We start from the raw sequence: 1,153,433 nt of genomic DNA on the forward strand, positions 1-1,153,433 counted from the left end.
GGCAACAGAAGGGGAGATCCCACACCTTGTCCTGTCACAGGCATGGGGAGAAATAAGCCAGGTTTAAAAACCGCACTGGGTTTTGCAGAGGGAAAGTTTGTCTGTTCCAACTTTACAACTCAGGGGCAAACTGATACGTGTTCCTAAAGATGAAAATGTAATGAAACGAAAGAAGGCACACAGCTTATTCTTGAGGGCCAACGCCAGGATAAAAGCACAAAGCCCGAGGACTCTGTTTATTGTCCACAATCAACAAATCCCTGAAATTTCCATATGTAGCAGGATTCCAGGGCTCTGTTAGAATACAGGATATGGCTGGTCAGCTCAGTCACCCATGGAATTACAGTGTAGGGTATGGATGCCAGTATTTGAGACCCAAACCGAGCATAAAAAACACAAAGTAAAATTCAGTGTCAGCACAAAGTTGACAGCGAATGATTATAACAGCTTCGAAGCTTGAAAAAGAGTGTAAATAACTAGGATCCCCTGCGGGCTCACTCAGCCTGCATACATAACAACTGTGATGGACAGCCTCTGCGGTAACGTCGGGGAAACGAGGCACCCGGCAAGATGCAAAATTCCACCAGCCAAGAGCCTTAACTGTCACCTTCCTGACTAAATCAGCTACTTTCATATAAGGGGAGAAACAGTGCAATAGGTACGCCTTTGCAAGGCCAATTGCCCTTCGCCTGGGAAGCAGGAATGTTAATTATCGCTCTTCTGGGGTTATCAAGGCGCTGCGACCCCACCAGCTTTTGCACTTGGTGAACAGTCCTCTCTCTGATCTTTAATCCTTGGCACTTTTAGTCCACAAAAGATTGTTATTCTGCACAACTCTGCTCATTTATAAAATGTAAAAATAAAGGCAAAAAGGAACACGTCCCCATGCCCAACAGAACCCTTAACTTGGTGGATGACTTGGACTCAACATTTAATTCTCTTTTCTTTTGGCATGCATAGGCACACAAAAGTGCATACATGTGTATCTGCATCCAAAAAGAAATGATGTTCAAGTCTAAAAAACAAATAGGTGCATCATGGCATGCGACCTCTAGCCTGGGGTGACAGACTGGTTTTGCAAGAACACAGTCTCATCATCACTGGTACTCACAGACTCAAACGAGAGCGCCTAGGAGCACTTCGTACACACCTAGCTAAGGCTCCACAGGTTTGTAATTCGTTTACCAGATAATTAATCAATTAGCAAATGATCCCTTTCCCCTTTGTTATTTATGCTGCAGGAGAATTGCACTTCCAAATGAAATGGCAGACCACTTGTATTGAAACTTCGCCCTTCAAACGCATTGGTCTTATTTATCTGAATTGAGCAGATGCTTTGCAATGCCAGCCCATTGTAACTGGACTGTTTGCTATTAGAACCTGAACAAGATTTAAGCTAAACAGAAGAGCATAAATATGACATCCTATAGACATTCATGATGATCAATTGTGCTGTATCATCACCAGCCATTGCTCCTTATTCATATAGGAAAAGAGGGAGCAAATACACTTGACATTGCTAAAAGGAAAACTAGAGTCACTGGAGGACAGGTAAAGATGGGACTTGCAGTTACTGGGTTTACAGTACAACTTTGGGGTCTTAAGATGAAATTAAATTGCTACAATGTACATATCCCATTTATAGATTCAATAATTTTCATTTTTTCAGAGTTCTGTATTATACTCAGCTCCTCTTTGGAAAGCTAAATATTAGGCAGCTTTTGCTTAGGGACCAGGGTGTTTATCGGGTTTGCTGGAGAAGATCTGACAATAATGCACATCCCATCAGCTCCCCCTCTGCTCTGAGACTGGTCTCACTAGTCTGCAAGGCTGACTATCCTTTACCTCCCTTGACTTGGGGCACTTGCATCACAAAATGGGAATGCTGAACTGCATGATTTTCTTTTTGGTTCCTGGTACAGCTCCCATTCTGTGAACCTCTACAGTCTTCTACGTTAACACTGCTGCCAAGTGGATAACAAAATGTAGCTTCCACTCTAGCCAGGGCAGGGGCTTAAAAATATTTAGAAGTAGAGAGGAGGGTCCCCAGAATCACAGAAACCTTGCAGCAACCAAATGAGCAATGTCTCATTTGTTGCTGTGTTTTTAAGTCAACAAACTACTGTGTACACAGAACAACAAAGGGATTTGGGTTCATTTTTACAGGTGAGAAAATGGGTCAGCAATGTAACACTGAACCCCAGCTGTGCACTCGGCAGAAAAATCTGGTCCTCTCTTTCATCCATGGGGACTTCAGGGATGGACTCTGGGCCGTGTGTGACTCTTGCCAGGGCTTTAATAACAAAACAGCAGCAAGGAAAACTTTCCTTAAACCTTGACCTTGTTGGGAAAGGACTTGAGGATAAAACGGATTTGAATGTTGTGTAACGTAGCAAATGAGAAAAAATAAAGATCATTATAATATGAATGAATATCCCAAAAACAACAAGCTAACCCCAAACCTTACTATTCTTTTTCTCTTTCTTAAAAAAAAATAAACAATCAAAAAAGGTCAAATATGTACAGAGGCAAACTCTACTTGTTAGCTATGCTGAGCCAAGGTGGATTTGTTCAGGCACAGAAATGAAAAGCACAACAGTGAATCTTGGAGGCATTATTTCTTAGCAAAATTAGCATAACCCAGCACATCAGAGTATTAAAATTTAAAAAGGATTTCAAACTGTCCTAGTATCATCAGCAGAGTCATGTCACAGATTTTTTTTTATGGGTTCGGCAGACTAGGTGTAATTGTATCAATATTTTAATGCGTGATGCATATTGCCTGTGATACATTGCTTGCATAAATAAAAAGCACCAATATTCAATTGCCAATGAAATAATCACACACTCTAGATCTTTATTATATCATGCATTATTTAATTACAATAATCAGAGTTCTTTTGAAGGTAAAACAAGATTAAAAAGGTTTTGTTTTATTGGATCTATATATTTGATTTAAACTTTACATGTTAGCTTTACATTAAGAATTTATAAGGCATCAGTTCAAATGGTGCTATTATAAGAGTTTATTTCTTTTATAATTAGTACAGTACTCTTAAAGTACTCTGACTACAAGAGATAATATTTCAGTATTTTAATGAGCTTTTTAAGTGTAATTGATGTAACAATCATTGAATTACACATTTCTACCTGAAGAATAACGAAGGAAACATTTTAATGAGAAATTTAATCATTATTAGCAAAGGATCTACTGAACTGCCATTTGCTGACATTTAAGAGCCTAATAGCAGAAAACTATTTTCCTACATCTGCATCAACATCGATGGCGATTACTTTCCTATTACTCTGATTTCCCAGGTTCACTTTCTACCGTCACTAATTTATTTATAAATTTGAGAAAACTTTCTTTAACCCACAATTGTCAGTTCCTTCCAGAAAGTGTGGGGCTTGACACTTAGAAGGATAATTTAAATAAATTAGCCCCTTTTCCAGCCTTCAGCAGTTTTCAGCATAAAAGGGTTCTTTCTTGTGAGTATTCATGCTTGCATCAGCTTGATTTTGATGAATGCCCTGCGAATTCCCTGATAGTGCCTCAGACGGAAAGATCTTAGACCAATGTCAACAGGGTTTTTAAAGCTCCCTCATTTCCAGAATACATCAGCATTCAGAAGCTGATGGACATGTGTAAGAGGAGACTACTAGGCAGCTTGGGCAACATCTGGGGTTTAGTTTTCCCATAAGATTCAGAGGAATCTCTGTGCCATGGGAAGAGAGGTAAGAATGGAGACATCACAGTGAAGCCCGTAACAATGTGTTTGGAGGGACACAAAAACCTGTTCAAGATAACACAAAATAGATAGGATTTATATATCCTACTGCTGATCAGTGGAGTTACAAGACAAGCTCAGCCTTTTAACTGAAGTGTTGGACAGTACCACATTCAAATCCATATGCGAGCTGGCATGGCCATAACACCTGAGACAAACACCTTCAGCAGGCAGCAATAGGTCTTGTTCTTTTCTCAAAGACCAGCCGTCTCCAAATTTCTTTGGTGGAGAGCCAGTTCTCTTCACTGTATGATTTGCATGATAGAATGGTCAATCGAGAAGACAGAGGGAATGAGACAGAAATACACTATTATGGATGTAACACACAGCGAGCTTTTTTTTTAATTATTATTATTAGTATTGATTTGGAATCATGGTGCGAGTGGGCAGGAGTGAGAAAAGAGAAAATGCCAGCATGTAACTCAGTCTCCTGATGATCCCCTGAAGTCCCTTTTAGTCCAGAAATGCTGGGTTTGGCCCAGTTGCCAACTTTTGCCATGCCAGAGTTTTTTCACAACCCTTCATTCTTTCCTCTCTCTTAAAAGATCTTTCCCTTTTCCATGTCTCAAAAAGATTTTCAGAATTTAAAAAAATTGCTTTTTTTCTTTTATAACTGAAGAGGAGCTTGATTCTATATAGCTTCGTGTCAACTCCAGTCCATGCTGGGCACCATGACTGAGCATCCCATGTGCAGTCTTCCTACTGTATGTAAATTATCAGATAATGATAATATTAATAAATGACCTGAAAACATTAAAGCACTCAGGAAATATTGACAGACAGAGTGCAGGACAGAGCTGAGAAGAAAAGCTCAACTTGTTTGCTTATGGCTTAATAGTGGGGATGTGCATAGGATTATTAGTATGGAAGATTATTGATATGGTATAGAACATATAATTGCCAAAACCCCTGAAAACAAAGCTGGCTTCATATACTTGGCTATCTTTTAAAGTTTGTTCACAAATCACTTTTGATCCTATAATAAAAAGCAAAATTGCAACAGACCTCTGAGAAAGTAGAGCTCTTCTTAATATAAAAGTTGCCTACAAACCTGGCCCACATGTCATGTCCAGAAAGGACATAAGATGCTGTGGATATCTATTTGTTGATTGATAACTTTTTTTAAGATTTGGTAATCATTTGTTTGTAACCATAATACATATTTCTTGAGAATAAAGATCATTTGCGTAACTTTTGAATTGTAACTTGGATTTAAATAAGCATGTTTTTTCTCAGAACCCCCATATCCAGGGGAAATAAAATACAACAAGGAAAACATATGAGGATATCTAGTTAGAAACATGAAGGGTATTTTCAGAGAAGCTGAGGCAGGATTAGCCATCAGAATTTTTACCAAAATAATATTAGGACAGTGTTATTAGGTAATTGTGGTACACTTTATTGAGGTATCCTGAAGCATTGCCATGTGAGCCACCAAACTTTGATCAGTTAGCAATTTTTTTCAGGTTGTTAACAGATGAATTATATTGATATCTGTCCAAGGGAGTAATTTAAATAAGCTTGTCTCAGGATCAGAAGTACAACCTTCTCCAAGGTAAAGAAATAGAATATTTTTTTGCTGCAATGTACAGCACTAAGCCAATGCAAAATAAAAATTGAGTGTTTCCTAGAATGTGAAAGAACTTTACCTCCTGAGAGCATAATGGAGTGAGCCCAGGACAATAAACAACTCTACTCAAATAGCAAAGCAGCGATAAAGGGCAGTCACATGAATTGTATGATCATTGTGGATGCAATTTTATTCCTTCAAGAGTACCCCAAATATTCCGATATTCATAAATGTGCCATTAATGCAGAGATGTCACATAGTCAGAAAGAGAAGAAAACTAGAACAAGAATTAGTTTAAATGAAAGCTTCTATTTGAACAAAAGCATCAGAATTCTCATAAATATTTAACGATTCTTTTTTATCTAATCACCTTGGTTTTAACCAATGTATTGGAATCCTAAAGACTAACTCACCCAGTTAGCAAACCAGACATAAACAAATGCTACTTTTCAAAATGCATTTCTGAAAGAATCCGTCGAGAGGTTAGGGGAGCATGGGATGAAACCACTGAGAAGGTTACCGACGGCTAACCTTCAGGGCAGCGTCATGTTGCTGCCAACAAAGGTGGTCAGAGACCAGCTCCCCCAACAGCTGCTAGGGTCTGAACCCAATTCAGGAGATGCCACCAATTACATCAAAGCTTATGTAGCAGATCAGAAACCACATTCTATGAAGGGAACTTCCCCTTCTTTTGCTGTCATTCAAGGAAATATTTTTCACTCACAAAAAATATGAAAGTCACCCTATGCAATCCCAGGTAAATATGAGTCCAGCCACATCTCTGGAGCTGCTTGGTTGGCTCAACAGTCCAGCTTTGATAAAGTATTTGAAATGTATACACAAATACCTGCACTGTACACACCTGTACTGCATGCGCACACACACACACACACACATAAAACATACGTTAATTTGCTAGAGATACACAGAGCTAATTCTTTTGGGGGTAAATTCCTGTCCTTTCATCACAAGCAAAAGAGCCCTATCTCAGGTTTTCCAAACTCTACTTTTCTTGTTCTCTTATCTGTGTTGTTATGTTTTCCCCCTTGCACCTCTGCCTCTCCATGTCATATTTTTTCCTTCAAAGAAAGACCAAATCTCACCATCTCATTGAAAAACTTTTAGAAAAGAAATTTTCTCTTTGGAAATTCCAGAGTATATGGATTCTGTACACTTTATACATACTGCACACAGTGCTTACTGTTTATAACTTTGTAGTGATTATTATTTTTTTTTGACAGGCAGAGTTAGACAGTGAGAGAGAGAGAGAGACAGAGAGAAAGGTCTTCCTTTTTCTGTTGGTTCACTCCCCAAGTGGCCACTACGGCTGGCATGTTGTGGCTGGTGCGCTGTGCCGATCCAAAGCCAGGAGCCAGGTGCTTCTTCCTGGTCTCCCATGCAGGTACAGGGCCCAAGGACCTGGGCCATCCTCCACTGCCTTCCCGGGCCACAGCAGAGAGCTGGACTGGAAGAGGAGCAACCGGGACAGAATCCGGCGCCCCGACCGGGACTAGAACCCGGTGTGCCGGCACCGCAGGTGGAGGATTAGCCTAGTGAGCCGCGGCGCCAGCCTGTAGTGATTATTTTCAAAATATAAATATTTTATGTACATCTGCATTATAAATTCCTACAGGACAGGGTTCATGTCACATAGTGTAGCTTTTAAGAGCATGGGGCCCACTATCGGCATCACCCTGCCTGAGTTCATAACCCAACTCTAGTGCTATGTCACGATTAAGTGCCCCAACCTCAGTTTTCTCATCTGTAACTGGGAATAATAAAATGTACCTTGGCAAATCATTCTGAGCATTGAATAGGAAAATGCATATGACAAAGTGCCTTGCACATAGAAAATGTTCAATAAAAGTTAACTGTTGCTGTTAATTAGTTAATTAGCTAGTTACTATCTGTTTGCTCTTCAGTGTCAAGCTCTGTATGATGCATACAACACATGCTCATTGCTGATTATTTTGGATTGCCTGATGTGTAGATACTTACGGCTTTTGCTATGCAATATCTATTTCTCATTCTGTTTACTGTTCCCCAGTTTCTCTCCAGGGAAACTTGCAATCTCTCATTATTTAGCTCTTTCTCCATCCTAACATCACCCTGGCTTCATATGGCCTAGTGTAAACCTATCATTCCGCAGGTCAGAGAGAAGGGATCATGACAAAGTGATGTTAAGGTATTGTCTAAAAACAAACAAAACAAAAAAGAATTCCTTTCAATTTTGTTTTTTTCCAAGCATCATTCTAAGATGTCAAGTAAACATGTAAAAAAATCACAATCCTTTTCTAGGTTAGGAAAACTCCAGAGTACTGAGCAAACACCCCCATGCCACCTAGGCCCTGACTTCCGGGAAGGACAGACATCACTAGACACATCCTCATATATGCAGGCTGCACCATTTTACTGACCCCTGAAATTCACTGTAAGTTAATCACTTCCCAGTGATTCCTGGCAAGCATGTTGGTGTGAAGAGGAGCAGGATATCTATTTGAGCCAAAAATGTGTTCACCTGAGAATTCAGACACATTTGAGAATGTGTGAATGCTGGTGCTGCGAACATCTTCCCAGTGTATGTACACAAGGAACTGAGGTCCTTCCAGACACAGCTGACAGGTAAAGCAGAAATGATTGTGCTGGAGAAACAGCCTAGGTCCAAGGAGAGGCCCCTTTTCAAGAACAATTGGACCCCAATACTATGTGTCTACTTTATCTTACGTTGGCTCTCATCACGTGGTCTGTTTTTTTATAGTTGTATGATTCATCCTGCTTTCTCCACATACCAATTCAAACATTACTTCTTTTGAATCTTCAAGTTGACTGACTACAACAGGTGAGTAGGTAAAAACAAACAGATTTCAAAACACTGCACTGAATTATTTAGGGTCCAAGAAGTCAGCAGCAGTGGTAACCACAATGCTGTGTCGTCATCCCAGGGAACACCCTTTTGTCAAAGGGCATGGAGAACCCTGGCACCAGTAATGGTTAGCATCAACTGTCAGGGGGCAGTGCCTTTGAGAGTCTGTATCCTGGTACTTTTAGTTTACTTAATGGTATCCCAGACCCTAGACATTAGACATGGGCCAGATGCCTTCACCAATGGGAAAAGAGCGGTCATCTTTCTAGGCAGTGGCAGAGACATAGTCTTGGGAAACAGATGTGGAGGATGGGAACATGAAAGTACCTTTTTATATATATATATATTCCAAGGTGACGAGTTCAACAAGCATCAAGTGAGTTGCTCCCTAGGAATTTCTGGCACCAGTCATGGAAGGAAGTCTGAAATTATCATAAAGTACTTAGGGAAGCAATCCAGAGACACAGTCTATAGAGACTGCTGCTAAAGTCCTGCACTGCTGCTGGACAGTCTAGATCTGTGAGTCGTAAGGTTCATGAGCCTAGAAAATCAGCATGCTTGGAAAGATGTTGTGACATGGCTCCTATAGGCTTGAAGTGAAAACACTTTGAACTTAAAAAAAAAAAAAAGAAAAGGAATATACACCTTTGTTCCTTTCCCAAACCTGATATCCATTTAAACGTTAACAAGCTAAAGCCTTTCAAAACATGATATGGGTATTTAATACCGTCGTTTGTAATTGCTGAAATTTTATTGAAAATGCTTAGTCCCAGTCACACAAATGTGAGTGACACATTTAAAAGACAAATGATCCTATGAAGTATCAGGCCCAGGCACAACTTGGAGCTATACAATTGGTTAAAAAAATGGACAAAAATAAGTAATGCATAATAAAGACAGTAAAACTTTTCACCAAGTACTCAAGACTTTGTACAGGACTTTTGGAACCCTATATTTCATAGTTTATCTTTCAGATCAAAGCCACAGGGCTGCTAAGGAAAGCCTTTGTCCATTTCTTATGGTGAAAACTAATCCAGGGGCTCGTGCTGTGGCATAGCAGGTAAAGCCACTGCCTAGAGTGTCAGCATCCCATATGGGCACTGGTTCAGGACCTGGCTGCTCCTCTTCTGATCCAGCTCTCTGCTATGGCCTTGGAAAGCAGTGAAGGGTGGGCTAAGTGCTTGGGTCCCTGCACCCATATGGGAGACCTGGAAGAAGCTCCAGGCTCCTGGCTTTGGACTGGCTCAGATCCGGCTGTTGCGGCCACTTGGGGAGTAAAACAGCAGATGGAAGATTCTCTCTCTCTCTCTCTGCCTCTGCCTCTGCCTCTCTATACCTCTGCCTTTCAAATAAAAAAAAAAAAAAAAAAAAAAACTAATCCAGAGTAGATATAAATGTTACTATTAGAAGGCAGGCATTATTTTATTTTCAAAAACTTGAAAGATATGTGTAAGAAGAAAGAAAGAGACCAAAGTCAAACGTGTAGAGATGAAAACCCGGATGGGAATAACACAAAAGTGTTATTATCGAAGGAAACATTAGTGAAATCGGAAGGCATAGCAATAGAAATAATTCAAAATAAAAGAGAGAAAAAAATTAAAGCATCAATTAGCTGAAGGACTAATTAAATTTGCCCAATAGAGAAACAACAGGGATCCTGTAAGTTGAGCAGAATAGGAGTGAGGGCAAGCAGAGAACTGAAGAAATAATGACTGAAAATTTTCAAAAGTAGATGAAACACATAAACTACAAATCCAAGAATCTCAATGAACCTATGCATAAGAAACATGAAGAAAAACTCCCCCAGTTACACTATAAACAATTTTTTCAGAACATGTGATAAAATGAAAATACTAAAAGCCATCAGAAAAATCCAGAATAAATACAAAGGAAGGACATATACAAATTACAGATTTTTTTTCCCAGAAACAATATAAAAAACAAGTCAGTAAAGCAATATCTTTAAAGTGCTAGGGAAATGAAGGAAGGAAGGAAGGAAGGGAGGGAGGGAGGGAGGAAAAAAGAGGTGTTAGAATTCTAGACCCAGGGAAAATAATCTTTCAAAAACAAAGATAAAATGAACCTTTTCAGACATGCAAAAGCTGGAAGATTGAGGACCAGTATATGTGCATGACAAAATTTTTTTTTAAGATTTATTTATTTATTTGAAAGAGTTACACACACACACACACAGAGAGAGAGAGAGAGAGAGAGAGAGAGAGGTCTTCCATCTGCTGGTTCACTCCCCAATTGGCGGCAATGGCTGGAGCTGTGCAGATCTGAAGCCAGGAGCCAGGAGCTTCCTCTGTGTCTCCCATGCAGATGCAATGGCCCAAACACTTGGGCCATCTTCTGCTGTTTTCCCAGGCCATAGCAGAGAGCTGGATTGGAAGTGGAGCAGCCAGGACTTGAACTGGCACCCATATGGGATGCTGGCACTGCAGACGGCAGCTTTACCCACTAAGCCACGGTGCTGACCCTGACAAAGAAATGTTAAAGAAAGTCCTTTAAGAGAAAGGAAAATGATACCAGATTAACACACATGGAAATATGGGTTTCTAAAAAGCAAGTGAGAACCCTGGAATGGCAAAAATAGGTAAATATCTACACTGTTTTTCTTATTATTTCCATTTCTTTAAAAGACAACTAATGATCTCAATAAAAATAACAACAGGGACCTGTGCTGTGGTGCAGGGGGTAAAGCCACCTCCTGCAGCACCAGGGTGCCAGATGGGGTCCTGGCTGCTCCACTCTGATCCAGCTCTCTGCTGTGGCCTGGGAAAGCAGTAGAGGACGGCCCAAGTCCTTGGGCCCCTGCACCCACATGGGAGACCCGGAAGAAGCTCCTGGCTCCTAGTTTCAGATCAGCGTTACTCTGGGCATTGCAGCCAACCAGGGAGTGAACCAGTGGATGGAAGACCTTTCTCTCTCTCCCTCTCCTATAAAATTACCAGGGACCCAAAGACTCAAGCCATCAACTGCTGCCTACCAGGAAGCTAGGAATTGAATGAAAGCACTCGTGACATAAGCATCTTAATTGCTAGGCCAAATGCCCTTTTACAAATAACACTCCATCTAAAACATTAAAATACACATTCTTCTTAAATGCATACCAAACACCAAAATAGACTAAATGTTAGGCCATAAAATATGTCTCCATAAATTCAAAAGATATCAGGTATTGAAAAATGTTTCTTAACCATGAGGAAATTAAATAGGAAAAAATAAAACCACTTCTGAAAATTTCCAAAATGTTAGCACATTTCTAAATAAACCACAGGTTAAAGAAGAAATCAAAAGGGGAATGAGGGGCTGGCATTGTGGTGCAGTGTGTGAAGCTGCAACCTGCGATACTAGCATCTCATGTGAGTCCCAGCTGCTCCAGTTCTAATCCAGCTCCCTGTTGGTGGCCTGGGAAAACAGCAGGAGATGGCTCAAATGTCTGAGCTCCTGTCTCCCATGTGGGTGACTCCGATGAAGATTCTGGCTCCTGGCTTCAGCCTGGTCTGGCTCTGGCTGTTGAGGCCATCTGGGAAGTGAACCAGTGGGAGGATTTCTCTGTCTCTGTCCCTCCCTCTCTCTAACTCCAACTTCCAAATAAATAATAAATATTTAACAACAAAAAACTTCTATATAAAATAGAAGCTAGAAAGTAATTTGAATGAAATGGCAATGAAAACTCAATGTGTCAAAATTTGTGGAATTTTATAAAGCAATACTAGGAATAGGGGAAGGGTATTTATAACAGAAAATGGCTCTATTACAAAAGAAGAGAACTTTAAAATCAATAAACTCATCTTCCTGTAAAAAAAAAACACACACACACAAAAACAACAGCCATGAGAAAAGTAAATTAAACAGAAGAAAGGAAATAATAACTATCAAAGCAGAAATCATTAAAATAGAAAACAGAGAAATAAGAGAAAAATCAATAAAAAGAAGAGCAGATACTTTGAAACAAAATCAATAAAACTTTTAAACTCATAGCAAGAGTAATTAGTAAAAAAGAGAGGAAACACAAATTACCAATTTCAGGAGAAAGAGAGGTAACATCAAGATTTTCAGGACATTTAAATGATATGAGAATACTATGCACATTTTCCATCAAAAAACAGAATGACTCAGATGAAATTCTAGAAGAAACAGAATACAAAAAAAACTCACTCAAAAAGGAGCAAATAGGCCGGCGCCGCTGCTCACTAGGCTAATCCTCCGCCTTGCGGCGCCGGCACACCGGGTTCTAGTCCTGGTCGGGGCTCCGGATTCTGTGCCGGTTGCCCCTCTTCCAGGCCAGCTCTCTGCTGTGGCCCGGGAGTGCAGCGGAGGATGGCCCAAGTGCTTGGGCCCTGCACCCCATGGGAGACCAGGAAAAGCACCTGGCTCCTGGCTCCTGCCATCGGATCAGCGCGGTGCGCCGGCTGCCATTGGAGGGTGAACTAACGGCAGGCAAAGGAAGACCTTTCTCTCTGTCTCTCTCTCTCACTCACTGTCCAAAAAAAAAAAAAAAAAAAAAAGGAGCAAATAATCTGAATAGTCCTATGATAATTGTAATAATTAATTTCGAAGTTTAAACTTTCCCAAGAACTGAAAAACCAGGTGGCTTCACTGGTGAATTTTTCTAAAAATGTAAAAAATAACAATAATAGTACAATTTCACATAAAATTTTCCATGAAACCGAAGAGAAGGGAATACTTCCCACCTAATTAGTTTGAGAAGCCAACATTATCCCAATAGCAAAATCAAAAATAGATATGACAACAAAACTACTGCTCAAATCCTTCAGGTACATAGATACAAATATTTTCAAAAATTTTTAGTAAGTAGAATTTTGAACTAGAAAAATTTTGCCTTATCAGCCAAATACATCAAAGATAACAAAATCACAGAGACCAGGATCTAGGATAAGATCATGTTTTCAGATCCTACAGTCAAAGAGCACTTTATACAACTAAGTTCCTATTTTCACAAAGCCAGAAACACAGGTATTTTCCTTATTTATTGAACTGATCACTGCTTGGATATATAGAGGAGATGGAGAGTAGTGCTTAAAACAGATTCTGGAGTCAGATGGCCTGCGATGAAATTTCAGCTCCATGTCTTAGTTGTGTAACATGGGTACAGTACTCAATTCTCATAGCTTCAATTTCATCAGCCATAGAAGTGGAGATGCTGTTTCTTTCTCATAGAGTTGTTTTAAGTAACCAGTGGGTTAATGCTTGTAAGATGTTTGCAATGATAGCAGATGCTCACTAAGTCTAGTAAGGAGCAGCGGTAAAAGTAGGAGTGTTTATAGCACGTGGAGAGTCATGGAAAACATCCCCAGCTGAGTCCTGAAGGATGTGTACTTTCTCAGACACATGGAGAAGAAGGCAAGAGAATGAGCACACCACAGAAGAGACAGCACTTAGCCATAAAGGTTATTGCCAGTTATCAGAAACTCTGATTAAGCCATTGTGTGTTGAGTGTAGAATATACTTTGTTGGATGTGAGGAAGAAGGACAAGAAGAGGGGCAAACATAATAGGAGTGAAGCTGGAAACTGAGAACAGACAATGTAGAACCTTGTATGCCATGATAAAGCAATGCAATTAGATCTGGTCAACACAGGGAACCATAAAGAATCTAACATAAGAGTATATGGTAGTCAGGTCTATATTTTCAAAGATAGTTTTGGGAAAATAGATCCAAGTGAAGGAAGCTGAAGGCAAAGTAACTAGCTAAGAAGTCATGAGAATTTCCCACTGATGCCCTAACAATCTACTACAAACTTAGTGACGTATGATAACACAAATTTATTCTTTGAGATCTGCAGGTTCGAAGCTGACATCCATCTCACTGGACTAAAATTAAGGTGTTAGCACGATTGCCTTCCTTCTGGAGGCTCTAGGCTGAATCCCCTTCCTTGTCTTTTCTAGGCTGTAGACATTGGCATTCCTTAATTTAGAGCTGCTTTTTCTAACTTCAAGTTAACAACAGGTCAAGTCATTCTCACCTCCAATCATTCTGACCTTCTCCGCTCTCCTACTTGTCCATTTTTAAAGGTGTCCGCAGTTCTGCTAAATCCGCTCCCATAACCCTCAACAATCTCCCTATTTTAAAGTCAGTTGATTAGCAGCCTTAACCCCATGGTCAACATTAATTCTGCTTTGCCATGTAATATAACATTTTGCAGGTTCTGGGGACTGGAACATGAACACCTTTGGGATGTCATTATTGTGCCTAATACAGAAGTGATTACCAAATCTCAAGAAAGGGACTGAACCAAAATGATGGCAGTGGAAATAGACACGAAGGGTATATTGCAGAGTACTTATAAATGCACAATTAAAAGAATGCAGTGATTCAACTGGGTAGTTTTGGAGGGTACAGAAGAGCTGGCTCCTACTTGATTATTTGAAAAACGTGGTGGAAGATGATGCCGCTTTCTTAGGAGTTAAGTTTCCAATCCGTGAATATAAAGTTCTTACAGAATATTGAAGGTGAAATACCTCAAAAGTTGTTGCAAATTTGGTCTGAAGCTCAGGAAAACAGTAATGCTAATAACTAACATCTTAGTATTGTTACTGATAACTAACGTCTTAGTATTGTTAGAAGTCTCCGACAGAGTAGCTCGGTAAGAGCTTCCAAGTATGTGGAAGCAAGCACTCACATGCTCACACCCAGTGTTTAGCTGTTCTCACTGCTGCCAGCTGATATATAACATGAGAAAACAATACATATCTTAAAAATAAATGTAGGGGCCAGCACCTGGCTCACTTGGTTATTCCTCCGCCTGCGGCACCGGCATCCCATATGGGCGCCGGGTTCTAGTCCTGGTTGCTACTCTTCCAGGCCAGCTCTCTGCTTGGCCCCTGCACCCGCATGGGAAACCAGGAGGAAACACCTGGCTCCTGGCTTTGGAACAGCGCAGCGCCGGCTGTGGAGGCCATTTGAAGAGTGAATCAGCGGAGGGAAGACCTTTCTCTCTGTCTCTCTCTCTCACTGTCTGTAACTCTACCTGTCAAGTAAATTAAAAATAAATAAATGTAGAGATGGGTGTTTGTCACAGCAGTTGAGCTGCTGTATCGGATGTCCCCATTCCATACCAGAGTGCCTGAATTCAAGTGCCAGCTTTGCTCTCAATTCCAGCCTCCTGCTAATGCATTCCTTGGGAAATAACAGTGATGGCTCAAGAACTCAGGTCCTTGCAATTCATGTGGGATATCTGGATTAAGTACCTGGTTCCTGGCTTTGGACTGACCCAACGCGAGCTGTTGCTACCATTTGAACATTGAACCAGCAGATTAGAGATTTGTTTCTCTCTCTTTCCCTGTCTTTCAGTCTACCTTTCAAAATAAATAAATAAATACTTTTTTTCAAAAATAAACCATCTTTAAAAACAAAAACAAACAAACAAAAAGAACAAACAAACAAGTGTAAAGGATTGACTCTATCTGCAACTGAGTCTTGACTGGTAGGTCCTAAAAAGAGCAAATACTGACATGCCTAACTGTGTATCCTGACAGATTCTCAAGCCCTCAAAATGTGGAAATGGTGATAACAATATGTTCTGCCCCAAGAAGCTAAGAATTGGGACACTGGATGCCACCCATGACCTTCTGGCCTTGTGTTATCTTATGCTATGGTTTGAACATTGTGTGGCCTTCAAAATTCAACAAAAATGGACTAAGACACTGTGTTTTGTCTCTCTTAGGAACACCTATAGAATATACATTTGTATTAGTTATAATCTACTGTTATGTGTGTATGTATATATACACACACATGCAATACAATGAAATGCCTGAGACAGCCTAACTTTCTGAAGAAAAGAGGTTTATTTTGACTCATGTTTTTGGAGGTTCAGGAGCTAGGGGCTTCATCTGACATGATCTTGCAGGCAGAATCCTGATGGCAATAGACAGGGAGAGCAGGTGCCTATCTCTCTCTCTCTTATAAAGCCACCAGGATTCAATCATGCAGGCTCCGCCCTAACAACCTAATCCAATCTCATCATTTCCCTAATGCTCTATTTCTCAACAACATAATTGCATTAAGTTTCTATCCCCTCTTCCATTAACGTGAGACTTGGGGAGACTAAACTCCTGCATGAATTCAAGAGTCAAATCATACTCAAAATAGAGCATATTTGTATCAGTGGAAATTAGGCTTCTAACTGAAATTTGAGCATCTCCCCATTTTGTGAGAGACTTAACTATATATGCCTGTGTTTGTGTATGTATATAAACATTCATATATATATATATATTTAAAGGTTTTATTGAATTCACTGATAAATATATATGTAATTTTCTCATATATGACAAGACAAAATAGGTGGTATGATGATGTTAATATACTGAAAAATAAGGGTAATTTAAAAAATCTTTTCTTACAGAAAAGACAAGACATAAGGTTATTATAGAGGTTTGTTAATTCACAGCAATGCAAATGATGCATGGTACAAACCATGAGCAATAAAACATCCTGTAACAAAAACCTTAGAATTCCATACACAGGGGTGGGGGTGGTTGAGACTGAGTGGAAACGTCCCTTTAAATATAGGACCTTGATTAATTTTCTTCTATAGTGAAACCATAATAACCAAAAATAAGCTCACAGATGTAGTTGTGGTGACATATGAGTTGGAACGCATGGCATGTACAAAGGTGAGTAATAAAAGCGAAGCAAACGAGCAAAAATATATCAAAAGTGTCTAAAATTATGTGTTTTCATTGTTAAGAGATGTAGTGAAATTCTCATCTGGTGAATTCCAATTCAGCATTTCCTTGATATATCTTTTATAATTTTCACTCTAATTATAATGAAAATCATTTTTCAATGTAATTTTGCAATAAAAATGTTTCTTTATTTCTCATTACATAAGAACATGATCTTGTACAGTTACTGAGCAGGCTTACAATGTGCACACTGGATCTTCTCTCTCTTACCATTTAATCTCTTCATAGTCTACAGATGTCAAGAGGTTCAGATTAAGCTTGTTAAAGATCTGCTTCACTCGAACTCACTGATGATTATTTATTTAGCAGTTTTATGTAACCCTGTCATTGATAAGCACTCTATTAATTTGCCGAGGGACAAATCAACACTAGTTATTTTTCTACCGGCTATTAGACTCGGTGCTGCTGTTTGTTACAAACCACTTGCCAGTTAATTATAAATTATGGGTCCTCTTTGCCTATATTAATTGATATCTCCTCTGCCTTTGTAATACCAGACAAATAAATTGAAGGCAAGATTTATTAAGCAGTGTATGTCTTGTGTCTCTTGATTAGTATTCTTTACTTTTTTAACATTTATACTTGTTTATAGAGATTTGACAGACCAATGCATTAGAGAAATGATCTTTAGGGTGTTTTGTAGTTAAAAAAAATGAGGGAGAAGAGATTTAATAAGCTTCCTACAAATTTATTTCAAATGACCCACAATTCATTGTAAGTAATTCCTAAAATGCCTTTTGACTTCTTGCTATGAACTGGTGATGGCAGCTTCCCAATTATGAAAAAGCTAATATTCAAATACTTTTAACGCCTATGCATGCAGTTCCTATAAGATAAACAAACATGATGTATATGTTAAAATCTGTATGATTTTATACATGCAATATCCAAATGTTTCTTTCCTTTATGTTATTGTATATTTGTGCACTATTATATATGATTTTGCATACATAAAGAACTCTTTAAAATTTTCATTTTAAACAACCTGTAGGTATAATGCATAGCAACAAAACAATAAACTAGAGCCATTTTTAATTTTCAGAAGCATACATTATACATGTAACTTGCCATAGGACATGCACCTTCCCATTTGCAGTCCACAGAGGAGCAAGATTCAGAATTTAGGACAGGTAGGGAAAAAAAATATTTTACAAAAGAAAGTCTTAATTCGTTTGCTCCCTGGATGGTATCAAACATTTAAGAATTGCAAATTTAATGGGAAGGTTTACCCCAGAGTGTCATTGTACTATATTCCGATTTCAAAGGGCTTCAGGACTTAGCTATCTGCCAAAAGATCTGGGTCTCTGAAATCCTAATTTTGTTCCTAATTTCTCCATTTAATTGACGGTTTTGACCCAAGTTGCTTTTGCAGTATGTTGGACTCCTAATAATTTCCAATCTGACATAAATCCAGCAAATGGACAGGTAGCCCATTGGGGCAGGTGCGTTGTTTTTCCCTTAGATCTCAAGCAAAACAAAAGATATATTGGTCAAACAGATCTATTCCTATTTTCAACTCACATATAATTGAATTTCTTCTCCAACATATTCATGTTTGAAGATTTAAAGACTCCCCAATTAGAATACAGAGGAAACCTTTAGAGTAAAATTAGCTAGCTCATTCAGAAAACATACACTCTGCTAATGTGCTGTGAAACTGACCTTGAGCCACTTTTTAATAATGAGATTTCAGGACTCATCTTTTTCTATGTACTAGGCTACCCTTTGTTGGCTGTTTCTGGGCACACCTCCCAGTAGATGTCATGAGCTGTAGAATTTCCTGATCACTTTGGTTCATTTGATTATGCAGAAAACAAGCTATTAATCACCCCTCCTAAATGTGTTACTCTGTAGATCCTCCATTGATACTCTGCCTTCCATTTACAATCTCATACTAAAAATCTCTATCCTCAATGGTCAAACAAGATCAGAAGGAATTAAGATTGCATGATCAGTTACAATGCAAAACTGCTTTGATTAGCAGTAGATTGGAGTTGACACTAAACTCTCAAATAAGTAATTTTTGATTATCCATACATCTCAGATAGTCATATTAGTTTTGAATGCAATTTCATGGTTAATCCACAGTTTTATAAGTATTCTGTACACTAAAAAAAAACTCATACTATTTTAGCCTAACCCAGTGGCTTTTAACTAGGCATGGTTAATTCCCTGAGAACATTTGGCAATGTCTGGAGAGACTTGTGATCATTATAAATGGGGGAAGGAAAGGTACAGTTACTGATATCTAATGAGTAGAGGACATAGAAAATGCAAAACATCTTACAATGCAGAGGACAATACCCCAACAACAGAGAATTATTGGTCCCAAATGTCAGTAATGATAAGTCTGAGAAGCCTTGCTATAACTCCTGAAAATAACCCTAACTTTTTAACGGAAGGGATATCAGCATGTAGAGCAAGAGTTTTTTGACTGGGGTAACGAAAACCTAACCACGACTATGTTTTCCAGTCATGGGTGACACAGAGGTTATCTTGATGTGCTCATGGATATGGAGCCTGACTTGAGGTCTTGAGACTACACTGGTTTACAATGTGCACACTTGGGAATGTAAATGAATCATTTGTAAAGCTTACCATGTGTCAGCTCATGAAAACACAATCGGGAGTGCATTCAAGGAAAATAATTCAATTCTGTTTAACTCTGGTAGTTGAATTAAGAGCCTTGAGTTGGTCAATGTCAGGGGTGGGAGGGAGAGGAACTATGTATATAGGTCAGTGATGCAAGCTGGCCATTGAAGCAACAGGCAGAAGAAGAGGCACAAGTGGGTAAGAGGAAATAACAGTGATTAACCTGAGATATGAATCTTTGCATTCAACACATTTTTACTGACATTCAGTGGGTATAAAGTACCATGTAATATGGGACAATAGCAATTTCAATCCTCTATCACTTCATCACTGGGGTATTTTAAGCATACAATCATAAATAATGACATATTTCACATATCTAATTCTATATATTCAATATTAAACACAAGTTACCATTTTAAAATATATATCCCAACATTATTTAAAATCATGTAGTGTTTCAGTGTTGTCAAACATGAACTTTCCTCACACTTGATGTCCAGCCCTCACTTTGGAGACTGCTGTACTAAGCAGTTACAAATTTAATTCTTAACTAAATTTACATATCTGCCACTAGTGGTCTTCTTGAGGAAAGAATTGCTGTCCTTTTTCTTTTACTTTGTATTTCTGCTGCTTAGATCCAAACATGAATTTAATACCTGTTTTATTTAATGTTGGCTTATAATGACCTGATGATCCAGAAGGAGGGTTTATAATAGGTGCATGTATAACTATGAAACAATACAAAATTATAATGTCATAGTGCTAAAGAAAAGTACATTTGCTTCTGTCCTAGACTTTCCCATGATCCACACCAAAGATTGGCCAAGGACCTTACACATTTTCCTTTCACTATTATTTTTCATTCTTAAGTATTCCTTGGGTGATGGCCACATTTTCTCTTGCATGAAAGTGATGAATTAGGATTTGAAATAAGGCCCCACTGGAGGAAGCTGATTCCATACGTCTAATGTTGGACCTTCTGTAGTTCTAGATTCCTCCAGGATCAAGATCCAGGAAACTAGGAACCACATCAGCATATCCCTCCAAAACGAGTTTTCTGTTTTAAGATAGGCAGGACTCTCTGTCCTCTTTCTTCCTAAACTAATAGTTTTCAAGTTCTCTGTAAACAGGGTTGGCATATCAGGATATATTTATCCAGCCAAAATTTTAGCCCCCTTCTTAACATTTTAATTTTAAGGTCTTGGAAAAACTCTGTGTGTCCTTTGGCACTATTTTGCTTGTTGCAGTTTGCAAAGAAATAGATCATGCTGGAAGGTGATTATGAGTTCACTATAGACAGGCAGGGACTTTTCTGCACAGTGATAAAACAGTCATCACCACCCCTACTCTGCAAACATAAGTTTAGTGACTTATGGGGCCTGCGCTGTGGCGTAGCAGGTAAAGCCGCCGCCTGCAGTGCCGGCATCCCATATGAGTGCCAGTTTGAAACCCGGCTGCTCCACTTCTGATCCAGCTCTCTGCTATGGCCTGGGAAAGCAGTAGAAGATGGCCCAAATCCTTGGACCCCTGTAATTGCATGGGAGACCTGGAAGAAGCTCCTGGCTCCTGGCTTCGGATTGGCGCAGCTCCGGCCATTGCGGCCATTTGGGGAGTGAACCAGCAGATGTGAGATTCTCTCTCTCTGCCTCTCTTTCTCTCTCTGTGTAACGCTGACTTCAAATAAATAAATAAATCTTTAAAAAAAAAAAAGCTTAGTGACTTAGTGTAATAGTCACTGAGTACCTACTAAATCTGCCACCCCTGAAGAACACTGTCTCTTAAAGGTATCTGAGCCCTCCTTTAGGGGCGTTCAGCCAAGCAGCAAGAAGCTTTCAGATAAATTCTCTCTATATATTTGTTGCTGAATATGATTATCTAGGATAAAATTATCAAATTGTATCACCAAAACTTAGGTGGGCAAGATCTAATTACAAAATAAACTTTAATATGGATTAATTGCCCAGCATATAACATACTCTATATAATAACCCTATGATGGGAAATATTATTATCTCTATTTTAAAGGTAAGGAAACTAAAAAATGAGATGTTAAATATCTTCTCCCAGTTAGTCACAGGTATGTGAAGGAGCTGAATCTGCATTTATTTGGCGGTATACATGTGTACTAAATTCATTATTACAGGAAAAAACAGTCCATTTCAAAAGCTATTGTACATAGGATGCGACTTTAGAATCTGATTGCAGAATTCTCCAAAAGGGGGTTATTTGGGATGTAATTAACATGACAAACAAGGGAATGATACAAGTTTAGCAAAAAGCTCACTTCAAGTGGATAAATTTCTTTTTTTTTTTTCTTAAAAGAGAAAGGCTGGATAAAAAGCACATAAAATAACTGCTGACTGAGTGGAGCTCTTGAGTTAAGGACTTATGCTGTGAAAATTCTACTTTGTCTAGCAAACACTATCAAACAGAAACCTTGAAAGGCGGACATTTATTTTCTTCATTTTCTTAAATCAGCTCTGACTCCATGACATCCCCAACAGTGCTGAAAGTCACAGCTGAAGGAAGAATACAGAAGCTAGAATCAGGGCTTCCACTCCTCAGATGGGCTCCCATGCTTCCCCAGCAACTGCGTGTAACTGTGGACACTGAGTAGATGCATGGATAACAGGAACTGAGGCACCTCTGGGTGGCAGGTTCGGTGAATAACACAAAGGCTCTGTATATAGATCAATCCAAACGTCCTCCCATGGTAAAAGCAGGAATTTCATGTTCGTCTCTCCTGACAGAAAGCCAAATAGAAGACATGATGGCTATATACCAATCCCATCATTTTTCAATCATGATCATATCCAAGAGAAAAGAAACAAACACAATGATTGATATCAATGTGATTTAGAGGTAAATGGTCTTTCCATTTGCCTCGAAGGGGCTATAATTTAGTAGTGGAGATCATGGGCTCTAGAATAGACCAGAACATTCTTCAGATGGAAACACTGCAAACTACTGCCATACTTACATATTATTTTACTTCTCTGAATGACTGCTTTCCTCTTATAAAATAAATGTAATTCTCATCTCTTGAGACTTGAGAGGATTAAATGAGACAACATAGTAGCATATTACTCAGCATATAGAGATGAAAATATGTAGCTTTTATTATTATGTTAAAATGTGACTTTTAAGGTCCTCCAAGAAGGAGATGCCATGATGAGATTCAGTGTGCAGGAAATTTATTAGAGGGAATACCTGTGAAAGAAAATGGGGAGGAAGGCAGAGGCTAGGCAAGCCTTCAGCCCATGATGAAGTCTGATCCCAAGTGAAGGAAAGAGGGAAGGAAGGAGGATGGAGTGAGGGAATCTTATATAACCATGCATTTCTAAGAAAGTTTGGCAAAGCCATCACATAGTCCTGGGGCCAAATTCTACCCATCAGAGGATGCTGCATCTCCAGTAATAAGCCTGCCTCAACAACACCAAGGCAAGCTTACTCACAGACTGGGAGCATTCCATGGAAGCAGACTTGTACTGCAAGGGATTTCTAAGGAAGCAGCTGGGACCATGGATCACTCATGTTCCTTGTACTGGGAGGGGCATGTTCTTATAGTTGGTCACCTCAAGCATTATTCAAAGCAGACCCTTCAGCAAACCATGAGGTTATTTCTTCTGGAAGGGAAAAAGAGAAAGAGGAGGGGAGAACAGTTGCATAAATACAGTAGCAATACAAATTTAGGGCATCTTTTAGTTTATATATTTGTTTTTATTTAATCTTATTTTTAACATACTCTTTTTATAAATTTACTTATTTGTGAGAGAACAAGCACATATTCCTTTCCATTGGTTCACTCCCTAAATGCATTCAATAGTCCCTGGCTGGGGAGGAAGCTGAAACTCAGGAACTCAACTCAGGTCTCTCACATAGGTAGCAGGAGCCCAATTATCTGAACCATCACCACTGTCTCCCAGAGTCTGTGTGATCAGGACTAAGGCCAGGCACTGAACCCAAACATTCTGACATGTGATGTGAGTGTCCTAGCTGGCATCTGAACCACTAGGCCAAATGCCCACCTATCTGCATTTCTTTTAAAAAGGGAAATGAAGTCAAATGGATGCAAAGGAGTACCATCTGAAATTCTGAGATTATTATTATGATTAAAAGAAAGTTATAAAGATAAACAACTTTTAAAAACTGCCTTTAATCAATCTTTTCCAATGTAGAGCTGACTTTCATGAACTACCAGATCCTGGATTTCCTGAACATTTATTATGTATCTTCCCTTTCTTCTTTTTTGACTTCTGTTTACATAATTAAATGTTTTTTTCAGAGCTGGAGCTGTGGCACAGTAGGTTAATCCTCCACCTGTGGTGCCGGCACCCCATATGAGCTCTGGTTCTCATCCTGGCTGCTCCTCTTCCCATCCAGCTCTCTGCTACAGCCTGGGAAAGCAGAAGATGGTCCAAGTCCTTGGGCCCCCTCACCCATGTCGGAGACCTAGAAGAAGCTCCTGGCTTTGGATCAGCACAGCTTCAGCCTTTGCAGCCATTTGGGGAGTGAACCAGCGGATTGAAGACCTCTCTCTCTGTCTCTCTCACTGTCTGTAACTCTACCTCTCAAATAAATAAAAGATTTTTAAAAAATGTTTTTTTCTTTCTGGTCTTGCAACTCTTTGAGAATCTGAGGGAAGTCTGTGATCTTTTCCCTTTCTATAATGCTCGTGGGTCCACACACCATAATGGATACAATTCCAGAGGCTCTCTGCACCCTCGAATGTTCATAAAGTGCTGGCAGATGCAAGATTTACAAGCCCTTCAATGGTACTCAAATTTACAAAGCTATTCACCTACACTCTCTTAAGCTATCTGCAATTTTGGACTACATAGCTCTCTGGATTAAGGCAATCAACCTATTCTTATGAATATCTCTTATTTTTTTTAAGGCAACATTTAACCAAGCTATACTGCATGGGTACACCCTATGTGAATGTACATTTAATAGATGAACAAAGTGCTTATTTTGTATGAGAAATTCCCCTGTACCCCTCCTTTCCCACAGTCAATGTGTAAAAGGATGGGATAGAGCTCTACATGCTTAAGTAGACTTCCTTATGTCTTCAGGTCCTACTTTTAACATTGTTAAAATTACAACTGTAAGTGTAGCACCATAAATTAGCTTTTCTCCCTTAGTTAATGTTTATGTTTTAGGCCTCCCTTTTCTTCTTAATGGATGAATGTGTTTGTATTTGTAGCTTATCAATATATCAATCTTTCTAAGAGAAATTATAAACTTTTCAGAGAAAATGAGGAAAATGGGGGTGAATTCATTGGATCACAGGAAATCGACTATTTGTCCAGCAGTGGATGCCTCCAAATATTCAGTCTCCAAGTGCCTCCCTCGCTTTGCATCCTTAACTCTTTATTTTCTCACTTTTGGAGGTGAGAAACTTTGGGTTCTTTAAACTCGTGCTTCAACCTGGCTTTTTTTTTTTTTTTTCATGAGTTTAAAGAGCATGGTAAATGACAGAGGTCAGGGAAGAAACTATTTCCTCCAAAGCTGGTGACCAATTAGTTGCTTGCCACTGCCTGTCATTTCACTGCCATGAGTGCTGTGTTCTTGTACTTGGTGATAGACACACTGTTTATTTTCCACTTTACAGACTTTGCCAATGCTTGAGCCCTACACAGCTGCCTTTAATGCCGTTCTTCAGGATAGCTTGTGACAGGGGAAAAGATAAAAGGTATGTGAGAGCATAAAATGGCAACTCTGAGCAAACTTATCTGGGGTGCAAAGCAAAGAGAATAGTTATTTTACTACCTTGCCTTTTATTTTAATGCTTCTAAATGAATTTGTGGAAAACCCCAAGACCGTGAGGTTAATGCTCAGACCTAAGTACTGTGCTTAAAGACTCTGAGAGTTATTAAGCTGTGGACAGCGAGAACATCACACACATCTACCACCAGTTCAGTAATTGTCTTTCATCTAGGAGCAAATTCCCCTCTCCCCCACCCAACTATTATGATTCATCATATTTATTTTTTGTTTCCTCAAGCAACATCTTTTATTAGTTGCACACTCACTGCAGAAATTTAATTTCTGCAAGAGAACAACAAAGCAGTTGATTATTATTATTGAGAATCTGGTACAACATCGAGTGAAATAAAATCTATAAGGCATTAAAATGACAGATTAGGCAAGAGCTGTATTCATTTACAAGTGTTAGAACATCATGCTAATGCCTCACAAGCACAACATAAAATGAAAATCAACTCTTTCATGCTGCTTTACGAACGAACACTGCGAAGCTCCCAGGAACACAAGCCAGAGCTTCTGTTAAAGAGGCAATGTCCTTTTGTAGTTTGCTCATAGGTTCATCCTTGACAAACACAAATAAAAACACTCCTCTCATATGCACAGCCAGAAGCACTCCATGCTTATCCTTTGGTCATCCCAAACTAAACACTGCTAATCTCGATACGATCTAAAGCTTTCATAGGTACTTCATTGTTTTTTAATGGGAGTAACACTTCACTTATTAGGCAACCTTCACTCTTTATATTCCAACTGGAAGCTCAAAACAAAGCAGGAAAAAAGTTCTTTGGAATCAGAAATCTGGGGTTATTGTTCCACACAATAACCCCTCCATAATTTCTATGTAGTTTAATCACTCCTATTTTAGACATAATATTTATGCTTTATATCATGTGGTGTAGCTCAAGGCAGCTAAGAAGTAAATTTCAAAAATGCTACAGAATATCAGGCTAAAACTTATAAATACTAGACTGGTTATCCTAGTAAGAGAAAAGACACAAAAATAGAATAGGATGTCTCAAAGAATCCCCTAGGCCACCATGCCTGAGTGTCTTTATTAAAGTAACAGGTCAAACAATTTCTGTTTATAATATCAACACAAGCCATCTAGAAAGGAATAAACCACCACTGTGGGCACTTGGCCCAGATGGCCACAGCCACATCAGGGTGATTGGGTTTGGGTCCCAGTTTTGCTCCAGATTCCACCTCCCTGCTAATGGAAGGCAGCAGATGATGCCCAAGACCAGAACTGTGTTCCCAGTTCCTGGACTCAGCTTGGCCTAGCCCCAGCTGCTTTAGGCATTTGGAGAGTGAGAGTGAACCAGCAGTTGGGAGACTGCTCTCTCTCTCTGCCTTCCAAATAAATGATAAAAACCCAAAGGACCAAATGAGTTTCATATTTCTCCTCCTTCTTGAAGGGCAATAACAGTTAAAATATATAAAAGGCAAGTGTTTAAATAAGTCGAAATTTCTCACAAGTAGGTCAATTTATTTCCTGACAATATTAAGCAAAAAATGTGTTGCTGATATATTTTCTACATATGAACGCATATATTTGAGGATAAATATATAATATGAAAATATAGGTATAAAATACACAGACAAATAATGTACTTATACGTGTAATTATCCCTAGGCCAGATAAATGACACAATTTATTAGTGAACTTTTAGAATTCATTTACTATTCAGTTCTCAGAAGGCAGTATCACATGTCAGAGCTTCCTTCCCTTGAATCAGAGATAGAGGGTATTGAAAAAGTTTGATTTCTTGGGTTTTATCACGAATGGCAGTTAAATAATAAAGATCACTGAGGTGATCCTGTTAAACAGCCCCTCTTAAGACAGCAGACAGGAGTAGGTAATACATCAGGGGACACCCAAACTCTCATCAACAAGAAACCAAAAACCAATTGCAGACGAGCCCCCTTCTTCTGGTTGAACCATGAAATACACTGAGCTTCCTGGGTCGAACATGATATCTGCAGCACACATGATATCTCCATCCATTCTCCTCTACCCAGGAAAGCATACTGGAGTATAAATCAATGAGAATGGAAACCTGACTTGCTAAAAATCTAAAAAGATAAGTGAAGGGATGACTTTATCATTTTTATTATCAATAGTAAATTCCTGATGACATGGCTTGGTGATTGACATAGGAAAGACCTGATGGGGGGAAGGAAAAGGTGACTGAGTCAGGACACCTGTCTCCTAGTCCTAGCCAGGTTAATTTGAACAACCCACAAACATATCTAAAAAATATATAGATATATAATGTGCTTACAGGTATAACAGTCCCTAGGCGAATAAACAAATAGCGCAAGGATTGATGGTTTCGGTGATAAAGTTCTTGCCTTAGCCACTTCAGAGGGTGTAGTGAAGCTAATTGAGACGATAGGATGAAGAGATATGTAAAATGTTAAGGTGGTAAATGCGAGGTGGAATTCATATCAAACAAGGGACCATGATTGTCTATAGCCCTTGTATTGGAATTTCTTCCATTTCTAGACAATGACTTCTAGAACCTCAACAACCTCTACTTACTTCGAGGGAAAGAATGAAACTGGAAATATCTTGCATCCATCCACACAGAAGTGTCCTTGGAATTAATGATAAAATAGATAACAAGGCAGAGAAGGAAATGGCAAAAATCCCTGAATCACGGACTTTAGCAACAGAAAACATGTCTGCTAGACACAAGCTAAAATGACATAGCTAATAATGCACAGGGCTATCAACATGGGCAGTACACACAGATCTCAGGCATACAATAACATCTAAATTTTGAATCAAGAAGCCACTATTGCCTGAAGTGGGTAGATTGAAAAAAAAAAAAAAAACCTTGAAAACACACATGAATGTAAGCTCTGGCCTCCCCACTGACTGACTGCTAATTTCTTGAACTTCACCCAGGCTTGTGTGTCCAACAGACCACATGGTGATTGCTAAATTGCTCGCTGACCACAAGCTACAACCATGGGGAAAATCCTCATGAAAATTAACATCCCATTTAATACTCACCACATTTCCAGCCAACACTTTGTGTACCAGAAAGTCCTCAAACTGGCTCCAAAACTTTTCAGTTCCTGACAAATGCACTGGCCCCTCTCCAAGGAGCTGGGCAGAAATCTGTGCTGGATGCTGGTGTGTGGTGGTAGCAGTACCACTGGTGGGCGAGCAGTAGGCGGAGGGGTTCTTTTCAGGGACAAAGGACCTGAAGACCTGTGGCCTTGGGAACCTGCCCAGGTCCTAAGACCTCCAACTTGGAGGGTAAGGGGCAGGATCTTAACTGCTTTCACTTTTACTAAAATGACAGTGTGTGATAAAAGCTGAATCTTTGTAATACTGGTAGTAACAAATATTTGATTAATTTCATTCACCTTGAAGACCAAAATTCACATTCATTTTAGACTACGACGGCACCTTTGAGAGCAAAGATTCTAAAATACAGACCCTTGAGGGCTCTCTTAAAACAAAAATGGCCACATTAACAAAATTGGTCTTCTTTCCATGAGCTTGCTCAGACCTTTTTATTTGTTGGCCTTTGCTGCATTACTCATACCACATACACTTTCATCACAACTATATGCCATTAACTTCAAAAACTTGCCTTTCTCCCATTACATCTGTATTGGTGTGACTCATACTCATAGGTACAACTATTCTATGCCCACCTCCTCCTCCCACTCACACTTTCTTTCACTAAAGAAACATAGTTATTTGCATTGCTCAGATAGTCTCTAAATTCCTTTACACACACATTCTCAGGGAGAAGCTGATTTTCAGGGAAGGCTAAACACATTCCAGATCTATTTGACTCAAGACCTCATTGTTGGGGCCAGCGCTGTGGCATAGTGAGTAAAGCCACTGCTTGCAGTGCTAGCATGCCATACGGATGCCGGTTTGAGTCCTAGCTGCTCCACTTCAGGTCTAGCTCTATGCTATGGCCTGGGAAAGCAGTAGAAGATGGCCCAAGTCCTTGGGCCCCAGCACCCATATGAGAAGACCTGGAAGAAGCTCCTGGCTCCTAATACTAGGTTTGCACAAATGATTTGTTCCAAGGGCACAACCATAAAGTTAAGTGTGGACTGATACCCTAGAGTTTTTAGATCCTTTCCTGGGCCTACTCAGGGTTTTTGCACATACAGAGTACTCATTCCATAGACTGGATGATCATGACCACAGATCAACCTGTGACGTGGATTTTACCTGTGCGGGCATAACAACATCTATATTTGGAAACAGAAAACTCTAACCAATATCAAAGATGGAATATTCTAGCTACTCACTCCTTTTTCCCCTCAAAAAAGAAAATCCTATGTAACATAGCTGTAGGAGGACTTACGTGGAAGCAAGAGAACTTTGTTTCACAACCACCTCTGGAATTAGCAATGTGACTAAGACTGGCCAAACCTTCTTCTCACTGGCATTTACCTGTAAGGAAGTATTTAGACTAGATAATTTCCAAGGTCCCTTTCATCACTAAATTCCAAGTTCAAGATAATATTTTCATCGTGTGAAAGCATAAAAACATCTCCAGAATGTCCAGGTCATTCCACACTAATTTGGTCTATGGCCAAGAAAATACTTTAGCTTTGTTCCCATGATACCAATGTCGAAAGCCTCTAGATGTGGAATGTCAAAACATCTTGATGACTGACTGAGTTTTCCACTTTAACTCTTTTTTGAATTGTTTGTGAGAATACTTCCAAGAGTTTTTTTTATTCTCTTTCAGGTCCTTGCATCCTGTTTCTTAAAGATATTTAGAAAATGAAGGTTCTCCAAGTGGCCTCACAGTGACTGCAAGCCTGGGCACAAGTGTTCCTGCGACAGCCTGTGAGTTGCTTGTTCCCAGGAAATTGTGATTCTCCAACATAAGAGAACCATGCTGTTCATGTGAGCATACCTACAACATTCTGAGTATGTAAGATAGGCAACCACAAAGAGTGTTCTGAATCACAGAACTCACAGTCCAAGCACCATGCTTTAAAAGCTCCATAAAATTGACTATAAACTCCCACAACTAGTGTTGTAGACATTGTTCCAGTGCTTGATTTAATGTGATGTATAGTCTATAAAGATTGATTCATTTAGTGATCTCCATGCTAGCTGAGAATGGAGAAAACCAAAACAGTGGCCCAGATTGTTAGTCCAAGACTAGCTCTTAGGTCCTAGAAGAGTAATGGCTTTACAGACACCCAAACATGGTTTATGGAGACAGAAAACTATCAACAGCAGGAATAGAGTGAGCAGAGAAAGGAGGAGACATGCTGCTAGCTGACCCCTAGCAGCCCAGATCAGACCAGTGCACAGACATGGACATTTAGCACAGTCCTTAAGAGGACACTTGGAATATCCACACCCAGTCCTGGCTCTGCTCCTGACTCCAGCACTCTGCTCATGTGCATTCCGGAAAGCGATGGGTGATAGCCCAAGTACTGGCTCCTGTCCCCCATGTAGGACACCTGGATTGACTTCCCTGCACCCAACTTCCGCTTGGCCAAGTCTCAGCTGTTGTGGGCATTTGGGCAGTAAACTGGCAGATGGGATTTGTTTGTCTGTCTCTCTCTCTCTCTCTCTCTTTGTGTGTGTGTGTGTGTGCGCGCGCGCCTCCCATGGCTTTACAGACACCCACACATGGTTTATGGAGTCAGAAAACTATCAACAACAGGAATAGAGTGTCCCTCTTTCTCTCTCTCTCTCTCTCTCTCTCTCTCTCTCTCTTTCCTTGTGTGTGTGTGTGTGTGTGTGTGTGTCTGCCTTTAAAATACATTTAAGAAATTTAAAAGATAAATTTATTCAAAGTACGTAAAAAAAAAAGACTGGGGTAAAGAAGAAGTCAGTAAGAACAAAATGTGACAAACGAAACAGGCCAACTGAAGTACTTTGCCATTTCTAGGAAAGCTCTCAAAATCACCTCCATGGCAGATGACTGTTGGTTTAAGATAGACAGTCAGTAGGTCTTTTTAGTTTTACAAAAGTAAAAAGCTGTGTAAAGTATGGAATGGGAAACGTAGTATTAAATCACCCTGCAGATCGGCTTTACAGGAATTTTTAGTTTTCTTCCAGTGGGCTGGGAGGACTAGGACAAGGCCAGAAATCTGAAGCAGCAATAGATGCAGGCAAAGCATGAGAGCAGGAAGAACAAGCCCCAGGCAACTGGCCAGAGACTTGGTCCTAGGAAGGACCATGACCCGGCAGACACATCCTGCAATAAGGATGTTCAAGGAACTATAAGAGCAGTGACATCACATAGCCAATTTAAAGTCATTTTCTGTTCCATGCTGTAATCCCTGTCTACTATTAGGAAATCATCAATAAACGCATGTATGTGCAATAACTCATTTTTGCGGTGCTTGAGGGAACAAAGCCAGTGCTCACAGTGCAGCTGAGCATTGTGAAGAGTTCAGAGAAAGCAAAACTTCAGGCTTAGAGGGGTCTGGGATAATATAGCATTTCCTGTTCCTTCTCCAAGGCTCCAGCAACCTTGGTTAAATTTATATGCCTGGTGTTGGAGCCACTGAAAAAAATGATTCAGGGATACTGGAAGGTGTTTGTGCATCTCCAAAAGTTGCTTATTAGGTCAAGGCCAAGAGGTGATTTTGTAGGAAAGCAGCTCCCATTCACCTACCAGTTTGCTCCAGGAGGGTAGCAAAAAGTTTGGGGATAAATGAAATTAAAAGGTAAGTTTATTTTGATGCAAAACAATTTTGAAGTTCATTCCTAGTTTCTTTATGGTATGTAACTTTTAAAAGATTTATTTACTTGGATGGCAGAGTGACAGACACACACACACACACACACACAGAGACAGGTTGAGAGAGAGAGAGAGAGAGAGAGAGAGTCAGTCTTTTATTTGCTGGTTCATTTCCCTAATGCCTGAAACAGCCAAGTCTAGGCCAGGCTATTTCCGGGTACCTGCAACTCTACAAGGGTCTCCCACATAGATGGCAGGAAACCAAGTACTCGGGCCATCTTCTGGTACCTCCAGGTGCATTATCTGGATTATGTGAGGTCAAGGATAGCTATTTCAGACAGCATCAAGGTCCTGGGAAAGAGAGAAAACAAAAAAAATGAAATTATTCAAAAAAGCCTGGAGCACATATACAAGGGACCTCAATTTTAATAGAGATGAATAGATCAGCACTTTCCTGATGGCAAACACATTGTCTGGCTGAACAACCTGCTGTAGGCACCATGTCTGGAGAACCTTCCCTGTCAAAGGCTGAGCAATAGAATGGAGAGACACCTTTAGAGGTGAAGACTTCAGTTTGACCCCAGTTCCTCAAGCACTGGCTGTGTACACTGGACACACCATGAACCCTCTGGACCTCAGGCTGTCTATGTATAAAGTGGGAAGAAGAGTCCCAGTCACCCAGGATCCAGTGAGATCTGGCCTACTGTGTGTTTAATAAGGAATAGCTGAGGCCTCATCTCTACGAATGCCATTCGAGCCTGCCCTGTCCACACAGCCTATACCAGCTGCTATACAATTGTTCCCAAGCAGGCTTATGATCTTGGCCTTTAGTCAGTTCCAGTAAGCCAGTGACCAAAAGCCACCCACCAGCTCCAGGATCACAGAGGGACAGAAATTTACCATTTCCCCTTTTCCTTGTTTTTTTTTTTTTTTTTTTTTTCCCAAGTCTTTCATTATTCCAGCAAATGCTACTAACAGTACTATTGGCTCTATAATTAAAAAAACTACATAAAACTATATATATATATATTATATTAATTGTATAGAAGAGCTATGAAATTTAATCTGGAAGAATAATGCTAAATGGAAAGGAGAACAAAGCAGTTTAAAGGCATACAACATTGAAAATGAAGCTTTAGAAATGGCAGCGTAGGAGGGCTTTTTAAAAACGTCATTTTATTTAGTAATTCCTTGAGAAAACTAATGATCTGAACTAGTAGGAATGTTAGCACTTTTTTTTTTTGACACTTCCCCATACACACTCAGAGACTGTATGCTGTCAAAGCTGGATATTACAAGAACATGCTGTGAGAAGCAAGGCGCCAAATGTGCCTGCTGGAGGGAAGCGAGTCCTCCTGAGTCCTGGGCCCTGGGAGCCAGAGGGCACAGGTAGGGGTCCAAGATGGTCTTTGAGCTGCGTGAGGGTCACCCTTGCTGCTTGCAAGAATTCCAGGTGATAGAATTCATTCCCCAGGTTGGGGAACAAAGTGATCCACTTCCTTTGGCTCACGGGCCCCCACATCACTTCTTCTCGGAGGGGGCAGTGGCACTCTGCAGCACCACAGTGCAGGGCCCACAGGAATGAGGGAAAAGATTCTCCATCAGCCCCACATCTGACTGGGGCCCAGACACAGGAACGTGGCACAGGACACTTCCCCAGGGCCCCGGGAAGATGCTGAGAAGCCTGAGCATGGAAACAAGGCCTGACTCTGCCATGTAAACACCTGTGAATAACACAGGATGGGACACGATGATGGTTGTTCAAGTCATTAGATGAACCATTATATTCTGCCTGACTAAAGGTGCTGATTTTTTGGGGAAAAATTTTGTTCATGTATAATAAGTTTAAGCAGGGGCCTTTCAAAGGGTAATATGGCTCAGACAACATGACGGCACTCATGTGTTCATTATCTCCACATGGCATACTAGGTTGGACCCTATCAAATAATCCTTTTCTAGATTTCATATGGTCAATATTGGCAATTTCATATGGCTCACTTAATATGAAAGGTCTTCAAAAAGTTCATGGAAATAACCTATTATATATTAAAAAAAAACTGTGCTTGGGATTCAACATTTTTTGAATCAAAATAGTATTTTAATTCCATTTCCTATGAGCCTTTTAAAGTGCTCTCTCATATTTGTTGTGTTGTTTATGTTTATTTCCCATCCCTAGAATGTAAGCATTGTAAGAGCAGGGGCACTGTGTCATTTATTGTTCTGTACCTGGAGATTAGAACAGTGCCTGACACACAGAAGGCATTCCAAAATATTTACCGAATGAATCAATACGTGGATTTCACAGGTATCTAAGAGAAGCTACTATGTGTTGGGACTATGCTCAGAATGAGGAACAGACCCATGCAAAAGACAGTCCTAAACTACTCTGAGTCATCCTAGGAGAGAGACTGGAATCAGCAGCTACAAAGTAGCAGGGAAATGCTGTGCTAGGGGGTAATACAGGACACAACAGGAGCACACCGCTGGCTAGCCAGCCTTGATTTGGTCAGTAGGGGAGGAGGGCAACGGGGCTGAGTTTTTGTTCTCAGTCAATAATGACATCAATGTTGTTATCTGAAGAGTAAATGACAATTTGGCAGGGGAAAAGAATCAGAAATAGTGGTAAAAATATAGCCAGAGTTCTGATGTCAGATCTATTTGTGTATGGCTCCCTCCACCTTCTGCAAACCAGCAGGCATTAGCCATCTACCCATGAGGTTGACTGAATGAATCAAAGCGGGCCTTTTAAAAATTGAGGGTAGATTATTTGGGTCCTCAAACTGTAAGATATTAGAATGAAGCAAAGGTATGAAAAATATATAAGACTTAACCTGGTAAATACACCAAAAAAAAAAAAAATTATGTATGCTAACAAGGGCTGGAATGCCATCCTTGGATGAAGTGTGCTTTTTCTTTTGACTTTTTGCTTATTTTGCATCTACATGTACTAGAAACCAGTGCTTTGCCACTTGTCTACTTATTTACTCTGTTTATATTTACTGACTCTACCTATGTCTCTCATTCCAAACACTTTAGGAACATATAGATTTTCTGAGTTCAGTGGCAACCCAGTCACTACCGCAAGCATTTGTCCTAACAATTGCATTAAATAGACAGAATCCTATCTTAGGAGAGATGTTACGGTCTGCAGTGGCTCACCAGCTGATATCCTCAAGAAGCACAAAGCAGGGTTTCAGCCTCCATCATCATCATCACTATGGGAAAAGCCCAAGATCTTGCAGGTCTTGGGTGACATAAAGCGGCCCTTCTAAAATGTGGCTACATTTGAAACAGAAAAAAGTCATGGAAGAAGGAGACACTTTCCTACATTTCCCCCAAATGCAGACTATTTCTCTCCAGACTTCAATTTTTGCTATTCTTCTTCACATCCTACCCTCTTCCAGACAGTCAGGGGGGAAGGATCACATCATCTCTGGCTTCAAATCCCCAAACAATGTCCTCATCATGGCTATCCCAGCCTGGCAAAGAAAAGAGCTACTGTCCTCACAACCTTGCATTGCTTCCAAGCCGGTCCTTCCCTGGAATGGCATCCAACATTATAAAAAGCAGCTTCTTCACAGAGCAGCATCAGCCCTGACTGAGCCTTTGGGAATGCAATGCTACAAACTGTGGTGTTTCTATTGTATGAGCAATTCAATGGGCATTTCATTTTCAGTCAAAATCCAAACTAGTTAAAGTCAGCCTGTACAAGCTGCCTTGCTGAGAGACAGCAGCCTGCATTAAAATTACAATTATATTGTTTTGCCATGTCAGAAGCAAAGGTTAAAATCATATCTTGGCTGGACATTGTTTCTATAATATTGGCCCTCTGCAAAGCTGCCGTGTGGATGAGTCCAGAAATGATGTGAAATATTTCTAATACAAATTTTATTTTTATGTGAAACTATTCAAATGCTGCTGTACAACATGAACTACCTGAACCAAATCAAATCCTCAGGTCAATTCCTTCTTCCGAGTGCTCCTTAGATAACAAAGTCTTGTTCTGCGAATCTGTTCAATATATTAAAGTTGATTCACTCGGACAGTGTGTAAGATATAATACATTAATCTGGGCCATTTCAATTTCTGAGGCTGGGACTATAAAACTGGTGTGCTGCATATCTAATTTTTTTTGAATACCTGATTTATGCATTCCTCTGATGCCGAGTGTCGATGGTATGGTGGATGCGGCTGCCACGTTAACAACGGGCTGCATCAGCACTCAAATCTTATCTTGTTAAATCAGACAAATGTAGCTCAATGAAAAGGAAGGAATAAATGCCTGGGATGGTTGAAAGGAGTGAATTTTAATCCCGTTTGTTAGGGGACTTCCATGGTTTGCAGTGGATGAATAAAGGTGGGGGGTCCATCGGAGACTTTGGGTACCACGATTCATACTAATACATGATGCATATAACATACACAGAGCACACATATGAAAATATACACCTTATACAAATGGGCACACACTGTCACAGCAGACACAGAGCTGTAACCTGCCGTGTCTATATTTTACAGGTGCTGTAAAAATCTGTTAGACAATTTGTAAAAATAGAGCTCTTTTTTTAATATTTCTATTATAAGTATAAAAACTGCTCCTTTGTGCATAATTCTCTGTGATTTTTCATAAAAAATAAGTTGCCATGAAGACTAAATACCAGAAGGATGGAATCGCTTATCACAATCATAAATACGACGTTTGCAGGAACTTGTGTGGTACACCGAACACTGCCACTGTTCTACAGTCAGGCAGCATTATTTCTTACTGAAGGGAAACGTCCCTGCATTCATACAGAAAACAAGACCTTTAAAAATGATCTTTGTGCTATACAAGAAAAAAAAAGTTTTATCATTGTATACACACAAACGTCCAAGGCTTTTATTATAAGTGAAATATACTTCAACAATAAATTCTTAGAGAGGACCTTATACTATTAAACCCTAATTTAAATCTCCTTCTCTGAAAATATCCATGGAGTTCTGCTTCAGAAAACAGAAGTCCATCAAAATCCTTCATTTACCCTAGAAAATATGTTTGGAAGCACAGGAGCACAACGATACAGTTGTAAAAATGCATTGCCTATTAAAATGTAAGCATCACAAATAGAACAATTATGGAAGAGGCCAAGTTGGAACTGGATTTATTTAATTGGCTCAAAGATGAACTTGCCTGCTCGGTGACACTTTGGGAACATATTATTTAAACATAAATCAGTTGTGCTTTCATTGGCTCCCCCCTCCCCATTCCTTGGTGGTTAATTATAGAAGGTGTATGTGTCAAGGGTGGGAGGTTATGAAATCTCGTAAACAACAGATTTACTCACATCCCTCCCCTCCTTGTGGGTGTTAGTCTTCCAAGGTCTCTATCTGCTAAATCAACATTACTATCAGTCACAGTGGCCAGAGTTGGGACAAGCGAACATCGAGGACTGCAGTTGATTAGTGCATATAACCCAATGGACTGGAGCAATGCTTTCGCACATGTTTTAGAAATATAGAATGTTACTGCTGGGAGGGATCAGAGAAGACTTTTGCCAAATCTAGTCATTTTGCAGATGAAGACATCCAGGCCAAGAATGAAAAAAAATCCTTGGCCAAGTTCAAAGCCAGGACTAGACCCAAGTCATCTGATATTCAGTCCATTACTTCTTGATTGCACCAAACAGCCAAAGCTTCATGCAGCTCCCACACCCCTCAACAATAGCCTCAAGCCAGAGCCCCTCCCTTTCACACAAATCAATATTCCCTAGACTTCTCATTAGCACTAAAATTTGGACTAGATATTTCCCAAAATGTCATGAAATCTCAGCTCATGTGAGCCTTATCTTAATAGTAGTAAATTGTGAATCATGCTTGGGCAAGATTCAGAGAATAAAATCTTGAAATTGTTTTGCTTTTAAGAGAATGAAATATCTTCATTATCCTCGCTAAAGGACTCAAAACTCGGCTTTAATTTGAAAGCACGTAAATGTGTCTTCAAAAGAATCAGCCAAAAGTTCAATGGCAGGTAACGTCAGCAGAGTTAAGATCCAGGAGAGTGAGTGATGGGGATCCTGGTTCAGAGGCTATGCAGTGGATCCTGGGAATCACAGGGCCAGGTAGCATATGCTCCAGCTCAGTGCTGAGTGCCATCGACCTCTTGGGTGCAGTGAACACGTAAGGAAGTATGTAGAACAAATGGCAGGGTGACTTACCGGCTGGAAACCAAAACAGCCTCCAAGCTAGTCCCTCAAGTTGTTTCCCTGAAGGGCTCTGCCGAAATCCCCAGGTTGCTGAAAAGGGAAAGCAGAAACCAGTTTTGCAGACTACAGACCAGCATGTCACCCAGCCAGGAAAGCTTGGACCCTGCAAGAGCTACACTCACTTTATGGACAGTTGGTGGCACAGTGGGGAGGTCCTCTGGCTGCATGTATCGTCTGGAGCAAGGAGGGGACTCAGCCATTTCTGAAACGTTGTCCTTTCTGAGAGAAGTATAGGGTCACAGAAAGACACGCTGCTGGAGGAACGTGTCAAGGGAGGGGAGGCAGAGTGGACAGATCACTGGGTCATTTTGATTGCTAGAGGGAAGGAGAGATCTGAAGCTCGAATTAAGATCTCATTAGGACACATGGGATACACCAGATGTATTAAGAGCAAATAATGTGCGATCCAAGCCTCACTAGATGCTTGAATGTATGTCAAAGTAGCTCCATTTCATATGTGTCCCCCAGGGTCAGGCTACATTAACTGCTTTCCTCATTCCATATATGATGAACTAAAGAGTCAGTGGAGTGTACATCAAAAATGCCTCTATAAAACATGTTTTTAGTGTCCTCAGTACTTAGGTTGAGTTGAGCCGAATGTGTGCATGTTGTATATGTGTGTGTATGTGTGACAAAGAGTGGGGAATAAAACATGAAATGTCTCTAAGGTCACAGAACACTGACCTCATTGGCGGGGCTAATTTGATTGTGCAGGAACAATAGCACTGTACTCCTTTGCCAGCGAAGTGCATGCTAATTATGCGATTTGCCCTTGATAAGACCTTGGTGGGTCATTCAGCAGTTGTGATCTGTCACTGACTTCTAATCATGTATTATCGTCTGGGTGAGTCAGAATGGGACCCTAAGCTTTCTGTCTTTACAGCAACGTGGCACTCTAATTACCTTATGCCAAGTGGATATGCAGCGACTGAATTAAGTGATCAGTGCGATTGCCTTCAAAATCTTCCCTTTCTCCTTTGTGTTGCTTCACGGCAATTTACATTTTAAGATGCCATGAAGCTTTTGGTGTGACTGAAAATGCCACTCTAAAAATAATTATTTTATTTTTAATTTCAGCAGGATAATATTAAATTCAAGCCATATTAGCATCTTACCTTGTTTCTGTGGCGCCAAACTAGAAGCTACAATGAGAATCTTGTAAGCAAACTTGTTGAAAAGGATCACATTGGGAGTCTGGCTTTGGCTTTCAAAAAATAAGAAAAAAAAAAGGGTGTGGAGAGATTTTGGAGAGTGAGATGGCCCTCTAAGACCCCTAAGTCTCTCCCATATTAATAATTTGCAATTGATAATATGACTTTAACATTAAGCATTTTCTGTTCTTAAATAGCACCGGGGACCCATTAAGAGGATACACTCACACTCACACACACACACACACACACATTTTATATATATATATATATGCTACAGGAAAAACAATGAAAACCTAGAAAATAAAATCATACCATAACATCTTCTATAACTAGGGTAACGATAAATTGACCTTATAAGTATTTTTAAGTTCATACCAATTGCTGACATACTGGTTAACTTGTTCCATGACAGCCTGAGGGATCTGCGTGGTCCTAATTATGATAATATGGCTTGCACTAGTTGTTTGATACTTTAAAATTTTGTTAGAGCCATCATATAATTCTCCATTGTTGCATAGCAACTCTTAAAAACTACAAAGCAATCTGTTATGCTGAACCAGTTGTATCAACATCTGTATTTGCCCAAAGAACAATCTAATGCCTTTTGCAAAGCAAATGCATTGCAACATTTATAAAATTTGCTAAGATACACTGATGTGGATGATCCTTGAAAAAATGAACTCTGGAGTGCTCCTTGAAAGTTGTCATAAAACAGACCAAAAAAACCAAAAAGAAAATACTCAACCATCATCACAACAACATCATAGAGCAAAAGTTACTATGCTGCTAACAGGAAATATAAAAGGGTTTTCAAAGAATTTCTGCCTTGTATGTTAACATAGCTGCAGAATTCTTTTATAGTAACTGAAAAATCAAAACCAAAGAGGACAATTGAGAGGAAAAATTGCAAGCTTTATTTTCCTTGAATCACATGATGTGGATGGGAACATTATTTGTTGAATCCTAGGTTTGCTTGGGTGGGAGGGGGGAGAAAAAGAGAGGGCAAGAGAGTGAAAGAAATGGGGTAGGGGAAGGAGGGGGACTGAATGAGCCTTGAGAGAGGGAGGGAGGGAGGGAGGGAAGAAAAGGAAGGGGCGAGAAAGAGAGAGAAACCTAGACCCGGAATATTCTGCATTCCCTGGGTGGCAAAACAAAAGAGCCCAAGGAGGGGGAAAATTTGTGGAAAGTTGAGAGAGTCAAGAATAATGGCTAAATCTATCAAGTTTGATCAGGCCTACTATAATGAAGGGAGGCTTCATATTCCAAGCAGGGACAATGAAGACAGGAGTCAGGCTCTAGAAAGGCACTGCTCACTTTGTGCTTGGAATATGCAGCAGCCAGCAGGGAGCCACCAGATAATTACACAGTATTTGTGCGGTTCCAGGAAGCTTCCTGCGCAGGTTGAATGCCCGTGCTATATTAAAAGGCAGCACAGTGAAATGTTTTTAATGAATATTTTTGTCAGAGAAAGAAAAGGCATTTGAATGATTGTGTGTGTGTCAGTGTGTGTGTGTGTGTATGTGTGCATGAAAGAGAGAGAGAGAGAAAGAGAGAGAGGGAGAGACAGAGTGTGTGTGTTTGTTTACGCCTGCACATGAGGAAACCAGAGGTGGAATATCACTGTCAAAATACAGGTATCTTTATTTATTTTTATTCCACTATTTACCATTTCAAGAGTCTGACATCCTTTCAATAATATGAATCACAACATTCGGCTAATGTTATTTAGGGCTAATTGTACACATATTCCTTAACTAATATTTGCTAATAATATCTTTCAATGAAATAGTACATCACAGGGAAGCTTAAGACTACTTTAAAAAATTCCAGTAGTAAATGAAATGTTTAGACACATTGAATCAGGAAATCTAAAGAAGAAGTAACACAGATGTTGATACTTACTAGTCAGTAGCCTTTGGCAGTGATAGCTCTAAAACAGAAGAATGTGTTATTTCAGCGTTCTTTAATTCTCACCTAACAGATGTGAATAATCCACTGAATTTTAAGCCCACACATTCTATTCATAGTGCCCCTTGAAGTTCATTTTGCAGGGCAAGGGCAGCCACATACACTAAGAAAATTCAGTGTAAAAGCTTGTGTATTTTTAAGTTTAGTCCCACGAATATAATGCTCCATATATTTCAAATATTTGTTTTTTGACTGGAAAATCTGTAACTTCCTTAAACACATTGTCAGGAACTGGTACTCCATTAGGGAAAGGCAGTTTTTCCAAGGCTCAATGCCACTCAGCTTTTAGCAGTAGATATCATATAGTAACTTACTTTCTAAAATTAAATAAATTCAGCAGGTTAAACTCTTACGATAACAAAAGCATTTCACAGATATTTCCCATTTAGATCAAATGATCTTCAGATAATGTAATGACTTCCATACTAAGGTATTAATTTAGGCCCTAAACCTCCACATTTTAAAGGGGATATTGTATTTCATGTGGCTAAGTACCGATTGTGAACCATTATCACTTTTAACAAGTACATTCTGATGAGGTAGCATGGATCTGTATTTGAAAGGAGAGTTCCTACCACACGGTATGACACAAATGGTAGAGGTCAACAATTAAGAACAGTGAGAGTCGCAGGATTTGTTGGTTGAAAGATGGGTCTGATGAGGCAATTTTCTATCTTTTTTTTTTTCCCTCCCAAAGAGTAATTTCAAGTAGAATTCTCAGCCAAGAGGCCTGCCACTCCCTCTAGCAACTGACTAAAATTTAATAGCTCTGACCCTCAAATAAAAAAAAAAAGTCACTGAATTCAACAGAAGTGAAGACTGCCCCCAGATTATTGTAAGGAAGCATATCCATTCCAAATTCTCAAGGATTCGTTTCAAGGTCCCTGTCATTGAAATGTTTCCTTTTGTAAGCTCTATTAATAATTGCCAATACCTAAATGGAAACATTAAATGAAGACTAGTTTCTTTTGTCACAACAAGGGAAAAGAAAAACCCGTCTAGTAAATAGATTCAAAATGAGTATACATAAAATATTGAAAATATCAGTAGGCAAAAACAGCTATGTATATTTAACAAGAAAGGCGATTACCTTGGCATGTTTAAATCTGATTATCAATCTGTCCTCAAAGACTTTCAATACTAAAATATAAACAATAGTCAGATATGTTTTCTTCATTTGAATTACAGCTGCTGACACACAATGCTCCATTGTCATGCTATGGATTAAAAACATAAATAACACAAAATGTTTTTTAATCATCTTTTCTACTTTTCAATTTTTAATAAAGATACTCTGCTACTGTATATTAAACAGTGTGCACTTATCATAAAACGCAGAAACAGTACAAAGTGGTCTGACCATCTATGTAGAAGTTTCTATCAACAGAAACCTTCATTTCAGTGTCATCTGACTAGAAAGATGAAAAGCTGTGAGAGCAGGCTCGTCTGCCCTTGTTGGAAATACTGGGAATACGTATACAAGGACAGTTCTCAACCACAGGCAGCCAGAAAGGACTCAAGAAAGGTTATGGTTCTATTGTGGTCCAATCATAATTAGCAAACATGTTCAAAACCTGGAACAATGTAGAGGAGAATCACACAAAAATTTGTTTTACATCTTTCTCCCACTATTGCTACAGTGACAATGTGAATTTACATATAATAGACTTTTTTATAAAAACATTACTTCTTCTATAGATTCCATTTGTGTCTTCAGTTGTTGATACACAAATCTTTCTGTATAAGGCTTTGGGGGGACTAGACTCCAAGGAAAAGGGGCCAACCAGTCACTTCTGGGGGCTTATTGGGAGGTATGCTAAGGGCTTGGAGGGAGGTAACCTTTGTTCAGGATCACTGCAGTAGTGCTTCTACAGCTCATGGTGACATTTTCACATGTCCTGCTTTGCCATGGCAGCCACCTAGAACTAAATTAGAAGATTTGCCTAGTTTTGCATCATTTATATCAGACCTCCTCATTCTGAAGTCTCAGATTCCACAGTCTCCTTTGTGAAGTAAAGAGTAAGGTTTTCATTAATTCCCTCAGCCTGGGTACCCTTGTAAAACATCAATCAGTGAAAAAGAAAAGCAAAGCAAAGCCAGAAATCTTTTCCATGTAGAATATAAAACTCCTGTTCCTCCATCCAGGAAGCCTACATGTTGTTTCACACAAATGCTGGCATATTTATAAGCAGCATCCTCATATTTAAAGCAAAGTTACCCCCAAATTAAGTGGTGCTTGGAAATCCAACGGCTGTGTTCCAGCCCCTTTGCGTGCAAAGAGCTTTGTGCCATAGAAAAAGGTTCCTCTCCACCTCCTAAGCTTCATTTTATTCAATCGGCTCTTTTTCACATTGTTATAGCCAGTGAATATGGCAAAGTTGGATTCAGAAGAGAACCTTAAGCGTTATCATCATGTTAGAAGAAATGGCTTCACACTGTATAATCTATCAAAGGTGTCAGATTTACAAAATGCAGATTTTCTGTCACATTTGGACACTCTAAGCACTGTATCTTTTCACTAAGGTGCTGACTGCTGTTTTAATGAGGCCCTTTGGTGGCTGTAAAAAACTGAAAGAAGAGGATTAGAGAGGTTACCCTAGATATTGTCTATTTGTCTTACAAATTTCACACTAACTACCAATTACATCGCCATAAACCTTTTGGCTACTTCAAGCTATATGCCATATAATACATAAAAAATACGCTATGTTAACCTCTCCTATATTATACATGTAACTACAGCCACTGATGCAAGGAACATATCTAATGAAGCCAATAATGAGGCTGTTTAAAAGTAGTCTTGTTATAGGAATAATATTAGAGCAGTTCAGTTAGAGGCTAAGATCCATTATGGAATACTTCCTATATACTTTGGTCCTAGGTCTGGAAAGATGCTGACACCCTAATTCAACCTCAAGAAGGGCATTAATCTTGCAACCTTCTGCTTGTCATGCTTAATGGGACATCCTGCCTAGGTGAAATGAACCTGAAGAATTCAGGTAAACATAATTTAATAAGGAAAGATAAAAAGAAATAGACATCTGGCATGACCTTAGGGAGATAAAAATATCTCCCATTTTATTTGAAAACTGACTGTCCAGTAGAATCTACCTTGTTCCTGGTACATGGCTGAACACAGTAGGTTCTCAGACACAGGTGCTTCATTAAAGAAAAACTAGTTAAAGTTTTGAGACATCTTTGTTGCTTTCCTCCCCCTCCTAAATTTCCTGTGATCCATTTTGTTGGCGAGAAATGAGAATGCCAGGCAGGGAAGGCAACTGTGTTCATCTTGAGGAAGAAGACACATATTAATGTGGGGTTAAGCATCTGAGTGTGAAATCAAGATCCGCAACAATACAGCATGAGATTTAAAAAGCAGGCATGAATGTCAGTGAGTAGCCGTGCATCCTCTTTCATTTGCAATCACTCTTAAGTCTAATGAGCTTCCAAAAGTTGTGTCAAGGTTTCAAATAAGCTTATAAAAGGCAGCTGGTAGAGAGGTGGAAGTCCAGCCTGCCAAACCAAGCATTACATCACAACACACACACACACACACACACACACACACACAATACATACAGTTTGTAGAGAGGTGTTGTGTCTCAAGTCCCTTCCTCCTTTGAGAGAGATAAATATAAAACAGCCCCCAAAGATCATTGATTGGCCTTACCATTTAAGGCTGCTAAGTAGATCAACAATCAAGACAGTTAATATTCTGGGTGATGAATCCATGCACCAAGTCACAGAATGGAGTTTGTCATTAGGAAATTTGCCAAGTTCTCTTTGATTCAAAGGTAAAATAAACATGACATTATTCAGTCAAGGTTTAAAAATGAGACAAGTGGAAAATATGATTCAAAAATATCATCTCCAAACACCTGAAAACTCAGCTTCTTGCAATTCTTCTTCCAGCCATTTTCAGGTAAGTTAATATATGATTAAATGAATTATTTGGACAATAATGTGGCTAAAGCCATTGTTGTGAAATTGGATTTATCACATTTCTATATTTAGCTGGCCAGACACTTGTAAATTTACAAAGCTCATTTTATGGAAAAATCGATGCATTTGTCCCCTCTGGATAATATATGTTACTCATGAAAATGAGTCTTTTACTTACAATTTATTTCTAACAGGGACAGAGAAAAATGTATATGAACACTCAACAGATGAATTAAAATAAAAAGGCAAAAGGAGCCCACCCCAACAGAAAATCTAATTGGATAGCTGAAAGATGACAGGTCTTCCCCAGCCTTTTCCCTCAGTTATTGGAATATCTGCAGCATGTCCTAGTTGGACAAGAGATTGCCACATATCACCAGTATTCACTTTCTTGATGAGTGAGTGTCACAATTCTACTAGGCATATTCATCCAAGATGAGTCAGAAAGTTCCCTGTGCTAGATGAACATATTTGTCCTGCATTGGTTATTAGAAAGGATGTCAAAGAATAATATCAATAGAAGACAGCCACCCATCTATGCAGTTGAGTACACAAGGATGTGTACAGAAAATCAGGCATTTGGAGCACCACAGCTAACTTTTTATTCAAATTGTTATTTTTGTCCAAATCTCTTAAGTGTCTCATCTGCAAAGTGTTAAGAGGAGTTACTTATTCATTAAGCACTTTGCATAATCTTTATAAGTAGCACCATGGAAACCAAAAGTACTGTACTACTTTGGTCTTCTCCCTGGTTGAACTCAAAGCAAAAATTTCTATTCCATAGTGAATAAAAGAGAAAGGAATGAACACAAGGCAGCCCTTATAAACGTTTTCTTAGTGATTACACTCTAGGATTGCTATCTATGCATTTACAATCATTAAATCAAAATTTCAGATTCATAAACTGCCAGTCCTAGAAGTAACCAAGAGGCCTTTCCCAAATCTCCAAGTCACACCGAATAACTCTCATTGCTTTGAGACTGCTTCTAGAAATTAAGCCAGAAATAGAGCTTATTCCTGAGGTTTTTGCTTTGCTTATCCATGATCTTGAACCCAAAGCCCTTAGTCTTGCCTTAGATGACTTACGATTCTATCTTAAAAAGGTACAGTGGGGTGCAAAGGGAAGAAAATTGATCAGCAGAAGATGCTAGCACCATTTGGAATCTATGGGCCTAATTCCCAGAAATCTGAATTAAAATGAGATTTGGAACAAGAAAAAAAATGTTGATGTTTCTAATCATTCTAATAAAGTTATCTAGCTTCTGCTGGATCATTTTTTATACCAGGAGCTGTGCTCTATTCTATATGGAATAGACTACACTAAGCTGGATAAAAAATGTCACCTTAGGCACCTGAATTAATAGTTCGGTTATGTACTCGGTTAAGTCTTTACTATAGATCAGCCTAAGTGTGCTAGACAGACAATTCTTTAGAGCTAACATTTTAAAAAGGTGCCAAAGCCCCTTTGAGATCCATGTGAATTATCCAGATTCAGGGGGAAAAAAGTTAAATATACAGTGTGTTTTCTCCCCCTCCTTTTCTTAGTTGCACTGAATAAGTAAAATTGCAGCAAAGTTGGCAAGAATAAATACTTCCTCAGATTTTCTAAAGCTGCAATTAATGATAATGAAGCTATACCTTATATGGCAAGAAATACAGTACAAATTGGATAAGTAAGAAAAATGATCAGCCATTGTGTGCCTCCAATATAGTACATCAAGGTATCGCCACTGTGAGGCTATCTTTATTTTAAACCATTAAACAAAACAATATAAATCTGCAGGCAGGTGTTTCTTGTTGCAGAAGTATTGAAAGTTGTAATGCAAACAATCTAATTTTAGCATCTATGTAGAGTGTGAAGTAAATTTACTGATCACTGATGCATTGAGCATAGGAAGAAACAATCAGCAGGAGCTTTCAGCAAGATTATCCTATTAAAGCAGGAAGACTTCATGTGGTTGTTAAGGAAGTAGTCAAAAGCAGGTGATGGAAGTGGGGGTTTGACGACTCGTCAATGGGCCCAGTGTACATGTTAAGTTGTTGTTTTCTGCTCAGCTAAGCAGCAGAGAATTGATATGTTAGCAATGAAGTGCAATGACAATTAAATTGTAACTGACCTACATGTTACCGTCATTACGCGTTCTCTTTTTTACTGCTTTCCCTCTTATTTAATCACACAGTATGGGGTTTTTATTAGGCTGTAATGTTAAAATCTTCATCCATTTAGCCATAAATGTGTGACTGGATATCTATCAGACTTCCTTGCACTATACAAACAAAGCCATTTTGCTGAATCACTGTTGACTTGTTTGTGGCCTAATTTAATGAGTGTAATAACTTACATTACTATCCAGTTAACATTTAGGAGCCCAGAAAAGACCTGCTAGCATGCAGTAAGCTACTGTATACATTCTCTATTCATATCACTCCCCTTTGCAGTAAATTTTATACAATAATATGCACTGCTTACAACACCAGCTCGGCTTCCACCAGCGGAGGGAAGCACTCCAGGAAGCTCACTACGCTTAGTCTGAAGTGCTTCTTACCCACAAGCACCAGCCAATATGATTCCCTTTTCCTGGATACCATGGCTGCTGCATCTTAACCCCTTAAAAATAATAAACACAGGTCATAACCTGCAGACAAAGACAGCTTAGCGCTTCCTCATATTTTTCTTACTGATATTTTAAACCTCTTCCCACCTTCTGCACCTCCCAGCAAACTCAGGAAGGAAAAATAGTTTCTCAAGGAGATGGAGAGAAAAACCATTGTTAAACAAAACAAAGTTCCAGAATTAAATATTGAAGCAAGAAGTCTACAAATAAATTGGGCTGTCCCTATTTATATTGACAGGATTAAGCGGCTTGTGATCTTGAATTATGTGCCATTTTTACATTTCTCTGTGAGAAAGCCACCCATCCTCCTGTTCAACCCACAAACATCTATATGTTGTCTTATTAAATTTCTCCTCCATACATACTGTAATTTATTTCTGTTTCCAATATATTACTGAAATAAAAAACTTCGTTGGTTCACTTAGTCTTAGCCATTTAGCCAGCATTTCAAGTATCAATTAAGTCACCCAAAAAAGTCCTGTTATTTCTATACTAATATTATGCATAGATGACAAAATTAGAACTCTTGTTCAAAATAAGCATTATTTTAAAAGCAACACATACACACATGCACATACAGAGTTGATAATTTAAAAACAAGTATTTCTGCATTAGAGCTTTGGAACAGACATTAATTTTTTCTTTCTCTTCTCAGACTAATATCACGGCATTGTTTGAGCCAAGATTTAAGTCTTTAATTACTGTCTATTAGGCAATACCTCAGATTGACATTACAGTCTTAGAAATCTCTAATAATCCAGTGGAAGAAATACTTTTAAATTTCATTTCTTTCCACAGAATAGACAAAGGCAACCTTGAGACCTCTTATTCCAGGGGAAAATGCATCTTTCTGGACAACTGGGAAAATATTTTCATCTTCACAAATGATGGGTCAAGTAAAAATTTTGCATATGTTAATTAGGGCCTCTTAGCTTGGAGTTGTAATGACTATCAAAAATAGGCCAAATTTTTTGACAAGTTTATGTAAAGTAAGTAAGCGATCATGTACAAGAAATTTGGGGAATAAACTAAATATATAATTCCATTTCTTAGATACTGAGCTCCTACTAAATTCCAGGTACTATTCTAAGGTCTGGGGTGAAGGTTATTAAGATAAAAATTCTTGCCCTCTCTGGGCATTTTCTGGTAAGTGTGGTAAGTTTGGGGAGGGAAATAAACAAGAATGAAATAACAAGCAATACAAATGCTCCTCAACTTACAATGGGGTTTTCTTAAGTCAAAAATGCACATAACACCTAACTACCAACATCAGGACATAGCACACAGCAGAACATCAGTTGTTTCCCTTCCTCCTCACAAGGCCAACTGGGACTTGTGGCTCCTGCAGCTGCTCAGCATCATAGAAGAGCTGAGTACCACATACTGCTAGTTCTAGGAAAGACCAAAATCCAAAATACACCTGCTACTGAAGGTGCATCACTTTCACATCATTGTAAAGTCAAAAGATCATTAAGTCGAACCACTGCAAGTCAGGGGCCATCTGTAGGTTAAAAAGGGAAAGATGCTCGACAGAGGAGAAAAAGGATGCAGACAGGAGGAGAAAGACTTCCATGGGGAAGGCTAGTTTTCCCATGTTGAGGGGTTGTGGTAGACCACACTGAGAAGGGACATTTAAGCCAAGACTTAAAGGAGACCATTTAGATATTTATATTATTAGATATCTAAATACATTTTATATTTAATACTAATGTATTGTTATATACCTATAACACATTCTATAAATTCTTTTTCTTTTTCTTTTTTCTTTCTTTTTTTTTTTTTGACAGGCAGAGTGGACAGTGAGAGAGACAGAGAGAGAAAGGTCTTCCTTTGCCGTTGGTTCACCCTCCAATGGCCGCCGCGGCTGGTGCGCTGCAACCGGCACATTGAGCTGATCCGAAGCCAGGAGCCAGGTGCTTCTCCTGGTCTCCCATGGGGTGCAGGGCCCAAGCACTTGGGCCATCCTCCACTGCACTCCCGGGCCACAGCAGAGAGCTGGCCTGGAAGAGGGGCAACTGGGACAGAATCTGGCACCCCGACCAGGACTAGAACCCCGTGTGCCGGTGCCGCAAGGCGGAGGATTAGCCTATTGAGCCACGGTGCCGGCCAACATCCTATAAATTAAAAAGTGAGTTTTGAGGTGGAGTTCCATCAAAGAAAGGGTCAAAGAGAGGTAAGGGGGAAAATGGGCTAGAAATGGCATAGAAGCCAGCACTGTGGCTCACTAGGCTAATCCTCCGCCTTGCGGCGCTGGCACACTGGGTTCTAGTCCCGGTCAGGGCGCCGGATTCTGTCCCGGTTGCCCCTCTTCCAGGCCAGCTCTCTGTTGTGGCCAGGGAGTGCAGTGGATCATGGCCCAAGTGCTTGGGCCCTGCACCCACATGGGAGACCAGGAGAAGTACCTGGCTCCTGCCATCGGATCAGCGCAGTGTGCCGGCCACGGCGGCCATTGGAGGGTGAACCAACGGCAAAGGAAGACCTTTCTCTCTGTCTCTCTCTCTCACTGTCCACTCTGCCTGTCAGTCAAAAAAAAAAAAAAAAAAAAGAAAGAAAGAAAGAAAGAAAGAAATGGCATAGAATTAGGCAACCTGGAAGACCAGTCCTTACCCCTCCCTCTCAGTGTCCCCATTTTGAATCCATAATCTATTATTTGTCTCTGGAATGGACCTGTCACTTGAGGGATATGGAGCAGTGGTAGTCCCAGCCGGGCTAGATGAAGATGTACCTGTGTTATCCTGACTCTCCACACCAGAACACACCAATAATCATGACCACTTTTTAGCACTCACTCCAAGTTAGGCACTGCCCATTAAAACACCTTAGTAAAGCAGGTATATCGATTATGCTCAGTTCAAAGCTGAGTAAAGTAGAATTCTGAGAAAGTAATCGATATGCCAAACTTCAGCTATTTTTTTAAAGATTTTATTTATTTATTTGAGAGGCAGAGTTATAGACAGTGAGAGGTAGAGATAGAGAGAGAAAGGTCTTCTGTCCACTGGTTTACTCCCCAAATGGCCACAACAGCTAGAGCTGCCCCGATTTGAAGCTGGGAGCCAGAAGCTTCTTCTGGGTCTCCCATGTGGGTACAGGGGCACAAGGAATTGGGCCATCTTCTACTGCTTTCCCAGGCCACAGTAGAGAGCTGGATGGGAAGAGGAGCAGCCGGGACTAGAATCAGAGTCTGTATGGGATCCCAGTGCCACAGGGGGGAGGATTAACCTACTGGGCTACGGCGCTGGCCCCTTCAGCTAACTATTGAGATGGGTGAATCTTCCAGTCCTACACTACAGTTCTTTTCCACATTTGGTGCAAAATAAATGTGAAATCAAAATCAGACAAAATATTGTGGCATTTCAAGTAAGAACATCAAACTCGAAGGTTAACAGCAATCTGGGGTACAGGTTGAAAATACCATGAAATTTAAAGTTGATGCTATTATTGCAGAGATTGATGAAAACAATGGTTGCAGTGGTACTCATTGATATAAAATGTGGAGATGCTGTCAAACTTTCAATGGGAACTGCAGCTTCCATACCAATGGCTTCTGCTCAACCACATGCTACCTTCATATGGCTTAGAAAAATGGTTCCTTTCCTCAAGGCGCAGACAGTTCGGGGCTGGAATTAGGCAAGCAGACTACAAGGAAGATTTTCATCCTTACTGGCTGTCATTGTCCAAGAATGATCTGCACCAACTATTCTTGGCAATACTACTTTCTAAATTGAAACACTGGCATTCTGGATAATGAAAGAAGTTAGGCAGGCTCTACCTTTATTTGAACTGGTAATTTTCTTAATGCTTTTGTGTGACTGAATTTTTACATCATTATCTTTCTTGAATGACATTTTAAAAAATCATAGCTGGCAATAATAATAGTAGTAATTTTGATGAAAAACTATAAGGATAAGGCAATTTATTTTGGCATTAGGACAATCTTGGATGGATGGATCTGAAGTTACCGAACAAGTTTGGTCCACCTTCTTTCTATTAGTTTCTTTTCCAATCTCTGGAATTGAGATTTTTGAGCTACTTCAAGCAATACATCTTGGGATTGCAAAACAAAAGTTGTTTTTGAGCCAGGGAGAAGTGGATTTGAAGCCTAGCTCTGCCATTTGCAAACTGCATGATCTTGGCTAAACTCCTTCATCTTTCTATCTGAATGTTAATTTCATTATTGGTTTCAAGATTTTTTGAGAAAATTAAATTTCTACCTGGATCCATTCCTCCTCTTACTCTCATCCACAAGATGTTTACAGGACAGGATCCATATTCCACGGTCCAACTGCCTCCAAGGATGTCATTGCATGTCTATCTTTACAACCTCATCTCCAGTCACCACCATCTTCCATCCCTCCACAACCACACCCTCCCTTTCTACACTGCCCTTTATGCTCAGGTATTACCAAACATGGGCCAGGGCCAGCTTTGTGGTATAGTGAGTTAAGCTGCTCCCTGTAATGTGGGCATTCCATATGGGTGCCAGCCTGAGAAAGCAGTGGCCAAAAATAGTGGGGCCCTGTACTCAGGTGGGAAACAGAAGAAGTTCTGGCTCCTGGCTTCAACTTGGTCCATCCCTGGCCACTGTGGCTATTTGAAGAAGAACCAGTGGATGGAAGATCTCTCTCTCTCTCTCTCTCTGTCTCTCTGTCTCTCTGTCTCTCCCTCTCTCGGTGACTCTGCCTTTAAAAAATAAATAAATATTTTCCTAAAAATAATTGCAAACACAACATAATATGTTATGCCTCTGTACATAATATCTTCTTGGCTTGGACTACCCATTCCTCCCTGCATGATTCCTTCATGATTCTCTCTGCATGATTCCTATTCATCTATAAAGCTCAATTTTGTTTTTTATAAAAATTAAATGAAACATGCTAACTGCTAAGTTGAGTGACTGGCATATAGGAAGTACTCAAAAAATGTTAGCTCTTACTACCAGAAACAGAATGCTTCCATAGAATTAAATATTTCTCTTCCCACAGCATAGGCAATCTTTTCCTATATTTTTCTTTATAGGAGAAAGGAAATATGGATTACATAGTGAAGATCGCATTGGATTGAGATCTATTCAGATTCTGTCCCAATCCACGTGGCTCTACTTTACTAACTCTGAACTTTGAGCACATTGCATAAATTCCTTGGCCTTCATACATCAGAGATAATGTGACTTACTGGATGTAAGAACTAGGATTAATGACTTCATTGTGAATAGTCAATAAAAATCAGATACTCTTACATAGTATTCAAATCACTCCTATTATTATCACCATATTATTAGTATACAGTGATACTCTTACATGTCACTATCAATAGTATTCAAAACATTCAATCCTAAAACTGAAGCTTTACTGAGTGATTTTGTACAGTTGATTTTTAAACATAGGTGAATCTGAAGCCAGGAACAACTTACAGTATTGAAAAATATTTTATGTGAATTTAGTATTTGCAAAATGTACTGCTGTGTGTTCTACTATATTATTATTAGTACCAGTAATTATTTTCATCATCATTATTACATAGTTTCTTTCATGTCTTCCTTTTTTTCTAGGTTATAAGGTCCTTAAACACAACAAATACATATTTTTTTCTTCCAAATTTAGAATAGAGATTAAGGTTTGATCTGCTGGGGTTCAAATCCCAGTTACATCATCTAATTCTGTGAGCCCTAGTACATTATTTAAACTCACTAAATCTTGATTTCCTGCATGTAACAGAATTTGGCAACTGGTGAGTATTCCTTAAAGGTTAGCAATCACCATCATCTTATTATCACTGTTATGATTATTGTTGTTATTGATCTCAGCACCTAGCAAAGAGCCTGTTTACATATTAGGCACTTGGTAAATATTAGCTTAAAATTTCATCAGATCGCCTTAAAATTCCAAAGTTGTCATTTAGGTTGGCTTCCCAATTACAGGCTCAGTCCCCTTCCAGGCATCTCCAGATGGCTGGGTGTGAAAGGATCACTCTCTAATTGGCCTGAATTCCCCCAAGTCAGTCATTTTCTCAGCACCATACTGAGGGCCCGAGGCCCCCTCACCCAGCTACCTCTCCTTTCTCCACCTCCTTCCACCAGAACTGGCCAGCCTCGGGGCAGTTGGCTTCTGTCTGTCTCTCCCACCAGCAACTGCCAAGGATGCTAGCCAGTCCTTTATTGGAGCCAGGTGGGGCTGGCAAAGCCAGCTGTTGTCCGCCTTGTGTTGCCTGGACTTGTGGATGCCAATCTTCTACCTCCTTGGCTCAGGATAAATCTTTGGCATCTTTGCTCTTTTCTACAAACCCCAGGCATGGGGTCCCAATGCCTGGAATTTTCCTTATAGGAGATAATCCTATCATTCATTTACCTACATTCATTCGTTTGTTTCACTGAAAGGAGATCAATGGAAATGGGACAGGGCATGCTTTGCCCTCTAAAACTCAAAGAAAATAAATATATAGATTCATTCAAAGAGGTAGGGTATCCAAGATATCTAAGCGGCCCCTTCTGGGTCTAGGTGTCCTACACTGAATCCTCTAACTCTGGGCACCTCTTCTAGAAAGTTTCCATTTGTAATTATGCTGAGCCACAAGCTGGTTGAGCTCTCTTTAGAGGGGGGGAGTGGAAAAACAGAACTTAAGTGTTTTCAGCATTCAGCTCTCCTGACTGCTACAGCCACGGCACGCTTATCTGGCGGGAGCTAGCAGGAAGCCTATAACCGCTTCGTCCTAACTCTCCAAATGCTGGCAACAATTAAATGAATTCTTAAGAAGAGAATCAAAAAAGCAGGAGGCAAAATGAATGGCTTATCCAAGTGCTGAGGAAGGAGAGGCTGTGTATTCAAGATGGAAAGAATATAAATACACACACACATGCATATTATGTTACATATCTATAAAAATGTGAAATGTTATTTATTTTGAGAATACCCAGTCATTTCCATCTGTAGTAAGAATCCATAATAACATTCTCTGTTTATATAACTCTTTTCACCTCAAGAGATCCTGAATGCATTTCAGACAGCTCTATATACAAACAGAGGCCAGGAGCTCCGCCATCGCTGAGACTGGTGGTGGGAGCCAGGCAGAAATCGCCTGCGCAGCTGTCTTCATCCCGGGGGCCGCTGATGGAAGAGGGGAGAGCTGGTCAAGGACAGCAGAACAACCCCCTCATTCTGAAAACAGTGTTGGAGGAGGGGGACGTTCAAAGTCTGGGTGACACCTCAAATTTTGATAGCTAATTAAGAAGAAAAGCCGAGGAGAACTGCATTTATTTACTTTGGAAGGATGAGGAATGGCAAGGGGCAGGGCAAGGTTAGGGAAGCAGTGAGTCCACGGAGCGCACATCAATCTGAGATGCAGATCACAACGTCTTCCTCGTCCACCTACACATTCTTATTACCCTGAACACACTGATGCGGGGCAGACATAAAATAAAGGTACATATGTGGATTCATTTATACCCACATTTTCACCAATAATCTACTTTCTCAGAGAGGACTGACTGGATCATCTATCTTTTGCCTTCACTAATTCAGTCCATAACATAGCTGGTTTGGCTTCCACACTGATTCTCATTTCTTTAAGAAAAGAAAGAAAAAAGGATGGGAGCAATGATTTGTGGGAACGCACCCCTCAGAAACCAAAGTTTGACAGAAGAGTGTATTTCTAGATGGCACTAACGTAATGCACTGGAAGCTTCTAAATATCTAGAAAATGAACCAGGTATTTCCTTACCTGGTATCTTGTATTCATCAACTATCTGTTACTAGAACACAATACCCAAGGCAACTAACTTTATAAGGGGAAATGGTTTATTTAGCCCACGGTACTGGAGGTTTAAACACAAGATCAGCCAGCCCCTTTGGTTTGGCATTTGCTGAGACTACTGGATGGCAATGTTGGAGCATGTGTGATGGAAGGATCATACAGTGAGCCGGGAGGCAGAGAGAGGCAGGCCCCAACTCAGGTTATATTACTCTAAGAAATGTCTGCTGAAGGCATACCCCTAGTGCTGAAAGGATCTTCCACTAGAACCATTTCCTGAACACCATAATTGGATTAAGTGTCCACCTCGTAAGTGTGACTGAGTTAGGACTTCAAGGTGTAAAGTCCTGCATGAGTTCAAGAGCCAAATCGTATTCAAACCATAGCATCCCTACTCAAAGGGGGCAGTACTGATCAAATGCTCAGATTGCATTCAGGATCATGAAATCTGCTTGTCTGATTCACAAGTAATAAAAACTTTTTCATGGGGACAAATTTGGGAGATGGAATACAAGGGCATGCCCCACTGTGGAGAAAGGAAAAAAAGATTCTGGTACATGGGCTGGTACTGTGGTGTGGTGTGTTAAGCCACCATCTACAGTGCCAGCATCCCCTGTGGGTGCAAGTTCAAGTCCAGGTTGCTCTACTTCCAGTCCAGCTCCCTGCTAATGTTCCTGGAAATGCAGCAGAAGATGGACCAAGTGCTTGGGCCTCTGCACCCATGTGGGAGACATGGAGGAAGCTCCTGGTTCCTGGTTTTGGGTTCTTTGCCACCATTTGGGGTGTGAACCAGAGGATGGAAGGTCTCTCTCTCTCTCTGCCTCTGCCTCTCCTTCTCTATAACTCTACCTTTTAAATAAATAAACAGATCTTTAAAAAAGATTCTGGTATAGAAGAGGCTGTCCAATAGCTCTTAAGAGACCTTCCTCCTCCACAGCACTTTCATACCCTTTTGGGAGCCTCCAGTGCCCAGTATCCCTGGCAGCGGCAGTGGAGCGTGGTCCTCCCATTGAGACCTATCATGTCAGAAAAGCCCAGCCTCTGAGCTTAGCCACAACTTCTATCCCTGCTGTCTCGGACACTGGCTTTTCTATGTTGTATGATCTCAATACAGTGACTAGTACATGGAGGAGCTCAGGGGTACTGAACTCCTTGGAGGCTTCAATTTGAAGCCAGGAAAGAGGTAAAGATGACTTGGTTTAGGAGACAAGCTTCCATACAACTACCTGGGTTTAGGCCTGAAAAGAGCTCTGGAGGAACAAATGGCAGGGGCAAAAGACCAACTGGGGCCATCAAAAAGTTTTATGAAAAATTGTCCCTTTCTAACCATATGCATGTCCTTGTCATACAGCCTGAGAGGACAGGAATAAAAACAGTTTAGCACATTCAGAACTTTCCATGTCAAGGGAATACTTCATGTTGGATTTGACTCTCAGGTCAGCTCAGTGAAGTAGGTAGGGTAACAATCTCACAAACTAAGGAAAAGAAGCTTATATAAGACAAATGGCCTAATTACCTCCAGAGGTGGAGCTATCACCTTCCTACTGCAGAATTTCAAGTTCTATCTATTATAGTTTTGCCCAAAGTTAGTACCAGCAGGTAGGAGATCCAAATGGTTTACCTGTGAACTATGTGTGTGAGTTCAAGCTCCACGTTCATCGTTAGAACCTTCAGCCTTCATTCTCCCATTAGGCTGAAAAGGGGCTAGAGAGAGGGAAAAAGACTATGAGGTTTATAAGAAGCAACAGGAATTTTTTTCCTTCTTTTTAGCTTTCACTTGTTTGTTTGTTTATTTATTTATTTATTTATTGACAGGCAGAGTGGACAGTGAGAGAGAGAGAGAGACAGAGAGAAAGGTCTTCCTTCCATTGGTTCACCCCCCACAATGGCATGCTGCGGCCGGCGCACCACACTGATCTGAAGCCAGGAGCCAGGTGCTTCTCCTGGTCTCCCATGCGGGTGCAGGGGGGCCATCCTCCACTGCACTCCCAGGCCACAGCAGAGAGCTAGACTGGAAGAGGAGCAACTGGGACAGAATCCGGCGCCCCAACCGGGACTAGAACCCGGGGTGCCGGAGCCCCAGGCGGAGGATTAGCCTAGTGAGCCACGGCGCCGGCCTCAGTCTGAGTCTTCTACATAGGTGGCAGGGGACCCATCTACTTGAGTCATCATTTGTTGCTTCCCAGGGTGTGCATCAGCAAGAAGCTAGAATTGGGAGCAGGGCTGGTACTCGAACCCAGGCACCTTGTTATAGGATGCAGATGTCCCAAATGGAGTCTTATCTATCTACCCCTGTGGTTCTTTTCTGCTTTTCCCTTGCTACTCTTCGCACCATTCAAACACACATCAGAAAAGAAACAGAAATAGATTTTACTACATAAAAATTGATGGATGAATGAATGAAAAATTACTTTAAAACAGTGTATTTCAATTCTGATGGGTTATTAAGAATGCTATTACCCTTATAGATAACTCCAAATGGAAAACATAGTCTTTTCTTGGTCAAAGAAGGTCCAAGTACTCAAAGGGTGTGTAGTTCAACCCTATAAAATTATCAGATTGCTAGAGCCAGAGGCTATTTCCTGAATTTTGGAAAATATTGTTCAGAATAAAGGGTTACTTATTTGTACACATGTCAATAAACCTTGGAACTCAAGGTACCAAATAAGTCTAGGCCTACAGATAAAGGTCAAACATGCCAGCAAGTTCAAAGACAGTTTGAAAACTGAAGCATGGCAGGAACTGTGAGGTGCTGAGAGGTTTGGAGAAGACCCGTAACTTTCCCCAGCCATGGAAGGGAACTGTGCTTTTCAGGACACGCTTCTTAGTGCCACTATCAGGGACAACTCAGACTAGGTAAAATCACAAACAGGTTCAAGTGATTCGTTCTTAAATAAGGAGTAGGTCACAGTGTTCTTCTGCCTTTGGAGCAGATTTCACTCCCTGTTCTGGAGTGTTCCGCAACTGTTGGCAGAGATGATCATAGGTATATTCATTTTTTTTAGATTTATTTATTTATTTGAAAGTCAGAGTTATACAGAGAGAGAAAGAAAGGCAGAGAGAGATGTCTTCCATCCACTGGTTCACTCCCCAGTTGGCCGCAACTGCCGGAGCTGCGCTGATCCGAAGCCAGGAGCTTCTTCCGAGTCTCCCACGTGGGTGCAGAGGCCCAAAGACTTGGGTCATCTTCTACTGCTTTCCCAGGCCATAGCAGAGAGCTGGATGGGAAGTGGAGCAGCCAGGACTCAAACCTGTGCCCATATGGAATGCTGGAACTACAGGTGGCTGCTTTACTCGCTACGCCATAGCACCAGCCCCGGTATATTCATATTTTTTAAAGATTTATTTTTATTTATTTGAAAGGCAGAGTTACAGTAGGGAGCTGGATTATAAGCAGAGCTGTGGGTCCCAAATGGGCATCCATATGGGATGCCAGTGTCACAGGCAACAGCCAAACCCACTAGACTACAACATCAGCCCCCAAGTATAAAACCTTAAGAGAAATTTTACTTCCATTGAATAGGACAGGAACTTGCCACATATTGAGAAAACACATAATGCAGGTATGAAATGGAAGTTTATCCCAGAGCAACAGAAAATAAAGACAAAGGGATATTTTCAAATACAAAACTTTCAAGTTGAAGAAGGAGTATGTCAATCAACAATAGACTAGGTGTGTAACCATAATAAACCTCCTTGAAATTCCAGGGACTTAAATGAAAAGGTTTTTTGGTTTCTCCCTCACTAGCTCCATACATCCATTTCTGATCCGTGGTGGAAGTAGGAGACCAAATGTTTGTCCAGCAGAGGGACAGTGGCTGAACAGCCTCCATCCAGTGGAGAATCCCTGTTTGTTGTTGTCTGGGAGAAGTGAGGTAGATTGTTCAGTTACACCACGTCTTACAGGTTTGTCTTGAAAATGACTCATCCATCCCTTTGGGACCATCTGATTGGTCCATGCAAGTCATTCTGCCACAGTTAACATAAGTAAAATTCTGCTATATTCAGAAGATGAAGCACAAGAAATAGTAGTAAACAATTTAAGAACTATCACCGGTATAGTTCTTCATTTTGCTCCAGATGGCTAAACCATTGTTATTGCCTGCAAGGTTCAAGGACTAGGTATCAAGTTAAGAATAGGAAGAACTTTCGTATAGTTGAATGGGGTGGCTAGGAAATTCCTTTTCATTTGTTGTATTTTAAAAGAAATATAAAGAACCTCTCTAAGAAGTGTTAAAGAAATCCCAATTTCTACAGGAGCCAGACACATAGCATAACATGTGAGTTGAGGAAAGCTAAATGGTGGCTAACACCTCACCTCACCTCACCTCACCTCACCTCACCTCACCTCACCTCACCTCAAGAGACACAAAGGATGGAGGTGACAGGAAAATGAGGAAGTGAATGGTCTGAGAAAAAAGGGAAGACAATTTTCGCTGTTTGCCATGTAGAGAAGCAAGTCCAATATGGCCAGATTTTCCATTTTTTAAAGGATTTATTTATTTACTTGAAAGGCAGAGTTACAGGGAGGCAGAGGAAGAGAGAAAGAGAGAGAGAGAGAGAGAGGTCTTCCATCTGCTGGTTCACTCCCCAAATAACTGCAACAGCTAAAGCTGAGCCAGTCTGAAGCCAGGAGCCAGGAGCTTCTTCTGGGTTTCCCACATGGATGCAGGGGCCCAAAGACTTGGGTATTGTCTTCTGCTTTCCCAGGCCACAGCAGAAAGCTGGATCAGAAGTGGAACAGCCGGGATTTGAACCAGCACCCATATTGGATGCCAGCACTGCAGCCACAGCGCCGGCCCCTAGATTTTCCATTTTTAAAGAGGGCCAGTGCTACAGTGTAGTGGGTAAAGTGCAGATGGGCGCTGGTTCAAGTCACAGCTGCTCCACTTCCGAGCCAGTTCACTAATGGCCAGGGAAAGCAGTAGAAGATGGCCCAAGTCCTGCACCTACATGGAAGACCTGGGTGCTGCTCTTGGCTCCTGGCTTCAGGTCAGCCCAGCTCCAGTTGTTGTGGCCATTTAGGGAGTTTACCAGCAGATGGAAGATGTCTGTCTCTCCCTCTCTTTCTCTGTAATGCCGCCTTTCAGATAAATAAATAAATATTTAAAATAAAAAGAGAAAGTCAGGATTCTTGGTATGGACATTCAACCTCCTATTTTGATATATTGGTACAATTATTTCCAGAAGATATTCCATAAGCCAAACACAACATGATGTAGGCTGGCTTTGGCCAGTAGCCCACCAGTCTGGGACTTTTCCTGGGAAGAAAAATTATGTTTTAAGTGTAGGCACTGGGGGAACCAGAGAATTTTACGCTTTCTATGATCTTTTTGGGAGCTCAGTAAATTGCACCCTTTTTCCTGAATTCTAAACTAAAGAAACAAGACAAAAGAACAAGGAAATGGGGGTTCAATTATATCTGTCCTTACGGAAAGCAAGGTTGTAAAGACAGGCAGGGTTAGAGGCTCATTCCAAGACTGCTGGACTGGGACAAGCATCTTAGCATGCCTCCCTCCCCACCCCACCCCCACACACATACACATGTCCATGCAAAGGAGGTCTGTGCAGGCAGCTGGCTCCCTAAGGAAAGACAGCAGAAAGGGAAGAGCTACCTAGGCTTGGTTTCTCCTATAAGATGCCCCTATAAGATAACTCATGGATAGGGAGTGGCTGGGTGAAGGAAAGCGTTAGTACAGCCCAGGAATGCTTCTTACATGCGATGATGATGTGGAAGACAGGATCTCACTCAACAGTAGTTTCCTCCCAAGGCCATGTCTAGCAGACAGTGCATCTTTGTGCAAGTTACAAAAGCACTCCACCCTGCAAGATGAATTGCAAGGAGGTCCTTTCTTCTAGGCCAATGTAACCCCAGTCTAGGGCACACAGCTTGGCAGACAGTACCCGGGTTAGGTTCCAGCCTGCACTTGCCTACTCTGCCTGGTGCCTAAGTACAACCACCCGCAACTGCCCATAGCAGCACTGCTCTAGCCTCTGATAGTCCTATCAATTTGAGTCCAGATTCCTTAGTCTCCAAATGAACCACATTGTCAATAGCACCCACTCACTGTCTACCTCAGATTAATATTGGTCCAGGCTGTGATGAGTTTGTGAATGGGGTAGGATGGAGGAAAGGCCGGCTGCCTGGTATAACCTGTGGCTTTTTATTATTATTATTCTCTCAATTTCACAATCAGCAACTTTGTACAAATTTTCAAAGAATGAACAGCCATTCTTACAGCATGTCAGAATTTAGTGAGGCTATAATCATTTCTTCACAATGTTTTTTAGTAAAGAATATATTAAGGGAGACATTGTTTTAAAAGTTTCCATGTACAACTGTGGCTTGTCCCATATTCTTTGTATTCAGATGTCAGACTATAATTGTTGGTTAGCAGCAAGGTTACCAAATGGGTTATAAAATGCCTTTCAAATGAATCTCAAAAGGACTTAAGGAAAATACAATTAACAGCTGATATAGTTGAGGCAGGTTACACAATTTTTTCATAAAAAGAAAAATAATAATACAATCTGCTTAGAAGTGAGCACATTTCTGCACCTAAGGTACAATAACTTCATTCCTAGAGTTCAACTCAAGAAGGGAGAAAGACTAGGACTCTAATTAAACAACACAAAAAGGAATGGAAAATTCTACTCATCAAAGGTGAGAGAGAATGCCCAAGAAAGCAAAGGCAGAATGAAAAACAAAGAATATTTAGTTCAAGCTGATCTCTCTGTAATATTTCATAACCAGGGAAATGTAGTCAGCTCTGTCTCCAGAGGGACCCACACAGGATGTTAGCCTTCTGCATTCTTTCATATTTCTCCTCAAGCCAGGTGCTTTTGAAAAGAAATTAAATGGACTGTGCTTTCAGTTGGAAGTTAGTTCTTTCCTCTACCACATTGCCAACAAACAAGATTCTACATTGTTTGCCAACCTATTTCCAGGTTACTGATACATGTTAAGAAAAGAAAGCAAACATGGCTGTCTGGTTAACTTACAAAAAAGTGGGCTCTCTTCCCTCCTTCTTTTTGTGAGCATTTATATATGTATTTGAAAAGTAGAGTTACAGAGAGACAGGAAGGAACAGGAGAGAGAAAGAGAACTCTTCCATCTGCTGGTTCACTCCCCGAATGGCTACAATGGCCAGTGCTGGGCTAGGTTAAAGCCAGGAGCCTGAAACTCCATTCAGGTATTCCACATGGGTGGCAGAGGCCCAAGCATTTTCCAGATGCATTAGCAGGGAAATAGATCAGAAGTAGAGCAGCTGGGACTGGAACCTGTTCTCATATGGGATGACCACATCACAGACAGGGGCTTAACCCACTACTCAACAATACCAGCTCCAAAGGTGACTCTTTCAAAACCACTCATTCACTCACTCACTCATTCATTTATTAATTCAACTAATGCTTAGCAAACACCTATACTCGGGCATAATACCTGCTTCTGCAGCTGTCCTTACTTTCCACTGTCTGCACAAAGTATACAAGAAAACTTGTTCTTGTGTGTAGTTTTAAAATCTTCATATATTTTCTCAGTGAGATGAGCTAGTGACACATTTACCCTTTAATAACTATCTGAGGAATAAGCAAGCAAACAAGCAAATAAATCCACTCCATTCCACAGGTAATTCTATGTGTGTAAAAAACTCGAAGACATATTATTATTATCAAGTTGTTATTATTGTGCACATTCTCAATCTTCAGAGATATCCTGAGTGGAGGGAGGGGTCCTGTCGAGGGAGCAAGAGCAAAAACACCCCTGTCTGCAACTGTGGTTACACTCATTCCAGGCAGAAGGCTACATCTGAGCCCTTTGGTGTATCACACAGGGTTTTCTTCATTTATCTTTCTCTCTACTTAAAGATCTACAGGGTAAAAAGTAGGCCTTCAAATAAATAGCCCTAACGTAAGATGAGCTTGCTTTCTCTCCTTCCCTCTTCCCTCACAAAGATAACAAACAGCAGAGGAAAGCGTGGCACATGGGGAAGTGCAGTTAAAATGTACTGCACGTTACTAATCCTAACATAACATTGGCAGCTTGCACCATCCCCCTGCCAAACCCAAATTAACACACTGCCTTACTGGAAGGCAAAGGCTGCAGCTATATTTATAGCTCAATTAACAAGTTTCATAACTAAACCTCCAGAAGTCCTAGGCAAACCTGACAAATGCTATGCATCTTAACACCACAGTGACCCTGCCAGAATGCGACCCTCTTCTAACGGGGACAACTCCTGCTATCACCTTGTGAGAACAATGATGATTGGCACTGGCCCATCCGATAAAGGGAGGCTGGCTGGGCAACTGGGCTCTTGTCAGGGGTATGTCTCATAACAACTCCCAACCAACACACAGACGGCGGCTTCAAGCAGGCGGCTAATTCTTCCTTTTGCAGGCGTTGGAAATGCTTGTTCCTTGGGAGCCAATGGCTGCACAGAATCACTGCACTGGGATGACTCAGGAGCCCTGGTCCTTCTGGGAGCAGTGCAAGAGAAACACAGGCTGCGTCAGTTGGAGGGTACCATGGCTTCAAAAGAAGCAGAAATTCTCCCTATAATATCTCCAAAGCAAAGTTGTTTTTGTCCAAGGGAGAATGTTTCTGAGGGATTATTAGTGCACAGACAGTACTGTTAAAGTGCAGTAAAGTAGGAATACTGAACTTGACTTAGAGAAAACGACATTAAGAGTCCAGGTGGGCTTCCCTTTCTGCAGGAATAAAAACATGTGCTCACGTGTCACACTCATGGTGCCTGCACCCCCTCCTCCTGCATAAGACTATGAGCTTCCATGAACACAGGAGGTGCATTCTTCATTACCAGGGGCTTTGAATAAGTCTGTGGAAAGCACATACTATGCTTTTTTTTTTTTTTTTTTTTTTTTTTTTTTTTTTTTTTTTTGACAGGCAGAGGGGACAGTGAGAGAGAGAGAGAAAGGTCTTCTTTTTGCCGTTGGTTCACCCTCCAATGGCCGCCATGGCCGGAGCGCTGCGACCAGCGCACCATGCTGATCCGAAGGCAGGAGCCAGGTACTTATCCTGGTCTCCCATGGGGTGCAGGGCCCAAGCACCTGGGCCATCCTCCACTGCACTCCCGGGCCATAGCAGAGAGCTGGCCTGGAAGAGGGGCAACCAGGACAGAATCCGGCACCCCGACCGGGACTAGAACCCGGTGTGCCGGCGCCGCTAGGCGGAGGATTAGCCTAGTGAGCCGCAGCGCCGACCGTCACATACTATGCTTTTAAAAAATTTTTTGCACTAACAAACTTTTAAATTTATTTTATTTAAAAGGCAAAGGACAGATAAAGTGAGAACTTCCATTGCTGGTTCACTCAACAAATGCCCACAACCAGCTAAGGCTGTTACGTTGAAGCTAAGAATTTGGAACTCATCTGGGGTCCCCCACGTGGGGGACTTGAAGGGACCCAAGTACTTGAGCCATCATCTACTGCTTCTCAGAGTAAGCATTACCAGGAAGCTGGATCAGAAGCAGAGGACCAGGATTCAAACAAGCATTCAAATATGGGCATCCCAAGTGGCAACTTAATCGCTGTGCCCAATGTTCAACCCATCCACAAACATTTTAAGTACCCTCACATATTCTCCCTCCATAGCATTGAGCTCAGATATGCAATAGTAAAGATTCAACATCTGTAAATAAGGAAATATACAAAGGAACAAATTAATGAATCTATAAATTGATGAACAATCCTATCAGCCCACTTGCTATCAGAACTTATTTGGCAAGACTCTGGCTTTAATGTTAAGGCTGGAGTTACACCCATTTCACACATGGTCCTCACTGATTCACGTCAAATAAAATCCATTTTCTTTTTAAAAAATATTTGTTTATTTGAAAGGCAGAGTTACAGAAAGCAGAGGCAGAGAGAGAGTGATCTTCCATCCTCTGGTTCACTCCCCAAATGGCCACAATGGCTGGAGCTGGGCAGATCCAAAGGTAGGAGCCAGGAGCTTCTTCTGGGTCTTCCATGCAGGTGCAGATTTCCAAGCACTTGGGCCATCTTGTACTGCTTTCTCAGGCGATGTCAGAGAGCTGGATGGAGCAGCTGGGTCTGCACTGCAGGTGGTGGCTTTACCCGCTATCCCACAGTGCTGGCCCACAAAATCCGTTTTAAATCACCTGTCATACCACTCTACTTTGTCAAGAGCTTGTTATTTTAGTCACAGAAGTTTAGAAAAACCTAATTGGCTGATCAGTGACCCTCAATGGCCCTCAATCCATTTCTATTGTTTGAAACACTTAGCTACTAACATAGAGGAGAAGTAGATGGTCAACTAATAACATAACTATGAGCACAAGATAAAGAATACAAAACAGAGTGAGATGCTATCATTAAGGAGTAAGACCACCAAGGAAATTATGTTAGGATTCAAGGATCTATTGCTTTTCCATAATACTCAAACAAGTCATGGAACAAAGATACCTTTGAAACCAGGACAAATAAAAGACATCCACTGGCTGAATATGGCCCCACAACATGCTTAGTAGGCTAGATAATGTATATCTACTCTTACAAATGTTCTCATATGAATTTAAATAAATGTCTTTGGGTGGGCCATGGATTGCATAGTTTTTCATTGTCTATCACCATTCTCTGTGTCTTCTATGTCTTGTATCCCAATACAAAATTTCACTCATTCACAGTACTGGTTCTTTGCCAAACTCATTATAACAGTCTTCTCCCACTAGAATAGATGTTAGGATCCATGAGTGTAACCTGTTTGTTAGCTCCTTTATCCAGTACCTGCAAGAGTGCCTGATTCAATGGAAGTATCCTACACATCCCTGTTGAATGAATGAGTGAATGAATGAATGAAAATTCCCCTGCCCACCCTCTGTTCACATCTTAATAGTTTTAATGCAACAAAAACTTATTAAGTACTAGACGTTGTGCAACAAAAACTTATTAAGTAGTAGACATTGACCCAGTGCAGGGGCTACTGATATGGATAATACAGAGTTTCTTGTCTCAAAATTTTATATTTTAGAGAAAGGACAAGGAATATAGACAAACAATTAGGAAAATAACAACAGTTCTGATGAAGAAGCTATGTTAAAAGGGTATTGAAAAGATCAATAGGAAGGCAGGGGACATTTGCAATGTGCTTTAGTAGTAGTAGAAGCTCATTATCTGGACAAGGGAGAGAGAGAGTATTGTAGGCAGAAAGAACAGGCTGGGCAAAGCTACAAGGCTGCAGAAGTGCCCATGGTCAGGGCGAAAAATATTTCATTGTAGGTTGAAAGCAGAGCCTGGAGAAGGAGTGTGGCTAGAAGTGACCCTGGGAAGGGAATGCCTTTCCAGGATTGTAAAGGCAATCACTGGCTGAGCCCAGGAGTTTAGATGCTATTCTGTGGGAGAGAAACCATTATGCCAGGAAGAGAATGATGTTCTAGAAAGTTACTCTGACATCCCAACAGAGAATATGTAGGCATGAGGATAAGCAGGATGCTTATAAAACAGGCTAGAGGAGAGGTGATGGGAGCCTAAGATGAGCCAGTAAAAAATAAGTTTCTCTTGGGAGAAATTTCTGCAATAGAAATTTTGGAGAAAGAATTAAAAAGGAAGGTACCAAGGGAGACAGAAGGAGAGATATGAGCCTGATGTTCCTGGATTGGGTACATCTGGATAGATGGTCTGGTAACTAAGAGAACAGAAATGACTATCAGTAGCACAATCACTGAATTGCCAGCATAATATTCAATGGTGACCACAGAAAACACGAGGGCAGTAGAAACTAGTACAGTAGATCCAAGAATCAAAATGTTATGAAGAATCAAAGGCTTGCAGAAGAAGGTGTCATTCATTTACTTCTTCAAAACACCTGATGGAGAGAGAGAAAGGGATAAGTAGACAGAGCATGGAAGATTTTTAGGACAGTGAAACTATTCTACATAATGGTATAATGATGGATATATGTAAAAACCCACAGGATGTACAACACCAGCAGTAAACCCTAAGGTGAATATGGATTTGGGATGATAATGGTATGTCAGCATAGGCTCATCAGTCACTACCCCAGCTTATATAGGAAGGGTTATGAATACTTTAGGTTTGTGTTCCTTATGAGAACTTAGTACAACCCGTTGAACAGAATGTTTATTTATTATTGATTCATGCCTTCAAACATACTTATGGAAAAATGATAGAACTGGAATCTGCTTCAGGTGGTCATTTTGGCTTCTACCTTTATTCAAGTGCACTTTAAGCCTTTTGATTCTTACCTTTGAAGTACCATATGGTGCATATTAAACAAATGGCCCTATCCCTCTCAGATTACAATGCTAAATGGGTCTGTGTCAGTTATGAGGCTTTCAGCCATGCATAACATAATTGCAAGTCTAGAAGAAGGAGACTGAGGGCTGTTATCCAGGCAGCATCAGAGGTTCCATGATGATGTCAAGGACTGTGATCCTTCCAGTTTTTTTTTTTTATCACTTTCGGTTTTTAAAATGATGATCAGTGTTAGTTTCACCCAAAGGCTGGCCGTCATCAGTGTCACAAGACATCAAGAGTTGTTTCAAGTGTCACATATCACTAGGGCAAGCAGTAGCTTATTTCTGATAGTCTCTCTTATGAGAAAGAACCTTTCCAAAAGACACTCAACAGATTGTCTGCTGTCATGCTGTGTCGCAAGCCCATATTTCATGTCATCTTTAGGTAACATCGTGGAAGACTGACATAGAATCATCAGGAACCGCCCCCTCAGAAGAGAAACGACCTTTTTAGAAGTACATGGTCTGCAGAGGACAGCAGACCTCAAAATAAACATTTGGATATGCAAAGGAAGGGGGTAGACAGAGAAATAGGTGACAAGTAAGCAGTCAACAGTGGTTGTCAGAGTAGAGTCAAAGTAATAGATTCTAAAAAAAAAAAAAGGACATAAAACAACACCCATATAATATGTGCACATAAAATTTGCTTTCAGAATTCATTCTGTGAAAAAATAGATGGTAAAGGGTAAAACCATGAACAGGTAAATAATAACTTCAAGTCTCAACCAGATATGAGAAGGGCATCGGTAAAGTGTTTGCAGAGTCACAACATACATTGCCCTACTGTCTCAATATGGTTTCTATAACGCAGAAACAGACCATTCATTCATTCCATCAGCATTTGAGTGTATTTCTTATGTCAGATCTAATATAGTAACATGGAAGTAAGTACTAATGAATCAGGTTCCCTTCACTAGAAGAGGATATAATCTAGAGGAGACCACTGCCAACTAAACAAATATCTGGATAGGTGTTTGCAGGTCCATGATGATTATACAAGAAACAGTCTTGTACAAAATTAGCCAAGGCCAATTTTTTTGGGAGGAAGGAAGGACTTCATAAGGGAATGCCTTGTTTCAACTAGTCCTTGAAAAATAATTAGTTGCTTTCCAGATGAAAAAGCAACTTAGGGCATTACAAAAAGAGGGAATATTATAGCCAAAAGCTTAGAAATGTGAACAGTCATTCTCCCCTGTGAAACTCCGACCAGATTTACAAGACTAGATGATGGAGTTCAACTAGGAGTATAATTATAAGTGAGCCTGGAAATTTTAGCAGGAACCAGATGATGGAGGGCTTTTTTTCCCAGTGTATATGTAAATTGGAATTTTATACAATAAGGAACACTGAAGTCTTATAAGGTGAACAGTTATTTTAAATATCACTGGAAGCTACATGACAGAAAGATTAGAGTGAGATTCAGGCTAGAGGTGGATGTTCATTTTAGTGGTCACTTCAGTAATTCAGGTGAATGTATGATATTGCTTCAGTGAAGGCATAACAAGGAATGTGTGTGATACTGCTTGAGTGAAGGCAGTAACATGGATCAGAGAAGAAGAAGAAGAAAATACCTCATTGGAAATTTGGATGTGAAAAAAAAGGAAGAGTTCAGAAACACTGGGTAGGTGAAAGCATCATTGATTGGGATAGAAAAGACAACAGAAGTTAAAATGTAGGAGGACCAACTCATGCAGGTTTTCCTAGGACTTTTCCAATTTTGGCATAGAAAGACCTACACCCTGGGAAATTCAATCCTAAACAAAATGAGGCAACTGGTTAGCACATAAGGAAATGTAAATTTTGAGGGCAGCATGGTAAATTCGGTTGGGAAGTATAATGAATTCCAAACCTACTGTACAGTAGAACATTCGATTTCCACTACTTTGTCCCCAAAACAGGTAGCCAGTTCAATAAAAATTCAACTAGCTAGTACTTGCTACGCTCCCTGAGAAAGGTGGTTTAATAATAATTTTCCACATTTCTATCCCATCTTGTAGATATCAACATCCGGCTTTCACACAGTTAATCTGGGAGGCCTTGACACAAATGGTTAAATGGCCTTTCTTCACTGTGGTTTGGAGGCTACAGATACAACATAAAGGATGATTGATGGACACTTTTTGAGCCATTTATGCAAATTGCTGGAAAAAAGAATGCTTAAAAGGAATAAGTACAATTGTAACCCATGGTCATTCCTATCAAAGAGGTTACCATCTGTTTTTACTGCCTACAAAATCATTATTCATCAAAAACAGAGTGCTTCATGCCTTATTAATCTTTGTATCAGAAAGCCATACCTTACTGTAAACACATAAGGACTCAATAATTTGTTGCAAAAAATAAATTATATTAAGCCCATAAATGTATATCTGCTACTTATCACAAATTAAATCAAAACAGCTATATTTAAATTTATTTTTATAAAAATGCAAATTTGAAATCAGTACAAAATGAAATTTTAGGTTTGAATGACACCTCTGAGAGTATTCTAAATGTTGGATTTAGCTAAGTAAAAGCCTACAGACATCATGGCAAGAAGAAAGTTCCATTGAATACATTTATTTGTGCTTGAGACCAATATTGCCCTACCAATAGCATGCTCTATAAAATGACCCAATACTCTGAGAGTCCCCAAATGCCTTATTTAAAAGAATGGGGCACACACTGAAGATGGTGTTCAAGTCTTAACTTAGCAATTCCCACTACTGATTTAAACCAGACCTTTAGTGTTATTTTAACATAGGTTTTGGATTTAATTATCTTAAATGTCTAAAAGAATGCAAACAATTCCCCAACTGTTTATCTCTTTTATGGTAAAAATCTCTTCCCCTATCCCTAGAAATCTGTTTTAATTATTTAATCAGTTTGGCTGAAACTCACAAAGCATTAAATTGTTAGTTGTTACTTAACATTCCTTATAAATTGCATTTATTAATTTCTGGATAGAGACTTGTCCATTGCTACAGTAATTTAAATTAGTACCACATGGTTACAGACCGCTGCTGAATGATGATTAAATCTTTGGGGCAAATTCAGTCTTTTAAGATATTTAAATGGTACTAGAGATAAGCTAACCAAATTTGGACTCAAGAAGTTACAATTTATCAAAAATGTAATAAACCATGGCCAGAATATTCATCGTAAGCAGCACATAATGTGGTCCATGAAATGACATTTTAGCATCTCTCTCACCGTGGTCACAGGGAAGTCTGCTGACAGTGCAGACACAGCAATGCTCCATTGATATTTAACAGTTCCCATCTACAAGGTACTTCGCAATATTGTGGCTTTTTATACACTCAAGTCCCCCCAACACTCTATCAGTCATTTTGTTATTTGACATTGTGACACATTCCTTCCTCAGTGCTCTCAGGTGCAAACAATCAACACAGCACACAACCCTTTGGAATCAGCCAAAGGAGGAGTTAGAGGGTTTTGGTTGCATTTCAGAATGACAGAAACTGCCAGGAGAAACAGGTCTAACTAAACTTTCTAGGTACAGATGATGAGAGGGAAGCTCTGGTACAGTTCAGGGACCTACCCCGGGTCAGCAAGTTAGAACAGAGCTCTGGAATGACCTGCAGTACAGAACTGTTTCTTCAACACCTGTTACCAACAATCATCCCATTCAAACTACGTGATCCTAAGCAGGACCTTAAAACTTGGCTTGTGTCATTCAAGGAACCTGATCATTTCTCCCTAGGAACCAACTGGGGAAATCAAAGGATACAAAAATAAACTTTGCTTTGCTTCCAAATCCTTCAAAGAAACAAAAGCAGAGGGTGATAGAGGATAGGGGATGCTGGAAGTGCCTCCAATTGGAAAGACTGGCTGAAACACTCAGGTAAAATAGCAAAATCAACTCATAAAATAGATTCATCTTCCTGCAGCTAAAGATAAATATTAAATAATCCTTGGTGCTGCTGGCTGAACATTAATTTCTGTAAGGCAAATAGTGTAGTACGTATATGTGTTTCAATTTCTGCTTGGCAAGGTGCCTCCTTTGAGCACGCTGCACAGACCTTTGAAGTACTTGGGCTGCTCTGATAACGCAGATGCTTAAACAAGAATGGCTTCCTCAGGGCTCCTGAGCACTGGAAAAAGTCTGTTTTGGATCATCAGGCTCCCAACTAATTCCAGGTATTCAGCCTAAAAACACAACATTTTTTAATACATTAATGATACATCGCAGCCCTTCTCAATTGAATTGTGCCAAAAGATAGGAGTGACATTAACTTATTAGACGAGTCACCAAATGCTGAACCACTGCAATTTGTGTTCCCCAAATTACAGTCAGGTGCAGTCTCCCGCATGAGGCAGCTTAAAACAGGACACACATTGAGAAAAAAGCGCTTCCGATAGAAACCTCTAATGATTAATTTACAAGAGAAAGAAGGAACAAAGGGTAAAGAGTACATTGTATTCTAAATCATGAAACTATTACACTCATCCTGCCTGCCTACTCTTTGACTGTCTGAGAGCCAAGTCCCTTGATTGCCCCAGGTTTGTTAACCATGCTTCTTTAATCCTGGAGTTGGGAAAGTAGCATAAAATGCCCCTAGGAAGCCAGACACGCTCAGGACCCCTCCCTTAGACAAAAACAACCAGCAAAACAACAACAAAATCCACACGCTAAACTTTTTCAGAACTTTCTTAAAAGTCACAGCCACTTTTTTTTTTTTTTTTTTGAATCATGAACATTTATCCTGGAAGAGCCTTCTGCTAGGAGCATGGGAGTGGCAGAATGTCATCTTCTGCGCCAACAAAGTGACTTCATATTGGTCATGGAGACAAGAGGAAAGTGGTTGGAGAGTCAGTGAATGAATGAAGCAGTCCTCACGTTCAGTCCTACTCAGATCCTTTCTACAGAAGGTGTTAGCAGAACACTAGGTCTATAAATGAAACCATAAAGAAGGATCGCTCGCTTTGATACTCTACCAACACTCCATGCCTCTTTCCAGAAGGAACATGAAACCCAGCATACTGACCAAACTCTAACTGTGCCACTGCATTCTGTCTCATCCAAATACCTCCTGGAACTTCATCTGGTCCTCATTCCATGGTGCAGATCAACACAAGCTGCTGGAAAAGTGCCTTTAAGGTGGCTACTGTACTTCAGTCCTGGGTGACAGGACTCGTGAATATTTTCAAAAGTCAAGGCCATATGCTCCTTTCCAATGTACAGCATGGAGCCAAATAAGTTGCTTAAACCACATACAGTGTGGCATTACTGCAGGCACTTGGAGAAGAGGCTCAGAAGCTGGAAGTGTTCTCACCTTCAGAGATGGGAAAGGTCTCCAAGAAAGCAAAAGAGGTGATGCAGTACTAAAAATCCATTGGAAGAATAAAGCACTGATTTTTGTGCTCATTTTTTTTTCATTGTTGATTCTCTGCTTGACTTATTTTATTTTATTAGAACTTTTTTTTTTTTATGATTTATTTATTTATTTGAAAGGCAGAGCCACAGAGAGAGAGGGAGAAAAATCTTCCAACTATTTGTTTATTCCCCAAATGACCAAAATAGCCAGGGCTGGGCCAGGCAAAACCAGGAGCCAGGAACCTCCGCCGGGTCTCCCACATGGATGCAGGGGCCCAAGGACTTGGGCCATCTTCCACTGCTTTTCCAGGCGCACCAGCAGGGAGCAGGACTGGAAGTGGGGCAGCCAGGACTTGAGCGGCACCCACATGGGATGCCAGCAAGGCAGGTTGCAGCTCAACCCACTGTGCCACAGCACCGGCACCAGAGGGAAGCACTTTTTTTTTTTTTTTTTTTTTTGACAGGCAGAGTGGACAGTGAGAGAGAGAGACAGAGAGAAAGGTCTTCCTTTTGCTGTTGGTTCACCCTCCAATGGGCGCCACAGCTGGCGCGCTGCGGCCGGTGCAGTGCACTGATCCGAAGGCAGGAGCCAGGTGCTTCTCCTGGTCTCCCATGGGGTGCAGGGCCCAAGCACTTGGGCCATCCTCCACTGCCTTCCTGGGCCACAGCAGAGAGATGGACTGGAAGAGGGGCAACCGGGACAGAATCCAGCGCCCCGACAGGGACTAGAACCCGGTGTGCCGGCGCCACTAGGTGGAGGATTAGCATATTGAGCCACGGAGCCGGCCGGAAGCACTCTTTATAAGGTCAATATTCAACTTAACACAAGCCCTCTCCCTACCATGTTTTCTTCCATCACTCTGTCAGGGCTCAGAGGCACCTGGGAGGTGCTGCCCACACTCACCAGTGCCCAGAACCATAGTTACAGGGAAGGAACCTCTCTCTATTTTATGGCTCGACAGGGTCCAATCACAGAGGCATTCACAGACTGATGTAGCTCAGGGCAACTTCTGAAGAACAACTCTGATGGGAGTGGGAATCTGTGCCATGGGAGAAGGAGAGAAGGGAGGAGAATAATAGAAGCACCTTTGCTGCTGGAAACAGAATGGGAGACAGGGGGTCCAACTTGACAAAATGGAAAGGGTCCAGGAAGGGGAAACTTGGGAATGGCTGAGGCTTATTTTATTCTTTTTTGTTTGTTTGTTTGTTTTGTTGTTGTTGTTGTTGTTTTTGATAGACAGAGTGGACAGTGAGAGAGAGAGAAAGAGAGAAAGGTCTTCCTTTGCCATTGGTTCACCCTCCAATGGCCGCTGCGGCCGGCGCGCTGGGGCCAGCGTACTGCGCTGATCCGATGGCAGGATCCAGGTGCTTCTCCTGGTCTCCCATGGGGTGCAGGGCCCAAGCACTTGGGCCATCCTCCACTGCACTCCTGGGCCACAGCAGAGAGCTGGCCTGGAAGAGGGGCAACCGGGACAGAATCCGGCGCCCCGACCGGGACTAGAACCCGGTGTGCCGGCGCCGCGGCGCCTTATTTTATTCTTGACAGGCTCATACTTCTACTTTCTAGGGATAATTTTGTAAGTTTCTCACTTTGCTTTGGTTTTAATGATCATCTATTTAGAATCATCCATCTCTACTTGGCCACCTAATCTCATTTTTCAACCATTTTGGGTACATTCCATGATCTGATATTCATTTATCTAAAAGTTTGACATTATTGGGCACTGTGTTAGGGTCAAAACATTTGGCTATGAAAGGGACCACTCTGGTTCCTGCACTCCCAATCTTATGTCACTATAACCAGATCACCATTGTGAGTTTAATCTCAAAACTAGGAACCTCCTCTCTGCCCTAGTTGATTGCACCAGAAAGAGAAAAAACAGAAACATAGATATACAGGTGGGGATAAGCAAATCTTGTTAGAGAGAAGTAAATGTAATGAGTTACCATCCCAGGGACACACCAGGGAAGGTGCCAGTTGAGGGAGTTCAGTGTCGACCTTGAGTTTCTAAAATGTGCCTTCTGATCCCAAAGCCAGCGCTACCCTTGCCCCTGCCTCTTCCTTTCCAGTGAGTAAATCAGATGTGCTCTTCTTCCTGTGTCATTTGGCTTCATGCTCACTCTGTGCCTTGCTCTATTTGGTGAACAGGGTCCTGGGACCCTCCTTCTCTTGACACATCACCATGCATAGCACTTGAGTGCAAAGTGTCAGGAAATGAAAGAACATCAAAATTGAATGCTGCCAAAGTCTTTATTTGACATTAGTTTAGGGTAAATAAATGTTCAGTTATACATAGTGGACAACCTTGCTAACAAACATGCCTAGAGTAGCTGAGGATTAAGCTGAGTTCACACCTTCAGTGAGAGTTACCATTTATTATCATCCTTGGCCATATTCCCATAATGTGAAACAGCTTGAACTGTAAAAAACCACAATCATCCAAGTGCTTAGATTACCTCATGTCAAATATTCATGTGATTGTGGAGAAATGAATATTTGCCCTTAAGTTTAAAATATCTGGTGGAGCCGGCACTGCAGCTCACTTGTCTAATCCTCCACCTGTGGCGCCGGCACCCCGGGTTCTAGTCCCGTTAGGGCGCCGGATTCTGTCCCAGTTGCTCCTCTTCCAGTCCAGCTCTCTGCTGTGGCCAGGGAGTGCAGTGGAGGATGGCCCATGTGCTTGGGCCCTGCACTTGCATGGGAGACCAGGAGGAAGCACCTGGCTACTGGCTTCAGATAAGCGCAGTGCGCCAGCCGTAGTGGCCATTTGGGGGGTGAATCAATGGAAGAAAGATCTTTCTCTCTGTCTCTCCCTCTCACTGTCTAACTCTGCCTGTCCAAAAAAAAAAAAAATTTGGTGGATATTGCTCACTTTTGTTTAGATTGGTTGCTGTCTCATACATGAGTTTAATTATTCTCCCCATCTGCTTTTATATGCACTTTAACTCCTGTTGTGGCAGAATTTTATTATTATTATTATTTTTAATCCCAGGAAAAAGAAAAAGATTCAATATGGAAAAAGCACAAATGCTGTAAAAAGCGACTGTAATAATGTGTTCAGTAGGAGCCATGGTCATTACAGGGTGAAGCTGCACACCTACTCATTCTTTTGTGATGATCATGTTTTTACTATTTCAAATTTAATACTTTTTCTAATATATTATATGTTACCTCCCATGTATTTAAGCTGTACTTAAAAGCATGCTAAGAACTGGTAATTCTTTAATGGTTGTTCACTTACAAGCGATTGTGGGTCATTACACAATCATTTAAAGGGCATTAATGAGAACCATTTAATGGTTTTAGTAGAATATCATTGTAAGGGACAGGGGAAAAGTTACTGGTTGTAAATTTTTATGATCATTTCTTACAAAACGTATTACTTTAAAGATTTATGTATGTAACAATGAGTACAATAAAAGCCATGCTAAAAATAATTTGAAATCAAAGTAATGCATATAGATAAGTCTTTGCTCTGCTGCAACTGGGTGCACCTTTTTTTAAAAAAAATCTTCCTTTCCCTGTACCTCTATCCCTCCTTTTCTCCCTCCCTATCTTCTCTCCATCCTTCCCTGTCTCTCTCCTCTCTTTATTCTTTCCATGTTTTTTCTTAAAAGACACTCTTAGTACTATTAAAGATTTGGTTGCAATAAAAATTATTCCATATTGAAATCTTAACAAATATGCTTTTTATTTTGGAGCAAAAGACAGGTAGACAGAAAGAAGAGTAAGTGCAGCAGGCCAGCACTGCATAGACATGCCCAAGATGTAGTGAAGCACTGTTTACAGACCGTTCCCCCAATATATCATGACTTTAAACTATTTCATCTTCTATACCAGAGGACTAAAATAGAAAACCCAATACTTTCTAGGGCATCACTCCCTAAGGCAGGAGAGGAAGAGGAACTAGTCCTGGTAGGATACCCGTGGAGAGCTGTGAAATGCATACAAAGAGCAGCTCCTGCCTACCCAGAGGGGCACCTTACATCTTGATCCCTGCAGCTCACCTCTTGAAAAAGAAATGGGTATCTGAGCAGCTCACTCTACTGAGGGAGTAACCTTATTAAAGAACTTTAATAACACAACAGTCATCATATTGTGCCTGGGTTTTGTCCACTTGTGATTCTTGTGGAATACGTAATGAAGAAGACAATGCCCCTTTCCCAGTATTCCTGCATAAGCAGGGGGATATTTCTAATTAAAAAGGCAGAGTTAGCACAGCACATGAAATGAACAGAACCATATCTCTAGAAATGGTGAGATTTTACTGTTTGCATTAAGTAACACTTGTATTTCTCTCTGAATCCAGCCCAATACCCATTACCAATAAGATGAAGATTTAAGATAACTTGGTCAAAACATGGTGAATTACAACTTTTAATTAAAATGTAGGAAATAGTTGCTTTAAAATAAACATGATAATACTTTCATGATCATTAATTTTTTATGGAGAGAACAAAAGCAACCTGAATATTTTAGAGTACAGCATTATGAAGTCAGGCAAAGGGTTTTTTTTAGAAAGTTATGAATGTCCCAGACAGAAGACTGCAGTCACTGCTCTCCTCTTCCAGTCTCCGTGGCAACCCCAGGAGAGTGTCACCCACACACTGAACCCACAGTGACTTCTTTACTTGACCACACTGAGCTCAAACCCTGGACAGCCGGGAGGGCAAGGAGGTCAGGCAGGCTCTGGAGGCTATACAGTGCGTTTGCACCAGAGAGCAATTCAGCAGAGGTTTACCAGTAACACCAAGGAGAAGAGCTGACTTCTCCGTATGAACCATGAATCTGGATACAAAAAGGTATTTAACACATTTGCATGCCCATGCGATGTTTCTATTTACCATAATGAGTTCATATTCATGCAGGCCTAGTTTCATACCTCCTCATGTTATTTGCAACTCCTCTCCTTAAATAAACGTCTTATTACCATGCTGTTGTCTCGGAATGTGTGTGTGGTCTTCTCCCCATCATTTTATTTGTGCTGATACCTCCAGGATTGACTCTGATTTCCCCCCTGGCCACAGACTTTCCATCTTGATCAGCTCAAACCCACCTCTTCCAGGGAGTCTTCCTGGACTACACTAGCCCAACGCCTGGCATTTAAAACTGTTAAGTCTAACACTAAATTCTTAGGGTGAACTATGTTGTAAGCCACAGGGAAGGCAGAGTCATTCGCCTTATGGCAGGCCAGGTGGCTTTTTCACAAGTGTGTCTCCGTTATAAGGCTGTGGTGACAATCACACACAAAACATCTGGGACAGATCAGTTTTATAATAAATGTCAATTCTCCTATCATCTGTCTTTCCCTAGCTTTTGAACTCAGAGAAATTTCTAAGCCAATCAGAAGTAATAATTTGTTATATTTACTCTCTTGTGACTTCCAATGTTAGGTTCTGGGGGCCTTGGTTCTCTGTTCTCTCACTCAAGTGGTCTATGATCCTCCAAAGAAGGGACTTTGATTTCTGACTCATCATAACCCCTACCTCATCCAGCATAGTTCTAGTTGCAGTTAGAATCCATAAATATTTATTAGAAAAATGAATATTATATATATTTCTAGTGTTCAGAAAATATTTTAATTTTCATAAAATAAAAGCTCCAAGTGCTTAACAAAGTATTCAGTCTTTGCATCCTTGGTTATATTCTTTATGACAGAATTTATACACAAAATAGGAGACGCCAGACTGTTTGGGGGGTTATTTTTTATCTTTTTAAACTGAAAAGTTTCATTAGGCAATAGTAACCCTAGTGAAGTCAGGAATGTACACTCAACCTCAGTGAGGGCATGTTTATTTTATAGACAGAACTTCTTTCTATGTATAATGACTATGTCTTTGTACTTCTGGAGAAGTGTCAAAAAATAAAAATAAAAAGTGCTATTGATCTCCAAGATACTTTTGGAAAATTAACAGTGAGAATCAGGCAAACAAGGAAAATATTAAAAATTAAGTCGCATGAACTACAGAAAGAAAGATGGTGTTGCTATCTTGGTCATGAAAGACAGCGCACTGAACACGGGCCACGTCACTTACATGCTTCTTCCTATCAGTGAAGCAGGAAGTGGCACACAAATGCAGCGGAGCAGAGTGGTACAAGTTTGGGGTCTGGTGCCTGGCATTGGTGCTCTGGGACCTGGTCAAGTTATACAGCCATGTTCTGGCTCAGTTTTCTGACCAATAAAACAGAGAGAACAACAGTGTCTGCCCCCTAGCACTGTCCCAGGCATAAAGAGGGAACACCTGTGAAGCTCTCCCCACAGTCCCAGGACTCCACGAACACCATGGAAGCACTAGTTAGCCGCACGGTGAGCCGGGAGCCGGGAATCATCTCACAGTGGTCCAGTAATAGTGTTCACAGCTTATGTTCAGCTCTCTGGCCTTCAAAGTGAGCAGCTCCCAACCAGCACGTTGAGAAATCTTGCAGCGGGACTCACCAGCTTCCTCTCAGTTGCAGGGAATAAGAGAAGGGAAGCAGGAGAAACACCACAGGAAGTTCCCTGAGCCCCTCCCACATACTCTGACACCTCTAAAAGCAAATCACAGGACGCAGCCCCACGCCAGTGCTGCCCTGTGCTTCAGTGGCACTGTCTAGAGACAGAAAGCCCAAACTAAAAGTAAAATGAGAGATGCAAAATAAAGAAAAAGCTTCCCAAGAGGTGAGGAAACTTTGTTTAGATAAAGGAAACTTGGTGGGGATACCACCGAAATATCCCCGTCCTGAAGATCTCAACAAAGCGAGCATAGTTAAATGAATGACAGTCACATCTGACCACCTGTACAGAGCTGAGCTCCTAGAATCAAAATGGAATGTTGATGGGGCCTTCAGGCTTTATCCATGGGACTAGCAGAAGAGAAAGTAATGATTCTGAAAAGTATGCTAGGAGGTCCCTACATCCTTAAAAGGTATGCAGTACTATGTGTTATCTTATTCTGATGCAATTTCTAGAAAGAGAAAGGTAAGTTAAAAATAGAGATTCCATTTTAATGCATGTTTACTCCTGCCTTTGTCTGCAGTCCAAAAACAACAACATGTTCTTCCCACCTACTGTAGCAGCATTGTTTTTACATAAAGTTTGAAACTGTGTGTGCTGCCAAGAGACCCCTCCAAGAAGGTAAGCCCAGTATTCCCATCTATCACAAATGCTTCTGACTTTTTTTCACTAAAGGGCTTGCCATTTCAGTGGGGAGGAAGATTCACCAACTGCCAGCCACGTGGAGTTTTATTCCTTCATGCTGCTTGTGATAAACTTCAAGGGCCGTATTTAACATGCAACAAAAAGAAATTTCTGGAGCCACCCCAGCAGGAGGATAATACTGCAGCTATTACATTACAGCAGCACCAAGCTTTAAGACACTGCCAACCAGTCCAGGTACAGTCCCTGACAATATGCATCATTATTGGGGTTGCGGGAGTGGGTAACTCCGCGAGCTTCCACACCACTCTGTGCCAATCTGTGGCTCATCCCCCTGGCTACTATTACCCTATTGTCGCTGTTGTTATTATTGCTCTTTGTCTTAGGAATCCTCCTCTGTGGAAAGACAGGACTGTTCACCTTCTGGCAAGGTAGTCATTCTTTTGGATCACAGAGTACCATTTAGACAGTTTCACTGAGTTGCTAAATTGCAGAGAAAACCATAGGGGTTTGGGCTTCGTGCCTGGAGGAGGCACAGCTGGGGATCGGCTCAGGGTGTACGCTGCCACCATTCTCCTGCGTCGCTTTGGCCCCATTCCCTACAAGGAGCAAAGTTGCCAGAACCCGGCTTTGTCTTCAAATTCACTTTAACCATCATTTCTGAGGACCTAATAGGACCCAGATCTGTACTTGGTATTGTTGGAAAGAAAGGATTCCAAGTTTGGGGAGAAAACTAAGGTTGAGATATATTAAATTCACACACACATATGCATGTACACACACACATGCACATATGCACACACACACACACACACACACCATCAGGCCTTAAAGAGTATAACATGGGCTAGAAATGTCTAAAAGCTCTCTTGTCCTTAGAAATGTATTCAAACATTCTCAGCACAGCTCCAGGGAGAGAACAGTTGCTGGGACATTAACCAAGATATTTGGGGATCTCACTTTTCTGCTGGAAGTAGGAGAGCAGGAATAACATTAATTGCAAGAAAATGAGCAGAAGAAGAGAGTTTTAACTTTCATACTGTAACAGGGCAAGAGAGGGAGATTACAAGGAAAGCACAAAGGCAAACGCATGTGGCCGGCTCCTGCTTCCCAAGGGAGGGAGATGAGCATCACAGGATTTGCTGCAGAGGCCCACGGCCAGCACAATCTATTAAATAGCTCAAGTTAGTCAATGTGGAAGAAATTTTTAGACACACATGCCCAACCATATGTGCATGGCCAAGGTTTAAAATAGAAAAGTGAGAGACTGTTGGATGACTGAGGATTTTTCCCTTGCCAGGAAGTCCTCCTTAAGGATTTCATAGCTTGCAAAAGAGAATTGCTTGCCAGACAAGCCAAGAAAAAGACACAGAAGATTGGGACCTGCTTCCTTAATGATGAAATGTCACGCTGCTATGTAAATCAACCTGAAGAAAAGAGGCAGGCATGATTAAGATGGCTTTGCAGAAACAAGAGAGGTTTCTTGACATCTCTTCCCTAAACTGCTTTAATTCCTCCAAGCTCAGGGCTGGAGGTGCACACACAATGGAATCTCATGGTGGTTGCATTGGGCAATAAGGGAACACCTTGGTCATATGATTTTTGTGTTGCAATAAAAAATTACACTACGTGGCCACAATTATTAAGGGGGGAACTCTCTGTGTTGTCAACTTTGGAGCAGATCAAAGAGCAGACCCACTGGGTTTCTGGTGTTTTTAAAGTACTCGAAACGACTATGGAAGAATGATGTATCCCATTAGTGACATGAGCATCAGCTTTATCATCTTTTTTCATGTGAAATAGATCTTTTCTCAGGAACATTTTACCACCAAAAAGCCATCCCAGGAAGCTTGCGCTTCAGGTCTTCTTTCTGCTTCCCTCTAATTCCCTTTCCCCTGCCCAGTCTTTGGGGACCCGTTGGAAAGAACTTAGAAGGCACACCATCCCATAGCATGGGGTAAGAAACACTGATATCAGCCTTTGAAGGCCAGTTTTTAGAGGTGTAATTAGACAATAATGACTTCAACCTACACTTGAAGAGATTCTTGCCATTTTTGGGAAAAGGGTAATTTGAGTATAGCATACAAATAAAGCTATCCTCTCCCAGCTTGGAAGCTTTGACACATCAGGGCTCTATATCTTGGGTCATTTGCTGTAATTTATGTGTCAGAAGAATTAAAATAATATCTTCTAGAAGTTCCATAACCCAGGAAACTTCCTCCTAAATTGTGCCATCAATTTTCAATTCACCCAGATTCCTATAATTTTATGACCAGAAGGAGGCTTTAGAATTGATTTAATCAAATTCTGTCATTTTACAGAAGAGAAAGGTAAGGCCCTGAAATGTTAAGTGAGTTGTTATATTGCAGAGATGCTTGGTAGGTAAGTCAAGATGAGGCTTTCTGTCCTTTGACTTCTTGTCTAGTATTCTTTATACTGCAGTGTGCTTCAGTGCCATGCTGTAAAATTACTCTTCCATGTTTCTGGGAATAATATGGATTTCTCCACCAAAAACCAGCCCACAAAAGCAAGAGTGATCTCAGGTGATCCGCTGGCAAAAAAGAATCTCCAACTAGGAAAAAAAAGGAATGTTCATGGCTGCTGGTGAAAAATCAAACCAGGACTGAGTTGTATTAAATGTGATAAGCACACTATTAATTCATGCCAGAACAATCCTGTGTTATGAAGAAAACATTAATGTGAGAAAAGACTGGGCCATGGACAACCTGAAGAGTATCTGTCAACCACAAATGTCTCTACACTGCAAGTAGGAATCACCACTCCAGAGGCAGTGATGTGGCTACCATAATCCTCCACTAGGACTTACCCATACGATCACCTCCACCATCACCAACAGGACACTGTGCTGTGTCTCTGTAGCAAGCATCAACTAAGAGCCATGAACTGACACTTGCCTCTCAGGGAGGAGTTATTTCGTATCAGAAAACGTTGTCCTGGCTCTCTGGGGAAACTCACTCCATAGATGCCATCCAGATCTCTAACGCACAGGCTACATTTTGATTTTACTCTTCCTTATCAGCCCCAATTACTCTTTTGTGCTCCACGGGTAAGGCAAAGAAGCCGGGGCTCTGTCACTCTCGAGCAATCTCATGGCTAAGTCAAACAAATATACAACCTGGCTTTCTACCCTACCCTCACCGCTGTCTTTTTCTTTCTGCCTCTGCCAATGAGTGCAGATCACAAGAAGGAATAATGAACTACAAATTCAGAGACTTGGCTTCCAGTTCTGACCTTCTATCTAACCACACAGCTTTGGGGGAGTCCCATGATCTTTCTGGGCCTTGGATTCCTCTTCCAAGATTTCTTGAATCTTTACTATTCTGGGAACTTCTCATAGCACAGGACGATAGCCAGGCAGAGGGAATCAGAGATTATGAAGCCCTGACAGATATGGTTGAAAATTCTCTTAATTACAGCACCTAACAAATCCTGAGTCCCCAATAAATAATCAACAACTGTCAAGGGAAAGCATCTCAGTACTATTTATTACTCTGCAAGTTGCTATGAAATACTAATGTCAAGTACTAGTGATGGTACTTGAATTACTGTATGTACTCAGGTAATTACTGTGTGTAATTTGCAAATATACACCAGTATGTACATGGTGATGATAAGGATAACAATATAGCTGATAACAACTTAGGCTTGCATAAGATTATTTTTACTTAAGGTTTCAAAGTGTTCCATAAACATCAGCTCATCTATTTTCTGAATACCAATATTGCAAGGTACGGCTGGGGACAGCAAAAGGGAGGCAATGAAAAGTGTACATCCACACTTTAGAGATGGGCAATCCAGGCCCTGACAAAAGGACTGATTTCCCCTGGGTGACGCAAAACCAGGAGCAGGCCTGGCAACATGGACCCAGTTTCTGGGTACGTAGACTGCTGCTCAGAACACAGCCTACCCCAGCTCTCCAATTTACAGTATGAAGTTTATGACATGGCATTACCCAGGCACTTTAGAGTGTCAATTTCCTTTACAATTTTATAAAATATCATTTGGAAGGAGGCAGAAATTTATGCTTGTGCACTAAGAGCTCTCCTGTCTGCCCACCCTCTTGGGATAAGAGTTTGTTTCACCTGAACAGAGTTGCAAACACAAGGCATGCAGTGCTGTGAAAGCCATGGGGTTTGTTTTTAATTTAAAGAACAGCTCTGATTTGGCTACACGTTTTAAGCAGGCACTGTATAATACAAATCCACTGAATTCATTCAGACGGGAACAAGTTATGCCATCCTAATACTGTCTAGAAACCAGATGTATAGTTACTGTTTTCTTTTTCTTTCCTTTTTTTTCCCCTCTTGTTGCACAAAATTAGTTCCTCCGACACCGAGATGCTAGAGGCTCATTGTCTTGCAAAATATTCAGGTGCCTCACAATGATCTACAGTAATAAACCTCCAGTGCTACAGCAAAACACAGATAAAAATGTGGAAAAATATATATGCATGTATACACAAAATGAAATATAGATGTGGTAGGAGAGAGTGAATCTCAAACACAAATAAAGAGGAGCCAGGTAGGGAGGCAGTAAGATAGCTTCTCTTCCAATCATGTGAACTGAGAAATAGAATGGATGCTCATTAAAGTAGTTTACTAGGCCTCCAATTTGTTCTGTGATTAAGAGGTATTGGTTCAAGGAGATTGGTGAGGGAGATCAATATACTTGTCTTCATTCTTAATTCTTCTTTAATGTCTCTGTCTCCATGGGGCAGCTGAATCAGAGATGTAGAGTAAATCTTTATCCACCAGGGGGCTGCACTTCAGGGGAAAAAAAAAATAATAAGATGGTATGGGCTACAGCGGATAAATCAGGTTGTTACCCAGCGTTCTTTGTCCTCAAACTCCCAAGTTCTGTTCAAGCATTGTCATGTGTCTGACCACTTGATGTAGATGTAACAAGTGTGACATGGAGGCCAGTGTTGGTTGGACTCATGGAGAAAGCCATCCCTTAATCTTAAGATGAAATGCTGGCATAAAGCACTTGCCATGTTCTTTCACACAAACACCGCCCACCAGTGTCATTCCTTCGCTTCCTCACCTTTCTCTACAACTCAGGCCAAGGCGAATTCTTCACCTGAAGTTCAGGGGTGCCACCACCTGAGAGTCACAGGAACAGAAGCTACCTGTCTCTGCCTGGTTCTCTCAGGGTCAGCCTTGCAAACAGCAGTTCTTAACCAGGGGGGATTTTTACCCTCCAGAGTACCTATGCAATGTCTGGGGACACTTTATTGGCACAACCAGGGGGAGGACTACTATTGGCATCTGAGGAGAGCTCAGGGATGCTGATAAACACCTTACACAGGGCACCCCCTGGCAAGAAAGAATTATCCAGCCAAAATACAAATAGTACCAAGCCAGAGAAACCCTGAACTGCAGTGATGGGGAAGACTTGGAACTTTCACCCAAATGATAGACTCACCACTCACAGGATGCTGGCTCCTTGGCTTGGAATGACTTTAATAACCTGAAACGTGGTAAGTCTTCATGTTTCACAATGTATGTGTTGCATAGAGCTAAGCATAGGGTCACACTTGCTGTCACAAAAGTTCTCAAAAAGAGTTGGAGGTGCTTGACTTTGGGAATGGGAAGGGTCTAGGATATGGGAAAGAGTTTGTTTTATTTAAGGTTTTGTTATAAGTCTTTTGTGCCTATAAATGTATACTCCATTTATATGCCACAAGTTTCTCAAAACCTGCTTCCTCTACTTTTTGGACACATCAGGCACTTCCCAGACTCCTTTGCAGCTAGATGGCCATGACTGATTTCTCACCAATGGATTATGAGAGGAAGTGCTGAGGACATTTGTAGACATGACTCCCCATCATTTATCACATGATCCTTTACCCTATTCTTTCCCTGACCCCAGACCAGATATCAAGATTTTAGCAAGAGAATCTAATACCAAAAGGGATGGTGAATCCACCAGAAGCAGAGTCCAGGTCCCTGTAGGACCATATCGAAGACCACTCGTTAACCAGCAACAACTGCATCAGAATTCACGTGAATAAGAAATAAAATAAGCCACTCTAAGTTGAGCATTGTTATAGAATCTAACATTACTTAGGCCAGTGCCGTGGCTCACTAGGCTAATCCTCCACCTGTGGCACCGGCACACCGGGTTCTAGTCCCGGTTGGGGCGCCAGATTCTGTCCCGGTTGCTCCTCTTCCAGTCCAGCTCTCTGCTGTGGAGGCAGTGGAGGATGGCTCAGGTGCTTGGGCCCTGCACCCTCATGGGAGACCAGAAGGAAGCACCTGGCTCCTGGCTTCGGATCGGCGCAGCGCACCAGCCATGGCGGCCATTTAGAGGGTGCACCAACGGAAAAAGGAAGACTTTTCTCTCTGTCTCTCTCTCTAACTCTGCCTGTCCAAAACAAATTACTTAATCTAAATTAATATGTATGTATTGCTTTAAGAATTATAATTGAAATATAAATAATTAAAAGTTTAAAAGTTCGTGGGAATGGTAATGCCATTCAGTGGGTTAGGGGCCCGGCCTGAATGGCCAGCATCCCATATGAGCTCCCGTTCTAGTCCCAGCTGCTCCTTTTCCGGTCCAGCTCTCTGCTATGGTCTGGGAGGGCAGTGGGGGACGGCCCAAGTCCTTGGGCCCCTGCACCCTCATGGGAGATCCAGAACAAGATCCTGGCTCCTGACTTCAGATCGGCTCAGCTAGGGCCATTTCGGCCATTTGGAGAGTGAACCAGTGGATGGAAGACCTGTTTCTCTGTCTCTGCCTCTCTCTGTAACTCTTTCAAATAAATGAATTTTTTTAAAAAAGTTAACGAGAAATGATTATTGTCAAAAAAAAAAAAAAACTTCGTGTAGCAAGTGTGGTGCTGTCAGGTTTCAGTTCTAGACTCTGTGGCTTCACTGAAATTTCTTTTGCAAGTGTAAAGTGACCTATATCACAATCTATCTTAAAACACTTTGGTGGCTTTCCATTGCACTTGGTATATTTTTAAACTCTCATCATGATTCGTATGGCCCTTCACAATTGGAAAAGAACATAATGCTTGAGGGAGAAGATCAGGGATGTGCTGTTGAGAAGATAATCCTTACCTCCCCCTCCCGAGGGTAAGGGACCCAGATACTGCTTTCCATCCTGCTAACTGCTGGAGTGCAGCTCAAACAATAGCACATTCCTACTCAAGATTTGGAATCTTAAGGAAAAAAAACAAAAAAAACAAAAAACAAAGACTCAGGTACTGAGAAACTATTCAGGGTGACAGTTTTGGGAACAGGGTAGCAGTGACATCAAATTTCCGGGACATCAGTGGCAATGGCGTGAATTAGCCAGACTGGTCCTGCAGCACTGTCTTAGCTGTGTGATCCTGCTGCCTAGTCCCCTTTAGATCTTGCCTATTTCTGACCTTTAACTTGGTTGTTAAGCTTTCTGTTGATTTTGTGACCACTTAAAATTCTTTTTCTACCTTAGTTAAATGATTTTAAAGTATGTTCCTTACAAAGAAAATCTCTAAGTGGCAGCATATATGCCATGACCTCTGGGACTACAGGGCTCCACAGGGCAGGGACTTCAACAATGTATCTCTGTCCTGCTGCAAGTGTCAAATACACAGTGGGAGTTGGAATAAACATTTTTGAATGAATGAATGAAGATTTAGGTAGGTTATAAGGCAAAATTTAGACATCAGCATCAGTCTCTGAAGGGTGTACCAACCATCTCCTTTCAAAGCCAAAGCTGATAAGGTGGGACTGGGAAGTCAGGAAATTAGGAAATGTAGGGTTGAAGTAGAAGGAAATGGCACCAGATTGATGAGTGGGGAGGTAGTGTTTGTTATGCACATGGAAGAAGGAAAGCAGACTTGCCTCCTGCTGGACACTGAGAGTGGGACAGTCAACTACAGCTCCATGCAACTGCTGGCAAGTACAGCTGACCCTCCATATTTGTGGAACCCACATTCCAGGAATCAACCAGCTGCTGATGAAAAATATTCAGAAAAAAAGTTGTGTCTGTACAAAACACGCACACACTTTTTGTTATTGCTTCCTAAATTATACAGTATAATGATGGTTTACATAGTAATTGCATTGTATTAGGTATAATAGGTAGCCTACAGATGATTTAAAGTATACACAAGGATGTGTGCGTGTTCTGTGCGAATATTGCACCATTTTGTATTGTAGAACAGAGTGTCCATGGATTTTGGTATCCACATGGGGATGCAGAACCAATTCTCTTGGCTTCTGAGACCACTGTATCTCACTTTCCCAAGCTCTCCAGCATACCATTGCTTCCAAGCACGAGGACTTTGGTCTGGGAGTCAGAAATCACAGATTCCTAGCCTGAGAACTGAATCTACCTCTAACCCTCAACAGTCTCACTCCATCTGCTTCAGCTATCTGGCAGTTTGGCTTTGAGAATCCAACAAAATAATGTATTTCATATGCTTGATAATTTGATAAAGCATGATATGAATGTACAGCAAGATCATTTTGTACATATCTCACCTTAGAAATAGCGGCAAAAATCTCAAAAGAACACCTCAATTTCTCAGGGAAGCAGCATGTCTTTCTACAAGAAAGGCTACAAATTCAGTTTATATTGTGATGATGCTTTTTTCCCTACAGGTAGAGATCAGTCATTCTTATTAGTGTTGTTACACAAGAGTAAAAATAAGTCATTTCATGGAGGTTTCACTAAGGGAATGAGGGTTGGTCCAAAATCAATGAGGAAATCTCATCAAATGAGAGATGATGGAAATTTTTGTGAAGAGTCTCAGAGAAATTTTGCACAAAAACAATGCAATCTGATACAATGGAGCCAAATTGAGGTTTTCTGGAGAACTTCGTATCTACTCATGTTGTTCATTCAAAAACATGCCCTAGAATTTTCTCGTGAGGCATAATAATGACCACAGGTAGAAAATACTTTTGTTTTTAATTTAATTTTATTTTTTTGACAGGCAGAGTGGACAGAGAAAGAGAGAGACAGAAAGAGAGAAAGGTCTTCCTTTGCCGTTGGTTCACCCTCTAATGGCCGCTGCGGCCAGCACGTTGTGGCCGGCGCACTGGGCTGATCCGATGGCAGGAGCCAGGTACTTATCCTGGTCTCCCATGCAGGTGCAGGGCCCAAGCACTTGGGTCATCCTCCACTGCACTCCCGGGCCACAGCAGAGAGCTGGCCTGGAAGAGGGGCAACCGGGACAGAACCCGGTGTGCCGGCGCCGCAAGGCGGAGGATTAGCCTAGTGAGCCACGGCGCCGGCCTAGAAAATACTTTTGATTTAAAAGTTTTCATGGCAGAGAACCAGCATGGAAAATCCTCCTGACTCCTGCCACGGAAGGCAGGGGAAGCTCAGGGGTGCCACCACTTGGGAATGGAGGAAGGGGCCAGCCAGTCCCTTGCAATTTCAGTCTGTGTTAGGACTTTGAAGCCACCATACCCATAAAAGCACATGGTGTCTCCATCTGAAGACTTATGCCTGAAGATCATTTGTGGAGGCTGCTAAAATCTATCATTGAACATGAACTTAAATATTGACTCTTCAAAATAAATTCCAATGGGGAACATATGTTTTATGTAACATGATATTAAAGAAAATGCACAGGAAAATTACTTGGAGATATCTGGGTTATAATTCTGGTTCTGACAGCAACTAACTTGGTCAAGAACCACTCCAGTATAGGGATTAAAAGGTATGATACCTTTACACTTCTATAGTAAAAGACAGATTAGAAAGGGACAAGTGTAACAAATTCATTTAACCAGGTTTTATATGACATAGAAACCTTTAGAAATGAAGACCCCAAGACTCAAGGAAAACTGTTTTTATACTAAGTCTGGTTTAAAAAATGAATGGTTGTGGAGAAGCATGACAAGACAAAAAGGGTATTATCACAGTATATAACTCTGAGGCCAGAGTGCTGTTTAGGACATCTGCCATTCTATGGGTCTGCTGTGTATCTCACTTCCCATGTTGAATCATTCTCTCCCTTTTTTATTCTATCAGCTAGTATTTGCAGACACTATTCTTGTTTATGTGATCCCTTTGGTTCTTAGTCCTAGCATTATGATCAATTGTGAACAGAAATTGTCCTAAACAGCACTCTGGCCTCAGAATCAGCTCTTAAGGCATGCGGATCTGGCTGAAAAGCCCATGAGTGTATTTCAGGCATGGAAAGCCAAGACACTCTGGAAAAAAAAAATCTAAATGAAAGATCTCCGTGAGTGAGATCCCAGTGGAAAGAACGGGTCATCAAAGAAGGAGGTACCTTTCTCTGAAGGGAGGAAAGAACTTCCACTTTGACCATGGCCTTGTCTAAAAATTATCAGTCAGTGAACTCAGGGGGCTTCCATAGCCTTGGCAGCTCATGACAAGAGCCTAGGGTGATTACTGATGCCATAAACAAGAGTGTCAATTTGTTAAGTCAACAACAGGAGTCACTGTGCACTTACTCCTCATGTAGGATCTTTGTCCTTAGTGTGCTGTACATTGAGATTTAATGCTATAACTAGTACTCAAACAGTATTTTTCACTTTATGTTTCTATGTGGGTGCAAACTGTTGAAATCTTTACTTAATGTATGCTAAACTGATCTTCTGTATATAAAGAGAAACTAAAATGAATCCTCATGTGAATGGAAGGGGAGAGGGAGTGGGAAAGGGGAGGGTTGCGGGTGGGAGGGACATTATAGGGGGGAAGCCATTGTAATCCATAAGCTGTACTTTGGAAATTTATATTCATTAAATAAAAGTTTAAAAAAAAAGTATATAACTCAGCGAGGCCTGTTGCGATTCTTCGCAGCCCCTCTGTGTAGGATTCCTGTCCTCTGGGTATAGGGTGGAACACCTAGCATATGAGAGTCATGTGACCTAGTTTTAGAGAAGGTAGATCAGAGAGTGACTTTTCAAGATTTTGTGGCTTGCTTTAGGAGAGAATGAGGGGCTGAGGACAAGAGAGCTGGCTAAGGTTAGAGGGACTTTCTTGCTTCTGAGGCCCACCAGTCTCTAGCTCAGAAACACTCAGCATGCCCAGTGCCTGCTTTGAGGGACGGTGTCCTGAGCCCAACACCACCAGGGAAGTCATTGTCCTCATCTCTTCAATGAAGGTGTTGTAAAAGAAGGGCATAGATGTCAAAGACATTCTGGCAGATTTCTTTAATTTTTCATAAATGTTTGGTACATAAAACCACAAGAATGGAAGCACTGTTCTGTTGGGAGCAGAGGGATAGACTGGTTCACCACAGAACAACTGTGCACAGCATTGCACAGCTGCAGTCATCACTGGGCTTCATGAACTCACTTTGCTTGCAGAATGAGAAGGGCCTGAAAGTCAGTGAGAGTGGAGTGAAGACGAGGATGAGAGAGGACACATGTTAAATTTGGAGAAAATATGCCTTCTGTCTTTCAGAACTGGGTCTAATGTTGGTTCTGGCTGCCAAAGAATCCTTTGGAATCCTCGACGTTGATGCTTGACAAATGATGGCCCATTGGCCCGGGGATATCACAGGAGGGTCCAGTTAACCAGCTGTGGCTGGCAAGGGCAGTCTCATAAGAGATAGCAGAGAAGTTATCAGACTTGTCAACGTTTGTTGCTTAATCACTTTCCACTTTAGTCTCACCTTCTGAACTTGGAGCAGGTGCCAATGGTTGCAGATCAGTGGCTTGGCTAGCTGAGAGTTGATCCTTCCTGCCCTCTGGCCAGCAGGCAGAGCAAGGAGTAGGGAGACAAGAAGAATCAATTGGATGCGGCCAGCCGCATAGCTGCCTCTTGACACAGTCCCGCTTCTTGCTCCCTCATGGAAGTCTCTCTCCTAAAATGTAGGCATATTTTCTGCAACAATCAGTAGTGGAGAAAAACTCCAAAACTCCCCTTTCCTGAAATGCATGGCAAGTTTGAGGACCCAGATTTTAAACTTATATCCTGGAGTTCAGCACAAATCTAGCCAAACATGGTGTTTTCATTCAAAAGTTTCAACCTGCAGGGGAAAGAAGCTCTTGCTTCAGAAACCCAAATGCACTGATTAAAAGTGAGTGCCACAAACACACACTCCAATATCATCAAGAGCGAGTCAGAACCCACACCAGAGTTAACAGGAAGCTTGGTGGAGAGAGTCAGAGTGGCCACTGAAACAAAAGCCCAGGCTCTGAATGCCAGCTCAGCAGGCAGCGCTCGCCTTTTCAATGGGACTGGCTCTTTGATGTGTGTTTTTTAACTGCAACTTTCATGTGGTGATGGAAGAAGCTAAGAGCAAGGTGGTAGCATTATGTGAAGACCAATGCTTTCAAATGCCCTTTGCCCTTCAACAGCACCAGGCAGACAAAGAAGAACCACATAGACGGAAGAAGCCTACCTGTATTTTAAAGAATATCTGTGCTAGCAGAATCTAAAAGGGTGACAAGGAGCATGCTCTTCAATGGCAGAAAAAATTTTGGTGGGGCCACTTAGATAGGTTTGGCTTAAAATAAGAGTTCACTAACAGCATCACTTGGATCATAACCCAAATTAAAATTAGTTGCGTCCAATTAGCTTAAAATAAAAATCTCCCTCTGTGTGGCAAGTCTAACAAATTTATTTTCAGCAGAGGCAGAACGAAGCAGCAGCAGAAGTAACAGGACCCGGCCCTCCAGAAACCATACAGGTGTGTATTAGTTTACATAACATACATGTCCCTGGAACTGCTAAGCAAAAGTGAAGCGATATTTTTATATATAAGGTGCCCGCTATTTTTAATACATGTCACTGATAAAATCAACTATCTCTGGTTTTTGACAGTCAAGTGTTTTTCATACTTGTGGGTTTGCCTAATAGGTTGATTTAACTTTCAGGGTCTGACCCTTCTGTTTGGGGCATCTCACAGCAGCAAATTTCTACAGGGGAACTTGAAAAGCTGGACTGGGTCAGGTACCCAAGATGGCCACAGGGAGGCGGAGTAAGAAATACACTTAATATCACTGGGTAGGAGTCCTCAGCTGCTACCAGGAACCATGTATTGTATGATATTTTATAGTACTGGGCTGGGGCAGGCTGTTCTCAGCAGTAGGGAGATAGGAAGGTAAACTGAGGAAGGGTATGTCCATGTGGTGGCAGGGAACCCTATCTGGCTCACACTTCCATGCTGACCATATTCTATGGAAATGAGGGGTTCAGAACATGTGATTCAGGTATGATCAACCCAGCAGGCAAAAGGAAAGCAGACAGAGCGAAGAGCTGTCTGTTCCCTCACAAGCTCCAGGGCTGGAAACCACCTTTTCAGAGTTTGGCTGGGAGGAAGGTGGACGAAGAAATAGAAAGAAGGTAAGTGAGAAAGAAGAAAAGGATGAGCAGGAGCAGTGGTGGGATAAATAAGCAGGACTCAGTGAACTCAAAAGGCTTCCATAGCCTTGGCAACTCATGACAAGAGCCTAGGGTGATTACTGATGCCATAAACAAGAGTGTCAATTTGTTAAGTCAACAACAGGAGTCACTGTGCACTTACTCCTCATGTAGGATCTCTGTCCTTAATGTGCTGTACATTGTGATTTAATGCTATAACTAGTACTCAAACAGTATTTTTCACTTTGTGTTTCTATGTGGGTGCAAACTGTTGAAACCTTTACTTAATATATGCTAAACTGATCTTCTGTATATAAAGAGAATTAAAAAAAAAAAAAAAGAAGCAGGACTCGTCGTAGACTGGTGAAATAGCACATGTTCTGTTGCTGTAGCAAAATACCTGAGCCCAAGTTCTTTACAATGAATGGATGATTCTTGTGGCTCATCACTCCAGAGGCCGGGAAGGCCAAGAACATGCTACCAGCATCTGCTTCCCATCTGATGAGGGCCTTCCTGCTGCACCACAACAAGGTGGAGGCTCAGGGACCGCATGGTGAGACACAATTAGGCAGGCTAGCTCAAGTCTCTCCTCTCCTCTAAAAGCCTAATGCCATCAAGGGAGCTCTACCATCATGACCTTGTGTAATCCCAGTGATTTCCCAAAGCCCATCCCACCTCCAAATACCATTAACATACAAATGTAGGCGTTAGGTCCCTAACACAGAAACTCTGGGCAGACATATTCAAACCACAGTAAATGGTGAAGGTGAAGGTTGCATGTGACGGAATGTACAATTTTATCTTATTTTTTAAAGAAGTAGTTTCATGTCAAATCATTAACAAAATCTAAGATGCTAGGGTCTGCCCCTATACCCTGCATTTTAACTCATCCCTTGAAAGGTAATGGATATATTTTAAGGACAAATAAAAGCAAGCAGCAAACTGACTCACCAAGAGGTGCTAACTGGAAGTTGAAAAATGTATATTTTTTTGACAGGCAGAGTTAGTGAGAGAGAGAGAGAAAGGTCTTCCTTCTGTTGGTTCACCCCCAAATGGCTGCCATGGCCGGAACTACGCTGATCTGAAGCCAGGAGCCAGGTGCTTCTCCTGGCCTCCCATGCGGGTGCAGGGCCCAAGCACTTGGGCCATCCTCCACTGCCTTCCCGGGCCACAGCAGAGAGCTGGACTGGAAGAGGAGCAACCGGGGCAGAACCGGCGCCCCAACTGGGACTAGAACCCAGGGTGCCAGTGCCGCAGGCGGAGGATTAGCCAAGTGAGCTGCAGCGCCGGCCAAAAAATGTATTTTTAATCATTTTCACTTTAAATTTTTTTCATTAGGCCATTGCTGATGCACACATACTAGAATTTTAAGAAACTTTACAAATGTTTGGTGCACACTGCCATTCTTCTGATGACAGTAACAATCTGCTCTATGAGCCTCTATGATGGCATCAGTCCTACCACATCATTGCAGTTATCAGAGTTCTCCCTCTTAGGACATGAAAAGCTGGCCCCTTCCCATCTACTCAAGCCCCCAGCTAGCCCTACTGGTTCTACCGGCCCCATGGGTAGAATGACTAGAGGTTCCCCATGCTGGAGCTGTGCCTTCAACCTCAGGTACCAGCTGCTTTTACATCCCTCCCTTCTTGCCCCTAAGCAAGTTTGTCACTACCTCTGAAACATAGATCAGGTAACTCCTTTCCAGGTGGCCCTACTTATTTCATTAAGCACTTCTCATCATTAACTCCTGACCCAGCGCCAATCAATCAGGTGAAACAGCAACTACCTGCTTAGCTATCCCTCCACTGCCAGCCTGTGAGTACTCTGAGGGCAGGAATTGGGTCTTGTCTTTGTCATCCTATTGTTGTCACAATGCTAAGCACATACTCCTTGTCTTCCTCAAAACATGCTGCCGTGGAGGAACCAGCAGAATTTTCCTCCACCACACCTGTTTGTTGCCCTGCTGTTGGCACTGTCTGATCCAAGCTGGCACGTTTGATGTTCCAAAAGTATCAAGTCCTGTGGTATGGCAGGGTTACCACATTCTATTGGCTGTACTTTGCAGAAGGTGGCACTAACCAGTCTAGAAAACTGCCCATTGCTTTCAGAAGTGAAATGTCAGCATGAGCTTTAAGTACAGTTACACTACATTGAGGAGAAGGTTTCTTGTGGTTTGAGTAAGGACACCTGGGGTGAGCTTCGTTTTATGTTGAGTACATGTGAAATGTTTATCTGGTGTGTGAGTTTGGGTTCTCCAAGAAGCAGATACCAAGATGGGGTTAGATGTGTAAGAGATTTACTAGAGAAAATGGAAGTCCAGAGGGTCCCAATTACTTGTTTAATAATCACAAAACTACCAAGTGGCATGGACATTTCAGAATTAGCCCACGTTCTTGAATTCTGAATTTGATGGTAACTCAATGCAGAAGGGAGAGGCAGCAGAGAGTCTGCAGACCAGACGCAGGCCTGTGCTTGGAAAGGCCAGGGGAGACAAGGAAGACTGCAAAGAGTCTCCACCACAGCACAGCTCCAAGAAGGATTCAAGCAGGCCAGCAGGGAGGCTCTCTCTGTCTCCTTACCCTATTTCTGTCTCTGTCTTTCCTTGAATTTGCGTTAGAAATTTTAGATTGTTAGAACCTCAAAAAGTGGATCTTGTTATTATCAATGTTACCATTAAGTACAGGAGCACCCTGTTTTTAAAACCATCATACAGAGAACAAATATCCCCTTCTACCAGGAGCCTCAATCTTGAGTCTTAATAGGAATTCAGAGTAGGCTGATTGAGACATAAAAACCATTCACATGTACTGAGTAGTTCTAGTTCTGTTCTGTTCTAAGTCTGCTACCTGACTTCACTCATTCAGTCCTCACAAGAGTCCCACAAGGTAGATACAAATTGTCTTCATTTAAAGGTGACACGATGGAAGTCCAGAGAGTCCCAATTACTTGTTTAATAATCACAAAACTACTTGGCTCCTGGCTTCGGATCGGCACAGCACTAACCGTGGCAGCCATTTGGGGAGTGAACCAATGGAAGGAAGACCTTTCTCTCTGTCTCTCTCTCTCACTGTCTATAACTCTACCTGTCAAAAAAAAAAAAAAAAAAAAAAGGCTAAAAAAAAACACAAAACTACCAAGTGGCATTAGCCCATGTTCTTAAATTCTGAATTTAATAGTAACTCAAATAACTTAGCCTAGTATAAGGCAAAGGCAGGTACACATTAAAATTCCGCTTCCATAGCTAAAGTTCTTGCTGGCAAACGGCCTTCCCAGTCCCTCACCACAACCAGTACCTGGCTTTATTACAACTCTTTGCCAATAGATTGTGAGAGGAAATTGTTGTGCCACTTCTGGGCTAAGGCCTTTAAGAAGACAGTGCAGATTCCCCATGCACACTCTCTTCTTCTAAACCCTTGACTGGTGCTTTGGGACCTTGCAAACCACATTTCACCAGTGCCAGAGCTTCTGTCAGCAGAGGACTTTAAGTGTCTTTGTGGAACAGCAACATCCTATGGACCTGAACCTCCTTGTACTCTGCTTTTTTGTATTAACGTGCTATTACTGGGGAATCTGTATGTTATATCAGCTATTCTTTCTCCCTTAGAAGGAAGGGAGATGACTTGCTCCAGAGGTGTGAAATCACTGAAGAGATATCAGTGTGAGGATTAGGAATAAGACACAAGTCTACCTAATGGTGAAGCTCCCGGGTTGGGCATACACTGAGAAGGGAAAGTCACTGAGATAAAGAGAACTCAGGCTTTCAGAAGTTCTGGCAGAGGTCTGCTCTGTCTGACTATGGTCTCTGGGGATCTGGTCTAGACGTCAGGACCAAGAAAACATAGTCTCAAGACTCAGAGTCAAGTGTTGATGAGAAGGATGTGTCCATCCACATTGAACAACCAGGTACCACCACAATTCACAGGGCTTAGGAAACTGGGCAGGCAGGATAAGTTGCTGGGGCCTGGCTACATGGGAGAATCTCTTCCAACATGGAAGTGGAAGAAAAACAGTGGTCAATGAAAAGGCCCATGCAGACAAAACCCTTGGGTTTGGTTATGGAGGAAAATGCCACAGTTCAATGTGTGTGTGATATCCAGGGACTCAAATGTATTTTCTATTATCTGACAGTGGTCAATACCCCTGTGAACAACAGATTTTTCAAATACTGGACACCTCTGAATAGAACTCTCCCTTGGGCTTCCATGCTTTTTGTCCCCATTCTTCCCAGTCTTACAGAAGCTCTCCTTGAGGTACATGGAATCATATTCAAGTACTTTGAAATGAGGAGACCTTTCTGTGCTAAGGGCTCAGGGATCTAGACCTGTCCCTGTTACAGCTGCTATTCAGACACAGCATCTCCATGGAGTCCCAAGGCAGGGTGAGTACAATATAATAAGTTTTTTTTTTTTTTCAGGACAACGGGTGCTAACTACCCAAAAGTGCACTGCCTTCTCAGTGTACATTGTGTATTCTAAAAACATATAAGTGCTCTTATGCCTTCATGGAGAAAGTAAAAGCAAGAAAGTGGATGAAATGGACAAACAACAGCCTACTTCATATTTGGATATTATATTGTCTTCAGTGAAGTGTTTCTAATGTTCTTGACGCTTGCAAATAATGCAAAGGGTATCCCCCCATTGAAATTCAAGTAAATACACTGTAATTGGTTTAGAGTGCCTTTAATACTAGTGTTCTCACATTTTAAAACTCTTTTTTCCAAGTTTCAATAACACGTTCTTGAAAGCTAGACTCTCTAAGTAATTCTTTGTCCTCAGGAAGACACTCAAATCACTTTTCTAAACTGATGGTCTGGCATCCTTCCAAAACTGATTTAGAAGTTATGGCTCACACCCCATCTCTGAGTCTTCTAACCTTGGAACATTCCTAAGTCCCAGGAATAGGGTTGGCAGTTGGGAAGGATGGCTATAAAAAGAGAGAGAGAAAGAGCTGTGTGTAGCTAGCTCTGTTTAGCAAATTTTGCTTTCACGAAAATCCTAGAGAGTCTAGACGACATTGCCAAGATACCTATAAGATCTCAGTAACCTGTTGGACCATCCATATGCCATATCACACTCAAAATAAATTTGTGTCATGCTCTATAGTTGACAAAACATTTTCATGTTAGTTATCTCATTTAATCAATATAAATCTTGGGAAATGGGCAGAGTAAATGTTATCCCCATCTGATAGATAGAGACCAAGGCATAGGGGGAATCATGCCCAGCCCCACCCAGTTAATGACTGAGCTGAGAATAAAACTCAGATTCCCAGCACCAAGTTTGGTGCTGTTTCCACTGTGCACTACTGTCTGCTCAGAGGCCTTTACCTCCAGTCCATCAGTTTCCAATCTGTTTCTGGGGATGACCACACTGCTCATAGGGTTATTCACAGCTGGCTGAAGAGGTTAGAGTCACTTGCCATAAACTTGCAACTTCCAAAAAAATTTCAAGTAGGCACTGGTGAAACCTTCATACAGGAAAAAGCCCTTTTAGCCACAGCAGCTTAAAACTCTAATACAAGCACTCATCATTTTCACTAATGTGCAATTTCTCTCAAAGCTCTTTGGAGTTAGGGGCTTGCTTTGCCTACTGTGAGAAAGGCATCTACCAAGCTAAATTGGGCCCTCAGGCATGCACCCAGCCTTCTCAGAAGCCAAGGCTGTTTAGAGGGAACCCTTCCATGCACATCTCCCAGGACAGTTTTAGACAGCCTAAGAGTATACTTTATTTCCTTTAAAACAAGTAACCTAGAAAATGAAATAACGCATATTAGATTAAGCTTTGTCCCATTTGGCTAATTCAGAAGTTAATGGAAGGTCTCTTTCGGTCATTGGTATTGGCAGAGACACATTTAGTAAACTCTCGTGGGAAACTTGCACAGGTACAGTGGCAGCTCTTACCCATAAATTAAGAATGGCATTTAAATGCAGCTTTTTTCCTTTCTAAGAGGTGCCATTCAGGTTGCTCTTGACAAAAGCCCGGGTTATAAAACTCCCAAAATAATATGAAGAATTGCAGAGGAGTGATTGCTGAGAGAAAGAGGGAGAAAGAGAACCACAGGAAGTAGACAAGGAGTTGGGGGAGGGAGGGTAGGAGTCCTATTAAATGGGTGTGTCACAGGGTAGGAAGAACAGACCAGATCACCCGAAAGTATTGGGGGGGAGGTGCTAACAATGCCTGAAGTTTATGGCAACTAATGTTAATTTCACCTATTGGAACCCCGTGCAGCACCTAGCACATGGCCTGCCTATGTTGAGAATTGTATACAGAATGCTAATTTATAATTGTCTGGGAAGTAGATGCTAACTTTGTAAATAGTGCAAGACAGAAAAAATAAAGCCTATTTCTTGACTTTAACTCCAGTTCCTATATTCAAGCAAAAATATCCAAAAATCAAGTCATTTCTTGAAAACATATTCTGTCTAATCATTTCTGTGATCTGCTTTGTCACAGAGTTGGTGAAGCTGTTCCACCTGCCTGTGGACAGTGCCCAGAGGGCGTCCCCTTCTGATGAGGAATGAAAAAGGCAAAGCCCTCTTCACTTCCATTCCAAATGCACCTGGATCCACCTACCTTGAAGGGAAGATCATTCATGTTAGGAATAATTGAATTATTTTACTTTGTATTTCTGCATCTATGTTTTTATATAAGTAGAAGTCTGTAGATTATTTTAGATTTTTAAAATATACCTTACTAGTATTTTCATTTGAGGAACTACAGTGATACATCATAAAATAAGTTAGGCAGTTTTTGGTATTTTTCTGTATCTAGGGATAATTTAAAATTAATTGTTGCTGAAGGTCCCAGGATTTGTTCTGCTTTACAAATAATCCCTTAATATATTAACTACATTTTAAAATCCTATTTAGTTAGTTGCTTAGTTCCATACTTGACCTCTGCCTTAGTTATTTCTATTCTCAAACAATTATGGCTATTTATATTTTAATAAAATATTTCCATTTCACAATGTTTTCAAACTTCTTGGACTATAACTGTACAATTCTCTACTTGTTATTGTCTCCGTGTCTATTCTAAAACCCATACTCTCATTTTGTTTGTAATCCCCTGCTTATTATTAAGATAAATGTTAAAAGAAATCAATAATTTGTTGTAGAATATAAGTAAATAACATATGGTATATTAATAATTTGTAAGTATGCACATATATTATTAAAATTAAATTTAAAATAAAGAAGACTTTCCTAAAAGCTGGAGATTTATTAATCACTTCACTATTTTTAGTTTTCTTATTCTTTTTTTCCTGTTTTTATCATTGTTAGTTCCTTCCTCAAGCCTTTATATTTATTTAATTTGAAGACATTTATTTTTAATTCATTTGTATGTATCCTTTCTTTATTTCCCATGGAAATGAAATATTCAAGACTATTCCTTCACCTCTGAGTATAGCATTGGCTGACTTATAAAGGTTTTGATAAGTGAACACTGTCATACATAGTAGTTACCATATATTGTTTACCATACATCATTTTACTTTTCATGCTCTTTGAATCACAAATTAGTAAACATGCTCTGAAAATAATCTTTTAAATAACTTGATTTATTCTCAATGACTTTTGCTGCAACTAAGAGGAAGACATTTTTTACCCTTCTGTTACATAGTAGAAAATACATTTTTAGTTAGGTAGATTTCAGTTCTACACATAAAGGCACACATTCCACTTTGATTTCCTGGAGTTTGGGACTAAGTTCTATTCTAGAGTACAGAAACTAAGAAATCAAGTACTTCAAAGAATACCCAATCTTTAATGATTTTACTGAAATTCCCAGTAATAATTCTAAAAAATGGGCTGGTAATTTTCACATATTCTTTCAACAAAGCAGGGTGAAGCTGCTGTAAATATAGGAACTATAGAGAAGAGTAGCAGAAAAGACAGACTGTGAAATGAAGGGCTCTCTTTCCTGTGGCCAATTTTGCCCAAAAGACACATATATAACTTCCAAGCAGATTATTATTAATAGTCATTTCAACTTTTTTAGAGCAGTTTAAATATTTTACACTAACTTCTGGTATTTTACAATAATAGGCCCAAAGTAGAGTGGGAAAAACATAACTTCCTTCCTAATGGGATAGTGACTGTGCTATTAAGACAGGGAATTCACACTGGGAAAAGGACAGATTCCATCCTAAAGTCCTATGGAAAGACAGGTGGCAGAGGTGAGACGTGGCCTCTTCTTTGAAAAGTCTGTGGGATTCGGATACTTGGAACAAAGTGGGGAGAAAGAACATTCCAAAGTCTACTATAGCTAGTCTCAAAACTCTGAAAACAGAGAAGTGTTTCTACACGAGGGGATGACAGATCAATCTTTGCTGGTGGAGCACACCTTTTCTGATGAAGGCACAGATCTGCACTTTGGAAAGTAATTTTTACCTCTCTTCTGCTCGTAGTCTGCATTTGTAAAGTACGGTTCATCAGTCTCCTCGATGGGTTGTCCCACAAGGGGTCTTGCAAGATATAACTGTATGATAGAAATGGCCATGGGATCAGCTTTCTGCTTTCCAGCTCTTTCTACCTTGCTTTCTTAGCAGTTCTATTCTGAAACAGTTCCTTTTGGCCTAGTGGCATCCGACTGCCTGGCACACTGCAATTAATCAGTTTCCTCACTGAACTCAAGCACTCACTCCTGTGGCGCCCATCTGGCAGTGTGACTGACTGTAAGTGCAGGAGGGCAGGCCCTGAAGGCCTCCTTGCAGAGTGTAGATATAGTGTTGCTCCAATGTACACCAGTATCTCCGAATGAATTTAGCTACTGAAGAGGGGCATGTGAGAAGACAAAGAACATCGAAAATGAGAGAAATCAAGAAGAGGCTATTGTGCCCCGGGATACAGTCTGTTAACTACGATAGCCCACCAGATAGGAAAGGCCCAGGAAAATGCTCAGGGACAAATACTCTGAAGCACTATCTTCGCTTAAGAATCTACCTCCAATAACTCATTCTCTCTATAAAATTTCAGAACTTACATTTGTGTCTTCCTCCCACACAAATGCATTGGCTCATATCCACAACAACTTTCCTAAAGAATTATCCCAAATGATCTATGAGTTGGACTTTGATGATTTAGCCTGGAAATTTTATTATAACCTGAAATATCCATTCAGATATTTTTTCTGTTGTATTCTGAATTTTTGAATTTTATGATGCCTTTAATCAATATTTAAAAATTTACATAATGTTTAGAGGCTGCCTCCTTTCCCCGATTTTCTCTTAGAAATTCATGCTAGTCTCTCTTGTACTTTTAAGGCATCCACAATACATACTAGCTATAAAGAATGCCCAGTTTATTTCCATTCTCACTGAATAAAAAAGGAAAGTTTTCCCTTTATTTAAACTGTAATTTCTATATAGGCATAATGTCCTAAATTTACACAACATTTGGAGAACCTGTCCTATGTTTTCCTTCCCAACTTGCTCCAAAAATTATTTTATTGTTACATGAAAAAAGTTGTTTCGAGGAATTTCTGACATCTCTGCTCTGTCTCGTTCTTCCCCTGTGTCTGTGCATAGCTAGTGGGCAGACAGTCTAATTCCCCAGGAAGCATATTATCTTAAACTTAGAATCTGTATATGCCACTATGTTTAATTTTTTTCTAAAGTTCTCCTCATCCTCTTTGTCGATACTTATTTTTAAAAGTCATTATTGCTTTCCAGCTGTCCAAATTTTCTTCTCATTTTTCTCTTAAAACTGACTTCAAGCAGGAGGTCAATATCTCAACCATCATTAATTTCACGCCCTCCTCTTCTCATTTATTCACTGGTCTTTTTTTCTCTTGAGGATCCTTTTTTTTCCTTGATACATTTATAAAAGACCTCCTTACTCCATTTAACCTCTTTTACTAGCAATATCTCATTTCCCAGTTTTGCACTCCTTATCTTTTCCTTGCTAACGTTAAGTTGTTCTGTCTATTTTTATATGGTTCCTGCCTTCTTCACTCCCAGGGCAACTGTCTCGTTATACAAGGATCTTGAACAGCCATTGGAGATGACAGACTGCATTTTTACTCGACTCCTAAAGGCAAAGGGGCCCTCCAGCCCCTGTGTTCAGCCCAGTTCTCCCACTTAGACAGTGCTGCCGAGGTTTCTGCACTTTAATTATATTGTCTTAGATGACTTCACACCTATCTACAATTAAGAATCTTAATACTTACTCCCATTGCATCAACCATATTAGATTTCCTCCCAATGTGTTTTCCAACGAGGAATAGGAACTTGTGGTGTTGTTATCAATGATCACGTTTCTAAATAGGCAGTGGAGAGAATGGAATTGATTTACTCTATTAGGGAAAGGTCATTTGCATATTGCCAAGTGATGTGCATGCTGGCAGATCCTAGAGCTGTGTTTCAGAGACTTCCTCACATTTCTCCTTTAATAAGCTGTAGCTTATTTTCACTCCCTATAAAGCTGTCCTTTATTTTCCTCTGTTGCACTATTCTCCCCTACTGGAGGATAATGTACACTAACACAGGCATGTCATGGCCAGGTATTCTCTACCTTCTGCGTTAATGTTCTCTTCGGCTAATTCATCATCTCTGCTGACTTTTCAGGACTGGTGACAATGGTGACTCCCCTAATATCTGAATGAAGTCCTTCATAAATATTTGGCCAAGTGATTGATATCTCCTCTAGTTATTTTTCTCACACCTCTTCCCCTCAGCATATAACAGATGGGATTCCATCATCAGAAGCAGATGCTGTGGAAAAAGTTATCAGGAGCCCAGAAGCCCTCATGCTAGCCCCAGCTCTTCCATTAACTGCCTCTGCTCTCCCACACAACACTTGGCAGCTCCAGGCCTCCACTCCCATGTCTGAAGAGTCAGATGAAAACATCCTCGTCATCAGAGTGCCAAGGTGATCAAAAAAGAGATGCATGAAAGTGTTTTCTCATATAAGACAATCCATGCATTGTTGATCTCTCTTTACTGAATCATGTTGACTTTTCATAAGCAAATTAACTTTAAGCTATTTCTGTTTCACCATCATCAACTTGTAATACTAATAAGCAAACAAATCCACTTCAGTTACAATTGGAAAGACTCCTCATGGTGCAATTTCAGACATTAAACAAAAGGATAACTTTAGCCACTCCCACCTCAGTCTCAAACCATGTCTCATTAGCAACACATTCTCCACCTTTATTTATAGAAGCTAGAAGAGCCACTGGGGCAGGGGGCTGGGGGTGGGGGGGAGTGTCTCTTGTAATTTTTTTTTTTTTTTTTTTTTTTGCCTGAGCTTCATTCAAGGAAGAAAGGTGTCAGGGCTGCCTGTGGATCTGGAAAGTATTTTGGAAGTAAGAAGCAGACAAATGTAAATCTTTTAAACCCCTATGATAAGCAAACTCTCTTCGGTTCAACATATAAATATAAACACTAAATCAAATCAGATGCTTATACATTTTTTAATCCCATCATAAAACATTTTGTTTTGACAGCTTGGTAATGTAAAGTAGAAACACCAACAGCCAAAAGAATCAGCATCTCTGCCTGCCGACTACCTGAAAATCTAGTCTTTCTTGTGTATAAATAGAGAAAAAATATATGTTTATGTAAAGGGAAACACTGATTTACTAGAACTGATTGCTCCATAGTCTAATTACTTTTCAACTGGCTGTTCCAAATTAAGATGTCATTGATGGCTTTTGGTGATATATTTCATTTTAAGCAAATTTATTCTATAATAGAGTACATCATAATGGAAAGCAGAGTTCCTACTCTTCCCTCCTCTTTGTAGCCTGATATCTTGACAAGTAAATTAAATTTAGCAGTTAAAATGCTTCCATTAGTAATTTTATTAAGTTAATTAAAGAATCTCTCTTTCTGAATTTTAACTACCTTCCTTTCAGAACAATGTTGATTTTTTTTTTAATTTCATGTATTTAGGGACTGTGATATATTATGGGACCAATCAACAACTCTATCAGTACTACATTCCTGTGGCCAAGATGCTACCCAGAAAATCAAGGGAAGAAATAGCTCAGAAGTTTTTGAAAGGGATGATCTGTTTCACATCAGATGTAGTATGGTTTTAGCATCATAAAAAGAGGAAGAAAGAGGACGGAAGGAACAATGAAAAATACACTTTTGAGGCTATCTCTATTCTTAGGAAGTAGCAGAACTACTAACAAGTGTCTCCATCCATCCAGGGTAGATCATAGGTAGCTCGAGTAGTGTTTACAGGTGGAAAGAGAAAAAACCGAATTCTTCTCCTTACCCAGTAATACAAGTGTACAGGTGGTACTGAGCAAGACACTGAAGTTGGTAAAGCATGTGTTAAATGAGATCTAAGGTCCTCTCCAAGACACAGCATTTTAAAATAATAATGCAAATGGTTGCAAGAGGCTTGGGGTGAAAAACAATTGTCTCAAGGTCCAATGCCTCTTTCTTGGGGGAAGTATTCTTGAACTCAGGAATTACAAAAAATTATGTTTGGAACTGGAAGGGAACATAGAGGAAATTGTATGCCATTCTGTCATTTTCAAGAAGAGAACTCCGAAAGCTTGAGATTAACAATGCCATCACCACCATATTAATAACAGCAACTATAACAATGGTGACCAGTAGTTATTGAACTCATCACTGTGAAGCTTCTCAAATACTATTTTATTACAAAACTCCACAATGCAGATTCTACTAATGCCCTAACCTTATAGACACAGGAAATAAGGCCTGACTCCCTAGTCCCTTGTACATCACTTGTACACATTCTTTACCTTAGGTGAATAACTTAGGGTCATGCAAGTAGTTAGCGACTCTTCCAAAGCTAAAGCTCAGGATATCTACTTCTCAGATCTGCCTTTTATAAATTAGGCCATATAAAGAGAACTGGATTACTAGTGGTCAAGCTGGGGGCCTGGGCACTGAGAAGTTGCTATGAAGACCTTCAAAGATAATTTGAGTACCAGAGTACCCAATGGGAAACTTTATCAAAGGCTGCACTCATGTGTTCAGACAAAAAGTGTCATTTCCTTTAAAATTGGGGAGTTCTATCCCTTACTCATTCATTGAAGAAGTAAGACAGCCTAGAATACAGTTCATGGCAATTACTGATAATACTTTCCATCTTCTCTCTTTTTGTAATACCCTGGCCCTCTAACAGCTCATTCTGTGAGCTCACATGCACATTGTTCAACATCTATCACCTCTCTCAAAACCACTATTCCCTGCCTGAAGCCTCATGCCACTAGAGTCTACATTCACAGTTCAGGTACCGACCCCTTCTTTCTACCCTTTGTCTTTGGGGCATTGGATGCCTTTCATTGATGTATCCCAAGCTCACTTCTTTCCTCGTGAGAATAGATTACCATAGCTTCTTTTCCTGTTCTTCAGATTCTATTTCACAAAAGCCCAAAGAATTAATCTGGCAACTCATAGACCATTCCTTGTAGGACAGAAGAGATGAAACCAGAAAAGTATTTCATAGGCCAGAATATATACATGTAAAAGAGCTAAATGGTAGATGCCTACTCCAGATGATGTATCCATATTGAGGAGCCTACCTTGCTTCATTTTTTTTTTTCCTGAAATGTCAAGATTAAAAGGATTTAAAAACATTATTTTCCTTTGCCCCTTATTTGAGCCTTGGTTATTCTGGAGACAGATTTTTAAGATGGGACATCAACATTTTGCACACAAGCACAACAAATCAATTGTCTCCATGGAGACCTTTGTGGAGGATGTTTCCTTTACTAAGCAAAGACTGCCCTCTCCAAAATGATATTTTCAGAAAGAATCTAGCATTCTGCAATATTTTTATACTTAATAGCTAAATAGATAGATAAAGGGACAAAAGATCCTAGATCATCTGGTTTTGTTGGTGGTGGTGTTGGTAGTGGTGGTGAGGGTCACAAAAGAACCTCCATTCCCTGATGTTTGCCTGAGAAAGAACGCTACATTGAGCCGCAAATATTATCAACGTAACGGACCATAAAGCCAAGATGTTATCACGGAACACTTACCTTCTACTTCCTTGATATCCTTTCATCCCCATTGCAGGTACTCATTGGCGAGGTTCTTTTTTAATGATTTGTTTTTTAATATTGAGTTCAAATCCAGTAGTGAAATCTGTTTCATATTTGTAATCAGTTTTCAGCTCTTGGAAGAAGCCCAAATTGGTAAGTCCCTGTGAGTGAAAAAGGAAAAAAAAAAAAAAAAACCAGAATGTTGTTATGCAACCTGAGTTTATAGAAGATGAGAGAAGATAACGCAGAGGGGAAGGATTGGCAAAAATAAACATCATATTTTCTCCTTCCACTCCAGACATTTGGGCCCAGCTTTCAACCTGGATAGTGACCAATTAAATGTATAGAACCACAAAAGAGCCATCTGGATCATGAAATTATGTGGCAAAAATCCCCATTATTTGTCACATAGAAGGAAGAATGTGTGATTTTAAAATAAAATACAAAGAAAGATGTAGTGAGTTTGATGCAGGAGTAGATGTAGCCGGCCACAGTTCTGAAAGATTCGATAAGCTTCTTCTTACTTATCCTTCACCCTGGAGGCTTCTGAAGAGGCCTGAATATCTGGCTTAAAGTGAGTGATGCTACTTGAAATGAAAAGCAAGGAGATTGCAAATCACTCTTCAGCACAGGCTTGGAATAAGCGATGGCATGGCTGATGGACAGATTCAGGTATTTAAGTGAGTGTGATTTCCAAGCAACAATTTCTAAACCCTACACTGTCGTTGACCTCCATCACACGATTGGACATGTTTATGAAGGCACACTCGGCAGAATGAAATGCACTGGGACAAATGCTGAAGTCATTTTTGAACAGCATAGCAGTATGACTACAAAAAGAAGCCACATTACCCCAATCAGCCCAGTGTTGCACCCTTCCTCTGCTTAATGATCTGAATTCATTCGAGCAGAGGACCTTTCTGTTTGAGGAATGCAGCTACTAGTTTGGTTGGAAAAAACCAAATGAGATAGGTAACCCAATGTGTGTGATCAGGTAAGGACTTGAATAAATTGTACAAGACTGCATTTTTGTGTTTTCCATCTCTTCTTTTCTTTCTTTTTCTCTTAAAGGCATAGCTAGCTATCAGGAAAGTGAAACTACCCTCAATTTTTTTTTTTCTGTAGTCAAAATGGTCAGAAAGCAAACGCAGCACAGCCAATGATTAATCTTTTAAATCCAACATGATTAACTGTGCATTGAAATGCATGGTCTGCAAAAGTATGTCCAATTAAATAGTTAAATACATTCTAGAAAATTTAAAAACTTCAATTGCATATGGATACCATTTTGAACCGCTAAAATTTCCTTTTTCTTCACAAAGGCTCAAGATATTTACTTGTACAAAAATTAAAAGCATACATTTTATTGTAAATTACATAAAATATTTTCATTGCATCTCTTCTTGAACCTTACCAGAGAGCAAAACAAAACACTACTAAGAATGCAAAGACTATTTTTTACGATCACTAGAGCAACTGCTGACTCTGATCCAGCCCCATCTTCTCTCTACTGCCTCTTACAATTGTTTACAAGGACTAGCTGGCTGGGCCCTGAGGTCATGTTCTGTGATATGAGTATATTTCATATATTATAGTTCTACTTAAGCCAGTTCAGACTGCTTCCATTTGAACTATTGGTGAGAAAACAATGTTGGTAACAGCCAACAGCCAGAATCACTGTTAAGAAAATAATGTTGATAATACCCATTAGTTAGAGCAAAGGAATATACAATCATAGCCATTCTCCTTGTTGCTAATCTTAGTGGTGAAATTTTTTCAGATGCCAATTAATTGTATAGTGATTAATACAGACTTCTATTAGACTCTAAGATACTCTAAAGCAAAGACCAACTTATCCATCTTTACATCACTGTAGCATTTTCCATAATATTTTATATATAGACTTTATTTATTTTTAAAGATTTATTTATTTACCTGAAAGGCAGAGTTACAGAGAGGCAGAGGCAGAGATAGAAAGAGAGAGAGAGGTCTTCCATCCAATAGTTCATCCCCTACATGGCAGCATGGCTGGATCCGAAGAAAGGAGCCAGGAATTTCTTCTGGGTCTCCCGCATGGGTGCAAGGGCCTAAGGATTTGGGCCATCTTCTGCTGCTTTCCCAGGCCATAGCAGAGAGCCGTATCAGAAGTGGAGCAGCCAGGACTTGAACCAGCACCCATATGGGATGCCGGCACTGCAGGTGGCAGCTTTACTTGCTATGCCACAGCACACAGTGCCAGCCCTGATATATTGACTTTAAATGGTGAAAAATAATAGAGTAAATGAATGAATCAGGGAATTAATATTTAAATATGAACAATGATTATTTGTGCTATAGTCACACTATACTGAGAACTGTCTGGAAGAGTTTTCAGAGAGCGACAAGGAAACTTGGCTGACTATTCTTGGAGAACTCGTTGACTGTTTGTTGGATGGAGACAGTTCACCAAGAAAGCAGATTTTGACCCTTCAAGAACTTGAATGTGATGATGAGTTTATGACAGTTCTAAAAGCCAACATACGGTTGGTGGCCAGATTGTGGTTCTGGACTCAGAGGCTTCCATTTGGAAGGCAGACAAGCATTTGAATTATGGGTCTAATGAAAGTGTCAATAGCAATCCTGTTACTGGAGGAGTTGTAAAACCCTGCTTAATGAACTAGGCAGGGACACAAAAACACAATGGTCTAAAATGTACTGTATGAGAAAATGATAATTAGCCCAGATTTCATGTACAAGATAAAACGCATAGGGATGATATTGCCACTGAGCAATATTATAGGCCTACAGGGGACTGTTTTGTTAACAGGGTTTGGCTCAGCCTTTTCAATCCTCCTTGTATGAGTGGAGATGCACTACACAATTCAGAGCTGTGACTTAGAGAAAGAATGTCAGATTGCGAAATTCCTATCATAGATGCTGACAAATGTTAATGACAACAAAGGGGTTCTGGCCTTATTAAGAGTTCACTCTTCACTGGGAGGCTTTAAGTGAGTATATGCTGCCTTTTACCCCTGTTAACAACATATGGAGTAGTTACTATCACCAGCTTTTTTGCCATAACTAGTAAATGGCATAGCTAGGATTCCACCCAGGTTCATTTAACTTAGAAGTTTTTTCTTCATACACCTTGTAATATGGAGAGGCTAGGAAGAAGGAATAACATATATTTTATTTTTATGTTTTTAAGATTTATTTATTTATTTGAAAGGCAGAATTAGTGAAAGAGAAAGAGAGAGAGAATCTCTCATCCATTGGTTTACTTCTCAGACGGCCACATGGCTGAAGCTGGACTGACCCAAAGCCAGGAGCCAGGGACTTCTTCCAGATTTCCCATGTGGGTGCAGGGGCGCAAGCAGGGCCATCTTCCACTGCTTTCCCAGGCCATTAGCTGGGAGCTAGATCAGAAAAGGAGTAGCCAGGAATTGAACTGGCGCCCATATGGCATGCCAGTAATGCAGGTGGTGGCTTTGCCCACTACACCACAGTGCCAGCTCCAAGATATTTTTAAAGCAAGGGAAAGGGGCCTGCATTGTGACACAGTGGAATAAATCACTACCTGCAATGCTGACATCCCATATGATCATCAGTTCATGTCCCAGCTGTTCTACTTCTAATCCAACTCCCTGATAATGTGCCTGGGAAGCAGTGAATAATGGCCCAAGTGTGTGGGCCTCTATCACCCATGTAGGAGACCCAGTTGGAGCTCCAGGCTCCTGGCTTCAGCCTGGTCCAGCCCAGGCCATTGCAGTCAATTGGGAGAGTGAACCAGCAGATGGAGGATTTGCCCCCCTTCCCCCAACACATACACCCCTTTGTAACTCTTTCAAATAAATAAACAAATCTTTATTAAAAAATCAAGGGGAAAAAGCATTATTTTTAAGTGCTAAACTATGGAGACTATAATTCATAACAGAATTACAAAAGAATTCACTCTGGACTTGGGTTAAAGCTGGTTTTGTAGAGAAGAGCGGGAAGTGGACCCAGTGATCAGTCATTTACAGAGTAGGAAGGAAACTGGATAGTTAGTAGACAGATGAGGAGAGAAGATGAAGGGTCTTGAAGGATGAAAGTGATAGTGTTTGTTTTGGAGAATAAAAGGGTCAGAAAGATGCTATAATGTGAACCAGGCGCAAACAACATGTGGGAAATGTGTTTTTCATTTTCAGCATATATTGGTCACCCAAAATACATACTGCCAATACTGGGGGGAAAAGTGAGCATGTGTTGCTAAGATAACCTAAAGGCAAATCCTGAATACACTAAAACCTCCAGCCAGACAAAAGCCTATTTGTAAATTATGCCACTTAATTTCCCAGGTCATGATTGCCTCTCTCTGCAAAGCGGTTTATGACATTCTCAATTAAGAGTTTGCTATAAAAATGAATGAATGAAGTATTTCAAAACTGCTATCAGATATTAAAGATGAGTCACTTTAAAAAGTGGTTTTGTTTCCTATGTTCTGGATAATGCATTTGAGAATGTAGTTTCCAGGCTCACCCATCACCCCATTGTGAAATCAAATTGAATGACTCTCTGCTCTTAGAATGATCACTCATTCAAATGCATTCAATAAATAAAGCCCAAACACAATGAGGCACTTTTCCTAGAGCATCCCAGAGAGCTAGGGCCTGGTCTCTCTCACCATATGAAGCTGAGATTGAAGTAAATAAAGCATTCACCCACACTGAATGCATAATACATAGTGACTTATTGTTTACTAAGCTCTTACATGTGCATTAGCTCATTTGATCTTTGCAACAACTCCATATTAAAGATGCTGTTGTTTTATTATCTCCATTTAACAGACTTACAGACTAGAACTCAGAGTGGCTGGTGATTTGCACAAAGTCACACAGTAATCCAAGAGATATTTAAAATCTCCAGTTCCTGCTCTCAGAACAAGAAGTGTATCTTAAATGATAAACATACAATTAGCAGAACTATTACTGAGACCAGATAGAAAAATTTAATGCATTCAGACATACCTGTGATGATTTTGTAAATACTGAGAAATTCATTTTCTACCTTTTGCAATTCTGTGAATTCTATCCTGGACAAAAGGTCATCCAAATATGATACTTGTTCAGAGCTACGGAAATGTATGCAGTCTAAAAGAATATGGGCCAAATGCAGAGTGAAAATATCCACGTATCTCCCAATGCCATTTACTCTTGGTTTCTCAAATCCTTTTTGAAATTAGACAACTTACAAATCATAAAAAATAAAATCTAAACTCTTGCCCTAAATTCAATTATCATGTATCAGAGAGGGTCATGAGTGCAGTAGGTTGGAGACTTAGTAAAATAAGACCAATATAGGTATGGTGCATGAGAGAGAGAAAAGAGGTTTGTTTTTTTTTTTTTTAAGAGTTTTCAATTTACATCTACAGAGCATACTGAGCATTATGTGAAAAACAACAGAAAATACAATTTTTCCCAAATCAACATCCTTTCAGCTTCTAGTACTAATCAGTCAGAGTGGCAATGGAGAATAATTAGGAGATAAGAAATCAACTTCTCTTAAGTCAATCTGAGGTCAAACTGTGCAGATCAGCACCTAAGGATGGAGGTGGGGATGGACACGAGCAGCCTAGTCCCCTCAAAGAGAAGGGGGTTAACACTGTCCTGCAAACACCATTTCTAAGCCTATCAGGCCTCAGGCTCTCTGTCATTCAAGCCCTCCTGTGCCTCTTTCTTCATGCTGGCTGTGGGAATACCTTAAAGAAGACCTCTCCGGAGGTGCAGATCCTCCATAGTGGCTGGGGTCCTATGGATATCTGTGGAGAAGAGTTACTGGACCTCAGGGTCTTTCATTTTTTTTTTAATTGGGTGCCAGCATTGTGGGTAGATTAAGCTGCTGCCTGTGATGCCAGTATTGCATATGGGTGCCTGTTTGGGTTCTAGCTGCTCTACTTCTGATTCAGCTCCCTGCCAAAGCCCCTGGGAGAGCAGCAGAACATGGTCCAAATGCTTGGGTCCCTACATCCATGTGGGAGACCTGGATGAAGTACTGGCTCCTGACTTTGGCCTGGGCCAGACCTGGGTGTTATAGCTATTTAGGGAAGTGAATCAGAAGATAGACAATCTCTCTCTCTCTCTCTCTCTCTCTCTCTCTCTCTTCTTCTTCTCTCTTTTTCTCTTTCTCACCCTCTCTCTCCATAACTCTGCCTTTCAAATAAATAAATAAATCTTGAAAAAAACTTTCATCCATAATTGAGATTTTATCAGTGTTGAGCATACACAGACATTTCAATTTGCACACAATTCTTAACATACATACTGAAAATCTAGAAAGCAATGAATTGTCATTATTTTAAAAGTTATTCCACTGACTTCCCAGTTTCACATATGGAGGCAATTCATCCCTAAGAGGGAATCAAGTATCCGTATCTTCAAATGTTGCTGTTACATAAATTCCATCAATTCACAATTTAATTTCATAAACATGACACACTCAAATTTTAATCTTTCATAGCACATTAATAAATGTATTAGGAAAATTGACAGAACCAGAGTGAGAGCAAGAGAGACACATAGAGTGACATCTCCCAACCACAGGATCACTCCCCAAATGCCAACAATGGCTGAGGGGCTTAAGTCAGGGGCCAGGAACTTAATTCCGGCCTTGCACATGGGTGGCAGGAGCCCAATTACTTGTGCTATTGGTTCAGCCTCCCACTGTGTACACTAGCAGAAAGCTGGAATTTGGATCGGAGGTGGAACTGGAACCCAGGCACTCTACTACAGGATGTGTGTGTCCCAAGTGGAGTCTTAAGCACTATGCCAAACACTCGCAACCTAGACTCCTATATTATGAGTCATGGAATTGGGGAAACCATAATTATATCAGTTGTTATTTGAGGCATTGCATTCTTCCATGTGCTTTTAATTACTAATCCATATAATCAAATCATCCAAAGCACCAAAGAATCTTCATTCTTCTCCATTAAAAATCAGAAACAGAAGTCATGATTCCAAGGTTTTTTCCTGCAAAAGGTAAAGAGACTCTAAACCAAGGTTAATTATCTATTTTTGGGGGGTATCAGGAAATATTTTTCTAGCAACATTTCTGTATAATTTCAGATTTTATTTTAGAATCAAAAACAGTATCCTTGCTCATGACCAAAGCTTTACAACTCCTTTGCATTACAAGCCATGTTGAGGTCTTTAAGGCATTTTGAGTGTAATGACCAGTGGCTTCAGGAATGAGGTTCTGTTTAGATAGCATAAGACCTTTGTTGTTGATTGAAACCTGGCTTGATGCCTCTATACATCTAAATAATTAGGAAAAATACATTTAAATGAGAAGCAGATGCTGTTTCCAGATTTCTATTTTCACTGTTCAGAATAAATAGAAGCTTTCATCTCTGCATTTACTCTTTGGATATGGTGCATACCACATGAATCATTATTTAAAGCATAGGGTGTTCTTTTCACAAAGGTAAAGGAAATAGGGGACCTCTGGGGTACTCATTCCTTCAAAACACTTTTTGCTCCAAGAAAACTAAACAGGGTTATTCATTCTCCTTTACTCCTTCATATGCTTTCATGTCTGGTTCTACGCCAGTGAAGCCGAATAGAATGGGAGAAGGCTGGTGCTGAATGCAAGGATGGCAGCTCTGCTGGTGATGGGGAGCTTGTATTTGACAACAGACCATAAACATTCTGAAACACTCAATGTTCATTGTATTAGACACAAAATCAATTAAAAAAAAAAAAAACCTATTACCTATCAGAGGACGAGGAAAGACAAGACATAACAGTTACTTTCAATGGTGGAGGGTGGTTTTCTTGAGCTGTAATTTCTGTCTCTTTGTCACCACTTAAGTAGGCAGAGGGCATTTTTAATTTCTCATTCCAGGTAGGAAGTTACACATTGGGTTTTTGAGCCAGTTTTAACTGCTTGAGTCATTTGAATGGAGTCAGCTAAACAAAGGGCAAAGGTCTGTACAACTTCAAAGTACAGCACATATATGGAATCCACAGATCTCAAAACGTGTTCTTCTGAGATGAGGCAAAGCTACTACCAAGACCAGTAGGAATTAATGAGTTTTGCAGTTATAGAGCAATTTACTGAACTCCTTTGTTTACCTTTACCAGTACTGCACTCATTCCTGGCTCCACATGCCACCACTCATTCTTTAAGGATGACTTTCTTATTCATGATTTATCCCCAGAGTCTAGCACAGTGCCTGGCACATGTCATCCATCAATCAATCAATATTTGTGGATTGAAAGCATGAGTAATAGGATTTCACTGCCCTGAAATAAGAAATAAGTCCCATTGTTTAAAAGTTGTGTGAATACACACACACACACACACACATATACACACAATAAATAAACAAAATTGAAAACAGTAGATGGTACTTAAGAAGCCCTTACCATGCAGCAGGCATTGTGCTAAGAATTCCATCTGCATAGTATTAATTATGACTCCCATCATAATATTAGAAAGTATTATTCTCGGGGCCGGCACAGTGGCACAGTAGATTAATTCTCCACCTGCAGCGCCAGCATCCCATACGGGCGCTGGATCTAGTCCTGGCTGCTCCTCTTCCAATCCAGCTCTCTGCTGTGTCCTGGGAAAGCAGTAGAAGATGGCCCAAGTGCTTGGACCCCTGAACCCACATAGAAGACCAGGAAGAAGCTCCTGGCTCCTGGCTCCTGGCTTCAGATCGGCACAGCTCCAGTCGTTGTGGCCATTGAGTGAACCAAAAGAAGGAAGACCTTTCTCTCTGTCTCTCCCTCTAGCTGTCTGTAACTCTACCTCTCAAATAAATAATATCTTTTTAAAAAGTATTATTCTCTCCATTTTATACGGGAAAAATCAGAGGCTCAATTAGATGGAATGACTTCCATAAGTCACAGCCAGAAAATGGCAAAACTTGCCAATCCATCTTATTCCACCACCCTGTACCTATTCTTTAACCACAGCTTTATGCTGCTCACTTGGTTTCAAAGGTTTTGAAAGCTTATTATAATTCAATGTGCTACAAATTTAGATCGAATCCAGGAAGAAAGGATAAAATTTCTCCCAATTAATTAGCCCATGGACTATCAGGATCATGTTTTCATTGCAAATTCAGTGAATAACCTGTTCTTAGAATTGAACCAATGATCCAAATGAAGAATGTGGTCATTCAACTCTGAGAAAGGTTTGAAGAGTTCAGTCATATGAATTACATTGTTGTGGAATAATCCAGGGTTAAAAATGCTTCCAGAACTTTTGATCTGAATAGACATGGAAGAAATTCTATCCTATAAGAGTATATATAGATCCAAAAGAAAAATAATATAGTGTTAAGAATAGGAATAAAATATTACTATTGTGGCTGCTATTTTACTGCTACTATTATGAATAATAATTATTATTTTTTCAATATTTATTTTCATTTACTTGAAAGGCAGAGAGAGGAAGGGAGAGATGGAGAGAGGGAGAGAGAGAGAGAGAATATCTTTCTTTTGCTGGTTCAATCCCCAAATGCTCACAATAGCCAGTGCTGGGTCAAGCTGAAGTCAGAAGCTTGGAACTCCTTTTGGGTCTCTCATGTGGATGGCAGGGGACCAAGCACCTGAGCCATCATCTACTGCCTCCCAGGATGCATTAGCAGGAGTCCAAATTGGAGGCTGAGGTACCAGGATGCAAACTGACATGCAAATTTGAGCTTAACCCACTACATCACAAAGCCTGCCCCTATTTGTCATTATTAAAGATTTATTTTGAGCTTTCTCTCCATCAAGCTGTGTGATAAGTGCTTTACACACTTTTTTTCATTTAATCTTCAGCAAAATTCATGAGGTAAGCATAATTTTGACCCCCATTTTCCACATGAAGAATTTGAGGCTAAACAATGTAAGTAAAATGTTCATGTTCAAATAGTTAGAAATGAAACTAGGTCTTTCTGGGCTTCTCTGTGCTTTCTGACCTCTGTGCAGCGTTACACTGATTTCTACATAATATTATGCCTGTGACCCTCTAACTTTGGCTTTATAAAATGCTTCACATGTCACATTTTGGTTCTATCAACAGCACGAGTGGGGACATTACATTACTGGTATAAAGGACTTCACTTTGCTGATGGAGAGACAAATGTATTAGAATTCAAAAGTATGCCCTCCCCCCACCAAGCATTTCTTTTTCTCAGATTAGGAATGTGGTGTAACTTGTTTGCTTTTTAGTGCAATACAAGGATGAGGAGCTTGCTATGAAAATATGTTGTGGTGTTTGCTAATCGGCCCTTCCTAGACTAACAAAGTATGTGGTCCACACTTTCCATTCAATAGCAGGTATTAGACCTGTCTAAGGAGAAATTCTACTTTCACTGCTGAAGCTATCTTTCTGAACAGATTATGAATAAAATGGAATATTTTTCTGGCAGCATTTTGAACCCTCAGCTACTGGATCTGGAGGAAACCTGAAAATACAAGGGATTTCCATTTGTGGAATATGAGATGGAGGATAAAGCTAAGTGACCTTTTGAGAACACTTTAAAATTATATTCTGTTTATTGAGTTCATGTCTTGGTCCAAGGTTCAGAATGATATTCATTTTGGATGAATAGGTTTTCTTCTCAAATCATTGTGAAGAAAATTATGAGCATATGAAAATATTGTATAAATAAAAAGATTCATTTGGATGTTTTAGGAACAACACATGCTTTTAGGAACTAGGAGATATAATTCTCCCTGTGGATAGCTGTACAAATTATGGGAAGTCATTTAATTTCTCCAAGTCTCAAGTTCCTTATCATAAAACGTAGGGTTGTATCTCACTTGTCTTAAAATTACTATGGAATTAGAAATCTATGATTCTTTCACCCACCTTAGATTGAGCAGTTACTTGTGCATTTGCACTGCAAATGAACACAACTGGAGAAAAGTATCTCAATAAATTCCTGGGAAATAATTTGACAGTGAGACTAAATTATAAATAGCTTTCATTGTCTAACACATAGAAGAAGCTAACAAGATTTTTCAACTTGGTGCAGCAATGATGATTATCTCGGCCTTTTTAGGCTTTTCTCATTGTCCTGAAACATAGGTATCAAGGAAATAAAAAGGATAAATTCTGTGTATTTACTCCTGGTGATGATAACATCTACATTTGACATTCTAGAATAACAACATCTTCAGCAGCAACTAAGATATGCATGTCTCAGAACTGAGAAACTTTTAAAATCCCTTTTTAAGCAAGCAGCCAAAGAAGAGTCTTAATAATTGATTATAATTGATTTTAACCTTGTCCTAACCTGGGCAAAATGGCAAAGCCAATCATCTTTGTCCAGATGGGGTATGAGAAAAGAGCCCCCAGTCCACATCTTTAAAAGCTCCAGACATGAGCAGAAGATAAAATATTTAGTCTGCCAAAGCCTTGACCTCCCAATTCCAGCCAGTTTTGAACTTGAATTGATTTCCGACAAGGCATCTGGGAGATGATTACAACAAAATGCACTAAAGCTGGGCAGCCTTTATTTTAACATCCCAGCAGCTTAACCTGTTAATAACAGCAATTGTTTTAGATACAATACCAATTTCTGTAACTGACGCAAGAAATGGATAACAGCAGCACAGACTCCTAGGCAGTGCAATAAAAAAAAAAAAAAAAAAAAAAGGAAAGAAAGAAAAAGCACAGCTGGTCACAGAGGAGGTGCTGGTAACGTTTTCCAAAAATACTCTAGTTTTTGGGGACCCAGACATCATCAGAGCCCAATTCTGTCATCTCAAAAAAAATCCTTAGCAGAAGGGTGCATGTTGAGAGAAGCACTGTGAACAAGGGGACCTTGAATCACATTTGTGTTCTGCTGGCGAAAGCCGAGCTCTCCTGTGCAAGTCACTTCACAACTCTATGTCTAATTTGCTTTCTTTCAAATAATACTGCCCAATAAAAATGTAACTGAGCCACAAATGGGAACCCATTCATAAGTTTAAATGATTTAGTAACCACATTTAAAAAGTTCTAAATGGCAAAATTAATTTTTGTTATATTTAATCTAACACATACCAAATATTGTCATTTGAACATGTAATCAATGAAAAGTTATTAATATAATATTTTACACTTATTTTTTCATATTGAGAATTTGAAATAAATGGTGTATTTTCTATTTTGGCACATTTCCATTCTAATTGTCCATTTTCCAAGTGCTCATTAGCCACATGTGGCTAGTGGCTACCATAATATATAGCCTAAAGTTGAAAAATGAGCAAATTAGACTAATCATCTCTAGGGTCTTTCCTAACTATAACAAATCATGATAATTCTAAATATTTCATCTGCTTTCTCTTTTAAATCAGCTACAGGACACAAGCAGAGTTATGGCTTGTTGATGAGTGGGATCTGGATGTTACAGTGGTTGCATCTATGGCCACAAGTTTGAGTTTAGAAGTCAGTAATGTCCAAGTAGGTGCAAGAATATGGCCTTTATTCTCTCTATGGTCAACTGTGTTCCACAAGTTGGTCATACTACTGTAGGACAAGTGGTCAGAAGGAGTGGTTGAATAAAATGTCACGACATAGTTCAGCATGTCCAATTCAACAAAATGACAAAACGTCCTGTTTCTGAGCATTATTGACATACCATTCATGTTGCACATACCAGATTATCTGATGATCATGTAATCATCTCAACCACCCTTTGAGGTGGGCATTTCTAAAAAAGAAATTAATTACCTGCCTAAGATTAGACTCCTAGAAAGATACTCTGTATGGATCTGAATCCAGCATTTTCAAAACTGAACTTGGTCTCTTGGCCACCATAATGTGCCAATTTATAGATAACAGCATTCAGTCTTCCATCACCTTCCCACGAAGGTTTTCCAAATTGAAAATATAATGAAGAGGAGACACAAAAAGACTAAAGATGTTGCTTTCACTTTTTAGCAATTGAGAAAGTAAAAACAGTACAGCAGATGATAGTATTCTAATAAACAAATAACTTGTTTCTCTCCCAGTAGTGAACACATACACAAAAAGAGAGAAGGCAGGAAAAGAGAAGGGAGGAGGAAAGACTGAAGGCACAAATAAAGGGAGAAAGGAAAGAAAGATAGAAGAGAAGGAGGAATTGATTTGCCAAGCACAACTGACTGTCAATAAAGTGCCACAATTCTGGCCAGAAAATCATGGCAACATTTTCCTCCATTAAACGTGGCTAAACATCCATGAGTCAAACTCAGATCACAATCTAATTGCACTTCCAGACAACAAAATACACTATTCCAAGTGAAATATAGAGGGAAATTTCTTTTTGCACTGAGTATGCTCTGTTCAGCACCCCATCCTCAAGTATGGACTCCTGCTATCTCCTTGTCACCAGACTGCCAGTGTTAAGAGAAAAGTTTAGTGAGCCGCGGCGCCGGCACACCGGGTTCTAGTCCCGGTCAGGGCGCCAGATTCTGTCCCGGTTGCCCCTCTTCCAGGCCAGCCCTCTGCTGTGGCCAGGGAGTGCAGTGGAGGATGGCCCAAGTGCTTGGGCTCTGCACCCCATGGGAGACCAGGATAAGTACCTGGCTCCTGCCATCGGATCAGCGTGGTGCGCTGGCCGCAGCACACTGGCCGCAGCGGCCATTGGAGGGTGAACCAATGGCAAAGGAAGACCTTTCTCTGTCTCTCTCTCTCTCTCACTGTCCACTCTGCCTGTCAAAAAAAAAAAAAAAAAAAAAAGAAAAAAAGAGAAAAGTTTAATTGCCTAAATGTTACTTATTTTCAATAATTTTATGTAACATTTTAATTGTCTGGTAGTTCTTTTTGCATTGAGAAGTTGGCCAAGCATGAGAAGTAAGACTGGACAGTGGTATTTCTCCCATTATTTTTTTTTCTGATATCTAAAAGTATCAGAATGCATGGAACTGGTAATTTGAGGCACAAGTCCTTCCTTTTGAAAATGTTACTCTTGGGGCAACTGCCTGTATTCTGGCGTCTCAAATGAGCACTGTTTCAAGTCTCAGCTGCTCCATTTCCAATCCAGCTGTCCTGCTAATGCGCTGGGAAAGAAGTGGAAGATGACCAAGTACTTGGGACCCTGCTACCCCCTTGGGAGACTTGGATAGAGGCTCAGACAGAGTCACTGTGGTCATTTGGGGATTGAATCAGAGGAAGGAAGACATTCACATTCTCTCTCCCTCTCTCTCTGCCTTTCAAATAAAATTTAAAAAAAAAACTTTTTTGAAAAAAAAAGGGAAACATTATTCTAACTGCAGTTTTAATATGATCTGAAGCTCAGCTTCTTAAAGAAGACTTTGGAAAGGGCTCAGCAGCCAGCCTGTTACCATGTTCTGCAGCTGCACCATAATATGTCCATTACCTATGAACTAAAAGCTAGAACCACAAGATCTAATCATCTGTTTATTGTGTCTTAACTTCAGAAACCACTAATATCATGGTTGCACGGAGACTGCTCCTCAAGCTGGCCAGCAATATGTTAATATTTTATGCACACAGGATGAGAACATTTTATATTTATTGCAGAATTTCTCCATACCAAGCTTTGTTTTGAGTGCTTTGCGTAGATTTGTTAGTACTCCTTAGATATTACTATTATCATCCCCATTTTATAGAAGAGGAAACTGAGGCACATAATGCTTAAAAATAATAATATTCAATATGTTTGCGTCCCATTATTTTCTTATATTGATCTTAAAATACATTTCTCAGTCACCACCCAGCCATAACTGCAACCCTATCTGGGTTTTAATGTCTCCATTATTCTTTTTTTTTTTTTGACAGGCAGAGTGGACAGTAAGAGAGAGAGACAGTGAGAAAGGTCTTCCTTTACCGTTGGTTCACCCAGCAATGGCCGCTGCGGCCGGTGCACCATGCTGATCCGAAGCCAGGAGCCAGGTGCTTCTCCTGGTCTCCCATGCGGGTGCAGGGCCCAGGCACTTGGGCCATCCTCCACTGCACTCCCGGGCCACAGCAGAGAGCTGGACAGGAAGAGGGGCAACCAGAACAGAATCCGGCGCCCTGACCGGGACTAGAACGCCGTGGCTCACTAGGCTAATCCTCCGCCTGCGGCACCGTCTCCATTATTCTTGATCCTGATCACAAAGTTCTGTGTTTGTCGCCAGTAGAGAAGGTTTTTATGTATTCTATCAGATATTTATTACTACATGACAAGCCACTCGAGAACTCTGAACTTGGGGAGTTGTAGCGTAGCATGTTAAGCCATTATCTTTAACACTTCAATATCCCATGTTGGAGTGCTGGATCCACTTCCAATCCAGTTTTCTGCTAACATGACTGGGAAAGCAGTAGAGGATGGCTCAAGAACTTGGGCCCCCACCACACAGGTGGGAGGTGTGGATGGCATTCCTGGCTCCTGGCTTTGGCACTGTCTAGATCTTACAGCTGTAGTAGCCATTCAGGAAGTAAACCAGTGGATGAAAGACATCTCTCTAGTCTCACAGGCATAGAAAGCCATGACACGGTGGCAAAAAACAATTTAACTGAAAGATCCTGGTGAACAAGACCCTAGCAGAAGGATCAGGCCATCAAGGAGAGAGGCGCCTTTCTCTGAAGGGAGGAAGGAACCTCCACTGTGATACGGCCTTGACTAAACAAATTCAGAGCCTAGACAGCTCATAGCAAGAGTCTCGGGTGATTGCTGACATCATAAATAAGAGTGCCAATTGTTAAATCAACAAAGGGAGTCACTGGGTTCATGCTCCCCATGCAGGATCTCTGTCCTTGATGTGTTTAACTATGAAACTCAAAAGCAACACTACTAGACGAACAATACCCTATACCTGGTTCGGTTGTGTGAGTGCAGCCTGTTGAAATCCCTGCTTAGTATATACTAAGTTGATCATCAGTATATGAAGGTAATTGAAAATGAAATGTGATGAAGGGCGGGATGGGAGAGGGAGAGGGAGAGAGGAGGGCCACGGGATGGAGGGAGGTTGGGGGGAGAAGCCACAACAATATAAAAGTTGCATTTCTTAAAACTATTGGTTGAACTCTGTAATTAATACACAATTACTCTTAGGTGTTTAATTAATGCTATAACTAGTACTCAAATAGTATTTTACACTTTGTTTCTGTGAGGGAGCAAAATGTGGCAATCTTTACTTAATATATGCTAAATTGATCTTCTGTATATAAAGATAATTGAAAATTAATCTTGATGTGAAGGGAAGGGGAGAGGGAGTGGGAGAGGGGAGCATTGTGGGTGGGAGGGAAGTTATCGGGGGGAGGGGAGGAAGCTATTGTAATCCATAAGCTGTACTTTGGAAATTTATGCTCATTAAATAAAAAAAAAGACATCTCTCTCACTCTCACTCTCTCACTCTCACTCTTGCTCTTTTCCCCTCCTTCCTTCCCTTCTTCATTCCTCTCTCTCTACTGCTCTGTCTTTCAAATAAATAAGTCTTTTTAAGAGCAACTCTCTGAATTAAAATAAAAAATTATGTGTATTTTAGCATAAATTTTTAAAATTTAAAGTAATAACTATATAAGAAATACTTCATTTATTCATCATTCACTGAACAATTTTTCCAATACTCTTACCAGGGGTTACTCATGAAGCTAAATTTACCTGATGACTCAATAAGGAGTGGGTGATCAGGCCTCTTTCTCATGTCTAGAAGTTGGTGCCAAGTCTGTCACCTGGGCCACCTGTCTCTAGCAGGTTATCCTAGCTTCTTAATATAAAAATTTTTCTCCAAATCTCAATATGCAAATGCTTTTGCAAATCTACTTTAACTCATTTATTTGCATCTTCTTGGCCAAAGCAACTCTTATGATCAAGTCTAATACCAAATTTGGAAGGAACAATACAACACTTTGAAACTATAACAATCTAACATGTAATAAACACCTTGCATATCTTTCCTTCTCTTTTAACATTGTCAAAACAACTCAAACCCAAGTAGAAGACTGAATAAGAGGAGCAAATCCAAATTTCCCAATAAGCTGCAAATCATCAAATTCTCAATTTGACCTTCAATTGGAGCCTCAGATGTAAGCAAATATGAGGTCCTGTATTTCCACTGAAAAGAATTTCTCTTCATAGAATGTTTTGGAAAGGTGACCCCCAAGTTTTATATTTAAATGAAAAACAACATTTCATTTGAGGGTACAACAATATTAAATATTTTTACAAGACTCTACAGGATGATGATAATGGCTTGAGCCATATTTTTGCCATGGGAACTTTTGTTTTACTGAAACACTAAAATTACAATCAGATGTGCTCATCCTCTGTTGAAGTAATGAACAATGGTATGTCTGAGAGAGAAATTCAAAGTGCATCATTTATCTTATCCTATTTTCAATTAGGCCGAATAAAGTGTAAAGTTGGTTCCAAACTACATCATAGAAACAGGGTGAGTAAATTTATTATACCACTAGAGTGCTAATCTTAGCAGATGGTAGAAAAATATTTTTAGCATGAAATATGCTAAAGCAATAAATCTGAACAAGGTAGATCTTATCAACTAATATCTCCCCAGTGTGAGGTAAAGCTCCTGCATGACAACTCAGCGTTCTTAGGAAGACTGGGTGGATGTGGTTAGATATGGCCCTCTGTGAGAGAAGAGACAAACAACAAAAATAAGAATTAAACATGAAAAGAAATCACACACTCAGCTCATTGTATTGAATTTTTTTAAAAAGGAAAATCACTCTGTCATGTTTTAAATGCTCTTAAATTTTATTTTTGAAATCATGTATACACCAGAGTCTTCTCAGTCTTCCACTTTGGAATTTTCCAAGTTGCAATTTTCACAAGAAGCTTCTGTCAGGTCAGTTTTAGAGTAGAGATGATCATACAGAGTCACACATGGCTACAGATCACCATTAGCCAAGGCAAGCATTCAACTAGAGAGTCCTGGAAAGAGACTTAAATTTACTCTCTGGCTCAGAACACCAGAATGAGACCTCCCATTCCCAAAGTGTATTTGGTTCATGGTTCATAAGCATCCAGCTGCTAAGTCCAAGCAGATAAGATAGACTGCTCATTCAGAACAGTCAGAATGTGGTATTCAAAAGCAACTTCCAAAAGAAGATCAGGAAATGTAAGAGCAAGAGAACAGACTAAAAGCAATGATGTGTTTAAGAAGTAGTTGAGCTATATAGTTTTCAGGGTGGCCACTAAGTGTATGTTTTAGGTCATGTTGTATCTGATTAATGTTATATCCCAAATAAGTGATGTGTTTGAGTAGATTAGAGTGGCAGTGGGTCTGGAGCCAGTAAATAGCGAATGAATTCATTTCCAAATCTGTTACTAATTGTCCATATAACTGAGCTCATTACATGATTTTTCTGGGTTTAAATTAATTATTTACAAAAGAAGACTTGGACTGTAATGTCACTATATAAAAATGAGTGTGAAGAGAAAAAAAGAGTCAGAGAGTGACAACCAGCAGGGTCCAGTGACTTGAGTGACTAGGCATTCCTCTTAATTAATCCTTCCAATGCATTAAATAATTAATTATGTCTCATTCGTCGGAGTAAATAAAAAAAAGCTAAAACCAGTAAGATGTCAAAATATTAAAGATAGTCTGGAAAAATTGTGTTAAACCATCTTGATATTCTCATAGTTTTGATGGTCTGATAATAGAGGCAGATGTTTGAGATTAAGGGTTGAAAGAGAATTCAAGACAGAAACATCTCTGGTTGGTGGAGGGAGTGATGGTGGTGGTGGTGGTGGTGGTGGTGGGGTAAGTGAGGGTGGCAAACAGAGAAGGAGGGACCACTCCAGACATTATCCTCAGAGTTCTCTCCTTCCAGACTCTTTGATTTGAATCTCTAGTGCCCCAGAACTAGAACATTTATAAATAAAACAAAGTCTTCGTGGGAATGTGAGGTTAGGGCAGGGAATTTATGTACTGCTGTCCATGGTCCTGATCATCCTGTGGCTACTGCATGGCTTTTTCTCCTAATCATGGGAGAGATGACCTTTCTCCAGTTTATCCTTAATGGAACAAGCATCTGTTTATTAATGCAAAAACAACTGGATAACATGGCATGAATAAAGCCTGAGAGACATAGGCAACAAAATATGACAAGGGAGAAACAAAAATGGTGATCTAATTTTCAAATAATTCAAGTTACCATCAATAAAACTACAAATTACCACAACTGAAATGCAGAACTATTGAAGTAGAGTATAATATTTATGTCTAAAATTACATAGTTATATCACGTCATGTTATAAACAACGCATTTAGATCAGAGGTACAGAATATCCAACATTAAAATAAAACTCGCTGGCTGAATTATACTAAACAATTGGTGAGGTTTTTATGTTGTTGTTTAGTGTTTTCCCTCTTGATTACATTTAGAAGTTTTACACTGTCATACAACAAATAGAATAGTGACTTACTTTGCATTTCATGCCACTAATTTTCTGTATGTTTGTCAATTCTACTGTGTTTTCCAAAATATCCCTTTGAAAATAAGGGTGGGAGTACTCCATACCCCCTCAGCTGTGTTTATGTGTCTCAGTCAGGAAAATGGCTTGTGAGAGAATGCTAGTAGTAGCCCCAATATCCGTTATCCTATTTTTCCAAAGTAATGGAATCTTTAACCAGGATGCCACAGAGTTAAGATTAAATTTCATAATTTCCTAGCAGCAAGGGGTGTCCACATCTTTCTATCAAGAGATAAAGAGGGACAGGTGACTTCTTCACTCTCTTCTGCCTTTCTTTTCCTCTGTCTTGCAGTCTGCATCACTACTACCTCAGAAGACTCTAGTCAAAGGCTGGGGAGTAGTAAGCTGGAAGGACCATGGTGGAAAGAACTATCACAATTTATGCCACAGAGAAATGAGCATGTATTTTTCTACATAAGTGATTACCATCTTTCCCTGCTACTAGCAGCTGAACTTAATCCTATTTATCAACATTAGATGAATGCAAAACAGTAACTGACTCATGTACACTCAATCAAAGAAGGGAATATAAAGCAACATAACATTGCACCAAGCAAAAGAGCGCTACGATGTTCTATTATTTTCACCTGAGGCAGAAATCTCCAAATGTCTTCAAACTGTACAAGAGTTGCTTTTCACCAAAATAAAGATTTTTCCAAAATAATTTATCTAAAACATTTTATTTCCAAAGAAATAATTTTCTTCCTCCAAACATTCTCCCTACTCTAACTCATAGCCCAGAAGTGGTGCTGCAAGCTTCACAGTAAACCTTTTAAGTGGATGACAATGAGAAACTTGAAGCCAACATCCACTAAAAATGAGTTAGGCATCCTAGATTTCTAGGTCTCCCAAAAGAGATTGGGGGCTCTTTTTTCCTGGTGATATAGGTGTGCACTCTAAGCTGATTTTTGCACAAAACTTGGTATTTTCATGCAGCATTAGGAGTGGCCAGAATCACATTAACTCTGCCCCTTATGGAAATTGCTGTGACCCTTATTTCCTGCATTTGGACCAACTGTCAATTGTCTTTGAATGTGAAAGATAGTGGTGATCTCTTTGTATGCAGGCAGGCTGCGTTTCAAAACAGACAACCAGTTGTGAACACTTTGCAGAAAGAGCCTGAATTCCTCCCTGAAGGCCCCTCCCTTCTCTCTTCTTATTGCCTAGAAAATACCAAGAAAGTTTAAAATTAATGGTTACCAATTGAAAAAGAAAAGGAAATCAAAGAAACATTTATCCCCTGAGAAGCAGCCCTATTTTTTTCACAGACGGTTTCTGTCAGCTCTGGTTTTAGTGGAGAGGCTGGGGAAGAGAAAAGTCCATGCATAGGACAGAAAATATGCTTTTAGTCAGCAGCCAAAAATTTTTTTTTGCTTTATATCTCATAAGAATATAATATAAAGTGGGGCCACACACTTTTCTCAAGTTCTATGTTACTGACTTTAAAATCTAGGTTCTTTAGGATTAAAATCAAATACAAAAGATATACATATATGGCAGTAATTTATGTAACAGCAACAAAAGATACATAAATCTCCCCTGAGGCTATAAATACTTCAATTCCAATTTACCTGTACACAAAGCTCATATTAGTAGCCATAAGGACTTTAGTCACTGGACTAGGCATCCATGAGAGGATCAACATGCTTGGGAACTCCACAACAGCAGCCTCATGAGATAAAGGTATGTAGGTTGTAGGTTTTGACCTATCCAAGCCCCTTAGCTAATCTCTAGCTACTATTTTCCACCAACTGCTTAATTTCAGCTGAGATTTGATATTGGCTACAGAGGTACTGAGAGGGAATATGTGGATGACACAAGGCAAAGACATCGCCATTGTCAGAAAGATAAGACTTGGCATATTCCCTGTTAATTGAAGTCACTAACACCATCTGTGTTTGCATAGGAGACAGAGACAACTGTTATTAGTCAGATGACTTTACTCTGAGTAGTTTGGCCCAGATAAACTCCAAAAAGAAGACATGAAAACTCTTCTGTAGGTAACATTCTTTGTTCCTACATTTTTTTCTCTTGACCAGTAAGAAACACCAAGAAGTGATGGGAGTAGAACGAAGGGTGAGAAAATGAATCTACTGACATGGTAATTGGGGGGATGTGTGAAAAAGAAGCTATGATAGTTTCCTTGCAAGCTCAAGTATGATATTCTGCTATTTCTAGGCTGCATCACCTCCTCTGTTGTATCTCACTTCCTCTCTCAGAGCATTATAAGATATTAATCCCACTTAGAAATTCTAACAGAGAACAAGATGAGACATAGATATACTAAGAAACTTGAGAAATATCTATTCAACTTCCTTTTCCTCTCCATTTTTCTCTGCTCCCATAGGAAGACTGGAACTTTGCTGAAGAATGAATGGAGATGGCAAGAAGTTGGTCACCTCCACTAACACCATCCCTGAGTATCTGGAAAATCTTATTCCTATCCAACTGTTAATGTTCTCCTAATTACAATTTCACTTGCTTCCCTAGTTTGTGCTATACTATATCATTCATTTGAACTTACTGTGATTGATCTATGTCAACATTAACTATACTCACAAGGAAGTCAATAAATAAAGTTCAATAGTTTTTTATTTCTTTGCTTTTTTATTAGGAAGAATAGGTGGGTTAAATATCACCAGCAATGGCAGAAGCATAGAGCATCCCTCAGTGTTTTGCTAAAAAAAAAAATCAACGTATTCTTTTAACACAAATCAGATTTAAATCCACAAATGGGTTTGCTTTGCCAATTGACCCGTTACATTAAGTAGCCTTTTTATTTATTTCTTTAAGAGGTAGAGAGAAAGAAACAGAGAGGGACAGATAGACAGTGAGCTCCCTAAATTCTCACAATGGTTGAGAGACAAGACAGGAGCCCAGAATTTGATTCAGGTCTCTCACCTGTGTGGTAGGATCCCAACTACTTGAGTCATCACAGCTATCTCCCAGGGTCCACATTTGCAAGAAGCTGGAATAGGGAGCAGTGCCAAGATTCAAACCTAGCTACTGCAATGTGGGACAAAAGCTTCCTAACTGGCATCTTAACTTCCAGTCCAAATATCTGCCACACATCCCCCTTTGATTTTATTTTGCAAATATAAAAAAAAAACTATCTATCTATCTATATCTATCTGAAAGGCAGACACACACACAAAGACAGAAACAGATGAAAATCTTTCATTTGCTGGTTCATTCTTCAGTTGCTTTCAATGGTCAGAGCTGGGCAGGGCTGAAGCCAGGGGTTGGGAACTTAATGTTTTGTGGGATAGTGCTTGGGTACCAGGACTCAGTTACTTGAGCCTCACTGCTGCCTTCCAGGGTGTGCATTAGCAGGAAGCTGAAATCAAGGGCAGAGCCAGGACTCCACTGAAGGCACTCTGATAAGGGATGAAGGCAATCCCAACATGCAGTTTAACAACTAAGCTGAACTTCACCCCTCCTCCTTTGTTATGTTTAAATGCAAACATTGAAACAAAAACAATTTGCAAGTACTTGTACTCTGAGACAAACTTTCTTCACCATATTCCCAGTGAATCTGTTATTCAACAACATCACTGTTTTTTGCGGTTCTGGTTAAATAGCCACATAGTCAAACTTAAATGTTCCTCTCTAGTTAAGGAGGTTCATGTTCAGATGGCCAAGTGAGTCATTCCTTGTTCAAATAACAAAGGAGGAGGAGACTGAAGCATGATTTGTATGGATTCAAAGATGCCAGGGCTGAGGCCAGCATTGTGGATTAAGCAGGTTAAGGCACAACTTCAGCACTGGCATCCCCTATGGGCACTGGTTCCAGTACTGACTGCTCCACTTCTGATCCAACCCCCTGCTAATGCACCTGGGAAAGCAGCAGAGGATGGCCCAAGTGCTTGGGATCCTGCATCCACATGGGAGACTCAGATGAAGTTCCTGGCTCCTAGTTTTGGACTAGCCCAACCCTAGCCACTGCAGCCATTTGGGGAGTGAACCAGCAAATGAAAGACCTCTCGCTCTCTGACTCCCATCTCACTCTGAAACTCTATCAAAAAAATAAAATAAATCTTAAAAAAAAGATACTGGGACTGATCATCTAGGTTTAGTTCAGTTGTGTATAGACCCTACCGGACCCACAGCTACAACAGGGTCATGGAAGATCCTACCTGGTTAGGTTTTAACACTTTGTTACACTATCTTGAAGAAGTTTCAGGTGTGAGAACAGAGATGGAAATGTGAGGGCAGAGTGGTTCTGAGAGAAGGGTGAAGCTGCCAGGGTAATAGCAAGGGAACATAAGTGGAACACTGAGCCCTAATGCTCAAACCTCAAAGGAGAGGACTTCAATATCTAGAAAACTACAATGGCTATATAGGCACAGGACAGTTGCCAAATATCAACCAGCCCTGGAGAAGACCAAAGATAATATTCACCAAAACCAAACAAAAAACAATAATACCAGAACTGGGGCCATCACCAACCTGCCTAACTTATGGAAATAAGACTTTGAAGATCTGTGATCCCCATAATGAATAACTGGAGGTTGAAAGCTTTTGGCCATTTTGCCAGTCAGTTTCACTTTGGACAGTGTTTACGTATCAGAAATCATCATTTCTCTAATTTGTTACCATGTGTTATTCCACTCCAGTCTCAAAATCAAAGCATATGAAATAAATTGAGAAAGTCTATATCTGTATTCCAAGTTCCAACTTTGTAACATCTGCATTGCATGCAGCCACCTCCGGGTGTACACTGCCCCCTGGGTGCTCTCATGGTGCCAAGAATGCATTCTGCCATACCATATTATTTTCATCTCCTAACTGTGTTCTCCATTGTTCCTGATCTTTGGAGAAAAGAAAATTCACACTCCCAGGATCTCAGGTGTGAAATACACTCATTATTTTTAATACTTTCTGTGACTTTTTTCCTTCATTTGCTGAGTATAAATTGTGATATTTCTTTCATTGATTTCTTAAGCCAATTAGTTTAAAAAATTAAATGTAAATATGAAAAATATGAAAAGACAGATCATCTTCAGAGTTGTTACCATTGAATATGGGCAATAAGTAGGTATATAAAAAACTGTATATGACACAATGTATTATACAAAAGCACCACAAAACAGAAGCTGATGAAAGGTGGAGAGCAGCACAGTTAGTTGAGAGTCTCAGGAAAACTGAAGGGGAACACAGAGTTTGAAGAACATGGAGATATTTAGCAAAAGGCGAAAGGCGACAGAATGGAAAAAAAATCCAAACAGATACAAAAGAATAGCCTTGAACAAAGGTGAAGCAGTCAGAAAAGACACATTTGCTTTCATAAACAACTCATCTACTTTGGCTAAAGCGAAGGGTTTCTGTAAGCCAGAACAGTAATAACATCCAAATGCTAAGTTGAATTCATGCTATGGAGAGCTTGAATCTAGGCTGAGGCACCCATGTATAACTGAGAGGGGAAGAGGTTCCTGGAACATTCATGCTGGGTCGGAACATGGTGCTGCTGCCTTAGATGTTGGGTAGGTGCCCTCTTATCCACTGCTGGGGAAATATGGATTACCAAACATTTTGGAAGAAAAACTGCCTAGATTTACCAAAATTAAGCAGACTCTTCTATCTGAGTAATTATTCCTCAGAGATTCTGTCCTTTAGAAATATCAGTCCACAAATGCACGTATTAGACAATAGTTTTTAAACTGGTTAATAAAAAGTGGAAATAATCTGAAAACTCATAAGTGGAGAAAAGACTGAATAAATGTACCTACCATCCCATGATGTGATTGATATACAATTACTACTATTCAGGTCCTACTGATAAGAAAGTCATCAAAAGCACATTAATGCACAAATTAAATAACTCTTACCATTGATCCTTGGGGTCACAAGTGTTTCAGATTTCAGAATTTATTGGATTTTGGAATACTTGTATAGTCTTTACTGATTAAGCATCCTTCATCTGGAAATCTGAAATCCTCCAAAATCCAAAATGTTTTGAGCAAAATAGCAGTATCCAAAAAGTTTCAGACTTCAGGGTATTTTGCATTTGGGATGCTCAACTGTATATACACATAATCATTTGAATATACACATGCATACATGTATATGTATATTCTTGCATATGCACATATGTGTACCCTACGTATGTAAAACAAAAATGAAATACTTGTGTAATTAAATAAAATGTGCATACATATGGGAAAACTGACCCGCAAAACATTTAAATAAAGCAGTTGACAAAAAGAGAAAGATTTTTTTCATATTCTGCTTATTCTAAGAATTTTTTTGGAAAACTATAATGTTTAGTTCAAAAGGAAACATTAATTAATGTCAGAACTAAGTAATTCCCACTGTGTATACTTTTTTCTTTTTTAAAAAAAGATTATTTATTAGAAAGGCACAGTTACAGAGATAGAGAAATCTTCCATCTACTGGTTTATTCCCCAAACAGCCACAGCAGTGGGAATTGTGCCAGGCCAAAGCCAGAGAATCCCAAAACTCCATCCAAGTCTCCTACATGAGTACAGGGACATTAGTACCTGGGCCACCTTCTGCTGCTTTCCCAGGCATATTAGCAAGAAGCTGGGACTCAAACTAGTACTTATATGGTATGCTGGCATCGTAGGCATAGCCTAATTCACTGTACCATAGCACTGGCCCTCAGTTACACAACAATATGTATGCGATCATCTATAGATATGTTTCAATACAAAGAGAGTAAAGTTAGAATGGATATATATGAATGGATATATATGAACATATTAAATATGTATATATGTGTGCATATTTTCTTATTTCTTGCTTAATGTGTTTTCTAGGTTTACTTCTATTCATTAGACATGTTTATTAAAGGACCCTTTGGATGCCAGACACAGATTTAAGCCTCTATGCCCTGTTTTCTTTGGAATTCAAGTATGCTAGAAGGTAAGTTACTTGATTGAGCACAAGTGTCATGCTTTCTCATGTTCACATTGACCAGTGTGTGAAATAAAGTGTTTTAAATCTGATAGCAAATCTACAAATACCTACTGGTTAATTCAATACATGAAAAGATGAACAAAAGGAACTTGTTTAAGACTACCAAACTAGTGTGCAGCAAAGATTTGATTAGATACTTTTATCCCCTCTTGATAGACACAATTTGACTCTCTTGTGGGCATAGAGTAGAATATTAACAGGAGCTTTGCCAACATTTCCACAAGGTACAACCCAAAAAATTCTGAGAGGATTATTGCAAGTCTTGTCCCTGAAAAGTCAGCATAGGTGCTGAGGATATAAAATAACTGTTTTTAACTAAACTATTAGGGTAATCATTTAACAAGGTATTATGAGTTCTGAGTAATGTGAATTTGAATCAATCTCTCTGTCTCTGTGTGTGTGTGTGTGTGTGTGTGCCTCCCTCCTTCTCTCATTGTTGATCCTTCCTCTTACCCTGCGTTTTAGTTCCTATATATAAACTAAATATGTTCCCAAAAGGGCTTGGATCTATTTGCCAATGGGTTTATGATTCATTTTTATATAGGTTGTAAATCCTTTTCAAGAATTACTAAGATACCTTGCTTTACTTTTCCTAAGCTGTTTGTTTTTGCTATTACTTTACATATTGTTCTGTGTGTCCAAGATACTAGAGACCCATGCACTCGGCTCAGCAAATGTCCCCTTCTATATTTTCTATATTAATGTTGAATACCAGGGTTCATAAATTGTAACAAAACCAATATTCCATTTCATGTGAGTTTTCCAGCCAACTCTATGAGTCAAGTATTTAACCCTAAACAAATATCGAAGGCATTACCTGCACACAGTGAAGTATAACTTCTTGAAAGATGGTATTTCTGAGTGTCTAACTTCTGTAAAAAATAAGATTTCTCAAGTAAATCATAGAGGTGAAAGGATTTTGTAAAATTTCAAGCACTATGAAAAGATATAAGAGCACTAATTTGACTAGTGCGATTTGCTTTGGTCCATGTGTCTATAATTGACAGTAGGTAAAGTAACATTGATCATCATTTTTTATATCTTAAATCTATGTTCATTTAAGTGAATTTTAATGGATAAGATTTATACAAGAATATTTCAAAATACAGAAAAATAGAATTAAAGGCTAACTTATTTTAGTGCAAAGAAACTTCGAAATCCATGGATATTTTTTAACATTTTTGGTGAACTTTTTGAAGACCCATTGAATAGACTGATTTGTGCAAGTCTTCTCATCTCCTATAGCCATCTTCCTCTTTAAATTTCTTGTTGAAATCATTCATCCCAAATGGGAAGTAGTCTAATCCCCAACATCTTTAGGAAGGGGAGGGAAATCCTACTTTCCTGGTCATAGCCACTGATTTCTTTCATTTAGAAAGACCTCAAACTTCTCTTTCCAGGACCAATTTGCCAAAGAACATCATCATCTCTGTTCTCTTGCTTTCCCAAAGTACTATCAATGCAAATCTACTGTGTGCAATAACTTTAGCTTGTGGTTTATGTAAAATGAAAGAGAATGTGGGGAAATACACAATAAGAACAACCTAAAACTGAAGGGCAAATATTCGTCTTTAAGTCTCTTGCCCATCCCTATCCTAGGAGATTTCTCACTGGTCATTTTGCTCCCTAGACATCTAAGCAAAGGGCTCCTGACCCTCTCTTTTACTGATCATTAGTATGAAACTCAAATTTTATATTTCTTTAATTATGCAGAATTATGCAGCTTTTTAAAATTAATTTCAATAATACACTCAAAGGACTTTGTCTTTATTGGTAAATAGGATTCCCCAGAGTATTTTCATAAACAAGAGTGTCACCTACATCTAAATCTCACCATCCCTAGCAATACAAAGTTTCATTAATTTAGTGTTTCCAAGTTCAAACTCTTTTTTTTAAAGAGGAGCGAGTCACCAAAGCCATTTGATTTTAAGGATTATAACATGGGTTGATTCCTGCAGTATCTATTTTTTTTTTGACAGGCAGAGTTAGACAGTGAGAGAGAGAGAGACAGAGAGAAAGGTCTTCCTTCTGTTGGTTCACCCCCCCCAATGGCCACTACGGCCAGCGCACTGTGCTGATCTGAACCCAGGAGCCAGGTGCTTCTCCTGGTCTCCCATGTGGGTGCAGGGCCCAAGCACCTGGACCATCCTCCACTGCCTTCCTGGGCCACAGCAGAGAGCTGGACTGGAAGAGGAGCAACCAAGACTAGAACCCGGAGTGCTAGCACCGCAGGTGGAGGATTAGCCTAGTGAGCTGTGACACCGGCCAAGTATTTTTTTTTTTTTAAGATTTATTTATCCATTTGAAAGGCAGAGTTGCAGAGAGGCAGAGGTAGAGGCAGAGAGAAAGAGAGACCTTCCATCCAATGGTTCATTTCCCATACGGCTGCAATGATCAGAGCTGCACAGATCTGAAGCCAGGAGCCAGGAACTTCTCCCAAGTCTCCCACATGGGTGCAGGGGCCCAAGGACTTGGGCCATCTTCTACTGTTTTCCCAGGCCATAGCACAGAGCTAGAATGTAAGTGAAGCAGCTGAGATTTGAGCTGGAGCCCATATGGGATGCTGACACTGCTGGAGGCGGCTTTATCCACCATGCTGCAGTGCCAGCCCCTAAAGTTCAAATTCTTAAGCAGGGGAAGTAACGCTGAAAAGGCAAGTGATACTGATGAGGGGTTCTCATTAAACACACATTTTCATTCCTTATAGAGGATATTGGAAAGTTGTCTGGTCCTTCAGACAAGAAATTTAGCAAGATAAGAGGGAGAAGAGAAATGGGGTTAGGGTGTAGCCACCTAATACTTCCCAGTGTCCCTGAAGGAATCACAAGAATGAAGGCTGAAAAATCAGTCATTTAACACAATGACAGTTTACATCAATTCTATGGGTAATGGTCTTCTAAAATAAGCATAACTATAAATATGGCGTACCCAGTGATGTAATGAAACCCATCAGAATAACTATATTTGGAAATCAGCAAAGAGTGTCATTTTAATTTACATGAATTTATTTATAATAATGATAGTTGCAATGGTTTTTAATTGATAGATAATATTGTGTTTATCATGTGTACAACATGATGTTCTAAAGTATCCATACATCATGGAATAGCTAAATCTAGTTAATTCACATATGTATAATTTCACAGTTATCATTTTTGTTAGAGCTCAAAAATTAAAAATATAACCACCATTTGATATACCGATCCCACTACTCAGCATGTGTGTGTACACAGCTCCAAAGGAAATGAAATCACTATATCAAAGAGATATCTGTATCCCCACATTTATTTATGAAGTAGTATTCAGCCATAAAAAAGAAATGCTGTCATTTGTGACAACATGAATGAACCCAGAGGACATTAAGTGACACAAGATAGTACAGTTTTTGAGGACATATCATTTTGTAGACTTGGAGCAGAGTTTATAGATAGTCTCTCCAATCTTCAAAACAATACCAGGTACCTATGACATACTATCTCTCTTTTGGTTGGATATTTGACTTTTTTCAGGGATATCTAGCTGAAAAGGGGTCAGCTCCAAGGTTCATTTTTCTCCCCAATACTCTGTTTTGTCACCCATGTGTTTCTGAGCTGTGAATACACTATCATCCATGCCTACACTCCCTTTAATTCCAGGTATTATTGCCAAGGGAACAGCTAAAGGGCAGGGCCCACAAAGGCATGACTGTCTTCTCTGACATCCACCCTAAAGGTTGACTGCATCCCACTCCTCTCTGGAACCATTTATGAATCTGTCATTCATAAATTTGTCCAAACCCTTTTAAAATCCATTTATATTTTCTGCCAGTATCACCTTTTAGGATAATGAGGTCCCTCATTTTATTACCCACTGTGTGAATTAGTGTTATCTTTCATTTGTCCTTTATTGACCTCCATCAAGTTTCAGAGGGCACCACCTCCTCATTTGCCCCAGGCTAATGGACCCTTAACTATCTTTCAATCGTCCATCTAAGATGACAGAACATTTAGAATGTGAACATGATTGTAATCACAAATCATAGCACGCCTTGGCAACCAAATGGTAAATGTTGGGTGGTGTTGGGATTGGCAAGATGCCTCTTTCCACCTGAAAGTACACAGTGTCTCCAGAGAATGCTGACTAAACAGTACTGCCCTCAACAGCTACAGACTAGTACATCTCCAATCCAATAAACTTGCAGGACCTTCCATAAGAATCCTCACGAACTCAAACTGTTCACATCAGATTAACCAAGACTTGGTTAAAAGATGGGGATTCAGACAACTATCAAGAGTCAATAAGTTTGCAGAAAAACAAGGCAAAATTTGATTCAGATACAGGAAAATGTGATAGTGCTTCCCTGAAAAAAAAAGGAGCGTGGCAGACACAGGACAAGAAGGAAAATTTGTTACTGGAAGCAGAGCATAGAGTGAAGAAAGTTGACTGCCAGGCAAGTAACTTTTCTTAGACGTATGAGAAAATCAATATGCATTTTACCCTGAAGGAAATATTCTCAGAATGCAGGGAAGGGGGCCAGCACCACGACTCACTTGGTTAATCCACCTGCAGCACCGGCATCCCATATGGGCACCGGGTTCTAGTCCCAGTTGCTCCTCTTCCAGTCCAGCTCTCTGCTGTGGCCTGGGAGAGAAGTGGAGAATGGCTCAAGTGCTTGGGCCCTTGTACACGCATGGGAGACCAGGAGGATGCGCCTGGCTCCTGGCTTCAAATCGGCACAGCGCCAGCTGTAGCGGCCATTTGGGGAGTGAACCAACGGAAGGAAGACCTTTCTCTCTGTCTCTCTCTCTCTCACTGTCTATGACTCTACCTGTCAAATAAAAAAAAAAAAAAAAAGAATGCAGGGAAGGAAAGCAGTAATCTTTTCATTTCATACATACCTACCTGACTGAGGAGTTGTAACACACTGAAGTATGAACATTAAACAATTTAATTTCTTCCCACATCTGACTCTTTTCTCTATCATGTAAAAGTCCTCTTCCCCAGTAGATTGTTCTCTTAGCAGATTGAGCTAATTTCTGAAGTTCTTTTTTTTATTTTTATTTTTTATTTTTTGACAGGCAGAGTGGACAGTGAGAGAGAGAGACAGACAGACAGAAAGGTCTTCCTCTGCCGTTGGTTCACCCTCCAATGGACGCTGCGGCCGGTGCACTGTGGCCGGCGCACCGCGCTGATCCGATGGCAGGAGCCAGGTGCTTCTCCTGGTCTCCCATGGGGTGCAGGGCCCAAGTACTTGGGCCATCCTCCACTGCACTCCCTGGCCACAGCAGAGAGCTAGCCTGGAAGAGGGGCAACCGGGACAGAATCCGGCGCCCCGACCGGGACTAGAACCCGGTGTGCCGGCGCCGCAAGGCGGAGGATTAGCCTATTGAGCCACGGCGCCGGCCCTGAAGTTCTTTTTGATAGCTAGACTTGTCTCATTTAAGACCCACTCCTGTTAATTTTAAAGCTTTAATCTCAAATTTGATTCTTCTCTCCCTAGTCTGGGCCAGAGATATCTATATCCTCAAGCAGCTTAAAGTGAGAGTGAGAACCTGAGGCAGGAACATCTTCTCTATACATAGCTTCTCTTCACCAGAGTCCCTGCATCCTGCCAAGCTGGCTGAGCACCACACAGTACCAGAGGCACCACTCCCATAGACTTGAAGGGCTGCAAAAGCTTGTCCACCAAACAAAGATATCCTAACAAACGCCTTCTCGTTTTAGTGATGTTCCTGAAAGTTAAGCACTGCAGAACACATTCATGATCATTTTGACAGCTCTTCCTGTTTGTGGGAGGAAAGAGAAGCGAATGGGCAAATGCCTTCCAGTTAACTGGGACAGGTGGCTGTAGGTTGCTCTTCTTTGTCTTTTAAGTGAAGGATGACCACATGCCATCCCTTGCTTTCTCTCCTGGGATATTCACATTAGCCCTGGGGACTGGAGTCTGTGTCCTATTAATGAGAGTTAGCTCTGGCCTTACTGTTCTAAATCTCCTACCCTCACCATCATCTTCCTCTAAAACAAAAAGTGTTCTAGTCAAGAGTTAAGTCAACAAAGCAACAGTTCTATTATTTGCATCACTACAGCAGACCCCCTACCACCACCAAAGGGGGAAAAAGTTTGAGTATAGATATTCATATTCTAAGCAGATTAAAAAACATAACTTTCAATTTTCCTTGAAAATAATCAAAGATTCATCTTCTTACTTTTATTTAGTATGAGACACTGTGCAGTTTATCAATTTAAAATTGAAAAAAGTGGTGATTTAGTTGTATGCATTTATGTAGGTTGGTGGAACTGCATATTTTGTGAGCATCTGATCAAGACGCTTGGTTTCCTTTGCTTGCTGTTTATAATGACATACATACAGCTATGCTCAAGGTTATAAATCTTTTTCATGCGGACTTACTAGAAATGACTAAAAACTAACTTAACCTGTATTAGATATAGTTACGGATCTGCAGACACACTTAAGCTCTCTTTAAGGAATAAATTGAAGCCATCACTCTAGTAGAAGTTGAATCTGTTCATTGTCCTTAGTGATTAAAATTTAGAAAAATCTGCCTAAGATAAATCATTCATGGAAATTAACCCTCAAGAGGCACTGCCTTGGAGTCTGGGCACTATTTATATAGAGAACAGTCTGCCGCAGCCTCTGGTGACATCAAGAAGCATTTGGGATGAACAAGTGCTGAGTCACTTTAAAACAAACAAAGTAATACAGGCAGTTATCACCCAAATACATTATTTATCACCAGGGCCTCCTGATGCCTGTGCTTACTGAGGAACCCTCCTGTGATATTGAAGGCCACAGCACCTCCTCTCCCTAACAACAGTGTTGTATCTTTGGCAACTCAGAAAATCAATACTACTTCATGAGCCAGGTCTTGGTCTTCTCCTTTTACGAGGATTCTGTCAATGCAAGGGGCCATTACTGTACTTTAAAGGCATGGTATAAAATTGCTTCAACAAGATATAAGACACACCGTTTGCAAGAACCTGGTGAGAGTATTTTAGTCAAAGTTAAATAGTTTCATCACGTAATTACTTCTATTGGCAAAGCTCCAGCTGAACGCGCTCTCGGAGGTGTGTGCTTTCTATTATGGGTGGGGAATTGTGCAGGAGGCCTGTCGATTGGATTCAGGTTGTTCTAAACAAGGTCAAATGGTTAAGATGGAGGCAGAGCCAAGCATCCGATGCCATTGGCGGTGACACTACAACAACAGGGTTGACAAGTTGCTCTCCCTTTTTTTTTTTCCGTTCCAACTAAGTGGTCTGAAAGTAGCTTCAGTTTTATGGCTATAAAATACCTCATCCTGATTTGCAGTCTGGTAATTCATTTTCTAAGGACTGTTTAGAATTTATTCAGGGGGAAAAGGAAACTCTGTTGGTTTCTATAACTGATTCCCATTATCTGACAAAATTTAACTTTTGTATTTTATGAGGTTTTATGTGTTCCACTAAACCCATTAGCTGGTTGTCTCCTCATGATAAAATTTAATCACTTATATTATACCTTAAAAGCCAATGACAGTTTTGCATGTATTTATGTTTTCTTTCATGTAGAATATGTGGGTGCTATAAAGATAGCTCTTATTGGGAGGGGGAATAAGGGGCTGACACTAAAAACAGGAAATCTATAAATACTGAGCCTTTATGTATCATATAATAAGAATGAAGTATGATAGTAGCCTACAAACTAGGTGAAATCTGAGAAAAAGTGGATGTTAATTCATGACCAACATTCATATTTCAGTGATCACCTGAGTGTATCCAAGCTCCACATTTAGCATTATTCTCATAAAAGGTACTTGACTTGCTTTGAGATTTTGGCAATTTAACAAAAATTTTAATATTAACAATGAGAACTAGAATAAAAGGACATGCATGCACACCTTGCAAAAATGTCTTTTCAAAACTAATCACATTATCCTGCCCTTTGTAATCAGAGATGCTCTCACAAAACTATTTCTAAGTAACATTTCCCAAATTTGGGTGGTTAATAAGAACTAGAAAAATGTGATTTTTTTTTCTTTCCCCCTCATCCTGCTTCCACCTACAGAGTTCCAATTATGGCATCACTTAATCACCACTCATATTTATTTTAGAGTTATTCAAATGCATTATGAATTTATATGTCTATTATTAGATTATTGGTGCTAATGATCTGAATTTAAATAGCACTTTTTTTCTTGAAGCTCCAACAATTTTCGTGAATGACCTAATTTATTCTCTGCATGCCTTAAATGGGATGTAGGAAAGGGGCAAAGGTCATTCAACCTGTTTGATTCAATCTTACTCTACAGATCAGATAGACTTAAGTAAGGTTTCATCTATTCTGATAGTAATGGATCAATGAATTGTCTAGATTTTTAACTGTCAGGAGTTAAGTACAATGTATAAACTATTTATTATGATATCTCCAGCAACTAAATAAGACCCTAGACATATTCATTGGATAACTGCATGAATGTATGAATGAGGAGATGGATCAACTAATCAATTAATTAGTCATTGAGATTCCTAACAGAAATTTGCAAACTCCCAAAGCTGGTAGAAGGAAAAGCTGGGCTGCTTGGTACTCAACTGCAAAGATACACATATACTCCTCTTTCAAAAAAGGCAAAGAATGTCCCTGGGCAAATACGTATGTATAGATGTATGTATAACGCTATAAGTAATGGTTTCAGGGGAACAGGAGTTTTTAGCATCACCCAATAAAACCTACCCTACCTTAATACAGATGCAGAAATTTCTCTATTTGGGGAACAGTTTTTCCATCCATAATGCATAAAAGGCCTGGGATGGCTAAATCAGGGTAGGCTGTTCTAGGGAGAAAGACAGATGATGAAACTAATGAAACTTAGCTCCAAGGTCCTGCATCAACCCAGATCCTAACCAAGTCCATGAGTTTGGGTCCCAGCAATGAGTTTTGATATATTTTTTTTGAATTTACAAAGTAAGTTATTTCTACGTTCTGTTTTGAACAAATCACATCTCCCCCCAAATTGTAACACCTTTTTGCTCCACTCAGCCTGGATATCTCCTGGCTGGAGTGACAAGTTTATTCTAAAATCTTGGTGGCACAGCACAGCAAAGGTTTTTTTCTGGCTTTTACTTCCTACTTCACATGGGTCTTCAGGTAGATTTGCTCTTCTCTTCCATATGGTTACTGAGGGATCCACATGATGGAGATTCTACCATGTTTTGAACTTGGGTCTACTAGTACTACAGCAGAAGGAGTAAAGAAAAATGGAAAACTCATACCCAGTCTAAACCACAGTAATTGGAAATTATACTTAATCATGTCTTTTCATAACCCATTGGTCATACTGAGTTGTGTGTATCAAACTAAAGTTCAAGAGTAGCTGTGAAAGCTTCCTGTTTGCCCAGAAAGAAGAGGATAACTGAATGTGGTGAACGCTGTTAATCTCTATCCAAAAGTATAGCTGCCTGGTTTGTTTCAAACTAAATTGTACCTAAAGTAAATAGGCTTGTTAGCAGTAAGGGGCAAGAGTATTAAGGTATTCAGTCCCAAAAGAGTGGGAACAAAAAAACAAAACAAAACAAAAAACAGAAGTTGGATTTTGGAGGTCCTTGAATGCTGATGAGTAATTTATTGTGATGAAAGAGTTTAAAATTACTCAGTGGTCCCTCTTTTCTACAGAACAACTGTAGCTACACTGAAAAACTCATCATTCCCTGAGCAGACATATTCTATACCATCTGCTCTTCGACTGCACACTACTTTCTACATGAAAAGGTCTGTGTTCTTTTCCTTATCCATCTGATGAACTCATTCTGCAAGTAAAAGTTCAAATACCATCTCACACAGGAAACAAGCCTTCTTTAGAGGTCCTAGCTAACCAAACAGAGCAAAATAAAACAAAAAATCAAGCAGATCCTGCCATTTCATTCCATTTGCCTTTATGTTTATTTCAATGATATCATACATCATTTTGTTTATGGATACATACTCTTCCCTGTTAGACTGTCAGCCACAAGGGAGAACTGAGCTTCATCCTCAGCACTTAGTTCAGCCCTTGGCAGATGGTCAGAATTTGTAAAATTTGTTGTATGAATGAATGAACACATGACTCGGGAGGGAGCATAATGTTTAAAGGAATCTTAAAATCATCAAATGACATTAAGATACAAGCATTCACAAGTTATAAAGAGGGCATGAATGACCTACCCACCTCTTTTTTTTTTTTTCCTAGAGCAAAGATTGTTCATTAAGGGTCATATGCCCACATGTCTTTGCAGGGCCAAACACTATAATTTCCAATGTGCTATTTAGTGCAGGTGTTTCCAAACTTGGGATGAAGTAAGAAAATTCCATGTTCACTGAACTTAAAAGTCACTCTCTCACCTGGGTGATACAATGGTCCAGGCTTTAAAAGATGTCTGAATTACTTCTCCTCAGTGGAACCAAGCAGAAAGGGGTTGTACTTTCTAACACTGCACTGTTCTTGACCTACCATTGTAGCAAATCCACAAATGTCAAAGCAATGAGTGTCTCTAAAGAGAAAACTACTGTTTTGAAACAGATGTTTAAAATACAGGGCCTTGAGAGCTGCCCTCTTTCCAGATACACTTGCTAACAACTCTGAGATGCACAGAATACATGTATGTATACCCCTTTCTTTTCCAAGACTAAATAAAGGATATTGAATGGGCCTTCACCTTTGTTTATCCAACTTAAGACTGAAGAATAAATTCCTAAAGTCAAGATGAATCCCAGGACAAGAGAAGGTTAAATGGCACTGTGACACTCAAAAACACTGTCTGTAAAAATGCCATAGGTTTGTCCAGAGCCTGAAGTTCTGCAAAACCCATCATCATCATTCCCATTGGATCCTTGCCCAATCTTGTGAAGTTTTAGCAACAGGTTGAATTAGAACCATTTGACAGATGGGAAAACCCAACAATAGCAAAGTTGTGATATCCCCAATTTTGAGGAAAATGGAGGTCCTGGTATCCACATCAGGAAATGAAAGTTTCTTCATGGGTCTCTGGGATGACTGATAACTGCTCTGGGTCAGAAAAAAAAAGTTGACTTTTCTCCTTCAATTTAATACAATGTCATAAATGGATTTTATCCATAGGAACTAAGGCCTCAGGCCCAGCCCAGCAGGCAACAGTGGGGAGTGACTGCTACAGAACAAGAAAAGTTTTCCTTCCTTTTCTGAGTGCACTTTGGTGGAGTGTGTGTGTGTTCACAAGAGGTGCTGCCTCACGCTGAGACTGGAGATGAGAGAGGCGGGTGGTTTCCCCTGCTTCCAGTTGTCTGCCCCTGTGGCAAAATGAGCTCCCCTTTGCTAGTGATATGACAAATGTATTGTACAGGGGACTGGGCTTTCTAAATTCTGTAATGAAAGACAACCATTGCTATGCAAATACCCTCTAAGGGAGAAGCTAGTGAGTTAGGGCATGAGTGATTAGCCACAGCTCCATTTCTGGGTGTGGACTTTGCCAGGCAGAAGGGGTCAGGGCAGGAGGACCAGTGGTGGATGAGGAATCCAGGGGCTGTGCTGTGGCTCAGAGTTGACCACATCCACACTTCTGTCTCACTCGATCCCAGAGTTGGAAGGAACACCGAAGAGCAAGATTTCTTCTGTAAAGGCCATGTCATAAACCTTCCAGACTTTACTGACTCACAAGGCTCTGTTGTCACTATAGATTTCCCTGTGTATCTGCAGGGGGCTGATGCCAGGACACCAGTGGAGAACAAGATTTGCCAATGCTCAGTTCCCTTATATAAAATGGCATGAGAGTTACATGTAACCTACACACATCCCCTGATATATTTTAAATCATCTCCAGATTGCTTAGGCATACTAGTAAGCACTCTATGAATAGTTATTATACTGTATTGTGTAGAGAATAAGCAAAAAAGTTTTTATATTCTAGATGAATACAATTTTTTTGAAATATTTTTGATCTGTAGTTGGTTGGATCTGTGGATACAGAGGACTGACTACAGTTTTAAATCAGCCTATAAATGAATAAGATGGTGTTTCAATGAAACCCTTGTTTACAAAAATAACTGGACAGCTGGACCTGATCCAAGGGCCACAGCTTGGTGACCTCTACCTTAAAGCAATAGTTCTCAAAGTGGGTTCCCTACAGTAGTGACATCAGCATCACTGCAGAACTAATTGGAAATGTAAATTCTCACCCCATCCTAGACCTTTGAAATTGGAAACTTGGGGTCTAAGGACCAGGAGTCTGTATTTTATTTGCAGTGAAAGAATCAGTCTCACTCCAACTGATGGCTTCTACAGTGCTTTGCTAAAGACAAGGTTTCAAACTGCACTGTGGGCATTTTTGATCAAAAGGAAATCTCTATTGGGGAAAAAATGTTCTGTTGAAATTCAAGGTAAGGTATAATAGTGTGTGTGTTGTAAAATCCAAAAACTCCTCTGCAAGTTTCCTCATTTGCTTGATAGGCAGTTTTTATGACTCATCAGCTGAAACCAATATGGCAGCAATACATCCTGCCTGCATTTGAATTGATCATAGTAAGAATTCCAGAAAACACTAAGAGCAGTTCTGGCTAAAGAGAAATTTGTGGATGACAGCCTTGGTTTTCTTAATGGAAAACCAACATGGCTTTCTTCAGCAAATGATGAACTGAGGATTAAAAAGGCATTAAGCTGCCTCCTTTGTGATGTCAAGTATGCATTCAAATTCAAGACAGCATTTAAAATATTAAAACATCTAGTGATTTTATTACTAGCTCATTTAAAATGGTGACCATGAAAAATTTAGCGTAAGCTACCCAATGATGGCTCTGGAGACACTTAAAAATACACACACAGATAGATAACTGAATTTTTAAAGTAAGTTCTTTATTAACGTCTTTCCCCTCATCTATTACCATTGCTATTTTCCAGCTGTATAAACAGTCTGGAGAGTATGCCCTGCATGAATTCACCGTTCAGAAAACAACATAATTACAGCCATTCCTGCAAACTGAGTGCCAAAAAAGTTACAAATTAATTGAAGGTTAGCATTGAAAATTAAATCCTAGTTGGCTTGAAGTCATCGTTTAGGCCACTTTCTATAGCATTAAATGGAGAACTCACTCCACATCAGCTTGGTTGACAGAGTTTTAAAGTTCAGGTGGACAAGTGGCCTCCATCACAACTCCACCTTCCTGTGATCTGATATTGCTAATCCCAAGTGACACTGTCAGTCGCACATGAGAGCAGATCTATGTTTCACACACAAGATGCAGGACCACTTCCTGCTCTCCTAGAAATATCTGGGTCTTAGACATCAAATTGCCTTGCTCTACCCTATTTTGATAGGGGCCTCTGAGAAACATTATCGAATGACATCTTTTTCATTATTTTACTTTTTCAGACTTATGCTACATTTGCAAAAAATGGTACAAAGTATCCCTGCAAACCCTTTATCCAGATTCCCCAAATGTTAACATATTTATAATACTAATTAATTCTAATCACCATATTCAATTATTAAAATCAGGAAATTAACATTAAAATTAAAAATCATTATCTAATCCCACAGACTTTATACATTTCACTAATTGTCCCTTGAATGCCCTTTTGCTGGGCCAGTATCCAACCCAGGTTCTCTTGTGGTATTTATTTGTCATGTTTCCTTAATTTCCTTTCGTCTGATCATCAATAACCTTTCAAGTCCAATAAGCATTCACTGAGTTCCTACATCATGCCAAAATTGTAAGCTCCAAGGATTCAAAGGTAGTTCTGGCCTTTGAAATACTCACACTTGATTGTGAAAACAAAGCAAAACCAAAATTTAGACATAGAAGAATATATTATTATATGAAAATAATTTTTAAAAAATCGTTTATATTTGAAAAAAGCCAAAACAAATGGATACAGTATTGAAGATGATTTTGACTCAAAAGATTCTTCATCTTTGCTTCTGAAAAATGATCATTTATGCATGAAAGCAAAATCCAGAGAACTTGTATGCATCTGTGAACTACAAGACTGTCTTTGCTGTCCGTGTTTTTATTCCTCCCACCTAAACAAGGGATGACAAACAACAAGGGGCCAGTGAAAGTCAAACAAATGTGAATTTCGGGTCCTCCCTGAGGCCTATCAGAGGATTTGAAACATACAGGCTTTCTCCTGGTGTCAGCCTAACAGCCCCTATTGACAGTGAAGAAACTCATTCAAACTCCAAATTAAATAAAAGTTCAGAGGCTAATTACCAGCTGAGGGCCTTTTTCCTTTTTTTGCTCTGAAACAGGGTGTGCAGAAACATACTGTAAAACACTTGGCAGAGAACCAGAGATTTCGATGCAAGGTTTTTCTTGCATTCCAACTGGTTCTCCATTTACTTCATTTCTTTCATATCAGATTTCATCTCCAGGGTTCATTCAAGTCTGTATTTTGTTAGATTTCTAGAATCTCAGATTTGAAAGAGACCATCAGAGGTTGCTAGTCAAACAAAGTAGCTAATTCATATGTCATTTACAGATCTCTAAGCAGAGGGGTGGCAAAACTTCGCTTCTCTAGCCATCAGGCCTTTAGGAGTGCCTTCTGGGGCGTGCTGCAAAGCTGCAACACCCTATTCCATGTATTTTACCAAGACAGTTCCAAGTACTGCCTCTACAGTTACACACAGTGATTCTGGGTATATAATCAGTTCATCCAGGCCTTTTGAAAATATGAGTTCTATGATGAACAAACATGGTTCCAGTCAGGCTCAACCAGCACAGGGTAAAATGAGTATCATCTCACCGTCACTAACATTACATGAATGTCCACATAATGTTACATCAGCTTTTCCAATGGCTATGTCACAGTGTTGACTCATGCTTGCTATTCAGAATCAACTGGGCATTGATACGCTACTATTGTATTGATATGCTATTATTGTGCAGCCTCATTTTTCCTATTATATACAAAGGCAGAAGACTTTGGGGATCTTTTTGATCATGAAGCAAATACACACTTCTCTTTTTCCTGTTCTCTGCTAATCACTAAAGTAACCCATTTATATGAAATATGAAAAGAAATAAGACCATTGACTGAAAAACTAGGGTTTACTAGGTAAACTTTGTTAAGTAGCACTGCTGGGATTGTGTTTAAATGACTACCAATTAGCTTTTTTTTTTTTTTTTCTTTTTCACCCTGCACACATTTTACCATTTCTGTTCCCAAAGATCATCACAGATTTTATCAAATGTGTTGCTGAAGTCTATGTTCCCTAGAACTAAAATCTTTTCCTGGTCTATCACAAAATGAAGATGGCCAACCTTAATGTGGCAAGAAAGGCATAAGATGAAACATAGGGTCAGGCATGAATGTTTCATAAGTTCTACTCATACCTGGGTGAGGACTGCATCAGTCACCAAAGACAACTTGTTCCTTATCCAGTTGTGTTACCAATATGTGAAATGCACCGTTAGTGTTCTCCCTCTGATACTGTTATTTCTCTTTCATTTTTGTTTCCCAGAACACTCTGCACTGTCAGTTTCACTGATTTCCTAGACATTCTTTTCATTGTGTCTCTCATTCTCATGCATTTGTCTCTATAAACATAGGTATAAATTTCCTTACCAGACATTTGTATTGAGTTCCACTCCACTAAGTCTCCAGAATTTCTATAAGGTTATACATTCCTCCTTGGAAAAAAATCTCAAATTTATTTTAAATTGCTTTCAAGTTCTCTATGTCATCAATAATCCACTGGCATTTATACATGATATCACATGCATTATTTCTCATTTTGTACCCAATAATTTTTCCTTTTCAAAATATGTAATATGAGTTTTTCTTTCTATTGTGAACCTTTGTCTACTTTGTATCATATTTTTGTTGCATTTTCTGGTGAAATCAAAGTTAAAATTTGCCAGAGTATGCATGGTACAATGCAAGTTCTTTGGAGACAAGGTACAACCATTTAAAATAATCCACTGAAAGGCAGAAGTAAGAAATCCTTCTGCTAACTATTATCATGGGGCTGAATTAAACCAAGGATCTTAGGTTAATTCTACTGTGTTGAAAGCTAATATTGGTAAGATACTTTTAGATTTTTAATTTAAAAGAATTTGCCAGTTCAAATTATGAGAATTACAAATTTCCTGAGCCATCTGGTCCCCTACATAAGATAATAATCTCAAAAAATTCTAGACGGATGGATGGATGGATAGATAAATAGTAAATTTATTCTTCCACTGTTTTAAATAAAAAAATTCTCTCTCCACAGAAAACCATTTTACATAGATTATTCCATCCATAGCTCAAATTGTGGCAAGTAAAAAAAAAAAAAAAGGACCAGAATAAATAAAGTACGAACAGATAGCTTATAAAATCTATAACCTACACTGATAAAATCAGACATAACAAGAGCTGACCTGTCCCTTCCTTACTGGCAGGCTACCTCCTAAAAGAATCCAAGAGCAGGATTAGTCATAACAATGAACTTTGATTTATTTAATACTACTTAGAGGCAAGTTCTTCATGTCCATTAACTTATTTAATTTTCAGAGCAATCAGAGAAAGCAGGTACTAATAAAAGCTCCATTTTAAAGAAGTAGAAACTGAGGGTGGTAAAGGTCTAAAAGTCATGACCATGACCCAAGTTTGTGCCCAGTAAATCTATTCTTTCCACTTGTTCCCCATCCTATGTCATAGCACAGAACTTGGTGGGAAATGTGGCAAAATTTAGACAGTGCCTCAGACACAGTAGGTGTGCATACATAGAAATAGCTTTGCTTGGCATCACCCCACTCAATCCTCCCAGTTTTCCAACATGGACCATGACATTGTTATGTAACCTCACTTTTTAGATAACAGCCAGAAGAGTCAAGTAAAACATGGATACACACATATACATGTTGAGACTGAGGAAAAGGCTTATTGCCCAGGGTATGTGTCATCATCTCATCACATAATATTTTTGCTTGCTAAATAAAATCCTAGTCCTGGTTTGCTGTGAGAGAAGTAATTAAGCATGAGTCACCTGGTATCCAGTCCCTCTCCATTCTGTGCCTCCCCCTTTTTAAAAAAGATTTATTTATTTATTTAAGAGGCAGGGAGAGACAGAGACAGAGAGATATCTTCCATCTGCTGGTTCACTCTCCAAATAGTAGCAACAGCTAGAGCTGGACTGATCTGAAACCTGGAGCCAAGAGCTTCTGCCAGGTCTCCCACATGAGTACATGGGCCCAAGCACTTGGGTCATATTCCATTGCTTTCTCAGGCACAACAGCAGGGAGCTGGATCAGAAGTGGAGCAGCCAGGACTGTAAACAGGGCCCATATGGGATGCCAGCACCACAGGCGGAGGCTTAACCTACTATACCACAGTGCAGGCCCCTCTGCTGCGGTGCTTGGTCCTCCAGCTGTCCTGAGCAGAACATTTAAAAACCACAATAAGAAATTATCCCAACATCTTATCATAGAGAAAAAGTCCATGAGAATTCGAGAAAGGAAGCTCACCCCCAAGAGTATCTATGGGGGGAAACAGAAGAGAAGACAAAATATACTGTCTCCATCTTTAAGCAAATTCTTTGTTCTGGCATGACTAATTCATTTTCTATAAAATGTTGTTTTCTGGCCTCCTTTGCTATCTTTTCAGACCCAACTAACTAAGAAATTCTGAGTTATCATTTCCCCAACCAGCACCCCTACCTACCCTTGTTTAGGGAAAATGCCTTTGCACTGACAGTAATTTAGGTTCCACCAGGTGATTCTGTCCCCTATGAACGGACCCCATTGGTGGGGCAGATCACCACTGTCTCTTACTCCAGATGCTTCCTTTAATTTGGCATTGACTCTCTTCTTGGCTATTCTTAGGGTAAGCCTAGGGCCCCAGAGACTAGAGGAGCTTAAGCAGGTGAAAAACACTCCACAAAGGGCTGGTCCTTTCTGAATTATCACTCATGCTCCCCCTGCATGGTCCTTGCTTTTTTTTTTTTTTTTTTAAACATGAAGGATGTGTAAAGGACACATAAAACTTTAGTCAATAAGTCCATTATTATGATTGGCTGAAAACCATAAAATGCATCCATCAAGCCATTGTTTTGCATCTTGTGTTAAATTATGGTGATAAATAGTCCTTTATCCGTGACGTCACCTACTAATCTATTCCAAAACTATTCACCACTGCCATTATGCATCACTCATGCTCCTGCCAGCTTGCTGAAAAAACCCTCTGCATGATAAAGCCACACAGGACTGTGCTTGACTCTGCAGATGCAAATATTGTCTGTTATTTTCATGTCACACTGCGAAACAATTGCTTCTTCAGTTTCCAAAGTTATCTCAAGTGTGCAGTAATGTCCTCAACACTCAGCTCTGGGCATTGTAACTCATGTACTTTTAATTGTTTATAATTTACATTAGAACTGGACGGAGTCCATTTACACTCATGCTGCTTTGTAAGTACTGGATGACATATTTTTGCCACCTTGCTCTGTGTTGAATTTAATCCTATCGACAAGCCTTTAGCATAGAAACTTAGTGTAGAATGCCTTAATATTCTCAGGAGCTATGTAAAGGATGTGTGGCAGTTGCTATCACTATGCCTGGGATTTGGATCTGATTTTATACAAAATGTTATCATAAAATTAGAATTTTTTTAGCTCTTCAAACTTACCACTTATTAAAATGAAACAAAGATGAAAATGTGAGGATATTTAAAATTCTAGTTTAAAAAAATACATGCAGAAGATACCCTCATGCATTTTCCTCTAGCTTACCTTGATAGTCTTCTGGTTGACAAATAAATAAATATGAACTATCTAATTTTCTCAACCTACTCAGAAGAAGAGAGGATGAAACACACAGTGAACCACAGACTGCTCATGGGAATTTCATTCAAAAAATGTAAACTAATATTTAATTTACTTTTAGCTTTAATTTAAAGAATCTGGGGAATTGTTTCTTGCTGAGTGACACGATGAAGGTACCCTGCTTATTTCTTGAATCCCATCAGATGTGATTGGCTTCCAAAGAAGAACTAAACAAATAGAAACTGCCCAAGTTTAAACAGGTTATATCCTACACCCATCTGCTAAGCTGGTTTATATATTTTATTTATTTTTTAAAATTATTTTTTATGGACACACAGAAAGGCATTTGCTAATATCTTCATTGGAGAGAGAAATAAAATCAGAGTTTACTGTCTTCAATATTCTTACATGTCCAATAGAACTGGCAGCAAAGTATTTACCTGAAAGTTGTTACTTAATACATATTCTGTGCAATCAGTCATGAAAAACAATCAGGTAGATCAAATCACTTCAAAAAGCAGTGGCTTTTCCCTTTACTGACCTCCCCTCAATCATCATTACTTCTGGGATCCAAAGAGTCACAGATTGGAGGAAAGAAAGCAGTTCTAAAAACTGAACAATCTTCAGCCTGTCTTGATGGGAATTTGGCTTCAACTCAACACTCACAGTAAAATGTGTCCAGCATCTCTCACTGTGAGGTTCACTATCAGTGTGGTGTCTGAGGAAGGGGAGTGGCTCTTTGCCTACTAATAGCCCTGGAAGGGGCCCTCATTCAAAGGCTGTTGTTTCCATTTTCTTTATAAATTGCCTCTTTTCTAGTCCTTTCTCCTATTGCTAAAACTCCATGCATTGTTGAGTAGAAGCAGATTTTAAGTACATCTAAACATCACCTCGTCCAGCCTGACTGCTGAAAACACACCACACACACACACACACACACACACACACTGTTCTTTTTCACTCTTGTCTCACACCCATATACTGACAAATCCCCGAATCCTCACCATTGTATAGTAACTGCTGTTCTCACCACCTTTTTGCTTCCTGGTGGGTCTGTAATTGTCATCTCATCCCTGGAGCAACATCAGGATCACTCAATAAATTGATTGTCAGGGGATATTTGAAGAACAGAACAGCTTGAGCTCTAGAAGCCAAGTGCCTCATGGCCTCCAGCCCAGAAAAAGGAAGCAATGAAGATGAACAAACCTCATCCCATTCCACTCCTCTAACCCATTAACGAGAATTAAGCAACTGAATTTCATTCCCTATTTCTACTCAGAGCAAACAATAGCACAAAGAAGATTAAAGAATTAAATAAAAACATCCTTGACATTTCTTTTTATTTAGACAGAAACTAGAGTGGGGATGGGCACAGTATTTGGCTTAGCAGTTTAGCTGAGCCCACACTTGGGATGCCTGGGCTCGAGTTCCAGTTCTGCTCCTGATTCCAGCTTCCTGCTAATGCACACCCTGGGAGACAGTGGGTGATAATTCAATCGACTGGATTACTGCCACCCACAGAGGAGACCTGGATTGAGTTTGCAGCCCCTGGCTTTGATCTGGCCCAGGTTCAGCTATTGCAAGAATTTGGGGAAGTGGGGATGAAATTGTGGATGAGAAAGCTCTCTTTGTCTCTCTAATTCTGTATTTTAATATGTTAAATACAAAAATCCTGTTTTTTAAAAAAAACAATAAAACTGAGAATAAGACATCCGATGCCTAAATTTGAAAAAGTTTACTGTACCTTTCCTCATGTGCATACAATTTGCCACACTGTGACCCACTTATAGTTTGTCTTGCCCATCCAAAAGTTATGCTGTGACACAGATTCTCTATTATTTGGTTAAGCTCTGCACTCTCAAACTTCCAATGTTAAGATTCTAATATGCATTCTCTTTCAGAATTCTTTTCTGAGGGGTCTTCATATTGGTGGCCTCTAATCGAAGAGTGTTGCAGTTTTTGCTAGGGAAAAGTCTAAGGGAAGCCTAGATCAACATTTCAAGATATCCTATGAGCAGCTCTATCTGATTATGCTTCAAGGGAAAGATCAAAAGTGTGCAGGAATTTCTACTTTCAGACACATCACAATTATGTCAGGGGACCATTGCATCAATCAATGTAAGAGGACCAGGGCAAGGATGGGAGAGCAAGAATCATTAGCTCAGGGTCTACCAACGGCAAAGGAAGACCTTTCTCTCTGTCTCTCTCTCTCACTGTCCACTCTGCCTGTCAAAAAAAAAAAAAAACTTATCCAATCACACAAGGCTTACATGTTGACCCCATTTCACAGACAAGAAAATAGTTCATCATAGATACTAAAGTTAAAATGTCATTCAATATGACACCATGGTCTGTGTTTCTTTCCATCATATCTTACTGCTTTTCAGATATCATGAAGTCTTAAATTAAGGCAGTGTTGGTGAGCATGGGGAAGAGGGAATGATAAAATATTTCACTTAAAATGAAAGGAATATGTTAATTTATAGATGATCTAACTGCATTTATTCAGCAAGCACTTATTAAATCAACAACCATTTAATAATCAGCAAGTATTTCTTAAAGTTGCTTTTGTGCCACACACTGGACTTGGGCGGAGTCTCTAAAATGTGTAAGACACTGCTTCACCTTGAACCCAGTGGAATTCAGAGTCTGGAGAAGATACTAAAAGGATCATTTCTAGTTTCCAAGTGCAATGACTGAAGTGAGAAGGGTAGGTTCCCTAAAAATGGCATCATGATTAAGGATGAGTCTTAAGGAATAATTAGACCAGGGGAAACATGGGACACACAAGGCATGTCAGGTGGCAGAAACAGCATGCACAAGTCACCAAGAAGGATTTCTGGCTAAGGAATTATTGTAAGGTGATGCAGCCACACATTGGCCTCTCTTGGGCATTAAAGCACAGCAAAATATAAAAATGTGAATAGATTAAATTCCAAAAGGCATAACTGAGCTCAAATAGACAAATTACACATTTCTGTGGTTGAAAAGTAGACAAATAACATAAATCTAGTCTTGAGGCTGTGGATCTGCTACTCTCAGGCTATGTGGACACCAGTAGAGTAAGCTAGGAATTCCTGCTTGTGAGTGCAAACAGTGAAGAAGAAGGTCCCTTGCAAGATAGAGGAGTATAGCCAGGCCTGAAGCCAAGGGCCCAGCTGTAGAAGAGGCTATGACCAGTTGCTAGATCATGGGAAAGCCCTCTGCTTAGCATCCCTTCACTGTTTCAAGTTTAGAACCAATGAAGAGGGAGAGGGGAAAAGAGCGTAGGAGAGGTAGAGGGAAGTACATAAGATTTGGTAGTTGCATGGCTGACACAGACAGCTTCATAACTAAGCAAACGAAGACCCAAACTGGAGAATTTAGGTGTCTGGAGAGACCAGATCAAAAGTTCCAAGTAAGAAGGAATGAGTGTGAAAGGATAGGAAAACAGTAAAACAAATCCCTCTCAGGACCGGCCAAAAGACTCAGATGCCAAAATACATGTGAGGAAAAAAAAAAGGACAGCAGCCTAATATAAACCATTAAATCAGAAGAATAACACATCTTGGATGAAATGAAAATAACTGGACAATTTGTAAGTAGCTTGAAAATAATTATACTTAATACCCTCAAGTGATAATGATATGAATAACATTTACAGTAAGCAACAAGAAAGTAGGGAATTTATTTTTTTAAGATTTATTTACTTTGAAAGTCAGAATTACACACACACACACACAGAGAGAGAGAGAGAGAGAGAGAGAGAGAGAGAGAGAGAGGTTTTCCATCTGCTGGTTCACTCCCAAATTGGCCACCACGGCCAGAGCTGCACTGATCTGAAGCCAGAGCCAGGAGCTTCCCTCAGGGTCTCCCATGTGGGTGCAGGGATCCAAGGGCTTGGGCCATCTTCTACAGCTTTCCCAGGCCATAGCAGAGAGCTGGATTGGAAGTGGAGCAGCCGGGTCTCAAACAAACACCCATATGGGATGCCGGAACTGCAGGCGGTGGCTTTACCCGCTACGCGCCGCAGTACCAACCCCGAAAGCAGGGAATTTAAAGAGAACAAGATGCAGCAACGAGGAAACAGTGTTGTGGCACAGCGGATAAAGCCACCACCTGCCAGGTAGGCATCCCATGTGGGTGCCGGTTCACGTCTCAGCTGATCCTGCTTCCAATCCAGCTCCCTGCTAATGGCCTGGGAAAGCAGTGGAAGATGCCCCTAGTGTTTGTACCCTAGCACCCACATGGGAGACTTGAATCAGACCCATGTGGGATGAGGGCACTGCAAGTAGTGACTTAACTTGCTCTGCCACAATGCTGGTTCAAAATAAAAAAAAAAATTTTGTAAGACATATTTTTATTTGTTTAAAAGGCAGAGCAACAGAGAGAGATTAGGAGAGACAAAAGAGAGATTCTTCATCCTCTGGTTCACTCTCCACGTGGCCAAAACAGCTGGTGTTGTGTCAGGCTGAAGACAGGAGCCAGGAACTCCATTCAGGTCTCTAACAGGAGTGGCAGGGGCCCAAGTACTTGGGACATCATCACTGCCTTCCCAGGTGCACTGGCAGGGACCTGGAGTGGAAACAGAGCACCCAGGACTTGTACTGGTACTACATTATGGGATGCTGGCATTTCAGGCAGTGACTTAATCTGCTGTGCCACAATGCCAGCCCCCACCTTTCACCTTTCTAAGATGCCCACTATCCCTGGGCAGCTGCCCTCAGGAATCTACAGAGACTACAGAACGCCTTGTGGGAAGGAGAGACATTGTACGTGACTAAATTTTTTTTTTTTTTTGACAGGCAGAGGGGACAGTGAGAGAGAGAGACAGAGAGAAAGGTCTTCTTTTGCCGTTGGTTCATCCCCCAATGGCCGCTGCAGCTGGCGCGCTGCGCCGATCCAAAGCCAGAAGCCAGGTGCCTCTCCTGGTCTCCCATGCGGGTGCAGGGCCCAAGCACCTGGGCCATCCTCCACTGCACTCCTGGGACATAGCAAAGAGCTGGCCTGGAAGAGGAGCAAACCAGGACAGAATCCGGCGCCCCGACCGGGACTAGAACCCGGTGTGCCAGCGCCACAGGAGGAGGGTTAGCCTAGTGAGCTGCGGCGCTGGCCCTAAATTTTTTTTTTTTTCTAGTAGCAGTTAAGCAGAGGACTGGGAAACCAAGGTGCTATCCTGCAACACATGACGTGGGTTGAAATTAAAATAGAAGCTAAGAAACAGAAGGTGTAGAGAAGATGCAGGGGCTCGGTGACAAAAATTAGGAAAGCAGGAAAGAGCAGACTCCTGCACACGGGGGAGGCAATGGGAGAGATCTGATCAGGGTGCATTTTGCTCTGGCAGTACAGCAGTATCTGCTGGTTAAAAAACAAAACTGAAGATAGGTTCCCAGGTTAATTATGACCATGACTTCCACCTTCAATTTAAGCATCAGATACATTATGCAACTTTGCAAGTAAGAACCACACTTCGCAAATGGAAGTGTATTGCCATTGCCTTTGCTCTGCTATGACAATACCTGAATGAAAAACTAAATGAAAGTTAGGGTTTTTGAAAGCGCACCAGGATAATTCTTTACTTTCCTAGAATGAATGGCTAAGTGGCTCTTTTCAAGATTTGGATAATAGTTTCTAAATGAAGGAATGAATATTATTAAGAGCTTAGAGTGTTAACCCAAGCTAAGACTTTGAGGAGACCTTTGGAAATTTTAAAAAAGATAGATTAGTGAAACAGTGAGGCAGAGATGAAGTGAACATGCTCTCAGATCTGTCATGTGGCATTGCATCTACCAGGTTAGTTATTTTGCAGTGCCTATCCCATGGTGAATCAAAATCGCCTTCAGGAGAATCCTTATTGAATAACATCCAGAAAGTCAGAGATATTGGTCACCAAGGTGATTTAATTCTGTGGGAAATAAAAGATAATTTTAATATTTATTCAGAACTATAGTTACACAACTGCTTACCACCTGAAGTGGTTTTTTGTGCAAAACTGCTGTGTATAATTCTATTTATAAATATTTTAATAATGGAGATTCTTTATATATATAAACTCTTTTCCACTTTGTCCTTATTTCAGATCTCAACGCTAAGATAGAGATACTGAGAAGTCTTGAAATGTGTCTTTTACCTAAAATAATCCCTGAGGCAGACAGGAGAAATATACAGTCCTCCTAAACAGTTAGTATTTAAAGAGCCAGGGAACTGCTCACAATGATTTCAGATTTATCATAAATGACTGCAGGTTTTGCACTGCACACCTCCAGAAGACACTATTTACATGGATAGGATGCCTCCTGAACTACTAAATGCACACCTTGTACAAGTGCATCTGATGCTCATCAGTGTCCCTTCTACTGAATCCTGTCTTCAATGGCTGTTTCATCCAAGGAGAGTTTGATATAAATCTAAATTTGGGTGTAAACACAGAGGGGTTAAAAGGAAAATTCCATTTTCATGGCTTACAGACCTTCAGTGGAGAATCAGGCCTGAGATGAAGTCTTGGCTCTGCTACTTTCTAATTCCATGAATTGAGACATACTGTTAATTCTTTGAAGCTGTTGCCCAATCTATAGAATGGAGATAGTAATAATCCCCTCTCATCAGGTTATTAGGAAAGGTAAAATGTAGCTATGTAGCAGTTTCCATGGCTCTTTTCTCAGAGTAACCATGGATAAAATGTTAGATCATCAATAGCATTATCATTTCATCTGTAGAGTCTCTATCTTAGAGATTTGAAGGTCTCTATTGCTATTCTTTTCATTTAATACTTCATATAAGTAAGACATTAGAAGCAAGCCATTTTTAATATGAGACATCAAGGTCACTCAGATTACACTGCACCTAGGTGGGAAATCTTTAAATAGGGGTGATGAGACATCATAACTCTAGCTAAAGTCAAAAGTCAACATTGCAATTAAATGATCACAGGTCTTAGAAGCAAGACAACACATTTTATTGGAATAAGTTCAATATGGGGTATCAATTTTGCTAGACTTTAGAAGGTAGATAAAGTTGTAACACTAAAGATTGGAGAAAAATGTATGCATTCTGAGCACAAGAAAGAGATACAGTATAAAAGAGATTCCTGTTATTTTCTTAGGCTTTAGGATAATGGTCTTTCACATGTACAGATCGTAAATTGTTAACCCAAAGATTTCCAGATGTGTCCTGTTTCATGTACACTATCACTTGCAGTACTCTGTGGATGACACCTCTCATATGACTAGTCTTGTAGGCTAGATTACATAGTAGTTACAGGGTTCAGTAAGGACCACAATGACAAACAGCCCAGATTCCACACAGCTCTGGCTTGTAATAGCAGGGCAATCTTAGCAGAGCCGCCTGTCATTCCTGAACTATAGTTGTCCTCATCTATAAGACAAAGATGATGGTATTAGATAACTATATAAAATGGAACAATGTACAGAGAGCTTTAGCACCTGAAATATTTTTGTGTATATTCTTTATTAATAATTACTTTAGTATATGAGATTCTCAGCACAGGGCTGGCCTTCAATAAACTATGTGCTCAATAAAAGCTAACCATTATTATTGAATTTCTTTGAAACTTTATTTATAGAAACTGTACATAAATGCATAAAATCCCTAAATACCAAATACTTGCAGTCTTATGCTGTGGGCAGTTTCTAATAAGGAAAAAAAATCTCGGCATTTTTTTTTTCTTCTCTGAGTCCTCTAACACAGGAAAAGTACTTTGTTTTCATTGTTATCACATCAGCCTCAATGGAATTAAATATTCACTGCATGATCTTTTTTTTAAAGATTTATTTATTTATTTATTTAAAGTCAGAGTTACACAGAGGAGAGGCAGAGAGAGAGGTCTTCCATCCGATGGTTCACTCTCCAGTGGGCCGCAACAGCCAGAGCTGCACTGATCTGAAGCCCGGAGCCAGGAGCTTCCATCAGGTCTCCCACGTGGATGCAGGGGCCCAAGGACTTGGGCCATCTTCTATTGCTTTCCCAGGCCATAGCAGAGAGCTGGGTCGGATGTGGAGCAGCCAGGACTAGAACCAGCGCTCATACGGGATGCTGGCGCTTCAGGCCAAGGTGGTTAACCCACTGCGCCACAGCACCCGGCCGCATGATCTTTTCAAGAACTGCATTTTGGAGCTAGCATCTTGGTGCAGCGGGTTAAAGTCACAGCCTGCAGTGCCAGTATCCCATATGGGCACCGGTTCCAGTCCAGGCTGCTCAGCTTCCAATCTAGCTCTCTGCTATGGCCTGGGAAAGTAGCAGAAGATGGTCCACATCCTTGGGACCCTGCACCCACGTGGGAGACCTGGAAGAAGCGCTTGGCTCCTGCCTTCGGATCTGGCCTGCTCTGGCCGTTGCAGCCGTTTGAGGAGTGAACCAGCATATGGAAGACCTCTCATTCTCTACCTCTCTATAACTACGTCTTTCAAATAAATAAAATAAATCTTTAAAAAAAAATAGAACTGCATTTACTGTCCTCTTTGTGTGACCTGCTTAATATTGGGTTAGTTTGTGCACAGAGACAATTTTCGCATCACCTTCTCCCTGGCTTGATCCCTTATTCTGTGTATCCTCCTTTATACAGATTCTGGAATGTAAAGGCATGTTAGTAGAAGAGAAGATGAAGTCTGAGCATCAAAACTGATTTTTACTGTAATAAATACAATGCTTACTGATATTCAATTTTAAGTGCCAACAAAGAAAATAGACCTCAAAGGTAAACAGATATTTTATTTTTCATTACCTCTTTTGACTAGGCATGAAATTCTGACTTTGGAATTTAAAAAAATAGCCTCTGATAGAAAGAACATTGCAGCTGAGGTCTGTGTAAGGCAACATGGAAAAAGGCTAACATCATCGACTAGCATTTGAGTGGGTAGAAAGGAAATTAAGCCCCGCCCCCAAAAGAACCTGATGCTTGCAACAGTCCAAATGTTAAAGCAGAGCCTGGAGAGGGGTGAAAAGTTGAACTGGATTGCATACAATGAAGCAGAACATCACAGGGAAGTCAATTTTCCTTCAAATCTGATGTTCCAGGTTTGACACCCCAATGCACTTTCTTTTTTTTTTTTTTTTGTTCTTTGTCATTTTTTTTCTTTTTTTTAACTTTTATTTAATGAATATAAATTTCCAAAGTACAGCTTATGGATTATAATGGCTTCCCCCCCATAACGTCCCTCCCACCCGCAACCCTCCCCTTTCCCACTCCCTCTCCCCTTCCATTCACATCAAGATTCATTTTCGATTACCTTTATATACAGAAGATCAGTTTAGCATGCATTAAGTAAAGATTTCAACAGTTTGCTCCCACACAGAAACATAAAGTGAAAAATACTGTTTGAGTCCTAGTTATAGCATTAAATCTCAATGTACAGCACACTAAGGACAGAGATCCTACATGAGGAGTAAGTGCACAGTGACTCCTGTTGTTGACTTAACAAATTGACACTCTTGTTTATGGCCTCAGTAATCACCCTAGGCTCTTGTCATGAGCTGCCAAGGCTATGGAAACCCCTGAGTTCACCGACTCTGATCATATTTAGACAAGGCCATGGTTAAAGTGGAAGTTCTCTCCTCCCTTCAGTGAAAGGTACCTCCTTCTTTGATGACCCATTCTTTCCACTGGGATCTCACTCACGGAGATCTTTCATTTAGGTTTTTTTTTTTTTTTTTTTTTCTCCAGAGTGTCTTGGCTTTCCATGCCTGAAATAGTCTCATGGGCTTTTCAGCCGGATCCACATGCCTTAAGGGCTGATTCTGAGGCCAGAGTGCTGTTTAGGATATCTGCCATTCTATGGGTCTGCTGTGTATCTCACTTCCCATGTTGGATTGTTCTCTCCCTTTTTTATTCTATCAGCTAGTATTTGCAGACACTATTCTTGTTTATGTGATCCCTTTGGTTCTTAGTCCTATCATTATGATCAATTGTGAACAGATATTGATCACTGGGACTAGTGAGATGGCCTTGGTACATGCCACCTTGATGGGACTGAATCATACCTAATAGCAATATCCACTCTTCATTCAGCAGTACCTAATATTCATATTTTAAATGATTCTATTAAAATGAAATCTTTTTCTACAACTGGAGAATAAATTTCCTAGCTTAGCAATTTGAATTATAGTTTTTAAGAGCAAAATAAAGTTCAATCTATTTTTATTTAGTGTAATGTAAAAGGAAAATATAGAAACCAAAAATAATATAATTTTGTCCTAAATTCTTATGAATCAAATATTATTTTCTTCCCATCACTGTAATAAAAATAGCATTTTGTATTTCTGGCAGTTGTCCATCAAAAGCACTAAACTGGAAGTCGAGAGTCCCAGGGCTGAGTCCTACTTTAGCTGTGTCACTGGGTACACATCATTTAATCTCATTGGGTCAGTCTTCCACTAATATGAGGTAACTAAATGGTGTAATGTTCAATGTCTTAGAAATCTAACATCAAACGATGATCTTCTGTATGAATTTCTTCCTTCTGTCCTTACTCCTTCTTTCTCTCTCATAAAGTTAACAACGTATGACAAATACACAGAAATAAGAAACTGTTTTGACCAGTGGTTTTCAAAGTAGGGACCATAGAAGGTAGGCCTCTAAGAGGGTTTTTAAATATAATTGTTCATCTTAATTCTACCCAATATATACACTTATATGTATTATAATAAGACTGATAAGTTTATAGATAAGTGCTACTTTAATTGTCTAAATGCTAAGGTAACCAGGCATTTACAATTGTGTTTTTTTATATCATTAGGGGTAAGTTATTACCTAAAAGTTCAGTAAATATCTTTCAAATTGGCTGTCTTTTAACTTACAATATCCTAATGCAAAAAAAGAATCACAATTGTTCTATATGCCTTCAAGTGGATTTCTCTAACCAGTTACACAAACTTGTGAAATTCAGCATTTAAAAAGTTGCTATACAAGGATAACACACTATAGTTTTTTTTCTATTAGTGCTTCTAAACTTGAATATCATTTTCTTTTATTTGAGAAATACTTATCTAAAATGTCATATATATTATCTGAACCATAAAACTATAACATAAATTCAATACTGCCTCCTAGTAGGCTTTTTTCTAAAGGAAAATATTTAAATAATTGAGAAATACTTTTTCTCTTTATAAACTGTATAAAAATCAAGGAAAAAATGAGTATCAGAAACAAAAATACACCTTTAACTTGAGCTAAACACTGAAAAGCAAATGGAAACCTAGAAAGAAAGGAATACTCTGCTTCAAACAGGGAGGGAATTGCATATTTTCCATCAATTATAAAGGCCAAGGTACTTTCCTGTACATCAACCATAAGCACATGAATTCTATTTTCTCTGCTTTGAGTAACTCCATATTGATTTTTAGGTCATATTAACAATGTACATCCATGCTCTCTAGAATAGCAATTGTTCCTATCTGTAATACCATATTCATTTCTGGAACACTTATACAACAATTAAATATTTCTTCTTATAACTCCCAGTCTTCTTTGTTTCAGGTGTTCCAAAATCTGAATTGCATTGCACAAGTTATCTAATAGCCCTGATTCTCTTCCAAATATCCCAGCAGGCTGCCCTTTTCCCATAATGCCATCCAGATGGCCTTCAACCCACATGAAGCTATTACACACACAATAATATTCCTAAAGTCCTTGTCCCATCAACTGTTTTCTTATGTTCATTTTATTTCTTATCCCTTTTAATTAAGACAAGTTACAGGAAAATCCTTGTAAACCTCATAGGCCTAAATAGGACCTCTACTATCTTCGTGTTTGTGTGTGTATGTGCTCTTCTCTCCCAACAAAATAATGAAAGTTGGATTCTAGGACACTGGTGACCAACAGGAAAAAGCTAAGTCAATTGGCACAGATTAAATCAAACAAATGGCTTTAAATCTATCAAACACCCACTATCACTGCACATTTAAATGAGTACTGAAGAGGATTGTGTCCCATGCAAAAAAAAAAAAAAAAAAAAAAAACAACATTCTTCAAAATCTTAGTGATTCTTCCTCTTGGAAAACTAGACAAAAACAAATAGGACACACAGCACAGTGAAAATTCTGCAATGAGAGCTGTCAGCTGCTGGAATGAGAAAAAGAAGTGTTTGGGCCAACATCATCTTCGAGCCTCTGGTTAGTCCTGACCAAAATGAGTATGGGTGAACTTTATGACAGCTCAAAATCCCTTCCAGACCTGTATTTTGCTAAGTAAAAGAATGTGTCTGACCAGGCAGATTTATTAAAGGTCAGCCCTTAATGAGCCACACTTACCAGTAGCTAGAAGTCTCTAGGGCTTTTATTTCTTTGCCCCAGGAGTGCTCAAGAAGGCAAAAGTTCACCTTTAGATACCTAGGCATCACCTTTGTCCTTGTCCCCCTTATCCTGCATTCATATCCATTAGCCACAAGTGAAGGTAAATTCTAGGGAGGGAAACGTCTAAATATGAAACAATCACCCAGTGCTTCAAGGAAAGACTGAGAAGTCAGGTGCATAAGCAAGATCAAAAATTTCTTACAGTACTGATAACTACAAATGAAGCTAGGTTCAAAATCATAATCATGCAGATGGGTTGGCTTTTCCACTTATTGTTGTTTTTAAAAATGTTCCTGCTCATAAAAAGCAGCAGTCAACAATTGCCTACTTTGGCCAAAGTACTGTGGATGTTCTTCCAGTCCATTTGTTGACATATAGCTTCTATGTTAATAATAGCTAATTATTTGGCAAAAACAACCAACAAACTATTTTGCCTCTATCTCACATAAAACAAGTGGCTTAGAAAAGATGATTCTCCCACTGAAGTGATTACTTCTTTCTCTAATGGGTTACAGATTCTGAACTAGACTATTAGATCAAAATCTAATGACACATTTTTATATCATTTTAGTCATCAAATATTTTAAGGGAGATATACAGCCTGTTTTCTACTTGCCTTTGAAAAATAAAAACAAATATACATTTATAAATTGATACTTTGGCAGGATACTTTATTTTATCTTTAGAGTATCAAAAATACACCATTTAGGATTTATTTGCAATGTGCCCTGGTAAGCAGCTTCCATCTCATTTTCTGGCAGCACCTTTAGTTTTTTATTGGTGGGAGAGTAGGATAGAGGATGGTTGCAAAAAAAAAGTGTTTGCAAAATATTTGACTGAATGAATTATTCTCATCTAGAACTTTTTCTTATTCTGCAGGAATTTCAAGCCTCCCTCCACTCCAAGTCAGTCATGAACTTGAGCTTTAAGTGCAGGGCAAGGTCTGAAACTAGTAGATGGAGGCTACTTAGAAACAGATGCTGACCTCTGAACCCACGATCCAGAAGGTCTGGCACCAAGGGCTCTTGATTCTGCTCTGCCAAATGCCCCCAGTGTCCTCTCCACTCTTTTCTAATCAGGGTTAATGACCCTCTGCCATTCTAGGATGGCCATGTTTCCCAGAAACCTATGAGTATGGGCAAAGGCTAGTGCACAGATGTGTTTTATGTGAATACTGCCAAATGCCTTCTAGTATTCAGTATTCTCTGCTGGGATTTCCAAACTTTAGTGATTCCTGTTTCACTGTACGGACTTGTAACACATTCACGTTATCATCTATACTATCATTTGCTCTGTGTTAACTCTTAGAATAATTCTACTTTCAAAGGCAACTTTCTATCACTACTAAAACCACAGAGCCAGTATTTCTGTAATACTATAGTCTCTGATTTTTTGGCTTAATATCTCATAAATCAAATATTTTTGAGCATGTATATACACAGTCATGTATTGTTTCATTTGTAACACTATATATGTATTACTGTACAATTACAGTATATACATTATAACAGAAAACTGCAAATTATCAGTTAAGAAAGGAATATAAATTGAAGTTTTGTATTATTTTCTTGTCACAAATCACCTTGCATGCTTTCTAAAGTATGCAGGTTAAACTTGCTGACCATTTTTTTTTCTAATACATATTGAAATAATAACTTACTATTGAAAATCTTAAAAATGCTAACTACCTAAAATCACAGTTGTCATCAGTAGGATGAATATCACGTTTCTATTTGCAGAGGAGTAATTAGCATAACAAAAAGAAAGATCTTCCACCATTCCAAAGAACACCTGTCTTTTTACCATTAAACCATTAACTCATTGGATGACTTTCCAAATTTTGAATCAGTAGCTGAGAAGAGTGGCTCTCATAAAGTAAGAAAGTCCATCCTATACTTCCATCTTCCAAATAGCTCATGGTGGCAGCCACTGATATGGATGCGGTTGTCATTTTTATGGATAAATACACAGGTCTATTTTCAATAATGGGACAAAGGAAATATTCTACTCCTCGGTTATCTGATATTTCAATAGCCAGATACACATCAGAAGAAAAATGGAATATTATTGACTACTCAACCAAATGTCTAAATTTCTTTGGTAATGGAAAAAAACTAAAAGTCAAAATGGCTGTGATGGATCTAAAACCAGATGACCAGATGCTGGAGCCAGAACTCAGCAACCAAGTTTATTTCCACCAAAAGCCCCAGGCTTTTCCCTGTAAGTAATAGTACATCTTTGCTTGTTCCAAACTAATGCTATGAAGCATTTATAAAGCTTTCTTTTTCTCTCCTCTAGTTGACTGGGTTACTAGTGAATTTCACTTGTTGCAAAAACTATTTTATAATTTAAAAATGTAATTTAGTAACGAATATCACAGTATCAAAGTTAACATGGCAACCATTTTCATTTTTTTATGTTCTCTCAGTTCCATATCATAAATATAAAATTAAATATCTATTAATTAAAATTAGTATTCACATTTCTTCATTTAACATTATCACACATGTCCTTCATATATCTATAACATTTTCAAAATGACTATTTTAATGCTTGCAGATCTCATGAATCATAATGATTTTCTATCACTAGGCATTTAGAATTTTGCAATATCACTATAAATATGAAATTATGATTTTGGTACATGCAGTTTTCTTTTTTTTATTATTTCTTTATGCTTAAATCTCAGGAAGAGTCTCCTGATCTTTTCTTTGCCAGGCAGATTTAGACAGTGAGAGAGAGAGAGTTATAGACAGTGAGAGAGAGACAGAGACAAAGGTCTTCCTTCCATTGGTTCACCCCCCAAATGGCCATTACAGCCAGCGCTGCACCTATCTGAAGCCAGGAGCCGGGTATTTCCTCCCGGTCTCCCATGCAGGTGCAGGGACCCAAGGACTTGGGCCATCCTCCGCTGCCCTCCCGGGCCACAGCAGAGAGCTGGACTGGAAGAGGAGCAACCAGGACTAGAACCCAGGCTGTTGGTGCCGCAGGCGGAGTGAACTGTGAACTAGTGATCCTAGTGAACTGTGGCCCTGGCCTGAGGCTCCTAATCTTTCAACAGAGTTGACAGCAGAGACCATGACCTTGTGAGTATGGAGAACTCACCAGCCTTTCTACAACTCTCTTCTCTGTTTCTCTTTCTCCTCTCCCTCCCTCCCTCTCTCCCTCCTCCTCCCCCCCCCCCCCCCCCCCCCCCGTCTCTCATTTAAAGGAGTATTATTTTACTGTATGGGATTTCTCCTAGGTAGACAGGTAGAAAATTAAATAGATGAATGGATATATAGATGAAACTTTCCTTGCTTAGTTCATCTGTAATGTGGTAGTTATACTTCATTACTCAACAGATGTGTTACCTTGGGCAAGTTGCTTTATATCCCTATAATGGAGTCCTAATCTATAAAATAAGAATAGTCATCTTCTAAGATTTTTAAGTTGTATAAACTTCAGCATTACATAAACTAATACATATCAACTTCTTAAAACGTTTTCTGGCATATGGTAAATATTTAATTACTATAGTATATTTTGTCTAAAATATTCGAAAAATTACTTGCTTATAAAGTACATCTCCCTCAGTCTCTGGCTTTCTATTTAATTATTCCTCAATCTATCAACTCATTAACATCAAATATATATACTTGTGTTTAATTCTTGATAGAACCATCATGGTGGATAGGCCACTTCATAAAAGAGTTACTTCTGAAATGCTGAATTGCATGCCCAGTAACAAGCTATAGGGAGTATGCTGGGAGACCTCAGTGCTCTAAAGAGCTATCATCCACCCACAGGAGTCACTGACGGTCCTGAGTTATGGACCAAGGTCAAGACCAGAGATTTCACACAAGGGTTAGCCTAGTGTGTTCTACAAAAGGTATGGAAGGGATGATCATATGAGCAGCAGGGACATTCAAACAAAATATCTCTTAAACATTTCCTATGTACAGGTTTAAAAAAAGGTAAATTCTCGAGACCGGCACTGTGGCATAGCGGGTAAAGCCACCACCTGCGGGCCGGCATCCCTTATGGGCGCCTGTTCGAGTCCCAGCTGCTCCACTTCCAATCCAGCTCTCTACTATAACCTGGGAAAGCAGTAGAAGATGGCCCACGTCCTTGGGCCCCTGCACCCGTGAGGGAGACCCAGAAGAAGCTCCTGGCTCCTGGCTTTGGATTGGCACAGCTCCAGCCAATGCGGTAAATTGTGGAGTGAACCAGCAGATGGAAGACCTTTCTCTCTGTTTCTCTCTCTCTGTTTCCTCTCTCTCTCTCTCTCTCTAACTCTGACTTTCTAATAAATCAATAAATCTTTTTTTTAAAAAGAAGGTAAATTCTCTAATGTCAATTTTGCTTGAATTCATTTAATAAATATTTACTAAATGCTGTGCTTCACATGATACTACTTCCACTGTTACATGGGTGATTCTATGCCCGGCTGGGAGACTGTCTGCTTAGCCCATGGAGGAGGTTAAGAGGGCTTGGCACACTATGCCTTCTGGGAAGGACCCTATGACTTGACTGCTGGCAGGCTACAGGAACCCCAGGTACATTTCTCCCACCCCCAATTCCTGTTGAAGGGAACAGAACTCCTGTCAATCAGGTAAACAGCTCAGGGTGTGGCCCAGACCCATAAGGACCACATGGAAGGCTACCTCAGCTATGTGATCTTCAAGCCGATTGGAGAAGTATAGCGGTGCCAATATCGGCTTTATCCCATAGAATTAGTGCTGCCCTGAACTAGCTATGCCGCCCTCTGCCTGCCCTTTACAAACTTGTACTTGATTGTTAATAAACGGACATGTTCACCTAAAGCTGTCTACAGGGGTTCTTGTTGAAGAATGCTGTCGCCCCACCATCCTGATAGTGTGGGCCTCGCAGGACGAGCCCGCAATGTTAATAGAAAAGACGGAATTAAAGATGTTTGTTTTGGTACGAATAAATTTTTGAAATTCATGCACAGGTTTTATCTTCTTACAAATTGTTATTATATTTATGTATTTGAAAGCAAGAGAAACAGAAAGGGAGACAGAGAGAGAGACGTCAGATCCACTAGTTTCATTCCCCAAATGTCCACCGGAGCTGGGACTGGATCAGGGATCCAATGGCTTGAGCCAGTATCTCCTGCCTCCCAGAGTGTGCATTAGCAGGAAGCAGGAATGGAGAACAGAGCCAGGACTTGCACCCAGGCACACCAATATGGAATGTGGGTATCTCAGCTGGCAGTTTAACCACTGTGCCAAATGTCCACCCCCCATAGTTTTTTCCTAATATATATTTTCCATGAACTTTTGAAGATATTTCATATACATAGAGTTCAACACTTTTTTACATCCAAATAAATATAATTTAATTCCATGTTCCATGAACTCTTTGAAATGCCCTTGTATATTTCCACTCTCACAGAAATAGCATAGTACTTGTGGCAGGTTTCCTGTAAGAGGTAGAAAAAACACTCAATTCAATTTTGTAAATATGAAACTGAGGGCTAGAAAGAGTTAGGCAGTAAGCAGTGGGAAAGATTGACCTGGAAATCAGGAGTGGAATAAGGACAAGAACCACACACAGCAGCAAAGCCTCAGGAGGAACAGTATCAAGCAGGGGATGTGAAGAGACAGAAGAGGACCTAGAAGGAGGAGCTCAGATGCAAAGAAATATTACCAAGAGGTCAAGGAAGGAAAAAGGTAAACAGAGGTAAGAGAAGAACAATGACTACAGTGCAATAGATTTCAAGGGAAGAGAGCATTTTAAGAAAGAAGAAAAGGCTCACAGCATTAAATCATTGTGAGAGGTAAAAACAAAACAAAACAAAACAAAACACTAAAAGTACATGAGTCCTTAAGATTTATAAGAAAATGAAGAGAACTTGGGACTAAGGCAAGAACATTTTCAGGAGAGTAGTGAAAAATTGGAGACTCTGGTCTTGTGATACAATATGTTAAGCACCACGTGCAATGCCAGCATCCCCTATGAGAGAGCCGGTTCAAGTCCCAGCTGTTCCACTTCTGATCCAGCACCTTGTTAATGCATGTGAGAAGGCAGCAGAAGATGGTCCAAGTACTTGGGTCCCTGCCACCCATATATGGGAGACCAGAATGGAGTTCCCAGCTCCTGGCTCCTGGCTCCAGCCTGGCCTGGACCTGGCTGTTGTGGCCACTTGGGGAGTGAACCAGTAGATGTAAGTTCACTTACTCTGTCTCCCTTTTTCTATTACTGTTCTTTTCAAATAAATAAATCTATTTAAAAAAAAACTGGAGTAAGTGGTAGTATAGGAAACAGAACAGGTAGGGATAACTGCTTTAAGAATTTTTGCTCTAAATGATGGTAGATAACATGGAAGGAGGCATGAAATGGAAGACCAGTTTCTGTGTGTGTGTGTGTGTGTGTGTGTGCGTGCATGAACATTCATAAAGTCTTTTTATATATAACAAGCATCTATATTTATAAAAACAGCACCATCTTATGTTTTTGGGAAGCTCAAAGGTTGAAACACCGTCAAAAATGTTAGATTAAAATATATAGCACCCTGATAATTAAACTGGATTTTACCCAACTCATGCATTAAACTTTCTAGGTACCATGACATGAAAGAGAAGAAATTTTTTAACAAATATGTCTATAGTCAAACCCTAAATGACTAACTGTATGATTCTGGACAATTTACGTACACCTAGTAAAGCTCTATAGAAGGGATAATACAATGTGCCTAGTAAGATGTTGGTGCTGAACAAGTAATAAAACTGACTGCTCATATACCACAAGCCAGGGAGCCAGGCATGTGTTGCTCAGTGACATCACTTACTGGAAGCATAGTGCTATATGAAAAGCTCATGGAAACACATACTGTAAAGAAATAGACTTCAAAAATTTTTGCACTAAATAATTTACCTTTTAATCACATTCTCCATGAACATCTTGAAGTCCCCTCATATGTGAATGATACATGGACAGAATTTGCTTACTGATTCCAGCAGTGGCCCTGCAACTCACTTTCCCAAAATAGCTCCAGATGTCATCTTGCATTTTAACCACATACCTCTGTGTCTCCAATTTGGAATGCAGCCAGTGCAGTCAAGTGAGTCCAATCAAAATGTCCCTATGCTAATCCTTCTAAGTCATGTGAAGATATTCACGTTATCTTTTACACTTTGCACAAATTGTTATAATCCTTTTGTTTTTTGCCTTTTGCTAGAGGAAAATCCATAATATATGACTTATGAAATAGAGCTAGATATGACAGCTTTTATACAAGTTATCACTTAGATACAGAACTTTGTAGCATCAAATAGTGACATACTGCACCATCAAAGGTCATAGTGGGAAGGTACAAAAATGTTTATCAGGCCTTCTTCAAATCTATGCATTAGAGATGGAGACACCCCTGCCCATCTTTTGTAACTCTTTGCTGTAGGGTGGATTCGACATGCAGTGGTTATCCTTGGTATCCTCATTCTCGTCTCACTTCTATGATATTATTATTCTCTGTTGATTTTAACAATCCCCTCTACTGCAGATACCATGCTTTTATTCTGCTCTTCCCTATCATCTTTCCTGTCTGCTATCTATTTTTACCTCTGTCACATATACTAATTGTTGTGTGACAATTGATTTTCTTAAGAGTTTTATTTAAAACACACCAAGCGGGAGAGCTACTATCTTCTAGCTTACTCTCAAATGCTTGTTATAGCCAGGGCTGTGTCAGACTGAATCCAAGAGCTGGGAACTCATTCCAGATCTCCCACATGGGTGGCAGGGACACAAGTACTTGAGCCGTCCACTGTCAACCTGCAGGCACATTGGCAGGAAGGTAGAATTGGGAACAAGGCCAGGACTTGAACCCAGGTACTCCAGAACTCTAACTCAGACACTCTAATATGGGATGTGGGCAACCTAACCTTCAGCTTAACCTCTAGGTCAAACACCCACCTCAACATGGTTGGTATTCTAAGTGACCTCTCTATAAATAGAGTATCTCTGGGGTCACTGCAGTTCCAAAAATTATCTGAGAGAGCTAGGATTTTACTATAATGACAAAGATAATAGCTTTCATTTATTGAGCACTTACCATATGCTCGGCAGTGTCCCAGGAGTTTCATATGTGTTAATCTGCACTATAACCCAATGTGTTAATGCCATGATTATCTCACTTTATCGATGAGGTCACTGAAGTACAGACTGGTTAGTTTAATTAGTTAATTTGCCCCAAGTCGTCCAGCTAATAAGTGGATGAAAATTGTTAAGTAGTTCTCATGTGCTTTGATATTTTCTGCATTGATGTATTCATTTACTTGAATTTTGCAATAGTCTCTCTCCTAACTAAGCAATCCTCATTATTATCATCCTATTTCTCCTATTAAGTTGGGTGGATTTTTAAACGCATATCACGAGGCTTGAAAACCAACACGGAACCTGTGCTCAGTGGCATCCAGCTCCATAGTTTCATTCATCTTCCTGAAGTCTACCATCTGTATCAAGCAAAGTATCTTGCATGTAGTGAATGATTCCAAAAGTATTTGTTACTCAATTGATAGCTCTAGTGAGGGTTTTGAAAGAATAAAATTGGTCATATGCAAAGAATTTTGTTACAATGTTTCAGTATTAATTTGACAACTTACATAATGAACCAATAAAAAGCCTTTAAGCCTTTTTAAATCATACAAAATGAAGGGCCTTGAAAGAAAAGCCTTGATAGAAAAGCTTAGAAATATTAGGAAAATAATGTAGTACAATTGAGTAACAAGATGGTCAAGAACACCAGCTCTTTCTTTAAATATTTACAGTTTCTTCCCAGAAAAAGAAAAATGATGAGTTTAGTACATTTGAAGTAAAAAATACAAAGGACTAAAAATCTCCTAAAATTATTTATGTGACTGTACCACAGAGTTCCATTTGAAGTGTAAATTAAACAATATACATAAAATACTTGTAACAATGGCTGATATTTTGTAAATATCAGTAGTTTATTATTTTTGCTTTAAGTTCTGTTGATTAGTGATGTGCAAAATTTCTTTGCTTCAAGGTGCTGTCCCTTGCCTGCTTTTCTAAGAATGGGTTTGCATTTGCTTATTTATTTTAGAATGTCAATATTATTACATGATTCAAACCTCAACTTTTATAAAAATGTATTCAGCGAAGGATCACCTTCCCACTTCTACCCAAAATTAGATAGTCCACATCTCGGGTAGGTTATCACTCTTTCTGGTTTCTTATTTTTATTGCCAGAGGACAACATATGCATATTCAAATCAAGCACACACACACACACACACACACACATGCATGTGTGTATTTTAAACATTCATACTTAAATAAATTTATATATTTTTCTTTTTCTTCTATACAAATCATAGCATGCCATACACATTTTTCTGTATCTGTCAAATTCCTCCTCATTGGGCTTCTTTTTCAGAAATTTCCTGGCTATTCTTGTTGATTTTCATATGAATTATACAATCAACTTGTCTAGTTTTCAGAAAAAAGGGAGTTGGTATTTTTATCAGTAGCATGTTAAATTTATAATTAAACTCAGGGAGGATTAGCATCTCAATGATATCAAGTCTTTCTATCTATGCCTTTCCATTTGTTCATCCAGTACAATCTTTTGTGGCCTTCAAAAATATTTTAGAGTTTTCTTCATTTAAGTCTTATGTTTCTTGTTAAGCTCTTAAGTATAAATTTTATTTTATTGTCACGATGAAACAGGAATTTTATCCCACTATACCTTCTGAGTTATTATTTGTCAATGTGAATGTTAATAACCAGATCCTGGAATGATGTTATTGTTGCAGTAATATTGATTTTCTTGGTTTTTAAAGTATTTAGTTATAGCAATTGAAGGTAACATGGTTACCTCCTCATTTCCAATGGTTGTTATTTTCATTTTCCTCTATCTATTTGCATTGGGTAGTGATAATAAGCAATGATGCTGGCTACCCTTTTTTGTTTCTAAAAAGGAAAGTTGACATGCTTCTGATGCTTCCCCAGACAGCAGGATGAAGTGCTTTATTTGAGATGAATCTATTCTTTCATTGAATTTTGTTTTGTGTTTTCAAAGCTTAGAATGAATGCCAAATTCTGTAACATTCCTTTTAAATGATTACAAAAATGGCCACATAATTTTTCCTTTCTGAGTGTTACATATTAGACATCCTAATGTCTAACCACCATGATCATATGATACTATTATTTTAATATACTGCTGTTTCTCAAATACCAATATTTATTTAGGATTTTTAGGCTGATACTCTAGAGAGAAACTGACCTAGAAGACAGATGATTGAATCTGATAATCATTATACAATTAACAAGGAGTTTTAGAAAAAGCAAAAAACCAAAACAACAACAAATGAATACTGACTCACTGCCACCCCTAATTACATCAGACCCTGTCAAAGGCAGTCTAGGTTTCATGGAATCAAACATAACGTCAAGTCTGGAAGTACTGACCCATCATCTCATTTATGCATAAACCCAAGTGGTAGTGTTCTTATGTGAACATCAGTATCATGCTCACTTCCTAAAACTACTTTGGAACTTTTCCTTTTTCTTTATGATTTGGTATAGCTTAAACAGTATTGGAATTACGTGTTTTTGTAAAGATATGGAAGATATGGTGGTAATCCCCTGTGACACCATCAGAATTTGTTTTATTTGCAAGAGAAGGAGAGAAGTGTAGATAACTGAACATGTCTTCTATTTCTTCCATAGAAAAATAACTGCTTATACTTTTTGCTTCTATTAGAGCCATTTTAGGTAAATTATTTCACCTGCATCTTAAAATTTATTTGCAACACTGAATAAGGTAGTTTTTCCTGAATTATTACTTTCTTTGGTTTTGTGGCTATTCTACTTTTCTTATTTTGTGAATTACATTTAGCCTTTTTTGTGTGAAATAATTTAGTACCCACATTAAGTATATCACATTCCTTATCTGTTTTTGTAACTCATTAATTATTGTGTTCCTTCTTTATTTTTTAAAGATTCTATTTATTTATTTGTGAGGTTACAGTTACAGACAGTGAGGAGAGACAGAGAGAGAGGTCTTCCATCCACTGGTTCACTCCCCAAATGGCCCCAATGGCCAGAGGTGGGCCAATCTGAAGCCAGAGCTTCATCCAGGTCTCCCACGTGGGTGCAGGGGCCCAAGAAGTCGGTCCGTCTTATACTGCTATCCCAGGCCATCAACAGAGAGCTGGATCATAAGAGATGCAGCCAGGACTAGATTGTGCACCTATATGGAATGCTGGGGCCACAGGCAGAGGATTAACCTACTGCACCACAGCCCTAGCTCCATTCCTTATTTCTTATATGTATTTTACTGTCCCTTCTTGCTTCCAATAAAGTTATGGTCTTTATTATTTACATAAGAATTTAAGGCTATGAATGTTCTTTGAACATTGCTTTAGCTATATCGCAAAAACTATAATAGGTAGTCATGTGGCCTTTTATTTATTTATTTATATTACATATTCTAAAATTTGAGTTTATATTTCCTTTTTAAGCCCAGACATCTTCCTCCAGCAATGGAATTTTATTTTCTGATTTTATTCATAACTTTAGTCTTGTTGCTCTGTGATCAGGAATGTTTGCTTTGCTATTTATACATCCGGAGGTAATTGTGGCTTCCTTGGTTGCTTAGGACACAACCAGGTTAAGAGTTCATGATTATTGGAAAATAATGCTTCCTGTCCATTTTCATGTAACAGAATTTATATACAACAAAAAGATATACATTATTATTTCAGTCTTCTGTATATCTACATTTATTCATCTCATCTAATCACAGATTCTAAGAGATAAACTACTATTGTTTCTACTTTTCCTTTGCATGTCTTGTATTTTTTATATGTTGATGCTGTAGTATTGGTGCATAAAAAACTATAACAATTATATCTGAATTGCAAATTTCCTCCTTCAACATTACAAGAGCTTTTCTTTCTCTTATTTATTTATGCTTTGACCTGAATTCCTTCTTGTTTGATATTAATACCATGTTACCATCTATCTTTTCTGTGTACATTTGCAAGGCATGTCTTTGCTTATCCTTTTAATTTTTATAAATCTTAATGATATAAGCATGCTTTATATACAACAGAGGCCCTCAATCAGGAGTGATTTTGCCTTACTCTCATGCCCTAGGGATACTTGGCAGTGTCCAGAGACAGTTTTGGTTGCCATAAGTGAGGGGGCAAGATGCAACTGATATCTAGTAAGAATAACACAAGGTTTTTGCTAAATTTCTTACATGGCATAGGGCAGCCAATCTACACACACACACACACACACACAAACACACACACCTATTCAAAGATTTATCTAGCCCCAAATGGCAATGGTGATGAGATTGTACCGTGATCCATACTGAAACTGGTTTTGTAATCATTGAATTTAAATGATTTATATTATTGTGAGGAGAAATATATGCCATATTATTTGATGTTTCTTTGTAGTTACTGTTTATGTCTTCTGCCTTTCAATATGTTTTCTTTTGTATATTCACAGTTCTAATATTCAAGAACAGGGTTTGTAACTTGATGATTACCTTTATAATATCAATATACTATATTTGGTGCTCTAACTTTTTAAGCATTACCTAATCATTTCCTACTAAGAATAATGAAAAAAATTATGTCTGTTCTTCCTTGGCATAGTATCCTACTCCTTCTCCACTTGAGTTTGGTCAATAATATATTTTAATGCTTATTTTATTACTAAAGTATACTTTTACAAGTTGGTGTATTAGTAGTAAGTAAAATTCAGTAATTAAAAATGAGTGATCACATTTCTTTTAACTAGCATCTGCTATTTAATGCTAATTTACTGCTGTGTTATTTTTACAGTGATATATTTGCTGTACAAACTATGGTCCAGGGAGCATACACATACACTAGAAGGGTACTTGTTAGAAATACAGAATCTCAGGCCTCTCCTTGATATAATTTTTTGTTGCATAAATAAGCTCCCTAGCTCATTTGGATAGACCTTGGAGTTTGAGAATCACTAGCATGCAAAATTTACATTCTGTTTGCTACTCTATTTTCTATGTAGTTTTAGTCTTCATTGTATTATATACATGGAATGCTCATTGTCATTACTTTTGTTGTATCTTCCCTGGATTACTTCCTGTTTTGTTAATGTTCATTTTCTAGTGATTTCCTCAAGAAGAGCTCATGGAAGAAGACATCTAGACTTATACAATCAAAACAGTTGGTTTGTAGATTTTATACCAATATCTATAAACTAGATCTTAACTAGATTTAAGGTCCTTCACTCATATTTTCTTTCTTTATGTGTCTTATAGATTTAATTATATTATCTTTGGGCCTGGATGCTGCTATAGAGAAATTTGGACCAACTTCATTTTTAATCTTTTACTAATGACTCAATCTTTTAACTACATTAGCTAGAATATTCTTTCGCTAGAAAATTCTTGGTGTTGACTGGAATGTATCAATTTTCCTGGTACTAGTGCCATTCAATAGGTAGACTCATTCTTTCCTTTTAGAAAAAGGTTCTCAAATTGTATCTATAAATAATTGCTTCATTTCATCAGCACTATGTTTTCTCCCATCAGGAATCCAAATACATATATGATGTGTTCCCAGTCATTGTTGCTCTAACCCATTGACCTCTTACTTACTTCATTTCATTCACCAGTAGTCTTTCTCTCCTCTGTGCACCAACACCATGGCCTCCGTGGTGTCTTGGCTGTGTGATGCTTGCTATGTCACCTTCAATTCTTTTTTTTTTTTCTTTTCTATTCTAATCTTTTTTTTTCTTTTTTTCTTTCTTTCATTCTTTTTTGTTTAGTAAATATAAATTTTCAAAGTACAGTTAATGGATTACAATGGCTTCCCCCCCATAATTTCCCTCCCACTCACACCCCTCCCATCTCCCGCTCCCTCTCCCATTCCATTCACATCAAGATTCATTTTCAATTATCTTTATATACAGAAGATCAATTCAGTATATATTAAGTAAAGATTTCATCAGTTTGCACCCACACAGAAACACAAAGTGTAAAATACTGTTTCAGTACTAGTTATAGCAATACTTCACATTGGACAACACATTAAGGACAGATCCCACATGAGAAGTAAGTACACAGTGACTCCTGTTGTTGGACTTAACAATTTGACACTCTTGTTTATGGCGTCAGTAATTTCCCTAGGCGCTAATCATGAGTTGCCAAGGCTATGGAAGCCTTTTGAGTTTGTCGACTTCGATCTTATTCCAACAGGGTCATAATCAAAGTGGAAGTTCTCTCCTCCCTTCAGAGAAAAGTACCTCCTTTCCACTGGGATCTCACTCGCTGAGATCTTTCATTTAGGTTTTTTTTGTTGTTGTTGTTGTTTTTTTTTTTTTTTTTTTCCCCCCAGGGTGTCTTGGCTTTCCATGCCTAAAATGCTCTTATGGGCTCTTCAGCCATATCCGAATGCCTTAAGGGCTGATTCTGAGGCCAGAGTGCTGTTTAGGACATCTGCCATTCTATGAGCCTACTGTGTATCCCGCTTCCCATGATGGATCGTTCTCTCCCTTTCTGATTCTATCAGCTAGTATTAGCAGACACTAGTCTTGTTTGTGTGATCCTTTTTTTTTTTTTTTTTTTTTTTTTTTTTTTTTTTTTTTGACAGGCAGAGTGGACAGTGAGAGAGAGAGACAGAGAGAAAGGTCTTCCTTTGCCGTTGGTTCACCCTCCAATGGCCGCCGTGGCCGGCGCACCGCGCTGATCCGATGGCAGGAGCCAGGTACTTCTCCTGGTCTCCCATAGGGTGCAGGGCCCAAGCACTTGGGCCATCCTCCACTGCACTCCCTGGCCACAGCAGAGAGCTGGCCTGGAAGAGGGGCAACCGGGACAGAATCCGGCACCCCAACCGGGACTAGAACCCGGTGTGCCGGCGCCGCTAGGTGGAGGATTAGCCTAGTGAGCCGCGGCGCCGGCAGTGTGTGATCCTTTTGACTCTTAGACCTATCAGTGTGATCAACTGTGAACTGAAATTGATCACTTGGACTAGCGAGATGGCATTGGTACATGCCACCTTGATGGGATTGCATTGGGATCCCCTGGCATGATTCTAACTCCACCATTTGGGGCAAGTCCAATTAAGCATGTCCCAAATTGTACATCTCCTCCCTCTCTTATTACCACTCTTATATTTAACAGAGATCACTTTTCAGTTAAAATTTAAACACCTAAGAATAATTGTGTGTTAATCACAGAGTTCAACCAATAGTACTAGAACAAAACAAAGAGAAAATACTAAAATGGATAAAGTATTACATTGTACATCAACAGTCAGGACAAGAGCTGATCAATTCACTGTTTCTCATAGTGTCCATTTCACTTCAACAGGTTACTTCGCTTTCTTCTGCTATTTTCCTGAGTCCTTCCAACTCACTTTTAATTCTTCCTGCTGCATTATCATTTCTTTCCTGTATTCTCACATTTTACCTTCTGGTTTTTCCTTTTAAAGGGTAGATTTTCATTAATGGCATCACACTTAATCACAATTTTTATCCATCCAAGGGCCACTTTGGTTTTTGTTAAGGAATCACCCTCTTTTCCTACTTTTCAAATATTTTCTTGTGTAAATGTTGGACTGATTTGTACTTTGTATTTGCATGTGTACTTGTATGAGTCTTGGTTTCCTGGAAGAACTGTCTTTAAGAACTTCCTGAAAGGGTGGAGGTACCAGTGTGTCCCTAGTTCTCTAGTTTGTACTGGGGGGTCTTCTCAGACAAAGCGAAGCTCTTACCTGCCAACCTGGCTGGTGTGCATAGTTTCTGCCTCAGCTGTTCTGAGCCTGATCAACTCTCTGTCACCTCTCCACTCATCCCTGAATTTAACCTTCCCCATAAAAAAGGAATCCAGCTCCTGTCCCTGACACCAGGAAGTCCATTGGTATGGAGGCGTCTTAGAGCCATGTGTTCTATAATCTGGTTCTCTGCTTCCTAAGCAAGCACGTTTCATGTCAGCAGCCCTTGAAACCCTTCTAGAGTCTGTGTACGAGTTCAACCACGAACACTATGTAGACGTTTGTTTTCCTGTCCCCATGTTGTTTCTTGATGCTTTCCAAGAAGACAAAGAAAGGATATGGAGTTTATGGAGACTTGTTCCTAGAATTCTATCCTTCTTGAGGTATGAGCATTTCTTCCTACATTTAGATTAACAATTTATCTTTTGTAAATGCTCCCAATATCTACCTGGGTATTTTTGAATTTGCACAAATAAAATTTTAATTTTCATACCATCGAATTTATTTAATTTTTCTCTATATATTCTTTTTTGCTTTTTTGCTAAGATGGTTTTCCCTACACCAACATCTAAAAATGGTAACATATCTTGCTTCTAGCTATTTCTTATGGAATTTTTTATATTTAACATGTTCATTGATCAAAAATTTATGTTTACTTATTGTGAGATGTTGAATTCTTAATCTTTTTTTCCCAAATATATTTCCAATGCATTTTTAAAATATTTTTTCTTTCTTCAATGAATTAAAAGGCTACTTTTAACAATATAAAATATTTATAATAATTTTAATTTCTATGCTTAAATTCTTCTTTTTTTTTTTTTTTTACAGGCAGAGTGGACAGTGAGAGAGAGAGAGACAGAGAGAAAGGTCTTCCTTTGCCGTTGGTTCAACCTCCAATGGCCGCCGCGGCTGGCGCACTGCAGCCAGCACACCGCACTGATCCAAGGCCAGGAGTCAGGTGCTTCTCCTGGTCTCCCATGGGGTGCAGGGCCCAAGCACGTGGGCCATCCTCCACTGCACTCCCGGGCCATAGCAGAGAGCTGGCCTGGAAGAGGGGCAACCGGGACAGAATCCGGCGCCCTGACCGGGACTAGAACCCGGTGTGCCAGCGCCGCTAGGCAGAGGATTAGCCTATTGAGCTGCTGCTTAAATTCTGTTATATTGCTATATAAATTTCATTGTACAACAGTATCTTCCTCATTATTGAAATTGTATATTGTGGTTAGTGCAACTTTACAATATCACTTTTAAGTTTTCTTTCTCAAAATTAATTATTATTTTATGTTTAGATTTCTTTCAGAAAAGTAATTCCCAATTTGGAGATCTCATTCTCTCTTTACATAGACATGGTCATAGAGATATAGATACAAATATAATTAAATAAAAAGGGAAATACAAGGCTGGTGCCATGGCTCACTTGGCTAATCCTCCGCCTGTGGCACCGGCAACGCGGGTTCTAGTCCCGGTTGGGGTGCCAGATTCTGTCCCAGTTGCCCCTCTTCCAGGCCAGCTCTCTGCTGTGGCCCAGGAAGGCAGTGGAGGATGGCCCAAGTGCTTAGGCCCTGCACCTGCATGGGAGACCAGGAGGAGGCATCTGGCTCCTGGCTCTGAATCGGCGCAGTGCGCCGGCCGCAATGCACCAGCCGTAGCGGCCACTTAGGGAGTGAGCCAGTGGAAGGAAGACCTTTCTCTCTGTCTCTCTCTCTCTCTCTCACTGTCTAACTCTGGTTGTCAAAAAAAAAAAAAAAAAAAGGAAATACAGATGTCAGAGAAAAAAGTCAGGTCACAACAAAAATAAAACCCAGATAGGATTACTCATTCAAGTGTATGGAAATTAAAAATAAAGTCAAGATACTCAATGGTCTAGAATTATTTCATTTACCTTCCTCTCTCCATTTTTTTTCATCCAAGTCACATCACTGTGCTCTTCTTTCTAATAAGTCATGACTTGGGGAAAATATAAATATTTTCTAAATTCTAAAGAAATGGCAATTTTCCTGGTTACTTCAGTTTTATTTTTTCAAATAAATCCTAGTAATAATTTAAATCTATGAGGAAATAGGAAAAGTAAAACCTAAAGAAGAAGTGATTAAATAATAAAGAGGGAGAGAATTATCATAAAGTATTAGATAATATTTTATGCCACAAAACAGACTGCTAAGAAATTGCCTAGTGGTTAACCTGGCTGGGGACTAGATAGAGGAAGGACTCAAAACCAATTCTGTTCTACTGCAAAGCCTGGACATTGCTACATCATGCTTGTGGAAATTGGTCAGGGAAGTAGATCTAGCCAAGAACAACCGAATTCAAGGTACAAACAGATCCGTGAGTCCTAACTGGATTCTCCTGCTGCTCCCAGAAGCTTCTGCAGGCCACAGAGTCATCACCAGAAATCTTTCTATCTCCCCAAGTCTTGCCTGGTGGACTCTGTAGAAAGCATAGCCAGTATGCGCACACTGGGCTCACTAGTTGGGGGCACCCCAGGGATGAGATTAGGAAACAAAGGTAGGAGGCTGGTGCATTAGACAAGCCATCAGTCATCTCTTTGGCAGTCAAGAAAGATTTACTAATGCCTACCCTGTGCCAGATACTCCTAGGGAACTTAGGAATAGCTAGCAAAGAAAAATTGAGTGGGAATACGAAAGGGAGGAAGAAGAAGGGTTGGAGTGTGGGCAGGAGGGAGGGTAGGGTCACTATATTCCTAAATCTGTATAATTTAAATACATGAAACTTGTATAACTTAATTTAAAAAAAAAAGAAAATAAAACAAAGATCCCTGTCCTCATAAAGCTTACATTGCAGTGCAGAAGAAAGACACAAAAACCAGTAAACAGCACAGTAGGTAGTGCATGAGAACGCACTGAGTGCTACAGAGAAAGAAGCGTCAGAAAGACGGAAGGTGGGACTGCGGTAGGAGGCGGGTGGCCCTTGCTAGGGGAGGCCCTATCAAAGCAGCTTCTACAGCAGGAAGGCAAAACGCATTTAAACGCTAAGAGTTTCTGAAGGGGCAAAGAAAAAAAAAATTGCTCCATTCTAGTATCTTGATCTGTGACGACTGCTGAAGTTCTTATTGGCATCAATGATATCAACATCACCAACATGTTATTATTATTGCCCATCATTTACTAAGAAATTATGACATCTCAGATGCTATGTTGCAAACCATTTTATAATTATGATTTCACTTCCCTAGGACTAGTTTCATATTATTTCCCTATTTATTTTTAATTGGTGCTTTCTTATAAGCTCGATCCACTCATGGCAGTAGGCGACAGTAGCATACTTCTACTTCCTTTATAATCTTCACAGGGCTTGGCACAATTCTAGCCTCCTAAGCACAGTGTACACATTGCATGGATACTCAAAACCTATTGGCTGATGACTGAAAAATGCATACAGATTCCTAGGAAAACAGAGTGAGCACCAAAAATAGAGATGGAAAAAAATCCAATGGCAGGGGCCTGTGTGCACAACACCGAAGAAGCTGTGGGAGGAAGGGCAAGTGGAACTCATCAGGAAACAAAAGCAGAAACATCAATGAGTTCTTTACACTCCCACTTTCCTCCTGTTGCCGATTTCTCTTCTCTTCTTTCTTTCTTCCAACCCCACCCCCTTAGACATTTCCCGTGCCAAGGGAGCTGCCTGAACTGTTCCCCCACAGTCTGTGCTCTCTCCTAATTGATAAATGGAGGTGTTTTCCAATAACCTTATAAATCACAGCATGCAAATGGTTACAGTCGGGATGAGGAAGAGTGAATGTGCTGGATTACAGAAGCCAGGAGTCCCTGGAAACTGAAGAATAGCCCTTGCAAAATGACAAAGATCATTTCTTTCAGTATAATTGTCTACTTAGGTATTAGCCATGAGATTGCAGAAGGAAAGAAATAAACAAACAAACAAAAAAAAACCACACCAATAATTTAAAAAAAAATCCTACCAGCAACAGATACTGCTATTTTAGGGAACAAAAAGGCATGATGTATTCCAAAACAGTTTGTGATCATTAAATTACATAACCTGTTATGTTTTACCCCTAAATGGCTTATTTTTCACTAGGTTAGATCCTGTTTGCTGCCTCGAGTCTTGTCAGAACTAGGTGGAATATGAATCTTAAGTAATTATTTTATTACATAAGAGAAAAAAAATCACATGCAAAGCTAAGGTGATCAAAATATAAAATCTCTTGGGCATTTATCATTCTGAGAAATAAAGAGTTAATGCTAACTTTATAAAATAAATTACTTCTATAATTGTTGAATCATTATTTTCGATTCAACACTTGATGTTCATAAGAGGGGCTTCTTTAATTTTGTAGGAAGCTGTGCTAAGTATTAAATGTTTCTGAGACTGTTTACAGGCAAGAATTGTGGAATTTTGTGTACAGCAGTCTATTGTTATGATTTAACCTAAAGAAAGCCAAATTAAAACTGATTTACTAAATAGGTTAAGGATAGCACACTCATTCACGATTTCAACCCTATTTCATGCTTAGACAGGCAGATCTTAATTATACACAAAAGAATACAAATGTTATTAGCATGATAATAATTATTTAGAAGATGTCCTCTTTAAAAAAAAAATTAAACCAGTATTGTCATTCGCGCGGCTACATTTTTCACCAGAATGACAGCTTTGCTAGTCATAGATATGTTCAAAGTACATATACAATATTCAAAGCTGTGCAGCAGACATGTTATCTGGATGAGCTCGGATACACAGAGCCAGCGACGCACTGCACACTAATCATTATGTCCTACCCAGGGTACTACATGCAAATACAATCCTTTGTGACATTTTGTCAAATATTTTGAGGATTCTATACTCCTTATCACACCTCCATCCCTGTGTCCTCATCAACAATCAGGCACCCAGAAATCAGTCCCGCGGATGCCACAGACTCCAGCTAGTCATAGGCATAACACTATGCCAAATTAATGAAAAGAAAATTAAAGATTGGCATGCAAGTCGCTAACAGGCAGGGCGCAGGCAAGGCAAACTGAAGTTTGCATTCACTGCCTTGCTGAGCTGCTGTTTGTGGCACAGGCAGCCCTGGGAAATTTCAGCAACTTCACCCTGAATTTGTATAGCAAGAGACGTAAACACTACACATAGTGTCCAGCATGTGACATAATGGATAAATCAATTTCAAGGTCCTACATTTGGAAAACCTACACCATGAGTCAATACCTATTGTCAATGAGCCTACATACGATCAGATGGAGAAAATGTAGAAATGTCTCAGAACTAAAGAGTTGGCTACAGTACAAGCAATGCATTTTTGAACATTGATTTGCCAGAAGTGTATCTGTTGTCTGTTGCTCCAGGCTGGCATTTTTAATTATTTCTGGGACAAATGGATCAGTGATACACAGAAAATCTGTAGGGCTTCTTGTCAAATTAATAAAATAATAATGAAAGTAGTCATCTCAGACTGCAAACTGTCAAAATCCTTGAGAGGTCTATAGTAATCTACATGGTTAAACAAACCAAAATGCTCCTGCAAGCTACTTTAAATCCTAAGTGCGGTGACATAAAATAGATGGTGAAGTGTCCATTGTATACAATGACACCTACTGTGACAAACCCTGACTATGTTTAATGACCTTTTTAAATCTTATACCTAGAGTCCATAAAAGCATTGTAATTCAGTTGTAAAACACACTTTAATAATCAAAATGCAGCTGTTAAAATAGCATTGCTCATAATTCTAACTTGAGGCAATTTTTTTGTTTTTAATGCAGAAGAGCAGACCACAGTTTAAAATTCCTATGAGGTCACTATTGGCCATTACAGTGTTTTTTTGCAACTTAATAATAGATGTTTTAAAGTTTAAGTGCAGCCTCAGGCACTCATAAGCATTTATTACAAATCGCTGGTTGCCTCCCTTATGCAGAGAGGAATAACATTTACATACAGTAGCACGGATTAATAAGATAAAAAATTTGAAAAAGCCGTCAGTCAGGGAGCGAAACTGGTGCTAATAAAGCCCACTATATTCTTCGGAAATATCAAGCCGTCTGTTCCAATATTTTGCCATTCCCCATGAGGTATACAAATCCAAATCAGATAAGTCTCAAGCCATGCCAGAGACATGCTGCTCTGCTCTCCAGTGGCACCCGGCTGAATCTTTTATTTATCTTCAGAGCAATTGTACATTCTAGTATACTAAAGACTGAAATAAACTGAACATCACTCATCAGAAAGTTTCATAAAAATGGGGCCCTCTCCCTCCTTGTTTGCTAAACCATGATTAGTAAGAAAAATGCACTGCAACTATGCATCACGGTAAGGAAATATAATAGTAGGCATGGGACCTCTATAAGCAAGGGCTAGTTAAAGAGAACCACATCTTGCTGGAGTTTAAAATGATGCTCACGTGAAATCAGACCTAGAGGAGAGAAAATTGCTTTAGGAAAAGGAGTCCACGAGCTTTTCCTGTCCTCCGTTTTGGAGTGGCTCAAACCCAAAGGTGCCAGGGAAAGCAAAAGCAAAATAGCACACATAATTTCACACGATGATTAAACTGCAAAGATCCTTGTTGTAACAAATCACTGTGTCATTCTCCCAAACTGCAGCACAACAAAACTGCACATAAAATCATTTCTGCCCCTCGGAACACTGCTAATTAAAAAGTACAGCCGTTCGTGGTCTGATAGGGGATGAGGCTGCCCGTTATTTCCAGCCCAAGTGAACATTGATAAAAGAAATTTATTTATTTATACATAATTATTATTGTTACCCTACTGAACAGTGCTGGGGATTTAGAGAAATGAGACGCCACGGTTCTAATTTTTCTTCAAGAAGTCTGCCATATTAACTCCATTGAATAATTACTGAAAAGTAATACACTCGTGTAATATTACCTTATGCAAAATTGCATTAATCAAAAAGTGAGCCTGCTGCAATCAAGTAATTTGAGGTTGGGGGAAGGCATACATGCATAGCATATTTTTTTCAGGACTTATTTTCCTTACAGCAGGGCATTACCTAATAGTTTTGCAGCAATGATCCCAGGAAAGAAGGGGAGTAAATCAGAAGGGGGAAAAACAGGCAGTCTTGCTCCTACATGGAGAGGGTCACATAAATGGCAAAGGAATGACCAGCTACTATCCTGACAACCTCCTCCACTGCTCTGACTGTGTACACAATAAAATAAATCCTGCTTGACCTCACCAAGGATCCAGGCCATTGTTCCCCACGTAAAGAAGTAAATGTAGCCGCTTTAATTACACCCCAGCAGCTCCCTAGAACATGGGGCTTCTGATACAAAATGAACTGTTTTCTGTTGTAGTAGGCTTTCTTCGAAAATTAAGGAAAAGTGGTGGTGGGGGGGGGGGACAATACCATATATGTGGGGAAGATCATTCCAGGTGTACGTGAAACATGGCAAATTAGTACGGGTTCTTGTGCATACATAATGTCACACAAATACCGGCGTCCTAAGAGCACTAATGCAAGGGCAATGCTTTTTACAGCCTTTTGTTTCTAAAGTTTTGCTGCAAGAGTGGAAAGGTGGCTCTCAGATTAGAATCCAGACCTGTGCGACCACAGGGGATGAAATAGCATTCATGGGAGAGGTGCATTTTATTTCTTGATTTCTACCAGGCTGGGTGGCAGAGCGGTGGGCTGGGGCGCTGGTTATTTTGTTGTTGTTTGGGTTGTTGTTTTTGTTGGATTCATCGGAGTGGCCGTGTCTGTGAAGTGTGGATTCTCCCACCAGCCTCTCCCAGGCTAGCTGTGAACAGTGCCCATTTTGAGATTAGGAGATTAGGTTATTCATCACTTGAGATGCTCCCGCTGTGCTGCTGCTATCCGAGCGCAGCCAAATCAAAACATCTCTGGAAGGCATTTCAGAATAATTGAATGCATCATAATTTCCCTATTAATACATATCTCATATTACAGATTATGCATGAAATGTTCACATTATCTGTTACTTTTTGTTAACGTCTTGCTCCTTGCCAGTAAATTTAATACACAGAGTGAATCAGCATGCTATGATGAAGGGATAGGTTACTGATAGCCATTTTTTTTTCAGGATTCAGTAGAAAATTAAAGTAAATCGATCATTTTATAGCCCCACTGGAATGGCTACAAGGGCATGTTGCTAAGCAAATGGTAATTTAAATGTACTGTGTAATTTTTCTATGCAATTTACTGAAGGCAGATTTTATTTCTCAGTTAATATCAGATGGTCTTTATCTCTTGGTGCACGAAGTATCAGTGATAGACAAATTATTAATCTTTGTTTTAATCAAATACTGTGGCCTGACAACTAGTCAGGTAGGCACGACAGGAGTTAAACCGTGTACCCTGGAAAGAAGGACTAGTATTAATACCTGAAAAAAAAAGATAGCTGGTGATTCAATATTCACTTGTATAAAAAAGCAGGCCCTAAAATTTCTAACAAAAAAAGTAATCAAAGTAAATCCTAATGGAATTTAATAAAACTGTCCATATCTCACAACAAAAGTTATACTTAGTATTTTCAAATTGATTGTAGATTTGCATTTCATGACAGATGTCTGTCCACAAAAAACATCTTTTTAAAATATTTTTAAAATATTTTAAGATTTTGGTAACATTTTGGATGTAATACCAGGAGCATATAATTAATCATAGGTAGCACAATAAACATGTTAAGACAGTTACATGCTATACATGGTGAAAACATGTCCTCTAAGGTATGCATACTGAAATGGTAAATAATTCTTTCTTCATAAAAAGAAGCACTTACAGTATATTATCAGAGTAGTTTAAATTTTATACTAAATCAAAGGTGCCATATTTTAAGCAAATAAGATACATATAAGAACCTCTGCTTGATGACACCCATCATTTATATGGAATCAAAAAAAGAAAAAGAAGGAGGGCCCCATTTACCCTTCAGGTTGCTAAAGTGAAGGCACGAGGCAAGATCCTCCTACTGCTGGTGTACAAAATGTATTATTGTCATTAATGAAAAAGTTAATGGGCCATTTTCTTATATATCAATTTACATTTTACAATTTGAGTATACAAATGATATGTACAGCAGAGAGCTGATTATTTTTGCTCAAGGAAATAGTTTTAATGTGTTTTTATGGACATCAAATGTTGTGAATAATGATGCATCCACAGAATGCAAATAGGATGACAGCTCTTGGGCTGTGATCAACAGTCCTTGGATAAAAGGTCTGCGGGGACAATAATGTGCTGTGGAGGGCCTGAACAGTAAAAAATGGGAAGCAAGAAGGACACTGGGCTATTTGAAAGGTAATCAGCAGATGGGATTTGAGGATGTCACACAGACATGGACATCAGGTAACACTCCCAGTTTTAACAGAAAAATACATTTAAAAGAGAATCTATAACTGTGATGAATAGACATAAAGATATTGCCAATTCTGGCTGATGAGATCAATCTCTGAAATTATACATGGTGAGCCATATAAGAAATGAATTTTACTAGCACATCTATATCACAGTCTCAAAATCATTTTTGCTGTACTAACTTCTGTGGGTGAGGATCACTCTTCCTCAGCGTGGAGAAGCAGTCATTGCTGCAGGCAAATAGGAATGACTGCAGGAATACTATACAACAGAGTTCTTTGAAGGGTATGGGGAGAATAATTTCTCAAAATGACTTACACACAGTCCCTTCACCATGGGGCATGGAATAATGGCAGACATGCCATGAGACCACAAGGCAGTCCCTGAAAAGCAGCCATTCCTCTCCTGGTCGTTGAGATGTGTAGCATGTGCCACTTCCCCGATAGCCCTGCTGGCCTAACATACCCCTACCTGTAAGGATAACTAAGCACTTCCACGATTGGCTGAAGCAACATATGCTCCCCCCTTACGTTCTCAGGTCCCATTAACATCTCAGAAATGAGCCCTTGCCAGTTTCTACCTGGGACTGGAGGGTTATAAAACAGGCTTGAAGACACACAAGTACACACAAGCACACATGCACGTGCACACACACTCACACACACACACACCGAGGCTAGGCGGGCAGAATGCCAAGACATCTGGATGAATGTGAAAAGTTCAGTCAATCATTCATCTCCCTCTTTCATCTGCATATTTGCGAAAGAAGGCTTGGTATTCTCCCATCAATGAGAATTCTCCTAAAAAACAAAATAACAACTTTTAAATAACAAAAAGATAGAAGAGGAGCTGAGTTATCTACTTAAAAAAAAAAAAAAAAAACTCTTGGTGCTAACACTCTAGATACCCAAATACTAGTAAATTTGAAAAGAATGCTTATGAAGACTATATAATAAAAAAATGTTTCACAAACATCTCCCTGTTTTGCTTTTTTAATCTATTGAAAAGAGAAAGGGGTCATGAACAGAAATAATCATGACCTGAAAACAGCACCCATGATAAACTGCATCTGAGAAAATGAAATTCAATTAATAAAGGGAAAAGTCCTATTCCAGTTACAGTTTTATTAAAACACCGGGGTTTCCCCAACCAACAACAATGTGGCAATGCTGAAAAAAGATATTATATTTTTAGTTTATAATAAGAGACAGCTGAATGTAAAGAAATACCTACCCATATGTGAATAGAAATAAGTAACATAATGGAGATGGACAAATTGCTCTTCAGGATAAAATATGGTGAGGAAAGTAGAAATATATTGCTTTGGGATTCCAGGATTATCAAATTTTTATTTTTATTTTTTTAACAATGCAAGAATTGACAAATTGACAAAGCATTTTTTTCCAAGATTGCTTTCTTACATATTTCTTTTATATCTTCCTACGTTGCCACCCCAAAAGCTCACCTTTAAGTGTTGTCTTTTAGCCAATAGTAAGAAAAATTTCTTAGGCTGCTTTCATAAGTGCAGTCTGGAAATGTACACAATGAAAACCACCACAACCACCACAAAAATGAGTCCCACCTTCAAGACTTCCTTCCCCTAAACAAGCACAGTTATAAGTCACAGGAAATGAGAGACCCATATGCCTGTATTGAAATTTAGATAACTGGAATTATTTGAAATTTGAAACACGGAGCACAAAAATAATTAAGTTTGGAAAAGCTCCTAGAAAATTATTTAAGCTCCCCACATTACTCAAAGAGAATGTCCTTCCCACCCACTTCTATCCAAAACAAAGTTACTTCTTTAACTTCCTTCTCTGGTCTAGAAATCAACATGCCTACACCCTCTTATATTTGAATTTATTTTTTTCTGCCAAAACCCAGCCTGGGTACCTTTGGGCGCATATAGGAAAGGAAGTGGGTTGGATCTGCTATCTTTAGCTATCCTCCTATGCATGACTAAAATCTGCAGCATTAACTGACCTCATATGTATATGAAGTAATTGTACAATAAACCTATTTTCTCCTAAAAGGTAAAAGAACTATCTTTCACACACACACACACACACACACACACACTTTTTAATCCTTATCCGTAAGGGTTATTGCTATAAGTCATTCAGTCCATGGAAGCTTGTTATATAGCCTAAACTACATTTCTGAGTACAGTTGGCTATAATTAATTGCTTAGTAGATTATAAAACTTGTCAAGTTTGTTTCCTCCAACTGGTCACTCAAGAAAGTAAAAGTACAAACGCCCCATATGTCTATTTTGTCAAAATTAGGAGGCTATTATAACATAATTTAAATTGTAGCAAAATTAGGGTTTTATATTTCTTGATTAGATCTAAATTTTGCTCTGATAAAAAGAAGAAATGGTCACCTCCAATAGAATTAGGTATCACTTGGGAAAAAATAAACAATTAAGATTTTAACTCCCACAGACAAAGTGTTGAGATCACCAGTCTCAAACATGTAAAGGAATTACCACTTCATAAAAATATCCAGTGTTCTTTTTGCTCATAAACAGTTGTATAAAATTAACAGAATAAAAATTCAAAGGTCATCTATCATCCCAACCCCTAGAAAACAACCTATTTTATTTATTCCAAAAATGGCCTCCATTTTACATACTGTAGATGGCATGTGCATTATGCTTTTCCTCTTAACTCTATAGATCAGGAAATAGTCTTGCTTGCCATGAATGAATGGCTTTTTAAAATACTATCACTTTAATAAATGAAGAATGTTTCAGTTGGACACAGTTCTGTCATTTTGTTTTTAAAGAAGGAGTTTTCATCTTGTGATCCAAAATAAAGAGTCAAGGCCAAAAAAATCATTTTTTGAAAGTTGAATATCCTTGGCATTGATGTCAGTACCTGTGATCAACCATGCTTCTTACTTAACAATGAACTGAAAGTCCTAGGTAGGACACCAGAACTTTTATTTTATCCCCACTCTTGCACTGTATGAGAACTTAACCAATCAAAATCACGAGAAAGTCCAGGAGTTGCAGTTATGCCTGTCTGTGTACAGGGAACACAGCTTCACTTGATAGAAGGTTTCTCTGACAAAAGCATTATTTGCATATTCCAAACTCTCTCGTTGGAGCCATTCTCCAAGACACAGAAGCAGTACAGCAGCGAAGACCATTTGTGGGTAGGTTTTGTAGTCAAATGAAAAATACATAGAAAACATCTCACAAAAATGGACCAAATCAATAAAACAAATAGATGCTTCTCTTCAGCACTCAGCAGGTACAGACTTATTTTCCTACCATTCTAAAGTAAATCAGCAATCTATCTTGAAAAATAAAAAGAATATTTCATCACAAATTGACTGCATTTAATAAATGCAAGCTCTGCTGCCCAGAGAGAGAAAATTTGAAATCAATAGTCAAATTCTCCATCTTCTTTTTAAGTGAAAGAAACTAACATATAACTTTATTGTTGCACCATGAATTATCCCATGGTTCTTGAAGTAGTGGCAAGAACCCTGCCAATTCTTCACTTTTCAGGTAAAGAAGAAAGACAAAGCACAGGAAATAAATCAACAAATGACATTTCCTTTGGCAAACATATGGATTTTTAAAAAAAAAAAAATAGTAATTTCCTTGTTAAGAATATATTCAGGACACTAATATTTGACATCTATTATTAGGAAGCCTACCAACATTTTTTTTAATTGAAGTTTCCTCTTAAATGGATTTTTGTAGCACTTTCTGTAAAAACAACATGATGCAGTGTTGAATCAGTTAAGGGGGGTGGGGGGAAGGTTAGTGTGGAACTTCAACCACTATGGAGGAGTACTTTCAAACTGGCACCAAGATGGGCGCTTGAGCAAACACAAACTGTGGGTGATGTTTTAGGATTCCAACCACCATAGAGATGCCTCTGCCAAGTAAGGTTGGGAAGAAGAATGTTCTTGAAGGGCCAGAGTTTCCTGGCCTTCTCTGTTATTGGAAATTTATACATGTAGAAAGGTCCCAGGGCAAAATTTGTAGCACTTCGGTGCCCCCTTGTGTCCAATTTGGCACCAGCATGAATGACACCAGGTCTATGTGGAAAGCAAGAGCAGGAATTAAATCCTGTAAGAGTGCAGGGTAGGGTGGAGAAGAATTGCAATGTTCTATCTCTGTGTCTTTGTAAAAGCCAGTTGCTGGTGCAATGAGAGATTTCCAAACCGCTGCTTTCTCACAACACTTCAGATGCAGTCCACCTGAACCCCTTAGCTAGATTTCATCCAGAGATTAACCAAAATGAATAGTCTCGCATCCCTGGCTCCCAGACTCCCATAAACAAGGAAAATGGTTGTAGATGGAAAAATATTAGGTTCTTATTAAGGTTCAGAAAAATTGGAGATAGTGTTTAAAGTCTTTTTTGATAGTCTTTTGCTTGACCTCAAATCTCTCCCAAATTTCAAGTCTTAAATTATTTTATACATTTCAATGACAGTGTCTACTTCACCTTCCCTGACACCATCATTATTCTTTTTTCTACATGCACAATGACTTTGTAGAAAATTGGAACACCAATGGATGCCAGAATACAACTACATTTAGCAGCTCCATTCCCATGCACCTACCCACATCTCAAGGCATTAAAAATCAATTCTACATGTAATAAAGCTTGGAAAATTTTCAAATGCAATGTTGGGTTGAGGGCGAAGGACAATTTTCCCCATAAATACAAATTTGTTTCTGATGTTTATCTCTGCAGATGGTTTGACTGCAGATCCAGAATTGGATTGCAGTTCTGTCTGCAAGAATTACCTGGAAGCCATCTACTCCTTCTCAATACATTTATTCACACAGCTCCAGTGACATCCCAATGTGGAGGTTATATGCTTTCTTTGAAGGGAACAACTGCTGGAGGTTTCGGACTTCATATTGTATCAAAGAGTAGGAGGACGGGGGAACCAGGGAAAAACCAGAGAGACAACAGGCAGGGAAAGTAAAGCAATGAGATGGAAAGCATATGAATGAAAAAGAGAAAGAGAAGAGAGTGAATTAGGCAGCAGACTTTGGTGAGGATGCCTTTTCTGTCTCAAGGAAAAGAGGCTGATTGTGACTCACTTTTTGCTCTTTTTCTGGAAATCATTAGAAATATCTGTGAGAATTACAACACTGTACTTGTGCTTATCTTTGCTCTCTTAATAACACAGTCTCTTGGACAATGGATGCTCTTCTGTTTACTTTCAAAGGCATGTATACCCCTGTCTAGACCACCATGACTGATGCTCTGTGAGACTGTCTTGTGAATTTCTTGTGCATTTTCAGTAGGAGGCAAGGGAGAAACCATTGTTGGCTCTTCAGGATAGTCAACTACTATTGAATAATAATTCCATTGAACATTCTCATTTCGCTTCTTTTTCTGTCTCAATTCAGTCTCTACCACATCTTGCGACAGTGTTTAATTTCCATTGTCATCTGCTGACATTTATACATTTACTTGATATGTATTTCCTTTGGTAAAATATAAATATTGCATTCTTCCATGCCCTATGATCTCTGCAAATATGGTGTTTACTTAAAAAAAAAAGTGATCCACTTTGGAAGAATTGTGAGTCTCCAGAAGAATAATAACTGCCATAAATAGGGATTGAATCTGTCACGTTGACTTACCTCTTGGTACTTTTGTAAGTCATAGTTTGTGAGTGATTTAGTTTACTACATATGAGGGAGTTTCAGAGAGTTCATGAGGAAATGGAATTAAAAGATAATGTGAATTTTCCATGATTTTCTGAAGTCCTCTCATACATAAATGAGAGTAGCTTTAAAGGTATCCATGAAATAGCAAGACTTTAAGTTGCATTTCAAGTTTTAGTTTTGGGAGATAGGAGGGAGATGTACCTAGTTACAGTTGGTGTCCTTGTTTGGTCAAGGCCTAGGACTCAATGGTTGACCCTGAACTAAAAGATAACCCAGGGGTCACCATTAGGCAGAATTGCCAAGAAAATTAAGCCATTTCTTCCTATAGATAGTCCCTTCAGCACAGAGTTGCCCTGAGAAAGGGACAGTAATCTTAGTGACCTAATGCCTAGATGGAAAAGAAAAGCAAGATTCCCTGTGGCTTCACACGTCCTTAGTTGTAGAACCTGACAAGGACATCACCTACATTCTATCTGGAAACATCTTCCCCTGAGACAACCTCAAACCTTTTCCTTACTTCACTCTGGTCTGCATTCAAAAGCTTCATTTTTAAGAAGGCCTTTTCTATAACTCTAAAAAGAACAATCCCAACCCAGACATTCTCAATTCCCAGACCTTACTGAATTTTTTCTCCTCAGCACTTATTACTACTGGCATTATATTATACTTGATTGTTGGTGACCTTCCCCAGTGTAAGGCAAACTCCATGATTGGCTTTGTCTACTGGTGCATCTTCAATGCCCAGAAAAATGCCTGCATCTAAGTACTCAGCAAGTATTTGTGGAATAGGACATTGAACGAACTTTGGGTACACCTAAGCATTTCCCACAAACATGCCTATTTAAAAGAAATAGAGCAACTACAGATCCTCTATCCCAACCAAGTCTCTTGTGCTTCTCCAATTTGGGAATGATGCACCTGAGAATAATTTTATCAGGAAATATTCAAAGCGCCAGGATTAAAACAATACCATATTTTGATTTATGGCTCTCAAAACTTATCATGCATCAGAATCACCTAGAGGACTTTTTTTTAGATTTTATTTATTTATTTGAGAGATAGAGTTACAGACAGTGAGAGGGAGAGACAGAGAGAAAGGTCTTCCTTCTGTTGGTTCACTCCCGAGTTGGCCGCAATGGCCGGAGCTGCGCTGATCCGAAACCACGAGCCAGGAGCTTCTTCCAAGTCTCCCACATGGGTGTAGGGGCCCAAGGAATTGAGCCATCCTCTACTGCTTTCCCAGACCACAGCAGAGAGCTGGACTTTAAGAGGAGCAACCGGGACTAGAACCAGCACCCATATGGGACGCCGGTGCCACAGGAAAATGATTAACCTACTGGCCATGGCACCAGCTCCCTAGAGGATTTTTTAAAACTCAGTCAGCCAGCTGGGGCTGGGGCTGGCACTGTGGCATAGTGGGTAAAGCTGCCACCTGCAGTACCTGATCCCATATAGGTGCCAATTCAAGTCCCGATGGTCCACCTCCCATCCAGCTCTCTGCTATGGCCCGGGAGGGCAGTGGAGGATGGCCCAAGTCCTTGGATTCCCCCACTCATGTGGGAGACCTGGAGGAAGCTCCTGGTTTCTGGCCCCAGATCAGCACAGCTCTGGCCATTGCAATCATCTAGGGAGTGAACCAGCGGATGAAAGACCTCTCCCCTATCTCTCTGCCTCTGCCTCAATGTAACTCTGCCTTTAAAATAAATAAATAAATCTTTTTAAAAAAATCATCTAGACTTTACCCCAAGAATTGCTGATTTAGTGAGTATCTGAGAATCTGTATTTCTAGTTAGTTTCCAGATGACATTGATCCTGTTGGTTTTGGGATCACAATAAACATCATTTTTTCTCTAAAATTCTGTAGTCATGGCAGCAGGGAATGGTTAAGTACTTTAAGAAACTAAAACACAGACATATCATGGAGCACTATGTAAATTCCTCATGCAATTTTAAAATAAAGAGAAATGGCTTGCTGGCTGTAGGTTGATTTGACATGGTCTAAGAGTCTAACTCTTCTTCCTTATTAAGGGTACTTGAGCATAACTGGTTGAAGAGGACTGATATAAGCCACATAGGAGTCAGGGCAGAGGCTTACAAATACTACCAGTTCTTCAGTAGGCTCTTAAGAGGTGGTTCAAAAGGAAATATTGCAGCTTGATGAGTAGGGTGGGGAGGCCCTCCATTAAGCTAACGACAACTCTGGAGTGGTCACAGGAAGCACAGTTTGGCCTGGCAGTTAGTGGCAGGCAGCCAGAGGGCTCAGCATCGCCAGAGCTCATGCCACAGAGTGTGGCTGTAATGTCATGCTTTCTGTTATCTGGGTCAGCCATCTGTGGGGCCTGTTGCTTTTAATGGTCCTTTTGAGCCTTTGGTTTTTATCTTTCTCTTTTACCAAGGAGAGAAAAGAATTGAGTGTAATTTAATGCCTTGTAAAAGGCATATCCTATATTGTTCACATCTCCATTGTTCACATGTCATTGCATGGCTCCTGTGTTGGATCTGTACCAAAACAGATATAAGGGAAGCCACCACTAAAATCTCAGACAAGGAGTCTTCTTCCAGTTGCAGACTATTAAGTAAATGGAATCCAGCTTTTCCTTATCATCTTTCTTTCCGAAAAAACTTCCCAAATGCACTGTATGATGAGCACACAGATTGAATAAAAGCAGCAGGTTGCCAGAAGAAAGAAAAATTAAAATTCAAAAATATAATGCTTTTGGTTACCCTGGGCCCATATAGAATGAATTTGGATAATTCACTGTGTACAATAAAATACTGTGTATTAATATAAATCTTTCAAAAGCTGAAGATCTTTTCCTATACCACTAACGTCTTCTTAAGAGTCAATCCAGCAAATAGTGCTCAGGGCCATTTTGATACTTAGAAAGACAAGGCCTTTCCCTGATGAGTCTCCTTGTGTTAATTTTTCACAGAGTCAGGGTACCTATGTCCATCTGTACTTCCCTAATACTCTTTCATTCTGTTCCTCCATATGAAAGCAAAGCCTGTCTCTCAAGGAGAAAGAGACTCACCTGTCTTTTTCTTGTACTCTACAAATGCTACTCAGAAAGATCTACTTGAGGTCTGCCTAGCTTTAAAGCTGCCCTAACATACGTGCTATTTCTGACCCAAAACCCTTCTAGCAGGAACCCTTCCTCCCATTCTGAAACTTCATTTGTTTCTGCTATTCCAGATGTATGTGCCAATCAGTTTAGCTCCTGCCAATTCTTGTTTATTAATAATGCTAAGGAAAGAATTGAAATTCTACCAGATTTCAATCTCTTTTTTTCATGCCTCAATAATGAGTACTAAAGGGATGAATTCTGATAATGTTTCAACAACTCAAAAGACTAGGTACAATCAGAAATTTGACTGGCTTTTGCCTACCTTGAATGAACTCAGAAGGGCTATCCGTACTGCTAACTGCCACTGTATATGTGCAGATAATTTGCATTTTCATTGTTCTTTATTTTATGTTATTAGTTATTCATGAGATGAATATCACATTCAACAACTAATCTATAAAGACTTGGCTTTAAATAACAATGTGCAGATTTTGTTGTAGGAGGTAGAATGGGAAATGGACAACCCATTTAAAGAGCTAGTACAAAGGACTGAAAAATGAATGACATGTAAGCTCTTCTTGCCATATGTAAAATCAGGATCTCAAAGAGAGTAGCAATAGAGTTGGAAAAAGACCAGACTGTACTACATAGGTTTATACATACAAGGACTATATTAACCACCTGGACCTACTGAGAAAGGTCTCTCACCAGTCAGCCAAAGGGAAGAGAAGGTCAAGTTTAACCATACTACATAATGAACCTGTAAATGACTAATTATTTCTCTCACCAAACAGCACAATCTGCATGTGAGGCAAAAACCAACACAGAAAGCATCTGAACTCATTTTTATTTTCACTTGGACATAGTCCAAGTTTCATATGCATTGGTTTCTACTTTTCCCAATAAAGACTCATGTCTACATTAACACAAATTGAAAAGAAAAAAATGCAAAGATTCTACTCTTTCTTGGTTTCAGGGAAGAGTACATTAATTCAGTAAAAAAAAAAATCGTATTTGCATGTGAGGATCCAGCTGTGCGTGTTTGGGGTGGGGGTGGAGGTAAGAGGATTCTGTCAGTTAGTACACATACTGTGGCTGTACATTTGTCTATGTATCCTTACCTACCTCAATGTGAGTACTGGATGTAGACACTCCCCTATAGCTCAGTCTTTAAATACATAGCAGTGATATCATTTATCAAAAGGGAATAAGCATTGGGTTTTTAATGTATTCCATGGGTTTCCCTGGAATCCCACTATATTTTCTACAGAGGAGTTATTTTTCTTGAAGGCAGTGACTTGCTAGGTCTTCACTTGCTTAGGAAGGAAGTAACTGCCTATCCTAAGTAATAAACCATCCATTAGGAGAATGCCATAATTTCTTTCCATAACACAATTTTGAAACTTAGGAATTCTAATAGAAAGATATTACTGATGGCCATAATACAACTTAATAAAATGGCTAAAATAAAGAAAATTAACAATATAAGATCTAATACATTTGAAAAAAAAAAATCTTTGTCTCTTTGCATCTCCTGCAGCACCTGAAATGTGACAAGAATCTAAGAATAGTAACAGCAATCATAGTTAACATTCACGGAACTGCCAATGTGCCAGGCACAGTTCCAACCATTTCACATATTTCAATTGTTATTATCTTCAATAAAATCCTGAAAATGAACAACTCTCATTGTTCTTGTTTTATAGATGAGGAAACTGAAGCAGAGAGAGTTTATGAAACTTGACCAAGACCACACAGCCAATAAATGGAAAAAAAGGATTACATATTTAGGAGCCTTCGTCCAATGTTCTACCTTACAACCTGTGTGCCGAAATGCCTGTTTCACAGCACAACAATGCTGAATGGAATTGATGGATTTTATTGAAGAGCTGAAATCTATTGTATCACACTGGAGATGTGTACTCTCATAAATTTGAAAATTTATACTGAAATTCTAGGAATACCAAAATATATTACACATGCACTCTGGAGTTGATGATGATTATATACATATAATCACCACATAAGTATATGCAATGCTGTGGTGGTTATATTATAAGAACAATTAGTTCAAAATGACTGATGTGCCTGGGAAAATTTAATCTTTAAAACTTTAGAATCTATTTTAACATTTCTAGACTTTATCTCCACCAAAAATACAGAGCCAAAGAAAGCAGTTGTACAAACATGGTGTTTCTTCTGGACACTACTTTGTCCTTTCTTTCAGTGTCCAATTCTGCTTTCTTCCCACACCCAGGTGTCCCATTCTGGTCTGCACTCCAGGGATAGCACCCTTTTAATTTTTTGATTCATAAAAACTTACATATCAAGCTTCCTATTCCCCAGATGCTCTGAATTTCTGTACAGGACGTTTAAGCTCTGAATCTTTGTTCCAATTAGATTTCATTAGATAGTCTAAATTTAAAATATATAAATAAAATTATAGAGGAGCTTCACCCTTGAGCATCTTTTCTGTGTACTCTCCCCTCAGCTACAACCCCAAGGTGTCTACGGCATGACTGAAACCCAAATAAGTACCCAACCTGGTGGTGGAGAGTTAGCCACGGCACCTGCATCTCTCCACAGTCTGCATTTAGGGCTTACCTTGTGGGACTTCAATCTAGAAGGCTCAGTCCTGCATTTTCCCTGTTCTCCTGCACTCGCAGTCCTGCCCTTTGCCTTCATTGCTCACCACCAAGGTTACCAAAGAAGGTTATAAGCAACTCAAGCAAAAAAAGAAGCAGGTATGTCTTTTCTTTCTCCTCATTTTTCTGATCTTCAACTGTTAGCTTGTTTTCTTTTTTTGTTATTGTATGTTTCTTTGTTTTTATTTGAAAGACTGAGTGATAGAGAAGAGAGAAGAGGGATTGAGGGGTTTCATTGCTTGTCTCCAAATGCCCACAACAACCAGGCCAGACTTATGCTGAAGCCAGGAGCCCAGAACTCCATCCAAGTTTCCCACATGGATGTCAGCGACCCAAGCACTTGAGTCATCATTTGCTGCCTCCAAGGGCGCACATTAGCAAATAGCTGTATTGGAAGTGAAAGGAAGATACAAACCCAGGTACTCCGATATGGGATGCAGGCATCCCGTGTGGCAGCTTAACCTGTTGAGCCACAATATCTGATACTTAGTTTCTTTTCTGATACATCTGTTGCTTGTCAAGCTATTTGAGCTCAACCTGGTGCAAAGCTACCAAAAATGTGAGCGACATAACTCTTCTTCAAAGGCCACACTCCTGTTGAAAAAAAAAAAATGGTCTTTGGATCTCATACTAGTTCTACTGCATGAGCAGCAGTGAGCATTCCAGATGTGGCCTTACATCATGACTACTTCTCCCTGACACCCTGTTGAGCTCAAAGACCCACCACAAGGTTTACAGGCAGGGAGGAAACCAGAGGGCCACCGCCCAGGATCAGTACTAGAAAGTTCAACAGAAGCAGAACTCATTCTTTGCTTGAGGACACACCTCTTGACAATTCACTGATGCTATCGAATGCTTTAAAAAATTTAAACTACTCCCCAATTACATAATTTAGCTTAAAATGATACAATTAGGTATGTTTATTATAGGAGAAAAAGAAAAATACAAATAAAGAAAAAGGCAAATAAAACTAAAGTATAATCCTTTCAGTTATTTTGCCATGGACATATGCTACCAAAGTGGGATGACAGTATTTTATAGATTTCAATTTTATTGAAATCATCTTTCAACATCCGTGATATTCAGCTAAAGCATCATTTTTAGAGTTTGTAGATTTTTTTTTTTTTTGGTGAAATTCTCTGCTTGCCAAGCTTTCTGATCCCAGTTGGCTCTGTTTGGAACAACACTATGATGACTGGCCAATGAACATGGCAGAGGAGACAAAGAACTCTGGATTTACACACTGGTTCAAATCCTGCATAGCCACGGAACTTGGACACTTGGACATATTCTATAAAATCCTCTCATGCTTCCTTTTGCCATCTGTTTCAGGGGAAAGTAATTGTAAGAACATACTTCATCAGACTGTTCTGAGACTTATGCAAGAAAATATATGAAGAATGATGAGTATTGTGTCTGGCTCACTTTGGGGACTCACTAAAAGCTGGCTGTGATTAAATAACTCCTCATATGATTACTTCCTTAGAACATACTCCCAGAAAGGAAATCAAAGGGTCACATGGCCCCAACATTCTTTAGGATTTTGATCCATGTTGCTAATTATCTTCTGATTTCCTCTCCCACTAGTGAGTAAGAATAGAAGTGACACATTCTCCCCCACTTTGGGATATGATCCCTTTTTACAAAAAGGCTGCATGGGAGAATGGAAAGGGCACTGAACTTGGAGACAGGAGCTCTGATGGTCTAGTGCCAGCTTTGCTACTTTTTCGGTAACCATGTGGTCTTGAATTCCTGGTTCTCTGACCCTCAATTTCCTTGTCTACTAAGGGAAGAGGGAGTGCAAAATCAGAAACCAGTATTCATCCTCAAATGGGTCATTAGTGGGAGTAAACAAAATAAGCCATGAAAGTACTTTATTAGCTCTATACCGCCACCCACTGGGAGGCACTTGAGTCTACCTGGGTTTTGTTTCTAATAATCCCTGGAATCTTCAGATAGCAGATTTCTAGTTCAATTCAATTCAATTCAACATTTACTGAGCACCTATTATGGGTTAGATATTTATCAAAACAGCAGAGCTAGCAATAGAAGCAATAGTGGAAATAGGTACATATAAACCTATAGCTGAGAGGGAGTCTGCAGGAGGCTACAGAAGGATGCAGGTATTCGATACCATTTAAATAAAATCAGTGCACATTGGAGAACTAAATTTTATACTTTTAAATTCCACTGAAGTTTTTCAACCAAGCTGCCGGACTACCACCCTAAAGTTGTCTGCAGGCAAGAAACTGAAGGATGAGATATTCCTGGACAATCAGAATATCAACCACAAACAGAAAAAAGGAAAAGGGCAAAAGAGAGATGCAAAGGAAAGAGGCCCTGCTTGGTTCGGTGTATCAGAAAGTATGCCTGACCATTTCACACCCACCTACTAGCAGGTGGCAGCTGCCTGCCGGTCAGTATCGGGAGTGCTGTGTGCAGACTGAAGGGCCAGTGTCAAGGGACGGGGTACCATGGGGCCCAGCAACACCTCCCCTTCTCCACCAGGCAGGAGAGGCCAGCCTCACCCCACCAGCTCCTGCCTCATTCTTATTCTCAGTCCTCACAAGCTCCTTTTCTGTCTTAATCAGCTCTGATCTGCTTTTAGCAGACAATAATAGGAATAAAGAACAGCATAGATTTTGGCATGTGTGCGCTTTTTTTTCCCTCCTTAATCTTCTATCCAAAAAAGAAGAAGAAAAAAAGAAGTCTTCTGTCTTTTACAGGCTTCTATTGTTTCAGAAAAGAAAGAAATTAAGGCAGGAAGAACTGTGACCACAACGGACCACATCTCCTTAAAGCAAAACTGCATATTTCTTTATCGGCAGGAGTGATCTTAATTTAAAGTAGACATTGCTGGTCCTGCATTTTATGCTGAAATAATGGAAATGCTTCTTTATGAAACTCATAATGAAAAACATAAATAGTATATCCTTTAATGATTAACACTGACTAATTCCACTGATGCTGAGTAACATGTGCTGAAGAGATGGATTATCTATAAAACATAATTTTACTAAGCACGGCTATGTAATTTGTTAAGCATTTAGTAATAAGTATGTCTAATAAAATATGAAAAAAATATTTGGAAAATGAACCATAATTTTAATATAATTTTAATTAATGGGAGTGCAATTGCAGTGGTTTAAATTACATTCCCAGTGGTAAGAAGCCTTTCAAACCTAATTTGTAAGCCAAGATGGTGGCTCTAATGACTGGCAGCAAAGTTTCTTCAACAGATTTCATGGGGCATGATCCAAAGATAATAGGTTCTCAGCCCAATGACAATCCAATTACAATGCCAATCAAAGCCAACTTCATGCACTCTAATTATCAGATTTAGCTGTCAGCTCAAATACAAACATAACACTTTTATTTAAATAAAAATTTAATTTAGAAAAAAAAAAGACGACTTCATGTGTGATTTATTGAGACTGCCATAGCAATCTAACTTATTTCTCTGGTAATATAATAAAATCAGTCTTGTATTTAAAAAAAAAAAAAAAGAGTGAAAATGTTTTCCCTTCCACCTATCCTCCTGTATCTGCTATGCTATATTATTGAGGAGATAATTTAAGCAAAAAAGCATAACCTAACATGGCAGCAGATATTTGCCGAGTAGAAGTGGGTTAAATAGAGAAGCAAGGTTTCCACGAGACAAAATTCCACGGGAAATAAATAACAAAACCTAATTAGTTTCCACCAGTCATCAGGAGTAACTGTGTTTCAACTAAAATCCAGGAACATAGGCCTGAAGCTGAGAACACTGGCTTCCTCTTTCTCTCTGCACTGAGTCACAGTAGAAACAAGGGCAGGGGGGAAGAAAGGTAAGGCATGCAAGGTTCACATTAAGCGATTTTAAGACATCTGATAGAATTTATCACAAGTACTAATATTTTCCAACATCAGTAGTAAGTAGCAATCATTCCTAGTATAGTCCCAACACTGACTCAGCTTTGTTGATGGTTTCTCCTTAGGATTAGAGTGAAATGTTCCTCCCAATGCTACCAATGCAAGCCACACAAGTAATTTCAACATTTCCAGGAAATACATTATAAAAATAGTAAGAAAGGAAAACAATTCACTTAATGCAGTGCATCCAAAATAGAATCACTTCAACATAATTGATATTTTTAAAAATTGAGAAATTTTACTTTCTCTCTCAAATAAGAACCCTTCAAAGTTGATCTATATATCACACTTGCAGTGTGCCTCCATACAGACTCAATTCAGCCCCATTTTATGTGCACGATGGCCACATGTGGCAAGTGGCCAACTACACGTGATAAAGCAATTTTAGAGGTTGGCCCAAAATGTAGGCAAAGGATTTCTGGGCTTTAATGATTAGTTGTAGTGGCCCCAAAGATCATCTTCCCTCAGAAAAAAAATAAAATTACTGCTTGCCAAAGAATCTAAAACTTCCTATGGCATTTTATTTGCTTTGCTTGGATAGATTCTTTTCCTTCCTTCCTTCCTTCCTTCCTTCCTTCCTTCCTTCCTTCCTTCCTTCCTATCTATCTATCTCTCTATCTATCTATCATCCTATCTATACACACACACACACACACACGAGGAGAGAGTTTTTTAGGAAGATTTTTCTTTTCTAAAATGTGTCTAATGAATACTAAATATTTCCTTATGCAATTCTTTTTCAGCATTGATTGGTATAAAATTAAAGCAACACCCAAGGATCCTTGAAAAAGTGGGCAATATTGGCAAGGACAGGGGACCAAGGACAAGCTGCATCTCTACAGGGGCCACACCCAGATTGCCACTGTCAGCCTCTGGACTTTCCTGGCTAAGCTAGGAAGTCTCCATAAGCCCCATAGGTGGGACCTGGTTTGACACTTTCCTAGACCTCTTGTGCCTTCCCATCCTCAGTCCCTGAGGCCAAGATGGTATCCTTAGTCCCTGAATATCATCTCCACACTTCCTCAGTTCTTCTCCGGTGACAAAGGCATCTACCACACAGTGTTAGAGGAGAATCACAGCAGGCTAAAACAAAGAGTTAATTCATCTTATATACTTGAGATTAGAAGTCACTTGAACTGAACATGCAAATTGATGCAAACATATGCAAATAGGAGTTTCTCAACATAAACTGAATGGAGGAAAAAGCCTTATAGTATTAGTCATATTCAAGGATTTTGTGGTATTTAAGAGGAAATTATTTCCTCCCAAATGTGAATAGCTTTCCTAGTCCTCCTGAATGGAACCAAAAGTTACCAGACTTTAAGAAATAATAACTTTTAAAAAAACTGAGCCAGATATTAGTCAGATTTGAGAACATGGTATATTTAACCTTAGTCCTAAACACAACTCTTCTAGTAAACTAAGAAGTTCCTTAATAAGAAACAATAGAATTCACCAAATAAATCTTTACTTTAGGTCTAAAAATAACATAATTAGGAGTATTTTTAAGAACAGAAAAAGCAATAATACACGACAGGAATGTGACGGTATAGCAAGGTATGCAGAGCTTCTGGTTGTTTTTAATAACTGTAACATGTTATGGTACTTTTGCATTTATCATCCCACTCAGAACATAAATGTCTTCTTCCAGAATCAACCCCTAGCTTTCTGGCGATTGGTTTTATTCCTAGAGCAATGCCATGAAGGAATATCCCCATGCCCTATCTGGATATGGCTTCTTGAGTTCTAGCTCCTGACCCTGTGTCTTTCTTCATATTAAACCAAATCTTGCTGCTTCATGGACAACTGCATCTGGATAGACCAAAGATACCTCATTCTCAGCATGTACGAGGTCAAGCCCAACCTTTCCCTCATAAAACCTGTTTTTGATGTGTGCCTTTTTCAATCCACAGCATCATCATCTATTTAACTAGGCAAGCAGAAACAGCAAGTCATATTCAAACCTGCTCTCTGCACTCTTTTCACCCTCAGACTCAAACTATACCAATGTATTTCAGATGCCTTGTAAAAGATCAGACCATGATCCTTCAGAATAATGGGAGGTAAGGCTGGAACTCACAGCCTCTCACCCATAGCCTAAGGGCTCCTTCAGAGTTACCCAGGTTGTGCTGAGTGGCCCACATTTCATATTTTAGCCCAAGCATGGAAAAGTGTTTTCTTCCATTCCCCAAAGCGTAGCTCAGACAAAATAGAAAACAAAACTCCACCAAGCTCATGTAGTAGAAAGATATAAATATGGAGGTTAAAGAGAAACTAGATATCATCTTTCTAATATATGAAATACAGTTCAGTGATCTTCTGTCCTTTAAGGACTGATGGTCCTGGCCTAGCTTCCAACTTGCTGTCAGTGGTAGGTAGTCTTCCCCTGTCCCTATTACCATAAATTTCTGCATCATTGCCTCCTGGAAAGAGTGGCATCAGAGAGAGACATCTCCTTATAACCTAGCTGAGACCCTTCTTATGAACTTTACTTTGCGACACAAAAAAACTTTAATTCCTCAAATGTCTGTTAGGGAAATCACCTCAGTCTTCTAACAGGGTCAGAGGATCGCATTTCCATATGGTCTCAACAAAATGCAGCAATCAAAATCCAACCCAGTAAATCTAAGGCACATGAAATGTACACATGTGGCAGATGAAAATCCTATTCTTCATACAAGTCCAGTGTTTTCCAAATGTCCATCAACTCTATCTTCCCTCCATCAGCCCCTCAAAGTTGATTGGTCAGTCATTTCTACTTCCTTGTATGATAAGGTTTATGAGACACTGTCATGACAAATATGATTCATGTTTATTTTAGGATGTCTGCAAAAATAATTAGAAATATGAAGAGAAAAATAAAAGGCATCCATAATCTTATAATCACCTCCATACTGAATGCGTGCAGTGGCCCATCAATTGATGGAGATTCCAGCTTACTTCACTGCAAAGCAGCTACAGTATCACCCCCTGCATCATATTTATTTCACATTAGTTAAACATAATTTAATTCAGCAAGAAGCTGACTAGCTCTGTAGGGTCAGACACTGTAGGACACTGCTAATAAAGATTCAGAGCCTGTCTTCGGAGAGATCACAGTCATTGTAATCCCCTGCTTGGAAACCTGTGGCTCACCCACAGCCTCTGGAATACACTGAAAATACCTCAGCACATCTTAATTCCTTTTCAAGTAACATTACTGGATAATTTTCTTACACCACTCTGTCTCCATATATCTTGTTCTCCAGCCACTGTGCACCCACTGTATAGTGCCTCTAGGCACACCTCTGCTTTTGCAAATATCATTTGCTCTATACATCCACACATCCAAAAAACATCAGCATCAGCATCACCACCACCACACCAGTACCCTAGGAAGATAGTGAACATTCAAGAAACTTACATTAAATAAAATGAATAAATTACATTATACTGGGTTCATCTGGTATCAAGAGATTTAAATATGCTCCAAGCACTTAAAACTTAAAATTACCATCTGATGGGCATAGGGTAAGATTAGAGCATTTTTCAAACCTATATTCACAAAGGCTCTTAACATCATATACAGAAAAAGTGAAATGCCTATTGAGGTCACAGGGTAAAAAGGTTGCCATAGTCTCTGGTCTAGATTACAAAGGCTAAAGAAGTTCCATAATTGTCAATGCATCTGCCTGGGAAAAGTACATCTTTAGCATCCTTCTGGCATAAATTGTTTGGGAGGTAGTACCAGGAGGTTATTTCATGCAGAAATGGAAGTCCCTTGAAAAAAACAAGTAGAGGAGTGACTTTAGGTTGAATAAGCAAAGATGTCCATAAAGAAAGAGGAGGAGATACCAAAGCATGAAAGTCCTTGGAGAACGCTCAAAAGGAGCCTGCTACTTTAAGGCTTTCTGCAACTCAGTAGGAACATCTTAGCTGCAGAGCTAGGAAACAAAAGATTTTCATTAATTAAATGAATGCTTGATTGTCTTAAACTAATCCTACCATTCAGCCATGCCTGACTTGCCCACGTCTCTGGATCTGCTCTGGCAGTTCACCGTAGTTCAACCTCTCCTCCTGCACTGGCTCCATTCTCCAGCTGCACAGCCTCCTGGGGCAGCTGAGCCTCCACTTCATCTTCCCACTGGCACCTTATCTCCCCCCACCAAGCTTGACTCATTTTTTTCAGAAGGGAGTAGTGTTTGAGTTTTTGTTTTTTCCTAGAAACCTTTTATTTAAGGTATACAAACTTCATGCATTCCATAAATACAACTTTAGGAACATAGTGATTCTTCCCACTCTACCCTCCCTCCTACCCTTCTTAAAGCTTGATTCTTTAACTCTGCTTACTTGGCCTTCTGATATACATGGCTTGGTGCTGGCACCCTGTATCTTACTCTACTCCGTGGGGTAGGCAAGAGGCTACAAGTTGGTCTTAGAAGGACTAAGGATAGTCCTATTTCCCCCTTCCAGCCTCCCAAAGACAAGGGCTGCCAATGGTAGACTTGGAAGAAATGTGTGGAGACAAAGTACAAGTACGAGAGAACAAGAGAAGTTTTATCCTTTAAGTATTCTCAAAAACAGGTTTTATGAAGGAGATATTTCATGTTTTGATATGGACACCACCACTGATTATGACATATTCTACAGATTTACAAGACTCAGTTGAGCTTTTACTCCCACTTGAGAAAAGGATCCATTAGCTTCTTCCTCACTGCTCCCCATATCTTCTCAGATGTCTAACCTCCTCCAGGACCTCACACCATCTGATCACCTCTCAGTTCTCATCTACAATAGTTTTACTGTTCCTTCTGTCCCATCTGCAAATGAACATAGGGCCACCAGATTCTTTAAAATAAGCAAATAAGCCTTCAATCTAGTCTTATCAAGAACCTATCTCCTATCTTCATTTATATCTGCAAAAACTGCAGTGAGAAGCAATTTATAATAATTCCCTCACCACATTTTTCACATAACTAAAATTTCATCCCAGCCCTCTCTCCAAATCCTAAGATGGAATCCCTATCACTTTTCTAAGGGACAGAACCACATTCTTACCTGCCCACAAGAAAGTTTTAATCGACTGTCCTGTGTAAATCAGCATTAAATAACAATCTTAACCTTGTCACTCCCATTTTAATTGTAAATATGATAGTTACATCTTCAGCTTATACACTATGCCTTTTGTTTCCAAGATGACTAACATATATATATATCACTACATTGACCCCATCTGGACTATAGCATCTGCTCACAATATGCCTACTGTGGACATTTGGAAACTGTGGGTTGCTAGCCCTCCTCTATCTTCTGTCTCTGGACAACTTGTATGAATGGTTCCTAGATCAGTTTTCCAGGAGATGGCTGGGTTCTTTATATTTGAACTAGTTCTTACTAACCTCTTCTACTTGAAAAGAATATATCCTTTGTCTATGAGCACTGACTTCTCCAAGATGATAATGTTTGAGACTTCATGCATCTCCAGGAGCAGGTGTTTAGCATCCTTCTCCTGCTATGAATGAATTAATTTTCATTCCATATTGAACCCATTCATGGGAATCCTGGAGCCCAGTTAATTCTCCTAGTCCACTGTTCAATAAAGCTTTGGCTCCCTGCTTCTTAAGGGTTTCACTTTGAGGTACAAGAATATTTGCAACAGTGATCCCACCTGTATTGTGCCACGTCTAACCTATCTCATCATATTTCCTCTCCAAAGAAAATCTTTCAAATTTCCTGGTTTTTGCTTAAGTGAGCTGGCTCAAAATGAAGTCAACTTCCCACTCTTTCCTCTCCATACAACCAATCTGTTTTCAAGTGTACAAACTCTATCATCACATGCACCCAACTTCTTCCTTCCATTCTCACTTTTCTTAGTAGAATTCAGATTTTCATTACATTCAGTGCTATTGGTAGAGACACTACTCAACCCCAAATATTTTCCTATTATGCCTTATAATCTTCCTACAGTATAGGTTATATCACATCTCTCCCATATTCAATAATTTTCAATGATGGCCTATTCCCACCAACTTAGAGGCATATTAATCTGCCTGGAATTCTATATCCTTATCTAATAGAAATTACCCTTGTGGTTTCATTTCTCACCACTCCAAACATTTTTCATGCTCTAGTCTACCTAGTGCTGGCAACCATTTCCCCAATGTGCTTCACTTTCCCATTTCTGCACCATTGTTTGTCCTGTTATCTCTACTGGAGTACATTTTCTTTAAATCCATGAATAAAAATTCTGCCTACAAGAACTTTTTGTGAAACCTCTGTAGATGTTTTCTAACCAAAAATGGTTCTTCCCTCTTTTGAATCCCTCTGACATCTGGTGTCTCTCTCCCATTGTTGTGTATTTTTCTACCTGCATCCTATGCCTTTATGTCGCTCCCCGTCTTCGTGGAGGAACGACACAGGACCCTGCGCTGTTCTTTCGTCTGCTCGGCCCTCCCCGGGTTTGCTGCTGGTTCTTCCTGGGTTGGCTACCGTCCCTTCCACCTCCGTGGAAGGGCGGTTCCCCCTGCCACATTCCCCACTTCCGCGGGGGAGTGGCACACCGCTGGCCGGCTCTCTCGGGGGCTGCACAGGTGTTCCTTCAGATAGATGTTCCCCTTAGATGTTCCTGGTGCATGTTGTCTCTCTCCTCCTTTATAGTCCTCTTCCACCAATCCCAACTCGGCTGCCCACACGCCGAGTACGCTGCTCTCCTCCAATCAGGAGCAAGTCCTACAGCTTGTTGGTTGAACTGGAGGCAGCTGTGTAGAAGCTGTTTCACTCCTCTCCCAGCGCCATATTGTGGGAGAGCAGATGCATAGAATAAGTCTTAATTCCAGTAACTTAGTCTAGTCCGGGTTGCTCCCCACACCTTTATATATTTGTTTTTTTCTCTCAAATGATTTTAAGCTCCCTTATCACAGGTGTGATAGATAAAATTATAGGATGGACTCATGATTTCTGGTCTGTCACAAATTTACACTTTCTTTAAGCTATTCAATTAAGCATTAATCTAAGTACTCTGTCAAAAATTTTTGCTAGTAGAAGTAAGGTCCCAAATCAGCTGACACTGAGATAGGGATATTAACTGAGTGGGCCTGATCTAATTACACCAGCCCTGGAAAAGCAATGCCCCACCACTGCCCCCCCCCAAACCCCAGCAAAAAGGGAGTCAGAGAAAAACAAAGAGGGGAGAGTTTGTGTAAGAGGCATCCTGGCATCCTCTGTTGCTGATCTGAAATGGAGGAGGCCACAGGGCAAGAAACACAGGCAGCTTCTGGGAGCTGTGAGAAGCCCCTGAAAAGAAAGCAAAAAGGAAGAAGGAATCTCAGTCCTGCAACAGCAAAGAACTGAATTCTGCCAAGGATGACCTTGGAAGTGGCTTCTCTCCCAGAACCTCCAGACAAGAACATAATCCAGCTGATAGCTTGATATTACCCTTGTGAAACCATGTAACCCAGATTTCTGACCCATGGGATTGTGAGCTATAGATGTGTATTGTTTTAAGCTGCTAAATGTGTGATTAAATGTTAAACAGCAACAAAAAGCTAATGCATCAGGAATAACTTCTTACTCATTCTTTTATACCCAGCAACAGCAGGTTGCGTGCCTTGTACATATTAGGGTATCATCAAATGTGTAACTTTCAATTGTATTAAAAACGTCTGGGAGGGGGGCAGTGCTGTTGTGTAGCAGGTAAAGCCACCATCTGTGGTGCTGGCATCCCATATGGGCACGGGTTTGAGTCCTGGTTGCTCCACTTCCGATCCAGCTCTCTGCTATGGCCTGGGAAAGCAGTAGAAGGTGGTCAAGTCCTTGGGCCCCTGCGCTCATGTGGGAGACCAGGAAGGAGCTCCTGGCTTCAGATCAGCTCAGCTCCAGCTGCGGCAGCCATCTGGGGAGTGAAACAGTGGATGGAAGACATCTCTCTCTCTCTCTCTCTCTCTCTCCCCTTTCCTCTCTCCCTCCCTCTCTCCTTTCCTCTCTCTTTCCCTCCCTCTCTCCCTCTGCCTCTCTATAACTCTGTGCCTTTCAAATAAATAAATAAATCTTTAAAAAAAATGTCTGGGATGCAACCTTGTCGGTGAGAACACATAGGCAAAATAAAGGGCAAACAGAATTAAGTCAACTGGGGAGACTTTAGCAATTTTTAATTTATTAATTCTGTGAAGTCAACATTCTAACACATCTTGAGCATCCTGATTGCAAGTGGCCAGAACAAACTCAGTTGTGAAAACTAATTTTTGATGTTGTTTTCAGAGAAGCTTATTTCAAGACAAACAGCATCACGACCATATGCTGGAACACTCTTCTGGAGACATCACTGAACTGGCACTCGCCACATGCACCTGTGGTTGCAAAGAACATCCTTGCCACCCACAGTTCCAAACCCCAAACTGCAGCTCTCAACCAGAGTTACTACTTCCTCCTTTCAGCACCGACACTGTCTTCCAGGTGACTTCTCTAAACAGTTATTCTTTTTCCGGTCTCACAATGTGACCAGACTTGAACACTGCTGACTTTGAAACACGATATTCCTCCCTGTTTCCTAAAAGACAAACACTAAGCCTACTTCTCCTGACTGTATACCTACCACGGAGTCAGTGGAGAAGAAAGCAGGTGGCCAGCAGGCACAGGGAAAGCCACCTTCACAGCAGAGTTCTTCCTGCACATGGCATGAAGGCCCTGGGCGAGTCTTTAACACACTTAGACTCTGTTTTTCAATGGTCAGACTCTGTTTTCCAGTGGCAACACTGGCCTCCTTAGAGCTGCTGTCATATTCTAATGAGGAATGAAGAACAGAAGGCCTTGAAAAGTACAGAGGGCACAGTGTTATAATTATCTGAAGGGAATCCTGACGCTCCCATCAGCCTGCATACTCTGGTAATTGTTTTCAATAAGACTATGGAAAGATTTGTAGGCAGCTAACATGTACATTGGGCCATCCATAACTTCTGCCTCAGTACAGTCAGACTGTTATTTACCCAATAAACCATAACTGCAGCAGCGGCCCAATAATTCAGCATCTGAGAGGGATTTGCTGCTGAAGTTATTACGGTCCATCAGATCAAAAATTCACTTTTAAAGAAGTGTCCAAATACAGATGTACACAGTGGGCTCAGATTATTACAGACTGTTTTGCCAAATAATACACATTTTCAAAATAACTATAGCACCTATCACGTATCTCACTCTGTACTCATCCCAGACATACAAGCATTTTGGGATTTTTTTTTTCTAAATAAGAGAAAAGAAAAAGACATCGCCCCATTTCAAAATATAAATCGTATATTATAAATGCTGAGAAGTCCAAAAATGTAAAAGGTAGAGACAGAGTAATTTCTTTCTAATTCACATTGGGCAGGTTGGTTTTATATTAGTCATTTTTTTATCACAAGTCCCATCAGCTGAAAAGATACTGTCAGCCTTCACTCTAAGTGTTCTGCATGTTGTCTGTACATATAATTTTAAAAGGTCTCAACAAAGAGGTTGCCATATTGCAGGCAATTTTAAAAAACACCAAAGTCACAATAGATGGTGAATATCTGCTTCTTTCTGTTTTGCTCCACAGAAAGAAAGCAAGACATCTCTCTTTCCTGTTTTATTTTTGTAATCACTTGTTCACATGGTGTGTGCATACAGATGACAGAGGCTCAGGTTCATAGAAATAATGACAAAATGAAACGGCTGGAAATTCTCAGTGTTAAAAGACTTGATTAGGATAAATATCTAAATTTCATACGCAGATATAAATAGCCGAGACATATCAAAAGTTTATTGTATTTATTAATGCTTTCAAGTTAGGTGTAGGGGAGTAGGCAGTAAACATAAAATCACTCCACAAAAGCTAAGATATGGAAATATTCATGTGATGGCTTTTGTCTGTGCTGTTTGCTCTCCCACCAAGTTGCTTATGTGTGGTTGTATGTGTTTTTATCTTCTCTCTTACTTCCTCCCTTCTGTCTCTCCCTTCTTTCTCCCTTCCTTCCCATCCCTCTCTCCCTCTTCTCTACCTTTCCCTCTGTCTCTCTGACACCCAAGAAAAGACATCAGTTGAGTCACAAAGCCCCTACCTTTAATTACTTTTGCCTCAAGAAACTAAAGGCCCTTCCATAGCCCGTCTCCTTCTCCTCACCCATTCTGGGTTCTAGAAAGCATGTTTTATATTTTTTGCTGACTATTTAATGGAATTGCTGAAAAATCAGAACCTGTTTTTTCACTCTTTCGCCTTTTATCAAAATCGGATTTTTTTGGAGTATTTTTTTTCCTTTGCCTGGAAATGAACCCTTTAAAAAGTCAGCAAAATATTTTGGCTTTCTTCAGCAACACTTTGGGCTTCTCTGTTACAAATTGTATAAACATTTTCCAGACAGGGGAACTTGAAGGGTTTAAATTATTTTTTAAATGATGTCTGTATTCTCAGAGATTCACATTTGCAGGGGGAAGATGGAGGCAAGGAAAGTTACCACAGAACATAATATGTCTGGAATCAGGGGACTATTGAGCTCTATGCAAATCTGTGGAGGGAAAATATCTTCCTCATACATTATCTAAAGCAAGGATTTTGAGTTTCCCAGACTGATGAAACAAACGCTCTCGATGGATGCCGTCTGTCATTCATATTGGGCTCACATATTTTACTTCCTGAAACCAAACAAATACTGATAAACTACTTCAGTGAGCCTTTAATCAAAATTTCGGCAGTACGCAGTTGGCGACAGGAAGATCAGTCTGTGGAGCCTGAAACCCTTTCATCATCAAATATACAGAAATAATAATTATATTTATCTGTTTGGTTCAGGCTGCACACCAAGATTTACCCTTGCCCTGAGGACACAGAAATCATCAGGCATTGTCATCTCTAAAGAATAAAAAAATTCCTTAATAACTTAGAGGTTAAACGGTTCTCAATACTTGTGAGGGCTGAGCAAAGGAAATAAAAATAATGCATTACTTTTAGCATTTTTCCCTGTAATGCTTTAATAAACTGTGTTATGTGCTAACCAATTAGCACTTCTGATAATAACCCTGAAAGTATCAGAAAGCATCCAGCCTGCCCAATAAAAAAATTTCAAGAGGGAAGAGGTTGTCCCATAGTTCTGACTTCCATCCTGTTATGAGCTGTGTGTCTGTGTAAACATATTTCAATCCAATTAATTCCAGAAACATTTGAAAAGTTAGATAAAATGAAGAGAGGAGTTGAGTTTGAAAAACACTTCATGGTGGAAATAGTTTATCTTCATTTGGATTCCCCTGAAAGCAAAGACTGAAACAAGGAATTAGTGAACTTGGGTTATTTGGATGGGATCCCAGGCAGCCAGCGGGAAGGAGCAGGGAAAATGAGTTAGGAGATGGGGGAAGCAAGGAAGGCTGTTTCGAGCGCGTTGCCATGGTGGATACCTGAGGAGTCTTCCCTCTGGAGGCCCTCAGGAGCCTTGGAGAAATGAGCCTCAACATGGTACCATTGTAGGGAGAAGGCTGGGCCACTCACCTCCAACTTGGCCCACAATAGAGTTGTTGCCTTCCCCAGCCAAGAGCCCCAAGTCCCCATACTTACAGGCTGTGCCTCATTAAGGTAAATAAGGCAAGGCCTACGAAAAAGCCCTGAGGTAGAGCAGCTTGAAATGGGAAACCATCAGCATACCCAGAGGGGCTGCTCACGATGGCTCAGGGGACCACAGACTTAGAGGCAGAGGCAACATTATCCTCTACAACATAGTTCTTACTCTAGAATAACTTAAAATAGCTTGATGTTCCTCTTAAAATACGAAAGCATTGAGCATAGTACTAAAGCTGCACCTTAAGAGGAATGCCCATGGCAAAACACACCCGTCTTCAGAGAAAGGCCTTTAACCTTCCACCCCCCATTGCTTCAAGACAAACACTACTCCTCTCCTCTACTTCTCCCTTGTGGTCCTCTTTGTCACATTCTTCTTCTGACCATCTTTTAGTGTCTTTCTTCCTCTGCAATTGTCTTTACCTCCCTACAACCTTAAAGGATTGTGGAATATACCCCTTAGTCAGTTAAGACTTAAAACATAGCCCTTAAACTGGCATCAAAGAGATTTGGGGCAGTGGGTGTTTAGCCTGGTGACTGAAACATCACTTAAGATGCTCTTCTGCCATAACTGAATATCCAGCTCAAGCTCCCGACTAACTTCTTGCTAATGCAGATGTTGGAAGATATCAGCTGATGGCTCAAGTAGTTGGGTTTCAGTCATCCATGTGGGTGATCTGAATTGAGTTTTTGGCTCCAGCCCTGCTCCAGCCATTGCGGGTATCTGGGGAGTGAACTAGCAAATGGGAGTGCCCTCTCTCACTCATTCTCTCAGCCTCTCAAATATATAAATAAATGAATAAACAAAAATTAAAACATGTGAGGTCACTTGATTATTAGCTATTAAAATGGCAAGAGGGTCTTCCTTTCTTGTTACATTGAATACTGGGGAAACATCTAAATTAAATTCTGCTTTGATCTATTGACGGGGGCAGGGATGGATTGTTGTGATTTTATTTGAAATTTTTTCTGGTTCAGTGAAGGTACATCCTGCAAGTCCACCACTCTGGGATATCCTTGCCCATTTGACACTCTCCCTGGCCAAACACTCACACTGACTTCATTATAATTACTGAAACTACAGGTCAGTAGGGTCTCCGGTTAGAACTTACTACAACGTCTGCAGTTGCCACATCTTTAATTTAAGAGGACACACACCTGCTTTAATTACAGGGCCCTTGAGAGATAACAAGAAATAAGTAACATGACCAGATGAGAATCAATTGCTAAAATTGTTTCCTGATAAAATGTGTTTAGCTCCAGAGGTCAGAGTTCACAGTCTTTCCTGCATGGCATCAAGGTGTCAGCAGGAAAGTGGCTACCAGAAATAATTGAAATGCCTCCCTCCATTGAGACACTGCCCATGCAGTGAAAAAAGCCCAAGTGGCATGGCAGTAGATGCGAGGGTCACTTCTGAGTTGTTGTGTCATCAGAAGGGGACTTCGACATCAGAAAACTGCAGGGGAGTGTCCCAGTGCAGATGTTAGCTAACATCTATGTTTGCCTTCAGGAAACATAACTTTAGGAGCCAAATATCTTTGGGATTTAGTCCTTAGTTTATTTGCTATTATTTTTTGCATACAATCTCGAAAAGACTAATAAAGATGCATTTTATTGGTTTTCAACCTCCAGGCTTCTCTTAATGGCTGACAGGGTGAACAGGATGGCATGCAGGACCAGGAACAGGAAGAGGGGCATTGCAGGCACTTCCCAACTTTAAGGCTCCATCATCCATCAAATCCCTGCAATGATAGATTCCTGCCATCTAGCAGATCTTACTGTCACCTGCCTACATTGACAGTACTCACTTTAAGTGCACAGAGTGCATTTCCTGCTCACACGGTTCCAGTTGTCTCTCCAAAGCAGCTCCCTACATTAAACAGCTCACAGACCAAAGTTGTTTCCATCTTGGCTCTCTGCCCTCTCAACCAGAGTCCTCCAGGGTCGCCACAAGAGGAGAAAGGGGGTCAGGAGGGTCATGCAGAGACTCCTATAGGCATTTCTGGAAGTGAGCCACGTCTGCTCACTGTCCATTGGCTGGATGAGCAACACGGCAATGCTAGTTGGGAAGGGTCTGATCGATGCAGCACTCGACTACTCAGACAGTGGTTTCTTTGCCACACTTCTCAATGATGCTCATACACCAACAAACTATTATTTCTCAAACGTCATTCCTTATCATTTTATCCTCAATTAAAAGCTTAGGAATATTTCCCAGGCATGTTACATAATATTTAGTCATTTTTCCCTATATGTTTAGTTTTTAAGAAGCCACAATTTAACACAATACTTTTGATAAAGGTAATAGTATGGTCAGGATTAAGATTCTGTAGACAAGGACAAGATTTTGGAAAGATTTTAATATCAGGGATTAATCACTGAATCTCCACCATGACCAAATATTGCAATGTAAGCAAATCTTATCAAAATGTAATAAACTCATAACTTTCCCCATGGCTACTTCTACCTCCTGAAGCAAGTCGATATCCCCTTACACTAGAAATTGGCTTTCTTAGGCTTCTTCTGCTTCTCTCTGATCCAGCTCCCAAATACCAGTCACATGTAAAACAGTGATGAACACTATAAATCTAGGATTTACAACTTACAATACTTTCAGAAGTATTGTTTTCTTCAGCCTTCAACACCTCTGTAGGACATGCAAAAGCAGGTATAATTATTCCATTTTTATAGATGAAGAAGCAGAGCATCAGAAATTTCAAACTTACTTCTTCTAGTTCAATCTTTCTCTCACCATTCCCATATCCAGGATAATCCACACTTTCATGCTTTTATTTGTTTGTTTGGAGCCCTGCCTCACTCACCTACCCTCCTTTACCCCGCCTTGCCACATTTTCTCAGTTCTTTGTAGACTTGGCTCACATCCTGCCTCCTCCAGAATATCTTTTTAAACTACTTTACACCAAAACCATTCTTTTCTCCCCTAACTTTGTATTTGGATGAAGCATTCTTTTGCAGGATTATAATCCACTCATGCTCTGAGTCTTCTTTCTAAAAAGAGAGGAAATCCTTTTGGAAATAAATTATATCAATTTTCTAAACCCCTAAGCACCTAGCAATGTGCATAGGGCAGGTCTATTGATCATTTTCATGATCCTTTGAGTCAAGAGGAAAGGAGAACTTGAGTATTATCCGCCTTTATTGAGGAACACAAACACCAAATGGCACCTGGGCTGACTCTGTTTTTAAACACTGATATTTTTCAGCTCTTAAATTTTTAAAGCCAATTTAATTTTAGATCAATCAGAAAAATGTATTGTTTGTGAATTTGAAGATTCTTATGAAGAATTAAACACCTATTTTTTTAAACTAAGTGACATTCCATAAAGACAGAAGAAATGGAACAAGAATCATCAATAGTCTTCTAATAACTAGCCAAAAATAGAATAAAGAAACCATAATATTCAACCACTATCAGTTGAATTTGATGTTCTCTTTCTCATAGTAAAATTGAGGGGAAGGGAAATTTCTTCTGGGCTGAAGTAGAGGTCCTCCAAGGTATCAACTTAAAATTAGTGAACATAATGAAGTTCATTTTGAAGCTACTGTCCTTTTACTTGCTTCTAGAATGCATTCTGTATAATAATCACCTGCAATGTAAAGTAACACTCATGTGAATTTGTACAAAGGCTAACTCTAGTTCAAGTATCCTGCAATTTGTTGAAGAAGTTTACTTCAGCAGTATTTTAGAATCTTAGATAGTGGAACTATAGAAATATTACAGTATTTCTGGATTCAGTAGATTTCTTTCTAACGTAGCTGGGCCAAATATTTTTAAAAATTAAAGTGCCTCATTTATTTTATATTCTCATTCTATTATAATATATTGGGACAATAAGATACACACTTAAACAAGACAATAGGCATCTAAGTTGCCAGTGGGATTTTGTGGGTACTGAGGAAAACACATGGCATTTGAGTTAAGGAGAGAAGTTGTAATTCTCCATGCTTATCATCAACATCTTCAAATCACACACTTCCGTAACCCAGCATTCTCTTGGCCTACACTCATAATTCTTTTTAACTTTGCAGAGTGGGGAAGCTAGTGAATGGGGAAGGAGATAAAGATGTGGGTGAAGTTTCTGAAGGGTTGAGTGAGATATGTATTTAGATATGCAGAAACAGAATTTCACATTAGGATCATGGAAGGGTAATATACTGGCTTATCCCTTCCCCTACCCGAAAGAAAGATCAAAATGCTAAGACAAAGTAGACTACAGTGAAGTTTTAAGTATAGATATTTTCAAATTATTCAGGGCATTTATGCTAATTGTACTGACACAGATTCTACGATTATTTTGGTTCCCTCACTAAGAATATTAAAAGATCTGGGTTGGCATAAAGGGGTAGGTAAAAGCAAAGTTTTATTACAGTTGTCAAATTTGTTAGAGTGATTCACGATAGATTATTTCTGTGAAGTGAGCAGTAAGTTTAATTGTAAATCTTTTCAATTTTTTCCCTTCACTCAAAAATAGAAAAGGAATAAGGTATAGTTTATCTTCAAAAGAAAGGCAAAAATTATTTGTGGGAACAATATGGCAAAAACTAATGTAATCCACAGAAGTTAAAACAAAAAATATTAAAGAAAAGATCAGCAAAAGATGGCTGGAGCTGTTAGTGCCTGATTACACCAAGCACTTTTTTGTTGAGACAGGAGAAAGATTTATGGTCCTCAGTAAAAGAATGTGTGTAATGTGAATGATTCCGAAAGGTAACCGAACAGAGGCTGATGGGGCGATAAGGAAGCAAACGCTCATAGAGTCCTGTGCCGGGTCAGAGAGAGACAAGCAGAGGGAAGAATGTTAAACACTTCTGCATGGGCACTGGAATGATCATAGATGAGTGCTTTTAAGCGTACCCTTCACTTTTCCACTCAACACATCTGTTTGTTTTTGAAAAATTAAAACACACATATCCAACTTTACAAATAAACATTTATTGTGAGATTGACTTTTAAAGAAATATGTTGCATGAAGGAAGTCCATATTATTAGGGGCTATCAGATAAGTCACTGATTTCCAAATGAGACAGAAGGAATGCCCTACTAATGCATGCAAAGATGAGCACAACCATCTCTTTGGTGTTGTTCTCACTTGAGTTTTATGAGGACTAGGAGAAGATAAAATGCAACAGATAGTATGCATTGCAAGGGAAACCATGCCATTCATCCTCTCCAACTTCCAAATCAAATGTATTTTCCCCCATCTCTTGAATGCCACAAGTTTTAAATTCTCAAGTTGCATGACAGTAGTTATTTTTATTCTCATTTTTTTAAAGATTTATTTTATTTATTTGAAAGACAGAGTGAGAGAGAGAGGTAGAGACAGAGAGAGAGGTCTTCCATCTACTGGCTGCAACAGGTGGAGCTGTGCCAATACAAAGCCAGGAGCCAGGAGATTCCTCCGAGTCTCCCACGTGGGTGCAGGGGCCCAAGGACTTGGGCCATCTTCTACTGCTTTCCCAGGCCATAGCAGAGAGCTGGATAAGAAGTGGAGCAGCTGGGACTAGAACCGGCACTCATATGGGATGCCGGCGTTTCAGGACAGGGTTTAAGCCGCTGCACCACAGCGCCGGCCCCTCTCATTTTTTTTTTTTTCTACATAAGAACTTTTTTCTTCTTTGAGAGCTTCTTATGTCTTTTTTTTTTTTTTTAAAGATTGTTATTTATTTATTTGAGAGGGAGAGTTACAGAGAGAGGTAGAAACAGAGAAAAAGGCCTTTCATCTGCTGGTTCACTCTCCAAATGGTTGCAATGGCTGGAGCTGAGCCTATCCAAAACCAGGAGCCAGGAGCTTCTTCCATGTCTGCCACAAGAGTGCAGGGGCCCAAACCCTTGGACCATCTTCTGCTGCCTTCCCAGGCCATTAACAGGGAGCTGGATTGGAAGTGGAGCAGCCAGGACATGAACCAGTGCTCATATGGGATGCCAGCACTGCAGTTGGAGGCTTAGCCCACTAAACCACAGCATTGCCCCTTCCTATGTCTTTATATGCAGCACCTAATAGAAATAATTAAGCAACTGTTCAAGTGAGTTGACCCCCACTTCTCATGTTGGTTTACAGTGAAATATACAAGTTGACAATCAATTAAAAAAGCTATGTAATGGCCGCCTGGTATGTGTCTGGCTCTGTGGGAAATGCAGGAGAAATGGTCAGTGTGCATAGCAGTTGGACAATCAAACCAATACAAAAATGACTAAACAAGATTGGAATATGGATGTCAGCTCAAATGTCAATTATAATGAAGGGTGATTCGGAAAGCACAAGAAAACAAGGGCAGGGGCTGGCATTGAGGCATAGTGGGTAAAGCCACCGCCTGCAGTGCCAGCATCCCATATGGCTGCCGGTTCAAATCCCAGCTGCTCCATTTCAATACAGCTCTCTGCTATGGCCTGGGAAAGCAGCAGAAGATGGCCCAAGTCCTTGGGGCCCTGCACCCGCATGGGAGATGTGGAAGAACCTCATGGCTCCTGGCTTCAGATCAGAGCAGCTCCGACCATTGTGGCAATTGAGGGGTGAACCAGCAGATGAAAGACTTCTCTCTCTCTCTCTCTCTCTCTCTCTGCCTCACTTTCTCTCTGGGTGTAACTCAGACTTTCAAATAAATAAATCTTTAAAAGAGAGAGAGAGAAAGATAAGAGGCTAAGTAGTTAAAAAAAAAATTCCTAAAAGAAAACAAGGGGGAAAGGAGTTTTGGAAAAGGTAACAGAAGTTGGACTGCATTTATCAGAGAAGCTTCGAGGAAGAGATGGAGTTAAATCCAGGTTTTCAAATACACAGATGGATGGAAGCTAAAGTTGAAGGAAGTCACCATTCACTGAGAACCTACAGTAGTCCAGTTTCAGTTACACATGGTCACCCGTGGTACAAAAGTACTGTGTAGTACAGTATGATGTTTTGAAAGCAAGAGATATCTCATTCACATAACCTTTACTGTAATAACATGCTGTAACAAGTTTCCCAGAGGCAAACCTCCATTAAGTGGTAGAGTTGAGATGCAAATCTAACCCTAGTGTTTGAACACACTTTACTTCGTGGAAAACGTTAACTGTAGAGAGAGTGAGAAAGGTGAGTGGTGGTAACATCAAGCTACTAACAGGAAGCATCCTAGAGATTATTTATACCTGTTCCTTTGTTTTGTAGAGTATCAGTGATCCAGAGGAAGTAGAAAATAAGGTTAGGTCAGCAGAACCTGAAAGCAAGGCAAAGGAACACACTCAAGTTCTGGAAATGGGTATGGAATATTTTAAGGTAATTTTGATAGCAAAGGCTCAGTTATGTGTGTGTGTATGTACATGCATGTGTGTCTGCAGGGCTTTTCAAATCTAATCCATGAATAATTTTCCCCTCCCAAAGGAGGTCTGAACATGTGTTGTCTTTGGGTTCAAGGGATCACAGATTTCTGAGTAAGGCAGATCAGGCCAAATGAAGGCTAGTTGTAAAGAGGGGTGTTTCTATTACCTAAGTGAGCTATTGCTGCTCATAACCCCAAACCTTACTAATCCAGAGACCAAAATGGATTTGGATGTCCAGAAATGAACCAATATATTTTTAATACTTGCTACATGCCTAATACTATGTTTATAAATCTACAAATGCACTATTGTGAACATCATTAGGAAAGTTTGGCTTTTGTAATATAAGGAGGGGTTAAATTCATGGACTGTGGCGGCAGGCACATTGGATTTTGCATCCTATCCTCCCTACTTACCATTGTAGGACCTTAAGTAAGTTACCTCTTTGGGCTTCAATTTCATTTTTTAAAAGAAAAGGTTTATTTATTCATCTGAAAGGCAGTGCTACAGAGAGGCAGAGGCAGAAAGTACTCCATCCACTGGTTCACTCCCCAGATGGCTGCAACAGTCAGAGCTGAGCCTATTCTAAGCCAGGAGCCAGGAGTTTATTTCTGATCTCCCACACAGGTGCAGGGGCCCAAGCACTTGGATCATCTTCCACTGGTTTCCCAGGTCACAGCAGAGCTGGATCCAAAGTGGAGCAGCCGGGACTGGAACCAGTGCCCATATGGGATGCCGGCACTGCAGGCAGAGGCTTTACCCGCTACGCCACAGCATCAGCCCCTGGGCTTCAGTTTCCCGATATGTAAGATGAGGAAAATACTGCCACCTACACCTAACAGGGTTACTGTGAGGGTTCATTTAGATTATCCGACGAGAGCCCTTAGATAATACCTGGAAGTCAGAATGACCAGAACGTCAGGAGCTGTGGAGGAGGTGGGAGAGAAGGATGTCAGGGTTGCTGCGATTGGTTTCTTCATATTACAAACTGCTCCATTTTCAATTCCTTCTTTTATTAACTGCAAGATCACAACAGATCAGATGATTATTGGTTATTCATAATAGCTTTGTTGGATCTGTTCGTCAGTGTACCTAACAGTACGGTACAGAAACTCGTGTGACAGGTATGAGCATATTACATTGAAATTCTTCTTCTTTACTCAGTTACGCCACAGTGATGCACTGAGTTATTCAGGGCAGTCCAGTATATGTGTGGTAACAAACAAACCCTGAATTCTCAGTGGTTTAACACTGCCCTTCGTCAACACACACACACACACACACACACACACGTCCTTTGTCATTTGCATAATTCTCTACTGGTTGACTCAAAGACTTGGGTTACTTCCATCCTGAATCTTCCATCTAAGCTGGCAAATGCAAAGGACACATGGAAAGCTGGCAACCAACATTGTCCCACTTTACGTCACAGCACAATCATTAGGTTTGCAGGTAAAGATCTCTGAATTAGACCTTAGACCCAAACATTTGGCCCTACTCAATGGAGAATGGATAGTTCTCGAATGGAATGTACTGAACTGAAACATTTTCCCGAGGAGATGCTGGAATACAGAAAAGATATTTCTTAAAGACCTTTAGTTAAGACTTTATTCACTTCCTAACAGATGTTATAAGAAACAAATATGTATGAAAAATTTTGATACAAAGTTGAAAGCATTTATTCTGCAAATTCAAAATGCTACAGTAAGAGGGCATATATTTAGATAATTTTATAAGTGCTGGATTCCTCACTATCCCATTCAGAAAGATCCTTTCCTATAGTTTTTGCTTTATAGACAATGTCTCTTTAACCAGAATTTTTAATGCTGAGGCAGATACCCAGATTGTAACCTGTTGGTTAGTCTCTTCCACTTGAAAAAGTAAACTGGAGCTCTAGGATGAAGGACTGCATTTAAAATTATTTTTTTAAGTTTTTTATATTCAAAAATAATTTTTCAAAGGTTCTGTCAATTAAACGAGCTGCATATACTAAACCTTGGTTAATTTTAAGGATTTTATAAATTAACACGTTTGAATGTATATATGTATACATGTATCTGGGTAAAAAGCTCTTTTAAAGGCCCATAAAAATGAGATCTAAAGGTAAAAAGAAAGAATTACAGAGTCTATGAAACCACATTCAATTCTTTGGGAAAAAAAATAGGTAAAATTGAGCTATGTGATACCACCACCACTACCACCACCACCACCACCACCACACACAATGCATGTACAGAGATATACAAAGGCATTAGCATGAGTTTTAGAAAAAGATACCACAGTTTGTAAAAAGCCACTTTAAAAATACTGAAGGAGTTTCCTTTCAGAATTCTTCAGAACCATTTGTAATTTTTCACTCCACTTGAAAGAACTTGATTTTATCAATTTTTCCAACAACTTAAATAATTCCCAGTTTCTGACTCAGAGAAGACACTTTACCTATATGTATAAAGACCTTTGTCTTCAGTAGAGTACCTTGTGAGGAAACCTGGAGTACCACATTAAGTTGGTTTCATTAAAACTAAAAGCACAAAAGTTGTCATTTAAGTCAGCTTAAGCAGTCTTACCACAGGCAAACCTGCAATTTCAATTAAACTCTTCAAAATACTGCAAATAATTCATTATTACTCCTAAGGCCTTATAGACTTCTACGGGATGGCACCAGGGATATTCCCAACCTGGGCTCTACTGATTTGGCATAATAAAACACTGGGGGTAAACCATACAGAGTTTTATCAAGCACTTTTGTATAGACATTTTGCACATATACACAGTCTTCGGTTGGGCTGATATAACAAAATACCATAAACTGGGTGTTTAAACAACAAATTTCTTATAGTTCTAGAGGTATATAACCTGAGGTCAGGGAATAATGGCTTCTTGGTGAGGGCCCCCTTCCTGGTTGACAGATACCCATCTCATTGCTGGGTACTCACATGACAGCAAGCCTGCCAGCGCTCTGGCCTTTTCTTGCAAGTACATTAATTTCATTCACGAAGGTTCTACCTACGTACCCTAATTACTTCCTAAGGGCCTCACCTCTATATATCAACACTTTGGGATTAGGGTTTTAGCACAAAGATTTAGTACATTACATGTTATACACACAAACGAACAGACATAAACATATACACAAGATGGTAACACAAAAAGATATGGAAAATAGATTTAAAATGTTTATTTTGGTGCAAATAGTTTGTGAAATCCATGCATAATATGCATTGTTCATGAACTTTTTGAAGACTCCTGGATGTATGGATTTAAAAAAATTTTTGTCACAAAATAGACATCTTTTAATTCCCATTTTGATGGTTTTTGTTTCTTTTTTAAAAGGGGTTTATTTATTTGGGGACCTACTCTGTGGCACAGTAGGTTAAGCTTCTACCTGTGGTGCAGGCATTCCATGTGGGTGCTGGTTTGTGTCCTGGCTGCTCCTCTTCTGATATATCATAGCTCTCTGCTACGGCCTGGGAAAGCAGAGGAAGATGGTCCAAGTGGTTGGGCCCCTGAACCTGTGTGGGAGACTGGGAAGAAGCTCCTGGCTCCTGATTTTGAATGGGCTCAGCTCCAGTTATTGCAGCCATTTGGGGAGTGAACCAACAGATGGAAGACCTCTCTCGCTGTCTCTCCCTCTCTCTGCTATAACTCTGCCTCTCATATAAATTTAAAAAAATAAATAAAGAGGCATCTAGGTCTAAAACCATGTACTCAATTCCTGGGGGAGATACTTGTTGTACTTTCTTTTGGTTTGTTTGTATTCCAAATACGTACTTGGAGGCCTTACCCAGTTACAATCAACTGATTCTCTGAAAGTGAATTCTAGCTTCCTTATTTTGTATAAAGTTCCGGGTAGTTTTACACAGCCAATCTTCAAAACTGGGACCCAGAGCTCCATTGATACCACTGCTGCTGGACGTCTTCCCTGCCACCTTGGGTTTTCTCAAGGCCTATTCACCATGCAGATTAAATTAACTGGGGACCACTTTGTTTATTTATTTATTTATTTATTTTTTAATTTCCACAGTCCCTCAAGCATATACAGAGCAGAATGGAACTCAGACCATGCACTTGACAAAATGAAGAAACATGTACAGTTAAACATACAATACAACATACAATGACTAGTATACTAGTAATAGTAAATATACAATACAGCACAGGAATACAATGGGGCAGAGAAAGAATCTGGTAAAACTTCAGAGAGCCAATAATATTTGTTTTGCGCTTGGAATAAAAGGAAAAAGAAATTTCCTTACATAAAGAAGAGAAGGAAAAATGCTTCTGGTGAAGAAGAATAAGCGGATTTCAAGCAGAAGGAATTCCACAGAAGACAACCAGGGTGCTAGTCTTACAGAACAGCCGCAGGACTCCCTGGGGCTTCAGAACCTGTTCCCACCCAGGCATCACTGATCCCTCTTTTCTATTACCATTCCAGTCCAAAGGAGCCTCTCCCACCTCCACTATGGAGCTCTGAGGAGCCAGTAGATCACCGCCCCAGCAGATTTTGGAGAAATGTGCACTTTCCCGACGGAATATAACCGTGAAGAAAATTATCCAAGGAGCAAAAGATTGCATTCTAGAAATTTACCTATTCCCTCTTTTAAAAACAATAAGGGACTCAAGCCTTATGCCAGAACTGCTGGACAAGGAAACTGACTTTACTTAATATGCAAAAGCTGTAGTTTGCATTAAAAGTGCTACAATCCCAGAAATAACTTCCCCCAAAATTATAATTAATGGATATTTTAATTACACAAAAAATTTACTGAACATCTACTATATTCCTTAACTATTTCTAGCCAGTTATATAGATTAAAAGGTCAGATTAATGTTAAATTGATTATTGAGGGATATACATGGTTCACTATATGAAATTTCCCATCCCAATTTGAGCATTTTTTAAAAGAGAATATCTCAATACACTAATATTCCATAGAACACATTTTGTGAAATGCAGATCCTTCCTGGATTTCTCTCATTCTTCTAATCATCCAGCCTCCACTTGAGAATCCAAAGGATAGTTTACATTAAATCACAGGTAACTTTCTTTGCAACCAGAAAGCATGGTTATTACTGTTGGAAACCTGCTGTTATGTTTAGAATGTTGATTTTAAGAATAATAATAATTATTATTACTCTTATTATTATGACTAAAAATGTACCACCTTGGAAAATCCTCCCCTTAATTCTTGTTCTATTTCCTGAACTTTGAAGAATTAGTAAAAAAGTAAAAAAATGTATGGAAGTAGTACATAAATTAAACACACTGAAACAGAAACCAGATATTTACATTCAAACTGAAGCTGGAAAATCAATACACTGTTTCTCTTCACATTATTATATTCAAAACTGAATTAGTTTTTAAAGGTATCAGAGATAGCCAATTAGCCATGTTCTTTGCCAACACAGCACATCAAGGAGGCAGCCACTACTTCCTGAGAGTACAGAACTTGTTTTGCACAAGCTGAGGGTGAGTGGTCTCTGTTTAGTCATAAAGATAGGTCTCTGAATTTAAGAGAGACCATCAGAGTGTATGTCCTGAGAAGAAATCATGGTTTCATATTTGGTCTAAAAACAGACCGTTCTGACAAATATATTACCATTATCACAACCAAGCAGACACCAAGACTCAGACTTGTGTTTAGACAAGAAGCTAGTACAACCAACCTGAAATATAAATGCCAGCTAGCAAGTCCTAGTCATCACTGGTCAAACAGGATGTCATATATACAGCCCTTGATGGGTATCCCAAGGGAAGGAAAAGGTACCTATCACTGTGCAGCCTTTATCAGCATTTGCTCCTGAATCAACCAAGCTTTTTTCTTTCCTTAATAATCAAACAATTCTCTGGATTTCATGATTCTACCACACACATCTTTTGGGCTATCTAATTAAACACTGTGATTTTTGTTCTACAGATATATGTGATAGCAAATACTTTCCTATCCTCACAAAACATATTAAGCTTAATAAATATATTTATGAGAATTACATTGTATAGTTCTTATGCAATCAGCCATGCTGGGCATGATGGCCCAAGACGATGAAAACCCATTGACTTTTTGTAGCAAATTAGTCTACCTCCTAATCGGTGAACCCTGCTAAGCTTTTGAATTATGACGAGAACCAGCAGCTCAGTTAGAACACTCAAATGAATTATATCAATTCATAAACTTGTTCATGTCCAGATTTCATTAGCCACACATTAACAGCATTTTATGTTTATTACTGCTCTGACATAATCTATAAATAACTGAAATGCTAATCATAGTGTTCTGCCGGGCATCATCATTTAATCATAAAGAGATACATTATTATAAACTATAATAGATAATAACAAGTCTGGGTCAATGGCCGCATATTAAAAGATCACAATTATATCCTATAAGGGTATGTACCTCATACATTTGGTGACACATAGGTCCATATCTAATCACTTGCAAATGTTTCCCCTCTGACATATTTAGAGTACAAGGTGACACAATTAAGAAAATATGCTTGTAAAACAGTATAATCCTTAAACATCAAAGTAAACAGAGAACAGTTAGTAGGGGGGAAAAACATCTTTTTGCCAATGCCAAATCAATTAACTCTTTATTGGTAGGTTTGTTTTCCAGCAAAAAGGAAAATCACGTTCCTAATATCTGTGAGAACAAAAAAAAAAAGATATGCAGCTTATCAAAATACAACTAGAAAAGCTATTAAAAAAATAAAAACTCAGTTACAATTGAGTTAAAATTGTAAAACAAAGCCTAACCACTGATTAGATCTTCTCCAAGTCCTATTAATGGTTTATAGCAAACTGTAACATAGTAATCTTATGTTACATTATAAAATAATTTCATTCACGAACATTCACACTTCCTTGCCAGAGGTAATAACTTTCAAACTCAGCAAAAGCTACCAATTCTGAATGGCCCTACTATTATTGTACATACCACGTTGCTGTCATCACTGTCGTGTTTTTTGACTACTTGATGACAGAGCACTGATCAAGTTCGGATATTGATTTAAGACAATAATGGGGCCATTACCTTTTTAGCTTATATGATTCCTATGCTTTTGCTTCAGGAATATATCCTGGTGAAATACCAGCTGCTATACAAATAATTTCTAAAATAGATTATCAGCTGAGAGAGTTTCAAATGAGAAATGAAGCTGACCCCAAGTCCAAGAATTAATGACAGATTATTAAATGAAAGTATTTTATACAGAGAATTAGCCACTAATTTAAAGGCTTAGTTGGACAGGACATTGAGATGGAGTCCGTGGTTGCCAGCACTTGCACCTCAGAGCTCAGGGTGAATCGAGGGAGATAAAGAAAGGAATGTAAAACACTATGGAAACCAACCTCTGGAGACTTAATATTCTGATCAGCTCACCTCCGAACATCTGGCTCTTAAATGTTCAAGCACAAAAACAAGAGAGCTAATGAAAGCAGCACATATTATCTCTCCCATCAATGTACCTCACAAACACCTGCTAAAATTAAAACAAATTGAATCTTGATTGCTGATTAAGTACCCCTTCTTTAGCTAGATATTCTGTCATTATTTGCCCTGGCGCACAATGCATAAACTGATGAATGGGGAGTGGTGGGTTGTAGCGGCAAAGGTGGATAAAAGGCGATTCAAAGTAGATGAATATAAATGGTAGCAGATTAACTTTGTGTACTTTAACCCTTGCAAAAGTGAGTTTTCACCCCCAAGCCCAATCCAAGAATTAAAGTGATAGAACTGCATTTAAAATAGAAAGGTGAGTCCCTTTAACACTCCCCTCCCATCCCTTTCTGCAAACCTCCGTGTCTGGCAGGTCTTGGGGCATCCAATTCACTCACCATAGCTTAGTGACTAAGCTTAAGAAATGTGTTTGACCTGTGTTTCTGACTGCTCCATTCAGTTTCTCAGCTGATGCAAATGCTTTATCTGGTTTTGTTTTTAATCTTACTTATATATATTTATTTACTTTTGGACTTGCAAACCTTTCCAGTCTCAGGCTAGTAATACCAAAAACAGAGCCTTCCAAAGCCACATTTGGTTTGTCCACATCTGAAACAAATACTTGGACTGTGGTTTAAAAAAAAAAAAAAAAAAACAGTTACACGATTTACTGCCAATAAACCAAGAGACTATTCAGCATGCAAACTTCAGTTAGAATAAAAATACCCATTTGAGTTTTCATCACACATATATAAATACCTTCCTATGTGAACACTGATGACAGATGTGTGGCTAATCTACCATGTTAACTTCATTTGAGAAATTGTGGTTTTGTTCAAACTTTATTAGCTAAACTTGAATTGATCCTGATAAGTTTTAACTCAATATTTTACCTGTCTCAAATATATTTCCAGAATTCATGCAACTCAACAGCTCCTCTGTATTTGCAATACATTCACATAAATTTCCTGTGAAAATAATCAACTTGTATTTATTTCAATGTCTTTTGATTAAAAAAGTAGAGGAGGGTGAGAGAAAAATAACAGTGTGTAAATCCTTCCAAACACCACAACCTACACAACCTGCATTTATTTATTTATTGATTTAATATTTGACACGATAAGGTCATAATAGCACATATGTTGGGCATATGCATTTCATCATTGATTATTATGTTCTGTCCAAAGACTAGCTTCAAAGTAATAGGTTACTCCAATATCTCATATAGGGCATTAAACAAAGAAAAGAAATGTCCATGAATCACATATTGTTCCTTGACTTTTTTTCTTATTGCATTCTAAATTATTTAAATATACTATTAGGCATCATATTGGAAAAAACAGATGTTTTCTAATTATGAACTGATTTTACAGTGTGATGGTGTCACATATTTAAATTACAAATACACATTTTTAGCATTCCAGCTGTGCTTTACAAGAGTTTAATTTGCTTCTTCTGATATGTCACATCGCACCTGCCTTTTTAAAACTCCCATAAATGTAAAACATTACTCAAACACAATTATTAAGACATGTAGAAGAATTCTAAAGATTCTGAACAGCTTATAGAAGATGAATTTTATATAAAGATTCAATAATGAATCTACCAAATGTGTATTTGGAGTAACATTTACAAATATTTTTAGATGAATTTAAATTTGGACTGATGATTTGTATATGTATATATGGACATGCAGTAGTATATAGAATTTGATTTTATTTTTATAGTACCTTTAATATTATCTGTATTTTCAACCACAATCATACAAACTTGAGTTAAAAAATACTTACTGTGTATCAACAACATGGAAATAAAAATTCACCATCTATTGAGAACCCAAAGCAGATTTCTACTGCATGGGATGTAAGAATTCATTTTGCCCAGAGATTAACCTTTAGTTAAATTACTTTTTCCTCTCTCTTCAAGGCCAACTCTAGACAAAGCAGAATGAGCAATCACTTTAGAATAAAAAATTCTAAAGAATTAAAAAATTAATTTGAGCTGTGCTACAAAATCTATGACGAAAGAGCCAATGATGACAGACTCATTTTTTGCTAGATGGTCTTTATTTCATTGTATAGTAGAGTTTCCTAGGAATTGCAGTCCTGTGGGCAATACTTCACCCCATAAAGTTTAATGACATCACAGTTTAAATAGTTATGCTCTGAATGTTAAAACAAATAAATTCACATACATATGCCAATGAAGATATACCCATAGGCAAAAATATCAACAATTAAATGGGTCTTTAAATGAGACGCTGTAAGAAAAACAGAACTGGACTATTTGCTTTATTTCTGGGATTGACAGAAATATTTTAAACTTTGAAATAACTTAGAGAAATCTATATATTAAATGTATGTAGAAGCAGTATTCATCTAGACCTATAATATGAATGCAAGAGGTATTTATTTCTTAGTATATAACCTTGAAATAACCACTATTATTGCAGAAATGGATGTTCAGAGAAAGGCACCTCCTTCTTTGAAGACCTGTTCTTTCCACTGGGATCTCACTCACAGAGATCTTTCATTTAGTTGTTGTTGTTGTTGGTTTTTTTTTTTTTTTTTTTTTTTTTTTTTTTTTTTTTTTTTTTTTTTTTTGCCAGAGTGTCTTGGCTTTCCATGCCTGAAATACTCTCATGGGCTTTTCAGCCAGATCGGAATGCCTTTAGGGCTGATTCTGAGGCCAGAGTGCTGTTTAGGACATCCGCCATTCTATGAGTCTGCTGAGTATCTCGCTTCCCATGTTGCATCACTCTCCCCTTTATTTATTCTATCAGTTAGTATTAGCAGGTACTAGACTTGTTTATGTGCTCCCTTTGACTCTTAGTCCTTTCATTATGATCAATTGTGAACCTTTCTCTGAAGGGAGGAGAGAACCTCCACTTTGACTATGACCTTGTCTAAACAAGATAAGAATCGGAGAACTCAGAGGGCTTCCATAGCCTTGGAAACTCATGACTGGAGCATAGGGAGATTACTGATGCCATAGACAGGAGTGTCAATTGGTAAAGTCAACAACAGGAGTCACTGTGCACTTACTCCTCATGTAGGATCTCTGTCCTTAATGTGCTGTACATTGAGGCTTAATGCTATAACGAGTACTCAAACAGTACATTCCACTTTGTGTTTCTATGGGGGTGCAAACTGTTGAAAGCTTTACTTAATGTATACTAAACTGATCTTCTGTAAAAAGAAAAAAAAAAAAGAAGAAGAAATTAGCAATTCCCAACTTGACTCTCGCTGGGATTAAACATGACAATAGGTCTGATCTGATTTCATCATCATTTAAAAAATCATCTATTATTTTTCACTTTATGTTTCTGTGTGGGAGCAAACTGTTGAAATCTTTACTTAATGTATGCTAAACTGATCTTCTGTATATAAAGAGAATCGAAAATGAAAAAAAAAAAAAAGAAATGGATGTTCATACTAAAAGTGACTATGAGGGAATAGCTCAAGAAAAAATAAACCAGATTATAAGTTTTTCACTCAGTCATGTGATTTCAGAAAAGAAGAAGCTTTTCCTCAATGCTGTTCTGAAGAACTGAAATATTTAAATGTTCATGGGGGGGCGCCAGCACTGTGGCATAGCGCTAAAGCTGCCACCTGCAGTGCCGGCATCCCTTATGGGCATTGGTTTGAGTCCTTCCTGCTCTACTTCAGTCCAGCTCTCTGCTATGGCCTGGGAAAGCAGTAGAAGATGGCCCAAGTCCTTGGGCCCCTGTACCCGCATGGGAAGACCCAGAGGAAATTCCTGGCTCTTGGCCTCGGATCAACACAGCTCCAGTGGTTGTGGACAACTGGGGAATGAACCAGCAGAGAGAAGACCTCTCTCTCTCTCTCTCTCTCTCTCTCTGCCTCTCCTTCTTTCTCTGTGTAACTCTGACTTTCAAATAAATAAATAAATCTTAAAAAAAAAGTTCATGTAGGGTATTTTTCTCCTTCCCCTATTTTCACAGTAATGGCTGGAAATAAAGCATTCATGACCTTTTCAAATTTTAATATGGCTAAATGAATTATTTCTGTAAATACTGACTTCACTATAAGTAGAATAAAACATTCAAGACAAAGTCAACAAGAATGTATACACTGTGAAACTCATCCTTCCCCAACCTCAGTGCAAGTAGCTAACATAATACTGAATTGGCTTTTTTTAAAGAGGAGTCTGAAGATTAAATGAGGATGGTAAAAGTATTATGGTAATAAATTTTACTAGCAAACAAATAAAATCACATTGTAAAACCTTTCCCAAAAAGAAGCTTTAACTGCAATGCATAATCATATATAAAAACCTAAAATGGAAATTTTAATCCATTAAAGTGTGAACAAGCTAATTCAGAATAAATGGGAGGGCATTTGCAACTACAAAGTGTTCAGCTAGCACTCTCACTGCACACAGACTTATTTTAATCATAAGGTTACTGACTGTAAAGTGTTTATGCCAAATACAGAACTTTCAAAATGACTCATTCTTAAGTTCTCATTTTCCATAGGGTTTACCAGTCTTTTGTAGTTGGAAAATGCCTACCTTGCCCATATTCATTGGCTTCTTTATTTTCTTCCTTCTTTCCTCCCTCCTTCCCTCCCTCCCTATCTCCCTAACTCCCCTCTTTCCTTCCTTCCTTCCTGTCTTTCTTTCTCTGTTTTTGAGTCTTCCATCCATCTTGCCTGCCCTCTGACCTCAGCGCTCTGGGCAAATCCTAGGGTGTTCCTCTATTCCTTGTTGTCTTTCCATTTAGTGTCCTTCAACTCTCTGGTCCTCCTTAAGAAACAAGGAGCCACCTGGGTACAGGGCAAAAGTGAAGTAACCCTTGACTCTTTGGTTCTGGTTACCAACACTTATCTACATATCACTCCCCAGACCTTTTTCCTGGTTCTCAGTCTAACTCCATGTTTTCCATCATGTAAGTGTGGCCCATCTCAAGGCCTGAAGACACTATCCTGCCTTAGGAGTTCTACCAAACAGAGAGCCTAAGGAATGAAATGCAAGAGGCTTACACCCATGACCCGCAGTGTGCTTTGAAAAGCAGTCCCAGACTGGCGATGTACAATGGCAGGCGATATTTAATTATTTCAAAAACTAACAAACAGCATTCAAGTCATTCTGCCATAAAATGACAGTGACAGACCTCATTCTAAGTAGGAAATTCTCCTGCAGTTGCAGAAGTAGCTGCTCCATTCTGAACAAGAACAAGAATCCAAAGTGTGCATGCATGAATGAGAGAGATCTTTAAAAATGGTTCCCATGGGATGCTCAAAACTTGAGAGTCTAAAGAGTTTCCTTGAGACATTATTCTCAACACGTGGCTGAGACCTCAGTGAACATACTTAATTTAGGGAGCAAGCAGATTAATAAATGGGGTTGCAAGGATGTTCTAAATATAATCAGCTGACCCAAACTCCTAGATCCTTGACTTAAGACTCCCTGACAATTCCCTTTATACATTGCTTTATCTATTATGTTTGGCAAGTCCTATTGATTATCTAACATGAACATAATAACTGTATCTAATACTCTCACATGAATGATGATGAGGCTCCTACACATGGATCTCAAAGAAGCCCTGGTGTTGATCCTCCATTAACTGCTTTCTACTGAAAGCCATTCGCTGCTGTTTTACCTTCAGCTTCTGGAATAGTGTTTCTTATGCATCATACCACCATTCTGTGTTATTATAAGGGTCACTCAGATGTATCTGATGCACCCCTTTCTTCACACACACAGGGTAAATGGACAAGTGGAAACAGTAGCGGAGTCCAGACATGTTACTAGATAATCTGATATTCCCCTGGGGAAGTTTCACATAATGAATCAATGTATGGGGCCCTGACACCAGACAAGGAGGTTAGGACAAAGGAAGGTTGGAAGTCTTCACTCACTCACTCACTTCTGCTCTGTACTCCTTCCTAGCAATATGGTGGCTCTGCTGAACACAGAACCAGGATGTAACCAAAAGCTGCTTTATGAGGAAGTCAGAGCTAATCCATCAGCACTGTGCCATCCCATTCTCGACTCCTATCGTTCCCTCCCATTGTATATTCTCTCAGGTTATCATCATTTTAGCAAGGAACTATATGTATGGGTGGAACAGACAGGGACACACTGATTTGAGATTTTAGTGTCTGAATTAAGAAGAGCCCTGAAAGAGATGCTGTTTGGACATCACAGATTTCACATATTACGTCTGGGAGGAAAAATTCCAAATGATTCTTAACACTACTCAAAAGGTAGACAATCAAAAACTCCAAATGGTTTTCAACACTACTCAACGGGTAGATGACCAAAACAGGATAGAAAATGTGTCCCCAGTTCAAAAGCATGCAAGAAGGTCGATCACAGCTGGACACTGGACATTTGACCATCATCTCAGGATTAAAGAGGAAGATTTTATTAACTATGGAAATAGTAAAATGTTCCCAGAAGAATCCACCAGCCAGGCATAATATGTACACAAAGCCTGGCTTAGATAGATCATGCCTCATTCCAGCATAAACAACCAACGAAAACCATCAAAAGATTCTTCGACATAAAAGAAGTCAAGGGTGTGCACACACACATACCACAGTAACATAGGAAAAGAACAAAAAAAATGGGGGGGGGGAGAACATACTTTTTAGTGTTCTAAATAAAATTTAAAAAGTCTGGCCTCAGAAACAAAAGATGAATGATAAAATTACCAGGAAACAGACTGGTGTTATAGAGAGTTGCTATGCATGTGTGGTGACAAAAAACATTAAAAGCATTAAGAAAAATTGAAAGGGATCTAGAATTTTATTATTCTAAATGAATCTGCATTAAGGAAGTAACAAAGAGACTGTGCTAAGATAATTCAGCCAATGACGCAGAAGACAGTAAAAGGTACACATGCAGAGGGTAGAGGAAAAAGACAACATAAGCTGAATCACAAGACAAAGGTTGCAGCCCACCAAGAATTGAAAAATAGCCCAAGGGCAACTGTAAAAAAGGATAGCAAGAGGGTAAAAATATAACACAACCCTATTTGTATCTGAAAAGAAATTTAGGATACCTACAAAGAAGTAAAACAGCCTAGCTGGTCTTACATTTGTGTTGGGTTCATTAAATACTAGGTGACCCTGAAATAATGTCTATACAATGTTGGGGGAGGGGTCATGACTCAAGAATTCTATACACAACAGTGGTATGTCTTATAGAACATACTCTTAGAGATACACAGGTTCCAGAAAGATGCAATCTATATCATCCCTTTTGAACTTACTTGAAAGTTATTAAGCTAGCACAGAATATTCAAATTCTTTCAAAATGGAAATAGCAATGCGTTCTTGTAAAATAAGTGATGGAAAAATAATGTAAGAGCTGAAGTTTTGGCTCACTTGGCTAATCCTCCACCTGGGCGCTGGCACTCCGGGTTCTAGTCCTGGTTGGGGCGCCGGATTCTGTCACGGTTGCTCCTCTTCCTGTCCAGCTCTCTGCTGTGGCCCGGGAGGGCAGTGGAGGATGGCCCAAGTGCTTGGGCCCTGCACCCACATGGGAGACCAGGAGGAAGCACTTGGCTCCTGGCTTCAGATCGGTGCAGCGCTGGCTATAGCAGCCATTTGGGGGGTGAACCAATGGAAGGAAGACCTTTCTCTCTGTCTCTCTCTCTCACTGTCTAACTCTGCCTGTCAAAAAAAAAAAAAAAAAAAAGCTGAAGTTTTTCAAATATGGTTATGAAGATAAATTAATATATTTTAAAATACTTCTTGCAAGAGAAACATAATATTATTAAAAATTACTATTTAAATTTTATTTCCTGGCTCTAACACCCCAGATTATACTAACACCAACTAGGAAGTGATTAAATGAAAAGAAAGTAGTAAAAGGAGGCAATTTCCTATCTTACACAGTAGTTAATCAAAAGCAGCTTTGTCTCATGCTAGTAATGCAAGAAATAGGTTTAAGAAGTTTTATTCTAATGTAAAGGTGGTTGTTAGTGATAAAAGTAAATATAAACTTGGCCGGCACCGTGGCTCACTAGGCTAATCCTCCACCTGTGGCGCCAGCACCCTGGGTTCTTGTCCCGGTTTGGGCACCGGATTCTGTCCCAGTTGCTCCTCTTGCAGTCCAGCTCTCTGCTGTGGCCTGGGAGGGCAGTGGAGGATGGCCCAGGTCCTTGGGCCCTGCATCCCATGGGAGACCAGGAAGAAGCACCTGGCTCCTGGCTTCAGATCAGCGCAGCGCGCTGGCCGTAGCGGCCATTTGGGGGGTGAACCAACGGAAAGAAGACCTTTCTCTCTGTCTCTCTCTATCTCACTAACTCAAATAAATGATTTATTTATTTATGATTTATTTAAATATGATTTATTTATCAAAATAAAGAAAGAAATAAAAATTTTAAAAAGTAAATATATACCTTACAAATAACTTTGGGGAGAAGGGGAAGGAAGGGAGAAAGGAAAGAAAGGAGACAGGGAGGCAGCAAGGAAGGAAAGAAGGAAGGAAGGAAGGGAAGAGAAGAATCCCTAGTGCAACAGAAAAAGAAAGGAATCAGGAGGCATAAGCACATTCCAAACAATTGTGACAAATAATGTCAAGTACATCTATTACAGCAAAAATATAAATACAAAGAACCATTTTTAAAAACAACAAAAAGGTTTGAGATTGGGACACATAATTTTGCATATAAGCTACTAATAGAAGTATAGTTAACACAAAAGGACAAAAAATTAAAAAGAAAAGGATATCCTTCAATATCACACAGTCACAATAAAAACTAGTCAGGGTTTTCAATGAAAATATTAGACATGGGAGAATTAGAATTTAAAAATCAAAAGAAATGAGAACCAGTGCTGTGGTATAGCAGGTTAAGCCATTGTCAATGACATGGGTATCCCCCATGAATGCTGATTTGAGTCCCAGATACTCCCCTTTAGATTCAGCTCCATGTTAATGCTCCTGGGAAAGCAGTGGATGAAGCCCCAAGGACTTGGGCCCTTGACACCCACATGGGAGACCCAGATGGAGTTCCAGGCTCTTGGCTTCGGCCTGGCCCAGCTCTGGCTGGTCAGTTTAGCCATTTGGGGAATGAACAAGCAGATGGAAGATTTCTTCTGTGTCTCCTTGTCTGTCACTCTGCCTTTCAAACAAATATCTTTAAAAATAATTAAAAGGAACAAAAAATCAAACTATACAATAGTAGGCAAAATCTGTTACGTAATAATAATCCCAACAATAAAATTCATTCTCAGAAAAAATATACTAAATGTATTTTTTATTATTTATTTGACAGTTAGAGTGAGACAGTGAGAGAGAGACAGAGAGAAAGGTCTTCCTTCCGTTGGTTCACCCCCAAAATGGCCGCCATAGCCAGAGCTATGCTGATCCGAAACCAGGAGCCAGCTGCTTCCTCCTGGTCTCCAATGGGGGTGCAGACACCTAAGGACTTGGGCCATCCTCCACTGCCTTCCCGGGCCACAGCAGAGAGCTGGACTGGAAGAGGAGCAACTGGGACTAGAACCCAGCGTCCATATGGGATGATGGCATCGCAGGTGGAAGATTAACCAAGTGAGCCACGGCGCCGGCCCCGGTATTTTTAAAAACTATTAATTGTAGTGGAAATCAATAGGTTAAAATAAATGACTTCAAGAATTAAAGGAGGGCCGGCGCCGCGGCTCAATAGGCTAATCCTCCGCCTAGCGGCGCCGGCACACCGGGTTCTAGTCCCGGTCGGGGCGCCGGATTCTGTCCCGGTAGCCCCTCTTCCAGGCCAGCCCTCTGCTGTGGCCAGGGAGTGCAGTGGAGGATGGCCCAGGTGCTTGGGCCCTGCACCCCATGGGAGACCAGGAAAAGCACCTGGCTCCTGGCTCCTGCCATCGGATCAGCGCGGTGCGCCGGCCACAGCGCGCCGGCCGCGGCGGCCATTGGAGGGTGAACCAACGGCAAAGGAAGACCTTTCTCTCTGTCTCTCTCTCTCACTGTCCACTCTGCCTGTCAAAAATAAAAAAAAAATAAAATAAAATAAATAAAAAAAAAAATTAAAAAAAAAAAAGAATTAAAGGAAATAGAGTAACAACTTACCATTTATTGAATACTTACTATGTTTCAGGCAGTGTTCTGAATTCCTTAACAAGTAGCAGCATTTAAATATTTCTCTCTCTTTTTTTTTTTTTTTTGGACAGGCAGAGTTAGACAATGAGAGAGAGAAAGAGAGAGAGAAAGGTCTTCCTTACATTGGTTCACCCCCCAAATGGCTGCTACAGCCAGCACGTTGTGCCGATCCGAAGCCAGGAGCCAGGTGCTTCCTCCTGGTCTCCCATGTGGGTGCAGGGCCCAAGCACTTGGGCCATCCTTGGTGGAGGATTAGCCTAGTGATCCACAGCGCCAGCCACACGTAAATATTTTTTAACGATTTATTCATTTATTATGTGAAAGGTTAGAGTCCTGGCCACTCTACTTCATATCCAACTTCTTGCTAATACACATGATGGCTCAAGTTCTTGGAACACTGCCACCCGCTTGGGAGACCCAGATGGAGTTCTAGTCTCCTGGCTTTGGCCTGGCCCAAATCGGGCTGCTGTAGCCAATTGGGGAGTAAATCCGGAGTTGGAAGATCTCCCTGACTCTCTCCCTCTCTTCCTGTCATTCTTCATTTCAAATAAAATGAATCATTCAAAAAAAACAAAGTGTTTTCAAAAAGAAAAAATGTAAGACCTTCCCTAGATTTAAGCTATCTGTCTGGGGAGGACACGGAACACATACATCTTCCAGCCTCCATGGCCCAGAAGGGATATCCATAAATATTTGTTGAATAAAGAATATTTAGGAAATTTTTGAAAAATATTATAATTAATGTTTCTAACTAAATGAAGCTAATGATTCTAACTAATGAGTGTTTTTTGAATGATAAAGGTTAATATCGTTCATATAGAAAAAGATTCAAATTGATAGGAGAATCACAAAAAGTCTTTCATGGTTCCATGGAAACAATTAGAAATAAAAACAACTTGTATGTGAGAATGTTCATTTATTAGTTATTAATAGTAAGAAATTTCTCCTACCTAATGCTAGTAGAGCAATATAATTAATTATATCATGTCATTACAAACAATATACAGCCTTTCATGTACTATTGAATATTTAAGAACTTTTGTACAGTTTACTCAACAATACTCATAATGTAAAGTTAAAATAAAAAGCAAAATGTAAGAGTATAAACTAATGATAGTCTGATTTTTCTCTTTTGATATATAGATTTAGGAAGCACTGAAAAAGATACCAGAAGGAAATATATTAAAATATCAACAACTATTATCTCAATGCACAATTATGCATTATATGTTATTTTTTATTTACACATTCATGGATTTTCTATATTTCTGAAATGAATTTTATCTAACTTTTTTTCTAACTTTTAATATAAGAGCAAAAATAATCCACTGAAGACTAGTTTATTCAAAGTAAGAGAGCCAGATTACTAAAAGTAAAAATAAATCTGGCCTTACTTTCTATTTTGGTGGTGTCTCCAAATTTCAGGGATGTCAATTTCCATATGCTGCAAAATCCCAGGAAAAATCTGATTTTCAATCTGTGGAACCAAAATAAGAGCTTTCCCCAAAAGTAATATTTTCTACAGTATCTCTTACACTCCTCACCTGAGACTCAAAACACCAAATCAAAAATATTTGTGTTAAAAGAGTGAGCAATTTAATATTTTAAAAACACTTTCCCCCCTCAGTGTCTGTGCAGTTGATACAAAAAGGAAAGCTTTCATTGAGAGAAAAAATGTCCATGAAGCATGCAGAGGCATTGTCACATTAAAAATTGTAGCAACGAAAGCACACAACTGAATATGATCATCAAAATGATGAAACTAATTAGCATCACGATGCTTAGAAAACATAGTATATTTATAATGTCTTGGGTGCTCCTTAATATTAAGAAGAAATAAGGATAGCCAAGAATTATAGCAAAGTGTCTGTGAGTGCTTATTAACTGAACCACCATGCCTTGCCATTGAGAATCGAACTAAAGATTACTTCATTGGATTTGATGATATCACCTTTGGAAAATAGTGTTTAAGAAGAGAAACTAACAAAGTAAGCTTCCACTTACGTCCAGAATTTAGAGCAATCGGAATAAGCGATTTGGATTAAAAATTCTAAATACCCAGAAGAAAATAAAAATATATGCAAATAGTCCCAATAAGGAACTGGCAACCTTTCAATACTATCACATTGATCTATGTATAACTACATCCTTGTTTCAACAGTTAAAGACAAGTCTTGATACCAATGAGTTTCCTGCAGGAATATACAACTAAATAAGTTGTCAGGTTTAAAATAGAAAAATGCTTCTTACTCATGAGTCTTTCATTTTTAATGGGCCAAAGATGTAGTGGCTTTTGAAACTTCCAGATAAGGCGATGTGGACCAATGCCGTTAGGGGCTGACTCTTAGTATGCACTCAATACAGAGTCATTACCCTGGCAACAACCCCAGTGGGAGGGTCTATAATGGGAAATCTAATCTTTACTCAGCAAAGCTCTGCAGACAGGCGAGTTTGATGTAGAAACATTTAAACAACTTAAAGCCAGTATTAACAATACTTAACATGCTAAGTTATTAATGTTAATATCATTTAACATATTAAGTTTTAGGATGCACTTACTTAACATATTAAGCTATGTGGTGCACTTACAAGTCTGCTGTTATATGATTTGATGTGATGCTCACAATAGCTGTGAGACAAACAGGAAAAGCATTATTCCCATTCTGTACCTGAGGTCACCAAAGCTCAGAGCTACATGACATGGTAAAACTCAGGCCCTGGGGAGGACTGGAACTTAAGTCTTAGGGACACTTTTCTAGTATTCTTTTCACCAAATCATGTGGGTTTTCAAGGAACCAAGCTTCCAAATAAGGCCCCTCCTACTCTCCCTTGGGTAACTTTAATAAACTCAGTGTAAAACAAACAACAAACTGGCTGTTCCCAAGCAGATGGTGCTGCTCAGCCGCGGTTAAGCAAGGAGGCCTCCAACATGCCAAACTTTCACAACATTACTTACTATTTTATCATGCTGGCGAGGGCGGACAATTCACATTCAGTATCCCTATTATCTTAGCAAGAGCGATGGTCCAGCTAACAGCCCTGATGGAATGGGCTAGATCATGAAGAGGAGAGAGTGGGATGCAGCTAGGGACAGTACACAATTTGCAATTCCTGCCCAAAGGCAAAGAACCAAATCCATATGGATTGGAGAAAAGCAGTGGGGATCCAACACCCACTGGCACGTGGCAATCAGGCTGATCTGGGCCATAAGGGCAAGGACGGCTGTAACATTTTGTGAAATTTTTCATCTGAAACTGTGGAAATTCAATATTTAATATTTTCTCTGGTCTTTTGTCTTATTATAATTAAACAAAAAATAGTAATTCATTTCTTCATCAAGCACCATATAGACATCGCCAGATTCCTTGCAACATAGAGGAATCCAGGCAGATATTATTATATTTATTATATTTTCTATGCTTTGTGATGCAAAAGTTTGGAAAATATTGGTCCATAGGTTGCCCATCAGTGCTAATAATGGTAGAATAAGTCAGAGGAGGAACTAGGGGCATTGGTGATGTTCATTCATTTATAAAAGTGATTAAAAAAAAACACTATGTATTGAGCACCTACTATATGCTAGGCATAGTTCTAGGTGCTGGCATACTGCAGAGAACAAACAAAATACTTAATTTCATGGAGCACATATTCTGAGTAGGGAGGAAAAGCACACTCAAAATGTACGCAAGGCATACAGGATGGCAGAGAATTCTGAAAAGGAAATAAAGCAGGGCAAACAGTGCACACTGGTGAGATGGGTGCTATTGCAGAGGCAGTCAAAAGGGAGAGTCCTTGCTCAGAAGCTGGGGGGGGGGGGGTTCCAGGTACAGAGAGCATAAAGAGTATAGTTCCTGAAGTAGGATTTTCTTTTTTTTTTTTTTTTCTTTTAGGATGTATTTATTTATTTGGAAAGCAGAGTTACAGAGACAGAGGCAGAGAGAGAGGTCTTCCATCTGCTTGTTCATTTCCCAAATGGTTGCAATGGCTGGAACTGGGCCGAACCAAAGCCAGAAGCCAGGAGTAAGTTCTCCCCGGTCTCCCACATCAGTGCAGGGGCCCAAGGACTTGGGTCATTCTCTGATACTTTCCCAGGCACATTAGAAGGAAGCTGGGTCAGAAGTGGAGCAGTCAGGACTTGAAAAAGTATCCATATGGGATGCCAGCACTGCAGGCGGTGGCTTTACCTGCCATGCCGCAGCGCTGGCCCCCTGGGATTTTCTTAAAGGTTCCAGGGACAGTAGGGAGCCCAGAGTGTAGGGAACAAGGAGAAAGTTCAAGAGATAAAATCAGATTATACAAGACCCAAGCAGACAGCAACAGAAACATTTGTAATAAGACCCTAAGAGGCCGGTGCCGCGGCTCACTTGGCTAATCCTCCGCCTGTGGCGCCGGCACCCCGGGTTCTAGTCCCAGTCAGGGCACTGGATTCTGTCCCGGGTGCTCCTCTTCCAGTCCAGCTCTCTGCTGTGGCCCAGGAAGGCAGTGGAGGATGGCCCAAGTGCTTGGGCCCTGCACCCGCATGGGAGACCAGGAGGAAGCACCTGGCTTCTGGCTTCAGAGTGGCACAATTATTAAAAATAATTTTAATATACTTTTAAAACATAAAATGTTGTAATATGAAGTGCTGTGGGAAGATGTTTTTGTTGTTGTTGTTGTTGTTTTGGTCTTTCCTGTTAGGAAAGTTGTCAGGAAAAGGAGCAGAGGAGGGAAGCCATTCCCGTTGGGTCCTGAAGGATGGACTGAAATGCACCTTGTAACTGACTAGCAAGGAGCAAGAACAGAGGTGCAGAGATGTGTGGGATGCATGAAAAGGTGGGGCGTCTGCTGTTTGGTGGGGGAAAGTGTGCAAGATAAGATGGCTGAACTTTGGTGGGGGGCAGCCCCTGGGGCAACAGAGAAGGCAGCGCACCAACAGGTTTGGAAGGACCAACAGTTAATAGGCAGCTGTCAGAGGTTTGGCATCAGGAAGTGACACTATCAGATCAAGGTTTTAGAAAAAAACAACACTGGTAATGACAAGCAGGAAGAGGGACGCCATGGCATCATTTACCCAAACTGTACAGAAATTACACTTCTAAAGCTTTTTGTATTTCATTTTTTGTTGTTGTTGCTTTCTTGATCTCATAGAATTCTCGTGTTTGTTTACACAATAGTCATCGAACTGTTAAATTAAGTGAATGTATGAATGGATGTTGAACTCTCATGCTGACTTCTACTTTTTTTTTTTTTAATCTGAGGAAACCAACCCAGGAATTAAGTTTCCTGAAACTCTGATGTCAGAATTATGTTGAAATAAGTTATCTCACCTCATGGTAGACTCAAGTGTTCTACCTACCTAGTTTGTCAAATAGCTTAAGTGTTAATTTCTTAACACTACAGAATATATTTTTTAATTCCTAAGAAATTTTTTCAAGATGCACTGCTTCTTTGCTTTCTTAAGTAGAAGCCGATACGGAATTTAATTTTTTCTTGGAAACTCAAGTTCATGAACAGCCCTGCAGCTCACTGAGGTGGCTGGTGAAACAGAATGATCCCATGCCTTTGGGAGTCAGACCAGGGAGCGAGCCTGGTAGTGTCACATAGGAGCTGCGGCAGCTGTGAAAATTTACATGTCAGCCTGGATTTGTTCATCTGCTAAATGGGAACACTGATGCAAGAGTCTGACACAGTAGTTAAGAAGCCACTTGGGATGCTGGGGTGGGGAATAAAATCATTTGATCTGGCCCTGCCAAGGCAACCATGGGTGGGACTTGAAATTCAATAAATCTATAGCAGGTTAATTTTTAAGTTGTTAATTTTCTGTGGCACAAGAATGATGCTAAAAATATCCTTTTTTTTTTTTTTTACAGAAAATGGTTTCCTGTTTTAAGGTTGCTGGCTTCAAGCACCAGTTCTGCTCCTGATTTCAACTTTCCTGCTAAAAATGTGCACCCTATGAGGAAGCAGACAATGGGGTCCCTGTCACCTACATGGAAGACCTTGATTGAGTTCTCAGCTTCCAATTTTAACCTGGGCCAACACTGGTTGTTGTAGGCAGTTGGGGAGTGAACTAGGAGATGGAAAATCAATCTCTCTCTCTCTCTCTCTCTCTCTCCTAAGTTAAACAAAAAATTTTATAACAAGACCATTGATATTTAAATCATGGAATTAATTGCATGATGTATAGAAAAGCAACTGACACACAGCAGGTACTCCAGAGATTTATATTTACCAACACTAATAGAGTTACAAATATTTCAGTGTCTTTTATTTTCTTAAAATATCAGGCTCTCAGCTGTCTTTTCTGATGTTATTTGCCTGCAGGTAATATATTCTTCTTTCCTCAATTCTTCTAATAAGCAACATTAAGTCATTAATTTATGAGCAGACAATATTCACTCCTTAGTAAATATGGGGAGAACAACAGGTGTCCTAGTGGAGGGAGATCACGATGTGTGTGGAAGACCTTTGTGAGGGTCAAGTGAAATGCTCTGAAGCCTAGCTTGCTTACTTTCCAATACTGAAGTGTGCCCTAAATTGCTGATGACACCCGAAGCCTGTGGTCCTTGGAGTACCTGAGACATGACTGTGCATAAAGTGGATGGACGCAAAGCCAGATTGTTTAAGCAAAGTACCCATTTAAAAAGGGACAAAGAGTTTGTGGGCAAGCAAACACTTCAATAATAATATGCAATGAAAACTAAAATTTGACATAGGGAAAAATGACAAGGGAAACTAGAGGGAAGAACGAAGCCCCTAGACTAAAATAAAAGACTTTAGTCACTGAGTAGGAAAGAAGAAAATAGAGTTCATTGGAAGTAATTTAGTGACTACTTATAGAATTACAATAAAGGTGACAAAAATCCCAGAATTTGTAAGGCAAATGTAAATATAAATATAAATCAATTACTGGCTTATTATTTCATTAAATTGAAGATGGAAAGGACCAATTCTTGAGTCACAGCGTTTGCCTCCTGGGGTCTTAGATAGCTTTCCTGTCAAATTAAAATAAAAAAGATAAATAAACATGAGAAATTAAGAATGTCGAAGTGTATGAAGGGAAAAGGAAAGAAGGGGAAAATGATGTTTCACAATTATTATCCAGGCTAAGAGAAACAAAATTACTTGATCATAAATTCAAGATAATCTGGTTTTCTTTATGAGTTCCCATTTTATTAATGAAAGGAAGGTAACACCTTATTGTACCCGGGTGAATTAAAATGCCTATTTGAAGAAGCAATCCTCCATAGGGGTCTTTAATAGAATCTGTGAATGGTTCTAGAGCCAGATAATTTAGCTGTAAAAGGCAATATTAATATTAACCTCTCCGTGTGCACAGACCTACCTTGAGGGGCATAGGGACAGGGAAATGTTAACAGAATGAACCAGACACATCATTTCTTTAAAAAAATTTTTTTTAAAAAGCTGAACTATTTCGGAAGCAAAAATTGGATAAACCTCTTCTACAAAATTCCTTACAACATGCACTGTTATCCCTTTTTGCCTCTTGCTCCTAGCAGCACTGACCAGCAATTCAGCACTTTCAGGACTGCTCATATTATTTTCTGACTTCGTATTCAAGGGGTATGACTTGTAAGAAGTCTAATAGCAAAGCATTTAATCGAAATAAACGGAATAGAAAATGAACTTCTAAGTGCAGAACAGTCTCAACAGGAACCATGACAACACATTTCCAAATTAGATGCAGGTGCTCAACAGGGTCCCTGGAGAGTATGACTTAATAAAGTCAAAGAAGATAATTCCAGGGAAGAGGCAAATGTACTCTAATTGAGCAACTGGTCAGTTGGTGTGAAACAGATATAATAACAGACAGCTCAGGCTCATCTCTCGCTCCAAACTTGAAGTCAAGCTGTTTATAGAAATGCCAACACATATCAATCTCCCTCCCTCTCTCTCTCCCTCTCTCTCCCTCTCCAGTCCTTCTCCTCCTCCTCCTCCTCCTCCCCCCTCCCCATGTCTCTTATCACCAGTCCCATCTCTACCCTCATCACTACCTTTCAGATTACTGCAGATTTCAGCATCATTGTCCCCAAAAGCTTTCAGTCCATCCTGGGTATCCCAACTCTGTAGACATCACCCTACTCTGTCCATGTCACTCCTCTGCTCAAACACCTCCAAGTGCTCCCATTAGCTTTGCCTATATGATCTTTCCTGATAAGGACTCAATCCATTAGCCCCTCCCACACAGAGATTCCTCTAATGCAAATGGTTTGCTATTCCCCAAGCTCTTAATACTCCAGTTACATTTTCCTACCATCTAGATTATCTTCTTTATCTCTACCCAGCCCCACATTAAAATCCTACTAGTTCTTCAAGCACTTTAAATGCCACCACTTCCATGATCCTCTCTCCTAATTAGCCTACAAAGAAGAAGGTTCTCCAAGCTCCCATAGCTTTTTAAGTGGTACTTACCAAATGTACCCTAGGGTACAATTATTTATAAATGTATTTTATCTCCCCTTTCTCTCCCACTAAGAAGAGTTCCTGAAAGAAGCAATTTAGCCTTGTGGGGAAAATACACACTGTTCAGTTAAAGCTGATACCACAATGTTATACCAACTACCTGTTCAAACCTAATAAGTACTCAATCAGCTTTCCCAAATTATTTCCTCCATTGTAAAATCAGTGATAGTAACATCAGCCCTAATTCATGCTAGTAGGATAAACAACACTATATGTAAAGTGCTAGAACGCCAGACATCTACTAAATGCTCAATAAATGACAGCTCATGTTACTGAAAGTAGACACTGTTTATTAATCTCTGTGTTTGACAAAGCAAGTAACAATTAGCATGCCTTTTGCATGGTAGGCATTGAACAAATGTTGGGTGGATAAAAGAATGAATGAGTGTGTCAATGGCCTAAAGACTGTTCTAATCCCCTTGCATACTTTTCAAGAGTTGGTGGATGGTTTCAAAGTCTCAGTAGAGGTACAATGTGGTCACAAGCATTCCTTTCCTTTGCAAACACCATTGCCATTATCATCTTTAATCCTGTGGATCTAGAAATCAGCAACTAGAATATCCTGTTTAATATTAAAGATGAGGTCCTGAAATCTAGAAGAACAATCTATCCAGGAGCATTCAAATACTATCTTGAAATGTGATTTTGGTATTTGTATTTAATTTTGAAATAATCTATTATTTTAGAATTCATAGCCATGAAGTTAAATGATTACAGATGACTCTTTGTTTACAACTATTTACTTTTCCTTTCTTACCAAGAGAATTATGACCCCAAAAAGTAGAAGCAATGAACTTACTTAGTAAGAGCTTTGTTTCATTTTGCATTTTTGCCTTGTATATTTACTTAGTTTTGTATATTCTACAAATTCTCAATGTTGTGGAGAAGGTAACTCTGGTAGATTAAATTTTCCAGAAATGAATGCTGCAATATCTGAAGTCCTACATGCTCTTCTAGAATCTTCTCTCTCCCAGAGCAGAGTCTATTTCCCCTTCCCATGAACTTGGGCACGTTTATGCTCAGACCAACTGAGTGGGTGAATGTCATGTTATGTGACAGCTGGATTAAAAAAGGATATAGCTTCTGCCCAGCTCGCTCTCACCAGGTGATAAGCAAGCTCAGACTACATGGAGAGGTCATACGTAGGTGTTCTGGTCAATATCCCCAGTGAAGTCTCAGCCTACAGTCAGCATCCACTGCCAGAAATGTCACTGAACAAACTTCAAATGATTCCAGACCCTAGCTTTCAAGTCTTCCAGCTGAGGCTCCAGACACTGTGAATCAGAGACAAGCTGTCCCCACTGTGCCCTGTTCAAATTCCTGACCCACACAATCAATGGGCCTAATAAATAACTGTTTTATACAAATGAATTTGGCAAGATTTTGTTATGCAGTCATAGTAACTGGAACAGTTATTAGGTATCTTGTTATTTGTTAAGTGTCCAGCTGAGTTGTAAATTTGAGTAGGAAAAATATAAAAGTAAATAACAGACGAGTAAATTATTTTTAGCACTTAATCCAAGGGATTAGACCATCATTATTGTGGCCAGTCCATTCTTGAAGAGTCAAAACTTAGCTGTAATAACGAGAGTATTTCATGAGGGACTACATACTCCTTCTGAGGAAAGCAGAAAGAGATAAATGGACAGTAAGTAGTATGCTCCTAGTAAACTAGGAGCAGAGTTCATCCAGTATTACAATGATTTAGTAACTATTTAAAAAAAGTTCATTTCTGACAGTTTTCAAAGGCTTCTTAAATAAAATAGAAAAGTCATTAGAACTTTTCCCACTTTTTTTCTTGTTTCATTGTCAGAAATGAAGCCATGTTTTAACATAGCACATGGGACTCAGCTAAAACCTGAGAATATTTGTGGTTCATGCCCATCATAAAATCACCTGACTGGAAGGAACCATAAGGCCTTATATTTGTCCAGCTTCTGTGGACCACACAATCCATAAAATATTATTCCCATTATATAAATGAGACAAGTGAAGGCTGGAGGAATTCCCTATCTTATCAGGTCATACAGCTACTAGGATCACAGTTCTGAAGTTCAAGGTCACCTTCTTCCCTACCAAGTGCTTTCTGCTAATGGAACAATCTCTCTACAGGAGACTACATGATGATTCCAGGTAAACAAGAATAGAAACTTGGTTTTCTAATGAGAAATCAAATGGCATTGTCAAGGTGAACTTTTCCTGCTCTCAAGATATCTTTTCCATCCCACAAATGTGCCCCCAGAAAGGCAAAGAGAGGTTACTGTTGCTAGAAGACAAAAAAAAAAAAAAAAAAAAAGGCTGGGCGAGATTAACCTCTCATGTCCAGGACCAATGGATACAGTGTTGTCTCCAGCCGGTTTGTAGAATAGGTTAAAATAAGTGTTTTTTGATTCCTTGCTTTTGGCATCTTTCTGTACCAGTATTACCTCTCTTTGCTTTGTGGCCATGATTAATTAAACAAGAATCTTCTATCTTAAGCTCTGATATGTCCAATATTTTATTGAGTTTCTCACACTAAAAAGAGATTGAAGAGAAGAGAAAAATAGAAAGGAAAGAAGTCATTTGTGGTCTCATTTTCCCAAGACTTCATGCAATTCATTAAGCCCTTACTAACGTTTTCATTTATTTTTAGACAATATTTCTCCATGTCTGGGAAGAGGAATATTTGCTGGCTTACTACAGGTTGAATATACACATAAAACCTGTAAATCACAAAGGATCTAAATACTTGCTACAATTTCTCGACGCCCTAGACTTGAATAAAAAGAAAGCTTTAATGGAAAGAGGGAAAAGAAACTACCATTTCACATAAATTAAAATCAACCTCCAGGCAAAAAGGACTATACCTGCAAAATAACTTTCCTTTCAGTATGAAATTTAGAACAGAGAACAGAAGGAGCCCATTTCTGCAAGCAGCGGTTTCCAATACGTTCATTTACCACTCACTAAAATTCAAAAGCCAGTTCATTGTCGAATCCAGTCATTACACGCATAATATCGGGCTTTAACAAATTGAGATTTCTTTTATGAATTTGTTCCTCTATGCTGGATAAAAATAGCACTGGGTGAAAAAGCCACTCAGAAACTTAAGGGATGACAGAATTGCCCAGGAACATAAGCTTAGATTCTGAGGATGCAAATGTATTTCAGGAAACTTCATTTTCACACAAAACCTATTTAACAATTCCTTAACAATGGAGCAATTACTGAGGCCCAATACTCTTTGGGTGTGCACCAAGTGAGTAAAAGTTGATTAAGCTGAAATTTGTGGCAGATCTAGTATGAAGGGAGCAGGGCTTGATGCCCTTGTTAATTAGACGACCCACTGTGGAAAGGAGTGATCCAGTGCCAAAGATGTGTGTTAAGTTCATGACTTTTTCATTAACCCCCTGCACATGCTACAGGCCAAATATTATACAAGCAGGCTGGGCTAGAGCTGCCTGGTTTGGTATCCCCCCCACACCTTACCATCCAAGTCTAAAAAGCCCTTTGGGGGCAGAGAGGTATTGGATGAGGATGGAGCTAACCAGTTACCATATAGCTGTAAGCTCTACACGACTCACCCTGGCAACAGCCTCCTGTGGATTTTGAAGGGAATGTTTTCAAAATTCCCCAATGTGTGCATCAAGCTGTAAACTGAAGCAGAAGGATCTAAGCTTCCAGTTTCTTTAGACAAGGTCAAAAAGCCTGCAAATGCTCAGAAGGGAGCATGGACTAGGGTGTGAAAACCTTTGCCTACTGTTCAGTACCCTGTCAGTCACTAGAACAACACAGGCATTGTTTGCCTGCTGATTAACTCACTTCCTGGAACGCACTGATGAGATTTTCTTGTCCTCTTAATAAAAGAAATGAGCTAAGTGGTTTAAACATATTTGGCCAATACATTATAAGATTATTTGATGCTTTTGGTTAAAGAATGATGTTCCTGAAGTTTAGCAGCTTTCTTTGTATCTTCAGAGGAAGATGGCATGAGGGAAGAGAAGCCACCAAGGATATACTTCATGAAAAAAAGATTATTTCCAAATGTCTTCTCTGTGAAGTCTTGGGCTAAAAGAATCTTCCTCTGGGAGAAAGGATCAGTGTGGAGATGTTTCCCCCTGCTTAAGGGCTCCCTCCAGGATGACAGGAAGGTCTGCCCAGGAGGCTTCCCTAGACTGCTGAGAGGAGAGGGTGACAGGAAAGTACAGCCTTTTGCTTCCCAAAGGAGAGAAACACGGATAGGGCCTCTTAGGCTGGGGCTGGCAGCCCTTAGTTGGTTATGAAAATGATGTTCTCATGGCTGGCACTGCGGCTCAATAGGCTAATCCTCCGCCTGTGGCGCCGGCACCCCGGGTTCTAGTCCCAGTCAGGGCACTGGATTCTGTCCCGGTTGCTCCTCTTCCAGTCTAGCTCTCTGCTGTGGCCCCGGAAGGAGGAGGATGGCCCTCCTGAAGCGGAGGATGGCCCAGGTCCTTGGGCCCTGCACCTGCATGGGAGACCAGGAGAAGCACCTGGCTGCTGGCTTCGGATCAGCATGGTGCGCTGGCCGCAGTGGCCACTGGAGGGTGAACCAATGGAAAAGGAAGACCTTTCTCTCTGTCTCTCTTTCTCTCACTGTCCACTCTGCCTGTCAAAAAAAAATGATGTTCTCAGAGGCCAGCATTGTGGCACAGCAGGTAAAGCCAATACCGGTGCTGGCATCCCATATGGGCTGCTCCACTTCTGATCCAGCTCCCTGCTAATGTGCCTGGGAAGGCAGCAGAAGATGGTCCAAATACTTGGGCTCTTGTACCCAGAGACCCAGAAGAAGCTCTTGGTTCCTGGGTTTGGCCTGGCCCAGCTCTAGCCGTTGTGGTCATTTGTGGAGTGAACCAGTGGATGGAAAAATCCCCCTCCTCCACCGCCTCTCCATAACTATGTCTTTCAAATAAATTAATTAATCTTAAAAAGAAAGAAAAAGAAAATGACCTTCTCCCTAAAGCTCTTGTAAGTGGATTGATATCAACATGCTGAAAAATGATAGAGAAAGAACCCAACACTCTCTTGCCAAGAACTCTTCCGAGGAGAGCAGTACCATCATTCCCATGACAGAGGAGAGGAACTGAGGGAGTAAGAGATCATGGCCTGCCCTGAGGGATACATTCAAATGGCTAGCAGAGAAACCCTTAGCCCTCAACTCCTGACTTAGTCCTCTGTCAGAGATAATCCAGAATATTTTCTATTTCCTGATTATTCTCTTTCCTTGTTTTTAATAACAATTCCTACAATCACAAAAAAAAAGAAAGACAGAGACTCACTGTAATGTTAGCAGATCATCCAAACTTGTAGGAGAAGGAGCTGAATTAAACAGCAAAGCAGTGGTTAGTGGGTTCTGTCTGAACTTATTAGTATCCTTGATTAGCACATAGAATGGACAATTGTACACAATTGGCTGTATTAGTTCTTCACAGATTTATTTTAGCTAACAAAGGTTCTGAGTCTCAATGAACTGATAGCTCAATAAAATTGGAATATATCATCCATTGTTTCTCATTTCAGTATAGCCATTTTTGATAAGAAGTTAAAGTATCTATATGTTTAAGACTTAATATGATCACTTTAACACTTAAGATGGTCATTTTACTACCCAGCTTAGTGGGATTTGGGGTCCAATGACAAGTGTTAAAGTGATCATATAAACAGGATCAAGTGTCTGGTAATAATAATAGATAGAATTAAAAAGGAGAGAATGTTCCAACATGGGAAGCAGACTCATAGAATGACAATCGCTTTAAATAACACTCTGACCTCAGAATCAGGCATTAAGGCTTCCAGGTCTGGCTGAAAGGCCCATGAGAGCATTTCAGACATGGAAAGCCAAGACACTATGGCCAAAAATATTTTACATGAAAGATCTCTGTGAGTGAGATCCCAGCAGAAAGAAGTGGTCATCAAAGAAGGATGTACTTTTATCTAAAGCGAGGAGAGAATTTCTACTTTGCCTAAGGCCTTAACTAAATACTGATGGAGTTTGTGGATTCAAAAGGCTTCCATAGCATAGGAAGCTCATGTCAAGAACCTCGGGTGGTCACTGATGTCATACGTAAGAGTGTTGATTGTTGAAGTGACAACAGGAGTCACTGTGCACTAACTCCCCATGCAGGACCTCTGTCCTCAATGAGTTGTACTATGAGATTTAACTGTAAACTAGCTCTCAAAAAGTGTTTTTTGTGTGTTCACATGTGTGTGCAAATAGTTGAAATATTTACTTAGTATAAAATTGTCTTCTGTATACCAAGTTTATACCAAGTTAATTGAAAATGAATATTAATGAAGAATGGGACTGGGAAGGGGAGAGGGAGGAGGAAGAGGGATGGAAGTGGGAAGTGTGGGTAGGAGGGTGGGTATGGTGGAAGCATAAGTATATTCCTTTTTTTTTTTTTATAAGTGGAGCTGGGACATGAACCCAAGCACTCTTTTTTTTTTTTTTTATTTGACAGAGAGACAGTGAGAGAGACAGACAGAGAGAAGGTCTTCCTTCCATTGGTTCACCCCGCAAATGGCCACTACGGCCGGAGCTATGCCTATCCAAAGCCAGAAGCCAGGTGCTACCTCCTGGTCTCCCATGCGGGTACAGGGGCCCAAGGACTTGGGCCATCCTCCACTGCCTTCCCAGGCCACAGCAAAGAGCTGGATCAGAAGAGGAGCAACCGGGACTAGAACCCGGTGCCCATATGGGATGCCGGCTCCGCAGGTGGAAGATTAACCAAGTGAGCCACAGCGCCGGCCCCAAATAATTATATTCCTTTTTTTTTTTTTTAAGATTTATTTATTTATTTGAAAGTCAGTTACACAGAGATAGGAGAGGGAGGGAGGGAGGGAAAGAGAGAGATCTTCCTTCTGATGGTTCACTCCCCAATTGGCCACAATGGCCAGGGCTGTGCCAATCCAAAGCCAGGTGCCAAGAGCCAAGAGCCAGGAGCCAAGAGCTTCTTCCAGGTCTCCCACGTGGGTGCGGGGGCCCAAGGACTTAGGCCATCCTCTACTGCTTTCCCAGGCCATAGCAGACAGCTAGATCGGAAGAGGAGCAGCTGGGACTAGAACCAGCACCCATATGTGATACTGGCACTTCAGGCCAGGGCGTTAACCCGCTGCACCACAGCACCAGCCCCTAGTTATATTCCTAAAGTTGTACTTATAAATTTCTATTCCTTAAAAATAAATTAAAATCAATTTAAATTCATTTAATTTAATCAATTAAATTGAAATATCAATTAAATCAATTAAAATTTTATTTTATTTTAAAAAGTTAAAGTATTTTTTTAGAAAAAGCTTCAATCACCCTAGTAGAAAATAAAACTGCACACTATTCATTTAGAAGCTTAGAGAAATACAAAACCAAAGCATGAAGAGTTATCTCCATTGTTTTGAGCATGCATCCTATTTACCCCAAGTAGCAATAAACATGTAAAATCCACCTTGGTGAGAGAGAGCAACTAGTTCAGACTTCATGCAGTACTCTACCTCCACCCAGTCAGGCCTGCATTTCTCAGGGCCTCAGCCAAATGCTACACTCCCCTCAGCATTATTCCTGACACTTCCTAAAAGAGGCCATTTCCTTCACTTTCCCTTCTGAAGCAGGTCTTGCCACTAACATTCAAGGAGTGCTCATTTCACTGCATCTTGTTTGGTATTTGTGTGTGTATGTGTATCTTTTTTATCGCCCAGTGTGTCCTGCAACCAAAAACAAACACAGATCCTACAGTAAAGTATTCCAAATGGCAGGGATAATCTGCCACTGCATGTCCTTAAGCAGTTTGCCTAACCTCCTCATGACTCAGTTTCCTCCTTTGAATAATGAGGGTACCACTCACTTTCTCCATGTGTTATAAAGATTCAACATGGTATAAACACATCAAGTGCTGAACAGAGGCACTGACACATAGGAGACTTGTCAGTGAGCGTCGCTTTCTTTCCTGTTCTCATAACAAGATTATAAACTCCCAGACTGGGATCACATCTAACATGTCAGAACAGCCTTGAAAGAGGCAGTCACTTCAAATATTCATGGAATTCACATTTTGAATAATAGTGAGAGAAGTCTAAAGAGGTAGAAGGCCAAAATAACAAGTACGAGTGAAAGACACTGATATTCGGACATGTGATCATCTTGTTTAGTTCAGGAAATGTAAGAAATTCCTGGTGGCTGCTAAGAAGACTAATACGATGGCTCCATGTTTGAGGAGGAGTATGGTACAAGCATTTGACATGAAAGCTAGATGGAGGGGAACTATGAGAGAGACAGAACGGTGCCTGGACAAAGACTGGATGAGGTGGAGTGAGAGCTAGTGTTTGAATGTGTTTCCTTTGAAGAAGAGATTCTAATTGCTATGAAAAAATATAAAACAGCAAGAGGTACCAAAGAATAGCAGGAAAACATTTTCATGACTTACTATCTTTATGACGACAAGACATCTCATGAACTAAAAACACAAAGACCTTCATACAACTTAACAAATTGTCTAGGGGAAGTCTCAGATCACTGAAAATTAAAATATACTAATCATCCTCTATTTTCCCTAACAGTTTCATGGTATTGAATCAAGAATTTGTATTCAAGTCAACAGATAAACAAATATAAAACTTAAAAGACACATGGCTGTTAAGATTGTTTTCAAGTCTGCAAAGGGAAAAAGAGCTGCACGAGACTTAAGCTCATGAAATATGTGACAAAAAACACATAAAGATGACCACTTCATATCTAGATTCCATCTAAGAAATGCACTTGTGAAACATTTAAGTGTTTTCCTGGACACTGCCCTAATGACCCATTCTCTAGGTCATCTTTTGTCCTCAACCCTTCCTTTAAAACAAAAATCACACTACTAGACACCCATTCAACACACTCTTAAACATCTCGCATGTTAATTTCTCAACATCACAAATTTAATTCGTCTCAACATTATTCTCCCGTGGTGCGTACCCCTCCATCTAAACAAGATGGGGATTCGTTGCCATGGCAACAGAGTGTGACTTTGATCGGCTCCAATGATCATTGGCAGTCACATGCCTTTGATAGATACCAAATTGTGAGTAAGGTTTGATTATCCAATTTTTCAATCTTGCATTCTATAAGAGGCTATTCCTATTTGCCAGGAGAGGTTGAGAAGAAAAAAGAAAAGCAAACAAAACAAAAAACTGAAAGATAGCCACACTTTTGAAACCTAGTAAAGTGCATAGTGAATGGCAACCGGTGAGATGGTGAGAACATTGGGAATGACCCTCTGCAGAATGTTGGCTTCTGCCCTGCCACCAGGAAGGAGAAGCCGCTTCCCTTTTCCTTCCATGGCAGATGTAGGTGATATTTAAGGTTGTGTGTGCAGGTGTTTTGGGGGTTGATTTGTGTGGGAAGAGGAGAGGTGGTAGCCTGTAACTTGACAGAAGAAGAAGAAAAAAAAATCTGAACAATGTGTTGAAAAAGACTACAGTCTGAGCTGCACAGGACCAGCTGTTTTTGCTAATTAGAATAACAAAAATAGCACATGCTAAAATGTTTTTCTTTTTTTTCTCAAAAGCAATGAATGCTCTAGGAACTATAAGGAATGAGCTTTAAAATCCATTTAAATGGAGGAACATTTCAGGAACCATATGGGGAAGGAAGTGAAAGGGAGCAAAGTAGGGAAATAACATTTGATTTTCAGCTGAATTTTTTTTGAAGGATGATAAATTGGGGCTATTTTTCCATTTTCTTAACATTTAATAGGGAATGTTGTCACCATATCTAGATTTCCCAAAAATGCCACTGTTTCTTTATTTTATAGGAATGTGGTTTGTAAGTTCCAAGCTAAGGGAGGCCAGGCACTAAAAAGAGCTGCAACTGTCCCACCATCCATACTGCATGTCTCATCTCTTTTGTCAGGTTTTCTCCGAAGCAGTAAAGAGTAATTCAAAAACTTTGAATACAGGAATAACATTTCTAACAACGACAACATTCTGGACATCTGCACTGTGAGAGTACTTATAATAAAGTCACATGGCCATGGGGAAATTTCACAGAATTACAATCACAGTAATTTGCCAAGGTGTATAACTAGTTTGTTTTCAGCTGTTCTTCTCATGAATAATTATCAGGCAGGAATATCCTAAAGCTAGCACAAGCTGTCACTTAACCAAAATATTCAATATTTAACATTGAATTTAGAATTTCATAAATGAAAATAATTACTGTAAAAGCAAAATAGTATACAGAGTATATATTTGCATGCCTAAATGCACACAGCTACATGTTAAAATTCAGATTCCAAAGCATCCTTATCAAATGAAAGCCTGTCTTGAAAGTTGAGGAGGAATATAAGAGATGTATGCACAAGTAAATCTCAGCCATTTTCAAGTGCAGCTTGGTCTTCAGTTCTTGAAGAACTGCCTCTCAATGCAAAGTGGAAAAGGAATGCCAGCTTGTGCATATTGATTGTGGCTGATTACAATTGTGTTAGAATCTTTATTAGAGTTTTTAAATGTTTGAAAACAAATACCATACAATGGTTAACAAGTTATGTTTTTATGTTTTTAAATTAATACAAGTACATCACTAAACATTGTAACATCAATTTCTACAGTGAAGATCTTAGATCACCCTTGAGTATTTTCTAAAAATCGTTACCTCTGTAGTGAGAACATGAAAAGAGTATCACTTCTTGTAATGCACATCACCAATTTACTGAAGCTGGGTGTACATACACACACACACATATTATTTCCAGCACCTCTCTAAAAATTATTTGACTACAGAAAATGGAGATTTCGTTCTCAGTTTCAGAAACATGTAAATGTATCATGAGTTTACAAGATGGGTACTTTAAGTTGTTAAAGCAATTCTGGTGTGTATTAAGGATATTTTTTTTGTTTTACTGTTTGCTCTCCCATTAGTAGAAAACCTTTCAGTAATACAAGCTTAAGAATATATATTTATATATTTTTTTTTCAGTCAAATAAAAGATAATTGATTTGAGGGAAGAAAGTAAAACAAGAGAAGCAAATCTAAGTGAATTGTGGGCAACAGAAGAAAATTCCTTTGGGAGATAAATAATATTTTCACGTGAATAACACCATTTGGTTCTCTGAATAGAATATTAGCTTCTCCAAAAATTTAGGGAAATAATTTTACTTTGTCTCTCACACTGATGTATCTACCCACTGAAACCAGGACCTGTAACCAGTGTAACAAAGGTATAAAATGATTTCCATTTTAACTTACAAATTATAATAAGCTTTAAGATAGTTACACGATTTTCTTGAGCAAAATTAGATAATTCTGGTGAAAAGTATTTCATTGGAAATCAAAATAGAATTCACAGGGCAGGCATTTGTCCTAGCAATTAAGATGCCTGTGTCCCCTATCAGAGGGCCTGAATTCAATTTCTGGCTACATCTCCTGACTCTAGCTTCCTGGTAATGGAAAAACCACTGGTGGCAACAGTGACAGCTCAAGTAATTGGATTCCTGCCATCTGTGTGGAAGACCTGGATTGAGATCATGGCTCCAGGCTGGCTCAGACCTATACGTTTCCAGTACTTGCAAAGTGAACCAGCACATAGGAGCTTTCTCTTTTTCTCTCACTCTCTTCCTCTCTCTCAAATAAATAACCTTTTAAAAATGGAACATCCATGAAGAACTAAAAGCTATTAAAGCTTTTTTAATAAATACTATTTTTTAAAAAAATATGATTCATTACTCAACCTAGGCTTCTTAGTGATTTCTCAACATTTATGCCAATTCATTAGTTTTCTCATCAATAGAAATGTGACTAGTTGGCATAAGATATTAGTTCAAATACAAAAACAGTGTTTTAAAATGAAGATTTATTTAATCACAACTCAGATACAAGAATGCAAACCTCAAGGAAGCGAAAAGTTCACCTACACATTCTGAAACAGAAATGATTTATCTTTGTATGCCAATTGCCTTGAACATTCTGTCACACATACATCTGAATATGACTGATAGATAGAAACCAAACAATCTTTTTTCTTTTCTTTTTTTTTTCTTTTTGGGGGGGGGGGCAGGCAGAGTGAACAGTGACAGTGAGAGAGAGAGAGAGAGAGAGAAAGGTCTTCCTTTTTTTTCTGTTGGTTCACCCTCCAATGGCTGTTGCGGCTGGCGCACCGTGCTGATCCAAAGCCAGGAGCCAGGTGCTTCTCCTGGTCTCCCACGGGGGTGCAGGGCCCAAGGACCTGGGCCATCCTCCACTCACTCCTGGGCCACAGCAGAGAGCTGGACAGGAAGAGGAGCAACCGGGACAGAATCCGGCACCCCGACCAGGACTAGAACCTGGTATGCTGGCGCTGCAAGCAGAGGATTAGCATATTGAGCCACGGTGCCAGCCAGAAACCAAACAATCTTGAAACTACCGATTTTTCCTCCCTCATCCTATCTCTCCACTTTAGACTCCTAAACCTTTCATTCTTTCCATTCCTACTGCTGCTGTTTGATTCCAATCCACTATCATCACTTGCCTAGATGACTTAACCACTCTGGTATCCAATCATTCTGCCAGTCATCCTTCCCTGTCAAACACAAACGGGAACCTCATCAACCTCCTGAACTTAATCACCTGCCCCCATCACCACTTCCTTATCTCATGCTGTACTCACTTATGTCACTGTGATTTTACTCCTGCCAAGGATGCCCTGACCTCTCAATCCAGCCTGCAAATATCTATCAATATCTAAGATTCACTTAGGTTCCATATTCTTTGTATAGTTTTTCCATTTTCCCAAGGAGAAATGCAGTCTTGACACCAGTGTACCACAGACTCTTCAACCAAACTCTGTTACAGCCTTATTAATCAAAACGTTCTGGAGCAAAATCCATAAATTACTGAGATAATATTTTTTATTTTTTTTAGACAGAGGGAGAGACGGGGGACACACACACACACACACACATACACACACACAGAGAGAGAGAGAGAGAGCGCTTCCATCTACTGGTTCACTTCCCAAATGGCTCCAATGGCCAGAGCTGGTCCAGGTGAAGCCAGGAGATTCTTTCAGGTCTCTCATTTGGGTGCAGGGGCCCAAGTACATGAGCCATCCTCTACTGCCTTCCCAGGCTCATCAGCAGGGAGTTAGATTGGAAGTAGAGCAGCCAGTTATATAACTGGTGCCCAAATAGGATGCCTGTATTGCAGGCAGTGGCTTACCTGCTGCTAGCCCTGAGAAAAAATTATTCAGGATATCTTCTGCATTCTGTGTTGTATTTAATCAATACCTAGGAAACCTGGTCTCAACCATTCAATGTGGATAACAGAGGCTTCTGGTATTTGATGGCATCTGGCAACCATTCCCCAGCACTACCTCTCTCAATCATATGGATGCGTATAAAAATGGAAAACTCCACCCCAGAAAACTAAGGCTGACAGAAAACTCCAAGCCAGAAATTTGGGAAAAATTTAGAATGATTATAGGCTGATGAATCAAGAGTGAGAAGAGTCAGTAGCCTCTTCAAGTGTCAGCTTATAGAACAGAAAAGTCCACCTCCTTGAAAGAGCAGGGCTTTTCCCCTCCATTGTCTATTGGACAACTTAGCTCAGAGATACGGGTCCTTGGCTATATAAGAAACTGAGTAGCTACTCTGAAAACTGTGCTACTCTCAGACAGACGGAATAGTACATCTCTTTCATCCACTTACATTTCTATGCTACTCAGAGTGATTCCCAGAAAAGCATCGTTGAGGAAAAGAGGGGTGGGAACATAATCACAGCACATTGCTCCTTAGAGATACTAAACACACAAATAAAGTATGGAAGAAAGAGCAGCAAGATGACTGCTTTCAGAATATCTGAGGTTGTAGTTTCGATTCATTCCATCTCATTTTGTAGGTGGTGGAGCTGATGAAAGATTCCATGTCAACAGAGGAAGACCACACTGTATGAATGCCACTGGTCCCTGGAAATTAAGAAGTAATATGAACACATTAACCTACCATGTGCTATGTGCAGAAAGTTACAAAAAGGAAAGATAGAAAACAATGATCTGCAACGCTGCTCCAGCCATTGTGGCATCTGGGGAGTGAACCAACAGAAGGAAGACCTGTCTGTCTCTCCCTCTCACTGTCTGTAATTCTACCTCTCAAATAAATAAAATCTTAAAAACAAACAAACAAACAAACAAACAAAAAAAAACAATGATCTGGGAAAGGTTCTAATTTGAGTGAATATAAATAAAGCAACAAGAAAACTTCAGTTAAACACTAAAGAAAGCAAATAGCATATCATTAAGAAAGTTTAAGTATTTCTCATTCTCAGAGAAATGAGGTAAAAATTTTAGGAAACAGTTTAGTATCCTTAATCCCATAAAAAGGGCAAACCTATGTGAAATGAAAAAAGACAGGATTGAATAATTACTAAAATCCAGATGAAAATTAATAACCTCACAAATATATACATTGGAATATGAAATCTACTTAAGCCTAATGCTTAAGTAACAGCTATAAATATATTTTTCAAGTCTGAATGCAAGTGCAAAATATAATTTTTGTAAAGGAATACCAAAAATAATTTAATAATATCTCATTCTGGGTCTGAGCCTAGCTCCCCTTCTTTTTAAAATATTTATTTATTTATTTGAAAACCAGAGTGATAGAGAGAGGGAGGGAGAATATCTTCCACCTGTTAGGTCACTTCCCAAATGGCGATGACACACAGGTCTGGGCCAGGCATCTGCTGCTTCCCAGCCTTGTTAACAGGAAGCCAGATCAGAAGCAGAGTAGGCAAGACTCAAACCACACTCTGACAAGGGATAAAGACAACCCAAGAGGTATCTTAAGACCCTGCACCGCAACATCTGGTGCTGTCTATCCTTTTGATAATTGAGGATGAAGGGAATGCTGGAAAGAGTATGTAAACATGTTCCTGTGGATGAACAAAAGATACTGTTCCTCTCTGCATTTTCATATGAGAAAAACAGAAACCCGATAATTTGGAAAACGAGTGGGGATAGAGGCATATTTCATTAAAACAACAGCCACTAAAACAAAGAGAACAAAACACAAAGGAAACAAATTGAAGGGAATGGAAGAAAACATAAACAGGGATACAGTCAGGAAAAAAAAGGTCAAATTTAAAAGGTCTGAAAAATCAGAAATAGCTGGAAGACTACTCAATTGAATCAAAAGACACTCTGCTACTAAGATATCTTTAATTTGGAGGTAGATGTAAATATTTAAAATTAAAGAATGAGTAGAGAATTCAAAAGAAAATGATAACTAAATTTAAGCAGATATGCAGTGTTAATTTTGGACAATGTAGTATTTAAGATAAAAATAGATAAAAACTGTTTTGTATTGATTAAACTTATGATAATAAAAGATAGCTGCCATGAACCTTTATGAATCAAATAACACAATATTAAACATATTAAGCCAAAATTGGCAGCAAGATAAAAATGGGGAAAAAAAGATAGAAACAGTTATCATGATAGATTTTAATACAACTTTCCTGGCCATGGACAGATCATGAAGAATTTGAAAATACATAAAATTAAATTATATAACTAAAAGTAACAAAAATTTGACTAATATAGTAAATAAGATGAATTAAGCTACAGATTTTAAAACTCTTTAAAATAAATATACCAAATACTGAGAAAAAGTATTAGGAGGTGAGGTTGAGGGAAAACAAGTGTGTCAACTCTTGACAATTGCTGAGGCTTGGAACCTGGGGGTTTACTAAACTATCCTCTCTATGTGGCATATGTGTGAACTTACCCATGATATAAACACTTTAAAAAGCACCACATATAACTTATAAATTGCTTAAAAAACTGACCTGGAAGCAAATTCAAAATAAAACAAACAGAAAAAAAAAACAGAAAGAAGAAAATACTAAAGATAAAAGTAGAAATGAGTAAAAATATTTAAAATTTAAAATATACTAAAATAAATAATTATAAGAACTAAGTTTTGTAAAAATAAATTATGGTTAACATTCAATAAAAACCAGGCAGCTGCCTGTGATGCCAGTATCCAATATAGGCACCTGTTCAAGTCCAGGCTGCTCCACTCCCACTCCAGCTACCTGAATAGCTTGGGAAAGCAGAGGAGGATGACCCCATTGTTTGGGCCCCTGCCATACACATGGGAGACCCAGAAGAAGCTCTTGGCTCCTGGCTTCAGCCTGGCCCAGCCCTGGCTATTGTGGCCATTTGGGGATTGAACCAGTGGATGGAAGACCTCTCTCTTTGTCTCTCCCTCTATCTCTGCCTTTAAAATAAATAAAAATAAATCTTTTAAAAAAATAAAATACCCAAAACCTAAATTAGCAATGATAATAATGGGAAATACATTTAATATTAAAAATAAAACTATAAACCATTATTAAAAATAAAGCAGTAACCACAATAATGTAGAAAAAGATCTATATGAAAAATTATTTCATCACAACAGTAATACAACCTGAGCATTAATGCAGTGTAGGTAATTAAAAATTAAAAAGCTTGATGGATATATTTAATGACAAAATTTACTATACATTAAAATGAACAAAACACAACTAACCAGATGGCAAGCACAAGGGATTGAATTAGGGAAAGAGTAATAAAGTTGGAGAGGAAAGGGATTTCGGAAATACTTTAGATTACTTTATCTTTATTTGAAGGCAGGAAGATAACAGTGCCACAACTAAGACTGAACTCGATGATATAAAGAGAAGATGGGAATTACATGTCCAACTGGCTGACTTCAAGATTCATCTTAACATCCAAGAGGCAGGCCACTGGGTTTATAAAATCTGGAGGTGAGGGAAGCTAGTGAGACAGTTTGGGAAGCCATCAGAACAAGAGTGACAGTTGTTACCTGCTAGTATGAGAGTCAGTAAAAGCAACCAGGAGGCAAGGATAGTACAAGGAGAATAGAGGGTAAAAGTTTGTAGCTAATGGCAGACCTATAAAAGTGAAGTCCATGAAGAAAACCAAGACTAAGAGTCCGAAGAAGAACAAGGAGAAAAGAAAAAAAGAGTATCACAGAATCTAAAGGAGTTGATGAACCAAGGAAGGCCAGAAAATTGACTAGGAAGAGAATGGTACCAGATGATTCCCATTGCTGGGAACTTGGTTAGCCTGTTTCAATATATCCTGGAACTGGGCCCCATATATATTTATTCCAGCCCTGATCTTGAGCCAGAGATGATCAATAACCTTGCCTTGACCATTAGAATTAAAATTGTGAAATCACCAGAAAACTTGTCATTTTGGATGACTAAAAGCTTACTGTGGAGACTCAATGGCTTCATACGCCCTTGGTAAAATTTCACAGAGCGGTAACCATTCTCTGATTTGGTGGAGGGTTGGTTGAAGGGGGCTTGCTGGGCTTTGAGATAATGATACATTAGGACTGCAAGTGGCACAGGTGTCCAGTGAAACCACAATGCCACCTACTGACAGTGGTAGTACAGAGGCATCTTCACTTATACCCAAGGGGCTGTGTTCTGTCCAGTCTGATGTCCATTCTCCTAAATCCAAGAATTTTCCAAAAGGAGTTCTCTGCATAAAGGAAAGGTCAATCAAAATATTAAGACTATAAAAAATTATTTCAACATATTGTCCAGCAATGATCATGGGTGCACATACTAATATGTGGCATGACCAGCAATTAGAAATAAATACTGGCTAATCCTCTGTCTTGTGGCGCCGGCACACCAGGTTCTAGTCCCAGTCGGGGCGCCAGATTCTGTCCCAGTTGCCCCTCTTCCAGGCCAGCTCTCTGCTGTGGCCCAGGAGTGCAGTGGAGGATGGCCCAAGTACTTGGGCCCTGCACCCCATGGGAGACCAGGAGAGGCACCTGGCTCCTGCCATCGGATCAGCTTGGTGTGCCTGCCGCAGCGCGCTGGCCATGGCGGCCATTGGAGGGTGAACCAATGGCAAAGGAAGACCTTTCTCTGTCTCTCTCTCACTGTGCACTCTGCCTGTCAAAAAACAAAAGAATAAAAAAAAAAAAAAAGAAAGAAATACTATGCCAAGGAAACGTAGATTTAATGAGTTTCAAGTTCACTGTTTAAGGAAGGTAGAGAGACATGTGAACAAATTCCAAAATCCAAATTCAGGGATGAAGTGAAGTTAGATAAGTTTAGAGTTTATTGTGAGGCTCAATAAGATGAAGGTAGTAACTCTAACAAATACCTTCCTATGGCTTTAACTACTATTAGGGTGTCATCTTTGTAGAACAACAGATTTAGTGAAAATATAAGCCCATGACTATAGAGGTTTTAGTATGTCTCTGGCACTGGCCTGCCCAATGAGATAAGAAGCCAGAATTCAAGCAGGTGGTCTGATTGCAGAGACAACATCCTTAGCTTTCAGGCTGTGCTGCCTCCCAAGCACTCCTGCAGTGGCCTTATGCCCAGCAGTTTAATCCTGGTCTGTCATATGCAAACTGCAAGGCTCCTCTGGGACATTTCTCTTCAAAACACATAAGGTTGTTTATCATCTGCAAACTGTACGAATGGGGTAAGATTGTGCATGCAAAGCACTTAGACAGTGCCAGATAGGTAGGAGGCCCTCCACAAAGAGCAACTAGGAGATGAGGAGGAGGATGAAAAGGAGGGAGATCATCATGGTTGGCATCGCCATTATGATTATGTCTTTTTGTTGTTGTTGGGTCTATATTAGCTTTCTATTGCTGCTGTGACAAATGACCACAGACTTAGTGGTTTAAAACAACACAAGGTACTATCTTTTAGTTCTGTAAGCCAGAAACCTGATGCAGATCTCACTGGACTAGAACTTAGGTGGCTACAGCCCTTTTTGAAACTTCTTAAAGAGAGCCAGTCTCTTTGCCTTGTCCAGCCTCTAAAAGCTGCCCATGTGCCTTGTCTCATGCCCACAACCCTACTCTCCTCTCCATGTTCAAAGTCAGCAATGGTGGACCGAGTCTTTCTCAAATTTTATCACTTCATCCTCCTCTTGTGTCTCTCACTTCCACTTTCAAGGACTCTTGTGATTATACTGGACTTACCCACATAAACCAGAGCTACCATGTTTGGTTCTACTATAATCTGCCTGTTTTCAGGTCAAAAAAGTTACAACCTTAATTCCATTCACAAACTTAATTCTTTTTTGCCATACAACCTAACATATTCACAGGTTCTGGGGATTGAACCATGAAAATCTTTGATAGGGCCATTACTCTACCTACCTTGGAGACATTTTCAAGAAAGGTATTCTTTAGCTTCTTGAGGCTTTCTCAGTACCATATATAGTTAGCAAACTTCCTAGTAACACCAGGTGTAAAGCTTATAAAAGAGGGATATCTGCCATCACATTAATATACAACCACCACTAGGCTTCTGTTTTCTCATAAGTCTACACATGGAAGACAACTGTTTTCTACGCTGGCGCTGCTGAAAAGTTGAACTGCTGCAAAGGGAGCATGGATTTTCCATTGCCATATTTCTGATCAATATAATAAAAAAGGCAATATACCCAATTAAAGACAATAGAAATATTTGATTCTCTAATATTTGCAAATCAAAGTACACCTGAGAATACACAGAGTTATCTGTTCAATTAAGGCCAGTCAGCACACATACATCTCAGTTTATGTTATTTTTACAAAAACAAAACTTTCCTATATAATCTTCACCCATAATGCCAGCTCATTCATATTACTTTCTTAATCAAAAGTCACCCACTGCTTTCTGTTATATATGGAAAAGAGTGAAACAATTTTAGTTCATCATTTAGTGTTGTCAATCATCTTAGCCTTATATAAAGCCCACCGCCTGCAAATTTCTCACCATGAAGGCCCAGAGGGAAAGAGACTTGAGTCACCTTGTTTCTACCTAGAATGCTCTCCCAGCACCACATAATTATCTACATTCCTCCTATTCCTCAAGATTCCACTCAGATATAATTCTATCTGTGGGATTTTTCCTGATAAATCCACTCACAGTGCTTCCTTACTCTACTCAAATTTCAATAACAAAGAATTGCCAGTACCATCCTATGCCTTTTATCATGGGCAAATGTCTATGGACACTATTTTGGGGGTACATGCCCAAAATATACACACACTTTTCAAATCTTTCAAATGATGGATGATTTATTTTAGTTTGGATTTGGAATATCCTATAGTATTGTTTCCATAAGATTTCTAAACAAATTCTGATATTTGAGGATTTTTCCCAACACATACTCTGAAAGTGTATTTCTAAAAAGTATTATGCAATTTCACAGACCCAAATGAACATTTAAAATGGGATAAATTACAATAAAATAGTGCAGTACTTTCCTGCCACCAGATCGCAGGGATACTATTATACTAATAAATAAAAATGGATATGATAAACTGTTTTCAATTATGCACTATTTGGAACTATATTAAGTATTCTAATAAGAGGAGAAAATGGCAATATAAAAATGCTTATGGAGAAATGCAACAGAATAAACATTTAATGAAAGGTTTGGAGGGGAGAAATGTGTTCTCTTCCATTCTTTTTTCTGAGAAATAAAGCATCTCAATACAAGAGACACATTCAAATGCAGTAAGGGGATGTAAGAGTATGGAATAAAGCAGGCCAAATGCTGCAGGGGCAGGGGTGCCTTGGCAGGTGATTTTACATCTCTATGCTTTAATTCACACACCCAAGAAGCAGAATATGGACAAAAAGATATCCAAGATAGTCTCATTCTCAGGACTTCTAAAATAATCTGATGGAACCCACTCATCATCCAGGAAAATGTCATGGATCATAATTCATGTCAAGTAATCTTTATCTTTTAAAAAACATCATTTTAATATATATAAACATCATTCAGATAAAAGATTATCTTTAAGCTCATTAAAATTAAATAATAAATTTTTACTTTTTTAATCTAAAGGAACAAAATGTAGTGCTGTTCTTAAAAATACAACACATTCTTAATTTTAAAATACATGCTCTGAGTTCATTATATCATATTAAACATCACTGAAATGTTCCTTTTCCATTCCATGTGGCTATTTTGTGCTGCTGAATAGACCCCTGCTTTCACAAACAACACACTTTCACATAATTTTCCCTGTGCAATCTTTCTATTTGTGACATACTTTCTGAATTAAAACAATTGGTTATGAGCAGAGCATTTTAGTTGCTTTTCCTACTGAATCAAATAGGTTTGTCAACCATGTATTATTCAAAAGATTTGTCAACCACATATTATATGCATAATAAAAAATAATCTTTTTTTTGTACCACAAGGTGGCATCTTCTTATTTTGGTATAAACCTCTGAATATTTACATAATTTGAATAATTCCATGCACCTGAACTCTTTTTAAAATTTTTAAGATGAGCATTAAACAGCTGTGTAAATATACGGCAATTCTGTTAGCTATTATAAGTAGGACTTATGGATATTTATGTTCCTAAAATATTGTGAATATTGAATCTTTAACAGAATGATGAGCTGTTCACACTGAAAAGTCAATAAGCACTATCCTCTAAATGTTAAACTCACAGAGATCAGTAATACAAAGAATGCACTGTAAAATACATGCTTTCAAATGCAAGTTGCCTTAGAAGTAGACACAAATGTGGCACAGTCCAAGTGCATAGTAGGTTTCTAATTGCTCTTAATATGGAGATAACATAACTAATGTATATTTATGCAGTGCCTACCCAGGGTCTGACATTATGCTAGGCACTTTTATATATCTTTTCATATTTCATAAGAAAATTTCCCCAAGAACACTGATTCTAAACCTTTATCCAATAGTCTAGTGCTTGTCAAACTCAATGGCTAAATTATCTGGAGAACTTGACAGAAAGTAAAATGCCAAGTCTTATCCTCTGGAAATTTTATGTCTAAAACAGTACAATAGAAAACAAAATCACATTTTAAAATATTTTTATTATTTATTTATTTGAAAGGCAAAGAGAGAGATATTAAGATCTTCCATCTTCTGGTTCAGTTCCCAACTGTTCACAATGGCCAGGGCTGGTCCAGGCTGAAGTCAAAGCCCAGAGTTCCATCTGCATCTTCCACATGGGTGGCATGGACCCCAAAACTTGGGCCATGCTCTGCTGCCTTCCCAGCCACAGTAACAGGGAGCGAGATCAGAAGCAGAGCAGCCAGGATTCAAACCAGTGGCCCAACATGAGATGCTAGCATTGCAGGTGGCAGCTTAGTTCACTGAGCCACAATTCTTGCCCCACAAACAAATATTAACAATGCATTCTGCTATATTAAAAAGAAACTTTACGATATCATTGGAAAAGCAATCTCAAAAAGAAATACTACTAATCTAGAGTAAATTGGTAAATATATAAAACATACTGATAAAATACTAAGCCTGCTTACTTCTGTTTTTTCTTCTATTTTTTTCATTTAGTAAATATAAATTTCCAAAGTATAGTTTATGGAATACAATGCCCCCCCCCCCATAATTTCCCTCCCACCAGCAACCCTCCCATCTCCCGCTCCCTCTCCCATTCCATTCACATCAAGATTCATTTTCAATTATCTTTATATACAGAGGATTGATTTAGTATATATTAAGTAAAGATTTCATCAGTTTGCACCCACAGAGAAACACAAAGTGTAAAATACTGTTTCAGTACTAGTTATAGCATTACTTCACATTGGACAACACATTAAGGACAGATCCCACATGAGGAGTAAGTACACAGTGACTCCTGTTGTTGACTTAACAATTTGACACTCTTGTTTACGGCATCAGTAATCTCCCTAGGCTCTTGTCATGAGTTGCCAAGGCTATGGAAGCCTCTTGAGTTCGCCAACTTTGATCTTATTCTGACAGGGTCATAGTCAAAGTGGAAGTTCTCTCCTCCCTTCAGAGAAAGGTACCTTCTTCTTTGATGGCCCCATTCTTTCCACTGGGATCTCACTCACAGAGATCTTTCATTTAGGTCTTCTTTTTTTTTTTTTTCCCCTAGAGTGTCTTGGCTTTCCATGCCTAAAATACTCTCATGGGCTCTTCAGCCAGATCCGAATGCCTTATGGGCTGATTCTGAGGCCAGAGTGCTATTTAGGACATCTGCCATTCTATGAGTCTGCTGTGTATCCCGCTTCCCATAATGGATCGTTCTCTCCCTTTTTGATTCTATCAGTTAGTATTAGCAGACACTAGTCTTGTTTGTGTGATCCCTTTGACTCTTAGACCTATCAGTGTGATCAACTGTGAACTGAAATTGATCACTTGGACTAGTGAGATGGCATTGGTACATGCCACCTTGATGGGATTGTACTGATATCCCCTGGCACGATTCTAACTCCACCATTTGGGGCAAGTCAGCTTGAGCATGTCCCAAATTGTACATCTCCTCCCTCTCTTATCCCTACTGTTATATTTAACAGGGATCACTTTTCAGTTAAAATTTAAACACCTAAGAATAATTGTGTGTTAATCACAGAGTTCAACCAATAGTACTAGAACAAAACAAAGAGAAAATACTAAAATGGATAAAGTATTACATTGTACATCAACAGTCAGGACAAGAGCTGATCAAGTCACTGTTTCTCATAGTGTCCGTTTCACTTCAACAGGTTTCCCCTTTGGTGCTCAGTTAGTTGTCGCCAATCAGGGAGAACATATATTTGTCTCTTTGGGACTGGCTTAATTCACTCAGCATAATGTTTTCCAGATTCCCCCATCTTGCTGCAAATGACTGGATTTCATTGCCTGCTTACTTCTGACAATTAAAAAATCATAACTCTTAATATGACTCATTTGAAATTTCTTATCACTGCTTCCTGTCTCATATTTAGGGGTGAAAAACTGATGATGACCATCATGAAAGTTCTCAAGATGGGGAAAATATATAGGGTAAGATATATCTCAGTAGATGTACTTTCTCACAGACAACTTACACAATAATTTACCACTTTGTAGAAAAATAAATGGAAGACATTTCCTATGGAAGAACAAAACAATATAGTAACAACTGCAACAGAGCCACGGACAGCACTGTGCAAGGAATGGTGCTATAATATTTTTGACTCAACTTAGACACTGGTAACAAGATTTGATCACTGGAAGAGTATCTCCACGGACAAGAGACTGGTAAATAAACTCATCACCTGCAGTTAAACAGTGAAGTTCAGTTTGTTTGATCAAGTGTGATCACCGAAGAAAAATGCAGGCACTGTCAATGAAGAACAAATCTCAAGTTTATGAAAATACTACAGTTAGTAAGATTGTAGAGTTATGTTGAAAATTGTTTCCAGATTTCTGATCATCAACCCACTGGCATGTTCTCTTTCATGCCCATAAACAACCACATGAACAAACACACGCCTTCACACACAGAAGCCTCAGGCAGTTGCAGTTACATTTACTCTCACTTTTTGACAGGATAACAATGCTGAAGAAACACTATGACTATTATGGATTTACCAGATATGAAATTTATTAGTTGCTTCTTTTTAGACTTTTCAGTCTTCAGCATTCCATCTCTCTCGAGTATGGGAGTGGACAGAACAGTTCGATTTCAAACACAGTGGTAAATTTAAAAATGATCCCTACCTCACACCACACATCAAATTTAATTCCCAAGCTTAAAAAAAATAATGTAGCTAGAAAATGTACAATATTGGAACAAAAAATCTGGAATTCAGGACATTGAAGGCATAATTTCATGGAAAAAAAGACAGATTCTCTTATTGAAAAACAAAGATTAAAACTTCAGAATATCAAAAAATTATCAGGACAGATTTTTGGCACAGTGGTTAAGCCACAACACGAAATGCCCACAACACACATTATGGTGACAGGTTCAAGTCTTGACTTTGTTCTCCATTCCAGCTTCCTGCAAATGCACTCCTTGGAAGGCAGCAGGTGATGGATCAAGTATTGGGTCCCTCTCACCCACATACGAGATGTGAGTTCCACACCTCTGACTTTGGTTTTCCCCAACCCTTGCTAATACAGACATCTGACAAGTAAACCAGTGGATGGAAGACAGATATAGATAGATAAGTAGATATAGATAGATACACAGATAGACAGATAGATCTCTCCTTCCCTCCCACTCTCTTTCCTTCCTTCTCTCTCTCTGCCTTTAAAAACAAATACACGGGGGTGGGCGCTGTGGCGCAGTAGGTTAATCCTCTGCCTGCAGCACCGGCATCCCATATGGGTGCCAGTTCTAGTCCTGGCTGCTCCTCTTCCAATCCAGCTCGCTGCTGTGGCCTGGGAAAGCAGTAGAAGATGGCCCAAGTCCTTGGGTCCCTGCACCCACATGGGAGACCAAGAAGAAGCACCTGGCTCCTGGCTTCAGCTCTGGCCATTGTGGCCATTTGGGGAGTAAACCAGCAGAAGAAAGCCTTCTCTCTCTCTGCCTCTCCTTCTCTCTCAGTGTAACTTGACTTTCAAATAAACAAATAAAAATCTTTTTTTCCTTTTTTTTAACTTTTATTTAATGAATATAAATTTCCAAAGTACAGAATATGGATTACAATGGCTTCCCCCCATAACGTCCCTCCAACCCGCAACCCTCCCCTTATCCACTCCCTCTCCCCTTCCATTCACATCAAGATTCATTTTCGATTCTCTTTATATACAGAAGATCAGTTTAGCATACATTAAGTAAAGATTTCAACAGTTTGCTCCCACACAGAACCATGAAGTGAAAAATACTGTTTGAGTACTAGTTACAGCATTAAATCTCAATGTACAGCACACTAAGGACAGAGATCCTACATGAGGAGTAAGTGCACAGTGACTCCTGTTGTTGACTTAACAAATTGACACTCTTGTTTATGGCATCAGTAATCACCCTAGGCTCTTGTCATGAGTTGCCAAGGCTATGGAAGCCCCCTGAGTTCACTGACTCTGATCATATTTAGACAAGATCATGGTCAAAATGGAAGTTCTCTCCTCCCTTCAGAGAGAGGTACCTCTGTCTTTGATGACCCATTCTTTCCACTGGGATCTCACTCACAGAGATCTTTCATTTAGTTCCCCCCCCCCCCAAGAGTGTCTTGGCTTTCCATGCCTGAAATACTCTCATGGGCATTTCAGCTGGATCCGCATGCCTTAAGGGCTGATTATGAGGCCAGAGTGCTAAACAAATAAAAATCTTAAAAAAATGCACACACACACACACACACACACACGTACCCACAACACACATACCCCTGGGAAAGCAGTGGATTTCAGCCCAAGTACTTGGGTCCTACCTCCTATGCCATGGGAGACTCTGATAGAGTTCTTGGCTCCTGGCTTCAGCCTGGCCCAGCACTGATTGTTGTGGATATCTGGAGATGCAATCAAAGGATGGAAGGTCTTTCTCCTGTTTTCTGTCTTTCAATTAAATTCATCTTTAAAAAATAATTTCAGTGAAAAAAAATTGAGCTGGCTCGTGGTGCAGTGATTAAGTTACCACTTGTGATACTGGCACTCCATGTCGCAGAGCTGATTCTGGCTACTCCACTTCTTATCCAACTTCCTGCTAACAGGAAGGCAATGGAAGAGAGTTCAAGCACTTGAGGCCCTGCCATGTAGGAGACCAGGATGGAGTTCCTGGCTCCTGGCTTCAGTATGGCCAAGACTTTGGTGTTGCAGCCATTTAGGAACTGAACTTACCAATGGAAGATCCATCTCTCTCCCCAACCCTTACTCTTTTGTTGCATGCCTTTCAATTAAAAAAAATGCATCTTTTTAAAAAGTTAAAAAAAACTACAAACTTCCATAAAGCTACACAATTATTATATAATAATTTTTAAAAATAAAGGAAAATTATAAGTAAAATTCAAAGGTCAATAATAAACAGGAGAAATACTTGCAAAATATATGATAAGCAAATTTATTAAATATATATATGTATTAAATATATTATATATTATATATTATGTATGGTTTTTATGAGAAAACAACATCTTACTGGAAATTGGGCAATTCACAAGGAACTACAAATATGAATAAACTTACACTCATTAAGCATCACTAGAAATCAAAGAAATTCAAATTAAAACACCAATGAAAGGTCTTATTTCAATCTTTAAGTTGAAATATTTTTTATTCTATCAATTACCATTGAAAAAGAGGAAGGGAGACAGGCCTCTGCAATATTGTTATAGGGAATGTAAACTGATGCATTTCTAGAAGGTAATTTAACAATATAAAGTGTTTTAAAATGGATATTATTTTCAACTACCAAATGCATGTGTAGTAATATATTCAAAACACAAGTGTAAAAAGACATAATGTCTACAAAAATTAAATACCTAAGGATCTAACAATTTTTTTTAACTTGCTATATTGCAGATATGAAATATGAGTTGCAAAAGAAATGATTTTAATGAAAGGAGAAGGTGTGTTTACTCTTAAATGAATCCATTTATGAAATATAATAATTATTCTCAACTGTAGAAAAAGAAGATAGACATAAACATAAGAGGAAGGCTCTAGGGATGTACCTTGAAACATTAGCAGAGGTCATTTGAATGGGTTTGATTACGACAATTTTTAAAATACCCACTTTTAGAAGATTTTTATTTTCAAAACTTTGAATAATGAATGTTGAGGTTAATAGTACATGCCAACTTAGCTAGCTTACTGTTGTTTGGTTAGACACCAGCCTAGATATTGCTATGAAGGCATTTTTCGGAGGGGACTAATATTTATGATCAGTAGACTTTTTTAAACATTTATTTAATAAATATAAATTTCCAAAGTACAGTTTATGGATTACAATGGCTTTCCCCTCCCCATAACTTCCCTCCCACCCGCACCCCTCCCATCTCCCGCTCCCTCTCCCATTCCATTCACATCAAGATATATTTTCAATTATCTTTATATATGGAAGATCAATTTAGTATAAATTAAGTAAAGATTTCAACAGTTTGCACCCCCACCGAAACACAAAGTGTAAAATACTGTTTGAGTACTAGTTATAGCATTAATTCACATTGTACAACACATTAAGGACAGAGATCCTACATGAGAAATAAGTGCACAGTGACTCCTGTTGTTGACTTAGCAGATTGACACTCTTGTTTATGGCATCAGTAATCACCCTAGGCTCTTGTCATGAGTTGCCAAGGCTATGGAAGCATTTTGAGTTTGCTGACTCTGTACGATCAGTAGACTTGAAATAAAGCAGGTTTCCCTCTATTGTGGCTGGTCCTAATCCAATCAGTCTAAAGTATAACCACAAAAACTGAATTTTCTCATAGAAGAAGGAATTCTGCTTCAAGATTGCACAATAGAGATTATGCTTGAATTTCCAGGCCAGCCTGCCCCATGGATTTTGGTGAATAAACTGTCAAATCCTGTCTGAGTTTTCAGGCTGGTAGCACACCATACAATTTCAAAACGGAGGCCAGAGCTGTGGCATAGTGAGCTAAGCTACTGCTACATAAGAACAGCACCAGTTGACGTCATGGCTCTTCTGCTTCCGATCTAGCTCCCTGCTACAGCACCTAGGAAAACAGCACAAGATGGCACACGTCCTTGGGCCCCTGCCACCCATATGGTTGACTCAGATGGACAACTGGGCTCCTGGCTATGTCCTGGTCCAGCCCTAAGTGTTGCAACCATTTGGGAAGTGAAATAGCAAATGGAAAATCTCTCTCTCTCTTTCTCTCTTCTCCTCCCCTCCATTCTTCCCACCCTTTCTCTATCATTCTGCCTTTCAAATAAACATCTTAATTTGTAAAATTTCAAAATCACTTGGTGGAAATGTAGTAGGCAGAGACACTGCTTCGCCTGCTCATGGATCATATTGCAGTGCCTAATTTGCGCCTCAGCTCTATTCCTGATTCCAGATTCTTCCCACTACCATGAACCTTGGGAGGCAGCAGGTGATGGCTCACTGGTTGTTTCCCTCCCAGCCATGTGGAAGACCTAAATTGAGATTCCCAGCTCTCAGGGTCATTATGGCCCATCCCAGCCTTTGTGGGGATTTGAGAAGTGAACCAGTGTGTGGAAGGTCTCTCCATCAGTCTGTCTGACTCTCTGGCTCTCTCTCATTCCCTCTCTACCTTTCAAAAAATTTAAATTTGCTGGGCTCCATAATGATGACAGCCAGTTCCTTCAAATCTGTCTCTGAACACACACACACACACACACACATACAATCTCTACTGAGCACCTACTAGTTTCAGAACAAGGGAAACAATGAGTAGGAATATCTTTAAAAACTAAACAACATATCGGGAATAAGAAAAATATACCAAATTCCTCTGGTGATAAAGCAACATGAATGAGAAATAAGAGACTGTGTTCCTCTATTTACTATTTAAGGGTCACTGACTATCAAGCATGAGGTAGACAAAAATGCGAAGGAAAATGTTCTATCAGCCCTGCATAATCACATCTCTGCCACCTCTATAATCCGAGATGACGAAATTTGTCACTTGTCTGCTATTTACAGGTGAAATTTTAATAATTTATAACATGTAACCATTTGCTGATAAGATAAAATGCAGTCCTGAAGGTATTTCACTTGAAAAATAAGAAACATTTTCCATTTTGTTGCCTTTTCATATTAATATCTGCTAGTCTATCATGCTAATTAATAAATGTAGCCGGCTGAGTAAGTCTCAGGGTTTTTTTTTCTAATTTTGTTTAATTTATCAAATGGAAAATAATCTAGCACAGAGTCATTAATTTAATTTCTTCTGAGAGGGAATCATTACCAGATATGTTAAATTTTCAACAATGCAGCTTCAAAACAGCTGTAGCCATGGAAAATTTTTATAGTTTTAATTGAACATCTGTGCATTTTAATTGATTAATTTGAAGAAAATACAGGAAAAAAGAAAGAACAGTAGGTAATATGAATTTAACAAACCACTTTTTTGTTTTCTTTTCTTCTTAGTTAATGATTTTTTAGTATAAACAAAACAAAAGATTATCAAACATTAAATGATTCCCAAGGTTATAAATACACTCAAATTGATTTAGCAGAATACACAAGTATTTTATGATAGGATTGTTTTCCATCAAAAACATGTACAGGGACACATATGTGAACACAGGTAGCATTTATTCCAGGATCTGTGACGAAGGCCAGGGCAATCCACCTAGGACATTTCAAATGGAGTTAAAAGCACTCCAATACCTCCTACACATAGCCTTGCATAAAGTTAAAGAAATTTCAGTCACTTTAGCAATGCTTAAAAGACCACCCATCTCAAAATTTCCTTTCTCTTTTAAATACATAAGGCACAGTTTTCGTATCAACTAACATTTTCCTAATACCTCATCAATTTCATTATCAAAACTTAATTGTCACAGGCATGGCAGTGGCCCCAGATTTCTTTTTCTCTCTTTCCCTTCCCCCTCACCCCCCTCCAGTATTTGGAGAGAATGTGGCTCCAGAACAATATATTAGCTATAAAAAAGACCATGAAATCCTTGCCAAGGAGGAACAGTTAAACAGCATACAATTTTCCTAGGCATTGAGCCCCAAGAACAACCGGATAGAGTTTGTTCTTGGTTATCATTATTATTGATTGGCAAACACATTCTAGGTTTTAAGTGAGAGCAAAAGTATCTTTGTCAACCTCATTGTGAAAATGCAGGCAAGGGCAGATGAAGAGAACGGATGCACAGATATGTGGGGTAGAAAAACACTGTCAAGAGAGAAAGCAGAAGTAAACATCTCCTTTACTTAAGGGACAAGTGCTAACAATTTTTCACAATACTGAATGAAAATAATCATCATAGTGGTACGATTTAATGATGTATTTACAGTAATTCAGAAATCAGTCATCTAATAACTTACGCTTTAAGATGATGGTCTTTGTTCTCCCTGTGCTCTGAGAGTTTGTAGAGGGAAGGAAATACACGTCAGAAATGGATCTGTTTCCTAAGCACTTTTAAAACCATATGAGCAGCCATGCTGCCAGCACAGTATTTAACTTGTAGTAGTCACTCATTTAGTGTCTGAAGTGTTGTGAGGGCCTTCTGAGGGCTTTTACTCAGAGGACGAATGCACTCGTTACGGATCAGTCACATGGTCCAAAAAGCCCAGGGAAAATGCAATTAAAACATAAGCTTATTTTGGTGCAATTTTTTTGAAATCTGTGCATAGCTTTTTATAATACCCATATTCTATGAACTTTGTGAAAACCCTTCATACATCCACTAGGAAAGACAACAAAAGACATGTACCTGTCAACACGTTTTCCAGCTCCTGACTCTATTTACGTGAGTAAAGCTAACCTCCCTGCAATGGCTGTCCTCACACGAAGTCTCCCCAATCCTGAATTCATTCTGCATTCCCAGCTTTACTGTAATTTAAATATCCAATCAATTTCACCACAAATTTGTAAGACATTCAAATTAGCAAGTTATTTATTGTTAATTGGTAGGATGTGCAGTACACTCGGGCAAAAATGTACTTTACATGTATTTAAAAGATATTTTTTATCTGTGATGAAAAAGAAACTTAGTTGCCAGAATTTCCTTCAGGAAAACCTTGTAGAAAGTCATTCTGGAAAAAATTGAGACAAAACTAGACACAAAGATGACATTGAGTGGGAATGAAAATTTTCTGAATGACATTTGACTCTACCTCAAGTGAATGGGATGGCAATCACATAAACCTGAAGTTGGTGCATGTGTTGTGTATGAAAACCAATGACATTGGGGCTCGTATTGTGGCTCAGTAGGTTAATCCTCGGCCTGCAGCACCAGCATCCCATGTGGGTGCTGGTTCTAGTCTTGGTGCTCCTCTTCCAATCCAGCTCTCTGCTGTGGCCTGGGAAAGCAGTAGAAGATGGCCCCAGTCCTTGGGCCCCTGCACCCACATGAGAGACCGGAAGAGGCTCCTGGCCTCGGATCAGTGCAGTTCCAGCTGTTGCGGCCATCTGGGGAGTGAACCAGCGGACGGAAGACTTTTCTCTCTCTCTTACTGTCTGTAATTTTACCTCTCAAATAAATATATAAAATCTTAAAAAAAAAAAAAAGAAAAAAAAAACTGCTACACCACTTAAAAAAAAAAAAAAAGAAAAGAAAAGAAAACAAATGATGCACTGGGCGTTGGTTCTAACTCTTGAGTCAGAAGTATGAAGATTCAGAGAGAGCAAGACAAAGGAACCGACCAAAGGTGGGGCAGGGTGTTTAACTATCACAGGAGGTACAATTGGTCTCTACAAATCAGGAGCACTTAAATCACTGGGTGACTACTATGCAACAATACCAAATTCCAGATTTGAAGAAGACCTAGCAGAAATACTATAGAGGGGAATTAACCTGCAAAAAAATAGTTAGCCTCTAAGACTCTTTCCAAAGTGGAATATCCTTGTTTCTAGGATTATGTCTATAGTTGAGAGAAACAATTAGCAAATTAGCAAATCAGCCTTTTAATTATACTTTAGTTCTATGAACTAAATTGCTATGTAAAACCAGATACATATGGTAAGGTTTATTTTACATAAACCCACCCCATTTTTTTGCCTTCTAATTCTAGAACAAAATCTTACTAGATGCAACTACTCTGTTCTTCATGGGCATGACTATCATAATTTCAGATATGACATATGTCACAATAATAGCTCATTTAGCACTAAGATCGAAGCAAAGAGGTCCATATTTCCAAGAGATTTCTGGCAATCAGGAGAGTTCATTCGCATTTTTAGTCCAGAAAGCCATGATACACCATATCCAATTATTCACATAATCAATGTCTATTTTTCTCTCATTTTTCCTAGTGGTTCCATGTTTATTTATATTTATAAAGTATGTATTTCCAACAAAAAATTATGGATAAAACAATGGAGCATAAATAGAAGGTAGTACAAATAAGAAGTTAAAAACACAATAAAGTAATAAAAATATATTATTGGGATAGATTATTAAAGTATCAAGAAAACTGGTAAAATACTGAGAAAGGGATTGTGTTAAAATCTTACCATTATGGAAAGTGGGAGTAGCTGGGAACTCTTAATCAACATTTGGTACAACAAGAATATCTCAGTTTGAAATGTCATCAAACACTAATTATTGATAAACATCACATAAGGACTGTTATCACACAGAGATCATATGATTCTAGTGAAAAGCAAAGAGATATGACATGCTAATTCATATACACTGCATTTTTATAGTCATATAAAATAAATTAAACCAAAAGTTTTGAAAGATTTAACATAGCTCATGAACTTTCATTATAATTTTCATGTAACATAAGCCTCAAGATTTAAATAACAACCTTAGTCTTCACATTTATTTTTAAAGAATTTAAACATTGGGCTCAAATATCAAAAAAAGAAAATAAGTGATTATGCAATTAAAGCAGAGTATAGCAGATAAGATGACCTCAAAGTGCCTTCTGCTAAAAATGTTTAGAAATGCTGGATAAAACACAACAAACCATCTTCTAACACATGATCAACTAAGGAAGAAAGTTAACTAAATTCCCAGGGCAAGAATGGAAGAGAAAACTGACAATCAGGAAAAAAGTTCACGCACTGCCTCACGCAGAGTTCCAGGGAGGCAGGCATGGATTCTGTTTTGGTAATCCCAAGTAGTGGTTTCAGACACGCACCCAGAGATTAGGAGAGTGAGCTCTAAACTTCCAACAAAACAGATCGGGACAGAGTCAATCCCTGTACCTACCATCACCATGAAAATCAGTACTTTCACAGACTACATCCTTGTAAAATGGAAAAAATTCACCAACTATCAAAAGAAGATGAAATACAAGCTTCTCTCTAAACTGGATACAGGGATTAAAAAATCTTCTCTGGAAATGTACAGCAAAGAAGAGAAGAGAAAAGAGGGAATGTGCTTTGCTTTAGTTCTTCGATTTTGGAATTCCTAAGCCATGAAACTAGCATTAAAAACACTGTCTGCAGATTAGAATACTCCCTAGGGACATTTGGTAGAAGAAACACTCTTAATCCAAATCACACAAGATTTCCAAGATTGTGTCATGCTAAAGATAAGATCTCATAATTTGTAATTGCAAAAGACATAAAAATAACAAAAATTCAAACATAACTAAAAGTCAACAGATAACAACTAAAAGCAGTATTACCCTTTCAAGAACTTCAGATGACTGAAGTAGCTGAGAGAAACCAAATACGAATTTTACATACATCGTGAAATAAAGTCATAGGCCATTTCAAATTCCATAAAAACAAATAGTAATTGTACCATTTACGATGGATAGGATGCTTTGCTTGAATTTATTGACTAACATATCAATATTTGATATATCAATTTTAGAAATTTAAATGCCAACATGATTGTTAACACTGTATTTGAAACAATGCTATTAATAGTGGAATTAATCATTTCAGGTTGAAAAGTGTTAAAAGATTTTTTCCCTAAATCAACATTAGAAATAGATAAAAATCAAAGGACATAATAACACAAATCTTGCCATTTATTCATTCAACTAATGTTTATCAAGTATCTTTTATTTACAGCATTATTTTATGTGCTGAAGAAAAGAGTTATTTTTGAGTGCCAGAGCCTGTTATATATTTTAATTTCTAGAGCAAATGTGAACCAACTTTAAAAGAAATAATAAAACAAGCTAAAACCTTAAGACCAGCATTGTGGCATATTGGGTAAGGCCACTGCTTGCGATGCCAGCATCCCATATAGACACTGGTTCCTGTCCCAGCTGCTCCACTTCGGATCTAGCTCCTTGCTAATGGCCTGGGAAGGCAGTGCAGGATGGCCCAAGTGCTTAGATTCCTGCTAACCCTGTGGGAGACCCAGATGAAGCTCCTGGCTCCTGGTTTCAGTCTGGTCCAACCCTGGCCATCTGGGGAGTGAAACAATAGATGGAAGCTCACTCTCTTGCTCTCTCACTTTCTCTCCTCTAGCTCTGTCTTTCAAATAAATCTTTTTAAAAAATAAACTAAAAACTTACTAAGGAAATGAAAGTGAAACTATTTAAAAAATATTTATTTTGAAGGCAGAGTTACAGAAAGAGACAGATCTTCCATCTGCTGGGTCACTCCCCCAGACAGCTGCAATGTCTAGGACTGGGCCAGGCAGCAGTCACAAGCTTCATGCAGGTCTCCCACGTGGGTGCAGGAGTCCAGGCACTTGGGCAATCTTCCGCTGTTTTTCCCAGGCACCTTAGCAGGGGGCTGGATTAGAAGTGTAGCTGCTGGGACTCAAATCAGCGCTCATGTGGGATGCCTGCATTGCAAGCTGCTGTGCCACAGTAACAGCCCCTCAAGCAAACATTTTAAAAAGAAATTGTTAGTATCTTTCAAAAACTCTTTCTAGAAACAGAGGAGGAACCAACATATTTCATGAGCCAACAAAACTCCAGTGCCAAAATCTGCCAAGGATAGTCTCAGGAGAAAAAGAGAGAGAAAGAGAGAGAGAGAGAGAGACACACACTGCAGACTGATACTGCTTACAAATATAAACACAAGAATCCTTAATAAAATATCAGTATACTTAATCCTAACAATATATTTTAAAAGATAATACAATACAATCAAGGGGTAATAATAACTTATCATAACTAACATACCTCAGGCTAGTCATACTGAAAATAAATCAATGAAATGTATCATATTAATAGAACAAAAAAGAAAACTATATGATCTTCCTATTTCATTAAAGGGAAAGAAAATGACAAAATGAAACATTCAGTCATGACCAAAAAAACTCACTCAGAAAATTAGAAACAGAAGGGAACTACCTCAATCTGATCAAAGAAGCCACTAAAACTCACAACACCCTATTTAATAGTAATCATTGAATCATTGAACATTTTGCCTCTGAGATTGATAACAAGGCAGAGGCTGCTGTTCTCACAAGTTCATTTTACTGGAAATTCACTCTGGTACTAGAGGGAAAAAAAATAATGTGCCTAAGATTGAAAAGCAATAAGAGTAAAATGATCTTTATTCAGATAACATAATTGCGTTCATTAAAAATTCCAAAGATTCTATTAAAAATAAACCTCCTAAAGTTAAAAACTTTGTGTATGTGTAATCAAATCAACTGCATTTCTCTAAACACTCAGCGAACACTGAAAAAATCAATTTCAAAAATACAACGCAGGGAATGGCATCTGGCACAGTGGTTGAGACCAGTTGGGATGCCCACATTCCATGTGTGTGTGCCAAGGTTTCAGTCCTGGCTCTGTTTCCAATTCCAGCTTCCTACTAATGTGCAACCCAGGAAGCAGCAGGTGATGGTTCAAGTCCTTGGTTTACTGCCAACCACATGGGGGGACTCAAATTGAATTTTGGGCTCCTGGTTTTGGCCTGGCCCAGACCTAGCTATTGCAGGCATTTGAGGAGTGAATCAGAAGATGCAAGATCTCTGTATGTCTGCTTCTGCCTATCTTTCAAATAAATGGATTAATTTTAAACTATCAATGCAGTTTAAAAAAGTAACTTTTAAAAATTTTTCTAATAGTTATTTATTAATTTTTCATTTATTTATTTTTAAGGGAGAGAGACAGCTCCTGTTTGCAGGTTTATTCCTCAAATGCCCACAAGAGCTAGGGCCAGATAAGAGCAAAGCATAGAACTAGCAACAAGCCAACTAATTGAGCCATTACCTACTACATCCCAGGGTGTGCTTTAGCAGGAAGCTGGAATTGTGAGTGGAGCTGAGGCACTCCTAGATAGGATGTGAGCATCCCAACCAGTGTCATAACCACCAAGGCGAATGTCTGCCCCTACAATCGCAATATTAATGATCTTCTTGGGATTATTTCCCAAATCTACCAACTTCATGAACCTTTGTTGCAGGCTGACACAGAAAGTTATGTGGAAAAAAATATATATTACAATATAGAGAGAAATCTGAAAGTACAAATATGTACAAAAAATCAATAATTATAGATTAATTTTTTTAAATTTTGTTCAACTGCATTTTCAATCTTCCTAAATGACAAACCATACTAAAGCAATAATAGTTACTAACCTCCAAAATTATATTAAGGAAAATGGCCAAGTGATTTCACCATTTATGATGACTGGGTTAATTTGTCAAAAAATTGACTAATACATCAAGATATAATATATCTTTAGAAATTTAAATAACAACATGATTGCTAATAGGTCATTCAACTGAACATTATAAATACTTTAATTACTCTTATAAGGTCAAAATATTTGTTATAAGATATTTGCATAAGTCAATATTAGGTAAGAGTCAAAACTATTAATCAACAAGATATAAAAATATATAGTATATATAAAATATATACTATATAGAAGTATAACTCAAAGTGAAGAAGAAAACAGTTATAGTCTAACAAGTACCAGAACTATCATAAATGTTTTACATGTACTGTATCCTTTATTCCCCCACCAAAAAGGACACATGCAGGCTAACACAGTCTCCGTTTCCACAAGGGAAAGGTGAGCCACCCCAAGCAAAGCAACTGGTGTAAAATGACACAGCAGTGGGCACCAGAGTCTGCATTCAAACCTAGTGAATCTGACCCCAAAGTCTACAGCCTTAGCCAATCTACAGAAGGCATGCTCAGGGGTATACGAGATAAAAACAGTTTTGTTCTCATGGTGCTTACCTGTTAATAGCAGAGTACAAAATAAACAAATAAAGAAGAAAATAATCAGACAATGATAAGTTCTGAATAAAATAAAATATAGTGATAGGAAAAACAATGTGGATACATGTAGGGAGGGCCTAAGGGGCTTTTATGCTGAAACTTGAATGATAAGCAGCAGCTAGAATGTAAAAATGTGGGGAAAGAGTGTTCCAAATCGACAAAATAGCTATGCACAGGCCCCAAGTGACAGCAACGTTAATGGCTCTGAAACACAGGAATGAAGATACATAAATGATAACTTAGGAAAAGCCTCACAGTATCAGAAACACTGGCCTTTGTAGCAAGTATGATGGGAAGACACTGGAAGGATTTAGGAAGATTTAGGTACCATGACTTAGACATATTTTTAAAATATCCTTACTGGGGCCAGCATTGAGGCACAGCAGGTAAAGCCACTGCCGGCAAAACGGGCAACCTATTTGGATACCAGTTCACGTCCTGGCTGCTCCACTTCTGATCCAGCTCCCTGCTGGCGACCTGGGAAAAGCAAGGGAAGACGACCCATGTATCTGGGCCCCCACCACCCATATGAGAGACTGGATGAGGTTCCTAGAGCCTGGTTTGCTCCTTGCTCAGTCCTGGCTGTTGTGGCCATTTGGTGAGACAGTGGCTGAAAGCTTGCTCGCTCGCTCGCTCTCTCTGTTTTTCCTTCTCTCTCTGTAACTCTGATTTTTGATAAATAAGTCTATCTTTATAAAAATAAAATATCCTTATTGGTTGCTGTATGAAGCATGGGTTATAATCAAAGAAGGGAAGCAGAGAGACCAGGAAGCCACTGCAATGGCACCAAGGAGAATAGCAGGTGGTATAGGCATCACAGGGAAAGAAAAGATGGATAGCAGAAAGATTCAGAAATGTTCAAGAGACAACTCAGCAGGACTTTCTGGTGCACTGATGTGGTGGATCAGGAAAATAGGAATTAGGATGATAACTGTTTTTGTCTTGAACAACTTTATGTGACAGTAATACTTTGGAAATATGGATGATTGGAATACATAATGTCCAGATGGGGGAAAGCAAGCTAGGATTTGGATGCTTACTATGCGTCTGAAGTGAGACACTAAATAGGTAGTTGGATATGTGAATCTGAAGTTCCATGAGAGGGATCACACTGGAGATGGAAATCTGGTGGCCATCAGTGAATAGATGGCATTTTAAAACCTTATGACCTGAATGGAATCAGCAGTGGGAGTGCACAAAGGGAACAAGCCAGGATCAGGGACAGAGAACAAGTGGACTGCCCTGGAGTCCAAGGACGCCTAGGTCAGAGCCACAGATCTTGCTGGTTCTAAGCTGAAAAGCTCTTCACTCGGCCCAGCTTCCAAGGTGACCGCCACTGCTGAGGGGGTGGCCAAGTAGGGTGAGTAACATTGCAGGCAGAGCTGTAAATTTCCTGTTAGAGTTACCACCTGCCTTCACCTGGCCAGCTCTCCTCCCAGGCCAGCTAGGTAATGGAAGTCAACAGGGTAACTTCCCCAAGGAATTTCACACCTGACTTATGATGTACCCCATGTTAAGAGATAGGTAGGTCTGGACCTCATAACTGACAAAGCCTTAAAGCCCGCCAGATTATTATCAAGCCCTTCTGTCAGTTTCTATTTGCCTCTCAATCGGATAACTTAGTCGTGGCTTAGACAGCACCTTTCTTGGGTCCTCTAGTAATGACTCTGTCCTTTGTTCTAGACCCTGTCTGGCCCACTTGGGGCCTCATTCCTTTGTAATCATAGCCTCTACTCTTACATTCGTGGCTCTACTCCCAACCTGTGTGTATGGATGGTCCTCTCCCCCACTTAATGTTGTATGATTTCAGAATGTCTCCATAGACAAACCCCTCTACCTGCAAAAGATGAGTGGCTTTCCTCCTGGTCTTGGTTGGGATCAGCTTTGGACCACGTCCATCAAACAGTCCTCACAAGGGTCCAGAGACCCCCCACATTTCCTCTCCTCTATGAAATCCTCTCATTACCTTGTTAGTGCCACTCTTAGGATCATTGGTTGCTATTCTCACCCTGACTTTTATACTACAGCAGCTGTTTAAATGTTTACAGCAGGTGATAATGGAATGAACCAAGGCCTTCACCAACCAGACAGTCAACCAAATGCTGCTACAGGGATATACTTGGCCCCCCACCCAGGAGACAGCGGCTTGAGACATCACCCCCTGACAGCAGAGAGTACCTCGTCGCCCCATGTCAGCAGGAAGTAGCTCTAAAGACAGGTCATTGTCCTTCTACCCATCCTGGACTTTTGGGACTAATGTAATCCCATACAACTCTTGCTTTATAAAGACAAAAGGGGGGAATGTCAGGAAAATGGCGCGATCTTATCTATGACACGATCTACACCCTGACACCATCCTGGGCTCTAGCCCCCTGCCACCATTGCTGGAAGCCAAGTGGCCACATGGCCCAACCACTGGTGTCAAGCTCCACCCCCATCCTAATAGGATTCACTGCTCCTGCTTCCCTGCACGCCCTCAGGCAAAGTTTTAAAAGGATCTGCTCCTGAACACGTGGCTCTCTTCTCTCCTCTCCTACCTCCTCTCCTCTCTCTCTTGGCTCCTCTCCTCTGCTCTCTCTCTTCTCTCCTGGCTATCTCCTCTCCTGTCTCCCTCTCTCTCTCTCCCTCCATCTCCTGATCTCTCTGTGTTTGTCTCTCTCTCTCGATCTCTCTTTCACTCTCCTTCTCCCTCTTTTTCCTTCTTCGCCCCTTCTCTCTGGTCTGCTGGGTTTTCCTCAATGAACCTTTTCTCTTAAAAAAAAAAAAAAAAACAAGTTGAGAAGACAAAGGAGCAGGTGCCAAGGCTGAGGAAACCAGGAGCAGCACAACAAGCAAAACAACAATGTTAGAAACCCAGAAAGAGAGTGCGCTGATCTGGGCTGAACTCTTTAAAGTGCCCAGTACAGCTAATTTACTTTAGGCCAATAATATCCTCTTTGCAAATCTTGTATAAATTTGTGTGTGTTTTTTTTTTTGGACAGGCAGAGTGGACAGTGAGAGAGAGAGAGAGATAAAGGTCTTCCTTTTTTCCATTGGTTCACCCCGCAATGACCACTGCAGCCGGTGTGCTGCAGCTGGCACACCTCGCCGATCCAAAGCCAGGAGCCAGGTGCTTCTCCTGGTCTCCCATGGGGTGCAGGGCCCAAGGACTTGGGCCATCCTCCACTGCACTCCCGGGCCATAGCAGAGAGCTGGACAGGAAGAGGAGTGACCGGGACAGAATCCGGCGCCCCGACCGGGACTAGAACCCCGTGTGCCAGCACCGCAGGTGGAGGATTAGCCTATTGAGCCGCAGCGCCAGCCAGTCTTGTATAAATTTAAGTTTTAATGACTCATTCTTACAGAAGAGTTTGATACCTCAAAGGATGCTTAAATGAACAATTGTATAAATTTAAATGCCTCTTATAAAATTGAAAGTACATCTCAAATAATCAAATGTGTAAACCAAGATCCTCATGGTGTCAGCTTGCTTAAAGCAAGACTTGATTTGTAGTGTACCAATCATGAGGAGATTAAAGGCTGAGTTTGATTGCAGTGGCCATTGGAAGTAAACTTTAACATTTGTGATGAACTAGCTTTACATTCCAGAACACACATAGTATATTTTCAATACCATGGCTGCTAACATTTACTAAATATTTATTTCATATTAATTTAATTCTTACCAAAATTCTATGATTTAAATGATTTAGTTATGCCTTTTTGTTTAGGGAATAAAGCAATGACTCTAAGAATTATTTAAGTGACTTTGCCAGTGCCAGGTAGAATCCCACATTAATCCAAGCTACAGCCATCAATGCTTATTCTGGTAACACTTAAACACCTTGGGCTCTGACCTTAAAGTCTCATGGCAATATTTGTTCCCTCCCCTTCTTTCACAGCTATTGACTTTCCTTATAAACCTATCCTGCCAATGGGAGGGAAAGAGGCAAGAAAAGCAAGTAACAAGAAAAGAATCAAAGAGAAATAGAAGAAGACATTATCACAGCTGACAACTCAAATAAAAAAATGAGTATGATGGAGTTTTGAATTCCTTGGCAGCATAGTCATTTTATTTGGACATAGCGATCACCCCTCTGAATTGGGCACCATCCACTTCAGGGCTTATGAGACCATATTAAATTCTATTTACTATTTCTTGACTTTATTTTTCAGTTGGTTATGTAAAATAAACTTACTCTTTTTCCTCTCCAGATTATTGCCATTAAGCCTTTAAATTCTAAACAAATTGTAATGCATCTATTTAGGAGATTTGGATATAAATCTTACCAACCATAGCTCCAAAAATGAATTATTTCAAACTGTAATTAGAACAGCATCTCTTATATGTGTTTATTGTAGGAAAACCTGACCATATGATGATCAGAGACCTCAAAAGCAATTCCTTCAGTGATAAAGAAATAGTCTTAATCTGGTTATTATTTAGAATTTCCCATTAAAAATTTGGCCAGCTGCTCAGTATTCTCTAGAACAAAACTGCTATTCAGTTCATGGTTATTTCAGCTTTTTAAAGCAACTTTAATAGATGTATAATAACTTACAAATCATGACCTTGAACTTTTACAACTGCTACAAGGGCTCAGTGGAAGTAAGACCTGTTGTGTACTGTTACAAATTGCCTATATCACACTTCTCTCAGGGGCAGCAGCCTTTATATAAAATAAAATCTTGGCAAAAATTTCAATATCTTGCTTGCCCCCCAACTCAATGTATGTCCCTTCACAAGCAAACTGCCATGGATTTTAACTAATGAAAAACTGGTTTGTTTTTAGAAAACATCCACATTATTGGCTAATATAACAGAAATGACCAGGAAATGTGTGCTTTAATATGGATTAAACATGAGTACAATTCAGAACATTTCTTCTTGTTGAATCAGATAATCAAAACTATTAAACACTATTTCAAAACGCTTTTCAAAATCCTGGGACCATTAATGTCATGTCCAAATCACTGTGGATTTTTGTTATTGTTGTTGCTTTTACTATTCACAGGGATACAATGAGTCATTGGCACACTTCCAGTGCAAGATGCATTTGAATAATACATGACATGCCCTTTAGCTAGCATCATGATGCCAGATTTAAAACAAGGTAAGAAGTTTCCTCCATGTACACTTGCAGTGTTCAGCTGTTCATAATCTATAGCGTTAACAATTTATCATCAAACCCAGCGACTTGCTGCCAACTTATCAAAGTGGCCACTGGGTGCATATGATCAAGTCTGAGCATCTGGCTCTCCTCTGTTCCTGACATTAGCACAGACAACAGAATCAGTGGACTATTGAATGCAATTACAGTAAGCGAGACAGACAATAAAGATTGATAGCGCCTTCTCTTTTTATCACACACAAAACTAGTGGGGGTTAAAGCTTTGCCTTGAGCTGCCTTCATTTAACAATGATTGAAAATATGCAATTGTGTTGGTAAAACACTGTAGCCTGTACCACTTCATTTACTGGACACATTATCAAATTAAATGAAAAGTGAACTGCCAAAAGCAACAGTTATTATATATTAATGATGAATATTTACTTAGCATTGTTCACAAATCATACAGAGAACAGAATCCTTCTTGTTATCTTCTTTGCAGGTTACAGTTGAGTAGGTTTAACATTTCTATGTTTACGTTAAGTCTTCTGTCGACAAATCTCTAAACACAGACTTGCACGATTGGTTTTGTGACTATCCATGTGATTACAATATGTAATTAATAAAATGCTCTAGTTGTAGATGAATCCTAATTATTGAAGAGTTCTTTCTCGCTCTATCACAATTCTCATTCTTGTAGCTACTGTCGAAGCAAGTGAGACTTAACCAGGGGTATAAGTTGTGACCCAGAGGTTAGGAAAACCAGCTTCAATGATGTTCCAAAATATGGACTGAAAGAATACTCTCAAGATATAGACAAGACAAAAATGTACATTTTTAAAAACTTTTCTCTGAAGAGTATTGCTTTAGTAGGAGGATTTGACAGTTTATCCATAATTTGACCTCCAAAACAAAAATACGTAAGGGGCAGAATGAGACAGCATCAAACTATGGAGCAGACAAAAGAAATGGATGCTATTCCACAGTTCATACAAGAGAAAACTGCATCTAAGAAAATATCAATAGATCTGGAATACAAAAATAAGTGTCTCATTGTTAAGTGGGTAAACATTTGGTGTGCAAATCGACATGTCAGAAAGACATGATGGCAGGCAGACATGACTGTTCAAAGTTATGTAGATTAAGGCAAGGTTCTTTTTTAAAACACACACACATCTGGCCCTTCCTTTCCAATGATAGACACAGGAAAAGAAAGCACCCACATATGAAATGCAATCATGTCCCTTTTCTAAGAGCTCAACAATATGAAAGCTCTGTGCCATGTCACCAACACAAAGAAAAAGAAGTAAAGGAAAAGCAGAGGCAGATAATCAGTCATGAGTTTCTAAAACTACTTCATTGGTTATCTTCCCAACAGTTAAATGTACACTCAGAGTATCAACACATACAGTTGACATAAATAGCAATATTAGGCTCAGGGTATTTAGCCAGTGTCAAAACCTTACCAAAGTAATAGCATCACCATGGCAAACTATGAATCTGGAAGCCAAAAGGGAGTGCTGAATCAGTATTCATGAAATAAAAATGAAATCATCATATTCTTTAAAATTTACCTTCAGGTAAAATCTATCTGAATCCATTCTTCCTAGACACATCCAAATTCTAAGGTCCACGTGGCCTATAAATACTTTGGGGATATGTCATCTTTGACAGTTATTTTCAAAGCTAGCCAAGTTCCAGACTTATCTCAATAGCTTCTTAAAATCCCTATGTCCTAATTTTTGGTGTTCTCATTGAATAACTTGGAGTGGAGTACTGGATATTCAACATATACATCCAGCAAGTAAAATGTCAACAATCAGAAAATCTATCACCTATAAAGCTACCATGCACATTTTGACATAAAATTTCATTTGAAATCTTTTTATTCATGGGTCTTTTTAAAAAGATTTAAATTTACTTATGTTTATTTATTTGAGACAGAGAAAGAGCATACAAAGAGAGATAGAGCATGTACTCCCATCAATGCCCACAGTGGTCTGACTGGGTCAGTCTAAAGTCAGTAGCTGGACACTCAATCCATGTCTCCCATGTGAACTGCAGGGACCCAACAACTTTTTTTTTTTTTTTTTTTGAGATTTAATTAACGTATTTAAAAGGCAGAGTTAGAGAAAGGGAGAGACACAGAGAAAGAGGGAGATTTGAACGAGATCCTCCATGCACTGTTTCACTCTCAAACAGCCAGGCTGGGGGCAGGCTAAAGCCAAGAGCCTGGAACACAATGCAGGCATTCCATGTTGGTACGGAGACTCAAGTACTTGGACCCTATTCCACCACTTTCCTAGGCGCCATTAGCAGGAGCCAGGACTCGAAGAGGTGCTCATATGAGATGCCAGCATCGCAGGGAGCAGCCTAACCTGCTGTATCACAAAACCAACCACGGGGCCCAACTACTTGAACATTACCTGCTGCTTCCCAGTGTGCACTAGTAGAAATCTAGAATCTTGAGCAAAGCTGGAACTTCAACCCAGACACTCCAGTATGGAATGCAGACATTCTAAGTAGCATCTTAACTGTTAAAACATTTGCATCTTTTTTCTAAACATATGAGTGGGGGGAGAAGTATCCCTAAAAAGCGTTCAAGAGAAATGCCTGCTGAAACTTACCTGAAGAGGGTCCACACTAAGCTATTAATCTTACCTACCAGGTCAACTAGACTTGGGTAATATACCCATAGGGTCCCTTTCATCTTAGCCATCTGGAACAACCTTGAGCAATCTTTTATTCTTTATCTGTACACTCCTCACTTACTTCCAAGAATGTCTTTAAAATTAATCTGCAGCCTTTTTTTCAGGGATAATCCTCTGCCTCTGAAGGTGTTTGTAACTAATCATATCCTAAGAAAGTAATCTACAGCTTGTGAGAAATTAACCCCCGGCCCCTACTTCCCACCTTCCCAAAATCTACCTTTTAGATCAAGCCAACCTACGCTCACATGTAATGATAAGTGTAAATTTACTGTTAAAGAGTACATAAATTCCAACAATCTAACTACTTTGGAACACTTCCCAAGACTCATGAAAAGTCATTAGATTTCTGTCCCTTGGGCCTCAGTCACTCATAGTCTGCTCTGATTAAACTTTATAATAACATTTCTACAAAGCCTGTTTTATTTCTGCCAACATATATCTTAATATAAAATTTCAGAAGTCAATATTTTCAGGGGACAAGCATTCTGACATAGTCGCCCACACACCATACTGGTATGCTGCTTAGAGTTCCAGCACCTCCACTTCCAATCCAGCTTCCTGCTAATCTGCCTGGGAGGCAATGGATGATGCTCAGTCACTTGAGTCCCTGCCATCCATGGAGACTCAGATGGAGTTCTGGCCTTCTGACTTCAGATTGGCCCAGCTCTGGCAGTTGATTGGAAACATGTGTGGCTCACTCTTTCTCCTCCCCATCACTCTTTCAAGTAGGCAAAAGTGAACATAAAACTGCCAATATATTCCTTTAAAAAATAATATTCTCAGTAGCATGTGAAGGGGGATCACTTTAAAAATTTTAAATGAAAATGATATGTGCTTATGGCTTAAACTAAATAGAAGAGATATCAATACAAGTAAAAATACAAAAGAACATTCTTGCCATCCCCATAATAGATGTGCCTTGCAGATTTCATTATGTTTAAATGTAGACAACTCCTTAGAATACCTCTTATGTATTCATTTCTAATTTGTGTGTGTTTTACGTAATCAACATTAGCCTTTACATATTGCTCCATGATTTTTTTCATTTTTTCCATTTCATTTTATACTGCACATAACTAGACCTATAGCTGTTTTTCTTCTATTTCTAATGGCTATATAATAATCCATAGTGCAAATAAGTGATAATTATTTTATCATTTCCCTTGCTTTTATACTGTTCCTATTTTGTAAGTTAGCTTTACACACACACACACACACACAGACACATACACATACACACACACAAAACCAACAGAGTTTTTATACATACCCTATACTTTCTCTTCATTTACATATAGGTGTGTATTATACAATAGATTTCTAGAAATGAAATTTCTGTATCAAACATTTGTGCATTTAAATTTTTTTAATTTATTTTATTTTTATTTGAAAGAGAGAGGTAGAGACAGAGAGAGAGGTCTTCCATCCACTGTTCACTCCCCAGATGGCCTCAATGGCCAGAGCTGCACTGATCCGAAGCCAGGAGCGGAGCTTCTCCCTGGTCTCCCATGTGGGTGCAGGGGCCAAGTACTCGGGCCTTTCTCTACTGCTTTCCCAGGCCATAGCAGAGAGCTGGATCAGAAGAGGAGCAGCCGGGACTAGAACTGGCACTCATATTGGATGCCAGCACTTCAGCCCAGGGCTTTAACCCACTGCACCACAGCGCTGGCCCCAGCATTTACATTTTTAATAGGTACTGAAAAATTGCCCTGCTAAAAGGCTGTATCATTTTCTACTCTCAGCTATAAAAAATTGATTCTAAATATTTCCATGATTAAAATTTTTTTAATCTAATACACTGAAAACAAATGGTATCACAAACTTTTTTTAAGATAAAATTTATTTTATTTACTTGAAAGCCAGAGTTTACAAAAAGAGAGAAGGAAAGATAGGGACTTCCATCCACAGGTTCACTCCCTAAGTGGCTGCAATGGCAGAGCTGGGCCAGTCTGATGCCAGGAGCCAGGTACTTCCTCTGAGTCTGCCACATGGGTGCAGGGGCCCAAGATGCTGGCCCATCTTCTGCTGCTTTCCCAGGAACATTAGCAGGGAGTTGGATCAGAAGTGGAGCATCTGGGACTTGAACCAGCATCAAAAAGGAATGCTGAGGCCTGCGCCGCGGCTCACTAGGCTAATCCTCCGCCTTGTGGCACCAGCACACTGGGTTCTAGTCCCGGTTGCCCCTCTTCCAGGCCAACTCTCTGCTATGGCCAGGGAGTGCAGTGGAGGATGGCCCAAGTGCTTGGGCCCTGCACCCCATGGGAGACCAGGAGAAGCACCTGGCTCCTGCCTTTGGATCAACGTGGTGCGCCGGCCACCTCTCTCTCTCTCTCACCTGTCTCTCTCTCTCACTGTCCACTCTGCCTGTCAAAAAAAAAAAAAAAAAGGAATGCTGGCATCACAGGCATCACAGATGACTACTTAATCCATTGGTCCACAAACTTGTCTTATTACCCATTATTTTGTTTGCTTTGTCTACTCATTCTCTATATTCATTATTTGGTTGTATGATTTATCATTTTCTTATTTTGTTAAAGCTCTATACTTAACTTTTAACTTTGTATATAATATGCATATACAGAAAGCTTTTTGTTACTTGAATGGCTGTTCCCAAATGATAATTATAAAAAGTCACCTTTTATATTTTGATTTTTTATGATTTTTACAGATTAGAATTTGAATCTCTCTGGAATTTTTATCTAGGTACAGTATGAATATATTTTAAAAATAACTCCACGTGATTCTTATTGTCATCCAAATTTTGCACCCACAAATTACATACCTCGAGCTTGTCTCCTGGCAGTCCTTTTACTTCATTGGTGATGACTTAAGATAACATATCTGTCTCACAGGATTATGGAGAGGAGTAAATAAGTGAAGAAATATAGAGTCTGGCACGGTCTCTCCCACGGAGAAAATGCTCAGTAAACATCAACTGCTAATATAATCAGCATTATTATTTTTTAATTTTATTTATTTTCATTTTATTTGAAAGCCAGAGACAGAGATCTTCTATCCACCTGTTTGTTCACTTCTCTAAAACAGTCAGGACTGGGCCAGGCAGAAGCCAGAAGCTTAGAACTCAATCTATGTCACCCTGGTGGATGTCAAGGGACCTAAGTGCTTGAGCCATCACCTGCTGTCTCCCAGGGTGTGAAATAACAGAATGTTGGAATTAGAAGCAGAGTTGAGACTGGGCCCCAGGCCTTCTGATAATGCATTATATAAGATAAGGGCATTCTTATCACTGCACCAAACCTCCACCCCAACATTACGATTTTCACATGATTTAAGCACCTTGTATTCAATTTGAAGTATTTCTACTTCCCCCAGTCCTCTCAAAATTCAAAGAACAAGGTCTTGGTGAAGATTTTCGTGGGACTTTTTGGAACCAATAGCTTCTTAATGAAATATCACTTTTAAAGGACACAGGTCACCAGGCTATTTGTAAAGCAGTTGAGTCCTTGAGGTCTTCTACTTCATACTGTTTTTCAGTGTTGTGGACAACATTCTGCCTAATCAAAGAACATGTCTGGCTCCTAACTATGCATTTTCAAAGATATTGTGGCTATCCTTTGACAAGCCAGCTCCAAATGTTCTGAGGCCCCTGACGGATCTGAACATCCCAGATTCAGGGTCAGGGCTATTGTCTCCAAAGCACAAAGGGAGGGCCTGGTACCGGGTCCCTCTGTAAGACCACAGGACACATGCTGGGCCTGCCCACCCATGCCACACACACTGACGTTCCCCAGAGAAAGTCGCTGCCTTTGGGGACCATGGGCTAGCAGAAGGCTTTAGTCATTCTTCTCCATCACCCTCTAACTCTGCTCTCTGCTTTTCTTCCCAGACACTTTGGTTTTAGGAAAGATAGGAGACGGCATTAAAGCCAGCTTTAGCTTCAGCCACACTGTGAATCCAAGTCTTTATCCAAGTCTGCTTAAGAAAATAAAAAACCTGCTCCTAACTCCACCTCAAAAAGCAGGAAATAAGTCTGAAATCAAGTGAAATTCTGGAAGAGCATTATGTTGCATCCCTGTACCAGTACACTAGGTGTGTCAGCGGCTATGATGGTTACTGGAGAAGTAGTATTTATTAAGCGCTTGCTGTGGGCCAGGCACCACACTAACCTCTTTACATGTATTACGTCAATCAATCCTCCCAACAATCCTTTGAAGAACTTCCCTTTATTATCCACAATATACAAATGAGGAATCAGAGGCACAGTGTGTCTGAGCAAATTGTTCAAGTTCAGAATTAAGAGCATAGTGGAACTGACTAGAAGCTTTGCTCTTTAACACTTTTGATAAAACAGTGCAACAGATTGATGCCAAGGTGGTCTAGTAAAAGGAGAGATGATTTCATTTTCATTAAGAAATTCAGGTAGGACTTGTTAACTTATTTGAAAGGTATAGTTACAGACAGAAAGGCCTTCCATCTGCTGGTTAACTCCCCAAATGGCCTCAATGGCTGGAGTCCAGCCAATATGAAGCCAGGAGCCAGGAGCCTCTTCCAGGTCTCACACTTGGGTACAGAGGCCATCTTCACTGCTTTACCAGGCCATAAGCAGAGAGCTGGGTCAGAAAAGGAGTACCCAGGACTTGAACTTGCACCTATATGGGATGCCAGTGCTGCAGGCATCCATAACACCAGCCTATTATCTCCTTTTGATATGTATTTTTATTTATTTGAAAGGCAGAGTGACCCAGGGAGGAGAGAGAGAGAATCTTCCAACTGCTTGCTCACTCCAGAAATGACTGCAATAGCAACAGTCAGGGCTAGGGAAGGCCAAAGCCAAAAGGCTGTAACTCTATCCAGGTCTCCAGGGTGGAAGGGGCCCAAGCACTTGGGCTGTCTTCTGCTGTTTTCCAAGTCATGTCAGCAGGAGCATCATCAGAAGCAGGGCAGCCAGGACTTGAACCTGCACTCTTATACAGATGTTAACATCATAGATGGCAGCTTAACCCTTACAGCTACAACACCAGCCCGTGTATTTATTTTCTCAAATAAACTTTTGTCATTCTCCCTAAACACTACTTGTTATTTATTTATTTATTTAAAGTCAGAGTTACAGAGAGACAGAGAGAGAGAGAAAGATCTTCAACCTGCTGGTTCACTCCCCAAATAGCCACAATGTCTGGGGTTGGGCTGAGCAACACAAACAGCTACAGTAATTGTAAAAAGTACAGTAATTATATAAAGTACTGAAAAATGCAGAGGAGAATGAAGATTAGGGAAATAAATCTCCAAATAAATGATAAAAATGAATAAAAAAACTATTAAATATTTTGAAAGTCAAATTGTTAGCAGCTATGGCCCCAAAATTCATATATTGAAGTCCTAAGCCCTGGTACCTCAAAATGCCGTGGCTGGTGCTGTGGCACAACAGGTTAAAGCCCTGGCCTGCAGCACTGGCATCCCATATGGGCTTAGGTCCAAGTCCCAGCTGTTCTACTTCCCATCCAGCTCCCTGCTAATAGGCCTGGGAAACAGTAGAAGATGGCCCAAGTCCTTGGACCCCTTGCACCTATGTGGGAAACCCAGAAGAGGCTCCTGGCTCCTGGCTTCAGATTGGCTCAGCTCTGGCCGTTGTGCCCATTTGGGAAGTGAAACAGTGGATGAAGACTACCTCTACCTCTACCTCTACACCTCTCTACCTCTCTTTCTTTCTCTCTCTCTCTCTCTCTCTCTACCTCTAACTCTCTCTGTAACTCTTTCAAATAAATAAAATAAATCTTTTTTAAAAAGTGACCTTATTTGGGAAGAAGGTCTTTAAAGACATGATTATCATCTATACAGTAGGCCCTACTCCATTATTACCGGTATCCTTTCTGCACAAAGAATGATGACCATTTGAGGGTATAGCAAGAAGGTGACAATCTATAAGGCCAGGACAGAGATCTCAGAGGAAACCAATCCTGCCAACACCTTGGTCTCATACTCTCAGCCTTCAGGACAGTAAGAAAATAAATCTCTGTTGCTGAGGCTACCCAGTCTGTGGTCCTTTGTTAAGGCTTCTTTAGCCAAGGAATAGACAAGTATTTTATCACAGAATTGGAAGTCAGAACATGAGATGCTCTGGTAGTTTTAGGCTAGCCCATAGCTCCTGTACTGGTTAATTTGTAAGAATTTTTTGAAGAATTCAAAAAAAGTACAAATATATTCAAAAAAGGTGCAGAATTTTTTTTAAAGTAAGGGATAACAGTGGAGTCTACGGGGTACAAAGACAATCTTAGGCATGGGGGAAAATATTTTCACTTGCACCTTATCCCAATTTTCAACGTGAAGACCTTTTCAAATTCCCTGTATATAGGCAGATGCATTTATATTCTTTCTTTCTTCATCTTACTCTCACCCTCTCTCCTACTCTCTCTCATCATTTCCCCCCTTTAACATTTTACCCACCATCACTCCTGTGAGGGCCATGTTCTCTTCACAGGTGGATAAGTGCGCTGCTTACACTAAGCACACATCATGCAACAGAGAAACGAGTGAACTAGAGACACAGCATGAGATTCTAACCAGAAAACTTCTCCCTAATGTACAATTCAGATAAGATACTGGGTGTGCAGGAAACACAATATTCAATCAACTAATGTCAGCCACTTGTGGTTTACCCACTCATATTACCCCAGCACAGCAATGACTCCTCTTGGGCAATAGTCAATGTACTGGGAGCAAAATCCAACAATGGCCTGAGCCTTGACATTGTCCTGATCAGATCTGTACCTCAGAGGAGCTGTGGGGTGACTGGTTTCATGCGAGAGAAGTCAGCCTACCCACATGCCTGATCACGCATAACCTTTCCTCACTTTGGTTTGGAACTTAATGACCTCAACCTTTCACAATAGGTCTTCCTCTGTTTCTTCTTCAACACAAACACAAAATGGAATATACCCTAAAGAAATAAGTATAATTAAGATATAAAATAAAATCTACCTCCTAGTATGTGCATGCATGCATGTGTGTCTCATTGGCATGCACCAGACTGTACTAAATGGCAGGAATTTCCCAAGGGAAGATAACCTCCAGACACTGCTACAAAAGCTTTATTCCCCACACTCTGCAAATTATTTAATTTAAACACTGCTTGATATGACTCTCTGAGGAGAACAGTGTTTTCTCAGATCCATTTTTAATTTATTGGTGTATACATGCATGTGTGCATACAGAACCCAATGACTCACTGCATTCACTGCTGTAGATTCTAAGCAAAAGCATCACACAGCAGAACCAGGGACTACCAACTGCTGTCTGAAATCAGGATAAAATAGATGTGAATTCCTTCTCTTTCAGGGTGAGGAAAAATAAGCTAAGATTCCAAAGCCCATTTTCCAGGGTCCCCAACCCCAGATACTTTCCATTTCCTTGAGAGCTATAACTAATATTTTAAAATTGTGTGTGCACATACATGTGCAGGTGTACACACCACTGTTCATTGTTCACAGTGGAAAATGCTCACATTCATTGATGCGTTCTACTCATGCAGGAGAAGTAATGCATATATTAAAGAATCAGTTCTCATCTGCATTGGGCAGTGCTACGCCATGGGCCTGGGAGACAATTTACAGTGTTCTTTTCATCCTTCTGCTTCTTCTACTTGTTGAATTTCTACTGCTTTTCAACTACATATTAATCAGGAGAGGGGACCTGGTGAAACAAAGCCATGAGTGTGGTTGAATTTTCCCCAATTTCAACATGAAAAATCTTGTCTTTTGAAAAAACTTAAAGATCTCATTAAAGGAGTCAAACAAATTTCTCCCCTAAGCAGAATTTCTTTACAGAAGACTCCATGAAAGGGCTAACAACAACACAAATGCAAACTTGCACACACAAGGCCAACTCTGACAGTAGTCTTGTTACCTTGACTAAATCAGTTGAAAAGCAAATTGGCATTAGACAATATTTTCAATATTAACTTACTCTTTCTGCTACTCCATCAGAGCAAGCTAAAAGGACAGGAGCCTACTTTCACCTTTCACCTAATCTTCCCCTAGTTCCCTCCCTAGGTGGTATCCTGCACACTGGTAAGGTGACTGCCTTCCTCCTGCCAGCCTACTTCTTTATTGACATAAGCTTGCATTCTCAGGCATTATCAGCTTAATGCATAATTCAAAATCTCTTGCATGTGGCCAGCACTTTTGCCTTATCCCCAGCATTCTGAATGAAAGATAAGAGCAAGTATTTCTAAAGCAAGCACATGAAAGGACTCCTGCACATTAACATCGCTCTTCCCCCACCTCCCCAACTCTGGTCCTCCTCCACCTCACAGAAAATTGCTTGCCTTGTGCTCATGCCCACACCCCTCACAGAGGTTCCATACTGAGAGGAAACCAGTTCGAGAGATGGTCCAAAAGTTCACACCAAGTGAGGACCCATGAACCTTTGGGAAGAAAGGATTTCTAAAAGCAGAAAAATCACAATTATTACCTTAAGCATCACATTCTAGAGCAGCAGTCAGTTGGCTTCAGCAAAGCAACAGGTTCAAATATCTGTAATTCAAAAAGAGAAAAATCAGCTTTAGAACTTATTTCTCCCATGGGATAAGGTAGGGTGTATGTGTGGTAGAAGTGGGGAGGGGAGCGTGATTGGGGAGAAATGAGCCAGGGAAAAAAAATTCTTAAAATGTGGGCAGTAAAAACAGATGGGAAGGCAAGCAAGAAGAGTGAGAAGGGGACAAAGGTTAAAAGAGACAGGGTAAAGGGCTAGAGTGCAGATAAACTGGGGGAGAGGATGCAAAGAAAAACTCAGGCATCTGAGAAGACAGGTCTACAAGATCAACCATAGCAGAAGGTTAATTCAGTCAGAATCAATTCAGGAAAAATGGCCAGAATGATTTTTTCCCCTACTGAATTGACTGCCTTCTGATCGAATTGATTGAATTAACTTTTTTTTTTTTAAATGGTGTGAGAAAAGAGAGAAAATGAGTAGATAATCCCATCCCACCCCCCCACACACAAATAATCAGATCCCGGTAACCTGTGCGTCAGATATGAACACCTTAACAACCTGACCACCATAAAACTCTCACTCTCTACTCTCTCTCTCTCTCTCTCTCTCTCACACACACACACACACACACGCATGTGTGTACCCATGTTGATTTTCCCAATAAGTGCCACCATTCTTCAGAATATTCACAAGCATACCACACACATACATACAAGGTATACTCTGACTTTCCATCTTTTTATGATCAAAAAAATTGCCATTTTAGAAAGGAGTTTTTCCTCAATAAAGTATGCCATAAATTTACACCAGCATCTATTTCCCAGCATCACTTTAAAAGTCAAGTTCACGAGCCCTTAATACACATATATCAATGTCAGGACACTACAGTAAATTGGAAGTCACTGAGATCATTTGAACTATTACAGATGATTCTAGCAGATGTTTTTTACAAGCTTCGTAAGTCCATCAAGCAATAATTCCTTGTTTATAAATGTAAAACATGAATTATTAAAAAATTAAAGACATTTAGAATAATAGTCCTCTGAATGCAAAGTATTTATTCCAACTTTCATCACTCATAGTTTATTGCATTGATTTTTTTTTTCATCAGTTTACTTAGTATTAGACTTCCACTGATCTCATCAATAAGAAATGGATTTTGGTAACTTTCAAATCCACTATATTATTTTTCCTTTTATTTGCAGTGAATATTTCTTCTCTCAATGGTATTACTGCAATAAGTCAGTCATTATTTCTTTATGTTTTCCCTTCCTTCTTTAGTATTTCATTTCCCTTTACAGCACATCTTGTGATCACAAAGAAAACAGAGACACTTATTTCTTTTAACAGTTGAAATTGCTGCAAGTGATTTAGCTGTCATTTAATTTGATTCCTCTCTTCTGTCTGTGGAGAAATATGTTTAATGTACTGGAAATTATGTTAATAAGAAAAAGCATTATCTCATTTAATGAAATAAATATACAAATATTTCAAAATAAAATAAAGAGGCAATCTTCACTGAGAAAAATGTCTCTTATGGTTTGCATAAAATACACAAATGAGAAAAAACTCATGAATACACTGAAACACTGACAAAAATTATGTGGATATTCAAGCAGGGAGTAGGTGGGGGGAGGAAGTTCAGTAACTGAGTTACCCATGATTTAATTTTTAAAAGAGAAACATGGATATATATTAAGGATCAAATTATTAACTTGTATTTCCAATTACACCAAGAAAGATTATTTTATTTTTCCCGAACAGAGAACAGGTTTTGAAAAGTTGTCTTTGTATTTTTTCTCTTCTGTTTCAATTGGTCTTTCAATGATTGCTATCATTCGAATTAATAATTATCAGCAATCTCATTGAAAACATGACGAACAACGTATGTAACTATAAGAAAGGTTAAAATCCTTTTGATTTTGCTAATCAAAACAGTCAATGAACTTGTTCCCAAGCTTTTACATATTAAAATTTATCTAATGCACAAAAAGGTTAAATAAATATTGTTAGTGATTTGAGCTAAACTTGAAGCAATTATGTAATAAAAGCATGACCAGCGTAACAGAAACACATAATTAGCAATTTAATTACTGGCATGAAGACAAGCTAAAGATGTCAATAAAAAAAAATCTTTAGTGACAAGCCGATTTCATTCTTTCTGCAATAGGAGAGAAACACCACCTGATGAGCAAAACCATTTTTATACAAAACACCTATTCTTCCACCAACTGAAATACCCAATTTAAAATATTTCTGACTTCATATTGTTGCATAGTGAATCATTACATTTTCTCCATTTAGATTAGCACTTTCTCTTCTCTGAAAATACAATATTTCCAGTCAGCAAGTAAAGAACATTATGTTGTTTTAAATGAGTTAAAGTAGCAGGTGTTCTTTGTTTCAATTTCATTTTTTCCAGCTTCAATAATGTGTCTGACAGCAATGCTTCGCTGTATATGGCATTCCAAATATTCTATCTTTTCTTATATCCCAAGTTTTAGCTGGGAAACATGCATAAACCACCAGGTTTTAGAAGGAGAGAAACGCTAACGATACTAGAAATAGTGAGGTTCACTAGGATTTCCCTTAAGTCTCGCACATGTTCTTTCCCTCCCGCATCTCTGTATTTAAGGTGGGTAGGAGGTGAAGGAGAAAACTAACAAGTTCAATCTATTGTGAGAGGGTCCATTTGCATCAGAATCCTGGGTTTCAGATTTTGAAACAGTTCTGAACTATTCATCTACAGCGTTTAGTGCATCCTTAGCACCTTATATATCACTGGCATTTAACCAGTAGCAGAAAACAGATACCTCAAGATAGAATCAAATTGAAAGAAGTTTTTCATCTTGGGGAAAAAATGTGAATCATCTTGGCTAGTGTCCAACAGCCACTTGTACAGGCGTAATCATGAAAGCCAGACTAGTTATGAACATAGGTCTATAAATACCTCTGGGGCATGATGGAATACATTTAAAAAGAATACTCTCATATAATAACTCCTAAGAGCAGGTTCATTCCCCAGATGGCCGCAATTGCTGGAGATGAGCAGATCCAAAGCCAGGAGCCAGGAGCTTCTTCTGGGTCTTCCACATGGGTGCAGGGGCCCAAACACTTGAGCCATCTTCTAGTGCTTTCCCAGGCAATAGCAAAGAGCTGGATCAGAGGAGGAGCAGCTGGGACTCGAACAGGTGCCCATATGGGATTCCCATGCCACAGGCAGAGGCTTAGCCCACTGCACCACAGCGCTGGTCCCCGAGCATTGCCTATTATCATGAACCTACGGACTCTGATCATCTTGACATACAGGTCCAACCAGACATGGTATCTTAAAAATTCTAGTCATGAGAGTTTATATAATACAAACTCAAAATTTCTAAGAAAATTGAAAATATTTTAAGAGCATATTTTATTCCACTGTAACTTGGTAAATATGATGACTTCTTTTGTAATCTTTTGGCTAATATATTGAAACTAGAATCATTGATTTCCTACTTATAATTGGATTCACAAGTTCGTGTTTTGATCGCCATATCAGACATCATTGTCAGCTTCTAAATTGCTGTATAAACTCTAAACCTAAACTTACTGGGTTGTTCAACTGTAATCACCTAGGTTTCAAATGCATCTTCTTTCCCTACTTTTATAGTTCACATACAAGGAGTTGTCAAATTGTTAACAGGTATGTTAATTTATAAACTCCAAGAAGACCCCCTATATTAACCATCATGGAAACTGAGTGAGTGAGGATACCTGCACTTGGAAAGTTTGCAGTCTCATTAAGAAGATTGTGCAAGGCCGGCGCCGCGGCTCACTAGGCTAATCCTCCGCCTAGCGGCGCCGGCACACCGGGTTCTAGTCCCGGTTGGGGCACCGGATTCTGTCCCGGTTGCCCCTCTTCCAGGCCAGCCCTCTGCTGTGGCCAGGGAGTGCAGTGGAGGATGGCCCAGGTGCTTGGGCCCTGCACCCCATGGGAGACCAGGAAAAGCACCTGGCTCCTGGCTCCTGCCATTGGATCAGCGCGGTGCGCCGGCCGCAGCGCGCCGGCCGCGGTGGCCATTGGAGGGTGAACCAACGGCAAAGGAAGACCTTTCTCTCTGTCTCTCTCTCTCACTGTCCACTCTGCCTGTCAAAAAAAAAAAAAAAAAAAAAAGAAGAAGATTGTGCATAGTATTCCATAGTGTGTGTGTGTGTGTGTGTGTGTGTGTGTGTGTGGTTATGTAGCCAGAGGTCACACTGCCTCATAATTCAAGTGTACTTATGAAATATCTAACAGCTGATACAATAAATAGAAAAACATTCATAGACTAAAGTGAGCACTGGTCTTTTGTGTGTAGCCTCCTTGATAAATGGGTACTGTGGACAGAATTTTACAAGGCTTTAAAATGCAACTTCACAGTTGAACTTCTAAGCTAAACAGTCACTTCCATAGGTGAAGAAACAGAGTCAAGCAGGTTAAAGGATTTACCTGACCACATATATATTAGAATTAGACTCTACCAATGGTTTTGTTAACTTCAAGGCAAGAAGAAGAAAGCATTTGCAATGAAGGAAGGATCAGGGAAGTCAGTCAGGTACCTGGGGAGGTCAAGGACTCACACAACAGGTGCAGGACTAAGGTGGACTGTTTCCCTAAGGAGAACAGCACAGGCAGTGAGACAGACAAGGTGGGAAATAAGAAGGATGGGAGCCACAGATAGTAGGGAAGGTGTTCTCTAGGTACTGAGGAGTCGTCCAAGCTTCTGTACAGAACGGTGGCAGAATCAATCAGAGGGAAGCATAGAGTGCAAAGGTGAGAAGCAAAGGGCAAAGGGGGATGTCATGGGTGCTCCATGCAGACTTTGACCTGGGGGCAGTCCTCTCTCTCCACCACTGACGGCAATGGAAGCTACTCTTCTCTGTAGGACTGTCTGCAGCCTCCAGGGTCCGCTTCACTGCAGAAACTCAAATACCCTTCTCCAGCAACCCACACAAGGACAAAGGGGGCAACAGAAAGCTACCTGGTTTGATTGGAGGGGCATCAAGTTTCTGAGGTATGCGGTAGCTAGAGACCCTACGCCCTGTCCTGTGTCCTCAACCCTTTTGCCCTCCTCTATGCATCCTCAACAAAGTCCTTTGAGAAGAGACAGTGACCAGCCTTCTTCTCCCTTTGGGGAAAAACAACCTGCTGAGGTTGCTCGACTCACGCTGAAAATAACCAGAGCAAGGAAAAACAACCAGGGCATGCATGGGGCCATCTAGATGTGATTGTGGTTTTCTGGCATTCTTGCCTTTAATTGTTCTAAGAATGAAATTTTTATGGCATCACAGGGGAGTAACTTTTAACACAGCTGCAGTGAAGCCTTCCCCCTGCAGGTGGACATAGAAAATTAAAGGAGTGCTCTTATGGTAGTAACTGCCCAGACACTCTGGTTTTCCCCATCTGAGCCTCATTCCATTAACTTCTATATCCTACCCAATGGGAAACATCACTGCTATGTCTAAACAAAAAAAAAAAAAAACAATTTCTAAATTTATACCTCTATTTCTATATAAACTGTGAAATACTAGAAAATATTTCATAATACTGGAAGAAAAATCCTAAATAAATTTTTTAAGCATAATCATCAGATTTCTCTTATACACCAACATAAATAGCACAGTATCTTGCAATCTTATCCCATACACTGATATGCTCAGTTACACCCCATAGGAACACTGATTGCTGCTTGTATCTAGATCATATTTCTTGACTCTTCTTTCAGAAAACTCCTGGTTCTGTTTAAGGTTAAGATTATTTGCTGGGGCAGGCACTGTGGCATAGCGAGTAAAGCCGCTGCCCGCAGTGCTGGCATCCTACATGCGCACTAGTTCAAGACCCAGCTGCTCCACTTCTGATCTAGCTCTCTACTGTGGCCTGGAAAAGTCCTTGTGCCCCTGCACCAGTGTGGGAGACCTGGAAGCAGCTCCTAGCTCCTGGCTTCGGATTGGCACAGCTTCGGCCATTGCGGCCAGTTGGGGAGTGAACCAGCGGATGGAAGACCTCTCTCTCTGTCTCTCCTTCTCTCTCTGCATAACTCTTTCAAGTAAATAAATAAATCTTTAAAAAAAAGATTATGTACCATCCAAAGAAGAAATATATATTAAATGGACTTTCATGTGAAAATCCTAAGACACCTTATAACAGCCTTATAAAGGCTAGCGCCACAGCTCAATAGGCTAATCCTCTGCCTGCGGTGCCAGCACACCGGGTTCTAGTCCCGGTCAGGGCACCAGATTCTGTCCTGGTTGCCCCTCTTCCAGTCCAGCTCTCTGCTGTGGCCCAGGAGGGCAGTGGAGGATGGCCCAAGTGCTTGGGCCCTGCACCCGCAGGGAGAAGCACCTGGCTCCTGGCTTTGGATCAGCACAGTGTGCTGGTCGTAGCGGCCATTTGAGGGGTGAACCAATGGAAAGGAAGATCCTTCTCTCTGTCTCTCTCTCTCACTGTCCACTCTGCCTGCCAAAAAAAAAAAAAAAATAGCCTTATAAAGAGGGAATGAAGGAAAGAGAGAAAGAAGACAGAGAGAGAGATGACACAGGGGAAAACATGAGGACGTAGTGCCACAACTCAAATCTTCATGAACTTAAGTTTTCTTCCCAAAGAGAATCCTCTAGTTTTTGTGGAAATTTCTTAAAAAACAATTTGCATTTAACATCCAATCTCTCTCTCTCTCTCTCTTTCCCTATATTAATAACTACCTGATAGTTGACCTTATCCTCCTACAGTGCACTTCGGTAACAAGTATGGCTGCAGAATGAATACCCTGTTTGCACAGTGGGATCGCTTATTTGTTAAATTGAGGAGAAATGTCAAAGAGGATGTTTAAGCTCTATTGCAGTGTTCTCAGCCTTGAGCAAGTTTAAACCTGGGAGTCTGGTGAAGAAATTCCTGAGCCACAACTCCAGCATCACAGATTCAGACCTGACGAGAGTCCATAAATCTCTCATTTTAGCAAGCACTATGGGTGACTGATACAGGCGTCCAGAGACCAGACCTTAAAAGCCAATGCTCTAGCAAACTCACACTAGCCTTCGTATGCCCCTTGTGATGGTTCATAATTTCCCTTCTGCTATGCTTCTTAACATAGATGAGTAGAATCCAGTGATGGTGCTAAGACAGAGACAAAACCTCAAAAGGAAAATGAGGTTTGTTTGGCAAGAGAGGGGGAAATGGAGGTAATGAATGGGCATTTACAGTTTTAGGTAATTAAGTTGCAGCTGTTCCAAAATTAGGCCAAGAAATTACCAAACTCCTTTTGTTAAAAGAACAATACTCATCTTAAAATATACTCCCATATGGAGGGAAGACATCACCAGTACCACCCTTAACATTGGATCATACAAGGAGTGGGAGTTTAGCTTGGTAACTAAGAACCCCATATCCAACATCTTAGTACCTGGGTTCAAGTCCTGACTTCAGCTTCTTGCTATCGCAGACTTTGTGAGACAATTGTGATGGCTCAAGTAGTTGGGATTCTGCCACCCTTGTGGGAGACCTGGATTGCACTTGTGACTCCTGGCTTAGGGCCTGGTCCAGCTTTGGCCATTAAATGCATTTGGGGAGTGACTCTCTTCCTACCCCGCACCACCGCCAAATAAGTAAAATGTAAGTAAATTAGATCATACCATTTGGAGCTCAGACTTGGTTGCCAGATCAGTTTGAGATTGGATTTTCATCATGTACAGTGAAATCATCATGTACAGTTATTCAGTTTAAAAACTGAATAACCTTTACCTAAAAGCACAATTAGCTAATATAAGCAAATTTGTTGCTACCTTATTATTTTCCCTCAAAGTGGTGAAAAAGTACTCAGAAAAAGACACTTCCACTTACATTTGGGATAAGATAATCCCTCTTCAGCATCATGAAGGATTCGTAATTGTTTATTACAAGAGGTAAGCTAAATCTCAGCTCCATTTATTTCTGAGAGTTTGTTAAAATAAATTATTATAACTATTAAAATGAACTCCAATACTCATGGAAATGATGACAAGGAAGAGGCAGGCCTAATGCATTTAAATATAAAGACAAATTAATATTCAATATTTCTCCTGAAACACCACTTCTGCGGTGAGGATAATGAAGCTGAACTACAAATGGCTTTGGGCTTGTGGGCTGTGTGGAGAGAGGTGTCATGGAGAAGGGTGCTTTTTTTAATTGAATATAATCCAACAAAGATTTGGCAGACTACATATTTAAAGGGTAGGGAATGCTTGCAGGAATTGATTCATTCACACTGTTGTGAATCATTTAGCACACACTTCAAAGAGAGTTTAGCTTCTTAGTGTCTGCCTCCCACTTCCTGAGAAAGGCTGTTAATCAAAAGGAAGACTTCCAGAGGAAGCTTCGGGAACTGGAATAAGATGAGCACGAAGCAACACCATGTGGAATGCTTTCCCTTCTCTAAGGGGAGCTTGGGTTTTTCACATTTTGAGGACTTTTGTAAGAGGGTAAGGTTTAATGTGGTAGTGTCAACGTGATTAATACACAGATTCTCAGACTTGCGTCGTTACCACCATTACATGAAAACAAAGGCAAATTCCATATTGGAATTGATTCTGAATGAAAAGAAAGTCAAAAAATGGACTAACCCTTCCATTGAATGAAGCTTTCCCTTAAATGAGTATAAAGAAAGGGACCATTAATATAAATTATCCAAATTAAATGATATAAAAGTATCTCTATTTGTAAAAATCCTCTGACTATAAAAGAAAATTAAATGCCTTATTAAGGAAATTTGCCATTTTAATGCTTAAAAAAAATAACAAATCTATCAATTCAGTAGCGGGCTTTAAACCAGGAAATTAAATATAGACCATTCTGAAAGCTGAAATGTACATACACAAACTAAATATGCTCAACAAAATTTGCAAGATTTCCTTTATTTTGATAGAGCCAGTAAATTTATGAATACTTTAAAAATAAAAGATGATAAATTACCAGTTAAGTAAAATATGCAAGTGATAAATTGTTAGCAGTTAGGGTTGATAAATGGTATTTTCAAATAATTAAAATAACAAAAAGTCATAGTTAAAGAAAAAGTACATAGAGTAAATATGTACTTACTCTCTGGCAGGTGGACCAAAACAAACATAGAGATTCATAAAACAAAAGTGAGAGGAGCCAGCGTCATGCATAGGTTGTTAGAAGCACACCCACTATTTCCACAGTGAAGATCCTAGATATGTACCCTAGCATCCGAAGGTCTTCATCCAGTTACTACAGCACACAAATCAAATCTGCTGTATTAACATCATATTCATCCAGAAAAAAATAATAGTAAGGGGAGCTGAAAAGAAGGAATTCTAAGCTCAGCAATAACAGATTTATTATTATACATAATTATTACAATTATTATAAAATTATTAAACAATCTGACAGATAAGCTTAAAGATCACATGGATTTTTTTTTTTTTTTTTTGACAGGCAGAGTGGACAGTGAGAGAGAGAGACAGAGAGAAAGGTCTTCCTTTGCCGTTGGTTCACCCTCCAATGGCCGCCGCGGCCGGCGCGCTGCGGCCGGCGCACCGCGCTGATCCGATGGCAGGAGCCAGGAGCCAGGTGCTTTTCCTGGTCTCCCATGGGGTGCAGGGCCCAAGCACCTGGGCCATCCTCCACTGCACTCCCTGGCCACAGCAGAGAGCTGGCCTGGAAGAGGGGCAACCGGGACAGAATCCAGCGCCCCAACCGGGACTAGAACCTGGTGTGCCGGCGCCGCTAGGCGGAGGATTAGCCTAGTGAGCCGCGGCGCCGGCCAAGATCACATGGATTTTAAGCAGCATAATATACCTAACGATATGCTTTCACTCTATCATGTCTACATAAACAAGTCACGAGACATAAATTGACTGACTTGCTATCTGGCCTAAAGGAAGAACTATGGTTCTTAATTCTTGAACCTAAAACACTTAGGCCTCCAATATGTCAGACACGCTATGATGTTCATTTAATTCTCACAGCCATCTTCTTTCTGTCCCTGCTTTGTAGATGAGGAGGAAAGGACAGGTTGAGTAACTCTCTTGGCTTTGTGCATTTAGTATTTCCCCAGTTCCTGTCCAGACATCAAAGTCAGGGGGAAACCATCAGGGGCAACAGCTTCCACATTCACAACCCTCGGTCACAGCTTCTGTTCTCAAGCCTCAGACAAGTGTCTTATTCTCCCTATGAGTGGGTTACAGGAAGGAATTTCATAACCTGGATGTGCTTTCCTTTCATGGGTATAATTTATTTTCATTTTGCAATCTGTGACTAGAGCTGTGAACACTGAAACAGTGATTTCTTATAGAATAAGGACCAACGTGTACGTTGTTAAATTTAAAACCGTGGTTCTCCACCTTGGCTGCACAATTAGAATCACCTGGGGAGTTTTTAAAACAATTCCTGCCCAGGCCTCATCCCTAGAGATTCTGACTTAATGGGCTGGGGTGGGGCCCAAGCACCAGGATTTTTTTCTAAAGCTCCCCAGGTGGCTCTAATGAGCAGCCAGGGTTGAGACCCACTGATTTTACAGCCTGGGTTCTGCAGTCCTGATATTAATGCACCACAGGGCAGGAGAGCTGATGTCTAATCTCCAGCATCCCCTAGATGTATGTTCTCAGGCAAGTGGATCTTAGTTTTGTAAGCAATAAAATGGGAAAATTAGTGTATTGCATGCTGAAGCTGAAACATTAAATGAGCAACTTTTTCCTTGTCCCTTCTAGTTATGGGTTGGCCTGAAGCTCTCACATTTGTTTTGGGGATCTTGGAAGAGGGGAAGTGGGACATGAGTACAAAACAAAAGATTATTAGCACCAATTCCTAAATAATGTACTCCATTTAGACAGTAGAAATAAGTGTGTTGGATAAATGTTAGCCTGGTTTAAAATAATTTTTGAATTTCATTTCAAATTCACATTTAGTTTTATACAATCTAAGGACCTCAACAGCCATCAAATATTGTCATAGGGCCGGCGCCGTGGCTCAATAGGCTAATCCTCCGCCTTGCGGCACCAGCACACCGGGTTCTAGTCCCGGTCGGGGCGCTGGATTCTGTCCCGGTTGCCCCTCTTCCAGGCCAGCTCTCTGCTGTGGCCAGGGAGTGCAGTGGAGGATGGCCCAAGTGCTTGGGCCCTGCACCCCGTGGGAGACCAGGCGAAGCACCTGGCTCCTGCCTTCGGATCAGCACAATGCACTGGCCGGCACTGCGGCCATTGGAGGGTGAACCAACAGCAAAAGGAAGACCTTTCTCTCTGTCTCTCTCTCACTGTCCACTCTGCCTGTCAAAAATAAAATAAAATAAAATAAAATATTGTCATAGTATGGACGGATTCATCTTCCAATGTGTTAGGGATAACAGCCAAATCCAAGCCCCGATCTTTACCTAAGACATTTCCACTAGGAAAAAAATGACCCTGAAAGGCTTGTATCAAAATTAAATCATTTGATTTCTCAAGTAAAAAGTTATCCAAAAATGAAAGCAGACCACAATTATTCTTTAATTTGTAAAGAAAAACATTGTAAATAATAAGAGCATTCAAAAGTATTTTTAACTTCACTGCTTCTTTTCTCAGGCATAGTAAAGAGTTAATAGCAGCACTGTGAACACCTTAAAGTAAAACCAGTAGGGCAGATGTTTCATTAAAATCTTAGATTCCCTTTTAACTCCAGTGTTACAACTGGGTGACATGATAATTATGTTATAAAGAGATTTATTACATTTTGATATCAGGCAACATCCTCCAGCCTATCTTTGTATCCATGATGTACCTGAGGTTTTCACAGGAAGCAAGACTAGTACAAGAGTGATGAGAAGCTCAAACACAATACTTGACCTAAATACATTATGTAGCACTGGGTATCTGTTAAATAGGTCAGCCTGGCTGCTTAAACGTTATGCAAAACTTATTGCTGCCACACAAAAGATATGCCACTATTGGAGCTGTATAAAAATCAACTTTCTAGGAAGGAACAAAATTTTTCTCATCACGGCAGGAGGCAGAGGAGAGGACTGTTGCCATACATCAAATGTCATGTATCCTACAGCATGTGTATCATATCTTTAGGCCACAGAAATAAAAGCAATGAGGCTAATGAAATGCCCAACAATTCTAGGATTCATTTAAGTGGATAGGAGTTCTTTGGACACTGTTGTAAAAAGTCTTACTCTTCCAGAAAAAGCAAATGGGTTTTTAAAGTTGTCTAGATCTCAGCAACCAAACCAAAGAGATGTATATTGTCAAAGGATGCAGACCTTACCAATTGCTCTCAGGAGGGGTGAAACACAGAACATTGTATTTCATCAGGAATTAAGTTGCTTCCACCTCTAGCTCCACGCCTACTTGGAATAACCTGTGTTGCTCTTAATGTGGCCTCTCTAGCTGCCTGAGCTGTGCAAGTCACCATTTTTTTTTTTCTTCTTATTTATTTATTTGACAGATAGAGTTAGACAGTGAGAGAGAGAGACAGAGAGAAAGGTCCTCCTTCAGTTGGTTCACCCCCCAAATGGTCACTACTGCCGGCACTGCACCGATCTGAAGCCAGGAGCCAGGTGCCTCCTCCCGGTCTCCCATGCGGGTGCAGGGCCCAAGCACTTGGGCCATCCTCCACTGCACTCCCGGGCTACAACAGAGAGCTGGATTGGAAGAGGGGCAACCAGGACTAGAACCTGGCGCTCATATGGGATGCGGCACCGCAGGTGGAGGATTAACCAAGTGAGCCACGGCGCCGGCCCCAAGTCACCATTTTTAAGATACCAGATAGGTTCAAGGCTCCCCAAAACTCTTTGCATACTCTGATCATCAACATGTTGTGGTGCTAAGGCTTCTGCTTCATCATTAGGCACCAAAAACATGCCAATGATGCCTAAGTAGGATACCTGGGATTAACATTAACTGGAAAATGATTAGAAATACAAATTATAACTCTCTGGAGAGCTACTGAATCAGAAACTGTGGAGCTGAGCACACACTGGCCCTCCAGTCTGAAAATCCCTGAACTATCAGTTACTTGAGGGTGGACATAACATTTCCAACTTAATTATCCGGTATCATTAGAGACAGGAGGTATTGGCCTAGCAGTTACGGCGCCAGTTGAGACACCACATATTGTATCAGAGTGCCTCAGTTCAAGTCCCAGCTCCACTCCTAAATCTACCGAAAACTGTGCACCCCGGGTGGCGGCAGTGATGGCTCTGCCCTGGCCAGTGCAGACATTTGAAGAGTGAACCAATGGGTGGGTGCTCTCTCTCTCTCTCAAGTAAATATTTAAAAGTATATTTAAAACATAAATAACTGGAAAGACAAGGTAATACTTTATCCATTTTAGTATTTTTTTTGTTCTAGTACCATTGGTTGAACTCTGTAATTAACACACAATTATTCTTAGGTGTTTAAATTTTAACTGAAAAGTGATCCCTGTTAGGAATTTGGAAAACATTATGCTGAGTGAAATAAGCCAATCCCAAAGGGACAAATACCACATGTTCTCCCTGATAAGTGACAACTAACTGAGCACCAAAAAGGAAACCCGTTGAAGTGAAATGAACACTATGAGAAACGGTGACTTGATCAACCCTCACCCTGACTGTTGATGAACAACTTAATATGTTATCCCTCTTAGTATTTTTTTTGTTTGTTCTACTTAATACTTTTGGTTGAATACTGTAATCAATTCACAATTATTCTTAAGTGCTGAAACTTAACTGAAAAGTGATTGCTGTTAAATATAAGAGTGGGAATAAGAGAGGGAAGAGATGTGCAATTCGGGACATGCTTAAGCTGACTTACCTCAAACGGTAGAGTTAGAAACATACCAGGGGATTCCAATTCAATCCCATCAAGGTGGCATGTACCAATGCCATCTCACTAGTCCCAGTGATCAATTTCTGCTCACAATTGATCATAATGATAGGACTAAGAACCAAAGGGATCACATAAACAAGAATAGTGTCTGCAAATACTAGCTGATAGAATAAAAAAGGGAGAGAACGATCCAACGTGGGAAGTGAGATACACAGCAGACCCATAAAATGGCAGATGTCCTAAACAGCACTCTGGCCTCAGAATCAGCCCTTAAGGCATGCGGATCCGGCTGAAATGCCCATGAGAGTATTTCAGGCATGGAAAGCCAAGACACTCTGGCAAAAAAAAAAGAAAAAAAAAAAGAAAAGAAAGATCTCCACGAGTGAGATCCCAGTGGAAAGAACAGGTCATCAAAGAAGGAGGTACCTTTCTCTGAAGGGAGGAGAGAACTTCCACTTTGACCATGGCCTTGTCTAAATATGATCAGAGTCAGTGAACTCAGGGGGCTTCCATAGCCTTGGCAACTCATGACAAGAGCCTAGGGTGATTACTGATGCCATAAACAAGAGTGTCAATGTGCACTTACTCCTCATGTAGGATCTCCGTCCTTAGTGTGCTGTACATTGAGATTTAATGCTATAACTAGTACTCAAACAGTATTTTTCACTTTATGTTTCTGTGTGGGAGCAAACTGTTGAAATCTTTACTTAATGTATGCTCAACTGATCTTCTGTATTTAAAGAAAATCGAAAATGAATCTTGATGTGAATGGAAGGGGAGAGGGAGTGGGAAAGGGGAGGGTTGCGGGTGGGAGGGACGTTATGGGGGGGAAGCCATTGTAATCCATAAGCTGTACTTTGGAAATTTATATTCATTAAATAAAAGTTTAAAAAAAAAAGAACGGATCATCAAAGAAGGAGGTACCTTTCTCTGAAGGGAGGAGAGAACTTCCACTTTGACTATGACCTTGTCTAAATAAGATCAGAGTTGGTGAACTCAAGAGGCTTCCATAGCCTTGGCAACTCATGACAAGAGCCTTGGGTGATTACTGACGTCATAAATAAAAGTGTCAATTGGTAAATCAACAACGGGAGTCACTGTGCACCTACTCTGTATGTAGGACCTCTGTCCTTAATGTGTTGTACTATGCAAATTAACGGTAAAACTACTACTCAAACAGTACTCTATAATTTTTTGTCTGTGTGGGTGCAAACTGTTGAAATCTTTACTTCGTATATACTAAGTTGATCTTCTGTATATACAGATAATTGAAAATGAATCTTGATGAAGAATGTGATGGAGGAGGGATTGGGAGATGGGATGGTTGTGGGTGGGAGGGAGGTTATGGGGGAAAAGCTGCTATAATTCAAATGCTGTACTTTGGAAATTTATATTCATTAAATAAAAGTTGAAAAGATAAATAAAAGAATTTTTTTAAAAACCTAAAAAAAAAACATAAATAACTGGAAAGACAAGGATCAACATAAATTAGGGAACATCTCCAAAAAAACACAGCTGCCAGCTATGTCCCATGATAACCTTTCGTTCATTATAATATTATTACATTAAAATTATCATGACCAGCACTTCCATTCCCATCATGCACTTGATGTCATGACACCTCAGATTTCCAAACAAGAGCAAGGACATGGATGGAAGGTACTCAAGCACAGCCCCAAACTCCACCCTCTTTGAATAAATACTCAGTTAAGCCTTACCCCCAGACACCACACCCAATGCCCTCAGATCCTATAAAGGACAGGCCCCACCCCCAAACTATTTGGTGTGGCTCTCTCCTGAGCCTACCTGCACTCAATCCTGAATGTGTGTTTTTCCTTTAAGTCAGTCTTGTTTTACTCACCTGGATCTACATTTTATCTTTGAATTCCTTCCTGTGATGGAGATAAGAACCTAGACTGAGCCAGGAGCCACTTCCCCAGAGGATCAAGGTCTCACTCCAAATAAGCTTTTTATAAAAAACGGTCAAGCTGGAGCTAACTTTGTGGCACAGTGAGCTAAGCTGTGGCCTGCAACACTGGCATCTCATGAGCACCAGCTCAGTCCTGGCTGCTCCGTTCTCAGTACAGCTCCCAGTTAACGAGACTGGGAAAGCAAGGAAAAAGGACCCAAGTGGGCTTCTGCCACCCCTGTGGGAGACTGGGATGAAGCTCCAGGCTTCTGGCTTAAGCACAATCATTTGGGGAGTGAAAAAGCTCTCGCTCTCTCTCTCTCTCTCTCTCTCTCTCTTTCAAATCTTTGAGGAGAAAATGTTCAAGTACAGGGTATCTAAGGAGCCCCAAACTCTTAAATTTGATCAGTATTGAAAATTCTCAGGGTGCTTCTCTGGAAATATGAATTACAACAGCAAGCTTTTGGGAGAAATAAGACAAGAAAACAAGCAAATTGCACAGACTACCCAATAATCCTACAGTTTAAACCTTAGGAATTGAAAATATTAGAGTTTAAGGAGGAAGCAAATTCTTAGTGCCATTTGTGGGCTTTTCTTGTAAACACATATCTTGAAGAATGAAACTCCATAGCTAGGCACTAGGGAACATAAAATCCTCAAACCCCCATATTTGCTAGCATACTAATACGTACTAAGTTTGGATATTTGGTCCTGCTCAGTAGCTCCAATGTGTTAAGATAAAATTAGATGCTTCAGACTTCTCCCTGATGTGCTGGGTTTTTACCTCTCACCTCATTACGCTCCACACACTCTGAGTAGGTTTAGTTTAATGTATTTGAGTTCCATTTCTGAAAGCACAAACTTATGATTTTACATGATTGAAAGACATTCATTAAAGAGACAGGAAATGAAGTGTATGCAAATTTGAAGCAAGCTAATAAAAATTTTCTTTAAAGACAAAAAAAAAGTGTTCCTGGTAACAAGCTAAAAACAAAATTCCAAGCAAAACAGATCACAGCTGCTCCAAGAAACTGTAATGATGTCTGGGAAACAGCATCCACCTTATCCTATACACCTGTTTGCCAACAGAGAGGCGGCAAAATCTGCACGAAGACACTCAAAAGCAAAAGTAAACAAGCTTCTTCATTTTGCACTATCACACTAGACTCCCAAACAGGCTTTTACTACTAGCTTCTCACTGATGAACTGAACTTCACGGAGGTTAGCCACATACTGCAGGTAGCTTCTGAGTCAAATTTGGTTCCTGTGGGATAGTGATTATTTTCTTCTCTCTCCAGCCTGGTGAATGCAGCGATGTCCTGCACGCTGTATTTGGGCCCCAAAGGCATTTATGTCTCACCACCTTACCCCAGTACTCACAATGACGCTAGGCAAACTGACAAACATTAAGTCTGCCCTTAGTTTGCATATCGAAAACAAAATACATACAATGCTACTGCTGCTTTTATTGCTTTGTGATTTCATCATTATTCACCACAGTTCTTGCCTTCATTTGCAGAGTTTGGGTTTTAATGTAATGGCCATTCAATAAAAATGTTGCTTTTAAGGGTTTGCATATCATCCCATTTTCTCTTCAACCCTTCAGCAACCATATGGCAAGCAATCAGGTCTGCAATCACTAGGTCCATATTATGTAGAGCATGATTTCGGCATTATGCTATTACCCATCTGTTTCTGTAGAAAAAGACATGAACCCATGTATAAGAGGTCAGTGCTTTCATTGCACACCGTATTCCAGAAATCCATCTCTGTTCACTTGAGATCACTTTTGTGATTTACTCTAGTCTCCAGGCCAGACTTTCTCTCTAGCTCTCTCCTTTATTTTTTTTTTCTTTTTAAAGAAACACAATCAGCACAATTTGTCTGACTGTTGTACAAAATTATTTGTAACTGTCAGAGTAGACACTTAAAACTTTCTTACTTAAGGATATTTATCCCAAGATTCTGCACTTTTAAAAAATTGTGGGTGATAAAAAGAAATCAATCTCACCTGATTTTATATGTTTAACCGTCTACACAATAAAAATGACAGAATTTTCAGACAGAAATTGATACAGAGCAGAGGAGAAAGCTCAGGCTCCTTCCAAACTGAGGGATTTTAACACCAAATCAAACTAAATCTGAATGAAAGGAAAGATTGAGATAAATTTCTCTCTCTACATATATATATACATATATAAGCATATACATGTATGTGCATATTTTCTGTCCCTATTCCTGCCCTGTGGCTTCACATACATGATTTTTAATAGCAGACCCAATTTGCATGGTTAATTCAGAGGAATGCTGATTTGGGTATTTCATAAACAGCACTTAACAATGACCTTCAGATGTAGTCAATTATGCCTAAGACGCAAATTTTGAATTTCACATATTGCAATAAGTGAATGAATTTGCTAAGTATAACTGCAAAATACTTCCATTTCTTCTAACTGTATCGAGCTATTAATGCCTTGAAATTGATTTCAGAGGCAGGACAGGAACACACGAAATGGGCATAAAGCCTGAGGCAGGGGCTCTTTTGCAAAATCTGTTGGGACCATGATAGTGGCTCAGAGCAGATGTCTTTACTGCCCTAACCGGTGGATCTCAAACCTGGTTGTGTGTTGGAATCAGCTGGGGAGACTTAAAAAATTCCTATACCTGGTTCCAAACCCCAGAGATTCTGACTTAATTAATCTGGGTGTGGCATGGACAATTGGATTTTTAAAAGCTCCCCAGGTGTTTCCACTGTGCAGCCCAGACTGAGAACCTCTGGTCCAATAAAACATAATTAAAGATCATCTTACTTCATTTCACCACTTTAAAAGTAGATAGGGCAGGCTGTAAATACTACAAAAATTAATGAAAACAGAAAAAAATGCAAGGTATAACAGGCTGACAACCATCAACTACAAAACAAATGCTGTTCAACAGCAGAAGTAATAATAGTGGTAAGACTTCATAGACGGGGCCTCAAGTTTTATTTACAGCTTTCAAAAGAAAACTGAATGTAATTGAACATGCAAAAACAATGTTAATGTTGGAACTAAGTAAAATACTGCCAAGTTTGATTAAAATTCTGCAATTGCAATCATTTACAATGTAATCACTGGAAAAAAGCCAAGTTACTCAATATTTTCTATATACATACTCATATAAATTTTACACAGGAAAAGCTACCTATCACATAGCATTTATGTGACCATGTCTTAAAGTTTTGATACATTTTTATGCTTTGAAAACCAATGTTCTGGGGCTGCTGCTGTGGCACAGCAGGTTAACGCCCTGGCCTGAAGCGCCATACGGGCGCCAGTTTGAGACCCAGCTGCTCCACTTCCAATCCAGCTCTCTGTTATGGCCTGGGAAAGCAGTGGAGGATGACCCAAGTCCTTGGGCCCCTGCACCTGTGTGGGAGACCCAGAAGAAGCTTCTGGCTCCTGGCTGCTGGCTTCAGATCAGCACAGCTCCGGCCGTTGCAGCCAATTGGGGAGCGAACCAACGGTTGGAAGACACCTCTCTCTCTCTCTCTCTCTCTCTCTCTCTCTCTCTGCCTCTCCTTCTCTCTGTGTAACTCTTTCAAATAAATAAATAAATCTAAAAAAAAAAAGATAGTTTCTGACTGTTGAGTTTCTGTTTTTTGTTCTTTTGTTTTTCTTTTTTCTTCATACTATTTGTTGAACTCTCTACTTAGTGTAGGGTTAATCTTAGGAGTATTAACTTAACTGAAAATAGATCTTTGTAAAAAATAAGAATGCAAATGGGAGAGGGAGGAGAAAGGATGGGAATATGGGCAGGAGGGTAGACAGGGTGGGAAGTATCACTATGTTCCTTAATTTTTATATATGAAATGCATGAAGTTTTTATTCCTAAAATAAAATTGAAAAATAAAAAAGTTTCATTACATTAAGTTTAACACAATTAACTATAAGAAAATCTGATAGTAAGACAGATTCCTGAGCAGAAAGATATACTAATGTATGCCAAATATTGAGGTTGTTGGAATTCCTCTTGGAAACTACCCTATAACCAGCTAACTAATTAATAAAAGATACTAACCATTATAAGATGGAGAGGTAGAAAGTATCTAATGAGAAAATTGTAGTATCTTCCTCCTGTCTTCCAATACCTACACTCACCTTCTTGCTTTTTTTCTCTATCTCCAAGGCTTTCATATTTTCTCAGCCTCTGTTCTCTCTCCATACATCAAAATCTTTCATAAAAATCCCATTCATCCAAAGAGCAAATGCAGAAAAATAGTCTGAGCAAGACTGTATTTTAACTATGTAGATTAAACAAGTCCCACAGGCTTAAATGGAACCTTAATACTGATGGGTTATTGAAGTGGATGGAATTACATCTGAACATGGTGAAAACACACCCCCAGTAGCTCAATTCCATCTTGCCATGGCTTTGGCCACTGTTACCCACAGGAACACATCTTTCTGTTTGAGAAGAAACAGATTTTAGAACTACAATCATGGCGGTTATGCCCCTTTTTAAAAGGAAAATGAAGGACTCAGCTGTCTCACTTCTTTGGGTTGGAAATCAACCCATTATGGAAGTTGACAGATAGAGATAGACTATAGAGTAACAGTGTACATAATGACCTAAGTTTCTCAAAACAGTACTGCTTTGTAGTTGTTCCTCTCTTTATTTTAGGTACAGAATTCAATATAATTATACCTGAGTCATTTACTCTCCATCAGAAATCACCCTCTTCGGGTTATGCCCCAACTGCTCAAAACCGCTGAATGATTTTGATTGAGAAAATAAGCAACACATTTTTAATGAAAGAGAAAACTTACTCATCCTTTCCAACTTGACTCAAAATGGAAACAAAATGTGATAGTTTATTATATGTTGGCTTAATACTCATTTTAAAAATGTTTCCAAAAGTGACCTGAACTGGGTTATAACAGACCAAACACACAATAAGATTTTTTTTAAAGTTCATGTGTTTCAGTTTGTAGCAAATAATGCTCTGTCAAATTGTTTTAAATTCTCATCAAGCAAAATAATAGGAATTATAAACTAATAGTTTTAATGACTTGTGACTTTTCAAAGCTCATAAGTGAGGTTGAGTATCTTTTTGGTTGATTGTTTACAGCCTTCTCCTATTTTCCTGCTGCACTATGGTCTTACTTTCTCTGTGTTGGATTCTATTTAGTGGGGCATTAAGCCTTTGACTCTAATGTAAATTATCTAAAAAAATAATTTGAATAAAGATTAAATACTTTTATGTATTCAAAGAATGGAGAGGGACACAGTCCAGTTGTGCAGGCTAAAGTACTTTCCATGATTGCCATAAAATCTGGCCCTGTGCTTCCTGGCAATCAGGGAAAAACAGAAACACAGTAACTGACATAAGCTTTATTATTTAAAAATAAAAAAAGAGTTCTTCAACTTACAGAAATTTTCCTGGCATTAATTTTGTCTCATAGGGGGTTATACAGGTGGCACTGACTAATGTAATGGGCAATATTATCAACCTTTTTATTGTAAAAGAAACAGATCCATGGTATCTCTCAATGGAGTCTGTGTACCTTTCTCTCCCATGGCTTCTGTTTCTCATCATATTTTTCCCTCACCTTTATTTCCAACAATATCATTTTTGTTGTTATTACGCTCTTTAAAGTGTTATGTTACATATTACATGCCAGCCACCTTAAACCTTTTTGGTAAGGTCATAGGATGTAGAACATAAATATAATTTTTAAAAAGTTAATGAAGTGCTGATCTGTCAGTTCAGGATTCCATGCTTAGTTGAGCATTTTCCTGCTCAGGTGAGCTTCCTGCTAATTCGTGGTCCTCCTGTCCTGCTCTCAGCCAGGTACAAAGCAGTCAATGAGCACTAGACTCCAGGCACTGGTTTCTAACTTTCAAATAGACTCAAAACTGAAAGAATTTTAAGATTTATTTTACTCTTTATTTTGTTCAGAATAAGTAACATGGTTGATTGTTCTCTATATATCTACCAGTCTTACCAATTGGGCTGAGATAATTTTATATTGTATACTGATATTTTTACGATGTGTATTGCATTGATTAAAACATCTATTAGTTGATATCGAGTAAACACTGGTATTTTTATTTTTCCATTTCTTCTAAAACTTGCATACGAGTCAGAATTCTAATTTTTGGCAAAAACAAATTATAGTTCCACACTGTCTGATCACTATCTCCCAGTTCAGTGTTAAATGCACTAGGGGACATTTTAATTTTGATTAGTTATACCAATCAAATTTTATAATCCATTTCATTTGGTTGCCTACTTTGCCATTTTGTGGTCAGCCATGAATTGGCTTCCCCTGAGTAAAGACGACTGCCCAGTTTGATGTTCAAAGCGCCTGGACAGGCACATTTTCAGGTCCTTTGGATTGTCCATTCTTGTGCCCAAGGAGGTACGCGGCAGGTTAGCAGGGCACAGACATAGTTAAACTCTTTGATCCCTGCTGCTGCTTCCCCAAGATGTAGAAATAAAAGATGCCTGTGGCTCCTCTATTATTCCATTTTGTCTTGTTTTAAATGTGATGGCCTAACCTTTCACACAAGCAGCAGGGAACTTTAAACTTTTCAGAATTCATTTAAAAATATTCAGCTCAGAATTTGTTAATGATATAAAATTACATAATCACAGAATTTACCACGGACCTGAGAAACCAAAAATAATTTATAAGAGAATCTTTTTACTCGCAAATCTGAGACTACAGTTTCAAGACAATAAACTCTCAAATAAGGTATTACAGTCAGAACAGGAGAAAGCTTCTGTCAAAATCCAATTCATATGGGAAGAGGTCAAATTCCAAACTAAGGAGAAATCTGACACGTGTGTCTGTGATCAGGTCATAGGAGAATGCTAAAGGTGAAAGACGGAGGAAAGCTACAAAGAGTTACATCTCTGCCAGTAATATTTGCCACATTTATACCTGTGTGTGTGTGTATCCTAACAACCACATTGGAATGAAGTCTTTCCCAATACTTTGAATTCATCATAATTAAACATTCCAGAAGGCGGATTGAGGAGCCAACAAGGTTAGCCACAAGATTACAGAGCTTTCCTATCTCAATATGCTGCATACACACATGGTTTCTAAAAACCAGGATGGAGACAGAAAAGGACAAATTTTTAAAGGTAGTATTTCAACCCCAAAATGAATTGTTTCTTGAAAGGCTCCCATTTAATTAGCATCACTACATTTTTATAACTCATACTAAAACATTGCAAGACGAAAAAACAAAGTGAAGCTAAAGAGATTCTCAATTGTTTTGCTGTAAATATAGTTTTGTAAACCTTTGTTTTATAACTTTGTCAAACCAAAGTTAAGAATGTTATTTTGTTAGAGCTTTGATGATCTGTGATTACTAATCAATATAATTATAATCTAGTTTGTGACATGGATGTTTATTCTCCCACACTCATTTAAAATTGTAACATGATTATGCTCAAAAAGTAAGATGCCACAGACCTTTAAATTATAAGCATGGGTTATATTTTCATGAATTTGCTTTCAAACTTCTGAAAATAGCTAACTCTCCCAGAATTACTTTCTAAACGGACATGGAATAATTAAAAATAACAACCGTACATCAGCAGCAACAAAACACTACCCCTCTTGAGAAAAATTCTTCCTGGACTTTGACTACGTAGCTCTGGAGGGATGGCAAACATATGGCCTGCCTATGGTCTTTCCCTGTCCTGCCACCATAGCATCCACTGGTAATCAATAATGAGACTCTTACTGCTAATCTCAGATTTATCTCAGAAACTGCAATAAAGCGTCAGAATCAGTTGCTACCAATAAATAGAATTTGGCAGGTAATTTGAAACCTTTTTGCCATTGCTCATTTAAAGCATGTATTCTTTGGAAAACTCAATTTAGCATGTATTTAGTTACCTTTTGGTTTTGTTCTCCAAGTGTGTGTGTGTGTGTGTGTGTGTGTGTGCATGAGGAAGACAGACAGTATTAGTGCCTTATTATGCATTCTACCAGGACAGAGATCAGCCCTTCAGCACACATCTGAGCATGTAGTACATTGCTTAGTTCATATTTATAAGTCAAAAAGTATTTCTTTATAATTTTTTAAAATGTGCCCACCAGTCGGTTTCTTGCCATTTTTGTCCCTACTTGCTTATTTGGTTACTGCAATATACTAGGGCCTGACTGAAATAAAACTTTAAAAGTATATGACATCAAAGGTAAGGAAGGGTCAAGTGAGTCTAGAAAGAGGAGTCCGCAAACTCCCCTCTGCAACTATGCAGAGTTCTGAAAGGCTCTGCATAACTCATGTGGCAGCAAAACCAGACCTGAACTAATTTCAAGAAGATTATTTCAAATCTTTATTTATCCCACTCAGTGTGAATATTCATACGTTGCAATGCAGAAACATGAATGTGTTTGATTATAGGGTACTGCCCCAGACCCAGCTGGAGATATTGCATAATCTGCAGTATATGTACCATATTACCTTTCTGAAAGAAAAATTTCCAAATGCAAAAATGCACCTGCCCCAGGGGTCCTGGGTAGGAGATTGCAGATCTGCATGTGCAGACTTTCTACAAACCAGTCTCTGACCTATTGTACAAATTAGCTACACCACTTAGTCTGATTTGATATTTTTAAAAGCAGAACCATTTGGAAGAATAAATAAACTTCTATGCCACATCATAATTTTTCATGTTATAAGTGTTAAGATGATGAATCTGAGCTGATGATCCCTTTTGGGATCACATTTCCCATTTGGGAATATTTCCCATCCTTTTTTCTTAAATAAGATTCAATCTATGTACAACTACTTGGAATTTCACAATTCCCTCACTGGATTTTCAGAAGCAATCCCATGTTAAAGGCTGATTAAATCATATTGAGATTTGTTTGTTTGTTGTTTGTTTGGCCCATAATGCTTCTTTTTTTTTCTTTTTAAAGATTTATTTATTTGAAAGGCAGAGTTACAGAGAAGCAGAGAGAGAGAGAGAGAGAGAGAGAGAGAGAGGTCTTCCATCCACTGGTGCACTTGTCAAATGGCCACAATGTCTGGAGCTGTGCCAATCTAAATCCAGGAACCAGGACTTTCTTATAGGTCTCCCATGTGGATGCAGGATCCCAAGGACTTGAGCCATCCTCTACTGCTTTCCCAGGCCATAGCAGAGAGCTGAAGCAGCCGGTACTCGAACAAGCACCCATATGGGATGCCGGCACTGCAGGTGGCGGCTTTACCTGCTATGCCAGAGCACTGGCCCCCAGCCCATAATATTTCTAAACATATATAACCCAATGCACAATGCCACAATGGGTTTCCCTTGTTAAGTGTTCACTTGATGACCTGACTTCATTGAAAACACACACACACACACACATATATACATAGGAAAGATGCATTTTTTATGAATTATTTTAATGTCATAAATATTAAAGGAAACTTATTTGATCCCTACAAAATGCAAAAGAAATAGAATCAAAACCATGATTTTCAGTTTCAGGGACCAGAAGTTGTATATGAACAACATACAAAGGCTTTTAGCAGGGTCTCTTTAAGCCTGCAGCCTTATTCACTCAGCCTTTGCCAAATGTTTTCCTTTTTGCATGAGTTTGCCACCTCCCAGCAATGCAGTTTATTGTCACACGTTATGGGGAACAGACCTGTTTGTGTTGTCACAATGGCCAATAAAACTGAGCTGGAGACTCTTCATTTTAAACCTAAAATAAATAACAAGGTTTCATTTAAACCTCCCTGTGTGACTCACGGCAATCATCCCAGTCTTCACTTTCGTTGCTTTTAATGCCCAACTACTTAGGAATCACAAGAGTGCTCGAGTGTTTAGTGACTCTGATCCCCCCTTCAGTAAACTGATCCGGAGATAAAATGGAAAAGGCCTTGTACTATTTGCATTTTCACTCAGTTTAGTCACAGATCACAAAATAAATTAGTAAACTGAGCAACAAGGCTTCCCGTTTGCAAAACTCTAACATTGGAAGTAATCATCTATGCTTAAATTCACAAATCCCTAAAAATGTAATAATTTCCCTGTCAACTAATGAAAATGTCAGTGCTACAGCATCCATTTGGAAGCCCTTCCATGCCAAAGGCCGTGAACTGTGCTTGAATTTGCAATTTAAAAACATATAAAACAAATAAATGTTTTGTGTGAGGAAGTCTTCCTACTACACTCCTCTCCTTCAAATACACAGCAGACAAGATAACGGTGTGCGGGGGGAACACTGGAGAGGAGGAATCGTACAACCCAGTAGTGGTCAAGTACACTCAAAGTTAAACGAACACTGAAATGTTGCATTAAGCTCTCTCAGGATGTAAGAGAATCTGGTTTAGTTTCTTTAGCCATGTAAACACCTGCACAGGTTTGTTCTCCATCACGTAAGACAAAAATTCCATTGCTTAGAGATAGCAAGCTCATGCCAAATGCTACAGAAATGAAACTCAAAATGTGGTTGCTCTCCAACAGTCTAGAGTGATGCACACAGACACTAACATGCACACATCAACGACTTTGGAGAAAAGACTCTATCACTGAGAATATGCAAGAGTTTTTCTATACAGTGCTCCAGGCAAAGTCTCATCAGGCAGTGCTCTTGCCTCTTGAAATACTGAGCTGCTTGCTCTCAAGGGGAGACAGAAATGATGAGTCACCACCACTGAGACTTTTAACAGGTACCCTGGGGAACTTCAGCTTGCAAATCCTGAAACCAGAGCACCAGAGCTTGGTTCTTTGTAAAAGATAGGGCCCCTGAGTAGAATCAAACCCAGACTTTTGTGGTAAGAAAGCCCATGCCAAGCCTTTGGACCACCTAAGAGGAAGTAATTATAATATACAGTAGCAAAAAGTACAAAAGCCTGAGTTTGCCCCCAGGGTAGGCACTATCTTTGTCAACATCACTGCTGCAAGAAAAGCACAACTTGGAGTCTGTAATAATGGTATCAGGTAGCCAATTAAGAGCAATGGGAAAAGGAAGCTAAATAAAAGGGGCAGGGGTAAGAGAAAAAAGCCAGTGCCCACACCATTTGACTTTGGAATGTTCAAGTTACTCTGTGTTAACCAAAATCACTGCACACATGAAGCAAGTCAACAATGAACTTCATCAACTGAAATTCAAGCATCAGGCCAAACTATTGTTTTTATTGTGCTTATTTCTACCAATGGTTGTAAAATATCAAACATGCCATAGGGAGCATGACACGCGATCGAATAAAATTCCAGGGCCATAAGTACAAATGAGAACGAAAAGCTCATGGTTTCATCAGTAACCACTTCTTCACATTGTTTGAGAGAGAGACAGACACAAGGACAGAGAGCACACTCTCCCATTCTGCTTCACTCCTCAAATACCCACAACAGCCTGAAGTGGAAGCAGGAGCCAGGAACTCAATCTGGGCATCCCACAAAGGTGGCAGGAATGCAGTCACTTGATCCATCACCACTGCCTCCCAGAGTCTGCATCAGCAGGACACTGGAGTCAGAAAGCAGAGCTGGAATTTGAACTCAGGTCCTCCACTCTGGGACAACTGACATCCTAACTGCTGGCATGAGCATAAGGCCAAACGCCCACCAAACAACTACTTTGTATTAATAACCACAGGTCGAAAGTACAATTTACTGCTAATTTTTAAAAAACTGCTCTGAGAGGTAAGAAATAAATAAATCATAGTATCAATGTACGTCTAGGAATACATACTCGTGTGGTGAGATACTTTAAGTGCCACAAAAATAAAGAGGAAGAACGTTGAGTTGAAACACATTGTGTTGGAAAATGCAGTGTGATTCCACATTGTCTACCAGAATGTGAGAAAAGGAAAAAACAAAGCAAAACCAGAAAAATGTGTATCTGGTTCGCCATCACAGTCTCCTTCCTAATGCTGATGCTTATCTCGTTTCTTCCCTGTGAAACTCCTCAATAACAGTGGTCAGCTAAGTACTGTTAATCCTTTTAGCAAGCACTAATAATTATGCATTAGTACAAATAACATTAAAGCCTTTTTTTTTCAAATAATTATATATATAATGGATGTGTCTTTTAAGAGTTGTTTACAGCTAATTAACCAATGAATAATTGTTTTCTCTTCCTGAACAGGGAAAGCTTATCTTAGAGTCACAGTTAAAAATGCTTTTTCCAGTTTTACAGATGTTGTTAGCAATTAAAACTGTTAAAACACTATTAAAAAGAAATTCTTGTATTAAAGGGCTCACTCATCCCAATTGTTGTGGTTTCTCAACGACTGCATCTTTTAAAAATCATTTCCAGTTGGAAAGGGCACCAGTGGCCCAGAACCCAGCCGACCCCTTTCTAAGTAGCTCAGATCCTTTAGTATCACAATGCAGTCTGCTTGCTGCTATAGGACTAGTTTAATTGTGGGCTGTAATAAAGGTCATAATTAATATCCCAACACAGACACTAACAAACAATTTTAAATTGCCAGCATAATCAAATGATGCAAACATCTATGAGCTACAAAAGTTCATTGCCGCAACTGACAATTTCTTAATTGTATTCAGTCATTCATGGAAATTTTATTAACATCGAACTGATGTATCCTGCCCTTACTCTGTCACAACACCAGGGATCTAATTTCATTATTTTCCACAAGATTTGCTTGACTACTGCCATGATTCTAATATTGCTGTAGTCCAGATGTTTATGCTATTTAAATTAGGAAGAAAAGGCTTTTGGGTAAACACAATTAAAGAAGTTTTTTTTCAAATTTAGTTTAACAAACTTCTTTTAATTAATGCATATCACTGCAATGTGGATGCTTTTTCATTGGTTTTATATTTATTTCCAACTGTGTGCAACATACATACACTGAATGTACAGCCACCACTAAACCTAGCCACCTTTCATTTCTTCATTTACACTGGAATGCTTTTTAAAATGAAAAACAGAAGCAAATCACTGCACTTTTAAATGTAATCAATCGTGTGTGTGTGTGTGTGTGTGTGTGCACACATTGGGTGCACACCTTGGATCTGTGCACACATTCACATCACAAATATATAGAAGACTTCAGATAAATCTGATACTCAATCACCTTCAGAATCCCCCTTTTTTTTTTTTACAGGGTAATCCCATAGTAGTAAATGTATTTAACAGCCCCCAGTTTTCTCTGAAATTGAATGGTGTTTTCAATGCACTGAGCCTTAGGGGAGAAGAACAACAACAACAACAAACTCTGTTAATGGATTACTGGTGCAATTTATTTGCATGGGGGCAGATTCTGAACCTCCTGTGTCCATCTGATAGAAGCCAGGTCCTAATAAATAAGACCTTCGTTCTCTTTGGCAATCGTGTTTTGTTCCTGGCTTCCTCAGTGAAGAGAATGCAGTAATTCAAAACTACCAGCATGTTGTTTCACACTGGAAAGCTAATAAATTTATATCATTTTTGGAAAAAGTGTTATGGCCAAAATGCCAACCTTTGGCAAAGGGAGATTGTTGTATATCAACTCTTAGAATGCTGTTATTTATAAACATTGGGTAAATTATTAAATAGGAGCCCAAAGAATGTCATTCTCTATTTAATAATGTATGCAGATACTATAGAATACATCAGGAAACTCTCAGCCCCTTCAATATTTTTTAAGCTAAAGAATTAGTCCCAAATTCAGGCAATTTGAAGAAAACCAATGTCCCCATGCAAAGCAGAGCCTAATGATATCTTTAAGAATGTCAGTGACAAGAATTCCAGACTTACCTTACGTTAATATCTTATTTCAATTCTGATATCAGCACAATCAATTATACATCTTCAACTGACTAATGGGATTCCCCCAAGTATATCTGAGCAGAAACAATAAAATTTCCTCTAAGATCTAGGCTTGAAATGGCTCAATATTTCACAAGCACAGGGGTATTTACAAACAACTGCAACATCTGCTATCACTCTGAAATCATGCCTGCTTCCATTTTATGTGGAAGAGGTTAGAATTTTCTCAATCCATAAAATCCTTTCCTCATCATGAGTTTGAAAAGGAATAGTATCACTTTATTAATGGATTTCTCTTATTACTATTTCCCTGTGACTGCATTGATTAGGAATGATACTTCTCAGACCTCTCATATTAACTGGAAATCTAAGTAAGCCACATTCATGGAGTCAAACACTTCCTTTCATTTTAATAACTTTATAATAAAATGAGTTGTGGTCTTCTTTGTGCGCCACACAGAATTCACATGACAATACAAGTTTATACTTGAGACCTCGCTTTAGGGGTTTCCTTGGGGTGCTTTACTTGTTTATTATACTATTACTATTAACCAGAGGGGAAGAACAGTGGTACAACATCTGGTTGTTCCGATTCCTTTAAAATGAGTACCAGAAAATTTCTCTCTAATATTAAAAGATAAGAGGGGCAGGTCTTTGGCACAGTGGTTAAGAAGCCACTTGGGATGCCCTCATCCCATATCAAAGTGCTTGCTTCGAGTACCTGGCTCCTCTGCCTCCAACTTTCTATTAATGTGCACCCTGGGAGGCAGCAGATGATGTTCAAGTACTAGTGTCTCTCCCACTCAAGTGGGAGACCCAGAATGAGTTCCAGGCTCCTGGCACTAGGTTGGCCCAGCCCTGGCTGTTGTGGGCATTTGGGGAGTGAGCCAGCATATGAAAGATCTCTGTGTTTGTCTCTTTTTCTCTCTCTGCCTTTAAATAAAATGTAAATGAATAAAAATTAGAAAAGAAAAAAGCAGTATTGGGGTGGGGTGTGTGTGTGTGTGTGTGTGTGTGTGTATCTGTGTATGTTAGAGAGGGAGAAATAGCTCATGACAAGCATAATTCATCTGGATCACTGAAAAATATTTGTTCAGGGTGGGTTCTATACCTTTAAATGTCAGTTTATTTCCCTCATGAGCTCTCTATTTTAGAAAGCTACGTTTGGCAAAGTTTCCAAGTATACCATGTCAATTTTATAAAAACTAAAAATATTGTTGAAAAAATATTATCCCAAGAACATACGTAAAATTATAAATATTCAGCACATCAAGCTTTTGATATACTTTAGTGCACATGAACTGAGTAGCTGTCAAAATTACAACAGGCAACTCAAGTAATTATGCAGATTTATGCAAAACATTAACAAGAAGAATTAAATGCACAAATGAGGTGGCTACACTTGAATTGTTAAGATTATGAATAATTACCATGAATCTTTTTGCTCTTAATATAACTTGTTTTTGATAAACAAAGCCTTAATTATCAGAATACTTTTGAGAATTTTGGTGACCTTCATTAATCTTACAAAACAAGTCTCTTGTGTTCTGCATTGTAAAAGGCACATGCTCAGAATAAGTACACGAGACCTTGGGAAAAGCATATGCTAATGGCTACTACACACTGCTAAAGGATACCTCTGGTTTCAGGTACACAGCATTCTGCACACGTAGCCAAAATAACACTGAGAAGAGTAAAGTACTTTCAGCTGGAAAATACAAACAAAAACCTGCTACAGAAAGGCAGGCAGAACAAGAGAAACTCTGAAAAAGTATTTCAATTTGGTAAAATATTGGGTTAATTTTGAAACAGAAGGAAAATAGCAACCTATTAATTCTTCCTTTCTAAGATGCAATGAGTTCAATAAATCATTTCCAAAATAACAAAGTACTGAAAACATTCAGTCATAACTCTTTGCATGTATCTTTCAGCCACCAATTTTCCTTAGGCGAATGCCTCTCCCGAAGACTATGAAACTGTTCCCGCCACCTTGATTACTACTTATGATTTTCTGAATGTGTTTCTCACTTTCACTCAGCTCCACCGGTAATTTTTACCCTGCCCTCCTTCTCTCAGATAAGCAGTGGGACCTTTTCATGTCCCCTCAGTTAATTTCAGAATTAATTTGCAACGCTGTCATCAACACTGTAACAATTCACTGATCAACAGTTGCAATTCTTCATAACACTGTCAAAACTCCCAGCTGCCATGGTGGCAAGCTGCACTGCCCCAGCTCCAGACACACTGCTTTGGGACTGGTAGAAGAAAAGGACTTTGGAAGCATCTAGGCTTTAAAGCTACCCATAATATCTCTTCCCTGGAGAGCAAGCTGTCAGATCAATGGTGTTTTTTTGTCATTAAAAAATTTAAAAAAAAAAAAAACACACACCATCTCCAAGAGATTTGAATTTGTTTGGGTAAATGTCAAATAGCTTTGATGCATAAAAATTAACTTAAAGGGGTCACACTCTGACAGGGTACAAGTTTGCACTTTAAGAATGGTTGTATCTTTATATATCATTACATGACAAAATAGACCAGGCCAGAAAGGTCTAAATATCCCAGGGACAGTACAGATTGTGCAGTGACTCTGAGGAACAGACAGTAAATACTGCTAAATTATGCCCAGACAAGTTAATAATTCTCAAGCATATTTCTGAAGACCATCCTGGCTAAAACACATTACCAGCACATTGCCAAGTCCCTGCCTGCTGTCCCAGAAAGTTTTAAGATTTAAAGAGAGTAACTTATTTTAAATGATTTCTCTGCCCTCCCCCACTCCAGGACTGTATCCAAGTCAACAGAAAAGTAGCCGCCTGGGACAATCTGCTCCCATGTCTGTCCTTCATCTCACCACGTGTGTCACTGTGCTACTGAAGTCACACCGGTGGCCCGACGCATGGAAGCGCTGAGTGGCTGACCAAAGAAAGAAAGGAAAACCCTTTCCAAATCAAGAATAAAGAGACTTCAGTTTTTTTCAAATGGGAGAACTGTGTCTAAGAACTTGACCTAGATCAATAAAAGTAATAACAAGATCATTTCTTCATTCACAGAACAAAACAGCAAAAGCTGGATTTGCTAGCTCTTTCAGCTCACCTATAACTCATTGGCAGTTTTTCTCACTGTTCTCACTGCTCACGGTAGAACATACACAGGGGCTCCTTTCCCATTTCTGCCTCCCAACCACAATCACATACACAGACACATACAGACTTCTAATCTGGGACTAGGTGTCCACCAGCATTAATGGGTACAATTCAATAGTTTCATGTCCAGGATTTTTATTCATTGCCTATGATGGGTCTGAATCTGACATCCTCAAACGGTTCTCTAGCTAGAACAGAAACAGTGTAGGGAGAAGATTTGCACTCTTTGTTGGGAAACCTACACACATTCTTATATGGCAACTCTTGGTTCTCTGAAGCATCTGTAATATGAAAATATACAACCTTCTATCCAGTAAAATGCTACGGATCACCAGCCCCACGGCTCACTTGGCTAATCCTCCGCCTGCAGCGCCGCACCCCGAGTTCTAGTCCCAGTTGGGGCGCCGGATTCTGTCCCAGTTGCTCATCTTCCATTCCAGCTCTCTGCTGTAGCCCGGGAAGGCAGTGGAGGATGGCCCAAATGCTTGGGCCCTGCACCCACATGGGACACCAGGAGGGAGCGCCTGGCTCCTGGCTTCGGGTCGGCGCAGCGCGCTGGCTGTAGCGGCCATTCGGGGGGGTGAAAGGAAGATCTTTCTCTCTGTCTCTCTCTCTCACTGTCTAACTCTGCCTGTCAAAAAAATGCTATGAATGATACTATTTTTCTTATATAACTTAATATCCAAAGATTCAGAAATCTGAAATTTATGGTATATAAATCATATGGGCTAAAATTGATAGATGTAGTACTACAAAATTTCAATTTTTAAAACAGAAACATACACAAGGATACAGCAAGACCTGCTATTGATGGACTGTTTGTTGAGAAAAGGATTAAGACATCTAATTGGATATCCTATAGTTCCCCAGTGAGTCACAACCTACTCCAAACCTCCTTGTGAGTGATGGGTTTTTTTCCTTCTCTTTTGTTAGTGAGCCTTCCTGGAAGTATTCTGAAGAAAGACAGTACAGAGGAATTTTTCAGCTTCCTATTTTCATATGAAATTACAGTAGGACTTAGTTAAAAATGCATGCAGAGTAGATGACCAAGATAAGTCACTAGAAATAGTTTTGGATCATAGCGCCTGAATTTGAAGGACATTGCCAAGAACAATCCACTCATCCATGCAACATTCAGTCAAAATTACGGATGCAGTGTGTTCTCAGTTTGTTCTTGATGACTGATGTGTCAGTCTAGAAAACCATATTCATATTGCATGTTGGTTGTTGCTGCTTGATGGTTTTCCCAAACTTCCTACACTCTACCATGTAAAGACTTGGCAGAGTTATTTGGCCATGACCTCAGAATCCCATAGGACCTCAAATTAAAACCCACATTATTATACAGTCAGAGAAAAACATGGGCAGAAATAAAGGATGATGATTATCATGCTATTTTAATCAAGTGCCCCACAACACTTGTCTGAGGTAAAGATAGTTTTCATCATACTCATTTTGTCCAGGAACTCAGCATGAACTTCTCAGATTTCTTGCAGTTAGGTAAGACCTTACAACTAGATCTAAAGGATAAATATATATTTTCCAATGGGACATTGGAAAAGTTGGGGACAGTGTTGTGGTGCCAAGGGTTAAGCTACCATTTGCAACACTGACATCCAATGTGTAGGCGCTGGTTTGAGTCCTGGCAGCTACACTTCAGATCCAGCTCCCTGATAAGGATGTGCCCAGGGATGCAGCAGCAGATGACATGAGCACTTAGGCCCCTGCTACCCATGTGGGAGACCAAGCTGGAGTTCCAGGATCCTAGATTTGGCCATTGCTGCCATTTGGGATGTGAACCAGTTGATGGAAGATCTCTCCCTTTCTGTCTATCTCTCCATCTCTTCTGTAACTCTGACTTTAAAATAAATAAATCTTTAAAAACTTTCCCAATTTTAAGAGCCTTATTTTGGGATGCCCTCTTTTGTTTTGGGGGATGGGAAGGTGGGAGAAGGGAAGAAGCATAATTTCTTCTCAACATACATAAAAGTCCTGGTTCTTTTTCCACCCCTGAGAAACTCTGCAAACATGTGAAAAAGATGAAAAAAAAAAGAAAGAAAACAAAAGCAAGCAAACAAACAAAAAAACACACACACAAAAACCGACTAGGTCACTTATCTGGATATCACAGCTCTTGGTACCCACCCTCCACTCTGAATAAAGGTTGCTGGCCCTTTTGGCTTCAGATTCCCTACAGAAATGCTATAGACAATGTTGTCTTTGTTGGATCAGAATCACTGTGGTCAAAGAGTCAAGATTTGGAAAACAATGTTCCAAGCATGTTCCAACTCTTTGGGCCCAGAATTAGAAAATGGCCATGAATTCCATGACATCCAGCAGACATCTCAGCAGATACCCTTCAAACCCAAAAATAAAACAGTGAATTTTTTGGTAGGAAAATCTGTTGGAGAGAATTAGTTGCCCACCCAATATCCACTCCCACCTTCTGTTGTAATGACCTTGCATTACAGAGGCAGTTCACTCTGTTAAAAGATTCTATTACCCAGCCTCCTTTGCAAATAGATGAAATTACAAGAATGTGTTCTGGGCAAAAAGAAGTCAACAGAGAAGGTCCTTTAATCAGTTGAGAGACACCAGAGCTATAGCTTGACTATTGAATATCCCCCAAAACCCATGCACTAAAGGCTTGGTTCACAGGGTGTTCAATGGTATGTTTGGTAGGCCCTTAGATCACTAAGGGTGTGCCCTCAGAAGGTATCTCTCAGCAGAGTGTTACAAAAGTGGCCCCAGCCACTTTTCTTTCTGCTTCCTGGCTCAGTATGCAATCCTTCATCCACATATACTCCATGGTCTTCTTTGAGGCCTTTGAAAGAGCCTGCATCAATGCCGATTAGATTTTTAGCCCCCCAAAATGTGAACTAAACCTCTCATAGGTAGCCATCTCAGGCATTCTTCATAGCAACAAAAAGCTGGCTAATACAACTGGAGATACTCTTTACTCTTTTTTTAAAAGATTTATTTATTTATTTGAAAGTCACAGTTACACAGAGATAAGCGGAGGCAGAGAGAGAGAGAGAGAGAGAGAGAGAGATATCTTCCATCTGCTGGTTAACTCCCCAATTGGCCACAACAGCCAGAGCTACACCTATCTGAAGCCAGGAGCCAGGATTTTCTCCTGGGTCTCCCACGCTGGTGCAGGGGCCCAAGGCTTGCGCCATCTTCTACACTTCCCCAAGCCATATCAGAGAGCTGGATTGGAAGTGGAGCAGCTGGGACTCGAGTGGGGCCTTATGGGATGCTGGCACTGCAGGCAGCAGCTTTACCTGTTACACCCCTGCAGATACTCTTTTGATTGTGTATTTCTGATTTTCTGCCTGGCTATGATGACTGGAGATTTAGTCTCCACCTTTCTAATGACTGGTGTTAAAGACAGTGGACCACAAACTTCAAAGGATCCAAGCTCCTGATAACCCAACAAGTCTACCAGCTTACTCTGAACCACCCTCTTTTAGGCTTCCTTCACCTAACAGGAGAACTTCTAACTTTTTAGGCCAGACTTTCACATCTCTTACTATCAGCAATTCAAAACTCCTAACAGACAAAGCAGTGGTCACAGCAGGCCCACAGGAGAGAACTATAAGAGCCTGGATCAAAGAGGACTACCTGAAGCTGTGGAGTATCCATGAGCATCCCTGAGACAAGCTTCTGACCAATTGTCTGCTTTAAGTATGGGCTGAAGGGACAAGAGACAACACTACATAAGAGCTTAGTCTTTGGAGTGTGATCATTCCTGGGTTGAATCCCAGTTCTGCCACCTACTATCTATGATCTTAGCAAGTAATAGAACAACTCAGAGGCGCAGAGTACAAAATCCCTAATGTGTAAAATGAGAATGACAGTTCCTCCTTCAGCACTGTGCTCTGAAAATCAATTGAAATAAAAAGAGGAGTGGAATGAGCACACTGCGTGGCACATAACAAGCCACAAAGGACTCTCAACTAACTCCACCTTCTATAGGATCCCAATCGTTCAGTTGGCCTTACAGGTTTATTTTCAATTCCTTCCCGAGTGTCATGGGTGTGTGTGTCACATAACGGATGTATGAGCATACAAAGCAGACTGCAAATCCTAGACTCACTTGAATTTTCGTCTGAGCATCCTGTCCACTTAGAACAGAAAGGAGGGCACAGTCCCAGCTGAGGCCTTCACACTGGCATTAATGATAGACTACAGACACTGAGATAGAAACAGATATCTTTTTCTTTGTGAAAACGTCAGAATCCTTGAGAATTCAAGTTCTCAATGCACACAGCATGGATTCCTCTAGGAAGCAAAAATTGCCAATATTAGGAAAATATTTAAAGAAATATATAAATTATGTAGTTTGAATCAATTATAAATAATGTCAAATATAAAATCATCATATAAATATTTTTGATTATATGTGATATTCATTACTATTTCATTTTATTTTAAAATAATAGAATGCAACTTTTCTAAAAGTTTGAAATTACATAAAAAGAAAAATTATAAGGAGGAGAAAAGCAAATAAAAGGCTCAGCCTTCTTTATCTGCTATACATCAATTAAGAACCACCTCCAGTTCTGCTTCTGTGATAAAACTGTTTCATTAAAAGCTGTCCCCACACTTCTGGATTCTTGTAGTCCTAAATATTCCTCTCTTAACCTCACACCTGCTCAATGTGCAACAACTATGTTTTGAAAGAAGCAGCACAGAAACCAATGGTCATATAATTAGTCTTCCTGCTTTCTCTCTATCCCTTATACCACCTCTGGGATGATCGTGCTTCCCCTCTTCTGAAACTCTCTCAGGATTTCCCTTTGGTCCATGAGAGTGGGTTTCATTAAAACAAGGGGGAGGGAGGCGGCACTGTGGCGTACCGGATGAAGCTGCGCCTACAATACCGGCATCCCATATGGATGCCTATTCATGTCCCAGCTAATCCTCTTACAATCCAGCTCTCTGCTGTGGCCTGGGGAAGCACTAGAAGATGGCCCAACTTCTGGGGGCCCCTGCACCCATGTGGGAGACCCAGAAGAAGCTCCTGGCTTCTGGCTTTGGATCGGCCCAGCTCTGGCATTGCAGCCATTTGGGGAGAAAAGCAGCGGATCGAAGACTTCTCTTTCTCTGTCTCTCCTCTGTAACTCTGCCTTTCAAATAAATAAATCTTAAAAAAAGAGAAACCTCCAGAATAATTCAAGAATGGCAGACTCAAAGTCCAATAGATACTAATAAATAAAGGAGAACCCCATCTGGTGGAAATGGAGGTAAGATACCCAGAGCTCTGCAAATCAACTTTGTTGCATTCACAGCCCGAGTCCCCTTGTTACAAGAGATTTCTAAAAGCACAATTGGAAAACCACCTTCTGAAACATAAATTTCAAATTTTTTCTATTACTCACTTTTAGCCCTTGCCTCCAAATATACAAAGCATATACCCAACTACATAGAATCCACAATAGTTTCCTTGACTTGCATCATTGAATCATTGGTTATTTTATTTCCTTCTATGAATTCTGTTGTCTACCTTGCTGCCTGGTAAAAGTCAATTCATGATTGTAACTCCTGCCATCTGTGAACAATTTTGAGGAGCACGAATCCCACTGATTTCCTTTTCCTTTGAATTTTCATAGTCCCTTGTGTGTTTATGTCTCTTAGCTTTCACTGTGCTAATATTATAACTACATACGTTCTCCACCCTAATCACTCTCATTGGACTGGTATTCCTCCACATTATGTCCTTTGTCCTATGCATCTTTGTGTTTCAGATGCCTAGTTAAGAACCTGCATTGTACAGGAGATTCTCAGTAAATGAGTTGACAAATCGAGTTTAAACATTATCGCACTATTTCACAATTTACTTGAAATCACAGGCTGAGTCATATTTTTCTGAGTTCTATCTCACTACCGTGCCACAAACATGGACACACTAATAAAATACTTTCTAATTAACATTGAAATCAACTACATGCAAAAGAGTTGGCATTGTGTCAACAAATATATATTATGGCATTCACAAAATGTCAAGTTATACTACCTCAAACATGCAATGAAAATAAAACATTTGCATTTTACACAGAAATGAAACAAATATACTTTGGTAGCAAGAAACCAATTTTGAAAATAAATCTGGCATTTAAACACCCCCCAAAATTAAGGATTCATGTGCTAGGACATTAGATATTTTTAACTGATAATTATATTTCAGAATTCAAGAAGTGAAAATTAAGAACTTAGCGTGGTCACAACGGGTACCACAGACTTCAGAAAAGATCGTTTCAAAGGGTTACATGGAAAGCTAAGCAGGGACTCAGGCCAACAGCTTATAAAAGCAAAAGCTGCTCAGGATAAGAGGGAGACTTTCAAAACTGAAATTCTGACATGACAGAAGGGAAAGATATCTAAACAGGTCCCGTGGCAGCCCAGGGCGCAAGCTGACAACTGCAGATTGCGGCGGGTACACACAGCAGATTACAGGAGGATAACTCATCGAGTGCAAAAGCGGGACTGGGGAGGAGGCTCAGTACCATCTCAGTAGAAAGTCCAATAGGACTGAAGGCTGTGAGAAACCCTAATGACCACACTGGCCTTCTAAGATCACTTCTACAGCAAGAGGGAGAAAAAAGGCCTACAAAGTGCACTCGGGACAGAAAATAGAAAACAACTGACAAAGCAAAGCCAAGCCATTCAGCTCTCTCTCGCTTTCTTCTTTCTGTCCAAGAGTAACATTCTGATGTAAAACAGTAAATATCGCAAAAGGACATGATGTTTAGGGCAGGTGGAAGGATGTCTAACAGGAGAGTCAGTAGCTCCCAGAAGTAGTCAATAGCTTTATGGTTTGTGGGAGTGATTCTGTTCAGGAAGTTTGGAAAAGTCACAAATGGTACCTCGTTCACCTTACAGGAAAGGGCCGATGAGTCTGGAGGGAAAATGTCTTCACCACGAAAGAGGTTCCACGGTGATGGCCCACAGGGCTCTCCACTCAGCCCTGTTCAGCAGCAGTGATTTGGTTCACAAGCGAATGTCACGTTTATCAAATATGAATCTGCCTCAAAGCAAAGAAGACTAATATTTTAGATGACCAGTGAGGATCTGGAAAATAGTTCAGCATTTTGCAATAATAGGCAGAATCAAGTAAAATTCAATTTAATAGGAAGCAAAATCTATTGGATAAGAAGAGTTACAACAAAAAAGGAAGATAGGGATAAATGTGGTCTAGAAGTGATAGCTTCACTGAAAAGCATTTAGCAGCTTGAGTTAGCCTGCAAGCTCCATGTACATCAAGAAATTATGGCATGGCTGCCAAAAATGTTAGTTCAATCTTAAGCAGTATGAATAGCAGCAAAATTCCAATAATAAAGATAATGATCCCACTCTACTATTAAAAGTATGACCTACAATATTTAGCACTGAGTGCTGTATTTAAGATGACACATCACTCACTGAAATACATTTAAAAAAAAAAGAGCCATCAAATAGTGTGGAAACTCAGACTCATACGCTGAACGTAATGACTGAAGGAGCTGATGGTCCTCTCTCCACAGAAGGGAGACGTAGAGAGGGAAATTATTATACTGGCTTCAAGTGTTTGCAAGACATCAAATTGGTATGGAGCATATTTTATGTAGATCTGGGTACCATGGGTAAAAGGTAGAAGTTGGAGTTGGCAGAGCAGTCCCGAAAAGTTTTGATATCAGGACCCCTTCACAATGAACAGATACTGAGCACTCCTATGAGCTTTCAGTATGTGAAGCATATCCACTCATATTTGTCAATTTGAGACTAAAACTGAGAAACTGAAAATATTTCTGATTCATTTAAAATACAACAAAACCATTACATATAAACATAAACAAATTTTTCATGAAATAAAGCTATTTTCCAAGGCAAAAAAAAAAATTAATAGGAAAAGAGGTACTTTTTTTTTTTGTAAATCACTTTAGGGGCCGGTGCCATAGCTCACTGGGCTAATCCTCTGCCTGGGGCACCTGCACCCCAGGTTCTGGTCCTGGTTGGGGTGCCAGATTCTGTCCTGGTTGCTCCTCTTCCAGTCCGGCTCTCTGCTGTGGCCTGGGAAGACAGTGGAGGATGGCCCAAGTGCGTGGGCTCTGCACTTGCATGGGAGACCAGGAGGAAGCGCCTGGCTCCTGGCTTCGGATCGGCACAGCGAGCCAGCCATAGCAGCCATTTAGGGGGTGAACCATCGGAAGGAGGACCTTTCTCTCTTTCTCTCTCTCTATCTCACTGTCTAACTCTGCCTGTAAAAAAAAAAATCACATGTTAGGGCTAGCACTGTGGCATAGTAGGTAATGCCACCGCCTGTGGCTTTGGCATCCCATATGGGTGCCAGTTCAAATCTCAGCTGCTCCAATTCTGATGCAGCTCCCTTTCCAATCCAGCTCCCTGCCAATAAACCTGGGAAAGACACGAAAGATGGCCCAAGTACTTGGGCTCCTGCATCCAAGTGGGAGACCCATAGGAAGCTCCTGGCTTCGGATTGACCCAACTCTAGCCTTTGCGGCCATTTGGGGAGTGAATCCGCGGTTAAAAGATTCTCTCTCTGCATTTTCCTTTCGTTCTCTGTAATTCTGCCTTTCAAATAAATAAATACACCCTATAAGAAGACTGTAGAAAAGATAAGACACATGAATAATGCTTTAAAAAGAGAGATCACATGTCTTTTGGCTACTGGAAAACTCCACTGTATTCTTATGGGAGGATGAGAATAAAAAATGCACACCATACCATGGATACCTGTTTCTAAAAGAAGTCTCATTTTAAAAACATCCGTGTCTACCAGATAGGTATAGCCGTAGCGATGTTTCAGAATAGAGAGATCAGAGATGTTTCATTCACTGATTCAGTCTCAAATGCCCACAACAGTCAAGACTGGGCCAGGTCAAAGCCAGGAGCCTGGAAAATCAATCCAGGTCTCCCATGTGGGTAGCAGGGACCCAACTACTTGGGCCCTCACCTGCTGCCTCCCAGGGTGTGCATTAGAGGAAACTGGAATTGAAAGCAAAGCCAGGATTTAAGGCCAGGCACTGAGCTATGGGATACAGGCATGCCAAGTGACATCCTAACTACTGTGCCAAATGCATACCCCCATGCAATGTTTCTGAGAGGCCATCTCTCCTCAGAGGCTTGACTACTTTGACGACAAACATCCACCTCAGGATACTCAACTACTTCTGTTCTCTAAATCTTACAAATTACTTCATTTCCCTGAAAATAGGCCTCTTTTCTACCACTGAGATGGTTTTCCTGCTCTCACAATCTAGAATACTTCCTTCCTCTACATGATGGCCTTTCAGATATTTGAAGACAGTGACTTTAAGTTTAGAAGCTTTTTTAATAAACAGGTTGGACTTCTTTTGTGAGATAAATATGATATTGTTAATAGTTCAAGTGATCATCTTGTAACAAGTTAGGCCAAAATCTATTCCAAGAAAAGCATTTTTTGGTGAAAAAGTGACATATACCAGGAAATTAAGGAACACTTCTGTCTATAAAAGTTTGTGGGTTTTTGTTTGCTTGGTTGTTTAGGTTTTTTTTAAAAAGTAATTCCTCTAGAATATTATGCTATGTTTCAAAGCAACTCTATAAATCAACTAGGTCCCCCCCTTACATGAACAATTAATTTACTAGTCTGAAGTTGACTTGTGGAAGGTATTTTTTAATCTATAACAAAATGGAGTTTTCAGCCTGATTTATGGTAGATTAATCAAGATAGAATACAAAGTGACTTTGTGAAGTTGCTTATAAAAATATGATTCAGGTTACTGAACTGATTATTAATGAAAGAAATATGCATTATGTATCATAACCTGAAGTCAAAATCTGTTTATGTTTGAGCTGACCCATCAGTTACAAATGAACTTCCCCACCTACTTCCCACCCTAATAATAATGGCACGTACTGATCAACTGCATCCTAGGTGCTCAGAAAAAACTCATTCTAACAGAGCTATGCTAAGCAGCATTCACTTTCAAGGCCCATCAATTCACACACCATTAAAACCCAGAGCTCTGCATCCACCCTCAAAAATGCATGAGCAATGGGTGACTTCTGAGTCCCCTTGGTTTCCTAGGTTTGGAACCACATCTCCATTACTAGCTGCTCTCCAGCATGCAAACCTCCATCCTTTTGTTTATCCAACAAACCCCTCATGTTTTTCAAGACTCTTAGGAACAGAAACTGAATTTGGGGTCCCACTTGGGAGCCTTTATAGTAATGATACGGAACAAACCCAGTCTGTCAGAATAGGAAATTTCTGTATTTTCCAAAATTGAGGAGATGCTTGTATAACTGAAGTTCTGAAATCCCAGAGAAAAAGGGGGATTTATTTTCCTTTTTTGTTGGTTATTTTCTATCAGCCTTTAGAGTGAAGTGACTGCAGACTGCTGCTTTGTCTAAACTTAGAACACTTTCCACTTGAGGACTAAGTGAATTTATCTCTTCCATTCGTTGCTGTAAATAATATCTACTTTCCTGTCTATAAACCACTAACATCCTATTGTTTTCTATAAGGTAAGTCCTTAATCCTACTATTGTCTAATTTCCACTTACCATAAAAACCTTCTCCCACTTTTTTTTTTATTGAGAAAAACTTACATGTGGTTAAATGCACGAGCAGGTCTTAAGAGTTTGATTTGATTTGTTTTGATACACATACAGTGCATTTATTCTGAATGTATAGTAACCAGCCAGTCAAGACACAGATGAATCCCGTCACTGGAGAATGTTCTTGTATGACCCCTTCTAGTCAATAGACATTCATCCCTAGTATTGCCTGACCTTGAACTTCATTGAATGGAACTCTATGCTGTCACACCAGGCTTCTTTCACTCAACATGTGTTTCTGAATGTCATCCTTACTGCTGCATGTATCAGTATTTCTTTCCTTTATATTACTGGTTAATATTTCATGTAACAAAATAACCTATTCTTTTTGTGAGCATTTGGATTGCTTCCACTCTGGGACAATGCTGAATAAATATGTTATAAATCTTCCTATTCAAACTTCTATTGTGGACCTAACTCTTAATTTTTCTAGAGCAAATATATAGGAGAGGCATTACTGGGCATGTTTCACTTCACAAGCAACTCCAAACAGTTTAGAATTGCTCAGTCGCTACACATCTTCACCAAGATTTAGTGTTGGGAATTCCTATCCATCCCGCCTCTGTTCTTTAGAGCTAGTTTCAATTACATCAAGTTTCATATAACATATACCGATGACTAAAAGTGTATCAGTCACAATCCCTTACTACAATGAAATGCCTGAGCAAATAACTTTATAAAGAGAAAAGAGTTACTTAGTTGGCAGTTTTGAAGGCTCAAGTCTAAGACTAGGCCTCCTCATTGGTTTGTTTCTGTTAGGGCAGCAGATGGCAATAGCAGAGCATATGCAGAGCGAGGATCACATGGCAAACCAGGAAGCAGAGAAAGAGGCTCAGCCCAAACTCAGCATTCATAACAGCCCTCATGACCAAAGCCTGAATTTCAAAGAACAGGAACCTGGGATACAAAAAAGGGGGCATACCTAACAGGTGACATAGGCAGTATTAGTACCATCTCTAGTACCCTCTCTCCTTGTCTGACCTTAGGATGATTCCACATTGACTTTTCTTTTTGGTTTAGACCAAGGTTAATATTTTCCTCTCTTAAAGCTAATATTAAGTGTTTACTATAAATCTCTAATTCTGTTAAAAATAGCTTGCATTTATTTAATAGCATTTTCAGGAAATATTAAAAATGTTTTCTGAGACAGTATCCTATCCTTGGTCAATATTACAAGAAGAGAAGAATGATTTCCCCTTATTATCAAAGTACACATGAAGTATAAAGAATTAAGTAATCACCAAGATCAACAGGCAAAACCCAATCTCCCTAACTCAGAAGCCTACCACCAGGCCAGACCATTTCTTTTGCACAGGATGGAAGGTCCACTGTTTAAAATATACGCTGTTGTATTTGAATTTTGAAAATGTAAAATTTACCCAACTTTTTAAGATTTATCTATTTATTTGAAAGTCAGAGTTACACAGAGAGAGAAGGAGAGGCAGAGAGAGAAAGAGGTCTTCCATCTGCTGGTTCACTCCCCAAATTCCCATAACGGCTGGAGCTGCGCCAATGTGAAGCCAGGAGCCAGGAGCTTCCTCCGGGTCTCCCACGTGGGTACAGGGGCCTGTGGACTTGGGCCATCTTCTACTGCTTTCCCAGGCCATAGCAGAGAGCCGGGTTCGAAGTGGAGCTGCTGGTCCTTGAATCAGCGCCCATATGGGATGCAGGCATTGCAGGTGGCGGCTTTACCCAGCATGCCACAGCGCTGGTCCCTAATTTACCCAACTTTTAACCAAAGCACTTTTATTCCTGGAAAGCTTTTACACAGAATGATTGTTAGTGTGAAGCAGACATGGCATAAATTGTGTTTTAATATGAAAGCTTTAACAAATTCAGAGTTGCTGAACTCAAGGGGCTTCCATAGCCTAGACAGCTCATAGCAAGAGTCTCGGGTGATTGCTGACATCATAAATAAGAGTGCCAATTGTTAAATCAACAAAGGGAGTCACTGGGTTCATGCTCCCCACACAGGATCTCTGTCCTTAATATGTTTAACTATGAAACTCAAAAACAACACTACTAGTCGAACAGTACCCTATACCTGGTTCGGTTGTGTGAGTGCAACCTGTTGAAATCCCTGCTTAGTATATACTAAGTTGATCTTCAATATATGAAGGTAATTGAAAATGAAACGTGATGAAGGGCGGGATGGTAGAGGGAGTGGGTGAGGGGAGGGCCATGGGAGGGAGGGAGGTCGGGGGGGAAGCCACAACAATACAAAAGATGCATTTTATATTCTACTTAAAACTATTGGTTGAACTCTGTAATTAATACACAATTACTCTCTTAAGTGTTTAATTAATGCTATAACTAGTACTCAAATAGTATTTTACACTTTGTGTTTCTGTGTGGGAGCAAAATGTGGAAATCTTTACTTAACATACGCTAAATTGATCTTCTGTATATAAAGATAATTGAAAATTAATCGTGATGTGAAGGGGAAGGGGAGAGGGAGTGGGAGAGGGGAGCGTTGTGGGTGGGAGGGAAGATACGGCGGGGAGGAGGCTATTGTGGTCCTTAAGCTGTACTATGGAAATTTATGCTCATTAAATAAAAATAAAAAAAAGAAAATCACATTCCAAATATTAAAAAAAAATATGAAAGCTTCAGATGACCAACAATAGCATGGCTGCTCTGGGCATTCTGCACTCCAGATCTCTGTGGGGGTGAACTCACTTTGGGATTTTGCTGGGCTTTGTGTGTGTGTGTGTGTGTGTGTGTGTGGTGGTGCTAATCAAGCAAGCAAGCAGATAGATTTTTCATACATGCGTATTAAAATCAGTAATTTTTAAAAGTTGAAAATATTTTTAAAATATTTTAAAAATCTGTAACATAAAAATCACTCAATTTTCTAAAATCAAAGAGTTTGGCACATTCCAGATTTATTGAAAAAGGCAAAAAATAAAGTAAGTTAGCATTTTCTAATAGGATTTACTATCTTGGAGTGAGTAGTCAGGATTTATTTTAAGTTACAGAAAACAGGGTGGTTTGAAAACTGAATTTGTTGCCATTATGTCTTTTTCTTAATATTATCTTTCCAGATGCATTTCCTCCAACACCCTTTTAACACCCTTATTTGGCGAAGTTTTTATAAACAATTACATTTACCTTGGAAAAACATGAAAGTCTTTTATCTCAGGTAGTCAAGCCACTTTGTAAAACTTCTATCAACAGAGCTAAAATCTATCATTTGGTTTAGTTAATATTTGAGTTTGCCAGAGTAAAATCATTAGTCGACAGCAGCTGTGCTCTGTGTGTTAAATCTAGAGCTGGCATTAGTCTATCAGATATGCAAATATTTATATCCTCATTGGCTAAGTAAACTGTTCGGCTCTGCAGAAATGATAGGTTTGTTTTGAATACGGTAAGTGACTCCCTCTCCTAATAATGGCTATTCTTGTGCTGAAATTCACTCTTCTTTTTGGAATTTTCCAAAAATTTCCAACATGAAAGTTAGAAGAAATCCTTATATTCTTAGTCCTCTGGAAAAAAGAAATCAGATCGGGAAATAGCAGAGGACAACAATTGGATAGACCAGATATGGAAAAAAATGTATTCTAATTTTCACCAGTTTTGAAATATACAAATGAATGGATCTTTAGAAGGACAAAATATTCATTTTTTAAAAACTTTAAAAAGCCAACATGCTAGGATATAAATGTTAATGAGTGACGATTCAAATTTTTGCTCTTATAAGTGTGTCATACTAAATTAATCTACTTTCTGGGCTGATTTGGGTCTTTTTCCTAATTTCACATAATTATGAATATGCCTAAAAACATATATCCACATGTGTAGCTCTGATTTTACCTCTTTAAGATAAAGTACATATGTGAAATTATTGAATCAATGATATCAATAGTTTTATTAAAGATCTTGATGTCTATTGTCAAATGCTGGATTTTTTTTTTTTGCACAATATTGGATTTATTGGTAAATTCTCAAGACAATGCATAGGTTAAAAATAATCTATCACAAAGCCCAAAATATATTATTCCCCCTTTTCTTTCTGTTAGAAAATTTTGAAATATAAAAAACGACACTGAAATATGCTAGGAAATGAATCACTGAAACCTATTCAAGTCAAGCAGGAGAAGCCTCCTATGTACCTTCTTTATAAGCCCTTCCTTCCATGGAGATAACCACTATTTCTAACTATTATGCCATTCACAGTCTTGCTTTCTGTTATAATTTCACTAGCTAATTATATATTCCAAATTGAAGAACCTAAACAGGTTCAGCTTGGTAGGATAATATATTAAGAAAGCACAGCTAACAGATCAGCCAGGAGCGTCCTGGCATTGTTGTTTCTCAGGCACTTGAGGTATTAGGGGCAACTGTGGAAACGGGCTCTACCCCATATATACTGTAGGCTAATTCATATTATCTTTAATCACATGATCTATACTCCATTTTTTCTGATTCAATATTTTCACCCAGCTTTATAGTGAAGCAGTATTTCCACAGTCATGGATGTATGTAAAGTCAAGATGTGCTCAGAGAAAGAAGAGGATGATAATGAAGTCTAGAAATCGCTCAAGCTACCATCAATCAGTTATTAAGAATGAAGCTGTATTTATAGATAGAGATCTAAAGCTAAGGGATAGCAATATATATTTGGAGTCATATGTGAGGGGAATTAAATCCATATGTGAAAGTGAAATCCTTAAGAGTATGAAGTGAGAGGAATGAAAATAGGATTTAGGAAAAGGTTGATATGTGCTGCAAACAAAGAAGTCCATTCTAATGAGGGTATGAGTCTTCCAAAACATATGAAAAGATCAGAAGTACAATTCAAAGTACAGAACATGGCTTTATGTTGGCCAGTTATATTCTCAGCCTCTCTCTTCCATTTTCAGATCACACTACCCAAAGCAAGAGAGCCAAATACAGCCAAATGCCAGAATGTTGCGATTGGAACCGAGTGAAAAGAATTGATTGGCATGAAGAACCAACCTCCCGGTCTTCTCACCAAAAACAGCTAACCAACTATAGATGCCCTTTCTAGACTATACTCATCCCAAATTTCCAGTCTAAATATTCATTTCCTTCAATTCCTTTTTTTATATGCAAAGCAACCAGCTAAAGATTTTAATTGACATTTTCAAGAACAAGTCATTGACTGTAACTTGAAGTCTTCAAATTGAACTATATTGAAAATTAATCCTGTGGAAACGAGAAAAGCTGTTTTACAAGTGACATGGAGAAAAGGCAATCTCAGGTTTACTTAGGCTGAGAAAAAAACTCTATCATGAATTTCTCCTTTGTGAAAAGAAATAATGGGGTAGAGCCCGTTTCCACAATTGCCCCTAACACTGCAAGTGCCTGAGAAACAACAATACCAGGACACTCCTGGCTGATCTGTTAGCTGTGCTTTCTTAATATATTATCCTACCAAGCTGAACCTGTTTAGGGTTCTTCAATTTGTAAGGGAATAAATGTTAACTTGTTGAGGGTGAACCCAAATATATACAATACATACATATATAAAACAATACTTATGATGCTATATAAACAATCTTTTTATCTACTTTAGAGCAGAAGTACTATATGGAGATAGTAATCAGCTGTAATTATTGCTTTTGAAAACCCAAGCTTAAAAACCCACAAAATACTTTAAAAATAAATGCAGGAAGCTTCATAAAATACATTTTCTCAATTCAACACAGGAGAAAAAAATCAAACCAGTTAGGACACTCAAGTGTTATTTGCAGCAATCATGATAAGTCAATTTTGGCTTAAACCATGATTGTTATAAACACTCACAAAACATATTATTTACCAGATGGCAATCTTACTCAAGCAAACACATAAAACTTATGTTTCATTATTATCAAATAAGGATGAACTTGCCACTGGGATAACCTCCAGTAGTTAAACAAACACATCTTCACAAAATGAATGCTGCGGTTTCTATCATTGGATAAGTACATAGAGGAAAGGAACTATCTTAATATTTAGCAGCAGTACCTTATATTCAAGAACCAAAGCCTACTAGAGAACATACATGCAAAATGGCATATTCTTGTCTGTAGTCAGACTTGTATTTTCACTTTCACAATGCACCTGTACTTGCAGTTTAGTATACAAAGAAGGTACAGCCTGAAACTGTGATGTAAGCAAAACCATCTAAATCAAAAAAATATTAGCTAATATCATGAAATGTATAAACAATCCTAAGATATTCTTATTACTGCCTCTCTCCACCAAACACAATATCAGAATGTATAATCTACGAAATACGCAATAGCAGTTATACTTTATAAGTCAATGCCACAGTCTAATATGACAGGATACTAAAAGTCTATTTGTGATGAACACTACATTATCTTATCAATGTATGTAAGTGCATATGTCTGTGCATGTGTGTACATATTAGTCTGTTTTAAAAGCAACGCATTTGCACATGAAAGTTTTTTTTATTTTTTCAATTTTAACTCATACATGAACCTTAAACATATTTATGAGGTACCCTGGTGATGTTTTGATACATGCATTCATTTTTTAAAAGGTCACAGAAATCTAAAACTAGTTTCAAAACTAGCGTTTTGTTGTTACAGCAATTAAAATGGAATGAGGAATGCCCAACTCTTTTGCTCACATATTTGATTCCTGACCGTAAGCAATACCCTCAAACAAGCTGTGACTCAGAAGCTCCACTGTAAAAATGAAACAGTCACTGCTTGAACTGGAACAAGTACATTGCAGACTCGGGGGCAGTACAGCACTGGGAGCCATGACATATCAGAAATGAACAGAAACAGCAAGATTCTATGAGAGACGAAAATGATAAATCTCATCTCTTGACCTATCAGGTCCTCTGAGGCCAGAACTCAGCATTATGGGCTCCAATACTAGAAAGCGTTTATGACCAACAGGACAACAGGTCCATATTGGGTCCCTCTGGGCTACTTCACCCTTTGCACTACCTCAAGCTGAAAATTCCCGGTTTTGTTTTTACCCCTCAATTGGTGGCCCAGGTAGAAATTGGTACACTGTCAGCTTTCTGAGTGCAAACACATCTCTTCCACATAAAGACAACAGAAGAAAAGAAACACAAATTCTGGTCTATGGTCACTGACATGGGTATCTTAAATTAAAAGAATATTCTGAAGACCTTCCTCTTCCCTGAATTATTCTCTAAAGATAATAGTTGAGGGCAGGGATTTCTCCTGCATAGAACCAAAGTGAAAGGCAATCTCTCTTTGCAGAGGGGTAGGAGGACACTTCACCTGAGCAGAACATTTGGCCATTGAAGGACAGATTGCCTTTAGATTGCAACTTCCTTGAGGGTTGAGTCTTTCTCTCTATTACATTCTGAATTGCACCTAAAACACTGAGTACTTTCAAAGAATATTGGTTTGTGACAGACAAAATGGATCACTTACACTGTACATCAGTACCAAAAACTTTAATGGACTCGAGTAAGGTCATTTCATCACTACCACGAAGCCACAGAAGAGACAACTATACGGAAAGAGAACCTTTCTGACAGGTGTCCCCTTACAAGTACTCTCTTAACTTGGATCAAAATTGAACTATGATTTCAGAAACAACAGAAAAAAAGCATATGATGTGCTCACAACCTCTAACGCTCTGATGAAGGTACTTGGGGCGCATCTTTCTCTATAAGGTCTATTATACTCATTTCTTGCTGCTTGGGGAAGAAAAGTGATAGAGGCAAGGCACATGGGAACACAACCAAATATCAAACTTTTAAGTGACTTTTATACATATGATTGAAATATATATTGCTATTAGTTTTTCTGGTTTCCACCCAAATTAAATGCTGGTAGAAATATTTGGAAAACTGATAACACAATTATAGCATGTGGTAGATTTGGATTACTCATTTGTATTATCAACATATTTGTACAGTTAGTGTAGCTTCATTGCAAAACACATTGGAAAATTGACATCAGGCAAACTATTGCCCACAATTTTTCCACCTTAATAATACAGCCCCTCCAAGTCCTTTTACTGCTCTTTCTGCAAGAGATGAGCATGTTGCATGAAGAAGTCATTTTTAGCCCTCACTGACCAGTCACAGAGCTGCCCTCTTCCTAGCAACAGGGTAATAGAAAATTCTCTATGATATAAACACCTGAAAAGCTGTTTTTAAAGGAACCTTCCTTGCATAACTGCCCAACAGCTATGATCATTTCAATAATTCTAACTAAATTTTCTCAATTGGGAAGATTGATATTCCTTATCAAACTGAAAAAAAAAAGCATTTTAGAACTAGAGTGAAACAGAAATTAACCTTCCTTCTCTGCACCCCTTCCTCCCTTGTGGACTTTAGAAGGGCACAGTGAACAGCATTTCTCTCTGCTAATGCGGTTTGAAATTCCGCACTACATTGGAGTAGATTCTCTCCAGCAGACCACTGGGAAATATCATCTATATGCATTTGTGCCACTAGTTCTCATATACATCCCTCAGTGCCCCTGGTTAATAATGTGATATTTCCCTAGATAATGAAAGGCAGAGAGCCATGACCTTTTTAAGTAGAAGGATAGCATGACAATATAAGTTCTGATCTGCCATGAAGGCAGGGCACGGGAGCCCACAGTGTACTCATGTGCAGTGCTCAGAGAGGCCCTCGGCAGTCAGGAACTGCATGCCACCTCTGAACTTTGTCTAGAGCTCCTCCATTGGGGTCAAAACAGGTCAGTGCACTAAAGAGTCTGAGTATAGAAGCTTCTTTGCTTTTTCTTCTCTTCCTAAGAGGGAACAACACATAGGAATCAGAGTGAAAAGGATCCAGACTAATCTCATCCCTTCTGTTTCACAGCAAGCCACTTTCTCTCACCAAACTCAACTTTACCATCTGAGAAACGGGCATGATACCAATGCTCGGCTCACAGGGTTGTCATAGGAATCTAAGGTGATGATGTAGCCATTAGGGCTGCACAAACTCTTGAGGTTATTGCATGTTTCTATCACTGAAACAGAAGTATGATTTACTAATGTTAGCATTCTAGGTTATGATGATTGTTTTCTTGCCAGGTATACAACTAGACAAACTAGAAAATAATTCTCACTCATCTCAAAGCAAGCACAGGAACGTAAGGCTGAAAAACCAGCCACTTGTAATTAAGCAGCCCTGTTGTCTCTAATGTTTAGAGTATAATATGATATTGCAACTCTTTACTTCTATTAATTGCCAAAATCAACCTCAGAACCAATTTTCCCAATAATCGGCAATAAGGACAGGATTTTTCCCCTAGTCGTACAGATGCAGTTCATCTACATGTGTGCATTTTGAGGCATTATTTAAGCCATTGTGCATATAATGAACAAACTGTAATCATATCTTTGTCCCAACTCAATTACAAAATGAACTCATAACTTGCAGCCCCACGATAAATATCTATTTCCAATTTTAGGCTGATCGTTAAATATGGTTCACACTAGGAATCTGTTAAATGAAAGAATGTTAAAATTCACTTACATCACTTAGAGCATATTGATTCTGATGACTGCTAATCCACATACAACAAGTCGTACTTCTACAGAAAAAATACATTTCAGGAAAATTCCACTCAACGCCAATGCATTGCTGGATATGTTCCCTTTAGTTTCCCTCACTGCCCATCCTGTGCATCTTTCTAAGTACCTTTGAGGGCACGAGCCTGAAATTTAGTTCTGAATGTCCTCTGATCATCCAAATATGTCCTGACCTTTTATTCAGTGATACCTTTCCTTTTCCCTCTTTGACACCAGCATTCATTTCCTTTTAAAATCCTCCTACAGATCAAATCTTGCTCTCAAGGAATAAAATAAATCCACATGCATACACACTTAGGGATAACGCTTCAGTATTACAAACCCCTGGGATAACCTCATTTTAGTAGACAGTGTTCATCAATTTAGTAAAAGTATACTTTACTAAGAATCACTTGAACAACTACACTGCTTTGAGATGCTGGAACAGACTGACCATGTCTAACCTGAAAATCCGAAATCCAAAATGTATCCAACTCTAGAACACTTGAGTGTCACATTGGCACTCAAAATCTCAGCCTTTGATATCTTTCAGATTTGAAGATTAGGGATGTTCAACTGAAAAGTCTATGTGTATATTCGAAAACCTGGAAAACTCTGAAGCCAGAAACAATTCTAGTCCCAAGCATGTCAGATAAGGGATATTCAACAGGCATCTTTGTTATTTTCAACAATGGAGTAATTCTTCAGACTTCTAATTATTTAAATCTGTGAAATAAGAGGATTGAACCCTTGGAAATTTCAAACTTTGACCATTTTAAATTTTAAAAAATGGAAATTAGCTATGGTTTAACTGAATAGTTTACAAGTAACAAACATAAATAGTGTGATAGGCTGGGTAGGTAATATAAATGCCTAAAACAGGTAGTTGTAAGGAAGTACTGGGGCCCATAGCAAACTGAAGAACTCATGTCCATTAGAAGGCATCAGATGAAAAACAAACAAAACTCATGATTCCAGTCAAACTAAGAACAGCTGTGGTAAGGGCTAGTGCATCACAGGTTTGCGACTGCTGAACCAGAGGGTGATGAAGGCTCCCTAAAGCTAGAACTTTCTATAATTCTATGAAGTATATCAGGGCTGGAGAAAAATTTCTTAATATCAACTATTTCCAGGGCCAGTGTTGTGGCACAGTGAGTGAAACCACTGCACGGTACTACGGGCATCCCAGATCAGATGCTCCGCTTCTGATCCAGCTCCCTGCTAATTTGCTTGGGAAAGCATTAGAAGACGGTCCATATGCTTGGGCCCCTGCTACCCATGTGGGAGACAAGGATATAATTCCAGGTTCCTAGTTTTGGCCTGGTCCAGCCCAGGCTATTGCAGCCATTTAGGGTTGTGAACCAGCAGATTGAGGACCAGCACTGTGGCATAGCAGGAAAAGCCACCACCTGTGGCGCTGGCATCCCATATGGGCACCGGTTCCAGTCTTGGCTGCTCTACTTCCAATCCAGCTCTCTGCTATGGCCTGGGAAAGCAGTAGAAGATGGCCCAAATCCTTGGGACCCTGCACATGCATAGGAGGCCTAAAAGAAGCTTCTGGCTCCTGGCTTCACATCAGCACAGCTCTGGCTGTTGTGGCCATCTGGGGAGTGAACAATCAGGTGAAAGACCTCTCTCTCTGCCTCTGCCTCTCTGTAACTCTGCCTTTGGAATAAATAAATAAATCTTAAAAAAAAAAAACAACAGATGGAAAAATCACTCTGTGTCTCTCTCTGTCATTCTGCCTTTCAAATAAATAAATCTCAGATATCAACTTTGGTCTTTTACAATCTAGAGAAGACATAATTGAGAAGCTTTGTTAAAATGAAATAACTGTAGCAAAGAGCTACTGTGCCTATAAAGATAAGCCTTGAAATGAGAGCGACCATGACCAGGAAATCAGAAAGCAAGAAAGATGACAAGTCCACATGAATGAAAAAGGAAAGTCAATACACTGCCAATACACTGGCTGTGGGAACTTTTACCTTGCTCCATGCCAGAAAATGACACTCTTCTCATCTGCACTCAAAAATGTTGAGAAACTCTGAAAGGCACTACAGGCTATCATTTTAACTTAAAAATTTATTTTTTAACTTTTATTTAATAAATATAAATTTCCAAAGTACAACTTTTGGATTATAGCATCTTTTCCCCCCATAATCTCCCTCCCACCCGCAACCATCCCATCTCCCACTCCCATCCCATTCACATCAAGATTCATTTTCAATTATCTTTATATACAGAAGATCAATTTAGTATACACTAAGTAAAGATTTCAACAGTTTGCACCCACACAGAAACACAAAGTATAAAGTACTGTTTGAGTACTAGTTATAGCATCAATTCACATAATACAACACATTAAGGACAGAGGTCCTACATGGGGAGTAAGTGCACAGTGACTCCTGTTGTTGATTTAACAATTGACACTCTTGTTTATGGCATCAGTAATCACCAAGGCTCTTGTCATGAGCTGCCAAGGCAATGGAAGCCTCTTGAGTTCGCCAGCTCTGATCTTATTTAGACAAGGCAATAGTCAAAGTGGAAGTTCTCCCTTCAGAGAAAGGTACCTCCTTCTTTGATGGCCCGTTCTTTCTACTGGGATCTCACTCACAAAGATCTTTCAATTAGTTTTTTTTTTTTCCCCAGAGTGTCTTGGCTTTCCATGCCTGAAATACTCTCATGTACTTTTTAGCTGGATCCGAACGCCTTAAGGGCTGATTCTGAGGCCAGATGCTGTTTAGCACATCTGCCATTCTATGAGTCTGCTTTGTATCGCGCTTCCCATGTTGGATCGTTCTCTCCTTTTTAATTCTATCAGTTAGTATTAGCAGACACTAGTCTTGTTTATGTGATCCCTTTCACTCTTAATCCTATCATTATGATCAATTATGAACTGAAACTGATCACTTTGACTAGTGAGATGGCATTGGTACATGCCACCTTGATGGGATTGAATTGGAATCCCCTGGCATGTTTCTAACTCTACCATTAGCGATAAGTCTGATTTAGCATGTGCTGAACTGTACATCTCCTCCCTCTCTTATTCCCACTCTTATATTTAACAGGGATCACTTTTCAGTTAAATTTGAATACCTAAGAACACTTGTGTGTTAATTAAAGAGTTCAACCAGTGGTATTAAGTAGAACAAAAAAATACTAAAAGGAATAAAATAGTAAGTTATTCCTTGACAGTCAGGACAAGGGCTGATCAAGTCACTGTTTCTCATAGTGTCCATTTTACTTCAACAGGTTTCCTTTTAGGTGCTCGGTTAGTTGTCACCGATCAGGGAGAACATATGATATTTGTCCCTTTGGGACTGGCTTATTTCACTCAGCATGTTTACCAGATTCCTCCATTTTGTACAAAAGACTGGATTTCTCTTTTTTTTTTTTTTACTGTTATATAGTATTCTGTAGAGTACATATCCCATAATTTCTTTATCCAGTCTTCTATTGATGGGCATTTAGGTTGACTCCATGTCTTAGCTATTGTGAATTGAGCTGCAATAAACATTGAGGGGCAGACAGCTCTTTTATTTGCCAATTTAATTTCCTTTGGGTAAATTCTAAGGAGTGGGATGACTGGGTTGTATGGTAGGATTATATTCAGGTTTTTGAGGAATCACCAATCTGACTTCCATAGTGGCCTTACCAGTTTGTATTCCCACCAACAGTGGGTTAGTGTCCCTTTTTCCCTACATCCTCGCCAGCATCTGTTGTTGGTAGATTTCTGTATGTAAGCCGTTATAACTGGGGTGAGGTGAAACCTCATTGTGGTTTTGATTTGCATTTCCCTGATTGCTAGTGATCCTGAACATTTTTTCATTTGTCTGTTGGCCATTTGGATTTCCTCTTTTGAAAAATGTCTGCTTAAGTCCTCTGCCCATTTCTTAAGTGGGTTGTTTGTTTTGTTGTGGAATTTCTTGATCTCTTTGTAGATTCTGGTTATTAATCCTTTGTTGGTTGCATGGTTTGCAAATATTTTTTCCCATTCTGTTGGTTGCCTCTTCACTTTCCTGTTTTCTTTTGCAGTACAGAAACTCCTCAATTTGATGTAATCCCAAATTGTTAATTTTGGCTTTGACTGCCTATGCCTCTGGGGTCTTTTCCAAGAAGTTTTTGCTTGTGCCTATATTTTGTAGGGTTTTTCCAATGTTCTCTAATAATTTGATGTTGTCGGGTCGTAGATTTAGATCTTTAATCCATGTTGAGTGGTTTTTTGTGTAAGGTGTAAGATAGGGGTCTTGCTTCATGCTTCTGCACGTGGAAATCCAGTTTTCTCAGCACCATTTGTTGAATAGACTGTCCTTGCTCCAGCAATTGGTTTTAGATCCTTGATCAAATATAAGTTGGCTGTAGATGTTTGGATTGATTTCTGGTGTTTCTATTTTGTCCTACTGGTCTATCCATCTGTTTCTGTTCCAGTACCATGCTGTTTTGATTACAACTGCCCTGTAGTATGTCCTGAAATCTGGTATTGTGATGCCTCCGGCTTTGTTTTTGTTGTACAAGATTGCTTTAGCTATTCAAGGTCTCCTGTGCCTCCATATGAATTTCAGCATCATTTTTTCCAGATCTGAGAAGAAAGTCATTGGTATTTTGATTGGTATTGCATTGAATGTATAAAGTGCTTTTGGGAGAATGGACATTTTGATGATATTAATTCTTCCAATCCATGAGCATGGAAGATTTTTCCATTTTTTGGTATTCTCTTCTATTTCTTTAAGATTTTGTAATTCTCATTGTAGAGATCTTTAACGTCCTTGGTTAAGTTTATTCCAAGGTATTTGATTATTTTTGTAGCTACTGTGAAGGGGATTGATCTTAGCAGTTCTTTCTCAGCCATGGCATTGACAGGCTATCATTTTTTAAAGACAAAAACAATGGATTCATGTGAATCTTAAAAATAGAAGAAAAGGATATAAGGGCTTTTTCTTAATTTAAAAAGTATCTTTATGGATCTCATACATATCATCCAAGAAGAGCTCCTCTTTCTCTTTCATAGCATTTGCTAGACAACAGATAGAAAATACAAGACACATAAGAATGAAAATGCCACCACGTGAGTTTGGTCAGGTTAAATGCATACTCATAATGGGTTATAGGTTTAAAAAAATCAATTTTAGTCACTTGAGTCAATTGTGGGAGTCTTAATATTGACCACATTTACTCAACTGTCTGCCACATATCTTATGGTTATTTCAGAGCTTATTTATAAGTGGCATGTATATAACACCCACTCTCTAAAAAAAGGTGGTTTGAAAAAATCATTTGCTTTTCTTTTTTTCTTTAATGGGGAAATGTTACCAGATCCAAATGTCTCTGTAATTATGTAGATCTTTGTGTGAACAACTACTGACTACAGATACAGCAGCTAAAACAAGCAGCACAAGGAGTTTTAAAGGTACGTTTTTTATTTTATTTTATTTTATTTTTTTGACAGGCAGAGTGGACAGTGAGAGAAAGAGACAGAGAGAAAAGTCTTCCTTTTCCATTGGTTCACTCCCCAATGGCTGCTGCAGCTGGCGCGCTGCGGCCGGCACACTGCGCTGATCCGAAGGCAGGAGCCAGGTGCTTCTCCTGGTCTCCCATGCAAGTGCAGGGCCCAAGCACTTGGGCCATCCTCCACTGCACTCCCGGGCCACAGCAGAGAGCTGGCCTGGAAGAGGGGCAACCAGGACAGAATCCAGCGCCCCGACCGGGACTAGAACCCAGTGTGCCAGCGCCACAAGGCAGAGGATTAGCCTATTGAGCCGCGGTGCCAGCCAGTGCGTTTTCTTACAATAAAAAAGTAATATATCAAAGTCATACAAAAGAGAAAGAGAGAGAGAGAGAGAGATACATTTCTTCTTTTATCTCCTACTTGCCTAACTCTTTCTATATAACCTAATCCGGAATTTGATTCCATTTCAAAACCTATATAAATCTGGCAATTTTATTTCTAATGACTTGAGTACCAGAGTTATACAGCAGTGATAATGTATATTATATCATGAACATGCTTCTGACCATGAGACAGACAAGAAGATGTTATGAGGTATATAGTAAAATTAAAAAGATTTGAAGTTTCTGACTCCTTGGTAACTCTTGTAAGTATTATAGGATGTAAAGTTATCAAACAAAATCTATTTATTTCAGTCTCCTTGCTGTTCAGCATAGGTGCTTATAAAATATGGATGTCTAGAATCTATCTACATTCTGCAAAAAATCATAGCAATCTGCTTTAAAACATTCCTGAAAGATTTATAATGGGATTTATGACAATGATTCATTGCCATCCTACAGTTTCAAGTATCAAGAAGAAAAGCACATATCTGCTCATGTAAAATACTTGCAGAATATCCACTTTTGGAGGTAAGACAGTGGTTGATCCCATCAGATGCATGGTTATCTAGATGAAATACCTAAGACACCATGAACTTAAAATCATTAAAGAACTTTACTGATGCCCAACTCCCATGGATCTTCTCACCACTATCTCAAGCAAGGAGTAATTTAGCCAGGGATTTCTAGCCAAGCACATCACCCTCAAAATACAAAATATCCAAAATGAAAAATGCCAAAATTTTCATAGATTGAGAAAATCTTAAAATTGGAGAAAACCAAGAAGCCAGGTGAAAAGTCCAATGCTTACAGAAAACTAGGAAGTAATGAGAGTGTGAGAAGCAGGCTGTGTCGGTCTATGACAAACAGGGAGTCCTATGTTCCATCTTAATGGGAATGACTACTTTCTTCCAACAAGCTTCTCTGATGAAGGTTCATGTGCCATGGCTGATCTTCTAGTTAAACATCGGCAACTAATTCAAAAACCACCAATCCAAAAGTGATGAACAAAACACATCTGGAGACCATAGCCTGCTCTGGGCCACAGGTTAACAAACTATCTAGTCAGGCTACCTGGTCCAAAGTAGGCCGCAGATAAATGAACTACCTGATGCAGGCCTTTACACTTATGTCTTGTATTGCCCCAATCCTTCCAAGCTGCTGTCTCGCCCACATCTGAACCCTGAACTGTGAAGTGTTCAGCATTCTCAAGTTACAGTCCACGTTTTCGGACAGCTCTTCACTATTTTGAATCAAAATTTACCTGTTGCTGTGCTTCAAGAGCTACCTCTTAGCATCACTAGAAGCCTTCTTCAACATGAAGAGCTTTCAAATGCTTGAGACATAGCATAACACATATTTGAATGAGTAAATACATTTAAACAGTTTTGAATTTGTGTGTAGGAGATAGACTGTCATAACTTAAGGATATCTTTTTAGCCATCAAACCATTTTTTTCCTTCATATGATTCCAGCTTCCTGTGTACCCCTGGAGGTGGCAGGTGATGGCTCAAGTGATTAGGCCCCTCCCATCCATGTGGAGAGCCTGGGCTCCTGGCTTCAGCCTGGCCCAGCCCCAGCTGTCACAGGCATGTGGGTAGTGAACCACGGAAGGGGAAATCACTTTCTCTCTGTGTGTCCCTGCTTTTCAAATAAATAAAATAAAATAATACATTTTTAAAGAATATATGAAGTATATTGTTAAGGGCAATCTTGTCAAAGGTTTAAAAAAAAAAAAAACACAGGGATGAAGAAAACCAGGGCCTGGTCAGAGGCTGATGTAATACTCCCTGACTTCCCAATCCGGTACTGTGATGAGCTCATTCCGTTACTCGGGTCAGTGCATCAATGCTTGTGGACAATGGCCCTGTCCATTTCCTCACATCTATAATTCTGAAATACTACATCCCATTCCCTTATCCTCAATCAATTCCTCTCATCTGTACATCCAATTCGAAATTCCACTTCTGCTTTACAATCCTCCATGGACTTCTGCAGTCTACCCCACATCCTTTTGTTCTCTCTAATCTCTTCTACCACCTTCCCCTTCTGCCTTTCCACAAAAAATTTGCTCCTTTCTTTTGTCTTTTCAACAGTCTTCCAGTAAGTCTCCATCAAGGAAAGTCTCCATTCATTACCATGTCTCAGTTTCCCATCCCCCTATATACTGTTCCACACAAAAGACTTCCAGTGATAATTATTGAAGATGTTTTATAAAATAGTTGTAGGATTCTATTCAGTTGCCACCTGTATTTTGCTGTTGAAAATGCCAAATCAGGAATGAATAGCATTGTACTCTTTTTTTGTTGTTTTTTCCCCTCAGACATGTGAAAATGCGATTTTATGACAGTTTTGTGAGGGGTGAGAATTTTGCCTTCTTTTCCCCTTCATGCAATGGTCTCCAGTGTCAGCACTGTTCACTATGAGTGAGCAAAGGCCCTTGAGTTCCAGCAGCCATATCACTTCCTTTTTAATCAAGGAAAGATGGATAAGGCGAAATCTCCCTCAAGTGCTGAAAAGATAACAGTTTATTTAAAGAAAGTATTTACACTCCTCACTAATTACTTAGGTGTGCTCACACTGATACCAGCGTAGAATTTTATACCCTTCAACCATCTTCAATATATCATTAAATTAAATTCATAAAGAGACCTGGGTTTAAATCAGAAACATGCTTCAGCAATTGGGAATATAATATCTTTCAACTTTCTCACTTTTTTTAAACAGAAAGAAAAAAAACTCATAGAATCTTCCTTAGAGGCAAAGAACATTTATACAACTGGGTATATATTTTCAGCATAAATACAGAATGATGCCTGTCATATGACTGAAATAGCAAAGAAAATATTGATCATTCTACCTATTTTACCAGATAGAAAAGAATTTGATTAAAAGAAATATGCAGATTGAACAATTTTAGAAAGAAAAAATTTAAATATTCTTCTCAGATTTAGTAATGGAATATTTTCTTGCCCAGATTGTTCCCTGAATTTTTTACGCTCCAAGGGATTCTTTTTTATTTTCTTTATTTTGACCAATATCTACTGAGTGCCTCCTATGTATAAAGAAATGACTAGGGGCACAACAACAGGTGTAGCAGTTAAGTCACTGACTGGAACGCCCACATCCCACCCTGGGAAGCATTAGGTGATGGCTCAATTAGAGCATCCATGCCACATGTAGGAGAGACCAGTATTGAGTTCCTGGTTCCTGGGCATTTGGAGACTGAATTAGTAGGTGGGAGTGATCTCTCTCTCTCTCTCTGTCTTTCCTCTCTCTCTTCCTCCCTCCCTCCCTTTTTTCTCTCTCTCATTGTCTCTCAAATGAATTAATAAATAAAATCAAGAACCATACTAGGTGCTGGGCTGAAAACAAAACAATAGAGCTATGTATTTTACTGTACCATTTGGATAGAAAGACTAGTATTTCCCTAGCTAACAAGTTGCACTTTGCAATAAGTATTAGGTAAAGGAGGATGGTAAGGTGTAGTAAAACATATAGCAAAAGGATCTGGAAGGTCAGCAAATGCTTCCTTAAGAGAGTAAAAGAGCATCAGTTAATCACCTAGCATATGGAAGAGGATGGGAATTTCCAGGGAAGGGAGAAAGAACATGTGAAGACAAAAAGGGGCATGTGTGCTCACAGGTCTAGGAATCAGAGTGAGCAGGGGAGATGGTCAGGAAGATAGAAGAAGCAAATTATTCACCGTCCAGGGCTCAAGACTGTGTTAAAGATTTTGCTTTTTAGTTTAGAGCAAGAAGAAGCTAATTAGGAAAAAAAGGTAGAAATTAGATTGGAAGGGCATATGAGAAAATCAGTTAAGGGACCATGTGGTCAGCGAAAGGGATCACAGCAGCTTCATCTAGAACAATGACACTGTAAAAGTACAGCAGTGGACAAAGCAGGAAGAATTTAACCTTTAAGACCATTAGGAAATGGTGAATGTTTAGAATGCACAGCAAGAAAATAGGCTGCCTGACTGTCATAGGAAAAGTGGAAGAAGACTTTGTGTAGGGTAGGAGTGACACTGAGGCCAGTTTTGAGAGATTAAGTTTGCCCGTGGTGAGGTATGTTGTCTGTCATACAAGTCTGAAGGGCAGTCTGCACTAATGATACACACTTCCCAGTCATCAGTGTATTGTCTTTGTAATGCAGAATGTAATGAAAGTCTTGGGTATAAATAAAATTACCTGGGGCAGAAACATAGGATGCAAAAAGAGGGCCAAGGACAAAGCTGTGGAACATCTGAAGATTGGGGAGAAAAGAATGAGTTGACAAAGGTTATCAGGTGGCAATAGCCAGACGTGGAAAGAAAACCAGAAGATGTGGTGTCATAAGTCAAGGTAAGAGCTCATCAAGGAGCACAAGATTCATTTGGAGTAATTCAACATCCCATAATAGTGAAAGGTCACAATGTGGAAGGCAAGAACACAGGTAGGTCGAAGGTGGCCCTTAGAGCTGAACTGGTTCATTAAGAGAAACTGAAGTAGAGTGCATTGAGAGCTACATGGGAAGTAAGGAAATGAAGACAGCACAGATAAAGTCTTAGAGATGTGTGATTAAACTGCATGTCATATTTTAGCCATGTCTGGGAATGTCTAAATTCTGAGGCCTTTGGGGAAAAAAAACACCATTCTGCACACTGTCTTAGCCATAGTATCCTACCCTCTGTCTCCCCATTCCTATCACCTCTCCTACCTGGAGAACTCCTGTCTCAGCCTTCCCTCCCAACAGTATGCCCACTCACTTATCTTATCCTCTACTTTTAGCATCCTGAGCAAGAAAAGTAGACTTGGTTGGCAACCTCATAGGCAGGGGACACTTTTTAATGTGCTTGTTCACACATATGCTGGAGACATATTTAACTCACAGTTCAAAAGACTGATGGCTGATAATTTCTTAAGAAAAGACGTAAGGACTTGATTTTTTAATGTAATAGGGAGTTAAATAAAAAATGTCACCGTTCACTTGTGCTACCTCAACCATAACTGTACTTGCATTGAAATTGTCCTTATCTATTCAATAACTAACTGTATCTTGTCATGTAAAAGCTCTGACATGACAATTAACATCTCTGTTATTCTGCAAGTAAAATTAAATCGCTCACTAGTAAAAGAGAATACAGACAACCGGAACAGGCAGATATGCCACCTATCTTCTCACCCCCATTCTATCCCTGGGTGCATTTTTCTTTAAAACTTCTGAAGGGTCGGGGAGAATTCTGACATTTGTTCCATGTTATAATAGAGGATTCACCTACCAAATTATGGGTCAAAGCAGATTCAGACCCATAACAATATCCTGCTTGTGGGAAACACACAGATGAAAACAAAATATCCAGCACATGCCCTACGCAGCTCATCCTACCAAAAGCCCTTCCTGTGTCCTGGAGAGTGTAATTATGAGGATCAAGTGAAGTGACATTGATACTCATCGCTGTCATTTATTCAGGACCTACCTGTGTCAGGCAATGGAACAGATGGATTGTCGCTCCCCCTCGTCGCGGAGGAATGACACAGGACCCTGCGCTGTTCTTTCGTCTGCTTGGCCCTCCCCGGGTTTGCTGCTGGTTCTTCCCGGGTTGGCTACTGTCCCTTCCACCTCCGTGGAAGGGCGGTTCCCCCTGGCCACATTCCCCACTTCCGCAGGGGAGCGGCACACCGCCGGCCGGCTCTCTCGGGGGCTGCACAGGTGTTCCCTTAGATGTTCCCCTTAGATGTTCCTGGTGCATGCTGTCTCTCTCCTCCTTTATAGTCCTCCTCTGCCAATCCCAACTCGGCTGCCCACACGCCGAGCACGCTGCTCTCCTCCAATCAGGAGCAAGTCCTACAGTCTATTGGCTGAACTGGAGGCAGCTGTGTAGAAGCTGTTTTCTTCTCTCCCAGCGCCATATTGTGGGAGAGCAGATGCATAGAATAAGTCTTAATTCCAGTAACAGTCTAGTCCGGGTTGCTCCCCACAATGGATCACATGCATTCTCTGCATAGGTGATCAGCTGTCACTTCTGTTCCCATTTTTCAGATATGGCGAAACTACAGAAGTTAAAAAATTTGCCCAAGGTCAACCAATCATCAAGTGCATAATGACTAAATGTCTACAAAAGAGACATAGTAACAGTCTTCGCTACACCATTATGCCTTCCTATGTGAAACCTCTTTTCAAGCCAGAAAATTCAGTCAGTGTGAATTATTTATTTACATTTATTTTATATTTTTTATATTTATCTATCTATTTCTCCCCCTGCTCTTCCTCCCCTCTCTCTCTTGCTCTTGCTCTCTCACTCTCTCTGCCTTTCAAATATAACTTTTTTTAAAAAATAATAAGAAAGAGAAAGATGACACATGGAAAGGAAATGGATGATGTGACTGAAGATGTGACTTAAGTACAATGATGTGCCTTAAATGTAATGTCACAGTTAAGAGAATTTACTCAGGAATCATGTTCCATGGATCCAAGTCTCAGTTTCATATCCCATTATCCATGTGATGGTGTGACCTTGATCTTGGGTGAATTATTCAATTTTTTTGTGTCTCAATTTTATTATCTGTAAAATGGCAATAACCATGTGAAAACTTCTTGTGAGGATTAATGGAATATAAATATATGTATTAAAATAAACTTAAATTCATAGTAAGTACTATAAAAATGGTTGTCAAAATCATCATATTATGGCCTCAAAATAATGGTAGGTACATATGACTTCATTGGTCATAAGCTAAGATTCCCTGGAAGGTCCCTTAGAGCTTTGCAAAAAGGAAAAAAAAATTAAAAGATTTATTCTGTGCAGCCATTGAAATAATAACTAATAAAGGATTAATAACCAGAGTCTACAAACAGATCAAGAAACTCCACAACAACAAAACAAACAACCCACTTAAGAAATGGGCAAAGGACTTAAACAAACATTTTTCAAAAGAGGAAATCCAAATGGCCAACAGACACATGAAAAAAATGTTCAAAATCACTAGCAATCAGGGAAATGCAAATCAAAACCACAATGAGGTTTCACCTCACCCCAGTTATAATGGCTTTCATACAGAAATCAACAAACAACAAATGCTGACAAGGGATGTTGGGAAAAAGGTACCCTAATCCACTGGTGGGAATGTAAACTGGTAAAGCTACTAAGGAAGACAGTATGGAGATACCGTGGAAATCTGAATATAGAGCTATCAAATGACCCAGCCATTGCACTCCAGGAAATTTACCCAAGGAAAAGTGAATAAAAGAGTTATCTGTACCCCCATGTTTGTTGCAGCTCAATTCACAATAGCTAAGACATGGAATTGACCTAAATGCCCATCAACAGAAGACTGGATAAAGAAGTTATGGGATATGTACACTATGGAATACTACACAGTGATAAAAAAAATGAAATCTGGTCATTTACAACAAAATAGATGAATCTGGGAAACATCATACTAAGTGAAATAAGCCAGTCCCAAAGGGACAGATATATGTTCTCCCTGATTGGTGAGAATTAATAGAGCAGCTAAAACAAAATCTGTAGAAGTGAAATTGACACTTTGAGAAGGGATGACTTGAGTGGCCCTTTTTTGATTACCAAGGAACAGTTTTTGCTTGTTTTTGTTTTTTCTTTTTTTCTTCATAATATGTGTTGAATTATTTACTTAACATAGAATTAATCATAGTGTATAAAATCAAATGAGGATGGATCTCATTTAAAATTAAGAGTAGAAATAAGAGAGGGAGGAGGAAGTTTGTAACTGTAAAGCCCTTTAGTTTTGCACACATTCCTACAGACTTACTTCTAAGGGTACAGTTTGAAAATTTGCCATGGGATCCCAAATCCCATTAAGCCGGTGGTAAAAATACCATCTTAAGTGTTTAAGTGATCATATTAAATGTTATAGTGAACATATAGATAGGATTAAATGTTAAAGTGACTATATAAATAGGATCAAGTATCTGGTAATAATAATAGATGGAATTAAAAAGGAGAAAATGTTCCAACATGGGAAGCAGTCCTCTCAGCACTCATAGATAATCACTTTAATTAGCACTCTGACCTCAGAATCAGCCCTTAAGGCTTCCTGGTCTGGCTTAAAAGCCCATGAGAGCATTTCAGGCATGAAAAGCCAAGACATTATGGCAAAAAAAAAAAAAAATGTTCTACATGCAGGATCTCTGTGAGTGAGGCTCCAGTGGAAAGAAGTGGCCATCAAAGAAGGATGTACTTTTCTCTGAAGGGAGGAGAGAACTTCCACTTTACTCATGGCCTTGTCTGAATACTGACTGAGTTTGTGGATTCAAAAGGCTTCTATATCTTAGGCAGCTCACGTCAAGAGCTCCAGGTGGCTACAGACATCATATATAAGAGTGTTAATGGTTAAATTAATAACATGGGTCACTGTGTAATAACTTCCCATGCAGGACCTCTGTTCTTAATGTGTTGTACTATGAGAGTTAACTGTAAAACTTGTTCTCAGTTTTGTGTGTGTGTGTGTGTGTGCAAATTGTTGAAATATTCACTTAGTATAGAGTTAGTCTTCTGTGTACAAAGTTAATTGAAAATGAATCCTAAAGGAGAATGGACTGGGAAGGGGACAGGGAGGAGAAGGAGAGGGAGTGTAGGTGTAAGGGAAGGTATTGTGGGAAGAATAATTATATTCCTAAAGTTGTACTTATGAAATTTGTATTCATTAAATAAAAGGTTTCTTTGGGGAAAAAAGAAATAATAATAAATAAGTGACTTGCAACTCTAGTTGAGTATCTAAATCACTTCTAGAGTTATAAAACTGGCCCTAACTCAGGTATCTGACTGAGTTGGTCTGGGATAGTACTTTGGAACATGAGTTTTAGCACTCTGTCTACCTTGAACTTGAACTTCCATGGCTGAGAACTATTAACATAATATCAAAAAATATCCCCACTCATTGTAATGAGAAAAAAATCAGGTCAAGAATAGCATGCTCTCTTGGGGAAGGTGTCTAGCTTAGCTATTCAAACACCAGTTAAGAAGCCACAACCCCTATCAGACAGAGTACTTTGGTCCGATTCCCAGCTCTGGCTCCCAGCTCTTGCTAATGCAAACCCTTCAAGGTAGCAGTGATGGCTAAAATAAATGGGTTCCTGCCAACCATGGGAAAGACCTGGATTGAGCTCCTGTCTCTTGACTTTGGTCAATGCTGTAGTGAACATTTGGAGAGTGAACCAGCAGACTGGCTCCCACTCTCTTTCTTTCTCTCAACCTCCCATCCCCCACCTCTCAAACAAAAACAAATAACTATTTTTTAATGGCATGTTCTTTCTTCTTTAAAAAATTCAAAGATGCCATCCATTAAAATGTTAACAGTATTTATCTCTGGCTCGTGGCAATGTGAGTAATATCTACTTTCTATTTTGCTCATTGAAGTCTTTAAATTTTTAAAATTCATTATATATCCATCCCATATATATGTTACGGTACCATGTACTTGGCACTGTTTTAGGCACTGAAGTTAGGAAACCTAGTAAAAGCTCCTTCTGGATTTTTGGGGAGGCAAGGAGTAAAAATAGAGCACAAGGACAAAAGGTGGTTGATCTCTCAGAGTGGTGATATTTGAGTAAAGACTTGAGTGAACAAAGGCCTGAGCCATGTGCCTCACAGAAAGAGGAGCCCTCTAGGCAGAAGGAGTAGTAATATCAAGAGCTGGAGGGTCGCTAACCTTTTTTTCAGACTAAAAATATAAAAATTTGTTTTCATTTGTGTGAAAAAAATTTTTTCAAAGGCACAGAATTTGCCCAATGCTCTGGAAATCTGTCATCAAACTGGCCTTTTTCATCTTCAGAGAACCAACTACAACATGGGTGGATGGTTTTCATGACTCACCAGAACTTAGAGGAAAGCATGAATCAGCATTATTACCTTCCCATGTGAAGGAATCATTGCTGGATGTCTTCATGATGTCCAACAGCTGAGTGAGGTGGGGAAATTAACAGAAGCCTGAAATGTACCACTGGCCACTGTTGAAGTTATAATCTCACAAAAAAACACACTGAATTATCTAGAATGATTATAGACTCCTGCAAGACAGAATGACATTACAGCCCAAACTGCTGTACAGTGCAAATCACAGAGAAAGAAAGTAAATAAAGATCTGGTCACTGTGTTGCAGAGGCCGTGAACTATGGTAGTTATTAAGAACATAAGGACTGTCATTGATTGCCTCCCTTAAGCTCTCCCTCATCCAATACATTGTTTTCACGTAGAATAGAAGAGGCAATAAGTACAACAGTCATGCAAGCCTGACAACAACAAGTTCAAGGCATTTTCCATTGCTAGAACCAAAGACCTTCTCAAGCTAGTGAAAGGATTTATAAGGAAACAGTGGTGTCATGGACATCCAGGCATCCAAGGACAGAACACAGCAAGAGCTGTACTGGTATTTGAGACCACACCCTATAGGCTGTCATCTATCCTTCTCTCTGCACTTTTGATCCACACCCTCCACTCATCTGCTTCTTCCATCTTCACTGCACAGTCCTCATGACTTCAGTGCACAGGAGGTATAGGAAGACAGACCTAGCACTAATTCCATATAACCTTGACCTTTCATCTCAATCGTCCATCACAGACTCCAAATTTCCTCTGTTACTACTTCCAATTCTTTTGGGGAACAAATATGATGAACCTAGCCATGGTGGGTCACAGGCACTGGGCTGCAAGTTCAGGAAGCCACCTGTGTCCCTATCAGCTATGGCAGAGAGTGAACCCTTCGAAGTGGTGTGTGGCATGAGGTAGTCAAGGAATCCAGCCCAGTTCTAACCAGAACAGGATCATGGCTCTCACAGTGCGTCAAAAGATCCACTGGGCCAACCAGGTATCTCCTAAAAGGTAGGAAGTAGGGGCCGGCGCCGTGGCTCACTAGGCAAATCCTCTGCCTTGCGGCGCCAGCACACCGGGTTCTAGTCCCGGTTGGGGCGCCGGATTCTGTCCCGGTTGCCCCTCTTCCAGGCCAGCTCTCTGCTGTGGCCCGGGAGTGCAGTGGAGGATGGCCCAAGTGCTTGGGCCCCGCACCCCATGGGAGACCAGGATAAGCACCTGGCTCCTGCCTTCGGATAGGCGCGGTGCGCTGGCCGCAGCACGCCAGCCGCGGCAGTCATTGGAGGGTGAACCAACGGTAAAGGAAGACCTTTCTCTCTCTCTCTCTCTCTCTCTCTCTCTCTCTCTCTCACTGTCCACTCTGCCTGTCAAAAAAAAAAAAAAAAAAAGGTAGGAAGTAGGAAGTTTATGCTGTCAATCACCTGTTATGGTCTAAAGAGGTACAGATTTCCTGAAAGGGATTTTGAGGGACAGATTTTGGGGCTCTGAGGGACTTCTATAGAGAAGTTAAAAAAAAAATCTCAGAACTAAAAAGTTCTCTTCCCAGAGTTTAAACCAAATTTCTTCTATCCAGATGGTTTCCAAGGCCAAGAGGGAGGGAAGTCCTGCTGCCTTTTTATGTTGGTCTTGATTGTTGTTAATGATCCCCAGCTGTAAGACTCCCACATCTCTTTAACCTCTCTCTGGTTGGCCTCACATCCCTGCATCTCTTGCAGGGAAAATGGAACACTAAACCCAGCACCCATTCCCAGCAGAGCATGTACTGCACTACACAAAGAGGTCAGCCTCCTAATGGACCCCAAGGCTTGCTCAGTTAGCACTGCCAGGACCCTTCATTCATTCAGGAGGAAGCATCCTCAGCATTCTCATTCCTGGAGGCAACGGGAGCTCTGCCAGCTCCCAGCAGGAGAGCCGGGTCACGCGGTCACCTGCAGCCAGCGCTAAGAGGAGTTTCCTCTTCTGGGTATGTAGGAATCACTGCTGGGCAAGGACGTAATTTTCAGAGATGAGATATGCAATAGGGGATCTTATTCTGAAATGGAACTCCTTGCCACAGAAGTTTTCCTCCCAGAATGTATGTAGCTATCAGCAATGAGATATTCACAACAGTTTTCTGGTATTCTCTTATTCCTTCATTCGAGAAACTTTTCTTGAGTATGCTATGACTGCCAGCCCTGGAGATGCAGCAGGCACAGAGCTAAATGGAGTCACTACGCTGAAGGAATTCAGAGTCTGGTCAGGCACACAGTGTTTGCCCTCATTACACTATGTGTAAGGTATGCATAGGTGCTAAGGTGACATGGAGAAAAAGCACCCTGCTCAGTCTAAGGGCAGTTAGAGGGAAAGGGGTGCAGCTCTCTGGGAAGCTTTATTCTGGAGGAGGAAGAGGAGGAAGAGACACTTAAAATGAGTTTTGAAAGATAAGTAGGATTCACCCAAGTTATGTCTGCATGAATAATCAATGGAACCAGTAAGAATATGGAGGAGCCTTCTAGGCAGGGGTAGTACATATGCAATGAGTCGGAGGCATGAGCTGACCACAGCACATGAGTTGCTATTCTTTCTTTGAGCATATGAGTATATGAGGATGAGTCAAGAAGTGGAGACAGGCAGTCAGTCCACTTTTCATGACCTCCTGGGGTGTCTCTTCTGAAACCTACTTTCAAAAATCTCTTTCTGCCTGCTCTAATCAGCACTGGTCATTGACTTCCTGACTACCCATATACCACAGAGTATTTACTGAAATTTAGGCCAGTTAATGATGGCCAATTGAGTGCTTTGTTTCTGTTTCTTTAATCGTTGCCTGAGTAAGTTGACTGTGCGAACCATAACACCAGACCCAGGACATCAAGGCGAGGAACGCTTTGCTCTGATCCGACAAAGAGTAGACAATTGGCAAACTCTTGTTGAAATGGATTGAAAATGTCTCTTAGTAGATATTCTTGCTTCACTACCGATGACTAGCAGTCATTTTAACCCTCCTGATTGAAAGTACTTCCTTAATTCTCCCAGCCCACACACACAGTTTATGAAACATCCAGCTGGTCCATACAGCAGCATTCCAATTGCCTTCCCCGGGGTCTTACGCCAAGTCCAAATGAAATGCCCCCAAGTCCAGGTGAATCTCCTACTCCAGGACTTTAAAAATGGACCCAATAAAGAAAATTCAATTTCCAGGCATAGAATTAAGTTTCCGTTGTTCTTTCATCTTATTCTGGGCCAGAGGGAGCAAGACCCTCCTGGGGCCTTTATTATAGTTCTAAAAAGAAAGAGAAGGAGAGACTTGACTCTTAACCCTGAAAATCCCAGCCAAGACAGCAGCCACAGTGACATGGAGACCATGGAGAAGGCCAGTGTGTGAGCAGGCAGTGGCATTTCTTTCCATCCAGTATAACAAACATGGCACACTACTGGCCAAACCTACAGCCCTCTGACTGCCTTACTCTTCTCTTTCCTCCTCAGCTCAATGGTCCTTCTTCCCTCTCTCCCAATACCTCCCCAATATCCTACCAAACACGGCTCTTATGTTCCTCTTTCATTAAGAGTCACAAATTAGCTGTTAAGTATCAGCACAACAGAAAACGATTACAGATACAGGGATGGTTATGGTTAACGACCATATCTTAGAGCAGAGCTTATGTAAAGGCCCTCCATATAGCAGAGTGCTCAATAAAGAAAAGAATGGGTTTTATTTCTGTCAGATTCCAATGCCCTTATTCTTCCTTCTTTATTGCAGAGAAAATTCAAAAGAAAGATTGTAAGATTCTCCTAAAAGTTGTTTTGAGTTAGCACTATATTTCTTGCACAATTATTTATACCAAAAAGAAGAAGCAAACAAGAGAGGAAAGGAAATTAACTTATATTAAGAGGTTTACTAGGTGTATTTTGCACATATGCTGACTTTTAACTGTTTTCTATCATTTCTGGGAGGAAGGTTTTCTTACACGTACAGAAGAGGACACCGAGATTACTCAGTAAGTGACACTTCCAGATAGAGATGCGGACTCCCCAGCCCTGCTCCTTGTCTTCTGTCACACAGCAAATAAAAGGCAGCTCCCACTCCCATAGAGACACTTTTAGGAGGGCATTTATTACACACCTATTGTGCCAGCCATGGTGCTAGAGGCCACAGATGCAAAGGGAATGAAACGTGGGAGAAGGGAGAAAGAGCCCACATTGCCAGAGCTCAAGGAAACAAGACCATTTGTACAGAAAAGCCAGAGCCTATAAAATACAGTATTATTCCAAGACACATCAGCCCTGCCAAGTGGACAGTTATGAAAATTCTGTCCAGAGAGTTGTTGAGATTTTCCTCAAATGCCAAAAGTCAGTCTGTTAAAAAATCACCCCCCTGGGATGGATCTACAATCTCTGCCTGACTCCATGTCATGTTCCCTCAGTTTACTTCCAGTCAAAAATGCATATTTCTCCCACTGCTCCCAGGGCTGGGGTCAGCCTCGCTAATGAAAATCAAGCTGTCTTTTTTTCCCCTGCCATCAACAATGGTCAGATAACAAAATGCAGGTTCTGATCCTGGCATGTTTATTGTTGGTGATGATGTATAAACTGATGGCCGACAGCTTCATTTTCTCTAAGCTGAGAAGGCCCTGCTGGGAGAATTGGGGAGGAAAAAAACTTTTGATTTTGACTAGTAGTAGAACAGTTGGATAAACATGACATGACATGGATGTCAGAGTGCATAATACAACTGCATGAACCCAGATGGGACTAGAAAAATATACAGACAGGGATAGAATGTCTGTAACTGAGATGCAGGCCTGGATTTACATGCCCACAATATTGCAAAATACCAGAATGCAGTTCTGACTACAAGGCAAAAGTGGGAAAGGCCTTGAAAATGCAGAACAATCTTTTTAACTTTACTATTGTAAAATGAAACAAGAAAAAAAAAACACCTTAAAAATCACTAAGTCATTTTGGGCCTAAGAGTATATGGCAAGGACACGTATGGTCATTTGTGGACGATGCGGAGTTGAGAGAGAAACAGGGGCTGGTACACATTTTAGATAGAATGACAGCTGAATCAGAACATTAGGTGATGTGCAAAGGGGCACTAGATTAAGAGTAAGGTGACCCAGCTTTTCATTCCAACTCTGCAGGGCACAATGGGTAGGTTAGTTCAACTGTTTCCCTAAGATGTAACTGCTCCCTCCTTACCTTCAACTTGTAAATTCTCCTTCACACAAATGGTGCATTCCATGCCAGCAAACCAGTGTCAGCCCAAGTTTTTGCTACTGGAAAAATTGGGTGCCATCCTCTCTTCGATTTGTTACAAAGCATTTTCAGATTAATTTTGGAGTACAGAATCATGTAGTAGACATGACAGGGTATAAACACCCATTTCTTTATAGCTCTTTAGAACACTGTTGCTGTTTAACTTTTACATGTTACAAACAACTTCGATATTCTGATATAAGAAAGGGGACTTATCCTTCCCACAACCAAAATGGCAATGCTTATATATGTAAAATGCCAGACATAGTTTCAGGAGGTTCAAGGATTCCATGTACCTAGGAGACATCTTGAATCCCAGACCCGGAAGCAGAAACACAGGGTCAAGTATCTAAACTGTTCACTGGGCTCATGGGTATGACCAGCAAATCATTTCTTTTGAGCCACACATTCCAGTTACTGAATCTATTCCCATGTTCACATAACCCCTTCTTCAAAACAGGATTCCATGGCTTCAGTTGCTGTTTTAAAACCTCTAATAATCATGGAGAAAGAGAAAGGCTCCTTTCCCCCTCCAGCTTTGAAACACTTGTGTTCCTGTTGTCTACAGCCTTTCTACTCTCTAGGAAAATGTACACACCTTATGTGAGATCTCCAATATTCTCAAACCCAGAGCAAGCTATTTTCCTGTGTGCTGTCACTCTGTGCTTTCTACCAGTCCCCAGTCTTCATTCTCTGGCCCACATTTTGGTCCCTGCTGCCTGAATCTAAGATCCATCTGCTTTCACCAATGCCATTCTTATCCCCACCCCCTCTTGTGCAGTGGTCCAGGGAAGATGGAGAAGGGAGAAGTGGAAAGTGGGTTGTACCAGCCCAGTGGGGCAGCAGGCAGTATCCCTCAAGAGCCTGTGAAATTGGGGCCAGTAGGACTGTCTGAGACCCATTAAATCAATGTTGCCTTGACTCTCTGACAGCATTAATCGCTGGGAGGAACTGTCGGCTTAATTTGTGGATGAGATCAGCTGGCTCAGAGCCAGAATTACTAGCTTCCCCTAGTGGAGGGTCAATATGGAAAGGGATGAAATGAATCCCCTAGCTGGGTCGTTTTCTTGCTTTTGCGGCTCAGAGTTCAGGATGTTCGTTGGGAGATAAAGCCTGATCCTTCAAGGCTACTGCTCAGATCAATAATGAGGTTCAGTGCTTGTTAATGGAAATACACAGGACACATGCTACAGCAGACACGTTTCTAACTGGAACCTGAACAGCCTTACTCTCATCCCCATCTGCAACCCAAAGCCAGTGTAGGCTTTCTTCAGGCATATGCTTCAAGGGTTCTTTGTAGAACCTTTTTCTTTAGAGTGAGGCCAGGGAACTGCAGCTTATTAGAAATGCAGAACCCTGGGCTCCACCCCTAGCTACTGAATCTGAATCTGCATTTTGAAAAAGATACCAGGTAACTTGTCTGTACACTGACAGTTAAGAAGCATTGGCTAGAACCCTAAGGAGATGAGACTGTGTTTTCTAAGAACTCTTGAAGAACCCAGACTAAGCCATTGTGTCTCCTGATGGATGAAAGCAAATGTAATTGGCTTGCTCCCACGGTTTTCAGAACACATGGGGCACCTTGATGCTTCTTCTAAGCACGAGAGAAGGACTTGTGGGAAATAAACTTGGATGCACTGACACAGGAAGGTACAGAATGAAGTCTGTCTCAGCCACACAGGGAAGGAAACTAAAGCCACAACAGATCCCTCTGCCACCAAGCAGTTTTTGGACTAAAGGTTGTTGGGAGATTGCAGTTCAGTTACTTGTGATTTTCATTGCACTTTAGGCCTTCAGAAAACTCTCCTCTAATTAGCGTCTCTGTAGTGTTCCCAGGTGATAGACAGTGATGGAGCTCTGTGATAGCGTACCCTCTCTCCATTCATCACAAGGCTCATAGATTACAGCAGATCTAATAGAGAGTCAAACATGATATGTTGTCCATGGAACTGTCACCTGTGATAGATGAATTACATAAGTCGCAGTGTTTTAGGGACTCCTGTGAAGTGTCAGATCAAACAAAGCCATCAAAAACTTAGAGAAAGGGGCAAAAAGAAATACATTAAGCACTGGCCAGTCACTGATACAGTGCCAATAAAATAAAGGGAAAAATATCCCAATTGTTGAGTTACCACATTTATATTAGGATAACAATGTAAAAAATTGAATTCCAATTATAAAAATTCTTCAAAAATGTCCTTGGAGTCTTTAACTTACCACATAATATCAGCTGTAAGATTCGTGGAATTTCAAGTCAACATTATGGCACAGCACATTAAGCTACTGCCTGCAAAGCCATCATCCCACATGAGCACCAAGTTTGAATTTCAGATGCTCCACTTCCAATCTAGCTCTCTGCTAATGTGCCTGGGAAAGCAGGGGAGGATGACCTAAATGCTTAGGTCCCTGCCACCCATGTGGGAGACCCAGATGGAGTTCCTGGCTCCTGGCTTCAGCTAGGACCAGCCCTGGCCCTTGCACCCATTTGGGGAGTTAACCAGTGGATGGAAGAGTTTTTTTTTTTTCTGTGTCTCTCTTCTCCCCTCCTCCCCATGTGTATTTAATTATGCTTTTCAAATAAATATTTTTTAAAGTACACTTAGAATAGCCAAAGTAAAAATCAGTAAAATTTTCTATTAAAAAAATTGATGATTGATGAAATCTTGGTCTTCTAAGAGGTTCTGTATACTGTTCCAAATTCTCATACTGTTTCTAGCCTAGTACTTACAGGAGCATCTCTGAACTAATTCCTATTCAGTCATTCAAGTTAGACCTATCTTCATTTATAGCTGTAGGCCAAAGATAGGTCAGCAAAAATAAACAAAGAGCAAAAAAACTATTCATCACACACTTGTTTTCTTAAAAAAAAAAAAAAAGATTTAATTCTATTTATTTGAAAGCATTAGAGAGAGTGGCAAAGCGGGGGGGGGGGGGTGTCTTTCATCCACCAGTTTACTCCCCAAATGGCCACAATGGCCGGGGCTGGGCCAGGCTGAAGCCCGGAGCCAGGAACTTCTTCTTTGTTTCCCACGTGGATACAGGGGTCCAGGCACTTGGGCCATCCTCCGTTGACTTCTGAGGTGCATTAGTAGGGAGCTGGACAGAAGTGGAGCAGCTGGGATTCAAACTGGAACCAATATGGGGTGCCATCGCTGCAGAAGGTGGCTTAACCCACTAGGCCACAGCACTGGGCCTGGTTTTCAAAGTCACTGATGTTCTTAAGGAGGGCAACTTCAGACATAGAACAGATTTGTGGTATAACAAGTATGAACCTCAAATAAGAGAAAGGCACTGGGATAAATACAGCTCCAGATTCATTACTGGACACCACAGAAAAGAGTGCAGTTGGTCAAATATTAACTTCTCAAACCACTCATGGTTCCTTTACATCGCACCTTTTTGAAGGACCAATGGTCTCTCCTGCAGACCTGTTCAGAGCATTGTAATCATGAACAGAAATAAAATGCAAAGTTTCTTCTGTGGTGCTTTTTACTTCAGGCATTCTGGAGTCTAAATCTAATTCTTTTCTAAATGAATAATGCACCAGAATGCTAAGATTGATTTAAGCGCATCAGGGACCAGCAGTCTAACATGAGACTAAAACTAGGGCTCCTCCTTAGTTGTCACGCATGTCAGTGGGGAGTTTGCCCTTCACTCTCTTTATTCTGCTTGCATTGCATCATACTAGTCCATGCATGAGGTGCACTCATAAGAGCCTTTGTCTTAATAAAGGTCCACTTGATGCCACTTGGGATGTCCGCATCCCACATCAGAGTGCCTGTGTTCAAGTATTCCTGATTTCAGCTTCTAGCTAATGTGCATGCATCCAAGGTGGCAGTGGTTGGGTCCCCGCCACCCATGTGGGAGATCCAAACGAATCCTCAAGTCCTGGCTTTGGCCTGGTCCAGTCTCACCTGTTGCAGGGGAGACTGCTCTCCCTCTCTTCTTCTCTGCCTCTTAAATAATTTTTAAAGATCTATTTTGAACATTTATTCATCTCTTATCTGCTCGGTAATAAACTTCCATAAGAGACAATATTAGGAAACAGTTTTTAAAACAAGTTGCTAGCCAACACTTGTATAGCCACTTAACACAACTCTTATCCAGAAAATTGTCTTTAAAATGGATATAATGGCCGGCGCCGCAGCTCACTAGGCTAATCCTCCACCTTGCGGCGCCGGCACACCGGGTTCTAGTCCCGGTCGGGGCACCAGATTCTGTCCCAGTTGCCCCTCTTCCACGCCAGCTCTCTGCTGTGGCTTGGGAGTGCAGTAGAGGATGGCCCAAGTGCTTGGGCCCTGCACCCCATGGGAGACCAGGAGAAGTACCTGGCTCCTGCCATCGGATCAGTGCGGTGCGCCAGCCGCAGCACACCGGCCGCGGCAGCCATTGGAGGGTGAACCAACAGCAAAGGAAGACCTTTCTCTCTGTCTCTCTCTCTCTCACTGTCCACTCTGCCCATCAAAAAAAAAAAAATGGATATAATGAAATACTTCCAGTCTTCCAGATTTCTTAGGTTTGTATTGCTTCTCTTGAAGCAAACGGAGTGGAATTCTAAAGAAAAGCAAAATATTCTCCTGATGCTTGACTGAGAGAAAGACGTGCTGTGATAAGGCATCACCACCATGTTTCCAACCAGTCCTTCATCCAATAGTATTCAGATACTTGGGAAGCTTGAAGAATTATTAAAGAAGTATTTAAGCAACCCTTATTCTATGGAGTATCCAAGGAATGGCTACAGGAATTCAATACACTACACCACTGCTAATACAGATGTCCAGTGGTAAGAAAAGCCACTGTGCAGACCACTGGAATTCTAGAAACAAAGCATTTTATGAAACACTCAGATCCAATATTTGAATTTGCTTGTTCTCTTGCTATTCTTGCCAGGAAGGTAACAGCAAAATCTGGCTTTTTCCTGGGTATTCAAATGCTCTTGACTGGTGGTAGACACTAACACATACTTGGTCAACACTCATTGAGAGACATACTGAATTAATCCCTTCAGGTTAGGATTTAGGTGTCTGTTCTCCATGAACGAGACATGGAACTTGTGCTACCCTGGAATGTCTGGGTGGTATTCTATCATGACATTGTCTTAAATATGATACCTATGGACTATTGGAAAAACATTCAAGAAATTCTTGTCATGATAAGTATAAAAAGTAAAAGACAAACGTGCACTTTAGGCCCTGTAACTACCACACCAGAGTTGTTAGTAAAGGCCCAATTCAGGATAAGATGGAAATCCACCAGTCAATGTCCTTCAAATCCACAGCAAGGAATTCCAGGAAAATTTACTGCACTGTTCTCCCACAAAGCCACCAATCCTAAAAATATTTCACTGGCTTCTAGAAAAAAATGTGTTTGGAAGATCTGGAATCATTAGAATCCTCCTGGATTCTTAGTTATTTATTAAACTTTTATTGATCATCTATAATGTGTTGCACTGTTCTAAGAACTGGAGTAGTTATAAAATAGTAGCTTCAAAAAAACATAAAATTTAGCAAGGGAATGAGTAAGTGATGAGCATCATTAAAAAATGATCAATTTAGAAGTACATGAGTTTTACCAGTGACAAAGAAAAGGAAGACCATTCTTAAAAGGCCACTTCTTAAAACAAGGAGCACAGCATAAAAGAGCCAAAATATATGAAATACTCAGTCAATGCCAAGCTTTTCAGCTGGTTCAGAGATCATAGTGTGTTGGAGAGGCAAGCAGAGGGAAGCCAAGGTTTTAGGTGAAGGTAGGGACCAGCTTGATGAGAGGAGTGGAAGAGCAACATGACACAATTGATGTGAAATATACAGAATATGTGTGTTCCATTTTTCTCTCCTTTTGAATTCCAATCAGTGACTTGTTTTGGTTGTTACATGCTGCCTCAATTTAAAGTAGTGGAGTACAAAGGAAGTTTTATTTAACAAGATCTATTACTTTTAAAAGAAAATAAACAGCAAAAAAAAAAAAAACCTCTATTAAAATTTTGAACAGTGTATGACTAGCTAAAAACAAATGATGAAACGATGAAAACAGATGACATCTCTATATTTTTCCAAATGAACACACTGAAGACTAAAGAGGCTAGGCAACTTGCAGAAAGGAGAGGACAACCTGGGTCTTCCAATGACGGCCAGCCCTATAACATTTCTACTGTGCCAAGCAGGCTTCACCTCTTCAATATTTCCCCAGTGTAACTTGTTCTTTACAAAGCTAACCCCTGAATGACCTATCTAAAGTTGACGGGCTTGAAAAAATTATTTTTAAAAAGTGAAAATTATTTAAGGCATATTCATTTATATTTTAAAAACCCACAGATGGAAATTTGTTATTCAGGGGTTCTATTTATCCTTGCAATGAAATCAACTATAGGTGATAAAACCTGGACAAACACACAGATATATCAAACAAGTGCAAAAACTTTACATTAAGAAAAAGAAGGGAAGATGTGATAAGTTATTTCCTATATTCCCAGAACAGAGAGTAGGCACTGCTCATATTTCTAACTCCTTACTCCAGCACACTAATACAGCAATACTGCCTCCACTTGCCATCAAAACTTTCACAAATCTTTGGCTTGCATTATATCTTGCCTTTAAAGATCACTGGTAGATAGATATTTTTGGTTGGAGTCAGCATTGTGGTACAGTAGGTGAAGCTGCTCCTGTTTTGTCCTGGACAAGCCCTGGCTATTGTGGTCATTTGGGGACTGAACCAGTAGATGGAAGGTCTCGCTCAGCTATCACTCTCCATCTCTCTATGTAACTCTGCCTTTCAAATAAACATTTAAAAAAAAAAAAAAGATTTTTGGTAATGTTCACCAGGACTGTGTGCATAAATATCTTCCTTGGATTATTCTGGAAGAACTACCCAGTGAACTCTACCTGGAAAAACTACCTGGTTGTACTCTAATGAACAGTTTTTTTTGAGAAAACCAAAAGTGGAATATACATACTGGTTACACCAGTGGTCTAGTCAGCCTGGCATCCTGCTTCTGGAACCAGCTTGGCAAGGTACAAAAAAGCATTTTAAGCTCCATACACTCTCTTGTTTTCATCATCATGACCACATGCTCCATCCCACAGGATATCCTTCCATTTAAAATGACCTCAACCTTGGTCGGTGCCGGCTCACTAGGCTAATCCTCCGCCTGCAGCACCAGCACCCTCCCGGTTGGGGCGCCAGATTCTGTCCCAGGTGCTCCTCTTCCAGGCCAGCTCTCTTCTGTGGCCCGAGAAGGTAGTGGAGGATGGCCCAAGTGCTTGGGCCCTGCACCCTCATGGGAGACCAGGAGGAAGCACCTGGCTCCTAGCTTCAGATCGGCGCAGCTCCAGCCGTAGCGGCCATTTGGGGGGGGGGGGGTGAACCAATGGAAGGAAGACCTTTCTCTCTGTCTCTCTTTCACTGTCTATAACTCTCTCTCTGTCTCTCTCTCACTGTCTAACTCTGCCTGGCAAATAAATAAATAAATAAATAAGACCCCAACCTACTGAGAGTCACTTGGTAACTTAATTTGTATCTAAAAATCATTCAAAATATCAAATGCACTGTCTTAGCATAACATAACGCAATTTCAGTAGGTTCTTACAATGTATACCTTAAATACTCTTCCTCTAAATTTGTTTTCAAGCTTTAAGAACTCTCTGCATGTTAAATTCAGGAGTTAGTGGAAAACTTCACCTTCTTTTATCTCATTATGAAGCCCCTTTACCCTTTTGTCATTCTAGCTGCTTCCACTATACCTGCCCTGCTGCAGAATTTCATGATATGTAATATGAACAGAAACCCACAATGCAGCAAAGACTTTTTGCCTTCCCTGATTTCACAGTTAACAATCATGGTAGTTTCAAACCTGAGATTTGACTTTCTCAAAGTAAGTTAACTATTTCTTTTTAAACATCAATAATACAAAAACGAGAGAAAACGTGTCAACTAAATAAAGCAAATTGGTAGGTTCTAAAATGTACACAGGGTGATGAGGACCCAACCACTTCTTGATCTTAGCCAAAAGGCCAAGAAGGGATCCCACCACTTCCTGAATATTTACAATGTCCCAGGCACTATGCCTAACACCTACTATCTGTTATTCTACAAGAAGTTTACAGCAACCCTTTGAGTAAGCTCTTCCTCATTTTTCAGAGAAGGAACCAAAACTCAGTACTGTGAAGTCAATGACTCAAATCACACAGCAGGTAGGTAGCAAGTGAAGCACAGGACTGTCTGAATTCACTCTGTGCTTATCTTCACGCCACACCAAGACCAGGCACTTTCGCAACCTTGGCTTCTGACACCCTAACATCTCTCCTCCACTGTTAGAGCAGAAGCCAGGATTCCAGACGCCGTAAATTCTGCAGGTGCTATTGTTTCTGACAAAGAATGTTCATCATCATCTAGCCTTGCAGGCACACTCTGGGATCCTAGAAAGACCAGTTAATAACCATTTATAACAAAACATGACAACAGCAGTGCGGCAGATCAGTAGCTCAGGGAAAAAGTACTTGGCACCTATACACTTCTACTCTTTTCAAAGTGGAAAAAGTTTTGATACTAAGCGAGAGAGCTCTGTGGAGCGAAAGCTAACCTCTCCAGTTGGGAAACAACTTCAGTGCACCTAGATTCTTTGTTGTAATGCACATTAACCCTTTTGGTTAAGAATAATGTCTTCTGTGACTCAGCATGTTAAAGCCTCTGCCTGCAGTGCCAGCATCCCTTATGGGCACTGGTTCAAGTACTGGCTTTCCCACTTCCGACCCAGCTCCCTATTAATGTGCCTCGGACAGCAGGGGAAGAGAGCCCAAGTGCTTCGGCCCCTTCACCCACGTGGGAGACCCAGAAGAAGCTCCTGGCTCCTGGCTCCTGGCTCCTGGCCCAGCCCTGGCTGTGAACCAGCAGATGGGAGATCCCTCTCTGTCTCTCCTTCTCTCTCTCTGTAACTATACCTTTTAAATAAATAAATAAGTCATTTAAAAAAATGTTGTCTTCTTAGAGGTTTCTACTGTGGATCATCCAAAAGAATCACAGATTCTTCTGAGACAGATCCTGAATGCTAAGAATCAAACCTAAGCTTGTAAACCTCAACAAAGATGCCAAGGGTTCACACCTAGGTGAGACGTGGGGAGTCTGTACCAAACAGTCCCTTTGAACATTGATGGAGCTCACATGATCTTTCTCGATAGCTGTAGTACACTGCACTGCAGTCTAGCTGTTCTGTCTGTAGGCTTAATATACCAGGTATTAGTTATCATCCCTGCCCTAACATATCTTCCCCTTGCCCAGAACAACATTATCTACCTCTTCATCTGTTCCATACAGCACTGTCTGCCTCAATCATCCCATCCATAAAATGGGGTTAATATTGGCCCTCGTTTACCTTGAACAAATACTACTGGGGAAAATGAGAATATAAATTAAATTGCTTGCTGCTCTTTGGAAGAAAGTTGCCTTAGAAACATGGGCTTATTATTTCTCCATAGAAAAGGCTAAATATATTAGGGTTTCTACAATGTTGCTAGCTGTGATTTTGCTCTCTTTTAACCCTAGGCAGAAGGACTACATTAATTCCAGTCCCTAGGTGAACCTTTTATTCCATTTTCCACTGGAGAAAAAAAAGTTACTCTGCAAAGAAAAAGAAAGAAAAAAATGTAGTATTCCCAAACCTCATTTACGGAACATTCTGTTCTCCAAATTACAGCACAGCAAGCAGGCAAGTGGGAACTTTTAGAATCCTGCATCCAAGCCGGTTCCACACAGCACCCACTAATACAAAATGGCTTTAATTACTTTAATATAAATCCTGGAAATGTGCAGATGGATTGTAATAATTATGCAAAACTGCGATGGTCCTTTATAGAAACACAGATCTTGCTAGCTTAAAAGAGAATGAAAGGAACACAAGTTCAACACAATATGTCAGGAAGCATATCTCCTAAGAAGTCCTGTATTTCAAATGCCAAGCTGTATGTTTCATCTGATGTGGCAGTTGTTATGGAAACTATGCTTTTTGATTGAATAGCAGAATAAATACCTACCTAAAATCAGCATGATGGGCTAGTGCATAAATTAAGATCTCCCCAAGACAACAATTACTCAGAGTTCTTCCTTGAGATAAATTTGAAAAAAATACATATATATGCAACTTAATATGACTTTAAATTTTTCTTCCTTACCTAGAACAGTCAAATTGCTATCACACTGTAGGGGTGTGACAGGGTTTTATCTCCCAATCACACTTATTCACACTCTTACACACTTAAGTCTTAGTGAAAAAACAGATCTGATGCTTTGCCAAAAAAGACTATTTTTTTACATAAAAAATAACATATCTTCATTTTTCTTCTAAACTAATACAGAAACAGCCTTGGGAAATGAATAGTGTGGTATGATCATTGTGATTTTTAAATCGAGTGGGTCATATATAAAAGTGGAAAATCCCCAGGCATGAGAGAAAGGCCAGTGAAACATGGTTTTCATATTTTCATGAGTCTGATATTACACTGTTGCTGATTCCCATTGATATTAACAACCTTTCATAAATCATAATGCAAATAGTTCTATCTTTCCATGTAGATATAATTCACCCATTGCTGACTTAATTAAAGACTCACTGTATAAAACAGGAAATAAAACATACTGAGGTTTGTTTACTTCTTTCAGATTTTACGTGGAATGATATGCCAAGGAAAAAGTGAGTGCAACAGGCACCCGTATCACAAACTTCTCCATAATGGGCATGCATTCGCCCATTGGATCAACATCTTTCAATTTATTAGCATGACAAAGGACACAATTATTTTGGATATGCCTGAATGCAATTTTCATTAACTTTGCAATGATTTATTAACAAAAGTGTCAGGAATGTAATAAAAGCAGCAGGACTCCTCAAAATGCCAAAATAAAAAAAAAATGAAGAATACAGCAGAATTTCCCAACACGCCTTACGGCATCAGGTCAATAAGGTTGCCTGATTCCATCAAAAGCATCACCATGGTGAGTGAACTCTGCAATTAACAAAGAGTAAGCACAAAAAATGCTAATATCTCATTTGAATGTAATTATGCACAGATTACTGTTCACTGGAACAAGAAAAGGGATTTTAATTGTCATCCAAAGTTACATGCAAACCCTGAATTCTAGTTAACTTTTTTTTTTTTTTTTTTTTGGTTGGGGTGTTCATATGAGAATAAAGCATACAGTTCACAAATTCCTGTGTTCAGGGACATTGTAAATGGCATTGCCTTTGTTTAAGGGATACAACTTGCAAAGTTTTAAAATAATATCACTCCATGTATGTTGGCAAGGTTAGTTTGTAATAAGTTTCACCATCGTTTGCATTTTAATACTGTTTGATCTCATTTACATGTTTAAATTTGTTCCTGTAATAAAATTCATTAGTATGTTTATCATAACCACATAATGAATATAGCCCTTATGTAAAATAAAAAATTGAAAGTACATTAGAGACATTACAAGCTGTTTGAAATTACTGTGCTTTGCATATTATACCTTATTAATTAAATTATAAATTATTTATTTATGTATTTCTTTAATCAGGGGCAAGCACTAGAACAATATTATATTAGTATAAGAAACACAATACAACTCAAAGCTAAATCACACGTGGACCAATTTTACATACAGAGGCACATAGATCCATTTTGCCATGGGGTGGCAAATGCCACTCCCCCTGCTGTGCATCAAGGGAAGGGAAATTGCTGTTTAAAGGAAAGTGGAGGGCACAGGGAATAAATGTTTCTTCTGCAAGTTAAAAACTTCACTTGTGAGTATAATATCTCCCTTTGCCTTCTCCTTTCATTACTATAATGAGATCAGATATGCAGATGGAAGCAAAGAGCAAATCATTATAGGAGTTAATACATGTCCATTTTATTTGGAGTCCATGGGAAAGGAAAAAAGTAATCTTTGCTATTCTTTTCTCTTTTGTTTCCTTTGTCAGCAGTGATAGAGAATATGAATTAGAGAGACAGAAAAGGGGAAGAGGAAAAATGCTGGAAAAGAACCTAATATTAGAAGAAAACAGTACTAAATCATTTTTCTTATTCCTCTTCTTAAATAATTATTTTCAAACACACAGAATATCTGTGATCTCTCTCTATGTTTATATGATTTCCAGATATCTTTTTAAGTTATTCTTCTAATCCCTGAGTTGCGGACACTGGTTTAACTATAGGCCCTGCCACTATCTAAAATCATAATAGATTCAATTAATTTGATTAGCAATGACTTCAGAATATAAAATCAAACGCACAGAGCTTTGGTTAGGGCCTTCAGCCAGCGAAGAAATTTGGCCATGGAGGGTGTGGAGGCAAGGATCATTGACCTACCTGCTGTGGGTAGTGCGTGGGTTTTGAATCAGAGGGCTGGATTTAATCAAAGCAATCTCATTGCCTTCCAAATAGAGATAATCTCAACTCACAAAGTTGTAGAGTTGTTTTGAAAGCTAGATGAAATTAATATTTGTGAGGTTATAGCAGGCTATCTACCTAGTAGCTGTTCAGTAAGTGTTCATTCTAGAACAAGTTTTGCTGCAGAACGCAGTAGAACATTACAGCAGACTCTTGTCAGCACTACACGAGCCTGCTAGCCACACTGGAATGCACTTCTAACAGATGTTAGCCTCAGATGCAGAAAAACACAAGCTGAAGACGAAAGAAGTTTCTTTTCAAAGAAATAACAAGACACTAATACACATTCATTATAAACATTTGCCTAAATAATAAAAGTAAATCTGTCAACTTTAGGTTAGTGTGTAATTCTCTCACATCTCACAGTTTACACAAGTTGGTGAACCCCAGAAGAGAAAAGAAAGCGAGAGAAGTAGTATCTCTATGAAGACTAGAAGAGGAGCTGGCACTGGGGCACAGTGGGTAAAGCCACTGCCTGCAGTGCCTGCAACCCATATGGGTGCTTGTTCGAGTCCTGACTAATTCCACTTCTGATCCAGCTCTCTGCTGTGGCCTAGGAGAGCAGTGGAGGGTGGCCCAAGTCTTTGGGCCCCTGCACCCTCGTGGGAGACCTGGAGGAAGCTCTTGGCTCCTGGCTTCGGATCAGCCCAGCTGCAGCCATTTTGGAAGTGAACCAGCAGTGGACCAGCAGATAGAAAACTGACTCTGACTCTCTCTCTCTCTCTCTCTCCCTCCTACTCCCACTCTGTAATTCTGCCTTTCAAATAAATAAGTAAATCTTTCAAAGAAAAAAGAGGACAGTAGGATGAGGAGAGGTCCACTATTATGAATGTTTGGAGTTTTTAATTTCATAAGATTTAAGGCAAACTACTAAACTCAAAACTGTACTCACCTACTCCTGCCACCCAAATAAACTACTTTTCTGAGCTATGCCTGCAGTCAAGTAGAGCCGTGTAATTGCATTCGTGCCAGCAAGCTTGATATCTGAAGAGATGGAAGGAGGCAGACATTCTGCTGCAGAAAGTTGAGCCGCTGCTTTCAATGCCAGCATCCCATATCAGAATGCCTATTAGTGTCCCAGCTCCACTTCCAATCCAGCTCCCTGCTAGGCACCTGGGAAAGCAGTGGAACATGGTCCAAACACTTGAGTCCTTGCTACCCACACAGGAGACCTGGATGGAGTTCCAGTCTCCTGGCATGGGCCTGGCACAGCCCTGGCCATTGTGACCATTTGGGAAGTGATCCGGTGAATGGAAGATCTCTCTCGCCTTCTCTGCTTTTCTCTCCATTGCTCGGTCTTTCAAATAAATAATCTTTCTTTAAAAGTGATAGATACTATTTCTATATATGGTCTAAAAACTTTTACCAACACTCAACACTATTTCCTAGTTCTCTTTCCCTCTGTTTTTCAGATAGGGACGATCCTACCAAGAATGTGGAATCCCTAGGAGATGGGAGAGAGGCCACGGGATGGAAAGAAGCTGCATCCTTTAAAGACTGTGTCAAGTGAGGCATGCCCCCACTAGTAGTTAGACCATGTCAACAAAGAGAAAACTTTGCTGAGTTGTGCAACGCCCCTGAAATTTTACTTTTTGTTACAATCATTGGCCTATTTTGACTAGAACAAGGTCATAATGAAAGGTAGGCAGTCTTTGATTTTCTGAGAAACTTCCTTTCATTAGAAATAAAACTCTGGATAGCATTAACTTTATTTGTGCAAGAAAACACACCTTAATATTACTTTTTAACTTTTAAATGAAATATAATGAAGATAATAAAATCCTGCAAGATTCTTTCAACAAGGGAGTCTCCTCTGGCACGAGGGTTGTTTTCTAAAATAATAAATGATGACTAAATACATATGCCGTATATTGTGCTTTCAAGCAGTTCTCTGTACATAACTGCATGGCAGGAAAATCAACACTTGTGGAAGAAATAAACCAATACATATAGATGTTCATTATGGCAAAATTAGATTCACTCAACAAACGATATCATCAAAAACACGTTTCCAATCAGTGTGCTCTGTTTTCCTGAGGGCAAATTTCCAGGCAAAAGCTTCATTAGCAAACAATCAGAAGCCCCCCACGTGGGAGCTGTGAATGGGCCACATGTAAAGGATGGATAAGGGGCCATGCTGCACATGAAAGCTCAGAGATCCATAAATGAGACAGAAACATCAGTGCACTATGGACCCATTCTGTCATGGAGCAGCATGGGTGCCACATGGGAAAATGCTGTCAATAGAGAAGAGAAAAAAAACCTGAATTTTACTACATTTCTAATAATTCAATAGGTAAAGAATCTCCAGATGGCCTAATATTCTATCAGTTGCTATTTTTATCAGCAGTTTAAAACAATCTTAAAATATCAGTTGCACCTGTCAATATTGGACAAAATATAAAGCATCTTCAGTAATCTGTGTGTATTTTCTCAGTGTTGATTTCAGCATCTAAATAAGCTTCACTGGTCACGAGGCTATTGGCCTGAGGTTTAATGTTCTTCAGGGCTACAGGTCTGAAAATGTACTCAAAAGTTTGTTCAACTGATATGATGATCTATTAATAAGAACTTGTGAATGTAGGTCTGAAGAGTATAATCACTAAAAGGAGGGAAAATACAAAGGTATGGCTTAGTTCAAGTGAAGGTATGATTTGAAACTATTTTTAACCAAGAAGCAAAGCCTATAGTAATTTCTCTGGGAGAAATGAAGAAAATACACACACATATGCATTTAACCAATAATATACCACCCAGGCCATATTTACATCATATATATATATATGTTTATATACATATATATGTTTATATACATATATATTATAAAGTGGCATAGAAGATAGGCAGTGAAAGAAAAATAAAAAGAAGACAATGGTAATGATAACTCATGTCTGTTGACACCTGCTTTGTCACAAGTGCTCTCATTGCCCTAGCCCCATGAAACATATCTTTTCAAGGGTGCTAGTGACTTCTCATGATTGTCCATACCCCAGCTGGGATCTCTGCCCTGAGCCCCAGACCAATGCATGTGCTAAACTCCCAACTTAGGGTCTTCACTGATTCAGGTATCCCAAATTTCCCCGACACCTACTCCTGCCACAGTTTGCCCTATTTTAGCAAAAAAACAACTCCCTCTTTCTAGGAAGGAAAATGTCACAAACTATGAGTGCTTCTCAACTCACTTCTCTCCTCACATTTCAGGCCCAATCCAACAGCAAATCCTTTCAGCGTCACCTACAAGTATGCACAGAATCCGACTACTTCTCCTGGCTCCACTGACACTAAACTGTAGAAGAGTTCTTTTAAACACAGGTATTAGGAATGGATGATTGGCCCAGTGGTCAAGATGCCTGCATCCCACATGGGAGTGGGAGTTCAAGAGCCTATGTTCAAGTCCCGGCTCTGCTCCCAATTCCAGCTTCTTACTGCCGCACACCCTGGAAGGCAGCAGGTGATGGCACGAGTAATTTGGGTACCTGCCTCCAAGTGGAGAACTGGATTGAGTTCTCAGCTTTGGCTCCTGGCTTGACCTGCCCTGATCATTCTCCTTTTTCCTCCTCCTTCTCCCTGTCTCCCTGTCTCCTTAACTCCCTCTCTCCATCTTAGTAAAATATAAATAAAATAAATGTGCTCCAAAGCTCTAGCAGGTTCCCATCAGCTGTCACAGTAACCCATATGGCCCTGTGTGATCTGGCCTCACAGTTATGTCTGTGACTTAATCTTCCTCCATTTCTCTCCTCACTTCTCTCCAGCCCCACTGGCCTATTTGCAGTGTCCTCCTGTATGCCAGACACAGTCTTCTCCAAGGACTCTTGCCCCAGCATTTTCTCTCCTCTTCTTTTTTTTTTTTTTTTTGCCTTACTTTTCCATCATAGCACATATTGCATTTGATTGTTTGTTGCCTTTCTCCCACTAGAATGTAAGCTAACTTCTGTTAACTTCTAAATAATAAGTTTATATGTTTAAGTCAGAAGGGTGAATTTGAAGCCACACACATATTCCTCCTATAAGAATTTTTTCTCACTTTTTTTCTGCTATAATTTGAAAGCCCAGAAACCCAAAAATATCTAATATGCATGCTTAGAAGGACTATACAAGGAGTTTCCAAAAATTTCATAGAGATGCATATTATGATAAAACAATGCATTCATTTCAAAATTTTTGTACCAAATTTTGAAATTTCATTTTTCCATAAACTTTTAGAAGTACCTTATTATTTTTTTTGATTCAAATGGACACTCTGAGCTACATATTACCAGCACTCTTACTGAATAGTTAAAAGAAAAAAACTTGAGTGGTAGGTATTGTGATACAGTTGGTTAATCTGCCTCTTAGGACACCCACATCTCATATGGGAGTGCTGGTTGACTCCCAGTTACTCTGCTTCCAATCCAGCTTCCTGCTAACACACTTGGGAAGCAGTGGACGATGGTTCAAGTACTTGAGTTCCTGCCACCCATGTGGGAGACCCAGATGGAGTTCCTGGCTCTTGGCTTTATTCTGGTCCAGCCTGAGCTATTGTGGCCATCTAGGGAATGAACCAGAAGTTATAACAGTTGGAAGACTTTTGTCTCTTTCTTTCTCTGCCTTTCAAATAAGTAAATATTAGAAAGAACGAAAAGGAAAGGAAAGGAAAGGAAAGGAAAGGAAAGGAAAGGAAAGGAAAGGAAAGGAAAGGAAAGGAAAGGAAAGGAAAGGAAAGGAAAGGAAAGGAAGAAAGAAAGGAGGGAGGGAGGGAGGGAGGGAGGGAGGGAGGGAGGGAGGGAGGAAGGAAGGAAGGAAGGAAGGAAGGAAGGAAGGAAGGAAGGAAGGAAGGAAGGAAAACTGAGACCCAGAAAGGATAACAACAGTAACAAAGGTAGGAAATGACGGATGGATGGATGAAATCTCAGTCTATCTTCTGGGACACTTTGATGTTTCCATCACATCACCTGCCTTTGAATGAAAGATACCACATTTTATTAACTTAAAGTCTTCTCGGGCTCTAGAATCTGAGATGATTCAATTATTTTGCTATATTTCTGCTTTTTTCCTCTTTCCCTAAGCTGTTTTATTGAATTTCTTGATCTTATCTGAGTTTTAAAAACCAGTGATCCTAAAAATTGACATTACTCACATTAAATTAAAATATTTCCTTCAAGGTTTATACATTATCTACTTAGGAATAGAACGACTACTGATATAAATGAACTTTCTAGGCTGTATCTGAAATTTACAAAGCATTTCCTTTAGTTTCACAGTATAAGGGAGAAAAAGTTTAAAAATAAGTTTCATGGACTTAGCACAATTTGGATTTTGTCTTATCTCCCTGTACTAACATAATTCATTATTCATTCAACAGACACATAAAAAGAGTGAATAAGAAGGGAAAGGAAAGGAGGAGACAGGAAGAAAGGAGTGGAGGGGGTAGAAGGAAGAACTGAAAGGAGGCACAGACAAGGGGCAGGGGAAGAGAAGGTGAAGGTCAAGACTGTGCTGCTTCACAATCGGGAAATAATTATTATTCAAATCTGCCTCCCAAAATTTAGAAGAAATTTAAAGAGTTCTTCAAATAGATCTGGAAACCTTTACAGACTATAAATCAATTCAGAGAGAGATGTGCAGTTGAGACTACACATAGAAGAGATACCCAAAACCAAGAATCTCAGATTCTGTGCCCACAGAAATGAAATAAACCATGTTCCATTGGTCTAATTTAGTTTCCAAATAACACACACGTTCTGTGGGTATTTATACTAAGTCACCTTGAATATCTGGGGATTTCCACAGTTTCTTATGATCCCAAAATCAGCACTCCCTGTCATTAGCTGACTGGATAGCATTCTGTGGAAAGATTCACCCTGATAAATTTAGTTTTTGTTGTTGTTGACAGAGTTATAGAGAGGGAGGGAGAAGCAGAGAGAGATCTTTCAACCACTGGTTCACTCTCCAGTTGGCCACAATGTCCAGCACTGGGCCAGGCCAAAGCCAATAGCTTCTTCCAGGTCTCCCACATCAATTCAGGGGCCCAAACACTCGGACCACTTTCCACACTTTCCCAGGTGCATTAGCAGGGAGCTGAATTGCAAGGGGAGCAGCCAGAACAGGAACAGGTGCCCATTTGGGATGCTGATGTCTCAGGTGGCCACCATGCCACAATGCCAATTCCCTCACCCTAAATTTAAAGAAAAATTGATTCCTTAAGCTTACATGTTTAAAAAAAAAAGTAATTTTAATGTAAAAAAAGATGAGGAAGTAATATGTCTCTGGCAAACTTCCAAATATGAATACATGGAAAACTATGCTGCAATGACCATGTTTAAGTCAAGAGTGTAAGGTTGAAACCACACATATCCCCTTACAAAAGACAGCTGATGGGGTGGGCGCTATGCCCACCAGGTTAGCTGTTGCTTCAGATTCCCTCATCCATGCATATCCTGGGAGGCAGCAGGTGATGGCTCAGGTGCTTCAGTCTCTGCCAACTGCAAGGTACAGATGGAGTTTCTGGCTTCTCACTGTGTTGTGGCCTGGCCCCAACTTTGCAGACATTTGAGGAGTGAATCAGTGAATGGAAGATATCTTTCTCATTCTCTTTCAATTCCTTCCTCCCCCCAGCCCCCAACTATGTCACTCTTTCAAACAAATCCTTTTTATTTTTTAAGACAATTGTTTTTAAAGGAATCAAAACTAGATGTTAAAGCCTTAAAGTAATAAACTCAGAGCAGGAATTTAGCCTAGTAATTAAGATGCTGACATCCTATATTGGAGCACCTGGGTTCGATTCTCATTTTTGGCTCCTGCCAATGAGGACCTGAGAGGTAATGGGTGATAACTCAAGTAATTGAGTTCTTGCCCTCACATAAGATACCTGGATTGAATTTCCAGCTCCCAGCTCCAGCTTGGCCCAGCCCTGGCATTGCAGGCATTTAGGAAAATAACCAGGGTATGAAGGCACTCTATCTCTCTTTCACAAATAAATAAATTTTTAAATAACATTAAGAGCATATTAGCAAAGTTTCAAATAAAAATAACAACTGAGATTATTCTAAAATCTGCTAATGCTTTTTTCAATTCTCAAAAAGGGGTAGGTGAAAAGACATCAATTCTGATTCATCCAATTTGTGTCCTAAATAAGTGCTCTTGCTACACAACGTGTGAAGGCTGGAGCAGCCACAGCAGCTTCATCTGGGAGCTTGGGAGGAATGTAGACTCTTGAGGCCACCCAGACCTAGTCCAGCTCCCAAGAGTTTCATTTGCACTTTAAAGTCTGAGGAGCACGGATGTACACTATTGTGCAAAATATATTTTAGACAAGTCAAAAGAATTAAAGTACCTTTGGACCAGCCAAACAAACAAGGTACAGAAATAGGCTCCTGCCTATTTTGTTCAGAAAGGTTTGTTCAGAAAGGCTCCTTGGCTTGGGACCCCTACTTCTCTTCTCATTTCAAATAGAGAGGACTTGACATTCGGGTCTATACCAAACAACTCTGGTTCCTGGAACAGACTCCCCTACTAGTCTGAAAGCAGTGTTTGAGCTCTGCCAAGAGGATTGTCATTATCACCTGAATAAAAATAATTTCATTCTCAAGCCTAACATTTAAATGATATAAGATTCCAATTTAATTAGGACAACAATGTGAAGCCAGCTCAAGTAAAAAGCAGGAACAATTTTCTAATGGATTTAAATTACGAGCTTGTGACAGACTATGACAGATGACATATTTACTTTTATAGGAGCTAAACGAATACTTTGATGAAATGTGAGCTAAAAACACAGCAAATTTGGGATTAATTAATCCACTGACAATAAATTTTTTCAAAATACTTTCTCTCATGAAGGAAAATAGATCTGTAAAGCTAAACAGTTAGTTAAAGATGGCAAAATTCAATACATCACTGGAGCTTAGTAACAAGTTGAGAATGTGACCTTTCTTCAGAAATTGAAGATGCTCTAATCAGAATTAGGCAGGTGCGCACAGGGGTCGAGCACCATCCTGAAGTTTCACTAAATAGCTTCTCTCTTGCTTCTGATCACAGATGCTTCCGATCCCAGCTTTGACGTCTCAGTGACTTCAGCGCTGTGCTTAGGTAGCTGCCATTTATTTCATTTTCAATGCATCAAGTTTTTTGCATGCCTTGAGTGGGAGCCTTTTGGCAAAATGCTTAATCTAATAAATTCATGATCTAGTATTTTGTCTTCCTTATCGTTGCCTTTAAGAAATAGAAAATTCAAATATGACTGCAGAAACTAAGTGGAAAATGAGAATCTAAGTGTACACATGCTTGAAGACATCACGGTGAACTAATGACTAATTACTGTGCAATTGAATACTAATGGAGAGACTCATGAAATCAACATGAACAGGAAATGAACTCAATATGACCAATGGTTCTACAATTAAAATCAAATAAATGCCTCATAATAGAAAGACTTAAAGACATTACTATAACCAACCAATTATTCTTCAGGTTATACTTTAATAAAAAAAATAAGCACAATGCTAAGGTAGAAGTGTCTAGCTTGATATCTTTTGAAAAGTTAATGTGCATCTGAAATATGAATGATAGTGCTGTAATTATCTTCAAATTAAAGGATGTAAAACTAGTTCAATAAGAAGTCACTTATGAAAGAAAATCAGATAAACATGAATTTCAGGAAGGAAACTTGAGAGGTTAACTTTCTAGGACTGCTTAATTAATTAATTGTCATTATGAATGTTTAACTCTTTAAGTCTTTGTAGTCCAGTTAGAAAACTGTCAATAGAAGGCAAGCTTAGGGGTTGGGGAAAAAATAATCAATAGCAAAATAAAGAAACAGATTTTAAAATACCTTAACCTTTAATGCCTAAAGAGTTAACAATATTATAAGATTAATAAATTTTACAATTTTTTTAAATTGCATGCACATGCATATTTCCTTTAGTTCTGTTTCATTTACTTCCCTTTACACAATCCAATGGCTGAGTGAAGCAGATTGAAATAAACTGCAATATTTTCTCTTGAAAAAGTCTACTCACTTATCAGCTGCGGATCTAATCAAGGATCTAATAAGTCCATAATGGTACATTTGCTTCCCAGGAGAAACCACTGTTTCTCATCATTCCAGAAAATACCCCCTTACAAGGTGCAACCAAGAGCCACAGACTCACTGCAACAGTCTAATAATTTGATTGGGTGCCCTTAGGCAGGGATAACTTAAATTACAATTAGAGAGCCCTCACACTGGTGCTAACATCTGTGTACTGAACCACTGTATACTGATTAAAGGTTTTTAAAAGAGAACTAAGTACTTCCCAGATTAGAGACGAGTCTAATTCTAATGGCTCTCATCCTTGGTATGTAATACTTCAACATTTCCCTACTGAGCTTCCTGACTGTGAGTCCACCCTGACTGTGTACACCCTGGATAATCACTGTCTTAGAAACATCCGATAAACTGCTCAGGTGTAAACAGGCAGGAGGGCAGAGCCGGGGAAGAGAAAGCAAGCACTGTTCATCATTCTTCCTGTACCTATTTCCATCCCCCGCCCCTAGTTTGTAGGTAGCTACATAGTTGAGGTATTTGGGGTTTTGTTCTCCTGTTAAAAGAGTGATTCTAAGGAGAGGGTCAGAACCCAAAGAAATTACCATGGAGCCACCAATTGATGAAAGGTGAAATGAGTGAGGATACACACACCACATCCCTCAGTGTCCTTGCCTGTTATTAAACGAACTGTGCTTGCAAGGAGAACAGAGTTCGGAGCAAGCAAAACCCTGGAGCTCTCCCCCCACACCCGATCCACTCCTCTCCTCCCCCTCCATTCATTAGGGCCCTTTTCAAGTGCGTGGCAGCAACAGATGTCCCCGAGAGAACATTTTGTTTCCCCCCTGTATCCTGGCTCAAACACCTGGGCTCAGACATGACATCCAGTGGAGGCCATTTTCTTTTTCCTTTTTTAAACTTTCCTTTTATTTGGTTTGCATACAAGGCTAATAATGAGGTTTTAAAAACTATACACAATCAGTATACAATTACACTCATCGGGAGCCTGACATGTAATTTCTGATAAACCCATATAACTATGAACAGCCACAGGAACCACAGAGCGCACACAATGTGTGGGGTCATCAGAACACAATGGCAGCCCAATCTCTGCGTCCTGTCTTGTTGCATAGTATTAATCAGTGCAAACATTGTTTGAGAAATGAGAGGGGAGAGAAAGCAGTTTCCCAGCTGCTAGTGCTTTGCCATCAAATCTGATAGTTCCATCATAATACAACAAACTTCGGTATTAAAGCGCAGGACCGACTAATGACTCGTGAGGAGTCTGCTTAAACTTCAAAAGGAAATCAACTAAGAGATCATATATAATCCCAACTCTCCTGATCATTTCACATCAGACGCTTCTGCAGCAATTTGTATGTTTTCATAAATTTAGGAAACGTATTTGCATCTGTAACAGCTGCAATAGGTGGGTATTGAGTATCTGTGTTATGTAAATGATCAGTGTTATTAGCTAGTTAATCACCACAATTTTGATTTATTTCAAATTTTCTATTCCTACATGCTAAAACATAATTATTTTTGTGTGTATTATTATAGGTAAAGAAGACAATAAGGTTTCATTAAGAAAGAATTATCCAGGCCCACAAGATGACAGCCCTGGCCACTGGGGAACACAATGCAATACTATGGTCAATACTATTGATACGTCTTAGGAAAAGTGAGTCTGGGAAATGCAGAAATGTCACAAGCTTTGTTTTACCTTCATTTTAATAGAGCACAGCATGACCTGTATGGGAGGGGTTGACTACTTCAATTAGGTTTATGCTATTTTCAGTAGAACTTCCAATCAGTGCATTTAGCTGGAAAGCAATTCCTGGCTTTATTATTACTGTTGTCATCCTTAAAATGCATTCTATTTATTTTTTTAATTCACCAGGAGGGGCGAAGGGAAGACAGGAGCAATAAAGAAAAAGAGCCAGCAACATCCCCTTAGGGACCAATAGCAAAGGGAGAAGAATCACAGGGGAAGAGAAATAGGAGATGAAAACGAAAGACATATCTTATTAAACCGTCATAATTGAGAAGTAATAGGTATTCATAAAGAGGCCCAGGCCCAAAGACCTGGAGAAGTCTCCAGGAGCAAGGGCAAATGTTTGCTAATAAGTAACAATCAACAAATAATGAGTGTACCTTAAAGAAACAAACCGGACCTCCCGAAGAACCACAAGGCAGAGATCTGCCTTCTCACAACTTCCCCTTCTCTCAGAGTTTGTGTGGCTGCACTAGATCTAAACTGAAACACCCTAAAGGAAAGAAAAGGCAATGACATCCCTGTAATGATAGGTAAATGCAGGCAAACACACAGGTAGAAAGCCTTTGGTAACAGCACACCTTGCCGCCCATCACCTGTGGCTTCTGCTGGGGGACAGTCCTGGCGCTGAACCCACCGATCACAATTCCTGCAGACATCTAAGAGAATCTGGACCAGATGATGGAACTGTCCCCCACATTATTCATTTCAGCACAGGGCAGGAATTAATTGGATGGATTTTCCCTGAGCTCCTGCACTTGAAGTCAGCTGGACCTGCAAGTACTAAGACCAGTCTGAAGGGAAGGAGGAACACATTTGGTCCTTGGACACCCCCTAGTGTCTGTGTGAGCATGAAAACACCTCGCAGGTATCTCCCTCCCTTTCCAGTTTTGCTGAACAGAGAGGGTCAAGATTGGCTGCTCCAGGAGCCAGTCCCAGGACTCAGCCAGGTGGGAGATTCACTCTCCTCTCTGGGCAGGAATCCAGGTGTCAGATTCACAATCCCTTTTGGGTACTTCCTGGAATTTCTGTTTGCCAGCAACTTTGTCTCAACATCTCCGTTTTTCTAAAGAAAATGTGGAAAATCACAGGTGGAGCCAGGAGTGGACTATCATTTGTTTTAAAAATTAAAAACATGAATTTCACAGTTAACATACTGGATGCAAAATGAAAAAGGGAAATAGAGGGAAAATCTATTTCAGAGAATATACGGTAGTTTGTCTTGATATAGATAACTTGTGAGTGTTTGAATAAGCGCTGTGATGTATTTATGTTTACCCGTGTGATTGGATGTGAATACTGAATAAAGTCTGGGAAGACTGCTTGCCACTTCTCTCAGTCAGCGGTTCTCTGTGCGATATTTCATTTGTGTGATGAAGATATAATTTAAAAGTGGCTTGGGAAAGCTTTGGTGTAAGCGCCTTTGAAAGTTCCCATACAAATTGTGTGTGACTCTCTTCCCATCTAGGTAAATTCATTTTTGTGTGTGTCCCAGGATTATCGACAGATTGGGCTCTCTCTGTTAAAATACTGTTAAAATTAGGAGGCATTACCATGAGTTTCAGCCACAGTCAAAATGTAAATGTGCCGTGCCAGGGTGTCATTGTGTTTGGCTCTTGTACATACCCAGATCCACCCCCCAGAACTCTGCACAGTTCTTAGGAAAGCATCCCTAATATAGAACTTCACAGAACTGCAAGAAGCACTCTAGGTTTCCCTGGTGTCTCAAGCATCACCCGTTGCCCCAGCTGCTTTGGAGATGCAGTTCATCACTCTGTTAAACTTGGAAGCATATATCATTACACCACAGACCACCTTTCTTGCTGTGTTTGAAAGGATTGCATTTGCAAACAATGCAATACCTGATTGTTTACAGAGTTGTGCAATTTTAGAAGGCAGAGGTACTCAGAGCCCACCTGATTCCCACCTTTAGTTATGGAATGTGGAGTTCAGGCTGATTTCATGACGTGTTCAGAAACACCAGGCAAGGATGTCCAAAGGCTTCAGCAGGAACCCCCAGGAGTCCCGTACTCAGCCCATTTTCTGCTCACTGACATTTCTAAGTGTAAAACCGCATAGAAGGAGCTCAGATGTCTGTGGCCCTTAGCGCCAATGTTTGCACTCTCCATATTAGGGACACATTTTAGGAAAGGGCGAGGTACCCACGAGGCAAGAGTGTGGCAAGGGCGCTTCTGCCTTTGATTCTTCATTCATGACGCACACACGTGGCTTACAGCATTGACCGAGAGGAAAGAATTCAGAGGAGGAAGCTCAGAAACATCTCGGCTCCCCCCACCACCACCCGCACCCCAAGTGTGTGAATGAAACTGTTGTGTGCCTTCGCCGACAGGAAATGCTTCTGTCTTAAATACCAAACAAAGACAGTGCTTGCTTCTGGCTACGGCTCACACAAAATAAACTTACTTTTAAAAAAGAATCTTGGCATATGGTAACAAAACCTATATAATTCTCTTGATCTTTAATCTCTATGCCAATGTCTGTTTTACAGATTAGGGCCTCAGCCCCTGACAAATCTGCTTAGTGAATTTTTGGCTGACAAATCTGGCAACACTAACGCTGTCTGAAATACATTCAAAAGGCTAAACATTTTCATAATAGCTACTTTACATAGCCTAGTAGGTTTCCCTTTAGGACACCAATTAGATTTTTTTTTAAAGTGACAGTGTTAATTTTTATGATTACACACAGAACTGAGATTTTTATTTAATACACTGGGCTTCTTTATAATGCTTTTCAAGGGGATCAAGCACTTTGCCAACAGACGGGTGTTACAGCAGGGGTGATTATAGTCATTTTTCGTGTAATTGGGAGTCACCATTTGGTTGCTATCTTTCACATGCTTGTTGACTCATCATATAATCCTTTATAATGGGGGTTTGTTGTGTGTCACAGGAGCGTGCCAAGCAGCCGGGAAATAAACAGAGGAAGCCCCCTGGATAGTGGGGACCAAGAGGGTTTGTAACATCTGCACAGTTCTTTAGACTGCAATAAATTTTTATTGCATACCAGTGACCACAAACTGAGAGGATTTGGGGCAGAAACTGTGTTTTCTCTTAGGAGATGTCTCAAAAAACAGACTATTACAGAGAAGTTTTTTAAAAGATAAAAAGGTGTTAAGTTCTCATTAGAAATAGCAAAGCCTTTTTGTCCATGTACACTGAGTCAAGAAGCCCAAAGCAAATGCAGCATGTTGTGCCTCTGTCCATTTATATTACTTTTCCTCAACTATTTTGAATCCCCATAGTTAGCAAACTTCTTTCACAGAACAAACACAGAGCAGAGTTACATGTGATTTCACATGTGCATAGAGTAATGGCTAGGGGCCAGGCTTGAAGCTGAGATACCTGAGTTCTTGGCTCAGATTTGTCATCTTTTGAGTGGTGTGAACATAGCTAGGCTTCAGATTCCCTTCACATTATAGGGGGACAAAGAGGAGCACCACTAGGATTCCTGAGCTTCCCCAAGAAAGAATTAAAAATCAATAACCAAGCAAGGCTGAAAATATTTCATGAGTTAAATACTAAATACTAGGCCTTACAGTTTGACTTGAAATGATGGTTTTTGCTAACACTTTGCCATCTGTGAACCAGTAAGGTTGGCACAGCCATCTACAATGTACATTCTATCTGAATCTGTGCATATATTTCCTCAGAAATTTTCCAAGAGTATAAGAACTAGGCTGCTCATTTTTATGAAAAGTATCCGATGAAAAAGTCTCCCATTATTCGCTTAGAACAAGTTCAAAGCAACAACTTATTTTAACTTATCAGTAACTGCTTTTTTTCCCATCAGTAGCCATGTTGTCCAAAGATAACAGCTGGGTTGGGTCAGCTGTTAATTCGATGAAGAACCTGGATTGGCTTTTAAATTAAATTGTCTGAACACAATTTTATAACTGAAGCACAATATTAAATATGCCCAATTTTACTTAGCTCCAAGATCTAAGATGAAGGTAGTTTGCCCTACTAGCCATAACACAGGTTAGTCCTGGGTTAGGTATCTTCAAAAAATCCTATGCAAATCTATATTATACTTCTAAATAAGTAAACACTGAATACAATTATACACAAACTCCTCAAATACACATAAACAGACTACCACTAAGTTTAACTCCTATGACGCCAAAAATAAATAAAAGCAAGATTATCCTGTAATAGACTTAAAATGAGTATGTGTCACATATGCACTGCAGTTTAAGCATAATTATTTCCAGCACTTAATTTTGCATTCTTACCACTTTCAAAAGGCCACCACTGATACACATTCCCAATGAAAGCTAATCAAACAGAGCATCAGAGAAGATGATAAAATTCAAACTTATTTTTATCTAGTAATTATTTCAGATAACTAAAAAGGCAGAATCCATGAGACAATTTCCTCTATGGTAACCAAAAACTGCAAATAATCAAACAATAACTTTATACTTTCTAGGGATCTATAACCATTGAGAACATTTCAATTGCTGAGTAATTGTATCTGTCCAGTGACACAGGAATTAATAAGTAAATTACTGATCCATAAATAAACTTTCAAAATCAGAATTAGAAGTTCACTTCATAAATTGTAATCTGCTCTTCAGTTCTACAAAAGGGACATCCCTTTATTAAATTTAATTCTACTATTTCAGGCATGAGGATGTCCCATTGATAATTACTTTTCTCCATCTTCTAACGTTGATGGCTACATAACCTAAAATATATATGAAACTACCTTACAGTTATTATGCCACTCTTTTCCCCAACAGAGGAAAATAGTTTCTGAACTGAATCTTATTTGAAATATTAAATATGCAAGAATCCTTTTCCTTTCACAGCTTCACCCTGTTGGGTTCACACATTTCCTTATGATAAACTACTTGTACACAGCCAAATGACACTGATCAAATTATGGAGTAAAAAAAATACAATGCACTCTTTGTCATATTCTTTTATTAAAGTGCTAACAACTTATTTAATTCCATTAATAAATTTGGTTTGGCAATGGTTTCATCATTTTCCTCTATGTTTTTTAAACTCAGAAAAAGAGGGAGGAACAATGAGACAAGGATGAATTAGGATTGATGTTTCCTCTAGTTTTCTTCTTGAGTTTAAAATCATAAACTATTCACTAATATGAATTCTTGGGAGCAGCCTGTCAGATCCATTGTGATAATTAATATAATGGCATACTGTAAATGTCACTGTTGTTAAGGCTCTTATCTTGGTGATAGCTGTTGTTTCTGACAATGCTATTAATAACATTACTATGTTGATAATGATACTAACAATGTTAAACACAAACAAAACCATGTGCTTCATACTATCCATATTGGACAAAGTACACTTCCTGGCCAGAAACAGATAATCGAAAGCATAAGCAACACCCAGAGTACATGTCTTCAGAGTATCAAAAATTGAACATGAGTGGATGTGACTGCAAAAATGTTGGAAGATCAGTTTTACAGGTACAAATCAGAAGTTGAAGAATTGTGTGACAATATAAAGAATAATAATTTTGATGAGATGGAACCATGTGTGTTAGAAATTAATGCAGAGCAGAGATGAGGACTGTTGGAATATGAAAGAGTTACATATCATAACATCAATGAACCAATAACCAGGAAGTAACTTTATTTCTTTAATCTTGTTTTGATTACAAATATAAGAAACTTAATTTTAAAAATAAAAGTAGACAATACAGAATAGTACAAATAAGAAAATAAAAAACATGGATAATGCTATCAACAGGTTAAGAATTTAAATTTTGAATATTTTATTTTGTAACAGAGAAGAATCCTAATTAGATCAACAGTGTATCTAAGTGCCTTTCAAATATTCCATCACAACCTGTTAATAGAAGATACAATCAATATAGACATCCTTTTTTACAATAGAATTGGAGTTTTTACCATACAATTAAAGTTTTTTGTGAAACTTTTATTCATATATGTGATACATACAAGGACAGGGTCATGATGTCACACGAATTCCTAAGTGTAGGTCACAGAGAAGACACTGAAATTAACTGTTGAAATATTTCAATCTTTAATGAATCCATAGATATTAAAAAGAAGACATTTGTATGGTGTTCTAATAATGAGACATATTTCACAATAAACTTAACTTTGGTAGAAAGCGTTTTTAAAAATACTATTTTTCTGTGAAACTGATGAAGATATGAATTGCCTTCACTTTACTGCACTTACATATTTTGGATGTGATGAGCAGAAACAGACACTGTAGAGCTCACAAACTAGATATTAAGCAAATAACTATGAAAGGTCACCTATGATAAATGCCATCATGTTCATAGGGCCCAACACAGAGAATATAATCTACATTTTGAACGGTTGCATGAAGTGAGGAGGGGAGAACATTCCAGACAGACAGGACAGCATACTCCAATGCCTGTTCACCAGATGGGTCCAAGGAGTACAAAGACCCAGTGGTCACTCCCTTTAGATGGTGAGCTGCTCACAAGGAGATTATCAGAGTTGCTCTACCTGGATTTAGCAGGATGTGTATCCAGCATCATCTTTCCTTGATGATGTCAAAGAAAAGGAACCAAACTGCCTGAAAAATAAATGCAGGTGAGAGTTTTGGTCTATTTTGTACTGCTGTGACAGAATGCAACAGATGGGGCAATTTATAAAAAGGGGAAATGTATTTTCCCCAGTTATGAAGGCTGGGAGGTCCAAGATCAAGGAGCCAGCATCTGGGGAGGGCCTTCTTGCTGTTTCCTCACATAGCAGAAGGCCAAAGGGCAAGAGACAGCAAATGCTGTAGGTTAAAGGGAATACACTCCCCAAACCCATTTTCTAACAGCATTAATCCATGCGTGAGGACAGCCCTCATGGTCCAGACATCTCCCACTGGGCCCCACCTCCCACACTGTTGTATTCAGGAGTAAGTTTCCACTATATAAATTTGGGGGAGCACATTCAAACCATGGTTGTGGGCTACATGATCTTTCATGTATACTTTCTTTTCTGTTATTTATTTACTTTTAATTATGTTGATATTCACTTGTGGGTGAAGAAGCTAAAAAGGCCTAAGATGTCAATGGATATTTCTTGTCTTTGTATGCAAATATCCATACATACACCCCAGGTGGTAATTTCTTAATAAAGCACCAATATGTCCTTCATCATAACAAGGACTCATTAATGTCTCTGTTTAAAAGACTAAAATACTTTAAAAAGCATATTTTGTGTACTGGCAGACATACAAATGCAGATTCATCAAATGTAACTCTGAATTCTAAAAACTGTGGAGTACAGCCACATTTGAGCTCTTGGTTTCTTCTACTTTAAAATCAGTGGTCAAACTGTTAAATACTTAATATTAGAAACTGCTAATCTGAAGAAAGTCATGGTATCAAAATAAGAAAGAAACTTAATTTGAGCAGATATGAGTATTTCTGAAGTGTTAACCGCTTGGAATATTAATGTGTAATAAAGGCAGAATAAAAGAATAAATAAAAAAACTTACCTAATGTTCTTTTTTTTAAATTCTTAATTTTGTTAATTTATGTATTTGTGAAGCAGAGAGACAGAGAGGGCTCCATCCACTGATTCATTCCTCAAATGCCTACAACATTTGAGGCTGATCCAGGCCAAAGCCAAAAACTAGGAACTCAATCTAGGTCTTCCAGGTGGATGTCAGAGACTTACCTGCTGCCTCCTAGGGTCTGCATTTTCAGGAAATTTGAGTGGCAAAACCAGAGCTAGTAACCAAAACGAGGAACTCCAGCACGGTACATGGGCATTGTAACCACTAGACTAAATGCTTGCCCTGGCTGGGTAAGTTTTATTTTGTCTTTAGAACCGTATCGTAAAACTTTCTCAGAGCCATTTTTGTAGTTTCTCTTTCTCATGTTGGCTACCAAAAATTACCACATTCCGTCTAAAAATTCACTTATCCATTCATTCATTTAGCTAACACTAATTAGGTACACATAATTGTGATTAACAGTAGTTATTTAACAATCTAAATATAAAAGAAACACTTCCAATCTATTCCCTACAGAGCAACAGGTATGATTTTGTTCATCTTAAATCTATTTATGACATTGCCCTGCTTCAAAGATATACCTCTATGTTTTGGATAAAAATATAAGTTCAAATGATATCTTACAAAGCTCTACAAAAATCCTCTCCTTGCCAGATCTCACCAGCCCCCATTTTTTATGCTCTGATCACCCTAGCCAGGTTCTAGCCCCCTCTTGGAGCTTTAACATAGGTCATTTTCTCCTAGAGAACACAATTTCTACCATTTTTTGCCCATAATTTCCTTATTCTTCAGGTACCTACTTACATGTTTCCATACTCCAAAGGAATTACATATCACTATTAGAACACCCAATAAGGATGGGCATTTGGCCTAGCAGTTAAGATGCAGGCTGGTGCATCTCACGTGCAGTTTAGGCATACAAGGTAGTGCCTGAGTTTAATTCACGGGTCTTATTCCTGACTCCAGCTTCCTGTTAATACAGAACCTAGGGGCCAGCGCCGTGGCTCACTAGGCTAATCCTCCGCCTTGTGGCACTGGCACACCGGGTTCTAGTCCCGGTCGGGGCGCCAGATTCTGTCCCGGTTGCCCCTCTTCCAGGCCAGCTCTCTGTTGTGGCCAGGGAGTGCAGTGGAGGATGGCCCAAGTGCTTGGGCCCTGCACCCCATGGGAGACCAGGATAAGTACCTGGCTCCTGCCATCGGATCAGCGTGGTGCGCCGGCCGCGGGGGCCATTGGAGGGTGAACCAACGGCAAGGGAAGACCTTTCTCTCTGTCTCTCTCTCTCTCTCACTGTCCACTCTGCCTGTCAAAAAAAAAAAAAAAAAAAATACAGACCCTAGGAGGCAGCAGTGATGGCTCAAGTAGTTTGGTTCCTGCCATGCGCGTGAGAGTCCTGGATGGTGTACCTGCTTCAGGCTGGCCTGTCTGGCATTTTCTAAGTGAACCAGTGGATGAGAGCTCTCTCTTCCTCTTTCCAACTCTCTCTCTCTCTAAGCCTCTCAAAATAATAAGTAATATTCTTTCAAAAAAAGAAAAAGAAAAACAGGGACCAATGCTGTGACACTGCAGGTCAAGCTGCCGCCTTCAATGCCAGCGCCCTATATGGGCACTGGCTGTGTCCCAGCTTTCCCGTTTCCCATCTAGCTCCCTGATAATGGCCTCAGAAAAGCAGCAAAAGATGGCCCACATATTCGGCCCCTGCCACCCACATGGGAGACCCAGATGAAGCTTGCGGCTTCAGCCTGGCCCAGCCATGGCTGTTGTGGCCATTTGGGCAATAAACCATAAATGAAAAATTCCTCTTTCTCTCTCTCTCTCTCCCTCTCTGTAAACTCTTTCAAATAAATAAATAAATCTTTTAAAAGGAAATAAAAATGGAAAAGAAATCATCCTGTACTTTTTCTTCAAAAAGCTTCATAATTTATAGTAATGCATATTTTATATGAATATTTTTTTAATATTGGTATCTTCCACTAGACTGTAAATCACAGAAGGGCAAAGATGATGTCTGGTTCTTTTACTATACACATCCAGAACTTAATAAATATCTGTAGAATGCTTTAGTTCCAATCCTAGAGCAGTAATTGATTATTTAGGCTGGCATAATCACTTCAGTTTTCTGAAATCAATTTTATCATCCAAAACAACCATAATACTATCTCCCTTATGTATTATACTTGGGTTTTTAAAATATTACATATGTATATTGCCCAGAAGAGAATAAGGCTTAATAAATGAATACATTTCATTCACCACCCCACTCTCCTTCACCTCCATTAACATCTAAAAATGTTTCAATCCCCTGTCCACAATAAAGAAATCATTCACAAATCTGGCATTTGCCAGCCACTAGTTTACTTTCTGTTTCTACTCCCCAATTAAGAGAAAGCTCATTTTGAGGTTTAATGGAGAGTGTCGCAGGTTCATCAGAGTTCAATTCAGCAGTCTGGAGTGAATCTGTAATAATCCATGACCACAGACCAGTTTGTATTTTTCCACTAATAAAACTCAAGAATGGCTATGTTTAAATGGAATTTTGCAGGTCATTAATCCATTCTAAAGACTGACTCTTTTGGCTATTTAATTGGGAAATAGTAGTGGTAGGAGCAGATTAAGAATCGACTTATCTAAGAGGTAAGGTGGTAGACTATATTTTATTAACTTGGGCTTCAAAAGGATTTCTGAATGACTTAAACCAGAAAATACTAAAATCCACTGTCACCTTTTTGCATTAAACAAGATTTAGATGCAAAATTTGCAATGACTCTCTCTACACATGCCAATCTCTGGTAGACTTGAAAATTTTCTTACATTTGTAAGTGAGAGGAAAAGCTTTGGAAGACTAGCCTATCTTGTTCCTAAGTGCCCACTCTTCTCTATTTTGCTGTCTCAGAAAACGACATATCCCTCTTGCAAGTGACTGGTTAAAACACAGACAGTTGCCACAGTTCTGACCCACGAAACACAAGGGGACATCTACGAGAGAGAGCTTTTCACCTCTGGAGGTTGCAAACTGGCAACCACTTATTTGGGAATATCAGTTTGGAATACGGAGATAAGAAACATTTGCATTTAACAGAAAAAAAATCTGAAGTGTACAAATGTGTAACTCTGTTCATGATACAGATTGGCTCAGTTGCTCGGTAATTCTCTATTCTCTCCTCAACCTGCCTTACATATCCCCATATTCCTAACAGTGTCGGAAGTTTTAATCCTGGTAAATACCCACACTAATGCCTCATCACTCTCAAAACTATCATTTTGGGGGCTGTACTCTGGTACACTAGGTTAAGCCACCATATGAAGCACTGGTATCCCAACTGGATACCCAATTCAAGTCCTATCTACCCCATTTCTGATCCAGCTCCCTGCTAATCTGCCTGGAAAGGCAGGAGAGGAGGGCTTAGGGTCCTTGGGCTCTGCACCCAAATGGGAGACCTGGATAAGTATCTTGGCTCCTAGCTTCAGTCTGGCCCAACCCTGGCCATTGCAACCATTTGGGGAGTGAACTAGCAGGTGGAAGACTTCTCCCTCTGCCTCTGCCTCTCCCTTTCTGTAATTCAGCCTTTCAAATAAGTGAATAAATCTTTTTAAAAACTCCTTTTTTTTTTTTAGTTCCTTTTTTTTTTTTAGTTATCATATCAAAGAAATATAGCCATTTTTTAATCTCATACTTCAAGGGGACTTACAGATAGATGGAAGGATGGTCAGGCAGATGACAGATGGCTGAGTGGAAGATATATATAGATAAATAAACACATTTAATATGTATATGTTAGATAATGTACAACAGTACCCTTTTATTTTGGGGGTGATACATAATAAGATCTCTAGTGAATGCCTGAAACTGGATAGTACTGAAGACAAATACAACTGATAGCACATAAGACAAAGAATTCTACATGGAAGTAGAATTTAAAAAAAAAATATGGGGGGAGGGGCCCGGAGCTGTGGCTCACGTGGTTAATCCTCTTCCTGCGGTGCCAGCATCCCATATGGGTGCTGGGTTCTAGTCCCAGTTGCTCCTCTTCCAGTCCAGCTCTCTGATGTGGCCTGGGAAGGCAGTGGTGGATGGTCCAAATGCTTGGGCACCTGCACCCGCATGGGAGACCAGGAGGAAGCACCTGGCTCCTGGCTTCAGATCAGCATAGCTCTGGCCATAGTGGCCATTTGGGGGGTGAACCAACGGAAGGAAGACCTTTCTCTATGTCTCTCTCTCTCACTGTCTAACTCTATCTGTTAAATAAATTTAAAAAAAATTTAAAAAATGGGTATAGGCACTTCATTTATTCATAAAAAATGCATGCATCCTCCCATCTTTAAACCACTAAACCACAACCAACAAATAAACCATCTAATCACTAAAAATAAAATAACTTTTCTTCTTTTTCTGCTAATGTATTCCTTCAAGACTTTTTCTTTGCTTTTTGTTTTTTCCCTACACTGACCAATGAGCCAAGAAGTGTATGATAAGTTCTAGTGTTCAACAAACATCATGGCACACTACAAATTATAAATGACAGCAGTAGCATTTCAGAATTAACAGCAAGAATACAGATAATTTGTTTTCCAATAATATCATATTTTTAATTCAGCATAACTGATTTAAATAGACAGCCTTTTATGGATTTGAACAAATGAGCAATAAGAAATATGTATTGCCTATTTATAGGAAATACATTAAAATACAATGCTCTGACATGTAAGGTTATAATATTACCAAAATATGTCACTAAAACCAAGATCATATACATGTAATATGCTGCTTCTAGAAAAATATGGATTTTAAAATTATACCTTATGACATTCCATTTTAAAATGACATAGTAGAGGAAATATTAGTCAATGTTTCTTATAAATGAATCAGCCCATTGCACAATTACAATCATATTTAATCATTATAGCAAAGCACAGGTAGTAACATAATCTCTTTCTATTTTGGACAATTCATTCCAGACTAAAATTAACTTGAAAGTAAATTTATTAAGGATTGGTTGTTTGGTTATATTTGACTATTAAATCTAAGTTAAAATTTTGTAAAATTCTGAGTCTGAATAGAAACATGCCTTTCTAAAATAAATGTTTCTTTTTAACGCAATTACCCAGTGTTTGTTTAATGTTTGGTTCACTCAATAGCAATTCCCCCCTTAAACATTTGTGAAGTAGTGTGTGGACATGCTTGCAGTAGTATACTTGTGTGCAAAAATCAAACATAAAAACTGATCACATGCTCACAGCTGGAAACCGTGGCAGGCTTTATTCAGTAAGGTATCAGGCATTATCATTTAGCGCTCCCACAGCAGGAGGAAAAATGGTGGCACAGAGGAGAACGATCACATCAGACACACTCCAGGGGTTTCCTTTCCCTACATTGTTCCTCTCCCAAATGTAACTCTTTAAATTTTAAATAGGAAAAGAACACAGAATCATTGCTCAGAACAAAAAAAAAAAAAAGAAAAAAAAAGGCAGGGAGAAGGAGTGGATACATAAGAAGTGACAGGAAAACATTTCTCATTAAATAAAGTGAATATTAGAAAGTTCAACATATACTTTAATGTGTCCTTAAGACCAAAGAAGCACACACATCAAAGGGGTTTTAAGATCTACTTTAGTTCAGATGGAGCAGTGTTTTACTGGACTCTGTTCACAATTGTTGATCATGAATAAGTTCCTCCTTAGTAACCAAATGCAAATTCACTCAAGACTAGTTAATAGATGGGATTTTGTCTTATAAACCTGTACTTATCAGATACTCTACATATTAACACACATTAGGATAATTGAAAGAGTTGAACTAGAGCACATTTTATTTTTCCTTTTCCAGAGAAGAAATTGCCTTCAAATCCTGCTATCTCATTCTATGTCTTCAAAGAAAATTATAATATGGGAATTAATTTTAACCTCCAGAAATCTCAATTGTCATGGTAGTTCCTATTTAATACTATAAGACCATCATTATTTGGGAGAGAAGGAGCCATTATATTGCTAGGTTTATTTTACCAGAAAAGCAAAAGTCATAGCAAAAATGTAGTTTCAGAAAGTAGAGAAATTTGTAAAGAAATAATAATTTTTATTTCGTGTCAATGGTAGTCCATCCAATACCTTCAACAGCTGTATAACCAACTCGGGATGAGCTGCAGATGGATGGTGTTGTCTCTGACTTCTTCAATGTATATGCAGCAACTACTGCTCATCTTGCTGACACTGAAGACATTATTTGTATCCTTTACAATATAAACTCAAGAGTGACCCTCGCTCACTATCGTGCATTTGGAATGGGTTGAGAAAAAAATACCCATCAGCATGCAACAGCTAAGTAAAGATGGGAAGCAGATTTCAGGCACCTAGCTAGCCTGTTAGAAACTTCCAGGATTAGAGCTGTATCATCCCCATCCCTAATTTTCACTCTGAAATATTATGGTACAATTCTAATATGTTTCTCTTGTGACTTCGTTACAAGTACAGAAACTAAGCCATAAACAGAGGAATTAGATGCTTAAAGTAAATGTCAAATAAAATGTGGATGTGACCTCTAGCCTCTTGAATCCAGAGCTGTGCTATCAGCTCCTATCCGGAGTCATGTGTTTGTGTGTATGAAGACATATGAATATACAAGATCTCTATGCATGTGAAAGTATGTACACACTTTTATACACATACCTGCAATCAACTACACAAATCCTTTTTAAATTTTTCATTTTTTTCCTAAAAGTAAATATATATACATATATATGTATATATATAAAATAGATAAATCCCTAGGCCCAAATAGGAAGGAACAAACTGAGTATGTGCGTTTTCTTTTTAAACAGGGAATCAGATCAGCCTAACAAGATGTTTCCCTGAAATATTGGCCTCAAATGAGTCCATTCAGCCATGGCAAGAAGAGGTTTCCAGCCAAAACATTTAATTAGTGCCCAATTAAGACAGCCAGAATGATGTGAAGTCCGGGCTCTGGCCGTGTGCTTGCCTCAGGATGGGTAAGCAGCTTAAGTGAGTCTAGTCTGACTAAAAGCTGTCAACTGTCAAACTGTCAGTGGGCCATATGGGTCAGGCAGCATCTCTCTGAAGAATTCAGCTTGTCCACTCATCAGGGGAAAAACATCCCCAACACCATTGGGTTGACAAATACTCAGCAGTTCCTCAAAGTGGGAAGGAATTGAAATTATGGTCCGATAAAAGAATAATTGTGGCATGTCCCCTTTTAAACCTTACTGGCACCCCATCAGCTATGGGAAAAAGTCCAAACGCCTTACCATGGAAGATAACACCCCTGCCTAATTATCTGGCCTCATTTTCCTCCTCTCCCTTTCTCTGCTTTATCCTTAAGCAACATTAAACTGCTTGATGTTCCCTCCATATCCGCGTTGCTCTTTCTAGACTCCAAAGCCTTGCTAATACTGTGCCCTCTGTCAATAACACCATTCTCTCTTCTCTCTCCACCCCAACTCATTCATGTATTTCCCCTAAACGCATCCTTGGATAAACACACATGTTAGCTGCTACAGAAATCCTCCCCTGACCCATCCTCTCCACCATCAACCTCAGGCAGTGCTGGAGGCCTCTGTCCCACTCTCTAAAGCTCCTGAGTGTCTAGGATTGCTCTTAATGCATATGATTACCATCAGCTCTTATGAGATCATTTTTCTCTCAACCACATATGACCTGATGGCAGGGGGTTGCCTTTTTTATCTTCATAATTCTAGCACCAGGCACAAAGAACCTTCCTAATACTTGTTACTAAGAATCACCAAATTAATCATGAAGTAATCAAGTTAAAAGCACTCTCATCCTATGTTTATTTTCTTTTTGTTTTAAAATGTTCCTTTGGGGCAGACATTTGATCTTATAGTTAAGAGTGATGTTGGGATACCCACTTCCACATGGGGTGCCTGGGTTTAGTTCCTGGCTCTAGCTCCTTATTCCAGCTTCCTGCTGATGCCAACACTGGGAAAGAGCAATGATGATTAAAGTACTTATGTCCCTGCCTCCCATGAGGGAGAATGGGATCAAGAGTTCCCAATTCCTCCTAATTTTGCTGAGAACCTAAGCTAAGTCTAAAAAATTTAATTTTAAAATAATTTAGTGAACTTTGGTATTTTATCAGAACCCAGAATTAAACAGGATGTGAGAAAAGCTGGAGCAGTGGGAAAAATCTTGATCTAGGGAAACAACCTTGTCTTACTCTAACATCTTCCTAGCTAGAAATGTTTTTATGTGAAATATTAAAAAGAAACCATCAGGACATGGGTTGTGGTACAGTATTGGTTAAGTTACTTCTTGAGATGCCCAAATCCCACACCAGAGTACCTGGGACAAAGTCCTGCTTCCATTTCCCACCCAGCTTCTTGCTAATGTACCTTGGAGGCAACAGATGATGGCCCAAGTACGTGGGTTCCTACCACCCATGTGCAAGACTTGAATAAAATGCCTGGATCTTTACAATGGCCTGGCCCATCCTCAGATGTTGTAGGTATTTGGGGAATGAAACAGTGGATGGAAGATCTTTCTCTCTCTCTCTCTTTTTCTCTCTGTCACTCTGCCTTTCAAATGAATACATCCCAAACAAGAAAAAACTCTTGAAGACAATCTTGAAAAGAAGAGAAAGTGAGAGGAGATGCTACCAGAATTCAGCTAAACCTTGACCTGTGTGTGTGTGTGTGTGCATGTGTCTGTGTATACTGCTCATCAAGGTATGAATTCCCCAGAACCTAGGCAAAAAATGTTGTTGACAAGGGCCTTTTCATGCATCTGTCCACTACTTTCTTGAGTAAATGTGCAGCATAAACTCTCCCAATGCAAGCCCAGCTCCACCCCCCAACAACTTCTGAAACAAAAGGGGTTAACTAGCAGTTCAATAAGAAAATGTAAATATTGTCTTTTTTGTTTGAGACAGAGAACTAGCCATACCTTAAGAGTAACTATCTTAAAATGAGACCAAAGGTTAGAAATACTAATTAGCCCCAAATGTTACATCATAGCTAAATTTAATCAAAAATTATTTTTTTCAAGTTTTCAATAATGAATATGCATTAAAGGGCCAACATTGTAGCATATTGGGTAAAGTCACCACCTGCAATGCCAGCATCTGATATGGGTTCTGGTTTGTATTCCAGCTGCAACACTTCAAGTCCAGCTCCCTGATACTGGTCTGAGAAAAGCAGCAGAAGATGCCACTCATGTGGAAGACCTGGGTGAAGATCTTGACTCCTGCTTGGCACAGCTCTGGCCATTGTAGCCATCTGGGAGTGATCCAACAGATAGAAGACCTACTTCTCTGTCTATTTCTCTCTGTAACTCTTTCAACTAAATAAGTAAATGTTTAAAAAAACAGACTATGCATTAAGAAACAGTAAGCACTGTCAAATTTAATACTTCCTAAGCTCAAACAAAAGTAGAGCCTATGAACTAATAGTTTGAAAAAGTATCTTGAAAAAAAATTATTTCAGAAGTATCTTGGAGGAAAAAAAAAAAAACATGTAACTGATATCATCCTGCAAATACCAACTCTTGGTCATACTTAGTACAACTATATCAGGCTTTCCCTATTACAGTATGGTTAAAACATGAATTCTGTTGATACACTGTTGAACCACCTGTGCACAAACCTGGAAAATTGCTTTTGCTGGCTATAAGGAGAAGGTCCCAAAGCCATGCACTGAGTAGCTGCACAGAGCTATGGTGACAGTCACATGCTTCTCTTATGGGTGAGGTCTGTTACGTGGATAAGAAATCGGTGGGAAGCTTCCCATTCTAGGGTAGTACTGTGGTTAATAAAGAGAAGATGGGGCCTGCACTGGGGATAGTGGGCTAAGCCTCCACCTGCAGCACTGGCATCCCACATATGCACTGGTTCTAGTCCTGGCTGATCCACTTCCTATCCAGCTCTCTGCTATGGCCTGGGAAAGCAGTAAAAGATGGCTCAAATGCTTGGGCCCCTGTACCTGTGTGGGAAACCCGGAAGAAGCTCCCAGCTCCTGGCTTTGGATTGGCACAGCTCTGACTGTTGCAGCCATTTGAGGAATGAACCAATGGAAGGAAGACCTTTCTCTGTCTCTTCCTCTCTCTGTAACTCTACCCCTCAAATAAATAAATAAGTAATCTTAAAAAAAAAAAAAAAAAGAGAGAGAGAGGAAAACAAGTCAGAATATGACTTTCTACATAAAGCAGCAAATGTCTTACCCCTCAAAATGTCATCTTTCCTCCATTCCCAAAGGATCATGGAGAGAAAAGCCTGTTCCTTTGATCTTCACAAACACAAATGTCCATCAAGAGGACAGAAAATCATCAAGTCTGTGAAAGTCTCTCCAGGGTACGCGCAGTTCTGGAGGGAACTCTGCCCAAGCCACAGTGCAGCCACAGCCAGCAGCTGCTTTTCCTCTACACTACAGCCAAAACCCATCAGCTGACAGCATCCACTCCACTTGCCCTGAAAGAGCAGAAACAACCACAAGTACTAATGTCTTCTCCTGTCCTCTCTATCACCTACAGAAGTTCCCGAGCCTTTTCAAATGGAAGGTGGGAGCTTTTTTATCCCTTGTCACCTGCCTCTTCTCTCCTCCCTTTGCAATGTCCCCTTCTTGGGAGAAGGGTATTTGGTAACATCTAAAAGAACTAGCTAGAGAATCTGTTAATATGATATAATATAGTAGGTCAGACAACAGTTAGTGAGAATTTGAGAGAGAGAGAGAGAATGATAGAGTGCACACAGGTGCAGGAGGGAGCTATTTGCTGGCTCACCTGCAAGGATGCAGATAACATGCAAAACCTAAAGACCCAGGGGCCTGCTACTGCCACTCAGCTGTATCTTGAAGGAAAATCAAATGGAACATATTGACTAAGAAACAGAACTCTGGAGAAAAACAGAAATATAAACAAAAACAAGACAGTAGGAAATAAGGGGGAAGGGAGACAGACCCCTGATGCCAATATTATGTATATAATGTGGAGACTGATTCTTCAGAAAAACACAGTGTGATTCAATGAACTCTGGATTTGCCTATACTCATATTCTTACACATCAGATGGTAACACTTTTTCCCTCATAATGGACTATATACACTTCGTAAGTGAAACTTGAGTATGTCACACAGAAATCCCTTGCTTCCCTTGGGAAAAATGTGGATGAGAGTGCAGAAAGGAGCTTCCTCCCTCCCTTTTCAGGGAACATTCCTTCCTTAGCTCAGAAAGGAAAAGTAGATAATGTTGCAAGGGGGACTTACTTGGAGTAGATATATCTTGCAAGGCACAACATAGGTCCGAAAGGAATCACGGTAGGGCTGCTGGCATAGGTAAAATAAAGTTCTAGAAAGGGATGTTGTAGCAAGAAATTACCAGATTTCAAAACAGGACAGTAGTCAATCACAAGAAGATGCTAATGTTTATAAGTGGCAAAGCTAACTCATATTCAAAGGGAACATAGTGGTCGAGGCCTGGCAAAGAATCTGGAGGGAAATACACACAGCAGAAAGGAAATTATGTCACTCACCTAAAACAGGTTGGTACTGGCATAAACACCAATATACAGATCAATGGAACAGAAAAGAGAACCCAGAATAATCCATGAACATATAGTCAACAGTTTTTCAACAAAAGTGCTCAGACCACACAGTAGAGTTAGGATAATCTCTTCAATAAATGGTACTGGAAAAACTGGATCTACTGAAAAAATGTTCAGGATCACTAGCTTTCAGGAAAATGAACATCAAAATCACAACGAGGAGGCCACTGTGGCATAGCAGGTTAAGCCACCATCGGCAATGCTGGCATCCCATATGGGGCCAGTTCAAGTTCTGGCTGCTCCACTTCCAATGTATCTCCCTGCTAATGCACCTGGGAAAGCGGAGGAGGATGGCCCAAGTGCTTGGGTCCCTGTGCCCACGTGGGAGACCAAGATGAAGCTCTGGGCTCCTGGCTTTGGCCTGGCCCAGCCCTAGAGATTGCAGCCATTGGGGGAATGAACCAGTAGATGGAAGATCTCTCTCTCTCTCTCTCTCTCTCTCTCTCTTTCTCTCTCTTTCATTCTCTCTCTGTAACTCTGCCTTTCAAATAAATAAAATAAATCTTTAAAAAAATAAAACCACCATGAGGTTTCACCTTACCTCAATTAGAATTGCTTTCACACAGAAATCAATAAACAACAAATGCTGGTGAGGATATAAGGAAAAAGGTATCCTAATCCACCATTGGTGGGAATGTAAACTAGTATAGCCAATGTGGAAGACAGTATGAAGATACCTCAGAAAGCTGAAAATAGATCTATCACAGGACCCAGCAATCCCATTCCTGGGAATTTACCAAAAATGAAATGAAGTCAGCATATGAAAGAATTATCTGTACCCCCATGTTTATTGCAGCTCAATTAACAATAACTAAGGCATAGAATCAAGCCAGATGTCCATCAAGTGATGCCTGGATAAAAAAAATTATGGTATAGATATAGTATGAATACTACTCAGCCATAAAAAAGAATGAAATCCTGTCTTGTGCAACAAAATGGATGCAACTGGAAACCATTATACCTAGTGAAATAATCTAGTCCCAAATAGACAGATACCATATATTTTCCTTGATCTGTGGTAACTAACAGAGTGCCAGAAAAATATAATATGTATGGTTGAAACTGACATTTGGAGATTCCATGATTGGAAAGGGTTAGGGTTAGGGCTAGCATTAGGGTTAGGACTAGATAGTGTTAGGGTTAGGATTAGGGCTAGGGTTAGGTTTAGTGTTAGAGTTAGGGCTAGGGCTAGGGCTAGAACTAGGGCTAGTGTTAGGATTAGGGATATGGCTAGGGTTAGGTTTAGGGTTAGGATTAAAGCTAGGGCTAGGGTTAGGGTTACGGTTATGGTTAGGGTTTGGGCTCAGGCTACGGCTAATGTTAGGGCTAGGGTTAAGGTTAGGGTTAGGGTTAGGATTAAAGCTAGGGTAGGGTTAGGGTTATGGTTAGGTTTAGGGTTAGGGATCAGGCTAGGGCTAGAACTAGGGCTAATATTAGGGCTAGGTCTAGGGTTAAGGGTAGGGTTAGGGCTAGTACTAAGGCTAGGGCGATGGCTGGGGCTACATCTACTTTAGTTCTATGGTTAGGATTAACATTAGGTTTAGGGCTAGGTTTAGTTTTAAGGCTAGGGTGTAGGTCTAGGTATAGGAACTTAACCCCAAATCAGTGAATAGAATATCTCTCTCTCCCTCTCTATCATTCTGCCTGTCAAATAAACAAATAAATCTTTAAAAAAAAGTAATAAAAAGCTCTTAGGTAGTAGTAATAAGGGATTATAATTAAAAATTAATTTAAACATACTAAATAAGGGAAATCAAATATTGAGCTTGCTATTGACATATAAGTGTTAAATATAATTACATTCTTAGAATCGTTTCTAGGAACTGCATTGAATCTGTTAAAAACTGATTAAAAATTAAAAAACATTTTTAAAAGATGTATAAATGTTGAATTTGGGGGGAGGGAATTATATAGCCAATTCCCTTGACTTAGATTAACACAGATGACAAGTCTAGTAAAGCAAACTGAAAGAGAATCACTAGATAATTAACTATCATAAAACCTATAGACTGTATCTAGAATGAAAAGAAAAAAATGCCAAAAATGTCTAAGATGATGAAATTCTGAAAATCATACCATAGTTGTCAAAGCATTAAAACAATGGAAAATTGAAATTTAGCTGTCTCAAAATTGTTCCAGGATATCTAAGAATGACAGTTTTCTTTATATTAAAATGGAGGCTTTAGTCATTAAGTATATATATAATACATATACATATATATATGGCTAATATAGGGGCAGCAAACACTAATACTAAAAAGAATGAAAGATTTTTAACTCTTTACAAAGTATTAAGATAGGTATACAAAATATGAAAATAGTAGAATTTTTTAAAATTAATTTTTATTTATTTGTATTTATCTTATAAATACAACATTTGGAACATAGTAATTCTTCCTACCATACCTGCCCTCCCACCCACTCTCCCACCCCTCTAAATGGTTTTTAATGTGTGTTCCATTCCTATATAAATGAAGGAAAAATCTTTGTAAGTTGTTGGGTCACCTGGGAAAAGAAGAGGGTATCTAGTATACCCCTTATATTGAGTTTCTCAGTCCGAGCATATTCAATTTGTGAAAATCCACTGACTTGTGCATTATTGTGAATGAATGTTAAGCTTCAATAAAAAGTTTCCTAAAGAAAAAATTTATCAGTCACAGTCAATGTTTTTAAAATTTTGAGTTTGTTCTTTGCTAAGGTACTTACTAATGAGGCTCAGCTTAAAAACCAATAACATCCTAGGTTTTAAAGAATGTAGTTCTCTTAAAGAATTGAAAAAACTCACACTTGGTCAATACGCTTAACATAAGGTCTTTTTAAAAGATCTGCTTGAATACTAAAAAAAATGGGCTATGAGCAGGGAAGCATACTCTCAGATGTGTGTGGCTAGGTCTGCTTAACCGGACTTAACTTATTTCAGTAGTAAAATGTACATGTTTAAGTTCCTTGAGATCAATTTAATGACCTAAGTAGTGCTTCTTCTAATCCATAGCAACAGTGCAAGCTCCAGTTATGCAGTCATAATTCTCATATTCAACCACTCCTCACTGCCTACCTTGGTCAAGCCATTCATCATCACCAAGTCTGTGGTTTCTACATACCCAGAATGGGATAACATGGCATATCCTAACCAGATTCCTGTATTATTTTGTTCTTAAAGATTTATTTATTTGTTTGAAAATCAGAGTTACACAGAGAGGAGAGGCAGGGAGAGAGAGAGAGAGGCCTTCCATCCGCTGGATCACTCCCCAGTTTGCCGCAACAGCCAGAGCTGCGCCGATCCGATGTCAGGAGCCAGGAGTTTCTTCCGGGTCTCCCACGCAGGTACAGGGGCCCAAGGACTTGGGCCATCTTATACTGCTTTCCCAGGCCATAGCAGAGAACTGGATCAGAAGTGGAGCATCTGGGTCTCAAACCAGCACCCATATGGGATGCCGGCGCTTCAGGCCAGGGTGTTAACCCACTGCACCACAGCGCCAGCCCCCATATTATTTTAAATAATACACAAAATAATGCTCACATGAGCAAAAGTAATTTAAAAACTATAAAAATGTAAAATAATGTCACTGAATGACTTAAATTTGATGACCCAGTCTTATTTGATTCTATTTATTCTGTTGGGTGTATTTTGTGTTCTGCTGGTCAGCTTAGACTCCTAAAAACACATCTATTTTTGCCTCTTGCAAACTTCAGCAGTCTTCTGCCTGTAGACTCAAATTTTTGGTAATCAGGTCTCCATCTTGCCAGTCATTCTTATCACTTACAATCTCCCCTTTAGACTTCAGTGCTATTGGCTTCTAAACCATATTGTGGGGCCAGCGCTGTGGCCGTAGCAGGTAAAACCGCCACCTACAGTGCTGGCATCCTAAATGGGCGCTTCTTTTTTTTTTTTTTTTTTTTTTTTTTTTTTTTTTTTTTTTTTTTTTTTTTTTTAATTATTTGACAGAGTTAGAGAATGAGAGAAAGAGAGAAAAGTCTTCCTTCTGTTGGTTCACTCCCCAAATGGCCACTATGACCGGAGCTATGCCAATCCAAAGCCAGGAGCCAGGTGCTTCCTCCTAGTCTCCCATGCAGGTACAGATGCCCAAGCACTTGGGCCATTGTCCACTGCCTTCCCGGGCCACAGCAGAGAGCTGGACTGCAAAAGGAGGTGCAGCCAGCACTCAAACTGGCGCCTATGTGGGATGCTGGCGCTTCAGGCCAGAGCTTTAACCCGCTGCACCACAGTGCCGGCACCTGCTCCACTTCTGATCCAGCTCTCTGCTATGGCCTGGGAAAGCAGTACAAGATGGCCCAAGTCCTTGTGCCCCTGCACCCTTGTGGGAGACCCAGAAGAAGCTCTTGGCTCCTGACTGAATTCAGATTGGCCCAGCTCCAGCTATTGCAGCCAATTGGGGAGTGAAGCAGCAGACAGACGATCTCTCTCTCTCTCTCTCTCTCTCTCGTCTCTCCTCTCTCTGTGTACCTCTGACTTTCAAATAATAAATAAATCTTTAAAAATAAAATAAGCCATATCTTATCCCTATCCACCTCTATAAATTTGCTCCTGCTGTATCTTTCCCTTGCTGTGCCCTTTCCACTCATGTTCTTTTCTAATTCAAGCCATCCTTTAAGGTTCTATTCATGTCCTTCCTTTTCAATGAAGCTCTCTCCATTAAATCTACTAAATTGTGCTTGGCTTAAGGAAAGGGATATGTTCTGAGAACTACATTAGCAATTCTGTCACCGTGGAAGCATCAAAGACTGTTCTTCCACAAACCTAAATGGTACAGTCGCCTATGCACATAGAGCCTCTTACTCCTAGGGTCATGATACACCAAAAAACATGAGATTAAATTCAGCACAGGAAAAATGATATAATCAAGAGATGTGATATAAATGACACGTATGAGGCAGCTTCTGGCTTAACCAGTACACAGTCTCATATGTAAACATTTTCTAAATCAAAGAAGTACACTCTAAAATAACAAGGGACAAGCATTTGGCTTAGTGTTAAAATGCTCATTAAGAAATCTGTGGAGCACGCATTTGGCCTAGTGCTTAAGATGCCACCTGAGATGGCCACATTCCATATCAGAGTTATCTGGGTTCAAGCCTTGGCTCAACTCCAAATTCCAGCTTCCTGCAATGCATATGCTGATAATTTACAAGCCTAGGGCCATACCATCTGCATGTGAGACCCAGATTAAGTTCCAATCTCCTGGCTTTAGCCTTTCCCAGCCCCAGCTGTTGCTGACATTTGAGAGTGAACCAGCAGAGAGATCTTTGTCTGTCTAACTTTCAAATAAATAAATAAATGTGTTCATAAAAGAAGTTAATGAACCACATTAGAGTACCTGAGTTCCATACCCTGCTCCAGCTCCTGACTCCAGCTCCAGCCAATGCAGATCCTGTGAAGCAGTGGTGATGACTCAAGGAATTGGGTTCCTGCCAACAATTTGAAAGACCTGGATTGAGTTCCTGACTCCCAGCTTCAGGCCAGCCCATTCTGGCTGCTGCAGGCATGGGGGGTGGTGAACAAGCAGTTAGAAGTTCCATGTATGTGTGTGTATCCCTGTCTTTCTTTCTCTGTTTCTCTGGCTCTCAAATACATTAATAAAAATAACAGAAATTACAGTTGAGTAAATACGTAAACAAGTAACATAGTCACTCATCATCATATATTATGATATATAATACACAATTATACTCACTATATTTTTATATGAATGGTAAAACAGTAGCTTTGTTTACATCAGTATCATTACAAATATATGAGTAATGTGTTACATTATCATAGGATATTATGCCAGCTATGATGCCACTAAATGATAGGAATTTTTCAGCTCTATTTTATTCCTATGGGATCATGGTCATACATGTGGTCTGCCATTGACAAAAATGAAGTTGTGCAATATGTGACTTAACACTGACCTATTTATTATCCCTGAATTTATGTGGAAATTATCTTCTCCCTCTGAATTTACAACTTGGCTATATATTTTTTTAAATATCTATGTATTAAGACTCTTCAACTGTAAAATCCCTTTCAAAGAGGGATCATCTTCTTTTCTTTCCCTTTTTCCTAGTAACTGGCTCAGTACTGGGAAAATGGTAACAATATAAGTTCACTAATGTTGGGATTCTTAATAAATATTATATTAGTTAACTTTAGCTTTAGAGTGAAATATCTAAGACAATCTACTTGTGAAGGAGAAGGATTTATTATGTTAGCTCATGGTTTTAGAGGTTCACAAACCAAGACTGGACATTGCTGTTGGTTCTGGCAACCCCACTGGTTCAGACACCTGTGAGGATGGCAGATGGCAATGGTGTAATGCCTGTGTGGAAGACCACATGGTGGGTGAGAAAGCAGACAGCATGGCTAGGCCCAACCTGACTTTTACAACCAACCCTCTCCTGAGAAAACTACCTCCTGAAGGCACACCCCTAGGAATCTAAGGATCGCTTGCTAGGCCTACCTTATAGACACAATAAATTAATTAAGTTTCTACCTTCTTAATATCATTAACTTATGACTTTAGGGATAAAATACATGAATTTGGGAGCCATATCCCAGTCAAATGATAGCACTGAATGGAAGTGAATTAAGTTAATAACTCCTAAAGGAGCATCTGACAGTTTCATTGATATCTGTCTATATTTTTCTGCTCTACATTTCAAAAATGAGGAGACTTCAAAAAGTTCATGGAAAATGCATATTATAAGAAAACTATATGTAAATTTCAAAATGTTTTTGCTCCAAAATAAACATCTTTTAATTCCATTTTTTCCACAATTTTTTAAGATTTATTTATTTGAAAGGCAGAAATACAGAGAGAGAGGGAAATATAAAAGAGGGAGAGAGAGATGTCCCATCTGCTGATTCATTTCCTAAATGCCCACAAAGGCCAGGTCTGGGCCAGGCTGAAGCCAGGAGCCAGAAGCTTCCTCCAGGTCTCCCACATGGGTGCTAGGGATCAAGGACTTGAGCCATCTTCTGCTGCTTTCCCAAGTACATTAACAGAGAGCTGAATCAGAAGTGAGGCATCCGGGACTCAAAAAAACTGGCACCCATACAGGATGCTGGCACTCCAGGCAGATGCTTAACCTTCTACACCACAGCACCGGCCCCTCCACAATGTTTTGAAGCATGCTCGCATGCCTTCTGAGAAGAGCTTTGAGAAGAAACAGATAAATGCCACCTGCTATGAAAAGGAGCAGAGAGCAAACCCATGTCACTGTGCCTGATCTACTCAGGGACTCAGACTAACACAGAAAATTAATTCACACACAGGATTCAGACAAATGTTAAATCAACCTGTCGCTCCCCATCTTCGTGGAGGAACAACACAGGACCCTGCGTTGTTCTTTCGTCTGCTCGGCCCTCCCCGGGTTTGCTGCTGGCTCTTCCCGGGTTGGCTACCGTCCCTTCCACCTCCGTGGAAGGGCAGTTCCCCCTGCCACATTCCCCACTTCCGCGGGGGAGCGGCACACCGCCGGCCGGCTCTCTCGGGGGCTGCACAGGTGTTCCTTCAGATAGATGTTCCTCTTAGATGTTCCTGGTGCATGTTGTCTCTCTTCTCCTTTATAGTCCTCTTCCGCCAATCCCAACTCGGCTGCCCACACGCCGAGCACGCTGCTCTCCTCCAATCAGGAGCAGGTCCTGCTGTTTATTGGTTGAACTGGAGGCAGCTGTGTAGAAGCTGTTTCCTCCTCTCCCAGCGCCATATTGTGGGAGAGCAGATGCATAGAATAAGTCTTAATTCCAGTAACTTAGTCTAGTCCGAGTTGCTCCCAGTTGCTCCCCACACAACCCAAAAACAAAATATACAAATGATTAATAAACTAAAACATAACTGCATAATAAATGCTGAAGGAGTGGTTGTATTTTCTATGAAGATTAAATTCAAAAACCATGTTACTAAGGTTTGGGGAGGAAAATGGATAAGAAAAATACAGCAGCCTTTTAGATTTAGTTATTAAATACATCCAATTAGACTCCTGAAAGAGGTCTACAGCAGGTAGGTGATGACACTGAGATAAGCAGGCTACGCAGTGTGGAAAGGGATGAAAGCTGAGAGAGGAAGATAGTAGGAGATAGAGGGAAAGAGCTAAATTTTGTGGTTCCACTTTTGGACTTCCTTTGTTTCTTTTATACATGTTTTCCTCAATTTTGTACACATGCCCAGATTCAAAGCAATGGCTTCATAATAATAAATAAATAATTAAGGAACCCAAGAAAAGATCCAAAAGATATGCCAAGAAGGGTTATAAGCTTGGCTCCAAATCTCTTTTTAGTGAGAGACAGAAAATCCATTTGAATTTGCCTGCCTGGATGGCTGGAAGGCAGTGACACACATCCAGTTACAAGGCTCAGGGGGCATTTTCTCTTGTCGCCAGGAGAAGCCAGGCTGCCTGGCATTCATATTTTAAAACTTCTTTTTTTTTTCTAATTTCCAGACTTTAAGAGACAGTCATGTTGTTTTCAGCTTCCCATATACTTTTCTTCAGCCTCAGGAATGAGCTGGGACTGGGGAAACCCCCACATTCCTTCAGCTCCAACTCCTTAGAGAAGCAGGGCTCTGACTTCCCAGCTGCGAAGATTATCTATGCCTTGCAGCCCTTGTCTCTGATCTTCCAGAGATGGTCAGTGAACCACAAAGCAGGTGGAAGAGAAGGTGCTACAGAGAGACCATGGGTTACAGTGACCAGGTAACGTAAATTCATGACCTATGTTTACAGCTTAGAGAACGTTTTCACAACTAGGAGCTCATTTGATCTTCACATAGCTCTGTAAAGCCAGCAAAGCAAAAAGTGTCACCTTCATTGTATTAACAAGACAGAAGCTCAGACGTATGATCTACCTCATCCTTGCTCATATATCTGGTGCACTGCATCACTGGGACAGGGACCCAGGCACCTCAGGTGCACCCAGGCATTTAGAGGCTTCAGAAACAGGAAGCAGCTCCATGAACAGTAAGGAGCTCAAGGACTTTAGAAGACAGATGAAAAGGAGGTATAAATCGCTAAACAAGGGAGGGGCTTAGAAAATACTGAAGTCCATCTCCCTGACCTAGTTTCACTGAATGATGGTCTAAATTTGTCCATCCATCTCAGCTCTCCTAGTCCCATTCCACTGGTCTTTTTTCTTTCTTTCTTTTTTTGTTTTTGTTTTTCTTTTGTTTTCCAAAACATATTTGCAATTGGAGAAAGTAGGTGTGGAGGAAGGACACCCTCCCCCAACCGCAGCAATCCCCTCCTCCATACAACTCCCACTGCCCCTTGGGTTCTTATTTCATCTTTAAAAAAAAAAAAAAAAGCAAAAACAAAACAAGAAAAGCATTCTGTACAATGATCAGATCTGGACGCTGGTGCCAGCCCCCTTCTCCTGGGGGCAGCACCCTGTCTAAGGCACAGTCTGAATGGGTGGCTCTTTTTCTGCCCCTTACTCCACTGGTCTTTTTTCACCAACCATGATGACATCCTTCCATTTAGTCCAGTCTGAACAAAAATCAAAGGCATTCTGGACAGGAAGTCACTGAGACAGCTAAGGAACCATTTATCTTAACCAAGTAAATTGAAGGTTTGATCAAATACCCTATGAAACTAGGGTCTGAAAATGGATTAATTAGAGTTAAAAGACATCCCTCTACAAAACACAAAAGGCTGAGAAGAAGGCTGGGCTGTAAGTAAAAGCACTGGATCCAGAATGGGTAGGTCCACATCGGCCTGGAAGTACGTCCCCTGCCTCAGAAGGATTCTGGAAGCCTGGCAGGGGGTCAGTTTCTTCCTCTGTGACATTGCATGTGAATAACGCCTACTTTATCGGGTTGTTAAGAGAAGGTACTGAGTGGGGGGCAATGAGTGTGAAAGTTCATTGCAAACGATGATCAGGTATTTTCCTTCCTAGTGCTGTGGCTTGCTTCCCAGAATTACCTGGCTAATTGTCATTCCTTCAACTTGATTTTTTTGTTTATGTGGCCCACACTTGCTGTCTGGTGTGAAGATGAAAGGCTATTTGATCATGCTTACCTTAGACTGTAAAAGGATCCAGACTGTCCTTTCCACACAGACAGCGGAAACAGATAGCAAGGGTATATGGGTACTCCAGAACTGCGAACTAAGATTACCTCTGAAAGGTTAAGATAAAATACATAGTGAACAACCTTCACTGTCTAGGAATAAAAGTCAAATAACCGATTGTTCAGTCATGTGTAACTAAGACAATTTGGGAATACCCAAGTTTTAAAGGAATGTGGATATTGCTAATTGAGATGAAACCAAAGAGGCAAGAAGAATAAATGAACTCCCAAATGAAGAGTTCATCAAAGTGTCTTCAGCCCTATCCATGGTAGAAGATACTTAAACATGTGGGCTCCAAGAATGGGCACAAATCCATATGGCCGTCAGAACTTGAGGACACCAACAAAAACCTGGTCTTAAATTTGAGCTATGCAACAAGACTTACCTGCAGGGAACACACTGACCAGCTGACTCAACGCCCAATATCACCTGGTGTTGCTTTATTACACAAATGTCCTGTGTGCTGGGGTCACAAATGAACAGAAAGGAAAGGAAAGCAGATCTCAAACATCATGTTCACTTCGCTCCAGCTTCTCTCAAATCTACACCTTTGACCTGTAGCATTGTCACCACAAACACTTGTCAACAGGCCAGGCCACCAATGAGAACATCAACTGAGAGTAAATAAACTGTGTCTGATGGGGTACAGGACACTTTAGCCCCCAAACTGCTATGCTCCCCTGACATGCTAAAGCATAGCAGAAGCAGGAAGGGCTCTCATTCCCACTGCCCTCTTTATCTTCTTCTAGCAGGTCATAAGACCAAGGAAGGACTGTCTGATGTTACTTGAAGCAGTTCATAAAGTCCTCATATGTTGTCCATCCTATGCTCCAAAGAAAGGAACATTCTTACCTCTAAAAATGAAGCATTGCAGTGAGGAATCTGCATTTCCCTCAGTTTTTTTTTTCTCAGTTTTTTAAATATTGCCCTTTGTCCCCTTACATGAACCCACAAGTATCCAATGTTCATCAAATCTAGCCTAAAAACATACATGTTTAATTGTTACGTTGGGTCTTCATTTCCTTAGGAAGTCTCCCATGTCATGTAAAACGTACACTAAATAAATGTACATGTTTTTCTCCTTTTACTCTCTCACTGTAGAAGCCTCAGCCACGAACTTACATGACTCAAGAGGGCTCCACCTCTTCTGTGCTGTGATCAACATAAACTCAATCTAAACCTAAACTGACTTGATTTTCCTTTCAAAAATATCTTTTGAAAAAGAAAAAAAGGTAAGTTGACACCTCTAACCATTTTTAAAAATTATGTTGGGGAGGCTGGCGCTGTGGCATAGTGGGTAAATCTGCCGCCTGTTGTGCCAGCATCCCATATGGGTGCTGGTTCGAGTCTTGGCTGCTCCACTTCCAATCCAGCTCTCTGCTATGGCCTGGGAAAACAACAGAAGATGGTCCAAGTCCTTGGGCCCCTGCACCCCCGTGGGAGACCCGGAAGAAGCTCCTGGCTCCTGACATCGGATCGGCACAGTTCTGGCTGTTGCGGCTAACTGGGGAGTGACCCAGCAGATGGAAGAAAGCCAGAGCTGTGCCTCTTCTTCTCTCTGTGTAACTCTGACTTTCAAGTAAATAAATAAATCTTTAAAAAAAAATTATGTTGGGGTGGTTACTGTGAGGCAGCTGGTTAAGCCACTGCTTGGGACAGCCCCTTCCAACAATGTGGGAGAGTTAAACGGAATTCTGGGCTCCTGGCTTCAGCCAGGCCTAGGACTGGCTATTTGTGGGCTTTTGGAGAATGAACCAGCAGATGAAACATCCATTTCTCTCTCTCTCTCTCTCTCTCTGTGCATGTATGTGTGCGCGCACGCGCATGAACACACACGTGTCTGTCACTCTGCCTTTCAAGTAGATAAAAATACATAACAACGACAATTTTAAGAAAATAAAAATTTTAGATTATGCTGTGCTCTATTTTAGGCACAAGTTTAGCCCAACTTTTCATATATTCTAAGGTCTTGCTGAAAATGCATGAGATAAAAGCACATTTTTAACAATAATCTATATGTTCCCTTGCTAATGTTAAGAGGTGAATGAATATATTCAAGAAAAAAACATTTCAGTTAAAGTGGTTGGAATTAAAGGAATTATATTACCTTTTGATTAACCAGAAAACTCAATTAACCAAAATCACTATTCACTATGTTTTCCAGTTAATGAAGAGTTTGGAAAATTTGATAGTAAGTGTATACCCAAGTTCGTCATGAAGATAATATCCAATTGTTGTAGTACACATTGTGCACAGAATTTCTCTCAGACGTTATTGTACTGAATGCTGTTTATTTCTGAAATAGACGTCTAAAGAGAGGTGACATTCTAGTGATATTAAACCTTTTCAGGATGGAAACAGAGCCGTGGGCCAGGAGAATGGAAAAGATGCACTTGCACTGAAATAAAAAATCAGCAATTCCTTCCTCAACTTCCTAATCCAAATGGCCAATTGCTAGTTGTCATTGCATTAATCTAATTATAACCCTTTCCTATTGAATTTTAAAATACATGAAATGACTGGGAAAAAAATAGCAACTTGTAAAAATCAAAGGGTTCCACAGTTAATGTTACATTCAAAGGTAATTACTTAACACAGGCAAAGCTGAATTGCACAACCTACAATTCTGCAACTTTCTATAGGCCCTTTTGCTTCTACTTTAAATAAAAGAAATTCCTTTCATTTTGTCAAGAAAACTTTTCTCTACCTCACTACTGCCTGACAAGGGAACAGATGGCAATTTAAGGGGAGAATTTATGAGAGCCACAATCTTAATGTTGCATAAAGGAAAGAAAAAGACTCGCATCAAAACCACTGACAAATGTACTTGCTAATATTAATGCACTCCCCATTCATCCAATATGCTTCCTAATTGCTTTTCTGTACATAATAATGTGGCACCTGCTGCTCAACATTGCAAACGCATCAGGATTTCTCCAAAGTCAAACAGCTCTGCAACTGGCCCTCTCCCAGTGATAAATGCAGAGCACTGTATCACGCACAGTTCCTGTCAGTGGCATAATTAAAATTTTATACTTACAGAAAAAGATAGTAAACAATCAGTTCTTAAATGGATTCACAAGAGGAACTCTTGTTACAGCCAACTTTATAATTAGTATGCATCATGTACTGCTAATATATCCATGACAAGAAAATAGGAAAAAATTAGAAACTTGAGTTGTTCCCTTTGATGCAATGTTAAACTGCTGAAAAGAAGATGAAGAGAAGAAAAAATAATCTACTGTTACTGTACTATTGCATTAAGAGCCTTCTCTCACGGTAGCATAACTGCTTCTCACACATAACTTGTTTGTGCTTCCTCAAGTAACAATGAGAATGAGATTGCAGTAGGATGGAGAAAACTTGTGTATGCACACACACCCACTCATATTACGTAGTGCAGGGGTCAGATCCGAGCTGCCTGCCCACAGTTTCCATCGTGCCTGGCAATTGAGGATGGGTTTATAGTTACCTTTTAAATAATGAAAATGAAAGTCTAAAGAATTTTGTGGCATGTGAAAATTATATGAAAATCAAATTTGAGTGTCCACAAATAAAGTGTTTTTGGAAGGTAGCCAGACTCATTCATGTATCACCAATAGCTGCTTTCTTGCTACAAGGGCAGAACTGAGTAGTGGACCAGAAACCAACTGCAAGGTCTGCTAAGCCTAAAATATGTCCTATCTGCTTCTGCGCAGCAAGAGTTTGCTGACCCTTGATCCAAGGCATTTGTACTCCACAAATCCATGCAATCTCTGTGTGTGATTATTTATATGTGTGTGCACATAAGCGATTAGTGATCAATGAGATAAAAGTAGGGTTGGAGCAAGCTTCTATCTGTGTGTGCGCACATGTGTGTGTGAAAGGTTAAAAATTATAATTCTAAGTGTAATTAAAAATTAATGTCTGAGTTGTGATAAAAATCTAATTACATTAATTAGCTATCTGGGCTTTTACCTTGGTTATAATTATATCCAGCAAATTTAGTGCTTCACTTTTGCATCTAAACATTTTATGTTCCTTCTGTCTGTGAAGAGTCCATTTTATTAAACAACCAGATCAACAACAACAAAACAAAGAAATAAAGATTTACTTTTAGCTATCATTCAATGCTGAAATAATGAGACATTTAGTAAGATATCACCACTGTCTGGGCTGCTTGTTAATTTCTACAAAACTATGACTAAAAATATTATTTCATAAAATTGCTTAGAACTATACACATGGGGTAGACACTGTGGCATGAGGGTTAAGCCACCATTTGGACCACGTGCATCCCATATATTAGTCCTGGTAGCACGGCTTCTGATCCAGTTTCCTGATGATACAGTCTGGGAGGCAGCAGATAATGGCTCAAGTGCTTGGGTCCCTGCTACCCATGTGGGACACCTGGACAGAGTTCTTAGGTTCTGGCTTTAACCTGGCCCAGACTCAGCTCTTGCCAGCATTCGAGGGGTGAACCAATGGATGGAAGATCTCTCTCTCTCTGTCTCTCTCTCTGTCTCTGTCTCTGTCTCTCATTCCTCCTTTCAAGTAGATGAAATAAATTTAAAAAGGGAAGGTTAGAAAAAAACAACTATGTGCATTAATATGCATGTAATCCAAGTCAAACTAGTCGAATCTGAATAAGTTCCATGGATAGTGTTGATCTCAGTTTCCTGGGTGATGTTTCCAAGGACTGTGTCAGATGTCACCAATGGGGGCAACCAGGGGAAGCGTACACGAGACCTCTCTGGACTGTTTTTTGCAACTTCCCATGTATCAATAATGATTTCAAAGCAGGTTTTTTTAAGTGACTGGAGAAGAGGAGCTTTCTTTGGACAATGTGGTGAGTGCCTCTATCTGAAAGTAAATGGTACAGGAATTTTGTAAAAGTTGACAAGGAGAAAGAAAAGAAACACACAGATCTCAAGATTTCCACACTCTGCCTATATGAAATGAGGCTGAAATAAATCAGTCAGCTTTATTTTTCCCTAATCAACATAACGAGGAGCGAGAGAGGAAAACCAGACAAACGACTATTTGGTTTGGTGGACCAAGTGTCCTGTGGGGCTGGCTGACCACCCTGCTTCAGTGAGTCCAGCCGGAGGGGCCTGATGACTGTTTCCTGGCCCCTGGTGCCCCCTCCTCCTGGCCTCCAAGCACATTCCTATTGTCCAGAACCTCTCCTTTAGGGTACAATGCCCATCTTTTATATCTAGATCAAATCCTTCTCTTCACAGCTGAAAGCAGAAAGACAAGGGAATTTGAATCTTGAAGATTCTAACTTGCTTTGCTTCACTAGGAGAGCATGTCCCCACACGATATAGTGCCTTTAAAACTCACTGTTCCTTTGAGCAAATAGTATTAATTCCAACACCTTTTAAAAGAGGAGGAGAACTACCGGTGAATATAAATACAGTGACAAATTCCACAACTAAAGATTAAGGTCTAAATCAGAGGCACAGAGGCAGATAAAATAATTTGTATCATGAATGAAAATGTTACACATTAAACTCCTAAGAAAAACAAAAACCTTTTTGAAGATTAAACCGCATAAAACTGCTGATGTGAATGAGGAAAGAAAGTGTGCTTTTCGTTGTAATGCCAGGAAAGAGATGAGAATCATTTTTATACCAGCTCCACAAAGGCTTGCTAGCAACCTGCTTAGAATACAATGGACAGGATTTAAATTTTCTTTTCTTACGCGGTTTGCTCATTTACATGCTAGGCCCCAGTATGGTCTCTCTTTCTCCTTCTGTGTGTGTGTGTGTGTGTGTGTGTGAGTGTGTGTGTGTGTCTCTCTCTCTCTCTCTCTCTCTCTGCCATTTCACAGAAACACTGGGATCTGAGCGCTGGGAGCAAGCGGAAAGGTTCAAGGGTGCCTGTGAGTTCAGCAGAGAGCTCTTTTATCAGTGTATTTGCAAGGGAAAAATGTAGTCCTTTCCCCACTCCATTGGACAACTTTTCCCTTTGAGGGACGGCTTCAAAAATCTCCCCAGAAACACCTTTCAGCCCAGAAACTACTCGCTCTGGATTCTTCCAAAAACACAGAAGCAAACTTGCCATGGGGACTGCTAATGAACACAGACAAAATTAGGGCTGGTTTAGAAGGATTTTAGAAAAAGAATCACTCTACCCATCTGCACCCTGTGTCAATTTCTCAAATTTCTTCATTTAAAATATTAGACATGGCTTTTATTCAAGCTCACCAAAAAGTCCAAGGGAGCCGCGACAGGAAAGGAAAAGAATATTCTGACTTTCGTTTCAAATCCATTTTAGGACGATTAAAGCATACACAAATGCCCCAGCCATCCAACCCAGTGACTAATAATTTAAAAGAAGAGATGAGAATAAACACAAGACATTTGGTTGCTCAAATAGGAAATATCAATCCAATCCAATGACGGTAGTGTTGTTAAAAGCTAGACAGCACATTCGCATCATAAAAAGACACGCGGTATATAAAGATCTCAGATGTGACTCCCGACAAAATAACAAAAGAACTATATTCATCAACAGACTTAAAACTGCACGTTCTTCTGTCACTGACAGACTACTGTTCATAGGAACGGGAAGAGGTTGGGCAGGCATTCCTATGTAAATAAGAGGGAGTGGTGCTGGAGTGTTGCTTTTTTCCAGCATTGCAAGAACCCTCACAGCAGGAAATGTTTTATTGTAATGCAAATGCATTTGATTTCCTCCAAAATCCCCTTTCACTGTCTTTCCTGTCTGAATGTATCATCACACCATATTTGCAATTCTATTAAGCACCATTTTATATTAGCCTAATTTACGTAACCTGTCTAATAGGAATCGGAAATGTTACAGTTATTTTACTGGATCCAATTAGTATTTCATTGTTTTAGCCTGAGCACAATATTGTAGAATAGTTCTCAATACTCAACTAAATGGGATAGGATGTACTCCACGTAATACGATAAATGGAAGCATATGTTTTAAGCTAATTAAAACGCAGTTAAAACCTGCCTGAACTGAAACCAATTGCATCTTTTAATATCTGGTGAATGACTATTTAAAAAAAATCTAATAATGAAATGTCATATCTTGGTGAACTTAAGAAAAAAATACAAAAGTTAAGTACTGAAAATAGCTGGACTCAATTACTAGCAAATTATTTCCTGGAAACGTATTTTTCTTTTTTTACCTGTCACACAGTGAAGGTACAGTGAATTTCTCCTAAGTTAAACACACACAAATGCACAAACTGTATAAATATTATTAATCCAAATCCATCAGTTAGGAAGAGGATGGAGAATAGTTGAAGTATTCCAATAATTAAATATAAAGTTACTGATTTACCTTCTGATTTTAACATCTGTTCAATAGCAAGAAACAATATCAAGTGTTGCATTTTGTGTATATCAAAAATAATATATGTATTTAGATAACAGAAGTCACATAGTTAAACAAAATTTTGCATTTTTGATCAGTTTTACAAATGTACCAAAGGCAACACAAATGTATCAGTGGATTTACACTGAGACTACACAGAGTATAAAGAAAGCTGATATATTACATCAAAATTTTGAAAATAATGACTATTGTAGCTATTAACATATAAAAAACTGTATATGTAAAATGTATTTAAATATACTATTTTTTATAATGCAGGCAAATTATTTTTCTTTCAGAATTTTGTTATTGAATTCATTTTAGGTTGTTATGCTATTTTTATCTTGGTATTGTTCCCCTAAGAACCACACACTCTATTAGAACATAAGTAGGAGAAATTCAGTTAGATCCAGGAGGGGAAAATACTGAGCGACACATAACCCAATTAAAAGCGTATTAACTTCTTATTTTTAATACAGACACCTCTCAAACCCCATTTCGATGAAAAGAAAACAGGTTTAGAAATTGTAGCTTTGCCAAAAATAACTTTGAGAAAGGAAAATACATGTGAGAGGTTTTTAATCATTAAGGGAGACGCAAAAGTTTAACATTTAGCAAAATACCAAATGCAATATTTGGTGGGAAAAGAAGTGTTATTTTCTCACTTCTGACAATGGAAAGAAGCAATACTAAAGCGAACTCCCTGGCCAACTGGAGATCTTTAGCAGTAATATTATGATGGCTGCACTAAACATAAGAGTGTGCTTTATGTCATTTCTTTCGACTTTGCCATTAACTCCATAACAGCTGGCATCAAATACACTAAATTGTGATATAATGAGCTTGTATATTGCTAGCAATTACAGAGTTAAGTTGAATAAATCCTTAGAGTACAAAATAAGTGTGCTTTCCACCTGACAATAAATTAAAGATGACACCTGCCTTAATTTAAAATTGCCTAAGATCATGTATTAAAATCAACAAAAAATACTGTGATTGAAACCACATCTCAAAATTTGCTAGGTCTGACTATATCCATTTCATATATGTTTATGACATCTGTCATCCAAATTTATTATTTAAACACCTTTTATGTATTGTTGAGTTATGAAGTATGTTTGTGATAACTTCTGAATTTGAAAGCTCAAACTATGAATGCTATATATCTTGGATTCTTTGTCAATATATATACTTGAACAGAAACTAGGTAACCAGACCATAATATTCTTTTCATATAGATGTATGACACTAGAGGGGCTGTGCATTTAGAAAAACAATACAGGGGACTGCATTTGCCTAGTAGTTAAGATGCCAGTTAACATGTCCAAGTCCCTCATCGGAATGCCTGAGTTTGATGCCTAGCTCCAGCTCCTGAGTCCAGCTTCCTGCTAACGCAGACCCTGGGAGACATGACAGGTCGCTCAGCTAGTTGGGTTTCTGCCACAGGAGACCCAGATTGAGTTTCAGACTCTGGGCTGCGGCTGTTTCAGTCGCAGCCTTTGCAGGCATTTGGGGAGCATGGACATGAGCTCTGCATCTCTGTCTCTGTCTCTCTGCCTTTATAAACAAAACAAAAATATAGGGGTCAGGGTTGTGGTATAGTGGGTTAGGCTGCCTATGAAGCAGGCATCCCATATGAGTGCTGGTTGCTCCACTTCGATCCAGCTCCCTGAAAATGCACCGAGGAATGCAGTGGATGATGTCCAAATGTTGGGAGTCCCTGCAGCCACCTGGAAGATCAGGATGGAGTTTCTGAGTCCTGTCTTTGGCTTGGCCTAGCTCTGGTCTTTGCAGCCATTTGGAGAGTGAACCGGTGGATCAAAGATCTCTCTTTTACTGTCTCTCTCTCCCTCCTTTACTCCCTCCCTGTGGGGAGCAGGTCCCGGCTTGCACAACGTGGCGCTGAGAGGGAGTAAACAAGTTCTTTTTTTTTTTTTTAACTTTTATTTAATGAATATAAATTTCCAAAGTACAGCTTATGGATTACAATGGCTTCCCCCCTATAACGTCCCTCCCACCCGCAACCCTCCCCTTTCCCACTCCCTCTCCCCTTCCATTCACATCAAGATTCATTTTCGATTCTCTTTATATATAGAAGATCAGTTTAGCATACATTAAGCAAAGATTTCAACAGTTTGCTCCCACACAGAAACATGAAGTGAAAAATACTGTTTGAGTACTAGTTATAGCATTAAATCTCGGCCGGCGCCGCGGCTCACTAGGCTAATCCTCCGCCTGCGGCGCCGGCACACCGGGTTCTAGTCCCGGTTGGGGCGCCGGATTCTGTCCCGATTGCCCCTCTTCCAGGCCAGCCCTCTGCTGTGGCCAGGGAGTGCAGTGGAGGATGGCCCAGGTGCTTGGGCCCTGCACCCCATGGGAGACCAGGAAAAGCACTTGGCTCCTGGCTCCTGCCATCGGATCAGCGCGGTGCGCCGGCCGCAACGCGCCGGCCGCGGCGGCCATTGGAGGGTGAACCAACGGCAAAGGAAGACCTTTCTCTCTGTCTCTCTCTCTCACTGTCCACTCTGCCTGTCAAAAAAAAAAACAAAAAACAAAAAACAAAAAAAAACAAAAAGCATTAAATCTCAATGTACAGCACACTAAGGACAGAGATCCTACATGAGGAGTAAGTGCACAGTGACTCTTGTTGTTGACTTAACAAATTGACACTCTTGTTTATGGCATCAGTAATCACCCTAGGCTCTTGTCATGAGCTGCCAAGGCTATGGAAGCCCCCTGAGTTCACCGACTCTGATCATATTTAGACAAGGCCATGGTCAAAGTGGAAGTTCTCTCCTCCCTTCAGAGAAAGGTACCTCCTTCTTTGATCAAAGAGGGAGTAAACAAGTTCTACACAGTGGCTTTGGCTGTTTCATCAATTTGACTAATGAGTTGCAGGAGCTGACCCAACCTCTGATTGGAAGAAAGCGGCGTGCTCAGCACGCGGGCAGTGGAGCACGGATTGAGGGAAGAGGACTATAAAAGGGGACTCAGCTGCACTTTCTGGGACAACTACTGTCTCGGGTCTGGTGGAAAGTTCGCTGGGGAGCTCACTATTTCATTCTTCTCTTTACTTGTGCTTGCTTTACTGTAGAAAAAACCAACAGCAAGGGAATAACAGCGTCCGGTCCGGTGCCGCTCCTCCGCTCGCAGAGGAGCGACACTCCCTCTCTCTCTTTCTCTCTTTTTCTCTCTGTAAGTCTGCCTTTCAAATAAACAAGTAATCTTAAAAAAAAATACAGGTAAATGTCTGAGGACCAAATTTTGTTTATACGCCCTTGTAACCACATAAACATCATTTCTTCAGTGAAACACACACATATCATCAAATGACTATTCCTTTAATTTTTGAAAAATATCTTCTTTATAAAAATATAATTTGAACCATCCATTAATGGGCCCAATCAAAAGGGAGTGTGGATGCAGCTGTAGTTAGAAACAGCCAGAGGCACGGGTTTGATCTGTCTGCATAAAAATATGCATCACACGCTAGATAGACGGGATGGTATCAGTTCAGGACCTTTCTCTCTCCACACACACAAAGCAAATATTAAAAGATAATAAGAGCCACAGAGCCTTATGGCTCACCATGGTGATCAGAAGCAGCCTTTTGGCTTCCAGGAGGTGAATGACACTGTCCTAGTTGATAGTTATGTTTTCTTTTTTGAATACTTTTGTGATGGAAACAACACATTTTAAAGCGGTAGCTCCTTGTTTTCTGAAAAAGTGGCATCTCCTTCTCTTGAACACTCCAAATCTCAAATGAATCTGTTAAATGTACCCTAAAATCTTATAGTGATCTGGAAAATAAACACTCATAAAGACAATACAAGTCTTAATATTTCCATGCCAACAAAGCAGGCTGCATGTTTTGGGACACTGACCAATCTTATCATTGCATTAGCATCATTACCTATAGAAGTAATTTATGTTATTGGACTTAAAGATATAAATTGACATAGATTCAAAGTATAAAATCAGATCAGCTCTTCAAAAAATGTTGGCAGAGTAGAATTGTCAACTAAAGGGCAAATGACAAAATGTAGCAATTATCCATTACTCTCTTAATTATTTATGGAGTTCAGGCCATGTTCATCCAAAATATAAAACCGTGAATATTGAATATTTTAAACGAAGAAATTTGAGAAACAGCATATGCATGAAGGTCTCCCAGCTTTTCCCTGTCCTCCTCCCTGAAGCATGTTATGAAACCTTGGTAGGATTTTCTGATTTCCCCCCCAAAGCCAGTCAAAAGGACTTCATGTAAGAGGTACCCATCCTCACATATGCAGAGGAAATGAACATCTTTGCTCTAAAGATGCATGGTCACAGACAGGAATCTGAACAAACAGGTGTTGCTAAATTCTCCCTAGTTTATTGCTTCTGAATCATATCCCCTTTTTCCAAGTATATTCTTTCCAAGACTACAACTCCATCAAATCTATAAGTTATATTTAAACTTATATTTATTTACCTATTTGAAAGGCAAAGTAACAAAGAGTCATGGTGGCAACAGAGGAACAGAGAGAGGGGAAAGAGGGAGACAAAGAGATTGATCCCATCTACTGGTTCACTCCCCAAATGTCTCTCATAGCAGGGACTGTCAGGTTGAAGCCTGAAACCCAAAACTCCATTCAGGTCTCTCATGAAGGTGGCAGAGGCCCGATACTTGGACCATCATTTGTTTCCTCCTGTTCATTACCAGGATGCTGGCCCAGAAGTGAAGTAGCCAGGAGTTAAACCAGCACTGTGATAGGGAATGCACAATACCACCTGCCCTGAGTCTTCCCTTTCTCCTGAAGGACCATTTGTCATGTAAAGCCTATATGAAATACATTTGAAAGTTTTTCTCATGTTAAACTGTCTTTTCTTATCAGGGCCCCAGCCAATGAATCTAAGATGGGAAGATGGAAAAGATATCTCTACCCCTCAAATTGTCTAACTCTCAAAACTTGAGTGGGTGGAAGACAAGGTGAAAAACTGAGATCTAAAATAATTTTTTCTTGTCAGAAAAGTTTTATTCCTCTTAAAGACACATCCAAGGCCTTAACCAACAGACACAAGCCAAAGTGGTCATTTAAAGAATGAGCTAATAAGGTCTAAATTATTCACCTACAATAGAGGGAAATACCTCACCATCTGTAGTTTACACCGAAGGCTGCTGCATGGACAACTGAGCTCTGCTGGAGATTGAGTGTAGTTTAGGGTAAGATTATGTTTGCAGAACTAAAATAAATTTTCTCAGCTATTTCTACATGCAGGGACAAAATTAAATTCAAGACACTCCATTCAAAATTCTCAACCCTTTTTCAATTAGCTGTGCATTGATCCAAAGGATTAGGTGATGTGGGAACCCAAATTGATGGCTCTGACAGATCTGGGGTTATTTATCTGCAAAGTTTTTCCTTATGCACATGTACATGGATAGACACATTTTGTAATCACCCAATGATCGAGTTTGGATCTATGGACAAAAGAGGAGGGAGAGGGTAATGAAAATTGCTTCTTTATTGAATGCTCTTCACTTCTTCAAGTGAATTCTGCTTGCCTAGAACAGAATTACTCAAATTACTTCCCAGAACATCCTCTTTTTATTACTATGCAACATTGTAAAGCTGTCTTATTAGTAATCATCATCATCATCATCATCAAAGACAAGAATCTAGAACAAAAAGAAAAGATTGCCTCCAATTGATCTGGAAGCAAGAGGTGAGTTTTGCAATCTGAATTGATAGAACTTACACCAGAACTTAAACCATGCTATCTTACCTGATTAAATGACTTGTGGACCAACATGTCTATTAATCTCTTAAGTCTAAATAATATATGAATTGCTCTTTTACTCCTAACTCATAAAAATCAGGAAACCCGTGGGCTGACATTCCTCTTTCAATGGTCAGAGTTTCAAAGGGGACAGGCCACTTTACTTTTGTTCTGGGATGCGGATTTGTGGACAGATGACAAGGTGCTAATGAGGAGCTAATGTCCCTGTGGCTGGCAAACTGCCAACCTCTGGATGGGAGGATTAGAGCATTTGTCTGCATTAGCCCTGTACAAAGGAGGGAGGGGCTGAGGGAAAGCCAACTCCAGGTTTAATAACTTGACTCACATTGGGTTTTGTGTCCCATTCCTAAGGGAAGAGGCCCTTTCAGAATAATTATGCACTTTTTCTAGGTGGCATGGCTAGTTCTCATGTGGATACACTTGACTTGGTTCTCGTGGTGGAATAAATCAGTGAGAATAGGCAAGTTCAGAACCTGTCCCATCTCATCACCAACTCAGGATATAATCATATTAATGAGGAACCAGGTGAAACTTCTTATCTATGTTATACTCATTCATCATGAATGTAGAGTTAGTATATACAAGTGCCTAGCCAGATCACTTCCTGAATTCAAGATTTATTTTTAAACAGAATAGCACTTTGTTTTCTAATTTGGCTATCAAAAATTCACATCATGAGTTTCTAAGCCAGTCAGTTGATTGGAAATAAACCCCAGAGAGACCTGAAATTTCAACAAACTCAGACTGCCTGAGCAGAACATGGCTGAGGTGTTCCCATCAGGCCATTCCAACCAGGTCTCTCCAACATTCATTTCAAAAACAATTATCCCCATCACATTTTGAAATCTCACAGATATGCTTATTAACATAGATTTTTCCTTTTCATAAACAAAACAAGAAAGGTTACTCCAATATCAGATATAAGTATCTTAACAACTGAGCTAAAAGTCTGTCCCTTTCCATGAGTTTCTCCAAGTACCCTCCTAAGTCACTTATAGTGGCAATTTGGACTCCCTGTATAATTTGATCACAAAAAATCCTAAGAAATATATTCTAAGCACCTCCCCCAAACACACACACAATGGACTTCCAACGTAATTCTTGCACTATTATTCTTCATGCAGCAACCCCTCAAACTATCCTACAAAATTACCCAGAACCAGATTTATCCCAGTCTTACAAGATCTGTCCCTGGCCTTCTTCCCACCATTTTCTTCTTTCCCAGCCTCGGTTTCCCCTCAGGATTTTCAGAAGCTCTGTTCAGTGCGCTTGTAATGCTCTCCTTTCCAAAGGAAGCCTATGTGGATTGTTTGCATCCCTCAGGTCTGAACTTGACTATTCTCATCAAGTTCCCCTGCCCGCTCCTATCACTCTGTTAAAATCAGACATCTTCGTGTAGTTATCTTGTTCAGTACTGTGAGTCGTCCACTCACAACAGTGCACCACAATATTTACTTCTTTCACAGCTATTTTAGTTGGTTTTCTTGGCCTGTTTTCATTCCCAAAAGAACCACATGGGCCATCCTCTCTGACGTTAGTCCCAGGAACTATATAGTCCCTATATTCAGTAGCTGTTCAGTAACCATTCGTTCAATGAATGAATGAATGTAAGATGTTGAGTAAGACTTGAGAAGATTTTTTTTTAAGATATTGAAGAGTAATTGAGTTTTAGGCAAATAAATGTTATATGGAGTTACCTTATACACTATTGATTCCATTTTATTTCTCTACTGACATCTAGTACCCTCTTGGGAACATTTCCACTTCTGAGAGATAATGGTAAAACACTTATTTTTAATGGAACACTTTTCAAAGCACATGTTTGGACTCATTTAATCCCCACCTTGTAGATGAAGAAATGGAAACACTGAGATGATGCCTAACTTGCCCCAGCCAGAAAGTGGCAGTGCTGGATTTGAATGTGGGTTCTCCAAATGCTAAGACCATACTAGTAACCCCACAACACACCATAGCCCATGTAGCTGGGTGCACCATGGCCACCTCTGACAAACTGCCGAAAGGCCACAGGCTCTCATTCCATACACATATTGGAACAAATGAGGAAAAACAGAAAAGAAGGACTTAGAGAATCATGGCATAGTTCCAGTCTGGGATGGCTGGTTCATCCATTCTTCTCCTTCAGACGATTTGAATTGTAAGTTCCTTCTCAAGCTGTTCCCACAATGCAGTAAAAAACTGCTTTGTTCATAGCCCTGAATAGTGCAGATTCTAGCACCTCATAATCGTTGTCCTCCTCTGACTATACTTGAGCACTCTTTCCTTATTTTTCAAAGATTCTCATTTGCAAAATGACAACTGATACTGGTTAGGTCCCTACAATTGATCATGTCCAGGAAGCTGTATGTGTGACCAGATCAAGGAGACATAATATGGAAAGTTGCCAACAGAGTTACATGGAGGTTTCAGAGTGTGTAAGGGGTGACTTTCAGATGTGGCTGATATCAGTTGAGGAAATGGCCTTTAATAAGCACAGATAATTAACTGAAAAACTTGGAACAGATACTTGAAGGTCAAAGACTTGTGGTAAATCAACACTTCACCACTTGAAGGCAAAGGCAAGTGTGATCCCACACGTAGACTACAAAACATTATCCAGAGTTCCAGCTAGCCACCTAAGAGCAGGAACTGAGTCAGAAGGAATTCTGTGATGGTGGAAATGGATTGGCTCCAAAATGATGCTGAAAACTGGTGGATGAAAAAATGAGGGAAAGTGAGCAATACCCCAAAGAAAATATTTTTTCAATGTAGTGCTAGCTCTAGTGCTTTTGCTTTCATTAATCACATATAGAATGTGATGAACAATGAATGCATGCTCCAAAAATAAATACCCAGGTGAGTGTGGGTAACACTTGAGTTAGCTAATATCATTGGGTGCCTAGTTTCATATATCATTTAAATTGTAAGAATATTAACCTACCCGAGGCCCTAAGGTTGACCCTCTTACCAGGAATCAGTAAATGTTTTCTTAAAAAACCAAGTAGTAAATATTTCAGGCCTGCCACTGTGGTATAAAAGCAGTCTTAATGCAGGAAAGCAGAATTTCCACCCCAGCCCCACCCACAAAAGTAGACAATACAGAAATGAATGGATGTAGCTATATTCCAGTAAAACTTTATTTTATGACACTGAAAGTTGAATGCCATATCCTTTTCATGTATCATGAAATGCTACTTTCTCTGATTTTCTTTCAGCTATTTAAAAATATGAAAACCATTCTTAACTCACAGGCTATCCAAAAATAGACAAAGCAAAGGATTTGGCCCAGAGTACATAGTCTTGCCAAACCTTTGCCTTTTACTATGAGAGAAAAACAAAAACAAAACGAAATGAAAACAAACCCCCAGAAGTACTTTTAAAAGGAATAAATATCTTAGAGTCTCAGATTTTTTAAATGAATAAACCATTTTCCTTATATTTGCATGTCACTTTTCTGTCATTAAATTTTATATTCAAGTATAATATGCATGCAGGAAAATGTACAACTCAATACATTTTCACAAAACAAACAAAATCATGAAGCCAGTGCCCAGATCAAGAAACAGAACATTATCAGCATCCAGAATCATCCCGTAGTCTCCTCACCACTTAGCTAGCACCATTCCTACTCCAGGAATAGCCAAGTGTAGTCACCACCCTGAATCGTAAGTACACTGGCTGCTATGGTGGTGTTGCTGGTGTTTTTTGTATTGTCATATAGCAGTTTACTTTAAAAAAAAAAAAAAAAAAAAAAGAAGGTGTTGTAGGAAAAGGGATTGTTATACAATAAAAAGAAATATACTGTAACTGAAATGACATATGTAAAATGACATGAATGGGGCTGGCATTTGTAACAGTTAAGACACCACTGGTGACATTTGCATCCCATACCAGAACACTCGGCTTTGAATTCCAGCTCTGATCCAGATTCCAGCTTCCTGATAATGTGCATTCTTGGAGCTAGCAGGTGATGGCTCAAGTAATTGGGTCCCTGCCATCCTGTAGGCTTCAGCCTTATCCAGGGCCAGCTGTTGGGCATTTGAGGAGTGAGCCAGCCAGTAGTTGAGAGACCTCTCTGCTTTCTCTCTCTCTCTTTCTCTCTCTCTCTCCCTCCCTCCCTTTCAAATAATTAAATTTTAAAAATTTATTTTAGGGACAGACTTTGTGGCATAGTGGGTTAAGCTGCTACTTGCAGTGCTGGCATCCCACATGAACACCAGTTCCAGTCGTGGCTGCTCTACTCCCAATCCAGTTCCTGCTAATGTGCCTGGGAGAGCAGCAGAAGATGGGTCAAGTGCTTGGTCCCCTGCACCTACATGGGAGACCTGGAGGAAGCTCTTGGTTCCTGGCTTTGACCTGGCCCAACCCTGACCGTTTCAGCCATTTGGAGAGAGAACCAGCAGATAGACGACATCTCTCTCTGTCTTTCCCTCTCTCTGTAACTCTTTCAAATAAATAAAAATAAATCTTTAAAAATAAAATTTCAAAACCTACATAGACTCTAGAAACTGAAGAGATTTTAGAGAACATTCATATTTACACCCTCATGTTACACCAGATCCCCCAGAGTAATATAACTAATACATTTATAATTCAATTACCTATCCAAATATTAGTTAGATATGCATTATGCACATGTGGATGTAGTCAAATTCTATATAACAGTTATATTTGCATTAATAATATTGACAAAGAATACAATGATAAATTAAATTTCTTGTTATGCTATTATTGTAAAAGCTAACATGTCCCTCATTTTTACTACATAATTGACAAATCTTTGACCTGTTTCACACTGAACGTCTAGGACTGGCCAATATTTTCCACTATGACACTGCTAATAAAGATGAAGGTCTTTACTTCAACTCACAAGTGATCAGACATCATGACAAGGTGCAAACTGAACTTTACTTGGTGATTTTATTATCTACTTTCTTTTTCTCTACATACCCAAGTTTTAGCTACAATATCAACCAAATATAAAATTACACTTGGCTAATTTCATTGAACTTTATACCAAGATTGGACATTTTAACTGTCTAATAACAGAGCAGATATTTCAAAACTCTGTTATTCTTCTAAATTCTCACACAAATAAAATATAGGAATAAAGCTGTATCAAAGGTTGGTGACAGATCTGGTAAGGTGGCAGATCTAGAATTTTCTCACATATTTTGAACAGCCTCTTAGGCAATATCTTCTTTTTCCTGCCCCATGAATGTTTTATATACACACACACACACGTGTGTGTGTATATATATATATATACACACATATATATACACACACACATACACTGATTTCGGACATATGATTTATATATCTACATCTTTATTTATTTACTCACACATTCATTTTTACTTGAAACACAGAAAAATAGAGACAGACAGAGATCTTCCATCCACTGGTTCGCTCTCCCAAAAGCCACAACAACAGCCAGGGCTGGGCCAAGCCAAATTCAGGAGTCTGGAATTCAATCACATATGTGGCCAGGACAGAGTACTTCCATTACCACCTGCTGCTCCCAAGGTAAACTAGCTGGAAGCTGAAATCAGATATGGAGCCAGAACCTGAACCCAGACACTCTGACATGGGATGAGGGCATCCCAAGTGGTGGCTTAACCACTGCACCAAATACCTGTCCCTGCTGCTATCCCAGTGAATGTTTTGACCAGAAAAGCATTTTATACTAGCAGGATCTTAAATTGTTTGTTTTATGAGAAGAATCCAAATGTGTTATTACATAAGTGTAAATAGCAATGTGTAATTTACCCTGAAATAACTCATTAGTATTTCTAAGTGTAAAAATAGACTAATTCTAAAGATTAAAGTGCAACTGGAAAATTCTGCACTGTGCTGTTCTGGTCTCTGCTTTACAATTAGCCTTCTCTGTGACCTTGACCATGTCAAATTTACTTAAACCTCAGCTTCCTCATCTAAACTGTGGTACTGTGAAGTTTCTTTCCAGCTGTATAAATAGTCATTATTCTAAGAACATGAAAATAATTAATGTCCAAGCAAAAGAATTTGCTTTCCTGAAATGCCTGAATATAGAATAGTTAAGAAGAGGATTCATGTTTAAAAAACAATTTGCCTGAAATATTGTGAATTTCTCTAGTACTTTAGAGGCTAAATATGAAAACATTTAAACATTACGAAATAGATGTTTTAAATGGTTAGAATACACTCTTGGGCCACGCATTTGGCACAGTGGTGAAGATATCTCATGGGACACCAGCAACCTATATTGGAGTGCCTGGGTTTTAGTCCTGTTTCTACTCCTATTTCCACCCTCCTGCATACCATGAGAAGCAGCAGATGATGGCTCAAGTGGTTAGGTCCCTGCCACCTACATGGGAGACCTATATTGAGTTGATACTTTCTGCTTTTAGCTGGGGCCCGGTCCCAGGCACTTGGGGAGTCAACTAGTAGATGGGGGATTTCTCTGTCTCTAAATCTCTCTCTCTGCCTTTCAAATAAAAAAAAAAACATTAATTAATTTAAAGAAAATTTTAATTGTTTAAAATTTAATGTGCTTTAAGTATTTTTTTAAAGACATTCTTCAAGTAGGCACATAAACTTTTCGACTGCTGGCCAAAAGAACTTTATCAGCTTCACATCTTTTAAAAATGAGACTTTTGCAGCTGGCTCATACCGATCAGTATAAATTCAATCCAATTGAAGGCACCGTAACAATGTGGGCAGTCTCAGACTATTACTTTCAATGGGATTGAGTCCCCAAGGATGGCAAAGACTGAGTCCCATTGAAAGTAATGGAGTAAGCAATCACATGCCATTACTCTCACGGAGACAGTCTCTACCACCCATAATAACACAGTGATATAAATCTGCTCTGACTCATTAGCATGAAGAAGGAAAATGTACATGAATTTCAAAGCTGCAAATGTGCGCCGAAGACCAAAAACAAAAAGAAAAAAAAAAACGAAAACACAACAACACCCTCTTGCTCTCTTGCACCCATAACTGATCACAGTTGAAACATATTTTAGGGGAGGTGAAAGGGTCCAAGAACCCAGGTTTGGGCAATGTGAGGCCTAGAAACAGGTTCCTGTCTTTCTCCCATTTCTTTCCAGCAGTTCCTGACATACTGTGAATTCTTATCTGTAATCACAGGCCTGTCTATGTGCCTTTTTTACTCCCACTTCTGTTTTCAAGAATTGGTTACTTAAAGAAGAACAGTTATTTGCCCTAAGAGTTGCAGTTGGTCAAATTCATTACAAATGAACTTTTTCCTGTTTTGTACGTGTATGTGGGTCTCCCTAACTGGTGGAAAAATCCAATCTTGATTTCTTTCCACAGACACATGGGTAAAAATCCAAGAAACCCATGTCCTAGACACGAGAGTTTGCCACATTGTCTTCATTTCCTCTTACTGGAAACTAGTTTTGAATAAGAAGATGTTTGCTTACTTGAATTTTGAAACTTGCCCTCAATCCTAATAATTTTAACTACTAGGAACAGTACGAACGTGAGATTGGAGCTGCTGTGGATGAAAGATAGCTGAGGTTCCCTAAAGGAACAATCAAGAGAATCACAAATACTTGTGATGGTGTATTTAGATGTGCACGAGCAAAGATTTAACAGCTAGCTCTCTGAAGTAGCAGAAAAAGTCTTCACTGTAACATCTGTGGGTTTTTGGTATAAATACGGCCACAGTGCCTGATTTTAAGTTATCAACTTAATGAGAAACATAGAGAAAATAATGAGCAATAGCATAAAGACAAATAGATGAAAATGACCTCAAGACTACAGATAATGGTAAAAGCTCATAAATTAAAACATAATGAATTTTTATTACCTATTATACTTATTTACTTAAGATGTATTTAATTATTTGAAAGGCAAAGAGAGAAAGGGAGAGACAGTAATGAAAACAGAGAGACAGAGATCTTCCATCTACTGCATCACTGCACAAATAACACAACTATGTCTGGGCCTGGCTGACACCTGAGGGCCAGGACAAAGACCTAAGCACTTTGGCAATCATCCACTGCCTTCCCAGGCACATTAGCAGGGAGCTGGATTGAAAGCAGAGTAGCCAGGACTCAAGCAGGTGTTCAGATACAATGTGCCAGCATCATAGGCAGTAGCTTAAAACACCTACCATACCTGTACCACAACTTTTTTTAATTACTTTATTTGAAAGGCAGAGAGATAGAGACAGAAAGACATAAAGATCTTCCATTTTCTGGTTCACTCCTCAAATACCTGCAATAGCCAAGGCTGGGCCAGGCAGAAGCCAGGGGCACAAAACTCAATCCAGGTCCCCCATGGTGGGCAGGGATCCAAGTACTTGAGCCATCACTTGCAGCCTCTGAGGGTATGTGTCAGCAGAGAGACAGGATTCAAATCTAGGCACTCTGATATGGAAAGGAGGTATCTCAGTGCCAAGGCTGTGGTGTAGCGGGTAAAGCTGCCACCTGCAGTGCCAGCATCCCATATGGGTGCAGGTTCAAGTTCCAGCTGCTCCACTTCCGATCCAGTTCTCTGTGATAGCCTGGGAAAGCAGTACAAGATGGCCCAAGTCCTTCAGCCCCTGCACCTGCATGGGAGACCCAGAGGAAGCTCCTGGCTCCTGGCTTCAGAAAGGCGCAGCTCCGGCTGTTGCGGCCAATTGGGGAGTGAACTAATGGATGGAAGACCTCTCTCTGTCTCTCCTTCTCTCTCTGTCTAACTCTGACTTTCAAATAAATAAATAAATAAATCTTAAAAAAAAAAAAAAAGGAAGTGTCTCAAGCAACATCAAAACGACTGCACCAAAAAAAATGATTTAAATGAAAGCTCTGTGAGTGAGATCCCAGCGGAAAGAACAGGCCATCAAAGAAGGAGGTATTTCTCTGAAGGGAGGAGAGAATTTCCACTCTGACTATAGCCTTGTCTAAATAAGGTCGGAGTTTGTGAACTCAAGAGGCTTCCATAGCCTTGGCAGCTCAAGGCAAGAGCCTCTGGTGATTACTGACGTCATAAATAACAGGGTCAATTGTTAAATCAACAACGGGAATCACTGTGCATCTACTCCCCATGTAGGATCTCTGTCCTTAATGTGTTGTACTGTGCGAATTAACGGTAAAACTAGTATTCAAACAGCACTTTACACTTTGTATATCTGTGTGAGTGCAAACTGTTGAAATCTTTACTTAGTATATACTAAGTTGATCTTCTGTATATAAAGATAATTGAAAATGAATCTTAGCCGGCGCCGCGGCTCACTAGGCTAATCCTCCGCCTTGCGGCGCCGGCACACCGGGTTCTAGTCCCGGTTGGGGCGCCGGATTCTGTCCCGGTTGCCCCTCTTCCAGGCAAGCTCTCTGCTGTGGCCAGGGAGTGCAGTGGAGGATGGCCCAAGTGCTTGGGCCCTGCACCCCATGGGAGACCAGGAGAAGCACCTGGCTCCTGCCATCGGATCAGCGCGGTGCGCTGGCCGCGGCGGCCATTGGAGGGTGAACCAACGGCAAAGGAAGACCTTTCTCTCTGTCTCTCTCTCTCTCACTGTCCACTCTGCCTGTCAAAAAAAAAAAAAAAAAAAGAAAATGAATCTTAATGAAGAATGGGATGGGAGAGGGAGTAGGAGAAGGGATGGTTTGCGAGTGGGAGAGTGGTTATGGTGGGAAAAGCCACTATAATCCAAAAGTTGTACTTTCAAAATTTATATTTATTAAATAAAAGTTTAAAAAAAACGACTGCACCAAATGCATGCCCCTATTACATTTTTTAAAAATATAATTAATTTAATAGTATGTAAGATGTTTTATTTTTTAAATAATGGCTATGTTTAACAATGATTTACAAAAGTCACAAGAATTTAACAATTGATTCTAATAGGCCAATATTACTTGGCTCCAGTTTTTATTAAGTTTTTATGGAGGTGGGGTGTAATTTTTGTTATTTAAGAGGCAGAAAGAGACAGCTTGAGTGCTTCCATCTGTTGGTTCAGTTGCCAAAACAGTCAAGGCTGTTCCAGGGCTGGAGCCAGCAGTCAGGAAAATCCAGATCTCCCAAATGAATGGCAGGGACCCAACTATTCGAGCCATCCTGTGCTGCTGCTCAAGTATTAGCAGGAAGCTAGAATTGGAAGCAGAGCTAGGAAATGAACTCATTTACTTTGGTATGGGATACAGGCATCTTCACTGCTAGGTCAGAAGCCTACCCTACCAGTGGCTATTTTTAACTTGGAACAGTCAAGTTCATAATATGTGAAGGATAAGAAGGCACTTGCAAAGAAATGAAGAGTTTCCCAGACTGTCATTAAGATGTTTGGAATCTGTTCAAAGCAAATGATACAAGTAGACCTAAAATTCTGAAAAGGCAGATGCCACCTACTTGTAAGATTCAACCTCTCTGATGCAAATGAAGATTTTTTTTTTTAAGTTTTTTTTTTTTTTCTAAAAATTTTAAAGCAGCAGAGGCAGGTTGAGTCCAGTTTCCCTTGGCTACTTGGGTGCTCCTGATTTACTGTTTTAACTTTTCGTGCCTTTGTTACTCATTTATAAAATGAGGGCAATAATAGTATATACACTACTGTCAATACAAGGGCTATAGCTCACACCCTCAAATCCTTAAATTTCCAAATATCACTATAATATATAATATCCCTCAGGAAATGCAATAATGTAAGTTTAAAAAAAACTAAGCAACTTCCTCAGACCCCTGAAAGTCTGATAAATATAGGTCAATGTAATTTATGACGTCTATTAAATAAATTTCAATATCTGTAATTTTCACTGAAGTTTCCTCTTTTATTTGAAGACCAACTTTTGACTCCTCAAAACAGCTTCATGACTCACATTTTCTTTCACTCGACTTCCTTCAGAGAATGTTGTTTTTTACACTCAAAAAGGGAAACCAATAAAAAAATTTAAAATTTAAGGACAAAAAGATATTTAAGACACAAAAAAATCTCTACTGAGAAGAGACACTGAAGTCATGTGAAGGTGTGGATGTTTCCAGATTAGCCTGGTGCACTCACTAAGTTCCTGCTCCCACACACTAGCTGCATGGAACAGTCCAGCACCATTTTCCAGCATAATTAAAACTCCTACATGACACGATACATTAGAGGGTGACTCCTGAGGAGTCTTAACTGTGGATGACAAATGCCACGAGTCCACTGACTGGGCTACCTGGACTGATTCTGAGAGTATTAAATAAGGTGGATTATGCAAAGTACTGAAATAATGCTTAGGACTTAAATTCATCAAGTCCCTCTACATTAGTTCCTTCTCTGACACAGTACTGATTAAAACAACCCCAGAGGGGCCGGTGCAGTGGCGTAGCAGCAGGTAAAGCTGCCACCTACAATGCCAGCATCCCATATGGGCGCCAGTTTGAGTCCAGGCTGCGCCACTTCTGATCCAGCTCTCTGCTATGGCCTGGGATAGCAGTAGAAGATGGCCCATGTCCTTGAGCCCCTGCACCCGTGTGGGAGACCTAGAAGAAGCTCCTGGCTCCTGGCTTTGGATCAGCCCAGGTATGGCCGTTGCAGCTATCTGGGGAGTGAACCAATGGATGGAAGACCTCTCTCTCTCTGCCTCTGCCTCTCTGTAATTCTATCTTTATAAATAAATAAAAATTTAAAAAATATTAAAAAAAAAACCCCAGAGGCCACTGCTGTGGCACAGCAGGTTAAGCCACAGCCTGCAGTGCTGGCATACCATAGGGGTACCAGTTCAAGTCCCAGCTGCTCCACTTCTGATCCAGCTCCCTGCCAATGAGCCTGGGAAAGCAGGGGAGGATGGCCCAAGTCTTTAGGTCCCTGCACCCATGGGAGAGACCTGGAAAAAGCTCCTGGCCCCTGCCTTTGGCCTGGCGCAGCCCTGGTCATTGTGGTCATTTGGGGAATGAACCAGTGGACAGAACACCTTTCTATCTCTCCTTCTCTCTGTGTAACTTTCAAAAAAATAAATCTTAAAAAACAAAACAAAAAATGAAAAAAACAAAAGCAAGAAGAAAAGCTCTAGATGGCTTTTTATGCTTATTTGAGGCTCTTCACATTCCAGGACACCAGCAAATCTGTCACTCTTTAACATTAAGTAACAGCTCTAAGAAAGGAGAAGCAACATTTCCTCCTCAAGTACTGCCTGTACTCATCTCCATTCATATATTTCTTCTCTTTGGAACTTTTTCTTTGCCTTTGCTAAATGGTCCCTACTCGCCCATTCCCCAAATTGGTTGGCGGATGGGAGTGGGGTACTTCCCTATTAGCAACAATTATTGCCACATTTCTTGCTTCTACCTCTCCCCCTCCTTCATGGTGTCCTTCGGTGGCTCAGCTACAAACGCCAGTGTTTTAGTCCCCATCTTTTAACTCCATTCCTCTGATCCTTTGAGATCTGCAATCCTGGGGTGGGTATTTGGCACAGACCTTAAGATGCCACATCCCATGTCGGAACTTTAGGTTTGTGTCCTGGCTCCTCTGATTCCCATCAGCTTCCTGCTAATGCACACTCTGTGAGACAGCAAGGGATGGGTCAAGTACTAGGGTTCTTGCCACCCAGGTGGGAGACCCAGATAGAATTCTTGGCTCCAGGCTTCAACTTGAGCTAGCCCAGGCTGTTACAGGTATTTGGAGAGTGAACCAGTGGATGGAACATCTCTGTGTCTGTCTGTCTGTTTCTCTCCCTGCCTTTCAAATAATTATTTTTATTTTTTTATTTTTATTTTATTAGACAGGTAGAGTTACAGACAGTGAGAGGGAGAGACAGAGAGAAAGGTCTTCCATCCGCTGGTTCACTCCCCAAACAGTGGCGATGGCCGGAGCTGGGCTGATCTGAAGCTAGGAGCCAGGAGCCTCCTTCAGGTATCCCACACGCATGCAGGGGCCCAATGACTTAGGCCATCTTCCACTGCTTTCCCAGGTCATCAGCAGAGAGCTGGATGGAAAAAGAGCAGCCGGGACTAGAACCGGCGCCCATATGAGATGCTGGCACGTCAGGGTTTTAAGATTTTAATCTTAAAAAAAAAAAATATGTAGAGGCGCCGGCGCTGTGGCACAGGCATCCCATGTGGGTGCCAGTTCTAGTCCCATTGTTCCTCTTCCAATCCAGCTCTCTGCTGTGGCCTGGGAAAGCAGTGGAAGATAGCCCAAATCCTTGGGCCACTGCACCTGCAGGGGAGACTGGGAAGAAGCACCTGGCTCCTGGCTTTGGATCAGCACAGCTCCAGCTGTTGCAGCCATTTTGGGAGTGAACCAATGGAAGGAAGACCTTTCTATCTATCTCTCCTTCTCACTGTCTGTAACTCTACCTCTGAAATAAATAAATAAATCTTTAAAATATATATATATATATATATATATATATATATATATATATATAAACTTCCAATCTTTAGAGAACAAAATACCTTAGGTTTCCCTTAAGTGTGCCTTGCACTGACCTTGGGGCGATCGAACTCTGGCTCTCTCTGGCAAGATCAAATAGCTCAAGCCCTAAAAAGAAACTAAAAGTGTGCACCCTATGCAAAAAAAATTAAAAAGAAATATTTTATTAGGAAATTAATTTAAAGTCTGTGAAGTGGGAAGAGTATCAGTTTTCCAATTTAGCATGGAAATGCTTTGTTGTTTTCCATGGGCTAATGCTGTTCTACAAAATAGAGGGTATAATTTAACATCAAAAGCAGCCTGCAAGGCTCTCAAGGCCAGCATCTCCAGGACACAATCTCTACAAATGAAAAGTATGGAATCAAAGTACAATATTCAAAGTATTTCTTGGAATATGTCTACAGTCTACAGTTGCTTAATAAGTGCTTATTGATTTATGTAGTTAAAATTACTTTGCAACATATAGAATGTTCTGAAACAGAGGGCTTTATCTGAAGACAGACAATGAAAGGTAAAAGTTAAAAAGTTCACAAAAATGTGAAAGTTCAAAATCTCACTTATATCAGTCAACAAGGCATAAAAATAAAAATAAAATAAAATCTTTTAGAAGTTATTTTAACACAATCTTATTGTCAATGGAGGCAATTCAGTTACTAGTTTAGAAAAAAGATCCCCTCTTTTTCCACTTAACTGTTTCTCAATCTTTTCTCTAACTACCACAAATAATTCTCATTTGGTCATGTTATTCTTGCCAATAGTATTTTGGACATGTTCCCTGTCATTAATCTGTCCTTAATATTTATGTGTTTCAAAGAAGCCCAAAGAATACAGTGGAATAATGGGGAATAATTTAAACTGTACGTCCAAGTTGTCATGAAGAAATGAAGAGGAAATTGTGTCAAAACACAATGTTCGCATTATCATAAGAAAAGAAAAGGGATTTCACTACATACTGACTTCTCCAAAAATATTTCAATCCCACTATACTGAACTTTGAATATGCCAACATGGCTTGTGGAAACTCTGAAGGTAGAGAAACTATTCCATCCAGGACCTGAAAACAGATAAATATATTGTTTTAAATATTTTTTAGGATTTTTTTTGGCTATGTCCACTATAAGCAAAGGCACTGGCATGAGGAACGTGGTGTTGACTTCTGTATCATAGTGAAACCCTAGAATCTCATTCAGTTGCCATCTTTATTTGAAACAGTCTCGATACTATAAAAAAATCTTCAAAATGAAAATAATAACTAAATGATAATATCAAGTAAGCACTGACTGGTTTAAGTAATTACATTTCTAGACAGACAAGTCTTCCCTTCTTTTTCATTATTTACTTCCATATACAACCACCTCAATTTTTTGCTATTCCATATAAGAATTGATCAGTGAGATTTAGTCATTTCCTACAATGTTTTTTAAGATTAAAAACCCAATAATAATAAATTTAAATAGTTGAAATTCTTACACATCCTTTTAAAAGTTGCTTCATCTGATTAATACCAGTCATAAAATGAAGACCTGTTTGGTTTAGTAAGTACTCATTGTTTTAAGGGTTTTTTTCTTATTGTAACATCCATTTAACATCAATGAATTTGAGTAAGGACAGCAAAGGAATCAAGATGAAACAAGATAGAGAGTAAGAGAGAGATTGCAAGGTTGGTTACAATGACATTTTAATTGAGTTCTTCCTAACTATAAGGAAAACAGAAAGGAAGGAAATTGACATAGAATTTCTTGTTTAGTATGGTTAATAGATTGCGTTGTGACTCATGGGCCATTTTAGTGCATCCAAAACATAATACTCACATATTGCAGTTTAGTTTCTCTCTCGGATTAATGGTAATCTTATACCAAACCACGATCGTATTTAGTAGAGAAGCAACAGAGTTTTGTGAAATGATGTGAGGAAGCTGATTTCAATATGGAAAGCTAGCACACTGAACTCAAACTCTTTGATTTTTCAGAAAATTTAAGAGCTTAAAATAGCGATTTAGCTGTAGGTGAGATTTTCTATTCTTTTCTTTTTGTAAGATTTATTTATTTATTTGAAAGTCAGAGTCAAACGGAAAGAGGAAGAAACAGAGAGAGAGAGACAGAGATATTGCATCCGCTGGTTCACTCCCCAAATAGCCACAATGGCCAGGGCTGTGCCAGGCCAAAGCCAGGAACTAGAAGCTTCTTCCAAGTCTCCCACATGGGAGCAGAGGCCCAAGGACTTGGGCTATCTTCCTCCGCTTTCCCAGGCACATTAGCGGGGAGCTGGCTTGAAGTGGAGCAGCTGGGTCTCAAACCAGTGCCCATATGGGATGCTGGTGTCACAGGTGGTGGCTTTACCCAATATGCCATAGTACCAGTCCCAGTAGGTGAGATTTTCAAGGTAGGGATAAGTAGGGAGAAAATTATTTAAATTCTGTGTTCTTTTCTGATGGACTTTTGTTTTGCTTTGTTTTATGGTACACTTTGGTTGTATCTCATTTTTCATCTTCTCTGACGGGCACCAGGTTTTCCTCCAGAAGTCCACAGTGAGTTTTCAGTGTGTGAAACTTTATTCTACTTTATCAGTGTTCACCTATGTAAAGTCCCACTTTTTCTAAAGGATTCTGGAATGACAGAGCTTCAAGAAGTCATAAGGCAGATTGTCACAAGACATCCTAGAGCACTTCAAAAAGTTGTGGGAAAATGGAATAAATGGTAAATTTATTTTGGTGCCAAAAAATGTGAAATCCATGCATTATGAGAAGTCTTCAGAAAGTGCACTATGAAAAAAATAATGCCTGGATGTAACCCAGCCAACACTGCTGCCGTTACAACAGGCTGAACGCTCTGTTCTACTGAAGTGGCAACTATGTTCTTTGAGAAATGATATAATTCTATGATGAGATCAGTTCCACAAATTACACAGACATATTTAACATTCTCCAAATGCACACAAGGTGCTGAAGCTACAAAATGGTTTTCCACATGACACATGCAAAAAACCCAACTCTTACATGTCCTTGAGTCTTCTTTCTACACACTATCTTTCCCTGGAAAATTCAAAATTCTTTCACTGGGTACTTCTGAAAACCAAAATAGTCATAAAGTTTTTTTATGGTTTGCATATTTTAAGACAAAAAAATGGTGAGTAAATCATTCACACACTAAGAATGATCACCAGCGTGTAAAGAGGAATGCAGAATTACGTTAGATATATTACCCACAATGCTTTTCAGGGTGGCAGCTAATTACCAGCAGAAAGGTCATGCAAAAAATAATGTGATTAGAAGAGGTTGAAGAAAAAAAATAGCCACATATTTGGACATAGACCAAATTTCCTTTTTGCCACTGTAACTGAAAACCATTGCTTCAATATTTAATGAAACGCTTATGCTGCAGCACCTGGTCACATTGTCAGCACTGCCTAACCACTGCCTCCCCCGTGGGTCATTACTGCAGCCATCTGAAAGGGGGCAAACTGTTCATCGATGACAATAATGCCAGTCTTTAAGAATCTACAGCTACAAAACAGCAGGAGACAGAGTTACTTTGGCTTTGATCTTGGGAAAAATGGCTGGGGGCAAAATGCAGTTTCCTACCATCAGAGACTATACTGTTAGCAATAATTCTGTAAGTCAAAGCCATTCACAGGACTCAACTTGGCTGCCCTGCTTTGCTTTCTCTCTCCCCTTGCAGAAAGCTAGCAGCTCCTGGTGAGAGATCCTTGTCAACAGGAAAACACTAGTTCACGCTACCCTGCTAATGATCCAATGCATCAATACCTCAAACAATCACAACAAGCAGATGTCCTAAGTTAATATAGACTTCCCTGGGATTTTCCTGGTGAAACATGGCTTTAAAAGGCATTAGTCTTTTGTCCTCACTAGAGAACGACTAAATCCTGGCACCAATTCCTTGGGTATGTGAACCTCAGCCTAATGGAATTTAATTACTTTAGTGGTATTAATCATCTGTACAGTAGAGCAAAGAGTATTTTATTACCACTTTTAAGGGTTATCGGCACATTTATTTCAAATGAACTGTCAAACTGCATTACGTGGAAGGCATGCCAGGTTTGAATTCTGCAGCACAGGTGAAAATAAATTTACAGTTTAAAACTCTTCCCCCATCATCAACATCCTACCCATTAAGAATGCAGCACATATGTAAGACTTTCAAAATTAAAAGAAATTAAGTGTTGAATTAGCTGTTCATTTTTTACTCTCTGGTTTTATTCCTTATTCCAACCATTTTGACTACTCATTTGCAAAGGTTGCTTTATACCACGGACCCCAGGAACACCAATTGGCATCAAATAGGCTGTGACACCATTACAGGCTTAGTTACAGAAAAGTGAGGCTAATCTTGTCCATTATCAGGCAACAAGCACCAGCTCCATAATATAAGATTCCTCCAATTCACACCATGCAGCAAATGCTTTTGTTTTTGTTCATATTCAGGAAAAATGAACGTGTGCCTCTCTCTCTCCTCTTGGTTGTTTTTAGCCCTATCTGAATTGTTCTATAAAGAACTCCAAGAAACTCTTGCATCTTTTATAAAGCTCTCCTCCTGTGCCAAATAGATGTAACAGTGGATTGCAAGATGCCAACCTCAGGTTAATTTTCTAGACTTCAGTAAACTTTCTGTTTGTCATAAAGCATGCTACAGCACTCAGGGATAGCAAACCGGAGGAGCAGGAGGAAAACAAATGCAGGACAAGGATTCTGATACCAATGTGGTAGCAGAGTTCTCGCTAGGGCTCTGAAATCCAACTGCCTGCACTATAATTCCCCAAGTCCTAGTCATTTTCAGTTTCTTCATCTATAAAATGGGAATACTAATCACAGTCTTATTTTAAAATTCAGACAGTAATCCATGTGCAAGTAAAATAATCTTGGCATAAAACATGGTATATAGTGGGTTCTGCTATGCTGTTGCTGTGATTATTAGGAGGATCTGTGATATTTGAAAAGCAACATATATCACTTTTGTCACAGGGTTCAATGTCAGCATTGAATAGAGTCTTTATGAATTCCAGTGACTTCAAGATACCTTCTATTTTTTGCTTTCCTCCACCCACTCCTCCTCCACCAAAGGACTTACAGTCTCTGACCTGTTCCACATCCACCTGTTTAAGGCATTTTCCACTTCTCTCATTTCAGAGACATTCTGCAGTGAGACGCAAATGAGAGCCATTTGTGACATGAGATACTGCATGTGCAAAAGACACATAATTAGTGTCAAAATAGATGCATTTCCTTTTTAAAGTCTATTTGTCCTGTGATTTCAAATGAATCAAGCTGCTATCTTTCTCTCAACGGCTTCATACTACTCCATAATGAATTAAATGGCTCCTTTGAAAAAAAAGTGTAAGCTTTATGAATAAAATGCTTTTTCAGATGTTGGGATAAGAAGAACTTTAAAAGACTCTTATGTCTAGTACCCCTTAGTTTAAAGATCTTCTCCAAACTCACAATCTTTGAAAGAAAAGCATTCTTCAAAGCAAAAAGAAAGCAACTTTTTTTTTCATCTCTCCAAATGTTATAATTATCAGCAGGGTTATAGAAAAGTGTTACAGTATTCAGCAAAGGCAGAATAGGACCATGAATTTCTCTACCCCTTCTTAGTACTCTGATATCCTAAATACGCAATCAGGGCCCCAAATCCTTTGCAGAGACATTTCTTAAGAGACGAAAGAACATTTCACGTACAGCTCTAAAATGTTTGGATTCTACTATTCAATTCCTCTATTGCTACTCTGTTTCCAACTTTTTTCCTTCTCTGAGTATCTCTATTTGGTGCCTTTCAAATAAGCTTGTTAACATCCATTACTCCAAAACCATGGTCTTTACTCATCAACTTTTGGAAAAAGAAACGAAAAATCTTTGAACCTGAGGAGTTTAATGGGCTAGGAACAAAATCATGTGAACTTTTATAAGGCCAGAGAAACAGATGATTAAAAGGCAGAATGAATAACTTAATTAAAAGCAGTTAGACAAGTCAGTATTGTGGTGAAATGGGCTAAGCCTCCACCTGCAATGCTGGTATTTCATATGGGAGCCAATTCAAGCCCTGGCTGCTCCACTTCTGATCCAGCTCTCTGCTAAAGTACCTGGGAAAGCAGCAGAAGATGGCCCCTGCACCCATGTGGTAGACCCTGATGAAACTTTTGGCTTCTGGCTTCAGCCTGGCCCAGCCCCAGCAGTCGTGGCTATTTGGCAAGTGAACCAGCAGATGGAAGATTCTCTTCCTCTCTTCCTCTCTCCCTCTCTCCCTCTCTCTCCCTCTCTCCCTCTCTCCCTCTCTCTCCCTTTCTCCCTCTCTCACTCTCTCTCCCTCTTCCCTCTCTCCCTCTCTCCCTCTCTCTCCCTCTCTCCCTCTCCCTCTCTCTCTAACTCTGCCTTTCAAATGCATAAAAATAAATCTTAGAAGAAATACAAGTAGCTAGAAATTCAAGAAAAAAATCTAAATATACACAAATTCAGGTTATATATAAAGTCCAATTTCTAATAATGGTGCATGCTTCCTATTTCAGAAGGAAGTTAAAATTGAGGCTAGTCTTATAAGGTAAGCCTCTTCATATTTGAACAAGCAGAAAATAAGAAAAGGAAAAGAAGTCTCAGATTCTATGCAATGGTCCATCAAGTTGATCTTATCATTCTCACCTATATGATAATAGGTAACATCATTGTGTAGACTATAAACTAGGCTCATAGTGAAAGGTCTAGGATTGAATCCTACTTCCCTTTAAGTCTTCCATCCACAAACTCTATTTCTTCATTTGTGAAAAGAAGATAATGTTAATCATTTTAAGAGGTGCATGAAGATAAATGAGATAAAATTGATAGGCCAAATTAATCTATATAAATCCAAAAGGTTATAAAATGACACCTATATAAAAGGAAAAATAAAACAATTTCATTTTTTAGAGGAAGTCTCAGACTTCACAATAGTAATCAACTAGTCATTATTTTTAGGTAATAGGCACAAAGTATCCTTGGTAGTGAAAACATCTTTCATATTATCTACATTCTTCAAAACTAAAATTCCTTTGGAAGAATAAGTATGTTCTTTTCCACTAAGAAAATATAATGCAATCTGTTTCGTTGATTAGGAAAACAAGGTATTTTATCTTTATGCTCTGTGCCACCATGGAAGGGCACAGACTTACAATAAATGTTCTATGCTGACTGGGGACAAGAAGCCAAGGCAAAGCACAAAACTTGGAAGTTGTGCCTCCCTCACTGTTGCTCCTATTCTCTTCCTTTTAACCAGCAACCTTTTCCTGACTACTTCAGGTTATTGTTTTTAATTGTTTTGTTACATTTCTCAGCTAATTCATTAGGTTACTATTTTAAATTAACAATATCTACCACTCAATTACCAAAGTGTCCTTTATTGTGATTTTTTTTGAGTGGGGGTGTGGAGGAAAGTGACTTGTCAATTGTCCAAATTTATTTTGGGGGAATAAATTATCTTTCTATGAACTCTTGCCGAATTTACTCATTTTTCTTCTTTTCCCTGATATTTCATTCTCTGTTTGACATGTCTTAAGGTGTATCAACTGAAATTAGATTTGGTACTCTAGGCGAAAGTGTATCATTATTTGATATAACATCAACTTAATATTTCCACATTATTTTCTCCCTTTTTTAATGCACCCTGAGTCTTATTTGCCTTGCTAACAGCCTCTGTCAATGGGGAGACTTTCTTGAGCTCTCCGTGATGACTCCTAATTCATGTGAACAGCACCCACTGTTTTAATCATATCTGTTTTCAGAGATATCACCTCTTTTTATGAACTGTACTTTTGCTAACTTAGCTTTTCTTTTAGGTGAAATGTTTCAGGTCAGATAAGTAATACAATATTTAAAGAAACAATGATAAAATGTAATGTTAGCTCACTGGAAAAAATTGTTTCAAACATAATGTTAATCATTTCTAGGAATATATGAGAATTACATTAAAAGAGTTTCATATGAGTGAATATTGAAATATTTAATAATTATGAAAGAGATTTATGTGCCTATCTTGTTTTTCATAAATGTCTTTGCCATTTTACTAATTAACCAAAGATATCTGTGTTATATCACAGTCTATGCTCTTTCTACATTACTTTTTCCTGCAGTAAAATTAAAGTACTCAGTTCTACATACTAATCATTCTCTAGGTAACAGACTGTAATAGTCTGAATACAAACATAGAAAACAGGACTTGGAGGATCCCTTCCCAGATGTTCTGTTCGATGTGTGCTAAGTTCTTGGATACATACTGCTTTCTCTCTTTGCCTCAGTGAACTGGTACAGAGAAGAGAAGCAGCAATTTTAAAGATCTTATACAATATCGCAATTTTTATAGTCTAAAAAATTTGATTTCTGATCTTTTCCATTGATTACATTTGAGTGTTTCTAATCACATCTTGCACAGTTACCTAAAATTATGAAAAGTGAGACTGCACCCCCATCCCAAAGTCCCAGACTTAAGTCTTGTGGTTGAACTTTAATGCTAAAGCATTTCAGATTCTTTCTGACCAGTCTCAGTTCTCAAAGCATATTCTTCACTGCAAAACTAAAAGAAGATATTTTGTTTCCAATACTAAAAGATATTATGACTCTAAATTTGTCCTTCAAAATTTAGTTGACGGGCTGGCATGGTGGCACAAGTTAAGTGGCCACCTGAGATGCTGGCATCCCACGAGCACTAGCTTGAATCCCAGCTACTCAGTTTCAATCCAGCTCTGCTATTGTACCTGGAAAAGCAGCAGGAGATGGTCCAACTGCTTAGTCCTCTGCCATCCCCATGGGAGACCCCAGTGGAGTCCCAGGGTCCTAGCTTCTGCATGGACCAGCTCCAGCTGTTGTGGTCATTCAAGGAGTAAATCAGCAGATGGAAGATCTCTCTGTCTCTGTCTCTCCCTCTCTCTCTCGGTAAGTCTGCCTTTCAAATAAATAAATCTTAAAAAAAAAAGAAAGAAAGAAAAAGAAAAGCCACACCATCAACAAATCTGCTAGTTGGAAACTGTCTCCAGTTTTCACTGCTTTAAACAAAAAATTAGTTGATTTATTTGGAAATACCATCTTATCAATTATTTAAGGCAGAAAGTTAATGCCATCCTAGTTTTGCCCTGACAGCATGTCTACGACCTACTTTGAGATGAAAGGTGCTACGGATATATAAAAACAAAATTTATTATTAGTGAAATAAACATTATAGTACAAATGCTTACATACGAGTGTATTTCAAAAGGCTCATGACAAAATGGATTTAAAAGATAAGTATATTTTGGGGCTGGTGCTGTGGTGTAGCAGGTAAATCTGCCGGTAAATGCTGATGTGGCACCAGCATCCCATATGGGCACCAGTTCAAGTCCCTGCTACTTATCTTTGGACCCAACTCTTGGCTATGGCCTGGAAAAGCAGTGGAAGATGGCTCAAGTGCTTGGGCCCCTGCATCCACATGGGAGACCCGGAATAAGCTCCTGGCTCCTGGTGTCGGACATTGTGACCATGTAGAGAGTGAACCAGCAGACTGAAGACCTTTCTCTGTTTCTCCCTTTCTCTCTAACTCTACCTCTCAAATAAATAAACTTTTTTTTTAAAAAAAGATAAGCATATTTTGGGGCAAAAGAATTTTGAAATCCACACATAATTATTTCATAACACTCATTTTTCATGAACTTTTTGAAGATCTCTTGCTTGCATGGATTTCAAAAATATTTTGCACCAAAATAAATTTATCTTTTAATTCCATTTTTCATGAGCTTAGATATGAGTTTATATTTATCTTCCATCTAGTGCTCCCCTTGAATCACCCCATGGTTCTGAGTTTAAAAAGACAGAGTCTCATTTTTACATACAGAGAAAAAAGCATAAAAGAGATCAGAAAAATGTTTTTAACATGAGTAACATTCTGTTAGATAGTTAATAAACATCACTGATTCATTTAATTCATGCTATAGATATCTATTGGATATTATGTACCAAGCACTGTTCTCTGAACTGGGGATACTAGAGTGAATAAAACGAGTAAGCCTCTTCTCTCACAGAGCTTACAAATAAACAAGAAATATGAATTAAATTGAACTCTATACACTGGCAATTTTTGTGGGACAAAAATGGTCATTATCTATAATTTCATGTGTTTCAGCCAAAATAATATGTCAGATGATGATAAGTGACATCAGGAACAATAAAGCTGGGGTAACAGAAAAAAAATACATTTAGGATATTAGGGCCATTAAATGAGCGAGAGAGCAAGACGATGTGGAAATCTCCAGGATGTGCATTCAAAAATCCCAAAGCTGTAATGGATGTGCTTACTGAGAATCCACCTAGGCCCTGGGGTAGCGGCAGCAGAGTGGGCAAGAGGGGAGAGTGGAAGACAGCAGGGCCAGTGGTCCAGGGGCAGCAAGATGATGGAGGACCAGCAAGCCACAGTAAGAATTTGATTTTACTCCGATACTTGGAGGATTTAGAGGACTTTGAAGAGAAAGGTAACATGATGCACTTTACTTTCTAAAGGGAACGTCCTGATTGCCGAATTAAGTATAGGATGAAGTAGGCAGACAAAGAATGAGGCAGGGAAACAAATTGGGAAAGTCTTAAAACAGTCCAGGCAAGAGAGAAGAATGGCACAGACCAGTGGGTAGAAGTAAGTTGGTGAAAAGTAGTAGTAGTCAAGAATGTAAACTGGAGGGAGAGAAGACAGGGCTTGCTATAGACTGGGGTACAGGCTGAAAGAAATCAAGTGGTGTAAGTCAAGATGACTCCATTGTTTGGCCTAAGTAAATGGAAGAATAGAACTACTCATTACTAAAGGGTGAAAGATTGCAGGTTGAGTAGGCAAGGTAGAAAATCTGAATTTTAGTTTGGAACATGATCAATTAATGAGACTTACCAGGTGTTCAAGTAGAGGCATGATGTAAGCAGATATACAAATCTGGAGTTCAGAGGTGGTGGAGACACAGGTTTTAGAGTCAGCAGCATTAAGTAGTATACAAGCCCATGAATGACACTGCATGGGATCACTTAGGGAGTGACTGCAGATAAAGAAGTGATGAAGGCTAAGGGCTGAACCTGGAGATGGTCCTGTAAGTAGAGGGCAGAAGAAGAATATGAACTGGCAAATGCCCTGTGAGACTTGTCCCGGAAGCCAAGTGCAGGAAGTATTTTAAGAAGGAAGGAGCTAATTAACTGCATCAGATATTGTAGACAGGCCAGATCAGAAGCCTGAGAATTAGCCAGCAGACTGAGAACGTGAAACTCACTAGTGTCATTGACAAAAATTGTTTGGTGAAAAGTTGGAAATGAGCATCTGCTTGGAGCAGGTTAGAAAGCAAATACGTAGAGATAACCCCACCCCACCCCACCCCACCTCCAGGAGGATTTCTGGGACAGCAGGTGGCAGGGCATCTGCAGGTGAATGTTTTCAATGATATATGATATGACATCTTGTATATTGTGCTGATGGACTGATCCCACACAATCAGAACAAATGATGGTGCAGAGAAAGAGAATTGCTGGGGGAGGGGGATCTCCTTGAACAGGAGAGAAGAGATGGAACCCAATGCAGAAGACAGGGGTTGACCTGAAGGGCAGAGACAGTTCACCCACAGGACCAGGAGGAAAGGCAGAACATGAAGGTCCTCTTGTTGACAGCAGAACTGCCATATTGAGTCCCCTGCCCCCCCCCACACACTTTGTGCTCTCCCTTTCTCAGAAAGTACACTGATCGCCTGCCAACCTAACTGGCCACTCTCTAGCTATGCAGTTTCCGTGCTATCACAAGCCTTTCTGACAAGGTGGACAGCTCAGTTGGCCACCTGAGGGGTTTAGGCCTACAGAACAGGAAAGGAATGCTGAAACACATTTCAACCTCCAGTCCCCCATTAATTTATAAATATATCAAACGTTGCCTCTTCTGTCTTTGAGCATGGAAAAGGTCTTGCTGCAGCTATGCCCCAACCAATTGCAGCCCCAGTTTGGAATCCTGTCTATACGTTGCTCTAATAAACCCTTTTGTTATTTTTTCATAAAGATTTATTTATTTATTTAAAAGTCAGAGTTACAGAGAGGCAGAGGCAGAGGCAGAGAGAGAGAGAAAGATCTTCCATCCACTGATTCACTCCCCAGATGGCTGCAACAGCCGGAGCTGCGCCAATCCGAAGCCAGGAGCCAGGAGCTTCCTCTGGGTCTCCCATGTGGGTGTAGGGGCCCAAGGACTTGGTACATCTTCTACTGCTTTCCCAGGCCACAGCAGAGAGTGGGATCAGAAGTGGAGCAGTGGGACTCGAATTGGCACTTATATGGTATGCTGGCACTGCAGGCAGCGGCTTTACCAGCTATGCCACAGTGCCAGCACCCCCCACCCCCTTTTGTTCTTATACAGACGGGGCTTCTTTCTTCATGTTTTGGTTCCAGTATTCCTGCACAGTTCCAGGGGCAGTACACATTCAGACAACTCCTCTAAATGAATATAAGTGAATGAAACAGGGAAATGAACCAAGGTTTCTAAGGAGCACTAAGGGTCCATTGGAATTAATGTTAAAAGTGGGATTACTAGAATGGTTGTGAGTTTTTCTGTAGATACACTCAGCTATGAGGATACAGGAGTGGATGGCTGATTTACCCAAGGTGGGAGGGGGTAGACATTTGGCACAGCCAAGTGGAAATTAGTCCAGGTGAGATGAAGAGAGAAGTAGTAAGCTTGAAATTGAGATGATAGAATGGGTCAAATTAGTGTTATTAGCAGGGTCTAGGGTAGCAGCTTCCAGAATCACCTGGAAAGCTTACTGAACCAACTGCCGGGCTTCAGATTTGGACATGAGCCTCAGTTTGCATTTCTAATTCCCTGGTGATGCTGTGATTGTTCTCTGCAGACAGCACTTTGAAGAGGCACTGGTCTAGATAAGATCTGGGTACAGTAAGGTGGAAAACGAGATTTCTGTGGGAGAGAAAAGTCAAGGATCTTGGCAGATGACTCTTCCACACAATAAATACATGAAGAGAACTATTTACATAGGAGTTTTATTCAGCCACCAAGTGTGAATCCAGAGCTGAGTCTGATATGAAGACTCATGCAGAATTAAAGCCCAAAATCAAGAAATACCTTCACTTCTGTGAGGGTCACAGTTGAAGATCATATCTGGGGCTAGTGTTATGGCATAGCAAAGTTAAAACTCTGCTTGCAAGGCCAGCATCCCATATGGCATCCCAGTTCGTGTCCCAGCTGCTCCACTTCCGATTCAGCTCCCTGATAATGAGCCTCTCCATCTCCCTCTCCCTCTCCCTGTCCCTGTCCCTCTCCATCTCCCTCTCCCTCTCCCTCTCCCTCTCCCTCTCCCTTTCAAAAAGAAAAAAAATCATGCTTGTCCTTAGATAGATAGATACATCATATTTATAGGCTGGATTATTCCACGGCAAAATATCATTGTATTTTGTCCAAAGATAAGGGCATGAATTTCTGTAAAGTGATACATAAAGTAAATATGTTAAATGTGTAGTAGTTCATAAATAAAAACAATAATTTCATAAAGTGAACAATATCACCCAATCTGTACTTTTAGAAATTTGGATTTTTCAATATATATGAAAGTTCTAGGATGAAGTCAGGTGGAAAGGAATACACAGAACACACACTTGTAGTAGAGCTATCAGCATCCAGACAGGGGCCAGCACTGCAGCACAGTGGGCTAAGCCGCCGCTTGAGATGCTGGCATCCCACCTAGAGTGCCAGTTTGAGTCCCAGCTGCTTGGCTTCCAATCCAGCTCCTACTAATGGTCCTGGGAAGACAGCAGATGATAGCCCCTCCCACCCAGGATGGTGTTCTCCTGGCGCCCAGCTTCGGGCCAGCCCAGACGTGGCTATTGTTGACCATTGGAGAACTGAGCTAGCAGATGGAATGTCTCTTTCACTCTGTCCGTCCCTCATTTTGTTACTTACCTTTCAAATAACTAAATAAATCTTACCTTGGATCTCAGCTTTGCTAATGAGTATTTTACTCCACACATCATTAGTACTAAACCCAGCTATAGCAGTGCCATCTAGCCCAACAGGGCCCAATGATCTCTGACTCTCTTAAAACCTTTGAGGATCTGATAAAAACATTCTGGGTTCTTTCCCTGTAGAGCTGCTATGCTTTCAGTCCCCCAAAAGGTCATGGATTGGAAATGCAGTCCTCAGATGTCTATGTTGTTACTTGCAGGTGGGGCCTCTGGGAGCTAACCAGGGTTAGGCGAGGCCATGGGAGCAGGGCGCCAGGATGGGCTCAGCAGCTCTACGAGATGACCTGAGCTTCGTGCCCCTGCCCTCTCTCATGTGATGCCTCCCCTATTTATGATGCGGTCAGAAAGCAGCTCCTTGACCTTGGACTTTCTAGCCTCCAGAAGTATGAGAAATACATTTCATTTCTTTATAAATTACCCTACGCTACAAGAAAAATTCTGGAAGTCCTCAATTTTATTTTATTTTTAAATATTTATTTTATTTATTTGAAAGAGTTCAGAAAGAGAGAGAGAGACAGAGAGACAGAGAGAGAGAGAGGTCATCCATCCAGTAGTTCACTACCCAAATGGCCAAAACAGCCAGAGCTGGGCCAGCCCAAAGCCAGGAGCCAGAAGCTTCATCTGGGTCTCCTACATAGGTGCAGGGGCACTAGCACCTGGGCTGTCCTCTACTGCATTCCCAGGTGCATTAACAGGGAGCTGGATCAGAAGTGGAACAGCCAGGACTTGAACAGTTACCCATATTTGATGCTGGCACTATGCAGGAAACAGCTTAACCCACTATGCCACAATGCCGGCAACCTAAATTTTATTACAAGGGTCAGAGGATTGGGTGGATGGTAATAGATGAGGGAAGTTGATCAGTTAAAAGCTTCCAGAAAAGGAACGAAACACTGCTTCACATTCCCAAACTTCAACCCCACCACAGCTGACCACCATGCCCTGTTTATAGGAAAACCTTCTGAACTTGTTAAGCCCAACCAACTCAGAAACAATCATTACCTCTCAGTATGAACTGCCCTTCTATCCCAAAGCTTTCCCTACTTATTGGAATCCCACCTCTTTTATCTGTGGCCAACGTAGGTTCAGTGTAAGCAACTTAGGCTTTCCTTCCCCAAATTTTCATTATAAAAATAATCTTAGCTCTAAATCTAATAGACACTTTTCTAACTGCTCTCTAGCCTTGCTGCTGGTAGTTGCAAAAACATGTCCCAGGACCTAGTCCTTTATCTGGACAGCATGCATAACAGGATCAATAAACACTTTTATTTCAGAGATTCCTTGGTCTCAGGAGTTTTGGTTTAACACGTCTCAGATACTTTGTGTAGAAACACAAAACAAAGACAAATGGGGGAAAAATCTTCAAACAAAATATTTTTCTTATAACTTTAGAGACTATATGAAGCATAGGCATGGTAAGCATCCTTGATCTAATGGGGAAATGACCATATATAGATTTGCAGAAAACATCTTCAGTATCTTGTCTCTGCACATAGCACATACCATTCTTTTTATTAACAGTAAACTTCCTGGGGCTGGCATTGTGGTGCAGCAGGTTAAGCCACTGCCTGGGATACTGATATCTCATATGAGTACCAGTCTGAGTCCTGGCTGCTCCACTTCTGATCCAGCTCCCTGATATTATGCCTGGGAAGGCAGTGGAAAATGGACCAAGTACTTGCACCCTATACCAACATGAGGGATGAGAATGAAGTTCCTGGCTCCTAGCTTTGGCCCTGCCCAGCTCTGGCTGTTGAAGCCATTTGTGGAATGAAACAGCAAATGGAAGATCTCCTCCTTGTCTCTCCCTGTCTCTCCCTTTCTGCAATGCTTTCAAATAAATAAATAAATCTTTTTTAAAAAGTAAACTTTGGTTTAAAAAATTCCAAGAACAAAAATTGCATGAATATTTTTTTGATGATGAAAACGAAATCAACCCCCAAAAATGAACTGAGCATATATTTTCATGGATCCACAGTCCTGTGAAACCTCCAAAGAGATCTGAGGTAATGGTTTGAGACATCAAATGTTTTATATGAAAGTAAATATAAGGCAATACATATGGAACTTACCTAAAAACATGGAAGTCTAAGTAAGGATTCCAGAAAGCAAAAGGAGAGATTGATAATAAATCTATTGTCAAAATGAGAGCTCAGGTATTAAGAGCAACCAAAGCAACAGCCCTTCAAGTCAGAATATTGAAAAAGAGGCTTTCTGAAACAACAAGCCTTGTAGAAGCTGAACCGAGAAATCAACTTGTAGAAAGGCTATCTCAGAGATAAGGCTGGCAGGCTACCTGTTGGTCTGAAATTTGACATGTCTGGCAAGTTCTCCATCAGAAAGCACCAAAGCTGTCATTAGAGAGGGAAATGGGCCATCCAACATGGAAGATCTCAGCAGAGCAGGAGAGCAGATTCAAACTAATGCACAGGCTAGAGAATGTCTCCAGGAAAGCTGCCTCCCCAGTTCCCTGTCAGTGCTTGGGAAATACTCAGCCAACAGCCTTGTTCAAAACACCCACTGTTACCATTCTTCTCATTATCGTGCACCCAAAAGGCCCTTTACAACCTCCAAAGATGTTTTACATGCATGGCCTTGTTTCCTACTGTAACGCAACTTTTGGGAGAGAAATAGAATAAAGAAAATAGATACAACTATTTGACCTACGTAAAATTTTGCAATAAAAAATCATTATGAAGTCACAGAGATTGACAGTTAACAACCAAAGAATAATAGAGTAAGCACCTTTTCTATGTCCTTTGCAATACCTCTGATAGGTTTTATAAGTCAAAGAGAAAAGGAATATAATTTGCCTTTTAATAATTAAAAAGGAAAAAGTATCATAACCTTCTGAATTTCCTAAGTTGCTGAAACAAATGCATATTGCTGTTGGGTTTGTTTCTTTGATAAAATTTTCCAAATTAAGTAATGCTATCAAAGTTAGAAAAAACTAAGGTATTTAATTAGTAAGCTTTCTGGTTAATAAAGGTATAGTTCATAGAACAATTTAAGCATTTTCATAACTTCTGTTTGAAGGTTTTCTTATCATCAGTGATCTGGGGCAGTATGAAGGCTGAGCTGAGGATACAAAAATACTGTCAGAAAGAAGGTATAAACTCTAGTGCTCTAAGCACAATGGGAGGACTACTGTTCTCAATGACCTACCATACACTCAATGAGGGACAGGAAGGGAGGAGCTCAAAGGCTCTGACCAGGGCGGTGATGGGGAGTTGGAAATGTTGACTGCCCAAACTGAGCAAAACACTTGGTTGTGTGTTTACACCATGTACTGTGGTATCACTATACCCCAGAGGCATGTGCCACTATTGTGTGCTAATCAAAAATGTAAAATTAAATGACTAAATAAAATAAATATCAAAGAAGCAAAAAAGACCAAATTGAACCTAAACATTGAACCCAGCACTAAGGTGGGAAATGTCACTGCTAAAGAACAAGTTCCGTGATCAGTGGTCTGGCTAGGTAGAACCCAAATTATTGAACTTCTAAGTAAAATAAACTTTTTTTTTTTTTTTTCACAGGCAGAGTGGACAGTAAGAGAGAGAGAGACAGAGAGAAAGCTCTTCCTTTTCCGTTGGTTCACCCCCCAATGGCTGCTGCGGCCAGCGCACCGCGCTGATCCGAAGCCAGGAGCCAGGTGCTTCTCCTGGTCTCCCATGGGGTGCAGGGCCCAAGCACTTGGGCCATCCTCCACTGCACTCCCTGGCCACAGCAGAGAGCTGGACTGGAAGAGGGGCAACCAGGACAGAATCCGGCACCCTGACTGGGACTAGAACCCGGGGTGCCGGCGCCGCAGGTGGAGGATTAGCCTATTGAGCTGGCCAAAATAAACTTTTAAACATAGCATTTGAATTATTTTAACTGCCCATTTCACCTCCTAGACCTGGCCTTGCAAGACTTAAAGCTTTATTTTACTCATTCAGAATGTGCTTTTATTGAAACACCTGAGAAGTTCACCTTGTATTGGACATACATAATGGAGATGTGACATATGGAACAAAAACTTTTTTCCAAATACTCAAAATGTTCTATCACTAAGAACATTTGCAACTTTACCTGTGGGGAGCAACTCGGACTAGACTAAGTTACTGGAATTAAGACTTATTCTATGCATCTGCTCTCCCACAATATGGTGCTGGGAGAGGAGTAAACAACTTTTACACAGCTGCCTCCAGTTCGAGTAACCTGCAGGAGCTGATCCTGCTCCTGATTGGAGGAGAGCAGCGTACTCGGCGTGTGGGTAGCAGAGTTGGGATTGGTGGAAGAGGACTATAAAGGAGGAGAGAGACAACATGCACCAGGAACATCTATCTGAGGGAACACCTGAGCAGCCCCCGAGAGAGCCGGCCGGCGGTGTGCCGCTCCCCCGCGGAAGTGGGGAAAGTGGCAGGGGGAACCGCCCTTCCATGGAGGTGGAAGGACGGCAGCCAACCCCGGGAAGAACCAGCAGCAAACCCAGGAAGGGCCGAGCAGACAAAAGAACAGCGCAGGGTCCTGTTTCCTTCCTCCATGAAGAGGGGGAGCGACATTTACCAAGGGGGCATATGGAGCCTGGAATGACGGCCTGCTCCCCACAAAATGCCCCAAATCAGGTCTTGGAAGATTCTCAGGCACTTTCTGACTCCTCAAAAGACAGAGCACAATTAAATTTAGTTTTAGTTTTAGTTAAGGGAAATTAATTTGGCCTGGATTATTAGAAAGCTAGTCATTTGGGGCCGGCGCCCTGGCTCACTTGGTTAATCCTCCACCTGAAGCACTGGCATCCCATATGGGCGCCGGTTCGAGTCCCAGTTGCTCCTCTTCCAGTCTAGCTCTCTGCTGTGGCCCGGGAGGGCAGTGGAGGATAGCCCAAGTGCTTGGGCCCTGCACCCGCATGGGAGACCAGGAAGAAGCACCTGGCTCCTGGCTTCGGATCGGAGCAGTGCCGGCCGTGGCGGCCATTTGGGGAGTGAACCAACAGAAGGAAGACCTTTCTCTCTCTCTCTCTCTCTCTCTCTCTCTCTCTTACTGTCTACAACTCTACCTGTCAAATAAAAAAAAATAAATTAAAAAAAAAGAAAGCTAGTCATTTGTAAGTTATATATGGAATAAACACACATAGGTGAACATTTAGTTTTCAAAAAACTCATTTTAAAAATCACTCCAGATAACAGTTTGTTGTAATTCTTTTTTTTTCTTTTTTTTGACAGGCAGAGTGGATAGTGAGAGAGAGAGACAGAGAGAAAGGTCTTCCTTTTGCTGTTGGTTCACCCTCCAATGGCCACCACAGCTGGCCAGCTGCAGCTGGCGCACTGCGCTGATCCGAAGGCAGGAGCCAGGTGCTTCTCCTGGTCTCCCATGGGGTGCAGGGCCCAAACACTTGGGCCATCCTCCACTGCCTTCCCGGGCCACAGCAGAGAGCTGGCCTGGAAGAGGGGCAACCGGAACAGAATCTGGCGCCCCGACCGGGACTAGAACCCGGTGTGCCGGCACCGCAAGGTGGAGGATTAGCCTATTGAGCCGCGGCGCCGGCCAAGTCTGTTTTAACTCTATTAAAAATGTTAACACAGAATGCACCTTTCTGCAACTAACTAGTTGAAAAAAAAGTAATTGGGGGTGAGCAGGCATTGGAGGCAATGGTTAACATGCCACTTGGGATGTTTGCATCTTATATCAGGGTGCCTGAATTCAAGTCCTGGTCCTTACTATTTCAGCCTCCTGAGAATGCACACTCTGGTAGGAGGGGACAGTAAGTCACGGTTCAAGTATTTGGGTCCCTGTCACCTACAAGGGAAACCTAGATTGATTTCTAAGCATCTGGCTTCAGTCTGGCCCAGCTCCACCTATTCCAGGAATTTGGGGAGTGAGTCAGCAGATCAAAGATCTTTGTCTATTTATCTTTGTCTATATCCCTAACTTTCAAATAAATGAATATAAATAATAAAATTAACATTGTCTAAGCTGCTAATGTACTCTGCATTTTTTTAGTAAGGAAAAAATAAGTGAATTATTCAGCAAAATGGATAAATTCCCCCTTTCCCATGGAAAACTGTATGCTCTAACCTGGAAGTAAAAGATCTAGGAAGAGAAACCCAAATAAATCCAGGAGCAGGAAAAAAGCACTAAGTACCCAATTTCACCAAAGAGCAGTTATAGTATCCAAACTATATGTAAACTCTTGTTGATTAGATTGAGTCAGAAGAGAAATAAAGCAAGCAAAAGTTTTTTTAGACATTGAAAAAAAAAAAACCAACATGGATAATCATAAGCTCTGCTCTACCAGAAAAAAATAACAAGATTTAAAATTGTTGTAATAAGGCAGTGGTTAAGAATACAACTACATTATGCTAATTATCATAGTTATACCATTATCCAATGTAAATTACTACATTTATTAAAGGGACAAAAATGATTCTGGCATAGCAGATATAGATAAGTTATAGTAAGGTTTATGCCTGGGACCAAAATTATGTCTATTTTGTAATAAAAATAATGGTTTAAATAGAAAACAATAAATAACATAAGTGAATATGCAAGTGTATAATAATTAGTTTAACTTTTATAGAGGGCAGGACCTCAGTTTTATTATCAATAGTGTATCATATTCACTTTAGCTCTGTACAACTGCTGGCTTCTTTAGTTAAAGTAAATGTCTGGTGTGTCATTACGGCTTTAATTCCTGCAAGAGTGCATTCCCTTTTTTTCTCCCTTGCCTTTTGCACATGGAAGAAAGAACCAGCATAATTTTCAGGACCCTTAGACCCAATTGTTATTTTTAAAAAAAATTTCTTCCACGGAGCCTAGATCAAAAGCTTGGGAGACACCCTTGACATTTCCTAAATGTTTCTCAAACCTGGTCATTTGTCTCCAACCCTACCAATGATAGTCTAGTCCAAGTCATCCTCACTCCTCACCTCAATTCTATCCCTAGGCTTCTAACTGATCTCTCTGCTTATGTCCTGCTTTGAGCCAGTCACAACACTCAGATGCAATCATGGCTCTCCTAAACTTCTCATTGCTCCAAGGATAGCTCCCAATACCCTCCCCTGGACCTAAAAGACCTGCATAATTAGGCCAGGACTCTCTATGGCTTTATTTCAGCACAACTTTGCTATTCAAATTCCAGCCTTTCTCACTGTGCACCAGGGTGCCCCATCTTTAATCCATCAATTTTTATTCTCCTTCCTGGCTTAAATATTTTCCTGTTCCTTTCCTGTGACCTTCCCTCAAGTGAGAGCACATTCAGCTTAACAAACACCTGCTAGAAAAGTATATTGACCCAGGTCAGGTCAATAATTATGTGTACCTGGGGTGGGTGTTGTGGCACAGCAGGATAACGACCCACCACTTGGGATACTAAATCACATATGGTGGTACCTGGTACAAATCCCAGCTACTCTGTGTGTGCTGATCCAGCTCCCTGCTAATGTGCCTGGGAGGCAGCAGATGATGGCCCAAGTGCTTAGGTTTCTGTCACTTGTGTAGGAGACCTGTATGGAGTTCCTGGCTCCTGGATTCAGCCTAACTTAACCCTACCTGTTGTGGACTCTTGGGAAATGAACCAGGGATGAAAGTTCTTTCTCTCTCTCCCTATCAATCTACCTTTAAAATAAATAAATCTTTTTTTAATCATGTGTCCTTTATATCAGCCTGCTGTACAATGATCACAATTATAAGAGTTGCTTTATATGTCTGTTATCCCTGCCTCCCCTGTCTGCATGCTGCTTCCACAGAAACTCACACTTAATTTAAGTAGGGACCACATCTACCTTGTTCTCTTCTGGATCTCGAGCCTGAAGAATATGTCATACAACATAGTATAAATGCTCACCAAACTGTTGGACGGTCCCTCTTCTGGGGGAAAAGGATGCTCATCAGACAGACCATGAAGGCTGCATAGAAAAATAAAGTTGATGGTTTAGCAGGAGCTAAACCATCTTCTTTGAAAGCATCTTGACCTTGCTTACCCTAAATATCTTATTTTAAGAATCGGTAGATTTAGGGTACAAATAGTTGCTAGACATTTTTAATGAGTTGTAGGGACACTTAATAATACAGTTTTGCTGAAAATACTTTGTAATCTATAAGAGCTATGAGCTTTGTAGAGCAATGCTCTACAAATTATTACTGCAATATGTATGTATAAGTGTGTACAAATATTGATTTGAAGATGCATTTAGATAAAATTATAAATATTTCTATTTTTCAAGTATGCTGTCATTTTTTTCAAAGGTAAATATTCTGTTTTCTTTCTGGGAAGTCAAAATTATCTTTGTTTTTAAAAGTTGGAAAGCTCTTTCTGAACCTATCCAATAATGGGTATATAATTGTTCCCCCAAAACTGCTTCAAGAATTAACAATTCAATGGTCTTTAGTAACCAATGAACAAAAAGCCATGCATAATGACAAGCTCTGCAAAAAACATCTAATAAGCAGATTACACTTGGGTTTACCCAGGGAAGTTTGTGCCTCACCTGTGCTCAACATTCAAACACACGCACAGACTAAGGAAGTGATGCTGGGTACAAACAGGAAACCCTCATCACTTATGTAAGACTTGCGAGGAAGGAGCTTATCTGTATTTTTCCTAAGTAGGAGCTCACTCAAGTAGCAATCAGCAATCTTTTCTTGCTAATGAGGATTAAAATTTACAGATTTAGAGGCCAGAGCTGTGGCCTCTAATTTTGGTAAAGCCCCTGCCTGCAGTGCCAGCACCCCATATGGGCGCTGGTTCTGGTTCTGGCTGCTCCACTTCCCATCCAGCTCCCTAGTAATGTGCCTGGGAAAGCAGTAGAAGATGCCCAAGTCCTTGGGCCCCTGCACCTGCACAGGAGACCTGGAAGAAGCTCCTGGCTCCTAGCTTTGGATCGGCACAGCTCTGTCCATTGTGGCCAATTGGAGAGTGAACCATCGGATAGAAGATCGATCTCTCTCTCTCTCTCTCTCTCTCTCTCTCTTTGCCTCCCCTTCTCTCTCTATGTAACTTTTAAATAATAAATCTTTAAAAAAATTTACAGATTTGGTAACAGATACCTGAGAAAATTATCTAACTACTTAATTCAGAATGAATTCTTAAATTTATTATTTTTGGGCCAGGCGCTGTGGCTTTGTAGGCTAAGCTTCTGCCTGCGGCTCCACATTCCCATATGGGTTCCAGTTTGAGTCCCGGCTGCTTCTCTTCCTATTCAGCCCTCTACTTACAGTCTGGGAAAGCAATGGAAGATGGGCCAAATATCTAGGCCCCTACAACAACGTGGAAGACCCAGATGAAGCTCCTGGCTCCTGGCTTTGCAATGGCTCATCTCTGGCCATTGCAGCTGTTTAGGGAGTGAACCAGCGGATGGAAGACCTTTCTTTCTGCCTCTCCCTCTCTCTGTCTGTAACCCTACCTGTCAAATATAAATCTAAAAAAATATTTTTAAGTGCCAAAACATCTTAAGGAAATTTTCTTGCCTATAATAAAAAAAACTAAACTCAGAAAAAAATGTAATAGGGAAAAAATTAGAAACAATGCAAATCTACTGTAATCAAAACAGCATAACACTGGCATAAGAATAATCAGAGAGATCACAGGAACGCACTAGAGAAACCAGAGGAAATAGCAGGAATTGAACCTGGAGAAAGGTGCAATTACAACGGAGTGAAGAAGAGGTTCACTGATTTAAAAATAGCTATGATGGTAGCAGAGATCCTTTAGAGAGAGAAGAAATATCATACACAAAACTTCCAATCTGCTTAAAAATTAGATGTAAGCCTAAATCATTAAAATAGTAAAAGAAACTTTAAAAGAATGAGTGTCAAGTCCAGTTGTTAAAATACATATATATATATAGCTGAACATGTAAATAGTATAATTTTTATATGACAATTCTATGAACAAAATTCACTGGAGGATAATATATTAGGAAAAAATTTTATAATACAGATGATACCAAAGTATTAAAATAAAGAATTCACAAGTGATTTTTCAAATTAATAAAAAAAATGGTAAACAATCTACATCAAAGAACTCAGGAAATATTATTCCAAGTGAAAGAAGTTAGACACAATAGGTCACTTACTGTATGATTATTTATATGAAATACTCAGAACAGAAAAATCCACATCCACAGTGGTGGCACTAGGGGAAGAAGGAATGGGGAGTTTAATATATTTAAGTTTTCTTTTTGGGGTGAAGAAAATATATTGGAACCAGATATAGATTTGGTTGTATGACATTATGAATTTACTTATAGCCACTGAATTGTTCAATTTAAGATGATTTGACCACATCCCAAACCTGAGTACTGATTTGAGTCTCCACTGCTCTGTTCCTTATCCAGCTTCCTGACAATGTGCTCCCTGAGAGGCAACAGATGACGTCTCAATTATTTGGGCCCCTGCCACCCATGTGGAAGGCCCAAATGGAGTTCTGGCCTCCTGGCTTCTGCTATGTCCAATCATAGCTATTGGGAGCAACTGGGAAATGAATCAGCAGATGGAAGATCTCTCTCTTTTTCTTCCTCTTCCTATCTCTCCCTCTCTTTCTCTCACTCACTCTTACTCTCTCTGCCTTTTAAGTAGATGAAAATAAGAAAATAAAATTTTAAAAATAAAAAAGGAGATACACCACCCAATAAATGCATAAAAAGTTTGCATAGACATCTTTTTTTTTAAAGATTTATCTATTTTACTTGAAAGTCAAAGTTACACAGAGTTATAGAAAGGCAGTGGCGGGGGGGGGGGGGGGATCTTCCATCCACTGGTTCACTCTCCAGATGGCTGCAATGGCTGGAGCTGCACTGGATTGGATGTGGAGCACCTGGAAGTTGAACTGGCATGCTGGCACTGCAGGTGGTGGCTTTTACCCACTATGCTACAGCATCGGCCCCTATGCTCGTCTTCTACTATTGGAATTTGAAATTTTTCCTAATCAAAAATCCACCAAATTAACTGGTCTCCCAATGATCTTCTAATGGATTATAAAGTAACTCCTTTTATATTATGCATCAACAAGTATTAAATCATCTCTCCCATAAAAATACAATAGGGGGACGGCGCCGTGGCTCAATAGGCTAATCCTCCACCTTGCGGCACCGGCACCCCAGGTTCTAGTCCTGGTCAGGGCACCGGATTCTGTCCCGGTTGCCCCTCTTCCAGTCCAGCTCTCTGCTGTGGCCAGGGAGTGCAGTGGAGGATGGCCCAAGTGCTTGGGCCCTGCACCCCATGGGAGACCAGGAGAACTCCCTATGCCTGAAATGCTCCTCCCGAGAAATTCATGTAGTACATTCTGCCACTTCTTTTATGACTTTATAGAAACTTCATCCTCTTATGTTCTCACCTCTCTATCTAAAACTTCTTCCAAACTAAAACAAAAACTCTGATATTTCATATCTTTAACTTTCCTTATTTCTCTTATTGTTTCTCTTCCATTATTAAATGTAAGTTATTTTCTGTGTCCCCTACTGCAGCATAAGGCATGAATGTCTGCATATTCTCTTCTGTATTTCTAGTACCTAGCTAAGCAACACATCGTAGGTACATTAAAGATCCTTGTTGAATGAGCAAGAGGCATTCTTTAAAAATCTTATTGTAAAAGAAATATGACATGCATACATCTAGATACAAATGTTACACTTGTACCCAAACATACACATAGAACATGACCATGAGTAAAAACTAATGTAAAATGTGGAGAATGACAAGTGAGAAAGCCTGTCTCCTTGACCCAATTTTATTATTTTTTGGCAGAATGCAAGAGAGAAAGAGAGAGACAGAGAGATCTTCCACGTGCTGTTTCACTCCCCAAATAGCTGCAAATGCCAGGGCTCGGCCCAGCTGCAGCCAAGAGCCCAGAACTCCTTTGGGTCTTCCAGATGGGTGGCAGGAAACTTACCTCTTGGACCATCATGCACTGTCATTAAGGCACATCAGCAGGAAGTTGGATTGGAAGCACTGAGCAGCCAGGACTCCAACCAGATATACAATATGGGATGTTGGCATTACAATCTTAACTCTTTGTGCCACAACACCCACCCCCAAATGTACCATTTTTAAAATCACAATAATCCATGTTGCGATATTGTCCAATGACATATGTTGTACCTGGTCATTTGATATAATCCATCCCATTCTTCCTCTTGTACCCAAGAAGGTGCTCACAGATGTGAAGAGGAACCAGGCTCTCTAAGGTACCCTTTTATTCTCCATAACCTATTCTTCGCTAAAAGCAGAATTATTTCCAATGCTGTGTAAAATTTTTTTAATCTCACTTTGACGTTAACCAGACATGTTCTTCAATAAAGCTACAGAGATAAATGCTGCATTTACTTTTACCAGATGACCATTTCCTGTCCTGGTCTTCTAGAGGGAGCACTCAAACACAACCGCTTTTGTGACCACCATCTCCACCTACTCTGACCCCATTCACCTTGCCTCAGCACAAAACTTACTAATTTTCATCGAAGGAGGAGGGAACTTGCATATTAATCAATCATCAATACTGGGTTTTATAAATCTGGTGATTCTTACTTCCTTTAAGGCAGAACAAGTTCACTCAATTACTCAGCAACCAGAGGCAATGTTAGTTGCTCTACATATTAAGTATTCTCCCTGCTTTCTACGGTCCTTAATGTTCTTTAAAGGGGAGAAGAAGGTAGATTAAAGCAAAAGGATAGTTTACAGTGATACCATAGCCAACCTCATTCATCATTTGATAAATATTTCACAAGCCATCTACTTGGTGCCAAGAACTCTATTTGTTATTACTCTACTTAACTATTATAGTGCAGTAGAGAGAAAACTGGATTCAACCTCAGTCCTGAAAGACACTGATCTACTAATTAAACCAAACTATGATTCAAACTATAGTGCAAAGTATTGTATGAAACCATAAAAGAGCTTGATGGTGGAGGAACAAAGAGGGCTCTCCAGGGGACGTGAGGATGACCTGCTGATTAAGGTTAAGTAACAGGTGACCAGGTTAAAGGCAGAAGGATTATGAAAGTAGAGGCTTCACAGCACAGGGGGGAAAAAGACTTTTTTCAGTGGTCATGTAGTAGAAAGGAGAAAGGAAGTGAGTAGGGGAACCATGAAGTGCTATGTAAGGGGCAGGTTACACAAAACCCCATGGGGCTGGGAAAGGCTTCTGGTATTTATTCTTAGAGAATTGGCAACAGCATATTGACAGGTAAGTGAGAGTTTAAGAAATAAAAAAAGCCTACCCAATTTATAAGAGTAATTAGAAATAGTTTTAAGATACTCTAAAAACAAATGCAGGTTAACCATTGTTGGAAAACTTTTCCTTATTACCTAACTTATCATCATGCTTCACAGTTCACTGTCAACAGCCATGATCTCCTGAAGGTAAAGAGATGATAGAAAAACAACAGAAAAAAGTCTGAATGTAAGTATGTAAGCTGCATTAAATAAACTGAGGAGTATATACATGCAATAAATTATGCATGTGTGTTTTATATTTCCATGATTGAAAGCCTTCCATTTAACAAGAAATCTTTATTCCACTTAAAAACACAACAGAAGCATAAGAAACCAAAAACTAATGTCTGCTACACAGAACAGGATAGCGTCTCAAGGTTTAAATTTATGACGTTTAAGTTTTTCATGTGATCACATACCCTTATCTAGATCAGAATTATTTATAGTAACAGACTTATTTGTTGAGTTAATGAATTTTCTCAAATATTTAATATACAATAAAGCAACCTTCGTAACTTAAAGAGATTGTGCTTGTTTATAATAGCTGCCATTAATAACAGGGTGGACAAGAAAGGCAGATACACACATGTTTGCCTTTTCTGTGCCTCTAAGCATATCAGGAATCCACATTTGAGGAGGGAAGGAGGGGAGCTCAGTTTCATTCCACTATTGATCTATCAGACAAGAACTTAATCAATCTTCTTTATAAGCTATTAAAGCTGAGCTCGAGAAATGAACTCACCTGATGCATTCAACATTGATTGTCTCTTTCTAAGAACTGAGTATGTCGGTCTTATCTACTACTACAGCTGTGATTCAATTTTTAGGGACAAGATTTTCCCTCCATTAGTTTCTTCAGAATGCTCCAATTAAGAAAAAGCATTTTTGATAGTGGCCCACCGTAAATGACTAAAACAAAACGAAGACCATAACCCTCAATTTCAGTCACAGACTCCAGAGAAAAGGAAAGACCAAAAGCATATGTTCATCAAAGAAAATTCAGTACTAGTCCCAAGATCCTGCTCTTGCATGAATTCTGAAAAATGCTCTGGCAGCATGAAACTAATGTTGAGACCTTAAGCACAGATAAATCTTGGAAATTCAAAGGGAAACACAAGGCAGCAGTAAATCTGTCTTTACTGCATATACATTTCAGCCAGGGGCTTCTATACATAGTATTAGGTTATATGACATCCCATTCAACATCCAACTGCCTCATAAATATAGGCAGCGAGGTCATTTTATATTTACAAGGCAACCCCAGAAGTGCTAGATGCTATACACCCGGGGTGGGAAGAACGGGAAGGCTTTACATTCTCAGTTTATTAGGAAAGGTTAATAACACAAATCCTCAATGACCAAAGAGAGTTCCCTTTGGCTCAGTTCTTTGGTTTCCATTTCCTCCTTCTAGGTCCCTTAACAGGCAAAAATTAAATACCGGGAGAGGCAGCAAAGAAGCATTCTCTCTATAGTGTTCCAAGGCTCTCCAAGGTAATTGCCAGCTTCAATATGGAAATATTCCCAGCCCCCCCGACATAATACAAAGCACAGTACCCCCGGATGTGTTGTTAGGTTATTTTCCTATGGTAAATAAAAGGGGAGAAATACCTATTTCCCACTCACACCACTGACTTCTCCTTTACTTCTCTGTACTCTCAGCAAATACAATACAGCTCTATGATAGGCTGAGTTTTTTTCACAAGGTCTGCTTTTCATAGGCTCCTGAGACATACTCATCCTGAATCCTGTCACATCATTCCTAATGAATTCATCCACAGAAGATACTACAGCAAAGTACAGTCCTTTCTCCACATGGTTCAAGGACCACCCATGGATACCAAACTGTTTAGAGGCTCAGGTCTCATAGTATTTGCATATAACCTTCACACATCCTCTGGTCTGGCTTTAAAGCATCCACCTCTAGATCAGTTATAATACCTAACACAGTATAAGTACTATGTCAACTGTTATATTGTGTTGTTTAGGGGATAACGACCAGAAAAAAGGCCTACATGATTGTTCTTTATTTCAAATATTTTGAATTTGTGGTTGGTTGACTCTGTGGAAGCCAAACTCCAGAATAGGGAGGGCCAACTTTATAGAGAGAGGCAAAGGGCCTAGGGCAGCATCCTGTATCAGAACTGTCTTCTTTACTTTGCAGCCCAATTATCTCTGGAAGCTTCTCAACAACAGATTAGGAAGCCACATGGGGAACCAACAGCACTGGCTAGTTGAGTTTAAAGTCTTCACTCAGCCCCACAGCCCTTCAGCCTCACATTGCAAGAAGAGAAGCAACCCCTCTGCTATAAAAGGTGTTGTCATGTGTGTGGATTTCCCTAGAAATGCAGGGACTTCAAGGCCTCCATATTTCTAGAAGTCATAACATATTCAGGAAGATGGGCTGCAGTATGGGGTCTGCTGTTTATTTACTGCAAAAGTCAAGAATAGCTGGAAGTCCATTAAGAGGATGTTTCAGCAGATTATATTAATTTGTAATTAATTTTCAGTGATATTTATGAGAGAACCCTTTAATCAGCATAATTCAGACATGGAAAATTATAATATTAACTAATATTAATTAAATAATAATTTATAAATTTCAATAGTTTTAATTATCTTTTGATTAAATTACCTGTTAGTCAATTCCATGCTGCTTTTGATATTAATTAGCTAACTTAAACATGATCTACTGAAACTACTCCCCTGTGGATTAAGGCATATTGTCTAAACAGGTCAACACTGAGACACTTAAGTGTGACAATTTAGATTGCATGATTAGCAAAATTAATTGTTTAAGGCACTAGGTTTTTCATTCTCAATTTGCCAGTGAGTAAGGTCTTTAAGATATGCCCCGGGTTTCCCTAGGCCCAAATTCTGAGACATCCCACATTCTGTTATTCCCTGTCTCCTCCTCCCCCCTGCCTTCTCTATTCTGTTATGGAACATTCTAGTCTTCTGAGACCTAAATTAGTGTCAGCCTATTAATCAGCCAACAAAATATGTCAGAGGAAAATGAAGTTGCAACCCACCTCCCTCTATAAGCAGATCGCCTCACCCCCTCTTTCTGCCAGTGGATCTGGGGGCCTCAGTGCTACAGCCCAATTTAGGTCTCCTCTGTGCGGTGACAACCAGCCCAGACCTCATTTTTTTATGTTAATATTTAATCCAAAGCCACCTCCTCTCAAGTTCTCAAAGACAAGTGTGTCACTGGCACCATGTCCCTCTTCCATGTCTGCTGGAGCCACACTGCTCCCTGTCCCCTCCTCGCCCACAGTGTCCCACCTCAGAAATTAACATCTACTTAAGTGGGTTTTTTAAAATCAGTCATCAAAGTGACAGCTCGTATTAATCATTCGCATCATCAAGGAAAGCAGAGGGATATACTCTACACAATAGACTAAGAGAGGGACTTTCTTTTTGCAGTTATAAAAGCATACGGTTTCCAGAAGCTCCAACTGTCTGTCTTCTAAAAACATCACAGGACTACGGACTCCACACCTGCTGCCTGGACCTAACTTCATCCAGTCATCCTGATGTAGGGGCAGAATCCTCTCCTGGAAGGTATCCCGGGCAGTTGTTGCAAGTGGTCTTCTTGGGCTATTCAGATTACAAGGCATTCTACTTGCAATAGCCTAATTTGAACACCCCATTTACAGGGATTAATGAAGGTAAGTTACATTTCAGAGTCCTTGACCTTCTCCAGGATAGTAAGTGTAGTAAGACAGGAGTAAGATACTAAGATAGGAGTGTCTTGCTCTGAAGCTGGGAAGAGTACAAGTACTTGAACATGAAAAGCAACAGCTGTTCATGAAGTAAAACGAACATTTGTTACATCAAGAAATTTCACAAACAAATAGGAAAAAAGGAACTTGTAATGCTCAAGTGTTGGTTGTTATTTTTGTCTTACTTTACATAATTTTGCCATTTATGTAAACTGAGCCTTTAAAGTTAGGTATGACACAGGAAAGGGGAATATTACATAGTTCTGAATTATTTTTATCTCCATTATGCTTTCCTTGAACTCAAGGTTTACTGATTTTTTTTTTTTTTAGTTTTACTTCTCACCCCTTAGAATATTCTTAAAAAAAAAAAAAAAAAGTAGTGAGGGGCAGATATTTTGCCTACTGATTAAGATGCCTACATACTATATTGAAGTACTTGGGTTCAATTCCCAGTTCTGCCTCCTAATTCCAGCTTTCTGCTAACACAGACCCTGAGAGGTAGCAGCAAAGGTTCATGTAACTGGAGTATTGACACCCACATGGAAGATCACATTGCATTCCCAGGCCGTGGATCCAGTCCTGGCTGTTGCAGGCATGTGGGGAATGTGGATGGGAACTGTGTGTGTGTGTGTTTGTATCTGTCTATCTCTGTGTCTCTGTGTCTCTCTGCTTCTCAAATAAATAAACAATGAAGTAAACAATGAATAAGCTGTATCCTTGCCAAACACAATCTGGAAAATTGTTTTCTATTTATATTCTCGGAAAAGAAATGAATCCTTCTCTTTTTTCAAAAGTTGATTTTAAGTGACTTGTAATTATTGAACAGTGATAGACTTGCTTTCATGGTATTTTTCTGAGTGGATGGTTGATAAAATATTCAACTGACAAGCAATGTTTATATAAATACAAATGACAAATTCTCTGTTATTTTGACAGAGAGGCTAGAGAGTAACAAGGATAGGGAAAAATGACCATAATGTCAAAATTTTAGAGGTATATAATTTTGTATTTATTAAATCCAAAAATAGCAGAATCATGAAAAAAGGAAATGGTTTGAAAATAATTTACCTGAAATGAATTCAAATCTTCAGTTGCACAGCTCAGAGAGAAATCAGGTGAGACTCACTGGAAAAATAGCACTTAAAATAAAACCAAATGGATATCACTTATATTAATATAAGAAATATATAGTAGCTGAGAATAATCCTAATAAGTGTAAAAAATTTAAGACAATAACAAAGCTTTAAGTCGCCAAAAATTGAAAACAGAGACATATTTCTCGAGTTGAAAGACACAGCATTACTGTACAAAAAATGAAAAATATTCCCAAACTAATTTATAATTGTACACAATTCTAGTTAAAATCTTTTAAAATCTGTTCATTTCTATAGTCATTTTGCAAAGCTAAATAGAATAGGAAAGACTAGATAAGAACTTGGAAAGAGTGTTGGGGAGCAAACTACACTGCCAGTTATCAAACACATCACAAAATTACAACGGATAAAGCAATGTGATGCTGCTTCTAAAATACCAATTGAGATAAAGGAATTGAATAGAAATTCCCAATGTCAGATGCAAATGCATGTGGGTACTATTATAATGGTGGCATTTCCATCATTGTAATAGAAAGGAGCAAGGTAATGGGATCACTGGGAAAAAAAGCTGGTGACAGTTGTATTACATTCTATTAAAGAGAAATTATTATTACTCAAATAATCTTTCATTTTTATCAAGTGCCTCTATAGTCTAAGCACTAGTTCTATTCCCAGATATAGAATAGTCTAAAAAAGGAAGAAGCAGAAACAAAAGTCTTTGATTTAAATGAGCTTACTTCCTGGAACAGCCAGCCAACTAACCAATCAGTCAATTAACACTGTCATTTTAGAAAGCAATGAGTGCTGTGAAGAAAACCTGGACTCAGAGGGGAGAGTAGCAGGGAGGGTTAGACCTCCTTGAGATAAGATGGTCAGAGAGGGCTTTACTAAGCTGTTGCTTGAAAAGAAACTTAGATAAAGTGAAGGCCCAAACCATGTTTACTTGGAGCCTGAGACTTTCTGGTGCAGGTGAGCACAGAGCATAGGCCCAAAGAGAGCTTGCTTGTGTGTTCAATAGCTGTAAGGGAACAAGTATGGGTGAAACCCAGGGAGTGGTGGGCAACCAGGGTAGGCCGGAAGCCTGGAGACAGATCATGCACAGCCTGTTGGGCCATGGTGGGTACTTAGCATTTTGTTTTAAGTGTGATGAGGAAGCCATCAAACATAATCTAATATAAATCTGGGAGGAAAAATCAGTCTTTCATGAAAAGTAGAGCATTGGGGGCCAGAAGAAAGCAAGGAGGGGTTGTTAGGAACTCCTGCTGTTGACCAGATGAGAGGAATAATGACTTGGAACATACTGGTAGAGATAAATATATATTGATAAATGACTGGAATCAGGCTGCACTTGGAAGGGGAAACCGACAGGAATTGCTTCTATATTAAATGTGGGATATAAAATGAACTAAATGACACACAAAAAAATAACCAAAACACTACCATCAATATATTTATATGGTAAAAATTTAGCTAACATAAAAATGCTTAGAATACAACATAAAAAAAAGCTTTTAAAATGTTTATTTATTTATTTATCTGAAAGACAGGGACAGATCTACCATCCACTCACTGGAACTCAATCCAGGTCTTCCAAGCTGGTGGCAAGGACTCAAGTACATTTTTTTTAAAAAAGATTTCATTTATTTATTTAAGAAGTAGATTTATAGACAGAGAGAGGGACAGTGAGGAAGGTTTTCCATCCACTGGTTCACTCCACAAATGGCCACAACGGCTGGAGTAGGCTGAATCAAAGCCAGGCGCCAGAAGCTTCTTCCGGGTCTCCCACAAGGGTGCAGGGGTCCAAGCACTTGGACCATTCTACTACTTTCCCAGGCCATAGAAGAGAGCTGGATCAGAAGAGGAGCAGCCAGGACACGAACCAGCATACATATGGGATGCTGGTATTGTAACTGAAAGCTTAGTCTACTAGGCCACATCACCTGCACCAATGCAACCTGCTGCCTCCCAGCGTACAAGAAGCCTGAACAGGGAGCAGAGCCAGAATTCAAACCCAGGCATTTCCATATGGGATGCTGGCATTCCAAGCAGCATCTTAATCTGTGCACCAAACACCCACTTCAAAGAGTCTTTTAGATAAACAGAAGTAATTCTTGGTGAAAGAATGGTGGATAATTCTGTAAATCCTGCATTTGCGAGTCGAGTACCACAGACAATTGCTTTAAAGTTCTGCGGGAGGCATCATTATTTATTTAACTTCAGTTTCCTTTTCTGATCTCTGCTCCACCAGATGCTACTTGATATATATGAATGGAATGCATAGTAGGAAAAAAATGAAATCTCAGCCCAACCCTCATTCCAACAAGTCTTTCAATCTCAACAACCAACAGCTGCTTTGCTGGTGCTGCTAACTAGGTGGCACTAGGTGATTTGAATACCACTGTTTTCTCTGCTTTTCTGTTTTCTGAAAGACTTATTTATTTGAAATTCAGAGTTACAGAGACAGACAGACAGAGAGGATTTCCACTGGTTTACTCTCCAAACGGCTGCAATGGCCAGGGCTAAGCCAGGCCAGAACCAGGAGCCAGGAGCCAGAAGTTTATCCAAGTCTCCCACATAGGTGGCAGAAGCCTAAGCACTTGGGCCATCTTCTGGTACTTTTCTTGGGCCATTAGCAGGAAGCTAGATCAGAAATAGAGCAGCCAGGGCACAAACCAGGGCCCATATGGTATGCATGTGAGAGACAGACAAATCTTTGGTCTGCTGGTTAACTCCCCAAATGCTCATAATAGTGGGCTGAGGCTGGGCCAGGCCAAACCCAGGAGCCTGGAACTCAATCTGGGTCTCTCACATGGGGTGCAGTGATCTCAGTACTTCAGCCATCACCTCTGCCAGCAGAAAGCTGGAACAGAAGCACAGTGACTCAAACCCAGGACACTGGTATGGGATGGGGATGCTTCAAGCAGTGTCTTATCCACTGTGTCAAATACCCTGACCTGCTGTCTTCTAGAGAGGGGCTCTATGCTGTCAACTGGCCCAAAATTAAGCATTCAAAAACATAAAGATGAGATGCTCATACATATTTATGTAATAAAATATTATTCTTAGTTATCTCATATCAAACTTTTAACTATATTAAAAGTTTTTTCACATGATTCCTAGAAATTTTTCAATAAATTATAATATATAACTAATGACAAGAGTATGGACACTGGTCCTTTAAGTTTATGGACATTATTAGTTTTACTTGATTGAATTAAATTATATATATATATATGTAGAAATCACAGTCTGACTTAACAAATGTTCAGAAGATAAAAATAAAAATTGTTTTGAAAACCAAACTCAAAATATTGAAGTTCAAATACTGTTCTTCACTTTCACATATATGCTGCTATATTTTTTTTACATATTGCAACTTTTCCCACAATACCTAATTATTGCATGTGAGGTATATAGATTGATTTCATTTTATCTTTTATCTAAGGTTTTACATAGCTCATAATATTGTCAACAAAACTGGTGATTGTACCTTAACTTGTAAAATAAAACTCATTTTAAGAGTATCATAAATCTAACAGAGAATGTATTGTGTTCTGATTGGTAGAAAATTGGATGTTAAACACTAGGGACAAACCTATCTTTTAATTTTGGTACTTGAGTAAGTATCAAAAGAAAAAAAGAACAAGTAAGAAAAAATCGTTACCTAGAGTTGATAGTTTAACTGATCATGATCAATTTGAAGTGCTTATTGCTTAAGTAAATGACCTTTGGGGTGATTTCATTAGCTCCACATACTGCAAAAGGTTATATCTGAATTCAATTTTATGATTGAGTCTAGGCATATAAAATCTCAAAATAGTTTGAATGGGTGTAAAAAAAAAGGCACAGGTTCTCTCTGAGACAAAGACTGAGCTGAATATTCTACATGGCTTTGCTGCTCTAATTGTTGGCTTTGTGTGACAGTAAATATATGAGAGAGGAATAGCAATACACTGATAACATCATCACTTTGATGTTTGTGGTTAGAATATGACTTTAAAATTTTCCACCAGTTCTAACTTTTTAGTACTTAAAATTACCATAAGTAAAATTTGGTCCCCCTGAATCCATTTTGTTCTTTGATGAAATCTCCATGCCTTGGTAAAACTGCACTACCCTATAATGGTTTGGTCTTGATTCTACCTTCCTTTCTAAAAGTGCTACAAGGCATGTGTTGACAATTTTATTGAATTAAGATATGCCTTAAATGTTTGTAAAAACAATCTCACATGCCTCCTTGTGACATCCCAGGCAGAAAAGCAAGAAACGGTGTTTGAAGCCAGATTAGACACAGATACTTCCAGTCTTCCCATGTATTGATAGATGAAATAGAGCCAAGTGTTATCTCTATAGACCCCAAAATTAGAAATAATGGGGTTACAGAAAAGAAATGATTGAAATAAATGAAACTATATTTTTATCCAGCGGATCTTCAAATCAACATAAGAATTTAATTTCTTGATGTTTCCTTTTTTGTTCACCACTCATATTCTGGATATTTCAAAAATTAAAGCAGTCATTGAATTAATATTAGCTTGTTTAATACATTAGTCTCTTACTTAAAAATTCACGATCACCAGTTCTGTTCGTTTCCATCCTCTCCCATCTTCCCAACATAGGCCTTTTCTCTGTGGGACCGCTTCCCCAGGTCTCAGTCTCCCCTCTTCCAGAGTCAGCACTGGTGTGCAGACAGGAACTGTGCAGCAGTGAGCCATGGGGAGGAGAGGAGAAGTGACGGAGACTGCAGAGCTCTATCTTTCTTGTCCTCCACAATCCCACTCTGAAATGCACGCAAAAGGACTTCACGCATGACTCGCGGTGTGTGAGTTAATATAATCACGCTGCCTATTTGAATCCCAGTTGTGTTTTGTTTTGCTTTGCTTTTTGCTAAATGAGGCTAAAAATGCCTGATCTACCTGCCTGACGGAACTGCTAAGAAGTCTTTTGAATGGAAAGCATCTATTTGTGACTTTAAGAAGTTAAATGATGGCCATGAAGCATTTTATTTTGAAGAAAACAGGATGCTCAAGTGCGAAGCATAGAGAGTGGACTCTCAACAGTGCAACTTCAAGGCCGTGTGCTCCTTGGGCACTTCACCTATCTTCTTTGCACCCCAACTTCCTCATCTGTAAAAAGGATACCTTAGCTCATCTAGTCCCTGTAAAGGATGGTAATAATACTTACCTAGATTCTCATGCAAAGATTGAGAAAATTATTTCAAAAATCCTTTGTGAAACAGAAAAGTTGGAATATATTTCACAGAATATGTATAATAAATAATAGTGGTAACACGGCCGGCGCCGCAGCTCACTAGACTAATCCTCCACCTGCAGCGCCGGCACATCGGGTTCTAGTCCCGGTCGGGGCGTTGGATTCTGTCCTGGTTGTCCCTCTTCCAGGCCAGCTCTCTGCTGTGGCCAGGGAGTGCAGTGGAGGATGGCCCAAGTACTTGGGCCCTGCACCCCATGGGAGACCAGGAGAAGCACCTGGTTCCTGCCATCAGATCAGCGCGGTGCGCTGGCCGCAGTGCGCCGGCCGCGGCGGCCATTGGAGGGTGAACCAAGGGCAAAGGAAGACCTTTCTCTCTGTCTCTCTCACTGTCCACTCTGCCCGTCAAAAAAAAAAAAAAAAAATAGTGGTAACAATGGGAATTCTTTTGAGACCCCATAGAAACCGTGTAATAGGTGTTATCCTAGCTCTTGTTATGCCGAGTATAGGATATTCTTCCTCAGTGAAGAGCCGTGTTCCTGAGCTGCAAAAAGCATCAACTTTCCTGAAAATCAGTAACTTCTTTTATGAATTTCATTTGTGAACTTAGTACCACTCAGTATGATTTGGTGATTATTAAATCAGCAATTCTGTGAATTGCTAGTAGAGAGTTAAGACAATGTTTAGGCTTGACCAAGATTCTCTCCTCCATCAAACTCTACTCAGGCTCTTCTGAATTCCCTTCTCAGCTAAGACTTTGGACTTTTGCACTATCTCTGCACTGTCTGATTTTAGCAAAAATCCTGCCAAGTCAGCTTAGCCATCATTCTTTGTATCTGATCACCCCTGCCTGATAGCTGTCTTTATCCTCCATCATCATGATGTTCGCTCACCCTTGCCTGCCTTCAGGAAGAATCTTGTTAGGTCAGGTTGCCCACAATCCAACCTAATTTAATCTTGATGTTTCTTCCTAGTAATTTTCTATCTACTCATACTGCCTCTTCACCCCTGCTTCTTGGCTATAAATTCCCACTTTTCCTTGTATTTGGAGTTGAGCTCAATCTTCCCTCTCACTCTGCAAAATGCCATTGCAGTGGTCTCTGCCACATCCTGATGGCCCTGAATAGCTTGCCTTGCATAAAGCCTGCCTTACTGATCTTTGCTATGAGTCAAGTATAGTGATTTCTTCAACAGGCTTCTGGGATTTGATGGATACTTGATGACTATAAAACGAATTAAAAATACAACTGACATGAAGATTGCAGTCCTTAAGGGGAAAGGAATGGGTTGTGACTGGGGTGCTAACAGGATGAAAGGGAGCTTCTGGCTTGTTGGTAATGCCCTTTTTCTTGACCAGAATGAAAGCTGCATGTATGTTCACTAGAAAATATTCGTTAAAGCCGCATCATATGTTTTATATGCTCTTTCTGATTGTATGACCTAATTTAAAATATAAAAGCCTTAAACACTGAAAAATAAAAATGTAGCTGACAATTTTGATAACTTTCTAAATTGACAATGCTCCATGAAAAATGTGGGTTATAGTCTCTCATACTCTCTCACTTCTTCAGTTGTAAAAATGTTCACACACAATTCTCTCATGTATTGAAGGCTATAGGAACGTGAAGAAACATGGACCATGAATGTCAATGATGCTATGATGCACAAGAGGTTATTCATATTTGCACATAGTATCTATGCCAAACCATTCCTCTGAGCTAATGTTTCAATATGACTGAACCTAGGGGGAATAGGATAATTAATTTCCATACATCTTGAAGACTTAGGAAGATAAATAGCTCTTTTGGCTATGCCCAAGAACTAGAAATTCTACCCCCAACATCACCACTTTTTTAAAAACATGTCCTCTGTAGCTTCACCTCCTCCCCAGGAAAGCCCTCCAACTCAAATGTTAAAATTATATAGAGGGGGCCGGCACTACGGCTCAGTGGGTTAAAGCCCTGGCCTGAAGTGCCGGCATCCCATATGGGCACCGATTCTAGTACTGGCTGCTCCACTTCTGATCCAGCTCTCTGCTATGGTCTGGGAAAGTGGTAGAGGATGGCCCAGGTCCTTGGACCCTTGCACCCATGTGGGAGACAGGAAAGGAGCTCCTGGCTTCGGATTGGCATACATCCTACTGTTGCAGCCATTTGAGGAGTGAACCAGTGGGTGAAAGACCTCTCTCTCTGTCTCTACCTCTCTCTGTAACTCTGTCTTTCAAATAAATAAATACATCTCCTAAAAAATATATGGAGGCTGGCGCCACGGCTCAATAGGCTAATCCTCCACATAGCGGCGCCGGCACACTGGGTTCTAGTCCCAGTTGGGGCACCGGATTCTGCCCCGGTTGCTCCTCTTCCAGGCCAGCTCTCTGCTATGGCCTGGGAGTGCAGTGGAGGATGGCCCAAGTGCTTGGGCCCTGCACCCCATGGGAGACCAGGAGAAGCACCTGGCTCCTGTCTTCAGATCAGCGCAGTGCGCTGGCCTCAGCGTGCCGGCCGCGGTGGCCATTGGAGGGTGAACCAACGGCAAAAGGAAGACCTTTCTCTCTGTCTCTTTCTCTCTCACTATCCACTCTGCCTGTCTAAAAAAAATATGGAAAAAATTTCATCATAAAGCAAGATTAGACCTCCTGAACTCAAATCTTAAATGCTCTTTTTATTAGGTAAGTGACTTGGTACAGTTATACCTCAATTCCTCCACCTGATAAATGGGTATAATAACAGTACCTATTTCTCATGTTTGTTGTGATTTAATACACAAAATTCCTATTACAACATTTCACACATAGTAAATGTTTGATCAGTAATTGAAAAATAACAGCATCCTTTTAAGGCTAAACTTGCTGTTCTGAAACCCAGGAATTCCTTCATTTTTTTTATTTTTTTTTATTTTTTGACAGGTAGAGGAATACACAGTGAGAGAAAGAGACAGAGAAAGGTCTTCCTTCCTTTGGTTCACTCCCAAAATGGCCGCTACAGCCGGCGCTGTGCTGATCTGAAGCCAGGAGCCAGGTGCTTCTTCCTGGTCTCCCATGCAGGAGCAGGGGCCCAAGCGCTTGGGCCATTCTCCACTGCCCTCCCAGACCACAGCAGAGAGCTGGACTGGAAGAGGAGCAACCAAGACTAGAATCCAGTGCCCATATGGTATGCCAGCACCGCAGGTGGAGGATTAACCAAGTGAGCCACGGCACCGGCCAATTCCTTCATATTTAATCGTGTTTCTCGTGTTGCTAAATATTATTTATTTTGTTGTCACCTGGCATATTTTTCCTACTTTATAATGTGTACTCTTTTCATGATAATAAAACCTAAAACATTTTTGGGGTAGATGACTCCATTAAAATATCACTTTTCTGGCTTTGAAAGACCAATGGCTTCTCATTCATCACCATTCCTGTTCCATCCCACCTCACCCACCCCTTGGGAGAACCTAAGTTCTCCAATTCTCTGTCACCAGTCAGCCTCATGGCTGACAAAGAGTGAGTTTTAAACCACCTAGGAAATATTCCAAACTGTGTCAAATAAATCACTTTGTAGCCAGATTGTTTGTTCTTTTGATAGAAATGGGGGGCAAGGAAACACAGGCTGATTGTACTTAAGATATCTAAGGATTTATTTTTTTATTAAGCTAGGAGCTTCTCACAGGTATCCCACATGGGTAGCAGGGGCCTAAGCTGTTGAGTCATCTTCCACTGCTTCCCCAGGCCATTAGCAGGAAGCTGGATGGGAAGTAGAGTAAGCAGGGCATGAACTGGAGACCGTATGGGATGCCAGCATTACAGGTGGAGGTTTTACCTGCTATGCCACAATGCCAGCTCCAGGAACATAAGGGTTTAATCATCAATACAGAATTCATTCAGATAATACAAGTCATAGATGAGGATTGCTGAGAAAATTTATTTTTTTTTATTATTTAGTTCATGTAGGTTAAGGTTCTGGGCAGTGACAGATTTAAACGTTCCCTGGCTGATTCTAATGCACAGCCTGAGAAACTGTGAGCTAAGCTATTCCCAGGATAACCCATGCCATGCTCTCCCACAATATGGCACTGGGAGAGGAGCAAACAGCTTCTACCCAGCTGCCTCTCACCAACTTGACAAGCTGCAAGAGCTGCTCCTGATTGGAGGAAAGCAGCGTGCTCAGCGTGTGGGTAGCAGAGCACGGATTGGTGGAGAGGACTATATAGGAGGAGAGAGACAGCATGGTGGTGTGGGTTGGTTGGAGAGTGCGTTGGAGAGTTCGCGGGGAAGTTCGTTGCTTCGTTCTTTGTCATTTCTCTCTACTCATTCTTGCTTTGGGAGTTTGCTGTTTACTTATTCTTACTTTACTATAGAAAGGACTTGTAAAAAAGGGAACAACAAGCGTCTGGTCCGGTGCGGACCTGACTGTTATAATTTTTTGCTGAAAAAATTATAACAGTCCAGGCCGGCGCCATGGCTCAACAGGCTAATCCTCCGCCTTGCGGCGCCGGCACACCGGGTTCTAGTCCCGGTTGGGGCGCCAGATTCTGTCCCGGTTGCCCCTCTTCCAGGCCAGCTCTCTGCTGTGGCCAGGGAGTGCAGTGGAGGATGGCCCAGGTGCTTGGGCCCTGCACCCCATGCGAGACCAGGAAAAGCACCTGGCTCCTGGCTCCTGCCATCGGATCAGCGCGGTGCGCCGGCCGCAGCGCGCTGGCCGCGGTGGCCATTGGAGGGTGAACCAACGGCAAAGGAAGACCTTTCTCTCTGTCTCTCTCTCTCACTGTCCACTCTGCCTGTCAAAAAAATAAATAAATAAATAAATAAATAAATAAATAAAAATTAAAACAGTCCGAGGTTACAAACAAGGACTGGGTTTGCAGTGGGTTAAACCACTGCCTGCAATGCAGCCATCCCATGTAAGCACCAATTGCAGTCCTGGCTGTTGTACTTCTGTTCTAGCTCCCTGCTAATGCGCCTGGGAAAGAGTAGAAGATGGCCCAAGTACTTGAGCCCCTGCCACCCAAGTGGCAGACATGGTCTGGAATTCCACACTCCTGGTTTTGTGGCCATTTGGGGAATGAATCAGTGAATCTTTCTCTGTGTGTGTGTGTGTGTGTGTGTGTGTCCCTCTCGCTAACTTTGCCTTCAAAATAAATGAAACGTTTACCCAAAGCAGTCAGGAATAATGCAGTCTAGAACCTGGTTTTAGGCCTTCTGGTGCAGCTTTCTTTCTTTCCTCTATCTAATGGTCCTCTGAGCTGAAGTGTCTACGCTGTGATATTTCAGAGGAAAAGTAATTAAGAATCACTGCTTGGAGGATGGCCCAAGTGCTTGGGGCCCTGCACCCGCATGGGAGACCAGGAAGTGGCACCTGGCTCCTGGCTTCGGATCGGTGCAGCGCCGGCCGTAGCGGCCATTTGGGGAGTGAACCAATGGAGGGAAGATCTTAAAATAAAATAAAATAAAATTTATTAAAAAAAAAGGAATCACTGGCTGGTGCCGTGGCTCAGTAGGCTAATCCTTCACCTTGCAGTGCCGGCACACCGGGTTCTAGTCCCGGTCGGGGCACCGGATTCTGCCCCGGTTGCTCCTCTTCCAGGCCAGCTCTCTGCTGTGGCCCGGGAGTGCAGTGGAGGATGGCCCAAGTACTTGGGCCCTGCACCCCATGGGAGACCAGGATAAGTACCTGGCTCCTGCCATCGGATCAACGCGGTGCGCTGGCTGCAGCGCGCCGGCCGCGGTGGCCATTGGCGGGTGAACCAATGGCAAAGGAAGACCTTTCTCTCTGTCTCTCTCTCACTGTTCACTCTGCCTGTCAAAAAAAATAAAAAATAAATAATAAATAATAAAAAAAGGAATCACTGCTACAGCTGAACAACAAAGTGAAATGGCTCCTATAAGGCAAGGTAAAATCTGGTGGAAGTGCTACTGCCATGATCAGGTGCTCAGATAATTAATATTTTTAAAGTGCTTAAACCGCAATCACATACATTTATTACTTCCAACCACCCTATGAGAAAACTCACTTTCCCTCACCCAAGGTCACAAAGCAAGCAAGTAGTTAATTCCCAAGTCTGAGCTCAAGTCTTTTCTTTAAACACCGACTTAAACAAACTGCTAATAATTACTGATAGTATCAGGGACTTGGTACCAGGGCAGACAGGCATAAAAGAGCTCAAACCTGGCAAACAGCACAAAATACAGCTGAGCACAGTGTTTAGAGGGAAAAGTGGGCTGCAGTGGGAGTCCGGAGAGTGAGTGCAGGAACGTGTTTGGAGTACAAGAGGCAAGGGGAGTTTTAAAGCGTAGATGTTTGACTGCAGGGCAGTGGAGGGGCTAAGGACAGGTAAAAGCAAGAAGAGCTGCTTGAGCATCTGAGTTCCCTGGGCTCCACTCATTTCAACTCTCCTATACGGTAGAGTAAGACTCTCATTTTATAGTGCAGACACACGTGTTACACAGAGGGGAGGTCCTGGGTTTTGACTTAGGATGCCTGGCATCAAGAGTCCACATACTTAGTAACTGTCCTGAATTCTATCACTGATGACCACGCCAGGGAACAAGAACAGTGTGCATTTAAGTGAAATGTGATTCCTTAGAAAGAAGCATATAAAGGGTACATCTAAAGGAAACATTATTCCTTGGAAAGAAGTATAGTATAAGAAGACTATGGCATGGGCAGGAATGAGGTTTCCATCTGCTTGGCTCTGTCCTGGCAGTGATGGGATGCGGGCCACTGGAGAACACTGACCAAAGGAGGGGCTTCCTCACACCTATCATCTCCAGAAAGGTCCATCCTGGACAGCACACAGGATGAATCACAGGGAGTGAGAGACAGAGACAAGGAGACCATGTTGGGGTCTATTACAGCAAAGTAAGCAAGAAATGCTAAGAAACAAAAATAATGGTACTGGGCATGGAAAAGAGAAGATGGACTCAATGGATATTTAGGATGTGATATTTACAGGATGTGTTGCTTGACTAAGAGAAAAATCTTGACTTACATCCACTTTTGTTTTTAAAGAATTTATGTATTCATTTGAGATGTAGAGCCACAGAAAGAGAGAGAGACAGAAAGGTTCTATCCACTGGTTCACTCCTTAAATGGCCACAAAGGCTGGAGTTGGGCCAATCAGGAGCCAGGCACTTCTTCCAGGTCTCCCACATGGGTGCAGGGGCCCAAGCACTTGGGCCATCTTCTACTGATTTCCTAGGCAATAGCAGAGAACTGGATTGGAAATGAAGCAGCCAGGATTGGAATCAGTGCCATATGGGATGCTGGTGCTGCAGGCAGAGGGTTAGTCCACTACACCACAGCCCAGACCCATATACTCACTTTATAAATTCACTTTAGGAAAGGTGAATGGTAGCATCATTCACTGAGATATTTTCATACAGAGCGGGGAGCTAATTTGGGGCATGGTGTGGAAATTAGTTCAGCTTCAGATGTGAGGATTGTGTGGGCTGATGAGAGACACAGGGGAATGACTTGGCAGTTGAGTACACAGCTTTGGTGTTCAAAAGGCAACAGGTTTGAAGTTCAAGGAACAATATACAGGATATTGTAGAGAAGGTCACAGATGTGAGAGACAGTGGCCAGGCAACAGCTCCGAAGTAGAAACAGACCAAAGAGGGAGCCCTGGAAAATGGCAACTTAACAGCTAGTGGAAAGAGAAAGCCCCCAAAGCTGCTTGAGAGTGAGGAGGAAACCCCAGAGACTAAGGTGTCACTGAAGGGAAAGTAGTAGCTGCAAGGAAAAGCAGCAGCCAACCATATCAGTTGCTGCAAACAGGATAAATAAGACCAAGGCAACCATCAGGAAACCATGGGCCTTCCACCCACTACATTTCTGTAAACCATCAGAGAGCCAAACTCTGTCAAGTACAAATGCAAATGGCTCTTTTGATTTTCCAATTTTGTTCATATGATTTTCTCTGTTGTGCACATCATTGTTTACTGTTCCTTGAAGTAAAGAGAAAGAAAGGAGGAATGTGAAAAAAATCCACCTTACAGATTATTTGGCCTTGCTATATACAATTAGAAAGCAATCTCTGGGGCCAGCACTGTGGCATAGTAAGCTAAGCTTCTGCCTGCAGCCCTGGCATCCCATATGGGCTCCAGTTCATGTCCCTGCTCCTCGTCCAATCCAGCTCTCTGCTTGTGGCCTGGGAGAGCAATAGAGATGGCCCAAATGATTGGGCCCCTGACCCATGTAGGAGACCCAGAAGAAGCTCTGGCCATTGTGGCCATTTGGGGAGTGAACCAGCAGATGGAAGACTTTCTCCCTGTCTCTCCCTCTCTTTGTCTATAACTCTACCTCTTAACTAAATAAGTAAAGTCTTAAAAAGAAACAATCTCCAAAAATAAGTTGAATATAATAGGGTTAATAAAAATATGCTAAGGAGAAAGGAAAAAAAGATATGCTAAAACAGCTTCTGAAAGACAAACATTTTATAACATTCCGATTGTCAGATGGAAGTTTAAGAACCATTCAGTTATATTACAAAACGGATGCACTAACAAATTAACCTATCAATGCACCTTCATTATGCATACCCTAAGCTCCACATAGCCAGATTCATTGCAGACACTGTAGATGGTATCCCAAGGTATAAGGTGGGGTCTTGAATAGGGAAACAGGCAATATCAATACACTGACAACAGCAGAGATAAACAAACACGTGGATAAGAACAAAAGCTTTTGTGTCAGACAAAACAGGCATAGTGTTCCCTGAGCCCCCCTGACTAGGCTTCCAACATATTGAGTAAGCTTTTAAATTTCAATTTGTAATTGATTCTATATAATCTAGTCTACTGTTTCCTGATAGTATCATAAGGAAAGAATAATTAACACATATTATATAATTAGCACAATATAATATGTACTTATCTATCTCATTTAACCTTAATATCTATCCTAATTGACATGATACTCTCATTATCCCCTTTCAATTTTTTTTTTTTTTTTTTTTTTTTTTGAGAGAGGGAGAGAGCTCCCATCCACTGATTCATTCCCCAAAAGCCAAAATAACCCTGGCTGACAGATGAAGCTGGAATCCAGGAACTCAACTCAGACTGCCAATATAGGTGGCAGAAACCCATTACTTGAGCCATTACCACTGCCTCCAGGGTCTGCATTTGCAAGAAGATAGAGTCAGAAGCCAGCACAGAATATTGAACCCCAGAACTCCAACATGGGATGTGGGCTTTCTTTTTTAAGATTTATTTACTTATTTGAAATTCAGATGTGTGTGTGTGTATGTGTGTGTGTGTGTAGAGAGAGAGAGAAAGAGAGAGAGAGAGAAAAATATCTTCCATCCGCTGGTTCATTCCCCAAATGGCTGCAGCCACCAGGGATGGACCAGGTCAAAGCCAGGAGCTTCTTTCAGGTTTCCCAAGTGGGTGCAGGGGCCCAAGTACTTGGGCCATCTTCTACTGCTTTCCAAGACGCATTAGCAGGGAGTTGGATCAGAAGTGGAACATCAGGGATTTGAACTAGCACCCATATGGGATGCAGGCATTGCAAACGGAGGCTTACCCTCCTACACCACAGTGCTGGCCCCGGATATAGGCTTCTTAACCATTACACTAAACGCCACCTCCCTCTATCCTCTTTTGATAGATGAAGAAACCAAACCACAGAAAGGTTTAGACACTTGTTCAGGAATATGCAGACAGTAACTGGCAGCACTGGGATTTTGTCCTTGACCATCTCAGCCTGAGAGACATGCTTCTAATGACCAATAAGCATCAAGGTACTTCCATTGAACACAGATGTCTGTTTCACAGATGCAGAGAGACGAGACTGTGGGACAATAGGATTTGGATAGGCAGAGAGTGTTCCTAACAAGGCTCCTATCCACCAAATCCTTCCCAAACTCAGGCATATTAAAATTCCTACATATGTGTGTGTCCATACATGTGTGTGTGCACATACATACCACATAAGTAGTCTATTTTTACATATGCATGTGTGTGTGTAAAACAAAGACAGCAGGTTTTTCAGAGCACATACACCCAAGTGAATACAATGATGATTTTTTAACTTGCTAAAGAGAAAGCTGTGTTGGTGGTATCGAAGTTTAAACTCAGCCTGTTCCCCTTCTCAGAGGCGGACAACCTGTCAATCAGCAGGGAGGTACCTTACCCAGGAGTGGCAAGGCAGTCACCTAACTGCTTCCTACCAATTTAGTTAGGGATTCATTCTAACTATTATTTGAAGTGCCTAGAAATTAATGTAATATTTCCTGTACTCATTTGCATTGCCTGCGGGCTGGAAGCACCCCCTGTGAGGGCCAGGGAGTTAGGTGGGGAGCTGTATCCAGGGCAACTCAGTGCCATGCTAAAGCAGGAGCAGCCCTTGTAGAGTGGTGCTGACACTGGGATTAGGATCTGTTCTATGAGACCGTGCCCGGCTGATAAATTGAAGTGGTAATTTGGGATTTAACCAGATAGAGCAGTAAATGTATTAGAATGAGAAAAATCCAAGGGGAGAAAAGAGCGGAAGAACCAGACAAGTTGGTGAGTGAGGTTTGGTTTGGTTTGGTTTTGATTTTAAATTCAAGTCTCTCCTTTTGCCTTTATATTCCTGAATTTGAGCATCTCTTCTGCCACTGCAAATACATTAGTAAAGTGGATTGCCTTTGTTAGTCTAAATTGCTATCTGTTTGCAAATACATTTCAAGAGAATGCCACTCAAGAGAAAGCTTCTCTGGGACCCAAATCACAGTGTCTATAAGTAACTCTTGACCTTGATGCATCTGTGCCCTGCGTGTAATGAAAGTAGGTGCAGAAGCAGTTGAAATCTTCCCAAACTATTCATCTCTTATTGATTCACTTGTTCTATTGTGAGCAGAGAGACACCTACACACTATTTTAAAATTAGGAGCTCCCAAGACTGTGATGAATGAAAGAGACATGATTTTCCCTATGGGATTTAAAAGTACAGAATTTTCTCAGCCAGGAATTGCTGGAAACCTTATTGTCCTAGCACATCCTAAATGCATTTATTAATTTATTTCTTTAGTCCATATATTTCTCAACACTTCTCAGATTGCTATTTTTTTAAAGCTCAATTGCTTGGCAATGCTTCAAAGGGCTATGTAATTTTTAAATGAACAAAAATAATCTTTGAGCAATTAATTGGGGAATATTATGAAGTGTTGCAGCAGGAAGGGAAAAGGTTTAGAATTCCTTTCATTAAATTTGAATCTAGTAGCCCACAAATGATGTTGCTGCATACACACCAGGGAAAAACCAACCCATTCAAATGAACAGTTTATGAAAGAAACACGGACTGAATTAAGTGCATAGATTATTCTCTATTTCCACTAAAAATATTTCTAGCACTTTTATTTTAAAAATTTGGTAAAATAAACACAGTCATTACCATGTTCACAGGAAATCTGTCACCTCACTTTCAAAGCCAGGATTTATTTTTAAACTGTTATCCTCCACCTGGAAGCTAGTAACATTTGGAAAAAGCCAAAGCATTCAGCAGTTCCTAAATCCTAGGAATGACCCATATGACAGGGAAAAGGTTGTTGGAACAGGATGAAGCATGTGGCACTGCATTCTGATTTTCATCTCAGTGATGATGACAAGCCTGATTTTCTGGGTTCCATACCTTGTTCACCTATAGATAATTCCTCTGCTTGGAACAGTGACAGTGGGTTAGACAAAATTGTTTTTGGTCTTCTGTATGGATAGCGCTGTATCCACCAACTCATTTTGATTCTTATACTTTGTAAGCACCATGCCATCCATTCAGAATACCTTCCTAAAAGCAGACACATCAGGAAGCATTTCCATGAGCCTCTTATAAGACTTGGTATCTAATTTTAAAAATTAATAAATTAATTGATTAGAGAGGAAATGGGAGAGTTCATGGCCATCTGCTAATGTATTCCCCAAATGCTCATAACAGCCAGGGCTGAGACAGGCTAAAGCCCAGAGCCAGGAACTCAATCTGGGTCTCCTACATGGGTGGCAGGAGCCCAGTTACTTCAGCCATCTTCTGTTGCTTCCCAGAGTCAGGAGCTGAAGCTGGTATTGAACTCAGGTACATTACTATGGGTTATAGGCATCCTATCTAGATCCCTAAATGCTAGGCCAAATCTATGGCTCTCATAGCATAATTTTTGCCTTAAAGAAAACTAAACAGTGTATATACTTCAAGCTCCACAAAACCAGTATCTTTCCCATGTCTGATGTACCTTTGGTCCACTTACTCAAATCCAATTCATTTGCCAAGACAATAGCCAAGTCCTGCTTCCCTCACCCCATGACGTGTAACAAGTCTTGTTACAAATCAAGGAAATAATAACATCTGGACCACAGAAATATCAGAATGTTGTCCCATCATCTTAGACTCCTCTGAATAAAGCAAAATATATCCATATAACAAAGAACTACATTATTGACTTCATGTTGCTTTCATTTATCTCTAAAATTTTAGATAAAAACTGATTCTCACCCTATAATCTCAAAATCTGAGACTGAACCAAAGAGAGTAAGCTTCCAATAAATATGAACACAAAAGTGAAAATCCCCACATTCTATTCAAAAGAGGATCCTTGACATCATGAAAAATGAATCTGTAATATATCAGTCATTGGGGCCAGCGCTGTGGTGTAGCGGGTTAAGCCACTGCCTGCAGCTCTGGCATCCCATATTGGTGCCTGTTCGAGTCCCGGCTGCTTCGCTTCCCATCCAGCTCCCTGCTAATGTGCCTGGGAAAGCAGTGGAAGATAGCCCAAGTCCTTGGGGCCCTGCACCCCTGTGAGAGACCCAGAAGAAGCTCCTGGCTCCTAGCTTCAGATCAGTCCAGCTCCAGCCATGGCCATTTGGGAAGTGAACCAGTGAATGGAAGATCTCTCTCTTACTCTCTGCCTCTACTGCTCCCTCTGTAACTCTGTCTTTCAAGTAAATAAATAAATCATTTATATATACATATATATCAGTCATATATCAAAAATATATTTGTTTCATAAACATACTGTACACAGTCCTGATTTTTGCCACATGAAGAACAATTAAGAAGATAATGTAAAGGACTGTGAAGTTTCATAGTATAATTTGTACAAGTGAAGCACCCACTTGCACTTTTCCAGAAAGCCCAATCAAGATAACTTGCTAAATAAATATATCTTTGTATTAGAGAAAAGAACTGATGGAAGATAAGTAAATTAAAAAAATTCACTCTCCTTATTCTCAACTTTAATGCGCACACAAATCGCATAGGCATCTTGCAGATTCTCACTGGCCTGGGCTGCTGGAGCCAGAAATCCTGCCTTTCACAAGCTGCTGGTGATGTTTCTGCTGCTAGATTCTGCATTTTATGTAGCAAGGGCTTAGACTGCATTTCCACTTCTTTCACACACTCTACACCATCCACTTTTTTTTTTTCTGAAACACAAATCAGAATTCCTATAGCCATTCCCACAGCTTGATAGAGCTAGAAATTTCTTTGCGAAGAGCTACAATTTTTCAATCATTTGGGAAATTATTAATGTGTGAATGGGAACAACTGACTCCTAAGCTGGAAGGAAGCCTGAATTGTTATTAATAAATCTAAGGCACGATTCTGGACAAGTCATTGGACCTTTCCAAGCAGTCATCTCTGCATGTTTGGAAATCAGGCTGCTGGGGGTGAACACTGGACATAACAGCTAAGATGCTGTTTGGGATGCTCAGTGTCTGGGTTCCAGTCCTGGCTCCTCTGCTTCTGATCCAGTCTCCTACTGATGTGCACTCTGGGGGACAAAGTAGTTGGGTCCCTGCTACCCATGTGGGAGACCTGAATGGAACTCCTGGCTCTGACTTTACCCTGGCTCAGCCCACAGCTGTTGCAGGCACTTGGGGAATGAATCAAAGGATGGGAGTTGCCTCTGTCTCTCCATCTGTCTCCTCCGCCTTTCAAATAAACTAATTAAATTAAAATAAAACAGGAAGCCAGGCAAGATCTTCTGAGGCTCCCTCTGACTTCTACATTCTATAATGTTGACGATATATTTTCATGTGTCATGAAAGATAACACACAATTAATCTGTTTATTTAGGCCATTTTAATAATCTGCGCAGACTGCCAACCAACATATCTGTGCAAATGCTACTGGGACTTGGTATCAATTAGGAAGACGGCTGAAAGGATCACTTTATTTCTTTGTTCAATTATCACCAGTTATCAACTCTGCTTTTGTGTTATACTCACAGTAGAGGAGAATTCCCATGAAGATTAGGAGATGTGATCAGGACTTGTGTGTACCACAATCAGTTATGGGGTTTTCTCTCTCTATATATATATATATAATGGACTGGTCTCTGTGCTAACACCCTGACTTGTACTATCTCATTTAATCCCCACACCAGCCCTGAAAGGATGGTTTTATTTTATTTATTTAGTATTTGTTTTATTTGAAAGGTAGAGAAAGATATCTCCCGTTCAGTGGTTCACTGCCCAAACGTGCAACAGCCAGGGCTGGGTCATACTGAAGCCAGAAATCAGGAACTCCATATAGTTTTCTCACATGAGTTGCAGGCACCCAACTCCTTGAGCCATCATCTGCTGCCTCCCAAGGCAAAGCCAGGGACTTGAACCCATATGGTATGTTAGCATCCCAGGAGGCATCTTTTTAATGTGCATTTATTTATTTTCATCTTACTTGAAAGGCAGTCTGACAGAGAGAAAGAGAGAGATCATCCATCTGCTGATTCACTCCCAAATGTCTACAACAGCCAGGGCTAGGCCAGGCCAAAATCAGGAACCAAGATCTCCACCCAGATTGCGCATGTGAGTGGCAGGGATCCAACCAGTAATAAGCTGCCTTCCAGGATGCAATAGCCAGAAGCTGCGTCAGAAGTGGAGGTGCCAGGAGTAGAACCATCACTTGGATATGGCATGTGGCCATCCCAAGCAGTGGCTTAACCCACTGTGCCAAAAGGCTGGTCTCCAAGCAGCATCTTACCTGCTGTGCCAAACACCTGTCTCAGCAATGGGGTTTTCAATGATTCACTCATACTCTCAGCAAAAGCCATGCCAATCCCTTCCTAAAGTACTACCTGGATCACAGGATCATTCAGAAGCCAGGACGGGACCCTGGATACATGTGCTGCTTTAGAAAGTTTTTAAAAGTGCCTTGCAAATGCAGGTTATATTTTTATCATTCCCCACTTCTTTCCTAAATAATTTATCAACTAGCGAACAAAAATACACTTTGCATTTTGTTATGCAGGCATTTTCTTTTCATCTATTTATTGACTGAAATAAACACAAAGAGGCAGGGAAAAAACAAAGATGAGCAAAAGAAAGAAAACATTCCCCCAACAACACACAGAAATCTATGGAAATAGATTTTCTCTGAACAAAAAAATGTAAATTAGAATATTCTTAATTATCTAATAAAAGAAAGGAAAAATACTCTAAAGTTCCATGCATCATCGTGCACTTCTTATTAGAAGAAAAGGGAACTGTATGGCAATACACAAATTATGAACAGAAAATTTTATACAGTTCACATCTGCAAAGGGGAAATAAATGCATAACTCCAGCAGGAGTATAGTTAATAACTATACCCACACCATTTTACATTGTGATAGAATAACTACAGAACTATTATGGAAACCAAAAAATCTCCTTGACAAAGTTCCATTTTTAATAGACCCATATGTAGGATTAGTCTATTTTTCCTCCTGCTGGATGAGTACAATAATAATCATACTAAATGTGATCTAGCTCCATTTCTCCTTGCTGTTTTTCTATTGTTCACAATCTACGTAACAGAATAAAACATGAAGAATCTGCTAACACCATCAAGGAAATAGGAAATTGTTTTAAGCATATTACAAAGAAAAACGCAAACCACTACTGAAAATACTAACCAAGTTCACCTAATCTAACTTTGCTTGCTCTACCTTAAACACAATTCTTTTTTTTTTAACTTTTATTTAATGAATATAAATTTCCAAAGTACAGCTTATGGATTACAATGGCTTCCCCCTCATAACGTCCCTCCCACCCGCAACCCTCCCCTCTCCCACTCCCTCTCCCCTTCCATTCACATCAAGATTCATTTTCGATTCTCTTTATCTACAGAAGATCAGTTTAGCATACATTAAGTAAAGATTTCAACAGTTTGCTCCCACACAGAGACATAAAGTGAAAAATAATAGATGATTTTTTAAATGATGATGAAATCAGATCAGACCTATTGTCATGTTTAATCCCAGTGAGAGTCAAGTTGGGAATTGATAATTTCTTCTTCTTTTTTTTTTTCTTTTTACAGAAGATCAGTTTAGTATACATTAAGTAAAGCTTTCAACAGTTTGCACCCCCATAGAAACACAAAGTGAAATATACTGTTTGAGTACTCGTTATAGCATTAAGTCTCAATGTACAGCACGCTAAGGACAGAGATCCTACATGAGGAGCGAGTGCACAGTGACTCCTGTTGTTGACTTTACAAATTGACACTCTTGTTTATGGCCTCAGTAATCTCCCCATGCTCCAGTCATGATTTTCCAAGGCTATGGAAGCCCCTTGAGTTCTCCGACTCTTATCTTGTTTAGACAAGGTCATAGTCAAAGTGGAGGTTCTATCTTCCCTTCAGAGAAAGGTACCTCCTTCTTCATCCTACTTTGAAGACCTGTTCTTTCCACTGGGATCTCACTCACAGAGATCTTTCATTTAGGGTTTGTTTGTTTGTTTGTTTGTTTGTTTTTACCAGAGTGTCTTGGCTTTCCATGCCTGAAATACTCTCATGGGCTTTTCAGCCAGATCCTAATGCCTTTAGGGCTGATTCTGAGGCCAGAGTGCTGTTTAGGACATCCGCCATTCTATGAGTCTGCTGAGTATCTTGCTTCCCATGTTGGATCACTCTCCCCTTTATTTATTCTATCGGTTAGTATTAGGAGGTACTAGACTTGTTTATGTGCTCCCTTTGACTCTTAGTCCTTTCATTATGATCAATTGAAACACAATTCTTAATTCTCTTAAATATAAGACTTAGTCACATAACTGATAAAAGGTAGAATGGTCATCATTCTTGTTTCCTGACTTAAAACAAACAAAATAGATGTCAGTACCCTAGATTCTTACAGTCTAGTTAATTTAAGTTTCTGTGCAACTAGAAAACAGCATTGTTTTAAAACCTTATTCTTTAGCTTAGTTTAAAAATAGTCTTTATTTATATTTTAGAAAATGCAGCCTGAAGTGCTGGCATCATGGCATAGTGGGTTAAATAGCTGCCTGCTACATCAGCATCTCATATGAGCTCCGGTTCAACTCTGGGTTGCTCCACTTTTGATCCAGCTTCCTGCTAACGTGCCTGGGAAAGCAACAGAAGATGATCAAAGTGTCTGGGCCCTGCCACCAAGGAGGGAGACCTTGATGGAGCTCCTGGTTCCTGGCTTTGGCTTGGCCCAACCCTAGCTATTGCAAGTATTTAGGGAGTGAACCAATGGATGGAAGATCTCTTTCTCTTTGTCCCTGCCTCTGTCTCTGCCTCTCTCTCTCTCAGCCTTTCAAATAAATAAAGTAAATCTCTAAAAAGAAAATACAGTCTGTCTTGCATAATAAATTCATATTTTGATAATTAAGGATTTTGCACTACCTCATGATCATGACTTTAAACATCATCTCTCATCGTACAGAATGGTACACATAAAGGTTTGTTGGCTCCTTGTCTGTCTGTTGTGGGAGTCCTGAGTGTGTTCCTGTTCCATAGCCACACCTCCATCAGAAGAACCTGACCAACATGGCACCCTGGTCCCTTACATGCTACATCCATCTTCAGGGGAGAACACAGAGTTGCAGAGGAAACATACATCCAAGATCACTACCGGGGACACCACCACATGAGGAAAAAGGACCAAGAAGAACCTGCAGAACTTACGAGATAATGAAAAAAGAATATTGTTCAGCAAGTAAAAAAAAAAAAAACAAACTTTGAAAATGTTAACTAACATCTTCAAAGAGACTTGAAAGAATATGATATCCATTAACAAGAGCAGGCTGTTTATGAAAAAAAAAAAAGAAGACAAAATTCCTTGAAATTAAGAAAAAGATTACTGGAATTTAAATATAAATATCCATTAGTACTTAAGGCTTGGGATCCTCTTTTTCCAAAGGTGGAACTTTAGTGAACTAGGAGGAGGAGAGGAAGAAGACTTAATTATGGTTATAGAATAGAATGTATATGTTATACAATTTGGCAAAAATGAGAATGCAGAGAAGTTGAAAGATGTGGAAGGCAATGATGGTGTGAAATGTGCTTTTCGCTGTAGACCATCATGTGAGTACATTAAGATTGGTGACTTAGAAAATAAGAGAATAACTTTATCACTTGACAATAAAATCAAATGCAAGAACAAAAAGGAAGAAGGAAAAGGAGAGAGATGACAAAATAGAAACAGGGAGGGAAGGAAGAAAAGAACTACAGGGATTCCCAGTGGAGTGGAGAGGTATCCATCAACAGAAACTCCCACTTTTCATTTTTGTCCTTTCTGCACAGTTTAAATTTTTAAAATTAAGAATAGATATGATTGTTATTTGTGCAAATGAATTAAGAGTGCCAATTGTCAGTAACTTGAAATTTCAGTGCCTACAATTTCCCCTGGCAAAATGTCACAAAGACATAAGATGTTTTCCCTCACTAGCTGTAGAAACATTTTTCTTGTGGAGTTTACTGCATGACAAGCCTAAAAGGCACTACAAAAATATGAATTCCACATAACACTGTAATCTTTTATTCTTAAATTTCAAAAGGGTACATTTTAGAGATTTTCCCTTTAAAAATGTTTGTATTACTTAGATATTAGAAAGAAAAACTTAAGGGAGAGGAATAACAAAAATCACACATATTCAATGTAAATATTTTTAAAGTATGCATTACTCCAAAATCCATAGCCTTTGTGTTTGTGTGTGTTTTGTTCTTAATTCATGATAGATACCCATTTAGAACACCTTCTGAACTATACTGATCACCCAGAAGACTTTGAATGGACTTTTCAGCCAGTTGTGCAGTTTGTCACATACACAGAATTCTGTTTCATGTTTTATGCTACTCTATTGGTAGATACATGTATGTGTAAATGCAGTGTGTTCACATTCACATGTCTATAAAGAAACCATACTCACACCCCGGCTTCCTTGGATGAAATTAAATATGGTTTACACCTCTATTATTTATGTAAGTTATAACCTTTAAGGAGTCTATCGTTAAGACATGTATTTCCCCAAAATATACTGCTATGATCTACAAAGTTGTTACAAATAACTGCCCAAGATGATATCCTACATTCCTGGAAGGTCCTGAGCCCCTGAGAGGAAGTGCTGCCATCAGACCTTGAGAAAGGACTGCTTTGGAAACATCTTCATTCCAAGACCCAGAAATTATGAGAGGTTTCCGAGGACCTTCACCTCTACCCCGATCAGACAGACAACACTGAGGCTAGGTCCCAGGTCGTGCAGTAGGTATTCCACTTTGAAAGTCAGCATACTTACTCCAGGACTTGAATCAAATCACGTTTCACTATGAGAAAAGCAGAGTGGAGGATACTGCCTGACTTGAACTGAAAGATATCATTTTTTTTTTTGAAAGATATCATTTAAGTCTTCAGAGTCTCAGAGCATTTTCTCTCTCACCTGCAATGCACACATCACATACTAGCTGTCATTCTTCTAAGCTATGAGAGCCTCTGGGTCCCCAGTAAGTATCTCCTCCTTTTTTCTTTTAAGGAAAAAAAAAGGCTAATTAAAAGAAATGTCTAAAACCAATAAATGCCTCCTGATACAGTCAAACGGTAATGTATAAAAACCAGGCACTCCAATAATAGGATGCTGGTGTCCCAAGCATCGTGTTAACAGCTGCACCAAACACCTATTCCCAACGAAGACTTTTAAGCAGAGGGGAAGTTCCAAACAGAGGCAATGATATAAGATGCTTCTGAGAAGAATGCAGAATGTATCGGGGTGGAAAAGCAACGAGTGAAGAAGTGCTATGAAGAGGTCTGGGGTACGCCATAGAACTACAAGTGTCACATGGATGAGAACCTCAAGAATTACTGACACTAGATCCAATTTGTCACGTACACACTCTACCTATTGAAATCTGGTTCCATTTTCATTTACCTTTCTACTTTTACTGAAAGAAAAACAAAAATTCAAAACGGAGCCCCAGTTCTAACCAGCACACTTCAGATCACTGATGTTAATGGGTCAAGTCCCCAGAGGGCTCCACATTTACAACTGGCTGCTTGCACATGAGAACAGGGCTCGTACATTTTGTCCATGCCCCTGAAACAATTGATATACTCCAGTATATGGTGTATGTTTTTTATAATTACACTAGAAGAAAGCATTCTTTATGGAAATAAATGTGCTTTTTAAAAACACATTTCTGAAAAGCAGCAGGCAAGGCATTAATAACAAAGTGAAATGATAAACTGAATGGGAGTCTGAGAAAAATTCTATATTTGTATTATACAGGCATTGTTTTCATTCCTGGCACCTTATTTTTCATGTACATAAAGAGAACGCAAGCTACAGCAGGGTGAGACAAAGATCAATGCTGAATGTATTACTTGGCACTGGTCAGATGCAGTTTAATAAGAAAAAAATTGATCCATTAAGCTAAACCTAATTTTTGGCCGAAAAATGGTTGCAATCTCTTCTTTATATTGCTAGTTTCATAAAGACCTATAATATTTGGAAGAAACAACTCAAGGCTGAGTTTAATAAGATTAAATGTATTGCAAATATACTTAACAAGAATCTATCAAGTTGTTAATGATTGCTATTAATATCAAACAATTTTTGTATAGAATTTTTTATTAGAACAATTGTAAAATACAGCCATAAGAAATACAATATAAAAAGGTTTTCAGGTAATTTGTAACAGCTACAATTGCAGAACTCAAATCTTAACTTATAAGATATAGTAATTTATTTTATCAATCCAGTTTCTAACACAAGTGCAATTCAATTTGTAAGTATTTAGGTGCTGGACTTAGGCCTGGGTAGCTAAGTTTGGCAAGACAACATCTACAGTAGGAAAAGATACTGGCACTGTCAGGAAGTAGTGATGTAAAGGATTTGGTGTGATAATACTTTAGAATTATTTTCTGAATTCTGTCTTCATTCAAAGAAGCCATTTTAATTCACCTTCATTCTCGGATCATTATAAGGCAGAAAGGGTTTCTCTTTCAAATTTTTTAGAATCTTGGAACTTTAAACACACAGAAATTCAGTGACTGGTTCAATTTGCCCATCTATAGAATCAGAAACTATAACAATACACTGAGTCTGCCAAGTGTGCACATGCCATAAGAATACAGAATTTCTTAATTTATTTTCAAGAAGGAAAAAACACAACTAAGGAAATCTCAGACTGCAGAAAAGTGAATTAAAAACTTGTAGCCCTAACTACCATGTATCAACTTGAAAAACATATTGACAACGAATAGCTTTCTGCCAAACAATAAAGACTTAGGCTTGAATGCTCTAATTCTTTATTCCCTTTATTTATATGAATGTTTCTTAACTATTATATTGTAATGCATGCAAAATTACACATCCACACATCTTTTGCTAAGAACTTAATATTTAAAATGGATCCATGAATATTAGAATATTTAGTTAGTGGTTTTTACAAGTAATTATACTAATGAAATGTTTTTTACATGACTGTATGCCCAAAAATTGAAAAATAAAAATCATATTCTTGTACTATTTAAAAGAAATAAAAACTTCCTGTAGCCTGGGCACTGGGTGATGAGCTATGCCCTTCTTACCTCCAGGGTACCAATTTAAGTCTCTGCATCAGGAGGGAAAACATATTGTTTCCATTTTAATGGCTGTCCAGTGTTCTATGCAAAATGGATAGGAGGTCTCAGTTCACTTCATAGTAGATAGATGCTCACATTATAGACTTGTCTCCCAGGAGAACGGACAAGAACTGAGAGATTACAGGGTTGGGAGTGCACACTCTCACCCTACATAGAGTGCATCCCGTGTGTATGAAGAACACTCGGTGCCTTTCAGCTTACAGGAGGCTAATTAAGTATGCCTCATAATTACTGGATTTATTATTGTTCACAAAATCTGAGCATTTTACTTGCAGAATGCCGCCTTGTAGGACCAATACTGAGTGGTCAAATACCATGATCTTCAGGGAACAGGAAGCTTAAAATACCTTTCTTTCTGAATTATAACTCCTGAATATTTTAACTGCATAAAATTATATAAGAACTCCACTGGTGATTAATTTGTATTTAAAAAATATAAATCACTACTTGGTTGTCATGCTAATACTGATTTAGAAAAATACACACTTCAGCTGATATTGATCTGTTTTTCTAATTCTTCATCAGAAAAGTCTAATAAGGCCGTTTTAGCAATTTACTTTCGAAGTTATCCTTTTAGGAGATGAAGTAACCAAAAGATATTGGAAATCCAAAGTAAATTACATTGTATCAGTTAGTCTTCCCTGAAGAAATGGATACACCCCTGTAATCCACTCAGCTCTCAACTAATAGGCAGGGGATTCTGCTCTGTCTTAATCTTTGCTAAACTATGACTCTCTTTTTAGCACACAACATTTGTCTTCAGGACATCTATCAAATATTTAGTATATCTTCTACCGAAATTAAATTTCCTTTTAAATTACAATCTACATTATGAATCAGCGCTTTAAAATGTATATACAATCCAGTATTAGATTGTGGTACTTATCAAGGCACAGAAAAAAAAAGGGATAGCTTGGAAATTATTATGCTTTGTTTTTTAAGCTTTAAATACATAATTTAAAAAAATTTAAATTCCTTCAGTTTCTTGGAACTGGTTTGTTTATAGACCTGAGTTTCTCTATAATTCATCAGTAGGGAAGGTGCCTAAACATTCACCAAGGAGAGCAACAACAAAGGATCTAACTCCCTAAATGAAACTAGAACTTGACTACTGACACCGGAGACCACAACTGCATCATGTGAAACAAAGAGAGTGAAACTGAATCATGTCTATTGATCCATACATCTATGCAGACTGTACACAAGTATATATAAATGTATGCATTTACGCTCACGTGAGGACAGATGAATAAGATGTACATATGTTTAACACCTTTAACACCGTGATAAATATTTTCTAAAGAAAGCCAAAGAACATAGATGATAGACTATTACAAATGGTGAAATTAACTATAAATGTGATAGTAATTTCTAAAGCAACTATAATGCAAGAATATGAAAAACTTACTGGATCATTTGTCCCTCAATGTCATCTAGAGACAGACAGAAAAAAAAAAAAACCCAGCATGCAAAATTGTAGAGCAGTGGACAAACCAAAAGGTATCAGTGTTTCAGAATTAAAAGAACTGTGGAAAGGAAATTAATATACAAAAGCTCAACACTAACAGAAATATGACCACAGGAGAAGAGATGTCAAGGAATCACAAATGATGAAGGAATTTTAAGGAAAGTGAGGCTGGGAAATTGCTGTACATTTACAAAATAAACCAGCATTTAATGACATGTGGTTTAGTACATTGCCCAGCAAGAGAGAAAAAGTAAAGGCAAAAAACAAAAATGAAAATTACTATCCATCTCATAAGAAAACTTCATTCCCTTCCATGAAAAGTGTTTTCCTGGTTTAAATTGATGATCACTCTAGTTGGGGGCTTAATACTATTTCCCAGAAATGTTTGGTTGGAATTGTTGCCAACCAACATGTCTCTGTATTCCTTTAAACATTTATAATAGAGCCGGCACTGCGGCGAAGTGGGGAGAACTGCCACCTGCAGTGCCAGCATCCCATATGGGTGTCTGTTCGAGTCCCGGCTGCTCCACTTCTGATCCAGCTCTCTGCTATGGTCTGGGAAAGCAGTGGAAGATGGCCCCAGTCCTTGGGCCCCTGTACCCACGTGGGAAGACCCGGAGGAGGCTCCTGGCTCCTGGCTCCTGGCTTCAGATCAGCGCAGCTCGGGCCATTGCAGTCATCTAGGGAGTGAACCAGTGGACGGAAGACTCTCTCTCTCCCTCTCTCTCTCTCTCTTCCTCCCTCTCTCTCTCTCTCTCTGCCTCTCCTTCTCTGTGTAAATCTGATTTTCAAATAAATAAATAAATCTTAAAAAAAACTATTTATAATCAACTTACAGAACAAATCCATCACCACCTATCATCTGCCATATGTTTACCCACCCTTAGTATAAATTTCTCTTTTTATTAATTAATTCACACAGTATCTAAATCCTGAAGTGAGAAAATAGAATTTAGGTATTTTGATTTTTAGTTCACCTTAAAAGTTAATATTAAGTGCCAGCGCTGAGGCATGGGTTAAAGCACTGGCCTACAAGGCCAACATCCCATATGGGTGCCAGTTCAAGTCCTAGCTGCTCCACTCCAATCCAGCTCTCTGCTATGGCCTGGGAAAGTAGTAGAAAATAGCCTAAGCCCTTAGGCCCTTGCACCTGCGTCAGAGACCCAGAAGAAGCTCCTGACTTCTGGCTTTGGATCAGCATAGCTTTAGCCATTGTGGTCATTTATGGAGTGAACCAGTGGATGGAAAACCCTTCTCTCTCTCTCTGGCTCTCCTCTCTCTGTAACTCATTCAAATAAATAAAATAAATCTTTAAAAAATAAGTTAGTATTAAATTCTGCTTTCTATAGAATTTCCTAATATGCACTCAGTTTTTCATTAATCAGGGTAATAGAGAGATGAAGGTCATAGATTACCAAAATCTGATTTAAAAAAAGCTAATAAAAACAAATTTTTAATGGAGTCAATGTAAATTTACTTAGTTAAAATTACATTCAGTTGGCTAATTAAATTATGATACATTTAGACAATGGAATACATACAACTATTTTTTAAAAGATTCAGCTGAGTTATGACACATATTTCAAAAAGTTCATGAAAAATGTAATTAAAAGATGATGTACATTTCCATGAACTTTTTGAATCTCTCTCATCCATATTATCATACATACACCAAATTCTCAAAATATTGTAAAGAGCTACACACCCTTCCTTCTTTTCTCTACTTGCAATCAGGATTACAAAATTTTCCAGACTTGGAAGTAGGGAATACTATATTCTCAGAGGCATCAAATACAACAAAGCCATGCCTCAAGTATTCAATCTGTAGAGAAATTATTTGTCAGAATATTTTGTTTTAAAGATTCTTAAAAACACAAATATGAATAACTTCTTTCCAAGACCATTACCTATTGTTCTTTATAGGAAGGTAAGAGAATGAATCAGTCAACTCTATTTGACAATCAAAGACTGTAAGAGAAAGGGTACTTTAGAAAAACAGTCTCAATCCTTTTTTTTTTTTTTTTTTTTTGACAGGCAGAGTTAGAGAGAGAGGGAGAGAGTGGAGAGCTGGACTGGAAGAAGAGCAACTGGGACAGAATCCAACCCCCAAACCAGGACTAGAACCTGGGGTAACGACGCCACAGGCAGAGGATTAGCTAAGTGAGCCGTGGTGCCAGACCATTCCAATCCATTTTAAAAGCTAATCAGTGGGGCCAGTGCTGTGGCATAGCAGGTAAAACTGCTGCCTGTGGCACTGGCATTCCATATGGGTGCTGGTTGAAGACCGGGCTACTCCACTTCTGATCCAGCTCCCTGCCAAGATACCTGGGGAAGCAGCATAAGGTGGTGCAAGTACTTGGGTGCCTGCGCCCACATGGGAGACCCAGAAGAAGCTCCTGGAGTGAACCAGCAGTTGGAAGCTCTATCTCTCTCTCTCTATATATATGTAACTCTGCCTTTCAAATAAATCAATATTTTTAAAAAAAAATAATCAGATCAAAAAGTCTGAATTGCAAAATGTTCTGAGTTCATGAAAACATTACAATTTAAAAATTTATAAATAAATTGATATTTTCTTTTTTTATCCCATTAAGCTGGGTGGTAAAAATGTCATCTTAAGTGCTGAAGTGATCATATTAAGTGTTATAGTGAACATATAGATAAGATTAAGTATCTGGTAGTTATAATAGATGGAATTAAAAAGGACAAAATGTTCCAACATGGGAAACAGTCCACACAGCAGACTCATAATGACAATCACTTTATGCAGCACTCTGACCTCAGTATCAGGCCTGAAGGTTTCCTGGTCTGGCAGAAAAGCCCATGAGAGCATTTCAGGCATGGAAAGCCAAGACACTGTGGCAAAAATGTTCTAAATGAAGGCTCTCTGTGAATGAGACCCCAGTGGAAAGAAGTGGCCATCAAAGAAGGATGTACTTTTCTCTGAGGGGAGGAGAGAACTTCCACTTTGCTTATGGCCTTTTCTAGATACTGACAGAGTTTGTGGACTCAGAAGGTTTCCATAGCCTAGGAAGCTCATGTCAAGAGTCTCGAGTGGTCACTGACATCATACATAAGAATGTTAATTGTTAAATCAACAACAGAAATCACTGTGCACTAACTCCCCATGCAGAACCTCTGTCCTCAATGAGTTGTACTATGAGAGTTAACTAAAACTTGTTCTCAAATAGTTGTGTGTGTGTGTGTGTGTGCGCAAATTGTTGAAATCTTTACTTAGTATAGAGTTGGTCTTCTGTGTACAAAATTAACTGAAAATGAATCTTAATGGAGAATGGGACTGGGAAGGGGAGAGGGAGGAGAAGGAGGAGTGGGAATGTGGGTGGGAGGGACAGGTATAGTGGGAAGAATAACTATTTCTAAAGTTGTACTTATAAAATTTGTATTCCTTAAATAAAAGAGTTTTTTTGGAAATTTTTTAAAAAAATTAGTTATTTGCACTACTGTGGAAAGTACAGTATTTCAGAGTGACACTTCCCTTACCAACAGGCACCACTGGTTTGCAAAAGCCTGTTGAAATAATTTTTTAATTCATGCAAAAAGAATATAATTATATATCATTAAGAGGCAAAAACATTTAGAAGAGAGTGGAATCCAGTAAAATGTATGTGTGGGGCTTTGAATTTCACCTGTGCCATTTGTTAGTTACATGACTGAGGGCAAGTCACATAACTTCTCTGAAACACAACTCAGTAAAATGGGATTATTATAAGAAAAAAATGCAGTCACCTAGAGTCTCCATCTCAGATCTGTTCATTCAGGGGAGAAAGTAAGTCCTTGGGATTCAAGTTATTTTTTATCCTTGCCATAAATATTCTTAAAGTAGAAATATATGCAGGGAATTTCAAAGAACAAACATCAAGTGCTTTTCATGCATAAGATAAGACCATGTCTATGTGTATGAATATGTTAAATATACATTAAAAATTTCCCAAAGTCTACATAAGAAATCGTTGGTAGTATTTCTGTCTGCAAAGTGAGACTAGGAGTTTTAAGGGGGAAGAGCTCACAGAGGAAGATTTTAACTTTCATTTTATTCTCTCCTGGAATGTACATATATTATTGCATGATTCAAAAAATAATTTGGAAGACAAATGAATTATTGCAAATAACAGCATGAGGTAATACAATACACTTACTATATGAAAGTAATAAATCCATGACCCTTTTCTCAAAGACTAATCTATGAAACTAAGTATAAAAATTATCAAAAATATTAAAGTGGTAATAAATGATTTTTAACAATGCCTTATAGACACATGATACCTTTGAGCTAATGACTCTGACATTCGTACAGAAAAGAGTACAGAGGCTGGCATTGTGACACAATGGGTTAAACTGCCACCTCTACGTCAGCATCCCATATTGAAGTTTCAGTTTGAGTCCCAGCTGTTCCACTGCCAACCTAGCTCCCTCTAATGTGCTTGGGAAAGTAGCGTAAGATGGCAGAAGAACTTGGGCTCCTGCTACCAATGTGGGAGACCCAAGTAGAGTCATGGGCTCCTGGCTTCAGCCTGTCCCATCCCAGGTCCTGTGCTCATTTAGGGAGTAGATCAGCAGATGAATGATTCTCTCTCTCTCTCTCTCTCTCTAGGGAGTAAATCAGCAGACGAATGATTCTCTCTCTCTCTCTCTCTCTCTCTCTTCCTCTCTCCCTCTTTAACTCCACCTTTCAAACAAATCTTTAAAGTAAATAAAAAATAAAAACCCAGACAACGGACTATTGCCCACTCACGATTCCATCTTCTATCCTGATATCATCTCCTAGCGCTTTTCCTCATGACTTCCAGTGTCTGCATCTCAAATACTGTGGATTTGTTCCTGCCTTTGGGCCTATGCTCTGGCTGTTCACCTTACCTGAAATCTACCCAGGAACCTGGCTGACTCCCTGATTGCTTTTCAGCCTCTGCACAATCATCTCTCTAGGAACACCTGCCTTTCCTCACCGATTTCTCTATTTTCATATATCCCAGCTTACTCACCAACTTCCTGATATCCTGACACCACTTACCCAGTTCTTTCTTTCTTTATTTTTTTGTTCTCATTGCACCTAAAATCTCCTAACCTACTCTGTCGTCTACTTATTTGTTATGCTTACTCTCTGCCTAAGCCTCATTAGAATGTAAGCTTCTGCAGGGCAAGGATTAGTGTCTGGTTTGCTTATGACTCAAGTATCCAAGGCTGTCTGGCACCTAGTAAATTCTCCATGAATACTGGTTGAAAAGATTTAAAAAATAGCCCAAAAATGACCAATAAATGTCAAAGACTGTTCAGAACTTACAGCATAGAAAAAAATTGGTTATGCAATAAACTAGACGTTTTTGCATTGTTTTTTCTTAATGAAATTTCAGCTTCCACAGCTTTCTGGTTGAAATTTAAAATTTACAGAAGAAATGCAGCCGTATTCCCACAACTGTACCTAAACCTCTTTCATATCTAGGATTCAAATCCTGGGCTCTTCTAAGAGCTCACAGCTCTTGGAGGAGTTGTGCATTTATCAGTGCTGACACAAATGGGCCCACATAGTATTTTGTACATATGGTGTTAACTTTTATGCTTTAATATATATGTGCAATATGGCTGAGTTATACTTACTCCAGGAACCATCACTTTTATTTTACTGACTTTTGTGTATTTAAAAACCTCAGGCATAATACAGTGTTGAATTAACAAAGTTTTTTGATGTTTAATTTCCAAAGAAGTAAGAAAAAGAAAAGAATCATTGTTTTAACACAACTTTCTTCATGGCTTCTATAAGGTAAAATTCTCCCAACTTTAGGAAGAGCATGAAAATTATAAAATGGACATGAAGTCCCCAAATTACTTCCCATCAACTTCAAGTACATTTTTGTGACTAATTTGTTTAAAATATGTGACATGAAAAACGTGTGGCACTTATAAAAAACTATTGACAAAATATATTCAAACATTAATTAAAAATTTACTGTGGGCCGGCGCCGCGGCTCACTAGGCTAATCCTTCGCCTTGCGGCGCCAGCACACCAGGTTCTAGTCCCGGTCGGGGCGCCGGATTCTGTCCCAGTTGCCCCTCTTCCAGGCCAGCTCTCTGCTGTGGCCAGGGAGTGCAGTGGAGGATGGCCCAAGTGCTTGGGCCCTGCACCCCATGGGAGACCAGGAGAAGCACCTGGCTCCTGCCATTGGATCAGCGCAGTGCACCGGCCTCAGCGCGCCGGCTGTGGTGGCCATTGAAGGGTGAACCAACGGTAAAGGAAGACCTTTCTCTCTCTCTCTCACTGTCCACTCTGCCTGTCAAAAAAAAAAAAAAAAAAATTTCTGTGGCCATAGATGGCAGTCATTTCAAGCTGAATCTTAGTTTTGCTTTTCAATTTAATCTTACAGTTATCACAACACAACAAAATGACAGAAAAGGAGCATTTAATTAATTTTAAGTAACACAGGCTCATTTAAAAAACAAAGATGCAAAGATGAAAAAGAATGAACACAAATATAATGGGGGATAAAGTTGAGTTTGAAACATAAAAATAACCAATAAAAAAGAATAAAAATTAAGGCAATATAAATGAATTAGATTGGCATTAACTGAATTAAATAGACAGTATATATTCAAAAACTTATATAACTGCTATGTAAGTGTTAAATAAATCCAGAGATATAAATAAGGACAACAAAGAAGTTTGTAAATGTATCATAGTGAAATATAATTCTATAAAATAGGAAAATCAGTTGAATACAAAATTTTCTAACATGGTTTTGAATGGACTGTATTCAAGCTTACTTTCATCTATATATATATATTAGAAATTTTTATTCTGATTGAACTATATTATGTTCTTGGACTTAATTTCTATGCCTGATAGATAACAGAATTGGGCTTTGGCTAAACCAATGACTTACCTTATATTTGGGGCAGTTATAAGGCTCAGATTTCCTGAAATACCTTCAATTTCAAATATTTTCCTGTCCTTATCAGTTTTTGTTTCCCAATGCTTTGTTCCAACAGGTGGTTAAAAATAGTCTTTGGGGGTACGGACATTTGATACAGTGGTTAAGATATCACCTGAGATGCCCACATCCCATGTCATGATGGTTCAGTTCAAGTATGAGTCCACTTCTGATTCAGCTTCCTACTAATGCACACCCTGGAAGACAGCAGATGATGGCTCAAGTACTTGGGTCCCTGCCACCATATCTAAGACCTGCATTGAATTGTGGGCCCCTGGTTTCAGCCTGGCCCAACCCTTGCTTTTATGGGCATTTGCAGAGGGACCCAGAGGATAGAATTATCCAGTCTTGGTCTCTGTCTCTCTTTCAAATAGAAATAAATATTTTAAAACTGAATTTAAAAATTCTTTTTATAGCAGATATTTCGTGTAGTAGTTGGGATGACATTTGGAATGCTTGTATCCCACATTAGAGTGCCTAGGTTTGAGTCCTGGCTCCAGCCCTAATTCTAGCTTCAAGATGGAGTGCACTGGCTGGCACCGTGGCTCACTAGGCTAATCCTCTGCCTGTGGCGCCAGCACCCCAGGTTCTAGTCTCAGTCAGGGCGCTAGATTCTGTCCTGGTTGCTCCTCTTCCAGTCCAGCTCTCTGCTGTGGCCCGGGAAGGCAGGGGAGGATGGCCCAAGCACTTGGACCCTGCACCCACATGGGAGACCAGGAGGAAGCACCTGGCTCCTGGTTTCGGATCAGCACAGTGCGCCGGCAGTAGCGGCCATTTGGGGGGTGAATCAGATGGGAGATCTCTCCCTATCTTTCTTTCTTGTTGTCTCTAACTCTCCATCTCTCTGCCTTTTAAACAGCGAAATAAATAAAGAAAAACAAACATTATCTTTCTCTATTATAATTCTAAATTTCTAAAATTTTAGAAATATGTGGGATTGATTTAACTCAATTCAAAAAATAATATTTCAGGAGAACCTATGTGTTAATCTCTTTAATGCAATGCATTGTTTAGTCCTTTGGTATAACATTTGTATATAAACAATGCACTATAATAAAAAATTTTTATCTTTTTGATCTGGCAGGATCTCTCCTGACAAAAGTTATTAGCTGCTAGTTTATGTAAGTGAAAATATATGGTATTTTAAAAAATTTCACAATTCATTATGTATACAAACTCAGACTTGATTTCTCCACCAGCCCATCAGGTTAAATTAAATAAATTATTAGCATTAAAAATCTAGACAGCTACTTAATCTCTCCCTCTCTCCCTCTCTCTCTCTTATTCCGCCTTTCAAATATATAAAAAATCTTTTAAAAATAATGAAAATATTCATATTTTCTTTCCATCTGTATCTCTCTCCTTCATATTCTTTCATAACATATTCTTACAACATACTCTTCATATTTGGTATTGATGGGAACCAGTATCTCTTCTTTTTTTTCTTTTTTTTTTCTTTTTTTTCTTTTTTTTTTTTTTTTTGACAGGCAGAGTGGACAGTGAGAGAGAGAGAGACAGAGAGAAAGGTCTTCCTTTTGCCGCTGGTTCACCACCACAATGGTCACTGCGGCCGGCACGCTGCAGCTGGCACACCTCGCCGATCCAAAGCCAGGAGCCAGGAGGTTCTCTACTGCACTCCCGGGCCACAGCAGAGATCTGGACTGAAAGAGGGGCAACCGGGACAGAATCCTGCGCCCCGACCGGGACTAGAACCCAGTGTGCCGGCACTGCAGGCGGAGGATTAGCCTATTGAGCCGTGGCGCTGGCCAAGGGAAACAGTATCTCTAAGGAAACTTTTTTTTAACTGCAGCCAGTACCTGAATTATCCTAAGCTAATATAATATGCTGGACAGATAGCATGAATGGATTGAGATTTATAATTTCCAATGAGTATTTTCAAAGTTCTCATGAACATTTATACTGCTCTCTGTTTAACATATATATTTTTAATTATCCTCAGTAGGACATATATAACATGTTTCTGGTGAAGAAAGCAGAAACAGAGAAAGTAAGAGAGACAAAAATAAATAAATAAAATTAGACTTAATGAATAATTCATATTTATTCAGCAGCTATTCATTTGCTCAAAAAATTATTGAGTATGCCAGGGAGTAGGTAAACAGATCAGTCCCTGCCTTCAGATTCCAGTAGTGAGACAGACACCATACTACAAAATCAATTAATAGCAGTAACTGCTAGAGAAAAACGAAGCTGGCAAAAACTCACAGGGAGATGCTGGTTTGGATAGGGTGGGAGAAGACATTCTCTCTGAGGTGGTGATTTAAGGATACAGCAGGGAATGATGGCAAGAAGTAAGTCATGAGCCTGTCTGGGACAAATGCATTTAAGAAGACAGCGTAGCAAGTGCGGATGCTGGAAGGAGCATGAGGGGAGCCAGTGGGATGGAGCACTGGGACCTGGGGGTAGAGTCATGGGCTATGGGATCAGAGAAGTAATCAGGGGCCAGATCACAGGGAGCCCTGTTAGGTCTTGGATTTTATTCTGAATATGGTAGAAATTCATTGGATGGCATGCCATTATTTAATTTAGCCTTTTAAATTTTTACTTATTTGCTGGGTTGAGAATGCACTGTGAGTACAAAAGAGTGGAAAAGCAGGTAAACCCATGGTGGGGGCTGGAGGGGGAGTGGGGGAGTAAGGGAATCTAATGCCGTAGAGATTAAAAATGATGGTGCCGGGACTGGCGCTGTGGCTCAGCGGGTTAACGCCCTCGCCTGAAGTGCTGGCATCCCATATGGGCGCCGGTTCTAGTCCCGGCTGCTCCTCTTCCCATCCAGCTCTCTGCTATGGCCTGGAACAGTAGCAGAAGATGGCCCAAGCCCTTGGGCCCCTGTACCCATGTGGGAGACATGGAAGAAGCTCCTGGCTCCTGGCTTCGGACTGGCACAGCTCCGGCCATTGGGGCCATCTGGGGAGTGAACCAGCGGATGGAAAACCTCTCTCTCTGTCTCGACGTCTCTCTGTAACTCTGTCTTTCCAATAAATAAAATAAATCTTAAAAAAAAAAAAAAAAAGAAATGATGGTGCCTTGATGAGGTGGGTGCAGAAACTAGGAAAAAGGGTCAACTTTTGGATCTACTTTGAAGATAAAGTTGGGGGAAAAATCTAATGGGTTGCATGTGTGTCAAAGAGAAGACTCAAGGGTTTTTGCCATGAGCAATTGAACGAGTGGTGTTGGGGTTGCTAGCATTTACTGAGATACAGAAGCCTTGGGGGAGAGGTTGGCAGAGAGTAGCTAAGTGGAAACCAAGTGTTCTGTGTTAAACCTGTTAATCTGAGAGGCCTACTAGATGATGGTAATCACCTGGAGTTTAGGAGACAGGCAGGTGCTACAGATAAACACTTGGGGTGCTCAGTACATAAGTGAAATCTAAGCTATGGGAGTCAGTGCCATCGGCTCAAGAGTGAGTGCAGATCCAGAGAACGAGGCCTGTGAAGACCTGGCCCTGGAACACACCAACTACAGTGAGGTGGCAATGGAAAGAAGGATCCAATAGAGAGAACTCAGACGGGACCAGTGAGGTAGGTGGGCAACTGTGGGCCTGATGCCCAGGAACACGAGCCAGGAAAGTGTTTTAAGTGCATCAAACGCTGTTGAGAAGTCAAAGATGAGTACTGGAAATTTCCACAGATTGACAAGTATAAAAGCCTGTCTGGAGTGTGGTCAAGGAGGAATAAGAGGTGAGCATGCAGAGAAAACCAGTGCCTTAGCAACAGCCTCTTGCCAAATTAGCAAAGCATCGCCTGGAATCACATTTCATGTTGTTCCTTAGTTCTTTCCTGCTTAATTTTCATCGTGGCCTCCAGCCATTTTAGTATTGAACTTCGGCATTTAGTGCATGGTGTTTACGTAAAGCTTCACTTTGAGCAGTTTAAGTAGAAAATAAAAGGAGACAGAAATCAGGTAGGCGCTGCAATTCTGGATTCTCCTTTAAAAAACATTTATTTGAAAGGCAGAGTTAAAAGAGAGACAGAGAATCAGATAGCTTTCAGCCACAGGTTCACTGCCCAGATGGCCACGACAGCCAGGGCTGAGCCAGGTCAAAACAAGGAGCTTCTTCTAGGTCTCCCATGTGGGTGCAGGCACCCAAGTAATTGGGCCATCCTCCACTTCTTTCCAGGCACATTAGCAGGGAGCTGGATTGGATGTGGGACAGCAGGGACTAGAACCAGTTCCCATGTGGGATGCCAGGGCTACAGGTGGCAGTTTTAACCTCCTATCCCAGAACGCTGGCTGCCAGGATCCTTCTGTAAGCTTAACTATGTTGTTAGCATTTCACTATATTACTTCATTATCTGATGCTAATACTTATGTAGGGCTTTTTCTCTCTGAATATGTCAAAGAGAAGATATGAAGAGCTGCAAAACATCAAATGAAAAAAATTTTTAAAGCCTGTTCTGGATTTAAAGAATATTTGGTTAAACAGAAGTGGGCTTTGAGGACATCTGGTCTTTGAGATTATTTTGAAAGGGCAGGAGAAGGTGACAGACTTTATGTGATTGGTCCATTGACTTCTCTTTATTTAGTTTTCCTTTGCTTTTGATCTGGGAAGAGTAGATTACAAAACAAAATGAACCACTGCACAGACTTGGGTGAAAAGTATGTTCTCTTACCAAAAAGAATTTCACAGCTGTTTTCCTATTTCCTTATGCACTTAATCCTTTGTTCAATGTGTCTCTGACTGACTTTAAGAAAAGTATTATGAATAAGGATTACAAGACAATATTAAAGGGAAAAAATCCTAAAATGATGAATAAAAGTCTCTCTGAAACGTATTTGCATGAGTCCAGTCCTTACTCATCTACTAAGATCCAACTCAGATGAACCTCTATAGAGACCTCCCCAGTCCCTTTGTCTTAGAATGCATGTCTTTCACCTGCAAATTCGAATAATCTTCTAACTGGAACTCTCATCTTTTCATTCAACCAACATTCACTAAAAATGTACCATGGGCTGGCCCTTTTCTAGAGGTTTTACACAAAAATCCCTGCTCTGTGAATCAGAGTCTAATAGAGAAACAGGTCACAAACAACTGAAATAACAGAAAAAATCATGCAGTATTTAAGAGACAATAAATTATTTTGAATATGAATTGTAAAGGGAAGGGAGTGGGGAGTATTCAATCTTTAATGTAATGATCAAGGTAGACTGTACTAAGAAGGTGAAATCTGCACAAAGACTTGAGGAAGGGTGTTAGCAGTGTGGGTCTGTGGGGAAGAGCCAATGTAAAGAGCTAGAAATATGCCTGATATTTGAAGGAATGGCAGATAGACCAGAATCACTTGTAGGCATGAGAGAGGGGAAAGTGAGTAGGAAATAGGGTCAGAGGATCTTAATGAGAGGATTAGAAGGGACAGGTTATGGTGGTGAAACGGAGGCCTTGTACCTTTGAGCTGAGGAGTGACATGATCTGACTGAGTTTGGAAGGCACCTCCTGCTTCTGTGTCAACAGTTGAGGCACGTGAGAAGACCAGACCAGTTAGGAGGTCCCTGCAACTCTATAAACAACAGATGAGAGTCACCCAACATAGGGGATAGCAGTGGAGCCCCAGAGTGGTTAATCTTATTACACCACTTTTGTCACGTACATATCTTCCCACCATTTATAGACTCTGTACTCCTTGAAGTGAGAGTCTGTGTTCCTTTTCACATTTCCGATTAGGGGTACTCAGTGATATTTTAGTGAATAACTGAATGAATAAATGAAGGAATGGTTAGTAGACAAAGAATCTAGTTTGTCAATATCTCTAGCACACACCCTGTATTTCAAGGCATATTTATAAATGGACAATAGCACCACCAAGAGTATCAACTTTGAATACGAAGGGCAAAAAGAAAAAAGAAATAAGATCTACATATTGCATAACTGGTGACAGAACAATATAAAAGGAAAGATGTCCTTTATATACGTGAGTTTTATTTAATTTCTGACAAGTTTTTAAAAGTAATCTACTATATTTTCTCTGCTTTCTCCTTGAGGTAAAATAGCAGCCAAAGGAAAAAGAAATTTCCAGAGCATGCAGATAGGTTCACAGTAGGTTTTGTCATGGAAATATTTATCATTATAAGAGCCAGCAGAATGACACTCTATAATGCTAACCCTTACTGTAGTTAACACTGCAGGGGAGAAATCTATCTTTGTCTTTAAATTCCATTATAATAATAAAACAACAAATGAATATAAAATAAATAACTTCTCCAACATGAACACACTTGGCAGCACAAAACAAGCATGTGACGCAATCATTGACAATTACATCACAAACTTCCAAAATTTCAATATTGCAATAGGGAAATTCCATTACAATAAACTCCCCATAATGATGTCCATCCATGGTTACAGAATGTAAATAAAGAAGTTTTATTTTAAAATAAGTGGTCCACGTTTTACAGCACCAATAGCCAATTTGGATACAGAGTTTGACAAAAGACAGCTACTTTCCTCTTTGTGCAGAGGAAAAAACAGGAATAAGGCAGATTTCAATCTCTGTCTTCAATATATGTCTTTGAAAAAAATTCTTAAAGTATCAATGAATCTTTGTGATGAAAGTGGTAATTTAGATTTGGATTCTTAACTCATATAATTCCTGATTGCAGTTTGGAAAGAAATTTTCAACTCTCTCCAAGAAGTATCCCCTATTTCTATGTCCCATATTTCTACTTTCTTTCAGAACCATTGAGAAGATCAAGTTCAAATTATGACACATCTAAAAAATATCAGCCTTAATCTGAAGTTAATATTTTCAGATAGTGGTTCCTCCAGCAAGTCAAGCCACAAATATTTATTGAGCACTTATTATTTCCTGCTAAAAAGATACAATCACTACCTTTGCAAAATGTTGTTAAAATTTTATGAGGAAGTGAGACCAACATGTAGTAAAACAGTTCGACAGTTCTCTGATAGAGCTGTGTTCAAGGTGCCATGGTCACTCAGTGCCACAGGGGAAGCTTACTGGAGGAGGTGCAGCTGCCTCCTCCACATCTTGATGGATGAGCAAAGCTGGTCAGAGAAAGCAAACCACAAGGAAATCATCAGCAGAAGGCATGCGAGGTCATGATCTGACTTTTAGAAGTCCTGCCACAACTGCAGCGTGGAAGATGCAGTCAGAGACCACAGGCAGGAAGGTCACTGCAGAGGCTTAAAGGAGCTCAAGCAAGAAATCATGGCAGCCTGAACACAGCAAACGGCAGTGGGGATGAAAGATGGGACAAATTCAAGGTATATTTAAGAAACAGACTATAACAAATGTGTCTTGAGGCTAGCTTTGTGGCATGGTGGGATAAGCTGTGTCTCAAGATGCCTATATTCCATATTGGATACTGGTTCGAATCCCAGCTCCTCTACTTCCAATCCAGCTTCCTGCTAATTCACACCCCAGGAGGTAGAAGATGATAGCTCAACTACTTGGATTCCTATCACTCACTGTGAGAGACTTGGCTGGACTTCTGGGCACCTGGCCCAGCCCCAATTTTTTTGTTGTGGGCATTTGGGGCACAAACCAGCAGATGGAAGATCTCTTTCAGTCTCTCTCTGTGGGTGAATATTTGTGTGTGTATATGTGTTGCTCTGCCCTTCAAATAAATAAACTAAATTTAAAAAAAAAAAGTCATTACTAATGGAGGACAAGAAAGGCGAGGAAGGGACTTAAGGGCTTTAGAGCCTGAGTGGATGGAGGGCTGTACATTTTTTTTAAAAATTTATTTATTATGTATTTGAAAGGTAGAGAGAGAGAGAGAGATCTTCCATCCACTGGTTCACTCCCCAAATGGCTGCAACAGTGAGGCCTGCGTCAGGACAAAGCCAGGAGCTGAACTCCATGCTGGTCTTTCACATGGGTGGGAAGGGCCCAAGCACCTGAGCCATCTTCTGCTGCTTTCCCAGGTACATTCGCAAGAAGCTAGACCTGAAGCAGCACAGCCAGGACTCAAACCAGCACCCCAATAAGGGATGCTTGTGTCGCAAGCAGTGGCTTAACCTGCTGTGCCGCAACACTAGCCCTAGCTATATGCTTACAGAGAGCAATATAGAAGAAAAAGTGAAAAGAAACAAGGACAATGTTCTTAGAAAATCAAAATGAAAACTTTGCCAAAACATGTATTTGAGATTATGACTCAGCTGACAAATAAAATTGGATGTGGGCCGAAGTTATTATACTCAATGAGCTTATCCAAAGTCACAAACGTTGCAGAGATCACTGGGGGATATTTACACATATTTCACTCATTCTCTCTGGTCACCAAATGTAAAATATTGACAAGACAAACTAGCAGCCAGTCTAGACTTTAGATATTCATATCTACTAAATATTTACCAACTTTGACCTTCCATTATAAAATCAGAAGCCTGACTTCCTCAACACTTGTTTCTACTCCATATCTCGCAAGGGATATTAGCATACATTATCTTAATATCTTAGCAAAGATTAACATTTTTAGTGGGAAATAAAGCAATTTTCTAAACATTTGATTTTAGTTACAATTAATAGTGGTGACGTTTTCATTTGTTACAGTACTAGCAAATGCATTAATGCATTCAATTTCATATAAATTTCAATACTCCATGCAATTTCATTATTCAAGGACTTTCTTACCATAAAAGGAAGATGAAATAATCTTACTGGGAGTAGGGATTTTGTCTAACAGTTAACATGACAACTAAGATGCTCCTATCCCATACTGGAGCACCTGGGATCAAGTCCCAGCGACAGCTCCCTAATCTAGCACGCGGATCCTGAGACGCAGCAGGTAATGACTCTAGTAGTTGGGTCCCTGCCATTCCCATGGGAGACCTGGCTTGGGTTCCCAGCTCCCAGCTTTGGCCTGGCTCAGTCTCAGCCATTAAGGGACATCTGGTGAGCAAATTAGCAGATGTGAGTGTTCTCTATCTCCTTCTCTTCTCTCATTCTCCCTCTCCCACTCTTTCCTCTCTACCCCCTGAATAATAATAAAATAAATAATCTTTCTTATCAGTTATCATTTTTGGGTATTTCCCCATTTTTTTTTTCCTGCATCCAAGAACATTAAGAACATCAACAATTCCCATAAAATTCCCTTTCCAAGCAGGACACTCTGAGTCTCTCAATTATTAACCTGTACAGGTCCCATTAAATAATTTCTAGTTTCAATAATTACCACAACTCTTGAGTAATATATACTAGGATGCTCTAAGATCTTTAATATTAGAAATGTAGATGAGAAAACATTAAATCTTTATATTCTGGGACTCACAACTAATGAATCAACCATTGACAGACTATACAAATGTGATCTACCAATAGTAGACTTCCATTTCAAATCCAATGAGATTTTATCTATTTATCATAAAGTAAGGAAACCTTGTGAACCCTTGCAATAAAAAGCATTGTCTAAATTCATGTTTTTCAAATTGCAGGTTGAGACCCATTTGTGAATCATGAATTCAATCTGGTGAGTTACAATCAACAATTTTCATTTTGCAAAATGAAATAGAATAGTTATCCGAGCACAAGGCACTTTATAATAGTCTATATATGGTTTTGTGAAAGTTTTGTATTATATGTAAATACTGGGTCACAACATAAAACATTTCTTATCAAGGGCTGCATTCAAAGATATTCAAAAGTCACTGGTTTAAATAACCTCATCCATGGATATTGCTGACCAATGCCAAAGAGTAAATAGCTCAAATATGAAGTAAAAGTAATTTTATGAAATGTGAAGTTTTATTGTGGTTTAATAGCTCTGAAAATCAAGCAGTCACTTATTTCAAACAGTCAGTTACCTTACAAAAACAATACCTAACAAACAGTGTCAAAGGCTTCTCCCAAACTATCTTTCATTACTAAGAATATATAGTCCAACATCACTAAATGACATATTCTCACTTGCTTAATTTAGCCTTGCAAAGTAGTAGAAATTATGAACAGAAGTCTCACTTAGTTGCATTGATCTTATATTTAACACCAGAATAAATGTAGATGCTGTTTGAGTCCTTAAACCATGAGGACCCTTAAAAGGTCAAGAAAACAACCACAATCCTCATGAAAAACTACAAATGTATATTTTGTCATTACAGACAATCTATGCCCAAATGCCCAAACATATTATCATTTATGTACAAATTATGATATTCTACTGTGCTTAAAAAATGAAGAAAACAAATACAATTCCAATTTCTGTGCCATACTGCAATTTCATGAAAAGCCAAAGAAATACAAAAGTTATACATAATGATTCCTCTCACCAAAAATAAGTTTTATCTATAGAAATTGTGAAAAATTTAGCCTAATAATACCACCCAGTTATTCTTCACCCTGTGATGACTTATAGTTTTGTAAGTAGATCTGACATGAGAAATTAGCAGGAAAATATCAGTCATGAGTTTTGCCTGAACTCAGAATAGTTCTCTTTTGAGACAGCTATTGTAAGTACGAAGTTTATATTTTATTTCATTTCTATCACTCTATTCCTTAGGTTCTTTATGGTGTTTTTAAAAATCCATAATATAATTCTATGAGAGTTAACATAATAGACTGTAACAGCTGTTATGGTCTATTGTGTAAATAAGTAATTACAGAATTTACAGACTATCATGTAAATATGTAATTATGGACTTTTTAAAATGTGCATTATTTACTCGATAGTCTATCGTTTACATATGTAATTATGGACTTTAAAACATGTATTATTTACTCAGTCTGTAACAGCTCCTTGGGACAGAGTCGTTCTGGCCTATCGGGTAAACATGTAATTACAGAAAATTTTTAAATATGTATTATTTATCTGATAGTGCTGTTACAGATTATCACATCCATATGTAATCACAGATTTTTTAAAAAATGGATACCATTACTTTGTGTAATGCTTCTGCAAGTCAACTCAGAGACTTTCAGTTCATGGATCAGTTATCCAAAACTATGCAGTAATGCCACCATATAGAATATTTGCAAAGAATAATGGTTTTCTGCAAATCCCCTAAGTACATTTTCAAGTTTCCCAAAGAAGTTAAAGGACTTACCCCTCAAATAACAAGTCATATCAAGAGTAAGAATGATTTTTAAAGTGGTCTGAAGTATAATGTTCTATATTTCGTGTTCTATATTTTCAGTGTTATCCACCTCACCATGATTTTAAAAAGCCAGAGCCACTTATCATACTGGGTTTCTTTAAGAAAGAGTATCTGGAATGCATTCCACCTGTTAGCTCCTATAATATCCAATTATGCGCATTTCCCTCTGCAGTGGTGTGCTGGCAAATGTGTGATAATTGGCTGAAAAAGAACACAGGATTTAAATCACTTGCCAATTTCTGTAGTGAAAATACTCTGACCATGGCACATGTCAAGCTACAGAAGGATCATCACTTCACCCAGAAGGTCACCTTACAGGTGAGCCATTAAGAGCTGGGAGAGCTCCTTTGAGTGATACATCACTGCCTATTCCACCATTGCAAAACTTAATCATTGACTTGAGTAATCCTCACTTGAAATAGACACAGATCAGTAAGAGATCCTGTAGTCACCTCTTTCCTGGTAAAAGATGTCTACACTGCCTCCTAATCAAGTGTGTAGGCAGTACCCTGTGAGTTGTGGGGAGGATACTATTTGCCTGTTGAATAGGAGACAATCTAAGGTGACTTAGTATTATTGAGATACACCTACGACCAAAGGTTTGGTAATGGTGTTGTAGAGAGATGTTCAGATGCATGGCACACTGGAGAAGTTTAATTTCTATTCTAATCCTATGATACTGTTTTTGTGATTTTCTAAATGAAATGACTCACATTTCAAGAAGATATCTATCATCATTTAGCTGTGCATTAACAGTTAATTACCATTTTAAAAAATAAATGTATTATGGATATTTGAGACTTAACTGCCATTTTAAACAAGTTATACATTGTAAGCTCAACTAGAAGACAAACCTTCAAGAGAAGGACCATTAAAATGAACTTCAGATAATGTTATCCAAACTATGAACATTAAAATTCTTTCATTTCAGTAACAACTTAAATATGGTTCTGAAGAAAAAAAAATCTTTGCCCTGCTTGTTCATTCTAGTATTTTGAAATCTGTGATTGACTATTCATTGGTCATAAACAATAGATTACACAATGATTGTTATTTAAAATGCTATCAATTTCAAATTTAAAGGAAATACAGTGATTCTCCAGCAGAGTACAAACAAGGGATCAGTGTATGTAAATGTGATTAATTCTGTATACACTAGATAGTATTATATACATCATAGTGTGAGGTCAGTACAATAGACTGCCAGGGCAATCTAAGGTAATTTCTAACCAAAGGCAATGAGAATTTATGTACTTTTGTCCAAGATGCTTGTAAGGTTTTATTTCATTCCACCACTAAAAATGCTGTGTGGAACTCAGAACATTCCATACACATTAAATTTTAGTCATGTGAAAACTTTCTCAAGACCTGACATCACGGATTGCATACCTTCAGGGAGAAATTGTATTCCCCAATGTTTAAGTCCCCATGTAGAGCAAAACACAAAATATACATTGCATTAGTATCACATGGCCAACAACTGACTAGAGCATGCCAGGAAGAGGGCAGGTGCCGCCTGCCAGAGGCTGAAATTTAATATCCAGCTATAAAAGCAACAGGAGGCTCCTGTTCATCTGAAACCTAGAACCTATAATAAAAACACTGAACAATTCAGAATTGGCACATTACTCCTACTGGCTGTTTATGTGCCAGGATTTCTTACCATGCCAGAGTCACAAACTGTGTACAGTCCCCTGAAACAATCGAGCCCTTCTTATTTGTAAGGTGGAATTGTGGGTAATGAGGGATTTCCTACATAGGAAATTCTGTTTTCTTTGTTTTAAGGAAATGAGTGTATTATACATCCCAGTGGTTATTTTGGGAACTCATTTATTCTGAGTTTATTAAATGGCTGAAGTATACAGTTTTAGATAAAGCAAGACTTTGACAGTTAACAACCTGAAGCACAGAAATGAGAAAGGTAAGCCAAAATTTAGAAACGTTCATTTCATCCAGGTGCACCTCACTTTAAACAATAAATGCATCCTAGGAGTGAAGTGAGAATAAAATCCTTATAAACTGAAGCATGTTTTAAATTAACTAGGGATATGGTTACTTAAAGGAAGCTCATTCTTTGGTAATGCAGATGAGTGATTTGTTATTTACTTATAGAATACCAATTTTCAGATGTCAACTTTTAAAGCAGAGTATATACACATATTTATATTAGAGTATATGCTTACAAGTATATGTACTTATAATATTCTGAAAGTCACTCCATTAAGATCAAAATTCAGTAATGGCATTAATGTTTAGCTAGATCCCCATGGAATTTCTGCATTTAAAAGAACATATGAAATATTTGCTTGAATAAGGATGTGTTAGAAAATGGAAAACAAAGGTTTCCATGATTGCAGTTAGTTATCTGTGAAGCAGAAGCGCTAAGCAGTAAAACTCCGTGTCCACTTGGCTGCCACAATTAATATGGAGCTATTTTCAAGGTGGGATTATGGGCACTGGAACCTCTAGGGATGGAATGTTTTGCCCATGCGTTAAATCCTCATTTTGTGTGAACTTAATGAAAAGATTGCAATATGTTCTGTCAATGGTTCCCAGAGCATGGAGATGTCTTTTTTCCCCCGAGTAAATGTAGTGAGATTTGGGCTGTATTTTATGGACAGAAATGTAAGGAAAATACGTGCTTTTCACTTTGTTTAGAAGTCCTGATGCTGGAGAGACTTAAAATTAATTAAGGAAATGCAGTTGGTCTAAGGTTATAGTACTGGCTGGATACACAATCAGTGTATTTGCAAACTTTCTTGTGCATGGAGGAAACCTCTAACATTATAAAATACCACAAAGAAAGAGCTGAGTTTTTCCATAGCATTTTAAATTAGGCAGTAGCTATTTTCAACAGAAATTTTTTGGTTTGCTATAAAAATGTTTTTTTTTAAATTTATTATTCTAACTAATTTGAATTCACAAGTGTGCTCCAGACAGAATAAAAATTTGCTTTGCACAGAAATGTTTGGGGGTTGTAATATAGATAAAGTATATGCCTACCTCTTTTTGAGAGAGATAGAGACAGAGAGAGAGGCTATTTGAGGATAGCAAATAAATGTGCAAAACTGTTAAGTAACAAAAAAGCTCCAGGTAGAATAGATAGGGGCAGAAACCAATCCAACAGGTCACTCACAGTAAACATTCCAGGAGGTGCTCCATCAGTCTTAGGTAGCTCTAGCCTACTGCTGAAGAGGTTCTCCTTGGAGATAGATGAAGGGACGCTTAGACATCTTCTTACAGCCAAACGCCACCCAGAGATACCAACATAGGCAGGTGCTTCCCTCCTCCACCTGTCCTCAAACCAGTTTAGTTGGGGCCAGGATTGGATTGGGATTCCTGGGAGCACAAAGTATTCAAGGGCCCAAGTAATCAACTCAGAAAGGACCTTCATAATTAGCAAAAGTGATCTATTACCTTAATTCCTAACTTCTACACTAAGTTATGTATAAGGTGCTATACATAGGTTACCTCATTGAAATCTTGATAAATTCCCTAAGAGGTATTTATCATCCCAACACATTAAACAAATGATTATAAACTCACCACAACTCAGAGACTTTTAGGTGAATTTGCTGAAAATCCATTCATCAAATGGCAATTCATCAAACGTTGCCTTTGAAGAATGATCAACTTGCTAAATTCACCAAGAATTTATTTCTTTAAACTATCTGTAGAGGCTGGCACTGTGGCGAGGCTGGTTGGGCCACCACCTGAGTGCCAGCATCCCATGAGGGCACAGGTTTGAGTTCTGGCTACTCCATTTCCCATCCCTGCTAATGCACCTGGGAAGACACCAGAGGATGGCCCAGGTGCTTGGGACCATGCATCCACGTTGGAGACCAGGAAGAAATTCCTGGCTCCTGGCTCTGGCCTAGCTCAGTCCTGGCCTTGGCAGCCATTTGGGAAGTAAACCAGCAAATGGACGACCTCTCTCTCTCTTTCAAATAAATAAAATAAATCTTAAAAAAAAAAAAAACTATGTAACATTGACTACAATTAATATTATCTGTAGTCATTAAAGCTTTGAAGATTATTTTTAGTTTTAGTTAATTGGTTTTCATTTTATCTCCATGGCAATGATCTTTTGGAATTCAAATTCACTTTGTATTGGCAATTAGTATATATCAAAGTTGAGGTCCCAATTATATGTAAAAGTCCTTTCTGGCATTCTAAGTTCTTTTCTACCACATAATAATGCTATTGCCTTTCATCTGAAATCTTCCTGCAAAGTAGGACCAAGTCAACATAAACAAAGAGCAATAAGCCATAAACTGTTTGTATCTTATAAAATATCTAGCAAATTGAGTTGCATTGAATGGCTAAATACATCTTAATCACATTTTGAATATTTCATTTAATTTTGCCTTAGTTTTGAATTAATTTTTTTTATTTTGCTGTAGCCATTTCAGCCCAGAAAGTCTGCAGCACATTTGTCAGTCCTGATCAGCCTAAATGTCATTTCCTATGTTTCACATTTCAGGCAGTTCTAAAATGTTTAAAATATATTGCAAGCAATCCATTTGATTCATCCAGTTAGCAAATCTATGAATCAAAAATGTACAAAAGGCAACAGGCCAGATTAAAAATGAGTTAATGACAGAAACTCATCTTATCCTTATGATTTAAGAAGTCCTAGATTTTAAGACAAGCAAAACACTGTGATTTGAAATACATAACTTATAATCCCCAGAAGTCGAAGACCAACACTCTGAGAAAACCTGCAGCGCAATGAATTTTAGCCACAGCCTATCAACTAGTTAATATAAAATTACTGCAGCAAAAATAAAAACTAAGAGGAATTAAAAGTTTAAAACATTCTCCAAAATTGCTATCATTAATGTATACAACAGAACTTACTACAAATCTTAGGAAACCTAAAAAAAAGGAAAGTGTTGGTGAATCAGTGATTTGGCAAGTTGATTATTCCATGACTTTCTTGATAGGGGATTAAATGTTGGTGAATTGACTAAGAAGTAATTTTATCTTTTAGAAATGGCAATCCCAGGAATTGGTCCTTCAGGAAGCTGTTTTTTTGTGAACTGATCTCCTTCTGACCACCAGGTTTTAAGGCATAAAAATGTTTCTGCTGATTTCAAAACCCACAATCTAGCCTTCATCATCTTTCCAATCAACCAGTCACCACTGCCTGTGAAGTGTAGAAAAAGTTTTGAAGTCCCCCCAAAATGTACACTGAAGGTTTCAGGCCACTGAATAAGTTCCCTTTAAATATATTAAAATAATTGATTGAATAAAATCTCCTAGGTGTGTTCAATGCATATCCTGCATTCTATGTCCCAGTGGAAGAATGAGATACAGTGGTTTTGACTTGCATGGCAAGAGAGCACTTTCCCTGATACCAAGAACCTTAATTTGAACAAGACTCAAACATTTATATTCATATCATGTGGATCTGTCTGGCCACAGTTAATTTGAGCATGTCACTTTATTCCCTGTACAGAATATCTAAAGCTTTAAGGCAGCTTCAGGGAGCCTTTTCTTCCTGAAACACAAACACTTACACAATGCTCTCATTAACTGGAACTTTCACATCTGCACTGAAGTGAAAATAGAACCTAAAGCTCTGTCCTACCTAGTGTATGTCAAATAACACATGTTAGAGAGGGGATATTGGACAGTGGCTGTTTTTTTCAGGCTTTAGATGGAAAGAGTTGGATAAGTCATAAATCTGCATTACCATGAAATAAAAATAACTGCAAGGAAGTTTAAGAGATATACTAAAATGAAAAAAAAAAACAGTACCTACTTGACTGAGGCAAATTTTTACTTGTTACTCATTTGACTTCACCCCAGTTTAACACAACTGTTAAAAAGTCATCCCTCTGCAATTTAAAAGCTAAAACTACTTTCAAGTCATTTGGAACCACAGATGGAACTGGGAGGGCTTGCAGGGGAGAAGAGAAAGGTAATTATTTGGTAGCATTTTCATATTTAAATAGCCCCGTTTTGCCAGCAGAAGTATAATTTAAGTCTCATATAGCATCTTAAATTTTCTAGTAGCTATAGTAAATAGGTGAAAAGAAATAGGTGAAACTAATTTTAATATACATTTTATGTAATCCTCCATGTACCTAAAATATTACTATTTTGATAAGTAATCAACATAAAATATTTCACTTTTTTTCATAAAAAGTCTTTAAAATCTGGCATGCATTTTACGCTTATAGTACAACTCAATTTGGACTAACCACATTTCAAGCACTCAACACCTACATGTAGTGAGTAGTTACCATATTAAACAACACATTTCTACATGCACAGTCCATGCGTCATTCCACATGGATTATACTAGACTGTTGTGAGGATACAGACCAAAACAGCACAACTACAAGATCTCCAAATTCTGGACTGTAATGCATATCCTAGTTTACAAGCAACTAATATTTCCAAGTTGTAAAATGGGTTGTCCCCTGGTTTTTCAAATGTTTCCTTTTACCTCTAAAGCCAGCGACCTTTTCTTCTCTATATCCCACCATCAGCCATCCTTCCATTAGATTATCAAGAGTAGTCACTCTTAGATGTAGTTTTCCTTTTATTTTGACACACAAGGTGCAGTAACTCTATGATGAGCCTTTGCATAGGCTGCTCTCTGTTCCTACAATGCCCTTTGAAAAGTGCTGCCTGTATCTCCCACTCTATCACCCAGCTGACTCCTGATTATTTCCAGGGTCAACTTTGCTTTCATTTGCCCTTAAAACTCCAAGACCACTCTAAACACTCCGGTCCAGTGTTCTTTCTCCATATGCCCATAGCTAACATTGTAGGTTTTCCTCCACAATATTATTGAATCTGTTGATCATTCTGTTTTCTCCCACTAGATAAAGAGCTCCTAGAAAGTATAAAATAAGTATTTAATTAAGGCTCATAAAGGTGAAATGATGAAATGTTTATCAAGGAATGAATGCTTAAGTATGTCTAACACTTTATAGCAAAGATGCACTAAAAATGCAACAAAGAGTTAGCTAACATGTCACAGACATTGTGCTGGATACTGGGAATACACAAGCTTCAAAATCCCAGAGATGGCATTTCAGCAAAGTCAAGAGGAGTACTTCTCAAAATAATGTGAATACAAATCATCTGGGGAGACTGTTACAAACAGATTCTGATTCAGGTGTTCAGGTGTACGGCCTGAGATTCTGCATTTCTAATAAGTACCAGGTAAGGCATGTGATCCAAGGACCCTACTTTAAGTAGGAAAGGACAACAGCCTAGCAGTTGGCAGATTTAAAATTTAGCTCAGACTCTGGTTGTATGGGTGTGAGTCATTTCTCTTAATACTGCCATCCCTGTTTGCTCAGTTCTTAAATTGCCTGAGAGAGGAGATGATTTCTGTATTGTGTATGAGCTCGGCAATCCATGATATCTATTTTCTATAAGCCTGCAGAGGACAATGGGGACCACAGCAAAGGGTTTTAGTTTTGGCTGCTGCCCATTAGAATCACCTGGAGCTAATTTCAAAATCCTAATACTCCAAAACACAAGCCAGACCTATTCACTTGAATCTCTGCAGGTGCGGCCCAGGCATCAGTATTTTTAAATTCCCAAGGTTGAGAACTAAGAGAAAGTATTAGCAGCAGCATGTGTAGATTATTACCTCAATTGATTAGTGTTAATGAGGCCAGAGATAAACAAATGATGTTCCCCCTGCCAGATAAATTTATTCTATTCTGTGGGTAGCACCACGAGAGCTATTGGTCCTAAGAGCCAGACTAAAGCCACTGTGAAGTACTGTTCCCAACACTAAGAAAGTATCCCAAAGTACAGGCTCTGCTGTGTGTTACTATGCCTGGGAGCAAAGCTATGTTTGTGCCATAACAAATCAGCAGCGAGGAATCCCAACCTTTTGCAGGCCACCCCCTTGACTCATGAGATCATGATGAAAACTTTTCCTTTCCAATGGAGAACAGAAAAACCAGCACTCAAGAAGCCACCAGATATTTCTGCCTTTCAAGTGAAGTCATAGCCTAGGTTCTTTTTAAATTAGTTTTGGAAATTTGAAGATTGTAAAGGAGAAAGCCCCAAACACTGTTCAACTATACTTCATCAGTTTTCAAAAAGGAAAAGGTCTTTGTAATTATCATCACATCTCTTTGGGCTAGGTTAAGAACAGAGGGAAACATCCAAACTTATAGTCTACACTTTTAAGATATCTTAGTTATAAACATGTTGGTGTCTTTAATTTTTTTTAAATTTTCTTGATTGAAATAAGGAAAAAAGAATCAGATTCTTTTATCCTTCAACTCAAGTAATGCCTTGTAGCACAGTAGTAGCACATGTCACTAAAATACTGATTTGTTTTACTTTGCCTAAAATATATTGTGCATACTTTTCCCAAGCAGATTATGTAAGTTTTTTAAAACATATCAACAAATAACTACAGTATAAATACTATAACAAAAATATTCTGGGATTTGAAAGGTAAAAGTATACGATATTGTGTTATCTTCCAAAGGCTTTAGAACCTGTCTGAAAATATTAAACTTATGTCCAAAAAAAGATAGCTAAAATAATGAACAAAAATAAAAGCTTAAATAATAGTTTTAAAGAGTTCAGAGGCGATGCCTCACTTCCAGCTGGGATGGGTTAATGGAAGACTAAATAAAGAAGGGAAAGCTCTCACCTGAACCTTCAAGAACGGTAGCAATTAGATCATCAGTACAGAAAAAGAAACTCTAATCAGAAGCACGAAGAAAGAAAAGCACAAGATGGGTTCAAAAATAGTAGTAAGATAAGTAATGAGTAATGACAAAAGGGTGCATGACCTGGGCCAGGCGAAAAGTTCCTCTCATCCAGGCTCAGATCCAAAGGGTTAAGAATTCTGAGCAAAGCAAAAACATAGTTAGGCAGATCCGGCTAGTGTGGTTGCTCTCAAGGTCCATGTAAAAGTTGATATACATAGGAGAGTATAAGCACAAGAGTTGACAAAGATAAGGTATTATGAGGCCAGAATCCAAGTACCTAAGGGCTAGTCTGAGTACTTTTCTTTAAATTTTAGTACAGCTAATGGGAAATCAATGAAGACTTTTGTTTGCTTGCTTGTCTGTTTTCAGTAACACTAAAAAACCTATGTTTTTCATGAAGACAAATTTCAAAGCCATACATTGCACAAATTGAAGTGGAATAGAATAGATCAGTAGAAGCACACCTGGATTGTAGCACTACAAAGACAGGAGTGCCAGAGAAATAGAGGAAGAAGAAAAAGGGATGTGGTGAAGAATGGAAATTGGGAAGTCGGAGAGCATAATCTGTGTGTGCCCCACACAGAAGCCTCTGGCACTCTCCTCTTCACACTAAGGCTTCTTGCTATGAACACCCATCATCTTTGCTTGAGGTCTTCAGTTTTGCTATGAGAACGTGGCTGGCTCCTGTGCGGGACAAGTCAGAAGTGACAGAGGGATAATCCCTGAGGTGGCATGAATCAATAAGAACAAGATTGGAAGAATAAATACCACAGACTCCTCACCCCTCCATAGAATAACTCTTAATGCTACAAGATTTCTCTGAACACCTGAGTGGAATCAAGCCTGTTTCCCAGTGGCAACCTGCTTTCTTATACACACTTTCTTATTTTTTATTCTCTATATTCTTTCCCCACTCTTTTCTCAGTATTTCTTGATGTCACTTCTAATAAACTTATGGTACTAGGATCCTTACCTTAACCTCTGCTTCAAAGGATACCTAAACTAACATAGGAAAAGAGCAAAACAAACACTAGGCAGAATAATGGTGCCCCAAAGGTGTCCACATCCTAATCCTTGGAACCTGTGAATATAATACCTTATATTGGCAAAACAGACCTTGAAAAGATGATCAAAATTAAGGACAATCACATCACAAGAACCCTCAGTAACAGAGAACCTTTCTCTGCTTTGGACAGAGGGAAAAGTGAGTATAGAAAATGTTTATAAAGATGCCACATTGTGGGTGATTTCTAGAAGATGGAAAAATATGGAAATAGAATTTTTTCCCTAGAGTCCCCAAAAAGAATGCAGCCCTATTGACACCTTGATTGATTTTAACCAAATGAGATGTATAGCAAAGTTCTGACCTACAGAATTGCAAGGTAATAAATTTGTGTTGTCTTTAGCCACAAAGTCTATGGTAGTTTTTTACAACAGCAATAGAAACATAATATATTACCTTTAAGTTGACTACTGAAAATTTGAGGCAGTCATAAGAGTAAAATGAAACAGAAATGAGATTAGTTTTTCAGATATTGGTCAGAATGTTAAATAAGTTCAGTTCTGTGGTGTTTTTTTTTAACTTTTATTTAATAAATATAAATTTCCAAAGTACAGCTTTTGGATTACAGTGGCTTCCCCCCCCCCCCAACTTCCCTCCTACCCATAATCCTCCCATCTCCCGCTCCCTCTCCCATTCCATTCACAAAGATTCATTTTCAATTATCTTTAAACACAGCAGTTCTGTGTTCTTGATTGTATGATATTCTGAAGCTTCTTAAATATATATAATATCATTCTTCAATTAATTATGAAGATGTTTGATATTTGCTGGTTTTGTTTTATCCTGGAAGTTAGTGTCATTTACAATTTTACTAAAACATGCATGATGCCCTTAAGAAGATATAAGTAAAGAAATGTGTTGGTCTAAGGAAACAATGCCAGTTAACACAACACCATCATCAAACTCACTCTCTTTCCAGCACTCAGTTTCACCCAGGTTATATTTAGAAGCTTGCATTTCAAGAGGATGGCTCTGTGACAAATGTGTTGTATGAATATATTCTTGATTTTTAACTTTCATTGATTTATGACAACATACACCAGGACTTGATAGAGGAATTCTGACATGTTAATTCAGAGCAAGTTAAATTCAGTGCAGTGTTAGAACTATATCTTGGATACATGATTTTATTTGCACATATGGCAGTTGCTTTCAAATGTTGTATTTCTAAAATATTAATTGTGAATGTTTTACTATATTTTAAGTGTGGCTTAGGTATGGGTCAAATGTGTCCCACAAGAATTCACGTGTTGGAAGAGTGGTTCTCACTGTGGCAATGGAGGAGGTTAGGGAATTTTTAAGAGGTGGGGCGTGATTTGGTCACTTGGGTCACTGCCCTCAGAGGGAATTCCTGCAGTTCCTGTGCGACCCTGGTTAGTTATTGAGAGAGCAAGACTGGTCTTTGCCCAATCTCTGGATTCCTGTCTTGCCATGTGATCCCTCCCTCTGGTCCTGCCATACAGCCATCTGCCATGATGTGCTGTAGCCCACAAGCCTCACCAGAAGCCAAATAAGGCTACCCAATCTTGGACTTTAAGCCTCTCAAACTATGAGCTACATAAACGTCTTTTCTTATAAGTGACCTACCTTCAGGTATTTTATTATAGCAATGAAAACTGGATCAATATATGTAGTCTCACTCGATTACTCCATTTTTATCAACTATATTTTCCTACTCTCTCCTTCCAATTTGTGTACCCACCCTCCATCTTTGCCTCTCTCCACAAAACTTGCACAACAGGAACACAATAGAATATGAAAGTTCTAATTGGTGGCGCTGAATTGGGCAAGAGGGTTGGGTCTGCTGCCTCTATACAAAGGGTTTTGGAATAAGAACAAAGCCCATATATTCATACCTACACCCAATTCCCTCCCCATGAAATCCACTTATCTTTGGGATTCATCTTCTGTCTCAACCCTGGCAGTAATAGAGCCCAGTTGTGACCAAGGCTAGGGGCTTGGCCTCTCTGCAACGTTTTCCCAGCTTCTTACCCCACTAATAGATACAGAACTCTCTGATACATGCATCTGGAAACCCAGTGATGATGAGAGTTGCTACTCCCTTGAAAGTTTTGTCTTCCCTTGATGCAGACTCCACTGATTTGTTTTGGCTTTGCTTTGTGGCCCAGATTGTTTCTGCTTGCTGCTTCTCCTGAGGTAGGCAGAAGTGAGGATGGGTAGAGAGAGTGCTTTTGCTGTCCCTACTTTGTTTTACATGGCCTCTGACTGATAACAGTGCTTGCTGGTTTCCCAGTCCAGCTTCAAGTACCACAAAGCAACCCTAATCAAACTAAATTCTTGGTTTTTTAACTATCTTCAGAATGCCATCTAATAAGGCCAAATATTTTGCTTTTACTTTTCCCTTTCTCCCAATTTATGCATCCAAAATAGAATAAACTCTTGCCAGACAAACTTAAGTAACTCACTTTATATTTACACGTAGCAAGTTTAAAACCTACAATTTTTATGTATTATAGGTTCAGTTCAATACCTGACATAGGAGGACAGGACAATAAACATTGCTGGTCTCTCTCTGGTAGGCTGTGTAGCCAGCTGTTTCATAGTGTGTGGGGGTGGGGGTGGGGGGGCCTCTCCCTACAACACATCCTCTAAATCTGCAAATATGGCACTAAAAGTACCCCTACCCCCAAAAGGAAAAAAATCCCCAAAATACCAAGATAATTTGTAGAAAGGCTATATGGTTACAAAACCACTTTGGCAGGGCTTAAGAAAATGAAACAAGGGGAAAGCAAGTGCAAAGGACACTGAATTTTGAGTAAGAATGAGCTCAAATACTGTAAAACCCAAAATAATCTGTGTACCCTAGAGCTTGGCGACTTCTGCCTTGGCAAATCACAATTACGTAGCCAAGTGTCCCTGACGACTAAAGAAGATGATTCAAGAGGATTACATGTTGGTATTGGCTGTTAATGCTGAAAATGTGGATAGTTTTGCGGGCAGGTGCCTTCCAGAGCTTTTATTTGCTATATGGCTTTTAATGTACTTAATGCTATTTTAATTCCATTTCTACTAAGACCCTATTTTCTCTGAGACTGGTCTTGTGAACTGAAGATTTGCCAACCACGTACCTTCCAAGAACATCATCCTGAAATATTCTTATTGAAAATCACCTCCTCCTGCTTTCTCATCATCCTCCTTGGCCCTCCCACAGTCTTGCCCTCCACCTTAACCCCTCAGTCAGTGCTACCTACGCTCAGGTCATCGATCATTTCCTGTTTAGCAAATTCAGGGCCTCTCTTCGTATGGAAGACCATTCCTTTGCTTTTGATTTTATCCACCTTCCTTGACACCCTACTTAGTCTTGGTTTTACAAACAGAAATAGCCTAATCCTTCATATATTTTTCGGTAGAGTAATTCTTAGGTTTTATTGTTTTTGTGTTGTCTTCATTTTAATAAGCATTTACCAGTAATCAATTAAAAAAAAACCCTCCAGGAATTACTAGTTTTTGTGGCCTGACAGAGGAAGCGACTAAGGTGGGAATGAAGTTCCTTCCAAAAGCAAACAATGTATATAACCAGTAGCTATCACAATTAGGAAAATGCATTTTGCAAGTTTATTAAAAGTGTGCCCAGCATTACTGATAAAATGATTACCAAGAGCAATCACTGATGATACCCAAACCACCAGAACTGCAATTACCTTGGAAAGCTCTAGAAACCTAAGGAAAAAAATAATTCTCCATGGATTTGTTGATGCAGTGCAGAGTTGGACTTCTAACCCATGTTGGTCACAAATCTGTGTCTCACTGGGGCCTATGACTCATACTTCCTGGCAGGCAAAGTCTAGGCCTTAACTATTGCTACCTGGCAAGTTACACAAACCATCAATTCAGGTCTAAATATTGTACATGAAATCTGTAATTCAATGTACAAGGAAGAATAAGAGGGTCAGGGTGCTAGCTACCAATGAGAAGGACATTGAATTTAAATCCTTATTACGTGCACATTGTATGTATGTATCTTTCCATTTGGAGATGGTGTTTCTAATTGTGTATTTTGGTGTATGCTACAAAATCATCAACAACGTATTTTGCATCCCAAATTCAGATAGTACTGTATTTCCTTTTCTCAATAGAGGGTTTATTTAACTAAATCCTTCAGTTAAAAAAATTTTAAGGATGTGATGAATATTGATTAACCTTGGGAACCTAAAAGTAAACATAAAAACAATTTCTTACTCTAAGATCAGGTTTAACAATGTGCTAATAGCCCATAATGAAGATAGAGCATCCATAAGTTAATCAACCCATTAAGTTGGGATCAGAAGTGTCAACTCAAGTGCAGTCTACTAATTTACTGACCCTTAATGGGTCAGCAAGATCTATAACCCAAAAGCTGATCTTTCTGCTTCTGTTAAAGCCACTTTGGAAGCCAATTCACTTCCTTCCATGATTATGATCTCTGACCTGGCATGTGCAGGAGTCAACATAAAATCCATTTATGAGAATGTGCTTGCGGTTACTGAACAATGCATTCTCACGCTAACTGGTGAGTTAAGTGTCTGGGTAGAAGCTCTTTACGGAAACATCAGCTTTGTTCTTGTGTCCACACAACTGTGAAAATAATCATGCACCGCCATCATTGGCAGCGTGTGATCCAGCAAGCCCTGGGTTCTGGAGTTTTAAGGCTCGCACCAACTCCCATTCCTATCCTCCACAGTGAAGAGCAATCTTAGTCCTTTTTGTCCCAGTGGCATTTCAAAACCTGAGAAGCAGGATGATCAGATGAAGGGCCATTCCTGCCAAATACCATGGTGCAAAAAGGTTTTTTTTAGTAAGGATGAAGTGAATTGGATTAAAAGTTGCTTTAGTAATAAACAGGGAAAAGTAGAGGAAATTCAGCTTAATCAAATAAGTACGAGTCACCTAATGTATGTCGCTTTCAAAGGGAAGGAGAAAAAAAGAGGTATATGCCTTACTCCAGTTGTTCTTTCAGAGGGCATAACAAAAGCCCAGAATCAAGAACCCATTCATTTGAAAGGTATGTGTACAGAGAAGATATAATAATAATTGCTGTGAAAATATGCGAGATTATTTTTAGTATCAGCATTTTCTTCTCTGAAGAAAAAGCAACTCACTCTGCTAGGAGGTACAGGAGTTACATGCGCATTAGCAACCTCTCACACTCAAAGGGCTGAACACACTTCTGTATGTAGAAGTGCAAGTGGGCCTGGTTCTGTTGCCCTGCTCTCCGCTTAAACGCACCAAGCCAGTCTTGCTCTGGCCAACAGGAAGTCCTGCGCTGTGATTTTTTCCCCCAAATACGATGCAGACGGGTGTTAAGTAAGGTTCTGGAAAGGGGAAGCCCGAAAAACAGCAAACCACTGAATGCACTAAACGTTAACAAGCACCAAGAAGTTTTATTGGAAGGAAAACTGAGGTGAACTTGAAGGACCTAAGGATTTGTTTCTCCTCGCTACAAAAGAATTATGGCAGTTGCAAGCCAACGATGCTTGAAGGATTCTGCAGGAGAAACCATCTTTTCTGGGAACCCAGGGAGGCCCCTGGGCTGCTGGTGCACCGTCCTCTATTATTTTTTCCCCTGCGTTGCCTTTGTTTTCCTTTCCTCATTAGTACCAACCTTAGCACAAAGGTACCAACCTTAGCACAAAGGCACGCACTTAAAAACCCCTGCAGAAGTGAGTTCCGCCCTAAGGAGAAAGAGTGACCCTCGGGGCCACAAAGCTGGGGAAAGTCAAACGTGGGTTGCTCTGACAAGGTCAGCCTTTGGCAGGTGACCCCTAGCGCGAGTTCTCCACCGGAAGGCCGGGTCTGAGAGATCCACGAGGGTAGCAGACCAGGGAAGGGGGAAGAGACGGAGGGCAGGTGGTTGGGGACGGCGGGTGGGAGATGGAGGGGACAGATGCTGAGGATGGAAGGCGGTGGCTCTTCGCGGGGCCACCCCGTCCAGCACACCCGCACTTCTCGCGGGGTCACTGGCCGGCCCCACCTCCAGGACTGGCAGCGCGCTCAGCCTGGGCTGGGGATGCGGTGGCGCAGGGCGAGCGCGCACAGGGTGCCGCCGGCGGGGCTGGCGCAGCCGGGGAGGACCTGACCCCCCCAGAGGCGACAGACAAGCGCCAGGCCTCCCCCACCCCGGCTCACCCCACCCCTTCTTCCCCAAGGCTGGCGGCGGCAACAGCAGCAAAGCTACAGAGCCACAGCGTCACTGAAACCCAAACGGAGCCCAGCTGCGCCGGGGGCAGGAGGAGGGGGCGGGGGGCGCGGGGCCGACGGGGGCGGGGAGGCGGCGGCGGCGGGGGCGGCGCGCGCGGCCGCCGCGCCCGGGGCCCGCGGCCGGCGTCACTTACCCGGGCAGGGCGCGGGGGCAGCTCGGCCGACTCCTCAGGGCCCACGGCGGCTGGGGCCGGCGGGCGGCGCGGCCCGGGCGCTGCCAAATGTAAACAATCCGCCATGATTGCTTTGTTTAGCTAATTGAACCTGCCGCCGTCGCCCGTGCCCGGCGCTCCTCGCGCCCGGCGCTCCCCTTCCCCCTCGCGCCCGCGCTCATTTATTTATTTGTCTCCCCCCACCTCAGCCTTTTCCCTCTTTCTTTAGTCTGAGGAGCTGATTTTGGTGGAAGTCGAGGCAGTTGAGTGGTGGGTGCGGGAGTGCGGTGGTGGTTTTTATAAATACAGGTGAAATAACACCCAAATCGCAGGCTGAGGTGCAGTTGCTCAATAAGGAGGAGGCTGTTGCTCGCTTTCCCTCCTGCTCCCCCCAACCCCGCCCCGCCCGAGTCCTAGAGAATTCTTTGTGGAAAGTGCCAGAAAAATAGGTGCACCTCAGAGTCACCCTTCTCGCCGAACTCGCTGGCACCCGAGTGCGCGGCCGGCCGAGACTCAGCAAAGGAGCGGGCTCCGTCGTTTACTTTGAAAACCTGAGCTCTACGGCACGTCCGACTGCAGACGGGGCGCACCGCGTAGCCGCAGCCACGCCGGGGCCAGAGTATCGCGGCGCACTCCGTGGGGGGGCTGACCTGAGGCCCCGTTTGGCTCTTTCGAGAAAACGCTGGGGTTTGACCCAAGCGCGGGATCCAAACCCGCGCCAACACAGCGGAAAGCTCCCACAGGAGCTGCATGGTGCAGCCTCGGGTTTGCATTTATTATTGGTCCTGATAAAACTTGCACAGGGACTGGCGTCTGCCGAGCCAGGCTTGGGCTCAAGGCCCGGCTGCCCCACTTCACATCCAGTTCCCTGCTAATGCGCCTGGGAAAGCAGCAGCAGATGACCCAAGGGCTAGGATCCCTGCACCCATGTGGGACACCCAGAGGAAACTCCTGACTTCTGGCTTCAGCCTGACACAGCCCTGGCTGTTGGAACCATTTAGGGAGTGAAGCAGCGGAGGGAAGATCTCTAACTTTTCCTTTCAAATAAATATCAAATTTAAAATGTTGCACAAATAGTGGGGAAAGGATAGATTCTAAAAGTATGAATTACGCTTAAAACTTGAAGAACTATTTAAATCCTGGTGGGAGGGAGGTCAAGCATCCCTTGATATGTGTCTGTGGATACAAACACATTTGACTACTGGTTTCGACTATGGTTAATGAAAGTGTCAGTTCAGGCAGACAGGATAAGAGGGTGATCCACAGCAGAAAAATTTTAGGATTATGGCATCATTTATTTTTAAAAAGTACTATTCCTAGCTCAGTTCTGTTTATAATCATCATATAAATGATGGCTAAAAGTGATACTATGTCTTAATTCAGAAGTTATCTACATCTTCAAGTAAAACTGTGCCTCTTAAATTATCAGTATTAATCTCATTGAAAGAAGTGATTGCCTTGTGCTTATTTCTGTGTGGGGAAAACACTATTGAGTAATGTCACCCTCAGAAGTTAACGTCAGCCATTTATAGGTCACATAAGATATTGATTATGTGAGTGAGGGGCCATCTGGTCCAATCCAGAGATCTGAAATAATGAGTATTTACCACTGTGACAAATGTTTTAACCATTTGGTTGATGACTGGATAGATGTTCAAGCATTCCGAGTACTTACGGAGAGAAAGGAGTGGTATTGCCATGCCATGAAAATGACCCCAGTCAAATCTCATATTTACACATGGCTTTAGTCTGTTGCCTCAGGAAAGTTCATTGTAGGGTGTTTTCCCTAAACACTTGTGTTCTACTCAATGCCAACTTTTACAAATTTTCCCAAATTGTATCTTAAACCTGACCTTATGAAATCCACCTTGATATTTACCTTTTCCCAGTGATTGTGCTGTGTTTCTCTTGGCACCAGATATGAAACTTTTGAGCCTCAGAACTGGTGACCAAGGCCCTCAAGTAGGGGACTGATTACTTGTACCAAGTTTGTGGAGTAAGTATTCTATTGTACAGAAATTAGACTTCAGGAGGCACAGTTTTGACTTAAAAATTAGGGGAAAAACAAATGTGCATTTCATTAATTTATTTATAAGCATATGGCCTGCTTGTGTAGAATTGCTGATCCGTGGTGCCATTAACTTTTTCTAACACATATAATTTTGTATGTTTGCACTAATTCCCTGCCCATCCTTAGGTTCATTTCATGTGTCACTTGCAGTGAACTGAGATTTCATTTGGAAGCTGGAAGAAGAGGTGCAGGTGGAGCTGCTCTTGAATTCATTCCATATTCTTTCTCTCATGAGCCAGGCAAGATCGCATTATAGATTTGCTTGTGCTATTTTTCCTTATAAGTTAATTGTGTTCTCTATATCCGTCTAGCTCACAAAATGTTACATACCAGAAACTCATTGAAAATATTGGAAGTTGGAACAGCTAGATTCTCTCTTTAGGCTCTGAGAGTCGATTGTTACCTTTCATATAGGCAAGGGCCTGGCCATGTGGATTGCTTGGCTCACTAGGCAGTATAATAAGCAGTTACAATACGGGTTGTCCTTTTGGACTGTTCCTTTTTGGAATTCAGCTGTCAGTCTCCAAAGAAGGCAAGTCTAGACCATCCTGCTAGGGAGAGGGGCCCTTCTACCAGCAGAATGCAAATGCGTGACTCACTCCAGTCAACACTACGTGGAGCAGAATAACTATCCACTCACTTCCTTGAAACTTGATAATAAATCATTGTTTAAAGCCACTAACTTACAGGGTAATCATAGACAACTGATATAGCTTTCAAAGATTAAACTCATATTCACGGATACAAAATTTTCAAGGAGACATGTGGTAGAAGAAAGATGTGGGGAGCAACCCGGACTGGACTAAGTTACTGGAATTAAGACTTATTCTATGCATCTGCTCTCCCACAATATGGCGCTGGGAGAGGAGAAAACAGCTTCTACGCAGCTGCCTCTTGCCAACTTGAGTGATGACCTCCAGGAGCTGATCCTGCTCCTGATTGGAGGAGAGCAGTGTACTCGGCATGTGGGCAGCCGAGTTGGGATTGGTGGAGGAGGACTATAAAGGAGGAGAGAGACAACATGCACCAGGAACATCTAAGGGGAACACCTGTGCAGCCCCCGAGAGAGCCGGCCGGCAGTGTGCCGCTCCCCTGCGGAAGTGGGGAAAGTGGCCAGGGGGAACCGCCCTTCCACGGAGGTGGAAGGGTCAGTAGCCAACCCGGGAGGAACCAGCAGCAAACCCGGGCAGGGCCAAGCAGACAAAAGAACAGTGCAGGGTCCTGTGTCGTTCCTCCACGAAGAGGGGGAGTGACAGAAAGAAACTAAAAAACTGGCCTGGTAGAGCTTCACAGAACTAGAACTTCATTTGTCACCTTTCAGAGCTCAATGACATGGTCACTTCAGTGATGTAAGAGCCGTGCTGGAGATACCACTTTGGAATTTACGATCTCTGAGGCTGTGAAAGGTCAGACACAGGCTCTGCAGTTGAGCTGTCTTGTATTCAAATCCCAGCTCTGCCTCTGGTAACAGGGCCGAGTAAAGGAACATGATTTCTCCCCAGTCACTGGGACTTCAGAAATTAGGCATATTTAAAATATACAGTTGCCCCAGGAAATTACTCAAGTAAGACTGAGAAGAATTGAGTGACATAGAAACGTTGGATTCAGACACAAACTCATTACATGAAAGTAGTTATCTGGTTGCCTTTATGTGAAGTTACCTCCATTTGTCCAGTAATCCTTGTTTGTGAATTAGGCACCTAAGGGCCTGGATCCTGTGAAATGTTATTTGTTTCTCTGTATTTGTATCAAATATAAACACAAACTCACACGCATGCCAGTTATCCAGACTACAAATGGGGGGTTGAGGAAAGGCAAGAGAGTAGACGTATCAGCATGGAAAAGGACTGAGTTTGCTAAACCTGAGAACTTGAATACTGCTTTGTCTTTAAAAGATGAATTCTCTCAGACCCCTAAATATGCAAAGGTGTTACACAACCATGAAACAGCATCCACACATTTACAAATTAAACTTAATCAAATCTATAATGCTAGTAAGGTCTAAATTAAGCACATTAATTGAATAAGATGTCATTTTATCAAAACTTAGTTGCATCTTGCCTCTTGAATATTGGCCATAACTGACATTCCCATAATAGTGTGTGCCATGTGGTTACACAATGAGCTCACCATTTTTGTGTTCAGAGTTCTGTGAAAATTTCCTTTGCACAAAGCTCCCCTGCCTCATTTGGTCGTTGCTTGAAATGCATTAAGTTCTTATCCATTTTAGCCCAAGATAATTAACGTTGAGCTAGTTGGCACCAACTCTAGATACAAGCATGAACATTGGAATGGTCAGTAATACACTCATTTTTAAGATCAGAAAATTCCATTCTGGAAAGATTACGATAAGGTAAATGGTATGGAGTGACAGTCCGGAAAAGTGGGATCAAATTGTGTCTTTTATCCTAATTACAACATGACTTCACTGAGGTTCTTAGATCTTGAGGAAAGATCTGTGAATTACAAAAGGATTTTTTGTAGAAACCATAAAATAAGGGTTTTCTAATGATAGAATCTCAGCAATGTGGCAGTGATGCAGGGGCTGTGGCAGGTGGCTTTCCAGTTTCTGTCCCCCAGTGTCTAACACCAAACTCTGCTATGATTAAGGCCTTTCTTCATTTCTCATTCTTTGATTTAATTTTCCCTCCCTCAGTTTTAATCCTATCGATTACTTTTTCCTAAACATGTAAGCATATAGAACAATTCTTTCCATGGTTTCCCTCAGTGATGCTGTCTACATCCAAAATATGCCCATTGGTGATGCATAAACCAACTTTCCTATTACGGTTCCCCCTTGTTCATTAAATTTCCAGGAAACAGATTTCTTTCAGTCTTAGAAAATATTTTGGCTTAAGAACAAAGGCTATTTTTCAAACCCTAAAGAATAAAAACTGGAGGAAACCATACATTCTATAGATTCTTTGGAATGAATATAAGGTTCTAATAGGCAGCAGAGTTATGAAATGATCAAATTCTCCTAACTCAGTTTCATTATCCTTTGTTTTTTGGGAAATTGTACCCACAGCATTCATGGCAAACCCAAAGAGAAGAATTACGTGGCCTTGACAATGCTTCTCCCTGCATTTGGCGCAGGTAGTTGGGAAAAAGGAATTTCCTACTTCCAGCCAGGCATGTCTTGGAATAGGCACAGGATCATCTACAGGCGCAGCTGCTGCTGAACTTGAGGGGTCCCAGAACCTCTCTTTGAGCAGCCAAATGAGTATCTTCCCAACCACTACCACCGTCATCACTTTTTTTCAGCCTGAAATATTAAAATAAGCCCAAAGTGTCTTTAAAATTTAAAATTTAACTATGCCCCTCGGAATCTATGCTTTGGAAACTGGTTATTTTTCCTTTAAATAAACCAATATCTGGAACACATACATACACACATATGTATGTATATATTAAAATATGCTTGAAAACACACCTTACTGTGGCATGCAGCTTAGTAGAAAAATAGGGAAATCCACAGTTCATTCTTTGATGTGCTTTAAGAGATTTTCAGAATGTATCTAACAAGCTGTTGTTGGTTCAGTGATGCATACACTTGTTTGTGAAGCAAGTCTTATTTCTTCTCTTAGTAACTGATGGGAGAAGGTAGAAATGACAGATATTTCCCCTTTTATACTACCCTGTGTTGTATGCTCTTTGAAGATGCTTCTTGTACTGCTCTCTCTTCTGTACAGAAGTAATAAATACTATCTTTAGGACACGGTGATTATAATAATGGGTGCTCCCTTGCCAAAAAAGTAACAAAGGTATTGTAAATTGTGTTTTTATCGTGATAGGGAGATTTGAAATAATTTAGCTAATTTTAACTAATAACTACCGAGAATTAACATTGTTATTTAATGTAATCAGTGATTGGAGAGAACATAAATCTAAGAACTCAACACTAGGGAAGATGTGTAACAGATAATGCTGAGAGATTTGTAATTCTCAAGGATAGAAAAGAAAGAACCCAAAGGAAATTAAGCAGTGGTTTTCTCAAATAAGATTAGATTTTCTTATTTCTTAAAATTACCCTGCATAGCATATATTTTATTACACATATATTCTTACAATCTTCCAAAATCTACAAAGTAGAATATATGACTTCTACATCAAGATTTTTTTTTATTTCTACTTAGTTTCTTTTCCCAAAGTAAACTTACTTTCTGTTGTTCTCATAGATTATTTGAAAAATATAAGATATATTTTAAATGTTTATATATTGTAAATCTTCTATCAACATGTTTTTTCTAATAAAGGCACTTAGCATTGTAGTTGCCTTTGAGAAATATATAAGCACAATAAAAACTCACTTAATATGCTCTAGCATTTTTTCAATAAACAGTGTGAAGTCAAATTCCTATGTAATTTAACAGTTGCTAGTTGCAGCACTCTGTGATACTAGTTGAAAATAGCTACTCTGAAACATGAAGCACAACACAGAGAAATTATTCTATAGGTTTGCTCATTTCCCAGGGTTCTGTCCAGATTGAACCAACTGGTGCAGAAGCATGAACTTGAGAAAGAGCAGTAGGAGCAAGCTCAGGTGTTGAGCTATTTTAGGTGTTTCTCTCTCCCCCTCCTTCTGTTCTTCCCCTCGGGTCACTTGAAAACACAAATAAAAGTGACTAGCATTTTAAAATGCCAAATAAAGTGGAAAATTACATAAAACAGTAGTCTCCAAAGTAGAGTGCAGGAAAAAAGATTGGAACTTTTACCTATAGGCACTCTTTGCCATTTTCATCTAAAAGCAAAAATAAATTATGCTCAACCTTCAACGGATGGACATCCATTGTTCTCAATGATCTGTGTGGCCGATGGCCACTTGTCAGGTATGGGGCCATGAATCCTGATGGAAGAAATCTATATACACACAGACATCATTTCAATGGCATTGCAGCTATCCTGTCTCTAATACCCAAGATTTCGTCTTATTCTTTTGTTGAACCCAAGTCAGAAAAAAGGATCGAGGAGGCTGAACCAATTCAGGAGGAGTTACATATCCTCTGTATGCTCCAATCATCCAAAAGGAAGGGTTTCTGGACCACTAAGAGTCTTGCACTGTGGGGACAGCATTCAAAATTTGGGAAGCTCAGTCTTTGGGACCACTGTTAGGTTTTCATTTCTGTCCATGAACTATTTGAATAGATTTATGCCCTCCCTCCTTTTTTCCCTCCCCTCTTCCTTTTTCTTTATCCCTCTTTCCCTTCCTTCCATCTTTCTTTTTTATTTAGAGTGCTTAATTTAAGCAAGCCATGTGTAGGGGGGAATAAAGCAATCTATAGAAGTCATGGTAGTCATTTGGCTGACCAAAGTCACGTAATCATTCTGTGATACTGTTTAACATGATTGTATCAAGAGCCCTCACACAAGTCCCGGTCACTAAGAGAATATGTTGACATGTACGAATCTTGTTGACATCAAATTGATATTGATAAAATCTATTTTTATATTAGAGAATGAAAGTTTTCAAATAAATGGTTCATTTTAATTCTCCTTAGAGTGTTTGAGAATGAAAATCTTAAATAAGATTACAAATATTAACATAATACACATTTATGTTTATAATATTAGAATTTATTTGTCATGTATGACATATAGATATGTATGATTTTTATGTTATATAAAACAAATTTGTTATTTTAATTTGTTTTTTTTAGATTTATTTATATAATTTGTTTGAAAGGCAGAGTTACAAAAGAGAGGGAGGGGCCGGCGCCACGGCTCAGTAGGCTAATCCTCCGCCTTGCGGCGCCGGCACACCAGGTTCTAGTCCCCGTAAGGGCACTGGATTCTGTCCCGGTTACCCCTCTTTCAGGCCAGCTCTCTGCTGTGGCCCGGAGTGCAGTGGGAGACCAGGAGAAGCACCTGGCTCCTGCCTTCGGATAGGCGCGGTGCGCTGGCCGCAGCGCGCCAGCCACGGCGGCCATTGGAGGGTGAACCAACGGCAAAGGAAGACCTTTCTCTCTGTCTCTCTCTCTCACTGTCCACTCTGCCTGTCAAAAAAAAGAGAGGGAGGGACAGAGAGAGAGAGAGAGATCTTCCATCCACTGGTTCACTCTCCAAATGGCTGCAATGGCTAGAGCTGGACTGGTCTGAAGCCAGGAGCCAAGGACTTCTTCCAGGTCTCCCTTGTGAGTGCAGGCACCCAAGTACTTGGGTGATCCTCCATTGCTTTCCCAGGCACATTAGCCAGGAGCTGGATTGGATGTGGAGCAGCCAGGACTTGAACTGGTGCCCACGTGGGATATGGACACTGCAGGCATCTTCTTTCCCCACTACACCACAATGCTGGCCCCAAATATTTTATTTTTGAATAATGTATTTGAAATACATTAAAGAAATTTAAATTATGCATTATATTTAATACCTAATACATTATTTACTTATGTGTAACTGTACTAATAAATTATGCATTACACAAAACAGTAAATTTTTTAACTGTAACATAGAGTAAATATAGACTTATTAAAATGCTTATTGGATTTATCTATGATAAGTTCATTTCCTCTCATATATGGTAAATGTACTCTGTTTCTAATATTTTGAATGTATCAGTGAAACAGAAGGCTAAGATTTTTTTTGTAAAGAGATCATAGTACTGAGGTTGCTTACACAGGAAATAAAAGAGCTTAGAAACAAAATGGGATGATAGGGCCAGTGCTTTGGTGTAGCAGGTTAAGATGCCATTTGCAGCACCAGCATCCCATATGGGCACCATCGAGCTCCCTGCTAATGCACCTGGGAAAGCAGTGGAAGAAGGCCCAAGTGCTTCAGCTCCTGCACCCGTATGGGAGACCTGAAAGAATCTGGCTCCTGGATTTGGCCTGGCCCAGCTCCAGCTTTTGTGGTTATTTGGGGAGTGAACCAGCAGATGGAAAAGTATCTCTTTCCCTCCCTCTCCCTTTCTCTCCCTCTTCTCTGTAAATCTGACTAATAAGTAAATCTTTTTTTTTTTTTTAACAGGTGCCCTGGCCAGGACTAGAACCTGGAGTGCCGGGGCCGCAGGTGGAGGATTAGCCTAGTGAGCTGCAGCGCCGGCACAAATAAATAAATCTTTTTAAAAAAGTGGGATAGTGAAGTGGTTCAGAGATTTGTAACTCCAGGACACTAAGACACCTAGGTTAGAGAATTCAAAGGAGAAGAGAGGGCCCACAGACCACATGGGCACCTGGGAAAAACTGACCAGGATTCATAGCCACTGTCAGAGACACTGCCACAGAATAATAAGAGTCTGGGAGAAATGCTCTGGCCACTATCTGCCTTCTGGTTTTAGCATTTGGTCAGGGCCTCAATGGGGTATCTAGACAGCACCAACTGTGGGGTAGCTCTGCTGAGAGACAATAGAGCAGGGCAAAGGGTGAGAGGTGGAAATGGGGCAAACAGGCCCAGGACCTGCCAATGGAACCTCCCACAGTGCTCTGAATATTGCCTGCCTTTCATATCTCTACATCTTAATACATTTCCATTCACTAGACAGAGTGTCCTTACTTTGCCTAGCAAACTCCTATGTATTTTTCAAGATCCAAGTCATTTATTCTACAAACATTCAGGAAATTCCTACCAAGTGTAATGTACTGGTTGGTTGTCATTAGAACTATCTTTTTTGGGAGGTAGGGGAGGGGGTAAGTCTATTTCCAAAACTTTTCTAATCATTGCATATAGAGTTAGTATAGTTTAGATCTGAGCAATAATTCAGGACCCAGACTGCATGGCTCAGATCCTGGCTCTGCTTCCTAGGTACTATGTGAGGTTGGGGATAATAATATGCATCTTATAGAATTGTTAGATAGATAATATCAGCTAGTGTTTGTTTATCATCCAGAAAAATCCTTCCTAATAGTTGTTTACTTAAGTAAGTTTCTTAAACATAGGAAACCCAGGTCATTCCCTTTTCTGTGCTTCCCCAGCCCTCTATCCATATTTATATTACAGAGGGCATTAATTGCTCTGTAACCAATACCTCTGTCATTTCTGATAGAATAGGAGCTGTTACGAGGGAAAGTCTGTGATTAATCATTTTTGTATTCTCCATGCAAAGAGCATCATGGATGCTCAATAATTGTTTGTTTAATGAATCATTTTATCTAACTCATGTCACAAATTGTGAAATCAAATAATGAGGATTACCAAAGTTAGATAATTTTAAGAGTTCAGAGGAAAGAGGGATTAGTCTGTGGACTTCATGTTTATGGAGGAAGTGGCATTTAAACTTTTAAGATCTATTTCCACATATTTTAAGTTGTACTTACTTATTTCCAAGACAGAGTGACAGTGGGAAAATATTTTATTTATTTATTTGCAAAAGGAATAGACAGAGGGGGAGTCTTCCATCCACTGGTTCATTCCCCAAATGCTTCATTCCCACAACGGCTGGGACTGGGCACATTAAAACAAGAGCCAGGAACTCCATCCCAGTATTTCATGCGGGTAGCAGGGACTCAAGTACTTGCACCATCATTTGTTGCCTCCCAGACTGTCTTGGAAGTGGAGTAGCCAGGATTTGAACCTGGCACTCCTTATAGCATGCGGAGGTCTCAAGTGGTGGCTTAACTCACTGTATCACAAAGTCTGCTTCAGCTTTTAAAGATTAGTTAGAATTTAGACACATGAACCTAATCATGAGAGCTGGGGGGGAATATGAGCAAAGGTCTAGGGGCTCCAGTAGATAGGGTGCAGAAAGGTAGGCAAAAGGGGTCAGCACCATGGCATAGCAGATAAAGCAACTCCCCGGCACTGGCATCCCATAGGGGCTCCAGTTCAAGTCCCAGCTGCTTCACTTCAGATCCAGCTCCTTGCTAATACACCTAGGAAAGCAGTAGAGGATGGCTCAAGTCCTTGGGCCCCCAGACCCACATAGGAGACCTGGACAAAGCTCCTGGCTCCCAGATTTAGATTGGCCCAGCTCCAGCCTTTTACTCATTTGGAGAGTGAACCAGTGGATGGAAGATTGATTCTCTTTCTCTCTCTCTCTGCCTTTCAAATAAATAAATCTTTTTTAAAAATGTAGGCAAAAAGCAAACTGTGGAAGCCATGTAAGATGTTCTTATCATGCAGCCAAGGATGCTCAATCTCTTTTGCACTGTGATACACTTAATAAGATCTATCAGTCACCTAAGCTTAGTCATGATTAAGTGTATCTCCTTTCATATCACTTAAGAAAGCTCTATCTATCTTTTGTAACCTATCTCTTTTTTTTTCATTCAAAAGACAGAGAAAGATGGAAAGAGTTCCCAACCTATGGTTTTCTCCCCAAATCCCTGCAATAGCCAAAGCTGGGCGCAGTGCCAAGTACCCAGTCCTGGATTCCCATGCTCACAACAGAGACCCAACTACTTGAAACATTATCTGTTCTCTCCAGGGTCTGCACTGACAAGAAGCAGAAGTCAGATGCCAGAGCTAGGACTGGAGCCCATGTACTTGAATGTGGGACATGGGCGTCTTAACCACCAGGCCACACTTCTGCCCCAACTTAACTGATTTTAGTATCATATGTGTGGATGCTCTGAATAATTCAATGGTAAAAATTGTTGCAGCAGATAATGGGACACATTTAAAAAAAAGTTAGGTAAATCTTCAAAGAGATTATTGAGACAAAAATTTTTAAGACACTTGCAACTAACAGTATCTCGGCTGGTACTATTAACCCAAGTTCTCAAAAAAATAAATGAATGAAGAAAGAAAAAAAGCTGAAGGTAAAATGCATGATTAAAATTCTTAATCATTCAATAAGTGCAAAAGGATTATTCTGTACTTCATCCCAGCTACAGAATTCATTCTAAAATCTGAGAATTGAGACTGTTGTAAGCGGCTTTGTTTAACTTTCTTCACATGCACAATGTGCCACAAAGCTCCTGAGAGCTATCATTTGGCTTTGACCTACTTTGAAGCGTGCTTCATTTTTGGCTGAGAGCTGTTGGAATGTGCACCTCCTCATGACAGTATGAAATGCCCATCTTTGGGATTAAATCAAGCTTCCCACTGAGGCCTCAGTGGTGAATTGGTCTCAAATGGTGTAAATCTCTTGCCTTGTGTGATGAGGTTGTTATTGTTTGGTTGGGTGGTGAGCAGCTTTAGGTATCTCTGAGTGAGAGACAGTCTACCTTTTGGTCTAGATTACTTTCTGCCCTGTTAACAAAATTTCTGTGTCTCTCTGTCCCTTTGCCTGCTTCATGGAACATCTTTTTGCTATGTAGCAAATGAAACCTTGTGACCTCCCCTGGCTGTGTTATCAGCATCTCTCTGAGAATTAGCTGCAGGATGAAGATATTTTTCAGAACAATTCAGCCAGCATATATAGTCCCTTCTGAGTACCAATTACTTCAACTTTACGTTTTGTATAAGTCCCTAATACTTGGAGAAATTATTTTGCCCCATTTTGTGTGTCTTTATTATGTTTGAGTTCTGTTTGAACCTAAGTTGACAGATTTTAATAGCTTTTTTGCCTTACAAAAATATAAACAAATGAAAGTTTTATTCTGTAGAACTTCATCATGGTGTAATTTATCAACCAGTAGCACTTTTCCTGCGCTCTGGTACCAGTGTCTACATTCTTTCCTGAAAGAGTGTATGGTTCTGGGCCAGGCTCCATTCTGGTAGCCAGGCTCCAGTATGGCTGCCAATGTGTCTTGTGTCTTGGTGTCTATGCCTCTGTGTAGCTCCTTTCCACACTGACTAACATCCAGCATTGCCAAAATGATGGAGAGTGTCTTCTGGAGTTTCGTGACAAAAGATGTTGTGGTTCTTGCCTTACTGCCTTGGAAATAACTCACTTTTGGGTATGCTAGCCATGCTGTAAAGACACATGGGGAAAAACTCAGGTTTGCTGTTAACCACCAGCACCAGGGATGTGAGTAACCCATCTTGGAGGTCCATTCCTCAGCTCCAGTCATATCTTCAGCTGCAGCCCCATGTGACATCCTCACTACAAACCAATGAGAGGACCTGAACCAAAATCACACAGATGGACCACTTCTACCACTTCTACCTTTCTGGCCCCCAATAACTGTAGGAGATAATAAATGTTTCTGGTCTACAGAAACCCTGGAATTTTTTATTCTTGTTTTAAGTCTTTAAATTCTAGGTAATTTCCTATACAACAATAGGTACTTATGCATGTGAGTTTCTACTTGGTGGCTGTTTTACCCTTTTAAGAGAGAAATCTGTTCTAGAAGAATGAATTTTCTCCCTAAACCCTTTCTGTTCTATCTGAGAAAATATTATTCTTATTACCATGCTTTTGAGCATGAACAAAAGGTTTAACATTTTTAAATGATCCTTATTTTATGCATTCACCCACTCATTCATTCATTTGATACACAGAAAGACAAGATAGACAGATGGAGGCAGACAGGCAGAGATCGCCCATTGGTTGGTTCACTCTCCAGATGCTTACAGTTGGAAACTCAATCTGAGTCTCCTATGTGGATGGCAGGTACCTAAGTACTTGAGCCACACCTGCTACCTTCCAGGATACACAATAACAAAAATTTGCCTTCAAAAGTGAGTAATGCAAATCTGAGCCCAGGTACTCTGATACAGGATGCTGGCATTTGAACTGCTAGGCTAAACACCCATTCCATTAACTGACAGTAGTTAATGCCCATATCCCACACTGTTCTTAGGTACTAAACTCTACTTTAACCTCTGTGAGGGCTGGGGAAGTGATGGATGCAGAAGAAATTTAATCTCAACCTGCTACAAAGAGAAAGGAATACATATGATATGTTGCTGAAGAGTTGACATGTTTTGCCTTTTTTAATTTAGATCATCATTGGTCTTATCCCCTATGTCATTAACCAATGGATGTTATATATCATCCTCACAAATTTCACTGATATTAATGAATTAAAGCTAGGAATTCAGGGCTTATGTTTCATTGTACTACTTTATGGCCTGTGAGCTTATCAAAGTAAGTTTTCTAGTTCTTGGTTTTCCCATCTGTAGATTGCAGTGATTAAAGCCCACATATGTTCAATTCAACCCATCACCATATATTTACTTAGTATCTTCCATATGCCAGTCCCTGTACAAAAGGTGAACAAGATATCCTGACTTCTGCCTTCTTAAATGTTGAGAGTTTATTTAATACCATGTGGCTTTATTTTTGAAATAAATTCAAACTCTAGAAGGGTCAATGAAAACAATTCGATACATATTTTTAGATGTCTATGATAGTATGATAGTAACTCTGAGTGTGGTGTAGATGTTCTAGTCTAAAACCTTAATCAAATTCTCCAAATGAATAATGCAGGGCATTTGTAGTTCTTTATACTTTGCAATCCACTTTCTTTTTTTTTTTTTTTTTTTTTTTTTTTTTTTTGACAGGCAGAGTGGACAGTGAGAGAGAGACAGAGAGAAAGGTCTTCCTTTTGCCGTTGGTTCACCCTCCAATGGCCGCCGCTGCAGCCGGCGCACCGCGCTGATCCTGGCAGGAGCCAGGAGCCAGGTGCTTTTCCTGGTCTCCCATGGGGTGCAGGGCCCAAGCACCTGGGCCATCCTCCACTGCACTCCCTGGCCATAGCAGAGAGCTGGCCTGGAAGAGGGGCGACCGGGACAGAATCCGGCGCCCCAACCGGGACTAGAACCCGGTGTGCCGGCGCCGCAAGGTGGAGGATTAGCCTATTGAGCCACGGCGCCGGCCAGCAATCCACTTTCTTATAATCAGCAAACCTCACAAAAGCTGGACCATCCACCCACCCACCTTTCACTCTGCCTCTGATTATATAAGAGTCCTCTGCTGTATAATCTCAGTGTATTTCTCTAGAGCACTCATCTCCCCTGCAATTAAATAGTGACCTCTGCCTCCCTTTCTGAGCTAAATCATATTGTAGCACATTGTTCTGTCCCAACAGTTAAAACGTAGTAGGTCTCCACTCTATATTTATGGTATAAATGAATTATTTTCAATTTGACATATTTGTAAATGAAGGCTAAATGACTAAAGTCACACCTAATTCCTCAAGTACCAGGTCTAGGCCAGTACCCGTGCAGCAGATGTCAATGCTACTTGGATGAACTGGGGTGTGAGTTTAAATCATTCACGTCCTATACCACCTACCTTGAGTCTTTCTTATTTATTTCAGTTGCAGCCAAAGCAGGGCTAACAGTAAACATAGACAAAGTATGAAAGGAGAAAAACAGATGACCAGGTATATAATTCCTATTTTTCAGGAATTTCATTCCCTATGGTAAATGTTGCTCCCTCAAATAAAAGAATTTCTGCTAGTGATAAGAATAGAAAACTGGACCAAAGATTTTTAATTTTCAGATAGAAGTATTATTTTAATATTAGATATTAAAAATTAACCAAGCAGATAATTCCTTTGAAAATGAGCTGTATTAAACTTTCTTTTTAAAACTATGAGAAAATTTGGAAAATGAGACAATTTTGTCTTAATATCTCTTATTATTTTCCCTTTCCCAATTATAGAATCCTAAATGAGCAGATTTGTATAAATGGAAAATATGTCCACATAATAATAAAATTATATTTTTCTTCCTCCTTCAAAAGCTTGCTCCTTTGCTTAGAAAACTGTATTTACTCATATTTTGTGTTTTTGCTTGAGTGTCAATTTCCCCATAAAGTCTAACTCTATTAAAATACATTTGCCTCTGGCCATGCCATCTTTAAATTTTCCTTAATTTGCATACACTTCTTATTTCAATGGAAAGCCTAAAATGTCTGACACAAAGTCTATACCTAACAATACTTTTGATTGACAGGAAGGTTTATTATGCATTGATATGACATCATATTTATGTATAACAATGATTTTGACTGACAACTAAGCAATGATAGAAATCTGGGTACCTTCTATATACTATTTTTTATAAGACAAATATAAAATATCCAGGTAACTGACTCAATTTTTCAGTTTTCTTGCCAATTGTTTAGTCTAAAGTATGAGGAGACACAATAAGCTAGTGTCTCTTTCTTTACCTTTTCTGCTAGTGAAAGATGATCTTTTATTTGTCCTAGTAGAACATCATATAGTTTCACTTCCTGATTTTTTCTTTTAATGATTTTGTATGTTAAAAGTTAGCCATTACAGGGACTGGCACTGTGGCATAATGGGTAGGGCGGCTGCCTACAGTGCTGGCGTTCCATATGGGTGCCGGTTTGAGTCCTGTATGCTCCATTTCTGATCCAGCTCTCTGCTATGGCCTGGGAAAGCAGTAGAAGATGGCCCAAGTCCTTGAGCCCCTGCACCCACGTGGGAGACCTGTAAGAAGCTCCTGGCTCCTGGCTTCAGATCAGCCCAGCTCTCCAAACACTGATGCTGTTTGGGGAGTGAACCAGCAAATGGAAAACCTTTCTCTCTCTCTCTGCCTCTGCATCTCTGTAACTCTGCGTTTCAAATAGATAAATAAATCCTTTTTTAAAAAAAAGCCTTTCCGATATTAAATTAATTGACTTTTAAAAACTAAACATGTTTACTGGCTGGTGGCATATTTTCAAGATTCTGATGGTGACAGTAGAATTTATTTATTTATTGAACAGAATTACAGAGAGAGGCAGAGACAGAATGAGAGAGACCTTCCATCTGCTGGCTCACTCCCCAAATGGCCTCAATGGCCAGGACTGGGCCAGGCCAAAGACAGGAGCCAGGAACATCATCTGGTTCTCCTACATGGATGGCAGGGCCCCAAGCACTTGAGCCCTCTCCTGACAGCTTTCCCAGGCAAATTAGCAGGGAGCTGGATTGAAAATGAAGCAACTGAGACCTAAACTGGTGCCCATATGGGATGCTGGCAGCCCCAAGAGCAGAAAATCTTAATGGGATTCTGCATTCTGGTCTCATGCTTAGGCTTCTTCAGGAGGCTTGATCCACATTGTTACACACCAATGTCAACCCAATAACATGTGTTAATAGAACACTTTTAATGGAATTGGCTTTCAACAAATATAAGACAAGATCCAGATGCAAAAAGCGCTTAGGAAATGTCACCAGGCAATACATATTTGTGAAATAGTGTAGTAGATGAGGAAGAGTATAGATGGAGGAAAAGTCAGTAGCCTACTAAGCACAGTACAGACTTTTATGCTAGCCAGATGCTAGACCTTCGGCAAGATGCTTAACAACTTCCTGTCTCAGTTTCCTCATCTGTAGCAGGAGCTAGGATGATTTCCCAGTTTCATTGTTCTATGAATGTATGTAAGAGGGACTTCTCAGAGAACGCAGTATCTGTACCAAGCCTGGAAAGTGGTGGTCGTGATTGCATGAGTGAGGCCACCTATGTCAGAAAGAAAGGCTGCACAAATCTGACTTTCATTACATAATCAGCCATAAAAATGACCCTGCTCTTTATCAAATCAGCATCTAATTTACCTCAAGAAAAAAGGCAAAGAATAATGTTCATTTTTCAAAATATGCAATTAATGAAGAGAAAGCATCTAATTTTAAGCAGTGATTTCTACTGTGGCAGTTGGCATGGTGAAATGTTTGGAGTTTTTGTATAGCTCTGGCCCTGGGTGTCAACCACCAGACCGGGGAATACCATTCAACCACTCCTCCAGAAGACAGCTGTAATAGAAGATGATGTCATCTAGTGACATTGTAGCTGTCTTAGTTTGTATAAGTACACTCTATGGCATTGACAAAACAACAAAATTGCTTGACAACACATTTGTCAGAGTGCATCACCTGTATTTAGTGACACGTGACTATAGTTGGAATCATGCCATATGTGATCTTTTAATACTGTTTTTTTTTTTTTTTCTGACAGGCAAAGTGGACAGTGAGAGAGACAGACAGAAAGGTCTTTCTTTTTTCCTCACAATGTTTCTTTTAATTTGTAATATGAAGTTCAATTTCTTTCTTTTTTTGTGTCTTAGGAATTCATTTCATTTTAGCTATAAATAATATTCCATTGTCTGTACACTAGTTCATTTATCCATTCACATACCTGAAGGACATATTGCTTGTTTTCAGACTTGGGCAATAATGAGTTGTGTGAATGCACACGACTTCCACAAAGGAAGGATGACAGAGCATAAGGGTAGGCAGCAACTGAATAGCCAATGCTCAAGACCCCAGATTCTCTACACATGTCACAGCTGTAAATTGCCCATTGTGTTGGGTGGCAAGTAGGACAGGATGTTTGGATGGGAATTCAGACCAAGTCTTCAGATCAAGGAAACCAGAGACCCTGGAGGAACAGTGGCACATCCTGCCATCCTCACATTTTGCACGATGTCTGCATTTCACAGACCTGGGTGTGTGGCCTAGCAGTTAAGATGCTAGTTACCCATGTGAGAGACTTGGATTAGTTCTCTGTTCCTGGCTTTGTCCCTAGTCAGGGACCAGTTATGGTTATTTTGGGGAGAGAAGCAGCAGATGGGAGCTCAATCTATCTAGCTTTCTGTCTTGTAAACAAATAAATACACTTTAAAGAAAATTAAGAACTAATTGAGGTTCCCATTTACAAAGAGAGACTTGATACCTGTTTATAGAGCCAGAGAAAATGAACTATTCTGTTTGTTCTCTTTTCTCACAATCCTAAACTTTCAGTGCAATAATCTCTACAACATTGTTGTTCCCCACAATTTTCCAATATTTTTCTATTAAAGGTATATAAGTGAGACTGTGCACTATTCTCTGCCTGATTTTACTGATATTCCCTCCCACCACAACACACTTTCATTAGATTTAAATTAAAATGTCACTCTGGGTAAATACCCTCATCTTATAGTCTTTCATTTCTGTGTATCTATTCTTTCTTAATAGCTCATTAGTTTTTCATTCTCTGTGTTAATAACTTGGTTATTTTATGCTCACACACACAAGTGTATGTGCACATGCACATACACGCAAATCATTCTTTTTCTCAACTAGATAAATTATAATCACATCAAATTTAAACTCAAAAATATTTCTATAAAAATTTTAAAATGAATCAGTCATTCTGAATTCCAAAAAAAAAAATGAAGAAAGTAGTTTAAATTATGGAAAACAGTCTAGCTCCCTAGAGACTGGAATATTTTGGTAATCATTTTCATAATCCAAATGAATACATAATTACTAGACAGCAATAGGGAAGATTTACCATTCACTAAACTAAACCAAAAAAATCAGTAGCAATCAGTATAGGAAAATGTAGCCTCTTCTATCGGAGGTAAATTAATTTTGTTACTGAGATGTCATTATGTTGTCATATTTTCCATTCTTACCACTTATTCAAATGTATCCATTTTTCCTTCCTAATGTTTCATTGCTAAGATAATTGAACTTTGCAGTTTTTATCTCGAGCTTCTATTACTTAAAAATCTCTGTGTGCATTATTACAAGGAAAGGGCAAAAGCAGACATGGGACTTATTTAGCTCTCGTGGTTTATGATTGCATTGAAGCTCACAATTGATTATAGCTTCCTAACCTCTCTTTTCCTACTCATTGCCCTCTTCATTTTACACCAGTATTTCCAGCCATTAGACTATCTTTATTTAGGAGGCACGAAAGGAAAAGACCAAGAAGAATTTGAAAAGTAATTTTTTTGTTTTGATGTTTCAATTTAATACAGATATGAAAATGCTAAACTGTCTAAGGTATACTAAATATTCATTAGGCAGTTTAGGTTTTACTAAGTTCTAAATGAAAATGACCCAGAGAAATCAAACTGAAATTTCATAGAGTACTTTTCAAGTGTGGTTCTAAAACATACATTAAACAAAATGCATTCATTTGAATGCAAGTCTCTCTCTTTCTCTAGAATACATACACACCCTAGGGTCTATTCCGCTTTCAGTTCAATGCCTCCAAAATGTGTGTGGTGTGGATCAAATAAATAGTTCAACAGCTTTCATAAGCAAACAATCTTATGGTCTGGTATATCTACAAACCTCTTGTGCTATTTCTTTATGCTTCCCTACTTACAAAGGTTAATGCAAATTTCATTTGAATTCAAGCAAAATATTCTGCATTATTTTCTACATAGACAAATCAGTTTCGAAAGAGCCCATCAGAATTTATCCACGTGAATCCAATAGCCATTTATGGACTTATACAAGCATAACAGAATTTGCTCACTTTTACAAATCAGACTTGCTACTGGCCAACCATAGAATCATACTACTTAGAAACAGGAAAGACTTCAGAAATCATGTGGCCTAATCCTCCCATTAAAACAAAATGTGGGGGTCAGCACTGTGATGTAACAGGTTAAAGCCCTGGCCTACAGTGCCAACATCCCATATGGGCACTGGTTTGAGTCCCGGCTGCTCCGCTTCTGATTCAGCTGCCTGCTAATGTGCCTGTGGAAGTATGGCCTAGTATGGCAGTAGAAAATAGCACAAGTGCTTGGGCTCCTGTACTCATGTGGGAGACCTCTAAGAAGCTCTTAGCTCCTGGCTTTGGATTTTGTGGCCATTTGGGGATTAAACTAAGACCTCTGTCTTTCTCTACCTCCCTCTGTGACTCTGTCTTTCAAATAAGTAAAATAAATCTTTATAAAAAATATAAAACAAAATGTGGAATGCAGCATATATTCTAAATGGACTATATTATTTCAAACTGTTCTCTACCTTTGGTGATATTCCTTGTCTTGATGCCTATTTGATATTAATATAAGCAATCTAGTTTTCTTAGCTTATAGTTTTCATGCTATAATTCTTTCCATCTTTTTACTTTTGATCTTGTGTGTTTGTATTTAAAATGCATCAATTTTAGATAATTTATATGTAAGTCCTAGTTTTCAATCCAGTCTGAAAATTTCTGCCTTTTAATTGGAATGTTAATCCATATAAATATAATATAATTATTTTGGTTTTGTTGTCAATAGGTCCATTTTTCTCTTTTTGTTCAAATCTTCTGTCCCTAGGGGTAGGCATTTGGTGTGACAGTTGACACTCCTTGGGACACTGGTGTCTTGTATCAGAATGCCTAGATTCAAGTCCTAGCTCTGCCCCCAACTTCTACTCCTATGAAAGCGAACCCTGGGGAGGCAGCCAGTGATGATTTAAGTATTTGAGTCACCACCATCCACACAGAAAACCCGGACTGCATTCTCAGCTCCTAGCTTCAGTCTGGCCCAAAGCTGGGGGCACTTAGGGGGTGAATCAACACATGAGAGACCTCTCTCTCTCTCCCTGTCTTTCAAATAAATAAAAAAACAAAATTTTAAAAAATCTTCTGCTCTTCCTTCCACCTTCTATTGACTTACTCTAAGATTGTTTTAAATATACATTTTATTTCAGTAGCTTTAGGTTTAGAAAACAATTGTAAAGATAATTCAGAGAGTTCTCATATACCCCATTTCTAGTTTCCCCATCTGTTAACATTTAACACTACTATGATGCATTTATTTATTTATTTTATTTGACAGGTAGAGTTATAGACAGTGAGAGAGAGAGACAAAGGTCTTCTTTCCATTGGTTCACCCCACCAAATGGCCGCTACAGCTGGCACACTGCGCCAATCCGAAGCCAGGAGCCAGGTGCTTCCTCCTGGTCTCCCATGAGGGTGCAGGGCCCAAGCACTTGGGCCGTCCTCCACTTCCCTCCTGGGCCACAGCAGAAAGCTGGACTGGAAGAGGAGCAACCCAGACTAGAACCTGGTGCCCATATGGGATGCCGGTGCCACAGGCAGAGAATTAACAAAGTGAGCCATGGCACCAGCCTGATGCATTAATTATTAATGTTCCAATATTTATATATGATTGTTAAAGTCCATATTTCATTGGTTTTTACATAATCATTTTTTCTGTTCCAGGATACCACTTTGCAATTTATTATCAGGTCTCTGAACTCCTCTTGGCTGAGACAGTTTCTCAGACTTTCCTTGTCTAGTATGACCTCGACACACTTGAGGTACCCTAGAATCAGGTATTCGACAGAATGTCCTTCACTTAGGACTTTTCTGATATTTTACTCATTATTAGCCTGGAGTTAGGTATTTTAGACAGACACCTACAGAGGTAAAGGTGTATCCTCATCACATCAGATCAAGGGTATATACTAGACATGTATGCACATATAAACCATGAACATGTATGCACATGTAAAGCCAGGAGCCTGGGGCTTCTTCTAGGTCTCCCACATGTGTGCAGGGGACCAAGGACTTGGGCCATCTTCTACTGCTTTCCCAGGCCACAGCAGAGAACTGCATCGGAAGAAGAGCAGTCAGGACCTAACTAGTGCCCATATGGGATGTCAGCACTGCAGGAGGCAGCCTCACCTGCTACACCACAGCACCAGCCCTTGGCTCCACTTCTGATGCAGCTCACTACTAATGGCCTGGGAAAGTGGCGAAGGATGGCCCAAGCCATTGGGCCCCTGCACCCATGTGGGACATCTGGGTAGAGTTCCAGTCTCCTGGTTTCAACTTGGCCCAGCCCTAGCTGTTGAGGCCATCTGGAGAGTAAATGAGGGGATTGAAAAATCCCTCTTTCTCTTTCTCTGTTTCTCCCTTCCCTATCCACTCCCCCATCTTCTCCTTCTCTCTCTCTGTAACCCTGTCATTCAAATAATAAATCTTTAAAAATAAACATGGGCTGGTATTGTGGCTCATCAGGTAAAGCTGCCACCTTTGGTGCAGGCATCCCATAGGGGCACTGGTTTAAGTCCCAGCTTCTCCATTTCTGATCCAGCTCCCAGCTAATGCATCTGGGGAAGCAGCAGCAGATGACTCAAGTCCGTGGGCCCCTGACCCCACATAGGAGACCAGGAAGAAGCTCCTGGCTCCTGGCTTTGGATCAGCCCAGCTCCGGCCATTGCAGCCATTTGGGGAATGAACCAGCAGATGGAAGATCTCTCTCATTGACTCTTTCTGTAACTCTGCCTTTCAAATAAATAAATAAATCTTTAAAAAAAAAAAAACACCAAAACTCTAATCCATTACCACACAGAACATTCTAACCGTGTCCCTTGCTATGTGTATACTTCTACTTTTACAGTGAGAAACCTGGCTCCAATATCCATTTACCTAAATGTTCAACTCCAATATGCTTGTGTAGCAGTGTCCAAATCATTTCATCATATATCTGTTGGAAACAACTCTGTCAGCTAGAGAATGGTGCCTATGTGCACATTATTTTGCCTTTGACAAAAAGGCTCCTCTCCTTTCCAAAGCTACTGAGTTTGGCAACTTTGGAACTTCCCTCCAGTGAAATTTTTTTAAATGTTGCTAATAAAAATATATTGCTTTATCCCATTCTGCATTCTATGTGGGAATCTTGTGACTTTATGAATGATGTAGTGCTACAGCTTTTGACAATGACTTCGTGTCATGCATTAGTATTCAGAAGTTTCACTAGCCTGTGCTTTGCTTATGCAGCCCTCTTTCAACCTTCCCAAACTCTTCGAAAGCAATGATAATTTAAATGTCTCTATAGTTTTGTCTTTTCCAGGATGCATTTCCCTGGATTCATATAGTGTATATCTTTTTCACGTTAGCATCGTGTATTTAAGATTCATCCATCTCTTTGTGACTTGATGGTTCATTTCCTTTTTTTGTAGAATCTGTAGGCCTGGATCACCACAGTTGCTATTATACCGTTACAAGTATTGAAGGACATCTAGCTTACTTTAAGTTTTTGGTGATTATAAATAAAACTGCTAGAATCATTCATGCACGGGTTTATCTGGTGCACACATTTTCAAATTAGTTCAGTAAATAAATAGAAGTAGGATTGCTCAATTATCTGGTAAGACTATTTAGCTTTGTAAGAAGCTGCCAGACTCTCTCCCAAAGCATTTACACCACTTTGCTTTTCCACCAGCAAAGAATGAAAGTTCCTATTGCTCATCCCTGACAGCAATTAGCATTGTCTGGTTTAGAGTTTTTGCTTCTCTACTGTTTTAGTAGGTAAGTAGAATCTCGCCTTTTAGTTTTAATTTGCAATTCATTCATGACTGATAATGTTGAACGTGTTTTATTTACTATCTATAAATCTGGTTTTGAGAGGTGTTTGCTCCTATCTTTTGTCCATTTTTATTTGCATTGTTCTCTTATTATTGAGTTTATAAGACTTCTTAGTCTATTTCAGATAAAAGTTTATCAGACAGATGTTTTGAAAATATTTTCCCTCAGACAATAGCTTGTCTTTTCATTCTCTTGACAGTATCTTTTGCAGAGAAGAACTTTCACATTTTAACAAGTTATAATTTATCAGTGTTTTCTTTCATGGTTAATGCTTTTGTTACTGTATTAAAAATTCATCACCAAACCCAAGGCCACCTATATTTTCTCTTCTGTTTTCTTCATGAAGTGTTGTTGTTTTGCTTTTTACATTTGTGTATATGATTCAATTCTGGTTTATTTTTGTGAAATATAATTTTTGTTAGATTTACTTTTTTGAAAACATTTTTATTTATTTATTTGAAAGGTAAAGCTACAGTCAGTGAGAGGAAGAAACAGAGACAGATCTTCCTTCCATTGGTTCACCCCACAAATGGCTGCAATGGCCGGAGCTGCGTCGATCCGAAGCCAGAAGCCAGGAACTTCTTCTGGGTCTCCCACAGCGGTGCAGGGGCCCAAGGACTTGGGCCATCTTCTACTGCTCTCCCAGGCCACAACAGAGAGCTGGACTAGAAGAGGAGTAACCGGGACTAGAACCGGCGCCCATATGGGATGCTGGTGCCACAGGTGGAGGTTTAACCCATTGTGCCATGGCGCCGGTTCCATTAGATTTACTTTTTAACAAATGAATATTCAATTTTCCAGCATCATTTGTTAAAAAGATTCCCTGAATTGCTGTTCCCTGAATTGCTGTTGTGGATAGAACTATGGTTCCCAAACATGTGTACATCCTAACTCTTAGGACTTGTGAATATATTAGTTTAACTGGCAAAGGGGGAATTAAAGTTACAGATAGAATTAACATTACTAACCATCTAATCTTGAGATGGGAAAATTACTCTGGATTATCCAAGCATGCCCACTGTAATAACAAGACTCCTTAAAGTAGAACAAGAAGGCAGGAGAGTCAACAAGGTCAGAGTGATATGATATGAGGAGTACTGGACTGTCTGTCCATTGCCAGATTTGAACATATTAATGAATCATTAGCCCAGGAACATAGTTTCTGTAAAAGGTAAAACAAGGAAATAGATTATCACCTCCCAAAAGGAAGACAGCCCTGCAAGACAACTTGATTTCTGTCCACTGAGACTCATGTTAGATGTCTGAACTCTGAAACTGTAAGATAATAAATCTATGTTATAAGCCACTGAGTTTATGAGAATTTGTTACAACAGTACTAGTAAAGTAATACAATTATCTTTTTTTTCCCCAAAGATCAGGTAACAATATTTCTGTAGGCCTATTTCTAAGTACCCTATCCTATTTAATTGCCCTAGATGCCTATAATTTCACCAGTAGCATGTCATCTTGATAACACTAGTTTTAATGTCTTTAAATTGGAGAGTGTTCTTTGCTCTTCGTGTTGATTATTGTAGGTCTTTTGACTTTCCATAAATATTCTGAATAAATTTGTTAATACTCATCAAATAACTTGCTGGAATTCCGATTAGAAGTGTGTTTAATCTATGAATAAAGTTAGACTAACACTACTGAGTCTTCCATTCCAAGAACATGGAATGTCTCTCTATTTATTGAAATCTTTAATTTCTTTCATTAGAGTTTTTTTTTGTTTGTTTGTTTGGTCAGGCAGAGTTAGACAGAGAGAAAGGTCTTCCTTTTCCGTTGGTTCATCCCCCAAAATGGCTGCTATGGCCGGCACACTGCACAGATCCGAAGCCAGGAACCAGGTACTTCCTCCTGGTCTCCCATGCAGGTGCAGGGCCCAAGCACTTGGGCCATCCTCCACTGCCTTCCCTGGCCACAGCAGAGAGCTGGACTGGAAGAGGAGCAACCGGGATAGAATCCGTCGCCCCAACCAGGACTAGAACCCAGTGTGCCAGCGCCGCAGGCGGAGGATTAGCCAAGTGAGCCACGGCGCCAGCTCACTAGAGTTTTATAGCTTTCCACATATACATCTTGTGCATACTTTGCTGGATTTACACGTAAGTATTTCTTTTTTTTTCTTTTTTGGTGCTATTAAAAATACTTTTTAAATATCAAATAGCTATTGTTAATTCCTGAATATTGGAAAGCATTTACATTTGCAATTTCTGCATGTTCTTGATCCTGCAGTCTTGCTATGGTCATCCACGAGTACATTTTTGCTTCTGGGTTTATTTTTTCAAATTTTTGTGATTTAGACAATCATGTCATCTGCAAATAAAGACATTTTAGTATTTCTTCAGTCTTTTTATCTTTTATTTCCTTTGCTTATATGATTGCACTAGTAAGGTCTCTTACTATAAAATTGAATGAAAGTGGTGAGAGAAATTATGCCCAGGCCTTGTTTTCATCTTTAGGAGTATAGCAACTAGTTTATCACTGTTAAGTATGATATTCCTTATCAGCTTGTGAAAGTTGTCCTCTATAGTTTGTTGAGAAATTTTATCATGCATGGATATTGAGTTATGTTAAATGCCTTTTCTGCATTAGTGGATATGATCACGTGATTTTGTATACATGTGTATCTTCAGCCTGTTGATTCAGTGAAATACAAAGGATCCTGAAAACTTCTTGGAAAGCATGAAACATGAAAAATCAATGCATGGATTTCAAAAAAATTATACCAAAATAAATTTATCTTTTAATTCCATTTTTCCTTAAACTTTTTGGAATCCACCTTAGTTGATTGTATTATTGAATTATTGGAATAAGCCACACTGAATAATGGCATATAATTCTTTTTTACATTGCTGGAACTGATTTGCTAACACTTTGTTGAGAATTTTTTCATCAATGTGCATAAGAGACATTGTTCTTTGGTTTTCCTTGCATTATTTTTGTCTGATTTTGGTATTAGGTTAATCCTGTCCTTATACGATAAATTTAGAAATATTCCTTCTATATCTGGAAATGATATATATGTATTTTTCAAAAGATTTACTTATTTATTTGAAAGTCAGAGTTACACAGAGAAAGAGAGGCAGAGAGAGAGAGAGAGAAAGGTCTTCCATCTGCTGGTTCATTCCCCAGTTGGCCACAATGGTAGGAGCTGTGCCGATCCAAAGCCAGGAGCCAGGAGCTTCCTCTGGGTCTTCCCACATGGGTGCAGGGGCCCAGGACTTGGGCCATCTTCTACTGTTTACCCAGGCTATAGCAGAGAGCTGGATGGGAAGAGGAGCAGCTGGGACTCGAACCAGTGCCCATATGAGATGCCAGCTGCAGGCAACATCTTTACCCTCTACACCACAGCACCAGCCCCTGGAAATGATATATTATAAGTGTAATTTCATTATTCATTGATTTGAAAGGCAAAATTACTGGGGGAGGGAAGGGGGAGAAAGGCAGCAAGAGAGGTCTTCATCTGCTAGTGCACTTCCCAAATGGCTGCAACAACCAGAGCAGGGCCAATCCTAAGCCAGGAGTCAGGAGCTTCTTCTGGATCTCCCACAGGGGCTCAAGGACTTGGGCCACCTTCTACTGCTTTCCCAAGCACATTAGCAGGGAGCTGGGTCAGAAGTGGAGTAGCCAGAACTCAAACTAGAGCCCATATGGGATGCAGCACTGCGGGTGGTGGCTTTACCCACTACGCCATAGCGCTGGCCCCATATAATTTCATTCTTAAGTGTTTGGTGGAATTCTTCAAACTTTTGGAGGCCTGATACTTTTGGAGGGTAGGTTATGATTATGAATTATTGATTATATTGATTCAATTAAAAAATACAGGCTTTTTCAGATTATCTATTTATCTTTGTGTGAATTTTGGTATTTTGTGCCTTTCAAAGAAGTGGTCCATTTCATTTAAGTTATAAAATTTGAAGGATAAAGCAGACAGTACAGTGACTATATCACTTGGAATGCCCACATCCCATATTGGAATGACTGGGTTGGAGTTCCAGCTCTGCTTATAATTCCAGATTCCTGCTAATATGCATTGTGAGAGGTTATACATCAAGTGTCTGGGTCCCATTAGCCTACAGGGAAACCTGGATTGCTTAACAGTCTCCTGATTTTTGTATGGTCCAGCCCCAGATCTTGCAGGCATTTGGAGAGTAAATCAGCAGGTAGGAGAGCTCTTTCTTTCTCTCTGCCTTTCAAATAAATAAAATGAATAAAAATTTAAAAAGAAAATAAAATTTGGGGCATGAGGTTGTTAGTAGTATTCCTTTATTATCCCCTTAAGAGCCATGAGATTAATAGTGATGAGCCTTCGTCCATTCAGTATTTTATTTATTTATTTGAAAGGCAGAGTTACAGAGTAAGAGAGAGACAGAGCTTTTCTATCTACTGGTTCACTCCTCCAAATAGCCACAGCAGCCAGGTCTGTGCCAGGCAAAAGCCAGGAACAAAGGTCTACATCCTGATCTTCCCACATGGGTGGCAAGGGTCCACGTACTTGGGCCATCATCCACTGCCTCCAGGTGTGGGGAGCAACCAAGACTAGACTAAATTACTGGAACTAAGACTAATTCTGTGCATCTGATCTCCCACCATATGGCGCTGAGAAGGAGTAAACAACTTCTACACAGCTGCCTCACCAATTCGACCAATAAGCTGCAGGAGCTGATCCTGCTCCTGATTGGAGGAGAGCAGCGTGCTCGGCGTGTGGGCAGCAGAGTTGGGATTGGTGGAAGAGGACTATAAAGGAGGAGAGAGACCACATGCAACAGGAACATCTGGGGAACATCTGAGCAGCCCCTGAGAGAGCCGGCCGGCAGTGTGGTGCTCCTCCGCGGAAGCGGGGAAAGCGGCGGGGGTGCCGCCCCTCCGTGGAGGCGGGGGGCCGGCAGCTAACCCGGGAGGGGCTGGGCAAAAAGAACAGCGCAGGGTCCGGTGTCGTTCCTCTGCGAGTTGGGGAGCAACATCCAGGTGCATTAGCAGCAAGCTGGATCAGAGGCAGAGCAGCAGGGACTGGAGCCCACTCTGATACGGAATGCTGGCATAGCAAGCATTGACTTAAACTATTGTGCCACAACACTGGTTCCAATTGTTGTTTTTTCTTACGGTAGTAGACAAGGGCTTCTTAAAAGCCCTGTGTTAACATTTTTATATCTTATTGGAGCATTCAATATATTGATATTAATTGTACTTATTTATACGTGTAGACTTATTTCTGTCATCTTCTTTTGTCCTTTCTTTTTTTTTTTTTAACTTTTATTTAATGAATATAAATTTCCAAAGTACAGCTTATGGATTACAATGGCTTCCCCCCCATAACGTCCCTCTCACCCGCAACCCTCCCCTTTCCCACTCCCTCTCCCCTTCCATTCACATCAAGATTCATTTTCGATTCTCTTTATCTACAGAAGATCAGTTTAGCATACATTAAGTAAAGATTTCAACAGTTTGCTCCCACACAGAAACATAAAGTGAAAAATACTGTTTCAGTACTCGTTATAGCATTAAATCTCAATGTACAGCACACTAAGGACAGAGATCCTACATGAGGAGTAAGTGCACAGTGACTCCTGTTGTTGATTTAACAAATTGACACTCTTGTTTATGGCCTCAGTAATCACCCTAGGCTCTTGTCATGAGCTGCCAAGGCTATGGAAGCCCCCTGAGTTCACTGACTCTGATCATATTTAGACAAGACCATGGTCAAAGTGCAAGTTCTCTCCTCCCTTCAGAGAAAGGTACTTCCTTCTTTGATCTTTGATGACCCGTTCTTTCCACTGGGATCTCACTCACGGAGATCTTTCATTTAGGTTTTTTGTTGTTGTTGTTGTTGTTGTCCTTTCTGTATGTCTCTTATTATGGTTAATTTTTTTTCTTTTTTCCTATCTTTCTTTGCTATTTTTTTTCTCATTTCACTTTTCCCATACTAGCTACGATTTCTGTTTTCTATTTCCATTTCTTAGTGCTTACTTTTAGAATTTATATATATATTTAAGAAATTTAATTTATATAGATATGGTATTATTATCTAAAATTAATATTTCTGTCATTTTCCTGAATAAATCAAGAACCTAAAGCACTGTTTTTTTTTTTAAAGATTTATTTATTTGTTTGAAGGCAGAGTTACAGAGAAAGAGAGAGAGAGAGAGAGAGAGAGAGAATCTTCTAGCAGCTTGTTCATGCCCCAAATGGCTGTAATGGCCAGAGCTGGGCCAATCTCAAGCCAGGATCCAGGAGCTTCATCCAGGTCTCCCACATGGGTGCAGGGGCCCAAGTACTTGGTCCTTTTTCTTCTGACTTCCCAGGTCCCTTGGCAGGGAGCTGGATCAGAAGTACAGTAGCCTGATCTTGATCCAGCACCCATATGGAATGCTGGTACCACAGGCAGCAGTTTTACCTGCTATGCCACAGTGCCATTCCCTAAGGCACTTTTATTGCACTTTGTGCTGCCATAAAGAATCCTCCAGAATGAGTAACTTATAGACAACAGAAGCTGCAGAATTGTGAGATCAAGATCAAGAGGGTGCATCTGGTAAAGGCAACAGCACATGGGGGAAGGGCAAGAGAGGGTGTATGAAAATAGGCAGGAGGCCAGAGGAGCCTGAGCTGCTACCAAACCCACTCTCTTGCCTTGACTAACCCACCCCTGATGAGTGCACAAATCCTTGTATGAGAGCAGAGTTTTTATTAATCACTTCTTAAAGTCCCCACCCTTAATACAGCAATTAAAATTTCAATGTGAATTTTGGAGGCAGCCTTCGCACTGGAGCAAACTCCATTGCAATCATACCTCTCAGACCGAATGACATTGTTATTGGGAATTTTAGATCTACCTTGTGTATCTATTGTTTCTGTACTTTTATTTATTTTTATAGTTGGTGTTGATTTGGGTTTACTCACACAATTACCACTTTCATTCCTGTTTGTTTCTTTATTTGAGGTCACTGTTTTTTCCTTGCTTGAAAGAATATATTTAAAAATTTTAAAAGTCATGTTGGTGGTAAAATCTATCAGCTTTTTTCCTAGGCAATGTCTTTTTCATTTATTCTTGAATGATATTTTGATGGCTATGGAATTGTACATTAGTTGTCTTATTTCATACATTAAAAATATTCTGCTGCCTTCCCATTTTTGCTGTAGAGTAGTTAGAGATTATTCTGATCCCAGAGTCACCAGCTATGGCCTGTCTGTCAGATCTCATTACCATTTGTTTTTGTAAATAAAGTTTTATTGGAACACTTAATCATTTACATATTTTCTTATGCCTGCTTTTACTACAATGACAGAGCATCAGTGACAGAGATTATATAGTCCTCAAAACCTAAATTACTTATCATCTGACCCTTACAGGAGATTTCACTGATCCCTCATTGGTTATTGCTTCTATTAGTATAATTCATCTTTTAAGATAATATTTCTGCAATTTAAGGCTCTGAAATTTCAGTATGCTTTGTCTCAGTACTGACTTTTTATGCCTGTAATTTGTTGGACTTCTTGAAATATATATATTATTGTTTGTCATTGGTTCTAGAACACTTTTTCTCTCCCCTCTGCTATGTCCATTCTTTTTTCCTTTTTAAAAGGGAAATTTCCTCATTCTATGATCCTTACCTCTAGTAGCACTTTTGTGTACTTCCCACCTCTTTATCTGTTCATTCTACATTGGAACTAATTTCTTAGATCCACTTTCCAATTCACATGTAACTCCTCTAATTTAGTCTACTGTCCTATTAGAAAAATCCACTAAATTTTCAATGTAACAACTGAAACTTTTATTTCTCATTCTATTTTTTTTCAAAAATGATTATTCTTTTCTTGTGTTTTTCTTATTATCTGGTTATTTTTTCAACCTATTCCTTATTTCTTAAACATTTTAGGCATGATTGTTTTCTTATCCTGTAATTGTTAATTGTGTCTGGGCTGTCTGTCTCTGCTATTTGTTATCTCATGGAGAACATGATCTTTCAAAATTCCTTGGGACCTGGGAGAGAGATAAAGTCATCCAGTGAACACTTACATTGCTTCTTCCAGGTGTTTTGGATGACAGACAAGGACCAACTGAAGACTTTTAGAGAATTCAGTTAATGTAAATTGACCTGTAGGACCTTAGGGCTGAGAGTTGTTTTGAGATCATTTTTTTCTCTATTTTGTTCAATACCATTGTCTAAGGCAAACAATTTTCCTGGCCTTCTGGGTGGCATAGGGTGGGATGTGGGGTACAGGAAAGGAGGAACATGGCTTGCTTCTAGCTCATGCGTTCCTCTCTTACCCAGAAATATCCCTGGGATCCTAACTGCACTTACCTTTATTTGCCTTGCAATAATCTTATTAGGGCTCTTAAGGGGGTGATAAAATTGTTTAGCATTCTTAGTTGTTTGCATCAAAAGATTACCTTATGATACCTGGTCTGCCGTATTGATGGAAAACACAGGCTAAATCCCTATTTAGCATGAGCATACTCATGTCACAAGAAAAACAAGTGACTTGGCTGAGGCTGCACAGCTCCGTAAGTCCAGAATAAAAATATAAAATAAAACCTGCACTTGAGCAGCACATTCTTTTTTTTTTTTTTTTAAGGATTTATTTTATTTTGAAAGAATTAGAGAGAGGTAGAGACAGCAAGAAAGAGAGGTCTTCCATTCACTGGTTCACTCCCCAAATGGCTGCAATGGTCAGAGCTGAGCCGAACTGAAGCCAGGAGCCAGGAGCCTCTTCCAGGTCTCCCACATGGGTGCAGGGGCCCAAGCACTTGGGCCATCCTCCGCTGCTTTTCTGGGCATATTAGCAGGGAGCTGGATTGAAAGTGGAGCAGCTGCGACTTGAACCAGTACCCATATTGGGTGCCAGTGCTGCAGGCTGTGACTTTAACCTGCTGCACCGCAGTACCGGGGCCTTAGCAAATTCTTTTTAACATTCTCTAAAAGAAAAAAAAAAACTTAAGAAAATTTTTAAGGAATTTATAATTCTAACAATCATAATGACTCAGATGTAAATGTTCATTAATATTTGATACAGCAGATTAGTTATTAAATAGTAGTCAAATAAGCTACGCTTCAAACCACAGCAGACTGTCATTTGATTAAAGATTTTAATCATCTTTGAGGTCATTTCCTCCTCAAATCACTGTGCTTCAGACAAATGTCTTTGTTTCATTTAAAATTTTCCCAACTGTCCTACTTCCTAAACACCAAGGGAATCTCAGCTGCTATCCTGGTATTTAAGCCCAAATCTTTGGCATTATCTTTACTTTCGAATCTTTCTTCTTCCACATATACTCATTTATCAACTCTAGCAGTTTCCTTTGCTCTGTCAGTCCTTCCTTGGTGCCTGGTTCCTTCCTGATTACAATATTGTCAGTTTCACTCTGCCTTTCTAGTCCCCAGGATCTACCTGTTTCCACCTTTGTATCAAGCACACACATACAAGCTATATGTAGCCTATATATGTAATTAGTCTATGTCAGGACATCTTTTTATGTAAATATGTGGAGGACGTTTCCATAGTGATTCCTCCAGGATAACGGGTTCTAAAATTGGGAGAGGAATAGTAAAGTGGCTATAGCTTTATAGTTGATGTGCTGAGTTTCCACACAGGAATGTAGTCTGTCGGTACTACTCAGACCACACAAATCACAACATAAAGCAAGTAGCGTGCTTACCCTTGAAGTCTGGGTTCAGCAACCCTTTGTAGTGACTCCTGTGCTTTGTGCTTGCTCCTAGTTCCCTCCTTAACATTTAGCTCTGAGTTTTGTGACCTCATTCATAAACGTTATTATCAGCTAAAAAGACTTTCCCTCTATTTTGCTGTTTATACCTTCTATTGTCTGGCACAAAGCAGAGAAAAATTCAAGCAAGGTACACTCTCTTTAGTTACTTGTCAGGGTGGTAGATTGAATATAACTTTTTAATAGTTATATTTTTCTCTTTTTAGAAATGTTTTAAAATGTTGTCTTGAAATATTTCAAGACCTACTCTTCTGCTTACCTTCCTGTTCTCTATACTTAGTTACCAATTCCCACATTTCCTCTTCTCTCCCTCAGGTGGAGTCCTAAAATTTTCAATTCTTAATCTTTGCTTTATAGTCCCCTCAACATGAAATTCTGACTAGTCTGGTGGTTTTAGCTGTATCCACTTTCAAACAATGATCAGAATAAATGAATTATCCAGAATAAAACTCAGAAGCATGGATAAATTGAAAAAATCCCAATCAGGTCAAGAGATGTAGAAGATATAGATATGGAAGTTACAAAAGAAATTGATAGGGACCACTGGAACACTAGACACTGATAAGACATTGAATGAGAAAGATGTGGATTTTCATACTTGGGAACCACAACAAACTCCCAAAAGGTTAACTAAGAAGATATTCCTTTAGATACACTACAGTGAAACTGAAGAAAACCACAGATAATGAGAAAGTTTAAAAGTAGAAAGAAAATGAAGGATAATCAATTAGATAGCTGACTTTTAAAAGAAAGACAGCGGAGTATCTTCAAAGTGCTGAGAAACTGCCAACCTCGAATTGTGCACCCTGTGGCACTTTTTCAAAAAACAAGGCAAACAAAATTCTAACAGTTGGGGGTCAATACTGTGGCACAGTAGATAAAGCCACTGCCTGTGGTGCCCACATCCCATATGGGCACTGATTCCTGACCTGGAGTCCCGGCTGCTCCACTTCCGATCCAGCTCTCTGCTATGGCCTAGGAAAGCAGTAAACGATGGTCTGATTGCTTGGGCCACTGTACCCACATGGGAGACCCGGAAGAAACTCCCAGCTCCTGGCTTCAGATCAGCCCATTGTGGCCATTTCAGAAGTAAACCAACAGATGGAAGATCTCTCTGTCTCTTCCTCTATCTCTTTCTGTAACTCTGCCTTTCAAATAAATAAGTAAATCCTAAAAAAAAAAAAAAAAAAAATCCAAGAGTTCCATACACAGATGCTCAGTAAACTACTTTTTGAAATTATCTTAGAAATAAGGAAGATAATTTCAGAATGAAAGTCTGTAATTCAAGAATAATCACCAGAGGTGGGCATTTGACATAGCAGTTAAGATATAGCTAGTTAGGAAGTCCATATTCCAAACTGGAATACCTGGGTTTCACACCCAGCTCTGGCTCTTGATTCAAGGTTCCTGATAATACAGACCCTGGTAGGCAGCAGTGATGGCTCATGTACTTGAATCCTGCTACCACATGGGAAATGTGGATTGAGTTCCTGGTTCCAGGCTTTGACCTGGCCCAGCCCTAGCCATTGTGGGCATTCAGGGAGTGACCTTGCTGGTGGGAGCTGTCTCTCCCTGTCCCTGTCCCTGTCCCTCTCCCTCTTCCTCTCCTCTTCTCAAATAGATAAATAAAAAAGAAGAATCATCAACAATAAGATGAATGAATGTACAGGTACATTTGAAGAAACTTTGATAGCATAAACCATGATACTCTTCTATTAGTTTCCTATTGCTGCCATAACAAATTGCCCAAATCCAGTGGCTTAATAGAACATAAATACATTATCTTATAGTCAGTCGGTTAGAAGTCTAACCCAGGGCTCACAGGGATAAATCTTCATGTCAGCAGGACTGCATGCTTCTCTGGGGGCTCTCAGAGGTTTCTCCTTGTCCTTGCTGTTAGCAGTTCTCAGAGACCATCTACATTCTTTGGGTCATGCCCATCTTCCTGCGGCTTCACAGCATCTTTCTGACCATTCTCTGAAGTCATGTCTTCCTCTGACCACAGCCAAGAAAGGCCCTTGGTTTTTGAGGATTCACATGATTTGATTTGGACCATTTGGATAAAATAGGATAATCTTGTCCTCACAAGGTCTTTAACTCCATCTAAAAAGTGCCTTTATCACATGAGGCAATATATTCACAAGTTATGAGAATGAAGACGTGGATATTTTGAGGGAGAACATCACAGATAGTCCCTAACACATGACAGTTTGACTTCAAGTTTTTCAACTTCACAATGGTATAAAAGCAATACACAGTCAACAGAAGCCATGCTTTCAGTTTGGAATTTTGATGTTTTTCTTGGAATACTGATGTGGTACAATATTCTTCCTTAATATTGGTCAGTGGCAGCAAACCACAACTCCCAGTCAGCTGTATGATCACAAGGGCTAACAACTGGGACTCCATGGTGTACTGTGTGGCTAAGCTATCATGTTCAGTAGGTTAGGTGCAGTATAGGCATTTTTGACTTAACAATGTTTTCTTTCAATCATTGATGATCAGTGTCATCTACATTCTGCCTACCACAAATATTGCCTATATTGGTGTACATGCTTTTCTGAATAAAATTATCAAACCATATTGAAAAACATAAAGTACAAACAAGTGGAAAAGAACCTTCAAAGAGTGGCTATTATGAACATTTTTGTATGGCTCCTCTGGCCAATGTTGCAAGTGATTTTCTTTTGCCCATGAGTGTTTCTTGGATTTTTAGCATTTGTTTATGTATTCTGGAAACTATGACTTTATTCATTTTCTGCAGCAAATAACTTCCCTTATTATATGGTTTTTTTTTATTTTTAACTTTTATTTAATGAATATAAATTTCCAAAGTACAGCTTGTGGATTACAATGGCTTCCCTCCCATAACTTCCCTCCCACCTGCAACCCTTCCCTTTCCCACTCCCTCTCCCCTTCCATTCACATCAAGATTCATTTTTGATTCTCTTTATATATAGAAGATCCGTTTAGCATACATTAAGTAAAAATTTCAACAGTTTGCTCCCACACAGAAACATAAAGTGAAAAATACTGTTTGAGTACTCGTTATAGCATTAAATCTCAATGTACAGCACACTAAGGACAGAGATCCTACATGAGGAGTAAGTACACAGTGACTCCTGTTGTTGACTTAACAAATTAGCATTAATTGTGATGGTTGAAAAAAAACAGAATAGTAAATAAGACAACTATCTGTGGATAGGTGAATTTATAAAGAAAATGGAATACAGCCATAGCATTCACATTAGTGAAAATGAATGTATTATAAATATACACACAGGCATGTACTCATTTCATAAACTTTGAGTTGAATAAAAAAAGAAATCACTGAAAAATATGCAATTTCATCCATTTGTATGTTATACAAATATAAGCAAAACTGGGGTGGATGTTTGGCACAGTGGTTAGATGCCAATTGAAACACCCACATCACATATCTGAGTGCTTGGGGTTCAAGTCCCAGCTCTGCTCCCAATTCCAGTTTCCTATTCATGTACATCCTGGGAGGCAGCAGGTGATGACCCAAGTATCTGGGCCCCTGCCACCCTGTGGGAGACCAGGATTGAGTCCTGACTACCAAGCTGGGAGTGCACTGTCTCACTCCTTCTCTCCCCTTCTCTCTCGCTGCCTCAAAAATTTCTATAAATAAATAAGCATTGAACAATAAAGCAAAACTGAATATATGGCTTCAGGATACATGTAGATGAGACCCACTGATGAAGAAAAGCTGAAAATAAAAAACACGAAATTCAGATCTGTATCTATATTTGGGTATGGTGGAGATCAGGATTAAGAAGGGGAGATGGAAGACTTTAACGAGGTTGAGAATGTTCAGTTTCTTAAACGTGATTTTCATTTCATGTTTCTTTAGAATTTAGTTATATTGTATAGAATACTTCATTATAAAAGAGGAAAATATTCAATACATATTTTCTGAGAAGTACAGGATTTTTGAAAAGCATAGTATAGTAAGTATATTGTATAGCATAGAATGAATGTAAACATATGGTAGCAATTTATTGTTGTTACTATCATCTCTTCCTTAGGTCTTCATTTTTGTCTGATTTATGCCACATTCCTGCTGCTTCCCCATTTGTTACCTCCCCCTTGGCTATGTTCTCCTCACCCATGGTTGTTATTTGCATACTTTTCCAGAATTCCTGAGATGAAAGCAATCTTGAACTAGGAGAGATTTCAGCAGGTGAGTTGCGCAGGAATAGGTAGCACAAGTGAAACTGCAAGTCTATCATCCGAGAGTAATGGGCTTTGCACTGTAGTAAGCTGACTATAGCATTCAAAGTACGCTGGATAGAAACTGTTTGGTAAATGTATGGGATTACAAGTATGGGAACACATAAAAGAGAGTCAAATAAGATGACAAAGTACATAAAATTGTTAGTATTAAGTAAATCTGTATTTCAGCTATGTTAATAAAATAATACATAGAAATCTATGCATTCTCTAATTGGGATCTTTGTGATGGTGAGAAAGATAATAAGGAGGTAATTTGGTACAATGGACTATCACTCTGCAAAATTTGTATCCTAGAAACTTTTTATTGATCTCCAAAAATAGAATTTCCTTAAGAATAGACACTTTTTTTAAATTGAGCAATCACAGTAAGGAAAACATAGCAGGCTCAGAATTCTAATCTACAAAGGCTCACTGCTTCTTCGTTCTAGTTGGAGATGGTGAGGTACAACAGCTCTCAAAGATAGGATTCATTCAGGATACTGAAGTCGAATAACAGGGTATATAGTCAGAGAAGCAAAGCCACTAGGAGGTTATATGTACACACACATAGGCACATTCTAAGACACACAGTTTTAAAAGGCATTTGGTACAGTGATTTGACATTACACAACCATGGAAGCTGATTCTTTTTTTTTTCTTTTTTTTTTTTTAATTTTTTTGACAGGCAGAGTGGACAGTGAGAGAGAGAGACAGAGAAAGGTCTTCCTTTGCCGTTGGTTCACCCTCCAATGGCCGCTGCGGCTGGTGCGCTGCGGCCAGCACACCATGCTGATCCGATGGCAGGAGCCAGGTACTTATCCTGGTTTCCCATGGGGTGCAGGGCCCAAGGACTTGGGCCATCCTCCACTGTACTCCCTGGCCACAGCAGAGAGCTGGCCTGGAAGAGGGGCAACCGGGACAGAATCCGGCGCCCCGACCGGGACTAGAACCCGGTGTGCTGGCGCCGCAAGGTGGAGGATTAGCCTAGTGAACCGCGGTACCGGCCTGATTCTTTTCTGTAAGGCTTTTGTTTTCCCTTGGGACTAATGCTGGAACTTGAACTCTCTAGTAAAGACAGTGCCAAGAAGGGAAGATGTGAAGTAGTGGTGTGCCAGATCTAGCATGAACTGGTGGTTCTTGTTGCTCTGATGTTGATGGTGTGGAAGTCTACAGGAGGATTTGATACCATCACCTGGCTAAACAGTTGGAGAGGCTAAGGGAGGCTGGGGGAAGGTGGAGCAGTTGCAGGCCTGAGTGTTGCTCCATGCCAATGACCACCTGTGTGAGCCTTCAGAATAATGGCGGCAGCCTCATTTCTTCCTTCCAAATCTTACAAGAACTTCTCTTGTGTCCCATTCTAATGGGCAGCATACTGGGAATAGAATTCTGGGAAATATGGTTCAGTCCAGCCGTGTGGACACATTACAAAGCTACCAAATTTTACCACTTGTTACCTTGGTACCTAAACATAATACCTTCTTCCTATTTTTTTTATTAATCATGGTCATCAATTATTTCTTGTTTCTTTGTAGGCACCGATGTAGTCATCCTAAGCAGCAACTTAACTGCTGCAACAAGCATGCACCCCAGACATACCTTCCCACACTATACTTCATCTCCAAACAAAAATAATTGTTATGCTGTACATAATATACTTATCGCATGCATAACCAAAGCATGCTTGCCCTTTTCCCACAAGACACTGTGAAATTCCTGTTTTTTGTCTGTGATTATTTTCATTATTTTTCTGGTCTATGGGTTGGAAAATAATATACTGTGAATTAAATTTCTCTCTCAACCTGCTTTCATGCAGTACATGAGCTAAGAGTTGTGCTTTAAAATATTTTATATAATAATTTAAATACATTTATTTTATAACAATTTTTCTATAAAGGAATGTCAAAAATATATGCAGTACAGACAATATATGGCCCATAAAGCCTAAATAAGTCTAAATCATTTGCTGTCTGGCTCTTTACTGAAAAATTTAGGAAATGCTATTCTAAAAAGTCATACTCTTCATTATACTAAAGTTTTAATATTGAGATACAAAATTATCTACTATTAACAGATGTTGGAGGCCAGTGTTGTGGTATATCAGGTTAAGCAGCCACCTGTGATGCTAGCATCCCATATGTGCGTACAGTGGAGCCCTGGGTGCTCCACTTCAGTCCACCTCCCTGTTAATGGGCCTGGGAAACTACTGGAAGATGGCCTGAGTACTTGGGCTCCTGCCACCCATGTGGGAAATCCAGATGGAGTTCCAGGCTCCTGGCTTTGGCGTGGCCTAGGCTCCAGTCTGGACATTGTGGACATCTGGGGAGTGAACCAGTGGATGGAAGATCTCTTTGTCTCTATTTCTCTCTCTCTCTGTAACTCTGCCTTTCAAGAAAATAAATCTTTTTTTTAACTTTTATTTAATGAATATAATTTTCCAAAGTACGGCTGATGGATTACAATGGCTTCCCCCCCATAACGTCCCTCCCACCCGCAACCCTCCCCTCTCCCACTCCCTCTCCCCTTCCATTCACATCAAGATTCATTTTCGATTCTCTTTATCTACAGAAGATCAGTTTAGCATACATTAAGTAAAGATTTCAACAGTTTGCTCCCACACAGAAACATAAAGTGAAAAATAGTAGATGATTTTTTAAATGATGATGAAATCAGATCAGACCTATTGTCATGTTTAATCCCAGTGAGAGTCAAGTTGGGAATTGATAATTTTTCTTTTTTTTTTTTTTTTTACAGAAGATCAGTTTAGTATACATTAAGTAAAGATTTCAACAGTTTGCACCCCCATAGAAACACAAAGTGAAATATACTGTTTGAGTACTCATTATAGCATTAAATCTCAATGTACAGCACATTAAGGACAGAGATCCTACATGAGGAGCGAGTGCACAGTGACTCCTGTTGTTGACTTAACAAATTGACACTCTTGTTTATGGCATCAGTAATCTCCCTATGCTCCAGTCATGATTTTCCAAGGCTATGGAAGCCTTTTGAGTTCTCCGACTCTTATCTTGTTTAGACAAGGTCATAGTCAAAGTGGAGGTTCTCTCCTCCCTTCAGAGAAAGGTACCTCCTTCTTTGAAGACCTGTTCTTTCCACTGGGATCTCACTCACAGAGATCTCTCATTTAGGTCTTTTTTTTTTAAGAAAATAAATCTTAAACAACAACAGCAGCAACAACAAAACACATGTTAGACAGTAAACAAAAATATTTCATGTATATATTAAGCATAGTCATATTAAAGTATGCATAAACGTATAATAACTGTTATACCTCTGATTTCTGCAACTTGTCACTTGGTCATAGGTAGTGTTTATAACCACCTTCTAACACTAGCATGAGCTAGCCTGTATTCCTGAAGGTTCTGGGCTGTTAACAATCCTGCCTCAATTTGGTTCTTGTAAGTTTCCATTTAATTTAACCCCAGGACATAGAAATTCCTGCAAAGTATATCCTAAATTCCAGACATATTCTTCCTTATTCCCACTATGGAATAAGCTGACTGGTTTTCAATGGTAGTCAGAATCAAGGATCCCACCTGTTGCTTCTTTGCTTGCCGATTCAGGATACAAGTCCTAACTGGGAGGTGGCTGTCTCAACTTCCCATTCAGTGAAGTCTACTATGTCTAAAGCATCCACTTTTTGAAAAGAAGACTTCTAAACCAGACAAGCCCAAGACTGCAAAAATTTTGCTATGGGGTATAGAATAGCCACTTTCATTTCTGCCTCTTGATTCTGGACCTGCAACTTTTGTGTATCACAGATATAGGACCTGCATCACAGATATCAGACTTTTAGCATGTCATAACGGAAGCTGTCTAAACTTTACAGTGTTGCCACTCAGCTGACACCATAACTGAAGCTTGCAAAGCTTGCAAAGGCAAACTAGTTGCCTCAGGATTATGGGAATATGGTAAGACCAATAAATTCCATGAGCACAATTGCATTGCTGCATTTCATTTATTATGCAATTAATCTCTGTATCAGAAGAGATGCTATGTGAAATCCCATCACAGTAGATAAGGTAGTCCTGTGGTTTTGCCTAAAGAATTGCTATCAGGGAAAGTAAGTTCAAATCTAAACTATTCCATACAAAACAAATTATGTACTCTCCACTTCTGATACACACACTCATGGAAATGGTTTGATGTGTTCAACTTCACAACAATTAGCTGACCAATGTCCCCAGGAGGTTTTCATTTTGGTCTCTGCTATTGGTAGACTAGTCACTCAGGAGTGGCTGTTGCCAAACCTGTCTTGGTGGGTTACAGTCCATGTTGTTGAGCTTATGTCAGACCTTCATGCTTGCTGATTTGTTCATGAACTCACTGGAAGTTGATAGGAGTGACTGGGGAAGCAGTCAAATTGACATCCATGTTTTATGGTCATCATATCCACCTTGTCATGAAAATCCTATTCTTCACTTTTGGTGAGCAAAGGACATAAATATGTTCAAACTCTTTGCCCATTTGGAGGGAGTCTAGTGACAGACCTCTTCCCCAGATCTCCTTCTCACCAATTTTTCAATCATGTTCCATCCAAATCCTTGTCCACCTAGCCAAACTACTGGCTATGGCGCATGAATTTCTGTACATCCATACCTTTGGCCCCCTCCACCTCTAGGCAAAAGGAACAACCAGACACACTCTTTAGAGACAATTTCCTTCACCATTATCCTCCAGGGCCATGTTGCAATAAACCAGAGGTACTGCAGCCATTCACTTCGGAGTTTTATCCACATATCCTTCAGAGCCATCTGCAAACCAAGCCCATGTTTTATTCCTTTCTCTGTCAACCAGTCATTGAGAACTCCATGTGTAATTCTAAGTCTAAGTAGAGAAGAGGACCCAAGACAGAAGCAGCCTTAGTACCTAATCTTGGGAATGGCATAGCATCTGGCATATTCTACTGATCACACAGACCAACATGGGAATACTGTGGGAGGGAATCACACAAGAATGTCAGCAGAAAAAGGTAAGGATCTTTAAAGGTCATGGTGGCTGGCTACCACACATGGGAAAAATAGTTAGGTTAGATGGCCTAGGGTCATTTACCAGAATATCAGGTGACAACGATGAGAAACTGAGGCAGAGTGTGTTGAAAAGACAGAGACTGTGGTAACAAGTTGAGTGAAGCCATTTGGAATAAATGGCTTTTTTTGGCTTGAGTTCAGGTACTGCATAGTCCAGAGTGATTTTTCAATAGGGAGTTTGTTCAGTTTCTCAGCCCTTTGAAGGCCTAGGGTTCACTGTTGACGTTTACCTTTGTACTCCTTTTGACAATGATTGCTGGCTCCTGGAGATAAGCCTACTCAAGAAGCTTTAGGAATTGGGGTTGAGGGGCTAGTGTTGCAGCACAGTAGATAAAGCCACCGCCTGCAACCTAAGCATCCCATATGGGTGCTGGTCCATGTCCTAGCTGTTCCACTTCCCATCCAGCTCCTTTCAAAGGCCTGGGAAAGCAGTAGAAGATGGCCCAAGTATTTGAGCACCTACCACCCACGTGAGAGACCCAGAGTAGGCTGTTGGCATCTGGCTTTGGCCTGGTCAAGCCTGTGTTTTTGCGACCACCTGAGAAGTGAACCCAAAGGATGAAAGATGTCACTCTCTCTCTGTCTCTCCCTTTCTCTCTGTCATTCTACCTTCAAATAAATTAATTAAAAAAAAAAAAAACTTGTACTTTCTACTCTCCTACCTCTTTTTGAGAAAACACACACACACACACACACATAAATTTAGTATGGACCCAAGAGTCCAATAAGGATTTGATCTACATTGTCAATATAGAGAGAGGTGTGAATTTTTAGTAATTGAGTTTTAACATAATATGTCCTTCAAAAATTTTGTTAGAAATCATTTATTCAAGAGCAATCAGGCTTTTTTGTTTCTGTCAAGAGCTTTGTTTTGATAAGTTTTAGATGATACACTTGTCACAAAAGTAATGAAACAAACACTCTTGTGGATGTAACATGAGTTTCTCTTATTCTACCAATGGATATCTTACTGGTACTACCTAAGACAATTTTTAGGTAATTTACATTGTTTGCTTCTATTAACTAATTTAGCAAGTGAAACAAAATATTTCCCATTTGTGCTTCTTGTCTTTTCTCTTTTACTCAGTTACTCCAGTAATTTCTACCCAGATGCACAGAAATGAGTCAGGCTCTTTTATTTTGAAATAGATCATTTTTATAGCTACAGGAATTATCAAAGTTTTATAAAAGTTTGGCTCATAGCCTATCATATCTATAATGAGCATTTTCTTTTTAAATCCCAAAAAGCAACATTTAAATTTTTATATGATGAAGTAAATCTTCCCCATTATAATGCCTTTCTTATTTCCTTAAGGAAAGTTGGAAATAAACTTTCATGATGGTAAATTCGAAAAAAGTCTTTAAAAATAGTATAATATAGATTTGCCTCTGATGCATATAGATAATAAGTGATGAAAGGAAGCCTGTATAAACTGAGTGTTATAAAGTGAGTGATTGTATACTTTAAAGTCTCCATCTTGGCCTTAATTTGGAGAACTCACTTTCAATAGATGATCCTGCTTCTTATTTCTCTAAGACAACAGAAGCAATTTATATCTTTCTGCTGTCAAAACAGCAAACTTACCTGCATCTAAATCCACGTTGAAATCCTGGCTTCCCTGGCACTACTAGAGATGAACTGCAAATAGGAGTCACAGCTTCAAACTAAGGTCAATGCCTCGCTACAGCCTATCTCCCCATAGCTACTCAATTGCATCAAGTGTTGTTCCGTCTATCTTCTGTATCTCTTCCTTTTGAGGAGACAGACAGGACTTTGGTTATCCAGAAAGTCCCAACTTTCACTCCAGCTAACTCAGTTTCTCTGCTTACTTTCTTTCATGCGATACATCTATGCTTAGTGGGTCCATTTCTTCTCTTTCCATTCCCTTGTGAACTTGCTGTAGTCAGGTTTTTGTCCCACCACTCTTGTCAAGGTCACATTGCCATATCAAGTAGTTCCTTCCCATCTTCATTTTATTTAGTCTATTGGTATTAACTGTTCTTAAAATTCTTAGTCATTTGAAACTCACAGACCAGTATTTTCCAGTTGCCTAAGCTAATGCCTCTTATTTTTCCAATCTCCAAACTTTGGTGCTACTTAAGAGCCAAGTCACTATCCATAGTCTGTGTGATCTCATAGTCTCATGGCTTTTGGTATCATCTATCACTGATGACTCCCAAATTTATGTTTCTAGTACAAGCCCCTACTCTAGAATCTGTGCTTGTACAACCAACTCCTTACTCACCACATCCATTTGGTGTTCAACAGGCATCTTAAAATTAACCAAATGCCAAATCTTGATTACCCCCTCAAAATTTCTGTTTCTGTAATCTTGCCTCAGCAAGTGGTACCTTTATGCTTCCATTCAATTAGACCAAGAAACTTTGAATAATCTGATGAAACATCCTATCTAGCCATGATTTCTGAACAATGTACCTTTTCTAATCACCTCTTGCCTTCCTCCAATACTGACACTGTATCATCTCCATCACCTTTGCTGTGCTTTTGTTTCCTTTGTAACCCACACCAACACCTAGTATTATGGATTGAAAATATATATTGACATCCAAACCCTCAGTACCTCAGAATATGACCTTATTGGGAAATGATGACAGTGCAGATGCAATTAATTAAGATGACATCATCCTGGAGTCATGTGATCTCCTATTCAATACCACTGAAGTCCTTCTAACAAGCTCATTGTGTGAGACACAGACACACACAGGGAAATGCCATAAGATGAAGGAAGAGAGCAGAGTGCCGTTGACACAGCCAGGGAAAGTCTGGGAAAGACGTGGCAGGACCTGACCCCCAGATGTTTCAGGAAAACCATGGCCTGGCTGTCACCTTGGGTTCAGACTTCTAGTCTCCAAAACTCTAAGAACATAAATGTATGTTGTTTTCATTCAACTGGTTGTGGCACTTGGTTACAGGACCTCTAAGCAACTGATGCAACTGACTTATTACACATTTATTTTATGTATGTGCTTGTTCATTGACTTTGTACACTAACTAAAATATAAGCTCCCCAATTACTAAAATTTTGCTAGTTTTTTCTATTATTGTATTCCTCCTCCTAAAAGAATGACTTATTGTAACATGTAAAACCTCAGAGGATAGATCTTGGATTCCATTTTATTCATTGTAAACAGCTCACTCTCACTGTCCCTCTCCACACACACATACACACACACACGCTGTATTCTTAGCTAACTATACAAATTGCTATATTTTTTCACTAACCCCCAATGTGACTCAGTTTCTATTTGAACATAGGGTCTTTAAGGAGGTAATTAATGTTATAAGAAACCTAAATTCCTAGGATTACTGTCTTTATAGAAAGAAGAAAAGACAGCAGAGCCCTCTCTCAGTGACACACAGGACACCCATGCGAGCACTCACGAAGAAGCTGGTCACCTGCAAGCAAGGAGAGAGGTCTCTTTAGAAACTAACTGGGTGGAACTTTCATCTTGGACTTGCAGCTTCCAGAGATGTGAGAAAACTAATTTCTGTTGTTGAAGCTACACAATTGAATATAAATGTTTCCAGCAATTAGTTAAATCAATCACATTTGGTTGGTTTGTGTGACTCTCACAGTGACCAATCCAGTAAACACAGCCAGGACCAATGTGCTACTTATTAACACCACTGAGGAGACCAGGGTTTCACAGAAAAAAGCCTAATGCTGCATCAGGACCAGGAATTTTAAACTGGAAGCCTAAGATATCTTGACAGTTTGGAAACCAAGGTCTCCACTAAGGAACTCAGCAGCTAACGAAGGACCTCCTTGGCCACAGATGAGATCATCTGAACATCAAAAAGAATAATGGATATAGTTAGATTAAGTATTGTCTTAGGACTTCAAAATGATCCTTTAAAATAGACAGGTGGACAAAGAAAGGGAACTGCAAAGTGAGAGGGCTGAGACAGTGTCTCGCTGGACACCACTGAAAATAACTGAACACCTAAGATTTCTCCAAAGAGTGGCAATTAAAAGAAGTGAAGTAAGCATTTATTCTGACTTTCTTGCATAAATTACATTGCAAACTAAATATCTTATTGATGAGAGAGGAGATGTTCATCTTTAATAGGTAAATCCCATAAATTTTCAATGGGTGATAAAACTAGAAAATCGCTCTTTCAAACTCTCTAAAAGTGATTTAGTGGGCCGGCGCTGTGGCAAATGGGTTAAAGCCCCAGCCTGCAGCGCCAGCATCACATATAGACGAAGGTTTGAGTCCCAGCTGCTCCTCTTCAAATCCAGCTCTCTGCTCTGGTCTGGGAAAGCAGTAGAAGATGGCCCAACTCCTTGGGCCCCCGCACCCACATGGGAGACCTGGAAGAAGCTTCTGGCTCCTGGCTTCAGATCAGTTCAGTGCTGGCCATTGCATTCATGTGGGGAGTGAGCCAGCAGAATGGAAGACCTCTCTCTCTCTCTCTCTCTCTGGCTCTACCTCTCTTTGTAAATCTGTCTTTCAAATAAATAAATCTTTTTTTAAAGAAAGTAATTAGGCAAAATAAATGGGTGAACTATTAGGTGAACAGTTTATTGGGGGTGGCCCTTTGGTTGCTTTGGAAGCCTGCATCCCATATTGGAGTGCCTGATTTTGATCCCCACCCCTAGCTCCTGACTCCAGCTTCCTGCTAATGTACATGCTGGGAGGCATCAATGATGGCTCAATTGTGTTCCCGCAACCCACATGGGAGACCTGGGCTGTGTTCCTGGCTCCCAGCTTTGACCCAGCCAAGGCCCAGTTGTTGTCAACAATCAGATATGTGAGAGTACACACACTCTCTCTCTCTCTCTCTCTCTTTCTCTCTCTCTGCCTTTCAAAACATATTTAAAAAATAAATAACAGGGCCAGTGCTGTGGCACTGAAGGTTAGGCCTCTTTGCATGCAGTGCTGGCATCCCATCCATATGGGTGCCAGTTCATGCTCCTGCTGCTCCACTTCCAATTCAGCTCCCTACTGATGCACCTGGGAAAAGCAGTGAAGATGGCCCAAGATCTTGGGCTCTTGCGCCCACATGGGAGACGTAGAAGAGGCTCCTGGCTCCCGGCTTCAGCCTGGCCCAGCCCCAGCCATTGTGACCATTGGGAGTGAGCCAGTGGATGGAAGATTCTCTGTCTCTCTCTCTCTCTATCTCTGACTTTCAAATAAGTAAATAAATCTTTAAAAAAATAAAAATAAATAAACAACACTAGCACACATGCGCCCTCCACACACACATGCACACACACACACACACAATGTTGCAGAGAGCAGGCTGTCAACTGGAGATAACCCAGTGATCAATCTTAGCAGCTCTGAAAGTAGACATGATATGCCTCCAGATATGACGGAGCTTGAAGCGCATGGCACCATATATATATATATATATATATATATATATATATAGTTACTATAAAATGCTGAACTTGAGTCTGTGCATGCATCTAGAAGTAACCTTTATGAACAGCAAATACAACAGGTAAATGAACAAACTAAATGACACCACAAGTCAGTGAACAGACAAATCCAGATCATGGGAGTTCTCCAAATCAACTGACCCAGTTGTGTGTGTGTGTGTGTGTGTGTGTGTGTGTTTAACAAGTCAAAGGCAAAAGAAGGAACAAGAGAGGAGAAAAGGCTTTTGGTTTTTTTTTTTTTTTTTTTTTTTTGACAGGCAGAGTGGACAGTGAGAGAGAGACAGAGAGAAAGGTCTTCCTTTTGCCGTTGGTTCACCCTCCAATGGCCGCCGCTGCAGCCAGCGCACCGCGCTGATCCGATGGCAGGAGCCAGGATCCAGGTGCTTTTTCCTGGTCTCCCATGGGGTGCAGGGCCCAAGCACCTGGGCCATCCTCCACTGCACTCCCTGGCCATAGCAGAGAGCTGGCCTGGAAGAGGGGCAACCGGGACAGAATCCGGCGCCCCGACCGGGACTAGAACCTGGTGTGCCGGCGCCGCAAGGTGGAGGATTAGCCTATTGAGCCACGGCGCCGGCCGGCTTTTGGTTTTAAGAGGCTTTGGTGTTTTATCAAGAAATGTCATGTGTACATCTTGTCTGGATCTTGATTTAGACAAAACAATTATAAAAAGGCCTTTTTGAGATAATTGGGAAATTTGATTATACTACTGGTATTAGATTATATTAAGGAGTAATTGTTAATTTTGTTAGTTGTGATAATGATGTTATAAGTGTAGAAGAAACTGTCAATATCTATTTAGAAAAATGTACTGAAATGTGCAGCAGTGAGGCAACATGATGTGTGGGATTATTTTCAAGTAATTCACTAAAGAAAAATAGAGTAAAAGGATAAATGAAGCAAATGTGGCAAAATCTTGATAATTACTGAGTGTAAGTGACATATAGAACTCATCAGGTTGTTATTTGCTTGGATGTTTGAAATTTTTCATCATGAAAGTTTTAGGCTACTGCATTAGAAAATTAGGAATTGATTCTTCTACCAAAATTCCAAGCAAGTGGTGGAGATAAATATGTTTAAGGAGCAGGTTGGCAGTACAGAGGCGCAGGCCATGAGTTTGATTCTTCTATACACAGAGCAGCTGCAGAAGGAGAGAAGTAGAATGGCAGAGCAAGTAAAAAAGCAAGCATGAGAAATGTACACTGTGCCTGTGTTTGCATATGTATCTGAATCAAGTATCAGCCATTTTTGCAGGTTTCAAAAAGCTAGGAAAAGTAAAATACCATCATTTGATATCATATAAAATTCTTGAGATGTTAGTTTATGCAAGGACTCTAACCATTCTTCCCCCTGTTCCCAGAAATCAAGCAAAAGTAATTAACTCAAAAGTAGAAACATTTGTGTTGCACCAAATTCAGATTTTTATTTTCTAAACACATCTCCAAATCTTCTCCCTGTACTTCCATGTCTGCATTAGTGACCACAGGCTTGTAGGAGAGGCTGGTGGGCTCTCTGCCTCTAACTTCTTCCTGCTTCTGTCAGCCTGCCTGCTGTTTACATATCATTCTTCACCCATGAAAATCTGTCAGGCCTTTGGAAGAGTGGACAGATCATTAGCTCTTTTTAAATCTCTCAACTGCCTAACTCCAATTGTGGTTATTCCTGTGTTTATTTTCTTATAATCCCCTAACAAAACTGTGCTTCAGCCAGATTTCCTGCTCATTCTTTAACTGTGAGATTTATTCATCCCACCTTTCTACAGTTTACTCCAACTTGTGGCAGACCCAGCTTAAAGACCAGCTCCCGGCCGGCGCTGCGGCTCACTAGGCTAATCCTCCGCCTTGCGGCGCCGGCACACCGGGTTCTAGTCCCGGTAGGGGCGCCGGATTCTGTCCCGGTTGCCCCTCTTCCAGGCCAGCTCTCTGCTGTGGCCAGGGAGTGCAGTGGAGGATGGGAGGATGGCCCAAGTGCTTGGGCCCTGCACCCCATGGGAGACCAGGAGAAGCACCTGGCTCCTGCCATTGGATCAGCGCGGTGCGCTGGCCGCGGCAGCCATTGGAGGGTGAACCAACGGCAAAAGGAAGACCTTTCTCTCTGTCTCTTTCTCTCACTGTCCACTCTGCCTTTCAAAAAAAAAAAAAAAAAAAAAGACCAGCTCCCAAAAGAAGCATTCTAGAACAAGTTCTAGTGATTTCCAGATTTTTTTTCTTTTTGTTGAATTTCAGTTAGACTTATTAAGTAAAAGACTAAGGTGACATGCCTTAACTTATTTTTGTAATCCAGAGGATTATTTGAATGGAGCAGAATAATATACAATAATATGAATGGAAGAGTTAAAATCAGATTTTAGAGATGACACAGAGAAAACCACACTTGAATGGAGATCCAAAGGTGACAGCAACTCCTTGGTCATCTCTGACCTTAGGTGATTGTAAGTGGTTTATGTACCTGTTTATTTGCTGCCTTTAGTAGGATATGTGCTCCACAGGGATCACAATGATTAAGCATTACAGTGAGATGCAAATTAAGCAGTTTGGCATGTCCTTAAAATCTTGAAAACAAAACAAAAAGAACCATCTGCCCTACACGATAGAGATTCATCTCTTAAAGGTGGTCTTCAAAGTACTTTCTAGATATATCTTTGGAAAATAGAATTATCTTTGTTAACAAAATTCGCTGAAGTAGAGAGCACTCCCTGGTTAAGTGTGGTCCCTGGACCAGAAGCAATGGCATCACCTGAGAACTTGTTAGAAATTCAGAATTTTCAGCTCATGTACTGAATGGAAATCTGCATTTTGTGAGATTTCCCTGAATTCATGTGCACATTAAGTTTTGAAAGGCAGAATAGTGGAGCTACTGCTTATAAAGTGTGTATGTAAGACATTTCATCATTTCAACATTGTTCAGGAAAATGTCCTTTTGAGTTAAGAACATTAATGATTATAGTTTACCAAAGTGTAAACTATTTAATTTGCACTTTTGTAAAAATTGAATGGATCCAATATAAATATTTAGAATTTTCACTGGCAGTTGAAAACTGTAGCTAGATATTTAACAGATATCTTTTAACATGTTCATTGCTGTAATCAGATTTTAAACATATATTACAGGTTTTTTAAATTAACAAAATCCCAATATATCACTCTATTTCTTAAAACATTCCTAATTTTACCTTGGCAATAAAAAATGAAAGCATGGTCCATTATTTATTTGCTTGACTTATTTACCTATTGCTAATTTTTAAATCCTAGCAGCTGTCTCAGACTGCTTCACTACAGTCTTAACACTTAGAAGTATAGGAGTGGGCATTTGGCCTAGTGGCTAAGATGCTTCTTTCCCATATCAGAATACCTAGTCTAGTTCCCAGCTGTAGCTCTTGATTGCAGATTCCTGCCAATGCAGATCCTGGGGGGAAGCAGGAGATGGCTGGATCCCTGTTACCCATGATGGAGACCTGGATTGAGTTTTTGACCCCTGGCTCTGGTCCTGGCCCAGCCCTGTCATTGTAGGCATTTGTGGAGTGAATCAGTGGGTTGGATTGCTCTCTAATTCATTCTCTCTCTCTCTCTATGTGTATACACACACACACACACACACACACACACACATATATATATATATCCCCCTCTGCCTGTAGAATAAACTTTAAAAATTAAAAGTTTAAGCATATACTTTTAAATTTTGAAAGTTTAAGTGATCATAATTTAACCACTATGAACTTATTACTTATCCTCCATAATTATTAAAGTTCTACCATTTTTGATTTTATCTATACTCACCATTCCCTACCTTCATTCAATTATTACTTTACATCTCTTATATAAAATTTATATTTTCTAAATTTACAGATCAAACATGTAACCTACAATATATAGGATATCCTCATCAACCAGCAAGTTCCTAATAACTTTATTGAGATATTATTTACAAAGTACACAGTTCATTAAACATGAAATACCAGTTTGATAGTATTTGATATATCATCATTTTATAATTATCATCACTAACTAATCTAAAAATACTTTCATCTCTCCAAAAAGGAATCCCTATGTTCATTAGGATCACTCATTAACATTTTCCTCCCCAATTCCAATGCCAGTCCTAAACAACTACTAATTTCTTTCCCATCTCTGTTGATTTACCTATTCTAGACAGTTCATATAATTAGAATCACCCATATGTGGTCTTCTATGACCGTCTTTTTTGTATAGCATATTGCTTTCAAAATTTATCCATGATGTAACATGTATCAGCATTGCAATTCTCTTTATTGTCAATCTGTTGTATGGATAAATCACATTTTATATACTTATTCATTGGTTAGTCGACTTTTATATATATTATTTGTACGTATCTCATAAATACAACATTAGGAACGTGGTAATTCTTCCCACCCACTCTCCTGCCCCTTCCTCCTCCCTCTCCTGTTTGGCCTGAGAAAAAGAAAGAAAGAAAAAGAAAATAAGAAAACCATTCCTCAACAGTCTAGACAAGGGCTATTCAATGTTATTGCTTCTTGAAGCTGACTTCACTCGCCCCCCCCTTTCTCTTTTCCATTCCTTCCTCCCCCTTCTTTCCTGTTAGAAACTTAATTATCTTTAAAGAAGAACCCAAGAATGATGCATCTTTTGCAAGCTATTAGATATAACTATAGCTTGTGAGACATAATAATATCCTCCACTTAATACACTAAAAGGAAATGATTCTTGAGAACAAATTTTACTATTAAGTCTCATGATACAACTCTTTGAAGACAAAGGTACCACATGGGAAATTAGTGCACAGTAACTCTTGTTTATTTAACATATATGGGTTAGTCAACTTTTGAGTTATGCCTACAGTTTAAGCTATTATGAATAATACTACTATGAACTTACAAGTACATATTTTTATGTAAATATTTATTTTTACTTCTATTGGATGTATACATCAGAGTTAAATTGCTGAGTTATATGGTGATTCTATGTTTAGCTTTTTAAGAAAACTGTCAACTGTTTTCTAAAATAGCTGGAGCCTTTTTCATTCCCACCAGTTCTATGTGAAGGTCTCAATTTCTTATTATGCTGTTTCTCAAAACCTCTTATTGTCTTTTTATTAGTCATCCTGGTGAATATTATGTAGTATTTCATTGTAATTTTGATTTGTATTTTCTTAATAATGAAGAATGTTGCCATCTTTTCATGTGCTTGTCACCCCTCATACATCTTTGGATAAAGGTCTGTTCAAGTCTTTTGTCCATTTTTTAATTTGGTTACTTTTTCACAATTGAGTTATAAGAAGCTTTATATATTCTAGATACAAACCTCTTGTCAGACATATGATTTACAATTTCTTTCCATTCTATGGGTTATCTTTTCACTTTATTGATGGAATTACTTGTACAAAAGCATGAAATTTTAACAAAGTACAATTTATCTGTTTCCTCTTTTGTCATTTGTAAGTTTTGTTGTCTTATTTTAGAAACTATTGCTTACTTCAATGTCATAGGTCTTTAGTCCTGTATCTTCAGTTTTTAAAATAATATTTACTTATTTATTTATTTTGAAAGGCAGAGTGACAGAGAGGGAGAGACAGAGAAAGAGATGCACAAATCTTCCATCTGCTGTTCCTCAAATAGGCAAGACCAAAGCCAGGATCCAGGAGTTCCATCCAGTTCTCTTACTTGGGTTGCAGGGGCCTAAGCCCTGGGGCCATCTTGTGGGAGGCCGAGAGCAAACGTAACGATAACCATTAATAGTGATGGAAAAGTTCTCCTGGAGAAATCCCGGTGACTTGTATTAGTGTTGTCGTAGCAGGGAAAGGCAGATAGTTGTATCTGGGAGAAGGGTCTTGGAGCAGACATGCAGGAGATGAGAAACAGGCAGATAACAGTCTTGCTTAATCAAATAGGTGTATTGTAGAGCCATTTACTGAGGAAGGAAAAGTCAGGAAAGAAACACATTTCTGGGAATTGATCTAGAATACATTATAAGGTTACATTTATGACATGAACGTCTTTGATGTAGCCAACTAGAGATATTAATTATAGCCTTGACTATAAAATTATTTGTTTGTTAAAAATAACCAAGCCCAGGGTTGTGGTATCAGGACAACTGTTGCCCCGTACTTTAGCTTGTTCCTTCTTGTAATTCAGGCCCGGGGTTCAGACAGTCATCCCTCTACAAGGACCGCCTGAGTGCGGCTTCTCGTGCCTTTTAAAGTCCTGACCCCATCCTAGTTGTACTCTGGCCCAAGAGTCTGCTTACTTTCCTCATAGCGTGTGTTACTCTCTGGAATTATTTATTTTGGCTTATTGATTTACTGTTTGCCTTGCTGAACTAGAGGGTAAGCTCTATAAGAAAAAATTCTTTGTCAGTTTTGTTCACTGCTGTAAACATGGAGTTGTTATCTGGTGTTATGGACTAAATTGTATGCCCCTAAAACTCAAACATAGAAGCCCTAATTCCCCAACACAGTCGCATTTACAAATGGGTCCTTTGGGACGTAATTAGGTTTAAGTGAGGTCAGGAGGGCAAGAACCCCATGATGGGATTCATACCCTTATAGGAAGAGGTATCAGAGAGCTTACTGCCTCTGTGTCTCTTTCTCTTCACCCTGTGAAGAAACACCAAGAAGGGTGGCCGTCTCCAAGCCAGGAAGAGACCTTTTTTGAAGAAATCAAATTTCTTGTCATGTTGACTTTAAACTTCCCAGCCTCCGAAACTGTGAAAAATAATTTTCTGTTGTTTAAGCCACGCTGCATATAGTATTTTGTTATGACACTTGGAATAGAGAGGACGTATGATATATCTCTTGAATGAATGGTCGAGAAGATCTCAGCCAGATTTTTAAAGGGGTCTGAAAAGCAATAGCTAAAGGATAAGAGAAAAATAAACCAAGATTACAGTTTGTTATAAGAAGGGCAGAATGTCAATAGTGCCGAGTGCTACTGAGAAGACAAGTAAATTAGTGTCACCCGAGTCATTAATTCATTAGCAGGTTACTGAACACTTACTAAACAGAGAGCTGGATTCCCAATGTGTGGAAAAATGCGCCTATGGGATATGTTGATTTGTGAGCCAAGTTGTAGCACTCAGGGCGAGCTCTATGAAAAGACATTGGATAGAGAGGAGAATGTAAAGCAACATTCGTTCTTTTATTTATTTATTTATTTTTTTGACAGGCAGAGTTAGACAGTGAGAGAGAGAGAGACAGAGACAAAGGTCTTCCTTCCGTTGGTTCACCCCCCAAATGGCCGCTACGGCCGGCACACTGGCTGATCCGAAGCCAGGAGCCAGGAGCTTCCTCCTGGTCTCCCATGCGGGTGCAGGGCCCAAGGACCTGGGCCATCCTCCACTGCACTCCTGGGCTACAACAGAGAGCTGCACTGGAACAAGAGCAGCCGGGACAGAACCAGCGCCCCAACCAGGACTAGAACCTGGGGTTCTGATGCCGCAGGCAGAAGATTAGCCTAGTGAGCCACGGCGCAAGCCCGCAGCATTCATTCTTTCACTCGTACACTAAGCAGTTTTGAGTACTATTCTAAGAAAAAAGGATTTTTTTCACATTAACACAGGTTCATATCCTTGGAATAGTCTAGGCTTTTTATTAAAACTAAGCATAGCATACTGGCTCCTGAATTGATTTGTAGATACAGTTATCCCTCAATATGCATGAGGGACTGGTTCCAGGAGCTTGACAGGTAACAAACTCCATGATGCTCGATTTCCTTGTATAAAATGGCTTAGTATCTGCCTACACCTGCACACTGTACACCACGAATCATCTCTCAGTTACTTGCTATACCTAACTACGATGAGACTTTAAGGAGCCCATGAATGCAGTGCCTTTGCACAAAATCTCCAAGAAAACTGAATTCATTCAAGCATTTTTGAAGTACGTAATAAATATTTTGCTTTAAACATAACCTTATAATGATACAAAGGAGTCATGGAAACTGCTATACTAAGCTTATAATTAGAGAAATATTGAGTGCCAAACCGTGGCATATTGACCAGAAATATAATGCAATGAGCACAAATGAATTTAAGCTCAAAGTATGGTTACTCTAAAACTACATCAAGGTACTGTCCAGTAATATATTCTGAATCATTAGCTCCTTTAACTCTCACCTTAGTTAACCTTTGCTGAAGAAATAGTGATTTCTGAGCCATTGTATGGGAAGAGAAAGATATGTGGCAGATATGCCGTAAGTTCACTGTATTTTTTCAATAAGGTTTGAAAAAAATCTTCCACCTTGAAAAGGCTATAATAGAATATCTGAGGCTAGAAGAGTTTTAACATTTACATTGAAAATGACCCCATTTTCCCTCCAAGGACAAAATCTGGCTATAAAAGGCCTCTTTTCTGAGCTTTGCCCAGGCCATGATCATGGGACTATCAGCTATAATGAGGACTGTGTGGCTAAATCCCTATGCCTTGTACTGAATACTTATCCCGACAAAGTGTCTGTAGATACTCCGAATGTAGCAGCCACTTAGAATTATAGGCTGTAAAAATATATTGCAGTATGAATTATTTGTCAAGAAATAAAAGATGCATTGTAATTTGCCAAGAAATAACTATCTAATGTGTTTCCATTTTTTTTTCAAAAACTGCTTGCTTGCAAAATATTTGGAAAGTAAATTATCTATTACTATTGCTTGCTTGCTAATTGTCAGTAATAATCCCTTTCAATTACTATGGTGAAGTAGGTCAGCCAATTTTTAGTGCTTATGAAACTTGCAATTTAGAGCAAGGCAGCACATCAGCAAGTTAGATTTTTAATATGATTGAGGAAATAAGCTTCCTTTCAGTCTCCTTAACCCTAAACATGGATCCAGACCAGCTATAATACCTAGTTAATTATGCTTTCTTTTACTTATATTGTAACTACTTGTAAAGATGGCAAGTCATTCTCAATCATTTTTATTTTATTTTTAATTGATATATTTCTTTTTCATAGATGTTATGTTTATAGAAAAGTTGAGCAAATAGTTCAAATTTTCCAGTCAAAAACCATTTTGGTTTACCTAAACTCTTCTTTGAATATTTAACATTCTTAGGCAGCTTAGAAATATGAAACTATCTTTGCATATTTTTGTTAAGGCAACTACCTTTTTACCCTATTTACTCCTACAATTCTCCCTGATGTCTCCAGCATCCACTAATATTTCTTACATAGTACAGCTTTCACAGCCATTCAAGAGCTTTAGTCTGGCTATTTGGATGATGCTATTGGCACTGTAGAGCATGGGTTGAAACCATGAGAGTGTAGGGGAAGGAAACCCAACAGTTGAGGCAGAGCTGATGAAGGACTGAACTAAAGCAGAAGTAACTGGGGGTGGGGGGAGAAATTTGAGGATTTGGAGGTTAATGTAATGTGACCTAGCAATGAATTGGATGCTTCTGTGAATACAGGAGTGGAAAGAAAGCCTGGATTTCTGACTTGGACTATTGTTGTGGCCATTAACAGAGAAATTCAAGAGGATGAACAGATATAAGGATAGAAGGAAGAAATGCTGGCTTGCCATATTTAAGGGCTCTCAAGTGAAGATGCCTACTTTGCAACTGAAATAGGGGCACATAACTTAAGAACACCCTGACAACTAGTTAAACCTGAGTGAGCCATCAGATATGGTAGGAGAGACATGGCTCCTGTAGAAAGGCCTGTTTTAGAGATGCCAAATCCTTGTGTTTTGTTAGTTCCTATACTAGCAGGCAGCAAAGGAGTGCAAGAGTCTCGGGTACTAAAGTTGGGCAAGCTCTTCTAATCCACACCTTTCCACCAAACTGCATGGCCTTATGTCAGTCATTTCATATTCCTGTGTGTGTCTCTTTGTTGTCACTTATTGAAAAGATGTGATGAAGTTTGCCTAATTTATCTTACAGATCAGTTTATAACAAATTCTGTGAAAAGTGCTCTTAGAATTTGAATATAAGACATTATCCAGCTCTAGAGTTTGAAAATGTTTTGAAAATCCTGAAGGGGAAGAAGGAAAAAGATTGAGGGTAAGAACAGAGCAGACCCACAGGAGTTAAGTTTAGTCATTTCTCAGTGTCTCTGGGGCATTGGTTCCAGAACCCCCCAGTGGATACCCAAATCTGCAGCCATTCAAGTCCTTTTACATAAAAGGACATAGTGTTTGCATATAACCTATGCACATATCCTCATATTCTTTAGATTTCTAGATTACTCATGGAAGCTAACACAATGTAAATGCACGTAAATAGATTTACAGTGTATTATTCAGGGAAGAATAAGAAAAAATTCTGCACATGTTCAGTACATAGTTTTTCCCTGAATATTTCCCATCCACTCTTGGTTAAATACCAGAAATGATGTTGAAATTCCAACCCAAACTACCTCAGCATGTGACCTTCTTTGGGAATTGCATTGTTACAGATATGAGGGTACTTCAAAAAGTGTCAAAAGTGGAATTAAAAGATAAGTTTGAGGTAAGTGTTTAGAGCCTCAGCTAAGGCACCACTTGAAACACCCACATCCCATATTAGAGTGTCTGAGTTTGAGTCCAGCTCTGCTTCCAATTCCAGCTTCCTGTTAATCTGCCTTTTGGCAGGCAGCAGGTGATACCTTAAGTACTTGAGTTCCTGACACCCAGGTAAGAGACCCAAATTGAGTCCTGGGCTCCTGGATTGCTCCTGGATTGCTCTAAATTTTACATGCATTTGGAGAGTGAACCAGCAAATGGAAGATCTCTGTCTCTCTCGACATTTCTAGTGAATAAAAATAAAAATAAAAATATGCTTTCATGAAAAAACAAAATCAATTTATATAGTTATTTTCTCTAATGCGCCTTTTCCATGAACTTTTTGAAGATCTCTCAGATTCTTGGTTAAAAAGAGGTCATATACATTCTGGAGAAAGGTGGGCCCCTAATCTAAAATGACTGTTGTCTTTCTAAGAAGGTGGCTTTGTGAAGACACAAAGACATTAGGAGAGTGGCAAGTGAAGACATAAGCAGGGATAGCAGTTACACACCTGCAAGCCAAGGGATGCCAAAGTTTGCGGGCACACCACCTGAAGCTAGGAAGAAGCAAGGCAGGATAGCTCCCCTCCAGGTTTCCGAGGGAATGAAACCTTGATTTCAGACTTTTAGCCTCCAGAACTGTGAGACAAGAAGTCGATGTTGTTCTAAGCCTCCAGATCTGTGATGTTTTGTTGCAGAAGCCCTGGGGAACCAGTACAGAATGAATTACTTTTTATTTAGAGACATCATCAGTAGAGCCCATGGTTTCTGTTTCAAAGCAGATGAATAAAACTGACATTGCAGTGGGGTAAGATATTTGAAAAGTAGTAATAAATGTTGTGGCTTTTTCCCAACTTCATAGGGGGACTACATACAGCATTAAATTTGGTCACTTTTACCAGCCCAGGAAGGCATTTATTGCAGGCATTAAGACACAGAGCCAACTTGCTGGGCAATCTAATCAACCTCAGTCTGTTGGATCATTAGAGATTAGACACATCACCCAAACGTGTTTCCAAAATCTAGAGATGGGAGACGAATACATTCTACTCATAATCTTTGCCTATACAGAGCTTAGAATTGGCATTGGTTATTAGGTAGTCATGCTTTCTCCACTGTTGGTACAAGGCAGCAAGAACATCACTATTTCATACAAGGAATATCAGGGAAAACTGGAAAAGACTTAAGAAATGTATTTCAACCCTGGCTCTGCCACTTTTATAGGATTTTAGGGAAACACATGCATGGACACCTTGTATGTGTCAACTGAGTATCTTTTGTTTTCAAGGACTGCTGCTATTTCTCCTTGTTGACATAAAAAAATGCCTCACCTCTCCTATCCCAGAGCTAGGCAAGTGACTCTTGCAAGTTCTTGTCTCCAGCTTAGCCAGTATAAACGTTTTTACAAACTAACACAGACAATAATGTAGAATGTTTTCTGAATTGTTAATGCTTGCTGCCACATGGAGCAAATTTGCTTGAGAATCAACCCAATTCAGAGGAAAGCAGAAAAAATGATGGACACAGACACACAGAACATCATTTGGACTAATAAATTCAGTTGTGCCCTGAAGCCGTACTATCTACCTGAATTTTCTAGTTGTATCAACCAAAGATCATCCCACTGCTCTTCATTCCTCTTCCTTTAGTTTGAGATGGATTTTATTATCATTTCTCTGGATTTTAAGTTTTTCCAACTGTAAATTAAAGGGATTACCCTTGAGCTTCTCTCACGAGAAGAACACGCCGCAGCTGAAATCTATGGCATGAAAAGGAGAAGGGACATGAAGGAGCATCACTGTAACACATCCATCCACACACCAGTGGTCTAAAGCTGAGATATCAACTAACGCCAGCCTGGATCAACCAAATCCCAGTCAACCTGCCATCACGTGGGCAATAATGAAAAGAATTTTTTAAAAATAATAATCAACTTCAGTTCACAATTGATCACACTGATAGGTCTAAGAGTCAAAGGGATCACACAAACAAGACTAGTGTCTGCTAATACTAACTGATAGAATCAAAAAGGGAGAGAACAATCCAACAGGGGAAGCAGGATACACAGCAGACTCATAGAATGGCAGATGTCCTAAATAGCACTATGGCCTCAGAATCAGCCCTTAAGGCATTCGGATCTGACTGAAGAGCCCATGAGAGTATTTTAGGCATGGAAAGCCAAGACACTGTGGGGGGGGGGGGGGGGGAAAGAAGACCTAAATGGAAGATCTCTGTGAGTGAGATCCCAGTGGAAAGAATGGGGCCATCAAAGAAGGAGGTACCTTTCTCTGAAGGGAGGAGAGAACTTCCACTTTGACTATGACCCTGTAGGAATAAGATCGAAGTCAGCGAACCCAAAAGGCTGCCATAGCCTTGGCAACTCATGACTAGAGCCTAGGGAGATTACTGACGCCATAAACAAGAGTGTCAAATTGTTAAGTCAACAACAGGAGTCACTGTGTACTTACTTCTCATGTGGGATCTGTCCTTAATGTGTTGTCCAGTGTGAAGTAATGCTATAATTAGTACTAAAACAGTATTTTTACACTTTGTGTTTCTGTGTGGGTGCAAACTGATGAAATCTTTACTTAATATATACTGAATCGATGTTCTGTATATAAAGATAATTGAAAATGAAAAAAAATCATAAATACAAGAAATTAGAGAATGTTTAAGACAATGAACTTTACATATGTTCACATCTAAGAATGGAACTTGAGTAGGTAGATGTTTTTCCATCATATTTCCACAAACTCAACTTTCTTGTCTGAATCTCTCAACTTAAATTCAATTTCTCAATTTCTCTCATTCCATATAGGGAAAAAAAGGTGCAATAATAGATAATAAGTAGGTCCAGAATTTTAGAGCTAGAATACAACTCAGAGATAATTTGTTTCAATTTCTTCCCTTTACAGATGAGAAATCTGAGGGCCAGAGAGCTTTCATAACCTATCAAAGATTTCTTAGTTGGTTCTTATTTCTTGTCAGCTATAATAAGAATCCCAGGTTTTTAAAAATTCCTTCTTCATCATTGCTTCTACTGTGACAAATCTATTCTGGTGTTTATCAAGTCTGGAAAGATTCAAATACTTCCTTCTGATTTCACTTTTCTATCTTTTTTTTCCCCTAAGTATATGTGGGACTTTTGAAAGCTGTGAGCTTGAATGGCAAAGTTTTTTCTTGTCCAAAAAATAAAGAACAAATGGAAGCATCCTGATGCTTCATGATTTGCCCATTTTATATTTTGTAAGTTTCCCGTTCCCTAAGAGTAGAACGTTTCTGCCATAAAAAAAAAAAAAAAATTTAAGTTACCACTCCATCTCTGTCTTTTATGACAGCAATTTTTTAAAGGTTGCACAGAGTTACCCTCACACCTGTTTCTTTTAAACTGAAAGGGACCCAGCTGCACTCTGTAGGGAAATCACAAAGACAACTGAAGATCTTGTCAATTTTCAGGCAAGCTGGGCTGGAGAAAAGTGGATAGCTGATTTGAGGAGATAGGGAATAAGTACATTTACCTGAAGATGAGCATGGCCTAGCTGAAGAGACCAAGATAATGAGGAAGGCTTCCTTTGGTTTGGGTGGGGGGTGGGGAATCCATGATTCCATAACATCAATCAAGACAGTTTTATCTGATTGCTAAGTTTCAAGAAGACCAGTGAACATTTAAAATAGCTGTACAGAAAGAGAAAAAAAGAGATACAGGAAGTTACAATCATGTAAAGTTGGAAACTAGAGCTCTAAAGGTATGGCATTAATAGCACATTTTTAATGCTGTCACAGTGAAATATTACATTTAGGTAAATTTAGAAAGAACAAACCATTTCTTTTTAATTCATTCAATACAAATATAAGAGAAACAGTGCATTGGCAGAATGGGACTGGGATAGCAAAATGAAGTTCTTTAAAACTGAGTTTTTAAAAGTCTCATTGAGAATAATCACACCTCATGTAGTCCTCTGGCTGTTCAATAAATGTGGATTCAACTCATTTGCATCACCCTTATTAGCTTCTGTCATCTTATCTCCTCACTTACCTGTGGACTTTAGCTGTAAGCCGATCATCCATGCAAATAAGCAGCAGCCAAGGAACGTGATCTGAGAATGCTGTCAGAACTACCTCATCCCTTCCTGTCTCCCTCCCTCCCTCCCTTGCTATCTCTCTCTCTCTCTCTCTCTTTCTCTCTCTCTCTCTCTCTCCCTCCCTTATGCACACACACACACACACACACATGCATGCGCATATACACACCCCCCTAATATGCTCAAAAAGTCCAGATTCACTTGTCTATGATAATCTGACTCAGCCTTGGGGTATTAATCTATCTAATTAACCCATTAGTTGTTCATTGGGAACTGCACTTTTAGAAATTATGGGAGAAAACTGAGATCTAGAACCAGTTAGGATCATGGTACAGCTAGTAAGATGCTTGGAATTGGGAAGGAGGTTGACACAGAAAGGGGTGAAAGCCTGGATGTCAAAGTTTATAAGCAACAAAGGGGAACCACATCCTTCTCAGTTAATGTCACTTACATATTTCTCAAACACCAATTATGGTAAATGATTTGCTGAACTACTCGTCATCCATATATTTAACATCCTTACTCTACAATTGAGAGTATAGCTTTATACACAACTGAAACCTTACAATGTACAATGAACAGCAATGACAAATGACTCATCCTAGCACCAATGACCACCAATGTTTGGAGATTAATGATATCATTTCAAGATGGGCGTGAAAAGTTCACTTCAAACAAGGATTCAGTAAGAGGTGAGTCCGGAGCAGAGCTTCAGGGATGACAGGAGGCAGGCTGAAAGCAACGGGAGGAAATTGAAGTGAAGGAAAAAATACGAGCAAAGTGTGAAGATGAGGAAAGTCTGGACGCAGAAGAGAGGCAGAGCGGAGACCACTGACCTCGGAGGAAGATTCCTGAAAGCTTATCATGGGAGAAAGAGAAGGGAAAGAGGGACTTTCTGCCTTGTAGAATATGAGGAGCCACTTTTAAAGGGAAATATCTTATTCATTTGAGCCTGATTGATAGGCTTCGACTGCCAAGGCAAAGGCCTTTCTCTGGAGAAGGATTTTCCGTAAACTGCCCTGAGAATCCCTCTGACAGCATTTAGAGGATCACTCACCAGGTATCCATACGGACACTGAGAGAAAACCGCAGAGTCAGATGTATTTTTTATTGATTATTTTCAAAAGAAGGTGTTTTGTTGAATAGCTCCTTTTTTGTTTTAAAAGATTCATTTATTTATCTGAAAGTCAGAGTTACACAAAGAGAAGAAGAGACACAGAGAGAGAGACCTTCCAGGATCAGAAGTAGAGCAGCAGGGACGCGAACTTGCACCCATATGGGATGCAGGTGATGCAGGCGGCAGCTTTACCCACTATGCCACAGTACCAGCTGGCCCAGGGTCAGAATTAGAGCTTGGGGAACACATAGCCACCTGCAAATAACACCTTTTTATTTAATCTCATGTAACCCAATGTCTTGTTTCAAATGAGTGCTTCATATCTCTAAATGCAGAGAGAAGCCTGGCCTATGCCTTTCCCAGGGTCACCGGCAAGGAATGCTTCCCCTCCTATTTTGCATCAGCAAAGGGTACTCCCTGCTCTGGCTGCTTTAGCCTATTTTGCAATGTGGTTAAAGAAGCAGTAGACCAGTTCAAGATCCTCTTGGAGAGGCTGGGAACTGTGCTCTTCAGGGGCCCTCATTCTGTCAGCACTTCCTGCTTGAGCGCTTTTTCTTGTCCAAGTTCCATCCCCTATTGAATCTTTCAAGGGAACAACAGGGTACTGTCCCTCAGTCCTTGAGTTCCAATTTTCCACCTACCCACCTTCCCATTCACCAAGGGAAAGAACAATTCTTTTTCTTCCCTATAGTCACTCCCTATGAGCTAAAATTTTATGGAATTGATACTATTTTGAATGTTCTAAATACTGCAGTTTCCCTTGAACATGCTAAGCTGACCGGAAATCCTCCTAGCAGATGCTTGGTGAAGGGATGGTGGTATCTTAAGCAAATAATCTGCTAAATTAATAAGCCTCATAAATTACAAAATCCCTGAATACCAACTGCTGAAATACAATCACTCTCTGACCTGAACCTATTAAATGAAGAAGTCTGCTGTGCATAATTTACAACAGTGCTATGAATGAAAAATAGCTCCTTAAATAGGAGATAAAATACAAAAATGGTCTTGCTGTAGAAACAGAATTACTGGTTATAACAGTTCTTATTTATTTTAATATTGGTTTATGGGTCATCCAATAATTTTTATCTTTATCTTTGTTTTGCTCTCAGTAATCCACCATAGAGACGATACTACATTTTGTTGATTGGATGGCCAGGACAATGTAAAAAAAGGCTTTATTCATTATGTTTATATTGTACACATGCTTAATGTTTTCTTAAAGTTAGAAAATATATTTCCCATAGCTATCTATTGGTAATATTGTAACTAGTCTAACTAGTCATCTTGTTGAAAATACCAAATTTATTTTATTTTAAAGATTTATTTATTTATTTATTTGAAAAGCAGAGTGACAAAGAGAGTGAGCAATGGAGATCTTTCATTCACTGGTGCACTCCCCAGATGCCTGCAAAGTCCAGGGCTGGGTCAGGCTGAAGCTAGGAGCTGGGGACTCCATCCAGCTCTCCCACAGGAGTGGCAAGAGCCCAAGGACTTGGACCATCATCCACTGCTTCCCAGGCACATTAGTGAGGAGCCAGATCAGTGCCCTGGCACTCCAGTGTAGGATGCCAGCACAGCAAGCATCAGCTTAACTCATTCGGCCACAACATCCATCCCGTAAAGTATTTTAGAAGTATTAAATCACTTGTTCTCAAGTAGAGGTAAGGAGAGTGATCATGTAAAAGGCAGGACTATGCATGGGTTTTAAAACCTTTTACAATGAAAAAAAATGAACAGCTTTTAATTCCATTTTTTCAACAAATGTTTTGAAGGACCCATGCATATTCAAATTCAGCAAATTTTATGCATGAAATAAATGCAATTACTTGTATATAATTTATACCCTAGTAAGACTGTTAAAAAGTAAAACTTAAAATAAATGAATCAATGGTTCTCAGTGGAGAGCGATTTTATCCACCATGGGGCAATTGGAAAGGCCTGGAAACGCTTTTGATTGTCAAAACTGGGGCAAAGGGTGTTAGTGGTCTATAGAGCCAGGAATACTGCCAGGAACCCCATGATGCACACCCACCTGTATGAACAATTATTCAGTCCCAAATGTCAACTGGGCTCTGCTGAGAAACACTGTATTAAACTGACAAAAATCAACACAAATTTTGGGCTACTTGGAAAGAAAGAGATCTCCCAAAACCAATCTCTTGCCACATTCTTCTGCAGAATTTTTGCTGCCAAACAGAATGTTCTGGGTCGGTTGGAACTCACCTTCCAAAGTCTCCTCTGGAATTTCAAGAGAAAGGATAAGTAACCACCATGTGTTCAAAGATTGCACTAGGGACTTGAACAGAGAGAACCCTTCCAGCAAGAATGTTCATTGCAGGATACCTACTATAAGGAACACTTTGGACCCAGATGGGCTGAAAGAAATACAGAGAAGGAAAAATCCTCTCCTGCCTGTCATGCTGATTCCATTAATGAAATCATATTTAAACTCCAATCTGGATCTATTATTTGGGGACTTTGAGGGTGAACCCTTGCTGAGATTGAGTGATTAAAAGAAAAAAATAAAAAAAGAACATGTAATTAGGACAGTCAGATATTTGTATTGCTAGGTCAAATTGTATAAATTGTGACCAAAATGTACAGCATTTTCTTCATTTTTTTTTTCTGTATCTGAGGTCTGTTTAACTTTGGAAGCTCTCAAGCTCATGTATCCCATTCTCTCACACACGTGCGTTTCTCCTGGTGGTGGAAAATATTCACTCATTCCTCTTCATGATCATTCTGTCTTTCTAATCAGAAAAACATATGTGCCCTTGGTCAAATTCAAATTTAGTTCTCTCAAGACTTTTCTCACTCTCCTTTCTCTTGTTCTTCTCTAGGGATAATGTAAAATTTCAGTTCTGATATATTTATAAGAGCAAAAGGTTGAAAAAATTGTAAATGTATTTTCCACTCAGACTTGGGTTCTGGGACAACTGAGGCCTAGTGAGGACACATGAGGGTCGATGTCTTGATGCCTCTTCACTAAACCTTCTTTTCTTGTTGTCACTTCTGTTTCAGTGGAAGACCTCACTCCCTCTTGTAACCAGTGTCGATTTGTTTCCGTAATTCCCACTTGCTTTCTGACTTTGTTTCTGATACCCTGTTACATATTGTCTGTCTCAGTTCTATGGACACCTAAGAATTGGTTCTTGCTCTGTAGTGTTTTTTCCCCCAAAGAACCTTAGTCTGCATCTGAACTCCACACTGACTTGAAGCCTGTTGCCTGCAGTCAAACACCTGATGTAACTGAACAGATGTTGGGGGGAGGAGGGGAGATACCAAATATGACTGACCACTTCTAACAGCCACCTTTCCCTGTTGCTGCATGGATTTTCCTCGGTTGCTCAGTTCAAATTCTCTTAGCATTCAAAAAACTATTTCATTAATTTGTATTTTATTTGAAAAGGAGGGAGAGAGAGAAAGAGAGATATATCTATTGATTCATTCCCCAAATGCGCAGAACACCCAGAACTGGACCAAACCAAACCAGAAGCCAGAACTCCATCTGGGTCTTCCACATGGTTCACAGGTACTCAAGTACTTGAGACATCACTTACTGCTTTCCAGGGTGTATATTAGCAGGAAGATGGAATCAAAAGCAGAGCCAGGACTCAAACAAGACACACCAATATGGGATGTGGGGCATCCCAAGGGGTGACTCAACCACTGAACCAAATGCCTATCTGGCTCTCTTAAGTTTAAAATCATGTTCTTGACAATGAATTTTCCATACTTAAACTTGAAAACCAAAATTGAATTTGTGGCAACAAGCACAGCCCTGATAAATACATTGGAAGCCTGAAATGGAAATAGCTTAAATGGCTATTTGTTTATGAAATCACCAAATGTGCAGGTCACTAAGTTTAAGATAAACATGGAGCCCAAAAGCTGCTTTTTCCATCTCACATTAAACGTTGTAGTCCCTGTGTATTTTTTAAGATTTTTTTTATTTGAATAGTGAGAGTTACTGAAAGAGAGAGGGGAGAGAGGGAGAGAAAGAGAGAGATCTTCCATCTGCTGATTCACTCCCCAAGTGGCTGCAATGGCTGGGGCTGGACCAGGCTGAAGCCAGAAGCCAGGAGCCAGGGGATTCTTCTGGGTCTGCCATGTGGGTGCAGAGGCCCAAGCACTTGGCCATCTTCTGCTGCTTTCCCAGGCACATTGACAACAGGGAGCCAGGGCTCCAACCAGCACTCATATGGGATGCCAGTGCTGCAGCAGGCGGCTTAAACTCACTGTGCACAATGCTGGTGCCTGTACTTCTGTCTTACTCTCAGTAGCCACTTGTTATATTGTATAGTCTACTATCAAATTTAATGGGTATATTTAATTATTTTAATCTTTACCTTTTTTTAACTTTTATTTAATGAATATAAATTTCCAAAGTACAGAATATGGATTACAATGGCTTCCCCCCCATAATGTCCCTCCCACCCGCAACCCTCCCCTTATCCACTCCCTCTCCCCTTCCATTCACATTACAACTTAAAAATAAAATTGCTGTGACTTTTTTCCCTAGAAATCTTTTACTTAAGTATACAAACTTCATGCATTTCACATACACAAATTTAGGAACATAGTGATTCTTCCCTCCCTACCCTTCATCCCACTGCAGCTTTGAAGATTTTTTAAAATTTCATTGCATCATTTGTCCAATCCTGATGAATAATCGATAATCCATGTTTTAGGTGATGTGTAGGTAGATTACAGTGTACGTTCAAAAAATTAGGAACTTAAACAAAATAAACTACATTAGCCAAGACATTCTTGTTGTGTCACCTAGCTTGCAAAGATACTTAACAGACAAATTGTTACAATTCACTGATTGTTATAATATAGGGTTTTTTGAGAATTCTGAATTTGTGGCTGTTGAAAGTTAGGAAAGGCCCCAGGCTGATCAATCCTGAGCTCACCCTACTTCTTTCCCTGGGACTGGGGTACCCTGCGACTCACAAGTTCAAAATTCGGAGCTCGGACTGTTAACCTCTAGCATGGCCAAAACCTGCAGATCACTCCCTCCCACAGTCTTGTAAATGACAACACACATATGAAGGGCATTTTGTGCTTAGTGAGTGACTCCTGGCAAGTAGCCGTCTCTGGATATCAGGATTGATGTTTTCAGCACTTTTGCCTTCGCTTCTCCCGGTACCCTACTGTCCAGGCAAGGGTTTCTTTCACTGCTTGATGATCTTGTCTCTGGCTCCTTCATGCCACTTTACGTTTTCATCCTTAGTCAGTGTCAGTGAACCTTGCTGATTTCCTTTTTCCACACAAGTGCCAGTATATTCCCCTTGAATGTTTTTAACCTTGCTGTTCTCTTTGTCCTTGTATTAACCTTTCTAGAAACTGCCTAAGTTATTTCCATGGGCTCAAAGGGTTGGGTTGTTCTCTGAGCTCAATTTCTAATTTTTCAGTTTCTATTTAATTGAAGTATAAAACACAACCTCAAGGCAATTTAAAAGAAAAAAAAGACAACCTATCTAAGCACCAATCTATCCTGTGAGTTCCTGATTCCCCTGATATCCACACCACGACTCTGCTGCTTCCGTGAAAAATAGAGGCACAGTCCTATATACCAAGCAAGGATGCTAACAGAAATGCGTTCTCGTAATCATGGCCACTGAGACTCAGTTACAGAAGGGACTTCCTGAGTTGTGTTCCTAACAGGAAAAGTAGAATCTACCCTCTGGTTATAGACAAACACTAAAAACATTTCTTTTGTTGTTTAGATTTCCCTTTTCCCTCAGTCCATGCCAATGGTTTACTAAGGAAGCAAAGGCCGAGCAGACATTCACTCCTCACTCCTAACGAGAGTCAGCATGGGCTTGCTTTCTTCCTCTTTCACTATGAGCGGGGAGCAGTAGATTGGATAATAAAGAAGATGGGTGATCTGTGTCTGGCACCCTTAGAACTCATGCAGGGAGACTTGAGCTTTCTCACAGGTGGGGTTTGCTCTGTTGCTTCCATGGTACAGGAGACCATAGAAGTATTATCCAAAAATAGCATTCCACAGTCCAATCAGCTATTAAAACCCCAAATTATGCCATATCTATTCTCTTCAATTATTAAAGAATTGCTCGCTGAAAAAGTACCCCTGGTGGAAGATCACATTTAGTTTTGTGTCTTTTTACACCTTAATGTAAATTGTTTACTATGTGGATAAATATTAGGCAAATATTAATTGTGGAGCAGTAATCAGAGGAAGGGACTCAAGTTATTATGTAGATTTTTATGTATATAATGTAGATGGGGGAATACAAATTTATTGAATGCATGCTGATGCATTGTTAGATGAGGAAGCTGAGACTCAGAGAAGGCTGACAAAATCCCAAACCAGGGCTGGAGACCAAGGTATCTGAATCCCAGAGCAAGTCCAGTGCCATTGGTCCATAGTGGGATGGAGCATTCCTCAGACATGCGATGGAGACGGGAATGCCTGAGAATATGTCCACATGCTAGTGAAAATATTTAATATTTTTCTTGTGTACACTGAGGAGTAGCATTCTATTCAGAGATGAGACAGAGTCCAATAGAGTGTTTTTGGGTTGAAAATAGTTGAAGGATCAACTATTAACTATTTCTAATCCCAATCCCTCAATTTAAACATATGGTTCTGATACTTGGGTAAATCAGTGGACACTCTGAAACTAAAATCCAAGTCATCCAACTCCCTATCCAGTCCTCTCTTCATTTTATCCTGCTTCTCTGAGGATCAGACAGTAAAGGCGGCTGCCTGACTTTTATGGGGAGAAAGAGAAGAATGCAAAATTAGGAGAGAGGGCTGGTGCCGTGGCTCACTAGGCTAATGCTCTGCCTGTGGCGCCGGCACACCAGGTTCTAGTCCCGGTTGGGGCGCCGGATTCTGTCCCGGTTGCTCCTCTTCCAGTCAAGCTCTCTGCTGTGGCCCGGGAGTGCACTGGAGGATGGCCCAAGTGCTTGGGCCCTGCACCCGCATGGGAGACCAGGAGGAAGCACCTGGCTCCTGGCTTCAGATCAGCGCAGCATGCCGGCCTCAGCGAGCCGTCCATAGCAGCCACTTGGGGGGTGAACCAACGGAAAAAGGAAGACCTTGAAGACCTTTCTCTCTCTCTCTCTCTCTCTTTCTCTCTCTCTCTCTCTCTCTCTCTCTCTCTCTCTCTAACTCAGCCTGTCAAAAAAAAAAAAATAGGAGAGGCAGGTTCTACAAAGAGCATATCCCATGTAGGAGTTCTGTGCTGGAGAAGGAGGATACAGAAAGCAATGTGTGAGAACTGGACACAGCGGCAGTTGTTAGTTCTCAAAATGGGATCCTTGGGGCCAGCGCTGTGGCGCAGCAGGTAAAACCACTACCTGCAGTGCCAGCATCCCATATGGGCGCCAGTTTGAGTCCCGGCTGCTCCACTTCCAATCCAGCTCTCCACTATGACCTGGGAAAGCAGTAGAAGATGGCCCAAGTGCTTGGGCCCCTGCACCTATGTGGGAGACCTAGAAGAAGCTCCGGGCTCTTGTTCTTGGATCAGCCAAGCTCTCTGGCCATTGCTGCCATTTGGGGAGTGAACCAGCAGATGGAAGACTTTTTCTCTCTCTTTGCCTCTCTGCAACTCTGCCTTTCAAATAATAAATAAATAAATCTCAAAAAAAAAAAAAAAAAAATGTGTTCCCTGGGCTAGTAGCATCTGCATTACTTGAGAACTTGTTAAAAATGCAAATTCTAGGTCTGACCATGACCTTGTGAATGAGAAATTCCAGGTAGGGGAGTCCACAAATCTATGTCTTAACAAGTCTATCAGATAATGCTCATGCACCCTAAACTGTGAAAAACAAGGCAGAAGAGAAGTCTTAATGGAATTCCTGTAGGCCCAATTCTCAGGACACAAGAAGCTTCTGAATAGAAAGAAAGCTTCCTATATGGAACACTGTTTCTTCTATCTGATCTTTTCTAATTCAGTAGATTTACCCAATTACTTTTATAAAATAGTCACAAAATCTCAACATGGGCAAAATGTTCATTTTTTTCTCTCCCATTTTTTTCAAGCTCTCCTACTGTTATTCTTTAAAAAAAAAAAAAAGATTATTTATTTGAAAGGCAGAGTTACAGAAAGGCAGAGGCAGAGAGAGAGGTCTCCCATCTGCTGGTTCACTCCTCAGGTGGCCACAATGGTCGGAGCTGTGCCAATCCAAAGCCAGCAGCCAAAAGCTTCTTCTGGGTCTCCCACCCAGGTCAGGGGTCCAAGGACTTGGGCCATCTTCTGTTGCTTTTCCAGGCCATAGCAGAGAGCTGGATCAGAAATGGAGCAGCCAGGACTTGAACCGGCGCCCATATGGGATGCCAGCACTGCAGGCAGTATATTAATCTGCTATGCCACAGCGCTGGCCCCTGTTATTCCTTTTCTAATGACTGCTCACAATGACTGAAAATTGAAAAATATATTGAAAGGCAAAATCAGAATTGTTCTTTTAGGTCAACTCCACATTTGTAAACTACTGTTTCATTGAGTCTTTTTTTCTTAAAGATGTATTCATTTATTTTGAAGGTCAGAATTACAGACAGAGAAGGAGAAACAGAGACAGAGACAGAGACAGAGAGATCTTCCATTCATTGGTCCATTCCCCAGAGAGCCACAACAGCAGGGGCCGGGTCAGGCTGAAGCCAGCAGCCAGGAGCTTCATCTGGGTCTCCCATGTGGGTGGTCAGGGCCCAAACATTTGGGCCATCTTCAGCTGCTTTTTCCAGGTCATTAGCAGGGAGTTGGACTGGAAGTGGAGCCGCCGGTGTCACTGAGTCTTGATGTTGGTGTTGTCAGACTCTAGTACAGAGAATAAGAAGAACATCAGAAAATTTGTGGGAAAATGAAATTGAAAGATGAAAATTAAAAATATAAACTTAATTTCTCAACTTGATCTCTGTCAAAGTCAAGGCACTTTTGTAAGTAACAATAGCAGCCATCTAGTCCATCCCCAAAGAAATGAGGTTCCTCAGAATGTAACCACATCCACACAGCCTTTTTACTTTATTAACCAAAGAAAAACAAATGACTTTAAATATTTTTTTAATTATAAAACCAAAAAAAAAAAAGTCAGAAGGCCTGTTACATGGATGCCTAATGGTTTCCCACTTAAACTCTCACACACTTGACCTTGTTTCCTGAGAGGAATGAGCAGAAGCAGGTGGTCGAGAAGACTTTCTGGTAAAGTTTTCCTGGGCATTTTTTCTGCTAAAGCTTTGGCTAAGTTTCTCCAAATGTTCTCCTAATGTGCACATGTTATTGTTCTTTCATCCTCTCAGAAGCCAACAAACAAAGCACCTTGAGCATCTCCCCAAACTGTGTCCATGACCTTTGCTCGACACCTGCCAGCTTTTGCTTTGACTAGACCCCTTCTACCTCTTGGTAGCCATTGCTTTGGTTGTGATCTGTCTTCAGGATCGTACATACACAGCCATATTTTCCTGTTACATTTCTTCGAAGAAATGCTTTTGGATCTTCAGGATCTCACTTGTTTAATTTTTCCATTGAAAGCTCTGCTCTTGTCTGCAGCTGATCTGTGCACAGCAATTTTGGCACTCAGGAAGCGTAAAATTTGTTCCACTTTACTTTTTCACTCAGGAATTGTGTAGGGTGAAATAGTGGAGGTGTCTATGGTCTGGCTATTGTTTCTGCTGTTAACTGTCCATCCTTCACAATTACGGCCTGGACAACATGACTTTTTCTTTACAAATTGATGTGGTTTGGCCGGCGCCCGGCTGACTTGGCTAATCCTCCACCTGTGGCGCCAACACCCCAGGTTCTAGTCCCGGTTGGGGTGCCGGATTCTGTCCCGGTTGCTCCTCTTCCAGTCCAGCTCTCTGCTGTGGCCCGGGAAGGCAGTGGAGGATGGCCCAAGTGCTTGGGCCCTGCACCTGCATGGGAGACCAGGAGGAAGCACCTGTCTCCTGGCTTTGGATTGGCACAGTGTGCCGGCCATAGTGGCCGTTTAGGGGGTGACCCAACAGAAGGAAGACCTTTCTCTCTGTCTCTCTCTCACTGTCTAACTCTGCTTGTCAAAAAAAAAAAAAAAAATTGATGTGGCTGGTCTGCTGCAGGCTTCAGCTTCAACGTCATCTCACCCATGTCAAAATGAATTATCCAATGTGAGTGGCTAATTTGGGGGGACTTTGTCCCCAGAAACTTTTCATAAGTCATCAATGACTTCACCATTCTTTCACCCAAACTTCACCACAAATTGGATGTTTATTCTAGCTTCAACTTTTGCAGAATTGGTATTGCTACTAAAGGGGCTCTTTTCAAATTGAAGTTGTATTGTTCTTAGTGCTTCAAACCAGACACCGTTCAGACATGTTATAACAAGTTAGTACAAGTTTATTGCTGCAATGAAATCTTGTCTTTTGGAGCAAATAGAATTTAAAATATATGTATATTTTTATAATACACATTTGTGTGACCTCTTTGAAAACACCTTGTATATTTAGCTAGCATGCTGATTTTCAAACATTTTTAATTACTAAATAAAAACAAGTGATGAAAGGTAGCTTACAGAGTACCTTTTATAAAATAAGTAAATAATGAGACTAAGGGAAGAGAAACAGTTCAAGAAAAATGGATGCAAGAAGCCACCTATGACCAATGAATGAGGAAATAGCATTATGCTGTGGGTTAAATAGTTCTTGCTCTGCTACCTGACAGAGGTAGTCATCTTAACTGTATTGTGTATCCTCTAGGTCTTTGTTTCTTGCCTGGAATGCAACTATTAATACCTACTTCATGGCATTTTTGGAAGAAATTAAATAATTTATGTAAACTAGTATTAATGATGTTTATTTCCCTTCTTTTCTGTTCTACTAATGTTGCCTTTTCAAAAAGTTATGTTGTTTTGTTAAGTGGCTCTCAGTTATCTTTTAAATTCATTGAGGACAGAAAAGGTGTTTGAGAATTATTTATAACTAGTTCAGCCCTTTCTCCAATGCTCTAATCATTTAAACAGAGTAGACGTCTGATTATTGAGAGATATGCTATGTGCAACAGCAGTGGAAGAGAAAAATGCCACCAACATTTGTCCATGGACCACTTAATGTCATTCTGGTTTAAAAAAAAAAAAAGACTTGTGCTTTGCCTGTAGTGTCTTCTCTCTGGCTTTCTGAAACAGTGAGCAGCCATAAGCTTTAGCCACATCAAAAGCCCCAGAGAGGTTTTTTTCTCTAAATGAAAACTTCAACTTGGTCTTATGTTCTTATGCTCTACAGTGGTTATCTCAGCATACCTGGGAACCAGTTAGAAAAAAGTAATTCTCAGGCTCAACCTCCCTGACCTACAAATTCAGATCTGTTTCAAAAGCCTTTCAGGCAACTCTGATGCATTCTCAGTTTTGAGACCACTAGCCTAGACCCTGCTATTGCTTGTCCTTCCAGTTGATCAGGGTCCTGGCTAGCATCCGTGATGCTGAAGGGGATATTTTGTCAATGGTAGTTAAGTGGGGTTACGATGCCCATATTCCATCAAGCAGTAATTATTACATATGAAAATAAAACGTAGGTTTTTCTCAGAGTGTTAATTTCCATGAGATTAATTTCTTAAATTAATGGAACAGTAATTCATAGGTTACTAATGAGTACTATGTTTAAGAAATAAAAGGGATTACTTAAGCAAATAAGTTTAACTAGTTTAGATAGAATTTCTATGCTGAGAAGTTCTCAGTTTTTTGAGTCTGGAGATTCCTCAGAAACCTGAATATAACCCTACCATACAACCCAGCCATCCCACTCCTTGGAATTTATCCAAAGGAAATGAAATTGGCAAAAAAAAAGCTGTCTGCACCTTAATGTTTATTGCAGCTCAATTCACAATAGCTAAGACCTGGAATCAACCCAAATGCCCATCAACAGTAGACTGGATAAAGAAATTATGGGACATGTACTCTATAGAATACTATACAGCAGTCAAAAACAATGAAATCCGGTCATTTGCAACAAAATGGAGGAATCTGGAAAACATCATGCTGAGTGAATTAAGCCAGTCCAAAAGGGACAAATATCATATGTTCTCCCTGATCCGTGACAACTAACCAAGCACCAAAAAGGAAACCTGTTGAAGTGAAATGGACACTATGAGAAACAGTGACTTGATCAGCCCTTGTCCTAACTGTTGATGTACAATTTAATACTTTATCCCTTTTAGTATTTTTTTTTGTTCTACTTAATACTATTGGTTGAACTCTGTAGTTTTTTTAATATACTCAAAAACATTGTGAAGAATAGGTGTTGTGGCACAGCAGGTTAAGCTGCTTTCTGGAACAACCACATCCCATATCAGAATGCCAGTTCAGATCCCAGCTACACTGCTTCTGATTCAGCTCCCTGCTATTGCATCCTGGGAGGCAGCAGATGATGGGTCAAGTGCCCTTCCCCGCCCCCTGTCATCACCCACATGGATTCTTGGATGGAGTTCTAGGCTCCTGGCTTAAGCCTGGTCCAGCCCTAGCTGTTGTAGGCATTTGGAGAGTGAACCAGTGATGGAAGATTCTTTCTGTCTCACTGGCTCTGTTGCTCTGCTTTCAGATAGATGAAAGGAAATAAGTACATTAAAAAATTGTAAATCTCCACAATTTCCTCAAACTTATTTGAAGCCATTTTTCTTTTCAAATAAAATTTTATTTTTGCTGATACACAGACTTCTCTGTGTGGTTGAATTTCCCACATTCTGAATTGCATCATTATTAAGAAGTGTTGGAAATGATATAAATTTTCACTGGGAATCATTCAAAATTCATAGTCCAGTGGTTCTCAGCTAGAGCAATGTCATCCCCCAGGGAATGCTTGGCAGAGGCTGAAGACATTTTTACTTGTCAGAACTTGGTGAGGAGGTGATAATTGCTAATGATATATAAGGAGTAGAGGTGCTGCTACATCCTACAGTGCTCAGAAGAGCTCTCCACAGCAAGAAATTATCCAAATGTTGATAGTATTGAGGATGAGAAACTGTTTGTCAATTAACTAAGTATTAAGTGAGCACCTTCTGTGTACTGAATTGAACACTAAAGTCCAGTATAGACTTGACTTCCTCATGGTCATAATTCTAATACCTACTACATTGCTTGACATGAAAGAAGTAACCCCCCATAAAAGCATACTGGATGAATTCTTCATAAAAGAAATGATGACTGGAGAAATACAACTATCATGAATGAAATAACAGGAAACCCTGCAAGCCATCATAAAAACCATATTATTTAACATCTGTGAATTCCACGTCCAGGAGGGTTTTGAGCAAGAGGAAAGGTTGCAACTGTTTTGGCGATCAGAGCAGAGAAGGGAGAGTAAATAGCAGTCCAGGCAAGGGAAAGCTCAGACCACAAACAGAACGGGGTGAGCCAGGTGCCTTCACGTGCCTCGATGGAAACTCCCACCTTTGATGCTCTCCATGTCTTCTCATGGCCAGGCAACAAGTTGCGGAAATTACCAACTGGGGGTCTAAAAGACAAAGGTTTTTCTAATCAATCCCAGATTTTGTTTGTTTTAAGAGTGTTGCTTTTTTGGCCGGTGCCACAGCTCACTAGGCTAATCCTCCACCTTGTGGCACCAGCAAACAGGGTTCTAGTCCCGGTCGGGGCACCAGATTCTGTCCCGGTTGCCCCTCTTCCAGGCCAGCCCTCTGCTGTGGCCCGGGAGTGCAGTGGAGGATGGCCCAAGTGCTTGGGCCCTGCACCCCATGGGAGACCAGGAGAAGCACCTGGCTCCTGCCATCGGATCAGCGCAATGCGCCGGCCGCAGTGCACCAGCCGCAGCAGCCATTGGAGGGTGAACCAACGGCAAAGGAAGACCTTTCTCTCTGTCTCTCTCTCTCACTGTCCACTCTGCCTGTCAAAAAAAAAAAAAAGTATTGCTTTTTTAATATTTTTAATCACCTAATTAAACATCTGTGTATTTTTAGCAAATAATTCAAATAAAGCTCAGAATTCCCCTTGATCCCACGCCAACCCACTGTCCAATGTTTGATACCATTTTAAAAGATTAAACTTGAACGCCTTTGGAGTACACCATAGAGTGCACCTTCTGTTTCACCCTCAACCCCTAATATCGTTTGTATCAGAAACCTGGCCTCTGAGCTCAGTTGCCATTAGGGAAAATGCACTGGCCTTTGTGGGGAGCAACTCGGACTAGACTAAGTTACTGGAATTAAGACTTATTCTATGCATCTGCTCTCCCACAATATGGCGCTGAGAAGGGAAACAGCTTCTACACAGCTGCCTCCAGTTCAACCAATAAACTGTAGGACATACTCCTGATTGGAGGAGAGCAGCGTACTCGGCGTGTGGGTAGCAGAGTTGGGATTGGTGGAAGAGGACTATAAAGGAGGAGAGAGACAACATGCACCAGGAACATCTAAGGGGAACACCTGAGGAACATCTGAGCAGCCCCCGAGAGAGCCGGCCGGCGGTGTGCCGCTCCCCCGCGGAAGTGGGGAACGTGGCAGGGGGAACCGCCCTTCCACGGAGGTGGAAGGGACGGTAGCCAACCCGGGAAGAACCAGCAGCAAACCCGGGGAGGGCCGAGCAGACAAAAGAACAGCGCTGGGTCCTGTGTCGTTCCTCCACGAAGAGGGGGAGCGACATAATGGTGCCGTGACTCGGATATGAAGCCTAGGCAGGGTTTAGTGTCGCTTCTCCACGAAGAGGGGGAGCGACATAATGGTGCCGTGACTCGGATAGGAAACTTAGGAGGGAAGAAACAGGAAGAAGTGGAAAATACCGGAGAGAGAGACTAGCAAAGAGCCTAGGGAAAAGCCGGACGGAAAAGGTGCCGGAAGAAGCTATCAAAAGCCTAGGCATAGACTCAGATACGGACTACGGGGGAAAGCTGGGAGAAATCTCTAAGGTTGAAAGTGAAAGTGAAAGCTAGAACAAACAGACTCGGATACGGACTGTGGGGAGAAGCCGGGAGAAAATGAGAGGGGAATATTGTTGTTGGAAGAAAAGTTAGGGAAACATACCCGGTAGAGAAAAATATGTTAGGGAGGATGAAGCCGCGAGTGCAGGCTGAAGCGGAGACTTAAGCTATCTTGGAATTCTTCAAGTCAGCCAGGGGAGCAAAAGGCGAAAATCTGGAACCAGAGGCACAGACGTGGGCCGCCAGGTTGGAATTCGCCAGGTTAGCCCGGGGAACTTAGATTGAATACCGGTGGCGGAAACGTAAGCTACGCTGTGTGATTCGCGGAAGCTGCCGCGCGCAGAGAGAGCGCGCGGGGCACTAACGGGGAGAGCGCATGGGGCGCTAATAGAACGGAGCGCGTGGAGCCGGGAACCCGCCACAGGGCGGGCGCCAGGAAGCCGCGCAGATGAGAGAAGCACGGGCTGAAGCGGCGCAGAGCCGGGAACCCGCCGTGGGGCAAGGCGCGGAGAAGCAGCCTCGGGGCGGGCGCCGGGATGCCGCAGGGATAAGAGAAACAGAAGTATAGAAGTAAAATGAGAGAAATAGGAATGCTGGAAGATAGAAGTAAAATAGGAGAGATAGGAATTCCCGGAGATAGAGAAATAGAGAAAAATAAGGCCTCCCCACAACACGCACGGCAATGAGAGAGCTTGGATTCGGTCTGCCTGATTAGGGAGGTGGTGAGCACCTGCGGGCGGCTAGCAGCTTATGCGCCGCAGGTCACCGAAGACAGGCACGAATTAACATCAATAAGTCTCCCCACAAGACGGCAATGAGAGGGCTTGGATTCAGTTTGCCTGATAGGGCTTGTAAGTACCTGCAGGCAGTTCTAGCAGAGCAGAGCATGCGCTGCAGGGCACCGAACACAGGCACGCATCAGCGCCTAAAAACCTCCTCACAACATGGCGAAGAGAGGACCCGGATTCGGTTTGCCTGATTGATAGGACTTATAAGCACCTGTGGGCAACTCTAGCAAGCAGAGCAGAGTGTGTGCCGTGGGGCACCGAAGACAGGCGCGTATCAACGCCAAAAATAAAAAGAAAGGGGGATCTGTGGGGAGCAACTCGGACTAGACTAAGTTACTGGAATTAAGACTTATTCTATGCATCTGCTTTCCCACAATATGGCGCTGAGAAGGGAAACAGCTTCTACACAGCTGCCTCCAGTTCAACCAATAAACTGTAGGACATACTCCTGATTGGAGGAGAGCAGCGTACTCAGCGTGTGGGTAGCAGAGTTGGGATTCGTGGAAGAGGACTATAAAGGAGGAGAGAGACAACATGCACCAGGAACATCTAAGGGGAATACCTGAGGAACATCTGAGCAGCCCCCGAGAGAGCCGGCCGGCGGTGTGCCGCTCCCCCGCGGAAGTGGGGAATGTGGCAGGGGGAACCGCCCTTCCACGGAGGTGGAAGGGTCGGTAGCCAACCCGGGAAGGACCAGCAGCAAACCCGGGGAGGGCCGAGCAGACAAAAGAACAGCGCAGGGTCCTGTGTCGTTCCTCCACGAAGAGGGGGAGCGCCAGGCCTTGGGTTCATAGGATCATCCTTATCAGAATGAACCTAGGCTAACCACTAGGCACATTGAGTTTTGCTTTTCTCTGGGACGTGTGCTTCCTGCACAAACATCGCTTTGAGAAACAAAGCAAATAAAATCAATATATTTTTGACATATGCCTTCTGCAGAATCTCTCCCATGCTCATGATTTACTGTGAAATCTTATCTGTGAATCTTATTATTAATGGTACCTTCCATTACAAGTAATGATACACAGGTAAAGCACTTAGACACTGAAAAGGGGTCACAATTTCAGTTATTGTTAGTAATGGTTTAAATAATAATTCTGAGAGCCAATCATGCTTATTTTTAAACAAAATGTTTTAAGGTACTTTCTATTAAGCAAAATAAATACTTCAGGTGGCAAGTCATGTTTGTCCTGGACTTTCACATACTTCCTCACACCCTACAAAGCATTAAGGAGCTGTGAGATGTTGTTACTATCCATCCTTCAAGACTCAGTGTCATGAAACCTTCTGTAGTCATCCTATCCTTAAACTACCCCCCTCTGAATTCCAGCAATTGTTATTTCTTTCCAGTTTTCTTGGTCATCACGCGTACACATGGCCTTGTGTTGCTTCTACTGTTGCCACGCTGTTGTTTACATATTTGTGGAATTGAGATTCTAGTCTTTAATTGTTCTCCTGTTTATCTCAACTCTCCTGAATTGGATTATAGCCTTCTTTATGTCAGAGGCCATGTTCTCTTACATACTTTGCAACACACTACATTCATAGCAGGTATATGCTAAGTGTCTTTGATTTCATTTGAAGAGAGTATTAGATCCTAGAAGTGCTACAGGAATGTGTCTCTTAAAACTCCTCATCTATAACCTTGTCCCTTCTGGAATCCAACCAGAGAGTACTTTGAAGTGAGGTTATGGTGTGCTTCTTTCTTACTTGTTCCAGGAACAAAAGCCCTTATTTTCTATACTGGCAAAGTAAGATGATTTGAATCTCTCTAATGCAAATTCCAGTATATGCTTTCCTTTGTATTGAAGGTCATCTGCTAGAATTTAAAAGTATCTACTAGTAAAAATTATTTAACTTGTAGATTTCTAATCCCTAAAAAAGATAACTGTGTTAAAATTAATTTTCTTATTTGTCAATGGTTGCAACTTAAGATACTTTCCTTATATGCTCTATAAAATGTTAATAGCTACATATAGAATGACTTTATGACTGTAGTGTCAGTTTTCTCAGCTTGATCAGCTCTTTTGAATGGCATCATTACGATCAAAGTTGTTTACAGTAATAAAATATGAATAGTTTCGATAAAAAAGTAGGCATCATTACAATTAAACAGTATCTGGTATTTTAGAATGTAATAACCACTCATAATGCTATTGTTGGATAAGCAAGTCTAAAATATGATCATAAGAATGACCTAAACAAATCTTTGAAACCCAAAAAAGAATACAGAGGGAGGTATCGTATTGCAGCACTGGCAAGGTTGAAAGGGAGGAGATGCAGAATGTTTAACATGCCTAAATACTCTAAAAGAAATTGTGAGCAGTTTATTAGCATTTTAGTTCTCAGAGTACCCTTCATCTGCAAGGAGCAAGCAAACTTTAAAACTAAGATAACATGTCGAATGTCTCCATAAAACTGGGGTTTTAATACTTTTTAAAGATATACTGCAAAATTAGCATATTTCCTACCTATTGGGTATTTATTCAATTATATTATGGAGCTATTGAAAAACATCACATCCAAGAGATACAAAATAACTCTATAAATCTTTGAACCAAGAACTAACACCTCTCCAAATACAACACAATTTTCTTGATCGAGGCACTGATTTTCCGGTTTCTGTTCCTTTCCTTTTTCCTGAAGATTGACTTACTTTGGGTCACATATACACTCATTGTCTCTGCCATTAGAGGGTTGGGGGGTAAAAGAAATTTGATAAAATTCTAGTCAATCAATGTTGCTACTGGTCTGAGCTTCTAAAACAAGGTTTGAAGGAGATAGGAGATGGTAGGTTATTTCTTTGCAGGATAAAAAGGACCGCTTTTCAGCAGTTTTGTAAAGGTGATTGTCTTCATAATGTTTAAAGTAAGTAAAGCTCTGAGGGTCAACATAGAAGCAGCTGAATATTGTGACTATGTGCCTCCTCTGTTAAAGATGGGAAATAAGTGGTTAGTGACATGGTTCTTCTTTTATTTATTTTATTTATTTGAAAGGCAGAGAGATAAAGACAAGACAAATGCCCACAACTGCTAGGGTGAGCCAGGTTGAAGCCAGGAGCCTGGAATTCTATTTGGCTCTCCCCGATGAGCAGCAGGGACACATGTACCTGAGTCATCACTTGCTGCCCCCTAGGGTGCACCTTAGCAGAAAGATGAACCTGAGAGTGGAGCTAGGACATGTACCCAGGTACTCTGAAATGGAATATTCATATCCCAAGCTGCATCAGAACTGCTGCGCCAAACCCCTGCCCCAACATGACTCTTGATACAGAGAATAATTAGAAACCTACATACAAATAAAGAATGGCCAAAAATTTACTTAAATACATATATAATTCCTTTACTTAGTCATTATGTTTTGTGAATGATGGAAGGATTTTCTCATGCCACACTATTGAAATAGACATAGTCCAGACTTCTGGGGCCAGTGCCAGAGCACAGTGGGTTAAGCCACCATATGTATTGCCTGCAACCCACATTAGAGTGCCAGTTCTAGTCCTGACTACTCCACTTCCAGCTCCTCTAATCTAGCTCCTCACTAATATGCCTGGAAAAGCAGCAGGAGATGGCCCAAGTACTTGGGCTCCTGCCACCCACGTGGGAGATCCACATGGAGTTCCAGGCTCCTGACTTCAACCTGGTCCCAGCCCTGGTTTTTGCAGACATTTGGGGAATAAACTAGCAGTTGGAAAATCTCTCTCTCTCTCTCTCTCTCTCTCTCTCTCTCTCTCTCTTTCTCTTGTGTCATTATGCCTTTAAAATAAATGAAATATATATCTTTTAAAGTCTATACTTCTTAGACCTTTACAGGGCTTTCCACAATATGACCTTAACATCATTGAAAAAATGTATGGTTCCCTCAGCCTGGATATGAACCTTCCAGTCTATTCCCAGCTTCTTGAAAAATTGTTGATTACTGGGCTGGTGCTGTGGCTTGGCAGGTAAAACCACTGCCTAGAATGTCAGTATTCCATATGGGCACCGATTTGAGTCCTGGCTGCTCCACTTTCAATCCAGCTTCCTGCTAATGGCCTGGGAAAGCAGCAGAAGATGGCCCAAGTGTTTGGGCCCCTGTCACCCACAAGGGAGACTAGGATGGAGCACCTGGCTCCTGATTTCAGCCTGACCCAGTGCTGGCTGTTGTGGCCATCTAAGGAGTGAACCAGCAGAAGGATGATCTCTCTCTCTCTCTCTCTGTAACTCTGACTTTCAAAATAGATAAATAAATATTTTTAAAAATTGTTGAATATCTGTATCCCCCATAGAATTGTATACACACACACACACATCTACAAGGCCCTCTACCACCAACCTCAACTTCATCTTTGCATATTTAAATTGAATGTTTCTTAAAAGGCTGTTCAGTATTCTCACCTGTTCTATGACCAGCCTCTCTGAAGTGCCTTATCATTGTTGTTGTTGTTGTTGTTGTTACTATTACAGAGGAAGAAAGAGACAAACAGAAAGACTGAAATAGCTGTTATCCACTGGACCATTTGTCAAAGACCTATTACAGGCCAGGTCAAAGCCAGGAGCTGAGATCTTAGTCTAGGTCACCGACATGGGTGACAAAGACCCATCTACTTGAGCCATTACCTGCAGCCTCTCGGGCTCTGCCTTAACAGGAAACTGGAATCCGGAGCTGGATCTGGGACTTAAACCCAGTCACCCCTAAGGAGGATGCAGGCATCTTAACCACTAAGCCAAACTCTTACCCCTAAAGCACTTTCTTTTGTTGGATCTTCTTCCATTGTCTGTAGCATCCCTCTGTAGCACTTATGTAGAGCTACTTTGTATCTGATTAGCTACGTTTGGTTTCCTTTCACATACTATTTCCTCTAAAATATTTAGTGGGGAGTTTTAATATCCATGAGACATTAAATTATATTATAATTTATATACAGATTATATACAGATTATAATACAGAGTTAGCCAAGTGATAAGTCAATAAATTAAGTATTTAGTCTACCTTCTTAGGAAGAATTTCTCATAGAGCTGGCTTTTCCACTTTCCTTTAGATTTCAGAGTGTTCATTCTTTCTTGTCTATACTCTCTGCGGGGGATATCTAAATTAAAAATATAACAAAATTCAAAACAAAATAATCATTGGAATAGAATGTCACCTGAAATATCTAAAAAACAATCTTCATTTGTATAAGCAAAAAAAAAAAAAAAAAAAAAGACAAGCACCCACTGAGACCATTCCTGTCCGTGACAATGGCAGCAATCCAAAGCACAGACTATCCTTTGATGTTTTTGATTCTCACCTATCCTAGAGGCAGTACTATGTATGCTTGTAAGCTAACCGAGTGCTTTCTAGAGAGGAAAATTACAGTGCACATGTTCCCTTTACCAGACTCAATTAACATTGCTTTTAAGTAAAATGAGAGTATTAAATTATCAGTTATTAGTTTAAAAGAACATCCAATCCATTAACTAAAGAACAAATTTGTAAACCAGGTGATGGTTGCAGATTCAAGGACTATCTTTGGACAAGCATAAGCCAGGTGAAATTGCTCATGGTATGTATTTTTTTGGGACCTGTACTCAGAGCAATGGTGTGGGAAAAAAGAACGTGTAGGAGTTCAGTGTTAGATGCATTGATTATGAAATGCCTCCAAATCATGGGAAAAAGAAAAGCAGGAGGTGGTGTATATGGGCATTGATTTATAAACATGGCACATGCTTTGTGGGTCAGCTTGTCACAGTGCTCAAAATGGCACATGAGTCAGCCACCAAATTTACACACAGGTCACCATTGCCACAGTCGGTATGATTTGCTCCAGCAGCCTCACATCAAGAGACCCATCTTGCAAAATTATTTTGGCAAGTACACAACGAACAACCTAACACAGATAGCGTATCAACTGCCCTGTCTTGTGAGGTCTTGACCCACTGAAAGTGTGTCCTGCACTCTTTCCAATAACCCTGGGAACTTTGATGGCATAAGAAGGCATAGCTGTATCCTGGTTTGCTCTGGTTCCAAGCTCTTGCTGCTATGAAATTAGTACTATTACATGCAAAGCATCCCTATTCCATTCATCACTTTGTGTAGGAATCCCACCCTATTTCGGAAATTCTTAGGAGAATATCATTCATAAAGCCAACTTCACAAAAATTTAGAAGGAAATACAAAAGCGACTTTACCTCATGCTTCTCAACCATCTCTTAAAGATGTTCTGCTTCTTTCTCCTGCGGTTTGTGACACACAATGGGAGCATTTTCTTCTCCTAACCCCAGTATGTATCTCCACCTCCCTTTGGGACATCACACCCTTTTTTCGTAAGGGTAGGTGTTTCCCTTTTCTCCACAAACGTTCAGCACTGCCTTTTCTCCAGACAGAGTAAATAAATGTAGAAAGGGAGTTCTGACACTGTATCAACTAAGTATATTATTATCTTCTGTAGCTACATAAGGACCTGGACTAAACTCGGAAATTGCCTCTTGCAAGTCATTAAGTTTTCAGAAAAATTAAATGTCTACCAAAAGGGAAAAACTAAATTACAGTAGAACCATGTAGTGAAACATTATATTGCTGTTAAAAAGAGTGAAGTAATTCTCTATGAATTGAAAATAAAATATGTTCTTATCATTGTGAAGTAAAATATTTTAAGCTAAGCAAAATTAGGCACAAATGCTGTGGTACAGCTGGTTAAGCCACCACTTGGGACATCTGTATCCCATATTGGAGGGCCAGTTTCAGTCCCAACTACTCCACTTCAGATTCAGCCTCCTGCTAATGCATGCTTGGAGGCAGCAGGTTCAAGTGCTTGGGCTCGGCCATCCATGTGGGTGACCTGGATGGAGTTTCAGGATCATGGCTCTGGTCTGACCCAGTCCTGGTCATTGTGGGCATTTGGAGAGTGACCCAGTGAATGAAAGAATGATTTCTCTCCCTCTCTCTCTCCTGCCCCCGCCATAAATATCTTTCCAGTAGATAAAAATAAATAAATGAACTTTTTTAAAAGAAAATTATACAAGGCCAGCGCTGTGGCTCAATAGGCTAATCCTCCGCCTGTGGCGCCAGCACCCAGGTTCTAGTCCCGTTTGGGGCACTGGATTCTGTCCTGGTTGCTCCTCTTCCAGTCCAGCTTTCTGCTGTGGCCCGGGAGTGCAGTGGAGGATAGCCCGGGTCCTTGGGCCCTGTACGCACATGAGAGACCAGGAGGAAGCACCTGGCTCCTGGTTTCAGATCAGCGCGATGTGCTGGCTGTGGCAGCCATTTAAGGAGTGAACCAACGGAAGAAAGACCTTTATCTCTGTCTCTCTCTCTCGCTCACTGTCTATAATCTGTCAAATAAATTAAAAAAAAAAAAGGGGAAAGTGTGACTCCTCCAATTTAAAAAAAAAAAGGAAAGAAAACTATGAAAGTAAAATAAGCCAGACCAAAAAAAAGACAAATATGACATATTTTCTCTTATTTTGGAAGTTATTCTATAAAGAATAAAAAATTGCATAACATATATAAGATATATGTTATTTTTGGCAAAAATATATGCATTTTCTTATTCATAGAAAAAAACTGCTTTTGTTATCTTAATGGCCACAGTGAGTACTTTAAAAACTGTTTTAAAAGTACAAAGACTAGAGAATCTCAGAAAATTTTTATCAAACTATTGGCTTATTTATAAACAAAAATAATAGAAAAATCTTTAGTTTGTTAAAAGGAATTTCTGCTTCTATGTTTGCTATTTTGTTTTATTTTCTCATTTGGAATTGTCCTTTCATATTCTTTGATTATTTATCTGAATATTAAAAATTAATAGGATAGGGGCAGGCACCATGGCACAGTAGGTTAATCCTCTGCCTGTGGTGCTGGCGTCCCATGTAGCCACCAGTTCTAGTACTGGCTTCCCCTCATCCGATCCAGCTCTCTGCTGTGGCCTGGGAAAACAGTGGAGGATGGCCCAAGTGTTTGGGTCCCTGCACCTGCGTGGGAGACCCAGAAGAAGCTCCTGGCTCCTGGCTTCAGATTGGTTGAGGCCATTTGAGGAGTAAACCAACAGAAGAAAGACCTTTCTGTCTGTCTCTCGCTCTCACTGTAACTCTACCTCTCAAATAAATAAATAAATTTTTAAAAAGTTAATAGGATAAAACCTACCCTGGCTTTGATATTCCAAGCTGAGCTAACACACTTGTTATAGCAATGTGTATGGCCTTGGCATTGTCGGTGGCTAAGCCATTGTAGCCGCTCGTTTAACACTCTCCCATTGGATAAGGTTGGGAAATCTCAGTTTGATTGCTGCTGGCAGCTATCTACCACCCCCGGGAACTAGTCTTCAGAGAAAGTAGACGCTGAGGATGCAGGAAGTGTCAGAGAGAAGCTGGGTGTTTGCTGACAGCACCGAGCAGGTGGATAGAACAACTCTGAAACTATTCCATATTCCCAGTTATGGGAGTTAATCAATAAATTCCCCATATTATTTAGTCCAGTTTTTACTTGGTTTTTCTGTTAGTGGCAATGAAAGGTATCCTGTTAATTTTTTTTCTTAATAGGACTGTAGACAATGATTTATACATGATTACTAACACAACTATTTCGTAATAGTCAAAAATATAAATGATTTAAATGCTAAGTGTTAGGGTAATAGGTACAAATGTTGTGCTTCACTGATGTGAAAGAATATTATGTAGCCATTAAAATGGATGTCTCCAAGTAGTTTCTAATTAGCAAAGCTCTTCAAAATCTAGCTCAGATCTCTGAACTCTGTTTAGTTGACGCTTGAGTGTTCTCTGTCCATGGTACATTGTCCATTTGATTTTTTTGCCTAGTGGGTTTCTTCTGTCTTATCTGCCTCTTAATTCTCCCAGCTTGTCACTCCATCCAATTCACCATTTAAAATACAGCGCTTGCACATGTTTCCAGGAAACTTTCCCAACCCATTTTTTTCATATGCCTTAATGTCAAGCCCCTCCATGATGCACCCACAATAACCAGGTCATAGTTTCTCTAACTGAAGATGCTTTAACTTTATATGTCTTGGGTCACCTTGAGACCACTAGTTGTTTGAGACAAATTGCTTAAATTGCTTATTTCCTGTGCATTTAATTTATTTCTTAAAAGTTTTTTTTTTTAAATTGATTTATTTATTTGAAAGGCAGAGTTACAGAGAAACAGAGACAGAGGGAGAGACAGAGAGAAAAGTTTTTCATCCACTGGTTCACTCCCTAGATGGCTCCAACAGCCAGAGCTGGGCCAGTCCAAAGCCAGGAGCCAGGAGCTTCTTCCGGGTCTCCCACGCAGGTGCAGGGGCCCAATACTTGGGCCATCTTGTACTGCTTTCCGAGGCCATAGCAGAGAGCTAGATCAGAAGTGTATTAGCCTGGTATCAAACTGGTGCCCATATGAGATGCCAGTACTGCAAGTAGCAATTTTACCTGCCACACCACAGCACTGGCCCCTCCCTGAGCATTTTCGAGCCCAGCCAAAGACTTGGCAGAGAATAGATGTCCTATAAATGTTCAAGCTGTATCAATAGATGGTTAGATGAATAAAGAAATGAATATTTGCAATGGATATATCAGGAATATAGGATGTGTAGCTTCTAATTTTAAAAATGGTTTCTGCATTTTGCACAGAACTAGGAAAACATGTGATGAATAATTCTGGAGATATACTACACAGCATAGTGCCTATAGCTAAGAATACTGATTGTATACCTGAAATTTACTAAGGGGAAAGATATTGAGTATTTTTATAAAAATAATAATAATAAACAAGGCAGGATGAAATGTTAGGAGACGATGTAAATGTTGATGACCCTGTTGGTAATGATACTTATCACCAAATTCATCAAAATGCATACATCAAATATATACAGCTTTTTATATGTGATTCTACATATACCTCAATATAGTGGTTTTCACAAATAAATGAAAAGGAAATGAAAATGTCTCTTCTGCTACATAATTCCTAAATATACAAGACATTACCAATGAACTTCTATTGGCTGACTAAATGGTGAGCCTATTTTTTTGATTCTTCCTGAGAGATTATACATTTATTTCCCACTTCCCATTTTTCTCTGGTTTACATGATAATCACTGGTCTGGACAGCTCTTCTGTCTGACTCCCTTAAATGCAAATATTTATTCATTTATCAAATAATTATTGAACATCTATTATTGTATCAGACATTGGGCTGAGGGCTGAGCATAAGCTAGTAACTGTGCAGATCTGGACTCACCCCATGGGGTTAGCAGATTAGGTAGCAAGACAGCCTTTAAATAAATAAAATAACAAGTGATTTTTGTGACTGAACACATCCTCATTTTCCATTGGAGGGAGATGTGTCTCCTTTTATCCTCAAGGGTAAAAATATTGGCTATTTATGGCATAAATTAAGAAGAGACTTTTAAAAAATCATCTGTCTTTTAAATTCCCTTTTTACAATGTTGTTAACCAGAATTCATTAATAAACGTTTATAATTGAGATAGTTGAAGACAAACCCCATACTGTTATTCTCTCATGAAAAATTAAATTGAGTTATTCATTTGATTAATTCTGAAAGCTCTGGTTTAAGGTTACAGGAGTCTGACAGAAAAATTGAAGTCATGATTGATTTACATGACATGCTTTTAATGGAAAATACTGTAAAACATTGCAAAAGCACTCTGACATCTTTAAAGATGACTCCATTGAGAAATGCCAGGTTGGTGGGACAGGGAAAAGGTCTCTGAGCAAACTTCACCTTGCACCCACCCTCTGAGAGGCGGCCTGGTTGGGCAGCTTTCCCTTTGCTAACTGGTACCTCTTGAAATCACAGAGGGCCCATGCCTATCAAACAACCAGCATCGACACTACGCTTTATGAGAGGACTCATAACCCAGCAGGGAGAATGTAAAATAAGATTTGAATCTGCACATTATATATTCTGTTACCACAAGAAAATGCCAGAGGTAAAGGCAGTCATTGTAGCACAGCAGGTTAAGCCACTACTTGGAGCCTACCCACAGACCATACCCAAATGCCAGGTTTGAGTTTTGCTTCCACTTCCAATCCAGCTCCATCTAATGCAGAACCTGGGAGGCAGCAGAAGATGGCTCAAGAACTTGGGCTCTTGCCACCCATGTGGGAGACTTGAATGGAATTCCTGGCTCCTGGCTTGGTCCAGCCCCAAATGATGTGGGCATGTTGGGGATGAACCACCAGTTCCACCCCCTGCCCTATCATTCTGCCTTTCAAACAAGCAAAAATAAATAAACATTAAAAACAAAACAAAACAAAAAACCTTGTGTTAGTTGCTTTATGAATAGGGGTTATTTTGTTTCATGGATCTGGAGGCATAAGATCTAGGGCCTCATCTGGGGCTGGCCTCCTCAATGGCAGAGTCCCAAAGCAGCATAGAACATTGTGTCAAGAGGTAGGGAGTATGCATGTCTGTCTGTGTCTGTGTCTGTGTCTGTGCCTCTCTCTCCCTTAAAAAGCCATGAGGGGCCGGCGCCGCGGCTCACTAGGCTAATCCTCCGCCTTGCGGCGCTGGCACTCCGGGTTCTAGTCCCGGTCAGGGCGCCGGATTCTGTCCCGGTTGCCCCTCTTCCAGGCCAGCTCTCTGCTGTGGCCTGGGAGTGCAGTGGAGGATGGCCCAGGTGCTTGGGCCCTGCACCCCATGGGAGACCAGGAAAAGCACCTGGCTCCTAGCTCCTGCCATCGGATCAGCGCAGTGCGCCGGCCGCAGTGCGCCGGCCGCGGCGGCCATTGGAGGGTGAACCAACGGCAAAGGAAGACCTTTCTCTCTGTCTCTCTCTCTCACTGTCCACTCTGCCTGTCCAAAAAAAAAAAAAAAAAAAAAAGCCATGAGGACATGGGCCAGCACTGTGACTCAGTAGGTTAATCCTCTGCCTAGCCCAAAGAGATGTGACAATAATTAAAAAGACCTTTCCCTTTTGAAAACTGATGAGGTATAGTTTAAAAGTGTTTGGAGTTGGGCCGGCGCCACTGCTCATTAGGCTAATCCTCCGCCTGCAGCCCTGGCACCCCGGGTTCTAGTCCCGGTCGGGGCTCTGGATTCTGTCCCGGTTGCCCCTCTTCCAGGCCAACTCTCTCTGCTGTGGCCCTGGAGTGCACTGGAGGATGGCCCAGGTCCTTGGGCCCTGTACTGATATGAGAGACCAGGAGGAAGCACCTGGCTCCTGGCTTCAGATCTGCGCCGGCTGCAACACTCCAGCCACAGCGGCCACTTGGGGGGTGAACCAATGGAAAAAGGAAGACCTTTCTCTCTCTCTCTCTCTCTCTCTCTAACTCAGCCTGTCAAAAAAAAAAAAGTGTTTGGGGCTTTCTCCTTTACAATTTTCAAATTTCCAAAACTAATTTAAAAAGAACTTAGGCTGGGGCTGGCGCTGTGGCATAGCAGGTAAAGCTGCCGCCTGCAGTGCCGGCATCCCATATGAGTGCCGGTTGGAGTCCCAGCTGCTCCTCTTCTGATCCAGCTCTCTGCCATGGCCTGGGAAAGCAGTAGAGGATGGCCCCTGCACCCACATGGGAGACCCGGAAGAAGCTCCTGGCTCCTGCCTTCGGATCAGACCAGCTCCAGCTGTTGTGGCCATCTGAGGAGTGAACCAGCGGATGGAAGACCTCTCCCCACCCCCTGTCTCTGCCCCTCTGTAACTATGCCTCTCAAATAAATAAATAAAATCTTAAAAAAAAAAGCTATGAGGATTCAATCCACCCAAAACACCATAATCAGATGAAGCTTCTACCCCCTTAATACTGTTACCCTATGATTTGGGGGATTAATCTTTCGCACAAGTTCAGGAGGGACATCATATTCCAATCACAGAAACATATTAAAGATATAAGTCTAGCAGAATCCCTTTTCTCCATCCCTCCTTGAGGACAGATACTATGTGTTAATCATTTTGTATCCACACAGTCAGCAGAGGAGATGGCATATGGTAGATATCCCTAGAAATGCTGCATGTATGAAATGTTAATGTTGATTGCAGTGAGATTACTGATGAGTGCTGTTTCTCTCTTTGCATTCTTCAGTCTTTTTACAATTTTCTACAGTGATGATGTCCTTGTGCTCTTATTTTCATAAACCGAGTCACTAAAAAAGAAAGGAGGAAGAAATAAGATCCTCTTAGATGAGAAACTTCTTTGTCTTCTTGTATTTCAATGTGCCCTTAATAACTGGTTTTAAAAGGTGACAGATGGCCAGCCAAAATGGAAATAGGTCTTCTTTGGATACTCATCTGTAAGATGTGTAGTTTATCTGATTTTTTCCACCAGGTATCATAATTTTTACTGTAATATCTACCTATGTAAAATCTGAACTCAAGGCAGGTTTAAAATGAAGGAAAGTAGTGAATTTGATGGTTAGGTTGCCCCCAAAACATCTTCCTGCCTCTTACGCTGGTGCCAACGAGGGGCTTGAGTATGGGGGTCATATTTAACTTTTCTGTAATTTTCACTTTAAACAAATTTAAGTAAAATCCACCTGTTTATTCTGAAAATGCAGCTTCAAAACAAATCCCTCCACCCTTTACTAGCAAGTAGCCCTGTGGATATTATTATCCTCATTTTACAGATAAGGATAGATTAAATCAGACACTCAAGGGCGCATTGAGTAAGAGCTTGAGCTTAGAAGGGAACACCTGCCTTTCTTACCGCAAAGTCTCTTCTTTTCCTGTTGTACCCTATTGGCAGACCTTCATAAAACCACAAAATAAGATACAGAAGGACAGGGTTATAATTTATACAATGACTCCTTTATATAGTTTATTAATGAGACAAGCAAAATGATAAACACTTCTGGTATAATTTGTTAAATTTTCTTTATTATGGAACATAAAGGGATTCCCTCAGCCAACTGTAGCTAAAGGAAATATGTCTGTTTATCCCTAGTTTGAGATTTCTTTTGGGTTGATCATTCTATTTTGTTTGTTTTTTTACATTAGCTGATCTTCTGTAGCCCATGTTGTTCCTATCTTAATCATCTCTCTGTTGTTGGCTATTGTCTTATTTTAGGGCTTAAATATTAATTACAGAAAAGAGTTGTTCATTTGTTCATTTTGGGGGACGTATTAATGGTTCTCAACTTAGCTTTAATATTAATCAGCCATATTCTCTTTCTTTAGTTTTGCTATTACCAGCTACTACATAGATCCATGTAATTCTTGAACAGAGAAATATATGTACTACTTTATTTAAGCCATTTTGTGATCACCTGAAAAATGTGTATAATTCATGGCACTTGGAAGGGAAGAGAGTAGTCATCATAATCTGATAGAGGCAGATAGGAGCTGAATTCATTCTTTGTTACTTCCACTATGGTGACCTCAAACCTGAAACGTCCTGCCCTGACCTCAGCAGTTCATTGCGTACTAGCTCAGCCTCAGTAAACAATCAGGGTTCCTAGATAGGAAACTCCATTGCTTCCCCATGCCACTATTCATTGTATATCTCCTAACACATCACTCCCATTAATTTCCTCCTTAGTACCATCTTTTTCATTTTTTTTATTTGAAAAGCATGTATGTGCATGGATGTGCAGGGGAGAGAGAGGGGGAGGGTGGGAGAAGGAGAGAGAAAGAGAGATAGAAAGTGAGAGAGAGAGAGAGAGATCTTTCATCCACTGGCTCATTCCTCAAATGGCCGGAAGAGCTAGGGCTGGGCCAGACCAAAACCAAGAGCCAGAAACTCTCTCTCCAACTTCCCCTCCCCCTCTCCCCTTCTCCCTCCTTCTCCCTCTCCCACATGTCAGTGGTTCAAGTATGTGAGTGATCATCTGCTGCTTCTCAGGCACATTAGCGGGGAGCTGGATGGAACTGGCACTACAAAACGTGTCATAGGCATCCCAAGCATCAGCTTAACCTGTGTGTCACACACCCATCCCAGAGTCATCTTCTCATAGAAGCAATGAAGTAACTTTAGAAGCGTCAGTGTATTTTGGTCAGAAAAAGAACCAGGTATTTCATTCTGAAGACTTTTCTTTATTGGAACACTGTCAGGGCTCAAAGACTGATACCCCAAAGTATGACAGTTTGATATTCTGGACTAAGGAAGCAGCCTGAAGACACTAAAGGTGTCTTTGACCTTCCTCCACCCCTCTGCGTTGCCATTCTCTTTCTCTTCCAAAGCACAAGAAGGGGCTATCTCAACTTCCTCCATCAATGTAAGACCCGGTCTTCCAGAGGAGTAACTTGCAGGAAGAAATACAAGAGTTGACACCTTACCCGGAGCTTAGGCAAACTTTATCCCACGCCATTGCCTGTGCTGTGGGCCCATTACTCTTTTCTAAAAATCATTGATTTCAGTTCTTTCAAGAGCCATCAAGCTGCTACCTCACTCCGTAGCTAGTCAAGCTCCAGTCATCTAGCCCGTCCTTAAGTTTCACACTCTAACCTCCACGCACATGTATGCTAATAAATTGGTATGCCTTTTCTCGTGTTAATCTGTTGACAGTCTATTCTCATATTCAAATATTGGAGCTCTAAAGGGGAAAGAGAAGTTTTTTCACGTCTCCAACACATACCTGTAAATGTAAGAGTAATAACCATATAGTGGTACATATGTGGGCTTCAGATCCGCTCTCCTGTGTTTGGACCCTGGCTCTGAAACCAACTAAGCATATTTTAACCAAATAGTATTTTTATGTTTTTGTAACTGTAGGAATAGAGAAGAAAACTTTTTTAATTGCCCCTAAATCTGATTTAGAGTGTTAGGAAAAAAGGATTTTGTTTCATTTTATTTTGTTTATTCTGCATTTTATCCCTTTTCCTAGTTAATGGAAGAAGTGGTGTTTCCTGTTACATGGAAAATTAAAAACTAGATCAAGAAAATGGGAAGTTACATTTTACTTTGATTAATGATTATTTTGAAGATCAAGTTTTTGCTTTTCTTTTCTCCTCACTGGAATCTTGTAGAGTATTATCAAGGTGAAAAAGGGATGTCGGCCAGTGAATTTGAAACACTGACCATTTAATATTGAATATTTATTAAAATGGGTTTTCTTCTCCTGTTTAGTTTTAATTATGTTCTTCCTAAAAACAGACTAATACGGCTATTATATAAGAAACCATGCTATAAATCATCTCTGCAGAAGCAATTTTATTTTTTGCTTTGTGTGAGGTCATTTATTATTTTATTTATGGGTAGGTGAATGTTTTTAATAGCTTTAATGAAGTATAATTTATGTACCCATAAAATTAACCTAGTTTAAGTGCACAATTTAATGATTTTTAGTAAATTTACAGAATTGTGCAACCATCAACAAATTGCAATTTTAAAACATTTTCATTGCCTAAGACCTTTTGTACCTATTTTCAACCACTTCCTGTTCCCATTCTCAGTTCCAGTAGTAATTTTAAGAGGAAAAAATTCTTAAATTTATAATCAAACTGCTGTTATCTATTCTTCATTATATATTAGATCAGCAGACTATGGGACTAAAATAAACAAAACCAAAATTCACCTCAAACCAAGGTAGGTTATAAAGTTCAAAATCTCCTAGATTTTTTTGTTTGTCCAGTTTCCATAACACTGGCACTATTTGGGGCTAAAATATATCAAAAGAAAGATCTAAGAAAAGGTTGGGGGACTGGCGCTATGGTGTAGCAAGTAAAGCCCCAGCCTGCAGTGCCGGCATCCCATATGGGCGCCAGTTTGAGACCTGGCTGCTCCACTTCCAATCCAGCTCTCTGCTATGGCCTAGGAAACCAGTGGAAGATGGCCCAAGTCCTTGGGCCCCTGCACCTGCATTGGAGACCTGGAAGAAACTCCTGGCTCCTAACTTCAGATGAGCACAGCTCTGGCCATTGCAGCTATCCGGGGAGTAAACCATCAGATGGAAGACTTCTCTCTCTCTCTGCCTCTGCCTCTCTGTAACTCTGCCTTTCGAATAAATAAATAAATCTTGAAAGAAAGAAGAGAGAGAGAGAGAGAGAAAGGAAGGAAGGAAGGAAGGAAGGAAGGAAGGAAGGAAGGAAGGAAGGAAGGAAAGGTGGGGTCATGAGGTTACCTCAGGCTGCTTTTGTTTATCCCTGATTTAAATTCAATGAAAATGGATTTAAAATATGTTTCAGCACAATTGAAGTGTACATGGTTTCATTTCATCTGTTTGAAATACTGTGTGTGTGTGTGTGTGTAAGAGACAGAGACAGAGAGACACACAAAGAGAGACTGGATCTTCCATTCCCAGGTTTACTCCTCAAATGGCCACAAAGCCAGATCTGGACCATGCCAAAGACAGAAGCCGGGAGCTCCATCCTGGTCTTCCACATGGGCAGCAGGGGCCCAGATACTTAGGACATCTTCTGCCTTCCCAGGTGCATTAGCAGGAAGCTGGCTCAGAAGCAGAGTATCTAGGACTCAGATAGATGCTCTGACATGGAATGACTGTGTCACGAGTGGTGGCTTAACCAACTGCATCACAATGCCAGCCTCATTTATAGTGTTTTTTTTTTTATTTTTAAAATTTGTTTTTTGACAGGCAGAGTGGACAGTGAGAGAGAGAGACAGAAAGGTCTTCCTTTGCTGTTGGTTCACCCTCCAATGGCCGCCGCGGCCAGCACGCTGCAGCCTGCACACCATGCTGATCCAATGGCAGGAGCCAGGTACTTACTTCTCCTGGTCTCCCATGGGGTGCAGGGCCCAAGCACTTGGGCCATCCTCCACTGCACTCCCAGGCCACAGCAGAGAGCTGGCCTGGAAGAGGGGCAACCGGGACAGAATCCGGTGTCCCAACCAGGACTAGAACCCGGTGAGCCAGCACCGCAAGGAGGAAGATTAGCCTAGTGAGCTGCGGCGCCGGCTTATAGTGTTTTAAAAAGACTTAAATTCACTTTTTAAAAAGACTTATTTATTGGAAAGCTAGAGTGATAAAGGGAGAGGGAGGGACAGAGAAGAGACAGAGCTTTCATCTGCTGATTCATTCCCTAACTGTTCACAACAGAAGCCAGGAGCCAGGAGCTCCATTCAGGTTTTGCACATAGGGAGCAGGAACCTAAGTCCTTGGGGTATCATCACCTGTTGCCTTCCAAGTGCATTAGCAGGAAGCTGGATTGGAAGTGGAATCGCTGGGACTTGAACTGTCACTCAGATATGGGATGCAGGCATTGCAAGCAGTGGCTTAACTTGTTGTATCACAATACCTATGCAAATTCACTTAAATATTTTTTAAAACTCATTAATAATTGATAATTATTTATAGATTTATATTCTCAATATATTTTTCTCTATATCTTTTGAATTTTCACAAATAATATACATTTACTTCAGGTAAGATTTTATATTTTGAAGCAAAATGATCTCAATCTAAAGTCATTGAGGGCATAGATAATTTTTTACATAATTATGCACACCACAGGTATTTAAAATAAAAAAGTAGGATATACTTGTATTCAGTGAAGATACTTAATTTATCAGCTTTGTTGGTCACAAAGAAGGGGTTACTCCTTAGTAGCTGCAGCTACTTCTAAGTTATTAATTAACTCACTTGGAAGAAGTAATGAAAACATAAAGAATGGGTTATAGGCCTTGTACCAGGAACTATCTCACGTAGCCTCCACCTGTGCACAGGTGCTCTGAATGACTCCATCACATAGTAAAATTGTTCTTTCATGGAAATAAGTATTATCATTTCACTCTGTACATTGATACATTAATATATAATGTACAATGAAGTGTCTGTATTATAGAGACAACCCTGCCATGACAGAATTAAAGGCATTTTTTAGTGGGAAGAGATCTGGATTGTAGGATATATAGCATTAGAAAAGTACTTTATCCTTCTTTAATTGATTAGAATGTAAACATTCCAGAAGACAGATTCCAGAAGTTTGTTTTAGGTTCATGATGTATTGAAATATCGTAGAATTGGGTCATGAGATGACAACAGAAATTGGATATCTAAAGGATGGAGGTTTATGCCAATTTAGTGGTAGAAGGCCTCAAAAACGATGAGCATTTCAATTCAGTTTTTTTCCATTTCAAATCTACAAGTATTTACTGCATGGAAACCACTGTGCCAGAGCCATAGACAACATGTTAGGTCATATAAGTAACATAATAATGGTCAGGAAAATATCATTGTCATGTGTAAAATAGTCACAATATTGTCTGCATATCTTAGGGGCCCAAACTGAAAGCTGTACCTGTTTTCTCACTAGACAGAACAACCAAATCCTCAGTTGTTGAGGCTCCAAGGCAATGCTAAAAATAACACAAACAGCTCTAAATTTCCGTATGTGACCTTGAAGCTCTGCAAGGTAATATTTTTACAGTTTTTCAAATTGTGCCAAGTATGATCAAATGAATCACTAAGTTCTAATGCAACTTTGGAATGATCCATACTTAGAGGAATTTCTAGATTGGTGATGGCTCCTCTCTCATATGAGTAAAGTTGCCAGACAACACTGATGTTGTATAGAAGCTCTGAGTTCAGAACCACAGGGAGGAGAGAAGCTGGTGAGGAGTAATTAAGCTGATTCTGAAGTGGGGTTCAGAGGCAACAGGAAGATATGTTTTCACCTGATCATTTCTGCCACCTCGCCAATGGTTTCTTTTATTTTTTTTATTTTTATTTTTATTTTTTGACAGGCAGAGTGGACAGTGAGAGAGAGAGAGAGAGAGAAAGGTCTTCCTTTTGCCATTGGTTCACCCTCCAATGGCCGCCGCGGCCGGCGCACCTCGGTGATCGGATGGCAGGAGCCAGGTGCTTATCCTGGTCTCCCATGGGGTGCAGGGGCCCAAACACTTGGGCCATCCTCCACTGCACTCCCTGGCCACAGCAGAGAGCTGGCCTGGAAGAGGGGTAACCGGGACAGAATCCGGCGCCCCGACCGGGACTAGAACGTGGTGTGCCGGCGCCGCGAAGTGGAGGATTAGCCTAGTGAGCCATGGCACTGGCCGCCAATGGTTTCTAAGTCACTCAGCTTTATCCTAGAAGATCTACCTACTAGTGAAAAGCATGTTTATTAAGCACCCCCCTTTTTTTTAAGATAGGTTTATTTATCATAATCTACTTGAAAGGCAGAGAGAGAGAGAGAGAGAGAGAGAGATCTTCCATCTTCTGATTCACATCCCAGAAGGCCTCAAAAACTGGGTCTGGGCCAAGCAGAAGGCAGGAGCCAGGAACTCCATATGCATAGTACTTTAGCCGTCATTTCAAGCATTTTCTTTCTTTCTTTCTTTCTTTCTTTCTTTCTTTCTTTCTTTCTTTCTTTCTTTCTTTCTTTCTCTCTCTCTCTCTCTCTTTCTTTCTCTTTCTTTCTTTCTTTCTTTCTTTCTTTCTTTCTTTCTTTCTTTCTTTCTTTCTTTCTTTCTTTCTAAGGGAAAGGATTTATTGGGGGGGAACCCAACAGACCGGAGGGAAGGGGCGAAGAAGGAAAAGAGGGAGAGGGAGAGTGTAAGAGAGAGATCCAGAGAGAGAGATCAAGAGACAGAGAGAGAGACAGAGATCAGGAGATGAAGAAAAAAGAGAGAAGCACTCTCTTTAAACAAGTACAAGTAACTGGATGATTGTTACAGTGCTGTAAGTTAAGCTGCAGCTTGGGATGTCCATGTCCCATATCAGCCTGCCTGGAGTCAGTTCGTACCTCCACTTCTGATCTAGCGTCTTCCTAATGAGCCCTGGTGGCAGCAGACAATGACTCAAGTACTTGAGTTCCTGCCATCCACATGGGAAACCCAGAAGGTTCCTGGTTCCTAGCTTCAGCCTGGCATAGCCCTAGCTGTTGTAGGCTTCTGGGGATTGAAAGGGTGGATTGAAGATCTCTTTCTCTCTCTGTCTCTCCCTCTCTGTCTTTCTTCCTTTCAAGTAAATAATAATAAATAAATGAAACTTGGAAAAATACAAATAACTTTCTAGAGACAAAGAAGTCTAATAGCTGTTCACAATTTAGTAAGCATGAATTTTAAAATATTTAATGTAATTGCTTTCCTCCTATTAGCAAAGTGACTATATTGTAAGAATGTTAATTTTACTTATAATAGTAGTTATTTAAAAAATGAGAGTGTGTGGCTATATATATATATCTTTAAAATTTTAAAAGATTTGTTGTACACATGATCTAGTTTGACAGTCCTAAATGGCATTTGATATTTAGGACATTATTGGTTGTCTACAAAGCATTCCCTTGCTTCTTTCTTGCATGTAAAACCCTCATTTGGAGTAGTTCCCCACACTTCCATATGAATTAAGGTTAGAGCAAGACAAATCTAAACCCATCACAGCTTATCATTTTCCTCACTAATGATTAGTTTGGAGGGCATGTGTAACTAATTTCTGGCCAGTAAAATATGAGGGACATCTATTTAAGGACTTCCAGAGAAGGTTAAAGTAAGGAAAAAATTTTTAAAAAGATGCACAGAAAGAAATAAGTTGTTATTCTTCCATGAGATTTGTTATACAGGGTGTCTTCAAAAAGGGGGCTGGGAAGGCAGAGGCATTTTGCACACCAGTTAAGACACCACTTGGGAAACCCACATCCCATATCAGAATTCCTGGACTTGGGTTCCTGCCCTGCTCCCACTCCTAGCTTCCTGCTAACATGCACCTTGGGAGGCAGCAGGTGATGGCTCAAGTAGTTGGTTCCTGCCATCCACAGGGGAAACCTCAACTGAACTCCTGACCCCTGTCTTCAGCATAACCCAACTTAGCTGCTGTGGAAATTTGGAAAGTGAACTAGTAGATGGGAGATTTCTTTCTCTCTGCTTTTCAAATAAGTAATAAAAATGAAAGTTCATGGAAATAGTTTATGAAAAAACTATAAATAGATTTCAAGCATTTTTTGTGCCAAAGTAAACTCCTGCTAACTTGTAATATCATGTCTGAACAGTACCTACTTAGAGGCATTAAGAATATCAGATTGAAAAGAGCAATTAGCAGAGCTAAGTGAATTCTGCTAAAATTGAAGCCACAACAAACATCAAATCATAGTGAAGCCTGAGGGGAAGTGGGGTGAAGTCATTGATGACTTATGGGAAGTAGCTGGGCTTAATGCTCCAAAGAAATCACTGATTTACAAATAGCCAACTCGTTTTAAGAAGGGAAGAGACAATGTTGAAGAAGAAGCTACAGTACAGATCATCTGTATTAATTTACAAGGAAAACATTATATTGTTTTTTCCCTTTTTGAAGAGAATTGGTGGTTAACGGCGCAAACAATAGCCCAACCATGGACATCTCCATTAGCTAAGCTTACACAATTCTGACCGAAAAATTAAAATGGGACAAACTTTCAGCTTGATGGCACCAAAAGTGGTGTGCCCAGATCAGCTACAACCAGAGCAGAGCTTCTCATGAAATTTTCAACATGTAGGATCAGCATCCTAAAGTGTTTCATTGAAGAATTTGAGCAGGAGTTGAAACATGGCTTTACCAATATACCTCTGAAGACAAAACGCAATCAAAACAATGGCTTCCAAGAAGTGGAAGTGGTCCACTAGAAGCACAGGCAGCTGGATCATGAGCAAAGTTCGTGGCAACAGTTTTGGGGATGTCACCGCATTTTGCTCCTAAATATCTGGAAGGCTAACCAATGATGACTTCTGCTTATTATGAGAGTGTTTGGAGAAAACCAAAGTTCTAGCAGAAAATTACCCAGGAAAACTTCACCAGAGTCCTTCTCAGTCACAACAATGCTTCTGCTCATTGCTCTCATCAAACAAAGGCAAGTTTGCAAAAATTTTGATGGGAGATCACTGGGCATCCACTTTACTGTGCTGATTTGATTCCTTCTGACTGATTTTTGATTTTTAATCTGAAAAAAGTCTTTAAAAACCACTAATTTTTCTTCAATTAATCATGTACAAAAGACTGTATCACTCAAGTTAAAGTCCCAGGATGAATATTTCCTTAGGAGTCTACAAAATAGCTAGTATTATTGCTTTCAAAGTATCGTAAATTTGATAGAGTTTGTGTTGAGCAATAAAGTTGGTATTTTTAATTTTAACTCCATTTTCCCATGGGAAGTTTGAAATCTCTTACCACCAAAAGTTTGCACTTGAAGCCATACTTCAGCAGGGAATAAAGCCAGAACTGTGGAAGTCGCCTAAAATCCATGAAGTTGGAAAGTAATCATGCTGAAAATGGCTGACAGAAATACTGAAGCTAGTCGGACAATTAATCATATTATTTAGCCACTAACTTAAATATTTTACAAGCTGTCCATCTTCTTGTTATATAAATTAATACATCTGCCTTATTGCCTATGAAAGCTAGGTCAGAATTTAGGTGACTGCTAACTGAAATCATGACTCATGTGAAATGGTTAGGTCCCTTATTTAGAACTATTGAGACTGTGGCTTTAGGGTTAAGGAACTTGGACAAACCACATGATAAACTTACCATGGTAAGATATGTGATATAATTTCATGGGCTATTTGTCTTCCACTTACTATCAGTTTTGTTGACCAGAAATAATCACTTGAGAGTTTGGACGTTTTGGGAAACCAGAATGTTGTAGTGAAAGGCTTAGAGCACAAGAAAACATACTAGGAGACTGAAGCACAGAAAAGTAGCAAAGTGCTACACTCACAGCTGGCTTATTTGGGAATTCTGCCTGCGGCTGACCTGACACTCAGGAGCAAATTGAAACTCTCTCCTCTTTTTCCCCATCTCACATGCACTTCTTTTTTTATTTTTTTATTTTTTTATAGTTTAATGTATTTTAATAGCAAACTTACAGGAACAGCACAGAAGACAGACAACATTAAAAACATGTACTTGCATGTAGGACAACTCAGAAAAGTATAGTGAATGGATGGAATCTACTGTATGATAAAAATGCTACAAACACCATTTACTTGCCGTCAATAAAAAATTTACTTGTTTTGAAAAAATCCAAATGCTGGCATTGTCCAGAAAAATTTAACAGGTTTATTTATAATTGTTATAAAGTTGAACTGCTGAAACTTGTACACTGAAACATTTTGACTTGCATTAATGCTTTACATCCCCGCATTTACATTAAAAATCCACACACAAATGAAAATGGAAAAACTGCCAATACTTGATTGCTGTCCCCTATTTTCCACTCGCAATCATATACTTAGGTACCTTTTGACCCATGGGAAAAAATATCTAATGTTCAGAACTACCAATAACAGGAAGAAGAGAAAAAAAATTTTTTTGAGAATGAAATGTTTACTGTCATAGTGGATTCTTAAGCATGTTTTCCACGTATGCGGCGTGCTAGCTGGATGTCTTTTGGCATAATTGTTACACGTTTGGCATGGATAGCACACAGGTTGGTGTCTTCAAAAAGGCCAACCAGATAGGCCTCACTTGCCTCCTGCAAAGCACCAATAGCTGCGCTCTGGAAGCGCAAATCTGTTTTGAAGTCCTGAGCGATTTCTCGCACCAGACGCTGGAAGGGGAGTTTGCGAATCAGAAGCTCAGTGGACTTCTGATAACGTCTGATTTCACGAAGTGCCACGGTACTGGGCCTGTAACGATGAGGTTTCTTCACCCCTCCAGTAGAGGGCGCACTCTTGCGAGCGGCTTTTGTAGCCAGTTGCTTCCTGGGTGCTTTACCACCAGTCGATTTGCGGGCAGTCTGCTTTGTAGGAGCCATGGTACAAAGACCTCCTTACTTAACCCCCCTTCTCCTTCGGCTGGAGCTCGGCGAGCGAGAGGCGGCACTGGCGTTAGAGAGCCGCCGGCACGGCGGCGGCTGCGAACACTCACATGCACTTCTATTCCCAGAACCATAAACACTGGTGAATAGTGTTGATAATTCAGCTATAATCTGTTTCTTTTTTAAAAAAGATTTATTTATTTGAAAAGCATAGTTACAGAAAGGCAGAGGCAGAGGGAGATAGAGAAAAGACTTCCATCTGCTGATTCACTCCCTGCATGGCTGCAACTGCCAGAGCTGGGCCTATCTGAAGCCAAGAGCTTCTGCCGGGTCTTCTACATGGGTTCAGGGGCCCAAGGACTTGGGCCATCTTCTACTGCTTTCCCAGGCCACAGAAGATTGTAAGAGGAACAGCTGGGACGTGAACAGGTGCCCATTTGGGATGCCAGCACTGCAGACCTGGGCTTTAACTCACTGCGCCACAGCGCTGGCCCCTATAATCTGTTTACTAGAGCCAAGTTCAGCCAGTCAAATTAGATGAAATTCCTTGGTAATAGTGAAAATAACCCAATTAAAATAAAGGAAAAAGATAAATTTATGGAAGAGTGAATGGAGAACCTCACAGAATGAAAGTACAGAAAGCACCGACTAACTGTACAAGAGTTTAGAGTCAGCAGTTAGACATCTGGCAGGAACTTACTTGTGCCATCACACAGGAGTCTCTGAGACACCATCAGCTCTCTTCAGTAACTGCTCTGTTTCTCTGTGCAAGCCAGCTTTTCTCTGCTTCTCATGCAGTGGTCAAAATGTCCATTGTCCTTTGTCCCACCAATTTAACAAAACCTTTCATAAATAGACTCTCTTGTCATGGACCCATTCTCGTATTTCAATCTTTAATCTTGAATTCCTAAGAGAGAGAGAATAGATTGGAGCAAACTGAGCCTTTAGATTGGTTCCAGTCTAACCAGCTATCTTCTACCTCTGTTCGCTTAACTGTTGCCACAGGATGATGGCCACTTTGAAATATCATGGCTTCTCTATGATAGAGGAAAGTTCTCAAAGAAGACACTGTGACTAGCAAGTTAACCATAAATGAAGTCTGACCAATACTTAGTGTATTTTGTTTCTTAATGAATTTAAAGTTTCTAATAGCCAACTTGTAAATAAAACTTCAAATGTAATTGGGCCATAAGTAGGAAATTTCTTTGTAATATGAAGGAGAGAAAAGTAACCAATTCTTCCTGATGACAATGATTATTTACTATAAATAGCAAAAACAAGTGACAAAGATATCAGTCATGTCACTATTTTTTTTAATGTACACGTTGCAGTGTAATTTATAATTATTTACTTAGATATACATTTTTACATGAGAAGTACATTAAAAAACAAAGTTTTCTTACAGAGATTATTTTATTTCATTCAAGTAACAGCAATATGATGTCAGAACAATACAGGTAGTGCTAAATGTTTTCAGATAAGTGATAAACAATACCATAAAGGCTTTAGAAGGCTTTAGAAAATACCACATATATTTTGATGTGGTGAAAATGAGTAACACAAAAACTAGATCATACTATAAATGACACCAAATACACAAGATGTATAATTTAAGTCAGTTTAAGAAAGGCTTATATGTAAAATAATAAATTGAAATAAGGTGTTAATGAAGATTACAGAAACACAGGTATAAAAACTGTTAAGAATTGTATAGGTCATAAATTTTAACAATTAGATTTTTGCAAGCTGAAAATCTTGTTCTATATATGTCAACACTGGTATGAATTTTGTTCATCAAAAAATGTTTTTCAAGCATCACAAATTTTAGTTGCACAATGACTAGAATAATAAATTCACATGATATGTGACTCCTTTGCAAATATATATTATAGATGTAGTTATATATTTGAAAATATGTAGCCAGGATAGACCTAGCTAACATGAAATTCATTTTGTAAATAAAAGTAGGCAATAATAGAGATCTTTATGAGACTTCCAGGGAATTTAAAAAGAAATGCTCTGTTGAGTAGATATTTGCAAAAAGTAATGACTTAAGAATTCAGAGTCAGATGACAGGAAATGTCATAATTAAATCATGTGCTATATATAGAGGGCTTATCTAGTATGTGAGCCATTTCAGCACAAAAATGAGAGTAAAAATTATACCACCATTTAGAAAAATTGGAACTTCACAAACATTTACCCAGTGCCGCAAAAACAAAATTTCCTACTTCTTTCCAGAAGATAGGATAATTTCATCCTTTAGATAGTTTCCATTTTCTCTAATCTCTGTTCTACCTGTGCTGAGGGAATATGCCAAAATACTATGCAAAAATTCTTCTTGTTTCAGCCTAATTGGGAACCAGAAATAGTGAATATCTCCAGGGATTTCTAACTCAACATTGCAGGCATGAAATTTGTGGAGTGTTCTGATCAGGGCTTGAATAAGAATATGAATTCTGTTTATTCCAATGCCCTTAAATCTCTAAAACCTTCCAGGTCAAATCTTCCATGCATCTAAACAGTGACATTTTAAGCCTTAACTGAAGCTGAGTCAGTTGTAGCCATACCAGAACGAGTCCTATGGAAGCCTGAGCCTACCTAACGCCTCCATCCAGGAGCCAGGCCAGAAAGGCCAAACTCAGACTAAGCCTGTTACAAGTTCAGCCAGCCTCTGTCATGTTGCTTATGGTCATTTGGACACTAAAGGCAAGTCAGCAAGGACCCCATCCACTCCACTCCAAAAGCAGGCTTCAGCAATCCTTAACTCTTTAATGGCACCCTAGGGACTAGTTAATCCCAGCTTGTCTCATAATCTTAGGGCAACGAACAGTGTAGAAAAGCCTTAAGTCACCATACATCTTCAGTATTTGCTCCCCTGTTTTGTCTTACTTTCCTACTCCAACCTGCTCATTTTTTCTTCTACTAATTCCTTGGTTTTGTCCTTGGAAACTTCAAATCCAGCTGCAAACCATTTGCCTGAGTTATCTCGACCTCTCACATTCACTTCACATTGGTGCCTCTTCCCTTTGTGTGTTTGTTTACAATAATCTTATTGAGGCAACATTTAAATTTTACAGATGGCCCAGTTATCCAATGTGATGTTGCATGAGCTCTATCCCGATCACCTCTCCAGTCAAAGGCTAGAACATTTCCATCATTCCAGAAACTTGCCCCAGGACCTTTTCTGTTAATTGCCTGGTCCCTCCTCAAAGGATCAGATTACTGATCCTTCGACCTGCCACGTCCATGTCTGCCATTTAATACAATTAAGTTTTTTTCATCATCTGGCAAATCAGTCCTTGATACTGTGTTCTGAATTCTCAACTGGATTATGAAAAGACAAATCTGCTTGTAGCTGCATATTTGGTTAGAATGTAAGCCACATGGTGACAGGGATTACTTCAGTTCCTGGTACTGAAACTGTAGACGTTTCTGAGTACATATTTCTTGTGGATACCTAACATCTTTAAGAAAGAGATTGAAATGAAACAAATATGAGAGAGCCCAGGGAGTTGGCAGTGATGGGGTAAATGATTGGGTCCCCTGCCCCCATGTGGGAGACCTGGACTGTGTTCCGGCTGCAGCTCCATCTGGACTGGTGCAGGCATGTGGGAAGTAACCCAGTGGATGAGAGAGTTCCTTCTGTATCTCATTCCCTCCCTCCCTCTCCTTCTCCCTGTCTCTCTCCTTTCCTCCTCCCATTTGATCTCCATCCCCTCTCCGTCTGCCCTTTGCACTGCCCTCCTCAGCCCTCTCCCTCTCCCACAGGAATTTCAATGACAAGAGAGAAAAGACAGATCTCCCAACCCAAGTAGACATTTATGATTATCTTACTTTTTCTCCCCAAGTACAGCTAGGGGGCAGTCCCACAGTAAGTAAATTTCTGGCAACTAGTGCTTTTCAGAGATTTGTCAAGAACTCCTGAGGATATTTGAATAAATCATGGGGGAAAAAAAAGCACTTTTAAAAGCTACAATTTTAAAGTTTCTGTCACCATGGATAAGTTTTGCTTAATCTAGTACTTCAAGTAAATGCAACTGTAGTGTGAGTTCTTTGCTGACTTCTTTAGCCCAGTGAAATGTTTGGAGATTGTTGAGAGTGTCCACAGTGTTGCATGCTTTTTATTGTTAAATACTATTCTGTTGTATGGTTATATCACCTGTATCCTGTAGTTGGAGTGCCTTGAGGATTTTTTATTTGTTTCTGGGCTTTTTTGTTTGTTTTGTTTGAGGACTAAATCTATTATGGTTGTGGGCTTATTTTTCCTGCTTGTTTTATTCCAGAGTCTCACTACTGTGTGAGATAATTCAAAGCAGGAACGTAAGTAAAGTGCAGAAAAGTGGGAACAGGATTTATTTGAAGTGAGAGCATGAGGATACATTCAGGCATGAGTGCTGGCAACCCCCTGAGGAGAGAGAGAGTTCCAGAAAGTTCCTCCCCATCCAGTGGTCCTCTGCCTCTCTGGATCAAGTGTCTGCTTCATTGAAGCTCTGTATCTCTTCACTGTTGTGCCTGCCCCATGATGCTCTTCCAGCTGCAGTCCGCTATTCACCGTGCCTCTAGGTCCAGTGTTTCTGGGCCTGCCAATTAGCTGACAGTTGACAGAGTAGGGGGACAAATAATAAGGTTTACTTACCATCATTTGTGAGTGCTCAGTAAAGACTAACTAACTGAGTAGCTAAAGATGAGTTCATACGCCACACTTCATAAAGGGGATGGGGTGTTTAGGACTTCAGTGGCAAAGTATGGAAGGTTCCACTGAACCTTTTGATGCTGAGAAGTAGGCAGTCTGTCTCCCTGGCAGCTGAACTGGTAAAAAACTCCCTCACAGGAGTATTAATGGCTGCTGTGTTTTCTGGAGACTCTTCTATAGTCAGATAAAAGCAACTGAGATGAAATTTCTTCTGCATCTTCTTTACTCAAATATTTTCCATTTGAAAATAGTTTTTATACCAAGGATCCAAGTGGGTCACCACATTTCCAATGTGTAAAATCTCCCTAAGAGGGGGTTGTTTGATATAGTGGGTAAGACATCTGCATCTCATGTCCGGTGTTCAAGTCCTGGCTCCGCTCTTGATTCCAGCATCCTGCTAATACAAAACTTGGGGGTAACAGGCTCAAGGACTGGGGTTCCTGCCACCCATTTAGGAGGCTTGGATTGAGTTCCCAGTTTCTGGAGTCCACCTGGCCTCTGTCTTTTACAGGCATTTAGGGAGTAATCAGTGGATTGGAGATCTCTGCATATCTGTCTTCCATCTGTCTCTCAAAAAAAAAATTACAACTTCCCTAAGAAGCTTCCCACAAAGACAAGCTAAGTTGACTGCTGTGGAAAGAGATTCAGGTTAGAATTTGTGAAAGGAAAAAAATAATGGTAGGAGCAAACTATGAACCAGTTTTTTAGCCCAGAGAGCAGCCAGTGACAAAGATTTCTAGATGTTGAGCTTGGAATGTCTTCAAGTAAGGCTTGTAATGACAGTATCACAGTCATGGCTTTTTGCTGGTCAGTGCTCAGAATACGTGTGTGTTCTGGTGAACTGCCTGAATGGCCTGCACTGTCATGGTGACTATTCTATCAAGTCATCGAACTGCACATTGCAGGGCTTTAGCTAAGAGCAGTTTTAGTTTTCAGAATGGAGAGTGGAAAAAAGTCAAATTACTGAAAAATGTGCCAGATGCAGGATGTATTTTGCAAAGAGATGGGAAAGTTTAAAAAGCTCAAAGACAAGCCAGCGCCGGCTCACTAGGCTAATCCTCCGCCTTGCGGCGCTGGCACACCGGGTTCTAGTCCTGGTCGGGGCGCCGGATTCTGTCCCGCTTGCCCCTCTTCCAGTCCAGCTCTCTGCTGTGGCCTGGGAGTGCAGTGGAGGATGGCCCAAGTACTTGGGCCCTACACCCCATGGGAGACCAGGATAAGTACCTGGCTCCTGCCATCGGATCAGCGCGGTGCGCCAGCCGCAGCGCGCTGGCCACGGCAGCCATTGGAGGGTGAACCAACGGCAAAGAAAGACCTTTCTCTCTGTCTCTCTCTCTCACTGTCCACTCTGCCTGTCAAAAAAAAAAAAAAAAAAAAAAAAAAAAAAAAAAAAAAAAGCTCAAAGACAATGAATGAGGCTAAAATCACAAGAGTGGGATATAGCTTGCCAGTTCAACATAAAACTTCTACAAGCACCTCCATTTTGACCAAAAACAAAGACTTGGCTTGATCATTTACATAAGTGCATCAAGAGTAATTGGCAACATAGGTCTTTCGAATTTTGTTTTCTGCAACTTTTATATGCAATTCCAGATTAAACTTTCAAAAGCCTCTCAAGGTTAGGAAGCCAGGCCAAGAATTCATCATCATTCCTCACCTGCATTACCAATGGATTTGGATAATTCCTGTATCCTTGAAAACCCCCCAAATGTCTTAAGCTTCCTGGGCTTGCCAGCAAGTAACCTTACTTCCCCATCTGTGATGCTGGGAACCCTGTAAATGCAGAATTAAGCCACTTTTTCAAGAGGGCTTTGTAAGTATTGATGCCAAAAAGTCAACCTTGGTTCCTTTCATTTTTCTTGTCATATCTGTTTCTACACACATCATTCGCAAATATGACATTGCAGTCAAAGCCTCGGTAGTATAGCCAGTCTTCCCAATTTTGTACTATTAGACTAAATATCTAGTCTAATGAAAATTATGTGTGTAATTATATTGCCATTAACCTTATAATACTCAACAAGAGTATCTGAATTCTAGAGGGATCAAGTAGGTAGAAAAAAGATAAACATTTCATTTTTTAACAAAGCTATAATCTACTAAATTGTTGTGAATTACAGATACTTAAGAAAACAAATTAAAGAGATTCCTAAAATCCAGAAAATAGAATATTAAAGAACCATCAATGCTCCAAACAAAAAAAATAAAAATTATAATCATTCTTAATCAGTTAATTCAGTACAATGTAATTCATCCTTGTGCTGGATTAGCAGTTTTATGAAACCATCATCTTCTTCACCAGAGTTCTAGAAATCCTTAGCCAGTCTAATGATATCTCAATGAGAAACTTAAGACCCAAAGTAGCTGTCAAAGTCCTTCCCATAGGTCTCTAAGAGAGTCCTTTGAGATAAAGATGAAACATATGAACTTGCAGCCAATTATGAGCAAAAGTCTGTTAATATTTGAAGAAGTTCATCATTAAAATACTGATAAGGAAATTTTGATTGTTTCTGTGACATACATTTTAAGATAGTAAGTGGAGCAATGATTGATAAAATTATATCAGAACATTTCATAAACAACTAAGAAATTGAAAAATTTCTAGGAATTTTGATAAAAAAATTAAGCTGGAAATAACCTCCCTGCTTACTGGACGCTGAGATGAACTCTCTAAGACTAAAGGAATAAAAGTCATCCCAGGGCAGAAGCCAAAAGTTTGACTGATGTGACAGCCCTGAACTTCCGGAAAGTCCCTTGCCCCAGGAAAAGCCACAGGGTACCTAGCTAAAACAGTTCCTGACCACCCACCTGGCCTAAACCTATCCAGAAATCCCCTGTTTGCATGTAAACCATTCAAGTTTGTATGCTTCAATTACATAAGCAGACCCAATGAGAACCTGGGTGGGAACTTTTTCTATAAAATCCTACCTCTTCTTTGTCATTAGGGATCAGAATTGCTCTTCCTTCACTACAATCTGTAGATTGTTTCTTCTAAGAAAGTTATCCTTTTTGTTATTTAGTTTAACATTATTTTAAATGCTAGATTTTCAGCACCTTCAGTGCTGCCATCCCACATAAGGGCCAGTTCGAGTCCTGGCTGCTCGCCTTCTGATCCAGTTTCCTGCTAATGTGCCTGGGAAGCAGCAGATAACAGCTCAAATAATTGAATTCCTGCCACCCATGAGGGAGACCAGGATGAAGTTCCTGGTTCTTGTCTTCAGCCTGGCTGTTACAGCCATCTGGGAAGTTAACCAGCAGCTGGAATATTTCTCTAAAAAAAAAAAAAAAAAAAAAAAAAAAAAAAAAAAAACACCATCAAACTCTCTTTCAAAAAGAATTGGTTCTTTCCATAAGACACAGAATCTTTGTTCCCTAGATGGAATACTCAAAAGTAGACAAAATCCTTTATAATCTCTTATTGAGAGCAGATCAATAATATAAGAAGCCATTCTTTTAAGAGAGAGAAAAACCAGTTTTGCATTGCTATTTTATATTGATATTAAATTCAATTTTAAATGTCTTAATAAGACTGTTTAATCTTAGCCAATTTGGCTAAGTGAAATTCTTTCTGAGAAGGGCAGCTGAAGAGAGAGAGAAAAAGTGAGATCTTTTCTGTGTATTCTTTACAGCTATCTTTATCCTTTTACATTTTTGACCTTCACTTTCTCATTCTGAAAGAAACTTGAAACAACCCCTAAATAGCAACAATATTATTTTTTCACTGTAACAAAAAGCCATCTTACATTCCTGGAGCAGAGAAAACAAGGGAGTAGATAATTGTGAATTGCCTTTCATATACAAGCATTTTGTATAAATTTACAGATTTTGTGAATATACCATTCCACATCTTCTAGAAGTATATATGTCTTCCTAGTACAATTTTTCAATGTGGAAAAATACTTATTAAAAGACACAAATATCTTTAGTATCTCTGTAAACACAAAATCCAAAAGTATATAAGTAAATGTAAATACTTCAGAAATGTATCTTACATGGAAAAGATTGGACACAATTACTTGAATTAATTTAGTACAACTGTAAGGTTCAAGTTACCAAAAAGATTTTTTAAATTACTTCTTTTTTAAAAAAATTGTTTTATTTATTTAAAAGACAGGGTTACAGAGAGAGGTAGAGACAGAGAGAAAGAGAGATCTTTCATCCACTGGTTCACTCCCCAAATGGTCACAGTGGCCAGAGCTGAGCCTATCTGAAGCTAGGAGCCAGGAGCTTCTTCTGGGTCTCCCATGTGGGTGCAGGGGCCAAAGAATTGGGCCAGGGCCATCCTCCAATGCTTTCCCAGGCCATTAGCAGGGAGCTAGATAGGAAGTGGAGCAGCCAGGACTTGAACTGGCGGCCATATGGGATGTTTTAACGTGCTGCACCACAATGCCAACCCCTAAAAATTACTTCTAGGAAGAAATTATAAACACAATCCTTGGTGAAGTACCGTTTGTCACAATCACTTTTTTAAAAAAAGATTTATTTATTTATTTGAAAAGCAAAATTACAGAGAGAGAAAGAGAAATCTTCCAACCTCTGGTTCACTCCCCTAGATGGCTACACAGCCAAAGCTGGGCCAGACCAAAGCCAGGAGCCAGGAGCTTCATCCAGGTCTGCCACATGGGTGCTTGGAGCCCAAGGACTGGAGCCATCTTCTACTGCTTTCCCAAGGATATTAGCAGGGAGCTGGATCAGAAGTGAAGCATCCAAGACACAAACAGCCAGAGTGTTATGATTGTTTTGTGGGGGTATGGGGGGTGGTCAATAAAATATGTAAAACTTGTGTAGCCTGTGCTGTTAACTTCTGGGCACCATACTTCCAGCTCCATCTCTGTTACTAGCTCTGTGACCCATCTAGCTCTCTGACCCTGAACCTATTTCCTATTGATCAAATATGAAATGGAAAGGATATGAGTTCTGTCTTTGTCGCTGGTTATTGTAAGGTTCACAATAAAAATGGAGGGACCTATAGGAAAACATTGTACTTGAAAGCATTATCATAGATAAGTTCTCCATTTACTGCACCTACTGTGTTCCCTGTTTTTCTCAAAGTGCTCATAAACTTCATTTATTCACTCATTCATTCCACTACTGCTTCTTGGGCACTCACTGTTTGTAAGACAAAAAAAAAAAGTAATGAGAATACTTGCAAGCAAACTTATTTGCTTCCTGCCATAAGACAAATATCATCAGTACCAACTCATTTAATCTGAACAGTTGGTCTCCTTGTCACTCATGTTACTTCTCCAGAGTTACAGGCAGGCATCCTTTTGTCTCACAGAAGTCTTAGGAGGAAATAAAATGCAGCTCTGAAGGCTGCAAATTGCTTGCAGTGTGTCACTTTTCTACCTTCCCTTTGGATTTAAAAGCCAGAAATCTTCTCCCCCATCCCCATTCCCCCATCAAGGTATGGTTGGAGAAGACCCATGCTTGGCTGATTTTTATGGCTCTACGCTGGGCCTCCACCCCCACCCCCACCCCCACCCTGAATGAGCTGTAAGAAATAACCCTGCTACTTGAGGAAAGCACACCAAATGACAGGCAAACCTGTCGCTCATGCCTTCAGCATCTTAGGTGCCTGGCAAGTGAGTGGGAACCCACATATCAACCAGCCTCTGGTGTTCATCTCCAGGTGACCTGTTTCAGAGCAGGGACAGTGTGAGCCACCTTCCAGCTCCATCAGTCCTTTAGCCATACTGCCTCTGGGCTCAAATACTTTCGAGAAATTCTTCCAAAATAGAGATGTTGCGAGAGTGACCAATTTTTATTGACACCATTGTTTTACGTATGAATTTGCTTGGGGTGTGTATTTGGCTTAGCTGTTAAGATGCTGAAGTCCCATATTAGAGTACCCCGGGTTTAATTCCTGGCTCCAGTTCCTGAGTCCAGCTTCTTGCTAATGCAAACCCTGGGAAGCAGCAGTGATGGCTTAGGTAGTTGGGTTCTTGCAGTGAATATGCCACCGTTACCCACTGTTACAGCATCAGCCTACATACAGAGTGCAGTGGCCAGAGTAAATATGTAAACCCAGCATAAATCATAAGTGGATGCTGGGAAAGAAAGAAAGAAAGAAAGAAAGAAAGAGAGAGAGAGAGAGAGAGAGAGAGAGAGAGAGAGAGAGAGAGAGAGAGAAAGAAAGGGAAAGAAAGAAAAGGAAAGAAAGAAAAGGAAAGAAGGAAAGGAAAGGAAAGGAAAGGAAAGGAAAGGGAAGGGAAGGGAAGGGAAGGGAAGGGAAGGGAAGGGAAGGGAAGGGAAGGGAAGGGAAGGGAAGGGAAGGGAAGGGAAGGGAAGGGAAGGGAAGGGAAGGGAAGGGAAGGGAAGGGAAGGGAAGGAAAGTGTGGGGAGCAACTCGGACTAGACTAAGTTACTGGAATTAAGACTTATTCTATGCATCTGCTCTCCCACAATATGGCGCTGGGAGAGGAGTAAACAGCTTCTACACAGCTGCCTCCAGTTCGACCAGTAACCTGCAGGAGCTGATCCTGCTCCTGATTGGAGGAGAGCAGCGTACTCGGCGTGTGGGCAGCAGAGTTGGGATTGGTGGAAGAGGACTATAAAGGAGGAGAGAGACAACATGCACCAGGAACATCTGAAGGAACACCTGAGGGAACACCTGTGCAGCCCCCGAGAGAGCCGGCCGGCGGTGTGCCGCTCCCCTGCGGAAGTGGGGAAAGTGGCAGGGGGCCCGCCCCTCCACGGAGGTGGAGGGACGGCAGCCAACCCGGGAAGAACCAGCAGCAAACCCGGGAAGGGCCGAGCAGACGAAAGAACAGCGCAGGGTCCTGTGTCTTTCCTCCGCGAAGAGGGGGAGCGACAGGAAAGGAGAGAAAGAGAAAGAGAGAAAGAGAGGAAGGAAGGAAGGATGGAGGGAGGGAGGGAGGGAGGGAGATAAAGGAAGGAAGAGAGAGAAAGGAAAAAAGAGAGAAAGAAAGACCTAAAATTAAAGCTTGGAAGGATAAATATATATTCCTGAAAAAGACAACCCAAACTACAAAGGCAACATCATTTCATTACCATTCATGACTAAATTGTAAGTATCAAGAGTTACTACTTATTAATCAGCAAAAACATATTTTGTTTTGTGTGCTTTATTTCTGCTCTTCAAGTTCCTGTAACTGTAACAATGTTCTTATCAAACAGATTTGCTATAACTTTATCACACTTACATATATTCCCTGGTTTTATGGGCACATAAGCTCTCTCAACACAGTGACAGGAAGAATTTATAGCAGAATTTGAAAATGAAACAAGGCTGCTTGTCATACATGCTTACTGAATACTTAGTCAATAATTTAAAAATTTGTTGCATGGAATTTAAATACATCATTTTTTATTTGAAAATCTGGGTCTGATTATTTGTGAGTTTTAGGAATTACCAAAAGCTTCTTTTGCTTCCTATGTGAGAAAACTGCTATTCTAGATTTTCTTTTATTTTCTTAAGGTTACACAGTAGTTTATTAAGAGCCTTCACTCCCCACCCTCACATTCTCTGGGTCACTTTCTGTGTTCGTAGATTTTTCCATGCTAGCCCAGGAAGATTGACTGGGGCAGGGGTGAAGTGTACTGCTCAGTGAGACTCGGGAAGTGGCTGTAGCTGCCTTTCTTGTCCTGCAAACACACCAGCCACAGATCCAGCTCCTCATATGGTGCCTTCATTGGGCCACCGTCTTGGCCTCTCTCTGGACCTAACTCTCCTGCAGGATATGACTCTGTTTCAAGAGCATCCCAGTGCAAACACTGAGCCACCAGGCAGCTACATTTGCAGTCATTGATGTCAGTGTGAGTCTTGCCCATCACACTGGGGGTCCCAAAGATGTGAGGTAATCATCCCGAATCTGGGGGAACTGCCTCATCTCCACCAAGATCTTCTTGGCATTAGCAAGTTGCTTCTCCCCCTCTTTGCAACGGATACACATGCCATAGGAATGAAAAGGCAGAAAGGGTAGCAGGCTGTCTAATATTTGACAATAGATTTGTACACCTTTTCAGTGTTCCTGGCAAGATTCACATTTGCCTGGGGGTCTGTGAAGAGGTCCGGGGACTGCTCAGTCTCAGTCTGATAGGAACTTTGCAGGAGGAGCCCAGTTAGGTCCAGGCAATAGGGCTGCTCCCTGGATAGAATTTCAGCAGGCAGTAGATTCATACTTCCAGAAGCAACACATCATTAACAGCTACCAAACAAAATGCTGGCTTCTGATACCAGCAAATCTGCCCCTGATGGGTGAGGGATGAATCTGTGATGTCGTCTGACACCAGGAAAAGGATTCGCCACAGTTACACACACCAGCCCACGGTCGGTGCCTGCTGAGACTATGGGCAGCCTGCCTCCTTGGTTTCAGTAGTATTGTACTCCAGGGGCTTCCTCAGCTGGGAGACAGCAACTCCTGCTTCCAGGTGCCCAGTCTCATCATCGGTCAGCACCTTACCACTCTAGGAGAAGTATTGGATGAGATCCTGCTTTTCTTGGGCATAAATATCTGATCTCTGGTCTCCACTCGTTCTGAGAGGGGAGCAAATGTCTCTATTCCTTGATACCAGTTCTTGCTTGGTCTTATTCTAGATTTTCTGAAACAGAAGCATCTCAGTTGATAAGAGTTGAAAAGAGAAAGAACAGGAACAAAATAGAGCTATGTGGTAGACAATTTTATCATCTGAGAGAAGCCTAATTATTTATTATAGACTGCAATCATATTAATTCTTAATTCAAATACCTCTACATCATTTTTAATGTAAGTTTAATGTGAAGAGAATGGTTCTTGTGACATAACTTATCAAAGTTAATGAAAGCAATAAAAACTGGATTTGTCTTTTAGACTAAAAAAACCCCCACCAAATTTACACACAGAAGGTGATATACAGCAATGACACAAGCTATAGTCCTGTTATCAGAAAATAGCACTATTGAATTTCACTGGACCAGCTCGAGTTGTCATATCATGTTGCTTCTATTGTTTTTTATAAAATAAATAGCCTTGTTTATCATGGTCCAATGTGACAGAACAGTGTAAGGCCCTATTCCAAGCTGTGGTAGCAGGGAAGAGAGTATGTATCACCATTCAACAAAATGTGCAAAATTCTTTGGATTTCCTATTTTTTAAAGTCCACATTCTTTACACCTTGCTCACTGGCTACTCTACATCTTCTGCAGCAAAATTCACAAACATATTTACTGATAACCCAATAGGAGTGCCCACTCAGAAAAATTAGGGTCTTTCTTAAGAAATGCTGGAAAATAAATTGATTTCACCAGGGGCAACATAACTGCACTGTGTCATGTACCCTCACTTATAACCAATTAAACTGCACTTTCACCACAGTTAAAATGTACCTTTGCAAAATAGCTCTGTTCCTTTGTATATAAAGGTATACTATGGAAATCTTGCAATGCACCAGTCATGATAGTAATTTCATTTACCTGTCTCTCTACCTCCCCTTGATTTTTCTCATTTTCTCCCCAGCATCTTATGGCTTTTCTTTTGTAAGTAGCATTACAGAACCTTACAGTGAGGGCACAATAATGAAGAAAAACAAAACTAATGGGAAAAATTATAATCAAGCAGTCCATGCCACATTTCTGCATGAAGCAGTGGAGGCAATTAACAATATTGGTCATACCTGAAGGAAAAGCTTTTGCTGTTGTTTCAAGGCTCATTTTTATACTGATAAACTATTGATTCTGCAATGGTTTCTCCATAATATAACTATGTTCTATGTCCTGAGGTGAAGCTGAAAGTAAGAAAAAAAAAAGAAAGAAAAAAAGAAAATTAAAAAATCAAAGAAAATTGATAATGGGGATCCCATTTTCTCACTAGAAACTGGAAAATTCATTTACTCCTTATGGACTCTAAATAAACTGTCATTTTACTTCATTATTGTGTATATATGTGTGTACTATTTGTGTGTAGATGTATTTTATCTTGGGGAGAAGGGACTATAAGACACAATGCCTTAAGTACTGGGTTCATATTCAGAGTATTTTGTGCTTTCCTTACGTAAATCTCATAGGACTTTTTAAAAAGGCTAATGTTCAAAACACACCAACTGATCCCTTTTTACCTTCATTGTTTGAGAGCTTCGTGACTTATGTTGGAGGAGGGAAGTGTAGCTTGCACCTATTATTAACATAGTAAATAGAAGAGCCAGGCTGGCACAGTGTCCATTTCCTCTTGCTAATAGCATCCCAATTGTTCACCACACTCCCACAGAGCCAACGTGTAGGCCTATGGACTAAGTTAAATCAGGTAAAATCAGACCTGCTATGAGATCTGGGCAGAGTGGCATCAGAATGGAAAACAACTAAAACTGATTCCTCTCGATCACAGGAAAATTGTTCACTCTTTCTTGTAGAGGAGAGTCCCATGTATGCCATGGGAGTTTCCAAGGTTTGATAGTCATGCTTTTCCTCCAGTTCCGTGAGACACTGTATACATGCCAATAAATTCTTTTGTTTTTCTTTTTGCTTACATTAGTCCTGTTTCTAGTTTATGTTTCCAAAGCGCTCTAACTGAAGTAGTTAGCGACATATTCTACCCTGTGTGCAAGCCACTAGGCTGCTCAAGAAAATTGTCCATTTCCAATGTGTAGAATAGGCTTTTCAGAAGTCTAGCTGTGATACAGTAAATAAACACCCATACTGATTTCGATCTAGTTAATTCTGAATCTTCTCCAAAGCAGCATCAGTTTTATTTGTCAAATGAGGGCATATTTTTGTTTTAATTAGTTTGAGGATTAATTGAAATACAAATTATTTTCAAATCCTTTATAAGTTGTAAAGAATCACCCAACTATTATTAATTTATTCAAGTACCTATTTTTGAAAAGGGTTCCAAGATCATTCGATGGGGGGAGGGGGATTAACATATTTTTCTTTTTCTTTCTTCTTTTAAGATTTGTTTTAATTATTTTTTAAAGATTTATTTATTTATTTGAAAGTCAGAGTTACACAGAGAGAGAAGAGGCAGAGAGAGAGAGAGGTCTTCCATCTGATGTTCACTCCCCAATTGGCCACAATGGCCAGAGCTACGCCGATCCAAAGCCAGGAGCCAGGAGCTTCTTCTGGGTCTCCCATGCAGGTGCAGGGGCTCAAGGACTTGGGCCATCTTGTACTGCTTTCCCAGGCCATAGCAGAGAGCTGGATTGGAAGTAGAGCAGCCAGGTCTTGAACCAGAGCCCATATGGCCAGGGCGTTAACCCACTGTGCCACAGTGCCAGCCCCTGTTTTAATTATTTGAAAGGGAGAATTACAGAGAGAGAGAGAGAGAGAGAGAGAGAGGAAGAGGGAGGGAGAGACAGAAGGAGAGTGATCTTCCATCTGCTGGTTCATTTCTCAAATGGCTGCAATGACCAGGGCTGAACCAGGCCAAACCCAGGAACCAGAAGCTTCTTCTGGGGCGCCCATGTGAGTGCTGGGGCCCAAAGACTTGGGCCATTTTCTGCTGCTTTTCCAGGTACATTAGCAGGGAGCTGGATCTGAAGTGGAGCAACTCGAACCAGTACCCATATGGGGTTCTGCACTGGCTTAACCTGCTACACAATGCTAGTCCCATTTTTTTTTTGAAGATGTGTTTATTTTATTTGAAAGGCTGAATTACAGAGAGAAAGTGAAAGAGATAGAGAAAGAGAGAGAGAGAGAGATCTTCTATCCACTGTTTCATTCCAAAGATGGCCACAATGGCCAGGGCTAGGCCAGGCTGAAGCCAGAAACTTAGAGCGTCATTCAGGTCTTCCATGTTGGTGGCAGGGGCCTAAATACTTGGACCATCTTCCACTTTTTTCTCAGCATGTTAGAGGTGGGCTGGACTGGAGACAAAGTAGCTGAGTCTTGAACTGACACTCATATGGGGTGCTGGCATCATAGAGAGTAGCTTAATCCACTGTGCCAAAATACTTCAAGAATAGACTTTTTGACAAATGCTGCTGGGACAACTGGTTAGCCACATGCAAAAGAATAAAGTTGAACCCTCACCTCATTGTATATACAAACTTTAATAAAAATGGATCAAAAAACTAAATGTAATAATGGGGTCATCAACACCCCACTTTCATCAATGAACAGATCAACTAGAGAAAAAATAACAGAACTAATTTACACAATAGACCAAATGGACCTAATAGATAGCTACAGAACATTTCATCCCACAGCTTCAGTATACACATTCTTTTCATCACTGCATAGAACATTCTCTTGGGTAGACCATATACTAGACCATAACAAATTCAGAAAAATTGAAACCATATATATTTTCTTTTTTTAAAAAAAGATTTATTTATTTATTTGAAAGTCAGCATTACACAGAGAGAGAGGAGAGGCAGAAAGAGAGAGTCTTCCATCTGCTGGTTCACTCCCCAAGTAGCCGCAGCGGCTGGAGCTGCTCTGATCCGAAGCCAGGAGCGAGGACTTCTTCCAGGTCTCCCACACAGATACAGGGGCCCAAGGGCTTGGGCCATCTTGTACTGCTTTCCCAGGCCATAGCAGAGGGCTGGATCAGAAGTGGAGCAGCCAGGACTCAAACCAGCACCTATATGGGATGCTGGCACTGCAAGAGGCCTGCTTCGCCACAGCACTGGCCCCATCATGTATATTTTCTGACCACAAATGTGGAGAAAATGGTTCATAAAATACTGTTAGTGGGAATATAAACTGGTACAACCATTGTGGAACACAGTAGGAAAATTCCTCAGAAAACTAAAAATGGATCTACTATATAACCCAACTATCCCACTACTGGGAAATGACAGGAGAATGTGAAAGAGCAGGCTGCACTCCCATGTCTATAACAGCTCGATTCACAACAATTAAGATATCAAATCAACCTAGATGCCCATCAGTGGAAGACTGAACAAAGAAAATGTGGTATATAGATATGATGGAATATTATTCAACCATAAAAAATAAATACCATTTACAACAAAAGGGAAGGAGCTAGAGATCATTATGCTAAGAGAAATAAGCCATATCCAAAAAGAATAATATCACATGTTTTCTCTTATTTGCGGTAGTTAATATACAGCTGGTAAAAAAATGTGTGGATGTCAGATCATTTGGTATATCATTGTAACTCTTGCTTTACTGGATCATACCACATAAATGACATTGTTCTCTTGTTTCACATGTCAAAAAAAATTAAATGAGTGGGGGGAATTGTGAGGACTCGGAGAGTAGTAGCAATGCTTGGTTCTTAATTTGGCTGTTGGTTATGATAGTGATCAGATGAGAAAAGGAAAAAAACCTCATTGATCTGTAAAAAAAAAAAAATCTAAACAGAATCATATTGTTCCCCACCTCATTTAAACACTGTCACACTTGGAAAATAGAGAACAAACGTTGTACCATGCCCTGGAAGACGCCCCCTGACCTGGCCCTCCTCTCATCTTGAACCATCTGACCCTCTATTGCTGTGCACCTGCCTCACTGGTCCTCACGTTCAGAACCTATGGTTGCCTCTGCCTATAACTCTCTTTCTTGAAATTTTCCCAGATCAGCCTCCATCTGTCCTTTCAGACTTCCATTCAAACATGGCCTCCTAACATATACAACACTAAGTATTGTTCTCAGCCCCATCTCTCTCTCACATCTTGTTTTCCTTTTTTCATGGCGTTTATCAAGAGTCTAAGTGATCTTTACATAATTTTTAAATTTTTATTTATTTGAGAAGTAGAGCTACAGACTCTGAGAGGGAGAGACAGAGAGAGATCTTCCATCTGCTGGTTCACTTCCCAGATGGCCACAAAAGCCGAAGCTGAGCTGATCCGAAGCCAGAAGCCAGGAGATTATTCCTGGTTTCTCACACGGGTGTAAGAGCCCAAGCTCCTGGGACATCTTTTACTGCTTCCCCAGGCCATAGCAGAGAGCTGGATCAGAAGAGAAGCAGCTGGGACTAGAACAGGCACCCATATGGGATGCTGGCACCGCAGGCAGAGGATTAACCTGCGCCTGTACAGCACTGGCCCTCTATATAATTTTTTCTTAAAGATTTATTTATTTATTTGAAAGGTAGAGTAACACAAAGAGAGGAAAGGCAGAGAGAGGTGTCTTCCATCTGCTGGTTTACTCCCCAATTGACTGCAATGGCAAGAGCTGTGCCAGTCCAAAACCAGGAGCCAGGAGCTTTCTCTGGATCTCCCACATGGGTGCAGGGGCCCAAGGACTTAGGCCATCTTCTACTGCTTTCCCAGGCCAGAACAGAGAACTGGGTTGGAAAAGGAACGGGGGTGGGGGGATGGGGGGAGTGGGGGGGGGTGGGCTCAGACTGGCGCCCATATGGAATGCTGGCGCTGCAAGTGGCGGCTTTACCCACTGCACCACAGGGCCAGCCCCACCCCTATATAATTTTTTTAAAAAGCCTTTTGTGGGGGCCGGTGCTATGGCATAATAGGTTAAGTGTCTGCATGTGGCACCAGCATCCCATGTGGGCACCAGGTCAAGTCCTGGCTGCTCCATTTCTGATCCAGCTCCTTGCTGATGGCCTGGAAAAGCAGTAAAAGAAGGGCCAAGTGCTTGGGCCCCTGCACCCACATAGGAGACCTGGAAGAAGCTCCAGACTCCCGGCTTGAGATCAGCCCAGCTCTGGCTGTTATGGCCATTTGGGGAGTCAACCAGGGGATGGAAGACCTCTTTCTCTATCTCTCCTTCTCTCTATCTGTAACTCTACATCTCAAGTAAACAAATAAATATTTTTTAAAAGTCTTTTTTTGCTTAAAGGACACAATCAAGACAATCCACAGGTTAGAAGAAAATACTTACAAATCAAAAAACTCATAATGAACTTGAGCCTAGAAAATGTAAAGAAATTTTCTAACTAAATAATAAAAGAGAAATAGCTTAATTAAAGTGTAGGAAATTAACATTTCTCTAAAAAAAGTTATACAAATAGCCAATAATCACATGAAAAGGTATCATTGTTAGTTGTGAGAGAAGTGAAAATCAAAACCACAATAAAGGGGCGGGTGCTGTGGTACAGCAGGTTAACGCCCTGGCCTGAAGGGCCGGCATCCTATATGGGTGCTGGTTCGAGACCCTGCTGCTCCACTTTCCTTCCAGCTCTCTGCTATGGCCTGGGAAAGCAGTACAAGATGGCCCAAGTCCTTGGGTCCCTGTATCTGCGTAGGAGACCTGGAAGAAGCTCCTGGCTCCTGGCTTCAGATCGGCGCAGCTCAGGCTGTTGCGGCTAATTGGGGAGTGATCCAGCGGATGGAAGGCCTCTCTCTCTCTCTCTCTGCCTCTCCTCTCTGTGTAACTCTGACTTTCAAATAAATAAATCTTTAAAAAAAACACACACACAATAAAATACTACATTACACTCCCTAGGATGACTAGAATTTAAAAAGTCAGATAATGATAAGTGTTGACTGAGATATGGAGAAAATTGAGCCCTAATAAATTACTGGTGGAGATGTCAAATGGTGTAGCTACTTTGGAAAACAGTTCAGCAGTTTATCAAACAGTGAAATATTGAAATGTCATAAGATTCATCAATTCCACTCCCAGGTATATACAACTGAGATAAATGAAAGCATACATCCACACAAAAATTCAAACACAAATATCTAAAGAAGCGTTGATCATAACAGCCAAAAGGCAGAAGTCCAAATGTCTATTGATTGATGCTTACATAAATAAAATGTGGTATATCCATACAATAGAAGAGTATTTGACCATAAAAAGGAACAATGTTTTGATCTGTGCTACAACATAGGCAAACTTTGAAAACATTAGTGATTGCTTAGGGGTGAGGAAAATGGGAGGATGTGGAGTGTGAGGTGAGAAGGACATTCTAAAGTTAAATTTGGTAACAGTTGTACATAACTGTGAATATACTAAAAAGTATTGAATTATGCAGCTTAAGTAGGTGAATGGTAAAGTATGTGAATTGCATTCAATAATGCAGCTTCTTAAGCCACCATAGGCAAATAGAAATTGCACACCTCCAGGCAGATATTCAATAACAATAGATGAAATAATTTTGGTGCAAAAATTATATAATCATGTTAGGATCTACTTAATTTTATTTATATATTTAGAAATCATTTTATGCCCGAAATGAATAGATACATCAAGTAGCTTGTGCCTGGGACCCCATAGCAGAGCATATGGTCCGAATCTCTTTCCTCCATATTGGGTTTAGAGCTCAACACAGGACAGATGCAGAACCGTGCTTTCCCAATCTCCTGTGAGCATTTCTTATTGTGAGTAGAGGTTCCTTTGCTGGGGGAGATTGGAAGGTTAAATGTGCTCTTTGCATTGGGTTATTGCCCCTTCTAACTTTTCGTTCATATCTCCATAAACACAAAAGCAGGAGGAACTCACTCTGGGACTCTGTTAAGGTTTTCTACTTCTCCCTTATTACCTCCTACTTCAGGATTGACTATCATCATGTTTTCTCGGAGACCTTGGCAGGCAACCACATTATAGTATTTATTGTATCCTGAGTCATTTTTTTTAAGATTTTATTTATTTATTTGGGGCTGGTGCTATGGCGCAGCAGGTTAATGCCCCAGCCTGAAGCGCTGGCATCCCATATGGGTACTGGTTCAAGACCCAGCTGCTCCATTTCCAATCCAGCTCTCTGCTATGGCCTGGGAAAGCAGTTGAAGATGGCCCACATCCTTGAGCCCCTGCACCCACGTGGGAGACTCAGAAGAAGCTCCTGGCTCCAGCCGTTGTGGCCAGTTTGGTAGTGAACCATCAGATGGAAGACCTCTCTCTCTCTCTGCCTCTCCTCTCTGTGTAACTCTGACTTTCAAATAAATAAAAAAATATTTTATTGATTTATTTGAAAATAAAATCTTTTTTTAAAAAGATTTTATTTATTTATTTGAAAGTCAGAGTTACAGAGAGAATGAGTCATTTCTTGTTATCCCCAGTAGTACCTGGAGATCAGACACTATGTCTTATTTATTCTAATTCTTCCACAGTGATAAACCTTCATTAACTTTGCACAGAAGGGATGAAAATGTTACATTTGTGTATACTAAGAGGTGGGCTTTTTGAAAATTAATTATAACATGAAATCATAAAAATTCAGAGTTACAAGAGACTTTAGAAATTATTTGGTCTAATACCTCAATCAATGTAAGAAATCATTCCACAACACTCCAGAAAAATGCTTTATTCTGCCACTACCTGGATATTCTTCATGCCATGGAATACAATACCTTATAAAAGGGGCTCATTACATTTTCAACTAGCTTTTCTGTTGAAAGGTTCATCATTAATGTTAAACCTAAACTTGTAACTTCTACCCTTTGATTGGTCTAAGATCCGTCATGTATGGCTATACAACATTATCTAATTCATCTTCCTTGACAGCCTATTAATTATTTAAGGACACTATCATAATCTCCCTTGTCTTCTCTGTGCCAAGCTTCCCACTTTATTTAAGTGCATCCTGGAGGCATGGTTTCTGGACCTTTCACCGCACGTATTCAGCTAGTCTGGACACCATCAGATTTTCAATGTCTATCAAGTTGTACATGGAGCCCAATCCATGTGACCAGCTTCAAAAACACAGATGCCTTATCCTTCCTTAAACTCTACCTTAGGCTTTTGTTAATGGTTCTAAAACCACTTGAGTTATTTTGATAGTCACGTCATACCACAATCTTTCACTGAGCTTGCCATAATCTAAACTCTTCAGACAATTTTTTTTTGCTTGCAAGAATACTATGAAGTCAAATTTCCTAAGTTCTTAAATTTGCAATTAATCTTTCCAACCTTCAAACAACGTTCGACATTGATTTTTGTAATAAACAAAATGCCCTGCTCAAAGCAGGTGCTTAGCAAATGTCTGTCCCTCCCTTTCATAGCTTTTATCACAGAAGTCATATTGTGTTTATTGTGTCATTATTTGAGAGGAGGACACGATTTTTTTTGTCATAACTACACTCTCATCAATTTTAAAGTGAAGTATACAATAGTTGCTCAAAAACACCATTTCTTTCCATATTTCTTTAACTGCATTGCCATAATGCTAAAAACGATAGTAAATTTTGAGAATTTGTTTGCTTGCATCGTCAAGTGATTCAGCCAAAACAGTTAATCAACTGTTCTCATGGTCTCAAGCAATCTTCCTAATAAAAGGCTAGGAACATAAACCTAAAGTAGTGCCAGATCTCTAAAATCTAACCCCCATTACCGAAGAATCTAAGCTCAGTGTTAAATGACTGACAATATGATAACCTGAAAAATCATTTTTGGTGAGTAGGCGGCTATTCACAGATCTGGTCTCTGAACACTGGCTTTTAATTATTAGATTCACAGTGCTGATGGCCATGATAACCATGTAACGATTCAAAAGGGAAAGAGTGATGCTTTGCTTTTCTAGTTTTGTTACCTCATGAAAATTTCAAGTTGAGTGTATACAGTTTGTAAGCTACATAATCCATTGTTGTTCCCTTGAATAAGTACAAGTAAATTCCAAGACAACTCAAGAGAAATCATGTTTTAAGAGTATAAAAGTGACTTATAAATAGATCATAGGTACAAAGGGAAGAAACTTCCCTGCAACCTAAGATTTCAGATTAGCATTGAGCCATCCCCATCATGTAGCCTGCGGAGGCTAAGGGTTACCTTTTGTAACACACACCAGTATTTCCTAAATTAAGCTTGAAATTCCAGATAGTTTTAGAATTTGGAAAGCTTTTTATCACTTTTGATAGCCTCTTATTTATGGAAGCATAGGCAGACAAACCTCCTATTCTTTAATAACATAACATTAGGTACTTCTTGGAAACAGGACACAATAGAGAGAAGAACTGTTTATGAGTCAGAGGAGCATGTGCTACTGTCAACTTGAATAAGAGGCATCAGCTATTTCTGGTGATGAAAACCTTTCAGTGAGGTGAAGCAGGCCACGTTCCGTTCCTTTTATTTTCAGAGATGAGATGGATTTGAAAACCATAACCTGGCTTCTTGATGCAAGGACTCGCCACATGAGATAATCTCCAGCACATTACTATTGGCAAGCAGATCTTTCACCCTTTTGTCTCCATGCATTATAGAAACGTTAAATCAGTTTGGTGTCCACATAAACTTTTGATCCTAGGAATAGCCTAGGGTACCATCATTATCTTCCCGAGGACCATGTGTAGGCCTTCAGTAGGTAGTACTAATTTAATCTCTTTGCTAGAGGAAAAAGTAGCTGATTTTCTAGATCAATATTTGATTGAATATGTTTGAAATGTTGGCAGATAAAGGCCCCTTTTCTGGTCCAAAGACTTTTTGAACCACAGAGGTATAGCGTTCTAGCTCCCCTGGGATTTGAGTGGAAGGAGGTCTCAAAGATCTGTAAGAAGCCTTCCTGCCTTTCCTTGTGTTCTTCCAGCAAGACTCTCTAAAGGTTGAGATGAGAAAAAGATAAGATCAAGAACTGGAATGTCTTTATATCCATTTTTTTAATCTTTCCTGGGGCTTCTCTTAACTAAAAATAATCGTTTATACCACTAGTTTACAAAAACCTTCTATAATAGGATGGAAGAAAGAAAACCCATCTGATCAGCTTTAAGGAGATAACCCAGTGACTTCCACAAATAATTTGAGACTTCAGATTCTACCACTTGGACCACTAATTAAACAAGAACATAAATAAATCTCCAAAAAGGAGGGGAATAGAAATTGAAGTAGTGAGGTGTTAAGACAGTTTAGAACTTTAGTTGTCTCCTTAGACTGATAAGTAAAGGAGTATTTCACACATTTTACAGTTTTCTAAAGACATTTATAAAGAAAAGATGAAGATGGAAACAGTTTAGAAATCTGTGCTACTGTCATCATTATTTTTCTTTTTAAAATTTTACTTTTAATAAATTTTACTTAAATTCATAGCCCTTCCCCAAAACAAAACATATAAAGAGACAGGTTACCCCAGACTGAGAATGTTATTGAAAATAATATTGTTTTCTAAGTGGCTACAAAAAATGTAAAGAAAGCCTTTGGAGGAGAATATTCTCCTGTAATTTCCTCCTTAGCTGCAGAAATGTACACACATTCGCTAAGCACAAAGAGGACACACTATCACAGATGCCTTCTACTTCCTGCTCTACCATTGACCTTTAGCCTGGCAGAGGGAGACTCTTGCCTTCCCCTGGCTCCTGATTTTGCACACAGAACAACATTTTATAAAATGCAACCACTACATGCTAACCCAACTGCAACTTCTTGGAAATACAGACTGGAAAGGTCTTATTTTCAACAGGATATGCAGAATCAATGCTCTCATTTTGAGAGGGGAGGGTGACAGTGATTTAATTGTTTGATGATTAATTTTTTAATGATAATTCCTCACAGCTTTAATCTACTTGGATAAAATCATCTAATCAAAGAAATGGTATTCCCAAAATAAATTGGACAACTGCTCAGAGCATCATATCGTATTTTACCTAAAATGAGAAATAAGTAGCCGTGAAGAAAGGGACTTAATTCTGTTTATGTTTTATTCTGTGACAACTTGCTCACTGGGTATGGAGTAGATATGAAATAAATAATTATGTAGATGAAGCAAATTTTCAAGCTCTGCTTCTAAGAGTCATAGCTTCAGTTAAATAGACCCACATTCGATCTACCATTACATTGTGAAGCACACAATTGCTAATGCCATCAGAGGTTGTAAAAGAATATTTCTTCGTGGTGTTTATATGTCAGTTGGCCATAACATATAAGCGACTGCTAAAGGCAGAAGGATCTGAAACACAAACTCCTATTGCCCCTGAGTCTTTGATTTGGAATGCTTGCTTCAGGATCTTCTTGGAACCAAAATGTTCCTCATCGCCCAAGCAGCTCTGATTGTTAGCCTTTGACAGAATTTCCAGTTTCTATCACGGCCTAAAAAGAAGAAAACAAGACAAATTCATCAAGAAAGGTTATTAGGGATAAAAATTTAAAATGACACCCGCAAGAAATAGAAAGTAGCTCATATACTTTTCTCCAATATGATTGTTAATAAAAATTTAACTCAGTATATCCCCCAAAATTCATGTTTTATAAGGTCCAGTTTACATACCTCCTGTTATTGCCATAACAGAAGTCCTTTAATAGGCCAAGATTAAAACTTTTGGATTTTTTGATGATAACCAAAATGGTGAGCCAAGAGCCACAACATTTCACTGGTACCTGCCAAATCCAACCTGAAAATCCTGTCTTGTTCTGTAATACACAAATATTAGTTACCTCCTCAGATTCTCTATTCTTGCAGAATCCACAATTTGAGTTCATGGGTAGGGAGGGGCTACATTTCTTCTCTGTGTAATTTGTATTTTTATGGAAAATTGACCCTACTCTCAGTTCTAGGAGAGTTCCATTGACTTGTTTGGCAACTTTTTATCCCATGAATTAAAGAAGAGGCTGACCCACTGAAGCCGGAAGCTTATCACCCCATCTCAGGGGAAGCAGTCATGGAGTGAGGCCCTTACTGTAACTCACAGAAAACTGCCTTGAGAGAGAAAAATGCTCATTCCTTCAAGCATGTTGAAGTCTCTGGATCAGTTGCCCTGAAGTTTGCCCTAGCAGTCAATCCCCTTCATCAGTTTAGGTATTCTTGACTTAGGTTTTCTATTATTTGCAACATTACAGGTGCTGATACTATAACATTTCATTTTTTAATACACTTATTTTCCTATTTTATCATTGTCTTAGGGACATAGATCATTTGTGACAAAGTATACGGTTTCCTCATGATAACATAACCAGACCTAAAATTTCATTTTTTGAATATTTAAATTCCAAGCTCTTTTTCTTAATTGCATTTTCATCATTTCTATCATCATAGGCAATGTAAGTATCAGAAACGTAAAGTCCCTATTTTAGGCCTCTCCCCCCAAGTGACTCAGCCTGGGGATATAAAATGTTCATGAAAGATACAGCCTTGCTAAGAGAATCCCACGAATGAGAGAAGAAGCTTTCATCCACACCAAGCATACCTTGGTGAAGCCCCTTAGATCCTTTTACTCAGGTTTAGAGTATGTGCAAAATGACGTTCTTTGAAAATTATCCTGAAACAGTGATGTTAATATAAATCCAATAAGATAAATTTAAAAATATACATATGTGACCTAAACACAGTAGCATAATGACAAATAGCCTTGATCAAGTCATCCTACCAATCACATCATTTAAACAATTTTTGTATTGATATGAATCAAAGGAAAGAAACTAAGTATCTATTACATGTATTTTTGAATTTCTCAACTTACTAATTATTTAGTTTGTTTACTTTTGCTGATATTTGCAAGAGACTTTAAAAGAGCTGAATTTTACCAATAAAATTAGCAGATGTCTGGAGGCACTGTGATGCATTCAGTATACTTACCATTTGTTTTGATTATTCGACTAACCTGTTCTCACTTACGCTCACTGCAGGAACATAGAATACGACTTCAGTTAATACAAGACAACATAACCAAAATCTGCTTTTTCCTTTACTTGTTACTGTTACCTATATCATCTCTGTTTTTCTATTGTAAGAGTTGGATGCTCTTAGAAGGGAACATGGCAGTGGGTAGTATGACTTGATTCCTGATATTCTTGGTAGAAGAAATAAATGAAACACCGGAAAAACTGAGCAAACTGTGATATATGACAGTATTCTGTATTTATACATAGAAAGTAGAAAATGTTCTGAAGAATTTTAAGTGGATTGAAATCAGTCATCCTTTTCCATGAGATTCATATTCTGGAGTTACTATATTAGTCTTTCAACTAGCTAGATAAATAATCCTGAGGGAAAAAAAGATGTTTAAAGCCACAATTAAGCATTCTGCACATAAGAAGGTTCTCCAGAAAATTCATGGACAATGCATATTATGAGAAACCATGAATGAATTTCCAACTTTTTTGCACCAGAATAAACATCTTTTAATTCTGTTTCCCATGAACTTATTGAAGTACTCTCATATGTCAGAGCCTGTAACTGAGTCATCATGATTTGTCTCTTAGTGAAGAACTGCTCAAGAGCACAGGGAATACATGTATGGGTTAAGAGGAGCAGAAGACAAAGGCATGGCCCCCTGTAGCCAGCCAGAGTTCACCTGGAGATTCTGCTCAGTGGGTTCAGCCCTGTGCCCTGGGTATCCTTCATTTCTTCAGAAAACACCACAGCCAAAGAAGCCAGCCATGGAGACAGAGCACAGGTGCCAGGAATTCAGGAAGCAGCCATTTTGCTGCAAACAATGAGGGCTGGTCATCAGAGACGTCTTCCTGTATCATGGTGGTGAGGCTTCTGGAAACCATCTAGGCAGGCTGGGGCCAATCTCCTTCAGAAGATGGGGATAGAGGGCAATAGCAACATGGAACCTGAAATTAGGGGATACAAGGAAAGAGATGATGTCTGTTATCTCGGGAAATCAACTAGAAATGCAGAACATTTTATACCTGGACGTTAACACTGTCACTCAGCATGATGCTGAAATTTCCCCTAAAGCTACAAATTGGGAAATATTTTAGCTAATATCTTGTTATAACTTTATACATAGAAGGTATTATGTGAGCTTAAAGAAGCAGGTGATGTGAATGATGTAGTTCTTCGTAGTTATCTGCAAATCACATGTAGTAGACTCAACAGAGTATATTGAAGAGAGCAGGAGTCATAGGTCCTGCTTTGTAGTCTTAGCTGATACCAATAATTGCATTGCTTTGGGAAAGTCAGAGCCAGTGTGAGCCACAATCTCTCATTTATGAAATGAAAATGAGGAATTCAGACAGGATGATCCCTAAGATTTCTCAAAAAATCCCATGCATTACACATTTCTGGTCGATTTTCTGAAACAATAGGTATCGTCTCTGTTTTTTCTTATCCCAGCAAACTTCAGTGGTCATGTTACTATCCATTATTGTATATATAAGCTGATTTTCCTAAATCACTTGTCTTTGAAAGATTAGCAGCTCTCCCACTATTTCCACAACATCCTTAAGGAAGTTGATCATATCAAACAGTGATGAGTCACCACAGCGATTCTAAACAAGGAGAAACGAAGCACCCAGCCGCGATGTTGGATACGCGGTAGTCTCCAGAAGGATAAAAGTAAGCCTGACAAAATCTTTGTTTTGTACCTGCCTCCAATACATTTGCGAAGGAGTGTTAATGAAAAATGAGAGTGATGTTCCCATCACACATTTTTGGATTACTGTGCAGCAACATCAATTGGAAACCTAATGAAACAGAGACCACCTATGGAGGAGGGATATTGTGTTCCTCTGTCTGCCTGCATCCAATTTACCAACTGACTGTATGGAACAAGCCACCTGCTTGTTTGAGACCGTAGTACTGATTGATCATACGTTTAACATTGATAATTGGCAGTGCCAATTTCCACTCTCTTTCACCAGTAGAAGAATGTTGTAGCACTTTACAATGGTGTGGTAATTGTAAACAACAAAATTCCAGCACTTCCTCTCATCTCAGAATGGTGGGCTGCTGAAATCAAACTAGGTCTCAGATAAACTAATTGGTCATTCCTCTGTTTAATCCTTCCCCTTGACTAAGGGAACATGCTATTTATTGGTCAAATAGAACTCCTCCTAATCAGGGACAAAGCAATAAGAAGACTAGTAGGTGAGTTCCCACAAAGCTTATAAGGGACTGCATAAAATGCAGAGCTGATGTTCCAAATAGAGGTGTTGTGTTCTCTGTTTTTGCACCTGTTCAAACTGGCATCTGGTATTAAGCTCGTGACTAGTCAGACATTACTACTTTCTGTCAAGCTGGCTGGGAGAAACAAAAGAAAGAGAATATTGTGTAAAATATTAGTTCATCTTTGTGTGTTACTTCGTTACTGCATTTTCCTTGTCAGGCTCCCTACCTATGCTTATCATCAACTGCAGTTCATTCCTCTTTTTTTTTTTTTTTTTAATTTGACTTCTAGAAACCATCTGGCATTCCGTCTAATTCCCACATTACAGTTCTCCATAAGACAGTATGCTGACTGCCTGTCAGATGATAGGATCGAGCTTAAGGTTTTCTTAATTCATTGTGAGGTTCTTCATGGATTTGGTCTATTATATCTTCCTGAACTTGTCCAGTTGGAGATTTCTGTATGTGATTTATGTCTAGCAGGTGTTAGTTTGCAAGAGCTTTCTAAATATTGGCTTCACAATGCAAGGGAAGCTTGGGAAGACACTGGGACTCAAAACTGTATTGCTACATAACTGGAGAATGAGCTCCCTGCTGAAATTTAGTGTTGTAGAGCTATTTATTAAGCTTTAAAGATGGCGGTTTCAATATATGGAAAAGTAAAGAGGCTCCAACTCCATCATCAACTCATCACTTTAGCCTATCCATGTATTCTGTGGGACAACTAGGTGAATTTAAAAATACAGACCTCCACTTTACCATGAATTACTGTGAATCTGAGTGGTTTTTTTTTTTTTGTAACACCCTACTTTAAAACTGAATTCTTTTGTACAATTTCTTTTTTCCTAGTATAAAGTTTAAGTGCCCCATAGAAATCAACGCATTATTAAGAAGCAGGGGAAGAGCTTCCTTTGAAGAGTATACACAATAAAATTCTCCAGAATGAATAATTATGTATTTGGAAGAAACATATAAGGCACTGAATAAAACACAGAATAAAGACTAAAGCTCATTTCATGAAGGACGTCCACAAGAGTCCCTAATAGCTGTTACAAACTTTTATTTCTTATGTCACATGCATAAAATTTCTTGATAAAATTTCTCAACTGGGAGATGGTGATTTCCATAGCATTCATAATAGTGGGACATTTTTCTTATACAAATGATGCAACATTTAATGTTTATTAAACTCATAAACTCTTTGGCCTTATATTGATCTTTTCTATGGTACATCTATACTGCTCAGTACTTTGAAGTCACTTACTATGTTAAAGTTATTCATCACCTCAAGTACAGAAAGGAAATTGTTACACTCATTTTATAGATGAATAATCCAAGATACAGGGAGATTAAGGTACTATGTATGTGGTCATACTGAGAGTTATTCAAAATTAAAATGCATAGCTTTGAGTTCCCAGGCCACTGCTCAGCCCCTGGAGCAATGCTACTTTGCACTGTAAATGGCTCTTATAATTTAAAAAATTTATAATGTGCTCACCAATTTGCATATCTGAGTATGAGCTGAAAAACATTAAAATTGGCTACAACTCCTCATCAGCCAGTTACTAACAAGAAGCACCTAAAAGGTCAAAGTCATGTTATACCAAAATAAACAGATATATGTGCACTTTTTGCTAAACACCTGGCATACAATCTAACATGTATTAATTACTTTTTTAACACTAGGAGATAAATAAAACTTTGGCTCATTCATAGTAGTTGTCCTTGAATTATTATTACAAAATAAAATATTTAAAAAATTATTTTCATTCGACACCATGGCTCACTAGGCTAATCCTCCACCTGCGGCCCCGGCACTCCGGATTCTAGTCCCAGTTGGGGTGCTGGTTCTGTCCCGGTTGCTCCTCTTCCAGTACAGCTCTTTGCTGTGGCCTGGGAAGGCAGTGGAGGATGGCCCAAGTTCTTGGGCCCTGTACCCGCATGGGAGACCAGGAGGAAGCACCTGGCTCCTGGCTTTGGATCAGCGCAGCACGCTGGCTGTAGCAGCCATTTGGGGGTTGGACCAACGGAAGGAAGACCTGTCTCTGTCTCTCTCTCTCACTGTCTAACTCTGCCTGTCAAAAAAAATTATTTTCATTTGATTCAAATGTGATGATATCAGATACCAAGTTTTAGGGGAAAGTAATTGTATACAGTATAATCACTAACAAGCAATAGAGTAGTTTGTCACCTGGAAATTGACACCATTAAAAAAATAAAACCAGTAATATATACAAAGAATCATGAAGCATGATTACATGTATTGAGGACTGACTAAATACACTCGTTTTGATGTTTCTTGATTTCTAAGGCAATTCTTTTACAGTAAAAAGTTTTCTTTGATTTTCTACCTTCAGTTGTTGTTCTCATTCCTTGTCCTATTATGATTCCATTGTGTGATTTCTCAGCCAGCCTCAATGGAGCAATTAACCATATAGCATTGATACAAATACTAACTCAAGAAAATTGTCAAAAGAACATAGAAAATTCAGGATCTTTTATAAAAGCTCGGCCATCTCACTGAAAACTGTAATTAACACGTGTGTGATTCTGCTTATGTGTTTGTTACACGATTCTGAGGGTCTAGAGTTAAAGAAAATGTGGGCCCTTACGCCGGATTGTAATGAGAAAGCACTTTTATTCTCTGTCATTGATAATAAAGCATAACTCCTTAGGGAGGGACTATTTCCCTACGGTATTTGCACCACCTTCCTTTTAAATGCTGCTAACTGTGAAATTAGTATTGTCCCTCAAAGTGCATAAGATTAATTGTTAGTAATTGAACACAGTTTGCAGGCTAATTGTATAAAAATTGATATTAAAAGAATACTACCAGAATGATTGAGTTTTACAGTTTGCATTTAGTTTTTAAATTACATGAGTTGAAAGGCAGTAGTAAGAAACAATAAAAATCCGTTCAAGGCTGCTAAAGCAAATTAAGGTTTACTAGTCCTTTGAAAGACAAATGAATCAAATGCTATACTGTAGGGAAAGCAGTACAAATGATTTTGAAATTAACTATAGAATTAAAGTATCAGATATCCTAACATTTTGTGGATTGACCACAGTTTGTAGAGGTGACCTGGCTTCCCCCAGAGCACCTGACAAGTTAAAGTAGAGCCAAACCGGAAACTAGGGCCATTCTTTGAAAACCTAAGATACTATGATTTGACTGGAGTCTGGGAAAAAGTGAATACACTCCATTGCCTCCTATTATTCCCAATTTATCTTTAAATCTTCAGCTAAAGACTTTTGCTTTCTGAAATGTGGAGTGGATAGACTATTCCCTATTCTTCTAAGTACAACTAAAGTCCCTGGACATTATACTGATATATAAAACAAGCATAAGAAGACTAATGATGCAGAGAAGAAAGCAAACAGGCTAGAAACCCTGTCCCCCAAGAATGATACAGAATGAGTTTTCTTTATGCCTCATATATCCCAGACTGGGTGCTGGAGAAGTGTTAGGAAATGCCAATGGGTATTGACCATAAAGTCCCAATAAAAGTGTATTGTCTTTACCCAAGGGAAAGGGATATCCTAGCAACATAGAAATTTTGGGACAATAACTTCTCTGCTCAGCAAACACCATAGCAGCTCCTAACCTCTCCGTATCCACAGTCCAAAGCCAAGCAGGGAGCCTAAACTTCCACCCTTGTCAGGCTGGATCACAGAGACCAACATATCCTCCTGAGATTGTCAGAACAAGATAGGTAGAAAACAGAATAAGATGAAAAACACACTGAGAAAAATCTAAAGAGCTTTACTAGAAACAGAAAAAAAAAAATAAAGCTTAAGGCTACAAAAAAGAAAATCAGTGACATAAAGGCAAAAGTTGAGAAATGTTCCCAGGCAAAGTGACATATATGAATTAGGATTTAAGCAGTTAAAGAACGGAGCAAACAAATCAGAAACAATAAGCAAAGATATAACAGAAAACAACTTCAAGAACTAAAATCGACCCAAGGCTGAAAATTGACAGAGCTCAACATCTAATATTAAAAAATCAGAAACAGATATTAGGCCCTGGACATGGACAAGGAAAACTAAATATTTTGACTTATGAAGGAAATTTGTAAGCAATCAGTACAAGCATGCACACACTCAGATACATACGTACATACACATTTGCTTTAGGAAGTAATTAAAGATAGATTAGCCTCTGCAAAAGTAAAAATCAGAATGCCATTGGAGAAATTGCTATAGAACTTTTAGGAGGAAAAGGCCATGTTCTCATAATTTTATAATCATTTTAGTTGTTGTTTATGTACAGTAATAACTGGAATACAGATACCAAAGGCACAGGAAATATATCACCCATCTATAATTTCTGAAAGATTACTTAAAGACACTTTTCTTCTCACGGAAAGATAAATCAGTGGTGAATTGTGTCAGAGTGGGATGAGACATGAGAACCAAATGAGGAAATGGTATTACAATAAATGGAGAAAATAAAAGTAATCAGGAAATGATAGCTATGGGCATTATGGTTAAAATTAGAATGAAATGTCAGAAAAAAAATGAAAATTTTTAAATGATAGTACCTGGATCTCCCGATCAAAGTAGCAAAGGTAAAGAAATGGGGAGAATTTTGGTTCCTTATTTTCCTGAAAAACAGCACTCTTATTATTTTAATTTTGATAAGATAAATATAGGTCTAGCTTTAGGGCAAATAATATATTTTAAAACTTGTTATTTCACAAGTGAATGAAGTATGCAACAGAATACAAATGCAGTTTGTATCAAAAAGGAGCTTTGCAATAAGCAACAAATGAAAAATAAATAGCAAAATAATATAAATAGAAAAAGCTAAACAATCACGTAAGTTAGGGTAGCACTAGCTGTGATAAAAATTTCCAAATGTTACTTTTCATAATAAAAGTCTAGGTTTTCTCATAAAACAACCCAGTGCAATGTAAGTATTAGTGGCAGGGGACATGGATGTTGCCATATTAGGTCATTTAGAGAATTAAGCATCTGGGTGCATTTGTCTGGAATTTCAGACATCACCCTGGGCATTGACGTCTAGCCAGAACATGGGAACAGAGTAGAGTGCAAGCACACACCCACTGTACGCCCTTCTGCTCACACTGAAGCATGCAAAGATTCAGCCCCTGGCTGGGTAGCCTCTTCCTATCAGGGACTATACGCTGGGGTGGGAGCACACACCTTCAGTGTGCAGCCAGCCTTCACCACTCTGTACATGTAAACGATTTCATTTGAACAAAACAGCAAAGAATCCCAAGTTGGATATCTTTTAGACAACAAAAATCCAAACATAAACTAAAAGAGATGTGGATAGACTCAAACAAATGGAAGTAAAGATGGCAGTTTCAAAGAAAACAGAATTTGTAAGAAGGCTGACTTAAAAATGAAGATATTTCCCCCATTTCTTCCCATTAAAGAGAAATAATTGAACATAGTTGAGCCTTACTTTTCCCACAAGGTTCTTCTCAGCAGAACCAGGATACAGACTGTTTTTTCCCTTAAATTTCTCAGGTTGAAACCTAATCCCTAAGGTGTTAGTGTTAGGTGAGGAATCTTCCACTGATTAGATGAGGGAGATGCCCTTGCCTAGTGCTGAGGAATCCAGGGTTCTCTCATTCCACTGACGTGAAGACCTGGCAGCAAGGTACCGCCTATGAACAAGGAAGAGGGTCCTCACCAGACAGGGAATCTGCCAGTGCCTTGTTCTTGGGCTTCTCAGTCTCTGCAACTGTAAGAAACATTGTCTCACCTCTCAGCTACCTGGTCTATGGTATTCTGTTACATCAGCCTGAATGGATTAAGACAAGCAAGCACAGTTTTTGCCTTCCTGGAATCTTGCTGCTGACTCCTTGCTACCACCCCATACTCTGACTTCCCATCCTTCACTTTCTTTCTTTTTTTTTTTCTTTTTTTTTTTTTTTTTTTTTTTTTTTTTACAGGCAGAGTGGACAGTGAGAGAGAGAGACAGAGAGAAAGGTCCTCCTTTGCTGTTGGTTCACCCTCCAATGGCCACCACGGCTGGTGCACTGCGGCCGGCGCACCGCGCTGATCCGATGGCAGGAGCCAGGTACTTCTCCTGGTCTCCCATGGGGTGCAGGGCCCAAGCACTCGGGCCATCCTCCACTGCACTCCCGGGCCACAGCAGAGAGCTGGCCTGGAAGAGGGGCAACCGGGACAGAATCCGGCGCCCTGACCAGGACTAGAACCTGGTGTGCTGGCACCGCAAGGCGGAGGATTAGCCTATTGAGCCGCGGCGCCGGCCTCGGTTTAGTTTCACAACACGTACCCGACTCCTATCCCAGGCAATTGTTTTTGACCCACTACAAATCCATGCCCACTCCCTCTTTCTCCCCCCAGCTTCATCTTTGACCCATCTGGCACTGAGCCCTTTTTGGTTCTGACAGCTCTGGCTCCCACCAGAGCTTCTGGCAATGCCATTCTGTCCTCATCAAATAATCTTCCTTCCAGGCCTCAGCTGATGATTGTACTCTTCTGTGTACCCTGGAGACTGGCTCTGCAGATGCTGTTTGCCCTACTGCAGCCCAGTCCTCACATGGGAACTGCTATTAAGTGCCAAATTATAAAGACTACACGACCAGATATCTAAAGGAAAAAAAGAAAAACTGTTGAAGAACCAAAAAGACACTGACAGAAATACAATTATGCTAATATATTTTTTAACATAATGCTGTCAATCTAAGACATGGCAACTTGGCTAGAATGAATAAGATCTTAGAGAATCAAAACAAAAATTAATAGCCTAAAATTCCAAAATATTAAAAATCACATTCAAAGATAATATCACTTTTCCCAGGGTCCTCTGGAATAATCCAAAGGCAAAAGTATTTTTTTTAATTCTGGTTGAGGAAAATCTGTAGGAAAGTTTAGTGGCCTTATGACAAAGCAAAACATATAATTCTATACTAATTAAAATAGTACAGCAGGGGCCAGCATTATGGTGCACCAAGTTAAACTACTGCTTGGGACACCTACGTTCCATATTGGAATGTCAGTTAGAGTCCTGGCTGCTCTGTTTCCAACCCAGCTTTCCTGCTAAACCATCCTAGGAGGCAGCAGATAATGGCCCAAGTACTTGAACCACTGCCACCCAGATGGAGTTCTGGGTTTCAGGCTTTGGCTTGGTCCATCTATGGCTGTCATAGGCATTTGTGAAGTAAACCAGGAGATAGAAGATATCTCTCTGTCTCTCTGCCTCTCTCTCTCTCTCTCTCTCAAACAAATAAAACACTACATACTTCAATTATGCTGAAAAAACATTTTTAAACCAGGGGATGGAAGATTCTCTCTCTCTCTCTCTCTCTCTCTAGCAAATAAAATAAAACACATACTTCAATTATGCTGAAAAATATTTTTAATGCATTTGCATTGCATTGAAATCAGGGATAAACAGAAGCAGCCTAAGTAAACTCCTCTCTCTCTCTCCCTCTGTGTCACTGTCTTTCAAGTAAATGAAAATAAATAAAGGTTTTAAAAAATGGTATAGTAGAGTGAAATAAAAGTAGACAAATTGGTCAGTGGAATGGAAAGATATCTCCTAGAATAGAATATATAATGTATAATACATTAATACATGAAAAAGGTTTTCCAATTCGGTGCAGAGGGAAAGGGTTACCAATGACTAGTTGTTGGATAATTGGCAACTTAGGAAGAGAATCGATTTTGCCTTTCATTTTATATCATACCAGTGTTTTTTAAATTTACTTTTCAAAAGCTAAAGACATCCTCAAATATATAACCAGAGTTGAAAGAAATCAGGAGAAAGTTATGGGCTGGGTGGATTCCCCCCTCCAATACCAAGTACCATCACTTACACCATTCCACTTCTTCATTTTTGTACATTAAACTTCCCAACCTCCCAGTGTGATGGTTGGCTCTCCTCTGATCATGCCCAAACAAAGCTAGACACTGGATAGACCCTCCTTGAGTATAATAAAGCATCTAGTCATTCGTTTTTATTGCCACATTCCTAAATAGAGGTAGATTAAAAAGAAATCACTTGGCATTGAGTATGCACTTGTTCTGTGAAAGAGAAGAATCACAAAATGCAAGCAGAAATAAATGACCATCGAGGAAAGACAGTAAAAAGAACGGAAAAAAGAATTTAATAATACTGCATGAATATTTCAGAAAATACTGTAACAGTAAAGTATAAGCAGGATTCTATTAAAAGAGGAAGGTTATTCAGAGAACAAAAACTCATGGAAATTCAAGTAGGATAACTAAAGAACTGCAACTAATAAGTGAACATGTGGGAAAAGGAAACGCATCACATGTATGTAAATTATGCAAATTAACCCAAAATGCCCTCCTTTGTTTCATTATTAAATTAACAAAAGCAAAAGAAAATGTTAATAAAAATACTCAATCTTGAGGAGGATGCAGTGGAAGTCTGCTTATGGCATTGTGTATTTGTACAATTTTTGGAAATAATCTGGCTAGGTGTATATAAACAGAGATGTGAAAACAAGCTTTTGGCCTGTGCAAATGGTGATGGCCCTGGAGTTTTCTCTAGCTCTTCTCAGCATCCCAACTGTACAGAGAAAGTAGCTTGTCAGGTTGGCCAGGTAGAGCAAGATGCCTTAGTGGATATGCTAGAAAGCCATGATTGAGGAGGTTGGAAGAACATAGTTCAGGTGATGAGCCTTGTGTTTTAGGCCAGAGAGAGGGCTTAGAGGTTACAGAGAAATTGATATGTTGAAGGAGTTGGAGGGAAGTACGATTACCTTCTTAGAATTGTATTTATGAAATATGTGAAGTCTGTTCACTTATATGAATAAATTTTTTTTTAAAAATGAGCTCTCAGTATTGGATGGTTTGTACTACTGTTATTCCAAGAAAAATTAATCTGCAGGTTTTTTTAATGGTCACCATTAAAAGTGTGTAAGTGTAGAAGAACTTTGTATCAATAGAATATACAGACTAAAGCATGAAGCATTTTCAGGTTACAGTATAAAAGATAAACAGTATTCAATAGAGAAAAATAATTGATAATACCGAGAAAACCTTCCTGATGATCATGAAATCTGTACCACTTTATTATTTACCCCAGACCAGAAAGAATAGAAGATGCTTCCAACAAATCCATTTTAATATTCACACATTCTCACCTAGGTGTTAGAGTCATTGTAAGTTTCACAGTAAACCCAAATCATTTTTAACACTCACCAACTTGCAGATCACTTTGGGTTGTCGACTTTAAACAATTAAGTAGCTAGAAAAAAATGAGAAGTACTTAAAAGGCGTATGTCAAACGTGAAAAAATAAACCCTCAATGACCTCATTCCGGTAGGGGCGGTCTAAGTTGACTTGGGTAGATTTTTCAATTAGATTAAATGTTTTCAGATTAAAAATTTTTTTATTGACTGAATAATTTGAAGACCATTTGCTCATTCATTCTTTTTGAAATTTGTTCATTCAACAAGCATATTTTAAATACCTAATAGAGACCTGATACTGTACCAGGGGCTAGAATCAGATGTCCTTGCTTGCCTGGGACTTACTCAGTTTTAGCACTGAAAAAGTTACACTCCAAAAAACTCTTTAATTTTAGCCAAATTGCCTGCAGTGGTGAGTGGAATGCAGTACAAGGCCACAGGACTTTCTCAAAACTAGCCAAACTCTGATGGGATGTGTATAAATCCACAATCACTAACTTACACCCCTTGTAGCAAGAGGTGTTTCAAAATTCCTCAAATTTCAGCAAGAGAGTATTGTGTACATACCATCTATGCCAATCATCTCGCATGATCTGGGGAAGCACTGCTATAAGCAAGAAAGCACTTTACTAATTCTGCAAAGAACCTCATATGTCAGCTCTTACTCTCCATAAATTTTCAGCAATCACAGAAAAGTTTGGTTCTCATTTAGGTTTTATCATTGCACATAAAGGACTGTAGTTCTGCCAACAGCTTGCTCCCCCAGATTTGACAAGGAACACCCAGGAGCCAAAGGAGGAATTGGGAAAAATTTCCCAGCTTTGATGACTCTTTAGCTGGATTTTTTAGGATAGTGAAGAGTCGGGTGAATAAGAAGGTAACAGGGTTTAAAACTACATGTTTTCTTTTTTATTACTATATTTCATGGAGTGATCATAAATCAGGTTTTCCCTGGGTTTCCTCAGAAAACAGTTAACATGAGCTTCTGCAGGGGAGCCGTTTATACTTGATGCTTTGATGTCAATATCCAGTAAGGCCAATGACCTCTGGACTCCAGAGAAAAGCTAAGCTATGTGAATATTAAAAGGAGCCCTCTGTTTAGAAGTAGAATGCTGAGTGAGAAATGACAATAATCCATGCATCCAGGTCATATATGGGTATGGATTAATTAAAGCATTATTTACTCAAATATCAAAGAACCTCATTACTAGACCTTAACTGAATCAAAGGATGCTTACATCACAAAAAACTTTCATCCTTAAACAAGGAACTTTTTAGGGAGGAAAAATGCTTATCTATCATTTTGAACACATGCATTAACATTTGTTAGTTTAAATCTAATAAAGCCCTACTATGAATGCACCATTAATAAAATCTTCAAAATGGCTTCTCTCAACATTTTCTTTTTGATTTTTCATGATTTAATTAGAAACATCTTTTAAAAGGCTGGTTTTACTATGGTAGTATCACATCTGCATTTTCAGCAGTATGCTGTTTAATCAAAATGGGTTATAAAGTGAAATTCCCAGTACTTATTGTATTATCTAGTAGAACCCACACATTTTGTATTTTTAGTGCCCCTGAGTCATCATCTTATATTTGTTCATCAACATTTTAACTGCCCCTCTTAAAAAAATGTAATTTGATAGTTAATTTTCTAAACTTGTTATTCTTTTATTTCTTTTCAAAGTAATGACATTTCATATGCCTTTGATATGCTTCATCCTGCACCTGAACCCTTTTTTCTAGCACATCAAGCTATCTCTTTTCTTTTTATGTTATTTTGGCTATTTTTGTTTAGAGACTTGATGAAACTTGATACTTTTAAGGTTTCATGATCATCAGTAAAAATGAATTAGCCGTTTTATGTCACATCATTGGATAATTGTAGAATCCGTGTCAACACTATGACAGTAGTGTTGAAATTGGTAGTATGAGATTAAAAATCTAAGAAAAATATAAATGTACATATATTGGGGCAGTGATTGTGGCACAGCAGGTTGAACCACCACTCGAGATGCCCACGTCCCAAACCAGAGTTCTGGTTGGAGTCCAGGACACTCTGCTTTGGATCCAGCTCTCTCGAAACGTGCCTGAGAGGCTCAAGTCCTGAGTCCCTGCCACTCACGGGGGAGAGCAGCCCGAGACTGAGATAGCACATGGAAGATCTCTCTGTCTCTGCCTCTCTTTCTGCCTTTCAAGTAAATAAATAAATATTATATATATACATATATTAAAATGAAAGATTGGTAATTTTCCACAGCAGAAAAAAATATACTCAGAGAAAAACTTATTTTTCTAATAAAGAATAATTATCAGAATGTTTTCATATTTCAAGAATTATGACCAAACTGTGTGGGTTAACTGCTGGTCTGGGAGGGTTTCATTCACTGGGACAGAATCTGGCAATTGGAAAACGGACCATGAACCTGCTGTTGAAGAACCAGGGCTGTTTCCCCACTTTCCACTCCCATTCCTCTTTTTCCTTTCTTCCTCTTCTCTTGAATTGCAGAGGAAAAGAGCAGGGCAGATTATCCAGGTAGCATGTATTGTGGGTGTTTTTTTTTTTTTTTTTGACAGGCAGAGTGGACAGTGAGAGAGAGAGACAGAGAGAAAGGTCTTCCTTTGCCGTTGGTTCACCCTCCAATGGCCGCTGCGGCCAGCGCGCTGCGGCCTGCGCACCGCGCTGATCCGATGGCAGGAGCCAGGTACTTTTCCTGGTCTCCCATGGGGTGCAGGGCCCAAGCACTTGGGCCATCCTCCACTGCACTCCCTGGCCACAGCAGAGACCGGACTAAAACCCTGTGTGCCGGCGCCACAAGGTGGAGGATTAGCCTAGTGAGCCGTGGCACCGGCCCAGGTAGCATGTATTGTTAATTGTGATAACCTCCCTTTAAACCAGGAGCTGAGGAGAGGAGGGGAGGGAAAAAAGTTGATTAGCAGCTATATTTAGACAGGACTAAGAATTTCTGCTCTTCTATCACACAGTAGGGTGACCATAGATAACAATAATGTAGGGTTTCTATTTTTTTTTTTTTTTTTTTTTTGATGGGCCAGCGCTGTGGTGTAGCTGGTAAAGCTGCTGTCTATGGCACCAGTATCCCATGTGGGTGCTGGTTCGAGTCACAGCTGCTCTACTTCCAATCCAGCTCTCTGCTAATGCACCTGGAAAAACAGCAGAGGATGCCCAAGTGCTTAGACCCCTGAACCCACAAGAGAGACCCAGAAGATGCTTCTAGCTCCTGGCTTTGGACCAGCCCAGCTCTGACTGTCACGGCCATTTGGGGAGTGAACCAGTGAATGGAAGATTCTCTCTCTCTGACTCTGCCTCTCTCTCTCTACATGTAATTCTGACTTTCAAATAAAATAAATACATTTTTTAAAATAAAATTTTAGTTGAGAGACAGAGATGAAAGAGGGATGGGGGGTCCCATCTGCTGTTTCACTCACCAAATGCCTGCAAAGACAAAGGCTGAGCCAGGTAAAAGCTGGGAGCAGGAAGCTCAATACAGATGGCTTGTGTGGGTGGTAGGGCCTCAACCGCTTGAGCCATCATCTGCTGCTTCCCAGGGTTTGCAGTAGTGGAAAGCTGTGTGTGGGAGCTGGAGCTCGGTATTGAACTCGGGTAGTGTTATGTTGGACACAGGCATCTTAACCATTAACTAAATACCAGCTCCTGTGTATGTGTGTATGTGCATGTGTGTGTGTATACATACATACATACATGTACACTTTTTTTCAAAACTAAAAGAATTTTTGAATGCTTTTACTTTAAACAAATGATAAATATTTAAGGAGGTACATATATTTATCTGGGTATGAAAGTTATACAATGTATACATGTGTTGAAACAGCAATCCTCCCCCATAAATAGGTGTAATTTTTATGTATAAGTTAAAAATAAAAAAATACCAAAGCAAGATAGAAATTCTGACAGTGTAGTATCTATTAAATAACTTGAATCTATAATTAAAACTTTACACATATCTTACCAAATCAAAATCAGAAAAATCAGGAGCGGATTCTTAGCATGCCCCAACACTCCTGGCACAAGGCCTTTCTCAATGTCTGCATTATATGGAGTGACAGCTTGGAGCATGGACTCAAGTGTCCAGCTGCCTGATTTCAGTCTGTCTTGTGTTATTAGATGTTGAACTTTAGGCTGGTTATTGGATCTGCCTTTATTCTGAAAAATAGTAATGGTATCCAATTTATTTGGTCATATGAATTTGATACTTCATCTAAAATTTTAGAAACAATTTCTAACACCTAGTAAGAATTTAATTATTGCTAGCTATTGATGTTATGGTTTCTCAGCTTCATTTTACCAGCAAATAAATTCTTTTCTTCTTTCTTTGTTTTAATTATTCAATGAGCTCTCCTTTGAGTTTACTTGCTGGTTTTTTTATTCTTATTATTCAACAAATATTGAGTATTTGCCTTGTTCCAGAGACTGTACTAGATTCTGGAAGCTTCAGAGAAAGCAAGAAATACTGTGACTGTACTGACAGAGTCAAGAATGGGCTACTCAACTAAGCAAGCAAGTACAATACCATATTAATAAGCATATTAGGGGTGGGGATTTGGTACAGTGGCTAAGTCAGTGCTTGGGATACCCACATCCATATCACAGGGTATGGGTTCAAGATCTGAGACTTGACTCTGCTCTCCATTCTGGTTTCCAGTTAACAGGTACATTGGGAGGCAGCAGGCAATGATGGCTTAAGTGGTTGGATACCTGTCAGCAAGCGGGAGATTTTACCTGAGTACACAGCTCATGTATTTAGCATGGCCCAGCCCCTGCTGTTACAAGCATTTGGGGAGTGAAACAGTAGATGTAAGATCTCTGTCTCTGTCTTTGTCTCCTTCTCTCTGCATTTCAAGTAAATTAACTAACTAAATAATTTAAAATGCATTTTAATAGGAATGATAAAAGAGAGGCCTACAGAGCCATAGGATATACACCCATTCCAGATTGGGCAATGTGCCTGGAGGAGACCCCAGCAGGTAACAGTCATATCTCCTTATTGGAGAATACCCTGCCTTTCCATTCTGGGTTTGACTTCTCAACACCTAAAACAGATCCCTGTCTTGTCATAGTAAGCCTCTGGAGATGCACAAATTAGGATTATTTGACCCTAAAGAAAGGTAGGGCCTCAGTAACCTATACATTTGTAAAGCACAGCAGTTGATTTTGATGCAAGTTGGAGGACAGTATACAACAAGTTTTGGGCAAAATGGACAAGAATAGCAATGCAAGAAATACTGGAATAAACTCTAGTGTTGCTATAGCATATCCAAATTATAAACAAATTGGTACAGCATTCTAGTAGTACAGAAAATGGGAAGACCTTTCAGGTATGATGCATTTCAGAGAGAGATTTTTCTGAGACAGGACAAGTAATCAATGCCAGCACTTTATATACGCACATAAACTGCTAGACAGACCCAAGTGTCTTACTTTCAAAGGTTTCTAGATAACGAAAGTCTGGAATATCATTTGTTAACACTTTCTGATGATTATAATGTTCAATATCATTACATTCCTGGGCAAAATCAGGAACTTGATCTCTTTTCCTCCTGAATTTCATCCCCTGTGCATTTTTACCCTTAAAATCCTCCAATTTTTATTTGTTTCTTTTTCTACCTACCCCTTTCCCAATTTTTTTCTGGAAAATGTGTGAAGCTCATTCTAGTTAAAATAATACAGCAATGATAAGGTTCAAAGGATCATCCATCTCAAAGAACATTTGTATTTTCTTTTAAGATCTATTTATTTATTGTTAAAGTCAGAGTTACAGAAAGATGGGGGGAGCAGAGATAGAGAGAGAGAGAATGAGAGATCTATCTTCCATTTGCTGGTTCACTCCCCAGATGGTCTCACTAGCCAGTGCTGGCCAGACCCAAGCCAGGAGCCAGGAGCTTCATCTGGGTCTCTCACATGCCACTGCTTTTCCCAGGCCATTGGCAGGGAGCTGTAATGGGAGTAGAGTAGCCGGGACTTAAACTGGAGCCCTTAGAGGATTCCAGTATGGAAGGTGTGGCTTTACCCGTTACATCACAAGAACAGCCCTGGAGTGTTTGCATTTTAAGAAGAGGCAAGCTTTTAAGAAACAAATATTGGGGCTGGAGCTGTGGTGGAGTGGGTAAAGCCATCTCCTGCAGTGCTGGCATCCCATATGGGCGCCAGTTGGAGTCCCAGCTGCTCCTCTTCCCATCAAGCTTTCTGCTATGCCCTGGGAAAGCAGTAGAAGATGGCCCAAGTGCCTGGGCCCCTGCACGCATGTGGGAGACCTGGAAAAAGCTCCAGGCTCTTTGCTTTGGATTGGCCTAGCTCTGGCGTTGTGACCATTTTGGGGAGTGAACCAGCGAATGGAAGACCTCTCTCCCTTTCTGTCTCTGCCTCTGTAATGCTGCCTTTCAAATAAATAAATCTTAAACAAAAAAAAGAAACAAAAAATTTGGAATTTTAGATGTAAGATAACTGATAATGAATAATTAGGTTTCCTTGCTGTCTGTTAAACCATTCCATTCTGGGCCGGCGCCCCGGCTCACTAGGCTAATCCTCCGCCTAGCGTCGCCGGCACACTGGGTTCTAGTCCCGGTCGGGGGGCCGGATTCTGTCCCGGTTGCCCCTCTTCCAGGCCAGCTCTCTGCTGTGGCCCGGGAGTGCAGTGGAGGATGGCCCAAGTGCTTGGGCCCTGCACCCCATGGGAGACCAGGATAAGCACCTGGCTCCTGGCTTCGGATCAGTGCGGTGCGCAGGCCACAGCGCGCTGGCCGCGGCGGCCACTGGAAGGTGAACCAACGGCAAAGGAAGACCTTTCTCTCTGTCTCTCTCTCTCACTGTCCACTCTGCCTGTCAAAAAAATAAAAATTAAAAAAAAAAACAACATTCCATTCTGGAAAGCCATGACTTACAGCCTATTCTGTTTGGGGTATTTAATTTCTGGGATAATTATTTGTGTATCATTTATTAGTTTGAGTGTATATGCTGTAGATATGTTGTTGTAGTTTGAATGTATAGCTCATGTGCTGAGAATTCTGAGCTCTGATTGTTTCTGATGTGTGGGGGTGCAAAATGAAATTGTCCACAATAGTTTAAAATGCCAATTGTTACTCTTTATCCATGGCAGAATAATAACAATAATTGTCACCATTTAAATAGTGCCTTTCATCCTCAGACCTCAACGCACTTCAACATTGTGGCTTCACATTATGTGAGTGGATTTCTTTTGGAAGATGGGGCACACTGAGAGACACATAATACGTGGTTAGCTATGCTAATTTTGTTTTCTTTAACAAATGCAAAATAAATAGCCTACTAAAAAGCCAGATAATATTTTGAAGATGAGCCCTTTCTAAAGTAGGTTTTTCTAAACAGATGTGTTTTGTTTTATATCAATGCAATTTTTAAAAAAAATTATTCACATACAAACAAATCCTGGACTTGATTATCTAACACTGAATTTTCAGCTTCTATTTTATCAGACACAGAAACAAGTAACTTGCATGCACATAGAAAAAATGGTTTTAATGAACAGTAAAACTATAGCCATTTAAAGCTTTGCTGACTTCTAAATCTTACGAGTAAATTTTGTGGAAAACTGTGTAAATAGAGCATAATTATTTTAAAAATAGGAGCCTTTGTTATTAGTCATCCAACTGTCATGGGTATACAAAGCACCCTGCTGTACAGACAAAGGACTGAAAAAAGTTACCTGTAGAGAGTTTTTGCTATTGAAAGAATAAAAACTAAAGCAAGAGAGTGAACTTTTGGTTCACAGATGCAAAGACTGAATGCTAAACCTGACTGAGGGAAAATCACGTTAGGCTGATAACTGGATTACTTAGAACAAAAATAGAGAAAATTAAGAATTGAAGAGCAGAAAATTAAGGTGGAATGCAATTTAAAATGTAAGTAGATGATGTAGGCTTTCATTTTCTTCCCCCCCAGTGTCCAGCTAATTAAAATTACAATCAAAATGAAAGAGTCTAAACTTGCAAATATCTTTAGCTAATGATTTTGTCTTTTTAATCATCTTCACATTCAAAGTCTTCTTTTATTCATTTAGGGCTTTACAATAAAACGAAATTGTTTTTCCCCTGTAAAAGTCCTCCTGTTAATTTTCCTTATCCACTTCTCTTCATATTATACATTTCTACTTATTTTTCCTTTTCTCTTTATGTCACTTATTTTTTCAGCTGTCACTTTAAATGTACTTTACAAAAGTCAAAACTGTAGAAGTGATGTTTATATTTTAGTTTAAAACTTAAACACTGCTCCAAATACAAGGCAAATAGGCTCCCTCACATTCAAAAAGAACATTTACTCCTGATAATATAGTCCATGTCCTTTTTTTAAGATTTATTTTATTTATTTGAAAGAGAGAGAGAGGTAGAGACAAGGAGAAAAGTCTTCCATTGCTGGTTCACTTCCCAAATGGCCGTAACGATGTTAGTGCAGAGGTTTGAGACATCTGCTGCTGCTTTCCTTGGTGCCTTAGAAGAGAGCTGGGATCAGAGGTGGAGCAGCTGGGACTCAAGCCGGTGCCCACAAGGAATGCCGGCACTGCTGGCAGGGCGTTGACCTGCCTCTCCACAGCGTCAGCCCCACTCCGTATCCTTTGTGAGGAGGCTTATGCTTGCACCTGGAGGCCAGATCTGGGCTTTACGTAGCATTCTGTCTCTCTTGATCTTTCTCTGATGTAGAGGAGGAAAAGCTTTCCTACACCTTCTGAGGGTTTCATAATTGGGTCTAAGAAATAAACTGACAGCAGATTAACAAGAGAAAAGGTATACAAATTTATTACATGCATGGAGGTATTACAAGAAGGAGAAATGGATACCCCCAAATCCAGTGAGCTCTAGAAGTTTACACATCCTCTTCATCAGGGATTGGGGAAGAGGGACGAAGTCACCTTAGAGGAGAATAAATGATGCTTGGAGAAGATGAATGGGCTCTCAGAAGTCCAGGTGACAACCTGTGATAAAATCTGTGTGGGTGTGGCGTCTACCTCTAGTCTCCTCTCCTGTGATGGAGGTAATCTTTCTGAATTGGTGAGATCCCAGGCTAGGATATTCATGACAATTGTGTTCCTTCTGGAGAACCTATCTTTAGGCAGATATGGGAAGTTCAGAGAAAGCCCCTGACTACAATTGCCATTCCCCAAATACCCTCATTTTGAAGTCCACAGTTGTATACTTGGGAATGACAATTGTAGTACTCTCAATTGTTCTAGCTGCTTAGGTGTTTCTTTTATTTTCCTGCTTGCTAGCCTTCAAATATAATTTAAACTTTGGCTACTAAAAGAGTGATCTTTGCAGCAGATTGTTTGGGAGCTGGTTGCAAATATGGAATCCCTAATATCTCACCAAATGGGCTGAATTGCAATCTTTATCTAAAAAAAGATCCCCAGGTAATTCATGTGCACATTAAAAGTTGAGAGCACTGTTTGAGACAATCAATCATCTCTAAGCACTAGATATATTTAAAACTTCTTTTGTTTGCCTCTCTGTACTCAGGTAATCCTTATCCAGGGGTGGAAAATATACAATGTCTATGGTATTGAAAGGGTTAAATTTCATGCCTTGTCAACATAGGACCTGACCTATGATGTCATTTTCCATGTTTCAGGTCCCTTCTTGATAAGCTGTCTAGAATGCCTAAAGCATCTTGCCACACTTTGTTGATAAAGCCACCTTGGCACTCATGGATAAGAAAGTGGCATGGGCCAGCCACACCTAAGACCAAGCAACAGGACAATGAAAGCATGTGTCCAGAGCTGATGATAGGGTACTTTTGTTTTATTCAGCTAAGGATGGTTGCTCCTAACAGAAGTTGATAGCCCTATTCCACCTACGATATCTCAATCCATTGCCAGAAATACTTTGTTCTATTGATAAGAGAGGAGGCCAGCACTGTCTCCAGCAGTTTCTTTCCTTCATTCATTCCATAAACCTGTAAGTTGATGCTAGCTGCTTTTCATACCTCTGTCCAATAAATCATATTCAATATCATTTGCAAGCCCCTTTTTCTCCACTCATTCTTGAAATGTCTGAGTTTCTCAAGAGAACCTCTTCTTTTCTGACTCAGTTACTGTCTAGACTTAATTCTCTGCCAATCTGATGACTTCAATTGCCATCTGTTCCTCTACACAAATTATTTCCATTTATGTCTCTAGCCCAGAGCTTGCTTTCATGCTCTAAACCCGTATATTTATTGCCCATTTTGCATATCACTTGGATGTCTCACAGGCATCGCAATCTCAACATGTTTAATAGCGAATTTATAATCTTCCATCCCAAACCAATTTTTTCCTCTGGTGTTCAGAACTTAGCAAAAAACTCAATTATGCTTCCAGTTATTCTCATCTTACTTCACAGCCAAGGAATCATCAAGCTCTCATTGGTTCCGTTCTCTGTCTTTTGGATCCTTCCGTTTTACCCATCTTTATTTCCATTAACCCAGTCCAAGAATCATCATAGCTTGCCCGGGATACTTTGATAACTCTTTAGTTGGTCTTTCTGCATGTGCTGTAATGTATGAAAACTACAACTTCAAGCATAGCCATGGTCCCTGTCTAGTCTCAAATCTCTTAACTAATTCCTGCCTTCACCCTGGCTCTTCTACATCAACGCCACAACTACTGAGAGTTTATATACCGAACAATTGTATGTTGAATAGTAAGTCATTTTACCCCCTAAAAATCAAGATCTAATCATACTCACATACCTTAAAGTACCGCAAACTATTTCTACTACCCTTAGTAAAAATTCCTTATTCTGACTCATTGGCTTTCTAAGCTCTGTTTCCTGACTTACATACTTGGGTCATTTTATTCCTCTCCAGCTCCTTTTCTTTTTACTCCTATTCTTGAAGATATCACATTGTCTTCCTACCTCAGACAGGCTCTTCCAGGCATGTTATCCTCCTCTCTCTTGCCTAATTAATACCAATATATCCTTTGGGTGCCAGATGGTCACTTGCTTTGAAACTTTAAATCTTATATCTCAGGCTACATCAGGTTTAAGTTGTTGACTTCTCATCAATTTCTCCTTCTCCTTGACCAGGTATCAAAGTTATAATACATTACAGCTTCCTCTTCCGCTAGATGAACTCTCCATTCTGACAGCCTATGCTGGTCCTTGTTTATTCCTCTGGCTACAGAAATACCTTACACTAGAAGGTTCTCAGTACATATTTGTGAAAGAAGAAAGAAACAGCTGAAAGAATGAATAAGTAGAGTATGAGGGTACTTCAAAAAGTTCCTGGAGTGTGAGATTAAAAGATAAATTTGCTTTGGAACCAAAACTGTTTGAAATCCATGTGTATGAGGGGGTTTCAAAAAGTTCACAGTAAACTCATATCATGAATTTCTAAGTTTTGTTGTACCAAAGTAAACTTTTAATTTTCCACAAAATTTTTGCTGTAATCTTATATCCTAGGTGCCAGGAGTACAGAAGAATCTGACATGATTCTGTGCTTGGGTGAGGGACCTTGACTTCTCTCATCTTACTGAACACCAAGTTTAATTTTGCTGATGTGTCCAAACATCCTTATTACATCCCATTTCTCTATGTGTGTCCCACCTACATTATGTGAGCATCAGTGGATTCTGGTTTCTCATGTAAATAAAAGTGCGAGTGCCCAGGATCTATTTTTTTAGAAACCTTTTATTTAATGAGTATAAATTTCATAAGTACATCTTTTAGAATATAGTGTTTCTGCCCTCCCAACCTCATTCCCTTTCCACTTCCTCCTCCCTCTCCCCTTCCCAGTCCCATTCTCCAATAAGATTTATTTTCAATTAATTTTATACATAGAAGACCAACTCTATACTAAGTAAAGATTTCAACTATTTGCACACACACACACACAATATATATATATATAAAAACTGAGAATAAGTTTTACAGTTAAATCTCATAGTACAACTCATTTAGGACAGAGGTCCTGCATGGGGAGTAAGTGCACAGTGACTCCTGCTGTTAATTTAATGACTAACACTCTTATATATGACATCAGTGATCACCTGAGGCTCTTGCCATGAGCTGCCAAGGCTACAAAAGCCTTTTGAGTTCACAGTCTCTGTCAGTATTTAGGCAAGGCCATAGGCAAAGTGGAAGTTCTCCCTTCAGAGAAAAGTACATCCTTCTTTGATGGCCCCTTCTTTCCACTGGGGTCTCACTCATGGAGATCCTTCATATAGGACATTTTTTTGCCACAGTGACTTGGCTTTCCATGCCTGAAATGCTCTTATGGACTTTTCAGCCAGACCAGAATGCCTTAAGGGCTGATTCTGAGGTTAGAGTGCTAATTAAAGCAATTGTTATTCTGTGAGTCTGCTATGTGGACTGCCTCCTTTGTTGGAACATTCTCCAGGACCTATTTTTTTTTTTAAGATTTATTTATTTATTTATTTCAAAGGTAGAGTTACAAGATGGAGAGGGAGAGACAGAAACATCTTCCATCTGGTTTACTTCCATCTGGTTACTTCCATGCTGGTTTATTCCTCAAATGGCCACAACAGCCAGAGCTGGGCCAATTCAAAGCCAGGAACCAGGAGCTTCCTCCAGATCTGCTATACAGAAGCAAGCACTTGGGCCATCCTCTACTGCTTTCCCAGGCAATAGCAGAGAGCTGCATTGGAAGAAGAGCAGCTGGGACCTGAACTGGGGTCCATATGGGATGCCGGAGCCTGTGCTGCAGGCAGAGGCTTAGCCTACTATGCCACAGTGCCAGCCCCCAAAGAGCTATTGCTTAGTTCATGATGCAATGGCAGCCCCTAAAGTGGTGGATGACTTATCTGAGTGCTGCTGTTTGTGCTTTATTGAGTTAGTACTGTAGGCTCAGTTGCCAATATCCCCTAAGAATATTTCATGTCTAATTATATCTGACTGATGAGTGCCTTTTACTCCAACTCATCACCCTTCATTGTAGAACGATTGAAACAGGGAATGTCTAAAGCCTGCAAGGGATGAAGTCATCAATAATGGTCACCATCATACAGATTTCTCTCCCATGAGTGAAGGCCTAGGTTAAGTTAGTAACCACTGGACCCACTTGAACTACCAAACTAATTTAGTATTATAAAATTCACATTTGTCTGAATTTTGAGGCAGTTCATCTTAAAACCAGAACAATTTTCAGCGTAACTTTAGTTTGAGGCAGCATGAGGATAGAACTGACTGTCCTATCACCATAGGTATATAGGTTCTGCTGAGAATGGGTTCTTGTGTTATTCATTCTGTTGAATATGATCTTCAAATATAGCCATGATCCCGATATATTATAATTCACAAGAAAATGAGATACTCAATATTGTATAGTTCATTTACTCACATTTTCACAAGCAATTCTATAACACTAACATTACTGAAAGATTATTAAATAAAGGCAGAGAGAGTATGTGTGTGTATGGTAGTTCCTTCAACAAATATTTGAGTTCATTTTATGTTCAAGGAGAAAATTAAGTTCTATAGATATGGCAGAAAATGAAACAGAAAAAGTGTTCTCTTCCATGGAGTCCATATAAACTATTGTATGAAAAACAGAAAATAAGCAAAATAAATTGAATTCTTTTGGTTGTTAGAAGATACTGTGTCTAAGAGAAGAAGTAAAGCAGGCTAAGGAGGAGGTGGAGGTGAACTATACTGTTAAATAGATTTGCCTGAGAAGTCTTTCACAAATATAACAAACATGACATATGAACATTCCTGGCAGAGGGATAACAGTTCAGAGCTCAGATAGGAGCATACCCAGTGTGTTCCAGGAGTACAGGAAATTCACTGTGTCCAGAGCAAGGAGCAAGAACAGTAGGGGATGAGATCAGAGAAGAAAAGAAATGGCAAGTGATATCTGATAAGGCCTTGTAAACTGTTATAAGGACTTACTTTGGTGTATTTATTTATTTATTTGAAAGTCAAAATGGCAGAGACAGGAAAGAAGGAAGGAAGGGAGGGAGAGAGGGAGAGAGGGAGAGAGGGAGAGAGGGAGAGAGGGAGAGAGGGAGAGAGGGAGAGAGGGAGAGAGGGAGAGGAGAGGGAGAGAGAGAGCTTCTATTTACTAGTTCACTCCCAAAATGGCCACAACAGCTAAGATTGGGCCAGACCAAAGTAAGGAGCCAGGAACTCCAACCAGATCACCTTCATGGAGACAGGCTGCACCCCCACAACTTATTGGGCCAGCATCCACTGCTTTCTGGGCACATTAGCAGGGAGCCAGGTCAGAAGCAGGGTAGCCTGGACTCACAGCAGCACTCTGGTAAGTGATGCTGGCATCACGAATGGCAGCTTACTCTATTGTGCCACAACACAGACCTAGAACTTTGGGTTTTTCTTGATTGAAATGTGTATCCATGGGGCAGGGCAGTGATAGGATATTATTTCCATTTTAAAAGAATTTTAGTAGATTCTTTGTTAGTGATACTCACAGAGGAGCAAAGGAGGAAGCAGGGATCAATTAGAGAACTATTTTTTGCTAACTTCCTATGTTATTGCATCTCCAGTGGTAATACTTAAGATTATGATTTTAAGCCTTATTTTTCATAAAGTGATTTGGACCTGATAGAGATGCATTAAACACATTAAATAGGCTCAACATTGCTCTTTGAAAGACAGAGTCAGGGAGTACTTGCATCTGCTGATTCACTCCCCAAATGCCCGCTAGGACAGGGGCAGAAGCCAGGAGCCAGGAACTCAGTTGAGATGCCCTGTATAGGTGGCAGGGAACCAACTATTTGAGCTATTACCTGCTGCCTCCCAGGGTTTGCATTAGCAGGAAGCTGTAGTCAGTACCTGGAGCCAGGTAACAAACCTAGGCACTCTGATATGGAATATGGTTGTCTTAACCACTAGGCTAAATGCCTACCTCGATAACTATGCTTTCTTTTGTAGAATTTCCTTGTGGAACCTGAGAAACATTAGCAGTTGCTTGGCTAGCAGAAATAGGACATTGTTGCATAAAAGTACCAACTCATGTTTTGTACACTGAGAATGGCTTTTAGGTTTTCTTTACATTCCATTCAGATTACTTAGAAACCTATGATATTTGTTCAAGTCATTACAGTTATTTCCTTACTTTCTACATTCCCGCAACATAGTTGGATTGAAGGAGAAAGAAACAAATGTAGGGGCCAGCGCTGTGGCATAGTAGATAAAACCAACACCTGCAGTGCCGGCATCCCGTATGGGCACTGGTTTGTGTCCCAGCTGCTCCACTTCCAATCTAGCTCTCTGCTATGGCCTGGGAAAGCAGTGGAAGACAGCTGAACTGCTTAGGCCTTGCATCTGTTTGGGAGACCTGGAGGAAGCTCCTGGCTCCTGGCTTTGGACTGTCCCAACTCTGGCCATTTCAGCCATCTGGGGCGTGAACCAGCGGATGGAAGACCTCTCTCTCTCTCTCTGCCTCTCCTTCTCTCTCTATGTAACTCTGACTTTCAAATAAATAAGTAAACCTTAAAAAAAGAACAACCAAAGTAATACATATGCTGTCAGTTGTAAGGAATTTTATTACACTATGTTAATTTCATAATTTATGATTATAATGGAATAATTTTTAGAGAGAATCAAACTTATATTTACCTTATGATAACCATACCACACATTATGATCCAATATAGCCTGATTCTCTAAAGTTTAATATGTAGAAGTTATTATTATCAGATTATTGCAAAACTAATTTCACCAGATTTCATTCTTAACCATTAAATGTGGTGACAGAAATTGACCTTCAGTGTAACTATAGATTTCTCTGCAAAAATAAAAAGACACAGTTGTTCAAAAGGTGTCTATTGCAAGTAGCCGAAATTAGGAATGTTCTTTGTGATGTTTTTCTAAAGGTTAAATGAAAAACACACACAAGGTCTACACAAACAACATAAAATAGTAACCTGAAGCAGTAGATTCTGAATTTCTAGAATTGAAAGTTGAATTCTAAAATATATTTTGTTTTTAAAGATTTTATTTATTTATTTGAGAGGTAGAGTTACAGACAGTGGGAGGCAGAAACAAAGAGAAAGGTCTTCCATCCCTGGTTCACTCCCCAAATGGCTACAACAGCTGGAGCTGGGCCAATCAGAAGCCAGGAGCCAGGAGCTTCTTCCTGGTCTCCCAGTTGGGTGCAGGGGTCCAAGTGATTGGGTCATCATCTACTGCTTTCCCAGGCAGTAGCAGAGAGCTGGATCAGAAGAGGAGCAGCCAGGACACAAACCAGTGCCCATATGGGATGCCAGCGCCACAGGCAGAGGATTAACCTACTGCGCAAATCAAAATTTGATTGAAAAGTTAATTTTAATAGAAGTCAAATAATGAAAATGTTTCTAAACTTTGGTCAGTGATATATTTATTGTGCTATGATAATCTCATTTTAAAATTTGATATAATAAAATAATTTCATAAAAAGGACCAAACCACATCATAAAAATCAATGCATGTGCCACATTGTAAAGACACACACACATACAAGCATGAGGGTACTTCAAAGAGTTTGTTGGAAAGTGGAATTAAAAGATAGTACTATTTCCATGCAAAATATTTTTGAAATCCATGTGTAGTTTTTTTTGTAACATGTATTTTACGCGAACTTTTGGAAGATCCACAGATGCCTAGATTTTGAAAATATTTTGGCATCAAATTTACTTTTTTTAAAAAATATATTTACTTTATTTCTTTGAAAGGCAGAGTTACAGAGAGAGAGAGAGAGAGAGAGAGAGAGAGAGATGAACCTCCCATCTGCCGGTTCACTCTCTAAATGGCTGCAATGGCCAAGGCTGGGCCAGATGGAAGCCAGGAGCTAGAAGCTACTTCTGGGTTTCTCACCCGGGTGCAGGAGTCCAAGGACTTGGGTCATATTTTGCTGCCTTCCCACGCCATCAGCAGGGAGCAGTTCTGGTCATTGCGGTGAACTGGGGAGTGAACCAGCGGATAGAAGATCTCTCTCTTTCTGCTTCTCCTTTCCTCCCTGCATAACTCTGACTTCCAAATAAATAAATAAATCTTTAAAAAAAATAAGTAAAAAATTTAAAAATAATTGAATTTTCCACCAACTTTTTGAAGTTCTCCCATACATATTTACATTTGTGTGGAAGATGATATTTAATTTGGTACTTTTTCTCTATGATTTATATATTCAGAGCACAAAACGATCAGATGAATCATTTATTATGTCCCATCTTTTCCTCAATATAGAATGTCTCTATGCAACCCTACTCAAATGAGTAATCCATTCACAATCTAGAGTCAGTCATGTAAATTAGGTTAAGTAATCTTTTTAAGAAATGTTACTCTAGACCAGACTTGAATGTTTTTGTTTGGAACTGGTTAAATTGGACCAATTTCTTGAATGCTGTATCACTTTCAGATCCGTATGTGTTGCCACTGAACAACTCTTTTAAAATGCAATGCTCAGAATCTTTGACATATCCCATAAAACATATAAACCTAAAGCAAATAGCATGTTATTTTGTGGGTTTAAAAAATAGAGTTTATCAAGTCCTACCAAATATTTTATGAATGGAGTAAACAAAGCATTTTTTACAGGGAAAAGGTTTTCTATGACATTACAAATCAGCATATTTCAAAATGAAATTTATTTGAACTCAAGAATTTGTTTCATGAGGGGGCCCCATGAAAAACACTGGTGCTGAATTAACTATTAATGAGTAATGACTATTAACTATTAATAACGATAATATTATCCTTGTTAAAAGAATAAAACAATTCATGGTGTAAGCATAGATCTAACAGTTTATCAGTGCAACCACTCAGAATAATTTATATTCTCTCTTTATTAACAGTTTAAATAGTTTTCCATATATTTTCAAGTAGTGTTTCCTGTTTTAAAATGATTAGTATTCCTCCTTTTTGGATTTAATCATAATTATATTTTTATGCTTCCCCCCTGAATCTCAAGTCCAAGTAAAACATTCTAAAAGTATGTTCATAAGTTCCAATGCTCTTGGGTTTTAAAGTTCACCATTTCTTCTTGGTAAAATGCTTTTTCAGTATGTTCAGTTTATGTTTTCAAAAAATGGAAATATAAAATTAATATTCAAACTTTTACTTTTCATCCTCAACATAAATATAAAATTTTCATTCCTAATCTCTTCCTATTTTTTAATCTAACAGAGTTTATTTCTTATTTATTCATTTATTTGAGATGAAGAGAGAGAGAGAGAGAGAGAGAGATGATGGAGATCAGGGAGAAAAAGACAGAAAGCTCCCACCCACTAGAGCCTGCAAAGCCTGGAGCGGGCCCAGGGCTGAAGTCAGGATGCAGGAACACAAACCAGGTGTCCCACCCAGGTGGCAGGAAGCCAAATACTTGAGCTTTTGCCACTGCCTCTCAGGGTCCCCATTAGCAGGAAGTTCAAGTCAGAAACTGAATCCAGGTACTCCAATGTAGAACACAGGCATCTTAACCATCAGGCTAAACACTCATTGCTTAACATACATTTTGAATCAACAAGCACATTGTCAAATGCACCACTTCAAAGTATTTGTTAGTAATTCTTGAGTTTGGGTAGGAAAACAAAACAAATGCACATGAAACTGGTAAAAATATAGTTTCAGACAAACATCAAGTATGAGTTACTGATGAATGTATAAATTAAGCAAAGATTTTAATTATAGTGAAATTGGGGTTATTAGAATAATACAACTGCTTTTTATTTTATTTATCTTTAAATTTTTATTTTCTTATATTCATTTAATTTAAAAGACACAGAATACAGAGAGTGATCTTTTATCTTCTGGTTCACTCCGCAAATGCCTACAACAGCCAGGGCTGGGCCAAGTTGAATCCAGGAGCTCCAAACTCAATCTGGGTCTCCCATGTGGGTGGCCAGGACACAAGTAATTGAGCCATTACCTGATACCTGCCAGGGTGCACATTAGTAGGAAGCTGGAATTAGAAGTGGAAGCAGGACTCAAACCTGGCACATCAGATGCAGGCATTCCAAACAATGTCTTAAATGCTGTGCCAAATGTCTGTCCCAAAACATACTTTATGAAGATGTTTTGTGCAAGGTCTTGAAAAAATTGTAAAGAATGAATTGACAGACTGGTGCCGCGGCTCAATAGGCTAATCCTCCACCTAGCGGCGCCAGCACACCGGGTTCTAGTCCCGGTCAGGGCACCGGATTCTGTCCCAATTGCCCCTCTTCCAGGCCAGCTCTCTGCTGTGGCCCAGGAATGCAGTGGAGGATGGCCCAAGTGCTTGGGCCCTGTACCCCATGGGAGACCAGGAGAAGCACCTGGCTCCTGCCTTAGGATCAGCGCGGTGCGCCGGCTGCAGTGCGCCAGCCGTGGAGGCCATTGGAGGGTAAACCAACAGCAAAGGAAGACCTTTCTCTCTGTCTCTCTCACTATCCACTCTGCCTGTAAAAAAAAAAAAAAAAAAAAAAAAAAAAAAAAAAAAAAAGAAAGAAAGAAAAAAAAAAGAATTGACAAGCAATTACAAAATGGGACAAGAAAAATCTAATGACCAGAGCAGGGGTGGGTTGCAATAGTATATATTATTGAGCCATGCATTCTTCTGATCTTCTATCCCCTTTCCATTTAGTCTATAATCTACTATTTCTGTACCTACTCAACATAGACCATACAGTTAATCAGTGCAACCACTTGGAAGCCAGCTTATGTGACACCTTAGGTCCCACTTTGCTCCTGTCTCCAGACATCAGAAGAATGAGCTTTGTAATCACACCTGTGCAGTGGTTGCTACTATTGTGAACAAAGGTGACCAAACATGAATTATCTTTCTAATGTGAGTCACAGTCCTACTTTCCCACTACTGTCTCATATCTTTTTGTTATAATCTAAACAGTTTTCTTTTCTGCAAAATTGTTTTGAAAAGTTGTCAATGTTGGAAACAGGGTTTTCTGAGAAAGATCAAATGGCTTCCCTGCTCATTATCCACCCCTCTCTTCAAGCTGTGATACTAGTTATAGCCACCTGTAAGCCCCAAAAGTTGGATCAATTCTGCCTTGCTGTTCATACATCCAGGATGTTAAAGGCATATACCGGCTGGCGCCGCGGCTCACTAGGCTAATCTTCCACCTTGTGGCGCCGGTACACTGGGTTCTAGTCCCGGTTGGGGCGCCGGATTCTGTCCTGGTTGCCCCTCTTCCAAGCCAGCTCTCTGCTGTGGCCAGGGAGTGCAGTGGAGGATGGCCCAAGTGCTTGGGCCCTACACCCCATGGGAGACCAGGATAAGTACCTGGCTCCTGCCATCGGATCAGCGCATCGTGCCGGCTGCGGCGGCCATTGGAGGGTGAACCAACGACAAAGAAGACCTGTCTCTCTCTCTCTCACTATCCACTCTGCCTGTCAAAAAAAAAAAAAAATTAAATTAAATTAAAATTTAAAAAAAAGGCATATACCTGCCCATCCTGCAGGTGCATATCCATCATCCCTGTTTCACTTGTCTATTCAGAACCACTTGGCAAAAATTGTGTCTCTTGTCTTTCACAATGCTCCTTCCCATTTCCATTTTCTCTCTTCTTACTGCCTTCTTCAGATCCCCAACCCCAATACCACTCTCTTGATGAGGTCACTGATCAAACACTGAACCCAAACCTCATCCTGTTCACTTGATTGTTAAGAAGCTTGTTGTTGCCACCTGCAATGCTGGCATGTCATACGGCCTGTTTGAGACCCAACTGCTCCACTTACTATCCAACTATCTGCTAATGTGCCTGGGAAAGAAGTAGAAGACAGCCCAAGTGCTTTGCCCTCTGCACCCACATGGGAGACCTGGAAGAAGCTCCTGACTCCTTTGGCCTGGCCCAGCCTCAGCCATTGCAGCCATTTGGGGAGTGAGCCAGCAAATGGAAGATCTCTCTCTCTCTCTCTCTTTCTCTCTCTCTCATCTCTTTTTGTCTCTTCCTCTCTCTGTGTAGCTTTAACTTTGAAATAAAAATAAATAAATCTTTGTTTACAAAAAAACCTCCTTTAGGTGCAAATATTAATTGAAGCAACTGAGGCAGTATAGAGAAGGCATAGGAATGTAGGAACTGTGTGGTTAATAAATGTCATTGGGTATCACAAACCTTATGGCTGGGTGGGTTGGTTAGCATTACTGGCAGCATGAGCCAAATGGAATCTAATGGTAAGCAAATTTCCTCTAGAGATAATGTCAAGTCAGGAACTTCCTCAAAATGTTAGCTACTGAAAAGGGCACAGCAGTTGGCCAGCGCCACGGCTGACTGGGCTAATCCTCTGCCTGCGGTGCCAGCACCCTGGGTTCTAATCCCAGCTGGGGCGCCAGATTCTGTCCCGGTTGCACCTCTTCCAGTCCAGCTCGCTGCTGTGGCCCAGGAGGGCAGTGGAGGATGGCCCAAGTGCTTGGGCCCTGCACCCACGTGGGAGGCCAGGAGGAAGCACCTGGCTCCTGGCTTCGGATCGGCACAGCGCCGGCCATAGCGGCCATTTGGGGGGTGAACCAACAGAGGGAAGACCTTTCTGTCTCTCTTGCTGTCTAACTCTGGCTGTCAAAAAAAAAAAAAAAAAAAAAGGCACAGCCATCATCCAAACCTCAGGGAACTGTGTGGAGATTCTGCCAGTTTTCTCAAACAATCCTTCCAACAGTTGAGAATCTGACCCCAAGATATCTGGGGATTCCTACTGGGCCTTCCGTGAAATAAACTCAGGTCAGAACTCCGTTAATCACATCTGTCCCATAAAGATTCACAGTGCTGACCAGCTGACTACAGTGGGATTGTAAGTCCTTAGGAACCAGTGATGATTTTAAGCCAATACCCAATATTTCCCAGAATTAAGTGTTTCCCTTTATTGGTGCACTAGTATTCAGGTTAATGACAGCCAGGTCCGCTAGGAGAGAGAAGGCTGAAGGCCCACAGCATGCCCCGTGCAGTGCCAGGCAGTATCTGGCCTCAGTGGTATTAGCCTCTCCTTCCTTGGGTGATGCGGGGTCTGTGAACCCAAGATTCTCTAGCACATTGGCTCCAGTGAGACCTCTGTTCACCAGACCTGGAATAGCTGTGGTTAAATAAATCAAGACCACCTTAATTGGCTGCCTGTCTATTTCATTCCTGGGGACCCCATGATTAATTAAGCACAGTCAGAAATTTCTGTGACTGAAGCCATTCGCTGATCCCTGAGAGTAGCATCTGGCTATTAAAACAATACCCACTTTGCTTCAGCTTGTCAGCAGTCATCACCTGGGCCAGGCCTCATCTGGCTGCTCACCTCCCTACTGAGATTAGGAATATGATTTTTATTGTAGCTTCTTCCACAAGCATTCCTAGGCCAGAAAAAAAAAAAAAGGTCCAGCAGAGCACTTTAAATATTTGAACATTTTCCTTTTTTGCTCTATTTCTATTGGCAAAGGGAAAATCTTCTAGGCCCTGGGTGAGGTTCATGATCCATTTAATCTACTTTCTTATCTCCGAAAGTCTTTAAATTCTTTCCTCTACATTGTACCAAGGATTTTTTACACCGTTTATTTCATTGAATCAGGCCAATAATAGGTTCCTATTGTGCTTAGACTATGGCCAACTGCCTGAGCTACCACATTGAAGGCAGCAGTCTTATGAATGAACTCATCTTGATGACGATAGCTCATTTATGTTCAGAAAAAAAGAGTTTTAGATTTCCAACATTGGCTGCACATTAAAATGATATGGGGAGTTAACAAATGATGATTATCATACTCTGTGTTCCCAAATATTTAAATCAGGACCTCTGGAGTTAGACCAAACATCATCATTTTTGAAACCTGCCAAGTGACTTTGTTCCACAGGGAGGTTTGAGAGCCACTGCCATGGAAATTCTTGCTCACTCTCAAGGTTTCTGTTACCGCATGTAAGCTAATGGTGTACATTTATAAATCCTTTTCAGGTCTGTCTGTGAACTTCAGCATTCCTCCCCAACATTTCTTTTTGCCTCCCTCCCCAATTATCCAAGAATTTAGAAGTTTACACATATAAAAAAGGATTGTAACATATTTTCACCCTTACCATGTCCCAGGATCTTTGCCAATCTCAGAATAAACAAACCAATCCTAGTCCCTATGTTCTCTGTGCTTACATTTGATTACTTACTGAGGGTTTCTTAACCTTGCTGCGGTTGACATTTTGGACTGTATTATTCTTTGTCCTGGAGGTTCTCCTGTCCACTGTACAGTGTATAGCAGCATTTCCTGCCATCTGCCCACTAGATGCTATGAGATTCCTCCTTATTCTGCTGTGATAAACAAAATGAATCCAATAGTGCAGAATGTCCCCTGAGAGTCAAAATTGCTCTTAGTCGAGAATATTGGCTTATGATTACCTCTATGTAAGGATTTGACAAGAACTGACATTTGAGATGTTACATAGTAAATAAATTAATTTTCCCTCTACTGTTTTAAATTTTGAATTCTAAAAAAGTTTGTCCATTCTAGTCTGTTTTTATTTTTTTGAGAAGAGATACACAGAGAGAGAGAGAGAGAAAGAGAGAGAGAGAGAGAGATCTCCCATCTGTTGGTTCATTTCTTAAATGCCCACCATATCCAGTTTGGGCCTGGCCAAAGCCAGGAACAAGGAACTCAGTCTAGATCTCCCACACGGGAGGCAGGGACCCAAGTACTTCATCCCTCATCTGCTGCACTCTAGGGTGCACAGTAGCAGTGAGTTGAAGTGGGGAGTGGAGCCAGGACTTAAACTCAGGCTGTCAAATAGGGGATGTGGGTGTGTCAAGGGCATCTTAACTGCTGTCGCTCCCCCTCTTCGTGGAGGAACGACACAAGACCCTGCGCTATTCTTTCTGTCTGCTCGGCCCTCCCCGGGTTTGCTGCTGGTTCTTCCCGGGTTGGCTACTATCCCTTCCACCTCCGTGGAAGGGCAGTTCCCCCTGGCCACATTCCCCACTTCCGCAGGGGAGCGGCACACCGCCGGCCGGTTCTCTGGGGGGCTGCACAGGTGTTCCCCTTAGATGTTCCTGGTGAATGCCGTCTCTCTCCTCCTTTATAGTCCTCCTCCGCCAATCCCAACTCGGCTGCCCACACGCCGAGTACGCTGCTCTCCAATCAGGAGCAAGTCCTACAGTTTATTGGTTGAACTGGAGGCAGCTGTGCGGAAGCTGTTTACTTCTCTCCCAGCGCCATATTGTGGGAGAGCAGATGCATAGAATAAGTCTTAATTCCAGTAACTCAGTCCAGTCCGGGCTGCTCCCCACAACTGCTAAGTCAAATACCCACCCACCTTTTCCAGATTTCTCAAAACAATGAAAATTTGCTAACATTTTGATCCATTAAAATCATCCATTGTTACTACCATCTAAAAGATGTTAAAAATCAGCCTAAAACATATTTTCCCAAAAAATCTTAAAACCTTTCTTGAAAAGTCTTTCACTTTTTTAAAAAAGATTCATTTATTTATTTGAAAGTCACAGTTACAGAGAGAGAGAGAGAGAGAGAGAGAGAGGTCTTCCATCCATTGGTCCACTTCCCAAATGGCAGCAATGGCCGGAGCTGTGCTGATCTGAAGCCAGGAGCCAGGAGCTTCTTCCAGGTCTCCCACGAGGGTACAGAGGCCCAAGGACCTTGGCCATTTTCTACTGCTTTCCCAGGCCATAGCAGAGAGCTGGATCAGAGTAGAGTAGCCAGGTCTTGAACCGGTACCCATATGGGATGCTGACGCTTCAAGTCAGGGCATTAACCTGCTGCGTCACAGTGCTGGCCCCAAGTCTTTCAGTTTTCAATAACTTTTTCCTTCCTTCTGAGATTTCCAAATGTTCAGAATTGCTGGCTTTAGAAATCGGAAATGGAAAAGTGGTAAACTTACAAGAAATAAAATGTTGCCAAAAATTGGTACAAATTTGTTACTAGACTATAGCACTAAGAGTTCTCTTTTCCTAAGATTTATTTATTTTTATTTAAAAGGCAGGGTGAGAGAGAGAGAGAGAGAGAGAGAGAGAGAGAGAAGGAGAGACTGAGAAAGATCTTCCATCCACTGGTTCATTTCCCAAATGGCTCCAATTGCTGAAGCCACAAGCCAGGAGCTTCTTCGATGTCTCCCATGTGAGTGCAGGGCCCTAAGGACTTGAGCCATCCCCTGCTGCTTTTCCAGGTGCATTAGCAGGGAGCTGGATCAGAAACAGAGCAGCTGGGACTTGAACTGCTGCTCAGATGGGATACTGGTGCTGCAGACCATGACTGAACCTACTGTGCCACAACACTGGTCCCAGTACTAAATGTTCTTAAAGGCGTTCAATTTTATTACACCTAAAATGAGACTAATGAAGCACTTCCAAACAGTTCACCCAGAAAAAGAAAAAACTTCGATGAATAGATAAAAGAATTTACAATTAGTTGTTTTGGATTATTGGATTGTTTGAATGTGGATTCTTCATCTGCATAGTATCATCTCAGTTTTATCATAAAAATAAATTGATAAATAATTGTGGTGCCTCAGAGCAGTGGCTTTTTTTTTTTTTTTTTTTTTGGACAGGCAGAGTTAGACAGTGAGAGAGAGAGACAGAGACAGGTCTTCCTTCCATTGGTTTAACCCCCAAATGGCAGCCAGAGCTTCGTCGATCTGAAGCCAGGAGCCAGGTGCTTCCTCCTGGTCTCCCATGCGGGTGCAGGGCCCAAGGACTTGGGCCACCCTCTATTGCCTTCCCGGGCCATAGCAGAGAGCTGGATTGGAAGAGGAGCAGCTGGGACAGAACTAGTGCCCCAACTGGGACTAGAACCCTGGGGGTCCAGCGCCGCAGGCAGAGGATTAGCCTAGTGATCCGCGGAGCCGGCCAGAGCAGTGGCTTTTAAAGATTTTCATTCACATAGCCTCCAAACTAAAATTTTTAAATTGTACATATTTCTGCTGGAATCTAAAACTTTTCATAAAAGTTTAAATAGTTCCAAAGATATACTTTTGACATATTGTAAAGATTTGATTTTTTACAATAAAGCTGTTATTTCCCTCTTAAAATTTGAAATGGAGTCTACAATACCACAGCAATTTCATGCCTAATGTTTTAGAATAATGCATGCTACATGCTAGTTTAACAAATGAACCCTGTAATTTCAATGGCTTAATATAAAAAAGTTTTTTTTCTTTCATACCAAGTCAATTGGAGGACATTTCAAACACAGAATCTTTCTACTTTGTGCCTTTATCATGCCATAGGGTATCTGAATCCTTAGATTCAAGCTAATGAACAGGAAATGAGAAAGTTGTATCAGGCATAGAGGGTTGGTATGAGCCAACCATATCCCAATGACTACAACTTGCTACTTGGCCACATCAAACTGCTAGACAGGTTGAAAACTAATTTAGCTAGGGATGGTAGGGGAAGAGGAAATGGGTTTGATGAGCATGTGACAGTCTCTACTCTAGCTTAACCTTCTCACATGCAGAGCATACTCATCGTCTTCCCAAGGAGGACAACGCAGTACTTCATCACCACAGTCATCTCACATTCTGGGATTCCCCCGGGTTGCTCATCCCTTCTATTACTATCTGGATATAGAGCCCTCAGGTCACTGCCATTAACCCCCCTCACCCCCACCCCCCACAACTACAGATGCAAGATACAATGGTGGAGCAGGGTGAGGGTAAATACAGTGAACTCACCCATTTGGAAAAGGGAATAGTAGAAGACACACAGTAGTTACTGGTTTGTTGCACTTATGAAATTCTGAAAGGTAAAGGATTAGAAGGAGCACCTGCTTTGGTGGCAGAAGAGGTTTTTTTGGTTCAACTTTGAAGTTGATTGTTGAGAAGAACAATCCTTCTCTGTGATTCCTGAGTCTATATTACTTTCTGCCCAAGATACATTGTTGTCCACCTTTTTCCACTATTATCAGTCTCATCTGAGATGGGTGTTGGTCTACTTACAAAGGCCTACAGACTATGGGTGTTAACTCAATACACCCTCTATAGTATTTAAAGTTATATTTGAATAAAATTAGATTCATTGAAAATTAGCTAAATAAAGCGACAGTTAATGATATTCTGGGAAAGGAATGTATTACAAGGCTTTAAATTTGTTTGCAAATCCAATGTGGCTATTTGATTTTCATACTCTTCTGAATTATATCTGGTTTTCAGAATCTCAAAATAGTAGAAGAGAGTATAATTTAGGTTGTTCCTTCTACCAAATTATGTACACCAAGGTAAAGTAAGGTAAGATACCCATTTTCAGAAAATTCAGTAAATTTCAAAGATAGAAAATAACTTTTACTTTATTATAATTTATATGAAATATATGCTATACTTATATTAATATTACTAGATTTTATAGAATAAATATTAATGCTCTAAAAAGTTGTAAAAACTTGCATGATCTTTTTTTCTTTGGGAGTCAGGTTTTTATTATTCCCATATGACCTAATAGATGAATGTTTATTCAAAACTATTATAGCAACAATGGATAGGATTGTTACAACTTGGGGTCAGGTGTTTTACATGGTGTCTCAGCTATAAAACTGACAAGTCAGCCTTGATATGTGATATCTTTCCCTTTGTGCATTATTTTGGGGCTATAAAGGAAAATGAGATTAAAATGAATCTTCCCCAAACAGACTATTTGAAGAATATAACAGTTTAATAAAACAGACTTGTATGCTTAAGAAGATTTTTTAAAACTTGAGAGTGAGGGGGTGAAAGAGAAAGGGATAGCAAAGCAAGAGCGAGAGCTCACATCTGTTGGTTCACTCTCCAAATACCAGGGAACAAAGCTTAGAGCCTGGAACTCAATCCTGGCCTCCACATGGGTGCCAGGTTCCTGACTGTTGCCTCTTAGGGTGTGCGTTAGTAGGGAGCTGGAATCAGGAGCACAGATGGAACTTGAAATCCAGGCACTCTGATATGGGATGTGGACATCCTAACCCAGTATCTTCATACTAGGCCAAATGCCCACCCATTAAGATTATTTTTAATTTTTTAATTTTGGAGGATGAGACACATCTATAAATATAAATATAAATGTAATTATACATATGCATACATTATATATATATATATATAGAGAGAGAGAGAGAGAGAGAGAGAGAAAGCAAGAGAGTGGCAATCTGCCAGGAGCCATGAACTCAATGTAGATGTCTTAAATAAGTGACCAGGACCCTAGCACTGGGCCTCACTGATGCCTCCAGTGTGTACCTTAGTAGGAAGCCAGAGTCAGAAACCAGAGCTGGGATTGAACCTAGGAACTCTGAAGTGGGATGCTGGCATTTTAACTGGCATCTTAATTGCTAGGCTAAAAGCCTGTTCCCATAAAAATATTTTTGAGAATATTTTTTAAAAATTCTAGTTTTCAGTAGTTACGTAAATGTTTTTGTCATTTTGAAATGAATATATGTGTATGTGTACATATAGTCGCTTTCAATTTTAAATGACAAAATATAATTGTTTCTGAATGACGTGTACCTACAGAGAGGAAGAGATAACTTACATTTGGATTTGTAAGTTAGAGTAGAGTTATAGACAGAGAGGGAAAGACAGAGAAAGGTCTCCCATTCGCTGGTTCACTCCCCAAATGGCCACAATGGCCAGAGCTGGGCCGATCTGAAGCCAGGAGCCAGGAGCTTCTTCTGGGTCTCCCACGAAAGTTCAGGGGCCCGAGGACTCAGGCCATCTTCCACTGCTTCTTCAGGCCATAGCAGGGATCTGGATTGAAAGAGGAGTAACCGGAACACAAACCCGTGCCCATATGGGATGCTAGTGCCTTAGGTGAAGGCTTAACCAACCAAGCCACAGTGCCAGCCCCAATTTGTAAGGTGTTGATATTCATAATTTGAATATCATCACTATAAGGGTTTTTAGAATTTTTAATCCGTCAAACAAAATTACAAAACCTTATGTAAAGATGTTTGCCTCACATTCCATTGCTGCTGATGACATACTGAACATGAACTTCAGCTTCTGCTGCAGTAATTAGTTCATAACTTCGCAACATTATTTCTTGAAAGCATTTATTGTCCAACTGAAAGCATATGAGATTGATCTTCTTTTTGGTTGGCAAAATAGTAAAAGTACCAATGTTGGTATTCTACTTTAGATTTCACAAATTCTGGTTAAGTAACTGACAAAATGAATTAGAATATCAAAGTAAGTTTTTTTCAGGTTTATCATTCAGATAATCAATCTTTGGTTGTAATTATTGTTTTTGTGAGCATTTGTAGACAGAAGACTTACCCACAATTGAAAAATTAGCCAAAAATCTATGGGTAGTTTCAGAAAAGAAATTATACATGGATCTTACACAAATGAAAGGAGACTTAGTTTCATTACCATAAGAGAAATAGACTTTGAAATGGCAATGTAGTAACATTTTCACCTAACAACTGGTCAAGTAAAAGAAGCTTGAAGACACTTCTGAGTTAGGAAGACTGTAGAAGGCAGGTGCCCATCAGTTGCTGTAGGAGAGGGACCTGGTATTAAGGGGCAAGAGGGCCATTTGGCAGTATCTCTCAAAGTTACAACTGAGAGCATATGTCAGCCAAAACTTACAGAACTGTACATAAAATGGGTGTTTTATTTTATGTAAGTTATACTTTCATCTTTAAAGATGAACAAAATAGTATTAATTTTCTTGAAGCAAATTTTGTATTGTCTTCAGAGATCTAAACTTATTGGTATGCAATTAACTCCAAGACATATTAAGCAGAAAAAAAAAGCCAAGCATTTGAATGCAAGTTTCTTCATTCTCTTTTCATGATATTGTGCTTCCTCCAACTTAGTACTTATTTGTCTCCCGGGCGCCCCGCCATGTTGCAGGAGACGGGCCCTGCTCCCCACAATAGGAGAGAATCAAATAGCCAATAAGTTAGAAATAGGTAAGTTATAATACTATGAGAGAATAGCTAAAAGCAAGTAAATATGTATGATACAATATTGGCACACAAAACCATATCTAAAATACCGATGTGTGAAGAGTGAATCAGTGTCAGGATGAAGTTATCTGAAATATTTCTGTGAATTTTAGAGCAAATTTTAATTCACTTTTGTTAATTAGTCTGTTTATCAAATTTTAAAAAATCAGCCGTTTTCACATTATAAATTATTTGTTACTTAATTTCTCTTTTGTCTATAGATAGAAACAAGTTGCATTACTAACTATTTTAGCAAATCCTATCCCTATTAACAAAAGATTCTTTTAAAGGAATAGAGTAGGCCACAACCAAATTTATTTATTTTTCAGAGCTGAAGGATACTTTAGAACGAGAAACATAATTTAATTTCTTCCATATTGTGTTTGTAGTATGTTATTAGAACATACTCAAATATCCAAAATACAAAACTGATTTTTCATTACTTCTTTTTTAGAAAACATTTATTTATTTATTTATAAGGCATAGTTACAAAGACAGAGGGGGAGAGACAAAGAAAGAGATCTTTCATCTGCTGGTTCACTCCCCAAATGGCCACAGTGGCAGGGGCTGGTCCAGGCCAAAGCCAGGAGCCAGGAGTCTCCCACAGAGATGCAGAGGCCCAAGGACTTGGGCCATTCTCCACTGCTTTCCCAGACACATTAGCTGGATTGGAGGTGCAGCAGCCAGGACTCAAACCAGCGCCCATAAGAGATGTCCATGCTACAGGATGTGGCTTTAAACTGCTGTGCCAGAGTGCCAGCCCTCTTCATTACTTTTTATAATGATACTCATTAATCTGATTTTTAATCCTTAGAATTTTGATAGATAATGTTCACTTCAGTTGAGTAACATACTAGAAAGTAATTTTAGCAGCCCTGTGAAATGAAAAGTCATCTTGAAAAAAATAGAAAATGCAGAAAACATACCACAATATGTTGGCAGTTATAAGCATCATATTGAATCTTTAGTCTAAAAATTTGTCAGGTAGAGTGTGCATTTCATTGATAATGTTATGCCAAAAATAAAGTTCAACTTCTTTGTTTTGTGTGAAGATATTTCATAGTACTATAGATATAGAAAGAAGTCCATCTCATAACCATTCTGTCCTTTATTCATCCTTATATAACTGTAGGCAATATTTTAGCTAAAAAATGTACTTCCCAAACTCTTTGCATATGGGAATATTCAATAAATATAAGACTTGTCCTTCCATCTAGTGATGGCTGGAACTCCAGTAACCATCTTGGGACTATGAGGGAAAGGTTGAGAAAATTCCAGCTCTCTAACATCTGATTCAAATTTGGATTGAATTTTCAGCCTTTTAAAGTACATGTTTATCTCTTTATAATTTAAGTTATCCCTACAGTAGCATGTTCTTTTTAGTAATTGTATGACATTAACAAACTGTATTTTTTCAGTTAGCTCATATCTACTTAAGTAAGTGCTGAGCTTAACTCTGAGCTTAGAATTGTCAAACCTGTGTCTTAAACAGCTAATTATTTGATTCATACAATAACTTTCAACTATAGTGGAAATTTGGATTTAGTATGTCTAAGGTAGTAGTTTTGAAACTTATAAAAATTGGATTTGTTGAACATATTCTTATCAACATAGATTGCTGAACCCTGTCTCAGAATTAAGAGATTCAGTAGTTCTGGGGTAGCATGTCCCTGGGTGATGCTGATGCTACTAGGGCAGGAACCATACTTGAGAATCACTGGTCAAGGGAACAGACTGAGAACTTCTGCAGTAAAGTTGTATAACATTATTTCAGTGGTTGAGAGCCAGAATCAGAGAACTTTACTGGCAATTTTTAAAAAAGATTTATTTTATTTATTTGAAACAGAGAGTTACAGGGAGAGGTAGAGACAGAGAGGTCTTCCCTCCGCGGGTTCACTCTCCAGATGGCTGCAAGAGCTGGAGCTGAGCCAATCTGAAGCCAGGAGCCAGAAGCTTCCACTGGTCTCCCACGTGAGTACAGGGGCCCAAGGACTTGGGCCATCTTCTGCTTTCCCAGGCCATAGCAGAGAGCTGGATCGGAGGAGGAGCATCCAGGACTAGAACCAGTGTCCACATGGGATGCCGGCGCTTCAGGGCTTTAACCTGCTGTGCCACAGCGCCAGCCCCATATCGACAATTTTTAAGATTAGATATGTATTCCCTCATTTGTTTTCATTTATCAGTGTTTTCAATAATAAAAGTGAGGGCTTTGTGCCCCTCTTTTCCTGTATGTATGCACTTTTCTCAGGGATAGAATTGCTTTCCTTTTGGTATCTTTGGGCAAACAGGATTGACTAGGCTCCAGCAAAATAAAAGACAGCTCTTTTTCCTTTGATTTTTTTCTTTCTCCTTCTTCATCCCCTTCTTGATAAGTACTCTTCCCTAATACTATGTATTTATTATCCCTTACCTCCATAAAACCTCTATTGTTGGGATCTTTACAAGCTTGCGCCCCGCTGTGAATTCTGTGTATTCTGCCCCCATTCATTCCTGATTCCAGCCTCCTGGTGATATGTAACCTGGGAGGCAAAAGGTGGTAGGTAGCTCGAGTAGTTTGGTCCTTGCTAGCGACAGGGGATATCTGGATTGAATTCCAGGCTCCAGGATTTGGCCTGGCTAGCACAAGCATTTATAGAGTGAACCAATGGATGGGAGATCTCTCTCTCTCATCCTCCCTCTCTGTTTTTCTGCCAAACTCTTCCCCAAATCTCTCTGCCTTTTAAATAAACATAATCATGTAGTGCGGTTATCATTGAGTTGCATAACTGAGCAGGTGTTATGCTATGCCATGCTGAGTTTCTGAAACTTTAGCATGTATTAGAATCACCTGGGAGACTTGTTAAACCACAGACAGGTAGGCCCTATTCCCAGAGTTAGGGATTTCCTACATTTGAGATAGAGGAATGAGAAACATCTTTCTTTGCCATCATTAGGTCCATGATTGAGGCCCCTATGACAAAAGATAGATTACCAAGGGAACAAACGTGTATAATGTGTTTAACATAACACTGGAACCTTGGAAATGAAGACCCAAAGAAAGATGGACGTCTCTGTATCTTAATAATGAAGAGCTAGTTCGGGACATCAGCGGCAGACTCAACACACCAGCGCTGGAACGCGAGGTGAGCCGAACCTCAATAGCCCGAGACACCGGCAGGCAAGCGGAGAGAGGAGACTAGAGGGAACGACCCCCGGGGGGGGGGAAGTTCACAAGGCTAACTGGAAGAGAGAGAGAGAGAAAAAAAAGGGTGACTGGTGCGGACACGGGTTTCTCTCTCTCCGCTCACCTCTCAAGGGCGAGCAAGACAAAGAGCAGGCGCCATCTTGGACATACGTCATAAGCAGAGCGACCTCAGGTCTGCACTGGCCCTGAGCCTAGCAGAAAAACCTGACTCTGGCCGGGGCGAATTAACAGGAGATTAGGAGCTAGTAAATTTGTGGTGCTACTGAACTGAGACTGTGAAAAAAGAGACGGTGGGGGAGAGAACTCACGGAATTCACGTGAGCACTCTCCAGAGACGCTACAATTCCGTAACTTTGGCAACCCAGTGGGAGGCTGAAGGAGAATTTGAGCCCACTCTGAGGGCCGAACAGATTCCCTGTGGGGATCTTGGGAAAGAGCTTCCGATCTCTGGCTCCTGTGGGTATATCATTTGCCTGCTAACTACCTCCAACTTCGTTCAGCTGTGCGGAATTACTTCCCTTTTGAATCAAAAAAAAAAAAAAAAGAGAGAGAGAGAGAGAGATTTACCACGCCTAACCTGGGAGTGTCACCTTTGGCACACCAAACAGAGCTCTCAGGCCACACCCATCTCAAGCCCTAAGGCTCCATCAAAAACAGATAGTCCACTTAATCTAGAGTCATAGTATAACAAGAAAAAGCACCACAGTGAAGAAACCAAATATCTCCAATATGCCAAATAACAAACGCAAAAACCGAGGTAATAAAAACAAGGAAGTCACCATGACGCCCTCAAATGAAAAAGACACCCCAATTCAAGATTATGAAGATGATGACATAGAAGAAATGCAAGAAGCAGATCTCAAAAAATTGATAAGAACATTAAGAAGTTCTCAAAAACAAATTCTGGAACTACACAAATCCTTAATGGACAAGATAGAAAATCTCTCTCGTGAAAATGAAATATTAAGGAGGAATCAAAATGAAACGAAACAACTAGTACAACAGGAAACTGTGATAGTGACTGAAGTGAAGAATTCAATAGATCAAATGAAAAACACAATAGAGAGCCTTACAAACAGAATGGGTGAAGCAGAAGAGAGAATATCAGACTTAGAAGACAGAGAACAGGAAAGGATACAGTCAGACCAAAGAAAAGAAGAGGAAATTAGAAATCTGAAACATATTGTCGGGAATCTTCAGGATACTATTAAAAAACCCAACATTCGGGTTCTAGGAGTTCCTGAAGGCATGGAGAGGGAGAAAGGATTAGAAGGCCTTTTTAGTGAGATATTAGCAGAAAATTTCCCAGGTTTGGAGAAGGACAGAGAAATCCTAGTACAGGAAGCCCACAGAACCCCTAATAAACACGACCAAAAGAGACCCTCACCACGACACGTTGTAATTAAACTCTCCACAGTGAAACATAAAGAAAAGATCCTAAAATGTGCAAGAGAGAAACGTCAGATTACTCTCAGAGGATCTCCAATCAGACTCACAGCTGACTTCTCATCAGAAACTCTAAAAGCTAGGAGGGAATGGCGAGATATAGCCCAGGTACTAAGAGAGAACAACTGCCAGCCCAGAATATTATATCCTGCAAAGCTATCATTTGTGAATGAAGGTGAAATAAAGACTTTTCATTGCAAACAGAAATTGAAAGAATTTGTTGCCACTCGTCCAGCCCTGCAAAAGATGCTTAAAGATGTGTTACACACAGAAACACAGAAACACGGTCATCAATATGAAAGAAGGTAAAGGAAGGAAACCAAGGAAGGAAACCTCACAGCAAAAGATCACAGGGAATTCAAAGCATATATTAGAACTTATCTTTGGCAAATGGCAGGGCAAAGTTACCACTTATCATTAGTCACTTTGAACGTGAATGGCCTGAACTGTCCAGTTAAAAGACACCGATTGGCTGATTGGGTTAAGGAACAAAACCCATCTATTTGCTGCTTACAAGAAACACATCTTTCCAACAAAGATCCATACAGACTGAAAGTGAAAGGCTGGAAAAAGATATACCATGCCAACAGAAATGAAAAAAAGGCGGGCGTAGCCATCTTAATATCGGACAACATAAACTTTACCACAAAAACTGTTAAGAGAGACAAAGAGGGACACTATATCATGATTAAGGGATCAATTCAACAGGAAGATATAACAATTATCAATGTATATGCACCTAACTACAGGGCACCAGTTTATCTAAAAGATTTATTAACGGACTTAAAGGGAGACTTAGACCCCAATACAGTAGTACTGGGGGACTTCAATACTCCAGTCTCAGAAATAGACAGATCATCCGGTCAGAAGATCAACAAGGATACAGTAGATTTAAACAACACTATAGCCCAAATGGATCTAACAGATATATACAGAACTTTCAATCCTACAGCTAAAGATTTTACATTCTTCTCAGCAGTACATGGAAGCTTCTCTAGGATTGACCACATACTAGGCCATAAAGGAAGTCTCAGGAAATTCAAAAGAATTAGAATCATACCATGCAGCTTCTCAGACCATAAAGGAATGAAGTTGGAAATTAGCAACTCAGGAATCCCTAGAGCATACGCAAACACATGGAGATTGAACAACATGCTCCTGAATGAACAATGGGTCATAGAAGAAATCAAAAGAGAAATCAAAAACTTTCTGGAAGTAAATGAGGATAACAGCACAACATACCAAAACTTATGGGACACAGCAAAAGCAGTGTTAAGAGGAAAGTTTATATCAATAGGTGCCTACATCAAGAAATTGGAAAGACACCAAATAGATGAGCTTTCAATTCACCTCAAGGATCTAGAAAACCTACAGCAAATCAGACCCAAATCTAGTAGGAGAAGAGAAATAATTAAAATCAGAGAAGAAATCAACAGGATTGAATCAAGAAAAACATTACAAAAAATCAGCCAAACGAAGAGCTGGTTTTTTGAAAAAATAAACAAAATTGACACCCCATTGGCCCAACTAACTAAAAAAAGAAGAGAAAATACCCAAATCAATAAAATCAGAGATGAAAAAGGAAATGTAACAACAGACACCACAGAAATAAAAAGAATCATCAGAAATTACTACAAGGACTTGTATGCCAGCAAACAGGGAAACCTATCAGAAATGGATAGATTCCTGGACACATGCAACCTGCCTAAATTGAACCAGGAAGACATCGAAAACCTAAACAGACCCATAACTGAGACAGAAATTGAAACAGCAATAAAGGCCCTCCCAACAAAGAAAAGCCCAGGACCAGATGGATTCACTGCTGAATTCTACCAGACGTTTAAAGAAGAACTAACTCCAATTCTTCTCAAACTATTCAGAACAATCGAAGAAGAGGGAGTCCTCCCAAATTCTTTCTATGAAGCCAGCATCACCTTAATTCCTAAGCCAGAAAAAGATGCAGCACTGAAAGAGAATTACAGACCAATATCCCTGATGAACATAGATGCAAAAATCCTCAATAAAATTCTCGCCAATAGAATGCAACAACACATCAGAAAGATCATCCACCCAGACCAAGTGGGATTTATCCCTGGTATGCAGGGATGGTTTAATGTGCGCAAGACAATCAGTGTGATACACCACATTAACAGACTGCAGAAGAAAAACCATATGATTATCTCAATAGATGCCGAGAAAGCATTTGATAAAATACAACACCCGTTCATGATGAAAACTCTAAGCAAACTGGGTTTGGAAGGAACATTCCTCAATACAATCAAAGCAATCTATGAAAAACCCACAGCCAACATCCTATTGAATGGGGAAAAGTTGGAAGCATTTCCACTGAGATCTGGAACCAGACAGGGATGCCCACTCTCACCACTGCTATTCAATATAGTTCTGGAGGTTCTAGCCAGAGCTATTAGGCAAGAAAAAGAAATTAAAGGGATACAAATTAGGAAGGAAGAACTCAAACTATCCCTCTTTGCAGATGACATGATTCTGTATTTAGGGGACCCAAAGAACTCTACTAAGAGACTATTGGAACTCATAGAAGAGTTTGGCAAAGTAGCAGGGTATAAAATCAATGCACAAAAATCAACAGCCTTTGTATACACAGACAATGCCATGGCTGAGGAAGAACTTCTAAGATCAATCCCATTCACAATAGCTACAAAAACAATCAAATACCTTGGAATAAACTTAACCAAAGACGTTAAAGATCTCTACGATGAAAATTACAAAACCTTAAAGAAAGAAATAGAAGAGGATACCAAGAAATGGAAAAATCTTCCATGCTCATGGATTGGAAGAATCAATATCATCAAAATGTCCATTCTCCCAAAAGCAATTTACAGATTCAATGCAATACCAATCAAGATACCGAAGAACTTCTTCTCAGATCTGGAAAAAATGGTGCTGAAATTTATATGGAGGCACAAGAGACCTCGAATAGCTAAAGCAATCTTGTACAACAAAAACAAAGCCGGAGGCATCACAATACCAGATTTCAGGACATACTACAGGGCAGTTGTAATTAAAACAGCATGGTACTGGTACAGAAACAGATGGATAGACCAATGGAACACAATTGAAACACCAGAAATCAACCCAAACATCTACAGCCAACTTATATTTGATCAAGGATCTAAAACTAATTCCTGGAGCAAGGACAGTCTATTCAATAAATGGTGCTGGGAAAATTGGATTTCCACGTGCAGAATCATGAAGCAAGACCCCTACCTTACACCTTACACAAAAATCCACTCAACATGGATTAAAGACCTAAATCTATGACCTGACACCATCAAGTTACTAGAGAACATTGGAGAAACCCTTCAAGATATTGGCACAGGCAAAGAATTTCTGGAAAAGACCCAGGAGGCACAGGCAGTCAAAGCCAAAATCAACTATTGGGATTGCATCAAATTGAGAAGTTTCTGTACTGCAAAAGAAACAGTCAGGAGAGTGAAGAGACAACCGACAGAATGGGAAAAAATATTTGCAAACTATGCAACAGACAAAGGGTTAATAACCAAAATCTACAAAGAGATCAAGAAACTCCACAAAAACAAAACCAACAACCCACTTAAGAGATGGGCCAAGGACCTCAATAGACATTTTTCAAAAGAGGAAATCCAAATGGCCAACAGGCACATGAAAAAATGTTCAAGGTCATTAGCAATCAGGGAAATGCAAATCAAAACCACAATGAGGTTTCACCTCACCCCGGTCAGAATGGCTCACATGCAGAAATCTACCAACAACAGATGCTGGCGAGGATGTGGGGAAAAAGGGACACTAACCCACTGTTGGTGGGAATGCAAACTGGTCAAGCCACTATGGAAGTCAGTCTGGAGATTCCTCAGAAACGTGAAGATAACCCTACCGTTCGACCCAGCCATCCCACTCCTTGGAATTTACCCAAAGGAATTTAAATTGGCAAACAAAAAAGAGGTCTGCACCCTAATGTTTATTGCAGCTCAATTCACAATAGCTAAGACCTGGAACCAACCTAAATGCCCATCAACGATAGACTGGATAAAGAAATTATGGGATATGTACTCTTTAGAATACTATACCGCAGTAAGAAACAACGAAATCCAGTCATTTGCAACAAAATGGAGGAATCTGGAACATATCATGCTGAGTGAAATAAGCCAGTCCCAAAGGGACAAATACCATATGTTCTCCCTGATTGGTGACGACTGACTGAACACCAAGAGGGAAACCTGTTGGAGTGAGGTGGACACTATGGGAAATGGTGGCTTGATCAGCATAGCCCTGACTGTTAATGAACAACTAAATACATTATCCCTCTTAGTAGTTTTTTTTATCTGTTCTACTTAATATGACTGGTTTAGATCTGTAATTGATGCACAGTTATTCTTAAGTGTTGAAAATTAACTGAAATGTGATCCCTGTTGAACATGGTGGTGGGAATGGGAGAGGGAAGAGATGTATAATTTGGGACATGCTCAGGCTGACTTGCCCCAAGTGGTGGAGTTGGAAGCCTACCAGGGGATTCCAATTCAATCCCATCGAGGTGGCAGGTACCAATGCCATCTCACTGTTCCAGGTGATCAGTTTCAGTTCACAGTTGGTCATGGTGAAGGGACTGGGAGTCAAAGGGAGCACATAGACAAGTCTAGTACCTGCTAACGCTAACTGATGGAGTAAATAAAGGGGAGAGTGATCCAACATGGGAAGTGAGATACTCAGCAGACTCATAGAATGGCAGATGTCCTAAATAGCACTCTGGCCTCAGAATCAGCCCTAAAGGCATTCAGAGCTGGCTGAAAAGCTCATGAGAGTATTTCAGGCATGGAAAGCCAAGACACTCTGGCAAAAGATCTCTGCGAGTGAGATCCCAGTGGAAAGAACAGGTCATCAAAGAAGGAGGTACCTTTCTCTGAAGGGAGGAGAGAACTTCCACTTTGACTATGACCTTGTCTAAACAAGATAAGAGTCGGAGAACTCAGAGGGCTTCCATAGCCTTGGAAACTCATGACTGGAGCATAGGGAGATTACTGATGCCATAGACAGGAGTGTCAATTGGTAAAGTCAACAACAGGAGTCACTGTGCACTTACTCCTCATGTAGGATCTCTATCCTTAATGTGCTGTACATTGAGATTTAATGCTATAACGAGTACTCAAACAATATATTTCACTTTGTGTTTCTATGGGGGTGCAAACTATTGAAATCCTTACTTAATGCATACTAAACTGATCCTCTGTAAAAAAAAAAAAAAAAAAAAAAAAGAAATTATCGATTCCCAACTTGACTCTCACTGGGATTAAACATGACAATAGGTCTGATCTGATTTCATCATCATTTAAAAAATCATCTATTATTTTTCACTTTATGTTTCTGTGTGGGAGCAAACTGTTGAAATCCCTACTTAATGTATACTAAGCTGATCTTCTGTATATTAAGATAATCGAAAATGAATCTTGATGTGAATGGAAGGGGAGAGGGAGTGGGAAAGGGGAGGGTTGTGGGTGGGAGGGACGGTATGGGGGGAAGCCATTGTAATCCATAAGTCGTACTTTGGAAATTTATATGCATTAAATAAAAGTTTAAAAAAAAAACTAATAATAAAAAATTTTTTATTTAATTAAAAAAAAAATAATGAAGAGCTGTGAGGAGGGATGATTGGACAAAGGTGGTACGATCTAATGGCAATGAAGTGGGGAACTTAACAAGATCTGTGCAGATCCTTCTCTGATTCTCCGTCTTCAGAGGAGGATGTTTTTTCCTCTGGGGATAAGGGTACCTTTCATATGAGGGTCTTAGGAGCTGCTTCAGGGGAGAAGTAGGGAGAAGGTCAGCACGTGACTTTCTTAGGCTTTGCTATCTTTTCAAATGCCAAGGTGCCATTTTAAAAAGATTTATTTATTTATATTTGAAAGGCAGTGTTCAAGAAAGATCTTCCATCTGCTGGGGCTGGGTTACTCCTCAAATGGGCCCAGCAGCAGGGGCTGGGCCAGGCTGAAGCCAGAAGCCAGGTTTCGCACATGGATAGCAGGGGCCTAAGGACTTGGGCCATCTCTGCTGCTTTCCTAGGTGCATTATCAGGGAGATGGATCAGATGTGGATCAGCCAGGACTGGAACTGGCACCCCTCTAGGATGCCATGTTAATAGTACTTACCCTACTGCACCACAACCAAATCCTGATGTCATATTTTCAAGTAGGATGTCCTGAACCCCATCAAGGGTGAAAATCTGCATTTCTATAAAGTTCAGAGGTGATGCTGAGGCTCCTTGTTCCAGGGTCACATTTTGAGAAACACTGCTTTTATGTAACATATCAAACCACTGCTCAGCCTTCTTGCTTTCCCTGACAATTCTTATAGAATTTTAAGACTCTTCAAAAACTACATTTCCACTTTGAGGGCAGTAAAGATGGAAGGGCATATCTGATTCTTCTTTGCACAACCTTTGGCATAGCACAACAGTGGTTTGTAAATAGCAGGGCTCAAAAATGTGATGCATTGAATACTATTTGGAATATCAAAGAACTACATGGTAACTATTAATAAGCTTCGTATTTAACAAATCTTTAGTAAAAGGAAATGAATCCCATTTTTGAGTTAGAAAAATGTGTAGCCAAAGAAAAATGTACTTATCAAGTTAACCACTGTATGGGTATGTCTTTTAATGGCCCACTAAGCTAATCCTCTGTCTGCGGCGCTGGCACAACAGGTTCCAATCTTGGTTGAGGCGCCAGTTCTGTCCCGGTTGCTCCTCTTCCTGTCCAGCTCTCTGCTGTGGCCTGGGAGGGCAGTGGAGGATGGCCCAGGTGCTTGGGCCCCTGCACCCGTTTGGGAGACCAGGAGGAAGCACCTGGCTCCTGGCTTCAGATCGGCACAGCACACCGGCCGTAGCGGCCATTTGTGGGGTGAACCAACGGAAGGAAGACCTTTCTTTCTGTCTCTCTTTCTCTCACTGTCTAACTATGCCTGTCAAAAAAAAAAATAATAATAATATCAGATTAAACTGGTAAGGCTTAGGAATATGTCTACACTATATGGATGTATCCCAATAGAGTACTAAGTAAGTAGGGAGAACATATTTTTGTGCATGGAGGGCATACAGGAACCCCTGAGGCCAACAGTGAGGAAGGGGCGTGAGATAGGTCAAGGGGAGCAAACGGGGCACAACACCCAGTCTGTTAAAACCATCTTAGGCTGGAAGCAACGTTACCACGAAGTTGTAGCAATCTTTGAGCAGGCTCAGGCACAAAAACCCAAAGGCCTCTGGCATTCATTAAGGCTAGAACGATTCTACACGGTGACACCAGTGACCCTCAGGCCACGCCCCCTGGCGCCTCCCGTCGAGGCCCGGGCTACCCGGCCTGCTCTACCTCTGCCTTTGTGCCCCAGGAATCCTGCAGTCTCTTCCCGCCAAACCCGCGCTTCCGCCTGCGGCGTGCATCACTGCGCATGTGCGGCGCCTGGCCCGTATAGAGCCGCCCTGCCCGGGCCCGCTAGCCATGGCGGGGACGGAAGCGAGCCTGTTGCGCCAGTTCCCGCTACTTCTGCCTCAGAACCGGGCGAAAACTGTGTATGAGGGATTCATTTCGGCTCAGGTACCCGCCCGGTCGTCCGCTGTGGCACTGCCTCCCTCGCCTGCCCCCGTGGCAGTCTGTGACTTGCGGGGTTGGGGCGCGGACTTGGGATTGCGAGGGGGCAGCTCGGAGCGGCAGTCGGGGGTCTGGAGCTTTGCGGCCGCTGCAGTCGCGGAAAACTCGGCCCTCGCCGTGGCCGCCGCGCGGGAGCCGGGGTCGCGGCGCTTCCTGGGGCGCTGGGAGGCGCGCGCGGCATAGAGCTCTCGCCTCTGGCCGCTGCGAGCGTCAGCCCGTGCCTGCCCGGGTTGGTTCTGCCAATTTTGACCTCCAGGATTCTAACACCCTCCACCCTGCGTGTGTCGGCGGCAGTTCGCAGGGGAGTTCCAGCGAATTACCTCCGGGTTTTGTGTGCCGAGAGCGTTTTGGAGGGAAAACCCATGTTGACACTTTTCCACGTTGTGTGTACCTGGGCACCGTCAGTTTCGATATTTTATAGGAAGTCTTGATAGCGGAATTAATTACCTTTGCCGATTCTAGTGCCCTCTCTTAAAGAGTTAATTGCACCTGTCACCTGTAGAGTTTTTAGGTTTACTAAGCGCTGTCTAGGTTCTGTTCTGTTCTCATTTAATACTCAGGAAAAAATTATTCTGATAGTTGAGGAAGTCATGGCTTGGGAAAACCGAAGAGATAACTAACTTGGCCTTGATCGCATGAGAGATCATAAACAGCCTAGGAGTCATAGCCTGGAAATTAGTGCATGTGTTTGAGTGCATTATGAAATCCACTCCTGAGTGAAACGCTCACCTGTTGTGGAGAAAGTCGAGTTAGTGGCAGATTACACAGCAGGCTCAGGCTTTTCACAGGTCTTCCCATTAATTGTGCCTATCCCAAGCAGTAGTGATTAAAATTGATATTACATATAGAAGAAGGACTTCATTGTTCTTTCCAGGTTGTTGAATCACCTACCTAAAAATTTGATTCAGACATTTAGAAAAGTTAGTATTACCAAGTTACACTTTTCTCAGAAACCATGTTACACCTAATTTTAAGCACATTAAGGAAAGTTGTATTAATGTGCCTGGACCTCCTAAACTGTCTTAGAAATGTGAGCTGGCAGCATTGAAATGAGGTGACATTTTCATATTGCAGTACCTACAATTCCAATTTATACCTTTTATAAGAAGCTTATTTAAATCTGAATCTAAACACTTAAATTGTCAGAAAGTGTTCTGTATGTATTTCGTGTTTATGTAGTAGCAAGATGTATGAGAACTTCAGCATATCCTTTACCTAGATTCACTGCTTCACATTGCATTAGATTGATCGTGTGTGTATTTGTGGTAGGTGTATATACACATTATTTTCCTGAACCATTGGAGATGAAATCATAGTGCCACCTGATCCCTTGATACTTCAGTGTATATAAAAACAAGAGCATACTCATCCACAGCCACAGTGTAGTTATCAAAACCTGGACACTGATAATGTTAAAAAAATCCATTATGTAGTCTAGAATCTGTATTCTACTTTTGTTAATCCCACAGTTATCCCCTTTATTCCCTCCCCTGCCCCTAACTTCCACTGTCTGATGTAGGATCCCACATTACATTTAGTTGTTATGTCTATTTAACCTGGAGTAGTTCCTCTGCTTGTCATTGCTTTTTGTGAACTTGACATTGTCCCTCAGTTTGGGTTTGACTTACATTTTCTCAACATTGAATTCAAGTTACACATTTGGGCAGGGATACTACACAAAGAACTTGGTTGTGTTCTCACAGCTTCTGAGTTTAGCTGCTACCATTGTTGATTATGTTAACTTTGATCACCTGGTTAAGCCTCTGCCAGATTTTTGTTTTTTGATTAATAGGAACTTTTTGGGACGTATTCTGAAGCATCAAGCTTTCACACACATAGTCCTGTTTTAACAACTCTTCCTCCAGTTTGTAATCTATTCTAACTTCGTCATTCTGTATTTATGAATTCTGTATTTATGAATTTATGTATTTATGAATGGAATTCCTTCATTTCCATTTATTTATATCAGATCAGACAAAGGAATGAAAAAAGTTATTTATGATTTTAACCATTACTTTATGCTTTAAGTGTCCCAGATTTATCCAGTGAGAGCACATTTTTATGTTTTTTTTTTTTTTTTAAAGATTTATTTATTTATTTGAAAGAGTTATGCAGAGAGAGGAGAGGCAGAGAGAGAGAGAGAGAGGTCTTCCATCTGCTGGTTCACTCCCCAATTGGCCGCAACGACCGGAACTGTGCCAATCCTGAGCCAGGAGCTTCTTCCAGGTCTCCCATGCAGGTGCAGAGGCCCAAGGACATGGGCCATCTTTTACTGCTTTCCTAGGCCATGGCAGAGAGCTGGATGGGAAGTGGAGCGGCCGGGTCTTGAACCGATGCCCACATGGGAGGCCAGCACTTCAGGTCAGGGTGTTAACCCACTGCACCACAGCGTTGGCCCCACATTTTTATGTTTTTAAGGCTTTACATTTTACTCTTATCACTGTTTTAAAAGTATTTTCTTTAAGATTTATTTATTTATTTATTTGAAAGTCACAGTTACACAAAGGAGAGGCAGAGAAAGATAAAGAGGTCCTCCATCTGCTGGTTCACTTCCCAGATGGCAGCAACAGCAGGATCTACATTGATCTGAAGCCAGGAACCAGGAGCTTCTTCTGGGACTCCCACGCGGGTGGAGGGGTCCAAGGACTTGGGACATCTTTTACTGGTTTTCCAGACCATAGCAGAGAGCTGGATCAGAAGTGGAGCAGCTGGGACTAGAACCGGCGCCCATATGGGATGCTGGCAGTGAAGACGGCGGGTTGACCTGCTACGTCACAGCATGGTCCCTTTAAAAGTATTCGTAGAGAAGGTGAGCAATTGGCACAACATTCCCTTTTGGGTTGCCTGTATCCCTTGTTGGAATGCCTGGATGTGAGTCCCAGCCACATTTCTGAATCCAGTTTTCTGCTGGTGTGCACTCTGGAGGTAGCAGGTGGTGGTTCAAGTGGTTGGGTCTCTCACCTGTGTGGGAGACTCAGAATGAGTTTCAGGCTTCTGGTTTCAGCCTGGTTTAGCCCAACCCTTGCTATTGTGGGCATGTGGGGAGTGAATTGCAGGATGGAAGATATCTTTATCTCTTGCTGCCTTTAAAAAAAAAAAAAAAGGCTCTTTTCTTAAGAAATGTCCGAAGTAGATGCTGACACGTGTAATATTATCACCATTGTTTGGAAGTTGTCAGATTTCAGTTTGTAGTTCCATTGCACCCAGGATCTGCTTAATAGAAAGTTTTAAATGCTTTTTGGTGGATGGTCCTTTGTGACTGTTACTTTTGTCATCTCTACTTATATTGCATTATGACTAGACAGTATTAAAAATTTATGTAACCTATTGATACTTTATTCTGTAATCTGGTATACAGTTAATTTTGTGATTAAAAAGATGTAGTCTATTTTTAGGTTATCTTTTCCTCTCCAATGAGCTTTGATAGTTTGTGTCTTTAAAGAAATTTGCTCATTTGATCTAGGTTTTACATTTATTGGCTTAAAATTATTTATGATATTCCCTGGTTATCCTTTTATGTTCTTGATCTGTAATGAAGCTGTCTAAAATGGTTATATTTTGCCACATAACTAATTACTTTAAATGTTAGTGGCTTAACGTAGCAAATACTATCTCTCAGTTTCTGGGAGTGAGGAATGCAGGAGCAACGTAACAGGTGGTTCTTGATTAAGATCTCTCATGAACTTGCAGTCAGATGTCTCCCAGGACTAGTACTAGCTTGACCAGAGTTGGAAGATTTGCATTCAACATCTCTCACTCACACAGCTAATGGCTAGTGGCCTTGGTTCCTCACCACATGGGCCTCCATGGTGTTGCTTGGTTGCCATCACAACACAATAGTGAGCTTCTCCTGAGTGAGTGATATAACAGAGATTAAGCAGAAAGCTGCACATTGTATTTTATCCTGTAGCCTCAAGTCACAGTTTTGTTTCTACTTTATTCTGTTTGTGGGAAGCAAGACTCTAGGTCTAGTCCATATTCAAAAGGAGGTAAAGTTCCAATTCCTAAAGGCAGAAATGTCAAAAATTATATATACACACACACACATATATATATATATACACACTGGTATTAAAAATAACTCCTGTCTTGATTCCTGATAATTCCTTTTATTTGGGGATATTTATGCCATTTACATTTGATGGGATTATTGATGTGCTTGGCTTGAAATCTGTCTTGGTATTTGTTCATTGTGTTCCTTTTTAACCTTTTCCCCCCTATTTTCTGTAGTGTATATTATTCTTTTTTATAGTTCTCTTTTTTCAGCTTACTAACTGTATATCTTTTTTTTATTTTTTATTTTTGCTATAGTGATATAGCACAGGTTAGGTAATTTAGAAGTTTATTTAGCTGGGAAGTCAAAGAGCATGGTGCTGAACTTCATTTGGCTTCTGGTGAGGCCCTCTGGCCGTATCCTGACATGGCAGAGGGCATCTTATGGCCAGACAGAACAACTGGTGGGTGTCTCTTCCTCTTCCTGTAAATCCAATAGCACCATTTGGGAGGGCTGTTCATGATCTCATCTAATCCTAATTGCCTTCCAAAGCTCACTTCAAAATGCCAACAAATGGCTTTGGAGATTAAATTTTCTTTGTGTGAATTCTAGGGCTGCACCCAAATTATAGCAGTGTTTTTGTTTTTGTAAGTAGTTGCTTTAAGTTTTATAATATATGTGTGCATATTTATATATATATATATTTTTTTTTTGAAAAAATGGCATGTCCCATTTAAGTAAGAGACAGAGCTCCCATCTGCTGTTTCACTCCCCACTGCTGAAGCTGAGGCTGGGAACTCAGTCCAGGTCTCCCACATGGACAGCAGGGACCCAGTACTTGAGCTATCTATTGCCTACCAAGGTCCACAGTAGCAGGAAGCAATAGGTGGGTATTGAACACAGGCACACTGATATGGGACATGGAGTTCTCAATTGAGGTCTTAATTGCTAGGTCAGACACCCACCTCTACTGTACATCCTAAGCCTATTACAGTCTACCTTTAAGTAATGTGAGAATCTGTGGTAACTAATAGAGTAACTAAAAGGTAATCTATAGGAGTGTAAATTGACAGTTTCAGATGCAGTGTTTTTTTTTTTTGTTTTTTTTTTTTTTTTTTTTTTTGACAGGCAGAGTAGACAGAGAGAGAGACAAGACAGAGAGAGAGACAGAGAGAAAGGTCTTCCTTTGCCGTTGGTTCACCCTCCAATGGCCGCCATGGGCGGCGTGGTGCGGCCGGTGCACCGCGCTGATCCAAAGCCAGGAGCCAGGTGCTTCTCCTGGTCTCCCATGGGGTGCAGGGCCCAAGTACTTGGGCCATCCTCCACTGCACTCCCTGGCCACAGCAGAGAGCTGGCCTGGAAGAGGGGCAACCTGGACAGAATCCGGTGCCCCGACCGGGACTAGAACCCGGTGTGGCGGCGCCACAAGGCGGAGGATTAGCCTAGTGAGCCGCGGCGCCGGCCTTAACAGTAGTTTTAGATTGACAGAAAAATTGGGAGTTCTCATGTGTTCTACCTTTTCTCACATGAACAATTTGTTCCCCTTTTTTTGAGATTTAATTATTTATTTGAAAGTTGGGACTTGAACCCATGCTCATGTGGAATGCCAGCCATGCAGGTGGTGACTTAATCTGTTGAGCCACAATGCTGGCCCCACCCCTGTTATTAACATCTTAACATTATTTTGATATATTTGTTGAACAAATATTGGTACATTACTATTACCTAAGGTCCTTCCTTTAGTAATATTTCCTTAGGTTGACCTTGTGTCTTTTTTCTGTTCTGGGAATCCATCCAAGATGCTATATTACATCGAGTTGTCATGTGTCTTTAGGCTTCTCTTAACTGTGACAGTTCCTCACACTTTCCTTGTTTTTGATGCCTTATTGTTATCATTATGAAATAATCCTGTTATTAAGGAGTGCTAGTCAGGTATATTGTAGGATACTCCTTCATTGGAATTTGATATTTTTCTAATGATTAGGTTGGGCTTATGGGCTTTTGGGAGAATTATCACCAAGTGCCCTTTCATTACATTAAGTGTACAGTTTAACAGTATCACTTATGACTGTTGATACTGATTACTTGGCTGAAGTTGTATTTGTTAGGCTTTTCCACTTCCCTTTCTCACTATACCCTTTGGAAGGATGTCACTGTGAGTAGCCGTCACTTAGCATTGGGAGTTAGAGCTCTTTTCCCTCAGGGGAAAATCTATAGTTTATTTGAAATTTTACTGCATGGGAGATTTGTTTGTCTTCCTCCATTTACTAGTTCAGTCATTGATTTCTATTAATATGATCTCATGGATATTTTATACTCTGGGTTTTGATGCAGTACTACTGTATTGTTGTGATTGCTTTGGTACATTTATCCTTTAAAAATAGTTTAAAAAATAAAGGAGGTACTTCATGTTTATCTGTAAATTTACTGTGTCTGGTAGTCTTTGTTGCATATTCACATTTCTTCTTAAAGGTCTTACTTGGACATTTCCTGTACTGCATGTCTACTAGTGATGAATTCTTTCAGATGATTTATGTTTAAAAAAGTGTTTATTTGTCCTTTTGAAAGATAATTTCACTGGTTAAAAATCTAGGTTGACAGGTTTGTTTTGTTTTGATTTGTTTTGGTACTTAAAAGATGTTGTTCAACTGTCTTGCTGTTTGCTCTGAGAAATCTCTACTTTTTCTTATCTTGGTCACTTTATAAATAGTATATTTTCCCCTGGCTGCTCTTAAGATTTTTCTTGTATTACTGGTTTCAGTCAGTTTGATTGTGTCATACCTTGGTGTATTTTTCTTCATTTTTTTAAAACTTTTTGACAGAGTGGACAGTGAGAGAGACAGAAAGATCTTCCTTTTCCGTTGGTTCACCCCCCAATGGCCGCTGCAGCCGGTGCACTGCACTGATCCGAAGCCAGGAGCCAGGTGTTTCTCCTGGTCTCCCAGGGGGTGCAGGGACGCAAGAACTTGGGCCATCCTCCACTGCACTCCCGGGCCACAGCAGAGGGCTGGCCTGAAAGAGGGGCAACCGGGACAGAATCCGGCGCCCTGACCTGGACTAGAACCCAGTGTGCTGGTGCCGCAGGTGGAGGATTAGCCTAGTGAGCCGCGGCGTTGGCCCAGAAATTAATTTTAAGTCAATTCTGTCATCTGTGCCATTTTTGTAACTTTCTCTTATTTTTCTCCTCATTATGTGTCTTGTTTTCTTTGCATGCCACATATATCACTGGATACCTGATGTGAATTCTACCTGTTGCATGCTAGATATTTTTATTTTCCAGATATTTTTGAGGTTTGTTGTGAGTTGCAGTTAAATTATGTGGAAGCAGTTAGATCTTTTCTTGGTTTGCTTTTCAGCTTTTTTTTAGGCAGAGTTAGAGATCACTTTAGTCTGGGTTAATTTGATTCTACCAGTAGGACAATACCCCTCAGATTATTTAATGGCTCTTGTTTGAGAGGCAGAGAGAAAGCTGAAGAAGGCTCTCCCACCTCTGGCCAATTCTCCAGGTGCCCACAATGGTCAGGCCTGGGTTAGGCTTAAGCCAGCAGCTAAAAGTTCAGTTCAGGCCTCCCACGTGGGTAGCAGGAACCCAAATACTTGGATCTATCACCAGTGCTTCTTTTTCTGCACTACCAGGTAGTTGGAGTCAGGAGCCAGAGCCAGGTACTAGTGACATAAGATGCGATTGTCCCAACCCGTGTCCTGTTAGACTAAACACTTCCTGCTTTTTCTAATTGTTAAGTTACTGGAGGAGGACAGATCCTTTGTCTGGTACTCCATCATGCTTGGAAGTGGAAGTTTTTATTTTCTTGAAATTTTCATTCTCATGTGTCCAGTTTTACCTTATGTGGATTTCCAGAACATATACTTGGGTTGTATTTGTAAATATTCTTCTCTATTATTTTTTACTATTTTTAAAGGTCTCCAGTTGCATGTATATTGTACTTTCTTTGCTTCTTTTCCACTTCAACTGCTTTTTTCTCTGATGGTCTTTCATTTTTCTTTTTCATTTTTTATTTAGTTACTTTTTTTCCTTTGCCCCTTAGGAAATTCTTGTTTAACCGTGTTTTCCTTTAGGTTCTCTTAAAATTTTATTCCTCAATTTTAATATAGTTTTGTCCTTTTCTTCATTTCCTTTCCCTTTTTTGAGCTCATTCATTTCTTCCTTTTTTAAAAAATAATTTCAGATCTCCGTTTTTGAATTTCTGAATTTTTGTACAAATGCTCACTTAGTGATGTTTAATTCACTATTATAATTTGTCTGTGACTTAGTTTTCTTTGGGGTCTGTCATCACCTAACGGGGTTTGTTTGTTTCTATTTTTGTATCATAGGAGCTTTGCATTGTCAAGGCAGTATCTGTGAACATTTTAGCTGTTTGTTTATAAAATTCCTAGTTCAAGAATACCCTCTTCTGTTGGTGAAGCAAAGTGCAGTTTCTTTAATATGGAAATTTTTGGAGACTGCTGGGTCCAGGAGTGTTTTCTCATGTAAGACCCTGCCTTTCTTCATAATCTTTTTCTTCTTAGCACCTAGTTTGCAAAAAGTGTTCCTACCTGCCTTTTTATCATCTTCTACTCCTAAAATAGTTCCTTTCTGAGATTGACTGCTTGACTTTTGTGTTACATTAAATCTCCTCTAGTCGTGCTCTGATGTACCAGGTTTTTTTTTTTTTTTTTTTTTTTTTTTTTTTTTTAAGTTAGTCCAGTTCTCCCCTCCCTGCATTCTGTCTTTCAAGCAGTTGTTTCCTGAACACCCCAGCATTCTTAAAGGACTCTGAGAGCTGAGAGTGGGCTCTACTGCAAAGTGGTTTCTGTTTCCTTTAGGTGGAAGTTTTTGTATTCTATCTTTGATTGAAAATGTGGGATTTTTTTTTGTGGTTTTATTTATTCTTAACATTTACTTAGTTTTATGGGAGAGTATGTGAGAAGATTCAGATTTAGGCAATGGTCAGTACTTCTCTTCTGTGCAGTTCTGGGAAATTTGCATTTTGATAACAGTTACTGTTTCTTAGGTGTTTTAAGTACACAAGCTAATTTTCAACATTTTCTGAAATCGGAAACTATTGTGGCATACAGCATGACATTTGACCTTTTAAAATGACTAAATTTTGCAAATAAGGACCTTGGAATTTTATTTTTTGAGATAATGTGCATTTCTACAGTTGAATAGTTCTATTCTTCATGTAAATTGTGGATTATACATTGTTCTTATACCTATGTGTGGGATGTCTATGAAGTTAGGCTGAAGTTACTACATAATACCTCTAAATGCTTTAATGAAATAGTGAATTATTGTTACTTGACCTTTTGAAAGGTCAGTAGTACACTTTGTTTCATTTTTTTTTAAAGGACATTTAAATGTAATGAAAGTCAGAACTGTAATATTACATTGAAAGTAAAGGTTATGGGGTACATTTAATTGTGTTCCTCTGTTTTTGAAAGTGCTTTGAGGGAGACTGAGCTAAAATTCCACATGGTAATTATTTTTCAAGAATTTTATTACTCTTTTTCATTTTATATTGTTGGAGTAAAAGATTACATTTCTGTTTGCCTTTTTCTGCTTATTTTTGCTCAAACTTCACATGTATTAGCCTATTTAAGTTAGAGTTTAAACTGCTTGCCCACTTATTTTCCAAAGAAAGTAAAACGATGTATTTTTCAGAGAAAAGTCTTTCCTTAGACTCTTGAATAAAATTCTGAATATTTAAATGTGTAGCCAACGAGTGTTTAAAACTAAGTAAATATGTTACTAATTTTATTGATTTCACAAATATGGGAGAAACAATGTCAGTATATTTATAACTGAATATATTTTCATTTTGTTCAAATTTAGAAGTTTGATACATGAATTCTTTAATGCATTACTTGTTTTTGTTTTATATTGTGATTCCCCAACCCTCCCATATCCAAAGCAATTTGAAAGAATTTTCTTTTTTGGGAGTTTATCCTAAGAAATAATATGTACATTTCTTCTATAGGTGTCTATTAATGATTTTTACAGTGTTTCTTGTGTTCATATGAGGAACTTTGTGTTGATAAACCTTTACGGTTCTATATTTGTGTTTTGTTTTCTAAATAATTTAAAGTTCCTGACATATTTTTATGTTATTTTTCCTCAAATGCCATATTCTACTGCTTGTATTTTAACAACTGTAAAAATTTGGATACATTTGATACTTTTTAGAAAATAAAGAAAAATACTGCCTTTTCTATGTGATTCTATATTTAACTTCTCTTAGCGTTAAGATGAAAACTTGAGTGAATTTCTCAATATTTTCCTTAGGGAAGAGACTTCCACCTTAGAATATTGTTGCCTGAAGATTTGCAAATGAAGAATGCAAGGTGACATGACTTTTAGTTATGTATTTTTCTTAATGGGATGGGCAGTCAATTTGGTATAAAATGATTCTTGTCACTAGAGTTTTGCCTAAATGGCTTATTAATTCACTCAACCAGAAATAGTTCTGATTTTTTATTACTAACAGTGTGTCATTTGTAAAATTTTTCATGTGCTAATGTGTTTTTCAAAAGTAGCATTGACTCTCTAATTTTGTTTTCACTTTGTGTCACAAATAGTAATTATGTATACTTTCATAACAAGTACTGAACAGGGTATAAAAATACAAAAGGATTAGAAGACTTGTTCCCTCATCTTTTTACTGTTAGTGTTAGCATATATGTATGTATATGTTCATTTTATGGGAAGACCCATGTTACCAACTTAGTCCTGGTATAAATTAAGAACCAACATTGAATGTTGGCAGAGACAGTCAGGACGTGAGACTTAAAATCTAGGTCTCACACACAACCTCATCTCTGCTCCTAAATATCTTGGCGTTGAGGAAGAGAAGGAATCCAGATATTTATAAATGGAATTGATTTCATGGCTGATCAGAAGTATAGATAAGAGGGAAAGAGAAATGGCAGATGGTATCTAAGTCCCTGGCTCAGGTCACTAATTTAGAGAAGGACTTGCAGAAGGAGAAGTAGAATGTCTTAGGACGTACTGAGTGTGAAGTACCAGAAGTTAGTTGCTAGGTGGTGATGTATTGATTCGCAACTCAAGTGTGAGACTGGAGTGGGGTTGTATGGGAAAGTCACGGTAGGCATAGGATTTGAGGCCATGAGTTTGATTAGACTTTCCAGTACCTCTTTTATCTGTGAAGTGAAGAGAGCATCCAGTGACAGGACCTTGAAGGCATACCAACGTTTAAAGGAGTGGTAAATATAGGGCAACTTAGAAGACTGAGGATTACCAGAAAAGTAAGGGGAAATTTTCTACAGTAGTGACTCTGAAGCCAGATAAAGTTTTAAGGAGTGTATGGTGAGCAGTACTGGGTGTTGCAGAGAGATCCAGTCAGATCTGAATAGCTTTTGTGCAGTGGTAGAAGCTAGATTGGGTTGGGTTTTGGACTGAATCATTGGGTAGAAAGGAAATGGAAACAGTATCAACAACGTTAAGGGCTTTCCCTGAAAGTGGCTAGAGAAGGATGTGAACTCAAGGAAGAGTTAATTTTTTTAAGGTGATAAGTAACTGCAAGTTAATTCATTAAGAAGAAGAAAAGAGCAGAACATTTGTTAAAGATAGCACAGAAAATGGATGATTGATCAAAGTTGCCAGGTTGGTAGCATTAGGAGAGGGGTCACCCGTGGACAGCTGGATGTGACTACTTTGCCACTGATAGAGGTGGTAATGGAGTATCTTGGGATTAGTAGACCAAGAATGGAGAAACTTACGGTGGTTTGAGAAGGCAAGGGTCAGGAAATTTCAGACATCCTACACCTAGAATGACCTAGTGGATGGATGAACTTTGACTAATTAGTACTTACACGGTTAAAAGTTTATATCTTTTTTGAAGATTGTATTGCCATATATAGTTTTTCAAATAGAAGTTTGACACATTTTGATCAATACTGTGTTAGTTAAACTACCTTGCAAAAGAATCCAGTTAAATAGAAAACTTTGCTTTGGATATGTTAAAGGAAAAAAGATAAACTGCGTGTCATTTTCCAATTCTAGTAATTTATATTTGAGGGAAAATTGGTACCAATAGTTTGAAGCCAAGATTTTAAATAGTAAACATGGTAAAAAAATTTATTAACATCAGAATTTGGTTTATGTCATTTTTGTATATATGTGTATTTGTGTAAACATGTAAATAAATTTTCCTCTTTTAATGCTGAATAATAAACCATTTGTTCCATTAAAATTTTAGATTACTATGCAGTTGGCAGCTGAAAACTATACTTAATGGATACCATCAAATAGTCCAACAGGTAAGTCCTTTAAATCCTTTAAAATGTTTGTTTCAAGTGAGGATAATCAATTACTCAGTTTATGCTTCCTTGAAGACCTGCTTTGTAGGATGTTTAAACAAACATGTTTACTAGTTGATTAGTTTTGTAGGGTTCAACTCTTTCCTATCCAATGTTTTAAGGATCTATGTATTATAGAAAATGTTTTCTTAGAGTCCTCAGCAGAGCTCTAGGTGGCATTTGTATTGAAACTGATTTACATCCTTGAGACATAGTTTCTTCAGATGCATTCACCCTAATCCATACCCATCACTTCTTGATTGATTATTCTGATGAGACTGAGTAGTTGTTACAGGAGAAAAGCATCTGCATCCATTAAGAGCTGTAGCAAATCTGTGGCAAAAATGGGGTTTTAGCTCTAGATTAGCAACAGAAAAGGTATGATGGAAATCACTTAAAAATCATGCATACTTGCATAATGAGAAAAGATAAAGATAGCTCAGGTGTGACATAGGCAGAAATAATTTAGTTATTCTTAGGTTTAGGATTGTCTACTTGAAAAGTTCTCTAAAGATTAGAGAACTGGAAAAAATCAGTTACTGAAGGAGCTGAAAATAATGAAATGACTTGTAGAAAAATGCATACTAACAGAATTGCATTTCATTTGCTTTATTTGTTTCTGTGTTTTATCTTTCTGTGTTTTCTCTCTTGTCAAGGCAGGGTATCTATAACTGACTATGAAAGTCACTCACAGTATTACTAAGCAGCAAAGACATGTCGGAGATAAACGATCTGTAGAGTGTAGGCTGTCATCCTAGCATTTTAATTACAGTTTTTGTAGAGGATGTTTAAATTATTTCTACCCCAACTCATTTCTGACTATTTAGATTGTACATCAAACTTAAGAAGTAAATCTAATGAGATATTTAAATAGCCTGAAAACATTTGTTAATAAATATTAGGTATGATAGTAAGATCTATGACTTTGCTCTCCTCCACCAATTCATCATCAACAGGATTCCTAGAAAAGTCCTAATAACTTATCTCCCCCACCTTCTAGTTGGTCAAGTAGACTCGGGATTTGTTTTTTTTCCAAAGGTGAATTAAATATTACTGTTTTCCCTTTAGTAAATATGGGCCAGGAGTTCAACAAACTTTTTCCTTTAAAGGACCGGGTAGTAAATTTTTTAGGCTTTGTGAACCTTAAGTCTGTTGCAACTATTGTTCTTTTAGCACCAAAGCAATTTTAGACAAATGGTAAATGAAGGTATATGGCTGCATTCTAATAAAACTTTATTTACAAAAATGAATATTGAGTTGGATTTAGCCTCTAGGCTGTAAGTCACAGACCCTTGATACAATTTCTTATTTGTAGTGAACTAAGGGAAAAATATCTTGAAGGAACAGTCAAAACTTGTTCTACAAACATGCACCCCCTCAAGTCTATATGATGTGAATGGTATCTCTTCAGATAGTACAGAAATATCTTAGAGTCTTACTTGTTCTCATTTATTTACATACTGACTGTTCAGAACTGTATGGTGTTAATGTAATGTATTGCAGAATGTAACACAAATTTGTTATTCTAATTTTAAGCAGGGGAATGATATAGCATTCTGTCTAAAAAAGCTGTATAAAACTCGATAACTTTTTAAAAAAATATTTATTTATTTGTTATTTGAAAGGCAGAGTTACAGAGAGGCAGAGAGAGAGAATGCGAGTGTGAGCTTCCATCCACTGGTTCACTCCTCAAATGGCCGCAGTGGTCAGAGCTGGGCCCATCTGAAGCCAGGAGCTTCTTCTAGGTCTCAAGAGGGTGCAGGGGCCCAAGGACTTGGGCCATCTTCTTCTGCTTTCCCAGGCCATAGCAGAGACCTAGATAGGAGGTGGAGCAGTTGGAACTTGAACCAGCACCCATATGAGATGCCAGCACTGCAGACATCTATCTTTATCCTCTATGCCACAGCGCTGGCCCTTTGATAACTTTCTTTGCTTTTTCTTTATTCTTTAGTTATTTTAAGAAGGAAAGATTCTAGGATATGGAACCATAAATCTTAACTATTCTTTGTACTTTAGAGGCTATTTCCTATTTACCATTTTGTTAAAGCAGGTTTTACTTTATTGAATGATTCTCTGCTTTTGAATTAATGTGGGTTAATTGTTAAAGGGCAAAAATAACAACTGTTGGTAGTCCTTAAGATCAAGGGAAAAATCAAAATGGATGGTATTGTTGATTAATAATAATCAGTAATTTATTAATCTAAATTTATGCTTTTCCTGCACATCCTGTTGCTCCTATACCAACCAGTTCTTTGTTTTAGTAATGATGATGTTTTCTAGGTCTATTAAAGTTAACAGTAAATGGTGCTGAAGGAACAGAGGAGTATGTGTAGTTCTCTCTCTTTTTTTTTTTTTTTTTGATTTCTTTCTTTTTTTTTTTTTCTTTAGTAAATATAAATTTCCAAAGTACAGTTCATGGATTACATTGGCTCCCCACCCCCATAATTTCCCTCCCACTCGCACCCCTCCCATCTCCCGCTCCTTCTCCCATTCCATTCCCATCAAGATTCATTTTCAATTATCTTTATATACAGAAGATCAATTCTGTATATATTAAGTAAAGATGTCATCAGTTTGCACCCACACAGAAACACAAAGTGTAAAAAACTGTTTTAGTACTAGTTATAGCATTGCTTCACATTGGACAACACATGAAGGACAGATCCCACATAAGAAGTAAGTACACAGTGACTCCTGTTGTTGACTTAACAATTTGACACTCTTGTTTATGGCGTCAGTAATCTCCTTAGGCTCTAGTCATGAGTTGCCAAGGCTATGGAAGCCTTTTGGGTTCGCCGACTTTGATCTTATTCCTACAGTGTCATAGTCAAAGTGGAAGTTCTCCCTTCAGAGAAAGGTACCTCCTTCTTTGATGACCCGTTCTTTCCACTGGGATCTCACTCGCAGAGATCTTCCATTTAGGTGTTTGTATTTATTTATTTATTTATTTATTTATTTATTTTTTCCCAGAGTGTCTTGGCTTTCCATGCCTAAAATACTCTCATGGGCTCTTCAGTCAGATCCGAATGCCTTAAGGGCTGATTCTGAGGCCAGAGTGCTGTTTAGGACATCTGCCATTCTATGAGTCTGCTGTGTATCCCGCTACCCATGTTGGATTGTTCTCTCCCTTTTTGATTCTATCAGTTAGTATTTGCAGACACTAGTCTTGTTTGTGTGATCCCTTTGACTCTTAGACCTATCAGTGTGATCAATTGTGAACTGAAGTTGATCACTTGGACTAGTGAGATGGATTGGTACATGCCACCTTGATGGGATTTTATTGGAATCCCCTGGCATGATTCTAACTCCACCATTTGGGGCAAGTCTGATTGAGCATGTCCCAAATTGTACATCTCCTCCCTCTCTTATTCCCACTCTTATATTTAACAGGGATCACTTTTCAGTTAAAATTTAAACGCCTAAGAATAATTGTGTGTTAATTAAAGAGTTCAACCAATAGTACTAGAACAAAAAATACTTATATCTCACTAGAAATACTTTTGAGTGCTTTTATTCCTGCAAAAGGAAATTTGTAGGAATAGCGGAATGATGATACTTCATGTCATACTTTTTGGATGTAAATATTGCTTCATTGTTTTTCATATTCACTTAGGCATGTATTTTATTTTAGTATAGTGAGTAGACTATTCATTGTACTCCATGAAATTAATTGGAAATACATGTTTGATCTAGAGAATGCAGCACTCTCCTGACCTAATGAGTTTTATGATGGAGTTGAAGATGATTTTGGTAAGATTCTTTTTTCTAACACTTTCAAGATTCTGTAAGTCATAATTGTTTTCTGTGACCTTTAATCTTTAAAAAAAATTATATAGAGGTACTCCCAAATGATATCTTACTCAGGAATCAAATACTCGTCCTACTACCTCCCCAGAGTTTTGGCTAGCAGGAAGCTGAAGTCAGGAACCAGAGCCAGACATTGAACCCAGGCCCTTTGATACGGGATACTGACAGTGTCTCAGTGTCTTGCCCTCTCTAGATAAATACTTGCCTCTCTGTAACCTTTAAAAACTAACATTATTAGAAGTTAAGACTTGTAAACTTCTAGTCATTTAATGTTTTAATGTGCATAAATGTGTGTGGGTACTTTCATGAAGAATAGAATTATTTGTAGGAGCCAGTGTGAGTGTCTTGTAAGCTGGGTACTCTTGGCACTAGAATAGAGCAGATAGTGAAGGAATAAAATGTACTGCTGGCCTGTCAGAATTTAAAAGAGATTGGGTGTTTATATTTGAAGATGCAATAGGATGTATTCATAATTTTGTATACCGCCTCATATTTCTGAAAAATTTTAGTCTCCATTTCATATGTACAATTAAAAACAGTAGTTTATTCAGATAGTCAATTTGCATGTAACACTTGATTTACTTTATCCTATTGACATGTTATTTTCTTAAACATTTTTTATTACACAAGTTTTCCACATAAAATAACAAGGAAGACTATAGTGAATACCAGTTGGCATGACCTAATGTAAGCATTTTGCCCATCATATGTTCCCTTTCCTACTTTGTAGAAGAGATTATAACATTTTTTATAAGATTTATTTATTTATTTATTTGAAAGGCAGAGCTACAGAGAGGCAGAGGCAGACAGAGAGAAATGTACCCCATCTGCTGGTTTACTCTCCAGATGGCCACAATGGCCAGAGCTGCACCAATCTGAAGCCAGGAGCTTCCTCTGGGTCTCCCACACGGGTTCAGGGGCCCAAGCACTTGGACCATCTTCTGCTGCTTTCCCAGGCCATAGCAGAGAGCTGGATTGGAAGTGGAGCAGCTACGACTCAAACCAGCACTCATATGGAATGCTGGCGCTGCAGGTGGCAGCTTTACCCACTTTGCCGCAGCGCCAGCCTGAGACTATAATATTTTAAAGGAAATCCTAAACATTGTATCCACTCTTCCCTAAATACTTGTATGTTAGTGTATATGAATATCTCTTAATAGTTATATGCTTTTAATCTTTTGAAAAATGCTATTATAACTCTAGTGAAGTTGGGGCTGGTACTTTGGCATTGCTGGCATCCCATATTGGAGTGCCGGTTCAAGTCTTGGCCACTCTGCTTCTGATCAGCTCCCTGCTAATGTGCCTGGGAAAGTAGCAAAAGATGATCCAAGTACTTGGGTCCATGCCACCCACATGGGAGACCTGATGGAATTTCTGGCTCCTGGCTTCAGCCTGGCCCAGCCCTGGCTGTTGTGGCCATTTGCAGAGTGAACCAGTAGATGGAAGGAATCTCTCTCTGTCTCTTCTCTCCCTCTCCCTTTCTGTCACTCTGCCTTTCAAATAAAGAAGTAAATTTTTTTTAAAGCTATACTAGTATATAATTCTTAACAATTTTTTTTTAACTAAGATCTAAAACAGAATTTGACAAAACAGTTAACAGTTTTTGCAGCAAAACTTATACACACAGGCATTTCTTTCCTTTTGTTTTATGCTTTGACAAGTAAATCTGTGGTACTTCCAGTGAATTTAACAATAATCCTTAGAGCTGATTTTTTTTGTATCTGAATCCACACAAAGTCCATACATAATATTAAGTTGATATGTCTCCTAAGTCTTATATAAGACTTACATTATAACAGCATCTCCTCTTCACCCATTTCTTTCTTTTTTTTCCCATGCAATCTACATGTAGAATAAGCCTAGTTACGTGTCCTATAAAGTTTCCCACATTCTGGTTTGGGCATTCATAATATTTGGGTCAATATCATGGTGCAGCGATTAAGATGCCCCTTGGGATGCCTTCCTTTCATATCTGAGAGTCTGATTCTTTGTCCCCACTCTGCTTCTGATCCAGCTTCCTGCTAATGTGCACCCTGAGAGGCAGCAGGTGATGACTCAAGTACCTGAGTTCTTGTCACTCGTATGGGAGACCCAGCTGGAATTCTAGGCTCTCTGCTTCTACTGGGTGTAGCCCCAGCTGTTATGGGAATTTGGGGAGTGAACTAGTAGAATTGGTGACTGTAAGATTGATCTTTCTCTCTCTCTCTCTGCCTCTCTCTCTCTGCCTCTCAATACCTGCTTTTCAAATGAGCTAAATAAACATTAAAAACATCTGAAAAAACCACATTCATGATATCTTTTTGACACATTCTTTTACACATTGAGCATCCCTAGTATAAAAACTTGAAATCCAAAATGCTTCAAAATCCAAAACTCTTTGAACATTGCCATGACCCAACAGGTAGAAAATTCCACATTATAAAAGCTTATATTGTTGTTGTTTTTTTTCTAAAGATCTATTTATTTATTTGAAAGTCAGCATTACACGGAGAGAAAAGGAGAGGCAGAGAGAGAGAGAGGTCTTCCATCTGCTGGTTCACTCCCCAGTTGGCCGCAACGGCCGGAGCTGTGCCAATCCAAAGCCAGGAGCCTGGTGCTTCCTCCAAGTCTTCCCATGCAGGTACAGGGGCCCAAGGACTTGGGCCATCTTCTACTGTTTTCCCAGGCTGTGGCAGAGAGCTGGATGGGAAGTGGAGTAGCCAGGACTCGAACCGGCACCCACATGGAATGCTGGCACTGCAGGCGGTGGCCTTACCTGCTACACCACAGCGCCGGCCCCCAAAGCTTATATTGATATATAATTATATAATTGTTATATATATATAATAACATAATTATGTATAATTATAGATACAATTGTGTATATATAATTGTGTATATACATAATTTATGTATAATTATGTATATACTTGTTATAATGTTAAACAAATTTATTTTTTTAGATTTTTTTTCTTGTTTATTTGACAGAGTTACAGTGAGAGAATAAGAGAGAAAGGTCTTCCTTCTGTTGGTTCATCCCCCAAATGGCTGCTACAGCCGGTGTGTTTCAGCCGGCTCGCTGAACTGATCCAAAGCCAGGAGCCAGGTGCTTTTTCCTGGTCTCCCATGCGGGTGCAGGGGCCCAAGCACTTGGGCCATCCTCCAGTGTCCTCCTTGGCCTCAACAGAGAGCTGAACTGGAGGAGGAGCAGCTGGGACTAGAACCCAGCACCCATATGGGATGCCTGTGGCGCAGGTGGAGGATTAACCTAGTGCGCCACGGCACCGGCCCAAATTAAATTTATTTAAAATATTGTTTATAATTTCCTTGAGGCATATTATATGTATAAAAATTATATGAAACAAATGAATTTTGAGTTTAGACTTGGGTCCCATCTTCAGGGTAATTCATCAAATATATACACCCGCGAATAACCCAAAATCTTAAATTCAAAACATTCTGGTTGCAAACATTCTGGATAAGTGATACTCGACCTCTATTTGTTTCACCATTGGATCTAGAGGTTGCTGCTGAATTGGATTTGCTTACTCTGGTGAGAATACTTGGTGTTCTGTACTAACAATGTTAGGAGGCACGTGATGTTAATGGTTCAGCATAGTAAAGTTAAAATTGACCAATAGCTGTAGAGGCAGGTAATGTAAAGTTTTTCATCAGCCTATCACCTGGTGATTTTATAAATGGTGATTTTAAAAAATTCCATCATCTGCATTTACTATGTGGAAATCTCTAGTGTACTTTTCATTGATTTTTTTTTTTTTTTGGTTAATTTGAGATACAGCTCATACTAAAGAGATAGGGTAAGTAGAGATAGGATAAGTGCTTTTTTCTTTTTTTAAACATCAGTTTTTAGAATAATGAGTTGGTGCCTAGCAACTGTCACAGGGAACTAAATACTTCAGTATCATTATGAACTGATTAACTTTAATCCTTTGCACTCCTTTTTTTTTTTTTTTTTTTTTTGATGCTTAAATTATCTCAATTTGGGCTATATAAGCCCTTTCGTGTTGGTTCCTGAGTGTTTTTTTTTTTTTCTTTCCTAATTATTAGTATTTGAAAGGCAGAGGTTCAGAGACAGAGATGTTGCATCTACTGGTTCACTCCCCACATGGTTGCAACAGCCAGGGTTGTGCAGGCCAAAGCCGAGAGCCCAGACTCATTCTAGATCTCTTATTTGAATGGGTGTTAGGGACCCCAATATTTGAGCCATTTCTTGCTGCCACCTGGAATGAGGATTAGCAGAAATGTAGGAATAGGAAGTAGAGCCAGTACTGTACCTAGGTGTTCCCAAGTGTGATGTGGGTATCTTAAGTGACATCTTAACCACTGTGCCTGTGGCCGCCCCAAGTTCTTTTTTTTTCTTTTTTCTTTTTTTTTTTGGACAGGCAGAGTTAGACAGTGAGAGAGAGACAGAGAGAAAGGTTTTCCTTCGTTGGTTCACCCCCCAAATGGCTGCCACGGCCAGCGCACTGCTCTGATCCAAAGCCAGGAGCCAAGTGCCTCTCCTGGTCTCCCATGCAGGTGCAGGGCCCAAGCACTTGGGCCATCCTCTACTGCCCTCCTGGGCGAGAGCAGAGAGCTGGACTGGAAGAGGAGCAACCAGGACAGAATCTGGTGCCCCTACCAAGACTAGAACCCGGGGTGCCAGCGCTGCAGGCAGAGGATTAGCCAAGTGAGCTGCGGCGCTGGCCCATTACACTCATTCTAAGTATTCTTTCTGGCTGGCGCCATGGCTCACTAGGCTAATTCTCCACCTGCGGCACCGGCACCTCAGGTTCTAGTCCTGGTCAGGGCGCCGGATTCTGTCCTGGTTGCTCCTCTTCCAGTCCAGCTTTCTGCTGTGGCCCGGGAAGGCAGTAGAGGATGGCCCAAGTGCTTGGGTCCTGCACCGGCATGGGAGACCAGGAGGAGGCACCTGGCTCCTGGTTTCGGATTGGCGATGTGCGCTGGCCGCAACACACCTGCCGTAGCAGCCACTTGGGGTGTGAACCAGCAGAAAAGGAAGACCTTTCTCTCTGTCTCTCACTGTCTGTCTCTGCCTGTCAAAAAAAAAAAAAAAAAGTGAGTGTAATTAATTGTCATTCATATTGATATTTACAGCTCAAATTGGGCATTATAAATATTCTGCTTTTTCTCTGAAAATGTTTATTTCCAGTGATATTATGTTTTTTGTTATTCTTTACTAGGCCTTTGCTATATCTGTATTTACACTTGTTCACATAAAAATAACTGCTGCTACTGCCACTGACAACTGAAAGCAGTTTGATATTTCCCATGGTTGTTTTTGAGACCTTTTATTCTCAGTATCAGTGACTGTTTACTGAGAAACCTGTTGCTAGAAAGTTTATTTTTGTCTTTTTTAAATCCTTGTAACAACCTTATGAGGTAGGGCTGTGATAAAATGGGATGTGAGTAAAGAGTTTAAAATCAATTTCTGAAGTTTAAATATTGATTTATGACTTTATGACCCCTAATTAACAAGAGTTCTCAAAACTATTAATTTTTTCAAAGGCCATGGTGCAAGAAATTTTAAAAAAGGTAAGGTGAAGAAATGGAGCGTATTTGGTTTAAATTCCCTTGTTATTGTAGGAAAATGTCTCATCTTTTTATTTCTAATAAGTTATACCAACTGAGGACTAAGGGAACCAGAGTAAAACTATATATACCATGTTTTATTAAGCTCTTATTACTGAGATTAACTTTATTAGATTTTAAGTTATTACTCCATTTACTTTTGAAGAAATACTAGTTGTAAACTAAAATGTTAACATCTCTGATTTATATTATTCAATACATTTGTATTTCTGAATAATAAGATTCTATGTTTGAATTTTCATAAACTGGAGAAAGTTGATGATTTTATAGCTCATTGGATGTGGTGTACCTGAAAATGTAAGAATCATTAATTTATTTTTTAGCCTATGTTGTTAGAAATTGGCTTCCTGCAATGTCATCAACAGAGACAGTTTTGAGGAGGATACTGTAATGAAATTTTGTAAATCTGTTTATTCCTAGTTATTACTAGGAAACTTAATAGTTCATTACCTATTTAATAAATAATTATACTTTTTTATTTTTTATTTTTTGACAGAGTGGACAGTGAGAGAGAGAGAGACAGAGAGAAAGGTCTTCCTTTGCCGTTGGTTCACCCTCCAATGGCTGCCATGGGCGGCGTGGTGCGACCCGTGCACCGCGCTGATCCAAAGTCAGGAGCCAGGTGCTTCCCCCTGGTCTCCCATGCAGGTGCAGGGCCCAAGTACTTGGGCCATCCTCCACTGCCTTCCCAGGCCACAGCAGAGAGCTGGCCTAGAAGAGGGGCAACCTGGACAGAATCCGGCGCCCCGACCGGAACTAGAACCTGGTGTGCCGGCGCCACAAGGCAGAGGATTAGCCTAGTGAGCCACGGCGCCTGCCAAATAATTATACTTTAAAATAATCCATGAAGTAGCTTGTTTCATTTCTTAGAGCTGAGCCACTGAGAGCTCAAGATCTCATAAGTTGAAAATATTGAAAGTCAGGATTTGAAACTTTTCTTTGTGAAATGACCCTTTCTAGTGTGCACAGTTTCTTCCTCCTCTGTGGAAAGTGTATTCCTTGTCTTCCTTCACCCACTGTGCTCTTACGCATGGAGTGGGAGTGAAGATTCCCACCTATCATATTGAAGTGCCTGAGTTCAGGCTCCAGCTGCCAATTACACAGCTTCCTGGTAATGCAGACCCTAGGAAGAACCAGATGATAGTTCAAATAATTGAATCCCTGCCACCTATTTGGGATACCTGGATTGAGTTCCTGGCTGCCAGCTCTGGCCTGGCTCAGTCCCAGCTGTTGTGGGATTCAACTATATTTCTGGGTAATTTTAAAATTTATTTATTCGAGAGGCAGAGACAGTAACAGAGAGCTTCCATTCACTGGTTGACTCTAAATGCTTGTAACAGCTGGAGCTGGGCCTGGGTAAAGTAGGAGCTGGGAACTCAATCCAGATCTCTCATGAAAATGGCAGGAATCCATTTACTTGAGGTATTGCCATTGCTTCCCAAGATGTACATTAGGAAGAAGCTGGAGTTGAGCTGGGTGTTGAATAAGTACCCCAATATGGGATGTGGGTGTTTTAATTGCTAGGTAGGACAAATGCCTGCTCTTACAGAATATATTTTAGTAATTTTGTGCATGAAACGAAGTTTCACAGTGTGGAATTTTTTGCACTGCTGATATCATGTTAACATTCAAAAATTTTCAAATTGTGTAGCATTTTGAATATTGTATTTTTGGATTAAGGATGCCCAACTTGCAATAGGTTTTGATAATGCAGATCATATGAACATCTAAGTAATCTGTAGAAACATTTATTTTTACTTTCCAAATAAGATACTTGTCTAGGTTAATAACTTTGAAGTTATTGGTATTTTTCAGCCTCATTAGTTCTAGTGACATCAATGTTTTTAAAAGTAAAATTTAGTTTTGATTGTGGGAGCCATTTTAACAACATCACAGGTGGGATTCGCAAGGACAGGGACTCTAGATGGCTGGGAAAATATTGGATGACTTAGAAGTGAAACAAATTAGCAGATAGATGCTTATTGTGACAACAAGTGGTTTTGTTTGCTAGGATATGGTTAATAATGGTATACAAATAGTATGGGCAGTGTAGTTAGGCTTCAAACTTTTCTTTAAAAGCACTTTTTAAAAAATTGCATAGATATGTCAAGCATCATCTCCACAGGAGTTGAAAGTGAAGGCTTGAAGATGAGATTTCTGCCCCCCCATCTTTAATAGGCATTATAGTCCTGGAGAATAAATATTAAAATCTTACAATCTTTGTGTGTTATAAAAATTGACATTTTGCATGACCTTCAGTGCAGTCCTTTTACTTTTCTTGAGAAGGGGCATAAAGTCAGCTAGATTTTCTATAAAAATAATGGACACTTTAGTTAGGCACTAAGAAGATAATGAAATTGTGTTCTGTATTTGGTTCTAATAATTCATTGTGTAGCATTCCACAGCTGACTCGTTTTTTGTTTTTCCTTTTAAACAGGGAGTTGCTTTAAAGAATTCTCAGGAGATACCTGTGCTAACTTCACCTCCCCAGTTCTATTCAAGCCTTATTGAAGAGATAGGAACTCTTGGTTGGGATAAGTATGTCTAGTTAATTTCAGTTCAGTACACTTCCAGTTTATCATTTTGTTTTACATCTGTTTTTACTTAGTGATTTGTTGTTAGAATATCTGATCCTTACTGTTACTGTGAGTCAGAGAGGGATATCATAAACAGTTGACCTACAAAGTAAAATGCTAAGCATAATTTGTAAAAACTGACATTTTTATGTACATAGTAAGATGTTACCATAATAGATATTTTCACTGATCATATAACATTATTCTGAATGTTACTAAATTATTCAGTGTCTGAAAAGTGATGCCTAGAAATGTGAAAGAGAATGAAAAAAATTATATTTTTGATGTATATATGTAGGTAGTTTTGGTTAATAAGCAATTTGGCCTGCCTAAATTTAGTATATAGCACTTTAAGTGCTTTTGTGATTTGAGAAGTGAATTTTAGCAACCAGAGTTTGAAAGAATCCTCTGGCTTCCTTTGGAAAAAAAGGTTGTGTAAAGAAGTTCACTAAATGGTTATGTGGTTGTTAAAATTTCATCCATAAGCCACCTGGAAAAAATTGATGATTTGGTTGATATTCAGTTGCTGAATTTAGCTCCCTTCCTAATGCAGGTACTTTGAAGCACATTTTATTAGGTGTAGTACCATCTTTCTATTTTGACCTAAAGCAGCAGTAAAAATATGCTAGTTTAATTCCTGTAACTTTTTACCACTGTCAGTTGTATTGTAGTATTCATTTATTATTTGAGGTTAGATTGTATCTGTTACTTAGATAAAGGCTCATTTTTCGTTACCATGTAGGAAGAATGTGAGTTTTCTACTGGTAAATTTTTCTGAGTATGTTTAAAACATTTTATTGTTCAACTGTTTATTTTTTATTTTAGTTATTTTATGATTTGCTCTTTGACAGCCAACCTAAGAAGAATTAGAAAAGCTACGAAAACTAGAAAAAAGCCTTGTAAAAGCAAATGAACATATCTTAAATTAAAAATATATGTTCTTTAATATACTTTACATTAGTAGGTGAAGAAAAACTAGAGACAAAACCATATTATAGAGTCCCAGCTTATGCTTTGTGTCTGGAGGGGACACAAATGCAGTGTGATTATCAGAGAAAGAATGCCCGTATCCCTTCTTCCCTGTTTATTCCCCATAGGCCATTGATTTACAGCCATTCCTCCTTTTATCCAGAGGCCATTGTTTCCTTTTACCATTAATTATAGTGAGTGGGTCATACCTTTATAGGTGCATCTCTGTGAAGAGATGGCTTGGCCATTCGTCCTGGCATGTACTTTGGTTAGAATTCTTAAGTTTTTTATGAGTACTTCTTTGTTTCTTTGTTTGTTTCTTTGTTTGTTTCTTTGTTTGTTTCTTTCTTTTTTTTTTTTTTTAACGGGCAGAGTTAGACAGTGAGAGAGAGAGACAGAGAGAAAGGTCTTCCTTACGTTGGTTCACCCCCCCCCAAATGACCGCTACAGCCAGTGCGCTGTGCCAATCCGAAGCCAGGAGCCAGGTGCTTCCTCCTGGTCTCCCATGCGGGTGCAGGTGCCCAAGCACTTGGGCCATCCTCCACTGCCTTCCCGGGCCACAGCAGAGAGCTTGCCTGGAAGAGGAGCAACCGGGACAGAACCAGCGCCCCAACTGGGACTAGAACCCGGGGTGCTGGTGCCGCATGTGGAGGATTAGCCTAGTGAGCCGCGGCACCGGCCTATGAGTACTTTTTGACCTTACTGTTTTCCTGGGTAATAGTCAAAGTGTGTGGATCGGTACTAAGGAGCCCTGAGTATTTATGTACTTGGTTTTTGCCACGTACTACAAATTCAGTTGTCAGCTGTTAAAAGTGCACTGAACTCATGATTGCAAATAATAGTGTTAAACTGTAGATGGACTGCATAAAGTCTGTATAATCCAGTTATTTTTTATGTTTTCTAAATTGGATTTTAAAACTGAATTGCTTTATTTTGGTCTGTTGTATAAATTACTTGAGGATACAACTGACTTGCATTAGGGATGTAGAATGAAACAGTCCTGTGAAATGCGGTAGGGATTTTATGTTTGGAGGGCTTCCATTTTATGATACAGCACTGTCTTTCTAAAGAATCATGAAAGAAGTTTTCTCCCATTTTAGATTTTGGAAAAGTCATACTTCTGCATGTCCAACCTTTTTTTTAATGAATAATGTGACTCCTGTTATTGATTATCCTTTGTTTGCCTTGGCTCTTTGGAAGCTTAGGCTCAGAATTTGTACGCTTTTTAGAGCCACGCTGGATATAGAGTTTACATTTCTGTATGCTGATCTTACCCTGGCTTTTGGTCTGCTGTTCTGCTGTTCTTTTGTTTTTTTTTGTAAACTGCCTTTAAACTTTTATGGAATGAGTGGTATTAAAAATAAAAAGCTCAAGTTGTCAATTTCTCAATCTCTTAGCCTGGTTTTCCTTCTGACATCCTCATTGAAATTGTGTTTATAAAGATTGCCATTTATGTCAAGTTCCATAAAAACATTTTACACTAACAAATTGATTTCATTACTACAAGCAACCAAACTCCCATAATATCCCCTTCTTCGAGAAAAAAACTCAAACAATACTGCCAAATTTCTTTGTTTTTTAAAATTTTATTTTGGCATTATAAAGGACCTATTTTATTTTTCATAGCAAATATTTTGTGATAACATTTTTAATTTACATTAAAGTCAAAGGCTGCATAAAGAGTTCAACAAGTAAAGTGTAAAAAGAATGTAGTTCAGCAAGAATATGGGAAAGAGCTATAATTAGTAATTGTTCAGAGATGTCAATTTCATTCATTTACAGTAAATTTTAAAATAATCACAGATGATTAAAGCTATAGTAGTATATCATTCTTAACAATTTGACAAAGATATGAAGCATTTGACAAAACTGTATTTGCAGTAATACTGTTATAGGCATCTCTTTTTCTTATTTACCTTTTTTTCTTTTTTCCCCAAATTTAACTCCCATATGTAAAGGAGAACATGTGGTATTTGCCTTTCTGTGTCTGGCTTATTTCATTCAAAGTGATATCCTCCAGTTGCAACCATTTTTATGCAAATGATACAATTTCATTCTTTTTTATAGCTGAGTAATAGTCCATTGTGTTTGTATATACCACATTTTCCTTACCCTTTAATCTGATGTTAAACACCTTGATTGTGTATTTTAGGTATTGTGAACAGGACTGCAAACATGGTGGTGCAGATAGCTCTGTGATACAGTGTACTCATGTCTTTTGATCTGTACCCAGTAGTGGGATCAGAGTTCTTCTATAACAGTCATGCCTTTTTTCCAGGCAGGTCTTCATTTATACAGGCTGGAACACATCTTGACTCTTGTATTTATTTTTGTCTAATCAATTATCAAGCCCCACCTAAAATTGTTAGGATGAAAAATTCTGTTTTCCAAGTGAGTCTAATTTTGAATAGCCCTAATTATTGCATTTAAGTCAACCTGTAGTTTCTTTTACTCATTTTTTTTTTTTTTTTTTACCTTGAAGGTTTATATATTTATTTGAAAGAGTCACAGCATGAGAAATCTTCCATCAACTGGTTGACTCCCCAGATGGCTGCAATGGCCAGGGCTGGGCCAGGCCAAAGCCAGGAGTCAGGAACTTTTTCCAGGTCTCATGCTTGGGTAGCAGGGTCTCAAACACTTGGGTGATCTGCTGTTGCTTTTTTCAGGCTATTATCAGGGAACTGGATCAGAACTGGAGTAGCCGGGACACAAACTGGTACCCATTTGGGATGCCGGCATTGTAGGCAGCGGCTTTACCCATTGTGCGACAACTCTGGTCCCTAGTCTCTCTTTTTGATAAACTAGTTTATTCCCTTTTGATATCCATAATTGACAGTAATATAGTCATTCACCAACTAGCAAATATATTCAAAAGTTTTTACGTTGTGTATTTGAAAATCAAAACGCATTCTTGTAGAAATTTCTTAAGTGGAAATCCCAATCTATACACATTCTTGTAGAAATTTCTTAAGTGGAAATCCCAATCTATAAGACTCTATTTGGTAACTGAAATTTAGCCATTTGAAGCTCTTAAAAATAGTATGAGGAACAGAAGTGATTGTCTGTTTCATGAAATAATAGGAATAAAAAAGAAAACCCATCTTCTGCATTTTCTTGAGTAATGGACATTATAGACAGATGTATGAAATGAGTTATGTTATATGTTTAACAATTAGTTTCCTATCTGTGGATTCTTTAAACTTCAGAGTACCGGTGTCATCACATTCTACCGGTAGTTTATGCCTCTGTAGATTTCTGCATTATTTATTTGAACCCTAGTTTCTTCCTCTTATTTTTGATTAATTTATTAGAGGGAGGGATGAAGGGGGAGAGGGAGAAGGGGAGATCCATGCATCTCCCATCTGCTTATTCACTCCCCAAATGCCCACAAAGGCCAGGCTGCACCAGGCTGAATGGGAGCTGGGAAATCAATGCAGGTTTCTCACATGGGTGACAGGAGCCAACTACTTGAGCTATCACCCCTGCCTGTCAGGGTCTGTGTTAACAGAAAGCTGGAAATGGAGCAGAGCTAGGACTGAAATTCAGGTGCTCCAGTATTATACCTGGGCATCTTCAGTAGTGTCTTAACTGCTAATCCACTGTCACACATAGTCATTAGTGTTTAGTGCTGTAAAGAACTTTGTGTTCAGTGCTATTGAATTTTCTGACTGGTTTTATGTTCTAATGCATCCTTTTTGCTTTTACTTAAAAATAATAGTGAAAAAATTAAAAAGTAAAAAATGCTAATAGCTAAATTAAAATAGTTCAAATGGTATAAAGTGAAATGCAACTCCTACTTCATCCTGAACTCCAATCTTCTCAGTTTTTTTCCAGTGACATACTCAGTTTTTTCTGTTTTCTTACATGTAGGAAAGCTTCTCATTACATGTAATAAAAATTCTGTTATTACTTACATACAGGCAGTTGATTTTTTTTGGTGAATTTTAAAAACTGTTGCATTATAACATACATACAGAATAGTGCACAAATCTTAAATGTACAGGTTAATGAATTCTCCAAGTCAACGCATTTGTGAAGCAAACATCCACATCAAGAAATAAAATTACTAGACCTTTCAATGTTTTCTCATGTCCCTTTTATTGCTATCTTTACCCAAAAGGTGACCATTGTGCTGTTCTATGCAACAGAGATGTTGAGCTAGTTTTTGGACTTTATGTAAGTGGGATCATACAGTATACAACTTGTACCTGACTTCTTTTGCTCAGCTTCCATATGTGAGATCCATTTGTGGTGTTGTAAATTTTTATTCATTGTGGTTGCTAAGTAGTACTCCACTGTATCATTGGCATTTATCTTTTCTACTTTTAGTGCTTGAATTGCCTCAAACTTTTGGGTGATACTTCTGCTGTGATCATTCTTGTATATGTACAATATAGATATGTATCATTTCTGTTGGCTGTATAACTAGTGTGGAATTGCTTGGTTATAGAATATATGGGTGCTAAGGTTTCAAAGTTATAAAACTGGCTCCCAAAACGTTTGTACAAGTTAAATATCACTAATCGAGAAATCTGAAATGTTCCAAAACATGAAACTTTCTGAACTCCAACATATAATGCTAGAGTGGAAAATTCCATACCTTGGAGCTTTGTTTCATGAACAAAATTATGAAAAACATTATATAAAATATCCCTCAGGCTATGTATATAAGGTGTACATGAAACATAAATGAATTACATGCTTAGATTTCGGTCCTACCTGTTTCATCTTATGTATGTGTAAATATTCCAAAATCTGAAATCCAAAACTCTGGTCCCAAGCATTTCAGATAAGGGATAATTAATATTTTGAGGTATAATTAGTTTCCTTTGTCCAATAAGGTTGAGCACCTTCTTATGTGTATATTTACTATCTTTGTATCCTCACTTCTGAAGTGGTGTTTGAAATCTTTGAACATATTTTTGGATGAGCTTGACTTCAGTTCTTTATGTGTTCTCTTATGTATTCTGAATATGATTCCATTGTCAGCTGTTATTGTTAGAAACATATCATCTCTGTAAATTACTATTTTAGTCTTTTAAACAAGTTTTATTCATTTGAAAGGCAGAGTGACAGAGGGGGAGGATGAGAGAGAGTTTACATCCTCTGATTTACTCTCAAAAGTCCACAATAGCCAGATCTGGGCCAGGCCAAAGTCAAGAGCCAGAAACTCCATCCTGGTCTTCTGTATGGGTGACAGGGGCCCAAGTGCTAAGACCATCTTCTGCTGCCTTCCCAGTTGCATTAGCAGGAAGCTGGATTGGAAACAGCAGCTAGAACTCAAACCAGCATTGCCATATGGGATGCTTGTGTTGCAAGTGGTGGTTTAACCTATTGTGCAATGCCTGCCCCTCTGGTGTTCCATTTAGGAAGTATTTACTGACCTTATGGTAATCCTGTCAATTTCTATATAAACTTCATTAGATTTTTAATTGAATAAATAGATCTATTTATGGAAAATTAACTTCTTTGTTATATTGATACTTTAGTCCATGAACATGGGATATCTTATTTTTAGTCTTTTAATTTTGTTGACTCTTGAGTTTTCTTGTGTTCTAACCTCTCTTGTTAGATTTATTCCTAGATTTTATGTTATTAAATGATACTATAGGGCCAGCATTGTGGCACAGTAGGTTAAGTCCCTGCCTTTAACACCAGCATCCCTTATGGTTGCCAGTTCAAGCAAAGAGAGGCAAAGGCAGAGAGAGAGAGCGCTTCCATCCGATGGTTCACTCCCCAGTTGACCACAACGGCTGAAGCTGCACTGATCTGAAGCCAGGAGCCAGAAGTTTCTTCTGGGTCTCCCACATGGGTGCCAGGGCCCAAGGACTTGGGCCATCTTGTACTGCTTTCCCAGGTCATAGCAGAGAGCTGGATCGGAAGTGGAACAGCCAGGTTTCAAACCGGCACCCTTATGGGATGCTGGCGCTTCAGGCCAGGGCTTTCACCCGGTGCACCACAGCACCGGCCTGTTGCTGTGGATTCGTTCTGAGAGGAGGGGTGCCGTGGGGGCAAGAGGCGCAGAGTCACCACACAGACCCTGGGAGTCGGGTGAAAGCGGGCCAGAGGTGAGCAGTTGACAGACTTGTTTATTTCAGGTGGTACAGCAGCTTAAATAGTTGAGGCAGCCAGTCCCGTCAAGGAGCAGTTTATGCCCTAACCAATCACAGCCGGTTGCCAGATGGATTCCCAGGGGGTTTTCGAAGCCATTCCTGAGTAACTGACACTCAGTTGCCAGCGGCCATCTTGGCATGGCCTCCTCATTCCACCACACTGGCCCCCTGATCTCCCTTTCAGACTCAGAAGTGTCATAGCTTCATTTGTAAAATGCATTCATGTAATAATCACGAGCCCCTAGATAATTCAGAGATTTAATGGTTTTACCAGAAGTGAGCTGATGCTTTCTTCTTTTTTAGATAGCACATTTACCGTGTAGAACGAGTACAGTTCATCTTCTTGGCCTTTCAGTTTTGTTTTGGTAAGGGGCTGAATTTTACTACAGCTGATGATCTGCTGAACATACTAAGTAAGACTTTTGATTATCTATCTATGTTGGATACTGATTGGTGGTGATGTTTTCTGTAATTCCTAATGCATTTCAAAGAATTACAATATTGGAAATGGAGATATATACTTGTTTATATTGAATTATTTCCAATGATTAGACCAGAGTTTTACTTCTGGATTATTAGCTGTGTCACCTTGAGCAAGTAACTTAACCTCTCTGATCCACATTTCTTCATCTTTCAAATGAAACTAATTATGCCTAATAAGATTAAAAAGAAACATGTTGTGAGACTCACCTAGCTCCTTGCAAAAAGTAGGTATAAGGTTGTTGAGACACTAATTCACCCAAGACTGTCAGACTATATCTTAATTTTATAGTACTTAATTAGTATTATGATTTAATTATTGCCAATAGTGATAACACACAATAACAGGGATATTAATCAGTATGGTTTTCATTTTAAACCACCTTTGACGGTAGAGTGATTTTTCTTCATATATAGCTGAGTCTATAACTATAAATTATCTAGTGAAAAAATTGCCTTAAGAGTAGGCACATAGGTAGAAATATGGAACTTTCAGATTACTTATAACAAAGCTTATTTGATCAGCATGCTAAAACTTGCAAGGTGAGTATGAAGGTGAAATCCTTTGTGCTACAGATAATTTAGGAAGTTTCTTAGAGGTGATGGCTGTTGGGACAAGCTTGCAAGGAATGCAGAGAGCCCTTTGGGAAGGTGTGGGAAAGGAATGGTTGCAGTGATGGAAATAGGCAGTTCATTTTTGAATCTTGTTGTAGATCAGTTGCTCACTTAAGAGAGTTAATGTATGCCTTAATATAAATTAGATCTCTATATTGTGATTGGAACTCATGGAACATTTAAGTAAGAGTTTGATATTGAAAAGATAAGACTAATCTAGAAATGGAAGGATGCATGGGTCTATGGAAGAAACAAACACAGTTATTAAAGGGATTTAGTATAATCGAGGTATGAAGTAGTTAATGCTTAACCTTGAGAGTGGCAGTGAAAATGAAACCTTCATGCTTTATTAAGATATGAAGTGAGTCTGCATTTTGATGCAATCTGCTTTTGATGTTATTACTACTTAAGTGTATCTAGATGACTAAAGAAAAACTAAATGATTTAGGCTGCTGGTCAAAATAAGCGTGTGTTTCAAGAGATATAAAGCACATTTCTTCTGCTTGTCTGTACTGATAACACTGAGCTATTAACGTGAACAATAAAAACTTCCCTGAAGCTTAAGTATTAGCATCCTTTTCAAATGTTTGAAAAGCTTTAATTCTCAAGTTTAGTGCCTTTTATTTATTGCAAGCAGGCTTATAAAAAATGTAGTGAATGATAATAAATACAAACTACAGTGCCAAAAGTGTAGTGCTTTATTTCTTTAGATTTTATATTTTATGTTTGTTTTCTTACTCAATTTTAGTATATGCTTAGCTAAGTGATAATACCTGACCTCCTACTCAGTACATTTTAGTGTAATTTTGTGGACATTTTGGTGGCAGATGCTACCAAACGACTTTAAATAACTTTAATAACTTGAATAATTTGCACTTTCCAGTGATGAAAGCTTTTTAAATTTATTATTTGAATGGATATTTTGTTTAAATGATTAAGTTATATTCTGCCCAACTAAGGCAGAACATTTGAAGCAGTTTTTCTTCGAGATGCTGATCTGGTGTCACTTGTAACAGGTTATCACTTGTTTGATAAATCCAATGCCAAAATATTCTTTCCTATCATGACTAGATAAAAATATGCTCAATTATTAGGGGGCAGGTTAAGATGATATTAACAAAGAATTCAGATTCTTAGTCCAACCAAGACAGAATTTTATTACTGTTATTTCACATCCAGAGGTGGGCAGATGGTTGAATGCTTGGTGGCTGTACTCCACAGGTTATTCAGGAATCCATTTTTATTTTGCGTCTTAGCCATCCACTGTGGTTGTGGTGTTCAGTGTAGCAGCTACTTGCAACATGTGGGTATTACAATTTTTATTTGAATTAGCTAAAATAAAAATTCATTATCCATATTAGCCACATTTTAAATCCTCTGTAGCTGCCTGGAGCTAATAGGCCCTGGTCTAGATGGTGCAAACATAGAGTACTGTAATTAGAGATTTTACTGATAAATACTGCCCATTGTTTCTGCTCCCACAGTCTTTGCTGACTCAGACAGACCTGTCCAACTTCCGGTGAATGAGGGAGGGAGTAAGGAAGGCATGGTTGGGTTAACAGGTCACCCAAAAGATGCACATATCACTTCAGCTTGCAGCCCCCTGGCCAGCGTTTAGTTATATGCTAATACCATGTTTGTACAAGGGTACTAGGAAGAATCGCTAGCTAGGTGGATGTACCTTGCCAAAACCTGGTTTAGTTGGAGATAGGATAGGGACAAGGATTCTATTACCAAAAAAGGGAAGATGAGAATGAGTCCTGTAGGACAGCTGGTGGTCTAGGTCACATGTACTCAAGATGTAAATAATCACAGGAAGATTTCTCCATACCCACCAAAATAGCAGGAATCGTCAAGTGTAAAATATTGTTCACCCTCCCTCCTTGGTTGCTTGCTGTCTCTGGATGTATTCATCATCATTATGTTTAGGGCTTATTGTCGCTCCCCCTCTTCGTGGGGGAACGACACTAAGCCCCTGCGCTGTTCTTTCGTCTGCTCGGCCCTCCCCGGGTTTGCTGTTGGTTCTTCCCGGGTTGGCTACCATCCCTTCCACCTCCGTGGAAGGGCAGTTCCCCCTGGCCACATTCCCCACTTCCGCAGGGGAGCGGCACACCGCCGGCCGGCTCTCTGGGGGCTGCACAGGTGTTCCTTCAACTAGATGTTCCCCTTAGATGTTCCTGGTGCATGCCGTCTCTCTCCTCCTTTATAGTCCTCCTCCGCCAATCCCAACTCGGCTACCCACACGGCGAGTACGCTGCTCTCCAATCAGGAGCAAGTCCTACAGTTTATTGGTTGAACTGGAGGCAGCTGTGTAAAAGCTGTTTACTTCTCTCCCAGCGCCATACTGTGGGAGAGCAGATGCATAGAATAAGTCTTAATTCCAGTAACTCAGTCTAGTCCGGATTGCTCCCCACAGCTTATAATGAAACGCAGTCTTTTCCCATACTGTTTCTTAGCCCCAGTTTTATTCTTTGGGTCATTTTGAAATGTTAAGGTATATATATTCCATGCATAAATAATATGCATTTAGTGTTTCTTAATTTATTAGTGCTAGGAATTACTAATTACTTTAACAAAAAACACTTAGCTCATATGCTACCTTTCTTCCTTATTTTAAAATTTATTAGTTCTTAGTCTTTTTTCACATCCATTCAGTTAAACGTGGTACTCTAAACTCTCAAATAAGCATTACAGATCCTGTTGTTACTTATCTTCCCTCCTGATATCTTCCTCCTCTCCACTTGCCAGTTTTTGTCATCTCTTCCTTTTAAATTATAATGGTCTAATACATATATTAACAGTAGCTTCAGCTTTGCCTATTGCTGAATTCTAAAAATTACAGTTTAATTTTTTGTTATAATTTTTCACCAGTTATAATTTGTAACACAGCTTTATTATTTACAGTTTAAAGTGTCCTTGTTTTGGTTTCTTGCCCTTTAAGAAAATGCCCCATGATTTCTACCAGTGTATCAGTCAGACTCTCTGGTCTTGAGACTGCTGTTGCCAACTGCTCCCTTCTTGGGCCCTCTTTTTCTTTTTCATTCAGTGCTTTTTCTTTTTTTAAGGATATTTATTTATTTATTTGAAAGAGTTACAGAGAGAAAGTGAGGCCGGGAGGGAGGGAGGGAGGTCTTCCATGTGCTGGTTGACCATCTACTGGTTCACTCCCCAATTGGCCACAATGGCTGGAGCTGAGCTGATCCAAAGCCAGGAGCTTCTTCTGGGTCTCCCACGTGGGAGCAGGGGCCCAAGCACTTGGGCCATCTCCCACTGCTTTCCCAGGCTATAGCAGAGGGCTGGAATGGGAAGTGGAGTAGCCAGGTCTCAAACTGGCACCCATATGGGATGTTGGCACTGCAGGTGGCGGCTTTACCTGCCATGCCACAATGCCAGCCTCATTTAGTGCTCTTTTAGCTACTTGCCGTTTTCATAAAAGTTGTTGAGAATTGGCTTTAATTAATACTAATCCTTATTATTGTGGGTTCATGCCTTTTTTTTAATGAATATAAATTTCCAAAGTACAGCTTATGGATTACAATGGCTTCCACCCCCCCATAACTTCCCTCCCACCCGCAACCCTCCCTTTTCCCATTCCCTCTCCCCTTCCATTCACATCAAGATTCATTTTCGATTCTCTTTATATACAGAAGGTCAGTTTAGCATACATTAAGTAAAGATTTCAACAGTTTGCTCCCACACAGAAACATGAAGTGAAAAATACTGTTTGAGTACTAGTTATAGCATTAAATCTCAATGTACAGCACACTAAGGACAGAGATCCTACATGAGGAGTAAGTACACAGTGACTCCTGTTGTTGACTTAACAAATTGACACTCTTGTTTATGGCCTCAGTAATCACCCTAGGCTCTTGTCATGAGCTGCCAAGGCTATGGAAGCCCCCTGAGTTCACCGACTCTGATCATATTTAGACAAGGCCGTGGTCAAAGTGGAAGTTCTCTCTTCCCTTCAGAGAAAGGTACCTCCTTTGATGACCTGTTCTTTCCACTGGGATCTTACTCGCGGAGATCTTTCATTTAGGTTTTTTTTCCCCCCCCAGAGTGTCTTGGCTTTCCATGCCTGAAATATTCTCATGGGCATTTCAGCTGGATCCGCATGCCTTAAGGGCTGATTCTGAGGCCAGAGTGCTGTTTAGGACATCTGCCATTCTATGGGTCTGCTGTGTATCTCGCTTCCCATGTTGGATCATTCTCTCCCTTTTTTATTCTATCAGCTAGTACTTGCAGACACTAGTCTTGTTTATGTGATCCCTTTGTTTCTTAGTCCTATCGTTATGATCAATTGTAAACAGAAATTGATCACTGGGACTAGTGAGATGGCATTGGTACATGCCACCTCGATGGGATTGAATTCGAATCCCCTGGTGTGTTTCTAACTCTACCGTTTGAGGTAAGTCAGCTTGAGCATGTCCTGAATTGCACATCTCTTCCCTCTCTTATTCCCACTCTTATATTTAACAGCGATCACTTTTCAGTTAAGTTTCAGCACTTAAGAAGAATTGTGTATTGATTACAGTATTCAACCAAAAGTATTAAGTAGAACAAACAAACAAAAATACTAAGAGGGATTACATATTAAGTTGTTCATCTAGTGGGAAAAGCCGCTGCCTGCAGCGCCGGCATCCCATATGGGTGCTGGTTCAAGTCCCAGCTGCTCCGTTTCTGATCCTGCTCTCTGCTATGGCCTGGGAAAGCAGTAGAAGATGACCCAAGTGCTTAGGCCTCTGTCACCCATGTGGGAGACCTGGAAGAAGCTCCTGGCTCCTGGCTTCAGATTGACTCAGTTCTGGCCATTGTGGCCATTTGGGGAGTGAACCAGTGGAGGGAAGACTTCTCTCTCTCTCTCTCTCTCTCTCTCTCTCTCTCTGCCTCTGCCTTTATGGTTCATGCCTTTTTAAATTTATTTTTAAATGAGTGTTTTTGGTGAGAAGACAAATGTGTGTGTTAATCTAAATATGTGAAGTGTGGAAATTTTCAGTCAAATACTCATAGTATGAATCTTAAAGTAATAGGATGAAACACAACAACTGATGTTTTGGTTGTTTTGAGGTGGAAGTGAGGTTTATATGTTTACAGATACAGCTGACAGAAAATAAAGATTAGTTACTATTATTTTTGTGTAAATAAACATTTCTGCCCAGAATAATTTGGTGTTCATTTGCTAAGGCTTTGGGCTTTTTCTAGTTAATGATAAATTTTCTATTGATGGATTTTGGTTTATTTTTCAATTTGTTACTTAACATATGCATCTTCTCCAAATTTAGATCTGTCGCTCCCCCTCTTCGTGGAGGAGCAACACTAAACCCTGCCTAGGCTTCATATCCGAGTCACGGCACCATTATGTCGCTCCCCGTCTTCGTGGAGGAACGACACAGGACCCTGCGCTGTTCTTTCGTCTGCTCGGCCCTCCCCGGGTTTTCTGCTGGTTCTTCCCGGGTTGGCTACTATCCCTTCCACCTCCGTGGAAGGGCAGTTCCCCCTGGCCACATTCCCAACTTCCGCAGGGGAGCGGCACACCGCCGGCCGGCTCTCTGGGGGCTGCACAGGTGTTCCCTTAGGTGTTCCCCTTAGATGTTCCTGGTGCATGCCGTCTCTCTCCTCCTTTATAGTCCTCCTCCGCCAATCCCAACTCGGCTGCCCACACGGCGAGTACGCTGCTCTCCAATCAGGAGCAAGTCCTACAGTTTATTGGTTGAACTGGAGGCAGCTGTGCGGAAGCTGTTTACTTCTCTCCCAGCGCCATATTGTGGGAGAGCAGATGCATAGAATAAGTCTTAATTCCAGTAACTCAGTCCAGTCCGGGCTGCTCCCCACAAGATCTCTTTTTCATTACAGTGTTGCATAACTGTATTGCTCAGCATTTGTTGAAATCGGCCCATTTTACTCTATATCTGGTCACTAAGTAAACGGCATAGTGTGATGTTAAAAAATATTTCCTGGGTTAGGAGGCAAATGTTGGGTCTGAACTCTAAAGGGTCTTAGGGGCGTTAAGTCATGCAATACTCTTAGGCTACTTTTATCTTTACAAGGGTACAGTATTGTAAAAATGTCAAAAAAAAATCCACATGCCCGACTCACTAGTAAATATACTGCTAAATTTCAACCTTTTTGGCAGTAGCTTATGCTACCCAAGGGACCATATTTTTACAGAATGATGTATTTCAGAGAGTATTGGTTTCCATTGTAGAAAATTCATGCATTTAGAGCAACTTAAAGCAAAAACAATTGTGCTTGTACTGTATATTTAAATTATTAGTCATCTTGAATGCATGCCTAGGTTAAGTGTCAGAAGCTATATATTGTGCAAAAATAAAATTTATTGTTAGGAGACCAGGCTGTACCTGTGCTTATACAGCATTTTCCTTAGAGGATCAATTTGAGTATATGAACTAATATCAGTCAGACTTTTGTACAGTAACATAATTGATAATAAAGGAGAAGTTCATCGAGGAGAAAAACAAAGGAAGCATAAAAGTCTCATACTGTATGAAACTACAGAAATGGATCAAAGAGTTTGACAGGAAGTTTAATGTGTACATAAGTAGAGGCTGACAAGAACATGCTGTGTGTGCCAGAGGTTCCAGTGATGGAAAACCGAAACACAGTGCTCACTGACCACAGCATGAGCCTTGACACACATTGTAAATAATCCAGAGATCTATGGCTGCATTAAGCACTAGGCTGGTGTATTAACGGCAGTAAATCTATAGCAGCAGAAAGGTTGGCATGCAGAAAGTCCTCTGATTAATTTTTGTAATGGATTAATAGAAATATAGCAAATGTTTTTATTTTGAATCTTACCATCTTCAGTTCTGCCCATGTGAAGCCCTCCCCAGTGTGATCATTTTTTTATTCTCTTTTACACCCCAGACTTGTGTATGTGGATTCTTGCTTCAGTACCATCAAGTTAAAAGCAGAAGATGCTTCTGGTAGAGAGCATCTACTCACCCTCAAGTTAAAGGCGAAGGTATGTGCCTCATTACACTGTTAACTGTGGTCAGGAAATACCTGTGAATTGAACCCAGTGTTTTCAATTTAAAGAAGTGCTAGTTGCTTCTATAAATACATATATGATGCTTTTAAAAATTCATTTTGGAAGCCCTCAGAGAATGTATTTACCAGGTGTAGGGAAGCCTGGATACAGTTTTATGTCACTATTCTAGCTGAAATTTGGCCAGAATATAGACTTTTATGATAAATTTTACAAATAAGATTTGGCAACCTCAAAGTGCTGTTACGTTATTTTTGTGACTGACCACAGCAAGCAGAAATGAGGTGAGTGCTTCCGCTATGCCAGATAAAGTTCTTTGGGGAGAGCTTTTTGCCTTCAACTCTTACTATGATTGTGAATTAACCTTTATAGTTCTTATTTGATTGCCCCTCCCCACAACAGGAAAGTGTGTGCCTACACACGTGTGTACACACAAACACACAATTTTAATTGTTCTGGCTGAAGTTTTGACTTAGGTATTTTAAGAACTTGCAAAGGTTATACAAACCTTTTTATAAAATGCTTCTGTAGAGCCCTTACAGGATAGATCTGTAACTATTCACTAATTTTATTGGTATAAAACAGGGCTGTTTCTTCTTTGATTTTTACTTCTAGATGGTGAATTTCAAGAAATAGAAATGAGTAAATTCAGTGTATTAATCATTTACTTAGTAATCACTGGAGAAACATAAGAATTTGAAGAAAACCAAGATGTCCAACTTTTTTTTTTATTGTTTCCAGGAGTCATCAATCAACTCTATTTCAGAAGATTGTAGTGATGAAAAGATCAATTGTGTTTGTCCTTTTTAAAAATGTGTCTGGCATTTAAGCTTTCCACAAGAGAAAATTAATATATAAAGCTGTACTGGGTGACACAGAAATGTTGATATCTTCCAGTGGCTCTGTATCAGACAGGTTGAGAAATGACTCATTCTCTCACACTCTTACACACAGAATACTTAGGTATAAGTTTAAGACCCATGTGTGATAAGTATTGAAAAAAAAAATTGGTGGATAGAGATCTTATGTGTAAAGCAAGTTAGATGGTGATTTTTATTAAAATAAAAAGATTTTTATTTTCCTTTTAAGTTTTGGAAGGTGTACTTTCTTAAAAATCCAGGAGAAATCTGCCTTTATCCTTCCCAAAGGTCTCATGCTGCCAGTGGCAAGGGTGCTGTCATTTCCTTCAAAGCTTTTGTGCATTGATAAAGCTTGCTTTGCTACTTTATCAAAACCAAAAATCAAAGATTTTAAATACAGTCTTCCTTCATTTTTTACCAATCCTTCTACAAAGGAGATAATGCTTTAATTCTGCCTTTAACTATGCCTATAAGATTTTAGTATTAATCTAGGCTGATGACATTTATTTCACTTATTAATAGTATTGAGAATGAGGATGTGTGGCCTGTGATATGGTCCCTTCTGTCTTTTTTTTTTTTTATGACACATTCTCAGTGTAGATAATATGATACTTTTGTTTTTCTGGAAAGTGTTTCTCTGTGTCAGTTTATTAACATCTTTTGCTAGCAAGTAGTCTTATGGATGTCCTGGCAAAGAGGAAAAGAAAGCTTTAATTGAGCTCAGAAGGAGTTAAGAAAGAAAGTTTTGTCTTTATTTTTTTAAACAAGATTTTACTTACTCTTATGTTGGTATGATTTATGAATATTTATATTTTTCCTTTTAGTTTAGCTGCCTTTAAGATGCAGTAATTTCTCTTTTGAGGAGTATTTGGGTCTGAGATTATGAATTTAAAACAGTGATAGCTTACATGTTAAGAGTATGTAATGCAAAATCTAATCCATACTGTTTTAAACTGAATTTTTTAAAGAAGACGTATCTTCATAAATATATAAATCTCTATTTCTTTAACTTTTTTTGATATATTTCTTTTTATTCTGGAATGTATACTCTTATAATTCTACTTACTTTTGTCTCTTAAGACCAGCTAAGAACACAATACTAACTATTAATCTTAATGATACTAATTAAGATTGAGCACATTATTAATCATAGTAGAACTGAATATATAAATGAAAAAAAGGAAATAGTTGGATTGTGTGTTTTTTTAAGTGTATTTTCACATGATACTTATAGTACATCCTCAACTATGGGATGGAATGATCTTTTCTTTACAAAAGAAGGAGCCCAGGATTATACAGCTTTAACCAAGATACGAACTTTTTGAAAAACAATCACAGATACTGTATCAGGCTTGGTCCTCTGTCACCATTACAATTTTTATGTGTTCACTTGGGGCCAGCCTTATTGCTTAGATGGTCCAGCATGGGACAGACTTGGTTAAAATTTTCCTTAGAATAATATATATTATAGAGTTTCTAGAGTTTACACAATACTGTGTGTTATAAAAATATATAATAATGTCTTATAAAATACTGTAACAAATTTATATAATTAACATATAGTTACATTCTTTTATAGTTATTGAATTGATTAATTCAAGTGAGATTTGGAAAACTACTTAAACATAATTAAATACTGTACTTATTTTTCAGTTAATAGTTTTAAAAGTGGAGCTTTTGAGACTGCTAAAGTTAAACTTTAATGATTGAAGTTTATTAAAGTTATAAACAAAATTGACTTTACATGTAAAACTAATTGGCAAATTTAATACATATCTATTCATTTAAATCATAGATATGCAGCAAAGCCACTTGCATATAGGTTAGTCCAATTTATTATATACATATTTGTATATTTGCACTGTTACTAGTATAAAAATATATTTTAAAGATGACATCCCCAGAAGTATATAGCGGAATTGTTTATGTGTATGGGATAGTACTGTATTTATTAGTACCTGTCTTTAAACTTGTTTAAGTATTTGTGGATTTCTTTCTATGTCAGTTTGCTTGTACTATTTACTATACTGGGTCCTGAATAAGATGTAGGATCTTACTGCCTTCTAGCATAATAAACTGTGCATGTACTTAATGACTTCCAAGGCCTATATTTTGCTTGGTGTATTGACTCCAAAACCAGTAAGCATTTTAGTAACGACTTACTCTATCCAGTTTGATGATTTATTTACATTAAAGGGTTGAGACTTCTTTGTTAGCATCTCTAGATGAGTAACAGCTGTCATGGTAAAAATCTGTTTTCCACCCTTGGGGGCTTCACCTGTGCATTATTAATTTTAAACAATCTTGACATTTTAGAGAAAAAAATTTTGTAACACTTTGGAGTTCCAACTTTTTTACGTGTGAAGTAGCTAGAGAAATTAATTCAAGAGAATAAAAATTAGTTAACAAAGTTAGAACCAGAGAAAACTGCATTTAATTTGAAATAGTCACATGACTTTTAAATACAAATCATTTTCCTGGTGATTTTTTATTTTAAAGATTGGTTTATTCATTTGAAAGGCAGAGTTACCCAGAGAGAGGAGAGACAGAGAACTCTTCCATCTGCTGGTTCTCTCCCCAAATGGAAGCAATGGCCGAGGCTGGGCCAGATGGAAGCCAGGAACCAGGAGCTGCTTCCATGACTCCCATTTGGGTGCAGGGACCCAAACACTTGGGCCATCCCAGGTGCATTAGCAGGGAGCTAGATTGGAAATGGAGCTGCTGGGACTTGAATTGGTGCACATGTGGGATGCCCAGGCTTACCCTGCTATCCCATAGTGCTGGCCCTTTTCTTAGTGACTGTAGCAATTAAACTTTGAAGTGTAACAGCTGATATTTTGAGATGCCTGAAATAGAGCATCCTCCCTTAATCTCTGCTTGACCTTTTCCTTTTTTAGATTTTTTCAAAATTAAAATACTAGAATATGTTATATGGTTTTCCATATATATGCCTGTGTGCTATCTACATAGCCAGCTGCCATTAGTCACAGTGTGTATACCATTAAAAGTAAGCTTCTTTTTAAGAAATCTGTATTGTAGCAAATGTTAGTCCTTTAGAAAATATTACCTTTAAATGTACTGATGTTTGTTAAATATTACAGCAATATTTTTCCCTTTTGTTTACATAACAAAGTACTATAAAATAAAAGGCTGAAAATTGAAAATTTAAGATTTTTGTTGGACGTTTGTCAAATGGAAGTTTTCCTAAGACAAATTTTCTTTCCGTAGAGTATTTAAAAATTATTTATTTACTGTACTACACCAACAATGTAGTAGGGTACATTTTTCCTCACATCCTTGCCAGCATTTATTGTTTCTTGATTTCTATATGAGAGCTATTCTAACTGGGGTGAGGTGAAACTTCATTTATTTACAATACACACACACACCCTGAGATCTTCCATCTACGACTTCAGTCCCTAGATGCTCAGAAGAATAGCCAGGGCTAGCCCAGGCCAGAGCTGGGAGCTGAGAACTCATTCCAAGTGTCTCTCATGTGGAGGGACCCAAGTAATTGAGGCATCATCTGCCTTCCAGGTTCTGCTTTAGTAAGAAGCTAGGATCAAGAGTGGAGTTGGGACTGTAACTCCAGTGGGAGACGTGTGCATTCCAACTAAGCATCTTAACTTCCAGGCCAAATGCTCACTCCAGTTTAGTTTTTTAATGGGAAAAAATGAATACTTTTAATTATACATGACTTTCAAGAGTCCAGCATTAGATTTTAGAGTCATCATGAAGTTGTCTTTGACAACTCAGAAACCTCATGAATATCACTTTTGTGGTCACTAATTGAAGAATTAATTTTCTGTTTTCCACCTTTGGCAAAGTTGTTTTTTTTATTAGCCTGAAGACATTTCATTATTTCCTTTTCTTTGTCTTGCTTAAAGTAGTTGCTTTAACATGGAAAGTTGTTTTTACATTAATAGTTATATATACAGTGATTTTTTTACATTTCTTGATTTCTTTAACAAATACTATGTATTTTAATAATGACTGAAGCTTACTGAAGCTAAATTTTAGACTGGAAGGTAATTAAATATCAGCTTGTTAGATTGCTCTTCTTGAAGATAAACCGAGTTCTTTTTGGTTCATCCCTGAGATCACAATTGCTGCTGACCTGAACGTTCATTCCTTTGAATGCCTGACTCTTGGCACCCCTACATCATCCAGTATTCAACTTTACTATGATAGTAGAATAACGATATTTGTGTATGATACATTTAAAGTAATAATAATGCTTTTTTAATGTATTCAGTTTTTCTAAAATGCCTCACCTGAAATTCTTTCACAGAAGCAGAAATGACCTGATTTTATGCTTTTTTCATAGTACCCTGCAGAATCACCAGATTGTTTTGTGGATTTTCCTGTTCCATTTCCTGTTTCTTGGACACCGCAGGTAATTTCTTAAATTGAAGTAATTAAGAAGTATCTTCTTTTTACTCAGTGGCCATTATGGGTTATAAAGCCATCCTTTTTCAATTTTCTTTAAGCATTTATTTTTAAACAGGTCTTGCATGATGTTTCATTCATATTTCTTAATAGTTAATGTCTATTTCTCTGTCTCCCTTCCCCACTCTTTTCCACACACTCAGATATACTGTCCATCGTCCATTCTCCAAATCTTTGTCTCACCTTAGGTAACATGCAGGAACTCTGTTGACACACATTTTCCTTTACATTTAAATCCTAAAGAACTCTTGAAAGCAATGGGCAGTAAATTGAAAATTGGGCAAATTTTTTTTTTATATTACTAGAATTCTTAACATTGATGACATAATATCAGAGAATCTTGTTCCGAGGAGAATGAGGTACGACTGAACATGTAATCCCCCACCATTTCTATTTAGTGGTTAGTGTTTAAAGTGTTCTTGATTCATCCTTCAACCTAGATGCCCCGCGTTCTTTCTGTTATGTGCTTTAGAGCATTCAGTCTTTGGATAAAGGAAATAATCCCCTTCTTCAGGTAGTTTACCTTCTCTGTGCCTTGTTGATATCTAACAAGATGGTGTTTTTGAAGGAATGTTGTGAACTGTGACCTTATGTAGATATGAGGAGGTGTGATTATTACTAATATTATCATCAGTACTTCATCCATGTGATAGTTAAAGGTGTGGCAGATGTGGATACTAGCTTCAAAGAATGGTCAAATAGCAACTAATAGAATCCTTTCATTAAGTGAATTTTAGCGTTGATAGAAAAATGGAGAAAACATTTCTACTTGTAGGCAAAGAAAAAGAATTTCTAGTGACACTTTACAAATATCTTCTACATAGAGGCTATACCTATTTTTGATATAAAGTTCTTATTAGGTTGAAGTAAAAACTTATGCTTACATTATATTGTAGCTGTAAAAGTAAAACAATTATATTTAAAATTGGTTTAAAAAGGCAAAGATGATTTAGATAGTCTTAGGAAAATCCAAATGTCATTTTAATCCTACATATTTATTCAGAAATTGGTTTTCTCATTATATTCCCTCAGAAATAGAGAAGTTCTGCTTCCTCTAATGAAAACTGAGAAAACATAGCAGGATAAACGGGAAGAAAAACCTTCGATTTGCTTTTGATGTGTCTTTTAAAAAATTTATTTTCATTTCATTTGAAAGGCAGTGAGACAAAATGATACAGACAGAGCAAGTTCTTCTATTCACTGATTCACTGAATGCCTGCAACAGCTGAGACTGAACCAGGCCAAACATAGGAGCCTGGAACTCAGTTTGGGTCTGCCAGGGGGAGGCAGGGACCCAAGTACTTAAGCTATCACTTGCTGCCTTCCATGGTACACATTATCAGGAAACTGGCATTAGAAGCAGAGGCAGGACCCAAACCCAGGCATTCCCTTAGAAGATGCCAGTGTCCCAAGGGGTGTCATACCTGTCCATCTCTGCTTTTGTTATTTTGATACATGATGTATATGGTGTACTGTGCTGATTTTTTCTTTGAAAGAACTGGAATTATAAGTTGTATAGCTTGCTTGCTTGCTTTCTTTGTTTTTTTTTTTTTTGTTTGTTTTTTTGTTTTTTTTTTTTTTTTTTTTTTTTTGACAGGCAGAGTGGATAGTGAGAAAGAGAGACAGGGAGAAAGGTCTTCCTTTTGCCGTTGGTTCACCCTCCAATGGCCGCTGCGGCCGGCGCACCGCGCTGATCCGATGGCAGGAGCCAGGTGCTTCTCCTGGTCTCCCATGGGGTGCAGGGCCCAAGCACTTGGGCCATCCTCCACTGCCTTCCCGGGCCACAGCAGAGAGCTGGCCTGGAAGAGGGGCAACCGGGAAAGAATCCGGCGCCTGACCGGGACTAGAACCCGGTGTGCCGGCGCCGCTAGGTGGAGGATTAGCCTATTGAGCCGCGTTGCCGGCCTAGCTTTCTTGTTTTTAAAATATTGACTCAAACTTTGATTTAAAAATGTGAGATCATGAGAGAATACTGTGTATTATGTTATACTTTCCAGATGATATTTTTAAAAAATATTTATTTATTTATTTGAAAGTCAGCATTAGAAGGGGGAAAGAGGAAGGTGGTTGGGGGGGAGAGAATGAATGAATGAATGAGAATGAGAGAATCTTCAATCTACTGATTCATTCCCCAAATGGCTACAATGCCCTGAGTTGGGACAGGCTGAAACCAGGAGTCAAAAGCTTCTTCCAGGTGGGTACAGGAGACCCAGCACTTTGGCTATGGTCTGTTGCTTTCCCAGGTGCACTGACAGGGAGCTGGATCAGAAGTGGAGCAGCTGAGACTTGAATCAGTCCCCCTATTGGATGCCAGTACTGCAGATGGTGGCTTAACCCACAGTGCACAGTGCATATCCAGATGATATTTCTAAATTATACTTCAATATTTATCACAATTCCAAGATTGAAGAACATTGTAGATCTGCTTCTTAGGTGTTTTTTTTTTTTTTTAATGGAGGAAATGTACTTTGAAAAATTTTGTTTTGAAATAAAAATATTGCTTAACACTTCTCTTGGCATGTAACAAAATTGGTTTGTGACATTCTACTAGATGGGAAAATCTGAGCAATTTCTTTTTCAAAATTTTATTTATTTTATGGCCCAAAGTTAGAAAAAGACAGAGCTCGCATCTGCTGTTTCAGTTTCCAGATGCTCACAAGGGCCAGGCCTGGGCTAGACATTGGCTAGAGCCAAGGAGCTGGAAACTCAATTCAGGTCTCACATGTGAGTGGCAGAAACCCAGTCACTGGAGCCATCACTGCTGCTTCTCAGGGTCTTCATTCACAGGAATCTGGAGTGAAAACCCAGGCCTGAGAATTGAACCCAGGTACTCTGATGTGGAATACAGGTATCTTTTTTTTTTTTTTTTTTTAAAGACTTTATTTATTTGAGAGGTAGAGTTACAGGTAGTGAGAGGAAGAGACAGAGAGAGAGGTCCTCCTTCCACTGGTTCACCCCTAGATGGCCACAAAGGCTGGAGCTGGGCTGATCGGAAGCCAGGAGCTAGGTGCTTCTTCCTGATCTCCCATGTGGGTGCAGGGGCCCCAGCGCCCAGGCCATCTTCTGCTTTCACAGGCCACAGCAGAGAGCTGGATTGGAAGAGGAGCAGCTGGGACTAGAACCGGCGCCCATATGGGATGCCAGCGCCACAGGTGGAGGATTAACCAAGTGAGCCATGGTGCCGGCCCCAAGAATGCAGGTATCTTAACAACTAGGTAAAATGCATTTTTGGAGGTTCATTTCTTTTTTTTAAGATTTTATTTATTTATTTGAAAGTCCAAGTTACACACAAAGGAGAGGCAGAGAGAGAGAGAGAGTCTTCCATTCGCTGGTTCACTCCCTCAGATGGCCGCAACGGCCAGAGCTGAGCCAATCCAAAGCCAGGAGCCAGGAGCTTCCTCCATGTCTCCCACGTGGGTGCAGGGGCCCAAGGACTCGGGCCATCTTCTACTGCTTTCTCAGGCCATAGCAGAGCTGGATTGGAAGTGGAGCAGCTGGGTCTCAAACTGGCGCCCAGATGGGATGCCGGTGCTTCAGGCCAGGGCGATCCCCAGAGGTCCATTTCTTTTAAAGTTTATATCCGTAGCTAACAGTAGCTCAGTGCCTTGTACAGATAAGCATGGTATAACTCTTTATGACATTAATTCAGATTGAAGTTTTAGATTTAATTGGGTCATACAAATTTGTAATAGCTCTAAGACAATGTATAATTAGTAGTAACTGGAATGTCATGAATTTTTTTTGTGTTTTATAAAATTTATATAAGGTGAATAAATTTCATGTATTTCATATATACAGATTTAGCACCTAATGATACTTCCCATCCTACCCTGCCTCCTACCCACACTCTCACCCTCCCTATTCCTTGCTTTCTTGTAATTGTTTTTCTTTTTTAAGATTGATCTGTTTACTTGAAAGGCGGTGTTAGAAAAAGAGATCTTTGATCTGTGGTTCATTCCCCAAATGAATGAAAAGACTGAGACTGGGCCAGGCTGAAGCCAGGAGCTTTTTCCGGATCTGTCATGTGGCTGCAAGGGCCCAAGCACTTGGGCCATCCTCACTACTTTCTCAGGCACATTATCAGGGAACTGGATTGGAAGTGGAACAGCCAAGACTTGAACTGGTATCCATAAGGCCATGGCTTAACTGACTGCCGTAGTGCCAGCTGCTGCTTTTAATTATTACAATAACATACTTCCAGTTTATTTTATAATCATAAGATTAACCTTCCACTAAATATTCAACAAATAGTAAGAAGAAAAAAAAAACTGTTTCTCAAAAGCAGAGACAAGGGCTGTAAACAATAATCAGTGCTTAAAATGTCAATTTTGCTCATATACATTATATTTGTTGTGCTCTATTAATTACTACAGATCAGGGAAAACATGGTATGAACTGTTTTCTTAAATTATAAAATACACTGAAGTGCTTAGCAAACTATAGATAAAAATCAAGCCGTCTTTTTGTTTACAACTCAAATTTGACTAATGTTAATATTTTGTCATATTGCTTCAGGTCTCTGCTTTCCAAAATTGGTTGCATAAGATTGTAGTTATACTCTGTAATGCATAGTAATTTGTACTTTCTTAAATCCTTTCCAAGTTTTAGTGAAGCTTAGTTTCATCCTTAATTTGTATTAGCTATTGATACTCATTATTGTGTGTTCATAGTCTTTGCCTTTTAAAATATTTTTCCTTTTATTAAAAGCATTCCTTATGCATCTTGGGTACTCATTCTCAGCCAGTTATTTGAGTTGTAGATGTCTTCTTCTTGTGGCATGTCTTTTAACTTTGTGGTGCATGCTATACAGAATATGGTTGCAGATACGGTGCATATGTACATGTTTGCATTTATTGCTTTCTTGTTTCTTTTTTTCATGTCTCAAAGTCTTTTTTCTGAAAATATGTTCTATAGTTGTAAAAGTTAACGATTTTTCATATTAAATATGAGATACCAATCCATATTTGTACATACTTATTTCATATATGCTTATACAGTTTTGATGTCTTGCCTTTATGTATAGGGGGTTGGAAGTTAATTTTGAAATTTTTCATTTATACATGCCACTAAAAGTTAGAAGGTTTTCCAGAAATATTGCTTATCTGTAAAGGTTTAGCTTTCCATCTTAAGGATTTTGCTGATGGTACCAGCAGTGTGAACTCTTTGAGTCTTTTAGACAAAGAATGTTGACAAGACTATTTTATGTTGTGCAAGTAAGAAACAATATGAGACTTCCTTACTTATGTATGATCCTTTATCATTGACTGGCTTGAAACAGTTCTGCTTGTGGAGATTCTTATGTGTGTTTAACGATTTTTAAACAATGTGGTTCTTAAGCAACATAAATATTACTGTTGTAGTTTAATAGCAAAGTAACATTTAAGAGACAGTAAATAGATTTCAGAGAATTGATTTCAAAATTCTTTTGTTTTTGTACTTTTTGTGTTTGGGTTCCCTATTTCTGGACTTTAAACTTGGAGATCTTTATTTTCCTTTCTTTTGTAATGTAATAGATGTGGCTTTGTGGCATCCATATTAAAAATGGGTAATTTTCCTTATGGTCCCTGTCTTCCTGCTGGGTTGATAATGTTTTGATGTATTTTTCTTTTGCTCTGATGAGAGGTCTGCTGCTGCTGCTCTGACATATTCATTTGGATGAATAATTATAACTTGCACAATGTCAAGCTGAAGATGGTAGGGTTTTGTGCGTCATGACAAGCCTAGTAGCCAGTGCAGGTGTCTCACAGCATGATCAGCAACAGCCAGTGTATTCTGGCTCAGAGGAGACATTTAGAGTAGTAAGAAATCAGCACCAAGGGCAAGGCTGCTGCTACTATTGCTGCTGTGATGTGTGCCAAAGAAACACAAAGTGCTTCTCAAAGACAAGTGTCTGAATACCTCTTTTCAGATATTTACTTTATTTGATTACCCGATGAGTTTTCTTTTATAGATTTTAGCATAGAATGTAAGGACATCTTAAAGGTTTTTTTTTTTTTTTTTTTTTTTTTTTTTTATCTTAACGTACTGTCAACATCACAAATGCTCCAAAGTAGAAACATCTTTAATATTCTGCTATCTTTGTGTTTTACATACAGGTCATATATGTGACTATTGTTACTAATGAAGCTTTAGAATATGCTGGTGTCAGATTTTAAGTGCACTGATACTATTATATCAAAACAAAATTCATTTTGTCCAGGTCACTGACAAAGCAAAAATAATGTTAAAATTGCAGTTCTACTGCAAATGTGCCATTAAGTACAAGCTGGGTGAAGTATCCTTGCCACAGGCAGTTGGAATTTTCAGATTTGGTATGATGTAGTAAGCAGTGGTTTATAGGTTTTATCGTGGAAATCTGATCCTCTTGGAATAATGCCATAAATGCAAGAAGAGAAAAACTAATGATAAAGCCTCTGGCTGATAAGCTGATGGTGAATGAAGAATTTGTAATTAAAGGAAACAGTCCTATTACATAGCAGGGAGCATGATCCATTAGTTAGAGCAGCAGACTAGCAGTTGGGTATCCTAGGCTCTGTTTACAGTTCAGCCATTGACTTAATTGCATAATTTCAAACAAGTCATGTGGCTGCTTTTTGCCTCAAGTCCATATGTATACGGAAATAATGAAGTTTTTCTTTTTCACAGATACGTTTAAATTTTTTTTAATTTATAGTAAACACAGACCAAAAAAACCTCATTTATGCACTCTAAGGATCCTGTGGGAGTTTCTTTAACCAGCTGAATTTTTTTTCTTTTCACTTTTGTCTGTTTCTGTTTTTGTTGGAGAACTCATGATACTGGATTTTTGTTTATTTGAGGATTGGTTGTGAACATACGCTTTTCCCTCCTTGATGGTCTTAACCGTTGACACAATGGTGTGGGTATAAAGACATCCAAGGGAATAGAACAGAATTCATTGTTGAGCTTATGTTATGTGGTAGAAAAAGTATCATTGAAGGAGTCAAGTTATCTATTATATTGGATTCAGTCAATCATTACCAACCTTATTTTCCTCCTCCTTTTTAGAAATATGTTTATTTAAAAAATACCCTGTGCTTATTGTAGAAATAAGAAGGAAAATACAAGCAAGGAAAATTAATAAAATAAGAAACCACAGTTAATGGATTTATTTAGAATTAGGATCTTATTAGATAATAGTTTTGAAACTGTACTTGACACTTGATGGTTTTCATTTTTAAAACATCAGAGATTATACTATGTACTTATTCCAGATAATCTTTAGAATTGCCTTGATTTTAGTTATAATTGGTTTTGTCCATGAATTAAGAAATATTTATACATTTACTTAAGTTCATAATCTGATAACTTGTTATCTCTGCATTTATTTAATTCCTTCAGGAAAGTAGCACTTTTTTCTTCATTTTCATGTTACATATTTCTGTTAAATTTATTTCGAAGTATTTTAAAGTTTCTGATGTGCATGCAGTATTTTCATTGTGTTTTTTAGTTCATTATCAGAATGTAGGCCAACTGTTCAGTTAAATTTTTTAATTTTTATCAAGATTACACATGAACATAGTTTAAGACATTAGCTGTACAAGGTGTTTTATTATTACTTTTTAAGACAAAACAGCTTTCCTTAGCTTCTTTCCTACCTAATGTCCTTCTCCAAGGTCAGCTACTTTTAACTGTTAGGTCTCTTAGACATTATAACTTGTTATCACATGCTTTGGTATTTGTACCACCTTTTGTTTGTTTTAAGAATTATTTATTAATTTTCCACTATAGATAATGATGAGTTTTCTGTTTACCTGCCCTTACTGCATATACATGCTTACTTCCTAACTTCCTCTTTTCTCCAAAGAATTATAATTTTCATATGAATATTCAGTGTTTATATTTTTGCAAAATCTGTACTATGTGGAGAGACAAGTGATGTAGTTAACTATGATTTTTTTCCATTCTTAGTCCTAGTTTTGTTACTTATACAGTTATTTTTTATCTTTTTCATTTCCTTTTCTAATTTGTTATAACTCATTCAAACTCCCTGTGCCTGTGGTATATCTAAGTAAGTGTGTTTAATTGGCAGTTGGACGTAGAACTTTGTATTTCAGGCAGTCCGTTACTTGCCACATTAAGGAAGAAGGTGGTTGTATCACTGTAATTTCAGTGGATTTCTAATGTTATCAAAGTTGATTTAAACTTTGTGAAAATCTTGATCTATGCATTGTGAGCACATGAGATACCTCTGTGGAATGATAAACTACCATGAATTTAAAACACACCAAAAGGTGGGTTGTATGGAACAGGTTGTATTTCAGATGCCTTCAGTACTACTTCAGGTCCATTAAGTGAGTTGCCTGCTGTTAGGAAGTCTGACTTTATCATAAACCTTCGGGGTAGGCTTTGCAGTTCATTCTGCTGGACTACCACAGCATAGTAAAGAGAGAGAGACTTAAAGTTTGGGTGAAACTTCGGCTCTGTGTTTATCCAAGCATAACCTCATGTAAATCATTTAACTTTTTCTGTGACAAGAAGGAACTAACGTTTGTGTCATAGGTTGCATGTAACAGTGAATTGTGATAATGTGCATGAAAGTCCTCTTGAATTGTGAAGTGCTATACAAATGTGTGCAGTGTTATAGGGGGTTAATGTAGTTTGTGAATCAGTGCACTCTTAAAGTAGAATAACTCCTGTTTCTCCATATAGCTTTACATATCATATTATGTCTTTCTACACTTATGTAGCCACACATAAAACAAATCATTGGCATCTACATATATTGAATTATATATAAAGGCTTTGAAGAAAATATTTATATACAGTGAGCAAGGAATTTTCTGGAGTTCACAAGTGAAATAGGCCTGATTAATGAAAAATGGTGATCCAGCTCATCAGTCTGTATGGCTGTGGCAGATGACTACATACACATATACACAACCACACACACAGTGTTATAAGTAACATATGTAAGAGGCATTGAGATTAGTATTGTTTGGTTTTACAGTTTTATTGGTTAATATATTATTAATACTTGAACATACTCCTACTTAAATGTTATAGTTGAATAATCTAATAAAATATATAGCAGGTATCCCAAATAAAAACATGTAAGTCTCCAAATGGCTTCTAAATGGTATTATTTATTTTTAAAATGCTTCAGGCTAAAAAAGATTATTTTAGCTAATGTCAGTGAAGCGAATTTATTTCAACCCAAGTACAGTTTATTAATGTCTCAACTTCATGTTTTGTTCCTGTCAGAAATACTGTCTGGTAAGTTGATACTTTATGTTTGTTTGTATTCTTTTTTATTCAAGGGCTAAGTTGGAATGTGGGAGTATTGGTGTGCTTATGCATATGGGTATTGTGAACATGACTTTTTGTTTTTACAAAATCTATTTTGCATATAAGGATCTAGTATGTTGAAGACAGAAATGATAATTCAGTTAGGAAAACTGTTAATTCAAATACAATTTTCTATTTATTTGACAGAGTTAGACAATGAGAAAGAGAGAAAGGTCTTCCTTTTGTTGGTTCACCCCACAAATGGCCGCCACGGCCAGCGCTGCGCCGATCTGAAGCCAGGAGCCAGGTGCTTCTTCCTTGTCTCCCATGCGGGTGCAGGGACCCAAGCACTTGGGCCGTCCTCCACTGCCCTCCCGGGCCACAGCAGAGACCTGGACTGGAAGAGGAGCAACTGGGACCAGAACCCAGTGCCCATATGGGATGCCGGCACCACAGGTGGAGGATTAACCAAGTGAGCCACAGTGCCGGCCCTGGCAGCTAACTTTTTCATGGGACTTTAGTAGCATTCTTTTTTCATGGGCGTAGGAAACTAGATCGTTTGTTTTTAACTGATTGGTTTGAATTTGATATTTTAAGTATAATTTACGATAGAGGATAACCAAGAACCAGAGTATAATTGCATACTTACTGTCCACATGCACTGGACAGACTTTCTTTTTTTTGAAAAAGAATTTGCTGCATTCATTCTGATGTTATGGTCTGTGCTGGCTATACAGGAGGTGGCTGCCTCATTTAGCTCTTCACATGAACTAAAAAAAATGTACCAAATATTTTAAGTGACCAGTGGTCAGTTACTGTAAAATTAACCTACAAATTAAAGAGGAAATGTAAAAGAGATGGTTAAGTTCTTCATGGATTTCTTGACAGAGAACAGCATTTGATTAAGTAGATTCAGATATAGAATTACCAATAGAAAGCACTGATAGCACTAATGAAGCATGCACGTAATATCTCACTGAATATTTGAAGACTTTTCACTAAAGATACCTGATTGGAAATACTGCAATTAATATTAACGTTTTCTTAAAGACCTTAATCTCTTAATATTTCCCTATTTTATTGAAACCTTTTGAATTCTCCAAAGATAAAGATAAAAATGATTATTAGAGGATTTATCTGCAAGTATGATAGGGAAGTATAAGAAAAAACCAGAATGGAAAGCAACTGTTGGCAAGTACCAGAAAATTATGCTATTAATTTAAGTGTCATCAGAGCACAAAAGATCACATTCCGGGACTCTGTGAACATTATTAAAATACTGGAAATAATAGTACTTAAGATGAAGATATTATACTCTAAGATCTGGTTAAGTGACTGACATTATTACTTCACTTCAGGTATTATAAAAGTAACAAAATGCTTTTAAAGATAATAAGCGTTACATTTTGAGATTGGCAGTGTGCACACTTTTCTGCTTAAGTGATTTCCTAGTTTTACATAATTTAATAACGGGGAATAGCTAACATTTAGCATATCTATCTATATCTATATCTATATCTATCTTTCCTCCTTCTCCAATATGTACACATTTTATATAGAATCATACATGTGAAATGGAAGAAATTTCTTTCTCCAAGTGGTAGGTGTATGAACTTTTCTGCCTCCTTTGGCCTTGCTGTAAAGAAGTTCCTAATTGTAGAGAAAGCGGTTGTACAGAAGATACTGCCTGTAGATCCACTACTGTCCAGAAATCAGAATGAGTGTAAAATCAGATTTATTGATGTATAATTGACAAAAAATAAACTGGACATATTTAGAGTGCACAGCTTAGAGTTTTGACAGATGCTTGTGAAATCACCTCAACAATCAAGGTAATAAACATTTCCATCCTACTCAGCTTACCTCCTTCCCCTTGGTCGTCCTTCCAACTCCTGTCTGTCTTAACCCTGTTGCCCCTCCTCCTGGTCCTCGGGCAACTACTGGTGTGTTTCAGTTGCTGTAGCTTTATTTTCATTTTCTATAATCTTATGTAATTCAGCATAACCTTCTATGTCAGTCTTCTGTTCTCTGCATGATTATATTGAAGTTGGTCTATTTTGCTAGCATGTACTATAGCTTATTCTTTCTAAAAATATTTATTTATTTGAAAGAGTGCCACAGAGAGGGAGAGACAGGAAGAGACATGTTCCCTTCAATGTTTTCTCCTTTTTTTAGGAGGGAGTTGTTTTACGGAAAAGAGTTTATTGAGCATCCTGTTCTCTCCCCTCTCTTGCTTAGAAGCCTCTGCTTGATTTTCTTGGTTACTGGGATACCCTTCATCTCTCCTTAGAGTTTATTTTGGGGGACTTGACCTTATGTTATGGGTTTGCTTGCCTGTATTTTTCCTGTTGCTCATATCTATTGTCTTATTCTCTTATTTTCTTATAGTTATCTTTTTTTTTCTTGTTAAATATTTATTTACTTGAAAGAGAGAGAAGGAGAGAGATTGAGAGAGAGAGGGAGAGGAAGGTGGGGGCTGGGGGAGAGAGAGAAAAATCTTGCATCTGCTGGTTCTTTCCCCAAATGGTCACAACGTCTGGGGCAGGCTGAAGCCAGGAGCTTCTTATGGATCTCCCACATGTGTGCAGGGGCCAAAGTATTTGGGCTGTGTTCTGTTTTCCCAGAGCTGGATAGGAAGTGGAGCAGCCGGGACTCAAACCAGCACCCATGTGGGATGCTGGCACTGCAGGTGGAGGCTTAGCCTTCTAAGCCACAATTCTGGCCCCATATCTTTGTTCTTTTATTTCATTTCCTTTAATCATATTACTATATCAGTGTACAAAAAAGAATGGCATTTTACTTTGATTAGTGAATTATTAGTTACAGTGTTCTGTGTGTAATTTTGGATCCTCACTATATTTAAGCTGTGTGATTTCTTTGTTGTTCCTGTTATTTGTTTTCTAAGACCTATTCTAAAAGCTCAGAATTTTAAAGAAATTGCGATTTCCCCTCTTATTTTAGGAAATAGTTTCTATGATGCTTTTTCAGAATGCTAGTTTTGAAAAGTTTATGTATTTATAAAGCAGAGAGAGATAGAGATCACCCATCTGTTGGTTCTTTCCCCAAATGCCTGCAACAGCTAAGACTGAGCCAGGCCAAAGCCTGGTACTGAACTTCATCCAGGTCTCTCTGGGTGGCAGAGACCCAACCACTTGAGCCGTCATCCACTGCCCCACCACACGGTCCCACCCACCCAGGTGCACATCAGCAAAAAGCTGGAGTTAGAAACAGAGCCAGACCTGATCTTCGGCCCTCCTATGTGGGATGTGGGTTGCATCCTAACTGCCACTACAAATGCCTGCTGCGCCTCTAATGTATTTTTTGTTTTAACTTCTGCCTTAAATACAAGGGAATAGAGAATAGAATGCAATCCAAGTATTTTTATTCTTATGTATGTTGTTTGATTCTGATATAAAAGTTCTTTTGATCAAAGATGAAATTATTATATGTTAAAATATATAAATATATATTGGATATGTATATATATAATTGATGAAATTTTTATAAATAGGAATTGGAAATAAATTAGTACATTATAGCAATTAGCATGGAATAGAGGTACTTTTAAAGTGGAGAGCATTACCTGCTTTATGGATTTTCAAACTGTTATATTTAGAATTCTTGACTTCTAGAGCTTTAAGTCACTTTAGAAGTTACCCACTGCACAGTCACATTTAAAGATGCAATGTTAAAGCTTAAAGAAGCTGAGTATGTCTTAGTTAAGATCAAATACTGCATTTCTGTAAGGATTAGAGCTATGACTTCCTTGCAAACTGGCTGCTTTTATCTTTGTATCAGAGAACCCTACATATAGTCCTGGCACTTGCTTGAAACATTAGTTTTATTAAATTAACTTTAATATATTTTTGAATGTACTATGTATATTATGACATGGAAAGGATGGCTAACATTTGTTTCTGTATTTTTATGATTACAAAAGATTATGCATTATTACAGGAAATCTGGAAAAGCACAATGAAGAAAATAAAAATTTTCATAAAAAGTTTTTTTTTGTTTTTGTTTTTGTTTTAAACCACACTAGGAACCAGTGAAGGACTGGAATACAGTTTTGGGAGCAGATTCAAACAAAACTACTCTTGGTTATTTAGGAATGAATTAAGGTCCATAGGACTTGCAAAATGCTTACCTCTTTACTAAGTTTTTTAATATCATCAGTATCTGGTATAGAGCATAATATTTGATATATTATTTATGTTTGCTGGGCTGAATTTTATTAGGCCATAATCTGTTTACTTAGTATTTGCATATTTAATGTTGGATAATTTGGTGCAGTGTAATTGAGGACTTGCCTTCATTCTTCAGTGATTGATCCACTCAGTTTGTTGAATAGGGTTGCAAATTGACTATTTTAAGTTGAAATAAAAATAAAATTTTTTCTTTATTAAGTCTAATACAGGAGTGGGGAACCTTTTTTCTGCCAGGGGCCATGTGGATATTTATAACATCATTCTTAGGCAATACAAAATTATCAAATTAAAAATTAGCCTGCTATAGATTGAGTGAATTTTAAGTCCTGATTGATGTTGTCTTGGCAGGGCCTGACCAAATGATTTTGCAGGTATTATGCAGCCCACGGATCAGACTTTCCTCACCCCAGCTTATACTATAAAATGGGTTCTGTGTTTACAACCTCATTGTATCTCCCCGCAAACCCCTAATGTATTAGATAAATATTCTAAAATTAGCAATGAAAATACAGTAAATTAAATGTTAAGGATGTTTTTAATCCTTACAAACTGGACTTCTTGAATTTTGTAAAAGTTTGAAACATTGAACCATAACAAGCATGGGCTGTTTTTCATTTTTCCACCAGTGTTTCTCAAACTTGTCTGCACATTAGAATTGCTTGGAAAACTTGGAACAGTCCCAGAGCTAGAGGCTGCACTGAACCAAGATGAACTGAAAAGGAATGATTAGGAGTAGAACCTGAATATTAGTATTAGATTTCCTTGGGTGATTCCAATATGATCTTTATAGATCACATAGATCATATATATATATATATATATATATATATATATATATATATATATGTGATAATATAGATCATATCTATGGAGAATGTTACAGATACTGATAGTATTTCTGAAGTTTGTTATTTTCCTCTGTAGTTGAAATAAAGGCTAAATTTTATGTAGAAGTTAGAGAATATAAAGGTTTTTTTTTTTTTTTTATTTTTTAAACTCGCTTAAGATTCTCTGGCTAAGAATGGCTTCCTAGGAGTGGACATTTGGTGCAGGCTGCTTGAGATCCCCACATCCCTGTCAGAGTACTGGCTCTTGTCCTGGCTGTTCTGCTTCTGCTTCCAATTTCCTGCAAATGTGCATCCCGATGAAGCAGTAGGTAATGGCTCACTTGGATCCCTGCTACCCATGAGGGAGACCTAATTGAAGTTCAAGGCTCGAGGTTTCACCTTGACTCAACCCAGGCTATTGTGGACATTGAAGGAGTGAACTCGCAGATGGAAATCTTTGTCTCTGTCTTTTTAGCTCTGCCTTTCAGATAAACTGAAAATATATAAATAAAAAATTTTAATGGGAGAATGCCTGTCAGACATTTCAGATATAACTTGCTTATCCATTGTAGTCTTTTTTAAACAGAAATGTGTATTTGTTTTAGAGGTTTTTAAGATGTTATTTGATATATATATGTACATATTTAAATATTTTTATAGTTTAAGGCTCATATAAAAGGCTAATTGTTAAACATTTGAAGAAATGAAATAGTCTAACTTAATCCATAAAAATCATTTAACTTTCTAAGTTATAGTAACTCACATGTAATTTATGTAATTCATTTCATACTTTTTGTTCTCTGATATTATGTTTTCAAATTTAAATATATATCAAATATAAAAACTTGCAAAAACTTCTGGTGAATGCCCATCTGTCTGCCACCTACAGATTCTACAGTTATTTACTAGTTTTGCTATATATTTTCTGTTTATTCAGCATTCTATCCATTTTTAGTGCTTCCTAAAATGATATGCAAGTATCAGAACACTTGCTCTTAAACATGTAGGCATGCACACTGTAAACTAGAATTCAGTTCTTTGTAAAATTTTGGAAGCAAAAAATGCATACTCTTAAGTGTACCTACTATTAGTTACTGTTTTTTAATTTAAAACTTGTTTGAAAGGCAATGAGAGACATCAGTCTTCCATCCACTGGCTCATTCCCCAATTGATCACAATGTTCAGGGGTTGGCCAGGCCGTAGCCAGGAGCCCAGAACTTAATCCAGGTCTCGCTGGTAAGTGGCAGGAACCGCATTATTGAGCCATCATGTGCTACATCCTAGGGTCCACATTTGCAGGAAGTTGGACTGGACGTGGAGCCAGAACTCAAGAGGATGCAACCCATAGTGAAGAAAATGCAGAACGTTACCATCATCCCAGTGTCCTGCCCTTTTCCAGTAAACCTTCTTTATTTTGTTCACCATAGCTCAGCAGTGGCTGTCCCAGGACGTTTTATATCAGCAAAAGCATACACTGTTTACTCTTGTGGGTCAGCTTCTTTCAGTCAGCATATTTAAAAAATCTGTCCATGCTATCTCCTGTATTGGTTGTTGGTCCCTTTTTATTCCTGAGTACGTGTACGTGAATCCTGAGTCTAATACATGAATATACTGGAGTTTATTCTTTAACTGGCGGACATTTGGACTGTTCACAGAGTTTGGCTCAGACGAATGTGGTTGCAGTGAACATGCAGGCCGTTTTATGAAAATGTCTTCTCTTAGAGTAGAAGTGCGAGGTGATGAGATAGGAATATACTTCCTTTTAAAAGATTGCCAAGTCTTTCCGAAAGCAGTTATACCATTTTCTGAGCTTACCAGTGGCATGTAGAGTTGAGGTTGCTTTCAGGGGTGGAGATCATCCAGCCTGTGGACCACGTGTAAGGCTCACAGAATCATCTGGTCTGGCCCTGCCAAGGCAACTGCAGGCAGGCAGTAGAAATTCAACAAATCTAGAGCAGGCTGATTTTTAGATTGATAATTTTGTATGGCCTGTGAATGACATTGTAAGTATCCAAATGGCCCTTGGCAGAAAAAAGATTTCCCATTCCTGCATTATCATCAATATTAAAAAATTTTTAATGTCATATCATTAATATTAAGTGTTCTTTATTTCTGAAAATTTTCTTGGGTACACTTTTTTTGTATATGATGAAGTGGTCAAAAGGGAAAAAAACATAATAATAGTACAGTAGATATAGAGAAATGAGATTGCTTATTTAATTTTTTTTAACGATTTCAGCTTCTGGCAAAATACTGATTGAACCTTGGCTTTAATTTTGGTCATATTTCCTGGCATATATGGAGATATGAATTGAATATTTAATTATATTGTTAGTATTTAGAATTAATGTAGTTCTTTCAGTCCAAATAGGGAAGTAAAACAAGGGTAAGTGATTTAATGGGCCAAGTAAGCAGTTGGAGAAAAATATTAATTTTTCATATAGTTTACTGATAAAATAGTTTTAATGTCTACTTCATAAGTGAAGTAGACATTAAAATTGAAATTGAAATTACTAAATGAAATGTTTCCTTGTCACACTTGTCACTCTTTTTGATGTCTGTTTTCCTAATCTGTAATATAAAAATTAGTATTTAATATATCTAGAGAACATGGTTATTTAGTGAAATCTGATAATGGCTTTACAGTTTAAAAATCTTTTTTTTTCTGTAATTACTGAAATTCTAGTTCCAAGGGTAGTTTGGATTTTATAGTTATTTTTCTCATTTTATTAAAAAAAAATCTGTTCGAAATATATAGTTAAGGTAATTGTGCTTAAGAGAAATGGGCCATATGTTTGGAGGTACTTAATTTCAAATAAATTGAATCTTAATTCCACTGAAAAATTTCATGACTTTTTTGGGAAGACTAAACTGGTTTTGGGTATACAGTGAAATAGCTACTCATAGGTATACACCTATATAGATGGAGTTGGGGAGAAAGGAAGAGACAGACACTATTGTATTGATTTTTAAAGCAGCTCTTCTGGAGTTTGTTTTTCTGATTTCCAGCTTCTGTCAACTCAGTTTTAGGTGAGTATAGTGTCCTAGAAGGGAACAGATAGTCTACCTTTAGTATCCTAAAAGGTTATTTTCAGACATTAAGCAAGCTGTAGTTCATGCACATTTTTTTGTTTGTTTCTAGTGTAGTAGATTGAGAGCAGCTCAGTGAAGCTAAGCCATGAATTTATTCAAGTGTCAGTCCTGACTGAGGTGATAATGTGGAATGGTTTTTCCTTAAGTGAATAGGCATGAAATACATGTTTAAGGGAATGGCTACTTTATCTTACACAGGGTGTATCATATTCTTTCACATTGTTGGCTTATGTCACTTATTTTAAATGAACATGTATTTTCAAGGATTTTTGTATGTTTTGCTTACTTGAAACAATAACTAAATCACTTTATTCGTTTTAAAATGTTTTAGTTTTGCTTTTTGTCAAAAGTGCAAGTAGTTAAATAATTATATCTTTTAAGCATATCATATTTTTATATTTTTGAGAAACTACTGACTTGGTTTAAATCAGTGATTGTTTTAAAATCAGTGATGCCTTTACTTACTATTTAGTGAAAATGTATGTAAGCTAATTCCCATAAAGGATTAATACCTGAAAGAATAAATTCTACCTTGACTAAAAGTTAATTGTAGAAAACAAAAACTTGTCATTTATTTGAATTCTTAAAAAATGTATAAAATTTTTTTGTACTTTCTGATCAATTAGGTCTGCAAAGCTGTTTCCTAACTAAAAGTAATTTAATAAACTAGAAATATGGCTGTGTTTAACTTGATAGCTGTAGCAAAAATGAAATTAAGGCCAATTCCATATTAAAATTTCACAGATATGCCCAATATATTAGATATGTGAGATATATTATTAGAGTTGTGCATACATATCATCTTGTAATAATTTATATTCTGTATAGTATATATCATAGTGCTAAATAAATATGGTTTTAAGCTTTTTTTTTCTCAAAAAATATACAGTCTATTGCCAATAAGAAAGAATCCTGTTAATGTTAATGGAGGTTAGGAGATGTAAAGCAGGAAGAGCTGACTCATTTTCTACAGTCTGTCTGCCAGCTGAAAAGCAACAGCTTAAACTTTTTTCCTGGAGTGTATTTTGAGTGAATGATTATCTGCTACTGGGAGAGTGCCATATAACTTACTTAGCTTTCATCTTTCCACAGAGCTCTTTAGTAAGTATTCATAGTCAGTTTTTGGCAGCGTTAGAATCACTGAAGGCATTCTGGGATGTTATGGATGAAATTGATGAGAAGACCTGGGTACTTGAGCCAGAGAAACCTACACGGAGTGCAACAGCACGCAGAATTGCAATAGGTAAGCCAAAAGAGGACTAGTTGTTTCTTTGAGGTGTTTGATTTTATTTAGTATTACTCAGGGAAATGAACCTAAAGATGACAAATTCTTAGATGAAATTTCTTTGTGTGAAACTGGCTATTAAAAGTGATGTAAGATGTAAAATGATTCTATCACTATATATTTAAAAGTAAACATTTTTGGTGAAATGGGAAAATACGGAAGTGTTTCATCATGGAAGGTAGTGATCCAAGTGAAGTAACATTGAAAGACAATGTTAAATTAAGAGTTTTTTGGGCCGGCGCCGCGGCTCACTAGGCTAATCCTCCGCCTAGCGGCGCCGGCACACCGGGTTCTAGTCCCGGTAGGGGTGCCGGATTCTGTCCCGGTTGCCCCTCTTCCAGGCCAGCTCTCTGCTGTGGCCAGGGAGTGCAGTGGAGGATGGCCCAGGTGCTTGGGCCCTGCACCCCATGGGATACCAAGAAAAGCACCTGGCTCCTGGCTCCTGGCTCCTGCCATCGGATCAGCGCGGTGCACCGGCCGCAGCGCGCCGGCCGCGGCGGCCATTGGAGGGTGAACCAACGGCAAAGGAAGACCTTTCTCTCTGTCTCTCTCTCTCACTGTCCACTCTGCCTGTAAAAAAAAAAAAAAAAAAAAAAAAAATTAAGAGTTTTTTTTTTTTAAATTAATTTATTTAAAATAATGAAAGTGTTACAGAGAGAGGAGAGGCAGAGAGAGAGAGGTCTTCCATCCACTGGTTCACTCCCCAGATGATCTCAATGGCCGGAGCTGTGCCGATCCTAAGCCAGGAGCTAGGAGCTTCCTCCAGGTCTTCCTAGTGGGTGCAGGGGCCCAAGGACTTGGGCCATCTTCTACTGCTTTCCCAGGCCATAGCAGAGAGCTGGATTGGAAGTGGAGCAGCAGGGTCTTGAACTGGTGCCCATTTTGGATGCCGATACTGCAGGCAGTGGCTTTACCTGCTATCCCACAGTACTGGCCCCTAATTGAGCTTTTTAAAGGAAATCATTTGAGATACAGGGAGAGGTGACAGAAAAAGAGATTCTTCATCTGCTGGTTCATTCCCCAAGTGTCTGCAACACCCTGGGGACGAAAGCTGTGAGCTTTAAATCCAATCTAAGTGCCCTATGTGGATGGAATTGTTACTTGAATCAATTACCAATGCCTCCATGGGTCTGGATTAGCAGGAAAGTGGAATCTGGAACAGGAGTCAGACTCTCCAATATGGGATCTGGGCATGTCAACCCCTGAATGCCCACTCTACCTTTTAATTAGCTCCAAAATAATAGAGGTTATTCAAAAATGTGTGTAAATTCAAACAAACAAAAATCTTTGTGTTAGAAAAAATGATCTCTTCATGTGTGGATCTTAGATAAGATTGATATAAAAAGATCTGGGCATATTTTCTGACACAATTGTAGAGGAGGAAAAAATAATGTGAAGAGGACCATGTATTGAAGAAAAGCAGAATAAAAAGAATAAATCAGAATTGAGTATTTAAAAATATTTTCTTTTTGATAAATCTATGAAAGTTGTAAGATTTTATATACTAATAAGTATCTCTATGTTACCATATACTATTGACTCTAAAGTGATTAAATACATTTTTATTATGAGACAGCAAAGCCTGAGTTTAATGTTAGAGTGCAGCCTTTAAACAAATTGAACTCACATTAAATACCAAAGCAGTTTTTAAGGTAACCATTTATCTCTGCTCTTTTCCCCCCTATTCTAAATAGATATGTTGTTGAAAGGTATATATTGTGAAAGATATTTTGAAATTCTGAAGTGATTCATTTCCAAATTAGTGAGCAATTTTTATGTTTTCTATCCAGGCACAATAGATTATCTAGGGGGGGAATAGTGACATGTTATTATGAGAAGAAAAAGTCTAATTATGCAGCAGTTCTACAAATAGTATTGTTACTTTCCCAGTTTGAAAAAGTTTAATAGCATTTAATTTGGAATAATTAACCAAATTATGGTATATTTGTGAATAAGTAGATATTAAAAATGAAAAATATTTTCTTTGGAGAACTCTAGTAATTTTTTATCTTTATAGCTCCATTAAAATAATTATTGTTACCAGGTTATGATTAAGTATATTTTTTTACTTCTCATTGTTCAGCATAAACAACCTGGTTTTTATTCACTCTATTTATTTGTCTTTTTTTTTTTTCTGCCTTCAGGAATTGATCTTTCATCTGGGCCAAGTTTTGAATAAATTAATGCAAAGATTAGTTAATATAACTGTTGTTAAGTGAAAGTACTTTCTGGAGCCGTTAGTAGATGACATTGCTAAAGGCTAATAAGTAATTCGTGTTTATGGTAAAGAAAGCATTAACAAATGAGGGTATAAGATAACTTCTTGAATTTTTATTTTCACATTGAATGACTATACCAATTTTCTTTGGCCATTTTTGGGGCAAATTTATACCAATTTTATTTATATTGTTAACCTTTGAAAAAAGGTGTATTCCTTAGGGTATAGAACTTATTCTTATCAAAATGAGATCCAAATGGATTATATATTGTTAACCTTCACAAAATAACTGTAAAACCTCTCTATTATACTCTAATACAGTTAAAAAAGTTTTAGAAGACTGTTGCCAAATAGAAATGACTTTTTCTTATATTCTACAAACTATTTTATTTGTTGCCTTTTTAATTAAGTGAATAATTTCAATTTAATGTGAACTGGATTCTATGTTAATTCGCAAAGGGAAGCCTCACGTAGGGTGAAGGAATTCAGGAATTCAAATTTTTATAAATTTTCATAGGGCTTAAGCATGTTTGTTTTTAGTATTTTCTATTTTTACATTTGACTATAGTTCTTTGAAATGTAAACTTTTCCTTCTATGTCATGGAAAGTAATGTGGATCATTAATTCTGTGACTTGTGATTTTTTTTAAAGATTTATTTATTTATTTGAAAGAGTTAGAGAGAGAGAGAAGGAGAAGCAGAGAGAGAGAGAGAGACGATGTTTTCCATCTGCTGGTTCATTCTTCAATTGGCTGCAACCACCAAAGCTGCGCCAATCTGAAGCCAGGAGCCAAGCGCTTCCTCCAGGTCTCCCACGCGGGTTTAGGGTCCAAGGACTTAGGCCAACTTCTACTGCTTTCCTAGGCCATAGCAGAGAGCTGGATCGGAAGTGGAGCAGCTAGTATGGGATATGGGATGGTGGCACTGCAGGCGGCCTCTTTACCCCCATGCCACAGTGCCAGCCCCAGTGATTTTTTTTTAAAGATTTATTTTTTTATTTATTTGAAAAAAGAGTTTCAAAGAGAGACAGATCTTTCATCCTCTGGTTCACTCTCCAGATGGCCAAAACGGCTGGAGCTGAGCCTATCCAAAGCCAGGAGTCAGGTGCTTTCTCTGGCCTTCTCACGTGAGTGCAGAGACCCAAGTACTTGGGCATCCTCTGCTACTTTCCCAGGAGCATTCGCAGGGAGCTGGATTAGAAGTGGAGCGACAGGATTTGAACCAGCACCCATATGAGATGCCAGCACTGGCCCCAACTTTTGATATTTTTGACATTAGGCCTTATATCACTTCATAAAAATTTTATTTAAACCGGAATAGGATGGAATTAACCAGAATCCCAATGTAAATTATACTAATTTATGATTCTCCTTGTTTTTTTTTTTTTAAGATCTGAGTATCATTAATGATAATCTTAATTTCAAAAATTACTTCTTTAGATTTAAACTATGTCTTTCTCTATAAAATTACCTATAAAACATTTGGTTAATTAATCTTTTCTTCAGTATACAATAAAAAAGGTGGCCAGACTGACCATTCTTTATTTTTTGTTGGCTTGTTTGATTAGCTGTTCTGCCTCTGAAACTTTTCATCTTTTCATTCTAGGGAATAATGTTTCCATAAATATAGAGGTAGACCCCAAACATCCTACTATGCTTCCTGAATGCTGCTTTCTTGGTGCTGACCATGGTATGGATCTCAGATTTAAATATTTTTAATAGACTCATAAAATCCTGAACTAGCACTGTTAAAATACTCTAAAACTTAATGTTAACCATAATTTTTTAAAATGAAAATGCCTTAACACTCTGTACATTTGTTTAACATACTATATATGATTGGGATTTTCTAATCAGATAAGAAACAAATTCTGTGCCAAATGCGGTTTCACAAAATGTGGGCACCACATCCTAAATTAAACTTATTGTTTATTTTCTATTTGAAGTGGTAAAGCCCCTAGGAATTAAGTTGAGCAGGAACATACATTTGTGGTAGGTATTTTTGCAATATTTATTTTTTTACCTTGCTATGATTTTTCAAACTTGATAGCAGAAACATGTATTTTTTTTTTTTTTTCTGCCTTCAGGGATCCAGAAAACAGTCTGTTACAAAATTTGAAAGATGTTTTAGAAATTGACTTTCCAGCTCGTGCTACCCTGGAAAAATCTGTAAGTTTTATCAGTGTTTTGATATCCAGTGTTACATTAAGTTTATTTAAGTGCTTCTCCCAAAAAAAGTGAGACTGAAAAGGTATGGAATTGAAGGAATGTTTATAACAATTTCTGAACTGCAAGTAATGGTGGCATCAATGAACTTGTCAACCTTTGGAGCTTCCAGGTGTATTCTCTTCATGGTCTCCAGAGGAAAGGTTCAAAGTAGCTAATGATATGTTTGGATTTTCCATAGTATCTGCTTATGGAGGGCTGAAATACAGTTCTAATTATCCTGATAAAAGTATTTGTGAAAAATGGCAATACAGTTTCTCACAATTGAATGTACATGATTACTGCAAAGATGATAAGTCTTTGAGTTGACTTTTGACAAGGTTGCTAAGGTTGTAGATTACTAAATACTGTCAGTGTTCTTTTTTTTTTGCTGTAGTTCCAGAATTTTGAAGTTTAGTAATCACTGGCTAATGTCAAATCCTATCTTTACATACTGCTGGGACATCATGTTGATGTATTACATAGCAAAACTGCAGCAGCCCATTCATGTCAGCCAAGAAAATAATGCTTTTTAGTGATCTGGAAAACACTAGTTTTGTTAGGTATTAAATAGTGAAGTGATGTGATTATATTTCTGTAATGTGTCAATTTTGGTACCTTTATGAAAATTTATTTCCTTTTGAAGGATTTTACTATGGATTGTGGGATTTGTTATAGCTATCAACTTGGTGGTGTCATTCCTGATCAAGTGTGTGACAATCCCCAGTGTGGACAACCTTTTCATCAAATATGTTTGTATGAGGTAAAAGTAAAATAAAAATAACACCAGCAATACTTTTTTCAGCTAACACAACAGAGGAAGTATATGCATTTAAAAGTCTAAAATTCATTCAGCTAATAATGATCCCCTTTTTTGTCATTAACTCCTTTTACCAGTTTATTCTAGATGGTCTTTGCTTCATTGCTTCTTTGTAGTTATCAGTAATGAATGAAAAAAATGTCCTGAAGTATGCAGGAAGGATGGAAAAATCTCTCCAGAACCCATTCATGGACTAGTTTATTGACATATAACAAATTAAGTCTTGTTATCACCATGCAAACTCTAGTCTCATCTACACAAAGATGATGGCAGCAATAAAGTAAAGAGAAACTAGCACTTACTAGTACATATTACTTTTCAAAATAGAATAAATTAATTCTACTTTTGAGAAGAGTGCTTGGTTTTTGTCATCTAAATATCTCATAGCACACTCATTGCAATTTTCTTTTAAGATTTTATTTATTTATTTGAGAGGTAGAGTTACAGGCAGTTGAGAGGGAGAGACGGAGAGAGAGGTCTTCCATCCGTTGGTTCACTCCCCAGATGGCTGCAATGGCCAGAGCTGCGCCGATCCGAAGCCAGGAGCCAGGTGCCTCTTCCTGGTCTCCCACGTGGCTGCAGGGGCCCAAAGACCTGGGCCATCTTCTGCCGCTTTCGCAGGCCGCAGCAGAGAGCTAGATTGGAAGAGGAGCAGCTGGGACTAGAACCGGTGCCCATATGGGATGCCAGCACCACAGGCGGAAGATTAACCTACTGTGCCGGCCCCAGCAATGTTGTTTTATTACTAGAAGTGAAGTATGCTTTCATCCCTATCATGTCATTTGCTGGTTTAGCATTCATCATGGGGCACAGTTGCTACAGGGTACTTCAAAAAGGTCATAGACAAGTAGAATAAAGATAGGTGTATTTTGTGGCAAAAAGATGCTGAAATCAATGCATAATTTTTTAAAAAGATTTTATTTATTTATCTGAAAGAGTTACACAGAGAGAGGAGATGGAGAGAGAAGTCTTCCATCCGCTGGTTCACTCCCCAGTTGGCCCAACGGTTGGACTGATCTGGAGCCAGGAGCCTTCTCTGGGTCTCCCACATGGGCGCAGGGGCCCAAGGATTTGGGCCATCTTGAACTGCTTTCCCAGGCCATAGCAGAGAGCTGGATTGGAAGTGGAGCAGCCAGGACTCAAACTGGCATCCTAATGGGATGCCAGCTTTGCAGGCAGGGGCTTTACCTGTTGTGTCACAACACTGGCCCCAAACGCATAATTTTCATGATGCACATTTTCTCTTCTTTTCTTTTTTTTGACAGAGTTAGAGAGACAGAGAGAAAGGTCTTCCTTTCATTGGTTCATTCGCCTAATGGCCGCCACGGCTGGTGCTGTGCCAATCCGAAAGCCAGGAGCCAGGTGTCTCTTCCCGGCCTCCCATGTGGGTGCAGGGACCTCCACTGCCCTCCAGGGCCCCAGCAGAGCTGGACTGGAAGAGGAGCAACCGGGACTAGTACCTGGAGCCCCAACCGGGACTAGAACCCGGGGTGCCGGTGCCACAGATGGAGGATTAGCCTAGTGAGGCACGGTGCCGGCCCCATGATGCACATTTTCCACAAAACTTTTGAAATGCCCAAAATTAACTGTACATCTATATACAAAACACACACCTTGTAGTTGTATAGTGCTTTACTTTTGTGCTTGGAGGTAGTAACCAGTGGTTTTTTAAGATTTTGAGAGGCAGAAGTACAATGGGAGGGAGAGGTTTCCCATCCGCCAGTTTACTCTCCAAATGGCCACAATGGCTAGAGTTGAGCCAATCCAAAGCCAGCAACCAGGAGCTTCTTCCGGGTCTTCCATGTGGGTGTAGGGGCCCAGGCACTTGAGCCATCTTGTACTGCTTTCCCTGGCACATTAGCAAGGAAGTAGATTGGAAGTGGAGTAGCCAGAATTTGAATTCGTGCCCATATGGGAGGCCAGCAGTGCAGGCCAGGGCTTTAACCTGCTATGCCGGCCCTACCAGTGCCATCTTGTACTTTACCAATGGAGAACTCAAGATGTCAGCTTACCTTATATAAAAATCATAAAATACCAGTTGTAATTACAGATATACTCTAAGGGAACATGTATGTGTTTCTCTAAAAATTAAGTGAATGTTATTAGACTGCCTCATCCTTGTAATCAGTGGATTGAAAATTATCACTAGCAGTGGGTTAGGACCATAATTACGACTTAAATTTTTAAGATTTTAAGGCATCTTTTATATCAGGGGTTCTTAATTTGTGACCAGTGGAGTTGGGGAAGGTTTGCGAACCCCAGGACCTAGAATGCATTATTTTTATGTCATTTTAGGGTAGAAAATTCTTAAAGGTTATAAACCTGTGGTTTAGCACTCAAATTTCATGTTCCCCGTGTTATTCAGCATATTAATAACCTAGTATTGACTCAGGAAATATAATCCTTTCCACTGAAAAACAGTTAAGATGGTAGGTTTTCTGGAATAAATTGTGTATCAAAAAGAGGGAATAATATCTGGGTTGTATGTAATTTGTGGCTATCCTACATGGTTCCTTTTCTTTTTAAATCTGCAGTGGTTAAGAGGCCTACTCACCAGTAGACAGAGTTGTAACATCATGTTTGGTGAATGCCCATATTGTAGTAAGGTAAGCAAATTGTTAATCACATTTCAAACACTGTGCTTAGCTTTTAGTAATGTGTTTTATAAGGTACGTATGAAGGCACCTTGTGAAATATTGGAAGACAAGTTCATTTCAGTGCAAATATTCTGAAATCTGTTTTAGTATGAATTTTCCATGAATTTCCCCACAGGTGTATACATTTCAGGTTTCTTGGTATGAAAATTCCAATTTCTGTGAAATATCAATTTATCTAAAACTTTTTGAAATATATTGATAAGAAATTTGCAGATTTTCTTTTTTATCACAATTTTTTTTTAAGATTTATTTATCTGAAAGAGTTACACAGAGAGAGGAAGCTCTTCCATTTGTTGGTTCACTCCCCAATTGGCTGCAACGGTCCGAGCCACGCCTATCCAGAGCCAGGAACTTCTTCCGGGTCTCCCACATGGGTGCAGGGGCCATCTTGAACTGCTTTCCCAGGCCATAGCAGAGAGCTGGATGGGAAGTGGAGCAGCTGGGTCTCAAACTGGCACCCATGTGGGATGCTGGCCCCAAAATTAGACTTCTTAGATCATTTGAAACTTATACCATACCATGACCTCATTTGTAGTATAAAGTAACTTTGTAGTCACAAACATTGTTTAAATTTTTTCTCTTTTAATTTTTTATAAAGCCAATTACCTTGAAAATGTCTGGGAAGAAACCCTGAAATAAGAATGTGACGTTTTGTGAAGAGCCAGACACTAAAATTACCAAAAAAATTTTATTTAACATCTTCAGAGAAAGTATAAAGCAAGACATACTAACACCAAAAGGACAAGTATTGTGAAGCCATAATAATACACATCTGCCTTTGCCTCTTCACTAAGAGTCAACTGAAAAATTGTGGGCCAAAGACCAGTCGAACTTTCTGTATTTGTGACTTCCATACCAACTGTCGAAGGGTATGTATCCCACGCTGGAGATCTTGACTTGCTAAATTTATCTGGACTGGTAAAATCTTGATGGGATTCATAGAATGAATGTGGGAATTGTAGGTAGCTAGATTTTTGTGGGAAACTGTTTATTTCATGCAAAAGTTCCTGAGATTCATATTTTTGTCTTCTCCTTATGCTTTCCTACGGGGAAAAAATACATAATTTGTTAGATGGCACAAAATATTTAAATAAATCTATGAGAATGCTAATAACTTATTGGACAACGCGATTAAGTTTTAGGGTATTATATTTCCACAGAAGTGATTTTCAGGTAATGACTCTGGGTTTTAAGTTTCTAAACGGAAACACATAAATTATGAAAACAATTAAAAAAAACTGAAGATGTAACATGTGAAAACTTCTGATCATGAATGCTTTTGCATGTCAAGACAAGTTGTTTAGGCTGTACAGTTTCTTGGAAAACTCCAGCAGACAGCAATAGAGAACAAGTAAACTAGTCACTTGCATTCAGGTGTCTGGAGCTGCTTCCATGTTTTTACATTGCTGTTGACCTGGGCCCCAGGAAGCAGTTTCCTGCTCACATTTAACTAGCAGAACTTTGTATTAGTATCAGGTAACTTAGAAGAGGAGAATTTATAAAACAAAAGAAAATGTAAGTTACCTTCACCCAGAAACATCTAATCCTATATACCATCATTCTTCAGAATAGTTATTGCCTTAACTTCTAAACTGTTATCCTTCAAACAGCCTTTCTCCCTCTCCTTGCAAAAAAGATCACTTTCAAAATGCAGAATTCTAGATCATCCTACATAGGATATATAAAACACAAGAGAAGTATTTTGAAAGTGTTTTAGCTTTTCTATTAAAAAGAAATTACCTGAGAGAGAGATAAATAGTAAAGGAATCAAGTTGAGAGCTAACAGAAGCATCCTAATGCATGCCAGCTTTATTAACTAATGGCACAATTCCAGGGAGACCCAGAAAGAATTCTCCCCCAAACGCCAGCAAATCGTTTTCCTAAAGGCCTAGAGACAGCAGTAAGTAAACTGTAGCAGCACTCACATATAACTTACATTGAGACATGGGATATGCCTCTACTTGGGTAAAAGTAAAGCTCACAGTATGAAAATTGCAAGAATGAGCTACAATAATCTATATACCGAATCTTTACATCAAATGGAAGATCTCTTAAAATAAGTAAAACAAAAACTATTTCCATCTGCTGGTTCACTCCCCAGAACAGTCAGCGCTGAGCCAGGAGCTTCATCCAGGTCTCCCCCCTGGAAGCACTTGGGTTGTCTTCTGCTGCTTTTCCAGGTGAAGGGGAAGTGGAGCAGCTGGGACCTGAAGTGACTCTCATAGGGGATTCCAGTATTGCGGGCAGCATCTTTACCATCTTTTTACCACAAAGCTGGCCTCCAGGAAAGACAGTTTATAACAGAAGTCCACAGAACTCACTGGGCCATACCCTATTTTCTGAATAAGGTTTTAATGGAGCACAGTCACATTCATGTGTTTATATATTGTTTATGGCTGCTTTTGAATTCCAGAAGCAGAGTTGAATAGTTTTGGCAAAAACTATATTGACCCTAAGATTAAATAATTTTTATCTGGACCTTTATGATAGCAGATGAAACATCAGAAAGCATAAATACCATTTTTAGACCTTGATAATCTACAGATCATATCAAGAAGGTCTGCTATGAGACACATCTGTTCTGATCTGAGCATTTCAGGTGATGCCAGTACACTTGGCTTGCACACCATATACTGAGTAGCAATGGCTTAAAGCAAAGCAATCATCTTTTCTGCTAGCACACTGGTTTTCAACCTGGGGTAATTTTGTTCTACCTAAGAGGAGGTCCTGTTGCTCAACATCCTGTAACACATAACCCAAAATGCCAGTGGTGCTACTGTCAAGCAACTGCAGCAGAGCTGTTTTTAACTCTGCATGTACACTGGAATCAAATGGGAAGCTATGAAAAATATCAGGGCCACTTCCACTTTGGGCAGTGAGTAATGGGCATCAGACTTCACTACCAGGTTACAAATAAAATAACACAGCACTTAAAACAAGGCTGTGATACTTGAGAAAAGGAAAGTAACTAAGATATGCCACAATTTGAGATTATATTTACTATAGAGAGAAGACTAAAAAAGCTTCACAGAAATCATGCCATCAATAAACTCTCAGAGCAAAACTCTAAGCTCTTCACAGGGATACAGTAAAATCTGTAGCTTAAGGATCATAACAGCATTTCCACTGAGATCTGGTACCAGACAGGGATGCCCACTCTGACCACTGCTATTCAATATAGTTCTGGAAGTTCTAGCCAGAGCTATTAGGCAAGAAAAAGAAATTAAAGGGATACAAATTGGGAAGGAAGAACTCAAACTATCCCTCTTTGCAGATGATATGATTCTTTATTTAGGGGACCCAAAGAACTCTACTGAGACACTATTGGAACTCATAGAAGATTTTGGCAAAGTAGCAGGATATAAAATCAGTGCACAAAAATCAACAGCCTTTGTATACACAGACAATGCCATGGCTGCGGAAGAACTTCTAAGATCAATCCCATTCACAATAGCTACAAAAGCAATCAAATACCTTGGAATAAACTTAACCAAGGACGTTAAAGATCTCTACGATGAAAATTACAAAACCTTAAAGAAATAGAAGAGGATACCAAGAAATGGAAAAATCTTCCATGCTCATGGATTGGAAGAATCAATATCATCAAAATGTCCATTCTCCCAAAAGCAATTTACAGATTAAATGCAATACCAATCAAGATACCAAAGACATTCTTCGCAGATCTGGAAGAAACGATACTGAAATTCATATGGAGACACAGGAGACCTCAAATAGCTAAAGCAATCTTGTACAACAAAAACAAAACCGGAGGCATCACAATACCAGATTTCAGGACATACTACAGGGCAGTTGTTATCAAAACAGCATGGTACTGGTACAGAAACAGATGGATAGACCAATGGAACAGAATAGAAACACCAAAAATGAATCCAAACATCTACAGCCAACCTATATTTGACCAAGGATCCAAAACCAATCCCTGGAGTAAGGAAAGTCTATTTAATAAAAGGTGCTGGGAAAATCGGATTTCCACATGCAGAAGCAGGAAGCAAGATCCTTACTTATCACCTTACACAAAAATTCACTCAACATGGATTAAAGACTTAAATCTACGATACGGCACCATCAAATTATTAGAGAACATTAGAGAAACCCTGCAAGATATAGGTACCAGCAAAGACTTCTTGGAAAAGGCCCCGGAAGCACAGGCAGTCAAAGCCAAAATTAACATTTGGGATTGCATCAAATTGAGAAGTTTCTGTACTTCAAAAGAAACAGGAAAGTGAAGAGGCAACTGATAAAGGGTTAATAACCAGAATCTATGAAGAGATCAAGAAACTCCACAACATCAAAACAAACAACCCACTTAAGAGATGGGCCAAGGACCTCAATAGACATGTTTCAAAAGAGGAAATCCAAATGGCCAACAGACACATGAAAAAATGCTCAGGATCACTAGCAAACAGGGAAATGCAAATCAAAACCACAAATGAGGTTTCACCTAACCCTGGTTAGAATGGCTCACATTCAGAAATCTACCAACAACAGATGCTGGAGAGGATGTGGGGGAAAAGGGACACTAACCCACTGTTGGTGGGAATGCAAACTGGTAAAGCCACTATGGAAGTCAGTCCGGAGATTCCTCAGAAACCTGAATATAACCCTACCACAAGACCCAGCCATCCCACTCCTTGGAACTTACCCAAAGAAAATTAAACTGGCAAACAAAAAAGCTGTCTGCACATTAATGTTTATTGCAGCTCAATTCACAATAGCTAAGACCTGGAATCAACCTAAATGCCCATCAACAGTAGACTGGATAAAGAAATTATGGGACATGTACTCTATAGAATACTATACAGCAATCAAAAACAATGAAATCCAGTCATTTACATCATGCTGAATGAAATAAGCCAGTCCCAAAGGGACAAATATCATGTTCTCCCTGATCGGTGACAACTAACCAAGCACCAAAAAGGAAACCTGTTGAAGTGAAATGGACACTATGAGAAACAGTGACTTGATCAGCCCTTGTCCAGACTGTTGATGTACAATTTAATACTTTATTCATTTTAGTATTTTTTTTTGTTCTAGTTAATACTATTGGTTGAATTCTGTAATTAACATACAATTATTCTTAGGTGTTGAAACTTATATTTAAGAGTGGGAATAAGAGAGGGAGGAGATGCACAATTTGGGACATGCTCAATCAGACTTGCCCCAAATGGTGGAGTTAGAAATGTGCCAGGAGATTCCAATTCAATCCCATCAAGGTGGCATGTACCAATCCATCTCACTAGTCCAAGTGATCAATTTCTGTTCACAGTTGATCACACTGATAGGTCTAAGGGTCAAAGGGATCACACAAACAAGACTAGTGTCTGCTAATACTAACTGATAGAATCAAAAAGGAAGAGAACGATCCAACAGGGGAAGCGGGATACACAGCAGACTCATAGAATGGCAGATGTCCTAAATAGCACTCTGGCCTCAGAATCAGCCCTTAAGGCATTCGGATCTGGCTGAAGAGCCCATGGGAGTATTTTAGGCATGGAAAGCCAAGACACTGTGGCAAAAAGAAAAAAAAAAGTGACCTAAATGAAAGATCTCTGTGAGTGAGATCCCAGTGGAAAGAACAGGGCCTCAAAGAAGGAGGTACCTTTCTCTGAAGGGAGGAGAGAACTTCCACTTTGACTATGGCCTTGTCGGAATAACATCGAAGTCAGTAAATTCAAAAGGCCTCCATAGCCTTGGCAGCTCATGACAAGAGCCTAGGGTGATTACTGAGGCCATAAACAAGAGTGTCAATTGGTAAATCAACAACAGGAGTCACTGTGCACTTACTTACTCCTCATGTGGGATATGTCCTTAATGTGTTGTCCAACGTGAAGTAATGTTATAACTAGTACTGAAACAGTATTTTACACTTTATGTTCTGTGTGGGTGCAAACTGATGAAATCTTAATATATACTAAATTGATCTGTATATAAAGATAATTGAAAATGAATCTTGATGTGAATGGAATGGGGGAGGGGTGGGGGTGGAAGCCATTGTAATCCATAAACTGTACTTTGGAAATTTTTTTAACTTTTATTTAGTAAATATAAAGGTAACATCCATACCTTTCACACAGCAGAATGTTACTATGCCAGATGAAAGAATGTGCCAAGTCACCAGAAGAAAACAATAGCACTTGGAGAGGTGCCAGATGGTTGACTTATATATTCAAATACATGAAGAAAAAGTTAAGCATAATTAATAAGGAAATAGAGAAAGGAAAAATGGAATGCATTTATGGAACTGAAAAATAAAGTGTGTAAAGTGAAAGATCCTTGGGGCTGGTGCTGTGGTGTAGTACGCCAAGCCTCCACTTGCGGCACTGTAATCCCATATGGGTACTGCTTCATGTTACAACTGCTCCTCTTCTGACTCAGCTCTCTGTTAATGTTCCCGTGAAAGCAGCAGCAGATGGCCCAAGTGGGAGACTGGAAAGAAGCTCCTGGCTCCTCCTGGCTTTGGATCAGCTCAGCTCCGGCCATCTGGGGAGTGAACCAATGAATAGGAGACCTTTCTCTGTATCTTTCCCTCTGTATCTCTAACTGTAACACCTCTCAGATCAAAGCTTGCCAAAAAATCATAAAATTCCATTGGCTAGGGTTAACACTACAGTCAAAAGAAGAAAAAGAAGGCACAACTAAAATACAGCAAGAGAAAAAGACTGACTTTTAAAAGTAAACAGTGCCATGGGGCCGGCACTGTGGCACAGCAGGTTAATGCCCTGGCCTGAAGCGCTGGCATCCCATTGGGCACCAGTTTGAGACCTGGCTGCTCCACTTCCAATCCAGCTCTCTGCTACGGCCTGGGAAAGTAGTTCAAGATGGCCCAAGTCCTCAGGCCCCTGCACCCACGTGGGAGACCCCAAAGAAGCTCCTGGCTTCAGACGGGTGCAGCTCCAGCCGTTGCAGTCAGTTGGGGAGTGTACCATCGGATGGAAAATCTCCCTCTCTCTACGTCTCCACTCTGCGTAACTCTTTCAAATAAATAAATAAAAAGTAAATAGTGCCTATGAAATGGTAAAGCATTCTAACCTATAAGGTACTTCAAAAAGTTTGTGGAAAATGGAATGAAAATTTAAGTTTACTTATTTTTTAAAGATTTATTTTTTTTGAAAGAGTTTAGAGAGAGCTTCCATCTGCTGGTTCACTCCCCAGGTGGCTACAACAGCTAGTGCTGGGCCAGGCCTAAGCCTACAGCTTCATTTCAGTCTCCCATGTTGGTGGCAAGGGCCCAAACACTTGTGCCATCTTCCAGTGCTTTTCCCAGGCCATCAGCGGGGAGCTGGATCAGCAACCATATGTGATGCTGGCATTACAGGGGGTGGCTTAACCTGCTACTCCATAATGCTGTCCTGGTAAGTTTATTTTGGTGCAAAAATTTTTGAAATGCATATGGAGCCATCTTCATTAAAAATGCATAAAAATTAGTCATGCATTTTAAAAAATATTTTTGCACCAAAATAAATATAATTCTATTTTCTGTGAACTTCTGGTGTCTCCTCATATTAGGAACTGAGGAGAAATAGAAGAGATTAAGGCATGAAGCAAATTGATGAAACCATGGCTGGATTTTTTTCCAATTTCATGACAAATATCAACCCATAAAAGAAGCTCAAAGAACCCCAAGTATAACAATAAGTATAATAAATATAAAAGATGATCATCCCTAGAAATCCAAAGTCAAAAAGCAAAACTTATAAGCAGCCTGAGGGACCACTGTTATAGTGCAGCAAGTTAAGCAGCTATCCCGGCACCCAATATCATAGTGTAGGTTCATGTCCCAGCTGTTCTGTTTCTGATCCAGCTTCCTGCTAATGTGCCTGCAAAGGCAACAGAAGATGGTTCAAGTGCTTGGGCTCCTGCCACCCATGTGGGAGACCAGGCTGTAATTCTTCCTAGTTTCAGCTTGCCCTACACCAGGCTGCAGTGGCCATTTGGGGAGTGAGCCAGTGAATGGATGATACCTCTCTCTCCCTCTGTTGCTCTGCCTTTCAAATAAATTAATAAAAAAAAAAAAAGCCATTAAGAGAAGATGCATTATATATAGAACTTCTTAATCAGAAAAATTAGACATCTAAGAAAGCAGAGAAACATCTTTAAAATTCTGAAAGAAAAAATTCTACACCCAAAGAACCTTCACAATGGAAAGTGAGGGCTCTTAGATGGAGTCAAGAGACAGAAAGTGCATTCCACATTATTCTTCCTGCTAATTACAGTGAAAGAGTTTGGACAAAAAGCAACTATTGAAGCACTGAAAATTACAGAAAAGGCGGCAAAGGGCATTAGGGCACAAAGAATGACCTAGCTATGAATCCCCGCTCACTTTTCGTTTTTGGTTTCTCCAGTGTATTCCAGCATAGTCATAAAGCAGCCATCTGGAAACAACAATATGCAGAGACAAACAAAATTGCAAGAAAAGCCTGCTCTAAGCAGTGGACCTGGGGAAAGTCATGTGTGCAGGGCAGAACCCTATTAACTATAACTGCTCTATTCTAGGTAAATGTCATTAAAGAAGCTGTAGCTTTCTAGGTTCCCACCATGGGCCATGGAACCTACGTGTGTGTGTGTGTGTGTGTGAGAGAGAGAGAGAGAGAGAGAGAGAAAGAGTTGGTGGAGGCAGGTGGGGAAGAGGGGAAGAGGAAGGGGGAAGCCCTGAGAGAGAGAGAGTTGGTGGAGGCAGGTGGGGAGGAGGGGAAGAAGAAGGGGGAAGCCCTGTGCACAGTTGTCATCCTGCACTAGTAAGGAAGTGTACCTCATATCCTGGATTATAAAACAAGCCTTCACAAATCAAAGTTTTACAAAGTATGTTCTAAGACTGCAAGACTTGCATAATTAAACTAAAAAGAGTAGTAAAAACCTTGAAACAACCACAAATTAAATACTACACATAATTAAGATATTAAATAAGACTTCAGGAATAGTACAAAATATTTTGAAATGAATAAAAGTACAATATATTAACATTTACAGGACATTTATAGCCTTGAATGCGTAGGAAAAAAAAGTGTTCAAATCAATATCCTAAGCTTCTGCCTTAACTAGAAAAAAGAAAAATAAACCAAAATCAAATGGAAAGAAAGAAAACACAATAGGAAAATCTCTGAGCAGTTGAAAATTTTAAAGATACACTACTGAATGGGTCAAGAGACCTCTGGGAAATAACTAAACAAATTAGAAAAGAAGAAAAGTTTCAATTTAATTTACACCTGAAAAAACTAGAAGAAATAAGTACATGGGGTAATGGACTTAATAGCATGACCTAATCATGGCAGTGTGAACAGATTAAAATATCACATTGTACTGCAAAAATATACTGTCCACTAAAAATTAAAAGAAGGCCAAGGAAAGATGCAAATAAAAATGACAGCACATACCAGTAAAATTGACAACAGAAAAATATAGGAGAACCAAACAAAAGTTGGTTCTGGGAAAAGATGAGGGAAATTGATAAACCTCTAGCAAGCCTGCCAAAGAAGAGAGAAAACACAAACTGGTGACATGCGGGAAGAAATGACTATCGCTACAGACCCAGAGACATCTATAGAATCTAAGGGAATGCTATGAATCAGCAAAAACCTGACATCTTAGATGAAATAACCAATTCATAGGAAACCACAAACTACCAAAACTAAAAATGAAATAGATTAGGGTTGGATGAACTGTTGTGTGGGTGAAGTTCAGTCCATTACCTGTTTATGTAGAGTTCATCAGCTAAAATTAGTTTGTACATTTTTAATGGTAGGAAGAAAGGAGGTATCTTAAGGTACCTGAACATTTATAATTTTTAATTTATAAAATTCAAATTTCTTTTAATTTATAAAATTCAAATTTCAGGGACCAGCATTGTGGTATAGCAGGTTAAGTAGCCACCTGTGCTGCCAGCATCCCATATGGGTGCCAGTTCATGCCCCAGCTGCTCAATTTCTGATCGAGCTCCCTGCCAATGGCCTGGGAAAGCAGTACAAGATGTTACCAGTGCCTGGGCACCTGCCATGCACTGGGAACCTGGAAGAAGCTCATGGCTCCTGGCTTCACCCTGGCCCAGCCTCAGCTATTGTGGCCCTCTGGGGAGTGAACCTTCAGATGGAAGATCTCTCCCGCTCTGTAACTGCCTTTCAAATAAAAAATCAGCCAAACTTTATGTCCACTTACATTGTGTGTGGTTGCTTCTATGCAAAAATTAAATTGTGATGCAGCCCAGAAAGCCTGCAAATTTGACTTTTGACAGAAAAGATTCCCTACTGTTCAAATAATCTGAATCGTTTTAGTAAAGAAATTGAATTCACAGAGAAATCTTGAGGCCCCATTAGTTTCAATGGAGAATTCTATAAAACATTTTAAAAAGTGAAAAAAATTCTACACATTTTCTTGCAGAAATCAAAAAATCATAAGGCCACCATTACCCTGATGTGAAAACCAACAAAGATGGCAGAATAAAAACTACAAACAGCTCTTATGAACACAGATGTAAAAATCCTCAAAATACCAGCAATACATTAAAGGAAAAAAATACGACCACTGTTATATGGGGCTCATTTGAGAAATGTAGCATCTTCGATATGCAAACGTAGATCAGTGTCATATACCACAGTAATAGTGTAAAGAAGAGCAATATGATTTTATTAAGCCATGTGGAAAAAGCACACAATATTATCCATTCAGGATTAAAAGTCCCAGTACATTAGAAATATAGGGGAACTTTCTCAACTTGTTGAAGGTGATTTTCAAAAGTACCCTACAATCTAAATTTCGAGCAGTGATCAGTAGAGGCTGGGAAGGGTCAGGGAAAGGTGAGGAAGAAGACACTGGGCACCAAAACATAGGTAGAAGTAAGTTCAGGGTGGGATTTGCAGCACAGCAGGTTAAGGCATTAGCTAAGACACCTGCATTCCCTGTCAGAGTGGGGGTTCTACTCTGCTTCCAATCCAGCTTCTTGATAACGCACCTGAGGATGCAGCCGATGATGGCTCAAGTACTTGGATCCTTGCCATACATGTGGGAGGACTGGATTGAGTTCTGGGCTTCTGATACAGGCCTGGTCTTGGCTGTTGAGGTAATTTGGGGAATGAATGAGTGAATGGAAGGTATCTCTATCTCTCTGCCTTTCAAATAAAAAGTTTCATAACAAAAAACATTTAAAAACCTATTGCCAACATACTGCATAGAAGGCCAAAATATTCTTAAACAATACAAACTTCAGAATTCTACTTAGCAATAAAACAGAAGAAACTGCTACAACATGTGTAAAACTTGGGTAGATATGAAGGGAATTAGATGAATGAAATAAAGTCAATCTCAACAAGTTAGAGGCAGTATAATTTGATTTCTACACTATGCTCAAAATGACAAAATTACAGTAATGCAGAACAAAGTAGTTTCCAGGGTTTAGGACTGGGGAGAGGGTGTCACTGTAAAGCAGCAGGAAGGATATCTTTGTGGACATGGAGTAGTTGTCTATGGTGAGTGTGGTGCTTACGCTATGTTTATATGGAATTTCAGGAACACACACAAACAAGTGAGTGTAAAAACTGGTGATAGTCAGATAGGGTTTGGTTTGTACAAGAGTAAACCATTATTCCTGGTTTTGAAAATTACAGTGCGGGGACTGGTGCTGTGTGTAGCGAGTAAAGCCACGGCCTGCAGTGCTGGCATCTCATATGGGTGCCGGTTGGAGTCCTGGCTGCTCTATCTCCTATCCAGCTCTCTGCTGTGGCCTGGGAAAGCAGTAGAAGATGGCCCAAGACTTTGGGTTCCTGCACCCACGTGGGAGGCCCAGAAGAAGCTCCTGGCTCTGGATCGGCGCAGCTCTGGCTGTTGCTGCCAACTGGGGAGTGAACCAGTGGATAGAGGACCCCTCTCTCTGTCTCCTTCTCTGTGTGACTCTTGTCTTTCAAATAAGTAAATAAATTTTTTTTAAAAAATTACAGTGCAGTTACATGAAGTGTTTTCATTGGTCAAAGATGAAACAAAGTCTACAATTACTCGAAAATGTTAAAAATAAATAAGAAGGGGCTGGCACTGTGGCATAGTGGGTAAGGCCCCGCCTGCAATGCTGGCATCCTATATGGGCACCAATTCGAGTCCTGCTGCTCCACTTCCTATCCAGCTCTCTGCGGTGGCCTGGGAAAGCAGTTCAAGATGGCCCAAGTCCTCGAGCCCCTGCACCTGCGTGGAAGACCTGGAGGAAGCTCCTGGCTTCAAATTGGCACAGCTCCGGCCGTTGGTGGCCAACTGGGGGAGTGAACCATTGGATGGAAGACCTTTCTCTCTGCCTCTCCTTCTCTGTGTAACTCTGAATTTCAAGTAAAATAAATAAATCTTTAAAAATAAATAAGAAAACATAGATTCAGCTCTTCCCTCCCCAACCTATAGCAAAAAAGGTAAAGGTAAAGGTGAGAAAATTAGTTTGCAGGTAATCTACACCACAGTAAATGTTAAAGGAGTTTCTTCAGGCTGAAGAGAAAGGATGTGAAACATAAAGGTCTATTAAAGGTATGCAGAATGCCATGAACTATAACTTTTGGGTATTTAAGACTTTGTTCTTAATTTTTTGAAAGAACACTGACTCTTTAAAGCAACAATAACAATACATTATGGAATTTATTATATATATATAAGCGAGGCATATAAAACAATACTAAAAATGGGAGAGTAGATGGAAGTTATTTTTCTAAGGTTCTGACATTATCTGTGAAGTGCTATATCGAGGCAAGTTACTTTGAAGAAAGGATAAATTAATGGTACATATGACAATTTTTGGATCTGTGATGTCTAATGTGACTTGAATGCTTCCAATCTGGCTAATCTGAATTGAGTTTTGCTGCTTATATAAAACAGACACCAGATTTGGAGATTTCATATGTAAAAAATAGTGACAAGTCTCTCACTTCTGTGTATCATAACAATATTTAAAATATTTGTTTAATTAGGGTGCTTTTTTTTTTAAATAAATGTCACCTGTTCCTTTTTCTTTATAAAATGTGGCCACCTGAAGATTTAAAATTACTTGTATGACTTGCATTATATTTCCATTAGAACTGCTCCAGAGCAGGAATTTGTGAACTTTTTCTATAAAGACTTGATAGTATATTAGGCGTTTAGAGTTATAAGGTCATTGCTGCAACTACTCAGCTCTGCCATCACAGAACAAAGGTAGTCACAGACAATGCATAAGAGAGTTAAGAATGGCTGTTCCAGTGAAACTATTTACAAAAACAAGCAGTTGGCTGAATTTGGTCTAGAGGCCAAAGTTCAGTGACTCTGATGGGGAACAGCCAGTTCAAAAAAAAAAAAAAAAAAAAAAAAAAACCTGAAAAGTAGTACAGTTTGAAGAAAGACTATTCAAATAATCCAAAATAAGGTAGGGGGAAGTCAAAAGTGGCAAAGCAGAAATAGGGATAAGAGAGGAAACAGCAAGATGGTAAACTAAACCCAACTATTACCAATACTGATATTAAGTACGAATGGAGTAATAGTAATAGAATTTTTCAGATTTCATTAAAAAAGAGAACCATCAGGGCCAGAGCTGTGGCATAGTGAGTAAAGCCACCACCTGCAGTGCCAGCATCCCATATGGGCACCGGTTTGAGTCCTGGCTCTCCCACTTCCGATCCAGTTCTGCTATGTCCGGGAAGGCAGTAGAAGATAGCTCAAGTGCTTAGGTCCCTGCACCCACATGGGAGACCTGGAAGAAGCTCCTGGCTCCTGGCTGTGTATTGGCACAGCTATGACCATTGTGGCCATTTGGGGAGTGAACCAACAGATGGAAGAAGATACTTTCTGTATCTCTGCTTTTGCCTCTCTGTAACTCTGCCTTTCAAATAAATAAATCTAAAAAAAAAAAAAAAGGGCATGACTACATGCTGTTTACATGAGCACACAGGCACAAAGTAACATGGGTTGAACATGAAAGGATAGGAAATACTACATCATGTCATCAAAGGAATGCAGGAATTACTAAAATCAGATGAAGAATTCAAGGCAGAGAGTATTACATAAAAACAAAGTTGTTTTATAATGATAAATTTAACAGTTCATCAAGAATGTGTAAGTCCTAAACCTGTATGCACCTAATAGAAGAGCATCAGTGGATGAATTCCATTGTAGTTGGAGATTTTAACACTCTGTTGTCATTAAGTTAAACAGTGAAAATATAGAACATCTGAATTCTACCAAACAATTTAACTTTACAGTTAATGAGCAGTACACTCCAAACAAGACATTCTTTAGAAGTACATAAGGACACTCAGATTCTACTCAGTGATAAAACAAGTTGCAATGGATTTTAAAGGACTACAGTAATACAGGATATGGTTCTCATGACAAGCAAATTAAATTAGACATTAACAAAAAGATAACCTGCAAATCAAAAACATATTTAGGAATTAACATCTAAATAATACAAGGGTCAAAGAATAAGTTAAAGGAAATTAGAAAATGTATCCAACTGAACAATAATGAAAACATCAAAATGTAGAGAATATAGTTAAAGTATAGCTTAAGGATTTACAGCTTTAACAATATCTTTTTGAAAAGAAAAAAGGGTTTAAAATCAGTGACTTAAACTTTTACCTTTGGAGTTTGAGGAAACAAATTAAACCCAAACTATGAAAAAAATGATAATTAGTGAAACAACATATCAACAGAAAATAAAAGTGAATCGACAAAACCAAAAGCAATTAATTAAAGATCAATTGAAATATTAAATCCCCAGGAAGGAAGGACCTGATGACTGAATGGATTCTCCATACCAATTCTGCCTGCTCTCTCCCAACCTACAACACAAAGTGAAGCCAAACTCCATCCACTGTGGAGTAAGACAGGATAAGGAGCTTAGAACCTTGCCTTGGAGCTCAGAGGCAGGCCCACCATTATCAGGCCCAGCACCTAATAAAGTCCAAAGGCCTCTATCCACAGACCACTGCTTGCAGACAGTTAAAAGTCCCTAGTTGGATTCAGCCTAATCAAGTCTACTCCGTGACATTTAACCACGCTCGCTAAGATTAAAGACAAAGATTCTGAAAGCTGTAACAAAAGAATCCATAAAGAGATCCCAACTTCCCTGACTAGAGTTCTTAGCGGAAACTTTATTACAGTCCAGGAGACTGTAGAATGAAACTTCCACAGTATTGAATGAAAAGAAGTGGCCAGCCAAGAAGAGTGTACCCAGCAACTACCCTTCACATACATACTCAGATAAATAAAAGCTGAGAGAAACTACACCCTCTACAACTTATTTTTCAAGAAATGGTTAAGGGGAATTCTGAAAACTCAAAAGAGACATTAATGAGTAAGAGGAAAATACTATAACGTAGAAAACTCACTGGTAAGAGAATCTATAAGGATAAATTCTGAACGCTGTAAAAGTGTAAACATGATATATAAACCATTCATATCCTAAGCGTGAAAAATAAAAAACAGTACAACATTAAAATGTTAAGAGATAGGCAGTCTATAAACAGGTAATGGAACATCAGAAATTCAAACCATGGAGAGAAATGGAGTGCAACTGTAGAGTTTGTTGTTGTTGCTGTTGTTAAGCTATACATTGTTTTTTTATTGCTCAGTCATAAAGAGTGGAATCAGAATTCAGTAAAAAAAATTGCAGGGCAAGACTGAACAACTATTAGGAGCATCTACGGAAGTGAAAATGGGCTTAAGCACTAGGTAATATGAATTAATGACCATGGGAAGTACAGGATGGGGAGAACAGTAAGCCTATGCTGAAGGTACCAGGGGAGGGGAGAAGACCTGGTGAAAATTACCTTAGACAAGTGCCTAGGAAAAGACAATGGGTAAAATCCCTAAACCCCAATATTATGTTTCAGAGTCCTTGTCTCCTTCCTCAGCCTCAGCTCCAGTTCCTTGTTTGCTATGTTCCTTTCCCATTTCTCCCTGCCAGGGTTTCCAGTAGAGAATCCACTTTTTGTTTTATCTGTGTCAATACCTTCTTACTGGCCTGTAGGTCGTCATCTTTCAACTTTCCAGACTTGGAAGATCCTAGCTGACACTCTGAGCATTGAAGCCACTTTTGTGGGGTGTTTCCTAATGCATGCTACTGTTTGGAGGGTAGTATAGCCCGAGCAATAGGAGGAAGAACAGGGACACAAGCTAACTCTACTTCCTGCCATAATCCCTGTGAAAGACAGTTCTAGTCAAAAGAGGAGCCATACATCTCTGCTGTCTATCATTTCACACTTGCCTTTTTTCAGTTCACATTTGGCTCTTCAGCCAGATTAATACCTAAAACCTGGCCAGCAATCATCCTCCCCATCTTGGCTATAGCAGCTCAGACATTTCTCTCATTAATATCTTGAATGAAAGCAAAGCCATGATGAACAGAGCAACCCACAATTTTGCTGTAGTTTAAGACTTTGATCTCAAGAGTGTTGAGATTCCCAATGAATACATGAGAGTTCATGGCGCGAAGATCTGTCTTGTTGGTATACACTGCTAGCCATTGCATTTTCCTTGCAAAGCTGAAAATGTAGCTGAGAGAAAAAAAGAAAAAAAAAAAAACCCTCACTCAAGCAAAGTTCTAACATATTTCAAATGATTTGCAAACAGAAGGGAATAGGGAGAAGAGATTCAAGGTCAGCAAGAAGGCCTTTGTCTCTTCATAAAAAAATCTAGAGTTCTTTATTTTTTCCTACCTTTATAAACAATATGAAATCACTCTTTCAGAATAGCTAGTTAAAACAAAAATGTTTTGCAAGTTTCATGGTAAAAAAAGCAAAAATATATAATAGACTTATCATAAGCAAGTAAAATATCAAAACACACTATTAGATATCACCTAACCAGAGAAAGGTTGTAAGAGAAAGAAATTGCAGTAGAACTATTAAAGTATCAAAATAGCAGTGGTAAGACCTTATATATCAACACTTACTTTAAATGTAAATGGATTAAATTTTCCCAATTCAAAGTTAAAACATAAGATCCAAGGAAATACTGCTTATAAGACATTCATTTCAACTCTAAGTACACACATATACTGAAAAGGAGAGGATAATATGATGTCCCATGCAAATGGAGCTCAAAGCAAGAATGTCCATACTTACTTCAGATAAAATAGATTTTTAAATAAAATACAGTAAAAATATGTAAGCTCATTATATAATGAGATGAATGCAAGAGGAATAAAAATTGTAAACATATACACACAGTATCAGAGCATCCAATGCATAAAGCAAATATTATATATATATCTAAAGGAAGAGATAGACATCAATGCAATAATAGTATTTTGTATATATATTTGTATAATAGTAATTGCTGAAAGTACATCCAGACAGAAAATCAACAAAAATTCAGCAGAGTTAAACTGTACCGTAGATCAATTGAACCTGATAGAGCTCCAGAAAATTTTAACCAATAGCTGTAGAACACATTATTCTTATCAGTACATGGAACATTCTTCAGTTTAGGTCATATGCTAGGTCACATACAAGTCTTACAAATTAAGAAAAAAAAAATCATACCACATATCTTTTCTGACCTCAGTGCAACAAGGAAGAGAATAATAAGGAAAACTTTCAAAGAAATTAAGCAGTTTAGTCCTGAAAATCAAATTGATTCCATTAGAAACTAAGAAGGAAACAAAAAGTTTCTTGAGATGAATGAAAATAGAAACAACACACCAAAACCTATGGGATACAGCAAAAGCAGTATTAAGAGGACAGTTTAGGGGCCAGCACTGTGGTGTAGCAGGTAAAGTTGCCACCTGCAGTGCTAGCATCCCATATCGGTAATGGTTTGAGTACTGGCTGCTCCACTTCTGATCCAGCTCTCTGATATGGCCCAGGAAAGCAGCAGCAGATGACTCAAGTGCTAGGGACCCTGCACCCACATGGGAGACCTGGAAGAAGCTCCTGGCTCCTGGCTTCAGATCAGCTCAGCTCTGGCCATTGAAGCTATTTGGGGAGTGGATGAAAGACCCCCCCGCCCCGTGCCTCTGCCTCTTTCAAATAAATAAATCAATCTTCAAGAAGGGGGGGGGTGTGTCAGTTTATAGTAGTTAATACCTACATAGAAAAAGCAGAATGGTTTCAAAGAAACAACTTTTCATTGTACCTCAAGGAACTAAAAAAATATGAACAAATCAAACCCAAAATTAGTTGAAAGAAAGAAATAATGTAACTCAGCACAAATAAATGGCACAGACAAAAAACCCACAGAAATTAAAGATAAATAGCTACTTTATTGAAAAGATAAAATTGCTAGACTAAGAAAAAAAAGGAAGATTCAAATAAATAAAATCAGACATGAAAAGGGAGACATTAAAACTGACACCAAAGAAATACAATGGATTGTTAGAGATGACTGTGAACAATTATGTGGTAACAAATTGACAGCCTAGGAGAAATGGAAAAAACTTGTAGATACATATATGGTCCCAAGATGAAATCATCAAGAAATAGGATACATGAAAAGACTAATAACTAGTAGTAATATTGAATTAGTAATAATAATAATAACAATAATAATAATAAAGTCTTCCATCACAGAAAAGCCTAGGATCAGGAAGCTTCACTGCTGTACACTAGCCAACTTTTCATGATGAATTAACAGTAATTCTTACATTATCCCCCAAAAATAGTAAAGAACTCTTACAAATTCATTCTATGCAGCGAATATCACTTTGACATCAAATCTAGAGGAGGAAACAAAAAAAAGAAAGCTATAGGCCAATATCCTTGATAAAGAGATGCAAAAATACTCAACAATATACTAGCTAATCAAATACAACAATGTGTGCAAAAGATTAACCACCCAGAAGAAGTGGGATTCATCCCAGGGATCCAAGGATGGTTCAACATATGCAAATAAATAAAAGTGTCACACCACATCAAGAGAATGAAGGACAAAAACCATATGACTGTCAACAGATCACTCAATATCCCATTACAACAACAACTGAACAAATTAGGTTAGAAGGAACATACCTTAACATAAAATGAAGGTTATATATTACAAGCCAACAGCTTACATCACACTGAAAAGGCAAAAATGAAGGTTTTATTTCTAAAATCTAAAACCAAGGATGCCCACTCTTACCACTTTTTCAAAACATAATATTGGAAGTCTTAGAGATATTAGACAAGAGGAAGAAATCAAGAGCATACAAATTAGAAAAGGGGAAGTTAAATTGTCACTGTTTGTGGATTTGTAGACAGCACAAGCTTACATGTAGAAAATCCCAGACTCTACCAAAAAAAAGTACTAAAGCTAATAAGCAAATTCAGCAAATTTGCAGAATACGAAGTCATTGTACACAGTAGCATTATTATATACTACTAACTAATTATCTGAAAAGGAAACCAAGAAAGCTATCCTATTCACTGATGAAAGGATAAAGAAAATACAGTAGCTATAAAAAATGGAATACTATCCAGCCATAAAAAAAAGATGAAACCCTGTCATTTGCGGTAACATGGGTAACACTGGATGTGAGAAAAATAAGCCAGGAAGAGAAGGATAAGTACCACATAATCTCTAAAATGTTGATCTCATATAAGTTAAGATTATAATGGTGTTCAGCAGGAGTGAAGAGAGGAAAGGGGAAAAGCTTATAACCAGTGCAAAGTTACAGTTGGACACAAGTAAAACTTCTGGTGTTCTAATGCTCAGTAGGGTGACTATAGATAATGATAATGCTCCGTATATTTAAAAGAACAAGAAAGATTAGAAAAAAGTATGTAAATTTTTCCATCATAAATAAATGTAAAATGTTTGGAGAGATAGCTATATTTACCTTGTTGAACATTATACAATTTATACATGTATTGAAGCAGCACAAGGTACTAAAGATTTTCCTACAACAAAACTCTTAGCTCAGATAGTTTTCTTGTTAAATTCTAGCCAGCATTAATAAAAGCAAATCTTGCAACAAGATTTTCTGAAAATGAAGGGCACACTTCGAATTCATATAAATAATGACCCCAAAAGAACCATACAAAGGTATTATTAGAAAAGCAAATTACAGATCAGTATCTCCCATCCATATGGATAGAAAAAATATTAATGGAATCAAAATGCAAAAGAAAACGAGTAGAAACTTATCAAACTGAATTCAGCAGGACAACACATCATGATTTAGTATGGTTTGTCCCAAAAATAAAGTTGATTTTCTATACAAAATCAATGTACTCATAATAGTAAAGTGAAACAAATCATGTAATTAAATCAGTAGATCTCACAAAAGCATTCAGTACTAAATTGTGCTTTAAATTTTTTTTAAAAAATGCAATAAAATTTTCTCAGTCTGATAGAATATTTGGGAAAAAGTCACTGCTTTGAATGAATGCTTTCTCCCTAAGATCAGGAACAAGGCAAAGATTCCCCCAATCTCACAACTTATATTAAATGTTGTACTAGAGATGCTAGCAGGTAGGTAGAATAAGATAACACCACAAACAGAAGCATACATGTTGGAAAGGAAGAAGTAAAACTGTCACTATTTACAGACAATATGATTAACCATGGACAAAAAAGAATCTTTAAATACTACTACAACTTGTATGTGAACTTAGGATGATCTCAGAGTACTGGTCAATATATATGTTTATACTATCAAAAAATAGCTGGAATATGAAATTTAAGAAATATATTTATAATAGGATCAAATGGGCAAACTATTTAGAGACAATTTTAATGGAGGAGATGTATAAGACAGGGAAGAATTAAAGATGAACCACATTAATGGAGAGAAGTACCAGTTTCATCCATAGGAGGATTCTACATTGTTGGAATGCCAGTTCTCCTTAACCTGATCTTTAGACTTAATGTACTAAAAAAAAAAAAAAAAAAAATCCCATTGTGCTTATTTTGTGGAAACTGACATGCTGGTTCCTAAATTTATGGAAGGAATCATGCATAGTTTTTTCATAACACATATTTCCCATGAATTTTTGAAAACCCCTCAGATACCTGGGTTTCAAAAGTCTTTTGCATGAAAGCAAACTTTTCATTTTTGTTGAACTTTTTGAATTGCCATTTATAGAAGATTCCTAGAGCTCATTAATAAAAACACAAACATTCAAATAAAAGTGGCTCTGAACATTTGAAGATAGTTCACAGAATATGAATGGTCAGTACACATATGAAAAACTGCTCAAAATTATTAGTCATTAAGTAAATAATAACTGGGTCCACGATGAGATACTAATATACAATTGGAACGACTGAAACTAAAAAGGTTGACAACATCAAATGCTGGGAATAAAAATGGACCGAACACTTGTACATTATTGGCAAGAGTGTAAAACAATACACCTTCAGAAGTATTTGTTAGCTTTTTATAAAGCTAAATATCCATTTGCCCGATGACCCAGTAATTCTGTCTCAGGAGAAGTGAAATACATCCATAGAAGGATTTGTACCAAAATGGGTATAACTGCTATATTCTGGTGGCCAAAACTCAGAGTGGCCCAGGTATCCACTAAGAGAAACATAGACCTGGGAATTATGATGTAGTTATCTGACAGAGTATTACTCAACAATGAAAAAGAATAAGTTACAGATACATTAATGAATATGGATAAATCTCAAAAAATATGCTGTGTGACAGGCAGTAAAAGCCAAAATTAACAATTGGGATTACATCCAATTGAAAAGTTTCTGTACTGCAAAAAAACAGGAAAGTGAAGAGACAACAAACAGAATGGGAAAAAATATTTGCAAACTATGCAACCGATAAAGGGTTAATAACCAGAATCTATGAAGAGATCAAGAAACTCCACAACATCAAAACAAACAACCCACTTAAGAGATGGGCCAAGGACCTCAATAGACATGTTTCAAAAGAGGAAATCCAAATGGCCAACAGACACATGAAAAAATGCTCAGGATCACTAGCAAACAGGGAAATGCAAATCAAAACCACAAATGAGGTTTCACCTCACCCCAGTTAGAATGGCTCACATTCAGAAATCTACCAAGAATAGATGCTGGCAAGGATGTGGGGAAAAAAAGACACAACCCACTGTTGGTGGGAATGCAAACTGGTAAAGCCACTATGGAAATCAGTCCGGAGATTCCTCAGAAACCTGAATATAACCCTACCACAAGACCCAGCCATCCCACTCCTTGGAACTTACCCAAAGAAAATTAAACTGGCAAACAAAAAAGCTGTCTGCACATTAATGTTTATTGCAGCTCAATTCACAATAGCTAAGACCTGGAATCAACCTAAATACCCATCAACAGTAGACTGGATAAAGAAATTATGGGATATGTACTCTATAGAATACTATACAGCAGTCAAAAACAATGGAATCTGGTCATTTGCAACAAAATGGAGGAATCTGGAAAACATCATGCTGAGTGAAATAAGCCAGTCCCAAAGGGACAAATATCATGTGTTCTCCCTGATCGGTGACAACAAACCGAACTCCTAAAAGGAAACCTGTTGAAGTGAAATGGACACTATGAGAAACAATGACTTGATCAGCCCTTGTCCTTACTGTCAAGGAACAAGTAACTACTTTATTCCTTTTAGTATGTTTTTGTTCTAGTTAATACCATTGGTTGAACTCTTTAATTAACACACAATTATTCTTAGGTGTTTAAATGTAACTAAAAAGTGATCCCTGTCAAATATAAGAGTGGGAATAGGAGACGGAGGGGATGTACAGTTCAGCACATGCTCAGTCGGACTTACCCCTAATGGTAGAGTGAGAAATGTGCCAGGGGATTCCAATTCAATCTCATCAAGATGGCATGTACCAATGCCATCTCATTAGCCCAAGTGATTAGTTTCAGTTTATAACTGATCATAATGATTGGACTAAGATTCAAAGGGATCACATAAACAAGACTAGTGTCTGCTAATACTAACTGATAGAATTAAAAAGGAGAGAACGATCCAACATGGGAAGTGGAATACACAGCAGACTCATAGAAGGGCAGATGTTCTAAACAGCACTCTGGCCTCAGAATCAGCTCTTAAGGCATTCAGATCTGGCTAAAAAGCCCATGAGAGTATTTCAGGCATAGAAAGCTAAGACACTCTGGCAAAAAAAATGACCTAAATGAAAGATCTCTGCGAGTGAGATCCCAGGGGAAAGAACAGGCCATCAAAGGAGGAGGTACCTTTCTCTGAAGGGAGGAGAGAACTTCCACTTTGACTATGGCCTTGTCTAAATAATAGCAGAGTTGGTGAACTTAAGAGGCTTCCATAGCTTTGGCAGCTCATGACAAGAGCCTCAGGTGATTACTGACGTCATAAATAAGAGTGTCATTTGTTAACAACAGGAGTCACTATGCACTTACTCCCCATGTAGGACTCTGTCCTTAATGTGTTGTCCAATGTGAATTAATGCTATAACTAGTACTGAAACAGTATTTTACACTTTATGTCCTATGTGGGTGCAAACTGTTGAAACCTTTACTTAATATATGCTAAACTGATCTTCTGTATATAAAGAGAAACGAAAATGAATCTTGATGTGAATGGAAGGGGAGAGGGAGTGGGAAAGGGGAGGGTTGCGGGTGGGAGGGACATTATGGGGGGGAAGCCATTGTAATCCATAAGCTGTACTTTGGAAATTTATATTTATTAAATAAAAGTTAAAAAAATATGCTGTGTGAAAGAAGCCAGGCAGGAAGGAAAGTATACTGTATGACTGCACGTATATGAAATTGTCGAAGAGGGAAAACTAATACAGTGATGCGAATCAGAAGGTCTAATCCATGGTTGCCTCAAGGGGAAGGGAACTGACTGGAAAAAGGAACAAAATCTATACACACAAGTCTCCCATTGACATGCTAGCCGAATGAAACTATTTCTTTGCTCAAAACTTAGATATTAGTATTTTTATAGTCTCTATTTTCTCTCCCAGCTCCCTTAATCAGGTGGTTCTAATGCACACCAACAGCTGAGAAATAACTGCCCTAGAAGTGAGATTTTGAACCTTTAGGTTTTGTCACCAAGCAGTATCTGTCTTTAATTTTACAAATAGGAACTATAAAATAGGCCCACTTGAAGTATAGTCTTTGAATACAACTACAAGGTTTATCAAGATAAATGTCAAAGATTGCTACCAGTACTACAAAAAAGGATTTCTCTGAGTAAACTAACATGCTTGCGGGTAGCATGTAACTAGTGTGCTGCTAAGTCTGCCTTGGCTGCCAGGAAGGTCACAGCTGAATTCAGCACTCAGTGTGGTGACTGACATCTCAGCAGCGTGACCTCTCAGGTTGTCATGGGTGGTGGGGGTATTAAATTGTCATCTTTCATATTGTAAACAACCTCAAATCATTTGGGGAAAGTGATAGTGTACAAATCATAAAAATGCTGGCCACTTTGAGAGTATTATTACTTTTTACTGCACATGTTACATACATTGTATGTTTTTCCTTCCTGTCACAAAAGGTTAGATTAGGAAAGATTTTTTACTATGGCGTGAATGAATCATCTGGTAAAGGTCACTATCCACCCAAATGATTGAATGATGCAAAAAATACATCATTTTAAAATACAGCCATATTGACAGGGAAAGTTTTCACTTATATTTGATTATAAGGGTTAGACTTGAAGAATCAATGTAAAAGGAAAGAATATGTTAAGACTCCCTAATGGATCATAGATGGCATAAGAAACTTAAGTGCACTTCATTATATTCTTCAGATAAAGAAAAAAAATACGATCTGTACGCAAATGTGCTCGCTGCTATTCTGTTTCTATGATAACTGGGGTCAGATGCTTTGAATTTATCAGCTGGATATTTTCTGTCCCTCCTTATTTAACAATAACTGTACAACCTTGGCCCTCAGGAGAAAAGAAAATGTCTTCATCCCCAAAGGGCAAATTCTAATGTAACATTAAGGGGACGGGAAAAAAAAAATACACCAAAACCCCTTTCACCTGAGCTGTCTCACTGTCCATGGATCCAATCAGCTTCTTCTCTTTTTGCACTTGTGTCCAAGTCGCACAGGACTCAGCATTTCTCTCGCTGCAGATTTTCTTTTCTATTAACTTAGTTCGCATCTGATTGACTTGTTTTGTTGCAGCCCTTTGTGATTCAGCCTGTTGGTAGAAAGTAAGTGATAATGTACAATGAAAACTTCTGACACTTCTTTAAAAAGTACACTCATGTCCAGATTCTTGAAAATTCTAAACTTGCCAACCTTTAAAAAGAAGGGAAGAGAGAACAAGGTCGCCCACCGCGCGCGAAAGCCGAACCGCAGGACCGAGCCGCGGGACTGAGCCGCGGAAGCCGAGCAGCGGGACTGAGCTGCGCAAGCTGCAGGGTCTGCCCGCAAGTGCTCGAAGGGGAGTGCAACAGCGGGGAGACTTGGGAAGTCCAGGGCTCCGAGTCCACACATCGGCGCTGGAAGGGGAGCAGACCTGCGTGGAGAGCGTGGGAGCCCACAGTTCGGGACATCAGCGGCAGACTCAACACACCAGCGCTGGAACGCGAGGTGAGCCGAACCTCAATAACCCGAGACACCGGCAGGCAAGCGGAGAGAGGAGACTAGAGGGAATGACCCCCGGGGCGGGGGGGACTTCACCAAGCTAACTGGAAGAGAGAGAGGGGGAAAAAAAAAAGGTGACTGGTATGGACACGGGTTTCTCTCTCTCCGCTCACCTCTCAAGGGCGAGCAAGACAAAGAGCAGGCGCCATCTTGGACATACGTCATAAGCAGAGCGACCTCAGGTCTGCACCGGCCCTGAGCCTAGCAGAAAAACCTGACTCTGGGTGGGACGAATTAACAGGAGATTAGGACTTAGTAAATTTATGGTGCTACTGAACTGAGACTGTGAAAAAAGAGACGGTGGGGGAGAGAACTCACGGAATTCACGTGAGCACTCTCCAGAGACGCTACAATTCCGTAACTTTGGCAACCCAGTGGGAGACTGAAGGAGAATTTGAGCCCACTCTAAGGGCCGAACAGATTCCCTGTGTGGTCCTTGGGAAAGAGCTTCTGATCTCTGGCTCCTGTGGGTATATCATTCGCCTGCTAACTACCTCCAACTTTGTTCAGCTGTGCAGAATAACTTCCCTGTTGAATCAAAAAAAAAAAAGAGAGAGAGAGAGAGAGAGAGAGAGGTTTACCACGCCTAACCTGGGAGTGTCACCTTAGGCACACCAAACAGAGCTCTCAGGCCACACCCATCTCAAGCCCTAAGGCTCCCTCAAAAACAGATAGTCCACTTAATCTAGAGTCGTAGTATAACAAGAAAAAGCACCACAGTGAAGAAACCAAATATCTCCAATATGACAAATAACAAACGCAAAAACCAAGGTAATAAAAACAAGGAAGTCACCATGAAGCCCTCAAATGAAAAAGACACCCCAATTCAAGATTATGAGGATGATGACATAGAAGAAATGCAAGAAGCAGATCTCAAAAAATTGATAAGAACATTAAGAAGTTCTCAAAAACAAATTCTTGAACTACAGAAATCCTTAATGGACAAGATAGAAAATCTCTCTCGTGAAAATGAAATATTAAGGAGGAATCAAAATGAAACGAAACAACTAGTACAACAGGAAACTGGGATAGTGACTGAAGTGAAGAATTCAATAGATCAAATGAAAAACACAATAGAGAGCCTTACAAACAGAATGGGAGAAGCGGAAGAGAGAATATCGGACTTAGAAGACAGAGAACAGGAAAGGATACAGTCAGACCAAAGAAAAGAAGAGGAAATTAGAAATCTGAAACATATTGTCGGGAATCTTCAGGATACTATTAAAAAACCCAACATTCGGGTTCTAGGAGTTCCTGAAGGCATGGAGAGGGAGAAAGGATTAGAAGGCCTTTTTAGTGAGATATTAGCAGAAAATTTCCCAGGTTTGGAGAAGGACAGAGAAATCCTAGTACAGGAAGCTCACAGAACCCCTAATAAACACGACCAAAAGAGACCCTCACCACGGCACGTTGTAATTAAACTCTCCACAGTGAAACATAAAGAAAAGATCCTAAAATGTGCAAGAGAGAAACGTCAGATTACTCTCAGAGGATCTCCAATCAGACTCACAGCTGACTTCTCATCAGAAACTCTACAAGCTAGGAGGGAATGGCAAGATATAGCCCAGGTACTAAGAGAGAACAACTGCCAGCCCAGAATATTATATCCTGCCAAGCTCTCATTTGTGAATGAAGGTGAAATAAAGACTTTTCATAACAAACAGAAATTGAAAGAATTTGTTGCCACTCGTCCAGCCCTGCAAAAGATGCTTAAAGATGTGTTACACACAGAAACAAAGAAACACGGTCATCAATATGAAAGAAGGTAAAGGAAGGAAACCAAGGAAGGAAAGCTCACAGCTAAAGATCACAGGGAATTCAAAGCATATATTAGAACTTATCTTTGGCAAATGGCAGGGCAAAGTTACCACTTATCATTAGTCACATTGAACGTGAATGGCCTGAACTGTCCAGTTAAAAGACACCGTTTGGCTGATTGGGTTAAAAAACAAAACCCATCTATTTGCTGCTTACAAGAAACACATCTTTCCAACAAAGATCCATACAGACTGAAAGTGAAAGGCTGGAAAAAGATATACCATGCCAACAGAAATGAAAAAAGAGCAGGCGTAGCCATCTTAATATCAGACACCATAAACTTTACCACAAAAACCATTAAGAGAGACAAAGAGGGACACTACATAATGATTAAGGGATCAATTCAACAGGAAGATATAACAATTATCAATGTATATGCACCTAACTACAGGGCACCGGTTTATCTAAAAGATTTGTTAACGGACTTAAAGGGAGACTTAGACCCCAATACAATAGTACTGGGGGACTTCAATACTCCACTCTCAGAAATAGACAGATCAATAGGACAGAAGATCAACAAGGATACAGTAGATTTAAACGACACTATAGCCCAAATGGATCTAACAGATATATACAGAACTTTCAATCCTACAGCTAAAGATTATACATTCTTCTCAGCAGTACATGGAACCTTCTCTAGGATTGACCACATACTAGGCCATAAAGCAAGTCTCAGCAAATTCAAAAGAATTAGAATCATACCATGCAGCTTCTCAGACCATAAAGGAATGAAGTTGGAAATGAACAACTCAGGAATCCCTAGAGCATACGCAAACACATGGAGATTGAACAACATGCTCCTGAATGAACAATGGGTCATAGAAGAAATCAAAAGAGAAATCAAAAACTTTCTGGAAGTAAATGAGGATAACAGCACAACATACCAAAACTTATGGGACGCAGCAAAAGCAGTGTTAAGAGGAAAGTTTCTATCAATAGGTGCCTACATCAAGAAATTGGAAAGGCACCAAATAGATGAGCTTTCTATTCACCTCAAGGATCTAGAAAACCTACAGCAAACCAGACCCAAATCTAGTAGGAGAAGAGAAATAATTAAAATCAGAGAAGAAATCAACAGGATTGAATCAAGAAAAACATTACAAAAAATCAGCCAAACGAGGAGCTGGTTTTTTGAAAAAATAAACAAAATTGACACCCCATTGGCCCAACTAACTAAAAAAAGAAGAGAAAAGACCCAAATCAATAAAATCAGAGATGAAAAAGGAAATGTAACAACAGACACCACAGAAATAAAAAGAATCATCAGAAATTACTACAAGGACTTGTATGCCAGCAAACAGGGAAACCTATCAGAAATGGATAGATTCCTGGACACATGCAACCTACCTAAATTGAACCAGGAAGACATCGAAAACCTAAACAGACCCATAACTGAGACAGAAATTGAAACAGTAATAAAGGCCCTCCCAACAAAGAAAAGCCCAGGACCAGATGGATTCACTGCTGAATTCTACCAGACATTTAAAGAAGAACTAACTCCAATTCTTCTCAAACTATTCAGAACAATTGAAGAAGAGGGAATCCTCCCAAATTCTTTCTATGAAGCCAGCATCACCTTAATTCCTAAGCCGGGAAAAGATGCAGCACTGAAAGAGAATTACAGACCAATATCCCTGATGAACATAGATGCAAAAATCCTCAATAAAATTCTCGCCAATAGAATGCAACAACACATCAGAAAGATCATCCACCCAGACCAAGTGGGATTTATCCCTGGTATGCAGGGATGGTTTAATGTGCGCAAGACAATCAATGTGATACACCACATTAACAGACTGCAGAAGAAAAACCATATGATTCTCTCAATAGATGCCGAGAAAGCATTTGATAAAATACAACACCCTTTCATGATGAAAACTCTAAGCAAACTGGGTTTGGAAGGAACATTCCTCAATACAATCAAAGCAATCTATGAAAAACCCACAGCCAACATCCTATTGAATGGGGAAAAGTTGGAAGCATTTCCACTGAGATCTGGGACCAGACAGGGATGTCCACTCTCACCACTGCTATTCAATATAGTTCTGGAGGTTCTAGCCAGAGCTATTAGGCAAGAAAAAGAAATTAAAGGGATACAAATTGGGAAGGAAGAACTCAAACTATCCCTCTTTGCAGATGACATGATTCTTTATTTAGGGGACCCAAAGAACTCTACCAAGAGACTATTGGAACTCATAGAAGAGTTTGGCAAAGTAGCAGGGTATAAAATCAATGCACAAAAATCAACAGCCTTTGTATACACAGACAATGCCATGGCTGAGGAAGAACTTCTAAGATCAATCCCATTCACAATAGCTACAAAAACAATCAAATACCTTGGAATAAACTTAACCAAGGACGTTAAAGATCTCTACGATGAAAATTACAAAACCTTAAAGAAAGAAATAGAAGAGGATACCAAGAAATGGAAAAATCTTCCATGCTCATGGATTGGAAGAATCAATATCATCAAAATGTCCATTCTCCCAAAAGCAATTTATAGATTCAATGCAATACCAATCAAGATACCGAAGACCTTCTTCTCAGATCTGGAAAAATTGGTGCTGAAATTTATATGGAGGCACAAGAGACCTCGAATAGCTAAAGCAATCTTGTACAACAAAAACAAAGCCGGAGGCATCACAATACCAGATTTCAGGACATACTACAGGGCAGTTGTAATCAAAACAGCATGGTACTGGTACAGAAACAGAAGGATAGACCAATGGAACAGAATTGAAATACCAGAAATCAACCCAAACATCTACAGCCAACTTATATTTGATCAAGGATCTAAAACTAATTCCTGGAGCAAGGACAGTCTATTCAATAAATGGTGCTGGGAAAATTGGATTTCCACGTGCAGAATCATGAAGCAAGACCCCTACCTTACACCTTACACAAAAATCCACTCAACATGGATTAAAGACCTAAATCTACGACCTGACACCATCAAGTTACTAGAGAACATTGGAGAAACCCTTCAAGATATTGGCACAGGCAAAGAGTTTCTGGAAAAGACCCGGGAGGCACAGGCAGTCAAAGCCAAAATTAACTATTGGGATTGCATCAAATTGAGAAGTTTCTGTACTGCAAAAGAAACAGTCAGGAGAGTGAAGAGACAACCGACAGAATGGGAAAAAATATTTGCAAACTATGCAACAGATAAAGGGTTAATAACCAGAATCTACAAAGAGATCAAGAAACTCCACAAAAACAAAACCAACAACCCACTTAAGAGATGGGCCAAGGACCTCAATAGACATTTTTCAAAAGAGGAAATCCAAATGGCCAACAGGCACATGAAAAAATGTTCAAGGTCATTAGCAATCAGAGAAATGCAAATCAAAACCACAATGAGGTTCCACCTCACCCCGGTTAGAATGGCTCACATTCAGAAATCTACCAACAACAGATGCTGGCGAGGATGTGGGGAAAAAGGGACACTAACCCACTGTTGGTGGGAATGCAAACTGGTCAAGCCACTATGGAAATCAGTCTGGAGATTCCTCAGAAACCTGAAGATAACCCTACCGTTCGACCCAGCCATCCCACTCCTTGGAATTTACCCAAAGGAATTTAAATTGGCAAACAAAAAAGCGGTCTGCAGCCTAATGTTTATTGCAGCTCAATTCACAATAGCTAAGACCTGGAACCAACCTAAATGCCCATCAACGGTAGACTGGATAAAGAAATTATGGGATATGTACTCTTTAGAATACTATACTGCAGTAAGAAACAACGAAATCCAGTCATTTGCAACAAAATGGAGGAATCTGGAACACATCATGCTGAGTGAAATAAGCCAGTCCCAAAGGGACAAATACCATATGTTCTCCCTGATCGGTGACAACTGACTGAACACCAAGAGGGAAACCTGTTGGAGTGAGGTGGACACTATGGGAAACGGTGGCTTGATCAGCATAGCCCTGACTGTTAATGAACAACTTAATACATTATCCCTCTTAGTAGTTTTTTTGTCTGTTCTACTTAATATGACTGATTTAATTCTGTAATTAATACACAGTTATTCTTAAGTGTTGAAATTTAACTGAAATGTGATCCCTGTTAAACATAAGAGTAGGAATAAGAGAGGGAAGAGATATATAATTTGGGACATGCTCAAGCTGACTTGCCCCAAATGGTAGAGTTAGAAACATACCAGGGGACTCCAATTTAATCCCATCAAGGTGGCATGTACCAATGCCATCTCACTAGTCCAAGTGATCAATTTCAGTTCGCAATTGATCATAATGAAAGGACTAAGAGTCAAAGGGAGCACATAAGCAAGTCTAGTACCTGCTAACACTAACCGATAGAATAAATAAAGGGGAGAGTGATCCAACATGGGAAGTGAGATACTCAGCAGACTCATAGAATGGCAGATGCCCTAAATAGCACTCTGGCCTCAGAATCAGCCCTAAAGGCATTCAGATCTGGCTGAAAAGCCCATGAGAGTATTTCAGGCATGGAAAGCCAAGACACTCTGGCAAAAGATCTCTGTGAGTGAGATCTCAGTGAAAAGAACAGGTCTTCAAAGAAGGAGGTACCTTTCTCTGAAGGGAGGAGAGAACCTCCACTTTGACTATGACCTTGTCTAAACAAGATAAGAGTCGGAGAACTCAAGGGGCTTCCATAGCCTTGGAAACTCATGACTGGAGCATAGGGAGATTACTGATGCCATAGACAGGAGTGTCAATTGGTAAAGTCAACAACAGGAGTCACTGTGCACTTACTCCTCATGTAGGATCTCTGTCATTAATGTGCTGTGCATTGAGATTTAATGCTATAACGAGTACTCAAATAATATATTTCACTTTGTGTTTCTATGGGGGTGCAAACTGTCGAAATCTTTACTTAATGCATACTAAACTGATCCTCTGTAAAAAAAAAAAAAAAAAAAGAAAAAAAAGAAAAAAAAAAAAGAAAAGAATAGAAACTATCAACTCCCAACTTGACTCTCACTGGGATTAAACATGACAATAGGTCTGATCTGATTTCATCATCATTAAAAAAAATCATCTATTATTTTTCACTTTATGTTTCTGTGTGGGAGCAAACTGTTGAAATCCTTACTTAATGTATACTAAGCTGATCTTCTGTATATTAAGATAATCGAAAATGAATCTTGATGTGAATGGAAGGGGAGAGGGAGTGGGAAAGGGGAGGGTTGTGGGTGGGAGGGACGGTATGGGGGGGAAGCCATAGTAATCCATTATTCGTACTTTGGAAACGTATATTCATTAAATAAAAGTTAAAAAAAAAAAAAATAAAAATAAAATGATAGCAATCTGAAAAAAAAAAAAAAAAAAAAAAAAAGAAGGGAAGAAATAAAGAGGACAGCAACAAAGAGATATTGAAAAAAACATATTAGTTGGCAAGATCTAGACCCTTTCTCGTCAATGGGATAAGACCAATTAAAATTAGTGTCAGTGTTATACAGCCTTTAGAAATGATCTCTACAGTTAACTTGCTTACTGAAAATGGCATTTTTTTTAATAGAAAACTGTCACATTTTAAGACTGCACATGAATTTATTATTAACCTTTGCTGGGAGTAGATCTGGTATATCTTTGTAGTTTAAACTTTCATTAATTAAAATCTTAGTTTTCTATCATGTTAATGAGCCTAATGAATGTGGAAGTATCAAAAGATCTTATAATGTTGCTTACATTTTTGTGCAGGTGGTTTAACCTTTGAGCAAGATGAGTAACAGTTCATGTCATCTAATACTGTGCATCAGTACCAGAGGTTAAGCTCTACAACAAGTTTGCAGTCTCTAAGGTTTCTTTTTCACCCCATGGTGACATCTGGGGGATGACTGACTCTCAATAACCTTGAAGTAGACACAGAAAAAGAAGGGCAGATCCCACAATACATGGAAGATTGAAAGCTACCGTTAAGGCCCTTACGTGAAGTATTTGTTCAGCAGCTTCATGTTTACAGCAGCTCAAAGTGCCATCACCTTTTTTCACGGGTTAAATAGGGGGCAGAAGACAGGAGCAGCACAAGGGGAAATAATGGAGTAGCAGTGCCAAAATAAAGAATGAATTACATTGGCTGGGCAAGCAGAGCCTTAATTTGTAGTCTCTCAATTTTTAGCTCCTCTTGCCAAGCATGTTCATTCCTTCCCTTTAAAATATGCTGGTGTTTTATGGCTAGGTCTGAGACAGTTGTCACAACACCATTCTTCATCACCCCTCCTCCCAGATCCCAGCTTACCAAAGGAGGACAACAGCAGTGCCTTTTCATAACCTACAAACTAGAGATGCTTCCTAATCACTCGGGGATTTGCTAGGTGCATACTCAACTCTCTCAAACTACTGGGAAAATTGACATATGACCATCTTCTGAGCCACTCTCTTCTGAAATCATCTTGGTAATAAATGCACATCATACCACTAGTGTGAGAGACAGTCTTCTAAGTGGCTGCAGTTTTATCATACTAAAACATCAGCTTACCAATCATTGTGAAAATCTGTTGTATGGTATAAAGCATTAGTTGGGATCCTTCCCATTTGATTGATATAACTGGCCAATAAAATTATATATTTAAGGTGTACAGTGTGGTGTTTTGATTTACATATGCATTGTGAAGTGATTACCATGATTAGTGAACTCATCCATCATCTCATAGGCATTATTTCCTTGTATGGGTAAGAACACTTAAGATTTAGTTTCTCAGCAGATTTCAAATACACAATAAAGGATTACTCACTATAATTCCCATGTTGCACATTAGATCCTCAGGACTCATTCACCTTAAAAATGAGTTTGTCCCTTTGACCAACATCTCCCCATTTCCCAGCTCTTGGCAACTACCATTCCACTTTCTGCTAATTTTTTTTTTTTAAAGATTCTACACACAGATGGATGATATACAACTTGTGCTTCTGTGCTTACTTATTTCACTTAGGAAAATGTCCTGCAGATTCATCCGTATTATCATAAGTGGCAGGATTCCCTTATTTTTCATGGCTGAGTAACATTCCAGTCTGTGTACCACATTTTCTTTATCCATTTATTCACCAACAGTTACTTGGTTGTTTCTGTATCACAGAATTCATTCATTCATAGCATATAATGAATAATGTTGCAATGAATGTGGGGGAAACAGATAACTCTTTGTCGTCCTGATTTTATTTCCTTTGGATATATACCAAGAAGTGGGACAGGTAGATCACTTGGTAGCTCTATTTTTTAATTAATATATTATTGAGGATTTTAGTCTCTCCTATATGACAGGCAATCTGGGTAACAGTGCTGCCCAGGAGCCTCTGATGTCTATACAGAATTCATTAATATACATTCAGTCCACGAGGAGGCTTCCAGGAGGAGAGGCAGCCTCCCAATCAGCTTTCTGTTGGCTGATGGTCAGGTTGTATTGTCATGGGCACTTCTAGCTTATAAACAAAATTTTATCTTGTTTATGGAAAACTTCTGTTTCTAGGGAAGCTTTTAAAACAGTAAGAGTAAAGTTGGATGATTAAGTTTTATTCTTAATTGTGAATAGTGAAACGTTCCTTTTTCAAAGATATAAAAGGAAATATAGAAAACACTCCAGGCATCCCACATAATCAAAGAGAATGGTACTGTTTGTATGTCGTTTTCAAGCAAAGGAGCTATTCAAAATGAGGTAGCTTTTAGTTAATTTCCGATTGGAACACTGTTCTATAAAATCAGGAATGCTTATGGAACCCTAAAATTTAATAAACCAAAAGTTTGTTTCTAACTGGGAATCTGTGTTCTGCTTTCCTCATATACAGAAAATACAGAAAAGCAAATTCACAGAATGGAAAAATAAAGCTGATGAAAGAATTTTGTGAGCTATGTTCTATATCAAGATAACTATTACCAATAATAATATATTCACCCTCGAGTTTCCGTGGGAAATTCCAGTTGAGGGTGAGCAGGTGAAAGAAGAAACAAACTTTTCCTGTTGAAACAGGATAGCTTGAACATGTAGGTACCCAGGTACCTACAGCTACTCCTGTGCTTCTCTACCAAGCATGCAGGAAGGATGGGTGGCACATTATGCTCAAGGGTCTACACTATTACAGCAGGATTCAGGCACCATAATAAACTCATCAAAGGATCCACTGGCTCTTGAAGCAGTAGCTTATGCAAGTGCCATTTTCCAGCTGGCTTTAACATTCTCACCTGGGAATTCTAGAGCTTCAGCTCATGTCAGTAAGGATTATTACTGGAAACATGGTTTCCTTCAGTGATGCTGGACACCGAGTCCCCGTGGGTGGCATACATAGACCGTGGTGGCCATGATAGAGTCTTCTAATTTGATCGACAGTGCCAGAGAGTGACTTCAGCTATACATCCCATCATTGTGACCCATGTAAACACTCCCAAAAGAGCAGCTTTTCAGGAAAAAATATCAGTGTCTCTATCTTGACAAAAACTGATTTCAATGTAACTTCAGTAATAACACTTGAGGACTTCAAAAGGAAATCTCCATTTACTGGGAACAATTTATGATGCCAAGTAAAATCCAGAATTGGAAAAAAAAATCACCTTTTTCTTGTGTGTGAAATGCTGTTAAGTTAGACTGAGAGAAATAGTATTTAAAACATTTAACATTTACAGCTTCTTTCCTTTGAAAATTAAAACACAGAAATTTTATTTATATCTATATACCTTTCTGGTCCAATATCTTCTTTAATTATCTTTGTCCAATGACATTTTAAAGTCCCAATGTCCAAAAAATTGTGTAAGTTCAGATTTTGCTCACTAGCCTAGTAAATACTAGAGTCACCTACATTCAGAGTACAATACACGATTTTAGTTACTAATAAGGGAAATTTTTCTATGACTAAAGAGGTACTCATTTAGGACTTTAAATTATTGTTCTTATAGAAGTAATCCACTCTGGAAGCCACCCAGGACTTGCATCACTCAGGGAAACTCAGTACAAGACAGTTTATACAGTTATACACTTTAAGTTTGGTTTTTTTTGCCACATTACAAAAAATCTGTGGCCTTTAAAAATAAAGATATGAAAGCACAGCCATATATGGTAAACTTATATTTTATACAACTATTAAAATAAATTTATATGCTTAAAATGCTAGAAAAATATTTACATGTAAATATTGATCTATTGTGAAATATATCCCCAAGTTATCTCTCCATTTATATATCCAGGCTGATCGTACTGAACTGAACGAAGGTCTTAAGAACGTGTATTTTTTTTTACTCATAACTGAAGCACTGCATAAAAAGTAAAACATTTCTGATAACAATTTTATATTCTATCTTTTCATAAAAACATGGTTGCTCAACAAACAACCTTTTAATCTGATGAAACTGGAAATTCTTTTGTATAATAATTAGAACTTTATAACAGAGGAGATAGCTATCAGTTTTTAAAATGGTTCCTTTTATATTTCAATTAAGTTTATGAAACAGAAAACTACAAAAAAGGGAAAATGTCCACTTAAATTAGTGTAGATTAAGTGATGACCATTATTGTAAAGGAAATGTTATGTTAAGGAAATGGCTGTTTTGTTGCAAAAGTGATAAAAACACAAAAGTCAATAAAACTGTTAAAATAAGTCTCAGTAATTACCAAGATCAAAATCCAGTGGCTTTTTATTAAACATGAACTTTTGTTCTGCCTACTGCAATACGTAAATAGTGCTGACAATTGGTTTGTGAGGCACTTGCTACAATAAAATGTAATTGTATCATGAGAGAAAGGTGACAATCAGGAGATCATGAAAAAATTACATATTCTCACTGGTAGTTAATTAGCCATGCAAAACCTCCTCAAACAGATATTCTCTTCTATTAGGAATGATTACTATGCAGGCCTACAGATGTCAATACCACAGTCATTCAAATACTTCTTTTCCTACTAATTGAAGGTTGTAAAGCTCTGGTGCCAAGGTTTTGCTTCCAAAGAGCTAATTTATGACTAGAAGGATATTTTATGTCTTCAGTTGCAGCAGCTACAAAATTCAGCAAATCAGAACCATCTGTGCACTGATACTTGACTCACCATTCATCTTGCAGCCTATCAGTCACATTAGCTTGCATCCTGCATTCTTGGCTCATGAACACTTGTGAGGATCCAAAGTTCATAAGAAATATTAAAAATGAATGGCATCCTGACCCTACCTTATTGTACAGGAATCACGAATAAAATGTCCTCCATACTTTGTTCTTTCTCTTTTCTACATATTCACAGTGTGCAAAAGAAATGGACATTGAGTTACCCGCCCCACAACAGTGCTAACAGCTGCCATCCAACTCTTCAACAAGCTTCAAGTTCTAAATCTTCTGTGGCTTCTACTTCTAATCCCTTTTTTTTTCTTTTAAGTTGCTTTGAGGAAGTCTGCTGGTGAAGGAGGAAGTTTAACTAAAAAATTATATTTTTTTAAAAAAAGTATTATTGTTTCTATAAACAAAAACATCAGCATATACAAATAATCTGGTAAAATCTAGGAATATTATACCACCAAATTATGGGGAAACTGGTGGGCAAAGCCAGAAAGTGATAACTAAAGAAAACCTGAAAAGGGGCAAATAAAGGCTTTCATGAATAAAGTCAGATTTGCCTTTAACATTACTCTCATCATATCTTCGATGTGAGGGACTGCCGTAGGCCACAGATCCTACTATTTTTTTCTAAGAGACAATAAGTCAAAAGAACTTTCCATAAACTTTTTTGGTGCTAAGTCAGGGGGAACAAGAATTAAGAAAACTGAGTTGTCACACTTATTCTGAGACCTAAAATACTGTCAACTGACAAAAAAGATCACAGAAGGCCATCACACCATCCCAGGGATTATGTTACTTACTTTTTGATCATTCGGAGTACGCACATTTTCCCTCTGTCCTTTATTGGAAAATTCCAGTGGTCCTAAAGGCATTCCACCAGGGTTCAGGGTTTTCTTGAGCATGTGATAGTTTGGCTTTTCATCATATGCCAGACTATGAACACATTTCAAAAATTGGGCTATTTCACCTGTGAAATATTAAATTTTTTACATGTCATCCATGATTGAAAAGAACTGTCAAGACTCCAGTAACCTCAAAATCTTTCTAGTCTCAAGACACAAACAGGGCCAGTGCTGTGGCGCAACAGGTAAAGCCACTGCTTGCAGTGCCGGCATCCCATATGGGTGCCAGTTCGAGTTCCAGCTGCTCCTCTTCTTATCCAGCTCTCTGCTATGGCCTGAGAAAGCAGTAGAAGATGGCCCAAGTCCTTAGGCCCCTGCACCTGAGTGGGAGATCCAGAAGAAGCTCCTAGATCCTAGCTTTGGATTGGCCCAGCTCTGGCTGTATCCGCCATTTGGGGAGTGAACCAGTGGATGGAAAAATCTCTCTCTGTCTCTCCCTTTCTCTTTCTGTAGCTCTGCTTTTCAAATCTTTTTTTTTTTTTTTAAGTTCTTTGATTTAAAAAAAAATTACACACACACACACACATGAAGACAAGAATGAAAAATTCAATGTAAAGCCCTTTTAAAATATTTAAAAATGAAACACAGTGACCCACAGATTCAATAAGATACGGCAAAACCGATAATACTGAACGTACCTTTGTTAATATGATTATAATTCACAAACATAATCCAGCAAATCTTAATAACTACAGTTTATGATTTTAACTTAGAAGATAAAACTACTAGGGACTACATTAATAATAATCAGACCACACATGGTTCACATGTTTTTCTAAAGTGAAATTTTTAAAAATTTCATTTAAAACAGGTGCTATTACATATTTTCTTCAAGAAAAAAAAGTCATCACAAATTTTAATTAAGGCTTCAATTTTGGGATGACAATACACTTAGAGATGACTCTGCACTCCATGTTTTCAGCCATGATTATCTTAAGAATGCACAAAACTTCCCTAAGTCCTTCACACCTAGCTAGCACATTACTTTCATGGCATAGTTCTGACTCATTTCAGTATGATGAAAAGTTGCCATCGAATATTTTTTTCTCTAATGTAAAAAAAATTCTATGTACAATTACATATAACAGCCCATTCCTTAAAAATTATAAACTAAGGGCCAGTGCTGTGGCTCACTTGGTGAGCACCTGCCCCTGGCTTCGGATCGGCGCAGCGCCGGCCGTAGCAGCCATTTGGGGGGTGAACCAAGGGAAGGAAGACCTTTCTCTCTCTCTCTCTCTCTCACTGTCTATAACTCTGTCAAAAAAAAAACTATAAACTTTTAAATAAAGAATTAGAAACCCAAAGTTACAAATACAGCTGCATTAAAACAACTGTAGTTTTGGGGTGATTATTTAGCCCAGTGTCTGGTTTTTTTTGAAGATTTATTTATTTATTTGAAAGTCAGAGTTACACAGAGAGAGGAGAGGCAGAGAGAGAGAGGGGTCTTCCATCCATTGGTTCGCTCCCCAAATGGCCGCAACGGCCGGAACTGTGCCGATCCAAAGCCAGGAGCCTCTTCCAGGTCTCCCATGCGGGTGCAGGGGCCCAAGCACCTGGGCCATCTTCCACTGCTATCCCAAGCCACAGCAGAGAGCTGCAATGGAAAAGGAGCAGTCGGGACTAGAACTGGCACCCATATGGGATGCTGGCGCTGCAGGCGGAGGATCTACCTAGTGTGCCACGGAGCCAGTCCCTGGCCCAGTGTCTTAAGATGCCAGTTCCTCACATCAGAATGAGTACCTGAGTTCTAGCTCCTGACTCCAGCTTCCTGCTAATGCAGACCCTGGGAGGCAGCAGTGATGGCTCAAGTAATTGGGTTCCCGCCACCAACATGGGAGACTGGATTGAGTTCCCAGCTCAGGGATTTAGACCAGCCCAGCCCAACTGCAGGCTTTTGAGAAATGAACCAGCAGAAAGGAATGTTTGCTCTTACTCTCTTTCTATAAATAATTTAAAAATGTTCTTAGTTTGCATTTTTTTTTCAGTCTAAAATTAAGACAGAAGTAGTGATAATATTATAGCATTACTTAAAAACTGGTATATCATCATTTGTTCACAAGAATATTTAGATATGCCTTTCTCCTTCAGTTACTACTGATCCAAACATAAGTACTTCTTACTTTCTCATTGAGTTGTTTATATCCCATGGCGGAAAAGTCCGGAAAGCTTCATGGGTTGGCAGGAGTGACTTCCTAATGATCCTTCATTTCCCCTCCAGGCCTACCTCCATTCAAGAGGAGAAGTGCAGAGGCACTGGGTTGCAACCCCTAGGGAAAATTTCCAAAAGGAAGAGTCATCCCCCTCTCCCTATTAAAGTCAGAGTGACCGTTTTACACCACAAAGTCCAGAGCTATTCTTTAGGAACATGAAGCCCATGTAGTTAAATGAGAACTCTTTGCTCTGCACTTTTCTTTTTCTGATGCTGTAGCAATTATGCAACCTACTTTTTCCTCTCTGATTTAGGAGTGATATCAAATTCTGTTATCTAGTCCTGGGTCAACCAGATGTCTGGTAACTAGCAAGCACCTCTGCTTTATCACCATATTTATAACTAATGTTTCCTGGAGCCCCTTGGGGAGCATCCAATTCCTAAAAGGATGATCAAAAACAAAAACAAAAAAAGATTATATTACATTCACTACAATTCTCTGAAGACTGGTAAGCAAACTTTGGTATATATTACAATTCCACTAACCAGAACATCCCAAATGGAGAAGAGTTGAATGTATCAGGACCAAATCACTGTTACAAGACAATGGGAAACTCCTGGCACTCCATCAACTGAGAGCAGCTGTGCTGCAGAGACTTCATGGGAATGGGGTTTGGAAAAATGAGGTACCAGTGAGGTAGGAGTGGGAGAAAATGAAAAGAGCTACTGCCATTATAAACTTGTTACTATAAATCTGAAGCTTGCACTACTGTGATGTAGTACTGGTTGAAATGTTAGCCTTGCAAGATCTGGATTTATTATATTCAGTACATTTTTTAAAATTTACTAGTATATTTCCAGAGCTATAAAATAAAATGCTTTGAGTAGTATGAAATTATGATATGCTTGAATCATCTGCTTTTTAAGCTAATGAAATATTAAGTAACATTACTATCATTTCAAGAAACCTTTGAAACTATCAGTACTATTACACTTAGTTGGACATGCATGCTGCAAACTTTATAGCTGTTTTTATTTCATAAAATATCTCAGTAATAAAACCTTTTGTAAATGAGTTAGTTTTCAATCTCCTAACTTCAGAAATCTTCACTTAATAGTAAAGGTTCAACATTTTATGCTTTAGAAACAGAAGTCTGCATTTTATGGTGTAGATGGTTTGTATCAAGAGGAACCAAAAGTACTTCCCATCTAGATTTCTTGCATGACTCAAATCTTATCTGTATAAACAGAAGTATCATAGAATATACATGGTCCACAGGCATATCTTGTACAATCCATGGAATCTGCACCTTCTTTTCTGAGCCTACATTGAGCCTTCCATGCAGAAGAGACATGATAGGTAAGGGAGATATATAATTAAAAATAGAAATGACATTTCCCATCTCTCTTTTGTTCCATTGAGTAAAACAAACTGTATGGCAATAGAAATGACAAGAATATTAATCAAAAAGGAATCATGTCATTTTGAGCCAGTTATTTAATATAGTTACAAAACTAAGACTTTCATCTTTCAATCAATCTCCTCAAATGAGAATCTCTCCTGTTTGGTCCCCTTCATTAGAAGGAAACTACTACAGAAAGGGTAAAGCAGAAGACTCACGTGGGGACAGACTAGGGGACTTAGAACGCTGAGGAAGTGGGAGCAGAACTAGTTTGTTCTTTCCTACGCAAATCAAACATTCGGTTTCTTGATCAAAAAGAAGGCTTGTATGACTTGACTTTTCAACTCTCAAACAGAAACTGAATAATTCGAGTTTCACTAGAGGGTGAGTGTACCTCTTTACTTGCCAAAGTTAGCTAAAATCTAACTTTGAGATCATCCAGTGTAAACAGAACAAGATTCACTCTGCTAATCTGAGAAAAAGCCAGCCTGAGAGTGGAGCTAGCTGGCTGTTTTCTGTAAGACGATACGACTCACTTGTTAAATTAGTGCTAAATAATGTGTCTCACATGCAAGTACAAATGACAGAAACTTGGGTAATTCCACATTGAACATTTTTTGCTAATATTGTCAATTAACAAATTCCAAAACATTCTATATTAACTTTAAAGACAGAAACAATTTATGATATATAACCTTCGATTCCAAGATTGCATGCCTTCACCACTCAAAAGCTTTTTTTTGTGACCCATGTCTAAACAGCATTCTGGTGTTTAATGGTTTTTTTTTTTTTTTTTTTTTTTTTTATTTTTTTTTATTTTTTGACAGGCAGAGTGGACAGTGAGAGAGAGAGACAGAGAGAAAGGTCTTCCTTTGCCGTTGGTTCACCCTCCAATGGCCGCCGCGGCCGGCGCGCTGCGGCCGGCGCACCCCGCCGATCCGATGGCAGGAGCCAGGAGCCAGGAGCCAGGTGCTTTTCCTGGTCTCCCATGGGGTGCAGGGCCCAAGCACCTGGGCCATCCTCCACTGCACTCCCTGGCCACAGCAGAGGGCTGGCCTGGAAGAGGGGCAACCGGGACAGAATCCGGTGCCCCAACCGGGACTAGAACCCGGTGTGCCGGCACCGCAAGGCGGAGGATTAGCCTAGTGAGCCGTGGCGCCGGCCAATGGTTTTTAAATTACTGATTTAAAATACTCTTTCCTCAGGTCAACTACATGCAAGAACAAAACCTATAAAGTCTTAATTCTGGAAATACCACACAAAGAGGACTATTTAATTTGTGCATGATTCTCAAAATACATTTCTTCAAATCAAACCAAACAATGCCATCATCAGAACCCACAACTTTGCCTAGATAATTTCTTAGAGGATTCCTATGTTCTAAGGCCAAAGATGATCTGAACATTTTCTTCTCTAGCAACCTATATAACCCTGAAGAGTCAGCTGCCATTCTGCTGTGCACAGCAGTGGATGGGTCACGCATAAGCTACAAAACAAGAGAGACAAACATGCCGCCCTATAAATCATAAAAGGTAGAAGGATCATTTGACTTACTGCAACTGCTTCCAGAAGGAGCCCACTTAAGCACTGACTCAGGGAGCTCATCCAGCAGACTAAAAGAAAACAGAGTAAGGCACAATCAGCTTGTTTTCAATTTTGTGATTCACTGTTTCAGTTAGGAAACAAAGCTCTATTTCTGTCTTGGTAGATCACCAAAACTGTGACTTTCAATGTTTTTCACCTACTCGTCATGGATGAAAGGGCAAGTACAGGTGGGAGAGATCCCTCAATTCCCTCTGACCCATTTCATATCAATCACCTAGAAACTGAAGAGTGTAAATGATCTACCTCAAAGTTTTTACATGTACAAATTCAGCAGGAGGAATATTATGATTTTTTCTTAAAAACAAAATATTCCTACAAAAATTTTATCTAGATTTTCAGGATGTTTTTCTTCAGGTAATTACCACTGGACAGGGTAAATTATTTATTTACATATATCACTCTTCATCAGGCAGTGCTTTATGACATTCCATAATTAAAAAGGTTAATATAAAATAGCAGAAGAATCAAAGCACCAGAAAAACCTACTGTCAACACTTTCCAGTATTTAAGACTGAACAAGTACAATTTAAGTTGCGTAACCAACTTGGATGAGAATATAAAAATTCAACAAAATTACTGACATGAGTGATTTACAAACTCAGGTAAAGGCAGAATAGCAACAATAAATGCACTGATCTACTACTAGGAAAATAAAGGGCATAAGGGAACTACTGTTGAATATATAATCATGTCCTTATGGAGAAAATCAGTGTTATACATTCTCAGCAAGTTGAATAGATAAGTTATGCTCATGTATTACATGATAAGTATTATGCATGAATATGAAAATATATTCATTATATATATTTACAATTAATGCAATTATATAAGTATTAACTAAAATTAGTCCTAATAAAAGAAAATCACACACAGAATTAAAATGACATCCTTTTAAATAAAGCTCACTATTCAAAATAGGTAAATTGAGGTGGAAATTTGAATGGCAAAACTGTTTACATGCACTCATTACTGTGCTTTGACTTGATCCATACTTTGAAAAACAATTACATGAATGTTAATAAAGACTTTTATCACTCACTGCAGCAAAGAACTGATTAGATAGTTCCAATACTGACTTTTACAAAAGTGTTAGTTTGTGGGACTGCAGGATGATGGAAGATTCCACATGGAGAAATATTTCTTATATATACATCAGTATTTACAAATGTAATCTGTATTATCCTAAATCTGGGGGGTAGCCTTTCTCTCTATAAAGACCCAATTCCACATTTACTCTGAAGACTGATTTCTATGGATCAGTTATACTACCCTCCCTGCTTTGTACCTTCTGTTGTGACTTGTCCTACTTAAAACCATAGCTGCCTTTTTCAACTGTGGTGTTATTTCTGTGGTTAACTACTGTGGAACATATACTGGCATATAAAAACAAACTAGCTATTCTGTGCAACATGCAATTAACTTTCCCTAGGCCTGACCAGCAACAGGACTGGAAAACAGCAAAATACTCCATTTCATGTCTGATCGAGTTGTTATGCAGACAGAATCTAGGCGATACAAAGTAAAGGGGGGGGGGGCAGGGCTGTGGAGTAGCAGGTAAAGTTGTTGCCTGTGGTGCAGGTAACCCATATGGGCATGGGTTTGAGTCCTGGCTGCTCCACTTCCAATCCCTCTCCCTGATAATGTGCCTGAAAAAGCAGCAGAGGATGGCCACAATGCTTGGGTCCCTACACCCAAGTGGGAGACCCAGAAGAAGCTCCTGGCTTCGGTCTAGCCCAGCCCTGGCCGTTGCAGTCATTTGGGGGAATGAAGCAGTGGATGGAAGGCTTTTCTGTTTTGCCCTCTTACTCCAACTCTACCTTTCAAATAAATAAATCTTAAAAAAAAAAAAAAGTGAAGTGGGGAGGGGCATTTTGTGATGCAAGTAAGATACCTCTTGGGATGTTGTTATTCCATATTGGAGTGCCTACGTTCGAGTCCCAGCTCTACTTCAAATTCTGGCTTCCTGCTACAGTGTACTCTAGGAGGCAGTGGGTGATGGCTCAGTCACTTGGGACCCTGACACCCATGAGGGAGATGCAGATGGAGTTCTGGGCTCCTGGCTTCAATCTGGTCTAGCCCTGGCTGTTGCATGCTTTTGCACAATGAACCAGCAGATGGAAGATGTCTGTTTCTGTCTCCCTGCCTTTCATATAAAAAATTAAAAATAAAAAAAACTGCAAAATATTAAAAAATGTTTGTGGCTGCAAGATAATCTCATATAAACGCCTTGTATAAAAATTGTGCATTTCTTCTTTAAGAAACAAAACATAGTCCCTCCAAGACAGAAATCATTGGTACATTCCTCTTATCTGGAAATATAAGCCAATGTCCCATTTGACACAGTTGTCTCACGCAGTTGGTGTCAAGCACACCAAGCTCAATCTACTTTTTTTTTTTTTTTTTTTTTTTTGACAGGCAGAGTGGACAGTGAGAGAGACAGAGAGAAAGGTCTTCCTTTGCCGTTGGTTCACCCTCCAATGGCCGCCGCGGCCGGCGCCCTGCGGCCAGCGCACCGCGCCGATCCGATGGCAGGAGCCAGGAGCCAGGTGCTTTTCCTGGTCTCCCATGGGGTGCAGGGCCCAAGCACCTGGGCCATCCTCCACTGCACTCCCTGGCCACAGCAGAGGGCTGGCCTGGAAGAGGGGCAACCGGGACAGAATCCGGCGCCCCGACCGGGACTAGAACCCGGTGTGCCGGCGCCGCTAGGCGGAGGATTAGCCTAGTGAGCCGCGGCGCCGGCCTCAAGCTCAATCTACTTTTAAACACTAGTACAATGTTAATTTGAAAATATTCTTGAAAACACTAGCACCTGGAATCTAAGCTTTGGAAAACACCATGGAGAAGAACATATATTTCATTTTTTATTCTTCACTGTCAATCACATACAGGTTTATCTAGTAGATTTTATGTCTGCTTACTTTTTGGATTTTTTTCTAAAATATTTTTGAAGTGAAACAAATTTGTTTTGGTTGTCGTGTTAGGGGAATGGCAACTGTCTCCGGAATGCTAGTGGCTCCCTTTCACGTATCCCTTCAGACCTGCTGCGCTGAAGAGATTTGAACGTACGCACTTTGTTTTAGCAGTCTGGACGGCCACAGGGTCCTTCAGGTGCCGCTCCCAGGGAAGATTCCCGCACAACCACCGCAGCATGCAGTAGCCAAGGATTTCGACATCGCTTCTTCTGGACGGGGCTGCAGGAGTGAGCATTCAGAGAGAGATGAGGGAGAAACAATTTCTTGAGAAATAGAGAAATCTTTGAGTGAACCACTACTGATGAAATATGAAAAAGTCAAATGGGCAAAGTGTGTTGTTTGTTCAGCTGGAGTAAAACTTAAACGCCCAGGCGCTTGGCCCCAGTCTGCAGACAGGCAGCGACTTGTTGCTGTTGAAAGTAAGGGTCAGTTTCCTCACCTCCTCCAACTTCATCTTTCCTTAGTCTGGCCTGTCACATGAACTTGATCCCCATGGCCTCTGACATGATCCAGACAACCCATAACCCGGCACCAACACTTTCTCAAAGAGCCAAGCAGTAAAACAAAGAAATAAATGTCTGCAGCTAAATTGCTAACATATGTTGCAGGAAGTCCATGGGGTCTGCACTGGTCATGCAGAGACCCTCTGAGTGCAGACTAAACACTGATGGCCTTTCCTGCTCCACTCACACTAGTAGCACTTGAGGTTGCAAGAATATGACAAAACTGCCATCTAGTGTGCAGTATTAGAAGACAGGGTGTCTTAAGATTTTTTTCAACTGCACCAAAGTGTTATTAAGTATGTCTACTGCTTTGGGTATACAGTTTTATTCTACAAACGTCGTTTTTAGATGCAGCAACATAAGAAAAAGTTCTGGGAAATATAAAAGGGAGGCAGTAGTACAGGGGGTCAAGAGAGACGTGGCATAGAGACTTTAAAGCCACAGAGAGGCTTTCAAATCTGAAAAGATGACTTTTTGTAAAAACACATTAAAGGGGCATTTTCAAGCCCCTGTAAATCTCATTAATATCAAGCCACTAAATGCTGTAAACTAATTTCATCATCATTTTATGTATTTTTAAGTGCTTTATAAGATGAACAATGGAACCTAAGAAACCCGTCAATTATACCATATTTATTAGCAAACTACTGAAATAACAATCAAAACACTAGCAAGTACACATAAGCTCCTTTTTATAATGCTTCCAAATTGTTATAAAACAATAGGCTGGTATTCACATTTTCTACCATTACTTCAATGTTCATCTGTGTGGGGACACATAGTCCCCTAAGAGCAATATGTGGCTGTTAAACCTGCTGTAAACAGGCATTCAATTTTACTATTTTTTCATTAAATAAACTCTGAAAAGTCACTCAGTTAACTTAGTTTTTAATTTAAAAAGTCATGGACTAAGAACAATGCTGCTATCACATCATAACTGCTTTGGTAAAGTTACACAATGTATAAGTTATAAAAGCAGACGACAAGATTAGCTGTTATACCTACTCTATCTTAACTGCTATTAGAGTATTGGATTATTAAAGGCCCTTCAATCTAGTAGAATGCTATAGTCCCATGGGTGCCATTAACTTTTTGCATAAGCTTCAACAATGTCCTAATGCAAGACTTGGCTCTCATATTAAAATAAAAACACAATCTCCACCATGCTGCTCTGCAGTGATTTCTTCAGTAATAAATCTCCCATTAATAATGGAGTGCTTCCATTTGTACACGTGTTCACGTGTCCCTTTCCATCATGGCAATTCCTGATTACCACCATAAAAAAATTCATATCCTCTCATTTTCAAAAAATGATATTCTGGCACACTCCACACACAGAGGACCTTTGAGAAAAAACAAGCAGCATCAAAATGGAATGAACCTTACCAGCCACTTCTGCCCACCCCCCAACTGAGGGATTAATTGATACGAAGCTGTAAGTAACAAGTCATTTAGATTTCTGAAGCCAATCTTTCATCAGCTGGTCTTCATTTGAAATAGCCCTTTGAGAGTTAACTTTCCTTTACTCTTAAGAGTTTCGTTTTAGCTAATTAAAATACAATATCACTTAAAAATTTTTTTCTTTATTTTGTTTCAAGGCACATGCACATTAATAAATATGTTAGATAAAGATTTTACCATTGTTTCCATTGAGTTCTACAGAAACACGTCAAACACACACACAGAGATAGAGATAACAGTCGCCTTTTCCCACCATTGAGGAGGAGGAAAAAAAGCATTAAAAATGTTTGACTACATAGCTTTCCCTAAAATTCTCTTCTAGAGAAACAAATAGAAAAGTTTAAATTGTTTTAGGAAAGTGAATACCTTAGATTCTACTAAACAATGATGTCTATTTTCCTTCTACTGTACACAAGAGTAATTTTAATATCTGCTAAATCAATTTTAAAATTATAGATGACAATAATGGAATCTACTTGTGTAAAGCTTCTAAGAATTATTCATAGTTGTAAAGAATCACCTAACTATAGAGAAACTTGAAAGTTGCTTTGTTCATTACACACGTTTCACACTCATATTGAAACATGTTACGTAATTCAATAAATGGAAAAAACCCTGGATTAGGGATCCAATTCTGGTCCTACCACGACTGCACCTTGGTACTAACATTCAAGGATGCTGGGTATCATTTTTTTTTTTTAAGATCATGTTTATTTAAAAGGGTTACAGAGAGGTAGCTACAGAGAGAAAGAGGTATTCATCTGCTGGTTCACTCCCCAAATGGCCACAATGGCCAGAGCTGAGCTGACCCAAAGCCAGGAGTATCTTCCAGGTCTTGGGCCATCCTCTGCTGCTTTCCCAGGTGCATTAGCAGAGAGCTAGATCGGAAGTGGAGTAGCCAGGACTCAAAATGACATTCACATAGGATGCCAGCACTACAGGCCAGGGCTTTAACCTACTGAGCCACGGTGCCAGCCCCAGGTATAATATTTATAAAAAATATTTTCAACCATTTGGACAGAAAATAGTTTTGTTTATGTCTGGGTCATATATTTTCATAATTTATTGTAACATGATAAGGTTCTTCAGTTGCATTTGGTAATTAACATAAGCATTAACAATATGCTTTCATATGTATTTCCAAAAAAATAAAACTTTTACTTGCTATTGTTTGGAAATCTAGAGAAATTTAATTAAGATTTTTCCTCTAAATTTCTCTCAATTTAGTTTACAAATATTATTTAGCATCTAACGTTAATTGAGTTTACTAATATGAAACAAAGTAAATTACTCTTTGTTGAAAGACTATTCTCAATTGTTTAACATTTCTACATGATAAAATATTGCTAAGAGTAACAACAATAAAAAAATAGGCACAGGTGGGGACTTATATTCTGTTTCACTAGAAAGCATATTCTAAAAACAGCTGACAGTAGAATAATTAAAATAAAAACAGCAGATGTGATTATGGAAAGTTGCTATTGTACTAGGCACTCTACATTCTTTTTATTATCTCATTTAACCATTCAAACAGTATAAGGTAAATACAAGGTTACTTCAGAAAATTCATGGAAAAATGGAATTAAATGATAAGATTATGACGCAAAAAAAAGTCTGAAATCTATGAATAGTATTTTAAGAAAAGACTTATTTACTTGAAAGAGTTAGAGAGGAGAGGCAGAGAGAGGGTGAGAGAGAGAGAGAGAGAGATTCTTCTATCTGATGGTTCACTCCCCAGTTGGCTGCAAGGGCCGCAGCTACGCCGATTCGATGCCAGGAGCCAGGAGCTTCCTCTGGGTCTCCCACACGGCTGCAGGGGCCCAAGGACTTGGGCCGTCTTCCACTGCTTTCCCAGGCCATAGCAGAGAGCTGGATCGGAAGTGGAGCAGCCAGACTCGAATTGGCACCCATATGGGATGCTGGCACTGCAGGTGGCGGGTTTACCTGCTACACCATAGCGATGGCTCCATGAATAGCATTTTTAAAAATTATTTGTATTTTTTTGGACATGCAGAGTTAGACAGTGAGAGACAGAGAGAAAGGTCTTCCTTCCATTGGTTCACCCCCCAAATGGCTGCTACGGCCGGCGCACTGCGCTGATCCGAAGCCAGGAGCCAGTTGCTTCTCCTGGTCTCCAACGCGGGTGCAGGGCCCAAGCACTTGGGCCATCCTCTACTGCACTCCCGGGCCACAGCAGAGAGCTGGACTGGAAGAGAAGCAACTGGGACTAGAACTGGTGCTCATATGGGATGCCGGCGCCGCAGGCATAAGATTAACCAAGTGAGTCACGGTGCCGGCCCCGAATAGCATTTTTCATACTACATATTGCCCCAAACTCTTTGAAGACCTCTCATATCATTCACCCTAAAGGACAATTAAGAAATTAGAGACGGGGCCAACACTGTGGCATAGCGGGTGAAGCTGCCGCCTGCAGCAGCGGCATCCCATATGGGCACTGGTTCTAGTCCCGGCTGCTCCACTTCTGTACCAGCTCTCTGCAGTGGCCTGGGAAAGCAGAAGATGGCCCAAGTCCCTGGGCTCCTGCACCCACTTGGGTGACCAAGAAAAAGCTCTGGCTTCGGATCCGTGCAGCTCCGGCCATTGCAGCCACTTGGGTATGAACCAGCAGATGGAAGACCTCTCTCTCTGCCTCTTCTCTCTGTGTAACTCTTTCAAGTAAATAAATAAATCTTTTAAAAAAAAGAGAGAAAATAGAGGCTCAGGTTAAATTACTTGTTCAATACCACTAAGCAAAAACTGACAGAGCTCAGCATTGAAATCCAAATCTTTCAGATTTCAAAGCCTGTGCTCAAACTAGAAATTACTTTGTTTCCATCATTAGTTGTAATACAATTCAAACAATACTATATATACTACTTCTACAGTGGGGGAAGTATTTGAAGCAGGCATTTTAACTTGGAACACTAAAAAGCATATTGACACAAAGGCAGTTTTTCTGGCAAGGAATAAACATGTAGCAGATACAGACAACTAAACTGCATCACTGTCAAAATGTTGCATGCAACCATCATTTCGAAAAACTATTTTTTTTCAAGCTGCTTCACTTTGATAAATAATATTTTAACTAGAGATCCTTCTTTATCTATTTAAGGGTCCTTACAAACTGGTACAAGAACAGCAGAAAATCACTGTAGAGAACTGATCCTTATTCTAAAGATAAATTGGAGTAAAACTAACTGGGTCTGGGGCAGGCAATGGTGTGGTGGTTAAGATGCCTCTTGGGATGCCCACACCCCACACTGAAGTACCTGGTTCCAATAACCAGCCTCAGCACCTGACTCCAGCATTCCTGCTAATGCAGTCCCTGAGAGGTAGCTGATGATGGCTCAAGTAATTGGGTCCTGCCGCTCATGTCGGAGACTTGGACTGGGTTCCCAGCTCCTGACTGGCCCTAGCCCATCCCAGCTGCTGTAGGCATTTGTGCATTCAATCAGCAGATGCAAGGTCTCCCTCTCTGCTTTCGTCTGTGTCTTTGTTTCTCTCTCTGCCCTTCAAATAAAAGTTAAAAATTAACTGGGCCAAATTCACTCAGTGGAATGAAAGAAGATTCTAAGTATTAATCTAAAAATGGGTCTAATTATTTACCTCAAGTGATTTGGTCATTTGTTAAAAGTCTTTTCCCTTTAGTTTTTATTTCTCTTGCATAGTAATGTTATGAAGTATGAAGAAAAACAAGGATTGGCAGGAAATAAAGTGAACTTGAAAATTTTGCCTTAAGCACTGGACAGGCTTTTACATGCCCAAAATACATGTGTTACTATATGTGCTCAGAAGTGACAATAAGCAGAAAACATCTGAGTAAGACACTCACTTGATGAAATAGATCAATGTTGACTGCGAACACATTTAAAGTTTATTCTTGGTTTTCCTACTGATAATTTGTGTAGTTCAGCATTTTGTGAATTTGAATATATAAAGAGCTGGAAAGCTTGAGTGACCATTGTTTACCACAATTTCAATGAAGATGTTAGGAAAACAGAATGTAATATGTCATACTTCAAATAAAATATAAAAGTCAGGTCTTCCTTATTATTTCAATATCTTTTAAATTCTAAACTTCAGGCTTTTGTTTTTGAAACACTCCTCTGTGAAGCTTAGGCAAAGTTGTTCAGCAGGGCAGACAAATGTACTGGCCAATGGACACACACACACACACACACACACACACAATTTTCATTATTTGAAAAGCAGAACCTGCTGGTTCATTCCCAAACTGCTCCAACAGCAGGGGCTGGGCCAGGACAAAGTCAGGATCTGGGAACTCAACATGGGTCTTTCAAACGGGCAGTAAGAACCCAACTATTTGGGCTATCACCTGCTGTCTCCCAGGGTGCACTTCAGCAGGAACCTGGGATAAGGGGCAGAGTCAGGACTTCCATGCAGATATTCCTTTATGGGTTTCAGTGCTATACCAAACATCTGCCCCTCCATCTGGCCAATCTATATGTTTAACAAGATAGTTAAATGGAAGAGCCCAGATATATATCAAAACTTTTAAAAGTCATCTCTAGGCTGGCGCCGCGGCTCACTAGGCTAATCCTCCACCTGTGGCACAGGCATCCCAAGTTCTAGTCCCGGTTGGGGTGCCGGATTCTGTCCCAGTTGCCCCTCTTCCAGTCCAGCTCTCTGCTGTGGCCCGGGAAGGCAGTGGAGGATGGCCCAAGTGCTTGGGCCCTGCACCCGCATGGGATACCTGCAGGAAGCACCTGGCTCCTGGCTTCGGATCGGCGCAGCGCCGGCTGTGTCAGCCATTTCGGGGGTGAACCAACGGAAGGAAGACTTTTCTCTCTGTCTCTCTCACTGTCTAACTCTGCCTGTCAAAAAAATAAAAAAAAAATTTTGAAAAGTCCTGTCTAAATATACAATATGAGTGAGCATTGTGGTGCAGTGGGTGAAGCTGCCACTTAGGACCCCCACGTCCCATAATGGAACGCTGGGGATTGAGTCCCACCTTTACCTCTGCTTCCAATCCAGCTTCCTCCTGTTAATGTGCCTGGCAGGTAGTCAACAATGTTTCAAGTACTGAGTCCCTGCTCTCACGTGGGAGACCTGGATGGAGGTCCTGGCTGGTCTTGATCCAGCCCTGCCTGTTATGGGCATCTGGGGAATGAACAAGCAGAAGGAAGATTTCTTTCTGTCTCTATCCCTGTTTCTCTCTGGTGTTCTGACTTAAAAAAAAAAAAAAAACTGTACAAGAATTGTATATTCAGGTACAAAGAAAGATCCTCATTAATGTTTATATATTAACATTTGGCAGTCAATTCACCTACAAGAAAAGTTAGAGTACATTTTTCTCACTACTAACAGATCCAATAGAGCATATAAATAATTTGGTGATTTCCTTTAATATTTCATAATAGGAAAATAGGCTCCTTTAAAATATTCTTTGAGAAGATAAATATTATGTAAACCATGTCATTTCCCAAGTTTGGTAACATGAAAATATATTCTCAGTTTATTTCACATATATTTTCTAAGTTGGAATGCTAAAGTGAAATGAAACCACACAAGAAAAAACATAAGACTTGGATTTACTATACTGTAGCAACTGGCAAAAAAAAAAGTACGTAATGTATGTCTTTCCTTGATACTGAATATATTATATAAACAAATGGACATTCAAAATGCAATTTAGATATCATATTTTATGGCCATCAATGATGTCAAATTAAAACAGGTATTATACACTCAATGTACAGGTCTGAAGTATTTAAAAAAGCTCAATATGTTAAATGCAGTATATCTCTAGAGAAATTAGGTATTGACTGCATGCCTCAGTGAGTAGAAAATCTACAAAAATCCATATCACACATTGATCCAAATATCGCTTTTTAACATTCCTAAGAAAGTAACAACTTTTAAAATAGTATTTTTGACACAGATATAATTCTTTTTAATTATCAGGCAACAAGAAGAAAATATGCCAATGTTTATACATGCGAGTTTTCAAAGATTTAAAAAAAACTGAAGAAACAAGCCCAACATATATTACTCTAATTTTATACTAAATGAAGCACTTCAGTCACTTACAAAATACCTTTAAATCACATAAGACAATTCGGTTTAGAGAAATAACTGCAACTTTTAAAATCATATAGTTATATGTATGAGAATTCAGGAATAGTTATCTATCCATTCATCCTTATACCCACCCATCTCTATGCATATTTTTGGTTTGCATAACACAAGTTAATAGCTACAACAGTTTTTTCTTTCTTTCTCAACCACTCTCCTTTTACATAAAAATTGAATTAGAAAATGCTTAGATGAAATAGCTGACCTGTATGTTGTATAAGCTTCTTCATTACAGAAGTTGATTAATCCACATGAAAATAAGATTTAGCTTTAGTTTCTAAATAAGTATGACAAAAAGTAGTAGAGACCATGTAGTGTGACCAGGTTAAATGCCTTTCCTGGGTGGCTAGGTCATAAATCAGTTTTACACTGAAGTGAATACTTCACTTGGCCTGACCATAGATACAAAGTTCCTTTGAAAAATTTAGGAAAATGAAATTCGAAGTATGATTTTATTATGGTGCAAAAAATTTTTGGAATCCATGCACTTTTCCCATAATATACACTTTCCAATATATTATGAAAACTTTCTGCACCAAAAAGCTTGATTTTTGCAACACATAAACTCCTGTGTTTAATCCCATCTGTCCATAAATTCTGAAGCACTTGACACATAGCAAATATTTAGGTAACTAGGAGTTATATTTCCTAGTGATAACTGTTTTTGCTCTTCATGCTTTCTTTTATATTATTGTTTCTTCACTATTTGATATCGCAGCTCAATTGCTAATTGTACTGAAAGTAAACACATGAATATTTATGACTAATATTCTACACTTACTTACAGGATTTATGGTCCTGTTTACTTCCTCTGGTTTTTAGATATGACTAAATAATTATTTCATTTCCAATAAAATCCCAAAATCGAATATTTCATTTTAGAAGATTAAATGCAAAACATTAGGAATTAATAGTATTCAAACATTTGAGAATATCAAACCTTCTCCTTCATTTAGCAGATTGAAGCCACATACTAAATTTTCAGCATATACATCATGTATGTATGTATGCATGTGCATATCTGTATCTACACATACATATATATTTGCCTAGAAATTTAGTTAGATCTCACCAGAAATGTGTTAAGGGAATCTACTATTTTAGGGGAATCCTATACAATCTATGATAAAAATGAATATCCATTCTAGCATATAACTTTCCAGTAAATGCAAAAATATTTAATGTAGGCCCTGGCCTGAGTGTTTGTTCATCAACAAGAACATACTACCATCTTTCACTGATCATCCTTAGTTCAGTCTTCTCTGCAAAACCCTAGTGTAACAAAGATCTACACAATTCATCAACATGTACTAGGATTTAGGGAAAAAACATTTTAACTGAAATACAGGATAAAAATTTGTTCAAATGTTTAATAAAGATAGCACAATGAAAACACTATCTGAAACTATAGAATTAACTGAAGACTTTCAGAATTACCATAATTCAAACATTGACCAGACCAACGTGTAATATCTCTACTTCCCCTTCTGTAATCACAAAAGTTTCTTAGTTATTTTAATACTTAATATTTGATATATCAGTAGTACAGCTGTCTGTTGAAATAACTGGCCCAGCTATAAGTATCATTAACATAACTAGAGTGCGGTTTAAGAATCTACATAATGAGGGCCGGTGCCATGGCTCACTTGGTTAATCCTCCGCCTGTGGTGCCGGCATCCCATATGGGCACCAGTTCTAGTCCCAGTTGCTCCTCTTCCAGTCTAGCTCTCTGCTGTGGGAAGGTAGTGGAGGATGGCCCAAGTGTTTGGGCCCTGCACCCAAATGGAAGACCGGGAGGGAGCACCTGGCTCTTAGCTTCAGATCGGTGCAGCGCCAGCCATGGCGGCCATTTAGGGAGTGAACCAATGGAAGGAAGACTTTTCTCTCTCTGTCTACAACTCTATCTGTCAAATAAAAAAAAAAAAAAAAACAATCTACACAATGAATTTCTAGTTTTCCCATTATTAAAACTGTAGTTTAGGGTTTCTTAAAATTCTACTAGATAATAAATAAGAAATCTGACAAAGATAAAATTTACTGAAAGAATTTAAACTGAAAAAAAAAACCCTGTATCAATAACCTTTTCATTTTTGTATTTCTCAATTAATACCACATCCAATCTTATGTGCAAATACTCATTGATTTATTTAAAAGGTAGGTTGTAAAATATTAATAAATTTCTGAATTACCATTAATTTTATAATTTTCTACTTAAATTATACTTTTAAAAAGTAGCGATTTTATTCTGATCAGGAATAGAAAGCCAATTTTGATTTCAGAAAATGTAACCTACGATTCTTCTTGAAAGGAAAAAAGGTATATGATCGACCCACCTGTTTTATTTTCTCATTGGCCTACCTTAAACTAGTTTGGGTTTTAATTGCTCTGGAAAATGATCAAGACCTTCCATATTACATGGTCAATGGTCCTTTTAATAGAAAACACAATAATATACAGTTGTTTGCGCCAACCAAAGCTCGTTAGAAACTATCAGTTCAGGGTAACAGCTCAACGACCATTAACAAGTGCAAAGTCTAATTGTCTTTTAGTGAAAACACTGTCCTTCTAAAGCTGCTTAAAAATTGTTTGATTTAGCACATATGAAAATACTTTTATAAACAAAGTTTAGAAAGAATATAATTTTGAAAGCCAAAGTTTTTCAATAATCACCATTTTTTTCACTAGCATAACATTAGAATTGACTTTTTGTCTTGCTGACAGAGCAACTAAGAAAGTACAGTTGCATTGACTATATTGATTGTGAACAAAGCAACCATCAGTGGGACTCTGCACCATATATTTTCAATATTGACCTCCTACTTCCTTTTCCATGGCTTTCTGGGTCAGCTATTGGATTTGGACTGCAGTGTAATAAACAGCTAAGGTTTAATTAATGGTAAATGAATACAAGACATAGGTTATGACTTTAACTAATTAGGGAATTGTTGAATTAAGTCTGCCTTGGAATGCAAGGCAGTACAATCAATATCCAATAAAAGGACTATGTATGTAATTTACCTGCAAATGTGTTTCCAATACCATCAAAGTGAGTTTAAATAAGTAAGATATATGAAAGGGGACTAGGAGAGATTTCCACAAGTTAACACTTTATAGTTTCAGAAAAGATATCTTTACTGTTGCAACTGTATCTTCTAGAGCTTCAAAAAGGGCAAAATGAACAACAGAAATTGTTTACAGGTGCACCTTTACCAACTCTGTGACATTCACTACAGTATCAAAATTCAGCACTGACCTCCAAGTTTAACCTATTCAAATCAGTTATTTTTTGGTCAAACTGAACATCAAGTTTTGCTTGCCTAACACCTTTTTCTCCTTCCTCACTTGTCAAAGTTTGTATCTCTGTCCACTGTTGTTGGAAATACTCATAGGCTTTACAGGAATTCACCACTTTTCATTAAAATATCATCAGTGCTCTCACTCTTCAAACTGATGACTGAAAGATCATTTCACACAGGCTTGTTGCTACTGACCATAATCATTCTTCCAAAATAAAAAACAACAAAAAGAAACCCACCTACTCCCTTATGAGCATCCAAGCTGGTGAACTCTAATGTCCCATTGTGGCCCTTTCTAGGATTTTCCTGATACTGTTTGTGGTTCCCGTTGGGACAATATCTGTAGCAAAGTCCATAATCTGCAAGATAAACCTGGAAGACACACAGAGACAAAAGAGTAATGCTTTCGTCCACTGAAGACAAAACCTTTATAATTAAGTCTTAAGAAACTGACAGTTTACAGAACACATCTACATTTTATTAAATCAAATGGTACCTTTGGATAAAATACACACAACTGGAGGGCTGTAACAACTAACTTTCCAACTTAAATCTTTACTTCATCACAGGCAAATTTTATTTTCAGTTTTTTATTTTGTGCTTAAATTCCCTTGCCTTGAGGTGGGCATCGAAACATCAGTCTTTTTATGCTTAGGAGGCTCTGCTTTTTTTTGTAACCCCCTCGCTGAAACATGAAAACTCTTTCAAGCAAGGAAGGGAGATGGGAACAAACATTCTAAAAATGAAAATTTAATGTTTTAAGAGTCTCCAGTAATAGGAAGAATAAAAATAGTGAATCAACTGTAAGAGGTAATGACTCAATAACAAAAATCTACCCAGAAAACACAAAAAAACACATCATGTTGTCTGGATTTAGGAGTGGAATGTCAATGCAGGACTTCCAGCCTTTTAGGCCAATCCATATTATCACTGTTACCTTTGTAAGTCAGTCAGAATCACAAGCAGAGTCTCCGAACAGAAATATAGATGTTAAAAGTCAGACAGCAATCCAGGCAAATTTTTCTCAGAGTATATTGAGGGAGAGAGCACAGGGAGGAGGAGTTCAGTGCGGCACACCCTGACAGTGTGACTGTGTTGACCACACATGCACTGTGACATGGAAAAAGAAAAAAGCACTGTGGTTCCAACTAAATGTTACCATGTTCCCCACCCCAGCCAAAGAAAGCTGCTTAAAACTTTCAAAGTTTATTGTTTTATGTTTATTTCTTTAAAATTTAGGGATTTGGGCAATGTTTCAAAATTTAACTACAAGACAATACAATATTGCAACAGAATTGGAATTTTAAAATATCTATTAAAAGAAAACAGTATTTGAATTTCAGTTTAAGTTTTTGGTTCAGGATAGCCTAAGTAGGAAGTATTTTGAACTTCACAATATAAACAACACAGAATTTTCTTCATCTGTTGGAGAACATAACTGCTAGACCATTTGGAAACATGTGTTGCTGAGTCTCTCTCCCAGAGATGCTGTGCTGCATGTAGTCTCAGAAGTATCTAATCACTCCGTCCCAAATAACTGGACACTTCAGAATCAGATGTGTAACTAGATGCTTGTTTTCACAGTTTTTGGTCAATGACTGTCTTCAGCAATTTTAAGAAGAGACTAGGGCTGGCACTGTGATGTAGTAGGCTAAGCCTCCGCTGTGGCACCTGCATCCCCTCTGAGTACTGGTTTGTGTCTGGCTGCACCTCTTTGGATTCAGCTCTCTGCATGGCCTGGGAAAGCAGAAGATGGCCCAAGTCCTTGGACTTTTGCAACCCCTGCAGGAGATCCTGAAAAACCTCCTGGCTCCTGGTTTCAGATCAGTCCAGCTCTTGCTGTGGCAGCCACTTGGGCAGTAACCAGCAGATGGAGGACCGTTCTCTCAGTCTCTATCTATAACTCTACCTCTCAACTAAATAAATAAAATCTTGAAAAAAAAATAGACTTAATTTTGCAAAGTGGATATTCCAAAAAAGTACATATTAATGACTGTATAAATAGAATTATACTTTAATATATAAGGACAGTTTATTATTTAATAAAAATCAATTTTTTTGCAGTCTTCAGCACAAAAAATAAGACCTAAACTTTATGGAGTGTCCACTATGCACAAGGCAGTGTGCTAAGTGCTTTATGTTCACTGACTCGTGTCCTCACAGAAATCCTCCAGCTAAGATTTCTTATTTGTATGGAAACTGCAGCTTAGTGAGATTGTATGCCGTGTGTGTAAAATGAAGTCAGGATTCTACGGTAGTTCTAACTCTAGAACCTTCACAATCATTGTCAAAGAGAAATTTCACCGGACAAGTTAACCTGAGAGGAAAGATTATATTCATGACTACTGTCACAGGGGAGAGAGGTGGAACTCAATCCACAGAAACAAAAGGTAGGAAAGGCTTCATGCGCTGCAGTGAGCCATTGAAAAAGTACTAGAGGATACGGTGGGTAGGCTGGCCAATGTGCTTTGCCCTGTATGTTTTCTAATGGTGTTCAGGGGCCTGCCTCCTGGAGACTCATCCCTTAAATTATGACTCCCAGGTTACTGGGACAGACATGCCTGTGCTCTAACAGTGGCAAGAGGCTTGGAAAATATGCACACCTCAAGACGGGCAAACAACGAGCGTGCAATTTCAAGTTTTCTTAAGCACATGCACCAGGAAAAAGCAGTCGGGGACTGCACAGTAGTCAGGAAGAAACCCATCAACTGTTTGTCAAGGGGAACATTTAGGCTGTCTTGGTCATCACTGAGCCACAAGCCTCATGATTGTGCTAGGTTACTCAAACTTTGATGGCAGTGCATGGTTTACACGTAACAAAGAGGCTACCCATGCAGTGAGAAAGATCACACGTTAACCATTTCCTGATCATTTTAATCCAGGAGTATTTCAGAGCTATTTAAGACATGTATGCTTGTAGCCTTGGGGAGCATGCACCACACACTCAAAGATCTCTAAAGCAACAACACTAGGTGTTACCCAGCCAACCAGTTGTCAAATGATTTAACCTTCATGACCCCAACAACTTATATTAAAATCTTCTGAGGATAGGGGCCGGCGCCGCGGCTCACTAGGCTAATCCTCCGCCTTGCGGTGCCGGCACACCGGGTTCTAGTCCCAGTCGGGGCGCCGGATTCTGTCCCGGTTGCCCCTCTTCCAGGCCAGCCCTCTGCTGTGGCCAGGGAGTGCAGTGGAGGATGGCCCAAGTGCTTGGGCCCTGCACCCCATGAGAGACCAGGATAAGTACCTGGCTCCTGCCATCGGATCAGCGCGATGCGCCGGCTGCAGCGTGCCGTCCGCGGCAGCCATTGGAGGGTGAACCAACGGCAAAGGAAGACCTTTCTCTCTGTCTCTCTCTCTCACTGTCCACTCTGCCTGTCCAAAAAAAAAAAAAAAAAAAAAAAAAAAAAAAAAAAAAAAAATCTTCTGAGGATAGGAAAACAGGATGAATAAGATTAGATGCTCTTTGAAAAACTAACTTCCATGGGGCCTGAGCTGCCCCATAGCAAGTAAAATTGCTGCAATGCAGGAATCCTATATGGGCACCAGTTTGTGTCCCAGCTGCTCCGCTTCCAATCCAGCTCCTTGCTAATGGCCTGGGAAAAGCAGTGGAGGATTGTCCAAGTGTCTGGGTCCCTGCTACCCACGTGGGAGAAGCAGGTGAAGCTCCTAGCTCCTGGCTTCTGCTGGGTTCAGCCTTGGCCACTGTAGCCATCTTGGTAGTGAACCAGCAGATGGAAGATCTCCCTTTGTCTCTGTACCTCTGAATTCCAATTAAATAATTTTTTAAAGAGACTTTTCAATATATTGGTAAGCACTGTCAGAGGTTGCCCTATCTATAAATAGCAGACACTGACAAAATATTTGCAGATGCAGTTCGATGGTCATTGCTGTATTATAAAATGGTCTACATCAAAAACAGTCACCTAGCATTGGAAATATTCTCTTATCTATACTAACTAAAAATTCTATTAATTTCAAATACGGTACTTAAGGTTACCAGCAACAGTGCTATCCTTACATGTAACCCCTTCTTCGGGTTCCATGGTTTTTAACAGCCCCTACAGAGGGTTCTTCTTAATCCATCCAATTTAAACAGTTTGCTGAGTAATTACATATTCAGAAATGCCATTTTCTGATTCTAACTGAGAAAAAAACCCTGCATATAACCTTGTGTGAATCAGGATGTCCCAAAGTTTTAGACAGTAACAGTCCTTTGGTTATATAATCATTCAGTTTTCAGAAATAAAGAAGTATAACCAATGGGACTTAATAGTCACTCAATAATCATGTACTGATAATAAATATTCCAATATTAATTTTTCAAAAGCCTTAAGTTTCTTGCAAACTATATAGCTTGGGGTAGTTTTTTAAATGGACTACCCTATTTTTACAGAGTTTATACATTAGTAAAATGTGAAAACTTTCCCCCCATGATAGAAATTAAATCTTTAGAGATGTCTGCCATCAAACTATGCACCTGGAGAGAAACACACTTAATAAAGTCCAATGAAACATCCAACTAGAATATATGTCTGATTTTACTAAAGCATTCTTGTGAAGCAAAATAACACATTCATTTGTTCTAAGAACCATGAAAATATTATTTTCTAGTTATTAATGCTTACTTATGCTGGATATTGGTCTAAGACTTTTACATATTGAAATCATTTGATTCTTACAATACTGCTTTTAAGGAGGCACAACTGTCCTTATTTTTAGATGGTAAAACAGATGCACAAAGAGGTAAAATAACTTGGCTAGGAACACAGAGTTAAGAAGAGGCAAAGCCATAATTAAACCCACTGATTTTCATTCAGAGCTCATATCCTTAAAGATGCTCTATGCAAAATATGACTTCAGAAAATAGTTGGCCAGCGCTGCGGCTCACTTGGCTAATCCTCCGCCTGCGGCGCCGGCACCCCAGGTTCTAGTCCTGGTTGGGGCGCCTGATTCTGTCCCGGTTGCTCCTCTTACAGTCCAGCTCTCTGCTGTGGCCTGGGAGTGCAATGGAGGATGGCCCAAGTGCTTGGGCCCTGCACCCGCATGGGAGACCAGGAGGAAGCACCTGGCTTATGGCTTCGGATCGGTGCAGTGCGCTGGCCGCAACGTGCTGGTGGTAGTGGCCACTTAGTGGGTGAAACAGAAAAGGAAGTCCTTTCTCTCTAACTCTGCCTGTCAAAAAAAAAAAAAAAAAAAAAAAAAAAAAAAAAAAAAAAAAAAAAAAAAAAAAAGAAAAGAAAAAGAAAAAAAGAAAAAAGAAAAGAAAAAGAAAAGAAAATAGTCCCAAACTTCTATCGAACCTTTTGCCTGTAGTTAGAAGGTAAACACTCTTTTTTGTTTATCTTCTCTCTGAGCCTGTACAGGGACACAACTTCAGAATAAACAAGCAGGCTATATAATGAAGTGGATTCCATCATCCATGTTGAACAATTAATGGCTTGGAGGCCTATGTATGAGAACAAATCACTGTAGCAACACTGACTGACTTGACCTGACCTGCAGTGGCCAAGGGCAAAGCGTAAGTAGAAGCTTTCTGCCCTCTGTTCCCATTTCTCCCCGTTCCTCTTCCCTTTCCCTTCTACCAAAAGCTAATAACGTGGTTAACATACACCAGCATTCAGGAACAGAACATTATCCCGAGATTTCTACAAAAAGTATTTGGAAAAATACATGATCTCAACCTTCACCCAAAGATGTACGTCTAAGTCCCTGTATTAGTTTTGCAGGGTTGCTAAAATGACGTAGATGGCCTGAACAACAGAAATTTCATGTCTGCCAGTTATGAAAGCTAGATATCTCAAGTCAAGGCGAATGTGTTCCATTTCTCTCTCTCCTACATTATGGTAGCGTCAGGCACTCGTTGACTTCCACATGGTATTTTTCCTGTTGTTTTACATTGTCTTCCCTCTATGCATGTCTGTCTCTGGGTCAAATTTCTTCTTTTGATAAGGACACCAATCATATTGGATTCAGGCTCTCCATAAAGACTTCATCTTAACCTGTTTTGAAATAAGGTCACAATCACAGATGTTGGGGCTGGGGACTTCAGCAGGTTTTGAAGGGACAAAATTCAACCAATGGCAGTCTCTCTTTTCAGTTTCTCTTTGTGAATACACTGGAAGAGTTCTATGTGTAAGAAAACACTCATAACGGCTGTATTAAATAGTACCTGTCTCTTCACACAACTTCAAAGAAATTTAAGGAATGCACAAATAACTTCATTAACATACCTACCTTTACTACACCCAGCTCTACTTGCTTGGCTTTACCTGCTCCTACAGAGAGCTGAGCTACTAATTAATAAATTCATTTATGCATTAATCCATATTATAGGCCATCAGTATGCCAGCTGCTGGAACTGCATTAGTGAATAAAATCACATTCGCATGGCTCTGTTAGAGTAGATTCAAAAGCAGATGTGTAGCCAACAATCATCTGTCCAGTAAGCCTGAGGCTATGAGAGAAGGGACCAATGAGATTACATGATCCAGACTGCTGGACTTACAGGAAAGGAAACTGTGGCACTGAAAAGTCCATTAAGTCATAAAAAAAAAAGAAAAGAGGAAACGAGAGCTAAGGTTTAAATGGAATACGAGAATAAGAATTATCTGAATTATCTGTGTTCCTATCGTCTGATGAATTTTACAGTAAGGAAGAAAGAAAGCAGATGAGCTAAAACTGTACAGTGGAAATGACATTGCGGTAATACAGTGAAATACCATTTTTTGGAGAAATATATATGTGTGTACTTATGTATTTAGCTAAAATTTCATGTCTATAATTTAAATAAAAATAAAATTTAAAAGATTAACTTATATCTAAGTGATAGATATAAAAGTGATCTAAGTGATAATTTATAATTATATTCATAATTTGTATGTAATTATATATTTAACAGATTTTAACTTGTCTCAGTCTTGTTAGTGCTGGAAAATAAACTTTACAAAAGGTTAATTTCAAATATGGAGGACAAGGTAATTTCTAGATTATAACCATGCTGTTTTCTTTAGTATATTCCACTCATCACTGCTGTCTAATAATAATAATAATAATGTTCTAGTTGCCTATGTTCAGTTAAATATCATTTGCACAGTATTGGAAAATATTTTTAACATGGCTGTACCCTGATTCTGAAACAGATGTCTTAACATGCCCATGTAAAGAATAAATTATGAAAACAGAAACACCATTAGGTTAACACTGCATTTGACAAATAAAAATTTTAAAATATCTTAACAAGTCAGAGTTTAGTAAAACAGTAGTATTAATACACCGCAGAAAATTAGATGGAAATAAAAATTGAAAGGCTGACTTTATCTTCATTTGACAAATGATACTAAAAGAATTCCAAAAGTTTATAGATCTGATCTATGAAAAGCAGATATATATATATATATCAAGTTATCACAACTCAGAAGCAACACATTTGTATGACAAATAGTTATACTGCTGTGACTAAGAAAAAGTCATTGAAAGTGTGTATTTTCAAAACAACCCTATTGATATAAAGCTCAAAACATATTAAAAGTTCAAGTAATCAAAAAACAGGAATAATTTCAAAAGTATCATTGCTTAACAGAAACCATACAACAGAACCCCACCAGGAGGAAACAACCACATGCACATTATTGCTTGTTGTAAATCTAAACAGCACCGTGTTATTTAATCTATGGACAGGAAATACTCTAAAGTAGGCTCCCCAGCAGTACCGTCTAAGAAATACTATAGTATCAAGCTAAGATATTTAATACCACTCTGGAGTCCTGGCAATATTTTATATTTCATTAACTCCAGACATGAGGAGAGCATCTGCCCTACTGCCATGAAAGACATAACTTCAGCTCAGTTGCATCTACCTCCTTCACTAGCAGCCCCAGAAGATAGAGTCACATGGGTGTTACTCAAAACCACTACTCGGTTTTCCAAGTACTAGATCAGCACTCATAAGCCTAACTTTCCAGTTATCTTTTTTTTTTTTTTAAGATTTATTTATTATTTGAGAGGTAGAGTTACGGACAGTGAGAGGGAGAGACAGAGAGAGAGGTCTTCCTTTTGTTGGTTCACTCCCCAAATGGCCACAACAGCTGGAGATGCGCTGATCTGAAGCCAGGAGCTTCTTTTGGGTCACCCACATGGGTGCAGGGGCCCAAGCACTTGGGCCATCTTCTACTGCTTTCCCAGGCCACAGCAGAGAGCTCTGGATTGGAAGACGAGCAGCCAGGACTAGAACCAGCGCCCACATGGGTTGCCGGCACCACAGGCAGAAAATTAACCTAGTGTGCCATGGCGCCAGCCCCCTCCAGTTATCATTATACAAATCTACACTACAGTCCAGAATCAGTGAGGTTTCTAAGAGAAATTTAAAACTTGATTAGGTAGTCAACAGATGGCCACGTACCTACCTAACAGGGAAACACAAATTTGGAAAAATTATTTAATTGAATATAATGTAATGCCTAGTGCCTAATAAACGTTCAGAAAGTTACTTGGAATTGATGTATACTGTCTTTTCTAAAGATACAGCTTTCTTTTAAACATATTTACTCACATAACTTAATAAACATCTTTTAATGTAATTTTTCTACATTTTTTTTTTCTTTTTGAGAAGCAAAGAGAAAGAAAAGTAGAGAAAAGTTCTTGTCTACTAGTTTCATTCCACAAATGTCCAAAACTGCCAGGGATGGGCTGGGCCTAAACCAGGAGACTAGACTCAATCCAGGCCCCTCACGTGGGTGTCAGAACGCAGTTCGTCTGGCCATCACCACTGCCCACCGCGGTCGACACAAGCACGAAGCTGGACTCAGAAGCCAGAGCTGGGGACTCAACACAAAAAATTCTCTGATGGCGCAACACAAGCTTCTTAACCACCAAGCTAAGCACCCACATCCAAAATTTAAATTCTGAATTTAAGTAATTTTGTAATCAAATCAGTACTAAGGATATAATATTTCCTCTATTAGTATATGACACTAGCATTGAAGCATTTTCTTTAGTATTTTGTCTAAAAAAATTTTTTAAAGCTCTTATTAAAATAAGGCTTTTTAAAAGAAGAAATAGGAAACTGCAGATTCAACATTCAGTGCATGGCAACAAGAGAGTAGCATTTTTAAGAACCTCAGAAAAAGGAAGTGTGAACCATGTATCTTAAACCAATCCAGCTACTGGACACTACTGAAGAAGTTTTAAATATGTAAGGGAATGAATGCTGTACCCACGGCACATAATCTACTAGAGGATGAGCTTTACCCAATTAAAGGATCACTGAGTAACTTTGGAAAAAGGACAGAAAGGTGAGTGTGTAATATACATATACACATAATCATATATAATTATATCTAAGATAAAAGTAAGGCTGGAGATAAATAAAAACATACAATATGAAGATTTAAAAGTTTACGAGAAATGCATATTATGTTAAAATATTGTGCATGAATTTCAAATGTTTTGTACCAAAATAATTTTTTTTTTAATTTCACTTCTCCATGAAGTTTCTGAATTACTTTGTAAAAGGTCCAACAAAGTAAAGCAGTACAACTGAAAACTGAGACAACAAGAAGGGAAAGATTATTGAGAGCGACTAAGTAGTAGGTGGAAGTCAAAGAATACCACAAAAAGCTACAACACAGTAAAATAAGGTTAAATGGAAAGGACATAAAAACAACTTCCAGAGGCCAGCGCTGTGGCACAGTGGGTTAAAGCCCTGGCCTGAAGTGCTGGAATCCCATATGGGCGCTGGTTCTAGTCCCGCTGCTCCTCTTCTGATCCAGCTCTCTGCTATGGCCTGGGAAAGCAGTAGAAGATGGCCCGAGTCCTTGGGCTCCTGCACCCACGTCGGAGACCTGGAGGAAGCTCCTGGCTCCTGGCTTCGGATCAGCACAGCTCCAGCTGTTGCGGCCATCTGGGGAGTGAACCAGCGGATAGAAGACCTCTCTCTCTGTCTCTACCTCTCTCTGTAACTCGTCTTTCAAATAAATAAAATAAATCTTAACAAAAAAAAAAAAAAAAAAAAAAAACAACTTCCAAACATATTATTACAGAGACAATCATTGTAACAAGTTAGACACTATGGAATACTACTCTGCTGTAAAAGAAAAAAAAAAATGAAATCCTGTCTGTTGCAATAAAATGGATGCAACTAGAAGCCATTATACTTAGTGAAATAAGCCAGTCCCCAAAAGACAAATATATGTTTTCCCTGATCATTGGTAACTAATAAAGTACAGAAAATGTAATGTATGAGTGAAATTGATATTTTGCGATGTGATTATCTATAGCCCTTACCTTTACTGTTAAGGAACAGTGTTTTTTTCTTCTTACTATTTATTGAATTCTATACTTAGTGGAGGGTTAAGTTTATGATTATAAAATAAACTGAACATATATCTTCATTCATAAATATCTCCTCCCTCCCTCAAAACTTACAGAACTAAAGATGTAGAAAATACATGAAAATAAGAAGGAAATTCGGGGCCGGCTCCATGGCTCACTAGGCTAATCCTCCACCTGCGTTGTTGGCACCCCCGGTTCTAGTTGGAGCGCTGGGTACTAGTCCTGGTTGCTTCTCTTCCAGTCCAGTTCTCTGCTGTGGCCCGAGAGGGCAGAGGAAGATGGCCCAAGTGCTTGGGTCCCTGCAGCCACATGGGAGACCAGGAGGAAGCACCTGGCTCCTGACTTCGGATCAGCGCGCAGCACAGGCCGTGGTGGCCATTAGGGGAGTGAACCAACGGAGGGAGGACCTTTCTCTCTGCCTTTCTCACTGTCTATAACTCTGTCAAATAAAAAATAAATAAATAAAATAAGGAAATTCAGCAAATACAGTAAAGAATACTTATGAAACAACACAGCCTTGATCTTGATAAAAAGAAACTACAGGAGAATCAAGGAGATACATAGAAACATGCTAACAATAGAAGATTTTTCAGCACATTTGGTAAACAAGAAATCAAATGGACAAAATCTATGCAAAGATACAGACGTAAAGCACATAACAAATAAGGTTATCTTTTAAACATAAATTGAGCGTTACAATATGAAAATAGAGATCACTGTTTTTCCTAAGGTAAACATGGTAGACTGATCATTTGCTTAGTAAAATTTAAAGCACAAGTACACTCCAAATAGAATTGTTACAATTATGTTTAACAAATTTATGCATTAATAAAAACAATTTTTATATGCCTTTCATTTTGAAAATTTTAGAACCTCCTGTTAAACTACCTTTTGGTGAAGGAAAAATACAAATTTTCTTTAAAAATAAACATAATTAAAAAGCAATACATATCAAAATCTGTGCAATATACCAGAGTAACCAGAGGAAAATTCATAGCCTTAAATATTCATGGAAATAAAAAAAACTAAAAAATGAACATAAATGAATTGGATCCCTTAACTGAAGACAGAGAAATAGCAAAAGGTTAAAACAAAACAGCCCAACAAAATACTTATGAAAGGCAAAATCTGAAATTACTGAGGAAAGAGAAAAGCAGGGATGTCACTGTGGCACAGACAGCTAAGCCATTGCTTGGGAAGCCCATATCCCAGTTTCAATTGCTGGTTCAAGTCCCTGCTATTCTCCTGCCTCTGATCCAGCTTTCTGCTAATGTTCCTGGAAAAGCAGCAAATGATGGCCCAAGTACCTGGGTCCCTGCCACTCATGTGAGAAACCTGAGTGGAGTTGCTGGTTCCTGGCTTCCACCTGGCCCAGCCCTGGCTGTTGCAAGTATTTGTGGGAGTGAAACAGCACATGCAAATTCTTTTACTCTCTGCCATCTGCCTTCCAAATAAATAAATACGTCCTTTTATTAAAAAAAGGGAAAAACAGTGTGTCATTAATAAAGCAAAGTCCAACTTTCTTGAAAAATTAACAAAATGGACTACAATCCACCTTTGTTCAGAAAAAAGAAAAATAAAATCAATAGTAACTAGAGGGAAACAATCATTGAAGTAGAAGAAATTTAAAAGAAATTTAAAGTTAATTAAAAATTTTCAAATTTATTTGAAAAACTAGAAAAAAACAGCTATCAAAATTGACCCAAGTAGAGAAAAAGAGCTTACACAACAAATTTCCACAGGAGAAAATATAGAATTACAAAGAACCACCTCACAGAAAAGCAGCAGAATGAGATTACTTCACATTAAAAACCAGATGGTCCAAATGTAACAGAAACAGTTCTGGAACACAGAAAATGAAGTAAAATCTCTAAATTATTTTTATGAAGGAAGTATAATGTTGAAACTAAAATCTGATACAGCACAAAAAACAAAGCTGCAGACCAACATCACTTATGAACACCAACATGAACGCACAATATAAAATATTAGTGAACACACTTCAATACCATAGTAAGTAAACAAACTATAACAAATTGAGATTTATTCTTCGGAAGTAGAGCTGGTTGAATATTAGAAACTCAGTAACCTATATTTTATTAATGGATTTGAGAAAAACATATGATTATTTCCATCGATGCTAAGCAAGCCAAAAATTCAATCCCCATTCTAAATAAATATATAATTCAAGAACGTAGAAGTGATAACTATTTCCTTAATTTGACTTTATAATCAGACATATATTCATTCATGTAACATTTTCACACCTTTGAGGGAACTTCAAAAATGTTGAGAGAAACTGAAACTAAAAGATAATGTAACATTTTTCCTGAATTTTTTGAGTAACTCTCTCATATGCAGACATAACTTAGTCCTAAAGCAAGTATCACTTTCAGTGGGGTAATACTTCAGCCAATTCATGAAGATCAGAAGAGGTGATGATGGTCCTACTTTCAATACTATTAAATATTATACTGTACGCACTAGACAATCCAATTAAGTAAGCAATCATCTAGAAATATGCAAATTGGAAAACTATCTGCATGTGATACGACTTCCTAAGAAAACCTAGAAAATCATTACTAAAACAACTATAAAGTACAAAAGAATTCAATAACAAGATGTAAAATTAATATAGAGAAATCAACAACTTTCACATACAAGTACACACACAGTAATCAGAAGATACAGCTATAGAGTAAAACCACACTGGTAGGGGCAGGCATTGTGGCACAACACGTTAAGCAGCCATTTGGGATGCCTGCATCCTATACTGGAGTGCAAGTTCTAGTCCCAGCTACTCTGCTTCTGATTCAGTTCCCTGCTTATGCCCAAGTAGTTAAGCTCCTGTCACCTATGTGGGAAACTTGGATAAAGTTCCTGTTTCTTGGCTTCATCCAGGCCCAGCCCTTGCTGTTGCAGCCATCTGGGGAGTGAACCAGAAAATACAACAGATCTCTCTGTCTCTGTCCCTGCCCTCTTCCTCTCCTACCTCTCCATCACTATGCCTGTTAAATAACTTTAAAAAATCAGTAATACTAATAAAAGTGCATAATCTCTACAAATAATCTTAACAAGAAATATGCAAAACTAGGAGGAGGAAAGCCTTAAAATATTCCTGCAGACAAAAATGTGAATATAAAAGCATTCCTTGTTGAATCAACATTTATATATCATAAACATATCAGGTCTCTCCTACATTAAAACCTCACAAAATTTCAAAAATGCCAACAACTTTTTTTAAATAAAGCTAGACCAAAAAAAAAAAAAAAAAAGAGAGAGAGAGAGAGAAAGGGACAGCAGGCAGCAGGTAAACCCACCACCTATGACACCAGCATCCCACATGGGCGCCCATTCGTGTCCTAGCTGCTCTGTTATGTCTCTCTGCTATAGTCTGGGAAAAGCAGTGGAAGATGGCCCAAGTATTTGAGCTCCTGTCACCCACATGGGAGAACCAAATGAAGTTCCTAGCTCCTGGCTTTGGCCAAGTCCGGCCCTGATTGTTGCAATCATCTGAGTAGCAAACCAGCGGGTGGAAGAGCTCTCTCTCTGTAGTTCTTTCAAATAAATCTTAAGAAAAATTTAAAGAAATATGAGCAGCTAAGGTAACACTGAAAAAAGGAAAAATACAAGGAGATATTAGCCCAATGGGATACTAAAATATAAAGCTCCAGAAATTCCTGTACCAGTATTTATGCAGAGTATTGATGAATAAATTCCAATAATGGGACTCAATAGAAAATACAGAAATAATCCCAAGTACATAAGTTTGTACATGATAAAAGCAGCATGCACTATATCTGAAGCAAAGACAGCTTTTTAAAAATAAGTAGTATTGGGGCCAGTGCTGTGGCGTAGTGGGTAACGCCACCGTCTGCAATGCCAGCATCCCATATGGGTGCTGATTTGAGTTCTGGCTGCTCCACTTCCGATCCTTATTTACCCAGAGAACATATGCTTACACAAAAAAGCTACACTTGAATGCTTACCTGATAACAATTATGTTCAGAACTGACAAAAAAGGAAACAACCCAAATATCCACCAATAGGTAAACAGGAAGAAATTATTGCCAAGGGCTGAGGTAAAAGAAGGGGACTGACTGCAAAAGAGAGACTTCTGAGGATGAAAGAACTGTCTTGATAGTGATTGTTAGATTAACAGGCATGTGCCAAAACCATCTATTTAAAAGGATGCATTTCCCCATTTATAAATTATACAGCTAACCCTAATACATCAATACACCTCATCTTAAAAAACCAGACTTTTTAAGGATTCTAATATGAAGTAAATAAAACACTGATAAATTTGACCCCAATAAAAATAGAAATATGGGGCTGGTGCTGTGGTATAGGCTAGGCCTCCACCTGTGGTGCCAGCATCCCATATGGACACCAGTTCGTGTCCTCTTCTTATCCAGCTCTCTGTCATGGCCTGGGAAAGCAGTGGAGGATGGCCCAAATCCTTGGACCCCTTCACCTGTGTAGGAGACCCAGAGGAAGCTCCTGGCTCTGGGCTTTGGATAGGCCTAGCTCCAGCCATATCCACAATTTGGGGAGTGAACCAGCAGATGGAAGATATTTCTCTCTACCTCTCAATAAATAAACGCTTTCTTAAATAAATAGAAATGCATCTGATAAGAGAATATGGTAGGTGCAGAAAATATCTGCAAAGTATTTTTTCCCCTGAGAATAAGGTTTCTTTCCTTTTTTTTAAAGATTTATTTCTTTATTTGAAAGGCAGAGCTCCAGAAAGAGGGAAACACAGAATCTTCCATATGCTGGTTTACTCCCCAGATGAAACTGCCAAATTGCCGTTCTGTTAGTTTCCTACTTTTTTCCTCAAAAAAAAATTATTCGAAAAGCAGAAGTTAAAAAGAGGAAGAGAGAGAGAAAATGAATCTTTTATCCATTGGTTTACACCCCAAATGGCCCCCAATGGCTCGGGCTGGGCCAATCTGAAGCCAGGAGCTTCATCCAGGTCTCCCATGTTGGTGCAGGTGTCCAAGTACTTGGGGCAGCTTCCACTGTTTTCCTAGGTACATTAGTGGGGAGCTGGATGGGAAATGCAGCAGCCAAGACCTAAACTGGCATGTATGTGGCAGCTTACCAGATCTGCATGCGGCACCAAACCCTCCTACTATAATTTACAATCACAAAGGTACTCTACAAGCTCCTGCAGCCTTATCAAGCTCAGTAGTATTAGACCAGCATTTCAGACTTCTCCAATTTGGTAAGTCCTACAAAAATGGTGCCTCACTGTTCTGGTCTCTACATATTTTCATTTTTATCAAAAGTGATTTTTTTTTTAATTTGCTTGTAGGACAGCTGTTTGTCTTCTTGGTTCTTTTTTTTTTTTTTTTTTTTTTTTTTTTTTTTTTTTTTTTTGACAGGCATAGTGGACAGTGAGAGAGAGAGAGAGACAGAGAAAGGTTTTCCTTTGCTGTTGGTTCACCCTCCAATGGCCGCCACGCTGCAGCCGGTGCACCGCGCTGATCCGAAGGCAGGAGCCAGGTGCTTCTCCTGGTCTCCCACGGGGTGCAGGGCCCAAGCACTTGGGCCATCCTCCACTGCACTCCCGGGCCATAGCAGACAGCTGGCCTGGAAGAGGGGCAACTGGGACAGAATCCAGTGCCCCTGTGGGGAGCAACCCGGACTGGACTAAGTTACTGGAATTAAGACTTATTCTATGCATCTGCTCTCCCACAATATGGCGCTGGGAGAGGAGAAAACAGCTTCTACGCAGCTGCCTCTTGCCAACTTGAGTGATGACCTCCAGGAGCTGATCCTGCTCCTGATTGGAGGAGAGCAGCGTACTCGGCGTGTGGGCAGCCGAGTTGGGATTGGTGGAAGAGGACTATAAAGGAGGAGAGAGACAACATGCACCAGGAACATCTAAGAGGAACATCTGAGGGAACACCTGTGCAGCCCCCGAGAGAGCCGGCCGGCGGTGTGCCGCTCCCCTGCGGAAGTGGGGAAAGTGGCCAGGGGGAACCGCCCTTCCACGGAGGTGGAAGGGACGGTAGCCAACCCGGGAAGAACCAGCAGCAAACCCGGGGAGGGCCGAGCAGACGAAAGAGCAACGCAGGGTCCTGTGTCGTTCCTCCACGAAGACGGGGAGCGACAGCCCCGACCAGGACTAGAACCCGGTGTGCCGGTGCCGCAAGGCGGAGGATTAGCCTAGTGAGCCGCGGCGCCGGCCCTCCATTCATTTTTGATCATTGCTTTAAGAAAATATTCAGTGGTTTCCTTATTCTTCAGTGTTTGCTAGATATTCTCAGATATTTGTCAAATACATTTTCAAATTTCTCATTTCCCTTTAATATTTATTTTATTTATTTTAAAGTCAGAGTTACAGAGAGGACAGGGAGAGGAAGAGGGAGGGGGAGAGGGGGGAGGGGGGAGAGGAGGAGAGAGAGGGGGAGAGAGAGGGGAAGAGGGACAAGGAGGGGAGGGGGGAGAGGGAGAGAGAGAGGGAGGGGGAGGAGGGGAAAGAGAGGGGAGAGGAAGAGAGAAGGGGAGAGAGTGGGGGAGAGGGAGACAGGGAGAGAGGGGGAGAGGGAGGGAGAGAGAGGGAGAGAGAAGAGGGGAGAGAAGAGAGGAGAGAAGAGGCGGGGGGAGAGGGGAGAGAGGGAGGGGAGAGGGAGGAGGGGGAGAGGAAGGGGGAGAGGGACAGAAAGGGAGAGAGGGAGAAAGAGGGGGAGGGGGAGAGGGAGAGGGGGAAGGGGGGAAGAGGGGGGAGAGGGAGGGAGAAAGAGGGGGAGAGGGAGAGGGGGAAGGGGGGAAGAGAGGAGGAGAGGGAGGGAGAGGGGGAAGGGGGGAAGGGGGGGGAGGGAGGGAGAGAGAAGGAGGGAGGGAGGGAGAGGGAGGGAGAGGGAGGGAGAGGGAGGGAGAGGGAGAGAGAGAGAGAGAGAGAGAGAGAGAGAGAAATATCTTTCATCTACTGGTTCACTCCCCAAATGGTTGCAATGGCCGGAGCTGCACTGATCTGAAGCCAGGAACCAGTAGCTTCCTCCAGGTCTCCCACATGGGTGCAGGGGCCCAAGGACTGGGGCCATCTTCCACTGCTTTCCCAGGCCACAGCAGAGAGCTGGATTGGAAGTGGAGCAGCCGGGACTCATATGGGATGCAGACACTGCAGGCAGCAGCTTTACCCACTACGCCATGGCACCTGCCTCCCCCACTTGCCTTTCATTTTTCAAGTTTTAAAGTATACAAACATCTTAAAATTTAAAATATACCAATATTTGCACTGAGATTGTCTTCTCTTACAAGTTTTTTAAAAGATTTATTTGAAAGGCAGAGTTAGAGGCAGGAAGAGATAGAGAGAGGTCTTCCATGACTGGTTGACTCCCCAAATGGCTGCGATGGTGCCAATCCGAAGCCAGGAGCCTGGAGCTTCTTCCGGATCTCCCATGCGGGTCCAGGGGCCCAAGGACTTGGGCCATCTTCTACTGCTTTCCCAGGCCACAGCAGAGAGCTGGATCAGAAGTGGAGCAGCCAGGACTCAAACTGGCACCCATATGGGATGCTGGCACTGCAGGTGGCAGCCTTACCCAAGACACCACAGTGCCAGCCACTTCAATTAATTTTTTTAGAAACTTCTCTGTCCATGCAGAGACCAGATAAATATTCAACTATATATTTTTTTCTGATTGTTATACAGTCTTCATTTTTTACTCTTCAAACTTATGCGGATATGGTGGCTACTAGTACATGTAGTTATTTAATGAAAATTAAGCTACATTTAAAATTCGGATCCTTGGTCACTTTAGCCACATTTTAAAAATAGACTTATTATTTAGAGAAGTTTTAGCTTCAATATAGGCAAACATAGAGCAATTTAGGTAAAACTGAGCACAAAGTACAATGAGTTCCCAAAAACCTTCAGTCCTTACACATGTAGCCACACAGAGTGTCAACTCTGGTGAGAACCAGAGTGGTGCATTTGTTGCAATGGTTGAGCCTACACTGATACATCATTATCATCTGAAGTCCACAGTTTAAAGTTCAACCTTGGAGTATATTCTAAGGGTCTTGAAAAAGGTATCTACCACTGTAGTATCAGACAAATCAGTTTCACTGCCCTAAAAATTCTCTGTGCTCCACCTGGTCATTCTTCCCTAATTTCAGGAAACTATTGACACTTTACTGCATACATAGTAATGCTTTTTCTAGAATGTCATATATAGTCAGAATCATAGAATATACAGCATTTCAGACTGTCTTCTTTCATGTACACATTTAAGTGTCCTCTACGTCTTTTCATGGCTTCATAGTTCATCACTTTAGCACTGAATAATATTCTATTGTCTGTGTGTATCAGAGTTTATTTATCCAGTCCCCTACTAAAGGATACCTTGGTTACTTCTAAGTTTTAACAAGGATGAATAACATTATAAGCATCCATGTTTAGATTTGTTGTGTGGAGGTTAAGTTTTCAACTCATTTGGATAAATATAAAGGAGCACAGTTACTAGATGATATGGTTAGGAATCTTTTGTTTAATACACTGCCATCCTATCCTCCAAAGTGGCCGTACCATTTTGGATCGCCATCAGCAATGAATGAATGAGAATTCCTATTGCTGTATATACTTGCCAGTAACTGTTACTACACTAGCACAACTCAAGTACTTAACAGTCACATGTTATAAATGGCTACCATTCTGGATAATCAAACAGAGAATATTCCAGTCACCACAGAAAGCCCTACTGGAATTGCTTCTCTGTTAAAAACTTAATTTACTATGTAGTAGGAAAATAGGAGCTATTGTGACAGCTTTTTGTGTCCCCTGTATAAATCCATTTCTCCGCCTATATCTTGATGATTTCTTATATTTCATCAGAAATGCTGATTCCTGCTCAGACACTTATTTACTATGTGCCCATTAACATAATATTTAACCCCTCTGACTCTCAGCTTCCTTATCCTAATTACTCATTAGTTTAGTGCAAGGATTAAATTAGATAAGCAAGGTAAGACAAATTACAACATTCATCATGTTAAGCCCTCATTTGTAAACTCTTCTGTGTTAGGAGTTTGTTTTCTGAACATCTCCATATGGCACTTTGAAGACCCTTACTGAAAGCAAAAGCTCAATATACTGTATTTACCCGGTCTGGATTTTTGTAACCCAAAAGTAGATTTGCTGCTTTTATATCACCATGAACATATTCTTTTTCATGTATATATTCCAGTATATCCAGCTGTGAAAAGAAATAGGTAATACAAGGTTACACTGCTGTCTATTTAGAACTCATGATCAACTTCAACATTTTGAATACTTAATCCCTGGATTTTAAAATATTCGTTATTTATTATACAAATAACACTTATTTTAAAATATTGTATCTCCTGGTAGCTCATCCTTGGAAAAAAGCTGAATGAAATGATCTTCAAATATTGAGTGTTTTTAATTAAACCTCTGACAGAAGGAAACCAGGATTCCATGACGCTTCTATGTCCCTGACAGCCCAGTGGTTACACTGTGCAAAGAGCAAAGCACAGCATAAAATCAGAGATCTACAATGAAATAATCATGCAGCCTACTCAGCAATTCTTCACGCAACCAATAATTAAACATCAAGTTTTGGAGACTAAAGAAAATACCATGTCTATGAGCATAGGGAAAGGCAATCTTTCTCCGTATAATAACAGAAAACTCTCAGCTTCACTATTCAAGCCCTTCATCCTTGCATGTTACACACACCCAATGCTCAATAACCATTCACTGGCAGGGTGGAGGGATAAATGGGAAAATTAATGAGCTCTATTTGCCACATTCCAACCTGGCATGAATAGTTTAATTCTACTTAAAATGGAAAAAAATGAGACTTAAGCAAAACCAAACAAGGTAAGACAAATATGAAGCATAAACAAATGTGTGTTTGGGTGCAATTAGGATTTCACTGCTTCTTATTTAGCAGAGTATATTTACTCATTGCCACAACTAATTATTGCCACTATCCCAAACTCATAAAGAAACTTTACAGTACCTCATACCATCACAAAATTTAGGATAGAAAATAATGTATGTTGCCATAATTTGATTATAAATATAACTGACAAAAGGGAGGTTATTCTTACAGCAATGAAAGCCTGTTCTGATATGTAAAACAAAGCTGTGAAGGGAAAAAAAATCAGACTGTAGAACCAATGCCTAATTGAGTTCGCAGTGCCAAACACAGCACATTCTGTCACTTACAGAGCCCACTGTTATCAATTTCACCAAAATAGCCTCTACTTTCAATAACTGACATTTCTAGGGCAATAATCCTTCATTCTCTGATCATTCCACAAAGGGTGAAGATTTGTGTAACAGGTAAATAATCCAAAAATGGAATATGCAAAACAATCATTCTTGCTTACCATTCGTATACCTAGCTGCAGGACAGTTGACTTTTTAAAAGTACCACTGTGGCCTGAGATCTTCTGTAAATCTATACCGAGTCTTTCTATTACCATAAACCTGTAACTAAAATAAAGAGACATCAAAAAAGAGATCTTCCTGAGACAGTAATGCTTGAGACTGTCTGTTAATGAATCCAAAACAAGGAGAAACACCCTAAGTTTCTCAAAATATGATGTAACCTGACCCATCTGAGCATGAGAGCACAGTAATCACCCTGGATTCTTTTGAAGACACCATTCAATACTTACTCTGCAGTTAGTATTCTACTAGAAGACAATGGGGTACTGAATCATACACACTCGCTTAGATCATGAAAAAGAGATGGTCATTTTAGATAGTCTTGAATTTATTTTGATCCCATCACCTTTGCATTATGGCTTTGGACAATTACTAATTGTCTACACAGAAATTTTTATTTGCATTTATTTCTTGGCCTCATGAAATCATATTTATTTTCTTTATACATTTATAAACTTTTTTTAGATACACTTTTTCCTTTTCTGTTTCATACCCTCTACTCCTTTTCCTTCCTTCACCTACATGCCCACCATAATTCCCCATTCTGTATCTGTGTGTAACGAACACAAACATACACATCTAAGGGTTTCGATTTTACAATAATGTGATCTTATCATATGTAATCTCTCCTTCCTATCATACTGAAACTTTCCAAGCCAGCTGATATAGCTCTAACTGATTTCTTTAATGAGCTGCATATTACAGGATATGGAAGAACCAGGATTGACTTGGGCACTCAGTCCCCTACTGAAAACCCTATACTTGGTTTCAAGATTACTGCTTGCTCATTTGGTTTTTATCACGGCTTTTAAAGACTATTTGAACACAGTACTCATGTCTGAGCCTATTTTCTCAGCTAGGAAATAAAAATATCACCCATCTTAAAAGAGCATTCAATGCAGAAAATGAAATCATGTCAATGAAAATCCTCCACCCCCTGCAAAATGGGTCCTCAGCAAATGACAAAGATTTTTTTAATTCAAGAACTATTAATGACTTATTTATACGTGATGACTAGCCATATTTGGTTATTTCCATGAATTCTCTCTTGAACCTCGCTTCAAAAGATGGGGTACAATTCTACTCTCTTAAGCATTAAGGGGGGACCTAGTGACTTGTTTCTATCAAAGAAGATACTGAAAATCCAATGAGACATTTGTAGAATTAGAGAAAGACTATGATTTTCTTCTTGGATGCACTCTATTGTGCGTACTCTTTCTCTCCCTTTCAAAAACTTTCTAGGAGAAGCCAGCTTTCATTTCTTTTTCACATGCAGGCAGCTTACACAGAGACCCATGTTACCAGAAAGTAAAGACCTGCCAACAATCACAGGGGTACATCTCACAGCAGATCTTCCTGGGCCTGCCAATAGCCTTGAAAGCAGATCCTCGCTGGGGAGTCCTGTGACACCGGCATCCCATGTAGGCACCGGTTTGCGACCAGGCGGCTCTACTTCTGATCCAGCTGCCTGTTAATGACCTAGGAAGGCAGCAGAAGATGGCTCAAGTGCTTGGGCCCCTGCACCCATATGGAAGATCCAGAAGAAGTCCTTACTCCTGGCTTCAGCCTGGCACAGCCTTGGCCGGTGCAGCCATTTGGGGAGTCAATCAGCAGGCTGAATATCTGTCTCTTCCCTCTCTGTAACTCTGCGTTTCCAATACATAAAAAATAAATCTTTAAAAGAAAACAAGAACACAAGCAGATCCTTCCCTAGTTGAGCCTTGAGAGGACTGTACCCTGGCTGATGGCTGACTACATCCTCGTGAGAGATCCTGAGCTAGAATCATCTACGCTGACCACTTGCAGATTCCTGACCCACAGAAATTAAGATATTACAAGTCTGTTGCCATAAACTGCATCTTTAATAAGTTGTTACAAAGCAATAGACTATTTATAGGGCATTATTATAATAACCCCATTTTACCTTTTTCCATTGAATTCAGTAAGACCAGATCCATAAAACAGAGGAATTCCTAAATAATCAAGTTGTTTGTGTTCTATCCACTTTTTTACTGCAAAGAAAATTTGACAACAAAAGTTTCATTTAATTTAGAAAGGTTAATTCTTGCCTCATGGTAGCAAAAAACTTCTTCATTTTAGGTGCTAAGATAGCTTAAAAAACTGAGTAACTTGCTCATTAAGAAGTGGCTGATGAGGAATTAAAACTAAAATCTGCCTGACATCATAGACCTCAACATACATGCCAAAATTCATTTAGCTACCTAAAACAGTAATCAGCCCTTCCTAGAAAATAAGCATTTTAAAGATTATATTGATCAGGGCTGGCACTGTGGTGTAGAGGGTAAAGCTGCCGCCTGCAGTACCAGCATCCCATATGGGCGCCAGTTCAAGTCCCAGCCGTTCCACTTCCAATCCAGCTCTCTGCTATGGCCTGGGAAAGCAGCACAAGATGGCCCAAGTCCTTGGGCCCCTTCACCCATGTGGAAGACCCAGAAGCAGCTCCTCACTCTTGGCCTCAGATTGGCACAACTCCAGCCATTACGGCCAATTAGGGAGTAAACCAGTGGATGGAAGACCTCTCTCTCTCTCTCTCTCTCTTTATAACTCTGACTTTCAAATAAGTAAATAAATCTTTAAAAAAATAGTGAAAAGACAGAGCAATAATATTTAAAAATATATATTTATCTGATAGTTAAATTATCACTATACCACAAAAACACATATAGAAACTTTAAAATTATATCAATAACAAAAGCAGAAGTCATAATCTTATAAAATATTATTATATACACAAAGGTTTCTAAGCATGAAAAAAATTACATTATAGGCTAACTAAATTTCAGAGTTTAACAGGTGTTACCTAGCAATGGATCAATAAACAGAGATGGCTTTTTGACTTTTTCTTCCCTTCTGCCTGTACTTCAAAATCTAAAGCCATGGTGGTCAAAAAAAAAAAAAAAAAAGAAAGAAAGAAATTGAGTAGAAAAATCATCTTACTCTGAAATTATGTGATAAAGAAACTGCTTGATTGAAGGTAGTTTACAAACAGCTCAAATCCACTAAAACAGTAAGGTAGTTCAATCATGTTTTCACTTTTCTAACATATGTGTTTAATGTTTACGACAGCTCTACTGATAAACAATCAAGTTTAATGGATTCTATTTGTCACTCTGACATAGTTTAAGCGTTAGTAAAGACTACAGCCTAAATATTTAGAAAACTTTATTAAGGAAAACAAAGTTAATTATTGAGGCCCAACCCATCTTTCTTTTTCCTAAACATGACACAGAAGACACTGGCTACACTGGTTGTTACTCTGCTCAACCTTTTTGTTTTACTTAGCCCATTTCTTACCAGACAGCATTTATAAAATACTTTTATTCTTCCTCTTCTCGCCTCAGTCATTTCACAATCAAATCCTCTGTCTGGTGGTTCTTAAGTGCTATCCAGCTCCAATTAATTTCCCAACATTTAACTTCCCATCATTTTCTTAAATATATTAGTGTTTCATTTCCCTTCTTATTTTAATATACTTTACTATCATTTATTTTGTTTATATATCTACTGACTATTTTAATGTCATTTCCTTACATTTTTCCTATCCAAATGTTTTTCTGTAAAAGAAAAAGTTTCCTTCTTCTATATTTTACACTTAGTAACCCTACATTTTATGTAAAGTAGGAGAAACAACTTTGACTTAAAATATATAACCCATTATGTATGCCATATCAAGATTTGTATACCATCTGTCTTGCTTTTCTGCATTATAACAGTTAACTCTATCACTTTACAATAAAATTTCTTATTGAAAAATTTCCAGAAGGCCAGAAAAAAGACCAAAATATCAACAGTCATTTTAGTAAACCCATATATTTCTTACTTGCTTAGCTAATTTTACTTACTATAATCTTCTTTTGCAGCTCTCTGATAAAATTTCAGTTCTGAAAACAATGGGCCATTTTCTTGATATTCCTTTGAAAGAAAAGAAAAATTTTACTAGGAAAAATTCATAAGGATGGAATTTCAACTATGAAAATATGAGTTCACATATGTCACAAATAGTAGTACTGGAGTCATTTTTATAAGACACAAGCATCGAACTTGTACTAAAAATCTCCAGTAACAAAAAAAAAAAAAAAAAAAAACCTTTGAAGAATCTCATTTTTAAACAACATATTGCACTGCTGTACCTATACAGTCTTCCACAGGAAAACACTGAGAACTGTACACATGAACATACACAGACACTATATTATAACACATACATCTCAGTGGATATACTGCATACCACCCTGGTGGTTCATTCACACAGGACACCTCTAATGGGTGTCTACTGTATTTCATTTACAAATCAAGGCACAGAGGATACATACACAAATGAAATACCAGGGCTGTCTTTAAGGGTTTTATCTTCTGGGTGAAGATGGATCTGGGGAAGGAGGCATAGCTCAGGATGATAGACAGTAATACAGAACAATGAAGATTCTCCAGTGCTGACATTGTAATCATGGGAAAATATGTGAGGTTTTTTGATAAAGAAATAATTACAAAACTTAAGTCAGAAACATTTGATGAAATTAAAATAAGCAGAAAAAAAAAAACAGAAAAACAGTCAAGTACACATGAAATTCAAATTCAAGAGCAAAACTTACCACTTTTATTACATGTCTTGCATCTCTGTCTGGCTTATTTGCAGGGAAAGCTGCAAAAAATAAACAACACACAATTGGAAAATAGTAGTACTCTCAATTACTGAATACCTACAATGTAACAGATACTGTGCTAAGCATTTTTAGATATGAGTTTATATAACCTCTCAACAACCTCTTACAGTGGTATCTCCTCCATTTTACACAAAATGCAAGTAAACTTTGAGAAGCTGAAAACCTTTTCACTAAGAAGCAACAGTTTATGGCCTGAAACTCAAATCTCTGATACCACAATCACATTCTTTACCATACACTTTCCCAAATTATAACAATATTAATCACAAAAGTCTGAAGTGAAGAAAATATTTTTTAGATATACATAATTAAATCCAATGCATGTTACAGAATAAAATGCATTGATTCAATTTTGTTAACCCTCAATAATTCAAAAATGAAAACTGATTCATTTAAAGTAGAAAATTTGAAACAATTTCTACTTGACAAAAATCTAGAATAAACCAAGATTAAATGAGAACATCTTTAAAAATCATTTTCTGGGCCGGCGCCGCGGCTCACTAGGCTAATCCTCCGCCTTGCGGCGCCGGCACACTGGGTTCTAATCCCGGTTGGGGCACCGGATTCTGTCCCGGTTGCCCCTCTTCCAGGCCAGCTCTCTGCTGTGGCCAGGGAGTGCAGTGGAGGATGGCCCAAGTCCTTGGGCCCTGCACCCCATGGGAGACCAGGATAAGTACCTGGCTCCTGCCTTCGGATCAGCGCGGTGTGCCGGCCGCAGCATGCCGGCCGTGGCGGCCATTGGAGGGTGAACCAACGGCAAAGGAAGACCTTTCTCTCTGTCTCTCTCTCTCTCACTGTCCACTCTGCCTGTCAAAAAAAAAAAAAAAAATCATTTTCTGAAACTAGTTGTAAATTATTCCTACATTAAAGAATATGTATCTCAGGGGCTAGTGCTATAGGCCATATCATAAGGGTGCCGGTTCAAGTCCTGGCTGCTCCACTTCCAATCCAGCTCCCTGCTAACATGCCTGGGAAAGCAGGGGAAGATTCCCCAAGTACTTGGCCCCCTGCACTCTCATGGGAGACCTGGAAGGATCTCCTGGACCCTATCTTCAGATCAGCCCAGCTCCAGCCATTGTGGCCATTTGGGGAGTGAACCAGCAGATGGAAGGCCTCTTTCTCCTCCCTAACTCTGTCTTTCAAATGTATAAATAAATCTTTAAAAAAAATGGAGTCCAGATTTAGAACAAATCAATCCTTCCACATTATCTAAATTATTAAAATAAGTTTAAATGTATATACTACTTTATAATCTGAATCTTCTTTTTACAGAATTTCACATGAACACAACCCTCTGAGACATACACCTGCAACATTGCCACACTTGTCACTTGATAGCTACACAATAGTCTCTATAAACTTCCAAGTCACATTATATTTCAAGGTCAATTGACTACAAAGCCCTTAGAGATGGATGTTTTATTTGACCAAATATTTGTTCTAGTTACCATGAAGGTCTCTTTATGGTAGACTCATCAATCAGCTAGTTATTGAAATGAATACATTGTTTATTTTCCAAATCCCATTCTAGTTAGTGCAATTAAATGATGACAACAAAACAGACATGGTATCTGCCTCTGCAGTCTGCTGAAGACATCAAACATTCTTCAAATACTCATACAGAAAATCAAGACTGCAATTTAGGATAAGGCTGACTGAAGACTGATAAAAATAATGTACAACATAGGCATAATGTGATCAGAGTTAAAGTGCTGTTGTGTTCTTATACTGTCCAGAAAATTGTTTACTTAAGTTTATAGGATAAATGAAGAGTACACTGAAAATTGACGGTAAGTTAAAATAAAAATAACTTTTACAACTTTGAAACCAGTAGACAAAAAAATAAAGAAAACCTAAATAATTGAATAGAAAGCAGGAATAGTTAGAGTGAACAGAAAATACCAAATATGACAATAAAATATCTTTGAAAATCAAATTTTAGCTACACATTTTCTTTCATTTTTTAATATCTCTGAAATCTGAACATATTCTAAAGCTGATGACACCTGCTGGCTGCTGTTAACCACACAGCAGTTAGGATGTGGTTGTCACTATCTGTGCATGGTCAAACTCAATCTGAGATATTTATCTTCAAGCTCAACTCAGACATGGACATTGCCAGTGCTATTACACATTAACTGTCATCTACAATGATTTGGCATTGGTAAGAAAAAATATTGGGAAAAATGGCAGATTAGGGAGCAGCACACTATACAGGGCTAGGAGGAACAATGAAGAGAAACGTAGGAGGTATACACTAGAGGAGATTAGAAGGAAAAACCACTGAGAAGGCCCCATGGGAGGAGGGGAGCCAGCTTGAACCAGCGTGGTAAGTGTCTGCACGCACCCAAAGAGCTGGGAAAACCGAAGCTGGGACAGGCAGAGCTGGTGGCATTTCTAGGACAGGGTGGGGGGTGGGGGTGGAGAGGTCAGGACTGAGGGCAGCAATCCCTGAGTATAGCAGAGTCCAGGTGACGACCCGGAACCAGTGGTTGCTGGCAGTCACCTGAGGTCCAAGTGGAAGTGGAGAGAGACGACTGATTTAAACCAATCTCTTCAAAACAAAACCGGCAATCCAGCTGAGAGACTGGGAACAATTTTAAATCAGGACTACAACCAGGGGAGTCCGCAGGTGCACACATATCAGCTCACCCAGACGGGGTGCCTGAAGGCAGCACCGGGGAGCAGGCATTAAGCCAGTGACTGTTGTGTGTTTTCCAGAACTAGGAACGAAGGTAATGTACCACAGCCCGCACTGTCTCAGAGATTGACTGGGAAGGGGCAGAGCAAATACCACAATAAACTAAGTGGCGCCCACGCCAGCAGCGTCTGGGGGAACCTGAGGTGCTGAGACCTTGGGCCCAAGGTGGCTACGTGAAAAGCTAAAGGGCACAGCTGGGAACTCGCCCTGCCCTGGAGCATTGACCAGAGACCCCAGGCTACACCCACTAAACATCTCCTGGTGTTCACTGAAAGGGCAGATATTAGTTCCAGGAAGCCGCAGAAGCGTAGCCCCAAAAATAGATGTCTACAGAAGAAAAAAAATTAAAAACTCGCCCCCAAAATGACAAAAAATAAGAACCAGAATGCAAATAACAAGAATAAGAAAGTCACTACAAACCACTCAGAGGAACAGAACAACATTTCAATATTAGAATGCGAAGACGAAGAGATCAAGGAAATGCCAGAAATGGAATTTAGAAGATTAATCACAGGATTATTCAAAAAAATCAAAAGCAAATCCAAACTAAAGAAAACTATATAAGACATGAATGAAAATTTTCCCCAAGAAATTGAGAATATAAAGAGAAAACAAAATGAAATTTTAGAAATGAAGAATTAAATGCATCAAATTTAAAAAACACAGTAGAAAGTCTTTAAAAAAAAAGATTTATTTATTTGAAGGTCAGAGTTACACAGGAGAAGGGGAGAGAAAGAGAGAGAGAGAGAGGTCTTCTATCCAATGGTTCACTCCCCATTTGGCTGCAACAGCCAGAAACATGCCGATCCAAAGCCAGGAACCAGGAACTTCCTCCAAGTCTCCCACACAGGTGTAGAGGCCCAACCACTTAGACCATCTTCCCCTGCTTTCCCAGGCCATATCAGAGAGCTGGATCACAAGTGAAGCAGCCAGGTCTCAAACTGGTGCCCATATGGAATACTGGCACTGCAGGCAGTGGCTTTATCTGCTACACCACAGTGCTGGCCCCATTGGAAAGTCTTCACAGCAGACTTGATGAGGCAGAAGAAAGAATATCTAAACTAGAAGACAACAAGAAGACAAATCTTTTGAAATCTTACAGTAAGACCAAAAAAAAAAAAAAAAAAAAAGAACAAGAAGAAAACATAAAACTTAAAAACAGTGTTAGAGACTTATGGGATACTATCAAATGACCAAACTTACGAGTCTTGGGAGTGCCTGAAGGAGTGGAAAGAGAGAAGGGAATAGATGGCGGCTGGGGCTGTGGTGCAGTGGGTTAATGCCCTGACCTGAAGCGCTGGCATCCCATATGGGCGCCAGTTTGAGACCCGGCTGCTCCACTTCTGATCCAGCTCTCTGCTATGGCCTGGGAAAGCAGTAGAAGATGGCCCAAGTCCTTGGGCCCCTGCACTGGCATGGGTGACCCGGAGGAAGCTCCTGGCTCCTGGCTTCAGATCAGCACAGCTCCGGCTGTTGCGGTCGATTGTGGAGTGAACCAGTGGACAGAAGACCTCTCTCTCTCTCTCTGCCTCTCCTCTCTCTGTGTAACTCTGACTTTCAAATAAATAAATAAGTTATTTTAAGAGGGAATAGGAAACCTTTTAAGTGAAACAATTGCAGAAAACTTCCCAATTTGGAGAAAGAAAGAAATGTTCAAATAGAAGAACATAGAACTCTTACCAGACATGACTAGAAGAGCTCTTACCACAACATATAAACTCTCCACAGTAAAACATAAGAAAAGATTCTAAATTGGGCACTAGAGAAACACCAGATCACTTTCAGAGGATTGCCAATTAGACTCACAGCTGACTTCAACAGAAACCCTACAGGCTAGAAGGGAATGGTGAGATATCGTCCAAGCCTCAAAAGAAAAAAACTGTTAACCATGAATACTGTACACCATAAAGCCTGCATTTATGAGTGAAGGTGAAATAAAGACATTTCATAAAAACAGAAATTGAAAGAATTTAAACAGTAATCTAGCCATACAGAAGATGCTTAAGGATGTGTTACACAACAGAAAGATAGACGCCATTATGAAAGAATGAGAAGGCAGAAAAACCACCAATAAAAACAAAAGAAATCCAAAATAAACCACAGGAATAATTATAGAAAAATGGTAGGGCCAACTCATTACTTATCAATAGTCATCCTGAATTTAAATAGCCTCAATTCTCCAGTTAAAAGATCTAGATTGGCTTAATTGATTGAAAAACAAGACCCATCTATTTGCTGCTTACAAGAAACACATCTCACTAGCAAAGATGCATGCAGACTGAAAAGCAAAAGGTTGGAAAAAAGATAGTCCATGTTAACAGAAACCAAAAAAGAGCTGGTGTTGCCATCCTAATGTCAGACAAAATGGACTTTTTAACATAACTGTTAAGAGACAAAGGACACTATGTACGATGAAGGGATCAATGCAGCAGGAAGATGTGATTTACAATAAACGTATATGCACCCAATTACAGGGTGTCTGGTTAATTAATACAATTGTTAATAAACCTAAAGGGAGACACAGACGCCAATACAATAGTAACAGGGGACTTCAATATCCTACTCTCAGCAATGGACAGATCAACCAGACAGAAAAACACCAAAGAAACAGCAGAGTTAATCGACACTATAGGCCAAATGGACCTAATGAGTATCTACAGAACCTTTCATCCCACAGTGGCAGAGACACATTCTTCCCATCAGTGCATGGAACTTTTTCTAGAATAGATCATATGCTAGTCCACAAAGCAATTCTCATCAAATTCAAAAAATCAGAAATCATTCCATGCACCTTCTCTGACCACAATGGTATAAAGCTAGAAATCAACAACTCCAGGATATATGTAAACACATGGAGACTGAACAGCATGCTCTTGAATGAACAATGGGTCAAAGGAGAAAACAAAAAAGAAATCAAAAAAATTTCTGGAAGCAAATGAAGATGACAATATGTCACAGCAAAATCTATAGGATATAGCAAAAGCAGTGTTAAGAGGGAAGTTCACAGCATAGTGCCTACATGAACAAACTGGAAAGGCACCAAACAAATGAGCTATCAATGCATCTCAAGGACCTAGAATATCAACAACAAACCAAACCCAAAACCAGGAGGAAGAAATAAATAATATTAAAAATTAACAAAATTGAAAACAAACAATACAAAAAAAATCAGTGAAATCAAAAGCTGATTTTTTGAAAAAATAAACAAAACTGATACACCATTGTCACACCTAACCAAAAAGAGGGAGAACCCAAATCAATAAAAGCTGAGATGCAAAAGGAAATGTAAAAACAGACCACACAGAAATTAAAAAATCATCAGAAATCATTACAAAGAATTGTATGCCAACAAACAGGAAACCTAGAAGAAATGGACAGATTCCTGGACACATACAATCTACATAAATTGAGCCATGAAAACATAGAAAACCTAAACAGATCTATAACCAAAACAGAAATTGAATCAGTAATAAAGACCCTCTCAACAAAGAAAAGCCCAGACCAGCCAGCTTGACTGCTGAATTCTACCAGACATTTAAAGAACTCATTCCAATTCTTCTCAAGCTATTCAAAACAATTGAATAGGAAGGCATTCTATCAAATTCTATGAAACCAGCATCACCTTAATTCCTAAACCTGAAAAATATGCAACAGAGAAAGAGAATTACAGCCAATTTCCCTGATGAACATAGTCACAAAAATCCACAACAAAATACTAGCCTATAATTAGAGTCCAACAACACATCAGAAAGATTTCACCTGGACCAAGTGGGATTATTCCTGGTATGAAAGGATGGTTCAATATCTGCAAATCAATCAATGTGATACATCATATTAACACACTGAAGAACAAAAACCATATGATTATCTCAATAGATGCAGAGAAAACATAGGATAAAATACAACACCCTTTCATGATGATAGCTCTAAGCAAATTGGGTTTGAAGGAATATTCCTCAAAATAGTCAAGGCAATTTATGATAAACCAACAGCCAGCATCCTATTGAATGGGGAAAAGCTAGAAGCATTCCCACTGAGATCCAGGACTAGACAAGGATGCCCACTCTCACCATCGCTATTCAATACAGACCTGGGAGTATTAGCCAGAGCCATTAGGCAAGAAAAAGAAATCAAAGAGATACAAATTGAGAAAGAAGAAGTCAAACTATCCCTATTTGCAGATAACATGATCCTATATATAGAGGATTCAAAAGACTCCACTAAGAGACTACTGGAACTCATAGAAGAGTTTGGTAACGTAGCAGGATATAAAATCAACACACAAAACTCAACAGCCTTTGCATATACAGACAATGCCATGGCTGAGAAGGAACTTCTAAGATCAATCCCATTCACAATATCTACAAAAAAAAAAAATACTTTGGAATAAATTTAACCAAGGATGTCAAAAATCTTTATGAGAATTATAAACCATTAAAGAAAGAAATAGAAGATACAAAAAAATGAAAAAATCTTGCACGTTCGTGGATTAGAAAAAATCAAGATCATGGAAATGTCCACACTACTGAAAGCAATCTACAGATTTGATGTGATACCAATCAAAACACCAAGGACATTCTTCTCAGATATAGAAAAAATGATGCTGAAATACATAGGAAACACAGGAGACCCCGAGCAGTTAAAGCAATCCTATACAACAAAACAAAGCTCGAGGCATCACAATAACAGATTTTAAGACATCACAATACCAGATTTTAAGACATACTATAGGGCAGTTGTAATCAAAACAGCCTAGTGTTGGTACAGTAACAGACGGACAGATCAATGGAACAAAACAGAAACATCAGAAATCAACCCAAGCATTTACAACCAAATTATCTTTGAAAAAGGAGCTAAAATCAACCCCCAGAGCAAGGACAGTCTCTTCACAAAATGATGCTGGGAAAATTGGATCTCCACATGCAGAAATATGAAGCAAGATCCCTACCTTACACCTTATACAAAAATCCACTCAAAATTGATTAAAGAGCTAAATCTATGGCCCAATATCATCAAATTATTAGAGAACGTTGGAGAAACTCTGCAAGACATTGGCACAGGCAGAGTTTTTAGAAAAGACCCCAGAGGCACAGGCAGTCAAAGCCAAAATTCACAAATGAAATTACATCAAATTCAGAAGCTTCTGTACTTCAAGAGAAGCACTCAGTAAAGTGAAGAGGCAACTGACACAATTGACACAATGCGAGAAATTATTCACAAACTATACAACTGATAAAGGATTAATAATCAGAATATATAAAAAGAGTGAAACTCAACAACAAAACAAGCAACTCAATTAAGAAATGGGCAAAAGACTTAAACAGACATTTTTTTTAACTTTTATTTGATAAATATAAATTTCCAAAGTACAGTTTATGGATTACAATGGCTTTTTCCCCCACAACTTCCTTCTCACTCACAACCCTCCCATCTCCCGCTCCCTCTCCCATTCCATTCACATCAAAATTCATTTTCAATTATCTTTATATACAGAAGATCAATTTAGTATATATTAAGTAAAGATTTCATCAGTTTGCACCCACACAGAACATAAAGTGTAAAATACTGTTTCAGTACTAGTTATAGCATTAACTCACATTGGACAAACATGAAGGACAGAGATCCCACATGAGGAGTAAGTACACAGTGACTCCTGTTGTTGACTTAACAAATTGACACTCTTGTTTAAGGCGTCGGTAATCTCCCTAGGCTCTAGCCATGAGTTGCCAAGGCTATGGAAGGCTTGAGTTCGCCATCTTCGATCTTACTTAGACAATGTCATAGTCAAAGTGGAAGCTTCCTCCCTTCAGAGAAATGTACCTCCTCCTTTGATGACTTGTTCTTTCTACTGGGATCTCACTCGCAGAGATCTTTCATTTAGGTGTTTTTTTTTTGTTTTTTTTTGTTTTTTTTTGTTTTTTTTTTTTTTTTTTTTTGCCAGAGTGTCTTGGCTTTCCATGCCTGCCTAAATTAAACAGACATTTTCAAAGAGGAAATCCAAATAGCCCACAGATACAGGAAAAAATGCTCAGGATCACTAGCCATCAGAGAAATGCAAATCAAAGCCACAATGAGTTCACCTAACCCCAGTCTGAATGGCTCTCGTACAAAAATCAACAACAGATTTTGGCAGGATATGGGGAAAAATGTACCCTAATCCACTGCTGGTGGGAATGTAAACTGGTAAAGCCACTATGGAAGACAGTATGGAGATACCTTAGAAATCTGAATACAGAATGTACCATATGACCTGACCATCTCACTCCTGGGAATTTACCCAAGGGAAATGAAATCAGCATATGAAAGAGTTATCTGTACCCCAATGTTTATTGCAGCTCAATTCACAACAGCTAACACATGGAATCAACCCAAATGCCCGTCAACTGAGGACTGGATCAAGAAATTATGGGATATGTACACCATGGAATACTACAAAGTGGTAAAAAAAAAAAAAAATATGGTCATTTGCAACAAAATGGATGGAACTGGAAAACATCATACTCAGTGAAATAAGCCATTTCCAACGGGACAAAAACAATATGTTCTCCCTGACCTGTGATAACTAATAGACCAGGTAAAAAGGCAATCTGTAGAAGTGAAACTGACACTTTGAGAAGCAGTGACTCGGAACAGTCCTGTCTTGACTGTTGAGGAAGAGTTTTTTGTTTTTTTCTATACTATTTGTTATACTCTTTAGTTAACATAATTAATCACATGTGTATAAAGTTAATTAAAAATAGAACTTAGTAAAAAATAAGAGTGGGAATGAGAGAGAGAGGAGGAAGGGGAGTGGGAGCATATGTGGGATGGTGGGCATGGTGGAAACAATCACCATGTTCCTAAAGTAGAAATTACAAAATGTATGAAGCTGTACAGTTCTGCATATATTCCTATGGACGTACTTCTAAGGGTACAGTTTAATAACTGGCCATGGGACCCCAAATCCTCATAAGCAGGGTGGGGGAAAAAAAGGCATTTTTTAAGTGTTGAAGTGATTATAGGAATAGGATTAAGTACTAAAATGACCATATAGAAAGGATTAAGTGTTAAAGTGATCATATAGATAGGTTTAAGTGTTTGGTAATAATAATAGATTTAAAAAGGTATGAACACTCCAACATGGGAAGCAGTCCACAAAGCAGACTCATAGAAAGACAATACAGAGACACACCTAAAACTCAGTGAATGCAGAAACATACAGTAAAAAGATAGAAAATTAATAAAATCAAAGTGGCTGAAAACTCGTGCATTATTGAAATTAAATAAATCTTAGAAATAATTTTTAGATAAGTTAGTCCAACTTAATCATAAAGGATTGATACAATAGAAAGAGAATTATGAACTTGAAAGCATGTAACAATGTAGCTTCAAACAACATAAATTAAAAAATGAAGCAAGTTACATGGAAAAAATGACGTAGAGAAAATAGTGGAAGCTTTTAATGCAACATTAGAATGCATAGGTGGGGCCTAGCACTGTGGTGTAGCGGGTAAAGCCGCTGCCTGCCTACAGTGCCAGCATTCCATTTGGGTGCCAGTTCAAGTCCAAGCTGTTCCACTTCTGATCTAGCTCTCTGCTTTGGCCTGTGAAAGCAATGGAGGATGACCCAAGTTTTTGGGCCACCCACATGGAAGATTCAGAAGAAACTCCTGGCTCCTGATCAGCTCACCTCCAGCCACTGCAGCCATTTGGGAAGTAAACCAGTGGATGGAAGACCTTTCTCCCTCTCTCTCTGCAACTCTGCCTTTCAAATAAATCTTATAGGAAAAAGAGACAAAAATCAGATTGAAACAATGCAATTAACCATTTTTCTCTCTAGGCCAAACTAAATATCTTAACAAATACAATATATACATTCTTTTTTTTTTTAAGATTTATTTATTTGAAAGTCAGAGTTACAGAGAGAGGTCTTCCATCCAGTGGTTCACTCCCCAATTGGATGCAACGGCTGGAGCTTCGCTGATCCAAAGCTAGGATCCAGGAGCTTCTTCCGGGTCTCCCATGTGGGTGCAGGGGCCCAGAACTTGGGCCATCTTCCACTGATTTCCCATGCCATAGCAGAGAGCTGGACTGGAAGTAGAGCAGCCAGGTCTTGAACTGGTGCCCATATGGGATGCTGGCACTTCAGGCCAGGGCGTTAACCCACTGTGCTACAGCGCCAACCCCCATACATTCTTTTCAAATCAACATATTTTTTAAAACTATCCATATTTTTACCCAGGAAGCAAGTATCAAAAAATATCAATGAATGACTACTACTAATAAGGGCATGTTTTCTAATCACAATAATGATCTCTAGGCAAAAAATTACAACAGAAATTAGAAAACATACAAGAATCATAACACACATTTAGCCCTGTGGTTAAGATGTCAGCATGTTATAGAACTAGGGTTGGATTCCAGGCTCAAGTTATTGTTTCTGCCATCTATGTGGGAAACCTGGATTGCATTTCCACTCCAGGGTTTAGCCCCAGCCTATTCTTGACACTCTGGGAATGTGGGGAGTGAACTAGCAGATCTGACTGTTCTCCTGCTCTCCCTCTCTTTCCCTCTCTCCACCCTCATGATCCCACCCCACTGCGTGTGTTTCTCTCAAATAAATAAGTAGAAATTTAAAAACATAGAATATAACAGTGAAAATGTATCAAGACTAATTACGATGAAGTTGAAATGCGCATCATTCAGATGTCTCCCAAGCCCTTAGAAAGGGTCTAGAAAGGAATTTATTAAATATTTGATGTATAAATTGATGCACAAAAGTGATACTCAGAAACATAGAATGGTTTTAAGAAAACTGAAAAATGAGAATGTTCAACTTAATAACTTACAAAACCAAAGACATTAACAGAAGTTAATGTATTCAAAAACAAAAAGCTGAAAAGGCCTAAAGGAATAATCTCCCAATAGAAATGAATATTCCTAGCACCCATACTGTGGTTTCTAAATACCACTGCCAATAAAAGGAACCAGAACTGCTTTGGGAAATGACTGATTCCAGGGCTGAGACAGAGAAAATGCTGAGACTAGCAGCTTAAATAATAAAATTATTAAAGACAGTAAAGAATTATAACCCAAGGGAAAGTAAATATCCATTGTACACACTGACATAAATAACTGAATAAATGAGAGAGATGAGACAGCTTATCTTCTAGTTGAAATTCAATTAGCAAGGAAGGCAGGCATTGTAGCTCAGCAGGTTAAGCCACTGCCTGTAACACCAGCATCCCATAATAGTGCCTGTTCAAGCCCCAGCTTGCCTCACTTCAGATCTAGCTCCCTGCTGACCTGCTTTGCAAAGCAGCAGAAGATGGCCCAAGTGCTTGGGCTCCTGTCACCCATGTGGGAGACTCAGAAGAAGCTCCTGGCTCCTGGCTTCAGCCTGGTCCAGCCCTGGCCATTGTGGCCATTTGGGGAGTGAACCAGCTGATGGAAGCTCGCTCGCTCGCTCGCTCACTCACTCTCTCTCTGCCTCTCTGTAACTCTGCCTTTCAAATAAATAAATAAATCTTTTTTTAAATGTGTTTTTAAAAATTCTCAAAATGGGTGGGGAAATGGGGGAGACCATTAAAGGTAAGGCTTCTTTGTACCCCAGTCTCATTCCCTCTAAGAGACAGAAGAATAATTCACCTCCCCAGAAGTAGAGGGCAAGAATTCTTCGAATAGGACTTTTTAGTTAATCTAGGATTGGGGGGAAAATATCCTGAGAATAAAAAGGACTAGAATCAATTAAGACCCAGTGACTGGTGTGGGCATATAAGTACTTAATTAACTGAAAAGGTGTTTTAGGCCCTAACCAATATGATGGATTCTTAAGAAGTTTATGGCAAAATGCACACACACAAAAAAACTATGCTTGGATTTCAATATTTTGGAGCCAAAATAAACTTATCTTTTAATTCCATTTTCAACAAACTTTTTGAAATACACTTGTATTTATGCTCTGGATTCAAACTCTACTTACACTAAGATAGCCGAAGCAATTATTTCAATAAATATCCTGGTGATGGAGATTGTCATGAAGTGGATTATTAATTTTTTAAAGATTTATTTATTTATTTGAAAGTCAGAATTACAGAGAGGATAGGCAGGGGGAGAAAGGGGTCTTCCATCCAATGGTTCACTCCCCAATTGGACACAATGGCCGGAGATATGCCGATCTGAAGCCAGGAGCTTTTTCCAGGTCCTCCACACGGGTGCAGGGGCCAAAGGACCTGGGCCATCTTCTACTGCTTTCCCAGGCCATAGCAGAGAACTGGATCGGAAGTGGAGCAGCCAGGTCTCAAATCGGGGCCCTTATGGGATGCCGGCACTTCAGGCCAGGGCGTTAACCTGCTGCGCCACAGTGATGGCCCCATGAAGTGGATTATTAAACCACTGCTTGGGAAACCTGCATTCCATTAACAAGGCCTGGAATCAAGCCCTACCTTTGTTTCTAATACTAGTTATTGCTAATAGGCACCTTGGGAGGCAAAAAATGATGGCTAAAATACTTGGGTCCCTTCTCCCCACACAGGAGACTTGGATGGAGTACCCAGCTCCTGGCTTCAGCCTAGTCCAGCCATGGCTGTTGTGGGCATTCAGGGAGTGAATGAGCTAATGGAAGATCTGTCTCTCTCCCTGTCTCCCTCCTCCTCAGTCTATCCATCTGTCTGTCTGTCTCTTTCTCTTCCTGTTGTTCTACCTTCTGAATTAACATAAATAAAATCTTAGAGCAGAAAAAAAAGTAAAGAGATACAACTATACATATTGTGTGTTCTGGATTTTGGGCCAAAATTAATGTTGTCCCAACATTAGTGGGACAATTGGCAAAACTTTAATTAGGTCTGTAAATGAGTTATTAGCATTGTATCAGTTTCTTGGTGTTGACAATTATGTGATATACTACGGCTTTGTAAGCTCCTAGCATTTGAGGAAGTAGAGTGAATATTATCCGGGAATTCTCTTCTTGTCTGTTGTTTATAAATTTGAAATTTAAAAGTTACAAAATAAAAAGTAAAGAAAGTAGGGGCCAGCACTGTAGAAGAGGCGATAAAGGCACTGCCTATAACCCCAGCATCCCATATAGGCATCAGTTGCTCCATTTCCATTCTCTGCTAGTGGCCTGGGAAAGAGGTGGAAGAAAGCCCAAGTGTTTGGGCCCCTGAACTCACGTGGGAGACTGGATGAAGCTCTTGGCTCCTGGTTTCAGCCTAAGACAGCACTGGCTGTTGTGGCCATCTTGGGACTGAACCAGTGGATGCAAGATTTCTTTCTGTTTCTCCTTCTCTTTGTGACTCTGACTTTCAAACAAATAAATAAATCTTGAAAAAAAAGTTTAAAAAAATAAAATAAGTAAATAATCATTTTTGGCAAAATTTTTCAAGAACAGGAAATGGAGTAAAGCCCCATCAATCCAGGAAAGATTTTGAAAAAGATATGCTAACACTATACACATTACCATCAATAAACTTAAAAGTGAAGAAGAATCACAATTTCCTAGAATATATAATGTACTAAATATTTTTAAAAATTATGAATAGAAATATTAAAAGTCAAATCAGTATTAAGAAATACATATAAGATAGAATAGGAATACTCAACTTTATCTTTCTCAAGGAAAGTAGCTATGGAACGCCTGCATTCCATATGAGAGTGCCTGGCTTCTAGCCCCATCCCTGCTCCCAGTTATAGCTTCCTGCTAATGGGCACTCTGGAAGGGAACAGGTGATAGATAGCTCAAGGTCTTTGGTCCCTATCATCCTCAGGGTAGACCTGGATTGAATGGCTTCAGCCTGATCCAGTCCTGACTATTGCGGGTATTTGGGGAGTATACCATAGAATGGGAGAATGGGAGTGTTCTCTGTTCCATTCTCTTCCCTCTCTCTCCTCTCTCCCCTATCTCTCCTCTGTCTCTCCTCTCCTCCCCCTTCTCTTTCTCTCAAGTAAATAAAAAGTTTTCAAAAGTTTTAAAATCTGAGCAAAAAGAATAGGGCAGCTATTTGAAGGACCTTAAAAGGTAAATGGAGGTTTCCACTCTAACACAAGTTAAGAGCCTGGTGGTCCGTCCTTCTGTCCTCACAAGAAATAAAAACTGAGCAAACTTAAAGTCAACTGCACTTCTTGGACCCATCAGAGAACTGAGGTTACAGGACAACTCAATGCTCAGCAGCGGGAAACACAAGTGAACAGAATCAGTTCACAGTGGCAGACGTTTCCTTCCCAGAGCCCCACCAGGTTCTAACAGTGAAGATCAGGGGAAAACCCCTTCCTCCTTCCAGCACAGGAAAGAGAATCCACATTGCCAGAACTCAAACAACATGATAGGGATAGAAGGGAAAAAACCAACTCCAGCCACCTCTAGTCTTCCTATCTCAGCTAAGTAGGATAGAGAGGAAACTGAGAAACACCAATGCAGGTCACATCTCTAGGGCACAGACCCACCAAAAGGCAAATCTAATCAGAGCATTATAAAATGCTTCCCATCCTCCTGTATTTTACCACCACACCAACAGCTGACCACCTTCAAAGAAACGTTCAAAGTTCTTCCTGAGAGAAGAAAAATAATACAGGCAATGCATTCTAAGGTCAACATAAATAAATGACTGTGTTAGAGATGAAAAATATCAGCACCGTGGTGGGTGACTATAGCTTATGGACAAGTGAAATGAGCTATATCGAGGGACAGGACAGAAAAACGGTTAGCAGCCACCTGCCATTGCTGTGAAGTAAAATAATGTGGTTTGAAAGTAGACTTTGCTAGTTGTATAAATGAATGCTACAAATGTAGAAGACTGAAAGAAGCCTAATTCATATACCAAGAGAGGAGAGAAAATGCTCAATCAAGTTCAGAGAAGGCAAAGGAGGAAAAGTTAAAAAGAACAGGCATAATAAAATAGAAAAGTTACAAATATAATAGACACTAATACAAAAATGTTCAAAGTCACTTTAAATGTGGGTTATGATTATTTAAATGAAATAATGAAAAAGAAATAATGAATAATAAATAATAAATAAATGAAAAACTACACTCAACTGTTTTCTATAAAAAAATCCACTTTTTGACACAGGATGAAAGCAAAGGAATAGAGAAAGCCATACCAGACTAACAAAAGTCAAAAGAAAGCTGTAATAGCAATATTAATTGCAAACAAAGTAGACTTTTTAAGCAGGAAAATAATCAGGGACAAACTTATACATACAGACTACCAACATAATATTAGCATTAAGCAAAAACTAAGAATTTCAAGGTGAAATATGAGAAGATAAATCCACTCACTGTTAATAGTTGGAGACTTAAACACATTACTATCAGTAAATTACAGATCCAACAGACATAAGATCACTAGTACAGCTGAACTGGTAGCACCAGCATTCAATGAATTTAACTGACATTTAGAGAATACTTCATTGTATAACCACAGAATACCTATTATTGAGTTCACATAGTATTTTCACCAAGACAGACAACATTCTGGGCCAAAATTTATACCTCAATATATATGAATTAACAGAAATCATACGAAGTATATTCTCACACTATAATAAAATTAAACTAAAAATAAATAACTGAAGTTCCAGTAGAAAAAAATCCCAAAATATTCGGACATTAAGAAATACATTTCTAAATAACATGTGAATCAAAGAAAAAATTAAGAAAAACTTGAAAATAATTTAAATGAATATGTAATTTCTTAAATTTGTAGGATGAAGCAAAAGAAATGCTTATAGGCAAAATTTAAGTATATACAAATGGTAACAACACACTGAATACATATACCAGAATGGAGAAAAGATCCAAAGTCAATAATCTAAGTGTCTACCTTAGGAAATTAAAGAAGAGCACTATAAGTCTACAACAAGCAGAAGAGCTCTATACACACTGGTAAAGAGGAAAACTTCCTCCACTTGATAAAGAACATCTACAAAACAAAACAAAAATAATCAGCTAAAATCTGACTTATTGGAAATTCAATGCTTGTAATTAAGAAAAAAGCAAGGATGTCCTCTCTCATCACTCCTATTTAATATAGTGAAGTCTTAGAGAATACAATGTCAAGAAAAGAAGAAATACAGCCTGCAAAGGAAGAAATGAAACTCTTTGATGGTGTCTACAATGAAAACCCAAAGAACTGTTGAAGAACCTCCCAGATCTAATAAATCATGATTTCTTGAATTAGAAATTAAAAACACAGCATTAAGCCCCCAAACAGAAATATCTATAAATATAACAAAACATGTACTTATACAGACTATAGGTAGGAGAAATACCTTACAAAAGTCTATCAAAGGAAATCAAAGACCTTTATATGTAGAGAGGTATTCCATGTTCATGGATACAGAGTCATATCTTCTTTCTTTGAGAAGTAGAGCACAAAGGGAGGAAGGGAGAGTGGTTGAGAGAGGGGGAGGGGTAAGTTGGGAAGAGGGAGAGACAGAGAGACAGAACATAAGAGACCAGACAGAGAGAAAAAGCCCCTATTCACTGATTGACTCTTCAATTGCCCGTAACAGCTGGGGCCAGACAAAAGAAAGCTGGGAACTTGGAACACAATCTTGCACATTGAATGACAGGACCCAAATCATTCAAGCCATCACCACTGCCTCCCAGGGTCTGTACTAGCAGGCAGATGGGGTCAGGAGCCAGAGGCAAGTAATGAACCAAGGCACTCCAATATAGGACATGGTGTCAAACTCCTAGGCCAAACAAACACCCACTCATATTCTTAAGATAACAATTCTTCCCACTGGATATATAAATTCAAATGAGGAATCCTAATCAGAATATCAATAAGCTATGGTTTGAATATAAAACTTACTCTAGTTTACACAGGAAAGCAAACACAATGCTAAGGAAGAGGAACAAGGTCAGAGAATTTACCCTACTCAACCTCAAAACTTTCTATTAAGCTACAACAACTAAAACAATGCAGTATTACCAATACAACAAACAGAAGAGTGTAATAGAGTTCAGAAATAGACCCAAACAGTCAACTCATTCTTACGAAGGGACAAAACTCATCCAATAGAGTAAAAATAATTTTTACAGCAAATGGTACTAGAATTGGATATCCATATGCAAAATAAAAAGAATCTAGACAGTGACCTTACATGAAAATCAAAACAAATGAAACACAAAGATAAATGTAAAATGAAAAGCTATTGAAACTTTTTTTTTTTTTTTTTTTTTTTTTACAGGCAGAGTGGACAGTGAGAGAGAGACAGAGACAAAGGTCTTCCTTTGCCGTTGGTTCACCCTCCAATGACCACCGCGGCCGGCGCATTGTGGCCGGCGCACCGTGCCTATCCAAAGGCAGGAGCCAGGTGTTTCTCCTGGTCTCCCATGCAGGTGCAGGGCCCAAGTACTTGGGCCATCCTCCACTGTACTCCCGGGCCACAGCAGAGAGCTGGCCTGGAAGAGGGGCAACCGGGACAGAATCCGGTGCCCCGACCAGGACTAGAATCTGGTGTGCCGGCGCCGCTAGGCGGAGGATTAGCCTATTGAGCAGTGGCGCCGGCAAAACTTCCACATTACAGGTGAAAATCTAGACAACCTAGGGTAACAATTTTGTAGATACAATACTAAAAGACTAACATATAAATGAAAAAATTAGTTGGACTTCATAAAAATTAACTTTCTGCTCTGAGAAAAACACTGGTAAGAGAATAAAAAGAAAAATCACAATCTGAGAAAATATTTCGAAACACACATATCTGGTAAAAGACATACCAAAAATAGATTGCTTTCCATTGCAATGATTAAAAAATGAACTAAAAAAATGTACAAAACGATTTAACAAATGTTTCCACAAAGATGATAAAGGAGATCAAATGAGAATATGCAAAGGTATTCAACATCCTATGTATTTTTGGGGGGTGGTTAACGACAAGAAGAATGAGGGGCAGGAATGGTGGCACCTGGGACACCCACACCCAATATCAGAGTTCCAGTCCCAGCTGCTGTGAAGTTTGAACAATGCAGCAAAGACATATAAAGCACAAAGAAGATTCAAACATCATTTCCAGAGCTGAAAATATACAATCAAAATATTTTTTTAAATCCTGAGTGGGCTCAACAGAATTATGTTGAAGATAAACAACCACTGAATTTGTCTAAACTGAAAAACAGAGATAAAATATGGACATTAAACAGCTCTATAGGCTTTCTTTTCTCTGTCTCTCGGTATCTCTCATCACTTTGCCTTTTAATAGACAAAGTTTTTTTTTTAAAGATGAAATAATGAAATTTCCAAGTTTTATGCATACATAAACATATATACTCAAAAAGTTCAGAGAGGGGTCGGCGCTGTGGCACAGTGGGTTAAAGCCCTGGCCTGAAGCACCAGCATCCCATATGGGCACCAGTTCTAGTCCCGGCTGCTCCTCTTCTGATCCAGCTCTCTGCTATGGCCTGGGATAGCAGTAGAAGATGGCCCAAGTCCTTGGGCCCCTGCACCCACGTGGGAGAACTGGAAGAAGCTCCTGGCTCCTGGCTTCGGATCGGCGCAGCTCCGGCCATTGGGGCCATCTGAGGAGTGAACCTTGGATGGAAGACCTCTATCTCTACCTCTGTCTGTAACTCTTCCAAATAAATAAAATAAATGTTTTTAAAAAAAAAAAGTTCAGAAAATTCCCAAAAGAATATTCTCAAGGAAATCAATGCCTAGACACAATACAGTATAGTCAAACTGCTAAAAGCTAAAAACAAAACAAAAAAAAAAACCCCACTGTAACACAAGAGATTATCTACAGGAAAACAGTAACTGCAGATTTCTTATCAGAACCTAGGAAAAGGGAAGTAAAAAAAAATTGTCAGTCCAATATGCAGGAAAAAAAATCTTCAGAAAGAAGGCTAAATGCTGGAGGATGATACTGAGGAAAAAAAGGGAAAAATTATTCTTAAGAGTTTACATTTTCTGTAAAGGAAGTAAAAATACAGCAAATATCAGAGAAAATATATATTTTGTAACATCTCCTTCAGTTCTTTAAAACATATTTGACAATAGATGCAAAAATTATAACAGGGACTGGTGGAATTTTCAATGAATGTAGACGTAATTCCTAAGACAATTAACACATCAAAAGTTGTGGGATGCAGCCATATCCTCTTCAAGGAAGAGAATCAAACAGCAACTAAGTCGAATTCAACAAAATTTAAAGCCAAAAACAAACAGTGAGCCAATGAAATCAAGAGCTAAGTCTTTGAAATGATCATAAAATTGATAAAGATGAGGGCTAAGTTGTGGTACAGCAGATTAAGCAACCACCTGCAATGGCAGCATCCCATATGAAAGCCGGTTCAAACCCTGTTGCTCAGCTGCTGATCCAGATACCTGGTAATGTGCCTGGGAAAACAGATTAAGTGCTTGGACCCCTGCAACCCCTGTAGGAGACCCAGATGGAGTTACTTGCTCCTGGCTAGAGGCTGGCCCAGCTCTCACTGTTGTGGTCATTTGGGGAGTCAATTGGCAGAGGGAATTTCTCCTTTTCTGTCACTCTGCCTTGCAAATAATCAATCTTGTAAACATAAAAGATACAAGTACACAACCATAATTTTAAAAATGAAAATATTAGTGACAATGTAGAAGCAAAAATGTTGCAGAAAGGAAATATACAACTTTGGTAGAAAACGTAAAAGGAAAAACCATATTAGCTTTAAGTGGAAGGTAAATTTCAAATGACACTGAAGATGTCATGTAGATGTTAGGAGAAAAACAAAAGCAAGATCTTGGTATTTATTTCTAACAATGGATTCCAAGACTATGACACATAAAAACTGTTTTTGTATCTGCTAAATCACTACACATAGACTTTTTAAAATCAATGATTTTATGTGGGGGGGCTTACTCTGTAATAATGTCAAGTCTCTCCAAGTTAAAATTATTTCCTACGAATTGCATTTTGAACTTTGTTGTTTAGTTACTGCAGCACAATCAGTTCTTTTCCAACACTTGTAGTAATAGAATGTTTCCTGGAAGCCTAATACACAGAAGAAATCAAAACAGAAATCCTCACACTAAATACGCATTGCATGGCCAGGGCACCTATCCTTTTCACTTATATAACCTGTGTTTCACACACAACAGTGTGAAGACTGTCAACTGACTTATCATTTACTGAGTTGTATAAAGTATCTCCAGTTATATTTGAAATTACTTATTTACTGCCAGATTTTTTTTTTCTTTTTAAAGAGTAAAAATAAACCACTGCATTCTGGTCATATTAAATTCTATCACTACATTTTTACTTTGTTTATTAAGCTTTCACCATTAAATAAAGTATTCGCTAAGCACCTTTTAAAATTTTTCATTCATTTCATTTGAAAGGCAGACAGATCTTCTATCCACTGGTTCATTCCTCAAATGCCTGCTGCAACAGCTGGGGCTGGGCCAGGCAAAGCCAGGAGCCAGAAACTCCATCAGGGTCTCCCACATGGTGGCAGGAACCCAAGTGCCTGAGCTATCATCTGCTGCCTTGCATGGTGTGGAACAGCTGGGACTCAAACGGCACTCAATATGGGATTTGGGTACCCCAAGCGGTAACTTAACTGTTGCATCAAACACCTGCCCCACGCTCTCTTTAACAAAGAGACAACCGTATTATAATCCAATGCTCTTAAATTCATATTTTTTGCTCTTCTCTGCCAATTACTTACTGGTCCTAGCATATATCACATTTATTTTATAATAGGCTATATTTTACAATTCATTTATCTATTTCACAAATATTTTTAACTGATATGTTCATGTTATTATGATTAACTACATATATTTTGAGGTTGCTTGAAGGATTGATGCAAAACAACATTTTTGTTTTATGGCAACCCTATAATTCTTAACCACAGTCCATTAATCTACTTTAGAAATGTGAATTACATCTTAAAATTGTATATTTAAGCTTATATTTCTTAAAATTAGTGTTCTAATTTTTTTCATATCAAATGTTATATTTTAGAATTTCCTAAATTTTTTTTCCCTAATGATTTATTTATGTATTTGATAGGCAGTTACAGAAAATAGAGAGAGAAAGAGAATCTTCCACCTGCTTGTTCACTCCCTAAAGGGCCAGTACAGCCAGGACTGGGCTAGGCTGAAGTCAGGAGCCAAGAGCATCATCTCAGTCTCTCAACATGGTTGGCAGCTATCCAAACACTTGAGCCACCTTCCACTGCTTTTCTCAGGCTGTCAGCAGGGAGCTGGATCTAAAGTAGAACAGCAGGGACACACACGAACCAGTGCCCACATGGGATGCTGGAGTCCCAGGTAGTGGCTTTATCCACTATGCCACAATGCCAGTCCCTAAGTTCCCTAAAATCTTAAATGTTGACTTCTATTTCATAAGAGACATTGAATTTTGTCCTGTCATGAAATCTATTTTCACTCTACAAAGTAAAAACTGGAGGACTTTTTCCAATTATTGTTTTTCTTAAATTTTTGATTAACCTATAAAATGGTGCACTTTTGGGTACAGAGCAATATTTCAACACATATACACAATATAAATCACCATACTAGGCAACTAGCCTTTCATTTACATGTCTTCCTGTGTTTGGAGCCTACCAGCTCCTATCATCAGTTTTTTATGCAGCACATAAAACCCGTGTTGCTGTGAACTGCAGTCACCCCATTGTGCTGCACAACACCAGAACTCATTAACTCCACCCAACTTCGAGCTCTTCCACCCTCCCACCCCTCACCCTTACCAGCCTCTAATAATCACCATTTTGAGTTCAGCTCAACTATTTCTTGATAACTTCCACAGGAGAGAGAACATGTAGTATTTGTATGTGTCTGGCTTATTTCACTTTAAAAAAAAATGATCTCCAGTTTTATCTATTTTGGTGCCATATCAGGATTTCATTATCTTTTACAACTGAATAATATTCCTTGACCTCCCTTCCTAAATGATACTGTAAACCTTATATTTTCGGCTTAAAAACCCACTATTTAAGAACTGTTAGCTCCATCCCCACTTTTTAAAAATACTTTCTAATATTCATGCTAAAGGTAGGCTTCAAATAAGGGAAACCTTTATCTTTCATCATGGTGTCTATTTTGCAGGACTTTATTATTTCATGTAGTAATTTTCTGTCCAAAGATAAACTACATGAACAAAAAATAGAACCATTATTTTTTCTTCTTTATGATCTCTTTACGTTACTTCTTTGTGACTTAGATTTGCTTCACATGCTTAACTAGTATAGCTAAATCTTCTCAGCTATGTTAATTCTTAACTGAAAGCCTCTACCCATGTTTCAACACGGACAAGGCATTCACAAATTTAACATCCTATTATTTCAGAATTAAAAGGAACTTGACAATTTCTTTCTCCAATTAAGAAAACAAAAACCAACCTACTTTTATGAAGATTTTATATTGTACTTAGTTTACATTACATTAATTTCAACACTTAAACTTGTTCACAAGTTTCCTGTTAAAAAATTCTGATGATCACAGAGGCCTACACATATTTTTCTTCCCCTTTTCATCATGCAACAAATGCCTATTAGATATGGAGGTTTGTTTCGTTTTCTTCTTTTCTTGAAGTGCATTGTGTGGGGACTTTGTAGTCAATTTTACTACTTTTCCAACAACTACTCTCCTAATACTTTTTAAAGAAAGGTTTACATAACTAATATTATGTTCTCAATTATAAAAATCACATTTGACCTTGGAGATCTAAGTTACAACTGTTAACATATGATCTTTAATAGAAATAATACCAAATATAATGAGTAACTTTTCTTCACATTCTGCAGAAACTGGAATAACCCAAATCACCCATAAGTGCTTAAAAACCATGTATTTTAATGTAATAGCTTATATTTTGTTATTTTCCTTATTATGTATACACTCCAAAGGAAAAAAGCATTCTAGCATTAAAAACTAGCACTGCAATATCTAGTAAGTATCTCTTTAAGTATGTAGTAAATCATTACTACTTTGTTAATATGTTGAAAAAACTCCACAGTATTTTTTTAAAGCCTAGTCTACTATCAATAAGATACTTTGGTATATGAAACAAATCCTACAAGGAGATATTCTTTAATAAGATTCTAGTTATCCAGGTGTTTTTCCAGGTTGTACTCCTTAAAAGACCTACTTTTCTAGGCATTTTATGTTTAAATTATTATCCAGTGAATAAAGACAGAGCCAAGAATAACTCATTTGTAAAAAAAAATCCATTTTACATGTTTATTAAATTCATATCATATGGACTTAGAGGTCTTTTTGATCTTATTTTTTATTAGACTTAAAAACAAATGTATAAAAATCCCTACAAACTAGAAAATTTATTCTTCCTTGAAAAAGCATGAAAATCTACTACATCTTTCTCTTCAGATTATATTCAATATTGGTTGACTTCTTTTTCTACGAAAACGTCATTTGATATAAGGTATAGTACATTTTTCATGAATTTTTCCAGTGCTTAACATTAGGTTTACTATAAATATCAGATGTTCTTTCACAGATTGGGTGATCTTAATAATATTAAAAACATCACTGATGCTCTGTGCCTTGAGTTGTCAATCTGAATGAAAATGACACCATTATAAGCATCACCACTACCAGATTTCTTAAATTAGCTGCCAATACTATCAATTACTTATTTTGCTGTTATTTTAGAAATGAGCTTGTCATAAGCACACCATTTGCCACTATTTTCTCTTGGCCACCAATACATTCAAAGTGTTCTTTGACAAGGGACATTAATTAGTAGAGCAAAGAGACCTGGGTTCAAATATAGATGGAGACAATTAAAACTGTGGCCTGGAAGTAAGTTGTTTAACTTCTTTAGGCCTCAATATCTTCATTAGTAAGCTGCCGAGAGGATTAAATGGAATAAGGTATGCAAAGTGCTTAACACTGACCTTGGCACACATTAAGTGAGAGTTCTAGTAGTTGATGATGAAAATGGCGACTTCTGAACAAAGATTTCAAAAACTCATTCCTGCAGTTCTCAGATGCCACAGCCACATTTGATACATCTGCTACTCTTCATCAGAATTTTATTCTTTTTTACTGTTCTGTGTTCTATGTTCGTGACCTCCTGCGTGAGGCTTTGCCAACATTACCTCTGAGAGGTGCATTAGGTGGCACTCAGGACACCTAAAGTGGAAGCCATGCTCCCCACGTGTGTCTTTCCCACATGTTGAGGCTTCCATTCGCTCAGGCTTGAAATAAATTTGCAGCAAGCTGCTTTTCTTCCACACTAAGCACAGAAGAGAAAAATGGCCAGTGTCTCTGAGGAATAATTAACAAAAGACAGTTTGTTTCATCTTCATGATAAAATGCAGCATCCCTATTAAAAGGCAAATTCATCATTCCCAAAAGTTAAATAGAATGACACTTTAAAAGTAATTCCAGCTGATTAAATTTAGAGTTCTGAAAAAAATTTAATTCATGAATATACTCTGAATCTTTCATTTGATTTTAAAATGTATAAATGTTCATTTAACTTTGAGCCCGTGCCTCTCAGTATTCTATTCTGAGCTAGTCAAACAAGTGGTAGCAGGCATGCTGGGCTCAATAATACAGCCTCTCATATTTAAATACTCTATTTCACTTGGATTGCAAATTAAAGACAGTCTCCTGAACGCTGACACATTTTCAATGATTGATTTTGCAAAACGTGTTGATTTTCCCTACACTGTTTTGCCTCTGTGTGTGTCAACTTTGGCCTTCTTTTCTTGCTCCTTTGCAGCACTGCTGTCTCTTTGAAGCCATTGTCTGCCTGATATGAAAAATGTACATTAAGCCTCATGACTAATTACACAGATAGAAAATTCCTGATCTCAAACATTAAATACCTATGCCCAGAAACCATAACAAACGCTTCTGACTATGTACAAAACCCTTAATCAAACCTTTCACACACTTGGATTAAAAGAAATTCCAATAATTTATTTTCTGTTAAAGTTATGTTTACATTATTTGAAAAGTTCATTGCTTATGCATGTTACATGCTTACAAGTCAATCCACTTAACAGTGAACACCATACTTTTCCCCCACAAAAATTTATGCCCAATATTAAGGCTACTTCAATTAATGCTATTCATTAGAATTGTTTTATTCTATACAAAACCGCTTACTCTTAACACAACATCCATTTTTTAATCGACCCCCCCCAACTCCATCCCTATTTTATGCATTAACAGAGTGGACTTTTCCCAATAAATCCTAGTTTATAGATTAAGTACCTGACTTCTTGAATTTTAAAAATGTACTTGAACAGGTACTTCTCTTCTGCCAACTCCCCAAAATACACAAAATGTTTCTAAATCTAAAAGTACAATGCCTTCAATTGTTGACAAATGATTTTTCCACAACAGATTAGCTCTACAGTTCATTTGACAAATTGATTTTGAAAAATTATAATATGCAAGGCCGAATTTAAGAACTCTTGAGAAACTGCCAGTAAGGGGCCTACAATGTAATGCTTATGAATGTTGGGGGGGGGGGCAGGGGGTGTTCAAAAGACTGTATACAAACAGTCCTATGAAATAATGAGATGAGCATTTGTGAGAGAGCATGCTATAGGAACAAAGAAAAAGTTCTAGATATTTGCCGGCTTGCCTGTGTAGCCTGTTAGAATTTTCATAAATTCAGCCACCATTTGTTTCCACAATGAGTTCAAGCAACAGACCATCCTGGCTTCAGTCTACCAAGTCTAGGTACTCTGCTGTTTGGCTGTTGCTTGCCTTTGTATTAGATCTACCTTTCTCTATCTCTAGTCATTGTACACCTCACACTCACCAAGCACAGTAAATGCATCCCATGCCACCACACTACTACCTTGGGAAGCTCATACAACGGTGACCAATGTACTAATTAACTAGTCCAATGCTGGATGTGAAATGTAAGTAGCTTGAAGTGGATGTTTCAGAATAGGGCAGGTGACTGTGGCCATACTAGCTACTGTTCAGAAATGGCCACAATACCTAAGCAGAACAGGTTGGATTAAGGTCTGCACAGGAGCCAAAGCTTAGAATTTCATTGCCTTTGTTGGCTCGTGTCACTTCTTTAATTAATGTCACTTTCTCTGGTTTAATATCAGAGCAAGTGACAAGAGTGCTTCTGGATGAATTGTGTTTTCCGAGGACTGCATGGCACACTCTCCTGCAGTCTGACAGAGGGACGTGCCAGTTTTAGTTGGCAGTTACAATGCACCAGCTTTAGTTTTAGTAGTTTAATTTGTGGCAGTTATATGTTTTGAATACGTTGAAGTATTCACAACGGTCTCATGGAATCTGTTCCATAGATAAAGTTTACACAGTGGAAAAGCAAAAGCAATGGCTATGGGGCGATTAAGAAAAGCTTCTCTTGGCCACATCTGGTATTACAGGCATTCCCATAAATTTAAGAGCATTTAGGAGACATGATCACAAGGAAAGGTACCCTCCTTTCCAGAGCAAATGGGGCGAGTTCCACAGTGGGTGTGAGACAATCATAAGGAATATGATGTTTAGAACTCAACTTTATGCAAAATCCATTATTCAAGAGGCAAAGTTTATATACATGATAGACATGCATTGAAATAAATGTTAAGAATAAGAAGTTTGTTACTTATGTATTAACTTGGTTCTAACGTTTTGGTGAACTAAGCTTTTATTGATAGAAAAATTCAGAAGAATTTCTGCATTGAAGAGGAAGGACTGAACTTTTTGCTTTGACTTGTTAAACATCTTTGTTTCAGGCTAAAGTATTCTAGAATGTGTTTTTATTTGGGGTTTTCCCTTCATATCCTTTATACACTTTTATGGCACTTCATCAGCTCATGGTGAAAAGAGCTGCCACCAAGGAGTTCTTCTAAACTTTGTCTGCCCTTTCTAAATTTAGGGTTCTTTACTGCAGCAGGTTGAAGATCTGGCTTTGATTGCACCTGACTCTGCTGGAGAACAGAAATATTCATCTCCACTGAACGCATGCTGCTTAAGCGCTGGAGGCACTTGCAGGAGAGTAACTCTCATTGGAAACTTCATTACAATACTTTCTCTTCCCTACATGAAGTAGTAATTCTCATTCACCAAAGATAGAATTTTGCCTGACACAGCCACAGGAGCTCCTGTTTGACTTTCAAAATTAATCAACCTCTAAGCTGGAGTAGAAATGGCATGTCCTTTAACCTTAAGCACAAAAAGCTCTCAACAGACTGTAGTTTTTATATCCCTGGATGGGAGTTTGGGCCCCTGATACTTAAACTTGATTCACATACTGGGTTTCTGGCATGCTTTTGCCCATACCCATCTGCTGGCCTGGCATTGTGCCCATTCAGAAGGTGTGATGCCAGTTTCAATAGGGCATAGGTGCCAATCAAAGATGGGTTTGGAGGGGCAGCATGCAGAACGCAGCAAAAGTGAGTTCTTCTGCCAGAAGATCCTCCTGTTATCATATAATGCCAATGAAGGGCCACATGCTTCATTGCTTGGGATCACATTGCATCTGTAGATGTTTCTGGCCTTCAATCGATTTCTTTCTACAGAATCTTTTCCCTTGATTGGAGATGTTAAAGAAAAGAGAAGTCCACCTGGCTAACTAAAGGCCACCTTTTTAAAAGAAACTGGAAATCTTCAACGATTCTCTTGAAATAATTGCTGTTTTTTCCAAAAATTCTTTCACATAGAACACTACAGTGTTCAGGAAAAAAAATCAGTCCATGAAATGTAGGTCTGTGGGACAAACACTGAGGTACTAATTGTTAAACCAAGTATCTAAGCAGTATGAAATCCATCAGCAGCTTTGTGTCATTAAGTGACAATGATACATTTCCATCATCCAGCTAACTTCCGGTGAATTCTCTCATTTAGAGCTAACAAGTTTCTTAGTTTTCTTGTAATTTATTTTATGAACATAGATACTTCTGTGTCTTACAAGAAGGAACATACCTCATACTATTTATTTCTCTTCTTCCTTATCTAAAGAAAAAAAAATGAGAATACTTCAGAAGCAGAAGTCTATCCATATTTCATAAGGAAGCCAGAAGCTCTCAAAAGCTGGGAATTCTTTTATTGTGTGGCAACAGAGGTGAGCTCATTTCAAGAAGAGATTTCCCTGTAGCAATAGGTTTCAAATTAAAAACACCTTGACCACTGTCAACATTACAAGGCAGTAAGCAGCACAGTGGAAGAGACGTAATACCTACAGGCACTGAGGGACGGGGTACCTGATAAACCTTTCCATGAGGCAGGAGAGGTTGACTGTAAAGATTTTGAAAATGAAGAACCATACTAAGAAATGTTAAAAAGCAGGATGGACATTTAAAAAATGACAAAGACAAGCAAAGGCTAAGCCTTATAGGAATGCTCCCTTTTTATGGAAAGAACCCAAACTTTCTTAAATACTTAACGAGATTTCTCAACTGACAGGTAAATGGACACTGCTAAGTTAACAAAGAACACATACAAAACTAGAATGCATGTTCTAGGGTCTCTGCTTCTTGTCTTTAGGTAAAGCAAGTGTATTAGATTCAAATGCATAGTGAGCCCTTCCTCTTTTGAGTTTGTATCACCTTTTATCTATATCTTCACCAGAACTCAATTTATTATATGCTGTAAGTCTTTCAAGTACCAAATATCTTTTCTTTCAGTTACTCCTTCATTCTACACCCACAGAATCATTTACAAAATTACCTAGAAACACTTTGTATTGGCACCATAAAGTTGCATTGTGTCAGGTAAGACTGTCTCAAAGCCTCTGCAACAGAACACTTACAAAATTCTTCAACATTATTATACATATCTTATCAAAATCAATCCATTATAAGACTAAAAATTTTAGATCATAACATACAAGGGTACTTGTAAAAGTGCATGGAAAAAGGGAGTAAAAATTTATTCTGGTGCGAAAATTTTCAAATCCATAGTTTAAAAATTTTTATACAAGTTTCATATTTCATTTTTTTAAAAATTATTATTTGAAAGTCACAGTTACAGAGAAAGGGAACCAAGAGCTTCACCTGGGTCTCTCATGAAGGCAACAGGTGCCCAAGCACTTGAGCCATCTTCCACTGCTTTTCCCAGGCCATTAGCAGAGAGCTAGATGGGAAATGGAGCAAAACAAGCACCCACATGGGATGCTGGCAGTCGTAGGTAGTGGCTTCACTCACTAGACCACAATACAGGCCCCCATTGTGTCTTCCTAGCGGGCCTTTTCCATGCACTCTTTGAAGACCAAAGACCCTTCACAGATATAGGTTAGTACGTAAAACATCACAAGTCTTCTGCAGACTTTCTCCATGTTCTTAGTTTTGCTACATGAGTAGTTAAACTCACCACAATCCATGGCAGGATAAATAGAAAATCCTTCCAATGAAGGTCTCTGTCACCATCCTAGTGCATTATGGCACCAAATGTTTAGAAGCAAAATTCTCAGTAAATTATATTTAATTGCTTACCAAGTTCCAAGTTATTTTAAAACATTATCTTGTAGGGCAAGCACTGTGGCATAGTGGGTAAACCCACTGCCTGCAATGCCGGCATCCCATATGAGCAGCAGTTCATATCCCAGCTGCTCCACTTTCGAACCAGCTCTCTGCTATGGCCTGGCAAAGCAGTAGAAGAGGGCCCAAGGATTTGGGCCCCTGTACCTGTGACAGAGACCCGGAGAAGCTCCTGGCTGCTGGCTTCGGATTTGCGCAGCTCTGGCCATTGCTGCCAACTGGGGAGTGAACTAGCAAATGGAAGACACACCCCCCCCCCCCCCCGCCTCTCCTTCTCTGTGTAACACTGACTTTCAAATAAATAAATTTTTTAAAAAATTATTTATTTAATATTCAGAGTTAGCATTATCCCAATGACAAAGAACAGAAACAATGACTCCAAAGGATTACTAAGTAGGTGAAAGTAACTTGGCTTGCTAAGTAGTTTAGTCAGGATAGGCTTTGGATCAGATTTTGCCTTCTACCAAAATCCCTGCTCTTATTGATGCAATTCTCCCTTACTTCACTTGGTTCTATGTTATACTTAGCATTAAAGAACAATTCACATCCTCAGTTCTTTCTCCTTCCCTGGAGTTTTAGAAACGTCTTCACTTATTTGACGGTAAAATGACAGCAATTTCTCCCACCCCCTCAACCAGTTGCCTTTCTTCTACTCTACCCCCAACTCCCAACCCTTTTCATACACAAAGAAAGAACCTTGACTTTGTTCTTATATTCAGACTTTCCTTTTTCCTCCTGTAACTGTTTCTGTGAATGCTACAGGCACATTATTTCTCCATGTCAAGAGTAAATTCCAAACTTCACTGCCCCTTCCCCTTGACTGTAAGCTGCGGATTACTGAAAGGCCTTGGCTATTGATCTCAGAGCTAGAGTTCAGTTGTACATGCACAATGAGAGCAGCTAGTTTCTTCTGAGCCTTAGGCAACAACTGCTGATAAAGTATCTGCCGAAACAGCGCATCCAGAGAGGATAATACCTGAAAAGAATGGAGCCGGACACAGAGGTTTTAAGGAAAACCTGAATTTAACTGCTTCTTCATTTATATACAGAAAGTAACAAGAACCACGCTGAAGTGTGAAAAGATCATGTAATTTCATGTGGATTTGGTTATACAGCTTTGAAAACAATAAATAAAAATTAACTTTAATAATATTAACCTAACCAATGATTAACAAACCTTTTGATGGAACAATGAGATCTGGAACACATAGCACCTCTCTTCTCTAAATAGCCGAACATTTCTTTACTGTCTTTCCCAATGGAGTGCCCTTGCTAATTTTCACACGATATAGCTTTTCTCTAATTCTTTGAAATTACTCAAATAATTCAAATAGTAAACACGAAGCATAAGTGGTAATAGGGGCTGGCATTCCAGGGTAACAGGAAAAGCCACTGCAACACCGTCATCCCATATGGGCACTGGTTCATGTCCTGGCCGCTCCACTTTCAACCCAGCTACCTGCTAGTGGCCTGGACAGCACCAGAAGATGGCCAAGTGCTTGGGCCTCTGCCACCCATGTGGGAGACCCAGATGAAGCTCCTGGCTCCCAGCTTCAACCTGGGCCAGTGCTGGTCATCGTGGCCATCTGGGGAGTGAACCAGCTAATGGAAGAACTCTCTCAGTCTGCCTCTTTTCCTGTAACTCTTTCAAATAAATAAATATTTTTTAAAATAAGTGATAATAAGCTGTGGTACCCAAGGCTACATCAGAAATGATTTATTGATTCTGTGTCTGACTTTGAGTCAAGACTGTATACTAGAGTCTTTAACTCTTTGTTACAAAAGAGAATTCGCTAATTCCAAGTCTCAAAAGCACACCGTACAGGCAATTCTACCATCCATACACAGCAGATGCTTGCATGGTCTTTACACTGCCTTAAATTATGGCCACTAGCTACTTACCTCAAGTGGCTAATGAGGCTGTGAGACTACACACATCCTGGATTTTGAAGACTTTCACTAAAAGTAGAATACGTCATTTTAAGATTGACAACATTGTTGAAATTTCCTTGAGTATTTCAGATTTAAGGATATATTAAAATAAACTTTACTTGTTTATCATTTTTTAATGTAGCTTGCATTATATTTCTACTGAATACTGCTATCTATGTCACTCAGCCTAGCACATCATAGCATTTTTCAAGCAAGTTCAAACCCTTTCATTGAGGAGGTTGTCTCTTAGCCCTGCTGTATGTTGACCCTGTTTCCAACTCTATTAGACATGGAGGTAACTATTAAGTTGTTTATTGACCAAATTTCATTCACTCAAAACTATAATTATGTTATCAGAAGGGGATTTTTATCTTTAAAAAAAATTTTATTTGAAAGGCAGAGTTACAGACAGAAGGAGAGACAGAGAGGTCTTCCATCCACTGGTTAACTCCCCAGATGGCCACAATGGCCAGAGTTGGGCCAATCCAAAGCCAGAAGCTTCCTTTGGGTCTCCCATGTGGGTGCAGGGGCCCAAGAAGTTGAGCCATCCTCAACTGCTTTCCCAGGCCATTAGCAGGGAGCTGGATCAGAAGTGGAGCAGCTAGGACTCGAACCAGCACCCAAATGGGATGCTGGTGCTACAGGCGGAGGCTTAGCCTACGATACCACAGCACTAGCCCAGGGACTTTAACCTTTCATGAATCATGAAGCATGTCTGTTTTGAAATTTATGAAGAAACCCAGATTTCCTCAAAGGTCTTTCATCAACTCAAACTCCTATAAAAGCAGATGTGAGTCAGTACATTCAGGAGATGTTATATTTAAGAGTAGTTTTTCCTTATTCAGTAATATTTATTTTATTTTATTCATCAAATCAAGTCTTTTAATGTATATCTCATCTTCATCCTACCATTTATAACCCTGAATCAACTGTTTTAATTCAGCATAATTTTTAAATTTTAAATGCAATATCAAAGCATTCCCAGAGTTTCTCGCTATGCCAAACACTGAATATATCATGCGAGTCCATTTTCTCAATTATCCCAAGGACAGCACATAACTAGTACACCCATAGATGCACAGACAAGTTTAATTCATTCCACACAATAGATGCCTTGAGTTATTAAAGCTAATTCTCCAGAGGAGTTCAGTTAAGAAATGATTAGACCCTTTTATTATCATATTAATGATTAAGATTCACAAACAGAAAGTGTTTGTATTTATATGGTTGTTGTTTCTGAGCAGTAAAAGCATGTGTCCAGGAAAACAAGCTCTCTGGAGAAAAAAGAACATTAGCATTTTGTCTGGCAGATTGTATAATTACACTCTGAGAAGGCCTCTAAGTCATTCAGAAAAACATGGACGAGGAAAGGGTCCATCATGTCTAGAACCTTGATGTTGTAAACATTACCTTCATATTACTAAATGAAGTGCATTCATGAATTTTAATATAATTTATGAATCTATATTATGAGTTTAATTTCCTGATTGCAAAAAAATATATTTTTGTATTTTTGAGAGACAGAGATATACAGATAGAAAGAGAGCTCCTATCCTCAGGTTTACTCTTCAAATGCCCACAAGGGCTGAGGCTTGGAGAAGCCGTGAATCAAGAACTCAATCCAAGTCTCCGACATGGGTAGCAAGGATCCAACTACTTGAGCTGTCACTGCTGAGTTCCAAGGTGTGCTTTAGCAAGAAGCCGGAATCAGGAACCGAGACAGAATCAAATCCAGGTACTTCAATAGGAGATGCAGGTGCCTTAACCGCTAGGCTAACTGCCTGCCTCTGGAGTTTTAATGTTTAAATCTTAATAAGAAGTCGCAGTTATAATCAAACAAATAAGACTATCTGGGAGTGCTTATTTATACGTTACCTAAATATATCAATCCAAATCCTCCAGAGCCGATCATCTTGCCCAGCACCCACTGTTTTCCTTCCGTATCATCCAGAACCTTTCCTTCTGGAAGTGGTACTGGAAGTTTATATTTTCCATTTCTCCTTGGTGGCATCACTTCTGTTGGCAGAAGAGGTGAGATAAGATGATTAAAAATAAAAACAAAAACTCTTTAAAGTTCAAAACACATTTGCTAAAATGTTTTCTATGGGAAACAGCCCCAAGTTCCTAGAAATAAGGATTCTGAAATCAATTCCGTTTGGGAAATCCCACACACAATTCAAATAAGAAATTACATCCAGCACAAGAGTGAAGTCTACTAGGTACTGATCTTAAAAAAAACAAAACCAAATGTGTTGAATTTAATTCAACAATTCAAAAATTCATTTAGGGGACCTAGGTGCTGTAGCTCAGCAGGTTAAGCCACCACTTGCAGCACTGGCAGTCCCATATGGGCGCTGGTTCAAGTCCCAACTGCTCCACTTCCAATCTGGCTCCTTGCTAATGTGCCTGGGAAAGCAAAAATGGAGGATGATGGACCAAGTCCTGGGGCCCCTGCACCAAGATGAAGCTCTTGGCTCCTGGCTCCGGCCTGGTCCAGCTCTGGCTGTTGCAGCTATTTGAGGACTAATGGGAACCAACACATGGAAGATCACTCTTTGCCTCCCCATCACCACCAAAAAAAAAAAAAAAACCTTTCAAATAATTTTTTCTTTTGGACAGGCAGAGTGGACAGTGAGAGAGAGAGACAGAGAGAAAGGTCTTCCTGTGCCATTGGTTCACCCTCCAATGGAAAGGGTGCTTTTATTTTAAAACTGCATTTAGGAAAGTCTAGAATGCATATCAACAATGCAGAACACACCTTAAGAAACAGTTAATTTCAAATGACAAGAAGAAAATGTCATATACATACAAACACTCCTTTCCCCGAGAATGCTGTTAGAGAAGGTGTGCACTCAGAGAGGAATACAGCAGTGGTATACAGAGGCAGGTATTCAGGTTTAATTCAAGGAGCAAGGGATTTTCATGGATATACCATTTAGCAGATAAAGCCCCTGGGTGGTTTCAGGATCACCTGCTCTTCCTCCCCACCCTCATTAAGGTGAAAAGAGCTCCACTTCAGAGTCAGTGCTGCACTGCCAGCAGCAAAAGCATCATCTTTAGAGTCCAGCCCTACAACTTCAGTCAAGTAATTCTAATCACACACATGTTAGTGAATTTTACAAGGGGATACTTAGAGCTAAAAGACATAATTTCTTAGGAAAAAATATTAACGTGTTGGACCAAAAATCAACCTTACTGGGGGCACAGCAGGTTAATCCTGGGTTAAGCCATCAGCTGTGATCCCAGCATCCCATATGAGTACAGGTTCGAGTCCAAGCTGCTCCACTTTCAATCCACCACACTGTTAATGCACCTGGGAGAGTAGCAGAAGACAGTCCAAGTACTTGAGCCCCTGCCACCCACGAGGGGAACCCAGATGGACTTCCAGGCTCCTGGCACTGTGGCCATTTGGGGAGTGAACCAGTGTGTCTCTCCCTCTAACTCTTCCATTCAACTAACCAAATCTTCAAAAAAAAAATTAACCTAATTGAGGATAAAGTACATTTATTTGGGATCTATTAGGATTGCGATCTGGGAAGCACAAAATTCAAGCAACCTTGACAATGTGGCCCAAGTGAGCCAGTAAAGCTGCTGCCTGCAACGCTGGCATCCCGCATGGACATGGGTTCAAGTCCTGGCTGCTCTATTTATTTTCAAGCAGCTCCCTGCTAACAGCCTGGGCAAAGCATTGGAGACTGGTGGGTACCTTCCCCCCTGCCACCCACTTGGAAGACCAGTATGAAATTCCTGGCTCGGTCCTGGCCAATACGGCCACTTGAGGACTGACCCAGCGGATGGAACATCTCTCCCTCTCTACCTGCATTTCAAATAAAGAAATCTTTTTAAAAGTAAAAGAAAATGTGCTCCAAGGTTTTCAAAATGGCAGTGGCTTAATAGCCCAGACCAGACGGCAAAGAGAGTTATTTACAGGTCCTGCTTGTCAGATTTGTTACTGTTACAAGTCAAACAATCTCCCAGGGAGGAGACTGGATAAACTTCAGGAAGCAATGGGGATGTTTCCACTTTAGCTACAGATGCGGAGCACTGTTTTCGCAACAACCCCGGCCCCCCACGCCCAGCTTCCCTCCCAGTGCCTAGAATCCAGCTGCTACACAGCTCCACATACCCTCTTGACACCTGAAGCTAATTTAAATGTGAGGGTAACTGCGATCTTCTAAGTATTCCTACACAAGTTTAACTGTTGAGAGTATTTGATACGAAAGTTCATTATAAATATATACGACTACACATGAAAGTTTTCTCCACACCATCTTCCCACTTTCGATTTGACCAAGTATCTGTTCCCTTTTAAGGGCTGCACCCCTTCACTGCCAAAGTCAGCGCTCGCTGTCCTCACCTGGCAGCAGTATGAGGAGGGAGAGCGCGGGAACACCTGGCTGCCCCAGATTCCGGACCCAAGGGAGGCCTGCGATTGGGGCTGGGCGCCAAGATCACGGAGGGCCCCGTACCTGCAGTCCGTCACGAGGAGCTCCCCCTTAGAGCCAGCATATACGCGGATGCTGGCTGAAAAACCTTCGAAGAGCAACTACTGACTAGGGCACAAACTCTCAACAACGTTTTGGGTCAAGGCGGTGGCCTGCGGGCTTGAGACCTGAAAGGAGACCCTGACCACGACAGGCACGCCCCGGGGGACAGCGGGGCCTGCTCTCTCGGAGCGGTGTCCACGATGCGCCCAACGCGAGCTTCCGGGACAAACCGGGACCCTGGGCCCAACCACGAGTCAGGGCGGGGCTCCGGGCAGGCCTAGGAGAGGGCACGGCCCGGCCGCCGGGTATCCTACTCCTCCGAGACCCCAGCAGCGAAGGCCGGGGGCCCGGCGCCTGCTGCCCGATTTCCAAGAAACTTTCTTTCGCCGGACTCCACCGACCCCGCTTTCAGCAACCACGAGTGGAAGGGGGTGCTGGTTCTCACTTAGAACTAGGAAAAAGTCAGGAACAAACCCGCGAAGGCAGCGACCCCGCCCGGCCCGGGCCTGGGACGCCGCCCGCAGGCCCCGGCGTTCCGCTCCGACGGCGGCCGCGCACCCCACCCCCAGGCCTCCGGCGCGGCGCCGGCCCCCGCAGACAGAGCGCGGGGCGCGCCACGTGCCGGACGCAACCCCCGACCTCCGGCCAAGCGAGCGAGACAACACTGACCGGACCTCCGTATCTCAGCCGCCCGGCCGCGCACACCGCCTCCCGTCGGTCTCCTGGGGCTAGGCGGGGCCCAGGGGCCTCCAATCCCGCGGGGAGGCGGGCCTTGCTCCGGAGCCGGCCCTCGGAAGGGGCGAGCGCGCTTTTCTCCGGGCGGGCCGGCGGCTCCGGCGCCGCCTGTTTCTGGGGCGAGACGCCCCCTACAGCCCACGGGGCCTCGGGCTTGGCTGCAGCTGCCAGTTTCCTTCCAGTGCCAGGTGCACGCCCTGGAGACGCCCAGGGAGTGGCGAGGCTGAATCCGGAACGCGGACTGTGTCGTCGCCACGCAGCTGGGCCGGAAGTCTGGAGGATGAGCCTCAGATTGGTCTAGGGTGGATGTTCCACGACGTGCATTTGTGGAGTTGGGGTTTTCAGATCTCTTGGACCGTGACAGGAGTACCGAGTAGCAGCTAGTCCGGTACACTGAGGCCTCAGGAGTGGCCCAGGTCCTACTCCTGCCATTTACTAGCTGAGTAATCTTAACTAGCCCTAATTACTGAAGTTCACGTTTTTGTCCAAAGGGAAATAACCCTAGGATGAGGTTGTAAGGTTATTAAAACAATGAACTGAGAGAAAGTAGTTTCAAACACATCACACATAGTGAACTTAAAATATTTTCGAGTAGAAAAATGCTCAGAAAACAATTATTGACACATCGACATTCTCCATAGGAACAATGATTGCTCAGAATGCAAATTTTGCAAGGAAAAAGGGAGCCCTTTAACAATCTTGACAGAAAGAATTGATGGGACTGGGAATGGGAGAGGGAGAGGGAGAAGGAGGAGGTGGGGTGGGAGGGTGGGTATGTTCCTTAAGATGTACTTGTGAAATGCATGAAGCTTGTATTCCTTAGATAAAAGGTTTCTTTGGGAAAAAATAAATAATAAATAAATAAATAAGAATTGAGACTTCCTGTATCTATCAATCTGTCACCAGAATGAAAGCTGGCATGAGAAAACATTTTTGTAAAAAATACCCAGCACTGGCCAGTACCCTGGAGTAGTGGATAAAGCCACTGCCTGCAGCATGCAGGCATCCCATAAGGGTGCCAGTTGGAGTCCTGGCTGCACCTCTTTGGATCAAGCTCCATGCCAATGTACCTGGGAAAGCAGTGGAAATTGGCACAAGTGCTTAGGCCTCTGCATCCACGTGGGAGCCCGGAAGCAAGGTCCTGGCTCATAGCTTTTGGCTTTGGATGGGCCCAGGTCCAGCGTTGCAGCCATTTGGGGAGTGAACCAATAGATGGAAGATATTCTCATTCTCTCTCTCTCTCTCTCTCTCTTTCTCTCTCTCTCCCCCTCTGCCTCTGCCTCCTTCTGTGTAACTCTGACTTTCAAATAAATAAATAAACCTTTAAAAAAAATCCAGTAAGGTGGCTGTGAAAGTACCTTCAAAGAAATTTAAATCAGAATTGAGTAATTGTGGCCTGTGTAGTAGTCATTCACTAATCCAACATTTCCTTATTTCTCTAAATTATAAATGTAACAGGTGTCTGGTTGCCTACTCTGATACCATATGAGGTAATATTTCTCCCATCCCAAATTTGCTCAGATTCCCATCTCTTCTCCAAGTCACTCTCTTGGGTAGGATGTGGCTCCAGTCCCTGCCACAACACACTGCTGCTGCTTGGCTCCCCTCTGTCACAGTGCACTTACCCAGTGTGGCAATAAATCCTTTTAGTTCATCCTTGAAAATCTATCCAGAATCCACCACCTGCCACCTGTATTGGAATCATTCTGTTCCATACCACATTCTCTTTCTGGATAGGTGTACACCCTCCTAAATGGTACCCCTACTTTCTACTCTTCTACCCTTTGGGTCTATTCCTAACAAACAGCCAAGTGATCTTTTTAAAGCTTGCATTCAGTAATTCCCAAGCTCAGGACACTTTGGTGTCATTCTAATTTACTCAGCTATAGTAAGCCTTTATCTTGACTTGCAGAAGCATTTCTGCATTGACATTCAGGCCAGGAAATTCCTGGCTGGGGTAGGGGGAGCAGGAAGAGGAAGGTCAAGCGGTAGGCTGTTCTGTGCACTATAGGATAGTAATGAACAAACTCCTTGGCCTCCCCAATATGTCTAACACTTCTTTCTATCCCTCCCCTTGCCCTCCACCACGTTATTACAACTGAAATATCAGGAGAACTTAGAAAAGTTTGCCAGAATCGTCCCCGGTTGAGAACAACTTACTTACAATACTCTACCTGTTGTAAATGTTTCCTAGTATTACTACATCTAACCAAGTGGCCTCCCTGCTCTTCTCAGGACTTTTCCACCTTTCCTTTGGCCTGGGCCACTCTTCAACCTAGGGAAAAATTGATACACTCATTAAAGTGAAAAAATTTTGCTCTTCAAAAAAAATTGTTAAGTTACCAAGCATTGATAAGGATGTAGACCAACTAGAACTCTCTCATGGCACATTATGGTACAGCCACTTGGGAAAACAGGCAGTTTCTTATAATACTAAGTGTATAATAACCCACCATGAATGTATGAATGACCCACCATGAGTGCTCATGGGTATTTACCCAAGATAAATGTAAAATGTATCTGCACAAAGACCTGTATATAAATGTTTATAGCAGCCTCCTACATAATAGCCAAAAACTGGTGAATGGATAAGCAAATTATAACATGCCTCTTACATAATGGGATATTACCAATAAAAAGAGCGAACTACAGATATAAGAAAGAACCTCACTGAATTACCAAAGCATGACACTAAGTGAAAGAAGGAAGATACAAAAGAGTACATCTTATACGATTCCATTTTATTTGAAATTGTCAGGGATTGGGTTGAGATGGGAGTGACTGAAAAGGGACCAATGAAACTTTTTGGAATGTCGGAAATTTTCAGTTTCTTGATTATAGTAATGATTATATGATTACACATTTGTCAAAACCCCTCTAATTGTACACTTAAAATTAATTTTATTATACAAAAATTATGCTTCAAAATGGATTTAAAAGAATGACAGATGAGAAATGTGGGAAGAACCTAAATCCTTGACATGATTATTAACATACTAATTTAACTAATCCTTTGACCATCATACTTTTCATATTCATCCATGAGGTGTTATATGTGCTTATATTATAAGCCAGTTAGCATCAGTTTTTAGGTTTCTTGCAGCCAAAAGCTTCCTAAAATAAAAATTCAAACTTTAAAAAGTTCAATGGACTTTAAATGTTAATACATCAATATTAAATGAAAATGAGAACAGCAATGCAGGTAAACCTATATTGAGAATATGTGTTGGTTTTCTTTAAGTGTTGGAATTTAATGCAGAATTTTATGATTCAGAGCATATTGCTGTGTGTATGTTTCAAGATGAAAACTGACAGAATATAGAAATACAAATTTTGGAACTAGTGAAAGAACATCTTCTGAATGAACACGATGAGAAACAAGAAAGCAAAGAGAATTTAGACATGAAAGCACTGAAGTCTGAGTCATCAGAAAAAATAGGGAAAACAAGGTTTTCAAACAAAGCTATTTTGATAGATCTTACAGGCAATGAATGATTCACCACAAACACACACTCCACAAAGGACTTTCCTGGCTGTGTGCCAACTTGTAGGTACATGGGTTCTCTGCTTTTCAAAGAACCAGGTGCTATAAAATGCTTACACTGGTTCAAAAGAAAAAGAAAAACCTAACCACTGAGTGAGCATACTTTACAAGGCCAAGATCATTTCGAATCAATTAAAATGTTAAAGATGTTGCATAGACAAACATTTAGAAAAATCCAATCTTTTGATTTAATGTGGGAAAAGGAGATCACTTCAATGGAAATGTTTTGTCTGCCAAGGAGGAGCTAGTTTTTGTTTTATAAAATCCAGGAGGCCATTCACACTCATAATCTCACAATCCCTGGAGAGCTAAGCAGTTATTGACATAGAAAATCTGAAAATAACAGAAATTCACGCAAATGGAACCCAAGCCTATCAGACATGTGATCAGAATAAATAGGTGTCTGTTGCATTCTTTACATTGAGACCAAAACGTTCATTTAATCATCTAATTGAGAGTTAATGCTTGATTATCCATATACATGAAGGACAAGGATATAAAAGCCAACTTAAATGTCCTCTGTCAGGATGTCAAGAAACGCAGTAAAATCTTTTTCAGGTGCATTAATTCAGAAAACCTAACCATTTAGTGCCACACAATTTGGATATACATTTGGATCAAGTTAACCCTCACACATCTGAATGTGGTAAAACCTAATATTTGATTTGGCAAAAGCAGTGTGACTCTTACCCTGTCAATTTTTCAAATATAAGCACCAAAAAAGTTCATAATGAGATGATATTTTGATTTAGATCATCTTTCTCCCCACCTAACATGCCTGCAATAGTCAAAAGAAGGAGTTGGAAAAGGAGGAAGAGGTAGGAGCTCTCCTGAATAATTTTAAAACAGAAGCTGGAAGTTCATTAAGAAGAGGGTCAATGATGTATTCGGAGGATAGGGAAGAAAGCAGCTTTCCCATGTCACATTCACCTTGCTTTTAGGCTTTCCTTTGCAGCACTTGCAAAACCTTCCTCTAAGCACCCTAAAAAGGACCATCTATCTATTTCCCAATTATTCCTAGCCCTTCCCAACAACTTAGTTTGATGTGCTCTGCTGTTTTCTCTCTACTGCTATGGAACTGTTACCCAATAAGGCTGGATCAGAGGTCCTTGTCTTCACGCAAGAAAAGAATTTCCTATATGGGACAGAGAGCAGCAGTAAGCAAGGTGGTAAAGTCTAAGGAAGAGAATATTCTTGTCAGACCAGGCACGCCTCTCAGGAGAGAACGGAGAGCCCAGTCTGCTTTAGAATGGAGATTTAACAGGTGTGGGTGTGGGTCTACCATTTATCCTCCCTGCTCCCTCTTTCTGGATGTTGCTGCACAGAGATGCTTCCCAGGTGCGGAATCCGGGAAATTCCTCCCAGGACTTTATCAGCACAGCATGACTGGACCTAATAGCTCCCCTGACGTACAGCGGGGAAGATTCCCCTAAGCTGCCTCATACCCAACAAGGTTACTGGACGTGGGCAAGACTTCTGAGGTGCAACAGCTGCTTTACTTCCCAGGCTTCTTGCTACATTTCTTCCCTAATTCAGCTGAACAAAATTTTCATTTTTGTTCTTCAGCCCCTCTCATACACATAGACTAATGCGTGCTTTCCTACCTAACACCCATACTGTGGGTATGTAATATCTTTATTCTGCATTTTTCGACTAACAGTATCCTAAGAGTATTTTCCCTCTTCTGTAGCATTCCCTCCTACCCCGAAACAATTAGTCATCAAATCATGAGCCTTTAATATGTATCTAGAAGTAATAAGTTAGGGAAAAAAGAGGAAGAATCTCTGGGGGCCAGGGAATTTATGTTGGACTAGAAGGAAACAACTAGGCAGAGAAAATAATAAATCAAGAAGGCCAAAGGAGAAGTGAAAAACACAAGAGTTCAATCCTTTTGGCTTTAGGAGAGACTTGTAGCTGCTCTGAGACTGAAAGGCATTTAAAAAGAGCATTTTTAAGAGTTGAGTGCATTTCCCCTTTTGGCAATGTTCCAGGGAAGTGCAATAAGGATGCATATTGCTTTCAATTATCTTTGGCTGCAGGAGAGTTATTTCTTGGAATATGATCCTATGCTAAGGCTCTTTTCAGAATGAGGGTGCAAACTTGCTGGGACTACAAAGGTTATGTAGTAGCTTTAAAAAATTTGTTTTACTTTTACAAAAATGGGATACTTTTCTTGCTGTTATGTGGCTTGATTTTCATCAGTTGTCAATAGCTTGGCTTCCCCAACCTACACCAAGACATAATTTTTTAAACCAGTTTTAAAAAATGTATTCTAGTACTCTGTGGTGTAGATATATAATAATGTGACCATTTTTGTTTATATGAATGTTTCATTATTTTCAATTGCATTCTAAATTACTAAGAAAGCAGGAATTTTTATGTTGTATTTCATTCAGCAGGACCAAAGGTGCTGAGACTGAGGCCTTAAATTAAACTGACAAAAGACAAGGTGTGTGTCCCTTTATTGAAGTAAGTCACTTTTTTGTGTGTACAGGGTTTCACAGAGAAGTGAAAATCCAAAGAATCAGCTAGATTTTGGTACTTACATACCATTTTAACAAAGGCTGAAAAATTATGGTGAAGGTGCTAGACAAAAGAAAAGGGTGAGGGTTGGGGTTCCTAGGGACAATAAATTGTGGAGAAGTGAATAGGAAATGTGTGGTAGGTAAGAGTTGTTTTCTAAGGTTTGAGACACAGGTAAGAGTCATTCTCAAATTAGAATAAGATTCCTTCAGTAGAGAGGGAAACAACTTTACTAATAGAAATTTATACTACCTTTACACAGAGAAATCCATGTTTTGCTTTTAGGCAGAAAGAGGGAGGTCAAAGAGTTTGTTTTGTTTCTGCCATTTCACACTTGTTTTCAGTTCAAAATAACCCTTATGCAAAAATGGCACATGTTGAGGTGTCATATTCTAATTCTCCCCTTTGGCATGTAACAGGCAATCAAACATACACTTTTTGGTCAGTCTTCTACATTTTACAGATAATATAGAAATGATTGTGCTATTTTAATCTTCATCTTCCTGATTACAAGGGATATTCAGCAATTTGTCATTTGTCCATTCGGTATTTATACTTAGAAATATCGGGTTTTTACCCATAGTCTTGTCCCTTTTTAGATATTTTATCCCTTTCTGAAGATAGTTTCTTCATTAGCAAAAGACACAAGTACATTTTACAAGAATATTATAAGGTTTACATGAGGAGACAGCGGTAAAGACACTCACATAGTAAACAGTCCCTCAAATATGAGTTGGGAGGTATTGGTATTGGCAAACACCCTTTACAATACACTTACAAAAATGGGGAAATTTGTCTGTCTTCTGTAAATAACTTTTTTAAGTTTTCTTTTGTACATGTGCAAATGTTTATAGAACAAGAGTCAAACACTATTTCAGTCCCCTCCTAAGCCAACTGCCACATACACAGAGAACATAAACAGATTCTAACAAGGTCTTTCAGAGTATATTCTTAGGTGCTATAGACCTTGAACTCAGGTGGTGTGAGCTAAAATTTCAAAATATGATATGTTCTTGATAAAGAGTTTGGCTTTGACATTGTAGACATTTGCTGTCTAGTACAGTAGTCACTAACCACCTGTAACCTAGTACATTTAAATTAATTAAAATTAAGCAAATTGAAAATGAAGTACCCCAGTCTCATGAGTCATATGTCAAGTGCTCAGTCAGTAGTCAGCTGCAGGTACATTGCAGACAGTTTTCATCATTATAGGAAGTCCTGTTGGACACCACTACTATAGACAATGGAGAGTCACTGGAAACTGCAGCAGGAGGCTAACACTAATTGCTTTTGTAGAATAGCCATATATAGAATGATATGTATGTGAAAGTTCTATTTAGCTCCTACTATTGTGTTTTAATTATTGTAATTATATATTTAATTCTTTTTTGGTACTGTCATGGATAGTTTCACATACTCTTTCTATAAATATATATTTATGTTAACTTAATTTGTATGAACAGAGAAAACATCATGGAAAGTATAAACCATGCTGATCACATTGGGTTATCTCAAATGTAGAATAAAAAGGATAGAAGTAGATTAATATTTTGTTTTAGATCTCTGAAGTGCTTTACTTAACTACTGTAGAGAAAAATTCATTCATTTCTCTGTAAAATGAATTAAATGATATGACTACATCCTCTTCACCACATTTTTTAAAGATTCTAACAGAAGATAATTTAATACCACATAGAATGTAGATATTTATAGTTGCTGGTGTGGGGAACCTTCATTCTAACAAGGGTCATTTGGATATTTATAGCATCACTTGCAGGCCATGCAAAGTTATCAGCTTAAAAGTTAGCCTGCTATAGATTTATTGACTTTCTTTTTTTTTTTAAGATTTATGTATTTATTTGAAAGTCAGAGTTACACAGAGAGGAGAGGCAGAGAGAAAGAGGTCTTCTATCCATTGATTCACTCCCCAGTTGGCCACAACAGCCGGAGCTGCGCCGATCTGAAGCCACAAGCCAGGAACTTCTTCTGGGTCTTCCACATAGGTTCAGGGGCCCAAGGACTTGGGCCATCTTCCACTGCTTTCTCAGGCCATAGCAGAGAGCTGGACTGGAAGAGGAGCAGCCGGGACTAGAACTGGTGTCCCATATGGGATGCCGGAGCTTCAGGCCAGGACGTTAATCCGCTGAGCCACAGCACCAGCCCCGATTTATTGACTTTCAAGTCTCATCTGCATCTGCTTTGGCAGGACCAGACAAAATGATTTTGTGAGCTTCATGAAGCCTGTAGGCTAGAAGTTCCCTACCCCTGGTAAAGGATTATATAAATATATATTTTTTCACCATTGGTATAACAAATATTTTCCCTTGGTAGAAAAGGAAATATAATATTGTTCATATTCTACTTCTTGTTTACCAACTATATTATTTTAGAAAAAAATGAATATAATTAGGACCCCTTCAAGAAGCAATGGATAAAATTAGTGATATATTGTATAGCTCACATTTTTGGAAAGACCATGCATTATTTAACTGCCTCAGACATATAAGAATTAAAAATTACTCTTATTTAAGGGTGTTTAACAGGATGTTTATCAGCCACTCTTTTGACGTCCCTGATGGGCATCAACCATAACCATTCATGGCAATTCTTCCATGTAAGAACATTCTCCAGTGATTGAATTCAAAAGAATAACTCAATCTTGAGGACAATGTCTTTTACACAGTAACTTCATTTTATACCTGGATATTACCTCTATTTAGCCTTTAATATTTTCACACATACGGTTGAGTTTCATCTGATGCTACTTGAATTCTCTTGTAAAACTGAAGAATTATTCTAGTGCTCTTTCACACTCAGTGGAGCTTTTTCTCTTCTCTTCTCTTCTTCCAAGTGATGGAGAAGAAAGCTACAAAAATCCCATTCCCTAGAAGTGAAGTTGGCAATGCTGAATTGATTTTACAACAGTGATGAACATTCTAATGCCAATATATCGGAGTGAGTCAACAGTGTGAAATATTCATGACAGTGCTGATTCATTTCACAAGGGTACCCAATCAGCTATGAAATGGAAATGTTACCAAAGAGGCTATCTGTACAATCTATATCAGGATAGTTCATGCTATACAGATACTCTTGAGTTTGTAATATACCTAATTTCCTGGGGTATAGTTCCTACACATAACAAAAATAAACTGATAATCAGAAAACAGACAAGGTATAAAATAAAAATCATATAGTCTGGTGAAGAAATCAGTGAAAACATCAGAATAATATATTGATAAGAGAAATTTTTACATTTCTGCTCTCCAATTCCCATTAGAGTGTCCAATATAATATGCTTAAGGGAGCTGAAGAAAAAAACCTCTACATCAGCAACAAAAAGGAAAGATGAATATTGGCCATATGCAAGAAACCTTGAGGCATATCCATTAAAAGTGGGACAGGCAGAATAGTGTTGAAGTAGGAAGGGAGTACCAATGTCAAATATCTTTTAGAAGAGCAATATACCCATATTGCAGTATTTAAAATAATAACCAATTAGTACCACCACCCTTGAAATTATACTCATTAGGGCTAACTGTAAAACTAAGCTATGGCATCTTCTGGAGTACAATCATACTGACCAAAATATTTGAACCATACAATGCACACTGCAATGAGCAATGAGCTGGACCCACTGAAGCTTGCTTCCCATGCTGAGAAAACTACCAAGCATTTGTAGCAGTAACTAGTGTATGTAATTAGTAACTAGTGTGTTCAATGCACACTTTGAATGAATAAGTGAAGTTCAAGGAAGCACCTGCAACCTGGTGTCAGCCTTCCTTTAGTACTGCCCTGAGGTGAGAGGCAAAGATGAGAAAAGGCGCTCCGGCGCTAAGGCCAAGATAAATCAAAGTAATGGAACAAGTGAGATGAAATGGACAGAAATCAGCACAGAGTATCTGCAACAGGAGGAATTAATTTCTATTTGAAGGCAAGGTCATGGGAAATCTTTGAGGGAATAATATTTAAAATGATACCTGAAGGATTAACAGTTGTTAGGAGGCAGAAGGTGGAAAAGAAAGACAAACGGTTCATGGAGGAAATGACCTATGCAACAGTCCTGAGATGGAAGGAATTAAGTCTACTTAAGGCCCACACAAATAATAATGGTGAGAGAAGACAGTAGTAGATGGTCTGGAAAGGTAAACAGAGGGCTGATGATGCTGAAATTTGTGAGTTTAAAAATTTTTGTCTTTTTACTAAGTGAAATGAATAGCCATTCTTGGTTAAAGATGGAAATGATGTGATACTACCCATCTACATTTTAAGATTACTCTAACTACTGCATAGAGAATGAGTTACAGTGAGAAGTAGCGAGTAGTTATTAAAATTTATAATCACTTACCTAACATTCTCGGAAATTACTTGGTAAGCAACTAGATTATCTGCACCCACATCGAATGGAAGCTTAAATTATATCACTTGTATGCTCGGGGAAAGTGTTATTTCAGAAACCTTGAGATTTGGGAAGACATCAGAGTTACATTACTCTATTATCACTTTACTCATTCATCACCTGATTGACAAGATAGATTCTAGTAGGAAATCATATCAGATTAACAGAAACCATCTCCACTTCCATTGGCCATAAAACATAGCCCACCCTCTGTGGATGACCAAACTGACAAAAAGCATCACATTTAAGGAAATATTTCATAAAGTAGACTGCATTTTTGAAAAATCAAAACTGCCTTCTTTTAAAAATAAATTTAATGAAATAAAGATAAAATAATTTCAGAAATTTTATAAAAAATTACATGGCTATTTTTATCTAAGACACTAAAGGTAATATAAGGTAATTTCCTTTTTTTTTTTTTTTTTTTTTTTTTTGACAGGCAGAGTGGACAGTGAGAGAGAGAGAGACAGAGAGAAAGGTCTTCCTTTTTCCGTTGGTTCACCCTCCAATGGCCGCCATGGCTGCCACGCTGCGGCCGGCGCACCGCGCTGATCCGATGGCAGGAGCCAGGAACCAGGTGCTTCTCCTGGTCTCCCATGGGGTGCAGGGCCCAAGCACCTGGGCCATCCTCCACTGCACTCCCTGGCCACAGCAGAGAGCTGGCCTAGAACAGGGGCAACCGGGACAGAATCTGGCGCCCCGACCGGGACTAGAACCCTGTGTGCCGGCGCCCCAAGGTGGAGGATTAGCCTAGTGAGCCATGGCGCTGGCCCTTTTGTTCTTTAACAAATTACCACAAACTCAGTGGGTTAAGCAGTATAAATCAAGTCTCTTACAGTTCTGGAGAACAGAAATTCTAAAATCAAGATGTCAGTAGGGCTGGGTTCCTTCTAGAGCATCTAAGGAAGAATCCACTTCTTGCTTTATTTCACCTTCTAGAAGCTGGCTGTATTCCTTGACTTATGGCCCCATCCTCTTCTGGTCCTCCTACCTCCTTCTTCTATGCCACTTGGGATGTCTGTGTCACATTTTCCAGCACCCAGATTGTGGTCTCACCTCTACTTTGGATTCCCGCTTTCTGCTAATGCACACCTTGGGAGGCACAAGGTGGTAGCCAAAGTACTTACGTCCCTTCCACTCACGGAGGAGGCCCAGATTGAGTGCCCGACTTTGACTTGTCCTATCCCTAGCATCTGGGGAGAGAACCAGTGGATGGAAGCCTTTTCCTCAGTCTGTATGCCTCTGTTTCTGTCTCTCTGCCTTTTAATTAATTAGGTAAAATTAAAACATACATATTGATTATATTGAGCCTAACCAGATAAATCCAGGATAGTCTTCCCATTTCAAAATCTTTAACATAATCACATCTGTAAAATCCTTCCTGTTTTGTAAGGTAAAAAATCCACAGGTTCCAGGTATTAGAACATGAACATTTTGGGGGACCATTATTCTGATTACCACAGTCTTCCAGGACAAAAAAAAAATTCAAAACAAACAAAAAGAGTTAAATAACATCATTCTAAATTATAAACCAGATACAAGTAATCTAATTTTTTACATCTGAAAAAAATAAAAATTCATTAGAAGATACATTTACAGAATTCTTTTAGAATTATAAAGAAGGGATAGACACCAAACTTCATAGATAAGGAAAGTCGTCCATAAAATATCAGGGCAAAACTTTACTAACCAGAAAAATTAGATATGCCCCAAAGATTCTTCTCTGTGATACTAAATAAAATAAGGAAGTCTGTATCAAGCTCAGAGTTGTAAAAAAAAAAAAAATGATGGTACTAAGAATTCTAAACAGAGTCAAGTAATCCTTGTGCATGCAAGCAAAAACAGAAATATTTTCAAATATGTAAATGTCAGAACACATATGCTATAGATTAAATGTTTGTGCCCCCTCAAATTCATGTAACTAGTGTGATGGTATCTATGAAGCAAATTTCCAGTTTACTGGTCTGGTTATCAGCTTATCTGTGTTTGGTAAGACAGAACACCCACACACATAAGACACATGAAGCAGATTTCTTACTTCCACATAGGCAGCAAGGGACCACAGAAAATGAGGCTTCACTGTGAGCCCGTCCCCCGAGGCCCAGGAAACCTGGCTGCAGTATATGGAGCCGAAACTACACATACTCGGCTTTCACGCAGCTGAGGGACTCCAGGAAGCATCTAGTCTTGGGTTTTATAGTCCTGGGTAAGAAGATGTGCTGGGCTAAAGCGCCCAAGGACATCTTGTTCTTGGAGGGGGGCAATTAGAACAGAGCCCAGGCTGAGCAACCAGCTCCTCCTCATCTCCAGACACTGCCATCTCAGCACCTTCTACAGTTATTCTTGATAAAGGTGGGGTGAGAGGAGCTGGGTCAACCCAAGGCCACCTGGAGAACTGTCCTGCAGGATTTGCAGGTGGGGCCTTGGGATACAAGGTCAGGAGTGTGAAGCCTTCATGAATGGGATTAGTACCCCTAGAAAAGAGACTCCAGACAGCTCCCTCCTCTCTTCTGCCATATGAGGACGCAATGAAAGGTCAGCCTTCTACTAACCAAAAAGGGATTTCTTGTCAGACACCGAGTTTCTTGGTGCCTTGGTCCTAGACTTCCCAAGCTCCAGAACTGAATTAATTTGAGAAATATATTTTTGCTGCTTATAAGGCTACCCATTCTATAGTATTTTGTTATAGCAGTTGAAGTGGATTAGGACAATGTTTGAGGAAATTCTTTAGAATGGAACAACTAAATACCTAGGGAAAAACCCATCACATATAAATCAAAAGTAAGAGCCTAGTTTCTTTTCTACCTGTTCCTCACCACAACTCCAATGGGAGGGAATTTTATTTGTTAAACAAACTTTTGAAAAGAAAATTGCTCTGTAGAATTAAGAAACAGGTTGAATTTCCTTGAGTTTTCCAAGAGAGAGGGAGCTGCAAGACAGAAAGTGGGGAACAAGATCAAGTAGAGGGTGGTGGGAAGCTCGACACTGCAGAGGGTGAAGGGCATTTGGGATACAGATTGTGGATGGAATTTAAGGAGGATGAGGTCTGTTATTCCAGTCTAAGTTGTGTGGTTTCATGTCATTTCAAATCCTCTTTTACCCTCCTTGCGTTGTCCCAGTTTGCATGCGTGAATGTGGAAACTCAAGAGTTCATGTTCCACAACTGAGCAGATGCGACTCAAGTCAGAGAGAACACATGAACAAACAGCAACCCAGAGGCAGCCGTGAGAATGCAGGCCCCTGAGAATCTTGAGAAATTTTAGGAAGATGTTTTGAGTCAATTTTACTAGATCTTAAGAAACTGGGAAGCATCAGCCATCATTTGGATTGCACATGAATTAGGGCCGTTATAGTTGATAGAAAATAGTGGCCAGTGATGACGGTCTGAGTCTACATCATTATGTTAAACTTCATTTTAAAATGTACTTGAATGTTTATTATTCCTCTCAATTTCAGTGATTTTTTTCTCTGCTGCTCTTGAAGCCAATCATCCTGAGGGAAGGGAAGAAGTTGGAATTATACTCTCAGTCTATCACCAAAATTGTATCACTTCCAGTCTCAACTCACCTCTTCTGATTTCCACAATACAACATCTCCTGGTCCTCCTTTTGGTCCACAGGCTATTTCTTATGAATATAATTGGCCTGTTCTGTTTCTGCTTAGTCTATGCATACAGTACATGCATAAACTCAGAAAATACACTAAAACCCCGCCCAAACCTAATACTATGCCAGGCACACTACTATCTTTTGGTCTAGAAAGTACTTAACTTTTCATTTAAATGTTAAAATTGTGGTTTGTTTGTTTGTTTTGGTTTTTGGTTTTGGTTTTGGTTTTGGTTTTACAAAAGTCAAACTTTGTTTCCATCTGGTCAATGCAATGTAAGTTGATCTGATCTATGCAACATTAGAGAAGAAAATTGGAATACCTGGGAGTGAGGCCCAGAGGTAGATGTGAGAAGATCAGTTTAAGACAGAGAAGAATGATAGAAGTGGGCCAAATAAATAAAAGATTTTGAAGGTAGAAGAAAATTGAAGATGCACAATGTTTTCATCTTTTCATGCCTGGAGATGATTTTTTTTAATACCATTTCATTTGTAGTAGAAACAGAAAGTAGCTAATAAGTTTCTATAGAGCTCTTTAGGATTTAAAAGGAATTTCTCAAATGGATGTCTCAGCTGGCCTTTTCAGAATTATGAATGACCGAACTGCAATTAGATCTCTCACCTTCCAGAATGTCTAAGGGTATTTTTCTAGACAGATCAAATTGCTAAGTGTTTTAATATAACTATCAGGAGTTTCAAGAACCCAAAAACTATCCTAGTGGCTTACTCTTCAGAAGAAACTGCTTCTCTTCTTAATATTCCTAACCCTTGCTGTAGAGCCGCAGTAAATAGGAACCACGGATAACACCCAGAAATTATGTTCCTTCTTGTAACTCTTAAGTGGCACCACTTTCTGGGAGCCCTGGAGTACAAAGCACTAAATCAAGATCAATAGAAGTCCCAAGATAAAAACAATTTCCCCTGCTCTGTATCCTAAAAATAGCTGGTGAATCCAGGTGCAGTATTCAGACATTTTCTATCTAGATTAAAGACCTAGATTATAGGATTGTTCGAGTCCTATTTAATAACAGCTCACTTTCTTACTAAGCAGTTCTGCACTTGAAAGTCTCAGCTGTGGAGTTTCTTCTTTACTGGATAGATGAATATTACTGTGTTGGTCACATTTTGCAAAAAGTATATAATTTAGTCACAACTAATTCCTCTTCTTTAGACTCTCCTTTAAAAATACTGGCCATATTCAGGAAAATACAAATCAATTTATAGTGAGTACAAACTCCCCCACCCTTTATTGATGTCACCATTCCTATTATACTCTCTTTGGTCACCCTCCCATGTTGTGAATTTATGCTTCTATAAATCTTATAGAAGGAGCCAGCATTATTTTTCTAGTATGAAACACATGTAAGCAAGTTCTGTCAATGCTTTTATCTATACTGGAACCAATATTTAAATACATTGATTCAGATTACAAGAAGGTAATTTAAAATTATATAATTGACTAACTTTATAGTTGGCTATTTTCTTTAACTCTGAAGTTTCCATTTCCACAGATGGCTAACAAATCCACCAAGTTCCTTTCAACCATTTTTGCCACCTTCTCTCCATGGCTACCACTATGTGACCCTAACAAAATCATAGGATTGTCAAGGATGAGAAACCTAGTCTCTTGTTGTTTAAAAGACTCCTTTGATATATCTGCATTCATGTAGAAGTTATGCTTATCACTAGGACTCACCCTTGGTGCCTTTTCCCAGATAGAATCTGAATGCCTGTGGGAACTTGCATGAGGTTGGCTGGAAAGGTCCGTGGTCTTTGTGTTATACTTGGGGTCTCTTGGGAATCCAGCAAAATTTTTATCATCCTGTGGTCACTGGGCATCCAAGATTAGGAATGCCTTTAATTTTTGAAGTATGATGGGTTGGAGATGGTAGAACATTAGAAGGGAAAAGGTTAAAGAGAGACCATGGTCAACGTTGCGGTGCAGCAGGTTAAACTGTTGCCTGTGATGCTGACATTCCATCTGAGCACTGGTTCAGTCCCAGCTGCTAAACTTCCGATCCTGCTCAATGATAAAACGCCTGCGAAAGAAGCAGACAGGGGCCCGAGTCATCAGGCTTCTGTCATCCATGTGGGAGACCCATTTGCAGGTCCAGGCTCCTGGTTTTGGCTGGCCCAGACGCAGGCTGTCATAGCTATTTGGGAAATAAACCAGTGGATGGAAGATTTTTTCTCTCTCTCTCTCTCAGTCTCTCTCTCTCTCTCAGTCTCTCTCTCTCTCTCTCTCTCTCCTTCTCTCTTTCCATCTTTCCATCTTTCCCTCTCTCTGTAACTCTGCCTTCTAAATAAACAAATAAATCCTTTTTTATAAAAAGAAGAGCACCTTTAATTTGCACAAAATAGTACTCCTATCACTTTATAAGTGAAAGCTTAAAGTTATTAAGTTTAGGTTAGCTAAAACCCACTAAAATCTGTAAATTCATATTCCTTCAGTAGTCAGTAGATAAAGTTGCCTTTTGATATCAGCCTATAAGAAAAGTGTGAAATTAAACTATTATCCCACTAAAGTCAGAACAGTATATAAATGAAATAGAACCATACTCATTCTTCCGAAATGCAACACATGCCAATACTAACAAGCTTCATATATGAGGTCTACATGATTTGGGAGCCTGCTTATTTTCATGGTTGTGTATTTTTAGGAAGAGTTGCTGTGGATCTGTAAACATCAGGAATCATATCAGCTTTCCATAGCTAAATATATAGGATATTTTCATGCTAAGGAAATTAACTGCATAAACCAGGCATTGCATTACCTCCCCCCACACCCCACCATGACCACTGGCAACATTTGCTCCTTGGCAAAACACATTCCAGTAAGCTCGGCTGTTCAAAGATTTTCCATTATTCGCTTAGAAGGGAAAATGTACTAAGTAATTTTCAGTCTGTACATCTCCATGACATAATGGAATGAGCGACGCAGAGTATATTGAAAGAGGGAAGATCTGCAATAGTTGAAGTATTAAAATCCCCACAGTAGACTCACATTTTATTTTATTTACACAGTTTTATAGAACACTAATGCATGAGGAGTGGTCATCTATACTGAAATCATAGGGACCATTTAAAACTGATGAATGATTGATATACCGTATAAATTAGATGAAAAAGAAATGAGAATATGGAGCAAAAGTTAGATAAAGGAGGCACAACTTAGGAAGGCTAAATAGGAGCCAGTGATCTGCAAAGATCAGGCAAAAGGTTTTGAGTGTCTCCAGCAGAAGCTTACCTTTTCTTCTTTTTCTTTTTAAAAAGATTTATTTATTTATCCGAAAGGCAGAGTTATAGAGAGGCATAGGCAGAGAGAGAGAGAGGTCTTCCATCTGCTGGTTCACTTCCCAAATGGCCGCAATGGTCAGAGCTACACCAGTCTGAAGCCAGGAGCCAGGAGCTTCCTCTGGGTCTCTCTCGTGAGTACAGGGGCCCAAGAACTTGGGCCATCTTCTACTGCCATCCCAGGCCATAGCAGAGAGCTGGATTGGAAGTGGAGCAGCCGGGACTAGAACCAGTGCCCATATGGGATGCCGGCACTGCAGGCAGTGGCTTTAATGGCTATGCCACAGCACCGGCCCTAGAAGCTTACCTTCACTGTAAAAGCCACCCCACTGGCATTCTTTCTCTGTTAAACTGAGTCAGCCTTGATACCTAAGATCAGCATTTGGACGAAAAGGACATCTTTTATCCAGGAAAAGATTTGTTATGCCTTAAAAATTACGTTCAGGCCACAGTTCTTGGCTGGCTATCAGCTCTGAGTTAGACAATAAGATAAACCATGGCTTTTGAATGAACAAAATGCATGATATATCCCCGAGCCATAAATATAAGAATAGATAAAAAATTTAACTTAAAAATGGTTGAAATATAGAAAAAATTATTAATAAGAAGAAAGCTAGCCTATGATTCTCAGATCCTTTGGTGGGGTGTTGTTCAATTTGGATAAAATTGATTTCTTTTTAAAAAGACAAATGGAAGAAGGAAAACACAGTTTCTTTTTTTATATATAAAGATTTATTTCTTTATTTGAAAGTCAGAATTACACAGAGAGAGGAGAGGCAGAGAGAGGTCGGTCTTCACTCCCCAGATGGCCGCAACAGCCGGAGCTGTGCCGATCCAAAGCCAGGAGCTTCTTCCAGGTCTCCCACGCAAGTGCAGAGGCCCAAGGACTTGGGCCATCTTCCACTGCTTTTCCAGGCCATAGTAGAGAGCTGGATTGGAAGAGGAGCAGCCGGGACTAGAACCGGCACCCATAAGGGATGCTGGCACTTCAGGCCATGGCGTTAACCCTCTGCACCACAGCCGGCCCCAGAAACCATAGTTTCAATGATAGCCACAACAACAGCTTATCATGTAAACAGCTGTTAATATATGCCAGCCCCTATTCTAATCGCTTTAAAGATGTCAGCTCATTTGATAGTTACAAAATATTGAAAAAAATGTGACTTATCCCATTTCCCCTTGTTTTCTCTGTTTCACTGTGAATTAAGTTGAGGCTCTAAAGAATTTAGTTACTCGCCTGAGGCCTACAGTTTGGAAGCAGCAGAAGCAGAATTTGAAATCAGTAAGTGGTAACTGCAGAAGCTGTGCTCTTTACCACTCTGTGGACTCACTTACAACGTTCAGTGTAACACAGAATCAAGACAAGATCATCTGAGGTGCCTTCTGCCCACCCAGCCTTTCTACATCTTTTCTACACGCTAGTCCCTATTTGGGAGAACAATGCCCATGTCCCTCATTTATTTTCCATTTCTTGTGCATTTGGATCTTAGCTCCAAAACGACTGATCTCATAAAACTGCTATCACATTAACCAATTGAATTCAGCATCCACAGCAGGCATCATTACTTAAATAACGTTTGACTTGTTGAGAGCTTAATATGTGTAGGAGTCGGGACTTTACGACAGCATGAAAACCCTGACAGGAAACATCTTTAGGGTATTCGGCTCTCATAGGGATGATTTACTTCAAACAAGTCTGTGGACAGGCTGGTTAGGAACAACGCTGCACTGGCCCAATTTTAAAGACATCGAATTTCAAAATAAAATCAGGAAGACCGTGGTTCTCGTTCTCACCAAAAATAAACTTGAAGATGTTAAGGCCAATGAGAGTTTCTTCTTGACTGATTACTTGTGGAGTAGTAGGAAGCTACTTCATTGAGGTTCCTATGACCAGATTGTACTCTATCAAGTGCTTTAGCTTAATTATTCTAAATAAATGACAACCAAATTGTTTTATTTAAAAATTTTTTTAAAAAACTTCTATTAATTCTTCACATCCTATTTTCTAAGACGTCATTTTGGCCTCCAAATTGGAAATATCTGTCACTGAAACCCCAAGCTATTCACAGGTGTGAACAGTGTGTCACAAACCTAGGACTCACTCCTGCCAACTGCAGTTCCATCCTAAATATAGGTTTATGGCACAAGTGTCTCTTACGTCTCCTATCTTTAGACTTTACCTGAGAGTCACAAATATTTCTTACCTGGTAGTTATCATTCATCACTAGTTCAGTTGTGAGATTATAAACTTCTTTCCTCTTTCTGGTAGTAAACTTCCATATTACGGTAGCTTGGTTGTTTGTATCAACCCAGGCATGACTGTGCCTTCCAATGCTTCCATACTGATTCTGAAATGGTGTTCAGGTGCTGCCCTAGCTGATCCACCTTGGCAACTCTGATGGTGGTAGTTCTATTGTAGATACTTTAGAGGCCCAGAAACAGACATCTCTGACTTTTAGTGTTTATCATTGGCCGATGACCAAAGAGTTAGCCAGAAATATTTCCTCTCACTTCTAACTAATGACAGTTTCAATCACTGAACTTTATTTTAATTTTGCAGTTAGCAACTTCTGGGCAGATGCAAGACTTTGCAAATGCAGACCTACTATTTTATAGCTTGAAAATAACTTCAGAATTCAAAGCAGGGGCCTGGAGAGATATTTGCACAGCCATGTTCATAGCAGGTTAATTCGTGTGCCAAGAAGTAACCCAAGTGTCCTTCTGTAGTTAAAAGGATAAAGAAAATTTGATATCTGTGAGTGTGTTTATACAGTCTACACATACATGCACAATGCTATTCAGTCTTAAAAATGAAAAGAATGTCGACACAGACTACAACATGGATGACCCCTGAGCACATGAGGATAAGTGACAATCAGAAAAGTTCAAATAGTTCATGGTTCAGTTTTGTATGAAGTACCTAGCATAGTCAAATTCACAGAGACAGAAGAAAGAATGGTGGTTTCCAGGGTCTGGGAGGAGGGAAAATGAAGTTAGTGGTCAAAGATACAGAGTTTCAGTTTAGGAAGTTAAAAAATTCTGAAGCTGGATGGTGGTGACATCATAGAAACAGAGGGAATGGGCCTAACACCAATAACTGTACACTTCCCACTGGATCAGAGTAGTAACTTTTATGTTGTATATGTTTTCCTACAGTAAAAACTTCAGTCATTAAAAAACGTCCCCTGCTGTGCCTACTTCCCTCTGGCATGTGAACTTCTAATCTCTCATGCTTGTTTTGTATATTGTCACAGAATTTCTTTCTTTTTAACAACCATTTATTTGTTTGAAAGAATTACAGAAAGGGGGAGAGTGTGCGCGCGTGTGTGTGTGTGTGTGTGTGAGAGAGAGAGAGAGAGAGAGAGAGAAAAGCCTACAGAGAGAGAGAGAGAGAGAGAGAGAGAGAGATCTTCCATTTGCTGATTCACTCCCCAGATGGCCACAAAAGGCAGGGCTGGGCCAGAAGCTTCATCCAGGTCTCCCACGTGGGTAGCAGAGGTTAAGCACTTGGACCATCTTCTACTGCTTTTTCCAGGCCATTAGAGGGCAGCTGGATGAGAAGTGAAGCAGCCGAGACATCTGGGATGTCAGCATTGTAGGCACCCATCTGGGATGCCAGCATTGTAGGCAGTGGCTTTACCTGTTATGCCACAACACCGGCCCCATCGTCAAAGAATTTCTTATGGACAAAATGATTTTTCACATCCTCTTTTCTTATTTTATACACCCCCCGTCTTTAAAAAATATACCTGCCTTGTTCCTTAAACAACTATACAAAATGTACGTTAGAAACATAATGTCTACATAGCATCAACCGTGAGTCCTGTTAGTTTTCCCACTTTTCACTCAGTTCTCAACAGTTCAGCGTCATAGCATGCCATGCTTACTCAACTCTCAGAGTGTTTTTTCATTTCTCAGAACTTTTCAAGTAATTACTTTTGGGGTGTCAAGGGACTTATAACAACCAAAGAGCATGTTGCTCATCTCAGTCATTGTCGGGGTGCACTGACACCCATTCCAAAGGCACTGACACTATTTTGTGAGCCTGGCCTCATGATTGAGATCACGTAATTGCAATAATTAGGAAACTCACCTCAGGATATTATCAAAATGACCCACCCAAACCCGAGTCCATATGGTTTGAAATAGCTAATGAGTCAGTTAATGTGCTATGTCCAGGAGTAATGGGTACTCAATATGGATAGCATGAAGGTATAATTTACCAACGTTCTGACTGATTAAGGTTTCAAGTGGACATTTTGCAACTTAAAGAGGGTTCAAAGTATTAATGGTTTTGATAGTTGAGACAGAAGGAAGAAGCCATGATTGTTTAAAAATCAGAGGCATTGAAACTTGTGCGATTTCTTCCAATCGCATATGCCAGAATTTAAGACAGTGTTATAGAAAATTAAATGAAAGTATAGATTTCAGTAGCCATTTTTGATAATGTGGAGAAGGTATGGGGGATGCTATTGGCTGAGGCCTACGCAGACAGGAAAAAAATGCTAGAGATGTAATCCGTTGATTTAAGGGTGGAATGAAGAAATTTTTTTAAAAGGCTAGAATCAATTTTAATGGATGTCTACATGCATAGCTATGGATATATGTCTTATTTCACATTTGTATAAACGCAAACTACATAGTCATAATATTTCTGACTACCTGTCATCTGTGGTATCTTACAGAAAAGAAATATTCCAAGCGTATTTATAAATTGGAATTAAGAAAAATTCTAAAGTAATATTTCAGCTTCTTACCTGCAAGCCCTATGGCATGGGTCTCCATTCAGTTTTTAAATTTTGAATATGAAGGAATTTAAGCCCAGGAGATTCTAATGAAGAAAAGATTTTTAGTTTGGAATCTACAGATACTCAGCGGGCTCCTGGAGAGGAATAGTCTGTAAGCCTGAAAGGGAGAAAAAAAAATCCCATCTTAATTTCCTCTAATTTTACTTGAAATTTAGCATTTTCTGTAGTATTACAGTATTACAGTATTACCACTATTTGTGATTCTTCTATGCAAAGAAATTGCAGATGTTTTCCTATTGCAACAGAGCTATTGTAGATCTCACAATATCATCTATGTCATCACTATTACAGAAGTCTGCTCGGGGCCAACGCTGTGGCATAGTGAGTAAAGCCGCTGCCTGCAGTGCCAGCAATCCATGTGAGCACTGGTTCAGGTCCCAGCTGCTCCACTTCTGATCCAGTTCTCTGCTATGGCCTGGGAAAGCAGTGGAAGATGGCCCAAGTCCTTGGGCCCCTGCACCTGCATGGGAGACTTGGAGGAAGTTCCTGGCTCCTGGCTTCGGATCAGAGCAGCTACTGTCGTTGTGGCCATTTGGGGAGTGAACCAGCAGATGGAAGACCTCTTTCTCTCTCTCTCTCTGCCTCTCCTTCTCTGTGTAACTCTTTCAAATAAATAAATGAATCTTAAAAAAAAAAAAAAGAAGTCTGCTCATAGATCCACTTCCAGGTGTGATATCTTAAGCTAATTAAAATAGATTTTGTTCCCTTTGTAAAATTGTTTTTACAATTTTAAAATGTAAAATTGTTTTAACAATTTTAAAACATCAGAACCTTATGGAGAATGGGTGAAAAGACGCCCCTAGATTATCACAGGTGCCAAGGCACAAAAAAGGGCTAATCCTTTGCTGTCCAGTGGCTTTATGAAGGTCCGACTATTTTTTTTCCTGACAGGCAGAGTGGACAGTGAGAGAGAGAGACAGAGAGAAAGGTCTTCCTTTGCTGTTGGTTCACCCTCCAATGGCCGCTGCGGCCGGCACGCTGCAGCCAGTGCGCTACAGCCAGCGCATCACGCTGATCCAAAGCCAGGAGCCAGGTGCTTCTCCAAGTCTCCCATGCGGGTGCAGGGTCCAAGCACTTGGGCCATCCTTTATTGCCTTCCCTGGCCATAGCAGAGAGCTGGCCTGGAAGAGGAGCAACCGGGCCCAAGGACTTGGGTCATCCTCCACTGCACTCCCGGGCCACAGCAGAGAGCTGGCCTGGAAGAGGGGCAACCGGGACAGAATCCGACACCCCAACTGGGACTAGAACCCCGTGTGCCTGCGCCGCAGGCGGAGGATTAGCCTATTGAGCCGCGGCGCCAGACAACCGACTATTTTGTACGAGACCAATATCTTTTGATTCTGGATATCATAATTATTTTAGAGATTCACTTTATTATTTAAAAATTACTTAGATGATAACACATACACATTAAAAATGTTTATTTGTACAAAAGTTATACAACAAAAGTCAGTCTCACCCTAAACCCTACAGCCTAGAAGGGGTCACTGTTTCTTGTAAGTCTCTCCAGAGACAATCTACACATATTTAAAACTTTAATAGATGTATATATATATATATACACACACATGTATCCATACAGAAGACATTTATTTTTCTGCCTTTACACAAGTAGCAGCTTATTTTTCATAATAATATATCTTTTGCTGATGTCACTTGGTATATCTTGGCAATTGTACTGCATCAGCACAAATTAATTTTGCTTTTATTAATAAAACAGGCAGTGCTTGATTTTATGAAAACACTATGCTTTATCTGTCCAATCCTTTGTTGATTGCTACTTAGTTAGCATTCACTTTTTTACTGTTTCAAACAATGTCACTAGGAGTCTTTTAATATTTCTCCATGTAGATCTTCCACATGTTTTAATATTTTCTCATCTTATATCACCTTGGTTTTTTTTTTTTTTTTTTGACAGATATAGTTAGTGAGAGAGAGAGACAGAGAGAAAGGTCTTCCTTCAGTTGGTTCACGCCCCAAATGGCCACTGCGGCCAGAGCTATGCCGATCCGAAGCCAGGAGCTATGCTGATCCGAAGCCAGGAGCCAGGTGCTCCTTCATGGTCTTCGATGAGGGTGCAGGTGCCCAAGCACTTGGGCCATCCTCCACTGCCTTCCCGGGCCACAGCAGAGAGCTGGACTAGAAGAGGAGCAACCGGGACTAGAACCCGGCATCCATATGGGATGCCGGCGCCGCAGGTGGAAGATTAACAAAGTGAGCCACGGAGCTGGCCCATATCACCTTGTTTTATACTATTTTTATTTATTTTTAATGCCCCTTTTGAATCCAAGCTTAATGGTCCAGTGTTTTTATGTGTGTTTATTTTTTTTCACCTTCTAAAAAGCATGAATCATTTGAGAAGTTGAAAGTTTTTCTACTTCTTTTAGTTATTCCCTTATAACTTGAATTTATATAATACAATCAATTTTCTACTTATTGAAATCATATTCATTTATACTTCTGAGCAATAAGCAAATTGTTATACATCTGAGGATTAGTTGGATGCCCTGTCCTACTCAGAAATTCAGTTTTGCAAACAAATTCACACAAGTGATTTTTGATATGTTGCCAAGATTGAAAGGCACTTGTTTAAAGGGAGGGTCTATGCTACAAGTAGGTGGTCACAAAGGCTAAATGATTCTGAAATAACAGGAATGCTAGTTCTCTTTCTGTAGTACTTGAAAATGAAAGTGGGATTAAATTAGATTAAATTATATATTTGCTGTCACTGAGGTCAAAACTTTCTCTTCCCAGCACACATCCCAGTTTCCTGGATGATTATCTCATTGCTCAATATCTCATTTGCTATCAAAACCTGGTTTGACTATAAGTCGCTGCTAAATGTTACCTAATGTCGATATTACATAAAGTTTACATTTGTGATTATTTATAAATGTATTAAAATGCAAACACAGAGATACTTAATGATTAGTCTTAAAGCAGGCAGTACCCTGACACTTAGTATACCAGTAGTTATTGATATTCTTGATGTTTCCAACCTTCTGATAGCAGTATTAAAACTTACTCTTTATTGTTCAAATGTTCAGCATAGTCACACTATTTAATACTTAATTCCACAAATAATTTTTAAGAGCTGACAGAATAATTGTTATTATAGTTACAAATCTGAGGAAGACCTAGTTCTTGCCTGTTGTAAGTTTAGTTTCTTAATAAAGAACTTTAAAGATATAAGTTTAAAAATGCCATAAGGTTGGGGGAGGGGGTGAATAGGATGCTGCTTGGATGCCCACACGCCATATCATAGCACGTGGGGCTGGGGCCGGTTCCGCTCCTGATTCCAGCTTGCTGCTGCTCCCTGCTCCGGGAGGCGGCAGATGATGATTCACGCGCTTGAGTTCCTGCCACCCACGCAGGATGCACAGGTTGAGTTCCTGGCTCCTGTCTCTGGCGCACACTCAGATGGTGCACGTCTCTGAGGAGCGAACCAGAGGATGAGAGAGATTCTCTCACTCTTTCTCCCCCCACCCTTCTTTCCCCTTTACCTTTTGTTTTCTCCTCTCTCTTTGCTTTTGAAAGAAGGATAAATAAATAAAAAATTAAAAATATTGTAGGAAAAATGCTGTAACAGGGATGAGCATATGCAGGGAGCATAAACCTAGTTTGGTGGTACAGGAAATTTTCCTTAGAAAGGGATATATAAACATTGAATGCAAAGAGGCTTTTTGGGTGAAGTGACCGTGGGAACTGGAAAGTGCTGGGAAGCGGGCGGATGAACTCAAGGCAAGTGGCACAAAAGCTGCAGAATGCAGAGATCCTGCACGTAACCTGTGTGGGAGTGGTCACATGTGCCTGGATCACAGACCGTGCAGTCACAAGGAGAAACCAGAGTTTGGTTTTCAGCCAGTCCTTATTTCTATTATGAAAGTAACTAAACAACACAAAGGTTTAGATCCCTATGGATCAGTATTCTACTTCAGAGGAATTAGAGATGTCAGATATATACTTATGCAAGATAATCAACTTCTTTTTTTTAAGTAGATTTATTATATATTTAATCACACACTTTAAATTTGGGGTTATTATATACTAATATCAGTTCTTTGGCTAAGTAGGGATCTTTCAAAAATAGAAAAATAGGAGCTAACTATTTCAGGATTGTAATGTGAGCATGTATAGTCAACATTGTGCTAAGTGTCAAGAAATCGAAGAAAATGCAAATAGTGGGAAAAATAAAAAAAAGGATCTTTAACAGTTTTGAACAACAGGAAAGAAGACCATAATAAACTCAGCCTAAAGTATTTCCTCACAAAAATCCAGTGTAGAAGGGATCAAATTCGAGCTCTAACAACTCGTGTGTGGTTGGTTCCTTTTGATGAATACAGCTTACCTGTGAAATAGGAGTAAAATTGGAGCCTCCTCTCTAGAACACAGCCTCTAAACAGAGGCTGAGAAGAAGTTAGTCTCCTGAGGTAGGCAAGAGAGGGCAACTTAAATGACTGTGGTTGGTGCAATAGTGTCTACCAGTAGTACCACTGATTGAGGTACACACGTAACTGCTGGCTGATTCCATATTCTCTGCCTCACTGAGCAAAATGCTGGACTCTGCAGAGTTAAATACACTGAAAGATTAACAGACAAATGGAAACACGTAGTCATTCCAGAGGGAAAAACTACTATGAGGAGATGGCCCAAATGTCCTCTAGGGTGGGGGTGGGGATAAAAATAGATTTATTTCAAGAAACAGAAGCAAATTTTCATAAACCTCTACTTCATATTCTCCATGAGTATCTAGAAAACATATTCAGCAATTTAGAAATTGAAAAAAGAGTGTATATAGATGCAAATAGCTATTTAACTCAAAATGTACAATGGAGAATTTGTAAATTAGTTCTACAAAATTCTGATCATTTCAATATCATTAATAGGGACCAGTACTGTGGCATAGTGGACTAAGCCTCTGCCTGGGGTGCCGGTTCCTATCCCTGCTGCTCCTCAACTGAGTCAGCTCCCTGCTATGGCCTGGGCAAGAAGTAGAAGATGGCCCAAATGTTTGGGTCCCTGCACATGTGTGGGAAACTGGGAAGAAGCTCCTGGCTCCTGGCTCTAGATCTGCCCAGCTCTGGCTGTTGTAGCCATTTGGGGAGTAAACCAGCAGATGGAAGACCTCTCTCTCTCTGCCTCTCTGTAACTCTGTCTTCCAAATAAATAAATCTTTTAAAAAGTCATTAATAATAATGTTTGCTGAACATGTAATTGCTGAGCAGAGTTTTAATTCTTTACATGTAACGATTTTATTGTCCCAACATCGCTACAAGGTAGGCTCTATTATGCTTTCCACTGCACAAATGAGGAATCTGAGGCACAGAAAGTTTAGGCAATAAGCAACCTGCCCAACATAAAAGACTTCTAAGGGGTAGAACCATGCAATATAACCCAGGAAACCACTGAATTAATTTTATAAAAAGAATAGGGAGTAGAGAATCAGCCATCAAAACAAAACAAAACAAAACAAAACAAAACATTGAAAGAAATGTACCTGAGTGAGTAAATGTCTTCGTTTAATTTTTTAAAAGGCAAGCTATAAGGAAAAAGAAATTGTTTAACTCAGAAATGATCTTTTCAAACACCAAACTCCTCAAGGCAGAGACAGGAAGCTTCAAACATACGAAGGGATTTGAAAAATTCATGGAACATGGAATTAAAAGATACATTTATTTTGGTGTAAAAATTTTTTGAAACTGATGATGCATGTGAGGGGTCTTCAAAAAGGTCATGGAAATGCATATTATGCAAAAACTATGCATGTATTTTAACATTTTTTGAACCAAAAATGTTTTTATCTCATTTTCCATAAACTTTTTAGAAAAAGATTTATTTTGTTTGTCTGAAAGGGAGACTTAACAGAGAGAGAGGGAAAGATAAAGGTCATCCATTCATTGGTTCACTTCCCAAATGGCTGCCATGTCTAGGGCTGTGCCAGGCCAAAGCCAGGAACTTCTTCCGGGTCTCCCATGTGGGTGCAGGGTACAAAGGATTTGGGTAATCTGCTGCTTTCTCAGGCACATTAGCAGGGAGCTGGATGGGAAGTGGAGCAGCTGGGCCTGAAAAAGCACCCATATGGGATGCCAGTGTTGCAGCTGGCAGCTTTATTGTTTATGCCACAATGCTGGCCCCTTCCACAAACTTTTTAAACTACCCTTGAATAGATTACAAGATTCTATACCCAGCCCAGCTAACTCTTAGATCTGCAGGCAACATAATGCTTTCCCATGCTATGCACAAAATATATCACATATTCTTTCTCAAAATGTTATCCAAAAGAATATTCCTGTCAGACAAAACACGGATTGTAATAAAATAACTAAAATGTTGAAGTCACCATTAAAACTTGCTTACAAAATTTAAAATATGTATGGTAACTTAGTGTAAAGGTCAAAAAGAATTCTTGAAAGGAAAAGTCATGATATTTCATGCTTGTTGAATGATTACTAAGTGCCAGATGCTTCCATGCATCATTTAATTTAATATAAAATAATAATGAAGTAGGTATTTGAAATCTCAACCAATTTTACACATAAGGACAATAGGCTCAGGAAGACCATCTGCATATAATTTGCTTACAGTTACACAGCTAGGCAACAGGAAAACGTGGATTCACAGCTAAGCATGTCTAACAAACATTACAGTCTTATCATTCAAAAAAGATTAAGTCACAACAGGTTGAATTTAAAAAAAAACTGAATATTTCACAAACACACCAACAGGTAAAGATGCACAGAAATAAGCTAGAGTTTGGAAAATAATGGTGGAAGCCAAGTGCATGCTAAGTATTTTCTGCTACCTGAGAGGACTCAGCCCTGGATGTTGTAGGCATTTGGAGAGAGAATCAGCAGATGGAAGATCTTTCTCTTTCTGTCACTCTACCTTTCAAATAAATAAATAGACAAGAAAAAAGGAAAAGAGAGAGAGAAAATAACTGTTGTTAATCCCCACTGTGAGAAAGGAGAAAGTAGAAACATTGTAATATCATTATTGTTTAGGTGATATTTCTATTTTCTTCTAAAAATATTATAAAAGTACTAACCTATAATATATGAAAAATCTAAGTAAATTGAGAAAATTTTGCATCAAATATAAAATGAATATGAATATTTAATCAGTTTATTTGGAGCAAGGTATTGTCTCTGTTTTTATGGATCTTTTTGTCAAGTATTAATTATCATCTTAAAAATATAGAAGGGGAATTAAATAATCAAACATTTCTGGTAATTAAAAAATTAAATTATTTCAAGGTTACCATGAAGAGCAATTTGATTTATTTCTTCCTACTTTAGATAGTATGTTAGCAACTAGAATATCTAAGTATGTTATTGAGAGCTGGGTATTCTGCCATTGCTGCTTTGTTAAGCATTTTTGACAGCCTCAAAGGTGTAAACAACAGCCACAGGTAAGGGTGGACTGAATTACATATAGGTGTCTGCAAATGTATACAAGCCATCAATTGGCGATGATCAAACTTTGGCTATTAAAATTCTTTTTATACTGTGTCTTTTGTTCATGTTTCACTATTAAAATGTTTTGGCATTTAAAGAATAGGGATTTCAATAGAGCTTTGGTTTCATTTTATTCACATAAAACTGCAATTAAAATTATGTATAAGAAAAATAGAAAATACAGTACATCTAAAATTTAAATTTTTCTCTTGTTTGAAAGATTATTCTTCTTTACAAGTCTAATTATTTCTAGTTTTGACTTACAAATCTTAGCATATTTTGAATTTTATGTTTTTCATTGAAAAATCCGAAAGGTAACTGAAATATATAGTATTATTTATATATAACATTCAAAAATGTCTTCAACCAGTAACTCTGGTTTACCCAGCATAGTATAATAAGAAATGTATTTTCGGGGCTGGCACCGTGGCTCACTTGGTTAATCCTCCACCTGTGGCGCCGGCATACCATATGGGTACCGGGTTCTAGTCCCGGTTGCTCCTCTTCCAGTCCAGCTCTCTGCTGTGGCCCGGGAAGGCAGTGGAGGATGGCCCGAGTGCTGGGGCTCCTGCACCCGTATGGGAGACCAGGAGGAAGCACGTGGCTCCTGGCTTCAGATCGGCGCAGTGCGCTGGCCATAGCGGCCATTTGGGGGGTGAACCAGCGGAAGGAAGACCTTTTTCTCTGTCTCTCTCTCTCTGTCTAACTCTATCTGTCAAATAAATAAATAAAAAGAAAGAAAGAAATCTATTTTCTCTAAATGCATTTGGCACAATGGTTAAGATGCCACTTGGGATGCCCATAGTGGAATGCCTGGGTTTGAGTTCCAGCTCCACTCCCAATTCCAGCTTCCTGTCATGGAGCATGCTGAGAGTCATCAGGTATTTGAGTCCTTGCCACCCACATTGGAGACCCAGATGGAATTCTCTGATCCTGGTTTCAGCATGGCCGAGCTCTGGTTACTACAGGCATTTGGAGAATAAACCAGTGAATGGAATATTTCTGTCTATCCTTCTGCCTCTCTTCCTTTCTGTTTTTCAAGTAAAATGAATAAAAATAAACATAAATTTTAAAATGATCTGTTTGGTCTCCTAGAATTTTGAATGACTAAAGTCTCTTCTGATATTTATAACCAGCCTCTTACCACCTGCATTTAGACCAGTGATTTGACTCTAGATGGGGTCCTTAGATTGCTACAAGGTAAGAGAGCTGTGATTTCAGAGTTGGAACTCTCAGTCCTAATCCCCATATCCCTCAAAATTTGGAAAGGAGAATTAGGCTGGAGACAGAGGTGAATTGCCAATGGCTAATGAAGACAACCTTTAAAACTATTGAACAACAAGGTGGGAATGGGTGTTACAGGAGAATCAGTTTTTCCCTGATACAGACATGCTGGGAGGGCACTGCTTCTGGGGGGGGGGGCAGGTTGGTATGCCTCTCCCTTCCATACCTTACTCTATGCAGCTCACCCATTTGGCCATTCCTCAGTTGTATGCTTTACAATAAACTGATAACTATAAGTATAGCACTTTCCTGTGTTCCATGAGTTGGCTTGATGAACTATGGATTCTAGGCAGAGGAAGCATGGAGGTTGTGGCAAATTCTGATGTTTAGCCAAGTTGAAAAAAAGTGTGTGTGTAGCTTATGGACCAGGCTCTTGCAACTGGTGTATAAAATGAATGCAACCTTCTCATCTGTGGATCTAACACTGACTCCAGGCAATTAGTGTTAGGCTAGGATTGAATTATAGGCCACCTAATTGATATGAGTACATCAGAGAATTACTGGAAAATGACAGACCCAGATGATATTCTCCATGGAGTAGGTGATATTCAGGTCACATAATAGCATTTGCATAACAGCAAGTGACACCATTAAATATATGGCAAAACAATGAGAACCCCTCAATTTTAACCATTATAATTTGATCTTACAGAGCTGGTTTTAATCTGTCTTATATACTGACAAAGCCCCAAAAATGAAATTTCAAGAGGAATAAATGCCATGAACACATATCATCACCTTAACAATTTAAGTGCTATTAACAGGAAGAAAAAAAAACTTCATCAAGAGCAAACACATGTCAGGTACCACTTGTGTATTTCTTCCATGATTTAATATCATGGAATCATTACTTCATACTCCTTCTTAATAAAAATCTCAGTTCAAATAACTTCTAGCAGCTTTGGCTAGGATATTTTTGACTAGCAAATGCAACAATCTTAAGTGGAGGCAGGACTTCAGAATTGAAGTAAGCAGCAATGAAAACCCACAAAAGGGATGTTATTAATATTACAAACTAAAACTGATTTCATTGGGTGATATATGCACAGCAGGGTCTGAAACCAATCAAATGTTTCATCCCTGTCTAGCCAATATTGCTGAAGTTTTGCCCTTGCCCTAGGGTAGCTGTTATTTGAAGGAAATTTTCTGCTCTTAATGCAAATGCAGTGACTTCAGTTGTCTTCTGTGACATTACCAAAAAAGATGCCGTGGGCTGTTACATATATTTAGATGGATATACAGTGGGAAAAGTTCAGAGATTGGCTCTAAAAACAGTGCAGCTGACCTCCAAGGTGTGATGACCGGCAAGTTTCACCTGATGGAGTTCCACCCTGATGGCTCTGAGAACACAGGAGTACATGTACAGTCATAATTGTACTGAGAACATTACCAATTTACTAACAATATTTATTAAAGGTCCTTTTCTGGCCCAGGTACTCTTTCACATGAACTCACAGAGAAAATTCCCTGCCTGGGTAGAGAGGTTATTCTAGTTGGGATGGATTTGGGAGCAGACAATAAACAATTAGCACAATTTGTTAGAAAGTAAGGAGTTCTGTATGGGGTGGGAGGGAAACATGGAGTAGCCACTCATGACTGTGCCCTGAGGCTGCCGCATGGACAGGCAAGTAGGAGGCAAGAGAGAGCCCATGTACACCTCTGTTCTCTATCCCTGGATCAGAAATGCAAAGCTGTGTTTCAACCAAAAAGAGTGGCAATTATCCCCCGGGTGGAGCAAGCAAAATTGACTGGTAGACTAAATTGTCCTTATCCACTGAGAGGCTAAAATCACAGTGTGTAAACTAACCAAGGGTGAAAGAGGACAAATGCGACAAATTCATCTCTGGATAGTAAACCAGCAGTAAACAAGAAAAAGAAAAAAACATAATTGGTACGCTATAGAGATTTTTTAATTGCACCTAATATTTTTAGTGAAAAGTAGATCCAAACAAATTAATAAGAGCTCACACTCATTTGTCATGGGTTTACAACAACCCTGTAGAGATGATTGTCATATCCATTTTAAGGAAGTACTAAGGCAGTGACAAATTAAGCATTTTATTTAAGGTTACACCTTTAACAGGTGGTAGAATTGGGATTTAAACCCAAGCTATCTGATCTGAGATTCCAAATTCTTCAAATTAGTACACTAAACTACATCATTGTTGTAAACGAACTAAATAGAGGAGATGAGTAAAAACAATCCTTCCCCAGCCCCAGCACCAAGTGAGTGCTGGATGCAAAAATTTGGGGGACATTCTGTATATACCTGAGATGGTCCAGCTTCCGGTATGAGAGTAGAATTTTGGCTGCATAGAAGTGGAAATTAAGTAGGAGGAAACTTGGACAACACATTCACAATGGCAATTCACAATCTTTGCCGCTGGACATATTAATCCTCATTAAAATATGAATACTCAGGGGCTGGGGCTATGGTGTAGAAGGTTAAGCTTCCACCTGCAGTGCCCGTTGCTCCACCTCCGACCCAGCTCCCTGCTAATGAGCCTGGTAAAGCAGTGGAAGATGGCTCAAGTCCTTGGGCCCCTACACCTACATGGGAGACCTAGAAGAAGCTCCTGGCTCCTGGCTCTGGCCTGGCCCATCCCCAGCCATTGCAGCCATTTGGGGATTTAACCAGCAGATGGAAGATCGAGCGTTCTCTCTCTCTCTCTCTAGCTCTCTCTCTCTCTTTTTCACTCCTTCTCTCTTTGCATCTCTGTTTTTCAAACAAATAAATAAACATATAAATAAATCTTTAAAAAATAATCTAGAGAAAAGTCTACACAAGAAATAAATGAAAATATTTTTTCACATAACACAGACCTAAAGATAGCAGGCCAAACATATATAAACACTACTTTAGGAAACAAAGATTTTAGTAAACATCTATGTTGTACTTTGTACAATTTCAACAAAGTTTGAGTTCTGTGAATGAAATGAAAGGTACTGGTCTGAAATGTTGGATGATGTAAGACCGATAATGACAGGACTAATGCTGGAAGGAATCAAATTAGTTGAATTAAATAAAATGTATATACAATGCAAGGTGTGAACATCATGAGTGAAAGCCCAATGATTAAATGAGGTGTTAAAAGACATTCTGTATCCATTAGTTATATTACTTTAAAATTGGAATAAGAAATAAATTGATCTTTACTAATATTTACTACATAGATTACACCACTGGCTTCCCTTTGCTAATGGACCAGATGTTCACAGATGGTACTCAATGTCAGTGCTACACAAAACGAGTAGACCAAGCTTTGAGGCACAGTATGAGGCTGGTGGTGACCCTCTCAGACATTCATTTACTTAAAACTATTGGAAAGGAAGAGAAACAGATCGATCGATAGGCAGATAGATAATCTTTCATCGTCTGCTTTTATCTGCATATAGTAGCAATGTATGCATGTACTAAAGAGTGCATTGTGTACTCAGTTAAATCCAAAGATTAAATTGTCCTAAATCATATTTTTCTCAGTACAAGGCATGAAAACTTATGAAAATCTTTTACACTGATTACCCCATGACATAGTACAGTACCTGAGAGTTGTTGAACTTGAATATGGCCTATAGATTTTTCCTTTGTGAAGAGACAAATATTCCAAATTTTCTTTAAAGACAAATGGCTGTCAGAGGATTGCAAGTTGATGTATTTTCTAAAGAAAATAAGCACCATAATCTGGCTTTTCATAATAAAGTGAATTATTATCAATAAGTAAGAAAGCAATACCTTTTCAAAAGAAATGTATGATAAGGAGAAAAGACTCTGAAAATGAATGTTTGCAAATAGGTATATCCATCATACAGAATTCCATCATGATGTGTTTTTGAGTTATTGATAAAAATCCACACATCTGTATATTTTAAACACATGGCAACATTTTCTAAACTGATTAACAATCTCCCAAATGAGGAATTTCAGTGATTTTGAAACCACTTGTTAAAGATGTAAAATTATGGGCCGGCGCCCCAGTTCACTAGGCTAATCCTCCGCCTGCGGCGCCGGCACACCAGGTTCTAGTCCCAGTTGGGGCACCGGATTCTGTCCCGGCTGCTCCTCTTCCAGTCCAGCTCTCTGCTGTGGCCTGAGAGTGCAGTAGAGGATGGCCCAAGTGCTTGGGTTTTACACCCCATGGGAGACCAGGAGAAGCACCTGGATCCTGGCTTTGGATCAGCATGGTGTGCTGGCTGCAGCGGCCATTGGAGGGTGAACCAATGGAAAAAGGAAGACCTTTCTCTCTGTCTCTCTCTCTCTCTCACTGTCCATTCTGCCTGTCAAAAAAAAAAAAAAAAAAATGAACAGTCTGTTCTACTTAATATGACTGGTTTAATTCTGTAATTAATACACAGTTATTCTTAAGTGTTGAAATTTAACTGAAATGTGATCCCTGTTAAACATAAGAGTGGGAATAAGAGAGGGAAGAGATGTACAATTTGGGACATGCTCAAGCTGACTTGCCCCAAATGGTAGAGTTAGAAACATACCAGGGGACTCCAATTTAATCCCATCAAGGTGGCATGTACCAATGCCATCTCACCAGTCCAAGTGATCAATTTCAGTTCACAATTGATCATAATGAAAGGACTAAGAGTCAAAGGGAGCACATAAACAAGTCTAGTACCTGCTAACACTAACTGATAGAATAAATAAAGGGGAGAGTGATCCAACATGGGAAGCGAGATACTCAGCAGACTCATAGAATGGTGGATGTCCTAAACAGCACTCTGGCCTCAGAATCAGCCCTAAAGGCATTCTGATCTGTTTGAAAAGCCCATGAGAGTATTTCAGGCATGGAAAGCCAAGACACTCTGGCAAAAAAACAAAACAAAACAAAACAAAACAAAACAAACAAACAAACAAAAAAACCCTAAATGAAAGATCCCTGTGAGTGAGATCCCAGTGGAAAGAACAGGTCTTCAAAGAAGGAGGTACCTTTCTCTGAAGGGAGGAGAGAACCTCCACTTTGAATATGACCTTGTCTAAACAAGATAAGAGTCGGTGAACTCAAAAGGCTTCCATAGCCTTGGAAACTCATGACTGGTGCATAGGGAGATTACTGATGCCATAAACAGGAGTGTCAATTTGTAAAGTCAACAACAGGAGTCACTGTGCACTTACTCCTCATGTAGGATCTCTGTCCTTAATGTGCTGTACATTGAGACTTACTGCTATAATGAGTACTCAAACAGTATATTTCGCTTTGTGTTTCTATGGGGGTGCAAACTGTTGAAATCTTTACTTAATGTATACTAAACTGATCTTCTGTAAAAAAAAAAAAAAAGAAGAAGAAATTATCAATTCCCAACTTGACTCTCACTGGGATTAAACATGACAATAGGTCTGATCTGATTTCATCATCATTTAAAAAATCATCTATTATTTTTCACTTTATGTTTGTGTGGGAGCAAACTGTTGAAATCTTTACTTAATGTATGCTAAACTGATCTTCTGTATATAAAGAGAATCAAAAATGCATCCTCATGTGAATGGAAGGGGAGAGGGAGTGGGAAAGGGGAGGGATGCGGGTGGGAGAGACAATATGGGGGGGAAGCCATTGTAATCCATAAGCCGTACTTTGGAAATTTATATTCATTAAATAAAAGTTTAAAAAAAAAAAGAAATTACGCTTCTAGATGCATCAATTTGTAATTCATGTCAGATGATTCATATAATGATAATACATCTTATAAAAGGTATGAGTTGGATTTAATTTTCAGATTTGTAATTTAAATAAACCCTCCTTTGAATTAAAAAAAAATGAATTTCATCCTTGTACTGCAACTTAAGGAGCTGGACATTACTCAGAGCTTTGAACATATGCAGTGAGCAACTCTTTGATGATATCCTCTGCTGTGTGTTAAATGTGTGCATTCCAAAACTCAGCATTGCCAATGTGATAGTTCTAAGAGCTGGGACCTTTAAGTGGGAATTGGGCTATATTGGCTCCTCTTCTGCAAAAGGATTAGGTCCCCTTAAAAAAAGGGCCTGAGGGGCGGGCGCTGTGGCATAGTGGGTAACGCCGCCGCCTGCAGTACCAGCATCCCATGGGCACTGTTCAAGTCCCGGCTGCTCCACCTGCAATCCAGCTCTCTGCTATGGCCTGGGAAAGCAGTGGAAGATGGCCTGAGCCCTTGGGTCTCCTGCATTTTGCATGGGAGACCAGAAAGAAGCACCTGGCTCCTGGCTTTGGAATGACTCAGCTCCGGCTGTTGAGGACAAATGGGTAGTGAATCAGCAGGTGGAAGACCTCTCTCTCTCTCTCCTCTCTCTCTCTCTTTCTCTCTCTCTCTCTCTGAGTAACTGTGACTTTTTAGTAAAATAAATAAATCTTACAAAAAAAAAGGGCCTTAGGAAGGGAACTTCCCTCTTCTGTGTTATAAGGACACAGCTTCCACTGTTCTGGGAATCGCATCCTCCCTCCTCCCTCCCTCCCTTCCTTCCTTTTTTTCTATTATATGCCCTTAAATTTTGATATGCTGTGTTTTCATCAGTCTAAAATATTTTCATCTTTGTCCCGTGTGTTACTTAGACCTTACTTGGTGCTAGTGATTTTTACCTTAGTTGCACTATGATTAGAGAATATATTATGCATAATTTTAGTTATTTGAAATTTGTTACAACTTATAATCATTTAAAAACGTTCATTTGAAGGTATATTCTGTGGTTAAATTCAGAATACTAAAACCAAAGTTTGTCAGTTGTGTTGTTAAAATCACCTGTATTCTTTCTTTTAAAATTCCTGATCTGTCACTTACAGAGCTGTGCTTGTTAAAGTCACCATGTGGTTGTGGATTTGTCTTTCTCTCTTTGAATTTTAAGCATATTGTTTCATGAGTTATGAGATTATTATTAGATGCATACAAATTTAGAAACGCTGTATTTTATTGGAAGTTTTATTATCATGAGCTATCTATCTCTGGTAAGCATGTAAGATGATTTCCTAATAAAACAGTTTTTGCATCTAAATCCCTATAGACCAACCTGGCTATTATACAGACATATCAAGCAGTATATAACATTGAACAGTTCTTAATTAATATTTTCTAGACAATAACTAAAATTACGAGCCTTTCCTTTGTTGCATTAATATGAACATCTGAATATTTATCTTTTAAATTTTTGCCTTTTAAGTGAGAAATAAAAAATTAATTATTTAAATTATTATTAAAATAATTAATTATTATTAATAATAATATTCATCTCTGTCTCTCTCTCTCACTGTCCACTCTGCCTGTCAAAAAAAATAATATTATTCATATTCCAGAGACCAATTAAGTGTTCTCTGGAATATGAATAATAACCAGATAACTGGTCTTTAAGTCTTCAAATTAAGTGTGACTTCTGAGAACTTTATAGGATGTTATTTAATACATTTATAAGACAGTCTTCCACTAGACTGGAAGAACTAGGATGTTTCAGTAATGCCTAATCAACTTCAGAATTTTCATTTCACTTTATTTATTTCTTTATTTGAGGGGGAGAGAAAAGTAGAGATTCCATCTGATGGTTCACTCCTCCAAATACTCGCAAGTGACTGGGCTGGTCTGAGATTTGGAATGAGGAATTTAATTCAGATCTTCCATGTGGGTGACAGGGACCCCATTCTCTGAGCCATTACTCCCAGCACCTGCATTAGCAAGAAATTAGTCTGGAGAGGCAGGTGTTGTGGTGTAGTGGGTAAAGCCATCACCTGCAATGCTGGCATCCCATATGGGTGCTGGTTTGAGCCCTGGCTGCCCCACTTCTAATCCAGCTCTCTGCTAACGTGCCTGGAAAAGCAGCAGCAGATAGCCCAAGTCCTTGAGCCTCTGCAACCCATATGGGAGACCCAGAAGGTTCTGGGTCTTTGACTCCTGGCTCCTGGCTTTGGACTGGACCAGCTCCAGCTGTTGCAGCCATTTGGGGAGTGATCCAGTGGATGGAAGAGCTCTTTCTCTCACTCTCTTTTTGTAAAGTCTCTCCCTCTGCTTCTCTGTAACTCTGCCTTTCAAAGAAATAAATAAATCTCTTTTTTTTTTTTTAAAGAAATTAGAGTCATAAACCAGAGCCAGTATTGAACCCAGGCACACTGGAAATGGGACAAAGGGCCTCTTGGTTGCTAAGCTAAATACTTGTTGCAGAATTTTTGATACTTCACCAAGCAACATTTGCCCCAAGTACCTGATTCAATGACAAAACCTACATAAAATGTTTACATAGAGGAAATTTTATGTAAGCATTCTTTTAACTTTAGCTTAGTATAACCATCTCTATAAAAGAGTTAGAGAAACTTATTTTTTTTTAATTTTATTTGACAGGTAGAGTTATAGATAATGAGAGAGAAAGACAGAGAGAAAGGTCTTCCTTCCGTTGGTTCACTCCCCAAATGGCCACTACAGTCGGTGCTGCACTGATCCGAAGCCAGGAGCCAGGTGCTTCTTTCTGGTCTTCCATGCAGGTGCAGGGCCCAAGCACTTGGGCCATCCTCCACTGGAGAAACCTATATTTGAGTGTTACTTTTCTTTGGTGGAAGACAAAAATTGAAGACAATCAACAATTATTGAGGAATATTAAAGGAATAGAACAATCATTTGGTCACAAAATCTAAAACAAATAATACATAGCTGTCCAAGAATACAATTATTTTGTTGTTTTTGAAATTCAAGTTCAAATTGCTTTATTTCAAATGTTGCTCACTATTTTAGAATAATGCTTGAATCTGTGTCACAGGCAGTATAGTTGCAGGTTAAAAATAACTAATTGCCATTCTAATAAAAAGCTTTTGGCAAGTGGCTCATTTATAAGTTCTGAAATAAATAAATAGAGTCACTTTTTTTTTTTTTAAATCACAGAAGTCCTAAAAATTCTATCACTTCTTCAGATAATGCACAGTTATTCAATTCTTTTAGGCTTCAAGAACTAGTTTGGTTAGAACTGGAATATGGTCATTTTTAAAAGATTTATTTATTTATTAGAAAGGTAGAATAAGAGAGAGAGAGAAAGAGAGAGAGAGAGAGAGAGAGAGAATTTTCTATCAGCTTATTTTCTCCCAAAGCGGCTACAACATCTGGAGCTGGAACTTCATCTGAGTTTCCCATAATGGTGCAGGGGCCCAATACTTGGGTCAATTCTGCTGCTTTCTCAGATACGTTACCAGGAAGTTGGACTGGATATGGAGCAGCTGTGACACGCTGGCACACTTATGGGATGTCGGCTTTAAAGATGGTGGCTTAACCCACTGCACCACAACCCTGGCCCCAGAACTAGAACAAATTTATTGCAATCTCACAGGTGTATGTGTGTGGGGTGTGTGTGTAAGAAAAGGAAAGATGGAGAGACAGATTGAGGATAAGTGGAAAGAAACGAGGGTAGTTTACTATTAAACATAGGATTCTGGGTAAGGACCAATAGATATTCATCCTTGGAGTAATGTAAGAGAGAACACTTTTTCATATGTATGCCAGACGGCAGTCTGGAATCAGTAATGCTATGTATCTTTTCTAAAATGTGCAAATATAAGTAACACCAATACTCCAATCTATAAGAAGGTATCAGTAATAAGACGTAATCACAGTAAACAATTCACTTTATAACACAAATTTATGCAATGAATATATTTAAATCCAATTGCTTTGAATCATCCTGGATTAGAATTATAGCTGAAATCCTAGGGCACAAACATGATGGCAATGGCTTTCAACGAGAAGAAAAGAGGGTTGCTGAAACAGTTGATTTTGAGAATGTAATGCACTATTTCAGACTGGAATTGACAGAAAAAATATAGACCATCCAGTTAAATTTGCATTTCAGCTAATTAATAATGTCATATTATAAATATGTAGCAAATATTGCATGGGATATACTTATGCTAAAAGTTATTTTTTGTTCATTTGAAATTCAAATTTCACTGGTAATTCTATGCTTTTATTGCTAAATCTGAAAAGTTTATATATTACACATTAATTGTCAAAAACAAAAGAGTATTAATGAGCATTCACAAATTAAAGAAAACATGGTGGCATGTTTTAAAAATGAGAAAAAATGTTGAGCAATGCTTTCAAATCAGTTGTAGTAAAGTCCCACTGGATGAATGGTAGTAATCGCTTGAGTTCTATAACCTGTATATATCAGTTAGTATTTTGTCATAAAATTGAAATTTTGCTTAGATTTTTTTCTTAATTGAGAGGAGTAAGAAGGCCTCTTGTAATCGCTTTCTATCCCAAGCAACTATTTATCTATAATAGACTGTCAATTTTACTCAAGGCTTTCATCATTGTAGAGCTTATTGTATATATTTATTTGTTAAGGGAAATTTTACAGATGGAAATTTTGGTTTTGGAGACTGTACCTGTTGGAATTTGTGTTCCTTTACCTGAATTCCAATGTAACTTATTGTGTAGGACGTGACTTAGGTGATCTCTAACACTATTGTATTTAGCAGCATGAGTTCACTTTCTAGGAGGAAGCATCATGATTCCATGTGGTTTTCTCTCTCCAAGCCTCCTTGAAAACAGTACGTTTTGTGATGTTAACATGAAACCTGCTTCAACAGTAGTAATAGCATTATTCTTACATTGGAAAAGAAGTAGTGAACATGGGAAAATGCCTTTGTAGCAAACTTTAAATGTATTACAATATACCTATTGAAGATACCATGAAAATGTCCTCTCATTGCTACCTCTCAACTTGTCGCAATTTTCCATGGTTTTAAGTGTTTGCATCCCACCCCCCACCACCATCTACCTGAATTCAGCCCATCCTTCAGTGCATTGATGAATATAACTATTCAACAATAACAAGGGAACCCTCTCTGTAAGCTCAACATCTGATACTTTGCCATCAAAATAAGTGTGCTCTCCATTTCTCATTCTTACACAAATTAAACACTGATTTTATTGTATTTTAAAAGTTTCTTGAGACTTAATTCTCCATCAGAGTTATAAGTAACCAAGGGAAAAATATTTTTCTCTACTAAAGTTTTCCCAACATTGATTAATTCATTCATTCAACAAATATTTATTGAGTTGCCACCCTGTTCTAGACCTGTGCAATATGGTATGAATTTCACCATAACTGAGATTCTATGAGGTTTATACTCTGATGCAGCTGGTACAATATGTTGACAAATTCTACCTGAAAACAGTATGAATTATCATTATCTCATAGACCTGCAATACTGTAGATACCTTAAAAATGGTTGCAGAGTGGAACAAAATAAGGTCTCTGACAGCATATATTTTTATGGACTGGTTAAGATAATTTTTCATTATTTTCCATGGAAATATAACAGAAAGTTAACAATTGGCTCTCTTACTTGAAACAAAGGACATCAAATTTTCCTTCTAAAACATTTCAGAGAGGCAAAAATAGTCATTTCATTTTGAATTTGTGTGCTGCATTTGGGTGATTTAGGTGACATGAATCTAAACAAAAGAATAATAGTGGAAGTTCCTTCTTTTATTATATTCAGTGACATGTGGCAATAGCCACAAGGAGTTCATGTAAACAAACATAATTGAATATCAGAAAGAGTGATTAGGTACACTTTGAAATCTGATTTTTCCCCATGGATTAAGGAATAAATATATAAAAGAAATATGAAATGTTTGAGAAATAATTTAGTTTACTTTATAGCTCAAAACTTATTTTGGGCTTAGTTTTTTTATTTAGTATGCTTCTTTACTTTGATATTTTATTTCATTTTGTAGGATGTACTTCATTGTTTGGGAAATTAAGCAATTCAATATAATATTAAATTGTGTATTTAGAATATTATTGTAGATAGAAAAACAGAGAATTCAGTATTTGAAAACCTTGATCATCTGCTGTGCATATTTATCTTGTTCTAGCCTAGATGATTTCAGAGGCCTTTTCCTATGCAGAATCATCATAGAAGCAAACAGAAGTCCAGCATATGAATTTCCATTTGGATTATTACTATCTAATGAATTCTGTTGTACAGCAGGTGTCAAATCATATCTGTGTTTTCCAATCGAGTATGAATAGAAGATATATTGCTATTGCAAATGAATCTAATATGAAACTAATGAGCAGTAATGAGCAACTGTATTGTCATTATTGAGGCAACCACTGAGATGCTAATAAACTCTTGTATTTTGCTCTATAGAAAAAGCAGTGACCAGGATTTATAACATGGCCCTAATGTCCCCAAAGCCTAAGGCAAAAATAAGTAAATAAATAAATAAGTAAATGGTGAAATCCTAAACTGAGAATAATTTAGTCATTTTCTGTTTGATGGTCCTCTTATTAAAATGATTCTGTTATAATGCCCTTTAAGAATTGCCATGACTGAAAAAAAAAGATGAAGAATGGGTGTCCATTAAATGAATATAAAGTTAAGACGATAGATAGCTTACCTAATTTTCCTTAATGTAAATATAATTCTAGAGTTTTTCACTTGCCATTTCTTTTATAGTACAATAAAGCCTAATGCAGGCAACTTTTTTTTAAACTCAGTTACTTTACAAGTAACATTATTGAAGGACTTTTTGTAATTAACCTTATTTGTTCCTGTGAGTGGCCTAACTTGGTAAATAACTAAATATACCAATCATACAGTATTATGGCCATATGTTTTATGTCTCTGCCCTCTCTACAGTAGTACCAGAGCAGGCAGCTCACTAAATATTCATAGGATGAATGATGAATAAATAATTGAATAAATGAGGAAAAAGCAAGTGAATTAAATTTGCTTTCTTAGGTAGAAATAATGTGGTTTAAAACAGTTTTTACACTTCACAATGAAATGCTTTAGTATATATGACTCAAGTAACCTTGATGCTCTTATAAAATTACACTAAATATGAGAAGTAATTTTGATGCCTTCCTACAGATGTTTGCCACAACTCATAATTTTAACATGCAATGTTAGATTTAGTTGGTGCTTTAAATTATAATTAGGCTTCAATAATATCCTCTCAGACTTTTTCTATTTTTATATAAATTTTATATTATCAAAACCACACCTATCTTGTTAAAGACAATCAAAGCTTTGAATTATTAACTTCCTATCTTTGCTGTTGATTAGGCTGTTGTAGTCTTTGGTCTACAAACATAAAGCCATTAAATTCAAATAATTCAGTATTGCTCAGTATACAAAACCTTTCCCCCCATTTCTGATAGAGGTATGTTACGTGCATACATGTAGAAATTGCACATTTTTTCAGATATGTATGACCAAACTACATATTAATCTTATATTTATATGCTTAAATAAATAAAAAACAAATAAACATGAGGCAGGGAGGACAATTTGAATGTTTAAAACATACAAAAGAAGAACTCTGTATAGCATGAAATACTATCTTATTTATGGAGATCCAATATACTACATAAAGATGCTCATATTACACCAAGTGAGGAAGCTGATTAAAGATGGAGGTATTCAGGGACTAGTGATACAGCAGGTGATACAGTAGGTAAAGCTGCCACTGGTGATGCTAGTATCCCATTTGAGTGGAGTCCTGGCTGCTTCACTTCCAATCCAACTCCCTGCTAATGCACATGAGAAAGTAATGGAAGATGGCCCAAGTGCCTGAGCCCCTGCACCCATTTGGGAGACCCAGATGAAGTTCTGGGTTCCTGGCTCCTTTTGGAAAATGAACGAATTCTCTCTCTCTCTCTCTCTCTCTCTCTCTCTCTCTCTCTCTGTAAATATGCTTTCAAATAAATAAAAAAAATCTTTTAAAAATAAAAGATGGAGGCGTTCAGTCAAATAAGCTATAAATTCAAAACTTTCTGCTTCAGACCTCTCCAAATAGCCCAAGCATTCTGGGATCTTTACTTGGCCAACTCTCACACCTTTAAACCTTGTGATGTAACCTCAGGTGTAAAAATGTGTCCAATGGACATAAACATTTTTCTGATTTATAAATATACACACAATTTAAAAAATTCTAGATTTTTAAACAAAAATTGAAAGTAGATTCAGCATTTTTTAAAACAACTGACAGCAGGTTTTTTTTTTTTTTGTTTAAGATTTATTTATTTGAGAGAGTTACAGAGAGAGGTAGAGACACTGAGAAAGAGGTCTTGCATCCACTGGTTCACTCCCCAAATGGCGACAACAGCTGGGGCTGGGCCAGGCCAAAGCCAGGGGCCAGGAAATTCTGGGTTTCCCATGTGGGTGTAGTGTCCCAAGGACTTGGGCTAACTTATACTGCTTTCTCAGGCAGATTAGCAGGGAGCTGGATCATAAGTGGAGCAGCTGGGACTTGAAGTGGTGCCCATATGGGATGTCAGTGCTGCAGGTTGGGGCTTTAACCCATGTGCCACAGTGCTGGGCCCCAATTCAGCATTTTGATAACTTTTTGTTCTCATGTAGCCATCTGTACTGAATTCATGTACCTTCAGAATGAATTAATCCTAAATACAAATAATTCAAAGCACAGGCATCTGTGTTATTTGAGAGACTACTTTTCATGGACTTATTTCTTGTAGCCAACGATATTTGTTACTGCTTGTACTACTCATAAATTCAAGTGAAGCAATGTCCTCAAAATATATCTTCTAGTAATTATGGTAGGCCTTCTGTTCTCTATGGTGATCTGAAGAACTGAAAGGATAGTTAATTGTGCCATTTAATATAAGATATGGTTCATGGGGGCCCATTCATTAAAGCAAAATAAAATTCACAATATAACCTTTAATCTTGGTAGAAGAATCTCCTGTCATTCAAAAGCATTGATAACTATTAAAGAAATATGCCCTAGAGATGAGCTTTATGTTTTGGGTTATTTTCCATTGCTTTCCTGTCATCATGAGAAAAAAGCTTAAATTACAAATTATCTATAAAATTTAAACTTTAAATAATCCCTTCATTTGACATATATGAGGATACATTACAAATTTAAAACAAATTGCTGCCCTATTTATATTTTATAGAACGTATTTCTATTGAACAACATTTGCTATAGTTTAAAGAAAATGGAGTGCAATTTTTCAATGTTCTTGCTGCTGATAGGATGGAAATATGCTTTACATATTTTAATATTACTTTTCATCGTAGTGATACATGCATATAATAGAAAAATTAAACCATATAGAAGGTATTTTAATAAAAATCAACAGTTCCTTTTCACAATCCTGCCTACTTTTTGACTTGTTCTATCTTTATTTATTTTTCTTGTTAGTTCTCTGATGTTTGTAAAAAAAAATGGTGATATGTAGCCAGTGTGTCCTAGTCAGCATCACTTCTGAATATATTCTGTTCTGATCGTTATGTGTCTATGCTATAATAGAAAGTAAATATTTTGAGTATTAAAGTTATCTATGTTATATAATTTATATACTGATTTCTAAAATTATCTTAAAGAATTATCTGTTGTCTCAGTACTATCAAAGTAAACTGGCTTCCTCACATTATGTACTTGTCTCTCTATCATTCCCATTTTGTGAGCATTGCATGCTTTTTTAAAATATTTATTTGAAAGGCAGAGTTTCTGTAAGAGAGGGGAAGAGACACACATACACACAGCGAGAGAGAGAGAGAGAGAGAGAGAGAGAGAGAGAGATCTTTCATCTGCTAATTCACTCCCCAAATGGCCACAATGGCTGGAGCTGGGTTGGTCACGAGTCAGGAGCCAGGGACTCCCACTTGGCTGCAGGGGCCCAAGCAGGTGTACCATCTCCCGCTGTTTTCCCAGGCACATTAGCAGAGAGCTGGATCAGAAGTGGAGCAGCTGGGACTCGAACCTGCATTCATATGGAATGCCGGCACTGCAGGCGGTGGCTTTACCCACTACGCCACAGTGCCGGGCTCTGTGTTTATTTATTTGAAAGGCAGAGAGACATAGACAGAAAGAGAGATGAAGAAAAAGAGATCTTCCATCTGCTGGTTCAATCCCTAAATGACTGCAGCTGCTGGGGCTGGGCTAGGCTAAAGCCAGGAGCCTGGAATTAGCAGGGAGCTAGATTGAAAATGGAACAGTCAAGGTTTGAACTAGTGCTTCAATATGGGATGCTGACATCACAAGTGGCAGCCCAAGCTACTGCATCACACGCCAGCCCCATTCCCTTTATTTCTTAACCCATTGATATTCCTTTGCATCTGCTGAATCTCCATTACTGAGGATAATTTCAGAGCTTCACCCATTCCTTATCCCTTTTTCTGCCTTCCATCTCCAATACTGAAAATACTTATGTTTTTATACGATAATATTGCTATTTATATTTTGTCTGTTGGGAAATTTTATACACACATGCACATGAAATAAGTAAAACAGGTTTTCTTAGCATTGTAAGTATGTGACTATTTTCTTTCCTAAAAATCTAGTGAGACAGGTATTTAACCTTGTTGCTAGGGTGCTGAGATGACCCGGTCTCACACTGAAGTGCCGGAGTGTGATTTCCAGCTCCAGCTGCTGATTCCAGCTTCTTGTTAGTGAAGACAACCTGAGCCTGCAGTGATGACTGATGTAAATTGGATTCCAGCCACCCCTGTGGGAGGCTTTGTCATTCTCGATTTGTCTTCAGCCCTACCAAGCCCAATCTAGCTGTTTGCAGCCATTTGGGGAGTGAACCAGCAGATGAGAACACGTTCTCTCTCTCTCTCTCTCTCTCTCTCTCTCTCTCTCCCTCTCTCTCTCTCTCTCTCAGATGGCTAGATAAAAACTCGTGCCGAAATCCTTAAACAACTCAAAGGTGAAGTTCTTTGCATTGAACAAAAGGTTTCTCTTTTTGTTGTCTCCACTGATCACTCGAAATCATACCACATTTAGTCTGCTTCTTTGAACCTGGATTCATCTTACTTTCCTTATTGAGATAAGCACACCCTTAGGCATCTTGATTGTTTCACTAGCTTCTTCCTTGTCTGTTCATAGCTTAGAACCTCTTCTTTGGAAGACATTCTTTCCAGAGTCAAGACACTTCCTCTTCTGTTTTTGGCTGAGATCCTTCTTAGACCTTGTGGATATAGTTGTAGTCCTAGTTGTAACCAATTCTCTGGCTTTCAACTGAAGACATAGATTTTAAAAAGGTAGGCTGCCATGTTTGTGTCTTCAGGGTGGGTCTTTCTAATTAATCAGTAAAAGCACAGAAATTCAGGAACTTTGGTAAGAGGTTGGTCTTATACCTTAATAGATTCTCAGAGTACCTGATCTCTCCTATGGTTTAGCCAAATTTGTTCTATTTTGTCATTTTTCAAAGTGCAGCCCATGGACACTGGGTGCCTGCATGATGCTTTCAAGGGGTGTATGAAGTAAAAAATGTTTTCATAATAATACCAAGATGTTTTCTTGCTTGTTTCTTCTGGTTGACATTTGTACTCGTGGTGCATAGGCAATGGTGGATGAAAGTGCTGAAGCCTTAGCATGATTTCAGGCATTAATATCAAACAGACTTAGAGTTAAATAAAAAAGAAGAAGAAGGAAAAGAAAAAAGGAAGAAAGCTAGTTTCATATATGAAGGTACTTTTAAAAGGTGATGAAAAAATGAATTTAAAGGTAAGTTTATTTTGGTGCAAAACTTTTTGAAACAGTATATACGAGGAGGTCTTCAAAATGTTCATGTTAAATGTGTGTTATGGACAACTAGGAATGGATTTCAAAAATTGTTAGCACTGAAATTAACAACTGTTAATTCCATTTTCCATGAATATTTCATAGTAGCCTTAGTAAAAAGTAAAATTTAACAACTTTGCCTACATGTTGATCATTGAGGACAAAGATTTTAATATTCTGTCTGACAAGATAGGAAGGACTCGTGCTGTACTCTGAAGCATGGTAACTGTCTTTGGCACACACACTATGTGATTATTTTAAAAAATGGGTCAAACTAGATGCTTTCTTTCATGGCACGCCAATTTTATTTGAAAGAACGACTGACAAACTACGATTATGTAGAGCTGGATATTTGGCAATATTTTCTTGATAATAAATGAAGTGAAACTATCACTTCAAGGGAAACAACTCACAGTATTTATTGCCAATGCTAAAATTTAAGCTTTCAAGAAAAATTAATTTTTTTGAAAACTTGTATCCTCTACCATGAGTTTGACAGCTTCTCAGTAGTTAAAGAAGTTTTCTACTGAAATAGATGTTGATATTAAACAATGTGATTTCTAATATATATTTTGTAATAGAAGAGCTATATAACTAAGTGAATCATTATTTTCTAAAGACCAATGCATGATGGTACAAATCAAACATGGCTTGAAGATCCACTCAAAATTCAATATTGACCCACTGATTTCAATGTAATAAAGTATGGGCCATTTGTTAATATGTTACAACTAATCTTACAGAAACCATCACTTCTGTATGAGTATGTACAGTATAGTACTAGAAGAAATCTTCAATTTGTCTGAAAAGGTTATTCAAACAATTCTTTCCTTTCTTTATTACATTGTGTGAGATCAGATTTTCTTGATATTCCTCAACAAAAAATAAGATGTCACAACAGATGGTGTATAAAAGCAGATACAGTTTAGCTGTCTTTATTCAGCCAGATATTAAAAACAATTTGCAAAAAGTGTAAGATAATGTCATTCCTTCACTTTTTAAAATATATTTAGCTTATTAGTAGTGTTTTACAATTTATTTATATATTTTATTTGAGAGGCAGACAGACAGAAATTCTTCTTGTTCATTCCTCAAATGCCTGCAGCAGTTGGGACTGCACCAGGTTGAAGCCAGGAAGCAGGAAGCAGGAGCTGGGAGCTCAGTCTGGATCTCCCATTTGGGTGGCAGGGATCCAAGTACCTGGGCCATCTCATGCTGCCCCCTAGGGTGTGCATGAGCAGGAAATCAGAATAGGGAGTGGAGCTGCTGCCAGAACCCAGGCAGTCCTTTCTGGGATGCATGTATCACAAGTGGCATCCTAACCAGTGCACCAAATGGTTCTCCTATTGTTACTGTTTGTAAATGAATTAATAAATGGATCTATGATTTGCTCATGTTTAGTTCTAAAACAAATTATTTAAAGATATAATCGATATAAACAAGTGGTTTTTGAAGTCTTCAACAGTTTTTAGGAGTAAAAGGGACAGAAACATTTGGGAATCGCTGATACTGACTTCTTGCCTGAAGCATTTGCCATATTCTTTATGCCTAACTGAATGTTTGTTTGTGGGTCTTTGTGAGTATTTTAGTCCCTTTGGACCAAGTGGGTCAGTGGTGGGAAACGGAGACTGGCCAGTTATTTTATTCCTTTGAGCTGTGTAGGCAGCAGAGGTTTCGGCCCTCCCAACACCTGTAGTTTGGGGAAATAACTGATTTCCTCCTGGGTGGTTCCATTTGCCAGGTTATCAGCACTGACTGCTGCTCCCTGAAGGGGTGTGGTTTGCGTTATCCTGTCACGTCAATGCAAATGATGTGCACTGGATTCCTAACAAAGAGGCTCCTGGCAGTTACAAATGTTATTTTCTTACCAGGAAGCTCACCATAACTCCATCACTTTTGTCATTTAAGAGGTGAGATCTTTTACAATTTCAAAGACCGCGAAGTTTTCTTGATGAAAGTCAAGTATTGGCCGGCGCCGTGGCTCAATTGGCTAATCCTCCGCCTGTGGCGCCGGCACCCCAGGTGCTAGTCCCAGCTGGGGCACTGGTACTAGTCCTGGTTGCTCCTCTTCCTGTCCAGCTCTCTGCTGTGGCCCGGGAAGGCAGTGGAGGATGGCCCAAGTGCTTGGACCCTGCACCCAGCTCCTGGCTTCGGATCGGCACAGCGCCGGCTGCAGCCGCCATTTGGAGAGTGAACCAACGGAAGGAAGACCTTTCTCTCTGTCTCTCTCACTGTCTATAACTCTACCTGTCGAAAGAAAGAAAGAAAGAAAGAAAGAAAGAAAGAAAGAAAGAAAGAAAGAAAGAAAGAAAGAAAGAAAGAAAGAGAGAGAGAGAGAAAGGAAGGAAGGAAGGAAGGAAGGAAGGAAGGAAGGAAGGAAGGAAGGAAGGAAGAAAGGAAGTAGAATCATCGGTAGGCATTTCTGACAATTTTCTAAAGTCCTAAGAGGAAGACAAAGATGGATACGTCTTCGGTCTTGCTTCATCTCTTTCTCTAGGACTTGGAAGGCTGTTTTCAGTAAATTTACATTAATGCTTTATTTTCCAAGTTTTCTTTTTTCCAAGCTTTCCCCTCTTTGAAATCTACCCTCCCACTGCCCCCATCTGCAGGCTGGCTTTCCGTTTGGCAACACGGGAGCCAACCGTGCATGTGGTGCCACGTGGTGCTCTGGTGGCAGGCCTCCCTGTTGGAAATCAAAGAACTGCTAGTGCCGGAAGGAGGAACTCTGCGATCCCAGCCCCTAAAGAGATAACCATATGGTTTTTCTTCTGCAGTCTGTTAATGTGGTTAATCACATTGATTGATTTGCGAATGTTGAACCATCCCTGCATACCAGGGATGAATCCCACTTGGTCTGGGTGGATGATTTTCCTGATGTGTTGTTGTATTCTATTGGCCAGAATTTTATTGAGGATTTTTGCATCTATGTTCATCAGGGATATTGGTCTGTAATTTTCTTTCAGTGCTGCATCTTTCTCTGGCTTAGGGATTAAGGTGATGCTGACTTCATAGAAAGAATTTGGGAGGATTCCCTCTTCTTCGATTGTTCTGAATAGTTTGAGAAGAAATGGGATTAGTTCTTCTTTAAATGTCTGGTAGAATTCAGCAGTGAATCCATCTGGTCCTGGGCTTTTCTTTGTTGGGACCAGCCCCTAAAGAGAAGCATCCCCAGAGAGAGGTTCGATTCATGTCAGATTTTTTTTTAATATTTTATTTATTTATTTGACAGGTACAGTTACAGTCAGTGAGAGAGAGGCAGAGAGAAAGGTCTTCCTTCCATTGGTTCACTCCCCAAGTAGCCACAATGGCCAGAGCTGTGTCAATCTGAAGCCAGGAGCCAGGAGCTTCTTCCTGGTCTCCCACGTGGGTGCAGGGGCCCAAGCACTTGGGTCATCTTCTACTGCTTTCCTAGGCCATAGCAGAGAGCTGGATCTGAAGAGGGGCAGCTGGGAGTAAACTGGCACCCATATGGGATGCGGGTGCTGCAGGCGGAGGATTAACCTAGTGCACCATGGCGCTGGCCCTTCAAGTCAGACTTAAATCTTAGTCCATGTGAGAGCTGAGATGCAGTCAAGGCTTTTGAATATTTTTATTGAGAAACACTTTCCAAATCACAGATCAGATTAATATTTCATTCACTTCTTTGAATGAATCTGGTTCAAGGCAACAAACGAAGCCTTTGTGAAATGTGACTTAGAAAGAAGATTTCCGACCATTAGTGTTACTTTTTTTTTTTTTAGGTTGAGTGGGCTCATGGCACTTTTTCTAGAGCTATATTGCTTTCAAGAGCTACCCATCATGCAGCAAATCTAATTCTAATGTACGTGCACTTGGGATTTTTGAATACCATCAGTAGGACTGGATAGAGTGTACTTTGAGGAATTGGTTTATGAGTACCAGGCTACCCTAAATAAGTTTGTGTTGTACTGCTGGACCCTGTCTTTAAGCAGTACTGACTGATTATCATTTTGGCCTTGAAAAGCCTGAATTTAATTTTGATAAATGTTCAAAGGCATACATCTAACCTTTGGAGAGATGTCTTGTGGCCTTCATTAAATGATAATATTTATTGAGCACTAAAATGCCCCAGTCACTGTTCTAAGGGATTTGCTTATTGTCCTCATTTTATGGATGAGGAAACTGAGTTTAGAAGCTGTGCTGAAGAGTCTTAGTAAGTGTCAGAAATGCAATAGAACGCAGGCGGCCTGGCGTCGATGTGTAGCATGACCATGGAAAACCAATACTGAAGTCGATTAGCATCTTGCACTTAACTGCCTTATTTATCTCTAATGTGAAATACCCATCTTCTCTTACTGCTCAGATTCAACTCTTCCTTTCATGCTCATTTCATTTTCTCTATAAAACTCATCTGTCATTAATCAGAGACTTACAAAATGTAAGAGTTGGAATGGAAAACAGTGGATTTCTAGTACAGTTTCCAGCGAAACCAAGTTACTGTGGACAACACCCGGATTATCAGCTTCTGATTGGAAGCCTGCTGTTAGAGTGTTGAACTTCTTCTCTTTAAGACTTCTAGATAGATGGTAACTATTACTTAACTAGTCCAGTGCCTTTCTTGTTTCAAATCAAATTCAGGATTATATAGGTATTTATCATCACTTTCCTAATTGACTCATATATTTTCAAAGGTAGATGCTCTTCTAGAAGCTGGGAGATAAAACACTAACAAATATAGAATTTATTTTTAACATCAGATGATTTTAAGATGTCTGCCTTACGGGATAGCTCACTGAGAGTAAACCTTGATTTGTAATTTGAAGAAAGGATACAACTTAGTATTTGGAAAAAAGACAAAACATAGAAAACTGAGAGGAATAAAGCTATGGAATAATTCCTCTTTTCCAGATGAAGTACCTGAGGCAGATAAAGTTTAAGATTTCTGTTTGAGATCTTGAAGCTACAAATTGGAAGAAGTGAAATTTGGACTGACATCTCCACTCTGTACCTGAAGCTCTCAAACTGTCAGGGGGTTGGCTGCAAGCAGTTGTTTAAGGCTCAAATGTGGAATGTGATAAGCACAGGAGTTGAGGTGGTGGTAAAATGAGTCAGAAGGGTTAAGCAGGGGCCAGCTTGTGATGAATTGGGAAGCTATGCCAATGTGTTTGAATTGTGTTCACCTTATTTGTTTCTGCTCACTTGGAAAGAGCCATTTGAATTTCTTCCCTTTGTTCTGATTTGGTTTGCTGTAATGTCAATTTTGGTTTACCCTCTGGAATTATTAATTTGTACTCTGTTTTTACTTTATGATTTGTTTCATTGCTTATTTATAAGCCAGCTTCACTTTCTTGTTCAATTTCATTGCAGAACATTGCCTTCTTTTGACTCCTTAGTCTGTTTTATAGAAATCATCTCTTTAGGTATCTTTGGTGCACCAAATAAGTGGCTTTACATGCTTATGTTTTGTGTAGGAAGTCACTGCAGTGCTATGCTTTTATTCCAGGTTTTCAGGGAATGGTGCCTTCTGTCCTGACACTTACCCCTAATGCTTTCTCCTGGGGAACTATGCCCAGATTCTTCACAACAGTGCCTCCATCTCCCACTTCTTATATTGTGTATTTTTAGCCTTTTGTCTGAGATATAGTTTATATAGATTGAAGTGTACCTTTTTTTTTAAAGTATATTCCTGTGGGTCAGCACTGTGGTCTAACAGGTTAAGCTGCCATCTGCAGTGCTGGCATTCCATACAAGCGCTGGTTTGAGTCCCGGCTGCTATACTTCTGATCCAGCTCAATGCTAATGCACTTGGGAATGCAGTGGAAGACGGCCCAACTGCTTGGGCCCCTGCACTCATGTGGGAGACCCGTAGGAAGTTCCTGGCTCCTGGCTTCTGCCCTGGCCATTGCAGCCATTTGGTGAGTGACCCAATGGATGGAAGATCTCTCTCTCTCTGTCTCTCCCTCTCTTTTTCTGTAACTCTGCCTTGCAAATAAGTAAAATAAATCTTTCTGTTTTAAAGTAAACTTATGTGAGTTGGCCAATGAGTTTGGTAGTCATCTAAGTACTACCACAATCAAAGTGTAAAGCCACATTGAAGATAAAACTTGGTAGTGCCTAGATGGATGTGCAAACAGAGGCACTGATGATGGCAGGGATGCTGGTAACATTTGGTGGATTCATATGGTTTGTATTTTACAGCTGAATGTTCATTGGCTTGCTGGTAAATGCAGACCACATGTGTTCATGTGAGGAACAGCGTATGAGGTAGTCCAAAGCTGTATTTTTAAATTTGTATTTATTTATTCATTTAGAGTGGCAGAGAGAAACAGAGAAGACAGATAGACATAGAGAAGCCCCATTCACTGGTCCACTTTCAAAATGCCTGGATGAGATGGAACTGGGCCCAGGCTGAACCTGGGAACCAGGAACACAGCCCAAGTCTCCCACATGGTGGCAGAAAACCAATCAATTACTTGAGCCATCATTGCTACCTTCCAGGAACTGGCATTATTAGGAAGCTGGAAACAGAAGCCACATCTGGGAACTGATTTAGTGTAGGACTTGGGACACCTTAACTCATGTCTTTACAACAAGACTAAATATCTACTCCTAAACTCATTAGTATTAAAGCAATCCTTGCCTTTCTGTTTGAGGGAATAACTTTTGAGATGTTCAAGGATTATTTTGCATGCTGTTCATTGCTATAGTCATGAAAATTCACAAAGTTCTTGCTTGTTCCTCTTCAAGGACTTAACTTATACTTAGCATTCTCTATTTTTGTTCAATGAGTATGTGTATATGTGTGTCTGTGAAACTATTATTATGGGAACAATGAGAGCAACATGTTATCTACTGGGTCTTTTTCTGTGATAACAGCAATTAAAGTGTTTTATAAATAACAAAGTATTATTGAAATTAAGACACATTTATACATCTCGTGTTCATGGTAGTGCTTAATAAAAATGGACAAACATTTATATGTAATGAATATTATTGGTTACTTGATGTGTGAGCTCTTCTGTAACATTAGGTAGCAAATCTGGAGTGAGAGCTACTTTAATATGAGAATAGAGCTGTTTCCCAACATTGTTTTTGATGATGAGTATAAAAAGTTGCTGTGCCATTTTCAAAGGCAAGCCTTAATGCATTTCCGCCTATCATCTGGACCATATTCACCCCGTATAATTCTTTTCGTTCAACTTAGTATAACTTACTCATTTTTAGTACAAGACAGGTCATGTTTATCTGATGCACTGTCTATGATCCAGTGATCTCTTTTGTTGTCGAAGGGGAACTGTATGAAAACTGAACTGTGTCAAGGAGACCAGGAGTGTTAAAGTTCACGAAGAAATCAAGATGAACCTTTGCAGAAACAAGAGGGAGTTAAAATTAGTATGAATTGATTTCCTACCCCCTTTTTAGAAATTGTTCTCACATGTTGCGAGCCTTTGGCCATTTATGTTATGCTCTGTGTTAAGACTGTGACATGACTATGCCAGAGGATGGCCAAGGTCAACAATGTGACCTATTTTTATTTTTTCTTAATAGGAAAAAGTTGCCATTCTTTTTCCAACACTGGCAGTCTCTCTGTGTGTGTGGCTTTGCAGACTCCTTTTTTGTGAACATTTCCCATCTTTTCCTTTGATTAAGCTTGTTAGATTTCAGACCTCCTTGAACTTTAAACTTCTTATTTCAAGATTTTCCAGCTAGATGTTCTACATCTAGTGATCTATTATACAGTATTATTAACTTATATGTCCCTTGGGAGTTTCATTATTCATCTCAGATATATTTTTCTCAAAACAATAAAACAGGAGATAAACATTGTTTTAAATTATATCAGTTAATTTTATTTACAAGTTTGAATGACCCGAAACCAAGAATTCATTACTTTCTGAATACTTTATGCATTTCAACTTATCTTTTAGATTTTCTTGAATTCTAAGACTGGAGTTAGAAACAAGCCTTAGTTGCTTAACCAATTAAATCAGTGGAACTTCATTCCTTTGATCATGAATCTACTTGAATTGATTAGTAATATATTAAAAATAATACATCAAATAGGAGACACTGGAGGCTTTCTGTTTGTCTCAACACACTCAGTGGAAAGTCCATGTGGGGACACAATGAGAAGAGGGCTGGACTTCCCCACAAGAAGAGAGCCCTCACAAGAACTTGAACCCTGCCACACCTTGAGCTAGGACTTCAACCTCTTGTGAGAAATACATTTCTGTCGTCTAGGCCACCCAGTCCATGGTATTTTGTGATATAATGCTAAGGAGTTTTCAGTTCCTGTTAATTTTTGAAAGAAAATTGTTAAATATTCAAAAATCTTGAAATCCCATTTGAAAGTATGATAGTTTGAAACTTGCCATTCTAGAGGTATCCATACCACAAAATTAGCAAACAGTACAGTCAGTACTTCCCCCTCACCCCTAAAGAGTAACATTGCAAATGTATCACAATATTATGTCTGGGAGCTTGGGGATGAATTAGCAATAAGTCAAAACTAAGCAAAATAAATGTAAACAAGCTATGAACTCTCAGAAAATTAAAATATTCCACAAGAAAGAATGCATATTCCATGTACAATATTTATTCTGATGTGATAATACTTACCTGGTAATAAAATGATAACAGAAGTAGACATTTGGCCTAGCAGTTAAGATACTGGCTGGGATGCTGGCATCCCATACCAGAATACCTGTTTTCCAGATCCACATCCATTCCTGATTCTAACTTCCAGCTAACATGCAACCTAGGAAACAGCAGGTGATGGTTCTAAAGCACTTGGCTTTGGCCTATTCCTGGTCATAGGCTTTGGCCTATTCCTGGGTGAGTGAACCAGTGGATGAGAACTAACTCTCCTCTCTCTCCCACTCTCCCACCCTGTCTCACTGTCTCTTATTCTGTGAAATAGTGGTCTTTTTACTGTTTATTTGTTGAATAGTATGGTTATTAGTGCATTAAACCTATGATGGTAGTATGGACTGAAATTATTTTTTTTTTTGCAAAAATTAAAGGAGAAAAGAAAGGAAGGAAGAAGTGGGATTGGGGGAGGGAGAGGAGAAGGGAAGGCACTTTGATTATCTTAGAATTGTACCTATGAAAGACATGAAATCTGTTCTTTTTATATTAATACAAATTTAAAAGCATTTAAGTAAAAAAAGTTATTGATTTAATTAAAATTCTGGCTCATAATAAATACATAAGTGATTATGAAAATAACAAATTATTTTATGAAAACATGTGTATTTAGTAGAAAATTGAAGTCATATAATAGGTATTAAAATATAAAATATCAGGGTAGGCTTTTGGCATGGCAGGTAAGTCACTAGTTAAGAAGCCCATGTCTCTTATCAGAGTACTTGGGTTAAATACCCAGCTCTATATCCTGAATCCAGTTTCCAGCTAATGTGGATCCCATGTGGGAGGCTTTCATCAAATGACAGACTCCCAGCTTCAACCTGGCCCAGTCTCAGTCATTGTGGGCACTAGGGGAGTGAACCAATGAATAGTGCTGTCTATCTCTCAAAATAAAATAAAATAAAATGTCTGAAATCAAAACAAACATTTGGTTTTCAAAACATCCTGACAACTAACAATGTTTCAATTTATTTTCTGTGTGTGAACAAAACTAGGCAGTATTAGAGTTGCATGTTAGAAACTATTGCCACCAAGTTGGCAGCCTCAACTAATGTAAAATACCTCTGCATATTGGTGAGGGATCTTCTTTATTGGTTCTGCTGATTCAAATACTGATTGCTTTTGGAAAACCTTCACAAACACAGCACAATGCCTTACTGCCTATCGAGGTATCATCTTGTTCAGTCAAGTTTACACATAAGAGTAACCATCATGGAGTCCAAATTTACACCGACCATACTTGAGGTGTGAACTAAATAAACTCATTAAGAAAAAGATGAGACTTGAACAGTTGGTGAAGACAAAATATCTGAAGAAGTTAAAGTCATAAAACAATGCAAGGACTTTAGTAGAAGCATGCTGAAAATGTTGAAGGGATAACAGAAGACGGAATGTAAAGCTTGAATAAGACAGAACAAAAAAGAAATGAGTATTTTTTGTTTTAATTGAATTTACTTACAATAAGGTTCACTCTCTCTGGTTTACAGTCCTGAAAGTTTCGACAGACATATACAGTACTGCAACCACAACCACTACAATCAAGATACAGAATGCTTCCATCACTCCCAAATAGTTCCCATACTCTTCTTTGTAACCAACTGTTCCTGCCAAACCCATGTCCGAGTAACAATTGATCGATTTTCTGTCCCCATAGTTTTGGCTTTCCAAATGCCATATAAATATAGTATTCAGCATATGTAGACTTTTGTGTACGTCATTTTTCACTTAACACAGTGCATCTGCAATTCCTCCGTATTGTTGCATGTAGCATGATTTGTTTCTTATTACTGAATAGTACTTATTTTTTAAAAAACTTTTAATTGATGTTATTTAGTTAAAAGGCAGGGTGTGTGTATGTGTGTGTGTGTGTGAGAGAGAGAGAGAGAGAGAAAGGGAAGAAGGAGAAGGAGAAGAAGAAGAAAGAGAGAGAGAAAGAGAGAGAGAGAGAGAGAGAAAATGAATGATCTGCTGGTTCACTCTCAAATATCCACGACAGCCAGGTTGGGCCAAGCCAAAACCTGGAGCCAGGAACTAATCTGGGTTTCCACAGGGGTGGCAGGGACTCAATTACTGAGCCTTCACTTGCTGCCACCTATTGTGCATGTTAGCAGGAAGCAATGATTAGCAGCAAAACCAGGACTGTAACCTAGTCACTCTATTATGATATGTGATGCAGGCTTCCCAAGTAGCATCCTAACAGCTAAGTCAAATACCTGCCTCTAAAGTATTTCGTGTATGGAAGTGTGTTTGGCCATTCCTCAGTTGAGAGACATATGAATTGTGCCAGGTTTTAATTTTTATGAATAAATAAGCTGTAAATATTCACATATATATTCTCATGTGATCATAAATTGGCATTCCACTTAGATAAATACCTTGGAGTTGAATTATGTTGCTTGGTCATATCATAAATGCATGCTCAATCATATAAGAAACTATTAAGCCCCTCTTTTTTATATCCTATGGTTGATGACCTATCATTATGTATTTTTTTAACTTTTATTAATAAATAAAAATTTCCAAAGTACAACTTTTGGATTATAGCCGCTTTTCCCCCCCCATAACTTCTCTCCCACCCGCAACCATCCCATCTCCCGCTCCCTCTCCCATCCCATTCACATCAAGATTCATTTTCAATTATCTTTATATATAGAAGATCAATTTGGTATATACTAAGTAAAGCTTTCAACAGTTTGCACCCACACAGAAATACAAAGTATAAAGTATGGTTTGAGTACTAGTTATACTGTTAATTCACATAGTACAACACATGAAGGACAGAGATACTACATGGGGAGTAAGTGAACAGTGACTCCTATTGTTGATTTAACAATTGACACTCTTATTTATGACATCAATAATCACCCCAGGCTCTTGTCATGAGTTGCCAAGGCTATGGAAGCCTCTTGAGTTCGCCAAATCCGATCTTATTTAGAAAAGGTCATAGTCAAAGTGGAAGTTCTCTCCTCCCTTCAGAGAAAATTACCTCCTTCTTTGATGACCCATTCTTTCTGCTGGGATCTTACTCACAGAGATCTTTCATTTAGGTGGTTGTTGTTGTTGTTGTTGTTTTTTTTTTTTTTTTTTTTTTTTTTTTTTTTTTTTTTTTTTTTTTTGCCACAGTGTCTTGGCTTTCCATGCCTGAAATATTCTCATGGGCTTTTTAGCCAGATCTGAATGCCTTAAGGGCTGATTCTGAGGCCACAGCGCTTCTTAGGACATCTGCCCTTCTATGAGTCTGCTGTGTATCCTGATTCCCATGTCGAATTGTTCTCTCCTTTTTAATTCTATCAATTAGTATTAGCAGACACTAGTCTTGTTTATGTGATCCCTTTCACACTTAATCCTATCATTATGATCAATTGTGAACTGAAACTGATCACTTGGACTAGTGAGATGGCATTGGTACATGCCACCTTGATGGGATTGAATTGGAATCCTTTAGCATGTTTCTAACTATACCATTAGAGATAAGTCCAAATGAGCATGTGCCGAACTGTACATCTCTTCCCTCTCTTATTCCCACTCTTATATTTAACAGAGATCACTTTTCAGTTAAATTTAAACACCTAAGAATAATTGTGTGTTTATTAAAGAGTTCAACCAATGGTATTTAGTAGAACAAAAAAAATACTAAAAGGGATAAAGTAGTAAGTTGTTTCTCGACAGTCAGGACAAGGGCTGATCAAGTCATTGTTTCTCATAGTGTTCATTTCACTTCAACAGGTTTCCTTTTAGGAGCTCGGTTTGTTGTCACCGATCAGGGAGAACACATGATATTTGTCCCTTTGGGACTGGCTTAATTCACTCAGCATGTTTTCCAGATTCCTCCATTATGTTGCAAATGACCGGATTTCCTTTTTTTTTTTTTTTTTTTTTTTTTTTTTACTGCTGTATAGTATTCTATAGAGTAAATGTCCCATAATTTCTTTATCCAGTCTTCTGTTGATGGGCATTTAGGTTGATTTCAGGTCTTAGCTATTGTGAATCGAGCTGCAATAAACATTAATGTGCAGACAGCTTTTTTGTTTGCCAGTTTAATTTCCTTTGGGTAAATTCCAAGGAGTGGGATGGCTGGGTTGTATGGTAGGGCTATATTCAGGTTTCTGAGGAATCTCCGGACTGACTTCCATAGTGGCTTTACCAGTTTGCATTCCCACCAACAGTGGGTTGTGTCTCTTTTTCCCCACATCCTTGCCAGCATCTGTTGTTGGTAGATTTCTGAATGTGAGCCATTCTAACTGGGGTGAGATGAAACCTCATTGTGGTTTTGAGTTGCATTTCCCTGATTGCTAGTGATCCTGAACATTTTTTCATGTGTCTGTTGGCCATTTGGATTTCCTCTTTTGAAACATGTCTATTGAGGTCCTTGACCCATCTCTTAAGTGGGTTGTTTGTTTTGTTGTTGTGGAGTTTCTTGATCTCTTTGTAGATTCTGGTTATTAACCCTTTATCAGTTGCATAGTTTGCAAATATTTTACCCATTCTGTTGGTTGCCTCTTCATTTTCCTGATTGTTTCTCAATTGGATGTAATCCCAATTGTTAATTTTGGCTTTGACTGCCTCTGGTGTCTTTTCCAAGAAGTCTTTGCTGCTACCTATATCTTGCAGGGTTTTTCCAATGTTCTCTAGTAATTTGATGGTGTCGGGGTCATAGATTTAGATCTTTAATCCAAGTTGAGTGGATTTTTGTGTAAGGTGTAAGGTAGGGGTCTTGCTTCATGCTTCTGCACGTGGAAATCCAGTTTTCCCAGCACCATTTGTTGAAGAGATTGTCCTTGTTCCAGGAATTGGTTTTTAGATCCTTGATCAAATATAAGTTGGCTGTAGATGTTTGGAATGATTTCTGGTGTTTCTATTCTGTCCCACTGGTCTATCCATCTGTTTCTGTACCAGTACCATGTTGATTTGATTACAACTGCCCTGTAGTTATGTCCTGAAATCTGGTATTGTGATGCCTCCGGCTTTGTTTTTGTTGTACAAGATTGCTTTAGGTATTCGAGGTCTCCTGTACCTCCATATGAATTTCAGCGTCATTTTTTCCAGATCTGAGAAGAATATCTTTGATATTTTGATTGGTATCGCATTGAATCTGTAAATTGCTTTTGGGAGAATGGACATTTTGATGATATTGATTCTTCCAATCCATGAGCATGGAAAGTTTTTCCATTTTTTGGTATCCTCTTCTATTTCTTTCTTTAAGATTTTGTAATTCTCATCATAGAAATATTTAACATCCTTGGTTAAGTTTATTTCAAGGTATTTGATTGTTTTTGTAGCTATTGTGAATGGAATTGATCTTAGAAATTCTTTCTCAGCTGTGGCATTGCCTGTGTATACAAAGGCTTTTGATTTTTGTGCATTGATTTTATATCCTGCTACTTTGCCAAACCTCTTAATGAGGTTACAACAATTTGCATTCTTTTTTTCTTTTTTTCTTGACAGGCAGAGTGGACAGTGAGGGAGAGAGACAGAGAGAAAGGTCTTCCTTTTCCATTGGTTCACTCCCCAATGGCCACTGTGGCTGGCGCGCTGTTGCCGGTGCATAGCGCTGATCCACAGCCAGGAGCCAGGTGCTTCTCCTGGTCTCCCATGCGGGTGCAGGCCCCAAGCACATGGGCCATCCTCCAGTGCACTCCCGGGCCACAGCAGAGAGCTGGACTGGAAGAGGAGCAACTGGGACAGAATCCGGCACCCGACCAGGACTAGAATCTGGTGTGCCAGCGCTGCAGGTGGAGGATTAGCCTATTGAGCCGCGGCGCAGGCCATCAGTTTGCTTTCTTACCAATAATATATTAAAGGAATTCTAGGGTTTTTTTTGCATGCTCACAAATGACTGATAATTTAGGTTTCCATAAGTCATGCATTCTATTAGGTGTGCAATGCTATCTCATGATTTTAATTTCCCCAGACACTAAGGATCTCGAATATTTGTTCATGTGCCTACTTGCCATCTGTACATTTTCTGTAATGAAACATTTGTTCATAGTTTCATCCTTTTTTTATTGAAGTGTTTGTTCTGTTACTGAGTGTTGAAAGTTCTATATATATATTCAGTATATAGGTTCTATATCAGATCCATGATTTGCATATATTTTTTCTTGGCTTGTGGTTTGTCTTTTCATTAAAGTGGTTTTCTTTTTTTAAAAGATTTTATTTATTTATTTGAGAGGCAGAGTTACAGGCAGAGAGAGGGAGAGACAGGGAGAGAGAGATCTTCCATCTGCTAGTTCACTCCCTATATGGCTGAAAGCTGAATCTCATGGCCCATCTTCTACTGCTTTCTCAGGCAATTAGCAGGGAGCTGTAGCAGAAGTGGAGTAGCCAGGACTTAAACTGGAGCCTATAAAGGTTACTGGTGCACAGGAGGAGGCTTAACCTACCATGCCATAGAGCTGGACCCCTTCAAGTGTTTCCAAAGAAATTCTGTATTTTGATAAAGTCTAACATTAACTTTTTTTTTTTTTTTTGGACAGGCAGAGTGGACAGTGAGAGAGAGAGACAGAGAGAAAGGTCTTCCTTTTGCCGTTGGTTCACCCTCCAATGGCCGCCGCGGCCGGCGCGCTGCGGCCGGCGCACCGCGCTGATCCGATGGCAGGAGCCAGGAGCCAGGTGCTTTTCCTGGTCTCCCATGGGGTGCAGGGCCCAAGCACCTGGGCCATCCTCCACTGCACTCCCTGGCCACAGCAGAGAGCTGGCCTGGAAGAGGGGCAACCGGGACAGAATCCGGCGCCCCGACCGGGACTAGAACCCGGTGTGCCGGCGCCGCTAGGCGGAGGATTAGCCTATTGAGCCGCGGCGCCGGCCCTAACATTAACTTTTGTAGTTTGTGTTTTTGGTATTTCATTTGTTCTCCCTGGATATTTTATAGTTTCAAGTTTTACACTGAAGTCTGTCATCTATTTGGAGCTCATTTTTGCTGTGATGTAAGTAAGGTAGGGCAGGAAGATTGTAATTTTTTGCATGTGGATATTTAGTTATTCCAACACAATTTTTAGAAAAACTTTATTTTCTCTGTAGAATTACCTTTGTGATTTTTTTCAAAATCAATTGTCAAAAATTGGTATGTGTATGCCTGATGTTCTTTGGCTTTTATATGTAATCTTACAGTGTTGATTTCAGGCAGCGTAAGTCCTCCAACATTGTTCTTCCTCTTCAAATTTTTTTTAATTCCTTGACTTACCGTATAAGTTTTAGAATCAATACTTTGAACTCTGTAATGAAATGCTTTAGGGTATATTTTACATTTATTTTGGTATACTTTCATTTCTCTAAGCCATGTTATAATTTTAAACATATAAATTTTATGCATATTCCATTAGACTTACGTCCAACTATTTTAAATGGCACTATTTATTTGAATTTGCAATTGTTCATTGCTATTATTTATGATTTTTATATTGACCGCATACTCTTTTCCTTGGTAGTTCTAGTAGCATTTTTTCCTAGAAAGCTATTTGTACATTCAAATAGCTGTTGATATTTTAAAAATATTTAATGGTTATATTAAGTGATTGATATAATTAATTCACTATACTTTCAGACAATATTTTAGTACTTGAGAACATATTTGATAATTTTATATATTTATTCATTCTGTTTTTACCTAGAAGTTATTTGTTGGGTCTTAATCCTAACATGCAGTGGTAACATAATAAACTATCTGTTATTGTTTAATTGCTTATTTTTAGGGGTAGGTGTTTGGTATAGTGGTTAGGCTGTCCCTAGGGACAACTTCATCCTATATCAGAGTATCTAGATTCAAGTCCTGGCTCTGCTGCCAATTCCAGCTTCCTGCTGCCATGCACCCTAGCAGGAAGCTGGTGGTGACTCTAGTACTTAGATTCCTGACTGGGAGACCTGGATTAGTACCAAGATCCTCGCTTCAGCTTGGCCCAGCCCCACTGTTGTGGGCATCTGGGGAATGAGCTGGTGAATGGAAGATCAGTCTGTCTTTCTCTGTCTCTCTGCCTTTCAAATAAAGTGAAAAAAATTTTAAATGTAGAACACATTAATAATACGAGCAATTATTATGGACAAATTTGACAAGTTAGATAAATGGAGTAATTCCTTAAAAACCACAAACTACTAAAATCATCTAAGATAAATAACCAGGATGGGCCTATAATTAATAAAGAAATTAAAATCAGGGGTAAAAAACCCCACTTTCTTAAAAATAATTTTTTATTTATATAAGGTGAACAAATTTCATGCATTTTATATATACAAATTTAGGAGCATAGTGACACTTCTCACCCTATTTTCCTTTCTACCCATTCTCCCACCCTCCCTCTTCCTTCTTTTCTTATTTTTTCTTTTAATTTTTTGCAATGACATACTTTCACTTTATTTTATAATCATAAGCTTAACCCTCCACTAAGCAAAAATTCAACAAATAGTAAGAAGGAAAAAGAGCCAAAATACACTGTTCCTCAACAGTAGAGACAAGGTCTGTACACAATCACTGAATCTCAAAATGTCAATCTCACTCTAAGCCCAACTGAATTTACTTCAGAGTTCTAGAAAACATTTTAAAAAGAGCACCAAAGTATACCCACACATAGGGTGACCACATGAGGTGATGGATATGTTCATTAAGTTGATTTTGGTAATTATTTCACAATATATACACAAATTAAAGCACCATGGTATACACCTTAAATATATGCAATCTTTGTCAATTTAATCTAAGTAAGTCTGGGAAAAATAATAGCCTAGCAATTGTTCTTATATCATTAACTGAAATTTTCTTTTTCTACTGATATATTTTCTCATGAAAATTTGTTGTATTTTTCTGATTACATATTTAATAAAAATATTACTTCATTTTCTATAACATTAAATATTATTTTAATGTGACTTGATTTCCTTATAGTATTTTATTGGCTAGATGTACAATGATTTTCAAGTGATTTCCTCTTGCTGGAAATATAGAATTTCACCAAATTTTTATTTATCTGTTATCTATCTACTTCAGAAATATGTTTTTATAATTTACCTCAAATATCCAGAAAGTTAGAGCAGTACACCAAATATGCATAATGACTTAATGATGACTTTCTAATGTATTTCATAAAAATTTTTAGTTTTTTATATATGCTCTAAAAATGTTTGCCCTTTTCAATATCTTCTAGCTTATTTGTGTTGATAGGTAGGAAGGCTATTAAATTTTAAAGGCTTGTTTTGTAACAATTCCTTTTACACTTTTTGAGTTGTTTTTGTTTCTTTTGGGTAAATAGCAATGTTCACTTTAAAAATTATGTACTTCTTCCCATCAAGGTAGCATGTACCAATGCCATCTCACTAGCCTAAGTGATCAATTTCAGTTCACAATTGATCATACTGATAGGTCTAAGAGTCAAAAGGATTACATAAACAAAACTACTGTCAGCTAATACTAAGAGATAGAATAAAAAAGGAAGAGAACGATCCAGCATGGGAAGTGGGATACACAGCAGACTCATAGAATGGCAGATGTCCTAAACAGCACTCTGGCCTCAGAATCAGCCCTTAAGGCATTTGGATCTGGCTGAAGAGCCCATGAGAGTACTTTAGGCATGGAGAGCCAAGACATTCTGGCAAAAACAAAACAAAACAAAACAAAAAACAAAAACCTAAATGAAAGATCTCTGAGAGATCCCAGTGGAAAGAATGGGCCATCAAAAGAAGGAGGAAATTTTCTCTAAAGGGAGGAGAGAACTTCCACTTTGACTATGGCCTTGTCTAAATAAGATCAGAGTTGGCGAACTCAAGAGGCTTCCATAGCCTTGGCAACTCATGACAAGAGCCTAGGGAGATTACTGCTGCCATAAACAAGAGTGTCAATTTGTTAAGTCAACAACAGGAGTCACTTGCACTTACTCCTCATATAGGATCTCTGTCCTTAATGTGTTGTCCAGTGTGAATTAATGCTATAACTAGTACTCAAACAGTATTCTACACTTTGTGTTTCTGTGTGGATGCAAACTGTTGAAATCTTTACTTAATATATGCTAAGTTGATCTGTATATAATTGAAAAATGAATCTTGATGTGAATGGGAAGAGAGAGGGTGTGGGAGATGGGAGGGTTGCGGGTGGGAGGGAAGTTATGGGGGGAAAAGCCATTGTAATCCAAAAGCTGTACTTTGGAAATTTATATTTATTAAATAAATTTAAAAAATCATGTACTTCTTACTAATATGTATATCTCATTAGCATCCCAAACTAATTGAATTTACTGGAACTTCAAGGATGACATCATACAATGTTCTGAACCATCTGTTTTTTTTTCCTAAACATTAAAAGGATTTAATTCATTGTGTCATTGTAAGGTATATTGGGTTGAACTAGATGTCTTTATTATGTTGAATAAGGACCTTTCCTTTTATAGTTAAGAAAGAAGGCTTTATTTTATCAAACTTTTTAAAATTCTGGCATAGTTAGCTATTAATCTAAAGCTTTTAGCACTTAACACGACAATCACATGGTTTTTATTCTTTTACCAGAGATAAATTATATTTATGTTTCTAATTCTTGTATTCTACAAGTGACCTAATTGGTCTTTAAGTACTTTTCTCATGATATTCTTAACAATTTTGCTGGCATTTTATTTTGGAAGTTTGATTTTATTTACTTATTTTCACTTCAAGTCATACATGAAGGTACTGCAGAGTTTTTTGCTTACCTTTTTGTGGTTGTATGAGGTTGGTTTTTTTATGATAAAAACATGAAACATTTTAAGGTTGTTCTTGCTTGTCATTTTTTAAAGCAGCCTACATAATCCTTCCTACATTTTAACTATTATACAGAAAAATGACACTTTCCCTTGTAATATTTGGCTGAAAAAACACATTTAGACTCTGCAATACCATTTTGTCTCAGCTGCTTTGTTTCTACAGCAGTAGAACTGAGTATTTGTGTTAGAGACAATATGGACCACAAAACCGATTATATTTACTATCTGGCAGTTTGTAGAAAAAGTTTGCCACCTTATGGAATCAGCCATGAAGGAATCATATCACTCCAGTGATCACTTTTTTTTTTTTTTGTTTCTCCTCATCTCCCCATTTCCTAACATATACCCCACCCTCAGTGCTATTTTATCGGAATTGATGACTTTATCTTTCATTGGATAGTTGTCTGTTAAATTTTGATTAGAAAAGAATCTAACGATTGTTATCTTAACTAACTTTAGTATTATAACTAGGTATCAATGTATTAATACTTCCAAATTTTTGTTAAGAAGATTATTGTTATAAATGTAATTATTTCAGCTAAGTTTTTGATTGATTAACATGTTTTTGTGCAACATTATGTACATCTTCCTTCCAAGTTCTTAACTGACGGTAAACTTTACAGCTGAAGTGATAAATGTTAGAACACAATGTGGTAAAGAGGGGAAAATACTGTCAATCCTACATTCTTAGTAATGCTTTTTATAAAAAATTTTTTCTTAAATTAAGACGACTATCCAATAAACATTTTGAGTATTCTATGTTAGCTGGGTATAAAATTATGAATGTATTAATATATTTAGTCAAATTTTTATTGTTGATTACATCTTGTATATCCCTTGATTTGATAATTTCTGAGATAAAAGTATGAAATATTTCTTTATGATTAAACCTCTATCAGTCCTACCTTTGTTGCATCTTCTATGCAGAAGAGAGAATGGTTTTAAATAAATACAAAGCCCTTATATGGATTTTCATTGCACTCAAAGTAAAATATAAGCTTCTTGCTATCTAAAGCAAATATCATTCCAAATCAGGTAAGGTTGAAATCACTTCTTCTGAAACTGGAATAAGCCAGGGATATCCACTTTCACCATTCTCATCCAAAATAGGGTGGAAAAAGGAACTTAGGGCTTTCCTTGAAGCTCAGTACTTTGCTTATTGCTGTGAGACCAAGCACCAGATAAAGCCCAAATTCCTCTTCTCTACCAGGCCAGTGGTTTTGGACACAGCTTCTAGATTTGCCACAGCATTGAGCAGAGACCTGTATCCTGGAAGGATGGTTGAATATTTCAGACTGCACCATACTTATCCTTTTTGGATTTATCTGCCTACAAGGCAGTGCAGGGCCCCGTGGCTGTGAGACTCAGGTGCAACCAAGCTTTGCATCACTCTGGGTAGCCAACCATCTTCTACCCCTCTGCTAACTGTCACCAGACATCAGGGAATACGACTTTAGACATTTGTGAGTACAGCACCAAAGCAAGCACAGAATTGCATCCTAATATGATAAAACCAGCACTGGGCAGACATTAATAGCCTCTGTAACTAGGCCAGTGTTTCCAGGTGAGGCCATAGACCTCCCCCAGTCCCAGATGGATACTCATAAAATCAGACAATTTGGCTTGTAAAATGGCCAACATTACCTGTGATTGGTTGTAGTGACCTCAGACTACAAGTCCACTTCAGCAGCAGGCAGCCTATAGCAAAATGAAATTTGCCTCTAACCAGGGCTACACAGATCTTGAGGGGTTTTGGGCACCAGGTATGACCTAGTATTGTAGTCTAGAAGACCACAGGTTGCTTATTCCATTTCTCCTCCAACTCCAGGCACCAACATGGGGATAGTAATGTCTTCTTGGAACAAGCAAAGGTAGATAGATGCCAACAAATTGCACAGAAGCCTGGAGCTGTCATGGCAGGGACCTGCACATTCATGCTGGAATTGGCTGATGCTAGCATAACCTTGACCACATTCCTGCCAATTTAGGTATCCTTTTGAACCCTCCAGGACTTCAGGCTGGCACTCTTACCTCTTTACTCATATTAGACTGACAGCACCTCTGTGAACCTGGACCCTGACCCAATGGCTGCTATACAGAACCACACATTCCAGCTGAGTCTGAGGAACCCATCACATTTCCATTGCTGCTGTCATCAATTGCTGTGGAAGAAGGTATTAGGAGACCAAACGATAGCATCCAACTGGATGTAAAATCAAAATAGCCTACTAAGGTGACATCTGAAGATGAATCTTCAGGGAAAAAAAGCCTTTTTATCGTGAAAGCCACCAGGGGCTGGTGTTGTGGCGCAGTGGGTTAAAGCTCCGGCCTGAAGTGCCGGCATCCCATATGGGCACCTGTTCTAGTCCTGGCTGCTCCTCTTCCGATCCAGCTCTCTGCTATGGCCTGGCAAAGCAGTAGAAGATGGTCCAGGTCCTTGGACCCCTGCACCCATGCGGGAGACCCGGGAAGAAGTTCCTGGCTCCTGGCTTTAGATTGGCACAGCTCTGGCCGTAGTGGCCATCTGGAGAGTGAACCAGCGGATGGAAGACCTCTCTCTCTGTCTCGACCTCTCTTTGTACCTCTGTCTTTTAAATAAATAAAATACATCTTTAAAAAATAACATGAAAGCCACCCATTAAACTTGATAGAAACAACTAATCATATATATGTATAAATATGCAAAAATCAATATAGAAACATAAAAAATGAAAAAACAAGACAATATGATAACCTCAGAGGAACACAACAGTGCTTTAGTAAAAAATTCCAAAGAAAAGGAGGTTTATGAAATGCTTGATAAAGAATTCAAAAGAATGACAACAGGAATCTCAAAGAGAGATGAAACAATGCTGATAGTTGAACAAAATCAGGAAAATAATATACAATATGAGAGATAAATTCAATCAAGAGATGACAATTTGATAAAGAATGAAACAGAAATCTTGGAAATAAAGTCAATAAATGAAAGGCTCAACAACAGAATAGATCAAGCAGAAGAAAGGATATCTGAACTTGGAGACCAGGTATGTCTTTTGAAATATCTCAATGCCCCCATTTCCCTCCCACCTTCACACAAAAAGATAAAAAAGAATGAAGACAGCCTTGAAGGTCTTTGGGGCACCATAAAATGAACTATGGGGATTTTGAGGTTGAAGAGAAGAATTAAGGCTCAGAAAACATATTCAATAGTATAATTCCTGAAGACATTCCAGTCTGGAAAAAGATATAAACATCCAACTCCAGGAGGTCCATAGGACCCTAAATAGACTTGACCAGAAAAGATTTTCACTTTGACACATCATGGCCAAATCTTAAAAACAAAGTACAGAGTGAATTCCAAACTTTGCATGAAACTTTAGAGTCTTTAAGGAAACCACCATTAGATACACAGGAGATCTTTCAATAGAAATCTTGAAGACCAGGCGATTTACTCCAAATTCTGACAGAAAAGCACTGCCATTCAAGACTACTTTCCCAGGGAAGCTATCTTTCACAAATGAAGGGAAAAATGAAGACTTCCAAGACAAGCAAAAGCTGCAGAAATTCAAGACCACCAGGTCAGCTCTACAAAAGATGCTTAGGGAAGTCTCTCTTACAGAAGTAAAAATAAATAAATAAATAAAAAAAACAACCATTAAAAAAACTTTCAAGTATAAAGCCCATTAGAAACAAAATAAGAAAAATAACAGGACGAAGTACTTAATAATAAAAACCTTGAATATAAATGGAATAAATTATCCCAATTAAAAGATGCAGAATGGCTAAATAAAAAACCAGACCCTATGATATGTGTCATATGAGAAACTTACTTCACAAGTAAAGACATACATAGACTGAAAGCAAAAGAATGGGAAAAGGTATTCTATGCAACTGGAAATCAAAATCAAGCAAAAAGAAAACAATAATTATATGAGATAAAATAGACTTTAAGATAAAAACTGTAAGACAAATACAACATTATATAATATCAAGAGATCAACTAAACAATAAATATGATAATTATGAATGTATATACACTTAATAATAGTGCACCCACTTTTATCAATTTTTTTTCAATCTGAAGGGAAAGATAAGCTTCAATATAATAACAGCAGGGGACTTACCCATCCCAGTCTCATCAATTGTTCAGTTCATGTAAACAAAAAAACCAACAAGGAAACATCAGAGTTTAACCATACTACAGACCAAATGGACCTCCATTCTACCCAATAGATGCAGAATATACATTCTTTTCATTAGCACATGGAACATTCTCCTGAATAGACCACATATTAGGCAACAAAACAGGTAACAACAACTTTTTAAGAAATTGAAATCATATAATATATTTTTTTCTGACCACAGTAGAATAAAACTAGAAATCGAAAACAACACTCTAGAAATTATACAAATAAAAAATAGTTATTGAGGAAATCAAGAGTCATTTAAAATGCCCTAAAACAATAATGAAAATGGAAACACATGTAACAAAACTTATGAGATACAGCAAAAGCTGTGTTGAGGGGATCTTATGGCAAAAAGTGCCTGTGTTAAAAAAATAGGAAGGTATCAATTGAAAACTTAAAAGTACTGTGTGTCTACTTACAAAAGCCAAAATATGGAATGATCTCAAGAACGTAAAAAAAAAAAAAAACACACACACAAACTAAACCCAAAGTTAGTAGAAAGAAATATCAAAACAGAGATAAATGAAATGAAAACATAAACAACAACACAAAACATGGTGTAAATGAAGAGTTAGTTTTCTTAGAAGATAAAATTGGTAAATCTTTAAGTACTCTAACTGAAAAAAGAGAGAAGACCCAAGATCAGAGATGAAAAAGAGGATACCACATCTAGTACTACAGAAATACAAAGTGTCATTAGGGACTACGATGAACAACTACATGTCAATAAACTGGAAATCCTAGAATAGGTGGGTAAAGTTTTGCATACATATAACTTACCAAAACTGAACCATGAAGATGTGGGGCACTGAAATGGAACAACAAGTACTGAGGTTGAATCAGAAATCAAAAGTCTCCCAGCAAAGAATTCACTTCTGAATTCTGCTGAATTCTACTAAGATTTCTTTTCCTCTTTAAAGACTGTATTTATTTGAAAGGCAGTGACGGGAGAGAGAGAAGGGGAAAGAGGTAGAGATAGGGAAACTACCAAGCTTTTAGGGAAGAACTAGTAACAATTCTTTTCAAAAAACACACTGGAGAAAGGACAACATCATTAATTGCTGCTGCTGGGAAAACTGGATAGTCATATGCAGAAGATTAAACCAACCCCCTCTCTCCACAGTACACAAAAATCAACTTAAAGTGCATCAAGGATGTAAATGCAAGACCTGAAACCATAATGCTACCAGAGGAAAATATAGGAGAAACATTTTAAGTTGACATCATTTTGGGCAAGACTCCCAAAGCACAGGCAACAAAACCAAAGTAACAATGGATTATATCAAACTAAGAAGCTTCTGTGCAGAAAAGGAAATAATTGACCAAGCAAAGGGACAGCATATAAAATGGAGGAATAATTTTCCAGACTATTCATCTGGCAAATGATTTATATTCATAATACATAAGGAACTAAAAAATTCAATAACAAAAAAACCAAACAATGCAGTTAAGGAATAGGCAAATTAGCTGAATAGACATTTCTCAGAAGTAATACAAAATAAGGAAAGAGCCTCAATTTCACCAACTATAAGGGAAATTCAATCAAAACCACCATGAAGTATCATCTCATTCCAGTTACAATGGCTATGCTCAAAAAGAGAAAAAATAACAAATGAGGTTGAGGAGAAAAAGGAACCTGTACATGCTGATGGATGGAATGCATAATAGTATGGCCATTATGGAAAACAATGTGTAGGTTCCTCAAAAACCTGACTATGGCTCTAACAGGGAACTCAGCTATCCTGCTTTAGGGCAAATATCTGAAGGAAATGAACCCCCATGTGGAAGTGATATCCAGACTCCCACAATTATTACAGCACTATTCATAATAATGAAGATATGGAATCAACATAGATGGCTATCAATTGATAAAAGGGAAAAGAAAATGTTTTCTGTATATAATGCAAAATTATTCAGTCATAAAAGGAATGAAATTCTGACATTTACAACAAAATGAATTGAACTGGAGGTCATAATGTTAAGTGGCATGAGTCAGAAACAAAGAGAAATACTATATATTTTATCTCATATATGTAAGCTAAAAAATAGCATATCTGAAATTGAAATAGTGATTTCTAGATGTTGGGCAAGGTTGGGAGAGAGGAGATAGACAGAGGTTGGATAATGAGTACCAAAACACCATAATATAGAAGTAACAAGTTAAAGGGTTCTTTAGAACATTGGGATGAGAACAGTTTATAATAATGTGTTATATGCTATGTAGAGAGCTGGAAGACAGCAGCTGGTAGGCTCCAAAAACAAAGACAAGACGAGGAACTAGAAAGAATAAATGCCTGGTTTGATTAGTTTATCCTGTGCCTCTGTGTTAAAATATTGCACTGTACTTCATTAAAATGTATGAGTATTGCATATTGATGAAATATTTAAATTAAAAATAATATTTATAAGAAGAAAACTTGTTGCTGTTATCTTGCTCAGTATTCTTTCAACATATAGAAAACATTATTTCTTTGCTCAGAGCCTTTGCATATGAAGGTACCATTTTCTGGATCCATTTCACCTCCCCAGCTGTTATATGCCATGCTTTGTTGTTGGCATTTTTGCTTGTTTACTTCCTTCTCTACTTATAATTTCAGATATTTAAACGTTCCTTACTGATATAAACCCTTCCAGAACTAAAGTGGGTTCCTCCTTGAAGAGGAACATTTTCAAGCTGAATTTTTTTTCTACTAGCTATTGGCCTCTTCTGCCTTGAACATAGAGGTTCTTCTGTGACTTTTGGATATATGTCTTCCAAGATGTGAAAGTGTCTCAGGAAGTTGTCTTATCTCTTTCTTTAAATTTCAGCACTTGGAACCAACATGCTTTTTATTTTTTTGTTGCAATTTTAATCATAGTTTCATCATCTCTTCTAGAAAATCTTAACATCTGCTCCTCTGATGGACCACTTCATAGTTTCACTGTGCTGCCAGACAGTTATTTTGCATTTCCTTTCCTTTCATTTTATTGAGAGGTGAGGAGGAAAGAGAGGTAAATATGTGAAAATAACTTAAAACATAAAAATTAAAATTTGAAAAACTAAAAATAATCCTAAAGAATGGGTATTTAATAACCTGTTGGTAAATGCTTTTCAGCCTATTTTGAGTAAACTTTTATATTTGACACATTTGTAATATATATTATACTATTTTTTCTTATTAATCAACATTTGGAATACATTTACTTGTTAATAGGGGAACATACTTTTAATATATCTTGTACTTACATTTACTTGCCCCTTAAAGATATGAAAAGATGTTCAAATTTAACCATAACAAGAGAAATGCCAATTGAAATTACACTGAGTTATTATTTCTCCCCCTTTCAGTCTGGCAAAAATCCAAACATTTGACAACAGTTGGCAAGGCTGTGAGAAAATAGGCACTCTCATATATTGCTGGTGATAATACAAAATGGTACAGCCTCCATGGAGGAAAATTTGGCAATATCTAACAAAACTACATAAGCATTTACCCTTTGACCCAGAAAACTCATTTCTAGGAATCTATCCCAGAGACATTCAGGAAAAATATGAAAAGACATATGTACAAGGCTATTTAGTAGACACCATTTACAGTGGCAAAAACTGGAAAGAACTCAAATGCTCATCAATGGGGGATTGACTGAATTGAACTATTGTACATTCACACAATGGAAATATGTAGCTGTAAAAATAAATGAGGAATATTTTTATATACACATATGGAATAATTCCCAGTACAGGTTTTTTAAATGAAAAGGAAAAGCAAGTTGGAGAAAACTGTGAATGGTTATGTATAGGGCAGAAAAAAGAAGCATGGAAGAGCATAAATATTTAAGATCAACAATTTATATACCTTGTTTTATAGATTTGACTTTGTAATCAGGGGTGTATTTTACATAAATAGAAAGCACCAAATCAAAATGAACAAAAGCAAACAGTTAAGAGCCAAATAAAATGAGATAAATGAATCTATCTCTGAATTAAATTGATGGTATAATCACTCAGAAAAGTATTGTTACGAGTTTAAAATATTGTCAACCAGCTAAAATTCCTTTGTGTGTTAAAGCTTAGAGGCTAAAGTAATAGAAAAAAATTAACCTATTTCTAGTAAACTACTCTTAGTGACATTATTCCATAACTCTGGCGTGTGTGTAGTAGAATGAAGCAAAATTACTTCACTAATACCATCAGGAATCAACAGTTATGATATTTTAGAGAAGAGTTATAGATATACATATATGAATGTTAGAAATCCTGAAAATCTACATTAGAATTAGAAACATCTATATGATATAATAATAATGTATTTTAACTTGAAACAAATAAAACAAATATATTTCCTAGATATGTATATGGAAAAACCTAGAAACAGTCACTAAAGTGATACTAACAAGCATCCACAGTGGCCAAAATGTGGTCTCTTGAAACCATTTAATTGTATAACAAAGCAAGGTCCCTTGGAAAAGTGAGCGGATGGTCTAAGTAGGAAATGTACACAATAAACCTAGAACACAGCATGAAACCTGGAAAGCAAGAATGGCAGAATAAACAGGACTCCAAAGCTAAGTTGCAGAAGCTCTTACTGGCTAAAGACAGTTCAGTTGAAGCAGCGATTACAGTAAGTGTAATGGGATGGATGTGTGAAATATATTTAATAATAATTTAAAAATTTTTACTGGTGACCTTTGAGATTGCTAAGCAGCCTAGTCAAGCATTTATTTTGCCTTGCCTATGTGAAATGCACAGTCTTTCTAAAGAAAAAAGCTTCTCTAAATAAGTGTTCCAGCTAAAAAGTGAAAAGGATAAATAATAGAATATCATTTTCAACTTCAAATGAAATAATGGATTTATGTATTGATTATAAATGAATGTTAGCATTACAAAAATGGACAGAAGCCAGGCTGATAAGCCTCCTAGAGGAAGATCCTATCCATGTTAGTATTCCTGCTAAATTAAGTAAGTAAGTCACTGTGGTTGAGATGCCACTTGAGATACCCACAGCCCATCTTGGAGTGTGTGAGTTCATATTCCTGCTTCACTTCTAATCCAGCTTCCTGCTAATGCACACTTTGGAAGACAGCAGGTGATAGCTTGAATTCTTCATACATGGGTCATTGCCACCAACACAGGAGACCCAGATGGACTCCCAGGCTCCTAGCTTTGAGTTGGCCCAGCCCCAGCTATTGCGGGCATTTGGGCTGTGAACCAGCTGGTGAAAGATCTATCTTTGTCTCTGACTGTTGCTGTGTGCTTTGAATAATTAATAAATAGCTTTTAAAAAAGAGTTAACTAGTAGTAGGCTTGAGACTGTTTCTCCCTTGGAAAGGTCTTCCTACAAGGTTGCTTTTTCAAAAAAACTCATTATTTATTTATTTATTTGAAACGTGGAGTTATGGGGTGGAGAAGGGAAGAGAAAGAAAGAGAAAGATAGACCTTCTATACTCTGGTTCACTCCGCAAATGGCCAAAACATCTGGGGCTAAGACAGACAAACCAGAAGCCTGGAACTTCAACCAGGTCTCTCAAATGATTGGCAAGGGCTCGTCACTTGAGTCAACCTCTGCTTGTTTTCTCAGGCACTTTAGCAGAGAGCTGGAAGTGGAGGGCCAGGACTCTGGTTTCATATGGGATGCTGAAGCCCAAGGCAGACACTTAAACTGCTGTGCCAAAATGCTGGCCCCACAAGGTTGCTCTTTAACTCTGGATCTCAATTCGCAGCCCGGAACTCAATCTGGGTCTCTCATATGAGTGGCAGGGACCCAAGTACTTCAGTCATCATCTGGTGCCTCTCAGTCTGCACATTACCAGGGATCAAAAGTGGAACTAGGACTTGAACTCAGGCAGTCCAATATAGGATATGGGGAACCCAATGGCATATTAACTGCTGCCAAAATATTGCCTGTTTTTGGAGTCTTGAACCAGGGCATACTCCAGGTAGAAGGGGTGGATATGACTGGTCCCCAAAGAAAACCTTGCATGTGGAGTCTCTTGAAAGCTTCTCTGTTATACAACAGTTCACATGTGTAGGAGCCAAGACTATGATTAGGTGGAGTCCTGTGGCTTCTCTGGGAACCACTGGACCAGAGGAGCCCAGCACAAAGACTGCACTTTACTATCAGCTTACAAGAAATACACCACCAGAGGAACATGTAAGTGACCCAAAGAGATTCAGTCACACAGGCTCCAGAAAGTGGAAAGCTCTTTGGTCTCTTTAACAAATAAATTGCAGGGAAAATAGAAAAATAAAAAGGAAAAAAGAAAAGTCTATTATTTGAATGTTTTATCAAATAGTTAAAGTGAAACAAAGTCTGGGATTAGTGTTCATGTAATCCAGTAGTAGCAGAAGAGAGAAGAGAAGAAAACGTAGAAAATATTGATTATGAATTGACACCTGTTAAAATTTACTGTGTTGAGGGGCTGGCGCAGTGACTCACTTGGTTAATCCTCTGCCTGCAGCGCCAGCATCCCATATGGGTGCCGATTCTAGTCCCAGTTGCTCTTCTTCCAGTCCAGCTCTATGCTGTGGCCCAGGAGAGCACTGGAGGATGGCCCAAGTGCTTGGGCCCTGCACCCCATGGGAGACCAGGAGAAGCACCTGGCTCCTGCCATCGGATCAGCGCAGTGAGCCGGCTGCAGCAGCCTTTTGGGGAGTGAACCAACAGAAGGAAGAACTTTCTCTCTCTCTCTCTCACTGTCTAACTATATCTGTCAAATAAAATTTTTTTTTAAAAAATTTACTGTGTTGAAATAAATTTATTTTATAGTAAAATTTTAATAAAATTTAATTTATTGTGTAAGACAATTTAAAGATTTGTTTAAAGATAACATAATAATTTTTAAGTAGAACTCAAGTGTTTGCTAATATTTTAAAGTATTTTTAAGATTTTTTTAAACTTTTATTTAATGAATATAAATTTCCAAAGTACAGCTTATGGATTACAATGGCTTCCCCCCTATAACATCCCTCCCACCCGCAACCCTCCCCTTTCCCACTCCCTCTCCCCTTCCATTCACATCAAGATTCATTTTCAATTATCTTTATATATAGAAGATCAGTTTAGCATACATTAAGTAAAGATTTCAACAGTTTGCTCCCACACAGAAACATAAAGTGAAAAATACTGTTGGAGTACTAGTTATAGCATTAAATCTCAATGTACAGCACACTAAGGACAAAGATCCTACATGAGGAGTAAGTGCACAGTGACTCCTGTTGTTGACTTAACAAATTGACACTCTTGTTTATGGCCTCAGTAATCACCCTAGGCTCTTGTCATGAGCTTCCAAGGCTATGGAAGCCCCCTGAGTTCACCGACTCTGATCATATTTAGACAAGGCCATGATCAAAGTGGAAGTTCTCTCCTCCCTTCAGAGAAAGGTACCTCCTTCTTTGATGGTCTGTTCTTTCCACGGGGATCTCACTCGTGGAGATCTTTCATTTAGGTTTTTTTTTTTTTTTTTTTTTCCCCAGGGTGTCTTGGCTTTCCATGCCTGAAATACTCTCATGGGCTTTTCAGCCAGATCCACATGCCTTAAGGGCTGATTCTGAGGCCAGAGTGCTGTTTAGGACATCTGCCATTCTATGGGTCTGCTGTGTATCTCAATTCCCATGTTGGTTCGTTCTCTCCCTTTTTTATTCTATCAGCTAGTATTAGCAGACACTATTCTTGTTTATGTGATCCCTTTGGCTCTTAGTCCTATCATTATGATCAATTGTGAACAGAAATTGATCACTGAGACTAGTGGGATGGCATTGGTACATGCCACCTTGATGGTATTGAATTGGAATCCCCTGCTATGTTTGTAACTCTACCCTTTGAGGTAAGTCAGCTTGAGCATGTCCCGAATTGCACATCTCTTCCCTCTCTTATTCCCACTCTTATATTTAACAGTGATCACTTTTCAGTTAGGTTTCAGCACTTAAGAATAACTGTGTATTGATTACAGTATTCAACCAAAAGTATTAAGTAGAACAAAAAAAATACTAAGAGGGATAACATATTAAGCTGCTCATCAACAGTCAGGGTGAGGGCTGATCAAGTCACCGTTTCTCATAGTGTTCATTTCACTTTAACAGGTTTCCTTTTTGGTGCTCAGTTAGTTGTCACCTATCAGGGAGAACAAGTGGTATTTGTCCCTTTGGGATTGGCTTATTTCACTCAGCATAATGTTTTCCAAATTCCTAACAGGGATCACTTTTCAGTTAAAATTTCAACACCTAAGAATAATTGTGTGTTAATTACAGAGTTCAACCAATGGTACTAGAACAAAAAAATACTAAAATGGAAAAAGTATCACATTGTACATCAACCGTCAGGACAAGAGCTGATCAAGTTACTGTTTCTCATAGTGTCCATTTCACTTCAACAAATTTCCCCTTTGGTGCTCAGTTAGTTGTCGCCAATCAGGGAGAACATATGATATTTGTCCCTTTGGGACTGGCTTATTTCACTCAGCATGATGTTTTCCAAATTCCTCCATTTTGTTGCAAATGACTGGGTTTCGTTGTTTTTGACTACTGTATAGTATTCGATAAAGTACATGTCCCATAATTTCTTTATCCAGTCTACTGTTGATGGGCATTTGGGTTGATTCCAGGTGTTAGCTATTGTGAATTGAGCTGCAATAAACATTAATGTGCAGACAGCTTGTTTGTTTGCCAATTTAATTTCCTTTGGGTAAATTCCAAGGAGTAGGATGGCTGGGTTGAATGGTAGGGTTATCTTCAGGTTTCTGAGGAATCTCCAGACTGACTTCCATAGTGGCTTCAGCAGTTTGCATTCCCACCAACAGTGGGTTAGTGTCCCTTTTTCCCCACATCCTCTCCAGCATCTATTGTTGGTAGATTTCTGAATGTGAAGAAGTTTTATTTATTTAAAAGTCAGAGTTTTACACACACACACACAGAAAGAGAGAGAGAGAGAGAGCTCTTCCATCCACTGGTTCACTACACAGATGGCATGATGGCCAAGGCTGGGTCAGACAGCAACACAACATTGTCCCTAATATTTTTTTAAAAATTTATTTGAAAGACCATTACAGACATGGGTCAGTGCCGTGGCTCATTTGGTTAATGCCTGGCTCCTGGCTTCGGATTGGCGCTGCGCGGCCGTAGCGGCCATTTGGGGAGTGAACAAATGGAAGGAAGACCTTTCTCTCTGTCTATCTCTCACTGTCTATAACTCTACCTGTCAAAAAAAAAAAAAAGACAGTTACAGAGAGAGAGGGAGAGACAGAGGGAGTGGGAGGGTGGGGAGATAGAGAAGAAGAGGGGCTGGCGCTGTGGCGCAGTGGGTTAAAGCCCTGGCCTGAAGCGCTGGAATCCCATATGGGTGCCGGTTCAAGTCTCGGCTGCTCCTCTTCTGATCCAGCTCTCTGCTGTGGCCTGGGATAGAAGTAGAAGATGGCTCAAGTCCTTGGGCCCCTGCACCCACATGGGAGACCTGGAGGAAGTTCCTGGCTCCTGGCTTCGAACTGGCTTAGCTCCAGCCGTTGCAGCCAATTGGGGAGTGAACCAGCGGATGGATGACCTCTCTCTATATCTCTACCTCTCTCTGTAACTCTGTCTTTCAAAGAAATAAATAAATAATTTTTTTTCAAAAAGAGAGAGATTAAGAAGAAGGAGGAGAAGGGGAGGAGAAGGGAGAGAGAGAGAGAGAAATAGAGAGAGATATATCTTCCATCTACTGGATCATTCCCTAAATGGCCAAAGCCAAGACGCCTGGCTCTTCTTCCAGGTCTCCCAGGTGGGTACAGGGGCTCAAGGACTTGGGCCATCTTCTGCTGCTTTCCCCAGGTGCATTAGCAGGGAGCTGTGAAGCAGCTGGGACTCAAACCAGAACCCAAATGGAATGCCAGGCTCCACCTGCTATGCTACAGTACTGGTCCCTAAAGTATTTTTGCAGATGTTTATGTGTCAGATTTTCTTCAGTTTTATTTTTCATCATTTTGGCTGCATTTAGTATTCATATTTTCTCTATGTTCCAAGAAAATATATACTAAAAGAAATCTATTATATGCGGTTAAAATATTAATCCACAAATAATTTGACTCAATGTCTTATTTAAAAGACAATTTTTAATAAATATCTTCATTTTAAAATTTCTGTTTTATACTGATACTTTTTGGTTTATGTAAAGGTTTGTTTACTGGTATTGTGGCATAGCAGGTAAGGCCACTGCCTGTTATGCTGGCATCCCATAAGGGTGCCAGTTTGTGTCTTGGCTGTTCCACATCCAAACCAGCTCCTTGCTAATGGTCTAGGAAAAGCAGCAGAGGATGGCCAAAATCTTTAAAAAAAAGAAAAGATTTATTTATTAATTTATTTGACAGGCAGAGTGAAAGAGAAAGTGGGGAAAAAACAGAGAGAGCTCTTCCATGCACTTGTTCACTCTGCAAATGTCCAATAGCCAGGACTGCGTCAGGCTGAAGCCAGGAGCCTATAAATCCATCTGAGTCTTCCATGTGGATGGCAGGTGCCCAAGTTCTTCATCCATCATCCACTGCCTCCCAGGATGCATTAGCAGAAAGCTGGATCAGAAGCAGAGTGTCAAGGACTCCATCCAGCACTCCTGCTTGAACCCATTGCACTTGCCTTAATACTTCTTTTGTAACATGTGATATTTAATATTTTACAGAGACTGTCCATTTCAAAAAATTTTCCATTGAAGGAACTACACAATAGTCTCATATAATTAACATATTTTGATGTGACTGAATAAACCTATATGCATATACAAATTTTGTATATTATTGTGTAAATGTATATATATTTTTATGTATCATTTATCACTTGTGAGTATTCCATCTTCATTCTCTCACTCAAACAAGCCTAAGATTTTGGATCTCAGCTACAGAGGGTGAATGTAAGATTATGTGAAAAAGATTAGGGAAGAGGGAAACAAATTGAACCAAGTCCACACCAAGGAGTCAACGGAATTTTTTAATGGAAAGTGGAAAGACCTCAGCATATTGGCAGAAAGCATGTTTGAAGGTATCAGGTGGACAACATGGCAACCAAATCAAAGAGAGTGCTCTGAATGCAGACAAAGGAATCTCTCATTCTTTAAGCTGCTTTCTAGGCCTGGTTGACTGCAACAAAAGAAAAAAGCTCAAAGCTTTGGTTTGTGTGATATCCTCAATTTTCTTGCTTTACATTTTTTTGATATTAATTATTTTCTTTCTCTTGATTTCCTTCCTAAAGTACATTCTCTAAATCCTTGAAGTTTAACTTAATTTTTAATTTTCTTTCTTTCATGAAAGTAGTATATAGGAAGTGAATTTACTTTTGATGCAGCTTTAGCTCCATCTCACACACTGGATATATAAGTAATCCTAAATTTCATGATTCTAAGAAATTGTTATTTCTTAAAATTAATAGTCTGAATAAAATAAAAATTCATAATTTATTTCTTCCTGATGTGTAATCAGGCAAACCTATTTACATTGTCAAGTGTTTTATTTCTAAAACCATTCTTAAATATTATTTATTTGCAATTCAAGAACAAAAGAGGAAGACCATGAGGGTGACTTTGTTATGTTTGCTACCAATACATTATCCATCCTGCTTTTGTCATTCATCTTTGTTATCCTGATTACTCCTTTTCTTAGTGAGAATGTTTCTGTGACTTTTGTCCTTTATGTTCTGTTTTTCAGGGGTATTTATCACAGTTATTTAGGGCAGCATCTCCCAATTTGTGAGTCTCCTTCAAATCTTTTGTTTTTTAATATGGGAAAACGTGTCCTGTAAAAAGGAATATTTGAGCATTCTTCTTGTCCTGTACACTGATGACTCAACTTCTCTGTAGTTTCCAGTGGGCTCTTTGGTGCCTCTGAGACTTGGCTACCGCAGTTTTATTTGGGGGCTGTCGCTCCCCCTCTTCGTGGAGGAGCAACACAGAACCCTGCGCTGTTCTTTCGTCTGCTCGGCCCTCCCCGGGTTTGCTGCTGGTTCTTCCCGGGTTGGCTACTATCCCTTCCACCTCCGTGGAAGGGCAGTTCCCCCTGGCCGCATTCCCCACTTCCGCAGGGGAGCGGCACACCGCCGGCCGGTTCTCTCGGGGGCTGCACGGGTTCCCTTAGATGTTCCCCATAGATGTTCCCGGTGCATGCCGTCTCTCTCCTCCTTTATAGTCCTCCTCCGCCAATCCCAACTCGGCTGAGTACGCTGCTCTCCAATCAGGAGCAAGTCCTACAGTTAATTGGTTGAACTGGAGGCAGCTGTGCGGAAGCTGTTTACTTCTCTCCCAGCGCCATATTGTGGGAGAGCAGATGCACAGAATAAGTCCTAATTCGAGCAACTTAGTCTAGTCCGGATTGCTCCCCACAGGGGCAATTTCTTTTTTTCCTTCTAGGCTTAATTTTTGCTTATTGTTTAATCTGTTCCTATGCATAATATATCACATAATGGCAGGATCTACATGTGCATAGATAATGCTCTTTTGCATATTAGGATATTCCTTCCTTCGTTTGTGTTTTGTTTTGAGCCCTAATTTTGTTGTTTCCTGGCTCAAATTTGAATGAAGAAATGTGTTGCTTCCCATTGGGGAACATTCAGAATAGACAGATTTTTCCTCATTCCTTTTTTTTTTTAAGTAGGTTATTGCTACAGAATTCAAACAATTCTAAACGGCGTGTGTTTAAATATGGTAACCCTCAGATTCTTGATAATCTCATAGAAGAAGCAAAATTAGTCATGTGAGAGGTAATATTACCATTTCAGAAAGGTGTTACATGTACTGAAAGGATAGCCTCTTGATATCAACATGATGTAATTTTCCTCGTAAAATATGTTCTCGATTTAGAGATTGATTTAGTGCTGACATCTTAAAGTAAATTCAGGAGATAGATTCCCCTACACTTTAATTCACTCAGTAATTTTCCTGGGGCTGGTGTTGTGGCTTAGTGGGTTGAGCCACTACCTGCAGTGCTGGCATCCTATATGGATCCTAGTTCAAGCCCCTGGCTGCTTGGCTGTTTCCCATCCAGCTCCCTGCTGGTGCACCTGTAAAATCAGTAGAAGATGGCTCAAGTTCTTGGGTCCCTGCACCCATGTGGGAGACCTGGAAGAGGCTCCTGCGTCCTGGCATCAGACCGACCCAGCTCCGGCCATTGCAGCAATTTGGGGAATGAACCAATGTTCATACTACTGAAAGCAATTTACAGAATCAATGTGACACAGTCAAAATACCAAGGACTGTGGGGAGCAGCTCGGACTAGACTGTTACTGGAATTAAGACTTATTCTATGCATCTGCTCTCCCACAATATGGCGCTGGGAGAGAAGTGAACAGCTTCCGCACAGCTGCCTCCAGTTCAACCAATTAACTGTAGGACTTGCTCCTGATTGGAGGAGAGCAGCGTACTCGGCGTGTGGGCAGCCGAGTTGGGATTGGCGGAGGAGGACTATAAAGGAGGAGAGAGACGGCATGCACCAGGAACATCTATGGGGAACATCTAGCTGAAGGAACACCCGTGCAGCCCCCGAGAAAAGCCGGCCGGCGGTGTGCCGCTCCCCTGCGGAAGTGGGGAATGTGGCCAGGGGGAACTGCCCTTCCACGGAGGTGGAAGGGATAGTAGCCAACCCGGGAAGAACCAGCAGCAAACCCGGGGAAGGCCGAGCAGACAGAAAGAACAGCGCAGGGTCCTGTGTCGTTCCTCCACGAAGAGGGGGAGCGACAAAGGACATTCTTCTCAGATGTAGAAAAAATAATGCTGAAATTCATATGGAGGCACAGGAAACCTCGAATAGCTAAAGCAATCTTATACAACAAAAGCAAAGCCAGAGGCATCACAATACCGGATTTTAAGACATGCTACAGGGCAGTTACAATCAAAACAGCTTGGCACTGGTACAAAAACAGATGGGTAGACCAATAGAACAGAATAGAAACATCAGAAATCAATCCAACCATCTACAACCAACTTATATTTGACAAAGGAGCTAAAATCAACCCCTGGAGCAAGGACAGTCTCTTCAACAAATGGTGCTGGGAAAACTGGATCTCCACATGCAGAGGTATGAAGCAAGATCCCTACCTTACACCTTACACAAAAATCCACTCAATGTGGATTAAAGACCTAAATCTGTGACCTGATACCATAAAATTATTAGAGAACATTGGCGAAACTGCAAGACATTGGCATAGGCAAAGACTTCTTGGAAAAGACCCCAGAGGCACAAGCAATTGAATCAAAACTAACAAATGCGATTAGATCAAATTGAGATGCTTCTATGCTACAAAAGAAAAACTCAGGAGACAGAATGGAAGAAATTATTTGCAATCTATTCAATTGGTAAAAGATTAATAACCAGAATATCTACTTTTTAAAAATTTATTTGAAAGTGAGAGTTATAGAGTTACAAAGATAAAGGGGGTAGGAATCAATCTTCTATCTGCTGGTTTACTCCCTGAATGGTTGCAATGGCCAAGACTGGGCCAGCCAGGAGCTTCATCCAGGTCTCCCACAGGGGCCTAAGTACTTGGGCCATCCTCTGATGCTTTCCTAGGTGCATTATCAGGGAGCTGGATCAGAAGTGGAGCAGCTCCGACTCAAACTGGCACCCGTATGGGATGCCAGTGTTTCAGACGGCAGCCTAACTTGTTATACAACAATGCTGGCCCTACATTATCTATTTTGTATATATTATAAATAATATATAGGGAATATTTAAGTATCCTAAGTCCAGATTCTTTGATTGTAGTTTGGAATAAATGTTTTATTGTTTTAAAAGAGCATAAAACTTATCAGCACTGCAAGCCACTGCACAATTATCTAGTTCAGGTCTCCCTTTTCAATACATTCTCTGATAAATAACTTCAGGGAAGATCTGTGCTTAATCCTTCCAACCAGAGCCGTGGCAAGCGATCACACACATACAGGTCAGATTCAGATTCCTTTCCACTGTATCAGCTGACTCTCATCACATTTTTACTGTTTTCTTGTATTTTTACTTTCTTAATTTATTAAAAACCTTGAGAAGCTGAGACTGAAAAAGAAAAATAAGATTTTTTTCTCTTTCGAAGGGTTATTAAATTCAAACTGAATATTAAACAGCATGCACAAAAGTCATTGGCTTAGCTCTCTGATGTGTTAAAAAGAGTAACACAAGCTACAGAATGCCACATGTATCAGTGGAAGAATGGAGGATGTCATTTGTTTATCTAGGATGAATGCAAAAAAACCCTTCCCATTTGGTTGCTGAATTCTAAAAATAATCACCCAACAAATTCTTCTAACTTACAGTATTTACACCAGACTCTCATGTGTTCAATGCTGGTCATTCTACCTAGCCCTCCACTGTTTTAAGGTTGGCTACTATCTCTGGGGCCGGCGCTGTGGCACAGCAGGTTAAAGACCTGGCCTGAAGCGCCGGCATCCCATATAGGCACCTGTTCTAGTCCTGGCTGCTCCTCTTCTGATCCAGCTCTCTGCTGTGGCCTGGGGTAGCAGTGGAAGATGGCCCAGGTCCTTGGGCCCCTGCACCCACGTGGGAGACTCGGAGGAGGCTCCTGGCTTCTTGCTTAGGATCGGCACAGCTCCAGCCATTGCGGCCATTTAGGGAGTGAACCAGTGGATGGAAGACCTCTCTCTCTGTCTCTACCTCTCTCTGTAACTCTCTTTCAAATAAATAAAATAAATCTTTAAAAAAAAAGTTTGGCTTCTAACCATTCCATTGGGATAAGTAAAAAGTCAGTTGAATGAATCTTTTTAGTCCTTTTTTTATAACTGGAAGGATATATTTAATATTTTCATAGTTTTCTGGAAGGCAATTTAAAATTTTTTCTTTAATTATTAGAAAATTGATATTCAAATTGTACATATTTATGCTGTACCACGTGATGTTTCAGTACATGTGTATATTGCATAATGTTCAAGTCAAGGAAAGCATATCAATCTCCTTATACATAAAACATCATGTAATTATAGGCATTTATTGAAATATACTTTTCATTAATCAAATTATGGAATTAGTTCATATATGATCTGAAGAGTCTGGCTGGTTACAGTTCAGACAGGACCACTGTGTTGGATTTGCACTCTGCCCCAGATTTGCACTTCACCATTTGAGTCTCATGAAATGAATGGTGTCATGTAGTGAGAGTAGGGTAGACTCACATGGATGATGCTAAGCTAACAAAGATCTTGCCTAAATCAGAGATACACCTTATTCATTATGAGAGATACTTTTTTCAGAGAGGGGAAGGATGGTATGTGGTACTTCAAAAAAAATTCTTGACAAAGTCACTTAAAAGACAAGTTGATTTTGGTGCAATAATATTGTAAAATATATGCATGGGTTTTTCATAATATGCACTTTTCATGAACTTTTTGAAGTATCCTCATATGTATGGAATTCAAAATATCTTGCACAAAAGTATACTTGTTTTTAAGTTCCATTTTCCACAAACTTTTTGAAGTGCTAATCAGGGAAGACTCAGTCATCAAGAAACCTGAGACACCAATTTGGGATCAGGAGTCTGCTCTGTAAGGGTAGAATCAGAGCCAAGGATGAAGGTAGTTAGATGAGGGCGAGGAAGCAACCTTGACTTCTCTAGTGCTACAATTACTCTGGTTTCCATATACTGCTGTGCAGCACATTGCCAACTCAGGAATTTCTGGTTATGATTTTTCTGCACTCCTGCCTTCTAGTGTTGCTCTCTTGATACATCATTTTTCTTGAATGTTTTGTAACAAATTTAGCTGTTTCCAACTTGCAAAATTTTATTCATTTATTTGAGAAGTGGGGAGAGAGGGAGGGAGGGAGGGAGAGAGAGAGAGAGAGAGAGAGAGAGAGAGAAAGGGACAGCTTTCATCTATTGGTTCACTTCTCAAATGTCCTTAACAGCTGAAGCTGGGCTGGGGCTGAAGCAGTGAGCTGGGAACTTGACTCTGGTGATTGCAGGAGACCCATTTCTTGAGTCATTGCTACTAGCTGGAAGTTGCGTCCAGGAGCTAAGCTAGGAACTGAATCCAGGAACTCTGATGTGCAATGTGGGCATCCTAATTGGCATCTTGAGCATTGGGCAAACACCCGCCCCCATGTATTTCATGTATTTCAAACATGAAACTGGGCAAATAGGTATTTCCAGGTTTTACTGTAGCTGTGGAAGTCTTCAGTCCCTTTAAGAGGACTGCATAATCTCATATTTGTGTGTTTATTATATTAACATAATAATCAGCTTTCAATATATTCTGTGCTAAATAACCTATGATTGGGCATGATTATAATGTCTCAATTTTACACATATATGCTTACATATACTTACATTTGGTCTAAAATTCATTTCTCTGTCCAGCAAGTATGTACTGTGTATCTAGTGTGTGCTCAACATTTTGGTAGATGCTAGAGATACAGGGACTCAACAGTCAATTTTCCATCTTCATAGAACTCACATTATATTGACAGTTAACAAGTATGGATATATATGCCTCCCTTCCTAGCATGATTCCAGATAGTAATAAGCTTATGGAGAAAAACAAAGCCAGCTAAAAACTAAAGAGAGACAGGAGTGGTTCTTTTAGATTGCATCATGCTAGTTTAAATGGTTCTTAAAGCACTAAAGACTATATTGGGAATGTCATTAAACAAACAGATGTATTTGCTAATTCTGTTATTTCCAGTTTGATCATAAAAACATTGCAATAACTGTAATGGGAATATGCAACATCAGTCAATAAATCTGACATTTTCTCATTTTTGTGGTGCAGATATTATCATTTGTTGGCTGTAATGATAATATAAAAATTTTGTTCAGATGCAATCAACATATAAATGCTTTGAGGACACTGTTAACAGGAGTGACATTTGAATGTGTGAAGAAATGGGGTAGATGCTACAGAAATTCAGATAATGCTGAGAAATTCTCAAACTTGAGTTAGTATATTAGTCTTCTGTTCTTTCATAGTCCATAAAAAGCATCCAGCATACGGTAATGTGTTAAGAATTTTTTAAAAATCCTATTTATGTGTATAAGTTCACATAAGATGCATCTTCTTTTGTGTATTATATAATGGTGCTAAAATATGAGGTCATTTAAGGATTTGCCAAACATGGAAAAAGAAATATATTTGCAGTTTTTACATTAGGATACAATTATGCTTTGGAAAAGTACTATTGCCTAAATACATCTTGGAAATATGCTTTTGAGAAGGAATGAATAGCACACAAATTCTGATTTCTTTTAAGTCATCTTGAAAAACAGACTAGAGATACATGAGCCGAGCTTTAATAAAGTGCTAATTAGGGGTGCATGCCACGATTTGAATGGCGGCTGTACAAGAGGCACAGAAATCTCAGCAGTGGAAGAATGGTGTGTGGCTTTGGGGGACAAGCTGTGACACAGAGGTGCTGGTCCTTTGATGGCGTGAATCTAAAACCTCGAATGCTGACAGAGACTTTGAAATTATCTATTCAAACTTCCAATTTGCAGATGAAAAAAAAAAAAAAAAACCCATGGCTTAGCATGGCTAAGTGACTTGCTCCCAGCCACGTGACAAGCTGTCAGCTGGCTGGTGAGTGTGTGCTGGGCCGTTTGAGCCACGCTGCCTCAGCTTCCCTCCCATTTGCTTTGCAGCCATTTTGCTGAATTTCCCATCACAGGGGCTTAGAAACCAAGTGAAACCTGCACGTGTAAACTGTCTTTTAGTTTGCTAGCTACCCAGTGAAATATTCTGCAGAAGAAAAGGACAAACAAAAAAATGAGGTGTAGGGTTTTCATTTATCCATCTTCTTCCGGACACTGCCGAATGAAATTTCCAAATTCCTACATACGAACAGAGGCTTGAAGGAGATTAGTGCATCATGCCTCCTCAGGAAAGGTGGAGAGAGAGAGCCTGCCAGACACGGAGGGAGAAGACCACGGTTCCTAGTTCGCTACTCTCCTCCCTGGGAGTTTGCTTTTCTGAACTGACATATGAGCCACTCTGGGCCTGCCTTTGCTTGTCTCAGGACTGGAGAGGGTTGGCTTCTCTCCGAGGTCCTCCAGTGACTCTAGTCAGGGACTGTGCTAGCGCTGGGTCTTCTGTGTGTGTTGCTGGGAGCCGTACCTGTGGGCGGCTCCCGACTGAGCCTCGGCCGCTGTGCACTCTGCGGTGAGGAATTGCTGACGTCCAGTTTCAGGAAGACATAAAGTCATGCTGATCAGTTAGTAAGTCTTAATCTGGAGCTGCAATCAATCGCTGATTAATCAGGGGACTGTGCGGCTAGTGCAGCGGAAGGGAGTACAGATGATCACGAATCGTGTGTGAAATATAACTGCAGTGTGAGGGCATCGGTACAGCGTTGTGGTTGATGGAATGCAGTTGTCCGGTGTCCAGTTCGCAACTCTGTGTTCCTCACCAGGGGAACTGTGGCGAGGCGCAGAGAGCCTGCCCTTACCTGGCTCTTGACTGCAGCTAAGACTCTGGCCTGCCTCTTTCCTCTGTGCACATTTTCCTTCGGCCGCAAAACTCTCCCTGCTCTTCCGTGGCTACCTCCACCCAGCGGCTCTTCAGACACCTGTATGGGAAACTAAGAACTCTTTTCTTTCAGATTTTTCTCAAATGACACTTCTTAGCCTTCCCTAGCTATGCTAATAATAGAAATCTGGCACTCCGTACTCTTACTCTGGTTGGTGGGTATAGTCGTTATTTGCTGAGCTGTTACACGAGTGTTTTCCTTTGTCTATTAACAAACTCTTCCATTGTTTCTATTTTTTTTTCATTGTCATTTCACCAGGATCTCAAACAAGACCTGGCACACAGTAACTGCTCAGTATGCATTTGTTGAACAAAGGCAATGCTGATACCCAATAGATGAACACATACTAGAAATTGACATGTATTTTGTCTTTGGGGAGAAAGGCTGGTGACAAGTGAGGAAGACTGGCATCTGATATTATTGCTCCTTACCCTCTCTGTATAATATTTTTTTTGTAAATGACTTGCAAGCAGATTGTAGCTAGATCCCACTCTAAAATATACCACCATCCTATGCACATTTAATCTGTGTTTAATGTTATTTCTTCTGCTTCAGTTTGCTTTGCTTCTCATCATAAATGGAAATGAGCCAGTAGAGAGGGGCCTGCATCTATCCTATCTGCATCCATGCAAGAGTTCACCGTTCTGGAACCTGAACACCATGCATGCTCCCTAATGGCCATAGATACGAACCCAGCAAAATACATCTAGATGAACTAATTGAAATGATACAAATTAAAAATGTGGCTAATGTGGATGTGAATGTGAGTGCAAATACAAGTAGAAACGATCAATTTCAGTGAACGCACCAGACCATTCATGTGGCCACAATTCCTCAAGCCCCACTAACTTCACATATTTTCGGTTTCAGGTCAACTTCATTTATGTCTCTTCAGCAGCCTGCCTGAGATGGCAGAACCGTAGCAGGAGAGAAGACCCATGGCATGGTAGCCCACATTGGCGGTGAGGGTTTGAGTCTGATACAACAAATTAACTTCTTCTTGATGGTTACCTTGAGCAAGTATTTCATCATCCAAAATCAAGTATTTGGAGGATCTAAAATTGTTCTGCTCTATCCAACTTTGCTTGGTTGTGTGCTATTGATGACATGAAAACCAGACAAGTAATAGGGGAATTTCTTCACACGAAGGCACGGGAGCATTCACATTAGTGAAAAAGTGAATAATGCCTTTGCACCCTCCATCCCATCTAATTCACACACACACACACACACGCAGGCACACACACGCAGGCACACACACCCAGATTCCTCACCCCAGGACTCGGATGATCAATGCTCACGCGCGGCCTTGCTCCTGCCGAAGCCACAAGTGAGTTCTAACAAACCCCTCTAAGGCTGCCTCTCTTGCGTGCTCTTCAGGACGGGATGAACACATCCACTGAAAATCATGTTTTCTTTGCATCCTAACTGAAACAGCATTAAAGGGGGAAATGGGAATTCAGTGCTGCCAGCTATAGTATCTCTCCTATCAGTTCACCAATAAGGCCTGGTAGGGACCTGCCGAGCCTCTGGATAAATTGTATTTTCCAAGGGTTAATTAAGCTGTCTTGAGCTTCTGCATGAAGAGGAACAAACTGGCACTTGCAGCGCTTTCTGAAACCTGCTGTCGACATTACAGTCCCTGCTGCTTTTAGCTGTATCGATCCGATGCCTGACCTGTGAAATCCTTGATGGCTGCTAACACTAGAAGCTTACTGGAGCTTTCCAAGGGAGCTTCGGGACAGCTTGTGTAGTCAGGTACAATTACCTATCCCTCCAGGAGAGCCAATTAGTTCACAAAGAGCTGGAGCAGAACAAATGTTTTGTATGTGATTTAGAATCCTAAAAAAGAAAGGGGAAAAAGAAAAAAAAGGCTTTGTTCTGTCTGATTCTTTTGTTCCTAATTTTATGATTATTGTTCAATTCACAGTGGTCCTCACGTGTTTCTGAAGGCATTATAGGAACATGACATACCAGATTTATGGTCTCCTCTCTGTAAACTATGAAAATTGTCTTGTGTTATTTAAGATCCAGTTTCTGGACTAATTGTATGAACTCAAAAATACAAAAACCCAAGTTTGTTCGACTTTCTGCATTTCAGAAACTTTTTCTTAGAATGGTGCAATAAATTGTAGTCCTAGTGAATTATTTCTTTTTCAAAAGGATAGGTGGCAAATACTTCTAATAGTTGGTTTTGCAGGTAGAATGCAGATGTAAGAGAGTTCTAGGTAGAAATATGCTACACTTACAGGCAGGTGCCAACCCCAGCACAATTGGTCCTTAAGGTACAGCTAAACTTTACAGGTTGTCAACTAATAAAGTGTGGTGTCTTTTACACAAAGCGATGGCATAACTGATCTACACCTGTATGTCCCGAGGCTAAAACTGATTTACCAGTAATAGATGTCACCATTGCTAAGATATTCATACTCTCTTGACCATTTTTCTTTGTGACAAATGATATTAATTTATAAGCTAACTGCAGAATATGGTCTGTCCATTAAATGCATTCGAGGTTTTTTTTTTTTCCCTGTGAAAATTATCTGAATCATGCAGGGATCAATACTTAGCCTTTAACACATGATGTATCAGTAGAATTGACTGCAGATGGAATTTAGTGCACTCTAATATGAAGCAAGCGCCAAAATAAGCAGAAAATGAAAATCAGTTATTTTTGATAATAGAAATAAAAAATATGGTTTCAAATGTTATTTCAATTAACAAAATCATGTACAATAATGATGATACTTCAAAAAGTTTGAGGATAATAAAATTAAAACAAGTTTATTTTGGTGTGAACATTTTTTGAAATCCATCATATGAGGGGGTCTTCAAAAAGTTAATGAAAATGCATATCTTTGCAACAAAATAATAATCTCTTAATTCCATTTTTGCACAAACTTTTTTGAAGTGTTCATGTATGTCTATGTGCATGTTTGTGAGAGTGTATAGGAGTATATGAGATCTATCCAATGAACTAGGCCCAGACATTTAATATAAAAAAGGTATCAGGTTCTCATCACAGAAACCTTGTTCCAAGCTTAGAAGAAGCTAATGTGGATATTTTATTCCTGTTTTTGAAAAGAAGAAGAATAAGATTGACAAAAATATTTCATTGTATTTTAGAAATAAGTAATCTAAAGTAAAAATATTCTTTTACCTAATTAAAGCTAAAAGTTCAGACATTAAAAATAAAACAAGACAAAAAAGTTAGTTCGGTTTTACTTCAGCTGCTCTTTGTAAAGTCTGCTTTTACTAATTTACAGATGATAATTGCACTTACTTTTCTTGTAAGGGCCCAATCTGGACCCAAGGTGGGTGGAACCATATGCCGGTTTATACAATGGTGGGGCAGGAACCTGGGTGCATGTCAGTCTCTCTGCTTCCGATGTTTGTCGCAGTGACAGAGCATCAGTGGAAGCAGATTCACATTGCGTTCTACAGCTACAGGGGTGACCACATGGAATGGGCAGTGAAAGAGCTCAGTCTTGTAGCTCTGTCTGTGAAATGGACTGGGGACTTGGAGCTATGGGGGTCTGCTGTCTCCAGTGCTTTCCTCACTCTGTAATTAACATCAAGTAGTGTGGAACCCTCTTCAGTTAGGGTGTTGGAAAGGAGTTGATAACTGTTTCCAGTACTGGAGAGTCTTGACATACATAATTTTGGAAATGGAAAAATATAACCATACATGATTCAGGGCCAAATTCACTCTGTCAGGGGGTTAGAGGCAAAGAGACGGTCCATTCCATTTGTGGTCATCTGTGTGTGTGTGTGTGTGTGTGTGTGTGTGATTGTTAGAAAATTAATGTTTTGAAAATGAGATCTAAACCATGAGTTTAATTCCTCTATAGTCCTCTGTTTATCACATGATCACTGATCATAGCCTTATCCTATCCAGGTTGATTTATACATATTACAAGCTATGCTCTGAGAAAGCGTGGGTAGTTAATGCAAATTCTTCTCTATCACTGGAAAAATAATTTAAAGTTTTTGTCAGTAGTATGATCCTGATAACAGGAGCTATTCACTATTTATACTTCAAAAATGTACCTTTTCAGAAGTGAAAAAAAATTAAATTACCATTGAACAGTCTGAAAATAATTTTTTCTCTTAGTCATTCCTTAGAAGAGAGAGCAGGAATTTACTAAATTATTCAGAATGTATATAAAAGCCTTCTGAATAAAATACAATTTTAGTTCTGCTTCAGTTACATGAGACTTTCATCAAAAATCAACCTGAAACCTAAAGATACGAATTCAAGATCATCAATGAGGCAAATTTCGTTTTCTCATTTCCTTCTATTAAGACTTCTGCTAAGAGGGAAATAACTTCCTAAGGATTCAACCTGAAAGCTTTCAGTCTACTTAACACAATAAAGTACATAAGGATATGATTTTTCTAAATCGTAAGATATACTGGTTAAGATGCTGCTTAAGACACCTGCATCCCATCTCACAGTGCCAGGCTTTGGTTCCCAGCTCCACTCCCAGTTCCGCTTCCTGGTGATGCAGCCCACAGGAGCCAGCAGGTGATGACACAAGGGACTTGGGTTCCTGCCATTCACGTGGGGGACCCGGCTTCAGTTCTGGGTTTGTGACTTTCACCTGGCACAGCGATAGCTATTGTGGACATTTCGGTAGTAAACCAGTGGACTGACACGTTCTCCGTGACTGTCTCTCTCTTTGTCTTTCTGCGCTTTAAATAAATACAAATAAATGAATAAACTATCTTTAAGGATCTCTAAGAATGTAGAGCTACTTGTTGAACATGAAAATATAGATAAGATCACAAATTACTTTTTAACATTTGAAACATCAGCGTTCAAAATATAAAACAAAAGAGCAAACATTTTACAGTTGTGTTTTTACACAAAGGGCAAGAAAACTGGCAAAATCTAGAGACTGTTCTTATGTCTAAAGTATTTTAGGACTGCTTCCTGTCTAAAGTATTAAGAATACTCTTCTTGGAAAATACTGCTGATGTCCATGAAATACCTGCTTTCTTCTCCAGCTACAGTGTAAAGAGCCCATGTTTTTGCCCTTTCCTATAAGTAAAAATAAGTATGATTCTTCAATGAAGACCTCAGGGAAGACAAAGAATGGATTCCCTAACTTGACAGATAGAGGTGTTCAAATGATAAAGTGCAGAAAGACACAGAGAAAGATGAAAGAATTAAACTCAGAGGGGAGAGCGCATTTCAAGTCAAAATATGTACTTCTTCACAGTCTGCTAGGGCATCTTTGAAGGGGACTTAGCATAAAAACAATGAATACTATTTTTAAGAAATCATACCATTGATGCTACAGGGTGTTCATTCCTTTTATAAAGCTCGTTATATGTTGAATGATATATTTATTATTAACAATGAAAATATCACAGACTTAGTCTTAAATTTATTTCTACATTAACCTAAATTGACCTTTCTAAAAAGAAGATTCTCTTCTTTATAATCCCTATTAATGGCTCGCATACAGAAATCTACCAACAACAGATGCTGGCAAGGATGTGGGGAAAAAGGGACACTAACCCACTGTTGGTAGGAATGCAAACTGGTAAAGCCACTATGGAAGTCAGTCTGGAGATTCCTCAGAAACCTGAATATAACCCTACCATACAACCCAGCCATCCCACTCCTTGGAATTTAACCAAAGGAAATTAAACTGGCAAACAAAAAAGCTGTCTGCACCTTAATGTTTATTGCAGCTCAATTCACAATAGCTAAGACCTGGAATCAACCCAAATGCCCATCAACAGTAGACTGGATAAAGAAATTATGGGACATGTACTCTATAGAATACTATACAGCAGTCAAAAACAATGGAATCCAGTCATTTGCAACAAAATGGAGGAATCTGGAAAACATGCTGAGTGAATTAAGCCAGTCCCAAAGGGGCAAATATCATGGGTTCTCCCTGATCAGCGATGACTAACTGAGCACCAAAAAGGAAACCTGTTGAAGTGAAATGGACACTATGAGAAACAGTGACTTGATCAGCCCTTGTCCGGACTGTTGATGTACAACTTAACACTTTATCCCTTAGTATTTTTTTGTTCTACTTAATACTATTGGTTGAACTCTGTAATGAACACACAATTATTCTTAGGTGTTTAAATTTAACTGAAAAGTGATCTCTGTTAAATATAAGAGTGGGAATAAGAGAGGGAGGAGATGTACAATTTGGGACATGCTCAATCGGACTTGCCCCAAATGGTGGAGTTAGAAATGTGCCAGGGGATTCCAATACAATCCCATCAAGATGGCATGTACCAATGCCATCTCACCAATCCAAGTGATCAATTTCAGTTCACAATTGATCACACTGATAGGTCTAAGAGTCAAACGGATCACATAAACAAGACTAGTGTCTGCTAATACTAACTGAAAGAATAAAAAAGGGAGAGAACAATCCAGCATGGGAAGCAGGATACACAGCAGACTCATAGAATGGCAGATGTCCTAAATAGCACTCTGGCCTCAGAATCAGCCCTTAAGGCATTTGGATCTGGCTGAAGATCCCATGAGAGTAATTCAGGCATGGAAAGCCAAGACACTGTGGCAAAAACAAACAAACAAACAAACAAACAAACTAAATGGAAGATCTCTGTGAGTGATTTCCCAGTGGAAAGAATGGGTCATCGAAGAAGGAGGTACCTTTCTCTGAAGGGAGGAGAGAACTTCCACTTTGACTACAACCTTGTCTAAATATAATCAGAGTCCGCAAACTCAAAAGGCTTCCATAGCCTTGGCAACTCATCAAAAGAGGCTTGGGTGATTACTGACGCCATAAACAAGAGTGTCAATTTGTTAAGTCAACAACAGGAGTCACTGTACACTTACTCCTCATGTAGGATCTCTGTCCTTAATGTGTTGTACTATGTGAATTAATGCTATAACCTGTACTCAAATAGTACTTTACACTTTATGTTTCCGTGTAGGTGCAAACTGTTGAAAAAAAAATCATCTATTATTTTTCACTTTATGTTTCTGTGTGGGAACAAACTGTTGAAATCCTTACTTAAGGTATACTAAGCTGATCTTCTGTATATTAAGATAATCGAAAATGAATCTTGATGTGAATGGAAGGGGAGAGGGAGTGGGAAAGGGGAGGGTTGTGGGTGGGAGGGACGGTATGTGGGGGAAAGCCATTGTAACCCATGAGTCGTACTTTGGAAATTTATATTCATTAAATAAAAGATAAAAAAAATATATATACTAAATTGATCTTCTGTATATAAAGATAATTGAAAATGAATATTGAAACAAATGGAATGGGAGAGGGATTGGGAGTTGGGAGGTTTGCGGGTGGGAGGGAAGTTATGGGGGGAGAAGCCATTGTAATCCAAAAGCTGTACTTTGGAAATTTATATTTATTAAATAAAAGTTAAAAAAATCTAATAAACATTCCCCAAAGTGAGAAACTCACCAAAGACCATGTGTACTTGCACTCAAAATGACATTTTTACTTTTAGCCTTCTAAGTATCCTTTTTTTTTGTCATTCATTACTTCACTACAGATAGACCAAAATTATTTTTGGTTCATAACAGCTAATAAAGACCAAAGCATCTCACCGCAGCTCAGTTGTCTTTCATTCATTGATTATTTAGCACAGGTTCTGTATTTCCTAGCCACTGGGCTCAGCATGGAGTTGATAATGTCAACAAAGTGACAGATTCCTTCTCGCCCAAAGCTCATGTGCTAATGAGGTGCTATTAAATGCAATTTTTTTTTTTACCAAAAATGGTAAGTAAAAGTATACAGTTGTATATGAGCATATAATGGGAACCCAATCTGAGAGTATCGGGGAGGAGTAGTCCAAAGGAAGTGAAGTTTGAGGTATAATTTGAAGGATGAATGGACATTAATTGGATAAGTCTAGTGAGAGTGGCAATTAGAAGGAGCTTCTAGATGTAGTGCTGGGTGGGAAGAAGGAAATAACTGGTAAATTGGGAGAATCCCTCAAGACTGCGCCCACTGAACCAGAGGTAGGAAGGTGAGAGTTGAGGCCAGGACAGTAGGCGAGGCACAGATGACGATGATCATGGGTCACAATAACAATGTTGCTCTTTGTTCCTTTAGTATAGCAATCTAGAGCAAGTTATAAATGGCAGTGGCCCAATAAAATTTTAATTTTCAAAATGTAATCTATTAGCTGTGGAGAAGGAGTAGGATTTGAGAGTCAGGCAGATGATTAATTAAAAGGCTATTGCTGTAGCTCTTCTATCATGCATTCCTGTTTCTAAAGGTAAACCATTGCCGATTATTGCCTAGAGAAAAATATTCCTGTCTAAATAGCTGGAACTGCTGACTTGCAAACTGATGGCCTATAGGCTCAGTCTAGAACTTGCATATTTTTAGTGCTTTACAATTGCACTGATTCATTTACCATGTTAATTTTACATAAAAATTTGTGTTCTGTGTTTCACTCGTGTACTAGAAGACGTGACTGCCTTGGCCCAAATTCCTCCTGGTTACGGCTGGCTGGGCTGGGCCGCGGTGTCCTCTAGGATGAGGCAGCTGCCCTCTAGTGTCCAGAGACTTCTCCACTCTCTGGTCTCAGAGCTGGCCTGCTTCGCTCACCTGTCTCATCTCACAGGCTCTTGCATTTTTTGGTTTTGTCAGTTCATTTCAGACATTGCTTGAGCAGTGCACTTAAGGTTTAAAACAAAAATTATAATCTGGGAAATAATGTGGTGATGATGATGATGACCTGAAATTCTGTGTCTTTTGAATACAGTGAAGTGATTTGGCTAATAACATAATGAAAATAAATCTATAGCCGGCGCCGCGGCTCACTAGGCTAATCCTCCGCCTAGCGGCGCCGGCACACCGGGTTCTAGTCCCGGTCGGGGCGCCGGATTCTGTCCCGGTTGCCCCTCTTCCAGGCCAGCTCTCTGCTGTGGCCAGGGAGTGCAGTGGAGGATGGCCCAGGTGCTTGGGCCCTGCACCCCATGGGAGACCAGGAAAAGCACCTGGCTCCTGGCTCCTGCCATCGGATCAGCGCGGTGCGCCGGCCGCAGCGCGCTGGCCACGGCGGCCATTGGAGGGTGAACCAACGGCAAAAAGGAAGACCTTTCTCTCTGTCTCTCTCTCTCACTGTCCACTCTGCCTGTCAAAAAAAAAAAAAAAAAAAAAAAAAAAAAAAAAAGAAAATAAATCTATATATTAAAGCTAATAGACTTGTTAATTGTTTGCCCCCCAAATAGGAGTATTATATTATCAAATAATTTTAAACTCTTAAAAAGGCTAGAGTGGCCTCCAGATATTCAAAGTAAAAGAAAAAAATTACAATGAGAATATGCAAATCTATATGGAGCTGGCACATCCGTCTCATGTCAATCTCCTTGACTGACAGAACTGAAGTTAAGACACGTCATAAAAACACAGTGCTACTTTTAACATTATTCTTAGTGTTGATTCCTCTGGGTAATGGGAAGTCACTGAAATTTCTTTAATAGTGTGTCTTTGTTCCCCCCCTTTTTTCATTTGTCCTTTTTACAAATATTTTTTACTTTATTTCTAAATTAGTTTTTTTAACTGATTCAATGTACTTTGCAAATACAATTCTAGGAACATAGTTAACTCTACACATTTTCCTGAGCATTAGTGTCATCTATAACACAGATACATGTACACACACATGCATTCAGACATACCTTGGGCATGCTGGTTATATCCCTCCAATACTCTATGTTACTACTCTTTGGGTGTCCTTGAGCTGTCACCTGAGTGATTTTAGTTATGCCAAATTCTTCTTGTATTATTTCATATGTTTTAGCTATTTGCTTTATACTACTAAAAACCATAATGGTTGTAGAGCCTTACAGGATTTTTGCTTATCAGTGGAAATTATCTTTGTTACTTTAGCTTGTTCTGCCATGCATTATCCCTGACTGATGTTAATCTTACACTCGTATGCTCTCTTCTTTTTCCTCCTCGTTTCTATTTTTGCATATTTCAAGTTTTCCCCCATCATTTTTTTTCAACTTTCGGTATCATTTCACCTGGACCTCTCATGAACAGTCCTCTTTTATTTAACTGCTTCCTAACCTGCCTGAATATTTTTGCCTTTTATTTTGGTCATGTTTCTCATTCACATTCACATTAGTATTCTCTTTGATATGTTTGGTATCATTACTAACATACCGTACATTTGCCATTTTATTATTGCTGATTTCCTTGTTCTTTCCTCATTTTGGGAGACCAACGACTTAAAAATTATGATTAATTTTTTTCTAGAGGTTTGGAAATTCTCACTTTAATTTCTAGTCTATTGTCTTTGTTTTCTGTTGTTGTAACTGAATAGTACAGACCAGGCAATTTGCATAAGAAGAGGTTTATTTAGGGTGGGGTGTCCAAGAGCATGAGAGAGCACCTGCTGGGCATCTGGCAAGGGCCTTCTCACTGCCTCACGTGGTGAGACAGAGCTCACCTAATCCTGATGATGCCCCAAAGGCCCCACCTCCACATACAGTTAACAGAGGTACGTGGTGGGATTACATTTCCAACACAAGAACTTCTTGGTGGCACATCCAACCACAGCGTGTACTGTTGTGTAGAACTTAGTAGAGTTCATATGACACCTCCTTTTGTAACAGGCAGGATTGTATCCCCTTGCCCTTTTGAAAACAGGCATAATTATATGACTAGACTTGGCCAGTGCCACGTGAGCAGAAGCAGCAACTACTGCTTATGGGCTATACCGCTTGTGAGCCAGTGCAGGACTTCACATACTCTTCTCCCCTCTCCCCTCATACTCTCTTCTGCAACAGTGAACCTTGATGTCTCAGCTTGTGGCGACAGCATGACTTTGGGCAGAATCTTTACAAGCTGAATCCCGCAGTAACTACTCTCATGCTTAAGGTGCCAAGATTTGGGTTTTCTTATTAATATAACACTGGTTAGCCTCTTCGGATGGAAAAAAATGATTGCAATGAGAATTTTAACAAACATGGCAACATGTTTTTCATAAAAGTTTAGAAAACAATCACCATTTATGGTCTTTCTTTTAAGCAAAATGGAACGTTTATCACAATGTAAGTTCTTTTTCCTCAAATTTGTGAACATCAAATAATTTTGTTGACAAGACTAACTTTTCTCTTAGTGGTTTTTCTCGTTATTATGCCCCATCTGTTTTGTGAATCTTTACCTGACAAATAATATTCATCACCATGCTACGGACAGTTAATTTACCAAAAGTTTGGCGGTATTTTTGTTCATTACAAGTTTTACATCTTTGGTTTCTACTTTCAAAAATTGTTTACATTTAGCCAGAGGAAATTCTTGAGAATTGCCGAGGGTTCATGGGTCAGATATCTCAGGACTGTTATTCTGTGGAAACTTGTCTTTGCTCTGATATTTGAATGATATGTTTTCAGTACAGAAATTTGGGTTTGGCATTTTCCCTCTTGGGACTTTGGGACAGTGTTCTCTTATTAGTATTGAGAAGGCACAGAGAAGTTTATTTTCTACTCCTTGCAGGTCATCTCCCCTTTTTCTAGCAAACTTTTGGTATGTTCTCTTGACCATCGGTATTCATAGATTTTACAAATGAGCCCCCTTTTTCTTCTAAAGCAGTCAATAGTCTATCTTCTAATTCTTTTATGGATAACTCCTGGAAGTGTTCTTCTACTATCTCTTTGACTCTTTCCATATTTTTTTCTTCATTCAGGTTTCTACTTCTGAAAATTATTTTTGAAAAATATTCTCTATTACCTTTCTCTGTTAGGTTTATTTATTTTGTCCTACATTCTGGAAATATCCATACATATATTTCAAATCACTAAATTTTTCTTTGGCACAACTAGTGCAATATTCAGCCCTTCTATTGAGCTTTTATGTTTTTACAGTTTATGGTAATCCTGTTTCTAATAACCAAGAATTTTATTTATTCTTTCTCATAGTAACCCTAATTTAAAAGCAGGGATGACACTTTTTCAGAGGTTAGACTCTGGGTTTCTGTGGGAAAATTAACCTTTTATTTTGTATATATTTCTGTTTCTTTGTCATTCTTTAGTTCTGCTGTCAGATTCCATCTATATTATATCTTCCAAAACTCACCAAATGTGAGGGTGGTATTTCCCAGATTTTTGGTATGATTATGACTTATTCTCATTTTTATATTGTGCCATCATTTCAATAAAGTTTTGGAAGTTCATAGAGATAAATTCATAAATTTACAGGTTTTTTAACTTTTATTTAGTAAATATAAATTTCCAAAGTACAGTTTATGGATTACAATGGCTATTTCCCCTCCCATAATTTCCCTCCCACTTGCACCCCTCCCATCTCCTGCTCCCTCTCCCATTCCATTCACATCAAGATTCATTTTCAATTATCTTTATATACAGAAGATCAATTTAGTATATATTAAGTAAATATTTCATCAATTTACACCCACACAGAAACATAAAGTGTAAAGTACTATTTGAGTACAGTTTATAGCATTAATTCACATAGTACAACACATTAAGGACAGAGATACTACATGAGGAGTAAGTGCAAAGTGACTCCTGTTGTTGACTTAACAATTTGACACTCTTATTTATGGTGTCAATAATCTCCCTAGGCTTTAGTCATGAGTTTCCAAGGCTATGGAAGCCTTTTGAGTTTGCCGACTTTGATCTTATTCTGACAGGGTCATAGTCAAAGTGGAAGTTCTCTCTTCCCTTCAGAGAAAGGTACCTCCTTCTTTGATGGCCCTGTTTTTTCCACTGGGATCTCACTCTCAGAGATCTTTCATTTAGGTGTTTTTTTTTTTTTGTTTGTTTGTTTTTTTTTTTTTTTTTTTTTCAGAGTGTCTTGGCTTTCCATGCATGAAATACTCTCATGGGATCTTCAGCCAGATCCAAATGCCTTAAGGGCTGATTCTGAGGCCAGAGTGCTGTTTAGGACATCTGCCATTCTATGAGTCGGCTGTGTATCCTGCTTCCCATGCTGGATTGTTCTCTCCCTTTTTTATTCTACCAGTTAGTATTAGCAGACACTAGTCTTGTTTATGTGATCCGTTTGACTCTCAGACCTATCAGTGTGATCAATTGTGAACTGAAATTGATCACTTGGACTGGTGAGATGGCATTGGTACATGCCATCTTGATGGGATTGTATTGGAATCCCCTGGCACATTTCTAACTCCACCATTTGGGGCAAGTCCGATTGAGCATGTCCCAAATTGTACATCTCCTCCCTCTCTTATTCCCACTCTTATATTTAACAGAGATCACTTTTCAGTTAAATTTAAACACCTAAGAATAATTGTGTGTTCATTACAGAGTTCAACCAATAGTACTAGAACAACAACAACAACAAAAATACTAAAAGGGATAAAGTGTTAAGTTGTACATCAACAGTCCGGACAAGGGCTGATCAAGTCACTGTTTCTCATAGTGTCCATTTCACTTCAACAGGTTTCCTTTTTGGTGCTCAGTTAGTTGTCACGATCTGGGAGAACCTATGATATTTGCCCCTTTGGGACTGGCTTATTTCACTCAGCATAATGTTTTCCAGATTCCTCCATTTTGTTGCAAATGACTGGATTCCATTGTTTTTGACTGCTGTATAGTATTCTATAGGTAGATGTCCCATAATTTCTTTATCCAGTCTACTGTTGATGGGCATTTGGGTTGATTCCAGGTCTTAGCTATTGTGAATTGAGCTGCAATAAACATTAAGGTGCCTACATCAAGAAATTGGAAAGGCACCAAAAAAATGAGCTTTCACTGCATCTCAATGATCCAGAAAAACTGCAGCAAACCAGACCCAAATCTAGTAGGAGAAGAGAAATAATTAAAATCAGAGAATAAATCAACAGGATTGAATCAAGAAAAACATTACAAAAAATCAGCCAAACGAGGAGCTGGCTTTTTGAAAAAATAAACAAAATTGACACCCCATTGGCCCAACTAACTAAAAAAAGAAGAGAAAAGACCCAAATCAATAAAATCAGAGATGAAAAAGGAAACATAGCAACAGACACCACAGAAATAAAAAGAATCATCAGAAATTACTACAAGGACTTGTATGCCAGCAAACAGGGAAATCTATCAGAAATGGAGAGATTCCTGGACACATGCAACCTACCTAAATTGAACCAGGAAGACATAGAAAACCTAAACAGACCCATAACAGACAGAAATTGAAACAGTAATAAAGGCCCTCCCAACAAAGAAAAGCCCAGGACCAGATGAATTCACTGCTGAATTCTACCAGACATTTAAAGAAGAACTAACTCCAATTCTTCTCAAACTATTCAGAACAATCAACAAAGAGGGAATCCTCCCAAATTCTTTTTATGAAGCCAGCATCACCTTAATTCCTAAGCCAGAGAAAGATGTAGCATTTAAAGAGAATTAAAGACCAATATCCCTGATGAACATAGATGCAAAAATCCTCAATAAAATTCTGGCCAATAGAATGCAACAACACATCAGAAAGATCTTCCACCCAGACCAAGTGGGATTTATCCCTGGTATGCAGGGATGGTTCAGTGTTCGCAAAACAATCAACGTGATACACCACATTAACAGACTGCAGAAGAAAAACCATATGATTATCTCAATAGACGCCGAGAAAGCATTTGATAAAATACAACACCCTTTCATGATGAAAACTCTAAGCAAACTGGGTATGGAAGGAACATTCCTCAAAACAATCAAAGAAATTTATGAAAAACCCATGGCCAACATCCTATTGAATGGGGAAAAGTTGGAAGCATTTCCACTGAGATCTGGTACCAGACAGGGATGCCCGCTCTCACCACTGCTATTTAATATAGTTCTGGAAGTTTTAGCCAGAGCCATTAGGCAAGAAAAAGAAATTAAAGGGATACAGATTGGGAAGGAAGAACTCAAAATATCCCTCTTTGCAGATGATATGATTCTTTATTTAGGGGATCCGAAGAACTCTACTAAGAGACTATTGGGATTCATAGAAGAGTTTGGCAAAGTAGCAGAATTTACAGGTATTAATAGCTAATCCAGAAGCTTCATGTTTGTAATATTCTCATATTCTGAAATTATTTGGATATATTTGAAAATTATTATAATGTGCTTCATTATTATTCATCACATTAAAGATTGATTTATGAGGTACTTAATACTAAGATGGTTTTGAAATGTAATCTTGTTCGAATAATATAACTGAAACTTACTCTGTGTAGTGGACAATGCTGAGACAATGATTTTCTTCAATGGTTCAAGATTTCTTAGGGGACTGCTGTGAAAATATGCATCACGTAATATTTCCTCTCTGGTGTTAAACATCTCACTATGTGTCTAGCCAAGAAAAAAGTGATCCATGACCTGAAGTCTTCAAATTAGTAAGGAGTAAACAGAAGATGGTAGGAGGATAAATACAGTCCAATAAGTGAATTTTCCCAGGAGTCCATGGTGTTCTGAATACTGAAACAAGTGCTGGAGTTATGGAATGGCATGGAAGTGGGAGAGTGTAAAGATAGAAATAGAAGACTTGCCATGGGAAGATCTGAATTCAAGACATCATCTTAAATAGTGGCAACCATTATTATCTTAATCAGGATAAGAAATTGCAAACCAATCTCTTTGAAGAATCCTTTTACTTCTAAACAAATTCAGATGATGGCAGTAATACTAGTCCACTTGATTTTTTACTAATGCACAAAAAATGGAATTTAGAGTAAGGAGGATTTTTTTTTGCTTACTTTTTCTCTCTGTAATCAGCCTGAGACTGTGGGTTTAAATGTCTTCTTCTGACACTGTGGCTATCAACCAGTTAATCCTCATATCTCATTTTTATATCAATAAATGAGGATCACATTCAACCTTCCTATATCACAGATATAGTGTGAAAGCAAATAAATACATGAAAGATGACCTGCAGGATGATAAGGATATTTCAAAAAGTTTGTAGAAATAAAATTGAGAGATACATTTATTTTGGTGTAAACAGATTTGAAAACCATGCATGGTTTCATTATAATATGAATTTTCCTGAATATTTTGAAGATCCATTATATATGTGGAATTAAAATTTTTGCACAAAAATAGCTTTATATTTTAATTCAATTAATATTGAATGCTTGGTTGCACATTAATATAATTACTTCTTTAATGTGCAGGAAAAGTTTTCTGGTATATAATTGTCATTATGTCTTTCATAATTTAATAACAATTAATATGCTTCATAGGAAACATTCAAAATGATTTTCATTTTTTAATTTCTGCTACTGTCCAATTCATTCCTGGGCTTATAAATCAAAAGGGAAATGACCTATCAACGGCTAAAGTTCTTATACAGATATGGGACAATGAGCAAAGAGGAGGTAAATCCATCATAAAGGAATGTGACAAATGCTCAGAATGAATCCAAATAGAGAAAAAGAAGTGTTTTCGGCCAAGACAAAAGGAAGTTGCATTAATTTCAATAAATGAGATAAGAAACAAAATGAACTGTTTTCTCTTTTGTAGGCAGGTCAAAACTGGCAACATAGAATGAAATAAATATGTAGCGCTCTTAGGTTCTAGATCATCTTCTGAAATTAAAAAAAGAAATCTATCATCTCCCCCTTATCTGCCTCGTCTTTTTGTGTTTAGTTTCTAAATGTTGAGTAGCTTGAATATAATTTGCATGAAGCTGTCATGACCACCCATCATTCTGTCCTTGGGGAATGTAGCAGATATGTGTCATCCAATTATATCTGATGAGAAGTTCAGAAAATGAAGTTGGTGCAGGTGTCATTGACTTCTCAGTCAAGGTCCAAGTTATCAAGAGAAAAAGTGAGAAAAGTACATCCACAATCAAATCCACTGCAGAATCCAAGGTTTCACTGGAAATGGTCCTGGAAGTCTGCGTCTCAGTCTCAATTAACTATGCAGTATTTGATATCACTCTATGTGTTGGGTTTTCAGTTTCCTGATCTTTAGAATGGATCAACACCTGCTCTCTTTGTCTCTTAAGGTTATTTCAAGAAGCATATGAGATCATGTTTATGAGAATACTCTCCTATTACTTTAATTAGCATTTAAGAATGTGTTTTTGCCTTATAATAATGTTTTTCATAATATATTCACACATAGCAAGATGCCTGGCATATAGTGTTTGTTAAATGTTGAATCTGAATAACAGAAACAAATTTGAAAAAAAACATAGTTTGGGAACAGTGAGAATAAAATATTAACTTCCTCCGTCATTACTGCTATCTCTTCTTTCTCCTCTTTCACTTCTACTGACATTGATAAAAAAGTTGAAAACTTTTGCTTCTATTTTTCTTTCTTTCCTTCTGAGGGAGGAGCCATTGCTCTTCCCTCCCCTTACTGATGTCATCAATATCTCCCTCCCTTTATATTTTTTTCCCTCTAACCTTTTAAGCATTATTTCTGTTTCTGCAGAAAACTGCTCAATGCTACAATTTTTCCAGCTATCATTTAATCCTTTTCCTCCCTATTAAAGCTCAATTTGTTGATTGTGTTGTTTAAAACAACTACTCCTATTTCCTCTCCACCAACTCCTTAGTGCTTTGCAATTTCACTTCCATTATTATACTCTACTACAACTATTCTCAGTGAGGTCACCAGTGAATTCTTTCTGGATAAATGTACTGCCCCCTCTTCCAGCCTCACTTACTAGCTCTTTCTACTGTGTTTTTTCTTCATCAACCACCCTTTCTGCTTGTTACTCTTTTTCTCACTTAACTTCAATGACACTATACTTTCTTATTTCTTAGAGCTTTCAAAATACCCATTTTGTGCCTCTTATTTGGGTTCTTTCAGCTCTCTTTTACCATTAATAACTATTCCTTGGATATCAGCTGTGCCTTGTCTTATTTCTCTGGCTGACTCTAAGAAAACTTATGTGGGCTTCATTATTCCTAGTACACAGATCATATCCAAATCTCCCTTCTCAGAATGTGTCCATTCTGACCAGCGTGTCAATTCTTAAAAGTCCTACTAGTATGTAAAACTCACGAAGTTAACCTTTTATTTACTAGAAAGGTGTAACTAGAAAAATCCCAAAGACTAGAAATGAGGATAACTTTTTTGCATTAAATAACACACAATCAGGTACCGAATAGCTGTGTCCGCAGAGCTGGATGCAGCTGAGAGATTTGTTGAGGCAACTAGGATAACAGAGAAGTTGAAGTCTAAATCCCCTAGCCTTTCTCTCTTTCCCCAGGATGTCTTCTAAAGGGTTCTGCACATAGTAGATGCTGATGTGGTTGACTAAAGGAATATGGCACCCTTGAATGACGATGGGAAGAAAATGTTGAGCAGAAGTACTACATACTGCAAAGCAGATGTTCCTAATGCCAGATCATTATTTACATAATATTTCAATGTTAGAGATTTGAGCAGCTGCTAAAAGGATTAAGCTGGTTAGACAAAGTCACTTTGTTCAGTTGAAAAAGAGTTTGCATATAGAAGTCTTTGAATAAAAAATGTTATGACTTAAATGATATTATTTAAATTTAGTTCTGGAAAGTTAAGGAATATGACCTCATGTGAGCATGCCTTTGGACACTAAGATTATGAATTGGCATTGATCAAAATTTCTCTGAGAATGCATCCTTCTAGAGGGAGCAACAAGAGGTTCAATAATGTTTATTTGCACTGAAAATCTTGCATCAATAACATATACATCAATGTGTAGAAATATCTTTAGAGAAAGGAAAAGAAAAAAGTGTACAAAAATATTAGAAGAACGATATAACTTTGGTTTCATGTTTTTAGAATATTTTAGAAGGGCCTGACTTGACTGCCAATACCATTGAAAACCTGTTTTACACCACCAACATCTACTACTATACAAGAAGAGAGTGTGGGCCAGCGCTGTGGCACACTTGGCTAATCCTCTGCCTGTGGCGTCGATACCCCGGGTTCTAGTCCTGGTTGGGGTGCCAGATTCTGTCCCCATTGCTCCTTTTCCAGTCCAGCTCTCTGCTGTGGCCTGGGAAGGCAGTGGGGGATGGCCCAGGTGCTTGGGCCCTGCACCCGCATGGGAGACCAGGGAGAGGCGCCTAGCTCCTGGCTTTGGATCAGCACAGTGTGTCGGCCATGGTGGCCATTTAGGGGGTGAACCAACGGAAGGAAGACCTTTCTCTCTGTCTCTCTCACTGTCTAACTCTGCCTGTCAAAAAAAAAAAAAAAAGATAGTGTGAAGCATGAAACAGGAGCACAATTCATATGATGGATGGGTTTGTACTCTCAGATAAACTTGTTGCCTGTTCTGGTGGGATTTGTGTTGATCTAAAAATTACTAAGTCATTTTTACATAGGAAAAACTCAAATACTGAGTAGATCTGGAACTCAGATGAGTGATTAATAAATTAAAACATTTATGCTACCCCTTCCCCTACCACCCACCCAGTGGGCTGCCATGAAGACACCAGGACTGAATATAATTTGTAAGTTTGTGTGATTCAGATGATGCTATGAGACATGTTCTAGAGTATCTGTGTTATTGATTATATGTGTCTGTGCATGTATACATTTCAAAATTAAGAATCAAATTTGGTGTACTTTGACGTATAATACATAACCTCATTCTTGTGGTTCTTAAGGTTATCATTATATACAGTTGCATTTTCAATATTTCTAGCCCCATATCTACTTGATTCTTCAGAAGATCATGACTTCTTTAAGTTGGATAGTAGTTATTAACATACTATGGCCATCTGTTTTGAATAAATTCCAGCTTCCTGTCAGTGATGCCGTAAATGCATTTTAGAAAGCTGCTCATGTTAAATTTACGAATAATTTGCTTAAAAATTTAAAGTCGTTACTATGGTAACTTTTTCTTTTATCAATCAGTAGACTAGTTCTCGTCACTGTAGTATGATTAAATAGGACCAAGAAAAAAAATTTACTGCTCATGAGGACTTCTTAATGAGGACCAGGTACTATTATTTGCAATTTTTTTTCCTGCTCACAGGTGAGTATAGTTGGGCTCTGGTATACTGGAGATGATTAAATCTCATACATTCCCCACTTCTATCATCTACATATGGATCTCGCCTTTGCTATCACTACGATAGCAAATTCGCAAAGATCCAGAAGGCTCATAAATTTGGTTAAATATAAAGTATTGATTTTATCTTTTAAAGCATTTATTTATTTATTTGAAAGGCAGAGAGAGAGAGAGAGAGAGAGAGAGAGAGAGAGAAAGAACTCTTTTATTCACTCTTTCATTCTCTGGTTCATACCTCAAAGTGCCTACAACAGCTGGGGCTGCAACAGGCTGAAACCTGGATCCCAGAACTCCAACTGGGTCACCCATGTTGGTGGCAGAGACCCAAGCACCCATGCCACCATCTGCTGCCTTTCCAGGTCCATTAGTAGGAAAACTGGATTGGAAGCATGCAGTAGCCTGAATTTGAACTAGGCACTCCAACACAGGATGTGGGTATCTCAAATAGCAGGCCAACTCATTCTACCAGGATACCTCCCCTGATTTTAGGTTTTAGAATATAGTTTAGAATTCTCTGGTGTCCTATCATAATTGTAATTGTTAAATATTTTCTTGAATATTATAAAAATTGGTTTTTAAAATTTGGTCTAAGAAATGTTAACTGAATGATAATCAGTATTCTCTTAATGGGGTGGAAACTAGATCAATAAATGCAACTCCTTTGGCTCTTATGGGTAAGTGACTTTGTTATGCAATTCCAAAGACTTTATCTTAAAACTTTCTAAAATTTGCACATTAATAGTACTTATTGTGGACTTGATATAGAATCATATTAAGAATTCTTTCTACTATATAATAAGTGTAATTTTTGTAAGTTTTTACTTTATGCACACACTCATAAATAGTTGAGATTTCTGCAAACAGTAGAAAAAACAGGCTGAATTGTTCATGGCTTCTGATGGTCTTTTGTTTTTAATGACTTAATACTAACAAATAATTTTATTACAATCACTGAGTTTTTTTTTGGGAGTTGTTTGGTAACTCTTGAATTTGTACTGGTGCATATTTTAATCAATAATATTTTGGACCTTTACCTGAGTTTTAAGATATGTGTGTTCTGGGGCCAGCACTGTGGCATACAAAGTTAAGTCACTGCCTGCAGCACCAGCATCCCATATGGGCACTGCTTCAAGTCCTGGCTGCTCTACTTCCCATCCAGCTCCCTGATAATGGCCTGGGAAAGCAGCAGAAGACAGCCCATGTCCATGGGCCTCTGCCACCCATGTGGGAGAGGAGGATACAGCTCCTGGCTCCTGGTTTCGGCCGGGACTAGCTCTGGCTGTTGCAGCCATTTGGGAGTAAACTAGCAGAAGAAAGATCAATCACTCTTTCACACTCTCTGTCCTTCTATCTCTGTCTTTCAAATAACTAAAATAAATATTAAAAAAGATATATGTGTCAGAGTTTAGATATGAATAAGTCGTGCCTGTCCTGCTAATGCATTTATATGCATTATCTCGCATTCTTTGTTCATAATTCTTGTTTATAGAATGCTGCTTCTCTATTAATGCCAAACCCTATTCACTGGATACTTGCAAACAGATGTGTAGAGAGCTGTAGGAATTTTGCCCCACTTAAGTTGGTTTAAACGTATTAAGAACTATTGCTCTAGTTCATTTACTCAATAACTTATATTGCCATGTGAAATCATTATTTAGACATACTACTTCACTTGTTTCTTTCCATTTTATACTTGCTTTTCTCCTCCCACGCCATGCATAGATAGTTACAGCTATGGATATAACCAGTGTAGAATTATTACAGTGCTAATAAGCTTTTGTATTACAGAATTTTAATGTTCTCTTAGTTTTGCCTTTTTAAAGGATTTGTTTATTTAGGAGGCAGAGATACACAGAGAGAGGGAGAAAGAGAGAGAGAAAGATCTTCCATCTGCTGGTTTACTCCCAAAATGGCTGCCATGGATGGGTTGGGCCAGGCCAAAGCCAGGAGCCTGGATCTCCATCCAGGTTTCCCATGCTGGTGGCAGGGGCTAAGCACTTGGGTCATCTTCCACAGCTTTTCCAGGAGCACTAGCAGAGAGCTGGAATGGAAGTGGAGTAGCTGGTACTTGAAAAGGTAACCACATGGGATGCCAGTATTGCAGGCCATGGCTTAACCCATGGCACCAAAACACTGACCCCTGAATTTTTATTTAACAATACAATAGAATAAAATGTGCTGTATTTGGTTGTCCAGGAACATAATGTGTCCCTTAACTGTATTAATGCTATTCCATCATATGTTCAACAATATGAGGGTACTTAGAAATATTCATGGAAAATGTAATTAACATGTTAGTTTATGTTAGAGCAAAGAAAAATTGGAATTCATACATAAGTTTTTTATAATTCTCATTTTCCATGAACTTTTGGAAGATCCCTTCTATATCCAGTTTTATTAGGTATAGGGCCGTGCTAGTGTTTGGGTGTAACTCAGATCAGACAATCTGGTTAAATGTAAACTCTGGGTGGTAAATGTAGTTAGCAGAGCTAAATCTTATCAGTAAGTGGGGCATAATGTAAATTCCTCTGTCAATTGAATTATCCTGAAATTATTGTCTCTATGTCCTGCTGTATCACAAGTAGACTATATTGTGTTTGTACATGCTCTTTAACTTATACATATTAATAATTTTAATTTCAGACATTTTATATAATCACATTAAAATGACCTCACATTGAGCAACCTTGAAGACTATCCAATGGCTTATTTGTCAAACTGCATTTTAATATCTTATTTGATAACACCAGTGGGGTTGTGGGTTACTCAAAGCTATACTATTTTGAAACATCATACTACAAGATAAGGTGTACATACCTATATATTTAAAAATCAGTAAGAAATTAAAACATTATTTTGAAGTTAAACAATGCTATTTTATGTCATGTGTCATGCAAAATTCACATGGTCTTTCAGATAAAACATGAGATTTCAAAAACATTCCTTTGTGCAGTGGATTGCTTTTGTTTACTTTATTAATATTCAATGGCTACCATAAGAAAAACCCACAAATATGAAGGCAAACAAACAATATTCATCTATTATCCGACAGTTCTGTAGGTCAAGAGTGTGGTGTGGCATTACATGCTTCTTGGTTTCAAGTTTCATACAGTTGACATCAATGTGTTGGCTGGCTGAGGGCTCATCAGGATTCTATGGGAAGGATCTGCTTCCAAGCACATTCAAGTTATTGGTTGAATTTACTTATCTTATCTGTTGAAGGGAGGTCCTCCTCTTCTTGTTGGATGTCAGCCTGGACAAGTCTTTGCTTCTAAAGGTGCCTACATTTCTTCTCATGATTTTGCATGAGCCCAACTCCTTTCTGGTAATAGTGGGTCAAATCCTTTTCATAGTTGGAATCTTACTATTTCATCTTCTGCTTCACCTCCCTGGCTGCTTCTGCTCCAGCTGAGAAAGTTCCAAGAGCTTTTAAGGGCTCGTTTGTTTGATTTGGCTCACTTGGATAGTTAGGGATGCTCATCCTGTCTTAAAGTACCTATCTTCAATTATAGTTGCATGGTCCATGTGAACTAATATGTTCAGGGGTTGCAGGGATTAGGACGCAAACAAATTTGGGGACTAACACAGAATTCTTTGACCCACACAGAAACACCCTTGGACCCTTAAATCTCGAGAGACACTGATATTTTAATTCTACAAATAAGGAATGTCAGGACCAGAGGAAGTGATGTCATGTGCTAGAGGTTATACAGCCAATTAATGACACTTTTACAATTAGAACCTTGTGATCCTGAATTCCAGTACAATTATCTCTTCTACAAAATCATGCTATCTGGGACTGGCGCTGTGGTATAGCGGATAAAGCTGCTGCCTGCAGTGCTGGCATCCCGTAAGGGCGCCGGTTCAAGTCCCAGCTGCTCTACTTCCAATCCAGCTCTCTGCTATGGCCTAGGAAAGCAGTGGACGATTTCCCAAGTCCTTGGGCTCCTGCACCTGTGTGGGAGACCCGGAAGAGGCTCCAGGCTCCTGACTTTGGATAGGCTCTATTCCAGCCTTTGCAGCCATCTGAGGAGTGAATCAGTGGATGGAAGACCTCTCTCTCTTCCTCTCTCTCTCTCTCTCCCTGCCTCTGCATCTCTCTAACTTTGCCTTTCAAATAAATAAATCTTTTAAAAAATTATGCTATCATTCAATTTAATAAAGTATAATCTGAAGCAATACACTTAGACTTTGTCCATTGAATGCCAAATGGAAAAATAAAAAAGTTGTTAAAATATAGTTTATAAATATTCAAGGCTGCATATTCAGTTGTTCTGAGATAATCATATTAGAATATTAGTGACTTTTCCCCTTGTTCCTTTATATTTTTTAGCATTGTTTAGATCTAATCTAAAACCATGAGTTTGCTAAAGGGAGCCACATTTTGTAAAACAGAAGTCCAGTTGGTGTTCTCTGCAGAAATGTTGAAATTGAAAACTCTTGTGATTTGTTGAAAGTTCAGTCTGACACTTACCAAACTTTGCTTAAATTCTGAACAAGTCTCTATATAAGTCATTTATATTGTCTTGTGAGTGAGTGCTGTCATGCAGCTGTGGCATGCCCTCTCCTACTCCACAGGTGTAGCAGTACATTTAGGCAAATCCATAAAACTTTACAATGGGACATCTAATTAACCTTCTACCTCCATGCTTGAGTGAAGCATGCCTTGAATTTTTCAATAATTCTCCAGTGTGTCGAAGGAGGCCAGCTAACCACAGAGACTCTTTGGGAGACATGAAGGTATTTGATACCTGAGGGAACCAAGATTGCCTTAGATGGGCTTTCACAAAATACACACGAGCTGATTCTCCACTTTTTCTTGTTTTTCTCTCTTCCCTAAGGCTTTCTTCCTTCTCTCCTGTTTGTACCCTGGTTCTGCTCTGCCTGTTTCTTGATTCTTTTTCCTAAAACCCTTACTTTACCTTCCTAATTCTTACATGGAATCAACAATAAGACTGATTAAGGAGAAAAGTAAATAGAGCAAGTAGATGTAAGCCTTCCTCGAGCACAGCCTGCGATCGCCATGCTCCTTTCTACTTCCGGTCTCCTTTCTATTTAGACTGGGGACATGTGACGGTCTACGCAGTGGATTGTGAGTGACATATGTCACTGTCTAGTCATGGCAGCTACACACATGTGCTTCCTTCATCTCTCTTTTCTTCTACAAAGATGTTCTAATGTTCATGAGTTGTAAATAGTGAAGCTACAGGGTAGAAGAGAGTTGGTCAATCCATACTAGAGTGGTTCAATCCATACTAGAGTTTAAGTGAGCAAAACTGAAACAAAATCAAAACCATTTCTTAAAAAATAAACAAATCACTGAAAATTTTAGATGTAGTCTAACCTATCCTGACCAATTTGGAAATTTGTACAAAAGTGTCCTGGCAAAAATCTAGGCTAAGGTCTATTGACTTAACACTTGAGAGACAGACAATGGAAGAAAAATATACTGAAGGCTGGAAAAAAATATCACTTTTTTTTTTCAAAAAATAATTTGATAAAACTGTCATTGACAGTAACTTGAGAAGCAGATCACGTGTGTACTGAGTTGGCAGCCTCAGGTGAAATATTGAGAGTGAAAACATTAGTTGTTCATCTTAGTTATCATAGACTATTTGTGGTAAGTTATTATGAGATGGCTGAGGAAATTTTTGTAACAAGAATGAAAGAAAATATAGGCTTTAGCAATGTGGGTGGGACTTTGTAGGGTTCAAAAAAAAAAAAACTATTACTTCTATAACACAGTCAAAAAGAAATGGTGTTAAGGGAAACTTTGAGGTTCAAATATCCGATAAATGCTACCAGCTACATAAAATGTCTAGGGGCAAAAATCAAAATAACTTTGGGCCTTCTTTTTCAGTTTTAGAAACTTCAAAAGAGCTGCCATTTTATTGAAAGAAAATGTACTGACTTTCTGTTGCTGTGTAACGAAATACTGCAGGCTTATTGGATTAAAACATACAATATATGGATTATATCTCAATAAAGCTGCTATAAAACAAAATATTTTCTCTCAATTTCCATGGGTCAGGAGTCTGGCCATGTGTTGCTCAAGGTCTCACAAAGCTGCAGTCAAGGTGTTAGCTGGGACTGTGGTTACATTTGATGCTTGAACTTATATAGTATTGGCAGAATTCATTTCCTTGTATTGCTGAAATCACAGGAACTTGCTCCTGAGGGTCAGCAGGAAAGGACATTCTTTGTTTTCAAATGTCACCCTGTAGACCTTTTTAACAAGCACTCAACTGATAGGTAAGGCCCAATTAGGATAATCTCCCAGTTGATCAACTTGAAGTCAGCTGATTAGGTGCCATAATTACATCTATGAAAATGCCTTCATCTTTTCTGTACAAGTTAATCTCAAGAATGACATCCACCACACTCAATATTCTCACTTACGATCAAGAGGAGAATATTGTCCAGGAAATGGTGGTAATTTTTTGTGAGCCATTTAGAGTTTGCATTAACACAGAGAGGGGGAAAAAAAAAGGAAGCAATAGATATGACAAAGTTAAGACATAGAGTAGGTCAGAAAACAATTTTTTGAAATTTGAGTATGAAAATTGGCAGGCAAATGCAACTAGAAGCAGTTACAAGGTATCTCCAAAAAGTTTATGGAAAATGTATAACTACGATAAAAGTCTATACAGATTACAAAATTGTTTTGCACCAAAATCAACTTATCTTTCCATTCCATTTTTCCAGGAACACTTTGAAGTACCCTTATATATTACTACAAGTCTAATAAATTTCTGAGAGAAAGGTATTAGCAAGACAATAATGGCTTCATTTTTTAAAACGTTTTGACTAGTTGAAATTTAAAACAATCATTGAGCTCATGTATTTCAGAAGCAAGAGGTGGGCTGAGAAACTGCAGGTACCAAGAAAGGATTCCTCACTGGATAAAGTGAAAAATAAGCAACCTTCAGCTGGTGACCTTAAGGGCCACGGAGGAAAAAGGACAAAGAGTCCTCTCCAAGTAGAATCAGGGTCTTATCAAGGAGCTTCCATACCATAAAGATAGGAGACCTTTTTATATTAAAAAAAAAAAAACATATTTCTTTGAAAGGCTGAATGACAGAGCAAGAGGAACAGACATAAAGAAAGAGATCTTCCCTCTACTGGTTCACTCCCTAAATGCTGACAACAGCCAAGTTTTTACCAGGCCAAAACCAGGAGCCAGGAGCTCCATCTGGGTTTCCCACAAGGGTGAAAGTGTCCCAAGTTGTTGTATCATCTTCCATTGCCTCCATAGCACATTAACAGGAAGCTGGATTGGAAGCAGAACAGCTGGGATTTGAACCAGAACTCAGATGTGGGATGCAGGCAAGGTAAGCACTGCAATGCAGGCACCCATAGAAGGCCTTCAGTCTCGTGACTGCTGTGTTTTGCTTTTGTAGTGGGCTGATTGCATCCTCTTCAAAATTCCTATGTTGAAGTTCTAGCCTTAGGACCTCAAAATGTGACAGTATATAGAGACAAGTGATTCAGTTAGAAAGAGTTCAGCTGGGCCCTAACCCGATCTGACTGGTATACTTGTAAGAAGAGGAAAATTTGGACACATAGAGAGACTCCAGTGGAGAGTACACACAGAGAAAACTGAGAAGGCCATGGAAGGCAGTCATGTGCAGTCTGGGAAGAGGGTCCTCCAAGGAGCTGAATCAGCCAGCACCTTGACCTTGGTCTTCTATTCCCAAAAACTCTGAGCAAATAAATTCCGTTGATTAAGCCACACAGTCCAGGGTTATTTTGTTATGTTGGCACTAGCAAAATAATACACCATTATTCCATTTTCCCCCTCTTCTTGTTCTTGTGTGTGATTTTGAGTAGGAGAAGAAGGCTTGAACAATAAAGATTTTTATTTTCTTTTACTGCATAAGTATCCACATACAACCTGGAACTCCTGGACTTTGAGTTGGATGCACTGACTTCATGGAATGTCTCCCTTATGGTGGCCTTGAATATACTCTAAGCATAGAAAGAGGGGAAGCAATGGATATTAGGTGACAAGGACTACGGATTTTAGCAGTGACATAAAAATGTGTCAGATTCTCTACATGAGCCTCTGTATTTCCTGGTCAACATTTCTTTGCTCCATTATATTTTTCATTGTTCTAAAACATTCACTCTAATTCCTGATAAGATGGTTAAGCATGCCTGCCATTGCCAAGGGGCTTGCAGTACTTCCTTTAAGAAGAGCATACATCCCTGTGCATGGGACTGTCTTTGAACAATGTTGAGTAAGCAGAAATGATGATGTCGACTTTGAGCAGAAGCTGAAAACCCATTTTTCCCTATTTGTTGATTTGAATCCCTGTAAAAGACTTGGAGAGAGGAAAGATATTTCAAATAAGGTGAATAACATGATAAGAATTTGAAATATACTCATATTTTTCAGCATACCTTACAGGTAGGTCAACTGAACCGATTGGCAGGATGAAATGATTAAGCTGGTCTAGGGTAATTTATACACATGCACACAAACACACACATTTATGCATGTCTACACATGTACACAGTTTTTTCCCCCCATAAAAGTGACTATATTGTGCCAGACTTGTTACTCGTAGATATGGTGACAGTTCACAGGGCCCATCTAGGCAAGAGGTGATGTTCATGGGGGTCCTAAACCAGTGGAGCTATCAATGGGAAATCCGGAAGCAGGAGATTTAAGGAAGTACATGCATACTTATATTCTGGATATACTTATGACTCAGGCTACAAAGAGTATCAAAGATAAGATATAGTCAATTTAATATAAGAGTTTTACAAATTAGAAATTCCTGTCTTTTATTGCTCTGCTTGGTATTCTCCAATTTGTAATTTGATATAGGAATAGGTGAGGTCATATTATGGTGGTAAGGAATACTTTTTTCTATCAATAGTCATCAGGCATTTCTAGACCATTCTTGTTCTCATTTGCTTGTGTGAATTTGAGTGAATTACGGAACCTCTGTTGGGACTCTGCTTTCCTATGAGTAAACTGGCTTTAGTAACAGAGTCTAAATCACAAGAATTTGCTAGGAATACACATTTGCTAGAATAAATGCATGAAAAATACTTAGTGTGATGTCTTGGACATGCTAGGAATAGTTAACTCTCCTTTCTTTACCTTTTCTTCTCTATTTATCATCTTCTTGCAAAAAGGAAAAAGGAGTGGTATGGTATGGATTTTTCCCCCTGTTTTCCCTATTTGTCTATGAATGAATGTTTTCTTCCTTTTTTCAAGTACCTTTCTGTGCAAATATTTCTAAAAACTTTTGTGTTTCTTTTTTAAAATTCTTTGTTTCTGCATAGCTGAAGTGGCCTATTAAATCATCCTGATCCCACCCCTAAAATACACATATACAAAATATTCAGCATTGTTTATCTGTTGGCAACAATGGAAATAAAGGATGTAATGCTGACAAGGGAAAAAAGAGAAACCTGGGGTTAGTGAGCCCATACATGAACACAGACTGCAGGTGTAAACACCTCTGAAGGATGGATGCCCTGATGAAGGAAGACAGCACTACCGACACAGGCCGACTTTCCCAGCTACCATGAGAGGCACTGAGAGTATTCTAACTCATAAAGGTTTTTCTCACTGTTTTTATGTAGAACAGGATTCAGCAAACCATGGGCTATGGGCCAAAAATGCCTCACTGCGTGGTTTTGTAAATAAAATGTTATGAAACACAGGCATACTCATTTTCATTACATGTGGACCATGGCTGCCTTGTGCCTACAAGGGCAGAGGCAAGTTGTTCCAGCACATACTCTGTGGCCTGGAAAGCCGAAAATGTTGGTGGACTGGCCCTTGACAGAAAGACTTTGCTGCCCATGGAATTAGGTAAGTCTTGATCATGTAGAAAATAATTATTTAATTAGCCTCTGTGCCAACTATGCCTTACCCTTTCCTATTGACCTAAAGGCTAAGTCTGGGTAGAAAAAAAAAGGGCCACTTCTTTTGCTTCCTTCTCTTTTGTTGTCCGGTAGTGTCAAGCTCATCTTTCCTTCAGTCTTTAAATAGCCTGCTTCTAAATCACAAAATAGTGTCCTTCCACATCATACCTAGAAAATGGCAGTGTATCTGGAGTGAAGTCTGTTCTTAGGGACAACAAGTTCTGCTACCGATAGGTCATCGTGTCCCATCTTGCCAGTCTTCTTTCTAGAACCTCAAGAGAGAAGCAGGATGTCTCATCCTGTGATTCTGAAATAGCCTCAGTTTTACATGGGAAAGCTGCTCAGGACCGTAAACTTTCCTCATGCAGCTGCCGAGAATGAAGATTGACAAAATAGTGCACTATTTGCCATACGGCTGGCAAGTAATGAAATCCAATTGGATACTTTTGCTTGCAATTTTGCTTCTTACACATGTGCCTAGTGGTGTGGTCTGCTAGATGGATCACGTCTGTTACACCGTCTTGGATATTTAATGATAAATAATAGGTCAGGAAGAAGTATTCAAGCATTCAGTTTGATAGCTTCGGAATGACTCACTACTACATGCAGTGGGATTATAAAAATGGATTCGAGGTTGGCTTCAGTTTATCAAAAAGCTATGAAGGGTCCTTGAAACACTGTGGATTTTAATTGCTTATAATGCCCATCTAAAATGATCTTAGGAAAGGTGGATTTGATATTTTCCCTTTTCCATGCAAGTAGTGATTTTTAGAAAAACTATAGATAAAGGGGAAAAACCGACAGCATTGTTAGAGTGCTACATTCCACTTGTGAACCCTGAAGTAATGGATCTACAAGAGGTATGCGCAGGAGCCTGTTATTGACTGTGAAGACATTCTGTGTCGGTTGACTGTGAACTGAAGTATCATTTTCCCTCTCATCCAGGCACCTGGATAATATTAAATTTGAACCTCTGATTTGATTGATACATCTCAGCAGCAGGACATTTAGACATTTATGTCATAAAACCAAAATGAAATATTTTATATAACCGAACACGGCCCTGCAAGGTATAGTAGTTAAAACCAAATGAAGTTAGCATCAATTTTACAGTTATTTAAAAAGCATACACACAGGCACACACGAGCACACATACACATTAACCTACCATAGAAGTGCCTCCCTCTTCTTGTTTTGGAATGACATTTAGTAAAAACATAAAGTTTACCTAAAGAAGCTGAGGTGGCAGCATTAAATGCAATAAACAAGGACCTACTTACATATGCAAAACAGGCATTCACAGGTGCAAGAAAGGTAATTGCTGGTGCAGAATATGCCATTACCTGTTTTACATGCGCAACTGCCTGATTTGTAAGGGCAGCTCGCTGATTTTGTCTTCGGTCTGCATAATTTTTATGCACAAATTAGTTGCTTTGGAAAATTTGGCACCAATATTTCTCTGTTCTTGAACCTAAAATATATTATGTATAGAAGACAGTTGAAGCTTTAGGCAGTGAAATGCATTTTCTGTCTATTTTTATTTGTGAAAACTGAAACACAAGAAGGCTCTTCTGGAAACTTATTTTTCTTCCCCGATAACAAGTTTTTTTTGTTTAGTACAGTGTGTTTCATTAGTGCTTTAAAATCTGCTGAAACGAGGCTGCAACTTGCCTGCCTATTAGTTTAACCGAAGACCCATCACAGCAGTGCATTTTGCATTGTCTTGGGAACAATTAAGACATGTCGTCCCCACAAAGCAGTTTTTAAGTGGGCAAAACATATTTAATGATAGAGTTTGTGGCACCCAGAATGGAAATACAATGGAAACTATAGGGAATATGTACTTAGCCTAACACTAAACAGTACGTATGTACACAAAGGGGTATGGTATCCCGGGTGGACATACTAAGTATTGCTAATGAAATGTTTACCATCTATGGCAGCCAAGGCAGAAGAGTATAATCTGTGGCCAGCTAAAGGGCACCATTAACAACAGCAATAATGAAGATTTAATATGCACATAATTATTGATCTCTTTAGTTAAAAAAAAACCTTATGAATAACACTCATATTTAGGACTAGAAACTAAAGTACCCAGGGAATCAGGCATCAACCATCTAGCTATTGATGGATTTAGACAGGTCAGACAATGTCAGTTTAACAGCATCTAATCGATATAGACAAATGTGTCAGAAAGGTGATTTGAGAAATGCCTTTATAATATATAGAAAAAAAAGTCCAGACCCAGTATCTCCTTTCCTTTCTTAATACGATACACATATGTTTCTAAAGCAAGGGTGTTTTTCATTCGTTCTGTTTCAAGTGCTCATAGTAGATCAAATGAAAACACAGTATGTGTCCCATCTAGCCATCCTGTTCCCAATATCATATGTTTCATAAGAATATAGTGTCAAAATTCATGCAGAACTTGTATGTCACTGTTAATATGTTTTTCAACATTGAAACTTGAGAGCAGGCTCCATTTGACGTTACTGACAGCCCCACTTAATAAAATTACCTGGTCGCTTAGAGGAAACATTTCTCATGACCATCTGGGTTAGCCAAAGCTTTGTGGCATTTCTGTGTCCACATTTCTCACAAAGGGGTGAATGTGAAGTTTTTCTAGCTAGTTGAATGGAGACGTTTTGTATTAGAACTGAATTTCTACTCTAGGAGTCATTATTACAGGAAATCAGCATCAGTGCTTATTCTCAAGAGACACTTAGATCCATGTGGCATAGCTGAATTCCTCTCCTAAGATCTGTAACAATAAATTGTGTTAAATGTTACGGGTGACTTTCTTCCTGGTAATTTTTATTGAGTTGTTTTTTTTTTTTTAAAGCAAGATGCAGATGAGGTCTAGGATATAAATTTAATCTCTGTATGAAGCAGTTTAGTTATCTCTGTTCTTTTTCAATACCTCATGTGAAACTTTTAAGGACAGAAACTGAGTCTTGTTCTTCTAGAATAAATAACTAACAGAGATACTGTACAGTGATTTCAAAGGAATTAGCGGGTGCTGAAATACTATAGGAAGGGAAGGAAAGGAAAAAGAGGAGGTGTTTGGGACATTATTTTTCCCCACTTTATATAAAAATAAATTTCAATTTAGACAGTGATCATCTAAATAGGTTATGTGATACTTAATGTTTTTGTGTGTCAACTGTATGGGTTAGGGAGCTTGCAGCTGAAACATTCTTTGTGAGTATGTCTGTGAGGTTGTTTCTGGATGAGATTGATATTTGAATTTGTGAACTCAGTAGTGCAGATGGTCCTCCCCATCACAGGTGCACATTATCCAGTCCACTGAGGACCTGAATAGAAACAAGGAATGGAGGAAGGGCGCGGACTCATTCCCTTCCACCTGTGTACTTGAACTTGGACATCAGATTTCTCTTTATCTGGACTGGAATTTACACTATCAGCACTCTTGGTTCCCTGGCCTTCAGACTCAGAATGGAATCACTCCATGAGCATTCCTGGACTTCAACCCTGCAGACAGGAGATCATGGGACTTCTCAGGCTGCACCATCACTTTAGCCAATTCCTGGTCATAAACCTGTATCAATATCTGGGTTTATATGCCTATCCACCTGTATCTATATTATTGGCTCTATCTGGAGAATCTGTTTGTGAAAGTATAAGATATATATATAGGACTGTAAATATTTCTATTTTGAGAATGATTTGTATTTCAAATATAAACAAAATATACAATCTCAACATCTTATTGTCAAGCACAAATGATACAATGGGCATCTTTATTAAATAATCTGCACATCAAGAAATTATCAATACCTAATAAAGAGTAAACTATTTATTAATAATACAAATTAATTATTTTGGTCTTTCTAAGAGATGTTAATGAAGAATTAAGTATTACTAAGTTATTCAATTTCAGGCAAGTGTGAACAGAAAAATTTGCCATCAACTTCAATAGTTAATGACAAAATAAAATGCAACATTATTGTAACTGATACCCCTGCTTTTCACTGACATATACATTTACTTTCACATAATTTTGCAATGAAGACACATTTATAAGCATAAATGTTATGTAATTTTTTAACATTATATGACTTTTATGGCAAAAACACACAAACCAAAGCAGTGTGTCCTAATTTTTTATTTGGAACACATGGGCATCTTAAATTTACTTTTTAAAATATAAAATATACATTAGATATGGACAGAAATGTGTGTGCTATTATATAAAAATGCAGCTGGGGATGACATAGGAATAATAATACCATTGAAAGAAAAATGGAAGTGAAGCTCTTGACAAAACAAGAATTGATTTTGAGGGAGATCAATACATGTTTGCATAAAAAAATTACACCTATTTTAGAAATACAATGGAAGTGCTGAAATTTGGAAATCATTCATAGAAAATGAATACTTGAGAATAAAATGTATAAAATGGAGACTTGAGCAAAGTGGTACAAAGTTGTTTCTGAAAATACTGATCATGACTCAAAATAACTGAGAAAATTGGCTCTAAGCATGTGCGTGCTCTCTTGGGACCTCAAATGCTCCTCATCTGCTCTTCCATTCTCGACATTGCCTTCTCTTCCAAAGCCTACCTCAAGTGTAGCATTATGTCTCACTCCTGTCTGTCCTCTGGGTTTGAAGTACCTGTGTTGTAGTATTTTAGCTCACTTTATTGCATCTCTGAATAATTCATTGCTATTAGACAGTGAAGTTATCCTAGCCAGGGAGCATTCCCCAAAAGGAGAGAAAAAACAGGTTCTTCCGTGTGCCGCAATGCCAGCCACTATTCTTCTTTTAGATTATGCCTATCTAGCAACTGAAAATATGTTTATGAGGGTCTTTTACTTTAGGAAATCATCACATAGCCATACCAACCAAAATGTACCCATGAAGGCAAGATGAGAGACCCATGGCTCTAAACCTGAAAATCCAACCTTGAAATTCAAAAAATGGAATATTTTGGCTCCCCAAAGCAGTGAAGAAGTATTCGAGACTTTCTGTCTTTGTGATTAAAAAGTTTCATAGCATGTGTTTGTTTATTTTGCTTCTGAGGTGGTCTAGGGTATTTTTCCTGATTCTAATCAGGAAGCCACATTTACTTATATTGTGTTGAGCTGTAAGTCTTATGTGCAAACCTAGGATGTATGGGTGCTATCACAGAAGGAAAGTTTCCTGGAAGGGAGAAGAACTAGAAACCACAAATCTTGGGGCCAGCATTGTAGCTTAGTGGGTAAAGCTGCCACCTGTAGGCTGGAATCCCATATGGGTGCCTGTTGGCATCCTGGCTGCTCCACTTCTGCTCCAGCTCCCAGTTGCTGGCCTGGGGAAAACAGTGAGAGATGGTCCAAGTGTCTGGGCCCCTGTGCTCCATGTGGGAGACCTGGATGGAGCTCTTGGTTCCTGGCTTGAGCCTGGCCCAGCCCCAGATATTGCGGCCATCTGGGGAAGTGAACCAGCAAGTGGAAGATCTTGCTCCCTGTCTTTCCCTCTCTCTAACTCTGAGTTTTGAAATAGATAAATGAATCATAAAAAAAAAGAAAGACACCACAATTCTTGCTGTTGTGAGGCATTATAGTACAGTTTGAACTGTGATCAGGTGAGGAAAAAGCTTAGTAAAGTAGGATGTGATATCTGAAGAGTAGAGTATTGGTTAGAAGTCACCCAATTGGTGTTAGAGTCTCAGTGAGACTTAAGTCCCTGTTGAAGAAATAGCTGAGCTACTAACAAACCAATTTTTACAAATGTATTGAGTGCCAAGTGCTCATCAGTCAATCATTCATTCATCCCATCAGTATTTAATGACCCATCTAGGGATATAACCAGGAGGAAGAAGTATAACAAGGAATTGAAAAGTATATCATATGCCATAGAAATTAATAAGTACAATAGGTTTATAAATAAAGGAGTTCATAACTTTGCCTAAGAGAGGGGTTTAGGAAATGTTTTACAAAGGAAGTGACCTTTGACCTAGATCTTTTAAAACAATGGTTAATCATGCAGTAGAAAGGGCATTTCAGAAAGCAAAGAATGAAAGCTGAATTATTTAGCTTGCATACGCTAACGTATACTTCTCTTGCTTAGTAATTGTGTACCTTACTTGCTTTCTTTTCCAGAAAAACTAAACATGCTAATATATCTTGAGTTACTTAATGTTCTTAAACTTATTAGTGTTTGCTAGGTAAAATACCAGATAAATTAGCTTATAAGGTTCAAGAGAAACCATTTGGAGAAAATCAACAGCAAAAAAATAAATAACAGTTTTGATTGAAAAATATAATTTACAGAATCAGATGTAAGTTGGGAGTAAACTGGGCAGTTTAAGATTTATTTTGGCCCTTTAGCCTGGCCAGAATATAGATTTCTTGGTATAATTAATGTTTCACATTGATATAGTTTTTGAATGGGAACTTACTAAGCATTGATGAGGTAATAGTGATTGGAAATATTAATAAAGATGATGGTAACTACGTCAGAAAGTGGTGGAGGGATTATGAGCTTTCAGCCATCACTTCCTTCCCCACCTCACTGAAGTGTTAATTTTGACAACAACCCATGAATGAGAATATCTTTGTGGGAGTCCATTAAAGTTCCAGCACAACTTGAGTACACTATTTGAAACTTGATACATTGAGGAGGGCAAGAAAACTGGTCTCACTTTACCTGTGTGGCACCTCCCTCAAGGCAGCACAGCTCAAGGCCAAGATTCTTCCTCACAGCCTGTAATTCCACCCCTGGGAGAAAGTAAGAAAATCTTTAATGAGCACATGGTTCACCTAGCCTTGTGGGGTGCTGCACAAAAGACACATTTCGTTTTCATTTCACCTAGATTGGTGAAGTGATCAGAACAGATGAGAAGTTAGGAGAGGCTTAGGGCAGAGTAGAGGGCCATAAACCCTAATAAACATTGCAGCTTCCATCAGCAAGCCAGCCCGAGGTGCTTGGGAACTTTACCTTCAGACCCATTCCAGTTGGCCCAAAGATACCCCAAACAATCTTATTTTTCAACTCCCAAGTTAGTTCCTGAGAATGCCCCAAAAAGAGAAGTAGAATAAACATTTTGCACAAACAGTTCAGTTCTACAGGATCAGAAGAAGGAACAAAAACTTGAGAATTTGAGGGCATTGTAATAGAGGAAACAATTGGGAGGTTCTTAGCACCCAGCCTAATTTTTCAGGACTGAGGGAAGTCAGGCAATCTTAAGAATTCACCTTGTTCTCCTTTCCCCTGCCAGAGAGAACGTAAGAGGTTTGGAATAGGCATAAATACAGAAATATTTAGAGAGGGTCTCAAAATTCCAAGTTGGGCTGACAGATAAAGACGTTTCCCTCCCAATGCTATGCATAAAAGATGATGAGGTTGGCTGGCGCCGTGGCTCACTAGGCTAATCCTCCGCCTTGTGGCGCCAGCACACCGGGTTCTAGTCCCGGTCAGGGTGCCGGATTCTGTCCCGGTTGCCCCTCTTCCAGTCCAGCTCTCTGCTGTGGCCAGGGAGTGCAGTGGAGGATGGCCCAAGTGCTTGGGCCCTGCACCCCATGGGAGACCAGGAGAAGCACCTGGCTTCTGCCATCGGATCAGCGCGGTGCGCTGGCCGTGGTGGCCATTGGAGGGTGAACCAATGGCAAAGGAAGACCTTTCTCTCTGTCTCTCTCTCTCACTGCCCACTCTGCCTGTCAAAAATAAATAAATAAATAAATAAAAGATGATGAGGTGATTTCTTCTTTAAATGTGAAGGCAACCATGTAAGACTTGGAGTAACATAAAAATCTGCAAAATATGACACAACCAAAGGAACTCCAAAATATTTTAGTAACTGAATAGAAATATGTATGTACCAATCGCCTGACAAATAATTGAAAATAACTGCTTTAAGGAAATTCAGCAAGCTTTAAGGAAGCACAATTTTATAAAAATCAGAAAAACAATGCATGAACAAAATAGGAAAGGGATAAAATCAAAGAATGAGAGAAATTCTGGAGATGAAAAATACAATAAATGAGTGAAAAATATAATAGAGAATAGCAATAGCAGATTTGGTTAAGCAAATTGTGAACTCAAAGACAGTACATTTGAAATTACCCACACATATGAGAACGAAAGAAAAAAATAATGAAAATATATGAGGAAAAGTAATGAGGTTTATGGGAGACCATTAGGAGAACTAACTTTCGCATTATGGAAGTTTTAGAGAGATAGAGAGGGAGGTAGGGAGGGAGGAAGAGAGAGAGAGTGAGTGAGCCGAGTTAATTTAGAAAAATAACAGCCAAGAATTTCCTAAATCTGGTGGGAGAAATGGATATACAAGTAGAAGAAATGAAAAAATACCTAAAGAGGTTAAACCTGAAGAAGATTTTACCAAAATGCATGAAAATCAAGTTGTCTAAAGTCAAAGCAAATTTTGAAAGAAGGAAAAGTGTCCCATGATTTTCATGGGAACCTCCATGAGTTATCTCTCTCTTGCAGGGAAGAAAAGAGTAAGATGTTATATTTACAATGTTGAAAGAAAAGACACCTGCCAATCAACAATATTTTGCCTGGCAAAACTTAACCAGAGAAATGAAGTGGAGAACAAGGCTTTCTTCAGACAAACAAAAATTAGAGGAATTTATCACCACTACATCTACCTTACAAGTTCTAAAGGGAGATCCTGAAGCTGAAATAAACGGTTGTAGCAACATGAAAACATATGAAAGTGAAAACCTCACTGATAAAGTTGTCCGTATTTAGTATATTTGAATATTGGTGGTGTGTAAATCACTTAAAACACTAGTAAAAAGATTGAAAGTCAAAGCCATCAAACAAAACTGTACATATAATAATTGGCTAATGGACACACATTATAAAAAGATGTAAATAATGATCTGAAAACTTAAGATGTGAATATGAGGATAGTAAAAGTTGAGACCTTTATTTGTGATCCAATTAAGTAGTTTCCAACTTCAAATAGATCACTATAAGCTGTTTAATATAAGCTCTCAAGTGATAAAACACACACACCAGAACAAGAAATTAAACTAGAAAAGGTATGTGAAATAGAGGATATCATTACAGAAAATAATGATCTCACAAAGGAAGACAGCAACAAAGGAAGAAAGGATGAAGAAATCTATGAAACAGTCAAAAATCAATTAACAAAATGAAAATAGCAGGTTTTTACCTATTAATAATTATTTTAAATGCACTTGGATTAAATTCTCCAAAAAAAGACATAGGAAATTTGAATGGTTTAACAACAACAAAAAAGGGTCAACTATGTGCTGCCTTTAAGAGATTCATTTATGATTTTAAGGGAAAAATAGATGAAGAAACAATAAAAGTAGATGATTTCAGTAATCCTCTTTCAACAGTACAGAGATATTCAGACAGAAAATAAATAAATGATATATTGGATTTTAAGCTTTAGCTTAATGAGACCTAAAAGATAGATACAGAAATCAATCCAAAAATAGCAGAACAAATGTTTTTCTTAAGCACACAGATTATTCTTCAGATAGACTACACATTAGGTATAACAAATAGGAATAACAAATTTTAGAGGATGAAATCATGTCAAGCATCTTTTCCAAAATCATGGAATTAGAATTCAATATGAAATTAGAACCCAGTATGAAGAACAAAACTGGAAAATTCACAAAATGTGTAAATGAAATGACACTCATATGAATAACCAAGAAGTCAAAGAGGAAATCATAAGGCAAAACAAAAATATCTTCAGGTAAATGAAAATTGAAACTCAACATACAAAACATTATGGGAAGGAGTAAAAGCAATTATAAGAGGAAAGTTTACAACAAAACATGCCTATATGAAGAAAAAAAAACCTCTCAGATAAAATAACTAAATTTCACATTACAAGGGAACAGAAAGAACAAATTAATGAAAAATTAGGAGAAATAAAATGACAAAACAGAGCAGAAATAAATGAAACAGAGACTAGAAAAACAATAGAAAAGATCAATGATATTGAGTTGATATTTTTAAAAGATAAAAAAGATAAACCTTTAATTAGACATGCAAGATAGAGAAGACAAAAATATAGCCAGAAACGAAAGAGGAGATATCAAAACTGAAGCCGCAGAAATACAAAGAAATTACTTTGAACAATTCAAGTATTTGGGTGACCTAGAAGAAGTGGATAACTTGCTGGAAACATATAACCTACCGAGACCGTAGCAGAAAGAAAGGGAAAATTTGAACAGATGAATTATGAGTAAGAATGCTGAATAGGTAATTAAAAATCTCCCAAAAGACAAAACATGGGACTAGATGGCTTCACATGTGAATTTCATCAACTTTCTAAAGAGTTAATAGCAATGGTTTTCAAACTCTTCCGCACAAAACAGGAGAGAATGGGATAATTTCAAGTTACTGCACAAGGTCAACATTACCCTGACACCAAAAATGGACAAAAATATGGAAAAAACCCTAAGATCGACATCCTTTGTGCACATGGATGCAAAACATTTTCAATAATGCATATATGAGCAAACTGAATTCAAAATAACTTTAGAAGGATTATGCATTATGATAAAACTGAGTTTATCACTGGGATGTGGATATGGTTTGAGATACACAAATTAACAAATATGACAAGCACTGCATTAATAGAACGAAGGAAAAAAGTCACATAATCATCTCTGCAGTTTAAGAAAAAGTATTGTACAAACTCAACATCTTTTCATGAAGGATGAATTAAGCAGTGAAACTAATTCTCAATGAATTAGGCATGGAGGGAATACATGGTCCATGTAATAAAGTCTGCATGTTATAAAATGCACAGCTGGGGCCAGTGCTGTGGTGTTGTGGGTAAAGCCACCACCTGCAGTGCCAGCATCCCCTATGGCTGCTAGTTCAAGTCCCGGCTGCTTCACTTCCGATCCAGCTCTCTGCTACGGCCTGGGAAAGCAGTAGAGAATGGCCCAAGCCCTCAGGCCCCTGCACCAGCATGGGAGACTTGGAGGAAGCTCCTGGCTGCTGGCTTCAGATTGGCGCAGCTCTGGCCGTTGCGGCTAGTTGGGGAGTGAACCATTGGATGGAGGACCTCTCTCTTTCTCTCTCTCTCTCTCTCTCTGCCTCTCCTTCTCTCTCTGTGTAACTCTGACTTTCAAATAAAAAAATAAAATAAAATAAAATGCACAGCTAATATACTCAATGATAAAAAGCTGAAAGGTTTTCCTTTAAGATCAGTAATAAGACAAAAATGCCCACACTTTACCATTTCTGTTTAACCTGGTGCTGATGTCCTAGCGAGAGAAGTTAGGCAAGGGAAAGAATATTGCAGAGGAAGAGTTTGTAGCTGATCGATATTGTATATAGAAAACCCCGAAGGGGAAGTTTTGTGGCACAGCAGGTTAAACCATACCTGGACACCAGCATCCCATATGGGTTCTGGTTTGAGTTCTGTCTACTCCATTTCTGACCCAGATCCCAGCTAATGTGCCTGGGGAAGCAGTGGAAGATGGCCCATCCACATTTGAAACTAGGATGAAGCTCCTGATTCAGTCTTGCCCAGCCCTTGCCATCGTGACCATTTGGTGAGTGAACCAGCAGATGGAAGCATTCTCTCTATGTCTCTCCCTCTCTCTGTAACCCTGCCTTTCAAATAAATAAATTCTAACAATAAAAAACCCTGACGAATCTACCAAAAAAACCTTTTACAACCAACAAATACATTTAGTAAGATTGTAGGATATAAAACCAATATGTGAAAATCAGATCCAAAAAACCCATTTTAATAGCATCAAAAAATAAGGGAATTTGAAATAAATTCAAAGGAGGATGTGAATTATCTGTGCCTTGAAAACTACAAAACACTGGGAAAGAAACTGAAGATATATATATTATGTCCATGGATAGAAGGAGAGATAGTGTTAAAATTTTCCCTACTCCCCAAAGCATTCTATGGATTTCATGGAATCCCTACCACAATTTTAATGGTATTTTCTCACAGAATGGAAAAAACAATCCTAAAGTTTGTTTGGCACTACAAAAGACCCTGAGTAGCTACAGCAATCTGGACCAAGAAAGTTGAAGCAGTAGGCATCACATGTCCTAATTTCAAATTATAAGTATATAGTAATCAGTGCAAAATGGTACTATTAAAAGAGACATATAGAACAGTGGAGCAGAACAGAAATAAACTCAAGCACAAACATTCCAATAATTTTTGACAAAGGTGCCAAGAATTTACATTAGGGAATAGTGTTCAATAAATGGTCCTGGGAAACTGGTATACAAATGCAGAAAAAGGAAACTGAATTCCTATCTTACATAATCCACAAAAGTCAACCCAAAATGCATTAAAGACTTAAACATATATTCGAAAAGTATAAAATGTGTAGATGAAAATATAGGGGTAAAATTTCATGAGATTGATCTTAGCAATGAGACTATATCAAACTAAAATTTTTGCAATGCAAAGGAGCAACAAAATGAAAGGCAAGTGACAAAAAAGGAGAAAATATTTGCAAGCCATATACCCAATAAGGGTTCATGGCAAAAATGAACAAGGAATTCGTACAACTCAATTCCAAAATAACAAATAATCTGATTACAAAATGGGCAAATGGCCTGAACAGACAATTTCTAAAGAAGATATACAAATGATCAGCAGGTATATGAAAAGGGGCTCAATAGCAGTAATCATCAAGGAAATTAATATCAAAGCCATAATGAGATCTCGTCTCACATCTGTTAGAACAGCTATTACCAAAATGTCAAAAGATGACAAGTGCTGGCAAGGATGTGGATAAAAGGGAATCCTGTACACTTCTGGTGGGAATGTAAATTGGTAAAAATATTCTGGAAAACAGTATGGAGATGCTTCAAAAATTAAAAATAGATATGACCCAGCAATCCCACTTCTTCGAATTTATCTACATGTTCATTACAGCATTATTCACCATTGCCAAGATACAGGGAAAATCTAAGTGCTCATCAACTCATGAGTAAGAAAAATGGAATAATATTCAGCCCTTAAAAAGAAGGAAATCTTGTCATCATCAGCAACATAATGAAACTCAAGGACATTATGCTAAGTGAAATAAGCCAGGCACAGAAAGACAAATATTGCACAGTATCATTTACATGTGGCATCCAAAAGTGTCTTACTTATAGAAACAACGTAAAAGGATTGCTACCAGGGGTGGAAAGATGGGGAAAATGAGGAGATGTTGGTCAAAGGGCATAGACTTCCAATGATAAGATGAATAAGGTCTGAGGACTTAATATACATCACAGTGACTACAGTTAATACTAATATAATATATACTTGAAATCTGCCAAGACAGTAGATCTAAAGTATTCTCAACACACACACACACACACACACACACACTCACACACAGAATAATTATAGGAGGTGATGGATGTATTAATTAGCTTGATTGTGGTAATCATTTCATAATGTATATGTATATCCAAACATCACATTGTACACCTTAAATATATACAATTTTTGTTAATTATACCTCAGTAGAGCTGGGCAAAAAAGATGGTGATGATCACATTGTTCTTATGCATAGCAGCATTTCAGAATTCGTATCTTTCCAGGTTTTTTTTTTTTAATTCCTTCCAGTTTAAAGAGGATGGTCGCATTCTTGATGGATCGGCTGTTCTCAGAAGAGGGAATTGTCAGGCCTTTCTTAGGATCCAAATCCACTCAACTAATCTAAATCCCTTCAGACGCAAGTAGCCTCAGGAAAACCCAAAGTTTGAGCTAATTGAGCTGTATTGTATATAAGAAATTCAGATGAGGTATTGAAAACAAGATTTTAGAGTTTACAGAGGATACTAAAACTGGAGGCTGAGCAAATAATGAGGAACAAAACAATCAGACTCAAAAGGATTTGGATTGTATAAGTAATTGGATCAGCAGATGGCACATGCAGTTCAGTACAGGAAAATGTAAAATAGACTTGAAGCAAAAGAAACAAACTAGAGAATGTGTGCTAAATGGAACCATCATCCAGAACGCTGACCAGGAAATGGAAAGGAGGAGCCATTATAAAACATAAATTATAGCAGCTCTTAGCTTATGGCTAATTCTGCTGCTTTAGAATCGTACCCGAAAGAATGTGCGTGCGTAGGATCTATCCTGGGCGCTTACTCTACCTTATGGGAACTAGAAGCTGCTTCAAATTTCAATCAGTTCATCACTCAGGTTTGTAGAGACACTTATTGAAAATGTTTGAGGCACTGCTCTTTGAGTGTAGATTTTTCTCCTCTTTGTTTAGGCATAAGCACAAGGTTCTATAATTATGTTTGTGATGGTTAATTTTATGGTGTCAACTTGACTGGATTAAGAAATATCTAGAAACCTGGAAAAGCAGTGTTTTGGGTATGTCTGTGAGGGTGTTCATTTCCAAAGTGAGATTATTTAGCATCTGAGTTCGATTTGGGGTCTGGAGAGACTACATGGGAAGCGATTTGGTCTCTCTCTCGGAGAGCCAGAACATGCTAAATTCCTGTCTCAGATGCTAGCTGCTGGGCTTTGGCCTCCAGGACTTCCGTGTGTGGTCCTCTTGCTGACACTCAAGCTTTCAGCCTTGAACTGAGACTTGCATCCTCAGTTTCCCTGGTACCGAGGCCCTTGGACTCGTATTGAGTCATTCTGTCAGCATCCCAGGGTGTCCGGCCTGCAGATGACCTGTTATGGGACTTTTCAGTTGCCATAATTGTGTGAGCCAAGCCCCCTCATAAATCCTCCTTCATATACTAATATACCTATGCTAACAATTCTGTTATCCCTAGAGAACTCTGACTCTTCTCAGACATTACCAGGAAGATTCAGAACAATGTCTTCAGGATATTTTATTAAATAACCTGTATGTATTTCACCTTGTCAGAATAAACCCTGGAAGGTCCATGTAAGGATATAACTCCCAATCTGGCCATTCCCTGAAGATACAACATATACCTTGCAGGGATGGGATATCAACCATTTGGTAATGCAAGTTTACAAGTAGTTATAGACATGATATTAAAAATTGTGTGTGTGTGTGTGTGTACCTAAGAATTACCTGGGTAGGTAGTTTAAGAATGGAAATACCTAAATATCTTCTCCAGAGGCTGACACAGTACAATGAGAATGGGCCTGGCAGCTGACATCTTTTAAAAGCAACACCAGTGATTCTGATTCCCTTATCTTTGGGAGATACTTAGATAAACACTAAATTGCTGAAGGGGAAAAAATGCAAAGAACACCAAGTACTAGTCCTTGCTCATCTAACTAAGAGTCAGAGGGCTCAGGCTCCCTGCTCTTTATCTAAAACATAAAGAGGCAGGCACTTGGTGCAACAGTTAAGTTGCCTTTTGTGATGCCTGCATCCCATATTGGAGAGCCTGGGTTAGAGTACCAGCTTCATTCCCAATTCCAGCTTCCTGCTATCTAAGGCCTGTAGGGCAGCAAATGATCACTCAGGTGGTTGGGTTTCTGTCACCACATGGGAGACCAAGACTGAGTTTCCAGCTCTTGATTTTGGCCTGGTCCAACCCTAAATGTTGTGGGCACTTGGAAAGTGAATGAGCAGTTAAGAGATACTGCTCTCTCTGCCTTCCAATAAGTTTTAAAAAATGAATATAGTGTCTCTCCAGCATGTCAGAGGAACAAGTGAAATGATATCTGAAATCTTATTGCATACAAATACAAATTAAGAGAAAGTACTTGCCAAAACGTAACATGTACTATTCTGATCTCCAATAACCTGCTTTTAAATGATGACTGAGGTAGCCATCTGTACCCAGCTGGAGTTAGATTTTTCCTTTTAATCTATTGCCACAGGAATTCTCACCGATGGCTGATCTCTGCAAACAAGCAGGTACTGAAAGAAGGAGGTGTTTTCCTTTGCATATGTTTAAAAAGCACTAATAGAAAGTCACAAACTGTGCCCCCATGGTTTTGCTACTCCCAGTGTACAACATTCTGAACAGCAATCTTCAGTGGTTAGATCCTGTTGCATACCCTATGGTCACGGGTACTCAACTCCAGCTTTTGTTGTTGCAAATGAAAATGACTTCCACTGCCCTGACACGCACACAACAATCACCCTTTCATCATTTACTACTGAGGTCTGTTTTTCCTTTGCAGAAAGTAAAACTGAAGTGTTTACAAACCCTAACTGTGCCCATTGAGCAAAGTGTCCTGTAAAATAAATTGATCATGAGAATATGTGAAATTTTCCACAGCTCTTTCCTTATTGAAATTCTGCATTATCTAGGCAGCTTCATCTAGAGTGTGAAGGTTGGTTGAATTGAATTAAACAATACACCACAAAACAATATGAGTCAGCTGAACACAGGCATCTAAAGGCAATGTGCTCTAGGTTGAGATTTGCCATAAATGCAAAAGAATGTAGGCATAGTTTCTTCAGTACTGGTTGTGGTTCCATAAGCCTCTCTTTCAAACAGTCTGTGAACACGGCTACCATGTAATTAGCTGAGCAATAAGTTAGGTGTTTAAAAATATTTTTCAGGTGCTTTTTTGTATTCAGGATAGATTCTCAACACCAAAAATCAATCTCAATCAAAGCAGCAACTGAGTTTATCATAAATTATCATGAAAAGGTTTTCTACTGAGTAGATGGTTAATTACTATCTAATTTGAATAATTTTGCATATTAATGAGAAATGGATGAAAATCATTTTTAGATTTTTAACTTCAGTTGAAAACCCATGGAGATAATGGCCCCTTTTTAAGAGGCATGTGATCTCTGTTAGAAAGGAGATACTGATTTTATTTTTTAAATTTACTAACTTGTTTTAAGTTGATTAATGGATTAGTGTTTTGCCATTAATAAACTATATCCAAATGAAAGACAACTTCATTATTTGACTCTGTAGCCCCTAGCTGCCTGCCAGCTAAGAAAAATGGAAAATAGATGAAGACTGCACTAAGGAAAAATATAACCTTGCTCAGTCCTTCAGAATTTCTGGATGCAGACATGTGTGTGCTTCTGATTATGAATGAATTTTTATAACTTGCTTTTTGTGGTCACATGGAATTCTTTGTACGCTGTTTACAAATGGTATTTAGGCTTAGAATGTACGTGTTGCGCTGAAAGTAGGGGTGTACTCTTGAAACTATCACTGTATTCTCCAATTTGAAAAAGTGACTGACAATTGCCTCGGGCCTCAGAAATTATTGCCAGCCAGAAGTCGAAAGTCACTTTTAAAAAGTCTCCTTGAAATCTTTCTTAGCATTGCAAACAAAGAATAATATTTCGTATATTTTATACCCATTAAGGAAAATAATTTAAAGAACAAACTACTTATCTCCTTCCAGTTTTCCTCCACATTTATCTTATTTTATATTCAAAATGTCCCTTTTCAATACACACATTTAAGCTAACTTCCTTCTTGTCTTTAGGCAGAATCTGCCTTTATCCAATAATTCCATTAATTCAATTGGCTTTATCCAGGATTTATAGCAGACTAGTGAAGACCATTCATGATGAATTAAATTAGATAAGAATTTTCATACTTTCAAACCAAAAACTTCATCCGAAGTGAGACATATAGCAAGGTATTAATTCTTACAGCCTATATAAAACTTTAAGAAATTGACTGTACTAGTCATGTCAAGAGAATATGAGGCCAGCATTGATTCTGAAAAGCCTCAGAGCTATAGGAAGGTTCTTAATGATAAGGTACTTGATAATATGTTTATTAAGAAGAGTCAGGATTGGATTGGATACATGGAACTTCAACTGGACACATGACTACGGAGTTCCATAGGATTCCTTGGTATTATTTCACCCAATAGAAGAGGGAAAAGCAGGAACACTTTCTCTCCGTGGGTCTAAAGAACAAGTAATTTACATTATCAAAAAATTCCAACAACATGAGCTGGGCATAGCTGGAAAAGAACTACATGGATGTAGTCCAGCTTTGCCCCACTGACTGTTCATCTACCACCATGGTCAGCACTTTCCTGGCCAGAAAATGAAGAGGTTTTTACCAATAGGAGAGTGATAGACTCTAAAAGTGGCATTGACAATACATCTGAAGAAAAGTCTGGAAAAGAGGCAAGCCATTTTAAAAAGAACTAAAAACCTTGATGTTTCCAATTAAGCCATATGCCAGGGTAACTCTCAGGATAAGAAATGAACTATATTTTATATGCACAAAGTAGGATTTTTTAAAAAAATATGAAATCAAGAGTGGCATTAGCATGAGCTGTCCACTCCCCCTCTCCTCCTTCTGGTCTCTTCCAGTCTCTTTTGCCAAAGAACTGAGAATGAATTTTCGAGAGCCAAGGATATGGAAAGGAAGACAAAATAAAGCTGGGAGAATTTTGGCGGAATTACATGCTCAACATACTGCACCATTTCTTTAATATATTTAAATAGTCCTGTGTCATCAGTTGGTGGCTTTCCTTTTCGACAAATTGCAATATATTTTGTTTTTCCTTAATTAAGCTGCACATGCTGGAATTAATTGTTGCAGGGCAGTTGAAATCTGGTGGGCTAATTTTCAACTTTAGCTAATAGAGCTCAAAGTCTATATTCACCCTTGAAATTATCAACCTCACCAAATTATATTTGTCTACTTATATCTGCTGGAATATGATGTGATTATAAAAGAGCAGGGTTACTTTTCCAGTATAATTTCTAAGTCCTTCTCTTTATAGGAAAACATTATTTTTGTATATGATGTTTGCATTACAGACCGAATCTGAAATATAAAGGTTGTGCTGGTACCCAAAAAGCATTCAAAATCATCCCCTCTCCTAATCATTAAAATGAAGCTATATCGACATGTCAAAAAGATAATGTGAAAATTACCTGTATGATAAGAAATTCAGTATGCAAACCTGTAAGTATTTTAAAATGTTTAGGTACATTTCTTACAACTAATTGCTTCAAGGTTTCTGAAAACTTTTGTAACAAATTAGTCCAAAGCAGGAAACCACCTCAATGTCCAAAGTATACACCCAGATCTTGTATGCCCAATTTTAGATAATGAAATACACATACTCATATACAAACACTAATAGGATCAATTGCTCTCATTTGCATATATGCAGCACATAAACAGGTATTATTATCTTAGCCTTGCATTTGAATATGTTAGGGTTTGGAAATGCTAACTGAGGCCTGATCTTTATAGGTAAGTATATTTGGTTATCTGAATTCATAGCCTAACAAACATTCACTTAAATTCTTAGATCTTTGTTTTACAAATAAGTAAACAGAAAACTAGAGAACTAAAGTGACTTCCTCAAGCAGAGAAGTTGGAATTTTAAATTACATCTGTTCAATTTCAGAATGTCAGAGTCCCTCCCCAGTTCTGCAAATGGCTCTACCTCACCCAAACTCAGTAAAACACCTGTTCTAAGCTTTCTCACTTCAGAGGAGCTGTGCCACCTTGGGGAAGATACTTGTGAGCGTTCGTTTGCTTTCTCATTTATCACATAAGATTAGAGATCACAGATATTTAAATTTTTTTCTTAATTTTGGCAAATAATAGCATACACTAAAAGAATTATTTTTAGCATAGAGCTTTGGTTATTACTAAAAATTAATAGGCTAACCTTGCATTAAAATCAGTTGCTGGGGCTAACATTTGGCATGTTGCTTAAGACACCGGTTAGGACATCCCATTCCATATTGGAGAGCGTGGGTTCAAGGCCATGTTCACTCCTGATTCTGTTCCTGTTAATGCACATCCTCAGAGGTAGCAGGTAATGGTCCAAGCAGTTGGGTCCCTCCTACCCATGTGGGAGGCACTGACAGAGTTCCTGGCTCGCTATTGTGGGCATTTGTGGGTGAACCACTAGGTGGGAGATTCCCCCCATCTCCCCTGCTTTGGCTCTTTGCCTTTCAAATAAGTGAAAACTCTTTCAGGGGTGGCCTTAAAACTGAAACCTGCCAGTGCTGCGGCTCACTAGGCTAATCCTCCACCTTGCGGCGCCAGCACACCGGGTTCTAGTCCTGGTCGGGGCACCGGATTCTGTCCCGGTTGCCCCTCTTCCAGGCCAGCTCTCTGCTGTGGCCAGGGAGTGCAGTGGAGGACGGTCCAAGTGCTTGGGCCTTGCACCCCATGGGAGACCAGGATAAGTACCTGGCTCCTGCCATTGGATCAGCGCGGTGCACCGCCACACCGCGGTGGCGTCCATTGGAGGGTGAACCAAAGGCAAAGGAAGACCTTTTTCTCTCTCTCTCTCACTGTCCACTCTGCCTGTCAAAAAATAAAAAATAATAATAAAAAAAAAAACAAAAAACTGAAACCCTGTGGTACAAATCGTATTTCTCAATCTATTTGAAGGCCTTGTCATTGGTATAAGGTTTTTCAATGCAAAACTACTTAGGACAAATAGGGCTTATCACAGTCAACTGTTTATGGTAAGCCTTTAGTGGAAAACTGGTATTTCCAGTTACTGGTCAGAAATTTGGTTGGTCATCACTGTTCCATTTTCTGCCTTGGAAAGGAAGTAGACTTAAAGTGGAAATCCTTGCAGCTGTATTTCCCTCCTGCCTCCCATCTTATTTTACCATCTTAGTGAGCACACATATATTTATTTCTTGTCTCTCGGTATTTTTTAAGCTTATTCACTGGATTTCTTTAAATATGTGATGATAGTATGCCCTAATGAGATTTGTGTTTTGAAATAAAGTATCTTTAGATAGCTTCAGACTTGATCTTTAGAAACAAAATAAAATAATATAATTATTACTTTTAAAGTTGTTAGGTGATTAATACTTTTATGTTTCCATACTGCTCTAATATTTATGTGGAATCATGTTGGTGAATTACTATAAAGTTTTATGATAATCAGAACCCACGTTAATATATATTTCTTAGTTATTAATACATTTTCTTTTATTTTTTTTTGACAGGCAGAGTGGACAGTGAGAGAGAGAGACAGAGACAAAGGTCTTCCTTTGCCGTTGGTTCACCCTCCAGTGGCTGCCGCGGCCAGCGCGCTGCGGCCAGCGCACTGCGCTGATCCCAAGGCAGAAGCCAGGTGCTTCTCCTGGTCTCCCATGCGGGTGCAGGGCCCAAGCACTTGGGCCATCCTCCACTGCACTCCCTGGCCACAGCAGAGAGCTGGCCTGGAAGAGAGGCAACCGGGACAGAAACCAGCACCCCGACTGGGACTAGAACCCGGTGTGCTGGCGCCGCAAGGCGGAGGATTAGCCTAGTGAGCTGCGGTGCCGGTTTAATACATTTTCAACAGAACACTGATTTGGTTTTCTTGGTCTTGAGATAACTAGCTATTTCTATCCAGTGATAGCAGTTTTAAAACTTGTATGCTTTTATTTTGCTATTTCTAATTTTCTTCTTCTAAGGTAAATATATGTTGTGTACAGTTCATTTTATAGTGCAGCTCTTTTTCAGAGCAACATAAATAGTTCTGTAAACTTGTACCTTTTTGGAGTAAAGATCTGGAAATCAAAATAATCAACAATAAACACCACAACTACAGCTGCAGTTTTAAATATTTTATAATCCAATCAAATTGTTTTGAGTAGTAATGCATTTAAATGTTGCTATGGAATCCCCTCCAGACTTTTTAAAATGGTTACTCTGTTCCTGGGTTTGCTATTTATGAAATTCATAAGGGATGACATTTTTTAATAATAGAGCATTTGACTCAGAGAGCAGTGTTTCTTTTTGCATCTCAATATAATCTATAATTTTCTAGCTTAACTTTCAGAGAGGTACAACTACAAATTACTCTTTTATTAATGAGCATATATATACATCTATTGTTGCTGCTGTAATTAAAATGATCATAAATGAGAAGTTTTACCTAAGCCATTTAGCATCCTTTCAGATATTTGGATGAAGAAGCAGTTTTACCTAAAGTGATAAGGCACTGGGCTGCAACCAGATGTGAAAATACATTTATTAAAGACTCAAACAGAGGTCACCCATAATTTAGTATTATGTGATTTTCTGGTTTACATCCTGATGTGGTTTAAATTATTAGAATTTTACAAATTTTTAGTAAGGGGCCCAGCACCATGGCTCACTTGGCTAATCCACCGCCTGTGGCGCCCTCATCCCATATGGGCGCTGGGTTCTAGACCCGGTTGCTCCTCTTGCAGTCCAGCTCTCTGCTATGGCCCAGGTGATGGAGTTCATGAACCTGCAAGGGAGACCAGGAGGAAGCACCTGGCTCCTGGCTTCGGATCAGCACAGCGTGCCAGCCGTATCGGCCATTTTGGGGGTGAACCAACGGAAGGAAGACCTTTCTCTCTCTCTCTCTCTCTCTCTCTCTCTCTCACTAACTCTACCTGTCAAATAAGTAAAAAAAAAAATTTTTTTTTTTAGTCAGGCCTACAGTATCAGCAACTCATTAGGAAGATTACTTTTGATGAAAGTTCAAATTATTTTAAATCCTATAGGTCAATAAAGCAAATTGGTATACAGCTCTTTTGTTACTAATATACAGCATTTATATGTGTGTGTGTGTGAGCAAGACAGCGAGTAAGAGAGCTGTAGCACGTGCATGGGAGAGAGAAAGAAAGAGAAAGAGAGAGAGCAAGAGAGAGAGAGAGAGAGAGAGAACAGGTGAGTGAGATCCCCGCTGCTACTTCACTCCTCAAATGTCCATAAAAGCCAGGCCTAGATCAGACCAAAACTAGGAATCAGAAACTAAATATCCAGGTCTCCCACATAAGTAGTAGGGGAACAACTATTAGAGCCATACCCTGGTGCCTCCCAGGGTGCATTTAACAGACATGCTGGTATCTGGAGAGGAGCTGGGACTCAGTCCTAGCACTCTGATGATTTAGGATGCGGGCATCCCGAGAAGCAACTTGAACATGAGGCCAAATGCCTGCCCCTATAGCGCTAATGTTAACTGGAGCTGTGTTGATATTGTGTGCTGTGTCTTGGGCTAAAGCACTTTACACAATTCATGCTGCAATTTTAGAAAATTATTCCCATTCTTTTTTCAGATGATGAATCTAAGCCAACCAGAGGCTAAGTACACAAGAGTAAACAATATGCTCTGGGCTGTCTGACCTCAGAGCCTCCTGTTTTAGAAATACTACTACACATGTACTTAATTGTACACATATATTTAATGCAACTAATGGGTATAGGTTAACTATTTTCATTGGCATTTATACAGGCAAGCTAACCACTCATTGTGGTTTCGTTGTAACATCATCAACTAGTGCTTTATTTTGTACTAACATATAAATATTATTAGGCACCATTAAAAAGTACTTTCATCTTTAAACTGAAATATGAAGTAGAAACAATATTTAAAAAAATGTGAGAAAAGAGAATATCAATAATTTGGATTTCTAGGTTTACTAAAGCCAAGGTAACATAAAGATGGCCTTTATACTTCTATTGTTTGGCATGAAAAAAAAACCAGTTTGGTATTGTATTAGTCTATATTTCTATCTGAAGTATAAAAGAATTTTAAAAGTAGCTATAATTTGTGAAAATATCTTATAATAAATCTTATATAAATAAACATTAAACCACATACAATCATTGCAATGCATCTAAAGTTTTAGAAATATCTGAGTATAATATAACAAAACATAGCAAGACAGCAAAGTTTAGTCAGGGAGATTTGTAATTAGCTTATTGAAACTCCTCCTTGTTTAACTTTGTTTTCCTGTAATTTAGTAGGTAGGTAAATTTTCACTGAAAAAGGAAAAAGGAAAAAATAGATATGTTGACCTAGTTCTATCAAATAAAATAGCTTATAATATAATATTTGATAATAAAATATTTGGAAGATTTCTTTTTTAGTTCTTTATGTAGGAAGAAATGGGGTAAGCATTTTTATAGACAATCATTTAACCTTCATATAATCTCTACAAAATATCTATTTTCAACTGGTTAAATTTTTAAAAATTCATGAATTATAATGACTTGCTCAAGGTCTCACATGAGTGGAAATAAATAGTAGGGCCAAGATTGAATCTCACGTCCTACCTTATAAATTCATTGGGTTCTGGCCGCTTTGTGATGCTCTTAGACTGTCTGTGGCTCAGTCCACACAGGTGCTACAACAGAAATATCATAAATTAGGCAACATACACTTTTGTTTCTCATAGTTCTGGTGGCTGGGAAGGAGTAGACCAAGCACATTCAGTGGCTGGTGAGGGCCCACTTTCTGGCTCATAGCCATCTTCTTGCTGGAGCCTCACATGGTAGAAGGCATGAGAAATCTTTCCAGTCTCCTTGTTCGATGGCCACTAACGTCATACATGAGGGCTTCACTCTCAAGACTTTACCATGTCCCAAAGTCTCACTTCCTAATACTATCACATTTGGCTTCCAATTTTGATGTATACTTTTTTTTTTTTTTGGTGGGAGTTATGTATACATCCAGCTCGTAAAGGTAAACGCATCTCCCATCTAAGCAATTTATGTGATTCTATTCTTTATTTCCTCTGAATTTCCCAATATACCAGAAGCTATGTTGTTTGCAGCTTTCTCCCCTATGTTTGTATTCCTCCTTATTTTGGTTCATTCCTTCACTCTGACTTTGAGTTGTGGTCTTTCCTACTGGAAATTTCTTTCATGGAGACTGCTCTGTCTTATCCTGTAGTGGATTCCACTCAAACTCTGGGAAGTCATTGCTTCTTTTCAAGTAGTTCTATTTCCCTGGAAACTGCTGGACTCCCTGATGGCCGTATCTTTTAATTCAAAGTTTGATTCCAAATATCTAACTCATAAGTATATGGTTTGTTCGCATATAGATCAACATCAAAATTAGTTATCTTTTGCTCAAAGCCTTGAATAGTTCTTTTGCTGGTCTTTTCCTAATTCTTCTTGAGACAACTAGGGAATTAGAACCAGACAGAAAATTGGACTGAAATGATATGCTGTGCATTCTAGTCAATTAATGACAGATATTAAGAAATGATACATGCATGATCTTCTTTTCATTTTATAATATAAATACAGCCCTTTTTTTGTGGGACCTATTGAAACCTCTTTTTAAATTTTTCCCTATATTTAGAAAATATTTACAAAGAGCCTATTACATACTAGTTTATCTCCTAGGAGAGTATGGATATGTCTCATAAATCACTCCAAGTGAGTAGCACTACAGCTTATACATACTAGGTCAGTTTATGAAGTCCACCACTTGGCTACATCCTAAAAAATACAATGGTAACATACTCGACTCTCCTCATTAATCATATTTTGGTCTATGACTTGATTTTCAGTTCTGGTTCCAGTTTGTCTATAATTAAATGTCCACGGAATCAAATTATATCCATAATTATGTGTAATTATCAGTTTAAAATATCCACTCTTGATACTGTATACGAGTTATGCTAATGTTCCTTATCTTATTTGTTTCTTATGTGTGATCTTATTTGTGTCACTTTCTCTCTTCCCAATATTTATCACTTTAAGTGAACCAGATGAAAACAAAAGTGGAAGTCCAGTTAGTCATTACAAAGCAGATCCTCTGATGATGGATGTGGGTTAGTTTTTGTTGGTTTCTGCAGCCATAAGCATACATCAATACCATCCGTGATATCTATGTTGCCTGGTAGTTCATGTCCTTTGCACCTCATATAGAAATTAATCCCATGAAGCCAAAATTATTGCTGTTTTCCAAAGTGTGTGCCACTAAACACTGGTGCCAAAAGATTTATGAAAAAGAAAGAGGAGAGGGCTATGTGTTTTATACTTTGGGAAATGCTAGTAGGGAAACATTGACTTAAGTGGGGTTCTTTCATATAGAATTTTGTATGGCTTTAATATGCCAATAATAATTGTGACTCTCCAAGAAAGGGGTACAAAGTTTAATGTTTCCCAAATGTATTTGACCATAAAGTTAACTTTTAGTATTTTCTTTTCTCATAGCATATCTCAGGAAAAGTCTTTAGGGACATAATGCTTGGGAAACTTTGAAAAACAGGGCCACCAAAAATATTGTGTATAGATTCTAAAGTATCTCTGAGGACTTTAATCCATGCTCTGTTGCTAATATTAGTTAGGAATACATCATCGTTTTCATATTTTGCTGATGAGCAAATGCAAAGTAGAAAATTCAAGTGAATTTCCCATGGTTGCTCTGTTGATAAATGTCCCAAAGCAAAATAAAAACAAAAACCAAATCAAACAAAACAAAATCAAAAAATAGGCAAAAAACACACCCACACACAACAAAACCCTTGAGCATCAAGAACTGTCTGACACAAATAGGACAGTTGTTCCCCCATGCTCTGCATTTGTCACTGGGCTCTCCTTGGGTATTCAGGGCTGGGCTATACTTTCCCTGTTTCTGAGCTACAACAGGTTGAACACAAAATCTCTGAGTTTCAATTTCAGCATTGGAGAAGCCCCTGAGGAGTAAGCAGAGGACATCATGTAAGAACTTTTCCATGAGTTTAATTCAGTCTTCCATCTTTTCCCATCACCGGGCATTGGCTTTGGGAACTATGGAAGGTTCAGCAGTCACCACCACTACAGCCACCAGTATTTACAGAGCATCATAGATGTGTTGCATAACAACGCTTAAAAACATATATATATTTCATTGGGGTGGGTGTGAAAGTACTGTCTAAAGAGCATAATTCAGGATTTAGCATCCCAGCCATTTGGAGAGAATGCATCTTGATGGTTGAACTCCAGAGCTGACCTTCTTTACGCCGGAAGTCAGGAGAAAGGGGTTTACCTGAACTGTTACAGCTCTGGCACTTGGGCAACCTTGTAGGAATAGGGTTCCTATACATGCTTTGTAGAAAATAGACGAGCCACCACGGGATTGTTTTCTTTCTACCCTTTGGCAAGGTTTTAAGGAGGAGGGGCTTATTTTACTGACTAGGCTAATTATAAAGGATTCCATATTTTAATCTAGAATAAAACCTATTTTTTGTAAATTGACTTTCTAGATGAAATATTTTCCTTCTCATCATTAAAATATCTGCTATTAGGACTGAAAGAATCAATAATTTTTACATTTCACAAAAATTCTAATAAGATCTGAACATAGACAATGGCAAGCAAAGAACCGAGGTTCAAACGAAACTATTTGGCAGGTCAATAATTTAGCACTTTCAGAAAGTATGCAATATCAATTCTCACACTGATCTCTAAGATAGATTTCTTCATTAAAAATCTATTAAGACTTAGGAGGAATTTATTAAACAAATTATTAATATTTCAAGGCACTGCTAAATAGCAAATTAAAACAAAGCTAAAATAGCACAGGAAAAATATATTTCATGATTAAAAATGAACTTCCACTTGACAGAGAATTTTACCAAAGGCTAATTATTTCTCAAACATTTTAGTTCAGAACTTGCCTTATTTTCCCCATTTTTGTATCATGAACTAATTAATTGTTTATGATTTTTATCTGGTGTTATTTAGGATCATATACTTCTTTTAAGACAGAAAAGTGGGGAAAGTATTTGGCACAGCAATTCAGTTTTCACTTAGGACACCTGCATCTGTATCAGAGTGCCTGGTTTAAGTCCAGCTGCTTTGCTTCTGATCCAGCTTCCTGCTAATGCACTTCTGGGGAGGCAGAAGTGATGGCCCAACCACTTGAGTCCCTGCCACCCATGTGGGAGACCTGAATGGCGTTCTGGGCTCCTGGCTCTGGCTTGGTCCAGCACTGACTGTTACAGGATTTGGGGAGAGAGGATGGAAAATCACTATCTCTGCCTTTCTAATAAAATGAAAAAAATTAAAAAAAATCACACATAAACTCATATTGACTATTTTTGTCACATGAATATTATTCTTCACAAAGTATAGTAAAAGAACAAACACACTTTTCTTCCTCTTCACAGATATTGTTGGACCCCTGATGAACTTCACCTTACCCTTGGTATTTCAGTTTATAAAAATAGCTGGATGTTTTATATTTGTAATAATGAAATGCTTCCTAAAGTGTTTGACAGGTGACAGGCTTAAGGTTCATGAGACACTTGCATTATATAAAACAAATGATTTCAGGTAACACACGTCAAGCTCTAGGTTCATCAGAAACTACCTTGAAAAACTGTTGTTTAAAGCCAGTCAAATATTTGGTTCAATTAACAAAAAACCTATTAAGTGTGGTTTGTAAAACACTTAGAATAAGTAACAAAATGATACTGTGAAAGCTTCTAAAGGGTATATTAAGGGTCAGTTATTTCAATTCAGACATTTTTGAAGCATTACTTACATATTCAGAAATAATGGGACTCAAGTTTTATTTTTAATGCTTTCATCCATCTATCTATGCATGCACACATGTACTCATCCATCAAATATTTGTTGATTTATGCTAAAATATTCCAAGTTTCTTAGAGGGACCCTAAGGAAAAAATTGTTACTATCCCCCCAATATTATAGATTAGACAAGAACATAGGCAGTCACAGCTGCTGATTTCTGAATTCTGTCAGATGTATGACAGTTCATCATAGAAACTAGTGGATGACAAAGTTGTGTCAGTTGTAAGAGGTAAAGTAACAGCTAAAAGCACAGCAAGATTTTTTATGGACATCTCGATAAAAAACAAGAATTCATGATGATTCTATATACAATGTGTGATTGTATACCCTTATATATCCTGGACTTCCAACTCTTGATCATGCTGCTTTTTTGTTTACTTAAAAATTTTTATTTATTATTCAAAGGCATAGAGAGATCTTCCATCCACTGGTTCACTCCCTAAATGCTCACAACAGCCAGGGCTAGGCCAGGTCAGAGCCAGGTCAAAGCCAGGAGTTGGGGAACTCAATCCAGGTCTCCCATGTAGGTGGCAAGATTCCCAAGTGGTTTAGCCATCATCTGCTGCCTCTCAGTATGTGGATTAGCAAGATGCTGGAATCTTAGTGGAGCCAGGATTTGCACTCTGGCACTCCTTCTTGGTATGTGGGTGTCCTGAGCAGCAGCTTAGCTGCTAAGCCAAATACTTGCCACCATCACTATGCTTTTTGGTTTCTGATTCGGGTTTCTTCCTTAGATTTACCTTCCAGCGGTACCTTGAAAATCTGGTATTATCCTGGGCATCTTGTTTGGCTCTCATTGTCATGTTACTCACTGCTAGCTTATTTCTGAGAACCTGTATGGAGGAAATGGTCTTTATTCTTGGATGCTTTTGTTCTGACTCTGCTATACAGTTTTGTGGCCCCAAACCCCATATTACACTAGCCACAGGTCGGCCCAAGAATCCAGATAAATCACTTCTACCTAGTTGGAAAAGAAAGGCTTGTTGGAGGAAGAGACATGTGAGTTGGCACTTGAAGGATGAGAAGAATACGGGTGTATTGAGAAGAGTAAGAGTAAAGTGTATTCTAGCACGAAAGGAGCAGCATATTATTACTAAGAGAACAACCATAAAAGGATTCTGGAGGCAAGTTGTGAATTGAAGAGTGTGAGTAACTGGGTTTGGAAGGAATTTAGGATGTTCAAAGTGGTTGTAAGTGCTCTGCTTAGAAATGTAAGTTGTTTAAGCAGAAGGGAGATAAGGACAAAAAGTTGTAGGAAACAATCTGGCAGTAAATGGAGTAAGCTGGACTTCAGAGATAGATGAGATGCCTAGTATGATAGTCACTGGAGATGTTCTTACATAGGCTGGTGACAACTTTATAGGGAAATCAAAGGAGAATAAAGCATTAAACAGGGAATAGACTAGATTTTGAAGTCCCTTTGAGCCATGAGCTAGAGATGCAGGGTAGAATGCTGGTCTCTGAAGTCACACTGTATAATTTGAATGCAGGTTCCACTGTTATTGACTATGACCATGGGGAATTACAAGTCCTGCATGTTCCCCATGGCTTTTTCATTTGGAAAATAGGAATAGTTTTAGAATCAATTTCATCATGTTTGTGTGAGGTTTAAACAAAGTAGGTATGTGAAACTCTTAGTACAATCTATCATGCAGGTAAGACCTCAACAAATGTTTCCTTGCAGTGTCATTCAATTTCTAGCTATTCAGGCTCTAAACCAGGTTAATACAAGGGGGAAAATGGGTCAGGTAGGAAAAATAGGGCTGAGGTAGAATTCATAGGATTTAGAAACTCATTAAATGCAGATCACAGGTGGGACAGAGGACCAGGAGAAATTAATAGAACTTAAAGTTTTAAGAATGTATAACTATTTGGATTACTTTCATCTAAAATTATAGAGGGAAGTTCCTCTCTTCTCTCCCCCCACCCCCCAAAAAAAGGTGTCCTGAATTGACATAGTTTTTGAGACAAATTTATGAACCAAAATATATTTTCTGTGAACAGAACTATTTTTAAATTGGCTGCTTCTAATTTGAGGAAAGAATAAGGCTTGACTTCTTTCCATCTGAGGTAAAAAATGTTGGACAAAGTAATGTTTCCAACACGCCTTTGAAGGCTGAATGAAGTCAGTACTCAGTGCAATAGCATAGACTAGTGGTGGGAAGGAAGATTGTATCAGGGAGGCCCAGATACAACTTTATTATATCCAGATCCATCTCAATTTTAAACTAAAACTAACAACAAAATTAGCCATAGCTATAGTGATAGACTAGTTGGCAAATCAAACTAGCTTAAGATATAGGTATTTAAATAATTTAAGGCTTGTTTATTAATAATGGGTATTTGAATTTTTTTTCTTTTTTGACTGCTATAATAAGTGTTTGCTAGCTATGAATATATATTCAAACATAAAAACACTTCCTTTCTTCTAGTTGCAGATTTTTGCCTATTTTAAAGAAATCAAGTATTAAAATTTTTATTAGTTTAATTTATATCATAGGGGATAATAGTGTCATTTTCTTACATTGAATTTCCTTTTCCAGACAGGTGCTACATATCAGTCAACAAACATTAGTGAGCAATATAGACACTGTGAGGGAAATATAATCAACTAAGACCCAGTTCCAGTGTTTAGAAATCTGTACTCAAATGTGTTATGCAATACGGACAAAGGAAATAAATGCTGTTTTACCAATCTAAAGAGTTGCCGCAGCACAGAAGATGGTGGGATTAATTAAACTTTGCTGTAAAATTCTTCTTATAGGAATCAGTACTTGGGATACTTCCCAGAACGGAATTCCATAAATGTTGGTTTAATAAATAAATGACACACAAAAAACTAATTTTCAGAAGCTTTTTGTTTAAAATAATTATTGTATTCTTCCTTATGGTTTCCTGTGGGTTGGAATTTGGAAAGAGTCTCAGCTGGGTGGTTATAACTCAAGGTCTCTCATGGAAGTGCAGCCACTGATTGCTAGAAATGGGAGGCCCAAGCAGCTGGGGACTGCCAAAGCATTTCTCTCTCTCCTTGTAGTCTCATGGCCTCTCCAGGAAGTTTCTTCTTTGGGTAAGTTCCTTACAACATGGTGATCCCAGTACGGTCACACAAACTTTAAAGTACAAGTATTTTAGAAACTAAGTAGAGGCTTCCAGGACCTCAGAGGCCCAATCCATGATAGCTGTACCCATGGCACTCCCATTATTCAAAATGATGGCAAAGTAAGGTCCCTTTTATGGGACAGGATATGGACTTCATGTGGGTAGAGTCAAAGTCACAGTTAAGAAGTACATATATGAGGGGGTATTGTTTTAGCTACCTGTGAAAATCAAAATTGACAGGGTGTTTTTCAGTGTTAGTTTTTAAGCAATGTGATATGTTTCTTACATTTCTTCTTTCCTTTTTCTTAGCAAAAAAATCAAGGAATCTGAAAAAAATTGGATGTGACTATAGAATGAGAAATCACTATAGATTATGAGACTGACGCGCTACCTACTGCGCTAATGAGGCACCTAGAAATCACTATAGATTATTTATTAACTCATCAATTTCTACCCAGTTTTATTTCATGTTTTTCCTAAATTTATATCATTTAATATGTAAAATCTCCATTGATACTTTGCCCATTTGATTTTGTGCTAGATGTATGCAAATAATTGGGTCATAACCATGGCACAAAAATGAATCTATCAAATTTACTGTTCGGTCTCATGTTATAACCAATACCACTACCACCACCACAGGAAACAAACTAAAACAAAGAAAGGCAAACACATACACACAATCCCCAATTGTAAACCAAGTCAAACATTTACCACTTATATAATTTACTTAACTTTTCAGCAAGTTGCCTTCTATGCCCCCATGGCATAGAAGACAATGAATGTATCTCAGATCTTATTTTAGCAAAATGTTGCAAGATGTCTACAACTAAGTGGGTTCTGTTTTATATTCCTGCAAAAAAATCTTGATCCCAAGAGCTTTGTGAGATACATGAACTATTTCAGGCCAACATGATACCATTTGGTGTATCAGAGGAAGACTGCTAATCACTTCTCTCACTATGGATATTCCTCCACTAGAAGAAAGCAGAAACATTGAAAAGCCAGTGTATAATCTGTAATGTCCCTTATGACTGAAAGCACAGTGGTAATTGTCTTCTGCTCATATGACCATGGAAGTCATTCAGTGTAAAATGTGAAATAACAGATGTTTCAGTAATGTCCTCTGATTTCTGGATTTTGCAACTCACGAAGGGAAATGTCAAGTACTATATGCATATTAGTACCATTTTTAAATGAGAAAGGTAAGAGAGCATATTTTCAAAGTGGACTTTACAATGCTCTTTGGGTAATAAAAAGTGACAAGAGAAGAAACTCACTTTTCACATTTTCTTTTTTATAATTAACACACACTAAAAACATGAAGGTTTTTTCATGCTATGATTTTGTTTTAGGAGGGGAAAGCAGACTGAAAAAAAATATTCTTCTCCTGGTTTGTTTACCTTTATTGTTGCAGATATGGGGGAAAGAAATAATATTCTGAAAATAGCATCTGTATATAGCATTTATTTATATAAAGTGCACAATTTTATGTGTCATTAGTATAATATTTAAACACACACTCGTGTTTAAGGTATAATGTTGCCCAGGGAGCCGGAAGGTTGTTTGTTGCTGAGGTACTGGGTGCTGATTTTATTTTCAAGAGGTTCTTTTGTTGTTATAAATACCTCATAGCATCACAAGAAGTAATAGCTCAGCATCTATCTCTTTTGCAGCAAATACTATTTCAGTTCATTCATCTCCTTCATGTGTTCTGAGCTGCTGGCTTCAGACCTGGGGAAAAGTATTTTTCTCTTTTTCTGCAGTATTTCTTGCTTTGTTTTAGTTGCCTCAATAACTCTTTCTCTTTGTTCTCTTTTGGAAGGCATAGCCATTAAATAAGTTCACAACTTTTATTTTTTCTCTGAAGTCCAGGAAAGTTTCTTAGTATTTTCTTAAAGACACATGGGTAACCTTTTCATGTATGAAATTCAGGCATAAAAACCATGTTTCAGCTTCAAAATAAATATCTTATTCCTTTCCCATGGTATTAACAAGATTCCTGGTATAATTGTGCTAGGTGTACAGAATCACGTAAAATAGAATTGTAGTTGAAATATTTGTTCCTGCTCCTCCTTTGGTATTGTCTTAATGCTAAATGCATATGGTGGATAATTTTTCTGTCCTTAACTATTTCCTTTCTCAATACATTAAGAAGTCACATTCAGATATGCTGAGCATTCAATGAGCAGTTCTGCACAGTCTTCATTTGAAATGGAAGCTAGGTGTGAGGAATGTTGGAGGAATCAGGGTGTAAATAAAGATTGATTCTATTTGAGCTAACTGCATTGTGAGGCTTTGCTTTCTTGTACTTTAAATAATTCTTTCCATACAAACAATATTGTTATATCTTCCCATTGCAATTTCATATTCATTCTCTTGTTACATTACTGGCTGAGCAGGTGTTTCTAAAAATACCTTCAATCACTTCTGTGTAAATTTGAGAGAGGAGTTTCACAAATCATTGAAATTTAATTTTAGAATCCCATTCAGTAAGCTGGAAAAAATGGAATGCAAACTGGAGCTTTTGGTTTTGCTTTTACATATGGAAAAACAATTAGGGACTCTATAATCGAAGGAAAATGATAACTGCTGAAGAAAATTATGAAAATTCTAACATTTGGTAGATTACAGGGTTTATATACATTATCAAATTCATGTCAATAATTCCAGAAAGAAAAGAAGGGTAAATATTGCTATTTGCATTTTATGTAAAAGTCAATAGTAACTTATTGAAGCATAAGAATATGTGCGATGAGAACAGATAATAATTATAATATATACATGGAGAATTAGAATATTTTACCTTTCTTATTTTAAAATGTTTTCTCTTCCTTATTAATGTCTTCTTCCAGAATTTCTTTCATGTAAGCTCCCTAGAATGTTCTATTTTTGTTTCTATCTCATTTATCATTTAGTTGTCAGGTTCATTCTTTGTTTTAATGGGGTAATATTAAGAGGTTGAGTGTTTGACACACAAACTGAGCAGAGAGGTTGGAGAATGGTATTTACCTTATAAATATAATCTGCTTAAAAATTTTTAAAAAGATTTATTTATCTATCTGAAAGTCAGAGTTACAGAGAGAGAGGGAGAGATCTTCCATCCACTGGTTCACTCCCCAGATGCTCTCAATGGCCAGAGCAAAACCAGGCCAAAGCCAAGAGTCAGGAGCTTCATCTGGGTCTCCCACATGTGTGGCAGAGGCCCAAAACACTCGTGCCATCTTCTGCTGCTTTCCCAGGCCATTAGCAGGGAGCTGGATTGGAGGTAGACCAGCTGGGAGTCGAACCAGTGCCCATATTGATGCCAGCGTTGTGGACGGCGGCTTTATCCACCATGCCACAATGCCAGCCCCCTGAAATTTTTTGGTGGTTTAAATGTTGATAACCCTCCTCATCAACACACACACATACACACACATGCCACATGTATAAAACTTACACAGAGAGTTGACATCTATCTTCTACTTTGGTTCCCAGACTTTGTCACTAACCTCATCAAAGAGTAAGTAAAACTTTTTAACATAGCAGCCACTGAATTACAGATAGTATATTGTATTTTCTAGGTTAGTGCCATAATCCACATGCATTAGCATTACTCTCAAACTATTCTGAGTATGTAAAATGAAGTCAAAGAATATTTGCTCCAAAGCCAAGTTCATCCTTCAAAAAAAGATGCAGACAGATTCCTGATCAACACCCTGATGCTAATTGTTAGGAGGTTTCTTGCCTCTCAAAAGACTATTTTTCAGCATTGGGTTTAAGTCTTCAAGTGAATTGAGTACAATGCTTGAAGATGAAAAATGTAAATTAAGGCATGTGACTGTATTAACAGTTACTAAACTAGAAAAATATGCCAAAGGAAATTGTATATTACTTAGTTTAATGGGCTTAAAGTTTTTGCATTCTCATATATACAAATAAACACACACACACACACACTCACCAGGACACCTGTGCCTTGCTTTCTCTGCAAATGAATTGACATTCTGGATTAATAATGGTCAGTGGCCAAGCTTAACCAAAACTTGTTCAAAGAGAAATTTTAAAAGTATATCTTTTAGGATTTATACTTATTCCTATCATATTTCTTTCTACTTAGGTTGTCTTTTGATGGTTAAGATAAAGATTAAAGAAAATTTCCTATTAGGTAGATGATAATATCTGTTTAAGTTTTATTTCGTTTAGCAGGAAAGCAGTCCAAATTTAATTTGCAATTTATCTTTGGTCTCAATATCATTCAGTTTTTTACATAATGCACTTTGGAAAGACAGTCTCTGACTTACTATTTTTCTCTATATACTCAAGGAAACCATCCATCACATTTTGGATCTTGATCTTTTCCTGGGCTAGTGATATGCAGTACACTTCTCTCTTGCTCGGTCGGCTGGGGCAGGAGTCCTGACTCCCAGTCAGCCCCACAATCCTGAGGGGACACAGCAGACACTCTATAGTTGCTAAGCTATTTGTTAATCGAGGTGTGGTAAATGCATTTTTAACTTACAAAGGGTTCATTGGGATGTAACCATATCGTATGTCAAGGAGCATTTGTATATTTAAATCCAGATCAGGACATAGTGAGCACTATCCTGGTGAATGTCTATCAGTTCCTTTGCTTTGTATTGCCTTACCTTAACTATATATATCAAAAGTTCACTGGTTTTTGTGACTGAAGTTCGATGTCGCAAAGAAGTCTTAGAAATTTGCCTTTTAGGTTAACTTCCTAGACTATGTAAGATTTCTACTTAAGACCCATGTGCTTTCTGATATGACAGGTAACTGACATGTACTTTACATTTTCATCATTTTATTATATTAAGAAATTGCATGAGGTGATTTTAGGTTCTCGAACTTCTATATACTCGATGCATCCAGAAAAAAGGAAAAAAAAAAAAAAAAAGAAAGTCCGATTTCTTCCTAGAGGCTCAGGTAGAAAGGGGGTGAAAGAGAGTGAAAGAGTCAATGTCTGGGGAGGCAGGGAGAGACTGAATATCATTATATTCTTAGAATTTTATCTATGAACCATATTCAATCTGTTAAAAACTAGTTGAAAATTCCAATTAAAAAAAGAAGGTTGAGATGGTGATGATGTCCAATATGTGTGTGTGTTCACACTGCTGCACTGTGACCAGCACCTTCAGCCAGAAAGCCAACCTGGAGAGGAGCGTGGGGGTCCAGGCACTTTGAGACGACTCTGTGAATGGGCGACATCAAGGCCAAATGGTCCGAGGGAGCAATGCTGACCACTCCACTGTGGAGAACCCGCTGCAGAAGGCTGAGGTGGTCGACATGACCAATCTGTCAAGGACCTGGGGGTGCTGCTGTCCTGTGGCTTCTCAGACACACACCCACCATGTCTCTCACACAGTCAAGTCAGGCCGAGGCACTGCTGAAGGTGAAGTGACAGCAGAGGAGCCCAGCACAGCTGTTCCTGATGAGTGCTCCCTTCCTGAGAGAGAAGAAAATGCATCTCACACGAAGCAGATCAGGAATTTCTGCTTGGAAATCTTATGCTCTCTGTGTAGTGTCCCCATGGCTCCCAAAGCAACCTTGAGTGGCCCTGTCCCTCCTGGCTCCCTCTGCAATGCCTAGTGGTCTCTACTGGCCTTGTCTAAGGCAGGGAACGAGGGCCTTCAAGCCCCATTCCTTACTACATTTGACAATGGGGTGGATATTGTATATTGCTTTTTTTTTGTTGGTTTATATTAAGGTCTGCAAAATAATAATAAAACATGAGGCAATGTTTGGTGTGAGAAGGGGTGGCTAAGGTGTGGGTAGGCAGTATTGCCAAAGGATGGTTCATGCCAAAAGCAATGATAATTTATCAGTGGTCTTGCTGCCCTAAATGCTTCTTTATTCTTTCCCAATCATGTTATATCATGTATAGTGGCAGAGGAGTTGAGTTTCTCAGGGAATCAATCTGTCATTGCTCTGAGAGTGCAGACAGGTGCCAGATAGGGTAGAGCCCGGAGTCTACTGCTGCACAGCTGACATCATTGGTTACTTCCTTCCAAGTATTTCATTAGGTAACAGTGCTTACAAATTTCATCTCCTACGGACAGGGCCAGTTTTAAAGAAACAAATCAAAACAACACCAAACAACTATAAGGGTAAATGCACCATCTTAATTTATAGGTATTTTGACTACTACACCACTTTTTACTCCTCAAAATGATGTATTTATGTGTAAAATCAGTCCTCTGTTTTTTTGTGCTGTTCATTCAGTCCAACTTACAATCTTGGAAATGATTCCTTTACTTCCAAGATTCAAGTCGTTGTGTGAATAATTAAAAAGCTGGCTGTACTGCGCTGGTAACTTCTTTCCACCTTGAGATAACCCCATTTACTGGCACTGTTGCAGTCACCTCTGTCCCTTCACCCAATTTTTAAGCTCCTTCGACAGCTTGTGGATCTGTACTTTATGTACCCTGTGTCCTTATTGAAACATTTCCTGACAATGCAAGTGTAACATTAAATGTGCATGTACTTCCTTGCCATGTTACTCGTCTGGGCCAATTACTTACCTTGTCTAGTCTTTTGTGTCATTGGGAGAAATTTTACTCTTAACTCACAAGGTTCCTCTTCTTCAGCCAAATGAATATGTACAGTACCAGCTAATGTTCTATCCAGGGTGCTCTCTCTCCTGTTTTGCAAGATGCAAGCTTTTTTTTTTTTTTTATCTTGCTTAGAAATTCCATGACATCTATTGTCTGCATTATTTCCACAAGAGGCCTAATAAATATTTGTTGAATTTAAATGTGTATCTCTTTTGTTGAAACACAAACCCCTCCATTATGCCAAGTGACATAAGCCAAACTGAGAAAGAAAAATACTGCAGGATCTCACGTCTCTGTGGAATCTTTAAAAAAAGGGGAGCGGGTTCAAATACATAGAATTACAGTCAAACAGGAGTTATATGGGATGGGAGTACGGTGGGAAATCTAAGGACAACAGGGGAGATGTAGGTCAAAGGATACAAAATTGCAGCTCCGTAGGATGAGTAAGTCTAGAACACTAATGTACAGCATGAGGATTATAGTTAATACTATTGTATTATGTACTAGAAATTTACTAAGGGTAGGTTTTAGATGCTCTTCCTGAAAAGAAAATAACTGTGAATTGATGGATATGTTAATTTGCTTGACTACAATGATGATTTTATTATGTATATAAAATCATGTATACCTTCTATACAATGAAAAAAACAAAAAATCATATATTTATAAGAGCACTTTAGAAAATTTGTAGAAAGATGGAATTAAAATATATATTTATTTTGGTGTAAAATATTTTTGAAACTCAGGTATAGTTTTTTTCATATTTTCCATGAGATTTCTCAAGGCCCTTTGTGAGCTTGGATTTCAGTGTGTTTCTGAACCAAAATAAACTTATTTTTTAGTATAATTTTCCATGAATGTCGAGCTCTTTGGATACAGGAACTGTGTTAATGCACCTTGCAATGTACTTATGGTGTTAGGTATTTAAAAAATACAGTTTTTGATTTGCATATTGTTTTGATGAACTCTTTTTTAGAAAATTCAGGTTTCTGATTTGTTCAAACACTTTCAAGTTCTCTGTCTCAGTTAGTAGTTTCTTCCTTAAAGGGGCTCAGCTGTTTTCCTCCTATGTCACTATGCAATTTCTGGCCCCTATAGGACTTTCTGTGAATATCTTATGGGGGGAAAAGCATTTGTCCAGTCTGTTTCTTTGTAGGAATAACTGAAAGGGCAATACTGTGGCACTTGTTAGTTTTTTTAAAAATGAAGGAAGGGGGGCTTTTAATTGTATGGGAAATTTAATTAGATTTAGGCTAATTAAATTCATTTTTTATATTAACATGTTCACAAATATTATTGCATCTCGTTAGATTTCATTCTTCTAGCCTTACTGAACAATATTCAGTAGTAGTTTCAGATTACAATAAGTTCATTATGAAGATAAGGTGGAATTAGTGTAGGAAGCTCAGCTGGTTGAAGGGGTCTGTACTTTAATTACTGCAGAGGGTGTGCATATTAATTACAACACAAGTGATATTTACTGTACCTCAGGAACATATGACAGGGTAAAGATACTGACAGCACCAGCTAATAAACTCAGTATGATAATGAGGAGAAAAGACCATAAAAATAGAAGGAAATAAAATTATTCATAAAGTATATTGATCCCAAAGTAAAGACATTAAGCTCTGATGAAGGGCAACAAAAGGGAAGCTCCTCACTTTATCAAACAAATAACCAAAGTAGAGAAATGTTAGCAGGGAGACAGATTGTCATTATCCTGGTCACATGATCACACTCCAGAGAGTACAGAGGAGCCACGGAATGGGAGATTCTTAATAAATCAGCAGAAAGCCACACTGTCACCTGCACGAGCTGAGGTCGCAGTGGTAGAGGACAGCTCCTCTGAGTGGAGAAGACAACTAGCTACACTGCAGTGGAAGGGAAGGCGTCACATGCACACAAGATTGGGTTTAAGAGCCAAGGCCCCCTCTGGGAGAAGAAGGGGCACCAAGGAACGCTGTGAGAATGGCTCTCAATGGCGACCTGGAGGTCTTCACCCACTTTTCCCCTTGGCTTGAAATCACCAGCCATGACTTTGAGATGGCCAAGGGGAACAGTTGGGGTTGCTGGTGTAATTTTCCCCAGGAAATGTTCAGTTATACCCTGATTCTCTCTAAAGCCATACAAACAAAAAAAGTTCAAATTTTGGCTGTAGTGGTTATATTTGAGGTTTTGTTTTATTTTATTTTTACATGGGCCTTTCAAAGGATGGTCTTTGTAAAAAAAATTATTTTGTCAACTACCTAATATTTGTAAACAAGCTCATCTTAGAAAACAAACAGGCAAAATACTAATTTTTATTTGATATCAAATAACATGGAGAGATTTTTGCTGTTTATTTTGTGGCTTATTAGACAAAATGTACCATAAGTTGCATTCATAGTTGACTTATCATGGAAGAAAGTATATTAGTTACATATTTATTTTAATACATTTGAACAATAGCTTTAATGAAACTCAGAATTGCTTGAAGCTAATTTTATGAAGAAAACATTTTTGTGGGCATACATACATACATAAAGTATATTGATCCCAAAGTAAAGACATTAAGCTCTGATGAAGGGCAACAAAAGGGAAGCTCCTCACTTTATCAAACAAATAACCAAAGTAGAGAAATGTTAGCAGGGAGACAACAGGGCACACAAGCAGGGCATACATACATACATACATTAAGGAAAGTACAGAAATGAATAAAAGGTTATACCCGGGAAGTTGCATAACCTAGGCCTGAATCTTGGTAACATTACTATTAGAGTTGTTTTGAGACAAGTGTCTATGTTTGGGTTGGAATCTATAAAACATAAATTGAAAGGAATAGATATCAAATTACAGAATGGAATGACAAGAAAATATCATTTGACCTGGGCAAGACCAAAGGCAAAACTATCTCACTGAGCTCAGAACTCTACTTATGTACACTGGGCGAAGAGAAGATAACCCTAGTACCATCATGGAGTAGGGAGTGTTATTCCTTGCTTGCTCTTTCTCACTCTGCTGCTTTAGGAATTTGCTCCATCTATTCCTAATGATCTCCTCATGCCAGCCTTTCTTTCCTTTGATGGTGGAGTTGGAAGGTTACTGTACTACATTAAGGTAAAACACACCCAGGTATGTTTTTATCTTATGAAAACAACGCTGTATATAAGTTACCATGTTACAGTTTGATTAACAGTTTAGTAGATAGGCTTAAGCAACAGGACTCACCTGGAATTACTTAACTATATCAAATAGTTATGAACATGGCTCACATAGAAAGCCAGGCATAGCCAAAACATAGGATGAAGAAGTGGTGATATCAGTTTCATAATCATTATTGTTGTGTACTGGGTTACTTTCACTTATGTATGTGTGCTATGATGTGTTAACACACTGGGGGCTGTGGAACTGGTTAGCACTAAGAATGTATTCATTGAGTATTTGATAAATATTTATTGGTGGATGGATGAATAAATGTCCACTTCTGGTGGTGTTTCTTCAGTCCTTGAAAGTTACTGGGATTGCTGCTGTTCTGCCTGCTAAACTTGATATTGGTTCTATTTTTACATAAACCTTCCAACGAATGGTTGTTTTTTAAAAAATTATTTTGTCAACTACATAATATTTGTAAATAAGCTATCTTAGAAAACAGATAAAATACTAATTTTTATTTTTTATCAAGCAATATGGTTAGGTTTAGCTGACATTTGGCTTTTTGTGCCAGCGTTCCCTAATTACAACATCTCTGTTATTACCTGAGATATAAATGCTGGCCAGAACTGATAACCAGTATCAAATACTAGCTTCTTGCACCATGTTAGCTGACAATGGGAGACTGATGCACCTCTGTTGACATCTAGACCACAGAGCTGTCTGCTCCTCACCTCTTGGGAGGATCAGAGTTTTATCGTAAATACAAATAGTCTTAGCAGACTTTCAGTTGTCATGATGTTGATGTATGTATTTTTTTTTTTTCTAAAACATCCTGAAATGTGACAATCCTAGAATGGCTTATGAACAGATGGGAAACTCCAAGTCTATGCCCTTATTAGTGAGGATTTAATCTAGGTTACTCAGTAAGTATTGAAGAATCAGAATCCTTGGCAACAAAGGGAGAAAATTTATCCAGAATTATGCAAAGTATAATTCTTATTTTCTGTTAGTACCTTATGAGATCCAGATATAGCTTTAGCTTTTCTTTGTTAAGGTTTTCAGTTTGCCCTTTTCTTCTTATTCTTCTTGGTCTCTGTCACTAAACTCTTGTCATCTTTGCACCATCTCATATGTCTCTAGCTTCTTTGCCATTCGTGTGTGTATTATGTCAATGATCTACACAGCTAAGGTTCAGCAATTTTCTTCATGTTTCTCTTGCCTAGCTCGGTTTGAACACTTATTTCTACAGACAAAGCTTTCTTTATTTCATGTTTCCAATGGAAAAATGTTGAGTTTTGACATCTTGGAACTGCCATTGTTTTTTTCCAGCAGAGGAAGTTGAGTTTATTGAGGTTGGGCTGTACATTAAATCTGAGAAAGGAAGGCAGTCCTTTGCTTCCTTCATTTATATTTTTCTACGGATAATGAGAACTTTGTTGTAAACATTCAATAGACATGGATTCTAGTGCTCAAATCTGTCTTAGAAAGCAGAGAATTTAGGAAATAAAATATCAGTGAGACAAAACAGTTGTGTATCACCTGAAGATTGGAGTAATCATCATCAAGTTAAGGAAATTATTATTTTAAAGTTGGAATAATAATACAGGAAATCTTATATTGATTTAAATTTTTAAGTTTAGATAAAAAAGTGACCTTCAAAATATATAGGTTACTTATAAAACATGCTTTGCCAACTCTACAACTGCACAAATTCTTTGTTTCAACTACACAGAGAATCTTGCTTTCATAGCAGTGAAGCAAAACTTATGGCAAGTCCCCAAAGCATTTGAACTTTAGAGGAGGGTTTAATTCCTCTAAACTCTGAATAATTTCACAGATTAGAATGTTAAGTTTTAGTTATAAAATATTTATGTTTATATATGTTGATAATTAGAAAAGAGGATTTTGTGAAAATCTGAGGAAGATTGAACAGATAATTAAAAATTGCAACATTCTAATCAATAAATGAGATAGATATGATTGCTTTTGCCCATTATGTTGCTTAGACCTTGTAAATCTTCATAAATCTCTTCCTATTTTTTTTAAAGATCATGTTGTATATTCATTAACACAAAGTAGGAGTCACAGTCAAGGTTTTCTTTTAAGTCTCAGGTTATGCTACTCCAAAGGGTGTGTTAAGGTAATAATTCATCGAGCAACCTTCAAAGCATCTTATAGAATAGTATTAATAGCAATCAAGGACTGGAAAAAGAGATCTAGGATGGCAAATCGGTAAATCTCTGAGAAACTGTCCACTTGAGCTGCACCACTAGGCACCATTGTGGAGTGTGAAGGTGTTGTGCTTGTTATTTAACAGCCACAAATAACAAAACAAAACAAAACAAAATGTTTGATTTCGTTTGGGAAGGATCGTTTTTTTCAGTTACCTTTTTCGAACAGTCCCCACCCTCTGTTCCCTCATTCCTGTTACAATTAGTCATTACCTACTGTGGCTTGTGATTTGTTGGCAGTCTATAACTGCAAGCTGTTGCTGTGTGACAGATCGATGCTTTCAGCCCACAGCCTCGTTCCTGAACCCAGCCAAAATGAATACATATACATGTATATGTGGAAAGCAAAGTCCGACTTCCATTGCTCTGGGTAATGTGGCAGATCACTGTTTTCAAAGGATGTTCTTAAGGGAGACTATTAATAAACCTTGCACATATATAAAAGGTGTGAACCCTGAGTGACATGCTATGTGAACCAGGTTCAGAGCCTGCGTATAGACTGCAGAATTTGAAGTGTGTTGTTTACGACTGTCAGTTTTATAAGAGACAATTTCAATGCAATATTTTAGTTAGAGAAGAGTAGTTGCTGCTGAGCCGACTGAAGAGAATTTGTGGAAACCCTGTTGTTTATACCCACACACATATAGATGTATACACACACCACTGAGTTTAAATAATCCCAGTAAGATTCATATCGCTCGGGTTTTTCAGCAAAAGAAATTATAGTTTTGTTGCAATCAATTTAACAGTCAGAGCCATGGTGTAGCAAAATATATGCTTCATAGCCCTTCAAAATTTATGCAGTTTGTACATATAGATATATGCTGTATATATTTTGAAGTGATACGTATGTTGAAATTTTTTCCTCACTTAGAACCGTGCTGCATAATTGATTGGAAGAGTTACTCTCATCACAGTCTCTATTTTTGCAGTAAAGCAGAGGCTATTTGAGATGCTTGTGAGGTTTTTTCCTTTTCTTAAATGCTTTATTGCAAGAAAAGGGAAAACTAGTTATTATATAGCAAGATACTATTAGTCTTTGTTTTGTTCTGAACAATGCTGGATTAAGTATCATTACTGCATGGTAACATAAACATGTAAGAAACATTTTTCTGTTAGCTTGGGGTTCAATGTTGTCTGACTTTTCTACAAAAGAGTTATTTCAATTGTCAGGCCTGCAAGAGATGCCAAATTAAGAAAATCAGTTGGCTGTTGAGGAAAATACTACTGAACCAAAAGGCTCATCTTTAACTGAATTGTTATACACTGCTGGGACACCCTTCATTTATCATCATTCATTTTTTCTCAAAGTATAAGCTAGCCACTGTTGAGGTTGCTGGATCCATTTTGAGATTTTAAAGGGGTGACCTTCTTTGGCTTTTGGAAATATACCAACTTTCCTCTAAGAAAGGACAAGGTATTCAATCATAAGAACTTACTCTAAGCACCTGAGAACTGTTTTTTTTTTTTTAATCAAGCACAATTTGGAAGGAGATTGTAAGTATTATGATCATTATGCAACTTTACAAATAAATCCATGACAGCTGAAGCAGAATTTAAACACTATGCCAATACAGAAAAGCCGTGGGGGCTGGGAAGTAGCAGCGGCAGGATTAGGTTGCAGAATTCTTGCATTTTTAGTCTAATTATTCTTTTCACCAAAACCTTTTATGAAGAAAAGAAAAATCTTTAAATATAGGTATTCTGGCAATCAAAGCTGAAAATGACAGTCCATGTAACCAAGAGATATAGGCAGGGGCAGCTCCATTATGCTCTGTTTTGCACTATTTTGCCTTTGTAAACATTTAAAATAGTTTTTCAAATTTATAAGGTTTTTCATAAATTTTTTCACAATTTTATAATTTTCAAAGACTTAACACTAGAAAAATTACACTAATTCATGGGAGCATTGCATGAAATTAGCATCTATTTTTAACATGTTTCATTACACGTGGACTCTGAAGACTTTGTCAAATTATTTGGATTTGACTGGATCTGAATAAATAGCAGGGAACACACAGAAACTAATTTAAACATATTCCTTTGTTCTGGTAAATTACTACATATGCCTCTAACTCCCTCCTATCTGAAGTTCTATAAAAGGAGATTTTCTTTTGCCCTCCCCGTGTGTTTTATCCACCATTTAAAAACACATTTGAAATATATTGCAATTACGTGAGAAGTGACATAAATACATTTGGTGATTAATATTTATTTGATCAACTGTGAGTGCAACAATATGACTTCTAATTTGAAACCACACAAGCTTCCTTTTCAGCAATCCTGCCTTTCAAAGTCTTTCATTTGCTATTTCACAGGCTGATCTTGGAAAGAGAACCTGTCAGATGTACTTTTCCCTACTCTTTTTCCAACTTGAAATGTTGAAACAGGAGAGTGAGCATTCAGTCCTATTTTCAGGTGTACCATATTGAAACTTGTTAAATGTGTGAGGGGAGAGGGAAACTCTTGAACGCTAGGCTTGTGGTGACTCCTGAGAGCTTGGCCTGTCGAGAAGTGCTGTAGGGTGTGTGCATTTAAAAGCCTATATATGTTTTCCTCTGCATTGTAGATATACACTCACACACATTCTTTAGAAATGACAGAGTGGATGTCAAGAAGACATCTTCCGATGCTAAGGTCCTGCTCTTCTCTGTACTATTATTCCTCTGGTTGTATTTCTATCCCCTGCGCAACTGATGTCCTTTGTGGCACTCAGCTATGATGAGATGGGTGGGTGAGCAGCTTCCTTCAGAACTGACGCCAGCTGGTTTGGGAGACTGGCAAACCCACAACTCTCCCTCTATCCGCCATGTTAGAGATTGACTTTATCATCTGCTCTAGCTCTATGCCATGCCCGCTCTCCAAAGGGCCAGAATGCAGGCATGTAACACAGAGCTATTCACCATTGCACTCATTTTGATTTAGTCATAACTTCAGGAATTGCCTTTTAACAACAACTACAAAAAAAGTGAGGGTCATCTACTTCTAATGCTGGAAACCCTGTGATAATCTGTTCCATGCATTCAAATGAAAATATGACTTCTTGGCAGAGAATAGCATTATAATGTAAAATCCCATATGCTGTTATACAGTATGTTGCAATCTGTTTTACGGCTGCCTCTATTCTAACGAGTGAATACTGCCAATAAAGCAATTGAAGATAACACTAATTGCTTATTTCTGTGATCCATAATTTTTATGGCTGCCTTATAGCTCTTTAGTCAAATAGATGCTTTTTGGCCTTTAAGATCTAGAACTCACGTACTGTAGCGATTGAAACTGGAAAGGTGCATGCTGGCCAGAGAGACTTTTCTGTACTTGATAAATAGAATGCAGCAGAAAAGTAACTGAAAGAGGCAGAAGAAAATAGAAGTCTTAAATCAGTTCTAGCAGGCAAACACTGGATTTTACCAATATTCAGGTGACTGTAAATAAGTGCATAAAAATATGACAGTATATAAAGGAAATTAGGTTGTTAGATCCTCTTTGGCTTCTGTGCATTTGGGGGCCTGCTATTCCAAATGTAGCCTGTGGATTGGAATCATTGGCATCACCTGAGAACTTATGGGAACGAACTAGCAGAATCTCAGGCCCCACAGATTATAATATTCCTTTCATCAAAATCTCTTGGCAATCACCACACATGCAGACACACACATGCATGCAATGGAGGAGCCCTGATGCAGCCTAACGTAGCTCATAGACAAGTTAGTTGGGGTTGAGCGACATGAAGAGATTCACAAACGGTCACAGAATGTGTTCAGAACTAAGCCAGGAAGAGGGTGTGGGTCTTGCAACCCTAAATTCAATCCATGCTGTCTCCAACACGAAAATAAGGAAAATTTCATTTTACGGTGTGACAGATTTTAGATTGATTGCATAGATTCAAAATATGGGTAATATATTTGTGGCTGAAAATAGTGTTGTCAGAAAAGTTAAATGCTTCTATTTTATTTGGTCAAACAGAGAAAATAAATATCAAAGTAAATTACCAATAGACTATATTACTGAGCTTAAACTGTATTCAAAACATTTTGAATATCTATAGGTTTGTATTCATAAAGTTCATAGATACATAGGTAAGATCTCATATTGAAGAATTCAAGGCATATATTCTTAAATTCACCAAAAAATACATGTGCAAAGGTCACAGGGACCTAGTATTCAAATTTCCAGTTTATATTCAGCTTTTTTGCAGCTATATCCTTTTTGGTAGAAAAAGAGGTGATGCTTCTCTATAATAAGTATATTCATCCTATTTCAACAAGAATATACAGAGCAGTGTCTCTGAAAACAGGTGCCAAAGAAGTTATAAGCAGGTTAAAAAGTCACAATTCCCTAACAAGGTATTAATATTGAGTACACAATTTAGAGAAATAACAATGGATAATGATAAAGTCATTCTTATATGCATACACATAACCAAACACTGTAATATTTCCTTATTGAATACTGTGAAACACATATACAATATCTTATTTAATCTATTATCTTCGTTTTATAAATGAAGGGAGAACCTGAAATTGAGAGTGGTTAAGAAAATAAATTAACCAAGGGCACACAGCTAGCAAGACAGAGCAGAGGAAGAAACTCAGTAATGATGTGTTTAAGTGAACCTTCCAAATTAATGTGATTTGGGAGTAAGACTTTGAGTCTTAACTCCATAATTTCTTATTTAACTAGATCTCTTCTTTGGATATGAACCTCTAACTTGGCTTTTCCAATGATGTTGAGATATTGGTGACCTTTTCTCCCTTTTGTGCCAATCCTATCTCTCTCTCTATCCATCCATCCATCCATCCATTCATCCATCTTGCCGATCTACCTGCTCTAGGGAACGAGTATCTGGAAGAGTCTGTAGCCCAGGAAGGAGCCTTAACCTGCTCAGCTTTTCTCTATCTTTAGACATGGCTTCCCTTCCCCAAAGATGCAGATTCTAGGTTCTCTATTCAGCAGCTCTAACTAGTGCTACAATTAAAATATCAGCATGCTTGAGAACATTCTTAATGATATCTGCAACACAGGTTTTCTTGTTTGGTTGTTTATTTTTTTAAGAGAAATATGCATTGAACTTTCAGGGAGAGACAAAGCCACTCCAAATGGTTCTAGGTACAGGTGTGAAAGCTTTATGATGGGTGGTGCAGAGTTAAAGAGAAACAGTTGAGAGATAAAGGAGCAAAGAGAGAGAACTGTTAATAGGAATTGCAGAGGTAGCCTAAGTAAAACAGTGAGGAATAAACAAATGCCAAGTACTTAATCTGGAAAACAAACAAGCACAAGCACACTAGGAGTGTTCACCCCCATTTTATGTGATGCACCCTGCTCCTTGTAATAATGGTAAGTGTGGAGTCTCTACAGGTTACCTTGCCAAATGTTAACTGTTAGGATAAGCTGAAACCCCATTATGAAAGGAATAGGTTCACAAATAAGGACTATTGCAACCAGCTGTAACCTACAGCATTCAACTACCTTATTATAAAAGACACATCTTGATTACTTGATTACCACTTTGTAACACCTTTGAGGGAAAAAACCAGTTTTCCTTGGACTTGGTTTCTTTGTATTAGATAACTAGATTCCACAGTATTTTAGAGTTTCAAGTTTGACTACCCGATTTTTTTTAAGTACTGGAGAAAAGACAAATATCTCAGACTCCCAACATTATATAAATTTGATATACTGCAGTATTGGTACCTACCCTATGTTTTTGGTGAGTTTTTTTTTTTTTTTTCTCAGAGAAAGGGGAAGAGCAGATCTTCTGGATAAAAAAAATAAGAAAACTGATGCTTGGAAGAAACTTTGATTCAAAATCTCAAGATTAGAGAATTATCCCCCACCCATTATTTCTTGTAGTCCCAGTGTAATTTCTGAAAACTTGTCACTCTAAAGTAGAAATAGAACTCTAGCATTGCCTTGCTGGATTCTGATCAGCTTGATTTTTCGGATACACTAAGGAGTTTTATTTCACTTCTTTGTGAAAGTAACTAGTTTCCCAAAGTTATTCATCTATTATAATTTATCACAGTAAGAAGGGAGTAGGAAAAAAGAATCTAATATGTATTATTTTATTACTACATAAAATTCCACTGTCAGAATGAAAATATAGGAAAGCCTTAGCACACAGATGGCTAAAAAGTTAAAGCTGAGTAAATGATCAGAGAGAAAAAAAGATCGCATTGCAGTCTATGTTTCTAAGTATTATTTTGTATGTGTGTTTTTGAATTTGAAATTCAAATAAGGCATATATATATATATATATAAAACTGAAAACAAATTTTTGATAAACAAGTAGGCCGGATATCCAAACAAGAAGATGCTATTCTGCCCTCTCTTTCCAGTTAGTCACAGAAGTCCTTGTGTCTCCTTATGTTAAAGGAATGGAATTACAGGGATTAATGTGAAAAAGTTAACCCTTTTTAACTTACCATCACGTACCGTTTTCAGCTTACACACTGTAAGGATTCTGGGCCGTGCAGGGTATGGGGAGTTTGAAGTGAGGGGAGGATGTGAGGGGAGAGGAAAAATAGAAATCTTTTAAAAATATTGATATGAAATGAGAAGTAATTCAGAGATGCAATTTAGTGATGACCTCTCCTCTGGGCGGGTCTGAAAAACAGCCTTGTTTTCTCTTATAAAGAAATGTCGGCGTGCTTGACTTTAGTGAATCAAGAGAATTGTTTGGCAAATAGCAGTGATGGTGTGTGTCCTTGTCAGAACACCTGCTGTATTCTCCCAGCAAACGCTGGGGCCACAGCATCTCTCCTCTAATGACACCTCATCAATCCGCTCCTATCAATGTCCCAGCCATAGAGGTGACTTCCAGTGCTCAGAAGCCTTAGAAAATGTCAACGTTTTGGGAGAAAAGGTCAGTCACAGCTTCCCCCCCACCTCCCCTGCCAAGCCACCGTGGGCCTGGCGTTCATTATCCTAATTAAATCCAGCAGCTGAACATCTTCTTATCTGTAGGGGAGGAGAGCAGGGGCATGATGCAATAGGATTGATTTGCATATCCAAAGTTAATTAGTGCGGAGGAGCAGGTGTACAGTAATAATAATTATCACACATGACAATCACCTGTGACCACTTCCCGGCGCCCCTTCCGGGATTCAGCACAGTGATTGCTGGCTGGTTTTTTCCTTGCTTGATACCCATCCTGAGCTGTTTATGTCCTTGTGCCTCTCTTCACAAACCTGCTGTGAGTAGCTCGTCTGTTCCTTAACCGGTGCTGTATTTTTCTCTAAAGGTATATTTTCCCCTGTTTCATTTGGAGGGAGAGACTATTGTAAGGCAGCTATTTTCAATTTTGTTTGCTGAAGTTGTCACATCCTGGTAGAGCCTGGGTATTTATTTTTAGATTATATGTAAGTGGATAAGAAAAAAATGCTCAGGATCATAATTTGAAAATCCCATTTTGCATCATTTGAAGATTCTATCTTGAGCATATGCTGGGAAATCAGTCTGATCCAAAATAAACTTATTAGGCAGCAGACACATGAAACCAAGTGACAATTTGATGTTTGCCACGAGAGTGTCCATGCCAGTTAGAAGAGGGCAAAAGGAGCAGAATCCAGAGCCCTAAACCTTCTTAGTTTGTGAATGGTGCAATAGAACCCAGGCTGGGGAGGATCACTGGGTACAATCTGGAGAAACTGGAAAAGGTTTGGGTGGGTTGTTTAAGGTCTGGCAGAATCCAGAGTAAGCAAACAAACAAACAAACAAGAGCATGATACACCAGTAGGAAGGCTTCAAATTGTAGCCTTGAAGCAAATTCAGTGCAGCTCGTAGGATGGTTCTTATGATGCTTTCATCATAGAAAGCTTAGATAGATTACACTCTCTGGATTTAGCTTGCACGTAAATGTGTAGGTTATGCATGTTTAAAAGTGTTTTCTCTGTCAAACGAGGGTAATTTTTTCAAATTAAGCCAAAAAGCATGCCCTGGAAATGGGATGTGCTTTTATGGAAATGAATTATTGCTGGATGCTATACAGGAATTTAACACTCACAATGGTAGGCTAATAAGTGGGTAAGAACAGAATATTAAATACAAAGGAATTTTTGTGGGTAAAGGGGAAGCATTAACGTGAAATTAGCTAGGAAACTGTGACTGTTTTTAAATTTTTTTTTCATTTTGACTTTTGTCTGTTTCACTTTATTTGTCAGGGTACACTTTTGCCAATCAAGTCAAGTATAACAGGTAGGCCTCCCTTTCACACAGCTTTAATGATAAGTGACAGAGATGGCAAAAGGCACTCAACCGCCTGCAGAATGCATTAAAAATTCAAAACTTTACTTATCAGTCTTTTATTAAAACTTTCTGTAATTGTACAAAATTATTTTCCCACTGGGTTAGCTTTCAATATGGAGTACAATTAGATTTCTGACACAAAAATAATTACAGTTAAAAAAACTACAAGAAAAAGGAAGTATTTATTTTTAAAGCAAAATCCATCCATTTTTACATCCATGAAGAGGTACTGCAATGAAAAATTAAGCAATTACTGAGCCAAAGCTCCAGTCCAGAACTAGACAGCTGGGTGGAAACAGAGTCTGCAGAAATTCAAAGGAATTATGGCTTATGGTTAAAGTCTTTCTAGTCCTTATCTGTCTGCTAAGGAAATAGTATGGTTTTTGTAGCTTTAATACATCAATGTGAGTGTAGCTAAAATGGTGGACTAAATTATTTTCAAGAGGATAAATATTAGCTATTATTGGCTATGTAACAAGGAATTATCTGCAATCTTCTTTAAGATTTATTTATCTATTTGAAAGGCAGATTTAGAAAGAAACAAAGGCACACACACACACACACACACACACAGGGAGAGAGAGCGAGCAAGCGAGCGAGCGGGAGAGAGAGTCTGCTATCTGCCGGTTCACTTCCCAAATGGTCGTAACAGCCAGGACTGAACCAGGTTGAAGTCAAGAGCCTGGGACTCCATCCAGGTCTTCCATGTTGGTGACAGGGGCACAAGCACTTGGGCCATCTTCTGCTTTCCCAGGTGCATTAGTAGGGAGCTGATCAGGAAGTGGAGCAGCTTGGACTTGAACCAACATCCTTGTTGCAGGCACTGTGAGCCACAGTGTCAGACTCCTGTGGTTTTTCTATAGAACTGACTTGTTCTCTGGTTAAAATTTTTAACTCAAGATCTGACCACTGTAGGTAGTAGGCTCTGCAAGTATGAAGCAACAGTGAAATAATTCCCAGTTTCCACTTTGGTCATCTTCATCTTTTTATCTAACATCCAATCAAGGGAGTTTCTGAAAAGGAGTCGCCATGTGGAGATTCCTCAAGGTGTTGAGAGATCAGCACATATTCACTTGGGCATCTTTTATGTATAAGTTACTATAGTTGAAACTCTGGGAAATATGGAGACATGAATTTATATTTCAAAAAGAAGATTTTGGAATCATCTCAAATTTCCACAGAAGCTGATACTACTACCCTTTCTTACGTCCCACCCGGATGGCACATTCTTTTTATATATAAGGAATACCCATTGTGTATTTTAAAGTACTGAGCATGGTGTTTAGCAATTGCGCTTAAATTCAAAGTTTACAAATCTCTGTTCTTGTCCTCAACTATCTCACACTCTAGAAGGAGTAAATGTTAGATGTGTGAAGACTCAATTATAACTTCCCTAAGTGAGGAAGGCACAGTGATCCCATTGGTTGTGGGAAAATATAGAGACATGTATCTGTATTTTTCAGACTCACTAAGTCTCTTTTTTGTCCTTATAGTACATAGCATACATGTACAAATTAAGGGCCTAAGAATTTAAATTCAAAATTTAAAGGGTCTTTCACATGGAATGTTTATGTTTTTATCTCATATTTAGAAGTTTTCATAATTCGTTTGGGAACTAGTGTCTGGCCGTAGTATGCATAAACATTAATTACAGTTTTGGTTTTATCATTAGTGTGTCCTAACATTCGACATGCCTGAGGTCCTATGTCTTATCTCATCCTATTTTCTCCTCCTCTGAAATAATGATCATTTATTTAAAGACTATTTTGAACCAGGAACTTTCAAAGCATTGCAAGTGCATTAATCCATTTGTCACTTAAAAACGTCCTGAGGAAAGTACTGTTACCATCCTCATTTTACAAAGAAAGAAACTGAAACAAAGAGAGATTAAATTATTTTCCCCAGGTGGGAAAGCTCAGAAGTGACAGTCCAGGAGTTTGAAATTGGGGAGGAGAATTCCTAAAATAATTTTTAATTCTAAATTCATCCGATTTCTTATGGTGGTGCCAAGGGTTTCTTTAATACTTAGTGAAATCTTTAATACTTAGTGAAATAATTCAGTCCCAAAAAGACAAATATCATGTGTTTTCCCTGATCTGTGGTAGCTAAGAAGAGTAGGAAAAAATATAACATATATAAGCTTTCACTCATTTTGATATTTGATGATGTCTTATAGCCCTTGTCTCTACTGTTGAGGAAATTTTTTTTCTTCTTCCTGTTTGTTGAATTCTTTACTTAGTAGATGGTTAAGCTTATGATTAGAAAATAATCTGAAGGTTTGTCATTGTTCAAATTAAAAGAAAGAAAGGCAGGAGGGAGGGAGGGTGGGAAATATCACTGTGCTCGTAAATCTGTACATATGAGATACACAAATTCTGTTCAACTTATATAAATGAGAAATTGAAAAAATCTATTGATGAGTTATTCAACATATGTGCCAAGCCTTGCACTAGGTATAGATGACACCAACATAAAAGAAGACTCAAGTCTATAGAGTGGATAGCATGGCATCATTTAATTATAGGAACACAAAAGACAGCATGAGCTGGCCAGTAATTTTCTGAAAAAGCAACATTACAAAAAGGTAAACATGACAAATAAACGTGTCAGACAAGATAGAACAGCCGTAGCCAAGGAGCAAATGTAAAAGAGAGATGTGTTTAAAAAATGAAATTAGCTCAAAATGGTTAAAGTTCTTGTGATATATGGGAGGAATAATAGGAGGCCAGAAATGAGATAAGGCCAGATTCTGATAGCCTTATGTCGCTCCCGGTCTTCGTGGAGGAACGACACAGGACCCTGCGTTGTTCTTTTGTCTGCTCGGCCCTCCCCGGGTTTGCTGCTGGTTCTTCCCGGGTTGGCTACCATCCCTTCCACCTCCGTTCCCCCTACCACTTTCCCCACTTCCGCGGGGGAGCGGCACACTGCCGGCCGGCTCTCTCGGGGGCTGCACAGGTGTTCCTTCAGATAGATGTTCCTGGTACATGTTGTCTCTCTCCTCCTTTATAGTCCTCTTCCACCAATCCCAACTCTGCTACCCACACGCCGAGTACGCTGCTCTCCTCCAATCAGGAGCAGCTCCTGCTGTTTATTGGTTGAACTGGAGGCAGCTGTGTAGAAGCTGTTTCCTCCTCTCCCAGAGCCATATTGTGGGAGAGCGGATGCATAGAATAAGTCTTAATTCCAGTAACAGTCTAGTCCGAGTTGCTCCCAGTTGCTCCCCACAGCCTTATTTGCTGGGTATAGCTTTTAGCTTGTGGTAAATAATGAGGTGCTGAGAAAATCTACGGGACTGAATTACAGGATGGGATATGCGTTCTAGCGCTTGATTCTGGCTCCAGTGTGGAGAGTGACGAGGAGAGATATGAAGCTGGGAACTGGAAATCCAGTTTTAAGAGTATTGAACTTGTCTGTCCACTCATTCTATCATGACATTCTATCAGTTTATTTATTCATTTATTTATCCTAATATTTTTCTGTGTGTACTATGTTCTAGGTGCCTGGTCTATATTATTGAAGAAAATTAGGCAAAAAAAAAAAAAAAATCCTTGACCTTCTGGAGCTTAATTTCTAGCCTAGTTCATGTGTAATTACAGGGAAGGACTCCTCGAAGGGGACAGAGGGATAGGAGGAGAGGGATTTGTGAGATAGATTTTGTAAGGGTATAGAACTTAACAGCACCAGTGCTTAGGACTGAATCATGGATTTTTTTTAACAGTTAATTTTTTTGAGAGGCAGAATGAGCAAATGAGTGAGTGAGCAACCTCTCATTAACTGGTTCATTCTAAATGCCTAGGAGTCAGAAATTCAATCCAGATCTCCTGCATGGTGCCAGAGACCCAACTTCTTCAGCCATCACCTGATACTTCCCAGCGTGCACATTAGCAGGAAGCTGGAATTAGGAGTAGAGCTGGAATTCAGATCCAGGCACTTGACATGGGACACAGGTATCTCAGCCAGTTTCTTTTTTTAAAAAATTTTTAAAAGATTTATTTTTTTATTTTAAAAAATTTTTAAAAGATTTATTTATTTATTTGAAGGCAGAGTTAGAGAGAGGTAGAGAGAGAGAGAGAATGAGAGAGACAGATAGGTCTTCTTCCATCTGCTGGTTCACTCCCCAGATGTCTGCAATGGCCAGAGCTGTGCCAATCCAAAGCAAGGAGCCAGAAGCCTCTTCCAGGTCTCCCACATAGATGCAGGGACCCAAGGACTTGGGCCATCCTCCTCTGCTTTCTCAGGCCACAGAAGAGAGCTGGACCGAAAGTGGAGCAGCTGGGACTCGAACCAGCACCCATATGGGATGCAGGCACTACAGGCAATAGCTTCACCTGCTACGCTACAGCACTGGTCCTGCAGCCAACTTCTTAATGGCTATGCCAAGCACCCACACCTGGAATCATGGGTTCTTAAAAGAAGATCTGAAAACCCATGAATATTTTTGAGTAACAGAAAATTTTATCAATAATAAAATGGAATTTATTATTCAAGCAGGTGGGAGAAGGTAATCAAACTGACACTGGGGGGAGTGGACACTGAGGGTAGAGTGGAGAGGATGTGTGGCACTGGGAACATTGAGATTGAGAGCCAACTGCCCACTGCAATCCTCTTAACCATTGACATCAGGCATTTCCAAAGCAAATTATCCTCATGAAAGTTTTGCAAATTTTGTGGTAAAATGAATGCAATGTCGCCAACATCTACATTCCTATAAGGGGCTTCCTAAGAGTATAACAGCCAGACATAGAGGTTTTATGGTTTGAGTTTAGATTTTCAAGCCCTGCAAAAAGCTCCAGCTCTGATTGTCTTCACCTAATCAGGGTGAGGGTCAGACCCACCTATTGCAAACTTTAGAAAATATTATGTCAGGTTCGTAAGTGAAAAGAAACAAGTTTCCAAAGAAGGTAAATCACACTGAACACTTAGGAACAAGTCTCAACAGGTAACAATACTGCTTTGCCACCTGTGGTCTCCTTGACCTGCCAAGGTATATAAAGCTTTGTAGAAATAATAACCCACAAAGAGAGGCTGGGTAAGTGGGTGGTTAGAACATCAGCTCCTCGGGCTCTTCAGGGCTCTTTCTAGCCTTGGTGTTGACTCATTTGAGGCAGGCATCGGGACAGATTCTTGACTTTTGTGTGCCTGTCTGTCTACGGGGAGGAGGGAGAGGAGGGCAGTACTTGGCACCCAGACAAGGTTCATGAAGTGTTTTAAGAGCCTGTATTGAAAGACTGTGCCATCTAAGCAGAAGTGGATCACATTCTATATTCATTGATGGCATGAATCAGAAGCATAGGTGGTTTGATTGAAAACATGTCTGAATAAGAGTCTTTTCAGAAATGGGGAATGATTGGCTGGGTCTGAAAGGCAGCCTTGGTCTTGATCATTGTCCTTTGAAACCTAAAGTACAGCATTGTAGCTGGCTTTAGATCCTCACAGGCTTATAGGTGCAGAGAAAGCAGAGTAAGCAGAGAGCTCCTTGTCCACTGTTGGGGCCCTAATGCATGAGACCAAAATAACTTTGCTGCCTTGTGCTATTGATATGAATTTAGAGAATGAATCAGTCTTGCAAAGTTGCATGATGACAAGCAAACAATAGGAAAAGAATGGATGTTTACTTTCCCTTTTCCTGGTGTATGGCTGAACAGGTTAAACACCTGTGAGGAGAGGGTGCTTCAGGGACACCCTGGTTCTCAAATTGTTCATGGGTGTCTTGGAGATTGCACTCCTACCCTTGTGCAGTGATTAGCTGCCTCTCCATCACTTGTGAGGCTGGCAGAGAGGAGCAGGGCCTTCACCTGCAGGTGTTGCCATAGCAAAGGACACTTGGAATAGATTCAGGCAACATTAAAAGGCAAAAGTGAAAATGAGAGTAGAGGAAAAATAGAAGCTTGCCTGCCTCGCAGCCAGCCATTGCCAAGCTCCAGATCAACCCCACCTTTCCCTCCTGACTTTTGGCGTTTTCTGAGTTCTGCAGATCTGGTATACAAACCGACTATTTTTTTAGACACAGTGAAATGTATTAACACATTGTCAAAAGTATTCTGCTCCTAGGAAACGTAGTTTTTGGTAATCAAAAGAGGATTTGAGAATTGGTTTAGAATGAGAATTTGTTTATGGGTACCATAAAATTTTGCTTTCCAATTTTAATTTATTAAAATTATCAATTAATGAATAATTAAAACACACACACACAGAGAGAGAGAGAGAGAGAACTTCCACCTACTGATTCATTCCCCCAAATGCCTGCAATGGCCAGGACTGGGCCAGGCTGAAGCCAGGAGGTACTGGGAACTCAATCTGGGTCTCCTAGGTGGGTGGCAAGATCATCATTACTTGAGCCATTACCACTGCCAAGGATCTGTGTTGTCAGGAAGCTTGGGTCAGGAGCCAGTGACAAGTGTTGAACCCAGGTACTCTGATATAGAACACAGGTATCTTAACTGTAGGCCAAAATTTCTTTCTCTTTACTCAAAAATTAGCTAGCAAAGTACATTGTTTCACTCACTGCCCTAGATGTTTCTCTCACTACCACTCTCATTAGCATCAATGTCTCTTTAAGGAAGCCAGGCCACATTTCTCCTGTGTTATTCGAGAGTCCTTGCGTTAGCTTCCACTTGATTTCCACATTGACTTCAATGTTCTCTTTCTTCCTGCTTTTGCCTATTATTCAGAATGATCATCGGAAATTTTCACAACATGAAGATATTTATGGTCAATTTCCTATACAAACACATTACCATCCTCTCAGTCAGGAAACTTACATTTTAGGAATTTCCAGTTAAAGCCAGTGACAGAGTCCATTTTTACACTCTGACTAGCAGGCTCACTCGTTGTTTACACATTGGTGGTTAGTAATAATATGAATGCTGATAAATGTGTTAGCTGCATTAGTATTTTTAGGAGCTGGATTTTGGTTATTTTAGAGTCCCTTAGTATTGAGAAGCTGTATGGAGGAGGCTCATGACCATTGGGAAGAGAATTACTGTCACAAACTAGATATTCACTGCACCTTAGTTTCCTAAGTTGCTAATCAATTCTTATAAAGGAAATATACAACTACCTGCTCTTTCTCTTTACCAGGTCAGAGGGAAAGGTAGGTCTCAGCGAGGCTGTGGGAATGCTGAGGGTTGGGGAGCAATGTCTGTGAACTCTTTTTGTACTCTTCTGATTGGGCGGAGGAGGGTCAGCTAACATTTCGGTGCTATTTAATAGAAGGCAGATCTGAAAACAGAATGATATTCTTTAAAATGGAAGGGCTCAAAGATCCCTCGGGTGCATGCATGAGACTGGGTTGTTGGTAAGGATGTGGGCTTGAGAGGGCAGTGTTCTGGGTGGTGGAGTTGCCCGTGTGCTTTTCAGACCCGTGATTTCATCCTGTTTCTGTGTTCCCTGTGAAACTGCACAGAAAGTTTCTTTACCATATACCTCCACTTCCATGATCTGCTTGGCTTTCATCTTAAAACCAACTCAAGTAAACAAATGACCTTTCTCAAGAAAGGTCAAGGGAAAGTTGCTCTGTAGCATCTGCTCTGATCAGGAACCTGGAATGGACCTCAAGGTCCCATGTTAAGAAAATGACATTTCTGTGGACTAAAAGAGATTGGGGCAGAAAGAGCAACAGAGAAGACCTTGTACTGAATTCTAGTTTTCCTAATCCAGAGGCTAATATAGTTTCAAAATTTGCTATGTACAAAGAAAATAGCCCACACTGTGTGTCCTAATACTAACATGAGTTGACATTTTGAAGGTCAACACAAATTTGCCAACTTATTTTTCCAGATATATTGTCTACCTAGAAAAAAGTTATATATGGGGATTGCCACAGATGTCCCTAAAAAGCTGACTGAATTTTGATCTGGCCATACAGTCTGTTCACCTGCCAAAGCGTGATGTGTGAAGCTGAGGCACAAGAGTGATTCACTCTCCACGGAGCATCTCTATTCCACACTGTCTTACAGGAAGTCCCAGAAGTTCTTTGATGGGACAAAAAGAATTAATGCCAAAGTTGAATGAGTTACAGCCGTTGCCACCTAATTAAAATGATTTTGTGCCAGTTGCTTTTGTTGGGCTGGATCCACACATAATATAATTTTAATCCTGTTTATAGACACTCTTGGGATAGATTTGAGATCAGCATTGCCATTTAAGTGAGGTTAATCAAGCATACTGTATGCAGCTTTTGTTTCTTCATCGGATGTGAAAGGTGACCACTGCTGGTAGGTTACCCAACCGGCCGCCCCCTCTACTAACAAGAAGGAGGTGGTTTTCAGTGTCTGATCATTAACCCAGCCTCAGCCCCAGCGACTCTTTCTGCCTAGTCCTTGGAATGGTGCAGCTGTTGTCAGTCACAGAGGAGAACTCTAGTTATGAACTGCTTTGCTTTGGCTGCCGCTACATGCCTCTACACAAGAGGAGGGGGAGGGAGAAAAAAAGGGAAAAAAATATACAACTCCCCTAAAAAGCAAACACTGGTTTTTTTGTGTGTGTGTGTCTGGCTCTGTTTATGTATATAAAACGGACATTATGGTGGAGTGAAAAAGACCCTCGTAAAAATCCTTCTTGAAAACTATTGTTGCTGACAGCCGTGACCTCTGTGAGTCTGCGTGTTTACCCATAATTCATAATTAACAAAGACATTAGAACTGCCACAGGAGAATTCTGGGCTTTATTTCTTTCTAACTGGGCAGTACTAATGCTGGAAGTGCTCCCAAATCAGTGATTTAACATTTCAGGAAATCTTGGAGAGGCAGCAGAAGCCTCCTTATATAGCTCATACGCTGGGACTTTGGTGATACAGATACGGCCGAGATAATTATTCAGCTCTCGTTATTGCTGTAGCTCTGCACCTGATCCCCGAGCCATTAGAGCACTCTGCAGGTTATTACAACTATCAAACATCAAGGTCTCTTTTCTAGTCTCTCGACTATGTGGTTATCATTTTATTTCTTTTAAATCCCCCATCTGCATAGAAAGCCTCTGTGTTTTTTACTGAGATCTGCTCCCAGCCTTTCCCCCACCCCCTTCTTTATTGCTCCCCAAATGGAGCCCTTTTCTTACCATCACATTAGCATAAAAATATAAACCTCACGCTTCTCCACTTGTATTGTTTTTATACCCTCTCTCTTGTTTGATTTCCTCTTTGAGCCTGTGCACACCTACACTTTAATTTGGGCAGCAAATGAGTCAGTAGAAGAGAATTCTCTCGAGCTCAGGGAAACCATGGTAATATAATTTCAGATGATGGGAGTTGTCAGTGCCCATGTTTAACCTTCCACTTGGTTGAGAGACCTCTAGACTTTATTGTTTGTTTCTACCTATATAAGCTACATTGCTGATTATACCCCCAAAGTGGCATATTACAAGAGAATATAGTGACTACCTGAAAAAAAAAAAGTCTTGTATTATAGACGTATTTAATGATTCATTATTTTTTCATCTTTTATCGGAAAGTGTACCTTTTCTTGGAATTAAATATAAAAGCAGTCTTTTTGATGAAATATATTTCCCATTTTGGTTACAATCTAGCCCTGTAGTAAGTTTGCTTCTAATGCTTTTCTAGATAAACTGTAAGATTATCAAAACCAGACAGCTTTGAATATTCTGGGCACCATGTCAACTATCTAGGGGCAGGTAGTCAATTATCATGATATATAAAGTTAATATTGTAAATTAAGAGTCTGAAGCAGACCTCTGTGGATTGCATCTTAAGTGAAAACAAGTTGCTATTTCTGGATGCTTTACATAGCCTCACTCCTCTTAGAAACCTTTAGTTTGCACCATCTCCACCAAACACCTGTGAAATAGGCATTCCATCCTCTGCAGGCCTATCTGAAGGAAAAGCAAACCCACAAAGGGGGAGGGGCAGCCACAGACAATGTGATGGGGCTAAGAAACATATGGCTTCCTCACTTAATATTGCTGCACAGTCCTCCCACACCATATTCCCTTAAATGGGCATTAGCTCTGCAGCCAAATTAGTAGACTGTAAAACAAGTGAAAATAAAGGCATTTTTGATATTACAGACAAATCACTGGATACGACTCAACAGTGTCTATCCATTAACTATATGTGTGTATTGTATTTGTGTGTATATAGTAAGTGTGTTACACATAAAATATACAGGGAGACTTCAAAGATAGGTAGTGCTTTTTTTTTTTTTTATCATGAGCAGTAAAAGTTAAGTAACTATATGCCTTAATCTGTGCTTTACTTCATCAGGCTATGCAGATACACCATCTGATTTCCCTGACTTATAGAAGAGACTGGTTTCTTTTAGGATCTCCTTCTGGCCCCTTCTGTTGAACCAAGGAAGTTTAAAATATTTTGAAATCAAATTATCTTCTTTGTTAACTTAATGGTGCATGTGTATTTTCTTCCTAGAATCTGGGGACCACAGAGTTTAATAACCAATATGTATCTATTAACACATATTCATGGAGATCAACTATAAAATTGCATCTCCCTGTAACCAATTATAAGAGTAATAATGTTTCATTTCAGCTATTTGCATTATTGTTGAATCCTTTGAATATTGTCATAGATTCTCCATTTTATATGGACTTTAATTTATTCTGCCATATGTAATTGTTATTCCCTCATGACAATCTTTAATATTAGGAATTTAGAGTTAACATATTTCTTATTATCATGTGTATCCTTCTTATTTCATGAGAAAATAGACTCAAAGAAGCCCAATATTTTGCTTAGAGTAACAACCAATTTGTGGCAAACTCTGGTTCTGGATTCTTGATCCTCTTCCTCCTCACATATCACATTGCTGCTTTTAATAATTATTATAATTGTTTATATACCCCAAGTGAGGAAAGGAACTTGTGAGTTTTATTTCCAGAATAAGTGATGGTTTGTTCTTAGCCATCCATTCTCTTATTGGTGAGAAAAATGCATAAATTTGCAAGATGGTGGGCCAGCAATATGGCAAAGGCCTTTTCTTTGTATGACAACTAACTGACCCCTAAATGAATTGAACCCATGACCCCGTTCCTCATTAGCTCCAAAAAAGATAACTAGCCCAGAAACAATTGTTACAAGCAAGCTATAACACAAATTCACCATGTTATTCCTGTGGGATTAATTAGAGCACTAAAACAATGCTTCATCTTTGAAAGACATACAAAATCATATTGTTATGTTCTTCCAACTTGTAGACTTCTTGAAATTTCATGCTAAATTATAAGAGCAAATATACATTGCTCTAGGGGAGAAGTTCCAAGTTTTCATATGGTTTTCACAATATGTGTGTGGGTGTGTGATCCAAAATAGGGTAAATACAATTGTTTTATTTCATGCTCCAGTGCACTGTGCTGATGTCATCATTGGTATTGGTGCTCTACCCAAACCACAAGTATTGTACTATGCTTCAGTAAATCAGAGAAATGTATGATTTCTATTTTTTCTTTAGAGAAAGGGAGTGGAAAGTAAATAAACCCATGTGGCCTTTATAATTAGCACTAAATCAATAAAGACTAATTTGGGATATTATGACAATTTAGTTAATGCTAGTTTGAGTAGAGATGGATGTCGCCCAAATCTGAGTGCTAACTTTTGTACAAAATGAGAAAAATAAAGCTGTAGTCTTGAATGTGAGGACATGATGGTATCCAGGATAAAGAGTATGGACAAGGAAAAGCATAAAATACTGAAATATTTGACAGCATCTTTAACTTACTTGGATGCTATATAAGAAATACTCAGTAGGACCTTTCTAGTAATCAGGGGGTTAAAGCACTATAAAGAAACTTCCATATGTACTTTGTTATCCAAGAGACAGATAGAAAGATGTCGTTCTACTGATATATTACATAAATCATGGTGCCAGCCAGAAAAACAACAGATGACCAATTTGTACAAAGCATTTTTTCCTTATGTTGCATTTATTTAAAATACATTAAATCGTTGTGCTAAAATTGAGGCAGCTGGCAGTCCAGGCAACCTTATAAGATTTGTGTTTTCTGGATCCAGGCCCATTCATTTGCAAAGGTGGATCCACTGGGCTAGTATATTTGCTTAGTCATATGCCAAGCTCTTGGGGAACACAGGTAGTCCAGAATTTACCATGCATTCATTTTAGTTTTCTTAAATCAGAAATCTGACAAATGGAAGTCAGATGGTTAATACTCATTTACTTCCAAGTGTAGTAACTAATTAATGGTGCCAATACTCAACCCAAAGAAAAAGACAAATGCAGGATGGGATCTGAGAAATCTGGCTGTATTCCAGGGACTCTTCTCATTTTTTGCATCAACATTGATATGATGCCTAGCTGACCTTTGGAATAAAAGTCATGTCTGAGTTGGACAGTTGTATTACTAAACTGATTCAAGCATAGGCCTACTTGGTTATGGAATTGAAGTGTTTGCTGTTGCATTTCTTTTAGAGCAAAGTTTTCAGGAAATTTTTGATGGAATTGATGACTTCCTCAAAAGAGTATCACTGATAGGATTGTATATGCTCACTTAAATCAGCTTCCCCCATCTATTGTTGATTGCATTCAAAACCAATCTTGGATAAACCAGGGCCAGACAGAGAAACCTATCTTAAATAGTCCAGTCCAACATTACTTCAGTTTCTTGAGTGACAGCTTAGATTCTGGGAGCTGTCTTAGAGAGTGGTCTTAGAGAGTTGTGATATTGAGTATATAGCTATTCAGTGAAATCTGATGAGAAGTTGTTGGTTTCAACCAATTTTTCTTCTCCATCAACTAATAATCAGAACATGGGGTGAGGAGTTTCTTCAAGAAGCTAAATCTTGAAAATTATAGCTACCAAAAATTACAGGATTCTATTTAAATTTATTAACTATTTTTGGGTCACTAATGTGTTCACAACATTTTAGGAAAGTACTTGGTCAATTTTTAAGGATTTATGTATACTTTTTCTCTTATGAGACTGAACTAGAGCATAAGACAGGAATACAAAACAAAGTCTGTTCTCTCTGTTTATGATCTTGATGGAAAGATTTGTATTTTGGAGACAAATGCAAGCAAAGAACAGTTTCAGACCTTGGATTATACCCAGCTGATTGTCAAAATACATAGACAGTTATGGCCATGATGGGTTAGAAAAAGAAGAGTTTATAGAAGGTCATCATAGAAGGTTTATCTAAGGGACACTATTGGAAGAGGTAGGAATTAAAATAAATTCTAAACTATAGAGAAGATTTAGATGTGTAGAATCATTGGAGTATTTAATAGTGTTGACCGATAATGAAATGATGGTAAGTTCAGAGACCACCATTATGATGAATATAAGGAAAGGTTTTATTTATGCTTAAAAAAATTGGCTAGTGGTTTTCCACCCTGGAGAAGGACAAAAAAATGAAGGAGAAAGGAATCAAACTTTTTTCTTTTTAAGCTATGAGTATGCTGCAAAATACTGGGGCCACCTTGAGAACCTGAAGACATTGCCATGAAGAGTGATCCCTGGGGTGTACATTATGATGCAGTGGGTTAAGCTGTCACTGGGGACAACTGGATCCCATATTGGAGTGCCTGAAATAAAATCCTGCCTCCATGTGTTAACCAGATTCCTGCTAATGTACCTGCTGAGTTCAACAGGTAATAGCTTAAGTCCTTGAGTTCCTGCCACCTGTGGGAGATACAAATGGAGTTCCTGGATCTTGGCTTTAACCTGACCTGGTCCTGGCTGTTGTGGCCATTTGGGGAGTGAACCCTTAGATAGAAGATCTCCTTCTATTTCTCTGTTGCTTTGCCTTTAAAATAAATAAATTTAAAAGAAGAAGATTCTTGTAAAGGGCCAAGGTAAAATGCTCTTGATAATTGTTTTAGAAACAGACCCAGACATGATAGAATACAGTTATCAGGGTGTAGTCATGACAGTCTCCAAGACTAGGAAACCAGGACAAAATGATGCTCCCATAAGTAGCTTTGGCTGACTTTTTAAGAGGTTGACATAACGTGGAGATATCTTTTTTTAGTTATAATTATTTTCATTTTGTTTGTAAAGAAATAGAAACAGAGACAAAGAGTTGGACAGAGAGAGATCTTTCATTGCCTGGTCAACTCTTAGAGCCCCCACCTATCAACACCATGACCTTAGAGATTAGGATTTGTAAAAAAGTTTTTTTTTTTTTAGCAAATTAAATTTTGCAGGGTGCAAATTTTCAAACAATAGTAATGTTCCAAATTAGTAACCAATAACGATGTGGTAGGTTAAAGGTATTCATCAGAATCTGGATTGTTAATTGATTTAAAATCATATGCAATTTATTTTTCCCCATTTTAATATGACACATCTTATAAATTATTGAGGTTTTAATGGCAAAAAGAAATGAATTAGCAGATCTGGCTTCTACAGAATGATCAGAATTAAATCTATTGCTGAATAAAAGGATCTTAGTTTATTATAATACTGATTTCTGCTCTCTATTGCCTTCCACCCTCAAACCTTCTCTATCCATTTTCTCTCTTTCCTTCCCTTTTTCTTTAATAAAGAATTACAGCCTGCATTCTTGAATTATCAGTAGTCATTTTCTCAGGAAAGGGGACTGCTGCTTTCTGCACCTTAACAAGATGTAAAATTTTGAACAGTTTATAGTAAAATCAAGATCTGTGTTCTATCTAGACACACCAAGCTTAGTCAAGTTTAGCAGGATAATAGAAATTCAGCCTTCAAGCGCTAGAGTCAGAGGGACTTGAACTTGAGCTCTGGCTAGTCCACTTAACTGCTGTATAACTGTGGTCAAGTTACTGAAACTCTGAGTCCCAGTTTCCTCATCTGCTAAATGGGTAAGACAAATCATATTTAATTTAGGCTTGTAAGATTAAAGGAGAGGATATATGCAAAGCACTTCAAACATTACCTAAAACACAAGATATTACAGTGAATTACATGTTTTGGTACAGTACTGTTGGGGCTCAGGACATACCACCCCAAAAGATGAATGTAGAAGAGCAGAATATGGCATCCCAAAATATATTTCTTTGGGGTATTTCAAGCACGTTATTTTGAGAAACTGCAGACACAGGAGTGCCTCTGAAAAAGCTGTCCTTTTTCAACAGAAATTTACATCTATAAAGGAAATTTATATTGGTGAAAGCATCTGTATTAGGAAGAGGGCTGCTTCTAGACAACTTTTATTACCTGAGAGAATCTTTATCTGTACAACAAGGCAAGCTTTATCCACTGTACATTCCCTCCCCTTATCCTCCCATAACCTGTCCTCACCATCCCCAGAAACCTGCAGCCCCCAGTCCTTCCTGCAGTTTAAGATCAATTATCTGGCCCTTCTTCGAGTCTCGTGTGTTTTGTGGGAATCCCAGACATATGTATGTAATTAAGCGTGTGTGTGCATGTGTGTGTGTTTTGACTGTTACTCTGTGTTTGGTCAGTTTAATTCATAGTTCAGTCTAAGAACCCACAAGGATAGAGGGAAGCCATTTTCCCTGTCCTGCAGCACTCATGTCTGGCTCCTCAGTCACAGCTGTTACACTAGCTTAGCCAGTGGAACATCCCAGAGACATTTTACCATTACTTTTGTGTAAAAAAGTATATACTAGACTTCAAACTTCAGGAAATACATCCCATTTGATAATTGACTGCATCTTTGAGAAATCATTCTTTATAGCGCAGAGACGAGGCTTTGCTCTGCATCTGGTGCTGCTAAAATCTTTGTCCCATTCCACCTCAGCAGGGGGAATATCTCCCTTGCTGCACTCACTGCCTGTCTCATTTCAGAACTCCTGGATGATAAATCCTCCAAACTGGTCAGTGTGCACATGTGGTAGCTATTTTTTCTCCTGACAATCTTAATATATATTTTTATTATATGCAATCCATGTCCTAAATGCTAATTAGCTAAACTGGAGAGCAAATAATTCTCTTGGGGATGAAATATGCGTGTTTTGAAAGAAGAGCTTGAATAAAGATTTACCAAATAGGCTAAAATAGCTTCTTTCAAGAGGGCAGAATACCTGCCTTTCAAATGGGCTAAAATAAGTATTTACCTGATTGACTGTAACGGTCTTCAGAGATAAATCATACATCTAAACTCTTTCAGTGGTACATGAGGACTGAACCATTAGAGGCAGTAAGAGTTGAGTGGCTAAAACTTCATGCCATGCTTTGAAGATAAAAAGTTGACAAAAGAAAAATCACTGACACTGTCATTAGCCAAAAATTTGTGGAAAATCATCCCCTTGGGTATAGTGACGAAAATACGAAGGTAAATATGGGCTACAGCTATTGAGAAGTTTCTGATATTTAAGCTATATAATGCAATACCGAGCTTTGAAAAAGTACTCTACGTGTATAATTATTTGACAATCTGAAATGTTTCCAAGAGGCCATTAGGCCCTTTCAGACTGATAATGCACAGGATGAAATTTACAGTTGTGTCCAAACATACCTTCAGAGGACAGGACATTCTCCAGTGACTCCACATTTTTAGTCTAACATGTCAACTCTTGTTCACGCCCTAGATTTCTTTTTTCACTCATTACCTCTCCATTTCATTTTGTGTTTCCAAAGCAGACTATATGCTTTTTAAATACTCCCTACAAAAACCAGGCTTCTTTATAGCTTGCTTAAATGGTGACACTGGCTGAAAAAAAGCAAAGGATTTTGAAATGGGAGCCAAAATACACTGGCACTTCAACTGTACATCAGAGACTAGAATCCTAGACGTGTCCTTCATATACCTCATTGTGAATAGCTATTGTGGGCAAAATGTTGTGTAAATTCTCTCCCTTTGGGAACCTTGTTGGTAGCTGAACACAAGAGCTAGTTCAGTGAAATTTCTGTTCCATTGCTCTTTATGGATATTTTGTGAATCTTAGGGAAAGGACCTTAAAACACCAGAAGTGTGTCCTGCGGAGTCTGCTTTCCCTTGGCCACTTTGGTGGAGGAGAGTTTCAGAGACGCGGCTGAAAGCTGGAGGTGGGTGGCTGGTTTTCTCTCTCCTTCTACCTTTCTCACTGCCTGTCTTTAGCATCTCCGCTTCATTGCCCACGCATCACCCGTGCTTAGCTGTGAGGTGATATATCCTCTCCCATTCCAAAAACATTGATCTAAGTCTCCCTCCTTCCATTTTTTAATAAATCTTAGTGAAGCAATATAACATTCCAGGTCAGTCCTGTAGCGCTGCTCTGGCCTCGCTGGAGCGGCGGCTGCAGAGCATGGAAACTTGCTGGCACAATATTGCAAAGTGACTCTGTGGGGGCTGGACGACTTCCAGCCAGCAATGAACCCGAGCCAAGAAACGCCAATATGGATAATGCAAACAAGAGAGATTTGGGGCACATTTCGATTTAACCATCTGATTTAATTGACAGAATAAATGCACCTGTCAACGGGTAATATTCTTGTGATTAGTTTTGGCTGTGATGATGAGATGATGTTAAAAGAATGTCAGAACAACCTGTCCTGGGACTCTTACAGGCAGTTTTGAGCAAGAGAAGGTCAGTTTTTAGCTAGTTCAAAGAAGCAGGATTATCCTCTTGTAATGTGAGGATATTTTATGGAGACAGTGAATGTTTTATTTGACGTTTTCCCTCTGTGCTTAGCCTTCACCACAAATCAGACAAAGTAGGGGACAGAGACTCACGGAAGTAATTGGCTTTTGAATCAGTCTCTATGGCTACTGGGGATAGTCCTCATTTGGAAATCGAAAACTCTTGGTGTTGAGCCGAACGCTGTGCCCGAGTGGTCTCATCTATTCCCCCCAAACTGTGCTGTTGTTTTCTTTTCTTCCATGAGATGAGGCCTTGGACTGAAGTCCTGCTTCCTTCAGAGAAAATGTTAACTTTAGAACAAGCATTTTAATAAATGGTCACTCCTTCCTTATTAACCTTTGGCTACCTACCCCTTATTTCTTCTCTGAAAATTGAGCATTTGATAACACTGCAGAGCTCTGTGTCTCTGACCTCTCCACGCTGTTGACCGGGGCTGAACTTCTTCCTTCTTGAAGCTCTTCCCTGCATTGTCTTTCCCCATCTCGCCTCTCCTAGCCGAGCCCTCCTTTCATTCTCGTTTCTCTTCTCCAGTCTCTCCCTCTTGGTCTCCTCTGTTGGCCACTCATTCATTTTAATTTTTAAATTTTACAAAAATTATACATATTTATCATGCACAACATGATATTTTGAAATATGCATGCATTGCAGAATGGGTCAGTTGAGCTAATTAACCTCATGTACTTTTTTTTTTTGTAGTGAGAACACTTAAAACCTAATCAGAGATTTTTGTGCTACAATGCTTTGTTATCAGATATAGTCCCTGTGTTATACAATAAATCTCTTGAACTTATTCCTACTTTCTAACTGAAAATTTTGCAGCCTTTGACCAACATCTCCCCAATTCCCCATCCCCTAGTCCCTAGTGGTTACCATTCTACTCTTTCTTTGTGAGTTCAAACTTTTTAGGTTCTACAAGTAAGTGAGATCATGTAGTATTTGTCTTTTGGCCACTGACCACTGATGTTTTGCCCGCTCACTGTAGCCCATTATGGAAATTCTTAGGCCTGTTGATTTTCTATTTTCTCCCCTCATTATTCCTCCTGCTCCTACTCTGCTGTGGTATTCCTGCTTATCTTTCCATAGATGTTGCCTAAATTTACCTTCTAGAATAAATTCTTTATCAATTTCCTAGCCATGGAATCAACTGCTTGCAGGTAGTATTGCAGGCGGAATGTGTCATTCTGGTTCCTTTCATCTTTCTTTCCTTCCTTCCTCCCTTCCTTTTCTCTTTCTTCCTTTCTTTCCTTTATTTCTTCCTTTCTTCATTTTCTTGTCTTTATTTCTTTCTCTCTGTTTACGTACCTATTTATATGTCTACCCATCTGTCCATCCTTTTGAGCAGGGGAGATATCTCTCTCTAAATATAGAGAGACATATATATATATTTATTCCATCTTCCATATATATATATATATATATATACAGAGAGAGAGAGAGAGAGAGAGAGAGAGAGAGACTTTCCATCCACTTCTTTGCTTCCCAAATACCCACAATGGCTGAGACTGGGCCAGGCCGAAGTTGGGAGTTAGGAACTCAATCCATGTCTTCCACATGGACAGTTATGGCTAAAGTAGTTGGGTCCCTGTCACCCATGTGGAAGATATGGATTGAGTTCCTAAAGGCAAGATTTGATCCCAGGCACCCCAGTACTGATACAGTAAGTGGGCATCACAAGTAGCAACCTAACCCAATGCACCTCAATGTCCACCCAGGGATACTGGTATCTTAACTTCAATACCAGATGCTAGCTCCTCTGAGTTTTCCATTTCTGTTGCTAACCACTAGCCCCTTATACCCATTATCTATAAATCATGGAACTAAAAATTTTGGGAGAGAAATCTCTTTGAGTATTTGATGAATCCTATGGGTTTTCCTCTTAGTCAAATGCTGTTATAAACCTATATTCGAGGTGGTTTCTAAACTCTAGATTCTAGGGTGCCAGGATTGAGGTAGCTGGTAGAGTGCCAGCACTGTGGAGTAGCTGGTAAGGCCGCCACCACCAGTGCTGGTATCCCTTATGGGTGATGGTTCATGTCCAGCCTGCTCAGCTCCTATCTAGCTCCCTGCTAATGGCCTGGGAAAAACTGCAGAAGATGGTCCAAGTGCTTGGGTTCCTGCTATTCATGTGGGAGACCTGGAAGAAGCTCCTTGTTCCTGGCTTCCATCTGGCCTAGCCCTGGCTGTTGTGGCCATCTAGGGAGTGGATCAATGGACGGAAGGTCTCTCTGTGTCTCTACCCCCTCCTCTCTGTAACTTTGACTTTCAAATAAATACATAATTTTTTTTTAAGGAAAACCTCTAGATTGTATCCATTGCCCTGTTGAGGTGCCACATCTTTGGATTAATAACCTCTGCCATGGGCATCTTTGAATCTTACCTTTACTTTTTCTTTTGAATCCTGTTTCTTTTTCCTCATTTTCTATATCTTCCCAATAACCAAGTCCTGTAGGACAGTGTTTATCCAAGTCTGGGCAATAAAACAAGAATCGCTTGATTTTCCTCAGTGTTTCATCTCTGAATTGGAATCTGTTTGCATGGGGCATGGAAACATAAACTGTTTGAAACAGGCACAACTGAGTTTGGGATCCACTGCCACACAATGTGCTTTCATGGTGCACCTTGCCCCTACTTTTTCCTTTAAGATGAACTTAAGTTTTATTATGAATACCAACAGCCTATGCAGTTTTTGTCACTTCATACCTGGGATGTTGTAATAATTGCTACCACTACTGGCTGCCGATATAATGCCAGGTGATTTTCATGCATTATCTCATTTAATGTTCACAACTTCCTAGGAGGCTGGCAATATTAACTCATCTTTCAGTTCTGGAAAATAAACCCAAGAAAGGTCAAGCAAGATATTCAAGGTTACACAGCTAGTAAATGGTTGTGCTGGAATTCAAACCTGGAATTATTGAGTTCCAAAGTTCGGACGCCTCTCTGGGGCACCCCACTGCTTCTCACTGCTGTAGCCTCTCTGCCTTCTGCTGCTCTCCCCATCATTCTTTAGTTGTTTCCAGATTAATTTTAGTAAAGGCCATTTCTGCCAACCTTTAGAGTAAATCATATCATTCTGCATTCTATTTATTTTGTGTGTGTGTGTCCCTCCATTAGATTACAGGATCCCTAAGTTCATGGAATGTGTTTGTCTTGAACACAGAGGAAGAACCTATAAAGATTTTGAACAAATGATGTTAATTATCAGAAAACTTTAGAGATTTCCTATTGGCCACTTGGTAATTTCTCAAATCCTTAGCAAGTTATTTAAGTTCTCACACTACTTTGATTGCTCTTTTCCTTATGTAAACACTTGTTTGTGTTTGTTTATGTTGCAGGCAAGTATTTCTTCCCAGATGTGCTCTTTCTTATTCATTTTTCTTCTTTTGGTATTGCTATTCTCTTGGTCTAAGATGTGTTCGTGATCCATTATATTATTAAGTAGTACCAGTTCTTCAGGATGGAGAACAAACATTGCATTTTGGTGAGGGATGCTTTGTTTTTCACCTCTGAATGATTCTGAATTATGTTTGGAACCATCACAGCCCTTTGTGTCATCTTTAATCTACTAGTTTTGTTGCTTCTATTGTAGACAGTTGTTTATAAATGCAATAATACCTATTACTGTAAACCCTTAACAATAGACTAAAATCTCATTCAGTTTTGGAACTACTATGTATCAGCAAGAGTGCTTTGTATGTAGATGGCACATAACAACTTGTTGAATATTTCACTTATGAGGAATTCAATGTGATAAAATTTAATAAAATACTTTAAATATATTGAAAAGATTATGTTAAAAGGATTAAAGATAAACACCTACTTCCAACCAGATATCCTCATTATTGTTAACCTTATATGATAATTTAACCTTAAAAGATAATCTTGTTTTCTCAAGTAGATTATTGGCAGAGCCTATAAATCCCAATTTTCAATAATAACTACAGATCTCACAACTTTTCTAGATTTGTATCTTTAATCCTTTGCTTAATAGCCATCATCCAAGTATTATGGACTTTAGAGCAACAGATTCCATGCCACCTCAACAGCCTTTGATGTAATCAACATTAATAAAGTGAGTAAATTTTGAGTCTCAGACATCTTTCTGTTTTCTGGAATAAGGACTGACTGTTAATTGTCAAGGGTAATACTTAGTCAATGGTTATTTGAATTGAATTTGGATCTTGAACCCCAGTGTTCAAGAAAACATTACTTTAAGCTATGGTTTAGCAAAAGAGAGGGAAAATAAGCTAGCAATTTAAAAGGCATGAAGGATGTCTTTGGAACCCTTGAATTCAAATGGCCATTTTTCCGTAAAAGAACTGAACCCTGGAATACTCTCTCACCAAATCCCTAGAGATTAGATCTGTCCAGCTAGTGGATGACACTGCTACTTCACCACCTTGCAGTTGAAAGTGCATTTATTTGGTTTTAAATAGTTACAGAAAATGGACGTTCTCCAGTGACAGGCTAAGAGGCTCAACACATCTCTAAACAAAGGATTTGAAAGGTTAGGGCTGATTGCAGATGCTCTTGGAAGCAACTGGCATTAAGCCTCATGCTTAAGTCACTGAAACCAGATATTCTGATAGAGGACATTGAAGTCAGAAGCTGAGAGAGGCTGAGTCCAAATATGTCGTGCAGTTGGCACATTCTTCATCCAGTCCTGTTGACTGGGTGAATATTGGAGCCACATTTGGGAGCTGTAGAACTAATAATGTCCAGATTCACAAATGTATATGAGAGAGTAACAGTAGATACAATGATTTGGGAAAGAATGGAAAATAGATTCTGTGTGTATTCTGGAACATACATAGAGCATAAGATGCATCTATAATTAATAGCTCAGGGGCTTAGTATTCTTCTGGATTATTGGATGAAAGTTATCATCTCTCTCTGGATCTAAAATCCATTTCACAAAGGATAATATAGTGATATTTTGGGTTTTGTGGGCAAGTGCCTGTGTTCTGTACTTCTTCCTCTTGTGTGGCTGCCTTCTTACCATTTGAAATCATAAAAACTCTTCTTAGGTCACAGGTGATATAAAGCAGTTATAAACCAAATTTGGGTCAAGACCCATAGTTTCCTAACTCTTGTTCTGAGAAATCAGATATTATAGTAAGTGAACAGTTTCAATATAGACTATACATGAGCATTTAATATTCACACAATTGAAATAGAGCACAATACTCCTAAAATCTTGTCAGACAAAATATTTTTATTTTCAACTATTGTTTGAAATCTAACATGAGAAATAATGACCTTGATTCAAAATGCTGCTTATCTTGAATATATATCTGCTGTAAATATCAAAAAATATTTTTCTAAAGTTCAAGAGGCTCCAAAATGAAGTTTACATTCATTTAATTTAAGATGTGGAGATATACTTGACTATTTGGTATATTAATTAATCACTGTCTTAGATATAATCCCACACAGCTGTCCTCTGTCTTCCTAGCTTAATTTTTATGTGTTTTCGAGGTCAAAGTCCTAGGTCTCCTCTCCCTGTTTCTATCCTTGACCACCTGCCCTGTCTCTTCTTTACTTCTTTTGTTTACCATAAAATCATCTGTTAAAATTATTTTGCATAGTACAGATGCATTAGACATTGAACTTATTTTTTATATTTGAATATAGTCATCTTCAGATTCACAAAAGGGTCTTCTTTCCTCAAACATTCATTAATTGGGAAGATATAATGTTAATGAGATGAACCATTCATTCAACTATATTCTGAACTGTGAGTCTACAAATTTTACCCATTTCTGAATTTATTACATAATTTATATTGAGAATAGTTCTGCTATTTGTAATCTTTATTTCTAATCTTATAACTGTTGTACTAGAGTTTTTCATCCATGTACTATGAAAAAAATGAAATTTTTATAGATATATTCTACTAAGCAATAAGATCTGCTATTTTTAATTATTCTCACAGCGTGATCTTTAGGATTAAACAGAATGAAGGTAGGATGTGGAAATGTCCATTTCTGAGTTATTTCTTGCCTCTGTCTCAATGGACTTGGGACCAGCTTGTCACTAGAATTGGCATTAATAGGACTTTAGGTTCATGGTAGAGAGATAAAAAAATTGGGCATTATTTTTCAATTCATATAGACAATAAATTATCCCAGCCTCTGCTATCCATGACCTAACATATACTTCTATATCCTAATTCTGTGAAGTTTGGTTATAGTAGCTGAAAGTTTGTTGACAAGGACATTGTTTGATATTCAAAGAATATTTTTGCATTTCCATAGGGAATTCTTAAAAATCAGGAAATTGTCAACTTCAGAAAGTGAAATAGATCATAATGTATGAGTTGGTATTTTTGAACATGTGGATTAAAAAAAAAAAACATTCAATCTGCAGACCACAATACTAAAGAGGGTCTCCCTTTTCTATTTGCTTTTTCCTCACAAGAGATGTATGGACTTGCTACTTTTAAACATGTATAAAGCCAGGCCTCCTCCTTTTTATAGTTTATAAGATGAAATACAAGCCTTAGTATGTAGAATAAAAGTTAAAAAATTGGAAGGTTTATATTTTTAAAATTTGGTAGCTCTTGGAATAATAGTACATCTCTAAAAGGAGAAAAATTAATCCTCACAAGAAGGCTCGTACTTTTATTATCCTGGCTGATAGTGTCTACAATGTGTAGGCCATGGTCATGGCCTAACTCCACCTCCAGAGCACTCTGGGGTAAGAGCAGGAGGGGAGACATGGACTCAAGGCAACTCTTCTAGAGTTCTCACTGAGCCAAGTGCAAGCTGTTCTTGTACTCAAAAGAATGAAAGACGATGGTGTGTCCAAATTGATTCCTAGCTTGAAGCTTTCAACTAGATATAATCTGCCCTGTTCACCTTTGAAAGAACTAATCCCAAATCAGTTTACGGGATTAGTGCAGTTTCTCTGTAAATCACTTAATGGTATTTGAGGCATTTTCATGAGAACTAGCTGCTGGTGGATGTTTTCTCCAATTTTATTCTACATACTAAGGCTTGTATTTCATCTTATAAACTATAAAAAGGAGGAGGCCTGGCTTTATACATGTTAAAATGAGCTATACGATTCTATGGTATTATAGCTCTTTGAAAACTCAAATTCTGATCAAACTTTACATGATCTTTTAAGTACCTATTTGTGAGGGAGGGGATATTTCTATACATTTATTTGAAAGAAAGATCAAATTTTTACAAGTGTTTAAAAATTCACCCTGAACTAAATGAATGCTTGTCAGTTTGCCAGCATTTGATGTCTTGACTGACGTCCTAGGCTTAAAAGCAGGCGTAGAGAGACAGCCCCAATAATGACTGTTGTAAACTTACCCATTGAAAGGCCATTTTCCTTCTTTAGGAGATGGCTTTCCATTGCTTTCTTATTATTTCACCTTTCCTCATTCAGTAAACATTAATCAGTATCTAGTGTGTGCCATATGCTACAATGTACACCAGGGTCCAATGGTCCCTGGTGTGTGCCTTGAAGAGCTCCCAGGGATATTACCAATTTCTTCAGACTCCATTGAAATGTCTCCTATAATGTACAGTTTCCTTCACATTTGAATATGAAGATATTTACACAGAAATATATAGCTGTATTTATTTACCTTTGTCATAAATTTTTAAGAATATTTCTGAACAAAAATTATTTTATATATGATTAGGTTAAATATTAAGGATTCCAAGGTTCATCTATAGCATTCTAGTAATTTGCACACTAATATCTTTTGCAAACTTAAGTTCTTTTTAAAATGGTATATATCTGAGCGTATGACATTTAGTTAAAGTTTGCATATTATCTCTTTCATAATCCTCAAACAAGGATATTGGTTTCATATTCAGGTAACCAATGACTCCATAACACCAGCTTCTTTGTTCTCATCCCTTCTCAATGTTTATTAGGTGAGATACAAATAGCATTCTCTTTTAAGTATTTCTCTTTTAACATAATGGAATTTGCACTGTTGATTTTCTTTCTGCTTTTGAGGCTTTACACGTATAAAATAATCACCTTCATAGCTAGCTATATTTTTAACTATCTCCCAAGTTGGGCTGATCTAAATGGATTAGACTCAGGTTATACATTTTAGCCACAGGAGTGATACTTTTGGTCTCCTTGTTGCTTTGTATCTTAAGGCGAATGCTATCAGTGTGCCCAATTGCTAGTGAGGTTTACATTTAGTACTCATTTAGTTAAAGTAGAGTCAGAAAGTTGACCATGTTAATGCACATAGTTGAAAAAATAAGACAATAAATATAATGAAATCCAGATTTCTTACTGTCAGATAAACAAGGTAGAAGAGGAAAAGAGGAAAAGCTAGAGAAAACTCTTGGGTTGAACTGCATTTAGAGGTGTTGCATGCAAGTTTAGCTTTCAGCTTTACAAATATAAACACGTGTAATATGTGGATGTATTTTTAGCTCTGACAGATCTTGAGTCAACAGCACTTTAAGCAAAAAGCAAAAAACGTTTTCATTTCTGCATACCACTGTCCACTAAAAGAAACCATTTCCCCAAGGTTTCCTTTAGAAATGGGCCTATTCCAATGCTAGAATAAGGAAAGAATAAAAAAAGTTTGAAATACCTTGATGAAGGCCTGTATTGTGTAATGGGTTTAACTGCTGCCTGCGAGGCCAGCACCCCATATGAGCAGTGGTTCAAGTCCCATGTACTCTATTTCTGATCCAGCTCTCTGCTAATGTGCCTTGGAAAGCAGGATAAAATGACCCAAGTCATTGGGTCCCTGCACCCATGTGGGAGCCCTGAAAGAAGCTCCTGGTTTTGGTCTAAATCAGTCATGGCTGTTGCAGCCATTTGGATCATGAACCAGTGGATTGAGGTTCTCTCTCTCTCTCTCCCCCTCTCCATTTCTGTAACTCTGCCTATCAAATAAATAAATAAATACTAGAAAATACCTTGATGGACAAGAACTACGGAGATTTTCAAAACATGATGGAGGTATTTAGAAAGGCCACAGGTCACAGTCTTAAGAGCCAGATTGGTAAAATTTGAGCCTCAAAATAAATAATTTTAGGAAGAGATTATTAACTATTGGACAAGGCAGGAATCTTTGAGTCTACACTAGTAAAATTTAATAAATGAACCTAGAAGAAACAGTCTCTTTTTTCTCACTTTTATTTAATATATATAAATTTCCAAGGTACAGCTTTTGGATTACAGTGGCTTTTTCCCCTCATAACCTCCCTCTCACCTGCAACCATCCCATCTCCTGCTCCCTCTCCCATTCCATTCACATCAAGATTCATTTTCAATTATCTTTATATACAGAAGATCAACTTAGTATATATTAAGTAAAGATTTCAACAGTTTGCACCCACAGAGAGACACAAAGTGTAAAATACTGTTTGAGTACTAGTTATAGCATTAATTCACATAGTACAACACATTAAGGACAGAGATCCTACATGGGGAGTAAGTGCACAGTGACTCCTGTTGTTGATTTACCAATTGACACTCTTGTTTATGGCATCAGTAATCTCCCTAGGCTCTTGTCATGAGTTGCCAAGGCTATGGAAGCCTTTTGAGTTCGCCGACTTCGATCTTATTCCAACAGGGTCATAGTCAAAGTGGAAGTTCTCTCCTCCCTTCAGAGAAAGGTACCTCTTTCTTTGATGGCCTGTTCTTTCCACTGGGATCTCACTCACAGAGATCTTTCATTTAGTTGTGTTTGTGTGTGTGTGTGTGTGTGTGTGTGTGTGTTTTGGCCTGGTCTAAATGCCTTAAGGGCTGATTCTGAGGCCAGAGTGCTGTTTAGGACATCTGCCTTTCTATGAGTCTGCTGTGTATCCTGCTTCCCATGTTGCATTGTTCTCTCCTTTTTAATTCTATCAGTTAGTTGGTGCTCCAAGATGGTGGAATAGGGAGGGAGTGCACTGATAGTCTGGGAAAAGATGGTTTAATAGAAATGGAGATACTGTAGTCTCAGGGCAGAGTTAGGGAAAAAAACTGCAGAGGAAACTCTTCTGGAACTAGTGGGACATGGTGAACCTACGTGGAGGGCACCAGCGCACATGGCTTGGGACCACAGCCGCTGAGTCTACGCACCAGTGCTGGAAAGGGAGGTGAGGTGAAACCTCAGTAGCCAGAGACACTGGCAGAAAAGTGGCAAGATAAGCCTAGAGGGAACGAGGCTTGAAGCCCCATGGGGGAATGTTCACCAGCCTAACTAGAGGAGAGAAAAAAAAAAAATAAAAGGGACTGGTATGGACACGATTCTCTCTCTCCACTCACCTTACAATGGTGGGGAAAACAATACAGCAGGTGCCATTTTGAACATATGTAACAGCTGCGCCAGCAAAGGGCTGTGCCTGCCCTCAGCCAAGCAGAAAAACCTGACTCTGGTGGGGAGAAATAACAGGAGGTTAAGACCTAGTGAATGTGTGGAGCATATGAACTGGGACTGTGAAAAAAAAAAAAAGGGTGTGTGGGAAAACTCACGCTGTGCCTGAGATGTGAGTACTCTGGTGGGAGATGCCACAAACTCGGTAACCTTGGCAACCCAATGGGAGACATTGCAGGGGAATCTGAGCTTACACTGAGGACTGCACAGATCCTTTGTGTGGTCCTTGGGACAGAGCAGATGAATATTATACCCACTGGGGCTAGCGCTCAAGCACTGATTGCCATCAAGAAGAAAAGCTCAGCTGAGTGGAATGACTTCCTTTCTGAATAAAAAGAGAGAGAGAGAAGATTTACCACGCCAAACCTGGGTGTGTCACCTTTGGCACACCCTTAACCCTGAAGAACTGAACAGAGCTCTCTGGCCACACCCACCACAAGCGTCTAGAGATTCACCAAAAGCAGACAGTCCACTTAATCTTTCTTTTTTTAATGAAAATTTATTTATTAATTATATATTTGAGAGGCAGGAGGAGAAAGAGAGATTGATCAATCTTCTATCTGCTAGTTCACTTCCCAAATGTCCACAACAGCTAGGGCTTGGCATGGCTGAAGCCAGGATGGATCATGGTCTCCCATCTTCCACTGCCTTCCTAGGTGCATTAGCAGGGAGCTGGATAAGAAGTAGAGTAGCCAGACCTAGAACTGTCACTCTGATATGGGATGTGGTGTCACTGCACCACAATGCCAGCCCACTAAAAGAAGTCTCTCTTACAGTGGACTGTCAACTATTAATTGTTGAAAGCGTGGCAAAGCTAGAAAGTCACTACTTGGCAACCATAATCATAGCAATTATTCAGGAAAGTAACATAGTATATGCTAGAATCACTGAAAGCATGTAGAATGACGAATTGGATTTTACATACTTGAAAGTACCTATTCACAAAATATTTGATTATAAAGGAGGAAATTTCATTAAAATAGAGAAATCTCCCTCCCATTGCTCTCAAAGTCAAAGTATTTTCTTTTGATCAATCCACATGAATGTGGCCAAGCCACTCCTGTTATATGCCCTCCTGCCATGGGCTTGGATGTTTACTGGAACCTCTTTGTTTCCCACTCAGACACTCTCCCTGTAGGAAATATGATTGCCATTGTATTGTCTTTCCCCCTTTAAGCTTTGTTTTGCTATTTGTAAATATATTAAAATCATTATTTTAGAAATATTTATTTATTTTACATTAGAGAGACAGGAAGAGAAAGAGTTCTTTTATCTGTTAGTTCACTCCCCAAATGGTTCCAATAGCTGGGTTGGGCCAGGTCAAATCCAAAATCCTAGAAGTCCACCCGATCTCCCAAGCCCTTGGGCCATCTTCTCCTGCTTTCCCAGATGCATTATCAGGGAGCTTGATTGGAAGTAGAGCAGCCAGAGATCGAACCTATGCTCATGGTGAGATGCTAGCCTTGTAGGTGGCAGCTTAACTTATTGTGCCACAACACTGGCCATCCCAACTCGCTGTTAATGTGAGTCTGATTTCCTAAATTTCGTTCTGAAAACATGGACTTCATAGCCTCAAGCCAAGATATTAATGTAATACACAAAGGGTAAAATATTTTTGATACATCTGAGCCATATCAGCTCTGCATCAGCAAAGACAGCCTTTGCAGAATAAAACATATATAGGATTTGTAAGAATTTCAGTATAATTTCTCATAATACATGGGAACTTTGAATCATTCTTTTTTCATATTTATTTAATAAAAATTTATAAATCCATGCTATATATAGATACCATTTGCATTTTGTGATTCTTCTTTTTATTTTTTTAAAGATTTATTTTATTTATTTGACTGGCAGAGTCACAGAGAGATGTAGAGACAGAGAGAGAGGTCTTCTATCCACTAGTTCACTCACCAGATTGCCACAATGGCTCAGCTGTGCCAATCCGAAGCCAGGAGCCAGGAGCTTCTTGCAGGTCTCCCATATGGTGCAGGGGCCTAAGGACTTGGGCCATCTTCTACTGCTTTCCCAGGCCATAGCAGAGAGCTGGATTGGAAGAGAAGCAGCCAGGACTAGAACTGGCGTCCATGTGGGATGTTGGCGCTTCAGGCCAGGTCAGGTCTTTAACCCACTGCTCCACAGTGCCGGCCCCCATGATTATTCTTAAAGTTATTAAGAGATTCATCATTAAATATGAAAAGAAAGTATCTCATTATAATAAAGGCAATGTCTGATAAGCCCACAGCTACCTAAAAGTCTATTCAGTGTAGTACTAGAATCCCTAACCAAAGGAATTAGGTAAGAAAAATAAATCAAAGGCATCCAGATTAGAAAACAAGAAACTAAATGGTCTCAGTTTTCAGGGGACATGTTTGTTTTTTATAGAAAACCCTACAAACTCCACCAAAACTATTAGCTAATACATGCATTCAGTAAAATTGCAAAACAAAATCAACATACAAAAAATGTGTACTCTGTGTACACTGACAATAGCCATATAAACCAGAAAGTAAGCAAACAATCCTTGTTACTGTTAACAAGAAGCATAAAACACTGAAGAATACATTCAACCAAGGAGATGAAAGTACACTTAAAGTACATTGATGAGAGAAACTGAAGACACTAATAAATGGAAAGGTATCCTGTGTTCCTGGACTGGAAGAATTTAGATAGTTAAAATGGCCAGATTACATCAAGTGATTTAGAGATTCAAGGAAATCCCTGTCAAACGTTGAATGGCATATTTAATATAAAGAGGAAAAAAAATCCTACAATTCATATAAAGCCATAGAAGGTCCAAAATACTCAATATAATTGAGAAGGGAAAAAAAAAACAAAGCTCCACTAACTGGAGGCATCATGTGTCCTGATTTCAGATTACATTACAAAGCTATGGTAATCAAAACAGTACAGTACTGCCATAAAAACAGACATACAAACATACATACTAAAGGAACTTAACTCCCAAATGAATCTATACCTTTATAGTCAATTAATCTTTGATGATATAGTGGAGAAAGTTTCTTCAATAAATGGTGCTAGAAAAATGGGATATTCACATCCAATAGCATAAAATTATACCCTTATCTCAAACTATATACAAAAAATCAACTGAAATTGGAATAGTATCTAAAGTATAAAACCTGAAATTGTAAAACATCTAAAGAAATATAAGAAAAAGATTTGTTGACTCCTGGTTTTCTGTCTGGCATCTAATCCTGGAGAATGTTCCATGTACAATTGAAAAGAATGTGCATTCGGCAGCTGTTGTATGAAATGTTCTGTACATGTCTGTTAGGTCCATTTGATCTGTAGTGCTGTTCCTATCTGTTGTTTCCTTATTGAGTTTCTGTCTGAATAATCTACCTATTGCTGCAAATGGCTATTGAAATCCCCTACTGTTATTGTATTGTTATCCACTTTTCCTCAAGTTCTGTTAACATTTACTATATAGGCAATCTGATATTGGGTGCATATTTATTTATAATTGCTATATTCTGTTGATAAATTGACTCTTTTCATCATATAGTGATGATAATTGTTTATTTTTTACTGTTTTTGACCTAACATCTCTTTTTACTTATTTACAAATAGTCACTTTTTCTCTTGATTGGATTGCCATTTCTATGAACTATCTTCTTCTATCACTTTATTTTCAACCTATGCCTTACAGTTAAAGTGAGTGTTGGGCAACATATCATTGCATTGTTTAAGCCATTCTGCCACTCTACATAGGAACTTCAAAAAGTTTGTGGAAAATGGAATTAAAATATAAGTTTACTTTGACAGACAAAATTCAAAATCTAGAAATGTGCAATGTGTTCAAACAGTTCGTGGAAAATATGCATTATAAAAACTCTATAAACACATTTAAAAATTCTTTTGCACCAAAATAAACTTGTCCTTTAACTCCTCTTTCCATGCACATTTTGAAATACCTTTGTATGTCTTGTAATTGGAAGACCTGATCTAATTACAATTAGAGTAATTATTGATAGGTAAGGACTAGCTATTTCCCTTTATTCAGTGTTTTCCTAATGTTTTTAGCTCCTTTGTTCATTTATTATCCTCTTGCTGTCTTTGTGATTTGAATATTTTTAGGGGTTTCTTGAATTCCTCTGTTTATCATTTGTATACATTTTATTTCTGTTGCTAGAATAAGGCTTTCACAAGAGATCTCACAGTTATAACAGCATATTTTAAATTAATAACAATTTAACTTTGACTGCATATAAAAACTGTACACTTTGACTTCTAACATATATATGCTATTGATGTCACAATTTATATAATTTTATATTGTTTATTTACAAATTATTGTGCCTCTAGTTACTTTAAACACTTCTGTCTTTCCATTTTTATACTGCAGTTAAAAGTGACATATGCACTATCATAATAGTGTTATAGTATTCTGAATTTTGCTATGGTCTTACCTTAACGGTGACTTGTAAACTTCCACATCTCTTCCATTTCAACATCAACAATCCCCTTTATCCTTTCTTGTGTGGCAGGTCTGCTGGTAATGAACTCAGCTTTTATTTGTCTGGGAAAATCTTTTTTTTTTTTTTTAATTTTTTTTTTTTTTTTGACAGGCAGAGTGGACAGTGAGAGAGACAGAGAGAAAGGTCTTCCTTTTCTGTTGGTTCACCCTCCGATGGCTGCCACAGCAGGCATGCCACAGCCGGCGCATTGCGCTGATCCGAAGCCAGGAGCCAGGTGCTTCTCCTGGTCTCCCATGTGGGTGCAGGGCCCAGGGACTTGGGCCATCCTCCACTGCACTCCCTGGCCACCGCAGAGAGCTGGCCTGGAAGAGGGGCAACCGGGACAGAATCCGGCGCCCTGACCAGGACTAGAACCCGGTGTGCCAGCGCCGCAGGCGGAGTATTAGCCTATTGAGCTGTGGCGCTGGCCCTGGGAAAATCTTTATCTCTCCTTTATTCCTGAAGGACCACCATACCAGATGTAGTACTCTTGGTTGCCATTTTGTCCTTTCAATCAATTTGAACATATCATCCAACTGTCTACTTGCTTGAAAAAGTTCTGCTAAGAAATATGTTTATTGTTTTGTGGTTGTTCCTTTGTATGAGGGTACTTCAAAAAAGATTTTGGAAAAAATGGAGTGAAAAGATGATTATTATTATTTTTAAAATACCTGTTTAGGGAGTGGCATTTTGGCACAACAGGTTAAGCTGATGTCTGGAATGCTGGCACCCATGGGTGTGCCACCTGGAGTCCCGGCTGTTCCACTTCCAATTCAGCTAATATGCCTGGGAAAGCAGCAGAAGGCTCACGTGCTTGGGCCCCTGCCTACCAGATATAAGACCTAGAGCCATCTTGGCCATCTTCTGCAGCTTTCCCAGGTGCATCAACAGGGAGCTGGGTCAGAAGTAGAGTAGCAGGTACTCAAACAGGCATTCATATGGAATGCCAGTGTGGAGGCAGTCATTTAACCCTCTGCACCACAATGCTAGCCTCAAAAGGTAGCTGTTTTGGTGCAAATTTTTTTTGAAACCCATGGAGTTTTTTTTATTATTATAAAATGAACATACTTTTTATTGAGGAAATTTGCAGAAAAGGAAACTACAAATAACTACTAAGCAAAAGAGGAAATTCTCACCCTGTTATAATGGGAATTATAAATTGAAATGACAGTGAGATACCATTTTCTTTCTTTTTTTCTTTTTTAACCCAGATGCCTTTTATTTAAGATATACAAATTTCCTGAATTTCATAAATACAAATTTTGGAACATAGAGATTCTTCCCACCCTAATTGCCCTCCAATCTGTACTCCCTCATTGTTTCTTCCTCCCTCTCCTATTCCCATTCTTATTTTTTATTAAGATCTATTTTCAATTAACTTTGCATATGTAAGATTAATCCTATACTAAATAAAGATATCAATGAATAGTATGAAAAATGTTCCCCATATGAAATTTTGAAACACTTTCATGTATGACAAGTGGTATTTCTCTTGCTGATTTAGAAGTTTTCTATCTTTGACTTTTGAGAATTTAATGATAATGTATCAACTGAAGATCTCTTATGTTTGAACCATTGTTGTTCTTGGTCTATATGGATATGAATGTTCCAGTCCTCTCAAGATTTGAAAAGTTTTCTGTCATTGTTTCTTCAAATATACTTTGTGTTTTTTTTTTTTTTCTCTTTCTCTACTATTTTAGGATGTCTATAATGTGCATACTGGTTTGCTTGACAATGTACCACAAATCCTACAAGCTTTCTTCAGGCTTTTTGTTTTTCTTTTGCTTCTCTCACCGATGGTTTCAAAGGACCCATTTGTGAAACCGATGACTCTTTCTTCTGTTCAACCTTTTGTGCCTTGGGTAGAGCCATGTTTCCCTGTTTATTTGTGGGTCTTGTGGTCTTCTCTTGATGCTTGTGCACCTTTTCCATGGCTTTGGCAAGGAAAGCCTGTTACCTGTCAAGAGAGCTGGTGGGACAGCTGGAATGGGGAGTGTTTATTGCTGGAGAACTCACATGGGCTGGCCTAGTACTTTAGCCACTGGGTGCACAGGCAATGGGGCTGGCATGGAGTCTGGTTGACTTGGAAATGCCTAGAGCATGTATCTGTAGGGGCAGACTTGACTTGGAACATGGGGTTGTGGAGGCCAGTATGGTGCTAAAGCATGTTCTAAGATGGTCTTTTAGCTGGATTTTCAGGGGTCAGCCTGGAGACTGGCACTGCAGAGGAGGGCTTTGAGCCTCTGATCACAGTGACCAACCTGGCATTAAGAGCAGAGACCTGGAGCCTATGTCCCTGGGTCTAGCCTAATGCTGAAACAGGTCTGGAACCTGAGCCATGGGCTAAGGTGTGGATCCTGGATCTCTAGGCGCTAGTCTAGTTTTCTGGCAGGCCTGGAACCTGAGTCCTCCGGAGGGGCCTCTTGCTGGGGCCCAGAGTTGAGAACTCACGTCTTCCTCATTCCCCTATGAAGGGAATATCTCTCTGAGTACTGCATGGGTTTGAGGGAGAGATGATGTAAGTAATATGAACTTGTCCTTTCTACCCTCTTCGATACACCCTTTCTCATTTCTGTGCTTTAATCAGGCGCTATAATCTCTCACCTGGATTCCTTAGTGCTTGTGAAGGTATTATGGATGGTTGTTCAGATTAAAATCTCTGGGAAAGGATGAGCTCCTGACCAACCCATTCCAAAATCCTGCTGAAGTCACACAGTATTTCTCTTTTAACTTCGAATTTGTATTTTCTTGATTTGTTTGTTTATTTAGTTTTATTCTCAATTTTTCATAAACGATTTGGGAAAACAAAGGTATAAGTTCCACGTTCTTACTTTTTCCTGTTCCTACTCATTTTTAAAATTCTGGTTTATATATTTTTATTTCATTATATCTATGAAATCAGGCACATGTGAATAGTTTATTTTTACATAAAACATGAGTTATGTACCTTTAAATTGGTTTTAAATATCAGTTTTAAATTTGGTAATTTACACTTATTTTGGTGAATTTCAGGAGATAAGCAAAATTAAGAATCAACTGAAGGAAAATAACACATGTGCCTATCACCATGTTCAAGATACATCTTAAAATTTGCTGAAAAAGAAAGTTCTTAGAGAAAATTTTATCAAAAAGCAAAACCATAAACAGAACAAAAAAGTGAAGCACAAAATGCTATTTGGACATAGACTAACATTTTATTTTATTACTTTTGGAGATATACGTTTTAATAGTTGAAATTCCCATGACCTCATGTTCTAGTAACTGTCATTAAAGTTGTCATTAAAATATTGGACGCTTGAATCCACAGATGTTTTCAGTGGACCCTTGTCTACCAGAATGCTAAGCAGGCTGGGAGTTTCCATTGTGGGGCAGTGATGTCTACAGTGATGACCCTGCCCTGGGAAGTTCTCTCTACTCTTCCGCATTAGAGACCCTGGTGACCTCCAGCTGAAAGTTGAGTGTATAAGATTAGAATAATATAAACAGATTGTATTCTAATTTACTGAAGTGTTTATGCCAAGTGGAAAATATCAGTCTAGCCTTAAATTTTCCATGTGGTCTTTGAAAAACTGAGTGTTACATACTAGTAAATTTTACTCCTAATTTATTCCCATACAATAAACCACAATGACCTTCTAACTCCAGTCATTTTTTTAACCTCCATGAATAATTAGAAACATGACAAAAAAGTAGAAATCTTGAGCACTTGAAAATTATTTTTCTTATACATCAAAATATTGATAGTAAATAAAATTTTTTAAACTTAAAAATGTTTTGATTCCAAAACTTTCTTTTTTAAAAAAGATTTGTCTATTTGAAAGGCAGAGTGATGAAGAGATGAGAAGGACTGACAGGATGGAAGGAGGAGAGAGACAGAGACAGAGACAGGGAAGAGAAAGAGAGAGAGAGATGGTTCAGAGCTAAGCCAGGAGCCAGAAACTCCATCCAAGACTCTCATGTTCATGGCAGGAATTCAAGTACTTGAGCCATCATCGGCTGCCTCCCAGGTGCATTGGAGAAAGTTGAATCGGAAGTAAGGAGTAGCTGGGACTTGAACCAGGTGCTCTGATAAGAGCTGCGACATCTCTAATAGGCTTAATTTATTGTGTCACCAAGCACATCCTCCAAATTTTGGTTCTTGACAAATGACCTGAGACCTAAGTTGAATCTAATATTAACTGTATGGATGAACACATCATGAAGATAGTCATTGATACTGTTTTCTTGCTTTTTCCTTTTAAAATTTTTTCCACATAAATATTTCTCAAGACTTTTCATGTCATACACACCAGAAAAAAATTCTGTGTTGGTTATTACATAAGTGTGCATGGGGTAGTCTCAACACTGGGAAAATGCTGGTTTTGTATAATGTAAAATTTACTCTCAGAATTTCCAGAGAAGGTACTTTGGCAGATATTGGGAAATTAGAGTTCCAAATTGAGATTTAATTTTTTAAAATCTTTTTTAGTTGTTTAAATTGTTGACTAGATTCAGCCAGATTCCTCTTGTGTGTGTGTTTATGTGCATGTGTAATATGTTCACATGTATTTATTAGACTTAAAATGGCTTCTCATCTTTCAAAGTAACATGCAGATAACTTTCATCCTCAGAGAGCACATTTTTAGATTTTTATTTACACACAGACAAATATACATGTATCTTAATCTAAAATATTTGTGTAGAAAGGCAGTTCTGTGCATCAGGAGCAAGGATGAAAGTACTTGGCCAAAATAATGGCAACAGCTAAAAACTTTACACATGCAAAAATCCTCGCACTAAACTTTACTTAAAATAAATCCATTAGCACACAAAATACTTCTAATATACTTTCACAAACTTTTTATTTTGAAATCAATATAAATTTATAGGAAATTGAGAAGGAAATATAAAGTGAGGTCTCAAATACTCTTCATTTAGTCATATATAAAAATCATATGCATGTGTAATATGCATATGTTTACATGACTACATAAATATATTAAGTTCAAGCATATAAAAAGCCAAATTTTAATTATATACTGGTAATTAATCATTTGTCAAATAATGTCTTATTTCTATTGATGTGTATTACTAATTTTTAAATCTAAGAAGCAAAGAGAGAGAGTGAGTGAGTGTGCTCCTAACTGCTGGTTCACTCCCCAAATGCTCACGACAACCAGATTGGACCAAGGCTGGAGCCCCATACCAGGAACGCAATCCAGGTGACAGAAACCCAACTGCTTTATGCCATCACTACTGCCTCCGGGTTAGTGGGAAGCTGGAGTCAAGAGCTAGGACTTACTTAAATCCAGGTGTTCCAATGTGGAACATAAGCATGTTAACTGCTAGGCTAACTGCCCACTCCTAACACAGTGTATTGAAGCGATTTTACCATGTGAGCTCTTTGGACTATTTAGGAAACTGGGAAACTACTGGAAGGATAGGCAAAGAAGGATTAAGAGAAGGTGTTGAGAATCATAACAATCTAGAAGAGTTACAGTCATCTGCAAGATGATTAAAGAGGTCTAACAATCCATGTAACATCTGACAGAACTTTGGTCATCAGTGTGAATGAAATTCCAGACATTATTTCTCCAAGAGGACATTCTTATGTGAGGCTCTATTTTTGAAATTCCTTAAGTCATTCCTGTTTATATCCCCTAAAAGATATTCATTCCTTCTTTTGCTTTCCTAAAGTAAAGAGTTCATTAACAGAACTAAAAATTTCAACAAAATATTTTATCGATATTGATTATTAAACATTAAGATAAACAAGTAGACAATTTCTTGGTAAAATCTTAGAAATGGCAAAGAATCAAAAATATTTATCAAACTATTGAGAACTCAGCCTTACAGACTTCTCTGATTTTTACCTGTTATGTCAACTATATTTTCAAAGATTACATCTGATGACAGGAAAGAGGGTCTTCATTTCAGAATATTAGGTTCTCACCTGGGTTTCATTACATAGAACACAAGCATAGCTCCCATAAGTACAAGTTGAGATGTTCTTTTTTTTTTAATTGAAATTCAGAAAAAGGATATTCCAACTTGACTGCATCCTAGACTAATGAAAATGTTAAGATGAAACCAATTAGTCACATCCAGAAAAAAAATGATGAATAGGTATTAGGGATGTGGAAGGAGAAGGAGATTTTGAGGAATCCATCCAAGTATAGAGCAGAAGCACCATAGAAATTCTATCTGAATTCATCAGATGTTTCCAATGCAATTTACTTTGAAGATGATTATTATCCATGAATACTAAATATGGATTGGGCAGGGGATACGGGCAATTCAGATTATCATTCTAACTAACTCAAAGAATAACTTAAATTGGAGACTGAAGTGGATGGGAACTCTGACTTCTATCTGCTTTAATGACAATTCAGTGGGCTTGTCCATGGAACATTGATCTCAGAATCTCTAGGGAAGGTGACAAACACAGTTCCTTATTTAGAGTTATGTCCATGGCTGGTCATCTGGCGTGGCAGAGCCATCCGGCTGCCTCTCCTCTGGGACTTTGCACAACACTGATCTGTCCTCACCCACAGTTTATTTGCTTGCTGCTCAGCTGGTGCTAACCCAAGCAAGACCTAATCTTTTTCAGTGACCTTGAAAGCCCAAACTGAACAATCATACCAGGCAGCTAATTTTGCTGTGTTCTCCCATCAATGCAAGAGTTATCTCTCCTTTCACTTATCTTGAGATTTCTATTGATACGTGGGGGAACAAGCAGCAAGATACTGGTTAGAAGGCGGAGAAGAAATGGATGACTTATGAATGGTATAGTCACTGATTAAAAAAAAAAAATTCACTGCCTTGCTAGAGTTTTTTTTTTTTTTTTCCTTTTGGCATTTCCTTCTTTTTCCACCAAAGACTATTGAATACTTGCATATTTAAAATAGATAAATTATAAAGGGCCATTGTCCTTTCCTTATCTTGTCCCCCCCCCCCCCCGCCTTGGAAATCAAAAAGAGGAAAAATAACATTGGGCCAGAACTGTGGTGCAGAGGTCAAGCCACAATGCTTGCAATATCAGACTCTGGGCTGCTCCGTTTTTGTTCCTTCACCCTGCTAATATACTTGGGAAATCAAGCAGATGATGGCTCAGGTACCTGGGTCCCTGCCACCCACATAGGAAACCAGGACAGATTTCATGACTTCTGGCTTATGCCTTGCCAGACAGTTTAGAAAATGGAATAGTAATGGTTGGTCACAAAAAACAGTTTGGGCTGTTGAGGCCTGCTGATGAGCTGACCATGAGTCACCCAGTATACCAGGGCTGGTTAAAGTAAATACTTTTATTGTTAAACTCACCTTGGATGATCTCCTTCTGTAGCATGTTGTGATATAGAAATTATAAAATTGAAAAATTGTAAAAATTTTTAATTTTTTAAAAAATTATAAGCCGGCAACGCGGCTCACTAGGCTAATCCTCCGCCTTGCGGCACCAGCACACTGGGTTCTAGTCCCAGTCAGGGCGCCGGATTCTGTCCCGGTTGCCCCTCTTCCAGGCCAGCTCTCTGCTGTGGCCAGGGAGTGCAATGGAGGATGGTCCAAGTGCTTGGGCCCTACACCCCGTGGGAGACCAGGAGAAACACCTGGCTCCTGCCTTCGGATCAGCGCAATGTGCCGGCTGCGGCGGCCATTGGAGGGTGAACCAACAGCAAAGGAAGACCTTTCTCTTTGTCTCTCTCTCTCTCACTGTCCACTCTGCCTGTAAAAAAACAAAACAAAACAAAACAAAAACAAAACCAAAAAAAAAAAAACCACTAAACAAACAGAAGAAAACAAACAAAAAAATTATAAAATTTTTTATATTCTCTTGCTTTATTTATCTTCCATCTCTTGGCTCTTTGTTTTTCTTAAATCATGAAGTGGGATACACAGCAGACTCATAGAATGGCAGATGTCCTAAACAGCACTCTGGCCTCAGAATCAGCCCTTAAGGCATTCAGATCCGGCTAAAAATCATGCAGTTCTTGACATTGTGACAAAAGTGACCACTAATGGGGGGAGTGACTGTGCCTATTCTGATGCAGGACATGGACAATAGTACAGGGTTGGGGGCCCTGAACCTGGCTCTGAGCATTTGTGAAACTGAATGCCAAGGAGGGTTTAGGGTAGCCTTTGATGGAACTGGGAAGTGTAGTAAGCCACTGATGTTAAAGCATTTCTGTGAACATGACATCATTGTACACCAAACCTGAGCAGACCTGGGAAATTCAGATGATCAGAAGCAGTGCTTGGGAGATAGAGGGAGTGAAAGGAGTAGTCTAAAAATTTCCACCTGAAGAAAATATTCACTTCCACAGAGTGTGGATGCTGATGTCAAGCTTTATTCCTGGAAATCTTACAGTCTGTGTGCATTAGAAATGTCTTGGTAGAGACTTTGGATGATTTTTTTCCGCGACTTCTTAAGAATGTAGACGCTTTTGGGAGACTGGTTTATGAGTTGGAAAACTGGGAAATTATTGTTGTGCAGCTTTGGGAAAATACGAATTTGGATCTCAATTTCTTCATCTGTTAAATGGAGAAAATACTTAATTTGTAGTTATTATGAAGATTACACATATTTAAAGAACATGAAAAAGTGGGGAAGGTACTGAATACATTACTTATATGTGATATTCACTCAACAGATAATTGTACTATTACCATTAAGTCATCATTTTTTAGATTTGTGTTTTCCTGATCTCCTTTGTCATTCAATCTAGTGTATGTTAAATCTATCTATCAGGATAATTATCTACAGGGTAATACAGATAATAATATCTACAGGAAATTCTATCATTTTAATAAATGTGGGTTTGAATGAATTATTTGTTATTGATGATATATATCATTACAAATTTTTAATAGCTTTGTGCTTTAGACATGGCACTTTTAGTTTATTATGGCTTAATAAACATTTGATAAAGAGTGTTTTACTTGATTGCTGACTGAAAGCATTTCTTGGAGGAAATCTAGGCCTTTTTTCCCCCTGTTCTCTGTACTTTTTCTGTCTATTATGAACTTCTTCATATAGGGAATTTGAATGTAATTTGACCATTGCTGCAGTAACAGTTATTAGAGTGCCACAGATTTATTGCTTCTAATGAATTCTGATTTATGTCTAACTCCAAGCATTCCAGCAAAAAAAATGATGGCTGTATTTATTTCTGTAATGAGAAGAATCAAACAAAGTTGTCTACTTGCTAGAAGATGTGTGTAACCACTGACTCAAAATGAAAAGTATTCAGGGGACAGAGCTATTTTGAATATCCTGATAAATTCACTAAATCACATTTTTTTCTTTAAAAAACTTTTTTTTTGTAACAAAGATCTTAAACTCTTAATTATGCCCATTCAAAATCCCTGGTATAGCTAGCAATATTAATCCTTGGTTTCTATCCAGCGAGAAGACTTAAATTGATAAAACCACAGTAAAGCTGTATATTTTACAGGGACCATCAAATTACATTTCATGTGGAGTTTGAGTCAAATAAAAATGCACATATGATACATGTATAAACCTTGGTCAAAAGATGAGGAATAATAACTTGTCCTTAAAAGTTTTGCAAAAGATACACACTTCCAAATCAAAGATGGAGCTGCTGAGGTCACATGTATTTTACATGTCTTCCCCATTTCTGTTTTACAGAGTCCACAACTTACCATTAATGAACTTCAGAAAACCATGCCATACATGAAGGATCAAGTATAGGAAAGAACCAATTCAACAACATACAGCAAATATAGTGTTCCCCAAATCTTGGCAATGAGAAAAGCCCCCAGTTGACTTTTTAAATAATGTATTAAATTTTAAAAACTTGCAGATAGTTTTACCATAACCAGAAATGTTGGTAACATGTTTTATTTTTAACCATTCAATGCCAAGAATAACCATCCCTTTTAGGACTCCCACATCCCACACGAGAGTGCCTGGTTTGAATGCTAGCTGCTCTACTTCTGATCCAGCTTCCTGCTAATGCAACCTGGGATGCAGCACATGATGGCTCAAGTCCTTGAGCCCCTCCCACCATGTGGTAGGTCCAGATAGAGTTTGGGTTCCTGGCTCTAGCTAGGCTGAACCCTGGCTTTTGCCAGCATATGGGTAGTGAACCAGGGTATGGATGAGCTCTCTCTCTCTCTTGTTCTCTGCTACTTTACAAGCAAATGAAAAATCAGTAAATATTTTTGAAAAAACATTACTATAGATAAATTTTATCTTTAAATAATTGATAGTGCCGGAGGCATCACAATACCAGATTTCAGGACATACTACAGGGCAGTTGTAATCAAAATAGCATGGTATTGGTACAGAAACAGATGGATAGACCAATGGAACAGAATTGAAACACCAGAAATCAACCCAAACATCTACAGCCAACTTATATTTGATCAAGGATCTAAAACTAATTCCTGGAGCAAGGACAGTCTATTCAATAAATGGTGCTGGGAAAACTGGATTTCCACGTGCAGAAGCATGAAGCAAGACCCCTACCTTACACCTTACACAAAAATCCACTCAACATGGATTAAAGACCTAAATCTACGACCTGACACCATCAAGTTACTAGAGAACATTGGAGAAACCCTTCAAGATATTGGCACAGGCAAAGAATTTCTGGTAAAGACCCGGGAGGCACAGGCAGTCAAAGCCAAAATCAACTATTGGGATTGCATCAAATTGAGAAGTTTCTGTACTGCAAAAGAAACAGTCAGGAGAGTGAAGAGACAACCGACAGAATGGGAAAAAATATTTGCAAACTATGCAACAGATAAAGGGTTAATAACCAGAATCTACAAAGAGATCAAGAAACTCCACAAAAACAAAACCAACAACCCACTTAAGAGATGGGCCAAGGACCTCAATAGACATTTTTCAAAAGAGCAAATCCAAATGGCCAACAGGCACATGAAAAAATGTTCAAGGTCATTAGCAATCAGGGAAATGCAAATCAAAACCACAATGAGGTTTCACCTCACCCCGGTTAGAATGGCTCACATGCAGAAATCTACCAACAACAGATGCTGGCGAGGATGTGGGGAAAAAGGGACACTAACCCACTGTTGGTGGGAATGCAAACTGGTCAAGCCACTATGGAAGTCAGTCTGGAGATTCCTCAGAAACCTGAAGATAACCCTACCGTTTGACCCAGCCATCCCACTCCTTGGAATTTACCCAAAGGAATTTAAATTGGCAAACAAAAAAGAGGTCTGCAGCCTAATGTTTATTGCAGCTCAATTCACAATAGCTAAGACCTGGAACCAACCTAAATGCCCATCAACGATAGACTGGATAAAGAAATTATGGGATATGTACTCTTTAGAATACTATACCGCAGTAAGAAACAACGAAATCCAGTCATTTGCAACAAGATGGAGGAATCTGGAACACATCATGCTGAGTGAAATAAGCCAGTCCCAAAGGGACAAATACCATATGTTCTCCCTGATCGGTGACGACTGACTGAACACCAAGAGGGAAACCTGTTGGAGTGAGGTGGACACTATGGGAAACGGTGGCTTGATCAGCATAGCCCTGACTGTTAATGAACAACTTAATACATTATCCCTCTTAGTAGTTTTTTTTATCTATTCTACTTAATATGACTGGTTTAGTTCTGTAATTGATGCACAGTTATTCTTAAGTGTTGAAAATTAACTGAAATGTGATCCCTGTTGAACATGGGAGTGGGAATGGGAGAGGGAAGAGATGTATAATTTGGGACATGCTCAGGCTGACTTGCCCCAAGTGGTGGAGTTGGAAGCATACCAGGGGATTCCAATTCAATCCCATCGAGGTGGCATGTACCAATGCCATCTCACTGTTCCAGGTGATCAGTTTCAGTTCACAGTTGGTCATGGTGGAGGGACTGGGAGTCAAAGGGAGCACATAGACAAGTCTAGTACCTGCTAACGCTAACCAATGGAGTAAATAAAGGGGAGAGTGATCCAACATGGGAAGTGAGATACTCAGCAGACTCATAGAATGGCAGATGTCCTAAATAGCACTCTGGCCTCAGAATCAGCCCTAAAGGCATTCGGAGCTGGCTGAAAAGCTCATGAGAGTATTTCAGGCATGGAAAGCCAAGACACTCTGGCAAAAGATCTCTGCGAGTGAGATCCCAGTGGAAAGAACAGGTCATCAAAGAAGGAGGTACCTTTCTCTGAAGGGAGGAGAGAACCTCCACTTTGACTATGACCTTGTCTAAACAAGATAAGAGTCGGAGAACTCAGAGGGCTTCCATAGCCTTGGAAACTCATGACTGGAGCATAGGGAGATTACTGATGCCATAGACAGGAGTGTCAATTGGTAAAGTCAACAACAGGAGTCACTGTGCACTTACTCCTCGTGTAGGATCTCTATCCTTAATGTGCTGTACATTGAGATTTAATGCTATAACGAGTACTCAAACAATATATTTCACTTTGTGTTTCTATGGGGGTGCAAACTGTTGAAATCCTTACTTAATGCATACTAAACTGATCCTCTGTAAAAAAAAAAAAAAAAAAAAGAAATTATCAATTCCCAACTTGACTCTCACTGGGATTAAACATGACAATAGGTCTGATCTGATTTCATCATCATTTAAAAAAAATCATCTATTATTTTTCACTTTATGTTTCTGTGTGGGAGCAAACTGTTGAAATCCTTACTTAAGGTATACTAAGCTGATCTTCTGTATATTAAGATAATCGAAAATGAATCTTGATGTGAATGGAAGGGGAGAGGGAGTGGGAAAGGGGAGGGTTGTGGGTGGGAAGGACGGTATGGGGGGGAAGCCATTGTAATCCATAAGTCGTACTTTGGAAATTTATATTCATTAAATAAAAGTTAAAAAAAAATAATTGATAGTGCCTTTATTTTAAAAGTTAGTAAATGTACATACTTTTTGGTGTTGTCACATCTATAATTCGTTTCTGTCCTTCATGTCAGTAAAAGTAATTAATATAAATTACCCCCCCCCCCCCGACACACACACTCCTTTTAAACAACTGCAGGACATTGGTTTGTGTCTTGAGAATGAGATACTACCATCTGCAGGAAATATCTTCATATAAGACAAAACAAAAGGGCATGTGCCGTGGCTTACTTTGTTAATCCTCTGCCTGTGGTGCCGGCACCCCAGGTTCTAGTACTGGTTGGGGTGCTGGATTATGTCCTGGCTGCTCCTTTTCCAGTCCAGCTCTCTGCTGTGGCCCGGGAGGGCAGTGGAGGATGGCCCAAGTACTTGGGCCCTGCACCTGCATGGGAGTCCAGGAGAGGCGCCTGGCTCCTGGCTTCGGATCAGCGCAGCACGCGGTCTGTAGTGGCCATTTTGGGGGGTGAACCAACAGAAGGAAGACCTTTCTCTCTGTCTCTCTCTCTTACTGTCTAACTCTGCCTGTCCAAAAAAAAAAAAAAAAAAAAAAGACAAAAGAACAAGACAAAATTGTATGTCACATACCAAAACGATTCTTAAATCCTGCCGATAATGTTTAATCATTCTGTATTGATAATATAGAATTAAATTTACCTCTGATTATTCACTCAAAATATTTGTAAAAAATTTACTTTGAAGTAATTTAAGCTTACATAAAAGTTGTAAAAATAGTACAGAATTTCTTATATGCCCTTCATTCAGCTTTCCCTAATGTTACCATCTTGCATAGAATGATCAAAACGAGGAAATTAATAATAGCATAATACTATTGACTAAAACTATAGACTTTATTTCTGTTTTTTTTTTTATTTTATGATTCTTTCACTTTTATTGTTCCAAGATTCAGCTGAGGACCCTACAACCCAGTAATTATAACATCTTTGTCTCCTCAAGTGTCTGAGTTCCTTGGCGTTTCCTGATTCTTTGTATTTTGACTGTTTTGAAAAAGTATTTATTTGTTATTGTGTAGCAGCCCTCAATTTAAGATTGTCTGATGTGTTCTCATACTTATATTAAGGTTATGCATTTTTGACAAGGGTACTGCAGACATGGTGCATCTTTCTCATTTATAGGATCAAGAGATACATGATGACATATATTTATAATGGTCTCAAGGAAGTTAATGTCTGTTGGGTTTTCCACTGTCACAGTTACACAGAGGAGAGGCATAGAGAGAGAGAGAGAGAGAGTTCTTCCATTTGATGATTCACCCCCCAGTTGGCTGCAGTGGCCAGAGCTGCGACAATCCGAAGCCAGGAGCCAGGAGCTTCTTCCAGGTCTCCAATGCGGGTGCAGGCCCCAAGGACTTGGGCCATCTTCTACTGCTTTCCCAGGCCATAGTAGAGAGCTGGATCGGGAGAGGAGCAGCTGGGTCTAGAACTGGTGCCCCTATGGGATGTCGGCACTTCAGGCCAGGGTGTTAACCTGCTGAGCTATAGCACCAGCCCCGAGTGAGGTTTTTTTAAAGCTATGCAAACATCTTGTTTCTCCTCAAATTTTCATCCACTACTATTGGCAGTCATTGGTGGGTCTTGCTTATAACAAGGACTATCTTGGTTTCCTAGTGGCAATTTTTTCTATTTCCTGCATTCTTTTTTATTTAAGATTTATCTATTTGAAAGACAGAGTGTGGGGCCAGCGCTGTGGCACAATGTGTTAACACCTTGGCCTGAAGCACTGGCATCCCGGTTCTATTCCCAGCTGCTCCACCTCCGCTCCAGCTCTCTGCTATGGCCTGGGAAAGCAACAGAAGAGGGCCCAAGTCCTTGAGCCTCTGTACCCACGTGGGAGATCCGGAAGAAGCTCCTGGCTTCGGATTGGTGCTGCTCTGACCATTGCAGCCAACTGGGGAGTGAACCAGCGGATAGAAGACCTCTCTCTCCCTCCTTCCCTCCCTCTCTCTTTCTCTCTGTCTCTCCTTCTCTCTCTGTAACTCTTTCAAATAAATAAATAAATCTTAAAAAAAAAAAGAGAGAGTGACAAAGACAGAAGGCGAGACAGAAAGAGAAAGATCTTTCATCTGATTGGTCACTCCCCAAATAGTCTTAACAGCCAGGGTAGGCTAGGCCAAAGCTAAGAGCCCAGAACCCCAAATGGGTCTCCCTCATGAGTGATAAGGGTTCAAGTGGTTGGGCCATCTTTTGGTGCTTTCCCAGGTTCATTAGCAGGTAACAGGATCAGAAGCTGAGTAGCCAGGACTCAAAACTGCACTCCAGTGGGATGCTTAGCAATGCAGACAGTAGCTTAACCCGCTGTGCCACATCACTAGCCCCTCAAGCACTGTTTATATCCTTATAACTTGGAATTATTTTGTAAGGAAGAGCAATGGTTTTTTCCTCCTCTCATCTTTTAGTTTTTATTCACCTGTTTATAAAAGAAGGATTCATGCATACTTAATTTTCTTCTATGGGTGATAATGCACCACTATCATTATTTATTTTGTTACTCAATTTATCCCAGCCTTGGCCTTGTGGAGTTCTTTCTTGCTGGTGCTTGTGCTTTTCAGCATGCTCTATCATTTTTGAGTACTTTCTTACTTTGTGACATCACAAGGTACCCTAGATTCATTTGTATTCTCTCTGTCCCAGGCCTCTGAGGAGTACTTCACCCAGAAGGTTGTTGAAACATAGCGTTTAGAAACTCAGCTCAGGGGACTAGGTTGTCCATTGCCCCTGGGATACCACTGATCTGGAGCCTTTCAATAGATAGAACTAGAAAATATTTGTGTGTACAATAACCCTTGTATATGCATACATATTTTTATTTGAGTATATCTGAATTTAATTTTCTCTGTGTATATTTTAAAATTAATTCATACTGATATTTCCAGCTCCAATCTGACAATATAAGGCCCAGGCCAACTTATTCCCCATTGTTATTATGTTTTTCCTCTGACAGAGAGAAATCTAGCTCTCATTATCTGTGTTATATTGCCAATTTGATCAACCTTAGAATACAAATAAATTAGCTCCAGATTGGGTCCTCATTCCCCTCTAAGCAATAAGTTTTCTAACTAGGTACAGTGTTGATAGAAAGTACCTTTATCTTTAGCCTTATAATTTTCAGCAAAAAGATGTTTTCTAAAGCAATTTGGGCTAATTTTATTCTTTTCTTCCAAATTTCTTATGATTATGTTATTTGTAATATAGTTGGTTCAGTTGTATAGTTTTTGCTTTATTCTTATATCCTGATCTATTTTTGAAAGCCAAACATAATAATTCTGTGTAGTATGCATAAGGATATGGATTTAGCAAATGTATAGAATCATTTATCCACCATGAAAGTCACGAAACCAAACAGTTTCTGGGCCCTCAAAAATAACCTCAATTGTAAAATATTCCTTCCACCACCTTATATCCTTGACGTGACTTTTTCACTTCTACAGTTTTGCCTTTAGGAAGTCTATTCCATCAAGCAGAATAATATGTTCACTTTTAGATAGGACTTCCTTCACTTAGTAAAAGATGTGTAAGATTCATTCGTGTAGTGCAAATCAATAGTTTGTTCTTATAGTATACTACTATCAGAAAGTACCATGATTCGGTTATTTGTTCACCAATTGAATAAGTTTGCTTTAAAGATTCACATACAGATTTTGTGGACATTAAAATTTCATTGTTGGGGAGTTACCTAACAGTAACATTTCTGGGTACCATGGTAAGTAAACATTTACCTTCACAAAAACCTGTCCAACCGTTTTCCACAAGGTCTGTATCATTTTGCTTTCCTCCCAGGCCTGTTGGAGGCTGCCAGTTCCTCTAGCGTGTGGTAGTATCCTCACCATTATTTTAGAGAAGTAAATAGAGAGTAGAGATATTTAAAAATTTGCTCCACATCACAAAAGTAGTATTTGGACTACAATTTGAACCCAAGCCCAGTGTGTTCTAAAGTTAAATATTATTGCATTAGATCTTATCAGGAGAATAGTTCTTGTTCACTTTTATTTGCATAGATAAGTTTCTCTAAGGTACTTTGCCAAAGAATTTTTATCTAAGCTAATGATTGTGAGTGACTTGAAAAATAAATAGGATACTTATTAAGAATTCTTAGAATCATCCAAGAAATATGCACCATTGTTTTAGGGCTGCCTAGGCTGGAATTCATGTTGCCTAATTTCTTCTGGGGCACAAACTGCAGAAGGGCAAACTGTTCTGGCTTTTTATAAGCCAAATCAAACCTTAGATTAGTTTTCTTCTTCGTCGAAGATGTTGCTGTCTTCCCCTCTGAAAACTAGGAGGTCCGCAAAATATCCTTAAAGTATTAACAGAGCCAGGGGTGCGTGTGGAGAACTGGGGAAGTGTAGTGAGAGTCAAATCTTATATGAGCGTGTATCCTCAGCAAGTCCTGGAGGAACTTAAAACAAAACTGGAAGAAGTTCAAATGCTTTGGCCTGCCTCCCCTCCTCCTCTTTTTTAAAATTTCTTTTTCTGGGATACTCTGGCCAAAGATTAACAAGCAGTGAAATGGCAAAAGGCAGGCAGCAGGCAGGAAAAGTAGAAGCAAATGGCTAGGGTAAAACACAAACTGTATGATTAGGCTCTGAATAATCAGGAATTGGATTGGAGCTTGTTATACATATTCCATGGTCATAATTTGATATTTGCAACAAAAAGGAAAAGAATCCTCTTAAAAAACAAAACAAAACACAAAAATGTCAGTGTTGACTGGGGATGTCTACCTATCTTTTCCACTTGAAAATATTACTAATTTACCTTTCCCGTCCTTTCCGCGTGATCTGGTTGGTGGCACTTTGCACATTTGAGGGGAATAAGAGTGATTCGCATTATCATTTTAATGGTGCATGGATTCTTTCATTATGTAGCTGGTTCACATACATCAACATTTTAAATTTTGGACATTCTAAAATACATTTGGCAAACTGCTAAGGAGAAAACCGTCTGTGAGCCTGTAGGAACTGAAACCTGGTACATGTCTGAGCAAATGCAAAGCCCTGTGCGTGCTGTTCAGTTTCATAAGTTATGTAGCTTTGTGTGACCTTTTTAAAAATATTCAAGTGCTTTTGAAATACCATTAAAAGGTGATCAGTGGTAATTGTCTTAACAATAGTACTCACATAGAAAAAAATATTGTTAAGTAGAACCCTTTCTTAACCTCTGATATGATTTTTAAAAGCCTCTTTTAAAAAAGCTAGACATTTGAAAGTTACTTATTAAAGGCCAAATGAAAACACAACTTGCAAAGGGGCTTTTAATTCCATAATGATTCAAATTTCTGAACATAAAATAAAACCTGAGACCCTCTCTTAATTATTTATAGATTGATTCTGCCGTCTGCATGGCATTCAGTGTCCTTACTTTGGTTTCGAGGGCTAGAGTAGGTGGAGGAACTAAAATAAATCAGCTTCTTTATATTTTATCATCAGCAATAAAAAGTCTGCTGTGATATGAAGTTTCAGAATTATCTATACTACTTGACCTGTTACTATGGATAATTGAAAGCGTATCAAGATTGAAAAGAGAAAAAAAAATCCTCTTTTGTTGAGTGACAACTATGCCAGATAATATGTGAGGCTCTTTATATCTATTATAACCCTAGGGTTCAAAGCAATCCTACTATATGTTATTTATAATTATCTTCTTTTACATAGGTGAAAAGTAAGGCTCAGAAACCTGAAATCACTTACAAAGTCAATTGGGTAGCAAGTACGAGGCTATAATTAAAACAGGTCTGGTTTCCTTAAAATCCAAGTTCCTCCTATATGTAGAATTTTCCACTTCAGTGACTGTCTATATTAGGCAGCTGTTCACTACTCTATCTAAAACAGGCAAGAGGAGCTTCTGGGTAAGCAAATGGTTTATTTCAGTTTTCAGTTTGGAGGTTCCAGTCCAGATCAGGTGGTCCCTTCAGTCCTGTGACTGGTGGAAGCCAGCAATGGCAGAGTAGACGTGGAGGGATGACCACATGGTGAGCCAGGAAAGAGAGCCTTAGAAGCATACCTGTATTGCACAACCCATCAGCTCACAAGGACTACTTTCCAAGGGCAAGCCTTCAGTGACCTATAGACCTCCTACCAGATGCACTTCTCAGATGCCATAATTAGATCAAACCTTCACCCAAATCCACCAACCATTGGCATAAATCCATTAACTTAATAGTAAGGACTTTGGGATTTTAATGTCTGCCTGAGTTTGGGGAACCAAGTCCAGCTCAACCCACAACAGTGTGCTAGAATGCAATTTGCATAAATTGAAATGGTTTTGCAGTCCAAAGATGAAAATTTCCTACAGTGAGGAATAATGGTTCCCTTTTTCTAGGATCCTTATATAACAAAAATTGGGAAGTACATTCAACACCTTGAACTTGAATGGGAACACTACCAATGTCTACAGGACTCAAGTCAATACATTTCTTTTGTACAGTAATCTGGGAAAAAAGTATTCATACCGCTTTAGACCCAGCAAATATAGGTGGTTGTTTTTAAGGATTAAAAATTAATTTAATTAAAAATTAAAGTTCAGGGATACCTAGTTCTGTACTATTTATAATAGTGCAAAATTATAAACCATGCAAATGCTTGGTAGTAAAGTAAATAAATTATAAGTGTATACATATTTTGATGTATTGTACAGTCATTAAGAATAAATTTAAATAAGATTTACTTATAAGGGGAAAATTCTAGCAAGTAATTTTAAAGTATTCTACAAATTTGTATTGAATAAGTAAATAGTAAATTCAAAATTGTGTACAGCATATGGATGAACATTATCCAAATCAGAAATCATGAAGAAATATTCTAATTTTCTACAAGCAAATTATTTGCAGTAGAACTTACATATATGTATATGTTATACATAGACATACCACTCATGCACACACATACTTAATACAAATCAAATTCTTACCAGAAAAACACCTATGTGGGGCCAGTGCTGTGGCATAGCAGGTAAAGCCCTGGCCCGCAGCGCTGCTGTCTCATATGGGTGCTGGTTGGAGTCCCAGCTCCACTTCCAATCCAGCCCTCTGCTATGGTCTGGGAAAGCAACAGAAGATGGCTCAAGTCCTTGGGCCCTACCCCCGCACAGGAGACCCAGAGGAAGCTCCTGGCTCCTGGCTTCGGATTGGTGCTGCTCTGGCTATTGCACTTGCGCTCTCTCTCTCTCCCTCTCTCTCTCTCTCTCTCTCTCTCTCTCGCGCTCTCTCTCTCTCTGCTTCTCTGTAACTCTGCCTTTAAAATAAATAAGTAAATCTTAGAAAAGAAAAGAAAAATACCTATGTGACCACTACACAGTCAAGGAGTAGAACAGCTATAGAAATTCCCTCTGTGCCCAGCCATTCATTACACTGCATTCCCAAATGTCTAATTTCTAATAGTAATCCAGATGATTACTATGATACTCTAGATTATTCTAAACCTCTAGATTATTCCTGTGTATGACTTTTATATAAATGAGTCCTTTATTAGGTATTTTGTCTAGCTAATTTTACTCAACATTGTATTTATGAGATTCATTTATGTGGTTGTATATAGTAATATTTTGTTAATTATTAAAACTATTCTCATATACATACACTTTTGATAGTGAGTTGATGAGCACTCTAATATTATGCCTTTTTGTATATATCTATTTCTGACATACCTGTGAGTGAGCCTCCTGAGTCATGTGGTATGCATATATCCAGCCTTGGCAGATGTCAAGAGTTTTCTAAATTACTTTCACCAGTGGACAGTGCTGTCAGCAGAGTGTGGGAGCTCCAGTTTAACATCCTCATCATCTTTTTGAATTATAAGAGTTTTCTAATTTTAACCATTCTGAGGGGCATGCAATGATATGTCATTGTGGTATTAATTTGCATCTCCCAGAATAATAAAAAGGTATTTACACATATGTATTGGCCATCTCTTCATTTGTGAAATGTCTCTTCAAACTACTTGCATATTTTTATTTTTTTTCTTTTTCTAGTGTCATGTAGTAGTTATATATGCTGAATTCAGTTCCTTTCTTGGATATGTGTATTTCAGGTATCTTCTTTTGTGGTCCAGTTTGCGTTTTTACTCTTACTGGTATCTTTTGCTATCAAGAAATTCTTAATTTTGACATAGTCCAATGTATCCATTTTTCCTTTACACTTGGGTTTTTCTGTCTCCTACTTAGAAGAGTTCAGAAACATATTATCCAGTGTTAATGTACAGAGGCTTTATTGCTCATATCATTTATAACAGGCATATGATTATTTCCATATTTTTATGTTTTCAGTTTTGATCCAGAACTAATAATTGGAAGATAATGCCTTTTTCACTTACAGTTGTATATGGGCTGTACAACTTTTTAAAAGTATTACATTACAATCTATGTATAGGTGTGTTTTGGACCTATTCTGTTCTTTATATT

General features: G+C 39.2%; 3 protein-coding genes, 3 long non-coding RNA genes and 1 pseudogene across 31 annotated transcripts; 2 read left to right on the forward strand and 5 right to left on the reverse strand.

Annotated features, from left to right (window-relative positions):
• Positions 1-50,320: 50,320 nt before the first annotated feature.
• Positions 50,321-551,388, reverse strand: LOC138848811 (uncharacterized). Of its 3 annotated transcripts, none has more exons than XR_011386917.1 (6): positions 551,267-551,388; positions 550,794-550,873; positions 303,851-303,912; positions 107,686-107,849; positions 57,286-57,368; positions 50,321-55,021 (listed from the first exon to the last, which is right to left on the reverse strand). It is a non-coding gene; the product is annotated as an uncharacterized lncRNA (long non-coding RNA). The 3 variants fall into 3 exon arrangements; XR_011386918.1 differs by lacking the exon at positions 551,267-551,388 and adding an exon at positions 551,016-551,174; XR_011386916.1 differs by lacking the exon at positions 551,267-551,388 and having other exon boundaries at positions 550,794-550,977.
• On the forward strand, positions 123,316-129,646 carry LOC103347677 (uncharacterized). Its single transcript, XR_516257.3, has 3 exons — positions 123,316-123,506; positions 124,963-125,009; positions 129,405-129,646. It is a non-coding gene; the product is annotated as an uncharacterized lncRNA (long non-coding RNA).
• LOC138848812 (uncharacterized) lies at positions 221,803-226,295 on the reverse strand. The gene is made up of 2 exons (XR_011386919.1): positions 225,077-226,295; positions 221,803-224,079 (listed from the first exon to the last, which is right to left on the reverse strand). It is a non-coding gene; the product is annotated as an uncharacterized lncRNA (long non-coding RNA).
• A 102,660-nt stretch (positions 551,389-654,048) lies between the features above and the next one.
• On the reverse strand, positions 654,049-655,068 carry LOC138848813 (histone H3.3A-like). The gene has a single exon (XM_070069697.1). The coding sequence runs from the start codon at positions 654,990-654,992 to the stop codon at positions 654,582-654,584; it is 411 nt and encodes a 136-aa protein (XP_069925798.1). The 5' UTR covers positions 654,993-655,068; the 3' UTR covers positions 654,049-654,581.
• Positions 655,069-735,254: 80,186 nt separating this feature from the next.
• FANCL (FA complementation group L) lies at positions 735,255-819,206 on the forward strand. Of its 12 annotated transcripts, XM_051838719.2 has the most exons (16): positions 735,346-735,458; positions 739,824-739,969; positions 745,790-745,848; positions 747,723-747,783; positions 751,516-751,572; positions 757,138-757,164; positions 759,659-759,759; positions 774,863-774,959; positions 780,171-780,239; positions 798,759-798,909; positions 802,774-802,857; positions 803,114-803,159; positions 803,255-803,336; positions 804,019-804,135; positions 806,727-806,798; positions 818,974-819,206. In XM_051838719.2, exons 2-16 carry the CDS (start codon positions 739,880-739,882, stop codon positions 819,172-819,174), a joined length of 1,314 nt encoding a protein of 437 aa, XP_051694679.1. In that variant the 5' UTR covers positions 735,346-735,458; positions 739,824-739,879; the 3' UTR covers positions 819,175-819,206. The 12 variants fall into 12 exon arrangements, with proteins under 12 accessions (XP_051694670.1, XP_051694685.1, XP_051694696.1 ...); XM_051838710.2 differs by lacking the exon at positions 739,824-739,969 and having other exon boundaries at positions 735,255-735,458; XM_051838725.2 differs by lacking the exons at positions 739,824-739,969; positions 818,974-819,206 and adding an exon at positions 818,568-818,791 and having other exon boundaries at positions 735,255-735,458.
• On the reverse strand, positions 807,524-927,349 carry VRK2 (VRK serine/threonine kinase 2). Of its 13 annotated transcripts, XM_051838693.2 has the most exons (15): positions 927,213-927,346; positions 923,932-924,072; positions 889,937-889,986; positions 889,187-889,256; positions 887,248-887,335; positions 885,263-885,368; positions 884,008-884,100; positions 864,802-864,934; positions 853,305-853,425; positions 850,184-850,242; positions 844,976-845,142; positions 831,733-831,894; positions 825,812-825,861; positions 825,480-825,519; positions 807,524-807,892 (listed from the first exon to the last, which is right to left on the reverse strand). In XM_051838693.2, exons 2-14 carry the CDS (start codon positions 924,065-924,067, stop codon positions 825,489-825,491), a joined length of 1,266 nt encoding a protein of 421 aa, XP_051694653.1. In that variant the 5' UTR covers positions 924,068-924,072; positions 927,213-927,346; the 3' UTR covers positions 807,524-807,892; positions 825,480-825,488. The 13 variants fall into 13 exon arrangements, with proteins under 13 accessions (XP_051694653.1, XP_069925800.1, XP_051694640.1 ...); XM_070069699.1 differs by lacking the exons at positions 825,480-825,519; positions 825,812-825,861 and adding an exon at positions 817,813-817,912 and having other exon boundaries at positions 927,218-927,349; XM_051838680.2 differs by lacking the exons at positions 825,480-825,519; positions 825,812-825,861 and adding an exon at positions 817,813-817,912.
• Positions 822,539-823,472, reverse strand: LOC138848815 (heterogeneous nuclear ribonucleoproteins C1/C2 pseudogene; annotated as a pseudogene).
• Positions 927,350-1,153,433: the final 226,084 nt, after the last annotated feature.

This window comes from Oryctolagus cuniculus, chromosome 2 (assembly GCF_964237555.1).
Source record: "Oryctolagus cuniculus chromosome 2, mOryCun1.1, whole genome shotgun sequence".
In the NCBI taxonomy this organism is placed as follows: domain Eukaryota; kingdom Metazoa; phylum Chordata; class Mammalia; order Lagomorpha; family Leporidae; genus Oryctolagus; species Oryctolagus cuniculus.

Bases quoted from the DNA above. Each gene is read 5' to 3' on its own strand.
- LOC138848813 (XM_070069697.1), bottom strand. From the start codon at position 654,992: ATGGCTCCTACAAAGCAGACTGCCCGCAAATCGACTGGTGGTAAAGCA.
- VRK2 (XM_008254375.4), bottom strand. From the start codon at position 924,067: ATGCCACCAAGGAGAAATGGAAAATATAAACTTCCAGTACCACTTCCA. The intron at 889,987-923,931 runs GTAACGTATAAA...TATTTTTTGCAG, and splicing joins ATTTGGATTGATATATTTAG to CTTTCCCTGCAAATAAGCCA. The intron at 885,369-887,247 runs GTAAAATGGGGT...TCTTTATTTTAG, and splicing joins ACTGAATTCAATGGAAAAAG to TTACAGGTTTATGGTAATAG.
- FANCL (XM_051838710.2), top strand. From the start codon at position 735,363: ATGGCGGGGACGGAAGCGAGCCTGTTGCGCCAGTTCCCGCTACTTCTG. The intron at 745,849-747,722 runs GTGACATGACTT...TTAAAATTTTAG, and splicing joins TTGCAAATGAAGAATGCAAG to ATTACTATGCAGTTGGCAGC. The intron at 803,337-804,018 runs GTAAGTTTTATC...TTCCTTTTGAAG, and splicing joins GTGCTACCCTGGAAAAATCT to GATTTTACTATGGATTGTGG.